Source organism: Ovis canadensis, chromosome 1 (genome assembly GCF_042477335.2).
Source record: "Ovis canadensis isolate MfBH-ARS-UI-01 breed Bighorn chromosome 1, ARS-UI_OviCan_v2, whole genome shotgun sequence".
In the NCBI taxonomy this organism is placed as follows: domain Eukaryota; kingdom Metazoa; phylum Chordata; class Mammalia; order Artiodactyla; family Bovidae; genus Ovis; species Ovis canadensis.
The window spans coordinates 174497034-175552778 of record NC_091245.1 but is presented as its reverse complement, the minus strand read 5'-3'; the positions used below and the strand labels follow the sequence as shown (position 1 = coordinate 175552778).

General features: G+C 38.7%; 2 protein-coding genes, 2 long non-coding RNA genes, 3 other non-coding genes and 2 pseudogenes across 16 annotated transcripts; 3 read left to right on the top strand and 6 right to left on the bottom strand.

Annotated features, from left to right (window-relative positions):
* Positions 1-8024: 8024 nt before the first annotated feature.
* TRNAS-GGA (transfer RNA serine (anticodon GGA)) lies at positions 8025-8096 on the top strand. The gene has a single exon. It is a non-coding gene; the product is annotated as a tRNA-Ser (tRNA).
* A 12238-nt stretch (positions 8097-20334) lies between these two features.
* On the bottom strand, positions 20335-20473 carry LOC138431659 (small nucleolar RNA SNORA48). The gene has a single exon (XR_011253808.1). It is a non-coding gene; the product is annotated as a small nucleolar RNA SNORA48 (small nucleolar RNA).
* Positions 20474-112817: 92344 nt separating this feature from the next.
* LOC138419746 (myocyte-specific enhancer factor 2B-like) lies at positions 112818-115722 on the bottom strand. The gene is made up of 3 exons (XM_069552686.1): positions 115599-115722; positions 115027-115149; positions 112818-114137 (listed from the first exon to the last, which is right to left on the bottom strand). Exons 2-3 carry the CDS (start codon positions 115133-115135, stop codon positions 113665-113667), a joined length of 582 nt encoding a protein of 193 aa, XP_069408787.1. The 5' UTR covers positions 115136-115149; positions 115599-115722; the 3' UTR covers positions 112818-113664.
* Positions 115723-191466: 75744 nt separating this feature from the next.
* CCDC54 (coiled-coil domain containing 54) lies at positions 191467-192745 on the bottom strand. The gene has a single exon (XM_069552602.1). The coding sequence runs from the start codon at positions 192506-192508 to the stop codon at positions 191522-191524; it is 987 nt and encodes a 328-aa protein (XP_069408703.1). The 5' UTR covers positions 192509-192745; the 3' UTR covers positions 191467-191521.
* A 61573-nt stretch (positions 192746-254318) lies between these two features.
* On the top strand, positions 254319-254872 carry LOC138430765 (adenosine 5'-monophosphoramidase HINT1 pseudogene; annotated as a pseudogene).
* An 83890-nt stretch (positions 254873-338762) lies between these two features.
* Positions 338763-344568, bottom strand: LOC138419575 (uncharacterized). The gene is made up of 2 exons (XR_011249009.1): positions 344067-344568; positions 338763-340088 (listed from the first exon to the last, which is right to left on the bottom strand). It is a non-coding gene; the product is annotated as an uncharacterized lncRNA (long non-coding RNA).
* Positions 344569-352784: 8216 nt separating this feature from the next.
* Positions 352785-353209, bottom strand: LOC138441075 (phosphatidylinositol N-acetylglucosaminyltransferase subunit P pseudogene; annotated as a pseudogene).
* Positions 353210-375799: 22590 nt separating this feature from the next.
* LOC138419530 (uncharacterized) lies at positions 375800-1015725 on the top strand. Of its 10 annotated transcripts, none has more exons than XR_011249001.1 (9): positions 375800-376121; positions 447689-447814; positions 603463-603585; positions 604819-604911; positions 670143-670285; positions 676594-676723; positions 684143-684205; positions 747436-747486; positions 1015649-1015725. It is a non-coding gene; the product is annotated as an uncharacterized lncRNA (long non-coding RNA). The 10 variants fall into 10 exon arrangements; XR_011249000.1 differs by lacking the exon at positions 1015649-1015725 and adding an exon at positions 906130-907688; XR_011249004.1 differs by lacking the exon at positions 747436-747486 and having other exon boundaries at positions 1015649-1015724.
* Positions 914753-914824, bottom strand: TRNAS-GGA (transfer RNA serine (anticodon GGA)). The gene has a single exon. It is a non-coding gene; the product is annotated as a tRNA-Ser (tRNA).
* Positions 1015726-1055745: the final 40020 nt, after the last annotated feature.

Sequence of the window (1055745 nt, the reverse complement as noted above, 5' to 3'; positions counted from 1 at the left end):
TTTATTAGGACGGTAATGGATTGAGGTTGTTAATGCTTCATTCGTAGGTAAACTGAGAAAAATCAACACAACAATACACAGAAACAAAGATAATCATTTTGCTGAAACAGCCACTCTACTTTTAGCTGGTCAGAGGACTGCAGATCACCTGTGTGCACATACAAACTGCTGTAAAGTAGAGTAAGTCATGGAAGGTTGACTATTGACCCTTTTCCTTAAAAATAGGCCTTTTGAGTCAATATAGGCAAGATTTGTATTTTGCATATTATATATATATGATATTTACACTACATATTTCACATCATATATGAGCATTTTAGGTGACTTTGGGAGATGGTGAACCCAAGGACTTTGCCTTCTGATATTTTTTTTTCCTATGATGTGTCTTTGACAGATATATATTTGACAGTCCTATATAAGCAAGTCAACAGGTTGCTGGGAAAACACCATAGCTGGAAACTGTGAGAAATAAATTCTAGACCCAACTCTTAAACTCACTAAACAGTCTTGAGCAATTAATTTAGCCCCTCTAATGCTCAGATTTAGTTTGGAATTTTGTTTTCATTTTTTTCTTTTTTAAGTTACAGTAAGAACCTTCTCCCTAAATGTTCCTTCACTAAATGTTTATTCAGCATTTACTGTGTACCAGGCATTATCATAGGCTCTAGATGTTTCCTTAAGGTTCTTTCTGATTTAACAGTCTGTGAATTATTCTTAAACACAAACATTTTGAAGATTAAATAAACACCACGATTTTATGGCCTAGATGTGTAGCTTTAAAACTTAAAGGAAAGCTGGATAAAAGAACTTATTTCAAATCCCTCTTTATTTCTTTATGTTATCTTGAGATTTTTCTCTCACATCCATAAAGTTATCGAATGAGTTTGTATATACGCGTGTGTGACAGAATGGAAACCAGAAACAGATACAGAGAAAATTTAAATTTGTAAAGTTTAGAAAACAAGCAGTGGTATTTGGAAATGTGATGTTTTGCTTATTTTTTAAAGGAAAATAATTTTTAAAAGGAGAAAGTATATAAAATAGCAATTTAAACCAATGATGTTAAAGATTATATTAATGATGCTCTGCATTTACTTGATGGAAGGAACAAAGCGTGCTTTATCCACACTGCACACTGCTTTGAGATTGGTGCTAAGTATGATCATCTCTATTTTTTCATAAGAGAAATGGGACTGTTGAAGATAGCACCAAATCCCAGTGACAAAGGAACTTAAACCCAGGACTCTTAATACCCAACACAGATTTTTAATAACTTGATAGTCCTTCCTTCCAAATGACAAGCTTCAGGGACAAGAGGCAGATAGAAGTGATAGAGGAAAACCCAGGAAAACTTTCTCGGGATTTCACTGTCCTGTTTATTTAAGAGAAAAAGAGAGAGGGAAAAAAAAAATCAACACAAGTTGCTATATTTAATTGCTGAGTGAAGTGTTGTGAATTATTTGCTAGTATATTTAAGTTATGAAAAATATGAAAGAACAGCCTACTCCCCACCCCTCCCCTCAACCCCAAGTATAGGAAAGCATTCTTCATTTCTTTATGGTCGCAAAGTTGTTTTTTTGGTTTTTTTTGGTTGAAGTATAATTAGCTTAGCAGAATTATTTAGAGCTACATTTTCAAACTTTTAGCTCACATGTTATCAGTAAAATGACTGAGTACCCTCAATATATGTATATTTCTGTATACATTTTAAAAATGTACCACTGTATGGATATATTATTTATTTTTATGAAGCATACATTCATAAAAACTAAATGAAAAAGCATGAGATAAAAATGAAAGTTAAGGGAATTCTCTGGCAGTCCCATGTTTAGGACTCTGTGCTTTTACTGCCCAGCCTGTTCAATCTCTGGTCGGGGAACTAAGATCCCGCAAGCCGCATGGCATGGCGAAAAATAAACAGTTTTAACATTTTCTCTCCACACTCCTATCATATAGTCTTAGCAACATGCCCCAGGATTTTGTATTCAAGTTTGGAGACCTCTGACAGTACCAGGTGCTAACTGACCAGTATGGATGCGAAAGAAGGGGATAGAAATGACTGGTTGCAAGTCATTATTGGAAATGACTATTGGAAAACTAACGGGTCCACAGAACCTTTAGGTTCAGATATTGGCACATCTTTTAACACATCTGATGTATTGGTGGTGTATTTAGGCATTATGTGGCAGTAAAAGTCATCATTCAGTATTCTCTTGCAGATCATTTATTAAGAAGGATTCCTGTGCTAGGTAGGCCCCGAGCACACCGGAATTTTGGAAAAGGAAAATTGCCTGTTACTAGAAATGACGGAATAGAATTCCAGTCTTCTGTAAGATAGGTAAAGACTTGCCAAGAAGGCTTAAACTAAATGTTATATAGTATTTTACCATTTAGGAAATACTTTTTAGAATTTTAATTATTTTATTTAAAAATAAATATCAAGAAATTTTAAATGTCAGTAGTGCCCCAAACTTTAAAATATGGAAAATCATAACTTTCAGGGATTTTATTTAATTTTTATAATGTAAAATTGCAAATATAAAAACAACTATTGATTTCCTGAGTAAAATGGCATTAAAAAGGGTCTTCAAGAAAGGGTTTTTCCTTTCTTGCTTTCATATTTTGATGAGCAATCCCAGGTTGAGCTCGTGGTTAGTATATTCATCCTTCTCATGGCCTTGACTGTCCATTTTCTTAATTTTATTTAGTATGAATCCTTTGTTGTAAGCCACATAAAATAATTTGGGGAGAGTAAATTTAAATATGTGTATAAATGTACACATACAAGTGTTTATGTGACATGTGATACGTCTATAAACAACCTTTTCTTTCCTTGCTTTACATTATTTCTTTATTCAATCCCTATTCAAAATCTTGGAAAAATTCCTTGGTCACTCCAAGACTCAGTTTCCTTGTTTGTAAATTAGGGATAATAAGAGTAACCGTAAGTGAAACAATCCATATAAAACGCTTAAACCTGGAAGATACAAAATATTTAATAACTATTGTTTTTCTTTGTTTTTCACACATATAAGCCAATTACAGCTGCTTTAGAGAAACTTTTCTAAGACTTAACCCTGACATCAAATGGAGTTTATAGAACCTATTACAACTTACTTGCCCAGGGTTTGCAATTTCCTCTTAGCCTGCGTTCTGCTAATTCCAGCATCTCTGCACATAAAAGGGATGTCAGCCTGATACCAGGATAAAGCAAACATCCTATTGGGTAGCCATTATTAAGCACCTAAAAAGGCAAATTTGCAATAAATCACTCTTTAAAACAAGCCTTGTTTTGTACACTGAAACTCTAGCTAGTTGCAGAAGTGAGGGTCTGCCTTACATAACAATTTTTGACTTATTCTTGACCTTGCTGAGCTTCACTTTTTTTTCCTCTTATAAGAGAAAGATAGAGAAAATCACATATCTTTCCCAAGGCCAGTGCAAAGAGACTAAAAACTAGAACTTGGATAGTTGGGCCACTTCTCAGCACTGATGCAAATGCTCATAATCTTGAAGAAAACCAGCTTCTACTGTATCCCAGCAAAGTTGGAGATAGAAACAGAGAGGAAAACACCCTGCTTTCCTAGAGCAGTGCTAGCCAAAGTATCCTGAAATTCCCTCTATCCTGTGATCTTCTGTATCATTTCATCTATATTACTATTAAGGTGTTCAAATACCTTACCTTGTATTATGTTATTTGTATATCGATAGAGATCTTAGTTTGATGACAAACACTTTGAAGAAAATGATGTCTCATTCATCATTTTGTTTTCCAGGTGGTTAGCACAATACCCTTACATTGCCTAAAATGTAACAGTAACTCAACAAAGATTTGTAAGACAAATGAACAGACAAATAAAAGGACTGTGAATTTTAAAAAGGATCAGAGAGAATAGGGATGAGACGGGTGCTAGAGAATGTTGGGTGTCCCAGGTATATGGTGACCAGAATGTATGTTATACTCATCATGGTTATTCCTGCATAGTGTTTAAATTTTCTAAAGCACCTTTATATTTGAACTAGCTTGTCATTCTCACTAAAATCCATGTGAGGTAGGTTAGACAAATAGAGGGAAGTTCTTTTAAAGATGAAAAAAATGAAGCAGGGAAAGGGTAAATGATTCTCTCAATATTATATAGCTAGTAGTAGCACTGGGGTAGTACTAAGGTTCTAGACACCTAGTTCTGCAAGCTTTCTGCCATAGGTGGGAGGGAGGGGAAAGGGGAGTCACCAAGGAGTCACTTAAGGACCATACCATAAAAATAGGTCTCTAAATAGACAATGATTTTACACTAGTGATTTTGATAATAAAGTCAGTAAGCACTAGCATTAGCATTAGCCAGCCCTTCTAGCCACCATCTCATTAGAAGCTTCAGCAACATCCCGAACAGGGCAGGTATTCTATGATACATCCAACTCTTTGGAACGCCTTTCTTCCCAAGACAATCAATTTCATCTTCTGTTGATTTTGAGCACTACAGAATTCTTCTGGATCTTTAACATACCTTTTCTCCTCCTAAGTGTTATCCACTGTTCCTTTTTCAGTTGCCTTGTTTCTACATAGAACAATCTAACCCCTTTTTCATGTACCATTTGAATTATGTGAAACAGCACTCATGACCGCTTCCTGCCTTGAGTTGTGCCTTTTCCAGGCAGTCTCAGTTCTTTAAATCATTCTTCCTGTTCCTGATTCCTGGTCTTCTCTCAAACCCTGCCTATTGTCTTTTTTCAGTTTACTCCTTCAAGTGGGCTATCCAGAGCAGGTGGGGGCTGAGGCAGCGTGCAGTACAGCATGACCATGGCTCCCTTCTCTTTGAAACAAAATTTCTATTACTGCAGCCTAACAGGGAACTCTCTTCTATGGCAGTCACATCTCTCTTCTGACCGTTATTGTGCTTCTTCTCAAAAAACAAACTTTTGTTGAAATGTGGGCTGATAGCCATGTCTCCTCCATTCTATTATATAATTTATTTTGGGGAAACTGAGGCATAAGCCTTTATAACCCCATTGTTGTTCTGTGGTTAAGATTCAAGGCTTTGAAGTTGAAACAACATGAGTTCAGGGCTTGGCTCCAGCAGTTACTAATTCACGTGGACAAATTTTATAACCTGTCTTCAGTTCTTCATGTGTAAAGGGAAAGGTAATATGTTACTCATAAAGTTATTGAGAGGATTTGATAAAAATAATGTATGTAAAATACTCAAAACAGTGTTTTCATATAACTATTCAATAAATGCTAAAGTTTTCTTTTTTTCTCTCATTCAGCCCAGAATTCCATTTTGCCAATATCTTTTTGTATGCTGATTGTTTTATTCAACATATTTGCTATCGTCTCACCATACTTGGTTCTTTCACAAATTTCATGCCTTCTTTACATTTTTCAAGTCGTTTTTAAAAGTATTTTCTAAGGCAGATACCAGATCACCTACCCTCAATAGGTAAAGGAAAGTGAAGTCGCTCAGTTGTGTCCAACTCTGCGACCCCATGGACTGCAGCCCACCAGGCTCCTCTGTCCATGGGATTTTCCAGGCAAGAGTACTGGAGTGGGATGCCATGTCCTTCTCCAGGTAAACCTTGATCTTAATCAGCACTGCCATGGCCATGTCTATTGAACCTGTGATGTAGAGTCACCTGCTGCTGCTGCTGCTGCTGCTAAGTCGCTTCAGTCGTGTCTGACTCTGTGCGACCCCATAGATGGCAGCCCACTAGGCTCCCCCGTCCCTGGGACTCTCCAGGCAAGAACACTGGAGTGGGTTGCCATTTCCTTCTCCAACTCATGAAAGTGAAAAGTGAAAGTGAAGTTGCTCAGTTATGTCTGACTCTTCACGACCCCATGGCTGCAGCCCACTAGGCCCCTCCGTCCATGGGATTTTCCAGGCACCTAATTTCACCTAAATTTAAAAAATTTAAACCTGTGAATTCTCTGGTGGTCTAGTGGTTAGGATTTGGCACTATCACTGCTATGGCCTGGGTTCAGTCCCTGGCTGGGGAACTGAGATCCTTCTCAACCTCTTCAAAAAAATTAAACCTAAAGAAATTTATAAAGAATAATATAAAATAGCAATCATGTAGGAGCTTTATTACAACTTAACATATTATTATATTGCCTCAGATTTCTTTTTAAACAATGAAACATTGAAGCCCCCTTCCCTTGTCCAGTGACTCTCCAGTTCTCCCCAGAGGTGACCATTATTTTGTAATTTCACTCTCATCCTATCCATATTTTTTGCATCCCACTCATGAAAATATCTAATGTGGCTTTGTCAAAAGGCTTTATAAAATTTTTCTTCATTGATGTTGTCAGAGAGTTCTTTGATGGGTAGAATATACTGTGGTGGTGGTGGTTTAGTTGCTAAATCATGTCCAATTCTTGCGAGCCCAAGGACAGAGGAGACTGGCAGGCTGAAGTCCATGGGATTCTCCAAGCAAGAATACTGGAGTGGGTTGCCATTTCCTAATTCTGGTTAATCAAAACAAAAAGAAAAAATTATGGAATGATATGAGAAGGCTCTTAGAAATAATGTATGTAAAATACTTAAAACAGTGCTTTAATATAACTATTCAATAGATGGTAAAGTTTTCTTTTTAACTGTACTGTAAAAGTAAAAAAAAAAAAAAAAAAAAGCTGCAGAACCAGATCTCAGAAGCCAGGGGCACTGTCAACTCCAGGGACTGAGATCACTTTTGGTGACAATATTGTCATATGGTAAATTTGCTCAAACTTTTTTCCATCCTCTTTTCTTTATTCCACGAAAGAGAGTGAAATAGAAGGATTCACTTGTCTATACCCAAATTTTATGCTTAACCCTCTCATCAAGATTGCATGGTTCCTTGGAGGCGGGGCCAGTGGTGGAGGTAGCAGGGGGCTGAGTTAGAACAGAATTATTTAGATGGATGCAGTGTGTTGAATGGCATCACCTACTCAATGGACATGAGTTTGAGCAAACTCTGGGAGATAGTGAAGGACAGGGAAGCCTGGCCTAGCGTGCTGCAGTCCATGGGGTTGCAAAGAGTCAGACGAGACTGAGTGAATGAGCAACAACAAATGTGTTGGTAACATTCTGCTTCTTGGTGGACTCAGGGGTGCTCATTTTATAACTTACATAGATGTTACATTATTCTTTATTTTGTATCAAATATATTTTGAAAAGAAAACTTTAAAAACAATGGTAGAAAAAAGAAGATTCATACAAAAAAGGCTATTAGCCTTCTCCAAAGTAAAACTGGAGTACTACCGAGAAAAGAAGGCAAATAGATACTAGTCAGATGAAAATAAGAGATTTATAACATCTCCAACTGCCACAGTGCAACTGAGCTATCAGTTTATTAACCTAGTTACAATAGAAAAATAGGCTTAGGCTAGTCTTAGGGACTCCATGCTGGCTTCTAGCGATTACTTGGTCCTTTTTTTTTTTTTGAGTATACACAGATCTTTCCTTCTTTTTGCCTATCTTAGATTTCATTTTTGTTCCAAGGACCATAAAGCCACTAAGATAAGCTTTAAAAAAAGGGAACTTAATTGTGCAAATATTGGGGTCTGTCACAGAACTCAAGGGCAGTAAGTATAATCAGGGGTGGAAACAAAAGCACGTGGCCTCCATTGCTGTCCATACCAGGAGAGGAGCGAGGACCTGCCTAGAATGGAGGGCTGTTCTTTCGGTGTTTGTAGGCAGAAATCATTCTCTAAAGGGAGGACAGGGATGGGAGGATATAAGGGGCATTCTACTACATAGCACTTTCTAGAATATTATCTAGGCTCAATGTCTCATTTACTACCCTCTAATTTGCAGAATCCACCTATTTCCCACTAATCCCAAGAAATTAAACTATAGAGCGTTTATGGCCTGATTTTATACCCACATATGTTTAAAAATAAAGTATTTCTTTCAGTGTTGTTTATTTATTTGTTTTATCCCTTGACTCATTCCAGAAAGATTTATGTTAGTCCTACAACAGTGCAAACTTAGCTGCACATTTTCTCAAGACTCTCAGATGTTATTCAACAGAGCTTGGAAATCTGTGCTTCCCTGGTGGCTCAGAGGTTAAAGCATCTGCCTGGAATGCTGGAGATCCAGGTTTGATCCCTGGGTAGGGAAGATCCCTGGAGAAGGAAATGGCAACCCACTCCAGTACTCTTGCCTGGAGAATCCCATGAGGGGAGGAGCCTGGTAGGCTACAGTCCATGGGGTCACAAAGAGTCAGACACGACTGAGTGACCTCACTCACTTTAGAGTGCCTAGGTGATCTCTCAAATTTTGGTAAACTTATTTTTTACTTCCTAGATTCTACAGCAATCTACTCAAACTAGCTAAAGAAAATGTTAGTTGCTCGGTCATGTCCAACGCTTTGCAATCCCATGAACTGTACCTCACCAGGCTCCTCTATCCATGGAATTCTCCAGGCAAGAATACTGGAGTGGGTTGCCACTCCCTTCTCCAGGGGATCTTCCTGACCCAGGGATCAAACCCAGGTCTCCTGCGTTGCAGGCAGATGCTTTACCATCTGAGCCACCAGGGAAGCCCAGCGAAAGAAAGAGAAGATTTATTAGAATCACTACACACGTAAAGTTATGGCAAAGAACAACCAACAGAACAGAACAACAACCCTAAACCCCAAACGAAGTGAGATTATCACGGCTCAGAGATAGGCAATAGGCCAAGGACATTTTCTGAAATTACAGTTACAATGTGGGAAGTACAGCTTGTGAGAAAGGTTGCTTTTCCTTGAAGTGGGATGGGACAGACAAGAGAAGCACACAGTTGAGGAGCTAACTAAAACAGTGACGTTTTGAAGTAATGGAGATAAAACCTAAGGAGGAGGGGGAGCTTGTGTTCAATGATGGCTTTTATGTGAATTTATTTTTGGTCTCACCCTCACCATATGGAGTTATTGACAAAAAAAAAAAAACAAATCTATTGAGGATGGCTGACCAGAAAGAATGGTTTTAAAAGAAAAATGTGACAATGCTCAGAAAAATACATTAAATATGTTAACCTGAAATCCAGCTGAAGTCTTTACAGTGGAGGAGTCAACTCCAGGTCTAAGGAGGATTTAGCTATTTGGAAAGGGATGTTTTCCTTTTCCATCATTTGACACTTTCTCTTACAATACCATCTTCTTCGTTCAAAAACAAAACTTTCTAATCTGTTGGATTGCTAAAGTGCTCTTTCCAAATATCAGATTGACTGTTACAAGTCTGTTAAAGTACTGACCTTTGGCCAGTGCTACTTGAGAGAAGGAGAAATGAAATGAGTAACTTTGCTTGTCACAGTGTAGAAGGAGAGACATAGTTAAGGAAAGAAAGATGGAAGGAAATAGGAAGGGAAGGAAGAAAAGTATATTCTAAGAGAAGTTATGCTGGTATGACTTCACAAGTCACCCAGCCTTGGCTCTGACTTTGCATTTAGATGTGATCTGAGTAGGAGCTGGAGACGGGGAAGAAATAAACATAAAAGAAACCTTTCCTTAAGTAGATTTCAGCAACATCTGGGTCCCCAACATCAGACTGAGGGATAAGGGTCTCCCTGCCCTCTAAGTCCTCAGCTGCTCCAAAGGTAACAAAGTCAGTGGCTGTAGCAAGACAAGGCCTCCTTTGCTGTATGCCTTTGATGATCTGTATCTTCCTACTATACCATAATTGCTCAGTAGTATCCTGTTTATCCTCCCCAGTCTTGCTTGTTCTGTTCACAAGAGAAAAGCAGGCAGCAGAAAGCGCTTACTTTTTCATTCCCCCATCGCTTTGTCCAGTCTTCCCTTCCCAACTTAAAGGCTGTATCTGCCTTCACCAACTGGAGTTGTCTTTAGCACTCCAAAAGAGGAAAAGCCAGCAATTTAACAGGTGTCACAAAGTGATGAGTAAAGAGGAGCTGGTCCAGATTCTTGGTGGTCATCTGCAAGACCAGTGGCTTTTCAATCCTAAGTGAAGTAAAGAAGAATGAGGCATCCACTGAAGTTCACACTATTCTAGTGAGGTTGCAAGAAAGAACCAAGCTCTAGGAGCCACTAAGTATCATGGGTCACGCATTTATTAATTCATTCAACAGCATTTATTAAGTGCTTTCTCTGTGCCAGGTACTGTGGTTATTGTAAGAGATACCCAATAGGTGTGGTCCATGCTAATGGGGGCTTTCCATTAAAATGCGCTAAAGGTGGCACAGTGGTAAAGATTCTGCCTGGCAAAGCAGGAGACCCAAGAGACATGGGTTTGATCCCTGGGTTGGGAAGATCCCCTGGAGTAGACAATGGCAACCTGCTCTGTATTCTTGGCTGGAGAATTCCATGGACTGAGGAACCCATCAGGTTTTAAAGAGTTGGGCACAACTGAGAAACTGAGCCAACACACACACACCAACGGAGCTTATGGTCCAGCAGCAGAGATGGATGTGAGACACAACATAATACAAAGTGTTCCTCGGAATTAGGGATGGAGGCAGAGCAAGCCAGTTTCCAGCGATGCAGGAATCTAAAAGTAGAGGAGCAGTGCAGGCTCTGAGGGTACTGAAGGTTTACCTGTTTTAAAGAGTAAAGAGGCTTTCCTTAGCTAAGGAAAAAGGCTGGATTATGGGATCTTTAGATTCTTAGATTGGCTTTGTGTTCTATGTAGAAAAGAATACCGCTTTGGGACATGTCCTTTTATGATTGGGGGGGGTCACTATGATTCTTTTAAAACTCTAGAATTTGTGTGTAGTAGTGAGTGGTAGGGAGAGATTATTTTGTTTGTTTCGGAAAGTTCAGTAAGGCTAAATGTACTACTAGTATTCAGAAGAAAAGTTTAAGTATTTGTGGTTATAAGAAGATATTTCAGAAAATATGACACAATGGAGGTTTCAGGTGGTAGCTATACTGAACAAAAAAGTTTACATGCTGGCAATAAGAATGACCATTTCCATAATTAAAGCATGTCTGGTAAGAATGGCAATCACTGGATATTGATGGAGATTTTAGTTTGTGTCTATATTTTGGAGAGGTATAATTAAAGCTTGATTTTATGTCATTTCTTATGAAATAGACCTGTTACTCTACAGGGGTGGTGTATCTTTGGTAAGCTATGCAATTTGTATTGATATTTGCTTTATCTCTGTATGTTCATGGACAAAGATTTCCAGTGGAGACAGAGTTGCTTAGAGGTTAGAACTGCTGCTTCTGGACACAGAAAGATCTGAATTCAAACATTGGTTCTGCTATTTACTAGTTACATGACTTTGGATAAACTTTAAATTTTTTTTTTCTTTTTTGAGGAAACTTTGGTTTGTAACATTACATAAATTTTATGTATACAACATTATATTTATACTTCTGTATATTTATACTTCTGTATATTTATACTACAGCACACTCACCACCAAAAATTTTGTTTCCATCCATTGGGCAAACTTTTTAAACCTACTAAGCCTTAGTCCTCCGTTTCATAAACTGTAAGATGAGGTTTATAATGGTTCCTACCTGTTAGGCTTATTGTGAGAATCAAACAAGATGTTGCATATTAAAACAGTCTCTGACAATAAATAGTGGCTCTTATTTTAAGTGTAGCTTGTCATATAATGTTTTGTGTCCAGTGATATAGAGCCCTAGAAGATAAATAGAAATTTTATATTCTGAAGATGATAGTTAAAATGCTTGAGAGATTTGAGAGGACCATTCTTGGAAGATTGCTAAAATTTAATACAGTAGCACAGTCATTATAATGGATAGAATGGACTAAATATTTCCCTCTGTTTTCTTTACAAAAGCTAGTGATGTTCACGGTAATTTAGATGACCTTGGAGAATTTCAAAGTATTTATGCTCTTCTGACTTGTCTCATTTAGTTTTCTTAATATGTCTATAGTCGAACAAGAACTCATTTTTAGCTCCAAGTCACCCTTGCATCCTTAGGAAAAGGCAATGGTGACCCACTCCGGTACTCTTGCCTGGAAAATCCCATAGACAGAGGAGCCTGGTAGGCTGCAGTCCATGGGATCGTGAAGAGTCGGACACAACTGAGCAACTTCACTTTCACTTTTCACTTTCATGCATTGGAGAAGGAAATGGCAACCCACTCCAGTGTTCTTGCCTGGAGAATCCCAGGGACGGGGGAGCCTGTTGGGCTGCTGTCTATGGGGTCGCACAGAGTTGGACACGACTGAAGCAACTTAGCAGCAGCCGCAGCAGCACCCTTGCATCCTTAGCACTCTGCAGTCTTGATGGCATCTTTCAAAGTGTGGTTCATCAGAATCACCCAAGTGACTTGTTACAAATTCAGATTCCTGGCCCTGACATGTGAGGAAGTCTCCTCCAAATTTTAAATAAATATCCCAACCCAGCTTATTTTTATCAGCATCTAAGCTGAAGAATGACATGACCACATAAATGATGGTGCTTCACAAGTCAGCTCTACTCCACAGACTCCATCAGGATGTGCCTATTATTTAAATAGTAACTTGTATGAAACATTTATGGGAGACACCCTAAAACTCTCACAGGACACAAAACTATTTGTTCTTTATGCCTTAACAACCTTTCCAAATCACTTGATTAAAAATGATTTACTGTCTCTTCTAGTCTTCAGAAACAACTGTCTTCCTCTGCTTGCTATGGTTACAGCTAAACTTTTATTTTATCCCTGTTGCTGAAGAGAAGAGCTGAGGATGGAGCAAATATGAATAAGCGTGTGATTAGGACCCATAGAGATCTCCTGGTTTATGCAAACCTCTTCATGGTCAAACTGGTTAAAGCTGACCTTTCTCTCCCCCACTTCCCTCTGTCCTTAAAGTCTCAGGTATCCCTGGCATATATCCCCATGACATCCCTAACCTATATAGCCCTAACACTTCCGTTTTGATCACTACTCCAGACCCATGTTGATCACATCAGCCAAATACCTGTGATTACTGTCTCATTCTGCTTCTAGGAATTTGTTAGCCATGAAGTCAGTAAAATTTATATTTCTATGTTCCAATTTGTAAACCAAAAAATTACGTATGTACAAAGGTGTCAACTCAAGTTCTGGGGTGAGAAATAGGAAAGGAAAGATGCTTGTGAAGTCGAGGAGGAAATCTCTACCTTTGTATTGCCTAAGTGATTGCAGGTAAAGAGGCAGGTAAGCCCCAGAGGTGGGTCTGATGCTGGCTGCCCCAATATGTTGAACCTGTGAATAGTTAACTCACTAAGCCATTGTCTACTGCCCAGGCAACGCGACAAGATTTGATATTTGAGTTCCCTGGTTTACGGGATTAATTCATGGATGAAGCAATTCCAGTTTACTTTTGGAGGGAGGGGCATGCCATCAGCATGTGGAATCTTAGCTCCCTGACCAGGGACTGAACCTATGCCTCCTGCATTGGCAGTGTAGAGTCTTAACCTCTGGACTGCCAGGAGATGCTTCTGGCTTTACTGGAAATGTGTGTGTGTGTGTTCGTTCAGTGTGTGCAGTCGCTCAGTCTTGTCTGACTCTTTGCAACCCTCTGGACTGTAACCCACTAGGCTCCTTTGTCCATGGGGTTTTCCAGGCAAGAATCCTGGAGTGGGTTGCCATTTCCTTCTGCAGGGGATCTTCCCCAACCCAGGGATCAAAACTGCATCTCCTGCATCCTCCTTGCATTGCAAGTGGATTCTTTACCACTGTGTCATGGGGGAAGTCCTTACTGGAAACAGACATCCTTTATGTGGTAAATCTGAAAAGCAAAACCTCTTCAGCATGACTCTGCTACTATCTTACACCAGAAACCTGTCTATTTAGCCACTTTAATAAAATCAGGTGCATATGCCGAGCTGGCTGCACCAGCACTGTGGTTCACGGGGGTGGCATTACAGAGTCTGTTACAAAGCAATGGTGAGACACATGGACTTTGCAGTCAGTGTGAGCACTGAGTCCTGGCTCTACCCTTCACCAGCTGAATGATCCTGAACAAGTTATCTAGCCTCATTCATCAACTGGAAGGATGAGGATAATAGTAGCTGTGATAATAAGTTTATGGGCATATCCTATTGTCCCTTGCATGTCATAACACTCCATGAGTGTTCTTTTCCTTTGCCCTCTTATGATTCTGCTGTCCCCATCATTTCTTTACATCCTGTCCAAAGATGTGCCTTGATTCCCTAGTCTTCACTTTCTCAGTTTTGTTTATTAATTCAGCAAATATTTCCTGAGTGCCTGTTATGTGCAAGGCACTATTTGAGGTAAACAATCAGAGAACTAAACAGAAATCCTTTCCATCAGGGAGCTTACATTCTAGTTGAGGGGACAAATGTAATAGCCAATAAACCTCGTAAATGAGTTAATCATGTTGTATGCCAAGTGGGATGAGTGTTATGGAAGAAGAACCAAGGAATGGAGATTGGAAGTAGAGATAGAGTTGTTCCAGTTTTAAATATGATCAAGATAGGTCTGAGTTGTTCAAACACAGAGCTGGTGGGAACTCCCTGTTTTTGTGAAGTTGCCAGAGCTCACTATATTTGGGCAGTTTTAGGCAAAAATGAGAGGCTAGAGTGCCTAAAAGAAGTAGGATGTTATTCCTTAATTTCTCAAATACAACAGGAGAGCAGTAGAAAGCAGCTTAGTGATGCTTACCCATTAGGTGGCAAGAATGGTTTTTCTGCTTATCTCTCTTGGACTCAGTCTCTAAGGTCATAGAATCTTTATCCCTCACAATCCTCAGTTTATGGTCTTGGGTGATGGTTAGTATCATCAATAAAAAATAAGAAATTGGTTTCTTATACTATATCTCTGTGTTTTATATAACAGAAATCCTTTGCAACTCAGGGAAACACATGATTTAGTTGTAAACCCATGATTAGACCTAACCTTAGAAAATTTTTAAGAAAATTCTGAAAGAGATGGGAATACCAGACCACCTGACCTGCCTCTTGAGAAACCTATATGCTGGTCAGGAAGCAACAGTTAGAACTGGACATGGAACAACAGACTGGTTCCAAATAGGAACAGGAGTACATCAAGGCTGTATATTGTCACCCTGCTTATTTCACTTATATGCACAGTACATCATGAGAAACGCTGGGCTGGAGGAAGCACAAGCTGGAATCAAGATTGCTGGGAGAAATATCAATCACCTCAGATATGCAGATGACACCACCCTTATGGCAGAAAGTGAAAAGGAACTAAAAAGCCTCTTGATGAAAGTAAAAGGGGAAAGTGAAAAAGTGGGCTTAAAGCTCAACAGTCAGAAAACAAAGACCATGGCATCTGGTCCCATCATTTCATGGGTAATAGATGGAGAAACAGTGGAAACAGTGACAGACTTTATCTTTTGGGGCTCCAAAATCACTGCAAATTGTGACTGCAGCCATGAAATTAAAAGACGCTTACTCCTTGGAAGAAAAGTTATGACCAACCTAGATAGCATATTGAAAAGCAGAGACATTACTTTGCCAACAAAGGTCTGTCTAGTCAAGGCTATGGTTTTTCCAGTGGTAATGTATGGATGTGATAGTTGGACTGTGAAGAAAGCTGAGTGCTGAAGAATTGATGCTTTGGAACTGTGGTGTTGGAGAAGACTCTTGAGAGTCCCTTGGACTGCAAGGAGATCCAACCATTCTGAGGAGATCAGCCCTGGGATTTCTTTGGAAGGAATGATGCTAAAGCTGAAACTCCAGTACTTTGGCCGCCTCATGCGAAGAGTTGACTCATTGGAAAAGACTTTGATGCTGGGAGGGATTGGGGGCAGGAGGAGAAGGGGACGACAGAGGATGAGATGGCTGGATGGCATCACTGACTTGAAGGACATGAGTCTGAGTGAACTCCAGGAGTTGGTGATGGACAGGGAGCCTGGCATGCTGTGATTCATGGGGTCGCAAAGAGTTGGACACGACTGAGCGACTGAACTGAACTAGAAAATTTTTATTAAAAGAAAGGAGCATAATTTATTTTTAAAGCCTGATAAAGTAAAAAAGAGCACTGTGGTGTCCTGCCACTAACTACCCTTTAACAGTCTACGTCCAAGACGTTCTTACCTGTGAACTGGGAGTTGAGGGAGGTGTCCCTTCCACCTCTCTAATTCGAGTCTTTCAAAAACTCCAAGAAAAAATTACTCCTAGAAACTAAAATAGGTATAATGCTTATAATCTCTTGACATCTGCTTTATTGAAAATTGCAATTAAGGTGATTTGTCCATTTTTGGATGGGAACAAAAGTGGGGTGGTAATCTTCTACATATTATTTTTGCCTCCTTCCCTTTCATGCAATAAATGAAGGGGAGAATGTTCTTACCTGCTCACTGACAGTTTTGCCAAACACATAGAACTTTAAGGCCTTACTATTAGATGTTATCTGTCAAACACTTAAATTAATCCAGTACTTAGAAACTTTAAGAGACCTACAAGTGACAAGCCCTGTCCTCAAGGTCTCAAAACATTTTTACTTCAGTTCAGTCACTCAGTCGTGTCCAACTCTTTGTGACCCGATGAACTGCAGCATGCCAGGCCTCCCTGTCCATCACCAACTGCCAGAGTCTAGGTTGGTCATAACTTTCCTTCCAAGGAGAAAGCATCTTTTAATTTCATGGCTGCAATCACCATCTGCAGTGATCTTGGAGCCCAGAAAAATAAAGTCAGCCACTGTTTCCACTGTTTCCCCATCTATTTCCCATGAAGTGATGGGACTGGATGCCATGATCTTAGTTTTCTGAATGTTGAGCTTTAGGGCAACTTTTTCACTCTCCTCTTTCACTTTCATCAAGAGGCTCTTTAGTTCTTCTTCACTTTCTGCCATAAGGGTGGTGTCATCTGCATATCTGAGGTTATTGATATGTCTCCCAGCAATCTTGATTCCAGCTTGTGCTTTGTCCAGCCCAGCGTTTCTCATGATGTACTCTGCATATAAGTGAAATAAGCAGGGTGACAATATACAGCCTTGATGTACTCCTTTTCCTATTTGGAACAAATCTGTTGTTCCATGTCCAGTTCTATTATAATATCAGAATTAATTATATTAGTAATATGTTATTACATAATATAATCTTCATTTTACATGAGAAGAAATTGAAAGACATACAAAGATCTACCAATAAACAATAATAATAATAATAAAGTCACTCCAAACTATAAACCAAGGCTTTTCCTTAATCTCCTGAACCGGTGACTTGCAAACCACTGCCTGCAGGCCAAATATGCTTACTCTTATTGCTCACTCCCACCCCGACCTATTTTTATATAGTTTTTACATTTTTGTAATGCTTGAAAAAAAATCCCAAAAGAATGTTTTTTGACATGGAAATTATATGAAATTCACATTTTAGTGTTCATAGATAAAGATTTATAGGACCACACACAACCATTCCCACTGCTTATAAATGACCTGTTTTATGTGAGTATCTGCATGTGCTGGAGAAGGTCATGGAAACAGCGTGACCGCGGGTTGACCTGCACGTGGGTCCGGCACATTTGAAGGTGCCACACACGCTCCCCTGTCTTGGAATGCCCTTCCGCCCACCATTCCCTCAGTGAGAGCTGTTCTAAGGTCAAAGCCTTGCAAGACTAAGATGTTGAGACCATATGGACTGACTATATGACTGACTGAACAGAGGTAAGGTCTCTGTATAAGCTTTCAAGATTCTGGCGGCGGGTGTGGAGACCTACCGCCACCACCTCACCTCACCTCATGTGACTTTCCTCACCACACCTCACCTCACGTGACTTATCTCACCTCACCTCATGTGACTCACCTCACCTCATGGGATTTTCCTCACCACACCTCACCGTGGCTTATTAAACCTGTCTCCTGCCCGTCTGGAGTGGCCTGTATCTGTCTTCAGTCTCTGTGCCTCCTGTGTCTGGAGTCAGTTTTCAAACTAGAAACATGGCCGCTTTCTCTTGAAAATGGCTGTGTTGAGTAGTCCTGACAAAAATCATATAGCCCACAAAGCCTAAAGTATTTACTGTCTGGAGCTTTACAGAGAAAAATTGCCAATCTTTGGTCTAGCCCATATGGTTGTCTTTGTTAAGGGTCTAAGAAGAATATATATAGATTTATGACATTTCAGGCCATCCTTATTTTAAATATACTTGCACATGGTACCATTTTGCAAGAAAAACTACACGTCCTTTCACATACTACTGTGTTTCCTTCTTTATGGGTTGTTAATTGTTATTCATGGACATTCCTATTTCTTCACTCATTCACTTCATGAGCCCTTATAGTGCACTAGCCTGGGAACAAATGAGTAACACAAAGAAGCTTTATTAGTTAACTTCTATAGAAAAGTGATGGACAAATGTGAGGGCTTCCCTGGTGGCTCAGTGGTAAAGAATCTACCTGCCAATACAGGAGACCTGAGTTCGATCCCTGGGTCAGGAAGATCCCCTGGAGAAGGAAATGGCAACCCACTCCAGTGTTCTTGCCGGGGAAATCCCATGGAAAGCCTGGTGGACTATAGTCCATGGGGTCCCAAAAGAGTCAGACACAACTCAGCAACTAAACAATAACAACAATGGACAAATATAGACCATTGTTGTACAATAGTGAGAAGCACCATCCTAGGATTATGGCTGGGACAGAAAAGAAGGTGTTTGACTCAGCTACAGGGGTTGGTAAATGCTTCGTAGAAACGAACACACTTGAACTGAGAGCAAGAGTATAAGGGGTTGAGAGGGGACATGATTCCATGTTAGAGCAATATTTTCCAAGACTTGTGATCATCAGGGTTCAGTACAGGAAACAGAAAGCAATATGGTCATTTTAAGAAAGTAAAGATTCATGGGGGATTAGGACAAAATCATGGAAGGACCAGAATAGGCTATAGACTGGCCTACCAAGAGTGATTCTCAAAAGACTATAGTACTCTCCCACTGAGGCCATCGCTGGACTGCTTCAGACCAAGAATACATTGTCATTCTCTAAGAAGGATCAGGAAGGCCGTCCTGATGCTGCTGCCACTGGACTCTTAGAGCAAAGGATCTGTGCAAAATTGTTTGCCAATAGAAAGACAGCCAAGAGAACAGGAACATGGCCTCAGCTCTGTTTTAAATTTCTGAATCTCACAGGAGCACATCTACTTTGTGCATTCAGAGCTCTTGCTGCAAAAAATTTTAAGAAGGAAAGCCATTAGCTTTCTAGTCTCTGCAACACAGGAAGGCACGCTTACTTACTTCTAAGTAAGGTGGGATGGAGGTTGATCAAGCCAAACCACAGAATCCACCACATGTACAGAATCAATGTCACTGCCCATTCAAAGAATTGCAAATAGTTTGGGTTGGCTACAGCAGTAGTTTCCAGATAGTCGAGTGGATCCCTTTTAACACCAAAATATTGGGCCTCGAATGTGCATGACAGTAGTTTTATTTAATATCCTGTAACTGAGAAATGTATTACAAATAGTTTCATTCAAAAGCAATTTTATTAATCATAATAGCAAAAAAAATACATTTGGAAAATGATGGTGATAAAAGTAGCTCATATATACTGCATGCATGTTAATTCAGTGGTAATGTATATGTGTTTAAGCTATATCATTTATTTAGTCAGCAGATGATGACTAAATGGTCCAGGACCACTTCTAAATTCCAAAACTCTTTTCAGTAATGCCTGGGAAACTAGATATTTTAAGCTCACACTTGGAAATCATTGAGCCTTAATAGCTTAGGGTGTGTGATAAGGAAGATGTAAGCAAAGAGGATCTAAAAGAAGGCTAGTTTCTTTAGATGTTAATTAGGAGGTGAAGGGGAGTTACTGAATTTTAAGCAAAGAAACGATGAAATCAGATTTTCATGTCAGAAAGACCAGCCTGGCAAAGTCTGGCTGATGAAGGAATAAAAGACTGAAGACAAGTAGAAAATATAGGAGGTTATTTCAATGATCCAGGTGGGAAACTCAGGAATCTAATAAACAAGGTAAAGATAGTGGGGATGAAGAGTAATGAATATTTAGCAGCAGGATTGATTGCTGATTGATTGATTCAGTGTGATATGGGTGACTAAGAGGACAGAAGAAAGAGAACATGCTTGGGTAACCATGTAAATATGAAACACAGCAGAAAAAAATAAATTGTTCCAAGTTCTCAAGATATACTTTTTAATATTCTCAAGAAATATATATGCATATTTAAAATAAAAATCAGTAAAGTGACATGATTACTGTTCTAAGTGAGTCAGAACATGATAACTGCTATAAGCATAACCCTCAAGTCCCAGTACCTTGATACAATAAAGATATGTTTCTCATTCACATCACAATCGAATGAAGGTTGATATGTGTGCATGTGATGGTGAGAAGAGAGGCAGACTTTGGCCCATGTGATTATTTACAGACCCAGACTTTTCCTTTCACTGATTCTACCATCTCCTGGGGCCACAGGATTCTCTACATTCATCTGGACAAAGGGAGATAGGGAGCTGAATTTTTTTTCCACGTGTCCAGGGCATGAACCAGGCATGGGCACAGAGCAAAAGCCAAGCTGGGATAAACAAGGAGTTGTTTTGTCCCTCACTGATATGAAACAGGCACCACGAACCAACCAGGTGCCCCTCTACCCAGGCCAGGGACAAGGGAGCTGAATTTTAAATAGGAAGATTTTATGGAAAGGAAGAAATGTACATCACTTGTGCACACTTACCAATGGTTAAAACTCAGTCATGGGCATGAGACACAATCTAGCTGTGTGCCCAGGAAAAGGAAAACATGACTTTCAGGAGTGTTTAGCTAGTCTCTACCTTAAGCACTTGTTCGGTTATAATGAAGAACTCAGAGAATTTTGAAATATGATTACAGTGAATGACAAAGTGATTTGAGTTTAATTAGACAATGTCTAAATGTGATTGATGTAATGGGAAAATCTGTGAAACATTTGATTGTATTACTGAAGAAATTCTGTGGTCATATAGTGTGGGAACTGAAGAGAAATGGGAGAGAGTAATGCCTGTATAGAGTCCTGAAATAGGTGAACCGAAGACAAAGAAATTATCACTGTCCTCTGGGTTGGGGTACTCGACCTGTTTATTCATGAACTCTTTATTAAGTACCATCTGCTAGGCACTGTTCTAGGTACTGGAATAGAAACGCCTTATCCTGTCTGCCACAGAGCCATATCCCTAGAGTAGAGGTGGGCCTACTACATCCTCATGGCTTGAAGGCCCACGCTTTTATCATGTTCTACTCAATTCACTTTACTCTGATTCTCTGCTAAGCAAATGCCTTCTAATTCTCTCTAGACTGTCTTTGATTGACTAACATAAGTCTAATCCTTATGATTCCTGCAGCCTCGTCTCCTCCTCACCCTCATCTTCCCCTTCCTCCTCGTTTGCTGTCGTCTCCATAGTCGTGCTCATCATAATAAGCAGCATTCATTGAGAACAGGGCATTGTGTTAGGTACTTTATATATTTCTTCTAATTCTCCTGACAGTTGCATTTGATAGATGCAAATACTGAGTCTCAGAGAAATTTAGAGGGCAGTTTGCCCTCAGAGTTACTAGTGGTGAGCCTGGATCAGAAACCAGTTCTGCTGACTTCATAGCCCAAGTTCTTACTACTGTTATAAAGAAATAAATCTGCACCTGGGTTTATAGATCAATCCCAGAGAATTTGTTAAATAAGATTAGTTGAATTGATTAAGTATGGGTATTTTGACAAAATCAGGTTTCTGATCCCACAACACTCAGGACCTGATACTGAGACGAGAAAACTCCTCAGAGGTCCTCAACCCTATGAGGTCTTGTCAGGGCTGCTGGTTGAGCATTGACCTCTCTTCCTTTTTTAAAGGTAAAAAGTCATTTATTTTAAATGAAATATAGATGACTTATAATGATAAAGAATCTGCCTGCTGTGCAGGAGACCTAGGTTCAATCCCTGTGTTGGGAAGATCCCTTGGAGAAGGGAATGGCAACCCACTTCAGTATTCTTGCCTGGAATTCCATGGACAGAAGAGCCTGGCCAAGTGGGATACAGTCCTGGCAGGGTCTCAAGGAGTAGGACACAACCAAGTGACTAACACTTTGATTTTTTAGGCGTACAGCATAGTGATTTACTACTTTTGCAGATTATATTCCACTATAAGCTATTATAAGATGTGAACTTCCTTGATGGCTCAGAGGTTAAAGCATTTGCCTGCAATGCGGGAGACCTGGGTTCAATCCCTGGGTTGGGAAGGTCCCCTGGAGAAGACAATGGCACCGCACTCCAGTACTCTTGCCTGGAAAATCCCATGGACGGAGGAGCCTGGTGGGCTACAGTCCACAGGGTAGCAAAGAGCCGGACATGACTGAGCAACTTCACTTTTAATGGGTATAATTCCTTGTGGTATACAGTCATTTCTTGCTGCTTATCTATTTTACATATAGTATTTTTAAATCTATGATGGCCATACCTCTAATTTATCCCTGAAATCCCTATTTCTGAACTTTTAACTTCAACATTTGTGACCTGGTAATATCACAAAATAATCTGTCTGTCAGAGAGAACTGTTAACATATTTATATTTTATAATGAGAAAAAATACTCTCATAAATAAAGCCCAAACAGATACAAAATTTACTGGTTTCAAGATAAACATTACATTTGATTCCTTCAACAAAAAGTATACTGTGTAGTTGCAATTATTGAACAAAGATGTAATCAGAAAAATATATTTTGAATTACAATGTATTGATAGGAATAAATCAAAGTAAATGTGTTTTCTCCTAATGGCATTTTTATTTTCCCAGAGTAGGAATTTAAAATTGCTTAAATTGCTTCTAAGTTAGTGAGTAGGAAAAGTGCTTCAATGGTGACAAAATGCATAACAAGTATTTAACCAGCATGCAAAGGATGACAGTGAAAAGAACAGTTCTGCACGTGTCAGGATAAACCATGCACAGTTATGTGACTCCATACTGATTTTTCTAGCCCACATACAACTAGTGAAAAGCATCTACTTCATTATAATCGTATGCATTACCAGATGCATATCTTTGTGTACCATTGGTGGTGGTTTAGTCACTAAATCATGTCTGACTCTTGCAACCCTATGGAATGTAGCCTTCCAGGCTCAAATGATGGGATTCTCCAGGCAAGAATACTGGAGTGGGTTGCCATTTCCTTCTCCAGGGGATCTTCCCAACCCAACAATTGAACCTGGGGTCTCCTGCATTGCAGGAAGATTCTTCACCAACTGAGCTACAAGGGAAGCCCATATGTACCACTAACCCTCGCACATATGTCATGTCTTTTATTTCACAATATTTCTGACTTTTGCATCTTTTGTTGTTGTTTCCATTGGTCCTTCAGTTCTGAATTACATTATCCTTATGTTATAGTAGTAGAAATGTAGGTCAAATGTGGCTTTCTAAGATCACTATAGGAAAAAAGAAACAATTGAGGGAAGAATGTGGTGTTCTTTAGAATGAAATCTCCTTTAGAATGAACTAGTTTGATCTCCTTGCAGTCCAAGGGACTCTCAAGAGTCTTCTCCAACACCACAGTTCAAAAGCATCAATTCTTCGGTGCTCAGCTTTCCTTATAGTCCAACTCTCACATCCATACATGACTACTGAAAAAACCATAGCTTTGACTAGACAGACCTTTGTTGGCAAAGTAATGTCTCTGCTTCTTAATATGCCGTCTAGGTTGGTCATAATTTTTCTTCCAGGGAGCAAGTGTCTTTTAATTTCATGGTTGCAGTCATCATTTGCAGGGATTTTGGAGCCCAAGAAAATAAAGTTTGTCAATGTCTCCATTGTTTCCCCATCTATTTGCCATGAAATGATGGGACCGGATGCCATGATCTTAGTTTTTTGAATGTAGAGTTTTAAGCCAGCTTTTCGCTCTTCTTTTTCACTTTCATCAAGAGGCTCTTTAGTTTCTCTTTGCTAGCTGCCATAAGAGTGATATCATCTGCATATCTGAGGTTATTGATATTTCTCCTGGCAATTGTGACCCCAGCTTGTGCTTTATCCAGCCCAGCATTTTGCATGAGGTCCTCTGCATATGAGTGAAATAAGCAGGGTGACAATATATAGCCTTGACATACTCCTTTCCTAATTTGGAACCAGTCCGTTGTTCCATGTCCGGTTCTAACTGTTGCTTCTTGAATATTCCTCTGAATGCAGAGTTCCAAAGAATAGCAAGGAAAGATAACAAAGCCTTCCTAGTGATCAATGCAAAGAAATAGAGGAAAACAATAGACTAAGAAAGGCTAGAGATTGCTTCAGGAAAATTAGAGATATAAGGGGAACATTTCATTGTGCAAAGATGGGCACAATAAAGGACAGAAATGAAATGGTATGGACGTAACAGAAGCAAAAGATATTAAGAAGAGGTGGCAAGAATACACAGAAGAACTGTACAAAAAAGATCTTAATAGATAACCAGATAACTCTGATGGTGTGATCACTCACCTAGAGCCAGACATCCTTGAGTGCAAATTAGTTGGGCCTTAAGAAGCATCACTGCAAAGAAAGCTTTTGGAGGTGATGGAATTCCAGCTGAGCTCTTTCAAATCCTAAAAGCTGATGCTGTGAAAGTGTTGCACTCAATATACCAGCAAATTTGGAAAACTCAGCAGTGGCCACAGGACTGGAAAAGGTCAGTTTTCATCCCGGTCCCAAAGAAAGGCAATGCCAATGAATGTTCACACTGCACAGTTGCACTCATCTCTCATGCTAGAAAATTAATGCTCAATATTCTCCAAGCAAGGTTTCAACAGTACGTGAACTGAGCACTTCCGATGTTCAAGCTGGATTTAGAAAAGTCAGAGGAACCAGAGATCAAATTGCCAGCATCCGCTGGATCATCAAAAAAGCAAGAGAGTTCCAGAAGAACATCTACTTCTGCTTTATTGACTACACCAAAGCGTTTGACTGTGTGGATCATGACAAACTATAGAAAATTCTTAAACTCATCAATCTACTAGCACTCTAATGTCATAACTACAGATCCTGCTTTGAGACAGCACTGTCTAAGAGTGAGGATATTCGATTCTACCTCAGGTTCAAACTGTGACTCTGAAGGATTGACGTAACCTTCGTCAGGTTCAAGTTTTTAGTCTATAAAATGACTAGATGTCCTAGTTCTACAAGATTCCTTCCAGGTTTAAAATAGAGTAATACGGCTATGGTTTTCCCAGTAGTCATGTATGGATGTGAGAGTTGGACTGTAAAGAAAGCTGAGGGCCAAAGAATTGATGCTTTTGAACTGTGGTGTTGGAGAAGACTCTTGAGAGTCCCTTGGACTGCGAGGAGTTTCAACCAGTCCATCCTATAGGAGATCAGTCCCGAGTATTCATTGGAAGAACTGATGTTGAAGCTGAAACTCCAATACTTTGGCCACCTGATGTGAAGAGCTGATCCATTGGAAAAGACCCTGTTGCTGGGAAGGACTGAAAGCAGGAGAAGGGGACGACAGAGGATGAGATGATTGGATGGCATCACCATCTCGATGGACATGAGATTGAGTAAACTCCGGGTGTTGGTGATGGACAGGGAAGCCTGGCGTGCTGTGGTCCATGGGATCACAAAGAGTCAGACATGCCTGAGCGACTGAACTGAACTGACTCCATTGTGGGAGAAAAAAGACTTCCTTTAAAAAATTGAGTAGTAATATCATATATGAGGTGATACTTAGAAAACAATTGCAATCTATACGGTTGCAGTACTAGTACAGTGAACATGTTTTGTTAGTAGCTCAGTTGTGTCTGACTCTTTGTGACCCCATGAACTCTTGCCCAACAGGTTTCTCAGTCCATGGAATTCTCCAGGCAAAAATACTGGAGTGGGTAGCCATTCCCTTCTTCAGGGGATCTTCCTGACCCAGGAATTGAACCTGTGTCTCCTGCGTTGCAAGCAGATTCTGTACCATCTGAGCCACCAAGGAAGCCCATAGTGAACATGAATGCTCTTAATGAAAACAATTGCATTTCTTTTTGTCTTAGAAGCCAGTTTGAACCTGAGTCCACATCATTGGCTTCCAGGCTATTGATAGCTTTAATCTGTGCTTACTGCAAGGGTTCATGCAAAATTACCTGGTTCTCTTAAGATCACAAAGTTCCTGGGAAGTGTTCTATTGACCCCAGAGTCAACCCTAGTTTCCACTGGAACCTGTGCCAGCCCATGGAGGCCTTTTGTCTTATGGGTTCAGTTGGATAATTTGATGACAGTGGTGAGGCATGGCAAGTTTGGGTGAGACAGATTGTGCCAGTGCTGGGACTCTGGCCCGCCAGCTACCCAATCCAGTGCCACCTGCCTCAGAGTTCGGTTGACTTTTCCCAGAGTTGAGAACAGCCCTCCTTTTCCCTTCTGGTTACTTTCAAAGGATACTCCCTCTCTCCTGTCCATCTGTAAGAAAGCTTGCATAAGCTTTTCAGTGAGTTTAGATTTTTATGCAAGTTGGAAGTCAAAGTTGGTTCATGCAGCTTTTGCTTGCTAATGCAAATGCCTCTGAAGAAAAAATTCAGAATCTTGAGACTAACATCTGGATTGAGGGTAAAGAAAAATGCACAGGCCAAAACACAAATTAATATTTCAATAAATCATCCTGTCACACAATCAATTAATTAAAATATCACATTTGGGGGACATGGTTTATATTTGTTGTTATTTTTTAGTATCTGCTTTCAGTTCAGTTCAGTCGCTCAGTCTTGTCCAACTCTTTGTGACTCCGTGGACTGCAGCACACCAGGCTTCCCTGTGCATTACCAACTCCTGGAGCTTGCTCAAACTCATGTCTATCAAATCAGTGATGCCATCCAACCATCTCATCCTCTATCATCTTCTTCTCCTGCCTTCAATCTTCCCCAGCATCAGGGTCTTTTCCAATGAGTCAGTTCTTCACATCAGGTGGCCAAAGTATGGAGCTTCAGCTTCAGCATCAGTCCTTCCAGTGAATATTCAGGACTGATTTCCTTTAAGATTGACTGGTTTGATCTCCTTGCAGTCCAAGGGACTTATTGAGATATAATTGTATACCATACAATTAAACTATGTAATATGCATATATTTATTTTTAATAGTTTGAGTGAGGGTATGTTTAATTAGAAGGGATAGTTGGAAAAATTTATGGATGTTTTAAATTATAGATGTCTGAATACCTTCAAAGATTTAAGAAGTTAATTGTGCTGGCATTTTTATTGTGTAAAATTTCAATGCAATATTACTTCTATAGGATGTAATGGGAGTATATAATAATAAAAAGAGTTTTTGTACTATGATGTTAACTGAAAGGGCAGGCTGCAAAATTATAGACATGACCATGTGTTGTGTGCTTAGTCACTCAGTCTTGTCTGACTCTGTGCGACTCTGTAGACTATAGCCCGCAAGGCTCCTCTGTCCATGGGGATTCTCTAGACAAGAATACTGGAGTGGGTTGCCATGCCTTTCCCCAGAAGATCTTCCCAAACCAGGGATCAAACCCACATCTCCCACATTGCAGGGGGGATTCTTTACCAGCTGAGCCACCAGGGAAGCCCAAGATACTGGAGTGGGTAGCCTATTCCTTCTCCAAGTTAACTTCCCAAACCAGAAATCAAACCGGGGTCTCCTGCATTGCAGGCAGATTATTTACCAGCTGACCTGTCAGGGAAGCCCAAACAAGGCCATACCTATGAGAAAATATGCATAGATAAAAAGACAGAGCCAAAAAATGGGCTAATTTTGGGTGCTCAGACTTAGGTCACATATTTTATTTTCTATTTCTATAGATTAGTACATTTCTCACCTACTATGTATACTTTTGGAATGATAAAGGAAACTTTATTTATGAAACTTCTGAGTTTTCTCTCTTTTTTTGAAACACATATCATGGGCTCTACTCAGTTCTAACTTGGGTTATTTGGGGAGATCGTAAGTGATAACAATAACCTTTGTTTTTTGCTTTATAATTCACAGATTGTATTCAGGAATATTATCTCATTTTACTGAGCAAAGAGTTAGGCATTTCCCTGAGGAAACTGTCAAAAGTTGGAGAAGGGAAGGAAAGAAGGAGGACATTTTTAAAGGACCTCTAAGTGTAAGCAGTTGTCTCTGGTGGGAATTCCCTTCATCTGAGATGATGAAAGAGGAAGAGGTTAGGGGTGGACAGAGCACAGAACACTCACACAGGGCCACTGACCTGGGGGAAAAGGGGAACGGATAGGATTTGCAGCCATGGGATTCTTGTATATATTTCTATGCCTTTCTATATAGTGTTAACAACTTAAGTCAGGTTAGCAGTTGTTTATAAAGAAATTATTCACAGGGGGGAAGAGAGGAGTGAGGAGTAAGGAATCTCACTTCGGTGGCAGTGAATGCATGTCAAAGGAGGAAAGAGATGAACAAATAAATGTATGCATTTGTAAATCTGTTATTTGTATGCCTGAAAATACATTAGGGAGTATGCAAGATGGGTTTAGATCAAGTCAATATCGTATACATTTTAAGAGAAATGGAGTTTTATTTATTCCATTATGAGCCGACTACACTGGCAACAATAACAAAGATGAGGTGAATGAAAAAATTATTTATTGAAAGACTTGCCTTTTACATTAAGATTGTAAACACTTTGACATGATGGCTGAATATGAGAAATTTATTTTTGTTTTTCAGATTCCATATAAGCTAGGCTATGAAAATTCAAAGGGAAATGTGTCACCTGATTTACTCAGTGGCAGTATCTTAGTTTGTCAAAATTCTCTTTAAGTTGAAATAACATGGGCTGTGCTTTTTGTTCACAGGAACTAAATAACCACTGTTAACTTTGTTGTAATTTCTAGTACTCTAAAATCACTTGAATTGAGGGAATATTTTTTGGTGTCAAACCCCAGGCAGATATTTGAAAGATGCCTAAATGCCATCACCTCAGTGTCATGTTACTCCGAGAAATAGTATATAGGCTGAATCATGGGCGTATAATGCACAGGAATATATAATAGCTGCCTTTAGCACAGCCAGACTTTGGAAAACTCCCAATCTTACTGTGTTGCAAAATTTCTGGCATAAGAAATTCCATCAGTCCTTTCCAGGCTCAGTTGGAGTCCAACCTCCTGAGGAGGCCTCCACAAACACTCAGGCCTGCGGCAACCTTGTGCTCATTTGAATGCATCACCTCTATCAAGTATTTCTGTAGGTTGACAGTTGTTAACAAGCACCTCTAGTGCCCTTATCACCTTCCATTGTCTCACCACTGATTTCAGCTGCAGTTGTGGTAGAAGGGCTCGTGCAAGCTCAGACTTACCGCATTCCAACTCATCTGCTTCAAGTTTCCTTCCTCACGAAGCTTTCTCCAATGCAAGGGAACTCGTGCTGTGAACAAGCCCAGCCTGAAAGTGTGAGAGAGTTATTGTTCTTGGGGGAATGCTTTCATCAATAGGATGTGGGAGCTAGTGGATAAATATTGTTACCTGCTATGGAAATTTCTGACAGAATGTGGTCCACTGGAGAAGGGAATGGCAAACCACTTCAGTATTCTAGACTTGAGAACCCCATGAACAGTATGAAAAGGCAAAATGATAGGCTACTGAAAGAGGAACTCCCCAGGTCAGTAGGTGCCCAATATGCTACTGGAGATCAGTGGAGAAATAACTCCAGAAAGAATGAAGAATGAAGGGATGGAGCCAAAGCAAAAGAAGGAAGGGATGGAGCCAAAGCAAAAACAATACCCAGCTGTGGATGTGACTGGTGATACAAGCAAGGTCCAATGCTGTAAAAAGCAATACTGCATAGGAACCTGGAATGTTAGGTCCATGAATCAAGGCATATTGGAAGTGGTCAAACAAGAGATGGCAAGAGTGAATGTCGACATTCTAGGAATCAGCGAACTAAAATGGATTGGAATGGGTGAATTTAACTCAAATGGCCATTATGTCTACTACTGTGGGCAGGAATCCCTCAGAAGAAATGGAGTAGCCATCATGGTCAACAAAAGAGTCCAAAATGCAGTACTTGGATGCAATCTCAAAAACGACAGAATGATCTCTGTTGTTTCCAAGGCAAACCATTCAATATCACAGTAATCCAAGTATATGCCCCAACCAGTAATGCTGAAGAAACTGAAGTTGAACGGTTCTATGAAGACCTACAAGACCTTTTAGAACTAGCACCCAAAAGAGATGTCCCTTTCATTATAGGGGACTGGAATGCAAAAGTAGGAAGTCAAGAAACACCTGGGGTAACAGGCAAATTTGGCCTTGGAATATGGAATGAAGCAGGGCAAAGGCTCATAGAGTTTTGCCAAGAGAACGCACTGGTCACAGCAAACACCCTCTTCCAACAACACAAGAGAAGACTCTACACATGGACGTCACCAGATGGTCAACACCGAAATCAGATTGATTATATTCTTTGCAGCCAAAGATGGAGAAGCACTATACAGTCAGCAAAAACAAGACCGAGAGCTGACTGTGGCTCAGATCATGAGCTCCTTATTAGCAAATTCAGACTCAAATTGAAGAAAGTAGGAAAAACCACTAGACCATTCAGGTATGACCTAAATCAAATCCCTTATGATTATACAGTGGAAGTGAGAAATAGATTTAAGGGAGTAGATCTGACAGATAGAGTGCCTAATGAACTATGGACGGAGGTTTGTGACACTGTACAAGAGACAGGGATCAAGACAATCCCCATGGAAAAGAAATGCAAAAAAGCAAAATGGCTGACTAGGGAGGCCTTGCAAATAGCTGTGAAAAGAGAAGTGAAAAGCAAAGGAGAAAAGAAAAGATATAAGCATCTGAATGCAGAGTTCCAAAGAATAGCAAGAAGAGATAAGAAAGCCTTCCTCAGTGATCAATGCAAAGAAATAGAGGAAAACAACAGAATGGGAAAGACTAGAGATCTCTTCAAGAAAATTAGAGATACCGAGACAACATTTCATGCAAAGATGGGCATAATAAAGGACAGAAATGCTATGGACCTAACAGAAGCAGAAGATATTAAGAAGAGGTGGCAAGAATACACAGAAGAACTGTACAAAAAGGATCTTCACGACCTAGATAATCACGATGGTGTGATCACTCACCTAGAACCAGACATCCTGGAATGTGAAGTCAAGTGGGCCTTAGAAAGCATCACTACGAACAAAGCTAGTGGAGGTGATGGAATTCCAGTTGAGCTCTTTCAAATCCTGAAAGATGATGCTGTGAAAGTGCTACACTCAATATGCCAGCAAATTTGGAAAACTCAGCAGTGGCCACAGGACTGGAAAAGGTCAGTTTTCATTCCAATCCCAAAGAAAGGCAATGCCAAAGAATGCTCAAACTACCGCACAATTGCACTCATTTCACATGCTAGTAAAGTAATGCTCAAAATGCTCCAAGCCAGGCTTCAGCAATACATGAACCGTGAACTTCCAGATGTTCAAACTGGTTTTAGAAAAGGCAGAGGAACCAGAGATCAAATTGCCAACATCTGCTGGATCATGGAAAAAGCAAGAGAGTTCCAGAAAACCATCTATTTCTGCTTTATTGACTATGCCAAAGCCTTTGACTGTGTGGATCACAATAAACTGTGGAGAATTCTGAAAGAGATGGGAATACCAGACCACCTGACCTGCCTCTTGAGAAACCTGTATGCAGGTCAGGAAGCAACAGTTAGAACTGGACATGGAACAACAAACTGGTTCCAAACAGGAAAAGGAGTACATCAAGGTTGTATATTGTCACCCTGCTTATTTAACTTCTATGCAGAGTACATCATGAGAAACGCTGGGGTGGATGAAGCACAAGCTGGAATCAAGATTGCCAGGAAAAATATCAATAATCTCAGATATGCAGATGACACCACCCTTATGTGAGAAAGTGAAGAGGAACTAAAAAGCCTCTTGATGAAAGTGAAAGAGGAGAGTGAAAAAGTTGGCCTAAAACTCAACATTCAGAAAACTAAGATAATGGCATCTGGTCCCATCACTTCATGGGAAATAGATGGGGAAACAGTGGAAACAGTGACAGAATTTATTTTGGGGGGCTCCCAAATCACTGCAGATGGTGATTGCAGCCATGAAAAATTAAAAGATGCTTACTCCTTGGAAGAAAAGTTATGACCAACCTAGACAGCATATTCTAAAGCAGAGACATTACTTTGCCAACAAAGGTCCGTCTAGTCAAGGCTATGGTTTTTCCAGTGGTCATGTATGGATGTGAGAGTTGGACTGTGAAGAAAGCTGAGTGCCAAAGAATTGATGCTTTGGAACTGTGGTGTTGGAGAAGACTCTTGAGAGTCCCTTGGACTGCAAGGAGATCCAACCAGTCCATTCTGAAGGAGATCAGTCTTGTGTGTTCTTTGGAAGGAATGATGCTAAAGCTGAAACTCCAATACTTTGGCCAGCTCATGCGAAGAGTTGACTCATTGGAAAAGACTCTGATGCTGGGAGGGATTGGGGGCAGGAGGAAAAGGGGACGACCGAGGATGAGATGGCTGGATGGCATCACTGACTCGATGGATGTGAGTCTGAGTGAACTCCGAGAGTTGGTGATGGACACGGAGGCCTGGCGTGCTGCAATTCATGGGGTCACAAAGAGTCAGACACAACTGAGTGACTGAACTGAACTGATAGAGTTTTCTATTCTGTATACTTCTTAGAGAAACCTAGACAGTGTATTAAAAAGCAAAGACATAATTTTACCAACAAAGCGTATAGTCAAAGCTATGTTTTTTCCAGTAGTCATGTATGGATGTGAGAGTTGTACCATAAAGAAAGCTGAGCGCTGAAGAATTAATGCCTTCGAATTGTGGTGCTGGACAAGACTCTTGAGAGTGCCTTGGATTTAAAGGTGATCAAACCAGTCAGTCCTAAAGAAAATCAACCCTGAATATTTATTGAAAGGACTGATGCTGAGGCTGAAGCTCCAATACTTTGGCTACCTGATGTGAGAGCCACCTCATTGGAAAAGACCCTGATGCTGGGAAAGATTGAAGGCAAAAGAAGAGGGCAGCAGAGGATGAGATGGTTAGATAGCATCATGACTCAATGGACATGAATCTGAGCAAACTCTGGGAGATAGTGAAAGACAGGGAAACCTGGTGTGCTGCAGTACATGGGGTCGCAAAGAGTCAGATATGTCTTAACAACTGAACAACAACAACATATTTCTTAGAGATCCTGGCAGAAATTAGCCCTCTTTGTCCACAGCAGTGATTTCTAAATGGTACTATTATATTGACTTTTCCTCTTTTTCCCATGCATGTTTCTGACCGCCTCACTTTTGTTTCCTGGGATCACTTCCAATATAGACCGAGTGACCCAAGTCCTCCCTTCCGGTTCTGCTTGGAACAGCAGTTATGCAGTAGGCTTTGCTACTGTATTTTGATTACTTCAACCTTTAAAGATCTTATTGATGTAAGTCTTGCTTCCACAACTAGAGTGTAGTCTCCCAAGGACAGCAAGAGTTTGTTTACATTGTATCGTGCCTTGTACATGATAGGTTTCTATAAGTAGTTCAAAATGGGTATATAGCATATTATCAATCCCTTTGAGAACTTCTGGTCACCCAATGTCCAGATTCTTGTAAAAACACTAGCTGTTCATCTGCATCAGTCTAGAGGATGGACATTTTCCATTCTTTGTGTCTAGTGAGTATCCATATCCCTTCCTTAGAAGATGGGACGCTCTCACCTTAGGCACTGAAAATAATAGCAAATCACTTTCTAAGCCTCCGTTGCTGCTAAATCATAAATTCCAACCAATCAGATTCATCTACTCTGGACTCTGGAGTCAAAGTCAGCATGTAAAGAAGCAGGAGCCACTCAGAATGCATCCTGGTAATGGGGTAGTGGCAGTTGCAGTGGCAACCACATCATGAAGCTGGTTCTTCAGCATGTTTTGGGGCACTTTGCCTGGAGGGGGAGAGCCTCTAATCCTGGTCCCCAGGCCTCTAAGTGAGTCCATGCACTATTGAATATTTTTAAAGTTCTTTTATCTGAGTAAATCACCCAACATGGCAGTTTGTGGTTTTCAATAAGACCTTTGATCCGTTCTGTTTCCATGAAGCCTTGAGGATATTTTGGGTTGCTGGTGGGAAATGAATATCCAACTCCAGTGTAGGGTAGTTTCTAAAATCTCCTGGGTAATTTTAATACATTCCACAAAAATATATGTCATACCTAAGTCGAACACCCCAGAAACATCCTTAGTCCTCATATAACCCAACCCAAATTGTGGCTAGCAAGAAAAGTAGAATGAATTAGAAACTAGAAGAGTGAGTTAAGGAGAATATCTTGTAAAGCTACAGTTTACTTCCATCTGCACCACTGAAATTGTTGCTAGATATTTCACAAACAGATGAGCTTCCCTGGTGGCTCAGTGGTAAAGAATCCACCTGCTAGTCCAGGAGACGTGGGTTCAATCCCTGAATCGAGAAGATACCCTGGAGAAGGAAATGGCGACCCACTCCTGTGTTCTTGCCTGGGAAATCTCATGGACAGAGGAACCTGACAGGCTATAGTCCATGGGGTCGCAAAAGAGTTGGACACATTTTAGTAACTAAGCAACAATAACATTTCACAAACATAATGCTTTGAGCAAAGACGATACAGGTGACCCTTGGACACTATGGGTTTGAACTGTGTGAGTCCACTTGTATGCTGCTTCTTTTGATAGTAAATGCTACAGTACTGCATAATCCCCTGCTGTTTGAATCTGCAAATGCAGAACCACACATCCAGAGGAACTGTAGATACAGAGAGCCAACTGTAAATTCTATGAAGATTTTTGACTGTGCCGATGGTCGGTGCCCTAAACCTTCCTTTTAGGGTCAAATGTATTTCAAATTCAAAAGACAACTGACTCTTAACATGCCTACCATCTGTAGCTAAGAATATTCACATTAGCAGATAGGATTCACTCACATGTTGAAAACAATGATCTCTTTCATGAAAATAATAAATAATAAAAGGCTTGTGAATAATAAAGGACTTGACCATTATGGACACTGTACACTTTATCAGACAATCATAAAACAAAGCAAATCCATATTTATTACAGTATTAGGTTTTTTTTTAAAGCACATGGCAGCTCAGTCCCTCCAAATCCTAGCCACCCTGCTCACCAAATGCCTGGTAATGTTTACAGATTTTGCAAATATATTAGCCTTAATTTTTGAATTATCAAGTAATAAGTATATATTATTATATTTTTAGAAAAAAATGTCACACTCTGCCTCATGTGATACTGAAAACTGAAATAATAAAATAGGAGAGGGTAGAACAGAGGTGACTCTGATGTCAGGATGGGGAGGAACCTTCTTAATATAAATCAATGTAGGAAAAAGATTGATTATATATTCAATATATAACCAAAATACTGACTATAAAAAATTTTAATTTCACATACCTATCATAATAAAAATGAAAATTGTATGGAAGAAATTTCAAAATACATGAAAAATTGGTTAGTAGCCATAATATATAAAGAGCTTTTAAAAATAAAAAGTAAAAATATGTTGAACACAATTTTTAGAAAATAGGGTATATATAGATATTTAACATCAAAAGAAATAAACATGAAAACATGCACATTACTAAAAATAAAAGAAATACAAGTGAAAGTAAAAAGTATTTTCAACAACTAAATTGGCAATTTTTTTTCAAACCATTTTGTTCATTGAATATGCTTTGAAAGGCTATTCTCATGCTGGAGTACAAATTAATGCATAGTTTTTAGAAGGAAACTGGCAATAGTTTCAGAAACCCATAGAAATATTTGTATGCTTTGATTCAGTATATCCTCCCACTAATTTATTTTAAGAAAACAATGAGATATGTAGATGAGTATTTGTAAGAATGTTTATCTTAATAATTTTAATTGCAAAAAATTAAACATAATGTGTCCAAATAACTTGATAAATGTTTAATGGTTTATTCATGTGATGGAATAGTAGCCAATAAAAACATGTTTTTAAAAGGGTGTTTAATGACACAGAAATATTCTTACAACATTACATTGAATAAAAAAAAAACAAAACAAAACAACAAAAAAAAATTACATTGAATGGAAAAAACAGGGTAAAAAGCTATATACATATAGTTTTTTCATAATTTTTGTTTTTAAAATATTCATGGAAAAGTACTAGAAATAACTACATGAAAATATTAACAGTTCTATCTCTGGTTAGTAATATTTTGAATACTTTTTTATGCTTTTTGTGTTCTTTAATTCTATAATTAATTATAATATTTGAAAAATAAAATCATACTAAAAGAGTAATTCTTCATTTTTTTCCCACATGAAATAACACATTTAGTAGCATGATCTGCTTTTAGTTGTGTTAAGGAAGTAGAAACAAATATTCATTTAGTCCGTCTTAAGAACTTTTGAGTTAAATGGAGCAGGTGTTAATGATACCAGTTAGGAGAGGAAGAAATTGAAGATTTGAAAGGCTAAATGATTTGTGAGTATTCAGTTAGTGCAACAGTATTTTTTCTGAGCATATAGTAATTACTGTGAATTGGATTAGGCATTTAGGCATTAGGAATAAAGGATTAAAAATTATCCCCAAGAGTGTGTCTTATAATAGGTGACATATTTTTAAAAAACTGTTATTTTCAATTAGTGGGGTAAGTGCTGACAGAGGTATGTGGTGAGAACTACAGAGAAAATATTAGTTTGAACCACTGAAACTGCCAATATTCAACTATTTTTGACCTACAAAAAATAGCAATTTTGTGTGATTCATTGCAATATACCTGAACCAGAATAATGATGATGCCTGAACTGAATCTTGAGGAGGAGAGAGGAAATTACTGGATGAAGGTGTATTCATCAGCCAGGATTGAACCAGGAGATAAAAACCAGTGAAGTAAACAGGAACGTGTTATATAAAGAAGCAGGGGATATGATTAAGAAGGGATTGGCTTGAAAGAAGTAAAGAGAACTCTGAAGAATATAGCCAATGTAAGGACCAACCACTACCCAACCCCACAGTATACCCAAGGAAGGACTCCTTTGCCTCTGTACTCCAGGTCTGAGCCAGAAATGGCAGAGTAGTTGCTGTGCAGAAGTCTCTGGGATGCAGGGGGAAGTTGTTCCCAAGGAGGTGTCTCAGTGAAGGGATCCTGCTAGGAAACAGCCTGACTGGGTCCTGGGGACAGCTGCTGGCTGCTCCTTGCTGCTGAAGGCCTTCACTGAATATGCTGCCTGAGCTGCAGGAACCTGGTGTTGCAAAGCTGAAGTCACCAACACTTCAGGAGGTGGGCGCCTTGGAAATGCTGTGCGGTATAAGAGCCAGACAGTGGGGAAATTGTGAGCGCTTCCGAAGCCTAAACTGGAGAAGCTGTGTGTGCCTGCCAAAGGAGCAGTTTGGACCTGGAAGAAAAAGGCCTCCATCCTGCGATGTCTCTCCATCAGCCTCTATTGATAAAGTTTAGCATTATGTCAGCTGGCAAATAAAAGCTATTTTAAAAGCCCATCTGCATTTTTGCACAGCAGGCAATGAAGAGCGAATTTGGAACCAAGGTGAGATATTTGTAACTGGCATGTTATGGAAAGAGAGTCTTCCAGCTAATAGAATAGCATAGAAGACTTGTAAAAAGGACTTCCATATCTGACAGCATGATAAACTAGATACCCAGACTGACACTCCCATTATAAAACAAACCAAAAAAAACCCCTAATACGTTGGATTTAAAAAATAAGAAGTTTGTGTTTTAATACATCAGTGAGATGGCAAGAAGGTATGAAATACAAAGATGTCAAAACTAAGAGAAGGCATGAACCTGGACACTGAAAATCTCTTTGACTCTGGGGGCAATTGCCAAATCTTTTGAATTTGAATTTTACTTTTCAGATCTTGAGGAGTACAAGAGACAAAAGATTAACTCCAAGGTCCTCTCAAATTGGGGGGTCTAATTATGAGACTGTTACATTTCACTAGGATGCAGAACACTCAACGTAAAAATAAAAACTGATGGTGAATCTGTACACTTCATCAGTGTGACAGTGAAATAAACCCTCCTTACTCTCCATTTTGTAAGGGAACTTAAAGGAAAATTGTACTGTTTAAACTTTAGCACTGGTTGAAGGAGAAAAATTCTTTCCTCTGATTTCATAGCCACATGTCAACGCCTAAGGATTACTGCATATATGCTACCTGCATGGTCTGAAAAACTTTAAGGCAATTAAGTTTAAAATGATGCCAAATTAGTAGCATCCTAGGGTTTGGAGAAACTAAACACAGATCCTCACAGAAGGGTGGTACTTTCAATTCATGCATCAAAAACGTCCTACAGATAAATTCCTAGATTCACCATCAAAAATCATAAAATACCCAAGGAAGCATAGCCACGATGAAAAAGAAGTGGCAGAATCAGTAACCCACAAAAGCTTTAACTATTTGAATTATTAACATAGTTAATAATAATTCAAATTATTGAATTTGAATATTCAATAATTATTCAATGTTTGCTATGTTTAAAAAAATAATAGACTAAAAGATGACCAAGCTAATTTGAAAATCAATCACATATAACCTCTGGAGGTGAAAAAAAAATGTAATACTTGAAAAAAATCAATAGGTTGGTTTAGAAGCAGATTAGACACTGTTGAAATCAGAATTAGTGAACTGGAAGATAGTACTGAAAATTAGCCAGGATGTAGTACAGAGATATAAAGAGACAGAAAATATAAAGAGACACTGAGGCAAAAATGACAGTGAAAAGATTTCACATACATCAAACTGGAATTCCAAGAAGAAATGAGAGAGAATCGGGCAGAGGAAACATTAAAAGAGTTAATAGTAGCGAACTTTCCAGAGCTAATGAACTATATCTAAATATTCAAAATGTGCATTACTTCTCAAATAGGAGAAATTAAGAGAAAAAACACAACCAGCCACATTGTAGATAAATGTAGAACATCAGTGACAAGGAAACTTAAAAGATTACCAAGAAAAGACAGACTGAGAACAACCATGGAAAGCAATAGGAAGAATCATCTAAAGTGCTAAAAAGAAAATAACTCTCACACTGGAATTGTATGCCTATCAAATATATATTTCAAAACCAAGGCAAAACTAAGGCATTTCAGACAAATAAAAATTGCAAGTTTGCAATGAATAATCCCTAACCTAAGCTCTATGGTTTTTCCAGTAGTCATGTATGGATGTGAGATTTGGACTGTGAAGAAGGCTGAGTGCCAAAGAATTGATGCTTTTGAACTGTGGTGTTGGAGAAGACTCTTGAGAGTCCCTTGGACTGCAAGGAGATCCAACCAGTCCATTCTGAAGGAGATCAGTCCTGGGATTTCTTTGGAAGGAATGATGCTAAAGCTGAAACTCCAGTACTTTGGCCACCTCATGCGAAGAGTTGACTCATTGGAAAAGACTCTGATGCTGGGAGGGATTGGGGGCAGGAGGAGAAGAGGACGACAGAGGGTGAGATGGCTGGATGGCATCACCAACTCGATAGACATGAGTTTGAGTGAACTCCAGGAGTTGGTGATGGACAGGGAGGCCTGGCGTGCTGCAATTCATGGGGTCGCAAAGAGTCGGACACGACTGAGCAACTGAACTGAACTGAACTGAAGCTCTAAAATATGTACTTCAGATGGAAAAACATGATTCCAAATTGATGGTCTGGATTCAGGAAGAGGTGAAAAAACAAAATGTAAAATATGTATAAATCTAAGTAAGCATTGTAAAAAAAATTTTTGAGGGGCTTAAAAAAAGATACACCTAAAAAAAAAAAAGAGATACACCTAAAATATGCAGCTATAAATTATCAGGGGTTATCAGAATTAAAATGTTCTAGAGACTATATTGTTCAGGAAGATGATGCAGATATTAATTTCAGGTTTTGTAAGTTAAATATTATGAACGAATTTCTGTGGTAAATCTAACAGCAATGGAAGTAAAGTGGGCTTATCTGGACTTTCAGATTTTTTTCTTCTTTGGTTACTTATTACTTAGTTAATAAAAAATAATCCATCCAAGACTGAAATTATTTGAATTCTATCAACAAGTTCAGATGTATAAAGGGCTTTGTGAAGGTTTGATATGAACTTCATCTCTATATTTTCTTTTTATGATCCTCTCACTGGCCTGTTTAACATGTCGGCTTCACTCACAGCAAAACAGTTGCAGCAATTCAAGAGATAACATATGTATGAGTCAGACTCCAGAGTAAGAGAAAAATTCCCTTAGCCCAACTTTGCTGTGACAGGACCCACACAGGAACCAATCATTGTGATGGGGGTGGGGGGTATGTCATGCACAGACTTTCTAGACCTGAGTTGCACAGTCCTCTCCATGCATCTGACTAGGTCCCAGTCCATTAAGCTAAAGAAAATAAGACAATAGTTTTGAGGATTAGTATTCTTCTATCAATTATTTACCCCATGTATGCTTATTGAAGCTCTGTGTTAATTCTAAATCTCAAGCTTTAAACTTTAAAAGTAATTTTAACATTAAACCTGACGCATGTTTCTGGGATAAATCCCACTTTGTCTTGATGTAGTATCCTTTTTGTTCATGGCTGGATCCGACTTGTTAGTATTTTGTTGAGAGCTTTTGAATCTGTTGGCAAGTTTATTTATGGTTTTCTTGTCATGCTTCTGGCTGGTTTTGGTATCATAGTAATGCTGTTGTTGTGAAATGAATTGATTAAGTATCCCCTCCTCTTCCTCTATTTTCTTAAAGAGTTTGTGTGAATTTGCTATTGTTTTTTTTCAAGTATTCAGTAGAATTCAGTGAAGCCATCTGGACCTGGAGTTCTCTTTGTGAAAATACTTTTTTTTTTTGCCCATGCTGTGTGTACCTTGTGGGATCTTAGTTCCCCAATCACAAATTGAACCCGTGTCTCTGCAGTGGAAGTACGCAGTCTTACTTAACCACTGGACTGCCAAGGAAGTCCCTGTGAGAATACTTTTACTTTTTAAATTTTTAAAACACTGTCTATTAAATAAATAAATATATATATATATATTTGGCTGCACTAGGTCTTAGTCGTGGCATGGGGGATCTTCAGTCTTCGTTGCAGCATCAGAGTTCTTTAGTTGTGGCATACAAACTCTTAGCTGTGGCTTGTGGGATCTAGTTTCCCCACCAGGGATCAAACCCAGGCCCTCTGCATTGGGAGCGCAGAGTCTTAGCCACTGGGCCACAAGGAGCGTCCTGAGAATATTTTTAACCTATGGAATTCTAGTTGTATGGCTATAGGATGATTCAGGTTTTCTGTTTCTTCTTTTGTTAGTTTTAGTCTGTTTCATACTTCTCAAGAAATTTGTTCATTTTATATAAGTTATTTGGAATTGTTAGCATTAAGTGCTTAATAATTTTTCCTTATGTCTTCCCAGTATCCATAAGATCTGTAATAATATTTTCTCTTTCATTTTTGATATTGGTAATTTATATTTTCTCTCTTTTTGAAAGTTTTAAAATAATTTGAATAATGATATTCACCTCCATACTGCATAATTATAAATGCTAAGAAGCAAACTTGATGTAATAAGGCTTAACTACTACGGAGAGTCACACTTGTAGATTTAGTACCAAGGAAATTATAAGAATATTAGGGTTTCTTGAAGTTGAAAGGAATTAAACATTAGTTAATCAACAGTAGTGATAAATATTTGGTCGTGATAACTCAGTACAGGATTCTTGGCTCATGGTAGTTGTTGAATTAATAAGTAGATAAACATCTTTATTACAGAATGAGGAAAACTAGATTAATACTAGATGAATATTCATGGAATTCACTGCAATTTGATCAGTCTTCCACATTGCCACATGTATTATTTTTCTAAAATACAGATATGTTTTTGTAAATTCCTAAACTGAAAACTTGCAGTGGTTTTCCATTGTCTTAATGATCCATTTGAATGATATACAGTGGCATACAGAGCTTCTTTTACCATGGTCACATTTATTCATCTTTACTTCTTACCTATTTCTCTGATATGTTTCATCTATCCTAGATAGCATATTAAAAAGCAAAGACATTACTTTACCAAAAAGGTCCGTATAGTTAAAGCTGTGGTTTTTCCAGTAGTCGTGTATGGATGTGAGAGTTGGACCATAAAGACAATTGAACGCTGAAGAATGATGCTTTTGAACTGTGGTGTTGGAGAAGACTCCTGAGAGTCCCTTGGACAGCAAAGAGATCAAACCAGTCAATTCTAAATAAACTCAGTCCTGAATATTCACTGGAAGAACTGATGCTGAAGCTGAAGCTCCCATGCTTTGGCCACCTGATGTGAAGAACTGACTCATCAGAAAAGACTCTGATGCTGGGAAAGATTGAAGGCAGGAAAAGGGAACAACAGAGGATGAGGTGGTTGGATGGCATCACCAACTTGATGGACATGAATTTGAGCAAGCTCCAGGAATTGGTGATGGACAGGGAAGCCTGGCATGCTGCAGTCCATGGGTCTCAAAGATTCGGACACAACTGAGCGACTGAACTGAACTGAACTGATCCTAGACACATTCCTTTCACTAATTTATTTTGCCTCAGGTCACCATACTCATGTTGTTCTCTTTCACCTGAATTTTTCTTTCTTCCTTCAAAGCCAAACTCAAAGGTCATGTCATATGCATTTTTTCCTTGTCTCACTCCCAGAATAATTTATAGTCTATTTTTCAGTTCTCCCATGGCATTTGTTCATCCCTCTAGTCTGTTATAACATGTGTCACAATTAATCAGGTTTACATGGCTTAGTGGCTGCTCCCTAACAAATAGAAGCTCTTTGAGGACAGTGATTATCTTATTCACTTTTTTACTCCAAATTTCTATCAATGCTTTGAGTATTGTAGGCACTCAGCAAATGTTACCTGATGCACAGACACATGATAATTACATAGTTCAAAATCAGAGAATAAAGTAGAATTTTACAAGGAAAACACTGTACTTTAGTCTGGGAAAACACCACCAGTCTGGATCAACTAATTTACAAATGTAAGTCTTTTTTTCACAAGGGAAAAGAATCCAACTGTAAGTTCAGCTGGGAAAGGATTATCATTTTCATGTACAAAAGAAACTACACTCATCAAAACAATTATAAAATAATTGGTGGTTATACTTAGCTGCTGAATGAACAGCACAAGTATACTGTTAATTCTGCAGGTCAATGTTACGACCTCAGATGTGAGTTTGCAAATGGATTAATACTGCATTATAAATGTAACCCTGTGAATGTGTTGGAAAATTACTACAAGGTGTACTGGGATGGAGACATGGTCATATCATTAAGGTCTACCAATAGACTAGTCATTCTGCTGTTTGATAGGCCTATAAAATTATAGTGGTTATTGGTATTCCCATTTTGCTAAGCATAAATATTATAAGAAATACACAGAAGGGAAGCAAATATGTAGGTGAGATTAAGAAACTAAAAAAAAAGTGGCATTTACAGCACGTCAAAATAATGAAATCATCATCTCAATGACTACATTTAATTATCAGTCATTTAAGAACGTAGACCAAGTTAGATATTTCAAGGAACTGCATTTATCATGTGTTTACATTGCCCTCAGTCACTAAGTCTTGTCCAACTCTTTGTGACCCCATGGACTGTAGCCTACCAGGCTCCTCTGTCCATGGAATTTTCCAGGCAAGAATACTGGAGTGGGTTGCCATTTCCTTCTCCAGGGGATCTTCCTGACCCAATGATCAAACCCACGTCTCCTGGGCCTCCTGCATTGGCAAGCGTATTCTTTACCACTGAGCCACCAGGGAAGCTTTGCATTAGTTCCAAATACAAATTTCTGCAAACAACAAAACCTTTTCTTCTAAACATAGTACATTATTATGAATCACACTAAAGCATAGTTTTCTACATTTTATCCAGACAAGCAAAACCAAAGGACATGATCTACTCCTATGAGAAATAGTGGTTCATTACAGTGTTACTGTGCAATCTGAGGAATAAGTACCCATCCCCCATCACGCTAAGAATCATTTTAATAGGGCATTCTAGTGATGACAATCATTTATTCTCCTCCATACACACTTCTTGGAGATTTGAGCCTCCATAACATGGGAAGAGACAGACCTTTTTTATCACATGTTCCTGCGGAAATTGTGCATTAGATGCTTGAACAAGGAATTGACCCCGAGACTGTGAATGGCCACAGGAGCGGATGAATAAAGTCATATAGCCATAGATGCCACTACTTCGGGGTACTCATTGTAGGCTGTGTGTGTTTGATAAACAGCAGGGAGCCCCGAGAGAGAGATCGTGTGGCTTTGGAAAGAGGGAGGACTAAGTGGCCATGGGCCCTGAGAGCTTGCTAGTTCTTAGTCCGTCCCAGGTATGAAACTCAGTGATTTCTCTTGCCCTTGGGTTCTGCATCCTTCTTGGATTCGGTCTTCACTTACGCTTTCTCCAATGTGCCTGTTTCTTATATATCAGGACAGAGGATTAAAAAATATATTAGTAAGTGTCAATACATTTTAATGTTTTAAGATCTGATTGATCTGACAACTATAAACACAATTTATCTATCAACATACTGTCAACATAAGAAGATTGCCAAACATTTTCGGCATATTTATTTATTGAGGCTTAGAAAAGAAGGATTTGAAGTTTGTAATATTCCTAATTTCAGATCATCTTTCAGAGTCACGGGTTTCCCTCGTGGCTCAGCTGGTAATGAATCTGCCTGCAATATGGGACACCTGGGTTTGATCCCTGGATTGGGACGATCCCCTGGAGAAAGGAAGTGATACCCTCTGCAGTATTATGGTCTGGAGAATTCCATGGACTGTATAGTCCATAGGGTTGCAAACAGTCAGACACGAGTGAGCAACTTTCACTTTTCAGAGTCATAAATCAGTGAGTTGTGTTTAATAAAACAGGCAGTGGGCCAGATTTGACCTCTGGTCATAATTTGCTGACCCCTGGATTAAACAATTATAAACCCATATGCCTAACCAACTTCAAGTTTTAGTGTTAGGTTTTCCAGTGATTCTCTGAAGTCTTATAAATTCATTCAGTGTTTTTCAGACTCATGTTTTTTAGTTTATAAAATGAGATTGTGATAATAATACTAATTGACCTCATAGAATTTAATGAATCATATTTAATTAATCAGATCAAATGAGATTAACTATAATAAAGTAGTAAATACAGTGCCTTGTTCAAAATTTATTCAACAAATATTATCTGTGTCAGACTTTGTTGTAAGCACTGGAGAGATATCAAGGGAGAAAAAGTAGTAATAAATGACATCATTATAAGTGGATGGAACACTGGAGAGAAGTTCATAAACTCTATACATTTCACTGACCAATCATCCATTAAATAAGAAACTTTTAAAAATTTAAAACACTGATAAATTAAATTAACTTCCAGGAGCTATAGATAGCCCTATAACAAGAGGAGGAGAAAAAAAAATCACATCCTAACTGCTAATAAATACCATTTAGTATCATGTTTTATATAAAAATGTATTTAATATGTTAGTAAAATGTATTTTGCTTCTTTGTTAAAATAAAAAATTACAATTCCAACCTGTCAATTTAGACTGATTCTGTTCAGAATAAAGAATCTTACCACCTGTGTGCTAGATAGAGTCTAGGTGGCTTTAGTTAAGTTTCTAATAAAGTCTTGACTGGTGAGACTAAAGATATAAAAGGATCAGGAAGTCACAAGCCTCCCTCCTGTGTTTCTTGCAGATAAAGGTTAAGGGTCAAATGAAAGAGAGGCTTATATCATTGTTCTCTTAGCACAGACTGAAGTTATCTTCCAGATTACAGATGAAGTTATTGCAGATAAGATAAAGGAGTTATCCCAGGCACTGTGGAACAACAAGCCTCCAGAATCCAAGAAATCCTTACACTTTGTGCTCCCAAGTTATGGGGTTCTTGAAACATCAGTGTATTTATTTGGCACCTTTGTTAAGAGTTCAAGCGTCTCAGTGAATCATGTATTCCTTTTAGTCTGTGCAGAATCCTGAGGGGAAAACAGGGGAGATGAGAGAGAAAAAAAGGGAGAATATTTCCATTTCGCAAAAGAGGAAAATTTAGTCAGAGATTTCATTTCTGATGGGAATGTAAACTGCTCTGCCCTGATAGCGAACCTTTTGAGTTAGGCTGCTGTCTGCTCTAAATCAGTCACCTAAGGGGCCGGCCAGGCAGCTATTGGGAAATGTTCTGAAAGGCTTTGATGCTTGCTTCTTTCTCTTACATTTGGAAACATAAATTGCTCTCAAAAGAGGTTTCTGGTAAGCTGGTCTAATGCATCTGGTCAGCAGCAGCTTAATTACCTTGTAGGATCATTTAAATGCAGATTCCAAGGCCCCACCCTGACTCACTGAATTAGAAACTCTGAAGTGTGAGCATGCGTGTATGTATGTGTGCGTGTGTGTAGAGAAAGGTGGGTTGGGGGTTGGGGGATTTGTGAGAGTGACTAGCATTCTGCATTTTTTTCCCTAGATTCCACAGTTAGTTGTTAAGCAAAGTGAAGAAAAAAGCTTCAGAAATGCTTTTCTTTTTTCTTTTATTTTGGCCACACGGTGTGGCTTGCAAGATCTTTGTTCCCTGACCAGGGATTGAACCCTGGGCCCTTGGGGTAAAGGCATGGAGTTCTAAGCGGTGGACCACCAGGAAATTTCCTCGAAATTCTTTTCTACCTAATCCTCCCCCACAACACTTCTCAGTTCCTGTCAGTATAAGGGTCACTCTCTCCAAAGCTGCTGATGAGTTCGGAGACTGTGTCCTGTACTTCTGGAGAACCTTTCCTGGCCAGAAGTTTTGACAATGGTGGAGCTGGTCTGTGGAGTTTCTCTAAATCAAGACAGGCCATGCTGGGCAGGATAAAGGAGATAGGGCTAGGCCATTGGAGTTAAAAAGCAGGGTTGTTTGTTTGTTTTTAATTTTTTGGCTGTACACACATCGTGTGAGATCTTATTTCCCCAACCAGAGATTGAACCCGCATCCCACTGCATTAGAAACATGGAGTCTTAACAACTGCAATGCCAAGTGAGTGAGTGAAATCGCTCAGTCATGTCCGACTCTTTGCAACCCTGTGGACTGTAGCCCACCAGGCTCCTCCATGCATGGGATTCTCCAGGCAAGAATACTGGAGTGGGTTGCCATTTCCTTCTTCAGGGGATCTTCCTAACCCAGGGATCGAACCCAGGTCTCCCGCATTGCAAGCAGACGTTTTAACCTCTGAGCCACCAGGGAAGCCCTAAGGAAGTCCCTAAATAGCAAATATTTTAACTTGGGATCCACAGCTCCACCCAAAGTGTCCATGGATGGGAAAGTGAAAGTGAAAGTTGCTCAGTTGTGTCTGATTCTTTGCGACCCCATGGACTATACAATCCATGGAATTCTCTAGGCCAGGATACTGGAGTGAGTAGCCTTTCCCTTCTCCAGAGGATCTTCCCAACCCAGGGATCGAACCCAGGTCTCCCGCATTGCAGGCAGATTCTTTACCGACTGAGCTATCAGGGAAGCCCAAAACATTTACATTTTTATTTTCACTAACTTTTAACTGAGAATGAGCGTTTCTTTCTACTGTGAATTTGGCAACAAACCACATTAGCATTTGAAGTATCCATGATTCTTTGTCACCAACAGACAGCACAGATGTTCCTGTATCATATTTTAGTTGTTATGGATAGCTTGAAATATTATTTACACTCATCACAACTTCAAATTACAGTTGTTTTCAGACTTATCATAGACCTTTTTAAAGATATTAATAAGGGAACACAAATATCGCACATTAGAAAAGTATTTTGAGAAATATAGTTCAATATGGTTGGTGGCCTTTGTTATCTCATACCTTTACACTTTAGAAACATTATCCTGAGAAGTGGTCCATAGGCTTCAACCTTTCCAGAGTAATTTTCTGAATACATGACATATGACTTCGCATTAGATTGACAAAGGAGTCCGTGGGAATTTAAGTAAAGTTAAGAACCCCTGGTCTCAAGGAACCCAAAACCATCCAAAGGCTTTGAAACAGTGAGAATGAACATTCTGAGATTTTTGTTGGTTTTACTTTGTGTTAATAGTTGTAATATACTGGAGATTTCCCAAGTACTACCTATACCTTTCGGACTAAGCACAAAGTCTATTTTTTTTTTTAATTATTTACTTATTTGGCTGCACAGGGTCTTAGTTGCACATGGGATCTTTTTAATTGTGGCATGTGGGATCTAATTCTCGGACCAGGGATGAAACCCAAGCCCCCTGCATTGGGAGTGTGGAATCTTAGCCACTGAATCACCAGGGTGATCCCCTAAGCACAAAGTCTTACCCTTGTCCATTCAACCAGGTTCATAACTAACCCAGTTAACCAATGGAATCTAACCCTTGTGGCCCTGACTGATGATCTTGATACAGGGTGCCCTGTAGTCCTACTGTTGTCTGACTGGCTGTTCTTTGGTTCTTTATTTGTATCATGGGCTTCCCTGATGGCTCAGATGGTAAAGATTCTGTGCGTTACAGGAGACCTGGATTCAATCCCTGGGTCAGGAATATCCCTGGAGAAAGGAATGGCAACCCACTCCAGTATTCTTGCCTGGAAAATCCCATGGACAGAGGAGCCTGATGGGCTATAATCCACGGGGTCGCAAAGAGTTGGACACGACTGAGAAACAAACACATTAATTCAACAAGTGCCCTTTGCCCTCGTCTATATATGATGCATTCTGTTCCTTGTGGAAGGAATAGAAGAGAATTATGCGGCATGATTCCTGCCCCTAGCACAAGCTCTGGTACTTGAGGCTATGTAATTAGGGGTTAAGTTTGTGAGCACGAATACCTGGGTTCAAACCTTTTCTTTTACTTGCTAAGTGAGTTTGGGAAAATGGTTCTGTGTTGCCTCTGTTTCTTCATCTGTCAAGTGAAGATACTGGTTGGGTGCATTCAAGAGAGTACTTGGTATACTGTAAGCATGCAAATTTTGTAGTTGTTATCCAAAATACAGAACTTGGAGTCACAGTCCAAACTCCTGAATTAGAATCTCTGGAGTCTTGGCCACGTTCAGTTTACCAAGGTCCATGGGTGATTTTGATATACTTTAGAGCAGTATTTCTCAACATATTTTTCATTATTGCACCCTAAAAACGCATTTTAGACATTTTCCCCCTAACTGTTCCCTCCCCATGAAATTTTAGTACCATAGATGTATACTATTTATCTGCTTATATACTGGGCCTTTTGAAAACGACAAACCATTGTAATATCTAAGACTTTTCTACCCCAACCTTACCCTAAGGACCAATTTTAGCCCTCCTAATTGAGAACATGTGCTTTAAAATTATGACTTCTCAATCTTGGCTGCACGTTAGAATGAAGTAAGTGAAGTGAAGTGAAGTCGCTCAGTGGTGTCCGACTCTTTGTGACCCCATGGACTGTAGCCTACCAGGCTCCTCTGCCATGGGATTTTTCCAGGCAGTAATACTAGAGTGGATTGCCATTTCCTTCTCCAGGGATCTTCCCGACCCAGGGATCGAACCCAGGTCTCCTGCATTGTAGACAGACGCTTTACCGTCTGAGCCACCAGGGAAGTCACCAGAATGAAGTAAAGAAGATTTTTAAAAATATTCATGCCTATGACACACCCCCAGTTAAATTAGAACCTTTGGGGATGGGACACGAATAAGATTGTCTTTTTAAAGATCCCTGGGTAATTCCAATATGCAGCCAGGACTGAGACCCACTGCTTTAGAGTTTGAGCTCTCCTTACAGGAGATTAAAATCTGGTCGGCAAAGTGAAAGTCACTGAGTCATGTCTGACTCTTTGCAACCCCATGGACCATACAGTCCATGGAATTCTCTAGGCCATACTGCAGTGGGTAGCCATTCCCTTCCCCAAGGGATCTTCCCAACCCAGGGATCGAACCCAGGTCTCCTGCATTACAGCAGGATTCTTTGCCAGCTGAGTCACCAGGGAAGCCCCTGGTTGGCAAAAAGGACCTACAAACATGAACATAAACAATACAGCAGTGAAGGGACCAGTGAGTGCTACAGGAGTTCAGAAAAGAAGAAACTAATACAGGGTGTTCTGAATAGGAGAAGCTTGGTGACCTATACTAAGAATATCTCAGGATCTGGAAAAAGCAATGGAAGGGAAATTTCAAATGTGGAGAGAACATGGCCAAAGGTATAAAAAGGACATAGGGTGTTCAGGTGATATCATGGATTTAATGATGGCATCCCAAAAGATATATTCGCCTGGAATCTTTGAACATGATTTTATTTTCATAAAGTGTGTTTATAGGTATGACTGAGTTTAGAATCTTGAGATGAGATGATGCTGGATTAGAGTGGACCTAGAAGAGAAGCGCCGGAGAAGGCACTGGCGACCTGGAAATCCAGGGCGGAGGAGCCTGGTGGGCTGCAGTCCATGGGGTCGTGAAGAGTCGACACGACTGAGTGACTTCACTTTCACTTTCCTGCATTGGAGAAGGAAATGGCAACCCACTCCAGTGTTCTTGCCTGGAGAATCCCAAGGACGGGGGAGCCTGGTGGGCTTCTGTCTATGGGGTCGCACAGAGTTGGACACGACTGCCGTGACTTAGCAGCAGCAGCAGAAGAGAAGCGCACTCGGGGAAGGCCATGGAAAGACCCAGGCAGAAGTTGGAAAGGGGCATGTTTACAAGCCAAGGAACATGAGGCATTTTGCCGGCAACATTGAACGCTGGAAGAAGCAATGAAGGATTCTCCAGTAAACTCTTAGTAGGAAACACAGCTCTGCTGAAACCTTGATTTGAAACTTCTTGCCTCCAGAAGTGCAAGAGAACATATTTCTGTTGTTTTCAGCCACCTGGTTTGTAGCAATTTGTCACGGCAGCCCTAGGAAGCTAATACAGGGGACAATGAGGACAATCTGATAGAGTAAAGGAATTGTAGTAAGAATGGAAAATAAAATTGGAAATATAGGGTGGTTCCAAACAGGAAAGCCATTGTTTGCACAGTATACTGCCTGCAATGAGAACAATTAGCAGTCTGGGGTAAGAAAGTGCAACCTGATAAAAAGCAATGTTATTTAAGAATTAATCTAGTAATCTACAGTTTAACCTACAGGGAGTAAATACAGTTAGGGAAAACACTTAAAATTATGATAAAATTAAGTAAGGAAGTAAGAAAGATCTGGATTAGTAAAGTGGCTTTTGGAAAGAAAACTAAAGAAATAGTTCATACAGTAAAGTTCACAGAAGAACCTGATCTGTATGGCAGTGAAGAAGAGGAATGTTTCAAAAATGACTTTTAAGACTTGAATTTGAGTAAATGATGTATATTCCATCTAGAATCAAATGATACACTGTCTTTCACTAAGTTATTAAAATTTTTTTATTAGCAACTTCATTGAGGTATATTTTACATATAAAATTTACCTATTTCAAGTGATTTTTGAATCCAGTGATTTTTTAATAAATTCACCAAGTGGTGCAAACATCACAATAAATCCTCTATAGAACATTTTCATCCCCCTAGTAAGATCCCTCATTCTCATTTATTGTTAATCCTAGCTTGTGCTGCTGCTGCTGCGGCTGCTTAGTCACTTTATTTGTGTCCGACTCTTTATGACCCTATGGACTGGAGCCTGCCAGGCTCCTCTGTCCATGGGATTCTCTAGGCAAGAATACTGGAGTGGGTTGCCATGCCCTCCTCTAGGGGATCTTCCCAACCCAGGGATGGAACCCAGGTCTCCTGCATTGTTCAGTTCAGTTCAGTAGTTCAGTCGCTCAGTCGTGTCCGACTCTTTGCGACCCCATGAATTGCAGCACGCCAGGCCTCCCTGTCCATCATCGACTCCCGGAGTTCACTCAGACTCGCGTCCATCGAGTCAGTGATGCCATCCAGCCATCTCATCCTCGGTCGTCCCCTTTTCCTCCTGCCCCCAATCCCTCCCAGCATCAGAGTCTTTTCCAATGAGTCAACTCTTCGCATGAGGTGGCCAAAGTACTGGAGTTTCAGCTTTAGCATCATTCCTTCCAAAGAAATCCCAGGGTTGATCTCCTTCAGAATGGACTGGTTGGATCTCCTTGCAGTCCAAGGGACTCTCAAGAGTCTTCTCCAACACCACAGTTCAAAAGCATCAATTCTTCGGCGCTCAGCCTTCTTCACAGTCCAACTCTTACATCCATACATGACCACTGGAAAAACCATAGCCTTGACTAGACGGATCTTAGTTGGCAAAGTAATGTCTCTGCCAAATTCAGACTGAAATAGAAGAAAGCAGGGAAAATGGCTAGACCATTCAGGTATGACCTAAATAAAATCCCTTATGATTATACAGTGGAAGTGAGAAATAGATTTAAGGGCCTAGATCTGATAGATAGAGTGCCTGATGAACTATGGAATGAGGTTCGTGACATTGTACATGAGACAGGGATCAAGACCATCCCCATGGAAAAGAAATGCAAAAAAGCAAGTGGCTGTCTGGGGAAGCCTTACAAATAGCTGTGAAAAGAAGAGAAGTGAAAAGCCAAGGAAAAAAGGAAAGATATATGCATCTGAATGCAGAGTTCCAAAGAATAGCAAGAAGAGATAAGAAAGCCTTCTTCAGAGATCAGTGCAAAGAAATAGAGGAAAACAACAGAATGGGAAAGACTAGAGATCTCTTCAAGAAAATTAGAGATACCAAGGGAACATTTCATGCAAAGATGGGCTCGATAAAGGACAGAAATTGTATGGACTTAACAGAAGCAGAAGATATTAAGAAGAGATGGCAAGAATACACAGAAGAACTGTACAAAAAGGATCTTCATGACCTGAATAATCACGATGGTGTGATCACTCATCTAAAGCCAGACATCCTGGAATGTGAAGTCAAGTGGGCCTTAGAAAGCATCACTACGAACAAAGCTAGTGGAGGTGATGGAATTCCAGTTGAGCTATTTCAGATCCTGAGAGATGATACTGTGAAAGTGTTGCACTCAATATGCCAGCAAATTTGGAAAACTCAGCAGTGGCCACAGGACTGGAAAAGGTCAGTTTTCATTCCAATCTCAAAGAAAGGCAATGCCAAAGAATGCTCAAACTACCGCACAATTGCACTCATCTCACATGCTAGTAAAGTAATGCTCAAAATTCTCCAAGCCAGGCTTCAGCACTACATGAACCGTGAACTTCCTGATGTTCAAGCTGGTTTTCAAAAAGGCAGAGGAACCAGAGATCAAATTGCCAACATCTGCTGGATCATGGAAAAGGCAAGAAAGTTCCAGAAAAACATCTATTTCTGCTTTATTGACTATACCAAAGCCTTTGACTGTGTGGATCACAATAAACTGTGGAAAATTCTGAAAGAGATGGGAATACCAGACCACCTAACCTGCCTGTTGAGAAGCCTGTATGCTGGCCAGGAAGCAATAGTTAGAACTGGACATGGAACAACAGACTGGTTCCAAATAGGAAAAGGAGTACGTCAAGGCTGTATATTGTCACCCTGCTTATTTAACTCCTGCATTGTAGGGAGAGTCTTTACTGCTGAGCCACCAGGGAAGCCTAATCCTAGCTAGTACCTCCAGCCAAATTTTACTTTCTTTCTCTATAAATTTGCCCATTTTTGAGAAATTTTATAAAAATGGAGTTTCACAATATGTGGTCCCTGTCTGGCTTATTTAATTTTATGTGATGTTTTTGAAGCTCATCAGTTACCTGGTTCCTTTTTATTGCTGAATATCATTCCACTGTATGGATAGAGCACCTTTTGTGTACCCATTCAATAGTTGATAGACATTTGGCTTGCTTCCAGTATGTGTTGGTATGAACATTCTGGTGCCGGTCTTTGTGTGGACAGGTACTCATTTCTCTTGGGTAGATACCTAACAGTAGAATTGTTGGGTTGTGTGGGAATTTTATATTTAACTTTTTAAGAAACTGACAAATTGTTTTCCAAAGTGGCTTTATCATTTACATTCTTATCTACCCTGGATGAGGGGTCTCATTTTTTCACATCCTGGCCAACATTTGTTATTGTCTGTCTTTTAACCATTCTAGTGGGTATAAAACGGTATCTCACTGCGGTTTTAATTTGCATTTTTCTGAGGAATAATGATGTTCAGGATCTCTTCATGTACCTACTAGCTATGTATATATCTTCTTTGGTGAACTCTCTGTTCATGTCTTTGCCCATTTGTTGATTGAGTTTTTTGTCTTATTGAGCTGTAAGAGCTCTCTATATAGCTCAAGTCCTTAATCTGACATGAAGTTTGCAAATGTTTCTCCTAGTCTGTTGCTTATCTTTTCATTTTTGTAATGATGTGTTTTGAAGTGCCACAAGTTTTTCATTTTTATGAGGTCTAGTTTGTTATTTTTTCTTGTATTGTGCACTATACTTTTGCTGTGATAGCTAAGAAATCTTTGCCTAACCCAAAAATCTTAAAGATTTTCTCCTAAATTTTCATCTAGTTACTGTTTTCACTTTTGCATTTAAATCTTTGACACATTTTGAGTTACTTTTTGTATATGATGTGATATGAGGACCTAAGTTAAATTTTGCATTAAGTTGTCCAAACACCACTTGTTGAACAGAATCTTTTCCCCAGTGAATTGCCTTGGAGCTTTTGTCAAAACTCAGTTGACAGTAAATACAATGGTTTATTTCTAGACTATCAATTCTGTTCCACTGATCTATGTCTGCATTTATGCCAGTACCACACTGTCTTGATAACTGCAGTTTTATGGTGAGGTGAGGTGAGGTGAGGTGAAGTCGCTCAGTCGTGTCTGACTCTTTGCGACCCCATGGACTGTAACCTACTAGGCTTCTCCATCCATGGGATTCTCCAGGCAAGAATACTGGAGTGGATTGCCATTTCCTTCTCCAGGGGATCTTCCTGACCCAGGGATCGAACCCGGGTCTCCCGCATTGGAGGCAGACGCTTTAACCTCTGAGCCACCAGGGAAGCCTTAGTTTTATGGTAAGTTTTTAAATTGAGAAGTCAAAGTCCTACAAATTATTCTTTTTCAAAATCATTTTGGTTATTCTAGATGTTTTATATTTTCACATAAATTTCTGCAACCAAATGTCAATTTCTACAAAAAAAAAATCCTGCTGAAACTTTGATTCAGAATTATAGTGAATCTATGGATCAATTTGGGGAGAAAAATCACCTTAGCAATACTGAGCCTTTCTTTCCATGGACCTGGACTATCTCTCCATTTATTTTTATTTTCTTCAGCAAAGTTTTAAAAATTTCCGTGTACAAGTCTAATATTTCTCTTGTTAAATTTATTCCTAAGTATTTTTTTCTGGTGATGCTATTTTGAATAGGATTCTATTAATTTTATTACTAAGTTGTTCATTTATACGTGTAGAAATGTATTATTCCACCTATTGCCTAATAAATACTTTTTAAATTAATGGATTGACATGTGAATGAGCAAAAGGAAAATTTTTAGCCTAAGAGAACGATGTAAGCTTAAAGATATATTTATACAACAGATGGCTGGATGGCATCACGGACTCGATGGACGTGAGTCTGGGTGAACTCCGGGAGATGGTGATGGACAGGGAGGCCTGGCGTGCTGCGATTCATGGGGTTGCAAAGAGTCGGACACGACTGAGTGACTGAACTGAACTGAACTGAAACTTGATATTTCAATTTAATATTTGTGAAGGTCCATAATGTATATGTTTTATGGCAGTCTATAATATCTACTTCATGCAGTGGTAGTGAAGGTTGAAATAGATAAATAGCGTATGTAAAGTTCCTGGCATACCTACAGACTTCAAATGCTCAAGGGCTGGTATTCAGAAGGGAAATGTGCTCAGAAGTGCAGTTGGCTTAGTGCTTACGTTTTTTGTCAATCTAGGGGTTCCCTGGGGTTGTCAGGGCTGTCCCTTACAAATACTGAGGCTCTCCTAACTACATTTTTTTCTCAGTTGGCTCTTTCTCCTGCTGCTTCTTTACTCTCAGTCTTCCTTTCCGTTCTCTCCACTTGTCAATTTGAATGGTAATTGTTAATATTTGTTAATACTTCTCACAAGAGATTTTAGATCTAAGTTGATGCATTTCTCTATTATAGAGTTTTCCATTGCCTTAGCTGGAACAGCATCGATTTTTTTTAATCTTGCACTTTTTTTTTTAAATAAGTGAGGTGTGATTTATTTATTTGGCTGCACTAAATCTTGATTGCAGCACAGGGGATCTTTGATCTTCATTGTGGCATGCAGAATCTTTTAGCATGCAAACTCTTAGTTTTGGCATATGGAATCTAGTTCCCTGACCAAGGTCAAACCCAATCCCCCTGCACTGGGAACACAGAGTCTTAGCCACTGGACCATCAGGGAAGTCTCCATCTTGTACTCTTTTTGGATGAGAGAAACTTTATTCATTTATGCCTTCATGCATTCTTTCATCATTTTCCATTTATGGAATGCTTACTATCTGGTATGTTCTGTGCTAGCTGAAAAGTGATTCCACAGAAACAAATGGACAGGATAAATTTTTGCAATTTACTGAATAGAAAAGACTGAGTCTTTTTGGACTAGAGGAAGAAACACTGCTGGTGGCCTCAGAAAGTATTGCTCAGATCAGGACAAACCAAAGCCATGCGATAGTCTGCTGCTTCATTAAGTTCCCTCCTACACGACTGAGCGACTTCACCTTCACCTTCACCTTCACCTGGGTTAGGAATTTTTTTTAAAGTTATAGCATCTGGCTGATGTTTCTGCTCAAAGGGAACTTTGAGTGATGCACAAAATTGTAGAATCAAGTAACTGGTGTTTTTTTTGTTGTTGTTGTTTGTTTTTTAAGATTTCTTCTTCAAATTTAAGATCTTCCACTAAGCCTGAGATCTTCCACTAAGGAACTGTGTGACATTGGGAAAGTCACTTCACTTCCCTGTACTGACAGGTCAGGCTACGTGATCTCAGAGGACTTTTCCAAATCTAGATTCTGTTTTCCAATTTTTCTGAAGTCCTTGAACTATGAGTTTGTGAGTGGTGGAGAAGCAAGGGAGGGAACAAGGAAGTCTTTTCCAGATGCCTTCGTGTTTTCAGGATACGGGTCATCCAAATAAACAAGTGACTGAAGAATAAATGACTTCACTTGTTGGAGATATGGGATAAGGAACTGGGCAGGCTTGGCTCTATCCCTTTTCTCCTCTTTTACTTTTGATGCTGGAAGCATCATTTCCAGTTGGCTTTTCAATGTCAGAAGTTTGTTTTACAAGGTAGGTTCCCACATAGGGAGGCTTGTGGTTCTCCACTTTTGCATTTGACTTGATGGATAAATCTGTCTAATTCAGGGGTTCAGCATTAGGATGTCCATTGTCCCTCACCTAGTCTTTATCAGTTATGACGATTGTGGTGGTGGTAATGATGATGATTGTAATATAATACAGGTGATATGTTGTTCTTCATTGACCTGATATCTTTTGATTCAAAACTCAAATGAGGGGACTTTTCTGGTGGTCCAGTGGTTGAGACATTGCCTTCCAGTGCTGGGGATGCAGGTTCGATCTCTGGTCAGGGAGGCGAGATCCCACATGCCTCATGGCCAAAAAAATTAGATATGAGACAGAAGCAATATTGTGACAAATTCAATAAATACTTTAAAATGGCCCACCTTAAAAAAAAAAAAACCCTCAAACTAGAAAACAGTGCTATTTATCAGACCTTTACAAGTTTCAACCCATGTCCTTATCACTAATTATCTGATGAGATTTAATAAAGAAAACAGCAGAAAGGTGGCCTAAAGTTGCTCAAGAAATATTTTGCAAAGCCTTTGGAGGTGAAGATTACCAGGTACACAGACTTTGGAAAAGGAACTCAAGTGGCCAGTTTAGAATATTAGAGGAGCTTAGCAAATGTGAATTGAGTGACTGCTCTCTTTTATACTTTAACATTAGTAGCTCCTCTCCCAGAACAGAATGGAAGTATTTCTGGAGTCAGTCAATCACTGCTGTCAGGATACAAGTGGTTCAGGTACTTTTAGCCATTACCCAAAGATATGAACAATGCATTTGTAGTTTATCCTCAATTTATACTTTTAATTCCTATATTCTGTTTCATAGAAATAAATTATATTCGGTTAGAGAAGGAAGGACTTTCCTTGTAGTTCAGACAGTAAAGAATCTGCCTGCAATGCAGGAGACCTGGGTTCGATCCCTGGGTTGGGAAGATCCCCTGGAGGAAGGCATGGCAACCCACTCCAGTATTCTTGCCTGGAGAATCCCTATGAACAGAGGAGCCTGGCGAGCTACAGTCCACGGGGTCGCAAAGAGTTGGACACTTTCCAACTGCTTGCTGTACCTCTCCAGATTAACAGCCTATCTTGAATTCAGTGGATTCAACTTCCAACCACAAAACCTTTTCTTCCTACTATGAAATGTTACCTCAGTTAAAGGCAACATCGACCCCATGAGTTGCTAGTGTTTGTCTGTGGGATGCTCATCTGCTCCTCCATCTTCCTCTCTGGGACCCAGTCCTGGGAGCTTTCTCAGAGTGCCTTCTGCCTATATTCCTTCTCTGTTCTTACTGTCAGTCCCCGGTACCACCACTGCTTATGCCTCACCCTGGCTATAGTGATGGCCTCCTACCTACCTTCGCCACTCAATTCCAAACATTATGACAAAGTTTTCAGAGTAGTCTTGCTAAAATAAAAATTTAATAATATCACGCCAGTAATCAAACATATTCAGTGTCTTCAACACCTATAGAAGCGAGTTTAAAGTTGGTTGATGGTATATTTAAAGAGACGTGCTCGGGAATTCCTGGTGGTCCAGTGGTTAGGACTTGGTACTTTCATTGCCGAGACCTGAAGTTCAATTCCTGGTTGGAGAAATAGATCCTGCAAGTCATGTGGCATGGCCAAAAAAAGGTAAAGAAGCCCTTCTCATTCTGATTACTGTTTGTCTTTCAGCTTTATTTTGCTCCATCCCTCCTTCTTCATAAAGCCTAGACTTTGTTTTCACCCAGGTTCGCCTCTCTCCAGTGACTACTACATGCCTCTCTCTCTGTCTGTGTGGACAGTTACTACTGCTGGTGCGGCTTTTCCTCCATCACTGCCTTTTGTGTGACCTTACTCAAATACCACTACCTGCAACGGTCTTTTTCCATCACCATATCTGGAATCGTATTTTCCCCTTGTGGAACTTCTGAGTACCCTGCCCTTTGACCCCAGGAACTTCATTCCCATAAACTCCAAGCAAATGGGCTTCCAGCTGGGAGCAGCTGCCTGAGGACCTTCTACTTGCTCCTGAAACCTGGGCAGACTTTGAGAGCCAGAACTTTTTATTTCCCAGTAGTAGGCCTCAACGAATGAATTGAATCAAGCTAAAGGATGCTGCCGTCTATGGGGTTGCACAGAGTTGGATACGACTGAAGCGACTTAGCAGTAGCAGTAGCAACGGACAAAAACCTAGGTATCTTCGTCCCTCAGTTAGGATAACTGAGGCATCTTCTATACTGTGTCCCAGACTTCCCCCAAAGGATTGAGTCCCAGCCGCTCACAGCAGGAATGTGCTCAATAATGCACCTTTTATTGCTGGCTGCCTTGCTTCCTTGCCTAACTTCCCCCCTGCCCTGCTGGTGCTTTCTGTGACCTCCCAGATAAACCATTTTCATGCACATTCTAGTCTCAGGCTTGGCCTTTGGTGGAACCCAACATAATACTCTGTCTGTGCTCTCGTAGCCGGCTGCTTAGGCTGTTCCTGTTGTAACTTCCCTTACTTTGGGAAATATTCATTCAGGAATCTCTCTTGATCCTTGAGGTCAGGAACATCATTTCCTTCCCATGTTCCTTTTAACACCTATCATCATCTCTTACTTAGGCACTCAACAACTGAAAGTAGGCACTCAACAACTAAAAGTTGACTGAAAGCATTAAATTTGCATTACAGAATGTAAAAGAAAGAAAAAGTTAACATTTCATTTACTTATCAGTAACTTTATAGCAGATCGATGACCATTTCCTACTTTAGAAGCTTTGTCCTAACAAACGGAATTATTCATAGATTTCATTTCACACTATTCAAGATACCTGGTATTGAGAATCATATTTCCTGCATTTATCTGTCCTGTTTCACCCCCTGACATATAGGCTCAGTGAAGATAGGCCTTTGATTAATGCTTCTTTACAGTACCAGCCATACCTAGCTTGACATCCTGTACATGGTATGTACTCAACTCCAAAAATATTTTAAAATAAGATTATGAGTTATAAAGCACCTAAGTGTGCTTTAAAATGGTTTATGGTTTAACACAGCTTATATTTTAATAATCATCTTTATGAAACAGGAGGGAAACGGGCAGAACACAACCTCTAAAAAATGACATTAGCTCTTGAGGCTATGACATATACCGGTTAGAACCAACTAGGTCCAAGAGGCTATGAGATAAACTGGTTAGAACCAACTAGGTCCAAGATGGCAGAAGATTAAACTTCCAGTAAACTTGAACCTCATTATGTTATTGTTGCTGTCATGTCCAACTCTTGCGACTCCATGGACTGTAGCCTGTCAGGCTCCTCTGTCCATAGGATTTTGCAGGCGAGAATACTGAAGTTGCCATTTCCTTCTTCAGGGGATCTTCCTAACCCAGGGATCAAACCTGAGTCTCTTTAAGTCACTTGTATTGGCCAGCAGGTTCTTTACCACTAACACCACCTGAACTCATTAGTCTATGAAATTACTTAGCTCATGAAAACTAATTGGCTACCTGATGCATAGAGCCTACTCATTGGAAAAGAGCTTGATGCTGGGAAAGATTAAGGACAAAAGGAGAAGGGCAAGGGGACAGAGAATGAGATGGTTGGATGGCATCACCGACTCAATGGACATGAATTTGAGCCAACTCTGGGAAGCAGTGAAGGACAGTGAAGCCTGGTGTGCTGCAGTCCACGGGGTTGAAAAGAGTCAGACAAGACTGAGCAACTGAACAACAACCACCATGTTTCAGGGCTTCTTGCCTTCGGAGGGGGCCCACACTCTTTCTATGAAGTGTGTTTCTCCTTTGGCTGTTTTTACTTTCCCAGGCGACCCCATGCCCTGGGGCTGCTCTTGCCTTTTGAGACATTCTTTCTATGGAATGTGTATCTCTCTAAATACCTATCACTTTGTCTCTCACTGAATTCTTTCTGCAATGAGACATCAAGTACCTGAACATCATTGAGTGTGTCATCTAAAAAACAGTGTGTTCAAGTCCCAACCTGGGTTCTGGCTGAGTTCAAGTCCCAGTTTGGGTTTTGGCTGGGTTCAAGTCCTGACCTGTGGGTTCAAGTCTCATCTGAGTTGTGCAGTTGCATGTACATTAGTTGTTTTTATGCCTACTATATAAAAGTGGTAACCCAGCAGAGTTCTATCATATTACTTATACAAATTTTAAGTTGAAAGCTTCAAAATGAATGGGATTTATTGTATATGAAATTACTTAATTTTTGAAATCAGAATCTTGTGGAATTAGTCTGAATATTCTAATTTTGTGGGTTTTACCCATCAGTTTCTCTTTTTACCATCACCTCTAATGCAGCATTTATTCACATTAGCTCTCTCTGTTCACTCCAAAGAGGCAGTATAAAGATCTTGTAACTTTTCTTGCAGCCAGAAAATCTAATTCACCATAACAGACACAGCTGTGTGTGTCCCTAGGCTGCTGTAGACATAACCCTTTAAAACTTAGCTTAGTTAAAGAAAATAGCACAAAACAATAGGGAGAAATTCAGTGTTGTAGGGCCTGGACCCAGTCATTTCTTTCTTATAAAGTGACTTTGTTTTTGGTATTTTAGCTTTATTTGAATCATAAGCATGTCTTGCTGCTGCTGCTGCTGCTGCTGCTAAGTCTCTTCAGTCGTGTCCAACTCTGTGCGACCCCATAGATGGCAGCCCACCAGGCTCCCCCGTCCCTGGGAGTCTCCAGGCAAGAACACTGGAGTGGGTTGCCATTTCATTTCCTTCTCCAGTGCATGAAAGTGAAAAGTGAAAGTGAAGTCGCTCAGTCGTATTCGACTCTTCGGGACCCCATGGACTGCAGTTTACCAGGCTCCTCCGTCCATGGGATTTTCCAGGCAAGAGTACTGGAGTTGGGTGCCATTGCCTTCTCCGGAAGCATGTCTTAGGAGGTCTTAATTTTACTAGGCGCTGTCTCTTAGGAAATAGTTTTAGGCATTTTTCTGCCAGTGGCATTTGCAGCCAAGAAGGGACAAATTAAAGATCAGTCAGTACTCACTTCACTTCCTTGGACCATCCATAAATCTGCATGATTTTACATGTGGAGATAAAAGTCAAACACTTTTGAATAGATCATTCTGGTGGATGTGGGCTGAAGACTTGTGGATGTAGTTGTGGTTCAGAAGCAATTACTCTGTGAAAATGAATGCAGATACAATGCAGATGTATATAAAGGAAAAACATTCTGCATGAAACTGCAATCATAAGTTCTGGCATTCTTTTTTAATGTAAAATAAATTTTAGATTAAATAAATTTGCACTCTGTAAGATTTCAAAATTCTTGTTAAGAAACGATGGAACACATAGCTTGTCAGGGTGTATTTAGCAGTTGCTTTGAATGACTGTCTCTTTTGAAAAATATTGCAAGTAGGAGTAAGGTACACAGGCAAAAGAGATATGCCAACAGGGAGGGAACTGCAATCCGCATATTGCATTGTTACATTCAAGACTGCCTACAAAATCTGAAGCTTGATGCAAACAGAAAATGAAGAACCCTTTGTTCACAATTTATTAAAAATTTCAAGACAGCGACTGCAGAGCTTTGAAACAAGTCGAGGGAGGAGGGCCTGTGCGACTGCACGGGTGTCATGTCCATGAGCCTGGTCCTAGGTGCCCTCCATTCACTGAGATTCTACAAGGCCTCGTTTTTATTGGGTTTTGACCAAAGGAAATGTCTGGACACACTTAGAAATCTAAAGCACCACCTAGCCTAGAGAAGGGCTATGTTAAACATGGTTCTCTAATTTCTTAATTCGGTATATTAGAATACCTATACACACCACAGTGGGAAATGTCAGAGATTTGTTGACTAGGGGTGGCTCTTAATAGAACTATAATAATTAATCCTAGATGGATATTCTCTCATTCCTTCTCATTTGATTGTCAATTGTTAAAAGCCAAGATCTCAATCTTGGAATCCTGAGATTTTATGCAATTATCTACCTCCTCTGTGCTAGGGAATAAGGGAGAAATATCAAGTACACCCGGGTTGTTATCTCGCTAAGACCTCTCCAATAATCCCTCCCAGATCTCCCTTGCTGGAACTGAGTCTTTGCACCTCTAGGCAGTGAGTTGGGGAACTTGGTATTCTTTACTCCTCCTGCCTGAAACTCCACTCCTCTCCTTATCTTGGAGGCCACTTTTATCTTGACGCTATCCTTGACTTGTATTACTTTGTTCTTCCTTAGAGTAGAGTGATGGAATAGGAAAACTTAACATTTTCTCTTGGAATTAGAATAAAGATATATTGAGTATATGACCCACCTCTACTGTTTATTCGTTTTTGCATTCCTAAACCAGTGAATTCCATGTCTCTACTAAGCCACAAATAATTTGAGAACAACATGTATTAGTAATCCTGAAAAATTCAAAGAATAGTTCTACAGGAGTATCTCCAAATTTGATTAGAATTCTTTCTCACTGACATTATATTTCTTCCAAGTCCTAAAAACATATATGCTATATGAATTAACTTTATTGTAAATGTTCTAGTTAATGCCTTTAAGCAGCATTGGTTGTTGACAAACCACAACATTCAACTGAATTTTTAACCAAGTTTTTACACTGAGCAAAGCAAACTTCCAAACACATTGTGATCCTTGTTATCAAGAACAGTTAGGAAAACGTTATGAAAATGGCATATTGGAGTTAAGTTAGATTTTAATATCTGTTAAATGAAAACAGTCCTATCCTCTTATTTATTTTAAAAGGAAAATGATAATTTTTTATTTTTAAAATGGGAAATTTAATAAGAAAATGATATGACTTCAATTAATACTGTATATTTTAGTTTTTAGAATTCATGACCTTTTAAGACCCCATTATTTTTGTTTATTTTTAAGTTTTTATTGAAGTATACATAATTTGGTAACCATAATTTTTTTCCCATGTCTGTGGACTTATTTCTGTTTTGTAAATAAACTCATTTGTATCATTTTTTTTTTAGATTCTACATAAACCCCATTATTTTTTAATGAACTAGAAATTTCTATTGTTAGATTTCCATGGAATTTGTTATATTTCTTTACAATTTTTTCTAAGTTATTTAATTGATATTTCTATTCAAAAATTGGTAGGACATATTGAATATAGATGAGACATGCCAAAAGGGTTGGTTTATCAAAATTACCTGTTCTATATATACAGCTTTGATGTGCTCCTTTGCCAATTTAGAACCAGTCCATTTTTTCTAACTTTTGCTTCTTGACCTGCAGATAGGTTTCTCAGGAGGCAGGTAAGGTAGTGTGGTATTCCCATCTCTTTAAGAGTTTTCCATAGTGTGTTATGATCCATACAGTCAAAAGCTTTAGCATAGTCAATGAAGCAGAGTAGATGTTTTTTTGGAATTCCTTTGCTTTTTCAATAATCTAATTGATGTTGGCAATTTGATCTCTGGTTCCTCTGCCTTTTCTAAATCCAGCTTGTACATTTAGAAGTTCTTGGTTCATGGATGTTTGAGGCCTAGCATAAAGGATTTTGAGCATTACCTTGCTAGCATGTAAAATGAGTATAATTGTGTGGCAGTTTGAGCTTTCTTTGACATTGCCCTTCTTTGGAATTGGAATGAAAACTTATCTGTGGCCACTGCTGTTTTCCAAATTTGCTAGCATATTGACTGTAGCACTTTAACAGCATCATCTTTTAGAATTTGAAATAGGTCAGCTGGAATTCCATCACCTCCACTAGCTTTGTAGTAATACTTCCTAAGGCCCACTTGACTTCACACTCCAGGATGTCTTGCTTTAGGTGAATGATCACACCATCATGGTTATTTGGATCTTTAAGAACTTTTGTGTACAGTTCTGTGTGTTCTTGCCACCTCTTGTTAATAGCTTCTGCTTCTGTTAGGTCCACACCGTTTCTACACTTTATTGTGCCCATCTTTGCATGAAATGTTCCCTTGGTATCTCTAATTTTCTTGAAGAGATCTCTAGTCTTTTCCATTTTACTGTTTTCCTCTATTTCTTTGCATTGTTCAAGTTGGACTCAAGATTGCCAGAGAGAAATGTCAATAACTTCAGATATGCCGATGACACCACCCTAATGACAGAAAGCAAAGAGAAACTAAAAAGCCTCTTGATGAAGGTGAAAGAGGAAAGTGAAAAAGCTGGCTTGAAACTCAACATTCAAAAAATGAAGATCATGACATCTGGTCCCATCACTTCATGGCAAATAGATAGGAAAACAATGGAAACAGTGACAGAATTTATCTTCTTGGGCTCCAAAATCACTGAGGATGATGACTGCAGACCTGAAATTAAAAGACACTTACTCTTTGAAAGAAAAGTTGTGACAAACCTAGATAGTATATTAAAAAGCAGACATCACTTTAGTGACAAAGGTCCATCTAGTCAAAGCTGTGATTTTTCCAGTAGTCATGTATGAATGTAAATGTTGGACCATAAAGAAGACTGAGTGCTGAAGAATTGATGCTTTTGAAGTGTGTTGTTGGAGAAGACTCTTGACAGTCCCTTGGACCGCAAGGAGATCAAACCAGTCAATCTTAAAGGAAATCAACTCTGAATATTCATTGGAAGGACTGATGCTGAAGCTTCAATACATTTGCCATCTGATGTGAAGAGCTAGCTCATTGGAAAAGACCCTGATGCTGGGAAAGATTGAAGGCAGAAGGAGGAGGAGACAACAGAGGATGAGATGGTTGGATGGCATCACCAAGTCAGTGGACATGAGTTGAGCAAACTCTGGGCGATAATGAAGGACAGGGAAGCCTGGCATGCTGCAGTCCATGGGGTTGCAAAGAGTCTGACACGACAGAACAACTGAAAAACAACAACTTGTTCTATAGGTGTGAATCTATACTAAGCACAATTTTCAATCAGTTACTAGTAGGCTAATGATACTGGCTCCTCCATAGGATTTATGGATTTTACTTAATATATTTAAACACAGTGTATTGTGGGGCTTTTCTGTTTGTTTTTTGGCCTTGCTGGGCATTGTTATATGGAATCTTGGTTCCCTGACCAGGGATTGAAACTCTGCCCCCTGCAGTGGAAGTACTGGACTGCCAGAAAATTCCCACAAATGTGTTTTTAGAACTTCACTGTATTATAATCAATATACAAGAAAATGAGCATATTTAAATTTTACAGATCTTTAAATTAACATATTTAGGTACCTTTGAAAGCACCACCACTATCAAGATAGTGAATATATCAGCCCCTTCCAAAAGTTTCCTTGTGTCCATTTGAAATCCTTCCCCTCGAAATCTTCTCAGGATACCTTTTCCAGCATTTGTAGGCAACCACTGATCTGCTGTTACTGTAGATTAGTTCAGTTCAGTTGCTCATTCATGTCCAACTCATTGCGATCCTATGGACTGCAGCACGCCAGGCCTCCCTGTCCATCACCAACTCCCAGAGTTTACTCAAACTCATGTCCATTGAGTCAGTGATGCCAACCAACCATCTCATCCTCTGTTGTCCCCTTCTCCTCTGCCTTCAGTCTTTCCTAGCATCAAGATCTTTCCCAGTGAGTCAGCTCTTCGCATCAGGTGGCCAAAGTATTGGAGTTTCAGCTTCAACATCAGTCCTTCCAATGAATATTCAGGACTGATTTGCTTTAGGATGGACTGGTTGGCTCTCCTTGCTGTCCAAGGGACTCTCAAGCATCTTCTCCAACATCAAAGTCCAAAAGCATCAATTCTTTGGTGCTCAGCTTTCTTGATTGTCCAACTCTCACATCCGTACATGACCACTGGAAAAACCACAGCTTTGGCTAGACAGACCTTTGTTGCAAAGTAATGTCTCTGCTTTTTAATATGCTATCTAGGTTGGTCATAACTTTCCTTCCAAGGAGTAACCGTCTTTAATTTCATGGCTGCAATCACAATCTGCAGTGATTTTGGAGCCCCCCAAAATAAAGTCTGTCACTGTTTCCTCATCTATTTGCCATGAAGTAATGGGACCAGATGCCATGATCTTAGTTTTCTGAATGTTGAATTTTAAGCCATCTTTTTCACTCTCTTCTTTTACTTTCATCAAGAGGCTCTTTAGTTCTTCTTTGCTTTCTGCCACAAGGATGGTGTCATCTGCATATCTGAGGTTATTGATATTTCTCCCAGCAATCTTGATTCCAGCTTGTGCTTCATCCAGCCCAGTGTTTCTCATGATGTACTCTGCATATACGTTAAATAAGCAGGGTGATAACATACAGCCTTGACATACTCCTTTCCCAATGTGGAACCAGTCTGTTGTTCCATGTCCAGTTCTAACTGTTGCTTCCTGACCTGCATACAGGTCAGGTGGATTAGTTAGCATTTTATAATCTTTTTTTAAAATTGTTTCTTCAACTTGTTTTACTCATCATGATTATCTTGAAGTTATTAATGTTGTTGTCTGTTGTTTTCAATAGTTCAGTTCATCTTTATTGCTGAGAAGTATTCTATTATATGAGAATACCGTATTCTATTCATTCATTCACCTTTAAATGATTTATCTTCCTGTCTTTATTCTCTTCTTTAGGTAAACTTTGCTTCAGTCTTGCCTCTGGGGAGGTCTCACAGTATCACAGGAGTTTTGTTGTCAGCACATCTTGATCCAAATACCAGCTGTGTCTCTTGTTAGCTGGGTGAACGTGACCTGCATGAGTTTCCTTCCAGGGTTGCAGTTTCCTTGTCTGAAAAATAAGCATGGTAATATGTAGGATTGTTGTAAGGCTTATCATATAAAGCACACAGAATGAAACCTGCCAGAAATTAAGTGCTATTTGGGTGGCAGTTGTGGGCTTCACTGGTGTCTCAGATGGTAAGAAATCCACCTGCGATTACAGGAGATACAGGTTCGATCTCTGGGTCGGATAGATCCTGTGGCGAAGGTAATGGCTTCTCCAGTATTCTTTCCTGGAGAATGCCATGGACAGAGGAGCCTGGTGCAATACAGTTCATGGGGTCACAAAAAGTCAGACATGACTAAGCAACTATTATTATTACTATTGCTATTATTAATATGATTAATTATATACGACATGATTGATGGATCTTTTCAGTTCAGTTCAGTTGCTCAGTCGTGTCCGACTCTTTGAGACCCCATGAATCACAGCACGCCAGGCCTCCCTGTCCATCATCAACTCCTGGAGTTCACTCAGACTCATGTACATCGAGTTGGTGATCCCATCCGACCATCTTATCCTCTGTCATCGCCTTCTCCTCCTGCCCCCAATCCCTCCCAGCATCAGAGTCTTTTCCAATGAGTCAACTCTTCGCATGAGGTGGCCAAAGTATTGGAGTTTCAGCTTTAGCATCAGTCCTTCCAATGAACACCCAGGACTGATCTCCTTTAGAATGGACTGGTTGGATCTCCTTGCAGTCCAAGGGACTCTCAAAAGTCTTCTCCAACACCACAGTTCAAAAGCATCAATTCTTTGACGTTCAGCTTTCTTCATAGTCCAACTCTCACATCCATACATGACCACTGGAAAAACCATAGCCTTGACTAGACGGACCTTGTTGGCAAAGTAATGTCTCTGCTTTAGAATATGCTGTCTAGGTTGGTCATAACTTTCCTTCCAAAAAGTAAGCATCTTTTAATTTCATGGCTGCAATCACAATCTGCAGTGATTTTGGAGCCCCCCAAAATAAAGTCTGACACCGTTTTCACTGTTTCCGCATCTATTTGCCATGAAGTGATGGGACCAGATGCCTTGATCTTCGTTTTTTGAATGTTGAGCTTTAAGCTAACTTTTTCACTCTCCTCTTTCACTTTCATCAAGAGGCTTAATAAACCCTCAACTGATGTTAACTATTATTAGTAATTTTGTAAAAGTTACATTACCAAATGACTATTCATTCCCTTTCTTTCCTTGTCCCTCTTATATTTTCAGTTTCTTCACTATCCTAGTTACTACTCCTCTCAGTGTTACCTGACCAGGTATAATAGAGGAAGGCAGTGGTTCCCAAAGTATATGATGCAGGGAGAGCAACTTTAGTACCAACCTGGGAACTTGTTGCAAGTACAAATTCTCAAGCCCCATCCTAAACTGACTGAAGTGAGAAACTATGGGAGTATATGCTTTACCAAGACTTCCCAGTGATTCTGCTGAAATTAAAGAACTAGAGCAGTAGGGTAATCACCAGGCTTGGGCAGGAGTTAATGCAGGCTCAGTTCACATCAACTTTTTGTTATCAAAAGCATACTGTTGACTAATTGAGCTTAATATCAAGTAAAACCCCTAAGTCTTTTTCACACATGTTGCTGCTAATCCCCATATTCCCCATCTAGTACTTGTACAGGATTCTTTTTGGACTGAAGTATAAGTCTTTACATTTATCCCTATTAAACTTAATCTCGTTAGATTCGGCCCATCGCTCCAGTCATGTTTGGGGAAATTTTAGTTCAGCTGGAATGAACCATGACAAAAAGCAGGGCCTGGAGCTGGGGGAGGGGTGCTCCTTTTATGTATCAGCTGAGTACTGGCCCTTGAGATTCAGGCTATGGTGGGATTCTAATTAAACTCTTGAGGCCCAGGAAGAGTAGTAATTTGATTTCTGTATAACTCTCCTAACATTTATTGGGAACCCGGTTGTGAACAAGGTACAAGAGAAATTACTAAATAGTGCTCCCTTTAAAGTCAGATATAAGTATAAAGAGGTTTTAGTTTATTTGTTTTTGACACATGAAGCCTAATACATTAATGCTTGCAAGTCCCTCAAGGAATAGAACTGGTAGTTTTTGAGTACCAGATCCTTTGCTATATGCTTTGTTTACATTTTCATACCTAATTTTCAGGCCAGTTCAATGATATAGGGATGATTACCTCATTTACAAATGAGGAAACTTGAGGACATGGTCAGACAGGTAGTTAGCAGTAGAACAGAAGGAAATCCCAGATTTGCATGGGCTTAAAGGATATGCTAGGTGTTGATTTCCCCCACCCCTCCTCCCCCCCAGATCAAAAAGTTAAGCTATTTATTTTTTTGTTGTAGTTGATTTACAATGTTGTATTAGTTTCTGTTGTACAGCCAAGTGATTCAGTTACATACACACACACACACATATTCTTTTTCATATTATTTTCATTATGTTTTATTACAAGATATTAAATATAGTTCAATTCCCCAGGTCAAGAAGATCCCCTGGAGGAGGATATGGCAACCCCTCCCCTCCCCCACCCCAGTATCCTTGCCTGGAGAACCCCATGGACAGAGGAGTCTGGTGAGGTACAGTCCATGGGGTCCCAAAGAGTCAGACACTACTGAAGTGACTTAGCACGCATGCATGTGCTACACAGGAGGAGAGGACCTTGTTAGTCATCTGTTTTGTATATACTATCTTGTATCTGCTAATCCCAAACTCTGAGAAAATTAAGCTTTTTAAGTGTGATAACTACCAGCAGCTTAAACATAACTATTAATGCTCTTGGGCTGATTTATAATAAGTAATTTTACCATTCCCAAAACATTAAAATATAAATAGATGACGCAACGCATCTAACTGTGCTAGCAGTCCTAAGTTTAACAAACAGTCTTACTTTTGGGTTCATTTTTATTTGCCTCTTTTAAAGCGTTAGCCACATACTTAATATTTATTACAATATTAATATTGTAATTGCAAGTTGCCTGTGGCAAACAGATCTTTGAAAAGGATATAATTTCTTCCTCTAGGGGGCGGAACTAGGCAATTCTCTATTTAACAAGTAATACCTACTATATTTTATATGCCATAAAATGTGTATTGTGATATAGTAGATTGTAGTATAACGGAAAGCACACTGAACTTGGAGTCTTAAGATTAAAATTTAGTTCTACTTGTTAGTTATATCACCCTGGGCAAAAAGCTTGACTTTCATAAACCTCAGTATTGAGATCTCTAAAATTGGATGATGAAAATTAACTGATGTAATATCTCTGAAGGAAGACACTCTATAGTTTGTTAAATGTTTTATAAAGATATTATTATACTTTTGATACTTACCTATTTTACAAGTTGCTCTCAGGAAGAGAAAATGTGAACTATTTTGGACATTTCTGCCACTTACACATGTCCTCAATTGATAGAGTAGAATTAGAAATTTTTGAGCTTCTCTGAAAATTCTACCATTCTTTCATAGTTTATTTTAACTGTAGAGCTTCCAGTAGAGTTACATAAAAACAGTGTGGTAGAACTGATACTGAAATACTAGATTTGTTTTGTTAACTTGGATTTTAAAGGTATATGTTCTTTAAGTAGCACTAACATTGTCAGTACCACTAGTATCATCATTATAAAAGGACACTCACTAGGAGCCGGTCTGCCTGAAGGCACTTGCTGTGGTTATACAAAGTGAGTTAAGGTGATAGAAATTCCATTTCTTTAGGGCTTTATAATGTAATACTGGCAGACTCTCTATGAATAGGAAAAATAAAGATATGCACTTAAATGCCTTCATTTGAATCCCTGCTATATCCCTTATTAGGTGTGACTTTAAGTAAAGGACAGTCTTAAATTTCAATATCCTCATTTTTAATAAGGGGGTAACAATTGTGCCTGCCTGGTAGAAATGTGAGCATGAAATGCTGTATTATAGGTAAAGTCCTTAGTATTATGTCATTACTTAATGCACGGATAATATTAGCTTTTGTTATGAGAAGCTGAGGCACATTAAACATTTTAGGAATTTGAGCAATAACTGATTTCAGTCAGCAGCACCAAACCAGTAGTGTTTAGGAGCAGTCCTCCAACAAGAGCTCAGGGAAAGACTTTTATAGAGAAAAGTGAAAAAGTGTAAGTGTTAGTCCCTCAGTCATGTCCAACTCTGTGCTCTCCCTTCAGTCATGTACAACTCTGTGCAATCCCATGGATGGTAGCCCACCAGGCTTCTCTGTCCGTGGGATTCTCCAGGCAAGAATAGTGGAGTGGGTTGCCATTCCCTCCTCCAGGGGATCTTCCTGACCCAGGGATCAAACCTGGGTCTCCTGCATTGCAGGCAGATTCTTTACCATCTGAGTTACCAGGGAAGCCCTTTATAGAGAAAGGGCACAAGCAAAGTTGTTATGCCCAAGTCACGAAATCTCCCAATGACCACCAGGGAGCCGATATCCGATGCAAAAGCAAGAGAGTTTTCATTACCAAGCTCGAGGTGGGGCTCCCACCGATACCGATGCAGCAGCTATAGGGAGGAGCCCTGAGTTCTGGGTTACATTGCTTATATAGAGTATTATCGTGGGAAAAATTCAAAAAACGGGAGTCTCTGGGTCTGATTGGTCACCTTCTGGTGAAGGGTTAGGTGTTGAGTTCTGATTGGTTCTCCTTTCCCGGGCTTGATTCGAATTTCCTGGGCTGGCCAAGAGTTCTGATTGGTTCGCAGGTGGTGGGGGTCAGGGATTTCCAAAGGCTCTTTTCCCGGAACCTTACAAAATGGAGTAGCTTTGATTCTTCATTTCCCCTTCTCTAGGATCCAGGACAGACCCAATCATGGGTCTGAGGTCAGCTCTGTATTGTCTCCTGCTAAGGGGACCTTTGGTAGGGCCGCATATTGGGATCTGAGTACCATGAGCTGCACCGTGTTGATGCAGTGTTTAATGAAGGCCACTAGTTAGTTTAGTAAGCATGGCCTGAGGGTGAGTAGCAGTAACAAGATAATCAGGGGCCCCACCAAGGAGGATATGAGAGTTGTGAACCAGGGGGATGAGTTGAACCAGGATTCAAACCAATTTTGAGACATTTCTCTCTCTTTTTTTTTTTTTTTTTTGACTCAGCCCTTTTCTTATCTTGGCCTTGACTACCCCTGAGTGATTCACATAAAAACAACGTTCTTCCCCTAACGCAGCACATAGGCCCTCTGAGAGACTTTACACTCAAGATACTTTTTGGGAATTGGGGTGGAGGTCTCTTTCTCCTGTAACTTCTTCCTGCTGTGCATGGGCGTAGGCCTGCCTAATAGAGCAGAAGTCTCTCTCTACCTGATCTGAGTTGGGGTTTTCCACATCTGAAACCAGCTGCTACCCTTGTAGTAACAGCAATTTAGTTGGCCCCTCTCAGAGATGAAACAGACAAGGGCCAAACAGGAGACCTAACAGGATGGTCATCTCTGGTCCCCAGAAACAGAAGGCAACATTTGGGGTGAGGGTTGCAGGCTTTGTGACCCCTTCTGATGGGTTGGTGGTGAGGCAACAGAGCTGTGCTCCAGGAATCTTGTGTTCAGTCTGAAGTTACCATCTTCCACCTGGGTGGGGGCTCAAAGACATTGTTATCCATATTTTTTGAGTAGGAACCGGGACTCTGTCTGGAGGCTGTACCAACCTTTGATTGTTTCTATTTTTGTATCCCCTCCCTTCCCTGATTAGCAATTCTTTGAATCCATGCTTTGGAATTCAGGGAAGGCCAAGGAGGCTGAACAAAGTCTATATCCTACAGATAAGAAATGGAGAACACAGAGCAGATCTGTACTCCAGAGCCCCACAGAGTCCCGCTCAGTTTTAATTTTAGGGAACTAGGCAACTATGACTGTGATAACTTCCTGTCAAAATGGGGCATAGGACTGCCCCAGCTTGGAGTATAGACACTGAATTGGAAGTATTTCTGAGTTCCAAGTTTTAGATCTCAGTCTTGTATGATTAAAATCCTAATATCATTTCTTTTTAGAAGAATAGGTCTGAAACCCAGTCTGGACCTGGCACTTCAGGGAGATTTCAGCCATGTAGCCAGTTGCCTAGTTTTATAAAAAGTAAGGTTAGTAGCTTCCAGCAGACATTATTCTGAAAATGGTGGCATCCAAGCCTGACACGACTCAGAAAACTCAAGTGTTTAGCAATACAAGGTCTAATCTGAAAGTACACCCATAGCATCACCTAGCTATTTCCCAGGATATCTGAACCATAGCTACTCCATTTTGACTTTTAATTGTAAACTATTTTTTAATAGCCAAAGCAGATTTTACCATTAATGACATCAGTGTTTCTCTAGGTATGAGAAGATGCAAGAATTGGGACTCATAAAATCTTCTCCTGAAAAGATCTAACTATCTGAAGACGTGTTGTGCCAGTTTTTCCCAGAGCACAGAGTGCCTCATTCCTGGTTTTCACCCTGAACTCCTTTCAGGGGCGTTGAAAGTCAGCAGTTGCAGCGGCCATGATTTAATCTTTGTAGATGCAGATGGCGAGTGTCAGTCTTCAGTTGGCAGAGCCCCTTTTTGCTCATAAACTTGACCATGATTATGAGGGGGGCACTTCATGACCACTTTATCCCAGGGTGCTGAGAGTGTCCATTCTCAGGTAAACAGGCCACTCAATGTGCTGTTACTGGACTAGGCCATGAAACAGTATCTGTAATTCTCTGGACCACCTGTCTTACTAGCTTTTTGGTCCAGGAGAATATTCCCTCTTGTTGCTTCTTGCCATATCTAGAGTTACACTGTTACCATTATTGATCTCATACGGGACTATATATTATTCTATTGGAGGCCTCACACACATACAGTGTAAGAAACAGCAATTTTGTAAAACAGGTGAAATACAAATAACATAGCCAGCAGTATTAGTAAAGTCACAAGTAAGACTTATGTTAAGAACTTCCATTAGATGTAGCCCAGTATATCTTCAGGTTATCTGACTTAGTCTGCCCTGTAGAATCTTTATCTTCCAGGGAAATTATATATTGGCACCATCTATAAGGAACATAGCCCAGTTTTCTAGTGTCACTAGACTGATTATCTTTAGTATGATTTAATTTTTTAAGTAAATTTTCTCAGGGCCAACCAGTTAGACTCTGGTAATAGAGAAATTTACCAAGGTAACCCAGAACTAGACACAGGTTATTGGCCACAAACCCAACAATTGGATTGATTTTGAAACTAGCATAGGATCAGGCCTATGACAGAAAAGCATTTGACTTATATGCAAAGGTCTAAGAAGTCAAGAAAACATAAGTGATCATACGAATCAGGTCCAGCATCTCGGGGAAGCTGTCTCCCTCTGATGTTGTCTTCTCATCCTGGTGTAGTGTAGTTTCTCCTGATAAAAAGAGTCCTTCCATCCATGTTGGAGACAGTCCCTTAAATTATGTCTTTTTTCAGTCCTGGTTGCAGGTCATGAGGCATCTGATCTTCATCCAAAGATAGATTACTGAAATAAGCTTCAGAAACAAACTTAGGGTGTTCTTCAAGAATTTAATTAAATTTTACATTAACGTCACATAACAGCAAAGAACTAAGAGATGAGTCTTACTAGATGCAGACCTCCATTAACAAACTGGTATTTAACATTTTGAAATATCTTTTTCTCCTTAAAGTTACCCTTATTTTTATTATTTATAACCAAATTAAGGCTAGTTTGTTTGCAAAATAGGTCTGTTCTCACTGATTTGGGTCTGATGATTTCTATAACCATAATTGATTATAGGCTTTTTATTTTGCTGAAACATTTATAGAGTCTCAGACTGAACTTTTAAAATAAAACAGGGCTGGGAAACTCACACCAAAGGCTTATCACAGATTTTGCCTAACAAATCTAGGTGAATTTTTCCCTTTTTAAGGTCTCAAAAATTTCTTGAGATTTTTGTATCTGTGAGAAAACCTTCCTAACTCATTTGATAAACTTACTGGAAACCTAAGAACTTCTAATTTTTGGAGGAGTCAGATAGAAAATATAATTGTTTTGTTTATAACGTTTAATTTTACCAAAGTATTGTCATAATTAGTTTGAGAGGAAGATTTCCCCTACTCTCTGAAAACATAAGATTCAACCCCATAATTTTTCAGATAGAAACCATAAAAGTTATAAGCATATTCACTGGTTCATTTAGTCCTTTTGCTAACTTTTGTGAAGTCATCAGGTTTTCCATTAAAATACCAGGACATATCAGAATGTTAAAAACTCCATATAATTTTTAGGATATCTGTATTAGTAATTTTACCATACATTATAACCTGAGTGGATTTATTACTCATCTGATAATCTTTTCCATGTAATTTAACCAACCAAATAAGCACAGTTTAATATCTCTCTTTGGGATGTTCCAGGGGCCCTCTGAAACATCCCAAAGTTAGCTAGAGATCAAAAGAACTTCAAAAGAGTTCTATTTAGCAAGTTTTATCAAAGAGATCAATTAAAAGGGTTTAGAACATTTGGTCAGATTTTAAGTTACACCAATCTGGAGGGACTATTTTAGACGGATATTTTTAAAGAATAATTATTCTTAATAGAGTTTATATAAAAGCTCATATCTCATTTACATTTTTTTAGAAGTTTTTTTTTTACTTGAGGTAATTTTCTTGTTGACAAACTTGTAACAGATATAATATTTAACTCATTAAACCGAGGTACAATGAAAAATTTTATTTAACGTTAAGTACTCTAAGACATGTCTATATTAAATAGGTCAACAAACAAACATTAAGATCAGGTATTTAACACTGAATATTTCCCAGTTCACATAAACCTGGAATTTGTTGTTTAATTTAGAATTACTTGATTTGTAAGCGCTTACCTTTTTTTAAGCCAAATAAATAGAGATCATATACAAAAATATTACCAAGACATATTTAGACAGACACAGTGTAAGATCTAGCTTTAAGTCTTTTTTTTTTTTTTTTTCCTCAGTGTCAGGAGTTAGAGATGGTCTAGCTAAGTGTTCCTGAGAGCCCTGGTCTCAAGGCACAGGGAAAGAAAATCAAGTTTTAACAAAATGGCGGCAGGTCTAAACCACATGGTTGCCAGACAAAGCAAAATTTCCTTTTCCAGGGGATCTTCTCGACCTAGGGATCGAACCCAGATCTCCCATATTGCAGGCAGACGCTTTACCGTCTGAGCCACCAGGGAAGCCGTTAAATACAAAAACAGTCTCTCAGAAAACCTCCTATAGAGACACAGAACTTCAGATCCAAGTACTAACATCAAAGATTTCAAGGAAGGAAAGGAAGCCAGGTTGAAAAAGAAGGGAGAGGAGGCGGGAGAGTGGGGGCAAAAGGGGTGGCCTTACAGACGTCTCCTGCCACCTACAGTTACCCAGGCCTTACGGGACTTTTCTCTGGGCCTCCAGAGAAGGGAGGACTGGAACTCGGCCCTACCAGAAATCAGAACCAGAATTCGAGTTCTCTGCCAAGAAGAGGTGATCAGTCTCCAATCCTCAGCTCAGGCTGAGGGCCCTTCGACCAGATTCCTGCATCCAGGACTGGGGGACTAGAAAAACAGGGAAGGATAGGAAGGGTTAAGGAGAGGAGACAGAGAGGGAAGGGGAGAGAGATCAATAAAGTCTCTTGTTCCTTACCGGTCGGGGCACTCTGGCCAGTTGTCCGCGTCAGGAGGAGACCAGGGACAAAAGGGTCCCAGTTGTGGCCGCTGGGTCTGGTCCATTGGCAGGCAAGCTGGCCCCTGAGTACCCCGAGTGGTCAGGATGTCAGTCTCGGCGAAGAAGAGTCCCCGCCAGAGTCGCCATTTGTTGCAGGAAGAGGGACCCCTTCCAGGGCCCAAAACTGGGCTCTTGCCTAACACTCGGAAATGAATTGTCCGAGGAGACACATGTGCTGACAAAGGGAACTTGGTCAGGGTGTCCGATCCATGGTCAGAAGATGATATCTCGGGCTCGGTGTACAGTTCCCAAGTCAGAGGTGCCTTCTGAGGGCCAGCCTACATGGAAGGTCAGCCATTCTGCGCTGCAAAAAGTGATTAATTTATTCCTTTTAATTTCTACACTGAGATCATGAGTGCGCATCTTGACCTTCTTAAAATTATCAGTAACCAAGGACAGAGGTGTGGGGCTAGAATGGTGTTGCCCCATCGTCCCTGGATCAGTCAGATGTTGGTAAATTAACACAGACAATATGAACAGTGACCCAAACAGACAGAGAGACAGGAGAAATACACCTCCGGGAGTCCGGAGGTAAAATCGAACGACGACGGCCTCTGGCCGTTCAGCAGGAGCGACCCGCTATCGTCTACAGGGAACAGGGGCACTCCGTCCCCCCACGCTGGGGTCGGGGACGTCTCCCAACGACCCCCACCGGTGACTCTCCGGCGCGTCTGCCTGAGTCATATACCGGTCTCAGATACCAGGCCCTACCAGGAGTGAAAAGAAACACAGAAAAAAGCTTACCGGCTGCAGATGACTCTCCGGATCGGTCTTCCCGTGGAGCCGGTGGGAGATCCAGGACGAGCCCCCAAATGTTATGCCCAAGTCTCGAAATCTCCCAATGACCACCAGGGAGCCGATATCCGATGCAAAAGCAAGAGAGTTTTTATACCAAGCTCGAGCTGGGGCTCCCACCGATACCGACGCAGCAGCTATAGGGAGGAGCCCTGAGCTCTGGGTTACATTGCTTATATAGACTATTATCGTGCTTGGTCACCTTCTGGTGAAGGGTTAGGTGTTGAGTTCTGATTGGTTCTCCTTTCCTGGGCTTGATTCGAATTTCCTGGGCTGGCCAAGGGTTCTGATTGGTTCGCAGGTGGTGGGGGTCAGGGATTTCCAAAGGCTCTTTTCCCGGAACCTTACAAAATGGAGTAGCTTTGATTCTTCAAAGTAAGGAAATTATTGATTGGCTACAGTTTAAAGCCTAGTCAGAAATGCCGATGACACCACCTTTATGGCAGAAGGTGAAGAAGAATTAAATAGCCTGTTGATGAAAGTGGAAGAGGAGAGTGAAAAAGCTGGCTTAAAGCTCAACATTCAGAAAACTAAGATCATGGCATCTGGTCCCATCACTTCATTGCAAGTAAATGGGGAAACAGTGGAAACAGTGGTTGACTTTATTTTGGGGGGCTCCAAAATCACTGCAGATTGTGATTGCAGCCATGAAATTAAAAGATGCTTACTCCTTGGAAGGAAAGTTATGACCAACCTAGATAGCATATTAAAAAACAGAGACATTACTTTGTCAACAAAGGTCCATCTAGTCAAGGCTATGGCTTTTCCAGTGGTCATGTATGGATGTGAGAGTTGGACTGTGAAGAAGGCTGAGCACTGAAGAATTGATGCTTTTGAACTGTGGTGTTGGAGAAGACTCTTGAGAGTCCCTTGGACTGCGAGGAGATCCAACTAGTTCATCCTAAAGGAGATCAGTCCTGGATGTTCATTGGAAGGACTGATGTTGAAGCTGAAACTCCAATACTTTGGTCCCCTTACATGAAGAGGTGACTCAGTAGAAAAGACCCTAATGCTGGCAAAATTGCAGGCAGGAGGAAAAGGGTACGACAGAGGATGAGATGGTTGGATGGCATCACCGATTCAATGGACATGGGTTTGGGTGGACTCTGGGAGTTGATGATGGACAGGGAGGCCTGGCGTGCTCTGGTTCATGGGGTCACAAAGAGTCGGACACGACTGAGGGACTGAACTGAACTGAACTGGCTGTGATTGGTTGTCCTTTGGTTTTAATTTTGTGACCCTGCGGCATTTTCAGGCCTAGAGTTTGGTTTGCTTATGTGGACACACTGCGTTAGAGCCACCTCAGTCTAATAGCCTCTTTATTTAATTTAACAGGTATTATTTGAGCTAAGTACTCTGTGCTCCAATATCAACTCCTAAACCTTTCACCTCCCTCTTCTGGTTTCCGTACCCTGCAAATGAGCTTTCTGTGGTCATAATGAATAGTATGTGTAGTCTGGAAATCATTGTCAGTCACTCACGGTGCTTCATTAACTCCCTGGAATCACATAGTCTTAGAGCAGGAACTCCAGTCTTCCCAAGTCATTTAGACCAGTGACCTTATTTTGCAAATAAGAGAACTGAGCCCAAAGAGGTTAAGTGTCCCACTCAAGCTATCAGGCCAGTTAATGACAAGGAGGAAAATCTGGACTCCACACTCAAACTATATTACCCTCCTCCTCCTCACAATCGCTCTCCAGACTCCCTGGACACCTTAATCGCCTCTCATGTTACTTGCTCTGCCAACAGGACCATACTTACCTGGCTTGCTGCCAATTCAGGTTGTCTGGCTTCAGCTAAGTCTTCATGGTTAATCTTGTTATTCTTTTCTGGTTGTTTCTTAGTATGTAAGTTTCACAATTTCTTTAGTAGGGGGAAAGAAAAAAACCCTGCCTTTATTTTCCAAATAAAGCCTTACTTGTGTTAATAAATGAAACCGATCAAAGTTTCCCTGGTTGGAGTAGAAATGGGGTTGAGGGCCCACAGGCCCATAGGCTCAGCTCAGCACTTCTCTCGCATCCCTTTTAAAGTGGTCCCTGAGGGACCTCCACTGTACTCTTAGGACATCTCTTAGCAAAACAATTTAAAAGCTACTTCCTAACACCTACACTTAACAATGGTTATTCCTGGGAACTCTCGAATGTCAAGAGAGGCTCAGGCCACTTCCATATTTAAAAAATACAGACATGCTAAACAGGATTGCACAAACTACGATATAGTTTAAAGATTTAAACTTAACAGCTTAACACTTTTAACTCAGATACAATATTGATGGCATTTCAGTCCCACCCACAATTTTCCACTGGCTCTGACTTTTCTTAACCTGGCCTGTTTCTCAATTCTGCAGTTCCACTTCTACTCGCTCATTCAATGGTCAGTTAATGAATGTCCACTCAGTGTTAAGTTCATGCAAGGTACTGGGATCACAAAGATGAAAAAGACAATCTTTGCCCTTCAGGCAAATGGCAAACTAATGGGGAAGAGAGCCCAGAAGACAGTCCTCAGGGAACCATGCCTTCTGGTATTCATGCCTTTGATAGTCCTAAGCCCTGTGGCTTGTAACACAAGGCAAGTTAATAACAGGGGAAGTGACAAAGTTAGGGAGTAGCATTTAAGAGGACCGGCAGTTTCTGATTTCTTCCTTTTGGAATGTTCTTCTTTGGGAGCTCTGACTGCAGTATGGGCTACCTTGGTGGAAAGACCATGTGGAACAACTCATGGAAAGAAAGAAGCCCAGGTGTCACAGCATCCCAGCTTGAGCCCAGGCTTCCAGCCATCTCATCCAAGGCACCAGACAGATGAGTGAATCATCTTGGAAGTTGCAGCTTAGTTGAGCCCAACAGTTGGCTGTTGTGTGCTATGCTCAGTCTTATCCAACTCTTTGTGACCCCATGGTCTGTAGCCACCAGGCTCCTGTCCATGGGATTTTTCAGGCAAGAATCCTGCAGTGGGTTGCCATTTCCTCCTCGAGGGGATTTTCCTGACCCAGGGATCGAACCCACATCTCCTGTGTCTCCTGCATTGTAGGCATATTCTCTACCTGCTAAGCCATTGGGGAAGCCAGATGCATTTGACTGTAGCCCCAGCTGATATCACATGGAGCTGAAGGCTCACACAGCTGATCCTTGGCAATCCATAGAGCTCATAGAGATGACAAGTTAGTTATCATTTAAACCACTATGCTTTGTAGTAGATGGTTCCATAGTAATAAATAACTGAAACAAATGGGTAAAAAAAACTGTGATACATGTGGTAAGTACTGTTATTGAGGCATGTACAAATTGAAGTTGTAGGACTGAGGAAGCATTGACTATGCAGCATTTGACTAGGAACTAGGGTATACAGGAATTTACAGAACTGACATTATGAGCTGGTCTTAAGGAATGGGGGCTTCCCCGATGGCTCAGGGGTAAAGACCTGGGTGGGGAAGATCCCCTGGAGGAGGAAATGGCTACCCACTCCAGTATTCTTGCCTGGAGAATCCCACGGACAGAGGAGCCTGACGGGCTACAGTCCATAGGGTTGCAAAGAGTTCAATACAACTGAATGACTGAGCACACGCAAGGAATGAGTAGAATTTTGTCAGACAAAAAGTAGTGTGTATAAACAGAAAGGAGCTTTAAAGAGCGTATTTTCATGGAGGATAGTATGTAGTTCAGTTTGGGTTGGGTTATATATTAAAGCAAATTTATAAATGCATTTTTTTGGGGGTGGTCAGGCTAATATATTATTCTGTAGGCAATGGAAAGCCAATGATGGCTTTTAGGCACTACCTTGAAATGAGCAGTTGTCATATCTGTTCTCTCAGGCCTCAGTTTTGGCTATTGAACACCAGTGGTGATTTCTTAATTCTCTTTTTGTTCTTCCATGACCCTATTCAGGTTCTCCACTTACCTATCTAATAGACGCTTCCCTTTGGGTTTTATTATCTCCACAATGGTATTTGCCAAGCTTTTGTCGTTGGTTCTCATCTCATCTTTCCCAGTATCCTCTTTTGGCTGCAACTGAGATTTCTTGGCAGAAGACGCCAAATCTGTTTCTATACTGGCCTCACTTTCTAAACATCACATTATCTCAGACAAGTCTAAAATCCAGTTCAGTCCTCTTCCCATCTCTGCTTTTGCCCAAAGAAAAATTTAGCCTCTTCTCTTCATCTCCCCATTGCTGTAATTTCTTTCTCAGAATTACATCCTCAGTTCCTGACTTCTCACATACCTAATCTATCAGTCACGTCTGTTGTTCCTCCTTTACAACTATCTTTCATATTTTTCTGTCACTGCTTTCTTCTTTATAATTTCTGTAAAATCTAGTATTGATCTTGTCAACTTCCTGCAGAATTTTTTTTCCCCAAGATCATTGGCTTTGTAACTGAAAAAATGGTTCCTCTTCAGTCTAATCCATATCTATCTTATTTTTCAAAACTATTTCTTCAGCTCACAGCTTCATCGTACAGCTACCGAAGGGCCTTAATCATCAGGTCAAAAGTGGAACTCCATCCCTGTGTTGTATGTTCTATGGGTAACACCTTTTTATCTTGCAAATTGTGAAGTAAGGTTAACTAAATGAGAACGAGATTCTTGACTTTAATAAAAGAGAGAGAGGAGAGTAAAGAAGTGACATTTGTTTTTCTTAGGGGATTGGAGGAAGCTGACCAAGGAGTAGAAGATAGATGCCTCAGTGCTAAGGATCAAATGTTTTTCATGGGTTGGCTAGGAAGAATAACTTGGGTCACCTACTGAAAACACAGATACTCAAGCTCTATTGCCTACAGGAGTGGGTCTTCAACTTGGGTATACATTGGACTCACTAGGGGAATTTAAAAAATTACTGATGACCTGCTCCCACCACCAGTGTGTCTGATTTAATGGTCTGGACTATACCCTTGTGCGTATTTTTTACTTGCAACACATTGCTAAGGTTGGTCTTAACTTTGAACATCAAATCACTAGTTAACTACGTGCTTGGAATGTGGTGTCTGATACCATCTGACTACCTAGATGCTCTCTTTCCAGGTGCTTGTAATATGCAGTCAAGGGTGCAGCTATTCCCTAGAGGTTCTATTTGACTGTACCAACTCAATGGACATGAATTTGAACAAGCTCCGGGAGTTGGTGACGGACAGGAAGGCCTGGTGTGCTGCAGTCCATGGGGACATGACTGAACTGAACTGAGGATGGTGGCAATAAATAAATGCCCATGTGATTTTGGGAGTGATTGTCATAGATAGAAACATTTGTTTCCCTGGGTGTTTCTGGAAAAGGATTCAATAAATGCATAAGGCAACCACAAGTTGGAGCATTAAGTCAACAACAGGTTGTTCTTGTAGACAGAGAAATAGACTAACTTCTAAATTATGCTGTGGATGTGCCGAGCTCATCCTCACATCCTCCTTCACCATGAGACTATCCTTCACTCTTTTTCAATTCTCTCTTCCCAGACCAACTGACTTGGTTTCCTCACTTCTAGCCAAACTTGCCTGTTTGGTGTTTGGTGTTCTCTATGATTTTTCACTTTCACAGCCTCTTTCTTATCTCATTCCTGAGCTACTTATATCAAAACTTTATCTAATCTTAATACTCAGTATAAATCCACCACTTTAGTGAACTCTTCTCTTATTTCTCATCTAGAGCTGATCTCATGAAAATCTGAATACCCATCCAGTCTATCATGTTATCACTGTGGTGTCACTTTAACTTGCATGTGGTTGTAATTGCTTAGTGAGTAATGCTTCTGTTCAAAACATAATAAACACGTACACATGATTAACATTAGCATACTTATATTTTTTAAAATTGGGAGCAGTGGTATTTCAGTACTTATTATATTTGAAGTCAGTTATGCAAGCAGCTCATAGTGATAATGTTATAGACTGGATGAGATTTCAGATTTTCATGAGATCAATTCTAGATGAGAAATAAGAGTTCACTAAAGTGGTGGATTTATGCTGAGTATTAAAAATACATAAGGTTTTGATATAAGTAACTAAGGGATGCTGCTGCTGCTGCTAAGTCACTTCAGTCATGTCCGGACTGCAGCCTACCAGGCTCCTCTGTCCACGGGATTTTCCAGGCAAGAGTACCGCAGTAGGGTGCCATTGCCTTCTCCACTAAGGGATGAGTCTTACCTATTTTATTAGGTTGCTAGGGCTGCCATCGCAAAATGTCATAGACTTTGTGGCTTAACAATAAGAATTCATTTTCTCACAGTTTTGGAGGCTGGAAGTCTGAGATCAAGGTGTCCTCGGGTTTGCTTTCTTCTGAAGCTTCTCTCTTTGGCTGGTATATGGTTGTCTGTCTTCTCTCTGTCTTCACATGGTGTTCGTTCTGAAAGTATCAATGTCTAAATTTCCTGTTTTTATAAGGACACCAGTCATATTAGATTATGACTCACTCTAATGACCTTATTTAACTTAATTACCTCCTTAAAGACCCTTTTCCAAATAGTCACATTCTGAGGTACTGGGGAGTTAGGACTTCTACACATGAAATTTGGTGGGCTATAATTCAGCCCACAACAGCCAACTTGCTACATTACTGGCGCACATTATATTTCAGGACTGTATGTAAATTTTAGCACACTGTAAACAAGCAAGCAAAGAGATACCTAGTTAGTGTTACATAAGCCAACAGGGAAGTTGCCATCTGTGTGTTATGATCATGCTAATAATTGAATTGAATGACAATTCTATGCGTAAGACTCTGAAGGTAAGAAAAGACAAGCAATTATGAGCTTAATTTTATTAATATTACTTATAAAGTCTTGACTCATAGTTGCTCACATAAGAGTTTACTTTTTAAGCAATAAGCATACCTGAAGTTAAAATTAAAGAACATAAAAGGCCTTCGGGTATAGTTGAGAAGAGGCTGGAATTTGTCGTTTGACCTTGGTTGCATGTGTGCGTGCTAAGTCACTTCAGTCATGTCTGACTCTTTGCAACCCTATGGAGTGTAGCCCACCAGGCTCCTCTGTCCATGGGTAACTACTTTTCTGAGCCTTCATCTCGTCATCTATGAAATGCTGTGTTATCTGCTTTATCTCTGCTTTATTTCTGAATGTTAAAATCCTTTGTAAATTATGAAGCAGCATTCAAATATTATTCAATATATTATGAAGGGCCAGGAAGAAATTTAGAGAGGCACCCCTAAGACGGTATCATTCCTTACCAATTAAGTAGTTAACAAAGGCTCAGAGAAACTGAGGGTAAATTGCTGCAAATAAAAGATAGCTGTCTTATGTTGTTTTTCTTTATGAAAATTTCCTGGCAGTATCCACCTACCATGTATGACAACATGAATAAACCCAGACATTATGCTAAGTGAAATAAGCCAGTTAGAGAAGGGCAAATACTTTGTGATTCTACTCAAAGATATCTTTAGTCAAACTCATAGAAACAGAGAGTAGTATGGTGGTTGCCAGGGGCTGAGGGAAAGGGGAAACGTGGAGTTGCTGTTCAATGGGTATGAAGTTTCAGTCATGTAAAATGAATAAGTTCTAGAGACCTGCAGTACTACACTGCAATTATGGTTGTGTGTGTGGTAGTCGCTCAGTCTTGTCCAACTTTTTGCAACCCATGGACTGTAGCCCACTAGGCTCCTCATCCATGGATTTCTTCAGGCAAGAACACTGGAGTGGGTTGCCATTTCCTTCTCTGTAATTATAGTTAGCAATACTTTATTGTACATGTAACAAATTAGAGAAGGTGAGCAGGTAGACGTCATGTTATCTGTTGTTACTATAAAAAAAAATTCAGAACCCCAATCTTGAGTGGGATAACAAGGCCTTTACTCAAGTCCCTGACAAAGAAAGGGCTCCTATATTTTAAATAATGCTTTCTAAAGGTTGTACAAATTTTTAAGCCACTCCTTACTTGGCCTCCCCTGCATCTCTAGTCTAGGTGGCAATTTAGCCTTGGGCCCTGGGCCAGCCCCCTTGGCACTAGGTGTGATGATGGAGTAGGAAGTCAAAGACTGAGATTCCAGAGCCTACTAATGCCTTTAGGATCCCTCCCCATTATCTCTTTTCTTCCCTGCACTACTGATTTAAGTACTGTTGTACTCTTTGCACTTGGGCCAAAATTACTACTTCTGGCTCTTAAAGGCAGGTGTAAGGGTCAACAGCTTTGAAATCAGTGCCTGCCATCATGATCATAGCTCCTTGTTGTTAGAGGCAGTAAATGTAGTGAGAAGTTTGAATACCCACTGGGTTTATAACATAATAAACAGACTTGATCCTTCTGATTCTATCAGTCAACAACCCACTGTCTTCTTCACATTTCTCTCTTGTTCATACCTATATACTGAGTACCTACTATAATACCTGCCACTTAGTGAGTAACACTCTCAATGGAAAAGAGAGTAAGTAGGGTTGGTAAAGCCCATATGGCTCAAGTAAATCATGTTAAACAAATCAGGACACATTGAAAGTTTGCTGAGGGCCCATCTCTAACTTTGCCGCTCCACTTCTTAGAGTCACTAAACTTGTCAATGGTCCCAGAGCCATGAAGAGTGGGTAAAGCAGCCAAGCAGCATTTGAAAAGTGGGAGGTAATGCTGCTTAACCTGTTTTTACAGAATTAATCTTCTTTTAAGGATTGAAAGGTAAATGTAGTGTCAGAAATACAACCGAGGAGACTAGGCCAGATCACAGCCCCTCCATGTCCCAGGCTAGCTGGCTGGGAGGTCAGGCAAAGTGACACAAAACTCAAGAGAATGACTTCTTTAATCAATGTCAAGGCTCATTAAGTTGCAACTAGCCTAGAAAATAGCAGGAATCTTCTTCAGGATTAAGGACCATGGTTGCTGGCTTGCTTTTTCAGGAGAGTATGAAAATGAAGAGTCCTTCTGACAGAGGTGCAGTTGTTGGAGCGGTGAGGGCAGCTAGAGAAGCAATCTTCATGACCTCTGTTGAGTCGAGAAAACAGCTGGACAGCTGACATTTTCATCAGCTGTGTCTCTGCCCAGCTGCACAGATGGGCACTTAAATTATATAATAAATCACCAGCATTCCAATGTACCCAACAAGCCTTGTCAGTCACATTGCTTAAAACCTTTAGAACCACAAGATCTTTGAGTATTTTCCTCACAGATGGACCCATTTGCTTTCTAATGCCTATTGGTTGTAAAGCAAAGAATCTCTGGGAAAAGAGAGAACACTTGTATTAAATCCCATGTTATATCTTTGATTTTCACTTTGCTGGAGATCTTGCTTGGCTTCTTAGGAAACACGTGGCCTCATCTGTGAATGGAAATTGTTGCCATCTAATCCCAATGTATCTTCTAGGGTAAAACTGAAATTGAGTTTTGTGAAATTAAAAAACCAAAAAGTAATAGTATTTTTATTTCTTACAGGTTGTAGAGAGTTTAACTGCATCAGTATTCAAGTGGTCTTGTACCATTCATGATGACTCAACAGCAGCGTGTCTACAAATTATTCAAGCCCTTTTCATGACTCATGCTGTGTATTATGGCAGAGTAAATTTTTCCCTCTCTCTTAGAAAAAAAAGGCCTGTTTTTCTTATGAAAAATGTTAGACATTTGGAAACTTTTAAGAAAGAAATTTTGCTAATATTAATAAATGGTTATTAACATTTTAAAAGTGAATTAAAAGCTTGTCACTAAGATACAACTAAAATCCTAGAAACCAAAGACCTGTATGTGGTGGAACATGAGCACTGATATTTTGGTGATTTCCAGTGATTCTTCCAGAAATGCTTGCTCAGAGTCATGTACCCATGTGAAAAGAGGCTTATCTGTGGTCTATGTAGGGTTGGAAGTAGTTTGACCTGAATATATCTAGATAACCTATTGTCATTGAGAGTGAATCTAAACCTTCTGAAGCCTTCTCCATCTACTTGGTCAACATGCCCCTCCTTTCTTCTGGTCAATTTCCCAAGAAATCCAGGGACAAAATTAATGCAGAAGATGGTCTAATGGGCAAGGCCATTCCAGCTCCTGGTGCCATGCTGCCATGCTCTCCCTTCAGTCACGTCTGATTCTGTGCAACCCCATGGACTGTAGTCCACCAGGCTCCTCTGTCCATGGGATTTCTCAGGCAAGAACACTGGAGTGGATTGCCATTTCTTTCTCCAGGGGATCTTTCTGACCCAGGGATTGAACCCATGTCTCTGAAGTCTCCTGCATTGGCAAGTGGGTTCTTTACTACTAGCGCCACCTGGGAAGCCCACCCTGCTCCCAGGGCTGGGCGTAAAGAGATCTGAAATGACTGATCAGCTCAGGACTGCCATGGCTTCTAGCTGGTTCCTACTGTCACTGTGAAGTCCGTGCCCATAGTCTAACAGATGCTTACCTACTCTGTGTGATGTCCTTGCTGGTCTGGATTCCTGCCAGCCTCACAGTAGATCGCTGCATTTGGGCTTTGAGCATGTAGCTCTCTTAGGGCATACTCAGATATTCTGCCATTGTTCATCATAACAAAACATTCTGTGTGTCACTGTGTCATCATAGGTTGCCTTCATCACAGGGAGACCCCTCCACAAGTGTAGACTGGGGACACCACCCTAAACTTGTCCTTTCCTCAAGGTTTTTTCAGGGTCATCCTTAACAGTTCCAACTCCTTAGCCTTGGGCAGGACCATCCTGTCCACCATTCCAAGTCTATTTAACTGTGAGTCTCACAGAGGGGGAAGTCAGTGATTTGGGCCCTTTGCCATAGGAGGCCTGGGGTCCTTTTGCAAAATGATCCATCACTTTCCAAGGACAAGTTCTCTTTATGAAATAATGAGGTAGGTTGTATTAAAAAAAAACACTTTAAAAAAGATATTATTACACTTTCCTTTTAAAATCATGGATACTTAACTATTTATATAACTGAGAATTTCCTTTTGAATAACTCTTTCCTAAAAGATTTTTTGTTTCAGGTAATTTGTAGTCTATACATATAAACATAAGAATGAGTGATATAATTTTAAGTACTTCTTTGTCCCCACCAAGGAGCACCCTGTTTATGCTCAATCATAATAACTGTCCTGACTATACAAAAATCATCCCAGTAAATGGTAAACTTTTTACCACTTGGCTTAAGCTAAAGACATGCTTGATTTTCTTACCTCAACATCCAAATCCAAATCCTATTGGGCAAATAGGATATATCACCAATATATATATATATATATTTTTTTTTTTTTGGCTCATGCCACATGGCTTGTGGGGTTAGTTCCCTGACAAGGAATTGAACCCAGGGTCATGACAGTGAAAGTGCTGAATCCTAGCCACTGGACTACTGGGTAACTCTGCCACCAAAATATATCTATAGACAGCATCAAATGCTTTAATGTGTCATTAAAGTACACCATCCAAATGTCACAAATCTCTCCACCTCTATAGTCACCCTCTAGTGCAGACTACATCTTCTTAAGACAACATGAATTGCTTCCTTAGGTTCACCTGTTGCCATTCTTGGCATACCTCAGTAGATTTCCTTGCCACAGAAAGAGATAAAAACATAAGTCAGATATTAGAACTTCCCAACTGAAGATCCATTAAAGACTTCCCCTAGTTTTTATGTTTCAAAAGCAAAAAGCCCTTTCCCAACTCTGGCCTTTGTTCTTGTTCCCTAGTCCTGATAAGCTTCTCTCCAGTCCTTCGCACAGATGGTTCATTCTTATCCTTTTGATAACAGATCTCATATTACTGTCTTGGAGAGGTCTTCCCTGACCTCATTGTTTAGGTTGCCGCTTGCAGTTGCTCTCATTATCCTCTTTATAACATGGAACTGTCATTTTAGCGAGGTTTCAAGAAGGAGCAAAAAAAATGTTGTTCAGTCTGCAATATTTACCTGGCTGTTGTAGTCATACTGTCTGGGGGAACAAAAGTTATTGCTGTGCTCTGTGTGGCTTTAAAACCTACTTTTTATAATGTTAAGTAACAAACCCTTCTAAGATTATTAAATATTCATCTAGAACATGACTCTTAATACATCTGTTGATGTGTCATAACTTGGGTAACCAGACTCTGTTGTTAGAAATTTAGGTTGGTGTTAGTCTTTTAGAGAAGAGTTGGAGAAGACCAAGGTGTTTATTAAAGCCCTTCTTAAAAAAATGGAGGAAAGCTTTGGAAAATAAGCTTATTTTCTTAAGGGAAAGATAATTGATTGATGAAAGCATAAATAAAAATGTGTTCACAGCATCATAGAGAACTAGAATTTGGGTTGCCCTTTAAGCTCCAAAGAACTAAATTTAGGACAAAGAAAGGAAATGCAATGCTAAACATTATCAAGCTCATTGCACTGAAGTTTCTCACTTAAGCAATATGGCAGATAGTGAAAGAAGAGTAGATTTGGTGGTGAAAGCGATTGGTTGGGTTTTGATGTTTAATTTGAGGTATTTGTAGAATATCCGAAGGGAACTATTTAGTAGGCTGTTGAATTTAATGGTGTGTGGATTAGGAGGAAGTTTTGGTTTAGAGTTAAAGATTGGGGAGACATCAGCATATATTGCATGGTGATTGAGACCAGTGGAACTGGAGGCAAAAATCCAGGGAGAGTGTGTAGACTGAGAAGAGAAGAGGGCCCAGGACAGAATGGTGAATAACATAAACACTTACCAAATAGAGGAAGATGAGCATCTGAAGAAGGTGGAAAACAAGAGGCCAGCAAGCCAGGAGCAAAGCCAGGGGCAAAGCCAGGGGCAAAGCCAGGAGAGAATGTGCTGTGAGATTCTCTAGCGTTGATTAGCCTGACCCTGCTTGACTGGTTTTATGACTGCTGACTTTTCCTCCTCTTCACTCTTTGTTTATATCTCTCCAAACTGTGCTCAGAGAGAATAACTTTTCCAGATAGATTCTTCTTCAGTAGAAGATATATGTGGTGGTGTCTTCTCTTGATAGAATATCCAGTAAGTTCTTTGAGCTCATTGAATGAGTAGGTGGCGATCTCTAGGGTGTGATTTGAAACATTCAGGAAAAACCGCTTTGAAACATTCAGGAAAAACTGCTCTTGTGTCCTAAAATAGTTCTCTAGCTGACCTGCAGCTGTGCTTGACATCCTGTGCCCTCTGTAAACCCTCTTGAGTAAATGGATCCATTTACTCAATATGTAATATCGAATGACTAAGTATCCTATTAAAATGCAAATATTCCGAGAGGATGACAAATAAATTGTCAGCTCCTTTTTAACAAGTTGGTGGGCTGGAGATTTGTTATGAGAACTCTTCACATTGTGGTCAGTCCCTATACAGTTGACTCACAGGGCCAGTTACTGTGGTTGGTTTACAGGCCTGGAGTGGAGGCTCACCTGGGAAGTGAATATCTGAGCACATTCATTTAGTTTTATAGCTATCTATACAAACCATCTGTTTTCGTTTCCTAGGCTGCCGTAGCAAATTATATACTACAAACCAGGTGGCTTAGAATAACAGAAATTTATTGTCTCACAGTTCTGGAGGTTGAAAGTCTGAAATCAATGTGTCAACCGCATTATGTGGCCACTGAAAGCTCTATGAGGGAATACTTTCTGATCTCTTAGCTGCTGGTATACTAGCTGTCAGGAATCCTTGGTGTTCCTTTCCTTATTGATGGGGCACACTCCAATCTCCATCCTCATCTTCACATGGCATGCTTCCCTCTATGTCCTTGTGTCTGTGCCTCTGTTTTCTCTTCTTACAAGGATACTGGTCATTGGATTAGGCCACACCTTAATCCAGTATGACCTCATTTTAATTTAATTAATTATATTTACAAATACCCTATTTTCCAATAAGATTACATTCTGAGGGCTGGGTGAACATGAATTTCTGGGGGACGCTTTTCAACCACCATACCGTCTATTAAGGCTAGACTCTCAGGTAACCTGTAGAACAAATCTGGCTGTAGAGACAAGTAATCATGATATGATATGGGGCACTGACACTCTATAAGGCTTTCCATTGTTTCCAAGTATAAAGGCACTTATCACCTATTGAGTGTGGGAGGTCACCTGGGATCACCATGCAGTAGAAAAGAGTAAAAAGGACATTTGTTACGTTACTCTAAAAAATATCATGAGTACATTTTATGGGCCAGGCTTAGGGTAAGGCCTTGGACACACATACATACGTATAATCGCTAAGTTGTGTCCGACTCTTGCGACCCCATGGACTGTATCCCTCTAGGCTCCTCTGTCCATGGGATTCTCCAGGCAAGAATACTGAAGTGGGTTGCCATTTTCTTCTCCAAAGGTCCTGGAAGGATAGCAGTAAATCAGTCAGTTCAGTTGCTCAGTTGTGTCCTACTCTTTGCGACCCCTTGGACTGTAGCACACCAACTCGTAGAGTTTACTCAAACTCATGTCCATCGAGTCAGTGATGCCATCCAACCATCTCAACCTCTGCTGTCCCCTTCTCCTCCTGCCTTCAATCTTTCCCAGCATCAGGGTCTTTTCAAATGAGTCAGTTCTTCACAACAGGTGGCCAAAGTATTGGAGTTTCAGCTTCAACATCAGTCCTTCCAATGAATATTCAGGACTGATTTCCTTTAGGATTGACTGGTTGGATCTCCTTGCAGTCCAAGGGACTCTCAAGAGTTTTCTCCAACACCACAGTTCAAAAGCATCAGTTCTTTGGCAGTCAGCTTTCTTTATAGTCCAACTCTCACATCCATACATGACTACTGGAGAAACCATAGTTTTGATTGGACGGACCTTTGTTGACAAAGTAATGTCTCTGCTTTTTAATATGCTGTCTAGGTTGGTCATAGCTTTTCTTCCAAGATGCAAGCATCTTTTAATTTCATGGCTGTAGTCACCATCTGCAGTGATTTTGGAGCCCAAGAAAATATAGTCTGTCACTGTTTCCATTGTTTCCCCATCCATTTGCCATGAAGTCATGGGACCGGATGCCATGATCTTAGTTTTCTGAATGTTGAGCTTTAAGCCAACTTTTTCACTCTCTTTCACTTTCATTAAGAAGCTCTTTAGTTCTTCTTCACTTTCTGCTATAAGGGTGGTGTCATCTATGTATCTGAGGTTATTGATATTTCTCCCGGCAATCTTGATTCTAGCTCATGCTTCATCCAGCCTGGCATTTCTCATAATGTACTCTGCATATAAGTTAAATAAGCAGGGTGACAATATACAGCCTTGACGTACTCCTTTCCCGGTTTAGAACCGGTCTGTTGTTCCATGTCCAGTTCTAACTGTTGCTTTTGGCCTGCATACAGATTTCTCAGGAGGCAGGTCAGGTGATGTGGTATTCCCAACTCTTGAAGAATTTTCCAGTTTGTTGTGATCCACACAGTCAAAGGCTTTGGTGTAGTCAATAAAGCAGAAATAGGCAATTTCTGGAACTCTCTTGCTTTTTTGATGATCCAACAGATATTGGCAATTTGATCTCTGGTTCCTCTGCCTTTTCTAAATCCAGCTGGAACATCTGAAAGTTCATGGTTCACATACAAGGAATGGTAAATGGAAGGACATTATTCATGTCGTCAGGAAACATAGAGTTTAGGAGGAAAAGATAAGCAGTAAAGACATATAAGGAGAAGGAGATGGCAACCTACTCCAGTATGCTTGCCTGGAGAATCCCAGGGACAGAGGAGCCTGGTGGGCTGCTGTCTATGGGGTCGCACAGAGTTGGACACGACTGAAGCGACTTAGCAGCAGCAGCAGAGACATATAAAGTAAATACATTTTAAATTAAAAAACTAAGAAGCACTATGAGATTTACTGATTGAGAATAACTGAGAAGAACCTCTTCAGATAGTCTGGTCAGGAAGAAACATTTTTGCTGCAACTGGAAAGTTGAGGACTCAAGATTAGGTGTTTTACTTCCTTCATCAGTTTTAGTGGTCAAGATGAGGGCCTTCTTATCCTGTCCCACAGCTTAATAAGAGTTGTCCTTCCAGACACAGGCCTTGATATTTTTCTCCTCACAGTTGCCTATATGCTTCCTCTTTCCATACACACACATACACATGCATGCACGCAAGTATAAACTATGAACTCCACTTTTCTATATTCTCTCTCTTTTTAAATGACATAAACTTTTAACACTTCATGAAGTACACAGTCTCTTTTCAGAGAACTGCCATAGCACTTTATTTTCGGAATCATTTGTGAGTTATAGACACTTTGACACTTTAACCCTACAAATTTCGGCAAGTATCATATGACCTAGGAAAAAGACTATTTTTCTTAGTGCAATTCCTATTATTGGACAATTTAACATTAGGAGGTCAATACTATTGTCTAATAAGGAAGCTTCCCAGGTGGCTCAGTGGTAAAGAATCTGCTTGCCAATGCAGGAGACATGTGTTCGATCCCTGGCTCAGGAAGATCTCCAGGAAGAGAACATGGCAACCCACTCCAGTGTTCTTGCCTGGAAAATTCCATGGACAGAGGAGCCTAGAGGGCTACAGTCCATAGGGTCACAAAGAGTCAAACACAACTGAGTGACTGAACACACGTTATCTAATACACAATCCATAATTCAAATTCTTCAAATTGTTGCGATATTGTCTTTTATTACTATGTTTTTTCTGATCCACAATCTAATGAAAAAGGATTGTGCTTAATTGACATGTCTTATTAGTATCCTTTAATCTAGAATAGTTCACCAAATTATTTTGTCTTTTATATCTTGACATTTTTAAAGAATCCAATCCATTGCTGTGTAAAATGTCCAGTAGAGGCCCAAACACATATTAGATTTGTAACAGTTTTTTGATATTTATTCTAAATGCTCATTTGGAATTTAAAACTAACTGAAATGGCCAGCAGCCTATGCTATTGCAGTTCAGAGTATCCCAAATCAGTTCTGTAGGTTGTGATGTTTTGTTAAAGGTCATTTGGAACAATCTGCATTATATAAAAAAGTAAAAACAGATTTCTTTGCTGCAGAACTTTTCTAGAACCTTTATATACTAGTAGACGTTATGAATCTTTAAGAGAACTTCCCAAACTTAACTGATCATAAAACACTTTGTTTGGAGACTGTATTAGTTATCCATTGCTGAAAAATAAATTACCCCAAACCTACAGACTTTAAGCAACAAGCATTTATTATCATAAACAGTTTCTGAGAATTAGGAATCAGGAATTGGCTTTGCTGTGTGGTCTGGGTCAGAATCTCTCCTTAGGTTGTAGTAAAGATGTTGACTGGGGCTGCAGTCATGGGAAGGCTTGACTGGGCCTGAATGGTCTAGTTTCAAGATGGCTCATACACATGGCTGTTGGCAGGAGGCCTCAGTTCCTCACCATAGGACCTATTCACAGGGCTGCGTGAACACCCTCATGCCCTGCAGCTGGCTTCCCAAGGGATGAACCATTTACACGAGAGTGAGGAGACCTACTCTCAGAAGTCGCATACCATCACATCTACCAGTGAGTCATTAAATTCACCACACATTCAAGAGAAGGTAAATTAAGTTCCACCCTTTTTTTTTTTAGCTTCAATTTTTGAAGGGAGCAATGTCAAAGAATTTGTGGGCATATTTTAAAATCACTATTAACACTATCTTGGGGGCTCAGAATTCTTCATAACACACTTTAGAAAAGATTAGTTATAACGTTGAAAGAACTCAGGGTGAGAAGTTATAAGAGGTGAGTCTGAGCTCCACCTCATTGGCTAATTGAATTATAATTCTCTTTGTTGTATATACACCTGTATTATTTGAATACGTTGATTTAAAATATCTATATAAGACTCACTCAGGATATGTGTGTGTGTGTATATATATATTAGTTAAATTGGCTGCTTATTAACCAATAACTTGGTTATTGAGATAACTTAGGCTGATTTCTGAACTTCATGAGCTTTGATTTTTACATAAGTAAAATGAGATGATAATACTATTAGTATTTGCAGTATCTTAGGTGTGTGGTGAAAATAAAATGAACATGTACATGTGCTGTGCTTAGTTGTGTCCAATTCTTTGTGACCCCATGGACTATAACCCACCAGGCTCCTCTGTTCATGGCAATTCTCTAGGCGAGAATACTGGAGTGGGTTGCCATGCCCTCCTCCAGGGGATCTTCCAACCCAGGGATCAAACCCAGGTCACCGGCATTGCAGGCAGATTCTTGACCATCTGAGCTACCAGGGAAGTTCAAGAATACTAGAGTGGGTAGCTTATCCCTTCTCCAGGGCAACTTCTTGACCCAGGAATCAAACCAGGGTCTCCTGCATTTCAGGCAGATTCTTTACCAGCTGAGCTACCAGGGAACCCCAGATGTACAGAAAAATGGTTAAATAACTAGAACGTACTACTCAGATTAAAGGCAGGAGGAGAAGGGGATGACAGAGGATGAGATAGTTGGATGGCATTATCGACTCAATGGACATGAGTTTGAGCAAACTCTGGGAGATGGTAAAGGACATGGAAGTTTGGCGTGCTGCAGTCCATGGGCTTGCAAAGAATTGGACACGACTGAGCAACTGAACAACAGCTACTCATCTGTTCACTTTTACCAAAACCATTGGCCAGCGTATGGCCTGTCAAATCACTGAAAACTAGATGTCTTACTTTCCATATTAAAAAGCTCCCCTTCCTATCTTCCAGGAGAATGTCACATTTATAGATGTACTTTAAAATGCTTTTAATGAGCCTTATAAAAACTCCATGGGAATTTCAACCTGACATTTGTCTTATGCAATTGCTTCTTTGCTAGACATAGAGAACTTTATCTCTGCAAGGTGCTAGTCTTCTGCCAGATGAATTGGTGTTGCTTTTAAAGACCTTTCTGTACACCCACAATTTCCCTAAACTATAAGGAGTCTGCTTTTCTCCTGTGTCTTCTAAGCTGACTCCACAGCAGTTCCTAAAGAGCAGTTAAGAAAATGTTTTAAGCAATGGAAGCTTCAACAAAATAAGTACCCAGTTTCCCATGGTAACCACGTGGCAGGACAAAGCAGGGTTGGATGCACATATCTTGATGGAATATGCTTGTCCAAGATTAGTCTCCTTACTTTAAAGTCCTATCCCATTACCAAATGAACCACCCAGACTAGACATAAAGAAAAATGTTGCTGCCAGCCAACTGCAGTTTTTAAATCCAAGGAGCTTAGAATACTTATAGACATAATCTCGTTAATCTTCATAATACTATGAGGTAAGTCAAAGTGTCATCACTCTTAGAGACAAGTGTGGCCAAACTTGGGTTTATTTTGAGTCCCTGTATTTTTCTAATACTTCACTCTGTGCAACTAGTATTTGAATATTGATTGATTTAGTTCTAGTGCATGAAAAAAAAGGAAAGAACAGACATAGATATTACAGTTGAATAAGGACCAAGGCTCTTAACCTAGAGCTATTGGTCAATGCATTAATTAAGACATCAAGTTTACACCCTGTCATCAACAGTAATTGTTTATTGCCTAACTAAACCCTCCTTAATTTATTATAGTCATTAGTGTCTGTTAGCAGGGAGAATGTAGTCGAATTTTACAAGGGTATGTGGTTAGCAGTTTTCTGTCTCCGAGCTGGGACCTGACTCACTTGATCTTCTCACCTCTCACTTAACACAGGCCTGACTTAAGAAATGATTAGCCTTCATTGTAGAATTATAAACAGTCATAGGTCCTTCTGTTCTGCACCATAGCTCTCCAAGTTGTAAAAATCAGAGGACAGGATTAGATGACCTCTAAATTATCATATATATCTAAAATTCTCAGTTAATGATTATCTGCTTTGATACAGAGATTAAGGCAACAATAACACAACGAAATAGCCCAAATTAGAGTATTTGAGACAATCTGAGTTATTTGCATACTTTCGTAATTTCCTAAAATCACTTTGAGGGTCAGTAACTTGATCCAGGAAAGTAAAAGTCTCTGTGGCTACCTCATTATTGACTTTCTGAGAGGGAGAGGGAAAAGGAGAAGGAGAGGAAGTGGGAGAGGAATTTCGCTTTGTGGTTCAGCAACGCATGTCTGGGGCAGCAGTAAGTCATGGGGATCTAGACATCTCTGGGGAAACGGGCTGTTAAAGGAGAATTGCTAAATCTGTAGGGCAGATCCAGGCTTTGTAGGACCTACAGCTTCTTTAATCTTAAAGGCCCTCCTTAAGAGAAAGAATTCAGAATTAAGTTTAAAAATGCATATTTATTCAGAGGTGAATTCATTTGGACGTGTATATTATTTATTTATTTAAAAAGTTTAAAATTGGAGTCGATGTAGTGTTGTGCTAATTTCTGCTGTACAGCAAAGTGACTCACTTATACACATATATACATTCTTTCTTTACATTTTTTTCAGTATGGTTTATCACAGGATACTGAATATAGTTCCTTGTGCTATATATTAGGACCTTGTTGTTTATTCATTCTAAATGTAATTGTTTGCATCTACCAACCCCAAATTTTCACCTCCTCTTTGGCAATCACAGGTCTGTTCTCTGTGTCTGTGAGTCTGTTTCTATTTTGTAACTGAACTTCTTTGTGCCATATTTTAGAGGCCACACATAAGTGATATCATATGGTGTTTGTCATTCTCTGCCTGACTTACTTCACTTTGTATGATGCCCTCCAGGTCCATTTATGGTGCTCCGTTCTTTTTCACGGCTGAGTAGTATTCCACGGTGTATATGCACCACGTCTTCTCTATCCACTCCTCTGTTGATGGACACTTAGGTTGTTCCCATGGTTTGGTTATTGTGAACAGTGCTTCTGTGAGCAGAGAGGTGCATGTGTCTTTTTGAATTACAGTTTTGTCTGGGTATATTCACAGGAGTAGGATTGCTGGATCATATTGTAATTCTATTTTTAGTTTTCTGAGGAACCTCCATGCTGCTTTCCATAATGGCTCTACCAACTTACATTATCACCAGCAGTGTAGGAGAGTTCCCTTTTCTCCACACCCTCTCCAGCATTTGCTATGTGTAGACTTTTTAATGATGACCATTCTGAGCAGTGTGTGGTAGTACCTCATTGTAATTCTGACTTTCGTTTCTTTAACAATTAGTAATGTTGAGCATCCTACTGGCCATCTGTATTTTGGAAGTGAATATTTATTGGATTCTTATAGCCTCTTCAGTATCATCCAAAACAGGGAAAGTGAAATGGAGGGAATTTGGATAGAGATTGCAGTCTTAACTAATCATATTTGAAGTATCTTATTCTTGCAAATTTTATATTAACCTATGGCCATGTGAACGTGTTGCTGCCCTCATCCAGATCCTGGAAATGGTCTATGAGAGTGAGGAGACCAGAAGCCGGGACTTAATTAGTTTCACATTCACACACCATTATAAACATGAAACATATCTAGCCTAGTCTAATAGTTCAATTGGAAGTTCATTTAGCTGAAAAAGAAAAAAAAATGAAGCCATTGAAAAAAATAAGAATGATCTATGTAAGCAACCATGATGATTCCAGACTGTATTGTTATGTGAAAAAATAAAGAATGGGATAATATAGCATGATTCTATTTACGTAAAAATATACCAAATAAACCAACCCTGAAGCAATGTGTATATTGCATGTATTGGTGTGCTGCGATTCATGGGGTCGCAAAGAGTCGGACACGACTGAGCGACTGAACTGAACTGATATATATATATATATATGCTATATATTTGCTACATATCAGATCCTTAACAGTGGTTACCTTTAGAGACTGTAAAGAGTTGTGGGGTTTTATTTCAATTTGCATAACAGATATTTATTTGTTACATGCAGGCCTCCTCATTAATAACAACTGCACATCCACCCGTAATCTCTGTTTCAAGCATCCCATTCTCACACCATAATTGACAGCTTTTACAGTTCAGTTCCTTTAGAGTCTCTATCTCGGACCCACCAGGACTGATAATCCAGTCTCCCATCCCTCAGTGCCCTTGGTCCTTTCATATCCCCACATCCTGTGGTCCATGATTATAATCACTCATTTACATACCTCTGTCCATGGGATTCTCCAGGCAAGAATACTGGAGTGGGTTGTCATTTTCTTGTCTAGGGGATCTTCCCGACCCAGTAATCGAACTTGGGTCTCCTGGGTTGCAGGCAGATTCTTTACCGACTGACCTAGGAGGGAAGCCCCACTTAGTCAGACTTACTTGGTAGACTCTGCTTGAAGCCAACTCTCCTACCCTGCCTCTGTAGCAGGGCAGCTAGACATGGCTGGAGAAAGCGATATACCTCATGCTGCCTGGTCTCATTTTCCATTCCTCACCTATCCTCAGGGGAGCTCTTAGTGCTGCCCTGAAATCCTACTACATTTTCCCTGGTCCATTCACACTTCCACATTCCTGGTTTCCTCTCTCTCCAAATCTCCATACGTCCTCCACTGTGCTCTTTCTTAGCTTATGACCGTGCTTACTATTTCATTGAGAAAAAAATAATTAGGGCAAAAACATCAAAATGCTCACCCTGCACAAACTCCCAGCACTGAATCTACACCCTGTTGTCTGCCTTCTTTCCTGTCTGAGGATGAAAAGCCAGGGCTTTCGTCTGAGGCCAGCCCTCTGTTGTGTACTAACCTGTCCCTTTCTCATCTACTTAACAGCAGCCAGAGCCAAGGACCTACAAGCACAGCAAGCGCAGTGTGTAGGGCCCACCTTAATTTCAGGGGTGCACGAAAATGCTTAATTCCCTCTACGATCAAAAGAAAAATATGAGCTTTTAGGTCCAAAAGTGCCTCAATGTATAGTGTTATATTCAGTTCAGTTTCAGTTCAGTTGCTCCATCGTGTCTGACTCTTTGCGACCCCATGGACCGTAGTACACCAGGTCTCCCTATCCATCACCAGCTCCCAGAGCTTGCTCAAACTCATGTCCATTGAGTTGGTGATACCATCCAACCATCTCATCCCCTGTTGTCCCCTACTCCTAGAGCCTTCAATCTTTCCCAGCATCGGGGTCTTTTCAACTGAGTCAGTTCTTTGCATCAGGTGGACAAAGTATCGGAGTTTCAGCTTCAATATCAGTCCTTCCAATGAATATTCAGGACTGATTTCCTTTAGGATCGACTGGATGGATCTCCTTGCAGTCCGAGGGACTCTCAAGAGTCTTCTCCAACACCACAGTTCAAAAGCATCTATTCTTTGGCACTCAGCTTTCTTGATAGTCCAACTCTCACATCCATACATGACTACTGGAAAAACCATAGCCTTGACTAGACAGACCTTTCTCGGCAAAGTAATGTCTCTGCTTAATATAGTCTTAATGTCGTTGTTAATGTATTTATTCTTAAACAGTGCAGCGTTTGATCTCTGGAGTCTCTCATGACGTGAATTCATAAGAGCTCCTCCCTCGTTCTACCCAACCAGTCATTTCCAAAGGCCCCACCTCCTAATACCATCACCCTGGGGATTAGGCTTTCACACATGAATCTGGAGGGACACAGTTAATAATCCATAGCATTATCTAAACCCTGTCTTGACTCATCTTCCCTTCCAACCCACCCACTCAACCGGTACACTCAACCCATTCACAGCAAATTTCTGCCTTTTTTTTTTTTTTAACAACAAAACCTTTTAAGGTGTTTGCATTTATTGTCATCTGCCACTCTCCTCCCATTCTCCTTTTAACTTCGGTTTTCATGCCCAAGGCACCACTGAAACTGCTTTTCAGACAAGGCCCTAGTGGCCTCCATGAGACAAAACCCAGCAGCCAGTCCTCCTCTTACTTCATTTAGCAGCAGCATTTTAAATAGCTGATCTTTCCTTCCGCTTAAAACTGTTTTCTTCACTTGTGGTCTCTTTGTAAGGAGACCACATTTTTTTTTTTTTTTTTAAATCAGAATGAAGACGTTTTTGAGAGTGAAAGTGGAGATGCCAACTACTCCTGCAGATGCCAACTGGGACCGTCTCAGACAGTTTTCTTCCAGGACAGGATCCCTGCCTGGTTCTTCCTCAGTCGCCTTTGCTGTCCTCTTCTCTCCAACCTGTAAATATTGGACCACCCCGGGTATCCTTGGGTCCTGCAGGAGCTCCTGTTCTTCTCTTCCTTCTCTACACTCCCGTGGGGCTATTTTTCAACTGCTGCACACTGGTATGCTGTACTGCTTGATAAAATGTTGAAATATTTCCATTCAAATTAGTGTTTGAACTGCTGTCTCTCTAACGCCTCCCCACCCACTACTCCAGCTTCATTCCGGGAGCCTCATACTTACCCATGATCAGTTTCTAAAATGTTAACACCTACCTTTTATTCCCCCACCCCCACCCCCAACACCTGACTCATTAGAACTGTGTTCCAGCACTTTCTGATTGGTTAGTATGACTGCCATACTGGTTAAGTATTTTGAATATCATCCTTGCACTTGTTTACCAGGCTTTAAATGAACTCCTAAATTTATATCTGCAGTTCAGACTGAAACATTTTCCCTAGACTTGTATCAATAAATCCAGTTCCCTTACCAATATCTCATCCTAAATACATAATGGACACATGAGGGATATGGAACTTAAAGTATCCAGATTTTCAAACCTGCTCATACAGTCTTCCCCAATTCAGGTAATAGCAACTTTATTGTTTCAGTTGCTCTGGTCCCAAGTCCTGGTTTGTTTACTTAACTCCTCTCTCTCACACCCCACACCCAAGTGATCAGCAAATGCTGTTAGCTCAGCTTTCAAGTACATATTCCACTTTTCACTACCTCCACAGCTGCTGCTTTCCACTGTTGCCTCTCACCTTGACCACTGCAGTAGCTCCTGTCTTCTTGTTTTCACCAATGCCATTTCCAGTTATTTTCACCTCAGCAGACAGAGTGCTCCTTATAAAACATCAGAGTCCTCCTGTCAGAATCCTCCCATCTTACTTATATAAAGGCAGACGCTTACAATGACCTCAAGGTCCTATGTGTCTGCTCCACATCACCCACTGAAGACCTCTGACCCCATCTACTGCTCCTATCCCCATCCTCCATCCATGCCAGCCACACTCACCTGCCAACTCTTCCCCACCAGGCACATTCTTGCATCAGAACTTGGCACTTGCTGTCTCCCCTTGCCTGGCCTGTTCTTTCCCCATGCTGCACACAGCTGGCTTTTTACCTCCTTCAGGTCATTAATTAAAGGTCACCCTCTCAGTGAAGTCTTCCTTTCACAAATTGTAACCCCTGCTACCCACTGCCCTTTCCTACTTTATTTTTGTCCATAGCACTTGTAACCACATGGCCCATCCTAGATTTTACTTCTTCATTATGTGTCAGTTTTGTTCATTGTTACCTTTGTCTACTTGGGTTGCCATAACGAAATACTATAGCCGGAGTGGCTTAAGCAACAGATTTATTTCTCACTGCTCTGGAGGCTGGAAGCCAAGGTGCTAGCAAATAATTTTCATTCTGAAGCCTTGTCTCTTGACTTGCAGGAGGCCACATCTTGCTGTGTGCTCACATTCTTTGTGCAGGTGCCCAAGGGGCAGAGGGGTGGGAGGGGGTGGGGGTGTGTGTGGGTAGAACAAGCTCTCTGGTGTGTCCTCTTATAAGGACAGGAATCACATCAGAGGGTACCCCTCATGACCTTATCTAACCCTAAGTATTTTCCAGAGACCCCATCTCCAAATACCATCATACTGGGATTAGGGCATCAACATATGAACTTTAGGGGGGACACAATTCTGTCATTAACATGTGATACAACCTTGACCTAGAAGAGTGCCTGGTACATGGTGGATAATTGGAATTCATGCTGCAGCTGCTGCTGCTAAGTCGCTTCAGTCGTGTCCGACTCTGTGCGACCCCTTAGACGGCAGCCCACCAGGCTCCCCCATCCCTGGGATTCTCCAGGCAAGAACACTGGAGTGAGTTGCCATAATTAGAAAATAATGTCAGAAAAAAAGAAAATAATGTCATTATTTTAATACCTCAAAAAGTTTTACCACTATGAAATTTTATTCTTTATTAATTAATATGCTGTAGGGAAAATCTCCAAAAACAGAGTAGCTGGTTTGTTCACAGTCCTGTTCTAAAATTTCACATAGAGGTAGTAAAATATAAATTTTGTATGTTCTTTGGAAGTTTTTACCCTAAAAGATACACTGTGCAGACTTACAAATCTACAGTCAGAGAGGTCTAAAGCTGAAGCCAGGGATTCAGTGTTCTAAGTCAGTCACTCAGCCAGGTCCATCTACACGAATCTCTGGTCACAGGGCTGAATTCAGTATCACACAGTGGCTACAGAACACTTGCTAGCAAATCCATCTCTCTCAAAAAACACTGAAAACTGAGCTAAGGAAAAGCAAGAAATCAGGCCCTCTGTTCTTCAAAGAAGATTGGAAACAGAAGAGAGTTGAAAATGAACTGGAGCCATGGAGATGCTATGAGGGTTTCCAACTCATCCTTTTCCTTTCTTGTGATACTTAAGGCTAACTGTCCTCATAAAACCCACAAGCTGGCACAGAGTATTCAGAAACTCCTTTTGTTATCTGTGATACTCTGATGTAGACATGGACCTATCGTTTATTCTGTCCACTTAAAAACAGTTTCATTTACCAAGTTAATCAGGAAAAATATAATCATAAAACTGAAGAATCATTAACAATTCTAGTGTTTTCTAGTAATTTTGAACATTAGCCTCTGGGGAATCTCTTTAACATGCTTACACACATATTCATATCATAACCCCCTGGACACTTTTGTAGCCCTGAATCTGAACATTACTCAGTTCTCGGCCTTCCCTGGGAAAATCTCCAGAGAACCTCGGTTCTCATCTGCATAGATGGGAGCTGCCAATCACTTCTCTCCCCACTGCGGAGACATTGAGAATCATCTCAAATCTGGTTTCTTTACATGTTAGAAAGGAGCTCAGTTCAGAAAGTCACTCAGGATGGTTATAACCTTATAGGATTTAACAGTTGTAAGGAACTTCATTCTACGTACAATTTTTACGTAATTTATGAAAGGCAGGGGTGCTCATTTTCCCTTTCCTTCTCTAAAATAAACAAAAAATGTTTTGAGTTAGCCTTTTTTTGTATTTTCATTTTGCAATAAATTTTTTTTCTAGTAGTTGGGAGATAGGATGAAAATGGGGGCATGTTAATACAATGATTGTGCAAAATGTACATTTTGATCATTAATCACCAACTACTAGGGAAGATAGAGGTGGGAAGTGAAGCAGACATGTCTTATTTAAGAAAACCTGACTGGAAAAAATGGGTATTCTTTTGGGTTATGATGCCCCTTGTTGCTTCTTATATAGCTATTTTTATTAATGCATTTTCCTCACACTTCTATTTTGAACAGCACTAGCTTAGACTTCTGAATTCATATCACCTTTTAGGGAAAAATAATTTCATAATCAAATGTGAAGCTCTACAATAGAAAAGAACTTTTTGTGTCCTTCAGTTTTCTCAACCACATTGCATATAAACTCACAAACATCTGATCAGTGGCCGCAGAGTTTATGTTTTGTTTAAGGCTGTTGGCATAGATGCTAATAATGATTCCAATCAATTCATAGTAAGATAAATTATGTAAAATGACACGAGGAGTCAATGGTACTTTTTGTCAGTGTTGATGCTTTCTTCACTAGTTTAGAGTAGAAATTGATTGGTGGCTTCAGTAGTATCAGTGCTTATCTTATTGGTCAATACAAGGCAAAACAAAATGGACAAATATTTAAGAAGGTGTTTCTTGGTACCTAATTCAGAGAATTCTATTCTGTAATTTTAAGAATTGATAACTTATAGTGAACGGTGTCAGATTCGTGATCTCCAAAGAAGATTTAGTTTCAGGATCAGGGGCCAGGTTTGATCATTCAGAGCTTTTGTGTGGCAGAAGTTTTATTACAGTGAAAAAGGACAGAAAAAGATCCTGACATAGACATTGGAACTCACTGGTCTTACCAGACCCACTCCCACAACATACATCTTAAGGTAACAAGATTAGTCGGAAGGTTCTTGAAAAGAAGGAGGAACATGTCCTCAAGCAAGATACATTGTTATTATATAATCATTAGTATAGAACTTAAGGAAAAATTTATCCTTGAGCAAGATGAGTTTTGTTGTGTAATCATTAGCTCTGGGCTTAAAGAAAATAACGTCTTAGGTGACTAAGACAAAGCAATGTAGGAAAAAAGCTTGTCCTCAAGAGCCCCAGACTTCTTTCTTCTCCTTGGGGACCTGGACTGCTTAACAACCTACCTAAGAAAGTATTGTTGCTTGGAAAATTCCATGGACTGAGGAGCCTGGTTGGCTACAGTCCATGGGGTCGCAAAGAGTCAGACACGATTGAGTGACTTCACTTTCACTTTCAAGAATTAAATCAGAATCAACTTGGATATTTCCTAAATTCATTTCAAGGAATATTTCTCTTAATTGAAAATTGTAAGACCTACATCCTTGGAGGAGGGCAGGGCAACCCACTCCAGTATTCTTGCCTGGAGAACCCCATGGACAGAGGTGCCTGACGGGCTATTGTCCATAGGGTTACAGAAGAGTCGGACATGACTGAAGCGACTTAGCCTAGCCTACCCTAGCCTAAGAGCTACATCAGAAACATATATTTGAATTGTTCTGTAGTTCAAAGTGCAGCTTTCATATCCAGTACCTTATTTTGATTCTCACAATACCTCCCAGATGGTAGACAGGGCAGGTGAGATATACCTGTTTCACAAGAGTTAACCAAAAGAGAAAAGAATCTACGCAAGGCCAAGGTTACAGAGCTGATAAATAGAGGAATTAGGATTTGAACACAAATCATTTGGTTCCAAATATGTCTAATACGGTATGTTGCCTTTCCTACTTTAAGCTAATATGATTATAATGGTGATACTGCTGAGGTAACTTCAAACCAAGATAGTTTATCTGGGGGCCTAAATTACTCAGATAACTAACTGTATATTTCTGGTTGCTTTGCAAATTGAGACATGGCCTAAGTGTTAAGTCAGGAGTTCCCAAAATGAATTTTGTTAAAGAATATAATCACTCCAGATACAGAGACTTAATTAGTTCTTTGTATTTTGCTATAATTCACATTCTTTTCCTCAGGACTAAAGAATCTAAAGTTCTAGATTCTCCTCTCTAGAGAGATGAAAAAGAGCCCTTTAATGATATTAGAAAAGTATATTCAACTGTGCCTACCATATCACAGATTTTCTTCCTCATTAGTTATTAGATAAAAATATGAACATTACTAATACATTTATTTAGACAGACATATAAGACAGTCAAGAGGACTTCCCTGGTGCCTCAGTGGTTACAAATCTGCCTGCCAATGCAGGGGACACAGGTTCGATCCCTGGTCCGAGAAGATACCACATCCCATGAGGCAACTAATCCTGTGTGCCACCACCACTGGACTTGCATGCTGTAGAGAGTACAGGCTGCAACTCCTGAGCCCATGCTCTGCAACAAGAGAAGCCACCACAATGAGAACTATGAGCACTGCAGCTAGAGTAGCCCCTGCTCGTCACAACTGGAAAGCCCTCATGCAGCAATGAAGACCCAGTGGAGCCAGAAATAGAGATATAAATAAATAAGTTAATTAAAAAGATAGTCAAGGTATTACTAAATGCTATGTGAACCTTCTAGAGGCTCAGATTTCTTATCATATGAGATTAGTTTGTTCATGTGAGACCATTTTCTAGGGATATGGACAACAGGTACATATTTGTGCTCCAGAGGTGCTATTAACTATCAATTATTTCTTAAATTTTGCTCAATGTACACAAAATTCTTTAATCATTAAAGAGTTAACCTACATGGAAAATTTATCCATGCAAACCCCTTACTTTAAGTGCCTGGTTTTGGCACACCCTGATGGTCTTGGAAGGTATAGAAAGTTCTTGCCCACTCATAAGCTTCTGGCAATAGGAGATTCTGCAACAAGTACGATTAGTGATGTTGGATAGAACAGCACTCCTCTACAGGTCTGGTAGGCCATTGCCTGGCCCACAGCCTAGCAGATCACACATGCTGGAAGAATAGTTGTTGAATAAATGAATGAATGGTCCACTAGCGGATTTGGAGGCCTTTATTTGCTCTACTGCTCCATCAATTGTCTCTACTCCTTAATAACATGTACTGTCATCAGTGGGGAAGAGTTTGGGAACTCTTTCCATAACAAGTGTCCAAAGCATGTAAATAATTACAGTTTAGCCCAAAGCACTGATGCTAGCTGAAAGGCAGAACAAATGGAGGAGTGTGACTGACCAAGTGACTGAAGCTGGTAAGAGCTCACCAAAAGGAGAGACAGAAGCAGGAGCTGTAATGAGCTAGACCTGGAAGCCGCTGGACCAATGGATATTTCAGCTGGTTGCTCTGTTCAGTTTAGAATACATTGGACATATCGTATATCAGGCACTAGGCATAGTGTTAGGTGCTGGGACCACCAGGGGTCTGAGATTGAGGAAACAGGGTGTACTTAAGCAGTATTTTAGTTACAGTTTCAAAAACTATGCTCAGTATTTTTTCTTCAACTTCCAGACATCTTTTTACACTAAATATTTCTAAATTTTAAAATGGTGATAATCTGAAAAAAGTATAATATGTACAGGATGTTTTCCTCCACTTCCTGACTTTTTTTGACATTCTGTAGATAACAAATAGACTTATTGCTTTAAATATAGTGAGCATATTATATAAGAATGTAATAATATTCTACTTAAAAATAAATTTATGTTTCCTAATTTTTCTGATCCACTGAAGAAAGGTTAAATAGAACTCTCCAATATGACCTGTCCATCTTGGGTGGCCCTACACAGCATGGCTCATAGTTTCATTGAATTAGACAAGGCTGTGGTGCATGTGATCAGTTTGATTAGTTTTCCGTGACTGTACCATTCAAGTATGACCTAAATCAAATCCCTTATGACTATACAGTAGAATGGACAAATAGATTCAAGGGATTAGATCTGATAGACAGAGTGCCTGAAGAACTATGGACAGAGGTTTGTGACATTTTACAGGAGGCAGTGATCAAAACCATCTCCAAGAAAAAGAAATGCAAAAAGGCAAAATGGTTGTCTGAGGAGGCCTTACAAATAGCTGAGAAAAGAAGAGAAGTGAAAGGCAAAGGAGAAAAGAAAAGATATACCCATCTGAAGGCAGAGTTCCAGAGAATAGCACGGAGAGATAAGAAAGCCTTCCTCAGTGATCAATCCAAAGAAATAGAGGAAAACAATAGAATGGGAAAGACTAAAGAGCTCAAGAAAATTAGATACCAAGAGAACATTTCATGCAAAGATGGGCATAATAAAGGACAGAAAATGTATGGACCTAACAGAAGCAGAAGATATTAAGAAGAGGTGGCAAGAATACACAGAAGAACTATACAAAAAAGATCTTCACGACCCAGATAACCACGATGGTGTGATCACTCACCTAGAGCCAGACATCCTGGAATGTGAAGTCAAGTGGGCCTTAGGAAGTATCACTATGAACAAAGCTAGTGGAGGTGATGGAATTCCAGTTGAGCTGTTTCAAATCCTAAAAGATGATGCTGTGAAAGTCCTGCAACGAATATGCCAGCAAGTTTGGAAAACTCAGCAGTGGCCACAAGACTGGAAAAGGTCAGTTTTCATTCCAATCCCAGAGAAAGGCAATGCCAAAGAATGCTCAAACTACTGCACAATTGCATTCATCTCACATGCTAGCAAAGTAATGCTCAAAATTCTCAAAGCCATGCTTCAACAGTATGTGAACCATGAACTTCCAGATGTTCCAGCTGGATTTAGAAAAGGCGGAGGAACCAGAGATCAGATTGCCAACATCTGCTGGATCATAGAAAAAGCCAGAGAATTCCAGAAAAACATCAACTCCTGCTTTATTCACTATGCTAAAGTCTTTGACTGTGTGGATCACAACCAACTGTGGAAAATTATTGAAAAGATGGGAATAGCACACCACCTGACCTGCCTCCTGAGAAATCTGCATGCAGGTCAAGAAGCAACAGTTAGAACTGCACATGGAACAACAGACTGGTTCCAAATTGGGAAAGGAGTACGTCAAGGCTGTATATTGTCACCCTGCTTATTTAACTTATATGCTGAGTACATCATTTGAAATTCCAGACTGGATGAAGCACAAGCTGGAATCAAGATTGCCAGGAGAAATATCGATAAACTCAGATATTCACATAACACCAATCAAATGGCAGAAAGCAAAGAGGAACTAAATAGCCTCTTGATGAAAGTGAAAGAGGAGAGTGAAAAAGTTGGCTTAAAACTCAGCATTCAAAAAACTAAGATCATGGCATCTGGTCCCATCACTTCATGGCAAATAGATGGGGAAACAATGGAAACAGTAAGAGACTTTATTTTGGGGGGCTCCAAAATCACTGCAGATGGTGACTACAGCCATGAAATTAAAAGACGCTTGCTCTTTGGAAGAAAAGCTATGACCAACCTAGATAGCATATTAAAAGCAGAGGCATTACTTTGCTGACAAAGGTACACTAGTCAAAGTTATGTTTTTGTTTTTGTAGTCATGTATAGATGTGATAGTAGGAACATAAAGAAAGCTGAGGGCCAGAGAATTGATGCTTTTGAACTGTAGGGTTGGGGAAGACTTGAGAGTCCCTTGGACTGCAAGGAGATCTAACGAGTCAATCCTAAAGTAAACTCCAACACTTCGGCCACATGAGGCCAAAGAAAAACCGACTCATTGGAAAAGACCCTGTTGCTGAGAAAGACTGAAGGCAGGAGGAGAAGGGGACGATGGAGGATAAAATCGTTGGATGGCATCATCGACTCGATGGACATGAGTTTGAGCAAGCTCTGGGAATTGGTGATAGGGAAACCTGGAGTGCTGCAGTCCATGGGGTCACAGAGTTGGACATGACTGAGTGAGTGAACTGAAATAGACAGATTCTCAAGAAGTTCCAGTCTAATAAAAGAGAAGGATATGGGGTGGAGGGGAAATCATTACACAGACTAAGAGCCATCACAGAGAATATAAAAAGAACAGAAGTAGCTTCCCACATGAGCAAGAGATTACTGCTTTGGGCAGATGAAACAGTCAGGAAAGACCTCATAGGTGTGGCACTGTCTGAGCAGCGTTTGGGGCAATAAATAGGTGTTTACCAAAAGGACAACATGGGGAAAGAATTCCAGGGAGAGGATGGGCATAACGTAAGAACACAAAGGCAGGTGACAGCATTGTGTTTCCAGAAGACCGCAGCTAGTTTAGTAGTGCTCAAAGTTTCAGTGAGAGGCAGAGGTGAGGGTGGTGAGAAGTAGTCAGGGGCTAGTTGTATAACATTGTTTGCCGTGTTAGAGTCAGATTTTATTCCATTGAGTTCATGAGGAATCAGCGAATGATTTTAAGTAAAGGTGGTCAGAGTTGTTGAGAAAAGGCAGCAGTACCCATGGCTCTTGCACAGCCTCTCAGCATCCCTATAACCTGAGAGTAGGTTAAAAAGAAGAGATTAAAAATAAAATAGAAGTCAGGATGTTATAAGCTAACTAAGTTTATTTGTTTAATGATAATGTATGACTGTCTATGCTGAGTGCTTTAGATTGAGGATGGAGGAATAGTGACCTAGTTATTTCTTTTTCGTACTATAACACTTCCACTCTCCAAAACAAAAGCAGAAATTTCACTTCCTCTGTTATTTCCATTCCTTTTTCTTATTTCTCAATGACCAGCATTGGGTGAACATGGGGTCATAGGAAGAGGAAGCGTGGAGGAAGGGCTGCATTAGATGAGGCATCCCCATTGCTTCCCCCCACTTCATGCCTCCCGTTGCAGCAGTGGGAGTTTCTGGTAGCATGGAAAAGCAAAATCCAGGAACCATCTGCAAGTCTTCTTTTAGGAACTTGTTCTAGGCTGTGAAACTTCTCTGGCTTTTCTTTTTCCTTTTTAGTAAGAGTTCTTATCAATTAAGATTAGCAAAAAGGAAATTGAGTTTCACTCAGTTTCTCACTCCCTCTGGGAGAGAAACTACAACAGTAAAATATCCAGAAGGGAAGTAATTAGAAGAGGAAGCTCAGGATAATCAAGATTTGACTGTACATTTATTGTAATTGTTGAATTATTTACATTCTCTGACTCTTTTTTGACTGAACTGATATGGTCTGGATGGTAGAAAGGAACATTGGGGAAAGAACTAGGAGGTGGTTCTCTGAATCTCTTTCTGCAATTAATTAACCTCAGTGTCTTCAGACACATCACTTCTTTGGGTCTGTTTTCTTATCAGGAAAAAAAGGGAGTACTATTATATCAAACTTTTCTCAAGTTTAAGCTTTTAACTACTTTGTATCAGATTCACCTGAGATAGTTCCAAAATACACAGATTCCCAGATCTAACTGGCAGTTATAATGTACTGATTGAGCCTATAGAACCTGCATGGGACTGAGCTTAACCTCCTGCCATGCCACTTACTGACTAGGTGACCTTGAGCAAGTTATTTAAAGCCTGCAGTATCTAATTTTTCTCCAGGGATGATAATAACAACAGTAACCTCCATATTGTTCCTTGAAAGGTAAAGTGGTACAATGCTTTTAAAACATCAATTATATTATCTGCTTATACTAAGCATTCAACAGATGTTATCATTTGTATAGCCCACAGTATGTATGTGGGGAGTGCTCCATGAAACATCTGTTGAATAAATAAAAGAAATATAACTAAAGGTTTTTTTTTTTTAAGCAACATTTTTTGACCTCAGATCTGAAACTTCTTTACTAGCCCCAGGAATTACTTCCACCAAAAAGGTAAAGACAGTTTGAGGGAATTGTAAGTGTTGTGCTCAATTTGCCTTATTTTTACTCTTAGACGACTCAGAGCCTCATGGTAACTAAAAAAATAATTAAATGATAAAAGTCCCACTAAAGTGGGTGAACTGAGAGAGGCAGAGAATGAGTCTCATGGACTTTGTCGGCTGGATCCAGCCTGCCACTGCATAATACAATGACTCTCACCTAGGTGTTCATCTCCATTTTACCTCACAAGTTGCCGTGAAATTCTGTTACTACAATTGACTTTGAATCATAACAACAACAACAACAAAGGCAAGATTCCATTTTCTGTATTGTTGAGCGAGCAGAAAACAGGGCAATGTAACTTTTAAAGCTTGTAATGTAACAATAAAGCTTGAAAATCAGAGTTATCAAAAATAGCGAACTTCTATCACCCGTTAATCTACTGATCAAAACATTCCACGTACATCGAACTGTGTATTTTTTTTTCTTTTTTCCAAGTGGTGGTGGCCCCTCGCTTAATACTCAGCTTCTCATTCTCCCCGGTGTTTTTAGTGAGAGGCGTTACCAGCTTAGTACCAGCAGAGAGGAAATCGCCTCGGAATCTCTGGAGGTGGTGGCCTCCTAGAAAGATCGCCGGGAGGGGAGGAGTCGTGATTGTCCTGGAAGAAAAGCATGGCCCTATCCGGGAAGTCACGGCTTGTCGGGAGGCTGGGGTTGGCGGCTTTGGGTCCTGGAGGTGGCAGACGCGGGAGCCGACAGCCTCGGAGCTGTGGCATGCGCGGCTGGTGGGGGCTCGGTGTGTGCAAGTGAAAGAAACACAGCCGGACGGGCCCGCGCGGGCACGGGGCTCGCCATCCTTGCCTGGCGAGCGCAGCGGAGCCTGGGACCTAGCCTGCACCGACGGACGCCGCGAGCCCTGGGCCTCGCGGGGAGCGGCAGCCCCTCCCTTCCCGAGCCCGCGCTTCCGCCCGAGACCCGGCGGCAGCCACGACCGTGGCTGCGCCGCGCCTTCCGCTTGCTGCTGGGAGCTGCTACCGCGCCCCGCGCGCCGCGCCCACAGGCCGCGGGAAGGGAGAGCGTCCGGACCCGGGGACCCCCGCCACGCGCCGGAGACCCTCCCGGAACTGGACGCCGGAGGGCTCCGCTGGCCCCACGTTTAGCTCCCGCCGGGGATGGGCCACTCGGCACCTGCGGCCTCTCGGGAGCGGGGACTTAGCAGGGTTATGACCGGCGGCTGCCGCCCGGGCGCAATGGGAGGGAGAACGGCGGTAGCGGAGCTTCCTTCCTCTCTCACACTCGCAGTGACTCTGGAGGGCCAGACCCCCAGCGCGAACGGGTGGGGACCTCGGAGGGGACCAGCTGGATCCTGGATTTCCTGCTGCCACCGGCGGCTGGGGGCGGGGGGAGCGCCAGTACCAGCGCTGTGAGCCTGTAGTGGGACTTGCGGTTGTCGTCCTCTACACCCTCCGCCGGGAGTGTCTTCCCGCTTAAAGTCGGCTGTGGAAGACGATTCTCCTCCTCCTTCCCTCCCTCCCGCTCCCCCTCCTTTACCCCACTCACCTTCGTTCCTCTCTTGCCTTCTTCCCAAAGGGCCAAGGCAAAATATGCACACGAGTGAACAACTTGGTACTACAGTGTGTGAATGTGTGGTTTGTGTAGGGAAGCGGTAATGGGGTGGAACAAAATGAAAATAAAGTTAGGACTATCTTGACTGTGTAACAATAACCTCCTCCCTTCCCACTCCCCGCTGCTAGCAGTCTCTCAACTGTGTCCAAGGGGTGACAAATTTTACACGTTCAGACCTAGGAGAAAATTAGCCTGGGGTCACTGAGAGCTTTCTTCTCAATGTTTTATTTTTCTGAAGCATATTCATATTCCTACCGAATAAGCAGCATCCCCAGCAGAGAATTTAGCATGCTATAGGGAGGCCATTCCTGGACACAACTGAGGCAGCTTCTGGGTAGGGTAGCTTTTGTCACCTCTGCAGCAGAGGTCACTGGACTCTGCTCAAGATGTTACATGAGGAGACGGGTGTTTGGGAACGCACACTGCTCTAACGAACGACCCTATCCCGGCTGAGGGCAAATGCTTTTCATAAGGATGAGATGGGCTAGTGAAAGGTGGAAAGCATAAACTGAACCTTGAATATATCTTGCTCGCGCCCCCCACTCCTGCTCCTCCCCAGCCTTCACAGAAGCAGCGACACTCCTCTCGACAACCCAACATCCGCTCCCTCACTTGCTAACACCTGCATTAAAACGCCGCAGTCGGAGGGGAGTGTCTGCGAAAGGCAAGCTCCCTGAGAGTCCTCTTGCTACTGCTACTGCGTAGTCATGGAATATTCTTTATTCAAGAGGCCCTTCTAGTTGATTCTAACCAGGCTCGGGTTATTTTGCTCCTGGTCACCGACAGGGGGCGGCAGATGCCCTGCGATACCCCTGCCGCTTGCAGGAAGGGCGTCCTGTTGTCTCTGGGAATCCAGTTTAATTGAACATGTGGGGTGGAAAGGGGGACCTACCGCCAGTTCGTTCGTCTCTACAGCTCCGGGGTCTGGGGTCCTGGGCGCCTCCAGGGGCCCCTGAGGGCTTCCCTGTGCAGCGAGTGGGCGAAGCCATCAGTGCCCCCATGCAGTGCCTGTAAACTTATCGGACAAAACAAATAAATACGTTAACCATAATACGTTATGGTTAACACGATATACACACGTTGGAAAGTGTTACAGAATCGATTGAAGCTTTCGGTCTTTTTTAAAGTTCTCTCACTAAACAGAGAATTAGAAAGTACGGTTACCACGGGCTGAATGGTGGCAGTGGTAGGCTCTGCTCAGTTATTTTGAATTTTAAAAGGGTTTCTCTCGGAAGCTGGGAGCTACTGTTTAGCCACAGAATCGTCAGATTAGTGTGGAAAAGGTTCCGAGGCGTCTAGCAAGGGAAACCAGGTGGGCTCTGCGGGTTCGGCCAGGGTGTGTGTGTGCGAGCGTGGCGAGGCGTGCGCCGAGGCACCCTGTTCCGAGAGCCGGGAGCTGTGGCGGCGAGGATTGGTCCGGACCCAGCGGGATTCGCTACCGGCCGGATTTTCCTGAAAACCTACCTCGCTCCGTAACTCCAGCTCTTGAGTTTTCGGAATTGTCAGAGAGGCGATATATATCGTCTTCAAGGCAATATTCCCACAGAAATGAGCAATTAAAAAATCTGATACTTTTTGTAGAGCAGTAAGTTGTTGGGGAAGAAAAGAAAAATTAGAAGACGGTGAAAAACAATGGAAGCCTGGCTATTACAGTCATCTCTAAATAGCTTTTGACAAGTGATAGCTTCCGGGTTTTCCGAATGAAAAAGGATGTATTCAATAATTGTAGCAAGGTTATGCCCTTACTCTATAAATCTCATGCACAATTAAAAACTAATTCCTAAAATACTTTTGCAAGGTAGGGGAAAATTAGTTTTTAATTGTAGACATTATCACAACATGGGGCTAAGAGGTTAATTGTATTGTAATTATGGACTAAACATATCGGTGGTATCTTAATGTTTTACCAACACTGTAATAGTTTGTGGAAATGCAACCATAACTACTAAAGAAGGGAAGAATTTCAACAGCACACTTCATTGTCAGAAATTTCTTTAATGTGGAAAGTCCATATCATGTTAAAATATAGAATCTTCCCCAAATAATGATGAATATTAATTAAGGTACTATAAAATTTGTAGGACGGTGTTAAATTTGTATTTGAGAAGGATGATGAGAAACTGAGAAGAAAAGGACAGACTTGTCCAAGTGGGGAAGAGAAAGTAAATTCGGGTAGGGAATTTCCAAACTGGGTTCAAAATCCTAAGACAAACCAGAGGCCCAGGTGCTCCTGTGGAGAGTCAATACTATAGCTGTTGAACCAGGGGATCTGGCTCATCGTGGGCTCTGAGAAAATGGACAGTTCTTTGTGTCTGAGGCTAAATCTGAGCAATTAAAAAGTTTCCAGTACCAACACTTTACCTTCAAATATGTGTAGTAAACAATTGCACACTGAGCATGGAAACATGTTTTATTCTATGTTTTAAAGTGACAAAAATTACACCAAGGGCCAACTACAAAAGATTTCTTAAAAAAAATTTTTTTGCCATGAATTATCAATAGTATGAAATATCGATAATATCAACTTTTAAAACAGTGTTTTGAACTGTAACACAACTTGACTTATTTCCTTTATAATGATGACTATCATTTTGTGTGCTACACAACAGCTGTATGAGACCGATGTCATTATTTCCATTCCACATATAAGGAAACTCAAAGAGCCTAAACTATTTGCCTGAATTCACAAAGCTATCAACTAGAAAGCTACTTTCTGATTCTAAATTTCAGGCTTTTTAATACCATCTTGCTGCAAGCCGTAAAACTGTATTGAATCCCAATAATGGACACAAACTCTTTATCAGATTATCTGGTGACTGAGCAAAAATGGGCAAACTCATTGCTATCACTATTTGAGTGACTCAAAACTAAATTAAAAACAAAAACACCCATGTGCCACATAAGATCTCAACCTCCAAATCATTTATGGAGGTAATAATGTATGGGGAGGAATCAACAACCTATGTTAAAATTTCAAAATTTTAAAATATAAACAAATTTCATGATTATTGTAGGTAGAGTACCTAAAACTCCACTGTTTTTGCTTTACCTGACTTACATGGATACAGAATTGTGTCCATGTAAATTTCCATGGCTGTATCCAAATAAACTTTCTATTTATTTTTCAATCTAAAAGAGGAAAATGAATTAACTGTTACTCAATAAGTGTAGTTTGTTTGCTAGATAATATATTTAATTATTCATTAAAGGTTCATGGAGGGTTGTAAATGATAATAAATATCAAAAAGGAGACTCTGAACATGAAATTGAACCACTGATACATGGTAAAATCTCATATTAGTTATCAGTTAATCTCAGCTAGTTATCTTGTGTTAGTTATTATTTTTGCCACTTAATAGTAAGTCTCTGATTATGAAGGAGTTTTGCTGCTTTGGGGATTTTATGTTGCATTTCCACAAGTATAATGCATTGGTATGTAAAGAAACTAGTGCAAATTGGTTATATTTAAAATACACCATTCATCTGGGGCCTTAATAGATTTCTGGGGAAGAGTATGTTTGGATATGATGTGATAACTGATCACATAGAGCCGTGATCCTTAGCTCCTCCTGATTGCTCCCTTTTCTCTAGTTCAACAATTCTCAAATATTTTAGCTTTGGGACTGCCCCCACTCCCCCAAACTTTGCTTATGTGGGTTTTACCTGTTAATACTCATTGTATCAATATTAGAAATTAAAATTGGAAAAATGTTTAAAATATTGGTTACTTAGCTTATAATAATAATCAACCCATTACATATTAACATAATTGACATACTTTTAACGAAAAATAGAAAAAATTTCCAAAACCAAAAAAATTGAGAAAAATGTTTTATATTTTGTAAAGCTCTTTAATATCAACCTGGATTTACTATTTAGCTGCATCTAAGCAACTGGATTTTCACATTTGCTTAGGCAGTCCATCTATTGTGATACAGTGTATATAGTTTAAAATAGATGAAGAAAATCTGGCTTCAAAGAGATATGTAGTTGGAAACGGGAAACGTATTTAAGTAGCTTTTCAGATTATTATGGATATTGCTTATTACTACTCCAGAATTCTTCAAGTAGTAATTTTTAAAAAGTTAGTTGCACTGTGGAATAAAAATTCATATCTATAGACTTTTCACTTCTGTGGCATTAAAACTTACTGGTCTACCAAATGGACCTTTTGCTCATTACGTGATGAGTATGTTATACACTGGTCATTTTGGAGACTGTTGGTTCACTGAATTATGCAGTTCTTCCACCTGTTGACTCATTTCTTCACGCAATGTCAAAAATATCATCTTCCTTAATTTTATCACTGTTTTTCATCAGGAAACATTTTGCATGTCGGGATACTATTAGTAGTAGTAGTCACTTAGGAGTGCCCAACTCTTTGCAACCCCATGAACTGTATCCCACCAGGCTCCTCTGTCCATGTAATTCTCTAGGTAAGAATACTGGAGTTGTCCATTTCCTTCTCCAGGGGATCTTCCCAACCCAGGGACTGAACCCCGGTCTCTTGCATTGCAGGCAGATTCTTTACATTCTGAGCCACCAGGGAAGCCCTGTTAGGATACTGGTTTTCCAAAATTTTTGTTTGAAAGTTCTGATTTTATCATTAGCAAGAAATAGTATTGGTTGTTTGCTTTGAAGGACAGTTTCTCTTTATTTCTGAGAAAATACCTGCCAGATACTCAAGTCTGAGTAACCATAGTTTGTCACTTGTTCTTTCAAATAAAACTGCTACTCTGTGAAAAAAGTGGCTAATTCAGCTTGAAACTCAATTGCACCAATGCTTTTCCTCAAGACGACCATTGTACTTCCTTCCGTATGTAGCAGAAGCATTTCATGTATCCTTCGCATTTTGTCTCATAGGTTAAAAAGACATGCCCTGAAGGGTCAGGATTTTATAAGATTTGTGGGTGAAAATGACTTTTCTTTCTTTTCCTCCTCTTTTTTTTTTTTTTTTAAACTGCAGGTGTGTGGTGGTGAAGATTATAGTGACTATTACTACAGCTTGATGCCACTCTCTTGCTTTGTGTTGAGGCAACCAGAGTTATATCCACTGTCAGTGAAAACATCAACCCCGTGAAAAAGGTAAATAGCCTCTTGATATAATCATGATACTAGCTCCAACCACACATAACCCCTGAAGAAATCTCGGGAACCTCCAGGATCCTATGGACCCCCTTTGGGAACCACTTTTCTAGTCCTAGATTAGTATTTAAGATATTTCATTTTTAAAAAAATATTTAATTTAGTTCTTTAAGCTGCACCTGATGGGCTATAGTCCATGGGTTCGCAAAAGAATCAGATATAACTTAGCAACTGAACAACAACAATGACTAAATGAGGATGATGGTTTGGGTGATACATTTATTCAGAGAAAGGAAAGGAGCATTTGTTATGACATGTTATCATTTTTCCAAGCAACATCAAATGGCAGCCATGTTCATGTATGTGTTGCATTGCTAGTACTTAGGACATGACTTCTCATAATCAGCGTGTAAGAATTCAAGTCCGGTTGTGATGCATTCAAAATATTGCAATCACTAGCACCCACCAGAGGTATGGCTTCCAACTGTAAAGGGCTTGTCCAATTTGTATGAACAAGCTGAAAAGCACAGCTGAGTTTTAGACAGTTCATTAGTTCTATTCCTTTGGGTCATGCAAGACTTCTTAAATATGTGAGAAAGTTCTGTTGCCTGAGTAATCACAAATCCATCCATTTTGTAAACAGCAAAATGTCTGTATTTCACACTCTTCACACCTTCAGGCTTTACTGGTAGATGTTGTACAGTGGTAGAATCATCCCTAAGTCCAGCAAGGGGAAGTGAAATTGTGCAGGGGATTTATTGCTGGAACCAATACCTGATTTTCATATTACTTCTCTTTTTGTAGTTAAATTTGTAGAGAAAAACTCAGTATGTGTGTGATTCAATAATATTAAAGAGAGGCCGAGAAATTAGATAAGGTTCCACAATTTACATTTCTTTCAACATGATTAAGATTTAGTTTTGAATTTGCTGAGTAGTAGGCCAATTCACACAAAGTGAAAGTGAAAGTCACTCAGTTGTGTCCGACTTTTTGCGGCCCCATAGAGAATACAGTCCATGGAATTCTCCAGGCCAGAATACTGGAGTGGGTAGCCATTTCCTTCTCCATGGGATCTTCCCAACCCAGGGACTGAACCCAGGTCTCCCACATTGCAGGTGGATTCTTCACCAGCTGAGCCACCAGGGAAGCTCAGTGGTCGCGAGTCTGCCTTTCAATTCAGGGGATATGGGTTTGATTCCTGGTTGGGAAACTAGGATCCCACGTGCCTTGCCTCCAGGCAAAACTAGGTCTACAAACCACAACAAAGAGCCTGCATGTCACAGTTAAGGTCCCAGGCAGCCAGATTCACACAAAGTTCCCCATAATGTAGCATATCCAATGTCAACATTTCAGTCTGAATTCCAAAAACGTAGCCTCTAACCACATATGAAATGTGGCCAGTGCCACTGAAGAACTTGATTTTTAATTTTAATTTTAATTCACTTAAATTCAAATTTGAAAACAGATTCTCAATTCAGTTATAGGAAGATTTAGTTATGTTTGGAAAAATTGATGTATATAAGCAACAATGGACAGAGGTTAAAGTATCTGCCTGGAATGCTGGAGACCTGGGTTCAGTCCCTGGGTTGGGAAGATCCCCTGGAGAAGGAAATGGCAACCCACTCCAGTACTCTTGCCTGGAGAATCCCATGGAAGGAGGAGCCTGGTAGGCTACAGTCCATGGGGTCGCAAAGAGTCGGATACGACTGAGTGACTTCACACACACACACACACACACACACACACACACACACACAGCCTTCTTTTTCAGCAGTTAATTTTTGAAATCTGAACACCAATCAAGTATTTCCAGTGAAAATTTAGCAACTAAATTGAAACATGCTATCAGATTTCAGTGAGTTAAAAAGATAAAAAGAATAAAATACCTCATTAATTTTTATACTGATTCCATGTTGAAATGATAATATTTAGGTATACTGGGTTAAATGAAATATATTTTAAAACTTATTTTACCTGTTTCCTTTTACTAAAATATGTATGTGTATATATATATATGTATAAATATGTATGTATGTATATGTGTATATATATGTATGTATGTATGTATGTATGTATGTATGTATTAATGCAGTTTCCCAGATAATTTAAAGTTACTATGTGCCTCTTAAATTTCAATTGAACGATTATATTGGAGTTCATTTTCTTTCCATTCTATGAGAATAAGAAGGCAACTGAAAAAATATTGTGTTTTAGTTTCATCTTCATTATGTGAAATCTAGTTTTGCTCAAAGCAGTTGATATCTAAACATTCATTATGCACATATCATACTTCAAGGGATTATACACTAAATTGGCATTGTTTTAAAGTTCTGTATTATGTGGTACTGATATACTTTGTGTCAAATTTACATTCTGGGAATTTTTTAAATTTAAGTTTTAAAGCAGTTTTAGGTTCACAGAGTAATTGAACAGAAAATACAGAGTTACCATAAACCCCCTGCTCCCCAAATGCACAGCCTCCCCACCCCCCCCCACCCCTGCTATCAACATTCTGTACCAGAATGGTACATTTGTTACAATCTCTGGTCCTACTTTGATACATCATATTACCCAAATCCCATAGTTTACAGTAGAATTTATTTTTGGTGTTCTCCCTTATATGGGATTTGACAAAGGAATCATTTAAAAAAAAAATTTGTTAGAAGTATAGTTGATTTACAATGTTGTGTTAATATCCACATTCTTTTTAATATTCTTTTCCATTATGATGTTCCCAGGATATTGAATATAGTTCCCTGAACTATACAGTAGGACCTTGCTGTTTATCCATACTATATATAATAGTTTGCATCTGTTAATCCCAAACTCCCAGTTCTTCCCTCCCCTACACCCCACCTTGGCAACCACAAGTCTGTTATCTATATCTGTGAGTCTGTTTTTGTTTGATAGATAGGTTCATTTGTGTTGTACTTTAGATTTTACTTATAAGTGAAATCATATAGTATTTGCCTTTCTCTTTCTGATTTACTTCACTTAGTATGATAATCTCTAGGCCATGCATTTTGTTGCAACTGGTATAATTTCATTCTTTTTTATGGCTGAACAAGAGTCCATTCTATAGTGGCCACAAGGTCAGTTTTCATTCCAATCCCAAAGAAGGGCAATGCCAAAGAATGTTCAAACTGCTGCACAATTTACTCATTTCACATGCTAGCAAGGCAGTGCTCAAAATCCTTCAAGCTAGGCTTCAATGGTACATGAACTGAGAACTTCCAGATGTACAAGTTGGATTTAGAAAGGGCAGAGGAACCAAATATCAGATTGCCAACATCCATTGGATCATAGAAAAAGCACGGAAATTCCAGAAAAACATCTACTTCTGCTTCAATGGCTATACTAAACTCTTTGTGTGAATCACAACAAACTGGAAAATTCTTCAAGAGATGGGAATACCAGATCACCTTATCTGCCTCCTGAGAAACCTGTATGCCAGCCGAGAAGCAACAGTTAAACTGAACCTGGAACAACGACTGGTTCCAAATAGGGAAAGGAGTACGTCAAGGCTGTATATTGTCACCCTGCTTATTTAACTTATATGCAGAGTGCATCATGTGAAATGCTGGGCTGGATGAAGCACAAGCTGGAATCAAGATTGCCAGGAGAAATATTAATAACCTCAGATATGCAGATGACACCGCTCAAATGGCAGAAAGCAAAGAGGAACTAAACAGCCTCTTGATGAAGATGAAAGAGGAGAGTGAAAAAGCTGGCTTAAAACTAAGCATTCAAAAAACTAAGATAAAAAAAAAAACAAAAAACTAAGATCATGGCATCTGGTCCCATCACTTCATGGCAAATAAGTGGGGAAACAATGCAAACAGTAAGAGACTTATTATTTTCTTGAGTTCCAAAATCACTGCATATGGTTACTGCAGTCATGGAATTAAAAGACGCTTGCTCCTTGAAGGAAAAGCTTTGACAAGCCTAGACAGTGTATTGAAAGGCAGAGACATCACTTCGCTGACAAAGGTCCATATGACTATGGTTTTTCCAGCAGGGGTGGATGAATGTGAGAGTTGGACCGCAAAGAACTGAGTGTTGAAGAATTGGTGCTTTTGAACTGTGGTACTGGAGAAGACTCTTGAGAGTCCCTTGGACAGCAAGGGGATCAAACCAGTCAATCCTTAAAGGAATGAACTCTGAATATTCATTGGAAGGACTGATGCTGAAGCTGAAGCTACAATACATTCGCCACCTGATGGGAAAAGCTGACTCTTGGAGAAAACCCTGATGCTGGGAAAGATTGAAGGCAGGAAGAGGAGACGGCAAAAGATGAGATGGTTGAATGGTATCACGGATTCAATGGACATGAATTTGAGCAAACTCAGGGAGCCAGTGAAGGACGGGAAAGCCTGGAGTGCTGCAGTTCATGGGGTCGTGAAGAGTCAGACCCGACAGACTGACAGAGTAACAGCAACAATGTATGGACCACATCTTCTTCATCCGTTCCTCTGCTGATGGACATCTAGGTTGTTTCAGTGCTTGGCTATTGTAAATACTGCTGCTCTGAACATACGGGTGGTGCATATATCTTTTCAAATTACAGTTTTCTCTGGTTATTTTCCTAGGAGTGAGATTGCTGGATCATATGGCAACTCTATTTTTAGTTTTTCGGGTAATCTCATACTGTTTTCCATAGTGGCTGGACCAACTTATATCTCACCAACAGTGTATGAGGGTTCGCTTTTCCCCACACCTCCTCCAAGGTTTGTTATTTGTAGCCTTTTTTAATGGTGCCCATTCTGATTCGTTGAAGTGATACCTCATTGTAGTTTTGATTTGTATTTCACTAATAATTAGCAATGATGAGCGTCTCTTCATGTGTCTATTGGTCATCCGTATGTTTTCTTTGGAGAAATGTCTATTTAGGTCTTCTGTTGATTTTTTGATTGGGTTGTTTGTTTTGGGTTATTGAGTCCTATGACCTGTTTGTATATTTTGGAAATTAAGCCCTTGTTGGTCATATCATTTGCAAATATCTTCTCCAAGTCCATAGGTTATCTTTTCCTTTTGTTCATGGATCCCTTTGCTGTGCAAAAACTTCTAAGTTTGATTAGGTCCCATTTGTTTATTTTTGCTTTTATTTCTTTTGCCTTGGGAGACTGACCTAGGAAAGCATTAGTTGATTTATATCAGAGAATGTTTACCTATGTTTTCTTCTAGGAGTTTTTAAGGTGTTATTTAAGTCTTTATATTTAAAGACTGTTATTTAAGTCTTTAAACCATTTTAAGTTTATTTTTATGTATGGTGTGAAGGTGTGTTCTAATTCCATTGATTTACATGCAGCTGTCCAACTTTCCCAATACCACTTGCTGAAGACTGTCATTTCCCTATTGTATATGTTTGCCGCCTTTGTCAAATATTAGTTGACCATAGGTGTATGGGCTAATTTCTGGACTCTCGTTTCTGTTACAGTGGTCCTTATGTCTGTTTTTGTGCCAGTACCATGCTGTTTTCATTACTGTGTGCTTGTGCTTAGTCGCTCAGTCATGTCCAACTCTTGGCGACCCCATGAACTGTAGCCCTCAGACTCCTCTGTCCATGGGGATTCTCCAGGCTAGAATACTGGCGTGGGTAGCTATTTCCTTCTCCAGGAGATCTTTTCGACCCAGGGATCAAATCCGTATCTCCTGCATTGCAGGCAGATTCTTTATGGTCCGAGCCATTTCCTGCCTTTTGACTCAAACACAGTGGCTTTTCCCGGGTCTTGAGTCTGCCAGCTTTCAGACTGGAGCACCACCATCAGCTCTTCTGCAGCACCACTGAAGATCCTGGGGTTTGTCAACCTCCATGCTGCTGCTAAGTCACTTCAGTCGTGTCTGACTCTGTGCGACCCCATAGTCGGCAGCCCACCAGGCTCCCTCGTCCCTAGGATTCTCCAGGCAAGAACACTGGAGTGAGTTGCCATTTCCTTCTCCAATGCATGAAAGTGAAACGTGAAAGGGAAGTCGCTCAGTCATGTCTGACTCTTTGCGACCCCATGGACCGCAGCCTACCAGGCTCCTCTGTCCATGGGATTTTCCAGGCAAGAGTACTGGAGTGGGGTGCCATCATCTTCTCCAAGTCAACCTCCATAATCACATGTTATAATTGCTTAGTATTATTCTTGTTCTGCTACTAAGTTGTGTCTGACTCTGTGACCCCATGGACTGTAGCCCGCCAGGCTCCTCCGTCCATGGGATTTTCAAGGCAAGAATGCTGGAGTGGGTTGCCATTTCCTTCTTTCATTACTGTAGCTTTGTAGCATTGTCTGAAGACTGGGAGGTTTATGCCTCCTGTTCTATTCTTTTTCCTCAGGATTGCTTTGGCAATTCTGATTTTTATGGTTCCATATAAATTTTAGGATTGTTTGTTCTAGTTCTGTTAAGAATGTCTTGAGTAACTTGATAGGATCATGTTAAAACTGTAGATTGAGTTGAGTTATATGGCCTTTTAACAATATTAATTCTTCCGATCCAAGAGCATGGACTATCTCCATTTCTTTGATTCATCTTCAATTAAGGAATCATTTTTTGAAATGTATGTTACATATGATGTTTCTGCTTTCCCATTAGTCTACTTAATTTAAACACAGAATTGAAATAAGAGTTTTTAATGGTTTAAAAACAGCTGTTTAAAAAATGTCATATTGTTACATAAAATTTGAAAATACAAACAAATATTTTTTAAAAGAAAGGAAATCAACCTTGGTCTTACCACTCAAAAAAAAAAATCAATTGACAATATATTGTTAGTCTCTTCTTTCTTTGTATATAAGTATACATTATATATATATCATATATATATTATATATCTACATTATATATCTTGTAATATAGCTTAATCTAATTTTTTTACAAATACTTGAACATTTTCCAATGTAATTATTTTTGAAACTGAATAAATAACTGAATATTAAACCTTTGAAAAAAGTGAAAGTGAAGTTGTTCAGTCATGTCTGACTCTTTGTGACCCCATGGACTGTAGCCTACCAGGCTACTTCGTTCATGGGATTTTGCAGGCAAGAATACTGGAGTGGGTTGCCATTTCCTCCTCCAGATATTAAACCTTTACCTGACATTAATGTTGAAAATTATTTTTTTAAGTTTACTCTTTGCCTTTTAATTGTATTTATGATTTTTTAACGGAGGTGCTTTACATTTTTATTAACCCACATATCAATCATTTTTCTTTATTGCTTCTTTCTTATCTATATTATAATTCAATAAATGTTCAGTTTTTTAAAAAATAGACTTTTATTTTAAATAACTGGGTTTTATTTTTTTATTATGAGGTAGGAGATAAAGTTTTATTGTTTTTTTAAATAGTTAACCAATTATTCTGTTACCATTTATTAAATAAGCAATTTTTCCCAGTTAAAATAATGATAATATTTTTCTTTTTGGCTGCACCTTGCGACATGAGGTGTCTTAATTCCCAACCAATGGTCCAACCCACCGCTCTGCAGTGGAAGTGCAGAGTCTTTAACCATCGGAAATCCCTCAGAATGATAACTTTAACACATGCTAAATTCTCATCTGTCCTAATACCATCCATTTCTGCTCAATTCATCTGTTCTTTCATTGAGATTTTAAGATATACAATTATATATTAATCTAGGGGAACTTACATCTTTGTAACTGTCAAATTACTTTAGAAGATAAAAGTGAGAGGAGGTTTTGTATATATGTCATTTCCAGTTGGTCTATGTAATTCATCTTTTGTAAAATATTTGTGACATTTCACAGTAATTATACTTTAAAAAACAACTTTGTTTTGGAAAAGTACTTGATGGCATTGTCTGATTATAGGAATGGATTTTGAATAAGGAGAAAGCGGAAAGAGGGTACTGTAGATATTGCTAAGAGGACATTAAAGAAACTGGCAACGTACAATGGACCTTCTAAGTGAAGAAAAAGTAAATCAAGGAAGAGAGGAGGAAGATGGGGGAAAAAGAGAGGGAAAATATAAGCAAAAGGAAAAGTAATTTTTAAATTACTAATAAAAATTAGGCCAGGAAGAGATTATGAAAAACACCTGATTTGTAAACAAAAAAAGAGCAGAGAAAAAGAGGGAGAGGGAGAGAGAAAAGTTGGTACAAAACTTCTTACAAATTTTATGTTAACTCATGAAAGAGGCACCAAACTATAAAGGGAGGAAAAGCCTTCTCTTTTAGAAGCCTCAATATATACATTACAGGAAATTTTTTTGTGTGAAATGTAGATTGTTTTGGAATTATTTCCTAAAACCTTGTATCTAGATTTTATATATATATATATCTTACTTGAGCACAGAAAAATCTTAGAGCCTGTTCTTTATGCTTCATAATTTAATACCTGAAAAGCTTTGGCTTTATTAGTTTTTATTTGTGGGTAATTGTGAATACTCTTCCATTTATTATTTATGGAAAGCCTTTTACTAATGTTTAGTTGTTTGGATACTGATAAGTTAAAAAGATATTTAGAAATATATTACTAGCACTTAGATATATGGGAAAAAATAACAGGATAATATATAGCTATGTTTAAAGAAAGGGAAATGCACAGTTTAGGTTTAAAGGGAAACAAATTTGCCTGGAAAATTTCATGGACAGAGGAGCCTGGCAGGCTACAGTTCGTGGGATCACAAGGGTCGGACACTAATGAGCTCACACACATACATAAATAAGAATACAATCTCAAGTTCCCACATTTCTTCCTGAGTTCAGTCCAGTTCAGTTGCTCAATCATGTCTGACTGTTTGCGACCCCATGGACTACAGCACGCCAGGCCTCCCTGTCCATCACCAACTCCCAGAGTTTATTCAAACTCACGTCCATTGAGTCGGTGATACCATCCAACCATCTCATTCTCTGTCATCCCCTTCTCCTCCTGCCTTTAATCTTTCCCAGCATCAGGGTTTTTTCACATGAGTCACTTCGTATCAGGTAGCCAAAGTATCGGAGTTTCAGCTTCAGCATCAGTCCTTCCAATGAATATTCAGGACTATTCTGATGAATATTCAGGACAATGAATATTCAATGAATATTCTTCCTGAAGGTGGCAGTATTTCAGTGACTAAAAACGGATGACAAGTTGAATACCTACCAGGAGCTCTCTGACATCTATGAAGGTGTCATTTTGTGACTAGAAGAAGTCCCTTCAGTAATCATTTTCTGTTTCTTGGTGTGAGTCATACACCTGTAGGGACACATGCTGCCTGTCTGCTAACCAGTGACTCCTTAGGATGAGGACTGTTGAGGTAGGATAACACTTTAGTTGCTCATGTACTGGGGAAATTTTTTTTGCTGTCATTTGAGACAGAGAGAGAATAGAAATATAATATTAAATTTAGAATTTAGTGCAAAGTAGAAAATGTAGAGAGACAAGAGGCAGAATGACATGTTTTTATGATTGACAGCTACCATCTTTAATGGGAAAGTGGTGGTTTAATTCATGCTGTTATTTTTCTTGAGACAAACAAAATTTTCCAAGTGTTTGATAGATATAATGACTATATAAACCCAACTTAATTTTTGTCACTAATTAACTCATTGTCAGAAGTATTAAGAGCATTAACAAATTTCAGAGTAAATATCTAACAATCAAAAGAAAATGAATTTTATACATTTCAAGCAGCAGATTCTGAGAAGAACATGCACATGTATGTTATATGTATTAACTAAGTTACATATGGAGAGGTGAATACATGTAAGCACAAAAATAAATACAGATGAGCAAAACTGATTTAAAAAGTGTGTCAAACGATAGTACTGTTTAATTTTATTATGATATTTTAAAATAAACAATAAACATTAACGGTATTGATTGATGTTTGAGAGTTAACTCTATTTATTTTAATTGGTCATTGCAGGCAGATTCTTTACCAGCTGAGCCACAAAGGAAGCCCAAGAATACTGGAGTGGGTAGCCTATCCCTTCTCCAGTGCATCTTCCCACCCAAGGAATCAAACCGGGGTCTCCTGCATTGCAGGTGGATTCTTTACCAAGTGAGCTACCAGGGAAGCCCCCTTGATTGGTCAAGGACACATTAAATTCAAATGGAATGATTTGTAGTATTGTCTGATACTTAAAATATCTGGATTATGGTTCTTACAAAGGAATTTGAAATGACAGAGCCCCAAGAGATACTGGGAATTATGTCCTCTGAAATTTGTCATCAGGAATGTAAACTGACTCTGGAATAGCAGCAGAATGACATTTTATTCAATTTATGGTATTTTAAAAACTCTTTTGAAGATAAAATATTTCCCGCTTATATTTTTCATCAGTGGTGTCAAAATATACCTTAGTAGAATTGTAAATGCGTGTATGTATAATTATAACAATTTTAACTTTCCTTTTTTTTCTGTCCTAACCATATAAACTGTGCCAGCTTATGTTGACATTTCATTCACGAGTATAGTTCCATAAGGTTCTTGTTAGCTTAGATCTCAGTGTTAGTTAGATCTCAGTGTTTACATTTATAGACATGACTGGGGGGAGGAGGAGAAGGGGACGATAGAGGATGCGATGGCTGGATGGCATGACTGACTCGATGGACGTGAGTCTATGTGAACTCCGGGATTTAGTGATAGACAGGGAGGCCTGGCATGCTGCAATTCATGGGGTTGCAAAGAGTTGGACACAACTGAGTGACTGAACTGAACTGAACTGAACTAGGCATATCTTCTCATACATCCCAAATTCTAGTAAGTTAATACTCTCTTCTTTTGAATCATAGATATAGTTTCTTTATTTCTACTCTATACTATCAATATCTACTAGAATGATACCCACTTTTAAAATCAGAAACTACCTTATTCAATTATTTGCTTTTTTTAATAGAGCAGTTTAGGTTTATAGCAAAGTTGAGTAGGAAGTACAGGGTTCCCATACGTCTTCTGTCCAGATACACCTACAGCCTCCCCTATTATCAGCTCCTGCACTAGAGTGGTACATTTGCTACACTGACATCTCATCACTACAAGTCCGTTATTTACATAGGGATCACTCTTGGTATTGTACATTCTGTGGGTTTTCAGGAATGTCTAGTTCTTCCCTCCTGGGCATAGTATCACTGCTATTGTTCATTTCACTTACACATAAGCATATATATATATATGTTTATGCATATATATGTACACACATCATAAACATACACAATCACATACATTGTTGGTATTATTATTTTGCAACAATTATCTTTTAGATCAATTAAGAATAAGAAAATAATTTTTTTTTTTTTTGCCATTAGTTGTTCATGCTCTGATGTTATTCCCTTTGTGTAGATCCAAATTCCCCTTGTGGTTCAGCTGGTAAAGAATCTGCCTGCAGTGCAGGAGACCTGGGTTCCGTCCCTAGGTCGGGAATATCCCCTGGAGAAGGAAAGGCTACCCACTCCAATATTCTGGCCTGGAGAATTCCATGGACTGTGTAGTCCATGAGGTTGCAAAGAGTCAGACACAACTGAGCTACTTCAACTTCATTCAGATTTATAACCTCTGGTATTTTCCTTTTCTATGAAAAACCTTTAACATTTCTTGCAAGGAAGGTCTAAGGCAACAAACTCTCTCAATTTTTCTTTGTCTAATAGTCTTTATTTCACCTTCATATTGAAGGATAATTTTACAGGCTAAAGAATTCTAAAGTGGTGACTTTTCTCTCAGCACTTTAAATACTCTTTTCTTGTTTGCATGATTTCTTAAAAGAAGGAGAACATAATTCGTTTTTTAAATTTTACTTATTTTTAATTGAAGAATAATTCCTTTACAATATTGGGTTGGTTTCTGCCATATATCAGCATGAATCAGCCATGGTATACATATGTCCCCTCCCTCTTGAACCTCCCTCTAACCCTCCACCCCATTCCATCCCTCTAGGTTGTCACAGGGCACTAGGTTTGAGCCCTCTGTGTCATACAGCAAATTCCCACTAGCTATCTATTTTATATATGGTAATACATGTTTCAGAGTTACTCTCTCAATTCATCCCACCCTCTCCTTCCTTTACTGTGTGGGATGTAATTCTTATCTTTGCTTCCGTATAGGGAAGGTGTTTTTTTCTCTCTAGATTCTTTCAAGATTTTTCTTTATGTTTGATTTTCTGTAGTTTGAAAATTATATGCCCGAGTGTGGTTTTGCAGGGCATGTATCTTGCTTGGTGTTTTCTGAGCTTCTTGGATTTGTGTTCTGATACCTGACCTTTTTTGGGGAGAAATCGTCAGTCATTATTGCTTCAAATACTGCTTAATTCCTTTGTCTCTTTCTTCTCCTTCTGATAGTCCCATTACATGTATGTTAGACCTTTTATAGTTGTCCCACAGTCCTTGAATATTCAGTTCTACTTTTTTTGTCTTTTTTCTCTTTGCTTTTCAATTTTAAAAGTTTCTATTGTATGTCCCCAAGCTCAGAGTATTCTTTTCTCAGCCATATCTGTTCTACGTAGGGGCCCACTGAAGATCTTCATTATTCCTGTGATACTGTTTCTGATTTCTAGTATTTATTTTTGATTCTTAGAATTTTCATCCCTGTTTGTATTATCCATCTGTTCTTGCATGTTGTCTCCTTTTTCCATTCTCAGTCTGATCATTTCAACATACCTGCCATATCTGATTCTGGTTCTGATGCTTGCTCAGTCTCTTCAAAGTATAATTTTTCCCTTATAGTTGTTTGCTGAAATCTGGACATGATGTACTGACTGAAAGGAGCTGCAGTAAATGGGTCTTTGGTGATATGATGGTATCAGGAGAGGGAAAGCCTTCTGTAGTCCTATGATTGGAGCTCAGTCTTTCGATGACCCCATGCTCTTCGATTGTAAACCTTACCTGTGTTCTTTTTACACTCTTTCTTGTTTTGTTTTTTTTTTTTTTTTCTTGGCCCCACAGTGTGGCATGCAGGATCTCAGTTCCCTGACCAGAGATTGAACTCATGCCCTCTGTTGTGGAAGCACAAAGTCTTAACAGCTGAACCATCAGGGAAGTCCTCACCAGTAATTCTTAATTTTCTCTACAGAAAACTAGAGAAAGCTGAGATTCCCCTTTCAGAGAAGGCTGAAATACAGCTATCTGTATTTACCTTCCACAGATAGATTAGGCCCTGATAAAACCCAAGCAGGTTAAGCTCTGGTGAATTAGTTTTTCCTGAGAGCAGGCCTGTTGAGAAGAACAGAAATCTGTCATATTTCAAAATAGTTATTTTCCCTTCTCCATGCCAGAACCATGAGGATATTTTTCTCCCATCTTCACCCTGAGGACTTGGAAGAGCCTCTGGAGGTGAGACTCAGCAGTTTGACCCCCTCCTGCCCCACCCACCTCTGTCAACACTGAATCTTTCTGAAGTTTTAAACTCTCAGACTTGTCCACATTGAGTCTCCAGCAGTTCATCAAATTGAAGTTTAGAGTTTTGACCCCAATTCCCATGAAGTTTCTTCTGTGGGGTTTCTTGTCTGTAGGTTGTCATTCTTTGTAATACCTGTCTTGTCTTTCCAATTTAGGGGACAGTGTTTTGCTCTGTGACCTCGCTTCTCTTTCTAATCTGGGGAGAGTTGTTGATTTTTCTGTTTGTTCAGTTTTTAACTTGTTAGGGTGGAGTGACCACTTCTGAACACCTTTCCTGATGGACTGGAAGTCTCCAGTCCTTTACTTTTTTCACAAATGTGAGTCTGCTGTGCAAGGAAACTGAAGCAATGTACATATGTTCAATTAATTTTTATGCCTAATGCTTTGTAAAGCTTTTGGAGAAAACCGTTAATGTGGTATAATCTTTATATTCTCCTGAGATGTACCAGAACAAGAGCAAAAGAAGCACAGAGTCATTCTATGTTCATGTTGGTAGGTAAAACCTGAGGTATGCGAAATTTCATTTTTAAAATTACTATTTATTATGTGAGGTTAATGTAGATATAACCTCACGCACAAACAAAATGCACCCTCCCCCTGTCTGTGCCCTGACTCCTCCCAGACACCCCCGCTATAAGCAGTGGAACTCACTTAGGAGGAACATAAGCACAAGTTGACTACATTCCTTTTTTATGTTCTTTCTTTGAAGTGTCACAAATAATTTTTTTTAAACTATCAAAATATAAAGTGTTCCTGACCTATTAAATATTTCTTCAGTGTAGTTAATTTTCCACATGGATTATCATCCCAGAAGGCTCATAAAATAAATTTTTTGGAGATTCTTGTTCTCTGTGACAACTATCGTCCTTGACATTCAATAAGCAATCCATGCTGTTTTCCCAACTTTAGCTCTCCAGAAAAATGGATTCCTAATACTTTGTAGATATTGTTTTCATACTTTTCTTCATAAAATAATATAAGCTGATGAACCATAAGGTTCAAAAATGATGTAAAAATTCATAGGTGGGTGAAATTACCTTTGGTTGAGAGATCAAAACAGAGATCACAAGCTAAAGGCATCGAAGACAAACCCTTTTAGTGTTTCAGGTCAGAGGGTGTACCAGTAGCCTTAAAGCTGTTCATGCCATTTTGTCTAGTTATTCCACTTTAAAGTGATTCCAGTTACAAAAGTATTCATCGTAACATCATTTATAAAAGCAAGACGATTAACATTAGGGAAACAGGAAAACCAAAATTCTTTTTATCTTTCTGGTGGAAATCTAAGCAGCTGTTTGGCATAACCTTAAAAATGTTTGTCATCCCTGCCATTATCTTAGTTATCTCTCTTTCAGCCCCTGACCAAGGGTAATTTCACTTACCTTCTTTTACATCATTTTGAACATCATGTTCATCAGACTACAGAAAGTGTGTAGTTATCTTATTGCTGTCCATTAAACTGGAAACTTGTTGAAGTGAGGGACTTTGCCTTTCTTGTTTGCATTTTTCTTGAATGTGTTCCATGTTACTAGATCTCCAAGAAAAATACAGATTAAAAATGACTGTCTCTCAAAGGAATTTCAGTTACCGTGATTTAGTTAAATAACTCTTTGTGACCTCATAGATTGTAACTTGCCAGGTTTTCTGTCTGTGGAATTCTCCAGGCAAGAATACTGGAGTGGGTAGCCATTCCCTTCTCGAGGGATCTTCAAGAGATCAGGGTTCAGACCCAGGTCTCACACATTGCAGGCAGATTCTTTACCGTGTGAGATACTGGGGAAGCCCAGTTAAAGAACACAGCCTCCCCCACTCCAAACAAGGGCTTCCCAGGTGGCTCTTGTGGTAAAGAACCCATCTGCAATGCAGGAGACATAATGAGATGTGGGTTCGATCCCTGGATTGGGAAGATCCCCTGGAGGAAGGTCTGGCAACCCACTCCAGTATCCTTGCCTGGAGAATCCCGTAGACAGAGGAGCCTGCTGGGCTACAGGCCATAGGGTTACAAAGAATCAGATGTGGCTGAAGTGACTTACCGAAAAAAATTCCCCCCCAAGAAGACTCAAATTTCAATGAATATGGTGTGGTAATAGGACTAGTTATATATAAAGTACAAACATTATTGCTTACTCTTCAGTCTACAGCTCTCTTCCTAAATCCCTTTCTAGAAGAGGCATCATGACTGGTGACCAGTCACATCACAACTTTCAAAGACAGTTGATTATTGGTCACTGGACATCTGTTACTCGATTTGTGCACAAGCAGCAAAGCTTGTAGTTGTGTTGCCTCTTTTGTGTCCCAGTGATAAATCCACATAGCATTTTTACAGAGGGTAATTGAAAGAGGAAATTGGCCCACTAAAATGAGTATGCAGCGAAACAACAGTGGTAACACTGGAAAGGGAACTTTGAATCAAGTGTGAATAGAGTTATTGAAGGAAGTGCTGACCGTGGTGATGTCAAGACCACTGCTGTTCAAGAGAGTCTAGGTGTGCAGCCAGAAAGGAATGAACGTGAACTTGTGGACACTTGTAAGGCACCTGCGTGTGTGAGGAAGAGTATGAAGAAGTCCCAGAGGAAGTGATGGTAGCAAAAAAAAAACAACTTCAGATTAAGGAACTTTTGGAATTATTTCATAATATTAAAAGTGTGAAGAATAAAATGATGTAAGCTGACCCAAATTTAGGGGCACCATAGTTTACCAAAGTGTAAAAACAGTGTTTGATTCTTAACATAAGCTAATATGATAAGAAGACAAGCTTTGTTCCAATTAATCTTGATAAGTTCTTTTTTTACCAAGAAATAAGGCATTTTATTATTATTATTGTGCATTAAGTAAATGCTACTTTAACTTTTTTCTTTTCTCTATATGATTATAACTGAGTTTTAAATGTTTTGATAAAAATAGGAAATTTTCTCACTATTAACTTTTAACAGTGTTTATGATTCTGTTGAATCATAACAGAATCTGTTATTCTGTATGAATCATAACAGTGTTATGATTCTGTCACCAAAATTAGGTTAAATGATTTCCACTATTCTGCATATAATTGTAAGAGTATAAAGCAGAATATATAATGTGCTCACTAAGATTACACTGAATTTAAAAACCATCAGCAACATAAACATGCTGCTGCTGCTGCTAAGTCGCTTCAGTCGTATGTGACTCTGTGTGACCCCATAAACGGCAGCCCACCAGGCTCCCCTGTCCCTGGGAGTCTCCAGGCAAGAACACTGAAGTGGGTTGCCATTTTCTTCTCCACATGAATATGCTAATACTCCCATAATAGTTATTTTAAAAGTTACCACCCCATCTCTTTGGCTATGAAACTATAATTCTTTTATAGTTAAAATTAATAAAATAGAAAAGATAAGAAGCTAAGATAGAAAACATTCAAAGTTAATTCTTCACTTTGGAAAACAAAACTTTAACTGTGTGCTCTTATAGTCAAGTGAAAAACCCACGAAGTTGCTTCACCTTCCTCCTCTAATCTACTGTCTTTGGTCTCTGCTTGATGCCTCCTTCCATCTCTTAGGACAGAAATTGAAATTCTTTTGTGAGGTCCACTCTTTGTTGCTCCTTGATTTTCCTATTCGCTGTGTCTCCTGTGTGACACTTCATCAAGGAATAAGTCCTTTGCCCTCACTGGACTCCTTTTACAGTCTAATCTCTCATCCACTGATACCAGGATTAGAGAATATCATAATATTGTTTAGTCATATTCGTACTGCTTTTTTTTTTTTAACTTTGTGTAATCTGTTTTTCAAAAGAATTCTTAAATGGAAGCTGAATGTAAGGGTCCAGTGACAAGTTCAGTGGAGGAGACTGGAGACCCATCTGATTTGGTATCAAGAGGTATCATCAACCTCTGGGGATGGGGAAAAAGGGACCTCTGGGGCCTCTGCCTGCAAGCCTCAGCTCTCAGAGCACAGTCACAATGTGTCTGGTTCAACTTACCAATTATTCTTCACCTGCATGCTCAGGGTTTCCTACCATTTCAAGATTCCTTTTAAAGGCCCATGTCTTTTCTTCTTTGAACCTAACCTTAATAAAGCACATTCAGAAGTGTTTTTTACTCATAAGTTTTACCACAGAGAGGCAGAAAGTTTACTGTCTCTCCAGATTTCATCTGTGTGGTCTGGCAGATACAGAGAGGATAGCATATATTCAATCTGGGTTTCTTCAAAATCGGTGACTAGACAAGCAAGGCTAGTGATATTACAAGGCTAGTCAGAAACCTGTGTTTCAATTGTTGCAAGGTTGAAATTTAGGCACTATAGCTGGGGATGAATGATACAGTGAGTTTTTTTTTAATTGGAGGATGATTGCTTTACAATGTTGTGTTGGTTTCTGCCATACATCAACACGAATCAGCCACAGGTATACGTATGTCCCTTCCCTCTTCAGCTTCGCTCCCACCTCCTTCCCTATTCCACGCCTCTAAGTTGTCACAGAGCCCCTGTGTTATGCAGCAACTTCCCACTAGCTATCTGTTTTACATATGGTAATGTATATGTTTCAGTACTGCTCTCTCAACTCATCCCACCCTCTCCTTCCCCCAATTTGACCACAAGTCCATTCTCTACATCTGCATCTCTATTCCTGTGCTGCAAATAGGTTCATCAGCACCATTTTTCTGGATTCCATTTATATGTGTTAATATATGATATTTGTTTTTATCTTACTGACTTCAGTCTGTGTAACAGGCTCCACGTTCATCCACCTTGCTAGAACTGACTTCTTTTTATGGCAAAGTAATACTCCATTGTATATATGTACCACAACTTCTTTATCCATTCATTTGTCAACAGGCATCTTAATTACTTCCATGTCCTAGCTGTTGTAAATAGTGCTGCAGTATGTGTCTTTTTGAATTATGGTTTTCTCCCAGGGCATAGGCCCAGTAGTGGGATTGCTGGGTCATGTGGTAGTTTTATTCCTAGTTTTTAAAGCAATCTCCATACTATTCTCCATAGTGGCTGTATTAATTTACATTCCCACCAGCTATGCAAAAGGGTTCCCTTTTCTCCACAGGTGATAGGTTTTTAAAGTAGCCATGTCTGGTGTTTCACATGTCATGAGACTTTCAAACACATGCTAACCATAGTTACTTACCTGTGAGTTGCACTGTAGATTATTTTGTTTTCTTTAATAAATGGCCATTTTGTTTTATTTCACTTTGTTCTGTTTTCTAAAATTCTTCTAGTGATGGCCAAGTCATCTAATATAAGAATTCTCAGTAAAAGCCCAATTACACTACAAAATGGTATAAATGTATCTTTTATATCTTGTCTTTATGAAAATGTATACCACAAGGGCAAAGAAAGAGAATTCAGTGATAATTTGCATAGCAGAGTCTTCCAGGAGAGCAGTTTTGGAACTCCAGCAAGAGGATGATTATTAGTTTTTTAAAAAATTTTACTAATGATTAAAGCAACAAAATGCACTTCAAATGTTATTAAGTGCATTGAATATTCCCCTAGACTTTTAAATTTTAAGTTCTTTGCTGTTATCTTTTTGTTATCTTACTAGTGATGCTGTTTTAGGTCAATTGACTCTGTTGATACCTAAGCAAGATTGGGATTTTTCTCAAGCACATAGTTTTAAATTTTATCATGTAACAAAACAAATATGCCACCCTCCCATATCCCTTCCTGCTTATAATACACGTAGAGCCTTAATCAGTATAAATAATACTTAACTGCATTTGCCAGGAATAAATGGCTAATGTTGTGAAAGAATAATGGTTTAGAGACACTATGCTTTTGGGGAGGAGGAAGTGTAGCACAGTGCTATGTTTTCTAAACTGTTTTGATCGTATACTTCCCAATATCAACATTTCTGAGTACAGTTTCAAAATATGTTCATTTATATATTTATAAATTACTTAAATTATATTGTATGTTATTAACATTCCAAAGTAAACTCAGAATACATTAAATAATATTTAAATATAATTTGTTTTATTTTATTTTACTTTTGATAGTATAGCAATATGTTTAATAAGAACACTGTTATATATTATATATATATATGTATATAGTATACTATATTCTATACAGTAAGGTATGCATGCATGCTAAGTTGCTTCAGTGATGTCCAACTCTGTGACTGTAAGGACTGCAGTCCGCCAGGCTCCTCTGTCCATGGAATTTTCCTGGAATGGGTTGCCATTTCCTCCTCCAGGGGATATTCCTGACCCCTGGATCAAACCCACATCTCTTATGTCTCCTGCATTAGCAGGCAGGTTCTTTACCGCCTTTATATAAATGCATATACATATATACATAAGTAATATATTGCAGTATATTACAAAGTATTCTATTCTATTCTATTTAAGCTAATGTAACCCGTAAATCCACTTAACTTGATGCAGGTCAAGAGCATTATGTCCCAGTATTGAAGTGAAGAAAGGCTATGGTTGCTGTGTCAAATCCTCCGTTGTATAAAACTATCACCATTGCCTCTAGTTGTTGTGTTTTTTTTAAAAATTAAAACTTAATTATTTAAATTAAAAAATGTTGACACTTTTAATTAAAAACTTTAAAGCACACAGTCTTAATCATTTTTAACTATGCAGTTCGGTGGTGTTGACTAGATTTACACTGTTGTATATATAATAAGTCTCTAGAACTTTTCGGTCATGCAAAACTTCAACTCAATACCAATCAAATGACTCCACATTTCCCACTTCCCCCAGCCTCTGGCAGCCACCATTCTATTTTCTGTTTCCATGATTTTGAATGCTTTGGATATCTTACATAAGTGAAATCACACAGTATTTGTCCTTTTGTGGCTCTCTCGTTGTCTTATTGCTTCTCTCTTGTGCACTTTATTTGTCATGTGGTCATCTCACAGATGAAGAGATGAAAGAAGAGAGCCATATTTCAATATATGTTCAATACTGATTGTGTTATATTCATATTATAAATGAAAGTTCTGACATTTTTTTTTCTCCAGCCCCAAAGATAGTCTTGTATAACTTGCTATCAATGTCCTCTAGCCAAAGACCACCAGTAACATATCTGTGGTTGAACAAGTTGGGTTTATTCCTTATTGCAGCAAGGGAGAACACATGCCAGGGGAACAGTGGTGCACTTTAGTAGGAGGATGTTTAAAAGACTTATTATGGGATTTGGGTGATTTTGAGGAAGATCTAAGGAAACAGAAAATCCCTCTATGTTCAGTTCAGTTTAGTTGCTCAGTCGACAGAGGATGAGATGGCACAAATCGATGACACAAATCGCCTCTACTCATGTTCCACTGACCAGAACTCAGTAACACAGTTCAGTTCAGTCGCTCAGTCATGTCCGACTCTTTGCGACCCCATGAATCACAGCACGCCAGGCCTCCCTGTCCATCACAAACTCCCGGAGTTCACTCAGACTCAAGTCCAACGAGTCAGTGATGCCATCCAGCCATCTCATCCTCTGTTGTCTCCTTCTCCTCCTGCCCTGAATCCCTCCCAGCATCAGAGTCTTTTCCAAAGAGTCAACTGTTTGCATGAGGTGGCCAAAGTACTGGGGTATCAGCTTCAGCATCATTCCCTCCAAAGAAATCCCAGGGCTGATCTCCTTCGGAATGGACTGGTTGGATCTCCTTGCAGTCCAAGGGACTCTCAAGAGTCTTCTCCAACACCACAGTTCAAAATCATCAATTCTTCGGCACTCAGCTTTCTTCACAGTCCAACTCTCACATCCATACATGACTACTGGAAAAACCATAGCCTTGACTAGATGGACCTTTGTTGGCAAAGCAATGTCTCTGCTTTAGAATATGCTATCTAGGTTGATCATAACTTTTCTTCCAAGGAGCAAGCATCTTTTAATTTCATGGCTGCAGTCACCATCTGCAGTGATTTTGGAGCCCCCCAAAATAAAGTCTGATTCTGTTTCCACTGTTTCCCCATCTATTTCCCATGAAGTGATGGGACCGGATGCCATGATCCTCATTTTCTCAGTGTTGAGCTTTAAGCCAACTTTTTCACTCTCCACTTTCACTTTCATCAAGAGGCTTTTTAGTTCCTCTTCACTTTCTGCCATAAGGGTGGTGTCATCTGCATATCTGAGGTTATTGATATTTCTCCCGGCAATCTTGATTCCAGCTTGTGCTTCTTCCAGCCCAGCGTTTCTCATGATGTACTCTGCATATAAGTTAAATAAGCAGGGTGACAGTATACAGCCTTGACATACTCCTTTTCCTATTTGGAACCAGTCTGTTGTTCCATGTCCAGTTCTAACTGTTGCTTCCTGACCTGCATATAAGTTTCTCAAGAGGCAGGTCAGGTGGTCTGGTATTCCCATCTCTTTCAGAATTTTCCACAGATTATGTGATCCACACAGACAAAGGCTTTGGCATAGTCAATAAAGCAGAAATAGATGTTTTTCTGGAACTCTCTTGGTTTTTCCATGATCCAGCAGATGTTGACAATTTGATCTCTGGTTCCTCTTCCTTTTCTAAAACCAGCTTGAACATCTGGAGGTTCACAGTTCACATATTGCTGAAGGCTGGCTTGGAGAATTTTGAGCATTACTTTATTAGCGTGTGAAATGAGTGCAATTGTGTGGTAGTTTGAGCATTCTTTGGCATTGCCTTTCTTTGGGATTGGAATGAAAACTGACCTTTTCCAGTCCTGTGGCCCCTGCTGAGTTTTCCAAATTTGCTGGCATATTGAGTGTAGCACTTTCACAGCATCATATTTCAGGATTTGATAGAGCTCAACTAGAATTCTATCACCTCCACTACCTTTGTTCGTAGTGATGTTTTCTAAGGCCCACTTGACTTCACATTCCAGGATGTCTGGCTCTAGGTGAGTGATCACACCATCGTGATTATCTTGGTCATGAAGATCTTTTTTGTGCAGTTCTGTATATTCTTGCCACCTCTTCTTAATATCTTCTGCTTCTGTTAGGTCCATACCATTTCTGTCCTTTATCGAGCCCATCTTTGCATGAAATATTCCCTTGGTACCTCTAATTTTCGTGAAAAAATCTCTAGTCTTTCCCATTCTGTTGTTTTCCTCTATTTCTTTGCATAGATTACTGAAGAAGGCTTTCTTATCTCTTCTTGCTATTCTTTGGAACTCTGCAGTCAGATGCTTATATCTTTCCTTTTCTCCTCTGTTTTTCACTTCTCTTCTTTACACAGCTATTTGTAAGGCCTCCCCAGACAGCCATTTTGCTTTTTTGCATTTCTTTTCCATGGGGATGGTCTTGATCCCTGTCTCCTGTACAATGTCACAAACCTCCATCTGTAGTTTATCAGGCACTCTATCTATCAGATCTAGTCCCTTAAATCTATTTCTCACTTCCACTGAATAATCATAAGGGATTTGATTTAGGTCATACCTGAATGGTCTGGTGGGTTTTCCCTACTTTCTTCAATGTGAGTCTGAATTTGGCAATAAGGAGTTCATGATCTGAGTCACAGTCAGCTCCTGGTCTTGGTTTTGTTGACTGTATAGCACTTCTCCATCTTTGGCTGCAAAGAATATAATCAATCTGATTTCAGTGTTGACCATCTGGTGATGTCCATGTGTAGAGTCTTCTCTTGTGTTGTTGGAAGAGGGTGTTTGCTATGACCAGTGCATTTTCTTGGCAAAACTCTATTAGTCTTTGCCCTGCTTCATTCTGCATTCCAAGGCCAAATTTGCCTGTTACTCCAGGTGTTTCTTGACTTCCTACTTTTGCATTCCAGTCTCCTATAATGAAAAGGACATCTGTTTTGGGTGTTAGTTCTAAAAGGTCTTGTAGGTCTTCATAGAACCATTCAACTTCAGCTTCTTCAGCATTACTGGTTGGGGCATAGACTTGGATTACTGTAATATTGAATGGTTTGCCACTTGGATTACTGTAATATTGAATGGTTTGCCTTGGAAACGAACAGAGATCATTCTGTCATTTTTGAGACTGCATCCAAGTACTACATTTTGGACTCTTGTTGACCATGATGGCTACTCCATTTCTTCTAAGGGATTCCTGCCCACAGTAGTAGATATAATGGCCATCTGAGTTAAATTCACCCATTCCAGTCCATTTTAGTTCTCTGATTCCTAGAATGTCAACGTTCACTCTTGCCATCTCCTGTTTGACCTCTTCCAATTTGCCTTGATTCATGGACCTGACATTCCAGGTTCCTATGCAATATTGCTCTTTACAGCATTGGACCTTGCTTCTATCACCAGTCATATCCACAACTGGGTATTGTTTTTGCTTTGGCTCCATCCCTTAATTCTTTCTGGAGTTATTTCTCCACTGATCTCCAATAGTGTGTTGGGTACCCACTGACCTGGTGAGTTTCTCTTTCAGTATCCTCTCATTTTGCCTTTCCATACTGTTCATGGAGTTCTCAAGGCAAGAATACTGAAGTGGTTTTCCATTCCCTTCTCCAGTGGACCATATTCTGTCAGACCTCTCCACCATGACTTGCCCATCTTGGGTGGCAGGGCATGGCTTAGTTTCATTGAGTTAGACAAGGCTGTGGTCCTAGTGTGATTAGATTGACTAGTTTTCTGTGATTATGGTTTCAGTGTGTCTGCCCTCTGATGCCCTCTTGCAATACCTACTGTCTTACTTGGGCTTCTCTTACCTTGGACGTGCGGTATCTCTTCATGGCTGCTCCAGCAAAGTGCAGCGGCTGCTCCTTACCTTGGACAAGGGATGTCTCCTCACTGCCGCCCCTCCCGACCTTGAACATGGAATAGCTCCTCTAGGCCCTCCTGTGCCCTCGCAGCCACTGCTCCTTGGACGTGGGGTTGCTCCTCCCGGTCGCCGCCCCTGGCCTCAGGCGGGGGTAGCTCCTCTTGGCTGCTCCTGCGCTGTCCCAGCCTGGCACTCTTAGTGACCGCCCTTGACTTTGGACGCAGCATAGCTCCTCTCGGCTGCTGCCCCTGATCTTGGATGTGACCCACCTCTAGGTGGGAGCTATTAGGAAGTGAGGGCAATTTTGTGATTGGGTATCTCAGTATATCTTATCCATAGAGAAGTGAGGTGAAAGCTATCCTTGGTAAAGAAGTAACAGAAACTCCTATTGGTCAGGAGAGTGTAATGTTTGGTATTTTGTGAGTTTCTCACAGTGACCGTGTTTTGGTCTGTATTTAGATAAAATTATGGAGTGGCATGTTTTGTCTCACTTTGTCATGGTCTCAGAGTGACCTTGTCTGATGCTGATGGTCTGTGAGATTGTTTTTGTGCAACAGGAGGAAATCACAGTCCAGATTTCGAGGTCAATATCCAGTTTGTGATAACACAGAGACCTGACCAGGACGGTCACACCAGTTCCTGGATTTCAGGAGCCACCATTTTCTTCTTCACCACTTTTGGAGAAGTGTAGGTTTGAAATCAGGAAACCTGTGATTCAGTCTGTTTCAGCACTTACCAACGGTGTGATCATGGGCAAATAACTTATTCTCTGTCACTTCCGTTTCCTACCTAGAACCTATCTCAGTGGAACATGGTGAGCATTCAATGAGATAAAGCATTTAGAATGCTGAGCAGATTGATTTTTACAGAGTGGGAGCTCATGTTAGTAATAATAACCTCTTTTCATTCTCCCTCATGGGGGATTCTTTTATTCATTTAAGAAACACTTACTGGGTGATTGCCATGTATGGATCACTGTGCTAGGTGAACAAGACACACAAGCCTCTGCCCTCACAGAGCCAACAGTCTGGCAAGGATTTCAGACAATTAAATAGGACATTTAATAGAAGCTGAAAAGTTCTATTAAGGACTGCAGGAGTCCCGAAGATAGCCTAACAGCCTTGGGGCACTGTCCCTAGAAGAAAGTGATATTTTTGCTGATATCTGTGTAATAGATGCATGGGGGTTATCTGAGGAGGAAGGCGCCTGGGAGCAGGAACAGCATAAGCTAAAATGGAAGAGTAAGAGAGAACATGACACAGGCTGTTTGGTAGAAAACAAATAAACAAATTAGAGACAACAAGAAGAGAAAGGGAAAAAAATGCTCACTTTTTCACTGTATGCCATATAAAATAGTTTCTTTCCAAATATTGCACGCAATTTTGTATGCCACTGCAATAGTAATTATCACTCGTTAATTAATTAATGATGATACAATGCTTTGAAAATACCAAGTGCAGCACATTTGCTAACAAATTGGTGATTAGCATGATTGCTGTTTCGATATAGCCTCTGTTTACTCTCTGCACTTGGACTTCCAACTGTCTGCTTGCCTTGGTGCACCACAGACAGCTGCTTCACAATAGTCTTGGCGTGGTGGCTATTTTTGGCCTTCCTTTCCCTGGGTTGTGAATGAATCTAGGAATGACTAATAGTGGCGAGGAAAAAAGTGAATGACTTTCAACATCCTTTCCTAATAAATTATTCTGTAATGTTTATCACTCTCTCACATTCTGATAGACCAAAATCTGGCTGAAAGTATTGGGAGTCTGCATCTGGTGAGGCAAATATACCAAGGGCTATTTTTGGTTTCATATTTAAATTTCCTTGATTAGGGTCTGCCAAATAAATGTAACTTCTCCTCCACTTACACCTCTGCTGCTACTGCTAAGTCACTTCAGTTGTGTCCGACTCTGCGACCCTATAGACGGCAGCCCGCCAGGCTCCCCCGTCCCTGGGATTCTTCAGGCAAGAACACTGGAGTGGGTTGCCATTTCCTTCTCCAATGCATGAAAGTAAAAAGTGAAAGTGAAGTCGCTCAGTTGTGTCTGACTCTTTGAGACCCCATGGACTGCAGCCCACCAGGCTCCTCCGTCCATGGGATTTTCCAGGCAAGAGGACTGGAGTGGGGTGCCATTGCCTATTGCACATAGTGTCCAGAGAAATAATGACTAATTCTAGCAGGTTGTATCTCTTCCCTTTATTGAAAAAAGAGATTTCAGTGTTATTATCTTCCGCCATTTAAAAAATAAAAGAAAAAACAAGTTTTTGTTTGTTTGTTTTGATTGTCTGAGTTTTGATTGTCAGCGAAGATCTGAACGCACTCAGCTTATAATTAAATACTATCAAAGGGTTTTATTGTTTGTTTCTGCAGCTAATAACCAGGATAAGCAGGTATGGGTGGCAGCATCCTCTTGATAAAAATCACCTTGACTGGTAGACATAGTTCCATAGAAATGTTGGCTTTAACCCAGTCTGAAGGAAGTTTCTGGTGAAACGTTTGTCTCCTTCATGTATAGAAAGCGCTTAAGTGTCAAGTGACTCCTACACTTGGTTGGCCATCTAGATAGGCTGATGGGAATTAGGCTTGGAGAGTCTCCACCAATAGACCCAGGCCTAGAAGTGGTTGAGGACTTGTTTATGTTTCATATGCTGAATGTTTATGGCTCTCTTTTGGCCGACAGCATGGTCCCTACCATCCAGAACTTACTTTGGGTTGGGGAGAAAAGACACATTTACAAATATATTTATATTAAATTGAATAGATGGTGGAACATACAATATGAGATGACAGATCCATGCTAAAGAGGGAGCGGCAGCACGGAGGGGGAAAACTACTCTGAGCTGGGTAGTTTTCATGGTGGAGGTAGTTTTCTTCTTGAACCAGATAAATTATTTCAAATAGCAGAGATGAAATGGTGGGTAGGAAATGGAGAGCATTCTAGTAATTGACAATGGTGATCACAAGAACACAGAGAAGATGGCACTGGATGTTCAGGTCTATCTTTTCTATTAGGAAAGGGTGACCCAGTGTCCCATTTTTGTTGTGATAGTCCCAATTTATACCCATGGTAACTGTGGTAAGCTGAGTAATATCCCCCATAGATGTCTGTGTCCCAGTTTTCAGGACCCCTGAGTTTGTTACCTTACATGGTTTTTTAAAAAAAAGTGTGGGGGGGCACTTTAGAGATATAATTACATTAGGGATTTGGAGATGGAGAAATTATCTTAGATTAGCTGGATGGGCCCAGTGTAATCACAAGAGTACTTTTGGAAGGGAGGCAGAAGGATCAGAGTTAGTAATAGAAGATGGGTGAGGAAGCATGAAGTTGGAGTGAGGCTAGAAGGGGTCACAAGCCAAGGAATGTAGGCAGCTTCTAGAAGCTGAAAAAGGCAAGAAAACAGATCCTTCCCTCAGAGCACCTACCAAAAGCTAAGATCTTGAATTTTTACCCAGTGAGACCGATTTTGGACTTCTGATCTCTGGAGCTGTAAGAAAATAAATTTATGTTGTTTTAAGTCACTAATTTGTGATAATTTGTTACAGCAGCAATAGGCAACTAATACAGTAACTATATTGAGCCCTTTTACTCCCTCACAAATAACCGGGTTTGGTTATATTCTTACCCTCTGCCTAGACCACAGTTATTTACAAATCCATGGTTCTGTCAAAAGCAACTTTAAAAAGTAAAATTTAGATCCATCTATCTCGATTGTAAGGGATTAGACCTTGGAGGTCTGAATCATCTCTCAAAGGGTAGGGGGTGAGGGGGTCACATTACTAACTAACCAGATTAAATGAGGCAAGAATCCAGAGGGATGTTATAGAGACTCAAATGACATTTGACAACAATCTCGTATGTTCAGATTTCCCTGGGATGTTAATCAAAGGCTTAGCTTGGCTTTAGTCATGTCTTCTTATTCCATTTGCTGGACTCTGACATAGACAGGAAATATAAATTATGGTGCAATATTTTCAGAACCATAGTTGCAGAACAGTTGGGAATTTTTTTTTTTTTGCCTTTTAGATTCACATAGCATCTCAATTCATACCTAGCAGCATCTCAGTTCATTTTCCAAAAATATGGAAAAATATGTTCTTCTAGATAAATATCTTAGTTGTATCTATAATCGATTTTAAAATAAATGGAATGGCATCACTGACTCAATGGACATGAGTTTGAGTAAACCCTGGGAGTTAGCGATGGACAGGAAGGCCTGGCGTGCTGCAGTCCATGGGGTCTCAAAGAGTTGGACATGACTGAGCAACTGAACTGAACTGATGCTCTAATACCATGATTTCTTAAATTAAGAAGTCTTGAAATGTTTTAGTCAGAGAAAACCTCTTCTACTGCCAATGTCTATAATGTCTATATTGCTTGAGGGATTTAATCTTTAGTCACTTGTTTTTTATTTATAAAATGTTTTGATTCTTCAAGGATTTCCCACAAATTTCTTAGGCATTCTTTGTAGGAGAATTAATTTAAGATGGCAACTCATTCATATATGTACTCTAATGGTGTCTTGGCCCAGTTTATGATATAAAAGAGAAATTAATTTCAGTAGTGACTAAGTAAAGCAATAAAGTAATTCCATCTTTCTGACATTATAAAAGCCATCTATTTCTGTCTCATTATTTCTCAAGCTTTTAGATTTGTTCAAATGTCTATATAAATGAGTGATTAAGTTATATACTAATTTTAGTTTTCTGAAAGATATTGAAAGATGTATTTTTATACTTTAAGACCTTATGATATGAGTTCTAGGAAAATTATCACTTGGTCTTATATAAATTGACTATTTTTATCATTTGTATTGACAGAGTATTTATACCCTTTTTAATTTTCCTGTGGAAGGCTATCTGATGATTTAACTTTTCACAGCAGAGTATACATGGTTCTGATCTTGATTTTGCTTAGTTTATTCTGTTTTAAATTTTAGACATTTTTTATTAAAGAAACTAGGGAAAAGTCAACAGAAGAAATAAAGACAGCTATATAGAATTAAAATAAAAATTAGCTTATGAAACAACAACTAGCATAAATTAAAAACCTAGTTAGCACTCTAGTAATTTGTGAGGAAACTCAGATAAAGTAAATATTTACAGAAGTATAATTTATAAAAGAAACATTTCTATCATGGCTTAATAAGTTCTTCATAACATTTTCCTTTATAAATATCTAGGAGTTTAGATGGAAAAGGAAATGGCAACTCACTCTAGTATTCTTGCCTGGAGAATCCCAGGGATTGGGGAGCCTGGTGGGCTGCCGTCTATGGTGTCTCACAGAGTTGGACACGACTGAAGCAACTTAGTATACCTGCATGCATTGGAGAAAGAAATGGCAACCCACTCCAGTATTCTTGCCTGGAGAATCCCAGGGACAGAGGAGCCTGGTGGGCTGCTGTCTATGGGGTTGCCCCAAGGTGGACATGACTGAAGCCACTTAGCAGCAGCAGCAGGAATTTAGAAATAAAATTATAGTATTTAAGACTCTATGAAAGTAGTAAGATAAAACTGTGTTAAGTGAAAGCTGGAAAAAAGCAAGTCAAAAGAAGAAAAAATTGATGGTAAGACTAAATGTATATACATCAACTAATAAAGTATATGCAAATATAGTGACTTATATAAATCAGTTTGAGTAGTACAATCTCACATCCTCAGTTATTAGTTAGACTGAAAAAATCTGTCCTAATTCTGGGTAAATAGGAATTCAGTCTCACAGGACCATCTCCTTTTGTTAAACATTTTCATCCCTGAAAGTATGAAGTAAATTGTTAAAGTGAACAAAACAGTTCATCCAAAGAAGAAAAGAGCAATAATTAAACCAAAACAACACGGAATGTCCTAACCCATGTTTTCGGCGATAGTCTGAAATCTCTTCCCAAACTAAGGCTTCATGATTGCTACACAGGATGCTGCTGCTGCTGTTGTATCCAGCTCTTTGAGACTCCATGGACTATGACCCCCAGGCTCCTCCTGTCCATGGGATTTTCCAGGCAAGAATACTGGAATGGGTTGCCATTTCCTTGTCCAGGGGATTGTCTTGACTCAGGGACCGAACCTGCGTCTCCGGCTTGGATGGCAGGTTCTTTACCATTGAGCCACCTGAGAAGCTCTGCTACATAGATGCTGTATCACAGACAGGGAGATCCAGTCAGTGATCCCCAGTTTATGTCTACTTCTTAATGAAGACACATATTCCAGTCTGTGTATATGACTGAATTATTTTGGAATTTTAGATACTTCACATTACTGAGGTCATTTATTAGTCTCTACTTATAGCTTCTGTAAAACATCAAACTGGATATTTGAGTAGTAGGCATACTTCTAAAGTTTGTGGGCTGTATTTGTAACATACCAGGGGGAAGAATTTGGGAGAGTCAGAGTCACTCTTTAGACCAGAAAAGAAATAAGTGGAGATGACTCAAAGTTCACATAAATATCACACAGAAACCTCTGTGGGTGTATGTGAAAGAAAGCTGTGAATGGTAAGGTCACATGAACCAAGCATTTTATTTTATTTTTTTCATTTTATATTTTAAATAGGGCTTCCCTGGTAACTCAGATGGTAAAGACTCTGCCTGCAATGTGGGAGACCTGGGTTCAACCCCTGGGTTGGGAAGATCTCTTGGATGAAGGAACGGCTTTCCACTCCAGTGCTCTGGCCTGGAGAATTCCGTGGACAGAGAAGCCTGGCAGGCTACAGTCATTGGGGTTGCAAAGAGTCGGACATGACTGAATGACTTTCATACACACGCACACACACACGCACACACATTTATAAGTATATAAATTGTAATTATGAAGAGTAACTACATTTATGACACAATTGACTTATAAATGATAACTCAATATACTTTAATAAGCTTCCTTAAGTTCTGTCTCACAGTTTTTATCAGTATTAGTCAATGATTGATTACTAATAGAGTCATGTAAGCTAAACTTCATTTAAATAAGACTAGAAAGCTGTCAATTAAGTAGGTATACCCCTAAATATACATGAGAAGATTCAAAGGAAGGAAAGAACCATATGAATATAAGAAATATAGGCAAGTTTTGAATCATCAAACATCTTTTATGAACATCAGTTGCAACTCTTTGGATGTAATATGGAAAGTCTTCTGTGGCAACACAGATAGGCACACACACACACACACACACACACAAACAGCCATTTACAGATTCCCAGATAGTGAAGACTTATTCATCCTTTACTGGAGAAGAAATCTATTAGATTTTATATCTGGAAAGAATCATTTAAAATATTTATTCTAAAGTCTTTATTTTACAATTAGAACCTGAGCTACAAAAAGATATCTTCACATGCATGACAGGTCTAAAACACTACTAGGTGGCAGAAAATGTCACATCACAGGTGAGCTATTCCAATCACAGAATGTTCCTTTAATTAACATGTATTGAATCTTCACAGAATATCTAATTCTAAGTGTTACAAGTGTACAGAGGTCCTATGGCCTGGTGGCTCAGATGGTAAAAAATCTGCCTGCAATTCGGAGACACATGTTCTTTCCTTGGGTTGGGAAGATCTCCTGGAGAAGCGAATGGCTACCCACTCCAGTATTCTTGCCTGGAGAATCCCATGAATAGAGGAACCTGGAGGCTGCAAATAGTTGGACATGACTGAGCAAGTGGTGAGAATAGTGCTAGGAACCCAGGTACCTCAGTTTCTGTCCCAGCTCTGATAGTTCCTGACAAGATGTCTCTTACAACTTCAGTTTTCCTATCTATAAGTTTCCCAGGTAGTTCAGCTGGTAAAAAATCTGCTTACAATGCAGGAGACCTGGTTCTATTCCTAGGTCAGGAATAGAACCTATACCTTCCTGGGGAAGGTATAGGCTACCCACTCTAATATTCTTGGGCTTTTCTTGGTGGCTCAGATGGTGAAGAATCTGCCTGCAATGCAGGAGACCTGGGGTTCAATCCCTGGATTGGGAAGATCCCCTGAAGGAGGACGTGGCTACCCACTCTGGTATTCTTCCCTGGGGAATCCCCATGGACAGAGGAGCCTGGCAGGCTTCAGTGCATGGGGGTCACAAAGAGTTCGACATGACTGAGTGACTTTCACTTTCCTATCTGTAAAATAATGATTATAGCATATAATAGAATATAACATTCTTCAAATGAGATTATGTGTGATCACATTTTGTCAAAGATAAGACACATATGAGATACAATCATCATTATCTTCTGAGTTAATGTCTTTAGATATTTTATGTGTATTATATAATAATAATAACATGAAGTCAAGTGGGCCCTAGGAAGCATCACTACGAACAAAGCTAGTGGAGGTGATAGAATTCCAGTTGAACTCTTTCAAATCCTAAAAGATGATGCTATGAAAGTGCTGCACTCAATATACTAGCAAGTTTGAAAAACTCAGCAGTGGCCACAGGACTGGAAAAGGTCAGTTTTCATTTCAGTTGCTAAGAAAGGCAATGCCAAAGAATGCTCAAACTACCGCACAATTGCACTCATCTCACACGCTAGTAAAGTAATGCTCAAAATTCTCCAAGCCAGCCTTCAGCAATACGTGAACCATGAACTTCCAGATGTTCAAGCTGGTTTTAGAAAAGGCAGAGGAACCAGAGATCAAATTGCCAACATCCACTGAATCATGGAAAAAGCAAGAGAGTTCCAGAAAAACATCTATTTCTGCTTTATTGACTATGCCACAGCCTTTGTCTGTGTGGATGACAATAAACTGTGGAAAATTCTGAAAGAGATGGGAATACCAGACCACCTGACCTGCCTCTTGGGAAACCTATATGTAGGTCAGGAAGCAACAGTTAGAACTGGACATGGAACAACAGACTGGTTCCAAATAGAGAAAGGAGTACATCAAGGCTGTATATTGTCACCCTGCTTATTTAACTTCTATGCAGAGTACATCATGAGAAACGCTGGGCTGGAGGAAGCATACACTGGAATCAAGATTGCCAGGGGAAATATCCATAACCCCAGATATGCAGATGACACCACCCTTATGGCAGAAAGTGAAGAACTAAAAAGCCTCTTGATGAAAGTGAAAGTGGAGAGTGAAAAAGTTGGCTTAAAGCTCAACACTGAGAAAATGAGGATCATGGCATCCGGTCCCATCACTTCATGGGAAATAGATGGGGAAACAGTGGAAACAGAATCAGACTTTATTTTGGGGGGCTCCAAAATCACTGCAGATGGTGACTGCAGCCATGAAATTAAAAGACACTTACTGCTTGGAAGGAAAGTTATGACCAACCTAGACAGCATATTAAAAAGCAGAGATATTACCTTGTCAACAAAGGTCCGTCTAGTCAAGGCTATGGTTTTTCCAGTAGTCATGTATGGATGTGAGAGTTGGACTATAAAGAAAGCTGAGAGCCGAGGAATTGATGCTTTTGAAGTGTGGTGTTGGAGAAGACTCTTGAGAGTCCCTTGGACTGCAAGGAGATCCAACCACTCCCTTCTAAAGGAGATCAGTCCTGGATATTCATTGGTAGGATTGATGTTGAAGCTGAAACTCCAGTATTTTGGCCACTTGATGCAAAGAGCTGACTAATTTGAAAAGACCCTGATGCTGGGAAAGATTGAGGGGATGACAGAGGATGAGGTGGTTGGATGGTATCAGTGACTTGATGGACATGAGTTTGGGTAAACTCCGGGAATTGGTGATGGATCGGGAGGCCTGGCGTGCTGCAGTTCATGGGGTCGCAAAGAGTCGGACACGACTGAGCGACTGAACTGAACTGAGTATGTTTATTAGGTTCTGTAATATTTCGGTTTTATCAGACCACTGAGGGAAAGAAAACTAATGAGCTTAATTCTGCTTAGGCTGGAGAATAAGTGTTTATAACATAGGTGTTTATTACATACCTTAGCCCTTTAGGGAAAGCCTTCAGATGTGCACATACGAGAAACTATACCTACAGTTTCTTTCTTACCAAAAAGTTTTTCTGTTTTTACTGCAATAGTGGTTTTGTCCAAATAGCCACTTTGCTCCTAATGTATGACAACTGCCTGAGTATCCTAGGTCTTGCCCTTTGCTATTGCGATAATTTTCCTGGCTCACTCCCCTCACATGCTCCTCAGTCCATAGCTGGGGTTTCCTGATCCCTGCCTTTAGATTTAGCCTCACCCAAAGCTCTGACATCAACTAATCAATCCTGTTCTTAGACAAAAGAGCTTGACCCAGGATCTATTCAATCTTGCTGTTCGTATTTGTGGCTGAGTTTTGGCGACAGGCTCTGCCTTCCTGGATCCTTGGCCGGCTGCCTATGCTCAGGTTCTAGCGTTTGAGCAGCTGGATCTTCAGCAATGAAAGCAGGTTTCAACCCATAAGAATATTATCCAAATAATTAAAAAGTGCCAAATATTTTTTGAAAAAGACGACTATTACTATGATGAAAACATGATGAGGAAATAGTGGGAAACCACAGTACTAAGGAATATGGGAGAGAGTCAAATGGTGTCTCCTTTTTAGATATATATTCCCCTACTAAATATGGGCCAAGGCCCTTCCCATGTGCACCGCTGGAACTTAGCTCTGAGCCTTACTTCCAAGACTCTGTTGCTTCTAAACCTCTTTGATGCAGCTGTCTACTTGTGTTGGTCTCTAAGTTTCAGCTTTTCTCAGCTGATACTCAATGGTTGATGTGCCCTCATTATATCAGCTAACTTCTCTGATACCTACTGTTTATCTAACCACATGTTATCCATTACTATACTGGAAAGATACACTAATTTGATGTCTCCACTGTACTTCCTTGACATATTATTTGCCTAATCTTGATTTAAACCCTTCTAATGACAAAGGACCACCCAATACCAACACTACTGTCTTTGAAAGGCAGTGGTGGTAATAGAAGTGGTTGGCAGAGTGCTGGCAGAGCTGAATTGAAAGTACCCTTTGCCCCATTTTAAAAAATGATTTAAACAATTGTCTGATAGTTTGCATGAGAGAAAACACACAAGGGTGCCCAGACTAGTGAAATAATAAACCACCATCTTAGTTCTTTGCTGGTTCTATATCAACATACAGTCTGGCCAAATATAGGAATTCATCCTACTTTCATCTCCCTTCAACATTTATAAATCAGCAAACTAACTTTTGCTAAAGTGATACTAAATAATAAATGCTTAGTATCTTAGTCTGGCTTCTGGAAACATACTCTGAGTTGGAGATCTGTGTCCAGAAGGTTTACTGGGGCGTGTGCTCCAAAACAACCCCTATGAGGGAGTGAGGGAAGCAATGCATATGGGACAAAGGCTTCAGCGAATATACCACAGGAATCTCTGGAGCTGGGCTAGTTCTTTATAGTTGTTCTGAATCGAGACAAAGAGGCCTAGCCTTTGTACACACACATGGATGAGTCACTGTGTGTGGACTGCCCCCGAGGCAAGCGTGGTGAACTTGACTGCATCATCTCTGTCCCTGAGGGCAGTTACTAGAGAGACCTGAGTTGTGGACACTCTGTAACTAATCTGTTTCTAGTTGACAGTGTGTGTGCCTGACTCCTGAAGGGTGAATCTGGAAGGCTCCCCACAGTATGTACATTCACATACACATTCATAACAATATACACATATACAAGACACATATATACACACATACACATATAGATACACACACACACACACATACATGTACACATTCAGCTCTAGTGCTGCTTAACATAGTTCCTTGACCTCACCCAGTACCTAACTTGATCTTTTTATTTAAATACAGAGTTTCTCAAGAGAGAAGTTAGTCCTGTTTCAACAAGAAATCCTTCTGGAAATTCCAAGTTCAAATCAGGTTAGTTTATACTCATATCAAAAAGTCATTTTAGAGTCTAAAAATAGCATTCTCCCTACCTCCACATTCTCACCACTGTCCCAGAGCTTCCCCAGAAAGCTTCTATAAGAAATTATTTGAAATGTTTCTAAAGGTATTTCTTTTTCAGAGAGAACAATACGCTCTTGTACAAAAATCTATATCTCAGCTAATGGCTAAGGATTACACTGACTAAGCCATAATGAGGTCACCATATCAGGTTAATATAAAGGATATTTCTCTTTAGCCTTTTGGGCCTAAGTGTCAGAGTGGTTATTCTACTATGATAAAAATTCTATATTCTTTTTAATTTATAATAAGAAATTCCATTATAGTAGCACCCTGACCATAATTGCTAACCTTGGACTCAGTTATTTAGTCCATTTTACTCCCAGCTGACACTGTCAACACTTTTTAAAGATTTTTTTGATGATACCACACTAACTCCTTTTTTGTTATTATAATGAATTCATTACTGAATTCCTTTGATTAATTGATTAAAAATGTCCTATCTTGGTATGAAATTACATTAACAATATATCCTATATTATGACAAATTATATGTTACTTCTTGAATTTTGGGGGGACAGAATATATTATACAGTGACTTCCCTGATGGCTCACACGGTCAAGAATCTGCTTGCAATGCGGGAAACCAGGGCTCGATCCCTGGTTTGGGAAGATAGATCCCCTGGAGAAGGAAATGTCAACTCACTCCAGTATTCTTGCCTGCAAAATCCCATGAACAGAGGAGCCTGGCGGGCAACAGTCCATGGGGTTGCAAAGAGTTGGACACCACTGAGCAACTAACACTTGATATTATACAACAATGTTTAAACTGATTGTTCAGTCGCTCAGTCATGTCTGACTCTTTGCGACCCCATGAATCACAGCATGCCAGTCTTCCCTGTCCATCACCAACTCCTGGAGTTCACTCAAACTCATGTCCATCGAGTCGGTGATGCCATCCAGCCATCTCATCCTCTGTTGTCCCCTTCTCCTCCTGCCCTCAATCCCTCCCAGCATCAAAGTCTCTTCCAATGAGTCAAGTCTTCTCATGAGGTGGCCAAAGTACTGGAGTTTCAGCTTTAGCATCATTCCTTCCAGTGAACACCCAGGACTGATCTCCTTCAGAATGAACTGGTTGGATTTCCTTGCAGTCCAAGGGACTCTCAAGCGTCTTCTCCAACACCACAGTTCAAAAGCATCAGTTCTTCGGCACTCAGCTTTCTTCACAGTCCAACTCTCACATCCATACATGACCACTGGAAAAACCATAGCCTTGACTAGATGGACCTTTGTTGGCAAAGTAATGCCTCTGCTTTTGAATATGCTATCTAGGTTGGTCATAACTTTCCTTCCAAGGAGCAAGCGTCTTTTAATTTCATGGCTGCAGTCACCATCTGCAGTGATTTTGGAGCCCCCCAAAATAAAGTCTGACACTGTTTCCCCATCTATTTCCCATGAAGTAATGGGACCGGATGCCATGATTTTCGTTTTCTGAATGTTGAGCTTTAAGCCAACTTTTTCACTCTCTTCTTTCACTTTCATCAAGAGTCTTTTTAGTTCCTCTTCACTTTCTGCCATAAGGGTGGTGTCATCTGCATATCTGAGGTTATTGATATTTCTCCCAGCAATCTTGATTCCAGCTTGTGCTTCTTCCAGCTCAGCACATGATGTACTCTGCATATAAGTTAAATAAACAGGGTGACAATAAACAGCCTTGACATATTCCTTTTCCTATTTGGAACCAGTCTGTTGTTCCATGTCCAGTTCTAACTGTTGCTTTCTGACCTGCATACAGATTTCTCAAGAGGCAGGTCAGGTGGTCTGGTATTCCCATCTCTTTCAGAATTTTCCACAGTTTATTGTCATCCGCACAGACAAAGGCTGTGGCATAGTCAATAAAGCAGAAATAGATGTTTTTCTGGAACTCTCTTGCTTTTTCCATGATTCAGTGGATGTTGGCAATTTGATCTCTGGTTCCTCTGCCTTTTCTAAAATCAGCTTGAACATCAGGGAGTTCACGGTTCACATATTGCTGAAGGCTGGCTTGGAGAATTTTGAGCATTACTTTACTAGCACATGAGATGAGTGCAATTGTGCAGTAGTTTGAGCATTCTTTGGCATTGCCTTTCTTTGGGATTGGAATGAAAACTGACCTTTTCCAGTCCTGTGGCCACTGCTGAGTTTTCCAAATTTGCTGGCATATTGAGTGCAGCACTTTCACAGCATCATCTTTCAGGATTTGAAAGAGCTCAACTGGAATTCTATCACCTCCACTAGCTTTGCTTGTAGTGATGCTTCCTAAGGCCCACTTGACTTCACATTCCAGGATGTCTGGCTCTAGGTGAGTGATCACACCATCATGATTATCTTGGTCATGAAGATCTTTTTTGTACAGTTCTTCTGATTGTAATATTAGTCAAATTGGTTATTGAGAGCTGTTCTTCACAAACATTGAGTTTTTTTTTCCCCCTCTGGTAACTTGTTAGTGTAGGGATCACATTCTCCAATATTTTCCCAAGGTATCAAGCCACTGTAGACCAAAAACCCGAGTTCTCTTTTGACATCTCATTACTTCATTCTTATCATTTGCAGTATCATCATTATCAATGACTAATTATTATCTTAACATAGTGATGGACATTAAAGAAAATGATAAGATAAACTTAAGGTAATGAGATGAAATGAACTTGTAAATGAAGTGTGTAAGACAGTAGTCAATATATTACATTTATTAAGTGCTTGATATGTGGCAGACAATGTCCTAAGAGCTTTTAGTGTTTTAATAGTATATAAGGCAGAGATTGTTTCTGGATTTTTCAAATGAAATCTAGCCAAAGACAGGATGTACCCCAAATTACACAGCTAGATGTTATGATTTTATTCCAGACAGACTGGCTCCAGAGTAAATGTTCTTAACCATTATACCACAATGACTTCTAATAAAGAGAATTATATTAGAAAGATTATATTTGCTCCCCCATTTCTATATTTTTGAATATTTTCACTGTGATATAAATGATTACTTCTGAGTTTTTTTCTTGAATCAAAGAATGAAATGGTAAAAGGGGACATTAGCCATAAACCAATGACTAAAGCAGAAAAGCAAGATTTTAAAGATAAGTAGTTAGTGATATGTAAGGAAAGGGAACTGGTTCATTCCCCAGTCTGTTGTCATGAGAAGAAATCTAACATTTTGGGATATGGTGAAGGATGATGTCAGAGCGAGAGGTATTGGAGTCAGATGCCACTCTCACTTTTTAAAATTTGGGGCCTGTAGCTTGACTAATGGTTCTTCCAGAACCTGAGATTGCAGAAGTGCAGTGGCCCAGCTGACAGCCACAACTGTTAGAACTAATATGAAACTGGTCAATATAGGCTCATAAACAGTTGTATCTGTTTGATGTAACTAACTTATCTTATAAAATCTTTTGATTTTTAATGGTATCATGTAGCTCAGACTCATTGTCTTGCCCAAAGTAACAAATTTATCCATTTTTTATTTTATTGGAGTATAGCTGATTTACAGTGCTGTGTTAGTTTCACAGTTGGCCAAAAAGTTCATTTGGATTTTCCCATAACATGTTATGAAAAACCTGAACGAACATTTTTGGCCAACGTAATATATCTATTCTTTTTCAGATTCTTTATCCATATAGATTATTACAGAATACTGAGTAGAGTTTCCTGTACTATTTAATAGTTCCTTGTTGGTTATCTATTTTATATAGTAGTGTGTGTATGTTAATCCCAGGCTCCTAATTCATTCCTCCCCATCACGTTCCCCTTAAGTTTGTTTTCAGAATCTGTGAGTCTGTTTCTATTTTGTAAATAAGTTCATTTGTGTAATTTTTAAAAATTAAGTTCCACGTATGAGTGATACCATATGGATATCTGCCTTTCTCTCTGGCTTACTTCCCATAGTATGATAATCTCTAAGTCCATCCATGTTGTTTGCTATAAATGGCATTATTTCTTTCTGTTTTATGGTTGAGTAATATTCTCATCTTTTTTATTCATTCATAGATATATTCTTGGAGGTAGAGGATATAATGAAAAAATGAAAAAAATGACATCAGTAAGAATGTAGTACTTATCATCCCTGTCTATTTCTCTTGATTTCTCCTTCAGAAGGAAGAGAGATTCCTGTTTTATACCTCTGTCTATTGGACATTGCAATTTTATGTTTTTAAACAAATAGTGTTCTTGTTCCTTATGTTTAAAAGTCATTTTTTAAATACTACGCAGCTGTTTGGTCTATAACAAAGTACCACAGAATGGGTGGCTTATAAACAGCAGAAATTTATTGCTCACAGTTTTGGAGGCTGGAAATTCGAGATCAGGGTGCCAGCCTGATGGGGTCAGGGCCCCCTTCCAGGTGACATACTTTTTCTTGTATCCTCATATGGTGGAAAGGGCTAGGGAGCTCTGGAATATCTCTTGTAAAATCACTCATCCCATTTATGAAAGTTCCACTGCATGGTCTTCTTCAAAGGCCCCACCTTCTAACACCGTTATACTGAGTGTTCGGATTTCAATATACAAATTTTGAGAGGGCACAAACATTCACCATTGCTCCAGCTTTTTTTTTTTTTTGTATCAGTCTAATATTTTATATACTAGTATTAAATAAATGATGTTTCCTCACTGATAGAATATTTCCTTCTCTTCCTTCTCTTTTGACACCCCTCCCACCTCCAATTAAAGCAGCTAGTTGTTTTGAGCTCAGTCTCTCATTGGAAGATTGTCACAAGGTCAAAAAGAGCAACCAAAAGTGTCTTCCTGTTTTTGGCCTAAAAAACCCTAAGGTACCTTGGGGAAATATCATAAGTGAAAGTAATTCCTTCCCATGAGTCACCAAAGGTAAAACATCTCTCCCCAAACCTGTACTGAAGATGGAGAGAGAAAATGAGGAAATGAGAAAAGTTATGGGGATGAATAAGAAGATGGCTGGACCTGATAGGGCTCATGCAGCCAAGAAATAGGGCTGTCTCAGGGCAGGGCCCTGTGAGAGGTATTTTCAAGTGTCTGAGGGCTCACTGAGCAAGGAGTCTGTGTCCTTGTCATCCAGAGGACACAGTTGCCTTTCCCATTGAAATCCAGTGGGAACTTTGCTGGGTGATGTCCATCAGGAGTGCTGTTGCCTATCCTGGAGCAAGCCTTTGTTCAAAACCAACCTCTGTCCAGCTACATGGCGTGAATAATTCTCTCTTCCCCCCAGTTTTCATCCGTAGGGGAAGAGTGAGTCCTTGAAGACTTATGTCAGGCTGGGGGATGGAAATCTTGACAGGCACTAGCTCAATGTCTCCAACATCCCATAAGCAGCAACAATGTAGAACCCCTACTCTTGTTCACATTTTTAATTGAGGTAGGTATCATACTTAATAGTTATATGACATTTTGGTTATCCTTTTTTCCCCCTCTATTCCCTTATTTATTTGGATGTTTCTTTTCAATCTTTGTCTCCTTCCTTTTCTCTGCACATTTTAAAGTGTTGGTGGTTTTAAAGTTCCCTTTCATTCCTCTTCTCTTTTTATTTTACACAACTTTTAGAGACTGAGCTCATCCACTCTCATGACATTAACTACGACTAACATTGTAGAGATTCCCAATCTGTTCCACGAGCTTAGACCCATTTCTAAGCTCCAAATTTACCTATCAAGGTCCCCAGTAAACATCTACTATTAGATGTACCACAAACATTTCAAATTCAGAATATCTACAATTCAATTCATTGTATTTCCCCACTCCCAACTTTCTTCCCAACTTCTTTTTGTATTTTAAAGAATACCACCACCATTCTCCTCTCTTACAGATTTGAAATCTGTCTGTCATCCTTTTGGTCCCCCCCCAACCCCAACCTCCGATCCTTGCATCCAAATGACTTTCTAAATCAAATCTTTTTGAGTGTATAGAATTCTGGCCCTCATTTTTCTTGTATGGATTACTGCCATAAACTCTGTACAGGGCTCTCTGCTTCTATTCTGCTAAATTCTCAAAAATGCAAATATGTTTATGCTACTTCTCCATATAGCCTTTGAGATAAAGTCTGAAATCTAGTAAGCCCTGCAAGGACCACTCTGAGGTCAGGGATTAGGCTGGTCTTGCTGAGACGAAGAGGATAGATTTGTTTAGCCATGAGCTGGCCTAGGAGCTCAGGATTTCCATCTCTGTTTGGACCTCAGTGTGGTATATGAGAGTAGATTGCTGGCTTCCTTTAGGCATAAGTTCCATTCTTCAGCTTTGTTGGGCATCTTTGGAAATATCAGAAATGGCATTCAGTGCTACAGTAGTTTTATGTAAAAGAGAATATTTTCAAAGCATAATATGCTTTAATCTTTTGTAATTTGCTGTACTTGAAAATATTCATTTGTTTCAAGGGATGCTTGTTGTGTGGGATTACACACATTACATCAAAAGTGCAAAGAAAAAGGGTTACTATCACCTTCTAATATTCAAAATAAGACTTTAAGCAAGATGATATATTAGATCAGTTTTTGTAGAACACAATTGTAAAACTACCTCAGAATATAAAAAAATGAACCTAGAGAACTCAGAATTTATTGTTTCTTCCATAAGTGTAAAAAAGATTTCCTTTTATCTATGACCTGTATGACGAAACTTGTTCCCTCAGAATTTACTTTTCCTTCTAGACACGGTCTAGATTACAGTTCTCAGCTTCTCTGGCCTTATGGCAGAAAGTGAAGAAGAACTAAAAAGCCTCTTGATGAAAGTGAAAGAGGAGAGTGAAAAAGTTGGCTTAAAGCTCAACATTCAGAAAACGAAGATCATGGCATCCGATCCCATCACTTCATGGGAAATAGATGGGGAAACAGTGGAAACAGTGTCAGACTTTATTTTGGGGGGCTCCAAAATCACTGCAGGTGGTGACTGCAGCCATGAAATTAAAAGACGCTTACTCCTTGGAAGAAAAGTTATGACCAACCTAGATAGCATATTCAAAAGCAGAGATATTACTTTGCTGACTAAGGTCCATCTAGTCAAGGCTATGGTGTTTCCAGTAGTCATGTATGGATGTGAGAGTTGGACTGTGAAGAAGGCTGAGCGCCGAAGAATTGATGCTTTTGAACTGTGGTGTTGGAGAAGACGCTTGAGAGTCCCTTGGACTGCAAGGAGATCCAACCAGTCCATTCTGAAAGAGATCAGCCCTGGGATTTCTTTGGAAGGAATGATGCTAAAGCTGAAACTCCAGTACTTTGGCCACCTCATGCGAAGACTTGACTCATTGGAAAAGACTCTAATGCTGGGAGGGATTGGGGGCAGGAGGAGAAGGGGACGACCGAGGATGAGATGGCTGGATGGCATCACCGACCCGATGGACGTGAGTCTGAGTGAACTCCGGGAGTTGGTGATGGACAGGGAGGACTGGTGTGCTGTGATTCATGGGGTCATAAAGAGTCGGAGACGACTGAGTGACTGACCTGAACTGTGTTACTGAGTTCTGGTCAGTGGAACATGAGTAGAGGCGATTTGTGTCATCGTCACAACCTTAAGTGTTTCCTAGCAGTTTCATAGGTAGGATTGCTCAAGGGCTAAGAGAAACTCAGAACTGCATGATGGAAAAGACTTTGTCCCTGTAGAACCGTATAGAAAGGTATCTGACCAGCAACACGTGCACCGAACTGTGACAGTGTAGCTGAGATATGCACTTTTCTTCATGTTAAGTCATAAATATTACAAGGTGTATCTGCTTCAGTAGTTTGTGTTCTCCTAACTACTACAAAGATAGGATTTTCAAAGCTCTTACTAGGTCCAAGAGATTGTGAAAAGGAGGAAGGGAGGAAAGACAAAGAAGAAGATAGTGAGATTGCCAGGCAGTGAGTTCCCTTCATCTCTCTCCAGGCTTTGGCTTGGACGTAGAGGTGTGGTGTGTTAGAGAAGCTAAGGAAACACCAATTACCTAAGGGCTTTTGCTTTTTCTAACATGTGGAACTCAGGAAAGAGATGCCTCATAGACATCTCCACACCAAGCTGAGAATAATAACTGCAGCAGAATGTACTCTAAAGCTCTACAAAGTTGGGCTGGCAAAATTCCAGAACTTATCTTTCCTAAGTCACTCTCAGTTCCTAAATTGTGACTGTAAATATTCTCTCATCCCCTTGAAGAGGAGTACAGAATTCCTCTTGCTGGAGAGCAGGCAATGTGTTGGAAGAGTGTCGGAATGGAGAAAGGGGTGAAGTGGCCTGAGAAAAGGGTTACAGACAGAGCTAGATGTGTGTGTGTGTGTGTGTGTGTGTGTGTGTGTGTGTGTGGTCTGTGACACTAGAGAAGGCAGAGATGGAACTGAATCCATCAAGGAGGGATATTGAATCATCCCCACTATACAGACCAACCTGTAAGTTACATCAGTGTCCCAGGGTCATCCTTAAACTCAGGAGGGTACTCTGTCAGGTGGTGGATAATGCTCCTGATGTGGAAACAGAAGCAAGGGTCAGAAGACCTTTCTGCCTCTGCTATCTGGAGATAACATGAGCCACACACAACCCTGTTTTCTGTATTCTGTATATCATTTTAGGGATGAAATACCTGAAGGACTTAAGAGTGAGTTATCCGAAATAGATTTTAAAAAAGTTGGATAGGGGAAATGAAATTCTGGTAGATTGGATGTTTAAAATGAATGGAAATAGTGTGAAACAGAAAAAATAAAATATTATAAATCGATAATTTTAAACTGTCACTACTTAGCTGGGCTTCCTGGTGGCTCAGCGGTAAAGAATCTGCCTATCAATGCAGAAGACGTGGGTTCGATCCCTGGGTCAGGAAGAACCCCTGGAGAAGGGAATAGCAACCCACTGCAGTATTCTTGCCTGGAGAATTCCATGGAGAGAGGAGCCTGACGGGCAATAGTCCACAGGGTCACAAATAGTCAGACACAACTGAGTGACTAACACTTTCACTTTCAATACTTAGCAGGATGTTTGTTCAAAAGAAAGATTAGGCATGTTTCAAAGATAAAGGGAACCAAGTAGTATTTGCATATGAGAGTCCCTTAGGTATGGTAGCATCATCTGCCCTCTGTTTTTTTGTTTTTTAATAAAATCATCTCTTCAGTTCAGTTGCTCAGTCGTGTCCGACTCTTTGCGACCCCATGAGTTGCAGCACGCCAGGCGCTCCCTGTCCATCACCGACTCCCAGAGTTTACTCAGACTCATGTCTATCAAGTTGGTGATACCATCCAACCATCTAATCCTCTGTCATCCTCTTCTTCTCCTGCCCCCAATCCCTCCCAGCATCAGAGTCTTTTCCAATCAGTCAACTCTTTGCATCAGGTGGCCAAAGTATTGGAGTTTCAGCTTCAGCATCAGTCCTTCCAATGAACACCCAGGACTGATCTCCTTTAGGATGGACTGGTTGGATCTCCTTGCAGTCCAAGGGACTCTCAAGAGTCTTCTCCAACACCACATATCAAAAGCATCAATTCTTGGGTGCTCAGCTTTCTTCACAGTCCAACTCTCACATCTATACATGACCACTGGAAAAACCATAGCCTTGACTAGACAGACCTTTGTTGGCAAAGTAATGTCTCTGCTTTTGAATATGCTATCTAGGTTGGTCATAACTTTCCTTCCAAGAAGTAAGCGTCTTTTAATTTCATGGCTGCAGTCACCATCTGCAGTGATTTTGAAGCACCCCCCACCCACCCAAAAAAGTCTATCAATCACTGTTTCCACTGTTTCCCCATCTGTTTCCCATGAAGTGATGGGACCAGATGCCATGATCTTCGTTTTTTGAATGTTGAGCTTTAAGCCAACTTTTTCACTCTCCTCTTTGACTTTCATCAAGAGGCTTTTTAGTTCCTCTTCACTTTCTGCCATAAGGGTGGTGTCATCTGCATATCTAAAGTTATTGATATTTTGCCCAGAAATCTTGATTCCAGTTTGTGCTTCCTCCAGCCCAGCGTTTCTCATGATGTACTCTTCATATAAGTTAAATAAGCAGGGTGACAATATACAGGCTTGACATGCTCCCTTTCCTATTTGGAACCAGTGTGTTGTTCCATGTCCAATTCTAACTGTTGCTTCCTAACCTGCATATAGGTTTCTCAAGAGGCAGGTCAGGTAGTCTGGTATTCCCATCTCTTTCAGAATTTTCCACAGTTTATTGTGATCCACACAGTCAAAGGCTTTAAAGCAATAGTCAATAAAGCAGAAATAGATGTTTTTCTGGAACTCTCTTGCTTTACCGTAAAGCAAAGTTCTTTTTTCTATTTACTTGTCCCCTTGTTCCACTCTCACGCCTCATCTCAAAATATCTTTTTTGCTTCGCCTTCTCCACACCCATCTCTTGCTCTAAAGGAGAAAGAAGTTTTTCTGTTTTATTCAGAAGCTCACTTTGGACTTTGCTCTAAGCCCCAATTTTCCCGAGATATGATTTTCCTTATCATCTGCCATTTATGAAGACAGGAAAACTCTTACCATTAAAGTGTCTTATAAGTTTCCAGGCAGAGGAGAGGGTTACGGAGTTTTAACAGAAGTCATTTCTTGGACATCTCTGAACCAAGTGATGCCTTGTGGTATCTCTTTGTTTTGTTGTTTCTACCAGTTGAACTTTTTTGCATTGATAACAAGTAGTTGAATTTAACTTAAATTTGGATCCCTAATTCTTTGCTTAGAATGTCTGCAAAAAGATATCTTTGTGCCGCAGCCCTGAAATGAATATAAATTCTGTACATAGAAGATTGCCTGTCATGTACTTTAGGAGAGTGTCGAAGTGTCGAGAGTGCCAAATCTCTTGTAACAGATCACAGGCTTTCCAAAACAGGGAACAATTCGTGTGGCTAATTTCTTTTCCACATAGGACCATTTTTCAGTATTAGAATATCAATCTGTGAAAAGTTTCTGGCTAACTTTTAAGAGAAGCTATTTGGCCTGTAGTAATATGTAATGTAACAGTGGAAAAACAAAATGTCGAATTTAACTGAATAAGACATGCAGAGGAAGAAATCCTCATATAATTTGATGTGACTTGAAATTTGCTGACAAACTTTTAGAAAGTCAAAACCACAGGTACCAGTGACAGCTAACTTTAACCCACCTCCAAATGACTGAAAGTGACTTATTAGAGATGAACACCAGATCCTCTAGACTCTCACAGGCAAATATTGTGAAGGAAGTTTAGGTAGAATTCTGGTTTAGGTATTAAAAAGAGAAAGCTTAGATTAATAGATGAATGATATTTTTTAGTTAGTTTTAAAACAAATTAGTACATTTATTGTAGTGCTTACATTTTTAACTTGAAACGTCTTGTTATGAAAGTGAAAGTCACTCAGTTGTGTCGGACTCTTTGCGACCCCATGGACTGTATAGTCCATGGAATTCTCCAGGCCAGAATACTGGAGTGGGTAGCCTTTCTCTTCTCCAGGGAATCTTCCCAACCCAGGGATCACACCCAGGTCTTCCACATTGCGGGTGGATTCTTTACCAGCTGAACCATAAGGGAAGCCCAAGAATACTGGAGTGGGTAGCCTATCCCTTCTCCAGGGGATCTTCTCAACCCAGGAATTGAACTAGGGTCTCCTGCATTGCAGGCAGATTCTTTACCAACTGAGCTATGAGGGAAGCCTGAAATGCCTTACAGTGTGTCTTATAATCAGTGGCCTCTTAGACTCAAGAAATTGTGGAAGTTATAGTGCTCCCCCTCTTTCATGCTCTTGTCTCTGCCATCCAGTTGATCTCTGGAAATGTACTACCTGTCATACAATCCAGTTCCCCTAAACAGTTTCCTGCCCTATAAATATAACATGCTGTCTCAACTCTTTATACCTGTGGCACATCCTCTTTTTGGCATTGTTTGTTCAGTCACTCAGTTGTGATCGACTCTTTGGGACCCCATGGATGCTACACAGCAGGTTTCCCTGTCCATCACTATCTCCCAGAGCTTGCTTAGATTCGTGTCCATTGAGTCGATGGTACCATCCAACCATCTCATCTCCTGTCACCCCCTTCTCCTCCTTCCCTCAATCTTTCCCAGCATCAGGGTCCTTTCCAATGAGTTGCTACTGTGCATCAGGTGACCACAGCATTGGAGCTTCAGCTTCAGCATCAGTCCTTCCAATGAATATTCAGGGTTGATTTCCTTCAGGATTGACCTGCTGTGTTCTTTAGTCATTGAATGCAATTTTCCTGGCATATTACTCGGTAGTTTAAGACTCAGCTCTGGCGTCACTTCTCTAAAAAATTTTCCCTGACTGTGTACCGCCTCCATATTGTACTCTGTGCTTATCTCTGGCACTGCACTTAGAGTGCAAATCTTATATTTTTACTCATATCAATTCAACAACACACAAACAAAAGCAAACATATTTTTCATGCAGCATGGCCCCTAAATGGAAGCCAAATTCTTCATCTGGTGCTTCACTGAAGACTCTCTCATCTGTTTCTGTACTGGGGGTGTGTGATCGCACTGTGTGATGGGTTTACTGAGTTATTGCAGTTTGTTGTATAGAGTTGCTGGGCTCAATTTGCAAAAAGCAGAACTCATTCTACATATTTTAAGCAGGATAAACTATAATTCAAGGAATCTGGCTCATACATATTCATCAGAGTGCTGGAGACCATTGCTGAATTTTTCAGAAAAAAATCCGGAATAATGCTACCTGGCCTGTCAGGAGTGCCGCTGACTCTCTCAGAGCAGGCATATGGAATTAGGAGTGACCTGTTGAATTCAAAGAATACAGTGCTGTACCTGCTGCTGTTCAGGGGTCAGGAAGCCAGTGCTATCCCAACCGCCCCTACCTCTGGACCCCCATAGAGCTTGATATGGGCACTGGGACATGGCTGCGGAAAACCCAGATACCCCAGGACTGTGCCCCTGAGTAGGAGGAAGACTGGCTGGTGTTCACTTGCGGATTCAACCTCATGCAAAGAATTGAAGGACTTAACCAGTTTGCACTGGGAACCTGATGGCAAGGGATTCTGGACCAAGTAGTTTTATATATTCTACTGGTGCAGGTCAGTGGGGTGCTCTAGGAAGCTGAACTGAATGCTTATACCTAATTCCCTACATCTGCCATAACCAGATGTGCTATGTATCTTGAGCAAGGTAGAGACCTTTCTTGGGTAACTTTGTTTATTCATTAAAACCAACATCTCACATAACTGTAAATCCATGATCTGTTCTAAGACAATGGCCTCTTTGTCTTAGAAGTAGGCTTCCAGCTCTGAACAGTGACCGTGCTCTACTCATCTTTGGAACACAGTGGCCAGTACTGTGACTTGGAAGGAATATATGCATCAATTAACTGGTGAATAATAAAAAACAAAACCAAAAACCAAACCCTGTGTCCCTTGTGTCTTTTTTTGATTCAGCCAGTAGTTCCTCTGACTTTTTCTTTACCGTCTGAGCCACCAGGGAAGCCCCCTTTGACTTTTTCTAATCCAGTGGTTCTCAATCAGGGGCAATTTTGCCTTTCCCGGGGGACATTTGGAGATGTCTAGAGACATTTTTGAGTATAACTATTTTCAGAGGAGAGTGCTGTTAGCATCCATTGGGTAGAGACAGGCTTGCTGCTAAATATCCTATAATGCATAGGACAGACCCTGAAACAAAGGATTATTCAGCGCAAAATGTCAGTAGTGCTGGGGTTGAGAAATCTGCTCTAATTACTTTTCTCATTCTGTCTGCCACAATATTCTTATGTCAATAGATCAGAGCCCTTGAGAATTTGGACTTTCTCAAAATTTAAACCCTCATCTGTCTTTTTCCTCTTTGGCAGGGGTTTCCCTCTGTCGTCTCTCATTCCATGTTAATCATTCTGTCCCCACATGTATTAATAATGGACCTCAGGGACACAGACTGGCCTTTAAGCTCTTACAATAGAATGTTTCTAGAGGGAAATTTTTGGAGTGTCTTTCTTCAACTTCTTAATTTTATAGCTTTAGATTTTGAATTAAAAGTTCATTCAACTTAGAAAATATCTTTAAAAAGTGGGAGATTTTATTCGAAAATATGTAGAACTTTGATGGCCAATATATCAATTTGACTGAATTAGCTGATTTTTTGCTTTACTCTTTCCTCTTTTTACAATTATCTGTCCAGTAGTCTTTAAGAGCAATGAAATCTTGCTCCCAAAATGAACTTCCTAGAAAAATTCAGTACTTCTTTCAGTTTATAGAAATATATCCCTTTTCATAATTAAGTACTTTTGGAAGTGTAAATATATCACAATTAGATAATGTAATTAAATGCTTATAAATAAAACATAAGTACTTAGTCATAATTAAAGTCATATATGTCTATGATCAGAACAGGGAGTGAATAAAGGTCTTTTTTTTTTAGGTTTTTAAAAAATATATAAATTTGTTTATTTTAATTGGAGGCTAATTACTTTATAATATTGTATTGGTTTTGCCATACATTGACATGAATCTGCCACGGGTGTACATGTGTTCCCCATCCTGAACCCCCCTCCCACTTCCCTCCCCATACCATCCCTCTGGGTCATCCCAGTGCACCAGCCCTGAGCATCCTGTATCCTGCATTGAGCCTGGACTGACAATTTGTTTCACGTATGATATTATACATGTTTCAATGCCATTCTCCCAAATCATCCTTCCCTTGCCCTCTCGCACAGAGTCCAAAAGACTGTTCTATACATCTGTGTCTCTTTTGCTGTCTCGCATACAGGGTTATTGTTGCCATCTTTCTAAATTCCATATATATCCATTAGTATACTGTATTGGTGTTTTTCTTTCTGGCTTACTTCAGTCTGTATAAAAGGCTCCAGTTTCATCCACCTCATTAGAACTGATTCAAATGTATTCTTTTTAATGGCTGAGTTAATACTCCATTGTGTATATGTACAACAGCTTTTCAGTAAAGGTCTTAAAGCCTGAACTAAATGAAACTCAGCTTAAGCATCCAACTCTAACTGAGCACCTACTATTCCCTTCTGCTTACCATTGAGAATACATTAGTGAGCATATTATATCCAGTCCTTACCCTCATGGAGCTTTCATTATTTAGTTAGGATCTCTCTCTGCTAGATAATCACACAAGTAGGATTTAATTACTGTGGTGAAAATTCTATAACTAAAAATCACAAGATGGTATGAAAGTAAATAGGGAATCTGACAGTATTTAGAAGTTAATCAGAAGAGTTCCTTAAGAAAATAGTGATTCAATTCATACCTGAAAGATGAGTAAGAGTTGGCTATGCACAATCTGCAGAAAACAATATTCCTAGCAGATGCATCTATAATGTCTTGAGGCAAAAAAACAGTTTGTTCAGAGAAAACAGAGAAGGATTTTGGATGTAATATGCAGAGCTGGGAAGCCATGAGATGGTTTTCATAGAGGAATGATTTAATCAGATTTACATTTTAAATGGGCTTCCCTTGTGGCTCAGCTGGTAAAGAATCTGCCTGCAATGCAGGAGACCTGAGTTCAATCCCTGGGTTGGGAAGATCCCCCAGAGAAGGGAAAGGCTACCTACTCCAGTATTCTGACCTGGAGAATTCCATGTACTGTGTAGTCCATGGGGTCGCAAAGAATTGGACATGACTGAACTACTTTCACTTTTCACATTTTAAATAATTGCTGTCATTGCTACGTGAAAAATGGAGTTGGGACAGGAAAAGTATGTTAGAGGAAACTAGTGAGAGGGTGATGTGGGTAGCCAGGTGAGAGATGATGATGACTTCAATTGGAAGGCACATCGATTTAGGGGCAAAGTCAACTGAATTTGTGATTGTTTTTGGTGGGGGCAGAAATGGAGTGGACTGTGGTTAGGGAAGAATCACTGAAGGAGAGGAAGTGTTAATAATGGTTCACAGATTTCTGGCTAGAGAGTCTGGGAGGATGCTGGTATCTTTACCATGATAGGTAACGCCAGAGGAGAAACAGTTTGGGGCAAAGTGGTTAGAGATGATTAATTTATTTGGAGAGCATACTCTGTTTGAGATTCTTATAATACATTCAAGTGTCTCAACTAGAGATAATTTAAACATTTGGACCAATGAGTCTGTAACTCAGAAGAGCAACCTGGGCTGGAGATAGGTTTTAAATACTATTGCCTATAGATAGTGTTTGAAGATACAGGAATAGCTGAGATCACTTTGGGAAAGAATTGAAGAGGGACAAAGACTGAGCCCCGAGGAAGTTCTACACAGAAAGATGGATAGAAAGGGAAACATTAGCAAAGCAGGCTGATAATGAGTCAGAAGAAAAACCAAGGAAGTGTGGGGACATGGAAAGATGCAAGGCAAGGAAAGAGACGGTTACTAGAGGGAGGAGTGGAATCCCGTGTACTACAGAGGAAGCTAGGAGTTTAAATAGGGAAGATGTGAACATTTTCCTTGACTTGGAAACATGTAAGTCATGGGTGGCTTAATGCTAGAATCTAGGCAATAAGAACAGAAGCCAGGTCTATGGCCATACCACCCTGAACGTACTTGATATTGTCTGATCTCGGAAGCTAAACAGGGTAGGCCCTGGTGAGTACTTGGTTGGGAAGAAAGAAGCCAGACTAGAATGGATTGAGAATAGTAGTGGAAATTGAAGCTATAGCTATATATTTTATAACTGGGAGACTAAATAAGGTTTTAGTTGGAAATTTATAGTCTAGTAAAAAATTTTTTTTTTTTTTAAGATAGGAGAGACACTTTAACAAGTGGTCCTGGGAAAACTGGTCAACTAAGTGTAAAGGAATGAAACTAGAACACTTTCTAACACCATACAAAAAAATAAACTCAAAATGGATTGAAGATCTAAATGGAAGACCAGAAACTATAAAACTCTTAGAGGAAAACATAGGCAGAACACTCTCTGACATAAATCACAGCAAGATCTTCTATGACCCACCTCTCAGAGTAATGGAAATAAAAACAAAATAAACGAATGAGATCTAATTAAACTTAAAAGCTTTTGCACAACAAAGGAAACTATGGTGATGGTGGTGGTTTAGTCTCTAAGTCGTGTCCAACTCTTGCGATCCCATGGACTGTAACCTTCCAGACTTCTTGTCCATGGTTTTCTCCAGGTGAGAATACTGGAGTGGGTTGCTATTTCCTTCTCTACGAAGGAAACTATAAGCAAGGTGAAAAGACAGCCTTCAGAATGGGAGAAAATAATAGTGGGTGAAGCAACTGACAAAGAATTAGTCTCAAAAACATGTAAGCAGCTCATGCAGCTCAATAACAGAAAAATGAACAACCCAGTCAAAAAGTGGGCCAAAGGACTAAATAGACATTTCTCCAAAGACATATAGATGGCTAAAAAACACATGAAAGAATGCTCAACATCACTCATTATTAGAGAAATACAAATCAAAACTGCAATGAGGTACGATCTCACACCAGTCAGAATGGCTGCCATCAAAAAGTCTACAAACAAATGCTGGAGAGGGTGTGGAGAAAAGGGAACCCTCTTACACTGTTGGTGGGAATGCAAACTAGTATAGCCACTATGGAGAACAGTGTGGAGATTCCTTAAGAAACTGGAAATAGAACTGCCATATGACCCAGCAATCCCACTGCTGGGCATACACACCGAGGAAACCAGAAGTGAAAGAGACACACGTTCTTCACTGTTCATTGCAGCGCTGTTACAATAGCGGGGACATTGAAGCAACCTAGATGTTGATCAGCAGATGAATGGTTAAGGAAGTTGTGGTATATATACACAATGGAACATTACTCATAAAAACAATGCATTTGAGTCAGTTCTAATGAGGTGGATGAAACTGGAGCCTATTATACAGAGTGAAGTAAGTCAGAAAGAGAAACACCAATATACTATAGTAATGCATATATATGGAATTTAGAAAGACGATAACGACGATCCTGTATGCAAGGCAGCAGAAGAGACAGATGTAAAGAACAGACTATTGGACTATGTGGGAGAAGTTGAGGGTGGGATGGTTTGAGAGAATAGCACTGAAACATGTATATTACCATGTGTGAAATAGATGACCAGTGCAAGTTTGATGCCTAAAGCAGGGCACTCAAAGCCAGTGCTCTGGGAGGGGGAGGGGGCGGGGAGGGAACGGGGAGGGGAGTTCAGGATGGGGGGCTCATGTGCTCTTGTGGCTGATCTGTGCTGATGTGTGGCAGGGGCCACTAGTGTTGTGAAGTGACTGCCCTCCAAGTAAAATCAATGAATAAATTTTAAAAAAAGGTAGGAGAGACAATAGTATGTTTAAATGATTACCAAGGGAGTTCAGTAAAGAAGGGAAGTTTGAAGTTATGTAAGAGACAATGGATATAATCCAGAGGGGGAAGTTCCTGAGAAAGTGGGAGGAGGTAGGATTCATAGCACAGATGAAGAGATTTCCTATGATGGAAAACACTTCCTATTTAGTTAACAGGAGGAGAGAGATAATAAATGTGAAGTTTAGAATATATAAATGTGATTCCTTTAGAGTGAAATATGACTTAAATCCTGTTAGTGATCTGAGGTTATTTGCATATATACCTCCAGAGCTTGAAATTAGCAACCATGCTATTGGGAGATTAAGATGTAATACATTTGTGGATGCCTTCCTACCTGAGGAGTACTTAAGAGATAAGGTGCTATAATCTTATTTGAAGTGAATTGATATCTCTGTCACTCCACTGGCATGGAGCCTGGGTACCTACACACGGCAGGTCTCACTTCTCACGCCCACAAGGTGATTTGATAAGTACCCCCAGGCAAACAGCCAAAATAAAAGTTGATGGGTACTGAACAACCATGTGCTTATAGACTTCATCAGAATTGAATAACACTTCGGGATTCATTTTTCACCCTTGCTTTGGACAGCATAGGAATAAAAAGATTTGCTAGACTCCTAAGATGCAGAGGCACCTTTGGCGTGATAGTGGCAGTGGTAATGCATCGGTAAGAATTGTATTTGACTGCAAGAGACAAAAAATTCAACCACGTTGGCCTAAACAGTATGGGTTCATGTCATATGATAATCAGTTCTTTGATACAGATTTCTGGTGTTTCAGGGACAGGACAATGTCAGGGCCAGCATCTTTGTCTTCTCTTGATCTTTCCCCATGTTCAGGTATGAGTGCTGACGTCCAGTCATTGTTTCTGCTTTCAAAGCAAGAAGAAGTAGGAACTTGGAAGTGCTAGTTGCATGTGTCCCTGTTTATCAAGGAAGAAAAATTCCCCAGAAATCCCTCCAGCAGATCTCTGTTTACATCTGGGGCCAGAGGGTAAAGGAAGCTGACAAAGCATATTCTTGACTATGTAGCCTCTTTGGTGGAGGCATCATGGTGGAAAAGAGTGGGAAATAACTTGGGTAGTCCAATCCGCAGTGTCTATCACTTGGCAATAGGGGACTAAGGAAGCACTCCAGGAGGAGATAGAAGTGGCAAGTCACAGCCTGGGCCAAAGCAGAGGAAGTGAGTCACTAAATAGCGGTGGCTCTGAATAGACTGAAAACAGATTGGTGTCTGAGAAAAGAAATCTTTAGGAAGAATGTGGTCTCTAAACCATTCCTTGGGAGCTTCAGGATAGTATCATATCTGTTTTACTCACCAACATATTACCAAGTACTTAGTGTGGTATCTGGTATATAGCAGGCTGTCAGTGACTGTTAAATTATTGCATGAATGAATCCTCTATGACCGTGGTGAGATAAACCCAAGACAATAGTAGGAGGAACCTGGTGCTGCCTCACTTAATTTGGGATGTATTTCAGTGGAGTTGGGGCCAGGCAGATTAAAATCATTGATTTTGACAGACTGAGAGGAGGACATAGCTTCTCTGTTTTCTTTTCCAGTGTATGTCCTAGAAAGGAGCCTATTTAAGAAAATTGCACAGAATTGAGGAGTTTGGGATTGAGGTGAGTTTCAGGGCTTCTTACCAGCACAGAGACAGCAGGAGAGCACAGTGGGGAAGACGGGTCCAGGGTAACCCAGCCCTGTCATGTCCACACATGTCTTTCTTTAAAGGGTATTCTGCACATTCAATTAACAAGAGACCAGAAGAGTGGCTGGGGGAAATTCACTCCTGATTAAAAATTCCATTTGTCTGTGAGCAGAGCTTATTTTAATAAATTGACAGAGAAATGAATCTGAGGCTGCTAGATCTTTGGTCCATTTAAATGAGTCAGAGTGAATTGAATCTTTCCAATTTTTTCAGTTTTCTTTAGGCTGCTCAGTCATATATTAATAGTATTCTCAAAGTTATAAATACATTGAAATAGATTTTACAATTGTGAAAGTTTAAAACCTATGATTTAAAAAAAAAAACAGAAAAGAGGGAACTCTGCAATCTATCTTCTCTTAGATTCAGGAATTTAAAAAAATCTGAAACTTATATATAATTATCTTCTCCATGTTATTCTTGAATTCCTTTACATTGTTGTTATGATCAAAGTTCTGCAAAACTTGCTTATTCTAAAAGTCATTTTCAGTGGACTGAAAAAAAAAAAAAACTTCCTACGCCTCCTTAGAAATTAAAAAAAATAATTAACTTGTTGGAAGCCATAGAAGAACCAGAATGTTAGAACAAATAAAGAGAAGAAAATTAAATTAGGATCCTTTTTCATATATTTTCTCAGGGTGGAGAGTTCTTTTCTTAATTGAGAGACCGTAGGGAAATAATCTTACAGGTGGTGCTAATAGTAAAGAATCCAGCTGCCAGTGTAAGAGACAGAAGAGATGCGGGTTTGATCCCTACATTGCCAGGATCCCCTGAAGTAGGAAGTGGCAACCCACTCCAGTATTCTTGCCTGAAAAATTCCACGGACAGAGGAACCTGGCAGGCTACAGTCCATGGGGCTGCAAAGAGTCAGATATGATTGAGCAAGTTCAGTTCAGTTCAGTTCAGTCGCTCAGTCATGTCCGACTCTTTGTGACCCCATGAATCACAGCACGCCAGGTCCCTCTGTCCATCACCATCTCCCAGAGTTCACTCAGACTCACGTCCATCAAGTCTGTGATGCCATCCAGCCATCTCATCCTCGGTCGTCCCCTTCTCCTCCTGCCCCCAATCCCTCCCAGCATCAGAGTCTTTTCCAATGAGTCAACTCTTTGCATGAGGTGGCCAAAGTACTGGAGCTTCAGCTTTAGCATCATTCCTTCCAAAGAAATCCCAGGGCTGAACTCCTTCAGAATGGACTGGTTGGATCTCCTTGCAGTCCAAGGGACTCTCAAGAGTCTTCTCCAACACCACAGTTCAAAAGCATCAATTCTTCGGTGCTCAGCTTTCTTCACAGTCCAACTCTCACATCCATACATGACCACAGGAAAAACCATAGTCTTGACTAGATGGACCTTTGTTGGCAAAGTAATCTCTGCTTTTGAATATACTATCTAGGTTGGTCATCACTTTTCTTCCAAGAAGTAAGCGTCTTTTAATTTCATGGCTGCAGTCACCATCTGCAGTGATTTTGGAGCCCAAAAAATTAAAGTCTGACACTGTTTCCACTGTTTCCCCATCTATTTCCCATGAAGTGATGGGACCGGATGCCATGATCTTCATTTTCTGAATGTTGAGCTTTAAGTCAACTTTTTCACTCTCCTCTTTCACTTTCATCAAGAGGCTTTTTAATTCCTCTTCACTTTCTGCCATAAGGGTGGTGTCATCTGCATATCTGAGGTTATTGATATTTCTCCCGGCAATCTTGATCCAGCTTGTGTTTCTTCCAGTCCAGCGTTTCTCATGATGTACTCTGCATAGAAGTTAAATAAGCAGGGTGACAATATACAGCCTTGACGTACTCCTTTTCCTATTTGGAACCAGTCTGTTGTTCCATGTCCAGTTCTAACTGTTGCTTTCTGACCTGCATACAGATTTCTTAAGAGGCAGGTTAGGTGGTCTGGTATTCCCGTCTCTTGAAGAATTTTCCACAGTTTATTGTGATCCACACAGTCAAAGGCTTTGGCATAGTCGGTAAAGCAGAAATAGATGTTTTTCTGGAACTCTCTTGCTTTTTCCATGATCCAGCGGATGTTGACAATTTCCTCTGCCTTTTCTAAAACTAGCTTGAACATCAGGGAGTTCACGGTTCACGTATTGCTGAAGCCTGGCTTGGAGAATTTTGAGCATTACTTTACTAGCATGTGAGATGAGTGGAATTGTGTGGTAGTTTGAGCATTCTTTGGCATTGCCTTTCTTTGGGATTGAAATGAAAACTGACCTTTTCCAGTCCTGTGGCCACTGCTGAGTTTTCCAAATTTGCTGGCATATTGAGTGTAGCACTTTCACAGCATCATCTTTCAGGATTTGATAGAGCTCAACTGGAATTCCATCACCTCCACTAGCTTTGTTCGTAGTGATGCTTTCTAAGGCCCACTTGACTTCACATTCCAAAATGTCTGGCTCTAGATTAGTGATCACATCATCATGATTATCTGGGTCGTGAAGATCTTTTTTGTACAGTTCTTCCATGTATTCTTGCCACCTCTTCTTAATATCTTCTGCTTCTGTTAGGTCCATACCATTTCTGTCCTTTATTGAGCCCATCTTTGCATGAAATGTTCCCTTGGTATCTCTAATTTTCTTAAAAAGATCTCTAGTCTTTCCCATTCTGTTGTTTTCCTCTATTTCTTTGCATTTTTTGCTGAAGAAGGCTTTCTTATCTCTTCTTGCTATTCTTTGAAACTTTGTATTCAGATGCTTATATCTTTCCTTTTCTCCTTTGCTTTTCGCTTCTCTTCTTTTCACAGCTATTTGTAAGGCCTCCGCAGACAGCCATTTTGCTTTTTTGCATTTCTTTTCCGTGGGGATGGTCTTGATCCCTGTCTCCTGTACAATGTCACGAACCTCATTCCATAGTTCATCAGGCACTCTATTTATCAGATCTAGTCCCTTAAATCTATTTCTCACTTCCACTGTATAATCATAAGGGATTTGATTTAGGTCATACCTGAATGATCTAGCGGTTTTCCCTATTTTCTTCAATTTGAGTCTGAATTTGGTAATAAGGAGTTCATGATCTGAGCCACAGTCAGCTCCTGGTCTTGTTTTTGTTGACTGTATAGAGCTTCTCCATCTTTGGCTGCAAAGAATATAATCAATCTGATTTTGGTGTTGACCATCTGGTGATGTCCATGTGTAGCGTCTTCTCTTGTGTTGTTAGAAGAGGGTGTTTGCTATGACCAGTGCATTTTCTTGGCAAAACTCTATTAGCCTTTGCCCTGCTTCATTCCGCATTCCAAGGCCAAATTTGCCTGTTACTCCAGCTGTTTCTTGACTTCCTACTTTTGCATTCCAGTCCCCTATAATGAAAAGGACATCTTTTGGGGGTGTTAGTTCTAAAAGGTCTTGTAGGTCTTCATAAAACCGTTCAACTTCAGTTTCTTCAGCATTACTTAAAGTAACCATAATTAATGTTGTTTTCCTAGTTAGATTATAATTTGCTCTGGGGCCTCCCTTGTGGCTTAGCTGGTAAAGAATCTTCCTGCAATGTGGGAGACGTGGGTTCGATCCCTGGGTTGGGAAGATCCCCTGGAGAAGGGAAAGGCTACCCACTCCAGTATTCTGACCTGGAGAATTCCATGGACAGAGGAGCCTGGTGGCAGGCTATAGTCCATGGGGTCACAAAGAGTCAGACATGACTAAGCAACTAACACACACACATAGTAAAACTTTATTCTATATTATGATTTGTTTTGTGGCCTAAGAAGCACCAGACCCACCATCTGGTGTCTGGTCCAGGCTCTTCTAAGATAGGTAAATTTAGGCAAGTCATTTCTATCTATGGAAGTTCAAGGTTCCTCTTGAGAGATTTGGACTAACATTTTGCTCCTCAGTCTTTTTCTGCCTCAACATACTGGATAGTTGCAGTATTCAATAATAAATTCAATAGTAATAGTATATGTACTAGGGTTCTGCAAAGAGTCCAAATGAATAGAGTAAATACATGGGAAGGGGTTTATTATGAAGGATTGGCTCTTGTAATTATGGAGGCTGAGAAATCCATATGTTAGATGCTGAGTTAGGGACTTTTCCTCATTTCATTCTCAGCATATGAAGTTGTATTATATTTTATGATAATCCCCAATTTAGAGAGAGAGAAATTGGCTCAGAAAATTTAAGAAACAAAGCAAGGTCACGCAACTAGTGAGTAGCATATCTCTTATTGAAAAGTAAAAGTGTTAGTCGCTTAGTTGTGTTCGACTCTGTGACCCCATGGATTGTAGCCCACCAGGCTTCTCTGTCCATGGAGTTCTCCAGGCAAGAATACCAGAGTGGGTTGCCATTCCCTTCTGCAGGGAATCTTCCCAACCCAGGGTTTGAACCCAGGTCTCCTGCATTGCAGGCAGATTATTTACCATCTGAGCCACCAGGGAAGCTCTATCTCTAATTAATTCAGGGCTAACGAATATTTCAGTGTTTGTTCTTAGTCCTTACATTATGCTGCTGCTTATAGTCATGATTCTCAAATGGGGTGGTGAAAAGTTTATGCCCCTTGACCCATAGATATATCATGATGTTGATATGCCAGGAGATTTTAAAAAGCTCACTTGAATATAACCGAACTAGGTGATCTTTAGGCTTCTTTTCATAGATAACATTTATGACTTCGGGATCCTGCTGCTGAGGAGGAAGGAACAAGATTGAATCCAATAAATTCCGTTGCTTTTTGTTGTCCTCAGATAGCCTGCACAAATCTGCTGCTCATCCGTTCCTCCTGTCTCTTTCAATAACTCATTGTCTTCAGAACAGCCTCTGATCAGAAACTTCATTAAGTCAGCTCTGACTTGTCTTAGATCATACCTCTTAGATAACATATTGAAAATGCCAGTTGGGTCACCTGTGGTGCTCTTCTAATTAGACTGCCTCAGGCATAATTTTGTTAATATTGCTATAACAACAAATAACCCTGTCACTGATGCCAGTGATCCAATTACAACCTGTACATCTAGCAATTATTATCTTTATAGCTGGCAAGGATAAGTTGACTGAGGGTCACTTATAAATGAGAGTCATACCCACATTTCAATTTTCTGATATCCAAAAAATGTGTCATACCTTCCATCAGGATCTTTTCTCATGAGAGCACCCCTTCTGAAAGGACTGGCAGAAAAGAAAGCACCATCAGAATCAGACTCTCACCTGGGCACATTTTTGTGCATTTCTTTTCCTTTCCTGCCTGACAGTTGGAGAGAGAAGAGATGTCTAAATGTAGGTGAGACCCTTGACTGAAGGAGAAGATTGGAAGAGTCCTGTGGAGAGCCATTCCTGGAAGCTTTCGCAGATTCTTTAGAGCTAAAATGTAACCCCAAAATAGAAAGAGGATGACCATCACATTTGGGCTAACTGTCGATGGAGGCACTGCCTTTTTAAAAAAATGTTTTCAGAGCATATGGTGTAGTGCCTTACTTCTACCTGGTGGTATTGTCCTTAGGGCTTCCCTCGTAGCTCAGTCAGTAGAGAATCTGCCTGCAATGCAGGAGACCTGGGTTTGATTCCTGGATCGGGAAAAATCCTGGGAAGAATTCCTGGGTCGAGAAGATCCCCTGGAGAAGGAAATGGCAACCCACTCCAGTATTCTTGCCTGGAGAATCCCATGGACAGAGGAACCTGGTGGGATACAGTCCATGGGGTCACAAGAGTCAGACATGACTTAGTGACTAAACCACCAACATGTCCTCATTATATGAAAGGCTGCTTCTCAACTTCAGCTGTTTCTCATTCCTGTTGTGAGTTTTGTTTTTTCTTTTCCTCGTCCTTCCCCTTCTGCTTGGCTCTGCCTCTGACTGGGGTGCTTATTCCTATGCCCTACACTCTTCCACTTCAAGCTTTAGGTGAAAACAATGGGCTGGGGAAGAGGGCAATGAGGGGCTAGGCAGACTTATACTATCTTCATCACAAGAGCCTCATAAGAGCAATATTTTTACCTGCATGTTCCATTGGTCCAGCCATAGTCCTGCTCCACTAACTCCATAGGCCACTGATAGTTCATAGTTGAGAAAGGCTTGGAGTTCCATGCTTCTCACATGGAGTCCAAGTAGATTGTATTCCAGAAGACAAACAATGGAGCAAAGCCTATGAGCTTGACCTCCACCTCACCATCTGTAGTGGCTCCATCACCAATTATTGAATACCGCCATGTGCCAAGACTTACGCCAGATGCCTTACATGTATTAATATAAACCGTCTCCCTCCTATTCGAACGTTCAGTTTCTCATTATTGTAAAAGATGACTCTGGTCACACTTCGGCCCTTATTCCTTGGACCAAATTTTCAGGAGCCACATGGAGCCTTCTCTCTCTTGCCCAACATTTCCCATCTCAGCTTTTCATCCCTACAGTTCCTGATGTGGTCCCCATTTGAATCCTGTCCTTTGTCTCCCTCTTCCTCAAGATATCCTCCTAGTACCATCAACCTGTGAGATTTTCACTCTACTATCAGAATTGGGGACCCTGATCCGCATGTTAGGATACTGCTCTTTTAGTTATTTCCCTGAACACAGTTTGGCATGAGAATGCACAAAAGCTTAGCTCTGCAGTAGTTAAATGCATACCAGTATCTCAGGTGTATTGTGGTTCAATCAACTGTTACAAGTTGGTGCCAAATCCAACTCTAGTGCTGTTTCTTTGTAATATGTGTCTTGAATTGTATTCAGTGGATTTACAAATGAAGTTTTGGAGCATAATCTATTGATATGTTAGAGACAGTCTACATTTTGGATGGATATATTAATAGAAAAAGTTGCAGTTTTGTAGCTTGAAGAATTAACCTTAAAACATTGCTTTTAGGAATAGCAATGTCTTTTTCTAAATGAGACTTGAATTGTATCCTGTGACAAAACTAAATTAAGTTTTAAATAAAGTGTGTGGCTTTCTACTCCAAATCAAAGCAACCAGCCAAAATAACTGGCAACTGTAGAGAATGCTATTGGAAAGTTAAGTTCTTTTTTCATGAAAGGAAAAGAAAGTTTGTGTCATTTCCATCTCTTTTGGTTCACATTGAGCTCAGCTAGTTCCTGGCATAGAGTCACATTTCAATAAACGTTGGTGAGTGTTGATTTGGAATAAACAGGATGCTCTAGTGTCTGTATCTTTGCTAGCAAGTATTCCAACTGAACTAAATTATTTATCTTAAAATGAGTGTCTTCCCCGCTGCCCCAATACTTTTCTCTGATGCTTATTTTTGTAGTGTGCAATTAAAGGTTGGTGAATGGCTGTTACAAATGATGGCGTATTGGTTGAATGCCCAGACCAGGAGGAGAGGGTCACACCCTATCTTATTCTTGTCACACTGTTCTTTGGATGAGGGAGTCAAGAGTTGGTTCAGTGCTTTTGTATTCAGTCTGTCACTTGGTTTTTTGTTTGTCTGGAGTCCTTTATGGTTGATGAAAGGAAGCAGAGTTCTAAATGGGAGCTCACTGAGTCAGGATCCATGTCTGTTCACCTTCATGCCCTCTTTTAACATCTAGCCTAGAGAAGGAAGGAAATAATTACTATTTGTTAAGGGTCTACTGAGTCAGGCACTCTTCTGGGCAGGTTATATACACGGTCTCATTTAATTAACACAATAGCCTTATGATACAAACTTAGAGTTGAAAAAAACTGAAAAATATAAGGCTTAAGGAATTTGCTAAAATCATGTAGTTATGAAATTCACCATCGTATACTCAGCTACTAGCAGTGCCTTATACATAATAAAGTTCAGTAAATAAATACTGTTCTGTCTTTAACGTTACTGCTCTTTTCATTGTCAAATGCTGCCTATCCAGTATTTGTACTTAATTTGATAGCCCCAAGAATGGTTTGAGACATCTGGTGAATGTGCAGGGGTTTCCATGTTTGGCATATATGTTATAACTGTTCATCTAGTTATACCCACTTTTTTGGTGGAGGAGGATGATGCTTTCTTTTCTGTATTTTTTTTTTAATTCAAAAATATTTACTGAGAATCTATTGGTAAAATGGGTTATGGTGTTCAAGATAAACAAGTAAGCTTCTATCTCTAACACAAAAAGCTCAAAATGTGACATGTTAACACACAATGACGATATATATTATATGTATATAAAAATCAGTGTCACCACTGACAGGGGTTTTGTGAGAGTCTCCAGCTTCTGCCACAGAGAGACTGAGGTAGAGGTGTCTGAGGGAAAAAAAAAAAAAATTGAGACTCAAATGATGAATTATTGCTTATCAGCTAGATAAGAGAAAGGCATCCAAGGCCATAGGGGCAGCAAGAACAAAGATAAACAAATTTGAAAAAGTCCGCAAGACATTCCCAAGTGGAGCTAGTGGTAAAGAACCGGCCTGCCGATGCAGGAGACATAAGAGGCAAGGGTTGGCTCGCTGGGTTGGGGAGATTTCCCTGGAGGTGAGAATGGCAACCCACTCTAGTATTCTTGCCTGGAGAATCCCACAGACAGAGGAGCCTGGTGGGCTACAGTCCATAGAGTCTCACAGAATCAGACACGACTGAAGTGTCTGAGCACACATACACGCAAGACATTCATGTGATTGGATGGTGGTTTGCATGTAAATTTATCATGGAAGGATGAAGATGAAGAAGTAACTTGTTAATAAATACATACCGTTTATTTCACACTTACTGTATGTCAATTAGATTGCTAAGAGCTTCATATAATCATCATCATAATGCCTGGCATAACTTATGATTATTATTTTTATTTTAGGAATAAGGACACCACGCCTTTGGGAATTTAAGCTTTGGCTTAATTCCAAAGTCACACGACTAGTGACTGACAGAGCCAGCTCTTGAACCAGGTGAGTCTGACACCAAAGCCACTGTGCCTTACGACTATAGGATGCTACTTTCCAAGTGTAAAAAGCCACTGTGCCTTACCACTGAAGGACGCTACTTACCAAATGTAAAAAGCCACTGTGCCTTACCACTATAGGACACTACTTTCCAAACGTAAAAAGCCACTGTGCCTTACCACCATAGGACACTACTTTCCAAATGTAAAAAGCCACTGTGCCTTACCACCATAGGATGCTACTTTCCAAATGTAAAAAGCCGCTGTGCCTTACACCTATAGGACACTACTTTCCAAGTGTAAAAAGCCACTGCGCCTTACACCTATAGGACGCTGCTTTCCAAGCATAAAAAGCCACTGTGCCTTACCACTGAAGGATGCTACTTTCCAAATGTAAAAATTCAGGATAGAAATGGTTGCATAGGCTCTGCTAAGAAATTTGGATTTTGTTCTCCTCACTATGAGAAATAATAAAAAGATTTTAGAACTGTTTTAAAAAAGCCCACTCTCTCTTTGACAGGCTTGGCAATATATTTCTGTATATCCTCAGGCAAGGGAAAAGAAAATATAAACACATGGGACTACATCAAACTAAAACGCTTTTGTACAGCAAAGGAAACTATCAATAAAATGAAAAGACAACCTGATAAATTGAGAAGACGTTTGTAAATCATATGTGTAGTAAAGAGTTAATATCCAAAATATGTATGAAGAACTCATACAACTCAATAACAAAAAAATACAACCTGATTCAAAAATAGATATAGAACTTGAATACACATTTTTCTAAAGAAGACACACAGATGGCCAACCATTCTATGAAAAGATATTCAGCATCACCAGTTATTAGGGAAATGCAAATCAAAACTACAGTGAGATATTGCTTCATGCTTATTATCCAAAAGACAATAAATAACAAATGTTAGCAAGATGTGGAGAAAATGGAACCCTTATACACTGTTGATAGGAATGTAAATTGGTACAGCTACTATGGAAAACAGTAGGGAGATTCCTCAGAAAATCAAGAGTAGGACTACCATATGATCCATCTATCCCACTTCTGAGTATTTACCCAAAGAATATGAAAACATTAATTTGAAAAGATATATGCACCCCTTACTTCATTGCAGCTTTATTTACAATAGCCAATATGTGGAAATGACCAAAGTGCCTACCAGTGAGTGAATGGATAAAGAAGTTATGGTTTATATACACAATGGAATATTACTCAGCCATAAAAAGACAAAATCTTGCCATTTGCATCAACATGGATGAACCTAAAGTGTCCATTATGTTCAGTCGAATAAATCAGAGAAATTCACTTATATGTGAAATCTAGAAAACAAAACAAAATGAAAAACATAACTAAGCAGAAACAGATTCATAGATACAGAGAGCGCAGACAGGAGTTTGCCAGAGGAGAGGGGCATGCGGATGAGTGAAATAGGTGAGGGAAATTAAGAAGTACAAGCTTCAGTTACAAGTAATGAAAGTGATACATACATACAGAATAGGGAGTACAGTCAATACATAGTCAATAATATTGTAATAACTTTTTATAGTGAACAAATGGCAACTTGACTTATCATGGTGATCATTTTGTAATGTATAGAAATATTGAATCACTGTGTTTTACACTGGGAACTAGTATAGTATTGTAGGTCAATTATACTTCACAAAAACAAAGGAACAGATAAACTTACAGAGAAAGATTTGTAGCTACCAGAGGCAGGGGGTGGGAGGAGGGGAATTGGATAAAGGTGGTCAAAAGGTACAAACTTCCAGCTTAGGTAAGATAAGTACTAGGGATGTGGTGTATAATGTGATTAATATAATTAACACTGCTGTATGTTACATATGAAAGTTGTTAAGTTAGTAAGTCCAAAGAATTCTCATCACAACGAAAATGTTTTTATTTTTCATTAATTTTGAATTTGTATGAGATGATGGATGTTCACTAAATTTATTGTATTCATTTCATGGTGTACGTGAGTCAAATCACTATGCCATCCATGTACCTTAAATGATGCTGTATGTCAGTAAAACTGGGAGGAAAAAAATGAAACTTTCTCGCTACCTTTTTCCAGCCTGTGGAATCACAAACAAACAAAATAAATGAAACTAAACCAAACCAAACACACGGATAGAGAACAGAGTAATGGTTACCAGAGGGGAATGGGTAGGGGAGAGGGCAAAACGGGTGAAGGGGATCAACTGGTGGTGGATGGAAATGGAATCTTTGGTGGTGAGCACACTGTAGGGCATAGAGAACTAGATGTATAATGTGGTTCACATGAAACGAATGTAATTTTATAAGCCAATGTTGCCTTAATGAAAATAAGTTAAATATTATCTTTGCTTCATTTAAAAGATTACCCTTTTAGGATCAGATTATGGACATTGTGGAGCCTGGGATACCAAGAAGGAAAACATGTCATTCGTAGAGAGATATTATGGCTTCACGACCCAGATAATCCCAATGGTATCATCACTCACCTAAAGCCGCACATCCTGGAATGCAAAGTCAAGTGGGCCTGAGAAAGCATCACTATGAACAAAACTAGTGGAGGTGATGGAATTCCAGTTGAGCTCTTTCAAATCCTGAAAGATGATTCTGTGAAAGTGCTGCACTCAGTATGCCAGCAGATTTGGAAAACTCAGCAGTGGCCACAGGACTGGAAAAGGTCAGTTTTCATTCCAATCCCAAAGAAAGGCAATGCCAAAGAATGCTCAAACTACCGCACAATTGAACTCATCTCACATGCTATAAAGTAATGCTCAAAATTCTCTAAGCCGGGCTTCAGCAGAACATGAACCATGAACTTCCAGATGTTCAAGCTGGTTTTAGAAAAGGCAGAGGAACCAGAGATGAAATTGCCAACATCCGCTGGATCATGGAAAAAGCAAGAGAGTTCCAGAAAAACATCTATTTCTGCTTTATTGACTATGCCAAAGCCTTTGACTGTGTGGATCACAATAAACTGTGGAAAATTCTTCAAGAGATGGGAATACCAGACCACCTGACCTGCCTCTTGAGAAACCTGTATGCAGGTCAGGAAGCAACAGTTAGAACTGGACATGGAACAACAGACTGGTTCCAAATAGGAAAAGGAGTACGTCAAGGCTGTATATTGTCACCCTGCTTATTTAACTTATACACAGAGTACATCATCAGAAACGCTAGGCTGGAGGAAACACAGGCTGGAATCAAGATTGCCGGGAGAAATATCAATAACCTCAGATATGCAGATGACACCACCCTTATGGCAGAAAGTGAAGAAGAAATAAAGAGCCTCTTGATAAAAGTGAAAGAGGAGAGTGAAAAAGTTGGCTTAAAGCTCAACATTCAGAAAATTAAGACCATGGCATCCAGTCTCATCACTTCATGGCAAATGGGGAAACAGTGGAAACAGTGACAGCCTTTATTTTTTGGAGCTCCAAAATCACTGCAGATGGTGACTGCAGCCATGAAATTAAAAGACCCTTGCTCCTTGGAAGAAAAGTTATGACCAACCTAGACAGCATATTAAAAAGCAGAGACATTACTTTGCCAACAAAGTTCTGTCTAGTCAAAGCTATGGTTTTTCCAGTAGTCATGTATGGATATGAGAGCTGGACTATAAAGAAAGCTGAGCGCCAAAAAGTAGATGTTTTTGAACTGTGGTGTTGGAGAAGACTCTTGAGAGTCCCTTGGACTGCAAGGAGATCCAACCAGTCCATTCTAAAGGAGATCAGTCCTGGGTGTTCATTGGAAGGACTGATGTTGAAGCTGAAACTCCAATACTTTGGCCACCTGATGCGAAGAACTGACTCGCTGGAAAAGACCCTGATGCTGGGAAAGAGTGAAGGCCGGAGGAGAAGGAGACGACAGAGGATGAGATGGTTGGATGGCATCACCGACTCAATGGACATGAATTTGAGTAAACTCCAGGAGTTGGTGATGGACATGGAGGCCTGGCATGCTGCAGTCCATGGGGTTGCAAAGAGTTGGACATGACTGAGTGACTGAACTGAACTGACTGAACTGATGGCTTGAACCAAAACAGAAGTGGAGACAGAGACAGAGGATAGATTCCATGAATTGTTGGAAGATAAAAAAAGAAAGATTTGATGATTAATATAGCAAGTAATGGAGAAGATGAGAGTAATTTCCAGTTTGGTGATGTTGATAGTTTGCACTGGGATGCCGTTAATAAAAAGGATACTGGAAGAGAAATAGCTTTGAACCATAGGAAAGAAGAGCTACTAAGATTAATTTTAGGAAGTAAAGAGTTTGAGACTCATACACGTGGAGAAGATAAGTAGTCACTTGGAACTAAAGCTAGTGATGTTCCAGGAGAGGCTGGGTTAGGAATCCTTTGACTTGGGAATGATTAAAGTGAAGCATCAGTATTTTAAGGGAATTAGTGGCAAAGGAATCATCTAAGAAACTGAGGAGGATCTGCCAGAGTGATGGGAAGAGGACCAGAAGAGAGAGCTTGGAAGACTTGATTCTAAGAGCTGTGGAAAGAGTAGGAGAGGAGGAGTTGCGGACAGGTAGGTGGGCTCTCAAAGAGTATGATGGGAGATCAGCAAAAGAGGAGGGGAACAAGGAACAAGGCAAACAGATACTTGTATAAGCTGAGCACAAAGAACTGGGAGTTGGTGATTAACCTGGAGGAAAGAACAGTAATAACTGATTAAGTCCCTACGAGGCACTGGAGGAGGAAGGTGTATAAGAGAGGCGTCACTTCCTCTGAGCCAAGTGAGATGGAGGTGAGTAGGTTGAGAGGCAAGTTAATTTGAAAGCAATTATTTTTTTTACATGTAGTTTCAAATCGAGTTATAATTTTAACGAGTCAGGTGAGAGCTTGTCTAGGTGATGATAATAAATAATTGACTCAAGAGCAAAATCCTCTTTCCTCACAGGGAACTTTTGTGAATTAACAAGAGTCATCGTTAGGGAAATTTTGAGATCCTGAGAAAATCAGGTAGTGTCCTTCTCACTTCCCTCTTATCTAACATCCTTATGTAGGTACAAAACAGGTTAAAATGAACATAGTGGGGATCCCTGAAGAGAAAAATGAGATCTATAGAGGAGTAGAAATGATAGCCTGTCAGAACTTTACATTTATCAAGTGCCTCGTGGCTTTTATTTCTCATGTTCCCTACCCACTCCTGTGCTCCCATTTTTCCTTCTGCCTGGTACACCCCTCACCACCTCCTCCTTACTACACCACTGCCCTCCACTTTACCTCCTTACTACAAGGCCTCTCAACCTTCTTTCTCCTCTGATAGCAGGAACACTTTTTATATTGCTCTTTGCTGCCCATCTATCATACCTTAGAGTTGTGTGTATGTCTTTTGCTTGTCCCATTTGACATTATGTGTCTACACAGGCAATGTCTTCTACTTTTTCTTTTACCCTCCACTGTTCCTTACTGAACAAATACAATGGTTTCCTTTTTATAGATGACAAAAAAAAAAAAAAAAAGATAGATGAGAAACCATAAAGCTCATGAGTATAAAATTTAAAACTGTTCAGAACTGAGGTCTTCTGATTCCAGGCTTTTAACCTAAACTCTTTTCCTGTCTAGAAACGTTAGACAAGTGCTAAGGGGGCACCTAGGGGAGAAAAAGTGAAAGTGCGCATTAATATAGAGGCTCGGATGACCCAGGAAATACCAGCTGAGTCACTTCTTATTTTCCCAGAAGCTGCTTGTGAGGTCATCTGAGTCATGCAGACTTCCCTAGTTACTGTGATGTGAGGGGCGCATCCAGTGGGCTTGGCTAGAGCTCAGTTCTTTAAGGATATCTCTGGTAGTCAGTAGAGAGAGAGAAAGTTTTCTTCTGCCTTTGCTGGAATGGTATTTTACTTTGTTAGCACTGTTAGCCCTTTGTTGGCACTGTTACCCCTTTGTTAGCACTGTTACCTATTTAACAGATATCCTTGTTTTAAGTAGTTATATGACAGGATGATAAAAGACTGCAGCCATGAAATTAAAAGACAGTTGCTCCTTGGAAGAAAAGTTATGACCAACCTAGACAGTATATTAAAAAGCAGAGACATTACTTTGCCAACGAAGTTCTGTCTAGTCAAAGCTATGGTTTTTCTAGTAGTCATGTATGGATATGAGAGTTTGACTATAAAGAAAGCTGAGCACCCAAGAATTGATGCTTTTGAACTGTGGTGTTGGAGAAGACTCTTGAGAGTCCCTTGGACTGCAAGGAGATCCAACCAGTCCATCCTAAAGGAGATCAGTCCTGGGTGTTCATTGGAAGGACTGATGTTGAAGCTGAAACTCCAATACTTGGGCCACCTGGTGTGAAAAACTGACTGATTGGAAAAAACCCTGATGCTGGGAAAGATTCAAGGCAGGAAGAGAATGAGACGACAGAGGATGAGATGGTTGGATGGCATCACATACTCAATGGACATGAGTTTGAGTAAACTCTGGGAGTTGGTGATGGACAGGGAAGCCTGGCATGCTGCAGTCCATGGGGTCACAAAGAGTCAGACCCGACTGAGCGACTGAACTGAACTGATGATAGGATGATCCATGCTGCCCCATCACATACTGACATATTTTCAGTTATTTTGGTTTACATCTTATCTGTACATTTGTAAAGAAAGGTCAAATAAAATGCATTTGCAAATGAAAAAGTTGTAGTGTATAATTATTACCAGACTGGCTCCAGACAATGTTGTGTCTTCTTAGCCTACTTCTTCCTTAGTGTCTTCTATTACTCACCTTAGCTGCTTTTTCCTCATTTGAAATGGTTGTTCTTTGCTAACTGCCAAAGCCCTGTTTGAAATGATTAACTGAGAGTAGTTTAAAATAGTACATTTGTCAAGAATATTTATAGTTTAACAGCTTGTGATTCTCTATTGGTAGATTTCATTTACTAACTAGTGATGAAGGAAACTTTTTTTTTTTTTTTGCAGTTGATTAGCATGATATTTTGGAGAAGGAAATGGCAACCCACTCCAGTGTTCTTGCCTGGAGAATCCCCAGGATAGAGGAGCCTGGTGGGCTGCCGTCTACGGGGTCGCACAGAGTTGGACACAACTGACGCGACTTAGCAGCAGCAGCAGCATGATATTTACAAAAATTACATTACAATGGCAATCACCTATTATGTCCAGGAATGAAGTCCACCCTGGATGTGTAGTATTTATATGGTTCATCTGAAGAAAAAAAAAAGACTTTTTCATATAAGATTCTATGGTGGTGTAGTGTCAAGATTTAACTGAGTTCACAAATCCACCCTTGGATTTTGCCTTTTCCTCTGTATCAAACCTGTAAGATATGGCATTTGTCTCATTTCACGAAAATGTGAAAAAAACCCCAAACAACCCAATACCATATTCAGCTTTTCCCCCTTTTCCACTTGTTTGATAGAAATGAAACTGAAAGAAAAATCCCGATTTTGGAATAAATAAATATAAGGCACCTTGTCCTTTCAGTGCCTTACATTGTTATAGCTCTAACTTTGTCCGTGTTATCTTTTGCACTCTATGCTATTTAAAATTTTGTTGGTAGAGTCTGTCTCTGTGTCACAGATCTCATCTGCAGAGGCCACTGAGACAATAGTGGGGGCTACTAAAAGTGTTTCTCATTTTGGACCCCTTTATTCTTTGTTTCCAGTTATCTATGAAATGGGCACTGGAGGAGTCCTCATGAATTGCTCTTGGGGAAAATAAGAAACTTGACAGAAAATGCATCACAATTGTCTAATGGGATGATATGCCTCAACTTACTGTAGACATAAAGAAACTTTGCAGGCAGCCAACCCATAGTGAGCTAACTTTACTACCAAGGAATTCACAGCAACTACAAAGACACGTGAATGCTTGGCATGGCCAGGTTACATTTATTTTGTACCAAGCAAAGCAGAAAATTACTCTATAGTCGAGTTACTTCCTCTTTTGAGGAACCAAAAAGACAATAAATGTAGTTGAAAACAGAGACACAGATGGTGGTCAAGCTTGTGATAGGCCCAGTGAAAAGACAATACTTCTGGGTTATGACTTGTGGTTCCTCAGGAAGGAGGGTTGGCCTGGAAAGAAGCCACTGGATGAATTCCTCTAACTTGGTTGCGCTGAGGAAAAATCTCCACTTTCCTCCATGGACAAAAGTTAGCTTGATCCATGTATTAAAGTCTGGGTAGATATAAATATTTGACTTTGCTTTTTGAAAGCTTCTTAATGCATTTTGATAGTTACTTTTCTTCAGAGCTTTAATCTGAGGAGATATTGTTTTTTCCTCAAGATGATCAGTGGAGTTAGGATAACTGAGCATTTTCTCTGGTTCTGCTGAAGAGATTTCCGAATCTATAGAGGTCAGTGTGTTCTTCAGAGTTTCTGGTTGTGTGACTTTGTGAAGAAGTTCTATGATCTCTTTACCCTTTTCTCCATCCAGAACCTCTAAACAATGTACGTTGGAGCAAGAATTCTGGTTTCCCAGTTCTGTCACCTTCTTCTTTAAAGCATCAATGTCTTCCTTCACAGAGACGATATCTTCAGCTGTTGTACACTGTTTATTTTCATTAACATTCATTTTGGTTTCCAGTACTTCCATCTGCTTCTGACAGAAGTCAGTCCTTTCCTGGATTTTTGATAATGCACCGATCATGCCAGTCATTTGGCTGAGGAGTTCAAGCTGGGTGGTTTTAATATCTTGGAGCATTACTAGAAGATTCATTTCTTCATCAGCATCAAGGTCCTCTTGATCACAATCATGGGAAGTCATAGCTGGACATCTGGTTGAATTTGGATACTGATTCTTACATTTGTGGTAAGCATTTTTAAGAGATTGTCTGATCTTGGAGAAATTTGAATTCCACATCTGCCCAGCAGCAGCTTTTACCCTTTTGGCTTGAAGTTTGTACATCTTTCATAATGAAACAAGAGACAAAGTGTTGGGAAACCTGACCAAAATCAAAGAAAGAAGCAAAGAAATTGAAGAATGAAACGGTTTTTCTCTTACTCTTTGTTGGGTATCTTTCCCGGTGACATTGTTGAATGTCCTATGGAGAACATGAAGGACAATAGCAGGCCCTCTTCGATGGTTAGCTTCTTATAGGGCAGTTTGGCTGGAGAGCTCTGTGAAATACTGAGCAATTGTGTGGAATCCTTCATAGGCTGACCCGAAGCTGATGTCATAATGGCTGCTGGTCTAGAATTTCTTTAACCTTAGGGCTATAACTCTCAAAAGTTTTGGTCACAGGACTCTTTTTCACTTTTAAAAATTGAGCACCACAGAACTTTTGTTTATGAATTATTATCACTTGATATTCCATATTAGAGATGAAAACTAAGTAAATCTTGATATTAATTCATTAAAAAAGTAAACCCAATACATGTTAACATATATGACATATTTTTATGAAAAAGTAATTATATCTTCCAAAAGAAAAATCGTGAAAACCATGGCATTGTTTATATATTTGCAAATGTTTTAAATGCATGAATTAATAGAAGATATGCCAAGAGAAATATCAATAACCTCAGATATGCAGATGACACCACCCTTAAGGCAGGAAGCAAAGAACTAAAAAGCCTCTTGATGAAAGTGAAAGAGGAGAGTGAAAAAGTTGGCTTAAAACTCAACATTCAGAAAACTAAGATCATAGCATCTGGTCCCATCACTTCATGGCAAATAGAATGGGAAACAATGGAAACAGTGACAGGCTTTATTTTTAGGGGCTTTAAAATCACTGCAGATGGTGATTACAGCCATGAAATTAAAAGACCCTTGCTCCGGGAAGAAAAGTTATTGACCAACCTAGACAGTATATTAAAAAGCAGAGACATTACTTTGCCAACAAAGGTCCGTCTAGTCAAAGCTATGGTTTTTCCAGTAGTCATGTATGGATGTGACAGTTGGACTATGAAGAAAGCTGACTGCCAAAGAATTGATGTTTCTGAATTGTGGTGTTGGAGAAGACTCTTGATAGTCCTTTGGACTGCAAGGATATCCAACCAGTCCATCGTAAAGGAGATCAGTCCTGGGTGTTCATTGGAAGGACTGATGTTGAAGCTGAAACTCCAATACTTTGGCCACCTGATGCGAAGAGCTGACTCATTTGAAAAGACCTTAATGCTGGGAAAGATTGAAGGCAGGAGGAGAAGGGGACAACAGAGGATAAGATGGTTGGATGGCATCACCAACTCAATGGACAAGAGTGAGTAAACTCTGGGAGCTGGTGATGGACAGTGAGACCTGACATGCTGCAGTCCATGGGTTGCAGAGAACTGAACTGAACTGAACTGAACCTTGATTCTCGTATCTGCTTCTGCATTTATCTGTTGTCATATGTTGTTTTGGTTTAAGTAGATGAAGAAAATATGGCCTTACATAAATACATAAATGGAGAGGATATTTTAATGACCTTTTCAGTTAATTAAAGCTTTTATTCTTTCTACACCACTAACATTTGACAAATGATAATTGATTAGAAGTTAAGTACAATGTGTAATCTTAGCCCAGAATAATACTGCTACATTAAAATTCACTGGTCTATCTTCCATTTTTAATAGATGTGTAATATCATGCACTGGTCATTTGGAAAGTAATGATTCACTGAATAATGCAGATCTTTTAAATGCTAGCTCATTTTATTACATAATATCCAAATATCATGTTCATTAATATCCCACCAATCTCACCAGAAAAGTCTTTTGAGTATTGGCAAGAGGCCAAGTTTGTGGTGGCAGATAAAATTTTCTAAAATTTTAATTTTAGCTTGCAAAACTTGAAATTTATTAAGCTTTTTAGTTGTTTTTCTTGAAGTGATAGGCTCTCTACATCCATTTTTTTTTTTTTGCAAAAATGCTTGCCAAAAACCCAAGTATGAATACCATAGTTGGCTGCCAGTTTTTACTTTCAAAATGATGTTCCATGAAAAAAGCAGCTTATTTGTAACTCAAATAAGTACTTTTCCTGGAGACAACTATATTTCTGTAAGCAGCAGAAGTGCTTTATGGGTACTTCACATTACATCACATTTAATATTAAAAAGATATACTAAAGGTTGAAATTTAATAAAATGTAAAATTTTATTGCTTCATCATCGTTCTAGAGCTAAACTGGCTTTTTCTTGTATTCCTTCTTTTTCTCTGATTGAATGGAGGTGAAAAATACAATCACTATTGGTAGCTTAGTACTTTTGCCTTGGCTTGTGCTAAGGTATCAGTTTTACCCACCTTTGGTTTTGCAATGCCATTTGGAAAATTAAAATGACATGATAACTATGTATGTCAAGATATAGTCCCAGTTTATTAAAGAAGATATTTCTTCTTGGATCAGTGCCAGTTCCAACCCTCTACTAAATCATTCTTTCTCCTATTTATGTTTAAATGCAGGGCCAACTTCAGCCTAGGTTTTGGTATAAACTCTGAATTTAGGCAAAAATAGTTTCAGAATTTTGGCTCATGAGTGATACCTGGGATTTTACTTTCCTGTTCTATCTTTGAACCCCAGTTTAGTAACCTTTCCAAAACTTCTAGAAACCTTACCAAACTCTTGCTGAGAAGAAATGTTCTCCAAGAGGCAGACTATCACAGAAAGATAGTTGGAGCCAGAAAAGGTAGCCTTCAAAGCTGTCCCATTTACTTTGGCAAAGACCATCTTATCCATGAAGCTCTACAAATACTTAGTACTATGACATTTCAAGGGCCAATAAAAATAAGTATTGGAGAGCTAGAAAGAAAAAAACCACTGTGCTCAGAATATCAAAAGCTGCAATATTGAAACAATAAATGTTTAATTAAATATCTCCAGAGTGTACTATTATATCATCTTCATTAATTGTTAAGTTAGTATTAAAATTTCATTACATTTGGAGGCAATTTGTAGATTAGGTATTCTTGCTTTACAGAAATTCCCAATTAAATTAGAGGGACTGCTTGGAGCAATTACACCCTTCCTCCAGGTTAATAACAGCTAAGACTTATTGGATACATACCAGATATTGTTCTAAATATTAGCTTAATTAACTGAAATTCAGAGAAGTCAAATAACTTTCCTTTCTGCTAAAAAATGGGCAGAGTGAAATTTCAAATCCTTATACTCTGGCTCCATGGGCCATGTGTTTCTTTATTGCCACACACACAAATATAATAAAAATATGTATTTGTCAACTCAGAAAAGGACATTTTGCTTTTTAGAAAAAATACAGTATATATTTATAAAAATTCATTTTCATTAAATTTTCAGAAATATGAGAAAATGAATTGTTTGCTTATTCATCAAAGCTATTTGAAGAACTTTGCAAAGACTTTAGAAGTTGAACTATCTCTAATTCAAGCAAGTAAACATGAACATTTAGAGGTTATTCTTGCCTTAATGTAGTGAAAGTATAGCAACTATAATATAAACAATAGATTGAAAATTTTTCAACTAAAAATATTCATGTATACTGATTTTTAAAAATTTTATTTATTTATTTACTTTTGGCTGCTCTGGGTCTTCATAGCTGCACGGGGCTTTCTCTAGTTGCAGCTAGTGGGGGCTGGCTGCTCTTCATGGCAGAGCTCAGGCTTCTCATTGAGTTGGCTTCCCTCGTTGTGGCACACAAGCTCTAGGAGCTCAGGCTCGGTAGTTGTGGAGCATGGGCTTAGTTGCTCCATGGCATGGGGAATCTTCCCAGACTCAGGATCAAACCTGTGTCCACCCTGTGGCAGGTGGATTCTTAACCACTGGACCACCAGGGAAGTCCCTATACTGATTATTTTTATAAAACAAAAATGAATCTAGTAGTTTTGATGCAAACATAAACCTATCTGGGGTTTTAGTTATTTACCTATTAATATTAATGAAAGTAGCTTCAGCCTATTTGGGGCTTGTTGGATAGTGAAGAGCTGTCCCCATGGACAGTCGCCTGCCAGGCTCCTCTATCCATGGAATTCTCCAGGCAAGAATACTGGAGTGGGTTGCCATTCCCTTCTCCAAGGAATCTTCCCAACCCAGGGATTGAACCTGGGTCTCCTGCATTGCAGACAGATTTCTTTACCATCTGAGCCACCAGGGAAGCGCTGTGGTGGGAGAATGCAAGCCTGTTGATTAGGGTGAAGTTGTCAGAGTAGTCAACACGTGAATGAATAACAGGAATTGAGCTGACCCCCTGACCCCCTCCCTTTGGGATCTTACTAGAGGTATGAAGCCATTTAGGACTTCATAATATTGAAGTAACCAAAATAACCTGGCAGACTGGAGCCTAGTTGCTGACTCTTATCAAGGAAAACTGTCCTCCAGGTGGATGGCTTTTAAAGAATGATACTTGGAACCAGAAATGTTAGGGTGCCAGGCTCTTCTATTCCTTGACTCTCTGTGCTTGGTCAAGTTACTAACTTCTCACAAGAGTGTAAAATGGGATAATAACACCACCTACTTTGTAGAGTGAATTTGAAGATTAAAGTGTTCAATACTTGTAAACTCTTTCTGCTCCTCTCTAAAATGAAAGTGAAGTCGCTCAGTCATGTCCGAATCTTTGCGACCCCATGGACTGTAGCCTACCAGGCTCCTCTGTCCATGGGATTTTCCAAGCAATAGTCCTGGAGTGGCTTGCCATTTTCTTCTCTAGGGGATCTTTCCAACCCAGGGATCAAACCCGGGTCTCCCACACTGTAGACAGACGCTATACCATCTGAGCCACCAAGGAAGGCCCTCTTATTCTTCTTTTGAATGAGAGAGGAAATGGTGAAGAGTTTTAAACTTGAGCTCTGCTCTCCTTGTCCCTTACTCTGGCTTTCATTCCTCTCTTTCAGTGAAGAGGCCACTCTGCCATCCTCTGACCAAGATATAAAGCACGTGCTGCTCACTGTTCAAAATCTACAAAGGCAGATAAGGCATTTGGATTAGAAAGACACCAGAATGTGTAAACAAGGTCTAACAAACCGGCATTCTGTCTCCTAGTACAGCTAGTGTAGCTTGCACAGTCAGCCATGGTGTCAGGCAGCTGGGCAGGTAATAACCGCTGGACAGATGGCTCTAATAAGAGATAATATTATTCATGTTTCAAATGCTGGTGTTTTTTGAGTAAGTTAACTATAAATTAGTTATGGTACAGTCATGATTATCTATATAAAATCACCCTGATTTACATCTTTTTAAACATGGTTTTTGAGTTGGGAGAGGAAAAAAAGGGGAAAGCGTTAATCATTCGGTCATGTCTGGCTCTTTGGGATCCATCCCATGGACTATAACCCACCAGACTGCTCTGTCCATGGAATTCTCCATGCAAGAACACTGGAGTGGGTAGCCATTCCCTCCTCCAGGGAATCTTCCCACCCAGGGCTCAAATCCCGGTCTCCCACATTGCAGGTGGATGCTTTACCATCTGAGCCACCAGGGAAGGCCCCACTGGGAGAGAATGGGATAGAATTATAGTTATCATGCGAGCAACTGGGCATTATTTGTACCCTTTATGTTACACCTGCCGTCATCTAGCACTATTTGTGTACCTAGTGCTTGTGACCATGAAAAATTACCGAAGGTCTTTTACTTCCCCTCCAAAATTTGAGGACCGTGTTTATCAGAACCTGCTTCCCCACCAACCTGAATATCACTTGTTACATGCAGACTGAGATAAAAGATTGAGAAAACAAGAGTCATAAAGGTCTTTCAGATTTGGTTAGGGTGGCTGACCCAAGGGGATAACAGTATATTCATGAGGAAGCCCTAGTCCAATGTTACACAAAGTAACAAAGCTCTTTTCTTCTACTTTTCTTCCTTTTTAGTCATGAGGAGAAGAGAGTGAGATTGAAATCAGAGTTGTTGTGCAGGATCATGGCAGGAATGCAGAGGAAAGCAGAAGCATCGTGTTTATCAGACAGGCAGAGCGTGGTGCAGGGATGTCACTCTCTCAGCTGCATGAAGTGATAAAACTGAGTGATATTGATAAGACGAACTGGTTAGAGTGATACATGGGGTGAGCAGGCCACTTCTCTGTGATGCCAATAATGTTTATTCAGTTCAGTCACTCAGTCGTGTCTGACTGTTTGCGACCCCATGAACCACAGCATGCCAGGCCTCCCTGTCCATCACCAACTCTGGGAGTTTATCCAAACTCATGTCCGTTGAGTCAGTGATGACATCCAACCATCTCATCCTCTGTTGGCCCCTTCTCCTCCTGCCTCTAATCTTTCCCAACATCAGGGTCTTTTCAAATCAGTCAGCTCTTCCCATCAGGTGGCCAAAATGTTGGAGTTTCAGCTTCAGCATCAGTCCTTCCAATGAACACCCAGGACTGATCTCCTTTAGGATGGACTGGTTGGATCTCCTTGCAGTCCAAGGGACTCTCAAGAGTCTTCTCCAACACCACAGTTTAAAAGCATCAGTTCTTCAGTGCTCAGCTTTCTTTATAGTCCAACTCTCACATTCATACATGACCACTGGAAAAAACATAGCCTTGATGTTTGTTGACAAAGTAATGTCTCTGCTTTTGAATATGCTGTCTAGGTTGGTCATAACTTTCCTTCCAAGGAGTAAGCGTCTTTCAATTTCATGGCTGCAGTCACCATCTGCAGTGCTTTTGGAGCCCCCCAAAATAAAGCCTGTCACTGTTTCCACTGTTTCCCCATCTATTTCCCATGAAGTGATGGGACCGGATGCCATGATCTTAGATTCTGAATGTTGAGTTTTAAACCAACTTTTTCACTCTCCTCTTTCACTTTCATCAAGAAATTCAAAACCACAATGAGGTACCATTTCACGCCAGTCAGAATGGCTGCTATCCAAAAGTCTACAAGCAATAAATGCTGGAGAGGGTCTGGAGAAAAGGGAACCCTCTTACACTGTTGGTGGGAATGCAAACTAGTACAGCCACTATGGAGAACAGTGTGGAGATTCCTTTAAAAACTGGAAATAGAACTGCCATATGACCCAGAAAACCCACTGCTGGGCATACACACCGAGGAAACCAGAATTGAAAGAGACACGTGTACCCCAATGTTCATCGCAGCACTGTTTATAATAGCCAGGACATGGAAACAACCTAGATGTCCATCAGCAGATGAATGGATAAGAAAGCTGTGGTACATATACACAGTGGACTATTACTCGGCCATTAAAAAGAATACATTTGAATCAGTTCTAATGAGGTGGATGAAACTGGAGCCGATTATACAGAGTGAAGTAAGACAGAAAGAAAAACACCAATAGAGTATACTAACACATATATATGGAATTTAGAAAGATGGTAATGATAACCCTGTATGCGAGACAGCAAAAGAGACACAGATGTATAGAACAGTCTTTTGAACTCTGTGGGAGAGAGCGAGGGAGGGATGATTTGGGAGAATGGCATTAAAACATTTATATTATCATATATGAAACAAATCGCCAGTCCAGGTTTGATGCATAATACAGCGTGCTCCTGGCTGGTGCACTGGGATGACCCAGAGGGCTGGTATGGGGAGGGATGTGGGAGGGTGTTTCAGGATGGGGAACACATGTACACCCATGGCAGATTCATGTCAATGTATGGCAAAACCAATACAATATTGTAAAGCAAAATAAGTAAATAAATAAATAAATAAACTGACATTAAAAAATAAAAAAGAAGCTCTTTAATTCTTCTTCGCTTTCTGCCATAAGGGTGGTATCATCTGCATATCTGAGGTGATTGATATTTCTCCCGGAAATCTTGATTCCAGCTTGTGCTTCCTCCAGCCCAGCGTTTCTCATGAGGTACTCTGCATAGAAGTTAAATAAGCAGGGTGACAATATACAGACTTGATGTACTCCTTTTCCTATTTGGAACCAGTCTGTTGTTCCATGTCCAGTTCTAACTGTTGCTTCCTGACCTGCATACAGGTTTCTTAAGGGGCAGGTCAGGTGGTCTCGTATTCCCATCTCTCTTTTTTTTTTTAATTTTTATTTTTACTTTATTTTACTTTACAATACTGTATTGGTTTTGCCTTACATTGACATGAATCCACCACGGGTGTACATGCATTCCCAAACTTGAACCCCCCTCCCACGTCCCTCCCCATAACATCTCTCTGGGTCATCACCATGCACCAGCCCCAAGCATGCTGTATCCTGCGTCGGACATAGACTGGCGATTCAATTCTTACATGATGGTATACATGTTACAATGCCATTCTGCCAAATCATCCCACCCTCTCCCTCTCCCTCTGAGTCCAAAAGTCTGTTATACACATCTGTGTCTCCTTTGCTGTCCTACATACAGGATTGTCATTGCCATCTTTCTAAATTCCATATATATGTGTTAGTATACTGTATTGGTGTTTTTCTTTCTGGCTTACTTCACTCTGTATAATAGGCTCCAGTTTTATCCACCTCGTTAGAACTGATTCAAATGTATTCTTTTTAATGGCTGAGTAATACTCCATTGTGTATATGTACCACAGATTCTGTATCCATTCATCTGCTGATGGACATCTAGGTTGTTTCCATGTTTATTCTAAACAGTGCTGCAGTGAACTTTGGGGTACACGTGTCTCTTTAAATGCTGGTTTCCTTGGTGTGTATGCCCAGCAGTGGGACTGCTGGGTCATAAGGCAGTTCTATTTCCAGTTTGTTAAGGAATCTCCACACTGTTCTCCATAGTGGCTAGTTTGCATTCCCACCAACAGTGTAAGAGGGTTTCCTTTTCTCCACACCCTCTCCAGCACTTATTGCTTGTAGAATTTTGGACCGCAGCCATTCTGACTGGTGTGAAATGGTACCTCATTATGCTTTTGATTTGCATTTCTCTGATAATGAGTGATGTTGAGCATCTTTTCATGTGTTTGTTAGCCATCTGTATGTCTTCTTTGGAGAAATGTCTATTTAGTTCTTTGGCCCATTTTTTGATTGGGTCGTTTATTTTTCTGGAATTGAGCTGCATAAGTTGCTTGTATATTTTTGAGATTAGTTGTTTGTCAGTTGCTTCATTTGCTATTATTTTCTCCCATTCAGAAGGCTGTATTTTCACCTTGCTTATATTTTCCTTTGTTGTGCAGAAGCTTTTAATTTTAATTATATCCCATTTGTTTATTTTTGCTTTTATTTCCAGAATTCTGGGAGGTGGATCATAGAGGATCCTGCTGTGATTTATGTCGGAGAGTGTTTTGCCTACGTTCTCCTCTAGGAGTTTTATAGTTTCTGGTCTTACATTTAGATCTTTAATCCATTTTGAGTTTATTTTTGTGTGCGGTGTTAGAAAGTGATCTAGTTTCATTCTTTTACAAGTGGTTGACCAGTTTTCCCAGCACCACTTGTTAAAGAGATTGTCTTTACTCCATTGTATATTCTTGCCTCCTTTGTCAAAGATAAGGTGTCCATATGTGTGTGGATTTATCTCTGGGCTTTCTATTTTGTTCCATTGATCTATATGTCTGTCTTTGTGCCGGTACGATACTGTCTTTATGACTGTGGCTTTGTAGTAGAGCCTGAAGTCAGGCAAGTTGATTCCTCCAGTTCCATTCTTCTTTCTCAAGATTGCTTTGGCTATTCGAGGTTTTTTGTATTTCCATACAAATCTTGAAATTATTTGTTCTAGTTCTGTGAAAAATACGGCTGGTAGCTTGATAGGGATTGCATTGAATTTGTAAATTGCTTTGGGTAGTATACTCATTTTCACTATATTGATTCTTGTGATCCATGAACATGGTATATTTCTCCATCTATTAGTGTCCTCTTTGATTTCTTTCATCAGTGTTTTATAGTTTTCTATATATAGGTCTCTAGTTTCTTTAGGTAGATATATTCCTAAGTATTTTATTCTTTTCGTTGCAATGGTGAATGGAATTGTTTCCTTAATTTCTTTTTCTACTTTCTCATTATTAGTGTATAGGAATGCAAGGGATTTCTGTGTGTTGATTTTATATTCTGCAACTTTACTATATTCATTGATTAGCTCTAGTAATTTTCTGGTGGAGTCTTTAGGGTTTTCCATGTAGAGGATCATGTCATCTGCGAACAGTGAAAGTTTTACTTCTTCTTTTCCAATTTGGATTCCTTTTATTTCTTTTTCTGCTCTAATTGCTGTGGCCAAAACTTCCAGAACTATGTTCAATAGTAGCGGTGAAAGTGGGCACCCTTGTCTTGTTCCTGACTTTAGGGGAAACGCTTTCAATTTTTCACCATTGAGGATAATGTTTGCTGTGGGTTTGTCATATATAGCTTTTATTATGTTGAGGTATGTTCCTTCTATTCCTGCTTTCTGGAGAGTTTTTATCATAAATGGATGTTGAATTTTGTCAAAGGCCTTCTCTGCATCTATTGAGATAATCATATGGCTTTTATTTTTCAATTTGTTAATGTGGTGAATTACATTGATTGATTTGCGGATATTGAAGAATCCTTGCATCCCTGGGATAAAGCCCACTTGGTCATGGTGTATGATCTTTTTAATGTGTTGTTGGATTCTGATTGCTAGAATTTTGTTGAGGATTTTTGCATCTATGTTCATCAGTGATATTGGCCTGTAGTTTTCTTTTTTTGTGGCATCTTTGTCAGGTTTTGGTATTAGGGTGATGGTGGCCTCATAGAATGAGTTTGGAAGTTTACCTTCCTCTGCAATTTTCTGGAAGAGTTTGAGTAGGATAGGTGTTAGCTCTTCTCAAAATTTTTGGTAGAATTCAGCTGTGAAGCCATCTGGACGTGGGCTTTTGTTTGCTGGAAGATTTCTGATTACAGTTTCAATTTCTGTGCTTTTGATGGGTCTGTTAAGATTTTCTATTTCTTCCTGGTTCAGTTTTGGAAACTTGTACTTTTCTAAGAATTTGTCCATTTTCCACATTGTCCATTTTATTGGCATACAACTGCTGATAGTAGTCTCTTATGATCCTTTGTATTTCTGTGTTGTCTGTTGTGATCTCTCCATTTTCATTTCTAATTTTATTGATTTGATTTTTCTCTCTTTGCTTCTTGATGAATCTGGCTAATGGTCTGTCAATTTTATTTATCCTTTCAAAGAACCAGCTTTTGGCTTTGTTGATTTTTGCTATGGTCTCTTTTGTTTATTTTGCACTTATTTCTGCCCTAATTTTTAAGATTTCTTTCCTTCTACTAACTCTGGGGTTCTCCATTTCTTCCTTTTCTAGTTGCTTTAGTTGCAGAGTTAGGTTATTTATTTGACTTTTTTCTTGTTTCTTGAGGTATGCCTGTATTGCTATGAACTTTCCTCTTAGCACTGCTTGTATAGTGTCCCACAGGTTTTGGGTTGTTGTGTTTTCATTTTCATTAGTTTCTATGCATATTTTGATTTCTTTTTTGATTTCTTCTGTGATTTGTTGGTTATTCAGAAGTGTGTTGTTCAACCTCCATATGTTGGAATTTTTAATAGTTTTTCTCCTGTAATTGAGATCTAATCTTAATGCATTATGGTCAGAAAAGATGCTTGGAATGATTTTGATTTTTTTGAATTTATCAAGTTTAGATTTATGGCCCAGGATGTGATCTATCCTGGAGAAGGTTCCATGAGTACTTGAAAAAAAGGTGAAATTCATTGTTTTGGGGTAAAATGTCCTATAGATATCAATTAGGTCTAACTGATCTAATGTATCTTTTAAAGTTTGCATTTCTTTGTTAATTTTCTGTTTAGTTGATCTGTCCATAGGTGTGAGTGGGGTATTAAAGTCTCCCACTATTATTGTGTTATTGTTGATTTCCCCTTTCATACTTGTTAGCATTTGTCTTACATATTGTGGTGCTCCTATATTGGGTGCATATATATTTATAATTGTTATATCTTCTTCTTGGATTGATCCTTTGATCATTATGTAGTGGCCTTCTTTGTCTCTTTTCACAGCCTTTGTTTTAAAGTCTATTTTATGGGATATGAGTATTGCCACTCCTGCTTTCTTTTGGTCTGTATTTGCGTGGTATATCTTTTTCCAGCCCTTCACTTTCAGTCTGTATGTGTCCCTTGTTTTGAGGTGGGTCTCTTGTAAGCAGCATATAGAGGGGTCTTGTTTTTGTATCCATTCAGCCAGTCTTTGACTTTTGGTTGGGGCATTCAACCCATTTACATTTAACATAATTATTGATAAGTATGATCCCGTTACCATTTACTTTATTGTTTTGGGTTCTGGTTTATACACCCTTTTTTGTGTTTCCTGTCTAGAGAATATCCTTTAGAATTTGTTGGAGAGCTGGTTTGGTAGTGCTGAATTCTCTCAGCTTTTGCTTGTCTGTAAAGCTTTTGATTTCTCCTTCGTATTTGAATGAGATCCTTGCTGGGTACAGTAATCTGGATTGTAGGTTATTTTCTTTCATCACTTTAAGTATGTCTTGCTATTCCCTCCTGGCCTGAAGAGTTTCTATTGAAAGATCAGCTGTTATCCTTATGGGAATCCCCTTGTGTGTTATTTGTTGTTTTTCCCTTGCTGCTTTTAATATTTGTTCTTTGTGTTTGATCTTTGTTAATTTGATTACTATGTGTCTTGGGGTGTTTCACCTTGGGTTTATCCTATTTGGAACTCTCTGTGTTTCTTGGACTTGGGTGATTATTTCCTTCCCCATTTTAGGGAAGTTTTCAACTATTACCTCCTCAAGGATTTTCTCATGGTCTTTCTTTTTGTCTTCTTCTTCTGGGACTCCTATAATTCGAATGTTGGAGCATTTCATATTGTCCTGGAGGTCTCTGAGAATGTCCTCGTTTCTTTTAATTCGTTTTTCTTGTTTCCTCTCTGATTCATTTATTTCTACCATTCTATCTTCTATTTCACTAATCCTATCTTCTGCCTCCATTATTCTACTATTTGTTGCCTCCAGAGTGTTTCTGTTCTCATTTATTGAGTTATTCATTATATATTGACTCTTTTTTATTTCTTCTAGGTCCTTGTTAAACCTTTCTTGCGTCTTCTCAATCCTTGTCTCTAGGCTATTTATCTGTGATTCCATTTTGATTTCAAGATTTTGGATCATTTTCACTATCAATATTCGGAATTCTTTCTCAGGTAGATTCCCTACCTCTTCCTCTTTTGTTTGGTTTGGTGGGCAACTCTCCTGTTCCTTTACCTGCTGAGTATTCCTCTGTCTCTTCATCTTGGTTATATTGCTGCATTTGGAGTGGCCTTTTTATATTCTGGTAATTTGTGGAGTTCTCTTTATTATGGAGCTTCCTCACTCTGGGTGGAAGGTTGTCAAGGTTTCCTGGTTAGGAAGGCTTGTGTTGGAGTTCTGGTGGGTGGAGCTGGGTTTCTTCTCTCTGGAGTGCAGTGGAGTGACCAGTAATGGGTTATGAGACATCAAAGGTTTTGCAATAACTTTGAGCTGCCTGTATTTTGAAGCTCAGGGCTGTGTTCCTGTGTTGCTGGAGAATTTGCGTGGTATGTCTTGTTCTGGAACTTGTTGGCCCTTGGGTGGAGCTTGGTTTCATTTGATGAGCTCCTATTGCTTAATGTTCCCTGAATTCAAGAGTTCTCTAATGTTTTCAGGCTTTGGACTTAAGCCTCCTGCTTCTGGTTTTCAGTTTTATTTTTACAGTAGCCTCTAGACTTCTCCATCTATACAGCACTGATGATAAGACATTTAGGTTAAAGATGAAAAGTTTCTCCACATTGAGGGACACTCAGAGAGGTTCACTGAGTTACAAGGAGAAGAGAAGAGGGAGGGGGTAGTTAGAGGTGACTGGAATGAGATGCAGTGAGATCAAAAGAGGAGAGAGCAAGCTAGCCAGTGGTCACTTCCTTATGTGCGCTCTATAGTCTGGACCGCTCAGAGGTATTTACGGAGTTATACAGGGAAGAGGAGAGGGAGGAAGTAGACAGAGGTGGCCAGGAGGATAAGAGAGAGGAATGAGAAGGAGAGAGACAAATCCTGCCAGTAACCAGTTCCTTAGGTGTTCTCCACCGTCTGGAACACACAGAGATTCACAGAGTTGGATAGAGAAGAGATGGGGGAGGAAAGAGACAGAGGCCACCTGGTGGAGAAAAAGGAGAGTCCAAAGGAGAGAGTGGTCAAGCCAGAAATCTCGCTCTCAGGTAAAATTAGGTAGTGAAGTTTGGGTTTTTAAATGTACAAAATTGACAACAAAAACCAAAGAGCAAAGATTAAAAATCTAGAGTAGAGGTTGGATTTTCAAAAATACAATATTAAAGAAAAGAAGCAGAAGGAAAAAAGAAGAAAGAAAAAAAAAAGAGAGTAAAAACAAACAAGCAAAAAAACCCCAAGAATTATTAAAAAAAAAAAAAAAAACGAAACACACCAACAACCACCCAAAGACTATATATGGTGTTTGCCTTAAAAAAAAAAAAAGTATTTTTTTAATAGTAATAGTAGGTTAGATAAATAAAAATTAGAGGAGAAATAAAAGACTTAACAAAAAAAAGTTAGAGAAAAAAAAAGAAGAAAAAAAAAAGGAATGATTGTAAAAATAGTAAAAATGTTACTGGCCCTTCTCTGATGTTGTGGGCAGTGTGGGGTCACTTCCAAGGCGGTTCTCTCTGTTTAACTTCTTCTGTTTGCTGGTTTCTTAGGCTCACTAGTTCAGTCGTTCTGTGGGGAGGGGGGATGCTGCAAACAAATAGCACTGTCGTGTGCACACAGTGTCTCAGCCCCACTTGACCTGTTCCTTCTCGCGGCACACAAATGCTCCGGTTCTACAATGCTCAGCGAGGAACCGTCTGGGGCAGGCCCTAGGCTGCGTGCACTTCCCCGGTCCAAGCCGCTCAGGTTCGGTGCTCAGGCAGCCCTCAGAGGCACAGATTTGGCTGGGACTGCGTTTTGTGCCCTTCCCAGGTCCGAGTAGCTCAGGAGTTTGGCGAGCGCGATCGCTGCGACTTGTCGCCTTTTCTGCCTCTGCTGCTCAGCTTTCTGGGTGGACCGCTGGCGCCCCTTGTGAGGCAGATGGTGACTGTCCAGCACCCCCAGAAGTCTTAGCAAAGAAGCCTGCTTGCAGTTAGGTAAGTAAAGTCTCTCCGGGTCTGCAATTGCCCCTTTCCTGTCCTTACGGCTCTGGCTGCCTGTCCCTGGCGGGGGATGGTCTGCAGCCGGCTTTTTCCATTCCGTCCTTTGTTCTGTGCTCGGTCCTGGCGGTGTCTTATGTTCGAGCTTTTCGCGTGGTAGCTATCCCACAGTCTGGTTTGCTAGCCCAAGTTAGATCGTTCTGGTTGCTCGTGGGGCGTTCCTGCCCGATTCTTACAAAGCTCTGCAGCCCGTGCCTCCAGAGCTTCCCTGCCCTGCCCCCAGTTCCCAGTGGCGGATGCAGGCGTCTGTGCTGCTTTTCCGCTGGGGGAGTTACTGTTGGGCTTGTAATCTGTTGGTTTTAATTATTTATCTATTTTTCCTTCCTGTTATGTTGCCCTCTGTGTTTCCAAGGCTCGCCACAGACTCGGCAGGGAGAGTGTTTCCTGGTGTTTGGAAACCTCTCTTCTTAAAATTCCCTTCCCGGGACGGGCTTCCCTTCCCGGGACGGAGCTCCCTCCCCACCTCCTTTGTCTCCTTTTTCGTCTTTTGTATTTTTTCCTACTTGTTTTTGAAGACAATGGTCTGCTTTTCTGGTTGCCTGATGTCCTCTGCCAGCCTACAAAAGTTGTTTTGTGGAGTTTGCTCAGCGTTGAAATGTTCTTTTGAGGAATTTGTGAGGGAGAAAGTGGTCTTCCCGTCCTATTCCTCTGCCATCTTTGATTCTCCTCTGTATTCCCATCTCTTTCAGAATTTTCCACAGTTTATTGTGATCCACACACTCAAAGGCTTTGGCATAGTCAATGTTTATGATACCACTTTAAAATTATATGAAGCAAATGCCAAAAGAATATGATGAATGGAGATGAAGAAACAATAGAATGATGATTTTGATAATTTAACTTTCCACTATAACTAAAATTTTATGGTCTCTTTTTGGTGTGCCCTCAATATATTTATTCTCCAGTCAAATTTCTACCCATCCCTTAAAAGACAGCCTGATAATACTTTCCTTGTCCTATCCTATTCTGATTCTCCCTGTATTCTTATCAGTGCTACCAACCTGTTCTGGGTCCCTACCTAACAGTTAGTGAGTCTCTCTCCTCTCTAGATTGGGAGCTCCTTGAGGGGAGAGACTTGCTTTTCAATTTTATATCTCCAGTGTCACAGATTCTAATATATGGTTGGTGCTCAGTACATTTTAATTCAATGGATGAATGAATGCACTTGTGAAGGACTGTCAAGGTATACACTGGGTCTCTCCTGTACCTATTTCTATGGGTAGCTTGGGAACATATCGCTTGCTTCATAAAGGTAATCTGTGATAACTTTTTTCAGTTCCTGAGGGGTCATTTAGCATTTTGGGATAGGGATTTGATAATTGTTTCCCTGAAGACTTGAAGCAGTTAAATGGCAGGAGAGGTAAATCAGGTAGATGGAGATAATTACAAGCCTGGAAACAGCTATGGTGTGGATCAGAGAAAGAGCCCAGTAAATAATGAAAACAGCACTGGTTAATGGCACTGATCCTAGAGGTGACTAAGGTACCCAGCATACTTCCTCTGCAACAAATGAAGTTTTTTAGGCCTCTCGGGAACCATGGGTAATCAGTGTATTCTCCAAGCCCCGGCAGGAATGCCTGCAAACATATTTGTCATCAGCTTGGGTACGCAGGCACTTATCTCTTTATTCATGTCATCTTATACTCTGAACTCCAAATTTACAATAAACTCTATGCAGCTTATCTGGACATGCTGTTCACCATTTAGTTCCAGTACCCTGGGGGCACATTAGTGTTTTATGTAATCTCTCCTCCCTGTCATCTTCCTCCAGTTCTTTCTGTTATGCGTGGCTCTGCCTGGTAATATATTATATGAGGTGCTTGGTTTCTCTAATTCTTAACTTCAGCTCTTGGTTTCCCTTCTCAGATATTACCTTTAGACCTCTACTCCCTTTAGCTTATGACTGACACTCTTTTGTTTCATTGCTTTATAAGTCGTGATGTGCACAATTGATATAGCTGTTCAAAAAAGGAAGAGAAGTGAAAGAAAAGTGTTTTTGCTTAACCATCCACTTTTCTTTAATGGAACCAGTGAATAAATCCAGTTGGTCTTTAAACACCTCTGTTTCACTGAATTTATATCATTTAGCAGATCTTTTTGAAAATCATTATATGATGAATGCTGCCCAGTGTTAATTTTCTGTTTTGTTCCTGAATTGCTCTATACTTCATTTATACAATCCCCAAAATTAAAAGGTATGGATTACATAGTGATCACAAAGGAAACAGGGATTTAAAATGCAATCATTAATTGTAAAAACTGAAGAATGTTAGTTTCTCACTTCTAATTATGAATACTGTACTTTGGATTACAAGATCCAAGAAGCTATCTTCTTTAAAGTTTTAAAGATTATAATGTGGAAGACTGCACTAGCTTTCCTTAATAGTGCTCACCTTGAAAGACATCTGTTATTGTGGCATTTTGTGTTTCTGAGGGAATTTGCAAAAATATCTCTGTGAAGTAAATGTGTATTTATCAATTGGCTCTGGTTTTCCTTCTGTTATTAGTCTGTTCTCTGCCTGTCTTAGGCCTATTGCTTCCCATTCTGTTTCATCTGTACAATAAGAAACAATGTGATGCCATGGCTGATACTCAAGAAGTGTCATAAAGGTTAACATGAAAATTTCTGTTGCATCTAATTTTTAACTTTATATAATATCTCTTACTTAAAAACCATAAACTTTTATTATTATGCACTGTTTCTGCAGTGTTTTTCTTTAGGAATTTCATTTTTAGAATCATTTCCTCTCTTCGTATAAACCTACCTGCATCCTTCCTCCTGTATCAGTTTGAGTTACAAAGATCTTATTTACCTTTCCAGATGTATTATTTCTCCTTACACACTCTGATTGCACACAGAATAGAAAATGCCAGAAGGTGACTATAGAACTGAAGGTTGTTTTCTCTTCCTTCTCTATCTAGGTATTTACAACTGTGATCTAAAGGGGAAAGTATTTAGTCATTGTTTTAGATATTTATTGAAGGCTCCCCCACCCCAACCAAGAAATATGTATTGCTTCTACAGCTGTTCTGCATGCCAGCTAGAGTGTGAAAGGTATTTAGCAATGTTTCCCTGGTAGCTCAGATGGTACATAATCTGCATGCAATGCAGGAGACCCAGGTTTGATCCCTGGGTCAGGAAGATCCCTGGAGAAAGGCATGTCTACCCACTCCAGTGTTCTCGCTTGGAGAATCCCATGGACAGAGGAACTTGGAGGCTACAGTCCATTGGGTCACAAATAGCTGGACACAACTGAGCAACTAACAGTTTCAACTGTAAGACTGAGAATTTGTGGGATTTTTCTGTTTTTTCTAGCCATTTCTTTCTTGAAAATTGAGGTCTGTTTTTGGTGGTCTGAATGTAATATAAGTATCAAATGACAGAAACAGAGTGATAAGGCAGTTCTATTAGACACATATTTCAATAATTTTCAGCTTTAGCTTTTGGCACTAATGGCTATGATTCTCACTATAACTTGTGAGAATTAATTACCACTCATTCTATTTATGTGCCCCGGTTGCTCCTCCACAATGTGGTACAAAGTGATAGTGAGCTAGTTTAAGCCCTTGGGCAATTTACATATTAAAATAGGTAGAAATCTTTATCATGACCTCCATTGGACTTCACATTTAAAATTTTCAATGGCACTTAAAAAGAAAAAATAAGATATTTCTGAAAATTACATTCTTTGTTGTTAAAAAGTAGAGCTGAAATAAAAATGGACACCCAGGCTAACTTTTATGATTGAGAAACTAACATAGCTGCTTGTGTTGTTCTGTGCTTAGTTGCTCAGTTGTGTCTGACTCTTTGCAACCCCATGAACTGCAGCCTGCCAGGCTCTTCTGTCCACGGGGATTCTCCAGGCAAGAATACTGGAGTGGGTAGCCATGCCCTCCTCCAGGAGATCTTCCCAACCCAGGGATCGAACCCAGGTCTCCTGCATTGCAGGCGGATTCTTTACTGACTGAGCCACCAGGTAAGCCCCACATTTTTTTTGACTCTAGTATTTGTTTACTAATCCTATGGAAGCTTGGCATGCTTTCATAGGAAACAGCATAAACATACAATTTTGCATATCATTTTAGGTAATTCACAGACCTGCATCCTTTCCCATGCCTCCGCAGGCATTTATGGGCACCATAAGTGGTACCCTCAAGTTAAAATTCCTGACTGTAGGAGAAGGATTATTCTTGCTCCAATTTCTGCTTGTGGGTGTTTTGCTTCTAAGGGGTCTGGTAGCTTTTAGGTAGTTTTGTTCCAGAATTTAGACTGTGTGAACTGCTAAGAGTAAAGAACGTTGATTATCGGGGATCAAAGGAGGGGGAGGCCTGTAGAATGCAGGTAACTTGGGAATGGTTCTATGAGAACCTTTAAGAATGAATGAGATCTGTATAGATAGAAGTTGGGTTTCTCTGGTGGCACTAATAAAGAACCCGTCTGCCAGTGCAGGAGACAAGACACATGGGTTCAATCCCTGGGTCGGGAAGATCCCCTGGAGGAGGGAATGGATACCCACTCCAGTATGCTTGCCTGGAGAATCCCATGGATAGAGGAGCCTGGCAGGCTATGTTCCATGGAGTCGCAAAGAGTCAGACACAACTGTAATGACTTAGCACACACGCACACACAGAGATGAAAGTTAGGTCTTCCAGGCTGTATGCACCATGAAGTCAGGGTCTCTGTTTGGTTTGTTCTTCACCACACCTAGCGTGGTGCCTCCTATATGCCCCTAGGCTTTCAATAAATGCTTACATAGTGCTTTGTGCCTCTTTTCTACTGAGGAGCATGAGTCAAGGGAAGTGAAAGTGAAAGTTGCTCAGTTGTGTCTGACTCTTTGTGACCCCGTGGACTAGTCCATGGAATTCTCCAGGCCAGAATACTGGAGTGGGTAGTCATTCCCTTTTCCAGGGGATCTTCCCAACCCGGGGATCTAACCCAGGCCTCCCGCATTGCAGGCGGATTCTTTACCAGCTGAGCCACCAGGGAAGCCCTGAATCAAGGGAAATGGCCATCAACTCAGGGCAGAAGTTCTGTTACCCACCCTCCCAAGGAGATAGTTCCCAACAAGGATCCTCTTGCCCCGTGTGATTCAAGCCAGTAGAATGAGACCAAGTTTGACTCAGACACAAAGGAAAGCTTCATTCTTTGATCAAAGAATGGAGAGGTTCCAGATTGAGCTCCAGGGTACATACCCTCCCCCACAGAAGGAACAGCTGAGGGCAGGGCTGCTTTATAGGGATCTTGTCAACGGGGAGGAGGAGGGAGTTCTCAGAGTTCATGTGAAGCTGTGTGTTTCAGTCAAGATGGCACACCGAGCAGGCGCAGCACGCGTCCTGCTGCCGCCATCTTGAGCAGTGTCCTGCGCCGTGCTTCCCTGCACAGTCTGCTGAGCTGACGGAGCGGGCACAGCCACCATTTTGCACGAGGAACTCTGGTCTGAAACTCTGGGTGCCAGGCCTCTGCACATGGCACCCTACCAGCAGGTGAAACTAGACTAAGCACAAAGGAGAAGAACAAGGTTAGACTTTTTTTACTACCCAGATTCTGTTTTCATTCCCCGGGAATGGTTATGGGCTTTGCTGGTGACAAATCTCTCTTCTGTCTTTTGTCCTGCTCCTTATTCTTGAGGGGCGCTGAGGTGAAGGTCCATCTGTAACTGCTTCCTGTTGATTACAGGTGCCTGTGATCATACCGTGGGAGTCGTCTTCTCCCCAGACGGCTTTAGATATGTTTGTCACAGCCCTTCCTTAGAATGTAGGTGTCTAGCTCTTTTGCCTATAGGCAAACCTGTTCCCTGATGTTGAGTCTCACTGCCATGGGCTGCATATCCCTGCTCACACTTCTGTTGTTTTTCAGAAAAGGAGCTTAAGGTCAGAGGAAGATTCAGAATGTCACCGACATGCTGGAGGAGAGTTCCCTCCTCTAGATATAGATCTTTTAGGTCTTTAGCTGAAATTTCCCCAAAGATGGTGGAGAAACTTTTGTATACTTAGGGTAGGGTTATTCAGCAGAATTCTTTTTGCTGTGTGTTTGGGTTCTGCCACTCAAAAGCAAAAGTTTCATGTGATTCTGGGGCTAGTGGAATACAGAAAATAGCATCTTTTAAATCGAATACAGAATACCAGGTCCTAGTGACAGTAGAGTAGCCATCAGGGATCACTGATCATCAGCCATCAGTAGAGTAGGGATCACTGGGTGTATATCCTAGGTGGCCTCACTGACTGCCCCAAGGTCCTGTACTATGTGGTATTCCCCACTGGGTTTCTTTATAATGAAAATGGGGGTATTACAGGCTGATTGGCATGGTCCAATAAGGCCCTGGTCATTTAGGTTCTGTGTAACAAGAGCAATACCCAATTAGGCCTCCCGACAGAGAGAAGGCCTTATTTTCTATTGGGTCATGTTTGTACTATCATGAAACTGACTCCTATAGCTATTCCCACCCATCCCTGGGCACAGACCTCAGGATTTACAGCTAGGAAGTTTGTCCTCAGTCTTTAATGGTATCATCTTGTACCTTTGTCTGCTGCTGCTGCTGCTGCTGCTGCTAAGTTGCTTCAGTCGTGTCCGACTCTGTGTGACCCCATAGACAGTAGCCCACCAGGCTCCCCCGTCCCTGGGATTCTCCAGGCAAGAACACTGGAGTGGGTTGCCATTTCCTTCTCCAATACATGAAAGTGAGAAGTGAAAGTGAAGTCACTCAGTCGTGTCTGACTCTTAGCGACCCCATGGACTGCAGCCCACCAGGTTCCTATGTCCATGGGATTTTCCAGGCAAGAGTACTGGAGTGGGGTGCCATTGCCTTCTCTGTGTACCTTTGTCTAAAGGGACACAAATCTCCAGTTTGTCTCCCGTTAGGTGGCCTTCAATTTATATAAGAGTATCTCTTCCTCAGAGAGGTATTGGGCATTTGGGGACATATAAGAAGAAATGGGTGTTAGTATGTTCATCCAACTTGCATTCTGCAGTGGCTCTGCAAATGCCTTTTCTTGAGCCTTCCCCAATACCTCCATAATTTTACAACTCTTGTGACAGAGTTTGCCTGGGTCTGGTGTTCAGAACCGAATAAATTGCACTGGTGTCAACTAAGAATTCAACAGGCTTTCCCCATGTCCAGTGTCAGTTGGGTCTCTTAGGGGTCAATTGGAGTGCCAGCTTAGGAGCCCTCTGGCCTCATCATTCTTCATCTGTTTGGACCGTATGCCTTGAAGGGTAGTGGCCAAGATTTGCCATTTCTATTCTCCTTTGGGGGTGGTAAGGGTATTCTCCTTTCCATTGTCCCTCTGGTTTACATATGGAGCAATGATCGGGTCCTAGTTTCCTTGGCTTGCTATCCATGTTTCCATGGTGGCTAGGGGTCACTTATCAAGAGTTGAGAGTCTCTACGGGTGGTTAGTCCAGATTCCCATGCTAATTGGTTGATTTGGAGGGCAGCAGTCAGTAGGTGTGCTTGCCTCTGAGCTTTTTTATCCTCTGACTTTTCTTCCTGTATATCTTGGTTATGAAATACACAGTAGGCTACCCCGATAGGTGAGGTAAGGATATTTGGTTCTATTTCCAATTTCTGAAGTCTGCATCTAATGTCAGGGACACTTTGGGGAATGAGATATGACCTCAGCATTGCATTCCCTTCCAGTGAGTCAGAGACAGTGGTAGAAGATTTGAACATATTCCCTGAGGAGTTCTAGGAATGCTTAAGGTTTTCTGTTGGTTTCTGATTGATTTCATTTTTCTTATTCTAATCGACAGTTTTCTTTCCTGCTGCCTGGATGCCCTTTAGAATTATATTTTTATAATGGGTCAGTCTCTGTCTTCCACCTTGTTCCATTATCTGGGTGGTCCCAATAGGGTTCATTATCTGGGACCATTTGATTCCCTGGTCTCAAAATAGCTTGACCTGAATTGTTTCTGTTCTCTTTATCTGGCTTTATCTTCCCCCATTAGGAGGAGGCTCTGGGTGTCAGCCCAAGTGAGCTCATATGTCTGAAAGATTCCCCTGATCAGATTCAGGAAACCCCTCTAGATATTTCCTCAACCCCTTTCTCTGAGTCTTCCAGTTATACAGATCAGAAGTGGTAGATTGGTATATATCTGACTGAGCACTTCTCCCTCAAGGATCTGCCTCAAAGGGAGTATTTTTCCTGATGGGTTGTTGGACCCTTGCTGGTAATTAGTTATGCTTCATGTAGAGGGATCCTTGGGCTTGTGGCCCAAATCAAGATACATAATCTCAGTGAAGGAGAGTGCATATCTGTTTATCTTTTTTTTTTTTTTTTTTTAGTATTTATTTATTTGGCCACCCTGGATCTTAGCTGTGGCATGCAGGATCTTTTTAGATGAGATATTTGAACTCTTAGTTGTTGCATGTAGGATCTAGTTCTGTGCCCCCTGCATGGGGAGCATGAAATCTTAGTTACTGGACCACCAGGGAAGTCCCCATATCTCTTTTGAAGGCCTTTGTTTTGATAGGAGGACATATAACAAATTGTACATAGGGAATTTTATCTGATGTCTTTTGTCTCTTGCATAGCAAGTCCAATTATAAAATGGTGTTGTAATTTAGAGATGGGCCAACTTTCCATCTCCCAGCCAGATTAGAGCCAGGCTGTCTAAGTACTGAGGAGGTAGTTGGAGTGATTTTGTGGCACTCAAATGCCATAAGATTTGACCCAAATAAGCTTTCTGATTCAGGAAATTAGGAACCAGCACCAAACTATTAATGGATTTCTTGAAAGACTAAAAAAGGAGGCATACAATATGGACTCTGATATAATTGAGGGTCTCCCTTAAATTTGTAATGAACTGTGCTTGTGATAGTTAGTCCCTCCTCAGTCAGAATATCTCATGGGAGGTTAGATGGACTGCCTCTGACGTTAGTTCCTGACCAACTTGGCCACTGGGGAGTGGCCCAGCTGTCGGAGGAGGTGGTCTTCTCTTCCCTCCTTTCAGCTGAAGAGGAGAAGTTTTTGAACTTCTCACTAGGTAAAAGCTAAAAACATGAGGGATTTCCACGGGATACTCCCCAGATTGCTGAGGGAGGGAGCCTGTGTAACCTCAGTTGAAAAGGAAACACCCAAGATTCGTCTCACAAGCAGCAGGAGAGGAGAGGTCCAGCAGTGGATGTTTCCTGTACTTGCCAGAAGCTCCCAGGGCTTCCTGATAATGGGAATGTCTCTCAGGGCTCCCCATCCCACTTCAGAGAAACTAGTGCTGACTAGAAAAGGTCAAGTCATCAGTTGCATACCTACCTTAGGACACACTCAGGCATCCCTGGTGCTTCTCCCTGAACTTGGATCAAATGTCCTTCCATTTTGTCAGATGGTTCTTATTACCTGGGCCCTTTCCCAATCTCACTATAGACTAATGGGACTGGCCACTTTCTTTTACAAAACCAAAAGTGACTATGGAGAATGCTACTGTTAACCCCTGGAGGTTGGCGTGGAGAGCATAAAGACCGAGTAAAGCTTCTACCACCCTGTAGAGGTGTCAAGAGGACAGTACTACTAGTGAGACAGAGGGCAAGTCTGTCGTCCCTCCCTTTTGTCCACAGGTCCCCTCTGTCCCCAGTCATCCAGTACCGTAGGAAGGCCACTCAGAGGCGATGGGCAGTGAGTTTCAGTCTCTGATCCCCAGCAATGCCACAGTATGATTTCCTCAAAGGGGAACAGTCCATATGTCTCTGGGGGCCAGGCTGTATGGGCACCACACCTGGTTATCAGGTTCCTGGGAAGAGTTGCTCTGAATTTGGCTGAAGGCTGCAGCCTTTCTACACTCTCAGAGTTACCCAAAGATCAGAGTTGATCATTGTCACACAGACCTCTCAAAGCCTCTGCTGTCCTCCCACTTGGAGCCAGTACAGGCCGAGAGCCCAGTGAATAGGTGCAGACAAAAACGTCAAGGTCTGTCCCTTTGCAGTTGCCAAAATTTTGTTACTTATCCTTTCAAGTTGGATCCCAGCAAAGATCCTCCTGCCTGGTGTCATTTGAGCCAGTATAACAAGACTGAGTTTGGTTCAGAAGCAAAGCTTATTCTTTGATCAGAAAATGGAGAGGTACAAGCTCATGTTCTAGAATACACACTGTCCTTGAAAGGCCATAGGTGGGGCTGCTTCATAGGGTTCTTGTCAGAGGGAGAGAAGGCAGAGTCCTTGCAGGTCAGGTGCAGTTGTGCTGTTTCCCATGCTCCAGAGAGCAGTGCTGGGCGAAGCATCTCTGCACATGTCCCGCTAAGCTGAAGTGGTACATGCAGCCATCTCACACTAGGAATTCTGGTCTGAAGTGCTGAGTGCAAGGCCTTTGAATGTGGCACCATATCAACAGAAGAAACTAGACTAGGCACAAAGGAGAAAATTGGTTAGACTTTATTGCTGCTGCTAAGTCGCTTCAGTCGTGTCCAACTCTGTGCGACCCCATAGACGGAAGCCCACCAGATTCCCCCATCCCTGGGATTCTCCAGGCAAGAACACTGGAGTGGGTTGCCATTTCCTTCTCCAGTGCATGAAAGTGAAAAGTGAAAGTGAATTCGCTCAGTCATGTCCAACTCTTCGAGACCCCATGGACTGCAGCCTACCAGGCTCCTCCACCCATTGGATTTTCCAGGCAAGAGTACTGGAGGGGGGTGCCATTGCCTTCTCCATAGAATTTATTACCCAGATTATATTTTTTATTTCCTGAGACCTGTTAATGGGCTTTGCTGGTAAAAATTCTGCTTGTGCCTCTGATGTAAAGTGACTGAGATAAATTTTGGTGGTTTGTTTAGCTATCTATGGTGATCAGTTGGAAGCATGAAAGGGTTTTATAAGAGATCTTGGGAGGTCAAGTTACAAAATTGAGTGTCTTAATTTTATTGCTAATGAACTAAGGATTAGCAGATATGATACATCCAATATTTTATTATGAAATTCTGATAGGCTTTGGGACTAGAACTTGCAGTGGTGATTCCAAATCTGAGAACTAACTTCTAGACCTAAATTTCCTGCAGCAGTGGAGGAGCCGATATGTTCATTGTGGCTCTTCTAGCTTGTGGTTTTCACCCAAGCTCTGCAGTTTATTTCTCAGAGTGAGGAGGAAAGAAGGAAAGGCTCTTTGGGACAACTAAGTCTGCTTTCGTTTTCACTTTCTCTCTTCTTTCAAAGTGGTTACTTTGAAAGGAGGTGTTATCATCAGGCACAGAACCTGCTTCATTCCCACCCCCACCCTTTTCTGGACTCTTCTTCGCACCTGTCCACAAGTGGGATCTCTACCTGCTGAGTCATCACAGTTGAGTGGTGAGTCAGTTTGTGGCTTTCCTTTATTCCACAATGTGAATTAACCATTAGCTTTATTTGATTTAATCCTGAGTCACTAGTGGGCATTTCTGTTTCCCTTTCTATATAATTTCTGTATCTATACATATATTAATGTCAACGAAAAAATTAATCAGCTAATCTAAGAAAGAAATGGAAAATTTTATTCAAGCCAAACTAAGAATTATAACCTGGAAACAGCATCTCAGAATGCTCCAGGAACTGCTGTGCCCATTAAAAGTCAGGACATAGTTATATATGTTTTTAGAAACAAAGGGCTGTACAATAAATGGCATATTGTTGAAAGTTTGCACAGTCCAGATCTAGGCGTCATTGTGGCCCCTTACAAGATCAGGAAGGAATGTTATCTTTTAAGGAGTTGCCTTGCTGATGCTGGGAGAATGTTGCTTTTTGTGGCTGGGCAGGTATTTCTGCCCAAGGGGGAGGTTCAGTTGATGTATAACGCAGATATACAATGCACAGTAGGGAGAGGAAAGGAAGCTAAAGGGCAGAAAGAAAGTTTTATGTTTAAATTTTTCTTATCTTGCCATAAAATATGAGTTTTACTTCGTATTAGTCTACATAATACAAGTGCCAATGAAAATTTCCCTTTTAAAATCCTTGACTTTACCTGAAACAGCACTTCGTCATTGGCACAGTGGTAAAGAATCCAGCTGCCAATGCAGGAGACGCAAGAGATGTGGGTTTGATCCCTGGGTCGGGAAGATTCCCTGGGAAAGGAAATGGCAACCCACTCCTGAACATGTGAGTGTGGTGGCGGTGATACCTCCTTTCTCAGACTTGGGGGCTCTATAAAGAGGGACAAGAATTAGCATGTCGTTCCTGCCTTCTCTTCATCCCTTCAGAGAAGGAGTGCTTTTGCTTAAAATGCTGAGTTTGGGATAAGAAACTGGGAATGCATACCTCATCTCTTTCCTCCTTCCCTTTGTCTTGGGATTTGCTTGCCAGCTGAGAGCTTTTCATTCTGCTCTCCACATCACCAGCTAGACAGGGGCTGACTCTGTCCCCCGCCCCCGACCCAGCTCAGGGGTTCAGCGCAGGGCTGAAGATCAGAGAAATAATCCTATTCTGAGGCTGAGTATTAGGAAGACTATGTTTGCCATACATCCGTCATAAAGGTGACATCTTTTTATCTCTGAATTGCTGTACTCTTCTGCTTGTTTCAATTATAGAAACTAGGAGAGGAAAAACAGCATAATTTACTCACCCTCTCATACACCCAACAAAATAGGCTGGTTTTTAGTCATTGCAAATTTGGATGATGTTACTCAGCCAGTTCTTTTGGAGAAGCTCAGAGTAAAACCTGTTGAGAGTGACCTGTATTTGGTGAGAAGCCTATGATTTGAAATTCTGATTTTAGGTGCAGGGTTTGTTTAGATGTGACCAGACATCTCTTTTTTTCTTGCTACTACAAATATCAGAAAGACCATACTGACCTGGTTTTTTTTGAGAGCATTGTGAGTAGTAAACTGAAGTTACCAGGTGTAGGAACTTCAATCCATTTCTTAAATTTTCTCTTCCCCTGTTTCCTTGTCTGTGATATAGGGATGATAGTGTTTCACAAAGTTGTGGAGAGGATTAAATGGAAAAAAATGTATTTGAGAAACAATTCAGTACCTGGTCCATCATAAGCATTCGATAAACGTTTAATAAACATCTATGGAGAAGGCGATGGCACCCCACTCCAGTACTCTTGCCTGGAAAATCCCATGGGCAGAGGAGCCTGGTGGGCTGCAGTCCATGGGGCTGCTAAGAGTCTGATATGACTGAGCGACTTCACTTTCACTTTTCACTTTCATGCATTGGAGAAGGAAACGGCAACCCACTCCAGTGTTCTTGCCTGGAGAATCCCAGGGACAGGGGAGCCTGGTGGGCTTCCGTCTATGGGGTCACACAGAGTCAGACACAACTAAAGTGACTTAGCGGTGTGGTGTGGTATGTGCTGTGTCACAGAAAAGTATTCTTTATGAATCAATGAACTCAGTGACCTGACATTTTGCTGTCTAAGATAGAACCATTTAAAAAGAGGCAATAAGAAACCAGTCTGTTACTGGTGACTTATCTTTTCCTCTTCCATCTATTCTCTAAATTTATCTTTTCATTTATTAATTTTTTTTAGGGAATATCTAAAATCTACTTTATTCATTAGCAGTTTTAGATATATATATATATATATATATACACATGTTTTTTTTCATTTTACATCTCTTATTTTTTATTCTTTTTTAAAAATTTTTTAAATTTTACTTTATTTTACTTTACAATACTGTATTGGTTTTGCGATACATCAACATGAATCTGCCACGGGTGTACATGAATTCCCAGTCCTGAACCCCCCTCCCACCTCCCTCCCCGTATCTCTCTGGGTCATCCCAGTGCACCAGCCCCAAGCATCCTGTATCCTGCATCGAACCTAGACTGGCGATTCATTTCTTACATGATATTATACATGTTTCAATGCCATTCTCCCAAATCATCCTACCCTCTCTCTCTCCCACAGAGTCCAAAAGTCTGTTCTATACATCTGTGTCTCTTTTGCTGTCTTGCATACAGGGTTATCGTTACCATCTTTCTAAATTCCATATATATGTGTTAGTATACTGTATTGGTGTTTTTCTTTCTGGCTTACTTCACTCTGTATAATTGGCTCCAGTTTCATCCACTTCATTAGAGCTGATTCAAGTGTATTCTTTTTAATGGCTGAGTAATACTCCATGTATATGTACCACAGCTTTCTTATCTGCTGATGGACATCTAGGTTGCTTCCATGTCCTGGCTATTATAAACTGTGCTACGATGAATATTGGGGTACCATTTTGGTCCTATAGATCTAGTTTCTCAATGGAGTTTCCTTTAAAGTTTATTGATATTTCCTTAAGAAAGAGAGAAATCCAGTAGTCAGCTGCCAGGTGGTAGGTCTCTTGGTGCCGTCCAAACTGACCCCAGGGCAGAGGGGACAGGTGGGAAGGCTGCGAGGTCGCTGGGCTCATGCTTGCAGACTCCTAAACTGACTCTGAGGTACAAAAGGGGAGGTAGGGATGTTTCAAGACAACCGCCAATTTTCCTTCCCTATCTATCTGTCTGGAAGATAAAACAAGTTCCATGAGACTATTAAAGTTCAAATATATATATTCCTGTGGAATAGCCAGCATTTCTCTTTGTAAGTGCTCATGAGCCATAGGCGTTGAGGGTGGCGGGTGGGAGTGTGGTTGGTTCCTTGCGCCTTGAGCGTGTCACCTGCTTCACAGTGCCTCGGTCACGGCTGGTTCTTCCCAGGAATGTGCTGAGGAAGAGGAAGGCCACCGCGTAAGGCCAGTGCACGTATTTACCGTCTCCAGGCCCGTCTCCCTCCCGGAACTGGCAGACAGCAGTCATCTACAAGGGTCATTCGTTCAAGAAGAAAAAGAAAAAAAGAGAAGGAATTCTTTCTCATTTAAAATGTCTAGGCCTACCGGTTTGTTTGTGCCTACATTATTTAAGGCAGTGAAGAAACCATCTCTTCTCTGTGCAAAAGAAGGAAGAGTCTCTCTCTCTGGGTGGCCTTAGGAGGCTTGTCCACACAAGTGTGACTGACACTCTAGTGTTTGGCTTGGTGATGTGGTGGCGAGAGCCCGGGGCAGAAGGCTCCGATTCTCCGCTGTCAACTGTGTGTGTGTGTGTGTGTGTGTGTGTGTGTTTGCTCAGTTGTTCAGTCATCCGACTCTTTGTGACCCCCATGGACTGTTGCCCACCTGGACTGCTCTGTCGTTAACCGTCTGTAACAGAGTCCCTGAGCTTCCTGGTGATTTTCAGAAATGAAGGGACTAGACTCAATGATATCTTCATTCCAGTCCAATTTCAATATTAGAAAAAGGGTACTTTATGATTCAGAAGGGGGATTTAATTAACTTTCAGATTTCTGAATAAAAAAATTACCCCCTGTTGTATTAAATGTTAAATATTCTATGATATACCATATTCATAATGTAAACCCATTTTTATATGCTTATTAAGCTTGAAGCTTTTAAAAACACTGCTTGATTATGATCCAATATTTGGGTTTTAACAAATTAAATTAAATATTTACCTATTTAATTGAGAATAATCATGTCATGCAAAAATAATTCAAGAGTTGGAGACTCTTCCTTCATTAATGTCTGCTTCAGTTATTAGAAACATAAAAGTAGTCTGAGATCAGGAAAATTCCAAGGTTATTTAAACTGCATTTTATTGGATCAGAGATGCAGTTTTTGCCCCTCATTTAAATATTGCTGAAATTAGAATTCAACTTAAAATAGATGGCATCTTAGCACTGCGTTGAGTTTTAGATTACTTAGTGATGCTTTTCTTAATGATACTTAAAATAATAGCATGCTTGCAATTAATGGCATCCTACTTTTATCGAAATACCATAAATATTAATTTACAATAAATACCAAAATTTTAGACTAGCTTTCTAGTCTTACATAAATGCAGCATGCATGTTAAACCTTAAACATAAATCCAAATTTCATGAACCTAAAATATCCTAACATGATCATTTAAAGTACACAAAGCTACGTTGAGCATTTTTCATTCAGTGGAAGTTCCAACTTGAACCTAAGCTGGAATTTAACATGGACTTGTTGAGTGAACCTGAGCTGGCATATGAGATGCTAACATATATGAATTGAGTCCTATAGGGTGCTCTCAGAGGAAGAATGTCCTGTTTTGGTGTCTGCAACTGGACACAGGCATATCAGTTGGGTTCTCTGGGAAGCAGAGAACTGAGGGGCAGTTAGAAGTACAAATAGTTTATTGGAGAAACATTCATGAAAGATAAAAGCAAGGAGAATTGTATTGAACAGGGAAAGCCTATAAATTTGACAAAGTCTTGGGCAATCTACCAGGAAGCTCTGGAGCAAAGATTGTCTGTGAGATTGAGTTCCCTAGTAAGCAGAAATGTCCTGGCTAGGGCTGCCCAAAGAGAGCATGGACTCTGCTTGAAAGCTGAGGTGGATTCTGAGCATGCTAGAGCTGTAGACTCAGCAAACTGTACTCCTTGCAGGTAAAATGTAAGGTCTTTCTTGATGGGGAATTTGAGAACTGCTCGGGATAGCACGGTGTCTCTCTTAGGTTAGCAGCCCTAATCCAAGGACTCTTGTCTGAATCCTATAGTGAGAAGTGTGTCAACAGCTATGCTGGGTCTAAGATGTTACCCTTTCTGCAAGCTAACAATGTAGCCTAGTGCAGTGCCATGGACATGAGACTCCTCAGTCAAAGACAGAGGACTTTATTTCTCATGGCGCAGTAGCTAACATGGTTGCATGTTTCCATAGGGTGATGCAAAGAAGGCTACGTGATGTCTGTGCACACAGTGGGGTGTGCTACAGGAGGGGAACCTCGAACCTAGGGAATCTCAGTCTGTCATAATTGCAGAGAGCCTGCCTGATTTTTGCCTGTGCCCCAGAGGACAGCAAACAAATTTGCCCTTTGCTCCAGAGGCAGACATTCCATCTTCCACAGCTTTGGCTATGCAAACATCCTTAGAAAGCTAATCCAGAGCAAAGGAAGCCAGTGTCTCTGCTCATGAGATATGCAGAAATGTGAGAGACCCAAGGAAAACTGTCTCCAAAAATGTATTACAAGCAGAAGCTTATGGGAGTATTTTAGCAAGTGATTCTGAAAGACAAGAGGCACAAAGTAGAAAAAACTCTGCATAGGTCTAAAGTGATGTGTTGACTCATGTAGGGAGAAGGACATTCTTTCTACTTCTTGCAACACAAGGGACGTCAGCTCAGAGAGAATTATAGGGGAGGCCATGCCGCTTATCACCTGGAGGGTGTGCAGTTAGAGGAACACCGAGAAACAGCATTATCAACATGAATATCAGTTCTCTCGCTGACTTCTCCCTCAGTGTCTACCTGTAGTGAGTTAGGCCACAGCCTGAAAACAGTAAGATTCTAAAAGCTTTGGAAATATTCTTTCAGGACCTCTAGAGATAGTTGGGCAGGGGAACAAGAGCCAACTTTCATGGGACTGGTGTCTGTTCCCTCTGCAGGTAAGAGTAAGAGGCAGAGAAATTTGAGTTGTGATCATTCCTATTATCCTGCTAGCTCCCAAAGGCTGGGGAGGCCTGCTCCAAGAAACTCAAGTCATACCAGTTGTGCTTGTTCAGGATTTCTCATGAGCTCTTTGATATATGAATGACTATATTTAGTAAATCTTTTCAGCCTAATTATAGTTGACAGTGTATCTATTTCCATTTTTGTCCTTTAACCTTCCTTTCTCCAGAATGCTGAAGGAAAGACTGAATAAGTAATTTCATGTGGGTTAAAAAAAAAAAAAGATTTAGACTTAATGAAGGAATTTCTCATTCATTTTCAAAGCTCAGTTCAATATTTATCTCTTCCTTGAAGCTAGTTTATTCCTGATCACTGTGGTTTCTTCCTTCTTCAACTCATATAACTAAGTCTAGGAATGACAATACTGTTTCATCATGTATACTTAATCAGTTGGGAGTAAATAGCAAGAGTACTTTGTTGAGAACTGTGAGATCAAGTCCCAGGTCCTGGGAAAGGCAGCCGCTAGCAATGTGGCTCATTGAGGTTGGCGCTGTGGGGCTGCAGATGCCTATTATATATTTAAAGACACTTGCCCAGCTGGTTTTTAAAAAGCTTTTCCACAAAAGACAGATTTTTTTTTTTATTACACAGAACAATGAAACTTCATGAAACAAGTGTTCTTTTTCCAAACAGTTTGAAAAACACTGCAAAGTATGAAACTCTCGAGAAATAAGGATGAATATTACCATAATGAAGACTATATGTAATCTAGAATCTTCAAAACTTTTTTTTACTATAGAACCTCTTTCCTCCAAAATATCCTAACAAACTAGTCATTATGTAACACACTGTGATAAGCTCTGTTTCATTGTGTTGTATAGAAATATAATTTTGAATTATTTACTTTTTCATGTTTTTATTTCTCTCTGCAGCTGAACTATAAACTTGTTGAGAACAGGTATTATGTCTTAAACTTCTTAAATGTGTCACAGACTCTAAATCAATGCCATCTACATAGTTGGAGTTCAATATGTATTTTTTTGATGTCTTAACTAAGTTCACCATGGTAATAACGATGGCTATAGACACTTCACAGGTTCACTGGTGTATTACCAGTGCTTAGCATGTTGTTAGAACTGAATTAAAATTTGTTGCAAGTTAGAATTATGTGTTAAGACAGATGAAGTATTAAGATAAATCAGTTTGTGAAATAAAGGTGCCTAGAGGTTTTTGAGGCAGTTAAACTTTTTTATTTTGAATTTTTTCAGTCCTATTGAGATATAATTGACATATAATATTGTGTAAGTTTAAAGTGTAAAATGTGATGATTTGATACACATATATTGTGAAATGATTACCACAATGAAGTTAATTAACACATCCTTCACTTAATTGGGCTTCCCTGGTGGCTCAGACGGTAAAGCGTCCGCCTGCAACTCGGAACACCAGAGTTCGATTCCCGGGTCAGGAAGATCCCCTGGAGAAGGAAATGGCAATCCACTCCAGCACTCTTGCCTGGAAAACCTGATAGGCTACAGTCCATGGGGTCGCAAAGAGTCAAACACGACTGAGTGACTTCACTTTCACTTAATTAGCTTTTGTTGTTGCTATTATTGTTTATGGTGAGAACATTAAAGCTCTATTTTCACGGCAACTTTAAAGGATACAATACAGTATTGTTAACTGTGGTCAGCAGGCAGTACCTTAGATCCCTGGAACTTATCTTAAAAATGCAAGTTTGAACCCATTGACCAACATCTCCTCAGTTCCCCCACTTCTCTGCCCCTAGCAACTACCTTTCTACTCTCTGATTCTATGAGGTTGGTGTTTTTAGATTCTATGAGTAAGTAAGATCATATGGTCTTTCTCTGTCTGACTTATTTCACTTAGCGTAATATTGAACCAATATTAAATAAAGACAGTGGGCTCATGTTGCAGCAGAAGAGAATGAAGTAAAGATATAGAGAAGAGCCTGACAGTGAGTCTTTTTTCCCTGGAACTGGTTATCTGAGAAGGGTGGGGGAGGGGTGGGTGTCCCATGTGCACCAAATGTGCAGTTTGCTTGGATGCTTGTGAAGCAGTACAGCAAGAGGTGAAGGCTGTTTTTCTGGTTAGACTGCCAAGTTTAAGACTTAACTCTGATACTTGCTAGCTGTATAACCTCGAGTTAATCTCAACTGCCCACCTGGAAAATGGAATAAAAAGAGTGCCTACCTTGTAGGATTATTGTGAATGTTAAATGAGATATTTAAAGAATTTTCACGGTGCTTGTTCCATGCAGTGGAGAGAAATCAATACAAGTAATCTATTATTCTTGCCAGGCTAGGTTAGAGAAAGCACAGAAAGGTCTTTGAACTTTTTGAATAGCAAAGTAATATGTCTTTTTCCTTGATGTTTTCAGATATCTCTTTTTTCTCTCAAATTTTTACACTCTTGTTATATGCTGTGCCTTGCATAGCAGTAGGATCAGTCAAATATGTACTGGAAAGTCATATTGTAATGTATGATATTTTACTTGAAGGCTAGATACATCTTTTTGAATTACTTGCTGATCCAATGCAGTGCTTTCCTAGTAGTTATATGCTTAGGAAATAATTATCAAGGATTAAAATGTTCTAAAATTGTGTCCAACATTAAAAATAAACAGATAACTTCCAAATATGACTGTGAATTAAGAGGTAACTGATTCTTTGAAGTATGACAAGATATGTTAGCTGGCTAGATCTCTGAATTGCTGCTTTGTATATGTTTTCTTATAATAGATGCATATGTTCTTAAAGTTTCTGTTATTTTAGATGTTAACTATTTCAGTGTAAATTTCTTGGAGCCTACTTTTAGAGTTGGTTCTATTCTCTAACTCCCAAGCCTTTATTTGCGTAGGTAAATAGCCATTTTCCTCTTTTTTTTTTTTCTATTTAAAGTTTGTTATTTAGTTCCTTTAACAGTACCAATAATTCTAAGTTTAATACTGTCAGATTTAGAATTACGTATTTTAAGACAAATCCTCAGTTGTATTAGTAAAAATATGATATATGATTATAATAAAGATTCGTAAACATCCCATTTGTTTCTCATTATTTCTGTTGGCTGTTTAGGCTTTACTCAATTTAGACAAACCATGGCTTGAACACTAGCTTATTTTTTTATGTTCCCTCATTAAACCATGAGGGCTACTTTGGAGCTTGGCTGGAGGACTAGAAAAACATAGCAAGGAAGAAATAACTTGATAAATCTCTTGAATCTTTACAGTGTTTTAGAAACTTGTTATATCATAAACCTCATGCCAATCTTATGAAGTAAGTATTAGCATTATTTTACTGAGGAACTAGAACCCTAGAAAAGTTAAGAAACTCATCCAAAGTTAAATTGGTAGTAACTAGTTTAAGTGGGATTTAAGCTTAAAGGTCACTCTTATCCAAGTCCTAACACTACCCAATGCTATCTTTTACCCATAACTTTTGACATGGTACAGAGGGTCCCCAATTTATGATGTTATGGTTGGACTTACAGTTTTTTGACTTTGTGATGTTATGCATTCAATAGAAATTGTGTTTAAAAATTTGAATGTTGGTCTTCTCCTGGGTTAGTGATATGCAGCCTAAAACTCTCATGATGCTGGTTGGCAGCAGCCACCACAGCTCCCAGTCAGCCATGCCATCACCAGGGAGAACAACCATTACAACCATTCTGTTTCCCACTGTTGATTGAGATATGCAACACTTTACTATCAGTAGGCTTTGTGTTGGATGATTTTGCCCAACTGTATGCTAACGTAAGTGTTCAGAGCATGTTTAAGGTGGAGGAGCCCAGGGGGTTACAGTCCATAGGGTTTGCACAGGGTCAGACAAGATTGAAGCAGTTTAGCATGCACACAGGCTCAGCTGTGATGTTCAGCAGGCTAAGTGTATTAATGCATTTTCTATTTACAATATTTTTGACTTACAATATATTCAGCTTATGATGGGTTTATTTGTAACCCCATTATAAGTCGAGGCAGTCTGTAGTACTGTTTTTATTGTTAACACATGAATGATTAATCAACAGTAGGCCATTCTGCACTGCTCAGATTGCCAGGGCATTGGAATACCTACCACCTTTCTTCATACATACCACCTTTCTTTCCAACTCTGTAAATACACTTAATTTCAAAAAGAAACACAAATGTTTCATAGTAACTTTAAAAAGCTGTAATTTGTTCTTCAGGTTTGAGTCTAGTTCTCTTGTTTTCACATTCACTCAACACCTACTGAGAACTCCCATTCATGTTGAGCTCCCATTTAGCTAGTAAGGGGCAGAGACGATTCTAAAGCTATGAATAAGATAATTGGGATAAATACCATTGTATAAATCTCTCTTTTAAAACCAGAATTTGTGATTTAAATAAATGGCTATCTCGATTACCTACTGATCCTACTGTGAGATTGAGGTTTTATGTCTTTGACTCATCCGAGTCTTATTAGTCATCTATAAACCAACTAGACCATAATGAAAATGAGGAAGAATTATTTTGTTTACATTATAAAGTATTTCAAAGACATATATTTGTCATTATCAACATATGTACTTTTATTCACTGTTAGTTTTTTCCCATAGAAGCTCTAAGCTTAAACTTGAGCTCCGTCTGGTAAGCTTTCTGAGAATGTTATCATCCTCAAAAAGCTCACACAACGATAATTTGGAAGAAAGGAGGCAGAGAATTTTGCTCTGGACAGTCCACCATATGATAAGAAGATTCTGCATAAATCCTGTGTTTGGAAAACTTTCTTGCATCACTAAGCTTGTAGGAAGAAAGGAAAATCTCTGAGAGGCCCAAACACTCAAGCACATGAAGAAGAAAACATATAAAAAATAATCTATGTTGTAAAATCGGAGGATTGAGTAAGCATCAGTGAAAAATCAGGCTTACACTGGTTGTAATGCCAGAGCTAAGATAAGGAAACTAAGCCTTAGGTATGCAACAAAGTTGAGTGACTGATACCAAGACTCCCAGATTAAGCTGTGGATCTTGGAGTGGACTAGCGTGTTCTCATCAGTAGTGCTAACTGGGTGTCAGAAGAAACAAATTTAATTCTTTTCTAGATGATAATATATTCGAGTTAGGCTCCCATGTTTTCCCAAAATATTAGTGAGCAAGGTCTATTAAGAAAGGTGAGAAATAGTAGAAACCTCCTGCTTTGAGTTATTCAGTTCAGTTCAGTCGCTCAGTCTTGTCTGACTCTTTGTTACCCCATGAACTGCAGCACACCAGGCCTCCCTGTCCATCACTAACTCCCAGAGTCCAACCAAACCCATTTCCATCCAGTTGGTGATGCCATCCAACCATCTCATCCTCTGTCGTCCCCTTCTCCTCCTGCCCTGAATCCCTCCCAGCATCAGGGTCTTCTCCAATGAGTCAGCTCTTCAATGAGGTGGCCAAAGTATTGGAGTTTAGCTTCAACATCAGTCCTTCCAATGAACACCCAGGATTGATCTCCTTTAGGATGGACTGGTTAGATCTCCTTGCAGTTCAAGGGACTCTTAAGAGTCTTCTCCAACATCACAGTTCAAAAGCATCAATTCTTTGGTGCTCAGCTTTCTTTATAGTACAACTCACATCCATACATGACTACTGGAAAAACCATAGCCTTGACTAGATGGACCTTTGTTGACAATGTGATTTCTCTGCTTTTGAATATGCTGTCTAGGTTGGTCATAACTTTCCTTCCAAGGAGTAAGTGTCTTTTAATTTCATGGCTGCAATCACCATCTGCAGTGATTTTAGAGCCCAGAAAAATAAAGTTAGCCACTGTTTCCACTGTTTCCCCATCTATTTGCCATGAAGTGATGGGACCAGATGCCATGATCTTAGTTTTCTGAATGTTGAGCTTTAAGCCAAGTTTTTCACTCTCCTTTTTCACTTTCTTTAAGAGGCTCTTTAGTTCTTCACTTTCTGCCATAAAAGTGGTGTCAACTGCATATCTGAGGTATTGATATTTCTCCTGGCAATCTTGATTCCAGCTTGTGCTTCCTCCAGCCCAGCGTTTCTCATGATGTACTCTGCATATAAATTAAATAAGCAGGGAGACAATATACAGCCTTGATGTACTCCTTTTCCTGTTTGGAACCAGTCTGTTGTTCCATGTCCAGTTCTAACTGTTGCCTCCTGACCTGCATACAGGTGTCTCAAGAGGCAGGTCAGGTGGTCTGGTATTCCCATCTCTTTCAGAATTTTCCACAGTTTATTGTGGTCCACACAGTCAAAGGCTTTGTCATAGTCAATAAAGCAGAAATAGATGTTTTTCTGGAACTCTCTTGCTTTTTCCATGATCCAGCGGATGTTGACAATTTGATCTCTGCTTGCTCTGTCTTTTCTAAAACCAGCTTGAAGATCTGGGAGTTCACAGTTCACGTATTGCTGAAGCCTGGCTTGGAGAATTTTGAGCATTACTTTACTAACGTGTGAGATGAGTGCAACTGTGTGGTAGTTTGAGCATTCTTTGGCATTGCCTTTCTTTGAGATTGGAATGAAAACTGACCTTTTCTTGGCCACTGCTGAGTTTTCCAAATTTGCTGGCATATTGAGTGTAGCACTTTCACAGCATCATCTTCCAGGATTTGAAATAGCTCCACTGGAATGCCATCACTTCCACTAGATTTGTTGGTAGTGATGCTTCCTAAGGCCCACTTGACCTCACAGTCCAGGATATCTCCTCTCTATTCAGTGTTGCTGCTGCTGTCACTTCAGTTGTGTCTGACTCTGTGCGACCCCACAGACGGCAGCCCATCAGGCTCCCCAGTCCCTGGGATTCTCCAGGCAAGCACATTGGAGCGGGTTGTCATTTCCTTCTCCAATGCATGCAAGTTAAAAGTGAAAGTAAAGTTGCTCAGTCGTGTCCAACTCTTAGCGACCCCATGGACTACAGCCTACAGGCTCCTCTGCCCATTGGATTTTCCGGGGAAGAGTGCTGGAGTGGGGTGCCATTGCCTTCTCCTATTCGATGTTGCCTTTTCTTTTTCTTACCTTCTTTTCTTTCTTTCTTTTCTCTTTGAAAAAATATTATATCACATCTACACTCTAAAAGTTGTAGTGAATCAGAAATGAAGCAAACCCTTGCAGGGACCTAGCTTAAAATAATTTTAATTCCTAAAATTACGTAAGGTAACCCCAGATTGTTAAAGCCCTTAACCATACTTGCCAAAAGAGATATCAAATCTTTCTCCAGGAAGCTAATATAGGCCTAAATTTAATTCTAAAAAATTTTTATATACAATAGCTGGCACCCAAGTAAATAACTAATAAAGGGGCATATAAGTATGTAAGAGGACCTGATCAAAATTTAAGAGAAATAACAAATAATGGAATTGACCCACTGGGAGTCTAAAAAGTAGAGGTACCAGATAAAATGTTAAAGTAGCTATGCTATTAAAGTAGCTATGCTATGTTCAAGATAATTTTAAGAGAATGAAATGGAAACTCTAGAACTAAACACATTTTTAAAAATCACAGGAAATGAGAATTCAATAATGAGTATGACATCAGGTTAAATCTAATAGATGAATCAGAAGATGGTTTGAAAAAAAATTTTTTTAAGATAGATAATAGATGAAATGCTTGAGGATGCTAAGGGAATAGCCTGAGACCTGATTAACATATGGATAAATAAAGTTCCTGGAAGAGAGGTAGAAGGAAATAAATATTGATATATTTGAAGTGATAATGGACTTTCACTTTTTCAAAAATGATTAAATGCATCAAACTACAGACTCAAGGTACTTAATGAAACCCAGGCAGGGTAAGTAAAAGCAAAATAACACATAGGCACATCATAGTAAAACTGGTGCGCTACAAAGTGAAATACACAAAAGCAGCTAAAAAAAAAAATTTATAACCCAAAGAAATCAAAATAGGATTAACTGTCTCAACTTCATGGTATGTAGCTAAAGCCATGTTGAGAGAAATTTTTGGTTTTATATACATATATTAGAAAAGAACAAAGCTTAATGAGTAAATGGAGTCCAGAGGACAATGAAGACAGTGCTGAAAAAAAATGCTAATCTAGAATCCTATTTCCAGTGAAAATTTTCTTTTTGAATGAAAGTGAAGTAAAAGCATTTTTTATACAATCAAAAACTGAGAATTCATCACGGGGAGATCTACACTAAAAGAAATACTAAAGCATGTCCTTCAGTAGGAAAGGAGGAATGATTCCAGACGGATGATTGGAAATTCAAGAAAAAGTAAAGAGCACCGAAAAGAGTAAATTTGTAGGTAAACCTAGAGAAATGTTTCCTGTTAATAATAATAACAGTATGATTGCCATCTTTGGAATTTAAAATATGTAGAGTTAAGCTATCTGACAACAGTGTCATATAAATATGGAGTGGTGAATACAGAGATCCTGCATTGTCTTGGAAGAAGTGAAAGTACTAAAGTATGTTAGACTTGGTTAAATCTAGAATCTATGCTTCTACCTCTCAGGATAACCCCCATCCCAATAAAAAAGGACAGTAAAGAGGGTTTAAGTAAAATAGTCAATTATTCAAAGGAAATTAGATAAGTTAACACCAAATAGTGATATTTATAGCTTGATTTTGTGTCATCAGATAAAATTTACTAAAATGTAATATGTGCTATGCCAGATCCCTTGCAAAAGGGAATGGCTACCCACTCTAGTATTCTTGCCTGAAGAATTCCATAGACAGAGGGGCCTGGTGGGCTACAGTCCATGGGGTCTCAGACAGTTGGACATGACTGAGTGACTAACACTTTCAACACTTTATGCCAGAAAGCATGTCTAGACACATTTAAAGGGATTAAAATAAAATAGAGTGTGTTCACTGACCCCATTGGTATTAAGATGAAAGTCAGTAAGCTAAGTAGGAAATCCCCTAAATGTTTGGAAAACAAGCAATATGCTTCTAAGTAATCTATGAATTGAAGAAGAAATTGCAATGGAAATTAGGAAATATTTTTAAATGTAAAAAAATATTACTTGTTAAGCTCATGGTATGTAGCCATACTGAAAGACAAATTTTTAGTTTTGAATACACAAAAGAAGTGAAAAAGTTGGCTTAAAGCTCAACATTCAGAAAACGAAGATCATGGCATCTGGTCCCATCACTTCATCGGAAATAGATGGGGAAACAGTGGAAACAGTGTCAGACTTTATTTCTGGGGCTCCAAAATCACTGCAGATGGTGATTGTAGCCATGAAATTAAAAGACGCTTACTCCTTGGAATAAAAGCTATGACCAACCTAGACAGCATATTCTAAAGCAGAGACATTATTTTGTGGACTAAGGTCCATCTAGTCAAGGCTGTGGTTTTTCCAGTGGTCATGTATGGATGTGAGAGTTGGACTGTGAAGAAAGCTGAGCACCAAAGAATTGATGCTTTTGAACTGTGGTGCTGGAGAAGACTCTTGAGAGTCCCTTGGACTGCAAGGAGATCCAACCAGTCCATTCTGAAGGAGATCAGTCCTGGGATTTCTTTGGAAGGAATGATGCTAAAGCTGAAACTCCAGTACTTTGACCACCTCATGCGTAGAGTTGACTCATTGGAAAAGACTCTAATGCTGGGAGGGATTGGGGGCTGGAGGAGAAGGGGACGACAGAGGATGAGATGGCTGGATGGCATCACTGACTCGATGCATGTGAGTCTGAGTGAACTCCGGGAGATGGTGATGGACAGGGAGGCCTGGCGTGCTGCGATTCATGAGGTCGCAAAGAGTCGGACACGACTGAGCGACTGAACTGAACTGAACTGACACAAAAGAAGAGAAGAAAGGTTAAATGAGTTAAGCATCTATCTCAAGAAGTTAGAAAAAATAGTAATTGAATTCTGAAGAAAGTATAAGGAAGATAGAAATTTTAAAGGGAAGAAAAGAAATCAGTGGTAGACTTAAAAAAAATGATAAAGATTAACAAAACCAAGAAGTGATAGTTTGGTAAAGAAAAATAAAATTGACAAACCCATTATGAGATTAATCAAGGGAAAGAAAAAAAGGAGAGCAAGAAGGCAGAAATACTTAACATTGGTAATGAAAAGGTGACATTTCTACAGTTTCTGTGTATTCAATTTCATGCCAATAAATTTGAAAATTTACATGAAATTGAGAAATTAGCAAAGAGTCGGCACAACTTAGAGACAGAACAACAACATCAACAAAAAAGTCCTAGAAAGACATAACATTGAAACAGATACAAGAAAAAATAGAAAGTTTGAATATTCTTTAATAAAGGCATTTGCCAATGAATTTTTTTGAATACTTAGGGAAAAAAGTGCTAATACTATAATTTTTTTTCTGGAGAATAAAATAAGAGGAAATACTTCCCAGCTTACTTTTTGAGGCCAGTGTAAGTTTCATAATAAAAATTTTAAAAGGATTTGTAAAATGAAACTTATAGGGCATACTGGCTCATAGTTGTGCAGGTCATAAAATTTCAATTAGGAAATAGAATCAAGGGATATATAAAAGGTGTGAGATATTGCCCTAGTTTGATTTAGTATATTTCAAAACAACAACAACAACAAATCAAACAAAACAAACTATGGCAAGCATCGTATTCAATGGTATAATGTTTCTGTCAGAGATAGGAAAGATACTAGTTATCATCACTTGGTTTGGGGAAGGCGATGGCACCCCACTCCAGTACTCTTGCCTGGAAAATCCCATGGGCGGAGGAGCCTGATAGGCTGCAGTCCATGGGATCTAGAAGAGTCGGACACGACTGAGCGACTTCACTTTCACTTTTCACTTTCATGCATTGGAGAAGGAAATGGCAACCCACTCCAGTGTTCTTGCCTGGAGAATCCCAGGGACGGGGGAGCCTGGTGGGCTGCCGTCTATGGGGTTGCACAGAGTCGGACATGACTAAAGCAACTTAGCAGCAGCAGCAGCAGCAGTCAACATTTTGCTGTAGATCTTAGCCAGTAAATCAGGAAAAGAAATAAAAATATTATAATTGGAAAGAAAGAAAACATCATTATTCATACACAATATAATTTGGTACTTAGAATATCCAAAGAATCACTGATAAATTATTGGATTAATAAATGATTTTAGTAGGTTTGCTGCATGCAAAGTCAATATGAAAACATCATTTATATTTTTTGTGTATCAGCAATGAGTTAGAAAATAAAATAACAATTTTAGTAGCATTAAAAAGACCACAACAGATATCTAGGAATAAATATGACAAAAGTTGTGCAAGGCCATTATGCAAAAAGAAAAAACAGTAAAAAATACAGAGAAAAAATATTAAGGTCTAAATAAGTGATAGAATATATTATATTCATGGATTGAGTCAATATTTTAAAGATATTGGTTCTCCCCAATATAAGCCACTGAATGCAGTGCAATCCCAATCAAAATTCTGATGGATTTTTATGTAGAAATCAACAAGTAGATGCTAGAACTTATATAATAATGCAAAGAGCTAAGAGTCAATTGTAATCAACTATCTTGAAAAAGAAGAAGTTTCGAGAACTTGCTCTCTCCGATATCAAGCTTATTAGGAAGTTATAGTAATTACAGTGTGGTGCTGGCACAAGAATGGATAAATAGCCCAACATAACAGATTAGGGCCCAGAAACAAACTACTTGGTTTGTGATAAAGAAGAAATTACAGAACAGTAGTAGTTTACCCGTCCATCTCCCCTCCCCCATCCCCTCACTTGCTCTGGTCATGGCCGTGCTGGGCTCCACAGCGTGTGTCCCCTTAGTTGGGTCTGTGCTTTGTCTTCATGTCTCATTAAATGGTGTTTTTTTCCCCATAGCAGTAAGTTGAATTGGTGTATCACTATGCAGTTACAGGAGAAGGCAATGGCACCCCACTCCAGTACTCTTGCCTGGAAAATCCCATTGACGGAGGAGCCTGGTAGGCTGCAGTCCATGGGGTCGCACAGAGTCGGACACGACTGAAGTGACTTAGCAGCAGCAGCAGCAGCAGGAAAAGGAAGATCTGTTTGATAAATGTATCTGGGTCAACAGATACCAACATCAGCAAAAGTGATACCTAACATCACATGCAAATATGAATTCCAGGTGGATGTTAGATCTTTCTGATAGGTAAAAGTAGTATAGAACATTTTCATGACCTTGAGGATAGTGATAGATTTCTTAAGCAGAATACGCAAAACATTAGTTGTAAAAGATGGATACGACAGTGTGCTGCTGCTGCTAAGTCACTTCAGTCGTGTCCGACTCTGTGTGACCCCATAGACAGAAGCCCACCATGCTCCCCCATCCCTGGGATTCTCCAGGCAAAAACACTGGAGTGGGTTGCCATTTCCTTCCCCAATGCATGAAAGTGAGAAGTGAAAGTGAAGTCGCTCAGTCGTATCCAACTCTTAGCGACGCCATGGACTGCAGCCCACCAGGCTTCTCTGTCCATGGGATCTTCCAGGCAAGAGTACTGGAGTGGGGTACTATCGCCTTCTCCAGGATACAGCAGTATACCTTAAAGTTAAGAACTTGCATTCATCAAAGGATTGAGAAAGCAGGCCACAAAGTGGAAAAACATATTCATAACATGATCAACAAGAAGCCTGTATTCACCAGAATGTATATAGAATTCTTATAAATGGATAAAATATAAAATTCTTAGATAAGAATAAGAGATGTTAAAATAAGAGATGTTAAAAAAAACAAAATTAATCTAAATAGAAAGAATTAGTAAAAACTTAGACCATGATATAAGGAGAAAGAATCAAACATGCAATAGAAACACCTATGTTAAGTTTCAGAAATACCAATAAAGGCAACAAATTTTGGCTAGATTGATAAAGAATTTATATAATATTATTAATAAAATTGATATAACTGGATTCTGTACAGAACAAAAAGAGAATTCAATGAATAACTTGTGCCAATATATTGAAAACTTAAAAAAAAAATGATCTACCAAAAACAATTCAAGAAGAAATAGAAAGCCTCAACATTCTTAGAATCATTATATTCACAAAATAGAAAACAACAGGGAGAGATGGATTTAAAGGAAACTTTCACCAAACACTTACGGAGCAGATGATTACAATCTTAGTAAATGCTTTTTTGTGAATAAAAGAAGAGATATTCCAAACTCATGATATTAAAATAGTTTGACCTTCTAACACAATTATAAACAGGTATTGTGATAGACTAAAAAAAAACACAACTGTATGCATATTCTTTGACATTCCTTTCATCAAGAGATGGAGTTTATTTCCCTTCCTCTGTGATACTTACTTGTTTGTGACTGTCTTACCAGTTCAGGTCAGTTCAGTTCAGTCGCTCAGTCGTGTCCGACTCTTTGCAACCCCATGAATTGCTGCACGTCAGGCCTCCCTGTCCATCACCAACTCCTGGAGTTCACTCAGACTCACGTCCATCGAGTCCGTGATGCCATCCAGCCATCTCATCCTCTGTCGTCCCCTTCTCCTCCTGCCCCCAATCCCTCCCAGCATCAGAGTCTTTTCCAATGAGTCAACTCTACGCATGAGGTGGCCAAAGTACTGGAGTTTCAGCTTTAGCATCATTCCTTCCAAAGAAATCCCAGGACTGATCTCCTTCAGAATGGACTGGTTGGATCTCCTTGCAGTCCAAGGGACTCTCAAGAGTCTTCTCCAACACCACAGTTCAAAAGCATCAATTCTTCAGCGCTCAGCCTTCTTCACAGTCCAACTCACATCCATACATGACCACAGGAAAAACCATAGCCTTCACTAGACAGACCTTAGTCGGCAAAGTAATGTCCCTGCTTTTGAATATGCTATCTAGGTTGGTCATAACTTTTCTTCCAAGGAGTAAGCGTCTTTTAATTTCATGGCTACAATCACCATCTGCAGTGATTTTGGAGCCCCCCAAAAATAAAGTCTGACACTGTTTCCACTGTTTCCCTGGCTATTTCCCATGAAGTGATGGGACCGGATGCCTTACCAGTAGATGATGGCAAATGGCAAAAATGGTGCCATGCCAACTGTGGCCCTAGTTTTTAAGAGTACTGGTGGCTACTGCCTTGATCTCTTGGAGCCCTGAGCGATTATGTAAGAAGTACGACCACCCTGTGTGTAGACCACGTGGAAAGGCCCTGAGGTTATTTGGAGGAACCCAGCTGAGCTTAGCCTTCCCCTATTAAGGCACCAGATATTTGATGGAATTTGTTGTGCACTTCAGCCCAGTCCAGTCACTAGCTGAATGCCACTGAGTGATGTCAGTATATGCCACATGGAGCTAAAAAATTTCCCAGGGAAACCCTACCCAAATTTTGTGGTTGTATTAAGTCTCTAGATTTGGGAGAACCTGGCTTTGCATAATAAATAACTGGAAAAGATTGTATGACACCACGTTTGCAGTTCAATATCAGGCTCTTGAGAGTCCCTTGAACTGCAAGGAGATCCAACCAGTCCATTCTGAAGGAAATCAGTCCTGGGTGTTCATTGGAAGGACTGATGTTGAAGCTGAAACTCCAATACTTTGGCCACCTGATGCAAAGAACTGACTCATTGGAAAAGACCCTGATGCTGGAAAAGATTGAAAGCAGGAGGAGAAGGGGATGACAGAGGATGAGATGGCTGATGGCATCACTGACTCAATGGACATGGGTTTGAGTGAACTCCGGGAGTTGGTGATGGACAGGGGGGCCTGGTATGCTGTGGTTCATGGGGTCGCAAAGAGTAGGACACGACTGAGCGACTGAACTGAACTGAATTGAAGCTACCACTACATACTCACTAGAAGAGATATAATTGGAAACATAGACAATACCAAGTACATTTGAGCATGTAGGGAAATTCAAACCCTCATACACCACTGGTGGGGATGTACAATAGTATAGCCACTTTAGTTCATGGGGTCACAAAGAGTTGGACATGACTGAGCAACTGAACTGAACTGAACTGATCAGGTATAAGCATACATGCAAAAATCCTAAACAAATTATTTATAAATCAAATCCAATGAAACATAAAAAATAACATATCATGACCAAATTGTTTTTTTTTCCCCAAGCATTGAAGATAATTTACTTTAGAAATATAATTAATGTAATTCACTGCATTAATAAGAAAAACAATTTTATTTCAGTAAATGCAAATGAAGCATTGACATGTCAAAACTCATTCACTATAAACACTCAGAAAAATAGGATTAGAAGGGTGATTTTAAATTTTGATAGTATATAGAAAATGAACAGTAAACATTCTTAATGGTAATATGTACTTGCATTTCATTTTAAAATCAGGAAGTTGTCAGTTATCACCATTTCCACTTAACAGTGTACTGGAGATCATAGATAACATGACAATACATGAAAAATAAATAAGCATTAAAATACTACAGCAACAAAAATAAGTACAGAGCAACAAGCCTAACAGAAGATAGGCAAACCTGTATGGAAACAATTTAAAACTTGGTTAAATGATGTTAAAGAAGACCTATATAAATGAAAAGACATCATATTTCATGGATAAGAAGATTCAATATCATAAAGATTCGTGTTTTCCCCAAATTAATCTTTAGAATTAATGAAATTCCAATAAAATTCAACAGTTTTGTCTTAGCGAAACTTAACAAGCTGATACTAAAATTTTGTATGAAAGAGAAAAAACCCAAAGATAGGACATTCTTGAAGAAGGAAAATAAGATAGGAATATATCATGATATGTCACAATGCTATAATCGTCATTACATTTAATATTTGTTACAGGATCGGGATACTGATCACTGGAACTGAATAGAGAGCCCCCCAAATAATAATTGATAAAAACATAATCTTTAATATTGTATGTATAACATCTATAATAATCAAGAAGTACCAAATGTAAAAGATATTTCAATGCGTTTTATTTTTTAAACTATAAGTTAAAAAGAAATCACTCAGAAAGGATGGTAAATCCCAAGAAATCTGATGTTCGGGGCAGGACATTCGTGACAATTACAATTGTTGTGTCTTCACCTAAGCAGAACACACTACGATGCCATGGTTCCAATGAACATTCTGTTCCTCTGTTGCCTGACTAGTTCCTTATCATTACAAAAATCCCTATCAGATAGCGAGGTGTTTCCTGCTTAATTAAGTTTTTCTGGGCTAACTTAAATAACACTTCATTGGTCTCTTTGTTGTACTGTCTTTGTGAGGAATATAAATTACTAACATATTTTTGAACTTGAATCGCAGTAATGCAATTGATTTATATGTTTGCTCTATTAGATTGAGTTTCTTGAAGATGGACAGGTCTTTTTATAGACTGAAGTTTTGACCAGTCTATACGCTGGGTACTAAACACACAGGAATAAATATGTATTGAGAATGTCGTTGGAGTCATGAAAATGATGAGAGAAAGAGGAAAGAAGAGAGGAGAGAATGGAGAGGCAGTAACGTATTTTGAATTATTTAGCCCTGTTCTTATCACATTACCATCTATGGATGGAGTCATGGAATTACAGAGCTGGGATGGACTTTGAGACCATTTATCAAATCCTCTTATTTTACAAAAACAACTAAGCTCCAAAGAGGTTTTTGTGGCTTGTCCAAGGTCACCTGGCCATTTGGTAGTGGAAAGCACTGAAGTCCAGACATCCTGACCCCTAGAACAGTGTAATTTCCCCCATATCATATTGCATCTAGTCCTGACCTTTCTATAATAAAAACAGAATTCATTAATAGTGTCTCAAAACTCATGCACATTATCTGACCATGACATTTGTCCATTATGTCCTAATGCTTCCAAAGTAACAGTTTAAGTTTACTTCAGAGCTTGTTTTATATCTTCCTATGAGAAATCAGGTACACATGACTTTGGATTATGTGATTTAATACTAAATCATGTACTATGATTTAGTGTTTACACAATTTGTAAAACCCAAATATCATCAAATTATTCTCATTCATGTTACAAAAATATCTATGAATCCTAGGTTGGACAAATGGCATTATTCTTATTAAAAGTCTCAAGTGTATGTAAATTTATAGAATTAAGCATTTTTAATGCTTAGATTATGTGATTGTCTATAATTATACCAGGTCAAAACCTCTCCTTAAAATTTGGTTTCAACCTGGGTTATATCCAATCAGTTGAGACACTGTTATTGAATATTTGCTTTTACAGTTTTGCACAAAATTTAATAATCCACTTAAATTGAATTAATTTTCTAAAGTCTGAAGTGCTTTTGAATAAACTTTGCCTTCAGTTCCTATTAGGATTCTTTCTCTCTCATGAAAACATTAATCTTATTTGTATTGTAAGAACTACACACAAACAAAATATTTTTCCTGGCTTATAATGTTGTCTCAGTTTGAACCTGTACCATTCATTAATTAAGTCACCTAGTTAACTAAAAGAAAAAAAAATTGACTAAGTAGCATATGTAATTCCAAAGTTTTAGATTTTAGGCCCTTAGACACTAAATAACCACTGATCATTTGTCAGAGAGCTGAACTTTTCTTGTTTTCTGGAGATGAAAGGTGAAGAAAAGGGAGCCTTTGAGAACAGGGGGAAAAAATATGCAAAACACCATCTAACTTCTGTTTTCTGGGTCACTGGAGATATTCTGAATAACATGTCCCCAGACTGTTGAAGAGTGTATTGGAAATTTTCTCCTGTCTTTCCTGACCTTTCCAAAAGCAGGTATTTGATTAATCAATTTGAAAGTCTAACATTCTCAGGTTTTCCCAAAACCAGATTTCTGAAAACCCAACTCTATCAGTAATAGGCTGGTATAAGATGTATGTTTATTAAAATCCTCAGGAATGATGTGGTTTGAACATGATGAATATGGTTTGACTCCATTCCAGGCCCACTGTTCCTCTGTGTGTGCATCTTAATGTGTCTCTTATTCTCTTTTCTCATCTTAATCTGTGTCACGGTCATGCATGAGTTTTGAGATGCTGAAATAACTTTCCTGTAGCTGAGTGCTGAGGAAACTTTTTTGAAGCAGGACTGACTGCTGTTTTGTCGTTATGTCCTGGCACCCTGCTCCTTTGGGGCAGGTACCTCTGTGGCTTTGCTGGGGGCTGCTGATCACGCCATCATGGGCTCAGCACCTAGTCACAGGGAAAGACAATCAGCCCGACTGGGCCAACCACTGATGATACAGTAACATGGCTAAGAGGGCAGCAAGGGGTCTGGACCAAGCTAGCCAGGGTTCTCTAGGATATTCTGAACAGAAATAGGGAGAAAGAAGGCATCTCCCCTCTGTGTTCAGAAGCTGAGAAAAATGTGGTCATATCACTTGCTGTGTGAAAAAAATTGAGAGCAAAACAGCATCAGGCAGTGATGACTGTAACAGGGCAGAGAGAGAGAGAAAGCAGAGACAGGGCTGACAACATTCGACTTCCTCGCCTGGCCCTGGCCCTGTTCCCAAGGGGCCTGTGTGCCTGCCGTCTTCCTTTGATTCTAGGGCATATCAGGATCTTCAAGAAACATTCTTTCATGTAGATATAACTGAGTTGTATTTTCCTGATAATCCAGCTAGCTATCTAACTACTCTTTTTTAAAAAATTTCAAATATAAGAAAAGAATATTGCCAAAATGAGGTACTTTTTAAGAGGTAAATAGTGCATTTATATCGAATGTGGATGGTGGTTGAACATTGCTGGGAGGTTTCATCTTTGCTAGATCAATTTATAGAGGTGTCAGCAGACTTTCAAATCAGAGGAAATATCCTTATATGGCCTCTCTCCTTAGGGTCTTCATCTCCTGTGAGGGCCTCTTGGAAGTCAGATCAGGCACTGAGGGATGGAGTCTGAGTCACCTGCTTTCTCTTGGCTGCAGTCCTTCTGGTCTAGACCACTGCCCTGCGGCCACCCAGGCCACGCAGCCCTGCGGCCACCCAGGCCACGCAGAGACTCATTACCCTTTTGGCCAAATTAGAATTGTACCAAAATGTACTTTCATGGAAATCCACAGCATTGATGTATTTATTCCCCAGAGATTCTATTCTTGCTAGCACACATATAAATAAAATTTTAAACAGAACATTTGACAAGGTTTCTGGACAGAAATTTAAAGCAATTTCATGTTAGTGTTGGCTTCTGTGGCCCCACAATATTTCACTGAGGAGGCAGTAGTATCCTGTTTATTAGAGAGGGAATAAAGAGGACAGAGGAATAGCTACTTGCCCCTGTTTATTGGAGAGGGATAAGTGTAAGAGTAAGAACAATGTATTGAGAAATTACATGGCATTGAGAGGTGTAGCTTTGTCTTGAACTCACATGCATGTTCTGAAGTTTTTTCTGTGATAAAAGTAAAATGCTTTAACAAATACTTCTGAAAACTGTTATATACCTCTGTAATATGGTGTAATAATAACCAGCTTCTGGCGATGGAGCTAACCTATTACAGCTCAAAGTACACACACACACACATTATTTTAAAGGCAACAATCTAACAGTTACCCACAATGTGATCCATTCTCGACTGTGGGGTAGCAGTGCTTGGAAAGAAATGTTGCCTTTTATTTGATGATATCAATATAAGGTTTTGTACAGTAAAGTTGAAGGCAAGGAACAAAAGAGGCTTGTTATTGTTTGACAACATTTATAGCAATGGCCAGGTGTGGAGATATTCTTTGTACCTTTTAGGTGAAGGAGTACATCAAGGCTGTATATTGTCACCCTGCTTATTTAACTTATATGCAGAGTACCTCATGAGAAATGCTGGGCTGGATGAAGCACAAGGTGGAATCAAGATTGCCAGGAGAAATAACAATAACCTCAGATATGCAGATGACACCACCCTTATGGCCGAAAGTGAAGAAGAACTGAAGAGGCTCTTGAAAGTGAAAGAGGAGAGTGAAAAAGTTGGCTTAAAGCTCAACATTCAGAAAACGAAGATCATGGCATCTGGTCCCATCACTTCATGGCAAACAGATAGGGAAACAGTGTCAGACTTTATTTTGGGGGACTCCAAAATCACTGCATGGTGATTGCAGCCATGAAATTAAAAGACGCTTACTCCTTGGAAGGAAAGTTATGACCAACCTAGATAGCACATTATGAAGCAGAGACATTACTTTGCCAACAAAGGTCCATCTAGTCAAGGCTATGGTTTTCTCAGTAATCATGTATGGATGTGAACGTTGGACTATAAAGAAAGCTGAGTGCCGAAGAATTGATGCTTTTGAACTGTGGTGTTGGAGAAGACTCTTGAGAGTCCCTTGGACTGCAAGGAGATCCAACCAGTCTATCCTAAAGGAGATCAGTCCTGGATATTCATTGGAAGGACTGAGGTTGAAGCTGAAACTCCAATACTTTGGCCACCTGATGCAAAGAACTGACTCATTTGAAAAGACCCTGATGCTGGGAAAGATTGAGGGCAGGAGGAGAAGGGGACAATGGAGGATGAGATGGCTGGATGACATCACTGACTCAATGGACATGGGTTTGGGTAAACTCCGGGAGTTGGTGATGAAGAGGGAGGCCTGGCGTGCTGCAGTCCATGGGGTCGCAAAGAGCTGGACATGACTGAGCAACTGAACTGAACTGAACTGGCTATGTGATGTTTGTTTATTAGAGTTTAACTTAGTATCTGAAGAACATTGCCTTGGTGCCATCATCATGGCTACAATTGCATGCTCTGTCAAGTCTGATGGTGTGCAACTCTCTGGAATTTTCCAGGCAAGCATATTGGAGTAGGTTGCCATTTCCTCTGTCCTTGGGATTTTCCAGGCAAGAATACTGAAGTAGGTTGCCATTTCCTACTCCAGGGGATCTTCCCCCAGGAACTGGACTCAGGGATTGAACCTGCATCTCTGGCCTCTCTGGCACTGGCAGGTGGAGTCTTTACCACTAGCTCCTACTCATTGCCTGAGTAGTTTTGTTTTTAGTCATCATTGTAGTGGGCCACTGATTAATTGAATTCATACATGGTTGGATATTTTCTCTTGCAGGGCACAGTTCCATTTTAACATGTTTCTTTCATGTAACATATGCTTTTACCAATGGATCATAGTATTTTAATAAAACATTAATACATTGTGTTTACTTATGTATTTCATTGGAAACAATGGATAATATTTCTTAATTACAAGACAGAATGAGTTTCAATGATTGAACTAAAAGGTTGAGACAAATGAAAGGAATGAAACAATTATTCTTGATTAAGTACAGGTAGCGATGTAATTTCCATGTACATTGATGGAAATGTCATTACTGAGTTATATTTTCATATTCCTGTGATTTGTGATTTAAGTGTATGCCCTGTAAGCAACTTTCCTAAGAGAGTAGTTGTCTCAGACCATGGGCGACCACTTGGTATGAGAGTTTTTCATCATAAGTGCCAGTGAAGATGTGGTGTGGACCTGCATCACCTTCATCAACTGGGAAAGTGTTAGAAATTCAGAATCTCTCTGTTGGCAAGGACTCAGGAATGTATGCTTTAACAAGTTCTCTTCAGGACCCAGTTAATCTCGATGGTGTGATCACTCACCTAGAGCCAGACATCCTGGGATGTGAAGTCAAGTGGGCTTTAGGAAGCATCACTACGAACAAAGCTAGTGGAGGTGATGGAATTCCAGTGGAGCTATTTCAAATCCTGGAAGAGGATGCTGTGAAAGTGCTGTACTCAATATGCCAGCAAATTTGGAAAACTCAGCAGTGGCCACAGGACTGGAAAAGGTCAGTTTTCATTCCAATCTCAAAGAAAGGCAATGCCAAAGAATGCTCAAACTACTGCACAATTGCACTCATCTCACATGCTAGTAAAGTGATGCTTAAAATTCTTCAAGCCAGGCTTCAGCAATACGTGAACTGTGAACTTCCAGATGTTCAAGCTGCTTTTACAAAAGGCAGAGGAAACACAGTCAAATTGCTAACATCCTCTGGATCATCGAAAAAGCAAGAGAGTTCCAGAAAAACATCTATTTCTGCTTTATTGACTATGCCAAAGCCTTAGACTGTGTGGATCACAATAAACTCTGGAAAATTCTGAAAGAGATGGGAATACCAGACCACCTGACCTGCCTCTTAAGACACCTGTATGCAGGTTAGGAAGCAACAGTTAGAACTGCACATGGAACAACAGACTGGTTTCAAATAGGGAAAGGAATACGTCAAGGCTGTATATTGTCACCCTGCTTATTTAACTTCTATGCAGAGTACATCATGAGAAACGCTGGCCTGGAGGAAGCACAAGCTGGAATCAAGATTGCCGGGAGAAATATCAATCACCTCAGATATGCAGATGACACCAGCCTTATGGCAGAAAGTGAAGAAAAACTAAAGAGCCTCTTGATAAAAGTGAAAGAGGAGAGTGAAAAAGCCGGCTTAAAGCTCAACATTCAGAAACTAAGATCATGGCATCTGGTCCCATCACTTCATGGCAAATGGATGGGGAAACAGTGGAAACAGTGGCTAACTTTATTTTTCTGGGCTCTAAAATCACTGCAGATGGTGATTGCAGTCATGAAATTAAAAGACGCTTACTCCTTGGAAGGAAAGTTATGACCAACCTAGACAGCATATTAAAAAGCAGAGACATCACTTTGTCAACAAAGGTCCATCTAGTCAAGGCTATGGTTTTCCCAGTGGTCATGTATGGATGTGAGAGTTGGACTGTGAAGAAAGCTGGGTGCCGAAGAATTGATGCTTTTGAACTGTGGTGTTGGAGAAGACTCTTAAGAGTCACTTGGACAGCAAAGAGATCCAACCAGTCCATCCTAAAGGAGATAAGTCCTGTGTGTTCATTGGAAGGACTGATGTTGAAGCTGAAACTCCAATACTTTGACCACCTGATGCAAAGAGCTGACCCATTTGAAAAGACCCTGATGCTGGGAAAGATTGAGGGCAGGAGGAGAAGGAGATGACAGAGGATAAGATGGTTGGATGGCATCACCGACTGAATGGAAATGGGTTTGGGTGGACTCTGGAAGTTGGTGATGGACAGGGAAGCCTGGCATGCTGCAGTTCATGGGGTCACAAAGAGTTGGACACGACTGAGCAACTGAACTCAACTGAACTTGGTGATTCAGTAGAACCACTGATGTAGATATTGCAGCATTTCAGTTCCTCGGGCATCAGTGTTGATTCAGACTTTCTATTCAAGAGCTATAGCAAGAGCTGAGGTTTCCTCTTTCTACCATGGACCGTTATCCAAATAAATAATCAGATTAACTTTAGAGAAAAAGTGAGTCAGTTACTATCTCTGTGTTCAGAGAACTTTCTCATGGGGACCTGGTCATTCTTTTAGTTAACAGGTCATGAGTCTAAGTTCTAAGCTAAATTCTGGAAAAAATGGCAAGGGTTCATGACACTGCAGTGGGCCGGTTGACTTCAGCTTAATTCTCTCATTTATTTAGGAAATTTATAAAGTTGTATAACCATTACTATGATCCAGTTTCAGAACATTTCCATCACCCTTCTATATTATTTGGATCCATCTAAAGTCAATCATTTGAGTCAATTCTCACTCCCATATCTAGTTCCAGACAACCCCTGATGTGCATTCTAGCTCTGTAAATTTATCTTTTTCGGTTATTTTATGTAAATAAGTCAAACACTGCATATTCTTTTGTGCTTGTCTTCTTTCAAATTGCATGCTTTTGAGGGTTTTTTTTTCTTCCCAGTCTGTAGAACATATAAATATTTGTTTCTTTTTGTTGCCGAGTAGCATCCCATTGTATGTATATCACATTTTGTTTATCCATTGCCAGTTGATGGATATTATGGATAATACTACTATGAACATTCATGCACAAATCTTTGTGAGTACATGTTTTCATTTCTGTTTTTTTCAAGTTGATTAGCTTTTTAAATTTTTTATTAAGGCAGAGCTGATATACAACATTCTGTAAATTTCAGGTGTACAACATAGTAATCCACAAGTTTTAAAGGTTATACTCCATTTATAGTTATTATGAAATGTTGTCTGTATTCCCTGTGCTGTATAACATATCCTTGTAGCTTATTTATGTTGTACATAGTGGTTCACACCTCTTAGTCCATTGCCCCTAACTTGCCCCACCCTCAGTCTGCCTCCCCACTGGTAACCACTACTTTGTTCTCTGTATATGTGAGTCTGTTTCTTTTGGTTATATTCACTATATTGCACTTTTTCTTTTTCTGTCTGGCTTACTCATTTACAATAATACCCTTCAAGTCCATTAAGGCTGTTGCAAATGGCAAAATTTCATTAGTTTTAATGGCTGAATGGTATTCCATTTTATATGTAATACCACATTTCTTTGTCCATTCATCTGTTGTTGGAGACATATTTTCACTTCTCGTGGGTGTGTACTTAAAATTGGAATTGCTGGTTCATATGATAAGATTGGGGCTTCCCTTGTGGCTCAGTGGTAAAGAACCTGCCTGCCAATGCAAGAGATGTGGGTTCGATCTCTGAATAAGGAAGATCCCCTGGAGAAGGAAATGGCAACTCACTCAAGTATTCTTGCCTGAGAAATCTCATGGACAGAGGAACCTGGCAGGCTACAGTCCATGGGGTCACAAAAGAGTCAGACATGACTTAGCGACTAAACCACAACAACGATAAGATTATATTGAAATTATTAAAGACATGACCCAGCTTATTTCCAAAGTTGCTGGGTTTGAATTTCCCTACATGCTCATATGTACTTGGTATTGTCTGGTTTTGATTATATCTCTTCTAGTGAGTGTGTAGTGGTAGCTTCAGTTCAGTTCAATTCAGTCGCTCAGTCGTGTCCGACACTTTGCAACCCCATGAACCACAGCACGCCAGGCCTCCCTGTCCATCACCAACTCCCGGAGTTCACCTAAACCCATGTCCATTGAGTCGGTGATGCCATCCAACCATCTCATCCTCTGTCGTCCCCTTCTCCTCCTGCCTTCAATCTTTCCCAGCATCAGAGTCTTTTCCAATGAGTCAGCTCTTCGCATCAGGTGGCCAAAGTATTGGAGTTTCAGCTTCAACATCAGTCCTTCCAATGAATACCCAGGATTGATCTCCTTCAGGATGGACTGGTTGGATCTCCTTGCAGTCCAAGGGACTCTCAAGAGTCTTCTCCAACACCACAGTTCAAAAGCATCAATTCTTTGGCGCTCAGCTTTCTTTATAGTCCAACTCTCACATCCATACATGACCACTGGAAAAACCACAGCCTGGACTAGACTGTATTTTTCGTTTGTACTTCAGTAATAACTAATGATCTTGAGCATTTTTATTTGATTATAGACATTTGAATGTTTTCTTTGATGAAACGTCTCTTCAAGCCTATTTTTATACATGGTTGTTTATATTCTTCTTATTGAATTGTAAGAGTTTTTTAAAACATATTCTCAATACAATACTTCATCAGATATAGCATTTGCAAATATTCTCCTCTGATCTGTGGGCAACTCATTTTCTTAATGCTAATGACTTAGCACAAAAGGTCTTTAATTTTACTGAATATCATTTCATCAGTTTTTTCAGTTGTAATTTGTGATTTTTATAACATATTTAAGAAATTTTTGCCTAATCAGTTTCACAGAAGTTTTTTTCTAAAAGATTTATGGTTTTAGGTCTTATGTCTGTGATACATTATTGATTTATTTATATGTGAGCTAACTGACTCAATTAATGATGTTAGTAAAGGGTTCATTTTTGTAAATATATTCAGTTGTCCCAGCACCATTTGTTGAAGAGAATATCTTTTCCTTATTGAATTGTCTTAGTCTTTAGTAAACAAACAACAAACCCCCCTAAACCCATAAAAACAAAAGAAATAAATTAAAAACTATGGAATATAAAATTAAGGTTTCTTTCTGGATTCTCAATTCTTTTCCATTTATCTCTATGCCTCCATTTATGGTAATAGCACACTATCTTGATTACTGTAACTTTGTAGTAAAATTTTGAAATTAGGTAGGTATAAGACCTCTAATTTTGTTCCTTTTCAAAATTGTTTTAGCTATTTATGTGTCAGTAGAACTTCAGATCATTCTGGAAGCAAGGTTAAATCTATGGTACAACTATAGTAGGACTAGGTATGAATATTTTACAGCTAGAGCAGCTTGAATGAATATGTAAGGCCTCCTGTCAGCAGCAGGGACTCTAATAAATGACATATGACAGTACTTTCTGATTTTTAACTTAGGCTTATTTTTTAACAAAGCTTGAGAAAATTTTGAGAACCCAGAGGCCTGCATATGATTGACAATTTTAATAAATACTTAAAAAAAACTTCATGTGTATCTCTATTGACTAAGATTTCTCTGTGAATACAACTGTAAGTATTTGTCCTATCTTTCGACTCTATTGATCAAGTCTTCTTGTTAAAGAAGACTTTGATTCTTGTGTTTATCCCAGTATCTCTTATTGTCATTGTTAGTGATTATCTGAATTCATCAATAAATTTTAAAATACTCTTTCAGTTGTACAATTTGGCTATGAAAATTTTTTATAGACTACTTTTATTTGCATTTTTCCATAATATGTCAAAGATTTTCTAACTCTACAGTGTTAGTGAATTCATCAGTCTACAGAGAATTGTATTGACTTTGTCATTCTCTGGGTAACAATTGCTGCTTTACTTTCTGTTTGTAACTGTAATTCTAAAACGAACCCTGTTATTTGATAGATACACCTTATCAATCTTCTTTTTGTTTGTTTTGTCCCTAATCATTGCTTTTACATTTTTGCCATGAGGACTCTATGTATTTCACTAGTTATGTCACAACACAATAAAGCTTTTGTATTCTTACCCTTATTATACAGCATGTTAGTTTCTAGGGTGTTTGATTGTCCTTCTGTTTTGCTTCAGTAATTTTGATAAGTTTCTCATAGTGTTCTTCTGTGTGTCAAAACAATACCAGTGTTTCTAAACACAACACATAATGAAACAGGTTCACACTCAGCTGGCAATCAAATTCCAAATTTCAAACAATATTTGTCATATTTGTGCCATATTTGTTTTTTGTTAAAGCTGATATGTCTTTAACACTAACTAGTGTTCATTCGTTGATGTGACTTTATTTCTTTCACCATTAGCGCTCATCAGTTCAGTTCATCAGTTCAGTCGCTCAGTCGTGTCCGACTCTTTGTGACCCCATGAATCGCAGCACGCCAGGCCTCCCTGTCCATCACCAACTCCCAGAGTTCACTCAGACTCACGTCCATTGAGTCGGTGATGCCATCCAGCCATCTCATCCTCTGTCATCCCCTTCTCCTCCTGCCCCCAATCCCTCCCAGCATTAGAGTCTTTTCCAATGAGTCAACTCTTTGCATGAGGTGGCCAAAGTACTGGAGTTTCAGCTTTAGCATCATTCCTTCCAAAGAAATCCCAGGGCTGATCACTTTCAGAATGGACTGGTTGGATCTCCTTGCAGTCCAAGGGACTCTCAAGAGTCTTCTCCAACACCACAGTTCCAAAGCATCAATTCTTCGGCGCTCAGCCTTCTTCACAGTCCAACTCTCACATCCATACATGACCACAGGAAAAACCATAGCCTTGACTAGACGGACCTTAGTCGGCAAAGTAATCTCTCTGCTTTTGAATATCTTATCTAGGTTGGTCATAACTTTTCTTCCAAGAAGTAAGCGTCTTTTAATTTCATGGCTGCAGTCACCATCTGCAGTGATTTTGGAGCCCAGAAAAATAAAGTCTGACACTGTTTCCACTGTTTCTCCATCTATTTCCGATGAAATGATGGGACTGGATGCCATGATCTTCATTTTCTGAATGTTGAGCTTTAGGCCAACTTTTTCACTCTCCGCTTTCACTTTCATCAAGATAGTTTTAATTAAAACACGAAGAACTCAATCCAGATATAATTGACAATGGCATATACTCATATAGTAAACTATGATTGGCTTCCTGATGTGATAAATTGATACATTAGTAAAAAATACATAATAATGAGAATGGAAATTTGATGTATAAGAATCCGTACCAGCTATCTATTCATTCATACTACCCTTACATCCAAAACAAAAGTTTTAATGATTGAAGGTTTGACCCACTCGTGAATCTTTTGACTTTGTTGTAAGTAATAACATCCGTAAGAGTAAGCCTTTGTTCTGCTGGGTGATTTATTTCCTGATGGGTGTTAAAAATATAGAGATATCAAAATGTCAAAAATATATAGCTAGTAAAACATTCAAAGATTAACAAAATTATCTTGTGTGCCTGTGGTGTATATATGGCATGCTTTGGGAAACACTGCCTTACCCTATGGGGGCTTCCCAAGTGGCCATCGTGGTAAGGAACCCACCTGCCAATGCAGGAGACGCAGGAGACTCGGGTTCAATCCCTGGGTTGGTAAGATCTCCTGGAGGAGAGCATGGCAACCCTCTCCAGTATTCTTGCCTGGAGAATCCCATGGGCAGAGAAGCCTGGCGGGCTACAGTTAATAGGGTCGCAAAGTCAGACATGACTGAAGAGACTTAACTCACACACATGCATGTCCTATCCTACAACATCAGGATCTTGAGTCACATAAACGAACCTACGATCTTTAAGTCATCTGACCATCCACACTGTGCTATTCAAAGATATAAACTCTTATGAAGCATATATGTCAGTATTTTTGATTCTTTCTTCTGAAAATCTAACTTTTTAATGAACAGTTGAGATTGTAGTAGATGGAAGAGGCAAAGAAAAATTAGGCTAATAAAAACATCTTCCACTCTCTTCCCTACATCCTTCTAATTGTGAAGCAATCAGGGTGTTAAAAAAGGTAACTACAGAAATTTGAATTCCAATCCAGGAGTTTAACTTAGAACTCTTAGGAGTTTAAACCATGCTACATATGGTTTCTTCTGTGAATATTAAAAATAATTTCATCTATCTGAAGGATTTTTGTGAGGTTTAAATGAGATACCAAATGTAGCATGCCTGACACAAGGCTTAGAGCATTAGCATATGTTCAAAATATTAGAAATACTTTTAATCAGTTGTGTTTTCTCTATGTGGGCTAAGAATAAGTTCTATACTGTTTATGCTACTGTAGAAACTAAATTGTTTGCAAAATTTTTTTGAGCTCCTCTCTATCAAGGGTTAACAAGGCTTTCTTTGAAAATTCCAAAGGCACCAACCCATCTAACAAATCAGACAAATAATGGAAAAATTTAACCATTTCTAAAATAAGACTCTAAAATAAGACAAATATCTTTGTTATAGAGTCAGTGTGGCTTAATAACATACTCTAAATGTTGGATGTTTTTAGTTTTCAGATGAAAGGCACTGTGGAAATAAGGTATCATTACTGTTAATTTTACTGTACCTTGATGAACAAACTTTCTAAAATCATGGAGTCAAGACATGTAGCACAGCCTCCTATCACATTATCTTTTAGAATATGTATAAAATCTCTAGATGTATCAGTCACCTTGTATCACAATATAAAAAACTGTGATCCCAATAATGCAAATACAGAATTGTCATCCCTAATTGGTGAACCTAGAATTAAATAATTTTTAGAGGAAAAGATGAAAGTTATTTGGCCACATTAATACTTAAGCAAAAGACTTGTCAACACTGAATACAGAAAGCTAAAATGAGATCTTATTTAAAATATTGTTGTGGCCGGCTGCACGGGAGGGAGGCAGAGATGGCAGATGAGATCGCCAAGGCTCAGGTTGCCCGGCCTGGTGGTGACACGATCTTCAGGAAGATCATTCGCAAGGAAATCCCAGCCAAAATCATTTATGAGGATGACCAGTGTCTTGCTTTCCATGACATTTCCCCTCAAGCACTGACACATTTTCTGGTGATACCCAAGAAACATATATCCCAGATTTCTGCAGCAGAAGATGATGATGAAAGTCTTCTTGGGCATTTGATGATTGTTGGCAAGAAATGTGCTGCTGATCTGGGCCTGAAGGAGGGCTATAGAATGGTGGTGAATGAAGGTTCAGATGGGGGCCAGTCTGTCTATCATGTTCATCTCCATGTTCTTGGAGGTCGGCAGATGAGCTGGCCTCCTGGTTAAGTGTGCTATAGGGATAATTTTGCCTTCTCTATGCAGTGATCAGGTTTGCAAGTTCCAATATGCTAAACAATTTTTTTTTGCCTGTGTATGGAGATATTGCAAAAATAATTTTAAAAACCCATACATAATAAAAGACATCGTTGCATGGCCTGAAAAAAAAAATACTGTTGTTCTTGTTTTTTTCTTCACTAAGGGAAGAAACAGAGAAGGCAATGGCAACCCACTCCAGTACTCTTGCCTGGAAAATCCCATGGACAGAGGAGCCTGGTAGGCTGCAGTCCTTGGGGTCGCTAAGAGTCAGACACAACTGAGCGACTTCACTTTCACTTTTCACTCTCATGCATTGGAGAAGGAAATGGCAGCCCACTCCAGTGTTCTTGCCTGGAGAATCCCAGGGACGGCGGAGCCTGGTGGGCTGCCATCTATGGGGTCACACAGAATCAGATATGACTGAAGTGACTTAGAAGCAGCAGCAGCAGCAGCAAGGGAAGAAAGAGTCAGAATTTCTCTGTGCTGGGAATTCAGGAATGATTTCTATGACTTGTGGTTTTGTTTGGTGATTTTTTTTCCCTGAGGGACAGGCTACTTGAAACCATGAGTGATTTTTTTCTAAATCCACCCCCCTGTCTTATGCGTATATGCTCCTTCACTCATTACAAGTATGGGATAAGCCCAGAGTAAAGAACTTGAACTTAAAATGTTAGGAATATAATAATGAAAAATCTCAGTGCCATTTAAAGACCATTGTTTCCTGTAGGTATTCACAACGAGTAATAATATAAAAGAATGTAGTCGCTCTTCTGGAATAGAGCCAAATGAACTTATGTTTGATTCAGTTCACATATCTTTTGCTGGAATATTCAAAGTTACTGTAAAAACTGAAATGAATTTACTAAATAGATTTATTTTGTTTTTAGATTGTTTAAGAAATTTTTCTATATTATTTTGAAATTTAAAATGGATGCTTCTTAGTATAAAAGCACCATGTCCACTGTACAAAAATTATATAACAGAGGAAACATATTTGTTTCCTGTTTAACATTCTTTTGCATAAATGTTAATCTGTACTAAAGATCTCATTTTTTCTCTATATAAATACTACTTAATTCCTAAGAAGAAATATAATTTCAATTTTTTTATACTGGAATCATAATTTTGGATTATATTTAAAACCTACTAGCACAAGAAACAAGAAAAAAAGGTAAAAATATTCAAGTAAACCAAATTCCACCAATAACACTACCAACCAGGTATAATAATTATTCAACATGTTGGATACATATCCCTCCAGAGTCTTCTCAATTATTAAATTATTATCAGAAATAATAAGGCTCTTAGTTTATTTGTGAATTAAAATGCATTGAATGTGTGCTTTCTAAAGGTGTATATTTTTTATTTCCTCCACTACTTTACAGATTACTATGCTCAGTAGCTCAGTCATGTCCTACTCTTTGCGGCTCCATGGACTGTATCCCGCCAGTCTTCTCTGTTCATGGAATATTCCAGGCAACAATACTGCAGCGGGTTGCCATTTCCTTCTCCAGGGGATCTTCCTGACCCGGGGATCACACCCACGTCTCTTCTGTCTCCTGCATCGGTAGGCAGTTTCTTTACCTTCACATATTACTGCTGCTGCTGCTAAGTCGCTTCAGTCGTGTCCGACTCTGTGCGACCACATAGACAGCAGCCCACTAGGCTTCCCCGTCCCTGGGATTCTCCAGGCAAGAACACTGGAGTGGGTTGCCATTTCCTTCTCCAGTGCATGAAAGTGAAAAGTGAAAAGGAAGTCGCTCAGTCGTGTCTGACTCTTCACGATCCCATGGACTGCAGCCCACCAGGCTCCTCCGTCCATGGGATTTTCCAGTCAAGAGTAGAACTATTAAAAAAAAATTGCCTTTAAGAAGCTCTTAGTTAAGTAGAGGAGTCAGGCAAGCAAATAGCTGAAGTCAGGCAAGCAAATATTGTGAAGGATACTTCACAATATTCTGTAGGAGTTTGAGAAGTGACACCTACTGAGCCCAGAAGGACATGGGGAGCTTTACAGAAGAGATGATATATGAGCTGAGCCTTGAATAAGGAGCAGAGGGTTTGTGATTCAGGCAAGGCAGAGCAAGCAGATCATTCCAGGCAAGCAGTCTGTGCAAAGGCTGGGAGAGGATGTTTTAGGGAGCCATAGAAGTTCAGTATGGTGAGGATGAAAAATAACTCTTGAAAAAGAGGTCTGGCTCTGCAATGTCCTGAATGCTTAGAGGAGTGTAGGCTTTATCGGATAGATCATCAGTTCAGTTCATTTCAGTCGCTCAGTCATGTCTGACTCTCAACCCCATGAATCGCAGCACGCCAGGCCTCCCCTGTTCATCACCAACTCCCGGAGTTCACCCAAACTCATGTGCATCGAGTTGGTGTTGCCATCCAGCCATCTCATCCTCTGTCATCCCCTTCTGCCCGCAGTCCTTCCCGGCATCAGAGTCTTTTCCAATGAGTCAACTCTTCTCATAAGGTGGCCAAAGTACTGGAGTTTCAGGCTCAACATCAGTCCTTCCAATGAACATCCAGGACTGATCTCCTTTAGGATGGACTGGTTGGATCTTCTTGCAGTCCAAGGGACTCTCAAGAGTCTTCTCCAACACCACAGTTCAAAAGCATCAATTCTTCGGCACTCGGCTTTCTTCACAATCCAACTCTCACATCCATACATGACCAATGGGAAAACCATAGCCTTGACTAGACGCACTTTTGTTAGCAGAGTAATATCTCTGCTTTTTAATATGCTATCTATGTTGGTCATAACGTTCCTTCCAAGGAGTTAGCATCTTTTAATTTCATTGCTGCCATCACCATCTGCAGTGATTTTGGAGCCCCCCAAAATAAAGTCTGACACTGTTTCCACTGTTTCCCCATCTATTTGCCATGAAGTGATGGGACTGGATGCCATGATCTCCATTTTCTGAATGTTGAGCTTTAAGCCAACTTTTTCACTCTCCTCTTTCACTTTCATCAAGAGACTTTTTAGCTCCTCTTCACTTTCTGCCATAAGGGTGGTGTCATCTGCATATCTGAGGTTATTGATATAAGAGTCAATTTTAGGAATGTGTATGTGTGTGTATGAGATGTATACATATTGTAAGAAATCTACAGTCTGTGGATGGTGACTTAGATTTGGTCCCTACAGGCATAGCCTGAGACTGGGATTCTTGGGAGTCAGGGAAGAATGATAAAATGCGTGAAAAAAAGCTAGGTGTGGCTGTGGACTCAACAGGAAACTGTTTCTGTCTGATCCCATGGAGAAGGGCACAAACTGCACCCAGAGTTAGTCCCATCCTGAGGCTAGGGGGTAGCCTTTAGGCCCCAGTTCACTAGGCATGGGTTTGAATGGGGATGGGGTGGGTAGAGCTAGAATTGGACTAGAGCATTCCTTAGGAGAAGGAAGCATTAGTCCATATGCACAACAGCTGGTAGGTAGGTGCACAAACAGCTAAGTTGAAGAAGAACACCAGCTACAACTGTTCCAGAAAGCCCTAATATAGCTGCACAAGTGGATTCCCAATAAACGTTTCTGTCCCTTCCTGTGAAAATTTGGAACCATGACCTGTCTATGTCTATGTGACACTTTAAATTGTTAGAATGATTCTTTCTGGCCTAAGGTAGTGTGCTCAGCTCTCTGATGGATTACAAGAGAGAATTTGCTATCTACAAATAGACACTTGGAATTGGAGAAATGACATCTCAACATGTAAGAATGCTAAATAACAGTGGAAGAGTAAAGGTTTCTATGATGTGGCAGAACATGGACTCTCAAAGGATTATAAGTCTAAGAGACAAATGAATGCTGTGACTTCAGTTAAATTAAAGCCATGTCTCCGCTTATTTAGAGCACCCTCTCTGACATCATCTCAGGATTCTTGAGGAATGATGTCAGCTTCATCTGCCTTAGCTTACCTGTAGTGTGTATAGGATATGGGCGTGGAGGCAATGATGGCTACCTCTTAATATGAGATGCTCATTCAGTCATTCCACAAATACTATGTGGCATGTTATTCTAGGTGACAGAAATATTGTAATAAATAGCATAAAATCTCTGATTGTGTGGTGGGGAGGCACTTACATTTTAGATGAGGGTGTTAAAGAAAAATTATTCATGACATTTGTTAAAAAAGTAAGGCACACTTTACTGGGGGAACTACAACAGGATTTTGTGATAAGTTCTATGGTAAAAATTAAACAGGGTAACAACCTAAGTGTCTGTTGAGTGGATAAAGATGTGATATATATATATATATATATATATATATGATTTAAAAAATAAGCCGTAAAATAGGAAATCTTGATATTTGCAACAACATGGATGGACCCTGAGGGTATTGTTGCTGTTTATTCACTAAGTCACGTCCAACGCTCTGTAACCTCATGGACTATAGCCCGCCAGGCTCCTCTGTCCATAGGATTTCCCAACAAGAATACTGGAGTGACTAGCTATTCCCTTCTCCGGGGGATTTTCCTGACCCAGGTATCGAACCCATGTCTCCTGCATTGGCAGGTGGATTCTTTACCAATGAGCACCATTCAATACCCTTGAGAATTTTATGCTAAGTGAAATAAGTCAGAGAAAGACAAATAGTTTATGATCTCACTTATATGTAGAACCTAAAAACCAAACAAATGAAGCTAAATGAAGCCCCAACACCCAATGTGATGGTGTTTGGAGAGAGGGCCTTTGGGAAATAATTTGGTTTAGATAATAAAGTAAGGATGGGACCCTCAGGATAGGATTAATGCCCTTTTAGGAAGATGCACCAGAGAACTTGTTCTCTCTCTACCACGTGAGGACACAGGGAGAAGATGGCCGTATGCAAGCCACGAAGAGAGCCCTGATCAGACCTAACCATGCTGTCACCGTGAACTTGGATGTCCCAGTCTTCAGAATTGTGAAAAATAAGCTTCTGTTTTTTTAAACCACTCAGTTTATGGTATTAATTATGTCACTCCAAGAAAACTAAGACAAAGATAAATGTATGAAATAGTTGTATAGGAGAGGGCAACAGGAATGAATTAGAGAATTTAGAATTGCTAGTTAACACTAAGGGTCCATTTGAGATTGCACTGAATACATTTCAAGTGAGAACTGCTATCGTGAGAGGTTTTCATTTTGTTTTATTTTGCCATGCTGCAAGGCATGTGGGATCTTAGTCCCCTGATCAGGGATCGAACCTGCGCTCCCTGCATTGGAAACATAGAGGCTTAACCACTGGATGTATAGGGATGTCCCAAGAGGGTTCTCACCATTTACCTTTCTCTGTGCAGCTGTGGAGTCACAGGTAATCATCTTTTACTGTTCACATAGTAAGGGCTGATGCCAGAAAGACAACTAAGCAGCTGTTACATGTCCAGCCACAGTGGAGACTCAGCGATAGATGAAATAAACAAAGTAAGAAGCAGCGAACCATAGCCCCAAACTCAATGGCAGAGCAGCGTCTGTGGTTGACTGAAAACCACAAACCGACTAGATCAACTGACTTTAAGCCAAGAATTGGGATGCGCTGAATCCAGAAAAGCATGGATAATGGATTGCTTACTCATTTTTTATCTTCAGTTTGGCACACTGTAGAAATATGAAGTATGTCTGGGTGGAGTTATTGTTAGGTACAGGGACTTTCTAACTATTAACATTAATCCAAGAGTGACTCTTCATATATACAGTCAGTCCTTAGTATTCACAGATTTCATATTTGTGAATTCACCCATTCACTAGAGTTTATTTGTGACCCCCTAAATTAGTACTTACAGTGTTTTTATAGTCATTTGTATACATGTGCAGAATGGTGAAAAATTAGTCTTCTTACATGGACATTCTTCAGTTCTTATACTGTCAATTAATTAGACCTTTTGTTAAACATTTAGTGTCATGTTCTTCGCATTGTTGTTTTTTGGTAATTTCACTATATAATATGGCCCATGAGTATAGTAGTGTTCCTAAGTACAGAAGACTGGTGTGTGTCTTATAGGAAAACACGTGTGTTGCATAAACTTTGTTTAGGTGTCAGTTTTAGTGCTGTTAGCCAGGAATTAAAAATTAATTAATCAATGCTGCTGCTGCTGCTAAGTCACTTCAGTCGTGTCCGACTCTGCGATTCCATAGACGGCAGCCCACCAGGCTCTGCCGTCCCTGGGATTCTCCAGGCAAGAACACTGGAGTGGGTTGCCATTTCCTTCTCCAATAATATTGTTTTAAAAAGGTGTCTTTAAATAGAAACACACATAAGACAAGGCTAAGTATTGATTAGTTGGTAAAAATGTTATGACCAGAGTCTTAGAGGAACTTGACCCAGTATTTCCAATGGGAGCAGTGGTTCAGTATTTGCTAATGCAGTGTTCATTTGTGACTTTATAACACAGAGCTACCACAAACAGTGAGAATCAGTTGTATCTTCTGGGTCATTCAATCAACCATATTAAAATTTTCAGAAACACAGAGCTCATGGTCTATCCCATTTTCCCAGTCACCTTCTCCTGTCCTTTATCCTGTTGGGTTTCCTGTGCGCCCAATCCTGCAGGTACCTTCCTCTCTCAGCAGGTTTTTTCCCTCTCCCATAAACATGGAACATTTGCACTGCCATCTAGCACTGGAGTCACCACTGGGATTTTATGACTATATGCTCTTCTCAATTACCATTTTAAAAGAAGCCTTTTAAAAAGTATTTTAAAATGCTTTTTATAAAGCATTTCATCTGTTCTATGTCCTTGCCCTTGGATTGTCTTGTCCCTTGCCCTTGGATTGTCTTGACAGTCTTGACTGTCCCTTCCGCTATCCCTCCCTGCCCTGTGCCTTGTAGAATCCCCTTGCCTTTTTCACTGGCTTTGGAGGGGAAGGGGAGTGTTAACTTGGTTAGGAGAAACAACAGTATCCAGAATTTCCTTTCTAGTATATCTGGTTACGATGGGCAACAAGAAATACTGTTGTAGGAGAGCTGAAGACTACAGTTTTGTAGCTTACACACATTGTCCCAGTTACTCATTCAAACATGAATCTAGACTTTTCTGTGAAGGGCTTGTACCGATGTGATTAAAGTCTTTAGACAGTTGACTTTGAATTAATCAAGATGAAGATTATCTTAAGTATAGGTGACTTAATCAGTTGGAAGGCCTTCAAAAGAGGGCTTAGGTCTTTCCTGACCTGAGGGAGAAACCAGGAACAACGGCTAGGTCTGTAATTGTGTCCCCTTTCCCCTGGATTTCTGGTTTTTACTCATGGACAACAAGCTTCACATTGTGCCCTTGAGCTCTACCCCAGTTGGGATCTTCCTTTTCTGCCTGTCTGCTCTCCTGACTTTAGACTTACTTAGCCAGTCTCCAAAATTGTATAAGTCAATTCCTTGTTTAAAAGAAACAACAACAACAACCTCTATTAATATATATGTATTGGGCTTCCCTGATAGCTCAGTTGATAAACAGTCCGCCTGCAGTGCAGGAGACCCCAGTTTGATTCCTGGGCCCGGAAGATCCACTGGAGAAGGGATAGGCTACCCACCCCAGTATTCTTGGGCTTCCCTTGTGGCTCAGCTGGTAAAGAATCTGCCTGCAACACAGGAGACCTGGGTTCAATCCCTGCGTGGGAAAGATCCCCTGGAGAAGGAAAAGGCTACCCACTCCAGTATTCTGGCCTGGAGAATTCCATGGACTATATAGTCCATTGGGTCGAAAAGAGTAGTACACGATTGAGCAGCTTTCACTTTCTCTTTCATGTATCTGCTACTAGTTTTACTGTCTGGTTGAACCCTGATTGATGTACTTCCCATGTTGTAGATGCCCTGCCCTGTCGTCCTCTCTTCTTCCGTAATTATTTCATGTTTTTCATACAGTATAGGATAAATATTCAAATCTTGGCTCTTTCACTTTCTGGAAGTACAAATTTAGGGAAGTTACTTGAACTTCCTGACTCTCAACTTCTTCATCTCTAAAATGAGAATGTTACTAGTATATATCTTATGGAAGTAGTGTGAAGATTAAATTAATGTATATAAAGCAGTTAGAATAATACTTGTGCTGTGCTTAGTCGCTCAGTCATGTCCGACTCTTTGTGACCCCATGGACTGCAGCCCTCCAGGCTCCTCTGTCCATGGGGATTCTCCAGGCAAGAATACTGGAGTGGGTTGTCATGCCTTCCTCCAGGGGATCTTCCAACCCAGAGACTGAACCCAGGTCTCCTGCATTGCAGGTGGATTCTTTACTGTCTGAGCCACCAGGGAAGCAAAATAATAATATCTAACATATTGAAAACCATCAATAAATATGATTTTTATAATGATTATTGCCTAGAGAATTGTATTTATTTCTTTTAAATCTCCAGCATTGTGGAGATCCAAAGGAAGCTAAAAACATAGTTCTTTTCTATGATAGTTTATTGCAAAATATTGAACAGAGTTCCCTGTGCTATATAGTAAATCTTTGTACTTTGTTTTATATATAGTGGTGGATATGTTAATCTTATACTCCTGATTTATCCCTCCTCCATCTCCTTTCCTCTTTGGTAACTATAAGTTTGTCTTCTACATCTGTGGGTCTGTTTCTGTTTTGTAAATAAGTTCATTTGTATTATGTTTTAGATTTCCCATATAAAGTGATACCAAACAATGTTTATTTTTCTCTGGCTTACTTCACTTAGTATGATAATCTCTAGGTTCACCCATGTTGCTGCAGACGTCAATATTTTATTCTTTTTTATGGCCGAGTAATATCCCATTGTATATCTGTATACCACATCTTTGTCCATTCATCTGTTGATGGACACTTAGGTTGCTTCCATGTCCTGGCTAATGTAAATAGTGCTGCTGTGAACATTGGGATGCGTGTATCTTTTTCAGTTAGAGTTTTCTCCAGATATCTGCCCAGAAGTAGGATTGCTGGATCATATAGTAATTTAATTTTTAGTTTTTTGAGGAACCTCCATACTGTTCTCCATAATGGCTGTGCCAGCTTGCATCCCCATCAACAGTGTAGGAGGGCTCCCTTTTGTCTACATCCTCTTGAGCATTTATTATTTGTAAACTTTTTGAAGATAGCTATTTTGATCAGGGTGAGGTGATATCTCATTGTAGTTTTAATTTGCATTGACAAATCTTTTTAGGATTTTATAATGTGCTTGGGAAGAGAAGACAAACATATGGTGATTTATTTCCTGAATCAAAAATAAATGAAAAGATGTAATAGATTGGGTTGTATTTAGAGGAACAGTGGATATAATGTGAGATGTGTAGTCCTTTGAGAGAGGGCAGATACTCAGGTTCTCTGCTCTTTTTCACCCCTCTTTCTTAATTTCTCCCAAATAGAGATGTTATTAATCTGGATAGTTAGAGTCAGGGACTCTGGGTCACATTTATTGGTAAACTGTGGTCAGTGTGCATTACAGGCTCCCATATTTGTGTCCCATGTACTGTCTCTATTCTGCCCTGGCTTCAGAAGTAGTAAGTGGACTATTGAGATGAATCCTGCTCACACACCGGTGTCTAATTCTTATTTCTACACGGTGACTCCCACAAGACATGTTCACCTGAGCTCTCTATTTCTTCTTTTGTATACACTTTATTAAGTTCACTTTTTCATTCAGTCTCTGTTCCATGTGATTTGTAAAAAAGTGGTTATAGCATAAGATTTTGGTTTGAAGATTAAGACCACAGGAAGGCAAGCCTTGATAGCCAGACTCTCTACACTGAGATTTTAGGAACAGGTCCAGCTAATTCCATGGACTTAGGAGCCTGGCAGGCTGCAGTCCACAGGGTCACAAAGAGCTGGACATGACTGAAGCAACTTAGCACACGCCAGCTAACAATAGATGGGTACTTTATGCCTGGTGCCTTACATATAGTAGGTATTATATGTATTCTTCCAATATACAAACATGGCAACAGATTGATTTGGAAAAAAATAAAATATGTAGTAATATCTTCTTGAATAAATGCATAGTTAAGGGTTGCAATCTAACAACTCCTAGACAGCATATTAAAAGGCAGAGACATTACTTTACTGACAAAGGTCCATCTAGTCAAAGCTGTGGTTTTTCCAGTAGTCATGTATGGATGTGAGAGTTGGACCATAAAGGAAGCTGAGCACTGAAGACTTGATGCTTTTGAACTGTGATGTTGGAGAAGATTCTTGAGAGTCCCTTGGACAGCAAGGAGATCAAACCAGTCAATCCTAAAGGGAATCAGTCCTGAGTATTCATTGGAAGGACTGATGGTGAAGCTGAAGCTCCAATACTTGGGCTACCTGATGTGAAGAACTGACTCATTTGAAAAGACCCCGATGCTGGGAAAGATTGAAGGTAGGAGGAGAAGGGGATGACAGAGGATGAGATGGTTGAATGGCATCACCAACTTAATGAGTTTGAGCAAGTTCCGGGAGTTGGTAATGGACAGGGAAGCCTGGTGTGGTGCAGTCCATGGGGCTGCAAAGAGTTGGACATGACTGAGCTACTGAACTGAACTGAACTGAATCTAACAATTCAGGAGATCTTTAAGGGACTTCCCTGGTGGTCCACTGGGTAAGACTCCATACTTTCAATGCAAAGATCTCTGAGAGATCTTTTATTTCCTTTCTTCTTTCTGTGAGTAGATATCAGAGAGGTATCTCATGCAATAGATATTTGAAGAATTAGAATGTGGGTGCTTAGTTCAATCAGGTAGGATTTTGGGGGAGGAGATATTTTGTTCTCTTTTGCTTCAGTCCATTGTTTCATCAAAAAGAACTCATATAAACATACAGTCTTATTCTGATTGACAAACACACAGAGATTTTGCATGGGTGAAGTATCTAAAATAAAACATATATATACACATGTACCTACACAATTTATAACAAGACTGTTAAAAGTTAAATGTGTCTTGATTTTTGAGAACTGAAATATTTGCTTTTCTGCCAGTGCCATGGAAAGTTCATTAATGATGGAAGCATTTTGGCTTTCAGAGAGATGCTATTTCTTTGTAATGCTACCTCTTTGGGGAACAAATATGAAAAATAAAGCTTGTAATTTTACATGAATAAAAAAGAAATATGTACTTTGTTTTGTTTGGCTTTATCTTTTGCTGTGTATTAGGTTGGTGTGAAAGTAATCACAGTTTTGCATTGTTGAACTTTGCCATTTGATATTGAAACACATTCTTAAATGTGGTTATGCTATACATCATTTTAACGTGCATTTCTCACTTTATGGCTTTTTGCTAATGACTTATTGCTGTGTACTGTATATGTATCTTAGACTATGGAATTGATATTAGACAAAAAGCAAATTTGAGTGATTTTCTTGTTTGAATTCAAAATGGGTCATAAAGCAATGGAGACTTCTTTGCAACAGCAACAACACATTTGGCACAGGAACTGTTAACATACAGTGCAGTGGTGGTTCAAGAAGTTTTGCCAAGGAGACGAGAGCCCTGTAGTTGAGAAGCATAGTGGCTGGCCATCGGAAGTTGACAACGACCAATTGAGAGCCGTCATTGAAGCCGATTCCCTTACAACTACATGAGAAATTGCTGAAGAACTCAACATCAACCATTCTATCATTTGGCATTTGAAGCAAATTGGAACGGTGAAAGAGTTCAATAGTGTGTGCCTCATGAGGTACCTGAAAATAAAAAAAAAATCATCGTTTTGAAGTGTTGTCTTCTTTTATTCTATGCAATAGCAACAAATCATTTCTTGATTGGATTGTGATGTGCGACAAAAAGTGGATTTTATATGACAACTGGCAATGACCAGCTCAGTGGTTGGACCAAGAAGAAGCTCCAGATCACTTACCAAAGCCAAACATGCACCAAAGAAAGGTCCTAGTCACCATTTGGTGGTTTGCTGCTGGTCTGATCCACTACAGCTTTCTGAGTCCCAGCAAAACCATTACATCTGAGAAGTATGCTCAGCTAATCAATGAGATGCATTGAAAACTACAATGCCTGCAGCTGGCATTGGTCAACAGAATGGGCACAATTCTTCTTCAAGACAATGCCTGACTGCAGAGCATGTCACACAAGAACACTTCAAAAGTTGAACAGATTGGGCCACAACTTTTGACTCATCTGCCATTTCCACCTAACCTCTAGTGAACTGATTGCCACTTCTTCAAGCATCTCAACAACTTTTTGCAGGGAAAATGCTTCCACAATCAACAGGATCCAGAAAATGCTTTCTAAGAGTTCATTAAATCCTGAAGTACAGATTGTTATGCTACGGGAACAAACAAACTTATTTCTCTTTGGCAAAAATGTGTTGGTTATAATTGTTCTTATTTTAATTAGTAAAGATGTGTTTGAGGGACTTCCCTGGTGGTCCAGTGGCCAAGACCCTGAGCTCCCAATGCAGAGGACCTGGGGTTCGATTCCTGGTCAGGGAACTAGATCCCACATGCCACAACTAAGACCCAGTTCAGTCAAATAAATAAATACTTAATAAATCAAATATTAAAAAAAAGATGTGTTTGAGCCTAGTTATAATGATTTAAAACTCAGGGTCTGAAACTGCAATTACATTTGCACCAACCTAATATATCCATTAGGGCTTCACAAGGAGAAGGCAATGGCAACCCACTCCAGTTCTCTTGCCTGGAGAATCCCATGGGCGGAGGAGCCTGGTGGGCTGCAGTCCATGGGGTCGTGAAGAGTCGAACACGACTGAAGCGACTTAGCAGCAGCAGCAGCAGGGCTTCCAAATCTTTCTGACCTTGAAGTGTTGAAAAGATATATATATATATATGTGTGTTATTGTTGTTTAGTCATGTCTGACTCTTTGTGACCCCATGGACTGTAGCCCTCCAGGCACCTCTGTCCATGGGATTTCCCAGGCAAGAATACTGGAGTGGGTTGCCATTTCCTTCTCCAGGGCATCTTCCCCATCCTGGGATCAAACCTGCATCTCCCGAATTGGCAGGCAGATTTGCTACCACTGAGCCAGCAGGAAAGCCCATACACACACACACACACACACACACACACACATACACACATACACACACACATACACACACAGGGTAACAGCCACCATGTAGTGTGTCATCATTACCTATAGTTTTTGGCCCCTTTTGCAAAAGTTCAAATATGCTGAGCTATGTAGCTTTTTTTGTACAAATTATAGGCCTAAATGGCCTCCTTTTCCACATTCAAACCCAAATCTCCAGATTCATTACTCCAAAGAAATAAAAAAACACACATGCAAGTCCTAAGGGAAATAAATACAGAGGGAGAAAGAGAAAGAATGTGTTTACTTTGAGGCCTAGGGGTGTGCACTGCAAAATTTCTAGGGGCAGGATAAGAGTCCTGAGCCCATGATGATATAAGAATGTGGAAAATGAATTTCAAATTGCTCAACAAGTAACATTTCTAGAGGAAAATAGCAGAGGAGGGATGCTTCCTTTGGGTGATATGATCAGAGAAAGCTTTTTGATGGAGATGGAAACTTAAACTGGGTTTTAAAGAATGTGAAAAGCTCTGATTGATGGAGAGAAGAGGGAGAGAAATTTAGGTAAAGGTAATCTATAAACTCAAATTCTATTCTTTGTCTTTGTGCATTGTCTAAAACTGATGCCTGAGGCAACCATTTATTTGGAAGTTGATTCCTGGAAGCACAGCGGGGAAGTGCATGAAAGAGAGAGGGTAATGAGGAGAACCAGTAAGGAACATGTTAGTGAGCTTATTACCATTGTGGTCAAATGGAACTCCGTCCATTGGGGATTCTATGAGCAAAAAATATGGAACCTGCTTCAGAATTGTTTCACCAGGGGCCAGGGAAACTGAGGCATTTATCTACCAGGTCTCACACTCCCCATTGGTTGAGGGTTGTATGTCTAATGTTTTTGTTTGTACCTGCTCATGGCTCAATTACCTCTTGAGGAACCAGAGAAAACCTCAGAAATAGGGTTTCAGAATGCAGAAATCTATCCTGATTCCTTTTTCACTTCACAAAAGCAGTTTCTCCCTCAATCTTCTGTAGTTCAGTAAATGACACCACAATCTATCTAATTGGAAAGCCAGAACATAGAGCCATTTACTCAACTGTAACATTTATCGAGTACTTACCCTGTGCCTCGTACTCACCCAGGTGCTGAGTGCTGCTAGTGAATCCTACGTGCTCTACACCAGAAACATCCCAAGGCAATTCTCTTCTCTCCACATCCATTTCTCTATCTGTAATTTGGAGCATGGCGGCCATTTAAATTGTTGCCAAATTTAGACTGAGAGCTGAATATTTGTAACCCCTCATTATGTCACTGCTGCTGCTGCCCCTGCTGCTAAGTCGCTTCAGTTGTGTCTGACTCTGTGCAACCCCATAGACGGCAGCCCACCAGGCTCCACCATCCCTGGGATTCTCCAGGCAAGAACACTGGAGTGGATTGCCATTTCCTTCTCCAATGCATGAAAGTGAAAAGTGAAAGTGAAGTCACTCAGTTGTGTCCGACTCTTCGCAACCCCATGGACTGCTGCCTTCCAGGCTCCTCTGTCTATGGGGTTTTCCAGGCAAGAGTACTGGAGTGGGGTGCCACCGCCTTCTCCCATTGTGTCACTACCACAGTCCATTCCCATGCCTTTCCCTCACACATTTTTGTTCCCAGTCTTCCAATTTTGTCCTTTCCAGATACCTGTCCAGCCAGCCAAATGATTCAGTCCTGCGTGTGAGTCTATGTATATTCCTAGTTTCAAGCCATTTCTATCTCCTTACCTTAAGTAGATGATTGTTATGGTTAATTTTATGTGTCAGCTTGACTGGGCTAAGGGTTGCGAAGATATCTGGTAAAAAACAATTTCTGAGTTTGTCCATGAGGGTGTTTCCGGAAAAGATTAACATTTGAATTTGCATACTGAGTAAAGAAGGTCACCCTTGCCAATGTGGTAAGGCACCATCCAGTCCACTGAGGGCCTGAATAAAACAAAGAGGTGGAGGAAGTGCCAGTGTGCTCTCTCTGTATTAGCTAAAACATTCATCTCCACTGACCCTTGGACATGGGTACTCCTGGTTCTTGGACTTTTGGACTCAGACTGGGGCCTTCACTGTCACATCACCTGCCCACCCCCGCCCTACAAATTCTCAGCCTTAGGACTTGGACTGAATTATGCCACCAGCTTTTCTGGTTCTTTCAGGTTGAAAATGGCAGGTTATAGGACTGCTCAGCTCCATAACCCTGTAAGCCAATTCCTATAATAAATCTCCTCATATATATGAGGAGATATTTGCATACATAGAGGCTTCCCTGGTGGCTCTGCTGGTAAAGAATCTGCCTGCAATAAGGAGACCTGGGTTTGATCCCTGGGTTGAGAAGATCCCCTGGAGAAGGGAATGTCTGCCCATGGTAGTATTCTGGCCTGGAGAATTGCATGGACTGTATAGTCCATGGGTTCACAAAGAGTTGGACACGACTGAGAGACTTTCACTTTCACTTTCATGGGCTTCCCTAGTGGCTCAGAAGGTAGAGAATCTGCCTGCAATGCAGGAGATCCAGGTTTGATCCCTAGGTTGGGAAGATCCCCTGGAGAAGGGAATGGCTACCTACTCCATTAATCATGCCTGGAGAATTCCATGGACAGAGGAACCTGGTAGGCTACAGTCATGGGGTCACAGAGAGTCAGAGGGACATGACTGAGCAACTAACACACACACACATACAGGTATATTTCTAGACATACTATACATAGGCTAAGATCATGGCATCTGGTCCCATCACTTCATGGGAAATAGATGGGGACACAGTGGAAACAGTGTCAGACTTAATTTTTTTGGGCTCCAAAATCACTGCAGATGGTGATTGCAGCCATGAAATTAAAAGACGCTTACTCCTTGGAAGTAAAGTTATGACCAACCTAGATAGCATATTAAAAGGCAGAGATATTACCTTTGCCAACAAAGGTCCATCTAGTCAAGGCTTTTCCAGTGGTCATGTATGGATGTGAGAATTGGACTGTGAGGAATGCTGAGTGCCGAAGAATTGATGCTTTTGAACTGTGGTGTTGGAGAAGACTCTTGAGAGTCCCTTGGACTGCAAGGAGATCCAACCAGTCCATCGTAAAGGAGATCAGTCCTGGGTGTTCATTGGAAGGAATGATGCTGAAGCTGAAACTCCAATACTTTGGCCACCTCATGCAAAGAGTTGACTCTTTGGAAAAGAGTCTGATGCTGGGAGGGATTGGGGGCAGGAGGAGAAGGGGACAACAGAGGATGAGATGGCTGGATGGCATCACCGACTCGATGGACATGAGTTTGAGTGAACTCTGGGAGTTGGTGATGGACAAGGAGGCCTGGTGTGCTGCGATTCATGGGGTCACAAAGAGTTGGACACGACTGAGTGACTGAAATGAACTGAACTGAACTGATACATGGGCTTCCCCACCAAGGAAGCCCGTAGGTATATAAGAATTGGCTTACTTGGTTATGAAGCTGGGAAGTCCCATAATCTGCCATTTTCAACCTGAAAGAACCAGAAAAGCTGGTGGCATAATTCAGTCCAAGTCCTAAGGCTGAGAATTTGCAAGGCGAGGGTGGGCAGGTGGTGTGACGGTGAAGGTCCCAGTCTGAGTTCAAAAGTCTAAGAACCAGAAGTACCCATGTCCAAGGGTCGGTGGAGATGAATGTTTTAGCTAATATATATCTTATTGTTTCTGTTTCCCTGGAGAACCCTGAGTAATACCATGGCAAAGTACAGTTTCTGAAGCTATGCCCAATGGGAAGATTTTCTCTTGCTTCTGTCTTCCAGGGTTTTGTGAGTTGCATTGAGTTGTGTCTCCCAAATGGTATATTGGAGTCCTAACCCCTCATACTGGAGAAGGCAATAGCACCCCACTCCAGTACTCTTGCCATGGGAAAATCCCGTGGACGGAGGAGCCTGGTAGGCTGCAGTCCATGGGGTCTCGAAGAGTCGGACACGACTGAGCAACTTCACTTTCACTTTTCACTTTTATGCATTGGAGAAGGAAATGGCAACCCACTCAGTGTTCTTGCCTGGAGAATCCCAGGGACGGTAGAGCCTGGTGGGATGCCATCTACGGGGTTGCACAGAGTCGGACATGACTGAAGTGACTTAGCAGCAACCCCTAATACCTGTGAATGTGACCTTAGTTTGAAATAGAGTCTTTGCAGATATAATCATTAAAATGAGCTCATACTGGACTAGAGTGGACCCCAATTCCAGTGGCAATTGTTCTTCCAAGGAGAGAGATTTGGAGACAGACATACAGGAAGAAGTCCATATGAAGACACAGGCAGAGACTGGAGCTATGGGGCCACAGGTTAAGGAATGTCAGGAATTTCCAGCAACAATCAGAAGCTAGAGAGCCAAGGAAGCTTTCTCTACTAGAGCCTTAGGAGGGAGAATGGCCCTGAGCACACATTGATTTTGGTCTTCTAGCCTCTAGAACTGTGAAATAATATATTTCTGTTGTTTTAAGCCACCCAGCTTGTGGTACTTTGCTATGACAGCCCTGGTAAACTAATACACAGATCATTCCTGAGTGGTACTATGGTACAGTTAGAGTGTATTTTCAGCTTGCGTCCATCCATCAGTCAAACTCAGCTGCTTTCTCTGGTAGTGCTGATCATAAAGGACCCTAGTACCCACAATATCATGTAGGTATGAGCTGAGAAACAGCTGCCATTACAACAGTGGTAAATGATGTGTAGTTCTGGGACACCTGTTGGTATATTTTTAGTGTCCTCTGGCCTTGCTTGTAACTGTTCATAGCCGATTCTGCTTTCATCTTACAATTGATTGCAGCTGGGCTGCCTGACCATATGACTTGATGAGACTGACAGAATTCAGCTTAGGATGGGCAGCTCTTGCCACATGTTCACTTGATGTTATATGGTCATATGTCTTTTCACTACCAGAGCCCAACAATGTACCAGAACCTGTTTATCAAATAGTGTACATATTGGCTGTGGATGGCACGGCCTTGCTGCAAGCCTTAGAGTGTCTACGTTGTGATTTTTCCATTGTGGCTTCCCTAAACTCTGCCTGTTGTCTTCTCCCATCAGATATATTTAGCAACCTAGTGCCTGCTGGATTGTATGAGCCAAGCAGCAGGTCCTACTGAAGGCCCTGTTGAAAGCTGAAGTCTTTCCCTTGTAGCCCAGTAAATAGATTGAGCATAGTTTCCAGGTATAGCATGTGCTGCCTCCATATTCAGAGACCAGCAAGTTTTATGCTTCCTTGTTATTGCTGGCTTGAGAAGCAAGATGCAATAATTTGTCCTTTGCTTTCAAATGGACGTTCTTTTAGGTCTCAGACCATTTGCCCCTTAAAATCTTCACTGATGTGGAAGGATCAATGTTATAAACATTTGTGGTGCTGTTGCAGGATTCTTCTTCATAGGGATCCAACCCGTCTTTCAATTAATGGGTTTTAGACCCACTCCAGTGTTCTTGCCTGGAGAATCCCAGGGACGGCAGAGCCTGGTGGGCTGCCGTCTATGGGGTCGCACGGAGTCGGACACGACTGAAGCGACTTAGCAGTAGCAGCAGCAGCAGGCCTAAGAACTGCCTGTGGTTTAGTAACTAGGTAAAAGGCTACGAGTTTTCATTGAGACGAGTGACTCCACCCTTCTGTTCATCCACTGTGATTACTTCAGATTGTATCTATTTAGCAATGTGTTTGTTGGTAGCTCAGCTGGTAAAGCATCCGCCTGCCATGCGGGAGACCCCAGTTTGATCCCTGGGTCAGGAATATCCCCTGGAGAAAGGATAGGCTACCCATTCCAGTATTCATGGGCTTCCCTGGTAGCTCAGACAGTAAAGAATCTGCCTGCAATATGGGAGACCTGGGTTTGATTCTTGGGTTGAGAAGATCCCCTGGAGGAGGGCATGGCAACCCACTCCAGTATTTTTGCCTGGAGAATCCTCATGGACAGAGGAACTTGGCGGGCTACAGTCCATTGTGTTGCAAAGAGTCGGACATGACTGAGCGACTAAACACAGCACTATCTATGTTGTTGGTTGCCCCCTTATCTTATACCTGTGAATAAAATATTTTATAAGGCATCTTCATAGAAGTCTGCTTCTCCTGGCTCTCTTCCCAACGTTTCTATTCTTTGTGGCAGTTATTCCCATCTTGTTTTGTCAGTAAAGTGCTACCCTCTGGCCCCTCTGCTGCTTCACGATCCTGTCATCTTCATTGGCACTAAGGGCTTTGTCCCGTAATAATATTTCCTGCTGTTAGGAGAACAGCCGCAACCGAACTTTTCAATGGTACTGGTGCCATTCTCACCAGCACATTTCTTATTTCTTTGGTAAATGGAATGCTCTTTAAGTCTTCCCATAGAACAGAACTGGTTTATAGGTTGTAGGGCCTGAAAGGTGTGTTCACTTTTGAATATTTTGTTCTCTGATTCTCTCTTCTTCCTCCGCAGTCAGTGTACTCCAGCAGATCTGGCAGGTATGCTTCATGTAGTGTGGGCCACAGCTTTCTTCCAGCTGCCAAGAGTCATCTGAGCAGATATTAGTAACATCTATGGTCTTTGCTAGGGTGTTAAATTCAGTACCGTAAGAGAGTACTCTCCTGTCTCTTATCCATCTTTATATTTCACCTCCTTTAATACAGCAATCTCATTTTCCTGTCTCAAATGTGCTCTCTTGGCTCCAGAAGCTCATGTTGGATTGCCCTGCATTCTCTCAGTATATAGTTCCCTTCTTCTCGTAGCACGCCCAACAATTCCTCAGGTGGAAGTTATGCTGAGATAGGGGTAGGTCCTGGGACAGTCTAGTTCCTAGGGCCATTTCTGGTACCCACCATCTTAGGGTGAGTTTCCTGGAAATGTGTCTAAGATGAAGGTTTGTGTGGGGAGTTCCTTCAGGAAAAAAACCTTCAAGGAAGTACAGGAAGCAGAACTTGATAGAGGTAGAAATTCCACTGTGATGAAACTATAACAGAAGTTTCAGGTGATCCTACAGGAATCCCTGAAGCTGAGACAGATCTTTAGAGTTATCACACACTGATGCAGGGGCAACTTTTTCTTTTTCTTTTTTTTTTAAATAATACTTTGCATTAACCAGACATTTGGTGTAGTCTGCCCTTGGGCAGTGACTATAACCTTGGATAAGGAGGTGGGTCCTTTGATAGAGGGCAATTTGGAGAAAGAGATGTGGCTATGAGATATCAGCAACTAACACTTCCAGCAAGTCACAAATGAGCACCTGGTCCTGATAAGGACATCCAGCAGCACACTCGTGTAATGCATAACACGCATCTTCCTTTATCTAAGACAACAGTTAGAATATAAACTGTAAGAGAATAGGGATGTAGTCTGTCTCATACATTGCTATATATCTAGAATTAGAACAGACTGACCTAGTATTTACTCAATAAGTATTTGTTGACTAACTGATTGAACTAAATGAGTAATTAAAACCTATTTATAGGTGCCACATTTTTTAAACTGACAATCACTTGGCACATCACAGGGAATACAAATAAATGAAAACGTAAACAGGAACGCATACCAAAGTACGTTTCTACTCTCACATTCCAGTACAAATCCCTAATGAGGTTTTTGAGTGTTCTGAAATTGAGACCGTGTTTAATGCATTAAATGAACTGATGAATGGCATGGGCAGTATATTCATTTTTAGCCATGACCTTTCACTCTGATGTGAATTCTTAATGAACTGACTTGGTTGTAACTGGTGTTAAAGAGCATTAAGAGAGAGATTATAATTGGATCAGCTATTGTAGTTGGATTGATTCACAAGGACAAATTTGGTTTTGTACCTAGATCTCATTAATATTCACTTTCAACTGCCTTCCAACAGATGTCTGCTTTTGACTTTAAACATAGATTTTTCAAACATTTTTATGATACTATAAACATATAGAATCTTCTGAAACATTTTAAAACTACATTCTATTAAATTTGCCACTCTCACATATGGAGTGAGAAAAAAAATGAGCCTGAAATGTCATCTTGTCCACTTTTTATTTCTAATGCAAAATGTCACAAAAGCTCAACGTTATAAAACATTTACTTTCCCCCATTTTAACAACTGTCATGTGTGGGTTCAGGTTTACATCTGAAAACAAATGACCAAGTAATTATGAAGAACAAATATCAAGAATAACAGAAAAAAGGAGTTCTATGGACCTATTACCTAACTAAACAAGCGTAACTGGTGATAATTATTTTAAAACAATTAAAAATCTATGGAATTTGCGCTAAAGATATGCAACAAATGAAGAAACAGTTATTAAAGAAGATCTTAATTAGAACTTGGTAACAGTAGCAAGACTCTGAGTCACTTGGTCTATGACCCTTTCCCTCATTCCCACCCCCAACACAGCTTGATTGAAAGTCAACTTCAAGAGAGTATGGCCAAGAAAATGGGTCTTTCTCTTTCCTAAACTCCTAGTTAAGGGATACTCTGTCTCACATGGAGGGATAGGCAGTCATTATTTCTTATACCTTCTCACTCTGAGTGCAAAGGCTAAGTTCCTAGTGAGTGGCTGAGAGGTCAGAAGTGCCATTCCTCCACCCAGCCTCCACTCATGGGAGGAGGCTCTCCCCTTGCATGACAGGCTGCGAGTCCAGGGGCCCTGATCACTTTCACCTGAACTCACTACTGGGGTGGAAATTCCATGCCAGGAGGGGCAAACTGAGAAGATCAAAGGCTGTCACTCTTGTTCAGTGCCCAGAGTATTGACTCAGAATTTTTCCACAAGGGATAAACAGTACTTAAAAGCAGACATCTACAAAATGAAAGTGAAAGTTGCCCAGTTGTGTCTGACTCTTTGTGACCTCATGGACTATGTGGTCTACGGAATTCTCCAGGCCAGAATACTGGAGTGGTAGCCTTTCCCTTCTCCAGGGGATCTTCCCCACCCAGGGATCGAACCCAGGTCTCCAGCATTGCAGGTGGATTCTTTACCAGCTGAGCCACCAGGGTAGCCCAAGAATACTGGAGTGGGTAGCCTATCCTTTCTCCAGTGGACCTCCCTGACCCAGGAATCGAACTGGGGTCTCCTGAATTCCAGGCAGAGTCTTTACCAGCTGAGCTACTAGGAAAGCCCCTCTACAAAGTGTTTCCCAAAGGAATTGATTTCATTTGAAACAAAGTGTAGGGGATTTCAAGCCTCAAATACAATGGAGATTTTTGGTCGTAAGCAATTAAGACAAGGTTGGTATGTCTATAAGAGACCTAAACCAGAAGCCATCTGGTTTACCAGAAAGAATCAGCAGAAGACACAATTAAGAAGAGCCCTCCTGGGGCCAGAACAAACCTCAAAATCTGTCCTTCAAAAATATTCCTGAAAATCAGCTCCAATTCAATTACATCAGACTGTAGAACAACTTATTCTCCAAGAATATGGTCAAAGATAGTAGAGCAATCAGTTAGCAATTAGTGGAGTCTAAGAACTTGGTGTGATGCCAAAGGAGTAATACCCTCTAACAGGAGGGTCAGAGAAATAGTTAAAGAGAGCTCTACTGAAACCACTGTCATCCCAGGGTGACTGTATGCATGCCCAAAGCTGCTCCCTCTGAGGAGCAACATCAGAGGTTTCACAGTGCATGATAGTAGACTTTACTAAAATTGTCTATCCAAGTCATTAAACAAACAAACAATAATAACAAAAACACAAGCTCCAGAGATGGGAGGGGATCCATATCCAATATTCTAGAATATATTGCTTAAAATGTCCAGTTTCAGGAAAAGATTATGAGGCACACAAGGAAACAGGAAAGTATGGGAGGTAGCCTCAAGATGGCAGAGAAGTAGGATGGGGAGACCACTTTCTCCTCCACAAATTCATCCAAAGATCATTTGAATGTGGAGCAATTTCCACAAAACAGCTTCTGAATGCTGGTGGAAGATCCCAGGCAACCAGAAAGGCAGCCCAATCTCTTCAAAAGGGGATAGGACAAAATATCAGAGAAACAGGAAAGTGTGACCCACTTGGGAAGAAAAAGCAGACCACAGAAAATTCCTGTAACCCAAGACAGTTGATTTGAATCCACACGAAAAAACAGAGGGCTGGTGTTGGAGAAGACTCTTGAGAGTCCCTTGGACTGCAAGGAGATCCAACCAGTCCATTCTGAAGGAGATCAGCCCTGGGATTTCTTTGGAAGGAATGATGCTAAAGCTGAAACTCCAGTACTTTGGCCACCTCATGCGAAGAGTTGATTCATTGGAAAAGACTCTGATGCTGGGAGGGATTGGGGGCAGGAGGAGCAGGGGATGACAGAGGATGAGATGGCTGGATGGCATCACTGACTCGATGGATGTGAGTCTGAGTGAACTCCGGGAGTGGGTGATGGACAGGGAGGCCTGGCGTGCTGCAATTCATGGGGTCACAAAGAGTCGGACACGACTGAGTGACTGAACTGAACTGAACTGAAAGGTAATCATGTAATTTTAAAAGACAGTATAAATGCATAGTTCTTTTCCTATCTTTACGTAACTGATCCAGGAGCAATTATAAAATAATATATGTACATAATTGTATTGTTGGACTTATAACACATAGAAATGCAACATATTTGCCAATAGCTGAACAAAGGTGGGTGGGAGCAAAGCTGTACTGGTGTAAAGAAGAGACACCAGATGGTAATTTGGATACACAGGAACAAGTGAAGAGAACTGGAAATGGTAAATAAGAAGGTTAATATAGCAAATTCTATAAATATGTACCTGTTTTTTTTTTCTCAGATTCTTTAATAGACGTAAAATGAGTAAACATTAATTTATGTAAAGTAATGATTGTAATGATGTATGTTGGATTCAAAACACATATATGTAATATTTATAATAATAGCACAAAAAATTGGGGAAGAGAGAATAGATGTGTATAAGAATAATATTTCTATATCATGCTGCAATTAAATTAGTATAAATCTGAAGTCGATTCTGATTAAGATGTATATGATAAGCCCTAGAGCAACTACTAAGAAATAACTTTTTTTAAAAATGAAAAAGATAAGTAAAGGCAGTCATGTGAAGATGGAGGCAGAGATTGGAGTGGTAAAGTTAGACACTACAGAATGCTATGGATTGCCAGCAACCTCAGAAGCTAGGTAAAGAAGCTAGATAAAGAACCTGCTTGCCAATGCAGGAGACACAGGAAACAAGAGTTCAATCCCAGGGTCAGGAAGATCCCTGGAGGAGGGCATGGCAACCCACTCCAATATTCTCGCCTGGAGAATCCCCTGGACAGAGGAACCTAGTGGGCTACAGTCCATGTGGTTGCAAAATGTCAGACAAAACTGAAGCGATGCATGCGCTCCTGTACACAGAAGCTAGGAACAGGTAAGATAAGGTTTCTCCTCAGGCCTTCAGAGGGAACGTGGCTCTGCCAACAGCTTGATTTGAATTTCTAGCCCCTCAATCTATAAGAAAATAAATTTCTGTTGTTTTAAGCCACCCGATTTGTGGTAATTCGTGTTAGCAGCCCTAGGAAACTAATACCGACATCTGGAACTGTAGTTGAATGTTTTTGAAAATGGGTGCTGGCATATTATTTTTTCTAAAAATTTAGCAAGTAACATCTCAGAAAAACTTAATGCATTGTTTTGTATTGAGTTGTGTCCCCCAGTTGAATTCTAACCCCCAATACCTCAGAATGTGACCATACTTGGATATAGGGTCATTGTAGATATAATCAGTTCATTAAGATGAGGTTATATGGGGCCAAGTCCAATCCAATATAACTGGTATCCTTACAAAAGAGGACATGTGGACATGGACTTGCTTACAGTGAGAACACCACGTGAAGGCTGGACTTATACTGCCACAAACAAAGCAGAAGAGAAGAGACCTGCAGCGGACCCTTCCCAGCACCATTAGAGGGAACATAACACCCTTGTAGCCTCCAGAACTGTGAGATAATAACATTTCTGTTGTTTAAGCCAGTTTGTAAATACTTTATTATGGCAGTCCTCACAAACCGATACACTCATAATGCTACTTCCAAGTCAGGACAACTGTTAATTCTTTGGTTTATTTCGTTTCAGTTTCGTACCTATAAATTTGATCCACATTTACTTATGTGCACATATATACATATAACCTCCATCCAAATATTAGAGGCAGGTTCTTCTTAATAAAACTACTCCAAACTTGGAAATCAAGACTAGTGTGTGGCCTTCCAAACTCTTGCTAGAAGCTGTCTAGCAAGCTTGTCTGAGTCATCTGCCATTCCAAAGGAAAGTAATATTGACTTACAATTTACCATTGATTAAGGCTCAGTCTCTAATGAGTTACATGTTAACTACAGAAAATTAATAAGGTACAAATTACGTTTTTTTCTAGTAGAGACTCAAATGGTTTTTGTCCTATGGAAAAGATAACCCCCAAAGGTTACATTTCATTGCTCTGTATCTAAATTAGTAATCTTATTTCAGCTTTCTCTCTTTTTGTAGCCATCTTTCAAGCTCTCATATCCTCCTTTGAAACAGGTTTGCCATCCTTCTAATTCTCTCATTAATGAGTTTTAAAAAAACTTTGACATACCCCACTCCAGTACTCTTGCCTGGAAAATCCCATGGACGGAGGAGACTGGTGTGCTGCAGTCCATGGGGTCACTGAGTTGGACACGACTCAGTGACTTCACTTTGACTTTTCACTTTCATGCATGGAGAAGGAAATGGCAACCCACTCCAGTGTTCTTGCCTGGAGAATCCCAGGGACGGCGGAGCCTGGTGGGCTGCCGTCTATGGGGTCGCACAGAGTCGGACACGACTGAAGTGACTTAGCAGCAGCAGCAGCATATAAACTATATATTTGTGTATCACAATTTTAATTTTTTGAAAATTATCCTTTGAAATGCCTTAGAAGAGTAGTCCCCAAACTTTCAGAGTTTATGAAGAAGAAAATTTATTAAAATAAAATTAAATTGGATGACTGAGATAGAGTTGCCAATTTTAATTTTCCAAGTATTGTCAGTTTTAAAATTACAAACAGAGAAAATCAACATTATTAATACCAACATTTCATAAAAGCTAGGGAATGGCCTTTTAACACCAAAAGAGTAGAATAAAACATAGTATAAGATATGTATTAATAATATTATGAAAATTTGCCCCATTCTACTTATTTTTCTCATTGCACTGTATATTAGTGGAAATAAGCATAATTTAGGAAGCACTCCTTACAGGTGACTGGTTTCCTTCCTACTTGTGCAGTCTCTTATTTTAAGTCTACTAAGGACTCTCTGTGTCCTAACAAGAGCCTGCTACGTGGCAAAAGGTCACTGATTATGTGCCAGGGAGGCATATTCTATATACAAACGTGGTTTACGACATTAGGAAAAATATATTCTAGTGGAGAAAGATGCATTGAATAATCTCTCCAATGTAATTAAAAATGTAGTAAATATTATAAGGATAAAGGTTAAGTTTAATAGTGTGCCCCGGGTTGCTTCTCAGTAAACTCTCAGTGAAAACTTCTGCCTTGATAGAAGGGCTTAGAAAATTATTCTGAGTTGCTTGTCTCAATAAAAGGAAGCCACTTTCCTCTCCTTAAAAGTTAAGTATGTGAAGGTGCTTGGTGGTAACAGATCACAGATAGTAATAGCCCTTGACTTGCATAACCACCTGAGCTTAACAGGAACCCTCAGAAGGAGATGAGCCCTCCCACCTCTTCTTTCCCTTTCTCATCCATAGAAGAAAGGAGCTGGGCACTGAATGGTCCCTTCTAGATGAAATAAACAAATTAAAATGAGGTCAGTTCATGGTTAGTCTTTTTAAGAGCACAAAAGTGCTTTGTTGCCGTTGATAATAATGTTATATTGTTAATTAGCCCTAATTAGCTCAGCAGCTCCACAGACTGAGGCCCTAAGGCTGTGAATCGGTCCTACAAGGAAGGGAGAAGGGCATTATCATGTGCAAATCTCCCTTATTACAAACTTTGAGATAAATTTTGACTCGATTGAAAAAGTGTGGGCAGTTTGGGCTTCAGGAGAATTTGTAAATAGTCAACTGAGGATGCCAAATGCTTCACTCTTCCATATAATGTCATGGAGAGTTAATGGGAAAGACAAGAAGTCAAAATTCAAAAATTGAAGTCCAAGGACACTTTCTTTGAACAAGGACTATGAAATTGGTAGAGGAACATACAGTAACATAGCCTAGGAACATAGACTCTTAGAGAGCACTGCTGGCTGCATAGTTCAAGCATGAAAGTGGGTAGTGGCTTTCTCTTTGTTATATAACCAGAGAATACTCCCTATATGTTTGCATATCAGTATAATTCAGCAAAGTAGAATTTGGTAGGTTTGGCAGAGGACTAGGACAATAAATATCTTCTCATTCTTCTGCCATCCCAAGGTTTATCTGCATTCCACTGTAGTGTTCTTAGCTGGGGGATGAGCCATATGGGTGAGGATCACCCAAGATTGGGGTGAAAGTCTTCTATAAATTTCTGAGCAAGCTTGAGGGATAACTATTTATAATTTACTGAAAACCAGTTAGATAAGATATTCTGAGGACTAAAGGCCCATTTTGCACTCAGGGTAAGAAAAAGGAAGTTTGATTAAAAGTTTAGTAGTGTCAGCTCTCTACTCCTCAGTAGACCACCAAAGAAGCCCATTGATCAACCATGACTAAGTTTATTTGACTCATAGCATGAGGGAGAACACCAACTTCAAAAAATAGTGATTGCTTCTCAAAATGAGGAAATTATGGAAGCATACTTACAGGGTTTTAGAGCCAACTCTGAGTTCTGCAAGACAGGCAAGTTGTTAGGATTGGGCAGTTTATGATAAAATAACTTTGGATTTATGGGCACAGCAAGATGAAGGCCTTAAGGAGGGTCTAGATAAAATACATTTTTAGTTTTATTAAGTAAGCTGTTAATTTGGTTCATAGGCTTATCTTGGGAGCAAGTAATTCCTAAAGCAAGCAAGTACCTATTTTTGCTCTGGCCCAGTATTGTTTAAAATAGGGACAGGAAAATTTCCTTGGTCTCAGTATTAATTAACCTAAAAGTGGGAATTATGTTGCTTTTAGTTCTCCGGATTCCTGTTGGCCCTTCTCCAGCCGAAGCTGTAGGATAGACCACTATTACCTAGGGGTGTGACAGATCAGGGTGGATGTTGGTATTTGATGTATTGTGGTCATCTGAAGTTTCTGAGCATAGTCATTCAATCTCTATTAGGGACAGATTTGCTTGTTCATTTTGCTGAAGGATCATGTTTGGATCATTTGATGGATCAGCATCTGTACAGCAGAATTTAAGACTCCAGAATTCCTACTTTTGAGAGTTGCAACATCGACAATTACTAAGAGGAAGACTGTGATACAATTGTGAAGCAAGCAGTTACTTCTAAGGTAGGAGCCAAGAGTGACCAAATTAAAATAAGAGAATACCAGTCTCAACCTGAAGAGGCCACACAATCAGATATGAGGATACTAGCCAAATTGCATAATTTTATGATTTAGATGTTAGCTTCCCAGATAATTTTAGCACAGTACTCTGGATCTTTTAGTAAAGATCCAGAGGTCTATAGTTATGTAAGTACAACATTTTCCCCTAAGTCCCATCTGAAAAGAATGTTTTTATACATGTTCCACTTTGAAAGATCTCTATTTTGAACCACCTGTCCAAATTTATGAACCCCTTGGGTGAGGAATTGCTTCAGTAATATTGTCATTCTTCTGCTATTCTCTCTACCATTGCCCGTAGAATTCTGCCTACTTCTCAAGCCTCATGTGAAGTGTGAAATAGCAAAAAAGCAGTCTAAAATATTCCTTTGGTGGCTATTTTTTAAATCTAAATTGAAGCCCAGAATGTCTCCTTTTTGAATTAAGTTATCTAAATGTCTGTTTTTCTTAGAAGGGAAATTGATGGGTCAAAATGAACCCAGGATGATGTTAAGAATTATTCTGAAGGCTGTCATCAGTTTACTGACATTACTGATCCCTGTTCAATTTATAAATTTCTGACTACAGTCAATAGTCTTTTGTGCTTCAAATACTCATATATGGATATCAAGTAGAAAAGGCATGACACTCATCCCATTACCTGGTACCAGGCCAATTCTATTCGACATCCACATAGGAGTATTTCCAGTGAAAGCAGATCATTGTGTGGTTCCTCACAAGTAGAATTGGATTTAAATCACAAAAGACTATTGACTGCAATCTGTAAATTGGACTGGGATGAGGATTTAGCTAAACTAACACCTTTCTTATAAGGTCTGTAAAAGCAAGGCAGCCCCTCAATGTACCCCATGATTCCCTGGATTTTTCTATGCTCTATTTCTATGAAAGCTGGATTGCAAAGACTAACTCCTCTGTAGATTTCTTTTTTCTACAGAAAAATGAACATTAATTTCTAGGTTTGACATATTAGAAACTTTAGGTTTCTGTCTGGTCTATTGTGGTTTTGCCATCTAAATAAGTTGTTTGGTAGTTGAGTTCAGTTAGCAAAGATTATAAAAAGGACTGTGTTTTGTCTGATTTGTAACAAAGAAATGGTACCAAATGAAGGTGGGTAGCTCCTAAAGTAAAATCTCCCATTAGGATATAATGGCTTTTGAAATGAAAAATTAACATTGTGAGATAAAATTTTCTGTGTACTTCTTTCTGTGTATCAGATGTAATGTATTCCACATGTACAACATGGGAGTGGATAAAAGGAAATGTGTTTGTTGCAAACTTTCTGTATTTTTTCTGATGTGGCAAAACATTGTTTATATTTTAAGTTAATTAATTGTAAAAAGTAAAGCATGTATATTGTAATCCTTTAGAGCAACCAGTGGAAAAAATATGAGAAGGCGTAGTAAGTAAAAAGCCAATAATCAAAATGGTTTACTAAAAAATACTTGAAATTCAACAGAGTAGAAAAAAGGGAAAACTGGAACAAAAGACAAAGGGACTAATATACAAACTAATAATAATATTGTAGACTTAATTTCAACCATATTAATAATTACATTAAATGTAAATTTTCTTTTAATTAAACAAAAAACAGATATTGTCGATAAGAGAAAAAAATCCAACTGTTTGCTACTTACAAGAAATCCACTTAAAGTATAATGATATAAATAGGTTAAAAATAGAAGCCTGAAAAATGATATACCATGCAAATACTAAAGAATAGAAAGAAGCTGAAGTGCCTATTTTAATTATAAGACAAAAGAAACTTCAGAAAATTTCTAGGAATAAAGAGGGACTCCAGTATTCTGGCCTGGAGAATTCCATGGACTCTGTAGTCCATGGGGTTGCAAAGAGTCGGACACGACTGAGCAAATTTCATCTTCACTTTCAAAGAGGGACTTAACACAATTATAAAAGGCTCAATTTACCAATGAAGCATTAAGATTTTAAAAGTGTATGCATTAACAACAGAGCTTAAAAAAAATTTGCTTAAACTGATGCAAATGCTGATAAAAGTTAAAGGAAACATAGACAACTCCAGAATTATACTTACAGACTTTCATATTGTTCTCTTTATAATTATTTTAAAAGTAAATACAAGTCTTTGATACACAGATTTCAAAGACTTGAATAATTTTATCAACCAACTAATCTGATTGTCATTTATAAAGCACTCTATTCAAAAACAGGTATTTATTTTTTTTTCAGTTCAGTTCAGTTCAGTCACTCAGTTTTGCGACCCCATGAATCGCAGCATGCCAGGCCTCCCTGTCCATCACCAGCTCCCGGAGTTCACTCAGACTCACGTCCATCGAGTCAGTGATGCCATCCAGCCATCTCATCCTCTGTTGTCCCCTTCTCCTCCTGCCCCCAATCCCTCCCAGCATCAGAGTCTTTTCCAATGAGTCAACTCTTTGCATGAGGTGGCCAAAGTACTGGAGTTTCAGCTTTAGCATCATTCCTTCCAAAGAAATCCCAGGGCTGATCTCCTTCAGAATGGACTGGTTGGATCTCCTTGCAGTCCAAGGGACTCTCAAGAGTCTTCTCCAACACCACAGTTCAAAAGCATCAATTCTTCAGTGCTCAGCTTTCTTCACAGACCAACTCTCACATCCATACATGACTACTGGAAAAACCATAGCCTTGACTAGACGGACCTTTGTTGGCAAAGTAATGTCTCTGCTTTTGAATATGCTGTCTAGGTTGGTCATAACTTTTCTTCCAAGGAGTAAGTGTCTTTTAATTTCATGGCTGCAGTCACCATCTGCAGTGATTTTGGAGCCCCCAAAAATAAAGTCTGACACTGTTTCCACTGTTTCCCCATCTATTTGCAATGAAGTGATGGGACCGGATGCCATGATCTTCGTTTTCTGAATGTTGAGCTTTAAGCCAACTTTTTCACTCCGCTCTTTCACTTTCATCAAGAGGCTCTTTAGCTCCTCTTCACTTTCTGCCATAAGGGTGGTGTCATCTACACATCTGAGATTATTGATATTTCTCCTGGCAATCTTCATTCCAGCTTGTGCTTCTTCCAGCCCAGCGTTTCTCATGATGTAGTCTGCATAGAAGTTAAATAAGCAGGGTGACAATATACACCCTTGACGTATTCCTTTTCCTATTTGGATCCAGTCTGTTGTTCCATGTCCGGTTCTAACTGTTGCTTCCTGACCTGCATACAGATTTCTCAAGAGGCAGGTCTTTGTGACCCATAGTCCATGGATTTCTCCAAGCCAGAATACTGGAGTGGGTAGCCATTCCCTTCTCCAGGGGATCTTCCCAACCCAGGGATCAAACCTAGGTCTCCTGAATTGTAGGCAGATTCTTTACCAGCTGAGCCACCAGGAAAATCCATACATAAATAACTCACCAAGATGGTTCATGTTATGAGTCACAAGAAACCTATTATATTAGTAAAATAATGCAACTGATATTATCTGATTATAAAGGAAATAAAAATTAAAAACAGAAAATTACTTGGAAATTTTGTAAATATTTGTAAATTAGCATAATCCTATAGAAAATACAGATCAAAAAGGAAGTCTCAAGGGAAATCAGAAAATATTCTGAACAAATAGAAATTGGAATGTATTAAAATTTATGAGATACAGTTAAAGCAGTCCTTAAAGGGAAATTTGTAGCACTAAGAACTGATAATGGAAAAGGAAAATTGTCTCAAAAAGATAAGAGTCACATTAATAAACTACAGGATTAGTGCAAACTATACCAAAAACAAGCAGAAAGGAGGAAATGATAAAGAGGGGAACACAGATCAGTAAACTAGAAATAAGCAAAAAAGAAAAACAAAAGAAGAAGAAAATAAAACAATAAAGGGAAACCAATAAGTGCTAAAAGATATTTCCTTGACATGATTAATAAATTGACATACCTCTAGCAAGACTGATGAAGAGCAAAAGAAAGAAGGCACAAAATACCTATATTAGTAAGAAAAGTAACACTGCAGTCTAACATACATTAAAAGAAAATTAAGGGATTGCTATGAGTAACTCTATGCACAGAAATTTGATAGCTTAGATGAAATAGACTGATTTCTTGAAAAACACAGCAAAAAGATAGAGAACCTGAAGAGTCCCATGTCTATTTGAAAAATTGAATTCATTGTTAAAGATAGTCCAAAAAAGAAAAACTCCAGCCGCAGGTGATTTCATTAGTAAATTATACAAATATTTTTGAAAGAAATAACACCAATTTTGCATATTGCCTTCCACAAAATAAGGACCACCTCCCAACTTGTTTTATGTACCTAGCATTACTTTGATACTTTGATACCATACCCAGACAGTGGTAGTATAAGAAAATAAAACTATAGATCAATATCTCTCATAAACATAGATGCAAAAATCCTCAACAAAATGCAGTAAATTAAATTCAGCATAAAAAAAATACTTAATGATCAAATGGAGTTTATCTTGGGAATGCAAGGCTGGTTCACCATCTAAAAATCAATGTTAACTCACTGTACTAACAGACTTAAGAAAAGCCACATGATCATATCAATTGATGCAGAGGCATCACTTGAGAAATTTAATGTCCATTCATGATAAAATCTCCTCACAAACTAAAAGGAAGATGGAACTTTTGTAATATAGCAATGGGCATCTGCAAAAACAATTAGCAGTAACCTAAAACTAACATACCCACATCTCTTAAGTCTCCTGTATTGACAGGTAGGTTCTTTATCATCAGCGCCAACTGGGAAGCCCATGCCTAACATATCTGGTGGTAATAAAGACTGGAACGGTTCTTCTGGAAAAGTTTGGCAGTTAAACATATACCTATCACATCTGATTCCTAGGTACTGACTTTAAAAAGAAAGAACTTATGTTCACACAAAAGCAAGGATGTGAATGTTTATAACAGTATTATCCATAATTGCCCCAAAGGAGAAACAAACTAAATTTTCTTCAGTGGGTGAATGGATAAACAAACCTTGGGATGCATTGCAACTATAAAAAGAAATGGACTACTGGCACACAACAATGTGGTTATATGTTTTATATTAAGCTAAAGAAGCCAATCTTTAAAGTTTAAATTTACATGACATTCTGAAAAGGACAAAACTATTGGGACAGAGTAATAGCACTTTACCAAGCTTACATGGTTACAAGGCTATGGTTTTTCCAGTGGTCACGTATGGATGTGAGAGTTGGACTATGAAGAAGGCTGAGCGCCGAAAAATTGATGCGTTTGAACTGTGGTGTTGGAGAAGACTCTTGTTTTTTTTTTTTTTGGAGAAGACTCTTGAGAGTCCTTTGGACTGCAAGGAGATCCAATCAGTCCATTCTGAAGGAGATCAACCCTGGGATTTCTTTGGAGGGAATGATGCTGAAGCTGAAACTCCAGTACTTTGGCCACCTCATGCAAAGAGTTGACTCATTTCTGATGCTGGGAGGGATTGGGGGCAGGAGGAGAAGGGGACGACAGAGGATGAGATGGCTAGATGGCATCACTGACTCGATGGACGTGAGTCTGAGTGAACTTCGGGAGCTGGTGATGGACAGGGAGGCCTGGCGTGCTGCTACTCATGGGGTCGCAAAGAGTCGGACATGACTGAGCGACTGAACTGAACTGAAGCTTACATGTCAGGTGAGAGTGACTACCTCCCGAATAGTAAGAAGGGACTTGGGGGGAGTTTTGGAATTGCCCTGTATCCTTTTGTGTGGCACTTACAAGAATCTGTACATGGGTGGAGAATTCCCTGGTGGCCTTCTGGTTAAGAATCCACCTTGTAACATAGGTGATGTGGATTCAGTCCCTGGTTGGGAAACTAAGATCCCACATGCCCTGGGCAGCTAAGCCCAAGAGCTGCAACTAAAGATTCAGCACGAAGCAACAAAGATCTGTGCCACTACTAAGAACCAGTCCAACCAAATAAATAAATAAGTAAATGAATATTTAAAAATTATGCTTAATGACTAAAGCATTATATTTTTGTTATTGAGAAATTCTCCAAGTATCCAAAGATTATTTATTACATAGCACAATTTAACATTAGTCTAAAATCTTAGGCTTAAGGTCTGGAAAAAACAGTTTAAATCAGAATCTCCTATGATTTAGACTAGCAATAGAAAAGTTCATAAGGCTAAACACTTTAAAAAACTGTCAGTGGTGGCTGGAAGCCACCATGGGAGATCCCACCCATGACAAGGTCATGTGGAAGAGAACTGTTAAGCAAGGCTTCAGAACTCAACGGGCTCCCTAGGCTTTCTCGAGCATCTACCCCCAAACCAGAATCTGTCTGTTTTTCTATTTCATGACTTTCACCAACTCCTCTGACATTAACAGGGGGCTAACCCTGACCACCTTTCTCTGGAGAAAATTAACTTAGGGCTATAGCTAATGAGTCTCCAGGACATGAGAGGAATATTTCCAATCAAAACCCCTCTGTTAGCATTATAGCTTGCTTGGCAGGTATATCCAGACTCTCGCAGCTACGCATATAATTATTTACATCCTCCCAACTGTGAGAGGCATGGAAAGCCTAAACATAGAGCCTTTTAAAGAGTTAAAAGTTATTAGAATAGTGAGAGGCATAGGATTTCATTATTGGGCCAATGCTTGTTGCTAAGTTCCCATATCTCTTATCCACTGTGCACTTGGGAGTGCATTAGTTAACATAGTTGGAAAGTAAGAAAAACAAGTGTAGCCTTGAAATTAACCACATCAGACTTTTGAGCTAATTGGTTCTTTCTTGTAACTCACTGCACCTTTGCTTCTTGAGAATGTAACTTTGTTTAATACCTTTTGAGGCTGACATAGATTAGAAATATAAGAAAAAACATTTCAAGGGAAAATAAGTTTTCTGGTTGAACAGCCTTTATCAAAAGAGGGTCATAAAATGTTCACTGGCCTCCAAGGCCAGAAGATAATGTACACAACATTGTCTATGGGAAGGGTTTGCAGAAAAAATCCTGGTTTCGATAAAGACAAAACAGATGTAATGTTTGGGCTGACTCTGTATGACTTTGCATCTTTCATTTCCCTCTCTGTACAAGTAAAGGTATAAAAGACCCTTTTGAAAATAAAAACAATGGGCCTCGCTTGAAGAAGCTTGGTCGCCCCGTGTTTTTCTTTTTTCTCTTTTTTTCTCTCCCTTACTTTCTTTTTCAGGCTGATCCCTTGGAGCATAGAGGCTCCCTGCGTTCACTTATCTGCCCAGGTTTCTAAGACCTGAACGGGAAGACGTTCTGCGTCTTCACTCACTCGGGAGACCGGGAAGGCACCTGTGGCCTCCATGGACAGGGCAAACTTCTTGTCTCGAAGTTTTATTGGCTTTCTATGTAAACCAAGGAATATCACCCTCTTTCTCTCCTCTGTTTTCTTATCTACAATATTCTTTCCTTATCTCTCTCTAAATCATCCGCCGACACCATTTTTCCTTCAGGTTCCCCTGGATCCTGCGGGGGCTGGACCCCGGCAACTTTTTAAAAAACTGTCAATTCAATTTCTTTATTCAGTTCAGTCAGTTCAGTTGCTCGGTCGTGCCTGACTCTTTTTGACCTCATGAACCGCAGCAAGCCCCTCCCTGTCCATCACCAACTCCCAAAGTCCACCCAAATCCATGTCCATTGAGTCGGTGATGCCATCCAACCATCTCATCCTCTGTCATCCCCTTCTCATGCCTCAGTCTTTCCCAGCATCAGGGTATTTTCCAGTTCTCTGAAAAAAATTATGTGTCCCAAGACACACAGAACTAATGGGAAAAGATTTTTAAATAGTAATCATTACAAATTAAACCCAAATCCTATACTCATTAAAATATTGTGCAAACATTATTTTTTTACATAAAAAATAGCAAAAAGGTGTGGAGTTATTTTTAGGCTAGAATTGCATCACTCTATGGAATTCCTTGCTGGTCCAATGGCTAGCACTCCACACTTTCACTGCGGGAGCATGGGTTCCATACCTGGTTGGGGAGCTAAGATCCTGCAAGCTGCGTGGCTTAAAAAAGAAAAAATTACATCACTAATTTGTTCAAAGCTTATCTATTTAACAAGTATGTTTTAAGACCATTGAATTAATTTCAAAAGCTCTGAGTGTCTAGCTTTTCTTCTACCTGGGGTCAAAGGTGATCAACCAGATTCATGGTTAAGCCTTTTCTTCTGAGTTACCATTTTAGCTGGGAAAACATACAAAAGAAGCAGTTAACATTTTCTCTCTTTTTTTAAAAAAAATTCTTGGCTACTTAGAGTAGATACTTCTTGAGTGTGTAAATTAGTACCAAACAATATTTTAATGATCAAGTAATCTCTAAGGTTTCACAAGACTAGGGGAAAGGAGAAAGAAAGAAAAAGAAAAAAATAGCTGGCTTTAGACAAATATAAAAGTATCATTGAAAAAGGCTAATTACCTCCTCTACAAGGAGGGAGTAGGCTTAGATATGGGAAAATCCATCTTCACCCTTAAACACTCTCAGGCTAGCATGAGTGTGCATATGCCCGCCCCCTCCCAACCCCACCCCCAACACAAACAGGGTCAAGATGAGAGAGAGAGGCAGAGACAGGCTGAGAGAGAGAGAGACTGATCGACTATGCCAGTATAAAGAGTACCATGTGATCCAGGAATCTCATTCCGAAGCATATCTGGAGAAAGCTATAATTCCAAAAGATACTTGGCACCCCAGTGTTCAAAGCAGCACTATTTGCAATAGTGAAGACATGGAAACAACATAAATGTCCATCAACAGATGAATGAATAAAGATATGTATATATATAATGGAATATTCAGGTCAGTTCAGTTGCTCAATCGCGTCTGACTCTTTGCGACCCCATGAATCGCAGTACACCAGGCCTCCCTGTCCATCACTAACTCCCGGAGTGCATCCAAACTTAGGTGCATCAAGTCAGTGATACCATCCAGCCATCTTATCCTCTGTCGCCCCCTTCTCCTCCTGCCCCCAATCCCTCCCAGCATTAGGGTCTTTTCCAATGAGTCAACTCTTCGCATCAGGTGGCCAAAGTATTGGAGTTTCAGCCTCAGCATCAGTCCTAGCCACCAAAAGAATGAAATAATGTCATTTGCAGCAACATGGATAGGCCTGGATATTGTCATACTAAATGAAATAAGTCAGAGAAAGACAAATATATCATGTCACTTACATGTGGAATCATAAAAAATGCTACAAATGAACTTATTTATAAAACAGAAACAGACTCATAGATATAGAAAGCAAACTTACAGCTACCAAAGGGGAAAGGGGTAGGGAGGAATTGTTATGCCCATCTCGAAATCTCCCAATGACCACCAGGGAGCCGATATCCGATGCAAAAGCAAGAGAGTTTTTATTACCAAGCTCGAGCTGGGGTAAATACAGCGGCTTATAGGGAGGAGGCCTGGGTCTTGGATTACGTTGCTTATATAGGGAGTATACATGGTAAAAAGGATTTCTAGGTAGGGGAACGTCTGATTGGTCACTTTTTTTCGAAGGGTTGTGCGTTGGTTCTTGATTGGTCCCTATTGTCTAGGTAGACCAAAAGTTCCTGAGCATTAAGTCAGGAGATTTTGGTCTGGGGTCTGACTGGCTCGTGGGCAGTGGGGTGAGGTCAGGGGATTTCCAAAGGCTCTTTTCCCGGAACCTTACAAAATGGAGTTTTTCTGTTAACAAAATGGAGTAGCTTAGATTCTTCAGAATAAACAGAGAGTTTGGGATTAGCAGATACAAACTACTATATATAAAATAGATAACCAACAAGGCCCTACTGTATAGTACAGGGAACTATACTCAGTATCTAGAAAATAACCTCAAAACTGAATCACTCTGCTGTATACCTGAAAATAACACAACATTGTAAATCAACTATATTTCAATAAAATTAAAAAAGCAGCAACTCAAGCCTTTGACAATTCTATCAAATGTACAATTTAAAGCCCCAGTATCTTTTGATCACTGAAGCACAAAAATAAAAAGGAGGATTTCTCCTTTGTTATCAAAGTGATCTCTTTTTTATGTTGACAAAACAGAATCTTGTAAGTGTTGCTTCCCTATTTTTGAATGTACTTTTCAAATGAATAACCTTATTCTTGTTAAAATTTCCCAAAGTGGCTGCTGGGTGTTAGTAATAGAATTATGCCAGGTACAGAAAAATGCATATGAAAGAAAACAGAAATCAAGGAGGCACTCAGCCAGGCAGGCAAACTGATGGAGAAGGTCCCATTAGAATTGCAATAATTACCAAAAATGATGGTTATGCAAACCTCTAACCTCTAGAAACTGACAAAAGAGTATTTGTCACCAGCTGGGGTCCAATGACCCTTCCATCTCTAGGTAGACAAAACCAAATGAAGCTCTTCTCAGGGATACAAAGAGCAGAGTGAGGAAGATCCTTATAAGATGTTGAAAAGGTGTCACAGGTCAAAGACTGTCCAAGGAATTTGATCTGTCAAGAACTACTGGACTTGGCAGTTCTTAGGGATGACTTGAGGCCTTGCTCTCGAGTTTATGACCCTCCTCTTCCTTATCTTGTTGTACAGACTCAAACAGAAAGTGACAAAAGAAGACAGAAATAAACAGTAGCAGGTTCCACCATGGGTGAGAGATTTCAGTGGGGACGGGCCAACCAGTGATTGCATCTGGAGAACTGTTCAAATCTTCTGATAAGTGATCAAGTAGTGCTATTTATAGAAGGTACAATGAATGACGCCTTAAAGTTTCACCTGACCCTGTGCTCGGTTGTGTTCGATTCTTTGCAGCCCCATGGGTTGTAGCCCACCAGGCTACTCTGCCCATGGAGTGAGGTACCACTTCTTACTCCAGGGGATCTTCCTGACCGAGAGATGGAACTCATGCCTCTTACATCTTCTACTTTGGCAGGTGGATTCTTTGCCACTGGCACCAGCTGGGAAGCCCTCATCTGCTAATAGAAATTATGTAATACATGGTTCTCAGTTTATCAGGGACTGGGGTTGCTAAGGATTTTTTGCTCATAAAGTCAGATGAAGATTATAATTTTTACTTATTCATTTCAGTTTTTTGCCAACTGAGTAATTTGAGATTTGAATTTAATAAAAGATTCTGGGGTATAAGAATACCATCTATGAAATACTTTAAAAGTAATAATAAACTTGTGGTGATATAAATATGAATTCAGTCTTGTCCCAATCTTGGAGACTTTTTCAGTCTAAATAGATAACTATTTAAAATAACAAGAGGGCATCCATGTGTTGTTTTTGTCCTTCAGAAAATGAAGTTCCAGTTCAAATTATATTTACTATAGCTTCTGATAAATATTTAAACTATAACATTGCTGCTAAGTCACTTCAGTCATGTCTGACTCTGTGCAACCCCACAGATGGCAGCCCACCAGGCTCCCCCGTCCCTGGGATTCTCCAGGCAAGAACACTGGAGTGGGTTGCCATTTCCTTCTCCAATGCGTGAAAGTGAAAAGTGAAAAGTGAAAGTGAAGTCGCTCAGTCGTGTCGGACTCCTAGCAACCCCATGGACTGCAGCCTACCAGGCTCCTCCATCCATGGGATTTTCCAGGCAAGAGTACTGGAGTGGGGTGCCATTGCCTTCTCCAAAATATAACATTACAAAAATGTTTTTCAATTTCCATTTTGTAAGAGGTTTTTATAAGGAATATGGTTGGATTTTGCCAATTACCTGAGATTTTAAATTCATGATTAATTTGGCTGTGCTGGGTCTCCACTGTTGCACGGGCCTTCTCTAGCTGAGGCGAGGGGGGCTGCTCTCTACCTGTAGGCTGTGGGCTTTCTTTGCCGTGGCTTCTCTTGTTGCTGAGCCAGGGCTCTAAGGCACTCAGGCTTCAGAATCCCCGCCTCTAGAGCGCAGGCTCAGTAGTTGTGGCACGTGGGCTTAGTTGCCTGAGGCATGTGAGATCCTCCCGGGCCAGGGATTGAACTGGTGTTTCCTGCACTGGCAGGCAGATTCTTTACCACTGAGCCACCAAGGAAGCCCTATCTGAGATTTTTATCAGGAATATGGTTGCCTTTTCTACATCTCTGGATATGATGTGATTTTTCTACTTTAATAAATGTCTTAATATTGAATGGGCTTCCCTGATGGCTCAGGGGTAAAAAAATCTGCCTGCCAATGCAGGAGATATGGGTTCGATCCCAGGGTTGGGAAGATACACTGGAGAAGGAAATGGCAACCCACTCCAGTATTCTTGCCTGGGAAATCCCACGGACCAAGGGGCCTGGTGGGCTATACTCCTTGGGGTCTCTAAAGAGTCGGACATGAGTTAGCAAGCAAACAACAACGACAATATTGAACTGCTCTGCTGTTCCTGATATGAAACACACTTGCTTTTGTACTTCTTTATTACACTTCTGGAATAATTTTTTTAACATTGTATTTAGGATTTTGGCATCTGTATTCATAGACGCTCTTTCAAGTTTCACTAGGCTAGCTTAACACAAACAAGAAATTCCTTGTTTCAGAAATGTTTGATAGAGTTTCTCTCCAAAATTATCTAGTCCTGTTGCCTTTTTGGGATGAAAATCTTCTCACTTTTTTCTTCAGTTTACTTCAGTCACTCAGTCATGTCCAACTCTTTGCGACCCCATGGACTGTAGCACTTCAGGCCTCCTTGTCCATCACCAGCTCCCGCAGCCTACTCAAACTCATGTCCATTGAGTCGGTGATGCTATCCAACCATCTCATCTTCTGTCGTCCCCTTCTTCTCCCTTCTTCAGTCTTTCCCAGCATCAGGGTCTTTTCAAATGAGTCAGCTCTTTGCATCAGGTGGCCAAAGCACTTTCTTCTTACCTGTTTGATTTATTCAGTGCCTCCGTAAGAATGTACTAAATGTCTCTATCCAGTAACTTTGGAAAATAGTCTGGGTGTGGGCATTTACTGTGTTGAGCAGTGCATCCGTGTGGGTCTAAGAATCTATTCAAATTTCCTACCTCCTCTTGAAGCAGTTTGGTAATTTTTGTTTTTCTAGTATATATGTTTGATCTGGATTTTCTAGTTTATCATCATAGAATATATGAGTATATGTCCCCTTATATTTCTAATAGTTTATTTTTTTCTTATTATTTCTTGGTCAGGCAGTGATATATAAAACAAGATCTAAAAACGATGCATTATTATAATAATTGCTAATGCTTACATAGTACTTGGGGGACTTCCCTGGTGGCTCAGATGGTAAAGCATCTGTCTACAATGCAGGAGACCTGGGTTCGATCCCTGGTTTGGGAAGATCCCCTGGAGAAGGAAATGGTAACCCACTCCAGGACTATTGCCTGGAAAATCCCATGGACAGAGGAGCCTGGTAGGCTACAGCCCATGGGGTAGCAAAGAGTCGGACACGACTGAGAGACTTCACTGCATAGTACTTCCAATTTATTCTGTTTTTCTTATACTATTTTATATAATCCTCAAAAAACCCTATGAGGTAGACCTAAACTGAAAGCTTATACCCTTTTAAAGATCCTATGCCAACTTTCTATATGGCATATTGAAATCTGATTTTGTGTCTTGCCATTATTTCTTTTTTCCCCAAAGGAACATTTCTATCCCCACCTCCCCGCACTTTTTTTTTTTCTTGTTTGGCTTAAGTATTTCAGTGTCTCCATAAGAAATAAATACTAGAGAGAAGAAATGAGGCCAAGAATAGCACCACAAAGGAAAAGATAGATAGTTTTTTAAAAGGAAATACCTCTTGCTGTCTTTTTTGTTTAGGAGCAAATGTTTACTTGTTAAATGACTGGCATGAACATTCTTACAAGACAAAGCTAGGAAAAAGTAGAGGTACTGAAACTGTAAACATTATAAAACCTCCTTGGGTGGACAGGAACCAGAAGATAATATTCTCAAATATTTCTCTTAGAGAAGAGGTCTTGGAATTTAATTTGTGTAGGTACAGAAGGCAGAACTAAACTCAGACAAGTTTCCCGGGAAGTAGATATTGAATAAACTTGAGGATGAACTTTCTAGGGATTGGAGCTTCTGTCTGTGAAGCTTCTATGCACATGAACTTGGGCAAACTCTGGGAGATGATGAGGGACGGAGAAGCCTGGTGCTGGCTGAAGCCTGGCGTGCTGCAGTCCATGGGGTCGTGAAGAGTCAGACATGACTTGGCAACTGAACAACAACATCTATGAAGAGGAGGGACTGCCTCACAGTGTAATGAATTTCCTCCTCACATAGGATGACCATATGAAGTTTTGAGAGTGAAATCATATACTAATAATTATAGTTTCATAATTTAAAAAATATGAAATTGATCAATTGAAAAACAATGTCTTATTGGTGAACTTATATAATGAAAGTTTATTCAAAAACTTTTAAAATAAAATTCTTAATAAAGACAAATCTATGTATATTAAAGCAAAATATGAAAACTAGTATGGATTATCTATATTCAAATTATATAAGCAGAGTTTTTTGTCTTATTTGATTACTTTCTTTTTTTAAAAAATTTCTGGAATTATTTGAATACCTTAGTCAGTAATTCATAGCTTTATAAACCTAGAAGGTATAAACCTTTGCATTTATTTCCCTGGAATATTTCACATCTATCAGCTCGATAATTCCCTTGTTTCCCCAAGAATCCACTGAGTGGCAGGCTGAGTGCTTTGGGTGCCCGGTGGGCTGGGATGACTATGACAAGAAATGTTGCCTCAGCCACACCCCACTGTCAGGACCATTGCTAAGCCAGCCGGGTGGCAAGCGCTAAGGTGGTATTCGCATGCATTTCCTTTTATTACTGAGTGTCCTGCATGATCTTCTTGGGAGACTGTTGTTTTCTTCATAGAAAGGCTTGGATATCTATCGGATTTAACCATCCACTCGAGGGGGGACCTCCACTCCCTGTACAAGATTTCAGTTTGTCCTAGCTGAGTCAGAGCTGAAGCTGGAAAAGTGGAACACCACAAGATGCATTGCAACATTGTTAATGCACTGTTACTAATAATACTGGGTTAAAAATGAAAAACCCAGGGCAAAAGCTAAACTGGACAGACCAACAATATGATGGAATAAGAGGAGACCATCCTTGGCAACCAGTTGTGAAGATTTCCGACATGCAGAACTGTTTTCTTTTTTATTAAGCGTAAATTCTGTACGGGCAGAAAGAATTAAAAATAAAAATTTATGGAGTATTTTAAGTATGTCTAAAATGTCCTGCCTCTAGTGCGGTTTGTTTGGCGCATTATTCATCAAAAGTTTCTCTCCAGCGCTGTCAGAGGCTGGAGACAGTGGAGACCACGAAGAGAAGAAAGTAGCTGGCTGTTACTGAGTGGTGGAGCTGAGGGCCCTGCACTTGAATCTGGGCTCGCTATCAGCTGGCCTTAAGCACTCAGTGTGTCCTTTTCTCCTCTGTAAATTGGAGAGAACAATAGTAACTATGTCACAAGGTTGCTACGAAGATTAAACAGCCCAACATTTGTAAAATAGCATTTGCTATGTAATTGTCAAATAAAATAAAGTCAGCTCCACAGCCCTGTGGGAGAGAAAAGGAAATGTGTTTTGCTCTACTGTGTTCTGTTCGTCAAACTGACTGTTGAGAGTTTCTCTTCACTCTCTACAAGGAAAGAATTGCTTTCAGTGCTAAAATAAGAATCCTATTTGATACGGTGACGGAGGCACAATGACACGATTGCTGCTACTCTCAAAGGGCCCTTAATGCAAGACCATCTTGCTTGTGATTAGAAACTTAATTAAGGGCTTTTAGGTCCTTGCACTCTGGTTAGGAGACACTTTTAAGATCCTGAAACCCCGAGCTACCCAGGATACTTTCTGCAAAGAGCATCAGCCTTGGACAGTAAGTAGCAGCTTCACAGAAGAAAATTAGAATGAGCTGAAAATCTCTTCAGACTCCTGTCATAGCTACAAGGGAGAACAAAATGTTAGCACTGTAAACAGGACCATGATTCATCATCATATGGCCTCTGAAGTTACGGTCATGGAAACCAAAACACTGTGCATAAGAAATCATATAGCAACATTGATATACTGTAAGATTATGTCATTATTCCGGTTTTAAATGCCTGCCTGTCATTCTGTGTTTATGTTAGCCCCATACCAGTGTGGGGCATTTAGTTTTGTTTGTTTTTTTTTTTCATTCTAGAATAAAATGTTCTTTAACTGAAAAACTGTTCAGATGAATCATAGCCTAGGAAGTACATGTGGGCAGCTCATAATAAAATAAAAGCATTACCTTTGCTAAAGCATCAGAATAATATATATATTTTTTTAGCAAGATGCATTTTGCATTCAGTGGTAATTACTATGTTTTTAAAAACAGCAGTTGAAAAAAAACTTGTACTACTTATTACTGGCCTCTGACTCACCTGAATGTTAGTGCCTGTAGATCAGTGGTCTCCAGCGGTTTTGGCACCAGGGATCAGTTTCTTGGAACACTGTTTTTCCATGCACTGAGGTAGGGGGTGATTTCAGGATGATTCAAGCACATTATATTTATTGTGCACGGCATTTCTGTTATTATTATAACAGCTCCACCTCAGATCCAGTACTCTTGCCTGGAAAATCCCATGGACGGAGGAGCCTGGTGGGCTACAGTCCATGGGGTCCCGAAGAATCGGACACGACTGAGCGACTTCCCTTTCACTTTTCACTTTCATGCATTGGAGAAGGAAATGGCAACCCACTCCAGTGTTCTTGCCTGGAGAATCCCAGGGACAGGGGAGCCTGGTGGGCTGCCGTCTATGGGGTCGCACAGAGTCAGACACGACTGAAGTGACTTAGCAGCAGCAGCAGCCACCTCAGATCATCAGGTATTAGATCCCGGAGGTTGGGGACCCCGACTCTGGATGATGCCAGATTGACTTTTTTCTGCAAGAGCATCCCAAGACTAGCCATGAACTAGGGTAATCTGGCCATGGTGTTCCCACTTCTCTGACCTCATTCCTGTCTGTTGTCACCTAGTTAGGACAGTCTCAGTTCCAGTTCTTATTCTTCAGACACGATGATGAAAGAAATTTGAGATTATGTGTCAAACAGGTAGCTTCTGTCTCTTTGAAAATCAAAGGGTTTACCGATGAAGTGGACTTGTCTCAGTAAAGACTTGCTGACAAGCCCTCTACATGGCTGTGTTATAAAGGAGTTAGTTGCTAAGGGATAAAGACATGATTAGCCACACAAGAACACAGATGCATTTCCACACACAGCTCACACTCATTTCCATATGTTCAAATTCACAGACCCTTCAAAACAGAAGTCTGAGCTTAAAAAGAACATGAAACTCTTTCTCCTAAATTTCAGGACTTCTTAATATACCCCATAACTTCAAAAGAAAGAACAATTTGTTCAACAAGGAACAAAGTTTTTAGAAGTTCAGATTTTGTTTCTATAAAGAAAAATCTCTTGCATTTCAAGTATCTGCAGTGAAAGAATTTGAGTCTTTATTAACTTTTACAGTAAGAAGTCAACTTTTTCATAGGCATAATTGTTTCATCAGTGAAGAACTAAGTAATTTATATTTGAAGTTCAGGCATACAGTATATTGGTTTGCTTAATGCAGAAGGTGGCAAGCTATGGCATGCAGACTCAATCCAGCTTTCACCTATTTTTGTAAATATTTGTTGGAACATAGCCACACTCATTCATTTAGATATTGTATGCAGCTGCTTTCACTCAGTGTCAAGTAATTTCACAGCAATTACTGGTCCTTCACAGGAAAAGTTTGTTGTTCTCTTTCATATTATTTGATGAAAATAGTACATATTTTCATAAAACCCTCATAGGTTTTCATTGTGGGTGCTTGCATAGTGAATCCTGGTGGAGAGAAGAAAAGTAATATAGGTACAACTTAGTGAAGATCTATTCGATAGTTTTATATTTTGTGCTGCCTTTGTTTACCCACCCAAGCAAAGTTGCTTCTTACTTCCTTTGTGTTTCTCTAGACTCTAGAGATAGGTCTGTTTTTGCAGTCATTGGTTTAAATGCTTGTCTTTCCTATTTGATGTCAAGTAACTTGAGAGTAAGGCTCACGCTTGACTTAATTTTTATTCTCAAAATCTAACAATATTTGGTATAGTACTAAAAACTTTAGTTGAATTGAGTTGAATTAAATTGGACAGGATTTCGGAGCAACCCAAAGCAAAAACATTTTATGATGAGTGCAAAGAAGCCAAGAATGCATTCATCCTCAGAGCATTTTAATTTTAAAATAACATGGACTCTAACCATAGGATTATATAGAATAATAGGAATTATAAGCCTCCGATACATCTTGGTCATACAGCTCAAAATCAGTAACCAGGAAGTGTGTTTAACAAAGATGAAGATTTAGTTTTTGCTTTTGATTTTAATTTGTCTTTTAAAAATAAATACTATGAATTTCTATTTATTGAAATGATGAGGAAATGGGATTTAATAGTTAATCGAATATCTGGCTAGTTACTATAAAGTTTTATGTTTTTAACTTTTAGGGGGGAAATGATGAAATAAACATAAAGCCATCTGGACAGATTCTAACTTGCTTTGATTTTAAACTTGTTTTGAAATGCTCTTCAGGATTTTTAAGTAACACAGTTAAAATGAACAGAAATAGTAGGTGGTCAAATACTTGTTGATTTGCATTCTACCTTCAAAGTAGATAATCTGAGAAATTGGGCTGAAAATATGCTGACCCTCTGGTATATATTTTGAAAATTGCTTCAAAAATTCCTGTTATCAGCTTGTTTACTTGTCATTTATATTTCTCATGTAAAAGTCAATTGTGGTTAAAAAAACAAAAACAACTCTTCAGTTATTTGAGTTTCTAGGCTATTTACATTGTAGACAAAGGAAAATTTTACAGTTTTTAAATACCATGAGAATTGGCAGGGTTCTACAATCCTTTTCCTTTCACTTTTGATGTCAGTAATAAATATTAGTTTGTACCCATCTTAAACAGCAGAAGCAAACACCCTGCTATCAGTCTCCCAAAACTGGTTTTCTGTCTCAGTGCCGGAAGTGATGACTGTTACGGGCCTATGGAGAGAGCAATGGGTGTAAATCCTGATTCAGCCATTTATTATTTGTGTGATCATGGGCAGCTTATTCAATCTATGTTTCAATTTCCACATCTGTGAAATAAGGAAACTTAACGGGGTTATGGTAGGGATTAATAACTTAATGAATATAAAGTCTGTAGTTAGCAAGTTTATGGCACATAGAGTTCTGAAAATGGCAACTATTTTCCTCATAGTTATTAAAAATTCAGGCTATTAAAATTTATTTACTCTTTTATTTTAAAATTAGCATCCAATGGAATTCATTTGGGGGATGAACAGTTCCATGTGTGTATACACTCGTGTAACCATCTTTACACTTGGGATGTAGAGCAGGCCTGTCACCCCGAAAGTCCCTCATGCTGCTGCTTTGAAGTCCTGCTCTTTCCCCAAGCCCTAACCTGTGACAGTCACTGATCCGATTTTCGTCACCGTGTTTTTCCTTTTCTAGACTGTGATTAAATGGAGTCATACAATGTAACTTTTTGAGACTGTCTTCTTCATCCAGCGGGAAGCATTTGGGATTCATCCAAGTTTTTCCCTGTGTCAGTAGTTTGTTCCTTTTATTGCTGAATAGTATTCCATTGTATGGATATATCACAGTTTGTTTATCCATTCACTCGCTTAAGGACATTTGGCTTCGTTCCAGTTTCTTTTACAATTTTGAATAGAGCTACTGTGTGAACCCATGTTGTGTGACATGTTTTCATTTCTCCTGGGTAAATGTTTAGGAGTGGGGTTTTGGGGTCATATGACAAAATGTATTTAACTTTATGAGAAACTGTCAAATTGTTTTGCAAAGTGACTGTGTCATTTTGCATTTCAGGAAGCCAGGAGTTTTGGTTGCTGTGCATCCTCACTGATACTTTGTATTGTTATATGCGTGCATGCTCAGTTGCTTCAGTCCTGTCCCACTCTTTGCGACCCTGTGGACTGTAGCCCACCAGGCTTCTCTGTCCAGGGGATTCTCTAGGGAAGAGTACTGGAGGGCATTATTTGCCCTCCTCCAGGTTATCTTCCCGACCAAGGGATCGAACTCTAGTCTCTTTATATCTCCTGAATTGCAGGTGGATTCTTTACTGCTGAGCCACCGGGGAAGCCCATTTCATATATATATATTTTAGCCTTTCTGATAATGTGAGGTGGTAGCTCAGTGTTTTTTTGTTTGTTTGTTTGTTTTTGTTTATGTGAGAACTTACCTGCCAGTGCAGGAGCCGCAGGAGACTAGAGTTCCATCCCTGGGTGGGGAAGTTCCCCTGGAGGAGGAAATAGCAACCCACTCCAGTGCTGTCGCCTGGAGAATTCCATGGACAGAGGAGCCTGGTGGGTTACAGTCCATGGGATCGCAAAGAGCTGGACACAACTGAGCAGGAGCAAGATGATGATGTGGCTTTTGAAACCTTAGTTCCCCAACAGAGACTGAACCTGGGGCCTTGGCAGTGAAAGCCCAGAGTCCTAACCACTGGACCCCCAGGGAATTCCCTGTGTTTTATTTTGGCTTGTTATTGATAATAACGTTGAACATATTCTCTTGTGCTTATTTGAAAACCATGTATTTTCTTTGGTGCAATGTCTGTATGAATACATTGTCCATTTTTAAATTAAGTTGTTTTCTTATTGCTGAGTTTTTGAGAGTTTTTTGAATATTGTTTTTATATTCTGGATAGAAATCTTTTATCAGATATATGATGTATGTATTTTCTTTCAGTTTGTGACTGGTCTTTTCATTCTCTTAGCAGTCTTTTACAAAATGAAGATTTTAAAGTTTGATGAAGTCTAATTTATAATTGTTTTTCTTTTATGAATTGTAGTTTTGGAGTCATGTCTAAGAACTCTTTGCTTAACCACGTATCATGAAAATTTCTCCTATATTTTATTCAAAAGTTTATAATTTTATATTTCACATTTAGATCTAGGATTGATTGAGTTAATTTTATAAAGTGTAAGGATTTTTTTTTTTTTTGTAAAAAATCAATTCCTAGTTGTGTGGGTCTCTCTCTGGATTTTCTCTTTTATTACATTTGTCTTTGTGTGTATCTCTTTGACAATAGTACACTATTATTATAGTTTATAGTAATTTTAAAATTACTTCTGACCTTATTCTGCTCTCTCAAAATTGTTTTGGCTATTCTTTCTCTCTCTCCCTCTCTTTTTTTTTTTTTTTTTGGCTTTTCTATATGAATTTTAGAATCAGCTTATATATACTTACAAAATCCTATTGGATTTTTATTGGAATTAGGAGAATTGACAGCTTTATTACATTAAATCTTTAATCCACTAACAGTATGTCTCTCCATTTATTTCCAACAGCATTGACTTCTTTCTTCAGAATTATGTAATTTTCTGCATACAAGTCTTGCACATATTTTGTTAGACTTATACCTAAGCATTTCATTATTTGGGAGCTATTATGTTAAAAAAAACATTTTTAGTTTCCTATTTTTCATCAAGGCTATGGTTTTCCCAGTGGTCATGTATGGATGTGAGAGTTGGACTGTGAAGAAAGCTGAGCACTGAAGAATTGATTCTTTTGAACTGTGGTGTTGGAGAAGACTCTTGAGGGTCCCTTGGACTGCAAGGAGATCCAGCCAGTCCATTCTGAAGGTGATCAGCCCTGGGTGTTCTTTTAAAGAATGATACTGAAGCTGAAACTCCAGTACTTTGGCCACCTCATGAGAAGAGTTGATTCATTGGAAAAGACTCTGATGCTGGGAGGGATTGGGGGCAGGAGGAGAAGGCGATGACAGAGGATGAGATGGCTGGATGGCATCACCGACTCGATGGACGTGAGTTTGCGTGAACTCCGGGAGTTGGTGATAGACAGGGAGGCCTGGTGTGCTGTGATTCATGGGATCGCAAAGAGTCGGACACGACTGAGCGACTGAACTGGACTGAACTAATTGTTCTTCATTAGCAACTAGAAATGATTGATTTTTGTGTGTTGACTATATATCCTGAGACCTTGCAAAACTTATTTTTTAGTTTTTATGGTTTTTGTTATTGTTGTTGTTGTTCTTTGTAAACCACTTTGGATTGTCTACAAAGACAATTTTCTCTCTTGCTAATAGGAGTAATTTAGTTTCTCCTTTTCCAATCTTGATGTTGAATAGAAGTGGTGAAAGAGGATATTTTTGCTTTGATCCTCATTTAAGGGGGGAAAGCTTTCAACTTTTCATAAACAGGAGTGTTAGTGAATTTGTTTTTGTTTTCCTTAATAGATGATATTGCTCTTTAATAAGAAAGTTAGTCTGTTCCTAGTTTGTTGAGTATTTTTTTCTTTTTGTCATGAAGTGATTTCAAACTTGAGCAAAAAACTTTTTGTGATATCTATTGATTTCTCTTCTTTAGATGGTTAATATCATTATTGGATAATATAAAATTAATTGTTCATAGTATTCCTTTATTTTTCTTTCAACACCTGTAGGACCGTTTTAGTCTTGATATTAACAACTTCTTTCTTTTTCTTTTTCAGTTTTTGATAAAATTTGTCAACTTTGTTAGCCTTCCTAAGGTTAATAATGAGAAGGGACTGGCAACCCACTCAAGTATTCTTGCCCGGAGAATCCCATGGACTGAGGAGCCTGGCGGGCTACAGTCCATGGGGTTGCAAAGAGTCGGGCATGACTGAGCGACTAACACACACATCCACACACACACGAGGTTAATGAAGTCCAATTTTTTCTTCTCTGGTTTTTTTTCTATGTTCAATTTCTGCTCTTACCTTCATCGTGTCGTTTTCCCCTTACTCTTGCTTTTGAGTTCAGTTTTTTTTCCCCCTTGTTTCTTAATGTAAAAGTTTGGATTACTGATGAAGCTTCCCTGGTAGCTCAGCTGGTAAAGAATCTGCCTGCTATGCAGGAGACCCTGATTGGATTCCTGGGTCAGAAAGATCACCTGGAGAAGGGATAGACTACCCACTCCAGTATTCTTGGGCTTCGCTGGTGACTCAAAGGGTAAAAGATCTTCCTGCAATGCGAGAGACCTAGATTTGATCCCTGGGTTGGGAAGATCCCCTGAAGAAGGGAACAGCTACACACTCCAATATTTTTGTTTGGAGAATTCCATGGACAGAGATCCATGAACAGAGGAGCCTGGCAGGCTACAGTCCATGGGGTCGCAAAGAGTCAGACAGGACTGAAGGACTTTCACTTTCACTTGGATTACTGACTTGAGACCTGAATTTTTTTCTAACCTAAGTATTTAATACTATAAATTTATCTCAGTGGATGGCTTTAGAGTCATGCCTCAAATTTTAATATGTTGGACTTTATTTTTTTCCAGTGTATTTTTTAACTTTTCATGAGATTTTTTTTCTTAACCTGTTGCTTTTTTATTAATATGTTGTTTAATATCTAAGGGAGTTTCCCTGGTAGCAGAGTGGTAAGGATTCTGCTGGCAATGCAGGAGATATGGGTTTAATCCCTGGGTTGGGAAGATCCGCTGGAGAAAGAAATAGCCACCCTCTCCAATATTCTTGTCTGGGAAATTCCATGGACAGAGGAACCTGGGGTTCCTCTACAGTCCATGGGGTTGAGAAAGAGTCAGATACAACTTAGCAACTAAACAACAACAACTTAATATCTAAGTATTTACGAATGTTTCTGTTATCTTTATATTATTATTTTAATTTAAATCTATTATGGAGGATGTATTTTTATAATTATAATTTTTTAAAAATTGTCAAGTTTTATTTTGTAATCCAAGACATAGTCTACGTTGGTGATTGTTTCATGCACTTGAAAATAATGTGTACTTGGCCGTTAGTGGGTGTTCTATAAATGTGAATTAAATCCATTAGTTGATGGTGTTGTTCAATTCTTCTATACCTTTTCTGATACTTGTTGGTTTGTTCTATCAAATACCAAGAGATGTTGAGGTTATTAGATATAATTATAGATTTTTCTTTTCATTTGGTCAATTTTTGATTTACGTATTTTGAAGCTTTGCTGTTCATTTATGATTTCTTGGTGGATTGACCCTTTTATTATCATGTAAAATCCTTTTTTTATCAGTTTAACTTTCTTTTGATTAGTGTTTGTATGATAAATCTTTTTTCCATCATTTTTCCTTTAAGCTACCTAATTTTTATTTTTAAATTGTTTCTGACAATCTGCATTTTAATATGTATATTTAAACTATTTACATTTAATATACTTACTGACATATTTGGATTTAAGTCTATAATTTCATTATTTATTTTCTATTTTCTCCCCTTTATTATTTGCTTTTCTGTTTCTTCTTTACTTCCTTTCTTTGGACTATATGATTTTTTATTATTTCACTTTATTTATTGTGTGTTTGACTCTCTTTTTCATAGTTTATGTGGTGCTCAGGAGTTATGCTTAATTTTTCTCAGCTTATATAAAATCAATATTTACTACTTCGGTTAGAATGTGGAAAACTTACCACTGTGTAGCTCCTTTTATTCTCTTCCATTTATGTTGTAGCTGTCTCATGTATTACTTCAATGTGCATTGAAAAATTATCAGACAGTGTAATAATTTTTGTTTTCATATATCAAATGTATTTTAAAGAGCTCAAGAGAAGTTCTATTTACCCAATTATCTACCATATCAGTAGCTTTCCCTTCATTCTTTTTGATACAAGTTTTCCTTTGGTATTATTTGCCTTTAGTTTGAAAATTTTCCTTTAGCAATTGTTTTAGAGCAGGTTTTCTAGCAAAAAGTTTTCATCATTGGAGAAAACATTTACTTTATCTTTATTCCTGAAAGAAATTTATGTTCTTGAAAAATATTGAGCCAATTCCTTCTGGCCTCTGGTATTTCAGATAAGAAACAACGTTTTAATTGTTGTTCCCCTATAGTTAAAATATTGTTCTTTTGTCCTACTTTTTAATGGTTTTAATTTGTTTTCAAATTTTAGAAGTTTGATTATAAAATGTCTTGGCATGAATTCTTTTGTTTTTAATTAGTTAATTCTTTTTGGTCGTGCTGGGTCTTCACTGTTGTGCAGTGGCTTTCTCTAGCTGCAGCTAGCAGGGGATACTCTTTGCTGTCTCCATGGGCTTCTCATTGCAGTGACTTCTCTTGTTGTGGAGCAGAGGCTCCAGGTGCACGGGCTTCAGCGGTTGGAATGCATGGCTCAGCTGCAACTCCTGGGCTCTAGAGCACAGGCTCAGTAGTTCAGGTGCATGGACTTCGTTGCTTCTCCGCATGTAGAATCTTCTGGATTCTACAGAAAGGAGAACCTTCTACAGAAGGGAGAATTCTACAGGGATCGAACCTGTGTCCCCTACGTTGGCAGGCAGATTCTTATCCACTATACCACCAGGGAAGTTCCAGCATGAACTTCTTTGTATTTATCACGTTTGAAGTTCACTGAACTTTTAACATCTATAAATTCTTGACTTTCACCAAAAGTAGGACATTTCAGTTATTACTTCTTCAGATGTTCTCTGCACCATCCTTTTTTTTTCCTTCTAGAACTCCAGTTATACAAATATTAGACTTTTGGTTCCTGTTGCATAGTCCTCTTTTCTGTCATCTCCATTCTACTACTGAGCTTGTCTGGTAAGCTTTTGTTAGACATGTAAAGTTTGAAAAGCAATATGCTGTTGAAAGTTTCATAGAAAATCCCTTGCATGCTGTTGAGTCTTGTATTTGTCCAGATTTTATATTTTTAACAAAATGAACAGTTATTATTCATAGTTGCATTAATATAAGTTGCCAGTCCAATCCATGGGACACAGGAGAAATTATTAGTTTCATGTAAAGTACATGTGTGCATGTTTTGGTTTTTAAACATGTCCTCAAACTTTTTAGCACTCTTTATCAGAAGATTCACTTTAATTACCCTCTCCTTGAATAGTATTCAGTGCTATATTAGTGACTTGTCTCTAAAAGAGAATGCATTGAGAAGTGATGCTGTGTCGCTACAAAGGTCTAGCTAGGAAAGGCAATACAGCTTCCTTTCTTGAAAAACTCACCCTTGGAAACCAGCCACCATACTGTGAAGGCATATGTAGAGAGGACCTGTAGGTGTTTCAACTGATACCCACAGCCAAGACCAGCATCAACCACCAGACAGCAGAGTGAGCCAGACTTCAGATGATTCCAGTTGCCAGCCTTCAGTCTCAGCCAAAACCGAGAGAAACATAGATGAATTGTCTCAGCTGAGCCCTGCTCAGATGATTGGTTTTAAGCAAAATACATGTTGTTGTTATAAGTTTCTATATTTGGGGTCATTTGTTACCTCCCAATAGGTAAATAGAATAGCGTATAGTATTTGGTGCCTGGAAATGCTGTTGAGGGGTACTGCTATCACAGCAAGCCTAAAACATGTAGGAATTGGTTTGGAACCTCAAGGAGAGTGTTAATGAAAGTCTAGCACCTGGAAGAGACTGCTAATAGAAAACAGCCTTAGGAAAGTCCATCTACCAATGCTTTCCATTCTTTTAATTACATCTGCCCCCATACCATTCAAGTACTAGAGAAATTGCATATGCTAAAGTTTTGCCTTTTGCTTGAACCTCATTCCTGTACTCTATACAGTAGCTGAGAGCCTTAGTCATGGTGATGCCACAGTGTGCGAGGAGTTAACCTCCTTCCCACACTTGCCCCATGCAATGGCTGCTGTCGACTGTTGGATAATTCAGTTTCGAAATCCTATCATAAGGGACTGTTTCCTGGAGCCATTTTCCATTCTAACTCTTAAACTGGGTTTTCCTGAAAGCAGAGTCTGATTCAATGATGCAGTGAAGGTGCTTTATTTGGAACATAATCCCAGGAAACAAGTGAGAGAATGGAGAGAACAGGAAAGCGAGAAACGTCAACACATGGTATGTTGTTTTGAAGGTTGCTGCTGATAACAGTTGGGGCTCAATCTCACCTGTGAACTCTGAAGAATCTTGTAGAATATGCCTCCAATATCTTGCTAAAGAACTGGCAGTGAGTCAGTCTGTTTACATGAAAACTCATGTTCAACATGGTTTAAAGGTTGTCTCTGCCATTAATAACACTTCTGCACTTTTGTGTCTGGGGCTTCCCAGGAGGTGCTAGTGGTAAATAACCTGCCTATGAAGGCAGGATACACGGGTTCAATCCCTGGCTCAGGAAGATCCTCTGGAGGAGGGCATGGCAACCCATTCTAGTATTCATACCTGGAGAATCCCATGGACAGAACAGCCTGGAGGGCTGCAGTCCATAGGGTCGGAAAGAATTGGACATGACTCAAGTGACTTAGCACACACTACGTGCTTTTGTGTCTCCCGAGTCTCTACTGAGTGACTTCCAAGACCCCAGAGAAACCCTGAGGCAGAAAAGCAAAAAGATGTCATATTTGAGGAGAGACACTGATAATATGCATGGGGTTTACCTCAGCTGCAATGAAATCAGACGAACTGAGTGGGATGTGGTTTGGGGCCTCACAAATGTCTAACATGCCTACATACATATTTGAAGAATATGCAATATTTCAGGTAGAGGGTAGGATGGAATTCATTTTCCATGAAGCCAAGAGATCTTTTGGCAGGGCATGAACCCCATGTGAAAAACTCTTGGCCTAGAAGTTGTTATTTTGTACATATCCTCTTTCCAGGCGCACAGGAATCTTCACTCTCCAGCCTCCCTTACAATTAGGTTGATCATGCCTGAGTCTGAGGCAACGGGTAGGGGACAAAAGTAAAGTATACTGTTTCCAGCTCTGTCCCCTAAAATTTGCTCATCACCCAAGAGAGGATTTAGCGGGGAAGATGATGTAGTCACATGATGGGAGGAACTTGAATCCTGAAATATAACTTCTAGGAGAGCGGCCCAGGCTATTCACTCAACTCTCATCAGACTTGAGAGAGTGACTTGGGTGAGAAATAAGCCGTGTGTGTGTGTGTGTGTGTGTGTGTGTGTGTGTGTGTGTGTGTGTGTGTGTGTGTGTGTGTGAATCCACAGATACTCTGAATTTGTGTTTTTTTTTTTAGCAGTTGGGGTTAATTACTTTGGGCTTCCCTGGTAGCTCAGAGGTTAAAGCATCTACCTGCAATGCGGGAGAGCTGGGTTCAATCCCTGGGTTGGGAAGATCCCCTGGAGAAGGAAATGGGAACCCACTCCAGTATTCTTGTCTGGAAAATCCCATGGACAGAGGAGCCTGGTGGACTATACTCCATAGGGTAGCAAAGAGTCGGACACGACTGAGCGACTTCACTTTTCATTTTCACTTTAATTACTTTGGCTAATACAGTCAAAATATTTTGTAAAGTAGTGCCAGTATCTTAAATAAGACTATTAGTTTCTTGATTCTCGCCACACGTTAGTCATTGAAGAAAGTATTAGTTATCACCTTTTTATCTTATTGGCAGGCATAAGTGACAGAATCATGATTGTGGTTCACTTCTAGCATCCTAGGGACTAGACAGGAGCTTAGCTTTAAGGAATAGTATGCTGCTGCTGCTGCTAAGTCGCTTTAGTCATGTCCGACTCTGTGCAACCCAATGGACGGCAGCCCACCAGGCTCCCCCGTCCCTGGGATTCTCCAGGCAAGAACACTGGAGTGGGTTGCCATTTCCTTCTCCAATGCATGAAAGTGAAAAGTGAAAGTGAAGTCGCTCAGTCGTGTCAGACCCTCAGCGACCCCATGGACTGCAGCCCACCAGGCTCCTCTGTTGCAAGAGTACTGGAGTGGGGTGCCATTGCCTTATAGTTATTTTTAAATCACGGATTGCTTTCCTCCTAATTAGGGAGAATTGCCCATTGCTATCTTGCACTTGCTAAAGACAACTTGAGAGAGAAATCCTTCTTCATGTTCCCAATATAATAAACAGGAGAAAGAACCAGCATGAGATGCTGTCTTTCTCCTTTGTCATGAATGAATGTCCAAGAAGATATCCTGGATATAATAAATACAGACCCATGAAAGACAAGCAGATAATCACTTGGAGTTTAGATGAGTTAAAAAGAAGCTTTCCTAGTGTTTAATAATATGTCATCACTTTTAGACAAGTATGAGGATAGTATCTATTTGATGTCAGAGAGGGACTGTGACAAAGAAGTAAGAATACTCCCTCTTGTGGTCCTTGAGAAAAATATTCCATCCTCTGAGAGTGTATTGAGAAAACAGAAATTTTGGATTCAAAGGTAATTTCAATGGATAATTAGAATTTATCCTTTCCCTTCTGACCTGGTTCTGCAAAGCTGGGCAGCCATTTTAGGCTTCAGGTCTTCTTGAGGGTATCTATGAATTTGTTCTCTTAACCTCAGGGAGAAACTGAGAATGTGACATGAGGAAAGACCTCTTCAGCCTGAACTGGAGGGAAAAAAACCAAACAAACTGCTTCCATTTGATTTTTTTTTTCCTTGAAGCATTAAATAGTAATTTTCACTGAGTTTCTTCTTTCTTTAACTTGCTACTGGTTCCCCGATGTGGTCTTGTACTAGCCCTTGGGGAAGCTTTGATTTCAGAGAAATACATTTGTGTTAGGACACTGTCCCTTCTAAAATACATCACTTATTATCTTATAGAGTGGGTATAAGTGTATTTCTCGAATGTATTTTTTTTTTCCTTTATTCTATTTGGAATCTTATTTAGCTTTGTTTTTCTCAGGGGATGGTTGACTGCAAAACTTTGGAAACAGTAAATTTACTAATTTCTTAAGTAAAATGAAGATAGCACTGCAGCTGGAAGACAATACGTATCCAATGTCAGCAGTGGTTGATGTGAAGTTATCATTTGTTTTCTCATAATTGATGCCTACTGTTTTTTGCTTCTAATGTTTCATTATTAGAAATATGATATCTTCCATTTCTGAGGAGGGTTGACATCTGTGTAGGAAATCAATATCCATTCATCTCTTGATCTCTTTTTCTTTCTGGTTCTCTAGTTAGGTTATATATATTGTTCTGGTTTGCCCTAAAAAGTCCTGGTTTAAAACTGTTGTCTCAGTGTCCCATTTAGCGAGGGTTTGTTCCTTTTTCTTGCTTTTTTTTTTACAGTGAAAAATTTAACAATCTCAATTTCATAAGTCAAAACATGCCACTTTAAGAACACAGGAGGCAATTTTAAATTTAAGAAGAATTAACTATTAAGTTGAAAAAATACATTCTTTAGAAAATACCTATGCCATGATATTATAAGAAAAAAAAATTAAAGTACATAAATTGTGAGGGAAAAAGAAACTACCTTGGACTGGATGAAGCATATTACTTTAACTTAGGTTTAATTGGAGAAGCAGGTCTCATGAGCCACTGAGATGCGTAGCTGCTGGAAAAAGGAGTTTAACTGCTGGCTCAAAAAATAACAAATGGGTTTGAGAAACATATACTCAGTCTCTACCACATTATGTAAGAAATGAATGAAGAGAGGGCATGAAAGATATATGTAGTACAAAAGCAAGAGAGGTGTTATTTTACACTACAGGTAAAGAAACAGAGGCTCAGAGTAAGAAAATTGCTTATGGCGATTTAGTGAAATACTGTAGAAGCAGAGTTCATTCAGTTCAGTTCAGTTGCTCAGTCGTGTCAGACTATTTGCGACCCCATGAATCATAGCACGCCACCCTCGCTGTCCATTACCAACTCCCGGAATTTACCGAAACTCATATCCATTGAGTCAGTGATGCCATCCAACCATCTCATCCTTTGTCGTCCCCTTCCCCTCCTGCCTTCAATCTTTCCCAGCATCAGGGTCTTTTCAAATGAGTCAGTTCTTTGCATCAGGTGGCCAAAGTTTTGGAGTTTCAGCTTCAACATCAGTCCTTCCAATGAACACCCAGGACTGATCTCCTTTAGGATGGACTGGTTGCATCTCCTTGCAGTCCAAGGGACTCTCAAGAGTCTTCTCCAACACCACAGTTCAAAAGCATCAATTCTTCTGTGCTCAGCTTTCTTATTAGTCCAACTCTCACATTCATACATGGCTACTGGAAAAACCATAGCCTTGAGTAGACGGACCTTTGTTGGCAAAGTAATGTCTCTGCTTTTGAATATGCTGTCTAGGTTGGTATAACTTTCCTTCCAAGGAGCAAGCATCTTTTATTTTATTTTATTTTTTCTGCTTTCATGATGGTCAGTTTAATTCTTTTTTTTTTAATTTAATTTTTGTTTTTACTTTATTTTACTTTATAATACTGTATCGGTTTTGCCATACATTGACATGAATCTACCATGGGTGTACATGCATTCCCAAACATGAACCCCCCTCCCACCACCCTCCCCATAACATGTCTCTGGGTCATCCCTATGCACCAGCCCCAAGCATGCTGTATCCTGCATCGGACATAGACTGGCGATTCGATTCTTACGTGATAGTATACATGTTTCAATGCCATTCTCCCAAATCATCCCACCCTCTCCCTCTCCCACAGAGTCCAAAAGTCCGTTATACACATCTGTGTCTTTTTTGCTGTCTCACACACAGGGTCATCATTGCCATCTTTCTAAATTCCATATATATGTGTTAGTATACTGTATTGGTGTTTTTCTTTCTGGCTTACTTCACTCTGTATAATCGGCTCCAGTTTCGTCCATCTCATCAAAACTGATTCAAATGAATTCTTTTTAACGGCTGAGTAATACTCCATTGTGTATATGTACCACAGCTTTCTTATCCATTCATCTGCTGATGGACATCTAGGTTGTTTCCATGTCCTGGCTATTATAAACAGTGCTGCGATGAACATTGGGGTACATGTGTCTCCTTCAATTCTGGTTTCCTCGGTGTGTATGCCCAGCAGTGGGACTGCTGGGTCATAAGGCAGTTCTATTTGCAGTTTTTTAAGGAATCTCCACACTGTTCTCCATAGTGGCTGTACTAGTTTGCATTCCCACCAACAGTGTAAGAGGGTTCCCTTTTCTCCATACCCTCTCCAGCATCTTTTAATTTCATGGCTGCAGTCACCATCTGCAGTGCTTTTGGAGCCCCGCCCACCCCACCCCCCCACCAAAATAAAGTCTGTCACTGTTTCCATTGTTCCCCCATCTATTTGCCATGAAGTGATGGGACCAGATACCTTGATCTGCATTTTCTGAATGTTGAGCTTTAAGCCAACTTTTTCACTCTCCTCTTTCACTTTCATCAAGAGGCTCTTTAGCTCCTCTTCACTTTCTGCCATAAGGATGGTGTCATCTGCATATCTGAGGTGACTGATATTTCTCCCGGCAATCTTGATTCCAGCTTGTGCTTCTTCCAGCCCGGCGTTTCTCATGATGTACTCTGCATAGAAGTTAAACAAGCAGGGTGACAATATACAGCCTTGACGTACTCCTTTTCCTATTTGGAACCAGTCTGTTGTTCTATGTCCAGTTCAAACTGTTGCTTCCTGACCTGCATATAGGTTTCTCAAGAGGCAGGTCAGGTGGTTGGTATTCCCATCTCATTCAGAATTTTCCACAGTTTATTGTGATCCACACAGTCAAAGTCTTTGGCATAGTCAATAAAGCAGAAAGAGATATTTTTCTGGAACTCTCTTGCTTTTTCCATGATCCAGAGGGTGTTGGCAAGTTGATCTCTGGTTCCTCTGTTCTCTTAGCAAAACTCTATTAGTCTTTGCCCTGCTTCATTCTGCATTCCAAGGCCAAATTTCCCTGTTACTCCAGGTATTTCTTGACTTCCTACTTTTGCATTCCAGTCCCCTATAATGAATGAAAAGACATCTTTTGGGGGTGTTCTAAAAGGTCTTGTAGGTCTTCACAGAACCGTTCAACTTCAGCTTCTTCAGCGTTACTGGCTAGGGCATAGACTTGGATTATCATGATATTGAATGTTTTGCCTTGGAGACGAACAGAGATCATTCTGTCGTTTTTGAGATTGCATCCAAGTACTGCATTTCGGACTCTTTTGTTGACCATGATGGCTACTCCATTTCTTCTGAGGGATTCCTGTCCGCAGTAGTAGATATAATGGTCATCTGAGTTAAATTCACCCATTCCAGTCCATTTTAGTTCGCTGATTCCTAGAATGTCGACGTTCACTCTTGCCATCTCCTGTTCGACCACTTCCAATTTGCCTTGATTCATGGACCTGACATTCCAGGTTCCTATGCAATATTGCTCTTTACAGCATTGGACCTTGCTTCTATCAACAGTCACATCCACAACTAGGTGTTGTTTTTGCTTTGGCTCCATCCCTTAATTCTTTCTGGAGTTATTTCTCCACTGATCTCCAGTAGCGTGTTGGGCACCTACTGACCTAGGGAGTTCATCTTTCAGTATCCTATCTTTTTGCCTTTTCATACTGTTTATGGGATTCTCAAGGCAAGAATACTGAAGCAGTTTTAAGCATCAAACTTGAGTCTGCTTGACTTCAAGTCCCAGCATTAGCCATCACATTCCAAAAATCTCTTTGTAGTTTCCAGAAATTATACTCTATAGTACCATTTGTATCTTTTTGTTTAATAGAAGTTAAGATTTAAGTGATTTGGATTATTATTTCTAGACCTACCCAAATTATATTTCTTACATATATTTTTGGAAGCTATGACTACATATAAATATTGAAAGGATTTATGTATACTTGTCTATCAATACTGTATATTTGATTTAAACTTTCTTGTGAAAGTCCATATATTACCCTAATTATATACAGAAAATAGCCTTTCCTTTTTCTTAACTATCCATCTATTTTATTTTGTATTATTTGAAGCCATAGAGTTAAAAACAAAATCTCAGGAGATTTTTTTTTTTTCTGGATTGGACATAAATATACAACCTGGTTCTTGCTCAGAGTTGTTTTTTTATTAGTTTCAGGGGTGAATATAATATAAACCCAGACAGTGTCTCTCTTTCTATGCATCTTCTCCCGCAGAAATAATTTTGAGATTCATAAAGGGAAAATACAATTCTGGAATTAAATTCCCCACTGCCTTTGTTAGTTCAGTTTGACAACTGTTTGACAACTGTCTTTCTACTGGTTGGTTTAAAAGAACAACTCCCTAAAAACACATAATAAACTGACCAATCCACTCTGCTCTTTTCCCATATTTTTTTCAGAAAATCTTTTCACAAGATTTGTTGCTGTTAAACAGATAATTAACAGAATTATATGAATCTTAGACTTTGAAAAAAATGACAGATGTTACATACAGCTTGGGCACTTTTGCTCTGTCCTGCTTTTTGGAATTACTTTCTATCAACAATGATTTTACCTGGCACCTGCCAAGCAAAGTAGAAAAAAAGATTGGTTAGTGGCTTTTAATTTCTCCCTTACCTTTCTGTCTGCTTCCTTCACAATTCAGTCAGAGTTCACAACTGGGCTTCTGTGTGTTGACAGCAAGCTAGATAGAAAAAAAAGTGAAAGTAAAGGACACGATCATTTCTTCCTGTAATGCCAACTCCAGTCTTGCTTTGATTCTATTCTCTGTTTTGTACTTCAATCAGTTCAGTTCAGTAGCTCAGATGTGTCCGACTCTTTTGCAACCCCATGAACTGCAGCACACCAGGCATCCCTGTGCATCACCAACCCCCGGAGTTTGCTCAAAGGCTTCCCTTATGGCTCAGCTGGTAAAGAATCTGACTGTAATGCGAGAGACCTAGGTTCGATCCCTAGGTTGGGAAGATCCCCTGGAGAAGGGAAAGGCTACCCACTCCAGTATTCTAGCCTGGAGAATTCCACGTACTATACAGTCCATGGGGTCACAAAGAGTCAGACACGACTGAACGACTTTCACTCACGCACTCATGTCCATCGAGTAGATGATGCCATCCAACCATCTCATCCTCTGTCCTCCCCTTCTCCTCCCACCTTCAATCTTCCCCAGCATCAGGGTCTTTTCAAATGAGTCAGTTGTTCACATCAGGTGGACAAAATATTGGAGTTTCATCTTCAGCATCAGTCCTTCCAGTGAACACCCAGGCCTGATTTCCTTTAGGATGGACTGGTTGGCTCTCCTTGAAGTCCAAGGGACTCTCAAGAGTCTTCTCAACACCACAGTTCAAAAGCATCAATTCTTCGGTGCTCAGCTTTCTTTATAGTCCAACTGTTACAGCCATACACGACTACCATAGCCAAGGAAAAACCAAAGCCTAGATGGGTCTTTGTTGGCAAAGTAATGTCTCTGCTTTTGAATATGCTATCTAGGTTGGTCATAACTTTTCTGCCAAGGAGTAAGCGTCTTTTAATTTCATGGCTGCAGTCACCATCTACAGTGATTTTGGAGCCCCCCAAATAAAGTCTGTCACTGTTTCCATTGTTTCCCCATCTATTTGCCATGAAGTGATGGGACCAGATGCCATAATCTTAGTTTTCTGAATGTTGAGCTTTAAGCCAACTTTAATTTTTAGTACAGAGCTTAAGATGAGTTGTTTTGTTGCTGAAGAAAATGTTTGTCCTTTTCTCCTCCTTGAGAACACTGGATCCCTTTCTCCTCCTCAAAGGCACTGGACCCCTTTCTCCTCCTTGAGAGTCCCAGACTCCTTATCAACCTACCTAAGAATTAGCTCTCTCACTCATGTCCCGTCAAGTTATTGATGCCATCCAACCATCTCATCCTCTGTCGTTCCCTTCTCCTCCTGCCTTCAATCTTTCCCAACACCAGGGTCTTTTCTAATGAGTTCTTTGCATCAGTTGGCCAAAGTAATGAAGCTTCAGCTTCACCATCAGTCCTTCCAGTGCATATTCAGGACTGATTTCCTTTAGGATTGACTGGTTGGATCTCCTTGCAGTCCAAGGGACTCTAAAGAATCTTCTCCAACACCACAGTTTAAAAGCATCAATTCTTCAGTGCTCAGCTTTCTTTTTGGTCCAACTCTCACATGCATACATGACTACTGGGAAAACCATATCTTTGACTATACAGACCTTTGTTGGTAAAGTAATGTCTCTGCTTTTTAATATGCTGTCTAAGTTTGTCATAGCTTTTCTTCCAAGGCTGCAGTCACCATCTGCAGTGATTTTGGAGCCAAAGAAAATAAAGTCTGTCACTGTTTCCATTGTTTCCCCATCTATTTGCTGTGACGTGATGAGACCGGATGCCATGATCTTCATTTTTTGAATGTTGAATTTTAAAACAACTTTTTCATTCTCCTCTTTCACTTTCATCAGGAGGCTCTTTAGTTCCTCTTCACTTTCTGCCACAAGGGTGTCATCTGCATATCTGAGGTTATCGATACTGATCCATACTTAGAATGCTTGATTCCAGAACAGCACATCATCTTGCAGAAACAACACTCAGGATTTTCTGCCTATCCTTCCTGGCACTGTGTCAGGTTAACTGTTGCTTTGCCCTTACCCTTTCCAAGCAGAAGAACTCTGAGGCTTGTTCTTTGAGGAAGCATGTCAGCTAGTGCAGCATAAATCTCCGTTTGTCTGAAATGACAAGTCATACATTTAGTTGCTTATCAAAAAACTTTTTTTTCTCTGTTCCTCAGAGCGCAGCAGCTCAGCATACTTAGTGTTCCTACTGACGCAGAGCTCAGAGATCGCTTGTCAGTAGTATGGAAATGTAGCAGAAGAACAGGCTGCAGGCTCTGGAATTCAGACTTGCCTGGACATGCCTGGTGTACTGGTAAGGCCATCTCCCCAAGACTTGTTTTTCTGATGAACTAAGGAGATTTCTGAGAAAGTATGTGTCCTAAAAGAGGAGAGTTTCACCTTGTAATAAACTTTAATTGTCTGGGTGAATGAGTGATTCTGAATACAACATAGGAATTTTCATTTTCACTTGGCTAGTAGGCAAGATACTATTGGATGGAGATTAAAATCCTGTGGTAAGCAATGTACTGAAACCCTGAAAAATCTGATTTTCTAAAAACTCTCAAGTATAGGTGCACAAACAGTGCCTTCCTGCAGCTCCATAAAACATGCAGATGGGGAAACGCTCTCTTCATGCTGTAAGTGTGGTGGACAAGAGTCTAAAGTTGTTTTGTCCCCATCCCACCCCAGGGCTTCTGACTTACGTTCAACAGTTACCCATTCAACAGTTATCTAGGTACAGCTTTGAAGGGATTTTGCAGTTGTAACTGAAGTCCCAAGTCAGTTGACCTTAAAGTATGAAGATTACTCAGCTGGGCCCGATCCTATCAGATAATCTCTCATCTATAGGTAGGGGCACAGAAGGAGGTCAGAGATTCAAAGCATAGGGCTAGATGTGATGCGCTACTGCTGAAATGAACATGAAAGGAACCTTGTGTCAAGGAATGCAGGTGGCCTTAAGGAACATAGAGGTAGCCTGTTTCTGACAGTCGGCAAAGACATGTGGATCTCAGTAGATGTTGAGCCAATGGCCTGAATGAGTTTGGAAGCAGATTCTTTCCTAGGGTTTCCAGATAAAAAAGCCCAGCCCAGGGAACATCTTGATTTCAGCCTTGTGAGACTCTAAGAAAATAATCCAGTTGAGCCTGCTCAGACTTCTGACACAGAAGTGTGAGAGGATTTATGTTGTTTTAAGTCCCTATGTATATGGTGATTTTTCTATGCAGTGAGAGAAAACTAAGGCAGTAATGGAATCGATGAAGCCTGTATCTTGTGGGACTCAAGTCTCATTGCTGGTGGGAAGCCCCAGAGCCCCACAGACATGGTGGTATACAGTGGGTGCCAGTGGTGAATGGTGGACATGGTGAGAAAGGGCTTGGTGAGGGCTTGCGAAAAATCCCCTAGCCACTCCCAGAAATTCTCCTGGGGACGCAATCAGAAATGTAGACTCTTACAGTTAATATGAGCTGCTGGAACCTATGGACTGATGAAACCTATGGGCTGATGAAGTTCACGGAAATTACCTGTACACATCTCAATAAAATCCAGGTTAGCTGAATCTCCTAGTATTAATATAACTTCATTCACCAAAAGGGACACAGTTTTGTTTTGTTTTTTTCTTTGTTTTTATCTGATTTACTTGTCCCCACTCCTAAATTCTGTTGTCTTTTTCTTGGCCCTTGGAATCTCTTTTGGTAGATGCCCAAAAGTAGATTTAATAAGTAAATATCCTTAGATAGTGGAAGCAGTAGAAACAAGTATCTCTTTTTTCTTTATTATTAGATTTTTGCTGAGATAAAATAACAACTGAAGACATAGGTCATTTTCAATATACTTAGGTGCCTTTATCACAAACTTCCAATCAAAAGAAAAAATAGTGAGCAAACATTTTGTATTGGGTTCTTAACAAAGGAAACTTGACCAAAGTAGGAAGAGAATGGACTTTTCATTTCTGAAGCCAAGATATAGATTAGTAAAGAGATGATTACAGTATAATTGCACTGTAATTTTATGGGGATAGTAGCAGGAGACAATTCCCTTCAGATCTCTTGCTGTTCTGCACATCTTCTGAGCAGATATGTCGGCAGCTTCTATTCTGGAATATCTTCTTAAGTATGTTTGTATGGCAAACAGCTTGAAAAGATAAAGATAGAGTTTCTCTCTGAGGCAAAGGGCAGATTTGTTTGCCATCCAGGATAATAAAGATAATGTCTCTTTCTGGAGCAAAGTTTGGGCAAATTTGCTGGCAGTTTCCTTTAAAAGTTTGGTGTTTCCTAAACACCAAGGCATCTGGGCTGTGATACAAACTAGTTGTGCACCAGGTGACAAACTTGTCTTAGTTTGCCTGAGATTTTCCTGATTATAGCATAACGTCTTGCATATCAGGAACCCTTCAGTTTGGAGCACAGCACAGGCTGGGTCACTCTAGTGAGCTGCATGCACACTAGATAGAGATACTCCGTATCACCCCTGCTTGGGTTTATGAGGCAGGAAACCCATGTAAAATTGAAGCTCCTGCTGTCCCTGTGCTGTGAGTAATAAAGTCCTTGGCTCTGACCCACATCTTGGGCTAGCAGCCTTAAAACTGTGCTGGCCTAATATGTTAGGTAGCAAGTGCAGTAAAATCGTAGACCCTTCACAGTTCTTTACAAATTTAAGTCCGGTAATGGCTGGAACTGTAGTTGGGAAAATGTCTATTTTAGATTGGAGAAGGGGAGGAAGCCTGTAAGCTTCCTTTAATGTTTTCCAAAAACTGTTTCATGAAATGAGTAATTAAAAAACAGATCAACTTATGAAAGTGACTTTGTAAGAACTTGTGTTATTTCCATCACAATTTTTCCTCTTGTTCATACATTATTTAGAAGTGCATTGCTGAATTTTCAAGCATTTAGGAGTTTTGCTAGTTATCTTTATATCACTGTTTAGTTTAATTCCACTCCAGTGAGAAAATATACTCTATGATTTCAATTCTTTAAAATTTGTTAACATTTGCTTTGGTCTATTTTGGCAAATGTCTAAGTGCATTTGAAAAACAAACAAAAAAATTGTATTATCTTCCTATTTAATGGACTCTTTTTATCATTTTGAAATATCATTTTATTTCTGGTAACACTTAAAGTCTACTTTGTATTATTAAAGCTGTACCAGCTTTCTTTTGTTTAGCTTCTGCATACTGTATATATTTCCACTCTTTCTATTTTTGAAGTTTTTCTGTTCGTATATTTAGAGTCTGTCTTTTATCAGCATCATATTGTGCAAGCATGCTCAGTCGTGTCTGAATTTTTGCGACCCCGTCAACTGTAACCCGCCAGGCTCCTATGTCCGTGGGGTTTTCCAGGCAAGAATACTGGAGTGCATTGCCATTTCCTTCTCCAGGGGATCTCCTCACCCCAGGGACTGAACCCAGTCTCCTGTGCCTCCTGCATTGGCGTGCAGATTCTTTACCCCTGAGCCACCTGGGAAGCACAAACATCATATAGCTGGATCTTATTTGTTTGTTTGAAGTTCAGTCCGACAGACTGTCCTTTAATCAAAGTCTTTTTTCTAGTTATATCTTGTATAACTACTGATAGAGCTGGTGTTATGGAGTGAATGCTTCCCTCCCAAAAATCATCTGTTGAAACCGTACGTCTTAATGTGACCAGAGGTGGAGCCTTTGGGAAGTAATTAGGATTAGATGAGGTCCTGATGGTGGAGCCCTCAAGGGTGGGATTAGTGCCTTTAGACGGGAAAAGGGGACTTGCTTCTCCTTGCTTCTCTCTGCTGTGTGAGGATACAAGAAATCTTCAGCCTGGAAGAAGGCTTTCACCAGCACTCAACCATGCTAGCTGCCTAATCTTTGACATCCAGGCTTTAGAACTGTGAAGAATAAGTTTCTGTTATTTATAAGCCATTCAGTCTATGGCATTTTCGTGTGTGTGTGTGTGTGTGTGTGTGCGCACGCACGCTCAGTCGTGTCCGACTCTTTGGGACCCCATGGACTGTAGCCTGCCAGGCTCTTCTGTCCATGGGATTTCCTAGGCAAGAATACTGAAGTGGGTTGCTATTTCCTCCTCCAGGGGATCTTCCTGACCCAGGGATTAAACCTGTATCTCCTGCTTGGCAGATGGATCCTTTATCACTGTGCCACCTGGGAGCCGATAGTGTTTTCTTATAGCAGCCCAAACTGACTAAATTAGTTTGGTTTTTATCTACTAACCTATTATTTATTTTGTATTTATCTCATCTGTTCTTTGATCCTTTATTTATCCTTTCTTGAATTACTTTAATCAGATATTGTTCATTATTCTATTTTCCCTCTATAGGATTTTTTAAAATTATGTACTATAAAAATTATTCTTTTTGATATTTTCCATGTAACTACAATATGCATCCATATCTTATTGTGATCTACCTTAGATTAGTAACTTTACCGGTTACTGACAAATATGAGAACACGTTAACAGTTTAATTCCATCTACTCACCTGCCCTCATTTGTGCTAGTATTGCTGGCACTGTGAGTCATTAACATGAGTAGAAGGGAATTTGGATGCAAATTTTTGGATCCTTCTCTCAATTCCTTTCGCAATTGGGGTGTGATGCTCAATTCCAAGACACACTGGCAGTTCTGAACTCAGACCTCTTTCCCCTCAATCCAATAAGACTGTCGCTTTGAATTATATTCCATACATTACAATTAGAAAAATGCCCTCAGAGAAAAGCCATAGCATGAATATAGACCTCACTATATGTGCTTTCCTTCTCTCAGAGACTGAGAGAGTCCTGCCTATTCTGGTTTTGTGCCAGCTCCTTCAAACAGTTGATTTATGTATGTCATCAGCTTTTATAGTTGTTCTTGGCAGAAGGCTTTGTTCAATACCAGCTACTTTATCATGCATGACTGAGACTGGAAGTCCTTTAGAATATTTTTATAAACAGAAATTTCTCCTCGGGTAGTATTTAGTATACCAGTGGACAAATGGCACCCCACTCCAGTACTTTTGCCTGGCAAATCCCATGGACAGAGGAGCCCGGTAGGCTGCAGTCCATGGGGTCGCTAGAGTTGGACACAACTGAGTGACTTCACTTTCACTTTTCACTTTCATGCATTGGAGAAGGAAATGGCAACCCACTCCAGTGTTCTTGCCTGGAGAATCCCAGGGACGGGGGAGCCTGGTGGGCTGCCGTCTATGGGGTTGCACAGAGTCAGACACGACTGAAGCGACTTAGCAGCAGCAGCAGGACAGTTCATGTAAATGAATGGTTGGTTTTTTTTTTTATCAGTATATAAAATAGATAATTCCTTCGCATCCTCCAATGTTGACCAATTATCATTTTTAGTGTAATTATGAGTTCATGGATGTAGACATTTCTGTTGTACTGCAGGGCTTCCCAGGTGGCATGAGTGGTGAAGAACCCACATGACAATGCAGGAGACAGTGAGAGACTAGGGTTCGATCCCTGGGTTGGGAAGATGCCCTGGAGGAGGACATGGCAACCCACTCCAGGAGAACCCCAGGGACAGGGAAGTCTGGAACACTGCAGTCCATATGGTTGCACAGAGTCATACTTGACTGAAACAGCTTAGCATACATGTATACTTGACTGAGGGAATCTGTTGGCCATGCCTTTGTTTACTCAAAAATTTATCTGGAAAATATTTCTGAACAGAGCTCAGAAAATGCAAATATTTCCTCCCTTTCATTAGCTTAGAAAAGTGATGAGAAGTGGGATCACTGGACATTGTAGAGAAGGAATGAGTAGAAGGACTGGAATTCCTTTGTACATTTTACTCAGTAATAACTCTCCTCCATTCACTATTATGTTACTATTATTATAATATATAAAGTGCTGCACTCAATATGCCAGCAAATTTGGAAAACTCAGCAGTGGCCACAGGACTGGAAAAGGTCAGTTTTCATTCCAATTCCAAAGAAAGGCAATGCAAAAGAATGCTCAAACTACCGCACAATTGCACTCATCTCACATGTTAGTAAAGTAATGCTCAAAATTCTCCAAGCCAGACTTCAGCAATACGTGAACCGTGAACTCCCTGATGTTTAAGCTGGTTTTAGAAAAGGCAGAGGAACCAGAGATCAAATTGCCAACATCTGCTGGATCATGGAAAAAGCAAGAGAGTTCCAGAAAAACATCTATTTCTGCTTTATTGACTATGCCAAAGCCTTTGACTGTGTGGATCACAATCAAATATGGAAAATTCTGAAAGAGATGGGAATACCAGACCACCTGACCTGCCTCTTGAGAAATCTGTATGCAGGTCAGGAAGCAACAGTTAGAAGTGGACATGGAACAACAGACTGGTTCCAAATGGGAAAAGGAGTACATCAAGGCTGTATATTGTCACCCTGCTTATTTAACTTATATGCAGAGTACATCATGAGAAACGCTGGACTGGAAGAAACACAAGCTGGAATCAAGATTGCCAGGAGAAATATCAATCACCTCAGATATGCAGATGACACCAGCCTTATGGCAGAAAGTGAAGAGGAACTCAAAAGCCTCTTGATGAAAGTGAAAGAGGAGAGTGAAAAAGTTGGCTTAAAGCTCAACATTCAGAAAACGAAGATCATGGCATCTGGTCCCATCACTTCATGGGAAATAGATGGGGAAACAGTAGAAACAGTGTCAGACTTTATTATTTTGGGCTCCAAAATCACTGCAGATGGTGACTGCAGCCATGAAATTAAAAGACGCTTACTCCTTGGAAGAAAAGTTATGACCAACCTAGATAGTATATTCAAAAGCAGAGACATTACTTTGCCGACTAAGGTCCGTCTAGTCAAGGCTATAGTTTTTCCTGTGGTCATGTATGGATGTGAGAGTTGGACTGTGAAGAAGGCTGAGCACCAAAGAATTGATGTGTTTGAACTGTGGTGTTGGAGAAGACTCTTGAGAGTCCCTTGGACTGCAAGGAGATCCACCCAGTCCATTCTGAAGGAGATCAACCCTGGGATTTCTTTGGAAGGAATGATGCTAAAGCTGAAGCTCCAGTATTTTGGCCACCTCATGTGAAGAGTTGACTCATTGGAAAAGACTCTGATGCTGGGAGGGATTGGGGGCAGGAGGAGAAGCGGACGACAGAGGATGAGATGGCTCAATGGCATCACTGACTCGATGGACGTGAGTCTGGGTGAACTCCAGGAGATGGTGATGGACAGAGAGGCCTGGCTTGCTGCAATTCATGAGGTCGCAAAGAGTCGGACACGACTGAGCGACTGAACTGAACTGAACTGAAATATATTATTTAAAGAGTCTTAGTGCATTAACTGTTGGTTGATATTTTCAATTGAGTTGATGGATTTGAGAGAAATTCTTGGAAGGAACAGTATAGTAACTTGCAATGTTATTTTCCTAGGTAGGTGTCTCTTGAAATTGTCTTAATAGTTATGCTAATGAAGACAATTCAGTATTAAATTCTGTTAATGTTGACTCTTTAGACTGTGTATGTTTGTGTGTGTGTATGTGGTACATGGTTTTGATTTTTCACTGTGATTAATGAGACCTCTCTGATTTCAAGAATTTCATTTAGACAAGCGATGGGGACAGGTAAGCTATAGAAAATATTTAGGGCATCAGGGATGTAGATTAATAATAAGTGCTTTATGCTTGGCCACAGGGAGCAGCAAAGATTTCACCCCAGAGATGATCTTTGAGCCTTTTTGTTGCAGTTCACCCACAGTGGAAGGAGCCTTTCCAAACAGACGGAACAGCTTGTGCAAGGGTGCGTAAGGAAGTAGGATTGGAGATAAGGCTATAATGTAGCTAACTCAATGGGCCTTTATTCCATCATAAAGAGTTTGCACTTTATCCTATACAAGAAGGGGAAAATAGCCATTAGCTGAAATTAGATCAGCAGGAGAAATTTAGTTAGTAAAGTATACCCAGAACATTTTTAATAATTAGGGAAAAGGAAAGATTAAGTGAACTTCCCACGTCCCTGATTTTATAATTGGATAATAATAGAGAGAGAATGGGTGGGAATAAGCTGTCATTGGGGGAATAGGACTATGATAAATTTTATATTTCTATTAATATATTTATCTATAGTTGTGTGTGAGTATATCTCTCATGGTATGTTTTTTAACCTTATATATCTCTTAGGCTAACCTCTCTGCTCCTCACAGATAATGAAATGCACTCTCATGTGTTTTATTAGGAAACATTTATCTTGTCTTGCTGCCCTTTCAGCTGTTTACTTCTTCTGCAAGCTCTCATGTTTTCGTGAATAATGTTATGTACTCAGTGGATATTTTTATAATGAAAAGTCACACATAGGGCTCTGTCACACATAGAGATAATATTAGTCACTTCAGGAAAGTGTCATCACACAAAAATGGGCCAGATTGAAAGTTAGCTAGATATGCTTTGCTGGTTGCAGTCATGAAGGGGGTTCAGCACTTGTCAACTCATTTAAACTTTAAGGGAGGAATTAACTGAACATTCTTGAAGAAGACATTGAGGCAGACAGACAGGACAGCGTTGGAATGGAAAAGAATGCATTTTGTAGAGACGTGGATGGACATGGAGTCTGTCATATAGAGTGAAGTAAGTCAGAAAGAGAAAAACAAATATTGTTTATTAACAGAAATATCTGGAATCTAGAGAAATAGTACAGATAAATCTATTTTGGGGCTTCCCTGGTGGCTCGGGTGGTAAGGAATCCGCCTGCAGTGTAGGAGACCTGGGTTCAATCCCTGGGTTGGGAAGATCGCCTGGACAAGAAAATGGAAACCCACTCCAGAATTCTTGCCTGGAGAATCCCCATGGACAGAGAGCCTGATGGGCTACAGTCCATGGGATCGCAAAGAGTCGGACACGACTGAACAACTAAGCACAGCACAAATCTATTTTCAGGGCAGGAATGGAAATGCAGACATAGAGAACAGACGTGAAGATCCAGTGGGGGAGAGCAGGATGGGACGAACTGGGAGATTAGGACTGACGTATGTACCTACCATGTGTAATATAGATAGCTAGTGGGAACGTGCTGTAAAACAGAAGCTCAGCTCAGTGTTCAGTCGTGTCCTAGAAGAATGAGATGGGGGTGGGAGTGAGAGGGAGGTCTAAGACAGGGGGCATACATGTGTACACATAGCTGATTGACTGACTGGCTTCATTGTACAGCAGAAACTAACATAGCATTGTAAAGTGACTATAACCCAATAAAAAAACAGAAAAGAAAGCATAGCTTGGGAGGTATCTCTTTCATACATTTTTGGCTTGCATTCGAATCTGCCAGATTAACTGAATTTTCAATCACTTTGTTATTTATTTCCTGTATGATTTAAAAATTGAAATGTTTATATATCTGTAAGTAAAAAAATTGAGAGAGAGAGGCCATTTGATTTTTAAAATTTGACCAGATCCCCCATCTTGGTAGGAGGTAGGACAGAGTTACAGAGCCATGCAGCACCATCGCGATGCCTCCCATTTGTCTTTCTGCCTCAGTTTCGGTGCTCATTACCTCACTCCTGACCTACTGAAAGAGGCTTCTCTCTGCTGTGTTCCTGCTTTCAAACTTGCTTGCTTCTAATGCACTTCAGAACCTTCTAGAAAGAATTTTAGATGCCAGTCAACAAGTCTTAACACTGTGCATGTTACTAAATTAATTAAGCAAGGAGGCCATTACACTATGGCTCAATTGCCCTGGCAGCCTATAAGGAATCCAGCCTCTAAACCTGTCAATGCATCAAGGTTAGGAAATCAAAACAGAGGACAACCAGTCATAAATAGCCAACTAGGCGTTAAACTTTAACGAATCAATGATTTCCTTTCTTTGCTTCCACACTTTCTCTATATATCTTTTTCCTGGCTTCTGTTGGTGGGTCACTCCTGACCACTTCCAATTTGGGGTTGCATAACGCACAATGATTTTTGCTTAAATAAACTCTTATAATTTTCAGTATGCCTCAGTTTATCTTTTAACAATGTTCTTTCAGTCAGCTTGTACTTTTGACCAGACCTCTAGCTTTTGTTTTTCCAATGAGTCAGCTCTTCGCATGCTGGGAGGGACTGGGGGCAGGAGCAGAAGGGGACGACAGAAGATGAGATGGCTGGATGACATCACTGACTCGATGGACGTGAGTCTGAGTGAACTCCGGGAGTTGGTGATGGACAGGGAAGCCTGATGTGCTGCGATTCACGGGGTCTCAAAGAGTCGGAAACGACTGAGTGACTGAACTGAACTGAACTAGCTTTTGTTTTTAACTTCAACATGGGGTTAATGTTTTTGAAATTTCGTTTTGAAAGGCTTGAATAAAGTTAAAATATTTAACCTCGGCGTCTGAAACTTCCCAAGATTTTATTGCGGATTTATTAACAGTCACTCTTCCCTTAGGCCATCCCAGACCTCTACATGTGTCTTTCTCCTGTCATCTCACTTTCATGTGACTTTGCTGGCCATCACTAGAGTGTAGGCACCACAAAGGCTGATCTCCAGGAATTTGAGCAATGGGAAGATTTTGAAATGAATGACTCATTCATGAATCATCCATTCATTTGTCTTCCTCCTCCTCAATCTCTGTGTATCTAACTTGTATGTTTACTGTAAGGCTTAGATTAAATACTTCCTCCTCCATGATAGTTTCCTAGAATCCTTTACACAGAAGAACCATGTACTTCTGAATTCCACAGTATTTTGTTTATGCTTCATTTATGTTGCTTATTTTCTTTTTGAAATAATTTTTTATATATTCTCTATAATGGAGTCTATATTACATTTATTTTTGTATCTTCCCTAGACCCTAGAGTCATGGTACTTGGCACATAGTAGGCAAGTACTTTGGTTACTGTTCTTTGAATCCATTAATAATTAGAAGAGAACTGAGGTGATTATTGCACAAATGACTAAATCTCTAGAATAAATTCCATGTAAACACACATATGGATCTCTCTTAAAAAAAAAAAAAGCAATTAGTGAAAATAAAATCACAACAATTTTGGTATCACCATTCCAATAATTCACAACTTTGGTAATTGTAACAGCCATGCTTTATTGAAAACTGACTCTGTGCCAAGCAATCTAATCACTTTAAGTTTATCGTCATGAGACTTCAAAACTAACTTGTGAGGGATTTTATCCATTTAAATAATGAACATTTTGAGGCTGAGCATTATATTTGCCAAGTATGTGAACTAAGATTTAAATATTAACCTGACTGACTCCAAAGCTCTACCCATTTGGTCATACCTCTGCACTTTGTGGGTTAAGAAATACTTTTGGTTAACTAAGTTAAATGTCCTGTGTGATGTCCACAGTGGAGACACAAAAGTGACCAGGAGATCTGGCTATTTGGGGAGGATCCTCTGGAGAAGGGCATGGCAACCTACTCCAGTATTCTTGCCCGAAGAATTCCATGGACAGAGGAGCCTGTTTGGCTATAGTCCATAGGGTCACAGAGTCAGACATGACTGAGAGACACACACACACACACACACACACACACACACACATCCTTAGTCTCCTTAATAGAGAACTGATGACTACATTGCTAACAAAGGACGGAGGTACCATTAGTAAACAAAAGTGAAAGTGAAAGTCGCTCAGTCGAGTCTGATTCTTTGTGACCCCATGAACTGTATAGTCCATGGAATTCTCCAGGCCAGAATACTGGAGTGGGTAGCCTTTCCCTTCTCCAGGGGATCTTCTCAACCCAGGTCTCCACATTGCAGGCGGATTCTTTACCAGCTGAACCACAAGGGAAGCCCAAGAATACTGGAGTGGGAAGCCTATGCCTTCTCCAGCAGATCTTCCTGACCCAGGAATCGAACCAGGATCTCCTGCATTGCAGGTGGATCTTTTACCAACTGAGCTATGAGGGAAGCCCTCATAGGAAACTAAAGTACCAGAATTTAAGTTATCTTGGTCACCATTTTCTATAATAACTTAATATTACAACCTGGAATCCAGTAGTGAAAGGAAATTTTGGGAGTGTTCCTAACTATGGCTACCTGATTACAGTTCAAAGACCTATATATTCTGAGGACCAGAAGTTCACAGGATTGCCTTCCTCTGTACTGCCTCATTAACCTAATTTCCCCTGCCTCCTCCATCTCCAGTCATCCCTGGGAGATGCTAATTGTAATGCCCCTGGAGTCAATGGAAGGTAGAAACTACACAAGCACAAAATGAATAAACTACAGAAATGCTAGTTTTATTTCACAGCATCAGGCTTTTATCCTTATGATTTTCTCTTTTTGGTTGTTAAAAGAAAATTATAGTATGGCTAAGTCAATGAACCTTTAATTCTGTAATTTTGTAGTGGATGTTCATTATCTTTTACATGGGAACTAGAGAACATTAACTTTTTTTTTCCCTAACTGATAAGTGTTAAGTAGGTGAAGAATGTTCTAGCTTTTTTAGTATAAATTTTTCTTTCTGTCAGTTTACAAAGTTAATACAATATTATTTAAAATATAGCTTTTTCCCAATTGTCTTCTTCCTGCTCCTTTCGTCTGTTCCTGTAAGTAAGATTTTCTGCCTCCCTACTTCAGCACTTCATTTAGTATCTCCCAGGAGCAATAATTATTGAATGGAAACCATCCATATTTTTATATGGTGATTTATATTTTGCATATCCATTATCTTATTTCACCCTAAAAGTAATAATCTATGGAAGGTTGATTGATAGTATTTTCATCTCTGTTTTACAGATAAGGGGATAGGTCTTTTTTTTATCTTGAATATGAGAAAAAATAGCATTTTTAGTTCTGCTGTCATCAGAACTACCAACCTCAAGACTACACTGTTGTAGCAGAGGAGATAAGCAAGCTGAACTAGGGGTCCCCTTCCTTGTTTTCTCTTATACTTATCAGTACATGGAACACTGAGTTAAGAGCACAGCCTTTGGACTAGGACAAAGGAGTACAAGTCTCAGCTCTAATAATTTGAAGCTGCATATTATTGAGCAAGTTATTTGACCTACCTAAACCTCAATTTTGTATTCTAAAAAGATAAAAAATAAAGATTATGATATTTATGCCCAACTCAATAACATCAGGAAACATTTAATTCCAGGTCATCATCATTGTACTTGCTGCTAAGCCACTTCACTCGTGCCCGACTCTGTGCGACCCCATAGACGGCAGCCCACCAGGCTCCCCTGTCCCTGGGGTTCTCCAGGCAAGAACACTGGAGTGGGTTGCCATTTCCTTCTCCAATGCATGAAACTGAAACGTGAAGTGAAAGTGAAGTTGCTTGGTTGTGTCTGACTCTTCGCGACCCCATGGACTGTAGCCCACCAGGCTCCTCCGTCCATGGGATTTTCCAGGCAAGAGTACTGGAGTGGATTGCCATTGCCTTCTCCGATCATTGTACTTAACACTCATCTATTCAAACAGTATGTTGTTCCTGTGTTCATTTATTCCCTCAACAAGTATGTGAGTGTTCACTTTGTGCTGTAAATCAGACACAGTACCTGCCCTCATTAAAGTGTACATAACAGAATGTCTGCGTTCATTCAAATGTCAGAATACATGCAGAGAATATCTAAGGCTATTCAGATATCACAAGGTCCGGATTTTCATGAGGATTTTCATGAGGAAAACTGACAATGAATTCAAGCAACAGAGGAGGAAAATCAGGCAGGCGCACTGCTATTCTAGAAACTAAGCCAAGAAAGTGTTTCAAGATGGTGGTTGTGATCGATTGCATTAAATGCCTCTGGAAGTTAGAGTAAGTTCGAGTGTGAGAATGAAATTGATTTTGGCAAGATGGATACCATTGATGTCTTTGATAAGAGCAGCTTTAATGAAAGGTGGGAGATTAGAATGGAGAAGGAAATGGCAATCCACTCCAGTATTCTTGCTTGGAAAATTAGAAGACGACTACTTGGTACATACAGATTTACACAACGCGTTTCCACCTAGGTCATGTTCACTAGAACTCTCCTGTTCTAAAAGAGAATACCATATTTATCTTTTGGTAAGGTGGCTGACATTCAAATTGAGCTTTTGTAGTGCTTCTATTAATATCATCAAACCTATTCACATTTAAGTCTTATTAATATATGGGAAGATCCCCTGGAGAAGGAAATGGCAACCCACTCCAGTACTCTTGCCTGGAGAATCCCATGGACAGAGGACTCTGGTAGGCTGCAGTCCATGGGATCGCGAAGAGTCGGACACGACTGAGCGCTATTAATATCATCATACCTATTCACCTTTAAGTCTTATTTATTAATATATAGAGGTAAGAAATTGGCTTTATGATAACAAATAGCAGATCTTTTAACATTTGAAAAGAAATAATGGCATTTACTTAACATTTTGATTTGTAAAGACAGAATGTTTAAAACAAATAGTTTCAAGTTTGTTTTTTTTTTTTTTTAATGTGTGTGTGTGTAAAATCCTTAGGTGATAACAGTTTTCTAAAGCTAGTGGATTTCTCCACCCCACCCCCAGGGACTGTGCACTTTGGCCTCTAACAGCCCTCAGGCCTGGAGCTGCTTTGCCCTTGGTGCAAAGAGAGTGAAGCTAGGGCGACCAAACTAAATAAATAAAATAAAGTCAGTGGCTTTCTTAGTCAGAATTCCTAACCAATTGTGATAATAACAAGCTCTTCACCCAGGGATGTGTTATCTGCTGCAGGTAAATGGATCATGAACAAAGGCCATTGCTTCATTATGTGAGGCAGAATATGTTGTTATTACGTTTGCAATACCATTTACAAGGAAGCTTATTTAGAAAATCTATAAGTGCTTACAAATCATTGAATATTTGCCATTAAGTCCATAGGGTGAATACTATGAAGCTATTTCCTTTGAGTTAAAGTGATTCACTGAAGACAGAAATCATAGCCATCATGTTTCAAGGTACATGAGTATATAGGAAAGGAATAGGGCCTCCAGTTCACACATCATGCCACTTCTTTCTGGAGATTGCCTTGGGGAATAATATTTTTTTAAAATATAGGTATCCATAGAAGATAGGAATAGCAGACAGATCATTTGCTTCTCACTGCTCACATTTGCTGAGAGTCTTATAAAGATTTTCCCTGGGCACATGAATCAGTTTAATAATGACTGCTGCCAGTTGGTTGCTAGACATCAGACTGCCAGCCTACTCAACAGTGTTGCCATCTGCTATTTGGACTCACAGTGTGCTGCTGCTATGCACCACCTCATTAAGAACGGGACCCTTGTGAGCTATAGACAGTAGCTTATTCAAGTGAGCTAAGGCAAACTCCTCCTCAAGCCATGTTTGTAGAGGCTGTGTACATCTCATCTTATTCAGAAATTGCTCTATGCTGGTTGTGCAGTCTGATAGCTCACTGTCTCTGATCATTTAAGTGCAAGTCTTTCAAGCCAGCTCCTTGTTTCAGAGCAGTATTAAAATACAAAAATGATTATTTCAAAGATTTGTAACAAATATTTATTTCAGATTTTTTTTTTTAGTAATACATCTTGAGATAGTATTAGTCAGTGGCTTGCCAAATGCAAATATTTAATTAAGTGTTTTATGATTCACTGGACTCTTTTAGGATAGACTTTCCAGTTCTGAAGATCTACTGCCTAGTTTTCATTTCTGGGAAAATGATTTTCAAAGGCTTTCATTATTCCTTTTTCTTCTCCCACTGAATATCCCAAGGCAGCAGTGAAGACAAAATATTTGTCAGACAAAAATGACTGCATTTCATTCAGCCTCACTGATCACCTTTAGCATTTTTACGGGATAAATGAAAATTTATTTGCATAGGTCATATAATATTTAGATCTTCTCCATCTGCCTCAATAGCTAATGGATTCTGTAGCACTTTCAGAATCAGACAAGGGTCTTCCCTGGTGGCTTGGTGGTAAAGAATCTGCCTGCCTATGCAGGAGACACTAGTTCATTCCTTGGGTCAAGAAGATCCCCTGGAGGAGGAAATGGCAACACACTCCAGTACTCTTGCCTGAGAAATCCCATGGAGAGAGGAGTCTGGCAGGCTGAAGTTAATGTGGTCGCAAAGAATTGCACATGACTTAGTGACTAAACAACATAATCTCAATATTGACCTGGTTTCAAATTACAAAGGACTCGTGGGCTGGTGTTCAGGCTCAGGCACCCCTCCCTCACGTCCCACACAAGCACTTAGTTCTCACACTCATACTTACCAGCATCAGAATGTTTCCTATCCCTGTGCTCATTAGATACTCTGTGAAGAAAGGCTGTGGTGGGCAAACAGAATTGGGAAGTGGGGCATCTCAGCCTGGGTTCTCAAAGATGCAGACTCTTGAGATGAAGCGTAACCTGCAGGATGTTTAATAAGCAGAGTGCTTGTAGAAACCAGTATTTGTGGAAAAGAGGGAAAGCAGCAGGAATGGATAGAAGGAAAAACTGTGTTGTAATCCAAATCCAACAACAGCCTTGGCCAACAACCTGAGAGCTCTGGGATCAGAATGACCTTCAGAGTTGTCCTGAGGTAGGCAAAAGGACAACTTCGTCATCTTGCACTGGTAGGTCATTGGGCATGGGCAAGACCACCAAGGGGTGCGACCTCAGTTGAGCAGTTCCCTGAAGCTGAGGCAGTTCCCAAAGACAGCAGACAGCTATAGGCTGCCTGCTGACAGTACTCCCAGCAAATGAGGAGCTAGTGCTTCCTTGAAGGGGGATCTGAGTGGTGGATCACAAGCTGCCATGGGAGCCAGATCATCTCCTTTGAAGAGTTGTGCTTAACTTCCACATGTGAATGGCTTTGAGAATCTGGCACCGAAGAAACCTTCCAGCTTTGTTTTTCTCCTACCATCAATTCATATCCTATGGAACTAATGTGTCACAGAACATAATATCATAAATTTCTCACTAGTCTTACAGTGCCTTGCAGGCTATGTTAAAAGAACTAAGTACAGATGTTTTTCTCCACCCTCTTTTGCCTATAGGTCCTGCTTGAAAATTTTGGTGTTGTTATACTAAGGATGAGCTTGCAAGTCACACAGTCAGGTGTGTGGAAAAAGGGGTTCCCTGTTCTTTACTGTTCTTAACTCATTTTTCAAGCTGTCCTTCTGCTTTGTGGCACTTCTCCACTGACACTGCCCTCTCTGCTGACATCTGATGAGATTCCTCCTGGAACTGTACTTCAGTCTGGGACTCTTGCTTCTCAGCCTTTCTTTCTTTCAAAGGGGTAGACATGTTAGGTAGTTTGAAGATTCTGCTCCTCTGGCTTCCTCTCTTTTCAACCCTTACAGGCATTTCCCCAAATACATCTCTTATAAATTGAATCCCATATTTGTATGTGCTTCTTGGAGGTTCTCACAGGTAGTTGCCTGAGGATCAGCTTCATGTTACTGAGGCTTGTTTTTTGAGCAAGTAAAGTAATGCTCAAAATTCTCCAAGCCAGACTTCAGCAATATGTGAACCGTGAACTTCCTGATGTTCAAGCTGGTTTTAGAAAAGGCAGAGAAACCAGAGATCAAATTGCTAACATCCGCTGGATCATAAAAAAAGCAAGAGAGTTCCAGAAAAACATCTATTTCTGCTTTATTGACTATGCCAAAGCCTTTGACTGTGTGGATCACAATAAACTGTGGAAAATTCTGAAAGAGATGGGAATACCAGACCACCTGACCTGCCTCTTGAGAAATCTGTATGCAGGTCAGGAAGCAACAGTTAGAACTGGACATGGAACAACAGACTGGTTCCAAATAGGAATAGGAGTACGTCAAGCCTGTATATTGTCACCCTGCTTGTTTAACTTCTATGCAGAATACATCATAAGAAACGCTGGGCTGGAAGAAGCACAAGATTGGAATTCCAAGGCTGGAATCAAGATTGCCAGGAGAAATATCAATCACCTCAGATATGCAGATGACACCACCCTTATGGCAGAAAGTGAAGAGGAACTAAAAAGCCTCTTGATGAAAGTGAAAGAGGAGAGAGAAAAAGTTGGCTTAAAGATCAACATTCAGAAAACGATCATGGGATATGGTCCCATCAGTTCATGGGAAATAGATATGGAAACAGTGGAAACAGTGTCAGACTTTATTTTTTGGGCTCCAAAACCACTGCAGATGGTGATTGCAGCCATGAAATTAAAAGATGCTTGCTCCTTGGAAGGAAAGTTATGACCAACCTAGATAGCATATTCAAAAGCAGAGACATTACTTTGCCAACAAAGGTCCATCTAGTCAAGGCTATAGTTTTTCCAGTGGTCATGTATGAATGTGAGAGTTGGACTGTGAAGAAAGCTGAGCACTGAAGAATTGCTGCTTTTGAACTGTGGTGTTGGAGAAGACTCTTGAGAGTCCCTTGGACTGCAAGGAGATCCAACCAGTCCATTCTGAAGGAGATCAGCCCTGGGTGTTCTTTGGAAGGAATGATGCTGAAGCTGAAACTCCAGTACTTTGGCCACCTCATGCGAAGAGTTGACTCACTGGAAAAGACTCTGATGCTGGGAGGGATTGAGGGCAGGAGGAAAAGGGGACGACAGAGGATGAGATGGCTGGATGGCATCACTGACGGTGATGGACAGGGAGGCCTGGCATGCTGCGATTCATGGGGTCACAGAGTCAGACACGACTGAGCGACCAAACTGAAATTGAAACTGAGTGTAGATTTTATCATCGGGCTAGTTTAGGGATACCATGTAATGTGTGACTTCCTGAGATCCGAGTAAAAGTTTGGAGTTCTCTGTGTGGACTCTCCACTATGACTGATGGAAGTTAAATGTTTACTGCTCTCATGCTAGTTTGGGGAATAGTTTAGTATTTAGCAGTGGGCACAGTGGGATGTGTAAGCAAATTTCTGGGAATGTTTTCTCTGCATAGCTTCTTTCTTGCTGATACTCTGCCTTGAAAACTCAAGACACCTGTCCCATTCAGTACCAGTCTTTGTCTCCTCAACTCTGCAAGACTCCTCTGCTCGGCTCAAGCTCCTCCTCCTGCAATGTGATCCAGAGTGCTTAGCCCTAGAAAGGCAGGACAGTAGTAGGGTCACCTTGTTTCACCTGCTCAGTGACCAGTTTTTTGCTTCCGGTTGTCCAATGTCTAAAAAGCTGCTTCACACAATTTTTCTAGCTTCTTGAAACTTTGACAGCTAACCATTATGTAAAGTTTCTAAGATACTTAGACATTTAGAGATATAAATTTCCCATAAGCGTATGCTTTCACAGCATCCCACCAAGTTTTGATATGTTGTATTTTCATTAGAATTCATTTCAAAATATTTTCTAAATACCACTCTGATTTATAGTTTGACTTAGTGATAATTAGTGGTATGTTCCTTACATTACTACCATTTGGGACATTTTACCTTTATATAATTGATTTTTGATTTCATACTCTTATAAGATGTCAGTCTTTTGAGATGTGTTCAGATGATTTGTGATCAGTCATATGGTTAGTTTTGGTAAGTGTCCTGGGTATACCTTCCCTGGTGGCTCAGATGGTAAAGCGTCTGACTGCAATGTGGGAGACCCGAGCTCAATCCCTGGGTTGGGAAGATTCCCTTGGAGGAGGAAATGGCATCCCACTCCAGTATTCTTGCCTGGAGAATCCCATAGACAGAGTAGCCTGGCAGGCTCCAGTCCATGGGGCCGCAAAGAGTCAGACAAGATTGAGCGACTAACACTTTCATACCTTAAAAGAACATGCATTCTGAAATGTTTGGATGTAATGTTTCATGTCTTAACATGCATGCACTGTGCTAATAAACAGCAAACAGTAGGAACTCAAGCCATACTAAGTAACTCAAAAGTTTATTCTTATTGATGGTAATTGCAGATCAGATAAGAGAGGATGATTATGCTATCACGTGGATGTAGGCAGAGAGAAAATTATTTCTGGTAAAATGGAACTTCAAAGAAGAACCCCAAGTCAAAATGTGCAGTTATCCCCCATCCCCTGCCTTGATTCCAACCTATATTAATACCAACCCTTTAAGTGATGGAAATTATTCCAACATTTTTCATTCCTGTGTTCCTACCAGTGTTCCCTTCATGGGTTGTAATTTCCATATCACTAGTGCTATGTAACAATAAAAGACACTATCTTAGGAAAAACTAATGACACTGATTTATAAAGCTGATAGAAATATAAGAAATGGTTGATTTTATTTCTCCAATTTATGATTACTTCTCAGATTACACGAATTTAGAGGATATCTAATACTGCTATCCAATAGAGTAACTTAAGTTTTTTCAAGTTCTAATGTCACTTTCTATTTCTTATGCACATTACTCAAGGTTAAAACTGTTATTAACATACAGCTTCTAGGAAATACATTTAGCCTTCCTATTTAGCCCTCTGCCAACCTCTGTTCTGGACAATGAAATTGTGATGATGGAAAGGAGAGAGGATTTAGACAAGGCTAACGGCACACTCTCCAGGCTTCAGAGATGCCTCCTGTGCACTGCCTCCCATCTCTTCCACCTCCAATTCCAGCTGTGGCTTTGGTGAACAGCTCTGGGCAGGTTTCACAGTGCCTCATCTCAGGCTTGTATCAAGAATCTAGCTTCTTGTCCTGAAGCGTCTCTGCTGCAGGGCGTGTGATGCTGTAGCCCAGTGAGTCTCTCCTCGTGGGGGTGTTGCTGCCCCATGGGAGCAGCCCTCAGCACACAGGTGATATCAGCTGACAGATAAATGCTTCTTCTTTTCATCCCTCAGGCAGACAATTCTGAGACACAGTTTAATTAGGATACTGGGAAGGTTCTGCACTAAGTATCCAAGAACACTAGTGGACCACTCACTAACACTACCTTTTTTGCTTGGACATTCTTTCCTTTTCCACCTGTTTTCTCCCTTGTCTCATCCTTGTTCCCTGGGACCACATTTCCAAACAGAATATGTCTCTACCTTTGTCTCAGGCTCTGCTTTCAAGAATAGTCTAGATGAAGACAGTGTGCAGATAGGCTGTTGGTAGACTAACACAGGAATATAATTTCCTTTGACTGCTCATGCTACAAGGAAACACTCATTTAGTTGGGAGCACAGATTATGATAATTTCGATGATTTTCCATCTTTTTCCTTTTTGAAAGTTCATCATTGATCCTGATGCCTGAATGCCTGAAGAAAAAAAAAAAGTTGGTACAAATTAGCTTAGAATTGAATAGGCAAATTTCTTTTTGATGATAGCTCTAAGTATTTTTTCTTTGTGAGGCTGCCCTCAGCTATTTGATTGGATTTTTCAATCTAATAAGGAGAAGCCCTCAGTCTACTTAATGAGGTAAAGCTTTTTGTTGCTTTGGAAACAACCATATCACATTTCTTATTCTCTTTGGTAAAAAGCTGGATCTTTTAGCGCTGTAATCCTTTTTTCTAAGACACTCAAACATACTTTAAAAATGTAAAAATTACTGGAGTACTGTCAGGACTTTCTTATTTATGAAACACTGAAAGAATATCTTGAAAGATTTAGGGGTTATTAGGAATACACGAAGGTTGCCCACATGCCATCTCTGAGAAAAATGTTATCATTAAAATTTTTTACTCATTTAAGGTACTGAAGACACTAAGAGAACAAAATTGGTAAATTCCTCTCCCTCCTCACTGAAACTTGTATTTTATGAGTGGGGAAGGTGAGACAGTAAGGAAATTAAATAATTAAAATATATAGCATTTCAAATAAAGGCTACAGATAAAAATAAACTGGGGATATAGGAATGAACATGCAAGTTTTCTGTTTTGTTTTGTTTAATTTCTAGGTCTTACTGAGAGAGTGATGTTTGGACAAAGACCTGAGGAGGAGAAAAGTGTCAGTCATATGGATGTTTGGGAGAGGACCATTCAGGAAGCAAGAAAAGCCGTCCCCAAAGCCCTCAGATGGAAAGATGCCAGAGTGGTTTGAGAGAGGTGAACGTTAGAAGATGAGGTGGAAAAGAAGGAAGTGGCAGATCACAGGAGAGAGGGGCTCTCAGTGGATGTAGGGCCATACTATGCACTGAGGGGATAATCTGAAAACCTGGGAGGACATTTTAGTATTACTATTACTCTGGGCTTTAGTGGGTAAGCAAAATCTATGTTAAAAGTATAGTAATGTTTGGGACAGTTCCACCAAACAAGGTATTTCCCCCAATTTTGTGTGCCTTTAAAATGTTCTGCTCATTCATGTAGATGTAGAAGTTTATTACGCTCACTTCCAAATTCCATTCATGGCAAGCTAGGGTGCTGGGATCTACTCTCTTCCTTGGAAACAAGCAAATGTCCTGGGTAATATAGAGTTGATCAATTTTGGAAAGCTTTGGCCAATATTTTTTCAAATATATTTCTGTCCCAGGTTCTCTCCCTTTGCTTTTTTAGGAGTTAAATTTCATATATTTTGGGCCACTTGATACTATTCTTATCAGTCACTGCTGCTTTGTTTATTGACAATAGTTTTGTCTCAGTGCAGTTATATTTGGATGATTTCTAGCAACCTGACTTCAAGTTTAATGATGCTTTCATCATTGTGTCTGACCTACTGATAACTTATCAAATAATTTCAGATATTGTATTTTTCAGTTGTAGGACTTCCATCTCACAAAATAAGATTTCTCTCTTGAAATTCTCTACTTCTTCATATACTACATCTTATTTTTGTTAAGATTCCTTAATATATTTGTCATGGTTAAAGACCTTGCCTATTAATTCCAATATCTGTACTGATTTATGTTTCTATTGATTTATGAGAAAGGTAACACTGCAGGGCAATGAGAAAAGAAGTCTCAAGAAAAGCATCTGGATCAGCTGGACAGCTATATGAGAAAAAAAAAAATTAACACTTACTGCACGCCATACTCTAAAATCGATTCGTGGTTAGTGGATTTAAAGATGCAAAGAAAAACATGTTTTTAGATTGTAAAATAGGAGAAGGTTCTTTTAGGTGATGGTTTCTTAGGATAGCAAAGGCACTAACCATAGAAGAAAACTTAGAAATTAAGACTTCAGTAAAAGTTTAAAATTTACAGTCATTAAAATTTAACAATGAGAAGGTTAAAATGTAAGTCAGATAGGAAAAAGTATTTGTTTGATTGCAGTACTCATAAATGAAAATGGACTCACATCTAGAATATATAAATCAAACAGAAAAAGACAACCCCTCTAAAAAGAAATGAAGACCTTAAAGGCATTTTACTTAAGAGGATCTTCAAACAACTAATAATTACATGAAAAGACACCCTTTTCCCATTAGTCATCCGAGGAGTGTAAATTGAAACCACACAACCACCAAATGTTGGTGAGGGTTTGGAGCAATGAAAAGTCTCATCTGCTGCTGGTGGAGTGTAAATTTGAAAACTGTTTGGCACCATCAACTATATAGCTAACCATGTATATAACCTATGTTGGAGCTATTCTACTTTTAGATATATATCCCATAGAAATATGTATCTATTTGATACATATATAGCTTTAGATACATATAATATGCTGATTAAGTATAATGATGTTCACAGAAGTATTATTTGTATTTCTAGCTCCAAACCTGGAAATAACATGAATATTCACTATCAGTATAAGGAACCAATCACAATATTTAGTATCAGTATAAGGGACCAGTTTTATGAACTGTCTAGAATAGGCAAATCTATAGAGGCAAAAAGTAGTTCCTTCGGGCTGGAGAGGATGCAGGGTAGGGGAGTGATAGCTAAAGAGTATGGAGCTGTTTTGAGGTGATGAAAATGTTCTGAAATTGACTGTGCCTGCCAGTGGTTGCACTTATCTGTAAATATACTATAGAAATATTAAACTGTACATTTTAAATGGATGAAAATTGTAGGGTATGGGAACTATATCTCAATATAGCTTAAATTTAAAAAACAACATTATAAATGATAAATTGCAGTATATTCACACAATTAAATGCTGTACAGCATAAAACAAAATACACAGACATTACAATCAACACTAAATGAATCTCAAATGTAATATGGAGGGAAAGAAATAAAATATTACAGGATATTTACTAATTCATTTCACATGAAATTAAAGAAAATTTACTGATTAATTCAGTTCACGTGAATTTGAAGAAATTAAACTAATCTATGAATTTGAGGATAAGACGATGGTTATATTTGGGAAGAAGCTGCCCTTGACTGAATATGGGGCTGGAGGAGCTAGGTATGCCCTATCTCTTGATCTGGGTGGTAGATGTAAGGATATGTTTGTGTTAGCCTTCCAAAGTTTATTGAACTGTTCATTTACAATTTGACCACTTTCCTGGATTTTATACTTCAACAAAAGTTGATTAAGAAACATTTTTTAGAAATCCAGTTCAGTAAGTTATCCTATTCATATACACTTAAAAGACCAACTAAACAAATACGTAAACATTTTGATAGTTCATTTTTGCGGCTTGGGAGTATGTTGAATTTTTATTTTCTTCTATCTATTTTTCAGCATTTCCCAAATTACCATAGTGGGCATAAATACACTACATTTATCAATAGAAAAAAATGCTATACAAATTACAAATACAGTTGATACTGCATTGTGAGATCTTGTATTGTTTATACTCATCTAGTCTCAGTGTAAGGATTTTGATTTTTGCTCCCAGATAGGAAGAGACTGCCCTTTCAGAGTGAAGGAGGGTGTGGCTGTGGGTCTGGGGATTTCCTAGCAGCTTTGCTGACTGCCAGGAACTCACTATTGGCCACACTCATCAGGGAAAAGCAGAAGTGCAGGTGTAGGGACCCCAAAGATGGTAAGCTCAGCCTCGGTAGGCGGGGCCCAGTACACTCGCGGGGTGGGTCGTAGTCCTCCAGGAACCCGAGTCTACTGCAAAACTGTGGTTGAACTGGGGGCTAAAGCTCTAGCCTCCGTGCTGGGTAAATTGAAAGACTGTAGTCTAAACACTGTAATCCTCACGTTTCTGTGAAGTCCGCAGCTAAGAGCGTTTTATTTATTTACATTTTTATGAGATTGTTAAAAGAAAAGAGAAGCGACAAAAACGACTGTTCCTGGCCTGCAAACCCTAAAACGTCTGCTCTCTGGCTTTTTTACAGAAAAAGTCGGCCGACTCCTTAGGAAACTCTAGGCTGAAAACTTTAAGGTATTTAAAAATGTTACCTGGGTAAGCTCTTCCTGACGAGAAGCCGGGTGTGGAATGAGCCTACCAGGGCACTTTCGGTCCCTGGTCAGGAGAGGCAGTACTGCCCAGGCTCAGTACTGCTCAGACACAAGAAGTCAGAATCCACTAAGGAGAGTGTAAAAGCCCACCTCCGAAGAATCCAGCCTGGGGATGGCCAGGCACGAGGGACCAAACACAACTGGCTCTTCCTGGAGAAGGATAAACGCCCGAAAGGATAAACGATGCTCACTGCAGCCCTCCGCCGAGCGCAGAGGAGACGGGGTCGAACTGGGAAAGCAGCGTTGTCACTCACGCAGAAGCCAACGGCGCGCCCTGCGGAGTTCTCTCTCCCCTCCTCTGCCGTAGGCAGCCGCGCGGACTGCGAGCTCCCTGTGCACATCTGTAACTTTTGGACAAGCGCCGCGTGGGTGCGGCTGCCACCCAGCGCCTGCGCAGTGGTTGCTCGCAGGATCCTCCCATCGCGCAGGCTCGGCGGTCAGCACGCCCTGGAGGAGTGCGACCGTGCTTCGGTAGCCCATGGGGGAGGAAGCGGGGCGGAAGGATGTGTACGGTGTCTTTTTTGCTAAACCGTTTGACAGTTGTGAACACCATATCCCTTCACCCTTCAATATCACGGATATTTGAACTGAACAGAAGACAGTTTCATTTAATTCAGCACATCTCGTGTGTGTGTGTGTGTGTGTGTGTGTGTGTGTGTCTTAGTTGCGTAGTCGCTCAGACGTGACAAATTGCAAGCTCGTACACTGTAGCCCGCCAGGCTCCTCTGTCCATGGAATTCTCCCGGCAAGAATACTGGAGTGGGTAGCCCTTCCCTTCTCCAGAGGATCTTCTGGACCCAAGGATCAAACCTGGGTTTCCTGCATTGCAACCAGATTCTTACCGGCTGAGCCACCAGGGAACCCAATATCTCATTACTATCCCTTAAGAGTAAGGAATTCTCCTACATCGGGTTTGTCAGCTGTGGCGCTATTGATTTTTAGCATGATGTTTCTTTGTTGTGAGGGGAGTGCAATGTGCAATGTTTAGTAGCACTCCTGGTTTTAGAGGCTGCTAGATACCAGTAGCAATCCTCCCCTCCCCTCCCCAACTTGTGACCACCAAAAACGTTTTCAGACATTGTGTGACAGGGGAGGGGAGGGCATAATCGCCCCGATTGACGACTACTGTCCAATAGGATCACAGTGGTATGTCATTAGGATGTATATCACTAGATTTTTCCAACATAGGGAGTCGGAATGCACTAAACATTGGTACATTTCTGTAACTTAGTATATAATCCATATTAGAATTTCCTTGATTGTCCCCCCACCCCCAATCCTTGCTTCCTCTATACTTGTTTGTAAAATATAAATTCATGATTTAACAAGGATCACCTATTGATTTTAGTTATCAAGTCTCTAGCTTCCTTCAATTTAGACTGCTTCCTCAGCCTTTTTTGTTTATTGTTTTTTTTCTGGCATTGGCTTTTTTGGAAAATTCAGACCAGTGGTTTTCCAGAACGTCTTTCTATTTGGATAATAAAATTGGTCTTCATTGTAAGATTCATGTTAACTATTTTGGCTTTTATTGGCTGGAATTCCACTTGGGTAATGTTATATCCACTTTTTTCCTAGTTCAAAGACCTACTTAGCTGTTCTAACAGCATTTAATTTTTAAAAGCATTAAATTTTTAAAAGTTCACTTATCTCCCAGTGATTTGAGGTACCACTTTTATCACATACATACATTTTCACATCATTCTTGGCTCTACATCTATATTTTCTATTAATAATATATTAATAATAATATATTAATAATAATAATATATGCTAATAATATATTCTTTAAGTTATAGAAACTGTATATTTCAATATCTGGGAGAGCCAGTTATTGACAGAATAGATTATTGCTGTTTTCTTGTTTTTGATTTCCTGGTTTTTGGGGAAATAATGTTGCTTATTTATTTCTTCCATGTACACTACCGAAACTAGCTACATGAAACATACTTTGAAAAATGGCATTTATAATTTTTTATTATTCAATTGAGGAGCAAGGTTTATTTTTCCTGTTATTCAAGTCACAGTTGTCTATCTTTCAGAAAAGCGTCAAAGTTTTTCTCATATAGATTTTGCACAGTTCTTATGACATTTACTCCTAGGATAATTTTTCAGTTTATTGGTAATGTAAATAGAGTCATCTCCTCTATTTTCCTCTATTGCTTAAATATATGAAGACCCCAAGTCCCAGTCTCATGTTGGAACAGTCTCATTTACTGTTCCACACCTAGAATGAGACATTTCTCAAAAGAGTCTTCATTGTTTTCACTGAAAATGGTATTTGGTGATCACACTCTGTGCATATAGGATCTTCATGACTAAACGGCTTATTGTTACTTCTCAGACAAGTAGAATACAAGATGTAGGAATTACGTGGTTTATCAAAGAAAAATAAATCATAAATTTGTGTGGATATTCCAATTTTAATGAAAGATTATGTAATTTTCTACTTATTTGATTTTATGTTGCATCTCTTTTCTGCTGAAAAGCATGATTCCGAATGTTAAATGATTGCATATTTACTTTTTCCCTTAATATATATATAGTAGTTTCAAAATAACAGTACCAATGTGATCATGAATTATAGAAGTGCTAAATGCAGTTTGATACAGCTAGGTTTGCTTCAGGTTGTTTTCAAGTCTAGGTTGCTTAATTAAAAAGAAAATTAAGTCCAAAGTGGGGGGAAAAAAAAGCAAGCCTTAAATATTTATAACTTTTTGAGTATAATATCTAACTCATCTTCTCTCATTTTTATTGATATAAATTTTTAAATTCATGAATCTTTTTCTGAACACCTTTTAGCAGTATCCTACAACCCTGATATCATATTTTCATTATTTTTTTTCTAGAAAATTTCATTATCAGTTGTTGTTTTTCCTTGAGCCAAGCTAAGTTTAATAGAAAACTTAAAATTTCAATGTGGGAAGATTTTCTTGTGCTTTGCTTGTTATGGATTCATACTTTTATCATGTCATTGATGGAGAATATTATTTGTATTTTTCTTACTATAATTTATTGAGGTATAGATGTCTCTGAATATAACTACAGACTCAACTATTATAAGTGTTTTTCGTACCATTTTTGGTCTTGGACTAAGAGAAGTATACTAAAGTGCTACTAATGTATTTCTAGTCTCTTTGACTCTTGTAGTTTCTGCTAAGTAAAAGAAGCTACTGTGTTATTTGCTGCATATCTTTCATAAATATTTTATTTTCACTGTGATGGTAGCCTTTAAACTTGTAAAATGCTCTTTGACTTGGTAATAGGCTTTGGTCTAAATTCTGTTTAATTGGATTTCAAAATATTAGTTCTTTCTTTGTAGTTTCTTGACATACCTTTTTGCCTCCTTTCATTATTAACATTTCTGAATTATTTTGTTTTTGGTATGTGTTTGTCTTTTACGTGCAGCAAAAAGTTGGATTTTGTTTTAGGATCAACCGCTTTGTTCGTCCTTGTAATATGGGGGGTTAAGTCCCTATTAGTTGATATGTTTGGTCTCAGATAACTCACTTTTATTATATTTTAATGTAATATGTGGCATATTTGGTGATAAGTACTAATGAGGAAGATAAAGGAGGACAAGGAGTGTAGGAAATGCTGGGGGAAATTTTCTATTTTAAGTAAGTGGTCAGGGAAAGCGTCATGGAGAAACTGACTTTTGGACATACTCTTTTTTAAAAAAAGTTATTTATTAGGCTACTCTGGTCTCAGTTGCGGCATGCAGACTCTTAGTTGAGGCTTATGAGATCTAGTTCCCTGGTCAGGGATTGAACCTGGGGCCTCTATATTGGGAGCACAGAGTGTTAGCTGTTGGACCACCAGGGAAGTCCCTGGACATACTCTTGAAGTAGGTGAAGGAATGAGTCATTTAGATAAGTGGAGTAAGATTTATCCTGACTGAGAGAACAGCAAGGCCTAGAGACACATGATTACTTGGTGTGTTTTCAAAGACCAGCAAGGAGGCTGGTGTGACTGGAATGCTGTTTGCAGCCGAATACTAGGAGACAGGCCAGAAGGGATAAAGTCAAGAGTATCAGATAGGGCCCTCAGTCTCAAGGAGGGAAGAAATATCCCTTGAAGAGGAATTTTGTTGCCACATGTTGAAATAATATTACTTCGCCATCCCATGGTAATAAATTAATAACTCTGGGAATTTCAGCCTAGGTGGGAGAAGAAGCCAGTCTTAGCGGTTTTATATTTTAAGGTGTAACTCAAATTATGCGTGAAATAGTTTAATCTCTGCTGATTTTGAAGGTTGGATTATGAAACACCTTCCAATACAGTGGAAACGATCCTTGAATATATTCTCAAATCTTTGATGGTCTAGTTTCTACGTTATATTCTACCCCCAAATTCATCAGCTGTAGCTTCGCAACTTCAGCTTTTTTGCCGTTTAGCTGAAGGTGTGAATTCACAGGGGAATAACTTTATTGAAACATAACAATGAAATGTATCTTGACTAATAAATGTTTAAAAGGCAGAAAAATACAAAAATTCTATACAGAGATGCTTGACCAAAGGCTAGCACACAACATAGAAGTTTTTTTCTAAATTCTTTTAAAAAGTGTTCAGCTTCAAACAGTTTTTCCTTTTTATACAGATATCTGTTGTTTCAACAGAAAATTGTATGACAGAGAAGGTAAAATGAAATGCGTGCATCAATGTGGGAAGGTTTAAGGGTAAATTAAGTCTGTAATCCAGAAAAACTATGTTCAAGATTGCAGTGGATGGGAACAGAGAAGGGACAAACTTTAAATACAGGCAGGATTATTTGTCTTTTTGTATTTCGTTTGGCTGCACTTTAATTTTCTCCTTCCCCCCCCTTTTTTTTCTCACCTTTTTTTTTTAAGCTAAGCTGACAGTGAAATGCTGTCTGAATAAGTCACAACTCACAGAAAACTGAACAGTGCATTGTAAAATAGGACACAAAGCAAAAGACTTCATCTTAGAGCTGAGATCATCCGGCTGGGAAACACAGACCCAGTGCCGCAATTCAACAGCGTTTCTGAGAGCCTGAGACAGTTTCCGCAATTTTTGATATGCTATTGCCCCCTGCTGTTCACAGTGAAGTACTGACAACAGAAATAGGTTTTCCTAACACTCCAATGTTTTAGCGCAATATCATGCTATCAGAGAAAGTTAGACAAAGCATTTCAAAGATTTAACATAGAATAATTTAAGGAGTTGCTTTCTAAAAAGCTATTAAAGAAATCCCAAAGCACTTTCCCTACTCCCCAATATATCTAAAAGAAATGTATGATTCGGTTATTTGGCTAATGAATGCAGTTTGTCTTTTAAGTTTCTGAAGAGAGCAGAGCACAAGTCAATTGAGATAGCTGATGAAGTGAGCAGAGAAAATGGAGTGCCAAATGTGCCAAAGGAGAGGGTAATGAATAATTTACATACAACAGGGGTGAAGCAGTTCAGTCGCGAACAGATCCTTCACATTTTTCCAAGGATGTTGGAGAAAACTGTTTTGTCTCCACAGAAGAGCGTGGATGGGCTATTTGTGGGCCTTCAGGTCTTCTGCCCCTTGTTCTTGGGTTTGGTCATGGAAACTTAAAACCATTAGGATGTGAATTTGGGTCCCTGAAGCAGAGCAGAAGGACAGAATCCTTGGAGCTGATTTCCTGATTTACTCTGCCATTTCTAAAAGGGTCAGGTCTATCTCCTGGATGGAAGTCGGTGCATATGCAGACGTGTGTGTTTGAGCATGGGAGTTCATGTTATTTGTTTCAGAACTATAGCCACTGTGGGCTGCTAGAATTATCTGTATTCCAGCTCTTCCATGGGATTAGGTAATAAGGTGCTGCCCGGATCCCCTCAGATTCAGTAAAAGCAATTTAAAAAGTAGGGGCCTTGTTTCAGCGTTTGATTTTTGCTCAGACTCTTTCTCCATGAGGAACATGACTAGAGAAGAATCTTTTAATATTTACAAAATCACATGTATATTTATATACAAAATTACATCCTGTTAGGATAAACCTAGAAATCCAGCCTGAACTACTCTTCAAAGATTTAGATTTGGCTCTAGATATTGCTAAGAATGCTGTTTCTAACTTCTGAAGTCCCCACCTCAAATCACAAATGGTGGATTTTGAGAAAACATTTAAATCATTTATTTCAAATAATAATAAGCTGTTTCCTTAATACTTGAGGTAGTTGCATTCAGTGTTGATTTTAGTGCTTGTAGCATTTTGTTTCTCTCTCTTATGTGACATTTTAATGTTTATTTACTCACTTAAATTTATATTCTTCATTATGTGCTGTGCTTAGTTGCTCAGTCGTGTCCGACTCTGTGACCCCATGGGCTGTAGCCTGCCAGGCTCCTCCGTCCATGGGATTCTTCAGGCAAGAATACTGGAGTGGGTTGCTATGCCCTCCTCCAGGGGACCTTCCAACCTGGGGATTGAACCCAGGTCTCCTGCATTGCAGGCAAATTCTTTACTGCCTGAGCCACCAGGAAAGCCTCTTCTTCATTATGGCAGATGTTAAAGATAGGGTGAAAAATATGATAGAATCTGCCTTTAAGCTTTTTGTAGTAACTTAGCAAAATGTAGAACAACAATATGATGATCATATAAGAAGGAGCCCAAGAGGTAGAAAAATAATTTCCCCACCCTTTTTTATTTTATCATTTTATTTCATTTCTTCTCTTTACTATTTTATTTTATTTGTATTCATTTTATTTTTTAAAATTACAAATCAGGAAAGCTGGCTATCCTTTTTATGTATCTTTACATGATCCCTAGTACTCTAGCACTTTATACAAGTGCTTTATACAAGTTTGCACACATTTGTAGTAAATACCCGCTAAATGAAATATGAGCACTTACTTACTAGGAGCCTTTGTACTATGCTGTGCCTATGTAAACTAGATACACATTTGATTTCTACAGAGGAGAAGAGTGAAATTAGGAGGAATTTATATAGACCTGGAAGGAAGTATTAGTAATATTTGTTTCTATTCAAATGCTAAAGTATATTTAGAAACTTTTTAAATGAGAAAAACTAAAACACCAAAATTCCACCATGTCAGTACTTGAATCTCTTTTTAATGATTTTCATAAGTTGCATATGAATTTTCAATATTTCTGTCTGTGCAGTTCTTATCAGATCTGGCTATATGCAGCCTACCTGGTAGAAACACAAAGACAGAGAGCAATGAATGATGATGCTTGTGTTTCAAAAGGAGGCTGAAACATTTTCTTTTTGGTCAAGAATTAATTTATCAGTGTTTCATTGTACAAAATTCATAGTATATTGAAACATGCTTTTTGCCACCTTAATGGTATAACCCAAATTATCTGCTGTTATCAAATTGTTCTACTCAAATTGTATTGAATGCCAGTATCTAAGAAAACTGTAAGCATAAATGGTTTCCGAATTTCTTTGGGTTACTGAGAAATGGATCTTCTCTGCAAATATACTATGTTATACTATAGACTATATGAGGCTTCCCGGGTAGCTCAAACGGTAAAGAATCTGCCTGCAATGTGGAGGACCCAGGTTCAATTCCTGCGTCAGGAAGATACCCTGGAGAAGGGGGCAACCCAATCCAGTATTCTTGCCTGGAGAATTCCATAGTCAGAGGAGCCTGGCGGGCTACAGTCCATGGGGTTGCCAAGAGTCGGACATGACTGAGCGACTAATACACACGCAGTGTATATTTAGTTTTGCATATATAGTTTCTATAACTACTGATATAAAGATATCTATATATAGTAATGCAACATTAATTTATTCTATTCATGTCTGCTACTTGAGAACATTTGCAGTACTAATAAGGGCTTTGCTGGTGGCAAAGATGGCAAAGACTCTGCCTGCAGTGCAAGAAACATGGGTTCGATCCCCAGGTCAGGAAGATCCCCTGGAGAAGGAAATGGCAATCCACTCCAGTATTCTTGCCTGGAAATTCCCACGGACAGAGAAGTTTGGTGGGCTACAGTCTATGGAGTCGCAAAGAGTTGGACAGAACGGAATGACTAATACTTTCACTTTCACACTATTAATGGAACTTAGTCTAAGAGAGGGGCTTCTAACTTAATCTAAGTGTGGCGCTTGTGGTAAAGAACCCACATGTCAATGCAGGAGACATAAGAGTTGCAGGTTCCACCCCTGGGTCGGGATAATTCCCTGGAGGAGGGCAGGGAAACGTGGGTTCGATCCCTGGGTCAGGAAGATCCCCTGGAGAAGGAAATGGCAATCCACTCCAGTATTCTTGCCTGAGGACCCCATGGACAGAGGAGCCTGGCGGGCTAATGTCCATAGCATCACAAAGAGTCAGATGTGACTTGGCACACACATGCTCAATCTAAGAAAAATTCAATAACATTGTTTTCTTTTTACATTTCTCTCTCTCTCTCTCTCTCTGTGTATGCCTTCAGTTACTTGGTCATTTCCAGCTCTTTGCAACCCCATGGACTGTAGCCCACCAGGCTCCTCCATCCATGGGATTTCCCAGGCAAGAAGAGTGGAGCAGTTTGCCAGTTCCTCCTCCAGGGGATCTTCCCAACTCAGGGATGGAACCCAAGTCTCCTGGGTCACCTGCACTAGTAGATGGATTCTTTACCACTGAGACACATGGGAAGCCATTTTACATTTCAATATTAGCGGTTAATAAGAGAGATAGTCAAAATTATGATTGCTATTATTACTATGTCAAAAATAATAAATGCTTGGTGTTAGTCTACCTACAATTGAGTTTTTGGTGTAAAGTTCTTTGGTTACAAGAAGGAATATTTAGTTTACTTCACTAATAGGTATATCTTCTAACACTGGATGGCCTCTTGGCATTTCTTCTGCTGTTGATTTTTAGCACCGTTATCTGTGATTACATGAATGGAGCTGACTCGTCATGTTTATTCCAAATAAGACTATATAATGGATTACTGTAGTAACAAGGAGGTAGACAAGTAATGGAACTGCCGAATAATTTCAAGGCCAATAGATTAAGCCTAAGGCGCTTAGCCAAGATTCAGGAATAAAAGGCCATCTGAGACAGAGTGTGCACCAAAATTGGGAGCTTAACGGAGAAAACCATAGAACGCTCTTTCTGGAAATGGCAGCGGTGAATTTTCCACCATTTCCCCCGCTCTGTGGCTATGGACAATCTTGGGCCCTTCAAGCGCCCACTTGGGCCCTTCTCTTGACAGCTTGGCCACCCGAGACCCCTGCGCAAGCGCAGATCAGGAAGCCGCAGGTGGCGGGGGAAGAGAAATTGAGGGTAAGGCCTGGGGCAATGGAGACGGCAATGGCAACCCAGTACTCTTGCCTGGAAATGGAAGAGCCTGGAAGGCTGCTGTCCATGGGGTCGCGAAGAGTCAGACGCGACTGAGCGACTCCACTTTCACGCATTGGAGAAGGAAATGGCAACCCACTCCAGTATTCTTGCCTGGAGAATCCCAGAGACGGGGGAGCCTGGTGGGCTGCCGTCTATGGGGTCGCAAGGAGTCGGACACAACTGAAGCGACTTAGCTGCAGCAGCAGACCAGGTGCAAAGGCATCACCCGCTAGGGCGCAGGCCCACAGTCATCGGAGGGAGCGTGCGAGCGGAGGAGCATAAACTATGCGTGGGAAGTTTGGCACTATTTTCTCGTGGTGCTGGTGGTGGTGGTAAGAACTGTATTTTAAACAGCTTAAAGGCCTCGTTTAATTTTAGTATTTTGTGATTCTTCTTCACATCAGGCATTGCCTGAAAGCATGTTAGAAAATGCTGACCTCAGAGTTTCATACTTGCGGTGGCTCCGTGTCTAGTAATATCATCCCAAGGCATTTTTTGTAAGTGCTTCATTGCATACGGTGCCGGGCTAGGTGCTGATGAAGGAGATAGCACAGACTGTGTTCCCATCCTCAAGTTATTTTTAACAGAATGTGAGACGAATTAAATGTAGTCCGAAAGCACAGAATTAGAAGAAAAAGTGAGTAAGGTAGATAGTGTTTTTTGTTTCTATTTCAGTGAAATGTCTTTGGGGACGTTTGGTTAGTATCGGATGGAGTGGTTAAAACCGTTGAAGATACAAACCTCAAATTATCCACCCGAAAAGTTGGAATTCTTGAATATAGATCCCTTCTATACCGCAAGGAATCTGCCCGTCTCTGTCTCTCTCTCTTTTGCCTTTAATCCCAGATCCTCTCTGTCTGGATGACTGAAAACAATGGAAATTATTAGACCTCCTCATAGTTGATTACTCTTACTAAAGCCAGATTGACAGATATGGTTGGGATTTAGGAAAAAAAAATAGTCGACATAACTTTGAAAATAAAAATGAATGTACTGACCTGAGATGTTGAAAATATATCATTAAATAGACCAAGAGACATAGGAAATAATTTACCTTATGTTTTAGGCTGGTAGTATGAGGTGTATATTTAAATGGTCTCTTCTCTCAATTCAAATTGCCTTAGGCTTTGGTTATTTAAAAATATTTTGTATTCATGGACACTTATTTTATAATTGATGGGAATGTTTGCTTGTGGCCTAACTCTAATTTGTAATCTGGAAAGTTCATTTATTTATTCATTCCACATCTATTATATATTTACTGTGTGCAAGATATGATGACAGTGATTGGCCTTCATGTTCATTTTAGAGCATACTTAAACTTTTGTGAGGTTTATTTACCTAAATTCCAAGAAGTCATGTATGGAGAACAAATCAAGGCAAGAGCAAGTGGGTCTATTACCTTTTGTCTAGATCTCTGTTGTAGCACTTACCACACTTTTCTTTTTTACATTAATTTTGCCTGCTGGAATGAGAGTAGTGCATGGTCTGGATTTGATCATCAGCATGTTCTCAGCATCTGACACAAAACTTGAAACCTGATAGAGACCCAACAAGGGAGATTTGGATGAATTAAAGCACCACATAAACATACATTGTTCTTTCTAAAGGCATGTTTATTTTTACTGGATATTAAGACTGTTTTACACTCTGAGAGATCTTCCTCTAGGGAAAAGCAAAATCTTTTTGTTAAATCCCTTGTTTCCCAAAAATCTTCCAGAATTTGACAGAATATTGATCTGAAGTGCTTTGACTTGACTTTGATCTGAAGAACTAAGATTCCCTCTTAGTGGAATCTGATTAAAGTCATTTTTGTGATAATTAAGATCTTCAGGTTCCAGCTGAATATTTGCTTGATATTTATGAGAACAAATATTTTCTATTAATCTTAATATTTTCCAATTTGCCTGGTGGGTAAAACCAGGCTTTGGAGAAGCAGTTCTTGTTTGGGAGATGCTGTGATGGACATTCTGAGAAACCCTGCTCATTCATCCAGCATTTGTTGCTTTCTATGTATTCAGTGGGGTTAAGTCCATAAATACATATTTATAAGTGCTTTGAGTATGAAACAATGCTGAAAGGAGATAGCGATCATATGCAGCCAGAGGATTATGTAATTCACATGAGATTCCTGATGATTCCCATTTAGGGTGGGAGTTAATAGTAGTACCCTGGAGTAAAATCACTGGTGCTGCGTTTATTAGATATAGTATGGGATTGACCATTAAGTAAATTGTTCACTGCACAAAGAAACCCGTGAAAGGTGCAAACTTTATTTCATGCTGCTAAGTTGCTTAAGTTGTGTTTGATTCTTTGAGACCCTATGGCCTGTAGCCTGCCAGGCTCATTTGTCCATGGAGTTCTCCAGGCAAGAATACTGGAGTGGGTTGCCGTTTCCTTCTACAGGGGATCCTTCCAACCCAGGGGTCAAACCTGTGTTTCTTATGTCTCTTGCATTGGCAGGTAGGTTCTTTACCACTAGCACCACCTGGGAAGCCCAAAGTTGTGGTAGCCACTGGTTATTCAGGGCTCCAGATGTAGTCCGACCATTGAAGGATAAAGCAGTATGATTACTTCCTGCATTCCAGATTCTGTCCCTGAAATCTCCTTGAGTGATCAATGTGTAACTATTTGAAAGTACTGTATTTATTTTGCACAAGTTGCCATGTAAGGTATTTTGGGGAAAAGGATAAATGACCTTCTTAATTTCTTGAAGCACTTCTCATATACTTTATGTGACATTCCAAATGGGAATTATAATGAGGCAACCTGAATTCTGGGCTATTGAATTATTATTTGGAAGGCATTTTTGGTCCAGTTGATTAAAGCCACTGTTGTTCATACATTTTCTGAGAGCTAAGAGATTTCTGACCAGTCGAGGAAGGATTTCTATAGTTTTGGTGTGGTCTGTTTCTATAAATTACTCTCTCACTGAAACTTTTTATTTTATTTATTTTTTGGTGAACAAAGAACATGACAGAGAAAGAACTGTACTACTTATAACTCTAAGCACTTTACTAAAAAAATTTGGTATCTTCTCAACATTTTTATTTAAGTGAAATTCTCTTTATACCAGGTGTACTCTGACTCAGTGTTTGGGACAAGTAGCCTTGCCTAGCACAATGCCAGGAGATGCCAGTTACAACTCAGTGACAATTGATAGGTGCGTACACTGCTTTAGTCATTTTAGTGGAAGCAAAATGTTAGTTGCTCAGTCACGTCCAACTCTTTGTGACCCCACGAGCTGTAGCCTGCCAGGCTTCTCTGTCCATGGGATTCTCCAGGCAAGAATACTCGAGTGGGTTGCCATTCCCTTCTCCAGAGGGTCTTCCCAACCCTGGGATCAAAAACCCAGGTCTTCCGCATTGCAGGCAGATTCTTTATCGTTTGAGCTACAGGGAAGTCCTTTTAGTGAAAGGAAAGGACAAAGAGATGCAATAATTATTTGGAAGGTGAGGAGAGGGAAGAAAGCTCTACTTAAATAAGGGGGGAGTGTTTGGAAGCAGTGTGGATTAGAATTGGAGGGGCAGTGTGTTAGTTTCCTAGGACTGCCATAACAAATTACCACAAACTTTGTGGCTTAAAACAACAGAGATTTGTTCCCTCCTAGCCAGGAGGCCAGAAGTCCAAAATCAAGGTGTTGGTAAGGCCATGCTCCCTCTGGAGGCTCCATGGAAGAATCCTTCCTTGCTTTCTCCCAGCTTTGATGGCTCCTAGGCATTCCATGGGGTCGCTAAGCCTGAGCAACTTCACTTTCACTTTTCACTTTCATGCATTGGAGAAGGAAGTGGCAACTCAGTCCAGTGTTCTTGCCTGGAGAACCCCAGGGACGGGGGAGCCTGGCGGGCTGCCGTCTATGGGGTCGCACAGAGTCGGACATGACTGAAGCGACTTGGCAGCAGGCATTCCTTGGCTTGTAGGTGCATTGTTCCTGTCTGTCTGTGTTTTCGTGTGGCTTTCTTTCCTGTGTCTCCTTGTGTCTGTCCCGATCTCTCTCTCCTTTTCTAATAAAGGCACTAGTCATTGGATTAGGACCCGATCTAAGAAGAAGTAAAGAGCCTCTTGATGAAAGTGAAAGAGGAGAGTGAAAAAATTGGCTTAAAACTCAACATTCAGAAAGCTAAGATCATGGCATCTGGTCTCATCACTTCATGGCAAATAGATGAGGAAACAATGGAAACAGTGATAGACTCTATTTTTTGGGGCTCCAAAATCATTGCAGATGGTGACTGCAGCCAAGAAATTAAAAGACGCTTGCTCTTTGGAAGAAAAGCTATGACCAACCTAGACAGCATATTAAAAAGCAGAGACATTACTTTGCCAACAAAGCTCCGTCTAGTCAAAGCTATGGTTTTTCCTGTAATCATGTATGGATGTGAGAGTTGGACTGTGAAGAAAGCTGAGTGCCAAAGAATTGATGCTTTTGAACTGTGGTGCTGGAGAAGACTCTTGAGAGTTCCTTGGACAACTAGGAGATCCAACCAGTCCATCCTAAAGGAAATTAGCCCTGAATATTCATTGGAAGGACTGATCCTGAAGCTGATACTCCAATACTTTGGCCACCTGATGTGAAGAACTGACTCATTGGAAGAGACCCTGATGCTGGGAAAGATTGAATGCAGGAGGAGAAAGGGATGAGAAGGGGACAACAGGCAATGAAATGGTTGAAAGGCATCACTGACTCAGTGGACATGAGTTTGAGTAGACTCTGGGAGTTGGTGATGGACAGGGAGGCCTGGCATGCTGCAGTCCATGGGGTCATAAAGAGTCAGACACGACTGAGTGACTGAATTGAACTAATCCAGCATAATCTCATTTTTACTCGATTACATGTTAAGACATTTTTCCCCCCAAATAAAGTCATATTTACTAGTACTAGGGGTTAGTATTTCAATGTATCTTTTTGAGAACACAGTTTAACCCACAACAGGTGAGACAGCACTAAACCAGGGAACACTTTAAATGACAGATAGAAGACTAGGTTTTATTTATCAGCCAGTGAAATTGCTGTAAATTTTAAGCAAGAGTATAGTTAATAAAGGAAGGTCTGGTAGCAAGCAGTATGCTTCAGTATACTGAATTGAAAATGAAGTTTAGCAGCTAGGATATTAATTAGTTTCAATGTTCCAGGAATAACATGAAGGGAAATTTATCAAGGAAGATGGAGAAGAGTGTATTTTCCAAAGTAGCTCCAAAATTGTTCTCATACCGCTTGCTCTTCTGTAATGAGACTGCCTTAAACCTTATCAGTAGTTGGTGTCTGTTTCTTTACCCATGAACATGGGCAGAGTTACTGACTGCTTTGACCAATAGAATAGGGTGAAAGTGATACCACCCAGTTATATGCAAAGACTTTCCTTGGCCCAGCAGCTTTAACTCCCATAGTTATGACATAGGTGGTCTTCCCTGAGATCACCATGCTTGGTGTGTCTCAGTTTGGTACTTCTGATCCATATGGAGAGGCCCTAGACGAGGACTGTGAGTTGAGGCAAGTGGGTTTTCTCGGGTGCAAAATTTAAGGAGATGCTGTCTCTCAGATGTACTTGCACAAGACTGAGAGTGAGCACCTCCTTAAATTTTGCACACTGGGAGAGTCACTCTTAAGAAGGCACTCATTCTCAAGGTTCAGTAAGTACGGTGGCAGCACTTGGGAATTTGTGCTTCCTTAAATTTTGTGCCCAAGGCACCTCTTGTTGCCTTACCCTAGTCCTTGCCCTTCCTGGAGCATGACATACCAAGTGGAGAGAAAGACAGAGAGGGAGAAGGGCAAGGGGGAGGAGAGAAGGAGTGGGTAGTGAGATTGAACAGGAAAAAGAGACAGAATGAAGTACCAGAGAGGTGCAATACATTTAAGTGAGGAAACCGTCTTGAATACTGATCCTTTGGCCTCAGTTATTAGTTTGCACCAGGTGGATGAGATGAACTGCTTAGTTGAGCTCTTGTTAATTCCTGAGCCACAAAATGTTGAGTGAGTTTGTTATACAGCAGTATATTACCCAAAGTACCCTCAAGTCTTGCCAGATTTATGTAGGGTTGGTAGTTGACTGAGAAATACCAGGTAGCTTTGTATTTATGCAATTCTGATGGAGCAGAATATGTCTGATTGCTACTTAGGGAGAAGGGATGAAGAAAGTGATGGAGAGAGATTATAGTCACTGGCAGCCTAGGAAACAGAATTTAAAGCCTCGCTTCTTCAGCTCACTGCTTAAACTACATAGCCATGCAACTTTTAATGTTTGAAGTTGGCCAGAAAAAAAGATACATACATTCACAGTTTGAGTCTTTATAGAAACAAAGTCTGTTTTGGTCTGTGACGTGTAAAGTGTTGTGAAATTCTTATTTCTTTAGGCAGATGGTTTGAATTCTGATGCTAAATAAATACAATTGTCCTTGGATCTCATTAACCCTCATATGAATTGGAGGGAAGTCTGTATACTTATTTCTTCTTGGCTTTGTCTGAACAAATTAAGCTTTGAATGCAAAGTTTATTTTTACAAAGGCTGAATTTACTAATCTACTGATTTTTTATTGAGTACCTGTGTTTCACAGTAATTTACACGTTCTTTCAAATGGTTTTTGGCATATTTATTTTCCTTTGAGTACTTTATAATTACTGGTAAACAAGGCTGAGAAACAGGAAAATGTGGAAGAAAAAAGTCAAGAAAGGAATTATTTGGTAGAGGAGGTGTATTACATACAAAATTAAATATGATATTTTTGTAAGCCTTCAGTTTATTTTATAGATGTCTCTACTTACTCCTACAAGTGGGCAGTGAGTAAAGATTTCCTGACCCACTGTTCATTTCAACAGGATGTTAGACATGTTTATGACCTCCTCCTGCTGCTGCTGCTGCTCCTGCTGCTAAGTTGCTTCAGTCGTGTCCAACTCTGTGCGACCCCATAGACGGCAGCCCACCAACCTCCCCCATCCCGGGGATTCTCAAGGCAAGAGTACTGGAGTGGGTTGCCATCTCCTTCTCCAATGCATGAAAGTGAAAAGTGAAAGTGAAGTCACTCAGTCTTGCCCAACTCTTAGCGACCCCGTGGACTGCAGCCCACCAGGCTCCTCCGTCCATGAGATTTTCCAGGCAAGACTACTGGAGTGGGGTGCCATTGCCTTCTCCATTATGACCTCCTATGGTACTTATAATTGGACTACACAATTTAGCACCTAATTATATACTGTCTTGTATTGTTCATTGTTATATCATTGTATGATTCTTGTTCCCACAAGTAGATTACATGATCTTAAAAGGCAGGGACCATATCTTATACTTCTGTGCTTGCATTCCATTTAGTATAGTGCTGGGCATGGTATTCACTTGGGAAAATTTTAACTGATAGAAGTATATTAAGTAATTATAGTCCCTCAGAATTCGTGAATTTGTCTATGGAGCATCTGTTATAGCTCTGGAGTTAAGGGCACAGAGTTAGGCAAGTTACTTTTCCTTTCTCCAGGGAATTTGTCACTAAGTGGAAGTACCAAGGTGAAGGATTGCTTTGACTGATGAAGTGACTTCTTCTTTTTTCCTTTAGTGTCAGACCAGGGCAGTTGAGAAGCAGAGGGGCATGTGCCATTGTACTACCATTAGCATTTTGATACAGATGATGGTTGACACTTTGTCCCCTTCATTTCTTCAGTTGGACAAGCCAACTAATGGTGTCTGACCTGGAGAAGGATGGGTATCTCTTTTGGCTGAGTAGTTAGGCTAAGTGGGTTGGCAGGCTTTACTTTTCTCTTGTTTTGAGCGAGCATGCTGTTTCTCAGGGCATTAGATCTACATTATTATTTTTTATTGTAGTAAAATGTAGATAATGCAAAATTTCCCATTTTAATCATTCTTTTAAAATTTTTAAAATCAAAATATAATTGATTTACAATGTTGCATTAGTTTCAGGTGTATTACAAAGTGATTCAGTATATATATATATATATATATATATATATATATATATTCAGTTCAGTTCAGTCGCTCAGTCATGTCCAACTCTTTGCTACCCCATGAAACATAGCACGCCAGGCCTCCCTGTCCATCACCAACTCTTGGAGTCCACCCAAGCCCATGTCCGTTGAGTCAGTGATGCCATCCAACCATCTCATCCTCTGTTGTCCCCTTCTCCTCCTGCCCTCAATCTTTCCCAGCATCAGGGTCTTTTCCAATGAGTCAGCTCTTCACAGCAGGTGGCCAAAGTATTGGAGTTTCAGCTTCAACATCAGTCCTTCCAATGAACACCCAGGCTGATCTCCTTCAGAATGGACTGGTTGGGTCTCCTTGCAGTCTAAGGGACTCTCAAGAGTCTTCTCCAACACCACAGTTCAAAAGCATCAATTCTTCAGCACTCAGCTTTCTGTATAATCCAACTCTCACATCCATACATGACCACTGGAAAAACCACAGCCTTGACTAGACAGACCTTTGTTGGCAAAGGAATGTCTCTGCTTCTGAATATGCTATCTATGTTGGTCATAACTTTCCTTCCAAGGAGTAAGCGTCTTTTAATTTCATGGCTGCAATCACCATCTACAGTGATTTTGGAGCCCAGAAAAATAAAGTCTGACACTGTTTCCACTGTTTTCCCTTCTATTTACCATGAAGTGATGGGCCTGGATGCCATGATCTTAGTTTTCTGAATGTTGAGCTTTAAGCCAACTTTTTCACTCTCCTCTTTCACTTTCATCAAGAGGCTCTTTAGTTCTGCTTCACTTTCTGCCATATATGTTTATTATTTATGTAGGCTTCCCTGGTGATTCAGATAGTAAAGAATCTGCCTGCAATCCAGGAGACTTTAGTTTGATTCCTGGGCCAGGAAGATCCCCTGGAGAAGGGAATGGCAAACCAACTTCAGTATTCTTGCCTGGAGAAATCCATGGACAGAGGAGTCTGGCAAGCTACAGTCTATGGGCTCACAAAGAGTTGGACACGACTGGGTGACTAACACTTTTACTTTCACTTTCATGTATATATGAATCATGAATCACTTTCTATATGTGTGTGTGTGTGTGTGTGTGTGTGTATATAGAGAGAGAGACAAAGAGTGAGAGAGATATTCTTTTTCATTATAGGTTATTACAAGATACTGAGTATAGTTTCCTGAGCTATAAGGTAGGTCATGGTTGATTATCTATTTTATATGTAGCAGTGGGTATATTTTAATCCAAATTCCTTATTTATCCCTGCCCTCCTCCCCTTTGGTAACCATAAATTTGTGTTCTGTGTGTCTACTTCTATTTTGTAAATAAATTCATTTATAACATGTTTTAGATTCCACATATAATGGATATCATATGATATGTGTCTTTCTCATTTTAGTTTACTTCACTTAGTATGATTATTTCTAGGTCCATCCACATTGCTGCAGATGGTGTTGTTTCATTGTTTTTCATGACTGAGTAATACTCATTTTAAACATTCTTAAATATATGGATAAGTGGTGTTAAGTGTATTCACATTGTTGTGCAACTATCACTAATATCTATCTCTAGGTCTTTTTCATCATGTAAAATTGAAACTCTGTACCCATTGAACAATAACCCCTTGTTTTCCTTTCCCTAAGCCCCTAGCAACTACTCTTATACTTTCTGTCTCTATGAATTTGATAACTCTAGGGACCTCTTGGCTCAGCAGTAAAGAATCTGCCTTCAGTGCAGGAGCCACAGAAGATGTGGGTTTGATCCCTGGATCGGGAAGATCCCATGGAGGAGGGCACGGCAACCCAATATTCTTGCCTGGACAATCCCATGGACAGAGGATGCTGGTGGATGCTTTGCAAAAAGTCAAACACGACTAAAGCGGCTTACCACACACACACGCAAGGACCTCTTGTGAGTGGAATCATAGTGTTATTTGTTTATTTGTGCTTAGCTTACTTCACTTACCATGATATCTTTAAGTTTCATCCATATTGTAGCATGAATCAGAATTCTATTTCTTTTTAGGATTGAATAGTATCATAATTTATGTATATATCACATTTGTTTATCCATTCATCCTTGGGAAACATCTGGGTAGCTTCCACCTTTTGGCTAGTGTGAATAATGCTGGCATGAGCATGAATGTACAAGTACAGATCACAGTGTTATGATCACCAACACTGATTTAATGCTTTTGGTGAGCAAAATACCCTTATCAGCTGTTAAACTATCTGGAAGAATCAACATGTCTCTGGAATTTCACAGGTTGAACTCAGAAACTTAAGTACTCTTAGAAAAATGTGGCCTGACAGCATTTTTTTAGATTAAGACCATGGCCAGTATTTGCATTCAGTGACTATGCTTTGTTTATTTATTCTTCAGAATGCTTCTTGTCTCCATCTTTCTGCTTGTCACTGCTCCAGTGTGTGTTTTAATTGACTCATTGCCATGCAACAGTACTGTAGTCACATCCTAATTAGTTTGTCTAACTTGTCTCCCCCTTTCCAGTTTTTCTTATAAATTCCTGCTTTTGGTCATCAGACTTTACTGAACAAAAACTTTCAGTCCCCATCATGTATAGGACAAAGCTCAAGCTTGTTTGAAGGAGTTTTGTAACCCGGCACCAGCTTACCTTCCAAGTCCTACTTCTATTTCCTTAAACAAACTTTACTCAGAGTCAAAATTGAGTCTTTTCATTATCCTCTGGACAAATCACTGTTATTTTGACTTTTGCTATTCATTCTACCATGTAAAACCTTTTTCATTTTGCCTTTAAGTGTGAGCTCAAACCTCACTGTCTCTGCTAAATCTTTAAAAAAAATAACCAATTTTGAAAATGGTTGCTTGCTCTTTTGAATATTTGCACACTTAACTGTAAGATTAATCACGCTAATGAGGCTTTTGTGATAGCTCATTTTTTCTGAGTTCTCCGGGTTGGCCTAAGTGCTTTAGTAGCATTATTTCATCTTTGCTGTAATATGTGACATATATGCTATTAATGTACATTATACAGATGATGAGACACTAATGTCCCAAATCATGCAGTTAGCAAGTGGCAGTTGAGGGCTTGATCACAAGTTTTCTGCTGATAAAGCATCATCTAAAATGTGTGTTTACTAGCTTAATTAGATTATAGGCCTGTAGATGAATAGGGTATTTGCTGTTAATGGTATCTTCCATAGGGACTGCCTATGGGGGTCAAAGTCAAAAAAAGACTGTTGAATGGAATTTTTTTCTTTATAATTAGCTCACTGTGGATTAGTTTAGCATGATTTTTGAAACCGTTTAGTTTCTGCTGTTTTTTCAAGACTAGGAAGGCTTCCTGATTGCTCACATCTGATCAGGTACCCTCCTGAGGAACTTCAATAGAGCACATTGACTGTATTTAACTGTTACCTGCTTGTCTCCTCCACAACATCTTTGCTTGAATTCCTAGTATCTAGAATAATATCCAGCACATATGCACAGTAAATGCTTATTAAATGAATTAACTGCATATGTGGCTAGTATCCATCTGAAGAGTTGGTTTCTAAATGTGTTGATGTTACAGAGTTGAGTAATACCTAAGTCCAATAAAGTTGAAAAGGGTATATCCTTAAGGAAGTGTAATGGGAATATAAATTAAAACTTTTATTTATTTAATTGCACTGTAACTTTCATTACATGGTATAGTGGTATTTATGGTTACTTTTAACAAAGGCTCTTGATTGTAAGGAGTTAACATCTTTATTCAAAGAAGAATGATCTTGAGTTTTAAAGGAATGGGTATATTTTGATCCTTAGGTAATTTGGGAGCAGACATGGTTCAGTGTTTCATAAAATGTTCTTTAAAATTAGCAAGTTCTATTTTATTTCTGGATGTGTGATGTACACACAACCTTCTGATCAATAATTAAATTTCTCAAATACGGTGAAACTCAAAAACCAATGCCATAGAGAGTAGACATTAATATTTTGGTCACTGGAAAAAATATATTGCCCACAAAATAGCAGATGATTCTTTATATTTAATTATTTATGAGTCAGCTAACTGTGTCTTTAAAAAATTGAAGTGGAAAAGCATAGGACCTGACTTAGACAATGGTGCTGTTACTAAAAAAAGTTTCCCCAGAGTTCTTGCCTGAGAAGCCATCAAAGCTCTTCATCTCACCCCACAGATAATACAGCAGCACCTGGTACAATGCTTTGCACACTGGAAACCTGCAACAAATACTTTTTAATTTTGTCAGTTCGGTGGAATACATTAGTCTAGAGAAACACTTGTCTATCATTTTCCCTTCATGGCGTACGTGATTGATGTTGCTTCTATCTTCTAATGCATCTCTCCGTGTCTGTTGAAAGTGGCTTCATGTATACTAGCTGCAGCTGCACTTTCTCCTGAAGCTTATGGAGTGTGTGTGAGAATGCAGTCATGTGGAGGTTATAATAACAGTAACAATAATGATGATGATACAACTAGAATACTTCAAACATCAGTCTGGTCACTGCCTTGTTTATAACCTGGCTATAGCTTCTTGTTGCCCAGTGTCAGTCCCTAAATTTGTTTGAGACTCAGGGCTCAGCATGGTGGTAGTGTCAGCAGAATCTGGGTTCTCGTGCCCCTAAAGAATGCAGATTCACTTTGGTAAAGGCCTCCAGCCCCCAACCACATTCCATACTACAGAACTGTCTGAAAAATATTGAAGAGAAGTAAGAATAACAACTTGGTATTCAGTGTGAGCTCGGCTTGTTTCCTAGTCAGACAGTGGGTATATGTAGATTCCTGGGTGCTCAGGTATTGTGAACTACTCTCGGGACATCTCGGAGAGGCAGTTTGATATGAAACAGCTTCCACCTCGGGACCTTATTGAGGGTTTTTTTTTTTTTTTTTTTAATAGGATGACAGAAATACTTTGTCCTGGTGTGAGTTTAGAGGGGCCTCACAACAAAGATAGAGTCATCTGACTTTGATGGATATTTGAGTATCACACTGCCATTTCCCACTTTGGGCACTTTAATTCTGGGAAAATCTCAGCTTTTGTACATAACAAAATTTTAATTTTTACTGGATTTCAGGTATTAAATTTTTTTTACCCTTATAAGCTTTTTTCCCCTTAGAAGTTTACAGTACTTCCTGAAGGTTTCCCAAGGTAATTAAGAGCAATTGAGTCATTGATTAATTCTTCTTTAATATCCTCAGGCTAAAGTAGTAAATAATTAATTGATTTCTTTTTTTTTTGTACTCACATTGTGGTATAATGGAAAGAGAAATTAGTTTCAAATTCTGGTTCTACAATGAACATACTGTAGGACATTGGGCAATGCAGTTCCTTCCTTCATTTATTTATTCAGCAAATTCTGGAGTTCTTGCTTTGTACCAGACACAGTATTAAAGCTCTGAGAAAAACTTGAGAAGTCATATAGAAATAATCTGTGTAACTTCAGAGATTTTAGCTACTGGGAGAGGTTTGCAGGTAAATCAGTGATTTCGTGAGCATACCATGGAGCTTTGTAGAATGCTAGTGCCTTGTGGGATTAAACCCAAGGCCGGTGTGAACTGGGAGTGGAGGAGGGTGTTCAGGAAGGTTTCTTAGGGAAAGTCTTGCTTAAGCTGAGTCTTAAAGCCATGTGCAATTCAGTTGAATATAGCTATACAAAGAACATTCCAGCGGCCTGAGAAAAGCTAACGGGGAAACATGAGCTACAGTAATAAGACATATTTACAGATCAGTATTTACTGTTCAGTGTTACTGATATGAAAGTGTCATTTTGAGGAGAAAAAGGAGATAACGTTTAGACTAATGTTTCCATTTCCTTTTCTCCAAAATGAAAATAATTATATCTATCATGTGGATTTGTTGTAAGTACTCAGTAAACTAGGATGTGTAGAGAATGTAGCATGCAGATGTTAAAGACCCTTCTCTCCTTTCTTCCTCCACCATACAGCCTCCCCGCCTTTTCACACTTCTGATTTTCCTAAGTGGAAAAAAAGCCCTAATGATGGTTATCAGTTTGGAAAATTATGGCTATGTTTAGGAAAGTGGAGGAAGAGTCAAGGGGTTTAAAACTCTGTTCTTTTTCTGGCCTGGATTGCAGCCTGTCGAATTGAATGGGGACAGTCGCTGGCAGCAACAATACTTTGTTCTGACACTGCAGTTTCCTGTGTCATCACAATTGGTATGCGAGGAGGGCACTAGTTCCCAAAGAGCACTGTATTCTTGGTCTGTTTGTTTGATTTGCTGAGTTCATCACTGAGCACAGGTCATGTGCACTGGGGCGCTTGGGAAAAACCTGGGAACGACACTGTTCTGTATACTCTCATTTCTTTCACCATTTTGAAGTCTCTGAATTTGGATGTATTACAGGGAGCTACTTTTACCTATGCATTTTTTTTTTTTTTTTAATGGGTAAGGATCACTGCTTTTGAGGATTTTTGGTCTACATTTGATATTTCTTTCAGGGAGCTTTGCTTCAATTATTGGGTTGTGTTCTGACAAGAGTTACTTCATCTGGAAAGATTTCATTCATTCTACCATTTATTGTTAATAAGAAATTGATGTTTGTACTCAAATGTGTTTTTCCAAATGTTTGTCACTTGCAAACATCTTTCATGGATTTTTGTCATACTCAGATATCTTCTGTGCTGTTATTTATTCAATATTTGTTTTAAATTTCCAACCTTTAAAAAAACCTGCATGAATTTAGCCTCATTCTAAGCAATAATACTTATTAATTCATGGACTTGAAGCTAGTTATAATTTTCTAATACATATTCAAAGAACTGTTAAAATTAAAAATAATCAAACCTGCCACCTAATATAGGAATCAATAGACACAGTCATGTCTATTCATTTATGAATTGTCTATTGGCTGCTTTTACCTGTAACAGCAGAGCAGTTGAGACAAAGACAGATTGGCCCACAATGACTAGCATATTTATTATTTGACTCTTTTAGAAAAACTTGCCAAACTCTGGCCTAAAATTGTCTGCATATCATGAATATAACACATAGCACACTCTGTAAACATTATTACAGGGCAGTTTTGCCAAAAAAATACACATTAAATCTTTAATCACATTTTTTCCAGAATCAGCAAATACTTTACCATTTTATTCTGGAACTGATGTATTTAATTATATATAACTCATGTTCTGAGAACCTTGGTGACAAATCTGCTTAAGACTCAAAGAAAGACATAGACATTAAGGATAATTTGTATATTTTAAATAAAGGGAATATTTTCCTATAAAAATATACAATGATACAAAAATACATAAAGTTTGAAGTAAAAATTTCCCTGCAAGGAAACTTTAATCTCATCCACTAAAAACCACATTCCTTGTATTTCCTCTGAGTCATTTTCTGTGCATATTCAAGATTAAAAACTTTTTTTCTCCTTTAAAATATAACTTCTTTTTTTAATGAAAAAAAGGATATCAATGTTGCAACCTCTTTTTTATAACATGTGCATTTCTGTTGAGAAATCTAAGTAATATGGATAAAATTATAAATTGTTTAATATTACTTCAGAGTATTCCTTAAGAGCTTCATTGATATATGGTTTAAGTATTGTGAAATTCACTCATTTTAAGTGTACCATTCAATGATTTTTAGTAAATTTGCAGAGCTGTTCAGCCCTCAGCCATCAGCACAGTCCAATTTGAGAACATTTCATCATCCCCCAAAGATTCCTGATGCCCATTTACAGTCAGTCTTTTCCTACCCCCAGCCCTAGGCAACCACTAATCTACTTTCTGTTTGTATAGATTTGTCTTTTCTGGACATTTCACATAAATGGAATCATATATTATATGATCTTTTGTGTCTGCCTTCTTTCACTAAGCATTTCAAAGTGACTTTAAGGTAAAAGATGAAGAAAGGGTTCAAATAGCCCCAGGAATCTTCATTCTTTTACATAGGATGCTCTAGTTGCAATCAATATTTTCTTTCCTTTTCTTTGGAAATTAGTCTTTGAGACATGCAGTGATACAAGTGCCAGGTAACTTCTGCAGTTCCCCAAATTCACAATTTCCCAAACTTCTGTGCACACATGGAACAGTGGCTATTTGTGCAGCACTCTGGAGTGAATGGAAGAAGCTGCTCTCTGCTGGTGGCAGCAGGTCCTTGCCTGGCCACATTGAGGGGAACAAAATCTTGTCATAGTTGTATCAATTGTAGACCGTCCCAGTGTGCTACACTAGGAGGGTCAGGAAGTTCTCCTGCAGGTCTTACAGCTTTGATGTAACAAAAACTTCCAAGTATTCTGATGAATGTGCTATGTGGACCCATCCCCAGGATATCATTTCTCAACCTCATTCCTTTGCCCTGTTCCTGTGTAATAATGATGATTCACAGCCAATTAATAGACAGTCAAAATCAGTGAGAAATTGAGTTATTTTTCTTAATCATGTCAGATACAGATTTACCTTTTTAACAAAATTTTACTGCTTTGATATCATGCTTAATATAATCAGTTCATTTTATTATTATAAGCAATGGTAAATGTCACGTGATTTGCATATTTTGACTTTCTTTTTGGGTCAGTCAGTTCAGTCACTTAGTCGTGTCCAACTCTTTGCGACTCCATGTATCACAGCATGCCAGGCCTCCATGTCCATCACCAAACTCCCAGAGTTCAATCAAACTCATGTCCATCGAGTCGGTGATGCTATTCAGCCATCTCATCCTCTGTTGTCCCCTTCTCCTCCCGCCCTCAATCCCTCCCAGCATCAGAGTCTTTTCCAATGAGTCAGCTCTTTGCAGCAGGTGGCCAAAGTATTGGAGCTTCAGCTTTAGCATCAGTCCTTCCCGTGAACACCCAGGACTGATCTCCTTTAGGATGGACTGATTGGATCGCCTTGCAGTCCAAGACTCTCAAGAGTCTTCTCCAACACCACAGTCCAAAAGCATCAATTCTTTGGCGCTCAGCTTTCTTCACAGTCCAACTCTCACATCCATACATGACCACTGGAAAAACCATAGCCTTGACTAGACGGACCATTGTTGGCAAAGTAATATCTCTGCTTCGAATATGCTATCTAGGTTGGTCATAACTTTCCTTCTGAGGAGTAAGTATCTTTTAATTTCATGAAATCACCTTCAGCAGTGATTTTGGAGCCCCCCAAAATAAAGTCTGTCACTGTTTCCACTGTTTCCCCATCTATTTCCCATGAAGTGACAGGACCAGATGCCATGATCTTAGTTTTCTGAATGTTGAGCTTTAAGCCCATTTGGGTATCAGTTGAATAAAGTTCTGTGAGTGGACTCACTGACTTATGAGCTATGCACATTTCAAATGGCAGGGTGACTACTGACATGCTGACCACATCCTATTCATGGTATCACGGTTAGGCAGTAGCTGTGAGCAATGGTCTTAATAGGGGTACAGGTGGGTGAGGAGGAGGGCATTTCAAAGTATCCTCGGGGTGGGTTTGAGCTTTAGTAATCTAACCAAACTCTCCACGTTATTCTGATGTGAGCACCACAGTACCAGAGTTTGTTTCTGTGTTTTCTACCCGAAAGTTTGAATGCTGCTGTGCAAGTTGTTTTTGGTACTGAGCCATCAAGACTGTCCTAACCAGCATCATGGTTTGGGGGTTTGTTCTGCTCAGGAACTCTAAAGAAAGTAGCCAGGAGGGCAGAAGAAAGTGACCCTACACACTGATGCTGAAAATATCTCTGGCCTGTGTAGAGAAATTGCATGAACTCCTTGTAGCCTGTCTTCAAGAGATTTAGCCTTGCTCCCATCAGATATTCAGTCCAGATTGTCCTTTAGTGATGGACATTTTTCTCTTCCAGTCTATGCTCACTACTTATTTTAACCTATGGGAATGAGAGCAGGATAGGAGAGGGGAAGTCACACATGGATTGTGTGTTGTGCGACATTATATAACAAGTGGCAGTCTATGGATCTCTGGAAATCTACTTCTGCACTATAATGAAACAATCCCAGGGTATAGTTTCAAGTTATAGGACAATAATACTCTGAGTTTCAAGGAGGGGAACCAAATGAAAAAGGATATTTTAAAGTGGATGGAGAAATATTTGAAAAATTAAATAGTAATGAATGATGCTTTTTTGAACTGTGGTGTTGGAGAAGACTCTTGAGAGTCCCTTGGACTGCAAGGAGATCCAACCAGTCCATTCTGAAGGAGATCAACCCTGGGATTTCTTTGGAAGGAATGATGCTAAAGCTGAAGCTCCAGGACTTTGGCCACCTCATGCGAAGAGTTGTCTCATTGGAAAAGACTCTGATGCTGGAAGGGATTGGGGGCAGGAGGAGAAGGGGACGACCGAGGATGAGATGGCTGGATGGCATCACTGACTCGATGGACGTGAGTCTGGGTGAACTCCAGGAGATGGTGATGGACAGAGAGGCCTGGCTTGCTGCAATTCATGGGGTCGCAAAGAGTCGGACACGACTGAGCGACTGAACTGAACTGAACTGAACTGAAACTCTTTAAACAAAATGTACTGTGGTATCAAGGAGCAGTTGTGGTTCAACTTCAAAATTCTGGTATTTTCATTTCTGTTGGAATTTCTTGGCAGTGACTCCCACTTAAAGGTCTATAGTGAATATAATGTACTATTTCTCAGAAAGCAACTTGGGAGTCAGAGTGTTTACTGGGTAATTTCTTAATGAGTTCTGGCTCATGGTTCTCATCGTTTTAAGAGGGAGGATTGGAACTCGGAATGCACAGTCAAACCATGAGCGTTTTGGCAGATGTGGAGATGCAGCACAGCTGGAGAAAAATCCCCTTCTTTGAAATCGCATATCTCAAGTGCTACATCAGTTTTTAAGCTTGTTCCACTGCCAGTTTGGATTTTAATATGAACAGGAACTGGGGGATGTTTATTGATATAGTCAAGGAAGCATCAGAATCTATTCACCTGTTGCCCTCCTCTGTCTTTGCAAATAATTTGTGAGGGCAACGGGCGAGGGGCAGTGAAGGGGGATGATAAGGTGCTTGTTGCTCGACTGGCAGGAAGCCTGGCAATCAGGACAGCTGAGATAGTAATTTATCCTATGACACAATCTTCACTTCCTGAATCAGCAGCCCTTTGGTTAATCAGGGGAACACAAGGCACTGATAATTCTTCTTTTAAAAATGCTTTTTATTTTTCATTATGCAGTTGTATACACTCTGTACATAAAATATAGGAAGTAAAGGAAAAATTGGTGAAAATGTTCTCATGAAGCTGTCAGCTTTCCGTCTTTAATATTGTTCTTCTGGTCCAATATGACTTGAATAAAGACCTCAGTTCCCCCAAGTAACATAATCTTGCTCATCAATAACAGTCAACAAATATATATCAAATTGTGTAGACCAAGTCAGGAAATATAGTGCTGAAAATACAAAGGGAACAGAGATTTGGTTCCTGACACACAGATCCTAATAAGGAGCATAAATGATGAACAAACAAATGAATTGATTAAGCCTGAGAAATTATAGTATAGATCTATAAATAACAGAAGAGTACAAATTTCAGCACTGGAAGCCCCAAGTCCCAGGAACTCCTTAGTCCCAGTTTTAAGACTGAGATTCACTCATTGTCCTGGGGAAACACAGAGTCAGGTTACTAACTGGGTTCCTTCTAATTTTCATATTCTCTGATTTGTTAATGAAATTCAGTTGAGTAAATTTTACAGGTCCCATTGGTTTTATTCAGTGATTCATGAATTGGGCAGTATCCCATCTAGCAGATGGGAGCTCTAGGGAGCTGTACAAAATGACAGACTTTTATAGACAGAGGAGAGCAGAAACAAGGAAGTTTTATTAGGCGATAAAGCAAGTTGGTCATCACAAGGATACTTTGCTTTCGGTGATGCCAAGGGTCTCAGGCAGATGACCTAACAGTGCTGATCATGTGATTCCTGATTGATTGGTTTAATACCCCATTTCTGGGAGAGCCAAAGCTGTAGTTAAGTCCTGGTTTGATGACTTGGGGGTTAACATAGATGACTCCATATTGGCCTGTTGTCTTGTTTTTAACATTGTATATTGAGAAAGAATATTTGGCAAGGTTTATGATACCACTATGTGAAAAGATGGTTAGATTAAAGTACTGTATATACATTAATAATGCTGCTGTTTATGAGGGGAAAAAAGGGACTTCCCTGGTGGCTCAGATGGTAGTGTCTGCCTATAAGGTGGGAGACCCGGGTTCAGTCCCTGGGTCGGGAAGATCTCCTAGAGAAGGAAATGGCAACCCACTCCAGTACTCTTGCCTGGAAAATCCCATGGACAAAGGAGCCTGGTAGGCTACAGTCCATGGGATTGCGAAGAGTCGAACACAACTGAGTGACTTCACTTTCACTTCCACTTTATGGGAAAATGGGTTTTATTCTTCTAAGAAAATTCCTCACAAATAAGGGCCTGCAAACACTTTGTAGAGTCAAAGTTTTCTACAAGCAGTTGCCTTGGTTGTAATTCTCAGTTGGTTACTCTAAGGGCCTGGTGCACGCAAACAGCACTGGGTTTGCAGCCAGGCAATTTTTACTCTTTTGTTTACTGTCCATGAGAGCTGATAAAAACTCCTTTGTGATGTAGTTTCTTCATTTTTTATATATGAATAATAATAGCTACCTAGCAAGATTGTTAGGGGCTTCACAGTTTTTTAGTAAGTAGTAAATGCTCAACAGATGTTTGCTTTGTTATCCTAAACAAGTTTTGCTTTCTAGTGTTTTTGAATGAATGGGAAATGGATCTAAATTAGGACCAAAAAAAAGCATCTGAGAAATAGATGTGTTTATATTGGGTTGGCCAAAAAGTTTGTTCAGATTTTTCAATAACATCTTGTGGAAAAACCCATTAGAATTTTTGACCAACCCAATACATATAAATACATATGTATGTACATATACATACATACATGTTCAAATATATATTTTCCATTAATGTTGGCCAAGAAAATCAAAGCATTTCCTAAATGTTACTACTGAAAATTAGGATCCAACTTAGGCTCCAACAGAGTCTTATTTAACTGTTGAAATTACTGTAATGCAGTGATTTGACTTGTTCAGTATCCATTAAGTTTAATTATTTGTTCATATTTTAACTGTAAAAAGAGCTACACTTTTATGGTCAATACTTTATTGAATGCCAATGCATAGGTTACTCTCACAACGATAATTTTAAATTTAAAAGAAGTGTTTAAAGTCAAAATTCTTAAATGTATACCACAAATGATGACTAATAAGTGACACATATATACCTGCTATTCATTAGTCGCTCCATCATGTCCAACTCTTTGTGACCCCATGGATTGTAGCCTGCCAGGCTCCTCTGTCCATGGAATTCTTCAGGCAAGAATACCAGAGTGGGTTGCCATTGTCCAGGGGATCTTCGCAACCCAAGGATCGAACCCAAGTCTCCCTCTTTTCAGGCAGATTCTTTAATATTTGAGCTATCAGGGAAAATTTATTTAGTATGCATATATTTAAAAAAGCTACTGTGGGAAGTAATGGCCTAAAGAAAAAATAAGTGCACGTAAAATAGCCTGATGTCATAATGTATCTGAAAAAAAAAAAAATCCTGAAAACTCAAAGGCCTGTTTCACATATTCACTGATGATTTTAAGGGCAGGGAGGCCCAGCTCCTTCAGATGTGTAACTATTCAATAAATCAGTGTTATTATCCTGTGTTCAGGACATTGAATAATATAATTCCTCCCCTCAGCTCTACATTTATGCATTTCTTAGGTAAGAGACAAGTGTCAATGTGTATGTCATAGCCGAAGCTATTTAAACTGTCCCCATATTCACTTGTCTGTATAGACAAAAAAGTTGCTGCCAAAGCAAAGGAGACACAGACATGAAGAACAGGCTTTTGGACTCAGTGGAAGGAGAGGGTGGAATGATTTAAGAGAATAGCTTTGAAATATGTACATTACCATATGTAAAATAGATCGCCAGTGGGAGTTTGATGTATGATGCAGGGGACCCAAAGCCATTGCTTTGTGACAACTTGGAGGGATGGGGTGGAGATGAAGGTGGGAAGGAGGTTCAGGAAGGAGGGGGCACATGTATGCCTATGGCCGATTCATACTGATACACGGCAAAAAACCATCACAATGTTGTAATTATCCTCCAATTAAATAAATAAAAATTTAAAAAAGTTGACTGCTGAAAACACAGCCTTAAATATTGAATTACCTAGTTTCAGTTCAGTTACCAAAATGCGGTTGTATACCCACCTGTGTGCCTGGGAGCTGTGTTAGGCTCTGGGAGGACTATGACAGTAAGTGGACTCACTAACTAGGAAACAAAGTGGTAGGCGCATTTTTTGCCCTCTATGAGTTAACAGTTTTGCTGGGGAGGCACAGTTTCACAAAATAAACAATTTAGTTAGGATTATTTAAATATGAGTCTTTGAAATGTTTTCCCCCAAAGTAGGAAAAAAAAAAAAAAGGATTAGTGCCAGAGAGGTCAGTTCCAAAGTGATGTTCTTAAACTTTAAAAGTTTCTTTGGAGTAGCAAAAACTTTCCAGGAAGTGAAGCAGTTTATAAATAGCTTCAGATCTTTGTGGAAATATACTGAAATACTGATGAAAATGAATCCATGGAGATTTGACACCTCAGCAGGACGCTCCTTAGCAAGATCTAAAATAAAATCAAAGAATTTGTTCATGGATTAAGTACCTATTAGCAGAGACTCATGCACAACTTTAGGTTAGGTGATGACAGGAATACAACCACCACTAGAAAGTGAGATACAGTTAGTGAAATTCTCAAGTACTCTCTTAGGCTGATTCTGCCTTGAGAAAGAAAAACCCCACTTTTGATAACAGATGAAGAAAGGCTATGGAGGAGACACATTCTGGTAAGGCAGAGATTTCTGTACCAAACACAGTAAAGATGACTTTTTTAATCTATGGGCATGGGGTTTATTTGCAGTGTTACTACTATTGGATCAAATGTGTTGTGCAGGGTTTGTGACATAATAGGTATCGGGAAAAAGGTTTAGATTTTTTAAAAAGGACTGTATCTTTAATATGTCTCAACAGTGTGATTTAAGGGCTTTCAGGAAAGTCTTCCTATCTCCAATTAACTCTCACACTTAGGACTAAAAAGTTCCATTAGCAATTTCTCTGTGATGAACATCATCCTTTCCTTTTGTCTCCTTTTGAAGGTGGAAGAATTGCTGAGAATGGCAGGACTTTCTTTCCTCCACACTTTAGATCAATGCTTGTTAGATCATTTTCTTGTTTGATGAGAGAGATGGGAAAACTTGAGAATGAAAGGAGGTGAATATGGAAGGGGGTGGGGAGAGCAGAGACTGCAGAATGGAGTCAGAGTCCTAGAAGACAGTAGTGCTGGTTTACCAATATTTTCTTGGGCTCTACTGAATGAAACATGGATTTGTTACAATGACTTGAGAGTTAAGGAATCTTCACTTTATGTAGGAAATGACCTTCTGTCCTATCTCACTGCAATATTGCTAGGGTAGAAATAATAATAATAAACAACTTTTAAAGTTCTCTGAGCATTGCAGAAGAAAATGATTGCAATGTTGTGATAGTGGACAAGTTATCAATATCAACTTCCATGTAAATCTGGGTCAAAGAAAATTTAACCATGGGGGAAAGAAAATAAATCCATGAGACTGCCTTTAGCAAGGTCACGGAGCAGAATAAATTCCAGCCCTGAGAACCCGTGATTTCCTTCCTGTTCTCATCTTTATCTGTTCTATATTCCACTGTTTTCTTGCTAATGTCCCTTCCTTCACCTTTTGCCTTTCTCAGTAAATATTTTCTTTTTGAGACCTGAGGATATTGCCACTGTTCTGGTTATTGCTTTTGCACTTGTGTAGCAGCTTTTAAATTCTCATCTTTTTTAGCAGCTGCAGCCAGACAAACATATGAGTCAGTGGGAGGGGTTTAGAGGAACTGGCTCAGTTCTCCAGGGAGCTGTAACCTTTTGGCAGTCCAACAAACAGACATTTAAAGTCCAATGACTGCAAAAGCTCTCTCTGTACATGGGATAGCAACTGCAGTTTTCCCAAGGTCTACCAAGAGTTTTTTTCAGATGGAATCAGGTTTCTGCCTATAGAGAGACACATTCCTGAAGGCTTAACTCTGATCTTATAGCTAAAATCTGGAGACAGCTGGGAAGTGATAAGGGGTGGGGTGTTGGGGGCAGGGGAGAAGAAATTTGAGGATATGAAAGTGAAAAGGTCTTATTAAATATTCTCCTTAGGTTTGGTTGCCTGTATACCTTCCACTCCAAATGGTGAATCAAAGCTAATCTTTCTTTTTTTTTTTTTTCAGTAGTTCAGGTTACCAAGATATTTCTTTTTGCAGTGTTCACAGAAGTGATTCTCAAAGTGTAGTTACTGATCTGGTCATCCTCAAGGGGCTTCTGGTGGGTGTGCATTTTCAATGCAGTCTTTTTCCCCTTTTATCCTTGGACAATGACAGTGGTCCACAGGCTAAGATGTTCCTGTGATTGAAGCTTCTACTTCAATAATTGCTGATATTTGATTAAAAAACCCCTGCCAATTTGATCAACCTAATGTTAAGAACAAAATAAAGATAGGAGTGGGTTGTTGACTCCTACAGGAAACCAGTTAAATGATTTCTTATGTCTTCGTTGCCTTACATTGTCCTTCCCTTTTGCTTTCTTCTTCATTGTTTATCATAAAATGAAAAGAATAAGAGGATCTTGTTTGGAAGAGATGAATCATGGAAGATTTTTTTCTCTGTGGCAAGTAGAAACAATTGGTTCTTTTGCTAAATGAAAACTCATATAATACTTTCCTTAATATGCATTTTGCCAAGATAAAGTTTCCCGATAAGCTCTGTTTATCCTGAAAAGGGCAACAGAATAGTATCTTAGTTAACATAGAAGAAAGTGGTAATGAGAGGCCAGTTGGAAAGCCAGAGCCACAGTTGCAATGAGGCTGGAAAATTTACTTGGTGAGGAAAGGTACCAGTTGGGGTTCTTGGTTTCAAAGAATAGAGAACCTCTAACACAGGCAGAGAAATAATTTGTTGGAAGGACATTGGGTTTCTTACAAATTATCTAGAGAGCTAGAGATTGAACTCAGAAAGAGCCTGGGGACCAAAGGAGGATGAACAGCTGAGAACATAGTTGAGCTCCCTCCACTACTCAGAATTGGTCACTATTCTTGTTGCCATTGACAGCGATGCCCCTGAGTATTTACCACCGCACCACTGATCACTGCCCTCTGCTCTGGGGGTCAGAATATTTTCTGGCTACTTGAGCAACTTGATATCTCTTTCTCAAGAATCAAAGGGCCAGTCAAGAGCACCTCATTGGCTGAGTCCAAGTCACGTGTGTTTGTCCACACATCTGGGGTTGGTGCCTGATGAGGGGGTGTGGTGTGGGGGTGGGGTGAACATGAGATTAGGAGGGGGAGTTTTTCATTTTCAACTCGATTTATCTATCTGTTCATCTCCCAGCAGTGACAAGAAGGAAGCCTCCTTCCCTCACTTACCTGGTTGGAGGTGAAGATATCCACCTTGTATTCTTGCAGTACTTTGTATATTGTCTTTACTGCATTGATTTGTTTATAATCAACACATCTGTTTCCCCTACTGAATTTATGGAGAAGGATTGCAGTTATGTTTTTAGCCTCATCACCTATAGGACCTAACAAGTATTGGGTGCTTAAAATGTATTAATCAAATTATGTTTAGTTATATCACAGGGAAAGCTAATACAATGAAAACATATGAATTAATAATAGCAGGCATGTATTGAAAGAACACTTGTAATATACTTACCATTTTCTCATTTCATTCTTATGACAGTCCTATAAAATAGGTTCTATTCTTTTATTTATTTTACATATGAGAGACCAAGGGTCAGGTTAACTAACTTGACCTAGTTTATGTAACTGAAGCTGACAGAGAGAGCAGGGATTTCAGATTCAGGGCAATCCAACTTCATCAAAACTGTACTGCCCCCTGGAGGTAAATCAGAGAGAAGAGGAAATGGATCCAAATATTCTCTGTTCTCAGATGTTCACCTAGGATGGATGGCATTTATTTGAAGGTAGACAAGCCAGGCAAGAGAGTTTAATGTTTACTGATATAAATGAGATCTTTGAGTTTGGCGTTATCCTAAATAAACTTGTATTTCATCATAACTTGACTAATGAAGTGTTCCCTATTTATGACATTCTTAGCTCTGTTTACCTCATAATATAAGCAAATAAAATAAGTATAAATAAACCCACATAAATGTAGATTAGTCAAGTCAGAATTTAAAAATTTTGTTTCTCACATCAAAATCTTTGTTTTCTTTATGTAGTTAACCAAAGCCATATTTTACCATAAAATTTAAAAATTTTGAATATTTTTTTCTCATCTTTAGAAGTACAAGCTTTAGAAAATGAACTAAAATCACAATTGTCTGCTTTGGAAAAGAATTCTTGCCTAATTATTAGTAGGAAAATAACAGCAGAAATTTTTATTGGCATAAATGCATATATTTTGTTTTTATGATAAGTTGTATCTAAGGGAGAGGATCTACCTTCTTTTATCAAAAATGATGAAAACACGGGATTGCTCCTTGGGAAACATCAAAAGCAAATTTTTTTCGTGATAGTTAAGAAGGCAGAATAGAGTGAATTTAAATGTGATTTCTTTGTATTTCGATAACCAGTTGCTAAAGCAAGGGTATTTTCTGTTATATCATCATTTTATTCCTGGCGCTTGAAGCATTATCACAGAAACATGCGGAACTCATACCTGTAATTGCATTCTTACGCGTAAGTCTTCTTGTATAGTTTGCTCTGTTACTCCTAAAGGCTAATTACAAGCTGTGGATTTACTCAAATTATAAACTTCAAATAAATGGACAAATAATAAATGCAGACATAGAGGTATAGTTTGGATTTAAGTAGGCTTGTGGGAAAAATTTTGCAGGTTTTGGAAGCTGAGTGTATATGTATTAGAGGGAAGAGAGAGGAGAGGGAAGGAGGAGTGGAGGTATGAGAGAGACAGGAGATTGTTTATGATGACTGGTAACAAAAGAGTGGAAGGAGAAAGATCTGGTTCAGTAATGGAGACACTGGCAGTGGAAATAAGGGTAACATAGCCCAGGAAAGGAAACACAAAGATCATAACCTTGAAGAGGGTGGTTCTAAGGGATGATAGGCTGCAGAGTGGCTGAAGTAGATCACAGTAGTAGTTGTTTGTCATTGAGGAGGTCATGAAAGATGAGATGGCAGATGGTGGGCTGTAGAAGATTTGCTCTTGGATGCTTCGGTTTTTAGATAACTTGAGAATCACACTTGTCACCAGATGATAGTGATAAAGATGTAGGAAAGTATACAAATGCTCAAGTGTATCTCCAAAAGTGCACTGAGAGCTGGTGATGGGCAATTATTGGGAAGCTGCAGTGGAGATTATGGGATGCCAGCTTCTCCAGCCCACTGAATTTAGAGGAGCAGAAGAGAGCAGTGTCTGTTTGAGAGCATCAGACAGGAACAGAGATTTCCTATCAGATTAGGAGAAAGTGCATTTCTTTTTGGCTTTGGCTTTAATTATTAATAACTCTTAATAAGTTATAGGGCTTCCCAGGTGGTGCTGGTGGTAGAGAGTCCACCAGCCAATGCAGGAGACATAAGAGCCATGGGTTTGATCCCTGGGTTTGGAAGATCCCTTGGAGGAGGGCATGGTAACCCACTCCAGTTTTCTTGCCAGGAGAATCCCATGGACATGGAGCCTGATGGGCTACAGTCCAAAGGGTTGTAAAGAGACGGACAGGACTGAAGTGACTTAGACGCATGCAATGACTTACAACCATGTGGTAGACATCATGCTGGATGCTGAGAATTCAGAGATTTAAAACAGTGTGTCATCATGAAGAGGATGGATTTTGAAGCTAGCCACAGTTGGCTTTCAAATCTAACATCATTGCCGTCATCATCTCTGTGGCCCTGTGGAGTTCTTAGCTTACCTGAGAGTGTTAACTCTTCTGTAAAGTAAAAATATTGATAACTTATAGCAGTGTTGTGAGAATAAGGTAAACAGTAAATGAAAGTTCTATTATAGTGTTGCCTTGCAGTTGCCACTATTATTATTGTTATTTTGGTTTCTAACCTAATTGGTTGAGGAAGCTCATGAACATAACCATGAGCTGATAGAAAGACTGAGGTAAAATAACCCCTGACAATCTTGTTTGGGAAATCTGGCATTGGGCTACAATTTAATGAACCCTAGGGTGACAATTTTGTCATCTAGATGAGATGCGGAGGAAGAACACACGTGGGCAACATTAACAGCTCTGCCATGTGTGGAGTGGTCATGGATGAAGCCTACAAGTAAGACCCAGAAGACACACTTGCATCAGAAATCAGAAAAACCATGTCTGGGTTTCAGTTTCTTCATTCACTGGGAATATAGACATCCCTTCTTACTGTTTGGTTGTTGTGAAGATAGTGAGGTAATATAAGTGAAAGTGCTTTGACAACTGAGTGGTGTATATCTGAAAGGTGCTATGTTTAGGAATTTTTATGGGCAGAATTTCCAGTGACTGCTGTCCCACTATCCTTAAAAGAGATGGAGAAAATGCTTTCCATGGGAGATTAAACCCAAGAGTTAAAAAAACACACAAACTTCTCTTCAATATAATTGAAACATTCATGAATCATAAGATAGGGAGAAGACTGAAAAATCTTGTAGCATGTAAATGTTCAAAAATTTTTGAGGAGCAACCTTGCTTGGTAACTTCTAGAGTTATATTTTCAATCATTAGAAAATGTTTTGCTTAGTAACCAATTCTGTAATAGGATGAAATGTGACATTTCTCTAAGCCATTCATAGATCCTTAAAAGGAAAATAAAAGCTTCCATTGTTTATTTGGAAAACTCTCAGGAAGTGAGGATTTTTTACCCATTGATATTTCTCTTCAGACTTGTGTGGCACTTCCTTTAACCAATCAGCTGTCTCTGTTACATATTCTTTCCCCCACAGCCTGTCTGTAGTCTGGATGGAGCAAGTTTGACTCATTGGACTTGGCTCTGTGTTTCATTTGGCCTCCAAATGATTGGTTGGATCTAAAGTTTTTAAGATCAATCCAGTTTAGACTATGGTAATAACAAGTAAAACTGAGTAAGTACAAGGGATTGATTCCTCAGAAAATGCCACCCATTTAAGACCAACTCAAAAAGGTTAACATTCATAAATAATAATGGCTAATATGTTGTGAATACATCTTTTAACTGTTTAAAATCCTTGCAGCGATACACTGAGCTTGTTATTACTACCCAATTTTTAAAAACTTTTTGTACTGGGGTATAGCTGATTAACCATGTTGTGACAGTTTCAGGTGGACAGCAAAGGGACTCAGCCATACATTTACATGTATCGATTCTCTCCCAAACTCCCTTCCCATCCATGTTGCCACATAACTTTGAGCAGAGTTCCCTGTGCCATACAGTAGGATTTTGTTGGCTATCCATTTAAACTATAGCAGTGTGTACATGTTGATCTCAAACTCCCCAGTTATCGCTTGTCCCTATCCTTCCCCCTGGCAACCGTAAGTTTGTTCTCTAAGTCTGTGAGTCCCTTTTGTAGATAAGATCATTTGTATCATTTCTTTTTTAGATTCTGAATATAAGGGATGTCATCCGATATTTCTCCTTCTCTGTCTGACTTGCTTCACTCAGCATAACTATTTCTAGGTCCATCCATGTTGCTGCAAATGGTGTTTTTAAGAATTGAGGGTTTTTTTGATCACATGATTCAGAAATAAAAAATTACTTCTTGTCCATTCTCTATGTGAGACAAATGGTGTGGTGTTTTGTTTGGAGACCTGAAAGATGAGATGTTCTAGTGGCAGTGAGGGCATTCCTAGGTGGCCTGTGGTGAAGTGGGATAGTGCAGTGATAAGGTGATGGTTTCCAGAGACCATGGGAATCAGAATGGTGGCCTGGCCCAAGGGAGGTATTTGTACTCTTGATCACGATTCTCGCCCTCTGGTTTTATATGCTGCGTTCTCAGGCACATTTCATGCTCATACGAGAGGAAAATACCCTTATTGGCACGTGAAGGTGCCAAAAGGTTTTCACAGACTCTGTCTCTGATAGTTTCTGAAGGGCTTTTCAGCTGTCACCGTGACCCCTGCTGGACTAAACACATGTTTAAAGCATGTGGGGGAACGGTCAGATTTGGAAGCCCCGCTGCCACTTGGTATTATTCCTGGCTCTGTTTTGCGTTCGACTTGCCAACATTCTAATTGTGTGGGGCTCGCAGCTGCCACAGTCATACTAGTCTCAATTTAGTGTTTCCCAGCTCCTGAAGATTCCACCGCTTCTGCCAGAAGTCCTCCCAGTTGTTACCGCGTTGATCGCTATCAAGTTCAGAGGCAGAGCTGTGAAGTCAGTCTCTCTCTTTGCCTCCCTCTCTGTCCTTCTCTGTCTCTGTCTTGTGCTCTAGGTCAGGCACTGGCTTTTTTCTTATTTATTTATTTAGCTGAGGCACCTGGCTTATGGGATCTTAGTTGCCTGACCAGGGTTTGAATCCAGGCCCTCAGCCGTGAAAGTGTGGAGTCCTGACCACTGGACCACCAAGGACTTCTCTGGGTTTTTCTTATTTATTTACATGCTGCACCTTCATGGAGGACAGCTCTGTTACCTTTGCTTGTTGGCAGCCTCCACAGGGCTCTGTGCAGAATACTTTATGAATGGCTTAAATATCACTCACAAATGTCTTTCTAGTCCCCTCTGTTGTTTCCTGCTAAAAGTGTATCTGGGTTAATGTAAATGCTTCTGTTAAGCAGGAGGTCTTTCCTCTGTATCGATGCAGTTATTAATTGATCATGAGTAGATCAGTTGTGATATTTAATTCTGGCAGCGTTTCATAGAAGATCTACCCTATTTATTCAAATGATCCCCGCAATTTCCTGCTGTCTCTGGTACCTAAAAGTAGTGGTCTGTATTGGTCAGCTACTATTTACTTTCATAGATAATGAATGTGCCACATATTTCAGTTGGTCCACGTGAAACCTCATTAGAGTGTACAGTGTAGCTGAGTCTGACGTTTTTGAGTGGGAGCACTGAAGGAAAGGGAAGAAATGTGGACTGGAAGGCGGCTAACGTTTATCTCCTGGAGAAGCCATGTTTAGATGTTCATAAGGATATTCTCGTTTAATCCTGACAAAAGCCCTTTCATCTAGTTATTTTACTTCTATTTTAAAAATAGGGAAGCTAAGGCTCAGAGCGTTAAATATATTCTAGGGCACCTACATATCTAGTAAGTGGTAGAAAGGCTCAGAGGGTTACATATCATATTCTAGGGTATATACACATCTAGTAAGTGGTAGCGGAGAAGGCAATGGTACCCCACTCCAGTACTCTTGCCTGGAAAATCCCATGGACGGAGGAGCCTGGTAGGCTGCAGTCCATGGGGTCACAAAGAGTTGGATATGACTGAGCGACTTCACTTTCACTTTCATGCATTGGAGAAGGAAATGGCAACCCACTCCAGTGTTCTTGCCTGGAGAATCCCAGGGATGGGGGAGCCTGGTTGGTGGCCGTCTATGGGGTTGCACAGAGTAGGACACCACTGAAGCGACTTAGCAGCAGCAGCAGCAGTAAGTGGTAGAAATAGTTTCAAATCCTGATCGGTCTAATGCCAAAGTCATTGTTCTTTTACTTGAACACCCTGCACCCAAGGTTACTTCTTTCTTAGCTTGGTGAGTGTATAAATGTATATGTGTTGATTCGGAAGGCTGTTTACCTGTCATCTTACCAACTCCAAGACTGCCTGCCACAATTATTACCTACTTTATGAGATGTAAATACAAATTACTGAGGCTCATTCAAATAGTCATTTCTCTATTTGTACCAAACAAGAGTGGTCCCCAAATATCACGTATCTCAGGAGGTTATAAAATTATACCAATGCCTGTCCTGGTTAGTGTCATTTTAGCAATCTCTCTTTGGGAATTGCTTTCAGAGCACATTTTAAAACCACAAAGGCTATGATATTTGTGCCAAATCAAGATGACTTAGTGTCAAAGTAAGAAAAGATGTTTTGTTTGGAGCCCTGGACAAGCATGTTGGGGTCTTGAAAAAGGGTTAGCACTGCTACAGTGGAGACTACTAGAAAGGGATGGATCCTGGAACAAGGAGGGAGGTAGTCGAGCACTGTAGTGAAGAACATAGGCCTGGGAGACAGTAGATTTGAGTGACTCCATCCCTGTTCCCTGGTGGCTCAGAGGTTAAAGCATCTGCCTGGAATGCTGGAGACCCGGTTTCTATCCCTGGGTCGGGAAGATCCCCTGGAGAAGGAAATGGCAACCCACTCCAGTACTCTTGCCTGGAGAATCCCATGGAAGGAGGAGCCTGGTAGGCTACAGTCCATGGGATCGCAAAGAGTCAGACACGACTGAGTGACTTCACACTTCACACACTTCATCCCTGTCCCTTAGTAGCTGTAACTTGAGGCAGTTATTTGATTCCTCTGGTTGTTTCAAGTTTCATTGTCTTTAAAATGGGGATGACAATTGTATTGACCAGGGTTCTTGAGATACTGAACCAATAGGGGATTGATTGATTATGAAGAATTGGCTCATGCAGTTACGGAAGCTGAGAAGACCCATCCTCTGCCATCTGAAAGCTGGAGACCCGGGGCATCCAGTGGTATATGGGCACTCTCAGTCCAAAGGCCTGAAAACCAGGAGTGCTCATCAGCACTGAGTGTGATGATGTGAGTCCTGGTCTGAGGGCAAAAGAAGACCAGTGTCTAGGCCATCAGTGACGGAGGAAGAATTTTTCCTACTCAGTCTTTTTGTACTATTCAGGTCCCCATTGGATTGGGTAATTCTTACCCACAGTGGGGAAGGCAATCTGCTTTACTCAGGCTACAGATTCAGATGCTATTCTCTTCCAGAACACCTCTGCAGACAGAACCCCCCAAAAATGTCTAACCAGGTGTGTGGGCATCCTGTGGCCCAGTCAAGTTGACACAATAGAATTTACCATCACAGCAGTTTTATCTTCTTCCCTGCAGATTTTTGGCAATAAATAATATAAGATGCTTTTAGTGCTTAGCACACTGTCAGGCACACAGTAAGCAGTGACAAAGCATAGCTGTCATTTCCTAGATTTAGCGATGAAATGTGTTCTATATTATGCCAAGGGAGTTAATGTTTCTCTGAGGCCTTCATTAAGTAATATGATCATTTAAGTAATATGATCAGTAAGCAACATATTCAGTTCAGTTCAGTTAAGTCACTCAGTCGTGTCCGACTCTTTGCGACCCCATGAATCGCAGCACGCCAGGCCTCCCTGTCCATTACCAACTCCCGGAGTTGACTCAGACTCACGTCCATCGAGTCAGTGATGCCATCCAGCCATCTCATCCTCGGTCGTCCCCTTCTCCTCCTGCCCCCAATCCCTCCCAGCATCAGATTAGGTTGACTTAAAAAAAAAAAAGTATTATGGAGGATGGTTAGAAGGTTGTGAAAGTAGACACAGCGAGTTTCAGGAACAACATAAAAAATAACAAGGGGCTGCAGGAGTGAAGAAGAAATGACAGATCACAAACATAAAGGGGACTAGATCAACTAGTTATTGATTGTCAGACATGAGAAAGAAAGAACTAGGATAATTCTGTTTTTGGCCAGGATGACTGGGTAGTATCAATACCCAAGAAAAGAAATATCAAGCTAAGTGTTGGTTAGTACAAAATGTTATTTTTGAGATGTTGGGTTTGAGATGCTTTGGAAGAACCAGATGACAGCAATATAACCTAACCTCCAGCAGAAAGCCTGGGGCATAGAAGATTCTCAATAAATATTTGGTGAATAAATGAGAGAGTAAATCTGGGAGCCATGTATAAGGTAAATGAAGGCATATAAATTAATGTAAATAATAAATTAATATAAATATTACCCCCAAAAGACAAAAAGAGAACCAGAGATAAACCTCTGATGCCCCACTAACACTTGGGACTGAGGAAGATAACAGCAGCCTAGAGAAGAGAATTGTCAAAAAGGGAAATGAAAAGCCAGGAGACAGTGATGTTTCAAGGTGCAAGAAATACTCCCAAGTGGAAAGGAGTCTTCTACAATGTTAATATTCATAAAGAGGACAAGTAGGATGCACAATGAAAGATTCCATGTATTTGATGAAGAGATTATAGTCATTTTTCACCCTTGCCAAAGCAAAAAATGGCTTAAATGGATTGAAAACAATTGTAGGTGAAGATGTGGGTGTATAGCAAATGGTGACTGTACATGACTGTATCCTTTCAAAGAATATAGTTGTCAAGAGATGTGAGTGGTCCATGGTAGGTGGGAAAGGGTTTAAACAGGATGTTTCTACTTGATTGTGTTTGTGGAGAAAGAGCAAGAAGCAGGGAGGGTACATGTACCCCTTATGTACCCCTTATGTGCTGCATAGGCTAACCTATGCAGCAGAGTTGAGCAGATAGGAAGGGATCAGCTCAAGAGTGTGTACAGTATAATTAACCTTGCACAGTGTCAAGGCCAGCTTTCTCTCAGAGATTTGTAGAAAGGAGATAAGGTGGGCCAGCACCTGAGGGATTTCATGTTTGCTAGCCTCAGTGTCTCTGTGCAATGGCAACCAAAGTTTTATCTTGAGAGCAGGGTGGGTTACAGTGAGATGGGGTCTTGAAGAGATGTTTGAAATGTCTGCTTCGGGGACTTAACCAATGTCACATGACAGCAGTGGGTCTAAGCCCATCATTCAGAGACAGTGTGTTTGATTTATTCTAGGAGTGCTGGATGGTTGGATTGATAAATATGTAGAATATAAGTATGGGAAAAGGAACCACGGTAGTGAGGGTAACGGGGGAGATGTGTGAGATGAAGCACTCTGCATTCTGGTTCTAGGGAAGAAACAGAAACCATAGGGGAAGTGTCGTTCAACAAAGTGGGGGGGATAAACATCACAAATGATGAATAGTGTGAGTCTAAAGCACACAGTTAGCAGGCAGAGGGCTGGAAGGATGCCTGCCACTAATCTGCTGCTGTGAGTTTTAGTGGTGGGGAAGGGACAGAGGTCACCTCACTGAACTGAGAGACTTCAAAATAGTATTTTTAAAGAGTTGTAGCTATTTGTTGTTTATAATTTCATACTAATGTAGAATGCCACTTTCACTATAATTTTTTTTAAAATTATATTAATTCTAGTGATACCTTTGCATGATAAAAGCAAATAAAATCAACTTGTGGCTAATTACAAAATTATATTACATTTAAAATGTACAGTGCTAAATCAAAGTTAATAACAAACCTATGATCTGAGGTCTTCAAGATTTTTTTTTATTCCATAGCTTCAAAGTCCAGGCTCCTAGTTTTTAAGTTGAGTACAGAAATTGGTTCCCATATTCTGGGGAAGAACACATGAGAGTCTTTAGTTCAAGAAAGATCAGCTTATAATCAAGTTTATAATGACTATACACATTCTTGGTAGGTGAAATGAGCCATAAATGTGTCTTTTAGAAGACAATTAACTTTATTTACATTAGAGAGAATTTCAAAGATAAACTAGCATGTAATTCCATGAGTAATGTCTTTCTTTGTATAGTCGGAACCCTACATATGACAGCGAAGTCTTTTAGTTTAAATTTACAACCTGTGTATTCTGATAAGGTGAAGATTTTGTAAATGTCACAAAATTGTCATAAGAATATCATCATCAAAATTGCTTTTCACAAAAGCTCTCCTTTATTACTTCTACTGAATAATTTTTATGTTTTGGAAATAGTTTGTGTTAATTTTATGAAAAGTAATAATGTAATTTATTTGGAAAGTCTGTTTTTCTGAGAATAAATCAATGCTTCTTAATCAGTTGTCTAATCTGCAAGCCTTGTAGGTATAAATCAGGTTACAAATTAAGTTAGAAATCTAAGACACAGATTGATTCTGACAATTACCTTCAAGTGAAATAGCCTGGACTCAATAAAAATCTCTTCATTGATTTCCAGAAATGGTATTTGGGATAGCCTCCTGGTATTAATGTGATGGTCATGGCCTGATATTTGTACTCAACTATGTCAGTAGACTAAGTTTAAATTGATAAGATTGGATAAGTAGCATTCTTCAGGCGTTCTGGATGACAGCATATCTAATGTAATTGCATTTGTCTGCCAGTTTATATGTGTTAGAGCACAAAAGAGTGTGATCTGTGAGTAATTTTGATAGAGAAATTCAATTCACTTCCTTCTATAATATACTACAGATTATAAATTTTCATTACAACTGTTCAATCACTTGAGAAAAGAATGCATTTTAAATCAGGTTTCATGCCAAGTATATCATTTATGGAGCTGTGCTGCTTAAAATTGGACAAATTGATTACCTTGGTGAATATTGAAAATGTAGTTGGAAACATTAAATCCATCTTTATTAGTTGTAGGATCTGGTAATGCATATACTTGTGTAATAAATATTAGAGCTACTAATAGACCAGTTTTTAAAGTGAGAGACTATCCATTTGCTTAATTGTGGTGAGTTGTTGGGATATGATTATGTAGGCCTGGGTGCTGAAACATGACTAAAACATTCACGAATGCTATCAACTCCTTTAGGCAGCTAATAAATATGCCCATTAGATAGTCTTATGAGATATTGTGGCTTTAAGACCTGATCATAATGTTGATTTATGCCTTTTATTACAAGATCATGAAAGGCTCTGTGGCCATTCACTAACTGATCACCACAATCCCTGTATGAGTGCAATGACTGGTATTTATTGCTCCTTCAGTATCTGGTCACTTTTCAAGAGGCTAACATTTTAATCAATCTCTTTTGGTTCTAGTAACTTCATAATTTGAATATATGATACTGAACTGAACTATAATATTTAGAAACTCATTATGTTTCACTTTATTTTTTTTAAGTTTAAATTTATTTATTTTGATTGGAGGCTAATTACTTTACAATATTGTATTGGTTTTGCCATACATCAACATGAATCTGCCACGAGTGTACACGTGTTCCCAATCCTGAACCCCCCACCCACTTTCCTCCCCAAGCATCCTGTATCCTGCATCGAACCTGGACTGGCGATTCGTTTCTTATATGATATTATACATGTTTCAATGCCATTCTTCCAAATCATCCCACCCTCTCCCTCCCCACAGAGTCGAAAAGACTGTTCTATACATCTGTGTCTCTTTTGCTGTCTTGCATACAGGGTTATCGTTTCCATCTTTCTAAATTCCATACATATGCTTTAGTATACTGTATTGGTATTTTTCTTTCTGGCTTACTTCACTCTGTATAATAGACTCCAGTTTTATCCACCTCGTTAGAACTGATTCAAATGTATTCTTTTTAATGGCTGAGTAATACTCCATTGTGTATATGTACCACAGATTCTTTCTCCATTCATCTGCTGATGGACATCTAGGTTGTTTCCATGTTTATTCTAAACAGTGCTGCAGTGAACTTTGGGGTACACGTGTCTCTTTAAATGCTGGTTTCCTTGGTGTGTATGCCCAGCAGTGGGACTGCTGGGTCATAAGGCAGTTCTATTTCCAGTTTGTTAAGGAATCTCCACACTGTTCTCCATAGTGGCTAGTTTGCATTCCCACCAACAGTGTAAGAGGGTTTCCTTTTCTCCACACCCTCTCCAGCACTTATTGCTTGTAGAATTTTGGACCGCAGCCATTCTGACTGGTGTGAAATGGTACCTCATTGTGCTTTTGATTTGCATTTCTCTGATAATGAGTGATGTTGAGCATCTTTTCATGTGTTTGTTAGCCATCTGTATGTCTTCTTTGGAGAAATGTCTATTTAGTTCTTTGGCCCATTTTTTGATTGGGTGGTTTATTTTTCTGGAATTAAGCTGCAGGAGTTGCTTGTATAGTTTTGAGATTAGTTGTTTGTCAGTTGCTTCATTTGCTATTATTTTGTCCCATTCTGAAGGCTGTCTTTTCACCTTGCTTATAGTTTCTTTTGTTGTGCAGAAGCTTTTAATTTTAATTAGATCCCATTTGTTTATTTTTGCTTCTATTTCCAATATTATGGGTGGTGGGTCATAGAAGATCCTACTGTGATTTATGTTGGAGAGTGTTTTGCCTATATTATCCTCTAGGAGTTTTATAGTTTCTGGTCTTATGTTTAGATCTTTAATCCATTTTGAGTTTATTTGTGTGTATGGTGTTAGAAAGTGATCTAGTTTCATTCTTTTACAAGTGGTTGACCAGTTTTCCCAGCACCACTTGTTAAAGAGATTGTCTTTACTCCATTGTATATTCTTGCCTCCTTTGTCAAAGATAAGGTGTCCGCAGGTGCGTGGGTTTATCTCTGGGCTTTCTATTTTGTTCCATTGATCTATATGTCTGTCTTTGTGCCATTACCATACTGTCTTGATGACTGTGGCTTTGTAGTAGAGCCTGAAGTCAGGCAGGTTGATTCCTCCAGTTCCATTCTTCTTTCTCAAGATTTCTTTGACTATTCGAGTTTTTTGTATTTCCATACAAATTGTACAATTATTTTTTCTAGCTCTGTGAAAAATACCGCTGGTAGCTTGATAGGGATTGCATTGAATCTGTAGATTGCTTGGGTAGTATACTCATTTTCACTATATTGATTCTTCTGATCCATGAACATGGTATATTTCTCCATCTATTAATATCCTCTTTGATTTCTTTCACCAATGTTTTATAGTTTTTTATATATAGGTCTTTAGCTTCTTTAGGTAGATATATTCCTAAGTATTTTATTCTTTTCGTTGCAATGGTGAATGGGATTGTTTCCTTAATTTCTCTTTCTATTTTTTCATTATTTGTGTATAGGAATGCAAGGGATTTCTGTGTGTTGATTTTATATCCCGCAACTTTACTATATTCATTGATTAGCTCTAGCAATTTTCTGGTGGAATCTTTAGGGTTTTCTATGTAGAGGATCATGTCATCTGCAAACAGTGAGTTTTACTTCTTCTTTTCCAATTTGGATTCCTTTTATTTCTTTTTCTGCTCTGATTGCTGTGGCCAAAACTTCCAAAACTATGTTGAATAGTAATGGTGCGAGTGGACACCCTTGTCTTGTTGCTGACTTTAGGGGAAATGCTGTCAATTTTTCACCATTGAGGATAATGTTTGCTGTGGGTTTGTCATATATAGCTTATATTATGTTGAGGTATGTTCCTTCTATTCCTGCTTTCTGGAGAGTTTTTATCATAAGTGGATGTTGAATTTTGTCAAAGGCTTTCTCTGCATCTATTGAGATAATCATATGGCTTTTATTTTTCAATTTGTTAATGTGGTGAATTACATTGATTGATTTGTGGATATTGAAGAATCCTTGCATCCTTGGGATAAAGCCCACTTGGTCATGGTGTATGATCTTTTTAATGTGTTGTTGGATTCTGATTGCTAGAATTTTTTAAGGATTTTTGCATCCATATTCATCAGTGATATTGGCCTGTAGTTTTCTTTTTTTGTGGCATCTTTGTCAGGTTTTGGTATTAGGGTGATGGTGGCCTCATAGAATGAGTTTGGAAGTTTACCTTCCTCTGCAATTTTCTGGAAGAGTTTGAGTAGGATAAGTGTTAGCGCTTCTCTAAATTTTTGGTAGAATTCAGCTGTGAAGCCGTCTGGACCTGGACTTTTGTTTGCTGGAAAATTTCTGATTACAGTTTAAATTTCCATGCTTGTGATGGGTCTGTTAAGATTTTCTATTTCTTCCTGGTTCAGTTTTGGAAAGTTGTACTTTTCTAAGAATTTGTCCATTTCTTCCACGTTGTCCATTTTATTGGCATATAGTTGTTGATAGTAGTCTCTTATGATCCCTTGTATTTCTGTGTTGTCTGTTGTGATCTCTCCATTTTCATTTCTAATTTTATTGATTTGACTTTTCTCCCTTTGTTTTTTGATGAGTTTGGCTAATGGTTTGTCAATTTTATTTATCCTTTCAAAGAACCAGCTTTTGGCTTTGTTGATTTTTGCTGTGGTCTCTGTTGTTTCTTTTGCATTTATTTCTGCCCTAATTTTTAAGATTTCTTTCCTTCTACTAACCCTGGGGTTCTTCATTTCTTCCTTTTCTAGTTGCTTTAGGTGTAGAGTTAGGTTATTTATTTGACTTTTTTCTTGTTTCTTGAGGTATGCCTGTATTACTATGAACTTACCCCTTAGCACTGCTTTTACAGTGACCCACAGGTTTTGGATTGTTGTGTTTTCATTTTCATTCGTTTCTATGCATATTTTGATTTCTTCTGTGATTTGTTGGTTATTCAGCAGTGTGTTGTTCAGCCTCCATACGTTGGAATTTTTAATAGTTTTTCTCCTGTAATTGAGATCTAATCTTACTGCATTATGGTTGGAAAAGATGCTTGGAATGATTTCAATTTTTTTGAATTTACCAAGGCTAGATTTGTGGCCCAGGATGTGATCTATCCTGGAGAAGCTTCCATGTGCGCTTGAGAAAAAAGGTGAAATTCATTGTTTTGGGTTGAAATGTTCTATAGTTATCAATTAGATCTCACTGGTCTATTGTATCATTTAAAGTTCGTGTTTCTTTGTTAATTTTCTATTTAGTTGATGTATCCATAGGTGTGAATGGGGTATTAAAGTCTCCCACTATTATTGTGTTATTGTTAATTTCCCCTTTCATACTTGTTAGCATTTGTCTTACATATTGTGGTGCTCCTATGTTGGGTGCATATATATTTATAATTGTTATATCTTCTTGGATTGATCCTTTGATCATTATGTAGTGTCCTTCTTTGTCTCTTTTCACAGCCTTTGTTTTAAAGCCTATTTTATCTGATATGAGTATTGCTACTCCTGCTTTGTTTTGGTCTCTATTTGCACAGAATATCTTTTTCCAGCCCTTCACTTTCAGTCTGTATGTGTCCCTTGTTTTGAGGTGGGTCTCTTGTAGACAACATATATAAGGGTCTTGTTTTTGTATCCATTCAGCCAGTCTTTGTCTTTTGGTTGGGGCATTCAACCCATTTACGTTTAAGGTAATTATTGATAAGTGTGATCCCGTTGCCATTTACTTTATTGTTTTGGGTTCGAGTTTATACACCCTTTCTGTGTTTCCTGTCTAGAGAATATCCTTTAGCATTTGTTGGAGAGCCAGTTTGGTGGTGCTGAATTCTCTCAGCTTTTGCTTGTCTGTAAAGCTTTTGATTTCTCCTTCATATTTGAATGAGATCCTTGCTGGGTACAGTAATCTGGGCTGTAGGTTATTTTCTTTCATCACTTTGAGTATGTCTTGCCATTCCCTCCTGGCCTGAAGAGTTTCTGTTGAAAGATCAGTTGTTATCCTTATGGGAATCCCCATGTGTGTTATTTTTTGTTTTTCCCTTGCTGCTTTTAATATGTGTTCTTTGTTAATTTAATATGTGTCTTGGGGTGTTTCGCCTTGAGTTTATCCTGTTTGGGACTCTCTGGGTTTCTTGGACTTGATTTTAGGGAAGTTTTCAACTATTAACCTCCTCAAGTATTTTCTCGTGGTCTTTCTTTTTGTCTTCTTCTGGGACTCCTATGATTCAAATGTTGGAGTGTTTAATATTGTCCTGGAGGTCTCTGAGATTGTCCTAATTTCTTTTAAATCGTTTTTTTTTTTCCCTCTCTGATTCATTTATTTCAACCATTCTATCTTCTACTTCACTAATGCTATCTTCTGCCTCCGTTATTCTACTATTTGTTGCCTCTGGAGTGTTTTTGATCTCTTTCATTGCATTATTCATTATATATTGACTCTTTTATTTCTTCTAGATCCTTGTTAAACCTTTCTTGCATCTTCTCAATCCTTGTCTCCAGGCTATTATCTGTGATTCCATTTTAATTTCAAGATTTTGGATCATTTTCACTATCATTATTCAGAATTCTTTATGGGGTAGATTCCCTATCTCTTCCTCTTTTGTTTGGTTTGGTGGGCATTTCTCCTGTTCCTTTATCTGCTGGGTATTCCTCTATCTCTTCATCTTGTTTATATTGCTGAGTTTGGGGTGGCCTTTCTGTATTCTGGCAGTTTGTGGAGTTCTCTTTATTGTGGAGTTTCCTCACTGTGGGTAGGGCAGTACAGGTCATTTGTGTAGGTTTCCTGGTTAGGGAAGCTTGTGTCGGTGTTCTGGTGGGTGGAGCTGGATTTCTTCTCTCTGGAGTGCAATGAAGTGTCCAATAATGAGTTATGAGATGTCAGTGGTTTTGGAGTAACTTTGGGCAGCCTGTGTATTGGAGCTCAGGGCTGTGTTCCTGTGTTGCTGGAGAATTTGCGTGGTATACCTTGCTCTGGAACTTGTTGGCCCTTGGGTGGTGCTTGGTTTCAGTGTAGGTATTGAGGTATTTGATGAGCTCCTATCGATTAATGTTCCCTGGAGTCAGGAGTTCTCCGGTGTTCTCAGGATTTGGATTTAAGCCTCCTGCTTCTGGTTTTCAGTCTTATTTTTACAGTAGTCTCAAGACTTCTCCTTCTATACAGCACCATTGATAAAACCTCTAGGTTAAAGATGAAAAGTTTCTCCACAGTGAGGGACACCCAGAGAGGTTCACAGAGTTACTTGGAGAAGAGGGAGGAGGGAGTTAGAGGTGACCCAAATGAGATGAGGTGGAATCAAAAGAGGAGAGAGCCAGCTAGCCAGTAATCACTTCCTTATGTGCGCTCCGCAGTCTGGACCGGTCAGAGACGTTCACGGAGTTATACAGAGAAGAGAAGAGGGAGAAAGGAGACAGAGGTGGCCAGGAGGATAAAAGGGGGAATGAAAAGGAGAGAGACAGATCCAGCCAGTAATCAGTTCCCTAAGTGTTCTCCACCATCTGAAACACACAGAGATTCACAGAGTTGGGTAGAGAAGAGAAGGGGGAGGGATGAGACAGATGCGACCTGGTGGAGAAAAAGGAGAGTCCAAAGAGGGAGAGAGCAGTCAAGACAGTAATCTCACTCCCAAGTAAAAATGGGTACTGAAGATTGGGTTCTTAAAGGTACAAAATTGATAACAAATACCAAAAAGTAAAGATGAAAAATCTAGAGTAGAGGTTGGATATTCAAATATACAATATTAAAGAAAAGAAGAAGAAGAAAAAAAAACAAAGTCACAAAAATTATTAAAAAAATATATATGAAGTTTGCTTTAAAAAATAGGGTCTTTCTTTTTGAAAAGTAATAGTAGGTTATAAAAATGAAAATTAAAGGAGTAATAGAGGACTTAGAAATTTTAGAAAGTTAAAAAAAAAGAATGATCATAAAAATAGTAAAAATATATCTAGGACTTTCTCTGGTGGTGTTGTGGGCAGTGTGGGGTCAGTTCATTTTTGGATAGTTCCCTGGTCCGGCTTATATTTCTCAAGATCTAGAGGCCCCTTCCTATGTAGTCAGTACTAACTACAGAGTTTTAATCTATTGCACCTGTCACTTCCAAGGCGGTTCCCTCTGTTTTAGCTTCTTCTGTTTGCTGGTCTCTTCAGTGTCTGATTTCTTCCCTGGCACAAGGAGGGCAGTGGTGGGCACTTTTTAAGGCTCACTTGTTCAGTCGTGCTGTGGGGAGGGAGGGTTGCTGCAAACAAATGACACTGGCGTGTGCTCTCAGTGTCTCAGCCACACTGGGGCTGCCCCCACTCATGGCATGTGTGCCCTTCCTGCCCACGCTGCTCAGGCTCTCGGTTGCTCCACCGGGAACCGTCCAAGGCTGGCCCTGGGCTGCATGCACCTCCCAGGTCTAAGCCGCTCAGGTTCAGGCACTCGGGTAGTCTTCAGAGGCGCAGACTCTGTTGGGCCTGCATTTTGTGCCCTTCCCAGGTCCGAGCAGCTCAGGTGATGAGGTGTTTGGTGAGCGTGGTTGCTGCGACTTATCACCTCCCCCGTCCCTGCCGCTTGGTTTTCTGGGTGTACAACCGGAACACCTTCTCAGGCGGATGTTGACCATCCAGAACTGCAAGAAGTCTTAGTTAGCAAAGAAACCTGCTTGCAGTTTGGTAGATGATGTCTCTCTGGGGCTGTGATTGCCCCCTTCCAGCTCTGGCTGCCTGTCACCGGAGAGGGATGGTCTGCAGTGGGCTAGTTCTGTTCAGTCCTTTGTTCTGTGTGTGGGCCTGGCAGTGTCTTAGGTTAGGACTTTTCATGTGGTAGCTATCCCACAGTCTGGTTTGCTCGCCCAAGTTAGTTCGCTCAGATTGCCCTTGGGGCATTCAGGCCCGGTCCTTACTCTAAGCAGTGCAGCCCGCGCCTCCCTGCCCAGCCCCTGCTTGCTAGTGGTGGGTGCAGGCGTCTGCGCTGCTTCTCCGCTGGGGGAGTTACCGTTGGGCTCGTAATCTGTGGGTTTAAATTATTTATTTATTTTTCCTCCCAGTTATGTTGGCCTCTGTGCTTCCAAGGCTCGCCACAGACTCAGCAGTGAGAGTGTTTCCTGGTGTTTGGAAACTTCTCTCTTTTTAAGACTCTCTTCCCGGGATGGAGCTCCGTCCCTACCTCTTTTGTCTCTTTTTTGGTCTTTTATATTTTTTCCTACCTCCTTTGGAAGACAATGGGCTGCTTTTCTGGGTGCCTGATGTGCTCTGCTGGCATTCAGAAGTTGTTTTGTGGAATTTACTCAGCGTTTAAATGTTCTTTTGATGAAATTGTGGGGGAGAAAGTGGTCTCCCCATCCTATTCCTCTGCCATCTTAGGACTGCCCTGTGTTTCACTTTAAAAGATGGCTCATTTTATCAAATGTTTTATTTTTTAAAAAATATATTTTTAACTGTAGGATAATTGCTTCACAGTGCTGTGCCGGCCTCTGCCATACAACAATGTGATACACATAAGCATACACACATTCCCTCCCTCTTGAACCTACTCCCAAAACCCCTCTAGGTTGTCATAGAGTATAGGATTGGGCTCCCTGTGTTATACAGCAGCTTCCCATCAGCTATCTGTTTTACCTGTGGTAATGTATATGTTTCAGTTCTACTTTCCCATTTTGTCCCACCCTCTCTTTCCCCTCACTGTGTCTACAAGTCTGTTCTCTACATCTGTGTCACTGTTTCAGCCCTATGGATAGGTTCATCAATACCATCTTTCTAGATTCCATGTGTGCTGTGCTGTGCTTAGTCACAAAGTCATGTCCAACTCTTTGTGACTCTGTTTACTGTAGCCTACCAGGCTCCTCTGTCCATGAGATTTTCCAGGCAAGAGTACTGGAGTGGGTTGCCATTTCCTTCTTCAGAGGATCTTCCCCACCCAGGGATAGAACCCAGGTCTCCTTCATTGTAGGCAGATGCTTTACCATCTGAGACCAGGGAAGTCTTATATCAGTTCAGTTCAGTCGCTCAGTCGTGTCCGACTCTTTGTGACCCCATGATTCGCAGCACGCCAGGCCTCTGTGTCCATCACCAACTCCCGGAGTTCACTCAGACTCACGTCCATCGAGTCCGTGATGCCATCCAGCCATCTCATCCTGGGTCGTCCCCTTCTCCTCCTGCCTTCAATCCCTCCCAGCATGAGAGTCTTCTCCAATGAGTCAACTCTTTGCATGAGGTGGCCAAAGTACTGGAGCTTCAGCTTTAGCATCATTCCTTCCAAAGAAATCCCAGGGCTGATCTCCTTCAGAATGGACTGGTTGGATCTCCTTGCAGTCCAAGGGACCCTCAAGAGTCTTCTCCAACACCACAGTTCAAACACATCAATTCTTTGGCGCTCAGCCTTCTTCACAGTCCAACTCTCACATCCATAAATGACTGCAGGAAAAACCATAGCCTTAACTAGACGGACCTTAGTCGGCAAAGTAATGTCTCTGCTTTTGAACATACTATCTAGGTTGGTCATAACTTTTCTTCCAAGGAGTAAGCGTCTTTTAATTTCATGGCTGCAGTCACCATCTGCAGTGATTTTGGAGCCCAAAAAAATAAAGTCTGACAGTGTTTCTACTGTTTCCCCATCTATTTCCCATGAAGTGATGGGACCGGATGCCACGATCTTCATTTTCTGAATGTTGAGCTTTAAGCCAACTTTTTCACTCTCCTCTTTCACTTTCATCAAGAGGCTTTTTATTTCTTCTTCACTTTCTGCCATAAGGGTGGTGTCATCTGCATATCTGAGGTTATTGATTCTCCCAGCAGTCTTGATTCCAGCTTGTGTTTCTTCCAGTCCAGCGTTTCTCATGATGTACTCTGCATAGAAGTTAAATAAGCAGGGTGACAATATACAGCCTTGACGTACTCCTTTTCCTATTTGGAACCAGTCTGTTCTTCCATGTCCAGTTCTAACTGTTGCTTCCTGACCGGCATACAGATTTCTCAAGAGGCAGGTTAGGTGGTCTGGTATACCCATCTCTTGAAGAATTTTCCACAGTTTATTGTGATCCACAGAGTCAAAGGCTTTGGCATAGTCAATAAAGCAGAAATAGATGTTTTTCTGGAACTCTCTTGTTTTTTCGATGATCCAGTGGATGTTGGCAATTTGATCTCTGGTTCCTCTGCCTTTTCTAAAACCAGCTTGAACATCAGGGAGTTCACGGTTCATGTATTGCTGAAGTCTGGCTTGGAGAATTTTGAGCACTACTTTACTAGCATGTGAGATGAATGCAATTGTGCAGTAGTTTGAGCATTCTTTTGCATTGCTTTTCTTTGGAATTGGAATGAAAGCTGACCTTTTCCAGTCCTGTGGCCACTGCTGAGTTTTCAAAACTTGCTGGCATATTGAGTGCAGCACTTTCTCAGCATCATCTTTCAGGATTTGAAATATACATTAATATATATTTGTCTTTCTCTTTCTGACTTACTTCACTGTGTATAACAGGTACTAAGTTCATCCACCTCACTAGAACTGCCTCATATTCATTCCTTTTTATGGCCAAGTAATATTCCATTGTATATATGTGCCACAACTTCCTTATCCATTCATCTGTTGACAGACAGCTTGGTTGCTTCCATGTCCTGACTATTGTAAATAATGCTGCAATTACACTTAACTCTGTAGCTTTGCCAAGGCTTTCTGGATTCCATAATGAAGAATCACAGAATTGTGATTGGAACTGACCTTTAAAGTTCTGACTCCAAGCCTGAAGCCTGTCTTGGCATCCCTGAAAGATGGGTGTTAGACCAGGATCATGAGTGTATTCCCTGAAGTTTATGACAAGAAAACTCTGATTTGAGTTTTTAGCTAATGAACTTGGTGGGGTTATTGCAAATTTTTCAAGGTCAACTTTTCAGTTAAGAGACAGCTGAAGCGGTTGTAGTTTTATTTTTATCCCGAGGTAAACCTTCTGCAATGACTTTAACCTGGCCCCAGGAACTAATAGAGTATGCTGCTTCTACTGTCTTGACACTTTTAATGACTGATATGTTCTTTACTCTTCCATATTCTGTGGTAAATATTCCTAATTTCTTCAATTCCAAAATAGTGACATGATTTTCAGAGGTTTTATAGTTCACTCTCAACATTTTCTCCTGATATCTGCAGTTGTCATAAATTTATACTGTAAGAATTGCACATGCTGGTGAAAAACTGTCATAGCTAACCCTGTTTCTTTCCTAAAATAGACACTGTACTAAGTAGTTTATATGCATTATGTATTTTAAAAATTAAACATTTTATTTTAAGGTAATTACAGAGTTTATCACAAACAGTTGTAAAAAATATTGCACAGAGATGTCATGTATCCTTTACTCAGTTTTTTCCCAATGGTAATATCTTCCAACATTATAGTATGTTATCATAACCAGAAAGCTGGCATTGATGAGATTAATCTACCTTTTCAGATTTCTCCAGTTTTATTTATCATTTGTGTTTGTATATTGAGTTCTGCACAATTATGTAAATCCACCACAGTCTAGAGATGGAACATCCATCACCTGAAATATCTATTGTGTTGCTCATGGAAACACATCCCTTTCCTTCCTGCTTCACCTCCCCAACGCCATCCTTAACTCCTGGCAACCACTAATCTGTCTTCCATTTCTATAATTTTGTCATTTAATGAATGTTGCATAGATGTAATCATAATAGTATGCAAACTTTTGGGGACTGGATTTTTTTTTCAACCTTGTAAAATTATCTGGATAAACATTCAAATTATTTTATATATCAAGGAATTGATCTTTTTTTACTGCTGAGGAGTACTATATGGTATGGATGTATTTGTTTAGCCATTAACCTGTTAAAAGACATTTCGATTATTTCCAGTTTTAGGCTGTTAGAACATGAACAATTGTGTATAGTTTTTGTGTGGCATGTGTGTGTGTGAGCATGCATTTTCTCTGAGATGAATGCCCAACAGTGAAATTGCTATCATGTGGTGGTTGCATACATAGTTTTGAAGAAACTGCCAAACTGTTTTTTAGAGTTTCATACCAGCAGTGTATGAGTGACCTAGTTTCTCCATATCCTTGCTGTATTTGAGTACTAGTTTTAAAATGCTAGCCATTCTGATAGGTATCTTATTGTCATTTTGATTTGCATTTCTCTAATGACTTCAAGCTTATCTCACACCATTTCCTAAAACATTACACTGTTATCTTTGTCTTAAAATCTGTTTTATTTCCTATAACTAGAATGCCCTTTCCTATACCTCTTTTGCCAACACTAATACTTTTTATCATCGAATGCTCATGGTTAAACCAATACTGTATCCATGAAGTAGTTACTCCATATAAAAGAGACCTTGTGATTATTTAAACCTCCATAGCACTTTGTGTTTCCTTTATTATAATTATTTTACTGTTTATCATAATTCAATAGTGGTATTATACCCAAAGAAAGGCAGTGCCAAAGAATGCTCAAACTACCATACAATTGCACTCATCTCACACACTAGTAAAGTAATTCTCAAAATTCTCCAAGCCAGGCTTCAGCAATATGTACATCACAAACTTCCAGATGTTCAAGGTGGCTTTAGAAAAGGCAGAGGAACCAGAGATCAAATTGCCAACATCTGCTGTCTCACCAAAAAAGCAAGAGAGTTCCAGAAAAACATCTATTTCTGCTTTATTGACTATGCCAAAGCCTTTGACTCTGTGGATCACAATAAACTGGAAAATTCTTCAAGAGATGGGAATACCAGACCACCTCACCAGCCTCCTGAGAAACCTATATGCAAGTCAGGAAGCAACAGTTAGAACTGGACATGGAACAACAGACTGGTTCCAAATGGGAAAAGGAGTACATCAAGGCTGTATATTGTCACCCTGCTTATTTAACTTCTATGCAGAGTACATCATGAGAAACGCTGGACTGGAAGAAACACAACCTGGAATCAAGACTGCTGGGAGAAATATCAATAACCTCAGATATGCAGATGACACCACCCTTATGCAGAAAGTGAAGAGGAGCTAAAAAGCCTCTTGATGAAAGTGAAAGAGGAGAGTGGAAAAGTTGGCTTAAAGCTCAACATTCAGAAAACGAAGATCATGGCATCTGGTCCCATCACTTCATGGGAAATAGACGGGGAAACAGTGGAAACAGTGTCAGACTTTATTTTGGGGGGGCTCCAAAATCACTGCAGATGGTGATTGCAACCATGAAATTAAAAGACGCTTGCTCCTTGGAAGAAAAGTTATGACCAACCTAGATAGCATGTTCTAAAAAAGAGATATTACTTTGCCGACTAAGGTCCATCTAGTCAAGGCCATGGTTTTTCCAGTAGTCATGTATGGATGTGAGAGTTGGACTGTGAAGAAAGCTGAGCACTGAAGAATTAATGCTTTTGAACTGTGGTGTTGGAGAAGACTCTTGAGAGTCCCTTGGACTGCAAGGGGATCCACCAGTCCATCCTAAAGGAGATCAGCCCTGGGATTTCTTTGGAAGGACTGATGCTAAAGCTGAAACTCCAATAATTTAGCCACCTCACGCAAAGAGTTGACTCATTGGAAAAGAGTATGATGCTGGGAGGGATTGGGAGGAGACGGGGACAACAGAGGATGAGATGGCTGGAAGCCATCACTGACTCGATGGACAGGAGTTTGGGTGAACTGTGGGAGCTGGTGATGGACAGGGAGGCCTGGTGTGCTGCGATTCATGGGGCCACAAAGAGTCGGACACGACTGAGCAACTGAACTGACTGAACTGATTATACCTCTGCATAACTGATTTTAATTTAATTAAAACCAAGGGTGGTCTTTGGGATTTTTGTTTTCTCTAGAGCACAATAGATATTTTCTGTATTATAGACAATCAGATATTAGTAAATTGAGCTGATTATTCTGCAACTCTCTTTTCCTTTTCTGTTTCACAGTAGTTTGGGCCCTTAATATTTCCTGTCTGTCTTAATTTGATAAAATCCTAACCGATTTGCCTGACTCCATCTGTCTTCAGTCTGAATCAATCTAATATATTGTGTAATGATAATTTTTCCAGCCAGGGCAAATTTTTTTCTCCAAACACACTATGGCCTTCTAAATAAGATCCAGTCTACTGAATATGGCACCTCCTTCTTCGCCTCCTTAGCTACTCACTGCCTAAACTAAGCGTTTATTTTGATTCCTTAAACAACCTCTTTGGCATCATGGTACACATAGGAATAACATTAGTAAGTCACACTGGGATAGCTGCACACAACACCTTCTGACGGTGGTAATTGGCTTGTGGTCTCTGGCTACTCCAGTTTCCCTCAGCTGTCTTGAGAGTTGAGGATAATTTATTTAATCACTACTAGACTCATTTAGGGCTTCTCAGGTGGCACTAGGGATAAAGAACCTGCCTGACAACGCAGGAGACATAAGAGATGCAGGTTCAATTCCTGGGTTGGGAAGATCCCCTGGAGGAGGACACAGCAACCCACTCCAGTATTCTTGCCTGGAGAATCCCATAGAGAGTGGAGCATGGCGGGATATGGTCCATAGGGTCACAAAGAGTCAGATACAACTGAAGCACATAGCACATAGACCATTTAAGACACACCTTGGAGCAAGCTTTGTGCCGTGCTTCTGTACACCTTGACTTTGGCTCATATCATCTCCTCTCCTGGGAAACTTTGTCCTTCACTAACTCCCTGGTCCTGCATCCCCTCCTCCCAACATAGTTTCTGTTGTCAAAATGTATACCTATCTTTTAAGGCCTCACTCTGATGTTGCCTCAAAACTTTTTATTTTTTATTTCTTCTAAAACTATTTTTTGTTAGTTTTCCCCTGGAAAAAATTCCCTAAAACATTCCCTAAAAATATTTCCCCTAAAAAAATTCCCTAAAACATTCCCTAAAAACATTTCCCTTAAAAAACAACATTTTATTTTCCATTTTCTGTAAAACTATGAATAATCTCTCTGGTATTAGTTAATTCTTGATACTTTTCCTTTCTTCAATCTCATAAGGTTGAAAATTCTTTGACTTGCACTCCACTCACTGTTTAATCCACCATCTTTTTAATCTTACTTAGCGTACAAGGTGTAGCCTACATATGTAAGACGTGAAACTAAATATTCTTTTGATCTGAATTGTTGGATATCTAATAAGAGGGTATTTTATGTTATCTTTAGAACAATTACATTTGACAGTGTTTATAGTCATTTCTCTTTAAAAAGAAATTAATCTCGATTTTCTTACATCATTTTTTTCAAAATCATTAGGTGAGTGGTTATCTAAATTTAGTGTACATAGAATAACCTGAAAGGCTTGTTAAAACACAGATTGCTAGTCTCCAATCCCAAAACTTTTGATTTAATAGGTATGGGGTAGTATTCAAAATTACCACTTCTAACAAATTTGCTTGTGATCTGTTGATCAAGGGATTACCTTTTGAAAAAATGTGCTTTAGGCTACAGATACACTTTTCTTCTGCTTCAGGAGTTCTTATAAAAATACATCATTTTGGTGGTGGTGGTGGTTTAGTTGCTAAGTCATGTCCGATTCTTGCAACCCTATGGACTGTAGCCTGCCAGGCTCTTCTGTCCATGGGATTCTCCAGGCAAGAAAACTGAAGTGGGTTGCCATTTCCTTCTCCAACTTACCATTTCCTTCTCCAACATATATCATTTTAGAAGGACTGTTTTGCATATGTGGAACAAGACAGAATTGTTGTGAGTGAATTAAAGTTAGAGGTTAGGCTTTCTAATCTCACCCTTTCCTTGTGGGGCGTATGCATAGGAAATAACAATGTCCTTTGGGATTTACTTTCTTGCAAATAAATCAGAACTCTCAAACTATAGATCCTTGAGGCCCAGGATCTTGGAACCTCTGTATTTCTCTTATCATCTGCTAGAAGCCAGAGGTCACCAAGTCTTCATTATATTTGTGTTTAAATTCTAGAGGAGAGAGAGGGCCACGTTCGTTGCCCAGCATTGTGGCCATCTTGAAAACGAGTGATTACAGCAAATACGTGGCATACAGAAGAATACAGCTATGAGTGAGAGAGGTGCATGTTCCTGGTGCCACATGGCTTTATCTCGTACCCTGTGAAGAATATTTCCCCCCTAAAGAACAGCTCATTACTAAAGACAGTGGCATTTTAATTATGTTGTGAGTTTACCAGGGTTTGTGGACAATACTGTGAAGCTGGCCATCGTTTATAACACTGATTCTGAGTTCCAAATAGCCAATTTGAGAATCAATTTACAGAATACAACTTATTTTCAAACTGGGCACTGCTTGCATTGCCGTTTGTGGAGCATATTTGTTCTACTCATTTCCCCAAATGGTTAATTTGTATATAGCAGGACAATAATATGAACAGGTGCTTAGTTTGTATAGAGAAACTGACAATCTCCTATAGCTAGATGCTGTTTATTCACATAGAGTGGAGACAATGATATAAAAACCTTATTGTGGTCATTGCAGTTTTTTGTTCTGGATCAGAGAAAAGCTAAAGACCATATCTGTGTTAGCCAGCTCTGCAGTGTGGCAAGTATCCTGAAACTATTGTGTCACTAGTAGCCATTCTGCTCATGTTTGGCTGGTGCTCAGGCTGAGGAGGACCATGAGAAATGAAGGACCAGGACTGAACACTTACACTGGCTTTGACACATAGCATATGTCCAAAAATAGTGGCCAAGATTGTTTCATGTTTATTTTACCAGATTTTGCATTAAGATGATTGTATGATGTCAATAATAGCTTGTCAGTGGTCTTGAACAAGGGATTATGGTTCTCCAAGAGGCCAGTTCTGACCCAGAGATCAGCCATGTAGGATGTTTAAGAGGGTGGCTCTTAAGATCAGATTTTATCTTTATCACATTCCTTATAGGAAAAATGTAGGGGAGCAGGGCTGGACAAAGGGGAATGTGGGGCTGTGGTGCAGTTACTACACAGCCTCCCTTGGCCAACCCTGCTCTGTGGGTAGGATGACCTTTCAGAATTTCCCTGGCTTGGGTCAATGGGACTGACTCTGTCCTCTTGCATCCACCAGTCTTGGGATACAAGCTGCTCCTCCAAGGAGAGGGTGTGACTTTGGCTCAGGAAATTCCCAGAGAGGGCTGACAGTGTCATCAGCAGGGGAAATGCTTCCTTTGGTCCTGAAAGGAGGTCTGGGCTGAGGTCCGTGGTCCCAGTTGAATAGGCTATTATAGGACTCTGGGCACAGTGACAGGAACTGGAATACTATAATATGATCCTGATTTTTTGATTTATTGTTAAATCTTATAATAGCCTAAAAGTAGATATTAAAACTCCACTTTACAGAAGGACATGCATAGGAAGAGGTGGTCTGCCCACAGCCAGATGGATGATAGGTACCTAAAGCAGAACCCAACACAGTTTCTTTCCAAAGCTACTGCTCTTTTGATTCTGTTTCTTGAACACACTCAGGAACTTGTCACACAGATTTTCAAAGCCAGGGCCAGTCCAGGACTGGCCTCAGACTGGATGAATACAGGCTAGGGCATCACTCCCAAGTGCCAGGCTTAGGGCAGGAAGGTTCCTAACAGTTAGTGGCAGAGGCCTTGGTTGGAGCTTAGCTCACAATGAACAGAGCTAGGGGAGAGTGATGACAGATCAGAGACCCAAAACTCAGTGTTTCCACCTCAAAATGAAGGAGTTCGCTGACTGAAATGCGGTGATTTATTAACAGGTGAAACAGGCTTTCAAATTAAGCTCACACTACACTGACTTGTAGACTATTAAAAAATAGCTCTATTTTCTATAGATTTGATCTTCTCTAAGAATCTCCTTTTATCTATTTAGTGAGGCGGATGAAAGTAAAAACCCAAATCTACTCATTCTAGTCCAATAATTTATATAGGCTTTTAAGATGATTCAGGGTCTTTTATATCAAGTCCTAATCTCTGAGATTCCCCCCCCCCCCCCCCCCCCCCCGCCTCATGCTTTCTTTCCAGAACAATATTGATGTGTATGGAGGTGGACATGACTTGGCCTGATGGTGCCAGGGAGAAACGGTGGGGCCAGGAGCCATGAACAGGTACTGGTACTGCTTCTTCTCCTGGCCGCAGTTCCCCTTACCTGCCACCGAGGTCAGCTCAGGTCAAGCTGAGGTCTCCTCCCTCTGGCTCAGTCACATCTCTAAGGACTTGGCTGAAGACCCAGCCTCCCCTTGCCTCTGACAAAGCCCCGTGGGCCTGCCTGAAATCTGCTTGCAACTGATTTGATGCCCAACTCTGGTTTTTCCTGCCGCTTCCAGCCTCTGGGTCATCAGATCTTTCTTGCTAGCCAGCATATCAACTACCTCCAGCATCCCTCCATGATGCTAGCCAGCATACCAGCTACCTGCAGCATCCCTCCATGATGCTAGCCAGCATATCAACTACCTGCAGCATCCCTCCATGATGCTAGCCAGCATATCAACTACCTCCAGCATCCCTCCATGATGCTAGCCAGCATACCAGCTACCTGCAGCATCCCTCCATGATGCTAGCCAGCATACCAGCTACCTGCAGCATCCCTCCATGATGCTAGCCAGCATACCAGCTACCTGCAGCATCCCTCCATGATGCACGTGGGAACCTCTACCTACTGATCATGCCCTCAGGATTAGGAAATCTTTAGACAGCTAGGTGTAGGCCTTCTATCTCTGACCAACAGGAAGAGGTGACAGCTGACCTCTTTACATTAGAATGGCCATCCTGTTGCTTATCTGAGGATGGCTGGTTAAGTCACTACCTCACCATCTCAGACAGAAATGGGGTCGAAGCATGCTGACTTTTGGCTTGACCCTCAGTCTCTTTCCCATGCCTCCTGCATTGGCTGAAAGGGTTTAATATTGCCAAATAGTCTTTCTATCAGTTATGCCACACGCAGTGAATCCTCTTTGCACTCTTTCTTAGCATCCGATTTTCTATGCAATACATTCTCGTTGAAATCTACCTTAATTTCTGCAGACTTAAAGTGCTTCAGAATTAAACATTTTGCCAAAGTGGAGGAAAAAGCCTTTCTAAAACTTTGCTTATAGTTAATTACTGAATTCAATAATTTAAAGTATCCCTTGGCTGCTTGATTGTATAGTCAAAAAAAAAAAGCTGTAGCTAAATTTCTCAGAAATTGAAATATTCATACACTAAGCCATTTCATATGTAATTGTAATGGGTACTTTTAAGCCCACAGAATATGATCAGAAGTCTAAGAGGTCAAAAGAGCAATTTTAAATCATTAATATTAAAGACTTCTTTAGTCATTCCATTTCCTTTAAAAATCTCATCAGTATGTAGTTTACTTTCATTCCCTACTGACAGACCATTTCTAAAATTTGACAGCTTAGCAGTGTTTTTACTAATCTCATATTCGGAAGTGTTGTGTAGTTGACAATTTTGGTACGCGGTATCATCCGTGGACCAGCAGACCCGCCATCACCTGGAGTTTGTTAGAAATGCAGAGTGCAGGCACACCCCAGACCTACTGAATCTGAAATTCAGCAAAGTCCCCAGTGGTCTTGTATGCACATTACCAACTGAGACGCACTGGTCAGCGACTCGGGTGAAAACCCTCTAAAGAGACATCATAATTCACTCAGTGTTTTTATAAACCATGTACAGCAAATAATAAAGTGGAATCAAACCATCCTCTTTGCACTCTGGATCATGGTGTATTATTTTTTTCAAATCTGTGCTCCCCATCTTTCCAACAATTGAAATAGAGGCAGCTGTTCACTCAGTGTACCTGGGTTATGCCTATTCCGGGCTCTGTTAGGTTTTTGCATCAGTCAAGCCAGCTGAGAGCAGCTGTGGCCCCACTTTGTCAGCAAATCTTCAGGCCACCTGTTACAACAATCGACATTAGAACACTCCCAGGCAATCCTGTGTGTAGTTCTTTCCTCCTCCATTCCCCAGTAAGAGCCCACAGTAATTGAAAGCAACATAAATTACTTGTCAAAAGTAAATCTCTATGAAGAAAAGCAGCTGTGTTATATGGAAGGGAGCTAATTTTCTTGAGTAGTTCCCTTCCTCCTCATCCTAAAACCACTGGAGAAAGAGGAATGGGAGGATGGGTTGCAAAATTTCCCCCTCCCCCAATCCCTCCAGGAAAGAACTCTACAGCCAAAGAAAAATGAAGAGCTAAACAAAGATACTGTTAATGTAGGCCAAACCCAGAAGTGTGAGGATAATTGAGGATAAGAGTTCCTTTGTTCTCCCTTCCCACTCCCTGCTATTTTCTCCTGGCTCATTCCTCCATTTAACTTTATCCTCAACAATTGCCCTACCTTTGTAGCATTCCAAGAATACCTCTAAGCATCTACCTCTTCCTGTGTACACCCACTCCTTCCTGCTCAACAGTGTTTTGTGGCTTGGGTAACTCAGCAGATAGACTGATGTGGAGTCACGCCTGTATCTCCGTTCTTTGATGATAGGGGACTAGAACCCCTAAACAGGCACACTCAGTGGCATCAAGTAGAGTTTAAGGAGGAAAGAGGGCACAGAATCCAGCGTGCCTGGTGATGGGTGTAAGCTGTTGGCTTTTATTAGGAAGGTGCAACAATGATTATAAATAAAGATGATAACAGTGGCTCCATCTGAACACCCATGTCATGTTTGTTTGCTTGTTACAGAGTTTTGAGGCAGATATCATTATTATTATCACCATCATCACTGCTCTAAGAAATGAAAAAGAAATCCACAGTTAGTAAACTGTGGTATCAGGTTTCACACCCAGCTTTGATTCCCAAGCCACTGCTCTTGCTACAGTGGCCTGCTTCCCTTATGGGTGTCTTAGCAGATGGGCATAGCATGAACACAGATGTGTCTGGCAACAAGACGATGCATGGATATGCAGCCAGGTAGCCATATGGTGGGCATTAGGAAAGTCTGGTTGGAAGTAATAGAACATCTGCTGTGGGCCTAGGGTTCATGGGCACAATTTGAATACTGAAAGTGTGGTTAAAAGCCAAGTAGGGTCTAGTCTTAAGAGAATGAAGATTCTTGGCAATTATCAGTTGTAGGCTCTCTATCTGAGTAGAAGTGAAGAAGAAAAGTTAAAATTTTACATAATCTCCTTCTCATTCTGCCTCTGTAACTCAGCTTGCACCTTGCAAAGTCTAGATCACGTAGGTCACGTAGTCTCAGAAAGTGGGGACTTGCAATACTAGGAACTGGAGTTTATCTCATTTACCCTTGTCCTGCTCTTTGCAATCACCCAGGCCCTGCAAACCTGCTTACTCATGCCTGTCCAGGCCAGGTATCCCTGTCTCCATCTTGACTGCTGTTCCCGCATGTGCCTCTTAGTTTAAACCAGCCTGTTAACAGCTAGTGTTGCCCACTACAGTCTGTCTGTAAAAACCCTGTAATCCCTTTGTTCAGGGCCCAGAGCTTGGAGTGTTAACTCCTCTGGGTCCGCGGTGTAATAAATCTGAGTTCTCCAGCTCTCCGAGTGTGGTGCGTGGATTCTCAAGTGCTGGTTTCTGCAACAGAAGTAATTATCTGGAATAGAATACGGGGGCTGAGTCCTAGCAGCCAGTTACTGAGAAGAACCAGGAACAAGGATAAAGTGGGAACAACAAGGAAATGAGAAAACTGTGTTTCATTTTCACTGGAGGTTTAGACCTGTGAATTGTGGGATTCCCTCTAATGAGTACAGAACTGGTTCTAGACCAGGATGCAGTGGAATCTGAAGGTGGGGATTCAGGCAAAGAGGGAACATTTTCTGGGGCTTCCCTTTGAAGTAGTAGAGATTTCAGTGGAAATCATAGAAACTCAAGGACTTTATAGTGAAACAGAATATTGTATGAAGGTGTTATGCTTTCTATTACTAGGACTTTTGCAAGCATCCCCTTACTTATGCGGCATTCAGTGGTTTCTGTTGGCACTTATTCACCCTTAACTGTGGCCCCAAGGACCTCTCTAATGTATCCCTGTCTGGTTGTCTGACCTCCTTCTTAACAGTTTCTCTTTCACTCACTGTTCTCTGTCAGGATTACTGAAAGAAAATGCTGATATTTTGGGTGGAAATTTTCTTTCTGGAGCAGACTTTGCCCATAGTGCTAGATATTTAATATTCAATGTTCTTGGCCCCTGTTCATGAAATAGCAGCAACACCAACCAGGCTATCATGTGACAATCAGAAGTGCGCCCACACATTTCTGACCCTCCAGTGAAGGCTGGCTCTGTGGTTTTCTGGCATGTCCTTACTTTAATATGCCAAGCTTGTTCCCGTCCCAGGACTGTCATGTTTGCCTTGGATCTTCCTTCCATGATGTTTCATATTACTTTTCATTTTTCAGTCTCCATCTCACTTTCTGCAAGAGCATTTCCTAACCCCCATTCTGAGCATTTACCGTGATATTACTTTCTTTTCTTCTTTCTCTTTCCTCTTGCTCTCAGTGGAGTGAAACCTTTATGAGAAGGGGACCTTGTACTTCACTTTCACCATGCACATTGACATGCAGGGGAGTGCCTGGTTTTTTAGGGAAGTCCTCAAGTGTTTTTTAATTGTATGAATTAAAAATTAATTCTGAGTGTTATGAATAAAGGGGAAGGTGATTGCTTTCCAATATCCTGTATAAGAGATTTCTACATTGCATAGGAAGTTGGGTTTTTATCAGAGAGTCCCTTGGACTGCAAGGAGATCCAACCAGTCCATTCTGAAGGAGATCAGCCCTGGGATTTCTTTGGAAGGAATGATGCTACAGCTGAAACTCCAGTACTTTGGCCACCTCATGCGAAGAGTTGACTCATTGGAAAAGACTCTGATGCTGGGAGGGATTGGGGGCAGGAGGAGGAGGGGATGACAGAGGATGAGATGGCTGGATGGCATCACTGACTCGATGGACGTGAGTCTGAGTGAACTCCAGGAGTTGGTGATGGACAGGGAGTCCTGGCGTGCTGCGATTCATGGGGTTGCAAAGAGTCGGACACAACTGAGTGACTGAACTGAACTGAAGATTCTATTGCATTCTTTTCCATAGCTTCTGCAGTATTTGAAGCAGGAGAAATTCTTCTTGGTGAGCTTCTAATGTCCTGTTTGCATTATTTACCTAAAGATAAATATGACTCTACAGTTAACAGCATAATTAAACCCCCCTCTTAGGAAAGACATTTGAATGATAAACTAGGTCTTCACCTCATCAAGACAAAACTGCCGGACATAGATATACAAATATGACCTCCCAATATTGAACATAATCTAGTTTTGTCAGGATGACTGGGAAGATCATGGAGTTAGTGGAGAGCCTTGAGCAACCTTCTTGATATTAAAAAAGTCAAGAAGCCTTTCAACCATTATTCTTGCATTATCCCTTGGATTCCTGGTGATCTGATGTGCACTGGGGGATGATAATTTGAGGGATCACTTCATCCAGCTGTCACTGAAATCAAGAATGGTCCCAGAGGAGGCTTATTTGGTTCAAAACATTTTAGTCCTCTTGTAAATTAAGCGTAGAAGGAATTGGAGTCTGGTTGGTTCACTAATACCGTTGTTTCCAGGTATCACACAGCCCTCTACACTTAGTTTATAAGAGGACTAAAATGTTTTGAACCAAATAAGCCTTCTATGTGGCCATTCTTGATTTCAATGATAGTTGGATGAAGTGGTCCCCCAAACCCCAGGAGTTCTTTGAGGGGCTTCTGAAAAAGCATGGCTGAGGTTGCTTTACATTTGTTCACTGTTTTCAGTTCATATCTCCTTTCTGGGTCAAGCTGGACCTTGTTTTAGAGATGTAACACTTCACAGTCCTAAAACTTATATCTATACTATGCTAATCCTTCCAGATACTTTTAGATCCACCCCACCCTTCCTTATTCTCTTCTGTACCAAAGGGTTGACTTCTTGCAAATGACATTTCCCAGATCTCTTGCCATCTAGCTTCACTTAGGTTAGGCCAGTGAGAGGTACTGGAGCAGAACTGGAGGGCAAGAAAGGGGAGCAACTGGAGTGTTTCCTCTCCTTCCTGCCTCAGTGCCCATCCCTGGCTGTGTCTCCTCTGTGGTTCTGGCACTTACTGATGACCTCCACCCTGAGCTCAATAGCACCATCAGCGATGGTCAGCTTTCTGTCCACTTACCTAAGCTATAGTTTCGAAAGCTACATGTTGCAGTGAAGGTTTTTGTGGATGGGATTAACATTTACCATCAGTTGACTTTAAGGAAAGCAGATTACCCTCCAAAATGTGAGTGGACCTCATCCACTCAGTTGAAGGTCTTAAGAGCAAGGACTGAAGTTTCCCAAAAAAGAAGCAGTGCTGGTTCGAGGTTGCAACATCACATTTTACCTCAATTTCTAGCTGCCAGCCAGCTTCACAAATTTCTAACTTGCCAGTGCTTGCAGTCACATGAACCTATCCTATTCCTCTCTCTTTCTTTCTTCTCTCTTACTCCTCTCTCTCCCTTTCCTTCCCCTTTCTTTCCTGCCCCCATTGGTTCCCTTTCTCCAGAGAACCCTCATACGCTCCTTCTTTCCATTGTCTTTTGAGGCTTGAGGGTAACAGTGACTTCGTATAATTGTTTATCTCTGGAATTACTTCCAGCTCTTTTGTGAACCAGTTCTCTGCATTCAGTTCTTGCTATTGAACTGTAATATGGGTATTGTCTTCCTAACTGAATCCAGCTTTATCCCAAGGAAGATTTTTAAGTCATTCAAAATCTAATCTGCTCTTCTCTTAGGACAGATAAGAGGCCTGCTCCCTTAGCACTTAAATATAAAGGGGTAGGACTCAAGGATGGAGAAGGCAATGGCGCCCCACTCCAGTACTCTTGCCTAGAGAATCCCATGGATGGAGGAGCCTGGTAGGCTACAGTCCATGGGGTCGCTAAGAGTTGGACACGACTGAGTGACTTCACTTTCACTTTTCACTTTCATGCATTGGAGAAGGCAATGGCACCTCTCTCCAGTATTCTTGCCTGGAGAATCCCAGGGACAGAGGAGCCTGTTGTGCAGCTGTCTATGGGGTCGCACAGAGTCGGACACGACTGATGTGACTTAGCAGCAGCAGCAGCACTCAAGGAAACTTTATGAAAAAGAAGAGCCTGTATTACTGTGCTGTTCTCTGTTCCTGTCTAGTTTAGAATTAACAATTGTAAAAGAATGAAATAATGCCATTTGCAGCAACATAGATGGACCTAGAGATTGTCATTATGAGTGAAGTAAGTCAGAGAAAGACAAATATCGTTTGATATTGCATATATGTGGAAGTCAAAAATGTTACAAACGAACTTATTTACAAAACAGAAATAGAGTTGCAGATGTAGATAACAAACATGGTTACTGGGCAGGCATGGGGGGGTGCGCAGGAAGTGAAGAAGGGATAAATGGAGAGATCATGGTTGACATACACACACTACTATAAATAAAATAACTAACAAGGAGGTACAGTATAGCACAGGTAACACTGCTCAGTACTCTGTAACAGCCTATATTGGAAAAGAATCTGAAAAAATGTGCCTATGTATATACATGTGACTGATTCACTTTGCTGTTCACCCAAAACTAGTACAACATTGTAATCAACCATACTGCAATAACATTTTTTTAAAAAGAAGTGACAATTGTGGATGAGAAAACAGTTGTTGGGTGAGGCACTTCTATGGTTGAACAGACCACTAGAGGAGGCCCTTGACTTTGGGTGTGGATGTCGGCTGGAGTGGGGAGAGGGAAGTTAGGTGAGTGAAGCTGTGACTGAGTATGAGAGAGGCAGAGGGTAGGACTGAGTAGATGGGATCTGTCCGACCGAGCAGGACTGGGTGTTTGCATGTAAGTAGGACTCAGTGTGTGTTTGTGTGGAAGTAGGGCTTGGCAGTGTGTGTGTGTACATGTGCGTATGTGACTGGGTCTGTATATCCACGTGCATAGGATTGTACGTGTGCGTGAGTGCATGTGACCAAAGTTGGATATTTCTGTAAAGGAGAGCATGGGATTGAGTGTAAGTATACTTGTGTTTTTGTCCTCCCAAAATTCGTGTGTTGAAACCTAACCCCTAGTATGACAGTATTAGAAAGTAGGACCTTTGGGATGTGCTTGTCTTCCATGAGATGAATGAAATTCGTGTCCTTATTAATAATCATATTAGTGCCCTTATAATCTCATGAATGAGATTAGAGCCCTTATAAAAGAGACCACAGAGAGCTCCCTTGTTCTTTCACCATCTGAGGACATAGCAAAAATACACCGTCTATGAACCAGGAAGAGGCCCTCACCAGATCTGCTGGCCTCTTGATCTTGCACTTCCAGCAGTTCCCTACCGAACTGCAAGAGAAAATGTTTGTAGTTATTGTCACCTAGGGTATGGTGTTTTTGCATAGGAGTCTGAACAGACTAAGACATCTTACATATGAAATGGGAAAGCTCTGTGTGAGTGCTGTGTGACAATATCCTTATTGTAGAGTAACTCAAGGAGAGGAATTATAAGAGAATAATGAGAACAGGAGGACTGGGGTGAGAGAATGAGAATCAGTCAGCCTATACTCAGCAGCATAAACATGTGGGCTCCATCAGCCTAGAAACCAGATTCCATTTCCTAGAAACCAGGGAGCAGATATGACCTGCAGTATACAGGGAGAAAATTTAGGTACTTCTGATAGAGCATGGGCTAATTCCAGGGTGTTAAGTTCAGTTCAGGTCAGTTGATCAGTCGTGTCAGACTCTTTGTGACCCCATGGACTGCAGCACGCCAGGCCACCCTGTCCATCACTAACGCCCAGAGTTTAGTCAACCAGTGATGCCATTCAACCGTCTCACCCTCTGTTGGCCCCTTCTCCTCCTGCCCTCAATATTTCCCAGCATCAGAGTTTTTTCAGATGAGTCAGTTCTTCACATCAGGTGGCCAGAGTATTGGAGTTCCAGCTTCAGCATCAGTCCTTGTAATGAATATTCAGGACTGATCTCCTTTAAGATGGACTGGTTGGATCTCCTTGCTGTCCAAGGGACTCTCAAGAGTCTTCTCCAACACCACAGTTCAAAAGCATCAATTCTTTAGCACTCAGCTTTCTTTATACTCCAACTCTTACATCCATACATGACTACTGGAAAAACCATAGCTTTGACTAGATGGACCTTTGTTGGCAAAGTAATCTTTCTGCTTTGTAATAAGCTGTCTAGGTTGGTCATAGCTTTTCTTCCAAGGAGCAAGCGTTTGTTAATTTCATGGCTGCAATCACCATCTGCACTGATTTTGAAGCCCCAAAAAATAAAGTCTGTCACTGTTTCCACTGTTTCCCCATCTATTTCCCATGAAGTGATGGGACCAGATGCCATGATCTTAGTTTTCTGAATGTTGAGCTTTAAGCCAACTTTTTCACTCTCCTCTTTCACTTTCATCAAGAGGCTCTTTAGTTCTGCTTCACTTTCTGCCATAAGGGTGGTGTCACCTGTGTATCTGAGGTTATTGATATTTCTCCCTGAAGTCTTGATTCCAGCTTGTGGTTCTTCCAGCCCAGCGTTTCTCATGATGTACTCTGCATATAAGTTAAATAAGCAGGGTGATAATATACAGCCTTGATGTACTCCTTTCCCTATTTGGAAATAGTCTATTTTTCCATGTCCAATTCTAACTGTTGCTTCTTGACCTGCATACAGATTTCTCAGGAGGCAGGTCAGGTGGTCTGGTATTCCCATCTCTTGAAGAATTTTCCACAGTTTGTTGTGATCCACACAGTCAAAGGCTTTGGCATAGTCAATAAAGCAGAAATAGATGTTTTTCTGGAACTCTCTTGCTTTTTCCATGATCCAACAGATGTTGGCAATTTGATCTCTGGTTCCTCTGCCTTTTCTAAATCCAGCTTGAACATCTGGAAATTCACGGTTCACGTATTGCTGAAGCCTGGCTTGGAGAATTTTGAGCATTACTTTGCTAGCATGTGAGATGAGTACAACTGTGTGGTAGTTTAAACATTCTTTGGCATTGCCTTTCTTTGGGATTGGAATGAAAACTGACCTTTTCCAGTCCTGTGGCCACTGCTGAGTTTTGCAAAATTGCTGGCATATTGAGTGCAGCACTTTCACAACATCATCTTTTAGGATTTGAAATAGCTCAACTGAAATTCCATCACCTCCACTAGCTTTGTTCATAGTGATGCTTCCTAAGGCCCACTTGACTTTCCATTCCAGGATGTTTGGCTCTAGGTGAGTGATCAAACCATCGGGATTATCTGGGTCATGAAGATCTTTTTTGTATAGTTCTTCTATGTATTCTTGCCACCTCTTTTTAATATCTTCTGCTTCTGTTAGGTCCATAACATTTCTGTCCTTTATTGTGCCCATCTTTGCACGAAAATTTCCTTTGGTATGTCTGATTTTCTTGAGGAAATCTTTACTCTTTCCCATTCTATTGTTTTCCTCTATTTCTTTGCACTGATCACTGAGGATAGCTTTCTTATCTCTCCTTTCTATTCTTTGGAACTCTGCATTCACGTGGATATATCTTTGCTTTTCTCCTTTGTCTTTCGCTTTCTCTTCTTTTCATAGCTGTTTGTAAGCCTCCTCAGACAACCATTTTGCCTTTTTGCATTTCTTTTCCTTGGGGACAGTCTTGATCACTGCCTCCTGTACAATGTCATGAACCTCTGTCCATAGTTCTTTAGGCACTCTATCAGATCTAATCCTTTGAATCTATTTGTCATTTCCACTGTATAGTTGTAAGGGATTTGATTTAGGTCATACCTGAAAGGTCTAGTTATTTTCCCTACTTTCTTCAGTTTAAGTCTGAATTTGGCAATAAGGAGTTTATGATCTGAGCCACAGTCAGCTCCTGGTCTTGGTCTTGTGTTGCTGACTCTATAGAGCTTCTACATCTTTGGTTGCAAAGAATATAATCAATCTGATTTTTGGTTTTGACCATCTGGTCATGTCCCTATGTAGAGCCTTCTCTTGTGTTGTTGGAAAAGGGTGTGTGCTGTGACCAGTGTGTTCTCTTGGCAAAACTCTGTTAGGCTTTGCCCTTCTTCATTCTGTATTCCAAGGCCAAATTTGCCTGTTACTCCAGGTGTTTCTTGACTTCCTACTTTTGCATTCCAGTCCCCTATAATGAAAAGGACATCTTTTGGGGGTGTTAGTTCTAGAAGGTCTTGTAGGTCTTCATAGAACCATTCAACTTCAGCTTTTCAGCATTATTGATCGGGGCATAGACTTGGTTTGCTGTGATATTGAATGGTTTGTCTTGGAAATGAACAGAGATCATTCTTTCGTTTTTGAGATTGCATCCAAGTACTGTGTTTCGTACTCTTTTGTTGACTATGATAGCTAATTCATTTCTTCTAGGAGATTCTTGCCCACAGTAGTAGTTATAATGGTATAATTAAATTCACCCATTCCAGTCCATTTTAGTTCACTGATTTCTAAAATGTTGATGTTCACTTTTACCATCTCCTGTTTGACCATTTCCAATTTTCCTTAATCCATGGACCTAGTATTCCAGATTCTTATGCAATATTGTTCTTTACAGCATTGGACTTAATTCCATTACCAGTCACATCCACAACTGGGTGGTGTTTTTACTTTGGCTCCATCCCTTCATTCTTTTTGGAGTTATTTCTCCACTGATCTCTGGTAGCATATTGGGCACCTACCGACCTAGAAAGTTCATCTTTCAGTGTCCTATCTTTTTTCCCTTTCATACTGTTCATGGGGTTCTCAAAGCAAGAATACTGAAGTGGTTTACCATTCCCTTCTCCAGTGGACTGCGTTTTGTCAGAACACTCCACCATGAGCCATCCATCTTAGGTGGCCCTACAGGGCATGGCTCATGGTTTCATTTAGTTATACAAGGCCCTGGTCCATGTGATCAGATTGGTCCATGTGACCACTCCAGGGTGTAGACTTCTCAGAGCTCACTGTGGAGACCAGGTAGATGACTTAAGGCCCAGTTGAGGGAAGATATGAAGCTGTGACAAAATAATTACATTTAATTAATTGAGATTTTAATTTTATCTCTTCTCAACTCCAGTATCCACCCATACTTGAAAAATCATATTCATCACAGAGGTCCCAACACACACATCAGAGAGGTTTAATGAGGCAGGCTAGTCTTGGCAGTCTTGTCTTTTTTCCATCTCTGAGCAGGTACATCCTATTATGTTCTCTACCACCCCTGCCCCGTTCTCTTTTTTTTATGCTGACTTATGTTACAGAACTTATTTCTTCTGGTTGAAACTGAAAGAGTGATTATTGCCCTTAGGTAAATAAAGAGATTAAATTGAAACTCTGAATTATACCTGCATGTCAGGATTTCTTGCAGTAAGTTATGAAAAGGTTATTTAGAAGAGGGATGTGTCTTTCCTATTCAATAAATAACCAAAATATTGATATGGTTGTTAGATAATGTTTCATTTTTTTTAAATTTTTATTTTTACTTTATTTTACTTTACAATACTGTATTGGTTTTGGCATACATTGACATGAATCCACCACGGGTGTACATGAGCTCCCAAACATGAACCCCCTTCCCGACTCCCCCCCCACATCATCCCTCCAGATCATCCTCGTGCACCAGCCCCAAGCATCCTGCATCCTGCATCGAACATAGACTGGTGATTCATTTCTTACATGATAGTATACATGTTTCAATGCCATTCTCCCAAATCATCCCACCCTCTCCCTCTCCCTCAGAGTCCGAAAGTCTGCTCTACACATCTGCGTCTCTTTTGCTGTCTCGCATACAGGGCCATAAATACCATCTTTCTAAATTCCATATATATGTGTTAGTTTACTGTATTGGTGTTTTTCTTTCTGGCTTACTTCACTCTGTATAATCAGCTCCAGTTTCATCTATCTCATTAGAACTGATTCAAATGTATTCTTTTAAATAGCTGAGTAATACTCCATTGTGTATATGTACCACAGCTTTCTTATCCATTCATCTGCTGATGGACATCTAGGTTGTTTCCATGTCCTGGCTATTATAAGCAGTGCTGCGATGAACATTGGGGTACATGTGTCTCTTTCAATTCTGGTTTCCTCGGTGTGTATGCCCAGCAGTGGGATTGCTGGGTCATAAGGCAGTTCTATTTGCAATTTTTTAAGGAATCTCCACACTGTTCTCCATAGTGGCTGTACTAGTTTGCATTCCCACCAACAGTGTAGGAGGGTTCCCTTTTCTCTACACCCTCTCCAGAATTTATTGCTTGCAGACTTTTGGATAGCAGCCATTCTGACTGGTGTGAAGTGGTACCTCATTGTGGTCTTGATTTGCATTTCTCTAATAATGAGTGACGTTGAGATCTTTTCATGTGTTTGTTAGCCATCCATATGTCTTCTTTGAAGAAATGTCTATTTAGTTCTTTGGCCCATTTTTTGATTGGGTCGTTTATTTTTCTGGAATTGAGCTGCAGGAGTTGCTTGTATATTTTTGAGATTAGTTGTTTGTCAGTTGCTTCATTTGCTATTATTACATCAACATAATAAAAGCTATATATGACAAACCCACAGCAAACATTATCTTCAATGGTGAAAAATTGACAGCATTTCCCCTAAAGTCAGCAACAAGACAAGGGTGCCCACTTTCACCGCTGCTATTCAACATAGTTCTGGAAGTTTTGGCCACAGCAATCAGAGCAGAAAAAGAAATAAAAGAAATCCAAATTGGAAAAGAAGAAGTAAAACTCTCACTGTTTGCAGATGACATGATCCTCTACATAGAAAACCCTAAAGACTCCACCAGAAAATTACTAGAGCTAATTAATGAATATAGTAAAGTTGCAGGATATAAAATCAACACACAGAAATCCCTTGCATTCCTATACACTAATAATGAGGAAGTAGAAAAAGAAATTAAGGAAACAATTCCATTCACCATTGCAACAAAAAGAATAAAATACTTAGGAATATATCTACCTAAAGAAACTAAAGACCTATATATAGAAAACTATAAAACACTGATGAAAGAAATCAAAGAGGACACTAATAGATGGAGAAATATACCATGTTCATGGATCGGAAGAATCAATATAGTGAAAATGAGTATCCTACCCAAAGCAATCTACAGATTCAATGCAATCCCTATCAAGCTACCAGTGGTATTTTTCACAGAGCTAGAGCAAATAATTTCAAGATTTGTATGGAAATACAAAAAACCTCGAATAGCCAAAGCAATCTTGAGAAAGAAGAATGGAACTGGAGGAATCAACCTGCCTGACTTCAGGCTCTACTACAAAGCCACAGTTATCAAGACAGTATGGTACTGGCACAAAGACAGAAATATAGATCAGTGGAACAAAATAGAAAGCCCAGAGATAAATCCACACACATATGGATACCTTATCTTTGACAAAGGAGGCAAGAATATACAATGGATTAAAGACAATTTCTTTAACAAGTGGTGCTGGGAAAACTGGTCAACCACTTGTAAAAGAATTAAACTAGATCACTTTCTAACACCACACACAAAAGTAAACTCAAAATGGATTAAATATCTAAACGTAAGACCAGAAACTATAAAACTCCTAGAGGAGAACATAGGCAAAACACTCTCCGACATAAATCACAGCAGGATCCTCTATGATCCACCTCCCAGAATACTGGAAATAAAAGCAAAAATAAACAAATGTTATCTAATTAAAATTAAAAGCTTCTGCACAACAAAGGAAACTATAAGCAAGGTGAAAAGACAGCCTTCTGAATGGGAGTAGATAATGTTTCTATTGGAGCCAAAAATATATTATATGAAGAGGAAAAGTTAAAATTTTACCTCCTTCTACCTTTGTAACTCAGCTTGCTCCTTGCAAAGTCTAGATCACATAGGTCTCAGAAAGTGGGGACTCACAATACTAGGAACTGGAGCTTATCTCACTTACCTTTTTCCTGCTCTTTGCAATCTCCCTAATCCTTGCAAACCCCAAAACCTGCTTAATCATGCCTGTCCATGTATAAAAAACTCTGTAACCCCTTTGTTTGGGGCTCAGAGCTTGGAGTGTTAACTCCTCCTGGCCTGCTGGAGTAATAAACCTGAGTTCTCCAACTCTCCAAGTGTAGTACTTGGTTTTTCGAGTACTGGTTTCTGCAACATATATAATCATCTCTAGATAGTAAGTTAAAAGTGTATTAGCTAAGTTCCCATGAACTAAGTTCCAAGAATCCCTTGAAGTCATATTCAGAAATCTGAAGATGCATTTTTCTGGATGGAGCATCCACAGTGTGCACTGAAGTCTTGAATGGAGACCCTGACCTCCCAAGGTTACAAACCACTGTTTTAGAGATTACCTCCACTACAGATGCTGAGTTCCTTGTGGGACTTCTGTATTAGTGGTTTCACTGAAGCTGCTCTTGCTGCTTTGGTTAGTGCTGGTTTTGCCTGGGCTTGACCTTTATTAGGTTGCTGTTACAGAAACTTTGCAATCCTTAGAGTCAGCATCAAAGGGAAAGAAAAAGAGAGGGAATTTGCTATCTATTCACATAAACGTAGTATAAATAAATTCAGTTTATCTGTATATATAATAATTTTTTATTGCATCAGTTTCCATGGCAACTAGTTCTTTAAAATATTCTAATCCTTTGGAATTTAGGTTTGTTCATTCAATACCTTATTCCAAATATTGGCATACTGATAATTTTGCTCATTTTAGATAATATTCTTTCAAAATTGAAGAAAGCTTCTCTTTCTCTTGAACTTTTTTTTTTCTTTCCTGTGCTGCAATTACCAAGAGGGAGTTGCATCTATTTTTGTGTATATGTAGGGTAGATCCAGATTTGTGGAACTTCAAGTTTATACAGTCCTGGGCCCTTTAAGAAAAAGAATACCTATTATGCATGCAGCAATGCTAGGGAGTTTCTCTGGGCCTTAGGCAGTGAGGGATCCTGAATCTTGGACATCACCTAGGGCATCACTGGAGGTTCCATGGAGGCTCAGATGGTAAAGAATACGCATGCAGTGTAGGAGACCTGGGTTCAATCCCTGGGTCAGGAAGATCCCCTGGAGAAGGGAATGGCTAGTCACTCCACTATGCTTGCCTGAAAAATCCCATGGACAGAGGAGCCTGGCGGATTTACAGTTCATGGGGTTGCAAAGAGCCGAACTTGACTGAGCGACTAACAAGGTATCATCAGCATCACCTTATGCGAATGCATGCCCGTGAGAAACAAACCTGTTTAACTTTTTAATGGCAGGGTCAGGGGTTAACTCTGACCAATTTGTTTAATTTTAACTCCACCCTTAAGAAGAGCTAACTGGCTAAATCATTTATTCAATGTTAACTTGAGGAATTTATACAAATTTAGACTGTGCCTGAAATCCACAAGAATTCAAATACCATAAGCACTGTAGTGCTAAATGGGCAGTTCAAGGGAGAGTCGGTTCAATTTACAAGTTCAAAAACAACTTGTTTCCTTGAGATCCTCAAAGAAGTGTCCTGGTTTAGAAAGAAAAAAAATACAGAAAGGAAGCTTTGTTCTAAAAGTCAACTTTATCTTTAGGAGGTTGGTTGCTTCACACTCCTTGGCTCTGAGTAAATTAGTAAGGAGGAAAACAATGCCATCATGAAACTCTCAGTGGGATTTATTTGTTTCAGAAATAATTGTGAATGGGATGAGAAAGAAAATGTGTGAATGAGAGAGATTGGAATGAGCTCCATAGAAATAAAATTTTATATAAAAACAAATGTTGATGTGGGCATGCAAAAAATTTTTTTAAATGTGCCATTAATATTTCATTTTATCATTAAATTGTAAGCTGCTAAAGATTCTGAATTTATTGAATAAATATCTGATGCAGGAAAAAAAATTTGCCTGGCTTTAAGAAGCAACAAGCTTAGGAGAAAAAAATGTATAGGAATTCTTACGATAAGGTCAAGGTGAAAACATTGCATTTCCTCTATAGTTGCACTGCGTAATCTAAAGATGGCTGGAAAGGAGCCAATCAATTAAAAATACAGCTAGAGGGAACGGTTCAGGGAGAAAGCTTATGGCAGTAGCAGTCCATGAAAACATTCACTTTCTCTGTCTCTCTTCCCAAGTGAAAAATAAACTTTGATTATCCCTTTATCAAAGAAGTGTATTCAGTTGGCAGTGAAATGTGGAAATTGCATCTCTCAAACAGCATGGTATCCAGTTATCCTTATAGAAAATATTTTTTTCTGTTCAGTTCAGTTTAGTTCAGTTCACTCCCTCAGTCGTGTCCGACTCTTTGCAACCCCATGAATCGCAGCACGCCAAGCCTCCCTGTCCATCACCAACTCCCAGAGTTCACCCAAACTCATGTCCATCGAGTCAGTGATGCCATCCAGCCATCTCATCCTCTGTCGTTCCCTTCTCCTGCCCTCAATCCCTACCAGCATCAGAGTCTTTTCCAATGAGTCAGCTCTTCACATGAGGTGGCCAAAGTATTGGAGTTTCAGCTTTAGCATCAGTCCTTTCAAAGAACACCAGGGCTGATTTCCTTTAGGATAGACTGGTTGGATCTCTTTGCTGTCCAAGGGACTCTCAAGAGTCTTCTTTTGAACACCACAGTTCAAAAGCATCAATTCTTCAGTGCTCAGCTTTCTTCACAGTCAAACTTTCACATCCATACATGACCACAGGAAAAACCATAGCCTTGACTAGATGGACCTTTGTTGTTACATACTTTAAAAAGATATAATGTCTCCTTCAGTGTGATTATTACTCTTGTGTGTGCAAATAGCCCCATTTAGAATAATATTTAAAACTCTGCCATGGATTTCTTTAGGCCTTCTGCTTTGGTTAGGACCTTGAGTAGATAATTAAACTAGCATGTTAACAGAAATAATTCTCAAAGGTGGTCCTCACCCAGGAGTCATTATAAAACTTAAAATGTATTATACATTTCTCAAGCATACATGTGTGTATGTTTATATGTCTTGCGTGGGAAGATGTAGGCTTAATAAGTATAATTTCTGTGGTAGTCTTTAACAAAATTCTCTCAGTATCTGTCTCACAGATACTGTCTCAAAATTCTCTCAGTATCTGTCTCTTCATGTCCTGGGCTCACAGTAGGATTGAACTCCATGATTCCATGGTCCTCTTACCCCTGGGTTTGGATCACGTGACCAGTTCTAGCCAAATATGTATGCGCAAAGGTGACATTTGTTACTCTGACTGATTGCAAGTCTCACTGGATCTCTTTGTTTTGCACTGTGATTTGAAATAGTGGCTGTTCTAATCTGGGTTTTTGAATGACTAAGATCAGCAGCCAAAGGCAAAGGAGAAAAGGAAAGATATACCCATTTGAATGCAGAATTCTAAAGAATAGCAAGGAGAGAAAAGAAAGCCATCCTTAGTGATCAGCGCAAAGAAATAGAGGAAAACAATAGAATGGGAAAGAGTAAAGATCTCCTCAAGAAAATTGGACATACCAAGGGAAATTTTCATGCAAAGATGGGCACAATAAAGGACAGAAATGATATGGACCTAACAAAAGCAGAAGATATTAAAAAGAGGTGGCAAGAATACACAGAACTATACAAAAAAGATCTTCATGACCCAGATAATCCCGATGGTTTGATCACTCACCTACAGCCAAACATCCTGGAATGGAAAGTCAAGTGGGCCTTAGGAAGCATCACTATGAACAAAGCTAGTGGAGGTGATGGAATTCCAGTAGAGCTATTTCAAATCCTAAAAGATGATGTTATGAATGCCAGCAAATTTGCAAAACTCAGCAGAGGGCACAGGACTGGAAAAGGTCAGTTTTCATTCCAATCCCAAAGAAAGGCAATGCCAAAGAATGTTCAAACTATCGCACAATTGTACTCATCTCACATGCTAGCAAAGTAATGCTCAAAATTCTCCAAGCCAGACTTCAGGAGTACATGAACTGTGAATTTCCAGATGTTCAAGCTGGATTTAGAAAAGGCAGAGGAACCAGAGATCAAATTGCCAACATCTGTTGGATCATGGAAAAAGCAAGAGAGTTCCAGAAAAACATCTACTTCTGCTTTATTGACTATGCCAAAGCCTTTGACTGTGTGGATCACAACAAACTGTGGAAAATTCTTCAAGAGATGGGAGTACCAGACCACCTGACCTGCCTCCTGAGAAATCTGTATGCAGGTCAAGAAGCAACAGTTAGAATTGGACATGGAACAACAGACTGGTTCCAAATAGGAAAAGGAGTATATTATCACCCTGCTTATTTAACTTATATGCAGAGTACATCATGAGAAACACTGGGCTGGGAGAAGCACAAGCTGGAATCAAGATTGCAGGGAGAAATATCAATCACCTCAGATATGCAGATGACACCACCCTTATGGCAGAAAGTGAAGCAGAACTAAAGAGCCTCTTGATGAAAGTGAAAGAGGAGAGTGAAAAAGTTGGCCTAAAGCTCAACATTCAGAAAACTAAGATCATGGCATCTGGTCCCATCACTTCATGGGAAATAGATGTGGAAACAGTGACAGATTTTATTTTTTGGGGCTCCAAAATCAGTGCAGATGGTGATTGCAGTCATGGAATTAACAGACGCTTGCTCCTTGGAAGAAAAGCTATGACCCACCTAGATAGCATATTGAAAAGCAGAAAGATTACTTTGCCAACAAAGGTCCATCTAGTCAAAGCTATGGTTTTTCCAGTAGTCATGTAGGGATGTGAGAGTTGGACTATAAAGAAAGCTGAGTGCTGAAGAATTGATGCTTTTGAACTGTGGTGTTAGAGAAGACTCTTAAGAATCCCTTGGACTGCATGGAGATCAAATGAGTCAATCCTAAAGGAAATCAGTCCTGAATATTCTTTGGAAGGACTGATGTTGAAGCTGGAACTCCAATACTTTGGCCACCTGATGCAAAGAACTTACTCATTTGAAAAGACCCTGATCCTGGGAAATATTGAAGTCAGGAGGAGAAGGGGTTGACAGAGTATGAGATGGTTGGATGGCATCAACTGACTTGATGGATATGAGTTTGAGCAAACTCCAGGATTTGGTGATGGACAGGGAGGCGTGGCATGTGCATTCCATGGGGTCGCAAAGAGTTGGACATGACTGAGTGACTGAACTGAACTGAAAATCAGCAGCACCCTTGATTGATCTATTATGGGCATATTACATGAGTAAGAAAGACAACTTACCTGTTTACCTCATCAGAGCTTGGGATTATCTAATATTACAGCATACACTTTGCTATTCAGACTTCTATAGGCTGACAGTAGGGCACACTTGGAGACAGTTTACCCAAAGTATTATTTTGGTGACTCAAATTGGAGAAAACAAGTCCCATTTGATACCTGGAGCTGCCATCTCTAGAAACATAGGGCAGTTACACCAGTTTTTACAGATTCCAATTTGTTTTTTGGCTAGGACTCCAAAGAGCTTGTTGGGGCTTCCCAGGTAGTACTAGTAGTAAAGAATCTGCCTGCCAATGCAGGAGACCCAAGAGATGCCAGTTCAGTCCCTTGGTAGGGAAGAGTCCCTTTATTAGGAAATGGCAACCTGCTCCAGTATTCTTGCCTGGGAAATCCCATGGACAGAGGAGCCTGGCGAGCTACAGTCCATGGGGTTGCACAGAGTTGGACATGACTAAGCACGCATGTACACCAAATAGTTTGTTAGTCTCTATGATTTTTTTTAGATATTTAAACTAAATAAATCACTTGGAAAAATCCATTTTTGCCTGTTCATCAACTGCTTTCAATAGTAGAGACCAGTTCCCACTGCCTGTGATATACCAGAAGCATTGCTAGTTTTTCTTTACAAAGGTGAACCTTCAAGTAACCATAATCTTGATTTATAATATACATTAATACAATGCAATAACTGGTAGTTTTGATGGGGTGGAGGGGGGGGGAATCTCTCTTTAAGCACATTTTATTGATTGCAGAGTTTTACAGCCAAAAGTATTATAGAGAGTGTTGGGAGATGTCTAAAAATGCTGTGTTTGTTGGCAGAATCTAGGTGAATCTTAATTTCCAACAGAATGTTACTTTTTTTGAGGCAGGAGCCAAATGCTGTATTGTTTTAGCCAAGCTTCTTGAAAGATTAACCTATGATTTCTTCCCCTGTTTTCTGACATTGTTACTCACTGTTGTAAAATTTTAGTCACCATCTCCACACTAAGCCTGGTCTTGAAAAGATTTGCTCAAATCATCAAGATCTTTGTACACATTGCAGACTTACTGTCTTGATCTCTATACAGCCTTCTCAACTATCCAGTCTCTTCCTTCTTGAAACTCTTCCCTCCCTTCCTTCCTTGACTCCACTCTAGCTTGGAGGCTCTGTTTGTCTCCATCCTAAAGTTCCATTGTGGGCACAAGAACTGTATTGAAAATATTCACCTGCTGCTGCTTTGATTAAGATCTTCCACGTAGCTAGCTCCTACCTTCGGCAAATCAAACAGAATTCATGATCTTCCCCTTTCCAGCTCAAAGTCTGTTCTTTCTTTTGTGTTTTCATTCTTTTTTTAAAAAGTCTTTATTGAATTTGTTACAATATTGCTTCTACTTTATGTTTTGGGTTTTTGGGCACGTGGCATGTGAGGTCTTAGGTCCACAACCAGGGACAGAACCAGGACTCCCAGTACTGAAAGGTGAAGTCTTAATTATGGGACTGCCAGGGAAGTCCCTGTGTTTTCATTCTTGATGAATGAAACTTCCATCTGTTGAGCTATTAAATCAGGAACATTATCGATCCTTCATATATATGTTTAAATCCTATTGTTTCAACTGGCCTACATATTTCTTGAATTTATCTTTCTCTGTATATTGTTAAAACTGTCATATTTCTCTTTGTCTTTTTTTAATGAATTAATATAGAAGCTTCTTAATCAGTTCACTTTCCTCTTGTCTAAGCTTTCTAATTTATCTTCCAGAGGGATGTCAGAATAATCTTTCTGAAGACAAATCAGAGCATTTCATTCCTTTGAACAAAACCCGTTAGTGGCTCTTCATTGATTTAAAATTATACTCTAAGCTCTTTTGTACAGCACACAATGACCCTTAGAATGATTATCTTCTTGAATTTTCATTTATTGCTTGTCTTCTTTATATGTGCTCCAGAACTCTGGAATTTTTAGGTCTCCAAATAACTATATCTTCTTTTACTTTTCAACAAGTTTGTTCCTTCTGTTTAAAGTATTGATAAATATTGATAAAATGACCAGTTGTCTAATGTGCCTGAAATTTACCTGGTGTTAGCCCTGAAAGTCTCCCTATTCCACGCAATCCCTCATTCCCAGGTGAACAGGGTTGGTTTATCACTCTAGCTCAGAATGTCTTTTCCCTTTAGTTTTCCTGACTTGTTATTCAAGAGTCTGCTTAAATCCTATTCTAATCCCATTGTTTTCCTCCAGGCTGAAATATATCTGCTTATGCCAAAAGGGAAGGAATTACCATATTCTACTTTAATCTGGTCCTGCTACACTTTGGGCTTCCCTGGTGGCTCTGACGGTAAAGAATCTGCCTGCATTGCAGGAGACCCGGATTCGATCCCTGAGTCAGGAAGATCTCCTGGAGAAAGGAATGGCTACCCACTCCAGTATTCTTGCCTGGAGAATTCCACCGACAGAGGAGCCTTGTGGGTTACAGCCCACGGAGTCACAAAGACTCAGACATGACTGAGTGACTAGAGAGATACTCTGTTTTGTTCACTGATACATCTCTTCATGTTATACACATTCATGTGTTCAACACATGAAAGGCTGCTGACAAGTATTCAGTTCAGTTCAGTTCAGTCACTCATTTGTGTCCGACTCTTTGTGAGCCCATGGACTGCAGCACACCAGGCCTCCCTGCCCATCACCGACTCCCAGAGGTTACTCAGACTCATGTCCATCGAGTTGGAGATGTCATCCAACCATCTCATCCTCTGTCATCCCCTTCTCTTCCCACCTTCAATCTTTCCCGGCATGAGTGTCTTTTCCAGTGAGTCAGTTCTTTGCATCAGGTGGCCAAAGTATTGGAGTTTCAACTTCAACATCAGTCCTTACAGTGAATATTCAGGACTGATTTCCTTTAGGATGGACTGGTTGGATCTCCTTGCAGTCCAAGGGACTCTCAAGAGTCTTTTCTAACACCACACGTCCAAAGCATCAATCCTTCAGTGCTCAACTTTATTTATAGTCCAACTCTCACATCCATACATGACTACTGGAAAAACCACAGCCTTGACTAGACAGACCTTTGTTGGCAAAGTAATATCTCTGCTTTTTAATATGCTGTCTAGATTGTTCATAACTTTTCTTCCAAGAAGTAAGTGTCTTAATTTCATGGCTGCAATCCCCATCTGCAGTGATTTTGGAGCCCAAAATAATAAAGTCTGCCCCATCTATTTGCCATGAAGTGATGAGACCAGATGCCATGACCTTAATTTTCTAAATGTTGAGCTTTAAGCCAACTTTTTCACTTTCCTCTTTCACTTTCATCAAGAGGCTCTTTAGTTCTGCTTCACTTTCTGCCATAAGGGTGGTGTCATCTGCATATCTGAGGTTATTTCTCCCTGCAATCTTGATTCCAGCTTGTGCTTCATCCAGCCCAGCATTTCTCGTGATGTACTCTGCATGTAAGTTAAATAAGCAGGGTGACAGTATACAGCCTTCACGTACTCCTTTCCCTATTTGGAACCAGTCTATTGTTCCATGTCGCTTCCTGACCTGCCAACAGATTTCTCAAGACAAATATTAGTTGTACAGTATTAGGAAAACCCAGGGCTTCTATCTTGTTGTTCAGTTGCCCTGTCATATCTGCCTTTGCAACTCCATGGACTGCAGCACACCAGTCCTATCTGTCCCTCACTGTCTCCTGAAGTTTGTCCAAGTTCATATCCATTGCATCAGTAATGCCATCTGGCCATCTCATCCCTGACCCTCTTCTATCTTAATGCTGTTCAACAAGTATCATAAATACTTTGCTGTTTAAATTAGTCTAGTATTTCCAACTGTCTCCATTGTTTTTACCTTGAAATAAAATGCTTTACTTTTACTTATCTAATTTACCATCATTATTTAAGTCAAAAATAGTGATTATTTTTCTTATTGTTTTAGTAAATCCCTTGTCACATGTTTAACTCATATTTGAGTATCTCCCAACTGCTTCTTCTGTCCTAGAAGATTTATAAATGTTTGGAATACTTAAAGATTATTTTCAAAAAGGATTTCTTACATCACCCAGCTATGTCCAAACATTTGCCAAGTGCTGTGAAATGTTAAGTGTAAACCATGGAAGTTTGACTTTTGCTCTCTAGAAGTTTACAATCCAGGTAGTGAAGCAAGCAGGTAGAATTGAGTACAGAATATTTTCTTGAATATTTCATTTGGCACATGGGTTTGAGAACTAGAGTTCCAAATTACAGATCTTTAACCTAGTGACCTGAAGATCTCTTCCTATTATGTATAACTGAAGATCTCTTCCTATAATGTATAAAGTGTACAATTGGTAGAGAAGTTGGAGAGAGGATATTGCTTAGGAAAAAACCGCCTGTCTATCTCCTGAATTTCTCCTTTACTCCTACCCTATTGTGACTCTAACGACACTCTAGTCCCAAAATGTGTGGGTCTTTCTCTCACCAGATAGTTCAGTGTGACACCACCTGGGTGGCCTACAATTCACTATTTCTGGCACTGTCTGTATGGAGATAACATCAGATCCCACATGTTAAGAATTCTTATCCATAAGACCATTCCCACCTCACTTTAGGTACAGTCCCAACTCTGTGTTGTCACCTATGCTTCTGACCCATAGGGTATAAATTGGAGGCTCTCGCGACTTTCTTTTTGCATTTGATTAATTTTAACTGAGCAGTTCTCAGAACTTAGGAAAACAGTTACTTATGCTTGTTAGTTGCTCAGTCAGACCGACTCTTTGTGACCCCCATGGACTGTAACCCACCAGGCTCCTCTATCCATGGAAGTCTCCAGGCGAGAATACTGGAGTGGGTTGCCATTTCCTCCTCCTGACCCAGGGATTGAACCTGGGTCTCCTGTGTTGCAGGGAGAATCTTTACCATCTGAGCTGCTACCAGTTTATTAAAGGATATGATCAAATGGACATGGATATGTATCAAATGGATACAGATGGACAGCCAGATGAAGAGTGCAAAGTCAGGGAGGATCCTAAGCACAGAAGCTTCTTTTCCCATGGAGCTGGAGTGCATCGCCCTCCAGGTCTATGTTCACTAATCTGGAAGCCCTCTGAACCCTATACTACTGGATTTTATGGAGGCTTCCTCATGTGAGCATGATCAGCTATTAATTTCATTTCCAGCCCTTCTCCCCTCTTACAGAGTAAGGGGTGGGAACTGAATATTTCAAGTTTCTAAACTTTCTTGGTCTACCCTGGTCCACATACAGGAGCCATTCAGGAGCCCATCCAGAGTCTCCTCATTAGCACAAAAGACATTCCCTTCACCCAGGAAATTATAAGTTTCAGGAGTCCATGTCAGGAAATAAAGTCACAGAACCAAACCTTAGAGCAAGAGAGTGCTCTTATTAGGGAGTTACAAAGGTGTTTTAGGAGTTCTGTGCAGGAACTGGGGGCAGAGACTGATATATATATTTTCTGTTACTCACAGATATTTGACTTGTTAGTTGCTGAACAAAACCAAAAAAGGCATAGTATTTGAAACACAGAAGAGAATCTTTCTCTTTTCTTTTTATTGATTTGTTCTAAATTTTTGCTGCCTTCTTTTTAATTTTAAAGAGTTTTTTGTCTCCCATTGTTTGTTTTCAATAGAACTCTGTTCTTTGTTATTGACGTAAACTCATTTCTCAGAGAATGTTAATAATGTTTTTTAAAAATGCTTTATTATACCCAGTATTGCCTTTATTTCTTCTGTATTCCTACTTTGTTCTGTTTATTTTTCCCACTAGGGAATTCTAATGCGGGTGATACTTGGCTATACATTCATATTAGGAGTGAGGCAATAGAAGGTTAACTGAAAGCCTTGGGTCAGCAGTGTTTATCTGCTGATGACTTACTGCAGGGTAATCTGAAGAGACTCAAACCTTTTATTTGAAGCCCTCAAATTTGTGGTGCCTTTTCTTTGGGACTATTTGATTTTTTTTTTTTTTTTTCTCCTGGAGAAGAGATCTTTTATATCCTGCTCTGGGGTGGAGATTTAAGCCTGGCTTCTGGCATTCTAGAATCAGGAAGGAGGAAACTACTTCTTCAGTCTCATTGTCAGCTCCTTATTCTACTCCGTAGAATAAGCCCCTCACCTTTAGGGAGGCAGTAGTGGTGGGGACTTGGAAGGGAACAGCCACAAATCTTTGGGGGCGCCATGGGAGAGGACTGTGGTTCTAACTTCTTTACATATAGACTTTCCTTTTAGTTTGTTCCTTCAGTCACTATAAGCATGATAGAGTGTGTTATTGGTAACATAAGGCACCACTTCTATAGAACACAGCCTGTGGATGAACTGGAAGCTGGCCTTCTTTCGGCATTCTAGAAAAATCATACTGCAAAATTACCTTATTGCTTAAAAATATTCTGTGCAAGAAACTTCTTTTTTACTATCTTTCAAAGAGTTATTTTCATGTGAAATAAAAATACAACAATAAAAGCCTCAACATTTTCAAAAGACCAGTTTTCTACTCAATCCACCTTGTCTTTTGTTTGATGTCAGATATTACTAAGAAGTGAGGTATTCTTTTTTTCTTTCTGTATAGATATAAAAAACAAGCAAACCTTTTCAACCTCCAGGTTTTGTTGATTTTCTTTTTTCATTTTCTCACTTTCTATTGCCTGTACTGGGTCAAACCACCCTTACGGCTCCCTTAGTCTAAGGAAAAGAGCAAATACTTTCCACTCATTCACTGCAGCCTTTCCTGGCTTATTCCAACCCATTCTCCACACTGCCACCATAATGGTGTAAAAACAAGCATAATCGTAACCCTAGAAACAGAGATTCTTAACCTGAAATCATTCATGGTTGATGACTTTAGAATTATGGGAGTCCCGTGCATTATAGACAAACCTTGTGTTTGTTTATTTCATGAGAGAAGCATTGGTATTTTATTATATCCTTGAAAGAGCCTGAGATGCCCTAAACTATTAAAAACCACTCCACAGAGAATTAAGTTGATGAGTAATGATGGGAATAGCTGATGATCTCAAAACACACACCCACAAAGTGTCTCCATTATTTATCTGGAAACGTGGTTACTAGAAGTCCAAAAGGCATTGGTGATTGATCACTGTTCTTTTCTTCCCATACAGTGGTGGCAAAAGAATGACTGTCATAAAAGCGTCTGTCAAAGTGAATCACAAATATATTCATTAGAAAAGCTATTAAAGTGGGTCAGGTATAAATAAATTTTGCATATCACAAAGACTCCTGAATTAAGGAAAACTGTAGAAGAGCAGATAGCCATTTTTCAATTATATATGACCAATGTGGCATTTTTTGATACCTTAGTTGGTAATTCAAAGGTCTGGAAATGCCATACCTGACTGTGTAATTTGTAGTCACTGCTTTGAACACAAGCAGTGAGTCTAGACCTTCTTAGCCTGCTCAGAACAATCATGCCTTGACTTTTTCCTGTTTGTGCAATTACCAAGATTGCACCTCACTGAACACATTTATGCTTATGCACATGAATATTTACTGGGAAATAGACCTGAGTATTAAAGAAAAAAGCCATCCAGCTTCCTTGACTTCATCGGGTTTTTTGTGGAGAGGCTATTTCACAAACACAGAAGCTACAAATCAAAGGGATGTGACACCTTTTTATATTATCCGGCAACATGGCGAAGAAAAAAAATGAAATGGAGTTTGTGAACTTTATTACTCAGGGTGACAAGTTAATATGTGGGTGATGGTGTGCTGCTCCCAAATGAGATTTGTTGCATCCTCGGAGCTGCTTAAAATGTCTAAAGAGAGAGGGAAGTTTCCATGCCATCGACAGGCTCGTTGGCTCTCCTGAGGAAGTTAGATTGGAAACTTAGAAGTCCACAGTCGTTCGCAGGCGATAAAGTGTGTGAAGTGGAGAGCTGGGAGAGACTGTGTTTGTGTGGAGAATTTTAATGAGTTCAAGTTTCTTCTTATTAATTTCAGCATAGGGAGGTCAGTGAGCTAAGGAAGTCACCAATCTTTCAGATGTCTTTTTCCCCTAAAAAAGGCATGGTTGATTTGGTACAAGCATCATAAAGCAGAAAACCAAAAAATAGAATCAAATCAAACATGATTTTATAAGTTGTTCCCATTCTAAGAATATCTGCACTCACACTGACTGATGTCTTAGGGGAGTGCACGTGGAAGTCCTGGTCTGTGCACTGAAGGGCTGTTGGTCATTTGGAGAGAATATGCCTGTTGGATACGACAGGCTTACTCCAAGAAGCATCCCTGGGTCTGCTCCCAGACCTGCTTGTGATTCAGGGCTGTGAGTCTCCTCTTTGCACATAAGACAGGTGAGTTATATTACTTGCTGGGTAAAAAGGAGGGCAGGAGATGGGTTACTTGAAACCATCTGACTCATTTTTATCCCCTCAGTACTGAAATGATGTCCGAACAGGATCACTGAATCCGATAGAGCTAAACGTTCTTTTTAACCTGTATGTTGGGGTGCTTGTCTGTCCTGCTGTGATAGATTGTGCAAGTGGAATCCGGATAAACTCAAACCAATTGTCTGATTAAATGGGCCAGCTGTTTCAATCATAGCTCAAAAAAATGGTGTTTCTGTGTCAATATCTATATGTTATACTTTGGAGTAAACTATTTTTACGTATTCTCATCTTATGTTTTCTAAGGGAGACTTAAAAATAGTGGAAAACTGTTTTGAAATCCTTGTTAAAACCCAAGGTTGAGACTCACATTTTTCTTTTTTATATGGATATTCTCAGTTTTAATAGCTTTATATTTTTACTTTTTCCTTTAGCAACTAAATTTATTTCTCTCCTCTTTGGGAGTGCTAAAGTACAGTCATTGAAAGGACACTTGTAGGTGTCCACATGACCTAGAATTTCTCCCTTTTTTGAGATGGCACTAAAACATTTGATCTAAAATAACACAATATTTCCCTGGGTTGGGAAGGTCCCCTGTAGAAGGGAACGGCTACCCACTCCAGCCTTCTTGCCTGGAGAATTCCATGGACAGAGGAACCTGGCAGGCTACAGTCCATGGGGTCGCAAAGAATGGACACAACTGAGCAACTTTCATTTTCACTTTTCCCAGATTAGGCCTTCATCCATTAAAAAAAATTACCTCGCTATGAAAGATCAGAATTTGTACTTGCTGTCTAGTGAGAGTGTTACTTGCTCAATTGTATCCCTCTCTGAGACCCCATGGACTATAGCCTGCCAGGCTCCTCTGGTCATGGGATTTTCCAGGTGAGAATACTGGAGTGGTTAGCCATTTCCTTCTTTAGGGGATCTTCCCAACCCCAAGATTGAACCCGGGTCTCCCACATTGCAGGCAGTCTCTTTACTGTCTGAACCACCAAGGAATCCCAAAAGGGATATCAGGTTGAATTCAAGGTAACATTATTTGAGGACCTATTATATGTCAAACCTTGTGAAAGGAATTGGTGATGAAAAGGCAAATATTACACCACTTATGAAAGTAAGTAAAGTTATTAACAACTCTAATACAATGCAGTAAATGCTATGAAAGGGAATTTGGTTGTGTGATTTCAGTATCAGTAGAGTTCTGATTTGGTTGGTCTCATCTGTCAAAGAAAATATTTTTGTAGTGAGGAAATGTCACTTCTGTTCACCACTGGAAATTGCTCTTTACCTATGTACTTGGATAATTTTACCAGGTGTTGCATTATAGATGATATTAAGGGAGAATAAAACAGTTACTGGTAGACCCACCTTTGGCTTATGAACTCTGATACTTATAATGTTTAGTGCGTGCTATATTTGTGGCTTTCTGCCCATCTGATCTTTTGTTGAAGGACTAAATAATTGGTTTCCATAGGATCTAGGACTACAGTCTTCTCTGTGATTCATTTTATTAGTATCTTCCTTGGGCCATTTTTTTTCCAAATAAGAATATTTACTGAGCATAAATTTAATTGCTTCAGGGGTTTTCAGAAAAGTATTATGGTCATGCCCTTGATTTGCTTTTTATCCCAAAGTTGAATTTTAATTGCTTTTTTTTCCTCAGTGACTTTTTCAGTTTTATTTTTTTATGACTTAGAAAAAAAGAATCAGTTCCAATCCAGGAAGTCCCTGAATTTTAAAACTCTGAATGAAGGGCAAGAAAGGAAGAATTAGGGATGCCCTGTGACCCTCCCTGTGTGGCTTACATCTGTCTTCTTCATGTCTGCCAAAATCCAAGGCCCTGAACAGACTTCCTCCATGTTCAACTTCCTGTCACCCACAAGGAGTCTCCTTGACTCTTCACCTTCTTGCTTTTACAGCTTGACTTTCCCTTGTCATTCTGCTCCATCAGGGTCTGATTCCATTAGTGCTCTCTGGAAACCAGTGGGGTCTGATTTCTTATCCTTATCTCTGGCACTTGTACTGGCTCAGCTCTCTCTCAGTAACTATGGACATGAGTGCCCTATTCCCTGGCCCAACTGCTTAATGACGTAAGCTGGAAGCCAAAGTCTGTGCTATCGTGTAAAGAGATCAGAGCATGTTGATGGAACAGGAAGAACATGGTCATCCCAAAAGGAGTGGCCACAGTGCAGAGGCCTTAGATACAGAGAAGAAACTCACTTTGGGATTCTGGAAGCTTTCTGTGATTAGACGTAACTTGTATCCACGGGACTTGGGTGAAGGCTGGGGAATAACTTTGAGATAATAGCAGTTGCTTGACTTCAACAAGTCATATTATTTTTTTTCCTATTTAATCCAAAATCTTTACAAATAAGAAAATTTCCTTCTTTACCCATAAAAACATATGAAAGTCTTCCAGCAACCTTTTGCTGTGTCTCATATTTGAACTCTGACATTGATTTCTAATTTTTCATGCTGAGGATCCTATTTCTCATGCGATAAAGAAAATACTTGAGAATATAGGGCAAGAATTTGTGCTATACTCTTGATGAATTACTTTGAACTGAACTGACTTGATTTAAATTCATTGGAATAAGCTTGATGAGCCTGAGCCATTCTCCTGAATCAGATCTAACACTGTGCTTAGTTGCTCAGTCATGTCCACCTCTTTGTGACCCCGTGGAACAAGTAATATTATTTAATCTGAGGTTTTTTTTTTTTTTTTAAATAGATTCTAACTGCACAGTGTTCTAAGGCTATTTGAGTTTTACGGAATGATTTCTGCTAAGTAAATTGCCTTAATCTTCTGAGCAGAGCCCAGGTGGCCTGGTTATCTTAACTGTGAAAAACTGAGAGTTGTCTGTCTCCTTGGGGCATGTTTATAAATACATAAAGCAAAATTTTATCATCTTGACTATACTGTGAGTTTAAAAGTAAGCAGCCTCACCAAATTTTCCTTTGCTTTGGAAAATTGGAATAATTATAAGTGCAGACAAAACAAGTTTGTGATTTTGTCCTGGACTTTGGTTTAGGAATTCTTTTCAGTATCTTAGAGGAGCTAAATTAAATTGCTGCCTTGAGGCCAGAGGGGGGCACCACATAATCATGATTGATAGAGTAACTGGTTAGGCTGAGCAGCTGTGGGAGGCTCAGGCATGAGGACTGTGAAGCCTCTATGTCTGTTTTAAACATTTTGGGCAGAAAACATATTGAAGTCTCTCTGTTTATTGAATCATCATCGACTGAGCAGGAGCTGACAGCCCAGCTTCAGTGGTCCGGAATGTGCTCAAGTAACGAGAAAGCAGCAGTTGGCAGGGTCTGTGGTTGCAAACATTCTAAAAAGGCTCTGCATTCTGTTGAACTCTTTCTTGTTTCACTCATCAGAGTTAAACTGTGGGAAGAACGGAGAAGCCAACTTCACTGTTCTTAAAAAGAACTGGGATGGGTCTTTCTCGATCTTTGAGTCAGAGAAATTATTGGCTGGTTTCCAGCTTTAATTCTTCTTGGTAAATTGCTGAAATGTCTCTTTGGTCTTCAGGAGAGGAGGATACATTGTCTCACTTTTAAATTCATCTTTGTCTTTGGCTATTTGAGAAAAGTCTGTTTCCTTTGCTCTATTCTCTTAGGCAGGATTTCTAACATCAAGACAACTTTCAAACATCTTCCACAATTGTGATTTGTCTCGTATGGAAAAGATGCTTCCTGTTACTGGTACTTGCTGCCTTTTGTGATCCACAGTTTGCTGACATACCCTCATTTGTAGTGGATTAACTGAGCGTGGGGGTGGGGGAGTGCGGGGTGGGCAGTGGCGAGGATGAGGGCAAAGAGGTTGACATTTCCTCTGATCAGTTGAGGAGGATATATGCCTACTCTGTTCTTGGACAATACTTGATGGATTCCAGCTGTTCTTGCAAAGTACATTTGAATGCAAAAAGTGGTTAGTTAATAATATGACCGCGTGAAGTTTAAGACACTTAAGCCCTGGACTCTCATTTGGCACCTCAGTTCTCCTTTTTGACTTTCTGTATGGTTTAGGGGGTACATATTTCAAAGTGCCCTTTAATGTGTCTCTTTATATAAGGTAAATCTGTGCTGATTTTCTTTCCCACTATGGAGTACATGACAAGTAAACCAATATAGGCAGAACAATTTTGACTTGGGGAGACAGAGTCAGTAAGGATCTTTATATTAATAAATATTGGCCCCCTTTTATACCCACATTTTAACTTAGTGTTCAGGAACTTGGACTCTGGAACCAGACTCTCTGGGTATGAATTTGGGCTGCACCTCTTACTACTGGGCAAGGTACTCAGCCTCTCTGCACCTCAGTTTTCTTATCTGTAAAGTAGGGTAATGACAGTATCATAGGGTTATTATGAAAATTAAATGACAATTAGAACCTTTTATTTTGGAGAAGGCAATGGCAACCCACTCCAGTACTCTTGCCTGGAAACTCCCTTGGACGGAGGAGCCTGGTGGGCTGCAGTTCATGGGGTCGCGAGAGTCGGACATGACTGAGCAACTTCACTTTCACTTTTCACTTTCATGCATTGGAGAAGGCAATGCCAACCCTCTCCAGTGTGCTTGGAGAATCCTAGGGACGGGGGAACCTGGTGGGCTGCTGTCTCTGGGGTCGCACAGAGTCGGACACGACTGAAGCGACTTAGCAGCAGCAGCAGCAGCAGTAGCAGAACTTTTATTTAGTGTTTTGTAAATATCTGCTAAACAAATGTTTAAAGGCAAGGTAAACTTGTTATGCTAGTCTTACAGAGTTTTTGTTTCAGCAGGGAACTTTTCTATCAGGTGATTTTTTTATGGGCAGATATGGCCTTGGATGTTTCATGAACACGCACCAGGTGCTTCCAGGTTGGAATTTCAGGGTTTTCCCATTATCTCTTGTGCACATAGAAACATTTGAGAAAGAAGAAATGGAACAACCAAAACTTTGTGCCAAGATCATATGACAATCGACTCCTCAACATAATTTAACAAACGTTTATATAGCACTTGCTATGTGCCACACACTGTTTTAAACACTGTACAAATACTAATTCATTTAATCCTCATTATAACATGAGAATACTTGTTGAATTTCAATTAAGTGGTGTGGGAAAATCCTCTCTCCTGTTGTCTGACATGATAATCCTTCAGCAAATATTTGTTGATTGGATGAATACCTATGAGTGACTCGATCAATCAGTCTATCTTGTTTGCTATCAAAAAGCAAACAATGCACCAGGATGTTCTATTAAGTGGCCCAACATGTTCTCAGAGGCTGGAAACAGTTGAGATGCTTCTTCCACAGCTAAATTCAATTTGTATTGAAGGGACAAAAATAGTCTAAATGTTCCCCTTGCTTTCTCAGTATTCATTCACCTATTATTTTAATGTTAAGTTTAGCCATTTAGATGTCTTAGAATAGATAAAATCTTGGGTGACTTGTAGACTATTATGCTCATTCTAGATTTTCATTTTAATCATTATTTTGGATTTTGAGCAGAGAGTTTTATGGTTCTAAGATTTGCCAATTTTTAATCACTCTTTGAATTGCATTCTTTATTTTTATTCTAATCTAGGAAAATATATTTACATTGTGCTTCTTAATTTGTCAGTATCTTGAGAAGATTAGCAGAGAAGTACCTAATGTTTTGTAATGCTTTATCATAATTGAAAATATCCACCTACTAAGCTTGAGCAATAAACTACTTTAAAAGTAAATACGTCAGATCTCTTCAAACATCCGTTTGGGAACACTTGAGAGGTAAATGCCTGTTTTTTTTTTTTTTTAAGAAGCTGCAATGCATATTTTTATTCAACATGTTATTGCTGCAGTCAACTTTAGACTCTTTTTATAGTCACCAAATTAGTTGCATTTAGTCTTAAATTGTACTTGTTGAAGCACAGTTAAATAATAGAAAGGAATCAATGTAATAAGAACAGAACACTTAAGACTGAATAATCTCCGTGTCTGTCTCTCTTTTCTCTTGCTCTCCTCATCTCTAGCTACTAATTGAAATATTTATCTTTTCCTCACCATGACAAGCATCTTGTGAAATCGGATTTAAAATTTTTATGGAACTATTGAGAGGTGGCAACTGAAGGGCATCCAGAAAAGGGTGGGTAAATTTACATGAAGACTTTGGTGATTAAGAAGAAGCAGAGAGGAGAGATCAAATATATAGGCTTTTATCTCTGAGATTAAATGTTACTGATACTCTGGGATAGACATAGGTGATTGTGGGTTGAGGAGTCAACAAGTCTTCCAAAGTCACAATGTTGGCAAAAATTACAGTTGGAAAGTGGACTGCTCTCCTACCTTTTTCCACTGGTGAGGGGGAAAGTGGGTTGAAGTTGATGAATTGACAGTTGGTCAAAAAATGTCCCAAATCAGCCAAGTGATGTCAGACTTGAAGCCAAGTTGCTCTAACGAATGACTAAAAATTCCAGTCCAATTTTGACACCCTTGATTGTGTAGCCCTGGGATGATGAGAGGGGACAGTCTCCTTACTTCATGTTGAAGGTTTATTGAGGTGAGGGCAGAGTGATGAAAAGAGAAAGGATATCGTTGGAAAGTCAAAGGATATCATTTCAGCTGTGAACTGAAGCCTCACATTTGACAGTAGGATCAGTGGCCAGGTAGTTGCTGGTAGGATTAGATCAGCATATTCCTGGACATCTCAGGATGGTGATATGGGGCTGGCTGCCTGGAGGAAAGATATTGGACTGGTTTATTTGGTGATGAGCCTTTCTATGTAGATATTTAATAAAAATTTTATTTGGCTTGACAAATATTTGTGGAAAAAAATATTGAATGGAAGTAGAAACTTCAGGATTGTACTTCAAAACATCATTGCAGTGGGCAGGGGGGAGTCTCATTATTCACATGCCAGTGGTTAAAGTAGGATGCTCAACTTCCAGTTTACATGTAAATCCACCCTACTTCCAGATGCTTTCAAACATCCTATAAATCTTCACCTACCTTTGTCTGCTCTTTCTGCCTGCTGGCTCGGTGATGTCGGCTTCTCATATTATGGAGTTTAGCATGATGGTCTCCACTTGTCAGATTGATCCCTTCCACCTATCTGAATATGCCTGGTTCATCACCACCCTAAAGAATCATCATACCATTTTTCACATCTGGCCTTTCTGGCCTTTTTCCACTGTCTACAAATACTGCCCATTCTTTAAAGTTCAATGAAACTTTTTGGATGACTTTTCCTAAACTTTTGCCCTTCGTCTAAATTTCCACAATCTGATCTATCCTAATGGGTTGAAAGTTTCTAAAGAGTACGGGTCAAAGCTTTATCTTCTGTTTACTGCACTGCAATCTGCTGATACGTGACCACAAACAGGCCACCTAAAAATCTTCATTTGCTTTACCTGCTTTGTATTCTCTGAACAAAGTCAACTTCTGCCCCCACAATTACGGATTACTTCAGATTAATTAGAGTTTTAAAAATAGAACAAAGTTCAGTTCAGTTCAGTTCAGTTGTTCAGTTATCTCTGACTCTTTGTGACCCCATGAACCGTAGCACGCCAGGCCTCCCTGTCCATCACCAACACCCGGAGTCCACCCAAACCCATGTCCGTTGAGTCGGTGATGCCATCCAACCATCTCATCCTCTGTCATCCCCTTCTCCTCCTGCCCTCGATCTTTCCCAGCATCACGGTCTTTTCCAATGAGTCAGCTCTTCGCATCAGGTGGCCAAAGTATTAGAGTTTCAGCTTTAGCATCAGTCCTTCCAATGAACACCCAGGACTGGTCTCATTTAGGATGGACTGATTGGATCTCCTTGCAGTCCAAGGGACTCTCAAGAGTCTTCTCCAACACCACAGTTCAAAACCATCAATTCTTTGACACTCAGCTTTCTTCTCAGTCCATCTCTCACATCCATACATGACTACTGGAAAAACCATAGCCTTGACTAGATGGACATTTGTTGACAAAGTGATGTCTCTGCTTTTTAATATGCTGTCTAGGTTGGTCACAACTTTCCTTCCAAGGAGTAAGTGTCTTTTAATTTCATGGCTGCAGTCACCATCTGCAGTGATTTTGGAGACCAGAAAGATAAAGTCAGCCACTGTTTCCACTGTTTCCCCATCTATTTGCCATGAAGTGATGGGACCAGATGCCATGATCTTAGTTTTCTGAATGTTGAGCTTTAAGCCAACTTTTTCACTCTCCTTTTTCACTTTCATCAAGAGGCTTTTGAGTTCCTCTTCACTTCCTGCCATAAGGGTGGCATCATCTGCATATCTGAGGTGATTGATATTTCTCCTGGCAATCTTGATTCCAGGTTGTGTTTCTTCCAGTCCAGCGTTTCTCATGATGTACTCTGCATAGAAGTTAACTAAGCAGGGTGACAATATTCAGCCTTGATGTACTCCTTTTCCTATTTGGAACCAGTCTGTTGTTCCATGTCCAGTTCTAACTGTTGCTTCCTGACCTGCATACAGGTTTCTCAAGAGGCAGGTCAGATGGTCTGGTATTCCCATCCCTTTCAGAATTTTCCAGTTTATTGTGATCCACACAGTCAAAGATTTTGGCTTAGTCAATAAAGCAGAAATAGATGTTTTTCTGGAACTCCCTTGCTTTTTCCATGATCCAGTGGATGTTGGCAATTTGATCTCTGGTTCCTCTGCCTTTTCTAAAACCAGCTTGCACATCTGGAAGTTCATGGTTCACGTATTGCTGAAGCCTGGCTTGGAGAATTTTGAGCATTACTTTACTAACGTGTGAGATGAGTGCAATTGTGTAGTAGTTTAAGTATTCTTTGGCATTCCCAAAGAAAGACAATGCCAAAATAGGACCAAAGCCCCCCTTTTATTTTGTTTACTTTGTTTTATATTTATCTCCTTCAGACTTTCCTTGACTCTAATCATGGCAGAAAACCTGAAACAGTTTTGGAGGTTTTCTCTCTGGTGGACAAAGGTGCTGTTAGATTAGATGTTTCAAAGCATAACTTCAGTCATCTAGGCCATTATTCAGATAGATTTTCTAGTAAGTTATTGAAAAATATTTATGTAAAGTCTTTTAAAAGGCCTTAATCGAAAACCGATCTCATTAGATAGATGTATTTCTTTATGCTACACTGCTTGAATTTACGATGATAATAATAGTGAAATAATTTACTTTCATAGTATATTTTAAGCCCTCTGGGACCTTAATGTCAAATATATTTTTAGGCACATATAGTAAGTTCTCAACAATTATTTGATGGAAAATTGATATGTTTTAATATATGAGGTTTGAGTATGCTATTCTACTTTGGCACATTGACAAGTATAATGTAATTGAATGGAAAATTCTGTAAAGCGCTCATTTATGACCAAATTTAAAACCTCTTTGAGGTTAGTAGAGGTGCCTTTGTCTTCACACAGCTTGGAAGACAATAAGCCTTTTTTTACACATAGATTATATTTGGTTGTTTTCTTTGATTCACAATAGTCCATTATTATAATTGTGTTTTAGTACAGGCTGACAAATAAGACATCAACACTATTATCTTTTCTCTTTCCAATTTCAATTTTTCTTTCTTATTCGTAACAGACTTCTTTCTCAAAACTATTCACAGGCATTTAAATTATTATTCTTTAAGCTACATATGATATAAATTAATGTTCTTTCAATTAAGTAGTTGATGATTATTTTCATAGTTGCATTATGGACTTTGGTATTAGTCAAATAATACATAATTTAAATTCTGACAAGCTTTTAAACATTTTCTTCTGAGTCAGTTCAGTTCAGTCGCTCAGTCATGTCCGGCTCTTTGCAACCCCATGCACTGCAGCACGCCAGGCCTCCCTGTCAATCACCCACTCTTGGAATCCAACCAAACCTATGTCCATTGAGTTGGTGATGCCATCCAGCCATCTCATCCTCAGTCATCCCCTTCTCCTCCTGCCCTCTATATTTCCTAGCATCAGGGTCTTTTCAAATGAGGCAGCTCTTTGCATTAGGTGGCCAAAGCACCGGAGTTTCAGCTTCAACATCAGTCCTTCCAATGAACACCCAGGGCTGATCTCCTTTAGGTTGGACTGGTTGGAATCCTTGCAGTCCAAGGGACTCTCAAGAGTCTTCTCCAACACCACAGTTTAAAAGCATCAATTCTTCTGCGTTCAGCTTTCTTTATAGTTGAACTCTCACATCCGTACATGACTACTGGAAAAGCCATAGTCTTGACTAGATGGACCTTTGTTGACAAAATAATTCTCTGCTTTTTAATATGCTGTCTAGATTGGTCATAACTTTTCTTCCAAGGAGTAAGCATCTTTTAATTTCATGACTGCAATTACCATCTGCAGTGATTTTGGAGCCCAGAAAAATAAAGTCAGCCACTGTTTCCACTGTTTCCCCATCTATTTCCCATGAAGTGATGGGACCAGATGCCATGATCTTAGTTTTCTGAATGTTTAGTTTTAAGCCAGCTTTTTCTTTCTCTTTTTTCACTTTCATCAAGAGGCTCTTTAGTTCTTCACTTTCTGCCATAAGGGTGGTGTCATCTGCAAATCTGAGGTTATTGATATTTCTCCCAACAATCTTGATTCCATCTTGTGCTTCCTCCAGCCCAGCGTTTCTCATGATGTACTCTGCATGTAAGTTAAATAAACCTGGTGACAATATATAGCCTTGATGTACTCCTTTCCCTATTTGGAACCAGTCTGTTGTTGCATGTCCAGTTCTAACTGTTGCTTCCTGACCTGCATACAGGCTTATCAAGGGGCAGGTCAGGTGGTCTGATATTCCCATCTCTTTCAGAATTTTCCACAGTTTATTGTGATCCACACAGTCAAAGGCTTTGGCATAGTCAATAAAGCAGAAATAGATGTTTTCCTGGAACTCTCTTGCTTTTTCCGTGATCCAACGGATGTTGGCAATTTGATCTCTGGTTCCTCTGCCTTTTCTAAAATCAGCTTGCACATCTGGAATTTTATGGTTGACATATTGCTGAAGACTGGCTTGGAGAATTTTAAGCATCATTTTGCTAGTGTGTGAGATGAGTGTAATTGTGCAGTAGTTTGAGCATTCTTTAGCATTGCCTTTCTTTGGGGTTGGGATGAAAATTGACCTTTTCAGTCCTGTCGCCACTGCTGAGTTTTCCAAATTTGCTGGCATATTGACTGCAGCACTTTCACAACATCATGTTTTAGGATTTGAAATAGCTCAACTGGAATTCCATCACCTCCACTAGCTTTGTTCGTAGTGATGCTTCCTAAGGCCCACTTGACTTCACATTCCAGGATGTCTGGTTCTAGATGAGTGATCACACCATCATGATTATCTGGGTTGTGAAAATCTTTTTTGTATAGTTCTTCTGTGTATTCTCGCCACCTCTTCTTACTATCTTCTGCTTCTATTAGGTCCATACCATTTCTGTCCTTTCTTGAGCCCATCTTTGCATGAAATGTTCCCTTGGTGTCTCTAATTTTCTTGAAGAGATCTGTAGTCTTTCCCATTCTTCTGTTTTCCTCTGTTTCTTTGCATTGATCACATTCTTGCATGGATTGCATTCTTCTGAGTAATGCCTACAAATTAGTCCTTTACTTTCCTTCTTAGGCTGGGATAACTGAAATATCCGATGGGAATAGAATCATGAATACATGAGGGTAGAAATTGAAATAGCTGGATGTAGGTCAATAGGAGGACCTATGGGTAAGTAGAGGTAGAGTTATGAATGCATTCTGGAGCCTGCTTGCACTCATGACTTCGTAAGTTTAGTTTGCAATCTGCTGTCACCTAGAACAATATCATAAATGGTGTAAGAATATAAACATTTGGTCTCATGAGGAAGGCTATGTTGACTTGAGCTTTTCTCTGCATAACTTTTTTAAAAAAGTTCACTTATTTATTTGGTTGTGCTGGGTCTTAGATGTGGCATGCAGAATCTTGTTTTTTTTTTTTTCAGTTTTGGCATGTGGGATCTAAGGATTGAACCCAGGCACCCTGCATTGGAGGAGCGGAATCTTAGCCACTGGACCACAAACGAAGTCCCTCTCTGAATAACTTGATGAAAGATCTCATTCTTTATGATGTGAGAGAAATATACTAGTTGCAATGTTTTACTGCATGAAGTATATTCTAGTTTAAACTAGTGGCATACAAAGCTATCATCTTGCTTGAACAATATTAAGTTGAGCATGTTTTTATTCCCCCAAAGAAATTAAATTTTTAGACTGTTATTTTTTTCAGTTGGAAATTTATTGAATTAATAGAAAACAAGTTACACAGCCTTCCAAAGAATATATTACATGGTTTTGCAATTTGTTTTTTTTGGCATTGTGTAGTTTTTAGAAAATCTTGCAAGTTTAATACATTAGGGTAGAAATTGAAAGAAAATAACCAGAAATATAGCAATACATTTGCAGATAAAGATTTCTGTAAATAAAATGTTCACCACAATGTTATTTACATAAATAATCTAGAACTATTGAAGTCTCTCACCATAAATATATTATTATAATAATTGTGATCTTCCTGTTAATGGACTACTACCAGGTAGACATTAAAAATATTTTTGAAGGAATTTTAATAGCACAAGACATTTTTTTAAATATAAGATCAAACACAAAGCCAGCAAACCCAGAAAGCCAACTGTATATACAATAGAATTTTGTTTGTAAAAATAAACACATGAATGAGCATAAAGCAATTTATTACACTTAATCCTCACAGGAGCACTATGAAATTGTTATGGGCAATTCAGAAAATGCCACTGTCAAGAACTGATTCTCTGGATGAATAGTTTTTGGAAATCATTCTGAAGTTGAAAATCATAGGTCAACAATTTGAAATCCATGTAAACTGAGTATTGGAAGGAATTAAATATGCAAATATAAGGGATGTAATTGATTTTAAGAGAGTATTTCTTTGGAGGAGGTGCAGTAACTGCTGTTGTTCAGACCCGTTCTTAGAGCATAAACTGGCCAAGTAGTTTGAGCATTAAAATATACAACAATGACTGTTTCCCTCTGTAGCCTTGGCTAGGTCCTTAACACCTTAGCGCTCCCCTAAAATGAGCTGCTTTACCGCAATGAAATGGAGCAGTCTCTTTGGTAGAGCTTGTATTCCAGTCCTGGTGGTTTTCCCATGAGGACTCCGAAGAGCAGGTGATTGAAAATTCTCTCCGAGTGGAACTGAGAGGCCCAATATGCTTGGAACCATTGTCTCTAAAACCTTATATGACAATATTGCTTTTATAATTAAGTGATAAGTATTATGAAAGTAGAGATAAAATATTTTTACTTCTGAAGAAGTAGCAAAGAAGAGATTTTTCCTTTAATGAGAAAACATCTCCCTGTTTCCCTTTTCCATCCTGTACTGTTTGCTGTGATTGTACCTGACATGTTAGTCTGAAATGACCTGAAGACAGAAACAGTGTGCTCTGCAAGTCTGGAAACATCTGCCTCAATTAAGGCATCTGAGATCAGATTGTACAAAATTAGTGTATATTATTAAGTAACCTGATGCGTGCTAATTCTTTAAAAAAATGCAGAATACATATAGTTCACAAGATACTCTTTATTATTTACCGCTTGATTTCTTCAAGCTCCAACAGGATTCTGTTTAGCTGTAGAAACTTGAATATATACAAATCTGCATAGATATAATTCTTAGCCCTCTTCGCACTAGGTGTGCTTGCCCTGGAGAAGGAAACCAAAATCTTGGAATTTGTTTTTATTCATGGAAATGCTCTCTTTAGACTTCTGAGAAAAAGAGCTGCTGGGCAGATGAGTTAAATATGTTACTCCTGTCTGACATATCTGCTCATCAAAACTAGCTGATACAGTGCACTTTAATGACCCTCTGTAGTCAAAGCCAACACTGGAACTAACACAAAGATTTGGGACAAAGAACTGTGCTCACCTGCAAGTCAGCTTCACGTTTCATCACAAGCTGTGCTTTTTGTGCTGTCTTTTCTGCTTAATCACCTATTTGTCTCTCTGTAAATTAAATGCTTCTTTCATACTTGTGGAATTTATCTTGGGTCAAGGAGGGGACAGTTTGGATCATACTGTTTTGGCAGGTAAGCTCTTTGACAGGGAAAACTATGTGGCTTGATCATAAGAGCTAAATTTCACTAAATCTGAAACTACTGAAAAATTTTAATATCTGTTGAAATATCTATCTGAGGCATGTTTGAGAATAAACTAGTTCAAAGGCATTTCAAAAGCACGTGCATTTAAAAAAAGCTGTTTGATTCTGAGAGTTATATAAAACTTCAAGTACTTTATTAAAAACCTTAAAAATTGAATGACTGAAGATTGTTAATGGAAGCCTGAGCAGTGAAAAGAAATTGGGAGTTGGAGAAATGGAGTGGTATTCAGAGACACATCTAATTTAGACTGTCTCCAGGGCAAGGCTTAAGTAACTGAAAATTTGGATAGACTTCTGAAGAGTAGCCTGTTTTTGTTTGGTCTTACATTATAGGATGTTCAGCTTTAAAGAGTGTCTAAGAGTATGGTTCCAAGGAGCTTGAGGTTCCACAGCTGCTGTGCATCCTGGCATAAGTCAATAACAAACTTTCAAAATGGCAAGAATTCTTCTGAAACTGTTAGTTCTTCTCAAGGAATAACAGAACTTCCAGTTTGAGAATTCTCTCACCAATGTCCATAGGTTTAAAGAGATGACTGGATGATAATTGGCTTAGGATCTCTCTTGCGTGTTAAGTTGCTTCAGTCGTGTCCGACTCTTTGCCACCCCATGGACTGTAGCCTGCTGGGCTCCTCTGTCCATGGGGAGTCTCCAGGAAAGAATACTGGAGTGGGTTGCCATGACCTCCTCCAGGGAGTCTTCCCATCCAGGGATCAACCTGTGACTCATGTCTCCTGCGTTGACAGGAGGTTTTTTTTTTTTTTTTTAACCACTTGCACTGTCTGGGAAGCCAGGATCTCTCTCAGTAACTTTATGTTTATGTGATCAGTATCAATATATATCTGGTTTCAATTCTTTTGTGTGTACCTGCTTTTTACCAACCCTGGCTATTTGAGATGATTGGCTTGGACTGATAAAGGGGAGGCTCCCTTCTGACTCACTCCAAGATTACTGGTTACTCCCATGGCCTCAGTATCCCAGGAAGAAGTGAATGAGATAGCTAAAGAGAAAATTTATAGTGATTACATCTAAAGATTATTTAATGCTGGTAAATAGAATATTTCTTAGAGATCATAACGGTTCAAGGAGGGTAACTTTTTTTCTGTTTGAATGCAACCTGAAAATTCTACCAAAGCAAGAGTGAGATAAAAATCCTTCCACTGACATGGCTTATGGTAGATAAGAGATGTAATACAGGAGAGAAGAAAAACAGGCTCACAGTGGAGATTATGCAGAGCTGAGAGAATTTTTCTCAGATAATAAACACTTGCAGTCAGGACTTTGCAGGATGTTTGGGAAGAAAGCAATGCCACGGAAATGCATTTGAGGGAGACCACAGTTGAAATGATGAATTTTTGCTATGTGTAATAGAGATCAAAAGTTACTTTTGAATTGTATTGAAAACATTGAGATTAAAAAGTGGCCATTACAATAGATACTTGTGGAAGGTATAATCAGTGTGAAATGTAGACAAGGTCTGCAGGTGAAAAGAATTAGATGATTAACAGGGACCAGACGCTGAACCAGAATAGTGCTGAGTCATTTCTTCTGGCTTCAGGATTCCCCTGGAAGGAGGCTCTGGATGCTTGGCCCAGGAGTAGGCCACAGGTGAGTGAGCCGAGGGTGCATGTATTTGAGGATGAGTGAAATTTAGCTTTAGTATCAGTAATGAAGTTTTATTATTAAAAAATAAAGACAAAACAAAACCTCTTGTTTAATTAAGCAGGGAAACTGTTAGACTGAGGTGGCTCCAGTGCTGGGACCCATGTAAGCAAACCAAACTCTCAGCCTGTAAATGCCCTAGGGTTACTAAATCAAAACACTAAGGTCAGCTAATCACAAATAGCCAACTAGGCTTTAAGCTACAGATAACTTCAAATAATTTCCTTTCTTTGCTTCTGCAATTTCAAAGCCTTTCTCCTGGCTCCTGCTGGTGGAGCAACCAGAACCACTTATGTTTCGCATTGCCTGATTCCAGTTGTGTTTCTGTGTGTTGAGATCTGATGCATCAAACTTGGTTTCAGGGCTTGTTTGGGAGTAGAGAAGGAACGCCCAGTGAGGTCCAATCTCAACTGAGTTACAAGTGAGTAAACTGAATTTTAAGTGTATACATTTATTCTGTAATCTCTAGGGTGCATTTTATCATTCTCCAGGTTTTTTTAACCTTTATAAAACACTTATTTAACCTCCCCCAGATGTTGTTACACATAGTTAACTGAATTGATGGAATTTCTTTTGACAATTGCAGTCAGGATTCTGTGCCTTGAGGATATAGTGGATGAATAGGCATTTTTATTGAATGATTCCAGGAAAATTTTGTTTCTATTGATGTGACTTTGACATAATATGTCTACAAGCTATCATTATTTTCAGATTAATAAGATAGTTTATAAGCTTCTTATCAATTTTGTCAAGATGTAATTCTTTATACAACTAATGAGGGATTATTAGCACATAGATAACATTCCAAGAATGTGTCTTGCCCATTTTAGTAAAAGGCATATACATTTTCAATTGGTGATAAAAGCAAGATCTAAATTCAAGAGCACTTTATGTCTTTCCTCAGTTGAAGGTATAACACAAAGTAAATTAAGGTTCTATATAATTTATTGGATTTTTAAAAGCTTTGTACGTTTTTCCTAAAAATGCTCTGAGGCATTAACAATAAAATTAATTTAAGCAGCTGCATCTCCTTACTACAGTAATGATACATTCAAAAGGAAACTAGGAGCATGCAAATCAAGCAGGATGCCTAGTTACCCTTGGAATATTGAAGGGTGCATTAAAGATTTGTACTTATTTTAATGAGGAAGGGTGAAAATCTTTCTTGTGTTCTCTTTCTACATTCCCTTCACTTCTCTTGATAAAGCAGCCAAGGAAACTCATATTTGTCTGTGGTTGTATAGAAGCTAAGGCTTAGGAGCTCCTCTTGAAAAGTGGATGCTCAAGTCTTTCCTTCTCTTGTTTCCTGCTCTGCGCCTCAACCCTCACACTGAGCAGGGGGACGGCTCTGCAGGCCTGGGGTTCACATGTGCTCTGATAATTCTCACCATGTACCCACAGCCAGGAAGCTGCACACATCCATCATTTTATGCAGTGGTCTTTTCAGTAGGCTGCTAGAGGATCCTTCACATTTTTGCTTTCTTTATTTAAAAAATGTCTGAAATAAAAGGATGGAGAGTAGAAGCATGTGGTATAACTCAAGTTGGGAATTAAAAGGGATTTGAAATTTTTCTGTAACTGATTTATCTTGCTCCATGACACTTTTTGTTTTCACAGGGTAAAAACTTGACAATTAGGTATAATTAAGCCTCTTCTGACTAAAGCAACCTCTTTTCCATAAGTATTCTGTCTGTTCAAAGTTCAAACTTACTATCAGGGCTTTTGTTTTCTTTCAAGTGGTACCACCTCCTTCTCTTCCTTCCCAGGAAGGCGGGCTGGGTGCGGGAGGACGCCGTGCTCTCACAGTGATGGGTGGGAAGTAGACAGTTGGGGATGGGAGGGAGCTCTGGTCCAGCCAGTCCTCTGGCTCAAGGCGTCTTGTCCTGCTTGTTCGTGGTCAGAGACTGCTGGCTCGCTGCCCCTGTCACTGACAAGTCTGGCGCTGTTTTCTCAGCACCAGCTGTGCAGTAGGCTCGACATTGTTGGGCTGCCCCTGATCAGTCCTTTCTTCTCCATGCCTGCTTTCCTGAGCTCTGGATCCCTGAAATTTTGCAGTGACACCCATTTAACCTCAGCCCCTTTGCTCCCTTCCTCAGGATCACTCCCTTTCGTTGTGCTGCTCTACCAGGGGTGCCTTCCAGGGGTGCCCGCCAGCCAGCAACATCAGCTATCCCTCTGCGACAAAGGAGGCTTCTTGATTGATTACCCTGGAGAATGTGGGGTACTCTCCCAGGCCCTGTCTATCTAAACTTGCTATCAGTCACCATATTCCACCATAGTCACCCCACATGGCAAGGCTGATTTGAGGGGTTGCCTCCCAGAGTTCCAGATAGTACTTGACTTCCCCTTTAATTGATCTGGAGGTGACCCATCTGTCCCTCTTGACGTGATGCCAGACTCAGATCTGTCAGTTTCTGTAACCTCTCCTTCCCACTGCTCTTTTCCCTTTATTTTTCCTTGAGGAAGGAGTCATTCTTATGTGGGAAATAGAAAAACAAAAAGAAAAAAAATAGGGGATCAATTCCCTATAAGCCTGAGCCAAATGCATGTCTCAATCCCAGCTCTTCAGTGCTGGTGTGTGCTGCGGAATTAAATCCCTCGGCTCCTGTGAATTCAGAGGTGCAGCTGGGGGCTGTGCTAGCTGGTCCTTGGTAGGGAGAGGAGAAGTGACACAGGCCACTGGGGGAGGGTCTGTCACAGAAGTCTTTGTTAATAACTTGGTAGTTTCAGTGTCTGCCATCAGGGACGCAGCACGGTTGTCATCCAGGAGTATGGATTGGCTTTCACTCACTGTGTTCATCTTCTCAGCTGAGAAACGAAACTAGCTTGGTGAATTTTGTTTGCTCCTTGCCTTTAACCCTTCTTAATGAGAACAGATGGCATCACTGACCGATGGACGTGAGTCTGAGTGAACTCCGGGAGTTGGTGATGGACAGGGAGGCCTGGTGTGCTGCGATTCATGGGGTCGCAAAGAGTCGGACACCACTGAGCGACTGAACTGAACTGAACTGAATGAGAACAGAATCGCAATCAATAGGTGATTTCATTTTCGCAACGTTCTTACATAGCAGCAGTAGTTGTTTGCTAGGACTGCCAGGTGGCGCTAGGGGTAAAGAACCCGCCTGCCAGTACAGGAGATCTAAGAGACTCGATATCAATCCCTGCGTCAGAAAGATCACCCGAGGAAGGAAATGACAACCCACTCCAGTGTTCTTTTCTAGAGAATCCCATGGGCAGAGGAGGCTGGCGGGCTGCAGTCCGTGGGGTCACAGAGTCAGACACTACAGAAGCGACTTAGCAGTGTGCATGCGTAGCAGAATTACCACAGACCAGTGGCTTAAACAACAGAAATGTGTTTTCTGACAGTACTGAGGCTGGGAGTTCAAGATAAGGGAGTCCATAGGTTTGGTATCTTCTGAGTCCTCTCTCCTTGGCTTGTAAAAGGCCACTGTCTCCCTTGTGTCTTCACTGGTCTCTGCTCTGTGTACAGCATCCCCACTGTATCTTCCTCTTCTTACAGGGACACTGGTCACATAGGATTAGGATCTTGCCTTTATGGCCTTCCGTTCAGTTCAGTTCAGTTGCTCAGTTGTGTCTGACTCCATGGACTGCAGCACGCCAGGCTTCCCTGTCCATTACCAACTCCCAGAGTTTACTCAAACTCATGTCCATTGAGTCAATGATGCCATCCAACCATTTCATTCTCTGTCGTCCCCTTCTCCTGCCTTCAATCTTTCCCAGCATCAGGGTCTTTTCAAAAGAGTCAGTTCTTTGCATCAGGTGGCCAAAGTACTGGAGTTTCAGCTTTAGCATCAGTCCTTCCAGTGAATATTCAGGACTCATTTCCTTTATGATTGACTGGTTTGATCTCCTTGCAGTCCAAGGGACTCTCAAGAGTCTCCTCCAACACCACAGTTCAAAAACATCAATTCTTCAGCACTCAGCTTTCTTTATAATCCAACTCTCACATCCATACATGACTACTGGAAAAACCATAGCTTTGACTAGATGGACCTTTGTTGGCAAAGTAATGGCTTTATTTTAAATTAATTGCTTCTTTAAAGACCGTATCTCTAAATGCAGATACATTCTGAAGTAATGGGAGCTGGGAATTCAGAATTTGAATTTTGGATTGGAAGCAATTCAAACCATAAGAGCAACTGGATTTGGGGGAATTTAGAGTACTTTTAGATCATAATTATTACTGAAACAAATGTTAATATTATCACTACTTTTCAGACTGTAATATGCAAGAATAGGGAATGGTTTATCAGAGGTACCAAAGCTCAGGAGAGACAGTGAGAACTTCATTCAGTCCTCTTAGAATGAATGAGATATATGCTTTTGCATTTTTATTTTATTCTTTTAATTTATGTATATATAAATAATACCTTAAAATGAGTTTAGTGGGGAAGTCTCAAACTGTACAGAAAAATGTAGAGTTGTTATCCACTTTATATTCAGTCTCCCCTTTTCCTAGAAATTAAATAATGTTTTGATATCTATTTATCCAGAAAAAACAATATTTATACACAAACACAAGATTTTTATGTGAAGATTTTGAATTTTGATTTTGTTTTTACAAAGTGTAACAATACTATATTATTATACTGTGTTATTGTCTGGCTTGCTTTTTACACTTACCATGGTGACTCGGAGTTCTTTCTGTGTTAGTATAAGGCAAGGTTCCTCAACCTTTGGCACTATCATTTGAGACTGGATAATTCTTTGTTTGGGGAAAGGTGTCCTGTGCTTTGCAGAATGTTTAGCAACATCCTTGACCTCATCACTGGATGCTAGTAGCACCGCCACCCCTGCTATTTGGATCAACCAAAAATGTCCCTAGACATTAATTTCCAGAACCCTTCCCAGCTTGAAAAACCACTAAAGAGATTTCCCTAATTTTTAGAAACTGTTATACAGTATCCAGAGTGTGGGCTACACCATAGTTTATTTGCCTCTCTTCCTGTTGATGGACATTTAGAATATTTCCATCTTATTACCATTAGACGCAATACTACGCTGACCATCCTTGTGTGTGATTCTCTGTTATATGTACTAGCATCGCTTTGAAAATGCTTGGGTTTGATCCACGAGTCAGTAATATCCCTGGAGGAGGGCATAGCAGCCCACTCCAGTATTCTTGACAGGGGACTCCCCATGGACACAGGAGCCTGAGGGGCTACAGTCCATGGGGTTGCACAGAGTCAGACATGACTGAAGCGACTTAGCACACACACACACATGCACTTGGAAATTTAATTACTGGGTCAAGGAAAATGCACATTTAATAATTTGATAGATGCTGTCAAATCATACCTCAAAACCTTTGTACAATTTACATTTCCAAAAATGAGTGTTCATTTCTTTACCTTGGCAACACTGAATATTACCAAACCCTTTAGTTTTCATTAGTTAGTATGACAAAATGGAGAAGGTGATGGCACCCCACTCCAGTACTCTTGCCTGGAAAATCCCATGGGTGGAGGAGCCTGGTAGGCTGCAGTCCATCGGACACGACTGAGCGACTTCACTTTCACTTTTCACTCTCATGCATTGGAGAAGGAAATGGCAACCCACGCCAGTGTTCTTGCCTGGAGAATCTCAGGGACGGGGGAGCCTGGTGGGCTGCCGTCTATGGTGTCACACAGAGTCGGACACGACTGAAGCGACTTAGCAGCAGCAGCAGGAGTATGACTAAAAATATGTATCTTGTTATATTTCCCTAATGAATAAAAGTTGAGCATCTCTGTACTTTATTTCCAATTTTGTGATCTATTCATATTTCTTAACTTCTACCATTTTTATAGATGATTTGATTTGTAGGAGTTCTTCAAATGTATTCTGACTCCTAATCCTTCTGCTGTTATATACATTGCAAATATTTTTCCTAATCTGTTATTTGTTTTCTAACTTTGGTACCGCAACCTTTTATGATCATACATTTAAATTTTATATAGTTAAACTTTTGAATCTGATTTCAGAAAGTCTTCCAAACCTCTATTGCATAATACTTTATATTCTTATTCTTCTTTATGTATTTTTATGTTGCTTCACATTTTACCATTTGGATCTTAAATCATCTCTAATCTATTTTTTTTTTTGTAAATAGTTTTATGCAAGGGTATTTTCATTACTCTTGACCCAAGCATTTACATAAACAAGTTTGAAGCTGTAAGATCAGTCTGTTGGACTGTTCATCCAATATAGATGTGATGATAATCACAAGTAAAATTTGCATTTCTATTAATATTAACATTCTTTAGAGAGCTCCCATCTCTCTATTATATGGAGGATTCATGACACTTAGGACAGGGGAATTTTTGACTGCTGTTCCCTTTGCTCTCTGTTCCCCATTTGGCTACAAGTAGGTGGAAATGGCAACCCACTCCAGCGTTCTTGCCTGGAGAATCCCAGGGACGGGGGAGCCTGGTGGGCTGCCGTCTCTGGGTCACACAGAGTCGGACACGACTGAAGCGACTTAGCAGCAGCAGCAGGAGCAGCAGGTGGAGTAGAACAATCTCTGAGCAGAAGCAGAAGAGCAGGATTCTGATGATTCATACCTGGTGCTCCTTTCCAGAGAGCAGGGTCACCATTCATAGGAGGCCTTTGGATTCCTTCTCCACTGTGCTCTGGGCCAGCCCCTCTTTGAAATGCACACCATGCAAGACATAGGTCTTTTTTATTCCCTGGGTTGGTTAATCTGGCTGACTTCCACACTGAAGGACCGTCACATATCCGAAGAACATATTATTTTTGGATTGCAAACTAAGAGGATGACCCGGCGAGGGCCTGGGAGGGTCTGAAAAGATCCCCCTTGGAGGCAGGGGTTTGAAAATGACTCCTGAAAAGAAGCAGCCTGGAGCCCAAAGTTCTAGCAGAGTCAGAAGTCATCCGTGATATCTTTACATCTCATTACCAATTCTGCCCTCACACTGGTGAGTTCAAACCCTTTCATATTCACTGTAATTAATTAAACTTTGTACTCAGGAAGGAGAACAATAAAGAAAGTAAAACAGTCTGAAAGAATATTACACTAGAGAGACTGTACCTGAAAAAGGACGAACTGAAAATGTAAGTGGGCAGTAACATCTGTTTCCTCCTCTGATCCCATTTCCTAACCCTCATCCAAAATCACTGCAGGTGGTGACTGCAGCCATGAAATTAAAAGACGCTGACTCCTTGGAAGGTTAGTTATGACCAACTTAGACAGCATATTCAAAAGCAGAGACGTTACTTTGCCAACAAAGATCCGTCTAGTCAAGGCTATGGTTTTTCCTGTGGTCATGTATGGATATGAGAGTTGGACTGTGAAGAAAGCTGAGCGCCAAAGAATTGATGCTTTTGAACTGTGGTGTTGGAGAAGACTCTTGAGAGTCCCTTGGACTGCAGAGAGATCCAACCAGTCCATTCTGAAGGAAATCGGCTCTGGGATTTCTTTGGAAGGAATGATGCTAAAGCTGAAACTCCAGTACTTTGGCCACCTCATGCGACGAGTTGACTCATTGGAAAAGACTCTGATGCTGGGAGGGATTGGGGGCAGGAGGAGAAGGGGACGACCGAGGATGAGATGGCTGGATGGCATCACCGACTCGATGGACGTGAGTCTGAGTGAACTCCAGGAGCTGGTGATGGACAGGGAGGCCTGGCATGCTGCGATTCATGGGGTCACAAAGAGTCGGACACAACTGAGCAACTGAACTGAACTGAATTGAACCCACATCTTCTCAGCTCCAGCTACCAGCACCTTCTTGTTGCTCTGTGAATACGTTAGATGACATTTTGGGTGGGACATCTCCACCCCCACCCCCGCCAGTATTCTGGGCCTGCTCAATCTCTTTCTTCAGTCCCTGCACACAGGGAGCTTGTTAGTGAGATCTCCAAGCACTGTCTATAATATAACACCTCTCTGGTCACTTGACCTGGGTTTGTGTCTCTTTATAGTTTGTTGGGGCTTCCCTTGTAGCTCAGTTGGTAAAGAATCCGCCTGCAATGCAGGAGAGCTGGGTTCGATCCCTGGATTGGGAAGATCCCCTGGAGAAGGGAAAGGGGAAAGTATTCTGGCCTGGAGAATCCCATAGACTATACAGTCTGTGGGGTCGCAGAGAGTCTGACTGACTGAGTAACTTTCACTCACTCACTCACTCTGTTGTGCTTTATACTTAGTTACAATGTGCATATTCACTTATGTGCATGGATTGCTGTCTGCTTCCCCCACTGGAATGTAAACTCTGCATCTTTAATGCCTAGAACAGTACTTGGCACTCAGTGCATTTTTGTGCTGAAAAGAATGACTAGATTGAGGTTACTCTGTTAAGATCTGGGGAAGGGAAGGCATCAAGTATTATCCTCTGATTCCTAAATCCATCCTTCTTAGGAGCCCCGAGGTATTGCATTTAAAATGAATATATCATTCAAGGATGAGGTAAATATGTCGGGTTGGCCAAAAAGTTTGTTCAGATTTTTTTGTGAGATGTGACAGAAAAACTTGAATGAAAATTTTGGCCAACCAATACTTTTAACGTATATTTTGTGTGTATCTTGTACTGTGCATCTAACTTGTGGTAGTTTAAAGGGCATGCTAAATTTGCTGAAATGAATGCTGTTGTCAGTACCTTTGGAATTTTGTGAGATCAGAAAGTGGAAACTAGGAGAGGCAGTGTTATGATAGATTTCCTTGGTTTCTGGCTAGCCTGCACCTCTCTATGAGGCCATCCATGCAAATCTTTCTATTTCAGGCTCATTTCAGTAAGGTGGACTTTTCATCAGGGATTTATCCTTTTGTGAATAATGCAATCAATAAAAGATTAGCAGGCTGTTCCTTGAAAACTAACAAATCAGCCAACAAAGTGCATATGTAGGTAAAGGTAATACTTTTTCTTCTGTAGTACCTGCCTTCCAATAATTATGAATATTATCTCTTCACCTTCACATATTGTTATGTGAAAAATAGAATCAACTGTGCACATTGTACAGAGGGTCAAAAATAACTCATGACTCCTGCCCTCCTCTTGTTTATATTTTGATAGAATTTTTTAATCTTTTTATCATATAAAGTAAGAAAAATGAAGTAAATACTATTATATTGAAATCAAATTTATTTCTAAGTCCTGTCTTAAATTTGATATTCTCAATGAGCTTATCCTGAGCCTGTCAAACAGTGGAACTTTTCTACCTTAGAACAAGAAAGTACTTTGGACTTTACTGAAAACACTTTCTGGCTTTGTATTACAATGAACTACATAAGTGTCCCATTTGCTCTGTGAGACTGTGGTTTTAAAATTTATAGCTGCTTGGGATATGTTTTCTAAAAATTTTAAGTAAATGTTGAAAATGTCAGATTTATAATAGGATAAAATAAGATAAAAATTTTTTTAATTTGGTTATATTTAAGACACCATGAATGTTTATCTAGAATAAAGAATATAACATTTATCAAACTATATTACTAAATGCTGAAAGATAAGACCTCCTTTTGCCCTCAAATGATTCTGGCTTTTTTTAAAAAAAAAACATTGAAGTAAATATCTGAATACCAGGGGAAAATTTCTCTTTCACAAAAAAGAGAAATAATGAGCAAAATTACATTCTCTGTGCCAATACATTGTGCTTTTGCTAAGAGTTCTCACTGCAGAACTATGGCACAGGAGGAGGGCAAATATATGCAGAAAGACAAACGAATAGAAATTTTCCTTTGAGTGAACAATGCAATTACTAAAATTACCAAGATGAATATTTAAGCTTTATGAAAAATCCAGTTTCCAGCTTATATATGTACTAGTAACATGATTGCTAGAATTGTCGAATCCCATAAAATCTACTCTTACTAAATGGTGTAAAGAATGAAGTAAGAATTAACGTGGATTATTTAATACATTGTTTTATCTGTAATAGAGAGTTGTTTGCATTTTTTCTGAAATCCTTTGGCCTGTTTTTGAACAATTTAGTGTTCAGAATCATCAGTGAAGGCTTTCTTCTACAGCAATGATACTCAGGAATGGGTTAACTGATGCTTTCTTGGAAACTGTATTCCAAGCAGGGTTTGTAATGCTGTGGCTCTTTGGTTCGACCTAAATCTCATCTGTTTCATAGTTTTACTGAAATGAGATACTTCTGGAGATTTACTGAAAGCCTGTCAATTCAGTGGGAATCCCTAGATACAATGGCATCGCTACATGGTGCATCCAGAAGATACCACTCATTTTTTGATGATTGTGAAATGAAGGGGAATGGTTTCCAGAATGTAAAATGAGAGCCAGGGCTAAGGATGATGTTTGTGGAAAACAGCACCCATAAAACTGTCAGAAAAATAACATCTCCTTTGAAGAAAAACTAAAAAAAAATTTTTTTAGCTTATCCCAACTTACATGACTTATGTGGTGGTCATTTTCAAGGCAGTATTCCTTCCCTCCTGTCCCATAGGCAGCACCTAAGTATTTGGACTAGCAATAGAGTCCACGGAGTCACCAAGAGTCGAATACAACTTAGTGACTGAACAGCAACAACACAGAGCATCTGAATTACTTTCTGAAAAGAGATACAGGAAAGAGTGACTTAGAAACTGGCATAATTTTCTCTTCCCTATCTAAATATTCATACACTTATTTTTCCCTCTGCCAGGCACATGGTGTTGGATATCAGGCTATTACCAGGGACAATATCAGGATTACACACTTCTTTCTGCATGTCGCGCTTTTATATAGGGCATCGACTCTGGAAATAATCACCAACAATTACTACTGTTTGTTAGTTACATAGACAGAGACCCTTCAACTATTATCCTTCCATGGCATTTTCATTACAAATCCCATTAAAATGTGATTTATTGTTTCAAGTACCCCATACATTATCCAGAATCACTGTTCAAGGCTGATATTATAAACCACTCCATAGCTTTCTTCTTGGTCTGTCAAGCAAAACTAAAGGTCTACTGCCTGCTGGGGGCCAGCGTGAGGAACTCCACCCACGGCAAAGGTCATGAGGAGGGAGGCTTGGCATACGCAAAGGCATGATCAAGCCTCAGGAAACCCCCTGTTCCCGAGCATGTAACCCCAAAACCAGAGTCTGTTTTATGCTCTCACCTACACCTCTGACTTTACAGGCTCTCCCCCATCACCATTTCTCTCGGAGAAGGAGTTAACGTGCAGCTCCCAGTCAATAAAAATTCCTGGGCGTGACAAGAGTGTTTCAGCTTACTGACTCCTCTGAAGGTTATCTAGCCCGCCTGTATAGGTTCGTCCGGCTGCATGTGATTGTTTATAGCCTCCCAACCTGAGAGGCATGAGATGTTTTAGACTTACTAAAGGCAAATTCTTTTGGGAAATTGTCAGTATAGTGAGTTGGTTAGGAATTATATTGGTGAAGGGTTTTTTCATTTGTTGTGTCAATAATTGCTGCTAATTCCCTGCCCTGGGTGTGACAAGGGTGTCTCAGGTCAAACCTCTCTGCTGACAGACTAGCTTGTGTGACAGGATTATCCATACTCCTGCCACTATGCACATGATTGTTTACTACCTCTCAACCATAAACAGCACAGAGAGTTTGGAGTATTTTGAGAGTATTAATTAGCATAGGGCTTTTCTCATTGTTGAGTCAGTGATTGCCGCCAGGCCTCCATATCCTTAGGCACCTGGGAATATATTAATCAATGTATTTGGAATATAGAAAAGGAAATATAGTAGTTTTTAAGGTTAGCAATATTAGACTTTTTGAGTTAATGAATTTTCTCTTTTGTAATAGGTCACTGTACTTTGTTATAAATCACTGTGTCCTTGCTATATAAAAATGTAACTTTATCATTATCTTAAGGGGAACATTGGTGAAAGGATTTTCATTTGTTGGGCTGATGTTTGCTGCTAAATCTCCATATTCCCTGTCCTTATAATGAATATAACTAACATATAGGAGAAATAAGCATTAACCTTTAAGCATATAGGAGAAATAAGTATTAACCTTTAAGATTAATCATGTTAACCTTGGGTCAAATAAATTCCTTTCTTGATTGTAACTCACTACACCCTCACCCTATAAGAATGTAACTTTATATGGAGGGTGGTGCCTGGTTTAAGAAAAAACACGCTTGGAAGAAATAAGTTTTTTGGTTATCAGAAAGAAAGGATCATAAAAAGTCAGCAGGTCTCATGGCCAGAAGATGATGTAAAACCCCTAAGACCTTTTTATGTGAAGCACCTGATTTTGATAAAGGTCAGGACTGCTGACCCCCGCACTCTGTATTCATCCCTATGTGTAACAAAAGGTATATAAGCAAATCCAAAAATAAGAAATCGGATCAGTTTCTGGAAAGATTGATTCCCCCATGTCGCTTCTTTCTTGCTCCCCGTTTCTCTGGCTGAATTCCCATCTGGAGCATGGATGCTATTCCACATAAACCAAGTTATTCAGCCTCTTTTTCTCCACTAATTTTCCTACTACACTATCCGTTTCTAATCACTCTATATATCTGTAATTAAAATATGTATTTTTCCAAGGACGCCAACTCCATCCCTACCTTCGAATCACCCTGGATCCACTGGGGCTGGACCCTGGCAACTGTCCAAAAATCTGTGTATGTGTTGTAGTTAAAGAATGCCTATTGAATCTTTAAAAGAAACTATTGCATGTAACTACCTTAAATGGGGACTCCTGTTGATTATTTAGTTGATTACTGTTGGCATTAACCAGCACAGCCGCATTCTCTCAGGCCTTTTCCCTGGGTCTGAGTGTGTCTGTAGAATATAAATTGTTTCAGGACAGGAGCTACATCTTTTGAACATACCATTTTGATTTATATTACATAATATCCATAGATGTAAAGTATTGTGATGATGAATGTAATGAAGATGAAACTAGATTTTCTTTAATTCTAAAATTTATTGTGAGAATCATAACACCAGTGCTTTTAGTCTCAAGACCCCTCTGGCTCATGGATAATTTTATGAACTGTCTCAGAACTTCTTCCTTTGCCCTGATTAGTTTCTGTGAGTGTGTGTGTATGTGTATATATGTGCAGTGGACCACCAGGCTCAGTGTCTTGACACAGGACAGAGCTTGGCAGGGACTCACCTAGAAAAGAACTTCTCAAAGTCCTGGATTTCCTCCAGCCCCTTGAAGGAGACCAGGCTCTCAGGCTGTGTGACCAAGTGGGTTTGTGGAATCTCTCGGTTTCTCCCTATCTCAGTTCCTGATTGCTGTTGGTGGATGATAGGGAGCCCAGTTCCCAGCCATAATCCTCTGTGTGACTTTTCTTTTATTTGGCCCTCACCATAGGGCTTCCCTGGTAGCTCAGCTGGTAAAGAATCTGCCTGCAATGCAGGAGACCCCAGTTCAATTCCTGGGTTGGGAAGATACGTTGGAGAAGGGATCGGCTACCCACTCCAGTATTCTTGGGCTTCCCTGGTAGCTCAGCTGGTAAAGAATCCACCTGCAATGTAGGAGACCTGGGTTTGATCCCTGAGTCAGGAAGATCCCTTGAAGGGAACGGCTACCCACTCCAGTATTCTGGCCTGGAGAATTCCATGGGCTGTATCGTTCATGGGGTTGCAAAGAGTTGGAAACAACTGAATGACTTTCACTTTCATAGGAAATAACAAAGACTGCCACGCAAAGCTGCCTTCCTCACACCAGGTTTGGTGCATGGCTAATATATTTGCAAGTGTCTGGAGGGAATGCAGTTGAGGTTCCAGCCCCCTGGCTGGCCATGCTCTCAACCATTTCTGCATTTACAGCCTGAGTTCAGTCGTTCAGTCATGTCCGACTCTTTGCGACCCCATAAATTGCAGCACGCCAGGCCTCCCTGTCTATCACCAACTCCTGGAGTTCACTCAGACTCATGTCCATCGAGTCAGTGATGCCATCCAGCCATCTCATCCTCTGTTGTCTCCTTCTCCTCCTGCCCCCAATCCCTCCCAGCATCAGAGTCTTTTCCAATGAGTCAACTCTTCGCATGAGGTGGACAAAGTACTGGAGTTTCAGCTTTAGCATCATTCCTTCCAAAGAAATCCCAGAGCCGATCTCCTTCAGAATGGACTGGTTGGATCTCCTTGCAGTCCAAGGGACTCTCAAGAGTCTTCTCCAACACCACAGTTCAAAAGCATCAATTCTTCAGCGCTCGGCTTTCTTCACAGTCCAACTCTCACATCCATACATGACCACTGGAAAAACCATAGCCTTGACTAGATGGACCTTTGTTGGCAAAGTAATGTCTCTGCTTTTCAATATGCTATCTAGGTTGGTCAGAACTTTTCTGCCAAGGAGTAAGCATCTTTTAATTTCATGGCTGCAGTCACCATATGCAGTGATTTTGGAGCCCCCCAAAATAAAGTCTATCGCTGTTTTCACTGTTTCTCCATCTATTTCCCATGAAGTGATGAGATCAGATGCCATGATCTTTGTTTTCTGAATGTTGAGCTTTAAGCCAACTTTTTCACTTTCCTCCTTCACTATCATCAAGAGGCTTTTTAATTCTTCTTCACTTTCTGCCATAAGGGTGGTGTCATCTGCATATCTGAGGTTATTGATATTTCTCCCAGCAATCTTGGTCCAGCTTGTGGTTCTTCCAGCCCAGCGTTTCTCATGATGTACTCTGCATAGAAGTTAAATGAGCAGGGTGACAATATACAGCCTTGACGTACTTGTTTTCCTATTTGGAACCAGTCTGTTGTTCCATGTCCACTTCTGGCCAAGAGGAGCTACCCCAGCCTGAGGCCAGGGGTGGCGGCCGGGAGGAGCAACCCCTTGTCCAAGGAGCCGTGGCTGCGCAGGCGCCAGAGGGCCTAGAGGAGCTATTCCAAGTTCAAGGTGGGAGGGGCAGCAGTGAGGAGATATTCCTCGGCCAAGGTAAAGAGCAGAGGCTGCACTTTGCTGGAGCAGCCATGAAGAGATACCCTACGTCTAAGGTAAGAAAAACCCAAGTAAGACGATAGATGTTGCAAGAGGGCATCAGAGGGCAGACACACTGAAACCATAATACAGAAAACTAGTCAATCTAATCACAATAGGACCACAGCCTTGTCTAACTCAGTGAAACTAAGCCATGCCCTGTGGAGCCACCCAAGACGGGCGGGTCATGGTGGAGAGGTCTGACACAATATGGTCCACTGGAGAAGGGAATGGCAAACCACTTCAGTATTCTTGCCTTGAGAACCCCATGAACCATATGAACAGTATTTCCAGCCTAGGCACCTCCATTTGGAGATCTTTCTATTAGGGTTCTTTGGCAGAAGCCACTCTCAGTTGCCTCTGCAGAGACCTCCTATCTAGGGGAGGAGGTGGGAAGATTGAAAACACTTTCTCCATCTGACCCAGTACTTAGTACTTTTTTACTTCTAGCCCGTCCCTATCCCTCCTCTTCCTGGCCCTCAGGTACATAAAAACCTGAAGAGCCTTTTATTTTGGACTCGGTTGGCAGTGAGATGATTCTCCATCTGGGCTTATCCCCTAGGCCCTGACATGGGGCTGGTCCTTGGGGAAAAGTGGTACAGTGAGGGAGCTGGCACCTTCCCTGTTTGACCTTTTGCTCATACTGGCACTATAAATGATTAATGGCTTGACTGTTTCATTTTGAGTTGTCATCTTACTTGACCCCTCTAACACCTGGGGCTCAAGCCCAGCTCAACCTAGCCCCTGACAGCTGATATTACTTGTATGTAGCATCATCTCACCCAATTTCACATGAGACTTTCAACATCAGGATTTGAACCATCGAACCGTATCTTGGGGTAGTATATACTGCAGGGAATTCACTGTTGATCATTACTAGGACAACTGGGTTTATAGGTGAAGCCAATCCTTAAAACTCACTCTTGAACTGTCTTCCTTCATTTGTCTGTCATGGTTTACATTTCCTGCAATGTAGATAGAAATTTTAACTAGTACTGTCTTTAATTAAATAACAATGAATATTCACTGAATGAATACTTTATGGCATATACTATGCTCCACATGTAGTCACAAAAAATTGCACAAGTTCTTTATAAAATATTGGAGAGAAATGTGGGTGCATAATGCTTACGAGCAGATGAGTAGAGCATTATGTTTGCATGGACTGTAGCTCACCAGGCTCATCTGGCCAGGCAAGAATATTGGAATAGGTAGCCATTTCCCTTCTCCAGGGGATCTTCCTGATCCAGGGATGGAACTCACGCCTCCTGCATTGCAGGCAGATTCTTTACCATCTGAGCCACCAGGGAAGCACATAATGAACATTCGTTGAATGAATACTTTATGCCGTACACTGTGCTTGGCATATAGCAATACAAAATCTCACAAGTTCTGTATAAAGTATTGGAGCAAAATGTAATGCCAGGTCTTACAGAGCCTTGTTGGTCCAGATATGTGCAGTGCTAGTAGAGAGAATTGCTTTGAGCCTGCCTTTGTTGATATGTTTCCCAAACTTACCTCTTTGATTTCAGACACTTTAAGAAGGCTGTGGATCTTAACTATAGATATTCTCGAAGAGATAAACATAGTTTATATGATTTGTTGCAAAGCAAACATCCCTGAGTAAAGCAGCTGCTCAGAAACATTTTCTCTGGGCCCTTGTCAGGACCCTTTCCCCCTCTTATCTATTATCTGTTTATCTGTCTTCTGTTGGTCTGTCTCTTCACCCACTTACCAATCCATTCATTCTCACTGTCTTTAATGCATTCATGTTTATTTACCCTACACATTTTCTTTTCCTTCTCCTTTCTCTTGTTAAGATATCTATAGCTATATGTCTCTCTATACAGATACACACACTCACACAAACACATACACGCACACAGTTTTCCATATCTGCTGGTTCTGCATTTATGGATTCAGCCAACCATGGATTGAAAAAAAAAATCTGAAAAGTTCTAACAGCAAAACTTGAATTTGCTGCATGCCAGCAACAATTAACATTATCATTTCCATTTTATTTACTAGTTATGTAGCATAACTCTATTAGGTATTATAAGTCAAGAAGCAACAATTAGAACTGGACATGGAACAGTAGACTGGTTCCAAATTGGGAAAGGAGTGCATGAAAGCTGTATATTGTCACCCTGCTTATTTAACTTCTATGCAGAGTACATCATGAGAAACACTGGGCTGGAGGAAGCACAAGCTGGAATCAAGATTTCTGGGAGAAATATCAATAACCTCAGATATGCAGATGACACCACCGTTATGTCAGAAAGTGAAGAGGAACTAAAAAGCCTCTTGATGAAAGTGAAAGAGGAGAGTGAAAAAGTTGGCTTAAAACTCAGCATTCAGAAAACAAAGATCATGACATCTGGTCCCATCACTTCATGGGAAATAGATAGCAAAACAGTGGAAACAGTGTCAGACTTTATTTTTTTGGGCTCCAAAATCACTGCAGATGGTGACTGCAGCCATGAAATTAAAAGACACTTACTCCTTGGAAGAAAAGTTATGACCAACCTAGATAGCATATTGAAAAGCAGAGACATTACTTTGCCAACAAAGGTCCATCTAGTCAATGCTATGGTCTTTCCAGTAGTCATGTATGGATGTGAGAGTTGGACTATAAAGCAAGGTGACCACTGAAGAATTGATGCTTTGGCAAGGAGATCCAACCAGTCCATCCTAAAGGAGACCAGTCCTGAATATTCATAGGAAGGACTGATGTTGAAGCTGAAACTCCAATACTTTGGCCACCTCATGCAAAGAGCTGGCTCATTGGAAAAGACCTTGATGCTGGGAGGGATTGGGGGCAGGAGGAGAAGGGAACAACAGAGGATGAGATGGCTGGATGGCATCACCAACTTGAGTTTGAGTAAACTCTGGGAGTTGATGTTGGATACGGAGGCCTGGTGTGCTGCAGTCCATGGGGTCACAACAAGTCGGACACGACTGAGCGGCTGGACTGAACTGAGGTATTATAAGTAATCCAGAGATAATTTTAAGTATACTTTGGTATAAACAGGTGATCTGCAAACAGGATGCCATTTTATTAAAGAGACATGAGTATCCTGGGATAATGGTATCTGTGGAGGTCCTAGAACCAAACCCCAGAGATATTGAGGGATTGCCTGTGACCCCAGCTCATATATGAGAACATTCCCAGTAGGAAAACTTTATGTCTTAGAAGCAACCCTGGAAGTTTAATATCATCTATGCTGTATTTTGTTTTTTATTTTTCCTTTCCTCCCTCCTTTTTGCCCCTCTCTTCCCTTCTTCCCATGTTCTCTCTTTGTCTCTTCTTTTTGTGGGAATAAATACTCTGGGATTCTGGTATGCAAGAATTTCTGGCTAACTACATTTCACTTCTCTAAGAGAGCTATATATTATATGGTATGTGCTGTTTCATCAACTTTTTAACCATAGATTTTTTTTTTTGAGGGACATTTTATGGAAACAGTTTTATATGAAAAAAAATTGAGACATTCTGCTCTATTTTATTAAAAATTCCATTCTCTTTTGCTTTTAAGATATTTTTCAATAATAAAAGCAAAGTAAATGTTCATTATAAATGACACTTTTACAAATGCATGAATTTAAAAGTTAACAGTTCTCTTACATTTTAACTAAATGGATGTTCCATAAAGGAGAGGGCCATGTCTGTCTGAGTCACTGTTATATCCTCCTGTCCAGCACATTGCTGGGTACTGAGTAGGCCCTAAGTAAATATGTGTTGCATTTTCTAAACTGGTACAAACATATAAGGTGTGTCTATTAATCAGAAGCTAAAATATATTTGCAACTATGCTGCGTTTACATGTGGTATAGTTCTTAATCAGTGACTCACAATGAATTCATAGTCGGTCTATGTAATATGAAAGTCCCTGCTTAACATAGATATAATCCAAGGCTTTAGCCTGAATTATTGCAAGAATTTATGAATATATTCTCAGAAGCAATGGACTACTCAGAATCTCCCTCCCCATAACATAGCATTACTAATATAGTGACCCAGGATTCTATTTTATGCAACAGTTTTAGGTTCACCTGCTATTTCTCTGCATCGTTCATGCTACAGGCAGTGGTAACTCTTCTGTCATTCAGGAAAAATATTACAGACTTTCAAATCACAGACCTAAATAATTGCTATTCTATCTATAGGGGGAATCAGTGTTGGCAGCTGTCTTCTAATTTAAAAACGACTTTATCCTGTACTACTGTCTATGGCAAATCATAATTTGAATTTATTTTGGTAACTAGTTCTTTAAATTTGAAAACAAATTCATGGAAGCTGTTAAATGTTCAAATAGCATGGCAGACAGTACAATAAAAATAAATCTGAAAAAAAAAAAGTCTAGATTCTGCAGTTCCTTGCAGGGGGCACAGGTTACTAAGATACCACATATTATGCAGTACAGCCACAAGTTACAAAAACAGTCTAGAGACCCCTACCCGTATATCTCCCCCTTTTCAGATGCAAATGCTCTAACAGTTTCATGTGTTTTCTTCCAGAATTTTTTGATGACAAATTTTAGCTTCCAAGATTGTTTTTTAGGAGAGAGTTAAACAGAGACATGTAGAGAAAGCATGTTACACAAGATCATTAAAAAAAGGAAAAAGAGAAAGAAAATAGTCCCCTTGATTCCATATGGGCTTCCCTGGTGGCTCAGACAGTAAAGAATCTTGCCTGCAACGCAGGAGACACAGGTTCGATCCCTGGGTCAGGAAGATCCCTTGGAGGAGGAAATGGCAACCCTCTCCAGTATTACTGCCCGGAGAATTCCATGGACAGAGGAGCCTGGTGTGCTACAGCCCATGGGGTTGCAGAGTTGGACATGACTGAGTGACTAACACACATAGATTACATGTATCAAAATGGGAAATAGAGATTGAAATACACACATGCATTTGTACCCCAGGCCTCCGGCTTCCCATCTTCTCCATGGTGTTTCTGACAATCCCAGCCTATCTTTTGTGACTGCAAAAGTGTGGAATGGATGGTTTCTTGGCCATTGCCCTGGTGGTCTGTCATTTGAACACCCCTCCTAAGAAGGAGCCATGTTAAAAAAAAAATCCCTACTTCACTGGTAACTGTCTTGCTTTATTTTTTCTTTAATGGGTAAAGGATATTCTCAAAATGATAATGGCAGGTGGGTGATACAGATTTGGAACTGGGCAAGTCTGTGTGGACTTTCTCTAAACCAGTTCATAATGGGAGCACTTATCTCCCAGGGGGCATTTGGCAATGTGTCTGGAAACATGGTCGACCGTCATGACTCGGGGTGGGGGAGTGTTGCTGGCCCCAAGTGGGCAGAGGCCAGGGATGCTCCACATCCTGTGAGGCAGAGGACAGCCTCTCCAAACAAAGAGTTATCCAGTTTAGGATGCAATACTGCTAAAGTTGAAGAACTCTACTTTAATTTAGCTGTTTTGCCAGTTTTTCTTTTGGGGAGAATAATTTTCATTCAGAGAAACAACTCAAAGTAAGCAATCATGTCAACAGCAATAAAATTCTCTGCAGCTTTTCACTGGGTTTACAGTTCAGGTTCTTGAACCTCAGAACATAATGGGAGAGTTTGGTGTCTTACTAATTCATCCAGAAAATAATTTTTCTTATAGCATTATCTACCCTTAGCCTTTTCTCCTTTTTTTTTTTTTTTAAGTATCTTTTCTGATTATATTGCCAATGGGAAAAAGCTCAACATATTGCAGGGAGATGACACGTGAGTAGTAAAGAATAATAGCAAATAACTGTTCTATATCTGTTCGAAAAATACTAAAAAAATAGAGAGCATGTCCCTTGTTCATTTTCCTTTGCTGAGTTTTATTACCAGCTACTTTTAATCTTGTTTTAACCAGAATCTTTACAAGATACCCTATTTCAGTTAAAACTTGCTACATAAAGTCCCTCTTGGGGTGAAGCCTGACCACTGTGTTCTGGTGGGATAATTGTATTTAATCTGCTCATTTTTGAATGTCATCACAGATTAAAGCGTGTAAAAAATTAAATACTATTAGGTTGCATTGACTCTGGGTTAGAAGCTTTTTGACCCGTAGTAAATCCTGCCTTTGCTTCATTTTGGAGCGTTTTGTTGGCCTAAAGGAAAGTGTGGAATATTGAACATCTAAAGTTAGCGAAGCTAATTAGGTTGTTGGATCTGCAATAAAGTGGTTTAGATGGTGTGGAATATAGCCCCTTAAGCTGTTGATGAGGAAGTGGAGACTCCAACAGGTAAGTGGCTGGCGCTGGGTCACAGGTCAGTGGGGTTCCTGAGGCTAGAGTTCAGCTCCTCTGTACTCCCCAACCTCATCTGAGTCCACTGCTCTTTTGGTGCTATTTCTGTGCAGCAATTCATGGTTATTACCGTGTGACCAGAGCTGCCCAAAGTGAAATATGCCAAGGCCAGACCATAATATCTTGTATATATCATCATTTTAGACTATTCAAGCTACATTCACATAGTGTATTATCTCACATCAGAAACAAACTTATTACATAAATAGAATTATCTCAGTTGATCAGAAGAAAATGGAGATACTAAGTAATTTATGTGAAAGTGAAAGTGGCTCAGTCATGTCTGACTCTTTGCAACTTGAATTCTCCAGGCCAGAACACTGGCATGGATAGCCTTTCCCTTCTCCAGGGGATCTCCCCAACCCAGGGATCAAACCCAGGTCTTCTGCATAGCAGGCAGATTCTTTACCAGCTGAGCCACAAGGGAAGCCCAAGGATACTGGAGTGGGTAGCCTATCTCTTCTCTAGTAGATCTTCCTGACCCAGGAATTGAACTGGGGTCTCCTGTATTGCAGGCAGATTCTTTACCAACTGAGCTATCAGGGAAGCCCTTTATTTAATTTATGTGAAGCCCTTAATTTAATTCAATTTATTTAATTTATGTGAAGTTAAATAATAATAAGACATAGACCTAGATGTCCCAGTTCAGGTCTCTCCTCTCCAGTTCCCTGCAGGTTTATTATAGAGGCAAATCATTCGGCACTGGTATGAAAATAGTTGCTCTCTTTTGGTTGCATACTGTGTGTCTGCTAGTGTGCAAAGTGTGTATGTTAGCCCATTTATCTTACACAATAGCTCTAAAAGGTTTGATTTTTCATCTTATTTGCATGGTGAATAATTTGAGGTTTAGTTAGGTTTGGTAGCCTGCTTAAGTTTACACCATTAATAAGTTTAGACTAAGATTTGTTTCTTTCCAGAGTACATATATGAACAACTATACTGTACTACCAGTGTTGTGCAGTATGATTTTTCCTTTTTTTTAAAAAAATATATTTATTTGGCTATGCTAGGTCTTATTTGTGGCACATGGGATTTTTTTTTTTTTTTTTTTGTCCAGCATGTGGAATCTTTAGTTGTGGCATGTGGAATCTCAGTTCTTGACCAGGGATTGATTGTGTCTGAAATCTCATTATGTCACTACTGAGGAGCCTTTAATAGATCACTCATAATTTAAATACAAGATACTCTATCTGTTCTCTGCTTTATTATGCAATTTTGTCTCCTGCCAATTCACCTGATGCTCTGCTCTAGCCACCCTGGGGTTTGGTAGTTTTCCAATGCTGCTTTATGTGTGTGTATTTCTGGTTCTTCAGATTACATCTCTACACTGCCACCCGCCTCCTCCTCCAGCCCCAACCTGGCCCCTATTTAATTCTTTTTCTTTAAAACTCCCTTCAAGAATATTGCTTCTGAGCTCCCCAAACACTCAAAACATGGTCTGACATGGCCCCTATCACTGTCGTTGATAACTGACTTTCCTCTCAACGTTTTTATGACCTATTTGGTAGAAAGCACCATTTCTTATGTGTCTTTATTTCCACAATGCTTAACTCAGATCCTGGCATATGATGGCTAGCCAATAAAGTTGGATGAGGGTAGTAATATTGCACAAATTTGGGGACTGAATAGATATGGAAAGTAAAGAAGAGAGAAGAGTGAAAGATGATTCCAGGATATCTTCTTTGGGTAGCTGGAAAGATCTTTATGGTATTAACTGGAACAAGAGGCTTAAGAGAATGATAATGAATCTGGTTGTGAGAAAGAACATTGGTAAATTTGGGCTTGCTCATGACTAAAGAACAGTAATCTTCAACCAACTAAATATTGTGTATCTGGTAGAGTAGTTACAAATTTAGGTTAAAGGACAAAAAGCCTGAAAAAGTTCTGTTATCTTTTGTAATTGTAAAATAAATAGACCTTAAGTTTCTCTTTAATGCGTATGTTTATGCAAATGAAAGAGTGGGCTGGCTTGCTTGCTCAGACTGTAGGTTTTCCTCCATTACCTCTTTTGACATTGCTCATGCAGAAGTAGAAATTGACTCTACACTTTATGAGCAGCTGATCTGCAGCAAGTGAGTACACTTTATGAGTTTGGCTGAAATGGAATGCTGTGTGCAAATGGAATGTCTTTTGGTAGCTAAATGGATCTTAATAACTGTGTAAATATCATTCATTGAATTAGTGAACTAAGAGTAGTTTGTTTTAAGATGCTTATGCCTTTGGTTTATAAGCCTTATTGTCCAAGCAGAAAATTTTTTATGCAACTGGACTTTCTGTTTTTATATTCTAGGCTGGGGACCCAGTGTAGACTGGAAACAAAGAACAGAGGATAGAGTCCTGTGATGAATAAACTTGCTTTGTGAGAATTATAGAGATAAAGGAGAAGGGTAGATAATATACAGTTAACCATTTTGCTTTTTATGGAATGGACCTGTCTGGTTATTTCACAACTATTTTATCTTTGACATGCATGCATATCTTTTGGCAAAATGTAGCCACGATGATTTTTACTTCCACAAGGATTTTGAAAATACAGAATTTCTCTTTAATTCTCTGACAGAGGGGCTAGTTAGCAGAGCTTTGTTGTTGCTCAGTTGTTCAGTTATGTCTGACTCTTTGTGATCCCATGGGCTAGAATTCTCTAACAGAGAACTTGCAGTGAATTCAGTATAAATAGAAGAAAGGTAAGCTCATTGCTGGGAAGTAGAACTCTGTCAGGCAAGTGTTGGATAGCAACAATATTTTTGCCTTCCCAGGTCTTCCTGGGAGCACTTCACTGACTGATTAAATATGAATGTTCTGAAATAGGGACCGTTGCTGTTATGGGCTGAATTATGTCCCTGCCAAAAGTCATCTGCTGAAGTCCTACTTTCAAAATGTGACCGTATTTGGAGATAGGGTCCTTACAGAGGAAATGAGGTTAAAATGAGGCAATTAGAGTAGGTTTTAATTCAATAAAAGAGGAAATTTGGACACAAGCACACGTGGAGGAATGATCAGGTGAAGATACAGGGGGAAGCCAAGGAGGGAGACCTGGAGCAGATCCCTTCCTCACAGCCCTCACAAGGATTCAAGCTGAAGACACTTTCAACTTGGACTTCTCACCTCCAGAAGTGTGAAAAAATGTTTGTCTTGTTTAAGCCACTTGGTCTGTGGTGCCTTGTTGCTGTAGCCCTTGCACACTAGCACAGGGTCTTCTTATCTTTATATCCTCAGGCCTTAGTGTGTGGCCTGGGATATAGCAAATTCCCAATAAGCATGTTTGTATCAAAGGAGTAGGAAGAGATCATGTTGGTCTTTGATAAAGGGTTAATGCAACTTGAGGAATAAGCACAATTCACAAACTATTATCCACTTAAAAAAAATCACCCTTCAATCAAGAGATACTACAACTTCAGGTGTGTGTTCTCAGAATGGGTCCTGGGTGTTGGCTGCACTCATTAGAGTGGGCATCGGCCCTGCTTTCAAAGAGCTCATTGCCCGGATTTCTTCATCCTGGAAAAGACATAATGAAAGATCTCATGGTAACCTCATTGGCAAAAGTGTCCTCCCTCTTTACTCCTAGTTCTCTCTGTATCAGTAATAGCACTTTTTTTTGGTGTGTGTGTTGGGGGTCTTCAGTCATTTAATTCAGCCTCATGAACATTTACATTCATATTTTCCTGCCAGTAGGTAGGGAAGTAGGCTGGCATGGTTGGGTTCTAGGCCATTGATCAGATAATCACTGGAGTCAACTGGGATTCCACTATACTTTTGTCAATATCATTTTGGTGTTCTTTTTTTAGACTTGCAGCAAAAACGAATATTTACACTGTGCATGAACTTTTTACTGGATTCTATGGAGGTGAATGGAGCATAAAATACACAAAGCTGAGTTTTAGTTGGACTAATAAACTTTTCTCATTTTGAGAGCTGGTAAATACTCTTTAGCAATCTGTGGACATGTCAACATTTCAGTCTTGCTTTCTGGGGTTGAGAATTCTTTTTGTTGCAGCATTCTCAATTTGTTGACTCTTTACAGAAGCTGCAACAACCCTAGGCAGTGAATTTAATTGTGCTGAGTCATATCACCTCCTTATTTTCATCAGCATTCCTCTTTTGATCCACTGTCTCCTGTTCTTTTCTTATGAATGTGCTGTGTATAGTGGGCAGATGTTGAGAGGGCTTGCAGCTTCCCAGTGGCTTTACAGTTTCTCAGTTTTTCTGCCTCTTTTTAAAAAAATTATTTTAATTTTTAATTGAAGGATAATTGCTTTACAGTATTGCGTTGGTTCCTGCTAAACATCAACATTCCTGCCTCTTTTCTTAACTGCTGTCTCTGTGTATCTCTGTGATTCTTCTAAGCATAAGCACTGTAGGAAGTCTCTGCCCCACGCCCTACTGCTTTGTGTCCTGATCCTGCTACTTTACCTCACTCTCATTCCAGCCCTCCACTTTGGGAACTTTCCTTTGTGTGCCTCATCATCGTCCACCTCCTTTCCTTGTATGCTCTGTATTTCCTTTTTTCTTTTTTTTTTTTTAATGTTACTGGATACCACACCCTGTTTATATTCTCTGGACTTGCCAGTGCTCTAACATAGCTTACTCTAGAGGCCTGGGCATTGAACAACTGGTTTCATGTACTCCCTGGTCCACTTATTTATTTGTTTCCTTTGTAAGTAAAATAGAAGCTGTCCTTTGCATAGGGACAAGCTGTCCCTTGAAATGGGAAAAAAATGTACTTTGTGGCAGCACCTTCCAGGAAAACTGTCTTGTTAATCCATAAAACAAACATTTTATGGTGTTCCCACATTTTCAAGAATATTTATCCTTCAGTTCAGTTCAGTTCAGTTCAGTCACTCAGTCGTGTCTGACTCTTTGCAACCCTGTGAACAGCAGCATGCCAGGCCTCCCTGTCCATCACCAACTCCCAGAGTCCACCCAAACCCATGTCCATTGAGTTGGTGATACCATCCAACCATCTCATCCTCTGTCGTCCCCTTCTCCTCCTGCCCTCAATCTTTCTCAGCATCAGGGTCTTTTCAAATGAGTCAGCTCTTCGCATGAGGTGGCCAAACTATTGGAGTTTCAACATCAGTCCTTCCAATGAACACCCAGGACTGATCTCCTTTAGAATGGACTGGTTGGATCTCCTTGCAGTCCAAGGGACTCTCAAGAGTCTTCTCTAACACCATAGTTCAAAAGCATCAATTCTTCAGTGCTCAGCTTTCTTCACAGTCCATCTCTCACATCCATACATGACCACTGGAAAAACCATAGCCTTGACTAGACAGACCTTTGTTGACAAAGTAATGTCTCTGCTTTTTAATATACTGTCTAGGTTGGTCATAACTTTCCTTCCATTGATAGATATCAAGTCACACAGATTAATCTGTTTCTAGACCTGCATTTTCCAATGTGTATTCTAAGAAGTATTAGTTCTTTAATATCCTCCTTAAAAATTATAATCACAGATAATCTCATGCCATTTTCCTGTCTTATTTACTTCATTCCTGATCAAGAGCACAGAGACTATGCCCTTCTTGTTCTTATAAATGTTTGTTAAATAACATAGATTGTGGTGAGTGATAAATATGCAATAAAAGTTCATTACATGAGGATTCATAAATAAAGAAATGAACAGCAGTCCTGTGAAGTATACAGAGTTTTCAAAGAGGCCAAGATTATTTACTAATATCAGTTCAGTTCAGTTCAGTCACTCAGTCATGTCCGACTCTTTGCGACCCCATGGACTGCAGCATGCCAGGCCTCTGTTCATCACCAACTCCCAGAGTTTACCCAAAATCATGTCCATTGAATTGGTGATGCCATCCAACCATCTCATCCTTTGTCATCCCCTTCTCCTCCTGCCTTCAATCTTTCCCAGCATCAGGTTCTTTGCCAATGAGTCAGTTCCTCGCATCAGGTGGCCAAAGTATTGGAGTTTCAGCTTCAACATCAGTCCTTCCAATGAACACCCACGGCTGATCTCCTTAAGAATGAACTGGTTGGATATCCTTGAAGTCCAAGGGACTCTCAAGAGTTCTCCAACACCACAGTTCGAAAGCATCAATTCTTCGGTGCTCAGCTTTCTTTATAGTCCAACTCTCACATCCATACATGACTACTGGAAAAACCATAGCTTTGACTAGATGGACCTTTGTTGGCAAAGTAATGTCTCTGTTTTTTAATATGATTTCTAGGTTGGTCATAACTTTTCTTCCAAGGAGTAAGTATCTTTTAATTTCATGGCTGCAGTCTCCATCTGCAGTGATTTTGAAGCATAATATCACATACCTGTTAAATGATGAATTAGAATTCAAACTAGAATTTAAGCCTTTGTAACTGATTGTCTGGGGTTCAACTGTGTTCATTGATTGGCTGCCTCCCCCTTCTGCTACATATTTCTGTTGAGGAAATTACTAAATAATGAGAGAATATCTGAGATTAGTCATGGAGCCTGAAGAGTACAAATAATAGATAAGTTTATTATTTTTTAAATGTGAGCAATGAGCAGATCAAGTATATATCTGAGATATATGTAAACATCAGATTGAAGAAGGCCTTATATGTCAGGATAAAAAATCCAAATTTTGTTTGGAGGTAATTGAACATTCTTTGAAAGTTTCAGAACAGAGAAATGGTATTTACAAAACAAAACTTACAAGTGAGGAACATGAGGATGGTGTATCAAAGGGGAATGGGAGGACTGTCTACTAAGGGGTATACTGCTGTGATTATATGGTTGGTCAAATCACAACCTTGTACATGATGTTCAAATGGTGAAAGTAGAAGAGTCCAGAACCAGAGATGGTTATCTCTATTTTTCTAGTCCTCTTGCTAACTGTCTAACTAAGGTGGTCTCATAATCTCTCTTGAGTTTTTCCAACCACTCAAATAAACAGATTGTACTCGATAACTTCTTAGCTTCTAATTCAAGCACTGATGAAAGTGCTCAGCATATACTATGCAATAAACAAATATTTACTTATTAAATGAAGTAGTGAAGAAGTGAATGAATCTATGGCTGTATGATATATTTTCCACCTCTTAATGCTATATTCCTTGCAGAAGCCTTGAAATTTCAGAAAAGTACAAAGAAACAAAAGTGACACTTAATCCCATCATCCTGTTGAACTCTATCAACTATGATGAAGATTCTCATGCACCTCCCTTCCATTTCCTTTTTTCCCTCTAATTTATTCCACCTCGCCTTCCTAAAAATGTTTGTTTTGACTTTCTTGGGGGTGGTTAATATATTCTCTATGTGAATCATTCAGAAAGCCCAAGAAGGAGAAAATACCTTGTTAGAATAAAAGTGTATATAATAGCAGTAACATGCTTCTTTTGTCCCCACCAGGATGTAGAGGGTGGTAGGAGCCAGTCACAGAGCTCTCACCACTGCTCCTCACTCCTGACCACAGGCCCCGTCTCTCCATCACAGTGTGCCTGAGAGACCAGTTGAAGGAGGCTACAAGTACACCTAACAATGTACCTTTTCCGAAGATGTAACCAAGCCCCGCATCTTCACTTTTCTCAGTCATTTCAATTCACCCAAGCCTCTTGGCCCACCTTGCAGCCCCAAGACCCTTATTTGTGTATCCTCAATGTGACCACATTCTCTGATGAGTTCCCATCTCCCTCCCTCCCCAGCTCTTGCTGTGTACATTGTGGAATCAAGGAGTGTGTACAAATCAGGAGAGACTAGGTTTTATTATGGTGACACATCAAACATACACATACAAACCACCCCCAAATTCTACTGGTTCTCACAAAACGAAAGTTCACCTCTCAATCTTTATGGTCAACATTGGTTGGCAAGGAGCCTGCTCTATACAGTCACCTAGAGAAGAAACCGACAGAGGCTCCAGTTTCCTATCAAAAACAGCTGGAAATAAAGCCATACTCATGCTTTCTGTTAAAACCTTTGTCAAAACAAAACCTTTGTTTTTCTGGTGCCTCATCTTTTTATTATGTTTTATAAGTCCTGCTTGGCAAAGCTTCCACTGTGATTAAATCTAAGTCTTCACTTAGATAAAGTGTGTGGCAAAACAGCTGAACATGGCTAAAGAAAAACAAGGAAAAAGGAATGCAAAAAGGCCAAATGATTGTCTGAGGATTTCTTACAAATAGCTGAGAAAAGAAGAGAAGCAAAAGGCAGAGGAGAAAAGGAAAGATACACTCATCTGAATGCAGAGTTCCAGAGAACAGCAAGGAAAGATAAGAAAGCCTTTCAAAGTGAACAGTGCAAAGAAACAGAGGAAAAACAATACAATGGGAAAGACTAGAGATCTCTTAAAGAAAATTAGAGATACTAAGGGAATATTTCATGTAAAGATAGGCACAATAAAGGATAGAAGTGATATGGATCTAACAGAAGCAGAAGATACTAAGAAGAGGTGGCAAAAATACACAGAACTATACAAAAAAGATCTTAATGACCTCGATAACCATGATGGTGTGATCACTCACCTAGAGCCAGACATCCTGGAATGTGAAGTCAAGTGGGCCTTAAGAAGCATCACTATGAACAAAGCTAGTGGAGATGATGGAATTCTGGCTGAGCTATTTCTAATCTTAAAAGAGATGATGAAAAAAAAAAAAAAAAAGATGATGTTGTGAAAAGGATGCACTCAATATGCCAGCAAGTTTGGAAAACTCAGCAGTGGCCACAGGACTGGAAAAGATCAGTTTTCATTCCAACCCCAAAGAAGGACAATGCCAAAGAAGGTTCAAACTACCGCACAATTACATTCATTGCACATGGTAGCAAAGTAATACTCAAAATTGTTCATGCTAAGCTTCAGTAATATGTGAACCAAGAACTTCCAGATGTACAAGCTGGTTTTAGAAAAGGCAGAGGAACCAGAGATCAAATTGCCAACATCCATTGGATCATAGATAAAGCAAGAGAAATCCATAAAAACATCTACTTTGCTTCATTGACTATGCTAAAGCCTTTAACTGTGTAGATCGCAACAAACTCTGGATAATTCTTAAAAAGATGAGAATACCAGGCCATCTTACCTGCCTCCTGAGAAATTTGTATGCAGGTCAAGAAGCAACAGTTAGAACCAGACATGGAACAATAGACTGGTTCCAAATAGGGAAAGAAGTACATCAAGGCTGCATATTGTCACTCTGCTTATTTAGCTTATATGCAGAGTACATCATGCAAAATGCTGGTCTGGATTAATCACAAGCTGGAATCAATATTGTTAGGAGAAATATCAATAACCTCAGATATGAAGATGACACCACCCTTATGGGAGAAAGTGAAGAGGAATTTGAGTCTCTTGAAAGAGGAGAGTGATAAAAGCTGGATTAAAACTCAACATTCAAAAAACATAGATGATGGCATCTGGTTCCATTACTTAATGGCAAATAGATGGAGAAACAATGGAAACAGAGACAGACTTTATTTTGTTGGGTTCCAAAATCACTATGGATGGTGACTGCAGGCATAAAATTGAAAGATGCTTGTTCCTTGGAAGAAAAACAATGACAAAAGCAATGACCTAGACAGCATATTAAAAAGCAGAGACATTACTTTGCCTACAAAGGTTTGTATAGTCAAAGCTATGGTTTTTCCAGTAGTCATATACGTATGTGAGAGCTGGACAATAAAAAAGGCTGAGCACTGACAAATTGATGCCTTCGAACTGTGGTGTTGGAGAAGACTCTTGAGAGTCCCTTGGACAGTAAGGAGATCAAACCAGTCAGTTCTAAAGGAAATAACCCTGAATATTCATTGAAAGGGCAAAGGCGAAACCCTAATAATTTGGCCACCTGATGCGAAGAACCTACTCCTCGGAAAAGACCTTGATGATGGGAAAGATTGAAGGCAGGAGGAGAAGGGGATGACAGAGGGTCAGATGGTTGGATAGCGTCACCAGCTCAATGGACATGAGTTTGAGCAAGCTCCGGAAGTTGGTAATAGACAGGGAAACCTGATGTCCTGCAGTCCATGGGGTAGCAAAGAGTTGCATGTAACTGAGCTATTAAACAACAGCAAAAGGAAAGTAGTACTCATTCAATGCCTATGGGAACAACACCTCACATTCAACAATTTTCTAGTCATTTACTCTCTTCTCCCTTAGAAGACTGTTTCACAGCATCCAGTTAGTCCTCAGACTTGCAGTCCCCTTCACAGTCTCAGCCAATGATCTATCCCTTGATTTAGGGTTAGAATGCTGCTGCTGCTAAGTCGCTTCAGTCGTGTCCGACTCTGTGCGACCCCATAGATGGCAGCCCACCAGGCTCCCCCGTCCCTGGGATTCTCCAGGCAAGAACACTGGAGTGGGTTGCCATTTCCTTCTCCCAATGCATGAAAGTGAAAAGTGAAAGTGAAGTCGCTCAGTCGTGTCTGACTCTTGATGACCCCATGGACTGCAGCCTACCAGGCTCCTCTGCCCATGGGATTTGCTAGGCAAGAGTGCTGGAGTGGCTTGCCATAGGGTTAGAATAGTAGTAACCAAATAGGTACCCCCTGATCATCCCTCAGCAAGTATGCCAACTTCACATACTCTGTAGTCTTATCTGAGAAAGTGGGCTCAGGATCACCTTCTCAAGGAAGTTGCTCCTGAAGTTGTCCCCTTTCTCTCCTGCATCAACGCCATTTCCTCCTTTTGCAGGACCATTCCTGTCAGTATGTCCACATGCCCTAAAACTTCTTTATGGTGGACTTTGCTCGCTTGTAGTTACAAATCCTGAAATCTTAACGTACAGAACATTGATTTATTCCTTTCCTATACGACATCAATTAGTGTTCAACAGCTCTTCAGGGCAGCTCTCCCCCCCATGAGGGTGACATGAAGATTCTGGGTCCTTTAACTTGTGAGATCATCATCTCAATGCAAGGCTATAGGGTGCCCATGGCCGGGAAAAGAGAAGGGAAAGGGGAGCAGGCAGAATTGGGAAAAGAAAATTTGAAGAGCGACATTCAGATTTTTTTTTTCCAGGAAAATAAGGCTGCTTTAGAGATAAATATTTTAAAGTCTAAAATATTTGAAATTTAACCCTTTACTGTCCACTATGTTAGATTTCACCTGCCACTGATAAATAAAACAAAAAAATAATGATCTTCTTTGCATGCAGTGAACATATTAATGGAATTTTCTCTTTGGTTGTGTGTATGTGTGTTCTCCATAAAATCTGTAACGGTATATTTGTCTTATATTAATACTTGGGAGAGCAAAGGTGATTTCATTTAGTAAATATTCAGTTGAGAGGGATGGATTGTTTATCTGGGTTAAATTTCCTTTTCAGACTTATCTGAACTCATATATGATAGGAAACTATTTGCCATCCATACTGTCAGAGTGAGGAATGTGTTTATGCTTGTGCACACTGGCTTGGGATTTTTAATAGGTGTTCAGGGCTTCCCTGGTAGGCCAGCTGGTAAAGAATCCACCTGCAATGCTGGAGACCCCGGTTTGGTTCCTGGGTCAGGAAGATCCCCTGGAGAAGGGATAGGCTACCCACTCCAGTATCCTTGGGCTTCCCTGGTGGCTTAGTCAGTAAAGAATTTGCCTGCAGTGCAGGAGACCTGGGTTTTATCCCTGGGTTGGGAAGATCCCCTGTAGGAGGGCATGGCAACCCACTCCAGTATTCTTGCATGGAGAATCCCCAAGGACAGAGGAGCCTGGTGGGCTATAGTCCATGAGGTCGCAAAGAGTCAGACATGTCTAAGCAACTGAGCACAGCACATGTCACGCCAGACTAGTCTTTGGTTTTAAGAATCCAGCTGCATATGACCTTCAAAATTGACAGAACTAATAAAGAAGCATATGGTACATGATTTCATTTTGTTATATAAACCACTCCAAAACCCAGTGACTTACGACTCTTATTTCATTCATGATTCTGTGGGTTCGTTTATTCTTTTAGTCTCACTCGGCCAAGTTATGTGTCTGCAGCTAGGTGGGTCTGCGTCTGAGGGTGGTGGCTGGCTTAGACTGGATGACAGTAGAGATGGCTAAGCCAGTGTCTCTCATCTTCCTCATTTCGCCCAAGTGTGTTCAGAAGGAAGTGGGCAGGACCCTAAGAAAGACAGTGGAGGAGCGCAGGGTGTTTGGACCCGAGGCATGGAACTGATATGTTCTCAGCTTTGCTACATTCTGTTGGCCAGACAAACATGACACAGGCCATATTCAAGGAGTGCGGGAATAGATTCTCACTCTTTGTGGCAAGAGCTGCAAAGTCAAGTGCAAATGGATATAGGAAAAGGAAGAGAAATGATCTATGGCCACTTAGTAATTTACCACATAGGACAGACACTTGAGAAGTGGAGCCTGAGATCACTGAAATTGGTCCCATCACCTAGCACTAGCCGGGGAGGAAAACAAAAATCAGAAGGAAGTTTTTGAAAACAAGGCTTCCTAAATATTTCTCCATTGCTTGCCCAGCTCTGCTTTCACTATTAAATACAGAGCTTTAAGAATTTTGAGCGCATTTATTTTCTTGTGGAAATAGTTTTTCTGAAAAAGGAAGTGTGTTGATTGCATTGAGAAGGACCAGCATCTTGTCCCCATGGTAACAGCATCTCTAATTCTCGAAGTGTTTGCCACCTGGTGTTTTGAGGCCCAATAACCCATATAGTACTGCATTATATAACATAAGGAAGGAATCTACACACTCTGCACGTACAAGGACAGTGGGCTCACAGGTGCAATTTGGTATCACATCAGAATTATGGCCCATGAAATAATAAGAATATGGTTAAATTGCTGAAACATTAATAATAATACAAGGAATCTTTTTTGTCAGAGATACTTGGATAACTGTTACTTTAGAAATATTCTTTTCCAACAACATAGGAATAGATTATGTTTTAACGCTTTTAACACTGTGGCATCAAGCTTACATGTTCATGTGCTAATTCACAGGAACATATATGCACATGTGCATGCTCATAATTGTTGATTTCTGAATTTAAACAGAAGTGACAGCAACTGTAAAGGCCTGTGATTAGTTACTGAAATACTTCAAATGATGACTCTTGTCCTGACTTACAATGTTCTTTTAAAAAAAGGTGTTTAAGAAATATAATGTCCAAGTCATAAGATACTTGTGTGGGTGGTTATTCTTCCGCAGTAATTGTTCATTCTCCAAAACCCTTATCTTAGTAGGTGTCACCAGGGCTTAAAAAAATTAGTATTTAGAGTCAAATCAAGCTATACCTCTATGTAGTGATTTTGAGCATATAAATGATAGATTTAATATCTATCTGTGTCTGTGACTTTTATTAAGATTCACAGGAACTATGAAAGAGCAGATCTCTGCTCACAGTAGTAGTTGAATGGCTGCCGTTGCTGCTAAAACGGTAAAGCAATTTTCTGTTGTAAGACCCATAGTGATAGAATTCAGGAAAGGTGGATTCCTAGGGGGATTGACGAGGCGATGAGTGTGGGATGGTTTTAAATGAGTCACTGGACAGGATTGGAGGCATTCTTCAGATGAGAGATAAAAACTGTGCTTGGGAAGTCAGACATGGGCTTTGAACTGAGAAGAGACAGACCTTCTGGACCCTGGGAGGGATCCTGTGATAATGCTTTTCACCTGAAGGGGATATAGAAAGCTTGGAAACTAGATCCTGATACTAACTGCAAATAGTAGGTTAAGACTGGCCTTTCATTAGCTGCTGTAGTGATTAAAGAAGTCAGTGGAGGCAACACATTTTAAAAACTGTAAACCAATGCACAAAGCTCTTTCCTTTTCATGAGGGCCTGAAGGGGGAGAAGTGAGTTAGAAGGTGGGCAGAGTGTTAGATGTATGGCAAAACCAATACAATATTGTAAAGTATTTAATTTCCAGTTAAATAAATTTTTATTAAAAAAAGAAAACACTGATATGTGCTTCCCTTCCCCAAGCTGCAGAAAAGCTAGCTCCCCCAGGGCTTAAAGATATGGGTCTGAAGAAGGGAATACTGAATGGAAGATAGAAACCAGGGAGTCTGTGTACCTTCTCAGTGTGCCTCTCAGGTCACTTGACAGCTGAGTGTTGGTTATCTTTGGAGAGGGACTTAATGCTCAGGAGAGATTTCCCTTATGCTTGGGCTCCTTAGAATTCCTTAGGTTCTCATTTATAATCCATCCTACATAACCTTATGAGTTTCTTCCATATGTCATTTATTCCTCATAGTCACTGTAGGATGAATATATTTATGAGTTGCCCATCCCAAAATACAAAACCCAGAAAGCTCTAAATTGGAAAGTTCTCTTTGTAATTTTGGCAACAACACCAGATTTGAACCACCATAAAACTAGTATTAATAACTTTTATTTTTCTCATCTAGTAGATTATCAATACATCATTTTGCTGAAGGTTATCAATATGTTTGCTTACTAACTGCTATCTCATACATTATGAGTATTGCATAAAATTCAGTATATGTACTACATTATATAATTAAAAAATTCTGAAATCAAGTCCTAAGGACATCAGGTAAGAGATTGCAGACATGTATTATCTCTACATTAAAGATGGAAACTGAGGTTCAGGGAGGCTAAGTGCTTGGCTTAAGGTTACATAACCAGAAAGCAATGGCTTTCAACTCAGGTACACTGGAGTGGTGGTTTCTTTTACAGCCAAACTGTTAACCGGTTTCAATGAATCCTTTGTTTTTGAGTCAGAGCATTATTTTGATGCACCACTTTTAAAAGAATAATGAAAGAAGTCTTTGAGAGCTGCAGCCTTAGGCAAGCACTCACCATCAGTCCATCACTCACAGTGTCAAGGTGGGGAAACCTTCCATGGTTCTTTCAGTTTGCAGAAGCCTGTTCGTTCCATACACCTCTTTAGTATTAGTCACTGAATGACAGACTGGCTTCCTGTCCTCCCAAGCTGGATGTCATCTTGGCAACACAAAAAAACCGTGAGGACAAAGCAAGTTCCAAATACTAACCCTGTGAGGTCTGAATCTTGTAATCATTGTCAGTCTTTCCAGACCTCAGTTCTTCATCTCTGTTTCTATATGTATTCTTTTCTTTTTTCCTTTTACACAGTCTGTGAAAGAATGTTTCTGATGCCAACTCCGTTCTTTACCTGTTTCCTTTTAAGGACAGATGTTTCCTTTTCTTCTGATCATGTGACAGTTTTGGTAGATCAGGGGATTTCATGGTGCATAGTCAAGATTCCACGATTATGGCTATAGATTTTAGAAATGGAAAAGTGTGTGAGGCAAATGTCATCTGTTTTAGCTTGGGCTGACATAGCAAAATACAATAGACGGGATGGTTTAAACCACAGACATTTCTCTGTTATTATTGCTGGGAAGACCAATATCAAGGAGCCAGCATATTTGTTCTTGTTGAGGACCCTCTTCCTGGTTTTCATTGCATGGCCATCCTCTGTTCTTTCTTATAAGGACACTAATCCTGTCATGGGGGCCCCACCCTCATGACCTCCTCTCAACTTGATTACTCCAAAGGTTCTACTTCCAAATACCACTACACTGGACTTAATAGCTTCAACATATGGATTTTGGGTGAGGGGAACACAATTCAATTTACTAAAACATCTATTTACTGCAATTGCATTCTCTTAATATTTAAAAATTCTACATGGATGTATACTTAGTACTGGATTGGCAATAGAAAAGTTAGGTTGGTTCCTGCTTTGCTATCAGAAAGAATAAAGAGCAAAACACTTTCATGTAATATATGAGAAAGCGCCATGCACAGCAACAAAGACCCAGTACAGCCAAAATATATATATGATATAGTAGTAGTAGTAGTTAAGTCGCTAAGTCGTGTCCGACTCGTGCGACCCCATGCACTGTAGCCTGCCAGGCTCCTCTGTCCATGGGATTCTCCAGGCAAGAATACTGGAGTGGGTTGCCATTTCCTTCTCCAGGGAATCTTCCCGACCCAGGAATCAAACCCGGGTCTCCTGCATTGCAGGCAGATTCTTTACTGACTGAGCTACGAGGGAAGCCCTATATATGGTATACCGCACTTGAAATACGACATATTATGTGTACAGCAGTGTGACACAAAAATAATATCTCTAAAGTATACTAAAAAAACTTTATTGTAACTTCATTTTTTCTTACTAGTTAGTGATTTATCCATCTTTTCTGAGTTGCTACAAGTAAACATTTTCCTAGTTTCACAGATTTTGGAGTCATATTTTCAACTTCTGCTCAGTGGATATTTTTATCATAGATAATAATTGCCTTCGAATCTCTCCCTCTCTTTTTTGGTTTTAGGTTCTTTTGATCATGTCACATGGCTTGCATAATCTTTGTTCCCTGACCAGGGGTTGAACCCAGGGTCCAGCACACAAAATCCCCAAGTCCTAACCACTGGGCCACTGGCGAATTTCCTGCTGTCATTTTCTCCTTTTGTAGGTAGCTCAGATATCTTTGCTCTTTTGGGGGGAATTGATAGTGATGACATAATGGTTATAAGAAGTTAAGAACAAGTGAGATAAAATCCTATTTTTTCAGGATATAATTTCCGTACTATTTGTGGTTTCAAAATTAAACATTAGCATGGTCCCCTCTCTAAAACAAAAAAAGGTATAAAATACCCAGTGCATGTGTTTTAAAAAATTCTTTCATAGTGGGCAAAAATCATGCCAGATATTTATTTTTTTTTCCTTTGACCGACAGACTGTTCTAAAGTAGCCCTGAATATGTCATTTCAACATGTAAAAAGAAATAAAACTGTCATCTATTGGGGTTCTGTGTGGCTTTGTCCTTTGTCTTTTCTGTCATAGCAGCCTGCAGTCTTTTGCTTTAACCTGGTCCACTTTGCAGAGATGTGAGTGTGTGGGTTTCAGGGGACTGTCAGTTCTCCTTTCCCCAGGTGCTGTGGGCCAGCTCCAGGCCTCTCGACACCTCTGACAGAGGCACGTCCCGGAGTCGAGAGCTCTGAAGAGGCTGCTGGTCCCAGGATGGATGACACGATGTGCTGGGCCTTTGGGACAGGCGTGGCGGAATGTTACTAGTAAAGGATAGCCCTGCTGCTGAGGAAGGGGAGGGGAGCAGATGTGAGAGCGAGACTCAGGTGACAGCCTGGGCATGGCAGAGGCGCAGGATGTGACCGAGGAGGGAGGGCAGTGAGCTGGCATCTGGCAGAATGTGCAAGAGCGAGCCCCAGGCGTGGGGGACGGAAACTGCGGCTTTCAAAGATTTCTGACCTTCTGCCTGCCAACTCGGAATTAGATTTCTTGATGGAGGAGGAGGAGGACGGAAGGGGTGCAATAGGCAGATGCCAGGAGAGATTATCGACCTGGAAACCAGACAAAAGGATGCTGTGGCTGGCATCCCAGGCAGAGCGGGGCAGAGTGGTGTAGCTCGTAGGTCTAACCCAAAGGACGGAGCGCCAGTGTCAGCTGTTAGAGGGCCTGAGGTGGCCTCTTCTGTTGACAGGAGAAAATAGTCTGTAGAGACTTGAAAGAAAGAAAAGTGAAATTTAGTATCTTTGGATAGATTTTCAGGGATGGCATTCAGAAGTATATTCAGCTGCCTTTCTCCTATCTGAGAAGCATAACCTGTTTGGATCCATGTTGATAGTGCTTTTTAAAATAAGCCTGGTAATACTGATGCCGCCTCTCCAATTCCAAGACCGAGGCGGTGTGATCTGACTACTGGCTTCACATTCCCCAGCAATGAATACTGAGTGACTTTTCCAAAAGTTGACCCAGAACAATGTCATTTTCCCAGGGAAGGGACTCACTGATTCCATTGGAATACAGTTTCATCCCCACATGAATCAGGAGACTTGAATGTAGCTCTGTGGTTCCCAGGTTTTGCTCTTGGCTCTCGCTGAGCGTTTGTTTCACCATCCTATATCACCATAGGCCACTAGATGTCGCTGTTACTCGTGCCTTTGGGTGACAGAAGCTGAGAGCACTCCTTCCGCCCTTTTGTGAAGGGGGATAAATCTTCAGAAGGGAGGATAATGCTGTCTACATGGATTTCAGTACAAAGACCTTTTCAGGTTGTACTATTTGGTTGCTATTTCCCTTTCTGTTTTTGAAAAGGAGATACTGAATTAAATGCAGTTCTTCCCACCAATGTACCTTCCCCTGCATCACTGCTAATTCTTTATTCTCCCTTAAAATACAGTTTTCAGCTCTATAATATGAGGACTACTCGTTAGCAAATTTGGAAAATTACTGTTCTGTGTGTATTCAAAATCTATATATGGACTCCACATGTTTCTATTCTAATCTCTTCCAAATCTTAGAGAACTTCAAAACGAAGTATCTAATTTCCTTAGGAAAAAATGATGTAACACTAACCTCAACTAGGAAGAGAATCTTGTGCGAGCGCAGCGAGTCAGGGTTATAGATTCAGTCTACATCATTCTCAGATACACCCTTGAATCCAAGGGACAGAAGTTGCCATTAGTCTCAAATTGTTTGAGAGAGAGTTTTAGGCACCCAAATCATTTGTTTTCTTTCTAAACCTCTTTTCTTTGTATTAACTATCTCAAAGGAATATCTTTTGAGATGTTGTTTCTGATTAATATATGCCAGCAAATTATTTAAACATGAAATTAAATAAGATATTCAAGTTTATAAAATTGCTTTTTGAAAGTTGGTTATTATATTAAGTGAACGTCTCAACATAATTTAATTATAGCAAATGGTATCCAGTAATAAGTAATAACAAGATAAAAAGAAAAAAAAACTGGCAGAATATATCTGGTCCAGTTGATAGAATTCCATACTTTCACTTCAGGAGACCTGGTTTCTATCCCTAGGCTGGGAACTAAGATCCCAGCTATGTGCTATGTGACTTGGCAAAAAAAATAAAAACGTAAATTAAGGCCATACTTGAGTTGCTGATGCAGAAACAAATCATTTTTGTTTTTTTATAATTTTTTTTTTTAAATGTTCACCTCTTACTCTCTAATATTGCCATTTAGTAACTGGTTCAGTTACTGCACCAATCGACCTCCAAAGTATAGGCCTACGCCAGTCTGGTTTCCCTTTATTTGTGATGCCACAGGATTTATAGATTAGCCTGCACTGTGATTTAATCCCCTAGAGCTAACTCTCAGCTGTGGGACAAATGCCAGCTCAGTCTGAGTTGGGATAATATTCCCCGACGTGAAGGTGCTGTGCTCTGCTCTGCTGCCACTTCAAGAATATTTGCAGTCTTATTCTGACCTGTCCTCTGCTCTCCTCTCCTCTCCCTCTCCATGTGTTTGCTGCTTCCCCCATCCTCCCTTCACTTCTCTTTTCTCTTCTCTTCCTTTCTTTCTTTCCTTTCCTGCCTTCTCTTTGTTTTTCCATATGTGGGATATTTGGATTTATTGTTCAGTTGTGTTAGAGAAAGGATCACGGCCATGCCATTGTTTCCTATGGCTTCCATAACAAATTACCACAAATTTAGTGGCTTAAAACAACGTGCATTTATTCTGTTATAGTTCTGGAGATCAGAAGTCTGAAAGCAGTTTCCTGGGCTGGAATTAAGGTCCTTAATTTCAGGGCAGTGCTCCGTTTGGAGGCCTTGCATTCCTATGGTTTTAGCATTTCGTTCCTTGCATTCCATGGCCCGCGAGCCCTTCCCTTCAAAGTGAGTGGTGGAGCATCCTGGAGTCTCTGCTGAGGCTACGATAGTGTCTCCTCTCTCCTGTATCACTTCTCCCTCTGCCTCTCTCTGGACAATTCTGACCACATTTAGGGCCCATTTGGATAACCCTGGTTATCTCCAACTCACATCCTTATGCCTGCCTATAAAATAACATTAGAGGTTCCAGTGATCAGGACTTGAGTATCATTGGGGGCTATTCATCAGCCACAGCTTCTTAGCTGTGTTTGGACAATTTACTTAACTCCCTCTAGATTTCAGTTTCCTTGTCTGATTGTGTTACTGTGAGGACTTAATGAGAAAATGCTTGTAAAGCACTTAGCATGGTATCTGGCAAAGAGTACGTCCACTTTAAATTAAAATAATTTAAGTGCCAATAAATATTATTCCTAGTATCAAGTATAATTATCTTAAAGATTATCTAATTCTTCACCTCATATTCACCTTTATACTACTTTAGTCTGCCTTCTGTCCTCACTACTCTATTAAAACATTTATTTCAGGGTCTCCAGTCTCCTGCAGCTGGTCTAATTCAAAGACCAGTTCTGGGGCCTCATTTTAGCAGCATTTAATATGGTTGAGCACTCACTTTACTTAGAGACACTCTCCTTACTTGGCTTCTGCAGTGTCGTTTCCTGGTGTTCTTTCTTCCTCACTGGATATTTCACCTCTTTTTCCTTTGCTATCTTCTCCTTTAACCCAGAGGAGCCTGGAGTGCTGCAGTCCCCAGGGTCACAAAGAGTCAGACACGACTTGGCAACTGAACACCACCACCAACCACCTCCTTTAACCCACCACAAAATATTGGTGCTCCTCAGAACTCTGTCTTGAGTGCTCTTTGTCTGTAACTGAGGGAGGAGCAGCGTGGTATGTTTGATGATTGTAAAGCAGATAGTGAGGCAAGGGGTGGGAACGGCATGGGACATGGCTTGTGTGGTGGTGTGGGTGAGAATTTGCTGTGACTAGAAGCTTCTTACGGAGAAGGCAATGGCACCCCACTCCAGTAGTGTTGCCTGGAAAATCCCATGGACGGGGGAGCCTGGTGGGCTGCAGTCCATGGGGTCATGAAGAGTCGGACACGACTGAGCGACTTCCTTTTCACTTTTCACTTTCATGCATTGGAAAAGGAAATGGCAACCCACTCCAGTGTTCTTGCCTGGAGAATCCCAGGGACGGGGGAGCCTGGTGGGCTGCCATCTCTGGGGTCGCACAGAGTCGGACACGACTGAAGCGACTTAGCAGCAGCAGAAGCTTCTTATGATAAGGATTTTGGCATTAATCTTAAGTGAGGGGGATGCCTTGGGGGACTTTGACGTTGGGGTAATGGGGGGTTGTTGGTAGTGAATGCATGAGTTCTTTCTCTCAAGAGGGCTACAGCTGATGAGCTTTGTCCTGAAAGCAACTCTCCACTGAGCCCACCTACTACCTGCTGGTTCTGGACTTGGATAGAGGGCAGAAGAGAGATGACAGAGCTGTCTGTGAGTGAGTGACAGAGGCTCAGCTCTGTTCACAACGTTTGGTAAAAATATGTGAGCCTTCTGTGTAAAGGAAAACCACTGCTCATGGTGGTTGTGACCTAGGCAGTGTGGCAACTTCTGGATGAGGAGGCCACAGCGGTTGCTGATGGGGTGTGGAGGAATAAACTTAGCTTCAGCCTGGCCTCCTAACTGAGGGAGCATGCAGGGGGAGGCCCAAAGTACTCTCCAAGAACCTACAGAGTCAGCATTTGGATCTCGGTTTCAAAGGTGGAGTTGATAAGCAATCATTGTTCTAGAGAAATAGCAACAACTAGAAGAAAGAGAATGAATGGTGTGCTTGTCACCAGGCATTGTGGTCACTCAAGTGGTCAGTTGTCTCCAAGCCTCCTTTTACTGCCCCTGAAATTTAGAAGGAGGAGGAGATGTCTCCGGAGATCACTTCCCTTCCTCCCCACTGCTAGTCATTTCCTCTTAGTATGTGTCCTGCTTTTGTGGAAGAGAGAAAATTTTAAGATATGAGAGAATCTTAGCTATCCTGAAAAATGTTGTGAGCAGAATGAGAGATCTTTAAGAAGCTTGTACCTGAGTGGAATGGGGTTGAAAGGAAATACTTGACTGATATTATTTGAGAAAACAGTAAAATGATTCCAGATTTATAATTCAATGAGTTGAGACTCCATAATCAAACCAAACATAAAGTATTTAATTTTATTATTACTTTGATATGCATAGCAAAACTTTGAGTTACATGTTATTATTCCTATACTGAATTTGGGTAAGGTGAAGTTTCATGTCAAATGACTTACCAAGGGCTCACAGCTAGCAGAATGCAGATCAGGGATTAGAGCTCTCAACTCCCGACTTTGAAGCCTCTGACCTTTCTAATCCACTGTATTGCTCCCTACACCACACTGTTAATTGGTTTCATGTGGCAAGTTAAATAGAGTTACAACTAAATAACTATTAGCCATGAAATTAAGACACTTACTCCTTGGAAGAAAAGTTATGAGCAACCTAGATAGCATATTCAAAAGCAGAGACATTTACTTTGCCGACTAAGTTTCCTCTAGTCAAGGCTATGGTTTTTCCTGTGGTCATGTATGGAGAGTTGGACTGTCAAGAAAGCTGAGCGCCAAAGAATTGATTCTTTTGAACTGTGGTGTTGGAGAAGACTCTTGAGAGTCCCTTGGACTGCAAGGAGATCCAACCAGTCCATTCTGAAGGAGATCAGCCCTGGGATTTCTTTGGAAGGAATGATGCTAAAGCTGAAACTCCAGTACTTTGTCCACCTCATGCGAAGAGTTGACTCATTGGAAAAGACTGATGCTGGGAGGGATTGGGGGCAGGAGGAGGAGGGGACGACAGAGGATGAGATGGCTGGATGGCATCACTGACTCAACAGACGTGAGTATGAGTGAACTCCGGGAGTTGGTGATGGACAGGGAGGCCTGGCGTGCTGCAATTCATGGGGTCGCAGAGTCGGACACGACTGAGCGACTGAACTGAACTGAACTGAGTGATATTGCAATCTCACGAAAGGTAGAATGATGTGAATAATAGACTTTGGTATAATGGGATTTCCAATTTTGAAGTTAGTTTCTGCTACAATTACAGAAACGACTACAGTACTTACCCATTTGTTCTATATCAGATAACCCAGGATTATTTTAAGCATTGCACATGGTTATTGATTTTTGTGGCATATACTCCTGCTCCCTGTTTTTAACATGTCAGCTTAATGACCTTATTCCTCTCCTTGTCTGCTATTTTGCCAGCAGCCTAGAACCAGGACTTAGCACATAATGTTGTTGTTGTTGTCTAGTCTCTAAGTTGTGTATGACTCTTTTGTGACCCCATGGACTATAGCCTCTTGGCCTCCCCTGCCCATAGGATTTCTCCAGAAAGCATACTGGAGTGGGTTGCCATTTCCTTTTCCAGGGGATCTTCCTGACCCAGGGATTGAATCTCCATCTCCTGTCTTGCAGGCGGATTCTTTACCACTGAGCCACTAGGGAAGCAGGTAACAGGCCCTGCATAAATATTTTTTGAATGAATGAATGAATGAATGAATGAGGAACTAATATTTAAGCTAGCATCTAAAGTCTACCTTAAAGAGTTAGAGGCAAAAAAGAAGGAGAAAAAAGAGGATGTTACAGACTGAATTTTTAGGTCCCCCTGTGAAACCCCTTGCAGAATCTCCTAGAAGACTGTGAAGGGAACTGGTTGACAAAGGCCAGGAAGCCATTCCTACTGTAGTCAGTGAAAATTTCCAAATAAGTTTGCTTAGGTATTTGAAGAAATAGAGCTACATTTCAAAACTCATTAATTCATATTCTGCTTAAAGGTAAAACACTGTTTGTAATTTTCCAGATAAACTCTATCACCTTCTTGCTTTCTCTATCAGTTTTAGATGTGAACTGAGGCTAACTCAGAATTTTCCTCCGTCGCTTGCCTTCTCCTCAAAGTGCCATCCATGTTCTGGCATCAGAGGGAGGTATGTGGTCCAAGACGTCCTTTTTCCATCCAGCCGTCCATGAACTGGGATGTCACCACGGTCTTAGGTCTTGCTCCCTGCTGCCATCATTGAAAGTCTCACTGTTCTGATCTGGTGGGGGAAGTGCAGAGCTCTCTGCTGCAGTGTGGTGTCATGTTATCACCAGAAGATATTTCAGGGCTTTCCATTCCGCTCTTCTGCATGATTCTAGTAGCCAGTGACATTGGGCTTCTCCTTCAAGCCATTCCTGGCTGCACAAAGAATTTATTTTGGTTTGGTGCCTCAGGCTCTTTCTCAGAAATAAGCTTTGTGTTCTGCTGCCACACCAGGGGGTGGTGTGTAGTTCTGGCAATTCCCATGTCAGAGCCCTCGCCTAGGAAAATATGTCTCCCAGATTGCCAAATATCTCTGCGGATTCTATTATTGTCTGCTACTTTGGGGCTAGTCAAGTCATACTTTGATTTTACACAAAGGTGGAGGCTCAAGATCAAGTGTATATAACACATTCAAAACTGAACTCCCTACATAGACTGTAATGTTTTGCACCATCTGATTTACTCCTTTTCTAGTGGAAACCCCTTTCTCTCCTCATCTACATTGCTCTCATCACACCACTTTCCTTTACATTCCCAGAAATGGGAAGCTTTTTTCCTACCTCTGGGCCTTTGCCCACGTTCTTTCCATTGTATGGTTGGTGCCTTCTCATCCCTCAGGTCCTGGAGATGTATGATCCTCTTTTCAATTGTTTCGGTTATTCTCCCTAACCATGTTTTTTTCTCCTTAGAACACTTTCACTGTAGTGACACTACTGGGTCACTTATTCTTTGTCTGTCACCCCAAGTTGACAGCTTCCCAAGAAAAAAATGCTGTATCTTTTTTTACTCATCTTTAGCTTCTAGCACAGTAGCTTGCATGTAATAATGCTAGAATAAATAACGCTGACTAGAAGAAATAGGTGCTATATAATTCCATTGTTACAAGAGAGGACTCTCTGGGACCAGACTTCCATGTTGTTGTTCAGTTGCTTGGTCTTGTCTGACTCTTTGTGACCCCATGGACTGCAGCATGCCAGTCTTCCCTGTCCTTCACCATCTCCTGGAGCTTGCTCAAAATCATGTCCATTGAATCAGTGATGCCATCCAACCATCTCATTCTCTTATTCATCCCTTTCTCCTCCTGCCTTCAATCTTGCCCAGCATCAGAGTCTTTTCCAATGAGTTGGCTTTATGCATCAGGTGGCCAAAGTATTGTAGTTTCAGCTTCAACATCAGTCCTTCCAATGAATATTCAGGGTTGATTTCCTTTAGGATTGACTGGTTTGATGATCTTGTGGTCCATGAGTCTCTCTAACACCACAGTTCAAAAGCGTCAATTCTTTGGTGCTCAGCCTTCTTTATGGTCCAACTCTCACATCCATACATGACTATTGGAAAAACCATAGCTTTGACTAGACAGACCTTTGGAAGCAAAGTAATGTCTTTGTTTTTTATTTTTTAATTTTTTTAAAATTTTTTAAATTTTAAAATCTTTAATTCTTACATGCGTTCCCAAACATGACCCCCCCTCCCACCTCCCTCCCCGCAACATCTCTCTGGGTCATCCCCATGCACCAGCCCCAAGCATGCTGCACCCTACGTCAGACATGGACTGGCGATTCAATTCTTACATGATAGTATACATGTTAGAATTCCCATTCTCCCAAATCATCCCACCCTCTCCCTCTCCCTCTGAGTCCAAAAGTCCGTTATACACATCTGTGTCTTTTTTCCTGTCTTGCATACAGGGTCGTCATTGCCATCTTCCTAAATTCCATATATGTGTTAGTATACTGTATTGGTGTTTTTCTTTCTGGCTTACTTCACTCTGTATAATCGGCTCCAGTTTCATCCATCTCATCAGAACTGATTCAAATGAATTCTTTTTAACGGCTGAGTAATACTCCATTGTGTATATGTACCACAGCTTTCTTATCCATTCATCTGCTGATGGACATCTAGGTTGTTTCCATGTCCTGGCTATTATAAACAGTGCTGCGATGAACATTGGGGTACATGTGTCTCTTTCAATTCTGGTTTCCTCGGTGTGTATGCCCAGCAGTGGGATTGCTGGGTCATAAGGTAGTTCTATTTGCAATTTTTTAAGGAATCTCCACACTGTTCTCCATAGTGGCTGTACTAGTTTGCATTCCCACCAACAGTGTAGGAGGGTTCCCTTTTCTCCACATCCTCTCCAGCATTTATTGCTTGCAGAATTTTGGATCGCAGCCATTCTGACTGGTGTGAAGTGGTACCTCATTGTGGTTTTGATTTGCATTTCACTAATAATGAGTGATGTTGAGCATCTTTTCATGTGTTTGTTAGCCATCCATATGTCTTCTTTGGAGAAATGTCTATTTAGTTCTTTGGCCCATTTTTTGATTGGGTCGTTTATTTTTCTGGAATTGAGCTGCATAAGTTGCTTGTATATAAGAATGGAACTGGAGGAATCAACTTGCCTGACTTCAGGCTCTACTACAAAGCCACAGTCATCAAGACAGTATGGTACTGGCACAAAGACAGACACATAGATCAATGGAACAAAATAGAAAGCCCAGAGATAAATCCACACACATATGGACACCTTATCTTTGACAAAGGAGGCAAGAATATACAATGGAGTAAAGACAATCTCTTTAACAAGTGGTGCTGGGAAAACTGGTCAACCACTTGTAAAAGAATGAAACTAGATCACTTTCTAACACCGTACACAAAAATAAACTCAAAATGGGTTAAAGATCTAAATGTAAGACCAGAAACTATAAAACTCCTAGAGGAGAACATAGGCAAAACACTGTCAGACATAAATCACAGCAGGATCCTCTATGATCCACCTCCCAGAATTCTGGAAATAAAAGCAAAAATAAACAAATGGGATCTAATTAAAATTAAAAGCTTCTGCACAACAAAGGAAACTATAAGCAAGGTGAAAAGACAGCCTTCTGAATGGGAGAAAATAATAGCAAATGAAGCAACTGACAAACAACTAATCTCAAAAATGTCTTTGTTTTTTAATATGCTGTCTAGGTTGATCATAACTTTTCTTCCAAGGAGCAAGTGTCTTTGAATTTCATGGCTGCAGTCACCATCTGCAGTGATTTTGGAGCCCCCCAAAAGAAAGTCTCTCACTGTTTCCACTGTTTCCCCATCTATTCGCCATGAAGTGATGGGACCAGATGCCATGATATTAGTTTTCTGAATGTTGAATTTTAAGCCAACTTTTCACTCTCCTCTTTCACTTTGATCAAGAGGCTCTTTAGATCTTTGCATTCTGCCATGTGTGGTGTCCTCTGCATATCTGAGGTTATTGATATTTCTCCCAGCAATCTTGATTCCAGCTTATGCTTTGTGGCTGCAGTCACTGTCCACAGTGATTTTGGAGCCCAAGAAAATAAAGTCTGTCACTGTTTCTGTTGTTTCCCACATCCATTTGCCATGAAGTAATGGGACCGGCTCTGCTCTTAGACTTCCCTGAGTTCAGATTCTTTCCTAGAAGTGTAACTTGGCTAAGTCATTATTCATTCTTTGCTCAGGTTCTTCACCTGTGAAGTGAGGGTCATAGTAGTGCAAACCACATAAGGTGGTTTTGAGAATTAAATTTTTTTTTGAGGATGAAATAATTTTAATGTATTAATATATGTCAAGATTCATGGCACAGAATAAGGCTGATGTATCAACTATTAGAGGAGAAGAGATAGGAACAGACCCTTGTTGTGTGGACCTACAGAAAGAGAGTTGGGTGAGGGAGGGATCCTATCTGTGGAATGAACAACCCCAGGCCAGAGGGCTATACCCAGGGCAGGGAGGGGGCAGGGGACATTTGCTGCTTCAGAGAGAAAGCCTGGAGAGGGCAGCAATCTGTACCTGTCTGAAACACAGCTCCAGGAAGCATGTTATCAAAGGCAATGTAGCCATTGCCAAACTTTGCCTGTGGTTGGCAGGGGCTGTCTGTCACTGGCAGGGACCAGACTGCTCCTGATTTTGGCAGGGATTCATGAAACTGATATTTGGGAGTTTGTTTTTCTTGGTGGAAAAAAAAAAAACTTGATTAATAATCATAAGAGAGGAGAAATGTGCATGCTTGCAGACCTGTGGTTTGCAAATTGCTTATAATTCTCTTATTACTGTCTGCCACCAAAATATCTCAGCCTGACAAGATCAGAACTACTGTCATCCTTTAACATTTAATTTTAATTTACATGAAATAATGTTCTTGCTGCTCCATTTCTTCCAATTCTTTTCTTCTCCTCCCCTGTTCGTTTTTCCTTATCACTTCAAAGTTAATCCTTTCAGCAATGTCATCTTCTTTTGCTGGAATGTGCTTCACCTTTATACATCTAATAAAGGCATTATTTTCATTTCAAGTCTATGTCCTCTGTGGTCACACTTTTAGGCTCTAGAATTAAGCTTAGAAAAAAATAAAAGCTGAATATGTAATAGAGATGATTTTGCTATTGCTAACAATCATATTGGTTGGCATTTGTTTATTTTGGAAACTTTCATTTTGAATTTAATTTAGAAATTCAGGGGCCACTAGAGTGCATAGGGATGACTCTTTTCCTCCCCTCTATTTTTGCCTTTCTTTCCCCACCTCTGTTTCCTTTTTTCTTGTCCATGTCTTCACAATACACCCATAACATGAAGAACAGTTTAAAATTCTTTGGCTAGATTTGCATATTTTCTGTACCTTGGATTTTCTGCTAACAGGTTTTCAAACCGTTTTCTTCACAAAAATGCTTGCTGTGGCACAAGATGCTGCACTGGGGACTAGCTTTAGGTATGCAGTGTACAGCTTTAGGGATAGGTGTTTGGTTTCTTTTTCAACTCAGCAAGTAAACATTTACTAACCACCATGTTTAGAGACTGAACACTGTCCTGGATGAAGCATACACTTGCTCTGATTTGGTAATTCTTGATGTATTTGCACAGGAGCTACAGATATTTTATCATAATACATTGCCCTAATAATTATTCTCGTGAATATAGAAACACCCAGTGTTCTGATGCTTCTTTCTGGTAAATTTGTCTTCCATTTCCACCCTAACCTCTTCCCAAAGAGGTTACCTCTTACTGCATTACTAATATCACATGGTGAATGTTCTGACAGACTTGCCTTTTGCTAATTCACTTTTCCCTCAAGAAATGATGGCTACTATTCTTTTGAATTATTGCATCCATTTTAGAAAAGAAACTAATTATTCTTTATTTAGCAAGGACTATCCTGTGACTGATACAGTTGGATTCATGTGAAAATGCATAAGTGGTAGGGAGGATGTCGTTTTCTCCAACCAAAATGTAATTTCAAACGTGATTTAAATGGAGCATAACAGAAGTACTCATGAATATGGTTGCTTTTATAGCTAATGCAGATATCTTACTTCTACCACTGACATTCCTGAGTGCCTTATACTTAGCAAGTTCTCAGTAAGTGTTTCTTGATATTAACAGTTTTCCAATCCTGAATTTTTTGATAGCTCTTGAAAGCTTTATGTGATGTTTAGAAACTATGAGATCAATAGATATAAGATATGGATCTCATATCATCTATGTAATACCATATCTGGAGACCTGGATAATTGTGTGCTAATATGACCTCAAAAGGCTTCCCAGGTGGCCCTAGTGGTAAAGAACCCTCTGGCCAATGCTGGAAACTAAAGAGATGCTGGTTCGATTCCTGGGTCTGGAAGATCCCCTAGGAGAGGAGGGCATGGCAACCCACTCCGGTATTCTTGTTGGGAAATCCCATGAACAGAGGAGCCTGGTGGGCTGCAGTCCATGGGGTCGCAAAAGAGTCAGACACGATGGAAGTGACTTAGCACACATGCATGACCCCAACAGATGGGGCTGCTCATCAATACTCCTCTTTATACTGCATAAGGATACGTTTATGTGACCTGGCTTGCAATTCTTCCTTCAATTACAGACTAAACTTTGCTTCTTTCCTTCAAGGCACATGCTTGGCTTTAGGAAGTATTGTGACAATTATAAATTTACTTCTGAATTTCCTGCATTGCAAATTACACTTAAGTGCACTAAAACTGGCTGTAATTAAAACAATATGTATCATTCATTCTGTGTATGCTACCCATTCCAGCATGATGCTTGGAAGATAAAAGTTTTTCCATGTTATTGACTTTGGTGAGCCTCATTGCTGCTGTGAAAGAACATGTCCTCAACATATGAGCAGAAGAGACGACTCTAGATAGAAAGCTGAGATTAATGATAGTCACTGTCTCCATTGTTGTTGTTTCGTTGACTCATTCATGATCTTTAAACAAGTATTTATTAATTGCCTAATATCAATCAAGGCTTCTTCCTGATTTCATTTGTTTATTTGTTTTGTTTTGTTTCTGGTCCAGCCACGTGACTTGTGGGATCTTAGTTTCCCAATCAGAGATCGAACCCAAGGCCCCCAGCAGTGAGAGCCCTAACACTTGACCACCAGGGAATTCCAGTATCTGCTTTTTCTTTAAGAACCTTTATTTTACAGTTTCGGCAGGATTTTGTTTGAGTTGAGCCATGTTGTTTTCATGGTGAGCAGTTATAGTTAGAATGGACTTCCCTTGTTGCTAAGAAAATGGGTTTTGATGCCAGGTGGGGCATCAGTCGGGGTCTAGTTGTTTCAGCTGTGGTTAGTTAACTGCAGCACCCTTCCTTTTGGATCTTCCATGTGGTTGGTGTTCAGTTGACACCAGATTTGATCAGTTCCTCCAGCTGTGCTCACTTGGACTTGATGCTCCACCTGGTTGTTCACAGTTTCATTGCAATGTGAGACCCTGCCTTCCTCCTAAGTCTACAATCTTATGTTTCTGAGAAGAAATCTCCAAAATTATCGCTGACTTCTAGTTGTATATGATAGAAACTTTTGAAACCTGATGCAGGCTTCTGAATATATTTATTTTCCTTAGGCAGATCACCATTTCACAGTAATATGCATCATCTAGAAAGTATATCATAATTAGATGTAGTATATACTGACATATATATTGAAGCTTCCAGATGACTCATGTTTTGTTGGTGCTTACAGATTATTCCATGCTGCTTGTCAGGGCGGTGGAAGGCTAGGACCGACACGTAGTACTTCACTCCTTTGGTAATAAGGGAATTCATTAATCAAGAAACCATTCTCTCTGAACAAAGATATTTTTAATATATTAAAACATTCTGCCAATTCTCTTTCAGTATTCTATTGCAGAAAATGTCAAGCCACCTAGCTTCAACTCTGCTTGTCTTTCATTTGCTCTGGCTGACCAGTGTGTTCTTCTTATTCCTTTGAGAGGGAAACATGCTGAGATAGATGTGAGTATCAAGTGAGAAGCTGAATTTAGAGTTCCATCTAATCACCATAAAATTAGGAGATATTTGGCCCATAGTCCTAAGCTTCTGACAGTGGCAGGACCCTGAGTCTACTAGAATGTAAATTCCAGGGAGATTTATACCAGAGCTTTGGTCCTCAAATTTTAATGTGCATATGCCTCTCCTGGGACCTTTTGAAAATGTGGATTCTAATTTAATAGGCTTGGAATGAGGCCCAGGATTCGGCATTGTCACAAGTTCAGCACTTGAACCAAGCCTAGAGGAGCAGAACCTTTTTAATTTTAAACATAGGCCCTAAGTGTTATGGGCTAGATAAAATTGAAGCTCTTAGGTTTTCATGCAGAGGAATTGGGACCAAAGGGAAGGCCTTATCACTGACATTCTCATGCTGAATGGACCCAATCAAGATTCTCAATCCAGAAATCTAGGACTACTGGACTCTTTATTCTAAAGACTACTGAACTTGTACTGTGCCTGACATTATCTTTACAGTTTCTAATGTCTTACAGAGTTGTACAGAGGCAATAGAATGAATGAATGGGACAAGCAGATGTACCTGGAGTCTTAGATTCTGAGTTTGAATCCAGTGTTGCCTCTGCTTGGTTCCTTGAGTTTGAACAAGTCATATATCCTCTTTCAGTTTTCATGTCGTTGTGCTTAAATTGGCAATAGCAAAATACAGCTTTATAGTTTTGCTTTGATAACAAATTGAGGATATATATAAAAGTGTTTTGTAAATGTCAAGTGCTATGCAAATATTATTTGAGGATCTTGTAACCTAGCGATGATGATTTACACTCATATCAGAACACTTGTGTTGCCTAAGATCCTTTTGCTGTTTGTTTATTAGCAGCAAACATTCTGACTGAGAACACAGGTATTTCATTGTTTCCTTTGGGTGTCATTTGTATGCAGTCATTGGTTATAATTCTGTAAAAAAAATTCTTTAATTTTTCCCTTAAAATGGCAATATTGTCATCACCCCCTAATATGTTTTGAGGAAGAGAAATGATGAGAAGCATGAATAAAAGGTGGTATAGCACTCTGCTTGGAAGAACTAATTAGTGTTCTGTGGCGGTCATGGACGGTATCCTGGGATACTCGCAACTTTTGAGAATTGGTTAATCACCATAGAGATATGCTTGGTCTGAGGAGAATGCACCATCCTCATCACCTAGGGCAGAAGTCAGCCTGCAGGCAGCTTGCATTTTAATTGATTTCTTGATGAGCATTGACTTTATTAAATTTTAGACAAAATGCCCTATGGCATCTGTCAGTAATAAGTGACAGGAAAGACATTAAAATTTTAGTGAACACTTAGGAATTCTTTATCAGAAGGAATGTATTGAATGCCCCCTGGCTGAGAAGAATAATGCTTGCATTTATAACTTACAAGACACTTCCACAAATTTTATTTATGACACAATTTTCTTTGGGTCTATTCCCTTTTCTGATATAAAAGCCAACTTTGTGGTGCTTTCATTCACCATTAGGTTAGAGAGGCAGCGCGATTTCCATTTCAGGGAGACATGTCTTCAAAGGAGGAAGGGAGAGGGAGAAGGAAGAGGCAAGGAAGGAGGGAAAGATGGTAGGGAGGGTGGGAGAAAAGGGAATGGCTAATGCAAAAGTGTTATTTTTGGCTTTGTTTTCAGATTTTCCAGAAAACTTGCTCTGAGTTAATGCCCAAGAAGAGAAGAAATGATTTTGAACAGCTAAATATATGAGACCTTGTGTCAGGCTTTTTGGAGTTGATATCTCAATTTGACAAAATGTACATCTTTGTAGAACTAAAAAGTTCAGTAGTTGCTTTGGTGTGCGTTTAGTTTGATTTAGTCCCAGTTTCTGCTTTTCTTTCTAGCTCTGATGTTTTTCGACCGTAGCCATGTCTTTTCATTCCTGTCATTCTCTTTTATACTTAGAATACTCTGAGGATTTGTCATTAAAGTTTAAATACACTAAGCATTCAAGATCTTTTAAAATGGCATTTTGAGTAAGGTAGATTACTCTTCCCGTGGACATCCTAGAGGGTCTTTTCATTGCTGAGAAGGCCTCATTCAGGACGACCAACTCATCATTTTGCCGCATATGTGTTGTTGAGTCGGTGGAGCCTGACTGAGGCTCCATTCTTTGCAGGCTGCTTCTGCAGCACTTCTTTGGAAGACTGGTTCTTTGGAAGACTGGTTCAGAATAAGTGGAGAAAGGCCAGTGAACATTTCTGAAAGTTTTGAAATAAGGGAGTCTAAGGGGTCACACAGAGTCAGACATGACTGAAGAGACTTAGCAGCAGCATCAGAGAAAGCTGAACTTAAATTTTCAGAAGTATAAAGGACATATTGTAATCTCTGATCTGACTGGTGAATATGTATCTTCACAATCAGAAGTTAGAAATAATGAAATGAAACAATCTTCTATTAACTGGTTAATAAATAGAACTTTTCTGAATGTTTGATACTTGTGTTTAGCCATTTATATATAGTATAATTTATGTTTAATCACACCCAAAGCCTTGCCAAGTAGTAGTCCCATAGGAATTACTCTAATGAATACATAAGTGTCTCTTGTATTGAGCATATTAATTCCTTATATGCAAATGATTTCAAGTACTTGAATAGTTTAAGAAGGATAAACATTATCTCTGTAATCTATATGATTTTCATTTCCTTAGCAAGCCCTTTTCTGATGGATTAAATAAAAGGAAACTTTACAATCAACTGAATACAAATTATCTTAAGTTTGGAAGAACAAATTAATGAGGTTTTATGATCTTTAGTTTCTTCTAGACCTCTCTGCCACCTGATTCAAAATAGGACAATAATATACCATAAATTGGTATGAATGGCTCATAGTTTTACAATGATTTTAAGTCTTTATTTTTCTCTACTGACTTTTTTTAAAATTTAAATTTATTTATTTTAATTGGAGGCTAATTACTTTACAATATTATATTGGTTTTGCCATACATCAACATGAATCTGCCACAGGTATACACGTGTTCCCCATCCTGAACCCCCCTCCCACCTCCCTCCCCGTACCATCCCTCTGGGGCATCCCAGTGCACCAGCCCCAAGCATCCTATATCCTGCATCGAACCTGGGCTGGCGATTCGTTTCTTATATGAACTTCTAGGTAATTTGGCGTGTTACGGCATGACTTCTCAGAACTTTTATAGTGCGTTTAAATATGCATGTATGTGACTCTTCAAGACAGAGTCATGATTTCTTGCACTTTTCCAAACTTGTTTTCTGAATGGAGAAGATCACAGGACTTCTGTACATTATATTTGGGAATTGCTATGGCCTATCAGCACCTTTTTAATCATTCTCTTTTCCTGCTACCTGGTATTAGTAACTTCTGATTAGTAACATTTTATTTCATAGCACATTCTTTGGATACATGATAATCAGTGTACTTGCAAGTTCTGACAATGAGGTTGAGAACTCAAGACAGGAAATTCATAGTCTCTCATAGTTTCTCAGTGAATATCGCCAGTGTTTCTAGAGCACCTGTCAGGAGCTGAGCTGAATGCCACATATGCAGTGTGGGGAATACCCTCTGCTTCAGGGTACTCCTGGCTACTGTATCCAGGTATAGTGAATGAGCAACACCCTCTCTGGAGGTCCTTGTCTTCTTGACTCTCTCAGGGTAATACTGCTCCTGGGTTTGAAAACTTGTAAAGTTAGGATATGTCTCCATTGGGTTTTCAAATTTATTTCCTGGAGTGCTGTGCTGTGCTTAGTCACTCAGTCGTGTCCAGCTCTTTGCAAGTTCATGGACTGTAGCCCACCAGGCTCCTCTGTCCATGGGGATTCTCTAGGCAAGAATACTGGACTGGGTTGCCATGCCCTCCTCCAGGGGATCTTCCCTACCCAGGAACTGAACCCAGGTCTCCCACATTGCAAGTGGATTCTTTACTGTCTGAGCTACCAGGGAAGCCCTCAAGCCAACTGAGCATTAGGGTCTTAGAATTTAGATAAAGAGAATTATGTAAATCATAACAAGTACTTCTTAGTGTTTTTGACGTATATGATATGATGTGATATGTAACATTTCAACAACTAGCTTTTCCATTCAACATGTATTCTGGAAATTTATTCCTCTAACTGCAGGTAAATATGTCTGTTTTTTACAACTACTGTATAATATTCTATAGTATGAATATATAAAAATATATTTAGCCATTTAACTATATTCAGCTAGATTAAAAAAATAAGCAGAACACTGTGTACCAGGTAGTATTACTTGGAGATAAAGGAAGAGGAAGATTAAATACAGGAATTGAATGATTCTGCCCATTCTTTGCCAAACAGATTACATGGACTACTAAAAGTTTAATTCATTTGTATGAATTATCTTCTCTTCGTGCTTATTTTGAGAAATAATTTACCAGCTAAACAAATCTGTAGAACAACCCTTTGTGCCAAGTTTCATTTCCATTGTCAAATCTGCCACAAAACTTTCCTTGTTTCTGCAAAAAATATGATCTCTCACTTTTTAAAAAAAAATGCTTCTTCTGCACTCCAGTGAAATCACTTGGAACTTGTATTCCAGCTATTTGTGATAGCATGTCAAGGCACGCAGCTTCGTTTGTGTTCCTCAGAATGCCTTGCTCTTAGGGTCTTTAGAGAGGTGTTTGGGTTTGAATTTTGAATTAAACTAGATTACTTCTCTAGTTCTGGTTATTAGGTGACCAGTGTGTTCTTGAGCTTCATTTGCACCATTGTACTCCAGAGAGACAATCTTAAAAAAAAAAAAAATCAATGGCTTGGGAGGTTAATAATGATTTAAACACTTCCCAAAGTAGATCTATTAGTTATCTGTGCTTCTAATGCCCCTTTCCACCTTATTGTGCCATTGTCTACAGGAAGTACAGCAGCAGAATAATTGCTAAATAGCTGAAGATCTTGAACTCAATTTACCAATTGCTGCAAAGTAGAAAAAGAAATTACATGAGCCATATTTTCCATTATAAAATATTCATAAAAATGAGGTTCAACCTGTATTACAATAAAATGTTAATAAGACTTTTAAGAAAACAATTAAAGACACATGTTTACTGTTGGGATAAATGGATTCAAATATTTTATTCCTCAATTTGGTTAAAAAAGGGGTAGTTTGGGATAATTTTAGTGTAATGTTGTCAGGTTGATAGATACTTGCTTTTTTCCAGGGAAACCTTCTATTACTATAAAGTTTTCATGTGGATAATTATAATTCTCAGCATCTCCCTGTGCCAAATATAAAACAACTGGAGGCATATTTAGGTATGTTCTTATACCTTTCTACCACAGTATATTTAATAGCAACTTAAATTGCTTTCATTTAGGAGGAGCTCTACTATTTAAGATTCTTTGCTGTTCAAGTGAAGATCATAGTTAAGGGATAATAACATTGCTCAGAGTTTAGGACTTTTCATGCAGAGATAGAAGTAGGAAGTCAGAGTATCCGCCAAAAATGAATAAGCTCTAATAGGCTGAGGGGAGTCCCTTCTATTTTTTTCATACTGCTTCACTTACTGACTCAGCAGCTGTGGAGGATGTCAGTCCCCTGTCACTTTAGGTGGCCAGTCTAATATCAGCCAAGCACATTGAACTATGAACTCTTTGCCTCTTTCAATTTTTCTGTCGGCATCGTGGAGTTGACTATCGTGAGTGGGAACACTACTGAGCTACTCTTCTAAAATGTCAAAGATATTATTGATTGGAACCCTTGCATTTTATGATAATAATAAGTTCCTTGACAGGACATCTGAGCTCTAGCTTATCTATTTACACTGTAGGGAAAAGGGAAATTATCTGTGTTGTGTGTGTATATTTTTAGCTTCCTAAGGCAAAATTCTAAAATCAGCAGCCATTTTCTTGGAACTGCTAATATGATAATCTCAAATTATACCACATGCACTGATAATACAGCAGTCACCATGATTCAGGGTATAAATCATCAGTAGGAAGCAATGTTAGTATTATGCTGAAGCCAGAGGAAAGAGGAGAAGGCTGCAGTGTGTGCCAGGCAGGTTTGAGGTTACGAGAACCCAGGTTCTTCTAAGTTTTAACCTAAAATGTTCTGAGCTTCCTCAGGTCAGCCTTTTATTGTCCAAGCGTTTCATAACAGGCAGTGGGCGGCAGGTGATGGTTTCTCTTTTTGCATTAACTACCGGTACTGAGTTTGGGTGTTTTGGTCACACTGTGTGTATTCATGGCTATTGCTTTTTCTGGTGATTGTAGCAACTGTTCAGGTAATTGCAGTTATCATCTCTGTGTGATGCTTTCTATGATTAAAAAAATTAATATGTGAATGTAATCATAGACAGAACTGTATATTTTATTATCGATTTTCTACACATAGTTATGCAAATCTCAGACTTCATAAATACCAGTGCTAATGATTTGCTGTTTGGTAAGAAGTTTGTTTTTAGATGGACTAAAAGAACATATAGAATTTTACATTTGTGGGAAATACAGTGTCAGTGAAATGAGAGGGTGATCTTTTCTGAGAAAAAAGTCACTTTTTATTTCTGTCTACTTGAGAACAATCTTATCCTCTCATTTCTTCTGCACGCCTTTCTTAGGTTGGAGATGCCATATGGATCACATGGTTTGAAGTGAGAAAGCAGTATAGAAAGGTTGCAGCTTTTTGTTATCCCAGTGGTATGAAACACCAATTTTCTGGGATAAACTATAAGTTCAAAGAAAATAGAATTTCCTAGCATGTCAATTTTAGACATTTTGTGAGTGTCCAGCAAAGAAGGCTGTGAATTGCTTCTGTCATTATGACTGGCATAAGCTCTTAAAACGGTTGACAACTTGCAATTCTTACTGACTTTCAAATAAATTATTGACTTTATTATGCACTAACTTTCCTGTTAATGTAACAATAAATGATAAAATATAAATTTCATTTCAAATAAAATCTCATTCCTAAAAATGAAACCTCTGCAGATCTATATTTATTGTCATTCAATGGCTATTTGATTTAGCATGGTGTTGCACTTGAATTCAGTTTCCAACAAGTTTTAAAACCTGAGGAGACTTCCTGAGATGTCCACATACTTGAACTGGATTGGGCCAACACTGTGTTGTTAATTAGTCCCCCTGGAAATATTGCATCTGACTTATGCTTTTACTCTGTAAAACCATTTTGAACCATGTTGTAAACTATGCCTTACCAAATTTTTTCTATGCCTTAGCTTGTTATATTCTGATATCCTGCAAACTGTTTGTGTTCTAACAAAGGTACTCTGATTTATCATACTTTTTGTTTGCATTCTAATAAAGGTACTCTGACTTATCATACTTTTCCAAACCAGGATCTCAGACAGTAGTATTCATTGTAGTGTATAATGCTGAGTTTCACCTTTTGATTAAGGCTTGGTCTACTAAAATGGGGTTTGGTTTAAATTCCAGCTAACCTTTCGCTTCCTCTGTGCTATTTAGGTGCAGAGTTTTATCGCACCTTGATAACAGAGTACAATTTTATCCTGTGATTTTTCCCTGAAACCCACTGTATTTATAAGCTAGTTTGACTCTCCTAATTCTAGTTATACTGCAGGGTTGACTAAACTAAAGTAAATGATTCTATTTATGAAAATTTTGAAACATTGCCTTATAATATTTTTTGGAAATATAAATAAACTATTTTTTGATAAAAGTGAATATGAATCACATTTTTATAAAACTTGAACTCCATATGACTAACTTTGGTCTACACCACCTATTCTGAAATATGTAATAGTAAACTATATTCAAGTCATTTCAGCAAAGCCCTTGAGGCCCTTGAGGTATAGAGTTGAGCAGTATCTCCTGATTGTGAAGAACTCAGTAGCCAGCAGGAGAGACAAGCACAGGAAGAGTTAGCATGTTGTGTGATACACTCCCAAGGAGTAGTGTGCATGAAGTAGGGCACAGCCCCGAGAGTGGAGCATATGATGTGGGACCACAATGGAAGGCTTCCCAGGAGAGGCGGGACATTTGAATTCCCTTGAAGTAAGGATACATCAGGCAGATGAAAGGATGGGGATGCAGTATCCAGGGTGAGAGGTAGCATAAGCAAGGTCCAAATCAATAAAAGTGTATCATGGATTTGGAAAGTTTGAGTTATGTAAAATGATGGTTCTTGGTAAGTACGTATGGAGAGGGGGAGATGGAATAAAAGGCGAGAATAGAAGGGGAAGGAAATTAGGATATAAAGGGTTTGATAGCTAACCTTTAATGTAGGATAGCCACCTCAAAATGTAGGATATTTTGATGCAGGCTACAATGTGAAAATATTTTACTTTAAATTGTTTTTAGAAGTATCAAATAATGTGCAGAAAGGCATTCTTTCTCCTCCTCTTACACTTGTGCTGTCAGCTATTCCCTAAACGCCTAGAGAGAGGATAAAGTCCTGAGTTGTAAGGTGCTGTGAGAGACAGGATGAAAAGTCCAGGTTCAGTACAGTTTAGGACTGATCATTTTTCACATTAGCTGGCTTCTTTAGACATCTTGCACTACAAAAATGGTTGAGGATGAATCAGCGTATTTGCTGTAAGTTTACCCTTTTTCTAATAAGGTTCAAAGGTAAACCCATACCCTGTGACTTGAGGCCATGCCTTCCCGAAGACTGTTCCCTACTTAGTCCCACGACTGAGATTCCACTCTAGAGACTTCTTTGACTCCATGGCGGGGGGTTAAGAGAAAGTTCCAGATAGCCAACCCTCCCTACCTCTAAACTCAGATCGTCACCAGCATGATTGACCTTGAGTCCACCAGGACAAATCTTATGCCTTCTATCCCTGATTTGTTGGACATCTTAGCCCGTAGGATTGCAAAGAGTCGGACACAACTGAAGCGATTTAGCACTCACACAGGCATGCAAGGGGGACTCTGTACTATGAGTCATCCTTTAGTTCCAGTGTTCTCCATAAGGCTTTGTAGACTAAGCTCCCTTTCCCCACCTATCTTCAGGATCATGTTTTTTTTGAGCTAATGGAAACCTGTTCATTCACATGCTCATCCTCTGGCCCTTAACACACTACTTTCTCTTTAGGTCTTTCAGCTATTGATAGTTTTTCTCCCATAGTTATCATACTCTTGAACCTTAAGAGGAACATTATGTCATTGATTATATCACCCACTTTCTATTATTTTGCTGTCATCTTGATCTCTGTGTTGCTCTCCTTCCTTTTTCATAGATTTTAGCACCTGGTTACTTGATGTTTTGGCCAACATCATTCCTACCTTAATTCTTTTGAGCCCAGCTTCAATTTGATGATCCTTTCAACATTCTGTCCTCCAGTGATCTTATCCTTTATCCCATTTCAATTATCATATGGTGTTTCTCTATACCATATTATTATTGCTAATTACAGCCCTTCCAATATGTTAATTTCATTCATTCCACTCTTACCAGGCCTGAGTTCTGTGAGCAATCATTATAGATGCTTATTGCATACATGCTAAGTTCTTTTCTTTTTTGCCTGCTTCATTGAACTTACTTGGAAAGAACACAACTCTAGTTAAAAGAGCAGTTTGATTACTCTATGCTTGCCCTGTCCACTGACTGGAAAAACATACTTAAACATGCTGAATCCGTTCAGTTCAGTCGCTTGGTCATTTCTGACTCTTTGTGACCCCATGGACTGCAGCACACCCGACTTCCCTGTCCATCACCAACTCCCAGAGCTTGCTCAAACTCACATCCATTGAGTTAGTGATGCCATGCAACAATTTCACCCTCTGTTGTCCCCTTCTCCTTCACCTTTGGTCTTATCCAGCAGCAGGGTATTTTTAAATGAGTCAATTCTTCGCAGCAGGTGGCCAAAGTATTGGAGTTTCAGCTTCAGCACCAGTCCTTCCAGTGAATATTCAGGACTGATTTCCTTTAGGATGGACTGGTTGGATCTTCTTGCAGTCCAAGGGACTCTCAAGAGTCTTCTCCAACACCACAGTTCAAAGGTATCAATTTTTCTGCACTTAACTTTCTTTATGGTCCAACTCTAACATCCATGATTACTGGAAAAATCATCCTACTTTAAATTCATGGCCATGAGCATCAAGTGGGTTTTTTGTTTTTTGTTTTTTTTTTGTTTTTAAATGCTACCTGACAATCATACTAAATTTCTATAGACTAAACTACAGGCTCTCCTAAACTACTATTTCATATTCCCCCCTCTTTCTTCAAACCTCCCAAATCTTGTCCTTCACCTCCTGTCTCAGTTAATGACAATGTTTTCCTAGTTCACTGAGAAAAATTGAAACACCTGAAAACTTGTAAGGACTCCCCCAGCTGCATCTACTCACCTGTCAACTCTTGTATTCATATTCTTATGCCTTTGTGCTTAAATCCAGGTTCCTATCTAACGCTATCTTTACAGATTTCATTCTTGCTCTCCTCTTGATTACTTTTCCACTTAGTTTCTTAAAGGTAGCACTTCAACTGCAGTCTATACTATTTTTAAAAGAACAGTTGTACTATGTTATAATCGATATTCAATAAATTGTTTATTGTAGATGTTTAAAATGTACAAATGCTAAATTATGGCATAAATATCTGGCCCCTGAAATCATTACCAAATTTAAGATAATAAACATATTGTTTACCCTTTAAAATTTTCTATGTCCCACTAAAATCTTCCCCTCACAATTCTCCATCTACCCACCTATATCCAGGCAACCATTGTTTTTATTTCCATTATTAAAGGGTATATTTTTTTTCTATAGTTTTTATAACATAGTATGTATTTCTAGTTTGTCTGACATTTTAAACTCAACATTATTAGTGTGAGATTCATTTTTGTTACATATATCAATAATTCATTCCTTTATATTGCTAACTAGTATTCAGTTGTGTGGATATGCCAAAATATATTCATCTATTCTTCTTTGTAAATTTATACAAAAAAGAAAAAAATAAACTTGGTAGGGTTTTAACTGGGATTGCATTGAATCTAAGGATCAAGTTCCAAGGAAGTTGACATCTTAAAAATACTGACTTTTATGACTCAAGAATAAGGTTCATCTCTTTATTTATTTGGGTTTTCTTTAATTTCTCTCACCAACATTTTATATATTCTCTGTGTTGGAGAATAGGTATTGGATTTTTTAATCCTTTATTCCTAGGTATTTCTTATATATTTATATATTTTATTACAAATGGCATTTTTTTTTCAGTTACCAACTGTTCATTGCTAGTATACAGAGATAAAATTGGCTTTTGCATATTGACCTTGCTAAGCTTAGGTTTAATTTTTTTTTTTAACATTTCATTGGATTTCCCAAGAACATGACCATGTCATCTGTGAGTAATCACAGTTTTAGTTCTTTTAAAAAATATACATGAATTTTATTTAATTTTCTGGAAGATTTATGCTGGGTAGAACCTCCAGTATAGTGTCAAACAGAAGAGATGGGGGCAGACATCCTTGTCTTACTCCTGATCTTAGGAGAAAAGAAAGTTATCTTTCATTATTTAGTATATTGTTATATATGTGGTATATTGGTAGCTATAGATGTTTTGTAAATGCTCTTTATAAAGTTGAAAAAATTCCCTCTATTCCTAGTTTTGTGAGGATTTTTATCAAGAATGGATATTTTGTCACATGCTTTCTTTGTGTCTATTGAATTGATCATATGGTTTTTCCATTTTGGTTTGTTGCTGTGATGAATTACATTGAATGATTAAATCAACATTGCAAATACTGTGATAAATCTCTTTTGGTTATGATATTACTCTTTTTATATATAGCTGAATTTAATTTGCTAAAATTGTGTTAAAAATTATCATTTCTATTTTTATAAGGGATGTCGATTTGTCATTTTCTTTTCTGGCAATGTCTGTCTGCTTTAGTTTCAATCTATGGCTGGCCTCCTAGAATGAATTGGGAAATATTGCCTGTCTTTTAACTTTAAGCAATATTTATATAAAAGTGGTATTATTTCTTTCTAAAATATTCAGAAAAATTCATCAATGAAGTCGTCTGGTCTGGTAGTATTCTTTGGGAAAATTTTTTTGACAACAAATTCAATTTCTTTAATAGATATGGGGATATTCAGAATATTTTTTTCTTAAGTGAGACTTAGTGGTTAGTTTTTTAAGGAATTTTCATTTACTACAAATTGGTGAGTTCATTGGCATAAAATTTTTCATGACATTACTGTGTTATGCTTGTAAAATAAAACTTGTAGTTTATTTACTTCATTTATTCCTGATATTGGTAATTTGCTTCTTCTCTCTTTTCCTTGGTCAGAATAGCTATAGATCGATTAATCTTATTGCCTTGAATAATTAGCTATTGTTTCATTGATATTCTCTATTGTTATTCTGTTTTCTACTTAATTGTTTTATGCTCTGGTTTTTATTACATCCTTTGTTTTGTTTCCTTTAGGTTCATTTTGCTCCTATTTCCTAGATTCTTAGTTAGAAGTTGAAGTCACTGGTTTGAGATCTTTCTTCTTTTCTAATTTGGGCATTTAGGGCTGTATTTTTCTAAATACTGCTTTGGTGGCATCTCAAAAAATTTTAATATATTGTGTTTTCACTGATTTTAGAATACCTTCCAGTTTCCCTTTTGCTTTCTTCTCTTCCTTTGGGTCATTCAGAACTATGGCTGCCCTGGTGGCTCAGAATCTGCCTTCCTCCTTTGATCTCTGTTCTTTCCCTTTTCTCCTTCTCAAGACAGCAAGTTAGAACATGCCATTCTACTCAAAACTCTGTAATCAATTTTTGTTTCATTCAGAATAAAGTCTAACATCTTTCTAATATCAACCAATGTCTCAAATAATCTGTCCCTCATACTCTTTGTCTTCATCTTGCGCTATTCTTTTATTTGCTTCTCTTATTCCAGCTATTCTGATCTCCTTTATATTTCTTAAACATGGTGAGTTCTCCCTTTAGAACCGTTAAACTGGCAGTTCCTTTAAACTGGCATCACCCTTTCTCTGATACCCCCTCAGCTCTTTTAAGTCTTTGCCCGTATCTTATATTCTCAGTGAAGTCCATCCTATAACAACATTAAAAATTTCAAACTTCCCCACTTCCCAAACCCAACATACTTGATTCTTTCACCTCTTCAACTTTTTAGTTATGCTAATATTGTAATATATTAATTTCTTTTTTTATTAGTTTATTATCTCTCTCACCTCTCTTACTCTACAAGGCAAAGATCTTTGTCTGTTTTCCTCACTGATATATTCTAAGCATCTAAAAGAGTACTTATTCATAACATTCTCCTAAGAATGATTAGTTGAACTAAATAAGTACAAATATTTTTATATTTCGATGTGCCCATTTTGTTATGAGAATGTTAGAATAATTATGTTAAAAGAGTTAACTCAAAATCCACTTACTGCCGCAACTGCTAATAGGCTAAGTTTCCCTGGTGGTGCAGTGGTAAAGAATCCACCTGCCAATGCAGGAGACACAGGTTTGATCCCCGGGTCAGGAAGATTCCCCTAGAGAAGGAAATGGCAACCCAGTCTAGTATTCTTCAAAACCATATATCTGCTTCTGAGTCCGTCAAGGAAAATCAGTTTTTTCTTCTCCAAGTTTCTAAAGTACTTAACATGCTATATCTAATTGTTTGATTATGCATCTGTTGGCACAACTATACTTTGATATCTGCTTTTTTTCATTTATTTTTTGTGAACCCAGTAACAAGCATTTTACTTGGTACAATATAGTAAAGTGGTCAATAAACTATTTTGAGATGATTGAATAAGATGATAAGAATATAAATGGCAAAGGTAATGAGGGTGGAGGAGTGTGTGTGTGTGTGTGTGTGTGTGTGTGTGGCACAGAGAGGTAATCAGTATAAATGAGTCATAAAGGAGGCAGAGAAATCAAAGGTATCATTTAGATTTTAGCCTTGTCTTTTGGATAAATATTTGATTCACCAAGAACACTAGGTGCTATGGCAGGGGAAAAAATACTATATGTATTCTTCTTTTGGGAGACATTTGGAATAATTATCCCTGAAGTGTATTATGTGCTTTTTAACTTATAAAGGAAAGTATGATATGTCCAAGTCTGATGCAACTAACTGTTGAAAAAAGTGCTTTTTCCATTACTGGGTTACATTCCTTTAATTTAACACAACTGTGTACATTCATTGACAATGTAGCCACATTTACAGTCATTAATATTATTTTAAAAATGTCTGTCTACAATATTGGTAAGCTTTTGCATAAAAGAATTCTAAAGCAGCAATGTGATAGCTTGGGTGCTAACACATACCTGAATGTGTCAAAGATGATGACTGAGAATAATTGATCTGGAGGAAATCTAGAAGCCAGTTCAGTTAGGTGGATGCTAGCCTGGGACATCGAGAATACAATTCAGAGTAAAACTATAGAATTAAATAAGAGCAGGCATTCTCTTCAGTGGTAGTCTGGTTCTTCGCAGGATGAATAATAAAGGGTAGACCTCAGACACAAATAAAGTTTCTACCTTGAGTTGAATCAGTCAAACTCCAAATCCACAGTGAAATTCTAGAACATGCTCAAATGTAAAATAAGGGACAGGTATAGTCACATTTATTCATTTTTGTTGTTGTTCAGTTGCTATGTCATGTCCAGTTCTTTGCAACCCAATGAACTGCAGCACCCCAGGGTTCCCTGTCCTTCACTAACAGGAGTTTGTTCAAACTCATATCCATTGAGCCTGTGATCCCATCCAACCATCTCATCTTCTGTCACCCTCTTCTCCTCCTGCCCTCAATTGTTCCCAGCATCAGGTTCTTTTTCAGTAAGTAAGCTCTTCACATAAGATAACCAAAGTATTGGGAACTTCAGCTTCAGCATCAGTCCTTCCAATGAATGTTCAGAGTTGATTTCATTTAGGATTGACTGGTTTGATCTCCTTGCTGTCCAAGGTACTCTCAAGAGTCTTTATCCAGCACCACAATTTGAAAACATCAATTCTTTGGTGCTCAGCCTTCTTTATGGTCCAGTGCTCACATCCGGACACGACTACTGAAAAACCATTGCTTTGACTATATGGATCTTAGTTGTATTCATTTATTGTTGTCATTCTGTGTCTTGAACGTGTCAATGAGTGAAGTATTTGAATTGAAGCAGGTTCTCATAAATCTCTATTGGTTTAAACATATGGCACATATAAATTAATATCAGACCAGTCTTAGGAATTATAGGTGGAATGTGTTCTGGTTTCTATAACAAGGAATATGTGACTTGGAATGAGGTCTTAGGAGATATTTTCCACAATTGTATTATGTGTAAATGGGGATAGCCATCTTCTTATACTACTGTTATGAAGTTAAAAGATAATAAAAAAGAAATCTCTCTGAAGAAAAAAAGAGTACTTTTTTCATTTATGTAGGAGTGGGAACACTTCTGTTCTCTGTGTACCAGAAAGCTTCAATTTCTGCTTAGCCCTTCCTGTATCCACAGGCTTGAGATAAAGCTATCCAGTGAGTCAGATTTACAAGTGAGCAGGTCCTTGTGTTAAGAATCATGTAGTTATGTTCTGTATAGCTGGGCAAAGTGGTGGGTTCAAGTCATTTTTGCTATTTCTTGTCTTTTACTTTATTTTATTTTTGCTACCTCTGGGAGTATAAAGGAGGGGATAACTGAGCCAGGGCTCATGCTGAAAGCCCAGCCAACTCTTCTGAGTCTATTTCTCCACAAGTTTGTAGATTCCAGTTAGTTGAATTAAGAACTGTGTGGTTGTTGGAGAAGTATTCAGAGACATTTATTTTTCCTCATATGAACATTACTTCATACGAAGAACATACTGACAAATATGTACAAAATGCAGGCATGGTTTCAGTTCTCTCTAGACATAATGTGGAAGAAAGCAAAGGCTTTCCTAACCAAAGAGCAGAGGATACTGTTGGTCATCTTTCTAGGCAGTGTGTCATACAGGCTGGTAGCAGAGAATAGGGGCATAGTTTCAGTGGCCTCAGAGTTCTTCCTTAGGAAGCTGGAGGAGACAGGCAGCACAGTTGTCATTGGTCTTAATAGGACAACATGTCTATCCTGTTGCCTTAGGCAACCCTGAAGCTAGTGGTACTTGCTTGCAGTAGGAGGATCAATTCCCAAATCGTTACCTTCTACCTAGAAACAGATTTAGTTTTATAGCGTGGACATTAAGGATAAGCTGTTAGATCAGTTCCAACAAGGGAATTCTGAATTGAATTATTGAGCCCTTATCTTGTTACAGGAGGCACTGTGGGGAAGTGTTTGAATCCAGAAGTTCTGGATTCAAATCCTGGGTTCAGATCTGAGATTTGCTACCTATTAGCTGTTTGAGTCAGTTAATCTTTGACTCTTTTGAACTCACTTTTCTCTTATGAAAAATGGAGATAAGAATAGAACCTTTCTGGGAATTCCCTGGTGCTCTAGTGGTTAGGGCTCCATGCTTCCACTGCAGAGGGCACTGGTTTGATCCCTGGTCTGGGAACTAAGATCCTGCAGGCTTCATGGCATGGCCAAATGCTTAGAATGGGTCCTGACACATACTACGTGATTAAAATTTTTAGTTGTTATCATCATTTCTAATTCATTAAAACAATTATGCTTTCATTCTTGTTTGTTACTCCTTGTATGTATAACTCCCTTGGGGATGCCTTGCAAAGAATAGGTAATTGACAGGATTTTGGGGTCTCTGGAAGCAATATCTAACTGGAAGTAACTTCTAACTGTTCCTAAAAAACAAGTTATTTCTATTAGTTAGCCAAATAAAGGCTAAATTTCTAAAGTTTATAATATAATGCTTGGCAAATGGTAAGTGTACAATAAACATCTGGGATAAATGAATGAATCCTAGAACCCTGTTTATGGGGAGGGATTCTTGACACAGAGAAGTGAGAGATTAGTTGAAGACCACACAGTTAGGCACAGTTAGGCATCTTGGCAGTTGGCCAAGATAAGAAGCTACCTGTTCTGATGAACCTCAGTCCATTACTTTTATTTTTAACTTCATTTTTATTTATTGTTATTCCAAAGCAGATATACTCTTACGAGATATTTAAAAAAATACAGTTATCTGTCCTCAAAATCCTGATTATTCAGGAGACTAGAACTCTCTTATCACCTAATTTTATTTTGGTTAGAGAAAAAAAAATATATCAACAATAAATTTTAAAAGTTTTCTCAATTTATTTTCAGGCAAACACAAAACATTAATGTATTATTTTGATTTATTTCCTAATTTTAAAAGTTGATTCTTTGCAAAATATTCTTCCATGAATCTTTGTCCATTACTATTAAAATTGTGTCCATCGCTTCTTGAGTTGTTTTTGTATGGTCTTATTGTAAAGTAATTAGCCTCCAATTAAATAAATTTATATTAAAAAAGACTCGACACAGCTAAAATAAATAAATATTTAAAAATAAAGAAAAAAAAATCATACAACTTTTCTCAAGAGTGCGGGAGAAAAATCAGCCATCAGTTGGTGCTTTTGAACTGTGGTGTTGGAGAAGATTCTTGAGAGTCCCTTGGATTGCAAGGAGATCCAACCAGTCCTTCTTAAAGGAAATCAGTCCTGAATATTCATTGGAAGGATTGATGCTGAAGCTGAAACCCCAATACTTTGGCCATGTGATGTGAGGAACCAACTCATTGGAAAAGACTCTGATGCTGGGAAAGATTGAAGGTGGGAGGAGAAGGGGACAACAGAGGATGAGATGGTTAGATGGTATTACCGACGTGATGGACATGAGTTTGACTAGGCTCCAGGAGTTGGTTATGGACAGAGAGGCCTGGCATGCTGCAGTTCATGCGGTCACAAAGAGTTGGACACAACTGAGTGACTGAACTAAACTGATCTACCTGCAAATCTAATGGATCAGAAGAATTAAAGACAGCCTTGAAATACACTGCTGTGAGTAGTCTAATTCTACATCGGATGTCAGAAATCAGAAGTGAGAAGTTATTCAGCAATTCTGAATATAGTATCCATTTAAAAAACAAAGATAGTTCCTGGAATATGGAAGCTATACACATGTGTGCCAGTTCTTTCTGATTTAATCTTGGTGTCTTGGATGTATGATGGGTTGTAAGAAATCATGGGAAAGTCTGGCCAAAGCACAGAGGGAGATCATTCTGACTCAGCACTCACTGCCTCAATCCTTCAGCAGGATTTTCTCAGAAAGACGTTGCTGAAAATTGACCTAAGTTTAAGAGAAAAAAACATTAAAATATATTTAAAAATGCACTAGGATTACTTATAATCAAATATGTGTTGGTTATAAGAGAATAGTTTGTAAATTCAAGGAAATTTTAGAATTTAGCCTAATTCTTAATTTAAAAAATACATATTTTTTTTCAGGTTCAATTCCTGACCCCCCCCCCCCCCCCCACACACACATATTTTCCAAATTCATAGAATTCAAAAACCAGTAAAAAAACTTTGCTCTTCTCTTTTAAAATGTTGCAATAAAACCAGTTGAATTGAAAATCTGGGGCTTCCCTGGTGGCTCAGTGGTAAGGAATCTACTTGCCAATGCAGAGGACATGGCTTCAATCTCAGATCTGGGATGATCGCACATGCCATGGGGCAACTGGACCTGTGTGCCACACTACTAAGCCTGTTCTCTGGAGCCCGGGAGCCACAGCTACTGGGCTCACATGCTACAACTCCTGAAAGCCATGCACCCTAGAACCTGTGGTTCACAATGAGAGAAGCCACCGCAGTAAGAAGCTTGTGCACCACAGCAAGAGAGTAGCCCTAGCTTGCCGCAACTAGAGAAAGCCCATATGAAGCAGCAAAGACCCAGCATAGCAAAAGTAAAAAAAAAGAAAGAAAATCTGAAATGTGAATTGTTTTCACAAAAAAATAGAAATTTTAGCAAAGTTTCAGAAATCTCTTCCTTGTAATCTTTGAGAACATCAATGTATTAAATTATATTTTAATAGTATTTAATTGTGAAATAGAACACCTATTACTATGTTTAAGATGATAACATAAACCTCTGAGAGTAATGACATTGTTTGTTTATTCACTCAACTAATACGTTGTGTCTGACATTGCCAGATTAGTGTATGGAGTAGAAAAACAGGTAGATTTCAAATCTGGCCCTCTGTCAATATAGTCAGTTAAACAAGGGAATAAATAAATAAATCTTATTCAGTATGATTAACATAATAGTGAAGCCAAGTTCAAGGCACTGTGGAGGCATAAAGATTCCGAGGAGGAAATGTTTCTTGAACCACAGAACTTAGACTACTGCTCTGTATAGAAATGCTTGCTGAGTTGGTTATACTGTAGTTTCTTCTGGGGTGACTGTCTTCATTTAATACTCTGAAGCTAATAGTGTATCTTTAAATATTTGCATTCAAATATTTAATGATTTGAGTATCTGCATGAGGCAGATCTAAAACCATCTTTTAAAGGTACTCAGAAAGTGACTTTAGAAGAGGGAGAATGAGTTTGGAAAGGCCTGAACTGTGATCGTGGTTCTTCACCTGGAGTCCACCTAGCACAGGTGGTAAAGGGCAGGGTGAGAAGCTTGGCATTTGGAGCCAGTCTCCTTGGGATCAAGAGTCAGCTCTGTTAATTACTGACTTTGTTCCCCTAGACAAATTAATCCATAAAACTTACTTCATTTTCTTCATTTGAACAAATGTGGGTGAAAATAACATCTATCTTTATAGGGTTGTGTTAAAAAATTAAATGAGTTTATTCTTATAATTTAGAGCAGTTTAGAGCAGTTCCTGACACATAAGGGTTCAATAAGTGGTAACAGTTATTAATACTATTATTACTATATAACAATTATAATTGCTGTATGATTATTACATATGATAAAAAACAAGTATTAAGTTTTTAACCCAACATTCTTCATGAACATATATTTAAAAACAAACAAAAAAACAACTAAATGCTATATAACCTGCATACATGTCTTTACCATCTAGACCATTTGTGAAGATTTGGTTAGAATGGAGGTCACTTGAAGTGGTGGATCTCGTTGGCATGCTCATGTCGTAGAAGAAGATTGGGCTGTATTATTAAAATATATTTTTCATGACAGTAAACAATGGATAAAGATTTCAGAGGGCTTCCCTGATAGCTCAGTTGGTAAAGAATCAGCCTGCAATGCAGGAGCTTTTCCAGGAGTTCAATTCCTGGGTTGGGAAGATCCTCTGGAGAAGGGATAGGCTACCCTATCCCTATCCAGTATTCTTGGGCTTCCCCTGTGGCTCAGCTGGTAAAGAATCCGCCTGCAATGCAGGAGACCTGGGTTCCATCCCTGTGTTGGGAAGATCCCCTGGAGATGGGAAAGACTATCCACTCCAGTATTCTGATCTGGACATGACTGAGCAACTTTCACTTTCAAAGATTTCAGAAGTAACAGGCAAGCTGCTGCTGCTGCTACGTCGCTTCAGTCGTGTCGGCCTCTGTGCGACCCCATAGATGGCAGCCCACCAGGCTCCCCCATCCTTCGGATTCTCCAGGCAAGAACACGGGAGTGGGTTGCCATTTCCTTCTCCAGTGCACAAAAGTTGAGCTTAAATACGTAGGTCACTGAACATATATCTGATGATTCTCTTGATTGGCGTGAACTGTGAAAGGGTCTGCTCCTTTGAAGTGAACTTGGACTAGGATTTTAATTAAAAAATCCAATTGCTACTGACCCTCCTGAATCAGTCTCCAACAAGCTTCCTTCTGCCTGGTGTGTTGTTTGAGCCGAAAGAAGGAGACCAAGTTCAGTTTAGAGGGAAAGGAAGGCCTTACTCTTTGATCAGAGAATGAAAATATGCTTGCGAGCTCCTGCTCTAGAGCAGTGGTCTGCAACCTTTTTGGCACCACGGACTGGTTTTGTGAAAGATAATTTTTTCACAGACCAGGGAGTGGGGATGGTTTTGGGATAATTCAAGCGCATTATATTTATTGTGCACTTATTTTTATTACTATTACATCAGCTTCATCTCAGATTATCAGGTGTGATTAGATCCCGGACGTTGGAGAACCCTGCTCTAGAGCAGTTTTTCCAAGTGGCACTAGGGGTAAAGAACCGGTCTGCCAATGCAGGAGACAGAGATGCTGGTTCCATCCCTGGGTTGAAATGGCAACCCACTCTAGTATTCTTACCTGGAGAATCCCATGGACAGAGGAACCTGGCAGGTTACAGTCCATAGGGTTGCAAAGAACCAGACAGGAATGAAGCTACTTAGCACGCATGCTCAATAGCCCACTCCCCTCTCCCAGAAATGAGGCCTTGGGCGGGGCTGCTCCCCAGGGATCTCCTCAGCTTGGAGAGAGCAGAATTCTCCCATCAGCGGCACCTGTGCCGCTCATGCTCCAGACGGCAGTACAGGTGCAGCCTCTCTGCACATGACCCGCGGGCGTCTAAAGTTGAGGTGCTGTGGTATCTGGGTTTCCTCAAGGAGTTCCTGTCTGAAGCATTGAGCTGAAGGCCTCTGCCCGCGGCACCTTTTGAACAAGTGAAACTAGACTAAACACAGAAGAAAAGGTTAGACTTTCATTAGTCAGATTCTGTTTTATTTCCTGGGAATTTTTAATGGGCTCTGCTGATGACGATATGGGATAGATTTGTTATGACCTGGATGAAGAGAAGGGAGTAAGATAACTACAAACTGAATCTTTATGGGACAGATATCAGTAATCTACGCATAGTGAATTTCATCTGGATATGTCTGTGAGGAAAAAAGGAGGGTGGGGTTGGTGCTGAAGGTTGGACAAATCATGTGAGGTGACCCAAATGAGGACAATATTAATGTGTTTTAGTGTTCTACCGAGATTAATTCGATCAGTTACTAGCAGTGAATTTTACCTGATTTCCCTGATATTTAGCTTCCCCATATGTAAAATGGGTGCAGTATTTCCACTTTTAAGATTGTTATGAGGACTAAATGTACCAAAGCATGCAGCAGAGGACAAGATGAATTCCTGTTAAGCATCAGATCTTTTCCTCAGTCTGGGAATTTCAGATAACTTGCTACTGCCATTTGAGAGGAAAGCTGCTCTAGGAAAGTAGGAACTGATTACTACCGGAAGGTGCTCCTTCCTTCTAACCTTTCACCGTGCTTTCTATAATTCCATATCTGGTAGGCTAGATTTCCCTTCTTTCTAGACAATTTTTTTTCTTGCTAATCCATCATTCTAGAAAATATTAGGGAGGGAAGGAAGTGTGCAGTTCTAGCATCCCCAAATCAGCTTAATGTATATTTCTTTTTAATGTATTTTAAAGTATAAATATTAAATCATTGAATGTGACTTTCAATGGGGAGGAGGAGAAAAAGAACCAAATAGGAGCACACGGAGAGGGAGAGAAGAATTTGGTAGTCTCCGAACTGCAGCCTCTGCTGATGCAGACAAATGGTGGCTGCCAACGTGCTGTGTTTTGCAGAGCCCTGGAGCGCTGCCAGCCATTATGCACCTTAATATTTAATATGCATTTGTACAGAAATACCACATAAGTATGAGAGATGTTAATTGCTCGTAACATTTTAATAATTTTTAAATTTAGCAGGCTGTTAGTCATAAAATAAAGAATGCGGTTTTGCTAAGTTGAGATTTTAGTGTTCAGCTCTTAAATTTTTCTGAGAGAGGTTTTCTGTGAAAAGTTCGTAATAAATACTTTGTACTTGCATCATGCCGCACTCTAAGGAGATCAAAGTCCTGATCAGAAATTTACTGAGACCCGGGAAGGATTCCAGGCTCTTCTGTACTCTGCTCAGCTCTCCTGGAAATGCTGCTCCTAGCAGTAGGTATGACCTGTGGGGAAGTGTCTTTTTTATGTACCATAAGCTTCTTGAATTCTTCTCAGTTACTTAGCTCTTGTGGCAACCATCTCAAATCCTGAGATTCACTGCCTAACTAGTTACAGCACAATCATTGAATAATTGTTTTTTTTCATGTTTTTGTTACAATTTCATTGAAAAATCTGTTTTAGTTTAGAGAGAGTTATGCAAAAGTATCTGTACAAAAGTACTAAATAATTTCTAGTACTAAATAAACTCTTAGGATTCCAGTGGAGAAGTGATACCTGAAGATAAACAATGAGAAAATGTATTTTAATACAAAAGTCTTATGTAATCAGACTTTTCTGATCATTCAGAGTATATATAGTCCGTGTTCTGTAGTTCTGTGTTCTTTTAATGAAATGTGTTATCTTTGCTTTTAGTGTGTTTCTTCTTTTCACTTCTTTTACCATCTATTTAAAAGTAACTTCCTCTGAGAAGTTTTTCCATACCATAGGCTGACTGTAGGCTCAATTTGTTATTTATTCCAGTCTAAATGTTTCCTCGAGCCTAGTAGCCCTTATCCATGGCACTGTAATTATTTTTATATATGTTTATCTCTCTCACAGTGCTATGAACCCTTTGAAGAGAGATCATTTATCTTACAGTTTTCTACGTGTTTGTCTGACATAGAGCTGGACACTTATAAAATGTTCAGAAAGGTTTTCAGAATGCATGGCTTCTGTATATGACCAAAAGATTATTTAAAATTTTAAACTACAAAAGATGTTCCATTTCAAATAGGCTCCTCTGTGCTTGCAGCAGATTAGCTCACTTCAGGTAGCTTTTTATTGTTAGTGCTTTAAAAACAATTAAATTGTTTCCTTTATTAATTTTAAATGAACATTAGAAAAAGAATTAGGAAAAAAGAAATAACCTGTAGCCTTAAACAAAAGTTAGACAAAAAATAATTGTGGAATTAACTTTCTAAAATGAATTTGCTTTGTTAAGTGAAAAATTGTGTGTGTTTAAACAGAAAGGAAATGCTTGCTTATGAAAGGCAACAAGGTGGCTCAATTTCTGGAAATTTCTGCAGATATGTTAAATGTAATTCTTTGCAGTTTCATCCCTAAGGTGATTTAGTCACTTGTTTGCTCTTGTGTGTTAAATTCAACTCTTCATTTTTTATCTCATTTTGTCTGCTTGAATTTCAGAGCACACACTCTAATCTTCAACAGAATGTGGGTATAACTTTCTCATTCTCCCTTACTCTGTAGAACCTTGAGGCAGTTTTTCAACAAAATTGTCCAGTGAATTGCTGTAGACCACAGAGCAAGTAAATTGTAATGAAGGGAAGGAAGTTCAGGTGTCTTACTTCCCTGGATCCCCATTCTAGTCTATAAAGATGAAAATGTTCTAAGACCATATATTTCATAATGATCTATAAAAGAGCGTAGAAATTCTAAGGTAGTGTGAACCTCCATAAGGAAAACAAAGATCTGTATAAATGATAGAACCTTAATACAACAACTTTGTATTGAAGAGCTTTAAAAATGTTCACCTTCACTAATTCCATTCCTGAGACCCTTTTTTTAGAGTATTTATATATATGCTTTTTTTTGTACAGTATTTTACAATTTTATTTTATTTTTTTGAAGAAATAATAATAAGTACAAAGATTTACACTGAAGGATCTCACATCATTATCTCAGTAAAAAATCAAAACTAATAAATGTTCAACAATGTAGACTGGGTAGATAAATCATAGTATGTCTTTATAGTGAATTATAAAACAAAAATTCAAGTGTCGGTAGATTTTTATAAAGACATTGGAGAATGCCCACAACATAATAGTACATGAAAAAAGTGAAGAATAAACCGATTTCTAAAGCATAATCTATTTAAGCAAAAATTGTATACACACATAAACATATATATATTAGAATAAAAAGTAAAAATAAGAAAGAAATAACAACTGTATTTTTTCAGTATCCTATAATGAGTGTATATTGCTTCAAAATTTTTTCAAAAAAGAATTTTGAAAGATACCATGTTAAAGGTTAACAGTTTTTTATTGCAGAAAGTTACTTTCCAGAGTAGCTTCAGAGTGTTGTTATAAATGATATCTTGCTTCATGGTGTCCTGGAAAATGCAAATAGATCTCATTTGATGGTCACAGGCTGTGCATCAGAGTAACTTTGGTAGAAAGAAGCTCTTTTTAAAGAATATTTATTCCTGCCAGAGACTCATCTTATAAGTATATCCAGGACTGTGGATATAGATTCCAGTATTAATATATTTTGTAAAACTTTCTCCAATTAATTCAGATACATGTTGTTGATTATATTTGCTACTTTGGTTATAAATAAAAATACTAAATCTTGAATCAAGCTGATTAAAGAAGAGGTAAGCATGGTGAGAAGGAAGCATTTAGCTTCTGGTGGAAAGGATAAGTGAGGTACTCACAGTTCTTTGGAGAGGGAGATAATCATTGAAAAACTTGCAGTTATGATAAATATAGAATAATAGCGATTTACTACTTTCTTTTTAAAAATTTTTTTGAAGGACAATTGCTTTACAGAACTTTGTTGTTTGCTGTCAAACCTCATGAGGGTGGGCAGAAGAGGAATGAATAGATGTGCATGTGTGTGTGTATCTTCTTTTGTGAAAAATCTTTTCAAGTTAATTGCCTCTTTATTTTCCATTTGGTTCGTGTTTTTCTTATTGATTTTTAGGAGTGCTTTATATATTCTCCATATGAGTTCCTTATTAGCTGTGTTACAAATATTTCTTCACCTTTGTATTGCCTATATATTTTAAAATAAACATATGTCAAGAATTATTATTCAACATATGAATGAAGTAACCAGTGAGAATTTTTAAGTGGTTCATATGAGAATTTGAGTTATAAAGATTTATAATCTCTACTAAAGAAAATCAACTTATATTGTTATGAATAGGGATTATTTTATTGCTAGGAATCCTTTGCATGGCCATCAGTTTTTTGCAGCTTAATCACTACCACTATAAAGTTATAAAATTGCCTAGTCAATAGAAAGTTAATAAAAGGTGCATGCTCCTGTAGAATCAGATAATTAGAGGGATGCCTAGCACTCCGCTGAAAGGATACTAGGTACACCCTTTTATCTCCAAGTCTTGGGATCTTTTTTTTCTCCTGACAGTATTCCTCCCTCTAATCACATGTGACTGTAGATAATCTCTAAAGCTTATTCTTGATCACAAAAATGTCTAGTCTCATTAGATCTGGTTTAATTCCTTATTAAGATGCATCAATAAAAGTGAAAGTTGCTCAGTCACGTCCAACTCTTTGCTACCCTATGGAATTCTTTCTTCTCAAGGGGATCTTCCCAACCCAGGGATCAAACCTGGGTCTCTTGCACTGCAGGTGGATTCTTTACCAGCTGAGCCACAAGGGAAGCCCAGAATTCTGAGGCCAGGATACTGGAGTGGGTAACCTTTCCCTTCTCCAGGGGCTCTTCCCACCCCAGGAATCTAACTGGGGTTTCCTGCACTGCAGACTGATTCTTTACCAACTGAGCTATCACTGTTAATCAACTATATATGTTTTATTGCATTTTCTTTGTAAATCTTGAGCCATATAGTATAGACCAACTAAGTCTAAAGGATTGACTTTAGCCTAAAATATTGATAAGGATTTTTGGATTGGGATTTTTACGTCCTTTTTTATTTGCTTTTACTTCACTTATTATGGTAATCTTTGGGTCCATTCATATTGCTGCAAATGGCATTATCTCATTCTTTTTCATGGTTGAGTAATATTACATCATATATATATATATTCTACATGTTTTTTTATCCATGCATCTGTTGATGGACATTTAGGTTGCTTTCATATCTTGGCTATTGTAAATAGTACTGCTGTGAACATGGAGGTGCAAATATATTTTTAAATTAGAGTTTTCTCTGGATATATACCCAAGAGTGGGCTTGTCAGGTGGCGTTAGTGGTAAATAACCTGCCTGCCAATGTAGGAGACATAAGAAACGCAGGTTTGATCCCTGGGTTGGGAAGATCCCCTGGAGGAGGGCATGGCAACCGACTCCAGTATCGTTGCCTGAAGAATTCCATGGACAGAGAAACATGGCAGGCTACAGTCCATAGGGTCACAAAGAGTTGAACACAACTGAAGCAACTTAGCACGTGCCCAAGAGCAGGATTGGAGGATCATACAATAAGTCTATTTTTAGTTTTTTTTTTTTTTTAAAGGAAACTCCATACTGTTCTCCATAGTGACTGACCACATATAGTATAGGAGGGTTTCCTTTCTTTCCATCCCCTTCCCAGCATTTGTTAACTGTAGCCTTTTTCATGATGGTCATTCTGACTATTGTGAGATGATATCTCATTGTAGTTTTGATGGGTGTTTCTCTAATAACTTGCAACATTAAGCATCTTTTCATGTGCTTTCAGGTCATCTGTTTGTCCTCTTTGGAGAAATGTCTATTTAGATCTTCTGTCCAATTTTTGGATTGGGTTGTTTGCTTGTTTGTTTTGATATTAAGCTATATGATCTTTTTGTTACATTAAAATTTTCATTTTATATATTTAACATTTTTGATGCTAACTTCTATTTCTCAGGGAAAATCAAATGAATGGGCTTCCCTTGTGGCTCAGTTGGTAAAGAATCCACCAGCAATGTGGGAGATCTAGGTTTGATCCCTGGGTTTGGGAAGATCCCTTGGAGAAGGAAACAGCTACCCATTCTAGTATTCAAGCCTGGAGAATTCCATGGACTATATAGTCCATGGGGTCGCAAAGAGTCAGATATGACTGAGTGACTTTCACTTTCTATTTCTTAGGGAATACTGAATGGTAGATAATTGAGGACTCTATGTAACATAGAAGAATTTTTAACAGTACCAAAGTACATGAATAAAGGAAAAAATCTTTATATTCCTTTAAACCTTCAAGTGTCAAAATAAACCTATTTATGAAGTACTCCAAAAGATAAAGCTACTATATGGTGTATAATAATAGGCAAATGCACATAAATAAATAATTATCCTCAGTGATAAGTGGAAAGTAATCAGTCCTTTATAGAAATCATCTAGGTACCCAATAATTAATATTGGATTATAAATGGGTAACTTCAAGATAATATTAGTATAAGTTATTATGATACCTAAAGATCTTGAAAATTATGATCTAGCTGACACTAGAAAACCTAGTTACTATTGGTATAAAAATGATCAAACTTACAATTTAATTTAATTGAAAAAAATTTTATATAAATGTTGTTTTAAATATTCAGCATTGATATAAATCATCTGAGGAACAGATGACAAGATGGCGTTGGTCATTCATGAGATTTATTGGATAATTTCCCCTTGTGATAAAAAATGAGAAGGTAGCTGAAAGAGGCATGTTGAACATCTGATTGCGATACATCTAACCCTGTGAAGGAGAAAAGGAAAGAAGGAAGGAAGCAAGCCTTAGATTGCAATGCAGTTTTGTGAATGTTTTGGCAAGGCCAATGCAGAGTCTTTGTGCCGAGACGGTCTGTCCTAGGTGTCCTAGATCACTGGAATGGGTTTGCTTTAGCATCCCTTCTGTGCTAAGTCATTGGTTGGGAGCAGCACAGTTGCAGCATGCCCTTGGCTAGGATGCAGTAAAGTAAATTCAAAGCATAGCAGCTGAGGGTGGCAGTCAACTGGAGTCCCTACAGTTGGAGATTTGAGTGGTACATTTTTTATGACTGTCATAGTCTGTCCCTTACATCACACAGATCTGCTTCTCCATACAAGATGAGGGATAGCTACTCCATGATTCCCATGGGCTTATCTTCCTGAGAGGACATTTAGCAGGTTAGTGAGATAAAGTGAAGTCGCTTAGTCATGTCCGACTATTTGCGACCCCATGGACTGTAGCCCACCAGGTTCCTCCGTCCAGGGGATTTTCCAGGCAAGAGTACTGGAGTGGGCTGCCGTATCCTTCTCCAGGGGATCTTCCTGACCCAGGGGTCAAACCTGGGTATCCCATGTTGCTTTTCTGTCTGAGCCACCAGAGAAGCCCTAGCAAGATAAGGTGCAGCCTAATAGCTGCAGTTGATGTTGGGGCTGAAGCTATTTCCTTTCTCCATTCCAAACTTCCCTGATCCTCTGCTTTTGCCTTGTTGGCTCTTAGTGGCTTGCCTGGGAGTGTGACCCAAACCTTCCTTTCAGAGGGCTCTGAAACTCTGGTAATTATTTCCAGGCCAGTGTTGCTGCTTATGTTCGTTTATTGCTGCAATGGACAAAAAGTACCAGTTGGCATCCAAGTGGCTCACTTGGATTCCATGTGTATTCTTCCCTCTCTCCACTGTGAAAAACCATCTCTATTCCTCCTGTTGATCATGGTTAACTACCCAGGACAATATGGAAGTAACTCCTTGCTTGCTGGTCCCTGGACACAATTCCAGAATGCCTAGCAGCAGCTCTAACTTGTAGTTCATTGGAACCCTTGCTCTGTCCATTGGCGAGATTATGTCCCTATGCTATCTATCAGTTGATAGCTTCATGTATTTTGATGGTGTGTTATTAGATGTATATATCATTAAGATTATTTTTTCCTGATAAAATGACTTTTATCACTATAAAATGAACTATTTTTATCTGGTAACACTTGTTTTAAAGTATATTTTGTATTAATGTATTCATATGGCTACTTCCATTTTCTTAAATGATTATTGTATCTTTTCCTTTTAATCTATTTATATCTTTAAATTAAAAATATGTCTCATGCATAGAAACTAATGAAAATGAAAACACAATGACCCAAAACCTGTGGGACACTATAAAAGCAGTGCTAAGAGGAAAGTTCATAGCAATACAGGCATACCTCAAGAAACAAGAAAAAAGTCAAATAAATAACCTAACTCTACAACTAAAGCAACTAGAAAAGGAAGAGTTGGAGAACCCCAGAGTTAGTAGAAGGAAAGAAATCTTAAAAATTAGGGCAGAAATAAATGCAAAAGAAACAAAAGAGACCATAGCAAAAATCAACAAAGCCAAAAGCTGGTTCTTTGAAAGGATAAATAAAATTGACAAACCATTAGCCAGACTCATCAAGAAGCAAAGAGAGAAAAATCAAATCAATAAAATTAGAAATGAAAATGGAGAGATCACAACAGACAACACAGAAATACAAAGGATCATAAGAGACTACTATCAGCAGTTGTATGCCAATAAAATGGACAACATGGAAGAAATGGACAAATTCTTAGAAAAGTACAATTTTCCAAAACTGAACCAGGAAGAAATAGAAAATCTTAACAGACCCATCACAAGCACGGAAATTGAAACTGTAATCAGAAATCTTCCAGCAAACAAAAGCCCAGGTCCAGACGGCTTCACAGCTGAATTCTACCAAAAATTTCGAGAAGAGCTAACACCTATCCTCCTCAAACTCTTCCAGAAAATTGCAGAGGAAAGTAAACTTCCAAACTCATTCTATGAGGCCACCATCACCCTAATACCAAAACCTGACAAAGATGTCACAAAAAAAGAAAACTACAGGCCAATATCACTGATGAACATAGATGCAAAAATCCTCAACAAAATTCTAGCAATCAGAATCCAACAACACATTAAAAAGATCATACACCATGACCAAGTGGGCTTTATCCCAGGGATGCAAGGATTCTTCAATATCCACAAATCAATCAATGTAATTCACCACATTAACAAATTGAAAAATAAAAGCCATATGATTATCTCAATAGATGCAGAGAAGGCCTTTGACAAAATTCAACATCCATTTATGATAAAAACTCTCGAGAAAGCAGGAATAGAAGGAACATACCTCAACATAATAAAAGCTATATATGACAAACCCACAGCAAACATTACCCTCAGTGGTGAAAAATTGAAAGCATTTCCCCTAAAGTCAGGAACAAGACAAGGGTGTCCACTTTCACCGCTACTATTCAACATAGTTCTGGAAGTTTTGGCCACAGCAATCAGAGCAGAAAAAGAAATAAAAGGAAAAGAAGAAGTAAAACTCTCACTGTTTGCAGATGACATGATCCTCTACATGGAAAACCCTAAAGACTCCACCAGAAAATTACTAGAGCTAATCAATGAATATAGTAAAGTTGCAGGATATAAAATCAACACACAGAAATCCCTTGCATTCCTATACACGAATAATGAGAAAGTAGAAAAAGAAATTAAGGAAACAATTCCATTCACCATTGCAACGAAAAGAATAAAATACTTAGGAATATATCTACCTAAAGAAACTAAAGACCTCTATATAGAAAACTATAAAACACTGATGAAAGAAATCAAAGAGGACATTAATAGATGGAGAAATATACCATGTTCATGGATCAGAAGAATCAATATAGTGAAAATGAGTATACTACCCAAAGCAATTTACAAATTCAATGCAATCCCTATCAAGCTACCAGCCACATTTTTCACAGAACTAGAACAAATAATTTCAAGATTTGTATGGAAATACAAAAAACCTCGAATAGCCAAAGCAATCTTGAGAAAGAAGAATGGAACTGGAGGAATCAACTTGCCTGACTTCAGGCTCTACTACAAAGCCACAGTCATCAAGACAGTATGGTACTGGCACAAAGACAGACATATAGATCAATGGAACAAAATAGAAAGCCCAGAGATAAATCCACACACATATGGGCACCTTATCTTTGACAAAGGAGGCAAGAATATACAATGGAGTAAAGACAATCTCTTTAACAAGTGGTGCTGGGAAAACTGGTCAACCACTTGTAAAAGAATGAAACTAGATCACTTTCTAACACCGCACACAAAAATAAACTCAAAATGGATTAAAGATCTAAATGTAAGATCAGAAACTATAAAACTCCTAGAGGAGAACATAGGCAAAACACTGTCAGACATAAATCACAGCAGGATCCTCTATGATCCACCTCCCAGAATTCTGGAAATAAAAGCAAAAATAAACAAATGGGATCTAATTAAAATTAAAAGCTTCTGCACAACAAAGGAAAATATAAGCAAGGTGAAAAGACAGCCTTCTGAATGGGAGAAAATAATAGCAAATGAAGCAACTGACAAACAACTAATCTCAAAAATATACAAGCAACTCCTGCAGCTCAATTCCAGAAAAATAAACGACCCAATCAAAAAATGGGCCAAAGAACTAAATAGACATTTCTCCAAAGAAGACATACGGATGGCTAACAAACACATGAAAAGATGCTCAACATCACTCATTATTAGAGAAATGCAAATCAAAACCATAATGAAGTACCACTTCACACCAGTCAGAATGTCTGCGATCCAAAAATCTGCAAGAAATAAATGCTGGAGAGGCTGTGGAGAAAAGGGAACCCTCCTACACTGTTGGTGGGAATGCAAACTAGTACAGCCACTATGGAGAACAGTGTGGAGATTCCTTAAAAAATTGCAAATAGAACTACCTTATGACCCAGCAATCCCACTGCTGGGCATACACACCGAGGAAACCAGAATTGAAAGAGACACACGTACCCCAATGTTCATCGCAGCACTGTTTATAATAGCCAGGACATGGAAACAACCTAGATGTCCATCAGCAGATGAATGGATAAGAAAGCTGTGGTACATATACACAATGGAGTATTACTCAGCCGTAAAAAAGAATTCATTTGAATCAGTTCTGATGAGATGGATGAAACTGGAGCCGATTATACAGAGTGAAGTAAGCCAGAAAGAAAAACACCAATACAGTATACTAACACATATATATGGAATTTAGGAAGATGGCAATGACGACCCTGTATGCAAGACAGGGAACGAGACACAGATGTGTATAACGGACTTTGGACTCAGAGGGAGAGGGAGAGGGTGGGATGATTTGGGAGAATGACATTCTAACATGTATACTATCATGTAAGAATTGAATCGCCAGTCTATGTCTGACGCAGGATGCAGCATGCTTGGGGCTGGTGCATGGGGATGACCCAGAGAGATGTTATGGGGAGGGAGGTGGGAGGGGGGTTCATGTTTGGGAATGCATGTAAGAATTAAAGATATTAAAATTTACAAAATAAAAAGCTAAAAAAAATAATAAATAAATAAAATAAAAATATGTCTCTTGGAAACAACATTCAGTTGGTTCTTGACTTTTTAATCCAGTGTGACAATGTGTGACTATTAGTTGGAATGTTTTGTCTATTTACATTTAACATAGATAACAGTATGATTTTGGTATATCTATCATCATCCTATTTATTTTCCATTTATATAGTCAGTTCTTTGTTACTTGAATTTCCTGCCTTTTTAAGAATTTTGTTCCAGATTTTGTGCATAAAAAGGGAAGACTGAAGTACCATATCATCTATTCTGTAGTCCAGAGAGCTGAATTCTTTCCCTGTGTTAAGTTGAGACTAGGTCACAGCTTTTACTAGATTGGGTTCATTATGTTTAAGTCTCATAAATATTTGAGCTGGGAGTGAGTTGGCTGCAGCTCCAAATATGTTGGTTAATTTTTGGATTCTATATTGGTAGGTCTCAGCAGTCCAGTAATCATGAGAATGCATGGATTATGTTTCTAGTCCTTTCTTCACTGAATCTTTATTTGCAAAATTTTGAGGATAGAATTGGAGAAGAGAATTGTCAGGCTCAGCAATTTTTTCTCTTACTTAGGACTTTTCTATACTCCAGTTCATTTGATACTATCAATCAAGGCTTATCTGACCTCTCCCATTCCCACATCATTGCTTCATCTTTAGCCTCTGTCTCCTTGGCTGTGTGTATGTGCTTAGTCATTTCTGACTCTTTGTGATCCCCTGGACTATAGGCCTCCAGGCTCCTCTGTCCATGGACTTTTCCAGGCAAGAATATTGGAGTGGGTTGCCATTTTATCTTGCAGGGGATCTTCCCAATCAAGGGATTGAAACTGTGTCTCTTGCGTTTTCTGCATTGCCAGCCTAATTCTTTACCACTATGCCACCTGGGCTTCAGCTGTTCCTAGGCTATATACTTGCCTCTAGATATGGAGGCTATCAGTTTATTAGGACTTGTTTGTCACATTGAAGATATGACTTTTATTTATTTTTTTCTGGATATATTACATCTAGAATACATTAGTACTAAAGTCTTTTTCATCCTGTATGTTCTATCCAGAAGTAAAGTCTCTTTTCCTTTCTTGAAAGATCAGCTGTGTATGACGGTCTATCTGATGTTTCAACTTGAGACTTTTTAGGCCATTTTATTTCTCCATCTTGCTGAGATAGGAACAGAAGCCATAGATTTATGTTTACCTTATGACTGTTAGTACCACAACACACTGTGGAAAATTCTGAAAGAGATGGAAATACCAGACCATCTGACCTAACTCTTGAGAAATCTATATGCAGGTCAGGAAGTAACAGGTAGAACTGGACAGGGGACAACAGACTGGTTCCAAATAGGAAAAGGAGTACATCAAGGCTGTATATTGTCACCCTGCTTACTTAACTTATATGCAGAGTACATTATGAGAAACACTGGGCTGGATGAAGCACAAGCTTGAATCAAGATTGCCTGGAGAAATATCAATAATCTCATAGATATGGAGATGACACTGCCCTTATGGCAGAAAGTGAAGAAGAACTAAAGAGCCTCTTGATGAAAGTGAGAGTGAAAAAGTTGGCTTAAAGCTCAACATTCAGAAAACTAAGATCATGGCATCTGGTCCCATCACTTCTGGCAAATAGATGGGGAAACAGTGGAAACAGTGTCAGACTTTATTTTTCTGGGCTCCAAAATCACTGTATATGGTGATTGCAGCCATCAAATTAAAAGACACTTACTCCTTGGAAGGAAAGTTATGACCAACCTAGACAACATATTAAAAAGCAGAGACATTACTTTGCCAACAAAGGTCCATCTAGTCAAGGCTATGGTTTTTCCAGTGGTCATGTATGGATGTGAGAATTGAATTATAAAGAAAGCTGAGCAGTGAAGATTTGATGCTTTTGAACTGTGGTGTTGGAGAAGACTCTTGAGAGTCCCTTGGACAGCAAGGAGATCCAACCAGTCCATCCTAAAGGAGGTTAGTCCTGAGTGTTCATTGAAAGGACTGATGTTGAAGCTGAAACTCCAATACTTTGGCCACCTGATGCGAAGAGCTGACTCATTTGAAAAGACCCTGATGCGGGAAAGATTGAAGACAGGAGGAGAAGGGGATGACAGGACATGAGATGTTTGGATGGCATCACCAACTCAATGGACATGAGTTTGAGTAGGGTCTGGGAGTTGGTGATGGACGGGGAGGCCTGGTGTGCTGCAGTCCATGGGGTCGCAAAGAGCCAGACGTGACTGAGTGACTGAACTGCACTATCACTGTTAGATGGATGATGTATTACTGGTTTAAAGCACCAGGTAGTGTTAGTGGCAAAGAGCCCACCTGCTAATGCAGGAGACATAAGTGACATGGGCTCCATCCCTGGGTTGGGAAGATGCCCTAGAATAGGAAATGGCAACCCACTCCAGTATTTTTGCCTGGAAAATTCCATGGACAGAGAAGCCTGGTGGACTGCAGTCCATAGGGTCACAAACAGTTGGAGATAACTGAAGCAACTTAGCACAGGTACACGTGCATTAGAATTTTTTGAAGCCTATAAAAATATAGATGCCTTAAAATATATATATACACCTTGGTCTTACAATCGATGATTCAAATTCATTGACTCATGGGGGAAAAAAGCCAAAGGAATTTATGTTTTCTAAAGGTTCCTCAAAATGATTTTGATGCAAATAAAAGTTTGAAAAGAAAAATGATAAATTAGATGAATGGGACCTGAAAGTCCATGATATTTATCTGTATTTTATCCCTACTGCCCAGAACTAGTGAGTACTCAGTTGTGTTTGCTGAATGGATAAATGCATTCAATATGGCATCTTGGTTTTCCACATAATTCAGTTATGAGATGATTTAAACACATTGTTTCAATAAGTGAAATATGGCCTTATTAGAAGACTGAGCAAATTTACTGCTTTTGAGGTTACCAGTGTTCTCCTTGTTGCCTAATATATTAGGAACTTTTCCCTATATATCTTATTTGACTTCACGTTGCAGTTTGACACTATTCTCTTCCTGAAAAAAAAAAAAAAGATATTTTCTTGCCTTTATTGGCACCATAATTTTCTGGTTTCTCTCTGCCTATTGGCCTCTTAGTTATACTTTATAAATCCATTTTTCTCTTTCAAAAACCTAGGGATCCTAATGTGCTGGGAATACAAAGAACCTTAAGATACCACCTCTGCTCTTACTGCTACTGCTGCTAAGTTGCTTCAGTCGTGTCCGACTCTGTGTGACCCCATAGACAGCAGCCCACCAGGCTCCCTGGTCCCTGGGATTCTCCAGGCAAGAACACTGGTGTGGGTTGCCATTCCTTCTCCAATGCATGACAGTGAAAAGTGAAAGTGAAGTCGCTCAGTCGTGTCTGACTCCTAGCGACCCCATGGACTGCAGCCCACCAGGCCCCTCCGTCCATGGGATTTTCCAGGCAAGAGTACTGGAGTGGGGTGCCATTCCTTCTCCACCTCTGCTCTTAAGGATCTTATAAATCAAATAAGTAGTGCTATTGTTATAGTTTTGAAAGAGTTCTGAGAACACTACCCCAAGATATGAAACACAGGCTCCTTCCTGCTTGAAGACTTTAAATGTCCTTCTCTTCACCTTCTTTTGTTATTTTTTGAAAATTTGTTTTAAGGACTTCACTGTCTTCAAGTATATGTACATGAGAATCTGTGATAGGAGGAAAGAGGGGAGAGCAGTAAGGAGGTAAGAGGGAAGGAAGGAGGGCCTCAGCATGTTGTTCTCTGCCTCTTTATTATAAGTAAGCATGAATAGAAATAAGATGCATTATAATACTTTGACTTTCTAAAGCATCCTTAAGACTTCCCCAATTTTATTTTCATAACATTCCATTTTACTAATGGAGAAACTGAATCAGGGTATGTCCATATGTCTACTAGATGTCTCCATCTTTCAGCCCTCAAAGCGCTTTTCATCTATAATTTCAATTTGATACTAGCAATAGTCCTCTGAATTTTTTGCTCATAAAACAAGGAGGAGTTGTAGTATGAACCATATTTGAAAGGGAAAATATCCCAACCCAGCTGAGCTGAAATCTCTGCCCATCCATTTGCTAGCTGTGTGAGTTCCACTTAACCTACACAAGGCTATTTGTCTATTAAATATGAATAATAATTCCTACCAATAGAGGTTTTTGTGACTGGTACTTACTAAATGTCAGTTAATTTTTTTTGCTTTCTCTGAATGTATTTCTGTCCTTGTTGGTTCTTCCAGAGAAGTTTTTTTTTTCTTTTCATGGCAAAAGACGGTCTTTTCATGTCTGTAGTCTACGTTTGCGAAGGTAAACATGAACTGGCTATGCACTAGCCTAGTGGAGCTGTATTCCTTTCTCTCACATGAAACAAAGGCTCAGGGAACATTTTATTCTGTGCAAGATTTATTTTTAACAGAACTCTAACATTCTACATGGAATAGTCTCTTGAAAATAGACAGTTTTAAAAGAGGACCTGAAAGCTGTTATATGGCATCTGTATAGCTGTGTAATTTCTAATCTGGTAAGAGTTCAAATGTAACAATTAATGTTACACCTCACTTCATTCAGATTAGTCTAAAGCTTATCTGCCTCAGGCAATAATAATCAGGACTCAATAAAAGATACTGAAGCAGATGGAGGTACTACAATTTCTAATTAAACTCTTCTTTGTTAAACTATGTATTCTTTCATGATTTATTGAGCTGATTTCAACTCTCCATCACCTATACAACTGCTGTTTGTGTTTAGCACCTGGTGACTCTGGTTACTTTCTTAGGCGGAGAAGGTTTAAATAGAGAATCTCATTTTACCCTAATGAGATAGTTGCAGAAAAGATGACATTTCTTTTGGTAACTGGAATAAAACAAGGAGAAGAAAGGCAACTGATGTTTATTGAGCGTTAGGAATGCCCTGTAGACAATTTTCAATAAATCTGCTCTGAAGCAATGCTTTGTGTGCATTGCTGCGTTTAATCCTCATAACTATACTATGAGGAAGAGGTTGTTTCTTATTTGTTCACCATTTTGTTGATGAGAAAACGGAAATGAGTGAGTTTGAATCAACGAGCAGGTGTGAAAAAGCAGAATGACTTTCCTTCTCTGTTCATAAAATCCTGTCACCAAGGGAAAGAAAGGTATGAGAGGTTTTATAAATCAGAATGTTGAGAATGTTAAGAATAAAAACATCTTGTATTATTAAAAGAGAAATGTAGTGCATATATGCCTATACATGAATCAAAAGAATTACTTTTTTGCATGTGAATAGCATCATGCTGTGAAGATGTCACAGAGCCAGACCCTGTGCTAGGCATTGGCAGTTTAGCGGTAGAAGAGACTGACTCTATTTCTGTTTTCATAGAAAAAAAAATGAATGCAAATATTCACGTAATTCCAGTTAATGCTTATCCATTGTTCAGTATGAAAACCAGAGGCTTGTCTGCTTGAATAGCCTGAGATGATTAACAAGGCAGAAAGGATGCTCTACTGCAGGAAGTGCAAAAGAACTCTAAGAAAATAATGGGGGAGAAGAGAGATACTACCTCACCTCACAAGTCCTAGTCCCTGAAAAGGAATGTGGAAGAGAGTGGGAGATGGGTCAGGTGTTTCTCCTTAAGAACAGCAGGGTCTAAAAGTGTTGAGGATTCCTCGGAAAGTGGAAGTTTTTTCTGTGTAACTTGATTTGTTCCCATGAAATTACTGTTCTTCTTGGCCCTTTAATAAGGCAGTTTGGCTACTCAATAGAAAGTAACACCTGCTAACACACTCTCTCTCTCTCTCTCTCTCTCTATATATATATATATATATATATATATACACACACACATACATATATGTATATATATATATTTATTTATTGGAGTATAATTGTTTTACAACACTAGTTTCTGCTGTATAGTAAAGTGAATCAGTTATATGTATACATATACTCACTCACAATAAATTTCTTTTATCTTATGATCAGGAGACAATAAACTGTCTTAAAAGTGTATTTGATATGCCATGCTACATCCAAAGGTTCAAAAACTGTGTCGCAACATAAATTCTCCAAACACCACAATTTGAATTAAGTCAGAAATAGTTTAATCATCAGTAGCTTACATGTAATGTTGATGTCTTATCTTTTGTTTCTAGAACTTAAAAAATTGGTTATATTTTCAAGATACAGTGTAAGGTGTAAATTCAGGAGTAAATATGAGATGAGAGTTCATAATAACGTTTGGGATAGAAATTAATAGACAGTCCAACAAATACATATCAAAAGCAAGCAGGAAAAGAGTAATAAAGCAAAAATGAAATCAGTGGTTAGTCAGAACATTTGGGCTAAATATAAAGCAATAATCAAACCATTAGAGACTGTTGAGTTTATGTAATGAATAAGAATGTTGGAAAGGCTGAAATATCACAAAAATGATTAAAGGGTCAGAAAAAAGGAGCTATGGAGAAAACTTTAATTAGGATTATAACTAGGGCAAACCCCTCATTACCACATGACTCACATCACAGGTCTGAATATATAATAGTCACAGGATTCCCCAATGAAAACTTCACAGTAAAATTATAAAATTCTTAACCTATAAGGTAATAATTCTGTCCCTTACATTTGGAATTGGACTTGTAAAGAGAAAGATAAGAGCATAATAAAAAAAAACTATAATAATCCTTTATGTGGTGAACCAAAAACATTGTGGAAGCAATGTAAGAAGATGAATGATTTGAGATAATGGCAGTGAACTCTTCTAAAACTATGGAACTGTTGTAATGCCAGTTCTTTATAGCACATGGATATATGATAAAATATGTGTGTGGTTCATCATTGGATTATGCTTGACTTATTCATTTAATAAAGAACATTAAATTAACATGCTTAAATGGGTTAAATTAACATGCTTCCAGAAAAGAGATTTGAAAAATTAAAGTTACAGAGTAAACTTTCCACCTATAAAATAGTTAAATGATAGAGTGGATCACAGAAGATGATTATTATGATGTCATGAATAGGAGGAAATTATTTTGGTATTGACTCTAGAAAGTTAAGGAGGTTATTACCACAAGAAGGTTGACCTCTTGTCATTCAGAGACTTGAAATTTTGACTTTTTAGATTTTATAGAATTGTCAAGTGTTGACTCATTGGCTTGAATTCTAGGGTGTGGGAATGGAAGTGTCGCAAGTAAACGTCTTATTTTACAGCTGCCTGGGCTGTCTGACATAATAGTTTCTAGATATACACTACCTCTAATCTGCAAGAGTCCCTCTTATTTTCAAGAGTCTATGGAGTGAGGACTAGAATCCAAATACAATCTATTGAAGAAATGGAACTTTGCAGTTAGTTTTCTATTATTGCTGTTAAAAGAATCCATAAATTTTCAAATTTTGTATTCTTTTTGGAGTACACATTTCAATTTGGAAATAAATACAGATTTATTCCTTTGGGTCATCAGGAATCACAATTCAAAATATGAACAATGAAAAATATTTTCGGTATATGAAAATATTTCAGTATAGTGGGGAAATACTGTAATAGTGTATAGTAAAACTCATATTTTTAAAATGTGTTTGTTACATCTGCATTTAATTTCATAGCCAATTTTAGAAATATATTAACCTCAGGGACGGATTAAGAATGCCTGAAGGGGAAATCAAAGAGAGTGAATTAATATTCAGCTTCTGACACAATAAGATAGACGCTTACAGAAGACAACAGATTTGAAAGCCTGGCTTTGGTAAAACAGGATTTTCTAGATTCTTTTATCTTTTCATGATGCATAATATAAAACCTGATTGCAGAGTTCCAGTTTTAGGTGGTGTTTATCCAGTGGGGACAGAGAGAGAGACAGAGAAGAAAAATGCTGCTTGTCCTGGTGGAGGAAGGCAGAAGAGAGAAGAGAGAGGAGGGTGACTAGCTCAGGAATACGGGCTCTTATTATCTGCCTGAATTTGAAAAAAAACAAAGGAGTTGATATATTCCCATGGGTTTGTGGAGGCTGAGTCCACTTAGGCTGATCATGCTTCTCTGGCAAGACTGTGTGAGCATTTGAGCCTTTAGACTTCAGATGATTTCAACATGGCACAGGGTAATTATGCCCGACCTTGCCATAAGGCCACTATGTAGAGTCTGCATGGTGTTCTAGGATCCTGGGATTTCTTCAATGAAATGATGAAGAGATGTTGAAATTGCTGGTGGGTAACAGAGACCTGGGATCAAGAGTAGGTAAGAACTTTGAGCCTGGGTGAAAATGTTGATGCTGTGGTTTCTACCGGGATGCCAGCATGTCACCCCAAAAGCATAATGCAGCCAGTTGCCCATCAGCACTCACCAATTGGGGAGAAGACTACTCCATGTATTCTGTACAAGAGGCTATAGAGATCCAGGTGATACCTTATGGATCTGAGGAATGAATCTCTCTATCATCCTTTCATGTATCTTTCACCCACTTCTATGAGAACAAAGTCAGAACCCTCTCAAACACACATGAACTTGAGAAGAGTAAGGGGTTAAATCTGAAAGATGGACAGTTCAGTTCAGTCAGTTTAGTTCAGTCACTCAGTCGTGTCTGACTCTTTGCAACCCCATGGACCACAGCACGCCAGGCCTCCCTGTCCATCACCAACTCCCAGAGTTTACCCACACTCATGTCCATTGAGTCAGTGATGCCATCCAACCATCTTATCCTCTGTTGTCCCCTTCTCCTCTTTCCCTCAATATTTCCCAGCATCAGGGTCTTTTCCAATGAGTCAGCTCTTTGCATTGGGTGGCCAAAGTTTTGGAGTTTCAGCTTCAACATCAGTACTTCCAATGAACACTCACAACTAATCTCCTTTAGGATGGACTGGGTGGACCTCCTTGCAGTCCAAGGGACTCTCAAGCATCTTCTCTAACACCAAAAGATGGACATTTACCTTAAAAGAGTAAATTTTGTGAAAGAGGAAAAATTTTAAAATCTCTAATAGGGAGTTTAACTTTGAAAAAAAAGTATGGCTTGTTGAAACCAGAAGAGGCAAAAATATTTTAAGTAGCCAATTGGGGAAAAAAAAAAAAATCTGTTCGTGATTCAAAGTTGTGAAAAAAAAATGCAGATTTAAAGAATTTAAGAAGCTATTTTCTTTGTGCAACTGAACCACAGAGAGTAAATACTCAAATATTCATAGAAAAATAATAGTTTGAGAATTAAAATGTTGGGTGTTTCTCTTGGGAAAATAAACTGATGTAAATAACCTGGAGATTAGAAGAAAAATCTTTTGAATTAAGACTTTACTATTGCCTCCATGAAATTACCCCTAGACTAGCCAGCTTTAATGTAGCAGAATCAAACTTGGAATAGGAAGTTCTTATTTGAAAAATTCACTAGCATTATTACCTGTGTCACTTCAGGTAACAGGTTGATTAATTTCTCTGAGTCTCAGTTTCTTCACCCATGAAATGCATAATATTAACCTCAGGGAGTTTTGATGAATCTCATACATGATCATGCATGACTTAAAGTGCAGACCTGAGCTGAAACCTGCTTGCTGCCTGTTTAGAACATGAAGTTTTAGTGGAAAATGGCCTTGCCCATTTCTTGCCTTTTCCATGGCTATTTCATGCTGCAAAGGCAGAGTTGAGTAGCTGTGATAGAGACTCTGAGCAGGTGCTATTGTTTTTATCATGTTAACCCACTTTGCTCTGAGTCCAATCTTATATAGTTGCATTTTGGTAAACATTATTTTTTTTAAACGCCTTCATTCTGGAGAAAACTATTTTTTCGTTCAAAAGTATGTTTCTCACTGTAAGTTAACCAGTTGGCAATCGGTTTATAAGACTGTCTGTTCAGAATTTGGCTACATTTCCTCTCTCTGCCAAGGCAGATTCTCCCCAACTGAGCTGATACATTAAACCTCTGAGTCTACAATCTAAGGCCCACCTGTTCCTCTGCAGCCACAATGAGCCATTCCCCCACTCCCCATTATCATTGAGATCAAGGAGCCTACTACTTTACTCAACTTTACCACATTTATCATAAAATAGTCCTAAATTGTTGCCTCTTTTTGTGAACAAGACATCAAAACGTAAATTATTTTTTAAAAGGCACACTATATCTGCTTTGATGTTTTTCCTTTTTCTCTTTTCCGATGTTCATCCTCATGTGGTCCGTCTGTCACCTGCTGCAGGGTGAAATCTAGTGAGAACAACAGACGGCTATTCTGTGAAAGGGCACCTTGGGTGCATTTGCCATGATGCTAGGATTATGAACAGATAATTTCAAACGCCAGTTTATTATTAAATGAAGCCTGATTTCTAAATAAATCAGCAATAGAACATCTAACAATGGGAATATAACATGCTTGGGTTAATTATGCCACTCTTCAGGTAAAAATTTAGTTGTTCACAGCTAACCACCTGCATTTATTAAAAAATAAAGAGACTTCAGATTTCTTTCTGGAAATCAAACATTTTTGAAATTGAGGTGCTGTAGTTTTGCCAAATGCTGTTGAAACTCCAACAGGTAATTACGCCAGCCTGAGAAGACTATGATGGTGAAAATAAGATTAAAAAAAGAGTTGTGGGTTTTCAGCCACAATCAGCAGACAGTTTTAATTTTGGAAGTGAATGTCACTGTGCTTGGGCATAGTTTAAATCTTCTCCTCCCTACCAACTGTTCTCTTCATTTGCCTGAAAACCTTCCAGTTCCCTCTCACCTTTTTTTCTCAATTTTCCTTCCTTTTTGAACTTTCCTCTGCTTCTCACCCCTCCCATGGCCACAAATGCTCTTAACAAAACTTAAGAATAATATAGAAACCTGTGCTCTTTCACTAGTGAGGGGAAAACAAAGGGTTTTCTTAGTGCATCACCTTTGCTTCCTCTTCACACGTTAAAAAAGTATTGAACAGTCGCCACAAGTCCAATTCAAGAAATCTTTTCTACAGATACACTCTTACCAGGGCGCAAAGTTCCATTATGAAATCATTGCAGCCTGAGGGTGAAACAAAAAAGAGAAGCTGAGTCTAGCAGAGAGCTGACATGAGAGAAGCAGTGGGAACAGGAGAGAGCAGGTGCTGGGAGCAGCACGAATAATGGAGCAAGCTTCAGGAAGATGGTGGGAGGAAGAACACCAGGGAAGGCTCCTCCTCCTCCTTGGTTCCCCGTGGGCCGTGTGCCAGGCAGGTATCCCTGCAGCCCATGTGGCAGTGGCAACAGATGCAGGTGGTAGTCCCAGCTGTCTCACAGGACCTTCCCACTGGTGGGTTCTAAAGGTCTTCCCATCTAAGATTACACAGAGCCCTCTCTGGAAGGGCTGAATGCAGGGATGGGAAACTTTAGCATTTCCCAGTGGCATGGCCAGTGGGAAGAATAATCAATCCTTAAAAGCCATAAATTGAAAACGAGTCTTTTCACAGAACTTATTTTTGAACACTGACCATTTTCTGATTTTTTTAATCAGTAGAAAAACAAGTCTTTTTTTTTTTTTCAGATGTTATCAAATTTTATGCTAGTGGTAGTTGTTAGTGAACACACACTGCTTACAGGAGTCATCTGCTATTTGTCCATACTCAAGGCTAACATAAAACATCTGCCAATTTGAAGTGGTCCTTAAAATGTTTAAGGGAATATAATTGATTGTAGTATATGCAAAACATACTAGTACATAGGTTCGGTTCAGTTCATTTCAGTCGCTCAGTTGTGTGCGACTCTTTGCGGCCCCACAAATCACAGCACACCAGGCCTCCCTGTCCATCACCAACTCCCAGAGTCCACCCAAACCCATGTCCATTGAGTCGGCAATACCATCCAACCATCTCATCCTCTGTCATCCCCATCTCCTCCTGCCCTCAATCTTTCCCAGTATCAAGGTCTTTTCAAATGAGTCAGCTCTTCACACCAAGTAGCCAAAATATTGGAGTTTAAGCTTCAAAATCAGTCCTACCAATCAGCACCCAGGACTGATCTCCTTTAGGATGGACTTGTTGGATCTCCTTGCAGTACAAGTGACTCTCAAGAGTCTTCTCCAACACCATAGTTCAAAAGCATCAATTCTTCGGTTGTCAGCTTTCTTTATAGTCCAACTCTCACATCCATACATGACCACTGGAAAAACCATAGTCTTGACTAGACGGACCTTTGTGGGGAAAGTAATGTCTCTGCTTTTGAATATGCTATCTAGGTTGGTCATAACTTTCCTTCCAAGGGTAAGCATCTTTTAATTTCATTTCTGCAATCACCATCTGCAGTGATTTTGGAGCCCCCCAAAATAAAGTCAGCCACTGGTTCAGCTGTTTCCCCATCCATTTGCCATGAAGTGACGGGACCAGATGCCATGATCTTCATTTTCTGAATGTTGAGCTTTAAGCCAACTTTTTCACTCTCCTCTTTCACTTTCATCAAGAGGCTCTTAAGTTCTTCACTTTCTGCCATAAGGGTGGTGTCATCTGCATATCTGAGGTTATTGATATTTCTCCTGGCAATCTTGGTTCCAGCTTGTGCTTCCTCCAGCCCAGCATTTCTCATGATGCACTCTGCATATAAGTTAAATAAGCAGGGTGACAATATACAGCCTTGACTTACTCCTTTTCCTATTTGGAACCAGTCTGTTGTTTCATGTCCAGTTCTAGCTGTTGCTTCCTGACCTGTATACAGGTTTCTCAAGAGGCATGTCAGGTGATCTGGTATTCCCATCTCTTGAAGAATTTTCCACAGTTTATTGTGATCCACATAGTAAAGTCTTTGGCATAGTCAATAAAGCAGAAATAGATGTTTTTCTGGAACTCTTTTGCTTTTTCGATGATCCAGCAGATGTTGGCAATTTGATCTCTGGTTCCTCTGCCTTTTCTAAAACCAGCTTAAACATGTGGAAGTTCATGGTTCACATATTGCTGAAGCCTGGCTTGGAGAATTTTGAGCATTAGTTTATTAGCATGTAAGATGTGTGCATTTGTGTGGTAGTTTGAGCATTCTTAATTCTCCTTATTGCCAAATTCAGACTGAAATTGAAGAAAGTGGAGAAAACCACTACACCATTCAGGTATGACCTAAATCAAATCCCCTATGACTATATAGTGGAAGTGAGAAATATATTTAAGGGACTAGATATGACAGACAGACTGCTTAATGAACTATGCATGGAGGTTCGTGACACTGTACAGGAGACAGGAATCAAGACCATCCCCAAGAAAAAGCAATGCAAAAAAGCAAAATGGCTGCCTGAGGAGGCCTTACAAATAGCTATGAAAAGAAGGGAAGGGAAAAGCAAAGGAGAAAAGGAAAGATATACCCATTTGAATGCAGAGTTCCAAAGAATAGCAAGAAGAGATAAGAAAGCCTTCCTCATTGATCAATGCAAAGAAATAGAGGAAAACAATAGAATGAGAAAGATTAGAGATCTCTTCAAGATAATTAGAGATATCAAGGGAACATTTCATGCAAAGATGGGCTCAATAAAGGACAGAAATGGTATGGACCTAACAGAAGCAGAAGATATTAAGAAGAGGTGGCAAGAATATACAGGAGAACTGTAAAAAAAAAATTCACAACTCAGATAATCAGGATGGTGTGATCACTCACCTAGAGCCAGACATCCTGCAACGTGAAGTCAAGTGGGCCTTAGGAAGCATCACTATGATCAAAGCCAGTGGAAGTGATGGAATTCCAGTTGAGCTATTTCAAATCCTAAAAGATGATGCTGTGAAAGTACTGCACTCAATATGCCAGCAAATTTGGAAAATTCAGCAGTGGCCACAGGACTGGAAAAGGTCAGTTTTCATTCCAATCCCAAAGAAAGACAATGCAAAGAATGCTCAAACTACCACACAGTACATAGGTAGACCAAGATATTTCTTTCTGAAGCATCAGTTAAGGACAACTTAAAAACTAGAGGTTTATCAAAGTACCGTAACTATTTTCACTATTGTCCAGACCATTTCAGAAAGCCAGACCCTCAAATCTGACTAATATAAAAGATATAAAGGTTTACTCATTTTTCCTGTCCATATTATTTCACAGGTTTCCAGTGAGGTCAAGATGAAAAGTTTGAAATGCCTCTTCAGTTCAGTTCAGTTCAGTTCAGTTCAGTTCAGTCGCTCAGCTATGTCTGACTCTTTGTGACCCCATGAATCGCAGCATGCCAGGCCTCCCTGTCCATCACCAACTCCCAGAGTCCACCCAAACCCATGTCCATCGAGTCAGTGATGCCATCCAACCATCTCATCCTCTGTTGTCCCCTTCTCCTCCTGCCCTCAATCTTTCCCAGCATCAGGGTCTTTTGAAATGAGTCAGCTCTTCGCATCAGGTGGCCAAAGTATTGGAGTTTCAGCTTCAACATCAGTCCTTTCAATGAACACCCAGGACTGATCTCCTTTAGGATGGACTGGTTGGATCTCCTTGCAGTCCAAGGGACTCTCAAGAGTCTTCTCCAACACCACAGTTCAAAAGCATCAAATCTTCTGCACTCAGCTTTCTTTATAGTCCAACTCTCACATCTATATATGACCACTGGGAAAACCATAGCCTTGACTAGATGGACCTTTGTGGGGAAAGTAATGTCTCTGCTTTTGAATATGCTATCTAGGTTGGTCATAACTTTCCTTCCAAGGAGTAAGTGTCTTTTATTTTCATGTCTGCAATCACCATCTGCAGTGATTTTGGAGCCCCCCAAAATAAAGTCAGCCACTGTTTCCCTTGTTTCCCTATCTATTTGCCATGAAGTGATGGGACCAGATGCCATGATGTTAGTCATCTGAATGTTGAGCTTTAAGCCAACTTTTTCACTCTCCTCTTTCACTTTCATCAAGAGGCTCTTTAGTTCTTCTTCACTTTATAGTTGATTTGTAATGTTTCGTTAATTTTAGGTATACAGTGAAGTGATTCAGGCATATATATATATGTGTGTGTGCATGTGTATATATGAATGTATATATATGTATATGTTCTTTTTCATATCTCTTTCCATTATAAAGAAGAAAGTTGTACTCAGTTGTATCAGACTTTGCAGTCCCATGACTTAGCAAAAGATCACTTCCCCAGGAGTGCATGTGCCAGCCTGGCATAATATTTGCTTTATAAATCATGGATTGCTGTTCAACCTTATACACTGAAAGTTTCTTGGTGACTGTGTCTCATGCTTCAGTCAAAAGAGCCACTGCATTACTCTTGAAAGGTCATGCGTCATCACACATCAGTCAGAACACTTAGCTTCTCTCTGATGACTTATAATTTCCAGACTGAATATAACATTAGAATGCATGTGCTCAGTCATGTCCAATTCTTTGTGACCCCATGGACTATATAGCCTGCCAGATTCCTCTGTCCATGGAATCTTTCAGGCAAGAATACTGGAGTGGGTTGCCATATCCTACTCAGAGGATCTTCCCGACCCAGGAATCAAACCCACATCTCTTGAGTCTCTAGCATTGGCAGGCAGAGTCTTTCCCATTATAGGTTATTATAAGATATTGTATATAGTTCCCTGTGCAATACAGTGAGGCAGTGTTTGAGATTTAAGATAAGACCATTTGGGTGAGCCCTAATCCAGCGTGACTGGTATCTTTATCAGAGGAAATCTGGACACATGAGAGACATCAGGGATTCACTTGCACAGAGAAAAGGACACAGCAAGAAGGCAGCTGTCTGTAAATCATGGAGAGAGGCCTCAGGATAAATCAAACCTGCCACCACCTTGGTTGTGAACTTCCAGCTTCTACAGATGTGAGGAAATACATCTCCATTGCTTAAGCCACAACCTAGTCTATGGTATTTTGTTATGGTTGATGGAGTGAACTATCGCAGTGCGTCACAAACAGACTTTATACAGCATGAACAGTACAGATTTCATTGTTTTAACTCAGTATCATAATTATAGAGAATCTAATTTTATTTTGGTGATGAGACATTAGGAATGAGCCCAAAGTATCCTAGAATAACACTGGGTACATCTGAAGGTACTGTTCATTGACATTGTTTTAATGAAACATACCAGAGAGAAAGAAGAGAGAGAAGAGAGAAAGAAGCTAGCATTAGGCTGCCAAAGGTAGTTATTGTAATAAATTGTTGAGGACAGGTCATGTCCTAGACATGATGAATTCTCAATTGTTTGGCCTGCAGCAGGAGAAAAATAAGTTAGAGCAGGGAGTTCCAGGGCTCGGAAACCTCAGCAGCCTGTGAGGATGGTGGCAGGAATCTGATTTGTGGTCCAAGTTGATATAGCAAATTTGTTCTCCATCTGGGCTTGGATTGATATCCCGAGATACAAATCATGTGGTTGTGGTCCCCCAGCCTGAGTTTCCCACAGTAGTGGTGTAGAGACAGGTGGAGGGGATTGTGTGGGAGACCATCTGGGCTGAAGCAGAATTCTAGCCAGCTGTTGGTTGGCAGGACGGACAGAGGGTCCAACTCCTAGGGAAAATTGGATTGTTTTAGAACCCTCTTATGATCGTTGAAGCTGAGGAGTCAGAGCCAATCCTAGTCAGAAAACTGGGATATAAATCAGGATTTGAAGCAATTTTCCATCCCCATGGAGATTGGGGTGGAGAAAGCAATAGCTCCATAAGCACAAAAGCATCTTGGAACTCACACCTGTTATAGGGCTGAGAGTTATTGCAGACATTAATTCAAAATTATAGTCAAGTTTGTTCATTCGGTTCAGGCGTGGAGAGGACAGTATGAGGAGCAAGGCGGATGATCTGAAATGACACCCATGGTGAAATCATAAGAAATGGTTTGAAAGGTGCTGACAACTCAAGAGATACTGAAAGCACAAGCAAAGAAGATAATTTTCTGGAGGGCAAGTAAAATAGTTCAGGGATGATTACTTCACTCTTTAATTCATTAACCTATTCTTCAAAAAGTTAGTGGTGTTCTATTTCCCTGAAGGATAGACAGCTCAACATTATTCACTGCAATTTCATAAGAAAAATGCAGATGAGCAAAAGGCAAGCCAGTCATTTGCTTTATATAGAAAGCAAGTGTCTGAGAATGTCTTTCAGTTCATATTCCTTACTCTCTATATCCCACATCAGGAGCAGCTTTGGCATTTATAATTGATATAATGATAATTTTAAGTAACTGATAAAATGTGAGATTTGGTTATACTGTTCTTAAGAAGGCAGAGAAAAATTTTGCTATTTAATGAGTTGCTCTAATGGGCTATCCTAACATTGTAAATACTTTTTGAAATATAGCTTTTATAAAATTTAATCTTTAATTCTGAATATATAATAACAGGTCTCATTCATGCTTTGCAAATGTGAAATTCTTATGTGGTAACTCAATTTGTAACTCAAAATGTAATTTCCATAGAGATACAAAAATAAATGATTTAGCAGATGTAACAAGTTTTCATTCATAATATACGTGTGGGTATGAATATTTATATGCAGATATATTCATTGTATGATTACAGTGTACTGAGAGGAATGGATTTCTGCACATCATGATAATTATCATTGGTGTGTGCTACTAGTTGTCAGACATTGTATTAAATGACTTTACAAATGTTAACTCTCAATATTCAGAAAAATTCTTTGTAGCAAATTATCCTGATTTTGTAGAGAAGGAAACTGAGAGTTGGGGTCCTAAAGTTAAAAAGTATTTAAACTGCCTAGAATCTTAGACTTGGAAGATGGGAAAACTGGAATGCATTCCAAAGTCTGATAGACCTTGATGCTTTCAACCTCTCTGCTACATTACTGCACAAATTGATTTAAGTATTCAAGAATGGAGCTGCAGTTGTACAGTGAAATTATACAGAAACCAGTTGGCCTTGTGTAGGGGAAAGAACACTGCTTCATTGTCACCATCCTCGACACTGCTTGAGACATCTGTGCCTCTTATTTCCATATGTTTGGGCAAGACTGAGGAGCTGTTTTATATTTTATAAAACTTGCAGATGAATGACTTTTTCAGTTCCACATTCTGATCCCATGATATTCAATATAAAGGAAACTAATTTATGAAATTTCTTAATACTCTTTAATTATATCTAATTCAACAGCAGATAATATGATGGAAAGAACATGTCACTATAGGCAATGCTGTGTACTTATCTTTATCCCAGTTTGCCCCATCTGCAAAATAAGGGGATGAGGAGCCTGGCTGGATACAGTCCACGGGGTTACAAAGAGTTGGACACGACTGAGAAACTATTTTAAAGTGTAGTTGTCTTATTAACTCATTTCCAGGTGAGGAAACCAAGACATGGAGACATTAAGCAGTGTTTAGTTCTCAGATCTGTACTCTTAATCTTTATGCTTCACTGCCTCTCAAAATACTTACTATCCTCTGTTTCATGGACCTGATATTCCACTGGGTAAAAAAGAAAATAAGTAGAAATTTAAGAAAATTAATGGGTATACACATTCTTTGAGAGAGTGAATGCTGGGCCCTATTTTCTGTAAGAGTGTCTTGGAAAGCCTGATTGAAGAGATGTGCATGTGTGTGTGTGTGAATTACTCCATCCTGTCCAACTCTTTGTGACCCCATGGACTGTATAGCTCACCTGGCTCCTCTGTCCATAGAATTCTCCAGGCAATAATACTGGAGTGGGTTGCCATTCCCTTCTCCAAAGGATATCCTGCATAGTAGGCATATTCTTTACAGTCTGAGCCACCAGGGAAACTCTATTGAAGAGATGACACTGGAGTATTTAAACAAGGATTTGTTCAACTTTTCCCTTCTAAACCAAACCATCACCACCAAAACCTCTCTTTTCTTTTTAGGGAACCAACTGCAATACAGTGGTTGCGAAGTCACAGTTTGTAGGATCTATAGAATGATAAGATTATTGGCTCACACATATCTTTCCAACATAACTTCATTATAGATTTGTCTCAGTCACCTAGTCGTGTCTGACTCTTTGCGACCCCTAGGACTGCAGTCTGCCAGGCCTCTCTCTCCCTCACCATCTCCTGAAATTTGCCCAAGTTCATGTCCATTACATTGTTGATGCCATCCAGCCATTTCATCCTCTGACACCCTCTTATCCTTCTGCTCTCAATCTTTCCCATCATCAGGGAAATTTCTAATGAGTCGGCTATTCGTAACAGGTGACCAAAATACTGGAGTTTCAGCTTCAGCATCAGTCTTTCCAAAGAGTATTCAGGGTTGATTTCCCTTAAGGTTGACTGGTTTGATCTTCTTGCTGTCCAAGGGACTTTCAGGAGTCTTTTCCAGCACACATTTTGAAGGCATCAATTTTTTGGTGTTCTGCCTTTTGTGTGGTCCTGTTCTCACAACCGTGCATGCCTACTGGGAAGACCATAGCCTTAACTATACAGACCTTTGTCGGCAGAGTAATGTCTCTGCTTTTCAACACACTGTCTAGGTTTGTCACAGCTTTTTGTCAAGAAGCAATTGTCTTCTGATTTCATGGCTGCACTCACTGTTCGCAGTGATTTTAGAGCTCAAGAAGAGGGAATCTGTCACTATTTCTATGCTTTAGCATGGTCGATGAAACAGAGGTAGATGTTTTTCTGGAATTCCCTTGCTTTCTCAGTGATCCTGTGAATGTTGGCAATTTGGTCTCTGGTTCCTCTGCCTTTTCTAAACCCAGCTTGGACATCTGGAAGTTCTTGGTTCACATAATGCTGAAGCCTAGCATGCAAGATTTTTAGCATGACCTTACTAGCATGGGAGATGAGTGCAATTATCTGATGGTTGGCACATTCTTTGTACTACATTTCAGGGAATTGGGATGAGGATTGACCTTTTCCAGTCCTGTGGCCACTGCTGGGTCTTCCAAATTTGCTGACATATTCAATGCAACACTTAGATGGCATCATCCTTTATGGTTTTGAATAGCTCTACTGGAATTCCATTGCATCCACTAGCTGTATTAACAGCAGTGTGTCCTAAGGCCCTCTTGACTTCACACTCCAGACTGTCTGGCTCTGGGTGACTGAGCACACCATTGTAGTTTTCCAGTTCATTAAGATCTTTTCCATATAGTTCTTCCATGTGTTGTTTCCATCTCTTCTCGAATGCTTCTGGTTCCACTAAATCTCTACCATTTCTGTCCTTTGTTGTGCCCTTCCTTGGGCATAATGTTCCCTTTCTTGAAGAGGTCTGTAGTCTCTCCCCTTCTGTTGTTTTCCTCTGTTTTTATGCTCTGTTCATTGAAAAGGGCCTTCTTAACTCTCCTTGCGTTTTTTTGGAGCTCAGCATTTAGTTGTATGTTCTTTTCCCTTTCTCTCTTGTTTTTTGCTTCTCTTCTTTCTACAGATATTTATAAAACCTCCTCAGATAACCATTTTTTCTTCTTGCTTTTCTTTTTCTTTGGGATGGTTTTGTTCACTGCCTCCTGTACAATCCTATGACCTCTGCCTATAGTTCTTCAGGCAGACTGTTAACTAGATCTCGTCTCTTGAATCTGTTTGTCACACCAACTGCATATTCGTAGGGAATTTGGTTTAATTCATACCTGCCTGGCCTAGTGGTTTTCCCCACTTTGTTTAGTTTAAGCCTGAGTTTTGCTATAAGAAGCTGATGACCTGAGCCACAGTCAGTTCCAGGTCTTGTTTTTGCTGACTGTATACAGCTTCTCCATCTTTGGCTACAAAGAATGTAATCAGTTTGATTTTGGTATTGACCATTTGGTGATGTCCATGTGTAATATCATCTCTTGTGTTGTTGAAAAAGGGTGTTTGCTATGACCAATGCAGTCTCTTGGCAGAATTCAGTTAGCCTTTGCCCTGCCTCACTTTGTTCTCCAAGGCCAAACTTGCCTGATATTCCAGGTATCTCTTGACTTTCTACTTTTTCTTTCCAGTCTCCAATGATAAATAGAATATCTTTTTTTTTCATGTTAGTTCTAAGAAGTCTTCTAGGTCTTTATTGTACTGATAAACTTCAACTTCTTTAGTATCAGTTTTTAGGGGCATAGACTTGAATTACTGTGATGTCAAATGGCTTTCCTTGGAAAAGACCAATATCATTCTGTCATTTTTGAGGCTGCACCCAAGTACTGCATATCAGACTATTTTATTGTCTCTGTATACATAGGTAATCTCTGGGTTGATCGACTCTGCCACAGAGGTCCTATATTAACTATATTAAAAATTCTAAATAATTGCTTTTTGTTTGTGATTTTCTGGGGGGAGGCTGCTGCCGTGCAGCATGAAAGATCCTCAGTTCCCAGACTAGGGAATCAAACCCATGCCCCCTGAAGTGGAATCATGGAGTCTTGATCACTGGACTGCCAGAGAAGTCCCTTGTTTGTGATTTTGTTGCAAAATTATACTGACTCATTTGTCTTTCTTTTGTTTCTATATACCACTTTTTCTAAGAATTCTGAGCATGTACTAAGAAGTTGAATCGAAAGAAAATAGCATCTAATAAATTTAAGCCAGCAGCATCTCAGGGTGACCTGCTGTCTCAGCCACGCTGCCAAGCTCCTTGTATTGGAAATACTTTCACCTTGTTCCAGTCACTGGAACTCTGGACAGTAAGTTCATGTGTATAAGAAGCATTTCAGAGACAGTCTCCATCTCATCTGCATTCTTCCTCCATATTCTCATGTCCTTGTTTTGGCCTAAGAGCTGTGTCTCCCACGTTTATAGTACTCACTGGTGGCTTCTTGTCAAGACACATTCATTATTATATGCTGTTTGTTCACTTTGCTCTGAAATATATAGGACATATACACACACATGCGTGCCTCTAACCTTTGTGGAGGATGTGAAATCTCTCTTCTCTAAGTAGCTATCCCTAGTATTTGTTTCTCCACATAAAATCTCTGTCTCTGCTTTTATATGTTTTTAAAAACTCAGGACTCTATTCTCTTTGGAGAGTTCCCTTCCTGGTTTGTCTTTTCAGCTTTCCTGACTTCTCTTGAATGTCCTATGTGATTCTGCATATTTTGGGGGAGACCTAGCATGATTAAGCTGTAAGTTTGCTCTTGTGTATCATTTCAGAAATTTTTCATACATTTCCTTGGAATACATTGGGGGCATTGGTTCATTGCATTTTTCTAAGTTCCGAGGGGATCAAAGTCGTTAATGCAGTCTTCTTACCCTCATGAATTTTTTCCATTAGCTTAATAATCAATATCTAATATTAGCCTTTCTCTCTCTTTCCATATTGTTTTTTCTTCAAGAAATATCTATCGTATGCCTATTCTATGACTTGAACCTTACAAACTGGATGTAGTTTTGAAAAAGTCATGATCCTTTATCCTCAAGTTAATAGTTTTTACAAAATGAGAAAATTAATGTAAAAAATTATGCCTGTGTGAATATGCAATATATACATATAATTCCAAATAATAATAAAATTATAGTATTTTTAATTTTATTGACTGCTTATGATGTGCCTGCTCTACTCCAAGCTTTTAACCTGTATTAATTCATTTAATTTTCATAATAACCCAATGAGTTATATATTTATTTTACCAAAATTTTAGGTAAGAAAACTGCTGCACAAGGATTTTAGATATTTGTTCTTGGTACCTTAGTAAGTAGAGTTGCTGGGAGTCCAGTCAAGACACACTCACTCTAGAGCTTGTTTTCAGTTTGTTGTATACATTTAAAGTACTCAATGCAATCATTAGTTTCTTATTACCCTGTGTTCATGGTAACACTGTGTTCATGGTTAATCTATGGTAAACCCTGCATTTTCCTACTTCAGTCCTTTTGGTGGTTGTCTTTACAGATTCTCGTGTTTAACACTCTCCATTAACCAGGTACTATGATTGGACAATCCCATGGATGGAGGAGCCTGGTAGGCTGCAGTCCATGCGGTCGCTAAGAGTCAGACACGACTGAGTGACTTCACTTTCACTTTTCACTTTCATGCTTTGGAGAAGGAAATGGCAACCCACTCCAGTGTTCTTGCCTGGAGAATCCCAGGGACGGAGCTTGGTGGGTTGCCATCTATGGGGTTGTGCAGAGTCAGACACGATTGAAGCGACTTGGCAGCAGCAGCAGCATGATAAACATCTCACTGAAGCAATCACATTTATTAACCTCTATCTTCTATCTGCTTATTCCCATTTTGCACCATTTTCCAAATAGTCTCCCTTCCACACGAAATATTTTCTTGCCTCTCCACCAATCAGTCCAATACATATATTTCCTTCAATGGCCATTTGAGACTAAGCTCTTGCATTCCTTGTTAAATTCCCAAAGCGAGTATAGTTTGAAAACATCCTTGTGTGTACTAATACACACTACACTTTATTTTCTAGTTACTTTCATATGTCTCTTTTTAAACAACTAGGTATGATTCTTTACTCTTAGAGATCACATATTTAACTCTTTTTTAAACCTCCACAATGGCTAGAATACATCTGATGATGACTAGTTCCTTGATTGACAGCATTTTGTAGAATAAAAAATGATAATGTGATTTCAAGCTTTTCTTCAGTGTGGAAAGTATGTTTCCAGAAAAGAATTAAAGATTCAGATTAATGATTTTTTTTTCAGCTTTTAATTTTGCATTGGAGTATAGTTGGTTAACAATTTTGTGATAGTTTCAAGTGGACAGCAGAGGGGCTCAGCTATGCATATACATGTATCCAATTGTAGCACATGTTTTATTATATTATATAAATTATTCCCCAGAATTTTAAGACTCTCTGCACTTTGACTACAACACAGTGGGAAATGAAAGTGCTCCCCTGACTTATTGCTATTAGCTGGATGCTGTCTAGACACGTGTGTGGATTGATCTTGTCACCCTTTGGAATGGCAGAATAGAGATAGCAGGAGAAGAGGCAAGGGGAATTTGCATAGGATATTGTTTCCCCAGTAATCTTCCTGTTTCTTTTGTCCTTGATTCTGTGGAAGGAACTGCTAGGGCAGGTGGTAGGACATGCTTTTATTACCATTCAGAATTTGAAGTGGGTGAACAGTCTTCTGATATGGTTCTCTCGCCATTTCTACTTTTTCTCACTGGAAGAACCATCTCTCTTTCAAATTCTACTTCTTTTAATAATTACAGTTTAAAATGTCTACTAAGAATCACAGAATGCATAGGTACATGTGCTAAGTCACTTCAGGGGTGTCTGACTCTTTGCGACCTTATAGACTGTGGCCTCCCAGGCTCCACTGTCCGTGGGATTCTCCAGGGAAGAATACTGGAGTGAGTGGCCATGCCCTCCTCCAGGGGATCTTCCTGACCCTCATCTCTTACATCCCCTGCCCTGGCAAGTAGGTTCTTTACCTCTAGCCACCTGGGAAGCCCACATAGGTATGTACCAGCCCCTAATAAATAATTTTAGTATATGGTAATAATTATAGAATGCTATATGTCATTGAGTTAGAGAAGGCTGTCTTACTTTCTGATGTAGATTGTAATGAACTAAATGCTGCAATATAATAAAAGAATGGTTATAAGGAATTGAATAATACTTTTAGTTGTAGTCCCTAAGCATTCACACCAATTCTTGTTGCTCACATATATTTTGAAGTTATATTGGCAAATAGCAATCATCATATTTCACAGAAGTTGCACATCAACTCTATACTTTGAGATATTTCATTCATATGGACTACAGATAAGTTGGCATTTCCATTATAGACTGTGTTTTAGAGCATTAACAGAACCATAATAATTGGCCCAGACAAAATCTGCAATGCCAGGCCTAACCTTGGGGCAGTTTTTAAACAATTACTGTTATGAAGTCAAACCACTTTGGAATATTTCTTTTACCAAGTACTGTATACTGAAATAGACCAGGGAAATATGACTTCATTTTCAATATGTTTTGAAAAGATTTCTGGCTTTGGGGCTTGAAAACACATTTTCTTTTAAATGTAGAGGATTTGTAACTCACCATCAAAATAAAGGCAATCGGAACCTACCAGCTTTAATACACAAATATTCTTTACATATTTTAAGCTTATGTACTTAAGGATAATTACTCTATTTGAATACAACTTTAGTGAATTCATAAAAAAGACTTGGGATTTATGCTATTGTATATAAGATTAAAAAGTGTTTTTTATGAAGGCTCCAGTAAATGGTTTTTGAGGCAATATGTATATTCACAATTGTGCCAAATATGCAACAAAATGTATCTGAAATATCCTATTGTGTGTACAATAGGGACTTATTATTCTGCAAGAAAGGAAATAAATCTCCTTGAATATTTTAGAGCAATATATACTTTTGGAAATTATTTTATAATCATTGCATTTGTTTTCTAGCATGCTGGCTAGAAATGGTGCATTTTAAATTGGAAGGAATAGAAAGGTATACGTACCGATGGAGTCACAACCTCTCAGATGAAGGTAGCTCCACACAAGGAGACCTTCTCCCCTTGCTCATTTGCTGTTATTTCACTTAGAGGAACTCAAGAATGTTGTCCAATTCCTATCTTCTTTGACAGTGTTTGATCTCTCTGGGCCTCCATAGGCTTGGAACTATAAGACTGATTACCATCACAGAGCTGAATGAACACTGGGGAACAGAGAGAATTAGGGGAGTCAGTGGAGTTGGAGCTCTCCGAATCAAAATCTGAGTCTGATTAGCATTTCATGTTCGTGCATGGCGAGAGTGAGGGTGTCAGACTAACTGGAACCAGTGTTATTTGAGTACTTAGCACCACCACTTGCGTGGCTAACTTACAACACAGATTCATTTCATCAGGGTGGTGTGTGAGAGAACTTGACTGGAAACAGTGGTTTTGCCACTTGAGAGGGGTTCATCACCTGTGACTGAGGGTATCCAGGTAGTGAGGTTGCAGGGGTGTGTGCATGATACCTGAGTAGCATGAGAAAGACTTAGACCTAGAATTTTATTATCATCATTATTACCATTTGTTACAGTTAGCTTGTCAAGTGAAAGGCATTTATTTTTATGTCTTCTTGATTACAAAGATTGTGTTTTTCACATAATGCACATTTGCAGGCCTAAAAGAAGGAATTTCTAAATTTAATGTTAAATTTAGCATTAAATTTGAATTTAATGTTTGAATGTCTAAACAAAGGATTTTATAAAAGCAGTAAAAAGACTATGTACATGGGTTCTAAAATTAAAATCCTTCTTAAAGACTGGTCTTAGCTTATGTCTGCTTTTTGTTTCAATTAGCCATTATAAGCCATTATGAAAAATACTAACCCATATTTATATATTCTTATTTCAAACATGGGCTGCTAATGGTTGATATCAATTACAGGGACATTGACTTTTGTGAATGATTCCTTTGTTAATGTACCAGATTTGTTAATGTACCAGTTCAACAACATGGGTTTTGGGAACATGTTGCCTAGGTTCACATTCCAGCTAGAATACTTACAAGCTAGGTTGGAGAAGACTCTTGAGAGTCCCTTGGATTGCAAAGAGATCCAACTAGTCCATCCTAAGGGAAAGCAGTCCTGAATATTCATTGGAAGGACTGATGCTGAAGCTGAAACTCCAGTACTTTGGCTACCTGATACCAAGAACTGACTCACTGGAAAAGACCCTGATGCTGGGGAAGATTGAAGGTGTGAGGAGAAGGGGATGACAGAGGATGAGATGTTTGGATGGCATCACTGACTTGATGGACATGAGTTTGAGTAAGCTCCAGGAATTGTTGGTGGACAGGGAAGCCTGGCATGCTGCAGTCCACGGGGTCACAAAGAGTCAGACATGACTGAGTGACTGAACTGACTGAGGTGACCCTAGGCAATTTACTTAACCTCCTGTGCCAATTCCCTCATCTGTAAAATGGGAATAATAATATAATAGTGCAGTCCATGGGGTCGCACAGAGTCGGACACGACTGAGTGACTTCACTTTCACTTTTCACTTTCATGCATTGGAGAAGGAAATGGCAACCCTCTCCAGTGTTCTTGCCTGGAGAATCCCAGGGATGGGGGAGCCTAATGGGCTGCTGTCTATGGGGTCGCAGAGTCAGACACGACTGCAGCAACTTAGCAGCAGCAGCAGCAGCAGTATGTATTTTATAGAGTTGTTGTGAAGACTGCATTGTATATGTATTTCTTAGAACAGTGGAACAGTGTCTGGCACAAAGTCCTGTATAGAAGCATTAGCCATTAGTATTATTGAATGCCTTCAGATATCTAATGAAACTTTTCTCTCAACATTTCCATGTGCTCAGATTTTAATAATAGTAGAAATTCTTCTCAACTTTTACGTTTATTTTGGACTGGGTTTCATGACTGTAACAAGAATCCTTGTATACAGCTTCTGGGACTATAATGTGACCACTTTGGAAAAGTACTTAGTAGTGTCTTTTAAAGCTGATCTTTTAAATACCTTATGATCCAGCAGTTTCACTCCTTAGAGAAATTGGATAAGTATATCCAGCAGAAAAGTGTTTGTGTGTGTGTGTGTATGTTCGCACCAATGGACATGAATACTCATAGCCTCATTATGTATTATAGTCCTAAACAGGAAAAAACATAAACGTCCAGCCAGCAGTAGTACAGATAAATAAGTGTGTTATAGTCATACAATGAGATACTCTATAGAAATGGAAATGGAGGAACTACCATCACAGCCAACAATAGGGATGAATTTCACAATTAATTTTGCCCGAAAAGTCAGATACAAAAATGTCTATACTGTGTAATTTCATTGATAAAAATTTTTATAACATAGTCAAACTAAACTGTAGTGTTAGAAGTCAAGATGGTTGTTTTCTTTGGGGAGGTGAGAAAGCACAGTGTTTGGGAGAGGTTACAAGGGGGCTTCTTCAGGGTTAGCAGTGTTGTTTGTTGACCTAGTGATGGTTACACAGAAGCTGATTTTGTGATGACTCACTGAGCTGTACATTTGTACTTTTTTGCACTTTCCATTGTGTGTATGATATATCATAATACAAAACAGTTTTAACAATGAATAGCTATCGTGGCCACAATCCTGGATCTGTCTGTGAATGTGTGACAAGTTGACATATCTAACTGTATAAGAGATCTCCAACTAAAAGAGATCAAAAGTGCAGTAACCAAAGTCACAAAATGAAATCGGATGTGTGCCTATAATGAATATTTTAAACTTTAATGTTGTGTTCCACAAGTCTCAATGCCAAATCAGTCTACTTTTCTCTTTTCATCGTTCTAAGACTGAAGCAGGCATTTTTAGAATGGTTGGTTCACACCACGCCGTTGAAGAGGCTTCTGTTGACAAAGGAGCTGAAGGCAACGGCCTAGGCTTTTTAGCAGACAAGAGCACAATCAAGGCAGTTTCCATCCTGTGCCAGCAAGCTTGGCACCACGTCAGGGGCTCTATCCGTCTAAAAAGGGCCTTGAGAGCAAATTTAGTCAAGGTTGTTTGTCACTAGGCTATCTGAAAATTGCTGAACCTTAAATATGTTCTTCATATTCATTAGTGGTCTGTGGCAGGCAGGACTTTAAGACAATTATGCAGATGAATGAATACCTTCCATTGATGTCTTTTGGCACAACGCACTGTCCATGAAATTATAAATAAAAGCATTTCAGAAAAAGTTGTTCAATTTTTTTCTAGACCCAAGCTATTCTATTATCCTAAAGGTCTGAGCTTGATTCTTTCATGCTAATCATTTGTCTCTTGAAAAACATGGCCTTCTTCCCTGCATTCCTTTCCCCAGCCCCGATCCCCACATGTATTATTGACAGCACGTTTGTAGAGCTGTTTAGGTGGATGTAGGTTTCAGGTTTTTTTTTTTTTCTATTCTTTGATCTCTTTGACCTGTCATAGCAAGATATGAGCTTCTGGATGGTGAAGAATAGTTCTTACTTTGGGGAACATTTTATGAACTTATTTAAGATCTGAGATAAAATTCTCTACATTCTAGTGGCAATACTGATCTACTAACAGCAAATTTATGTACATTAAATATTTAAGTCAGATTTTAATAAATGAGCATTTGTATAGTTGAAAAAATGGAATGGGTTATCACAAAGAAGGGAAATGTTTTTATTTATTTATTTTTTACCTGAAAGTCTTAGAAAATAGAATTTATTGCCACCTACGTGAGATAATAGAGCTTCCAGGATGGCTCAGATGGTAAAGAATCTGCCTGCAATGTGGGGGACCCAGATTCGATCCCTGGATCAGGAAGATCCCCTGGAACAGGGCATGGTAACCCACTCTAGTATTCTTGCCTGGAGAACTCCTTGGACAGAGGAGACTTGTGGGCTATGGTCCCTGGGGTCACAAAAAGTGGGACTTGACTGAGCGACTCACACACACACACCTGAGATAATATAAATGTAACAGATTAGGAGACCTGACCACGGTTTCTTCTAAGCAGATTTAATTTATCTTTCATTAGGATGAGAGCATACAGAGGACTTTAGACAAATATGGGACCGTTTACTTCTGGGTTATCGTGTTTTTGTCTTTTGTCATTAGCACTAGATGAAGATGAATTTGTGACTCTTAGAAAACCATTACAGCTCATTACTTTAGGCCAGTGTTTTCCACATACCTGTGATGACAAATTCTAATTTGGGTGCTTGTGAAAAATGTTTGTCTGGGCCCCTCCTTGAATCTGAATCTCCAGAGGAATACCTAGAAACTATTATTCATGTAACAAGCAACTCAAGAGATTCTTATGTTCAAGCATGAAGAAGACACATAATTTATAATTGAATCTTCAGATTAGGATATTAAGAACATCAGGGAATATCATTTAACTATTCATCTCTATATGAAAAAGAGATGGGATAGGAAGAGATGATTATAAAGAAAAGGTAAATATCACAATTTTATTACAAATTAACTTAATAATAATCAATAACATGTAGTCTCTTTTATAGTAAAGGACTGCATATATGGCCAATGATTTTTTAGATTTTACAGTTTATGAAAAATAAAATCAGATGTATTCATCTATTTGGTGCTCACAAAATCTTGTGATATGCCTGTTACTGTGATCAATCTTAGTTTCTAAATGTCTGTGGAAGATCATAAAGATTAAATGACTTGATCTAGTGTCTCTTGCAAAGTTAAATCTTATCTAATTTTAGAACAATTCATATTGAAATTGCTTTTTTATTCATGACTCTGCAAGGAGCAAAGGTTCGGAATGCCATTTTTCTTACCAAAGTTCTTTTCATGGAGTAGCCTAAAGAAAACAACCTCAGGAAATAAAAATCTGATATCTGAAGCGTAGCATTCCCACCATGATTTTTCCTTTGATAGCAGGATTTTTTGGAGCTGCTAATTTTATTTTTTTGGGGACTAGAATCTGGTGGTGATATTATTCCACCCAAAGTTCTCTAAGAAATCGTTTTTGTCTTCCAAATGGAGTAAATGGTCTTTTCTATCTTATTATTTCATTTGAAGGCCAAAAGTGCACTCAAATTCTCCTTAGAAAGCTAAAGATGACAGCCTGTGAATCACACAATAAAGCTTATCTTTCTATTAGCTGTTCTGTCAGTTAGCAATAAATTCATCCCTAGGGCAGAAGCAGGAGTTTGGTACAGCAAAGAAAAATAATGAAGTGCTGCCACAAACATCCTAACAGAGGGTCTCCCCTTTTGAAAGAGACACATAATTAAAAAATCACCGCATATTCAGGGAAATTCATCACTATAAAAGAGAGACAACAAAAGTGGTAAACAGAACAACTTAAGCCCAAAGAAACAGAGTTGTTAACAGAAGGAGTAAAGGATTTCTTATTAGAGCATATTTAATAACACATGGAGCTGTAAGAGGATATTGATACCTAAAAATTAATAAAATATTTTATATGGAGAATAAAAATTAATCACTCACACAACAGCAAAGTAGATGGACTAAGAATAACAGAACGGTCCCTAAAGTTGAAAACTGAGTTTAGTAAAAAAAAGAAAAAATGAACTGAGGAATTCTTACAGAATTCAGGACAAAAGAAAAAGATGAAAGGTATGAAAGTTGTCTCATACTTCATTTACTGAAAGATCAGAAGAAGAGAGTGGAGTGCAGGTAATAAATATTATTAAATGAAAGAACTGTCAAAAATGTCTTAAAATTGGGAAAAGTTGTGTCTTCAGGTTAAAACCCATACCTGCTGCAAGGACTGAGCAGGATTTGAAGAAATCTATCAGAGGACTCCCCATCCTAATGAATCTTAGAACACCAAGGACAAAGATAAAATCCTAAAGCTTCCAGAGAGGGAGACTAAAAGACACTGTTTTTCTAGGAAATATTGTTAAAATTGAAATTCAACTCAAAGTTCACTAAATAGATGCACAAAGATAATGGAAAATATATTTAAGGTAGGTAACTTTGTATAATTCTTTATCTGATCATTCAGTTGTATGAGAGAACTAGGGTTGACTTGTACGTAGAATGTTTCAGAAAATGTATTACGTAGAGACAGAATTTGAATTACTGTTGGATGTTCTCCTTCAAGAAGACAAATATAGATCCAAGAGGAAGAATAAGGATACTGAAGCACTGATAAGCAACTATTAGTAAAAATTATCATAAATTCCAAGTACATAATGACTATAATTATTTAGACAAAATAATATTTTTTAAATTATAAAAAATTATAATTATTTTTCTAAAATTAACTATAATTAAAAATTTCCAGGTTATATCAACATGGCAAATGGGATGATAAATAAAAGCATAAATATGTTCTTAACTTTTAGTGAGAAAATGATATTACACAGTTTAGTCGGTCATTGTTAGAAACAATAGAATTACAATTCATTATAAAGGAGTTGTGGATCTTCCCTGGGGGCTCAGATGGTAAAGCTTCTGCTTACAATGTGGGAGACCTGGGTTCAGTTCCTGGGTCGGGAAGATCTCCTGGTGAAGGAAATGGCAAAGTCCAGTATTCCTGCCTGGGAAATCCCATGGACGGAGGAGCCTGGTAGGCTACAGACCATGGGGTTGGAAAGGGTCAGACACGACTGAGCAACTTCACTCACTCATAAAGGAGTAGTTTAAAAGTTGAAGTTATTACTAGAAGAAGAGAAATAGATGTTTCAATCATTAGTAAAAATAAAAGAGCAAAGAAAAGTTGACTGATTCAATAAAAGGCAAGAAAGAGTGAGTAAAGATATTTGAAAACCTTATAAAGAGACAATAACACATAGATTCACAGAAGTAAACATGTAAATGTAGATGCATAATTTCTAAATAGAACATTTGTAAGTAATATCAAACAATTCATTGAAATTAAAATATATCATGAACATTCAATGCTTATGCCATAAGTAAAATACCATCAAAATATGGATCAACACCAATAAAATGTGTGAATACAATTCACAATAGTGACATTTTAAAGGATGCATAAAACCTTTTAAATAAAACTTAAATGCATCTTTTAGCAAACAAGAACTAGATAGGTTGTAATCATTATGTCGAAGGTTTTTTTTTTTAATAAAAATCTATAAACATTCATATCCTGTTAAATATTACTTGCAGGATTCCCATTGAAAACAAGGACAAGAAAGAAGGGTCATTATTACTGTAGCTATTTAACAGGGTACCAGAGACCTGGTGAATGAAACAATAACAACGTGATTGAAAAACCTGCAGAAGATGATTGTCGCAGAGACAGTCCAAGAGAATCAGCTGACAAACTGATCAGAACTCAAGCTTACATGCTATTCAACAAGGTGTCTAGATAAAATATCAACATACAAGAATAATTACTTTCCTGTATGTGAACTTACCAAACCAGGGAATACAGAATTAATAATCCAAATAAAAATCTCTAACAGCAACAATAAAAACAAAACTGTAAAGCACTTAAGAAAAAAGCCAACAATTCTGCCCAAGGAACTCACGATTAAAATTGTAAAATATCAATACAGATAAAATGGTTCTTTCTCCATTAAGTAAGTGATTTTTCTTAATTTGGTTTAGGGGCTAAAAAATTATCTGGTGTGAATACTGACTGATAAATATATTGGATGACTAATTTTATTACATTAAAAATTGTGTTATGTATTGGTGTAGATGGGTATTTTTTGGCATCTGCTTTTTTTTTAAGTAAAAATATGAATAAAATATTTTTGGTAATGTTTTCTAAAAATAGGTTAATATTCCAGTGTTTATGAGTAAGCAGCAATATGTATGAAGTTATTACTGTCAGCTATTTTATTTTTATTTATTTTTGTCTATTTTTAAATAAAAAGTTTTTTTGTAGTTCACAGTCTGAGCTCAGGCCTATTAGGCATAGTTTTGAGTGAGAAATTGCATATTGCTTTCTAAAGACTGAAGGCAGTATTGCATGTTAATAGGTTTCATTTGCATTAAATATTCATGTCACTATTTTCAGAAATTAGAATTTGAAAAAATATTTTTTTGACAAATGAACACCTTTAAAATTAGACTCCAGCACTGTTATCAAAATATATGAAGCATTCTAGAAGAAAGTGCCTTAAATATAATTATGCAATCTTTGACAGCAGCTGAGTAGAAATTTGTCAGCATTCTAGTTATGAAGTGTCAGTGATTAGTTTTGGGTGAGAGCAACTTTATAGACTCTGAACTCTTAAGGTCAATAAATGTCTAAAAACAAATTTGAGTAATTATGTTTTTTGCCTTGCATGCCCCTGTTACTATAAATGGAGATGGCAGCTTAACACACCTGAGGGTCTTGCTTGCGCTGAATGCTTACTGTAATATTTCAAGATTCCTACAGCTTTCACAAGGGCTACATGAAATTACTTTATAAAAAAAGGAGTCTGTATTTCTTTCTCTTTCACAATAGGAATGTTTTCATTTAATTTTATTATTTTTGAGAATGAATAATTCAATCCTAGATTATTGATGGTAGTAGTCCACAAAGAATAATCAGCGAATTGTATGTTTTTGAAAAGATTTTACTTAGGATTCAGGCAGTATTGGTCCACCCATGCTTTATCCAGTGAAACGTCTCAGTGGTACTACCAGAGGGAAAATGCCTGAATGGTCCTAAAAGCAGACGGTAAGATGAAACACATGTAACCAGAGTCTGCACTGAGGAAGGAGAAAGAAAGATAAGGGAAGTGTTTATATTCCTTTTGGTTGAAAGCAAGTTTTATTTGTTAACTAACTTCTGTGGCTGGTCCAGAGATACCAGTTAAATTCTAGCTTTTTGCATAAGGAAATGTGACTTTGTATTGTATTCTAACTATAAAATTATAAGATGATAAAACTTTTAAAATTAATTTTTATTGAGATAAAATAAATATGTAACATTATATAAGTTTCAGGTGTACAACATTATGATTTGATATCTGCATTCACTACAACTTTGTTGTATGAACTGTATGCTTGACTTCCATCCATTTTACCAGCTTCATAACCTCCTTGCCTCTGGAAACCACCAAACTGTCCTCTGTGCCAATGATTTGTTTTTGTTTGTTCTTTTTTTCAGATTTCACATGGAAGTAAAGTATATGGTTTTTGTCTTCCATCTTTTGACTGACTTCCATCTGTGTTGTTGCAAATGGCAAGATTCCAATTTTTTTATGGCTGTGTAGTATCTTATTGTGTATATATACCTCATCTTCTTTATTCATTCATCCATCCAAGGATTATTAGATTGTTTTCATATCTTGGTTATTTAAGGTAATGCTGCCCTGAACACTGAGTTCTATATACCCAGATGTGAAATAGCTCCATACTGTTCTTCATAGTGCACCAATTTGCATTCCTACCATCAGTGTATGAAAGTTTCCTTTTCTCAACATCCTCACCAACACTTGTTTATTGACTTTTTTATAATAGCCATTCTGACAGATCTGAGGTGCTGTTTCATTGTGGTTTTGATTTGTATTTCTATAAAAGTGATGGTGAGCATCTTTTAGCTTTTGTTGGCCACCTGTCTTTGGGAAAATGTTCAGATTTTCTTCATATTTTTAAATCAGGTTGTGTTTCTTGTTAAATTATATAAGTTGTTTTTGTATGAATTCTTTATATATTTTGGATATTAACCCTTTTGTTGGATGTGTCTGCTGCTGCCGCCAAGTCGCTTCAGTCGTGTCCGACTCTGTGTGACCCCATAGTCGGCAGCCCACCAGGCTCCCCCATCCCTGGGATTCTCCAGGCAAGAACACGGGAGTGGGTGGCCATTTCCTTCTCCAATGCATGAAAGTGAAAAGTGAAGTCGCTCAGTCGTGTCCGACTCTTAGCGACCCCATGGACTGCAGCCTACCAGGCTTCTCCATCCATGGGATTTTCCAGGCAAGAGTACTGGAGTGGGGTGCCATTGCCTTCTCCCATTGGATGTGTGATTTGCAAATATCTTCTCCCATGCAGTAGATTGCTTTTTTTGTTTTGATGATAGTTATCCTTTACTGTGTTTTTTAGTTCATTGTAGTCCCATTTATTTATTTTTGTTCTTGCCTTTGAAATTGGATCCACAAAAAATCACTAAGATTAATGTCAGTGAGGTTAGCACCTATGTTTCCTCTAGGAGTTTTATGGTTTTAGGTCTTACACTCAAGTCTTTAATTCATTTTAAGTTAATTTTTGCTTGTAGCTCTCTTATTAAAGAATTCACCTGCAATGTGGGAGACCTGGATTTGATCCCTAGGTTGGGAAGATACTCTGGAGAAGGGAAAGGCTACCCATTCCAGTATTCTGGCCTGGAGAATCCAGTGGACTATATAGTCTACAGGGTCACAAAGAGTTGGACACGACTGAGTGGCTTTCACTTCATTTCACTTCATGGTGTAAGAGTGGTTTAATTACATTTTTTATACATGTGCCTCTTCTGACACCACAGGAGATGCAGGTTCAATCCCTGGGTTTGGAAGGTCCTCTGGAGGAGCAAATGGAAACCCATCCCAGTATTCTTGCTGGGAAAATCCCATGGACAGAGGAGCCTGGAGGGCTAGAGCCCATGGGGTTGCAAAGAGTTGGACATGACTGAGCAGGCATGCACATTCCAGTTTTCTTAACACCATTTTATTGATGAGATTTTCTTTTCTCCACTGTATGTTCTTGGCTCCTTTGTAATAAATTAATAGTTCACATATCTATGAGCAATAGATATGTCTCTATATGTCTATAGTTTAGCTATCATCTACATTTTTAAAACTTCTCAGAAAGACTGGCAATATTATTGATGATTTGTGTATTATAGATCTCTTGATAGATGAGAAAGTATTTTTTAAAGCATTTTAAGGCAACAGGGTATATGATGGGAAGAAAACTCATTGTTGCTGTTAGTCACTAAGTTGTGTCCAGCTTTTTAGTGGCCCCATGGGCTATAGTTCGCCAGGCTCCTCTGTCCATGGGATTTCCCAGGCAAAAAATACTGGAGTGGGGTCCCTGAAGAGAACTCTACTTGGAAGTTAAAAGACTACTAATTGCTTTAGTGACTTAGGAACTATACTGGAAGATAAAAGACTATTAATTAGTTTAGTGACTTGGGCAAGTTATTTTAACTCTCTGTGCCCTACTATATTTGTGTGTAAACAAACTGAGGGCGTTTGATAGAGGATCTCTAAATCCTCTTTATAACATTAAATCAGAAAGAAAATGCATATATATAAAAATGGATTCTTAAGATAAAGGACTTAAAATATCATTACACTTTAAATTTTGGAGGCATGTAAGCATAGACATCTTAGTCTTCTTTTTTTTTTTTTTTCTTAGTCTTCTTTTAATACTATGTGTGGCAGATTCTACATAGCAAAATGACTGCAAGTTCTCTTATTATACTTGCATTTCTTATGCTATATTATAGGCATTTCTATAATATATAGAAATATATATTATTCTTTACACCCCATGGACTGCAGCATGCCAGGCTTCCCTGACCAGCACCAACTCCTTGAGCTTGCTCAAACTCATGTCCATTGCATTGGTGAGGCAATTCAGGCATCTCATCCTCTGCCATCCCCTCCTCCTCCTGCCGTCAATCTTTCCCAGCATCAGAGTCCTTACCAATGAGTCAGTTCTTTGCATCAGGTGGCCAAAGTATTGGAGTTTCAGCTTCAGCATCAGTTCCTCAAATGAATTTTCAGGACTGATTTCCTTTTGCATTGACTGATTTGATCTTGCAGTCCAAGGGACTCTCAAGAGAATTTTCCAACACCACAGTCCAAAAACATCAATTCTTCAGTGCCCAGCTTTCTTCATGGTCCCACTCTCACATTCATACATGACTACTGGAAAAAACATCAGTCAGTCAGTTCAGTCGCTCAGTTGTGTCTGACTCTTTGTGACCCCATGAATTGCAGCACGCCAGGCCTCCCTGTCCATCACCAACTCCCAGATTCACCCAAACTCATGTCCATCAAGTCTTTGATACCATCCAGCCATCTCATCCTCTGTCGTCCCCTTCTCCTCCTGCCCCCAATCTCTCCCAGCATCAGAGTCTTTTCCAATGAGTTAACACTTCACATGAGGTGGCCAAAGTATTGGAGCTTCAGCTTTAGCATCAGTCCTTCCAGTGAACACCCAGGACTGATCTCCTTTAGGATGGACTGGTTGGATCTCCTTGCAGTCCAAGGGACTCTCAAGAGTCTTCTCCAACATCACAGTTCAAAAGCATCAATTCTTTGGAGCTCAGCTTTCTTGACAGTCCAACTCTCACATCCATACATGACCACTGGAAAAACCATAGCCTTGACTAGACGGACCTTTGTTGGCAAAGTAATGTCTCTGCTTTTGAATATGCTCTCTAGTTTGGTCATAACTTTCCTTCCAAGGAGTAAGCATCTTTTAATTTCATGGCTGCAATCACCATCTGCAGTGATTTTGGAGCCCCCCCAAATAAAGTCTGACACTGTTTCCACTGTTTCCCCATCTATTTCCTTAGACTATATAGACCTTTGTTGGCAAAGTAATATCTCTGCTTTTTAATAAACTCTCTAGGTTGGACAGTTTCAATAAACTGTCTAGATTTTCTTTCACAGAGCAAGTGTCTTTTAATTTCATGGCTGCAGTCACCATCTGACCTTTCCTTAAATTGGGGCATGCCTTTGACTAAGGCAAGTGTCACACTATGTGACTTTCAAAGATAGGTCATAAAAAGCAATACAGCTTATTCTTTGAACACAATCACCACGCTGTGCAACTTCATCCAACTTCCAGCTTGATGATGCTGGAGCCATCCAGGCTAGATGAAGCACAAACTGGAGTCACTGTTGATAGGAGAAGAAATATCAGTAACCTCAGATACGCATATGACACCACCCTCATGGCAGAAACTGCAGAGGAACTAAAGTGCCTCTTGATGAAGGTAAAAGAGGAGAGTGAAAAAATCTGGCTTAAAACTCAACATTCAAAAAACAAAGATCATGGCATCCAGTCCCATCACTTCATGGCAAATAGGTGGGGAAACAATGGAAATAGTGACAAACTATTTCTTGGACTCCAAAATCACGGTAGATGGTGAGTGCAATGAAATTAAAAGACATTTGCTCCTTGGAAGAAAAGCTCTAGCAAACCTAGACAGCATATTCAAAAGCAGAGACATTATTTTGCCAACAAAGGTCTGTCTAGTCAGTGCTATCATTTTTCCTGTAATCATGTATGAATGAATGTGAGAGTTGGACTATAAAGAAAACTGAGTGCCAAAAAACTGATGTTTTTGAACTATGGTGTTGGAGAAGACGCTTGAGTGTCCCTTGGACTGCAAGGAGGTGAAACCAGTCAATCCTAAAGGAAATCAGTCCTGAATATTCATTGGAAGGACTGATGCTAAAGCTGAAGCTCCAATACTTTAGCCACCTGATGCAAAAATTGACTCATTGGAAATGATCCTGTTGTGGGGAAAGATTGAAGGCAGAGGATGAGATGGTTGGATGTCATCACTGACTCAATGGACATCAGTTTGATCAAGCTTCAGGAGATGGTGAAGGACAGGGATCTGGCGTGCTGCAGTCTGTGGGGTCACAAAGATTCAGACACAACTGAGTGACTGAACACAAATCATGCTGTGAGGAGATGAAGAGATCATATGGATAGGCCATATATAGGCATTCTGACTGATAATCCTAGCCCAGGGCCTAGCTAATAACCAGCATTAATATCAAGATACCTGAGTGTTCACAGCTTCAAATGATTTCGGCCCCCAGCCTTTGAGTCTTCCCAGTGGAAACTTTAGACATTATAGAGCAGAAACAAGCCAGCGTGTCTATGCTGTGTTCAAATTTCTGATGCACAGAAATTGTGAGATCTAATAAATATCCATAGATATTGTAATACATATCCATAAGACATTTACCTAGTAACAGAAAACCAGAACAGATTTGGGTACTGGAAGGAGCAGCTAAGCAATGAAAACACGTGGCTTTGACTTTGGATGGCAGATGGAAGCTGGAAAGACATTGGAAAGACTGTAAAATGAAGCCTAAAGGACCCTAAAGAATGAGCTAATGGGCACCTAAAGACCATAGAAAAGGTATTTTCGAGGACTTAAAGGACAGTAAGAAAAAATGTTATCAGAGACTAGAGTTTAAGAAATCATGGTTATGTAGTGACAAAAAGTTTGTTGACACTGTCACTTGCGGTATATGGAAAATAGTATATGTACCTAATTCCTTCCATGATCTAGTTAAATAACTTTCCAGGGAGAATGTTGAAAGTGTCACTGACATTCTTGCCACCCATGATAAAATATTAAAAGAAGAAGATAAGCTAAAAAAACAAGCTGTTAAAAATGAGGAGCCAGGAGTTATGTGTAAATATAAAACTTTTTCATTCTCACCTCTCCAAATTGAAATGATTCTAAAATTAAGAAAAGGCTTCCTAATACAGGTCAAATCCGCATCATTGTCAGGAAAATATTGTCTAAAGAAAAAGCCAAGAGTATGACATATAACCTCTTTTTAAGACCTCAGGAAGATCTAAGGTGGTGCTTCATAGACTCTTTCGACAGACTAAAGTCTCTCTAAGGACTTTATTGGTGCACCTTATAGATCTCTGTAAAGTAATAAGGCTTCAAGATTCTCACAGTTGTTGAACCACTGCAGTGTTTCAAGGAGGGCTAGGTAGTGAAGCTCATCTAGAAGAGATTTGTGGTTATAGCTTTTGCCTAGTGGAGTGAATGAACACCAAAAGGAGTCATAGAAAATCCCATGGAAATTTTAATTTCATGGAGGCTCCACCAGCTAGGACTGAAAGAGACAGAGAGAGTACAAGTAAAAGAGACTTTTGGTCCCTTTTCCCACAGTTTCTAACAGGATACATTTTAAGAAAACTACTCAGCTGCAAACATGAGCTGAGTTATACATAAAAGGAAAGATAATTCATATGGCAGAACCAAGAGTTGTGGAAAATCATTCCTAAGGAGTAGTACTGTGTTTTAATTAAGGAAATGACAATTATCAGGATGGATTTCAGAATTACTAGTTAACTAGTGACTACTGACCACTGTGTGCCTCCTGCTTTTTCCCTTTTTGAATGAAAGTTATAGAATGCTTGTTCCACACCTGTTCCACTATTGCTGCCTGAGACATTTGCAGGAAAGACACTGCTCTGATAATCTGTTGATGCCTAACTTGTTTCCTAATGCCTTCCCAGCTGGAAATAAAGGGTGCTTAGGAAGCTGTAGTTGGAGAATCTCAGCTAAGGAGCCCATGTGCTTGATTTAGATGACCCTCATGAACTTTGAGCTGTTGCTGTAATGGATTAGACTTGGTGGTCTATGGAGGCAAAGGAAGTGGTTTGTATGCTTGAGGGATGTGAATTATAGTGGCCAGAGGGTGGACTGTAACAGGTTGCATTTTCCATGTTGACAGCAGCAAGATCACCTATTCTTTATGCTTTTGTTATAATGTGATGTTGACCCTATTCCTTAGAGTCTAGGAGGACCTGTGACTGGTAGAAGTGAAGCTACGTAACTTCTGAATTCAAACAGCAAATGGTGATAGAGCTTCTGCCTCCTATTTCTAGGATACTTGTTCTTAGAACCCTCTCTCTATGCTCTAAAGAAACAGAAAAACCACGAGAAATTATGCTAAGTATTTTGGCAGATAATTCTAATAAACCTATAGCTAAGGCCCAAGTCTAAAGTTAGCAGCAGCCTTCAGAAATATGAATGAATGAGCTTTTAGATGATTTTGCCTTCCAGTCATTCAGTTATTTAAGTGTTTTAAGTCTTCTCAGCTGAGACCTCAAACATCATAGAAAAGACGCAATTTTTTTTACACTGTGCCCTGGTCAAATACCTGACGCAGAGAAATAATAAGAGATAATAGAATGGTTATTGTGATTTTAAGCTACAAAATTTGGGGGGATTTGTTTTACGGTTGTAGATAACTGGAACACTATCATTTAAATAAATGATATTGGAAACAAATACTATCTTTGTACTCATATTCCTTATACACATGAGCTACCATCATGGACTTTACAATCCAGTACATTTAAAGATAACAATTACACAATCAAAATGTATCTTTTGACTGAATTTTAGTGCTGATTAGAGCATGTATTCTGACCAATGGTTATATAACATTGAAATTGGGTTTAGTACCTTTTTTTTTCTTGGATAAAATCTTAGTCTAGTTATTTACCAAAAGTTTTTCAAGCACCTACTATAGTACAGTCACTGCATTCAATTCTGGGCATATAAAGGTGGATTAGACTCCAGTCTTATCTTTAGGGAACTCATTAAAGCTTTCTCAAACTGGAAAATTTCACTCTAGTTATCAGAATACTGTGACTTCTTGCTCCAGAGTTTATTTCTCTGATGAGTCAAATGTATATTTTCTTACTAGTTATAACCTGTTCCTACTCATTTTTTGAGGAGTGCATTCCTCACATTGCCCAGTATTTGAAGGTTTGAAAATGTCAGTTTTCCATTTTCTGTTTTATCTCTGTTAGGATAGAACAGATTTCCTGATAGCTCAGTAGGTAAAGAATCTGCCTGCAGTGCATGAGATACAGGAGACAAGGGTTCAGTCACTGGGTCAGCAAGATATTCTGGAAGAAGACATGGCAGCCCCCTCCAGTATACTTGCCTGGAGAATCCTCTGGACAGAGGAGCCTGGCAGGCTACAGTCCATGGGGTCACAAAGAGTCGGACATGAGTGAGGGACTGAATATCTGTTCACTTTTTGATTTGGTCATTCAAATTATGTTAATTGAATACCTGTTGTACATTATGCCTGATAAGGTACTCAGGATAAAGTAGTAAACCAGATTAATAGTATCTCTGTCCTAGAACTCAGTCTGGTGGGGGTTGTAGGCATGTAAGTAGTTATAGTACAGTGCTATGATAGGACAGGATACAATGATTTCATGGATCTAGGTACCTGGTTCATTTGGGGTAGAGAGTGAGGGAATCCTTCTTGGAAGATAGGACTCCCATAATCTTAAAGTGTTTTCTGATGCCAAGGTTTTATAGAGATACTTCTCGCTCTTCCATTCTTAATTATCCTATGTTTCCCAGGATCTTAAAGATACACAGTTGGAATTTTTATATTGGTACTCTCATTGGAACCAACTCCTGTCACTTATAATTAGCAAATAATTGTAGACATTTACTTTTACCACACAAAGATTTAGCCTAGAGTTTAATTCTACTAGTATAGCATCCCAGAAAGAAATATAGAGATGGAGGTCCATTTGCCATATGTCTAAATATTTAGAAGTTATAAATTGAGTCAACAGACTGGTAAATAAAATATATTTGATTCTTTTTTTTTTTAAACAAATATACTTTCATAATTACGTGGAGGGCCAAATTCAAATTTGAATTATTGGATTCCTTCATCCACATTTTCTGTCTAAAGCCGTCCCTGACTGTACCTAAGGTCATGTCATTAATATAACCTTAGGAGTATAGACCTTGGAAGTGCTTGTGTGGTTCCTGGAAGAAGATTGGGCCAACTGGAGAAGACACAGTAGGGGCCTAGATACAAAGATAATGGTCCAAAAGTAGGGCCATTTATCTGCTTGGGCCTAGTTTCATGGCCCCACTGTCTTCTCACCTTGTTTGTTGAGAGCAAGTTGGGGAGGGCAAAAGCAACATCCTTATTCCCTGCTATAAGGGTGGTATGCATTAACTAAAAGACCACATCTAAATTATATTCCAGTGATGATAAGATTGAGCCTTATCTTCATCAGTTTTTGTAAAAGGCAATTGAACTAATTATACCTCAAATCAGTCTGGAAAACAAGTGAGTGACCAGAGAAGGAAGTATTGATAGGAAAATGTTCCCAGCAATTAGTTCTAAGTAAATGATAGTTAAGGATAGTGATAGTTAAAGATTGCTTGATAGTCTGCTTATCTTTCCTGGGTCTCAGTGTCCACTGTGGAGTGAGGAGCCTTACTGGGGTATGTTGATTTGCCTTAGTTATCTACCAGACTTGCTGAGTCTATACAAAGCTATTTAATAAATCTGCAATTGGGAACTTAGAAGTAAGAGGCTATCAGCTTACTGATTCTCACAGCTGCTGAGGGAATGAAGAACTCAGGGAATCATCTCAGGAGAGGAGCAAAGACAGAGTAGATAATGCAGATGTGAATAATAGTTCTGGATGTTTGCATCTAAACTGCATAAAATTACATCCTCTGACATATAATGTACCATTAATAAATTGTCTTGACAAGCAGTTGTTTATTATAAATTTTGCAACTTTTTATCCAGATGCCTTTGGTTTCATTAAACACTAAGATAGGAATCCACAGCTGAAGATGAATATTCCAGTATGAGTCTTATAGATGTAAAATAAATTTAGTGTTTTTACATTCCTATTAGCATATTTTAAGACCTGCCTCAGGAAAGTGCTTACTTGGCAGTGAGCTGAGCTCACTGTAACTTTGGATTTTCAGATCATTTTAGTGGCATGCCAGAGTCAAGTATGGAACTGTTCAAGAGACCATGGGCGAAGGGAGAGATTTTTTCCATTGAGTATTGGAGACTTTCTGGTAGCTCATGATTTTCCCATGTGACTTTCATGAATGCCCTGAGAAATAGGAAACAGTATCAGTGTCAGTATAGCCTAGGTTGGGAGTAACAATAACAATGCAGTATCTCTTCCACTAGAGAGTTATCACTGTTGTTCTGCTGGGGGGATAGAATTTCAACGCCAGCTTAAGAGTACCAATTAGCCCCCATCTTGGACATATATGAAGGCTGAGTGAGGAACCTGAATGTCTGCCTCCACCTGGCAGTAACGAGTCAGCACCTCTCCTTTCTTTGCTGGGTGGTTTCAGAGAAAGATGGCTAAAATATAAGACAGTTAAGATAAAGTGTCTCATAACATAACATCCACAATGTCTAGGTTTCAATAAAAATGACTCCATATTTGAAGAACAAGGAAGTTCTCACCTTAAAATAAAGAAGATACCCAATAGATGCCAACACCAAGCAGAGATATTATGATTATTAATACCTTAAAAAAGAGTTTAAGCATGAAAATGCTTTCAGTTCAGTTGCTCAGTCATGTCCAACTCTTTGCGACCCCATGACTTGCAGCATGCCAGGCCTCCCACTCCATCACCATCTCCCAGAGTTCAGTCAAACTCATGTCCATTGAGTCAGTGATGCCATCCAGCCATCTCATCCTCGGTCATCCTCTTCTCCTTCTGCCCCCAATCCCTCCCAGCATCAGAGTCTTTTCCAGTGAGTCAACTCTTCGCATGAGGTGGCCAAAGTACTGGAGGTTCAGCTTTAGCATCATTCCTTCCAAAGAACACCCAGGGCTGATCTCCTTCAGAATGGACTGGTTGGATCTCCTTGCAGTCCAAGGGACTCTCAAGAGTCTTCTCCAACACCACAGTTCAAAAGCATCAATTCTTTGGAGCTCAGCCTTCTTCACAGTCCAACTCTCAAATCCATACATGACCACTGGAAAAACCATAGCCTTGACTAGATGGACCTTTGTTGGCAAAGTAATGTCTCTGCTTTTGAATATGCTATCTAGGTTGGTCATAACTTTCCTTCTAAGGAGTAAGTATCTTTTAATTTCATCAGCATCTGCAGTGATTTTGGAGTCCCCAGAAAAATAAAGTGTGACACTGTTTCCACTGTTACCCCATCTATTTCCCATGAAGTGATAGGACCAGATGCTATGACTTTGTTTTCGGAATGTTGAGCTTTCAGCCAACTTTTTCACTTTCCTCTTTCACTTTCATCAAGAGGCTTTTTAGTTCCTCTTCACTTTCTGCCATAAGGGTGGTGTCATCTGCATATCTGAGGTTATTGACATTTCTCCCGGCAATGTTGATTCCAGCTTGCACTTCTTCCAGCCCAGCGTTTCTCATGATGTACTCTGCATATAAGTTAAATGAGCAGGGTGACAATATACAGGCTTGACGTACTCCTTTTCCTATTTGGAACCAGTCTGTTGTTCCATGTCCAGTTCTAACTGTTGCTTCCTGACCTGCATATAGGTTTCTCAAGAGGTAGGTCAGGTTATCTGGTATTCTCATCTCTTTCAGAATTGTCTACAGTTTATTGTGATCCGCACAGTCAAAGGCTTTGTCATAGTCAATAAAGCAGAAATAGATGTTTTTCTGGAACTCTCTTGCTTTTTCCATGATCCAGCGGATGCTGGCAATTTGATCTCTGTTTCCTCTGCCTTTTCTAAAACCAGCTTGAACATCTGGAAGTTCATGGTTCATATATTGCTGAAGCCTGGCTTGGAGAATTTTGAGCATTACTTTACTAGCATGTAAGATGAGTGCAAGTGTGCCCAATATACTACTGAGATCAGTGGAGAAACAACTCCAGAAAGAATGAAGGGATGGAGCCAAAGCAAAGACAATACCCATTTGTGGATGTGACTGGGGATAGAAGCAAGGTCCGATGCTGTAAAGAGCAATATTGCATAGGAACCTGGAATGTTAGGTCCAGGAATCAAAGCAAATTGGAAGTGGTCAGACAGGAGATGGCAAGAGTGAACGTCGACATTCTAGGAATCAGCAAACTAAAATGGACTGGAATGGGTGAATTTAACTCAGATGACCATTATATCTACTACTGTGGGCAGGAATCCCTTAGGAGAAATGAAGTAGCCATCATAGTCAACAAAAGAGTCCAAAATGCAGTACTTGGATGCAATCTCAAAAATGGAAGAATGATCTCTGTTTGTTTTCAAGGCAAACCATTCAATATCACAGTAATCCAAGTCTATGCCCCAACCAGTAACGCTGAAGAAGCTGAACTGAAGACCTACAAGACCTTTTAGAATTAACATCCCAAAAAAGATGAAATGAAGACATACAAGACCTTTTAGAACTAACACCCCCAAAAGATGTCCTTTTCATTATAGGGGACTGAAATGCAAAAGTAGGAAGTCAAGAAACACCTGGAGTAACAGGCAAATTTGGCCTTGGAATACAGAATGGAGCAGGGCAAAGGCTAATAGAGTTTTGCCAAGAAAATGCACTGGTCATAGCAAACACCCTCTTCCAACAACACAAGAGAAGACTCTACACATGGACATCACCAGATGGTCAACACCAAAATCAGATTGATTATATTCTTTGCAGCCAAAGATGGAGAAATTCTATACAGTCAGCAAAAATAAGACCGCGAGCTGACTGTGGCTCAGATCATGAACTCCTTATTACCAAATTCAGACTTAAATCGAAGAAAGTAGGGAAAACCACTAGATCATTCAGGTATGACCTAAATCAAATCTCTAATGATTATACAGTGGAAGTGAGAAATAGATTTAAGGGCCTAGATCTGATAGAGTGCCTGATGAATGATGGACTTAGGTTTGTGACATTGTACAGGAGACAGGGATCAAGACCATCCCCATGGAATAGAAATGCAAAAAAGCAAAATGGCTGTCTGGGGAGGCCTTACAAATAGCTGTGAAAGGAAGAGAAGCAAAAAGCAAAGGAGAAAAGGAAAGATATAAGCATCTGAACATAGCGTTCCAAAGAATAATAATAAGAGATAAGAAAGCCTTCTTCACCAATCAGTGCAAAGAAATAGAGGAAAAGAACAGAATGGGAAAGACTAGAGATCTCTTCAAGAAAATTAGAGATACCAAGGGATCCTTTCATGCAAAGATGGGCCCGATAAAGGACAGAAATGGTATGGACCTAACAGAAGCAGAAGGTATTAAGAAGAGGTGGCAAGAATACACAAAATAACTGTACAGAAAAGATGTTCATGACCAAGATAATCCCGATGGCGTGATCACTCACCTAGAGCCAGACATCCTGGAATGTAAAGTCAAGTGGGCCTTAGATAGCATCACTACAAACAAAGCTAGTGGAGGTGATGGAATTCCAGTTGAGCTGTTTCAAATCCTGAAAGATGATTCTGTCAAAGTTCTGCACTCAATATGCCAGCAAATTTGGAAAACTCAGCAGTGGCCACAGGACTGGAAAAGGTCAGTTTTCATTCCAATCCCAAAGAAAGGCAATGCCAAAGAAAATGCTTTAGTGAGCAGTAATTAACTTGCTCAAGCAAAGAAAAAAGTCTCAGCAAAGAAGTCAGTAAATCTCATAAAGAAGCAGAAGATATGAAGAAGAATCCAGTGGAAATTATAAAACTAAAATGTACAGTAACTAAAATTATAAAAAAAGCTAATGAATTGGCTTAACAGCAGTATGGTGTGAAAAGACAAAAGCTTTCGTGAACTTGAAAACAGAACGATAGAAAGTTCTCAGTGTGCGGAAAAAATGAGAAAGAGACTAAAAAAAAATTAGCCCATCTCCATGATCTGCAGAACTATAACAAAAAATCTAATGTTATCACAGTCTTGATGTATGGTATTGGTGGAGAAATAGACATAGAGCTCAATGCAGCAGAATAGAGAACCCAGATTTATGCCCACAAATGTAGTCCCAACTTATTTTTGACAAAACTACAAAAGAAATTCAATGGAGGAAGGATAGCGTTTTCAACAACTGGAGCAACTGGATATCCATTTTTTAATAAAAGAACCTTGATCTGTGTCTCATACCTTCGCATCTTATACAAACATGAACTCAAATGTATCAAAGACAAATTGAAAATGTAAAATGATAACATCCTTAGAAAAAATAAAGAAATATTTTGAGCCCTACCGATTAGGCAAAGAGTTCTTTAAATTTGTATTAAAAGAACCCTTCGTAAAAGGAAAAATTTATAACTCGAACCCCATCAAAATGAAAACCTTTACTCTGCCAAAACAAGAAACAGCCACCTGTTGATAAGATAAAAAGATAAGCCATAGACTGGGAGAAAATATTTACCAACCATATACCCATCAAAGAATTAGCAGATCAACATATAAAGTACCCTTAAAACTCAATAGTAAAACAAACACTCAATTAGATAATGCGCACGAGACAAACATTTCTCTGGAGAGGTTACAGATGAAAATATAGTCACACAAAAAGGATGCTCATCATCATAATTATTAGGGAAATGGATATTAAAATCATGAGATATCATTGCACACCTATGAGAATGTCTGAAAATGGCTAAAGGCTGTGACAACACATAGTGCAGACAAGACTGTAGAAAGATTAGAAATTCATACATTGCTGGTGGGCGTGTAACATAGTACAGTTACTCTAGAGAACAATTTGGCAGTTTCTTTAGAAAAACTGAAGTGCAACTTCCTTACAACCCAGCAGTTGTACGTTTGGGCATTCATCCTGAAATAATGAAAACTTGTATTCACACAAAAACCTTTACATGGATTATACAAGGATTCAGTTCTCTTAGTTTTAGAGAGGAGAGTGTTTAAACTCTAGTACCATGGATTATGACTCAGCAATGAAAGAAACAAACTATTAATTATATTCAACAACTTATATGACTATCCAGAGAATTATACAGAGGGAAAAAATGCAATCCAAAAAGGTTACATACTATATTATTCCCTTTCTGTAATATTCTTGAAATGACAAGATTATAAAAACAGAGCCCAGGTTAATGGTTGCCAGGTTAAAAGGAGAAGATATATGGCTCTTAAATGGAAACATGAAGGATCCTTGTGATGGAAATGTTTTATATCTTGACTGTATCATTGTCCATATCCTGATTGTAATACAGTATGGTAGTTTTGCAAGATGTTACAGTTGGGGAAAATTGGGTAAATGGTACATGGGATCTCACTGTATTATTTCTTACAAAAGCCTATAAATTCATAATTATTTTAAAGTAAAGTTTATTTAAAGAACACCAAAATGTAAATCATGTACTTTCCTTGTTCAAGTCCTCCAGTTGTTTACTGTGACTCTTAGAATAAAATGTATACTCCTCATGGCTACAAAGCCCCAAAGTTCACATCTCCTGCCTACCCCTCTGCTCTCCTTGCCCTTCCTCTAACATACCAAGCTGTCCACAGGGCCACTGTGTTTGTTGCTCCTTACGTCTAACACACATTTCTCCCTGTCTTCCCAACAGCCAACTTTCTCACTTAACTCAGACTTCTGCTCAAAGGCTGCTTCCTCAGAGATGCCTCATCTAGCACCCTGTTTGAAGAACACTCCCCATCTTAACTAAATCTCTTTCTCAGTCTGTCTCTCTTTTCTCCATACTGTCTATAATTGCTTAAAGTTCAATAAGCTATAAAGTAATTTATAATCTGTTTGAAACCAGATCTTTATATGATTATGTTTTCCTTCTAGAAATAAGATGTAGCAAATGTTGAGGTCCTCTTTGACCATGAAAACTAAATTTATGTGTTTTCCCTACTCCTTTGTTAGATTAGTTTATCATCAGATGTTTTTCTATGGACTACTATATATATATATACATACACACACTTCCCAGATGGCGCAGCGATAAAGAATCCACCTGCCGATGCAGGAGACGCAAAAGATGCAGGTTCAGTTCCTGGGTCCAGAAGATCCTCTAGAGTAGAAAATGGCAACCCACTCTAGTACTCTTGCCCAGAAAATCCCAGGGAGTCGCAAAGAGTTGGATGTGACTGGGTGTGCACACCCCCCCCCCCACACACACACTATATATATATATATATGCAGACACACACAAACATACATACATACATACATATATATGTATATAAACTTCCATGTAGATTGTAAGCATTGTATTTTGTTGATATCCTCATATACTACACATTATTTTGCAAGTTGCTTTTTTCAGTGATACAGGTTAGAAATGGATCTGTGGTAGTATCTACAGATATAATTTGTAGTTCATGGTGCAAGTGTCCCATGTTTTATTCAGCAAATTTATTTATCCTATTGAAGAATGACTTTTATCCAAAATTTTATTTGTTGTTTAAAACAATTACCTACACATCTTTATGCACATCTCCTTGGGCATATTTGTGAGAACTAGTTTGTAATTTGCATTTAATTTCCTTTATAGTACAATGACTGGTAATGTGAATTTCAATTTTAAAAAGTATGGTTTTTTTCTTGCTATTTTTTGTTGTTGATTTCTAATTTTTTCTAATATGACTGATGAATAACCCTTGTAAGACTTACACTGATGTTTTGAAACCTTGTTATCTTCTTTATGTCCTGATAGAAAATCTTTTTTTTTTTTTTTTGGTGTGTGTGTAAATGTGCTTTAAAAAAATGTGTTTTCTTTCATGCAGCTTCTCATGGTGCATGTGTGTGTGTGTATTAGATCAGAGTTTTAAAATGTAGGATGAAAATCCTCTGTACTAATATGATTTTCTGTTTTCTCTGTTCATTTCTGATATATGTTATATTTCCTACTGTGAACTATAGATTTATCCATGTCTCCTTGGAATATCAATTCTTGCTTTATAAGTTTTGAATTTATGTTGTTAGATGGTTAAAATTTATGATTTTTATATCTTTGTATTAGACTGTTGTTTTATCAGTATGTCATGACCTGCTTGAAAGCTCTTTTAAAGCTTTTGCTTTGAATTGTCTTTTGTGTGCTGTAGCCAATTCAGATTTATTTTCCTAGCATTCACCTTTATCTTCAACTTTCTTTCATCCTTTTTATAAAAGGTACATCATTTAAAAATAGAATGTGGTTAATTAGCTTGTTTTAACAAATTTGAAAATGTCTGTCAACAGATGAGCTAACTTAAGCACATTTATAGTTACTGTCGCCACTGAAAATCTGCTGTCTTGCTTTGTGTGTTCTCTTCACCGTGATATCTGTTTCTTCTCTCCACATTCTTGGATTTTATTAGATGCATCATGTTTGCTTTTTTCTACCTGCTTTTGTTTTGCATTTCCTAAATTGAAAATGATACTTCTATTTTTATTTGTTTAATGTTTCCTTTGTCACTTTAGCAGAAATGTTCAAACTTATACTTTTTAAAACAATGATTTAAATTAATTGAGCATCTATATATACACCCTAAAAGACATAAACTAAGATGTGTTTGCATCATTTAACTTCCAATTCTGTCCTCCACCCCCACCTCAGGCACCTCTTCCCTTCCTCCCCACATACATATGTGTTAAATTTTTTTTTAATGTTTTAATAATCAGTACCTATTTAAACTTTACAGTAACACTGAATAATTAACTTACCACTACTTCTTGAATTTTAATAATTCCTCCTGGCTTCATTTTTCTACTTTCTCTGGTATCTTCTTTGGTAATTCTTTTACAAAATACCTCTCAGGGACCCATATGGTGAGCCTTTATAGATCTAAAATTCCTTTATATTAGTCCCACTTTTGAATCATAGTTTATCTTTCTATAGAATTCTATGGTATCAGGTGGCTTGAAAGCTGGTCTCTGGGCAGTGTGCTATGGGCCCTGCCAGGCCTCTCAAACAAATGAGTTCTCACAGACTGTTTCATTCAAGGTGGATCTTCTCCCTTTCTCTCTGTGTAGAGGTGTGTGTGTGTTGAGGGTGTGTATATGTGCATGGGCAATGTATGCTTGAGGATCTGTGTTTCCTGGCTGATTGAAAATTGACTACACGGAAAGCGTTTAGCATTGCTTCAAGGAAACATGGGAGACACAGAGCTGCTCAGCCATCGCCCCAAAGCTGTTGCACACAACTTTCCTGAGTGCTTTCCACTGAGGATGACAGTGCTGTCTCAACACCCATGGAGAGGCCTTTGTTATTTTGCTATAATTGATATGTAATTGAGCTTCCTACTCTTCCAGGTGATTACCTTTAAGACAGCTTTTCAGTATGAACTCTTGAAGATAGGGGTGTGTCTTCGTCCATTTGGGGCTGCTGTAACAACAACATCACAACATTCACTTCCCACAGTTCCAGAGACGCTGAGAAGTGTGAGATCACGGTGCCAGCAGATTCAGTGTCTGGCGAGAATCTGCTTCCTTGACTGCTGTCCTTTTGCTGTAATTACTCATGAGCCCTAAGAGGTGAGGGATCTCTCTGGGTCTCTTTTATAAGGACACTAATAGTAAGGGCTCTGCCTTTATGACCTAATCACTTCTCAAAATATGTGACTCTTAATATCATCATTTTTTTGGGGGTTGGGGTTTCAGCATATCAATTCTGGAGAGTGTAAACACCCAGACAATAGCAGAGTATCATCAGTAGCTATGAGTCACCAGGCCCTAATGGGTCTGAAAGCTCATTAGATGAATGAGTTAATGTCCTATCCTAACTCATTCTCTTTGCATCTTGTGTTTCCCTGGTTTATCTTTTCTCCTGACTTCTACATTGTTATTATTTGACATCACTTAGCGCTGTGCTCATCTTGTCACAAAACCCTGCTACCTTCCTCTGCGGTACACTGTAGGAATGGCGGAAGAGGAAGACTCTATAGAAAGAAGACGTTTATGGAAATCATCAAGAGAATGGGGAATGTAATTACCACTGGTGTAAAGTGGAAATAACTTTCCTTGCTTCTTCATTCATTCATTTAGTAAGTATTTAGTGAGGATCTGCCATTGCCAACCACAGTTTCAGGTGCTGCAGATAAATTATGGACAAAATGCAGGTGATAAATGTGGCCTTGAAAGATGTACGCTGTTGGGAAAGACAGAGGTAGTTATTTGAACAAGACAGTTTTTTGTGGTATTCTACCAAATCGCAGTTACAGTCTCTGGATTTATATTTTTTTGATGCACATTTTTTTTTATTAACTTTTGCATTCATGTTCCTTTTGATTCACTATTGCTGTACAGTGTGGGAAATTCATGAATCTTTGAGAAATAACTGCTTCATTAATAGTAATTAATCCATTCTCCACATAGCAGCCAAAGTGACCAATTAAAAACACAAGCCTGATTGTATCAATGTATCGCTCAACACCTTTCAATGGTTTCTTCTTCTTCTTAGGATAAACGTGTGTCTTTGATGTGACTTCCAAGTCTGCCATGATCTAACCTCTGGCTACTTCTCTCTCTTTCTTACATCATGGTCTTCCCTCGTCACTGTTGGCTGTCCCCATGCTAGTTTTCTCTCATTTCTCAAACTTTCAACACTTCAATCCACTCTGGGTTCTGTTGGCATGAATAGTTTTCCTTCTTCTCCAACTAATTCCCAACTACCCTTCCTGTTAATTCTACTCACACTTCAAAATTAGCTCATATATCCAATGAGTTATTCTCTGAGACTCCACTGAGTCAAATATATTAAAAACTCCCCTGGTACCCTATTCTGATTCACAGTGCTTATTACATTGAAATGAATAATTAGTTGTTTATTTTTTCCCAACATGTAAACTATAAATTCAAGGAGAGCAGAGAGTATACCTGTCTGGTTCATTGTTTTATCCTTTGAACTTAGCTTAGGTCATAATATACTATAGATGCTCAGAAATATTTGTTGATAAACTAATTCAATTGTTAAGTAGATTTACTGTATGTGAAACACACTTGTCTGTGTATAAAGTCATGGATTAAAGCTTCTATCGATGATGGACATAGTAATATTTTCTCTTGGATGGGAATACAAGAGGAGTACAACTTCAGAAAAAATGACAAAATGCACATTAGGGTATGCTCTTGGATGAGAGATGAAATGAGTTTTGAGGAGGAGAAATTCTTTCATATTTCTTGAGTGTTCTGATATTGACTTGCCTAAATTGAACTACAGTATAAACCAAGGGTCCCTTGATGAAATGATCACTCAGCTTTTGTTCCTTTCATTTTGTTTTTCTTTCAAAAAGCCCTCTGGACATCTATCAAAACTACAAAGTGGAAATTGGTTAGCTTCATTTAACACCATATCCTGCTGCAAAGGCCTCACATCAAGGAACTTGCCATTTTACATTCTTCTTATTTTAATAGTTTTCCCAACTTCAAAAACTTGGAGTTGTAGATAGCTAAAGGCTCCCATCATAAATCCCTCGAAGATTCAATTCTATGAAGATGTTAAAACCCTGGTGTTTCAGCAGCCAAAGGAATATAAACTCTGATTCTTCATTGCCAGACTCTGATGAAATCACACTGATTAAATTAAGAGGCCTTTGGCAGCATGCACTGACTCTCTGGTGATTTAACAGGTAGAATTCCTTTGGCTTGGCTGACAGTATATATATGTCACTTAATCTCTAGCTGTTATTTTAAATTTGAGACATTAAAAGTTTTCTGGTTTTCATTCAAATTTCACAAGAATAAGACAGGAAACCAAAAGGTCATTTCCTCATAGGAAACGGTATTAAGGAGCAAATCATTCTTTCTTTGATATTCTTATATTGTGTTCATGAATATGAAAGCTTGTAGATGGAATTTGCAATTTATATAACTATTTAATGAGAGTATAAACTTTACAAGTAGAATTGTTAATAGATTTTGGAATAAAACATACACATTTTGATATATGTCACAGATACCACACCAGGAAGGTGTTCTTGTTTTTTTTATTACATCCCCTTTTTTCATGTTTGATATATTTCCTACTAGAGACTACCTTGTTTTGTTGAATTGTTAGTCCAGCATTAGATGTTTTGACAATAAAAATAAGAGTGTTTCCTATAAACAACTGTAAATATTTTTTCTTTTATAAAATAATATTCTATATTTGTTTATAATTAGCTTTGTTTTAGATTTGTGTTAGGAATGTATTATCTGCTCAATATTTAGCATTCAGTTTTTAAAAAGATATGCTCTGTATATCCCAGCTTAATTGAGGATTGATGTAACTTGTCATGATCAGCTAGGTCAGGAACTTTTTCATTTCAAATGCTGACTTGGTGAGGTGGTGTCAGGAAGTACTTAATGACCGAAAGAAACTAGAGAAAGAGATTAGCAATTATATTCACATTGTAAGATCTATGTAGCTCTTTATTTATTCAACTGACCTCTAACTCAAGTCAGAAAGTTATTTAAGTTCTCTGTGATAGCCTACAGATGATAAATCTTCCTGTTGGCATTCCTTTACCTGAGTTAGCATTCTAGAGTTGTCTGTTTTCAGTTTTGTGACTGTGGCATTTGAAGCTTTGTGTAATTAATTGTCAAAACTTGACCATTTCTTTAATTTGTTATTGGGCAGTTCATCAAGCATTCTTATAAGTATTATCATGGAAGGAGTTATAGCTCTGCAGGAATTCTTCTGAAGATGGACTCCATTCAGGAGTAGAAATGTTGTACATTTAACCAAATAATGGAAAACATCCTTGCGTGGGGAGTTCCTTATATAATAACAGAGCTAAAAGAAATGGAAACAGAGCAGTTACTACTTACCTAGCAACTCCACTGGACCAAGCTCTGTGATAGGTCCTTATGTGGCATGATCTTTAATTCTCACAACTGCCTTAAAATATGGCTATAGTACTGAAACAGTCTACATTTAACATGTGAGAAACTAAGGCATTGATTTCTTAAGTAGCTTACATATAGTCACCTAGCTAGTAAGCAGAAGAGCCTAAAATTCAAGCCAGTGCATCATTCAATGGTAAAATACACTACTAGCCCCCTACCCCTAATCCCTACCTCACCCCCAACAAACACACACTTTTTGTATCTTTTGGCCTCCAATTTTATCTTTATTTTTTTACTACAGTAGAATTTCTTCTCCTCTTATCAAAGATGGTTTGGTGTATTACATTATGTACCCCAAATGTAAACCATTTTTTTAGATGTCAAATTGAAGAGTTTTGCTCCTTGGAATCATACTCAGAACTTTGATATTTAAAAGTACTCTCATCATCATTTTTCTTACAGAAGAGGCAATAGCATGTTCTGTTATAAACTCTTTTAAGTCTTTATTTCCAGATCAGTGAATATAAAATCCAGACAAATATGCTGGGCTAAGCATAATAATGGCCCTTCAAAGATGTCCCTGTTCTGATCTTAGATACTTGTGAATGTTAGGTTACATGGGAAAAGGAACTTTGTAGATGTTGTTAAGCTTAGGACTTTCATATTGGGAGATTTTTCATAGATTATCTGAGAGGGCCAAATGTAAGCACAAACATCTTTAAAAGAAGAAAAGGCAGGTGGAAATGATGGTCAGAGGCAGAGAGAGAGATTGAATGATGATGCTACACTGTTGACTTTGAAGGCAGAAGACGGGATCCTGAGTCAAGGTCTGCAGGTGGCCTTTAGAAGCTGGAAAAAGGAAATGGAAAAGAAGTGCAGACCTGCTGCCCCTTTGATTTTATATACAGTAAGGCCCTTCTGACCTTCAGGACTATAGGATAATGAATTTGTGTTGCTTTAAGTAATTTGTTAGATCTGTGATAGGAGACTAACACAGATGCTATTGATTTAACTTTAATTTTAGATGTGAAATCAAACATAGATTGCCTTTTCTCCTCAGTGGGAGCCCAGTAGTTCTACATAGAAGGTGTTTAGGAATAGCAATGGTGATTGAAATGAGGAGCTGGGAGGCTCATATTGATACTATCTTCACACAGCAAGTCATCTTTCTTTAGTAAAAAATAAAGCTATTGTTTATTTTGTATTATTCCATATTTATTTATTTATAGCTTGATTTAGGACTTCCCTGGTGGTTCAGACGGTAAAGCATCTGTCTACAATGCAGCAGACCCGGGTTCAATCCCTGGTTCGGGAAGATCCCCTGGAGAAGGAAATGGCAATCCCTCCAGTACTATTGCCTGGAAAATCCCATGGACAGAGGAGCCTGGTAGGCTACAGTCAGTCCATGGGGTCGCAAAGAGTCAGACAGGACTGAGAGACTTCACTTTCACTTTTACTTTACTAGTTTTGGGGTTTGGAGGAAAGTAAAATTACACTTGAGTTTCTTCTTGTGTAAAGGGTGTTTTGAAGACAAAATTTGGCAATGGATCATCCCCCATAGAGTAGAATAAAGAAAATAATGTTGCCTGCCATTCCAGTTCTCCAAAGATTGAGCCCTTCACCACTGTAATTGCCCAACAAAGTTATACCCTGAGGGGGATTCAGGGTGGAGAAAATTAGGAAGCATTCTGTGCTTAGGATATTGGACCTAGATGGTTTAGATGCATTTGAGATATTAATATAAATAATTTCAGTGGTCCTCAGTTTTTACATCTTCCCATGAACAGATAGAAAAGCACTAAAATCATTAACGTGTGTGTGTGTGCTGCGTGTGCTCAGACGCTCAGTCATGTCTGATGCTTTGTGACCCTATGGACTGTAGCCTGCCAGGATCTTCTGGCCATGTCTTGATTTCGCAGGCAAGAATACTGGAGTGGATTGGTATTCCCTTCTCCAGGGATCTTCCTGACCTGGGGACTGAACTCTGAAGTACTCTGCATGGGTCAATCTCTTGGTTACACTATCCAAAAAAAAAAAAACAAAAAAAGGATGCAAGATGTTGAAATGCATAGGTGTGGGAACCGTGATGCCTATTTTGCCGACCAAAATGTCACTTTTTGTTATTCTCTGACCCCTGAGCAACCCTGTCCTCAATACCTAGACCTGGGAAGGTTTTCTTTGATTTTCTTGCCAATCTCACTGTGCCCTTAGCCAGGACCTGGGCGCTGCTTTCCTGGAATCTGGAAAAGGAGGTCAGAGACTTTTCAGCTGTAGTCCTTCCATGAGAGTCCCAGTATTCCATAGCATTTTTTTTTAAAGCTTCCCTGTCACTGAATCTCAAATGAAACTCATTTTTATGCAGAGCAGTATAAAGAGCATCAGTTGTGAATTCTGATAGACCAAAGTTTGCATTTGAGCTTTCTCACTAATTAGCTGTATAGCCATAGGTAAATTGTCGTAACCTTTCTGAACCTAAGTATCTAATCCATAACATATGAATAATAATGCCTACCTTGCAGTGTCTTTACAGTATAGAGCTGAAATAATGTATGTAATGGGTCTTGGACAAGGTCTTGATTTTAGAGGGCATCCAAAAATGGCCAGGAATTTGCAATAGTGTTGGGGGCATTTTAGACACTAGAGAGAGTGAAGTGAAAGTTGCTCAGTCGTGTCCAACTCTTTGTGACCCCATAGACTATACAGTCCATGGAATTCTCCAGGATAGAAAACTGGAGTGGGTGGCCTTTCTCTCTTCCACAGGATCTTCCCAATCCAGGGATTGAACCCAGGTCTCCTGCATTGCAGGAGGATTCTTTACCAGCTAAGCCACAAGGGAAGCCCAAGAATACTGGAGTGGGTAGCTTATCCCTTCTCCAGAGGATCTCCCTGACTCAGAAATCAAACCGGGGTCTCCTGCATTGCAGGTGAATTCTTTAACAACTGAGCTATGAGGGAAGCCCACTAGGGAAAGGTGAGTTAGTTTTCAGCAGTCAAAATATATCTTGATTCACATTATTGTACAGCAGAAACCCATACGACATTGTAAAGCAATTTTCCTCCAATTAAAATAAAATATTTCTCTAGAGCCTCAAATTTACTAATTCCATCTTTGTAAGTTTGAACGGTGAGAATTAAAACTAATTTAGAATCATCAATGTATTCTTTCAAACTGAAAATATGCATTTTTACCTTTTTTTAAAAAAAATGGTGTGATGGAGATAGACAGGCAAGAGTTCACAGGACTGGTCTGCATTGCCTGAAAGGCTAAGACTGGCTTGTCAAGCACATCTGCATTGTTAATAACTGTTTTAATTTGCCTTGTTCACATAATGGTTTTCTTTAATGTGAGATTAACTTCAATTAAAGCATTTTGTGGTTATGTTCATTCTTAGATTTTCCCTCTAATTGCTCTCTGTGTATTTCTTTTGCATTAGCACCAATTTACTTGTGCCTACAACTGCAGTTAGAATTAAGCTGAACTTTTGAATCTTAGCTTTGAGTCTTTTTTTTCTGGGAAGTTTAAAAATTGAATCTATTATTAAGCTAGTGAAAGGAAAACCCTGTAAAAATTCATACTATGATTATAACTGACATGGCTCCTTTTCTAGTGTTGAAAGGATTAGGGAGATTCAACATCTGAGTTATTGATTGTGTAAGATTCTTCATTTTCTCTCTCTTATTAGAAAGGAAAGTTTCCCAGGCAAAAGAAGATGCACGGCAGTGTTGTACAGGCCTCTTTTATTGATTGTCATTCAGAATTGTAAAGTATTGACTGCATTGATTTAAAGTCTTATGGACAAGGAATGCTCATAATTCTATGTCTGAATGAGAGAGAGGGAGAGAGAAAAATTGGGTCCACTGAAGATTGCTGAAACTGCCAATTAGTGACACTGGTTGTTACTTTCTATAAAGAAGGGCAGGGCTTCTTGCAACTGCAAGGCTATGATGATGGAATTCACAAGACTTTGGGATAGCTCCAGACAAAGTGATTACGTGTTAGAGAAGACTCTTCAGAGTCCCTTGGACTGCAAGGAGATCCAACCAGTCCATTCTAAAGGAGATCAGTCCTGGGATTTCTTTGGAAGGAATGATGCTAAAGCTGAAACTCCAGTACTTTGGCCACCTCATGCGAAGAGTTGACTCATTGGAAAAGACTCTGATGCTGGGAGGGATTGGGGGCAGGAGGAGAAGGGGACGACAGAGGATGAGATGGCTGGATGGCATCATGGACTCGATGGACGTGAGTCTGAGTGAACTCCGGGAGTTGGTGATGGACAGGGAGGCCTGGAGTGCTGCGATTCATGGGGTTGCAAAGAGTTGGACATGACTGAGCAACTGAACTGAACTGAACTGCTGCTTTATTCCAGAAAGACAGTAGGTGCTTAGGGATCTTGGAGGAGGGGAACTAAAATATAAAATCAGAAGAACAGAATGTTTTCAGGTTTGGAGGAAGAAGAAGTGATGTCTTTATGAAGAGATGGAACTTCAGCATCTACCTTCAGCTTCTGAAGTATGTAGTAGACCCTCCGAGAGTGCAGGCCATTATGGAAATATGTGTTTATAACATTGCAGTGGGGGTGGGTAGCATCTCAAGGTGTTTTTAGTTGGCTGGCATAAATAGGTCCCTATACCATGTAGATCTTAATTTATCATCTATGCTTCAAGTAGGGGGCAATTCCCTCATGAGAGATGTATAGACTTTTCCAGCTTCTTGACCTGTAGTATTTCTTGAAGTCCTATTTAAATAAGATACAGAGGAAAGAAACAAGGTGAGATTTCTCGGTTGGAAGGAACGTAAATTAGTTCACTTGTTTGACTGTTGGGGCAGTCTGTGTCCTGGAGTAGGGAAGTGATTTATCAGAGAGGAAGTAAGGTATATGATAGAGTCACATTAGCGCTCAGGCTTATAAATCTACTCTCCAATCACTTTCACTGCACTCACTGGAAAAACTTCAATGTAATCATTAGGGAAATTCCTATGATGTGTTTTAAAACAAAAATTAATTCAAAAGGGGTTATTGGATAGTTATTGTTTCAGACACTGTCCTCAGTGAATATAATAAAGATCCCTGCTTTACTGGAGCTTATCTTAATGGAGAGAGATACATAATGAATACATGATAAATAAATAAGCACAAAAGTGCATTGTATGTCAGACTGTGATGAGTGCTATGGAAACTAATAAATCAGGAAAGCAACAGAGGGAAGTGATGTTTGAGCAAAATATGAGCAAAGTGAAGAGGTGCATTTTAAATCTTTGGGGAAGAATATTTCAGTGGAAACAACAATGTTCCTAAAGAAAGAATGTGCTTGATGAGCTTGAGACCTTGCAAGGAGGCCAAAGTGGCTGAGCAGAGTGAATAAGAGAGAGAGAGAGAGTAAAAAGAGATGAAGTCAGAGCTAACACAGTGATGGAGTACACAGGGCTTTTAAAGCAATATTAAGGATTTTTGGCTTTGAGGGATTTGATTATTAGTTTCATGTGTCAACTTGGTTAGGCTATAGTACCTAGATATTTAATCAAACACTAATTTAGATGTTGTCAAAGTATTTTGTAGATGCATCTGGCACCAATAATCTTGATTATAAAGGAGTTTGTCCTTGATAATGTGGCAGACTTCATTCAATCAAATGAAAGTCCATAAGAACAAAACTTGAGGTTTCCTGAGAGAAGAAAGTTAGCCTCATGACTTCAGCATCAACTCCTGTCTGAGTTTCTAGCCTGCTAGACTGCCCTATAGACTTCAGACTTGTCAGCCTCCATCATAACCCTGAAGAAATCTCTTTATTTTGTTCCAGTTCTCTATATAATGTGTTCTATTGATTTGGTTTCTCTGGAGCACCCTGGCAGATAGAAATGAGGCGGGAAACTATTTTAGGGTTTTGACCAGAGAAGAAATATGGTTTTTCTTAGGTTGAGAATAAGCTGCAGGGGTTCAAGAGAGGATGCAGGCTGACTAGTTAAGTCTATTGCAGTAACTCAGAGGTGAGATGTGGGTAGCTTTGCACGAGGAGAGTAGCAATTGAAGTGGGAAAAATGGCAAATCCTGAATGGATTTTAAAGGTAGAGTCAACAGGGTTTGCTGATGGGTTAATGGAGAGTATAAAAAAAGGAAGAATCAAAGTTACTCCAGGTGTTTTGGACACATGTAGAAAAATGAGGTTGCCATGGACTGAAACTGGGGAAGATTTAGGAAAGATCAATTTTCAAGAGGGGATGAGATCAGAATTCAGTTTACCCATGGTACATTTGAGATTCCTATTAGCTATCTAAGTGTGTGTTGGGAGTAAGCAGTTGGACATAACAGTCTTGAATTTTATAAGAGAGATCAGGATAGGAGGTATGAGGTATAATTTATAGCCTCAAGAATAGATTAGATATTTTAAGAAATGTGTATAGATAGTAGAGGAGATAATATCCAAGGCCTTGAGACCTGAGTACTCCAACATTAGCAACATGGGCGATGAAGAGGAAATGGCAAAAAGACCAAGATGAGGCAGCTAGTGTGATGGGAGGAGAACCAAGGAAGAGGAATTCCCTAAAAAATAAGTGAAGGAGGTGTCTGAGAATACGTCAACAATGACAAACTATTGCTTATAGGGTAAGATCTGCAAGTTGATTATTTGATGTAACAATGCTAACCTTCATGAGAGCTGTTTTGGTGTAGTGGTAACAAAAGTCTGGAGAGGAAAACAGGAGAGAAGGTAGATAGGGAGAATATGTTCTTAGGAGTTTTCCTATTGAAAAGAGTATTTTCCAGAAGGGTTGTGAGATCAAGATGCCTTAAAAGAGATGCAAATAAAACATTGAGTTTATATTCTAGTGTGAATAATTTTCTTGGGAGCTAGTGCTTCACTGGAAGTTCTGCTCATAGAGGAGCTAAGTAAGACTGTTCATCTGTAGCAATGGGAGAGAAGGCAGTGTACCTACAAGGGCTCAAATGCAGGCAGCTGATAGATGTGGAAATCATAGTATGTGAAAAACCACTTCTGATGACTTTACTCTTCCAAGTAACAATAAATAAGACCATCAGCTAAAAGTGAGCACACATAAAGAGATGCTAAGATTTGAGGGATGAAGAGACTGACTGGTCACCCAGGGGTGGAATGGAAAAAGATTAAGAAAATGTGGTATATGGAAGGGCAATTGAGAGTTCTTGTCACAGACTCACAGAGCTCTAGGCTTCTGTCTTTACTGTTGATTATGGATGCAGAAAACATATTTTTAAATTGATATTTTTATATTTTTTTGGTGGGCAGTTTTTGCTTATTAGTATGAAAGTAGGAAATTTCAGTCAGAATTAGAATGAATTCTGGTAAATGAGACTAAAGGTAGATTTTTCTTAGAATTATTATACCTCTAAAAATTGTGTTAATCTAACAAATGCCTCTAAAACGTTGTGTTCATATAGTTGAACATAATATGATACAATTAAACCTCGACACCCCAATTAGAATGTGTCCCAATCCCCAAGGTAGATCTTGGAGATTTAAGAGAAAACCAGTATCATTAAGGATATCAAAAGACATTAAGTCTCATCCAGCCTAATGGGTGGGAAAATGTCATTTGATATAATTAAATCTAAAACTATATTTCTGAGAACAATTTACAATTGAAATTTTTACACTCATATACATAAACAAAAATGTAGACTATTTGGGAAAAATATATCCTTAATTGTCACATTTCCCCTGATGTGAAGTCGATATTTCAAACATGAGAATCGTCAAAATGGAGTATTACTCAGCAGTTAAAAAGAATTCATTTGAATCAGTTCTGATGAGATGGATGAAACTGGAGCCGATTATACAGAGTGAAGTAAGCCAGAAAGAAAAACACCAATACAGTATACTAACACATATATATGGAATTTAGGAAGATGGCAATGACGACCCTGTATGCAAGACAGGGAAAGAGACACAGATGTGTATAACGGACTTTTGGACTCAGAGGGAGAGGGAGAGGGTGGGATGATTTGGGAGAATGACATTCTAACATGTATACTATCATGTGAATTGAATCGCCAGTCTATGTCTGACGCAGGATGCAGCATGCTTGGGGCTGGTGCATGGGGATGACCCAGAAAGATGTTATGGGGAGGGAGGTGGGAGGGGGGTTCATGTTTGGGAATGCATGTAAGAATTAAAGATTTTAAAATTTAAAAAATAAAAAACTAAAATTAAAAAAAAAATTCATGATTTGTCAGCTGTGTTTGAAAATAACTCTTCCTTTAGTATATTGCCAGACCTCCTTGTCTCTGAAATATTCAGTCCTCTTAAAAAAAAGAGCAATGTCTAGTTCTTTTTGGCACTTGTGAAATGATAATAGAAGCTTTGAATAGTTTTGCTTAGAATTCACACCTATTTAATTCCGAATAAGAACTGTTGAAACAAATAAGAAAAACAGTGTAAGAACAAAGATATGTGAATTCAGACACGATGATCTAAGGAAACAGAGTTTTCTCTTTCATTTTAACAATGCTAAGAAAACTAAACTCCTTTAAAAGTTATCACTGGTGTTTATTAAAACAAAATTTTCTCTGAGCTGAAGATATGCCCTTGAGGTGAAAATATTTTTCTTCACCAAAACCTTGAGAAAGTTATAATTGACTAATAATTCTCTGCTTTAGGAAAAATACAACCATCATTGCAACTTTTATTGTAAAATAGTGGATTGATTCTTAGCTAAATTTTAGAACACTATTATTTTGGAGTCCTTTCTTTATTGCATTCTTTCCGGAAGAAAGCCTCATAGTTCTCCTTTGATGAGTAGAGCTTATTTTCTGTTTTACTTCAGAAAGAGTCATCTTTCATAGACTGTGGTAGCTGTGGAGTATGTTTAGATCTTCCTCCTGGAAAAAACTTACTGTTCACTTGCCAGAGGAACAATTAACTGACACTTCTAGTTTTGTCACCATCAGGACCCATTTCAACTTTCAGGCCAAGGTAATGCTTTTCCTAGGCAGCCCCTGACCCACGATTGAGTAGGTTAGAGGTACTGCGCCTGGTCATTTCTGCCCAACATGGGACTCCTCTAAAGGGTGCATATTGGTCTGGAGCTCCAGACTCATTGCTATGAGTTGGACATGACTTTTTCATACATGCATTGATGTCTGAGGGCTTCCCTTGTGGCTCAGATGGTAAAGCGTCTGCCAACACTGCGGGAGACCTGGGTTCGAGCCCTGGGTTGGAAAGATCCTCTCGGGAAGGAAATGGCATTTCTGTGATCAATCCACCTTCTCTCGTTTAGCTTCATAAGCCTGAATCCCTCCCCACATCCACATATTCATCATGCTCATAACTCTGTCTCAGTATTTGCTTCTCATAGGACTCAACTGATATATTAACATTCCCCTAAGATACTTAATGTATGCTTGTTGAACATCTCCTACCCTATATGTCAATTACTATGTATGGGGTTGCAAAGAGTCGGACATGACTGAGCAACTGAAATGAACTGAACTGAATGCTAGATATTGGGAATACAAACATCATTTAAACATGATTTCCATCCCAAGCAGCTCACAAACTAATTAGGAGGAGAGCACCATAAATAAGAAATGCAAAGGAGCCAACACAAACATGGATCTATAACTATGGAGTTTCATTAGCTTTCAATTGCTACATTAAAAAATCTCCACAAGCTTAGCACACTTGAAGCAGTGTCCAGTTCTATCAGTTAGATACCTGGACAGGCTTGCTTGGATTCTCTGTTTAGGGTCTTAGAAGGTCAAAAATCAAGGTAACAGCCAGGCTGGGCTCTTATATGGAGGGTTTAGTGAATAATCCACTTTCAGTCTCATTTGAGTTTCTAGTAGAATCTAGTTCCTTATTGTTGCAGTACTGAAGTTCTTGTTTCCTTGTTGGGTGTCATTCAGTAGCCTTTCCTGTATTCTTTATCATGCAGCCCCTTCCATCTTCAGGTCAGCAATGGTGTATTGAATCCTTCTGATTCTTGGAATCTTTCTGACCTCCTCTTCTACTGCCATTCAGAGAAAACTCTGCTTTTAAAGGGCTAATATATCCTACCTGGATAATATCCCCTTTGATTAACTCATGGTCAACTAATTAGAAACTTAATTACATCTGTAAAATCCTTTTATTAATTAACCTGGTCAGAGCTTGAATGAATTCTCTTCAAATTCATGGTCCTGGGAATTGGGCAGAAAATCTTGAGGGACCATTTTAGAGTTCTACCTACCATAGGGATGTAGAGGAAGGGTTCATAATAGTGAAGGTGAGGAGGGGAAATCTACCAGGGCGAGACGAATGCTGAGCTAAATTTTTAAAGAGTAATAATAAAGTCAAATTGGGAAATTTAAGCCAAAAATTGAAGATTTGAAGTAATATATTATGAGCCAGCATACATAAGTAGGACTCTTGCTTAAGAACAGTGATGGTATGTCCAATAAACTAAACTTAGGAATTAGGTTTATTGTTGGGAAACCATCCTAGAATTTTAAGCAGATGATTGGTATGTATGTTAGAGAGTGACTTGTCAGCAATATTGGAGAAGGAAACGCCAATACACTAGCGTTCTTGCCAGGGAAACCCCATGTACAGAGGAGCCTGGCATGCTAAAGTCCACCAGGTTGCAAAAGAGTCAGACATGACTTAGTGACTAAACAACAGCAACAGAGGCAGCGATATAGACAGGAGATATTACAGTGTAATACTGGAGCCAGAGGGATCAACTAGAAGCTGTGAAGACTATGCATCTGAGAGACAGTAGTTGTCTGAATCAGAACATTGATAGTGGGATGGGGAAGAGAAGGACGTTTATAATTTAGGAGGTAAATTTTGTATCACTCAGTGATGGATTGCGTGTGGAAAATGCTAGAGGTGAAGCAGTCTAGGATGACTTTTAGTTTGCTGCTGCTAAGTCACGTCAGTCGTGTCCGACTCTGTGCGACCCCATAGACGGCAGCCCACCAGGCTCCCCCGTCCCTGGGATTCTCCAGGCAAGAACACTGGAGTGGGTTGCCATTTCCTTCTCCAATGCATGAAAGTGAAAAGTGAAAGTGAAGTCGCTCAGTCGTGTCTGACTCTGTGCAACCCCATGGACTGTAGCCTACCAGGCTCCTCCATCCTTCGGATTCTCCAGGCAAGAGTACTGGAGTGGGTTGTCATTGCCATCTCCGACTTTTAGTTTAGGTAGCAGTAAGTGGGACTTCTGTAAATTAGTTAAGGGATGAGAGCAGGGCAGGCTAACTGGAAGGAGTTGGAAGGGGTAGGACGATGATGAATTCAGTATTTGAAATGTTGAATCTGAAATAGTTGTGGAACATCCATACCATCAACTTTTGTCTCTCTACTGGATCAGTACAAAACATATTCTTTTAGTTCCCATTAAAAGTAAAACCAGAAATCCTCCCTGAATCTCTCATAGCCCTCATGTTACCAGCTTACACTTTTTCTTGCTCTTCCATAGCTAAACTTATTCAGTCTCCTTTCATTGACTTTCTTTTTACTTTTCAGCTCTTCCTCAGCTTTGCTTCCCACCCAACCATTCTATCAAAACTGCTTTGTCAAAGTCAGAGGTGGCTTTCGTGTTGGCAAGCTAAATGGACATTTTTGTCTCCTCAATTTACTCAGTGCCCCAGCAGTATTTGATGTAATTGGCCTGCTACTTAAATCCACAAATTGACTTAGCAGTACTCACTGCAGATCTTGAAAATGAGAAATAATGATCACACATGCAGTTCATTACAACAAAATGAAAATAATACTGAAATGAATAATGCAAACCATTTATTTGAGCTGTTCTCATTGTGTTTTCCTCTCGGCAAGCTTAAAATAGTAGACTAGGTAGTTCAAACTGCATGTATCAAAACTATGTTTTTTTTTCCTTCCTTAGAAGAAATATCTTCTTACATCAAAAGCTAAAGTCTTTGCCTATGCTTGATCTTGTCCTTTCATAGGTCTTCTTAAACAGGCCTGAAGAGGTAACGACAACAACAACAACAACAACAACAACAGCTTTACTAAGATTTAAAAACAAGCAGGCAATAAATGTTGACCAGATTTCAGAGGCAGAGAGAGAGGTGAGATTGAAACTGATTTTGAGGCCAAGTCATCCACTTTTTTCACTGTTGCACAGCATTCATTCTCATGCAAAACAAAAAATACTGATTTTCTATTCATTTATCTAAGTTATGAAATATTGCATGAAGAATTTTATAAGTTGCATGTATGGAACATGCATGTTCTTACTATCTAAGAAATAAATAATTGAAAAAATAATTGAATCAGTTTATTTCCCAGTAAACCATTGACTTAATTTTAATATTTTTCATCTATTTCTTTATAGTTTTGCTCGATATATATCCATGGGGTCGCGAAGAGTCAGTCACGACTGAGCGACTTCCCTTTCACTTTTCACTTTCATGCATTGGAGAAGGAAATGGCAACCCACTCCAGTGTTCTTGCCTGGAGAATCCCAGGGACGGGGGAGCCTGGTGGGCTGCCGTCTATGGGGTCACACAGAGTTGGACACGACTGAAGTGACTTAGCAGCATATATATATATATATATATATATATATATATAGAGTATATAGTCTGATTTGCATGTTTTCATCTCTGTATAAATGAACTACTGAGGATATAGGTTTTTGTTCCAAATATTTGTGCTTTATCCATATTGAATATTCAGTTGGTGTGAATTCATTTTCATTGTTGTTTAATATTTTAATATATGATTATGTTGAAATTCATTTGCCTATTCTTTTGATAGACATTTAAGTTGTTAACTGATTTTGCTATTTTATTTTTTTGGAATATCTCCTTATGAATATATGTGATCATTTATCTGTTTATTAATATATACTTATAAGTATGCCTTAATTGCTAGGTATTGCTAGTTGCTCTAAAAGTAGTTGTGGGATATGAAAATTCTCATTTATTGTTACTTCTCAGACATTATTTTCAGAAATATGAAGTAATATCTATAGTTGGTTTTCATTTTCACTGCCTTCTTTTTTACCTTGATTGCACATCAATTTGTATATAAAACTTAGTCATTGATTTTTGTTTTCTGTGAACTGCCTGTTTGTATCTTTTGATATTTTACATTGGATTCATATATTTTTCTTTATTGGTCTGTATAATTCCTTCATATATATGGGCAAATAAATGTGGTAGGTATTGTGTTTGTGTGTTAAGTTGCTTCAGTTGTGTCTGACTCTGCAACTATATGGGCTGAAGCCCTCCAGGCTCCTCTGTCTATGGAATTCTCTAGTCAAGAATAATGGAGTTGGTTGGCATGTCTTCCTCTAGGGAGTCTTCCTGACCCAGGGATCCAACCTGCATCTCTTATGTCTCCTGCATTGGCAAAAGAGTTCTTTACCACTGCCACCACTATTGACAAAGGTAAGGCTATGGTTTTTCCGGTAGTCATGCATGGATGTGAGAGTTGGAACATAAAGAAAGCTGAGTGATGAAGAATTGATGCTTTTGAACTGTGGTATTGGAGAAGACTGTTGAGAGTCCCTTGGAGTTTAAGGAGATCAAACCAATCAATCCTAAAGGATATCAGTCCTGAATATTCATTGGAAGGACTGATACTGAATCTGAGACTTCAATACTTGGGCCACCTGATGGGAGGAACTGACTCATTGGAAAAGACCCTGATACTGGGAAAGATTAAAGGTGAGAGGAGAAGGGGATGGCAGAGGATAAGATGGTTGGATGGCATCACAGACTCAATGGACATGAATTTGAGTAAGCTCCTGGAGTTGGTGATGGACAGGGAAGCCTGGCGTGCTGCAGTCCACAGAGTCACAAAGAGTTGGAAATGACTGAGGGACTGGACTGAACTGAACTGATAGCATTAGCATTAGGGTCACCTGCTCTTGGCTTTTTCCTTTCTCCCCTATCAGCCCCTCTCTTTACCTGCTCCTCCCAACCCATACCACAAATCTACTCTCCAACTCTAGGTTCAAAAGGTACTTACTATTTAGTTCAAATGGTAAAATTAAGTTATCATTGCCTCTTTTTCTTCCTATACCACACTGATAGGACTACTGAAGCTTGGGAGGCAGGTGCTTGTCAGAGGTATGGCAAGTGTTTATGAGCTTAGAGATATATTTGTGGAATTTGTTGCTAACAGTTACAAAGGAGATATTTGGAAAGGCTCTTGTCCCAACAATTATGCAGAAAAGGTCTAGTCAAGTGTTCAGAGTGTTCAGAGGAATTCTCTAGTGTTTGATTATGGTAGCCTCTGTGAATAATTTAAATGTTCTGGTTGAATAAGTAAACTCACCAGCATTTGATTCTTAAGGAATAGATAAAAAGATATATTCTTTCTTTTTTTTCATGTAACTGAAAATTGTCTCTCAAAAGTAGTGGCATTTCACTTTGAAAGAAAGTTGGATCCTTGCTTTTTCAGACACAAAACATTTTATGAGATTTTTGCAGTTTTTCAAAATTTTTGAAAAATCTCTACTTGCAATCTCTTAAAAGGCCACAAGCTGACAATATTATTCCATGGAAGTCAGTTTCCATTACTGATGTTCCTTTTTGCACTGGGTTTCTGTCAGTCCAAGTTTTTTTTCTATACTGCTTTTTCTCCCTCTGGCTGGACCTGTCTTTCTTTTACTTTCTTTGCCTTTTTTCCTTGTGCTTCTCCCCGCAAGACTCCTTGTTTCTTTATCCTTTTTTTTTTTTACTTTGTCATACTACTTTTTTTGGAAAAAAAAGTTTTAAGTTGCTTTTAATTTTATTTACTTATTCATCTAGGCCACACCACGTGGTATGCAAGGTCTTAGTTCCTTGATCAGGGATGAAACCTATGCCCCCTGCACTGAAAGCACAGAGTTCTAACCACTGGATTGCTGGGGAAGTTCCAGCTTCCTACACTCTTCTAACTATCCATAATATAGAATTATATTTTAATATAAATGTGAATATGCATATTTATTTAATACATGCACATAGAAGTTTGAGCAATTTAAAACTGCATCATGTGTCAAAAAATTGTTGCTAATATTTTTCTATTGAGACAATGTCTTGGGACTGCGCATTCTATTCTACTACATTTTAATTTGATGAGGAATTAACTCATATCTACTAACATTGATCTCTCATCGCCTCCTAAGTTTTGCTACCAATATTATTGCTTTTAATTATTCTGTTTACTAAGATACTTAAGTCTTTATTTTTTGTTTCATACTTTTAGAACTATTTAAAGATATATCACTATGAAATAGAATAAAATTAAGACTCCTTTTAATTAAAAATAAATAAATAAATACAATTAAAATGAAAGACCGCCCCCCCCTTATCACTCTCCATATACCCCTCACAACCTTCACTATTCACTTTTGTATACCATATATGGCAACCCACTCCAGTATTCTTCCTGGAGAATTCCACAGACAGAGGAGCCTGACGGGCTACAGCCCATGACATCACAAGATTCCAACATGACTTAGTGACTAAACCAGCTAGCTAACCATCATTTTGTATACTATATTTTGCAGTTTGTAACATTTATATTCTATTAAGTCAGTAATTAATATAATTCAGTTAAAATTAATTTACAGTGCTTTGCTTGTAGGTTGGGTTTCAAAATGGCAAATGAAGAAAGGGCTCATACAATATAATGATTATACACACATAATCTACTTCAAGATTAAATATTCTGAATAGATCTACAGAAAAAGTGTGTAATCATATATTATACCAAAGAGAATGAGAATCTTGCAAGAGACAGGTCAGTGGGTATTCAGATCCTTGTTCAAAAGCAAGTCATAATGAAAGATAAATTCCAAACGGAGAGAATATACTTGCAAATCACAAATCTGATGAAGAACTTTCTCAGAATACTTTAAAAAATTTCTAGGTTACCTCTTTAATATTTTTTTTTGAGGAAAGGTTCATAGGAGGTAAGAAATATGTATCTTTGGATATGTATCTTTGCATATCATAAAATATGTTTTGCTTTCGTGCTTGATAATAGGCTAGGCCCAGAAATCTAGGTTCCTTGTATAGACTGACGCTAATTAAAAAGTCTGCTACCAATCTGATTGTCTTCAGTTCTTGATGAAAGCAGGATGTAAGGGAAAGGCTTAGCTATAGGTAGTTTATTTTGTTATCCATTGAAAGTATCAGAAGTCAGAGGAGGAGATTGAGTTTTGTAAGGAAGAAAATTTAACTTACAGGTACTTTCTCTGGTGGATTAGATGGTAAAGTGTCTGCCCGCAATGCGGGAGACCCAGGTTTGAACTCTGAGTCGGGAAGATCTCTTAGAGAAGGAAATAGCAACTCACTCCAGCACTCTTGCCTGGAAAATCCCACGGACAGAGAAGCCTGGTAGGCTACAGTCCATGGGGTCGCAAAGAGTTGGACACGACTGAGCAACTTGACTTTCACTTTTTACTTTCTCAAAATAGCTACTGAGAGAAACAGGGCTCAATTCCTGCAGCATCTCCTGAAAACTGTACATAACATTGCCCAGATTTTTCCACCTGGAGAACAGGAGGATGGAAAACTAATATGCAGGCTACCACTCCTCCCTGGTTGTTTCTTTCTCGATGCATTAAGCTTCCGCTTACTGCTGCCAATTGTTCCGTCAATTCTTCCAAGTTCCTACAACGTCAGAGAAGATTTTAAGGCAAAATACAAAAGATGCGTGCATGATGTGTGCTGCTGTAGATGTTAGATGCTTGATTCCACATGGACCTGTCTACCGCAGCTGAGAATTAAATCACCTGTGAATTGATGGAGTGTGACCAGTGCACCAGCATTCTCAAGTTCACTCCTTGCAGTATAAAGATTTCCTGATATTCCACAATAAGTTCACTCTGTTTCTGATATTTCAAGGTAATTACCAGCTGAAATCTTTATAGGAGTCCACATTTAGTGTCTTTAGTGAAACAAACTGTAGTCCCTAGTGCAATCACTGCTCCCAAGATTGTGATGGATGTTCGTGAACTCTTTCCTCTAGGACACTTTCTAGATTTTTCTCATCTTTGGCCAGCAACTCAGCTGGTCAAAATTGCTTGAGGAAATTAACCAAAAGCTTAATCTCTGAAAAGTCAGTGTGATTACCCAGAACTTCTTCCCTGATTGCTGGTTATCTAATGCTGTTTAATCAGCCACTGCAAAATTAGTGGCTTCAAATACCAATGCTTATTGCTATGGTATTTTTGCATTGACTAGTCTTAGCTGGGTGGTTCTTCCTTGGGATCTCTCCTATGTTTCAGTCAGATAGAGGCTGCTACTGTCATCAGAAGACACAATTGACCTGGATGTCCAAGATGGCTAACACACATGGTTAGTAGTCACTGATTATTGTCTTGGTGTTCAGCTGGGGCTATTGATTGGCACCTACATATTGCCTTTCCATATGTCTTAAGCATCTAGTATATGGCAGCTGAGTTTCAAAGTTTTCCAAGAGACAGGAAGTGAAAACTGCCAATTTCTTGAGGCCATGACCTGGAACCTAGCATGGCATAACTTGCACTGTATTTTATTAGTCAAAGCAATCACACAGCCTGCCCAGATTCAAAGGTGTTGGCCATAAACCCTGCTTTTGGTGAGAGACTTGCCCTTTTCATAGAAATAACCCATGTTTGCAATTAACTGGTTTCTATATAGATGGCCAAAGACAGATTTTCATTTAATTTTGTCCTGTTTCTCTCCCTTGAAGTCCAAGTTGATATCATTCTTTTACACCCGTGGTGGATTCATGTCAATGTATGGCAAAACCAATACAGTATTGTAAAGTAAAATAAAGTAAAAATAAAAATTAAAAATAAATGAATAAAACATCCAGAAAAAAAATAAAATCTTTGTTGATGTTATGTGTATCAAATTATACTGCAGTGCTTTAAATCAGTGGTTCTCAAATGATCTCCTCCCTCCAGGTGACATTTAGAAGGTCTGGAAGTAACTTTTATTGTCAAAAGTGCAAGGAGGGATACTACTGGTGACTACTTCGTAGAGGCCAGGGATGCTCTAACATCCCACCGTTAAGAGTGCTAAACATCCCACAGTGCACAGGACATGAGAACAACCTCCTCCTGCCCCCTTAAACAAAAAATTGTCTGACGCAATATGTCAATAGTGCCAATGCTGAGAAACTTGCTTCAGACATCAGTGACACTCATGACTCTTTCGGGGACCAGTTCTTCTCTATCTTTTGTTCCCCATGGACAATGTCTTTCAGATTATTAGAAGCCTTTATGTTTAACACAGAGGGTCTACAAGGCCCTTTGTCTGAAATTGTCTTTCAGTTACTGTCTTAGTTCTTTCTGAGGCATATCAAGGAACTTACACTCCCATATGACTTGATCTTTGTTTTTAAGAAATTCACATTATAAGAATTTTTTTCTGAAGGAATCAGAGATGAAAAACAGTCTTATTTTTTGATACCCTAAAGCTTGACACTTTATGTTTCACTTAGATTCTGCTAAAACAGACTTAAAGAGTTCTTCCTTTGTTTTATTTCTCTTCTTGTATCATAGGCAGCTGGTAAGAAGCCACTTAGAGTTTGAAATTTTGCCTCAAATTTCCCCAGGCATTCACAATTCCCCTGGGTGCTCTTTCTAGTCTCCTCATTAATGCAGGTGACAGCGTTGCCAAATTTTCTGTCACTACATAAAAAAATGCCCTTTTTCTTTGCTCTTCATTTTTGTCACTGTATTCAAACCTTCACTAACAGCTTCCTCGAGGTCCTTCTTGGTTTCCCTAATGGTCTTCTGCAGACTTTACCAGCTTCTGTCCCATTGCATAGTCCCCAAAACTAATGCCAAGAAGGTTTAGAGTTTAGTTCTTCTTAGTAGTAATGGTTACCTTGCTCCTGTCTGGCTGTGGCTGTTGAAACTACTCATTCATCACTGTCACCAGGCATGTGAGCACCAAAATTTTAGTTCATGTTTCCCCAAACTAAGCCTGAGTAAAGGACTTGGGTGCAGGCCGTTTATTGGCAGTGAGATCCCAGGAAACAGAGCTGAGGCAGGAGAGTAGTGAGACAAGAAAGGAGAAAAAGACAATCTTAAGGTGCATTAATGACGTCACTACTGTGGGTCACAGAGGCTTGAGTCCACTAAGATTTTTTGAGAATGACATGTAATGCCACGTAGAATTATCCTCTGGAACTACAGGGAGCTGGATCACTTATTTACCAGCTCCTCTGCTAGTAAGGTTGCTCCTGGGTGTAACTGTCTTGTACTCTGGAATATGCTTATGCATGAGTACAAGGGCTGGCTCCTAGGGCTTGGAATAGACTTACCGGCAGAAAAAGACACAATGTGTGCCTCAGTTGGGATGCTCTCTTCTGTGCGATGTGTCCTAGTTCCCATGGAATATCTTCTCCAAATGCAGCTGAAATCACACGTAGGCAATGGACTGTGATGTGGCTGAGGGGCGGGGACATAACAAATGTCTAGTACACTGAAACTTATTACTTGAGTTTATTTTTCTTTCTGGACTCTTAGCATTTTGTCTTTATTCTAGTTTTTTTAGAATTTTGTAATTATATGTCTAGGTGTAGGTCTTTTAAAATTCATTGTTTGGCATTTGGTGACACCTTTGAATAGAAGTCTCATATCGCTTTTTAACTCTGAAATTTTGAATTCCTATATATTTTCCCCCTCTATTTTCTTTGTTCTTTCTTTCTGAAACTTTAATTTGTTAGAAATTGGATCTTTTGTATTTTCCATCTCTTTGTCTTTTTGTTGTATATTTTAAGAGGTTTCTTTAGCAGCCAGCCTTTCCACTGAACTTTCAATTTCAGTAATACTATGTTTAATTTCTAAGGCATCCTTCTTAGATATCCTCTATTTCCTTTTCATGGCATTGCATTCTTGTTCCATGGGTTTATTATCTTATCTAACAGAACTGAAGATATATACATAATATGTATGTGTGTTTCTATGTATATATATATTATTATCTGTGTTTCTTATTATCCATGTGTATTTGCACACACATTTTTTCCTTCTTATCTGTGTTATCTCCAGGATCAGCTATTTGACTTATTCTTCTTGATAGTTTTCTTTGTACTGATGATTTTTTCCATTTGTCTCATGGTAATTAGGTTTCCATTCATCTTTATGAATAAAATACAGTGTTGATTAGGTTAAGTTGCTATAATAAGATCCTTCTGCTGTGGATTTGTTAATTTATCAAGCCATCAAACATTTTCCTTATGCAGGAGAGCAGTGCTCAGCGTGTGTGTGTGTGTGCGGTGTGCATGCTCATATGTGGTAGTATTGGCTACACAAAAATTTCATTTTAAGGTGTGTAGATGAGAAGCAGGCAAGCATACCTTCCACAGGGTTCCCTCAGACAAAATAAGGACAACTTTAATCTTGGGACAGCATCCCACCCATGGAACACTGGCTGTTCCCAAGCAACTGATTTAGCTTCTTTAGAAAATAGTCCTCTGGTTCATGCTCACTGAACATGCAAGACCTGTCATTCAACATTCACATCGGAATGGAAGTTTGTTGGGAGGAGCCAAGTTGCAGTGATGTGGACAGTTTTTAATCATTTCCTTTGATTGCTTCTCTATCATTATTTATTTCTCTCTAAGCCTGCCAAATTTTAGCTTCAGGCTTCTCACAGTTTCTCTAGAAAGAACAGTTTCTACAATTGCTGACACCTGTTCTTCTCTTCATATTCTGAACTATGGCTTCATCTGCCCTGCATAGTTTATCTGTCATCAAAATATCTGGTCTATGGATTGCCTCTCCATCCAAACCTGACTGTGGTTATAACATATCTTCTAACATTTTGAGAGCATGGAAAGGAAAATAAATATATGTTCTCAGTCTGCCATTTTATCCTGGAGTCTAGAAGTCTTTCTCTTTTCCATTGTATTCATTTAATAAAGCTTTATTTTTTTTCCTAGTAAAAATTTAAACTCAATGTAAGAAATATTACATATTCTTTCTGAAAATAAAAATATTTTATTTTAATTGGACGTCACTTACAAAGGATTTTTTCCTCCATTGATCAGTAGAGGAGGGCAGCCAACCTAGTAGCTGCACATTCCAAATGGAAAATGTTTCCCCAAATGGTTATTACTTTTAAAGGAAGTGGTGCAGCCTTTGGGTTGATTGCTTATCAGCCACTCTTTCTTGAGTTCTGCCTTGTTGACGCTGCCCCACTCACTGAAGGTGCTGCCCTATGCACCAGTGGTACTACTGCATTTGACCTTGTCTGCTTATCCAGGTCGGATAAGGCGATAGCACCCCACTCCAGTCCTCTTGCCTGGAAAATCCCATGGACGGAGGAGCCTGGTGGGCTGCAGTCCATGGGGTCAGGAAGAGTCGGACACGACTGAGCGACTTCACTTTCACTTTCACGCATTGGAGAAGAAAATGGCAACCCACTCTAGTGTTCTTGCCTGGAGAATCCCAGGGACGGGGGAGCCTGGTGGGCTGCCGTCTATGGGGTCCCACAGAGCTGGACACGACTGAAGTGACTTAGCAGTAGCAGCACCAGCAGCTTATCCAGGTGATTTTCTCTATGACACAGCTGGGGAGTGGGTGGCAATTGAGGCATCAGTGACCCTTCTATGCGTTTTCAGTATTGGATGGTCCTTTATGGCCACATTTCCACTATGTCTACAAGAGTGACAGCTAGTTAGGATGGTGGGGTGGATGGGAAAATGAGAGCTAGCAAATATGAGAAAAAGAAGTAAAACAAATCGGCAGAAAGGAGAGGTTAAAAGAATACTGTTCAGTTCTGAGACCTGTGCACCTCTCTGCTCTTGGGTTGTACATTACATCTTTGTGGCCTAGGTTTCTTTGGTTTGCTGGAGTGAGTTTCTATAACTTGAGGTACACATGTGCAAATTTTGAATGAATACATCTTCCCTTCAGTGAGATATAAAGAAAATTGAGTGATCAGTTGTTTCTAATAAATGCTGTTCTAAACAATGAATCTGACACTTCTAGTCATGAAGCCAAACATTAAAGGGGTTCCACATCTTAACACAATTTTAAACTATCCACAATAGTTTAAGAACTGTTACTCTAAGATAAACTTCTTTAGCACCTTTCAGGAGAAGCACATGGATGCCTGAGGTCTTGAGGCAGAGGACGTTGACAGGCTTAGGGGAATGAACTGTGGGAAGAGAGTGACAAAGTCATATAATTGTGACTGGGAGACTTAGAGAAGAGTGGAGTCAAAACATACAGGTCACGAGTGCCAGGAGCTAAAGGCAAATTGGAGACTGTTCTAACTCTGAAAATAAATGAAATATTTGGAAGGAATGGGAGAATTGACAAAGAGCAACCTCCCTGAAGTTTGCATTATATTATTACTCATTTAGGATCAAACTGCCCTCTGGTCCCTGAAACAGGGGTACTTGCTAAAAGTGTCAGTGTGACTAACCATTTTCTAAATATTGAGCAAGATTTAGGGTCAATTATGAATCAAGAAACAATATTAACACATAGTCTGAACATTAAAAAAGCAATATAAAAGTTATACTGAAAGTTTTGAAGACTAAAATATTTCAGGAGAGATCACTTTAGGTTACTCAGAATGTAGGCTCGTGAAATATCATTTCCTAAGGGAATTATCATGTGTTTGTCTTTGCAGAAATGCATATTCCCTTGGGAATTTTTATAAACATACATATAAATATTAGACACCAAGTGAAATGACTCCTCTTTTTGTCTGAATGCTTTAAAGCTACACTTAAAGGTAAACAAGGAGGGCCAAGGGTCCAGCTAAGCTTTCCTTTCTGCATAGTCCCCCTTCTCCATTCCCTACACCATATTTCAGACTAATATCATTTTTCTCTTAGATTGTTTACAGTAAAAATGATGAAAAATGCCTATTATAAGTCAGTTCTCTCAACAATGTAGATGGCTATCATGTAGCTGGCGATTATTATTTCCATTTCACAACTGAGGAAATAGTTCAGAGAAGTTAAGCATTGCCAAAGGTCACCCAGATAAAGTAAGTGGTAGAAACCTTTGGCCTAGTCTGTCTTCCTAACCACTACACACTCACAATACATAATCTCCAAGTGCTATTGCAGGTAACCACCAACCCTCAGCTGCCTTGTTGATAAATTTCCCCAACCCACAGGACAACCTGGAAGAGTAGGTGCTTAGATTTGTACCTAGTAACCTCCTTTGTCTTCATTCAAGGGCTTCAACCAGGAATGTATATCACACAAACAATGCTGATCAACTCATATCCTGAAAATTTGGAATTAGAGCAATAGAAGATGAGTCAGTCAAAGGAAGCTGCAGTGAGAGATCTTAAGAGGGCTAGGGTAGGTTTACTGCACGGCTGTGCCAAAGCCACGAGCAAAATGCAATTGTGGAAGGGCAGAAACCTCAGGAAGAAAGAGGAATGCACTCTGCACCACACATAATCTCTTGACAAGTATTTTTGCTCATCTTTCAGAAAGATTATAGCAATTTACACTCTCTACAACTGTTTGATAGTTCCCTTACCTTCATTAAAGCCAGATTTTTCTCTTTTTTGTTGTTGTTTATGTCATTTGTTTGGTTAAAATGATATTTGTTTTGTTTTATGTTTGGGATTAATGGTGAGTTGAATATCTTCTATATTTTTCTGTTTTCTTTATCACTTCTATTTCTCATTTTCTGAAACTTCTGTTTATGTCTTTAGTTTCTATTGTTTTGATCTTTCTTTCCCCAGTTTTGAGATATAATTGATGTATAACTTTGTATTCGTTTAAAGTGTACAACATAATGCTTTGATATATGTATATATTGCAGAATAGTTACCGCATAAGTTGAGTTAAAATCTATTACCTTATCCACTTACAGGGTTTTTTCTTCTTATGATGAGAACTTGTCAGATCTACTCTCTCATTAACTTTGAAATAAACAAATCAATTTTGGTAACTACAGCTGCCATGCTGTATATTATATCCCCAGAACTTATCTTTCTTATAACTGTGAGTTTGTACACTTTCATGCATTTCCTCTAGTAATATATAAGAGTTCCTGGTTTACTGACAACATGGTAACTTTTTATCTGTCATGTTTACATAGGTTTTTTCCTAGCTTATTTACATCTACTTGATTTTTTTGCCTCTTGTTTTATCCCTTCTGGTATCATTACAGGAAAGCTGTTTCCAAAATCCAAATATAATCATTTTTAAAAAATGTTCCTATTTTTAAAAAATGTTCCTAAATGTTCCTATGTTTAAAATGCTCCTATTTTAAAAATGTTCAATAGCTCTCTATTACTCACCAGTTAAAAATTGTAAAGCCAGTGGACTGGCATACAAAGCTCTTCATTGACTGTTTGCTGCCTCTCTGCATCCTTTTCTACCTCCAATAATATTTATTTTTAACATTTGATTTTAGTGGTACAAAGCATATGTGCATGCATGCTAAGTCACTTCAGCTGTGTGCGGCCCTTTGCAACCCTATGGACTGTAGCCCGCCAGGCTCCTCTGTTCATTGGATTCTTCAGGCAAGAATGCTGGAGTGGGTTCCCACGCCCTCCTCCAAGGGATCTTCCCGACCCAGGGATGGAACCCACGTCTCCAACAGCTCTTGCACTGCAGGAGGATTCTTTACTGTTGCCACCTGGGAAGCCCCATAGAACACACCTGTAGAGTTAAATGATTCTATGTGTCTTACTACTTCTGTCTTTCCTTCCTACTCCTTGTTTCTACTCCCTAGGGCCACATTTTTTTTAATGCTTTTCATTGATCCTTTCTATGTTTCTTTGACTGTTTATAAGTGCATTCTTATCCTTCCTTTTAAAAAATTATGTATTTACTTTCAACTCTAAAAGATGAGAATTGCACTTTGTTGTACATTCGCTATACTCAGTGCGCTTTCTCTTCCTCCAGTGTAGGTAAGTGATCGTTGTTTAGTTGCTAAGTGGTGTCTGACTCTTTTGTGACCCCGTAGACCGTACCCTGCCAGGCAACTCTGTTCATGGGATTTCCTAGGCAAGAATACTGGAGTGGATTGCCATTTCCTTCTCCAGGGTATCGTCCTGACTCAGGGATTGTACCTACACCTCCTACTTGGCAGGCAGAGTCTTTACCGCTGAGCCACCAGGGAAGCCCACAGTTAAGTGCTGATTTTTTTCTGATAGCTGCTACTTGGTTCTTGCATTATTATGCACATGTACATTTTATTTACAGCCGAACCATTCTGTTTTCATGGAGTTCAGTTCAGTTCAGTTCAGTACAGTTCAGTTGCTCAGTCGTGTCTGACTCTTTGCGACCCTATGAATCGCAGCACGCCAGGCCTCCCTGTCCATCACCATCTCCTGGAGTTCACTCAAACTCAGGTCCATTGAGTCAGTGATGCCATCCAGCCATCTCATCCTCAGTCATTCCCTTTTCCTCCTGCTCCCAATCCCTCCCAGCATCAGAGTCTTTTCCAATGATTCAACTCTTCGCATGAGGTGGAGTTTCAACTTAAGCATCATTCCTTCCAATGAACACCCAGGACCGATCTCCTTTAGAATGGACTGATTGGATCCCCTTGCAGTCCAAGGGACTCTCAAGAGCCTTCTCCAACACCACAGTTCAAAAGCATCAGTTCTTCGGCACTCAGCTTTCTTCACAGTCCAACTCTCACATCCATACATGACCACTGGAAAAACCATAGCCTTGACTAGACAGACCTTTGTTGGCAAAGTAATGTCTCTGCTTTTCAATATGCTGTCTAGGTTGGTCATAACTTTCCTTCCAAGGAGTAAGCATCTTTTAATTTCATGGCTGCAATCACCATCTGCAGTGATTTGGGAGCCCCCCAAAATAAAGTCTGACACTGTTTCCACTGTTTCCCCATCTATTTCCCATGAAGTGATGGGACTAGACGCCATGATCTTCATTTTCTGAATGTTGAGCTTTAAGCCAACTTTTTCACTCTCCTCTTTCACTTTCATCAAGAGGCTCTTTAGTTCCTCTTCACTTTCTGCCATGAGGGTGGTGTCATCTGCATATCTGAGGTTATTGATATTTCTCCTGGCAATCTTGATTCCAGCTTGTGCATCTTCCAGCCCAGCGTTTCTCATGATGTACTCTGCTTAGAAGTTAAATGAGCAGGGTGACAATATACAACCTTGATGTAGTCCTTTTCCTATTTGGAACCAGTCTGTTGTTCCATGTTCAGTTCTAACTGTTGCTTCCTGACCTGCATATAGGTTTCTCAAGAGGCAGGTCAGGTAGTTGGTATTCCCATCTCTTTCAGAATTTTCCACAGTTGATTGTGATCCACACAGTCAGAGGCTTTGGCATAGTCAATAAAGCAGAAATAGATGTTTTTCTGAAACTCTTTTGCTTTTTCGATGATCCAGTGGATGTTGGTGATTTGAGCTCCGGTTCCTCTGCCTTTTCTAAAACCAGCTTGAACGTCTGGAAGTTCACGGTTCACATATTGCTGAAGCCTGGCTTGGAAAATTTTGTGCATTACTTTACTAGTGTGTGAGATGAGTTCAATTGTGTGGTAGTTTGAGCATTCTTTGGCATTGCCATTTTTGGGGATTGGAATGAAAACTGACCTTTTCCAGACCTGTGGCCACTGCTGAGTTTTCCAAATTTGCTGGCATATTGAGTGTAGCACTTTCACAGCATCATCTTTTAGGATTTGAAATAGCTCAACTGGAATTCCATCACCTCCACTAGCTTTGTTTGTAGTGATGTTTTCTAAGGCCCACTTGACTTCACATTCCTGGACGTCTGGCTCTAGGTGTGTGATCACACCATCATGATTATCTGGGTCATGAAGATCTTTTTTGTACAGTTCTTCTGTGTATTCTTGCCACCTCTTCTTAATATCTTCTGCTTCTGTTAGGTCCATATTCATGGAGTTAGTCTCAATTTTATTTGCTTGATTTTCTGAGTACTCATCACCAGTTCATTTACAAATGCTTTGTTAGAAATCTTATTCTCTTTTCAGTGTTTAAACATCTGAGTATATCTCTTCAGCTCATTTCCTTTTCCTTAGAGGTATCCCTTTGGAGCTTTCTGACTCCCTGCTCCAATATGTACTGATTGCTCCATTGGCCTGCTGCACATCTGTTCTCATGGAATTGTTACTCAATGCAAGTTCATGTGGCCAACACACAGTAAGTCCCAACAAACAGAAATGTTTGAGTTTGGAGCAGAGAAAGGTTTATTGCAAGGCCATGCACGGAGATGGGTGGTTTGTGCTCCCAAACCCCCTGAACCCCTCAAAGGGATTTGTCAGAGCATTTTTTAAAGCAAGATGAGGGAGTGGTATAGTTAGTTGTTGCAAATTTCTTGGGGTCAGAACCCTTTGTTCTTGTAGCTATCTATATAGGTCAGGACAAGATGTTTTTGTAAACCTCTAACAAGACAAATGTTATTCTCTGTTCTGCAACTTTTTATATCTATATGAATGAACACTTAAAGATCACAACCCTAAGAATAGGCTATCCTATATATTTCAGACTGTAGGCAACATTGTTTTACAAAAGGTGCAGAGCTCCCTCTTACAAAAGGTCTAAGCTCAGGGAACAAAGCACAAGGGTTAAAGTAACAGGAACAGATCTAATGAAGTCAGATTTGTTCTCTTTTCCAGGAGCTGCCTTTACCCTCATCATTTGGATTCCCTTTTCCTTTCTCCTCTGTTGAATCCCTTGCTTTCTTTATCCTATATCTTCATCTCTCTTGGTTTATTTTTGTTTAGTCAGTGAAGTGGTTTTGCAATTATTTCCCAAAATATAGTGCATATATTTGAAATCTTAATTCTGTCATCACATCTGATTGATATTGTGGCTAAGTATAGAATACCAATTTGGAAATTATTCAAATAGTTTTCTAGATTCCTAAAATATTTTAAAACATTTCTAACACATTTGAAAAGCTGAATGCCATTTTTATTTCCTTTCTTTTGTGTGTGACCTGTATCTTTCTCTCTGGATATATCAGTATCCTCTCTTTGTTGTGAATTTCCTGAGACATTGTGATATGTGTCTTGATGTATGTTATGGGAGTTCTTGGTTAGTACTTTTAACCTGGACTCTCTTGTTCTTTAATTCTAGAGAATCAATTGGAATCATGAATAGACCTTTTCTTGAAATTCCTTTCTCTGTGTAGAAAATTCCCATTTATTTGCAAAGTGAAATTTTAAAAAACCATTTATTGAGATAGCTGACAGCACTCCCCACCTCAAAAACAAAACAAAGCAAAGAAAAATATCACCGCTAACAACCTGGGGCTATTATTTTCCCTTGTACATATATCTATTACTCCCTTTTGTTATAATGATTTTTGCTGTTTATTTTTCTGCTCAGACAATGGGTAGTTTGAGGGTGAAAGTGAAAGTGAAAATCGCTCAGTCGTGTCCAACTCTTTGCGGCTCCATGGAAGTCCATGGAATTCTTCAGGCCAGAATACTGGAGTGGGTAGCCTTCCCCTTCTCTAGGGATCTTCCCAACCCAGGGATCGAACCCAGGTCTCCCGCATTGCAGGCAGATTCTTTACCAGTTGAGCCACAAGGGAAGCCCAGTTTGAAGGTAGAGACTTTATTTTTAAAAAAATAATAAAATAAATAATAAAAATAAAAATAATAATAATAAATAAATAATAAAAAGTGTATCCCTAATTCTTTTACATATTTGTCTTATTGAAAGAAATTCAGTATTTTTGAGAAAAAGGAAATGCCTGCTATAAAACAGTAAGTACTACAAAATAGAAAGAACAAACTGCTCTGTTTCTTAGTGGAGTGGACAAGCTGTAGCGATGCTGTGGGTAGCCAAGTAGCTGTTTGTGAGCAACTGCCAGGTTCCTGCTGCTGTATTGAAAGAGCAGAGGTTTGCTGGCTTCTATTTGCCTTAGCTTGAGTGCAGCAGAGATGGAAATCTGATTTCCCGAGGAGAACGTCTTTCTGGTGACACTAGCAGGAAGCAGATCTTTCCATTAAATTGGATAGGTTACTGAAGGACATATAAATAGCTCCTTATGTGAGTGAAAGAAAGCAAAATGAAATTTGGAGGCTAAAGGCAGGCAATCTAGAGGAATCAGCAGAAAACTAGTGAGTATTTTAATACCTTGTTTCAGGAAGAATTGCTCATTAGTAGTGTCAGAACTCTCTTGCTTATATTTAAAGGACTTAAAACATACCTGTCATTCTCCCAAGCCACACATATATATTACCGCTAAAGAAATCTTCAGTTTTTTGAATTATATAACTTATTTACAAAATCTAGAAAGGAATTGTGCCCAATTCCAAAGGATAGCTACATATTCAGTTCAGTTCAGTTCAATTCAGTTGCTCAGTCGTGTCCGACTCTTTGCGACCCCACGAATCTCAGTACTCCAGGCCTCCCTGTCCATCACCAACTCCCGGAGCTTACTCAAAATCATGTCCATTGAGTTGGTGATGCCATCCAACCATCTCATCCTCTGTTATCCCCTTCTCCCGCCTTCAATCTTTCCCAGCCTCAGGGTCTTTTCCAATGAGTCAGTTCTTTGCATCAGGTGGCCAAAGTATTGGAGTTTTAGCTTCAACATAAGTCCTTCCAATGAATATTCAGACTGATTTCCTTTAGGATGGACTGGTTGGATCTCCTTGCTGTCCAAGGGACAGTGTATTCATTTTCATAACAGTGTATAACAATGGCCACAAACAAGTATCTTTAGAATATCACAGTTTATAAAGCACTTTCATATATATCATCCCACTCAGCCCTTACTGGTTAAATAACACTTCAGATTATATACAGATTCTGTTATTATCCTCCTTTCAATGATTATAAACTAAAGTCAGAGACATTAAGTGTTTTTCCATGTTCACACAACCAGTAAGTTGTTACTATTGGATCCAATTACCTTTCAAGCCTTTTCTACTAAACCATCACTGAGGTATAATCTGTGTTGTTTCATTTAATTCTTATCTGCTGTCTCTGATTGAATAATAAAAACAGTTTATTTTGCTGAGAGTTGTAATAAGCATAGTCTCCCTCCTCCTCCTCTTTCTATTTTCACCTTCCATCTTCTGAAACATGACTGCTTCTGGGTAAACCTGACATTGAATTCCCCATTGCAGTCCATTCCCAACAAAGATCTTGCATGCTAGTGAGCTTGGGTGTGGGAACTACAGTCTGGAAGCTAGAGACATAGGTTATTCCCCTGAAGTTACTGGAAAAGTATTTCTGGGCTCTGTGTTTGTACATCAGTGTGTAGATCAGTTCCTACTGTGGATTATAAGGGGAAGAAACAAGATTTACTAAATGGAAGAAAGAGAGATAAAGGGGCATGGAGGTGTGGGAGCTAGGTATTCCCTTTGTGAATCTTGTCATCACTGTCATTCTCTCACCACATATGAGAGAGGATCACAGGTTGACTTTTTAAAAATGTCAGTGTCATCATTAAATAAAATAAATTTTTTTCTCTTGGGCTTTTACATAAAGACTTCTGTGTCATACAAACTAAATTGCTCTTTAAATTTTCTTCATATCTAATAGAATTTAGTACATTTGTATGTGTCCGCTGATACATTATTCAGATGATTTGCAGGTATCATATGCGGTGTTTTTATGCGTGCATGCTTGTTTGTGTTTCTGAATGTCCCCAGAGCCTGCCTCCTTGTTTCTCATACATGCTGCAGTTGGTTTGTTGTTCTTCCGCACAGGGAATAATGAGTGAGCAAATTACAGGAAAGATGTTAAACAGCTGTTTGGGTTAAACTTTCTTAGCCTAATTGGCAGAAAATGACTAGTCTCACAACATGCAGAAGACGATGTGTTGTTAAGCGAAAAAATTCTGGAGGGATGTTTGGATAATATGCATTTCTAGTTTGTATATACAGTGGGTCACATATTACAGTTGGTGGCTACTGCTGTGTCTGTATACAGCAGCTTCCAGGTGTGGCTGTAGAAGGGTGTGCTTATTAGAGACCAATTATAACAGAGAGAAGATCTTAACCTCTCCTGCTGTTGCTCCCTGGTTCCTGGCATGAAGCACTGATAAATTAGTCTGCAAACCTAAGATTCTTAGAAGCAGACCCCACAGAATACCCACAGGCTTTGAGACTCTCCTGTAATGACCTTGTTATTTCCCTAGCCTTATCTCTGTTTAAGGTCCAGAATTAACCCACATACTATAACACTGAGCATCAAGGTTTTCTCATTGAGTTATCTGAAACATAACTGTGAAAATGCAAGACTGTGTGTCTCTTACAGAAGGGTGAGGTTTTTATTGTGGTATTTTAATACTCATCATAAGAGTGAAAAAGAATGGTCTGCTGATGTCTAATGCATGTGCAGCCTCCTGCAAATTCTAGTTTCCAAGGGCTTCTGAAATATTTCAGGAAAGAGTATGGAATGGAGGTTAAGAACACAGACTTTAGAGTCAGATTGCTTGAGTTTATAACCTTAGAAAAGTGTTTTCTCTCTCTCTTCTCATTTGTAAAATGTGGAGAAAAATAATTCATTCCTCATAGTTGAAAATCATTACTTTGAACACATCTCATAGTTAAAATGCAGTATGAGTAGTATTTAGAAGTATGGGCTTTGAACCTTCTACTGGGATGAAATCCAGGCTTCTCTACTTGTTACTCCTGTGACCTTGGGCAAGTCACTCAACCTTTCAGTGCCTTAGTTTCCTCATGTGTGAAATGAGAATAAAAATGGTATCTATTTCATGAGTGGTCAAGCATAAAAAGTGATAACTAAGTCAAAACTCTCCCCTCTCACTTTTACTAAGATATGATAATTGACATATAACACTGTTTTAGTTTAAGGTATATAACATGATGATTTGATATATGTATATACTGAAAAATGATTATTACAGCAAGATTAATATCCATAATTTAACATGTACAATTTTTTTCCTTGTAATGAGAACTTTTAAGATCTACTCTCTCGTTGTTTTTCTTCAGTTGCCCAGTCGTGTCCGACTCTGTGACCCCACAGACTGTAGCACACCAGGCCTCCCTGTCCCTCACCATCTCCAGGAGTTTGCCCAAGTTCATGTTCATTGCATAGGGGATGCCATCCAGCCATCTCATCCTCTGACACCCTCTTCTCCTTCTGCCCTCAGTCTTTTCCAGCATCAGGGACTTTTCCAGTGAGTTGTCTGTTTGAGTCAGATGACCAAAATACTGGAGCTTCAGCTTACATCAGTCCTTCCAGTGAATATTCAAGGTTGATCTCCCTTAAGATTGACTGGTTTGACTTTCAGGAGTTTTCTCCAGCACCACAGATGAAGGCATCAATTCTTTGGCATTCTGCCTTCTTTATGCTCCAGCTCTCACAACCAAATGTGACCAATGGGAAGACCATAGCCTTGACTATACAGACCTTTGTTGATAGAGTAATGTCTCTGCTTTTCAACACACTGTCTAGGTTTGTCATTGTTTTCCTGCCAAGAAGCAGTTGTCTTCTGATCTCATGGCTGCATTCACCATCTGCCATGATTTTGGAGCCCAAGAGGAGAAAATCTGTCACTACTACCACCTTTCCCCTTCTATTTGCCATGCAGTAATGGGGCTGGATGCCATGATCTTAGTTTTTCTTTCTTTCTTTTTTTTTCAATATTTAGCCTTAAGCCAGCTCTTTTACTCTCCTCCTTCACCCTCATCAAGAGGCTCTTTAGTTCCTTTTCACTTTCTGCCATTAGAGTGGTATTGTCTGCATATCTGAAATTGTTGATATTTCTCTCGCCTATCTTGATTCTAGCTCGCAACTCATCTAGATGGCATTACTCATGATGTGCTCGGCTTATAGGCTAAACAAACAGGGTGACAGCAGAAAACCCTGTCATACTCCTTTCTCAATCATGAACTGGTCGGTTGTTCCAGATAGAGGTCTAACTATTACTTCTTGACCCGAACACAAGTTCCTCAGGAGACAGGTAAGATGGTCTTGTCTTCGCATCTCTCTAAGAGCTTTCCACAGTTTGTCATGATCCACACAGTCAAAGGGCTTTAGAGTAGTTGATGAAAGAGACAGAAATGTTTTTCTGAAATTCCCTTGCTACTCTCTTAGAAGTATATATTGCTAACAACCATCACTGTATTTACATTGCATCCCTGACTTTATTTATCTTTTAATTGGAAACTTGTACCTGTGACCATCTTCATCTAATTCCCCGAAATTCTAATACTCTCCTCTGGCAACCGCAAATCTGATTTATTTCTATAAGGTTTTTTGTTTGTTTGTTTTGTTTTATTCTGTTTTGTTTTTTAGATTCTATGTATAACTGAAATCATACAGCATTTGACTTTCTCTGTTTGACTTATTTCACCTAGCAGAAAGAAAAATAAATACTGTATTCTAACACATATATATGGAATCTAGAAAAATGGTACTGAAGAATTTATTTACAAGGCAACAATGGAGAAACAGACATAGAGAATAGACTTATGATATGGGGAGAGAGGAGGAGAGGGTGAGATGTATGGATAGAGTAACATGGAAACTTACATTACCATATATGAAACAGATAGCTAATAGGAATTTTCTGTATGGCTCAGGAAACTCAAACAGGGACTCTGTTATCAACCTAGAGGGGTGGGATGGGGAGGGAGATGGGAGGGAGTTTCAAAAGGGAGGGGATATATGTATACCTATGGCTGATTAATGTTGAGGTTTGACAGGAAACAGCAAAATTCTGTAAAGCAATTATCTTTCAATAAAAAATAAATTAATTTAAAAAACCCTCTGAGTCCTCCATGTCATTGCAAATGGCAAGATTTTTTCCTTTCATATGGCTGAATAGTATTTCATTATATATAAGTATACCTTGTTTTGGGCTTCCCAGGTGGTGCTAGTGGTAAAGAATCTACCTACAATACAGGAGACATAATGAGACGTGGGATTGATCCCTGAGTTGAGAAGATCCCCTGGAGAAGGAAATGGCAACCCACTCCAGTATTCTTGCCTAGAGAATGCCATGGACAGAAGTGCCTGGTGGGCTGCAGTCCATGGGGTTGCAAAGAGTTGGACCACAAGTGAAGTGATTTAGCATGTACACATACTTTGTTTTGTTGAGCTTTACAGATCCTGTGTTTTTCACAAATTGAAGGGTTGTGGCAACCTACATTGAGTTAGTCTATAGAAACCATTTTTACCAACAGCATTTTCTCATTTCATTTCTGTGTCACATTTTGGTAATTTTTGAAATATTTCTAACTTTTCACTATTTTTTATAATGGAATACTTCATTTTATTGGTCTTCACTTTATTATGCCTTTCAAATGCTGCATTGTTTACAAAAATGAAAGTTTGTGGCAATCCCACATTGTCAGATGATGATTATAATTTTTTTTAGCAATAAAGTATTTTTAGTAAAGGTATGCATATTGCTTTTTTTTTTTTAATATTTATTTGGCTAGACCAGGTCTTAGTTAAGGCACACAGGAGCTTTGATTTTCATTGTGACATACAGGATATTTAGTTGTAGCATGTGAACTATTATTGATAGTCATGGCATGTGGGATCTAGTTCAAACTTGACCCCCTGCATTGAGAGCACAGAGTCGTAGTCACTAGACCACCAGGGAAGTCCCTGTGTATTGCTTTTTAAAAGCTTAGTGCTATTGCACACTTAATGGACTATAGTGTAAGCATAACTTTTATATGCACTGATAGAGCAAAAACGATTCATGTGACTCACTTTATGGCAATATTTGCTTTATTGTGCTTCTAGAACCAAACCTACAATATCTCCGAGATATCTCTATGTATACACCACTATTTCTTATTTCATTTATCTGTCAATGGACACCTAAGTTGTTTCTATATCTTGGTTACTGTAAACAGTGCTGTAATGAGCATGAGAATATAGATGTTTCTTTGGGGCATGTAGCTGAGCCAAAACTCACATAACAGCCCCTGGCACATTGGTGCTCAATGAATATTAGCTGTTACTATTAACTATTTATTCATAGAATGACCATATAATTTATCATCCATGTTGGAACATCTCTGGAGGTTGAAAGAGGGCACTGTGAATAATTATGCAGAAACAACAGAAATTAACAAGGACCGTCCCATGGCAAACAGAAATGTACCCTTTTTACTGAGCCATAAGTAAAGCACCCTGGTATCATCTTGGGATTCTTAGACTATTTCTAAGTAGCGAGTTTATCCCATTTGCCTTTCTCCAAGTCTTTGACTCACTAAAAAGACAGCACTTCTCTGAGACGAATTCTGGCACTCTTTCATTTTCCTTACTTTTTAGGATCTTGGTGTCTATTGCCATTTATAGCTTCTCTTCTGAAAGTGAAAGTTGCTCAGTTGTATCCGACTCTTTGCAACCCCATTGACTATACAGTCCATGGAATTCTCCAGGCCAGAATACTGGAGTGGGTAGCCTCTCCCTTCTCTAGGGGAATCTTTCCAACCCAGGGATTGAACCCAGGTCTCCCGCATTACAGGTGGGTTCTTTACTAGTTGAGCCACAAGGAAGCCCTCTCTTCTATAGATCTTTAATAATTGATAATGGTGTCCAGGTTTTCTTTATAATTGTTGTCCTTGAGTTTCTCAGTCATGTCCAACGTTTTTGCGACCCCATGGACTGCAGTGCGCCAGGCTTCCCTGTCCTTCAGCATCTTCCAGGGTATGCTCAGTCATGTCCATTGAGTCAGTGATGTCATCAATCCATCTCATCCTCTGTTGCCCCCTTCTCCTCCTGCCCTCAATCTTTCCCAGCATCAAGGTCTTTTCCAATGTGTCAGCTCTTCACAGCAGGTGGCCAAAGTATTGGAACTTCAGCATCAGTCCTTCTAATAAATATTTAGAGTTGATTTCCTTTAGAATTGACTGGTTTGATAGTAGTGTATAGATGTCAAGCCCGATCTCCCAATTTTCCCCATATGTACAGTACTATATATAAAATTAAATTTGTCTCATATATATATATATATATATATATATATATATATATATATACACTTGCTGTTCAGTTGCTAAGTAGTATCTGACTCTTTGTGACCCCATGGACTGTAGCATGCCAGGCTCCTCTGTCCTTTTCTATCTCCTGGAGTTTGCTCGAATTCATGTCATTTGAGTAGGTGGTGATGCTATCTAATCATCTCATCCTCTGCTGCCCTCTTCTTGTATTGCCTTACATCTTTCCCAGCATCAGGGTCTTTTCCAATGAGTTGGCTCTTTACATCAGGTGGCCAAAGTATTAGAGCTTCAGCTTAAAATAGGTAACTATTGAGAACCTACTTTATAGCATCAGGAACTCAATGATCTGTAGTGACCTAAATGGGAAGGGAATCTAAAAAAAGAGGGGCTATATGTATAATTGATTCACTTTGCAGATTCACTGTATAGCAGAAACTAACACAACATTGTAAGCAGCCATTGTTCAGTCACTTAGTTGTGTCCAACTCTTTGTGACCACAGCACTCTAGGCTTCCCTGTACTTCACCATCTCCTGGAGTTTGCTCAAACTCATGTCCATTGAGTCAGTGATGCCTTCCAACCATCTGATCCTCTATAATCCCCTTTTCCTCCTGCCTTCAGTATTTCCCAGCATCAAAAAGCAACCATACTCTGATAAAAAATTATTAAAACCAGAGAATTTAGGGGGAAAAAAAAACCCTCACAGTCAAATCCTAAATAAGCTTATTCTTGCACATTTTTCTTCTTCCTTCAAAAATAACTTTCAAAGATATCAGAAGGGCAAAATAATACAACTTGCATTTGTGGTGTCCCCTCCATCTGCTGTGCCCAGGATAGTCCTCAGATGGCTCACCAGTGGAGGAGTGGGAGAGCATGACCTGAAGACAGCATGTATGCACAGGCTCCGTGCAGAGCTTTGTGAATCCTGTTAGAACCTTTCCCCATTTTAAAGGTGAATCAGTGAGGAGTGTGGACTGGAATTAGACATGTCCTAATTGATCTTCAACTTTACCTCTATGATGATGTCTTTTATTATTAATAACTAATGCTGGCTTACCTGCTTATCTTCTACATGAGTTTGAAATTTTTGGAGAAGGGGCTGAATAATCAATATCCAATCCATTATGAGGTTCTAATATAGGCCCCTCAGCACTTTCTCCAAATTGAGCAGAAGTTCCTAGTGAACTTCAGTATTAAATTTGACTGTTTGGAGCTAGAATCCACACATAGTTTCTTAGAACAGCCTAGATTATAGCGTAATTAGTTAGAGATGCCTAGAGCCTGGTCCAAGATAGTGAAGAACAAGGAAGCCTGGTGTGCTGCAGTCCATGGGGTCGCAAAGAGTCGGATATGACTTAGCAACTGAACAACAACAAAAGATCTTGGTCCACATGACTAGATTAATAAATACATATTTTTACACAGAAATTCTTGATTAACCTCTGGGTGGCTTTCCAGGTGGCACTAGTGGTAAGGAACCTGCTTGCCAGTGCAGGAGATTCAAGAGATATGATTTCAATCCCTGTTTCTAGAAGATTCCCTAGAGGAGGAAATGGCACCCCACTCGTTTTCTTGCCTGGACAATTCCATGGACAGAGAAGCCTGTTAGGCTACAGTCCATGGGGTTGCACAGAGAGTCGACATGACTGAGCATGCACACACTGTGGTTGGTGTATGCTTTGGTCCTCCTAAATGTTTTTTAAAGTGTTGACTAAGGATATTCTGCATTATAGTTGTCTGGGTAGGTTTTTTCCTATCTTATCACAAGAGTAACCAGAGATTAGCCCTGGAATTCTCAGTCATGTCCGACTCCCACTCCAGTATTCTTGCCTGGAGAGTCTCAGGGACAGGGGAGCCCATTGGGCTGCCATCTATGGGGTCGCACAGAGTCGGACCCGACTGAAGCGACTTAGCAGCAGCAGCAGCAGCAGCAGCATGCCTGGAATTCTGCATTTTATCAAGACCCTCATGAAATTCTTATGCTAAATAGTGTTGAGAACTAACACAATAAGATGGTAATTTCCTCCTACTTAAAAAATACACCAAATGACATCACTATTAATGGTAATAATAATGCTGTCTAAATTTTATTGAGTACTTGTTAGGTACTTAGTAATGGTAGTAAGATCTGTTACTATACTGTAATTTCACAGGTGTAATATTACAAGGATTAGAAATTAACAGACTTTACTGAAAGACACTACACAGCAATGAAGTACAATTATCCCTTTATGTCCATGATATTATAGAGTGATTTAGTAGCAGAACTGAAAACTGAATCCAGGAAATTATTTTTCTTCCACCAAGGCTTAATAGAATGACTTCCGTGAATAAAGATAAAACGTGATTTTTAATACCCAGCTCCCAACGTTATCTCATTTTTAACTGCTTTCTCCTCATTCTATGGGTCTTCCTCACACAGACAGCCAACTACTCCATGGCTTCTCATCCTTTTGTATTTCCCATGGAGAAGAAATATATTTGCATGGTTTAAAAAATACTCAATTCTTTGTCATCAACATACTCTCATCACTGCCACTTGCATGGCACTAAGGACTTATTCATTCGTTAAAGTGTGAACCTTCTAATTCACTATTGTGTGATTCATGACAAACAATTCACGAATGTGTGAACCAACCTAGACAGCATATTAAAAAGCAGAGACATCACTTTGCTGACAAAGGTCTAGTCAAAACTATGGTTTTTCCAGTAGTCATGTATGGATGTGAGAGTTGGACTATAAAGAAACTGAGTACCAAAGAACTGATGCTTTTGAACTGTGGTATTAGAGATGACTCCTGAGAGGCCGTTGGACTGCAAGGAGATCAAACCAGTCCATCCTAAAGGAAATCAGTTCTGAATATTCATTAGAAAGACTGATGCCGAAGCCAAAACTCCAATACTTTGGCCACCTGATGTGAAGAACTGACTCACTGGAAAAGGCCTGATGCTGGGAAAGATTGAAGGTGGGAGGAGAAGGGGATGACAGAGGATGAGATGGTTGGATGGCATCACCGAATCAATGAACATGAATTTGAGCAAGCTCTGGAAGTTGGTGATGGACAGAGAAGCCTGGTGCTCTGCAGTAGATGGCGTCGCAAAGTGTTGGACATACCTGAGTGACTGAACTGACTGACTGAACCTCCCAATGGTAATGAACCAACCAACTCATGATGGTGAAACTATCGAAGAGCTAGAACGTTGACAACAGATTTAATTTACTTAAATGCTCTTCCCTTTATGTATTTCCATAACTTAATTTTGTCTCTCTTATTTTTGTCAACTTTTATCCTAAATTTACATGCCTAAATAAGAAATTATTTAATTTTAACTATTTAAAAATCCAAGAAAATTATTACAGACTCATAAAATATCTTATTTAATTAATATTAATGTACTGTGTTTCATCCCTGTTCTTATGGGTGCCTTAGTTTTCTTTTCACTGCAGGGTTAAACCTCATTATTGGAGTATATTAAAATTTTAATTTCATTCTTTCTGCAATTTGCATCTTTTTAATATTTATAGTTTTGCTCTATTACATACATTGTTTCCATAAATATACATGCATTTATCTCCTGTTGTGCATGTGCACCAGAGTTCCTCAGAAACAGACATTCTGGGTCATAGCATGTACATATATTCAAATTTATCTAAAAATACCACGCTACTTTCTGCCAGCAACATGTAAAAGACCTTGTTTATTTCATCTATTTATCTTAGTAATGTCTGATTTTAATTAGAGAATCTCTAATCTCTCCCAAAATGGTACAAGAAAATTGAAAAACTTTTCCTCTAGTCATTTTCTCTATATTATATATTGTTATTATCTATATTTTAAATAATTTTCTCTTAAAGATATCTCTTGTATGGTGCTAATTCATAGTGGCAGTACAAGGTACAAATGAAGAGCATAGATTCCCTAGGTTCAAATTCTGGATCTTCTATTTGCCAGCTATGACATTTTAGGCAAGCTGCTTATTCTGCTTTGGCCTGGTTTTTCTGTCTGTTAGTGAGGATATTATACTAACTATCCCATAGATTTGTTATGAGAATTAAACTAATTAATATATGTAAAACACATTAAAGAATTTGCTGTACATAGAAATACATTAGCTGTCACTTTTTTCATATTTGATTTGCTCCTAAATTTTTATCCTCAGATTAGTAATTATTGTTAGTTTTTGAACAATTAATGCTTGATTAGATTTATTCATGCTTGTTAATTTCTTTGCCTACCACTGCTTCTTGCATCCTACAACTTCCTTTATTAACATAGATTTCTAACCTTCTCCTGAATTATGTCTTCTAATCATTTCTTTAATAAGTATGTATGAGTGATAAGTTTTTAAAAATCTGAAAAAAAATTTTTCTTTACTTCTGAATTGTAGTTTAGCTAAGCATAGAATTTTAGGTTGAATATTTTAACTCAGCATTCAGAAGATTCATTGTCTGCTTCCTCTATTACTGCTAATGAGCAGTATTCTAACAGTCTGTTTTTGTTTGCCTGCAGATAACCTGTCTTTTTTCTTTGGCTGGTTAAAAAGGTGTTTTCTTTGATTTAGTGTCTGGTTATTTCAAATCTTATGTGTTTATATATATATATATATATACATATTTAAATATAAGACTCCATGTTTTCTATTAATTGTGGGTTATTTTTAGTCATTATGTCCCCCCTTTCCACAAACTAGTTTATCATATATTTCCTATAACATAACAAAGCATATAGTTGAATAGTGTTAGTAGCTGAGGAAACTGAAACCCAGAAATAAATGCTTTTTCTAACAGCAGAACTAATTTAAAAACATTATTTAACATTAATCAATAAGTGAATAACTTAGTAATCATGATAATGATAATTGTTATCATCACAGAAATGAACTCATTTTTTCTGAGCCAAAAAAAATCCATGATTTAGTTTTATGTTATAAAATGACAAGCCAAAAAGAAAAAGTATTTGAAAGTGAGATTATCCTGAGAAAATAGATCTATTGAATGTTGTAAACAATTTTACTGTTTCTGGTGTCAGCATGCGGAAGTTATCTCGGGGAGAGATTGATTCCAGTGGCAGGTTGTGGGGAGGTTTTATAAGGTCCTAGGAGGGAAGTCCAGGCTTCCCTGGTAGCTCAGGTGGTAAAAATTCTGCCTGTAATGCAGGAGAACCCCAGTTCAGTCCCTGGGTTGGGAAGATTCCCTGGAGATGGCTTGATGGCTCACACAATAAAGAATTTACCTGCAATGCAGGAGACCTGAGTTTAATCCCTGCATTGGGACGATGCCCTGGAGGAGCACATGGCAACCCATTCCAGTATTCTTGCCTGGAGAATCCCCATGGACAGAGGAGGCTGACAGACTACAGTCCATGGGGTCACACAGTCAGATATGACTGAGAGGCTAGGCACGCACTACATGCAGGGGCAGCAGCTCTAAGGTTTGTGTCTGAAGACTCTGGCTAGAGTTTTTTTGATGTTAGCTAATGATATGACTTTAGGCATTCCAATGATTGTCCTCTACAATAAGCTGAATGGTGGTTCCCCAAAGACATATCCATATTCTAATCCCCAGAACCTGTCAATATTACTTATTATGGCAAAAGACATGATTAAGAATTTTGAAGGTAGGAGCTAAGCCTAGATAATCCAGGTGAGCTCTAAATACAGTCACATTAGGGATTAGTATAACTAAGAGGCAGAAGACATTTTGAGACAAGAGGGTAAGGCAGGGTGACTACAGAGTGAGGTAGTCATAAGCCAAGGAATGCCTGGATTCACCAGAAAGAAGAATGAATTTTCCCTTGGGGTCTTCAGAGGGAGAATGGCCCTGGAAGACACGTTGACTTCATAATTGTGAACTTCAGAACTGTGAGAGAATACATTTCTATCATTCTGTCATTTGAAGCCACCAAGTTTGAAGCAATGTGTATGGGAGCCATAGGAAACCAACATATCCCCTCTCTGAGACACTATGTATTAAATATTCTGGGGCTGGGGTTTGGCTATAGGTTGAATGTTTGTGTTTCTCCCCCCCACCCCATTCATATATTGTGACCCTAACCCTCAGTGTGGAGATTGAACCTTATCTTTGGGAGGTGGTTAGGTTATGAGGGTGGACTCCTCATGCATGGATTCATCCACTTATGAGATCCCAGAAAGCTCCCTTGTCTCTTCTGCCATGTGGGGTTACAGAGACAAGACAGCCATGTATGAATCAGGTAGTGGCCCTCACCAGAAGCTAGATCTGATAACACCATCATCTTGGACTTCCCAGCCTCTAGAACCGTGAGAAATAAAAGTTTCCTTAAGCCATCCAGCCTATGTTTTTTGTTATAGTAGCCTGCATGGAGTACTTATTTCTTCTGTATTTTCCAGTGTTTCACCATTACTCCTGGTATTACTGCTGCAGCCTGGCACTGCTGAGCTTAGAGTAGGGGGTACTATCAAATGGGGGGAATCCTCAACCAGGGAGCTTGACAGTAGGTCTGATATGAGGAGACTAGGTTGTTGTATATTGAGGTGTCTCTCACCCACATTCATGCAAGGACAAAAAGGGTTATTCCATTAAGCAGCTATAAGTTGTGTTTAAAAGATCAGCAAAGATGAGCTGATTTTAGAACTAGAAAGGGTAGCATTATAGGTAAGAGGAATGGAACACAGGTCAGTAGAGACATATCTTGTTCTGTAGTTGGTACAAGGTCTTGGCTGCTTTTAATTGACTCAGTCTTGTGTTTGGAGACTGATATATCAGAGTGTACCTGCAAGGCACTTCTCAGATTCTCACAGTTATATCAGAGGAGAAAAAATGTCAGCTTCTTAAACTTGGGAGGTGGATTCATGAGTGTTGTTGCATGGTTTTTGTGTCATATAAATTTTATAAATAATCATATATGTCTTCTGATTATATATTTTAAAAATATTTTCTACTAGCCAAGGAGTTATAATAAAAATTGACAGTAATTACTATTCCTTAACAAAAAATAGTCCTTGCCTTTAAACTGTTCTGTATGTAGCATCGTTTGCACGGTGCTTGACAGCAAGTTTAAATGAATAATGTTGAATAACAATATCCTACATCCTATATCACTGCAGACCCCAGATGTGGATTGACACTTTCACTTCAGTTTCTGATGTTAGATCTCCCTGGCTCACCTCTGCAGTTTAATCTGACTTAAAACGAGCATCATGCAGAACTGTCCGCAAACCATGAGCATGACTTATCTGCCTATGCAAGATAGTTTCATGGAGAGGCTGCACTGATTTTCTCGAAGGGTAGTAATGTATCTTGATCATGACACATGCAGTGAGACACTCTGGAGTAAATGCACATGATTAAATATAACTTTAGTCATCACACAAAGTATGAAATAAAACTAACAAAAACTATAGCATATACATAACCATTCATTTTGACAGCATTGTCAAAAATCTATGTTAAGGGGCTCAGAATGTTTTCAGAGTGAAAAGGATATAAACTACCAAGGCATAAGCCAGGATTTTTGGCACAACCTGTTGAACACTGGCATTTTGCTCTGAGATGTGACTAAGAAGACTTAGTATAGAATTATATGGATTCTGAATATCTTTCATAGGGAAATTTGTGGATTGAGGCATCATTTTGGTGAGACATATCAAACTGTTACTAGAGAAATCAGTTCATCCCATTCTTACTATTCAGATCGTTTCCAGTATCCCCGCTGAGTGATGCTCCACTCTCTCTATGCATTACCCATCTTCACAGTAGAGCTCTCAGCATTCATATTTCCATTAGTGGAGAGCTTGATGCCTCTCCTTTCAGTGAAGTAAGTCCTTTGATACATCATCTCACAGTTTTTGAGAGCCAAGGGCACATCTTAGCTATGTCCTCTGCTTGGGGACTCACAAGGCAGTAAAAGAGGTGTTGTCCAAATGATATTGCTTTCTGGAGCATGGGGTTCCTTTGCAAACTTATATGATTGTTGTCAGAATCAGTTTCTCTTGACTGTGGACGGAGGTTCTTGTTTCCTTACTGATTGCTGGCAGTGACTGTCAGTTAGAGGTCACACAATGATCCTTGCCACAGGTTTTGTCACAGGATGGCAGTTTACTTTCCCAGATATTTTTTTTTTTTTAAGACAGTGCCTCTCAATCATTCTCTTGCCTTTCTTTTTTTCTTTTTTGGTAATACCTTTTAGGTATATATTGAATTTTTAAATTTTGTTCTCCTTGTCTTTTTATTTTGTTCTATCTGTCTTTATCTCTGGTCTTCATTCTGGACAATTTTTTCTTATCTATTTCTCAGGTAACTAATTCTTCCTTAGCTATATTTAATCATTTTCTTTTTGTTAACCCATCCACCAAGTTTTTAATTTAAATGCTCATATTTTCCATTTACAAATATATTCTCCATTTGTTTTAAAAGGATCTATTTTTTATGCACCATCCTTTTTTTTAATTTCCCCTAAATATTTATTTATTTCTTACCTTTAAGTATGCTTGTTAGTTTCTCCTTCCATGATTATACATAATTTTAGACTTAGTTTTAAAGACAAGTAAATGTTAGTCACAAGGTCATTAAATTGTTTCCTACTTTAAAGCCCCAAACTAAAACTATTAAAGTAATAAATTTATCTTAAGTTAATGATTTATTTGAAATTGTATTTTATTTTGTCTAAATAAAAGCAAACTTACTATCTTCTGTATTTTCAAAAGCTCCTCTTTTTCCTAGATTTCCTATCTTGGTTAATGGCAATATTATGTACTCAGTAGCTCAACTAGATATGTTTAAGTCATCCTTAACTCTTTCTCTATATTTCATGTGATGTCCTTTGTTCTCAACCTTTCCTGAATCCTTGCCTGTAAAGATAAAGGACAAGCTCTTCACCATAGCTTAAAATGTCCTTCATAATATGGTCCCAAACATCTTCCTGATTTGTTTTGTTAGCACTTGCATGTCATCTATGACCTCACATGGTAAATATTCTATGGTAAATAAATATACTATTCTGTATATCATCATGCTGTTGAGCATCACTGTCTTTACACTTGCTGTTCTCTTTGATTGAGATAGTTTCCTTTCTTTTCCAAGTAGTGAACTATTGTTTATCCCTTTTTTGACAATTTTTAAAAATTGAAGTATAGTTGATATACAGTATGGGTCTTCCCAGGTGGAACTAGTTGTAAAGAACCCACCTGCCAATGCAGGAGACGTAAGAGGTATGGGTTTGATCCCTGGGTCAGGAAGATCCTCTTGCCTGGAGAATCCCTTGGACAGAGCAACCTGGTGGGCTACAGTCCATGAGATTGTAAAAAATATGGACATGACTGAAACGACTTAGCATGCATGCGTGATGTACAGTGAAAGTTACAAAGGTACAATATAGTGACATAATTTTAAAAGGTTCTACTTCATTTGTAGTTATTATAGATATATTGGCCATATTCCCTGAGTTGTATGATATATCCTTGTAGTTTATTTTGTACGTAATAGTTGTACCTCTTAATCCCCGTATCTCTATATTTCCTCTTCCCCTTCTGTCCATTCTCTAAGATCCAGCCTAAAAAAAATGTATCTTGTGAAGCTTTCCCTAGTGCCTATTCCATTCTGTACTCATATAACACACATAAAGAACATTGTTTAACATTGTATATTAGTTGTTGATATTCTGTTTCTTCCGTTAAACTACAACACCACCATATCTTACTTTATTCACCTCTGTATCTCAACTTATTCATTTAGGGCTTCCCTCATGGCTCAGATGGTAAAGAATCTGCCTGCAATTCAGGAGGCCCAGGTTCGATTCCTAAGTGGGGAAGATCCCCTGGCAAAAGAAGTGGCAATCCATCTAGGGTCCTTGCCTGGAGAATTCCAGGGACAGAGGAGCCTGGTAGGCTACAGTCCATGGGGTCACAAAGAGTGGATGCCATTGAGTGACTTTCAGTTTCATATAGTAGATACTCTATGAGTATTTTTATTAAATGAAAAAAAATGGTAACATTTAAATTAGCCTATGTTGTGTCCAACTATTGCGACCTCATGGATTATAGCCTACTCCTCTGTTTATGGGATTTCCTAGGCAAGAATACTGGATTGGGTTGCCATTTTCTTTTCTGGAGGATCTTTACAACCCAGGGATCAAACCCACGTCTCCTGCATGGGCAGATGGATTCTTTACTACTGAGCCACCAGGAATGCCAATTCTACAAAGTATAGAGTACAATTAAATAGTTAATTTTATTCTATACTCTGACACATTTCACAGAGATAAATCTCTTGAGGAAAATTGTTTGTAAATGAAATTGGAAATTGGACCATAACTCCATATTTTCCAGGTTGCTATATCTCTACTTTTGATAAATTTTCAATCATTCCTATCAGAGTTGTATCTGATCCATGACAAAATAAAAAATAATCTTAAAGCAAATATTTAATGCACTGTGGGGTTTGCTATATTTAAAATGACCCTGCTATGAATCCTTTCATAAACTTCAAAATTATATGAATAATTACCTCAAATTGTAGCTTCAGAACTTTTTAGGCTGTGGGATATAATAGCAAAATGGGCTGCGTTTACTTTTTTTTTTTCAATCAGGACTGACTTGAAACAATTTTCTGCAATGACTGATATATTGAGGACACTGAAACTCTATTCAGTACTTTAGAAATTTCTAACTTTATATCATAGAGTCTTTACTTATTGACAATAGTTTTTTTGTTTCTCACTGTTTTTCTTCTTGAGGGCAACTTATATTAAATTGGATGATTTAAAGTTCAGGTTGAAAAGTTTTGTACTTATGAAATATCTTCTCTTGTTTTACTCTTATATTCTTTCTTTTTCCCCCCTCTCTTTTAATTCTCTTCCAGATTCAATACCAAATATGATGCCATTAAAGGGAGATTTTTTAAAACAATTGTTAGAAAATCAAAGCAGGCAATTATGTTGGAATATTAACTTCTACTGACACTTAAAATGTGAAACACCTATGTGTCTTTGTAGTCATTTGAAGAAAAGAAATACTTGAATATCAAATGAAGGATGATTTAGTACATTTTACATCAATGCAATAAATGTTAATTAGCGGATAATACTTAAAATGACTTCAAAATATGAACACTAACATTAGCTCTTGCAAGCAACAGTAAAAGATGACTCATAAAGTTAATCCTTAGGGTAACTTTTTATGTAAGTTTTTCTATATTTCCTAGCTAAAATTTAATAAAATGATCAAAGAAAAGTCTTTTTGTGAAGGGGTAAACCCTTAGGTTGTTTAGGTTAAAAAAAAATCAAGAAAGTGAACTCATTGCTACTGCTGCTTCTTGTCAAAATTTCATGGAAATGAATATAGTTCTCATATAAATAAACATGAGATGAATTGCAAGGTTCACTGTTCATTTTCTTGCTGTTGGAGGTGCTGTTGTTGTTATTGTTTTGTAGCTGTAAATGATGCTAAAAGAATGCAGATTAGAATATAATGAATTTTATGCCAAGCATTCACAGAAGCAAGCAAACTTTCCTCTGTCATTCTATTTATGGAGGGATTTTTTTGAAGCTATTGATACAGAAAAGTCTATAGAATTCATAATATTTGAATCAATCTGTCAGGCAAAGTCTATGGTTTTGAGTATTAACAGGCTCTAGTTTCTGTATCTGTGTTTATTTTGAGATATTAAAAATTATAAAGAAGGGGTACCTTTTAGGTGAGCTAATACTTGTACTAGATTATATTTAGGGGTATTTGCGTAAGCACAGATCTACTGATGAAATCCCAAGTGACTTATCACTCAGTAAAAATATGCAGTAACAGCTTTTACTCTGAATGCACTGCTTCAATATGTGAAACAAATGAAACAAAATTTATCTTTTTAAATAGGGGAAGGCATTTTTATTTCCACAAAGAAAGAAACCTAAAATACTAAGCTTACTTATCTCAAAAAGGTCTCAAAGCTCCAAACAGCCTTAAGTCAAAAGTGATTGTTCAATACCTAACCATGCCTCTGTGACTGTTCTGTGAAGGGCCAGTAACTTGATCAAATGTTTTGTGCACTCATCTTAGAAACAGAAACTGAAAATTGCTTCAAAGATATTAGTTTTGGATGCTTTAAACCAAGCCACAGACATGCTTTATCTGGTGGCCATAATGTGCCTGAGAGAATATCTGTTTGCATTCAGGGGTATTCTTTAAATGGATTTAAATTTAGTGTATTTGCATATGGAAAAATTGAAGAGGAATGGAAGTAGAGCTCTACACAAATGTCGGTTCAATGCACTGTATAAAGTTATAATAAAACTTTAATATCTATTTTAGGTTTGTTTGTTTTTTCAGTTAATCATATGTAGAGCATTTAGGTGTGAGGCACTACAGGGAAAGGAAACTAGGAAGAATATGGTCCTGCTTTTGAGAAGTTTGTGATCTAGCTGGGAAGAGTCCTGCAGAATTGACTACTTTGCTTGTTGTAAAACAAAGCTGGGCAGATGGTTTATAGGAATACTGGTGGGTTTTGTAATGGCCACCAATTTACCAATCTCATTCGGTTTTTAATATTTGGAAAATCATTAGTCAAAGTACACATGAGATTACTATAACAACCAGCATCTGGTAATCTTAGTTGTGTGGATCTTAACTTACTCTTTTTTAGAAAAAAATTAAGTTTAGTTGATTTATAATATTGTGTTAGTTTTAGGAATGCAGCATAGTAATTCAGCATTTTGCAGATTATGTTCCATTATAGGTTGTTAAAAGATAATGGGTATAATTCCCTGTGCTGTACAGTAAATCCTTGTTGCTTATCTATTTTATGTAGAGCGGTTTGTATTTGTCAAACTCATACCCCTAATTTGTCTCTCCCTCTTTCCCTTTCCCCTTTGATAACCACATTTGTTTTCTGTGTCTGTGGGTCTTTGCTGTTTTGCATATACTTTAATTCATATTATTTTTTAGATTCCACATATAAGTGATGTCATGTTTTTCTTTCTCTGTCTGACTTAGTTCACTAAGCAAAATATTCTCTAAGTCCATCCACATTGCTGCAAATGGCAATGAAATATTTGTCAACACTGCTGGAAGAAAGATCAATGCTATATCTATATTTTTAGATTGATTTTGGTGTAAGTAATGAGATGGCAAAATTTCAAAGAGGCATAAGTGGGTTATGTTACTAAAATGCATTAGAGCAGAGAATATTATTTCTAAAAACTCACTTTTGAATTAAGCACACTCGTTGGTATGTGTTCTTTTTTAAATTAGTAGTTTGAAAACTAATATCCAGCATTTATGTGACCATATGCTACTTTTGAAAGACTGATAAAAAAGCAGAAAACAAATAAGATACAATTGCATGTGTATATATTCTGCAAATGCTTACAAAACTGATTGGATGCCTGATGTTAGTGACTCATGAGTTTGCAACAAGAGAATCTACTTTAGTGTAGCATAAAGACAGTGTAGTATTAGTAGACTAGTTGAGAAGAGTGCTGCAGAACTGACTATTTGTACTGGGCAATGGTGAGGGACAGGGAAACCTGGAGTGCTGCAGTACATGAGGTTGCAAAGAGTCAGACACGGCTTGGTGACTGAACAACGACGACAGTATTATGTGTACATATACTATCCAGGTTTATGTCTATGAACTAGATGTCACGTTATCTGTCATAAGTGACTGGTCATTAATGAGGTTTGAATAACCCAAGAAAGTTTTAATAAACTAAATGAATTCAGTCACCTTAACCAGCATGATATCTAAATGAATAGACAAAATTTCCAGGAGTTGTGTTAATATAAAAGAAGATTCAAATCTCATAGTAATAATATTTGATAATATAGCAAAATGCTTTGAATACAGTGGAAGGAGGTAGGTATCATTTATCTTCTATTCTTGCTTTGATTTTGGCTTGTTTGCAAGAATGGTTTTGGGGTTGAAGCATATTTTATTTACATAGTTGAGGGTTTTTGAGATGAAAAATTTGGTCTGGAAAGAAAATACATGTTTGACGCCAGAACAGCAATAATAAAAAATGAAAAATACCAGTTCTAGTTCATGTTAGTCCTTTATTATTTTAAACACATGTCACTTAAATAAATTGCTTTCTTTTTCTTTAGAGATAATTATTGAATGTTCCTAGAGTATCTTATTTGTTGAGTTTATTTGCTCTATAACATTATTTATTATTGAAAATGTTTTGAAATCAACTTATTATGGTCTGTAAACTTCCTGCCTTGTCATATCAGAAGCAACTATACTGGTTAAAAAATATTTTAGCATGCATATACATTTGAATGATTCATTATGAAGTAATGTGAAATTTTAATTTTATACAGTTAATATCATAATGCCTTAAAATCATCTTTGAATTATAGGATGAAAAGAAATGCTTTTATATTTTCTTACAAAGACTCTGAAGTTTAGCTTTTCACATTTAAATCATGAACTCATGCAAACTGTGTGTGGAAAACCATCACCGCAAACTGAAGGCAATCTCATTTCCCCAGTGATTGAAATGCCACCTCTCTCATTTGTTGTTTCCATTTATATATGGATCTGCTTCTGGACTCTCTAGTTCATTCCATTAAACAATTTGGTTTTCTCTTAACTTATATCACATTGTCCTAATTCATCTAACATTATAATAAGCTTTATTTTTGCTGAGAGCAAGCCTGCCTTCCTTTTTCTTTGAGTGTTCTAGGTATATTTGGCTCTTTGCTTTTCTATGAACACTTTAGTACTGACCTCAAAATTTGCAACAAATCCTATGGTGATTTTTATTGAGATTGAATTGAATCTTTGTGTCAGTTGGGAGAGAATTGATATTTTTAAAATGCCTGTGCATTCACACACTGTATGTTTTCATCAGTTTATCATCTGTCATGTTTTCTGTACTTATTTAATTTTTTCTCTGTGAGTCATGAAACAATGTTTGTTAGATATATTCTAGGAACCTTACAGTATTTGCTACTGTTGTGTTATTTTTACATTTTATAAAATGTTATGTTTACAAGCAAGGCTCTTTCTTGTTTGTTCATGGGATATAAGAATGATTTTTTAATATTAATCTTATAACCAACATTGTGACTCTTTTCTCATTAATTCCTACAAATTTTAGACAGTTTTTTTTTTTAAGTTTTCTTGGTTAAATTATCTATGACTAATGAATTTTGCCTCTTTCTTTCAAATCCTAGCTACTCATTCGTTTTCAAGCCTGATGCTGCCAGCTAGATATTCTCACTAAATGTTGAACTAAAGCAGTTGAATCTTTGTCAAATGTCTGACTTTGAAAGAGATGCCTCTTAAATTCCACTCTTAACAATAACATTTGCAATATGCTTTTGTTAGACTTAACAGGTTAAGTTCATTTTTTTGTTGTTGTTGCTAACAGTTTTTATCCTGAATGAGTGTCTATTTTTTTCTCAAATGCTGTTTTTCTGCATTGATATGATCATGTTTTTCCTTTTCTATTATTTTATTTATAATGTTCAATCATTCTTGAATTTGGGATAAATCTAAATTGTTCTTAGTAGATTACAGAGCTTATCCAGTGTTTGATTTGGACTGTTAGTATTTTGTCCAGAATTATCATCTCTGTGTTTATAAATAATTTTTTTAAAAGAATATTTACTGAATCTCTATATCAAGGAGAAACTTCCAGACCAGTATACTGGTCTCACTAATTTGGGCAGTAAGCACCCCTCCTTTTCCATAATATAGAAGACTTTTATCTTTGACAAAGGAGGCAAGAATATACAGTGGAGTAAAGACAATCTCTTTAACAAGTGGTGCTGGGAAAACTGGTCAACCACTTGTAAAAGAATGAAACTAGATCACTTTCTAACACCACACAAAAAAATAAACTCAAAATGGATTAAGGATCTAAACGTAAGACCAGAAACTATAAAACTCCTAGAGGAGAATATAGGCAAAACACTCTCCGACATAAATCACAGCAGGATCCTCTATGATCCACCTCCCAGAATACTGGGAATAAAAGCAAAAATAAACAAATGGGATCTAATTAAAATTAAAAGTTTCTGCACAACAAAGGAAAATATAAGCAAGGTGAAAAGACAGCCTTCTGAATGGGAGAAAATAATAGCAAATGAAGCAACTGACAAACAACTAATCTCAAAAATATACAAGCAACTTATGCAACTCAATTCCAGAAAAATAAACAACCCAATCAAAAAATGGGCCAAAGAACTAAATAGACATTTCTCCAAAGAAGACATACGGATGGCTAACAAACACATGAAAAGATGCTCAACATCACTCATTATTAGAGAAATGCAAATCAAAACCACAATGAGGTACCACTTCACACCAGTCAGAATGGCTGCGATCCAAAAATCTGCAAGCAATAAATGCTGGAGAGGGTGTGGAGAAAAGGGAACCCTCCTACACTGTTGGTGGGAATGCAAACTAGTACAGCCACTTTGGAGAACAGTGTGGAGATTCCTTAAAAAATTGCAAATAGAACTACCTTATGACCCAGCAATCCCACTGCTGGGCATACACACCGAGGAAACCAGAATAGAAAGAGACACATGTACCCCAATGTTCATCGCAGCACTGTTTATAATAGCCAGGACATGGAAACAACCTAGATGTCCATCAGCAGATGAATGGATAAGAAAGCTGTGGTACATATACACAATGGAGTATTACTCAGCCATTAAAAAGAATACATTTGAATCAGTTCTGATGAGATGGATGAAACTGGAGCCAATTATACAGAGTGAAGTAAGCCAGAAAGAAAAACACCAATACAGTATACTAACACATATATATATGGAATTTAGAAAGATGGCAATGACAACCCTGTATGCAAGACAGCAAAAAAGACACAGATGTGTATAGTGGACTTTTGGACTCAGAGGGAGAGGGAGAGGGTGGGATGATTTGGGAGAATGGCATTGTAACATGTATACTATCATGTAAGAATCGAATCGCCAGTCTATGTCCGACGCAGGATACAGCATGCTTGGCGCTGGTGCACGGTGATGACCCAGAGAGACATTATGGGGAGGAAGGTGGGAGGGGGGTTCATGTTTGGGAATGCATGTACACCCGTGGTGGATTCATGTCAATGTATGGCAAAACCAATATAGTATTGTAAAGTAAAATAAAGTAAAAATAAAAATAATAATAAAAAAGATCAGATAGATTTAGAATGCATATTAGAAACCATATTAGAACTTGCATGGTAAATCACCCAGACCTGGAATTTTTTCTTTTTAGTTATTAATCAATTTTTATGATAATTCTAGACTTTGTACTTCATCTTAAGCGTTTTCAGTTCTTGGACATCCTTCTGATTGGTTAGTGGTGAAGTAACTGGGTGATGTTTCAGGAATCTGTCATCAACCTTCTGTGCCAGCCTCTCAGATCTACATGCTCGTAGTCAGCAGTTAACTTCTTCCAGCTGATGAGAATTTTAGTCTGCAAAACAACTCAAGGATATGGCTCAGGATATTATCTATAGCCTTTGAAGAGGAACTAAAGGCCCTTGATTTGTTTTATGGCTAAATTATTATTATTTTGTCTTGCTTGACTGTTTTCCTTTATTTCTATGTTTACTCATTTCTGTGATTAAATTATTTGCTCTTTATAACTTGGAAAAGGCCTAGGAAGTTAAAAATTTTCTAGAAACAAGAGGCAGGGGACACAGGAGGGTTGTGTCCTTGGGAAGATCTCCACAGGGTCCTGCTCAGTTTCACTGACTCTAGTTAGAATTTATTGGATCTTTTCATTCCATCCTCCCTGTCCAGATAAACCTCATTACCTTGGAGATATTGCAGGTTCACCTCTGGACCACCACAATAAAGTGAGTCACATAATTTTTTTGGTTTTCCAAAAGTAGTCTATTAAATGTATGAGAGCATTATATCTTTAAAAAGCCAATGTACATACCTTAATTAAAAATATTGTTAAGAAATGCTGACCATCATCTGAGCCTTCAACAAATGGTAATCATTTTTGCAATAGTAGTATTAAAGATCACTTACTATAGTTCACTGTGATGAATATAATGATAATGAAAAAGCTTGAAATTTTGCAAGAATTAAAAAAATGTGACACAGAGATATGAAGTGAACAAATGCTGTTGAAAAAATGATGCCCATAGACTCGCTTGATGCAGGGCTGTCACAAATCTTCAACCTGTAAAAAATGCAATATCTGTGAAGCACAGTAAAGGAAAGCACATTAAAGTGGGGTATGCCTGTATATATTTCATTTTTATATTTTCTGTCCCTTTCTATTTCTTTTTGTTGTGGAGAATTTTCAGATACACCTTTACTAATGTCTCTTTGGCTGTGTTTGTTCTGCTATTTAACTTGTTTATTCACCTCTCACTACTCTCACATCCAACTCAGTTTGCTCCTTCTGAGGGAGGGAAAGACGGACTTCCCTGCTTCTGGTGAGTACTGCATGCATCGAGAACTATGTTATCCATGATCTAGTTTATTTGTTGTAGAAGAATCTCTCAGACAGTTTAGTCTGTCACACTGCTGGCTGGAGGATGCTCATACTCATTCTTGGAGGATGGTTGAGCTGGTGTAGAATTCCTTCAGCTCTTTGCAGCTGTCATGTCACTTACTTCCTAGCATTTAGTTTTTGCTAATGAAAATTCTGCTAATGCGATTATTATTCTTTGGTGAATAACCGTCTTTTCTTTATGGTAACTTTTAAAATTTGAATTCTGTTATGCCATTCAAATTTTTAGTCTTAAATTCTAGTTTGGTAATTAGAAGTCCTTTTGATTTGAGGTCTCTTTCCTTTCTTAATTTTGGGAAAAAACAATTAGCCATAATATCTCTAATATTGCTTCTCTTTCACCTTTTTTTGAGGGGTGGGTAAATTCCTTTTCAATCTGTCTTGGAGATGCAATTATTTTCCAGGTCTAGAAAGTTTCTCTCCTCCCTTTCTTCCTCCCATTGTTTTTCTTTCTTTTTTTTAAAATGTATTTTACCCTCTGCCCATGTTCATGGTGACTATCACTCTCTTCCAATTTAATAATTTATTAACTCAAAATATTATATCTGACCTATCAAGTTTTAATTTCAGTGACTATATTGTCAATTATTAAAAAATGTTGATTAGCCCATTTTTATTTCTACCTGCACATGTTTTATGACATATTTTTTTAAAAGTATTTGTTTTGTTTTGTTTTGGGGGTTATTTGTAGCATTAGTTACCTTCACATATCGTGGAGTTTTACTTAGCACCCTGTCTTCCATGAGATAACGTTTTCCTCTCTTCGCTCTTCTTGGCTGGTAGTTTTGTGGCTGCCACCACATGGCTCCTGGACTCTCTTCCACAAAGAGGGTCTTACTTCAGCAATTCATTTTTTTTTTTTTCTGTGAAGGCTTTTGGAGAGTTTCACAGACAGTGCACCCTGTCCAGTGTGGCTTGGCTTAGGATCCAGTTTTGAAGCCATGACCTTCCTTCTTAAGTTGGTAGTTTTAGGTAAGCTGTCCCCACACACACCAGAGCATGTGCTTGATGTACAGTGAGGTCCAACAATACTGAAACGTCAGAGTTAGGAACAGAGAAATAGTTTATTTTTTAGTTTATATATTTTTCATTGGGGGATAATTGCTTTACAATACTGTGTTGCTTTCTGCCATACATCAACATGAATCAGCCATAGATACACACATGTCTTTTCCCTCCTGAACCTCCCTCCACCTCCCGCCCTACCCCACACCTGGAACAGAGAAATGTTTATTGCAGAGCCAAACAAGGAAAATAGGGTTGGGGGTTCATGCCCCCTAAACTCCTGAAATCCCCAAAGGGTTTCAGCAAAGCATTTTTAAAGGCCAGGTGAGGGAAGGGGGCCTTTTAGGATATGTGAGCATTTCGTGCACAGTTCTCTGATTATTTTGATCTTGAGCTAACAGGGCAGTTAACATTAATCCTTAGACTCCATTAGGTCCTGGGGGCAATGCGTTCATAATCATCAAATAGTGTAGTTAATTTCTTTTCATTAATTTCATTTGCTGGTGGTCTTTAGCCTCTGAAAAAGTCAGGAAATATGCATTAGTTACTATTATCTGGGTCCTTCAGAGATGAGCTAAAGCAGAAGATACGGGGGAGGGAGTCTGTCTGGGGAAGGCCCCATAGGATCATGCCAGTTACATTTTCTGGAACAGTTTGTCTGCCTCCTTTTAGGCACCAAGAAGGCCAGTCCCGGCTCGTTTCTAAGCAATAACTCTGGTTAAGTTTTCTCTTCTTCCCGTCACCATTTTTATTCCCTGGTACTTGTTCCTGCTTCTGGACTCAGAGCAAGGAGGCCAGCAGCTTGAGAACTATTTGCCACTTGATGTTCCTCTTCCATTTTCTGTTCACAGAAGTATTTTCTTAATTTCTGTGAAGATATTTGGATTTAGTTATAGTTGATTTAAGTATGTATACCCTGGGACATAGATAAACCATTTTTATGGCAATCTTTAATGCTTAACTTTATGATACTAATAAAATTATTTTGAAAGTGATGAAAATTAATTGACTGTACTTGCTGTGTTTAGTAAAAGTTTAAATTGCATACTACTTTAAAAAATATTTTCAAATGTTCTTTTTCAATGTAATTACCCCTAGAGATATCTCATTATACATCCTTGGATAACTTTATTTCGGGTATTATCTAAATACTGCAATATGATGTAGTGAAAGCAAAAATGATTTTATTGCCAGGCAGAAGTAGGTTCTCATCTCAACTTCAATAGCCGAGGGGTTGAGGGAGTTTCTAAATTGTGTTTTCTTTCTGAAAACAAAACATCACTTCAAATATGAAAGAGGAATTAGATCAACATGCAATTTAATTCTTATTCAGCATTAGTTCATAAAAAGGCAGAAACTACTGTATTTGGCATACAGTATACTTGGCGTACAGATCTTCCCTTATTGATTCCTCTTGTGGTCACGACAGGAGTCACTAGTTAAACTTTGTAGTTTCCATCTGAGCCAAGATTGACTGCAAAATTTTCAGCAAAGAGCATCTACTAGCTGATAAGAGATGACACTGCAGAAAACTGATATATGATTTCAGCTCTATCCGATCCCTTTCACCTTTATCACTTTTTCCCTAATATACTGCTTTTATTTATTGCTGATATGCATCTCGCAAATAAATGTATTCATAAGGCCAGGGAAATGTTAATATCTCATATGATTTAATTTCAGATGTGTCACTTTTCTTAAACAGACTAGGCTACAGAATAAGTCATTTTACAGAATACATTCTATTTGACTGGCAATAATTATCAACTGGTAGAAAAGATATGGATAAGAAATGGCTCCGCAGAATAATAGTTTAGCATAAAAGCACTTGAGAGAGCATATTCTACAAACAGTGAATAGGTGTTGTCATAAAAAAGTTTTTCATGAGAAAATAATTTTATGATAAAAGTCTGCATTTAATGATGTTGATAAATATATATGTATTTCCCTGATAAGAACTCCCGAGAGGAAGGAATAATTTTTACCCAAAGCAGTTAGCCATGGGACACTTTTTCTTGGGATTTAAATATTTACATGCCCACTATGTTGTGCTTGCCAATCCTTTCCAACTCCTGGGCAATCAATCTTAATAGTTTTTGTCTGTTCCATACTAGTTGCTAAGCATTTTGTAAATCACATTATATAGAATATATTTTAGAAAATGCTCTTTGAAAGATGGTGTCACTGATGAGTAAATATTATATAGGATTGGGGACATTAATTATATTTGTCTATTTTAAATAGTTAATAGTTTCAAGTTTGTTAATTTTTGCAAAATAAGTTTAACTTTGTATGTAGATTGCTATGTGACATTCTAGGCATTTTGTTTGTAAAAATGCATTTATTTGAAACACAAACAATTAATGTTCAGTAGAGAAATTTTGGTAAACACAGATAAAGAAGAATTTAAAAATTAAAATTAAAAAATCAATTTGGGATATTTTGCCCCTGTTCCTTTTGATTTCTGCTGTTGTTCGGTCGCTAAGTATGTCTGACTCTTTGTGACTGCATGGTTGCTGTAGTTTGCCAGGCTCCTTCTGTCTGTGGGATCTCTCAGACAAGAACACTGGAGTGGGTTGCTATTTCTTTCTCCAGGGGATCTTTCCAACCCAAGGATTGAACCCTTGTTTCCTACATTGACAGATAAATTCTTTACCAGTGAGTCACCAGGGAAGCCCAGTACAGCTATTAATAAAAACACTGAACATTATATATTCAACAAACATAAGAAAACTTTGAAACATAGAAGGAAGAAAGCAGACTACCCAGGAATTTTGAGACCCAAGAAATGATATAGTGATGAATTTCTTGGGTTTCTTCTTTCCTTTTATATCCTAGACTTGGAGCTGAAGAAGCAAGCCATCTGAAACTTCAAGGGCAGAGACCTAATTGAAGATCCAAAAAAAAAAAAAAAAAAAAAACCAAAACAAAACCAAAAAACCTTTTACTCTTTTAAATCACTCAAAACACTGCAATCTCACAACTTTTCCGCTGAAGAATACCCTTCTTTCAAAAGCCATCAATGAATTCTATATTGCAAAATTCGCCACATAGTGCGTTAGTTTCCCACTCAGGTTGTAACAAATTACCGCAAAATTAGTAGCTTATAACAATGTAAATTTATTATTTTATAGTCTTAGAGGCCATAAGTATGAAATGAATCTGCAGGACAACATTCCCTTTCTCTAGGGGAGAATCCATTTCCTGGTGTCTTCCAGCTTCTGCAGGGCTTTAGTAATCCTTGGCTCATCTCTCTTTATCACCTCTCCCTCTTCACATCTCCTTCTCTGACTCTGATGCTTCTGCTTTCCTTTTATAAGGACCCTTGTGATTGCATTGAGTTTGCCCAGATAATAATCCAATAAAATTTCCCATCTCAGGATCCTTAATCACAGTTATAAAATTCCTTTTGCCCTTTGTGAAGCTATCATACTTCACAGTTTCTGAGAATTAATACCTGAATATTTTTTGGGGGCCATCATTTTGCCTATCAAATATTGATTTCCTTGAATTCCATGACTCTATACTGCCTTAATTTATATTTCTTAAATAACTGGTCATTTCTTCTCAGTTTTCTTTCCAGGATTTTATTCCCTATTCTTTTCTTATTGGGTCTTTTCAGGTTCTCTTCTTTTCAGGTTCTGCTCTATCTTCTCCTGGGCAATTTAGATCATCGTGGGTGTGAATCCTAAATATGTCTCTATTTCTGATTCTGACATTGAAATTTCACACAAATGACACATCTCAAATATAGCCTGTCTCAAACTGGAATCATTTTTGTATCATCAAGTTTTGTTGTTGTCTAGTCCCTAAGTCACCTCTGACTGATTTGCAACCCCATGAACGGTAGGCCACCAGGCTCCTCTGTCCTTGGAATTTTCCAGGCAAGAATACTGGAGTGGGTTTCCATTTCCTTCTCTAGGGGATCTTCCTGACCCTGTCTCCTGCATTGGCAGGTGGATTCTTTACCTCTGAGCCACCAGGGAAGACGCTATCCAAGTTTGTTCCCTTCTAATTTGTTCTCCACATTATAGCCTAGGACATTCCTATTTAAAACCCTCCAGTGAATTCTCAATGATGTAGGATAGAGATGAAACCACGTGCTCAAACTTGGTGTGAAAACTATATATTTAGTTCACTTGCTTTCTCTCTAGCCTCATCTCTCACTGTATTATTTCATTACAGGCGCTAATGTCTCTCTCATTCTGCCACCATCTATCTTTCCTCCTGAGGCTTCTATATGCAGTTTATGCTATTTCTTCTGTCTAAAAGATATTTTTCTCACCTGACACCTAACTAACTGTTATTTTCTTTTCAATTTTCCAACTCTTCCAGGAAGCATTTTCGGCCCTGACTTCAGGTCACATGTATTTTCTTAAAGGCTCCTGTAGCACTAGTATGCCTTGTACATTGTTACCCTCAGGCCCTTTCATAACTGCCCATCAGCAGCAGTAGACTGTAAACACTGTGAGGGCCGACTTATAGAGTTTGTAATAGGTATGCATTAATTATCTGATGAAAGAAGAAACAAATTATAGTATTTTATGAGGTACTAATTGTGTATGAAGGATTGTAAATCTTATATACTGTGAAAAATAGAAACACTCTTAAGTGGAAAGTCTCATGTTTTCTTAAAAAGAGAGGCAGAGAGGAAAACAACCAGGACGATCTTTAATATTACTTGAGATAAAGTATTTATTAATGCAAATGTATCATTGGTTGGTTGATATTTTTAACCTTGAGAAATTTAACCATTTATGGTCTTTATCGAGGAACTTTAATACAACAAAGTATAAATAAAATTCCATGTTGTTTTTAGAGCTGACAAACCTCATTTTGAATTGCCAGCTATGTAATTATGACTACCTGTAAAATAGGGATGAAATGCTTGCTGAATTTAATTGTAGAGGGCTGAAAATAAGAAAGTAGTTTATTTGGGGCCTTAAGGATTGTAATTTGGTGGGGGGAAAGCGTTGTCCTAGAAAGAGAAATAGTCAGGGGCTTATAAAGACAAAAAGCCGCAAGGTCGTTAAAGTTGTATGCTTAGTTGCTCAGTTGTGTCCTGCTCTTTGTGACAAGAATACTGGAGTGGGTAGCCATTCCCTTCTCCAAGGGCTCTTCCCGCCCCAGGGGATCCAATCCAGGTCTCCCACACTGCAAGCAGGTTCTTTATAGTCTGAGCCACCAGGGAAGTCCAAGAATAGTCTATCCTTTCTCCAGGGGATCTTCCCAACCCAGGATGCCTGGTGATAATTGTGATTGACTCTGACAAAAGTCAGGAAATATTTGTCCTTAGTAATAATCATGAGTTATTTTGGAGTAAGGGCCCTGATAAGTATCTTGAGTTCCTGGCAGATATTCTGGATGCCTTTGTTAGGACAATAGTACTCAAAAGGTTTGATTCCATCCAGGCACAAAAGTCTTTTATGAGTTACACTTCCTCAGGGGCCTCCTGGTTCCATTTTAGAGAGCTCTCTTGGCAATACTCCATTTTGATTTTCCTTTCATAAGACAAGATTCCATTGATTCTTATAATGATTAGAAAAAAAGTTAAGGTTCAGTATTTGCATCTTCTTTTCAGTAGTATCCTTTTCTGTAAGTCTTAAAGTGAAGTGAAGTTGCTCAGTCGTGTCTGACTCTGCGACCCCATGGACTGTAGCCTACCAGGCTCCCCAGTCCATGGAATTTTCCAGGCAAGAGTACTGGAGTGGGTGGCCATTTCCTTCTCCAGGGGATCTTCTCCAACCAGGGATTGAACCCGGGTCTCCCACACTGCAGGCAGACGCTTTACTGTCTGAGCCACCAGGGGAGGCCAAACACATCTTAAACTGAACTTTTGAGTTTTGTGAGCTTGACAGAGTTCTAAATTGTATGCAAATATTCTGCATGTTAAAACTGCTAAGCTCTGAACATCTGTCTTCTTTGGTGCCCTATTTCCTTTGATTTGAAGTTCAGAATGAGAGATATTAAGTTCCAAATGTAAAACAAAAAGCTGCAAAAATATGCTGCAATATAAAAGCTGTTCAAAAAGAGTAATCATTCTTGAAACTCTGTTTTGCAGATGATTTATTCACTTCCTTTCTCTAATCAGAGAATCTTCTATACAGTCACAGAGTGAGATTGTTTCCTTGAGGCAAGAAAGAAATACAGAGGTCCTGACAAATAAGATGTTGCCTTGGGGAAGGGAACTACAGTAAACACTCAGAAGTTCTTGCCTTAAGAAGAAAACCTTTAAAAGTAAATGTAAAATGGCAAAAAGTAGTGTGGGTTACTGGATTTTAACCGCCTGACTTAACATTTAATCTTTTATTATCTGGTCATTAAAAAAAATGTCTCATATATGTTAAAATATGTGGACAAAGAATATTGCCTGCCATATCAGCAAACAAAGAATGTTGCTGCCCTCAAGTCATCCGCCACTGCAGCCACCCCTCATGGTGAATGGTGAGTGGACTCAGGATGGGAAACAGCAGGATCCTGGGCCTAGATAGTAAAGGTGCATATCAACAAGTCCAGTCTCTTGCATCTTCCCATATATGGAAAAGTACTAAATTTATTAACTTACAAAGTCTATGTTCTTTGATTAACAGTAATCATAAAAAAAGTCATCTTTTGATGTTCCAACTCTGGTTTTTGTTACAAAAGTCCTATTATTCAGGCACCTCCCCTCCTTCTGTGAAGGAGTTCTTTAGAGCTATCTGAGAGGCTGTCTTCCTGGCCCAAGTCTTCAGAAAATCCACTGAATGAAACATAATTCTCAGTTTTTAGGTTGCACACTTTTTTCCAGTTGACAAATAATCATTCCTAACGATACTACTCCATTGTAGTAGAGCAGTTCAGTAGTTCAAAGATTGTTCAGTCTTAAAATTTTATTCATAAATACACAAGCAATAGTTAACTGAGTTTTGAGAAAATCACTGTAAGTAAATGTAGGAAAGAGCTATATTTAGGAAGGAATCCAGGATACTAAGGGGCCTTTGAAGTGAAAGAAATAATAAAGGCTATATAGAGGAAAAGACATTTTATTTTTAATCAAATCTTCATTACCAATGTTGGGCAAGTAATTTCTGTTTTTAAAAGTCAGTTTACTTATCTGTAAAAGAGGCTTCTTCCTGGGAAAGCAGGAAGGATGCCTGTTTCAACTGGTGTAATAATCCCTTGTTGTCCATGGGGGTTGTTTCTAGGACCCTCACAACCCTCTCAAGTATTCTTGCCTGGAGAATAACCATGGACAGATGAACCTGGTAAACTGCAGTCCTTGGGGTAGCAGAGTCAAACACAACTGAGCGACTAAGCACAGCACACAGATACAAACATCTGAGGATGCTCAAGTTCCTTATATAAAATGGTATAGTATTTTCATATAAGCTACACATATTCTCCTGTATACTTTAAATCATCTCTAATTACTTATAATTCCTGATACATTGTAAATGCTATGTAAATAGTTGTAAATACAGTGCAAATACTATGTAAATAATTGCTGCTGCTGCTGCTAAATTGCTTCAGTCGTGTCCGACTCTGTGTGACCCCATAGATGGCAGCCCACCAGGCTCCACTGTCCCTGGGATTCTCCAGGCAAGAACACTGGAGTGGGTTGCCATTTCTTTCTCCAATGCATGAAAGTGAAAAGTGAAAGTGAAGTCGCTCAGTCATATCTGACTCTTCGCGACGCGCAGCAAATCCAAGTTTTTCTTTTTGAAATGTCCTAATAATTTTTTTGAATATTTTCCATCTATAGTTTGTTGAATCCCTGGATGTGGAAACTGTGGACACAGAAGACTGACTGTATTCCATTTTCTTGTTGTAGTCAAAATATCAAGGGGACAAGTAGTGGGAGGGGGGTTTCTCTGTGAGAGGCAGTAAACATTTGCTAGAGTCCAGTGGTAATAATCAAAGACATCAGTTCTAACATGTGTTTTTAACAGTTGTGAGAAAGCAACAAAGTTAGTGTTAGCTCATATTAGCAAATGTGTATAGACTCAAGTCTGTCTTTAGCCCATCTTCAAAATCTGAAATAATTGGACCTGTGAGTATTGTGCATGTGAACAGGTGTTGGAAGGGGAAAAAAATTTACTAGTCTGAGGGATAGTAAATAGAAAATAAATGCTTAGAGATATCTGAGATGTTTAAAAAATAAAACTTAGATCAGGTTCCATTTGATGATATTTTAGTTAAATATCAAAGCTTTTTCATAGTTTGAAATTTCTCAGGACAAATCTCTTTAAAATGTCGTGGATGACAGGTTTGTAAAACTGTGTGAACCCATCATCCTCTTGAAATGCTAAACACTGATGGTTCTAAAGAAAGTAAACGCAATTCTCTTGAATTTAATAGAAAGAAAATTTTTTTTTCATTTTAAGCTCAATACAGCATCACATGGAGACTGAAAATTCTTAAAGGGAAAGGAAATATAGAATTATGCCAACTTATCTCAAAGACGATGAACTGGTATATGAAGAAAGATATAAAAAATGGATGAATGAAGAATTAGATGCTTAAATGTGATCAGAAATATTGTGAAAAAGAACTGAGTATTGAACCAAGAGTGAATAGCTGTAGATATTGAGTTTTTCAGACTGTGAATCCCTATCATAAAACATGAATGTTTGTGTGATCTCTTATTTGACAGCTTTGAAAGCAATACATTCTTTAACCTAACATCATAGAAAAAGAATTCCCTAATTTTATCATAATCAGCCCACTCTAATTCCAAATTTCTCTGGGGTTTTTCTTCTTTTCTAATTGTGCTGGATGGTACCTTTAATTTTTTTTTACTTTATTTTACTTTACAATACTGTATTGGTTTTGCCATACATTGACATGAATCCACCACGGGTGTACATGCGTTCCCAAACATGCACCCCCTTCTTTTTTGGACTGAAACACAGTGAAAATTTTCACATCTTTTTTCTCTTACTGTTGTCTTCAAGAATAGTCTTAGAGATGTTTGTAAACTATGTAAATCAAAGACTTTGAACAAAATCTGTCTCACACCTTCTTTTTGATCCTGTTTCCTATGCCCTCAGATGCGTCTGTCCATTTCAGAAAGAAAATGGGATTTCAACTTTGTTTTCCAATATGACTTTCAAAGACATTAAGATAATCCTTTCCATTTTGCTAAAAGTTATTTTTGTCCTATTTTTTCCTCCATTCTCAATTATTATTATAAATATTCTGAATCATTAAAGTGTTTGTGTGTAATCTTATTTTGCAATTTAGCCTTACTTGTGAAAATGGTGAAAATCCTAAACTTTTTAGGAAATAAGGAATGAAGATTCCAGCCTTGAAGGGCATTCAGGTTTTCAGCATCAGAACAGTTTCTAACTTCTTAATATACAGTAGTTAATTAAATCATCAGCTAGACATATCCTGTTTATTGTTCTTTTAGATTAAAATAAATTAAAGCAGAAAAGAAACACAATTTAATTGGCCTGAGATAAGTTGTTATACTGTTAGTACAACAGTTCTCTTGGAATTTAGTAATCATAATTATGCAAATCTTAATTAGGTAATTATTGTTGTGCAGTTTTTCTCAACTTAAGGGGGAAAATTCATTGGAACAATCAACCATATCATGCTGTGTCAGAAACTTTAAATCAGAAAAAATTTTGGAGTAAGTTGTAGAGTGCTTTATTATTTATAGAGTATAATGTAATTCCCTAATCAACTAACAGGAAAAGTCTGAAGCTACTCCTTGCTTCGATATTTGTTCTTTTTTGTAGCTGCCAAAGTGTTGCTCTGATTTGTCACTATAAGACCGATGGAAGGAAGACAAGTCATCTTGCATGGGTGATTTTTCATTAAAGTAGACACCTGATAAAAGAGGCTCATGAAATCTTTGTTCTTTCACGAATAAACTGTGAATATAATTTGAGTAAATTTTTGTGTTAGCCCATCAGAAATTGAGTTCAGTTATTTTGTTTCTACTTTTGATATACACAAATCAAAGAAGGAGAAGGAACTGAGTGTTTATACCGTATCATTGTATGCATTCTTAGAAATTTAGATATTTTGCAAAATAGAAGAATGTACAATTTTGAAAAAAGTTGAGTTAGTTAAAATAAAAATTTCTGACCAAAATAGTAGCAAAAGCAGTGAGAGGTATTTCAGGAGATAACCTGAATAAGCTAGAAAGGCAGTTCAGCATGGAGAGAGACTCCTTCAGTAGACAGGGTAAAATGGCTTGTGACATTAAGACAGTAGATAGCAGTGGATGTCTGAGCCAGTAGAGCATTCATTGAGATGGTCAAAGAGGAAGAAAAACCTGCTTAGAGATTGGGTCTGGCAAAGCTATAATAATGCCTTTTAGGAGATATGTGTTTAGACGTCACTGAAATTTTTTTTTTCATATAGAATTAATGAATTTGCTTTATAGCCTCTTGGCTTCTTCATCAATGAGTTAAACATATTTCCTCGCTTATTCTAATTCATGTTTCTAAATTTTGAAAATCGTGCTTTGATTTTTTTGGAGATTGTACTAAAGATTTCCAAGTAAATATACATTGCAGAGCCCTTTTAAACTGCCTGGTGGCTCAGATGGTAAAGAATCTGCCTGCAATGCAGAGACCTGGGTTTGATCCCTGCCTTGGGAAGATCCTCTGGAGAAGGTAATGGAAACCCACTCCAGTATTCATGCCTGGAGAATTCCATGGACAGAGGAGCCTGGTGGGCTACAGTCCATGCAGTTGTAAAGAGTCAGATATAACTGAGTTACTAACACTCAGCCCGAAAATAAACATATTTTTTTGGCTCCTGAGGCAGATCCCAAGGAGCAAGAGGATTTTACCTTCATTGACTCTTTGTTTCTCCTTGCACCCCTGATTCTGTGCCTTTGTATTGTTTCTGTTTCTGGTTTCTTACAACCTGGAAGTTATTCTTAATTTGCCACTAATGTATGTGAATTTGGTTTTGTGGGTCTATTTGTTGGTCTTTGATAGACAGAAACCTGTTGGGTGAGAGATGACAGAAAATTCTGTTTGTTTTACTCAAGAATACATCAGCCTTCCACTGAAAAGATACAGAGCATTCTGAGATCCGCATTTGTGAACACTTTTGTTTGCCATGTTTATTTTAAGTGATGACTAAGGGTGTAGAACTAAAGCCGCAAGCTGTGTGTCTATGTGTCTGTAATTGCAAAAAGATTCTATCCTTTATTTTGTCTTAGAAATATTCTTCTTGAAAAATAAATAAACTAGATTTAAAGATTTAATAAATTAAGGAGTTCTATATTGATTGGTTTGTAGAAGCTAATAGTTCAGTTCAGTTCAGTCACTCAGTCGTGTCTGACTCTTTGCAACCCCATGAATCACAGCACTCCAGGCCTCCCTGTCCATCACGAACTCCCGGAATTTACCCAAACTCATGTCCATCGAGTCGGTGATGCCACCCAGCCATCTCATCCTCTGTCGTCCCCTTCTCCTCCTGCCCCCAATCCCTCCCAGCATCAGAATCTTTTCCAGTGAATCAACTCTTCGCATGAGGTGGCCAAAGTACTGGAGTTTCAGCTTTAGCATCAGTCCTTCCAAATAACACCCAGGACTGATCTTCTTTAGGGTGGACTGGTTGGATCTCCTGCAGTCCAAGGGACTCTCAAGAGTCTTCTCCAACACCCCAGTTCAGAAGCATCAATTCTTCGGCACTCAGCTTTCTTCACAGTCCAACTCTCCAATCCTTACATGACCACTGGAAAAATCATAGCCATGACTAGACGGACCTTTGTTGGCAAAGTAATGGCTCTGCTTTTTAATATGCTGTCTAGGTTGGTCATAACTTTTCTTCCAAGGAACAAACAGCTTTTAATTTCATGGCTGCAGTCACCATCTGCAGTGATTTTGGAGCCCAAGAAAACAGTCTGTCACTGTTTCCACTGTTTCCCCATCTATTTGCCATGAAGTGATGGAACTGGATGCCATGATCTTAGGTTTCTGAATGTTGAGTTTTAAGCCAACTTTTTCACGCTTCTCTTTCATTTTCATCAAGAGGCTCTTTAGTTCTTTGTTGCTTCCTGCCATAAGGGTGGTGTCATCTGTATATCTGAGATTATTGATATTTCTCCCGGTAATCTTGAAATTAAAAGACGTTTGCTCCTTGGAAGAGAAGCTATCACAAAATGATATAACATATTAAAGAGCAAAGACATCACTTTGCTGACAAAGTCCATATGGTCAAAGCTATGGTTTTTCTAGTAGTCATGCATATGGATATGAGAGTTGGACTATAAAGAAGTCTGAATGCAGAAGAATTGATGCTTTCAAATTGGGGTGCTGGAGAAGACTCTTGAAAATCCCCTGGACTGCAAGATCAAACCAATCAATCCTAAAGGAAGTCAGCTCTGAATATTCGTTGGAAGGACTGATGCTGAAGCTGAAGATCCAATATTTGGTCACCTGATATGAAGAGCCAACCTATTGGAAAAGACCCTGGTGCTGGGAAAGACTGAGGGCAGGAGAAGAAGGGGATGACAGAGGATGGAATGGTTGGATGGCATCACTGATTTAATGGACATGGATTTGAACAAACTCTGGGAAGTAGTAAAGGACAGGGAAGCCTGGTGTGCTACAATCCATGGGGTTGAAAAGAATCAGATGCGACTTAGTGACTGAACAACAACAACACACTATCAATGAAATATCAGAAAACAAAAGTAAAAAAAAAATCCTATTTGAAATTGTATCAAAAAAGATAAAATAGTTAGGGAAAAAGCCTTACAAATGAGGTGAAAGACCTTTATGCTAAGAACCATAAGATAGTGATAAAGGAAATTGAAGATGATTCCAAAAAATGGACAGATATCCCTTGCTCTTGGATTGGGAGAATTAATATTTTTAAAATGGCCATACCACTCAAAGAAATCAATAGAATTAATGTGATCCCTATCAAATTACCCATGACGTTTTCATAGAACTCAGCAAATAATTCTAAAATTTATACAAAACCCTGTAAGACCCAGAATTGCCAAAACAATTCTGAGGAAAAACAGCAATGCTGGAAACCTAGCTCTCTACGTGTAGGTCAATGAAATAAAATAGAAATTCTGGAAATGAACCTGCACACCTACAGTCAATTAATCTTCGACAAAGGGGGTAAGAATCTACAGTCAAGGAAACACAGATTCAGCAAGCGGTATTGTGAAAGCTGAAAAGCCACATTAAGTCAATGAGGTTAGAACACTGCCTCACTTCATACCCAAAAATAAACTAAAATGGCTTAAATAGTTAAATATGAGATGACACCATAAAACTACTAGATGAGAACATAGGCAAAACATTCTCTGATGTAAATTGTAGCAATGCTTTCTTAGGTGAGTCTCCCAAGGCAAGGAAAAATAAAAGCAAGATTGAACAGTTAAGACCTAATCAAACTTAAAACATTTGTATAGCAAAGGAAATCATAAACAAACTGAAAAGACAACCTATGTACTGGAAGAAAATATTTGCAAACAATGTGACTGACAAGGGCTTAATGTCTACAAAATACAAACAGCTCATACAATTTAACAACAAATAACCTATTCAAAAAATGGGCAGAAGACATCTCTTCAAAGAAGACATAGAGATGACAAATAGGCACATGAAAAGATTATCAACATTGTAATTATTAGAGAAATGCAAATAAAAAATACCATGGGATACCACGTCACATCAGTCAGAAGGTCATCATCAAAGAAATTACAATAAATTCTGGAGATGGTGTAGAAAAAAGGGAACACTCCTACAGTGTTGGAGCCTGCCATTATGGAAAACATTATGGAGTTTCCTTAAAAAAGTAAAAGCAAAGTTGTTAGATGATTCATCAATCTCACTTCTGGCCCTGTCTCTGGAGAAAACTCTAATTTAAAAAAATACAATTTTCCTTAAAAAGTCAATAAAAAAAGACACAATTTTCATAGCAGCATTATTCACAAAAACCATGGCATGGAAGGAGCCTAAATGTCCATCAACAGATAAATGGATAAAGAAGATGTGGTATAGATATAGATATAAGATATACTATATCTTATATACTGTATCTAATAGTATATGCTGCTGTTGCTGCTAAGTCACTTCAGTCGTGTCTGACTCTGTGCAACCCCATAGATGGCAGCCCACCAGGCTCCACCATCCCTGAGATTCTCCAGGCAAGAACACTGGAGTGGGTTGCCATTTCCTTCTTCAATGCATGAAAGTGAAAAGTCAAAGTGAAGTTGCTCAGTCGTGTCCGACTCTTAGCAACCCCGTGGACTGCAGCCTACCAGGCTGCTCCTTCCATGGGATTTTCCAGGCAAGAGTACTGGAGTGGGGTGCCATTGCCTTCTCAGTATTAGAATACTGCTTAGCCATAAAAAAGAATGAAATAATACCATTTGCAGCAACCTAGAGATTATCATATTAAGTGAAGTCAGACAAAGACAAATATCATATTCATTTGTGAAATCTAAAATATGATACAAATGGGCTTCTAAAACAAAAACAAACTCACAGGTTTAGAAAATGAATTTACATGTATCAAAGAGAAAAAAGAGATGGGGAGGGATAAATAAGAAATTTGGAATTATATATTATATGCTTATATATATATTAATAAACAACAAGGTATTACTGTATAATAAAGGGAACTCTATTCAATATCCTGTGATAAAATATATGGGCTTCCCTGGTGACTCAGTGGTGAAGAATTTGCCTGCCAATGCAAGAGACATAAGTTCAATCCCTGATCTGGGAGGATCCCACATACCATGGAGCAACTAAACCCATATGTTGCAACTGCTGAAGTCCATGCTCCCTAGAGATGGTGCTCTCAACAAGAGAGCCACCGTTATGAGAAGCCCATGCACCACAACTAAAGAGTAGTTCCCACTTGCTATAATTAGAGAAAAGCCTGCGCAGCATCTGCTGGAGCCCTAGCATAGCCAAAGATAAATAAATAAACATAAATTAAATGATTTTTTAAAAAGCATCATAGAAACGAATATGAGAAAAATATATATTTGCATATGTATAACTGATTTCTTTGCTGTATACCAGAAACTAACACAACATTGTAAATCTACTATATTTCATTAAAAAATTAAAAAGAAATTTAGAAAAACATGTCCTATATTAAATACTAATTATTTTTATATCAATAGTAATTACCTTCTATATACAACAGCTGAAACATAATGTTTCAGGATTTTTAATTTTAAAATATTAGATTTATATTGTTTTGTTAGTAGTTGATAGCCTTTGGACTTGAATAAGCAACTTCTAAGCAGTATTCTAAAATACTGAGACATTCATCATCATGCATGGTTTTAGTGTATACATATGGTTTAAATATACATATAATTATATATGCATATATATTTAATGTTTTTTATATATATAGTATAATTCTGTGCTTCTTAGTTTTATATGTCACTGAGTTGCTATATGTTTATGTGAGAATACTGTGATATGCCATTCAGATCTTCCTTTAGGAATAAAATGCTCATCTGGGAACAGAGAGTGCTACCAAAAAAAGGCTTACATGCAACTGCCCCTCCCCTTTCCCACTGGTAATCACTAGGCTCGAGGTTATATTGTACAACATGAGTGTATCAGTCACTCAATCATGTCTGATAATGCGACCCCATGGACTGTAGCTACCTCCAGGCCCCTCTGTCCATGGAATTCTCCAGGAAAGAATACTGGAGTGGGTTGCCATGCCCTTCTCCAGGGGATCTCTCCAACCCAGGGCTTGAACCTGCATCTCCTGCATTGCAGGCAGATTTTTTACTGTCTGAGCCACCAGCAAAGCCCCTACAATATGGGGAATATAGCCAATATTTTATAGTAACTATAAATGGAAAGTAACCTTTAAAATTGCATGTATGTGTGTATAAACTTAGACCACTTGGAGAAGTGTCTCAGTTAAAGACACCTGACTTGTCCTTGGTCATACCTTCCAGAGGCAGCTTATATTCAATGACTGATCAGACATGAGTGTCAATCTGGGAGGTCTCTCAATGACTATCCTAGTCTTGAGATGCGTGATCGCCTGCAGCCCTCAGTATACCAGCATCCCAGCACTACTTCTCCTGCTGCTCAGTACTGCTCTTTCCCTCTACTTCCACAGGTCTTGATTCTAACAGCACTCCTTGATAATTGTTCTTCATGCTCATCTCTGAATCAGGATCTGTTTCCTGAGGAATCCAGACTAGGGTACTTTGGGTCTATTGATATACCTACCCACTTATTATCTTTAACTTCATTATCTATTAATCTAGCTATGCAAGATTTTCCACTCTAAGAAAGTATGAAAAGGATATGTGCATTTATAACTTTTGACACGCCAAGTGTTTGTATGTGACAACACTCAATTACCTGTTGTCTGGTTCTCCTAAATAAAAACCAGTTACTTCATTAAATGTTGTAATGTACATGAGTTGGTTACAGCCCTATGAGCAATAGTGCCAAAATTTTTTGACTGTGTATGTTGGGTTATGAGATGTGTTTTTGTTTATCAAGAGAAAGTAGAAGCTAATTTGTCTTATAGAAACATGTATTGATGTAGGACAGTTTGTACCCAGTGGATCTTGAGAACATAAAAGAAAATTTTACTGAGGAAATTGCAATCAGTAACGTAAAGACAATACTTGGCAGAAACTTCTGAAGACAAGAGTGGAGATAGAAGTCTTTGGCACCTTAGCAGCAGTTTATGAAGGAGGACCAATGTTAATTACAGCTGAACAGAACTTTCTTATTTCCCAGCCTCTGTCAAAGGAGGGCCATCGAGCAGTAATTAATTTTCAAAAGACAGAAAATAGATCCAGTTGGCTGAGGCTCCAACTCTGATTTATTTCTTCAGTTCAGTTTAGTCGCTCAGTTGTGTCCGACTCTTCGCGACCCCATGAACCGCAGTACTCCAGGCCTCCCTGTCCATCACCAACTCCCGGAGTTCACCCAAACTCATGTGCATCGAGTCGGTGATGCCATCCAACCATCTCATCATCTGGCGTCCCCTTCTCCTCCTGCTCTCAATCTTTCCCAGCATCAGGGTCTTTTCAAATGAGTCAGCTCTTCACATTTATTTCTTACTGTTTTGCATATATCACACAAATCCAGATCTTATGACTTTCACCATTTTTATTGGGATCAATCATGATAGTTTTATAATTTATTTTAACCCAAGTTTCTTCATGGCCTGCTCTCTGTTTGTCACCTTGCTTTATCTCTTGCACTCTTCTTTCTGCCACACCCTGCGACGCATACTGCAAACCACCTGTGTCACTTCTGATAGTGAAGTCCTCTGTGCTTTCACTCCAGTACGGTCGAGTGGTTAAGAGGGTAGACCCTGCTTTCAGTCCAGCCCTACATTCACTCTTCCACTTCTAGTAAGTTATTTTCCCAGCTGTGCCTCAGTTTCCTCAACTGAGAATAATGTTAGAACCTCACTTGAATGTAGAAAAATTAAGTGCCGAGTGCTTGGTTCAGAGTAGCTTACATACTATTTGGTGCTGTGTTACTTGATAGAAATTACATATACTTGTTTAGGGTCTGTTCTGTTCCGTTTTGCTCTTCAAACCTATTACTGTGATTGGGGGTATATGAAATGTGTGTGCTTAAACATTTCAAGTTCTATTTTATGAATATGTATGACAAAAGGAATTCATCTTGACAGAGTACTTGTACATGTAGATTAGTACATAACTGTTGAGAAATTAATGAAAATTTGATTAAAAATGTTCCTGTTGCCTAGAAACAACATAGAGGCTTGAACACATCTCTACAAACTTTGCATTGAAGGACGGAGGTTTACGTGTGGACTTGTTTCTTCCAATTAAAAAGAACAATTAAATGTGTGGAAGGTCCCAAGACAAGTTTCTTTCTTCTTACCTTGACCGGTCCGCTACAGGGAGATTTTGGAATTATCTGGTAGTCAGGTCTGAGTATGACTCATGAAGAGGGACTGACCTGTGCGAGGAGACTGAAATGTTGGTTCACATGCAGTTCCTCACTCTGGCTGCTGTTGCCACTCATGCAGCCACTGTGTGTCCAGCCCAGGTGTTATGTCCATGTCTCACACACTGCTGAAAGGCTACAGGAAGCCTTTAAAAAGCTGGTATTTGTTTTTCCAGGGGTTAGTGGCACCCTTCTTTGTCTAAGTAATGGATCTTACATTGTGTATTTTAAACTTATTGAGCATTATTAAATCCTATAATACATACCAACAATGTGATTAAAGCTAATGTCTGTTAGATCGTTTGTCAGATTAATTGGTTAGCCTCCCCAGGTGCAGATTTCCTCTTCTAAGCACTAAAAATAACATCATTACAGAATCTTCAAAAATGCAGTATGCAAACCAGTTGCCACATCCAAAAATGGAATTATTTATTCAAGTATTTCATTTGCAACTGAATGTTTGACAGTTGTGACAAATAGCAACATAAAAATATGAAGAAATGTTTTGGAAATAATTTTTCCTCCTTTGGCCTTTAATTTGCTGTCATACATTGATTCAAAGCCCTCAGTGAAATATACAGAATCCTCAAACATTCCTTTCATTTGTTTGTTTTCTGATCCCATGTTAGCTTTTCCTGACTTCTTACAGACACTGTATTCGATTTACATTTCTTCACATCAAATTTTTATTTTCCTAATTCCTGTGGGGAAAAGTGAACATACAACATAGCATGCATAAGTTAACTAAAAGACCACTCAAATGTAAAAATATATACTTATATAAATATATAAACCCGAAGACTCATCACTTGTTTTTTTCTGCTTACTCAGCAAATCAGTCCCCATATTGATTATTTTCTTTTCATTCTCTCTCTACTGTCTTGGTCTGGGCCACATCATTCCCTGCCCACAGTATTGCAATAGCTTCTTAATAGGTTTCTCTATCTCTAGTTCATTCTCTCTCTTGGCTTTTCTATTTAGTATGGTCAGTATTCTCCACTCTCATCTTTGTCATTTTTTCCCCTTAAAAGCTGACAATGCCTATTATTTATTTGTCAAAGTGAAACTCACCAGCCTTTCTAACTTAAATTCAAATACTGAGCTCTGGCCAGCAGAGTGTGGGCAGAGGTGATGTTCCTATCTCCATGCCTGGACCACAAGACCTCCTACACCACTGGCTTCATGCCTTCTCTCTTCCATCATCTCCTGACACTGTCAGGGAAACAGTGGAGAACTTTGAAATGATAGAGAATGAAAGAACCAATAGATTAAAAAGAGTAGAGTCTTTGAATAATTTCATGGTGCAAACCTCCTTGTCCCTAAATCCCACTCCTGTAAGCAAGAAAGAGAATTCCATTGTTTTTTTTTTGGGGGGGGGAGGGGGGCGGTATTTGTTGAAGCAGTTAGTCAGTTATCCTAATGTGTTTCAGTTTTGCAGTAACAGTATTATTGGTACAAGTCAAGATTAATTAATTTGCTGGGGGATTATTAATTGGATTTGGGACCTTTTGTGCAGTTTTTTCATTAGTTTCTTTCATATGGCTTTTGAATGTGATTGTCATTTTGTTTGACAAAAAGAATTATCTTGTGGGGTACTTGCATCTATTTTGTGCTGGGTACAAAGAGGAAGCAAAGAAAAGATTATTTCTTCAATATACTTCTATAAAGCTTATGGGTTATATTATAGTCTTACCTTGAGCCCATTTTCTACTAAATTTTTACACTCAGCATAGAACCTCAACAACATTATCACTCCTGTCAGAATCCCAAGTGATTAGAGTCATTTTCAGGTCTTATTTGAGACACTCAGAATTATTCTGTTGCCTGATTGTTCCTAGGGTTTGATGCTAATGGAAGAGCTTTTGTTTATTTTTCCTTATTGCTGGAAAATTCTTTTACTGAATTCCCACGGTTGTACAAAATCAATGTAAGCTTTATTTTGCAAGCACGCATTACTTTAGGCAGTCCTTTTCATAGCTTGAGCACTTTGATGGCAATACCTTGGTAAAGAAAGTACCTCCCATCATTCCAAAAGTTGTTTTTGTTGGGTAACTAGGCCTACAAACAGAAGAAGGAAATCACATCTTGTGATGTGGTCCAGCACTGGAGTGTATCATTTGTGGCCAATTCTCATTCAACCATCCTTCTCTCTGCCATCTGAAAAAGTCTATCTCTTATCTGAGGACTAGAAAATGACATTTACTAGATCACCACTTAGGAATTCATATTTTGGATAAATACAGGATGTCAAGAGGGTCTTGACACTTATTTCAAAATCTTGTTTTTCTTCCTAATAGCATCAGTTGTTCATTCTTCACATTTTCTGCTATAGGAAAACATATATGCAGGAGCTTTGTTTACTCCTAGGTTATTTAACATAAAATGCCGAATTAACAGGTGACTTTGGCCAACGCCTCTCTCAGATATGTGCAACAATCCCTGATAATATATTTTATAACCTTTCTGGGTGAGTAGGGATTGAGGCATGTCAGAAGGTCAAAAGAGGGGAGAAGAGGATAAAAAGAAACCTGGTATTTGGTTTCTAAGCCTGTCCCTGGAACCAGACTTGAAAGCTTTAGGGATCAGCAACCACAGAGACCACACTGCTAACCTTGTTTGTTTTTACTGTACATTGTGTTGTCATTTCCTATTTATGTTTGTCTTCCATGCATGAAGGGAAGGATCAATCATGTGTTACTTACCTTTGTATCTTGAAACAAACACATTCAATAAAAGTTTTGGTAACTAAGATAGTGAATAAAGTGACCTCTACATTTGACTATCATTGTAGTATAACAGGATATTATAATCGAGCTATAGTCCTAATCACATATGAACCCTGATTTACCATTTAGGCTTTTTACAAGACAAAAGTAGTAAAGAAAGAAATTAGTAAGTAGTGAGAAAGAGGAATGAAGGTCAGGATCATGTAGATGAGGAGGAATGGGTAAAGGTTAATCATTAGAAAACAGAAGAGATTTACAGGTAAGAGGTGATAGGATTTATAGATGGGGATAGAGAAAGAGTTATGAAAGAGATGAACATGGTGGAATCAGCAGGTGAGCATCCAGGATCACAGTCAAGTAGTTCTCTGACTCACTGAATAGGGAGTTGTGAAGATGTAGTACAGTAAACCACAGAGTTTCTTAGAGAGAAGCTGTTCCATAGATAAGAAAGTCTTTTTATTCCGTATTATTATTTTCCTTTCATGTTGGGAGGATGTACCAGTGACAGTTGGTCTCCTTTCAGCCAAATAGCTCCCATATGCTACATAATGCTGCTGCTGATTAAAATCCTATGGAAGAGTCAGCCTGTGTCTGGAACAATAGCAGCCTGAATTCAATTTATCAGTCTTCTGGGGAAGCAGAGATAATCAAATTCCCCCCTTCAGCAACTTTGGGAACACACCATTTGACAAGATACAATGGATGTGAGTCACACACTTTCTGTTTGTACACCTGCTGCCTGTTAATCACAAGTTTCTGGCATTTTGTGAGTTTTTCTCTTCCCTATTCACATCTTATAGTCTTTGTCATTTAAAGGCAGGGGCACTTCTGTGAAAACTGTTACTGCAACATGTATGAAAATTCAGGGAGATCACTAGGGAGACAAAGTTGTGGGTGATATGAGGAAAGAACAATCTTTAGAGAAATTTGGGTTTCAATATGCTTTTCACCTTTTTAGTATGTAACCTGGAAAAGTAATTTAAGTCCTCTGAACTTTGATTCCCTTATCTGTAAAATGAGGATAATGATATATACAACAGAGGAGGGTTTTGTGGATTAAATTACATAATTTATGTTTGGCTATGCATTCTGGAAAAATCTAAGTGATGAAAACTACAAGGAACACTCAAACACTCCATTTAAAACCCTGCCTCAGAGACTTGTCCAAACTTTAATGTGGCTTCTAGAAGCCTAAGGCCTCGTCTCCCTGGGACAACCAGCCCTCTTTGGAGTTCTCATTTGGAAAAACTCAGGGATGTTAGAAGAATTTACTGTTCGCTCTGCTGCTGCTGCTAAGTCGCTTCAGTCGTGTCCGACTCTATGCGACCCCATAGATGGCAGCCCACCAGGCTCCCCCGTCCCTGGGATTCTCCAGGCAAGAACACTGGAGTGGGTTGCCATTTCCTTCTTCAATGCATGAAAGCGAAAAGTGAAAGTGAAGTCCCTCAGTCGTGTCTGACTCTTTAGCGACCCCATGGACTGCAGCCCACCAGGCTCCTCCGTCCATGGGATTTTCCAGGCAAGAGTACTGGAGTGGGGTGCCATCGCCTTCTCCGACTGTTTGCTCTAGCCAACACCAAATCTCTTTATAGAGGATTTACTAAGAAAGGCTTGCAATTGTGAATCCTGTCTCTGAACCTTTAAAATATAGATATATTTCCTATAACTTGGATGTATCTTTCTCAGGGACATGAAAACCATTCCTTTGAAATGTAATAAACAGTAAGTCCAGGGTTTCTGTCTCCTAGACTTGGAAGCATAGAATCCTAACTTTAATAATTGTCAGGTAGCAGAGTCAGCTGGCTGCACTAATCATGTTTGGTAATTTTGCATTCCTGCCCACTTTCCTTTTCTACACCCTCATTTTGCCTTTAAAGCCCCTAGTCACACAGCTCTTTCTCCTACTATCTATTAGTATTTACTGAATAAAATCCTTTTCTTCATGGCTTTGTTTTTCTTTGTTTACGAAGACTGTCTTTCAAACCTCTGCCCCTAGATCTTTTAATGGTGTGTGTGTGTTTTCTCCAAAGGAGAGGATGAGGTTCAGTCTTGTCAGGAAAGGTCATGGGAAGAAATTGGGAAAATGTAAGAAGGTTGTTGTATGGTTCCTGACTGTCTCTGGGGAATAGGCCCGAGGGTTAATTTCTGCTCATAAATTTTTCAAAGGTCAGAAATACAACTTAAATAAGCTTTCACTGCTGCTGCTGCTGCTGCTGCTGCTAAGTCGCTTCAGTCGTGTCCGACTCTGTGTGACCCCATAGACGGCAGCCCACCAGGCTCCCCTGTCCCTGGGATTCTCCAGGCAAGAACACTGGAGTGGGTTGCCATTTCCTTCTCCAATGCATGAAAGTGAAAAGTGAAAGTGAAGTCGCTCAGTCGTGTCCGACTTTTAGTGAATCCATGAACTGCAGCCTACCAGGCTCCTCCTCCCATAGGATTTTTGAGGCAAGAGTACTGGAGTGGGAAATAAGCTTTCACATTTAGCTTAAACCAAAATGGAATTTAAGGATGCAGATTAATTAAAGGATGGAATGCAGATATTTAAAGAATGCTTCAGCCACCTGAAATGTGGCTAATAGCAACTGAGGAAATGAATGTCTTAACTTAATTTTAAAGAATTCAATATAAAAAGCCACACATGGCTGATGGTTACTCTGTTACAGAGCACAACTCTAAATCATGCTATGTTGTCTCTCCTTGGCTTTATTTTTAGACTGTCTCCATGTGGTGTCAATGGCTCCTGGAAGCTGCAGAATTAGATCTTTCTCAAATAATATAATCTCACAGAAAGAGAGAAAACCATCTCTTCATTGGCCCTGTCTACTCTTGAAAAGGACTCAAGCTGGCCTCGATGAGGTAAGTCCTGAAGTACATGAGGTTGGACACTGATGGTCTACACTGAGTCACATCCTGTTTTGGGCCATTTAGTTCATTGCCTTTCAGAATTGCTTTGAGTTTTGGAGCAATAATTATCAAATAGTGGTTAAAGCAGACGTTGACAAACTTTTTGAGAAGGGTAAAGTAATAATACCTTGTAGCCTTGATGAGAGCGTGCTGCACAGGGTGAAGGAGTGGTACATTTCTTCTTTATCACAGAGAGGATTTTGCACCTTAAAGTCCTAGTCAAGCAGAAGCGGAAACCATACATTTAAAAAGCAGTGTCCTCAAAACAGTAGCAGCAGCATCCACGACACATTTAAGAAATCTTATGTATCAGTTCAGTTCAGTTCAGTTGCTCAGTCGTGTCTGACTCTTTGCGACCCCATGAATCGCAGCACGCCAGGCCTCCCTGTCCATCACCAACTCCCAGAGTTCACTCAGACTCACGCTATCGAGTCAGTGATGCCATCCAGCCATCTCATCCTCTGTCATCCCCTTCTCCTCCTGCCCCCAAATCCCTCCCAGCCTCAAAGTCTTTTCCAATGAGTCAACTCTTTGCATGAGGTGGCCAAAGTACTGGAGTTTCAGCTTTAGCATCATTCCTTCCAAAGAAATCCCAGGGTTGATCTCCTTCAGAATGGACTGGTTGGATCTCCATGCAGTCCAAGGGACTCTCAAGAGTCTTCTCCAACACCACAGTTCAAAAGCATCAATTCTTTGGCGCTCAGCTTTCTTTATAGTCCAACTCTCACATCCATACATGACTACTGGAAAAACCATAGCTTTGACTAGATGGACCTTTGTTGGCAAAGTAATGTCGCTGCTTTTCAATATGCTGTCTAGGTTGGTCATAACTTTCCTTCCAAGGAGTAAATGTCTTTTAATTTCATGGCAGCAGTCACCATCTGCAGTGATTTTGGAGCCCCCCCAAATAAACTCTGTCACTGTTTCCACTGTTTCCCCATCTATTTGCCATGAAGTGATGGGACCACATGCCATGATCTTTGTTTTCTGAATGTTGAGCTTTAAGCCAACTTTTTCACTTTCCACTTTTACTTTCATCAAGAGGCTTTTTAGTTCCTCTTCACTTTCTGCCGTAAGGGTGGTGTCATCTGCATATCTGAGGTTATTGATATTTCTCCCGGCAATCTTGATTCCAGCTTGTACTTCTTCCAGCCCAGTGTTTCTCATGCATAGAAGTTAAATAAGCAGGGTGACAATATACAGCCTTGACACACTCTGTATAGAGAACAATAAAAAGGTAGGAGAGTAAGGACAGTAAGAGCATGGCTGGTGTCCCATGGCTCCATAATGGGCATTTTGGCAAACACTCTTTTGGAACTCTGAGAATACTAAAGATGATCTGATAGGGAGTTGGAATACCTGCAAGTAAAGGTGGAAGTTAAATATAGGAAATAAGGCTTTACTATTAATGTTATAATAGCTGTGCCCAAGGACTGGTAAAGCTGAGGTATTCATATTTAAGCACTCAGAACTATTAGATGCTCAGATTTTACCTGCCATTACCAGTGTATGTGCCCCCCAACACAGCCCACATTCATTCCTCCTTGAGCAAGTACATAGTTTTTCTGTGCTTTATTGATACTGGTGGTATGAAGAGTGATGCTAGAGTTCAGGATTTAGCATATCTGATAGAACTGTGAAGGTTCATTTTCTGAAACCCAAAGTATTAGAAAAATCTGCTATTGAGAATGTTGGAAGCAAATTTATAGATAAGGACTGACATTCAGCATTGAACAACATATAGCCATATCATTTGTTAAATTATTAATTATAAAATGATTTTGGATCAGATTTATATAGCAACTTGCCTTAAGTTTTTTCCCTATCCCTATTGCTTTGGCCATTTCAGCGTCTTGCCACATTGAAGGGTTGATTACATAGACAGTGGTCTCCAGGACCAGGACACTCTAAAACCAAGTTATGTTCAGATTGGTCAGTGTTGTTGCCAGTCATTTTTTTCCTAAAATCTCAATTGCTATGCACCACCTTTGGCCTCCCAGGAAAACCCGACTATTACCTGTTCATGTTCTACCAGCATTTTGCTTATGTCTATTCATTTATCTGTGTTAATGATTTGTGGGTTTTTTCTCTTTTTAAAACATTTTTGTTTTTGTTTGTTAATTTTTAGTTGCACTGGGTCTTTGTTGCTGTGCGTCGGCTTCCTCTAGCTGGGGAGCACAGGGGCTGCTCTGTAGTTGTGGGGCGTAGGCTTCTCACTGTGGTGGCTTCCCGTAATACAGAGCACAGGCTCCAGTTGCGGGCCCCAGTAGCTGCAGCACTGAAGTGCTGTGGCTCACAAGATGCAGAGTGCGGGCTGGTAGTTATGGTGCATAGGCTTAGTTGTTCCACAGCATGTAGAATGGAACCAAACCCATGTTCCCTGAATTAACAGGCTGCTTCTTATCCACTATAACATGAGAGAAGTCCTCTGATTTGTTGATTACATAGCTTTTGCATCCTCTTGTGATCAAACAGGAACAGAAATTTTGATATGTTGCCTTGTTTTATGGAAGCTATGAAGCCTTTGCTTTATATCAGATGAATGGAATGAGAGAAAGGTGTTGAAATTTGATTTTGTAATGATGTAACCTACAGTGAGACTATGAAATATATGTTGCAAGTATGTCAGGAAACCAAGTCTTTTCTGAAGAGAATTTGCCATTGGTAGCTATAATTTCAGTTCAGTTCGGTCTCTCAGTCGTGTCAGACTTTTTGCAACGCCATGTATCACAGCACACCAGGCCTCCCTGTTCATCACCATCTCCCGGAGTTCACTCAGACTCACGCCCATCGAGTCAGTGATGCCATCCAGCCATCTTATCCTCTGTTGTTCCCTTCTCCTCCTGCCCCAATCCCTCCCAGCATCAGAGTCTTTTCCAATGAGTCAACTCTTTGCATGAGGTGGCCAAAGTACTGGAGTTTCAGCTTTAGCATCATTCCTTCCAAAGAAATCCCAGGGCTGATCTCCTTCAGAATGGACTGGTTGGATCTCCTTGCAGTCCAAGGGACTCTCAAGAGTCTTCTCCAACACCGCAGTTCAAAAGCATCAATTCTTTGGTGCTCAGCTTTCTTTATAGTCCAACTCTCACATCTATACATGACCACAGGAAAAACCATAGCCTTGACTAGATGGACCTTTGTTGGCAAAGTAGTGTCTCTGCTTTTGAATATACTATCTAGGTTGGTCATAACTTTTCTTCCAAGGAGTAAGCGTCTTTTAATTTCATGGCTGCAATCACCATCTGAAGTGATTTTGGAGCCCAAAAATATAAAGTCTGACACTGTTCCACTGTTTCCCTATCTATTTCCCATGAAGTGATGGGACCACATGCCATGATCTTCATTTTCTGAATGTTGAGCTTTAAGCCAACTTTTTCACTCCCCTCTTTCAATTTCATCAAGAAGCTTTTGAGTTCCTCTTCACTTTCTGCCATAAGGGTGGTGTCATCTGCATATCTGAGGTTACTGATATTTCTCCCGGCAATCCTGATTCCAGCTTGTGCTTCATCCAGGCCAGCGTTTCTCATCATGTACTCTGCATATAAGTTAAATAAGCAGGGTGACAATATACAGCCTTGACGTACTCCTTTTCCTATTTGGAACCAGTCTGTTATTCCATGTCCAGTTCTAACTGTTGCTTCCTGACCTGCATACAGATTTCTCAAGAGGCAGGTCAGGTGGTCTGGTATTCCCATCTCTTTCAGAATTTTCCACAGTTGATTATGATCCACACAGTCAAAGGCTTTGGCATAGTCAATAAAACAGAAATAGATGTTTTTCTGGAACTCTCTTGCTTTTTCCATGATCCAGCATGTTGGCAATTTGATCTCTGGTTCCTCTGCCTTTTCTAAAACCAGCTTGAACATCAGAGAGTTCACGGTTCATGTATTGCTGAAGCCTGGCTTGGAGAATTTTGAGCATGACTTTACTAGCATGTGAGATGAGTGCAATTGTGCGGTAGTTTGAGCATTCTTTTGCATTTCCTTTCTTTGGAATTGGAATGAAAACTGACCTTTTCCAGTCCTGTAGCCACTGCTGAGTTTTCCAAATTTGCTGGCATATTGAGTGCAGCACTTTCACAGCATCATCTTTCAGGATTTGAAAGAGCTCCACTGGAATTCCATCACTTCCACTAGCTTTGTTCGTAGTGATGCTTTCTAAGGCCCACTTGACTTCACTTTCCACGATGTCTGGCTCTAGATTAGTGATCACATCATCATGATTATCTGGGTCGTGAAGATCTTTTTTGTACAATTCTTCCATGTATTCTTGCCACCTCTTCTTAATATCTTCTACTTTTGTTAGGTCCATACCATTTCTTCCTTTATCGAGCCCATCCTTGCATGAAATGTTCCCTTGGTATCTCTAATTTTCTTGAAGAGATCTCTAGTCTTTCCCATTCTGTTGTTTTCCTCTATTTCTTTGCAATGATCGCTGAGGAAGGCTTTCTTATCTCTTCTTGCTATTCTTTGGAACTCTGCATTCAGATGCTTGCATCTTTCCTTTTCTCCTTTGCTTTTTGCCTCTCTTCTTTTCACAGCTATTTGTAAGGCCTCCCCAGACAGCCATTTTGCTTTGTTGCATTTGTTTTCCATGGGGATGGTCTTGATCCCTGTCTCCTGTACAATGTCACGAACCTCATTCCATAGTTCATCAGGCACTCTATCTATCAGATCTAGGCCCTTAAATCTATTTCTCACTTCCACTGTATAATCATAAGGGATTTGATTTAGGTCATACCTGAATGATCTAGTGGTTTTCCCTACTTTATTCAATTTAAGTCTGAATTTGGTAATAAGGAGTTCATGATCTGAGCCACAGTCAGCTCCTGGCCTTGTTTTTGTTGACTGTATAGAGCTTCTCCATCTTTGGCTGCAAAGAATATAATCAATCTGATTTCGGTGTTGACCATCTGGTGATGTCCATGTGTAGCGTCTTCTCTTGTGTTGTTGGAAGAGGGTGTTTGCTATGACCAGTGCATTTTCTTGGCAAAACTCTATTAGTCTTTGCCCTGCTTCATTCCACATTCCAAGGCCAAATTTGCCTGTTACTTCAGGTGTTTCTTGACTTCTACTTTTGCATTCCAGTCCCCTATAATGAAAAGGATACCTTTTTTGGGTGTTAGTTTTAAAAGGTCTTGTAGGTCTTCATAAAACCGTTCAACTTCAGCTTCTTCAGCATTACTGGTTGGGGCATAGACTTGGATAACTGATATTGAATTGTTTGCCTTGGAGACGAACAGAGATCATTCTGTCGTTTTTGAGACTGCATCCAAGTACTGCATTTCAGACTCCTTTGTTGACCATGATGGCTACTCCATTTCTCCTGAGGGATTCCTGCCCACAGTAGTAGATATAGTGGTCATCTGAGTTAAATTCACCCATTCCAGTCCATTTTAGTTTGCTGATTCCTAGAATGTTGACGTTCACCCTTGCCATCTCTTGTTTGACCACTTCCAATTTGCCTTGATTCATGGACCTGACATTCCAGGTACCTATGCAATATTGCTCTTTACAGTATCAGACCTTGCTTCTATCACCAGTCCCATCCACAGCTGGGTATTGTTTTTTCTTTGGCTTCATCCCTTCATTCTTTCTGGAGTTATTTCTCCACTGATCTCCAGTAGCATATTGGGCACCTAATGACCTGGGGTGGAGAAGGCAATGACACCCCACTCCAGTACTCTTGCCTGGAAAATCCCATGGATGGAGGAGCCTGGTAGGCTGCAGTCCACGGGGTCGCTAAGAGTCAGACGCGACTGAGCAACTTCACTTTCACTTTTCTCTTTCATGCATTGGAGAAGGAAATGGCAACCCACTCCAGTGTTCTTGTCTGGAGAATCCCAGGGATGGGGGAGCCTGGTGGGCTGCCGTCTATGGGGTCGCACAGAGTCAGACACGACTGAAGCGACTTAGCAGCAGCAGCAATGACCTGGGGAGTTCCTCTTTTGGTATCCTATCATTTTGCCTTTTTATACTGTTCATGGGGTTCTCAAGGCAAGAATACTGAAATGGCTTGCCATTCCCTTCTTCAGTGGACTAGGCTCTGTCAGACCTCTCCACCATGACCCGCCTGTCTTGGGTTGCCCCGAGGCACAGCTTGGTTTCATTGAGTTAGACAAGGCTGTGGTCGTAGTGTGATTAGATTGACTAGTTTTCTGTGAGTATGGTTTCAGTGTGTCTGCCTTCTGATGCCCTCTTGCGATACCTACCATCTTACTTGGGTTTCTCTTAACTTGGCCAATGGGTATCTCTTCACAGTTGCTCCAGCAAAGCACAGCTGCTGCTCCTTACCTTGGACGAAGGGTATCTCCTTACTGCCGCCGTTCCTGACCTTCAACGTGGGATACCTCCTCTAGGCCCTCCTGCGCCTGCGCAGCCGCTGCTATAAGTTAGTCATGATTTAAAACTTATGGATGTATAGGGCTTCCTTGATAGGTCAGTTGGTAAAGAATCCTCCTGAAGTGCAGGAGACCCTGGTTCCATTCCTGGGTCCAGAAGGTCTGCTGGAGAAGGGATAGGCTACCCATTGCAGTTTTCTTGAGCTTCCCTGGTGGCTCAGCTGGTAAAGAATCTGCCTGCAATGAGGGAAACCTGAGTTTGATCCTGAGTTGGGAAGATACCCTGGAGAATGGAAAGGCTACCCACCCCAGTTATTCTGGCCTAGAGAATTCTCTAGACTGTATAGTCCATGGGGTCAAAAGGAGTCAGATACACTGAGTGACTTTCACTTTAAGAATCTGCCTGCAATGCAGGAGACCTGGGTTCATTACCCAGCTCAGGAAGCTCCCCTGGAGAAGGAAATGGCAACCCACTCCGGTATTCTTGCCTGGAAAATTCCATTGACAGAGGAGTCTGGTCAGGCTACAGTCCATGGGGTTGCAAGAGTCGGACATGACTTAGTAACTAAACCACCACCACCATAGTGGGTACAAGCGACTGGGACAAAAGCTGTAATCAATAGCCTCAATCATTTGCAATATAATCACGTCAAGTCTTTGCCTACAGGTGGACATGTGGATCACAGGTAGAGAAATTTGTGTTAGAGCGGCCTAGGATACTCATCTTCTCTGTCAAGAACTTATATGTCACTTGTTTAAGCTTTCCTTCAGGAAATAAATGTTCTCCTTCTTTACCACAAAACCAATTTATGTCTGTGGTTTTATTTTTATGATATATAGACCAGTGTCTCACCAAATACACACACACATACACAAATGCCATTAGAGTTATTGGCATATATAGGTCGGTTTAGCTAAGTCATGCTAAAATTATCTATGGAGATTTCTGTGGAGGCTCAGCAATTGAAAAGTTTGGAAAAATTTGTGGCCTTAATTCAAGGCAGATTGAATCAATAATTCTGAAGGAAAAACTATAGCTATTAATAAACCTAAAACCTTGAGAGAAACAGAATTTTTCAACTTTAGGCCACAAAGAATAAGAATATATTGTTTGGCTGTATTTTTATGGTTTAAATTTTAGAGAGCTTCTGCAGTGTAAGTTAAATTTCAGCTCTTATTGGGTGATAAACTCATCATGCTAGAGATGAAGCAGTTCAAATAGGTTTTTGACTTCTTTAAGCTATTGTCCCATTTGGCTCAGATATGGAACAAAACCTAGAAAAATGACTCTTGGTTCCTCTGCCTCATTACCCTAAAACTGTGAAGAAAATTTTAATTTTGTAAATTCCATATGTGAATATCACAGAGGTCAAGTCTAACTCAAAATCACGTCATAGGACAATAATACATAAGCGAGCATGAGATTACTCATGAGATTAGTAAAATTTCTTTATTTAGATTTGTTTACTGAGGAAATTTTGGCATCTGTTATGACTTCTGAAAGTCCAACCTCAGCATTTGAGAGCATTTAGTGTTTAGCCAAGCAGCAGAGCAGCAAACTCATTTTGAGTAAGATATTTAAAGAAGGGAGAAATGTCATATGTCATCAGCTGGCATAATTTAACTTGCAAATCAAATGTTGGCAAGAGATAGTTGGCAGCAGATGGCTGAACTCTTCTGTGTTTCAAACCCTGAACCTATCCTTTCCCATTTCTGTGTTAGAAATCTAATTAAAAGCCTTTTTTATCACCATCAGATTAATTATAAACATGCCTTTTTATCTGGTAGGAAATTGACCTGGGCTTATCAAATTTCCCCCAAATCCTCTATTTTCCAAGATTTTCAAGAAAAAATTTTTCTAAGCCAACTTATTCCGACTGCACCTAATATTTATAGGGTAAATCCCACTAGCTACTATTTAGACAAAATATGAAACACAATTGAATGAGTCACTTACTTACTATTTAGGACATAAACTGGTATTAACTTAAGAGTACTTGCTAATTTATTATTATTTTTTTTACTTATAGTTAAATTGATGAAATTCATCTAAAGACAACTTTTTTCCAGATAAATAATTTTCCATGGCAAATAGAATCTTATAAAGCTTAATTTTAAAGTATTTTATCATATGGTGATACAGTTAGTATCAGGGGAAAAGGACATGTGTCTCACTAACTTGTCTGTCTCTCCATGAGTTTATGATGTGAGAACTGACACTTCTGTGCCATCTGTTTACATATGTCCATAATAGAAGCCATACATACCAGCAGACTGACGTATTTTGATAGAGCCCCCAGGTATGAGCTCAACATTTCAATTAATGTTAGGTTATTTCCCACAAATAAATTTGTCATTATTAGACTATTTCTTATAGTAATACATTAATTTCAAGAAAAGCTAATGCTATAAAAAGTGGCAGGAATTAGTATATTTCCTCAATATACCAAGGAACTTTGTATTTTTGTGGTTAAAAAAGAGAAGTGATCATCTGGCTTTTGCTTAGGATGCAGAAAGATGGAAACTCCATCACTCCTACCCTTACAATAAAAAAAAAAAGAGATTATCTTTGCACACTTGTCCTTGAATTTATCAGAGAGCTGAGGCTGTAGAGTAATCAACTATCCAAAATCTGAAGAAAGCTATTTTCCTGGAAGGAGAAACAAGATATGAGCAATTTTCCCCCCTGGGGTAAATGTTGAACCCCATACAAACTATTCATGAGAATTCAAATAAAATTTCTGACAAATTACTTAAGACTGACTTTGGACTAGCATGAGTTTATAGAATACCTGGAGGTTGTAGTTGCAAGGAGAAATTGCACATATGTGCATGATCTTCATAGCCCTCACCACGCACTTATAAGAGAGACCAGGGGCTGGGTGGGAGGCCTGAGAAGGCCTCTGTATTGGTGAAAGTATAGGAGAGGAGAACAACTGCTCTTGTGGGAAAGATGTAAAGCCTGACCTAGAATCTTCTCTCTTATCTTCTATATGGCGTAAAAGCTTAAGTTGCTATGGGAAGGGCACAAACACGGTCACCTTCCAGCCAGAAGTGAATATTCATTGCAGTTAGGTGAAGGAAAAAATGAAATAGCCTCTGCCACTGGCGGAGAAACAGGAAAACACCCTGAGTCTAGACCACTTAGAGCTGTACATTTGGGGAAGGAGTATGACTACAGAAAAGATCAAGGAATCACAGTGCCTTTCTCAGAGTGAAGTTAAATCAGAATAGAGAATGACTCCTTGCTCCCCTTTGTCCATCCTTCTTTACCAGTTATCAGCTTTAAGATACCAGCAGAAGGGTAAAGGGAAAAGAGAGATCATTTCCAAGCATAAAGGAAAAATCTAAAATTGAGAGGTGAGTAGATCTTGAGGAAAAAAATCTGAAAAAGTCTTCCTCATTCTAAATATTATACAACTTAAAACCAGAAAACCTGAAGCTTGTGGTGCCCCAATGGTAACCATAGATACCAAAATAATAACAAATAGACTAAGCTCAGTTCTTGACTAACCTGATGCAAAGTCTCATAATCTGAAGAGAAAAGGCACACATAGTTCCAGGTATAAACATTATTTACAGTCATCTCTACATGAGTTATTCAACTTTCAGCTAAAATGCAGGGTAAACAAAGAAGCAGGGGGGAAAAGCCAACTATATGCTATGAAGAGATAACGCAATCAACGTAACCAGATCAAATGACTCATTTTTTTGGATTTAAAATTACTCTGAATAACGTGACTAAGATTTTGGAGTAAAAAGTGGACAATGTGCATGAATAAATATGAAATTTCAGATGAGAGATGAAAACTATGATAACCAAATAGAAATGAAATAAGTTAAAGACATGATTATAGAAGGGAGGAATGCCTCTGATGAATTCATCAGTATAGTCAATACAGTAAAAACAAAACAAAACAACAACAAAACCAGTAAATTTGGAGATAGGTTAAAGGACATTTTCCAAATTGACAAGCATGAAACAAGCAAACAAAAAAGCATAATTCTTCTAAGACCTAAGGTACAATAGTAAATGGTATAAGATAAATGTAATTGGAATCATAGAAACAGAAGGAAGACAGCAGAAGAAAATTTTAAATAGATATAATGACCAAGAATTTTTCTGAGTCAGTAAATTATAAAATATACAAATTTATGAAACTGAGAGAATGCTAAACAATAAATACTTCCAAACACACCAAGAAATATAACTATTCAAACTAAGACAAAGAGAAAAAATAATGTCAGCCCAGATTTCATACTCAAAGAAAATATTTTATAGAATTGAAGGAAAAAGAAAGACTCTTGCAAGAAAAGCAAGAACTGAGAGAATGTCTTACCAGCAGGCCTATGATTTATTTCTTAAAGGACATTCTTCAAAAATAAGGACTAAAATACTTATCACTAAGATGTCTTAACAACATAATAGCATTAACTAGGATCTATACAAAGAAGAGTGCTGGGAATGGCATTCATGAAGAGAAATATAAAGTTCATTTTTCTTATTTTGAATTTCTATAAAGAATAACTATGAAAGGCAAGCATTGTATCAAAGTATTGCATATTATGGTATGTATAATCTGCATGACAACAATAGCACAAAAGACAGGAAAGGAGCTTAAGTTCTATTGTTATACGTTCCTTATAGTGAATGATTAATTAAACGTGGATATTGTAAGCTCTAGGGCAGTCATTGGGATGTGAAACTTTTAAATAATAACACCAAATTGAAGATAAGTTAGTAGGTTTAAAACCAATCATTTAAATAATTACATTAAATTTAAGCTATGAAAACATACCAAATAAAAATTAGAGAAATTTTCAGATTGGATAAAAGTAATACCCAATTATATCCCAAGAAGATTTACTTTAAATATAATGAAATAGATTAAAATAAAAATAGAAAAATGTGTGTGTATTAGTCACTCAGTCATGTCTGACTCTTTGTGACCCCATGAATTATAGCCCACCAGTCTCCTCTGTCCATGGAATTCTCTAGGCAAGAATACTGGAGTGGATTGCGTTTCCCCTGGGTTTCTCCAGGGGATCTTCCTGACCAAGGGATATGAAAATATAAAAATAATATAATGTAAACCCCTAACCAAAAGACAGCTAGAGTGTCTATATTAATATCAGACAAAGTAGACTTCAGAATAAGAAATATTATTGGGGAGAGTATTCATTTGTAGCTGTTGTTCAGTCAATAAGTCGTGTCCGACTCTTTGTGACCCCGTGAACTGTAGCATGCCAGGCTTCCCTGTCCTTTGCTATCTCCCAGACTTTGCTCAAATTCATGTCCATTGAGTCAGTGATGCAATCTAACCATCTTATCCTCTACCACCCTCTTCTCCTTTTGCCTTCAATCTTTCCCAGCATAGCAAGGATAATTCAATGAAAGGATTGTAATCTTAAATACCTGTGCATCTAACAATAGAGTTTAAAGTATATGGAATAAAACTGATAGAACTGCTAAGAAAAATAAATCCACTAGCAGAGTTAGAGACTTGGTAAAGAAATAGATTGTTTCTTTATATAAAATTGGTAAATATATAAAGTTGGTAAAGAAACAGATTTTAACATTATTTACTTAATGAATCTGTTAGATACACACAAAACACTTCAAATCACAGTAGTATAATACACATTTTTTCTCAAGAGCATATAGGACTTTCACCAAGATAGATATTATTCAATAGACCAATAAAAAATCAAAATCACTTAAGGTATGTTTTCAATTCAAATGGATTTAAACTAGAAACCATTAGCAGAAAGATATCTTAAACATTTCCAAATATTTGAAAATAAACACTTCTAAGTAGCCCATGGTTCAAAGAGAATATCACAGGGGAAATTCAAACATATTTTGAATCAAGTGAAAATAAAACTCAACATGTCAAAATTTGTGGGATGTAGCTAAAAAACAGTTTATAGTTAAATTTATAACTTTTAATGCTTTTCATTTGAAATGCAAAATTTGAAGTCAACAATTTAAGATTCTACTTTAAGAGACTAGAAATAAAGGAGGAAATTAAACACAAAGCAAATATCAAGGAGGAAATAATAACAGCAAGAATGAGTAGAATTAAAAACAGAAATGTATGAGAGAAAATAACTGTAAGCAAAAGTCAGTCTCTTAAAACTGCCAAAAGAATTGGTGAACCTTTAGTCAGGTTAACAAAGTAAGAGGAGAGAAGACAGTAAACTGTAAATATTGGCATGAAAAGGGGTATATGGTACATCACCACAGACCTTTATATACATTAAAAGAATAAGCCAGAGACTACTTAAATAATTCATTCCACATGAGTTCAACAACTTATATAAAATGGACAAATTTCTTGAATAATAAAAATTTCCAATTATCACTCAAGAAAAATAAACAATTTGAATAGGTCTATAGATCTCTGTGGATTCATGTCTATGTATAGAATACATCTACATCTTTTAAACAGCCTGCCCTTTGCTTCAGAGACAGATACTGTCTCTTTCCTCCATGGCTATTCATTATAAAAATATTCTTGAAAGATAGGATGAAACAGACAGTGGATTCCTCTACTTAGAAGATACGAATGAATACAAGAAAACCATGAAGAATTGTCTCCTAAAAGGACTGAGAAGACTTAGGAATGGTTGTAGACTCTGGCTCTCTTTTTACCTTATATGTAGCTCTCTAGAAATTCCAATGAGAGCCTGGGAATTTTCTAGGTCTCTTGTTTTTTTGGCTGGTTTTGACAACAATTTCTGTCTCTTTAGCAGTGGAAGATTACAGAAAAATGAATTCTGCATTTCAACTGTTTTGTATCTAGCTTAATTTCTTGCTTCATGTTGCGTCATTAAGTGTATCAAAGTGAAACCTGCAGCATGTGGCTCAATTTTCTGGATCTCCTTTCTCTCCAGGATCTGGGATCCTTAACTCCTAGATACATTGACAGCCATGTTTTTGGTGTCTGTTATACCATGAGATTTTTCAAAGCTCTGTTGACTTCTCTGCCTCTTAACAGAAGTCATGAAACTTCTGGATCAGAGTCAAGGACAGATTCTTTTAATAACAGCAATGAGCACTGTGTCATAGCACAGTTTTCCAGACTTAGTTCTCTAGCCCCTGTCACTCAGAGGTGGACTCAAAGAAGGCCAGTTGACACCTGCACACACAAATGGGTATGTAGTCCCCTGACTTAATTCTTGGCATTTAGTCTCACTCCAAGAATTGCCTGAGAGAAGAAATGACCAACAGGATATCTGCACACCTCTCTGTGGTTCCAATGTCTGTGATTTTGGCTCCTCAAGCTTCTAATGCCTTAAATCAAAAGCTTCTTTATTTTTTTTTATTATTTGGGTCTGCTTTTCCCTAGAAGACTGCTAGTTTCTGCAAGTAATTCCACCTGAGCTGCTTGCAAGACTTCTTCAATGTCGTCACACTTTGAATTCTGTTACATATTAGTTTCTTGTTTATTTTCCATCCTCTTTAGGAATATAAGCTCTGTGAAATTCTTCAATGAATCCCCCGTGCCTTGAAGAGGACGTGGCAGCTGGTAAGCATTCAATAATATTAAATAAGTAGACAGCTGGACTCACTAAGGTGAAAAATAATAAAATCATAATTAAAAAATTTCTAGCTGATGTTGGTATGTTAGTAGACTAACATACCTAGTAATTTTTCCTTCTACCTATATCTCTATTAGTATATATTTTATCAGTAAAAACAGCTCATGTTTTAGCATATAAATTTATTAATGCACAGATATGTCTTTAGCGGGGCTTCCCTGATAGCTCGGTTGGTAAAGAATCCACCTGCAGTGCAGGAGACCCCAGTTCGATTCCTGGGTTGATAAGATCCGCTGAAGAAGGGATGGGCTACCCACTCCAGTGTTCTTGGGCTTCCCTTGTGGCTCAGCTGGTAAAGAATCCACCTGCAATGCAGGAGACCTGGATTGGGAGACCCTGGTTCACTGCTTGGGTTGGGAAAATCCCCTGGAGAAGGGAAAGGCTACCCACTCCAGTATTCTGGCCTGGAGAATTCCACGGACTGTATAGTCCATGGGTCACAAAGAGTTGGACACGACTGCACTAATTTGGGAAGATGCATAAATATTCTGTGAGTTTAAGAATAGTTACTTCCTTCTCTATGACCTAAAAGAAGGTGTAAATAGAGATTATTTTGCGCATGTATTCTGTTTCTTCTCCTACTTGCATCATTTCAACTCTCGGCAGCTTCATGCTTGCTGTCTGTTTCCTCTGATCAAAATTGTACTCATTTTGGATCCATTTAAAAAGTCACCTTTTATAAGAGGTCTTCTGAGACTTTTTCGCAGTGACTCAAACATTCTCATTTTCATGCTCCCACAGCTCTGAATACGTTCTTCTGTTACAGCCTTTATTACACTGTCTTTTAGTTAATTGCTTACATGGGCTAGGATCCTATACTGAGTTCCTTTCATAAATATCTTCATATCCATAACACCTTGTACATGGTCAGGCAGAGAGAAGTATTTTAGAAAATGTTGGTTGGATGCTTTATTAAACTTAAAATTTTATCTTTCTTAGGGGTATGCACATTTAAAAAATACAACAAAATGAAACTAATTTTGGAATTTTGTCAAGCAATCAGCTATGTATGAAAGCCACTTAAGGAAAGAGGAGGCCTTCCTGGAGCCCTTTGACTCAATTATTCTGTTTATTCATGAACCTACACACGTTAAATCCTTTTCCCACAACTAATATTCTTGGAATCAGATTTGATTTTGGGGGAAGGGCGGCAATAGGGTGTCATCTATATGGTATAATTTTAAGAGAACCAAAAAATTTTCCTCTTTCTAACTATTTGTGTCTAGAATTCTTCGTGTAGTAAACCACTGCCTTGTTTGAGTTTTGCAATCATGCCATAGACTCATCTTTAAAAATCCTTTTATGTAGGGAAAGATATCAATTTATGAAATAGATAATTTCTCTTTGTGATAGAAGAAATCTGGTCAGGTGAGACCATGCATATCTGGAGAGTGGTACAGGCAGCAGAAAGGGTAGAACAGGGTTAGCAGGGATGACAAATGGGGAAACCAAAGACCAGTGATGAGTAATTGGCACTTTTGTAAAAATTTAATCTTTTCTTGATATGCTATTTTTATATTGTATTTTCCTAATCTGCCAAAATAAGAAACAAATAGTGCTCTAAATATCTCCTTAAGTGTTTATTCAGTAGACTATTATGTGGCTCAGATTTTGAAAAAGGGCTTTGAAAAGCATATGAAGGCCATTAAATATGAGAACAAATTTACAGACACATGAAAACATCCCAATATTTTCTGTTTCTTACTTAACTATTCAAACCACAAATGAAAAAGGTATTTTTTTTTTCTGATTTTTACTCTTATTACCACCAAATGTTAAGGACTTAACATTTAAGGATAATAGCTTTAATGCAAATAATCTGTTTTGGTTTGCTTTTTATAGGTTGATGGCAGTTTAAGTATCTTGGACCATAAGTATTTCCATTTGGCATGATGCTGCTCTATACTTATAAAAGAATTTGCTTTTGTAAATAGACTGCTGTCTCTCACCAGCAATATATAGAGACTATAAATATAGTTAAAAGGATGGTGATGCTGAAAAGTGAAAAGTGAAAGTTGCTTAGTTGTGTCCTACTCTTTGCGATCCCAAGGACTGTAGTCCATGGGATTCTCCAGGCCAGAATACTGGAATGGATAGCCTTTCCCTTCTCCTGGGGATCTTCCCAACCCAAGGACTGAACCCAGGTCTCCTGCATTGCAGGCAAATTCTTTACTACTTGAGCCACAAGTGAAGCTACAACAAAAATTAATACTTATGAACTTTTTTCTTTACCTGTGCTTGTAATATGTAATCATGGTGGGCTACAATCCATGGGGTCACAAAGAATCAGACACAACAAAACACACAGCATGTGTTCCATACATATGGTATGATTAAATAATCCTTGACTTCTATGAAAAATACATCTATATATTTGCACTGAAGAGTTTATCAACATAATGAGCTATCACGTGACACCTGCTAGGATGGCTAATACAATAACAAAAAAGATAATACGTGTTGGTGAGGTTGTTTAGAAATTGGAACCTTTGTGCACTACTAGTTCAGTTCAGTTCAGTCGCTCAGTCATGTCAGATTCTTTGCAAGCCCATGAATCACAGCACGCCAGCCCTCCCTGTCCATCACCAACTCCCGGAGTTCACTCAGACTCATGTCCATCGAGTCAGTGATGCCATCCAGCCATCTCATCCTCTGTCGTCCCCTTCTCCTCCTGCCCCCAATCCCTCCCAGCATCAGAGTCTTTTCCAATGAGTCAGCTCTTCGCATGAGGTGGCCAAAATACTGGAGTTTTAGCTTTAGTATCATTCCTTCCAAAGAAATCCCAGGGTTGATCTCCTTCAGAATGGACTGGTTGGATCTCCTTGCAGTCCAAGGGACTCTCAAGAGTCTTCTCCAACACCACAGTTCAAAAGCATCAATTCTTTGGCGCTCAGCCTTCTTCACAGTCCAACTCTCACATCCATACATGACCACAGGAAAAACCATAGCCTTGACTAGATGGACCTTTGTTGGCAAAGTAATGTCTCTGCTTTTCAACATGCTATCTAGATTGGTCTTAACTTTCCTTCCAAGGAGTAAGCATCTTTTAATTAACGGGAATATAAAATGAGGCAGCCACTATGGAAGATAGTATGGAGGGTTCTCAAAAAAATCACAGGTAGCTTACCATATGACCCAGCAATTCTTCTTCTGGGTATATAGCCAAAATCATGGAAATTGGAATCTGGAAGTGATATTTACACTGCCATATTTGTTGCAACATTATTCACAATCAATAGCCAAGACATAGAAGCAACATAAATGCCCAGATGGATAAAGAAAATGTAGTAAGCAAACTTAAAATGTTTTAAAAGGGTAAATCTCATATTAAATATTCTTACAAAGCACACATACATACACAGACCAAAAGGCAGAAGGACAAAAGAAAACTTTTGAAGGTGATGGATATGGTTACCACCTTAATTGTGATGGTGTCAAAAGTGTTTGCTTATGTTCAAACTCATCGAATCATATACATTAAATATATGCAGTTTTTTGTACATTAATTATGCCCCAATAACATGTGGGGAAAAGAAGAAGATGCTTATATAAAACAGTTTATCTAACAGCGAAACAGTGGGACTAACTATCTGGGTGGAGGATGGAGATTACAAGTAAACCAAGAGATTTTGTTAGTTCCCCTGCCCTCTGATAATACATGAGACTTGAGCTCACTTCCTTAGCAGGTTCTTTACTTTCTCTTTTCTCCTTGGAGTTCAGAGGAGCGCACAGCCCTCACCTGCTGGAGGCAGAAGGCATTAGAGATTGAAGCACAAACTCCAGACTTTGGCTCTTCATAACTACGTAACACTGGGGAGGAAGCCAATCCTAAGATTCTGTGTACTTCTCTGTGAAAGTGGGGTTTAGAAACAACACCTGCCTATCAGATAGAATGTGTGTATGCCAGTGCGCAATCGTGTGTGTCTGGATTGTAGCTCTCCAGGTTCCTCTGTCCCTGGAATATCCCAGGCAAGAATCCTGGAGTGGGTTGCCATTTCCTACTCCATAAGGTTGTGATGAGGGTTTAATCAGATAATACACAAGGCATCACGCTGGTAGACAACAAATGTGTAATAAAATAATAGTTGCCATTATTATTATAGTTAACAATAATATTTCCCCCTCATATTTCCACAAAGGATAGAAAATTAAAAATTCACTGTTCTAGAGGAAAAGTCATGGTGGGTTTAGGCGAAGAGCCTCTGTCTTTTTTCTGTTCACTGCTACCTGTAGATGAAAGACTAGATAACTTTATGTTAGGAACATTTAATTCCTAGTGTGTCCAGCCAAACTCCTTACCTTTTAGAGCCTGCTTGTCCACAGGTTATAAAATTCTGGTATTTTTCTCTACCATGTCTGCCTCTGGATTGCTGTTGTCCAGCTGTGCCAATGTCTAATATAAGATGAAGTCTAAGCAATATCATTTAACTGCAGATCTTGAGGCACATTGTGCAATCAGATTTATCAGTACTAAGTGTGGTGATTTTATGTCCACCTGTCTGACTTTTCTCTTTCTGTTTTGAAGTTGAACACAGAAAGTGAAAGAGTTATTTAGTTGCCCCTTAGCCGTAGCCCCCCTCCTCAAAGCTTTCACTCTCTAAATTGTTGCTGTGTCTTCAGTGCCATTGACTGCAGTTATCATTGTGGAATTTCTTTACATTTTGAGCCATAGGCATTGTTTCTCCATCTGCTGGCTGCCGTCTTGCCAGGCAATAGCTATTGCCCCTGTTGGACAGCTTTCACAAATGCTTTTGGCCCTGGTCCCATCACAGCTGCAGGCTGATGTGCGGGACGGTGCTGCCTTAGACACTTGCTCAGTGTTTGCTGCTGCCCCTTCCACTATTGCCATCACAGAGATTTGGGCATGGCCAGCCTCAGGAAGGCACATTCCATACATTTTAAGAAACAGTATCTCTTAGTCTCAGGCAGCATGAATTGGCCTTGGGAGTTCTCTTGTGCAAACAAAGTAAGGCACTTCCCCAAATATTTGGGATACTATATAGCTAATCTACCCACACTGTGAGAACGGTTGTTTGTTTCTCCATATCCATGAAGATTTCCTCCTGATCGAATATACAGAGTTCCTCCTTAGAAGCACTCCCATTATTGTGTATCAACTCTCAATCCTTCTCTTTTACGGTTGTTTTCCTCTATAGTGAGAGAAACTGTCTTCTCAAGGTTTGGTCAACAGCTGCTGAAATGAATGCCCAGTCAGAAATTGTGTGGCTGGAAGCAAAAGCATATTGTCAGTCATGCAGGAATTTCTTGGCCTATGTTTTAGACAAACAGCTGCTGCATTTTCAGTTTTGAACTTGGCAGACCTTATTTTAAATATGCATTGCCAAAAATTATGGCTCATTTACTGTATTTTCCTTCTCCCAATTGGAAAACAAAAAAGGGGCAAATAGAGATCTAAAATGGGGTCAATATGAAATCAAACCTCTAACAAATAATTCTATTTACTTATCAGTATCAGCTCTTTTGGGGGTATTCATGTGGCTCATTCCATTTGTGTGTGTGTGTGTGTGTGTGTGTGTTCAGTCGAGTCCTACTTTTGTGACCCCATGGACTATAGCCTGCCAGGCTCCTCTGTCCATGGAATTCTCCAGGCAAGAATACTGTAGTGGGTAGCCATTTCCTTCTCCAGGGAATCTTCTCAATCCAGGGATCGGATCTGAGTCTCCTGCACTGCAGGTGGATTCTTTACTGTCTGAGCCACTAGGGAAGATATACAAATGTTTGTATATGTATATTTATGTAGCACATCAGTCATAGGTTTTTACAGAGTAGACAACCACTAAACTAATGTTTTATGATGGTTTACTAATGCTTAGCAAGATTAAAGTCTAGTAAAGCATATGATCTCTTACAAGCTTGGAATAGTATTTATCTCCTTTACTAAATTTCTTATATCAGGTATTACTGTTACAATTATTACCCACTAATTGATTTGCATGTCTTATTTAAAAATAGGGATTCCCTGGTAGCTCAGATGGTAAAGAGTCTGCCTGCAATGAGGGAGACCTAGGTTCAAACCCTGGGTTGGGAAGATCCCCTGGAGAAGGAAATGGCAACCCACTCCAGTATTCTTGCCTGCAAAATCCCATGAATGGAGGAGCCTGGCAGGCTACATTCCATAGGATCACAGAGTCGGACACAACAGAGTGACTTCACTTTTTAAAAATAAGAGAGATAATTTTTGGTATTTGGGACTCACAAATCCTCATCATTTTTATTGTCTTTCATTTTTGATAACTGTAGCTGATATGGATGTGGTTCTGATGGCTCACATTACTGAACCTCTTTCTGTACCTCAGCCTCTCCCTTCCAGTGCATTTTCCATATTACCATTGGTGATACAGATCAAAGTGTAAATCTGACTATATCATACTCTCCTGTATTCAAACTCTTGCTGGTCCCCTATTTCCTATGGAATAAATCTCCTACTCTTTATCTTAACATAAAGGGAGCATCATTCACTATCCAATGTGAAACTAGCCTTTTACCCTAGAGCTGGTAACTCCAGTTCAAATTAAATACTCTTTTGGAACACGCCATATACTTCCATGCCTCTGAGAATTTCTTCTTGATATTCAATTAAGATCTTAACTTCTAGATTCCTCTGTCTCCCTTGTCTGCCTGGAAAAATTCATACCTGTCCTTCAGGGCTTCCCTGGTGGCTCAGATGGTAAAGAATCTGCCTGAAATGCAGGGGACCCAGGTTCCATTTCTGGGTTGGGAAGATCCCTAGAAGAAAGAAGTGGCTACTCACTCCAATATTCTTGCCTGAATAATTCCATGGACAGAGGAGCCTGGCAGGTTACAGTCCATGGAGTCACACAGAGTATGACTGAGTGTCACAAAGGACACCACTGAGTGACTAACACTCACTTTTTCCCCTTCACTTTAGGACTGAACAAAAGCAATACCTTTTATGAAAGCTCAAGTTAATTGTACAATATTTCTTCATTTCATCTTTTGTCTAAATAACTAATTATGAGGTCTATAAGTATGGGGATAATACTTCATTCATTAAGTTTTTTTCCCAAGATTTATGCCCACTGTATTGAAGCTAGAGGAAGGAAAGAAAAACATATGTCTATCTCCTTATAGAACTGCCTAATCAGTGGCCACAGTACTGGAAAAGGTCAGTTTTCATTCCAATCCCAAAGAAAGGCAATGCCAAAGAATGCTCAAATTACCACACAATTGCACTCATCTTACATGCTAGTAAAGTAATGTTCAAAATTTTCTAAGCCACGCTTCAATAGTATGTGAACCGTGAACTTCCAGATGTTCAAGCTGGATTTAGAAAAGGCAGAGGAACCAGAGATCAAATTGCCAACATCTGTTGGATCATTGAAAAAGCAAGAGTTCCAGAAAAAATGTCTATTTCTGCCTTATTGAATATGCCAGAGCCTTTGACTATGTGGATCACCACAAACTGTGGAAAATTCTTAAGAAGATGGGAATACCAGACCACCTGAACTGCCTCCTGAGAAATATGTATGCGGGTCAGGAAGCAACAGTTAGAACTGGACATGGAACAACAGACTGGTTCCAAATCAGGAAAGGAATATGTCAAGGCTGTATATTGTTACCCTGCTTATTTAACTTATATGCAGAGTACATCATGAGAAACGCTGGACTGGATGAAGCACAAGCTGGAATCAAGATTGCCGGGAGAAATATCAATAACCTCAGATATGTAGATGATACCACCCTTATGGCAGAAAGCGAAGAAAAAGTAAAGAGCCTCTTGATGAAAGTGAAAGAGGAGAGTGAAAACGTTGGCTTAAAGTTCAACATTCAGAAAACTAAGATCATGGCATCTGGTCTCATTACTCCATGGCAAATAGATGGGGAAACAGTGGAAACAGTGGCAGATTTTATTTTGGGGGGCTCCAAAATCACTGCAGATGGTGACTGCAGCCATGAAATTAAAACTTGTTTGTTCCTTGGAAGAAAAGTTACGACCAACCTAGACAGCATATCAAAAAACAGAGACATTACTTTACCAACAAAAGTCCATCTGGTCAGATCTATGGTTTTTCCAGTAGTCATGTATGGATATGAGAGTTGTACTATAAAGAAAGTTGAGCCCTGAAGAACTGATGCTTTTGAAGTGTGGTGTTGGAGAAGACTCTTAAGAGTCCCATGGACTGCAAGGAGATCCAACCAGTCCATCCTAAAGCAAATCAGTACTCAATATTCATTGGAAGTATTGATGCTGAAGCTGAAACTCCAATACTTTGGCCACCTAATGTGAAGAACTGACTCATTTGAAGAAACCCTGATGTTGGTAACGATTGAAGGCAGGAGGGGCAGGGGATGACAGAGGATGAGATGGTTGGATGGCATCACCAACTCAATGGATTTGAACTTGAGTAAACTCCGGGAGTTGGTGATGGACAGGGAGCCCTGGCATGCTGCAGTCCAGTTCGGTTCAGTTCAATTCAGTCGATCAGTTGTGTCTGACTCTTTGAGATCCCATGAACCACAGCATGCCAGGCCTCCCTGTCCATCACCAGCTCCCAGAGTTTACTCAGATTCACGTCCATCAAGTCAGTGATGCCATCCAGCCATCTCATCTTCTGTCATCCCCTTCTCCTCCCGCCCCCAATCCCTCCCAGCATCAGAGTCTTTTCCAATGAGTCAACTCATCACATGAGGTGGCCAAAATACTGGAGTTTCAGCTTTAGCATCATCCCCTCCAAAGAAATCCCAGGGCTGATCTTCAGAATGGACTGGTTGGATCTCCTTGCAGTCCAAGGGACTCTCAAGAGTCTTCTCCAACACCACAGTTCAAAAGCATCAATTCTTCGGTGCTCAGGTTTCTTCACAGTCCAACTTTCACATCCGTACATGACCACTGGAAAAACCATAGCTTTGACTAGATGGACCTTTGTTGGCAAAGTAATGTCTCTGCTTTTCAATATGCTGTCTAGGTTGGTCATAACTTTTCTTCCAAAGATCTGCAGTCCATGGGGTTGCAAAGAGTTGGACACAACCAAGCAACTTAACTGAACTGAGAAGACATTGTTTCCTCCTTCTCTTTGTCATCGTAACAGGTCTAAATTATTGCCTAAGGGCCTAGCCTGTGTGGTGTTGGTGACTTCAACAGGCCCTGCTGCTGAGGTACTGAGACCTAAGTGGCTTCCTCAGATATTGTTAGCCTTTGAGAGATGCTATGTCATCTTCTGACTGATGATGTCCTGCTCATGCTCTTTCCTCTGAGGCTAAGCTCTGTCCTGCTGAAACTGGTCTGTGATTAGCCTGGAGGTTCCAATCTCATCTTGTCTATTGGGTCTTAACCATGCGGACTGAATGCATTGTCTGTCTTTACTTAAGAGCTGGAACTCCATGCAGCTTCCTCACTTCCTTTCACATTGACTGATTTCCTAGATCCTTTCTCCTCAGTACAGATAAATTCAATCTACTCTCCTAACAATTCTATACAGTATGTACTATTATTAACCCATTTTTACAGAAGACGAAACCATGGAAAAGTGACAAAGTCAAAACACCCAGGTAGATGCCAGATTTGTGGTACCAGACACCATGCTCCTAACTAGTATATATTTCAGTCTTTTATATTAAACTAAGTGCTTAAACTAAACCTCGATTATTCACAGAGATCTGCTGTCAAGCTTACTGTGTATGTTGTTAGTGCTGCAAGTATGAATGTTTATCTTTTGTGGTCTGTCATCATAACTAGCTTTTGCCTTTTAAATAAACCATCAAATTAACACATTAAAGCAACATCTTTGATTCTCATTGAACATTTGAATTATGTACAGCAATATGTGTTTTAACCACTTATTTTAGTCATGTCCTCACCCTGCAGATTAAAATGAAAGTAAGTGAAATAAAAAAGTGTAGCCCCCCCCCCCCCCCCACCACCAAAAAACAGGAGCATGAAATCACTCTACTTGTTTTAGATAGATTATGGTTGTTAGCACCTAAATGGAGAGATGTTTCTGTAAAATTTTATTTATCTGTTCGTTTTGTGAAGCCTGTCCCTATAAATTTTTTTTTCTATTTAAAGTTTGTTAGGTTACAGCATCAGTTGGCACTAGAATATTTCTTTTTTTTTTTTTTTTCATTTATGTCTGGATACTGATTTTTCAGACTAATTGGCTTTCCTGGGAACTGTGACTCTGGCTACCACATGAAGATTGAACACTTTCCTTTCTCTATTTCTGGAGGAGATTTTAGTGCATTCATGGAGACAGAGCCAAGGACCAGACTTTTGACCTAACTGGCTTTGATCCTGTGAATGAATGTTTTCTTAGCATTGGAAAGCTGGTGGCAAGATGCTAGAACCACAGATGAGCTGTGGGGAAATGCATTCAATGAAGAAAACAGAATCTCTAAGAAGCCCCAACACATGACAGATAATCTTAGCTTCTGTTGTGACTTATAAACCCAAATATGGCACTTCTTTGGATTCTCTGGCATCTTTGCAACTGATGACTTTGCTTGAATGAATATGTGGCAGTGGATTCATTGACTGTATAAAAACAAACTGCTTATTCCTTGTCTCAGTGCTGAAAGGTCATCTGGCTTGTATGTCAGTTGAGACCACAGGGATGTCAGCCAGTATCCTGTGGTGCATCCAGTCTAGTCACTGTGCCTTGTCAGTGAGTCATGCAGTTCCATTCAGCAGAGGTAGAAGTTATTTTCACTTTAATTTTTGTATTTTTCAAACTTTCAAGGATGCAGCCAAATTGTATTGGCTTGTAAGAAACACATCTGGTATGCCTTGGGATGGACACCAGATATTTCTACTCTTAAGTTTTTATATAATTGTGTAAGTTTCAGCATTTTAGAATAACTGTGCACTGATAACAGTGACTTCTCAAAAGTATTAGGGAGCCTGTTTTGTTTAGATGCTATCCAGTACTACAGATGACATAATGACTATAAGAAAAGTTAAAGTTTTGATTCATGGTTACACAGCTAAACTCTGGTAGATTTCTGATAGTATTTTGGCCTTCTGTGATAGTGTTTTTGATATCCTTGACCTTTTGTCAGGTACTCTTTCCTTTATACTATGCTTTTAAAGGATGTTTATTGCATTTTAAAATTAAATTATATTGGATATAAGATAGGCTACAAGGACGTATTTGAATCTTCTTAAATCAGTGGCAATTAACTGTTCTTAGCAAATCTGGAAAAATCAGCAGTGGCCACAGGACTGGAAAAGGTCAGTTTTCATTCCAATCCCAAAGAAAGGCAATGCAAAAGAATGCTCAAAGTACGGAACAAATGCACTCATCTTACATGCTAGTAAAGTAATGCTCAAAAGTCTCCAACCCAGTCTTCAACAGTACGTGAACCATGAACTTCCAGATGTTCAAGCTGGATTTAGAAAAGGCAGAGGAACCAGATATCAAATTGCCAACATCTGTTGGAACATCGAAAAAGCAAGAGAGTTCCAGAAAAATATCTATTTCTGCTTTAGTTTGGCTGTGCCAAAGCCTTTGACTGTGTGGATCACTATAAACTGTGGAAAATTCTGAAAGAGATGAGAATACCAGACCACCTGACCTGCCTCCTAAGAAATCTGTATGCAGGTCAAGAAGCAGTTAGAACTGGACATGGAACAACAGACTGGTTCCAAATTGGGAAAGGATTACATCAAGGCTGTATATTGTCACCCTGCTTATTTAACTTACATGCAGAGTACATCATGAGAAATGCTGGACTGGATGAAGCACAAGCCGGAATCAAGATTGCCAGGAGAAATATTGATAACCTCAGATATGCAGATGACACCACCCTTATGGCAGAAAGCGAAGTAGAACTAAAGAGCCTTTTGGTGAAAATGAAAGAGGAGACTGAAATAGTTGGCTAAAACTCAACATTCAGAAAACTAAGATCATGGCATCTGGTCCCATCACTTCATGGAAAATAGATGAAAATAGTGGAAACAGTGGCTGACTTTATTTTTTTGGCTCCAACATCACTGCAGATGGTGACTGCAGCCGTGAAATTCAAAGCCATGAATTCAAAACTTGCTCCTTGGAAGAAAAGTTATGACCAACCTAGATGGCATATTAAAAAGCAGAGACATTACTTTGCCAACAAAGGTCCATCTAGTCAAAGATATGGCTTTTCCAGTAGTCATGTATGGATGTGAGTGTTGGACTATAAAGAAAGCTGAGCCCCGAAGAATTGATGCTTTTGAACTGTGGTGTTGGAGAAGACTCTTGAGAATCCCTTGGGCTGCAAGGAGATCCAACCAGTCCATTCTAAAGGAAATCAGTCCTGAGCATTCATTGGAAGGACTGATGCTGAAGCTGAAACTCCAATACTTTGGCCACCTGATGCGAAGAACTGACTCTTTGGAAAAGACCCTGATGCTGGGAAAGATTGAAGGCGGGAGGAGAAGGAAACAACAGAGGATGGGATGGTTGGATGGCATCACTGACTCAATGGACATGAGTTTGAGTAAACTCTGGGAGTTGGTGATGGACAGGAAGGCTTGGCATGCTGCAGTCCATGAGGTTTCAAGGAGTCAGACATGAGTGAGCGACTGAACTGAATTGAACTTTTCTTTAATATTCATTATCCTTTTCCTATCTAATAATAGTATTTCTATTTTTAACTTGACACATGTTCGCTCAGCATAAAGACTGTCTCAGCCTCCCTTTCAGTTTTAGGTAACTGTGACTAAGTTGTCTCCAGTGGGGTTAGGAGAAGAAATGATGTGTACAACTGCCTGGCCCACACCTTTATAGGAAAGGTATAACCTTACATTTTTCTTTTTCTAGTCATGAGAGTAGTGATGCAGTCATACTCCATTTTGGACCACATTTATAAGGGGAAAATCCTTAAGACAGAAAAGAAGTTAGGAACTTGGATCGCTGATACTAAGAACTGACTTACCATCCCTGGTTTGCTTATGCCTAGACTTTTATATGAGAAAGAGTTACATATTTGCTTTGCTGTAATCACTGATACTTAGGTCTCAGTTATAGCAAATTAACATATAGTGCAATTTAATAATTTGCAAATTTAATGCCACATGTTAATATTTTATAACCACCAAATTTAAATGCAATATGTGGAGAGTATGCTGTGTAAATGTCTAGCAGTCTTGGAATTAAACTGCTGTATCACATGTTACAGGAGATGGCTTTTGATTTCACTCAGACTTCTTACAATAACACTCACAGTGTGATCCCTGATCTTTTGCATTCTCTGCTGCTCTCTCCTCTCAGTGGGCTCCAGCCATACTTACCACTTTGCTGTTCCGAAGCATTTCAGGCATTTCATGTTCCTTCCTCAGGGTACATGTTGTTTTGTTGTTGCTATTAGCTTAGTATTCTTTTAATCTCCCTTCTGCAGATCTCTTTGCCTAGTAATCTGTATATATCTCTGTTTCCACAATTTTAGAATTTTGCTCAATTTTGACTTTTTCATGAAATCCTTCCCTGACTATTTCAATAAAGTTTCTTCTCAGTTGCTTGATATTTGCACTCTGTTTGCACACTTACTTTTTCTTCATTTATTTATTTCCATTTTTTTCTTCTCCTTGCTGCAATACTAGCTCTATGAGAGCAGGGACTTTACCTATTTAGTCCATTGCTGTGTTTCCAGCATACTATCTGGCATCTAGAAATCACTGGATAGATACTTGTTGAATGCGTATATGAATCAACCACTAAGTATGTAGACAGATAAAATTGATGTTACATCTATTTCAGGGTGATAATATTGTCCTGACAACTCATGTTGTTTTCTGAAATATCTATAGTAGAAATATGTTGGCTCTCCTACAAATGCGTTATCTTTCAGTGGCTCTATGAATGATGAAAATTCCATAGACTGATAGGAAAAGCTCATTCATTCACATATCTTATTAAATTTCCTTAACAGATTACCAACCTCTGTTGTTATTTAGTTGCCAAATTGTGTCAGACACTTTTGAGACCCCATGGACTGTATTCCACCGGGCTTCTCTGTTCATGGGATTTCCCAGGCAAGAGTGCTAGAATAGGTTGCCATTTCCTTCTCCAGTGGATCTTTCCTACCCAGGGATAGACCCTGCATCTCCTGCAAATAGCAGGCAGATTCTTTATCACTGAGTCACCAGGGAAGCCAGTATTAAACTCTAATCTTGAAATAACTGGAAAAAAAAATCCTAAAATTGTAAGTCTTTTAGGGAACAGTTTATTATATGTACTCTATAATACAGTTACATGTTTTAATATATTTCCTAGCTTTATTTTCCAAAGTATGAAATCTTTGCTAAATCAACCTTGAATATGAAAGTAACTGCTGAATAATCCTTTCTTGTAATGCCACTAACCAAAGGCTTAACATTATAGTGGGAATGGATTTATTATACTATATTTGAGTTTCAAAAGAGTCACATTATTCTACTTTTAAAAGTCAAATGAAGCCAGCTCTGAGTCCTGAGTCCTGTGGTTAGAATAAAATTTAGTATCAGGCTTTTAAGATGCCTTTCTCCAATCAAGAACTCTGGGCTTACATAGATCTAGCAAGATAGGAGTAGGGCTCATTTATAGGCCATGGGAGTTGCAATCCTGAGCAACTCAGTTGCTCAGCTGCTCTGCAGGAGTTAGTGCTTTCCCTCATAGCCATGCTCCCTGCTAACAGAGGCCCAACTGTGCCCCTTTGACCTCTGCTTTCAAATCATGGGGTTAACTTTCCCACTTCATCAACACTGATTACCTTTTCCCTTGTGAACATGTATCCACCCTTAGGGGAAACTCCCCAAATCTTGTTCTCTCTCTTATATATAGGAAACTACTTAATTTTTCCAGTATACTCTATAAACTGTGTTAGCCTTTAAATGCCATCCTAGCACTACTTATAGTCTTCAAAAATAATTAAGACAGATGTTTAAGGGGTTTAATAAGACTTTTAAGGAGACATTTTGGTGTCAGAAAAACATTGTGAAGGACTTTGAAATGGTTGAACAAGATTACTAATTGTTTTGCTTAGTGGAGCCCTCTTGGTCATCTTTACCTTTTGTTTCCTTTGAACTGTTTTACATAGCTACTTTCAGAAAACTGATAATACACATACTTTTTGTCCCCAGAAATGCAAGTGAGATGTTTCAGGTTGAATTTAACTGATTATTGCCCTATAGATATTTGACCAGTTTTGCATCTATCTGTAAATTCAGAATTCCCCATTGCCTGCATGTGACAGTTTTGAGAATTCAAACATCATTGGTTCCCTCATTTGTGAAGGATTTAAATATAACATTGACATGCATTAGTTTTTTATTTGTACGAGAGCCATGATTTTATCTTTTAAAAAACCCTTTTACCATAGAGGCACAAAGGTCATCTCTCTTTCTTATGGTGGGATCATGGGAAGGAAATGCATGAATATTATTGTTTCTTAGAACATGTAGTGTAGACTAAAACAAACAGAGCAAAAAACATGAACTATAAAGAAGGACAGAAGTTAGTCAGATTTTTATCTTTAACTCACTATTATGCAGTCCTTTAAAGTCTGCCAACTAAAGAATGTCTCTCACCGTCTGGCTCTGCAAGGACTGAGTCCTTAGCCACTGTAGCCACTAACCACCAACACATCCTGAGAGAAATTCAGGGTGGAGATCAGGAATGACATTCTCTGTGCTCTGGTAAAACCTGGCAGAACCAGACTTTCAGATAGATATTTTCAGGAGAAAAATTTTATTAACCTGAATTCTTCTATCTTCCCACACTTAGAAAAGTTCTAAAACCGTTAACTAAGATATCTGTTCCTTGCGACTAGCAGCAGCCTTCTACTGATAAGTATGCTTGGTTGCATGTATCCCTTTTGCCAAAATCATATATGTACTGCGTTTTCCCCTTACCTCTTTAGAACAGTTTCTCAGAGCTCTCTGGGAGGCTGTCTCCCAGGTGATAGTCCTCAGTAAGAGATTGAATAAACTCTACTCACAGATTTTACACTGTGTGTGTGTGCGTGTGTGTGTGTGTGTGCGTGTGTGTGCGTGTGTGTGCGTGTGTGTGTTTTCAGTCAACATGTCAGAATTCTGAGCTTTAAGAATGCTCATAAAGACAATTGGATTAAGGTATTTTATGAAAAGAACATTTATGTCTTGCTGATCCTTTGCCACATACTAAGAAAAGTTTAGACTCTATCTACATGTGGAAGATAAAGACTAGCAATGTTGAATAAAACCCTACAAAAATCTATAGTTAATTTGAGTTACATTAAGGTGGAACATGTGGAATTTCATTCCAAGTCGGTGCTAAATTTTACATTTGTATATAAAAGTTAACATATTTCAGTTCAGTTCAGTTCAGTTGCTCAGTTGTGTCTGACTCTTTGAGACCCCATGAGTTGCAGCATGCCAGGCCTCCCTGTCCACCAGCTCCCGGAGTTCACTCAGACTCGTGTCCATCGAGTCAGTGATGCCATCCAGCCATCTCATCCTCGGTCGTCCCCTTCTCCTCCTGCCCATAATCCCTCCCAGCATCTGGGTCTTTTCCAGTGAGTCAGCTCTTCACATCAGGTGGCCAAAGAGTTGGAGTTTCAGCTTCGGCATCAGTCCTTCCAATGAACACCCAGGACTGATCTTCTTAAGGATGGACTGGTTGGATCTCCTTGCAGTCCAAGGGACTCTCAAGAGTCTTCTCCAACACCACAATTCAAAAGCATCAATTCTTCAGTGCTCAGCTTTCTTCACAGTCCAACTCTCGCATCCATACATGACCACAGGAAAAACCATAGCCTTGACTAGATGGACTTTTGTTGGTAAAGTAATATCTCTGCTTTTGAATATGCTATCTAGGTTGGTCATAACTTTCCTTCCAAGGAGTAAGCATCTTTTAATTTCATGGCTGCAGTCACCATCTACAGTGATTTTGGAGCCCAAAAAATAAAGTCTGACACTGTTTCCACTGTTTCCCCACCTATTTGCCCTGAAATGATGGGACCAGATGCCATGATCTTAGTTTTCTGAATGTTGAGCTTTAAGCCAACATTTTCACTCTCTTCTTTCACTTTCAACAAGAGGCTTTTTAGTTCCTCTTCACTTTCTGCCATAAGAGTGGTGTCATCTGCATATCTGAGTTTATTGATATTTCTCCTGGCAATCTTGATTCCAGCTTGTGCTTCTCCCAGCGCAGCGTTTCTCATGATGTATATTTAAAACATTTTTTAAAAGAAAATTCTTAAATATATTAATGTAAAAATGGCTTTAGCTCCAAGGAACTCTTTAAATGTTGTTAAAGGCAGTTGGTGAAGGGAAAAGGAGAGTGCAGTGACCTCACCTTCCCTTGGTTGATGGCAAAGGACCTGTGTGGAACATTATCTCATTGTTGCTAATCAGAAGATTCCAGACTGATAGGTTAAGTCTATGTTCCTGGAGGTGGTTGTAATTGCAGATATTAGGTATTAAACCTTAGTCTGGTGATGTGTGCTTAGCACAGGACTACATTTTGGGATTATTATCTCTTTTTAAACATCACCATTAGGAATAGAATGGTGACTAGTATCCTAAGTAATCTCTCTTTAGTAATATGCTTGTATGAATAATGTCATATGTCATCCTGATCTGCTCATGAAATATTTCCAAAACTGAATGTTAATTGGTTTAATTTTAGTGGAAAGTAGAATTAAGGAATTATACATTTTTTCTAACTTTTCTTAAAATTTTATTCTTTCTGTGTTAATGTTTATGCAGCCATGAACAACTAATACAACAATGTTTTTGCTGAGTATAAATATGACTGCAAATTCCCTTAGAGTTTTTGCCATCATTTTATATAAAATCAGAATTGAATTGAAATATCTTTTATAAATAACAAATATACTTTTATATCTATATGCATAGATATACACAGTAGAAAAACAAATAAAATTAATATAGAGCACACAGAGGTATATATGGTAAAAATTTATTTACAAGGTATACCCGTCCTTGATTTGTGTCAATGTATGGCAAAACCAATACAGTATTGTAAAGCAAAATAAAGTAAAAATTAAAATTAAAAAAAATAAATAAAGTAAACAAAAATTAATGATGTTATATAGGGAGAATTTGTCTAAAGATAAACATTTACTTATCTACTTGTTTTTCCAAAAGAAACTAAAACATATTCTCTTGACCATGTGTCTTTCTTTTTTTTTTTAGGAGTGATTTTCTAAATAGAATTCACTGATATATTAAACATACAGGACAACATATTCTTTACTTACACCAAAAAGTTTGTTTGGAGATCACAAAGATCAGAGAAACATAAGTACATGGTACTAAAATTAAGTATATTTGTTCATCAAAAGTATTTCTTTTTTTAATTTAGTTTTTCTTATCGAAGGATAGTTGCTTCACAGAGTTTTGTTGTTGTCTGTCAAACCTCAACATGAATCAGCTATAGGTATACATATATCCCCTCTCCTTTGAATCTTCCTCTCCTCTCCCTCCCCATCCCACCCCTCTAGGTTGATTCAGACCCCCTGTTTGAGTTTCCTGAGCCATACAGCAAATTCCTGTTAGCTATCTATTTGACATATGGCAGTGTAAGTTTCTAGGTTACTCTTTCCATGCATCTCACCCTCTCCTCCCCTTTCCCCATGTCCATAAGTCTATTCCCTATACCTGTTTCTCTGTTGCTGCCCTGTAGATAAGTTCTTCAGTACCATTTATCTAGATTGTGTATATGTGTGTTAGAATATGCTATTGTTCTCTTTCTGACCCACTTCACTCTGTATAATAGGTTCTGGGTTCATCCATGTCATCAGAACTGACTCAAGTGTGTTCCTTTTTATGGCTGACTAATATTCCCTTGTGTATATGCACCACAACTTCATCCATTCATCTGTCAGTGGACATCTAGGTTGCTAGCTATTGTTGCTAGCCATGTTCTAGCTATTGTAAATAGTGCTGAAATGAACAATGGGATACATGTGTCTTTTTCAGTTTTGGTTTCCTTGGGGTATATGCCTAGGAGTGAGACTGTTGGGTCATATGGTGGTTTTATTCCTGTTTTTTTTTTTTTAAAGAATCCATGCCATCTTCCATAGTGGCTGGATCAATTTACATTGCCACCAACAGTGCAAGAATATTCCCTTTTCTCCACACCCTCTCCAGCATTTATTATTTGTAGACTTCTTGATAATGGCCATTCTGTCTGGTGTGAGGTGATATCTAATTGTGGTTTTGACTTGCTTTTCTCTAATAATGAGTGATGTTGAGCATCTTTCCCTGTGTTTGTATGTCTTCTTTGGAGAAATGTCTGTTTAGGTCTTTTTTCTACTTTTTGATTGGGTTGTTGTTTTTCTAGCACTGAGTTGTATGAGCTGGTTGTATATTTTGGCTATTAATGCTTTGTCAGTTGTTTCATTTGCTGTTATTTTTCTCCCATTCTAAGGGTTATCTTTTCACCTTGCTTATAGTTTCTTTTGCTGTGTAAAAGCTTTCATGTTTCATCAGGTCCCACTTGTTTACTTCTGTTTTTATTCCCATTACTCTAGGAGATGGGTCATAGAGGATCTTGCTTTGATTTATGTCATCAAGTGTTCTGCCTATGTTTTCCTCTAAGAGTTTACTTTCTGGTCTTACATTTAGGTCTTTAGTCCATTTTGAGTTTATCTTTGTGTATGGTGTTAGGAAGTGTTCTAATTTCATTCTTTTCCATGTAGCTGTCCAGTTTTCCCAGCGCCATTTACTGAAGAGGCTGTCTTTGCCCCATTCTGTATTCTACAATACAATATAGAATTTTTGTATATTTGTCAAAAATAAGGTACCCGTAGGTGCATGGGCTTATTTCTTGGCTGTCTATCTTGTTCCATTGGTCTATATTTCTGTTTTTGTGCCAGTACCATACTGTCTTGATGACTCTAGCTTTGCAGTATAATCTGAAGTCAGGAAGGTTGATTCCTCCAGCTCCATTTTTCTTTCTCAAGACTACTTTGGCTATTCAGGGTCTTTTGTGTTGCCATATGAATTATGAAATCTTTTGTTCTAGTTCTGGGAGAAATGCCATTGGTAATTAGATAGTGATTACATTGAATCTGTGGATTGCATTTGGCAGCATAGTCATTTTCACAATATTGAGTCTTCCTACCCAGGAACATGAAATATCTCTCCATCTGTTTATGTTGTCTTTGATTTCTTTCATTAGTGTCTTATAACTTTCAATGTACAGTTCTTTTGTCTCCTTATGTAAATTTATTCATAGAAATTTAATTCTTTTTGTTGCAATGGTGAATGAGATTGATTCCTTAATTTCTTTCTGATTTTTCATTGTTAGTATAGAGAAATGCAAGTGATTTCTGTGTATTGATTGTGTATCCTGCAACTTGTTAAATTCACTGATTAAGTCTAATAATTGTCTGATAATATTTTTAGGGGTTTCTATGTACAGTATCATGTTATCTGCAAACAGTGAGAACTTTACTTCTTCTTTTCTGATATGGATTCCTTTTATTTCTTTTTCTTCTCTGATTGCTTTAGCTAGGACTTACAGAACTATGTTGAATAATAGCGATGAAAGTGGACACCCTTGTCTTGTTCCTGATCTTAGGGGGAATGCTTTGTTTTTCACCATTGAGAAATAATGTTTGCTGTAGGCTTATCATATATGGCCTTTACTATGTTGAGGTAGATTCCTTCCATGCCCATTTTTTGAAGAGTTTTAATCATAAATGGGTGCTGGATTTTGTCAAAGGCTTTTTCTGTATCTATTGAGATGATCATATGATTTTTATCTTTCAATTTGTTAATATGGTTTATCACACTGATTGATTTGCACATATTGAAGAATCCTTGCATCACTAGAATAAACCCTACTTTATCATGGTATATGAGCTTTTTGATGTGTTGCTGAATTCTGTTTGCTAAGATTTTGTTGAGGATTTTTGCATCTATGTTCATCAGTGATGTTGACCTGTAGTTTTCTTTTTTTGTTGTTGTCGTTGTCTGGTTTTGGTATCAGGGTGATGGTGGCCTTGTAGAATGAGTTTGGAAGTGTTCCTTCCTCTGTAATTTTTTGAAAGAGTTTAGAAGTATAGTTTAGAAGGATGGCTTCCCTGGTGGCTCAGAGGGTAAAGTATCTGCCTACAATACGGGAGACCCGGGTTTGATCCCTGGGTTGGGAAGATCCTCTGGAGAAGGAAGTGGCAACCCACTCCAGTACTCTTGCCTGGAAAATCCCATGGACAGAGGAGCATGGTAGGCTACAGTCCATGGGGTCACAAAGAGTAGGGCACGACTAAGCGACTTCACTTTCACTTTAGAAGGATAGGCATTAGTTCGTCTCTAAATGTTTGATGGAATTCTCCTGTGAAGCCATCTGGTATGGGCTTTTGTTTTGAGGGAGATCTTTTATCACAGCTTCAATTTCAGTGCTTGTAATTGGGTTGTTCATAATTTCTATTTCTTCCTGGTTCAGTCTTGGAAGATTGAGCTTTTCTAAGAATCTGTCCATTTCTTCCAGGTTATCTATTTTATTGCCATATAGTTGCTCATAATAGTCTCTTATAATCCTTTGTATTTCTGCATTATCTGCTGTAACCTCTCCTTTTTCATTTCTAATTTTGTTGATTTGATTCTTCTTTTTCTTTTGATGAGTCTGGCTAAAGATTTGTTGATTTTGTTTATCTTCTCAAAGAACCAGCTTTTAGTTTTATTAATCTTTACTATTGTTTCTTTCATTTCTTTTTCATTTATTTGTGCTTGGATATTTATGATTTCTTTCCTTCCACTATTTTTGTTGTTGTTGTTGTTCATTTTTTGGTTCTTTTAGGTGTAAAGTTAGGTCCTATTCAATGTTTTCCTTGTTTCTCGAGGTAATATTGTACTACTATAAACTTCCCTCTTAGAACTGCTTTTGCTGCATCCTATAGGTTTTGAGATGTTGTGTTTTCAATGTCATTTGTTTCTAGACATTTTTTGATTTCCCTTTTTATTTCTTTAGTTATCTGTTGGTCATTTAGAAACATGTTGTTTAATCTCCATGTGTTTGTGTTTCTTACAGTTTTTTTCTTGTAATTGATATCTAGTATCATAGCATGGTGGTCAGAGAAGATGCTTTATATGAATTCAATTTTCTTAAAGTTACTGAGGTTTGATTTGTGACCCAAGATGTGGTATCCTGGAGAATGTTCCATGGGCACTTGAGAAGAAGGTGTATTCTTCTGCATTTGGATGGAATGTCCTGAAGATATCAATGAGATCCATCTCATCTAATGTATCATTTAAGACTTGTGTTTCCTTATTATTTTTTTGTTTTGATGATCTGTCCATTGGTGTGAGTGGTGTGTTAAAGCCTCCTACTGTTATTGTGTTACTGTCAATTTCTACTTTTATGTTTGTTAGTGTTTGTCTTATGTATTGAGATGCTTCTATGTTGAGTGCATAGGTATTTACAGTTTTTGTTTTCTTCTTGGATTGATCCTTTGATCATTATATTCTATCCTTCCTTATCTCTTGTAATCTTTATTTTAAGGTCTGTTTTGTCTGATATGAGGATTGCTACTCCAGCTTTCTTTTGCTTCCCATTTGCGTGGAATATATTTTTCCATCCTCTCACTTTCAGTCTATATGTGTCTTTATCTGAAATGGGTTTCTTGTAGACAGCATGTATATGGGTCTCATTTGTATATACATTCAGCCAGTCTGTGTCTTTTGGTTGGCACATTAATCCATTTACATTTAAAGTAATTATTGATATATATGTTCCTTTGGGCTCCAAAATCACTGCAGATGCTGATTGCAGCCATGAAATTAAAAGACGCTTACTCCTTGGAAGGAAAGTTATGACCAACCTAGATAGCATATTCAAAAGCAGAGATATTACTTTGCCAACAAATGTCCATCTAGTCAAGGCTATGGTTTATCCAGTGGTCATGTATGGATGTGAGATGTTGGACTGTGAGGAAACCTGAGTGCTGAAGAATTGATGCTTTTGAAGTATGGTGTTGGAGAAGATTCTTGAGAGTCCCTTGGACTGCAAGGAGATCCAACCAGTCCATTCTAAAGGAGATCAGTCCTGGGTGTTCATTGGAAGGACTGATGTTGAAGCTGAAACTCCAATACTTTGGCCACTTCACGTGAAGAGTTGACTTATTGGAAAAGACCCTAGTGCTGGGAGGGACTGGGGGCAGGAGGAGAAGGGGACGACAGAGGATGAGATGGCTGGATGGTATCACTGACTTGATGGACATGGGTTTGGGTGGACTCCAGGAGTTGGTGATGGACAGAGAGGCCTTGCGTGCTGTGGTTCATGGGGTCTCAAAGATTCGGACATGACTGAGCGACTGAACTGAACTAAACTGAACTGAAAAATGCAGATTTATTCTATAAATGATCAAAAATAGAATGAAAATCTATGTTTAATCATTTTATTGTTGGGGATATAAAAAAATTATGTTGAAATCAAATATTCCAATAACTATTATGATAAGCAACATCATTAAGAGGAGAATTTCTGAATAGATAGAAATTTATGTTAAGTCCTTCAGTAGCGATTCAGTATAACTATTTGACAGTTCACAGTAGTTTAAAAATTAAAAATCTAATAAAACTGACTGAGATCTGAGCATTGTCATGAACCTTTAGAACTGTTACACAAAGCATAATAGATTGCAAAAATAATAGGAATGATTAAAATGTTTTGACTTGGGAGGAAAACTAAAGTAGAATAACTATAACTAATTAACTATTAAAGGAAAATGTCTTTCACTCAGATATATGGATTTATATGAATATGATAGAATAAATTTTTTCAGGCAACCATGTAAGTGAGTTTTATAATCTGCTCCAAATACATCCTGTGAAAACATGAATGCCAGCTCATTGGGATGAACTATTAGGGAATGCTTCCTATGGTACATTTTCTGAATAAAATAAAGCTTTTTTAAAAAAGCTTTGCTATGTTTATTAGTATCTGTGTTTTGGAAAAAGTTTGGTGTGAATACAAGTAAATTCATTTTGAGCATTTATTGAGGATTTACTCAATTCCAGACATTAGTGAAATAACTTTTCATGTTGTACCTCGTTTAATCTTTACCATATCCCTAAGAAATGCCACTGAATCTCCTCAGTCTCTTTTGATTATGCTAGTTAGCATTCTGCTTTAACTGCAGCAGCTTCTCTGATCCATTATTCTTTTATCCTCCATCCATCTCTCTCTTTGCTTGTGGATATCATGCATTAGAAGACAATTAGAAAATAATTCAGTCTAAGTGAGATGCCACTATTTCCCCCTTTTAAAAAAATAATTTCCTGCATCTTAATTGTAACAATTTTTACTACTCTTGAGCACATCTTATATACTAGTCACTGTTCTAAAACTTTCCATACATTACATTACTTAATCTTCAGGAAAATTATGTGATAGATGTTGTGACTACCCCAGTTTTCTGCCTGGAGCGCACAGGGCCAGATGAGCTATGTAAATCATCCAGTGCTACAAAATGGAAGGTGGCAGACCTGAGATTACAATTCTCTTTGTCTGACTTCAAAGCTTATTCTCATAATTTTCTAAGTATACCACCTCTCTAGAAACTGGCATTATATGTCTCTCCAGTTTTACACACATATGTATTTTCAGTAAAATTTACATATAGGGAGTGAACAGATCCTAAGTGTACAATTCAGTGAGTTTTGATAAATGAATATCTGTCCAATCACAACACAGTCAAGATACAGAATATACATGTCACTTCAGAAAACTTCTTTCTAGAGAATCCAAAGTTAAATAGATAACATTGTTCTAATCTTTATTACCATGGAGTAGTATTTTCCTCCTCTTGAACTTCATGTAAATTGAATAATACTGTATATACTCTGTTATGGTTGGCTTCTTCCACTCACCATAATGTTTTTAAGATTCATCTGTGTCGTGTTTATGAGCAGTTCATTTTTTTAAATGTCACATTGCATATCTTTTTTCAATTTTATAAAGTATTTTCTGGTTTTACTGCTGTTTATAAATGAATTTTTCTGTCTTAAATTTTTCTATTTGTTTTTGCTGCTTGTTGAAATACCATTGATCGTACCCTTCAAAATTGGTAAACTCACTTATTAGTTCTGGTTATCTGTTCACTTATGGTCTCTCAAAATTATGTTGAAGTATAACCTCCAGGAACTCAAGATGACTGTATTTGGAGACAGGGCCTTGAAAAGGGTGGCTCAGTTAAAATGAGGCCCTTAGACCCAAACCCAATTTAACTGGTGTCCTTGTAAGAAGAGGAAATTTGGACACACCAAGCGACACTCGGTAGGCACTTGCATTGTGATATGTTAGCCATCTACAAATCAAGGATAGAAGCCCCAGAAGAAACCAAACCTGGAGTTTAAATTCTAGCTTCCAGAACTTTGAGAAAATACATTTCTGTTGTATACACAACTCAGACTAATAATTTGTTAGGTCAACCAAGGAAAAACAATACAGTTCTTGTGTATTTGGGGGTAGATTCCTTAGGACTTTGGAGACATAAGTGTTTATGCCCTCATCAAATATAGAAATTGTATTTTAGCCTATATGCTCCCTTTTCCATTCTTAAATTTTATATAGATCTGATGTTTGATGGTGATGCATTCTTTCAACTTTGACTTATCTGAAAATAACTTTCTCACTGGTTTTTGAATTACATTTTTTTGTGGAAAAAAGAATTCAGAATTTACATATTTTATAGGACATCAAAGATATAGTTCCCCTATTTTATGGGTTTAATTGCTTCAAGTGAAAGTCAGATTTCATATATATATTTATTCCATTGTGTTATCTGACTCTCTATGTCTATCTGCTTTCGAGATTTTGCTTCGTGTTTGATTTTCAAAAGTATGGCAGTAATATACACAGGTGTGGTTTTCTCTACATTAACTCAGATTGGATTTAATTTAGGTTTATGAGTTTGCAGCTTGATACTTTAACAAGACTTGGTAAATGTTTGGCCAGTCTTTTTGAGCATAATTTTTAAAATTTCACTTTTCTTCTTTCTTTCCTTCTAATATTATTTCATATGTTAGACTGATAGATATTGCTAGACAGGTTCCATAGAATCTGATGTTCATTACTCAGTCTTTTATTTTTCAGCTCTTTTGATTATGTCATTTCTTTCAATCACTTTGGTTTTGCTGTCCAGTTGTTTTTTTATCTCCAATCTGTTCTTATGCCCATCAGGAAAATTTTCATATTATATATTGTAATTTTCCATTTTCAATTTCAAATTAGAATATTTATTTAGCCTCTTTTAAATAGTTTCCATTTTCTATGCTAAGACTTCCTGTTTTTTTATTCACTGTATGCCAATTTTTTTTTTTACTACATTGAGCCCAATTATAATAGCTACTTTAAATTTTTTTCTGCTAATCTCAGCATTTTAGTCATATTGTGTCCTTTTCTATTGACTACTTTTGTGTGTGAATGGGATAATTGATTATGTTTTTCTACTTATTTAATTCTTTGTTAATATTTTTTCCTGGAAATCCTGATTTGTGTAGACTGTTGATTCTGTTATTTTCCTTGGAAAAGCATTACTTTTGTGCTATCAGGCAGTTAAATTAGTTGCCTGATCAGTTTGAATTTGTGAGGCATGTTTTTATGTAAAAACCTTACTGTCAGATAAAAACCTGAAATGTTTACCAAGTCTCTCTAACATGGAAGGATTTGTACTCAAACTCTTAGGTGATAGGAAATACCTGCGATCTCTGCTTAATTCTTTCAGCCTTCTAATTCTTGTTTTTTCTCTAAGGTTTTTCCAAGTCTTCCCTGTGAGTTTGCCATTTAGGGGACAACCAAATGTGTAAGGGAAGACCTTATAATATAATAAAATACCGTATAATGCCGTATAAGATCGTATAATAGTTTGGGTCTTCCTCCATTGTGAATCTCTTCTTTATGAGATTTCTTTCCATGATTTTCACCTATTTTGATAGCCAAGATTACTTCATTTGACATCTCAAGTAAGAAAACAAAACAATATAAAGTGAAAGAAAAGTGGAAAAAAAACCAAACCTTTTTTGCTTGAGTTCTATTTACCAGTTCATTCAGTCTTAAGAATGTTCTCAGGGGAAAAGTAATATAATTGTGAGCTCTACCGTGTGTATTTCTTTTTCTTCAAGAATCAAATACCTTCTAGTTTTTGCCTTTTTTGTGACTCTCCAGTGTGGTGTTGTTATTATTTTATGTCATGTTCAGATATTATAGTTATTATCTGTTAGAGGGATAGTCTGCTAACAGGAAGCCACATTAATCTATTTAGACTAAATGGCTTAAGATTTGTGGTGGTATTCAGTTATCTATGCTAGTTTGCTGTCTTTTTTCAGTCTCTCTCTTTGGTTACCTACCCTAAAGCTTAACCCTCAGGCCCACTGCTCTGCTAGGGAACCATATCTTTAAATGTCTGACCTTATGGCATTTAAATTGTTTCCAGGTCTAGTTCCTCACAGTACAAAAAGCAGCAAAGGGAAACCTGGCCAATAATGCATAATTCTGGCCTTAAACCTTCCTGTGAGTTTCTCTTCCTCTTTTATTTCTCTCTTTTTCTCTTTACCACAACCCAAACCCCTGAGCTATTACTGAAATATTTTTCTTACTACATTGATTTTAATTTTAAGCCCAAGTGCCACAAAGGAGACTCTTGTCTACATACAAAATTCACTTTCCTATTTCTATCTTTAAACATTCTTCTTTTTTCAGTTAAAAAGTAATGGACAAAACAGACTTGCATGGTATGAAGAAGTGATGGTTTGCAGCCAAATTATTTCTGAACTAATAGGAAAAAAAGCAAAGCAAGCCAGACAAATGCTTTCAATATTTTTATTTTTCATTCTTATTCATTACAGAGAAGGCTGGTTTTGGTTGAAATTGTTTTTAAATCTTATTTAGTATGCAGCTGTGACCTTTTACTCCATGATGAAACACCCATATTTTAAAAACTCAAACTCTCATTTAAAATGTCTAAATTGACAAGCATCCATAGGATATTTCGGGGGGGAGGGGGGAAAAAAGAGACGTATTAAAGAACTCTGGACCAGGAAATGAGGAGCCCAATATCTACATCTGATGCCATCACTAATATTCTTAGAGATTAAGGCTGGTTAGTTGCGTTCTGTCTCTTTAGTTATAAAATAGAATGTGGATTGGTTAATTTTATTTGTGTACTTGACTGGCCTTGAGATGCCTGATTTAAATATTATTTCTGGGTATGCTGGTAAGGGCATTTCTTACCAGCCAATTTGAGATTGGCATTTGAATTGGTGGACTCAGTAAAGTAGATTATGCTCCCTAAATTTTATGAGTATCATCTAATCCACTGAGGGTCTGAATAGAACAAAAGGGAGAAAAGAAGGAATCTGCTCCTTTTTCCTGTCTCTTTTCAGGTGGGATATCTCATCCCATCTTCTCTTGCCCTCAGACAGGGATTGATGTCATCAGCTCCCCTCTTTCTCAGGCCTCTGGACTCAGACTGAATTATACCATCAGGTTTCCAGGGTCTCCAGCTTGTACCTTATAGACTGTGAGACTACTCAGCTTCCATAATTGCATGCACCAATTCCTCGTAATAAATATCTGTTTTGAGGAACTGGTTTTGTTTCTCTGGAAAATTCTTACTTGTACAGATGCATTGTATTATTTTGAGATTCCATGACCAGAAGTATACACAGGAAGCAAATGTTTTAAACATCCCATTTTAATTTAAATATCATGTAGCTGAGCAAATATCAACATGTTTAGAAATAGTGTGGGGAACATAATGGCTGTAATATCTTTGATACAGAAAGACTGATATAATTTAAAACTTTAATTATCTTTTCATAATGAATGAGAATTGAAAAAATTTCATTATATTTCCTAATGAGCTAGATCCACGTGTCTATTCTGTTGTAGCCCTTTGACCTCCAGAGAACATATGTTTATCTTGCCATTCATTAAAAGTATTACTGAGTCTAACTTTCAGAAAACTAAGAATCTTGACACATCAGGTGCCGTCATTAGAGTCACCTCAGTTGGGTTACTTCTGACCAAAGGATCCTATCAGGGTGAAAATTATCATAGTATTTACCAGATTAGTTAGTAATGATACACATATTTCTTTAAAAATTATCTACTGCTACATTAATATAACAACGTGAGTTTGAGGCTGGTTTTTCTGGGAATATTTATAATTACAATTCTGGAAACCCAGTTTTAATCTTCTCAGCATCAAAGTGAGAGTGCGGGTACCTTTATTACATGGAATACAAGTGCATTTTACTGTAGCATCCTCTAACACTAAGGGAAGAACTGGGGAAGATGGAGCCAAGTTCACTTAGCTGAGAAGGCCTCAAGAAACAGGTGCACTTTCTTCTTTCAAAGCTATGAGTGGAAAACTAAATGTACTATTCTACAGAAAATGTCTGTACTTCATAAAAGGAAATTCATAGAAATTGAAAACCCAGTTGCTGAAGTCAAGAGATATAAGTAAAGAATGGGATGTTGGTTGTGTTAATATGTGTGGTGGGAAAGAACAAGCAAATAGGAATGTAAGAAATGTCTTGCTATGCTAGACTTTTTGCCTTGGATTCCATAAGAAATGGAAGTTGACATAGTCCATTACCTAGAAATAAAACACATTTTTAGATCAAACAGCCGTTTTTTAAGAGCTCGCAAAAGCTCAGCCGGCAAAAAAAAAAAAAAAAAAAAAAGAAAGAAAGAAAGAAAGAAACAAGTAGGAATAGAACGAGTGGGAGTACTCATATTTTAGGCTGATTATTCATTCATATCACTTGCAGTTCATAGACTAGTTAGTGGGTAAATATTGGGCTAAATTATGAGACTTTAATAATACGTATCTAGATCAGTGAAATAAATGATGCAAGCAGGAAGAATGCGTGCATCAATTCTGTTTCCCTGACTTTCATCACAAGGTAAAGATGGCATGTCAGCAGTGCTAGTCATGGTGACTAGTACTTGTGTAGATGACTCTTATAGCTGGCTTGGTGGCAGCACTTTTTCTCCAGTGTTAAATATACATTATGGCAATATTATGCAAGTATCTATAAGCCTTGGATGTTATTAAAGTCATGTCCTGAATACTCTAAGTCAAAATTTAAAACTACCATTTTTTTTTCATTTATTGTACGGGAATCTTTATTCTTGTTTTCATATGTAATTGTATTTCCATTAATTATGATAAATAATCTTTACCACATTTCTGAAAACTAGGAAAGAGATATAGCAAGTAGAAATTTTAAAAAAAAATCAACAGAATAAGAAAATTGTCCCAGTTATTATTTGCCCCCTAAAAGTTTGTCTTCAAAGAATTCTCAAATATATTGAAAATAATATATGCATTATGGTTGTATAATTATAGTAGGGAGTGACTACTATAACTTCCCTGTCCTTCATGTAACTATACTGTGATTTTAATAATTCTGTGGGATAGCCAAAAACTAAATGATCCAGGACTTTGAAAACATCTGTGGACAAAAGGCCTTTACTCCACATCTGTGGGGTAGATGCCTTACAATGGATGAGACACAGTTCACCTTGGTGGTGATCCAAGCTGTACAGGCATTGGCTCACGCTTCCATGTGAATCCCTACCCTGGTGTTGAATCTTCCATACCTCTGCTTCTCTCCTTGTTCTCTCCATGAGTCTGTAATTGCTCTCTCTTTTGGAAGTTCAGTCTTCATTTTTTTCTCCCTGTTCTCTGCCCAGGTGATATTCACTCATTCTCCAGAGATAACCAGAGCCCACTGGCTATTCCTGGAGAATTCAGTATCAACTTATTATTGTGAGATGAAAGGGAGGCTCACTGAATATGATGAATTATGCTTGGTCCACAGTATCCAGACTTTTGAGAACAAAAACCTCATTTTCAAGGCCATATAATTTCAAGAAACAGCAGCATAAAAGTAGCAATACCAGTGGTGTTGTTACTGAACCAGGTTCCTTTGCCTGACTTGCAGCAAGCCAGACACTGAGATGCTAATGTTTGCACTAGAGAAAAGATTTATTTATGAGACGGCCAAGTGAGCAGACCAGAGAACAAATCTCAAATTCACCTCCCTGAAGATAGGGTTTAGGGATGTTTATGGGATGAGGAAGCAGGGTAGTCTGAGGTGTGGGGAAGGATATTGAATGTAAGAAATACAGGTAATTGGTCATCTGAACAAACATAGTCAAGCTTTGCAGCTCTTTATGTAAGGAATATTCAGAAAATGGCAGGCTTAGCATGTCCTGGGTTAGAGTTTTTGATACTCTGAAGTCAAAAGGTCATTCATAGGACACTCATGTAAGCCCAGTTGTATGACCAGTAGTCTCAGTAGGTCTGAACTGGGCACGAACTAGCTCCAAGTTCCTGAAAAACAGCTTAAACAACCATTACTATAGTGACCCAAAAGTCAGATTTATTATATATAAGGACGCTAGTGGGAGTTTATTTTAATATCAAGAGATTAAAACCAAGCAAGGCAGGTTAGGTTTGGAGGACCTAATCAGATTAGCCTTCAGTTTCAATATCTGTTGGCTTCTAAGATTTAGTACATGCTTTTCTTCTATTTATACTTTATTAATCATAGCAGCACCTACATACTTTGTGAACATATTTGTTACTATAAGACAGGCAGTCTAACATTATGCATGCAAATCATGGGATGGTCTGACTAGGTTTAAACATGAATATGTTTCTTCCAGGGCTTCCCCAGTGGTTTAGCAGTAAAGAATATGCCTTCAGTGAGGGAGATGTGGGTTTGATCCCTGGGTTGGGAAGATCTCCTGGAGAAGGAAATAGCAATCCAATTGAGTATTCTTGCATTGAAAATCCCATCAAGAGAGGAGCCTGGAAGCCTATATCCATGAGATCAAAAAAGAGTTGGATACAATGTAGCAACTAAACAACAACAATGTCTCTTGCCACTTATTAGTTGTGTGACCTTGGGCAAGATATATAAGATTTTCAGGCCTCATTTCCTTATCTGCACAATTAGCATAAAATAGTACTTATTTTGTAAGATTGCTATCAGTTCAGTTTAGTCGCTCAGTCGTGTTTAACTCTTTGCAACCCCATGAACTGCAGCACGCCAGGCCTTGCTGTCGATCATCAGCTCCAGGAGTCCACCCAAACCCATGTCCATTGAGTCGATGATGCCATCCAACCATCTCATCCTCTGTCGTCCCCTTCTCCTCCTGCCCTCAATCTTTCCCAGCATCAGGGTCTTTTCCAGTGAGTCAGCTCTTCGCATGAGGTGGCAAAGTATTGGAGTTTCAGCTTCAACATCAGTCCTTCCAAAGAACACCCAGGACTGATCTCCTTTAGGATGAACTGGCTGGATCTCCTTGCAGTCCAGGGGACTCTCAAGAGTCTTCTCCAACACCACAGTTCAAAACCATCAATTCTTCGGCGTTCAACTTTCTTTATAGTCCAACACTCACATCCGTACATGACCACTGAAAAAATCATAGCATTGACTAGACGGACCTTTGTTGGCAAAGTAATGTCTCTGCTTTTCAATATGCTATCTAGGTTGGCCATAACTTTCCTTCTAAGGAGTAAGCATCTTTTAATTTCATGGCTGCAATCAGCATCTGCAGTGATTTTGGAGCCCAGAAAAATAAAGTCAGTCACTGTTTCCACCGTTTCCCCATCTATTTCCCATGAAGTGATGGGCCCAGATGCCATGATCTTCGTTTTCTGAATGTTGAGCTTTAAGCCAACTTTTTCACTCTCCACTTTCACTTTCATCAAGAGGCTTTTTAGTTCCTCTTCACTTTCTGCCATAAGGGTGGTGTCATCTGCATATCTGAGGTGATTGATATTTCTCCCGGCAATCTTGATTCCAACTTGTGTTTCTTCCAGTCCAGCATTTCTCATGATGTACTCTGCATATAAGTTCAATAAGCAGGGTGACAATATACAGCTTTGACGTACTCCTTTTCCTATTTGGAACCAGTCTGTTGTTCCATGTCCAGTTCCAATTGATGCTTCCTGACCTGCATATAGGTTTCTCAAGAAGCAGGTCAAGTGGTCTGGTATGCTTATCTCTTTCAGAATTTTCCACAGTTTATTGTATGACTGTGACTCAGATCGTGAACTCCTTATTGCCAAATTCAGACTGAAATTGAAGAAAGTGGAGAAGACCACTAGACCATTCAGGTATGACCTAAATCAAACTCCTTATGACTATACAGAAGAAATGAGAAATAGATTTAAGGGACTAGATTTGATAGACAGAGTGCCTAATGAACTATGGATGGAGGTTCGTGACATTGTACAGGAGACAGGGATCAAGACCATCCCCAAGAAAAAGAAATGCAAAAAGGAAAATGGCTGTCTGAAGAGGCCTTACAAATAGCTGTGAAAAGACGGGAAGTGAAAAGCAAAGGAGAAAAGGAACGATATACCCATTTGAATGCAGATTTCTAAAGAATAGCAAGGAGAGATAAGAAAGCCTTCCTCAGTGATCAATGCAAAGAAATAGAGGAAAACAATAGAATGGGAAAGACTAGAGATCTGTTCAAGAAAATAAGAGAGACCAAGAGAACATTTCATGCAAAGATGGGCTCAATAAAGGACAGATGGTATGGACCTAACAGAAGCAGAAGATATTAAGAAGAGGTGGCAACAATACACTGAAGAACAGTACAAAAAAGATCTTCACAACCCAAATAATCACGATGGTGTAATCACTCACCTAGAGCCAGACATCCTGGAATATGAATCAGGTGGGCCTTAGGAAGCATCACTATGAAGACAGCTAGTGGAGGTGATGAAATTCCAGTTGAGCTGTTTCAAATCCTGAAAGAAGATGCTGTGAAACTGCTGCACTTAATATGCCAGCAAATTTGGAAAACTCAGCAGTGGCCACAGGACTGGAAAAGGTCTGTTTTCATTCCAATCCCAAAGAAAGGCAATGCCAAAGAATGCTCAAACTACTGCACAATTGCACTCATTTCACATGCTAGTAAAGTAATGCTCAAAATTCTCCAACCAGGCTTCAGCAATACATGAACCGTGAACTTCCAGATGTGCAAGCTGGTTTTAGAAAAGAGGAACCGGAGATCAAATTGCCAACATTCAATGGATTATTGAAAAAGCAAGAGAGTTCCAGAAAAACATCTGTGTATGCTTTATTGACTATGTCAAACCCTTTGACTGTATGGATCAAAATAAACTGTGGAAAATTCTGAAAGATTGCTGTAAGCATTAAATAAATTAAACATATAAATTGGTTAAGTAGATAAGTGCATGTTCAGTTATACCCTACTTTTTGCAACCCTATAGACTGTAGCCTGCCAGGCTTCTCTGTTTTTGGAATTTTCCAGGCAAGAATACTGGAATGGATTGCCATTTTCTAATCCAGTGGATCATCCACACTCAGAGATTTAATCTGCATCTCTTGTGTCTCCTGCATTGAAAGTGGTTAGAACAGAGTAAATATTTAATACATTTTAGATATTGTTATTAGATGTGAGACATATTGTTTATTGAGCCTACAAAGGTTGTTCATAGCACAGCTTGTTTATGTCACAGCTTCTATACAAAATTTAGGAGTGACAGTTTTTGGATTCTGTTAATAAGTGATTTAATAGCGCATTGTCTTCATCTCTGCTAAGATATGTTTGGTCCTGTAAGTTTAAGGTGGAAGAACTAATAAATTGGACTTTTTCAGTATAAGAGACAGAATACTTTAATCCTAAATGATTAGGAGCAAGATATAATTTAGAGGATCATGAAAGATGAATGTTAACATGTGGATATACATGTAGGAATCCCCACTGCCTTTAGTCAGGTTAATCATGTCTCCCTGGACTCTACTTCTAACCATTAACAAACTGCCTCATTGTCTCTTCTAGGGCTGACAGGCAATTTTAGTGATAAAGTTAAAGACTTTCAAAGTAAAGTTTGAATTACTTTGCATATATTTACACACATAAACAAAGCAACATTTGGCAATTTAGGATTTGTCAGGATAAAAGACATTTAATAAATTTATCACCACCTAGTTGTTCCAGAGGCAAACACTAATTTTGATGCAATTAATCTAAGCATTCAAACAGTGAATTAATGAATTTCTAAGTAACTCACTGTGTCTCGCTGTTACCTTTGCAGACCTTATATCCACTTGTGTTGAAATCGCTTTCTCTCATTTAATTTCTCTCACCTCTCCTAAATTTGGGGGGATCAAAACAAACAAATAGTTAAAGACAGATGGGAAAAGGAATTTCTCACTGTTCTGAATGCAAATATACATGGAAAGGAAGAACAAAATGTTTTGATGGTGGCATATTTTTATTATTTACCCAATGCCTAGCACAAAATAATAAATCACTTTCATGAGTCAGACATTGACAAAAGCTTTTCCCCTACTTTGTAGGGCTAGTGTGAAGAGTATTCAATAGAAAAGATGAGTAAGAACATTAAGAATAAGAGTTGTAGGAAGGGAGTGGTAGTAGGGCACAACTCTTTTAACAGACTGAATTTGGCAATATTCCTCTGGAGAGGCTGCCAGCAAATGAATAAATGTTATCAGCTATAAATAGAGAGTATTTAAGAGTATTAGAAAAGGCTAAGTTATCAAAACAGAGAACAGCTTGTTCTGGGAGACCGGCATCTGACTGTCATTGAAGCAGTGATAACCTCAGGCAGTTTTAAATGGTTATTTAGCCAGCCACTTACCTTGGGTGCTCATCCTTTGTAGTTTGTGGTTCCTAAATTGGTTTGGAAAATGTGAGGTCAAACAGTAGGTCATTATCTTCTAATTAGAGGAAGAAGAAACCTAGGATTGAATTGACTATTTTGGGTCTTTTAAGAACACACAAGGACTGTGTACCTAGTGATCCTCCCCTGCAGTCTGGTGTAATTACACAAGATGCTAAGACAAGCTCCAAGCTAACACACCTACCTGACTTGGGGAGAATTTGCAAGCAGTTGGAGGCTTTTCATTCCTAAAGTACTGGCAGGGGTGAAAAAATGTTTCCCTGCCACCTTCCTAGGCTCTCTGCTGGGGCCCTGAAAATTAGACTTCCAAAAGACAGGTTAATAAGAGAAAAACAAACAAAAGGTGATTAGCATGTATTTTATGCTTTACACATAGAGTATCCAGAGATGAGTAACTCAAAGGAATGGTTAGAACCTGAGCATGTAGAGCATCTTAGCAGAGGAACAATACGTTTTTAGATAAGTGAAAAGACAAAGACTGAGTTTCTAGGGGTAACAAATTATAGAGAAGCAAATATATGAGGAACTATTGGAAAATAAAGTCTAATAAATAAAGTTTGTTATGGAGATTCCTCTGGTGCCATTGGGTTGATAAGGGTTTAGAGTTGTCTCTGGTGATTAAATTTTGTCCTTCCAGGTAGAGGGAAGAAAGGGGATACCTTTGCAAATTTATGTCCTGCTTTTAGGCAGAAAGAGGGAACACAGAGAGCTTTCCTTTTACCTGCTTTTCAGTTGCTTTTAGCTAAAAATAACCTTGCTGTCAAAGTCACATATACAGGGTTGGCATATTCTGCTACCCTACACACTTAAAATTTCACTCCCATGTCTAAAAGTGAAAAATCCAAACTGCTTAGGATACATAGAAAGCAAGCTCCCCCAAATCAAATGCCTAATAAGAAACCTTGGATAACATTATCTATTTTCTGAAGTTTAGAAAAAAAAAGCTAGACAGTGATCAACAGTATAGTATTTTAACTTAGTAGGAGAAGGTTTTAAGTTCATGTACGTCTTGTTATATTTCTCTAAAATTCTCCTTTCACCTCTTATATTATATAAATCTTATACTATCAAAACTTATTTTGATAATGAGTTTGAAATGTAGAAGTGAGAATAAAATATTTGTAGTTCCTTTCTTGTAACTTTCTATGTTTGAGTAGAGGTGACTTTTTGCCTATATATCAGTTAAAAGGCACTACTCTATCTAGCAGCAACTAACAGGGTCATTCAAACTCTCCTCCTGTTTTGAGTGGCTTACAGCAACATGACTGGTAGCTATGTTTTAATATTTTGTTTTAAAATTGTGCCCCAAATCATGATTCCACCACTACCATCATAGTTAACAATAAAAATATTTTAAACTTCCACTGTTTATCAGGTATTATGCTATTTTGTGTCCCAGTATCTACTATGATTCAGTAATTGTTCTAGGTATCAGGAAAATAGCAATGAACAAAAGTGACAAAATCTCTGTCCCAGTGGAGCTTATATTTGAGGGATGAAAAACCTGAGTTTAGACAGATTAAATGAATTTCTCAAGATCACAGCAAAAAATAACAGCCTGTGTGTAAAGTGAGATTCCAAGTCATATTTTTGTGATCTCATAGACAACAGTCTATTCATGTCAAACAATTAGTCTGTTCTTATGAAAGCAAACTGTTTTCTCCTAAAAATATTACCTACAGTATTTATTTTTTGTTTTGAGTCATTTGTCCACATAACTTGTCTTCTTTTTAAAAAATATAGTTGATTTACACATCATATTAGTTTTAGGTATACTGCATAGTGATTCAGTATTTTTATAGATTATATTCCACTTAAAATTATTATAAAATGTTGGTTATATTCCTTGTGCCATATACAACATACCCTTGTATCTTATTTATTTTATATATAGTAGTTTGTACCTCTTAATTCCCTCCCTCTATCTTGCCATTCCACCCACGTCTCTCCCTACCAGTAACTGCCAGTTTGTTCTCTGTGAGTCTGTTTATGTTTGTTATATTCACTTGTTTGTCTTTTTTTAAGATTCTACATATAATGATAACATAAATATTTACAAGTAATATGTCTAATAAGGGGTCAATATCCAAAATATATAAACAACTCATATAGCTCAATATCAAACAGGTGTTTTTTTTTTAAACTGGTTTTAAAATGAGCAGAAGACTTGAATAGACATTTTCCCAAAGAAGACACACAGATGGCCAACAGGCACATGAAAATATACTCAATATCTGTAATCATTAGGGAAGTGTAAATCAAAACCATAGTAAGATATCACCTCGCAGTGGTCATAATGGCTATCATTAAAAAGACCACAAACAACAATTTTGGCAAGGATATGAAAAAAATGTGTTAATTGCTCAGTTGTGTCCGACTCTTTGCGACTCCGTGGACTGTAGCCTGCCGGGGTCATCTGTCCACGGAATTCTCCAGGCAAGAATACTGGAAAAAAATGAAATCCTAGTAAATTGTTCATGGGAATGTGGGTTGAGGCAGCGAACTTGGAAAACAGTATGGAGGTTCTCACAAAGCTAAAAACACAATTACCATATGACCCAACAATATCCTCTCCTGGATATTTATTTGAAGAAAATGAAAACACCAATTTTTTAAAGTTGTTTTCCATGTGGTAATGAGGTGGATGTTTTAAAACAGGGGGCTGACATTCAAATGGCCTCTAGTCACTTGTTTATTGGGCATTCCAAGTGTGTGATTAAATTTCTTCTTTTTGCACTTTTGTCAGTACTTTTCAGCCAGGACCATCAGGAGCACCCTGTAGTTGAACAAATTTGGGTTAATTGACTCGTTGCAATGAGAGGAAACATGTACCATGGGGAACTGTGAAATATCTTAGTAAGATCGTTTTAGAGGGACTCCCTGCAGAATTTCAGCTTCTGTTGTTTTTTAGAAGGATTCAAGGAAGCAGAGCTTTGCTGTGTACTGGATGCCATTAGAAAGTAGAGGTAATTCTGTTTCTTAGGTAATTCTTATCTAAAAATCAAAAAGAATGAAGCAAAGCTAAAGCTATGTTTGGCAAAGAAGCAACATTAACTAATGTTAGCCAGCATAGAAAGATGTTTGGCCATTTTTATTGTTGGAAATGTATGTGATATTTCCTGTGATCAGACATGATTTTCAGTGGTCTTGATTTTTGTCTGGAGAAATCACTGATTCAGAGTGGCCTTCTCCAATGTTTGTGTTCTGTGAGACTGTTGATATTCCACAAGAGAAGAACATAACATCAGCTAGCAGGGAGTGCTAGTCTAGCTCTTGATTAATACTGCTGTGCCAAAACCTGGCTCTCATGGGCTGCCTTTCTCTTTCTCACTATTAAGAACTTCTGAAATTTCAAAATCAGCTATTGCCTTTAGAATATTGGTTGGTTTCACTCTTGAGCCCAAGAAATATTGGGAAATTAAGATTTCATGAGGTAAGATGAGCAACACATTTCTTCCTCAGACACAACTTTTCATTTGGTCGAACAAGAAGCAAAGTGCACGCATATTAAAGGGAAAACTGAAGCATTCTTGTCGGTGTGTCTTTGTGTAGCTATGTATGTGTTATATATTTAAAGCATGCATTGATTACCACTGCAGTCAGATGAAGACAATCACAATTACACTGCACATTGGTATCATGCTTGGACATTTTATTACCCAGTTGATCCTGGAACACTTTTCAGTGTAAGGAGATCTCTGCAATAGTCTTAGTTACTACATTTCGGAGGGACTTTGATATAAGTTAGGATGTAGGCTGCAGAAAAAGAAAGTGCATTAGAATTAAGAGGCCTAGATTCTAGACTTTACCATTAAAACACTGTATGACCACAGGCACACATCTTTCCCTCACATTTTGTTTTTTAAAGTTGACATGCAGAAGTGGTTAAAAAAATTTTTTTTAGCCTTAGAATTATGTATTTAAAAAAAATTCCATAGAGTCCAATTAGACAAAATAAAAGAAACTTAGGTGTTATCTGGTTGCAGTGGTTGAAAATGGGAAGAGCCTGGGTTACCAGAGAGTTGAGTAACACTCATGTGGCCTCCATCCTGACTCTGAAGCAGTTGTCAGACTTCTTAGGGAATGTTCAAACTCAAACCATATTGATAACTTCTGAACCAAATAATCTGGGGTCTCCCACATTTCAACATGCTATAAATCCATGATTCTCTTCAGGAATGGAATTATGGACTAGAACTTGACAGTAATGATTTGAAAAGGGTTGATTGTGCCTTTTGTATATCAACTGGCCCATACAATGCTGAGATTACAACAGTACTGATAAAGAACTACTGCAGCTGATTGATCGGATTGCTTTGAGGAATAAAGCAGAAAATGGATTCTAATTCTAAAATCTTTTGAGAAGACATGGAGTTAGATGGCTTTTAACGCAAATCGCATTAGATATTTGGATGTTATTTTATAAAATCAGTGCAATGATTCTGTGTCTACTGGGTTTCTCTTAGCTTCATGGCAACTTGATGCTCACATAAATACAGTCCCTTCAGTGCAGCAGATGCTTCCATTGGGATCCTATTGTGCCTTCGGCGATGATGTCTCTTTAGGCTCCTCCAGTCTGTGAGAGTTTCTCTGATTTTTCATACCTTTCATTATCTCAATACTTTTAAAGGTATTGATCACTATTTTCTCCCTTAATTTGGATTAGTCTGAAATGTTCTTATGACTAGATTAAGGTTACAAATTTTTGGTAAAATATCACTTCTCAGCAAACTATTATCAGGGATAACTGGTGATGTTACTCTTGACCACTTGGTTAAATGCTATCTGTCAATTTTGTATATCACTTTTTTTGAACAGTTCTGTTTTTTGGCAAATGCATAGAGATATATTTCTACCATCCCAATAATCTATAGAATCATTTCATCACTCAAAGTTTTCTCTCATGCTTCTCCTTTGTCCCTAACCCTCTTCCCACCTCTAATCTCTAGCAAACACTCATGTTTCCATCCTTATAGTCTTACCTTTTCCAGAATATCATATAAAGAAAACCATATATTATGTATCTTTCTTTGTCTGACTTCTTTCAGTTAAAAATGCATTAAAACAAATGCACTTCAGACTCATCCATGCTATTGCATGAATCAGTTGTTTACTTTTTATGCTAAATAATATTCCATTGCATGGGTGTATCACAGTTTATTTATTGGATTTTGTCTTATAAACACAAGTAGATGAGAAGGAAGTAAAAACAAGTGGGAAGATTTTTTTATATATTATCTTGTACATGTATTTCTTTATGACTGTTATTGTTTGGTACTTTAATAATATAATTTTTCTTGGACTAACTGTCAATTGAAGAGAATCTGAACTTAAATCTATAGAGAATTTAAAATACTCCACATACATATCAAATAGAATCTTTGCTCGTCTTATAAAAAAGAGGGTTCTCAGTAATCTATGTTAATAGTTATGCCAATAGAAACTCTTGACTAAATGTACCCTAATATGTCTCACCATTGCCTAGGGTCATTTCTTTGCATCAGGTGGCCAAAATATTGGAGCTTCAGCTTCAGCATCAGTCTTCCCAATGAATATTAAGGACTGGTTTCCTTTAGAATGGTTCGATATCCTTGCAGTTCAAGGGACTCTCAAGAGTCTTCTACAACACCACAGTTCAAAAGCATCAATTTTTTGGCACTCAAGTTTCTTTATGGTCCCAATCTCACATCCATACATGACTACTGGAAAAACCATAGCTTTGACTAGAGAGACATTTGTCAGAAAAGTAATGTCTCTGCTTTTTAATATGCTTCCTAGGTTGGTCATAGCTTTTCTTCCAAGGAGAAAGGGTCTTTTAATTTCATGGCTGCAGTCATCATCTGCAGTGATTTTCAGTTCAGTTCAGTCGCTCAGTCGTGTCTGACTCTTTGCGACCCAATGGACTGCAGCACACCAGGCCCCCCTGTTCATCACCATCTCGCTAAGTTTACTCAAACTCATGTCCATTGAGTCAGTGATGCCATCCAACCATCTCATCCTCTGGTGTCCCCTTCTCCTCCCGCCTTCAATCTTTCCCAGCATGAGTGTCTTTTCAAGTGAGTCAGTTCTTCACATCAGGTGGTCAAAGTATTAGAATTTCAGCTTTAATATCAGTCCTTCCAATGAATATTCAGGACTGATTTCCTTTAGGATAAACTGGTTGGTTCTCCTTGCAGTTCAAGGGACTCTCAAGAGTCTTCTCCAACACCACAGTTCAAAAGCATCAATTCTTCAGTGCTCATCTTTCTTTATAGTCCAACTCTCACATCCATACATGATTACTGAAAAACAATAGCCTTAACTAGATGAACCTTTGTTGGTAAAGTGATGTCTCTGCTTTTTAATATGCTGTCTAGCTTGGTCATAACTTTTCTTCCAAGGAGTAAGCGTCTTTGAATTTCATGGCTGCAGTTACCATCTGCAGTGTTTTTTGGGCCCCCCAAAATAAAATCTGACACTATTTCCACTGTTTCCCCATCTATCTGCCATGAAGTGATGGGACCATATGCCATGATCTTTGTTGTTTGAAAGTTGAGCTTTAAGCCAACTTTTTCACTCTCCTCTTTCACTTTCATCAAGTGGCTCTTTAGTTCTTCTTCACTTTCTGCCAAAAGGGTGGTATCATCTGCATATCTGAGGTTATTGATATTTCTTCTGGCAGTCTCGATTCCAGCTTGTGCTTCATCCAGCCCAGTGTTTCTCATGATGTACTCTGCATATAAGTTAAATAAGCATGATGACAATATACAGCCTTGACGTACTCCTTTTCCTATTTGGAACCAGTCTGTTGTTCCATGTCCAGTTCTGCTACTTCCTGACCAGCCCCCCAAGATAAAGTCTCTCATTGTTTCCATTGTTTCCCCATCTATTTGACATGAAGTGATGGAACCAGATGCCATGCATCTTAGTTTTCTGAATGTTGAGCTTTCTGCCAAATTTTTCACTCTCCTCTTTCACTTTCATCAAGAGGCTCTTTAATTCCTCTTTGCTTTCTATCATAAGGGTGACATTATTTGCATATATGAGGTTATTGATATTTCTCCCAGAAATCTTGATTCCAGTTTGTCCTTCATCCAGCCCAGCATTTCACATGATTTATCTGCTGAGATTATCTTGGACCTGTCTAATTTACTGAATATTCTACTTCCTAGTTATTCAACCTCAAATTAGTAACTTTTTTTTACTGTTAAAATGGTCAAACAAAATTACCCATAGAGGTGGCCAGAAAAAGCAGAAGAACTGAATATATCATTTAAGAATACAGAGTTTAGGAAAAACTCAATATTAAAATGATCATGTAAACATAGAGTGAAACTGGAGTAAACTTATGTTTTATAAATTGTTTTTGTAAGAAATCTTAGCAACTAGTTCTGTTCTCTTTTTAATCCTCCTACTTATAATGTTAAGGGTTTGTCAGAAATTTCTTATAAGGTAAGAGATTGGGCTGTAGATTGTCTTATCAATAACCCTTGTATTAGTGTGCTGTGATAATATGCATTAACTTGGTAGACAAGGAACCATTACAGTCTATCACTGCAGTGATCCGTATAGTGAAGACTCCCTAAGTACATGTTGACACAACATTGCAGCAGTGATCCATGAATTAAATATGCTTTGGAACCAAGTCATTACAAGTTTAATGGGAAAATGCGCCAGTTCCCCTGAAAAATGCCAGCTTTGACGCTGTGATCAGTTCTTTCACACACACTTTTCCATTGTTTCTCAGCAAAGAATATTCTTCCTAAACCATTTGTGCTTATTGTTTAGTGTCTTCATCAACATTTAAAGTCCCATTTTAGATTTGCTATATTTGAAACTCCTTGAATGTCTCAGAAGAGATCGATGGAGTAATTGCACAATAGTATCCACACAAATGTAATTCTTTTTGTGAATAGTGGAAAGCACTATTTTATGCTTTTTAAGGACCAGGCATAAGTGCTCAATAAGACTAAAATGAAAGAAAATTAAAATTTTATTTGGGCCATTATTCAGTCCAACCTTCATCATAAAGTGTTCATGAAGTTGCTTTCATGGCAGAGTGAGCACAAGAAATGTGACAATGTTCCCTGGTACTTGGCATTTATTCCTTTTATTCCATCATTTTTTACATATATTAAATTTTTCATAATACTTGTTATACAAGATAAGAGTAGTAGTTTCTCAAATGTGTATAAAAGAGTTATATGTATTAGACTTACAAACACCGTTTACTCTGCCGAATATACTGGCCATTACTTCTGAAGAAAAAAGACGCCAATTATAAAAACAGAAATTGAAGAAAGGGAAAGGACTGAAGAATGAAGAAAGTTTGAAAGCATAGTGCCCAGAATAGCTGATCCAGATGTTCATCAGAAACGGGAAGGGGGAGTTAAAAAAAAGAGGTAGAAGAGTAGAAAACAATGAGAAGGGATTTAGACAAGATAAAAATATGTTCAGTGGCCTCACTTTAATCAATGAGCCAGGGCATTCTTTATTGTGCCTTGAAGGTGTGTTCAGAAGCAGGGACCTGAAGACCATGGAAAATAATTTAGATGTCTCATTGTGACATGATTCCTAGTCTTTTCCCACTAGAAAGTCCATTCTCCAATCCTTCCCCAAGCACCTGTCACTCAATTTTGTATTCTCTACTCTCCTTTTGGGCTGAGACTTTGCTCAGTTGGTAAAGAATCTGCCTGCGATGCAGGAGACCTTGGTTCAATTGCTGGGTTGGGAAGATCCACTGGAGAAGGAATAGGCCACCCACTCCAGTATCCTTGGGCTTCCCTTGTGACTCAGCTGGCAAAGAATCCACCTGCAATGGCGTAGACCTGGGTTCGATCCCTGGGTTGGGGAAGATCCCTTGGAGGAGGGAATGGCTACCCACTCCAGTATTCTGGCCTGGAGAACTCCGTGGACTGTATAGCCCATGGGTTGCAAAGAGCCAGACACAACTGAATGACTTTCACTTTGCCTTCCAATCCTTGAGTTCTTGAGAGCAAAGCAGACCAAAAAGCTGCTACCTTTATTTTTAATTTAATTCCCATTTCATTTGCTTTCCTTTGTACCTCTTCTGACTGTGTCATGTTTTTCTATCCTTATCTCTGTCCTTCTTTGACTTTTCTTCTCTTTACATTTTCAGAATCATAATATCTGGGATATTTCTGTGGGTGTTTGTTCAGGTGGAGGATGTGTCAGGGATCTGGCCACCCCTCTAACAATCTATGAATTCCAGGGATGATTCCGCTATTGTATTTCAGCTGCCTTGGCTTTCTCAAGGCTGAGTTGTTGAGAGGAGTAGAAGAGAATCAAAACTGGGATGTGTGTGTGTGAGAGAGTAGGAGGCAGTGGGGCAAGAAGCAGATGTGGTGAGTGAAGGCATCAGTACTTCTGGTGCCATGGACCCAAGATGGGCATACAGTTGTCAGCGGGTGTGGCACATTCCACAAAGGTGAGAGATGAGGAGGCTGATGACTAGAACAAGAAAGGGAAAGAAAGCAGGAGGCAGGGGTGGTAAGAAGAGGTGAAACAATGCATAAAGGATTGGAATTGCTTAAGAAAGCATAGGAAATGGCAATCCACTCCAGTACTATTGCCTGGAAAATCCCATGGAGAGAGGAGCCTGGTAGGCTACAGTCCATGGGGTCGCAAAGAGCAGGACATGACTGTGACTTCACTCACTCACTACCTGCTCACTATTTTCCAGGGACTGTACAATGTGCTTTCACATACATTATCTCACTCATTTTTCAAAACAACCTTGTAAGATATATGCTGAGTGTCTTGGCTATGAAATTTTCAATTTCGGTAGTATTAGCAACTGAACCTCCAAATCTCCCTGGCTGCCTGAGAGTAAATGTGAGCAGTGATGACTGAGCAGAGTCCCACGAAATCTCAGCAGTGAGAGGGGGAAGAGGAGAATATCACTAGGTGGAGGAGAGCCAGTAACCTAATCTTTGGTGGAAAAAACTAAAAAACATAATGGTATTCTCTGGGAGAAGTGGAAATTAATTGGGAGGGAGCATAAGGTAAATTTTGGGGGTGATAGTAATAATCTACCTCTTGATATTTCATATCAAAGTACTAAGAGTATATCTTTGAAAAATGGGTGATTAGGTCATACAGGTCACACATCCATCAAAACTTACTTAACGGTGCTGTTAAGATTTGTACATTTCATGGCACTACATTTAACTCTAAAATGATTTTTTTAAGAGTTATTTATGTTTGGTTGTGCTGGTTCTTTGTTACTGTGCAAGGGCTTTCTCTAGTTACAGAGAGTAACCGTAACTACTCTTCATGGTAGTGTGCACACTTCTCATTGCAGTGACTTCTCTTGCTGTGGAGTACAGGCTGTAGGCTTGTGGATTTCAGCGGCTGTGGCTCTCAGGCTTAGTTGCTTCCGGGTGTGTGAGATCTTCTTGGGCTAGAGATTGAACCTGTGTCCCCTGCATTGGCTGGCAGACAACTTAACCACTACACCACCAGAGAAACCCCTAACCTTAAACATTTTAAGATAAAAATGATATATTTGCTGAAGGTTTAGATGGGAAATATACTGGTGCCTGCAATTTATTTTGAAATGCATTCAAAATATAGGTGGGTTGATGGACACATAGAGGGTTGAATAGGTGACTAGATATATGATAAAGAAATCTGGAAAAATGTTAATTGTGGAATTTTTGGTGACTAGAATAAACTATTCACTTAATTTTCCCCCAATTTTACTGTGTTTTTGGAAATTTTATTAAAGGTAGTTGAAAAAAAAATGGAGATGATCAAAACCATCTTAGATTTTGTCTCTTAAAACTATTCAAACTATTCCCTGGCTTGCTGTGATGTCAAAGTGCCAGTTTTGTTTATGCATTGAAAGCTGAGGGTCTGTGTTGAGCTTGTACAGGCTCACTCATAATATAGGGATTTTTCTAGTGCTAAAAACTGAGGAAAACTGACCAGCTTGAATTTACTATTATACCACCTCTACTTTCTTGCAATCTATCATGGTCTGTGTAATGGCCTAAAGTGTCTTTGTTTTATGTGATTAAGGCATGTGTGCGAAGAAATATATTTGTATTCTGTAACTGTTAAAGATTTAACCTGACAAAAGCATACCACCTGGAACTAATATATATATATATATATATATATATATATATATATATATATATATATATAAAATTTATCTATTGGCTTTTCATTTCATCCATGTGCACCTGATTAAATTATAAATTCCTCAATGTAGGATCAATCTATTTATTTTGCACTGTCTATCCAAAGAATATTGTACAATACCACAGACACAAGGGATACTTAAATGATGATGGTGTTAATTATGTAGATCTTTAAAACATTTTTGAAATATTTAAGTAAGGACAGGACCATCACCAAATAGTATTAATTCACACAGAGTCAATAGTACAACTAACTCACTCAAATATACAATCTTTGATGTTTAAAAAAATTATTGTAGAAAGTACTGAATAGTTTTCACATCAGGCACTGGTTTTATTTTTATGCAGGAGAAAGAATCAGTAGCTAATGATGTCCATTTTGGACATAAGGTCCCCCTACACTCCCAATACGGAGAAGGCATTGGCACCCCACTCCAGTACTCTTGCCTGGAAAACCCCATGGATGGAGGAGCCTGGTAGGCTGCAGTCCATGGGGTCGCTAAGAGTCAGGCACAACTGAGCGACTTCACTTTTGTTTTTCACTTTCATGCATTGGAGAAGGAAATGGCAACCCACTCCAGTATCCTTGCCTGGAGAACCCGAGGGACAGAGGAGCCTGGTGGGCTGCCGTCTGTGGGGTCGCACAGAGTTGGACACGACTGAAGTAACTTAGCAGCAGCAGCAGCAACACTCCCAATATATCTACCATAAGCTTGCCCATGAAAGGTAATAGCCTCTGGGGAAACAACCATCTACTTACCAGTGAGCCCCAGATAACAAAGATGAGATGAAATTATGTCTTAAGTAGTCATAGATGAGAGAAAAGTATACATGGGTTCGTAGCCCTAAAATAATGATACTCTCTTAAACATGGTTTATCTTTTTAATTGCTAGGGTAAATGCTTAAAGTACACAAAAGTAGGCATTATTATCTATGAGTATAATAGGTCCTGAATGAACTTTTTGAACAATAATAATACTGTCTACCTTCTATATAAACTGTTCAGGACCAAATCGCAAATGAAAAGAAATTCCTTTACCAAATGACAATTAAATGTCACACATTTCTTCAAAAGTCAATAGGCCATGAATATATCTGAAGACCCCAAAGCATGCCTAAAAGTAAAATCAGAAAAACACCAGGGCACTTACCAAGAGCTCTCATGTTATTATTGCAAGCATTACAAATCCAAAAGGGTGAAGTCAGCTATCTTCAGAAAGTTTTCTGAGAAGGAATCAGTTCTGTACCAAGATATATAGACATTTGAGACATTACTGTTGAGATTAATGAAGCTGGATGTTAAGCATCAGGAAATGACCAACAGAAAAGATGATCACAGAAAAATCTTTTAATGTGTGACATGTGATGAAAATACACTGAAGTGACAGGGATATATGAAATCTAGAAAATTACACTAGAGGCAGATGGAGGAAATGAAAACTTGTTAATATTTAATTTTTATCCAATGTATTATCTAAAATATGTAAAAAGATGTATGCATCCTGGTCTCTAGAAATTCAAAGGCACCCATCTGTTTTACCTTAGCTCAAATGAAACAAGACATTCATTAGGACTGCAAGCATCTTTTCCTCTCATGACATACTGACCAGAAAACATTATAACTGTTAATTTGCTTTTTCAGATATTGTGATACTGAGGAAGTAAAGTTGGTAGGAAATATGGGCATTCCAGTCCTTTACTTTCAAATTAATCAAATTTCTAGTCTCAAAACATCTTAAGCTTGTACATTCCATGGCTATAATTTAAAATTTACATAACCCCTGGATGAAAAGATATTAAATTTCAGACTTGTGGAGTGTCAACCTGAGCTATAACTGGCATTTACACAAGTGTTGTGTATTTATTTCTGAACTTCCCAAACAAATCAGTAAAACAAATGCCCATTTGTTAGGTTTTATTTAATATTTATGCCAATTCCAATCATCCCCTAAAACACATAGTTTCACCTAAACCCTTTTAGGAGTGTGCACACACCAATATAACTTTAATTTCCTGGCAAATAAACATATCCCTACCAATTATTTCAAATTATTTTCTACAAATGCATAAAACATGTAGTAAAATTTTTTGCTGTGAGTGTAACCATAATTTTTAACTAAAAAAAAAAACTAATATGAGAGAGTGATGGGATATTCTTTCCCCCAAAGTCTTCTTTACAATTTAAGGTACAGTGAGGTTTGTTATTTGAAAAGACCCTGATGCTGGGAGAAATTGAAGGCAGGAGAAGGGGACAACAGAGAATGAGATGGTTGGATGGCATCCCTGACCCGATGGACATGACTTTAAGCAAACTCCGGGAGCTGGTAATGGACAGGGAGGCCTGGCATGCTGCAGTCCATGGGGTTGCAAAGAGTCGGACATGACTGAGCAACTGAACTGAGGTATGTTAGTCTTACTTGTAATTTTCAGTACTTTTCCAGCAGTGAGAAGAACATAATGTCTAGCATCTATTGATAGTTACACATGCGACTGTTTGATTTTAATGTATCAATCATAAGCCAAGATCCTGAATTAAGTAGATTTTTATTTTTAGACACTGGCCTTAATCTACCTATGACACGCCAGCTAGTTAAGAATCTGTAATGAAGGCTATTTAGCCCACATTGCTCAGGAAACATATTTACCACTCCACACATTCTGTGTTTTACCTTATTTACACCAGTCACATGTGCATCCTTTATTCTGTTCATCAACTTGGAGTCTAACTTAATTTACTGAAGAGTGAGCATTACTCACTTGACCTTAACATGGACTTGATTCCACTGTAACTACCGTAAACTAACTGTGCTATGTTGGATTTGAGGCTGGTAATGATGTACAGTGACAGGTTTAACAGATTCTTGATTACCACATTCAATTACTTTTGGTGCATCCTACTTATGAGTGAGTAAAACACTTAATTCATTTATAGTTGACAAAGAATATAAGATGAGATGATTCACTAGGGAGACTCCCAGGATAGGTCTTGCTCTCTAGATGTTATTAAACAACTCTATCTGTATAGCTTCAGAGGTAGATGTTAGAATCTAGTTGCGCTATAGAAAATATACTGTCTATTTGCCACATCTTCCTATCTGGAAATAGATTTTCCAAAATGCTGAGATTTGCATTAATATATATGTCAGCAAGTTAATGTTTGTGGCTTGTGAATTCATAAGTAAAAATGAGGTTATTTTTATTTTTGATCAGGGATAATGAGTAATTTATTATCAGTGATAATGAATGATATGAATAAATTATTATTTGTTTTATAATTGACTCATTTCTGAGTCTACATGTATCAACACTATCTTGTTAAAAAGAACAAGGATTTTAAAAATAAAATGATAATTCATTTTAATTATATATCTGCAATTCTCCATAGGTAAGTTTAGCTAACAGGAAAATTTACTTAGAAAATTTCACTCTTTGAGCCCACAGAAAACAAAAATATTTATTAAAAGATATTTTAGGGTATATTTATAGAAGAAAAGTTCATTTTATTTTATCAACCTAAAGATCTTATCAGAAACAGTGGAGAGTGACAGTTTGTGTTTGAAACTTTAATGGCCGTTGCTCAGTCGTGCCTGACTTTTTGTGACCTTATGGACTATAGCCCACCAGACTCCTCAGTCCAGGGAATTCTCCAGGCAAGAATGTTGGAGTATGTCACCATTCCTTTCTCAGGGGATCTTCTTGACCCAGAGATTGAACCCAGGTCTCTTGCATTGCAGGCAGATTCTTTACCATATGAGCCACCAGGAAAGCCCAAAACATATTAACCCATATATCAAATAGTGGCTCATTGCCTCTTAGGAAACATGATAAAATTATATCTGCATTGGTTAGGGTCTGTTCTTTCTTTCAACCTTCTTTATCAAGAAGTAGGTATTTGAATAATACTGACATTTATTATTTTGTTTATTTTGGTTTTTATATTTCTGAGTAATGAGATGTGTTGAAAGGGCTACTTCTTAGGTTTTGTGTGGGACATCTGGTTTGTCATGGGATATATATATCCAGCAGGACAATAGTTAAAAGTGATGCATAAAAGGTCTAAATGTCTCTGAATAACTTTGCTAAAAGGTGATTTTATTTATTTATTTGAAGCAATGTGGTTGATTTAAAATGTAACATTACAAGGTGGTTTTAAAATCCACCCCACGTTGGTCAGAGTGTCATGATTTATATTCCTTGAAAATATTGACATATCCTAGAGGAACATGTAGCTGATATTGTAACTAGTAATACAATGTTTCTGTCATAATTAGCGATGCATGTTTTACTAGATTGTTTATTAGTTTGTTCTAAGGTTGTCCTTCTTCAAAAGTCTGCCCGCAGCCCCAACCTAGACTTTGAAACTGCTTATTTGCAAGATTTATACATTTGTATTCTTCTAGGGAAAGTATGATTTAAAACTAATGTTATGCTCTAGATGTTTGTGATTTAATGTTGTAATTTAAGATCTAGTTCTGATGCAGGCATCTGGGATCCTTCTTTGTGGTAGGTGCTATTTGTGACTGTCCCCATCTCCTCATCCCACTGCACCACCTCTAGCAGCTGTACCTGTTGACTTTTAATAGCTCGTACGTGCCCTCTTTTGACTGACACAGGAATGCACAGATGACCCCCGTGGCTCAAGGTGGGTGCAACTCTGTGGTGCAGCTCATGCTCTGTAACTCCTCACAGCACTGGGCTGAAATTTGTCTCTCAGACAGACTGCATTTATGCTTAGCTTTTCCTTTGCCCTATTCTGCTTGCCTCATTCCCCTTCTCCAGAGAGCGTACCTCCAGTAAATCACTTTCACAAGAACCTTCATTTTATGCTGTGCTTCTACAGAATCCAACCCAGGACACTTCAGATAAGATATACAGTTTAAGAGTTAGTCATTCAGAAGAACTTCATAATGTTCTTTATATGTATTTAGTATTGTGCAGTTGGCAGAAATTATTAACAGAGTGTTTTGTATATCTGGGACCCAGATTCTATGAGTGTTACAAAATTCTATCCTTAATATGAGCATGAAAATGTGTCGAACATGTATCTTTACATTTAAAATGGTGATCTGAGAAACTCTCTCATGTAAGCCATGTTTGATCAATGGAGGCTGTAAACAATTGTGAAAAAAATAGAGGCTATAGGCATTGAGATTGAGTCTTTATAGTGGTTTTCCCTATTTTTCTTGAATTAAAAAATTTTTATTAATCAAATGTATAGGTATATATGGATCAGTTACATGTATACATAAATCCACTCTTTTTAGGGTTCTTTTCCCATTAAGAATAGGGTGTATTTGTCAATCCCAGTCTACCAATTTGCCCATCTCCCTTTACCTCTCTGTGGTTTTCTTGATGAGAACTTTGGGCATTTAAATTCTCTCTGGTTTATGTCACTCACCAGAACATTTTACAATGATGATAAATAGTGAAAATTCACCCCTGATACACTATATGTTGATTATTATTTAGATATTCACTAGAAATTATTTTGACAATTCTTTGGATGAATGTGTGTGTGCTTAGTTGCTCAGTCATGTCTTACTCTTTGTAACTGTATGGACTGCCACCCACCAGCCTCCTCTGTCCATGGGGATTCTCCAGGCAAGAACACTGGAGTGGATTGCCATGCCCTCCTCCAGGGGATCATCTCAACCCAGGAATCGAACACACTGCAGGCAGATTCTTTACTGAGCCACCAGGGAAGCCCCTTTAGGGCATAATTATCTTCAGTCACAGAGATAAAGAAACTGAGGATCTAACTCTACTTATCACAGTGTCACAGATCTTCTAAGTCTCAAAGTAGGAATTCAAACATAGATTTATTGGATTTCTCAGCCTAGGCATTCAGCATTGTAACACTTTACCTGTCTGTATGTTCTAAGTGTCCAGTTCAATTCAGTCCAGTTCAGTGGCTCAGTCATGTCCGACTCTTTGCGACCCCATGAATCGCAGCACGCCAGGCCTCCCTGTCCATCACCAGCTCCCGGAGTTCACTCAGACTCATGTCCATCGAGTCAGTGATGCCATCCAGCCATCTCATCCTCTGTTGTCCCCTTCTCCTCCTGCCCCCAATCCCTCCCAGCATCAGAGTCTTTTCCAATGAGTCAACTCTTCTCATGAGGTGGCCAAAGTATTGGAGTTTCAGCTTCAGCATCATTCCCTCCAAAGAAACAGAGGGCAATTAACCTGATGGAGGTGTTGTAATAGACATAGGCTAGGACAGGCTCCTGACTCTTTGCGACCCCATGGGCTGTATCCTACCAGGCTCCTCTGTCCATGGGATTTTCCAGGCAATAGTCCTGGAGTGGATTGCCATTTCCTCCTTCAGGGGATCTTCCCAACCCAGGGATCGAACCCGGGTCTCCTGCATTGTAGACAGACGCTTTACTGTCTGAGCCACAGGGAAGTCCTTACGACAGGAGGACAGAGCAATAATTGGCTTGCTTTTTCAATTCCTTATTTTCCACATAGTGTTTTGCTTCTCTGCTGAAATAACCGTTTTTTTTTTTTTTTGCACTGAGTAGTGTTTGCAAAATTTTCATTAGTATTTATAGTAAATTTTTTATGGTTCTTATAATCAGTTGCCCCAGTTAGTGCCTAAAACCACCGAAATTTTTATCCTAAAATTTTGTATGTTAGAAGTCTGATATAGGTCTTATTGGGCTAAAGTTAGTGTTTATAGGGCTGGGTTTTTCTCTGGAGGATCTAAGAGAGAATTGGTTTGCTTGCTTGTTCCAGCTTTTAGAGGCTACACATATTCTTTGGCTGGTGGCTCCCTTCCTTTAGGTTCAATGCCAACACATATCCCTCTGACTCTTCTTCATAATGTCTCTTTCTCTGACCACAGCCAAAAGGATTCCTGTTTTCAATGACTGATGTAGTGAGATTGATTACCACCTACATAGTGCAGAATAGGACCATATGATGGTCTTTTGTCTTAATCATGTCTGTGAAGTCCCATTTGCCATGAACAGTGACATAGTCAACAGTTTCAGGGATTATGCCTTGGGCATCTTTGGGAAGAGAGCATTATTCTTCGCAACAATAGAAATGCATTAATATTTTTCATCAGTATATTTTTTCAGCATAATGAGATACCTAATTTTTAGAGGGATCTTTTTTCTTATCTAATTTTTTCCTAGTGTTTCCTATTCTACTCCTACCTCTACCAGGCAGATATTGGGAACAAGTATGACAGTCCCAAGCTGGGTCATAATGGCATCCAATAGAATGTTCTCTTGTTTTTCTCAGAACAAAGTCCTTTAAGGAAGCAAAGTCTAAGGAAAGAACCAATGAAACAATGTGTAATTAGACATAGTCCTCAGTATCTGCAAAGGATTGGTCCCAGGAGCAACTGTAAACATCAAAATCCACAGACGCTGAAGTCCCATATATAAAATGATGTAGTACAAGGGATACAGTCAGCCCTCTATATCATGGATTCTAATAGTACCATTCCATCTGAGGTTGGTTGAATTTGGGGATGTGGAACCCATGGATAGAGAGCTGATTATAAGGGATTCTCTAGTAGGACAGCAGTTGTAATTGTACTCCCTGGTGAGAATCAGGCCCCTTGAATGTAGGTGAGAACTGTGAGTTAATGGGCTATTATTATATCAGTAATTAAGTTACTGTGCTTGGCAAAGGAGGAAGTATTTAGCAGGTGTAAGTAAGGTTCCTAATTGGATGGCTCTAAGTTAATCAAAAGGAGATTATCATGGGAGGGCCTGACCTAATGAGATGAAATCTTTAAAAAGGATTTAGAATTCAGAGATGAAAGAAGTCAGGGAGAGGGAAAAAGCAGCAGATGCACTCCCGCTGGCTTTGAAGAAACAGATTGTGGACGGGCCATGTGGCAGGGAACATGGACAGCCTTTAATTGCCAAAGGTCTCAGTCTCCCAATCATAGAAACTGAATTCTGCCAAAAAAGGTGAACTTAGAAGATCCTGAGACCCAGATGAGATTGCAGCTCCAACTAATATCTTGACTTCCCCTGGGGAGACACTGAGCAGAGGGTCTCTTTCATCTGAGTCCAGACTACTGCTCCAAGGAACCCGTGAGATAATAAATTTGCATTAAGCTACTATGTTTGTGATGATTTACTATATAGCAATACGAAACTAATACAGTAGCCAATATTCATTAAAGTCTTTTAATATAACAGGACACCTATGTAATATCCATTTCTGTACAATGGATATCACATAGATAATTTTATTTAATACAGTAGCCTTATGAAGCAAAATCTATAGTTTTAAAAATTTTACAGATGAGAAAATTAAGCATTAGAGAGGTCAGAACACTTGGAGCAGGTCACAGAGTTGACTGATGAAGGAATTTGGATTTGACTTTGAGCTTTAATCACTTTGTTAGATTATGTTCTTTAATGTGAAACATTCCACAAAATATGCAAGTCCGTTTTGTCCCGATTACTGCCTTTTCAGCTGTTGTCTTTATCTTGTACACATCCAACAAAAAGTGATAAATACTATAGAATAAGTAGCCTTTGATGAAATCCATTTTTTTAGATGAATTTGTGGGAAGATCTTTTTACAGACACTTCACCAATTATAGAAGAAAGTCTTCTGAAAATAAATCCTTTTTAAAAAGTTACTTAATTGCTATTTTACCTAGAAGAAGAACAATCTATTTCCATCTATCAGGTGGTAATGAGAAGTCATTATCTTGCACTCTTCTTTAATTAACATCAATCCTGATTAGTCAGAATAAATTAGGCTCTTTGTCTTTTTCCATAGTTGTGGTTCTTCTGGTACAGGAGCCATTCAATTATGTGTTATCATGTGTTATCACTTACAAAAGATGTCAGTATAATTACATTACTGTATTTCAAATTCTAGTTCTAAACATATTTCAGTGTTAAAATGTAAGTTTTCTGTTTCCTTTTTCCCCTTCATATGCAGGGAAGTAATGTTCTATCAGTTTGTCTCATATTAAAAACAAAATACTCAAAGGTTAATAAGGCTTGGGGATTTTAATAGCTATCATTCATTATAATATGCCTTGAACACAAGAGTAGAAATAGCAGGGGTATTAATTGACTGTTACTACAAATTGGAGGGGAGGGTTGCAGTGAAGGACAGAATTATTCTTAAAGATTTTGAACATTCAAATTTATAGTTTGGCATATCCACATGGATATTATGGCCATTATTTAAAACATTATTCTCCATTTTTTAGGTTTTATGTATGCATTGATTTAGCCACTGTTTGGTTGGCTTTATGATTAAAATCATCCTCCCTCCCACTGATCACTAAAAAGGAAATTATGTAAATACAGCTTTAGCTTTTTGGATGGGGATGGAAGTGGGTCTTCAGGTCCTACATTACCTAAAATGGAAATAATTATTGGCTGCTACCCAGATAAGCTAGAATGAGAACAAACACACATCATGCCCCTGCAACCTCATCTTAGAAGTATTTTCTGGCTTAGAAGTCTATCGGTTTGAACTGATACATCAGTTGTTCAATACATCAGTTTGTTCAATACATCAGTTTGAACAAAAATGAAATTGTACCATATCTAACAATCCACTGTAGATAAAACTTTATTCTCTAGACATATTTAGAAAACCCTTTAAGATGAAGAACTGTAGCAGGGGGAATTTCCAGGACTATACAGCACATATCAGGATAAAAATGATACTGATATGCTGCTCTGGCAGCAATTACAAATCATACTTTTTAGTGCGGCTCTACTTTTCTTTCTGTCCTTCTTTTGCTTTCACATTCTCAACAGTTTAGCATTTCTTCAATGTCTTATCAGTCACAACATCCAATCTGCCTTTCTTTAACTATAGAAATCTACCTGAAATTATTTTTGCTCTAAGAATTTTAGGTTGTGTTCTTTTCTGTGACATTTATTTGGTATTTTCAAGGTTAACTGATCATGTTGAAACATAAATGAAAGCAAAATAGTCTTCATCTTTCTTGAGCTAGCAGTGTTGCAGACCATAGACTTTTCCCAGGAGAAACCAGGCTCTTTTTATAACTAAAATGACTTTTACTGGAATCATTTTCTCTGTTTCCAAAATATTTGACATGGCTGTCTGACAAAAAGGAATTTATGTTTGGTCATTTCAACATTATTAAATCTTAAATATTGTCTTCTCTGCTCTGATAGCAGTTATTTAGAAATAAAATCAGGGAGGGGAATGGAAGAATGCCTTGTGGATTTTGCATCCTTCTACAAATAAAGTGTGGTTCTATTAACACAGAGAAGAAAATATCAGTGCTATTGTAGAAATTTGAATATCAGGAGTAAAACAGACCAGGTATTTAAAAGCAAAACTTACATTATAAAGCTTGAATCACAAATCTTAATATTTAATAATTAATTCAGTGTAATAACCATTTGAAATTTAGAAATTCAGTTCTTTTAAATAAAATCAAGACTTGTTGAGCATGTGCTTTGTACTTTGTGAACTGAGTGATTACAATTCGGATGGGCCAAAGGATCTATATATGACACACATATTTTTAAAAATCCCAGGATAATTTTGGAAGAAGTCATAGGAGACCCAACAGAAAACTTCCTTAATTTTGTTACAGTTTCTAAACAAATGAGCTTACTTCCTGCAAGCCTGTGAGATGCCCCTGGACCTCGCACAGAGCCTCATTCAGCATTCAGTCCATATTTGCTCAGTTGAAACAGCCTTATTTAAGAGGACATGGGTTTATTTTTCACAATCTTGTAACCCTAGCCTCTAGTAGAACACCTGAGACATTAATAATAAATGCTGACATATTTTTTCCAAACAAAAAGATTTGGCTGTGTTTCCTGAATTCCATTTTAACCTTGAGTACAATGTGTTATTTTTCAGCCTGATTCTGAGTCTTCATGAAATTACAAGGTACATTAAAAAAAAAAATCCAGGTGGCAGGAATTAGAAAACGTGTGTTAATCTTAGAAGGAGACTGCTAATGAAGAAATTTTTATAAGCTCATAAAACAGTGCTTTATAAAAGCGTTGTCTGAATACCATCTGCATTGAAATTACTTGCATTACTGGCCCATTTTGGGACTGTTGAATCAGAATGTCTAGAGGTAGGGCTGAAAACCAATAGTTTTTCCAAAGTCACTGGGTGAAAGTTTTGTACCCTAATGCTTTGCTATTCAAAGCATGGTCTTCAGATAAGTGGCATCTATAACAAGTAGGAGCTTGTCACAAATGTTTAAGTTTCAGACCCCACACCACAGCTACTGCCTCAGAATCTCCATGTGAACAAGGTCCCCAGGGTACTTAATTGCGCTTTAGAATTTAGGAATCTGAAGTTTCAGAACCACCATTTCCATCTTAAATTGTAAATTGACTTACATGCTCAAGGATCCATTTATCAGTTTCTACTGTCAGAACGTGTGGATCACAGCCTTGCCATGGTGAAGGGGCTTGCATAACTCAGTGAAGCTATGCAAGGCCATCCAAGATGTATGGGTCATAGTGAAGGGTTCTGATAAAATGTGGTTCACTGGAGGAGAAAATGGCAACACACTCCAGTATTCTTGCCGTGAGAACCCCATGAACAGGATAAAGAGGCAAAAAGATATGACACCAGAAGATGAGCCTCCATGTTGGAAAGTATCCAGTATGCTATTGGGGAAGATCAGAGGGCAATTACTAACAGCTTCAGGAAGAATGAACTGGTTGGGCCAAAGCAGAAGTGAAACTCAACTGTGTAAAATTTCCATTATAGAGAACAATATTGCATAGGAACCTGGAATGTTAGGTCCATGAATCAGGGTAAATCAGCATGTGGTCAAGCAGGAGATGGCAAAAGTGAACATCAACATCTTAGGAATCAATAACTAAAATGGATGGGAATGGGAGAATTCAATTCAGATGACCATTATATCTACTACTGCAGGCAAGAATCCCTTAGAAGAAATGGAGTAGCCCTGATAGTCAACAGAAGAGTCCAAAATTCAGTACTTGGGTACAACCTCAAAAAAGCCCAAATGATCTCAGGTTGTTTCCCAGGCAAACCATTCAATATCACAGTAATCCAAGTCTATGCCCCAACTGCTGATGCCAAAGAAGCTGAAGCTGGCTGGATCCATAAAGACTTACAATACCTTCTAGAACTAACACCAAAAAAAGGTGTCCTTTTCATCATAGAGGATTGAAATAACAAATGTAGGAAATCAAGAGATACCCAGAACAACAGAGAGTTTGGCCTTGGAGTACAAAATGAAGCCATACAAAATTTAAGAGTTCTGTAGAGAACATGCTGGTCATAGCAAGCACATTTTTCCAACAACCCAATAGATGACTTTACACATGGACATCACCAGATGGCCAAAACCAAAATCAGACTGATTATGTTTCCTGCAGTCAAAGATGGAGAAGCTCTATATAGTTATCAAAAACAAGATGTGGAGCTGACTGTGGCTCAGATCATGAGCTGCTATTACAATTCAGGCTTCAGTTGAAGAAAGTAAGGAAAACCACTAGACAATTCAGTTCAGTTCAGTTCAGTCACTTAGTCGTGTCTGATTCTTTGTAACCACATGGACTGCAGCACACTAGGCCTCCCTATCACCAACTCCCAGAGTTTACTCACACTCATGTCCATTGAGTTGGTGATGCCATCCAACCGTCTCATCCTCTGTCGTCCCCTTTCTTCTCCCACCTTCAATCTTTTCCAGCATCAGGGTCTTTTCAAATGAGTCAGTTCTTCGCATCAGGTGGCCAAAATATTGGGGTTTCAGCTCCCAAGTGTCTTCTCCAACAACACAGTTCAAAGCATCAGTTCTTCAGTGCTCAGCTTTCTTTATAGTCCAGCTCTCATATCCATCCATGACTACTGGAAAAACCATAGCTTTGACTAGATGGACTGCTGTTGGCAAAATAATGTCTCTGCTTTTTAATATGCTATCTAGGTTGGTCATAACTTTCCTTCCAAAAGGTAGCATCTTTTAATTTCATGGCTGCAATCACCATCTGCAGTGATTTTTGGAGCCCCCCAAAATAAACTCTGTCACTGTTTCCAAGTTTCCCCAGCTATTTGCCATGAAGTGATGAGACCAGATGCCATGATCTTTGTGTTCTGAATGTTGAGCTTTAAGCTAACTTTTTCACTCTCCTCTTTCACTTTCATCAAGAGGCTCTTTAGTTTCCTTATTTTCTGCCATAAGGGTGGTGTCATCTATATATCTGAAGTTATTGAAATTTCTCCCAGCAATCTTGATTCCAGCCTGTGCTTCCTCCAGCCCAGCGTTTCTCATGAGGTACTCTGCATAGAAGTTAAATAAGCAGGGTGACAATATACAGCCTTGATGTACTCCTTTTCCTATTTGGAACCAGTCTATTGTTCCATGTCCAGTTCTAACTGTTGCTTCCTGACCTGCATACACATTTCTCAAGAGGCAGGTCAGGTGGTCTGGTATTCCCATCTCTTTCAGAATTTTCAACAGTTTGTTGTTATCCACAAATTCAAAGGCTTTAGCATAGTCAATAAAGCAGAAATAGATGTTTTTCTGGAACTTTCTTGCCTTTTTGATGATCCAATGGATGTTTGATCTCTGATTCCTCTGCCTTTTCTAAAACCAGCTTGAACATCTGGAAGTTGATGGTTCACATATTGCTGAAGCCTGGCTTGGAGAATTTTGAGCATTACTTTACTAGAGTGTGAGATGAGTTCAATTGCGCATTAATTTGAGCATTCTTTGGCATTGCCTTTCTTTGGAATTGGAATGAAAACGGACTTTTTCCAGTCCTGTGGCCACTACTGAGTTTTCAAAATTTGCTGGCATATTGAGCATAGCACTTTCACAGCATCATCTTTTAGGATTTGAAATAGCTCAGCTGGAATTCCATCACCTCCACTAGCTTTGTTCGTAGTGATGCTTCCTAAGGCCCACTTGATCTCACAGTCCAGGATGTCTTGGCTCTAAGTGAGCAATCACACCATCGTGATTATCTGGGTCATGAAGATCTTTTTTGTATAGGTCTTCTGTGTATTCTTGCCACCTCTTCTTAACATCTTTTGCTTTTGTTAGGTCCATACCATTTCTGTCCTTTATTGAGCCCATCTTTGCATGAAATGTTCCCTTGGTATCTCTAATTTTCTCGAAGAGATCTCTAGTCTTTCCTAATCTATTGATTTCCTCTATTTCTTTGCATTGATCACTGAGGGAGGCTTTCTTGTCTCTCCTTGATATTCTTTGGAATTCTGCATTCAAATAGGTATACCTTCCCCTTTCTCCTTAGCTTTTTGCTTTGCTTCTTTTCTCAGCTATTTGTAAGGCCTCCTCAGACAGCCATTTTGCTTTTGTGCATTTCTTTTCCATGGGGATGGTCTTGATCCCTGTCTCCTGTATAATGTCACAAACCTCCATCCATAGTTCTTCAGGCACTCTGTCTATCAGATCTAATCCCTTGAATCCATTTTCCACTTCCACTGTGTAATCTTAAGGGATTTGACTTAGTTCATATATAAATGATCTAGTGGTTTTCCCTACTTTCTTTAAATCTGAATTTGGCAATAAGGGGTTCATGATCTGAGCCACAGTCAGCTCTCGGTCTTGTTTTTGCTGATTGTATAGAGCTTCTCCATCTTTTTCTGCAAAGAATATAATCAATCTGATTTTGGTGTTGACCATCTGGTGATGTCCATGTGTAGAGTCTTCTCTTGTGTTGTTGGAAGAGGGTTTTGCTATGACCAGTGCGTTCTCTTGGCAGAACTCTATTAGCTGTTGCCCTGCTTCATTCTGTACTCCAAGGCCAAATTTGCCTGTTACTCCAGGTGTTTCTTGACTTCCTGCTTTTACATTCCAGTCCCCTATAATGAAAAGGACATCTTTTTAGGGTGTTAGTTCTAGAAGGTCTTGTAAGTATTCATAGAACCATTCCACTTCAGTTTCTTCAGCATTACTGATTGAGGCATAGACTTGGATTACTGTGATATTGAATGGTTTGCCTTGGAAATGAACAGAGATCATTCTGTCATTTTTGAGACTGCATTCAAGTACTGCATTTTTGAACTTTTATCGACTATGATGGCTACTCCATTTCTTCCAATGGATTCTTGCCCACCGTCGTAGATATAATGGTCATCTGAATTAAATTCACCCATTCCAGTCAATTTTAGTTTGCTGATTCCTGGAATGTTGACATTCACTCTACAGAAAAGTAACCAATCTAATCACATGGACCACAGCCTTGTCTAACTAAATGAAACTATGAGCCATGTGGTCTAGGGCCACCCAAGATGGACGGGTCATGGTGAAGAGTTCTGACAAAATATGGTCCACTGGAGAAGGGGATGGCAAACCATTTCAGTATTCTTGCCTTGAGAACCCCATGAACAATATGAAAAGGCAAAGAGATAGGACACTGTAAGATGAACTCCCCAGGTTAGTAGGTACCCAATATGATACTGGAGATCAGTGGAGAAATAACTCCAGAAAGAATGAAGACAGTTCAGGTGTGGCTTAAATAAAATCCATTATGATTGTACAGTGGAAGTGATAAATTTATGAGATTAGATCTGATAGATTACCTGAAGAAGTATGGATATAGATTGGCAAGATAATATAGGAGGCAGTGATCAAAACCATTCCAAAGAAAAAGAAATGCAAGAAGGCAAGGTGGTTGTCTGAGGAGGCAAATAGAAAAGGAAAAAGTGGAAACAATGACAAATTTTATTTTCTTGGGCTCCAAAATCTCTGTGACAGTAACTGCAGCCATGAAATTAAAAGACACTTGCTCCTTGAAAGAAAAGCTATGAGAAACCTAGACAGCATATTAAAAAACAGAGATGTCACTTTGTTGACAAAGTTCATGTAGTCAAAGCTATGATTTTTCCAGTAGTCATGTACAGATGTGAGAGTTGGACCATAAAGAAGGCTGAGCACCAAAGAATTGAAGCTTTCAAATTGTGGCACAGGAGAAGACTCTTGATTGTCCCTTGGACTGCAAAGAGATCAAACCAGTCAATCCTAGAGAAATTAACCCTGAATATTCATTGGAAGGACTGATGCTGAAGCTACTTTGGCCACCGGATGTATGAACTGACTCACTGGAAAGATCCTGATTCTAGGAAAGATTGAAGGCAAAAGGAGAAGGGGACAGTAGAGGACAAGATGGTTAGGTAGGATCACCGACTCAGTGGACATGAATTTGAGCAAACTCCAGGTAATAGTGGAGGACAGAGGATGCTGGAGTGCTGAAGTCTATGGGTTCACAAAGAGTCAAACATGACTTAGCGACTGAACAACTATCAGAACACACACTCACTCTGTTCCCTGCTGTAACTAGAAAAAAAAGATAACCTATTGTTCAACCTTACTCCCATTAGCATATGAGATAATATTACTGTTTTTCTCACTGGCCTGCAGGTTCCAAGTGGAGAACAACAGTATTTTTCCAACATCTAATGCTTACACAGAGTGAGTACTTAATAAATGTTGAATGGATAAATGGAAACTATGCTCAGATTTGAGGGGGTATGCATTTCTAAAGAGAAAGAAAAGCAAGACAATTTTTGTTGTTAATGGCTGCAATTCTAATTTTTCTTGTTCCCTGTTGATGTGTAAATTGACTCTAATGGGAAGGTTACACATATTTTTGTGAACTTCATAACACTGTCTAACCACATCACTAACCACCAAATTTTGCACGAAAATATACCATAAATTCACTCCAACAGTTTTTCCAGCTCTCCTTGCAGAGCTCCTTGCATTTACCATTACATTTAGCCAGGTCTTGCTTTTCTGTGCCTCTCAAATCACTACCCCAAACTATGCAATTCCATAGCCATACTTCTAATGCCCTAGTCAGCTACGGAAGCTTCCCAGGTGGTGCATTGTAAAGAATCTGCCTGCCAATGCAGGAGACACAGGAGACATGGGTTTGATCCCTGGGTTGGCAAGACCCCCTGCAGGAGGAAATGGCAACCCATTCCAATATTCTTGCCTGAAAAATTCCATGGACATTGAAGCCTGGTGGGCTTCAGTCCATGAGGGTGCAAAGAGTTGTAAATGACTGAGCACACGCATACCACAGGTAAAGTCTTGGTGACCAGGCATATGGAGGAAGGAGAGACAGAAGGAAGTGACCACAGGCTGGGAGAAGCAGGGGGTCAACAAAACTGATATTTATAGATCTTTTCTCATTTTCAGTCTCAAGGCAATGGTCCAGGTAATTGAAGCCATGTAAATCTGAACTTTGGATAATTGATACATATTATTTTTCAACTATATCTATCAAATAATCTTTCTGATGCTCTTATTTATGTCTTATATATATATATCACCCCAGGTAAATAGAATCTTTCTAAAAATCAAATACTGTCAATTCTCATTATTTATGATAGTTAAATAGTCTATAAAGTCACTGCAAATATTGAATTAGGGGATACTGAAGCATCACTCAAGGGGAAATGGCAGGATTAGGTTCCTGGGAACCACTGTCAATATATAACCTTGTTTTATGTGCCTTTCTGCTTAAAAACTCCTTTTTAAATATACTAATGATTCATCAAAATTTATTTCAAAGCCAATAATGCTATAACTCACATTTGAGTGAAGCTTACCCAACATGGGTGCTTTTTCCATTAGGCATGTCACAACCTTCTTGCACTTAGGAACACTAGATAGCAATTTAGCACTGCACTTGGAGGCTATTATAAACAGCAAAACCACCTACAAAAAGCATTACAAAATGTGAGAAACATGGCAAAGTAAACCTTCAAAAGGACACGTGATTACACTGTGAGACTTGAAATATAAGACAGAGGTTGCCTTTAACTGGGAATGTACATCTGGTGGCTCAAAATTTTCCATCTTTTGTGTAACCAAGAATAAATTTTAGCAAGTAAATCATCTAAAAAATATGGAATTTGCAAACAACATGAACCAGCTATACCATGTTTCTGTGTTCAGGGACTTTCCATACTGTTAAGTACCATCTGTAGAGAGGTACATATTGAATTTAAACAGTGAGTCTATCTTTTTCACGGATACAAAAGTTTTTGAACCTATGATTGACAAGTGAGGATTAGGTGATACATGTTTTAATGTATAAATCTAAAACATTATATAAAAACACACAAAAATATCTGACCATGCTCCAAGCAAATATAACTAAAATTTGTGCTAGAATTCTGCTGAGAACTTCACATATATAGTCTTTGTGGTGGCTTAAGGTAGTGAAGTCCTATATTCATACCTATAATGTGTCATTTATTTTCTTTACTAGAATGGATTAAATTTATAATGCTTCTTTGTTTAAAACAACTCTTGACCTTATTTATTGTGATACTAGTAAAATTTAGTGATGATGAGAGCACTGGTTAAATATATGTATGAGAGAGAGTCAGTGTTCTGTTTAGTTTATACAACCATGTTATTCAATCACTGGTTTCTGCATCTATTTTTCATTATATTCTTATGTACTGTAGCTCCCATGTCTGTCCTATATTTTCTGACATATAAATTGTTAATATATGTCTATTTTTATACTTATGCACAAATTCTGAATTTAATACTTTTCTCATGTTTTTCTAACACATAAAGCCTAAAGTACTTTTTGTGTCTTTGAAAAATTACTTAAATGTTAAAGATAACAATGAGGCTTACAATTGCAGTCATTGTCTCTTTCCTGTAACTGTGCTTCCACAAATTAGCTTCTAGTCTGAATCTAGCTGTTTGAAGCATACTCCTCCACTTTCATCTTTTATCTTTCCCAGTTCCGCCTTTCTCCTTCCGCCTCACCTTCCCCTACTTTTCTGTCTTTGTTCCTCCCCTACTTCTCTCTCCCTTCCTCTCTCTCTTTCTCTCTACGCACAACACATACACACATACACACACACACACACATTTAGGTAATTTTGGGCCTTTGAAGTATCATAGAAATCCTGTTTACAGAAGATCATTTGAGATACGATGAATCTTTTATTTCAGCCCTTTATCACTATTTTGTCTGCCTCATTGAACTAAAATAAAATATGACAGGGTTCAGCATTGTTAGTAGTCTTGCTTTTGGTAAAGCCCCAAACTGGAACTCCATAATGTGAACAGAGAATCAGATTAGTAACTGATTTGCAAATCAATGATTTGTCTTATTTCCATGCTACATGTGAAGTCCTCTTAATTCTATGCCCATAAAGTCTTAATTTCTCTGGCATCTGTCATCATGTTTTACCATATCATGCCAATTCATCCTGCTATAAAAGTTATAAAATGCAGGAAGCTTGCATAAGTCTAGAAAGAGCTATTCATCACTTTTTAAAATGAAACAGAATATCTTTATTCACAGTATTGGCATTGTGCCAATCAAATATATGAAATAGCATTGCATCAGCAGGTTGTAACTGGCATTTCTTGCTGATGCTAAATTTATCATTAGGAAACTAAGACAAGTGAGAGAACAATAGTCTGTAGTCCCAATTTGCTAGATAATCTCTGTCATTGTACTAGTACTTTTGTGAGTTAAAAGTTATGATTTTGACCCTAGCTGTCTATACTGTCAGTTCCAGCACTGCACACGTATCCGTATTCTTTTAACTTTCAAAAAGTTTGATTTTATTAATCAGCGTACAGTAGGGCAAAGGGCATCACTGTAGCTGTAAGCGAGACATGTATTGTCTAAACTGTTTGGTGAAGATCTGGCCTAGCTCCGTTCTAGGGGCAATAGTTGGGCATGAACTCTGGGCTCAGCAGCCTGGCTTCCAATTCTGCACCCCCACCCCCAATAGTGAGTAAGGCCAAGGTACCATGAACACTGTTAATCAATGCGGAAGCTATAAAGAGGCATAAGACCCAACTCTTGCCCTGACAAAGTTTTTAGGTAAGGTCTTTGATCAATAGATATTGAAAATGTGAAAGTGTAACCTCTTCCTACTCTACCCAGAGCAAGACTTAGGCAAGTTAGAATGGGTTGTGCTATACATATAATCTGGGTTTTTAATTTAAGAGAACCACTTAACTAGCTAAGCACTTATAAGTACTGGATTCAGTTAAAAGTTTGTGATTATTGCAAAGTGAAATACCTCTGAGTGGGAGCAGACAAAAGTATTCAGAAAAAAATGAAGATGTCAAGGTGTAACCAAGAACAGCTTATTTGGCCTCAAATATCAGTAATGCCAGAATGCCTATACTTTTAAAGGTGGAAGGCACTTTGGATTCATTAAAGTCAATTTCTTTATTTTATAAAGTAGAGGAGGTTGAGGTCTTAGGAAGCATTGTGGTATACTGGGTATTCACTATATGTTTTCTGAATGAAAGAACGAAACCTAGAAACCTGAGTATCTTGCCCAATGTTCACACATCTACAGTCAACATTAACCTTGCTGTGCTAAGTTGTTATTCAATATCTCACCAATGTTGCTTCTTAGTAGAAACATGTGACTGTCAATGATACCCAAGGGGAGTGTTTTAGGAGCAGATCAAGATAATGACTATAACTTATGATAATCAAATTCAGATTTTAAGTTGTTGAGTTAATTTCCAGGGGTACTAAGAACTTAATACTGTGTTTTTGAAATGTCCCCTTTTGTTTTATTCTATACTTCTCCATCTTCCCTCCCCATCCTCATTCCTGTAGGTTACATTTATATAAAACCTATAAAGGTGTTATTCTTGCATAAGGAAGAGTAGCAGAAAACTTCAATATGGAAAAGTGCATTTGGTTCATCACAGATGAGTGAGAACAGCCCAAGGTATAAGAGGCTGTACTTTAAGAGAACACCAAAAAGGTCATCGATCAGACTGTACCCAAAGATTTAGAAATAAGTATAAGGGGCCACTTTCTTTGGTTCAGGTTTATAAGGATTGAAAGTGAAAGAGTGAGGCCTCATGAGTCCCCATCTATTATGTAATGAAGATGATTAGCTTTCTGGCTTGCTGAATAAAATGGTATTCCTAATAGAATCACAAACTTTCCTGAAGGTCAGACTTGCTATATTTATTGCTTCCTCCTTGTCTATAAGCCAGAACATTCTGTCAGTATTGTAATACAGGCCAACAAGAGCCAAATAAATCTTTGATTCTTTTGGCTCACTCTACCATTAAACACAAGCTGTTGTAAAGTCATGAAAATTACCTGAGAAGGATGTGGAGAAATTGGTTGGTTCAGAAAAGACTGACCTCACTGATTATAGGGATGAAAAATGCAACTTGTCTAAAAACTCTAAAGAAGCCTGTGATATTTAGCTGAAACCAGAAGAGGCTGAATAGTAACTTAATAGCTATGTTCAAATTTTAAGAGGATTACTACTTGCTTTTATCTATGTCTGCAGAGTTTGAAACATCAAGAAATTATTCTGAAATTTTCCTATAACCAATATATTTGACTCATTTTATATTTTTTTCATTAAAAAATATGACCTTGTAGTTGGCATTTTTATTTTCATTTGAAAGAGTAAATGGTGAGAAGTGACAATCAAGTGAAGAGTATCGGTCTCTTCTGCTGCTTCTTGCATCTGAGGGAATGGCATTTTTTTTCTTCATATAAACAAATTTTGACAAGTTCTTGCCATTTATCAAACTTATTCTACAGATTAAAATCCTCTGTTACTTAACTCCAGCTATGCTGAGAGTTATTATTGTCAAGTCTTAATAATGATGACAAAAAAGTGGAAATAAACATGTTAGAAGTTAAACTATATTCCTTGTTACTTTATAAAGTGAAATAACAAGACCTGAAATTATTATCTTGTATATTTCTGGATAAAGATTAATTTATAGGGTCTTCAAGTTGTTTTGAATCAATTAGTGTACATTTACTAAGTGTTAAGTCTTGTTTAGTGGTAGATGTTTGGGTGAAAGAGAATAGAGAAAGAGAAACAATGCACGACCTCAGAGTTGGGGATGCTTAAAATCTGGAGGTAAAAATAAGGTAAAGAATTAAAGACTGGTGAGCAGTACTTATTCACATGTGTGTGCAGGGCCTCAAGGGAAACGCAAATCCTGAACCAGAATACACAGAACTAAGAATCTAAATAGAAGCTTACTTAGACAATTAACCCTAGTGATCCACATTCTTATCCCTCTTTGCCTTTTAGTGCCCCCACACTGAGTATATTTCCACCAGACTATCCTTTCTCTCTGTTTGCTTGGGTTTTGTTTTGTTTATTCATTACATCTGAGATTCCTCTTGCTCATGTTTACTTTATAATTTTGTTCCTGTCAAAGCCTTACTCTTTTCCTTCTGATATTTACATTCTTTAATTTCCTGTATCTATGAGCCACCTTCTTCTGTTTCTTAATGCAAATTCTGGAGAAAGAACTTCTGATGATCCCCACTTATTTGCATATCAGGTCATTTCATAGGTCATAAGCCAACCCCTGGGTCAGGAGCCATGGTATATCAAACTCACATTCTCTCTATAACAGGTGCTGTGGGCTGGGTGGTTTCCTTTGGCAAAAGGTAGGAGCATAGCCAGCATAATTTACACTGAAATTTTTAAGAAAACATAAATTTGAAAAGTTAAGAGAAAAAATATAAGTTTGAGGGAACATCTAGAGAAGGCCCAGATATGCAGAAGAACACAGTGATTAGAGGGCTCAGAGAGATGACCTACTTATCTGAGGAGAAGATATGTTCAGAGCAATAATGTAAATAAATACATCTGGTTAGCAGGGTAAGGATTGGAAGCTGCTGCTGCTGCTAAGTCGCTTCAGTCATGTCTGACTCTGTGCGACCCCATAGATGGCAGCCTACTAGGCTCCTCTATCCCTGAGATTCTCCAGGCAAGAATATTGGAGTGGGTTGCCATTTCCTTCTCCAGTGCATGAAAGTGAAAAGCGAAAGTGAAGTCACTCAGTCGTGTCTGACTCTTAGCGACCCCATGGAGTGCAACCTACCAGGCTCCTCCATCCATGGGATTTTCCAGGCAAGAGTACTGGAGTGGGATGCCATTGCCTTCTCCGAGGATTGGAAGCAGAATCTATCCAATGCAGGATACGATTTTAGACTGATTGTTCTTGAGTCAAGCATTTAACATATAAGCAATAGTTAAAGGGATATGGTTGTCCCATGTTCAAATTAAATCCCTGAAGAGGATTTCTAAAATCAATGAAGAAAAAAAAATAAAAACCTTTTCATTTTGATTAGGAAGGGCATCTGTTAGAGAGGGACTTGGGCATGTCTCACTACAGGAAGAGATTGCATTTTCTTTTCTTAGAGAAATACGTAATAGTAGAGGAACTAGAATGTGGTAAACAGGGAAATAAAATATCATTGTAAATGTTGACAGAGGAAATGTACTTTTCAGTTTGACTCTTTCTCTAACCCAAACACTAACTCTAATGCTAATCTTAAGAGGATCACCTTTGAAGTGGCTTTTAATCCTGGAGGACATGGAAAGCTAAAGTTTTCTAAGTTTTAGTCTTAAAAAGATAATACTATTTAGAATTTAATGGAAATTTATATGTATATACACACATGCAATATACATATTGTGACTGTTTTGAACTTTTTTCCTTTCAAGTAGATAGGAGACTATATTATTTTCCTCTCTATTTAGAGAGACATATGTCACTGGTGCTTATTTTATCACATGCTAACCCTAGTTTAAATCTTTAGTCTATGTTCAAGTTAAAGGAGAAAAAGGACAAATGACAATAAAGAAAATTAAGAAACATACTGTAGAAGGAAATGACAACTCACTCCAGTATTCTTGCCTGGTGAAGATGGACACAATCTAGCTACTAAACAACAACAACAATATATAAAGATTCTGTGTACATATAACTGAATCATTTTGCTATGCATAAAACAAATATATTGTAAATCAACTATGCTTGAATTTAAAAATAAAAACTTAAAATATAAGCTTAATGTTCCAATTACAGAGTGTTTGTGGGTTCTAATTTGTCTATTTATAGATGAGTGTTTGTATTCATCAACAAATCAATTTACAATATCAAAAATCTTCCCAGTGTTGTGATACTTATCAAATGGTACATGAAAATATAAGATATGACTGCTGTCCACAAAGAATTCATGAATGAGACATTTGTGTATCATGTGTAGACAGACCTTACTTTCACTGTTTGCAAAGATCCAACTTTATATTATTGCAGGGTAAATTTTCATTTGTAGGTATGCTGTATTCTGATATTATCTTCGCCATTTAGTGCATATTTGACTTACCTAGAAGATAGCAGTTAATAGTTTTGTTAAATTCAAATTTACCAAACATATGTTAATTGTTACATATAAAATGTATCCTTTTTAATAGATACCTTATTTAAAAGGGTTTCTCTGATGGCTCAGATGGTAAAGAATCTACTTGCAATGCAGAAAACCTGGGTTCTATCACTAGATGGGGAAGATGCCCTGGAGAAGGAAATGGCAACCCACTCCAGTATTCTTGCCAGGAGAATCCCATGGATAGATGAACCTGGTGGGCTATAGCTCACGGGGTCACAAAGAGTTGGACATGACTCAGCAACTAACACTTTAGTCGGCACAAAATTTTGGTCCAGTACATGTTCCTTATTTTCAGATAGGAAATGGCTCAGAGAAGTTAAGTTCTATCGCTAAAGTTATATATATACTAAGTGTCGACACTGAGATTTGAAAATTGGTTTTCCTTATTCCAACTTCAGTAGTCTTTCTGCTATCTATCCTCTGGCCTTCATTCCATGATTGTGTGGGTTAGGGATTTAGAATAGATTACAAGTGTTTTCTAGGCATTGCCAATGATTAAACCCCTAAAATGAAAAACAGAAAGGTAGATACTACTTGCCTAGACATAATAAATTTTATTGTCCAAATGATTTGTGACAAGTGCTATTATATACAAGATATTAATCGAGGGATATTCACATACACCAATTTAAAAAAATTAAAGAAAATATGACCCTTGTGGATTAGCAACACTAGGAAAACTTCATGGGGAATTTGACTAATTTTGGAAAGTTTCATAACAATAATCTGAATAAGTATCTGTTTCACATCTTTCCTTCTCTGTCCTTTCCTTCCTTTCTTTTTTCCTATTTGCTGGGTAATTACAGTATGTAGTTTGGGGGATTTTCTATGTAAACCAACTTCATATATAATATGTTATTCTCATAAGAATCTTTGATGTTAACATAGCAAGTATTACCTCCTCTTTCTGATGGGGAAATATGCACACTTTGTTTCCCTAGTTTTTGCCTTACATATTAATAGAGCTCCTAACACCATACAAGTCCCGTAAAAAGTTGCCTGAGTCCCCAGGGAGTGTCCTGTTGCTAGGCCAGTCTGCAGCTAGCTAGAGTTTCTGGGCTCTGGTAGGGTTTCTTCCCAGCTGTACATCATGTGTCACACCACGTTCCCTCGGTGCTGCCGCCCAAAATGTCACTGCTGCCACTTTTCCTGGTCTTACCACTAGTGCAGTGTGCCCGCGGGGAGCCAAAGCTGGACAGAGCTCTCTGGCACAGTTGAGAGACTGCTTTTTCTCCTTCTCTGTATTATACTTTTTAGGATTCCAATATCTCACAATTAAAAAACAAACAAACAAATCATCTTTTAGTCACAGTTCATTTTCAAAATCCAAGGTAAAAATTCACAGGGAGCTCAGGCAAGAACTAACACTAGCACTTAGTCTCACCTCTTAGAACTTGGCCATGAAGACTCTGTTATTCATCAAACTTCATTAAAATTGCCTTTTTTTCTTTAGGAATAGTTTCGTCAGTCCCTCTTGTAAACAGATTCATGGCAGACTGCCTTTGTCAGCTGGCCTGGCATGCCTTTATTTTTCTGACTCCTGCTGATGGTAAATCAAGGTGGAACATAAAAATAATAGGCAGATCAGAACTGAATTTTCTTGTTATAGAACTAAAAATCTTTAATTAAAAATAAATATTATAATTAAAATTTACATAATTTATCTGTTAAAATAGTTATTTTTACTACTTTATTCAAGGGTAGAATACAGATGTGCAAACAATGGAAACTCAAACATAAACAACTTTGACAAAACTACAGACATGAGTGTGAGCTCATTTGTAAAGGGAAAAGCAGGGGTTCCCATATGCCATAAAAGGTTACTGGTGGGTATGAAAATGTGTAGACCCTTAAGGGATAGACAAAGAAATTTCCAAATCTCCTTTAATTTCTTTTAATATACTATTAAGCTTTTTCATGTTATGGTTATTTGTATCCTCTTATGATATACAACTTACAGTTTCCTCTAATTTCCCATGATTTCAATCCCTTCATTGCTATAAATACAAATAGAATTTCTGTATTAAATTGCGTCTTAGTAAGATAAATGCCATTGGTTAATGTTCTTTTAAGAATATAGAAAGCACACCTTAAATTCAATTTTTATAATAGAACAAGTCAGTTTACTCATAACGTATTCATATCTTCTCACAACCATCTGCTGTATTAGGAGCCTCAATACTGGCTTTTTCTGCAAAGAAAAAAAGTAACATGAAGGAAATATTTTAGAGCTACTTTCAGATCCAAATTCAAAATCTTGGCTTGAACTGAGGACTCAGTGGGACTTCATTAGAATTGCTACAGAGGATTTGATTGAAAACTCAAAAGAGTTTCTGTATTCCTTCTGCAGAGACAAGTCTGCAGAATTTAGAATAACACCCCTGAGAAGCATTAAGCAACAAGTCATGATTTCTCACTTTCCTGTCTCATTTGTTTGAGAAAGTAGCTTTTCTTTCATGAGAGAGGGTAAAAATGAGGCCATTAGTTTCAGTTTTCACTGTCTTCTAGCTTTGTGCCAAGCTTAGGTCTCAAGTCAAGTTTTCAGCTGTGTTTCTGCCTTGGTAGATAAAGAAGTGAGACTCTTGTAAATAAGATTGATATTGGGAATTGACATATTAGCAGATAGCATTGTAAATTGATAGATTCCCTATGTAAATTGGGAATACATTGTATACATGTAAATTGTATACTTGTATACATGTATATGAGTTAACCTATGATCCACAAATCAAATTCGATTACGGTTTCCTCATATCACATCAGTGATGAGGAGCTTGCACACCAAATGCAAAATAGCCTGGGCCACCACCCACCTTGCTTTTCCCTTTGTTGGATTCACTGCATCACGCAAAGCTCCTTGTTCTCCTTCAATATTGTGTTGGCTATTCTGAGTCTTTTGCCTCTCTACTTGAACTGTAGAATCAGCTTGTTGATATCCATAAATGTGTTTCTCAGACAATCTAAAACATATTTATTTGAATACTTATGTAGCATTAGTTTTTTAATATATTGGTAGAATGAGCTATAATATTACTTTAAAAATCAAACAGAAAATAGTAGTGGTTAATGGTTACTTTTTTCTCTTTCCGACAATTTTATGATTCTAAAAATTTCTGCTATAAACAGGGATGTTTGTATAGGTAAAACAGAAGGCTACTTGGCGTCTGTGATTTGAGGGGCAGGAATCAAGATCATCTTTGAAATAACAGCCTCTGGCTTATCAATCAAAACTCCTGGAATTCTCTCCTTAGAGGTCCATTTTCTTTGGGAGTTAAGGAGGGAACACTATTAATTTTCATTATTATTAACACTACTATTAATTTAATTAGTCCTTCAAAGAGATGAGAAAGGATGTTCTCCAGATTCTTTGAAATCTTTAAAGTTATTCTTTTAAATAATATTGACAGCTTTTAAATTATTATTAAGGCAGTTATAAAGAGCAGTTTTTGATTCCCAGGAAAAATGAGAAGATACATAGATTTCTCATACATGCCCTGTTCTCATACATGTATAACTTCCTGGCTTATCAACCTTCAACCTATTGACAGGTTATCAAGCTATCAACGAATGGCACATTTGTTACAACTGATGGGTCTACATTGACACATTGTACTCTCCCAAAGTCCATAGTTTGCATTATAACAACTTTTGGTATTGTGCAATCTATGGGTTTTGACAAATGCAGAATGAGATGTATCCATCATTATGGTGTCCTATATTTTTCCTGTCTTGATAGTTTTGGCTTTTCCAGAATGCCATACAGTTGGAACTATACAGAATATACCCTTCTTAGACTGGCTTCTTTCCCTAAGTAATGTGAATTCAAGGTTCCTCCCCTCGATGTTTTCATGGCTTCATAGCTCTTTTATTTATTTATTTTTAAAGCACTGTATAGTACTTCATGGTCTGAATATACCACAGTTTATTCATACATTTACCTACTGAAGGGCATCTTTGTTGCTTCCAAGTTTTGACAGTTATGAATACAGCTACTATAAATATCCTTGTGCAGGTTTTTGTGGGGACATAATTTTTCAACTCCTTTGGGTTAATACCAAAATGCTTGATTGCTGAATCACATGGTGAAAGTATGTTTAGTTTTGTAAGAAGACACCAAACTATCTTCTAAAGTGGCTATATCAATTTGCATTCCAACTAGCAATGTATGAGAGTTTCTGTTGCTTTATACCATTGCCAGGGTTTGTTGTTATCTGTGTTTCAGATTTTGGCCAAAAAGGCAAAATGATAGGATACTGGAAGAGGAACTCCCCAGGTCAGTAGGTGCCCAATATGCTACTGGAGATCAGTGGAGAAATAACTCCAGAAAGAATAAAGGGATGAAGCCAAAGAAAAAACAATACCCAGCTGTGGATGGGACTGGTGATAGAAGGAAGGTCCGATGCTGTAAAGAGCAATATTGCATAGGAACCTGGAATGTCAGGTCCATGAATCAAGGCAAATTGGAAGTGGTCAAACAAGAGACGGCAAGAGTGAACGTTGACATTCTAGGAATCAGCAAACTAAAATGGACTGGAATGGGTGAATTTAACTCAGATGACCATTATATCTACTACTGCGGGCAGGAATCCCTCAGAAGAAATGGAGTAGCCATCATGGTCAACAAAAGAGTCCAAAATGCAGTACTTGGATGCAATCTCAAAAACGACAGAATGATATCTGTTTGTCTCCAAGACAAACCATTCAATATCACGGGTACCCAAGTCTATGCCCCAACCAGTAATGCTGAAGAAGCTGAAGCTGAACAGTTTTATGAAGACCTACAAGACCTTCTAGAACTAACACCCAAAAAAGATGTCCTTTTCATTATAGGGGACTGGAATGCAAAAGTAGGAAGTCAAGAAACACCTGGAGTAACAGGCAAATTTGGCCTTGGAATGTGGAATGAAGCAGGGCAAAGACTAATAGAGTTTTGCCAAGAAAATGCACTGGTCATAGCAAACAACCTCTTCCAACAACACAAGAGAAGACTCTACACATGGACATCACCAGATGGTCAACAGTGAAATCAGATTGATTATATTCTTTGCAGCCAAAGATGGAGAAGCTCTATCCAATTAACAAAAACAAGGCGAGGAGCTGACTGTGGCTCAGATCATGAACTCCTTATTACCAAATTCAGACTCAAATTGAAGAAAGTAGGGAAAACTGCTAGACCACTCAGGTATGACCTAAATATGTGTTGCATGAGGTCCTTTAGTTTCCACATCAAGTTATTAGCTGCTTCATCCAGGGAATGAGGATATCATTGGCATAAGGAAATGAAAGGTACAACAAAGGGCGATTAAGAAAAGTAAATGGCCCTTAAATTTCAGGAAAATGATGATATTGCAAAACCAAGTTAGTGTTACATACAGACATTTACTAGAATGGTTAAGAAGGTAGAGTTACTAAGAGACAACAATGGCTAGTGCCACCATTGACCCAGGCAAATAGGCCCTTGGACTAGTCCCCCCGATCTGAAAAACCCAATGCTTATTCTTCTCTGACTGTACCCCTCATCTCAATATGAAGATTTTCTGGGTGTAAAGGTTTGCTTCCATCCTGAATCCATGTCCCTCATTCTAAACCATGCTAGAGCAACCTCAGAATTCATCAGCTCATATCCAGTGCCTGCATAGACGTCTTTCCTGTATCCATTTTCCAAGCCAGACACATGTACATTTCCCTAGATCCTAGCAGGACATCTCTTTGTGCTCTTGCCTCGGTTCAGAACATGTTAGGGGCAATATGACTATGTTTGCTCATAATGAGATTTAAACCAGAAATATGTGTGTGTGTGTGTGTGTGTGTGTGTGTGTGTGTGTTGGTTATTAGAGGATTAAAGGGGAGAAAAATCTAACCAACTTTCTAATCAGAGCTTTGGCAGCTTAGGCCTGGATTTGCTCCCACCTGTCAGCAAATTCACATAGAAAAGATCAGTGGTGTGTGCATGAAAATCTGAAAAAAAGAATCAGTTTTATAACTTTGGAATTGGGGTATCCTGTTACAGAGGTATATGGGAGGAAAGTGTAAAGAAGACTGTTGCAGTTAGAAGCCCTAGTAATGGAAAAACAATAGTTAAAATTGATAGCTGGATTGGTAGATGGTTAAATTTAGAAAATGGATGTCAGAACAAAGTTATAGGCAGAGAGAAATAAACCAGTAGAAAGGGGAAGTTAAAATTGTTTTATTATATACTGACATTACTAAAATATATCCTTTGAATTTATTGGGTGGTAAAAGTTCCCTTTTATGTTGCAAATATTTTATCTTTACTTAATATATCTAAAATATGTATGTATACATAAAACTATAGTTTATATAAGTGTATATATATATATATAAATTGTAATTTACTGACTCTTAAATGTGGAACTAGTAACACTAATTCACCTAGTGTTGATGATTCTGGTAGGCATGACTGTAGTTGCTATAGTGTCCCATTGAGGCACCCATAGGTTTGCAAATTGGTATGGATTGAATTGTGTCCCCTCAAAATGTTGAAGTGCTAACTTGAAATGTGATGGTGTTTAGAAAAGGGGCCTTTGATAAATACTCATCCCTTGGTATCCATGGGGGATTGGTTCCAGGACCCCTTGCAGATACCAAAATCCAAGGATGCTCAAGTCATTTATATAAAATGTAATAGTATTTGCATATAACTCATGCACATCTTTCCATTTACTTCAAGTCTATGCTAGATTACTTATAATACCCAATATAATGTCAATGCTATGTATATAGTTGCTGGGGCAAATTTAAATTCTTTTTTAAATTTTTGGAATTTTGGAATTTTCTTGGGTTGATTTATATATATAAAGCAATATTTATATGTATTTATATATAATTAAATCTATATATATACACATATAATACATATAATCAGATAGATATTTGGTTTCTGGTTGGTTGACTCTGCAGATGTGGAACCTGTGAGTATATAGGGCTGACAGTAATAAGGTTCAGAGGTCATGAGGGTGGATCTTCATGATGGAATTTTTGTTGTTGTTCAGTCATTCAGTCATGTCCATCTCTTTGAGACCCCACGGACTACAGCAATACTATTCTATGGCAATACTAGTATTCATAGCAATACTATGATCTTAGTTTATTGAGTGTTGAGTTCTAAGCCAGCTTTTTCACCCTCTTCTTTCACCTTCATCAAGGGTCTCTTTATTTAGCTCCTCTTTGCTTTCTGCCATAATGGTGATGTCAACTGCATATCTGAGGTTGTTGATATTTTTTTTCCCAAAAGTCATGTTTCCAGCTTGTGCTTCATCCAGCCTGGCACTTCTCATGAAGTACTCTACATAGAAGTTAAATAAGCAGGGTGACAATAAACAACCTTGACATACTCCTTTTCCAATTGTGAACCAGTCCATTGTTCCATGTCCATTTCTAGCTGTTGCTTCTTGACCTGCACACACATTTCTCAGGAGGCAGGTCAGGTTGTCTGGTTTTTGCATTTCTTTCAAAGGCTTTAGCATAATCAATGAAACAGAAGTAGATGTTATTCTGAAATTCTCTTACTTTTTCTGTGATCCAGGGGATGTTGGCAATTTGATTTGTGGTGCTTCTGCCTTTTCTAAATCCTATTTGTATCTGCAAGCTCTTGGTTCACATACTGTTAAAGTCTAGCTTGGAGGATTTTGAGCATGACATTTCTAGCATGTGAAATAAGTGCACTTGTATGCATTGCATTGAAGTGCATTGCCCTTCTTTGGTATTGGAATGAAAACTGACCTTTTTAGTCCTGTGGCCACTGCTGAGTTTTCCAAATTTGCTGGCATATTAATTCAGTCCAACATTTTAACAGTATTATCTTTTAGGATTTGAAATAGCTCAGCTGGAATTCCATCACCTCCACTAGCTTTGTTTGTAGTGATGCTTTCTAAGGCCTGCTTAACGTCACATTCCAGGTTGTCTGGTTCTAGGTGAGTGATCACACCATCATGGTATTCTGGGTCATTAAGATCTTTCTTGCATAGTTCTTCAATGTATTCTTGCCACCTCTTCTTAATATCTTCTGCTTCTGTTAGGCCATGCTGTTTCTGTCCTTTATTGTGACCATCTTTGCATGAAATGTTCCCTATGTATCTCTAATTTTCTTGAAGAGATCTCTAGTCTTTCCCATCTATTGTTTTCCTCTATTTTTTTTTCTTTTTCATTGTTCACTTAGGAAGGCTTTCTTATCTCTCTTTGCTGTTCTTCGGAACTCTGCATTCAGATGAGTATATCATTCCTTTTCTCCTTTGCCTTTAGCTTCTCTTCTTTCTCACCTATTTGTAAGGCTCCACAGACAGCCATTTTGACTTTTTACATTTCTTTTTCTTGAGAATGGCTTTGATCACTGCCTCTTGTTCAATGTTAGGAAGCTCTGTCCATAGTTCTTCTAAGGGATTAGTGCCATTATAAGAGACACCATAGATATCATCTTGCTGTCTATCTCTCTCTGCTATGTGAAGACACTGAGAATGTGACTATATTCAAGATAAGAAGCATCTTCACCAGAAACCAGTTACACTGGCACTCTGGTTTTAGACTTGCAGCCTCCAGAATAGTGAGAATATAAATGTATATTGTTTAAGCCACCTTGGATGTGGTATTTTGTTATGGCAGCCAGAGCTGCCTAAGACAGATAGAGACTTAATGATGCTTTGGAGCATAAGGCTGAATAGATCTGTGCCCTGTGGGGCCTGCTCCTGCAACTTGCTTTAAAAAAAAAATAAGAAGAAGAAAAGAAAAGAAACCCTAGAAGTCATCTTTCTTTCTTGGATTCCTAAAGGAACATAGAGCTGCATTCCAGGATACAATAACATAATTGCCCTTCTGTACAATTAATTGTAGACTCTGTGGATATTGCATTTTTCTTCCTAGCCCCTGGAAAACCAGTTCTTCGGCTACTGTCATCAGTATTCTCCGACTGGACACTGTTCGGAGCCCTGACTCCGACTTACATGCCAGTGACCCACTGGACCACAGGCTTCCATATTCACTTGACCACATTTAATTATCTTGTACACATAATCGATAGAGGCTAAGGAAGTATCCCTCACTATTTCAAAAATGTGTACATGTACAACTTGGAGTAGCTTATTGCAAAACTTATACAAGGTCTCAATCAAAATAAATGTTAATTATTCATCAAATGTATTATTATATCCACTGCTTTATTTTCTATTTGAGCAGAACTGCAGGCATAAGCAATAGCAAAAATTGTGTCTTTGATGGGTAAGAGTACAAACTATATTAAATGGCTAGATAAAAGATTCAATCTGGATTAACATTTATTATGACTCACACTTTGATCCATGTATGGAGTCAATGACATTATGTTGTTCAATTGCTCAGCCATGTCCAGCCCTTTGTGAGCCCATGGACTGCAGCATGCCAGGCTTCCCTGCCGGGGTCCTGCCCTGGTGGATCCAGGGAATTCGAAGGGGAGATGGTGTAGGCAAGGAAAATTTATTTATTTAATTAGAAATATAAAGAGAGATTAAGAAGAAATAGTGTAGTAGGAAAATTTAGTGGAGAAAAGAGGCTGAATAACTTGGTTTACGGGGAAAGCCAATAAACTTCAGGACAAGAAGTTTGCACCATCTACATTAGGCCATCAGCACTCGTTTGAATAGCGGAGGGTGCCCTGCCTTGGGCTTCCTCTCTCACGGGACTTAAAAGCCAGGGCAAGTTAGTAGACGTGGTGAGTCTCCCCGCTACAGATGGGAATTCAGCCAGAAAAGGAGAGAGGGAGAATAGACCACACGGGGGAAACCAGTCCAATGACTGGCCCATCCTCTATTGTCCAGAAAGGCCTTTTATACCTTTTTTGTACATAGAGATCAGTGGATAATATAAAATTATGCAGCATCAGCAGCCCTGACTCATCAAGACCAGGGCTTTCTCTCTGCATACCTAGTTGTATGCACAAGTCTTAGGTGATTTACATCATCTTCTGGCCAGAAGGCCAATTAACATTTTACAGCCCTTTTCTGATAAGGGTTTGTCAACCAGAAGACATATTTGTCTTAAAAATGTTGTTCTTCCCAAAGTCTGGTGCCACTCTCAGAAAGCACTAAATAAATTTACATTCTTACATATCAAGGACACAAGAGGAGTGCAGTGATATATAAGAAAGAAAAGTAATTAACTCAAAAGTCTAGTGTTGCTAACATCAAAACTACTATATTCCTATATCCCAATTGATTAATATACATTGATTAATATCTTTCAGGTGCCTAAAAGATAAAGAATATGGAGGCCTGGCAGCAGTCATTGACTCAACAGTGAAATCCATCACCAGTATAATTTTTAGCTTTTTAGAAAAGGCTCTGTATCTTTAAGATGCTTTAAGCTTTGTGCCTCTCGTGGTTGGGGGGCTGTAAACAATTCACAAGTTGTAAAAAGTCTGGGGGAACCTGTCAGGCAAGTTAGAGAGCCATCAGAGGGGTTTGAGCTGAAACATTCCTTTCATATGCAGGAGACTGAAGCCCTGAGTTAACTTTTTTCCAGAGAATGTCAGAAAAGTGGAAAGCACAGTACAATAAAATCAGGCCAACTCTGGTTTTGGGGGGTAGATGTTCAGGGAAACCGAGGGGGAACCCCTGAAGCTGGATCATGCCTTTGCGTTTTGTCAGGCTTCCTTCCTCATGACCTTTGCCATGGGCGGGATTCCTCATACTGGCTCCCGGCACTTCCCTGTCCTCTGCTATCTCCCAGAGCTTTCTCAAACTCATGTCCATTGAGTCAGTGATACCATCCAGCCATTTCATCCTCTGTCATTCCCTCTTCCTCCTGGCTTCAATCTTTCCCAGCATCAGAGTCTTTTCCAATGAGTCCGCAAAGTATTGGAGCTTCAGCTTCAGCGTCAGTCTTTCCAATGAATATTCAGGATTGATTTCCTTTATTATTAAAATACATGTGCTAAAACTAACAGGGTGAAAGAACGTGTAAAATTGAAAGTCGGTCAGTCATGTCTGATTCTTTGTGACCCCATGGACTGTAGCCTGCCAGTCTATGGAATTATCTGGGCAAGAATACTGGAGTGGGTTGCCATTTCCTTCCCCAGGGGATCTTCCTGACCCAGGGATTGAACATGGGTCTTTTGCCTTGCGGGTAGATTCTTTACTATCTGAACCACCAGGGAATACCTGCTAAAATAAAAGATTTAACTAGATATGGAGTTTCCTAAATAATAGCTGAATGTTCCGGATACAATAAATTTTCATTCATCATACCAAGGATCAAGTAGAATCACAACCTGAGTGAGGAAAGAGAATCAAATGATGCAAACATTAAGATGAATGAGATGTTGGCATTATTTGACAAGTATTATAAGAAATATGGTAAAAATGCCTTAATAACCAATTATAAATTCTCTTGAATCAAAAAAAATATTACCAGAGAAATAAAAATTATAAAGAGGAATTAAATTGAAGCTACAAAAATACAGGAAGAAAAATTAAAAACTCATGAATGAGTTTAATAATGGGGTGGAGATAACAGAGGGTAAATTAGTAAATTTGAAGACAGAATAATAGAACTTATCAAATCCAAATAACAGAGAAAATAGACTGAAAAAAAAGACAGAGGCAGAGTCTTACAAAATAATCAGAAATGATCCAATATTCATATTGTCAGAGTCCCAGAAGGAGAGTAGAAAAAGTGGGGCTGAAAGAGTATTTGAAGAAATAGTAGGTAAAATTCCCCAAATTTGGTGAAAGACATAAACCTATAGATGTAAGAATCTGTGAAAGTGAAAGTGAAGTTGCTCAGTGGTGTCCGACTCTTTGCGACCCGTGGACTGTAGCCCACCAAGCTCCTCCATCCATGGGATTCTCCAGGCAAGAGTAGTGGAGTGGGTTGCCATTTCCTTCTCCAGGGGATCTTCCTGACCCAGGGATTGAAGTCAGGTCTCCCACATTGCAGGCAGACGCTTTAACCTCTGCACCACCAGGGAAGCCCTTAAATACAAGAATACAGTCTCAGAAAACCTCCTATAGAGACACAGAACTTCAGATCTAAGTACTAACATCAAAGATTTAAAGGGAGGAAAGGAAGCCAGGTTGAAAGAAGAAGGGGAAGGAGACGGGAGAGGCGGGGCAAAAGGGGTGGACTTACAGACATCTCCTGCCACTTACAGATACCCAGGGGTTATTGGGCTTTTCCCTGGGCCTCCAGAGAAGGGAGGACTGGAATTCGACCCTACCGGAAATCAGACCAGACCAGAACCAGAATTTGAGTTCTCTGCCAAGAGGAGGTGACCAGTCTCCAATCCTCAGCTCAGGCTGAGGGCCCTTCAACAAGATTCCTGCATCCAGGACTGGGGGACTAGAAAAATAGGGAAGGATAGGAAGGGTTAAGGAGAGGAAAGAGAGAGGGAAGGGGAGAGAGGTCAATAAAGTCTTTTGTTCCTTACCGGTTGGGGCACTCTGGCCAGTTGTCTTCATCAGGAGGAGACCGGGGACAAAAGGGTCCCAGTTGGGCCACTGTGTCTGGTGGATTGGCAGGTAAGCTGGTCCGTGAGTACCCCGAGTGGTCAGAATGTCAGTCTCAGCGGAGAAGAGTCCCCCCCAGAGTCACCATTTGTTACAGAAAGGCGGACCCCTTCCAGGGCCTGAAACTGGGCTCTTGTCTAACACTTGGAAATGAATTGTCTGAGTAGACACACGTGCTGACAAAGCAAGAGACGTTATAGGGAAAGGGCACCTGGGTGGAGAGCAGTAGGGTAAGGGAACACAGGAGAACAATCTGAGTGATCCCCAAATGGATAAACCTGAGTAGGTACAAGCCAAGAAATATCTTAATTAAAAATTTAAAACTGAATATTAAAAAAAAAAGGAACCATAGAGAAATGGAATTACCTATAGGGAATCCTAAATCCATTGGCAGTGGATTTCTTATCTGAACCCATGGAGACCAGAAGGAAGTGGCATATTTTTAAAGTGCTAAAATGAAAGAATTTTTAAACACTAATTCTATATCCATTAGGTTTGTACTCATGGGGAATACATAGTAAAGAAGAAATAAAAATATCTCAGGTGAAAAAAATGAAAGATCTCTTACTAGAATATTTTCCCTTGAAGATTGGCTAAATAAAGTTATTTATAGAAAGGAAATGAGTTCCCAAACATGAACCCCCCTCCCACCTCCCATCCTATATCATCTCTCTGGATCATCCCCGTGCACCAGCCCCAAGCATCCTGTATCCTGCATCGAACATAGATTGGTGATTCGTTTCTTACATGATAGTATACATGTTTCAATGCCATGTCAATGTATGGCAAACCATACAATACAATACAAACCGTATTGTAAAGTAAAATAAAGTAAAAATAAAAATAAAAAAATAAAAAAATAAAGGAAATGATAAAAAGAAGCAATACTGTAGTATCAGTAAGGAACAAGAAACAATGGAACAATCAGAAGTAGCAATACAAGCTTGCCTCAAGAAACAAGAGAAAAATGAAATAAATAAGCTAACTGTACATATAAAGCAACTAGAAAAACAAGAAATTAAGAACCCCAGGGTTAGTAGAAAGAAAGAAATCATAAAAATTAGGGCAGAAATAAATAAAAAAGGAACAAAGGAGATTATAGCAAAAATCAACAAAACTAAAAGGTGGTTCTTTGAGAAGATAAATAAAATAGAACATTAGCCAGACTCACAAGGAAAGAAGGGAGAAGAATCAAATCAATAAAATTAGAAATGAAAATGGAGAAATCACAAGAGACAATACAAAAATACAAAGGATCATAAGAGACTGCTATCAGCAACTACATGCCAATAAAATGGACAATCTGGAAGAAATGGATGAATTCTTAGAAAAGTATAACATACCAAACTGAACCAGGAAGAAACAGAAAATCTTAACACACATCACAAGCATGGAAATCGAAACTGTAACCAAAAATCTTCCAACAAACAAAAGCCCAGGACCAGATGGCTTCACAGGTGAATTCTACCAAAAATTTAGAGGAGAGCTAACACATATGCTACTCAAACTCTTCCAGAAAATTGCAGAGGACTCATTCTATGAGGGCACCATCACCCTAATGCCAAAACCAGACAAAGATGCCACACACAAAAAAAACTATAGGCCAATATTACTGATGAACATAGATGCAAAAATCCTCAACAAAATAAGCAAACAGAATCCAGTAACATATTAAAAAGATCATCCATCATGACCAAGTAGGTTTTACGCCAGGGATGCAAGGATTCTTCAATCTTTGCAAATCAATCAATGTGATACACCACATTAACAAATTGAAAGATTAAAAACCATATGATTATCTCAATAGATGCAGAGAAAGCCTTTGACAAAATTCAACATCCCTTTATGATAAAAAGCCTCCAGAAAGCATGCATAGAGTTAACGTAACTCAACATAATAAAAGCCATATATGATAAACCCACAGCAAACATCCTCAATGGTGAAAAATTGAAAGCATTTCTCCTAAAGTCAGCAACAAGACAAGGATGCCCACTCTCACCACTATTATTCAACATAGTTTTGGAAGATCTAGCCACAGCAATCAGAGATGCAAAAGGAATAAAAGGAATCAAGATTGGAAAAGAAAAAGTAAAGCTCTCACTGTTTGCAGATGACATGATCCTCTACATAGAAAACCCTAAAGACTCCACCAGAAAATTACTAGAGCTGATCAATGAATATAGTAAAGTTGCAGGATATAAAATTAACACACAGAAATCCCTTTCATTCCCATACTCTAACAATGAGAAAACAGAAAGAGAAAATAAGGAAGCAATTCCATTCATCATTGCAACAAAAAGAATAAAATACTTAGGAATAAATCTACCTAAAGAAACAAAAGACCTATATATAGAAAACTATAAAACACTGGTGAAAGAAATCAAAGATGACACAAATAGATGGAGAAATATACCATGTTCATGGACTGGAAAAATCAATACAGTGGAAATAAATATACTACCCAAAGCAATCTGTAGATTCAGTGCAATCCCTATCAAGCTACCAATGGTATTTTTCAGAGAACTAGAACAAATAATATCACAATTTGTGTGGAAACACAAAAAAACCTCAAATAGCCAAAACAATCTTGAGAAAGAAGAATGGAACTGGAGGAATCAGCCTGCCTGACTTCAGACTATACTACAAAGCTACTGTCATCAAGACAGTATGGTACTGGCACAGACAGAAGAAAGAAATATAGATCAATGGAACAAAATAAGAAGCCCAGAGATAAATCTATGCACCTATGGACACCTTATCTTTGACAAAGGAGGCAAGAATATACAATAGAGAAAAGATAATCTCTTTAACCGGTGATTCTGGAAAATTTGGTCAACCACTTGTTAATAGTGATACTAGAACACTTTCTAACACCATACACAAAAATAAACTCAAAATGGATTAAAGATCTAAATGTAAGACCAGAAACTGTAAAACTCCTAGAGGAAAACTTTCTGACATAAATCACAGCAGGATCCTCTATAATCCACCTCCCAGATCAATGGAAAGAAAAGCAAAAATAAACAAATGGGATCTAATTAAACTTAAAAGCTTTTGTGCAAAGAAGGAAACTATAAACAAGGTGAAAAGACAGACTTCAGAATGGGAAAAAATAATATCAAATGAAGCAACTGACAAAGAATTAATCTCAAAAATATACAAGCAGCTCATGTAGCTCAATACCAGAAAACTAAACGACCCAATCAAAAAAATGGGTCAAAGAACTAAACAAACATTTCTCTGAAGAAGACATACAGATGGCTAACAAACACATGAAAAGATACTCAGCATCACTCATTATCAGAGAAATGCAAATCAAAACCATAATGAGGTACCATCTCACGCAGGTCAGAATGGCTGCTATACAAAGGTCTACAAACAATAAATGCTGGAGAGGGTGTGGAGAAAAGGGAACCCTCTTATACTGTTGGTGGGAATGCAAACTAGTACAGCTACCATAGAGAACAGTGTGGAGATTCCTTAAAAAACTGGAAATAGAACTGCCATCCAACCCAGAAATCCTACTGCAGGGCAAACACATTGAGGAAACCACAATTGAAAGAGACAGAAGTACCCCAATGTTCATCGCAGCACTGTTTACAATAGCTGGGACATGGAAACAACCTAGATGTCCATCGGCAGACGAATGGAAAAGAAAGCTGTGGTAACATATACACAATGTAATATTACTCAGCTATTAGACCTAAATCAAATCCCTTATGACTATACAGTGGAAGTGAGAAATAGATTTAAGGGCCTAGATCTGATAGATAGAGTGCCTGATGAACTATGGAATGAGGTTCGTGACATTGTACAGGAGACAGGGATCAAGACCATCCCCATGGAAAAGAAATGCAAAAAAGCAAAATGGCTGTCTGGGGAAGCCTTACAAAGAGCTGTGAAAAGAAGAGAGGTGAAAAGCAAAGGAGAAAAGGAAAGATATAAGCATCTGACTGCAGAGTTCCAGAGAATAGCAAGAAGAGATAAGAAAGCCTTCTTCAGCAATCAATGAAAAGAAATAGAGGAAAAGAACAGAATGGAAAAGACTAGAGATCTCTTCAAGAAAATTAGAGATACCAAGGGAGCATTTCATGCAAAGATGGGCTCGATAAAGGACAGAAATGGTCTGGACCTAACAAAAGCAGAAGATATTAAGAAGAGGTGGCAAGAATACACGGAAGAACTGTACAAAAAAGATCTTCACGACCCAGATAATCACGATGATGTGATCACTAATCTAGAGCCAGACATCGTGGAAAGTGAAGTCAAGTGGGCCTTAGAAAGCATCACTACGAACAAAGCTAGTGGAGGTGATGGAATTCCAGTGGAGCTGTTTCAAATCCTGAAAGATGATGCTGTGAAAGTGCTGCACTCAATATGCCATCAAATTTGGAAAACTCAGCAGTGGCCACAGGACTGGAAAAGGTCCGCTTTCATTCCAATCCCAAAGAAAGGCAATGAGAAAGAATGCTCAAACTACCGCACAATTGCAGTCATCTCACATGTTTGTAAAGTAATGCTCAAAATTCTCCAAGCCAGGCTTCAGCAATACATGAACCATGAACTCCCTGATGTTCAAGCTGGTTTTAGAAAAGGCAGAGGAACCAGAGATGGAATTGCCCACATCCGCTGGATCATGGAAAAAGCAAGAGAGTTCCAGAAAAACATCTCTTTCTGCTTTATTGACTATGCCAAAGCCTTTGACTGTGGATCACAATAAACTGTGGAAAATTCTTCAAGAGATGGGAATACCAGACCACCTAACCTGCCTCTTGAGAAATCTGTATGCAGGTCAGGAAGCAACAGTTAGAACTGGACATGGAACAACAGACTGGTTCCAAATAGGAAAAGGAGTACATCAAGGCTGTATATTGTCACCCTGCTTATTTAACTTATATGCAGAGTACATCATGAGAAATGCTGGACTGGAAGAAACACAAGTTGGAATCAAGATTGCCAGGAGAAATATAAGTAACCTCAGATATGCAGATGACACCACCCTTATGGCAGAAAATGAAGCAGAGCTAAAAAGCCTCTTGATGAAAGTGAAAGAGGAGAGTGAAAAAGCTGGCTTAAAGCTCAACATTCAGAAAACGAAGATCATGGCATCTGGTCCCATCACTTCATGGGAAATAGATGGGGAAACAGTAGAAACGTGTCATACTTTAGTTTTGGGGGGCTCCAAAATCACCGCGGATGGTGATTGCAGCCATGAAATTAAAAGACGCTTACTCCTTGGAAGAAAAGTTAAGACCAACTTAGATAGTATATTCAAAAGCAGAGACATTACTTTGCCAACTAAGGTCCATCTAGTCAAGGCTATGGTTTTTCCTGTGGTCATGTATGGATGTGAGAGTTGGTCTGTGAAGAAGGCTGAGTGCCGAAGAATTGATGCTTTTGAACTGTGGTGTTGGACAAGACTCTTGAGAGTCCCTTGGACTGCAAGGAGATCCAACCAGTCCATTCTGAAGGAGATCAGCCCTGGGATTTCTTTGGAAGGAATGATGCTAAAGCTGAAACTCCAGCACTTTGGCCACCTCATGCGAAGAGTTGACTCATTGGAAAAGATTCTGATGCTGGGAGGGATTGAGGGCAGGAGGAGAAGGGGACGACAGAGGATGAGATGGCTGGATGGCATCACAGACTCAATGGGCATGAGTCTGAGTGAACTCCAGGAGATGGTGATGGACAGGGAGGCCTGGTGTGCTGCGATTCATGGGGTCACAAAGAGTCAGACATGACTGAGTGACTGAACTGAACTGAACTGAATCAGTTCTAATGAGGTGATGAAACTGGAGCCTATTATTCAGAGTTAGTAAGTCAGAAAGAAAAACATCAATACAGTATATTAACGCATATATATGGAATTTAGAAAGATGGTGATGATGACCCTACAGGCGAGACAACAAAAGAGACTCATGTAAAGAACAGACTTTTTCACTCTGGGAGAAGGCGAGAGTGGGATGATTTGAGAGAATAGCACTGAAACATGTATATTACCATATGTGAAATAGATTGCCAGACCAGGTTCGATGCAGCATACAGGGTGCTCAGGGATGGTGCATTGGGATGACCTTGAGGGATGGGATAGGGAGGGCAGAGGGAGGGGGGTTCAGGATGGGGGACACATGTATACCCATGGCTGATTCATGTCAATGTATGGCAAAAACCACTACAATATTATAAAGTAATTAGCCTCCAATGAAGATAAATTAATTAAAAAAATACAAAGGAGGGAGAAAGGCAGATTACCTGATTGACGAGATGTTAGTAACTACTGAAACTAAGAGTTCCCTGGGGCATACATGGGGGATCACTGCCATATCCTTTCTGCTTTTGTGTGTGTTTGAAAATTTCCACAATAAAAAGTTTAAATATGAAAAAAAAGACACATGGTTTACCATGAGTTAGGTAGTTTTTGAGATAATTGTTATTTAAGAGAAATAGAACTCAAAGAGTATTATAGGAGGTAGAAACACACAGGAGAAAAAAAAAAGAAACTGGGGTACAAACATAAGCTCTTTCCTCCTGAGATTTTTCAGTTATATTTTAAAATTAAGGCAAACGTTTTGTGATAATCTGATACTCAAGAAAATTATATTTAAAACTGGAGGAAGGAAAAGAGACCTAAGTAGAAATGAGGTTTGCACACTTTATCTGATGTGGTAGATATTGATCTCAGTAGCTGAGTGCCAAAGAATTGATGCTTTTGAACTGTGGTGTTGGAGAAGACTCTTGAGAGTCCCTTGGACTGCAAGGAGATCCAACCAGTCCATCCTAAAGGAGATCAACCCTGGGATTTCTTTGGAAGAAATGATGCTAAAGCTGAAACTCCAGCACTTTGGCCACCTCATGCAAAGAGTTGACTCATTGGAAAAGACTCTGATGCTGGGAGGGATTAGGGGCAGGAGGAGAAGGGAACGACAGAGGATGAGATGGCTGGATGGCATCACGGACTCGATGGATGTGAGTCTGAGTGAACGCCGGGAGATGGTGATGGACAGGGAGGCCTGGCGTGCTGTGATTCATGGGGTCACAAAGAGTCGGACACGACTGAGCAACTGAATTGAACTGAACTGAGACTCTAAATTATACAACTATGTATATTTCTGTATCTATATGTCTATTCTGATATCAATCTTTGATATCTATATCATCTATTTCTATATATGAAATACATGGAATAGCCTCACTAAATCTGTGTAAAGATAGCCTTACACACTGAAAATAAATCAAGATGGCATCCCCAAATTGTTTGATTAACAGCAGGCAAGCAAAATCAAATAAACAGAATCAAAAAAAGAGGAACCAAATAGAAAATATATAATATCATGGTAGATGTAAGAATTAACATATAATAATTGCCTTATGTAAATGTCTTAAGCCTACTAATAAATAGCCAAAAATTACAGAGGAAATAAAAAGAACATATGACCTACATATTGTTGCTTAAAGGAAAGTAATTTTTGACTTAATGACAAAATAGATGAAAATAAAAGGATGCTTAAAGATACACCATCAAGTACTAATAAAAAATTAAGAATACCTATATTAATACCTGCAAAAGTAGATTTCACAGACGATAAAATTACTAGAGACAAAAGGTAGATGTTACATAATGAGCAAATGATAAATCCACAAGGAAAGACTCAATGATTCTAAATGTTTAGAACTTTCCTTAACACTATTTCAAAAGTAAACTCCAATTACTTCAAACTATCTCAAATTTCAAATCAGTACCTAATTTAAACGTTCTCCTGTTTGTCCACATAAAAGTCATTGTCACTTTTTCTTTGACACTAATAATTATTTTTGTGAAAATTTTTATGAAAGGCATACTCAAATGATGATGTATTTTGCACAACTATGAAGAAGAAAAGAATATACATAGGTTGTGGAAAATTTGTATTTACTTTCTCCCTTTACATGCACATTACTTGCAGACTTATCCAGAACACTAGTTTTTAGAGCCTAGCACATTAGGTGTCAAAATCTTGGGTTTGTGTACATTTTAACCTGAGGGCAAGCTAGCTGGAATCTGCCTTTCTTTTTTGCGCCCCTCCCAACCTGCTCACCAATACCCAGGGTGACCATAATACTAGTCCAAGGCAATGGTGCTTTTGGATATCACTCACTCCTTTTAACTGAATGTCTGGCAGAGACTTAAATGCAGAATCTGGTATTTTGGCTGCCTGTACTCATGCCTTGAATTAAAAAGGGAGAGAAGAGGTTTTTTTTTTTTTTTTTTTGCTTAGTACAAATTATATCTTACTTTCTATCATCTGATTCCATCAGGTACCAGTTGATGGGTTTACTTGGGGCAACTCATATTGCTACATTTAATTTTATGACTCAGCATTATTAATATTTAATTCTTAATGAACACATTTGACTTATAAAGTCAGCAACTTTGAAATTGTAAATAACTGCTTTTTGTTTTTCTATAGCCTCTTTTGTATCTTTGCCAGTCATATTAGTTAGACTTTTTTCCTTTGTATCACAAGTCTTCTGTGTTTTAGAGTATGTGTCATAAATTACGTTAGCCATTCTCCACTTTGCTGGTTTTAATATTACTCTGTGGGTACTTAGTCTTTTAAATGTTCCAGAGAAGTCATCATTTTTCATTTTGATTTGTTGGAGGTGAAATCCATTTACTGAATGAAAAGCCATTCTCAAATCACAACATTTTCTTTGTTCTACTTGTTCAGTTTTGTTACGATAGACAGTAGCAAGAATTTAGAATATTCTGTACACCAAATAATGAAATTAAGGAAAAATGCTGATAAGAAAAATAATTTGAAGTTTAATAATCTGAAGTTCTTCATTAAGAAAAATAATTTGAAGTTTAGTAATCTGAAGTTTCTCATCAAGATATAAAAGTTAAAGTATGACAATGAGGACTGTTTCAAATATGCTTAAAAACATGATGTCAATGTGGTTTGGTGGGCCAAAATATAAGGTTTAAAAGTAGTATGAAACAGATTCCTTCACTTGGTATTGTTTCTTATTTCAAAAGATAGGTAATGTGCAATTTACCTTCTTCAAAAATATTAGAATTAGAAAGAAAAATATTTCAAAGAAATTAAGCTAAATAGCTTTGTGATTTTTTTTCATGCCAATGCTTTCATGAAAGGTCAAATATCACAGTGTTATATCTAAACAAATATACTTCTAAAGAGATTATTTTGTTTCTATGTACACTCAAGTATTCTTAGTTTGTGAACTCTTTGTTAATGTGCATTATAAAGAATGAAGCACCCCTTTCAGCTTATTCAGTATCCAGTGTGCACCTTCAGCCACTAACAAACATCATTTAGCATTAGACTGACTTTAAATTAGATCAAGAAAAAATTAATATTAAGGGTGTTATCAGTTCAGTAAATAATAAATTGATTTAGTACAGAAATACTATAAAAATATGAACATGATATATCAGTTTGAAATATTTTTATTAAAATTGTTCATTTTAAGGAAAAAATTGTGGAATACTTTAATACATGGTATTTTAATCACTTCTGTAATGATATGAGTAATTTCTAAAAATAGATAATGTAAGGTTTTAGATTTACTTCCCTGAAAAGCCATTTATTTAGCTATGTCATAACTGGATGATTAGGTGGCACAGGTTTACCATTAGTTTAAAGAACCACATACCCTCTTTTTCAAGTAAAAAATTAAAAAATATATATTGTATATATACATATATATATGTTATATATATATGTGTATAGTTAAAAAATTTTTGGCCCCCACCGCACGGCATGTGGGAATTTGTTCCCCCAACCAGGGTTCAAACTCATGACCCGTGCATTGGAAGTGGAGAGTCTTAACCACTAGACATCCAGGGAAGTCTCAAATAGAAAATTATATTTTTATAGCTAATCCATATTTCCCATATTTGATGATTTTGGATCTTGGTTGATCTTTATATGTATGTCATTGAAATATAAATTTTACAAAATCCATTTAGTTCCTTGATGAGTAGTTTCAGTTCCCTGATTGTTTCATTCTTTCTTCCCTTTCTATAGATTTATATTGTCTGCTCTTTCCAACTTGACTGTCTCCTACCACGACCCTCTTCTGAGACTAAAAGTAATATCCCTTTCCTATCTCCATTAGTGGCCACATTGCAATACCTTGTTTATTTGTCTGTGCATGTGTGTGGGAAGATCTCCTGGAAAAGGAAATAGCAATCCACTCCTGTATTCTTGCCTGGAGAACCCCATGGACAGAGGAGCCAAGCAGGCTACAGTTCATGGGGTTGCAATGAGTTGGACTCCACTGAAGCAATGTAGAACAGTGTGTGTGTGTGCTTAGTCACCAGTCGTGTTTAACTCTGCCTTGTCACAGACTGTAGCCTGCCAGGCTTTTCTGTTCATGAAATTTTCCAGGTAAAAATGGAGCACGTTGCCATTTCCTATTCCAGGAGATCTTCCCAACCCAGGGATTGAACACGTGTCTCTTGTACCTCCTGCATTGGCAGGTGGATTCTTTACCACTGTGCCAGGTTGGGAAGCCCCACTTATTTGTCTAGGCTGAACTATATAGACCTCACCAGTGTGATAAGAACTGACATATAATAACAACTCCATAAATATTTGTCTAATGAACGAGACTTTGAAATAAATACTTCAGACTATTGCTGAACCACTTTTATTTTGAACAAAGCCGAGTGAAATCCTTCAACCCTACAAATACACATGAAGGCAGAAATAAAAGGAATGAACAATCATTGATATCATGCTGGAACGTGCTAGGCAACAATCCAGGTTCTTTGCATATAATATTGTATAATAATATTATTATTATTATAATAATTGGTTGGGGGAACAAATTCTCACATGCCATGTGGTGGGGGCCAAAAATTTTTTAAATATACACATATATATATGTATATATACAATATAATATATTATTATATTATACAATAATTCTAAAACCCACCTTTAATAAATGAATAGATAAATGGGTAATAGTTTCAGTGTAATTAATTATTAATCTCACCCCTCCCTTACCCAGTTCTTGTACACTAATCTCTAAAAAACACACTCAAATCTATAAAGTTGAAGGCAAAAATAAAGTCATCATGTCAAAAACATACAAATAAAGGATTCTTGGGATAATCTATATGTTGAAAATGATTTCTTGTCCTATGGTAATGTATGATACTATGTCCTTCTCATACGTATTGAATCATGATTGTAATAGGTAATACATGTGTTTATGATGGATAAAATCCTGAGATGTAGTTACCAATGAATGTAGAGAAGACTCAGAGCAGTCTAGAAAATACTGGGGCTTTTTTGGCCCTACTCGCATAACCTCTGTACAAGAGAGCCAGTGTTACCTGTATTTTATCTTGCTGTTATTTTTGTTTGTATGTAGTTTTCTGGTTAACCAGCCTCCTTATACTTCTACCCTATGTCAGATTTCAAACTGTTAGAGAAAAGCAAATCATATTTTTTATTTCTCTCATCAATTTCAATATTTTTTCTATATGCAGAAAAGAAGCTGCTGACCCACAATTATCAGTTAAAACTGACTGTTTTATTCCTAGGGATGGTTTTTGTTGATCCAGTATACATTCTCACCTGTTTTGATGAGCAACACGTTAACAAACATAAACATACACATGCGGTGGCTTTGCATGTAGATCATGAGGCCATAGAATGAAGAGGCATATCCGTGGCTGCAGAGATACATAGAGGTATAATCTGGATCGAGCTTAGTTAGCAGAGGATGGGAACGAGGGAAACTAAGTAGCACACACTCTGGTCATAGCTATGCCTGATAAAAACTGGTGAATCACTTACTAATTTGTATAAGTCTATGATAGTCTTGTACTTTTATCCTTTTATACAGCTCATGAGGTTCTCATGGCAAGTATACTGGGGTGGTGTGCCATTCCCTCCTCCTGTGGATCATGTTTTATCGGAACACTCTACCAGGACCTGTCCATCTTGGGTGGCCCTACAAAGCATGGCTCATAGCTTCATTGAATTACACAAGCCCCTTTGCCACAAGGCAGTGATCCATGAAGGGGATGAATGAGGCAAGGCAAAGGCTAACTGAATTCTGCCAGGAGAATGCACTGGTCATAGCAAAACTCCCTTTTTAATAACACAAAAGATGACTTACACATGGATATCATCAAATCATCAATAACAAAATCAAATTGGTTACATCCTTTGTAGCCCAAGATGGAGAAGATGTATACAGTAAGCAAATATAAGACTTGGATCTGACTGTGGCTCAGATCATCAGCTTCTCATAGCAAAATTCAGACTTAAAGTAAAGAAAGCAGGGAAAGCCACTAGGCCAGCCAAGTACGACTTAAATCATACCCCTTATGGATACGCAGTGGAGATAATGGATGGATTCAAGGGATTAGATCTAGTTAACAGTGTGCCTGAAGAACTATGGATGGTCTGTAATATTGTACAGGAGACAGTGAACAAAACCATCCCAAAGAAAAAGAAAAGCAATAAGGCAAAGTGTTATCTGAGGAGGCTTTATAAATAGCTGAAGAAAGAATAGAAGTGTAAAGCAATAGAGAAATGACAAGGTACATCCAACTAAATGCAGAATTCCAAAGAATAGCAAGGAGAGGCAAGAAGGCCTTCTTCAATGAAAAATTCATAAAACTAGAAGAAAACAACAGAAGAGGAAAGACTAGAGATCTCTTCAGGAAAATTGGAAATATCAAGGGAGCATTTTGCCCAAAGATGGGCATAATAAAGAAGAGAAATGGTAGAGGCCTAATAGAAGCAGAAGAGATCCAGAAGAGATGGAAAGAATACATGGAAGAACTGTATGAAAAAGATCTTAATGAATAGGATTACTATGACGGTGTGATCAGTTCCCCAAAACCAGATATTCTGGAGTGTGAAGTCAAGTGGTTAGGAAACACTGCTGTTAATAAAGCTAATGGATGCCATGGAATTCCAGTAGAGCTATTTAAAATCCTAAAAGATGATGCTATCAAGGTGTTGCATTCAATATGTCAACAAATCTGGAAGACCCAGCAGTGGCCACAGGACTAGAAAAGGTCAATCCTTATCCCAATTCTCAAGAAGAATAGTACTAAAGAATGTGCTAACCATCAGACAATTGCACTTATCTCCCATGCCAGTAAGATCATGCTTAAAATCTTGTATGCTAGGCTTCAGCATTATGTGAAACAAGAACTTCCAAATGTTCAAGTTGGATTTATAAAAGGCAGAGGAACCAAAGATCAAATTGCTAACATTTGCGGGATCACAGAGGAAGCAAGGAAATTTCAGAAAAACATCTACCACTATTTCATCGACTATGCTAAAACCTTTGACTATGTGGATCATAACAAACTGTCGAAAGCCCTTAAAGAGGAAGGGAATACCAGACCATCTTACCTGTCTCCTGAGAAAACTCTATGTGGGTCAAGAAGCAACAGTTAGAATGCTGTATGGAAAACTAATTGGTTCAAGATTGAGAAAGGAGTATGACAGGGCTGTCTGCTGTTGCTCTGTTTGTTTAACCTGTATGCTGGGCACATCATGAGAAACGCCAGACTAGATGAGTTACAAGCTGAAATCAAGACAGCTGGGAGAAACATCAATAACCTCAGATATGCGGATAACAACACTCTAATGGCAGAAAATGAAGAGGAGCTAAAGAACTTCTTGATAAGGGTGAGAGGAGAGTGAAAGAACCGGCTTAAAACTAAATATTACATGTATACTATCATGTGAATTGAATCGCCAGTCTATGTCTGACGCAGGATGCAGCATGCTTGGGGCTGGTGCATGGGGATGACCCAGAAAGATGTTCTGGGGAGGGAGGTGGGAGGGGGGTTCATGTTTGGGAATGCATGTAAGAATTAAAGATTTTAAAATTTAAAAAATAAAAAACTAAAAATTAAAAAAAAAAAAAAAAACAAAAGCAGAGACGTTACTTTCCCAACAAAGGTCCGTCTAGTCAAGGCTATGGTTTTTCCTGTGGTCGTGTATGGATGTGAAAGTTGGACTGTGAAGAAAGCTGAGTGCCGAAGAATTGATGCTTTTGAACTGCGGTGTTGGAGAAGACTCTTAAGAGTCCCTTGGACTGCAAGGAGGTCCAACCAGTCCATCCTAAAGGAGAGCAGTCCTGAGTATTCATTGGAAGGACTGATGCTGAAGCTGAAACTCCAATACTTTGGCCACCTCATGCGAAGAGTTGACTCATTGGAAAAGACCCTGATGCTGGGAGGGATTGAGGGCAGGAGGAGAAGGGGATGATAGAGGATGAGATGGCTGGATGGCATCACCGACTCAATGGACATGAGTTTGGGTAAACTCTGGCATGCTGCGATTCATGGAGTCACAAAGAGTCGGACACAACTGAGCGACTGAACTAAACTAACTGATTAAAAAGAATGCATTTGAATCAGTTCTAATGAGGTGGATGAAACTGGAGCCTATTATACAGAGGGAAGTAAATCAGAAAGCAAAACACCAATATAGTATATTAACACATATATATGGAATTTAGAAAGATGGCAACGATGACCCTATATGCGAGACAGCAAAAGAGACAGAGATATAAACAGACTTTTGGACTCTGTGGGAGAAGGCGAGGGTGGGTTGATTTGAGAGAACAGCACTGAAACATGTATATTACTGTGTGCGAAATAGGTCATCAGTCCAAGTTGGATGCATGAAACAGGGCACTCAAAGCCGGTGCAATGGAACAACCTGGAGGGATGGGATTGGGGGGGGGGAGGGAGGTGGGAGGGGGTTCAGGATAGGGGACACTTGTACACCCATGGCTGATTCATATCAGTTATGGCAAAACCACCACTGCTTTCAATTAAATATATTAATTTTTTTTAAAGTACAAAAAAAAAAAAAAAAGAAAAAAGAAACATAAGATCATGGCATCCAGCCCCATTCAGTTCAGTTCAGTCATTCAGTTGTGTCCGACTCTGCAACCGCATGAATCGCAGCATGCCAGGCCTCCCTGTCCATCACCAGCTCCTGGAGTTCACTCAGATTCACATCCATCGAGTCAGTGATGCCATCCAGCCATCTCATCCTGGGTCGTCCCCTTCTCCTCCTGCCCCCAATCCCTCCCAGCATCAGAGTCTTTTCCAATGAGTCAACTCTTCACATGAGGTGGCCAAAGTACTGGAGTTTCAGCTTTAGCATCATTCCTTCCAAAGAAATCCCAGGGCTGATCTCCTTCAGAATGGATTGGTTGGATCTCCTTGAAGTCCAAGGGACTTACTGCATGGCAAACAGAAGGGGTGGAAGTAATGGCAGATTTCTTCTTCTTGGGGTCTAAAATCACTGTGGACTGACTGCAGCCATGGTATCAGAAGATTGCTTTGTGGTAAGCAATGACAAACCTAGACACTGTGTTGAAAAGCAGAGACCTTACTCTGTTCAGAAAGGTCGATATAATCAAGGATGTGGTCTTCCCAGTGGTCACATGAATTTGTGAGAGCTGGACCGTAAAGAAGGCAGAGCGCCAAAGAATTGATGCCTTTGAAATGTAGCACTGGAGAAGACTCCTGAGAGTCCCTTGGACAGCAGTGAAATCAAATCAGTCAGTCTTAAGGAAAATCAATCCTGAATAATCATTGGAAGGACTGATGCTGAAATTGAAGCTCCAGTAGTTTGGTCATCTGATGTAAACAGCTGACTCATTGGAAAAAGTCTCTGATGCTGGGAAAGATTGTGAGCAGAAGGATTCGAGGACATCAGATGATGAGATGGCTAGATGGCATCACTGATGCAATGGACATGAACTTGGGTAAACTTTGGGATATGGTGTAGAACAAGGAGGCCTGGCGTGCTTCAGTCCATGGGATCGCAGAGTCGGACATGACTAGTGACTGAACAAAAACAATGCTAAGTTTAGGACTATAGAATATAGGGAAATATTATAGAATTTTGCTGTGACATTAATAAATATTTAGAATTATGCAATTGATAAGAAATAGAAGAAAAGCATTCTTATTTTCCTTTAATCTTGCTTAAAGGAAAAGTAACCTCCATGTTGGTTGATACATATGTATTTTTCCTCTAAAAATTTATTACGTCTCAGTTAAAGAACAATTAGAACAGCATGTTAGTCTGACCAGAGTTTAAAGCACACTCCTTGTGTTTAGCGTATTTCTAGTTCAATGCATGCATGAATGTCCTTTGAAAGGATTACAGAGAAACCCAGGTCTTTAAATGAGGTTCCTGCCAAAAAGAAGCACATCCTCTAACCTGCAACAGGTTCTTTAAATATTTTCTTTAGGTCACTGTACAAAACATAAAGTTATGGAAATCTGAATGTTAGGCAGCAGTTGATGAAAAATGGTAACAGAGGGATGTAAGTATAAATGTACTGTTTATAACAAATGTTACACATGGTTTCCAAATGGATTTTCATAGAGCATGAAATTATATGAAAACTGCTTCCAAATTGTTTGAAATTATTATTTGAGCTTAGATGCCAGCTCAACAGATAATACTCTGAAAAAACAATTATTTGTATGTTAATTCCTTCCTTTTTTGTAACTGACAATTCTGATTCAAGATTTCAACAAATAGACTTTAGAAGAAAATAGTCTCTAAAGTGTAAACTATAAAATAGTATCTATTTAAAAAAACACCAATCTTAGATTTTAAAATTAAAAAAATAAAAAACTAAAAAAAAATAAATAAAATAAAGTAGTTCTACTTCTAGCATACTGTTGCTTAATCTAAAAGAGCCCAAATTTCTCTGTTTATCATTTCCCATTTCTGAAGTTAATCACAACGATAATTGTTGTCACTTATAAGAATTAGAAGCAAACAAAAGTATCTATGATTTTTTATGAACTTATTCATGAAATCATCAATGATAGTCATTTATTGATTTGAGACTCCTTAGAACTGAAAGCAAGCTAGGGAAAGTAGACTTCTTAAGCAATGAAAAATATTAATTCTAATTATAGCATTATGAATAATTTTTCATGAGAGTTGGTAAATTTTATTAGTGATATAATTTTTTTCTCCCAGTTATATTGGTGAAAGATTGTTTACCGTTGTATTATCTTTTCTTTATCTGTGTGTGTGCATTTATTAGTGCTTGGTGGAGTCCACCTCTTTGCGACCCCATGGTCTGTAGCCCGCTCCTCTGTCCATGGGATTTACTAGGCAAGAATACTGGAGTGAGTAGCCATTCCCTTCTCCAGGGGATTTTCCTGACCTAGGCATTGAATCCGGGTCTCCTGCACTGCAGGTGAATTCTTTTCCATCTGACCCACGTGGGAACCGTATGTGCACGTAGGGTGGAACCGAAGATGACAGAGGTGGATTTAATGGCTCAGGCCAGGTCTTCAGTCATGGCTATCTAAAAGAATCTTCAGACTGTGTTGATACATGCCTCCATTGATTTTTCTTTTGGAAAGTAGACAGGTCAAAAGAAGAGAGGTGAGCAGCAAGTCACAAATTTGTCCTTTTCAATTCAAAATTAAGGTAATTTAGTAAAGGAAGGTTTTGTACCTATTCAAAGGAAATGTGTATCTAGAGGGAAGTTTACTCTTGTAGGATTGTGGATTTTTCTACTTCATTTTTTAATATTCAAAATAACATTTCAGCCAATATCACAAATGGGACATACAATATATATGTTTATCAGAAATCTCTAAGTATATTACTTTACTATTTTATAGATGAATCATAGTTTATAGGTTTCAGAATGTGTTAAAGTCACTTAGATTATTTCATTTTCTTTTTCTTAAAGTTAATATGTTTTCTGCATGCTGTTTACCTGCATTATCCTCTTCCTCACCTACGTTCTAATCCATAGCTTGTCCTTATGTATATTCTTGCTTATGCATTCTGCCCAAGAAATATTCTAGAAGAAAAGTGATATGAGCATGTTGAACAAATCTCTATTCTTTCCTTGTAATGAACAGGCGGAGAGGAGGGATGAGATAAAGGGAGTCTGTTAGGAGTATATCACTTGCTTTTAAATATCTTTCTTTCATCTTTCTAGCATTTATATTACCTTACATTATAATTAATTTTACTTAAAAACTCATGGCTTTTGTTTTAGAATGGCATTACGTTTTAAGCACCACTACAAACATTTTTATCTTTGCTTAGCATTTGAAAAAGACTGAGAAAGCATTATTTGTGTTTGCCCGTTTCTAATTCACCGAGTTAAGAACTGTGCCATCAGAAAGAAAAGGGACAATGTTAAAATGATCTTTTCTCCCCTGATTTTCCAGGGGCTCGAGGCTTGAAGCATTTTAAACAATACCAATACCTTGCACTGTACAGCCTCAGAGTCTCCCTCTTCCTGGTCTGCAGGGACCAGGTTCAATCGCCTGCATAGTAAGCGTCCAGTCCCCTGTGACAGAAGCTCACAGAGTCCCTTCTAGAGTCTCCGTAATAGCCAGTGAGAGTTGTGATGAGAGGTGCAAGGCTTGGGGAACTGGGAATAGTCAGGATTCTTCTGACGCTTTTTTCACTTCTGTTTCATGGTTTTCTCAACAAGAGAGCAGGGATACTATTTGGAATTCGAGTTAAGGAAATGATGAGAGCTTGCAGAGTTCCCTGGTCAACTTCCCTTCTCACCCAGGTGGATTTGAATAGGGCTCTAATCACTGTGGTGTTTGACTGGTTTCATAATGCTGATCAAAGTTTTAATTTTGTTTGAGAAATGAAAGCTCTACCTTGGGCCAATACTAGTGTAGCAATTAAAATAGACTCTGCTTAAACAAACGGTTTTTAAAAATGTTCTGCTTGTATGTAGGATCCTCTGGGGATCTTACTTTAGTCTCTGGTTGATGGTAAGATGGGCTTCACTGATGAGCTCAGCTTTATCTTTTTATTTCATATATTCTCCATAAAAATATTTTCCAAGTTAACTGGTTGCTTTATGATGCCTTTTTAAGTGGGTTGTCTACTTTATGAAAGTAGCATGTATAACGCAAATTAAGTGAATATATATATATATATATATGCTGCTACTGCTGCTAAGACGCTTCAGTCGTGTCCCACTCTGTGTGACCCCATAGACGGTAGCCCACTAGGCTCCTCTGTCCCTGGGATTCTCCAGGCAAGAATACTGGAGTGGGTTGCCATTTCCTTCTCCAATGCATGAAAGTGAAAAGTGAAAGTGAAGTCCCTCAGTTGTGCCCAACTGTTAGCAACCCCATGGACTGCAGCCTACCAGGCTCCTCCGTCCATGGGATTTTTCCAGGCAAGAGTACTGCAGTGGGTTGCCATTGCCTTCTCTGATATATCTATATCTATCTATCTATATATAGATATCTGTCTATCTATCTATCTATCTATCTATCTATCTATCTATCTATCTATACTGACAACATCACATTGACATGAATTTGAATTATATTTTGAATAATGGAAATTGATCATGCTGACCCATCCATAGATTTTCCAGGATTTGATGCATCCACCTGTTTTCTAGAATGATGTGGTCTACACAGAGTGATTTAAAAAGAAATCCTTTAGGGCTAAAGGCCCCACATAATTTTATCCAACCTGGTGCTAGCAATTACACCAACAGAGGAGCATTCTTTTTGTTCTTAGGTGTCTTAAAAATTCCTGTTTAATGTATCTCTGGGTGGCATAACCTTATAAGCTACCATAAATAATATTTTAAAAAAGATACTGGATGATAGTCTTCTATGGAAAGGTCCTTATAGTCCCTAAAAGTTAGATTTCAAGAGAGAAGTCAGCTGTTTGTTATGGGAGAAACAATTGAAGAGAAGAAATGAAAACCAACAAAGGCATAATGCCTATGAATGTTTCTATCCTGTATATGCTGTCTCCTAATCTTCTTGTAGCAAAATGAAAACTTTCATTTGAGAATGCTCTGTGTGAACCAGAATGTGTGTGTGTGTGTGTGTGTGTGTGAGTGTGTGTGTATGTAGTAAATCTGTTTCTATATGTGCCCCCCATCCTCCTTTACCCTTGGCAACTGCTAATCTATTCCATGTTTGTCATTTTGGAATGTTATATTAAAAAGAATCATGCAGTATGCAAACTTTGAGGATTGGCTCTTTTTACTAAGCATAATTCTCTGAGAATGCTATTTTAATAGAATCATATAGTATGCAAACTTTGGAGGATTGGCTTTTTTTACTCAAGCATAATTCTCTGGAGACTTGTCCAAATTATTTGTGTATCAATAGTTTGTTTTTCAGAGAAGACAATGGCACTCACTCCAGTACTCTAGCCTGGAAAATCCCATGGACAGAGCAGCCTGGTAGGCTGCAGTCCATGGGGTCACTAAGAGTCAGACACGACTGAGCGACTTCCCTTTCACTTTTCATTTTCATGCTTTGGAGAAGGAAATGGCAACCCACTCAAGTATTCTTGCCTGGAGAATCCCAGGGACGGGGGAGCCTGGTGGGCTGCCATCTATGGGGTCACCCAGAGTCGGACACGACTGAAGCGACTTAGCAGCAGTTTGTTTTTACTGCTATTCCATGGTATGGATGTACCATGATTTGTTCACCTATTAAAGGTCATCTGAATTGTTTCCAGTTTTTGGCTAATACAAATAAAACTGCTATAAACATTCATGAACAGGTTTGTGTGTTAACGTAAGTCTTCATTTAGTTAAGATATGACAGAGGGCAATTACTGGTCATATGGTAATTGCATGTTTAGCTTTTAAGAAACTGCAAAACAGTTTTCTATAGTGGCTGTTTGTATCCCCACAAGCAGCATATGAGGGATCCAGTTTCTCCACATTTTTGCCAGCATTTGATGTTGCCACAGTATTTTATTTTAGCTATTCTGATAGGTTTATATTGATAGTTGATTATAGTTTTAAACACATTTCCTAATTGCTAAATCATGTAACTTTTTTTTCCCCACATTCTTGTTTACCCTCAAATATCAACCTTGCTGTCCTTAGTCACTCAGTCATGTCTGACTGTTGTAGCCTGCCAGGCTCCTCTGTCCATGAAGTTTTCCAGGTAAGAATACTGGTGTGGGTAGCCATTACCTTCTCCAGGGGATCTTTCCGACTCAGGGATCTAACCCAGGTCTCCGGAACTGCAGGAAGATTCCTTACTGTTTGAGCCACCAAGGAGGCTTAGGGAAATATTTTGTGTCTGTATGTGTGTGTGTGTGTATCACATTTTCTAACTAGACTGTTCATGTTTTGGTATTTGTGTATAATGCCTTTGATGCTTGTGTGCTAATTTGCTTTCAGTTCAGTTCAGTTCAGTCGCTCAGCCATCTCCGATTCTTTGTGACCCCATGAATGGCAGCACGCCAGGCCTCCCTGCCCATCACGAACTACCAGAGTTCACTCAAACTCATGTCCATCGAGTTGGTGATGCCATCCAGCCATCTCATCCTCTGTCGTCCCCTTCTCCTCCTGCCCTCAATCCCTCCCAGAATCAGGGTCTTTTCCAATGAGTCAGCACTTAGCATGAGGTGGCCAAAGTACTGGAGTTTCAGCTTTGGCATCAGTCCTTCCAGTGAACACCCAGGACTGATCTCCTTTAGGATGGACTGATTGGATCTCCTTGCAGTCCAAGGGACTCTCAAGAGTCTTCTCCAACACCACAGCTCAAAAGCATCAATTCTTCGGCACTCAGCTTTCATCACAGTCCAACTCTCACATCTATAAATGACCACTGGAAAAACCATAGCCTTGACTAGACGGACCTTTGCTGGCAAAGTAATGTCTCTGCTTTTGAACAAACTATCTAGGTTGGTCATAACTTTCCTTCCAAGGAGTAAGCATCTTTTAACTGCATGGCTGCAATCACCATCTACAGTGATTTTGGAGCCCCCCCCCCCAAATAAAGTCTGACACCATTTCCACTCTTTCCCCATCTATTTGCCATGAAGTGATGGGACCAGATGCCATGATCTTCGTTTTCTGAATGTTGAGCTTTAAGCCAACTTTTTCACTCTCCGCTTTCACTTTCATCAAGAGGCTTTTGAGTTCCTCTTCACTTTCTGCCATAAGGGTGGTGTCATCTGCATATCTGAGGTGATTGATATTTCTCCTGGCAATCTTGATTCCAGCTTGTGCTTCTTCCAGCCCCGTGTTTCTCATGATGTACTCTGCATATAATTTGCTTTATATATTGATAAATTTTAGTTGCTAATATTTTGTTAAGATGTTTATATTTATAATCAGAGGGATACTGTACTCTTATTTTCTTTGATTATAGTATCTTTATCTGCTTCTGTTCTGAAGGTTAATACCAACTTCATAATATCAATTGAGAATTCTTCCTTCTTCTAGTATCTGGAAGTAAGGCATCTTCTGATGTTCTTACAATGAATCAAAACACTTATGTGTGACTTTCTGAATGTTTATCCTTGAGAGAATAGGTATGTGTGTGTGTGTGTATGTGTGTGTGTGTATGTGTTTATATGTGTGTATATATAGTGAGCCTGTTTCTGAACATGACCTTATAGGGTTTTTCAATAAGATGCTAGTAGCTTGAGCTATTTTAAAAGTATCTCGAGAATGAATAGGAAAATTACTGTATGTGAATTCTTACTGTATGACTAAGAAGAAAGGAAGGTGAATATTTTATTACTGATTTTCAGTAATAGAGAACTATTCCACAGTGTTTTATGTTATGCCTCTTATTAATCAGGACACTCCACAGAAATATCTAGATTGCTTTGAGATTGTCTCCCCAGAGAGAAATAGCCCAGGATAAGGCAATAATCCATAAAGGATGATGTTGCCTCTTTCTGCCTGTAAATGGCGTTGAAATTTTGACTGCAATTGTCTAGTAGGGTCCAGTTAAGCCAGATGATTGTATGTAACACTTGGATAGGTTTTTATAGGTTAGAACTTCATGGAGAAAACAATGAAATAATAGTTGATGGAAAGTGAAACAACACTTTTAAATATGAACAATAAATGCTGTGATGCTAAATATAATTCCTTAAAAGTTATTATAAGAAAAAGTGAATATACATGTATATATGTCCTTATCAGTTCAGTTCAGTTCAGTCGCTCAGTTGTGTCCGACTCTTTGTGATCCCATGACTCACAGCACGCCAGGACTCCCTGTCCATCACCAACTCCTGAAGTCTACCCAAACTCATGTCCATCGAGTCAGTGATGAACTTCCAGAGGTTCAAGCTGGTTTTAGAAAAGGCAGAGGAACCAGAGATCAAATTGCCAACATCAGCTGGATCATCAAAAAAGCAAGAGAGTTCAAAAAAACATCTGTTTCTGCTTTATTGACTATGCCAAAGCCTTTGACTGTGTGGACCACAATAAACTGTGGAAAATTCTGAAAGAGATGGGAATACCAGACCACCTGACCTGCCACTTGAGAAACCTATATGCAGGTCAGGAAGCAACAGTTAGAACTGGACATGGGACAACAGACTGGTTCCAAATAGGAAAAGGAGTATGTCAAGGCTGTATATGTCGTTATACTAATCTCTAATTTTTTCCTAGCTAAGAAATTGATGAGAACCTTGAGAATGCTGTAGAAATTTCTCTGTTCTAGGCTGGATTTACCTTCCCTGCATTATTCATATTCTGCTCATACTTATATAATATCCCATCATGTAGTGTTCCTTCTTGTTTTATTCTGAGTTTTGTTCTTTTTTCTTTGGTTTTGCTTGATTGTATTAGAATTTTTTTTATTATTTTTGAACCTATTCATATATTTGGAGATGCTTGTTAATATAATTTGATATGCATTGTCTTTATTTCATATGATATGCTAAATATGTTTTGTATTCTTCCAACAGAAAGATTCTGAACAAACTCTCCTAGAGAGTATTCCACAGAACACTATCCTCATAAAATATTCCACATCCATTATAAGAAAAAATGTTATTAAAAACCAAATAATAAACTTAGCACTGAGCTGGAAATTGTTGATACAAGGTAAAAAGGGGAATTTCTTGTGTGAATAAAATTTAAATTCCTAGGTTATTCTTAGATTAAAATTCCTGGACATCTATCTGGTAATAATACTCAAGTGTTTTATTTTAAAAATATATTTTTTCCCTTAAATCCATATAGAGTCCCTGGAACCTAATGTGAAATTGTGAGATTAAAATTTGTAATACTGATTACGATAAAATTAGAAAAACCATTGAAGATATAGTCTTGCCAAACTTTGTCAGTTTCTAAGGGTTTTACCTCAGTGGGCTCAAAAAAAAGGGGGGGGAGCGTAGTTTAGAGTACTCTAAAAAAGGGCTAGTTTGCAAACAGACATGCACTACTTGTTACTATAAGAATTTTCTTCTAAATTCACTGTTTGGCTCAAGATAGGTGGCTTTTCAACATAATCTATTATAAGCAATGTTGTTGCTCAGTTGCTCAGTCATGTCTAACTCTTTGTGAACCAATGGACTGCAGCAGAGCAGGTATACCTGTCCTTCACCATCTTCCAGAGTTTGCTCAAATTCATGTCCATTGAGTCAGTGATGCCATCCAAGCCTCTTGCCCTCTGTCATCACCTTCTCCTCCTGCCTTCAATCTTTCCCAGCATCAGGGTCTTTTCTAAGGAGTCAGTTCTTCACATCAGGTGGCCAAAGTATTGGAGCTTCAGCTTCAGCATCAGTCCTTCTATTGAATATTCAGCATTAATTTCCTTTAGGATTGACTGGTTTAATCTCCTTGCAGTTCAAGGGACTCTCAAGAGTCTTCTCCAAAACCACAGTTCAAAAGCATTAATTCTTTGGCACTCAGCTTTCTTTATGGTCCAACTGTCATATCCATACATGACTACTGGAAAAACAATAGCCTTGACTAATGGACATTTGTTGGCAAAGTAATATATCTGCTTTTTAATATGCTGTCCAGGTTTGTCATAGCTTTTCTTCCAAGGAGCAAGTGTCTTAATTTTATGGGTGCAGTCACCATCTACAGTGATTTTAGAGACCAAGAAAATAAAGTCTGTCACTGTTTCCATTGTTTCCCCATCTAGTTGCCATGAAGTGATGGGACTGCATGCCGTGATCTTAGTTTTTTGAATGTTGAGTTTTAAGCCAGTTTTTTCACTCTCCTCTCACTTTCTTTAAGAGGAACTGTTCGTCTTCACTTTCTGCCATAAGGATGGTGTCATCTACATATCTGAGGTTATTGATATTTTTCCCTGTAATCTTAATTCCAGCTTGCACTTCATCCAGCCTGGCCTATCACATGATGTACTCTCCATATAAGTTAAATAAGCAGGGTGACAATATATAGCCTTGACGTACTCCTTTCCTAATTTTGTACCAGTCCATTATTCCATGTCCAGTTCTAACTGTTATTTCTTGACCTGCATACAGGTTTTGTAGGAGGGAACAAATAATGTTGAGGCAATTATAAAAGTAATTGTTTAAGAAATTGAGTCTCCAAAGCCTAGCAATTCCAAATAGCTAAATACTTTTCCCCTCTTTCCTTCTTTTTTCAGTTAATTTATTTTAATTTGAGGATAATTACTTTACAATATTGTGATCATTTTTGCCATGCAATGACATGAATCAGCCATGGGTGCTCATGTGTCCCCCTGTCCATCCTGAACCTCCCTCCAGCCTCCCTCCCCACTCCATCCCTCTGGGTTGGCCCAGAGCACCATCTTTGAGTACCCTGCTTCATGCATCAAACTTGCACTGGTCACCTATTTTACATATGGTAATATGTATGTTTTAATGCTATTCTTTCAAATCATCCTACCCTTGCCTTCTCTCATAGAGTCCAAAAGTCTGTTCTTTACATCTGTGTCTCTTTTGCTGTCTTGCATATAGGATCATTATTACCATCTTTCTAAATTCCATATATATGCGTTAATATATAGTGTTTTGGAGAAGGAAATGGCAACCCACTCCAGTGTTCTTGCCTGGAGAATCTCAGGGGTGGGAGAGCCTGGTGGGCTGCTGTCTATGGGGTCGCACAGAGTCAGACGCGACTAAAGCGACTTAGCAGCAGCAGCAGCAGCAGCATATAGTGTTTGTATTTCTATTTCTGTCTTAACTTCACTCTGTAAAATAGGTTCCTGTCTCATTCACCTCAATGGAACTGACTCAAATGCATTCCTTTTTCTAGCTGAGTACTACTCCATTATGTATACATACCACAACTTCCTTATCCATTCTTCTGCTGATGGACATCTGGGTTAGTTCCATGTCCTAGCTATTGTAAACAGTGCTTCAATGATCATTGGAGTCAATGTATCTCTTTCAATTCTGATTTCCTTGGTGTGTATGCCCAGCAGTGGAATTGCTGGGTCATATGGCAGTTCTATTCCCAGTTTTTTAAGGAGTCTCCACACTGTTCTCCATAGTGGCTCTATCAGTTTGCATTCTCACCAACAATGTATGAGGGTTCCCTTTTCTCCACACCCTCTCCACCATTTATTGCTTGTAGATTTTTTGATGATGGCCATTCTGACCAGCGTGAGATAATACCTCATTGTGGTTTTGATGTGCATTTCTCTGATAATAAATGATGTTGAGCAGCTTATCATGTGTTTATTAGCCATCTGTATGTCTTCTTTGGAGAAATGTCTGTCTAGTTCTTTTACCAATTTTTGATTGGGTTTTCATTTTTCTGGTAGCAAGCTGCATGAGCTGCTTGTATATTTTGGAGATTAATTATTTATCAGTTGTTTCATTTGCTATTATTTTCTCCCATTTTGAAGGTTGCCTTTTCATCTTGCTCATAGTTTCCTTTGTTGTGCAAAAGCTTTTACACTTAATTAGGTCCCACTTGTTTATTTTTCTTTTTATTTCCATTGTAAGGTATAGTTCAGGCTGAGGCAGAAAAGGAAAGACGACCTCAACAGAAGTAGGTTACCTTTATTCAGGTAAGGAGGGGCGACAGTCGGCCTAATGACCAGGTTGAGCGCCGAGAGGGATCAGACTCCATATTTATAGGAAGGTTTGTGGAAGCCATAAGGGAAATGTAAATCAGGCGTGATGTTTCAGGTATTCTTTAGTTGAGATGGCATTTGTAGTTGGGCAGCGGGTGATAAGTCTTCTAGGCAGGTGTAGGGGGTGGAAGATTTCTAGCCAGGGCATGATAAGTCCCAGATAGATGTAATTGGCCTGGAGCATCAGGGCGGGACCAAAAGTCCTGTTTTGTTTTTTTCTGAAGTTAGATGATTCAGCAAGGGCCTTTGAGACTGTGTTTTCTTTTCTAGGCCCAAAGACTCCTTCATCCATTACTCTGGAAGGTGGGTCATAAAGGATCTTGTGATTTATGTTAGAGAGTGTTCTGCCTATTTTTCCTCTAAGAGTTTTATAGTTTCTGGTCTTACATTTAGATCTTTAATCCATTTTGAGTTTATTTTTGTGTATGGTGTTAGAAAGTGTTCTAGTTTCATTCTGTTACTTATGGTTGACCTGTTTTCCCAGCACCACTTGTTAAAGAGACTGTCTTTTCTCCACTGTAGGTTTTTGCCTTCTTTGTCAAATATAAGGTGTCCATAAGTGTGTGGATTTATCTCTGGACTTTCTATTTTGTTCTGTTGACCTATATTTCTATCTTTGTGCCAGTACCATACTTTCTTGATGACTGTAGCTTTATAGTATAGCCTGAAGTTAGGAAGGTTGATTCTTCCAGTTCCATCCTTTCTCAAGGTGCTTTGGCTATTCAAAGTTTTTTTGTGTGTTTCCATACAAACTGTGAAATTATTTGTTCTAGTTCTGTGAAAAAATACTGTTGGTAGCTTGATAGGGATTGATTGGACTTATAGATTGCTTTGGGTAGTATACTCATTTTCAATATATTGATTCCTCCAATCCACACACATAGTTTATTTCTTCATCTATTTGTGTCATTTTTGATTTCTTTCATCAGTCTTTTATAGGTTTCTATATATAGGTCTTTTGTTTGTTTAGATAAATAACTTTTTAAAAAGATCGTAGGCAAGAGGTGGAAAAAAGCAGATTTGGTAAATTGACATATTTATTTTCAATCAGTTTCATTTCCTAAAATTACTTTGAATAAGTTTGCAACTTTCCACAAATACAAGATATAGCAGTATCTGAAGAGTAAAGGAAGGAATTTCCTACTAAGTGATTAGTGAGCTGAAATCTAAAGGGCGAGGAAACGTTTCCTTGGCTAAAGAATGGTGTGTGAGGAGGAAGCCCTACAAAGATCTTGTGGGAATTGGAGCAGTCATGTCCAACTCTTTGTGATGCCATGGACTGTAGCCTGAGAGGCTCCTCTGTTCATGGAATTTTCCAGGCAAGAATACTGAAGTGAGTTGCCATTTCCTGCTCCAGGGGATCTTCCTGACCTAGAGGTCTAACTCGTGTCTCTTGGATCTCATACACTGTCAGATGGATTCTTACCATGGTGTAGCCTGGGAAGCCCTGGAGCATTGTGTCTAATGACCTGAAATTAAGTGGTGTTGCTGTCAGCAGAGACTGGGGTGGGATCCTGGTGTGGGATGAGATTGAGAAGTGAGTATGACCAAAACCATACAACCTGTAAGGATGTGTTAAAATTGTTTTCTAATCCTAAGAACAATGGAAAGGTTTTCTTAATTTTTAAAAGGTGGTGGGGGTGGTATTCAATTACATTCTAAAAAGATACTTCTAGCACCAGTAGGGAGACTCCTCAGGAGGAAACAAGAAGGCAAGGAGGACAGTTAAAATTGGAATTGCGCTAGGAAGAGTAAGATATTTGATGCCTTATACTTTGGTGATTACATCTTCAAATGAAAAGGAATGGGCAGCTCTTTTAGGGCTCTAGAGTGGTTAAAATTGACAGGAAAACTGATGGTGCTGTTAATGAAACAGAGACATCAGGAGAGGATCAGGTGTTAATAGAGCTGTAATCATAACTGAGATTGTTCAACATCCACTGGATCATGGAAAAAGCAAGAGAGTTCCAAAAAAACATCTGTTTCTGCTTTATTGACTATGCCAAAGCCTTTCACTGTGTGGATCACAATAAACTGTGGAAAATTCTGAAAGAGATGGGAATACCAAACCACCTGACCTGCCGCTTGAGAAACCTATATGCAGGTCAGGAAGCAACAGTTAGAACTGGACATGGGACAACAGACTGGTTCCAAATAGGAAAAGGAGTATGTCAAGGCTGTATATTGTCACCCTGCTTATTTAACTTCTATGTAGAGTACATCATGAGAAACGCTGGACTGGAAGAAGCACAAGCTGGAGTCAAGATTGCAGGGAGAAATATCAATAACCTCAGATATGCAGATGACACCACCCTTATGGCAGAGAGTGAAGAGGAACTCGAAAGCCTCTTGAAGAAAGTGAAAGAGAAGAGTGAAAAAGTTGGCTTAAAGCTCAACATTCAGAAAACGAAGATCATGGCATCTGGTCCCATCACTTCATGGCAAATAGATGGGGAAACAGTGGAAATGGTGTAAGATTTTATTTTTCTGGGCTCCAAAATCACTGCAGATGGTGATTGCAGCCATGAAATTAAAAGACACTTACTCCTTGGAAGGAAAGTTATGACCAACCTAGATAGCATATTCAAAAGCAGAGACATTACTTTGCCGACTAAGGTCTGTCTAGTCAAGGCTGTTTTTCCAGTGGTCATGTATGGATGTGAGAGTTGGACTGTGATGAAAGCTGAGTGCTGAAGAATTGATGCTTTTGAGCTGTGGTGTTGGAGAAGACGCTTGAGAGTCCCTTGGACTGCAAGGAGATCCAACCAGTCTATCCTAAAGGACACCAGTCCTGAGTGTTCATTGGAAGGACTGACACCAAAGCTGAAACTCCAATACTTTGGCCACCTCATGCGAAGAGTTGACTCATTGGCAAAGACCCTGATGCTGGGAGGGATTGGGGGCAGGAGGAGATGGGACAACAGAGGATGAGATGGGTGGATGGCATCGCTGACTTGATGCACATGAGTTTGGGTGAACTCTGGGAGTTGGTGATGGACAGGGAGGCCTGGCATGCTGCGATTCATGGGCTTGCAAAAAGTCAGACACGACTTAGTGACTGAACTGAACTGAAAAAGAGCAGAGAGAGAAGAGAATGCATCCTCTGAACAAGTTTTAGGAAATTCTAGACCTCAGTGTCTATGCAGTGGGGGATAAGCCTGCAAGAGACTCCACCGTAGTAGGCAAAGTTGGAGGAGGCAACTTGGGGGTTTAAGTTTCTCAGAAGCTCAGGAAAAAAGTGTGCTCAGCTGTGTGCTGCCAGAAGGGTCTTTGGTGTCATAAGATGAAATCATCTATATATTTAGCAAGAGGCCTTTTATTAGAGAAGAGAAAATCTAGACTAAAGTGGAATGAATGCTAAGTGAAGAAATTGGATAATGAAACAGAAATTTAGAGAGAGACCCCTTTGAGATGCTGATCATTAAAAATAAGGCAAAAATTAGGGTGGTATTTAGGGACAGGGATTCAAATGTGCCCTTTATTATGAACCTATTTCTTGTTATGTGATGTAGTAAATTTTGTAAACCATTAAGGTACTTATCTTGTAGGCTTTTTTTCTTTTGAATATTACCACTAATGTCCAATCTAATTTCTAAAGAGGAAAAAATTATCTTCTAAGATTTCTGTGTCAGTCTGGGCATTTGCTGATGAGCCCAGTAGTGCATAACTTTAATTAACATTATCATTTTTCTTAAGTGATTCAATTACAAAGTGTATTAATACCATTTATATGATGTATTTTAATTTAATTCTATACCATTAACTGGGAAATGTACCAATTTGCCAATAACTTATTTGTCCTGTAAAAAGACCAAGACTGATAGTGTTTACCTACAAAATAACTTGGTTCATTGTAACTTGGAGTTACAGAGTAATTGAAAATCTACATTAGAAAGGTTTAAATGGTCTGTGAGAATCTTTTCTATATTATGACCTGAGAGTTAGTGAATACCCTTTAATAGAATTATTTGTATTGTTCTATGATTTCTGTGTTGTAGTACGATAATAATTCTTTTGTTTTTCTCTATTTTCAGAGAAAGTACATTTATATTTTTATTAAAATATTATTTCACTTGGAATATAAATAAAATATTTCAAAATTAAAGGAAGTGGAGCATGAAATGTTTTGGCTGAAAATTTATAAGCATTAAAGTTAGCACTTCAATAATTAATATGTTTTAAAATATGATCTCAAAGTTTAGTATAATTGTTATTTGGTTCTTCAAGGATTATAAAAAGAGGCACATAATTAAGACGGAAAAAGTTAATTGCTATTTTTTTTCCCACTGTGAAAATTTCCCTAATTGGAAGTTATAAGATGTTTTAATCAGGTTGAATTTATTAGCAGAAATTTAAGTTTAGTAGAAATATAAGAGGAAGTGAAACTCTATTGATGGTATTTTATTTTGGAGAGGAGTGATCAAAATATGAAGGGAATAAATAATACAAAGATATTTTGTGTAAATTTATGTCATCAAACAAATTATTTTGAACTTAAAATTTAATCCACTTTTTGTTTCTTTATAAAAATGTCTTTTTATCCCAAGCACTGGGCTTTATAACTTTTAACATAGGAATCTATTCAGTGACTAGAAATCATAACCCATTCCCAATACTTTTCCTAGTCTGAGTAATTGCCTTTTATGAAAATGTGGCTGTCACCTTTATTGAATTAGTTATAAAGTTTGCTTAGATGCCAAACATTATTCAACATGTATTGGATATTCCAAGTGCTATGCAGTGTTACTAAGTCACATACATATATTTGAAAAGTTTAGTTTCTAAAAAGTAAAATAGACATTGAAGTAGTACCTTGATTCAGTTAAGGTTACATATGCTCTTATAAGTATATTTGCAAGTTACAAGGGGGAGGTGGGTCAGAGAAGACAGGTCACAGGAAGTGTTAGCCAGATGATAGGAAAAGTAATCAATAAGGTTTCAGAGAAAAGATAATCCTTCAAGTGAGTTTTGACAGATGACCATGAGTTCCATAAAAATAAGACTAAGGTAAAGAGGGAACGGGTACCACCACCACCAAGAACTGTGTAAATGAAGATAGAGAGCTGGTAGCATCTTGTGTCAGTCCATAAATTGCCAGTTGTGTGATGTAGCTGGAGAGTGTGACTGAAGCACGCATGTCACAGTGCACAGGGGCCCAAGCATGCAGAGAGGGTGGAAGATCTTTCTCAGATGAGTGTATTCTGTATCCTACAGAATGGCAAGCTGTTGAAGAGTTATAATCACTTCATGGGAAGTAGACAGGGAAACAGTGGAAACAGTGTCAGACTTTATTTTTTGTGGCTCCAAAATCACTGCAGATGGTGATTGCAGCCATGAAATTAAAAGACACTTACTCCTTGGAAGGAAAGTTATGACCAATCTAGATAGCATATTCAAAAGCAGAGACATTAGTTTGCCAACAAAGGTCCATCTAGTCAAGTCTATGGCTTTTCCAGTGGTCATGTATGGATGTGAGAGTTGGACTGTGAAGAAAGCTGAGTGCCGAAGAATTGATGCTTTTGAACTGTGGTGTTGGAGAAGACTCTTGAGAGTCCCCTGGACTGCAAGGAGATCCAACCAGTCCATCCTAAAGGAAATCAATCCTGGGTGTTCATTGGAAGGACTGATGCTAAAGCTGAAACTCCAGTACTTTGGCCACCTCATGCAAAGAGTTGATCATTGGAAAAGACTCTGATGCTGGGAGGGATTGGGGGCAGGAGGAGAAGGGATGACAGAGGATGAAAAGGCTGGATGGCATCACTGACTCGATGGACAAGAGTTTGGGTGAACTCCGGGAGTTGGTGATGGACAGGGAGGCCTGGCGTGCTGCAATTCATGGGGCTGCAAAGAGTCAGACATGACTGAGCAACTGAACTGAGCTGAACTAAACTGAATCTGGGAAATGTCATGATAAAATTTAGACTTTAGAGATACTCTTGGGCAGATAAGTAGTGGAAGTTGTGAAAGTCAAAGATCAATTAGGAGTCCACTGTAGTACTGCATTTAGCTTCCCAGGTTGCTCAGCTGTAAAGAATCAGTCTGCAGTGCAGGAGATGCGGGTTTGATCCCTGGGTGGAAAGATCCCCTGAGGAGGAAATGGCAATCGACTCCAGTAATTTTGCCCAGAAAAATCCCATGAACAGAGGATCCTGGCAGCCTATAGTCTATGAGGTCACAAAAGAGTCAGACACAACTGAGTGACTAAACAATAACAAATAGTACTGCATAGGGGAGATAATGTGATTTGAGGAAAAAAAGTGGCTGCGAGTAAGCACAGATAGGACAGATCAGAGACTGATAAGGAAATATAGTCTTCAGAATTTACTAATTGATTAAATACATGGGGAGAAAGAGACCTTTAGGATTTTGAAAGTGTAGATTTCTCCAAAGGGAATATAGGGAAAGAAGCATGTTCATTGTAAAAATATGGAGAGGGGTTGTACCTAATAGATTCATTATTTTGTGTACCCTTGAGTTTAAGCTAGATGTCAAGTAGTCAGCTGCATATTTAAGTCTGGCATTCAATGGTCTATTCCAGACGGAGATATAGTTAAGAGGATATATTGAGTGTTTATGATGTCAAACATTATGAGAAGTGTATTAATTCATTTATTCCTCATGCAAATCATATAACACAGATAGTATTATTATCATCTTCATTTCACAAGTGAGGGAGCATAAGTACACACTGTGGCTCAGCCCTCAGCTAGTAAGGAGGCAGCAGCAGGATTCAGATCCAGGCAGCCTGGTTCCAGAACCCAGACCCTTAACTACCATGCTGCACTGCTCTTCCAGCATCTGAATCCCTCTTTCATGGAAAGAAGCTTCCTGGGAATTTAAAATTTAATGGCAATGTCCAATATTCTATCATTTCAACCCAGGTCATTCAAAAGGATTTTCTTTTTCATGATGATCATTTATCTCAATGTGATATTTAACCTCAAATTTCTCTTTTAAAATTCTATATTCCTATTTTTAAAAATCAGTCTCATAGACACACTGATTAACCTGTAGCATATTTGATTCATTGCATTTTCTTCTCTCCCACATTCAATGAATCCTGAGCCCAATCAATCCTTTCTCATCTGGCTTCTAACTATGCATTCTGTAACAGTTACCTAAATTCATAACCTCATTATTTCTTTCCTGGACTATTCTGATAGCCTCTAAATTGTCTTTTTACCTTCAGTATTTCCTTGCTACAAATTTATCACATATACTATAGCCTATAGTAGAACTCAAAAGCCTTTAGTTCCATGAAGTTATTTATGATGTTATGCATAGATCATAAAGGCCTTAAAGACAAGGACTATTTTTTATTTCCTTATCCCTAATGCCCATCACAATTATTCAGACATAGTAAATTCTTGATAAGATTTTATTGAATAGGTGGGTACATGGATGTGATCTCTTTCTGTTTTCTGCACTGGTAATATTTTCTAGTATTATATATTACATATAAAAAACTCTATGAAAAAAGATTATGTCACTTATCATTAAATTAACTAAAAATTATATAGCATAATGTGCTTCCTGTACCAGAGTTCAATACATAATTGCTGACTGGATGGATTATTAAATCAATTAAACAACTATAGATAATAATAGAATGCTAGTAAGAAGAAAATGCCAATTCTCATCAACTACTAAATAATGTGTATCTAAAACTTAATAAAAATTATATATGGGTACTAAAGAAAAAGATCTATAAAATATATTTGTTTGCGTTTATTATACAATTCGGAAGCATTTGAGTTACTATTTCTTTCGTATCTTATAGTCAAATTCACATTTCTAAATTAATTATGTCTCACAACATGCCTTAAGCAGGCAGACCATATCTGTTTAAATGTAGAAAAATAAAAGTAATAAAAAAATTCTAATTTTTTTTTTTTTTTTTTGGGCCACATTGCACAGCTTGCAGGAGCTTAGTTTCCTGACCAGGGATCAAAACAAGGCCCATGGCAGTTAAAGTACTTAGTTCTAACACTGGACCACTAGGGAATTCTCTGAAATTTAATTTTTATATGCTTCTAATCCAATGCTTCAGTCGGAACTCATGTTCAATAGTAATTTTTTTTGACAAAGCATGTTGAAATAAACATTTGATTTGTTGGAAAATATTTTAGATATAATTTATCTGAATTATATCAGTATTTAAAGTTGTTGTAGCTAAGATGTGGAAATATCTGTTAAGAAATAATACAATCTAGTATATAGGTAACTGGCTGAATGTTACTTCTTGAATTAACATCAACATAAAGGCCAAAGTGCTATTTTCCTCGGTATTGTTTGAGTTTACATTTTAGTTAGAGGCAACTCTTGATAGTCCTTTGGACTACAAGGAGATCCAACCAGTCCATTCTGAAGGAGATCAGCCCTGGGATTTCTTTGGAAGGAATGATGCTAAAGCTGAAACTCCAGTACTTTGGCCACTTCATGCGAAGAGTTGACTCATTGGAAAAGACTCTGATGCTGGGAGGGATTGGGGGCAGGAGGAGAAGGGGATGACAGAGCATAAGATGGCTGGATGGCATCACTGACTCGATGGATGTGAATCTGAGTGAACTCCGGGAGTTGGTGATGGACAGGGAGGCCTGGCTGCGATTCATGGGGTCGCAAAGAGTCGGACACGACTGAGCCACTGAACTGAACTGAACTGAATATGTGGAAAAGTGGAAGATATTAATTAATTGAATATGACATGCAGACAAAGGGCCTATGAGGATGTTGGGGAAGAAAGATTCTCTGCTGCCCTCTTAGAGTCTCAGGCTGACATTAAACTAATTAATAGGAAAAAAGCATGCACAATTAAAAAAAAATTACACGAAACATGGGAACCTTCACAGGAGACTGGAGACAGAAAACAGTGACCATGGCAAAGCGTTGCTGACTTTCAGGTAAAGATGATCCTGTTTTCTTATTTTAGATTAGATCACATGCTGTAAGTTCCTTTAAGGAGAAAGAAAAGAAAGATGAAATGTACAAATGATTCATTCAATGACCACATTCAGCATCTCAAGAAATATTAAAGGATTTGGATGAAAAGGTAAATGTAATGATGAAATCTAATAAGAATTAATACTTGTTGTATTAATTAAAAATATCTGCTTTTGAGGAGCCATAATTCAGAGTAGCACATGTGAAAGGAAATTAAGGTAAACTAAAGAGTTTTTATAGGCTCAATGAGTCAACCTTTTGTTGTTGTTGGAGTATAGTTGATTTACATTGTTGTGTTAGTTTCAGTTGTACAGCAAATTGAATCAGTTATACAATTTGTTGTTGTCCTTTAGTCATAGGGCTTCCCTGGTAGCTCAGCTGATAAAGAATCTGCCTGCAGTGCAGGAGATCCTGATTCAATTCCTGGGTCAGGAAAATCCCCTGGAGAAGGTATAAGCTACCTCTCCAGTATTCTTGGGTTTCCCTGGTGGCTCAGACGGTAAAGAGTCCGCCTGCAATGCTGGAGAACTGGATTCGATCCCTGGGTTGGGCAGATCCCCTGGAGGAGAGCATGGCAACCCACTGCCGTATTCTTGCCTAGAGAATCCCCATAGACAGAGGAGCTGGCAGGCTACAGTCCACGGGGTCCCTAAGAGTCGGACAAGACTGAGTTTAGTCATGGAGTTATGTCTGACTCTTCTGTGACCCCATGGACTATAGCCCAGCAGACTCCTTTGTCCATGGGATGTCCTAGTAAGAATACTGCAGTTGTTTGCCATTCCCTTTTTCAGGGGATCTTCCAGACTCAGGGATCGAACTGTGTCTCTTACATTGGCAGGTGGATTCTTTACCACTGAGCCACCAGAAAAGCCCATATATATATACGTATACACTCTTTTTTAGATTATTTTCCCTAGGAGCCTGGTAGGCTGCAGTCCATGTGGTCGCTAAGAGTCGGACATGACTGAGCGACTTCCCTTTCACTTTTCACTTTCATGCATTGGAGAAGGAAATGGCAACCCACTCCAGTATTCTTGCCTGGAGAATCCCAGGGACGGGGAGCCTGGTGGGCTGCCGTCTATGGGGTCGCACAGAGTCGGACACGACTGAAGCGACTTAGCAGCAGCAGCATAGGCCATTACAGAGTATTGAGTAGAGTTCACTATGCTATACATTAGGTCATTATTAGTTATCTGTTTTATGTATAATAGTGTGTATATATGTTAATCCCAATCTTCCAATTTATCCCCTGTGCCCTTAACTCTTGGTAACCATAGGTTTGTTTTCTACATCTGTAACTTTATTTTTGTTTTGTAGATCATTTGGACCCTTTTTTAGATTATACATATAAGCAATATCATATAATATTGTTAAGTTAACCTTTTTATATGACTTCTAAAAATGTTATTGCCATATTGAACTGCTTCATAGAGGTATGAAGTTCTAGTCCAACTAATGATAATGCTATTGTACTTTGCACAAACAAAACAATCACAACAATATTGAAAAAAAAATCATTGAGAGAATTATGCCCACTTGTAATCACTAAAATTATAGTAAGTTAAAGTGTCCAAGAAAATGTTAAAAGGATGGTTATGGTGACTGAAAATCATGTTTTGGTGAGAGACTGATGACATTAGGGATAAGTGGCCTGTAGATTAAAAAACTCAAAGACAGAAAATATTTTGATTTTTAAAATTTGAAATAGGGACTAGCCTTTAACCTCAGATATGCAGATGACACCACTCTTATGGCAGAAAGTGAAGAGGAGCTAAAAAGCCTCTTGATGAAAGTGAAAGAGGAGATCGAAAAAGTTGGCTTAAAGCTCAACATTCAGAAAACGAAGATCATGGCATCCGGTCCCATCACTTCATGGGAAATAGATGGGGAGACAGTGGAGACAGTGTCAGACTTTATTTTTTTGGGCTCCAAAATCACTGCAGATGGTGACTGCAGCCATGAAATTAAAAGACGCTTACTTCTTAGAAGGAAAGTTATGACCAACCTAGATAGCATATTGAAAAGCAGAGACATTACTTTGCTGACTAAGGCCCGTCTAGTCAAGGGTATGATTTTTCCTGTGGTCATGTATGGATGTGAGAGTTGGACTGTGAAGAAGGCTGAATCCCGAAGAATTGATGCTTTTGAACTGTGGTGTTGGAGAAGACTCTTGAGAGTCCCTTGGACTGCAAGGAGAGACAACCAGTCCATTCTGAAGGAGATCAACCCTGGGATTTCTTTGGAAGGAATGATGCTAAAGCTGAAACTCCAGTACTTTGGCCACCACATGCTAGGAGTTGACTCATTGGAAAAGACTCTGATGATGGAAGGGATTGGGGGCAGGAGGAGAAGGGGACGACCGAGGATGAGATCGCTGGATGGTATCATGGACTCGATGGACGTGAGTAAGAGTGAACTCCAGGAGTTGGTGATGTACAAGGAAGCCTGGCATGCTGCGATTCATGGGGTCACAAAGAGTCGGACACGACTGAGTGACTGAACTGAACTGAACTTGATCTTTCTGACTCCACATGGCAAGGTGAATTAGAGCTGTAACCTGGACTTTTTATCTAGATAAGCAAAAAAGTGTTTTTTGAAAATGTGTTTTCATGTATCTAACAAACTGCATTGTGCAAAGATTAGCATGAGTTCCTGGTATAAGTGCCAAACTAAGTAAAACATGCATGCTGTCTTCAAGGGGTTCATAGTCAAGAAAAGAGCTAGTCTTGTGTTTGTCAAAATATGGTATGAGCTGATTCTAGAAGTAGTAAAGTGCCTATTAAGAAAATGTTCAAATATATAAATATGTCTAGGTAAAATTCTAAGATGGCCCTCAGAATCTCCAGTTGCTAATTTTAAGATATTAGTTTAACTGTACATCAGTTATTTAATCAAGCACTGATTTAGGAGCTGTTGTGAAGGTGTTTTGCAGATGTAATTGAGTGCCTATCAGTTGACTTTATGAAAGGAAGTAAGGAATTCTATCTTGTTACACCTGACCTAATCAGGTGAGCTCTTAAAAAGGACTGGGCTCTCCCAGGAGGGAGAGATTCGAAGTAGCAGAAGGATTTGACATACCATCACTGACATGAAGTTTGACAAGGTGAAATGTCAAGGAATGCAGGTGGCATCTAGGAAATAAAAGCAGCTTCTGCTGACATGAAGCAAGGAAATTAGGGACCCAGTCCTCCAACTGCAAAGAACTGAATTTTACCAGCAAGAAGAATGAATTTAGCAGCAAATTTTCCCCCAAAGCCTCCAACTCGGGATTCAGACTAGCTGAATTCTTGTGATTTCTTGAGATGAGAACCCAATTTTGCCATGTCAGACTTTGCCCTACAGAATAGTGGGTGAGGCTGTGTAGAAAAGGGAACGCTTGTACACTGCTTGTAGGAATGGAAACTGATACACCACTATGGAAAACAATATGAAGAATCCTCAGAAAATTGAATTTAGAACTACCATATGATGCAGGAATGCACTTCTGGGTATATATCTGAAGGAAATGAAATCTCTATCTCAAAGAGATATCTGTACCCTCATGTTTCAGCATTATTTATAATAGCCAAGACATGTCCATTTATGAATATTATGGAATATTATTCAGCCTTAAAAAGAAGGAACTCCTCCAGTTCACCAAGATGAATGGACCTTGTGCTAAGTGAAATAAGTCAGAGAATGTTGTATGATCTCATTTATATAGATTGATGGTTGCCAGGGGCGGGGACTGTGGGTGGGCGGAAAAATGGGTGAAAGTGGTCAAAGGGTATCAGTTATAAGGAAGTTCCAGGGATTTAAAGGGCAGCAGCATATTCAAAAGCAGAGACATTGCTTTGCCAACAAAGGTCCGTATGATCAAAGGCTATGGTTTTTCCAGTGGTCATGTATGGATGTGAGAGTCGAACTGTGAAGAAGGTTGAGTGCCAAAGAATTGATGCTTTTGAACTGTGGTGCTGAAGAAGACTCTTGAGAGTCCCTTGGACTGCAAGGAGATCCAACCAGTTCATCCTAAAGGAGACCAGTCCTGGTTGTGAGAGGGTAACAGGAAGGAAGGCCAGGGGTCTCCATACAAAGGAAATAGCCTGCAAGTGTCAGACATTTTTATCTCTCTTAAGTGCCAGGAGGAAACAAACTAGTGATATTTTTTTCCTTCTCTATGCAAATTTAAAAGGAGGTTTCCCTTAAAATACTGTGTTGCCATAATGACACCTGGTTTCACCTGAAGTTAACTATTCTCAAACCTTGAGTTAACCAATGCATTTTTTAATGGAAATGTTTATCTTAAGCTATGTTAATGCATTATGCATTTACCCCAAACTCTGTCTTCAAGTCGGTCCTGCCTAATGGCTCAGAACCTATTTGACAAACCAGATACTGTTGCCCTAACCTATGTAAACGAAACTATTTGTATGGTAATCTGTCCTTCTACAAGATTCAAGTTAATCATTTTATGGCCCAGGGTGAACCATTTGGTGCCAAGATTATCCCAAAATGCATCTTATGGGTGAGGGGCCTGGTGCCATTCTGAGTTTTAAGACATTCCTTTCTTTTATTAACAGACTGCTAGTGACTATGTAACATCCAGCTGAAGACTAGCAGGGGGGTACTCTTTCTGCCTCCTTCTGATGCCTATGTCAGAAGCTTTCTCTAAAACTATTACATAAAGCTCTGAGCTATCAAGCCTCATCTCTGGCCCCGGATTGAATTCTTCTCCTCTGGAGGCCAAGAATCCCGACCATCTTTTTTTGTTCAACAACAACCTTTCAGTTGTTCATTGGAAGGACTGATACTGAGGCTGAAACTCCAATACTTTGGCCACCTCATGCGAAGAGTTGACTCATTGGAAAAGACCCTGATGCTGGGAGGGATTGGGGGCAGGAGAAGAAGGGGATGACAGAGGATGAGATGGCTGGATGGCATCACTGACTTGATGGATGTGAGTCTGAGTGAACTCCGGGAGTTGGTGATGGTCAGGGAGGACTGGTGTGCTGTGATTCTTGGGGTTGCAAAGAGTCGGACATGACTGAGCGACTGAACTGAACTGAACTGATGATAAGCATGGTTAACAATACTATGTTTTATATTTGGAAGTTGCTGAAAGAGTAGATCTTAAAAGTTCTCAACATAGGCACAAACACACAAATTGTAACAATGTAAGGTGATGGATATATTAACTAATGTGGTAATCCCTTGACAGTATGTATATATATGAAATCACCATGTTATATACCTTAAACTTACACAGTATTATATGTCAAGTATATCTCAATAAAGCCAGGAAAAATATCCTGCAAAAATTAAGAAAACCTTGGTTTGTTGATTAGCAAATTATCAGGTATCTCCAGACATCAGTTGAGGAGCTGCCAGGTCAGGTTTCAAGGGTAAAGATATGCTTCTTTCCTTTGTCTCCAGTTGTCAAGTAGAAGTCAAAGTCACATAATAGAAGAAATATATTCAATGTATTGCAAAGGAACAGTGGGTCTATCAGAGAGGCACTTAAAAATACTGTAAACAACTCATAATGCCTAGAAGCACTTAAATACCAGATCCACCTAAGGCAACCACAATAAAGAATAATACATATATTAATGAAATAACTAGCTGGTAACTTTTCAGATTAAACTTCTCTATGACTATGAAGAGAGTAATTCTGAAACAGACACTGTCTTAGGGCACTTTCATAGGACAAAATGAAAAGAAAAAAGTCTATAAAACTATAATTCCATAGAAAAGTTGCCCTTGAATGTGATTTCTATCTTTTTTTCATACATTTATAAAACATGGCATGATTGCCTGGAAATGAATATGTTATAAAATTCTTCCTGTTTCAAAGATATAATCTACCTTCATATATGACTTTGTCCATTCATTAAAATTTTTTTTTTGTTTAAATTTAAAACTGCTAAAAATACTGATGCTGGCTGTTTCAAAAGGGAGATGTCAGAAAGAACCCAGAAAAATTTTTTAAACCCACTGTTCCTGATATTCTTGACTGATGGGTAATTGAATTGCAAACCCTTTAGCCATGCTGCTGTCATTCTAGTGAATTCAGTCTGAACTGGGATCATAGAAGAGCCTATATCAGATATACTTTCAATTACCTCAGTCCAAATATATGTAATTATTTTCTATTCTCTGGAACATTTTTTCTTAGAAGGAAGTAATACCCAAATGCCTGACTAAAAGAAAATCCAAGCAAAGGGGAAGAAAAAAACACCTTGTTTCCCTGTCCCAATTATCTAAGTTGTAGAAGAAAATATAACTTTTAAATTTCAAATGATGTAAAAATAATTCTGAGAGGAGAAACATCAGCTATGAAGTGAAGTCACTCAGTCATGTCCAACTCTTTAATAAGGGCTTTTAGTAATAAAAACAGAAAATGTTTATTTCTTGTTACTTTAAAAAGTGTGTATGTATCTATATAAATGTGTGAATACGTATATGAATACACGTATACATATATGCACATACATGTATGAGAGAATTTTTTCATTAGTATGTTGGGTTGCAAACCAGTGCTCCTGAAAACTATTTTATCAATTTCTATGTTGATTCAACCTTTCAGGGCGTATTACAGTATATTAATGTGGAACCCATTTTCAGGACTGCATTTTGTGTAGTATTCCACAATGTGAATTCTTTTTCTACATGTTGAACGTAAGAAGTGAGTCACCAACTCTGCTTGTATGGTAGCATTAGGCAAGTGTCTCTTTTACAAACACTCTCTACTCATAAGCAAGCATTCAGCATTCTTTTTCTCAGTTGTGTGCTTATCCAAAGATGAATTTCCATTCAGCTTGAAATATTTTGCTGTTTCTCACTTCGCTCGTTAGCACTTAGAGATTGGCAAGTTAGCCTCCAGACAGGGCACCATCTTCTATGTGTCTATTTAGGAGTAAGCACCCGATAAAGCATAGCCAAAAGGAAATATATAAATCTGTTTTGAAATGCAATAAATTCATAAGCCGTGCTACTTACCAAGGCCTGTGGGAGGATATACATCATAAAACACCACAGTAAAACTATAAATATTCCAAGCAGTTAGTAATGGCTGAGAGCCCACAGCTGAAAGCCTGGTTAAAGATGGCCAATGCACAATGCCCTAGTCAGAGCCAGTGCAAGGTCTTCGGAGGAGCAGTTGGTCTGTTTTTCCAGGTAAATGTCAAAAGCACAGTCCTGGCTGACATCTAGTACTACTTTATTTCAGGTTGCAGAGGCACTGGATATCATCTCAGGTTCACTCCCCATTCTGTCTGTTCTCTCCTTCCCTTCTGTCATCCACCCTGAGAGTCCTGTTTCTCACCAGCTTGGATATAAGGAAGCAATGACCTGTACAGGTGTGGTAAGTAGGTTGTGGTTGGCACATAGCAGGATTGGCCTCAACGCTTTCTTGGGTTATAGTGTCTCCTGCCTCAACTTTTAATCCAGAGCAACCACATTCAACTCCTTACTTTATTCTTGCATGACATTGTGTTTAGGTTCACAAATATTTGCTCTTTGCTTTTCTTCCTGCTGCCATATTTGGATATAGTCTGATTCTTAAGGTGAATACTAAAGTCATTTATTTTTAGTCTGTCTTCTTTCCTAACATAAACATTTTAGGTTTTGGTTCCTTTCTATGAATGGATACATATTTATTACATATGTATGTACATAAATAGATAATACATATCTATTTATATACATATGTATGTACATAATAGATAATACATATCTATCTATACATATATAAATGTATCAAGCCTTTTACCATGATTGAAAAGATCAAAGCTTACTTAGTTCATGGTCAATAGTGTAAATTTTGGCCATTTTCCAGTTACTGATTGGGAAGGTATACACTTTTGTAAGTTGTTCCAGTGTTGTTCTATTATCATTTAGTCTATTTATATTCTTTCAGTGGGGATTCTAGAAATTTTGATATACATTTAAATAAAATCTAAAAGACCATTCCCTAATCCAAGATGATGGATTATATTTCCTTCTAAAAGTTTATAGTTTTAACTAGGCCTTTAGTCCATTTTGAGTTAATTTTTATAAGCGGTATGCATTAGGACTCCATATTCATTCTTTAGTATGTAGCTATCCACTTGTCCCAATACTATTTGTTGAAAAGACTATTCATTCCCCATTGAATGGTCTTGGTATCCTTGTGGGAAATAAATTGAACATAAATGTATGACTTTATTTCTGGACTCTCTGGACTCAATTCTAATGCTTATGCTATTGTTCTATAAGTCAGTTGTAGTGTTAACACCACCTCTTTTGATTACTGTAGCTTTGTGCTAAGTTTTAAAATTGAGAATGTAAATTCTCCAACTTTGGGTCTTCAAGATTGTTTTGGCCATTCTGTGTCAGAGGAGACATATGCTTTAAAAATTTTTCTTCTGTTTTTCTGGAACTGAAACCAAGACTGAAAAATATTGCCTTCAGCTTTCTGCAGGTTGTGTTTTGGCGTGGCTAATCCATGCAAAAGTACCCTACTGTGCAATCTCTCTAACCCTGACTGGGCCCCAAATGTTTTGCCTCTTGCCTGGTATGTGCATACATGCTAAGTTGCTTCAGTCGTGTCCGACTCTTCATGACCCTACGGACTGTAACCTGCCAGGCTCCTCTGTCTATGGCATTCTCCAGGCAAGAATACTGGAGTGGGTTGCCATGCCCTCCTCCAGGGGATCTTCCCAAAGTAGGAATCAAACCCGCAGCTCCTGCATTGCATGCCGATTCTTTACCACTGAGCCACTTGGGAAGCTGCTTCTCTGGTACATTGCCTTTTAAAGCCTAGTAGCTACATTTATGAAAAATCGAATAGCACACATCATATTTATGGTGAAAGAAAATATGATTCCATCCTGCATTCATTTCCTAAGGCTGCTGTAACGTATTACTATAAAGTTGGTGGCTTACAACAACAGAAATTTATTCTGCCATAGTTCTGAAAGTCAGCGCCTGCAGTCAGTGTGTCAGCAAGGCATTACTCCTTCTAAAGGTTCTAGGAGGAAACCTTTCTTACCTCTTTCAGCCTCTGGTAGCCCTGGACATTCCATGGATTCTGGCCTTATAACTTCTGCCTCTGCCTCCATCTTCACATACTTGCTTCCTGTGCATGTCTATGATTTTATGCTTCCTGTAAGGGTACTGTCACTGGATTTAGGGCCCACCTTAATACACTCTATCTCGTCTCAAGTCTTGCTTGTTACATATGCAAAGATCCTGTTTCTAAATGATGTCATAATCTAAGGTCCCAGATAGGTATGGATTTGGGAGGAACATTATTTAACCCACTACACATCGTAAAATCAAGAGCAAGGCAAGATAGATGTTCAGCCTTATACTGGCTAGCCAGTGCAATAAGGCAAAGAATAAGAGGCAAATAAAAATCAAAAATAGAATTATTTTTACTTTGCTTTTATTATGAACTAATTGTGTATGTGAAAAACAAGGAATTTATAAAAATCTCATGGAAGAAATAAGTGTTTAGGAACTTTACTCAATACAAATCAGTGTTTTCAAAACTGTATTTCTGTAGTATAGCAATGAACAACTGAAAATTGAAAGTAGAATTAATGTTTATAATACTATAATAAAAAGACAAAAATTAACATTAAATTTATAAAAAAGCAGATAGGCCCATATGCTGAAAATTGTAATACTTATATTTAAGGCTAAACATTTTCCAAAACAGTCAGCATTCAGAGTTTGGTAAGTGGTGGTAATTCCAATCTCAATACATTTATTAAACGTTTGCTTTTTTGCTTTAATCATTTTTTTTAGGTTACCTTTTTTTCAATCTGTATTGACTTCTAGCAACTATTAACACATTGCTAAAGCATTTAGCATTATTATTTTTCACTGAAAAAATACCTTGTCATTCTAAATGTGAATGGGGTACAAATAAATATATTAAACTATTGTGTTGAAAAATAAACATAAAATTTTCATTAAAATGTGTCACTTTAAATTTTTCCCAACCTTATTGAGGTGTAATTGGCAAAAAACATATTAAAAAGATACAATATGATGATTTCATATATGTATAAAATTGTGAAAGGATTCCCCTCCATTGAGTTAATTTACATATCCATCATCTCATTTATCTCTATGTATTTATTTTGAGAGCATTTAAATTCTCCCCTATTAGAAAATTTCAGGTAATCAATACAGTGTTATCAACTATAGTCACCATATTATACATTGGATGCTTTGACCTAACTCATCTTATAACTGAAAGTATGTACTCTTTTATCAGTCTCTCCCTACTTCCCCCATACCACTCTCACCCCCAGTTTGTGGCACTTTTCTACTCTCTGTTTATGTAAATTTAAAAAATGGTTCACATTTTTATGATAAGAAACAGTGTTATTCAGTTCAGTTCAGTTCAATTCAGTCGCTCAGTCGTGTCCGACCCTTTGCCACCCCATGAATCGCAGCACGCCAGGCCTCCCTGTCCATCACCAACTCCTGGAGTTCACTCAGATTCACGTCCATTGAGCCAGTGATGCCATCCAGCCATCTCATTCTCTGTCGTCCTCCAAAGAAAGAACATAATTCTTAGAAATCCATGAATTCAGTATACAGCTATTGCCTCCTCTATTCTAAGAACTGAATTAGAACTTGAACATTCAAACATAAGTTAAAGAAGATTGTAACTGAAAAATTCAGTGTATAAAAATAAATACATTGTGTTATTTTTACAAAAATACACTTGAAACAGAAAGAGAGTGATGGAGGGAGGCTATAAGATGGGTGAAAAATATTAATACTTCCTAAACAATCTTGCAAACAAAAATATTTATTTCTCTGTTTTAGTCTGTAGTTTTGGCAACAAATAAGTTAAATAAGTTACAAATAAGTAGCTAGCATTTTACCTCGAGATAAAAAGTTCTTAGAGAAAGAAAGCACAACAGATCCAAACCATCCATTAAAATACCAGGACAAACTGGAAAAATAATTCAGAGAAATGCTTCTCTATTAACTGAGAATTTTCATGTTACTGGACTGTTCTTGAGGAACATGGATAAACTGCCCATTTTAGTCATATCCCAGCTCAGCAATGTCTATCTGGTCTCTAAAGCTTAGTGTGAGAACAGAAAAGACATTTCCTGAGCCTGAGCTATAATTTCTTACAGTTCCTCCAGAATCCAACTGCCTTTTAAATTATTCTTAAGATGACAAGTTGTTTGTTGTGACATTTTTACAAGCTTTAGTGTATCAAGTTACAGGTTAATTGGTCATTTGGATGCCCTGGCCTGTCAGTCATAGGTTTTAATTGCTCCCTGTGCTTAAACTGTGAATTCCTCTTCAAATCGGCTAAGAAAATCTTTGTTTTTCTCTTCTTTTGTTGTTTCACATAATCTAGTGTTCTTGCCTGCAAAATCCCAGGAACAGGGGAGCCTGGTGGGCTGCTGTCTCTGGGGTCACACAGAGTCGGACAAAACTGAAGTGACTTAGCGGCGGCGGCAGCAGCAGTGATAAATGACTGGTTGGTAAATCTTTGACTAAATTGATTCTAAGTTTCATTTTAGTATCTTGAAGTGTGACACCTAGGAGCAATTGTATTATCTAAAATATCACAGAAATATTTCTCTAAAAGTGTCATTAATTTAGTTGGAACCTAGAAATTAGACATAATTTTGATAAAATAATCAAATATACAATGATTTTAAAATGACAATTTTTGTTGCTCACTTAATAATACCTGCTGCTGCTGCTGCTAAGTCACTTCAGTCGTGTCTGACTCTGTGCGACCCCATAGATGGCAGCCCACCAGGCTCCCCCGTCCCTGGGATTCTCCAGGCAAGAACACTGGAGTGGGTTGCCATTTCCTTCTTCAATGCATGAAAGTGAAAACTGAAAGTGAAGTCGTTCAGTCATGTCTGACTCTTCGTGATCTCATGGACTGCAGCCTACCAGGCTCCTCCGTCCATGGGGTTTTCCAGGCAAGAGTACTACCTAGCTGTTTCTAATCCTCACCTACCCCTCTGCCATTACCAACTTGTAAAAAGAAGCTAGTAATGTGATGTAATTTGGTTAGTTCTTGATTGTTGACTTTTTCATCAGTTTTCAGTTTTGATAAGTTTCTCCCATCTCAGTTCCTTTTCAACCAGATTATTAATAGCGTTTTAGGTTGTTTTTGGGGAATATTTTGCACATCTGTAAATTGTTTCATACTTTTGCATGATCTCAGAGGTACAAATGTATAAAAAGCATAAACCATTTTTGTGAATCATTTTCAAGGGAGAATACAAGCTGAATTGTATTCCCACTAGGGTTGATGGATTAAGGCTGAAATACACATTTAAACATTTGCATCCTTGTTAACTGACACATACGTTTACCATGTGGCAAGTTGAAATTGGACCAGACTTCCATAGCAAAAGGTCAAAGAGAAGTGAGGCCTGGATCAGCCCCTTTTACTGCAAGCATAAACCTAAGGAAATGCAGTTTCTCAGTGGTACTCCTGCAAGCTAGATGCTGAATATACATAAAAAGTGAGAAATCTGTCAAACTCACCAGACTCTTCAATTTCAAGAAATGAACCATTACTGCCCTGAAACTATTCTACTGCAAGCTCACATGGGTTAACAAGTTACCGTTTCCTGCATGGCAGTGGCAGTCATGTATCCTTATTTCTGATACTCATTTCTGTGTGCTTCATGAAACAGAATATTAAGAAGCACACAAGGAGAAGTAGTGGATGCATAGGAAGACATTCTGTTTAGTCAGTACTGGTTTAGTCTTTTTCTCATCTCCAAATGGTGTCAGCCAGGGTTAATATTTCAGTTTTACAAAGAGAACTGGTTAGATTAACTATCTAGGACATCACTACTTTTCTTCTTTTTTTCTGTAGGCACAATCTACACTAATTAGTTTCTGAATCAACTTCTCTGGACATCCTTTACCAGCAGGAATTATCCCCCAGACGGAGATGAGAATGTTAAATTGTTGGCACAGGAAACATCAATTATAAACAGTTATATAACTTTAGCATGTGCGCATGCCCAGTCACTTCAGTGTGTCTGACTCTTTGTGATTCCATGGACTGTAGTCCACCAGGTTCCACCGTCCATGGGATTCTCCAGGCAAAAACAGTGGAGTGGGTTGTCATGCCCTCTTCCAGGGGATCTTTTTGACCGAAGGTTTGAACCCACATCTCCTGCGTGTCCTCCATTGCAGGGGATTCTTTACCCAAGTGGCTCGGTGGGTAAATAGCCACACAGATAAAGTACTTGGGAAGCCCATATAACTTTACAAATGTTATAAAACATGATTGAGGACTGAAGGCAATTGCAGACACCTAGCTATCTGCCTCCCAATAATAATATATAAATATATAAGATGAAAAAAATAAAGCTACACAAAGATCATCCTCTCAGAATCATGTGAAGACAGAGAATGCTGAAACTTCAAAACACCCATGAATAAAGAGAAAAAAATCACCAAATACTCTTGTATGACCTTGCAAACTTCTGACACATCCCTGCCCTGCTTCTAGGCTTTTTGGTGAGCAAAGATAATCCATGTAAAACTGCAGGGTAGACAGAAAAAGAAAATGAGAGAAGGGACCTAACATTGGTCTAAAGAAGGTTACGATAACCCTGTATGCAACACGACAAAAGAGACACAGATGTATAGAACAGTCTTTTGGACTTTGTGGGAGAGGGAGAGGGTGGGATGATTTGGGAGAATGGCATTGAAACATGTATAATATCATATGTGAAATGAATCACCAGTCCAGGTTCGATGCATAATACAGAATGCTTGGGGCTGGTGCACTGGGATGACCCAGAGGGATGGTATGGGGAGGGTGGTGGGAGGGGGGTTCAGGATGGGGAACACGTGTATACCCGTGGCAGATTCATGTTGATGTATGGCAAAACCAATACAATATTGTAAAGTAATTAGCCTCTAATTTTAAAAAAAAAAGAAAAAAAATAAAATTGTGTGAAAGACTAGCCCATTCTAAGCCTGAAATTACCAAGAAAACTTCTGGGCAGTTAGGAGCATGAACCATAGGAAAGGAAACACAAAATATTTGTGAATTAGAGGTATATTTTTAAAATATATAGCTTCTGGGGAAGAAAGAGGAAGCCAAACAGGAGAAATATTTTCATACATTGGGTGGTGAAGGTGGAAAAAAGGAGATGGGGGAAATGCAGTGTTCTTTGAATAAAAGGAAACTCATCAGGGGCTTCCCTGGTGGCTCAGCGGTAAAGAATCCACCTGCCAATTTAGGAGACACAGGTTCCATCCCTGGTCCGGGAAGATCCCACATGCTGTGGAGCAGCTAAGCCCATGTGCCGCAATTGAGCCTGTGTTCAAGAACCTGTGAACTGCAACTACCAAGCCCATGCGCTGCATTACCGAAGCCCACATGCTCTCCAGACTGTGCTCCACAACAAAAGAAGCCACTGCAATGAGAAGCCTGTGCATCACAACTAGAGAGTAGCCCCTAACTTGTCATAACTAGGGAAGAGCCCATACAGCAATGAAGAAGTAGCACAGCCAAAAATAAATAAATAAGTTTTTTTTAAAACAAAGGGAATTCATCAGCCCTTTCCCCAATATCAGACAAACAAAATGTGCTAAAATACCTGGATGTTGCTGAAATAGGAAATCTTAGCAAGCAACCCAATGTCATAAAAAATTAGGAAAAGTAAACAGATCTATGTAGAGCTCCCTGGTTCCCATGGGAGAATGTGATCGGCTTGTTTGAATAATCCTCCACTTAGAAGAGAACTGAAACCTCAGCGATAACTAGGAACTGCAACCTGCTCCTGTGATAAGGAGGTCACTGGCTTAGAGCACAGAATGAGGAGGGAAACTTGTAGTTAGACTATTTAAACCACCCTGATTTTACCAGATGTCAATGCAGTGCATAAGACTGGGTCATTAATTTTAGGTCATCTACCACATACAACCACCCCAAAGACAGTTGGGAAGAGATAAACTAATCTAGAAAAACTTGAAAAAGAGTGTTTTGAATCTATAAGACTAAACACATAATAAACCATTTTAGTACTGTATTAACATTTTCTTTGCAAAGATGTGGGTTATCAGTTCTGAAAATATTTTGTGTATAGTACAGTTGAACCAAATTTATTGTAGATAATGAGAACCAAGTAACTCACTGGTGGAGGAAGATGATTAGATAGATAGATAAGGAAAAGTTGAAGGCTTGCAGGAACTCTAATGGATTGGAATATGAGGTAGGAGTGTCAACTCATAGGATACATAGATTGATTGATAGGTACGTAGATACACATTTAGAGAATTAAACGTAGACGTGTATGCTTGGGTTAGTGTGTATTTTCTAACTTTTTGTGGGGAAGTGCCTATAAGCAATGCGATGAAACCTTTACAGTGAGGAGCATACTTAGTGCTAAGATCATCATGGTTTCTAAAAGCTTTTCTCCAATAATGGCCACCAGTGCTCCTTGGAGAAATAATTGCTTCCACAACTAGGACAAAAAAATATGAGAAGCTTGGAATATCTTGTGGTGTCATAATATAAGGAAGTGCTGAAAACAGTTAAAGATGGAGCATATTGAAAAGAACTACCAAAACTGGAAAATTTTGAGCAGCAAAATAATGATAATAGTATTCATAACATTATTATATCCTATAATGTAACTTTATAGTGGAGACATATTAGAAATCACCTTAACTAAATTACAAAGGTTAACCTGTATCAACAGCATCTACATCATCTATCTCCTGGTAGGATGCACTGGTAGAATGCACTCACCAGATCTGTGGTATTTTTGCCAACGTACGTAAACTCAGTCTAATCATTAGAAAACAAACACATACAAGTTAAATAAAATAACAAGCCAGTACCCTTCAAAAGTGTCAAGGTCATGAAAGATAAGAGCTGTCAGACATGGAGACACTAAGGAGTCACAAGTAAGCACAAGTAAGTAAGTACTTACAAGTAAGTAAGAATCCTGGGTTGAATAATGGAATGGAAAAAAAAGAACATTAGTGAAAAATTAGAGAAATTTGAGTAAGATCTGTGATTAGTTAATAGTGTTGCATCAGTGTTAATTTCCTCATGTCATTATTGTACTATGATTTACAAAAGATATTATTAGCATTAGGGGAAGCTGAGTTAAAAGTATAAGCTAAGATAAAAGCCAATATGAACGGGAAAATCAAGGATCACTTTGAGTCCAAAAATGGGCCCTCAAGTTGTGATAAATCAAAATACATATTAGAAATATAGAAGGAGCCCTATTACCTTCAGAGAACAGGTTAGTAATTGTGTCTATTGCATTGCCTCTTAGGTTATATGCCTTCCAAACAGCTTATAATAGAGATGTATCATCTATCTTTGTCATACTCAACTTATCAACTTCATAAAGATAGTGAGTTGGGGCTACATTTAAGAAATAGACGATGTTGTCACATTTTATATGGGGCCAGAGTAAAGGGGAGTATAGGTTTTAAATTACTCATACATTCATTCTTTCTGCCTCTCTGTCTCTTTCATCAATCTAGATGAATAGGATCTAGATAGATACATACATACAGATACACATATGTAATAGATAAGGATGTATGGGATATATGGGATACAGATATAGATTGATATAAATGCAAATGTCTGTAGATATCTATCTATATTTATAATGTTATAGAAATTTTACAGTCCTCTAACACTACCCTTATGGCAGAAAGTGAAGAGGAACTAAAAAGCCTCTTGATGAAAGTGAAAGAGGAGAGTGGAAAAGTTGGCTTAAAACTCACCATTCAGAAAACGAAGATCATGGCATTTGGTCCCATCACTTCATAGGAACTAGATGGGAAAACAGTGGGAACAGTGGCAGACTTTATTTTTGGGGGCTCCAAAATCACTGCAGATGGTGATTGCAGCCATGAAATCAAAAGACACTTACTCCTTGGAAGGAAAGTTATGACCAACCTAGATAGCATATTGAAAAGCAGAGACATTGCTTTGCCAACAAAAGTCCATCTAGTCAAGGATTTGGTTTTTCCAGTGGTCATGTATGGATGCGAGAGTTGGACTGTGAAGAAAGCTGAGTGCTGAAGAATTGATGCTTTTGAACTGTGGTGTTGGAGAAGACTTGAGAGTCCCTTGGACTGCAAGGAGATCCAACCAGTCCATCCTAAAGGAGATCATCAGTCCTGGGTGTTCATTGGAAGGAATGATGCTGAAGTTGAAACTCCAATACTTTGGGCACCTCATGCAAAGAGTTGACTCATTGGCAAAGACCCTGATGCTGGGAGGGATTGGGGGCAGGAGGAGAAGGGGATGGCAGAGGATGAGATGGCTGGATGGCATCACAGACTTGATGAGCATGAGTTTGGGTAAACTCCGAGAGTTGGTGATAGACAGGAAGGCCTGGCGTGCTCCGATTCATAGGGTCACAAAGAGTTGGACACAAGTGAGCGGCTGAACTGAACTCAACTCTTCATTAATAAATATCTTTGTGAATCTCAATTCTTCAATTTTCCCCTAAAGTTTTCCAGGAAAATCATTATCACTTCCCTGTTTTCTCTAATAATGCAGTTAGCTCTTTATTGTAGGTCAGGAAATCCTTGAAACTATTGTCTCAGCCCTTCAAAAGGTTTCACCAGCCAGCACTGAATATTTCAGACTTTTCTGTATCCATTGCTTGGGGTATACTTATACTGAGAGAAATTTCAAGAAGATTCAAGAATCGTCTTGCAATTTCAAGAAGATTCAAATGGATTGATTTCTTCCCTATACAGCTCTCTTCTTTTTCATCCTGTATTTCATGAGCAAATTCAATCAGTTCATTCACTCAGTCATGTCCTACTCTTTGTGACCCTACGGACTGCAGTACGCCAGGCTTCCCTGTCTGTCAGCAAGTCCCGCAGCTTGCTCAAACTCAAGTCCATTGAGTCCGTGATCCCATCCATCCACTTCATCCTCTGAAATCCCCTTTTCCTCCTGCTTTCCATCTTTCCCAGCATCAGGGTCTTTTCTAATGAGTCAGCTCTTTGCATCAGGTGGCCAAAGTGCTTTAGCTTCAGTATGGGTCCTTAAAATGAATATTCAGAACTGATATGCAGCAGCATTAATGAGACTGAGGCAGACTCCTGAGGATTGATCTTATCTTAATTAAAATGCAGAGTACCCATTACCTCTGCAGGATACCAGTCATTGCAAGTTTATGGAGCACAGTTAGTCAGGGATTGCAGCTTTCTGTCACTAGGCCAATCTAAAGATGTAGATGCTGTCATCTTCCTATGATTCTGAGGTGGTGTTGGAATGCAGAGGTCTGTCAGTTCCACTAGGCCCCTCCTCCCTGTAGAATGCATGGAATAAGAATTATTTTCAGTGGTCTTGGGAGAGAAAAAGGTTGGAAATCTAGTAAATTCATTATGTACTAGGCAGATAAATGCTTAATCAGTGTCAACAATAATGATAAGTATCATTATAGCTAACAGATGATTGCAACCCTTGTCTATTTGTCTGCAAAATTTTACAAGTGATAGTAAATTCTTTTAAATGTATTGGATGGTAATTTTGGCAATGCAGGATTGCCTAGTTTACCTTCTCAATAGATATGTCATTTGATAGTTTTGTTGTCCTTGTGTGATAGTAATATAGAGGATACTATGCTTTTCTGTAGGTCCATATCCTAACCCTTAATTAAGGTATTATTCCATGTGTTTTTGTCTGTCATTTTAAGTATCTGATTCCCTGATAATGACCTTTATAGTGTGTGCGATATAATGATTAAAAACTAAGAATCTTGTGGAAATCTCTCTGTGAAAAAAATCTCTCCTTTTTTTTTTTAAAAATATAATACTCCTTTATAACAAGGTCATCAAAATGTGTCAGGAAAGGAGTAGCCAATATTTTATAATTTAAATTCTGATAAGTTAAAAATGAAGAAAATCTAAAATAAAATAAAGTCTGTGGAGTAAGTTTTGAAAAATTCATGTTTTAAAGCAGGTCTTTGAATTCTTTTTTTAAGGTTTCTTCATTAGATTGATAGGATGTAGACTTCTTTGCAAACAGACTTTATCACAGGCACGTGTAATTCATCATTGCTCTTGTTCTCATTAATCTTTTTTTCCTTTTTCTTTGAAATAATACACCCTGCTTTTACTCATACATTTTGAAAACAATGAAATGATGTTCCATCAAGTTGATCTAATTGTCCAAAATGTGTTTAAGGTACTTTAAAGTCTTTGTTATGTATCAATCTTTTGAATATATTTTTTGCCTAAGAGATTAGAAGAATATATATTCTTTGCTACTTTTCCTGTCAAGGGATGTTTATGATTTAATGTATAAGATGAAAGAAGTAAAAAGAGAAAAAAAGAAGCTGAAATTTAAATAGGATTTAAAATTATTATTCTATTTATTTAAAATAGACTATAAGGAAGGGAAATAAAGAAGTGAGACAAGGAAGGAAGGAAGAATTGGGAAGGAGGGATGAAATTTGAATTGAAATTGAGCACTAAACTAGAATAGTAATCAGAAAGGGAAGAACCCTTTTAAAAATATTCTTCTGATTGAATAGCTGTGGAAGATAGACTATCTGAAAATGAATCATTCATTAATTTTTTTCTTAGGTGTGATGTTTTCAGTATATTACATTTGTTAAGAAGAAAAAATCAAATGTTTGTTCAAACTTATGTTATAAACTTGCACATGCACATAATAGATAATAAGGTCCTCATAATTTATAGGTAGTGAGATGATGAGTAGTAAGACTTATCTGAATGCTTATTTGCATGCAAAGATGATCTTCAATAAAATTAAGGAAAAGTATCATGACAATGAATTGCAAGTAGAGATAAGGAAAGCTTTATTGTTTAACATTAAAAAAAAATCAGTTCTTGAAAAGGTGTAATTAGTTTAGGCAAATGGAAGTTTGGTCAATACAGTCATCCTTTGGTATTTACGGGGTTTTGATTCCAAACGCCCCTCAGATTCCAAAATTTACAGATGTCCAAGTCTCTTATTTCTGTCTACTTTATCAGTGGTTCCCAACCATTTTGGCACCAAGGATCCTTTTCATGGAAGACAATTTTTCCATGCACCCAGTAGGGGGGATGGTTTGGAGATGATTCAAGTGCATTTATTTATTGTACACTTTATTTCTATTATCATTACATCAGCTCCACCTCAGATCAGTGGGCACTAGATCCTGGAGGTTAGGAACCCCTGCTTTAAATCAATTCTAAATTATGTATAATAACTAACACAAGGTAAATATTTGTAAATACAGTGTAAATACTTTATAAACAGTTGCCAATGTGTTGCAAGTTCTTTTGCTTTTTGGAACTTTGTGAAGTTTTTCTTTTGGAACATTTTGATCCATGGTTGGTTGAATACACAAATGCAGAACTTGGGGATAAAAAGGGCCAGCTGTATATAAAAATTCTCACAAATTAAAAAGCGTCAGCTACTTAATGTAAAAATGAGCACAACAGGTAAACCAGAGAAAGCTGAATGCAAATGATTAACTAAAATCACAAGTAGTCAACAGTGCTATTTCCATGTCACTTTTAAGGTAAACAAAGATTAGGAAGGTCGTTGCATCCATAGTTGGAGAATGTAGGAAAATGGTTCCTCTCATGCACAACCAGGGAGACTGCACGTCAGCTTAAATTTCTTTGGAAAGAATTCTATCAGTGTTTAAATGAAAATTTAAACTATTATACTCTGTAACCCAGCAACACCAGTTTTGGGACTGTAACACAAAATGATTGAAGGCAGGAGGAGAAGGGGACAACAGAGGATGATATGGTTGGATGGCATCACCAACTCAATGGACATGAGTTTGAGCAATCACTGGGAGTTGGTGATGGACTGGGAAGCCTGGCATGCTATAGTCCATGGGGTCACAAATAGTTGGATATGACTGAGGCATTGAACTGAACCTACTGAACTCAAAATGAAAAGTAAGATATATAAGGACATGGGATATACATAAAAATGTATTTCTTTACGTTATTTTTGTGCGATTTTTATGTCAAAAAAGCTGCAAAAGCCTGGCTATAAAGTAGGGAATGGTTTAGCTAGCTCTATACTGCAATCTCTTTACTCTAGCTGTATATCACAGTCTTTAATTTACATATAAAGTCATGTTACTTGTAATCAAAGAGAGGCAATGCAAAGAATGTTCAAACTACTGCACAACTGCACACATCTCACACACAATCATGGTAATGCTCAAAATTTTCCAAGCCATGCTTCAACAGTACGTGAACTGTGAACTTCCAGATGTTCAAGCTGGATTTAGAAAAGGCAGAGGAATCAGAGATCAAACTGCCAAAATATGTTGGATCATTAAAAAAATAAACAAGAGAGTTCCAGAAAAATGTCTACTTCTGCTTTATTGACTATGCCACAGCCTTTGTCTGTGTAGATCACAACAAACTGGAAAACTCTGAAAGAGATGGGAATACCAGACCACCTGACCTGCCTCCTGAGAAATCTGTTTGTAGGTCAGGAAGCAACAGTTAGAACTGGACATGGAACAACAGACTGGTTCCAAATAGGAAAAGGAGTATGTCAAGGCTATATATTGTCACCCTGCTCATTTAACTTCTATGCAGAGTACATCATGAGAGACACTGGGCTGGAAGAAGCACAAGCTAGAATCAAGATTGCCAGGAGAAATACCAATAACCTCAGATATGCAGATGACACCACCCTTATGGCAGAAAGTAAAGAGGAACTAAAGAGCCTCTTGATGAAAGTGAAAGAGGAGAGTGAAAAAGTTGGCTTAAAGCTCAACATTCAGAAAATGAAGATCATGGCATCCGGTCCCATCACTTCATGGGAAATAGATGGGGAAACAGTGGAAACAGTGGCAGACTTTATTTTTGGGGAGCTCCAAAATCACTGCGGATGGTGATTGTAGCCATGAAATTAAAAGACGCTTACTCCTTGGAAGAAAAGTTATGAGCAACCTAGATAGCATATTGAAAAGCAGAGACATTACTTTGCCAACAAAGGTCCGTCTAGTCAAGGCTATGGTTTTTCCTGTGGTCATGTATGGATGTGAGAGTTGGACTGTGAAGAAGGCTGAGCGCTGAAGAATTGATGCTTTTGAACTGTGGTGTTGGAGAAGACTCTTGAGAGTCCCTTGGACTGCAAGGAGATCCAACCAGTCCATCCTAAAGGAGACCAGTCCTGGATGTTCTTTGGAAGGAATGATGCTAAAGCTGAAACTCCAGTACTTTGGCCACCTCATGGAAAGAGTTGGCTCATTGGAAAAGATCCTGATGCTGGGAGGGACTGGGGGCAGTAGGAGAAGAGGATGACAGAGGATGAGAAGGCTGGATGGCATCACCGACTCGATAGACATGAGTTTGGGTACACTCCGGGAGTTGGTGATGGACAGGGAGGCCTGGCATGCTGCGATTCATGGGGTTGCAAAGAGTCGGACATAGTCATGTCAGTTCAGCGACTGAACTGAACTGAACTGAACTGATACACCCACATTAAAATATTTCTTGTAGTGGACTAGACTTTAAAGAGCTTTAAAGGAGGGTACCAAGGTTTTCTTTTCACATTTCTCTATTATTTGATTTGTTAAATCAAGCATTAATAATTTGTAATAAATTTTAGCAACTGAGAAAGCTTAAAAATCAAAGACTTTCTCATTCACATTCTCCTTTCTTTGGTTGATCATTATCTTAGTTTCCTGCTATACCAGCTACCACATAATGATTCAGTTCTAATTCTACCAATTAGGATCTGTTAAGTTCTTTCATTTTGACATTTTTCTTAACTTATATGTTTTCATGGGTGAATTCTATCTGTAGTATCCATTCTCAGCATGGTGTGAGAAGGACATATTGGATTTACCTGAGAAGTATTCATCCACATATGTCCCTCTCTGCATTTATTTTCTGACACTCCTAAGCCCCATGTGTTTAATAGGATCGTGAGCGTTGTTTCTTACAGGAATGTGCTTCAAGACTTAGTACATTGGATTGGGAAAAGTTTGGGGGCCACTGATGCTTAAAATCCTTTTGTAGAGCATACGAAGCTAGAGATTCTCAGTTCTCTTTGGCAGAATAAATTAATTCACTCCAAATATAAAACATCAAGTTGAAAGATAAGGCTAATTTAATTTTTACTGCTTTAAAAAGCTATCATTACAGACTTTTGCACTGAAAGAGAACTCTTCATTTTACAAAAGGGCAACTGTAAGTCATGAAGGTGAAGTGACTTGATCATTTTATTGTAAATTAATGGTTAACTGGGATGCGATTTGAGTCTAGAAGTTCCTAGGACTTCTCTGAAGGAGATGTGAGGAAGATTCTTTTTGTCTGAAAAGGAGGCTCAACCCCAGTGTGATGGAGGTTCCTTTGGGTGCACAGAGTGGTCTTCCTTAGCTGTATCTTTAATTGTACCTTTTGCTTTTCTTAAACAGAGGATTTTAGTATACTTTGGGCAGGAAAACTCCTGCTGAAATGAATGTTCTATTACCTTCCTTGATGCTGTGGGAATTTGAGAGCCCAGGCAGTGTGACAAAGACAGTGTCACTGTGATCCAGGCATTCTGTCATTAGGGTGATCCATAGTATTTCTAGTATGTGAGTTACTTTTCAAGAACCAGCAATCCACCCGGGAGCCCATTCCCTCCACTCCAACCTATACCTTTGTGCACATGCCTTATGGTCTAGGATGTGGGGCCCATGGAAACATATTCCCAATGCTGTGCTCTGTGCAGCTTAGAGTCCTGAGACCTGGGACATTTCAGAGTGTGGCCGGCAAGGGAGATAAACCTGCCGACCAGCTGATGTTGAAAGAGCACAGTGTTTTATCAAACATATATTCAACTCAAACAGCTCTTCACTGTGGACACCACAGCACTGATACTGGCTTCTTAACAGCCAGCATCCCCACATTTAACCCCATGGATGTAGTATGTGCTGTGCTTAGTCATTCAGTCCTGTCTCACGCTTTGTGACCACACGAACTGTAGCCGGCCACGTTCCTGTGTCCACAGGGATTCTCCAGGCAAGAATACTGGAGTGGGTTTCCATGTCCTCCTCCAGGGATCTGCCCAACCCAGACATTGAACCCAGGTTTCTCGCATTGCAGGTAGATTCTTTATTGTCTGAGCCACCAGGGAAGTCCAAGAATACTGGAGTGGGTAGCCTATCCATTCTCTAGAGGAGCTTCCCTACCCAGGAATTAAACCTGGATCTCCTGCAATGCAGGTGGATTCTTTACCAGTTGAGCTAGTGGAGCAGAGACAGAGCAATTTTTGGCTTACTTTCCATAGCCCTTTCCCTGGCCAAGGGCATGGGATTGGGCTAGTGGTTGCTAGTCGGCAACCAGAGTATAGTCCCAGAGCTGGAGCCAGCCAAGTGACCTTGTAGGAGAGTCCAAAGTCAGACTGTGAACAGTCTCCTCTGGGAGCGCTGGATCTGAGTCTGGCAAGGGATAATGTGATGTCTGCTGCTGAATGAGACAGAGACATGGGAATGGTAAGGAAGTCAAGGCACAACGTTAAGATCTGGCATAAAAGCGTGTACTGAGAAGGGGTTAAACAAAGGAGGATGGAAGAAACCCTGGGACAAGGCAGCAGTCGATTTATAAATGTCTGTATTAACTGGGTTAATGTATCCATTGCCTGGGAAGGAGTATTGATGTTAGGAATCCATATCATCTCACTATGCTTCTCACAGGAACCTTTCAAGACAGTGAAGGAACTGAAGTACAGAGAGGTGGGTGGCTTGTCCAATATCATCCAGTTGACAAACAGAAAACACAGATTTAAAGGCTATCTAGTCTTCTGATTTCAGATAAACTCCTCGGGCTGGAGTTTTCATTTGGTGATGTTCTTCTTCCGTTCTTCCTCTAAAAGCAAACTCTGGGAGATAGTGAAGGACAGGGAACCCTGGCATGCTGCAGTCCATGAGGTCACAAAGAGTCAGACAACTTAGTGCCTGAACAACAGCAAACAGTTATCTTTAATTTTTGTGTAAGAAAACAACTTTATATGTAATTTTAAAATTTTTGATTTTTTTTTCACCTTTAAAGGAATGTTTTTAATAACAAATTCAATTACTTTGGTAAATTAAGGGCTTACTGACATTTTCAATTCATCTTTTCAATGTGGTATAGTGTTTTTCAGGAATCTGTCCATTTCATTTTATTTTTTTATTTATTTATTTTTTTTAGTTTTTTTATTTTTTAAATTTTAAAATCTTTAATTCTTACATGCATTCCCAAACATGAACCCCCCTCCCACCACCCGCCCCATAACATCTTTCTGGGTCATCCCCATGCACCAGCCCCAAGCATTTTTAAAAATTTTTGATTTTTTTAAAAAAATTTTGGATGCAAAGAGTAAGGAATAGACACTGAATATGCTCCCAGGCTGTCATCTTCCTGAGGATGGCTGGTTATACAGTAGGTGGGACAGTGTGATTATGAATATCTGTAGGTGTTTTGGAGAAGATGTCACACTGCTTAAAGTTTCCTTAGGATAACACATTTTAAGAATATATGAAACCAGTTTTCTTCCTCTAAAGATTATACCTGCACATCTCTTTCCTTTAAACTATTTTGACTACTATTATCCCAATCTGTATCCTAATGTCTCAGGCTTTTCAATTTGAGGCCCAAATATCCATGTTCAGAGTTCTTCAATGGAACTTTGAATAGACTTGAACCTCAACATCCTCTCAATTCTATTAGCACAGCTGCATATAAGGAACTTCAGGGACCTCAGATCCTGTGTGAACTTACATAGGCATCACTACATGTGTTTCTCCCACCTGATAATCATAGCTATGAATCTTCACTAATTGTCACTGAATATTTTATCTGTGCCAGACACCATGCAAAGAAGCGTTCATATTTTACCTCATTTAATCCTCACAACTGTGCTGTATGATATTATTTTCAATTTATATACAAAGAAATGGAGGCTCAGAGAGGTGAGGTAATTCTCCCAAGATAAGATAGTAATTTGACCAGACTGGTTTCAAATCAGATCTGCTTAACACTGTAGTCTGTCCTCCATCATGCTTTGTGAAAAATAAAAAAATAAAAAAAAAAGGATATTTACTATTGCAAAAACCTTCATAATATGTAGAAAGATAATTTTAAAATGTGAGAGGATTTCTAGAAAAGCAGGTCTCATTCTGTTTTAAACAACAAAATGGAACAAAAATACATATACATTGCTTCCTTGGAATGTTTTCCTGTCATGATCTCTAATATTTTCTCTCTGCTTTATGTAAAGAATTAGTTTGGTCTCCTGGTCTCCTAGACTATGGAGATGTGATTCTATGTTATGGTTTTTGTATTTTTTTTGCTTAAAAATAATTTTTATTACTCTAGGTGAACTGAAATTATTTTTAAAATAGCATAGGGCTATTCATTGGAATATTCATTGGAAGGACTGATGCTGAAGCTGAAACTCCAATACTTTGGTCACCTCATGCGAACAACTGACTCACTGGAAAAGACCCTGATCCTGGGAAAGATTGAAGGCAGGAGCAGAAGGTGACAACAGAGGATGATATGGTTGGATAGCATCACCAATGCAATGGACTTGAGTTTGAGTAGGCTCCAGGAGTTGTGATGGGCAGTGAAGCCTGACGTGCTGCAGTCCAAGGGGATGCAAAGAGTCGGACACGACTGAGCGACTGAACTGAGCGGGGTTACTCAGCATTCCAGGACATCAAGGGCATTCTCTGCACATGTGGGAAGTTAGTGGCTGTGAATGAAAATAAAATAGTGGCAAAATGAGATGTTGATATGTAAAACTATAAGAAGATCCATGGATCTGAAAGTTCCAACTCATGTTTTCTGTTTTGTTTTGTTTTTTTTTTTTCAATATTAAAGAGAGAAACTAACATTTACAGAAAGTTTTCTGGGCCTAGTATTATACTAGGTAATTTTCACAAAAGTTTCTAATTTACTGCTCTCAAAAATCCTATTGTGAAATGCCTTATTATTACTATTTTACCAAAGAAGAATGGAAGTTTTTGCAGAATATGATGACAAACCTAGGAATCAAATGTATGTCTTTATGATTTTAAAATCTGAAATTAACTGCCATGTGGAAATTTCACAGATGCATAACCTGACTCTCAAATTTTTTCAACTTCAAACTTCTAATAGAAGTTGCCATTTGGAGAATCTGAGCAATCCCAGTGGAAAAGAAATTGTGAAACATTTCTCCAGGTTTTCTTGAGTTTTTTGGTTGAAATATTACACATGGAAACCTACCCATATGACTATTGATTTTGTTATTACATTGATAAAATCCAAAGCATTGCATTGATAAAACTGAGTTTTGATAGTGGCTCTCTCCATGTCCTTTATACTGCCAGTAAGATATCCAGGCACATAGTAGGTAAGGTATCCGTGTTGGTTAAACTGAACATAAAACTTCTCTTTCTGAGAAATGGTAGTCTATCTGGTGTAGGAACAATTTAAGAATCCATATGTCACCTGGATTACAACTTTGACTTCTTTTCTAAAATTCCAATCCATCTAACAGATATCTGCTGCTCTCAAAGTCCTTTAGCTCTACATTCCTCATGCTACCCCTTTATTTAGAAAACTTCAAAGATTGTCTTTTGCCTAACTACTTATATTTAGATACCTTTTCTTAGGTTTCAGTCTTTAATAATCTATCCTTCCATAACCAGACACCTTGAAAGGTAGGAGGATGAAAAGCAATATTTGAATGAGAAAAGGAGGAGAACCCTAATATTATGAAAGTTTTGTGGTTTTAAAATTGTTGGTGTGAAGTATGTGTGACTATTTTTAATGCTCTGAGTGATATGCTTATGCATTGTCAGTAAGAAAAATATATGGCTTTTCTCATTTACTCGTCCCTACTTTCTCCGTCTCCATTCACATACTTGGTCACTGTGTATGTCCTGCCTGATCTGTCCACTAGTAGAAAGACCCCGTCTGTCCACAAGTTTGTCCTTAGACTCTCTTCCTGACCCGTTTCTCCAGTGTCCTTTAGTCACTTTAGACTGCTGTCCTTTAGTCCCTTGGTCTATCTGGACCCTGATTATCAGATATAAAGAATGGAATGTTTATAAGCTCATGTACAATATAATTAACGAAAATGAGATGTGGAGATATAATTGCAGTGAGAATGACATACTGTCTACTCGAAAAAAATGTAAAGCCAAAGTGGATCCAGAATTAAAACTCCCAAAGTTTCTTCAGCATGGGAAGTAGAGAGTGGGATGAATGGAGAAAGTAGCATCAACATATATATACCATCACGTATGAAATAGATAGCTGGTGAGAGGTTGCTGTATAACACAGGGAGCCCAGTCTGCGGCTCTGTGATGACCTGGGGGCAGGGAGAGGGGAGGCTCCAGAGGGGGGGGGGGGGGGGGGGAGAGAGAGAGAGAGAGAGAGAGAGAGAGAGAGAGAGAGAGAGAGAAAATATAGGGGAATAATATAATATATAATATATAATTATATTAATATATTAAATATATATTATATTATATTTATAAATATAATATATAAATATATATACACATATATAATATATACATATATATCATTATCATATATTATATAATATTATTATATATTTATTATATATTATTATATATTATATATTATATATATTTATATTATATATTTATTATATATTATATAATTATCATATATTACATATATTATATTATATATATTATATATATTATAGAGGGGAATATATATATATATTTATATATATATAAAATTAGTGTTGTAAGGCAGAGTCCAACACAACATTCTAAAAATTAAAAAAAACAAAAGCAATTATAAAAAAGGAGCGTTAGTTATGAGAGAAAATCCATATGTGGATCAGAAAAAAGATGGATAAGGCTGTAGACTAATTCTTTTTTTCTCTGATACTTTTGTTGTTTTAACTGTTACTGTCAGACATTAGTGCAGTATATACACCAACTCTACGCTGGTGGTGCAGTAACTTTCCACCCAGTTGCAATCTGGAATTCACGTAGGAAGATACCGCTGCCGCTGCTGCTGCTAAGTCGCTTCAGTCGTGTCCGACCCTGTGCTGGATGCTGCTGCTAAGTCGCTTCAGTCGTGTCCGACCCTGTGCTGGATGCTGCTGCTAAGTCGCTTCAGTCGTGTCCGACCCTGTGCTGGATGGAGGCGAATGAAAGAATGCTGCTGCATGGACTGACCAGCCCACTGCTTGTCACCTTGCAGTAAACTTGCAAAATGACATCTGACTTATTATCATCTTAACCAGAGACCCAGCCACTCTGCTTCTTTAGGCTGTGGATTCTAGAGTGATCTCATAGCCATGACAAATAAGCTCCTCTTCTTTTCTGATTTCCTTCAAAGACCTTAGTGTATGTGGAAGTCATCCATTAAACTACTCATGTTTGGTGAACTTGAGGCTTTGCCTTCTGTTTCCTACACCATGTAGGCATCAAAATGGTGCCCCAAAGTGTCCAAGAATCAGTAGGAATTTCCTTGTTGAAAATTGGTTTCATGGATCATTTATCTCCCATTATTCCTGTTTTCATATAATTCTTGTCCTCTGCAGAGTACTTCCTTTTATGACAAACTCACCAGTATGTTTTACAGTCCAGTTTTTTTTTTTTTTTAAGATTTTAGTTAGGGGAGTCTTTCAGAATTCCTATACCATCCCCTTTCCCCTGCTGGAAAGGAATCTGAGCTCCCTTGATGCTTCACTTATTGAGAAGTGATTATTTTGGACCAACTGTCTTAGAGATTTCAGTAAAGTGATAAATAGCTGGTTTTGCTACTTAGAATACCTAAATTTTAATCATGGCTTCACAGGTTCTTAGCTCTTGAACTTTCAGAATTATTTACTGCTAAGCCTCAGTTTCCTCATTTATGAAGTGGAAATAATAATATTACTTTCCTTATGGGATTATTGTAAAGACTAGATCTGTGTAATGGGAAATGCGAGTGGTAAAAGAAACAGACGAGGTGGTAGATGTATTGTGTGTGTGTGTGTTTTCTCCAATGGCAGTACCACCATCTTTCCTCTGGCAAGGAAGCAAGAGACAAATTTTACTACTGCATTTAGCGTATACTGGGAATGGCTCTAACTTTACTTAAAAAGAGATAAAAGTTTTTAAAAAGAGAAGGAAAAAACCCAACAGCTAACATTTACTAAACATTAATCATATGTCAAAATTTGCAGTGCTTAACATTAAGTATTATTGAGTTGCCAAGACAATACTCAGAGATATATCCTATTCTTTCCCAATTACAGAGGTCAGGAAACTGAGACTCAGACAGGTTAAGTAACTTGTCCAAAGTCATACAGTTAGAAATGAATAGAGCTAATCAATTTTGAGTCTATAGTCATAATAAATATATTACTGCAGGGTTTATGTATCAAGTCAAAAGTGACAAAGAAATTGTATGAATATTCATATTTGAACATTCCTACTTCCTGATATTCATCCCTACCCCACTAATAGTGTAGTTGGCAGATTCCTACAGGTATTTCTTATTTCTGTTGAAATTTCCTTGTCTCTCTAAAGACTTACAAAAAGTAGAAGAATGAAATATTCTCTGTTTTGTGTTCTCAGAGCACTGCACACAAGCTGATGAAAGCACGCATCGCCGTCTGTGATGACTTCTGTGATTTCCTGAGTGTGGAAGTGTTGCCTGATTTCCTTGTTGTTGTTGTTATCATTCAGTCCCCTATTTGTTTCCAACTCTTTGCAACCCCATGGTCTGCAGCACGCCAGGCCTCCCTGTCCCTCACCATCTCTTGAAGTTTGCCCAAGTTCATGTCCATTGCATCAGTAATGCCATCCAGCTATCTCATCCTCTGATGCCCTCTTCTCCTGCCCTTCAGTCTTTCCCAGCATCAGGGACTTTTCCAGTGAATCAGCTGTTTGCATCAGATGACCAAAATATTGGAGCTTCATCTTCAGCATCAGTCCTTCTGAGTATTCAGGGTTCATTTCCCTTAAGATTGACTGGTTTGATCTGCTTGCTGTCCAAGGGACTCTTAGGAGTCTTCTCCAGCACTGCGTTTCAAAGGGGAAGGCATCAATTCTTTGGCACTCTGCCTTTTTTATGGTCCAGTTCTCACAACCATATGTGACCAGTGGGAAGACCATAGCCTTGACTCTATGGACTTTTGTTGCCAGTGTAATGTCTCTGTTTTTCAACACACTATCAGTTTGTCATAGCTTTCCTGCCAAGAAGCAATCATCCTCTGATTTCATGGCTGCAGTCACCATCCGCAATGATTTTAGAACCCAAGAAGAGGAAATCTGTCACTACTTCCACCTTTTCCCCTTCTATTTGCCATGAAGTAATAGGCCAGATGCCATGATCTTAGGTTTTTAAATATTTAGTTTTTTTTTAAATACAAATTTATTTATTTTAATTGGAGGCTAATTACTTTACAATATTGTATTGGTTTTGCCATACATCAACATGAATCTGCCACAAGTATACACAGAGTATTTAGTTTTATTTATTTTTTATTATTTTTTTTTTTTAGTTTTAATCCAGCTCTTTCATTCTTCTTTCTTGCCTTTATCAAGAGGCTCTTTAGTTCCTCTTCACTTTCTGCTATCAGAGTGGTATCATCTGCATATCGAGGTTATTGATATTTCTCCCACCTATCTTGATTTCTGCTTGTAACTCATCCAGCCTGGAATGACTCATGATGAGCTCAGCGTATAGGTTAAATAAACAGGATGACAGCAGACAGCCCTGTTGTACTCCTTTCTCACTCTTGAACCAATTAGTTGTTCCATATAGGGTTCTAACTGTTGCTCCTTGACTCTCATACTGGTTTCTCAGGAGACAGGTAAGATGGCCTGTTATTCTCTTCTTTTTAAGAGCTTTCCACAGTTTGTTATGATCCACACAGTCAAAGACTTTAGCATAGTCAATGAAACAGAGGTAGATGTTTTCCTGGAATTCCCTTGCTTTCTGTATGATCCAGCAAATATTGGCAGTTTGATCTCTGGCTGCTCTGCCTTTTCTTAAACCAGCTCGAACATCTGAAAGTTCTTGGTTCACATAATGCTGAAGTCTAGCATGCAAGATTTTAAGCATGACCTTACTAGCATGGGAGATGAGTGCAATTGTCCAATGATTAGCACATTCTTTGGTGCTACCATTCTTGAAAATTGGGAGGAGGATTGAGCTTTTCCAGTCCTGTGGCTACTGCTGGGTCTTCCAGATTTGCTGACATATTGAATGCAACACCTTGATAGCATCATCCTTTAGGATATTGAATAGCTCTACTTGAATTCCATCGCATCCACTAGTTTTATTAACAGCAGTGATTCCCAAGGCCCACTTGACTTCACATTCCAGAATGTCTGGCCCTGGGTGACTGACCACACCATCATAATAATCTGGTTCATTAAGATCTTCTTTGTACAGTTCTTCTGTGTATTCTTTCCATCTCTTCTTGATCTCTTCTGTATCGACTAGGTCTCTACCGTTTCTGTCTTTATTGTGACTATCTTTGGTTGAAATGTTTGCTGGATATTTCCAATTTTCCTGAATATATCCAATTTCCTAACATGCCTTTATAATCATCATTGTTATTATTATTGTTGCCATTATGATTACTTTGGTCATCAGAGATGTGCACAATATGTGAAGGTCTCAATATTTGTTATTTTAAATGGACAGTCTATTAAAATTATTTTTCATGCAATTAATAGTTTATTGAAAACCTAAAAACTCCTGAGGACTTCTCAGTTGGCCCAGCAGTAAGAATCCACCTGCTAATGCAGGAGACAGAGTTTGATCCCTGAGTCAGGAAGATCCCCTGAAGAAGAGAATGGCTACCCACTCCAGTATTCTTGCCTGAAAAATCCTATGGACAGAGGGGCCCAATGAGCTATAGTCTGTGGGGTCACAAAGAGTCAGATGTGACTAAGCAACTGAGCATACAGCAGCACTTACATATTAAGTAAACTGTAGAATCAACTTGTATTGGACACACACACATGCAAGAACTTCTGACTTCCACTGATTTGTCATGACTGACTATGGATTTTTGAAATGTGTTTGCTTCTGGCCCACTCAATTCTGCTGCCTCTTGGCAGACTTTCAAGGTGCAGGCACTATGCCTCATCTATTGTGTTTCACTGGTCCCCAGATCACCATAGGTTCTTAATAAATCTTCCCTCTAATCAGCTTTTGAAAATGGAACTTCGTCTTTTACTGCAGTCAGTTATGTAGATAGCTGTCACCAGGGCCTTCTCTTTAGCTTCAACCACCTTCCCAGAATTGCTTTTCTTTCTTCAGCTCCATTTATGAGACTGCAGCTCTCCAGAACCATATGTTGCAGCCAAATTGTGCTTTCCTCTAGTAGCAGGATATCATTTTTTAACGCCATGTTATTTACTGGTCCCTTGGTTATACAAGAAAACTAGGAATCTCACACATGTTAGCAATTGTAGCTTCAGTAGCTAAAGATTTACTACAGGCAAGCATACGTTTACAAGCCAGTTTTCAGATCTCTTCTCTTAACTTCCTGGTGATATAGCAAAAATATAACTAGGCTTGAACCTTGTATATGCTCTGAAACTGGACAAGTGTGTGTGTCTGTCTGTGTGTTGACCTGAATGTGTGTATGTGTGTGTGTGTGTGTGTATCTGTCTGTCTATGTCTGTCTGTGTGTTGACCTGAATAAGCACATAATGGGAAAAAATGATGCTTTTAAATTTAGTTCTGTCCTTAATATTGTTATTTATGTTACATGTCAGTGATCATTTTCTCCCTGGCAAATGTAGTCTTCATTACAAATTCTAGTCATGCAGTTTCCCTGCTTTAGAGATAAGGCTGAGGTTCTGTCAGAGCACTTAACCACAGGTGTAAAAATGTTGTGATTAAAAAGAGATTAAAAGAGATATTTAAGTAGGAGTAATTAGAAGTGAATTCTTAATTGCAAAGTTACACAAGCATTTATGCTCTGCTTTGAGATCCTGATCCTTTCAAAGGTGCTGTATAAATGCCAATTGCTTGTCACATCATTCATACCATGTATTCATGACATTGAAAATGTGGATTTATACTGAACTAAACTTAATAATAAAATACTAAATATAAAGTATCTATTCAATAGAGCATTTCCATGAGCTAAAAAAGTACATTTTAACTTTTTAACAAGCACCTGGGATTATGAGATGCAAGTTCTTTCTTTACATCTGATTAAGAGAATGAAGTATAAAAATAAAGCTCTTCAGACTGATTAAACTATAAAACTGCAAACAGTTTTAAAAAATATTATTACTGTAGCTTAACAGCATTCAAATTAGGCAAAGTTTCTGAATGTAAACTCACATGTTAGTTGTAGTACATTCATTGACTGTTGGTAATCTAAAGAAGACTTTTCAAGACTCGCAGATATGATAATATGTCAGTTATCAGAATATTCTGTTGCTATAAATATTTCAGCCTTCCTTTTGACCTCTTGATATAATGCCCACATCAGGAGTTTGGGTTGTGGATTAAGAAATTTAATTTTTATGAATATCAGGATTTAAGTACTGGGGAGCAGTGAGAGACTCATTCTTATAAAATGGATGCCTGAAAATGATAAATATCGGGTCCCTCTACACCCCAGGCGTTTGTCAACAAAAAGAAATTTTTTCAGAGAGGTGCTTCTTAGTTGTTGAGTGTCATTATGTCCTTTGGGATCTTGTTAAAGTATAGAATCTGATTCAGTAAATTTGATGTGGGCCTGAGATTTTGCATTCCTAACACTCTTTCTTGTGATGCAGATGCTGTTGTTCTATAGACCACATGTGCAATAGTAAGGCTTAAGGCAGAGGTCTGGACACTTTTTCTATAAAGAATCAGGTGGTAAATAGTTTAGCTTTTGCAGGCCCTTAGGATCTCTGTCACAGTTAGTCAATTCTGCCACTGAAGCACAAAATTCATAGTTAATACATAAATGAATAAGCATGATGCTCTTTCAGTAAAACTTCATTTAGAAAACAAGAGGTAAAAAGATTTGGCTCTAGGTCTGTATTTTGCCACAGCCTGTTTCGAAACAGGAACATGGTGTTCTAACAAATTCATTTATATTGCAAATTTGCCCCTATGCAGAGTTGACACAGCAGAGGCTAAATTGAAATCTTCAGTGGTCTTCATAGGCTTCCCTGGTGGCTCAGTTCATAAAGAATCTACTTGTAATGCAGGAGATTCAGGCTTGGTCCTTGGGTGGGGGAGAGGTCTTCAGGAACATTCTGGTTCTGGAAGTTACAAATATAAATCTGTATACATCCCATTTGCATTTAGCTGCCTTCCATTTTCTTGCCCTCATGGTATATTCATCTTCCCTCATTTTCCCCATAGAAGAGCTCTATAGCAACATTCAGTCCCTGGTACCAAAAGCCTTAGATGCTCTAGTCCCTTATAAGTATAAAAAGGATAGTAAAGCCACCCCCTCCTAATTCTCCAGTTCTACATCTACAAATTCAACCAACCTTAGATTGAATTTGATCCAAAATTGGTTGAATCCATTACTCAGTTGGCTGAAGCTGTGGATGTGGAAGCCACATAGTCGGAGGCTGATTGTAGATATCAGAATCTATTTAATACACAGAAAGTAGGGAAAATTAGTAGACCATTCAGAAAGTGAAAGTGAAATTCCCTTAGTTGTGTCCGACTCTTTACGACCCCATGGACTATACAGTCCATGGAATTCTCCAGGTCAGAATACTGGAGTGGGTAACCTTTCCCTTTTCTAGGGGATCTCCCTAACCCAAGGATCCAACCCAGGTCTCCCGCATTTCAGGCGGCATGGCCATTCAGGTATGACCTAAATCAAATCCCTTACGATTATACAGTGGAAGTGACAAACAGAGTCAAGGGATTAGATTTGATAGACAGAGTGCCTGAAGAACTATGGATGGAGGCTTGTGACACTTTACAGGAGGCAGTGATCAACATCCTCAAGAAAAAGAAATGCAAAAGGGCGAAATGTTTGTCTAAGGAAGCCTTGCAAATAGCTGAGAAAAGAAGTGAAAGGCAAAGGAGAAAAGGAAAGATATACCCATTTGAATTCAGAGTTCCAAAGAATAACAAGGAGAGATAAGAAAGCCTTCCAAGTGAGCAATGCAAAGAAATAGAGGAAAACGATAGAATGGGAAAGACTAGAGATCTCTTAGACATACCAAGGGAATATTTCATGCAAAGATGGGTACAATAAAGGATAGAAACATTATGGACGTAACAGAAGCAGTAGATATTAAGAGGAGGTGGCAAGAATACATAGAAGAACTATACAAAAAAGATCTCAATGACCCAGATAACCACGATGGTGTGATCTGAAATTAAAGATGCTTGCTCTTTGGAAGAAAAGCTATGACAAACCTAGACAGCTTATTAAAGAGCAGAGTTATTACTTTGCTGCGAAAGGTCCATCTAGTCAAAGCTGTGGTTTTTCCAGTAGTCATGTATAGATGTGAGAGTTGGACCATAAAGAAAGCTGAGTGCTGAAGAACTGATGCTTTTGAACTGTGGTGTTAGAGAAGACCCTTGAGAATCCCTTGGACTTCAAGGAGTTTGAACCAGTCAATCCAAAAGGAAATCAGTCCTGAATATTCATTGGAAGGACTGACGCTAAAGCTGAAGCTCCAATACTTTGGCCACCTGATGTGAAGAACTGACTCATTGTAAAAGTCCCTGGTGCTAGGAAAGATTGAAGGCAGGAGGAGAATGGGATGACAGAGGATGAGATGGTTGGATGCCATCACTGACTATATGGACATGAGTTTGAGCAATTTCTACGAGTTGGTGATGGATAGGGAGGTGTGATGTACTGCAGTCCATGAGGGCTCAAAATGTCAGACATGACTGAGCAACTGAACCAATAACCCAGAACCCTCAAGAGTCTCTTCAAAGGCAGAGTAGTAGAGTAATAGAATTTTATTTTTATTGGATGATCACTCTCTTGTTCATTTTGCTACCTGGATGAATACAAATTCTCAAATAAAGCCACATAATAAAATAACCAGGCAGTGTTGAACTGTCCAAGGTTCAACTGTCCAATCACATTATCCACATCCATCCTTTTTAAAGTCTCAATCAAGATCAAAGTTATTCTTCTGGACAGACATTTTTATCTTTCCAGTTATCTAGCTTCCCTCAGTTCTTCCAATGTCTGTGTCATTTGACAACTCCAGAGCTGACATTTCATTAAACTGATCAGATAGGCAGGTTTACTCTTCCTCAGAATGAGTAACCTCAACCTCAGTACTAATGTCTGAAGGACTGTTTATTTTTATATTTCAGAGGAAATAAAATTAAGGAATGCACCAAATTGTGTTAGAAATATTTAACATTGTTAACTGTTCAGTTCAGTTCAGTCACTCAGTCGTGTCTGACTCTTTGCGACCCCATGAATCGCAGCACGCTAGGCCTCCTTGTCCATCACCAACTCCCGGAGTTCACTCAAACTCACGTTCATAGAGTTGGTGGTGCCATCCAGCCATCTCATCCTCTATTGTTCCCTTTTCCTCCTGCCCCTAATCCCTCCCAGCATCAGGGTCTTTTCCAGTGAGTCAAATCTTCACATGAGGTGGCCAAAGTATTGGAGTTTCAGCTGTAGCATCATTCCTTCCAAAGAACACCCAGGGCTGATCTCCTTCAGAATGGACTGGTTGGATCTCCTTGCAGTCCAAGGGACTCTCAAGAGTCTTCTCCAACACCACAGTTCAAAAGCATCAATTCTTCAGTGCTCAGCTTTCTTCACAGTCCAACTCTCGCATCCATACTGGGAAAACCATAGCCTTGACTAGACGGACCTTTATTGGCAAAGTAATATCTCTGCTTTTGAATATGCTATCTAGAGTGGTCATAACTTTTCTTCCAAAGAGTAAGCGTCTTTTAATTTCATGGCTGTAGTCACTATCTGCAGTAATTTTGGAGCCCTGGTGGCTCAGTGGGTAAAGCGTCTGCCTACAATGAGGGAGACCTGGGTTCAATCCCTGGGTCAGGAAGATCCCCTGGTGAAGGAAATGGCAACCCACTCCAGCACTCTTGCCTGAAAAATCCCATGGACTGAGAAGCCTAGTAGGCTACAGTCCATGGCGTCGCAAAGAGTCAGACATGACTGAGCGACTTTCCTTCCTTCCTTCAAAATAAAGTGTGACACTGTTTCCACTGTTTCCCCATCTATTTGCCATGAAGTGATGGGACCAGATGCCATGATCTTTGTTTTCTGTATGTTGAGCTTTAAGTCAACTTTTTCACTCTCCTCTTTCACTTTCATCAAGAGGCTTTTGAGTTCCTCTTCACTTTCTGGCATAAGGGTGGTGTCATCTGCATATCTGAGGTTATTGATATTTCTCCCAGCAATCTTGATTGCAGCTTGTGCTTCTTCCAGTCCAGCATTTCTCATGATGTACTCTGCATATAAGTTAAATAAGCAAGATGACAATATACAGCCCTTGACATACTACTTTTCCTATTTGGAACCAGTCTTTTGTTCCATTAGGATTGTTAATTTTTCAGTAAAGTACTGAACTACTGATAGGGCATTTTCATTAATTTGACTAGTAAATAGTCAAGAATTTTGAAAAATTCATATAAATTATATATAAATAATTTATATATTTATATATAATTACATAAATAATAATTTTAAAACAATTTATCTTTAAATGTAAGTTATATCAATTAAACTTTTGTCATAGAATAATGGATTAGACGGGAGTTAAATAAACCATAGCCTGAGGGCCATGTACCACTAACTTCCAGTTTGTTTTGGGCCTCAAACTCACTGTTTTTGTTTTACTCTTCTAAATGATTGAAAAGAAAATTAAATGATGAAAACTGTTACATTTAAAAATCACATAAAATTCAAAATATAATGAGATTCTAATACAATGTAAATGCTGTATAAATCGTTGTAAACACAATGTGAATATATGTAAATAAATGCCAGTGCAGCAAATTCAGGTTTTGCTTTTTGGAACTTTCTGAATTTTTTAAAAAATATTTTTGATCTGTAGTTGTTTAAATCTGTGGCTGCAGGACCCACTGATATGGAGAGGCAACTGTAACCAGTTTTCTTATACACATGTTGATCAATTCAGTAATATGAATGTGGAAAGTATCCATTTGCTCATTATCTTGTGATCTTCTGGCCTGAATGTGGTCTTGTTCACTTTGAAATGAAATGGAACTTCTGTAGATTATTATTAATGTTCCCAAGGTATACATTTCTTTTGAAATTGATTCTCCTATTTCCCTTAGTGTCTGAGTGACTGTGAAGTAAAATGAAAGCAGGCAGGTTGAAGTTTAATCCAGGTAAGATGGAAGCTTTTAGAGAAGCTGAAGAGTATTATCTTCACACTGAATTAAAGTCTTCACAGCAGAAGTGATTTAGGATGGTGGCTCACAAGAGAGAATCTTTGCATTATGCTTTGTATAGTATATAAGCTGTGACTTTTTTTTTTAACCTGGTGGCCTTGTTATAATTTTTAAAGACTAATAAACTTTACTTAGATACAATGGCATGTTTATGTATATATGCATACATAAAAATCAGGTGAGGGAGGGAGCAAGGTCAGGGCTCTCAAAGCTGAAATTAAATGTCCTCAGAGAAGCCTGGTAGGCTGCAGTCCATGGGGTTGCTAAGAGTCGGACACGATTGAGCAACTTCACTTTGACTTTTCACTTTCATGCATTGGAGAAAGAAATGGCACCCCACTCCAGTGTTCTTGCCTGGAGAATCCCAGGGACGGGGGAGCCTGGTGGGCTGCCGTCTATGGGGTCGCACAGGGTTGGACACGACTGAAGTGATTTAGCAGCAACAGCAGCAGCAGCTTTTTCCTCCATGAAGAATTTAGCTAGCACAGGTAACAGGAAGTGAGCATAAAACAAATAGTGATATCAAGACCTGGACAATCACCTAAATCTGTAGCAAGCTACTTTAGAGTGTATTAGTTATTTACCCTTGCTTATTTTACTGTGTTGGTGGGATTTCTTAGAGCTTGAAGAGAGTTAATTCTGTTGGAAGGCAGTCTTTATGCAGTTTCACTGTTGGAGTTAATATCTGTTGGGATTAACATGGGATTAATTGTAGATTAAAAGGTTCTTTTATTTGGAATTGAGGACACGACAAGGAGAATGTTTTGAATTCTCTGTTTGTTTTTTTCCACCTTCCTGCATTACACACTTCCACTGCAAACCTCCAGGTAGGCCTCTTTAGAGGCTTTTGCCCAAATGATTTGTGGGGTTCTTTTGAGTGGGTAATTGGGTATTCAGTTGGAAACTTTATTTTGACAGTGGGCTAATAGGTTAATTCTGTATTTAAAAATGCATACCATAGTATAGATTTTTTTGTTTGTTTTTTAAATAATGAGCTGCCAAGACAATTCCCATTATCCAGGTATTTTGCTTTCTTCTGATGGCAGGCACTTTTGGAAAACAGATCATGTTATTTAACTGCATTAACTTCTTTATCCACAGCAGAAATCTTGTTTCTCCTCTAAAGAGAAACTTAAATATGATATTTATAATTCACATGAAGGCTGTAGGAGCTAGCATCAAGTGCTTATGATTACATTCAGATGATAAAAAAAGTAATGAAAGTCTAGTAGAGATAGCTTATTACTGTTGGCCTTAAGTGCAGCATCATTTAAATTCAAACAGCACTGCCCTTTGCTATGAAAAATTGTCCAAAGGGCAAAGAATTGTCTCTACAGCTATTCACTGATGGACATTAAACCTTGGTAGAGAACAGATTTCCATTGACAGTATGAAAAGGAAAACCAGAGTGTTTTTTGGAAAACTAGCTATTCCAATAAATAATTTCCAAATGATTTCACTGGATAATTGAGGCTTTTCAAATATGAATATATAGAGAATTAGGAAACAAAGACAAATAGTGACATTTAGTAATGTCTCATCATGAAAGCAACCTTGCAGCCTTGGCTACCACTCTAGAAGTGAACATATAATTATTAAAGCCCTATCATCATCTTTTATTATTTTATTAGGGGTCATGGTTATTAAGTTTCCTATATCCTGATAAAAATGTGAATTTTTCATCAGCAGTACTATGAATAATACAAATCTAATATTGTATTTCATTTTATTAATATTAATCTAAGGAAGACAGCAAACACACACACATACTCTAAGGGAAAAAACATCAGCAAACATAGCAAAACAACTGAACAAGGATATAAAGAAAGCAGAAAACATTAGGAGGGGGAAAATTAGTTTATTGGACAATCACCTAAATCTGTATCAAACTACTTTATAGTGCAGGGGTCCCCAACCTCTGGGCCCCAGATGGCTACCTGCTGTCAGATCAGTGGTGGCATTTGATTAGAAATAAAGTGCACAATAAATGTGATGTGCTTGAATCACCACAAAACCACACCCCTTCCCCCCCCCCCCCCCCCGGTCTGTGAAAAAATTGTCTTCTATGAAATCAGTCCCTGGTGCCAAAAAAGTTGGGGACTGCTATTAGTGGATTTTTTATTTACCTTTGCCTATTTCACTGTGCTAGTGGGATATCTAGAGAAAAGAAACCAGAAGCCTAAAAATATTTAAGAGTAAATATCTTAAATATTGATGAATATCTGTATCAAATGATGCCTGACTTCTTAGGCAAAAAGTATACACACATTTCTTAGAGGATGTTAGGAAATAATTTTGAAAATATAGGCAGAATGGGAAGAAACAACTCTTTCAACTTTTCCCCTTTTTAAAAGCATTAAAGTGACATTTTTGTCAAAATATTTTAAATAAGCCAAGTATTGTATTTTTCATTTAGAAAACATGTATAGCTGTTTTTAATTGGAAAGAGAAAGTACTGTTGATCAAATTCAGATCAATTCAGCTAAGTGATTATTTTTAATCCTCTCTCAAAGAAAGTAATGCAGTGGCAAGAAAACAGGTATTCACACTTATATGGGATTTAAGAAAAATTTTTAATATTTCCCAAGTGGTTAAGACACTGCTCTTCAGCTCCTGCTCTGCTGTCCCCATATCCCTGTGCACCACTGAGTTCTAGTATCTTTTCATCAAAACCCTATTCATGCCTTCTTTTAGTTTTTTTTTTTTTTCTCTAATGCATTGTATCCCATTAGAACATTCTACTTAGGTAATTCCTTATTAATCACTACCCAGGTTTTGGTTGTTATTCTTAGTTGGCTCCTTGATTTTTTTCTAATTAGATCATCAAGCATCTGTCTCTCCCTCCTCTTTATTTACTGAAGAACTAACCCATCCCTACCCAATCAGACATTCTTCTCCATCAGTAGCTCAAAAATGGAGCATATAAGGATGCAGCCAAATAGCCATCATGGATAAGCTCAGTTGCTTTTTCCACTTGACAAAGTGAATGTTCCATTTTGAAATACATATTAACTGTAAATAATTGAGGATCTAGTAGTGACTTTGACATTTCTCCAGTTATACCTTTAGGGATTCCCTGGTGGCTCAGATAATAAAGAGTCTGCCCAAAATACCGGAGGCCCAAGTTTGATCCCTGGGTCAGGAAGATCCCCTGGAGAAGAAAATGGCAACCCACTCCAGTATTCTTGCCTGGAAACTCCCATGGATGGAGGAGCCTAGTGGGCTACAGTCCATAAGATCACCAAGAGTCGGATACGACTGAGCAACTACACTTTTCACTTTCAGCATGATGAAAGGTCAAATGAGGTGCCACAAGCACAATGTTTTAATCTATACACAAAATCTTACCTTTGGTCTGTCGAAAGTTTTCCAGTTTTAAGAAAAGTTTCATATGGAACAACATCTAAAAATGCGATTTGTCACTTTGGTTTAATAATTTATTCTCATTTTCCTTAAGAGTAGATTCAATATTTATCATCTCTAAACAGCATCATACTTCTACAGCAGTTTCCTTCCTTCCTCCCTTTCTTCCTTTCTCTTTTACAAGTTTCTCCATTTCCCCCAACCCCCACCACACTTTCTCTGAAATAAAACTTCTCTTGAACAACAACAATACAATAACCATGAAAATAATGTACATTACAAACAGGGAACGTAGAAGAGATTTAGAATCAAATTTAGGTATTTATAGCTTTGGTTATATTCACAAGTGAATTTACTTAGTGAGTTCATTTAAAGACAGAAATTTTTTTTTACCCACATTTTGAGTGACTGTTTTCTAGTTACCTTTAGTTTTTAGTCTTAGTTTTATTTTTTTGATAATGTTTAGTAGCTCATTTAATTTACTACAACCACATAACATTAGTATTTTTAACTAGCTGAAAAGGTAAAGTAATTTTAATTCATGAGATGAATTCATTGAGCAGAGGAAATTAACAGTCATAGTTCTTAAAACCAAAATATCTAGTCCATTGCATTTGGACAGTATCACTAGGACCATTTTATATGGTCCACTTAACTCCCAAGTGGGGGAAAAAATAATACATTTGTTCAATCTCCATACAAATAATACATTTGTTCATTCTCTACATATGCCAATTTTCTTCATGATACATGAATCATTCTAAACTATTCTCTAAATTCATTCTCTGCTTGAACAGTTTTCTTTGTGAGAAAAACATTACTCCATTTTTAATAACATAATCATTAGGAATGTCTTTGCATCAACCTAAAATTGACTTCTATTCCTGGAAATGCCAATCATATTGCCCAAACTAGACATATACAGTAGATTCTTTTTTTCATGGTAGTCAGGAAGCAGTTTTTCATGTAGAGTACTTTCTGATACATTTTAATGTTTTTTTTTTTACAGGTATCAAAAGTATGTATCACAAGTGATATTTGTTCAGTTCAGTTCAGTTCAGTTCAGTCACTCAGTCGTGTCCGACTCTTTGCGACCCCATGAATCACAGCATGCCAGGCCTCCTTGTCCATCACCAACTCCTGGAGTTCACTCAGACTCGCGTCCATCGAGTCAGTGATGCCATCCAGCCATCTCATCCTCGGTCGTCCCCTTCTCCTCCTGCCCCCAATCCCTCCCAGCATCAGAGTCTTTTCCAATGAGTCAACTCTTTCCATGAGGTGGCCAAAGTACTGGAGTTTCAGCTTCAGCTTCATTCGCTCCAAAGAAATCCCAGGGCTGATCTCCTTCAGAATGGACTGGTTGGATCTCCTTGCAGTCCAAGGGATTCTCAAGAGTCTTCTCCAACACCACAGTTCAAAAGCATCAATTCTTCAGTGCTCAGCTTTCTTCACAGTCCAACTCTCACCTCCATACATGACTACTGGAAAAACCATAGCCTTGACTAGATGGACTCTATCTTTAGGGAGCAGCAATCCCATTTATTTTGTCTTCATAATGGAGAGGTAGATTTTGAATGCCAATATAGGAATATGTATATTTTAAGGGTTTTTCTATTGCTTTTGTCTCTTTGTTTTCACGGAAGAAATCTTAATGCAATTGCCATAATCTACTTCTTAGTCCAGAAAGGCAGCCAAGAATGATCACATTGTGAGAATTTAATCTTGTGAGTCCTTGTGAATATTGATGAACATTAATGACATTAGTGACAGTAGTGGGGACATGTCTTAGCCTGTTCAGGTTGCTACAAAAAACAAAAACAAAACAAAACCACAGACTGAGTAGCTTATAAACAACAGATATTTACTTCTCACAGTTCTGGAGACTGGGCATGCAAGATCCAGTTGCAAGCATGGTCAGGTGAAAATCAGATCACAGACTTATTATAACCTCACATGGCAGAAGGCTATGGCACCCCAGTCCAGTACTCTTGCCTGAAAATCCCATCATCGGAGGAGCCTGGTGGGCTGCAGTCCATGGGGTCGCTGAGAGTCAGACACGACTGTGCAACTTCATTTTCATGCATTGGAGAAGGAAATGGCAACCCATTCCAGTGTTCTTGTCTGGAGAATCCCATGGATGGGGGAGCCTGGTGGGCTGCCGTCTATGGAGTCGCACAGTCGGATATGACTGAAGTGACTTAGCAGCAGCATGGCAGAAGGGCCTAAGGAGCTATGCTGTGCTTCTTTCTTAAGGGTACTAGTCTCATTCATGAGGGCTCTACCCTCATGACCTAATCACATCTCAAAGGCCCTACTGCTGAATTCCAAAATTTGGAGGTTATATATCAACACATTAATTTCAGGGAGACATTAAATTCAGACCATAGCAGGATCTTTGAAAGTGAAAGTCACTCAGTCTTGTTCACTCTTTACAGCCCCATGGACTGGTCCACAGGATTCTCCTGGTCAGAATACTGGAGTGGGTAGCTGTTCCCTTCTCTAGTGTATCTTACCAATACAGGGATTGGACCCTAGTCTCCCACATTGCAGGCAGATTCTTTGCCAGCTGAGCCACCAGGGAAGCCCAAGAATACTGGAGTGGGTAGCCTATCCCTTCTCCAGAACATTTTCCAAACCCAGGAATCGAACTGGGGTCTCCTGCATTGCAGGATCATTAATAAATCATATTTCTGACTGAATTGTAATGAAAGGTCTCAGCAATCAGAATCTGAAGATTCAATTGCATCATGATAACTTCTTGACTAAGTAAGGCTGAGGAAAAAGCTTTGTATCAAATATGTGAATATAAGATTATAGCAAAGAGACTATAGGAAAAGAATTGTTACAGAAATTTTTTTTTTATTAAATGTTCGTTCTTTAACTTTCTTTTATTCTAGACATTTTTACTAAATTCCCCAAAGCTAGATCCAATTTATAGCCTGTCACTCCATTTTTGGTTCATACTGCTAAGATCACACCGTAGTACATAATATTTTGTACACTAGCCACAGACCCCAAAAGAATAGAATTTATTATTTTCTTGTCATTGATGAAATTCAGCCAAGCATTAGTATCTATTCACTGTATAGAACCATTTCCTCTTGGGAATATAACACCAAAACACAGAGAAATAAATGATGAGATTCTTTCAACATGGTATTTGTCGATTTAACTGAAGTGAAAAGAACATCTTATTAAGGCACAGATTAGGGAGGACAAAAATTAAAGCATGACAGTTTGAGGAAAAAATTCTCACTGGCCTTTTTCCCAGTGTTCTTTTATCTCAGCAATTTGCTAATCTTAGAGAATAGTTAAAATAAGAGTAAATCAATAGGATGTGAGCTCCAAAGTTATTTAGCCCAAATTCCTTTTGGGTAGAGAGGACATGGGACCGCCAGAGCTCTTCCTAAGTCTCAGCAGCTAAAATTAAAAATCTTTAAACTATGCTAGAGAAAAGCGACTTTTGAAATGCATTCTTGTACCAGCAAATATTTACTGAGAACGTATAAATATCAAGCTATTGAGAGGTTTTGTTCAAAGATGAGACAGGCATATTTTCAAAGAACACACAGTTTAAATAATTGTGTTGATTTTCCCTGTCTCAGACATACTCTTTAGCATCTACTCTAATCAAAGATAATAGGATTGTGTATGACTTAAAAGAATGTCTTCTTCATTCTTTTTAATTGACATTTTATAAAGTAACGCTTATCAACTTTTAATAGTAAAGCATGGTATTTAAGTAGTAATTGCTCTAAACACAGAAAAAAATATGCCCTGAAAGAATTATATTCATTAATGTTTCCCTGGTGAAGGATTGGCCAACTAAACAAGTTATTGATTCTTCCCTGAAGCTCTGAAACACAAGATGGCTATTTAGAGACTAATTTCAGTTGGAGAATGTAAAGATGTTTTCATGCATCCACCCTTTCATTCAGCAAGTATTAATTCAATGTTTACTGTTTAGGAACTGAACTAGATGCTTAAGATTCAAGAGTATTTATTTTGTTAAACAATTCATTTTCTCCAGGAGCTCACCTTTCAGGTGAAGCAATTATAACATTTTAAAAGTATATACATATATATGTGTGTGTGTGTGTGTGTGTGTGTGTGCACGCACATGTGTATGTGTATATTATATATACGTTTCCTAGTGTGCTGGAGGAGAAGGCAATGGCACCCCACTCCAGTACTCTAGCCTGGAAAATCCCATGGATGGAGGAGCCTGGTGGGCTGCAGTCCATGGGGTTGCGAAGAGTCGAACACGACTGAGTGACTTCACTTTCACTTTTCACTTTCATGCATTGGAGAAGGAAATGGCAACCCACTCCAGTGTTCTTGCCTGGAGAATCCCAGGCACAGGGGAGCCTGGTGGGCTGCCGTCTATGGGGCCGCACAGAGTGGGACACCACTGACGCGACTTAGCAGCAGACGCAGCAGCAGCAGTGTGTTAGAAGATGATAACTGCCAAAAAGGATGTCAGTGGAGCAAGTTGAGGAGTATCAGTGGAGGGAACATATTTAAGTAGGATGTTCAGCATTGGCATTATTAATGTCTTCTAGCAAATGTTTGCAGAAGAAGAATCAACCATATTGAAATTTTGTTTTTATTTTATTTTTTCAATAAATTTATTTATTTGAAGAAGATTCTGGACAGAAGGACTAGCCAGTAGTAGTGCCCTAACACAGGCTGGTACCGACCAAGGAGTTTGAGAAGTAGCCAGGAGGCCAAAGGGAGTAGAGCAGAGGAATTGAGAAGGAGAGCCAGAATAGTGTGATCAGATAGGTAATAGGTGCCAGTTCATAGAAGATCATTATGAGGACTTTGATCAGAGGGTATTGCAAAGCCATTTCAGGGCCTTATGCAAGAGGAGGCACAATCATCACTCGTATTTATACTTACCTTTTGTTGGACAAAATTGTCTTTATCTGATCATCCAAAGTGAATCTTGGGTTGATTGTACTGTAAAACAGCTATAGAAAAGAGTTGGACCTGCATTCAAGTTACAGTCACATTGTTTATTCAATGATAAATCTTTATCAAGCACACTTTATATGCCCCAGTAGTGACTTCCTGGGAGAAAACTTTTATGCCAGATGTGTTGTTTAGTCACTGAGTCATGTCCACCTCTGCTACCCCATGGACTCCAGCACACCGGGCTCCCCTGTCCCTCACTGTCTCCTGGAGTTTGCTCAGATTCATTTCCATTGAGTCGATGATGCCGTCTAACCGTCTCATCCTTTCCATTCCCCTCCTCCTTTTGCCTTCATTGCTTTTTAAACATTTAATTCAAGTTTATATATTCGTATTTCCAGCTAGGTTTTATTTATGCAAAGCCATTTAATAAACATGTCTCTAAAGATAGGTAAGATCTAACAAAAATCAGGCAATGAGTCTGATATTCTTATTTTTCATAAGAGTCTTTTAGATGAAACTTTGAAATAATTTACTGTGAGCAGATTTTCAATACTTACTTTATATCTACTCCAAAAGAAACTGAAGAAAAATAATCAGATAGAAAGATGCCTTTTGGAAAGATAGATTAAGACAAAGCTAATTTTTTCCTAACAGTCCTATCTGCAAAGCTGGTTTGTATCATTTCTATTGAATACATATTGGGGGAAAATTATTCACATAAAACCAAACTATCACCAACAGCAATCTGACAAAATGAGTCTATTCTGAGACATCTGCCAATTGTTTTCATGTTAAATTTCTGTCAAACCAATCTAGGGTAACTAACTATCATTAGCATGACTACATAATTCAAGAAAAGGCAGAAGCAAGTTTCTGCAAAGAAAATGTGGATAATACTAATACATTCATACTGAAAAATTTTGTTCCTTAAATGTGTTGTGTTTTCACAGCACTATTTGATTTCATCTGACTTCCTTCATATCATCATTAACACTCTTTCATTCCTACTTGCACTCTAGGTGTACAGTAGAGCAACTTATCACAAGAGATCAGTTTTAATTAGTTGCCTGCAGAACTATGGCTTAAAAACTTACTGCCCACATTTAAGTTCTGGCTCATTCAATGGTCAACTTGAGGATCTTGGGGAAATTCTTGAATCTGCCTTAACTTTATCTTCTCCCTTGGAAATAGGAATTATTATAATATCAGTCTTAAGTACATGTATTAATAAGACAACCTGTGTTGGTCACCTAGCAAAATGCCTATGACACAGTAAGTGAAGTGAAGTCACTCAGTCGTGTCCGACTCTTTGCGACCCCGTGGACTGTAGCCTTACCAGGCTCTTCCCTCCATGGGATTCTCCAGGCAAGAGTACTGGAGTGGGTTTGCCATTTCCTTCTCCAGGGGATCTTCCTGACTCAGGAATCGAACCCAGATCTCCTGCATTCCAGGCAGACACTAACCTCTGAAGCACCAGGGAAGCCCCATGACACAGTAAGTTCTGGGTAAATTTTAGACACTAGTATTATCATCCATCCATTTTGTTAATATCTCTCATATCTAGATTAGTTTTTATAAAGATTTTTCATTTTCCTCTGCAAGTCTGAATTCTATCCATCATCAAGTGATGGTTCGAGTTAAATCTCTTCTGTGAAATAATGACTACATGTTTTTTCCTTAAAAATCTACAGTACCCTATTGCCTTCCTGTTCATTCCTCATGTATCATATGTTGTTATTCGAGTTTTTTGCTGTTTGTAGATAGTTTGAAAGCTTCTAGAAATGTAGGACTGTATTTCTCTTATAAACTAGAAAACCTGGCACAGTATTAGATTCAGAAAGTAAAAGTGTTAGTCCTTCAGTTGTGTCTAGCTCTTTGCAATCCCAAGGACTGTAACCCACCAGGCTCCTCTGTCCTTGGAATTCTTTGGGCAAGAATACTGGAGTGGGTTTCTATTCCCTTCTCCAGGGGATCTTCATGACCCAGGGATGGAACCTGGGTCTCCTGCACTGCAGGTGGATTCTTTATCGTCTGAGCCACCAGGGAAGCCTGGTTTGATTGGACTCAGAATCAAACCCAAATTTTTGATCAATGTATTTTTCCTAATACAGTGATCTACATAGTGTGTATATTAAACTTAATCTCAATGAAATGATGAGTGAATTTTTCAGAGGCCAGTGCAGTATGTGTCATAATAAAAACAAGGGCGTTAAATCATTCTGGCATTAGTGATTGAAGTCCTGGAAAAGATATTTTACTAAAAAATAGTAATTGTTTGTTTGTTTTTTATGGATACTGTTTTCTGTATCATTGCTCCAACTGTATTAAAACCAGGCAGATACTGATAATCTAAGTTGACTGTGATCTCTAGAATAGATTCAGTCATTATGAAGTTTGATAAATGTGTGTGTAGAGGGAGAGATCTATACATTTCTTTCTTCCTTATGTGTCTGTGATAATAAATACATGTAAAACAATATACACTAAATTTAATACATGTATGTTGAAAGAGCATTTTGAAACTAAACCCACATTCACAAAGAAGTTATATAAGAATGACTCAAAGAATATATTTCAGAACATGTATTTTAAGGATCAAATTGCAGGAAAAATACCCCTAGATTATTATGTATGTTCTCATCTTCAGAAAACTTGAACATAGCAGCACTCCCTGTATATGCCTGCGGTCCAAACTTCTCCATTTCTACTGTTGCCTGCTAGAAATCGGAGATCTAATAAATCTGTTGACCCTGGTTATAAAAGCTTTAACTACTACACAATAATCAGACTAGTACTGTTTACTCTAGAGCTTAAATTATTCCAATTAAAAAGAAATTTAAAATTTCTCTATTTAAACAGAAAAATGAAGTGAGGATAAATTTTCAAATATCTAAGTCTTCTTCCCTCCCAGTGAAAGGTCAAATGAAAAAATAGAGTATGTCATAGAACCATATGTTTGTTCTAAATAACATAAGTGGTTAGGAATTAGGAGGTATACTTCTACTATGTTTCAAAATAACATCATTTTGATGATTTTATTGGCTTTAAACATGAAATCACTCAAATATTGGGCTAATTACTTTTTGCATTGATGACAAATATGTTATTTTACTTGGCATTAATAATTTTGTTTGCTTTTATGATGCTGCAAGTTCAAGAAATAGTGACCTTCATTATTAATTTTGTCTTAACAATTTATTAACCTAATTTAACTAAAAGTTATAGTTTTATTTTAAATCTTCCAAACTTGCTGCAATTTATGTAGATCTATAAAATGGTGATAATTAAGTACCATGAAATTTCTGAGTGTTCTGCCTATGTTTTCCATTAGGAGTTTTATAGTGTCTAGTCTTACATTTAGGTCTTTAATTCATTTTGAGTTTATTTTTGTATGTGGTAAAAGAGAATGTTCTAATTTCATTCTTTTACATGTAGCTGCCCATTTTTTCTCAGCACCATTTATTGAAAAGACTGTCTTTTCTTCATTTCATAGTCTTGACTCCTTTGTCTTATATTAATTGATCACAGGTATGTGATTTTATTTCTGGGCTTTTTATCCTGTGCCGTTGATCTGTATTATTGTTTTTGTGCCAGTACTATATTGCTTTGATGACTGTAGCTTCGTAGTACAGTCTGGAAGTCAGGGAGCCTGATTCTTCCAGGTCTGTTTTTCTTTCTCAAGAGTGCTTTGGCTATTTTAGGTCTTTTGTATTTCCATACAAATTAAAAGACCTTTTGTTCTACTTCTGTGAAAATATTTGCTTGTTTTGATTTGTTTTTACAAATTTATCATTTATTTTGTGGACCACTATATTGATTAACTTTAAACTTTTAAAATGGATTATATCTGCCCTGTATTAAAAATATGTCATGGCTGATATAATTCAATATTAACTAATTTAAATTATAAATATATACACGCTTAGACATAGAAATTACCCTATTGAGAGTATATCCTACAGCAGCACTCATAGATATGTGTAATATATATAAATATGTATTTATTTATATAAAAGATAATTATATATAAATATACCCATAAATATCTATATATCAATTCATAGACTATGTATAAGATGATCAGCCCAAATTCATCAATAATTGATTTCCTCATTTTAATATGACTACCCAAATGACTTTTGTGGATAGGAATTAGGCAGCCAAGGCTTGGGAATGAAGTTGATTTTAATCTTTAATTTCTCCTATATTGTTAAATATTTTATTATGAGTGTAAATTTTTTATGCTGCTAAGTCACTTCAGTCGTGTCCAACTCTGCAACCCCACAGACGGCAGCCCACCAGGCTCCCCCATCCCTGGGATTCTCCAGGCAAGATCACTGGAGTGGGTTGCCATTTCCTTCTCCAATGCATGAAAGTGAAAAGTGAAAGTGAAGTCGCTTAGTCATGTCTGACTCTTAGCGACCCCATGGACTGCAGCCCACCAGGCTCCTCTGCCCATGGGATTTTCTAGGCAAGAGTACTGGAGTGGGTTACCACTGCCTTCTCCCAGAACTAAACAATATTGACATAATTTATATTTTGCTCTTCATTTTTTTCTAGGTATAAAAAATATTTGATTCATATGAAATAATCCTACCTTCAGGAAATAAAAAGATAGGAATTAGACTGCAAAATCTTTATTATATTTGTAAGAATAAAAGGTGAATGTATTAAATGTATTGAGGATGTGTATATTTTGTATCCACCAGTTAGAGGAAAGATTACGGTTGGCACTTTCTGTCATTTTCATAAGAGGTCTGTAAATCTACACAATTTCATAAATTTAGAATGACGTTTGAAAGTCTGTCTTTCTGTGTAATTGTACAGCTTTGCTGTCCTGCTGTCAGTTTTGGACAATAATTAGGTGTGGGGTTATAAAGGATGCTGAGTATTTTTTTTTAAGTGACCTGGATACAGGTGGAAATTGTCAACTCTTTTCTCAGAATGTCAAGATCAAAAAACTGTATATTTTTCTCTGAGTTAAGGAAGAAGTCTCTATGTTATAAAGGCAATTTGTTAAAAAGTAAGAACACAAATCTCTTTGAATATTAATTAAAGGGCATGCCGACCAAAATATTAGTTTGCTCTCCTAATAGCATTTAGAAGCAAAATTTCTCCATCTTAATGAGACTATCCATAGTGAATCTATTCAACTTTCATAAACACTTTACTAATGCCAAATACATTATTTAATAATGTTAAACATCCATAGTATCTAGAAAATATGCATTTCTATTACTTCATGAATCTAACAGGAAAGAAATCAGAATATAACTTTGAATGTAAGTGTAGAAAACAACTAATTTCTTTTTAAGACATATACTCACACACTTAATTTTTCACATTAAGTTAATGATCCCTAAAATCCTGGAACATAAGCCAAATATATATTTTTATGTATTTTTTAACATTTCTGTGATGTGATTATGTGGATAACTACATTGATGGATTCTACTTTTTTAAATCCAAGAACGATTCTTCTTTTTACCATGTAGAGTGCTGAAAAGATATTTTTTTGAAGAGACCATCTCTGTAAGTTCCCTTACCTTATTATTTTTAGATTTCTGCTAATTTAATTTTTCTATAGTTCTTTGGTAAAAGAAATGAATAAAATTACCATTTTTTACTCATTCTTAATATCTCGCCATTTTTGTTGGCTTTCAAAAGCTACAGGAAATACCTTTGATTACAATGCTTGTGCTGTTGCAGCAACATCACATTTACACATTTCAAGTTTTCTGGTTTCTTACTTTCCTTTCTTTATTACTGCCTCAAGCAGATATGCCTTCATCTTACTATTTTCATCTGTCCTTAATATCTTCTCTAATGTTTCCTAGCATTCTGTCTCAATAATCACTAGGAAAAGAATTTTTAGAAATTACTTAATTGTATAAGAATCAAATCTAACTAGTATCATTTTGAAATCTTTTATGCACTACATGTAAAACTGTGATGATTCCTTTCTGTTATGTTTAGATCAGACTTTAGACGGGTGTTTTTGCTAATCATTCTGTCAGGGGAGTCTGTAATTTCCTCGGTTCTGTCTCATCACAACAAAAATTTGAAGCAAACGGACCAGTATGACAGCCCTGGGAAGGACCAGTGTTACAGCTTCGGTTACAGCTCAGTTTTATTTAGAAAGTAAAGAAAAAATACATCCTTGAGGCATGAGGGCATGCCGACCCAAAAGATGCGAAGAGAGGAGAGAGATCCCCTGCCCTTTGGCTCCTCTTTTTATGTTCTTCCTCCTCCCACCTGGGCCTGCCTTATGTAAATTGGGCCAGCCAGGAATGCTGTTTGTTTTACCTGAGGTCCTCACTCCAGTCCTGGGACCTTCCTTTGTTCTTTTTTTGCAGGCTTTTCCCTTTCTTGTCTTTTAGCCACCGTGATTCTGGACTCCTTTTTCCTATTCTAAGTACCTAAAAATTCTATTTGGAATTTGAAAAAGATAAATTATATTTCATAATATAAATTTATGTATTTCTTATAATATAAGGTACACTGAACATGAGAAAGCTAAGGTTGGATGAACTAGGAGAGAAGAGAGAAAAATGAATTAGTAGATTATGGGTCTTTTGTTGGTACTGGGTGGAAAACAGAATGGTCTCTACAGGTAGAAATAACATGAAGTTCAATTAAGTGCTGACAAAAAATGTTGATAGCTTTATTTTAAAACTTAATTTTTTATTAACTCCTTTATATTAAAATGATTGTTGAGATTCTTCTTTGACCATATTTTAGATTTGAAAATTATATTAGGAAATTTAAATTTTAGTCTAAATTGAAAAAAAATTTCTTTAAGGTATTTTCTTGTGTTAGAAAACATTTGACTTTTTTTTCCATTAGATTTTACATTTTTGGGAGCCAGAATAATAGAATGAGTGAGTGAGTGAAGTTGCTCAGTCATGTCCGACTCTTTGTGACCCCATGCTATCATGCTCCTCTGTCCACGGGATTTTCCAGGCAAGAGTACTGGAGTGGGTTGACATTTCCTTCTCCAGGGGATCTTCCTGACCCAGGGATTGAACCTGGGTCTCCCGTGTTGTAGGCAGACACTTTACCATCTGAGTCACCAGGGAAGTAATGATATATAAAGTGGTATAAAAGAAAAAATGCTGACCTGGTTGTTGAGAGTTTTGAATTCTGATGCATGTATACATCTACTTAGACTTAATTTCAAACATAGCACTATTATATGTATTTTGGTTAACTGATTTGTCAAAGAGGTAGCTAAATCAGATGAGTGTTGAGGCCTCTTCATACTTAATGATATTATGGCTCTATATTACCAAGTCTCATTGAGAATCAACTGTTAAATTAGTATATTTTCACGTACGTCTTATATAGATAGTGTGACTTAGTATCTGTGGTTTGATTACTAATACTCTTTGTGGAGTTTCATTATTCATCAACAATCATTTAATGAGTACTGCTAAGCTGTAGTCTCAGCCATGGGGAGCTGTTGAATGAAGCATGTGTGTTCATCTAATTCTATTGTCATCTCACAATTATAATGAAGGGTAAAACTTACATGCCACTTCACAGAAGGACATGTGAATAAATTAGGTATACTGCAGAGGATGAGATGGTTAGACAGCATCACTGACTCAATGGACATGAATGTGAGTGAACTCCAGGAGATAGTGGAAGACAGCAGATCCTGGTGTGCTACAGGCTATGGGGTATCAAAGAACAGGACATAACTTAGCAACTGAACAGCAACAACTAATGTTACATTCCTATACTAATTTGTAGCTTACAAAAACACTGGTACATATTAAAACATTTCAGTCTTCACAATAACCTTTGTACATGCAAGCTAGCTTGCTTTAGTAATGTCTGATTCTTTGTGACCCTATGCACTGCAGCCTGCCAGGCTCCTCTGTCCATGGGATTCTCCAGGCAAGAATACTGGAGTGGGTTGCCATGCCCTCTTCCAGGGGACCTTCCCAACCCAAGGATCAAATCTGCATCTTTTATGTCTCCTGCATTGCAAGCGGGTTCTTTACCACTAGCACCACCTGGGAATTTGTAGCTTAACAAAAACGCTGGTATGTATTGAAACATGTCAGTCTACACAACAACCCTTGAGGCATCCTAAAACACATGAACACATACAAACACCTACATACACAAGAAACAAACATTCAGAGCTTGCCCTATGTTGTATGCTTAGAAAGCATTCTAATTGCATGTCTTGGGTCATATAAAAGACAATAGAAATAGAATGTGAACCCTGGTCTTCTGCTTTCTGACTCTTTCCAAGATGGAATATTGTAGCTGCCTCTCTGAATACTTGGAAGGAGAAAACTGTCCCTAGTACTGATTTATTTGACAATCCCATCGGATTTTTTTAAGAATAAGATATTTGCTTTTTAAAAAAGTAAAATAGTACTGTACAATTTGGTGATGTTATTTTGTTTGTTTTTATTTTAATTGGATGCTAATTACTTTACAATATTGTGGTGGTTTTTGCCATACATTGACATGAGTCAGCCACGGGTGTCCATGTGTCCCCCATCCTGAACCCACCTCCCACCTCCCTCCCCATCCCATCCCTTAAGGTTGTCCCAATGCAACAGCTTTGAGTGCCCTGTTTTGTGCATCAAACTTGGACTGGTGATCTATTTTACATATGGTAATATATGTAAAATCAATGCTAGAATCGATGCTATTCTCTCAAATCATTTCACCCTCACCTCCCACAGAGTCCAAAGTCTGTTCTTTATATCTGTGTCTCTTTTGCTGTCTCACTTATAGGGTCATCATTACCATCTTTCTAAATTCCATATATATGCTTTAATACACTGTATTGATGTTTTTCTTTCTGACTTACTTCATTCTGTATAATAGCTCCAGTTTCACCCACCTCATTAGAAATGATTCAAATGCATTCTTATTGATAGCTGAGTAATATTCCATTGTGTATAGGTACCATAGCTTTCTTATCCATTTGTCTGCCGATGGACATCTAGGTTGCATTGCAGCACTGTTTACAATAGCTAAGACGTGGAAGCAACCTAGATGTTATTTTGTTTTCTAAGTGAATATGAAAATAACATACATCCATCCTTTGTTGATGTAATATGTATTTTAAGTATGGTTAGTGTATAGTGTACAGTAGAACACTGGAAAATATGATGTTAATTGAATTGAGCTCCTATGGAGAGGCTTAAAAATTATACTGAATTTGAATTGAGCTCCTATGGAGAGGCTTAAAAATTATACTGAATTTCTTTTCAGTTTACCAATATCCTTCTTATGATATGATGTACCAGGTGGGAGGTGTAGTACATATTGTGACCCTTTCTTAGGTTTAAAGGGCTTCTTTTCTAGCTGCTAAAAGACATGTAAACTGAAAGCCCTCAGGAATTAGTTCCACTCAAATTTCCTCAGCTAAAAGAGCCATGTCGCCCAAGATCATATCCCCTTCCCAGGGCAGCCTGTATCCACCAGCTGATCAGTATAGAAATATAAGATCCTGGCTATTTTGCCCTGACTTAGAGTAACTCTGAAGGATTATTAAAGCTTCAGAGCTTCCTGTGAAGCCAGTTGAGATCTTTTGTGAGACAGCATCACAGTTCAAGTTTTCCTTCCACCCAAACCCTGTACCCTTTACTTTTCTATACATGTTGGTTTTGAGAGCCCTCCCAAGTAAACTTCCTGCTTGGAAATCTCTATATAAAATCTGCTTCTGGAATAACCTTTTACTCAGGAAAGGGAATACCCAACCATTTGGACTGTTAGGCGCAGGGTCAAAATTGACATTGATACCAAGGCACCTTCATACCCTCCATCTCTAAAGAAAGTTGAATCATCTGGACATCATACTAAATGTCTCACTAGTGTGTTATATTGATGAGATCATGCTACTTAGATTGAAAAAGCAAGAAGTAACAAGTATGTTAGGAATATTTTCAAGACAGATGCATTATAAAGGATGAGAATATTCAGGGGCTTGTCATATTAGTGCTCATTACTGTTCAGTGTCAGGGACCTGTCAGTATACATCCCCTGAATTGAAGGACAAATGATTACCTCTGATACCTGTCACCACGAAGAAGGAAACACAACACTGGGTGGGCCTCTCAAGTTTCTGGAATCATCATATTCTGCACCTGAAAAAAAAAATCTGCTCTGTCCATATAAAGTGTGGTGTGGGAAGCTGCCAGCTTTGAATGGCTTTCAGAGAAGCAGAGGCTTCTGTAGCAGGCCTAGGCTGCAGGACAGGCAGCTCTGCTTCTTGGGCCTTATACTGTCTTGGAGAGGTCTGTAATGGAAAGAAGTGTCAGGTGGCATATTTGGTAAGTCCCCGTGGGACAGATACAGTATAGTTTATTCCGGAGCAAGGCTCTGTAGAGAACTATATGCTTTTTGGAAAATATCTTTGCTTTTGCCACTGGGCACTGGCAGAGATGGAATGTCTCACCATGGGGCTCATCAAATGACCATGTGGTCAGAGCTTTCTTCTTGAGGAGGTCTGTGATTAAGATGAGTAGCAGATCTGGTATAAACAATGCCCAAAGACGTAAGCTAAGCTTGTATCTTAAGCAGATGGCTGAGACCACTCCCCTTGTCCTCTCTACCACCATAGCATTCATTTCATGTCACCACCCACCCAGCCTAACCACCTCCCCGCACCTCACCGCCCCCCATATCATTCACTTTTGCACTAGAACTTCTCACTGTGCTTACATTTATATGCAAATGGAGATTTGGAAGAGGAAAAGAATAGAGCTCGGTTCTTTAAGTATGTTAGCTTAATATGTTGGTTAAGCAAAAACCATGCTATCCTAGCGGAGTAGGCACAAAATGTGAAGCGTTTTTCATTGTATTCTAAATCCATGAGAGAGCATTCACCACGGGAGAGGCACCAAACAACCAAGTAGACAAACCGAGTAATCCAACTGATGTCAGCCAGACTCCGCCATTGCCCACTCCAGTGTTTCCAGACCGGACACACGAGGGTTTCAGCCATGATGGCAGAGACTGGAGGCTATTCATGGACGCGAGGGCACGGACTCTCACTCACCAAGGCTGTTTTAGCTACCACATGACTGAACCGTCAGCCTCTCAGCACTAGAGACAAACACTGAGTCTAATATAGCACCATTCCTCAAGAAAACCAAGAAGACACTTGGTGGCAAGTTGACTATACTGAACCCCTTTACCCTTCAATGGCAATGATTTAAGAGTAGACATATTTTCTGAGTATGAATTTGCCTTTCCAGAATGCAGGACATCAAACAGCACCACTATCTGAGAGCCTGAAGAATGGTGTACAGATCAGGATCTCATATAATTCATGTCAGACGGAGACACTCAGTTTACAGCAAAAGAGGAGTGAGAGTGAACGCGTGACCGTGAGACCAAAGGCCACATTGTACCACCCAGAAACTCTCAGCCTGGCAGAGCAAAGCAGTGGAATTGGGAGGACAAACTGAGGTGCCAGTTTGGAGATGATCCCCCCTAGGATAGAGCACTGGCCTCCTGGATGCAGTGTACCTTTGAAACATTTTTCTGTAAAGAGATATGTAATAAACATTTAAGGATTTTGCAAGCCATGTGGTCTCTGTTACAACCACTTTGTCGCTCTAGTGCAGAAGCAGCCTCAAATGAGTTCTGTTAAAACTTTATTTACATAAATAGGCAACGGTGGGGGGGGGGGGGTTGGGGCTTCCCTGGTGGCTCAGTGGTAAAGAATCTGCCTGCCAATGCAGAGGACAGGTGCTCTGTCCCTGGTCTGGAAGACCTCACATGCTGCAGGTCAACTAAGCTGGTGGTCTACAACTACTGAACCGGTGCTCTAGAGTCCACAAAACGCTACTACTGAAGTACCAGCGCCCTAGAGCCCATGCTTTGCAATGACAGAAGCCACAGCAATGAGAAGCTCGCACACTGCAACTAGAGAAAGTCTGCGTGCAGCAAGGAAAGCCCAGGGCTGCCAAAATAAAAATAATAAAGTAAATCTTTAAAAGAAGGGCGGGGGCGGGGGCAACAGGATGGATTTGGCCTGAGGGCCAATGCCTGCACTGAATCTACAGGCCTTTATTTGTATATGGGTTCAAGAATCAAGAGGTTAAAGGATTTATGGCCCCATTTACTATAATTCCTCGTAATCTTCTTGAGAAATTTGTACTTTCTGTCTGCACAACTCAGTGCTTCTCCTGGGATAGATCTTCCATATTAAATGGCTCAGACCCCTCATGTTTCTTGACTCTGCGGCCTTTTCCACAGCGTTGATTGTCTCCCAGTTTTCACTTGAGGAGAGTTAGGGGCCCTCTTATGCAAGAAACCTAACTCTAGATCATGATTCTGGAACCTCTGTATATGTCCATAAAGTGTTAAATATTACGCAATTAAGTAAGATGTTCACATTCACCATTTAAAGTTTTCTTTCCTCACATCAGTATTATCTTTAATAGTTTGTATGAATGAGACTTACTTGGAAACATATGCTGCTTTTGAGGGTTATGCTTGTTTAAAACATTCCATAGAATCTTCTTAGATTGACTCTCTTGAGGCTGTGTTTTAGAAAATGAGAATAGTAATAATGAAACTGATAATGGATGAAAAACAAGCTTATGAAAAATATACTCACATCTAATAAGTTAGGCTGTAAATTATAAAGTAGTGGATACAAATCAGGTTTGAGCCACTAGACCACTGGTCTCTTTTCTGGCAGTGCAGGGGGGAGCGAGACATTCTAAGCATACTGTAACTCAGCCTTCATGTAGAGCAGGCACCTGAGAGCCGGGAAGGCTTTGAAACATAGTATCTCTCCCTCCTCAGAAGAACATTTCTTTTGAAGAATTGGTACACTGTTTGCCCCAAGATACTTAGCACCCCTCTCAGGCTCAATGCTTCAGGTTTATTGTTTGCATGTAAAATCTGGTTAAAGACACTGGAGCTATGGTTGCTAGGAAACCGGCATTATTTGGAGGCTGTTTTACCATCTCTCTTCTAGTCACACCCTTAATTAGGAAGAGCCATCAGGCTGCAAACATTTGACTCAGGTATTTTCCTCTTTAACAGGTCATTGAGAATAAACACCACGTTCTCACCTTTTTCTGCTTTATATTCAAATGCCATTTGTGTAGTACATTCTGTTGTTGTCTTGATTAAATTCTCTTTATTAAATAGATTTCCGTGTCTCCCATTGTACATAGCATTTAAAAATTTCTCCTGATGTGTATTTCCATTGTGAAAGAAAAAGCAGTGTTCATTTATAAGTACAACTAAAGGGTTAACATTTACAGTTGGCAATATAAATAGCAGAGACCTTTAAAGGAGAGCTAATCAAGTAAACAAATCACAGTAATATGCTTTCACTGCTGTTTTTTTCACATTGGCAACATTTGGGGTCCTGGATAGACATTTACTATTTCCAGTCTGAGTTTTAGAATAGTTTCTTTGTTGCCATTTCCTCTTTTTACCTCCCCTCTAAAATAATTTTATTTTCTCAGGTTGCCGGGCTGTAGCACTACCGATTTCCTAAAATAATAGGGACATGATCTTCCAATTCAATATTCTTAAAAGGTTGGGCAGAGCTTAACAGCTTGAGAAAATAATATCAGCAAATTATGCATGCTGTCATCTATACCAGTCATGCAGATTACAGATTCTTGGATTAGCATTTACACAAAGCATAGAAGAATGAGATTATAAAGGCATTTAATACATTTCACATCTCCTTATTATAAACATGCTGAGTTTTCAAGAAAAAATATGGCAGAATGTATTCTGAGGCCATATCTGTACATGGCAAGTTACAACAGAGCTAAACAGTCTGCTAATGTTTCAGGAGATCGGAGAATGTTCAGTTATTCAACCAATATTTGTCGGAATCTAACAGGAGCTTTGCTAATGGCCAAGGGTAAAATGAAAAAGCAATTATGCTTCCTTTACTGAGGGAACTTTTATTCCAGTCAAAAGAAAAACAAAAGGGTGGGGGGGCATGTACACAGGAAGCATAAATAAAATATATTTATTGAGGGCAAAGACTGATTATTTGTACCTGCAAGCTAAAGAGGATGCCTTGTGAATGCTTTGTTTATTCTGGACTGCTATGTATACATTCACAACCTAATATAATCCCTTTGACACAGAATAGAATGACAACTATCTTATCATTTATTTTCCTCAATTATTCAATTTAAGAGCTTATATGACTCTTCTCACATGCAATATCAACATTGCTCGAAGTGTAGCATTTCTGAACACATCTTGTACATCACCTTGAAGTCTGTCACTTAGTCTTTGAAGATCCTTTATCATGGCATATATATATATATATATATTTATGTATGTATATCTATGTGTGTATATATATATATACAAAAAATTTTAAGTTGGATTTAGGTGTAAACCATTGAATATCATTTAAAGATGAGTCTGGTGTATATTATGGGTCATTCTTGAGTGTGGTTTTATTACAAAACTAATACATGATTTAAAGTAATGAGATGCTAAGGGATTTTATTCGTTTCCATGAAAAGCAAACCCTTCTACCAAAAAGGATAAAACCGAATTGCCAATTGCCAACATGGTTTAAATAAGTATGTGACTTGTAAAGTGTCAATCTTTTATGCATGTATCAACTGTACTTCCCCTGACAAACTATATTACATTTAATCCCCTTATAGACTTTGAATTAAAAATGATAGTATTTTTCCTTTTGTTTTGTCTGTTAGGAGGCTCATAGCAAAATTGATGACTTATATTTAGAGAAATTTTTGTATGCATTTTTGGGTAGTTTACCTTGAATCTCATTTTCTATTTATCTTATTTTTCCTTTTTGTTCTTGTTATCTTGTTATCTGTTTCTATACCATTGCTGAAGGAAAGTTACATGGTTCAAAATAACCTGGAGTTAAATCTCCCCTCCAGGTCCTCCCCAGCATTCTATGCAAAACAAAGAACTCTCTCACCCAAAGGAAAAAAAAAAGATATTAAGTTTGATTACCCCCAGCTCCCAGCTGGTCCAGCCTCTGGTCGATCTCCAGAATTCCTTTCCCCAGCCGTTTAAGAGATAACTACTCCAGACAAACTTGGGAACAGGCCCCCTAAAGACAGTAGCTTTCCAGTATATGCCTATATATACTTACTCTTTTCTTGGGTTAGGGCAGCAGCTCACTAATCTGAGTGCTGCCCCTTCTCGCCTCAGTAAAGGTGATCTGTTCCTGTAAAGTTCTTTTTCTGAACCTTGCCTTCTCTAATTGCCTTACCCTACAATTGCACTGTGGTGTTGGAGAAGACTCTTGAGAGTCCCTTGGACTTCAAGGAGATCCAACCAGTCCATTCTGAAGGAGATCAGCCCTGAGATTTCTTTGGAGGGAATGATGCTGAAGCTGAAACTCCAGTACTTTGGCCACCTCATGCGAAGAGTTGGCTCATTGGAAAAGACTCTGATGCTGGGAGGAATTGTGGGCAGGAGGAGAAGGGGACGACAGAGGATGAGATGGCTGGATGACGTCACTGACTCGATGGACGCGAGTCTGAGTGAACTCCGGGAGTTGGTGATGGACAGGGAGGCCTGGCGTGCTGCGATTCATGGGGTCACAAAGAGTTGGACACAACTGAGCGACTGAACTGAACTGAACAATTGCATTACATACGTTTTTAAAATTATTTTAAATTTCTTTGAAGGAAATGTTTTTTTCTTTACAGATATATTTTATAATTTGTGAATTGTAATTCATCATTCGCTTAAGGAAATAACAGGAAATGACAATAATTAGGATATTATTCAGTGAAAAATCAGTGGAAGGGTCAAGGAGGTTATGTATTTCATCAAATCTAGCTTAATAGTAAATAACTATAATTCCTTTGGAATTTATAATAGGTATTAAAAATTTAGCATAGTATTAAGCAACAACAACAAATTGATTTGCTATATTGTAAAGATTAACAGTGCACAAGCTAGATACATTTCCTAATTTCCAGAACATGAATGTGTAATGGAAGTCATAAACACTATTTCATTTACTTTATGAGTACAGACATAATTTAAAAGGATTCATTTTCAAAATAAGAGGAAATATGTCTCTGTGTACACTTTGTTGCACACATACATATATGTTTAATTATGCATGCAAGCTATTATCAACCAATTTGGGCATAAAGAGATAGGGCTTAGTCTCCTTGAACTTTTATGAAATATTGGAGTTTATACTTTCGTTAGTGAAGTGAGGTGATGTTCATACCATTCTTATGATGATGCAGTATTTACAGACATGTCTTTCCACAAGTTGTTTGAGTTTCATAAAATAGATCCAAATTCAAATCAATATTCAAGATCCATTTTCACCTCACTTAAGACAGTGTTATATGGTAATAGCATTAAGCATCTGAATCATTACAGTTATGTATTGTGCAAAATTTTTCATCAATTCACAGACCTACCATAAAATTTTAGGTTTAGAAGACAGCTGATTACACAGACAGCATGAGGATACATACTCTCTTATTTTCAAAAAATAGAATTAACTAATAGTAATGAGTGGTTTAGTACTAGAAGTAGTAATAAAATTAGTAGTGATAACAGCTGAGGATTATATGCAAATAACTATTAGTCTTGCGGTTCTATGAAGCATATTTAATAATTTGCCTTATTGGGTCAGAATATGAAGTGCATGTGCACAGAAAAGTGGAATAAAAAGGCTGTGGTAATAAGTTCTTAAAGCTCTTCATCTCTAAATGATTTTAATATGTATGTGGCAGAGGAGGCTGTGTAATTAGCAAAATGAGGTGGAAAACATATGAATGATAAAGTGCAATTTGCAATGATTAAGGAAAAGATCTTTGTGTGTGTATGCGTATATATATATATGTGTGTGTGTGTGTGTGTGTGCACATATGTATCTCTGTGTTCTTTGTAATCCTGAATTGATGATTTATCCCTGAACTTGCTCATGTTCCCAAGACTACAGTGCAGGAATAAAGGATACCTAAATTGAGACATACAAAAACAAAACCCAACTAAAGTAATTAAATTCGAGATTGAAAATTGTTTAATAGCCATGTCATATTTCACACAGCTGGAGCAGTTGATATCTGGAGGGGGGAAATGATGCCAAAGATATGCAAGAGGAGCAAATAAGCAAAATAATACTGGTACAGTGTGGGGGGGAATGCAGGAGTAGGAATCATCAAGATTGCGACTGTTTGCTACTCCCTTTTATCATTTCTATGTACTGCTTTCAGAAGTCCTTGGTCCTCTGCTGCTGCAGTGAGTTTTATTTTTTTTTTATTTTTTATTTTTTATTTTTTTTTACTGTGACTCTAACTTTCTTTTAATTGAAATACTTATTCAATATTTAATTACATTTAAATTTTTTTTTAATTTTTTTTTTTTTAAATTTTAAAATCTTTAATTCTTACATGCATTCCCAAACATGAACCCCCCTCCCACCTCCCTCCCCATAACATCTTTCTGGGTCATCCCCATTCACCAGCCCCAAGCATGCTGCATCCTGCGTCAGACATCGACTGGCGATTCAATTCACATGATAGTATACATGTTAGAATGGCATTCTCCCAAATCATCCCACCCTCTCCCTCTCCCTCTGAGTCCAAAAGTCCGTTATACACATCTGTGTCTCTTTCCCTGTCTTGCATACAGGGTCGTCATTGCCATCTTCCTAAATTCCATATATATGTGTTAGTATACTGTATTGGTGTTTTTCTTTCTGGCTTACTTCACTCTGTATAATCGGCTCCAGTTTCATCCATCTCATCAGAACTGATTCAAATGAATTCTTTTTAACGGCTGAGTAATACTCCATTGTGTATATGTACCACAGCTTTCTTATCCATTCATCTGCTGATGGACATCTAGGTTGTTTCCATGTCCTGGCTGTTATAAACAGTGCTGCGATGAACATTGGGGTACATGTGTCTCTTTCTATTCTGGTTTCCTCGGTGTGTATGCCCAGCAGTGGGATTGCTGGGTCATAAGGTAGTTCTATTTGCAATTTTTTAAGGAATCTCCACACTGTTCTCCATAGTGGCTGTACTAGTTTGCATTCCCACCAACAGTGTAGGAGGGTTCCCTTTTCTCCACACCCTCTCCAGCATTGATTTCTTGCAGATTTTTGGATCGCAGCCATTCTGACTGGTGTGAAGTGGTACCTCATTGTGGTTTTGATTTGCATTTCTCTAATAATGAGTGATGTTGAGCATCTTTTCATGTGTTTGTTAGCCATCCGTATGTCTTCTTTGGAGAAATGTCTATTTAGTTCTTTGGCCCATTTTTTGATTGGGTCGTTTATTTTTCTGGAGTTGAGCTGCATAAGTTGCTTGTATATTTTTGAGATTAGTTGTTTGTCAGTTGCTTCATTTGCTATTATTTTCTCCCATTCAGAAGGCTGTCTTTTCACCTTGCTTATATTTTCCTTTGTTGTGCAGAAGCTTTTAATTTTAATTAGATCCCATTTGTTTATTTTTGCCTTTATTTCCAGAATTCTGGGAGGTGGATCATAGAGGATCCTGCTGTGATTTATGTCTGAGAGTGTTTTGCCTATGTTCTCCTCTAGGAGTTTTATAGTTTCTGATCTTACATTTAGATCTTTAATCCATTTTGAGTTTATTTTTGTGTGCGGTGTTAGAAAGTGATCTAGTTTCATTCTTTTACAAGTGGTTGACCAGTTTTCCCAGCACCACTTGTTAAAGAGATTGTCTTTACTCCATTGTATATTCTTGCCTCCTTTGTCAAAGATAAGGTGTCCATATGTGTGTGGATTTATCTCTGGGCTTTCTATTTTGTTCCATTGATCTATATGTCTGTCTTTGTGCCAGTACCATACTGTCTTGATGACTGTGGCTTTGTAGTAGAGCCTGAAGTCAGGCAAGTTGATTCCTCCAGTTCCATTCTTCTTTCTCAAGATTGCTTTGGCTATTCGAGGTTTTTTGTATTTCCATACAAATCTTGAAATTATTTGTTCTAGTTCTGTGAAAAATGTGGCTGGTAGCTTGACAGGGATTGCATTGAATTTGTAAATTGCTTTGGGTAGTATACTCATTTTCACTATATTGATTCTTCCAATCCATGAACATGGTATATTTCTCCATCTATTAGTGTCCTCTTTGATTTCTTTCATCAGTGTTTTATAGTTTTCTATATATAGGTCTTTAGTTTCTTTAGGAAGATATATTCCTAAGTATTTTATTCTTTTCGTTGCAATGGTGAATGGAATTGTTTCCTTATTTTCTTTTTCTACTTTCTCATTATTAGTGTATAGGAATGCAAGGGATTTCTGTGTGTTGATTTTATATCCTGCAACTTTACTATATTCATTGATGAGCTCTAGTAATTTTCATTAGCCAGACTCATCAAGAAGCAAAGAGAGAAAAATCAAATCAATAAAATTAGAAATGAAAATGGAGAGATCACAACAGACAACACAGAAATACAAAGGATCATAAGAGAGTACTATCAGCAGTTGTATGCCAATAAAATGGACAACGTGGAAGAAATGGACAAATTCTTAGAAAAGTACAATTTTCCAAAACTGAACCAGGAAGAAATCGAAAATCTTAACAGACCCATCACAAGCACGGAAATTGATACTGTAATCAGAAATCTTCCAGCAAACAAAAGCCCAGGTCCAGATGGCTTCACAGCTGAATTCTACCAAAAATTTCGAGAAGAGCTAACACCTATCCTACTCAAACTCTTCCAGAAAATTGCAGAGGAAGGTAAACTTCCAAACTCATTCTATGAGGCCACCATCACCCTAATACCAAAACCTGACAAAGATGTCACAAAAAAAGAAAACTACAGGCCAATATCTCTGATGAACATAGATGCAAAAATCCTCAACAAAATTCTAGCAATCAGAATCAAACAACACATTAAAAAGATCATACACCATGACCAAGTGGGCTTTATCCCAGGGATGCAAGGATTCTTCAATATCCGCAAATCAATCAATGTAATTCACCACATTAACAAATTGAAAAATAAAAACCATATGATTATCTCAATAGATGCAGAGAAGGCCTTTGACAAAATTCAACATCCATTTATGATAAAAACTCTCCAGAAAGTAGGAATAGAAGGAACATACTTCAACATAATAAAAGCTATCTATGACAAACCCACAGCAAACATTATCCTCAATGGTGAAAAATTGAAAGCATTTCCCCTAAAGTCAGAAACAAGACAAGGGTGTCCACTTTCACCGCTACTATTCAACATAGTTCTGGAAGTTTTGGCCACAGCAATCAGAGCAGAAAAAGAAATAAAAGGAATCCACATTGGAAAAGAAGAAGTAAAACTCTCACTGTTTGCAGATGACATGATCCTCTACATGGAAAACCCTAAAGACTCCACCAGAAAATTGCAGTGAGTTTTAAAAGATCTAGACAGGATAGCAGCAGCAGCAGCAGACAGGATTCTTAAGAGAGAAGTTTTCATAGAGATTAGCTTCTGGGTTTGAACCCAACAATCCGGCTACACATTCTATCTTTCTGTTAAGAATAACTTCTTACATTGATATTGTTAATGAGCTTGGCTGGCAAGTCTGGAATTAGGTCTTTCTGAGCAAATTTTAAGAAAGGGCTGTGACAATGCCTCCACTTGCATTAGGAGAGAAACTGAACAGAATCACCTTTCCTTTTTCACCTCCCTTCACCAGTGAAAAGCATTGATTGTATGGAATCTGTTTCATTCCTCTCTGTGGCTATGACTATCCTTACCCTCCCAGCCTTACTCCTTCAGCTACTGTTGATACATCCTTGTTTATCAAGCAGCTCTCCTGGTGCCTCAGATGGTAAAAAAAAATCTGCCTGCAATGCAGGAGACCTGGGTTCATCCCTAGGTTGGGAAGATCCCTTGAAGAAGGGAATGGCTACCCACTCAGTATTCTTGCCTGGAGAACTCCAGGGACAGAGGAGCCTGGTGGGCTACAGACCATGGGGTTGCAGAGTCAGACATGACTGAATGACTAACACACATCCACACTTGATTTTATAGGAAAGCTCTGTGTTATGTATTTCTTTGTATGGGGTGGTGGCAGCTTGCTTTCATTACTTGTTGGGATCATTTGCTGACACCTTTCTGACTGAACAACAACTCCAATTATAGTGCTAGGAATCATGCTAAGAAGTCAATGTCCTCCCCATTTCATGAAGTATTCAATATAATCTGTTTTTAAACTGTTGGATTCAACTTTATGGTCATTGACCCCTAGAGTCCTGATGCTGAGAAAAGTGTACTGTTCTAAGAGAAGGCCAGAGACTCCATCCAGTTTACTTTTATTTCTGCTGATCAAACCTGCTTATCTCAACCCAGGATGTACAAACCTCCCAGTGCTTGCCTTTCACTCTACATGGCCATAGATCTGACATATAGATAGCTACAGTCTATTGAAAGTTCGTATGTCTGTATTTACTTAAAATATGCTAGAATATTGCTGCTAGTTTCTTATCTATAGAATAAGTTCAGAATACCTAGTAGGTGCTCAACACATATTTATGAATAAATTATTGATGGACTTTTAAGTTGGTGCCACTGTTGCATGCTTTAGTGATATCCTGGTAAATGATGGCTACCTGTGAACAACAGTTTAGGGGTGGAGCCCAAGGCTGAGGAACTGACATACAAAAAACTGAATCCATGGCCTTGCCACTGTGACTATAGAATCTCAGTTAACAAGATAAGATCTTGGAAAAACATTGCTTTTTTTTGTTGTTGGTACCAGTGTCAGATGCACCCTAAGTGGTCTCATCCCTGAGCCCCCCTTGAGACTTCTTTAGCATGACCTTCTTAGGTTGCAAACTCTAGTCTGAGTAAACCTCACGCAACCGAAGTCATATGTTCACAGAAACTGGTATAATCACGGGAGGTCAAAGTGTTCTATTTTGCAGCTGAATTTCAAAGTGAGCTGGATAATTTTATGACCAGCAGTAAAACTAGTAGTTATGAGAGCTAGAATAAAAAAGCTAATCAGATCTCATGCTTCAGGATATAAACTTGTCACCATAAGCATTAACAAGATTTTCTCCCCCCTTAGATGACCATGCAGTATGTTATAGAGGATTTTCACTTGTTAGTCATCTGAGCCATATGTTTGTTCCTGGGAGAATTTAATTCATCATGCATTTATTAGATGCCTGCTGTGCACAAAGCACCATCCTAGGCAAAATTTTCATAGGACTGAGAGGCTTGAAAAATAGAAATAGGCATAATCTAGTTGCAGACGGAAATGTACACAACCAGAATCTACATCAATGACTCCAAGGCATCAAGAGTCACATAATTTCTAGGAATTCTCATTGAAAAAGGGACCTAATATTCTTTGGGGCAATTGTAAATGGGATATTATGATCAGGAGTTACTTCTTCTCAATTAAAATATTTATCAAAGGCTGAGGTGAAGCGTATCCATCCAACTCTGGATGACAACCCTAAATGTCAGGGGATATTTAGGAGACCATATCTGAGAGTAGAAGATTAGGAAAATCCTATTTTGCTTTAACCTGGTCTGAATTTCTTATATAAGTAAGCTTTAACTCTAAAAAATAAATAAAGCAAATATCTCTTTAGGAGATTTTTTGAAATGTGCAATTTCTTAGAGGGTGAACCTATCTCTGTGATAACTTTGTCATATTTGAAGGAAAATTTTCTTCTATCAATGGCAGAAAGAACCATGATTCTAAGTGGGAGTTCATCAGGAATACCAGAGAGTGGAGAAGAAAAGTGATGCCAGGAAGCTCAAGTCATTAGGGAGGAGAAGAGAAATAAAGCATAGGCAAGGTCGAATTCTTGGTTCTAAAGAAGACCCTGATAGTGAGAAATATCATTGCAAACATCAAGTGTCAAGTTACCCCTGCTACATGGAGGGAGACAGGAAATTATGACCACTTCTATTTTCACTGTGGCAATAAAGCAGCTAAAGAGGAGGAAGAAGGCTCTCTAGACAAGAGTTTGGACTACGAATTCTAAAAGAGTGGGGTAAGGGCTTCCATGTTGCTAGTGTAGCCTACAGTTCAGCTACAAAAAAGGGTCTACTATAGAAAATGGATTAATATTAGGTGCTATATGATAGAGGAACAATGAATGGGCCATGGAATTTCAAGAAAAATAGCAACTAATTTTGAGTGGAAGAGTGAGGGAAAGCTTCCAGAGAAGATAATATTTTAACAAACATAAGAGGGTAAGTAGAATTTCGAGTGATGGAGAAGGCATGTCAGTGTAGGACATTCCAGTGTAAGCAGATAACACAAACAATGAAAGAAAAGCGTTTACTCGCTCCTGGTTTTCAGGAAAGGACTAACACTACAGTGGCAGTGAAACTGAACTGGAGTGCTCCTTGCTGGAGAAGATGAGACTGGAAACGTACTCTCACGTTTGTAATTTCTTTAGCAGACAGTAGGGAGTCTATAAATAGAGGATGGCCACGATCTGAAGTATTTCTAAGGACATAAATCTGTAAGCATTGTGAAGCCTGCCACTGAGAATCAAGAGACAAGAAACAGATCATTCTCATTGCCTGGAAAAAGAGTCTCTCATATTTTGCTTAACTAGAGTAGGGGCTTACCACTTGGCTTTGGCTTAGACATTCACTTATCCTGGGAACCCTCATGATCCTAAGCTCTGGATTAGGACTAAATTGTAAATATTGATCTATTTGTCATTATCTACTTTGCACTCTCTACATCATTACAACAAGTGTCTTGTCTGCCTTATTCTCTACCCATAATTTTTATGTGCCTGGCCTTAGAGGATACTTAGTCCAATTTTTTGAATAAGTAAAAATGCATGAATGCATTGGACATGTCAGTTAGGAGACATCAGAAGACTAGTGATGATGGAAATGAAACACATGGGAAATATATACTGAAAATATTATCCAAAGGATTGGAGACATGTAAGATGTAGAAAGGCAGAGTTAAAGGTGTCTCCTATGTGTCTATCTTGATTGATAGTACTACAGTGACACAGAGTTTTATTTCCTTTCAGACAGAATCTCTTCCCTGTATAAAAATTTTGTTCCAAGTGTTTGGAGATTTCTTATTAATTTTAGAAATGGGGTCTTGGTCTCCCCACGTATGTACCCTCCATTCTGATTCCTCAATTGAAAAGACTTGAATAAGATTATGGTGCCAACTAAATAGGGTCTGATACTCGTCTTGGGTGTAATTCCTCATTATCCTGCAATTCTGATGGAAAGAGAATTCAGGATTTGGGATGTTTAGTTTTAAAGCTGTTGACATCTGAATCTCCCAAAATTGTTTCTGTACCCCTTCTCTATATTCAAATAATATATCTGATTTTGTTGTTGCTGTTTAGTCATTAGTCATTCTTTTGCAACCCTGTGGACTTCAGCCTGCCAGGCTCGTCTATCCATAAGATTTCTCAGGGAAGAATACTGGAGTGGGATGACATTGCCTTCTCCAGGTGATCTTCCCAACCCAGAGATCAAACTGGCATCTCCTGCATTGCAGGCAGATTCTTTACCGCTGAGCCACCTGGGAAGCCCCAATATAGCTGAGAAAGGTAAAATGCTTACTGAATTTCCTAGAATCCTAGAATAAAGGGTTCAAGTCTATGAAAATCTGTAACATTGGCATTATAGTAATAAAATCATCAAATAGTCCACAGGTATTGTCCTAAAAAACATGAAAGTGTCTAACCTGTCCCCAGTTTCAGGGAGTTAGTTATGGTGCCTGGGCTGGAAGTTGTCTTCCATTTAAGGTACCTGTTTTGAAGTAGAAGAATTGAATAGGATTACTATATATTGTAATGTGTTTCAGCACACTTATTGTAATCAAAATTTATTGTTTCAAGGAAACATAGAAAAAAGTCTTAAGTATTCTTTTAAAAAGAAAGTTAACTTTTATTGAAATAACACCTGCCTAATTTGATAGCAAATATCAGAATGAAAAACTGACATTCTCAAAGTGATTCAAAATCTGAAATAATTAAAATCTTAATTTAGATCGGAATTATTGTCACTGGTCATATTTTTCTGCACATTAATCTAAAAGAGTTTTGTATTTGGATTATTTCCGTCTTGTGTACCCAGCCACTTGGCAATTTAGCCATTGAAAATGCACCTGCTTCTCAGATTGGCAAAGCAACAATTTACTGTGAAGAATCAGTTGTTTTGAATGGCTAATTGGTTACAGGTGCAATGATTTAACCATCTGCCTTAGAGATTGACTCATCTAAGAGAAGGAAAATCCCTTTCCTTTCTGTCACTTTGGGAGCACGTTAGGGAGATATGATTATAACTTGGAAATTGCAGATGCTGTGGTAGTGGGTGGGGTGAGGTGAGTGGGAGGAAAAGAAAGCACATTCAAAGCTTAATCAGAACATTGCAGAGTCTTATGTGAGACTAGTTTATTAACTTTTATCAGTAATCTAATAACCTTTTGAGTGAAACTTCCAACCAGCTCAAAGTATAAAATATTTGGTCTATTATCTGGAAGAGAACACATAATCACATAGATAGATTTACACTAACACATTTGATTATGCCTTGGTTTATGTTTTTATTTTCTAGCTGTTCTTTCTTGGTTAAAATTTAATTTTCAAAATATTCTGAACATTTATGACAATCATCTATCGATGTGTTATAATATTTAAAAATGGGCTTCCCAAGTGGCTCAGAGGTAAAGAATCTGCCTGCCAGTGCAGAAGACACAAGAGACACGAGTTCGATCCTTGGGTGGGGAAGATCCCCTGGGTAAGGAAATGGCAAGCCACTGCAGTATTCTTTCCTGAGAAACCCCATGAACAGAGAAGCCTGGTGGGCTACAGGCGATGGGGTTGCAAAGAGTTTGGACATGACTCAGTGACTAAGCAACAACAATATATAAAAGCAAATCTTTAGTCAGGTGACTTTTCGACTGCCCAGTTGAGGTGAATCATAACAGTTTTAAATAGGCAGCAATCACTTTTTTTTTCCCTGGATGATCACAATCTCTTGAATCCAAGATGGTAAAAGGAAGTTCTTATTAACTAGCAAGTTTATCAATCTGCATTGGGTGACTAGATGGGGAATGATTAGGTAATTTGGTCTAACTTTACCTCTTTGCCTTCAGATAAACACTTCATTTTTCTTACCCATAACAGAATTCATGTTTTATATGTTATTTACTGTGCTTAACTTTTAATAGACATTAAATATCTAAGAGTTCCACTTGGCTTAACATGCTTCCATGTTAACATGTTTCCTCAATTAGTTGTCAGAGATTTACAGAGCTCTGTAATGAGTCCTATAATGAATTCCAGGCTTTTCTGGTGGCTCAGATGGTAAACAATCCACCTGCAACGCGGGAGACCTGGATTCGAACCCTGGGGGAGGGGAGACCCCCTGGAGAATGGAATGGCAACCCACTCCAGTGTTTTTGCCTGGAGAATCCCATGGACGGAGGGATCTGGTGAGTTCTAGTCCATGGGGTTGCAAAGAGTAGGACACAGCTAAGTGACTGACACCCACATAATGAGTTCTGAGTAGGGATTTTTCTGCAAGCCTCTCTACCTAGCTACATTTATCATGGGGAATTGGTAAAATGAAAATTAGCAGTTCCTCCCAAAGGGATGAGGAACCTTTCAAGGTACAGGCATCCAGAATACTATTTCCCTTTGAACTAGTCTTGTAATATATCCTGATGTTTGATTGACTTGGTTAAGTAAACTAATACTTTTTCCTTAATTTCAGCAAAAGCATAATTGTTTGTGCCTCTGTTGCCTTTATAAAACCACATGACCTCTTGACAATGCTGAGAAGAGCAATGTAGCCAAGGAAGGACACTTCTAAATCATTTTAGTTATTGAGACTAAATGGGAATTTTAGGCATGATTTATTGTTTTCTAAAAGTGTTTAATTTCTCTTATAAAATATCTTCTAATGCAAAGAGAATATTTTGGGAGAATCCTGTTTTCAAGATTCTTGTTAAGTAATTAACTCTAGTTGGGTTATTTAAAAAAATATTTCCCATCAAAGAATAATAGGAAATAGAGTATATTTCCAGTTTTCTCTACCTATTCAAAATGTCATAAAATATTCTTTCAAGAGATTGACATTTTAATTTCCTTCATTCATTTAGCAAAATACATTTCTGAACTTTACATTCTCTTTGAACACAAATAAAATTTTATTGTGGTGAAATCTTTGTACAATAATGACATATTTCTGACAAAAGCTCACTCTTTTCAAATACCATTCAATACAATATTTTATCTGATCAAAAAATTTAGTTCAAGAGTTTAAGATCATTATAAATATCCATGGTTAATATATGCCTTAAAATTGCTTAGAAATAATTTGTTATTAATTAACACTACAGGAGTAATACTCTTTCACTTTCATTCATTGTTTCATTTCATTTATTCATTTCATAATCTCATTTTCTTTTGTAGCCTAGTCAGTGGAAAGTCACCAAATAGTAGCGGGTTTGTTTTTTTTTTCATATTTCTGAATGAATACAAACGCTCTTATTGACTTTCTCTTCTTAGTGAAGGCCCTTCATTGTCTCCCTTTATTAGTCTTTTAGTGATGGTAATTCTCGGATGTAAATTTTATGTTGAAAATCCTGTGCCACAGAAGCTGTATGCACAGCGCTTACTTAGAGTTGAGAATTATATATCTTGTTTAAAATACCTTTGCCATTATCAGAACTGGAAGTCACTTTAGAAGTCTTCTTTCAGACTAATAATCTTTCAAACATTTTATAGAAACAGGACTCCTTTAAATGAAAATATAAGATGCAATAGAAAAGTGCAATACTGCTGTTCTAGTTTGGTGCAAGGAAAAAGTGCTCAGATTCATTTTTTGTTACTTTCCCTGTTGTGTTCTATAGTCCTTAATGTTCTGGGTAAATAGTTCTTTTCTAACTATATTTTTTTCCTGCGAGGCAACAGAAGCATAAAAAAATCATTTGGCTTGTCTAAAGGTAACGAATGAGTTATTAACAAATTAAGGAAAACTAAGTATTCTTGAATTCTAATCTGGAGCTTCTCTACTGTTAAAATATTAATTTTGGTATATAAATTATCCATACAGTTTCTTTTTATTGGTTAAAATACCTTGGGTCACTTACCACTTTATTTGACCTAACCTATGTATATGAAGTTAGTATTCCAACCTTTTCATAGATTCTCCTTTCTCTGAGCTCATGATAACTTTAAATCCCAGTACCTAGGACTTTCAATCTCCTAGACAGTTGATTATGCCAAATGCTTAGCACAGGGCCATAGCTAGCTCCAGGCTACTGATGATTTCATTAAATCTCTCCCAATCTATTTGTTTACACAATTTCAGCTGGGGGAAAAAATGCATTGAAATCAAACATCTCATTCCCTGTATTGTCCCGAGGCAAAAAGAGAGAATGATACATATCCCCAATTTAGACTAGATGAAACTAGCCACATTTCAAATGGAGAAGTCACATTGTGAGTTAAAACTAAGTTAACCAGAAGGGAGCCATTTTCTCCCTGTATATCTGTGCACAGCTTTAATTGATAGCACTATGAACTGTAAAACTGAACCAGAGGCCAATATTTTATCCAAAGAAACTTTAAAACTAGGAAGTTTGCTCAACCATTGCCTTAGAATTTCCTCCTCTGTCGTCTTTCCTGCGGTAATAGTCTCTGTGGCATTCACCAGTGGCAAATAGAAGAAAAAGTTTCTTACTGAATTATCTTTGCAATGTTGATCAGTTTTTTTTTTTTTTTCCTCTGTGTGTGTGCTTTTGGCCTTAAACACAATAGTAAAAGAAAGTAGTCAAATTAAGTTTCATCTTGAACAAGAAAAAAAAAAAAAGGATTTCTGGAAAAGCAATTGGTTCCAGTTAAGAATCAATTAAATTTTTTTTTATTTGAAAGGATAGCTTTTGTTTTGTAATGAAGAGTTGCCAATTAGTCACATATGAGTGTGAACACATTTTCTTGATACTCATGCAGCTGATGACAGAATGGATGAATCACATATACTTTATAGACAGTCTCACTGCACTGTCTTTTCTCCATCTACTGTGTTCCAAGTAGTTACAAATATTAAGCTGGTAATAACTGATCAACATTTTAAAAAAAGGTTTCACAAGAAATGCAATTAGATTTCATAACTGAGCTTAAGCTGATGTGTGTGTCTACAAAAGTTCAGGTGCTTAGATTATATTTCAATTTACACTGCTGCTGCTGCTGCTGCTGCTAAGTCGCTTCAGTTGTGTCCAACTCTGTGCGACCCCAGAGACAGCAGCCCACCTGGCTCCCCAGTCCCTGGGATTCTCCAGGCAAGAACACTGGAGTGGGTTGCCATTTCCTTCTCCAATGCATGAAAGTGAAAAGTGAAAGTGAAGTCGCTCAGTTGTTTCCGACTCCTAGCGACCCCTTGGACTGCAGCTTACCAGGCTCCTCCATCCATGGGGTTTTCCAGGCAAGAGTACTGGAGTGGGTGCCATTGCCTTCTCCTCAATTTACACTAGCCATCTGCTAAAGCTTTTCTCTTTCCCCTTCTCTCTATATGTATATTCGACATCCTGATCTGATCTCCGTATTTCCAAATCAGCTTTCTTTATTTAAGACTTACTGTAAATTTCAAATACCCCTGTGATTTCTTAGTCTCCATGTTCTCCATGTCTGCTTACAGTTTTATATAATAAAAACCATTTATTTATTATGCACAGTCGATTAATATTTCTTTACCATGCAGTATTCTTGTAGTTAATAGCATGCTCTTTTAAAACATCTCATTGAAAATATTTATGCTCCGAAGCATTACTTTTTGAATTGTTAAATATAAATCATTTGTACTATAGAACTTTATGTGAGAAACATACATTGAATTTTAATGGCATTTTAGTTTGCAATCCAAAATTGTGAATGCATGCATACAAAACTATGAAATGTCAATGAAATGTAAGCTGGCTTTATAAGATTCTACTATCTATCTATCATCTATATAGATATAAAACTTTAAAGAAAATATTATTTATCAAGTAAATAATGTTATCAACCCCCCCTCCCCCCAAATGGTATTCATGTAGATAGTACAGAGATTGAGGTTTTGAGAACAACTATAGTAGTTATTAGATAGCTAACTTCAGTAAGCATCAGAATTAGAATCACTTAGGGAGCAGTGTTGGAGAAGGCAATGGCAACCCACTCCAGTACTCTTGCCTGGAAAATCCCATGGGCGGAGGAGCCTGGTAGGCTGCAGTCCTTGGGGTGACTGAGAGTCAGGCATGACTGAGTGACTTCACTTACACTTTTCACTTTCATGCATTGGAGGAGGAAATGGCAACCCACTCTATTGTTCTTGCCAGGAGAATCCCAGGGACTGGGGAGCCTGGTGGGCTGCCGTCTATGGGGTCGCACAGAATCGGACAGGACTGAAGCGACTTGGCAGCAGTATTAGCAGCAGGGAGCAGTGTGACCCACCGGAAACTCCAGACTCAATCTCCAGGAATGCGTAATGACTTTTGCGTTGGGAATAAGCTGTCCAGGTGATTTTGACACTAAAGTTGATCTGGAGAGACTTTTTCTATAAGCAAAGGTAAACGGCCATGTTATACTTATTGTTTGCTTCTGGATACATTCTTGTTTTTGTGCTTTAAACATCATCTGATTATGATTTGGGGGACCTTTTAAGGGTTTGGAGGAAGATAGCTTAATAGGATTTAATTTTGCTTGCTTATTTTTTAAATCATGTTGGCAGCATTCCCTACAGAAGAGCGCTAGAGAGAGCAGTGAAGGGTAAATAGTGAAAACCAAGATGTGTCTATGCTGAAGTGTGTAAGATATCAGTATAATACTAATCTCTGAGATGCCTTGGGTGATATTTTGAAACTTTGTTTACAGGTAAAGGTAATACATTTCCTTACACTTTTTATTAACTCTCTAATGTGTTATTGTTGTTCAGTCATAAATTGTGTCCCGCTCTTTTACGACTCCCTAGACTGTAGCCCAAAAGTCTCCTCTGTCCATGCGATTTTTCAGGCAAGAACACTAGAGTGGATTGCCATTTCCTTCTCCAGAGGCTCTTCCTGATGCAGAGATCGAACCCGTATTCCCTGCACTGGCAGATGGATTCTTTACCACTGGGCCACTAGTGAGGCCCACTTTAATGTGTACTTTTTAAATTCTGTAAAATATTATTTAATAGAATTACAAAATAGGAATGAGTTTAAAGAATAAACATCTTCCTTATACTTGCATTTTCAATATTAGGTGGGAATTTACCTAAAATATTAAAAAGTCTAGGAAATCAACCAGACAAATGAGAATTTCCCCTGACTTAAATTCATATTTTTAAGTATTTTGTTCCCTCAAGCATTCCCTTTATTTCAAGTGGAAGATGAAGAAACATGTGTCCTTTGTATGCTGTCTCTGTCACAATTCATTTTTTTCCCTGTACTTTGTAGCTTGCAATTTGGTTCCTTCCAGAGCATCGGCTTCAGAGCTGATTCTTCCAACAGGAGATTCTGAATCTTCAAATTGTATATATAAAGGAAGATAATTAGTGGGTTTCCATCAGATGGATCACCTTGGAACATTTTAAAGATAACTTATACCTCCTGTTTGCTTTCCATGTGGTGTTGCTACATACAAACAAAATGCAGCAAGAAAGATATTTATTTGTTTCATGACAGTCATGTTATTACTGGAGACCAAAAGCATTCTTACAAACTAAAATAATCATATAATATAACAAATACAGAATCTAAATTCAGATATTTAGTTTTCTTGTTCTTAATGTAAGTTAATAGTTGTATAGAGTTGAGTCTCAGTCTCCTTTCAGAGGAGAATCTTGGCTCAGAGCACAGACTCTGAGCTTGCCACTTAGAAGTTACATGACTTTTTGAATGTTAAGTAACATTCTACACTTCTGTTTTATTGAATGTAAAATTGATTCTTACCTCAGTTGATGCTGTGAACAATACAATTTTTTAACATGAGTAAAGATTCCAAGAGTAGCCCTTTACATAGTACACATTAAAATTATCAAATTCAGTTCAGCCTCCAAAGTAGAACTTTAAAATTTGCCCCTTGGGGGATCAAATGTAATAGCAAAGAAAATGGCCAGATTAATAGAAGGTAACCTTGGCTGCATTCTGAAGCCTGGAAGAGTTTAAAAGCTTAAGAGTGTCTGGCTGCCTGAATGCTCTGATGATGAATCAAAGAGACATACTTTCATTGTGAAAGATCTGTTTTCCTCAAGATATTTTTAGGGCAAACACTGCGTGGATCATGCCCATCCTGTGGTTTCATGGGGACTCAGACCAGAGTCATTTGGTGGGGAGTTGGCTCAATATAGTCTCTCTGGAATGAACTGCTTGAAACTAAGGTGATGAGAGAATATTTATAAAAATTATACGGAGGAGACATTATCTGAATTTAGGAAACTGGAACTTATCCCAAGTTGGAGGCAGGAATGGGAGATAGTAAGGGGACACTAAGTTTGAATCATTTTCTAAGCATAGGGGCTCAGATATAAATACTTGACCTCGCTCAAAGAAGAATAAGTCAGAGTTCATTAATGCTGGTCAAGTACCACATCTCCTTCCCCTTACCTCTCCTTCATTTTCCCTCATCTTTTTTTTTTTAAACCCCCAAGAACCCAGTAGCAGCCCCATTAATGGAGTGGAGTCGTAAATGAGAGAGGCAGGAAAATGAAGTCAGCCACACTCCCTGTGCTACTGAAGCATTTCCAAAACTAACATGGGTCAGAATTGGGAGTTTTCATCATATACACAATGATATTTTAATGACTGAATTGTTGCCTTTTTTTTTTTTTTTAACAACGTGATTGGAGAACTTTTTATCTGCTTCATTTTACATCAAAACTTAAAAGGGCTCTCAGTATGTGCCATCTCATTCTCTTTTGAACCTCCTATCAGTCAGGCTTTTGCCCATACTGTTCTTCAAAATCTACTCTTATCAAGGCACAAATGACTTCCAAACAGTCACAAATCCAGGGGTCTCCTCTCAGTCCTCATCTTGTTTGATCCAAAGCCAATGTATGACATATCACCTTTCTTTTTTGTTCATCGTTTTGTTCATCTTAATTGACTTCAAGAACATAACTCTTTTAAAAAATTCATTTATTTTAATTGGAGGCTAAATACTGTAAAATATTGGGGTTTTTTTGTATACATGAACATGAATCAGCCATAGGGGCACGTGTCCCCCACCATCACAAACTGCCCTCCCACCTCCCTCCCCATCCCATCCCTCTGGATTGTCCATGTGCCCTGTTTCATGCATAAAACATGGACTAGCCATCTATTTCACATATGGAAATATACATGTTTCAATGCATTCTCTCAAAGCATCCCACCCTCACCTTCTGCAGAGTCCAAAACTCTGTTCTTTATATCTGTGTCTCTTTTGCTGTCTCACATATAGTCATCATTACCATCTTTCTAAATTCCATGTATGTGCATTAATATCCTGTATTGGTGTTTTTCTTTCTGACTTACTTCACTCTGTATAAAAGGCTCCAGTTTCATCCACCTCATTAGAACTGATTCAAATGCATTCTTTTTAATGGCTGAGTGATAGTCCTTTGTGTATATGTACCACAGCTTTCTTATCTATTCATTTGCTGATGGACATCTAGGTTGCTTCAATGTCCTAACTATTGTAAACAGTGCTGCGATGAACATTAGGGTACATGTGTCTCTTTAAATCTTACTTCCTTGATGTGCATGCCCAGCAGTGGGATTGCTGGGTTGTATGGCAATTCTTTTTCCATAGTGGCTGCCCTAGTTTGCATTCCCACCTACTGTGTAAGAGGGTTCCCTTTTCTCCACACCCTCTCCAGCATTTATTGTTTGCAGACTTTTTGATGGCAGCCATTCTGACCCGCCTGAGATGGTACATCACTGTGATTTTAATTTGCATTTCTCCGATAATGAGTGATGTTCATCATCTTTTCATGTGTTTGTTAGCCATCTGTATGTCTTCTCTGGAGAAATGTCTGTTTAATTCTTCGGCCCATTTTTTGATTGGGTTGTTTATTTTTCTGGTATTGAACTGCATGAGCTGCTTGTATATATTGGAGACTAATTCTTTGTCAGTTGTTTCATTTGCTATTATTTTCTCCCATTCTGAAGTCTGTCTTTTCACCTTGCTTATAGTTCCCTTCATTGTACAAAAGTTTTTAAGTTTAATTAGGTCTTATTTGTTTATTTTTGCTTCTATTTCCATTACTCTGGGAGGTGGGTCATAGACCATCTTGCTGTGATTTATGTCAGTGACTGTTCTGCCTATGTTTTCCTCTAGGAGTTTTATAGTTTCTGGCCTCACATTTAGACCTTTAATCCATTTTGAGTTTATTTTTGTATATGGTGCAGAGCATAATTCTTTTAGTTTTTTTTTTCCCCCTTCTTACAACACTTCCTTAGTCACTGTAGCTTTCCCAAATTACTTACCTCTAAATTCTGTAGTGCATGAGGGCTTGATCCTTGCAGCTATCTTCCCATGTATAATCACTCCTTAGGAGAGTTTATTCAGTCTCAGCTTTTAAAACGTTTTCTTTTAACTGAAGTATAGCTGATTAACAATATTGTATTTGTTTCAGTTGTTCAACATAGTGATTCAAAATTGTTATAGTTTATACTTCATTTGGGGCTTCCCTGGTGACTCGGCTGGTAAAGAATCTGCCTGCAGTGTGGGAGACCTGGGTTCAGTCCCTGGTTTGGGAAGATCCCCTGGAGAAGGGAAGGGCTACCCACTCCAGTACTCTGGTCTGGAGAACTTCATGGACTCTATTGTACTATACCATACAGACTGTGTTCCCTGTTGTGCACTATATAGCCTTGTAACTCATTTATTTTGTACATAGTAGTTTATTCCTTTTAGTCTCCTGACCCTATCCTGCCCCTAGCCTCATTCCTCTCCCCAATGGCAGTCACTAGTTTGTTCTCTATACCTAAGTTTCTTTTTTGTAGTATTCACTGTTGTTTTATTTTTTTTTTAAAGATTTCACATATCAGTGATGATATATAGTCTTTCTCTGTTTGCCTTATTTTACTAAGCATAATTCCCTTATGGTCCTTCCATGTTGCTGCATTTTTCATGGCTGAGTAATATTCCATGCATATCACATCTTTAATCCATTTATCTATTGATGGACACTTAGTTTGCTTCCATATCTTGGCAATTGTAAATAATGATGCTATGAACTTTAGGGAGTGTGGGAGTGTGCATCTTTTCTAATTAGCATTTTCATTTTCTTCAGAGTTTCCACCCAAGAGTGGAATTGGTGGATCATATGATAGTTTATTATTTGTTATTTGTGGTCTTTTTGATGATAGCCATTCTAACAGGTGTAAGGTGATATCATGTTGTGATTTTGATTTGCACTTCCCTGATAATTAGCAGTGTTGAACATCTTTTCATGTGTTTTTTGGCCATCTGTATATTTTCTTCGGAAAAAGAAAGACCTGTTTAGGTCTTCTGTCCATTTTAAAATCAGGTAGTGAAAATAAGACCTGTTTGGGTCTTCTGCCCATTTTAAAATCAGATTGTTTATTTTCTTGATATTGAATTATATGAGTTGTTTAGATATTAATTTCTTATTGCTCATATCATTTGCAAATGCTTTTTCTCATTCAGGAAGTTTTCTCTTCATTTTGTTGATGGTGTCCTTTGCTATGAAAAAGCATTTAAGCTTAATTAGGCCCCTTTTGTTTATTTTTGCTTTTATTTCCTTTGCCTTCGACAACAGATAAAAAAATATTGCTACAATGAGCAATTACAAATAGCATTTTTTTCTCTATTTTCTTCTAGGAATTTTATGGTTTCCAGACTTATATTTAGGGTCTTTAATCCATTTTAAATTTAATTTTATATATGATATGAGAAAATGTTCTAATTTAGTTCTTACATGTAGCTACACAGTGTTAAAATAAGTTGTTATTTCTTATTTACTCGTATATGATCTTAGACCATTCATATGAATTCCACATGTATTTTATTGTATATTCAGCTTATTCACATGGCTCTTAATGGAATTCTCAAACTTGACATGTTTAGAACTTAATTATTGATTTCAACCTGCCTATGAAACCTGTTTCTTCATCCATCTCAGTATATAGCAATTGTAATCCTCCATGTTTTATGTCAGAAAACTGTGAAGTCATTCTTGATATTCTCTGATATTTCACATTCGATACATTAAGAAATCACGTTGCCTGTGCTTGTAGTGATATTGAAAGTCTGATTACTTCCCAGTATATTCATCATTGACATACTCATCAAAGTTGCCATTGTTTCTCACCTTTACTCATTTAAAAGCCTTTTAATGGTAGTCTCCTTATTTTGATCTTGCCTCTTCGATGTCATTTTTCTCTGCTCCTTCATTTGCTAACTAGTTTCTGCCCTGTTCCTACAACAAACACTAGGAGCCTGCTTTTCCCATAGAAGTTGGTATTTGCGTATTCTCTGTGCAGAATGCTTTTCACCCACCCACATATTCTCCTGCTTTGCTCATTTTGTTGGATTTTAGATAACACTTTTCAGAGACACCTCCCCAGAAAAGCCTATGTAAAATTACACTCATGTCCAAGTCTTTCTTTATCCCCTAGATCACTTATTTTCATTATATTATAAAGTTTTTGAAAAACTTTTATGCTTTGTGCTTCATTTCCTCCCATTTGGCCTACCCCTTGCAAATAAGAGATGTTCAAGAGATATTTAAATACATGAATGAATGAGAATGATTGGGAAAAAATCATAGGACCTGTCAGAGAGTTCACAGAGAGGAAAGGAAGAACATGATCCCCAAAGCTGGTTGGAAAGGACACGGAATGGGAGTTGGGGGAAAAAAAGTTGTTTCCAACTACATTTTTTGGACTAACTTTATTTTTTAACTTAGTGGATTCATTTACATTAAATAGCCACTTACAATGAGAACTTTGCAAGTTGCTGTTAACTGATGATTAAAGTTCATTTACTTTCATTCCTAAATAGTATAGATATCAACTTTATTTGTACTAGTATTTGTATATCTTTATTTTATTCTTCATCTTTATTTATCTTTATTTTTATTCTCTATCTTTATTGTTTATTTTGTTTTAATTTCACTCCCACAACCTGCCATGTTTTGGTTGTTAGCTTTTCTTGGATCTTACCATAATTATTTATTGGCATACTGTCTCGTTGCTCAGACTGCATGGTCTGCAAAGGTATGCAAAGGTATGCAAAGGTAGCTTTTTAAAAATAACCTTGGCACTTAATTCAGTACTTGGAACAAAATACGAACTAAAAAAAGGCTTGTAAAATATATTTTTAATAAGTATTTGCCTCAGTTATTTCTTTTGAGATAAATACATACTAAAAGATTCTCAGAATATGTGAGCTAGGGATTTTACATACAAGCAAGTTGTTCTTCAAACATAAAGGCTACAAATACTGAATTTTTATGCAAGAACTCTGTGATTATTGTTTCCTTGAGTCCCCCTTGAGAAAAGTCCTTGAGTCCTCCAGCAAATCAAGGATATTTTAGCAGAAGAGCTGGAAATAAACATTGAAGAGATTTAATTGCAAATCTAAGGCAAAGAAGTGAAGATAAGAATAAAAATGAAATGTAAATTTTGAATGCTCTCAAATATGGAAATTATATAAGAATAATAATAATTGGGAGAATGAGAAACAAACTCTGGAAGTAGAATATACTCATCTGTTACCTGTGGGGCTGCGGATCAAGAAATAGCATTTAAACTGACTGTTTCTAGTAGTGAGCGTGTTCGCACATTTAAGAGAACAAAAGTAATGTTTCAGCAAAAGGAATTATTCTATGCTAAAAGATCAAGGAAATATGGAAGGGAAGAGTATTAGAGTTGATGTTACTGGTTTTCATAAAAAGTGACATCTGTTATCTAAAGGGGGAAGATCTAAGTGTGTTGAATCACAGGGTAAGTACAAAGTTAACCACTAGAACAAAAATAAAAGACTTCCAAAATTTCAAAAGTACTGCAAAAAGAGACAAAGAAAGCAATCATGCAGACACATGCTTATATAAATTTATAAATGTATGTAATTTATACCTGTTTATATACACATCAGGGCTTCCCTGGTGGCTCAGTGGTAAAGAATCCACCTGCCAATGCAGAAGACCTGGGTTTGATCCCTGGATTGAGAAGATACCCTGAAGAAGAAAACGGCAACCCACTCCAGTATTCTTGCCTGGGAAATCCCATGGACAGAAGAGCCTGGCAGGCTACAGTTCATGGGATCACAAAAGAATTGGATATAACTTAGATACTAAACAACAACCATATACACATTCACATGTATATAAATTGCATAATGTTCATATATATTATGCAATACATGTTGTTTTATAGGCTGTTATGTATTATAAGATAAAATTCAAAAGACTGTCATATGTCTTTTGCAGTAAGTATAAATTGGCTTAACTATTAATGGATAGATTTTTAGCATATGCGGCAACTCTTTGTAATGTAACTAAATGTAATATACCTAAAAACAAATTGATTTGGCAGGTTAAGTATTAAAAAATGGCCTAGGTATGTCAGAGAAATACAAATTAAATAAAGTAACAGCCACGATCTTAATCTCAGACAGGTAGACTCTAGGCCAAAAACATTGTAATGCTAAAGCTACAAGATCCATTAAGATCTAATATTTAAAATATATATGTACAAATACTGTAGCAACAAATTTTGTAGATCAAAAGCTATAGATGATATGGAAAGGGTGCTAAAAGATTAACTGCATAGTCATTGCCACAGCCATGTGGGAAAACTTACCGTCATCAGTGATAAGTCATGGCCTTGATACAGTGTGGTGAGAATGGCCACTTTCTCTGTGATTTTCCTCCCCAAGACCTGTAACTGCAGTATGAAGTTATACGCGGAGTATATCTTAGCAATGTACAAATTGCTATGTACAATTTAAGTTCAGCTCAGTCGTGTCCAACCCTTCTCAACCCTATGAATCGCAGCACACCAGGCTTCCCTGTCCATCACCAACTCCCAGAGTTCACCCAAACTCATGTCCATCAAGTCGGTGATGCCATCCAGCCTTCTCATCCTCTGTCGTCCCCTTCTACTCCTGTCCCCAATCCCTCCCAGCATCAGGGTCTTTTCCAATGAGTCAACACTTTGCATGAGGAGGCCAAAGCATTGGAGTTTCAGCTTCAGCATCAATCCTTCCAGTGAACACCCAGGATTGATCTCCTTCAGAATGGACTGGTTGGATCTCCTTGCAGTCCAAGGGACTCTCAAGAGTCTTCTCCAACACCACAGTTCAAAAGCATCAATTCTTTGGCGCTAAGCTTTCTTCACAGTCCAACTTTCACATCCATACATGACCACTGGAAAAACCGTAGCCTTGACTAGATGGACCTTTGTTGGCAAAGTAATGTTTCTGCTTTTGAATATGCTATCTAGGTTGGTCATAACTTTCCTTCCAAGGAGTAAGCATCTTTTTAATTTCATGGCTGCAATCACAATCTGCAGTGATTTTGGAGCCCCCAAAATTAAAGTCAGCCACTGTTTCCACTGTTTCCCCATCTATTTCCCATGAAGTGATGGAACCAGATGCCATGATCTTCGTTTTCTGAATGTTGAGGTTTAAGCCAACTTTTTCCCTCTGCTCTTTCACTTTCATCAAGAGGCTTTTTAGTTCCTCTTCACTTTCTGCCATAAGGGTGGTGTCATCTGCATATCTGAGGTTATTGAGATTTCTCCTGGCAATCTTGATTCCAGCTTGTGCTTCTTCCAGCCCAGCATTTCACATGATGTACCCTGCATATAAGTTAAATAAGCAGGGTGACAATATACAGCCTTGATGCACTCCTTTCCCTATTTAGAATCAGTCTGTTGTTCCATGTCCAGTTCTAACTGTTGCTTCCTGACCTGCATACAGATTTCTCAAGAGGCAGGTCAGGTGGTCTGGTATTCCCATCTCTTTCCGAATTTTCCACAGTTTATTGTAATCCACACAGTCAAAGGCTTTGGCATAGTCAATAAAGCAGAAATAGATGTTTCTAAACTCTCTTGCTGCTTTCATGATCCAGCAGATGTTGGCAATTTGATCTCTGGTTCCTCTGGCTTTTCTAAAACCAGCTTGAACAACTGGAAGTTCACAGTTCATGTATTGCTGAAGCCTGGCTTGGAGAATTTTGAGCATTACTGTACTAGCATGTGAGATGAGCGCAATTGTGTGGTAGTTTGAGCATTCTTTGGCATTACCTTTCTTTGGGATTGGAATGAAAACTGACCTTTAGCAGTCCTGTGGCCACTGCTGAGTTTACCAAATTCGCTGGCATATTGAATGCAGCACATTTAAAGTTTATATTCCACTTATAGTTATTATAAAATATTAGGTATACCCCCAGTATTATACAATATACCCTTGTAATTTATTTATTTTATGCATAATATTTTGTACCTTTTAATGTCCTATCCCTATTTGCCCCTCCCTTCTTCCTTCTCCCCTTTGATAACCACAGGGGAGCCTGGTGGGCTGCCGTCTCTGGGGTCACACAGAGTAGACACGACTGAAGCAACTTAGCAGTCTTCATTTATTTGATCAGCAAATATATTGAATCCTTACTCTGTCAAGAACAGTATTAGGGATTCACTCATCAACAGGCACTTAAGGACTTTCAGTCTTTAGAGGGAGGCAGCAATGACAAGTGGAGAAGGCAATGGCACCCCACTCCAGTACTGTCGCCTGGCAAATCCCATGGATGGAGGAGCCTGGTGGGCTGCAGTCCATGGGGTCGCTAAGAGTCAGACACGACTGAGTGACTTCCCTTTCACTTTTCACTTTCGTGCATTGGAGAAGGAAATGGCAACCCACTCCAGTGTTCTTGCCTAGAGAATCCCAGGGACAGGGGAGCCTGGTGGGCTGCCATCTATGGGGTCGCACAGAGTTGGACACGACTGAAGTGACTTAGCAGCAACAGCAGCAGCAGCTTGTTCTCTATGAGTCTGCGTCTTTTATGTTTTGTTCACTAGTTTGTTGTATTTTTTAGATTCCAAATATACATAATATCATACAGTATTTGTCTTTTTCTGACTGACATTTCACTTTGCATAATATGCTCTAAGTCCATGTTGCGGCAAATGGCAAAATTCCATTTTTATGACTGAATAGTGATCTGTTTGTGTGTGTGTGTGTGTGTGTGTGTGTGTAGCACATTGGTGAGCACTTAGTTTGTTTCCATATCTTGGAAATTATAAATAATGATTCTATGAACATCAGATTGTATGTATATTTTTAAATTAGTATTTGGGTTTTTTGTTTGTTTGCTTTTTGATATATACTCAGAAGTGGAATTGCTGGGTCGTATGGTAGTTCTGGGCTTCCAAGGTAGTGCTAGTGGTAAGAATCCACCTGCCAGTGCAGGAAATGTAAGAGACTCAGGTTTGATCCCTGGGTCAGGAAGATCCCCTGGAGAACGGCATGGCAACCCATTCAAGTATTCTTGCCTGGAGAGTCCCAAGGACAGAGGAGTCTGATGGGATACAGTCCATAGAGTTGCAAAGAGTTGGACAGGACTGAATCTGCTTAGCATGCACGCACATGGTAGTTCTATTTTTAGTATTTTTGACAAGCTCCACAATGTTTTCCATGATGGCTGCACTTATTACTATTCACAGCAACAGTGTATGAGAGTACACTTTTTTCTACCTCCTCTCCAACATTTGTTATTTGTGGTGTTTTGGATAATAGCTATTTAGACAGATGTGATATGGTAACTCATCTCAGTGTGGTTTTGATTTGCATTTCCCTGAAGATTAGCAATGTTGAGCATCTTTTCATGTGCCTGTTGGCCATCTGCATTTCCTCTTTGGAAAAATATCTGTTCAATTCTGCTTGTTTTTAAATAAGGTTATTTGCTTTCTTGATGTTGAATTATATGAACTATTGATGTAAGTTGGATATTAATTCTTTGTTGTTCATATCATTTGCAAATATTTTCTCCCATTCCGTAGGTTATCTTTTCCCTCTGTCAATGGTTCCATTTGCTGTGCAAAACTGTTCAAGTTTAATTATTTTCCATTTAATTTGTAGCTATCTATATCTTTTATGTAGGTTTCGATATTTTAATGCATTAAATGTCTCTCCTTTTATCCCCCATTAGCTACATTGTCAGCTAGTCTATTCCTTGGTCTAACTAACCACTAGAGCAATAAAAAGTCATTGAAGATCATCTTTCATATATTATTTAAATTAATACCAAAGAAAAGTCATGCCACTATGAAGCTTCCAATCTTTTAGAAGAAAAGTAAAGCAGGCATATGAATAAACATGCACATGTAATTTCAAAATTGAGAAGTGATGTGAAAGAAACCAATCTTTTTGGACAAAATTGATACCTGAGTTGGAATTATAGATGAATTCTGATAGGTAGTTAAGCATAAACCAGATCATAAGGGACAAGAAACAAAGATCTAGGCAGAGCTTCAGCTTTCACTGGAGACCTAACATGTGAAGTTCAGTTCAGTTCAGTTGCTCAGTTGTGTCCAACTCTGCGACCCCATGAACTACAGCATGCCAGGCCTCCCTGTCCATCACCAACTCCCGGAGTTCACCCAAACTCATGTCCATTGAGTTGGTGATGCCATCCAGACGTCTCATCCTGTCATCCCCTTCTCCTCCTGCCCTGAATCTTTCCCAGCATCAGGGTCTTTTCAAATGAGTCAGATCTTCACATCAGGTGGCCAAAGTATTGGAGCTTCTGCTTCAACATCAGTCCTTCCAATGAACACCCAGGACTGATCTTCTTTAGGAAGGACTGGTTGGATCTCCTTGCAGTCCAAGGGACTCTCAAGAGTCTTCTCCAACACCACAATTCAAAAGCATCAATTCTTCAGTGCTCAGCTTTCTTTATGGTCTAACTCTCGCATCCATACATGACTACTGAAAAAACCATAGCCTTGACTAAACAGACCATTGTTGGCAAAATAATGTCTCTGCTTTTTAATATGTTGTCTAGGCTGGTCATAACTTTCCTTCCAAGGAGTAAGTGTGTCTTTTAATTTCATGGCTGCAATCACCATCTGCAGTGATTTTGGAGCCCAGAAAAATAAAGTCGGCCACTGTTTCCACTGTTTCCCCATCTATTTCCCATGAAGTGATGGGACCGGATGCCATGATCTTTGTTTTATGAATGTTGAGATTTAAGCCAACTTTTTCACTCTTATCTTTCTTTCACTTCCATCAAGAGGCTCTTTAGTTCTTCTTCACTTTCTCCCAGAAGGGTGGTGTCATCTGCATATCTGAGGTTATTGATATTTCTCCTGGCAATCTTGATTCCAGCTTGTGCTTCTTCCAGCCCAGTGTTTCTCATGATGTACTCTGCATATAAGTTAAATAAGCAGGGTGACAATATACAGCCTTGATGTACTCCTTTTCCTACTTGGAACCAGTCTTTTGTTCCATGTCTATTTCTAAAGTTCTGCATAAATAAGGAAAAAATACAAACATTTCCTATGATTGAAATTGAGTGAGTGAAAGAAATGTTTCTTTTCTAAAATGATCTAGGACTTCCACATGTAGTCTGAAATTATCCCAGGACCTTATAGATTTGGATTATATTCTAGTACAACAGGAAACTACTAGATAGTTCCTAGTGGGTTGTGACATGATTGAATTTGTATTTCTAAAATATCCACTCTGATGCTGTATGCTGATTACTGCAGAGGACTGCTGGAAATTGGCTATTGCAACATGAGACCAAATGAGAGTCAAGCACTGGACTAGGGTGGTGTGTATGTGTGCTAAGTTGCTTCAGTCATGTCCAACTTTTTGTAGTCCTGTGAACTGTCACCCGTAAGGCTTCTGCCGGCGACGGAATGACACACCAACACTGCAGAGTGGTTTAAATCTTTATATTTTAACACTTGCTTCTTACAGCTGCTTTATTTTATATCCCTTGCACAACAACCTACAGGGCAAGCTGCCAAGCACTATGATTCAGAGACTATACAGTGCGCAGGCGCAGGGCGAGATAACCTTTATCTTGGCTTATTTACTGCAGCTAAGACTTTGTTTTGGGGAACTTCTTTATCAACTTAGAATCTGTTTTGTCCCAAGGTCTGTTCTTTTTGAGGAATCAGAGAAACATCCTTGTGTGCAAGCAATGTTCTTTTCCCATGGGAACAAACAGGATTTTTAGCTGAACATCTCATTTGCAAGAATGCTCAGCCCTGGTTGAGAGTCTCGTTTGCAAGCACTTCTCAATCTTCCTTAAACCTAGTTCCCTACACTGGGCAGAACATCTCGTTTGCAAGAATGTTCAGCCCTGGTTGAGAGTCTCGTTTGCAAGCACTTCTCAACCTTCTTTAAACCTAGTTCCCTACAGCTTCTCTGTCCATGGGACTCTGGAGTGGGCTGCCATGCCCTTCTCCACGGTATCTTCCCATCGCAAGGATCAAACTTTAGTCTCTTATTTCTCCTGCACTGGCAGGCAGGTTCTTTGCCACTAGCCCACCTTTGAAACCCAGGATGATGTATTAGATTATTAGTTTGCTGCAGTAATGCTGTGTAACAATAATCTCAGGAAATACAAGCATTTATTTTTATCACTCATGATTCTGCAGGTAGACTGAGGACTCATGGGCTCACCTCAATCATCTGGTACAAGTCTGTTCCATGTGACCAGTAGCTACCCCAGATATGTTCTTTTCAAAGCAGATGGGCAGAAGTACAGATGTCCACGCCAAATTAAATAAGTACACCAAAGCTCCTGTCAAGCAGGGCATATATTTTATCTGCCTCCATTTTATTAGCTAAAGTGAATCATATGACAAAGCAAAACATTATGTGGGGAATTAAAGTCTGACTACTATAGTGGGAGGTGCTACAGAGTTACATTGCGAAGAATGTATAGGAGACCATGGTAAAAGGAAGTCAAGTCACAGAAGAGGACCAATATTTCAGTTTGGAATATGTCAGCAAAACAGACAAGTGATAGAGGTGAGTAACTGTATATTCACATTACTAGTGAAAAATGTAGTTAGGGCTACAGTTGGCATATCAGTGGTATCTCTCTCTCTTTCCTTTATTTGCTGTTCTTTTACAAGAATAAGAAGTAAATTGTAAAAGCAGCAAAAGGGAAAAACATGGGCTCCACCTCTGTAACCTGAGGTATGAAAAAGTGTGAAAATAAATGTCTATAATAAAGAGAGACTCCAGGGGAGGAAGAATGGTCAGGACCAGGCATTCAAGCCAAAGAAGAGGAGTCAGGGGAAGAATTTAGCAGGACTGAGGTTTGGGTCTGATGGAATATATGGAGCACTATGGAAATGAGATATTGATAAACAAATGACCAAAGAAATGTAAGAATCCAGGTTTGATAAACTTAAAGAAAATTGTAAGACATCATTTTAGGTTCCCAACTTTTAAAATACATATCACAAAAATATGTATTTCAAGATACTTGGAAAAGAATTGTCAACCTTTTTAATTTTAATAGTTTATTTTATTCTTGCATCTATCCCCTCCATTAGGTTATTATAGTAAGTCAAATGATATGGAAATTTATGAGGAATATTGAAAATATTTTTCTATTCTTGCCAAATTGTACTCTTTATGATAACTAATGACAATAGTTTGTGAATTATTTTGTGTATTTCTATATGCATGTATGTATATGTACTTATTCATATGACTTTTTATATTGTTCCTGTTTTTCTCGTATAAACTTGCCTTATTCACTTGACAATATATCTTGAAACATCCTTCCAAGTCAATAATGTAGACATATCTTCTATGTATGATAGCTGTAATGCTATCACATGTGATCATATGAGGCTTTATTATTTGTACACTATTAGTTCATCCTTTTTCTTAATGATGAACATGTTTCAAGAGTTAGTATTTTTGTTATTGTTTTTATTTTCTATTTTATTGACCACTATAAATAATGCTTTCATAAATGCTTTGTGTGTAGGGCCTTATATACTGAAGGTTTGATGTCTACATTGATAGATTTCCAAAACTGCCAAGATTACAGCTCCAAGGAAAGTGGAGATGTTTCTTTAAAAAAGTAGTACATGTTGCTAGGTTACTTAATCTGAAAGTTTGTGGCAGTTCACATTTCAACCAAAAATACACGCATATCCATTTATCAATATCATTTTCAGCACTGGTTGTGATTGCTTTTGTTGTTGATCTAATCTTTTTTTTTTTTGTGACTGCATTATTCATTTATTCTAAAAATATTTTCTATGCTCTTAGTGTACTAGGCATTAAGAAATACATTGGCAGGCAAGTTAGGAATAATGCCTGCCTTCTGCAGAGGTTAAGGCATCTGGCTGCAATGTGGGAGACCTGGGTTTGATCCCTGGGTCAGGAAGATCCCCTGGAGAAGGAAATGGCAATCCACTCCAGTATTCTTGCTAGAGAATCCCGTGGATGGAGGAGCTTGGTGGGCTACAGTCCACGGGTCGCAGAGTCGGACACGACTGAGTGACTTCACTTTCACTTTCCTGGAGTCTAGTAAGCCAGGAAGTTAGCTCATTATTAATTACCACGTTTATTTATTGTCACAAATGCTATAAGAGGAAGAATACTTGGTGCTAGGGAATATTGTCTGCCAGGGTTTCTCAGAGAAAGTAATATTTAAGCCAAAATATAGTCAGTAGGAACTAGTCAGGAGAAGGAGAGATGGGGTGGGAAGAACACTTCCAATTAGAGGAAATAGATCAAATGTAAGAGCCCAGAAGAACTAGAGAACCTGATTAGCACATAACATAAGAAGTAAAGGAGAGCCTGAACAACAGTTTGCCTTTAAGCCAACTTAAGGAGGAATATGCAATAACAATAAGAAAACATTGAAAATACTTATGCAGGAAAGTGACACAACAAGATTTATATGTTAGAAGGATGTTTTGGTTTGTACTAGGCAAAACTGATTGGCCAAGAATGGAAACAGTTGAAGCAATTCAAGTGAGGGACCCATGGAGGAGATGGTAGAAGAGGAACTGGTAAAGCGGAGAAGCCTCTGTGTTTAACTGGATGAACCTATTAGGGAGAGAAAGTGAAAGTCACTCAGTCGTGTCCGACTCTTTGCGACCCCATGGACCCTACAGTCCATGGCATTCTCCAGGCCAGAATACTGGAGTGGGTAGCCTTTCCCTTCATCCACGGGATTGTCCCAAACCCAGGGATTGAACCCAGGTCTCCCTCATTGCAGGTGGATTCTTTACCAGCTGAGCCACAAGGGAAGCCCGTTAAGTAGAGAGGACAGATTCAAAGTTCCCAGGTTTCTTATTGTAAATACCTGAGTGGCTGGTGATTCTGTTAACTATGAAGGAATATACTTTGGCTTATACCCAAGAACCAAGGGTTTTTTTTCTTTCTTTTTTCAATGGGTTTAATTTTAAACATGTTGAGTTTGAGTGCTTCCACCTGCCCTAGTTGAGCTGTCTAATTGGCATCTGGGTAGATGTGTCTGGAACTCAGGGTTGAGGCTTGGATTGGAGATGAAAGATTTCCTTCTTTTGGCTCCTTTGTTGAGGATAAACAAAGTGCATCAAACAGTTATGAACATTCTTATAAAAGTGATTTCTTATTTACATTCCGACTAGTAATATGTGTCTATACCATTTTCATCTTATAATTCTTCTCATTGAATAATGCCATTAATATAATTTTATTTGAATAAACAGCTGAAGATAGATTTGTCTTAATTTCTACTGCTTTGATTTGTATAGTAAACAAAGCATGTTTAATTAATTTCATTTCCTCCTGGATGAGTTGTTAGTTGCTCTCCTTTACCTGGTCACCACATGTGCTGCCATCGATGCATGTGAGCTCATTCATTAATCATTTGTTATATACCTATCACCAAGTATTAGGCAGTTACATAACAATTTGAAGATCAGAATAAACATGTATGAGATACTCTCTTGCCTTCTGGTCAGGAGAAATAGAAACAGTAACTAGAAGATTAAAATAGCATGTACTTGATGCCATGAGCAAAACGCTGGCATGGAATATCTTGAGGGGTATCTGACTCAGGCTAGCAGTGAGTGAAACATAGAAGGAAATGACATCTGAGCTTAAGAGTAGGGGTAACTGGACCAGGAAAAAGTGGGTTATGTTGAAGATTTGGGAGTGTGTTGAGAGTGCACTGGGTCAGGTAGCAATAACTGCTTGCAAGAAGGTAGAGATAGGAACATTGTTCAGGTACAAAAATTAGTTCAATAAGATTAAGGCATTGAGTGGAAAAGCAGAGAAATTCAAAAATAATACTAGAAAAATGAGGAGAGGTCAGATTACAAGGTTAGCTGTGTGGTAAATCTGTTTCCTTGATATGCCCTCTTCAGAAGCAATTTTATTTATGCAAAGAAATCATTTGTTATTGTTTAATTGCTCAGTGGTGTCTGACTCCTTTGCGACCCCATGGACCATAGCCCGCTAGGCTTCTCTAACCATGAGATTTCTCAGGCAGGATTACTGGAGTGGGTTGCCATTTCCTCTTCCAGGGGATCTTCCTGAACCAGGGATCAAATCTGCTTCTCCTACTTGGCAGGCATATCCTTTACCACTGAGCCACCTGGAAAGCCCATAGAAACCATATTTATGCCTTATTTTCATAGAATGGCATTTGGTACAGGGTAGCACACACTACATTTTCTGCTCGTTTTGACTCATGTAGATGGAGAAATCATTGAAATAAAAAAAGATTGTATTGATCATGGTATAAATTTAAAAAATTAAAGCTGGTTTATAGTCCATTCTATTATGTCCCAAATCTCTTTCAAATCTTGGGCCATCTCCCTAATGTCAGTGTTCAGTGATTTTTTTTTGATGTTTCAAAGTTGATGGTCTACATAATTGTTAACTTCATAGATTTCGATAAGTTGACACAAATGTAGAAATTATGTAGAATATTAAAGACCCTCTTCATGAAGTCAGAACTTACAAAATGAAAAATATAGAATGTGAAATGAAGAATGAATGAACTGACAGTTTCTGAATCTCATACTTTCAGATATTCCTGTATTTTCTTCTGGGAAGCAATAAACACATATTTTTAGACTGTTATTATTCACCAGCTAGTTTATGTGTGAGATGCCAAACAGACTGCCAGCGAATGAAAACAAAATGCAAAACCAAAAAAGTCCAGTTCTACTCTCTTGTCAGCACAGGAGGATTCATTTTTATTTCCTATTTAATTAGCATATTTGCTTAGGTCGTGTTTCACTTTATTCAAATTCATTACTAATAGCAAAGTAACCAGTTTTAACCAGAACATGCAATTTATAAAGTTAAGAGAGAAATAAAATATGGAACATTTAAATAGAAAACTGGTTTTAGGATCTTTGATGACATTGTATCATCTTTTAAATGTGTAATATAAGGCCAGATACTTAATTTTTAAATTAATTTATTTATTTTAATTGGAAGCTAATTACTTTAAAGTATCGTGGTGGTTTTTGCCATATATTGACATTTATCAGCCATCGGTGTACATGTGTCCCACCTTCCTGAGCACCCCTCCTACCTCCCTCCCCACCCCGTCCCTCTGGGTTGTCCTAGAACACCAGCTTTGAGTGCCTTGCTTCATGCATTGAACTTGCACTGGTCATCTTTTTTACATATGGTAATATACATGTTTCAATGCTATTCTCTCATAGTGTCCCACCCTTGCCTTCTCCCACATAGTCCAAAAGTCTGTTCTTTACCTTTGTGTATCATTTGCTGTCTTGCGTATAGAGTTGTCATTACTATCTGTCTAAATTCCGTATATGTGCATTAGTATACTGTATTGGTGTTTCTCTTTCTGTCTTACTTCACTCTGTATAATAGGTTCTAATTTCATCTACCTTATTAGAACTGACTCAAATGCATTCTGATTTATAGCTGAGGAATATTCCATTGTGTATACGTACCACCACTTCCTTATCCGTTTGTCTAAGGCCAGTTGCTTTAAATAGAAAAGTATGTCTCTGCATAATGAAAACCATGTTTCTTTGTGTGAATATGTTTGGCAGCATTTGTTGTCTCTGTCATCATATGTGTTCACATAGAAAGTAATTTGAGAAAATTTCTCTTATTTGTTGTACAGTCTTCATGTTTGGTCTTACGTAATCGTTATAAATAAGACAATAATAAACAACTGGGACTTAATTAATCTCAAAAGCTTTTGCACAGCAAAGGAAACTATAGACAAAAGCAAAAAGACAACCCACAGAAAGGAGGAATATTTGCAAGCAATGTGACCAACAAGGGAATAGTCTCCAAAATTTACAAACAGATCATGCAATTCAGTATTAAAAAAAAATAAAATAAAATAATAGGCAGAAGGCCTAAATAGACATTTCTCAAAATAAGACATACAGATGGCCAAGAGGCACATGAAAAGATGCTCAACATTAATAATTATTAGAGAAATGTAAATAAAAACTTCAGTGAGATATCACCTCACAACCGTCAGAATGGCCACCACCAAAAAATACACACAGTAAATGCTAGTGTCGGTGTAGAGGAAAGGGAGCTCTCCTACACTGTTGGTGAGAATGTAAATTGGTACAGTAACTATGAAGAACAGTATGGAGATTCCTTAAGAAACTAAAAATAGAGATCCCATTTGATCCAGTAATTCCACTCCTGGGCATATATCCAGAGAAAAACATGACTCAAAAGGATACATGCACCCCCGTGTTCATTGCAGCACTACTTACAATAGTCAGGAGGTAGAAGTAAGCTGGTTGTTTTTTGATAGATGAAAGGACAGAGAAAATATGGTTCATATACAGTGGAGTATCATTCAGCCATTAAAAGAATGAAATGATTCCATTTGCAGCAACATGGATGGACCTGGAGATTTGCATATTAAGTGAAGTAAGTCAGAGAAAGACAAATATTATGATATCACTTATATATGGAATCAATAAATGATACAAATGAACTTATAGACTCACAGATTTATAGGATAATCTTATGGTTGGTTATCAGAGGGGTAAGGGTGGGGAGAGTGGATAGATTGGGAGTTTTGGATTAACATGTATACCCTGCTATATTTAAAATGGATAACTAACAAGGACCTATTGTATAGAACAGGGGACTCTGCTCAATATTCTGCAATAACCTAAATGAGAAAATAATTTGAAAAAGAGGAGATACATGTGTTTGTATAACTGAATCTCTTTGCTGTACACCTGAATATAACACAACATTATCAATCAACTATACTCCAATTTAAAATAAAATTTAAAAAGTATATGCAGAAGTTAATTTTCACCTCAATTACCTTGACTGATATTAAAACCAATTCCAAACCCTTAGATTGAAGCATATAAATGAAAAAGAATTACTTTCACTGTAAAAGCAGAGCCTAATAACTTACAAAATATGATTACCTAAGCAAATAAACCAAAGCAATGTAGCCTAAATAAGTATCAATAAGCAATTTACAAACCATCTGTACTTTGCTTAAAAATAACCCTTCCTACCACATCGCACGTGGGAAGATAGGGAGTTAGTAACCAATGGCATTTACTACTGATGAATGCTGCAATGTGATGCATACAGTTCTAACCTTACTACATGTACTGTAAATGTGCCAGTTTAATGAGTCAATAGAACTCTGACTAGAATAGTTGAATTGATGAATACTAGAATTCAGTTCATGAATGTTATCTAAGTGTCATTGAACAAGTATTCCTGAATTTCTTCTGTACGTTAAATATACTCCTAGGTGCTAAGTATATGGAAGCAAATACGATGGACAAAATCCTTGCCATCAAGGAGACTGTATTCTATAAAGGGAATAGAACAGTAAGCAAATAAATAAAAGAATAAATAAGCTTATTTCAAACTGTGATAAACACTTTTCAGTAAAGGAAGTAGGGTGATTTTAGACAGAAATTAGAATTTTAGGTAGGCTGACTTATCTAACAAGTTAACATTTTCAATAAGTCTTGAAGATAAGCAAAAGCCAACAATGCCTATTGTAAATCACAGTGAAAAGGTCAAGTAGACAAATGAATGCATTAGTGTGGTGCTGATGGGAACGAAACAGAGGTATAAATTTTGGAGTCATAGTATTTAGAGCTATTCAAATCGATGGAAATACAATCACCCAGGAGGAAAATATTGTTAGAGAAGAGAGCAGAGCTCAAAACCAGTCCCTAGAGTGCTCCAATATTTTGTGTAAGAATCTTTTACACAGTAAAAAACTAAAGGGCCACAAAAAAAAAGTTAGAAGAATATGAAGTCTTAAACCTGAAGAGGGGGAGCTTCATCAGCTGTGTTGCCTGTGACACGAACTAACAATAACAGAGTTTCCATTCAGTTCAGTTCAGTCGCTGAGTCATGTCTGACTCCTTGTGAACCCATAAACTGCAGCACGCCAGGCCTCCCTGTCCATCACCAGCTCCCGGAGTTTACCCAAACTCACATCCATCGAGTCAGTGATGCCTTCCAGCCATCTCATCCTCTGTCGTCCCCTTCTCCTCCTGCCCCGAAACCCTCCCAGCATCAGAGTCTTTTCCAAAGAGTCAACTCTTCGCATGAGGTGCCCAAAGTACTGGAGTTTCAGCTTAAGCATCAGTCCTTCCAAAGAACACGCAGGGCTGATTTCCAATAGAATGGACGGGTTGGATCTCGTTGCAGTCCAAGGGACGCTCAAGAGTCTTGTCCAACACCATAGTTCAGAAGCATCAATTCTTCGGCGCTCAGCCTTCTTCACAGTCCAACTCTCACATACATACATGACTCCTGAATAAACCATAGCCTTGGCTAGACGGACCTTTGTTGGCAAAGTAATGTTTCTGCTTTTGAATATGTTGTCTAGGTTGGTCATAACTTTCCTTCCAAGGAGTAAGTGTCTTTTAATTTCATGGCTGCAATCACCATCTGCAATGATTTTGGAGCCCAGAAAAATAAAGTCTGACACTGTTTACACTGTTTCCCCATCTATTTCCCATGAAGTGATGGGACCAGATGCCATGATCTTAGTTCTCTGATGTTGAGCTTTAAGCCAACATTTTCACTCTCCTCTTTTACTTTCATCAAGAGGCTTTTTAGTTCCTCTTCACTTTCTGCCATAAGGGTGGTGTCATCTGCATATCTGAGTTTATTGAGATTTCTCCCAGCAGTCTTGATTCCAGCTTGTGCTTCTTCCAGCCCAGTGTTTCTCATGATGTACTCTGAATATAAGTTAAATAAGCAGTGTGACAATACGGCCTTGATGCACTCCTTTTCCTATATGGAACCAGTCTGTTGTTCCATGTCCAGTTCTAACTGTTGCTTCCTGACTTGCATATAGGTTTCTCAGGAGGCAGGTCAGGTGGTCTGGTATTCCCATCCCTTTCAGAACTTTCCACAGTTTATTGTGATCTACACAGTCAAAGGCAACTGTGCAGTAGTTTGAGCATTCTTTGGCATTGCCTTTCTTTGGGATTGGAATGGAAACTGACCTTTCCCAGTCTTGTGGCCGCTGCTGAGTTTTCCAAATTCGCTGGCATATTGAGTGCAACACTTTCACAGCATCATCTTTCAGGATTTGAAATAGCTCCACTGTAATTCCATCACCTCCACTAGCTTTGTTCGTAGTGATGCTTTCTAAGGCCCACTTGACTTCGCATTCCAGAATGTCTGGCTCTAGATGAGTGATCACACCATCGTGATTATCTGGGTTGTGAAGATCTGTTTTGTACAGTTCTTCTGTGTATTGTTGCCACCTCTTCTTAATATCTTCTGCTTCTGTTAGGTCTATACCATTTCTGTCCTTTATTATGCCCATCTTTGCATGAAATGTTCCCTTGGTATCTCTAATTTTCTTGAAGAGATCTCTCGTCTTTCCCATTCTGTTGTTTTCCTCTATTTCTTTGCATTGATCGCTGAGGAAGGCTTTCTTATCTCTCCTTGATATTCTTTGGAACTCTGCATTCAGATGCTTATATCTTTCCTTTCTCCTTTGTTTTTCGCTTCTCTTCTTTTCACAGCTATTTGTAAGGCCTCCCCAGACAGCCATTTTGCTTTTTTGCATTTGTTTTCCATGGGGATGGTCTTGCTCCCTGTCTCCTGTACAGTGTCACAAACCTCCATCTATAGTTCATCAGGCACTCTATCTATCAGATCTAGTCCTTTAAATCTATTTCTCACTTCCATTGTATAATCATAAGGGATTTGATTTAGGTCATACCTGAATGGTCTAGTGGTTTTCCCTACTTTCTTCAATTTAATCTGAATTTGGCAACAAGGAGTTCATGATCTTAGCCACAGTCAGGTCCCGGTCTTGTTTTTGCTGACTATATAGAGCTTCTCCATCTTTGGCTGTAAAGAATATGATCAATCTTATTTTGATGTTGACCACCTGGTGATGTCCATGTTTAGAGTCTTCTCTTGTGTTGTTGGAAGACAATGTTTGCTATGACCAGTGAGTTCTCTTGGCAAAACTCTATTAGGTTTTGCCCTGCTCCATTCCGTATTCCAAGGCCAAATTTGCCTGTTACTCCAGGTGTTTCCTGACTTCCTACTTTTGCATTCCTGTAGACTGGACAATAAGGAGGTATTTAGCAATCATTAAGGTAATTTCAATGGAGAAGTAAGGAAGAAAGCCAAATTAGAGTAGTTTTAAGACTAAATGGTAGATATAGATGGATTTACTAGAAAATGTTTAAAAAAAAACATTTTTTTTGGAAAAGTGTTTGAAACAAAGAGAAACATGGTAGAGTGATAACTGAAGGAAAATGTAAGCTTAAAGTGTACATTGATAATGCAGAAAAAAAGAAAAGAAAGTGTTGAGCAAATGAGAGGTGATGGGAGCTAAGTGGAGGAGTTAGTATTATATAGGAGCAGGGACAACTCTTGTATGAAATAGAAGGAGAAACTATATGAAAAAGATGGAAAAAGAGGTAGTATTTATCTTTTTTATACTCAGTGAATAAGGTTTGGAACCATAGGCTGAAAAAGAAAGAAAATCTTTTGGAGGTTTGTTATCTTGAAGACTGAGAAAACAAATTTACTGTTGAAACGTAGAGTAATGGCTCCATAGTGCTAAATGCACACTATTCACTCTGCATTTTTTAATATTCTTTTCTTTTGTAGGCCATTAAAAAGCACTGAGTAGACTTCCCTGTTCTATACAGCAGGATCTTATTAGTTATCTATTTCATGGAAGAAGAACAAGCTGGAATCAAGATTGCCGGGAGAAATATCAATAACCTCAGATATGCAGATGACATCACCCTTATGGCAGAAAGTGAAGAGGAACTAAAAAGCCTCTTGATGAAAGTGAAAGAGGAGAGTGAAAAAGTTGTCTTAAAGCTCAACATTCAGAAAACGAAGATCATGACATCTGGTCCCATCACTTCATGAGCAATAGATGGGGAAACAGTTGAAACAGTTGCTGCTGCTGCTGCTAAGTCGCTTCTGTCGTGTCCGACTCTGTGCGACCCCATAGACAGCAGCCCACCAGGCTCCCCCATCCTGGGATTCTCCAGGCAAGAACACTGGAGTGGGTTGCCATTTCCTTCTCCAGTGCATGAAAGTGAAAAGTGAAAGTGAAGTCGCTCAGTTGTGTCCGACTCTTAGCGACCCCATGGACTGCAGCCTACGAGGCTCCTCCATCCATGGGATTTTCCTGGCAAGAGTACTGGAGTGGGGTGCCATTGCCTTCTCCGAGTAGAAACAGTGTCAGACTTTATTTTTGGGGGCTCCAAAATCACTGCAGATGGTGACTGAAGCCATGAAATTAAAAGACGCTTACTCCTTGGAAGAAAAGTTATGACCAACCTAAACAGTATATTCAAAAGCAGTCATTACTTTGCCAACTAAGGTCCGTCTAGTCAAGGCTATGGTTTTTCCAGTGGTCATGTATGGATGTGAGAGTTGGACTGTGAAGAAGGCTGAGCGCCGAAGAATTGATGCTTTTGAACTGTGGTGTTGGAGAAGACTCTTGAGGGTCCCTTGGACTGCAAGGAGATCCAACCAGTCCATTCTAAAGGAGATCAGCCCTGGGATTTCTTTGGAAGGAATGATGCTAAGGCTGAAACTCCAGTACTTTGGCCACCTCATGTGAAGAGTTGACTCATTGGAGAAGACTCTGATGCTGGGAGGGATTGGGGGCAGGAGGAGAAGGGGATAACAGAGGATGAGATGGCTGGATGGCATCATGGACTCGATGGTTGTGGGTTTGGGTGAACTCTGGGAGATGGTGAGGGACAGGGAGGCCTGGTGTGCTGCGATTCATGGGGTCGCAAAGAGTCGGACACGACTGAGCAAATGAACTGAACTGAACTGATATATGTCTATTCCAGTCTCCCAGTATATCTCTCCCCCCACATTTATCTTCTGGTAACCATGTTTGTTTTCCACAGCTGTGACTTCTGTTTTGTAAGTATGCTTATTGTACCCCTTTTTAAAAGACTCCGCATATAAGCGGTATCACATGATATTTTTTTTCCATTTCTGGCTTGCTCAGAATGACAATCCATGTTGCCAGAAATGGCACTGTTTGTTCTTTTAATGCCTGAATAATAGTCCATTTGTACATGTGCCACAGCTCCTTTATCTATCGTTCTGTTGTTGGACATTTAGGGTGCTTTGATGTCCTGGTTATTGTAAATAGTGCTGCAATAAACATTGTGGTGCATGTATTTTTTGAATTATGGTTTTCTCTGGATATATGCCTAGGAGTGGGATGGCTAGATCAAATGGTAGTTCTATTTTTAATTTGTTTCTATTTTATTTTAATTGCATTTCATTCAAAATATTTTCTAATTTATCTTCAGTTCAGTTCAGTCACTCAATCATGTCCAACTCTTTGCGACCCCATGAATTGCAGCACGCCAGGCCTCCCTGTCCATCACCATCTCCCAGAGCTCACCCAAACTCATGTCCATAGAGTTGGTGATATGGACGGTGACATCCAGCCATCTCATCCTCTGTCGTCCCCTTCTCCTCCTGCCCCCAATCCCTCCCAACATCAGGGTCTTTTCCAATGAGTCAACTCTTGGCATGAGGTGGGCAAAGTACTGGAGTTTCAGCTTTAGCATCAGTCCTTCCAAAGAACATGCAGGGCTGATCTCCTTCAGAATGGACTGGTTGGATCTCCTTGCAGTACAAGGGACTCTCAAGAGTCTTCTCCAACACCAACACTTCAAAAGCATCAATTCTTCGGTGCTCAGCTTTCTTCACAGTCCAACTTTCACATCCATAACCACTGGAAAAACCATAGCCTTGACTAGATGGACCTTTGTTGGCAAAGTAATGTCTCTGCTTTTCAATATGCTATCTAGGTTGGCCATTTATCTTGGTATTTCTTATTTAACCTATAACTATTTGGAGTATGTTGCTTAATTTCTAAATATTTGGAACTTTTCCAGGTAACTTATGATTATTGACTTTTGATTTAATTCCCTTGCCATCACATTACACACACTCAAGTCTCCCGCATTGTAGACAGATGCTTTACCGTCTGAGCCACCAGGGAAGTCCCTATAGAGTTTATTCTTCTGAGCTGTATTAAGGCATATAGTTCAGCATATGGTCTATTTTGGTAACTGTTCCACCCACATGTGAGAAGAATACATGACACAGATGAGCATAAAGTTCTCTAAATATAAATTAAATCAAGAGAGTTTATGGTATTGTTCAAGTATTCTGTATTCTTATAGATATTTTAAAATAGTTATTTTGTCAATTACTAGAAAGGACTGTTAAAATATCTCATTAGATTTTAGGTCATTTTTTCCTCCTTTTAGTTCTGCCTGTTGTGTAATAGGTATCTTGAGGCTCTGTGATGGATTTCTGATGAGATTAAAACTTTTGTTATTAGAAAGTACCACTCTTTATTTCTGATAATATTCCTTGTCTTTAAATAGAAATTTACCCATAAGTGAAATCCATGGCAGTTTGTTTTCATTTGTGGGTCTATTTTGATTGATTCAGTTATCCATGGACTATGTTATCACATTTTCCTGTTTCTTTGTATGTCTAGTAATTTTATTATGCTTTGGGTATCATGGATAATATACTATAGATACTGAATATTATATTATCTTGTTGATTTTGCTCTAGCAATTAAAGATAGACCCTGAGTATATGAAGTATTGGTTTCATTTGGATAGTTTCATATGGAAGGATGGCTTGTTTTGATTTTGCTCTTAGTCTTAAGGTTATGTTTAGTCTAGGGCTGATATCTTTTCTCTTAAGGCTTAACTGTCCTGGGGCTTTAATGGAATGCCCAAGCTGCTCATCAAAGTCTTCTAACACAACAGAATTAAAACTTCGTATCTTTTGTCTTTGTTGTGGACATCAGCTGAAATATCTTTACAAATCTTCCCTGGTGCTAGATTTTGGGAGTCTGTCCTATATCTGTGTAACTTAAATGTTAAGCCAATGCTAGAGATTTCGGGGCTTTTCTCTCTGTGCCTGTCTCCTTTCTGGCACTTTTCCCCTTCAATTTCCAGCTATACTAACAGCCCTGAGTGCCATCCTCTAAGAATTCAAACCAATGACACTTTGGCTTTTTGCTTGAGTTCAGCTGACCAGCCATGCAGACAAGGAAATGCCCCGGGGTGGAGGTGGGGGGAATAAACATATAAACATAGATCTTCACTCAATGTAATGCCCTTGCTTTTTGGTGGCATCACTTCCAATTTCAGCCTTTGGGTATTCCCTACTGCTTTCAAATAGTTATCTTTTAAAAGTTTGATTCAGAGTTTATAGTTTTTCTTAGTGGGAAGATTAGTCTGATACAAAGTATTTCTTCATTATTGGAGCCAAAACTAGAATGAAAATGGACTTTGAAATTGTACAATTTCATTAATTTACTTTCATTGATTAAATGTTTACTTACTACCCAATGTGTTAGGAAATGATCCAAGTATCAGAAATGGTAAATAGAACTTTTGCTTTAATTTGGCAGAAAGGACAGACTCTGTAATATTGGGAGGGACAGACTCCCCTTAATATCTATGATACAACATGAGGAGCATAAGAGATTAATACTTCTAAGGGCTATTGTAGCACAATTCAGGAAGTCTGAAACTCTACCTTGTCAAGTTTTGCTAGAAGAAGTAATAGCTGGTTTGGATCCTTAAAAAATATGTCAGGAGTTTACATAAAGAATGGTGTGAAAGTTGTGAAGAAAGAAATTATAGACAAAGGCAGCATACTAACCAAAAATTGTGAAACTGTTTTGAAAATGGCAGATGAACATGAGTCGTAAGTTTAGTTGCCAGGATGTTATGAGACAAGATTGTAAAGGATGTGTAACAGTAATAACAGTAATTAAAAGCTACCACCACTTACTAAAAACTGATTATGCAAGTGCTTACTTAGGCTAAGCAGTTAATCTGTTTTCTCTCTTGATTACAACTACAGCCCTATGGAACAGGTACTGTTAGGATTTTCAGATGGGCTTCCCAGACAGCTCAGTGGTAAAGAATCCTCCTGCCACTGCAGGAGATATAGGTTAGATCCCTGGGTCTGGAATATCCCCTGGAGGAGGAAATGGCAACCCATTCCTGTATTCTGGAGGGTTGTTCTGATAACTGCTTCTATTATTAACTTAATTAAAGTTGATTTATAATGGTATATTAAAGTGTTCAGCAAAGTGATTTTAGTTTTATATATATATATACATATGTGTGTATTCTTTTTCAAATTCTTTCCCATTATAGGTTATTAGAAGGTATTGAATATAGTTCTCTGAGTTGTACAGTAGGTCCTTGTTGTTTATCTATTTTATATATGGTAGTTCATGTCTATTAATCCCTAATTCCAAAATTATCTCTCCCCTTGTCTTTCCCCTTTGGTAGCCATAAGTTTGTTTTCTATGTCTGTGAGTCTTTTTCTGTTTTACAAATAGATTCATTTGTATCATATTTTTAGCTATCACATGATGCTTACCTTTCTCTGTCTGACTTCACTTAGATAATTTCTAGGTTCATCCATGTTGCTATAAATACCATTATATCATTTTATTTTTTTTTATGGTTGAGAGTTTTTACTAATTTTAAATACCAACTTGAAAAGAGAGAGGTCACTTTAGATCCACCTTTGAAATAAATTGGATGGATAGCTCAATTAAATATATTTTTCTGTCATAAAGGGAAATGTTAGTCTTTCTATATTCATTTCCCAGGGCTACTGTAACATATTATCACAGACTTGGTGGATTAGAAAAACTAAAATTTATTTTCTCACAGTTCCAGAAGTCAGAGGTCTAAAATCAAGGTGTCACCAGAGTTGGATCTTTCTGGAGTCTAAAGTATGTTCCATGTCTCTCTCCTTGCTTCTGGTAGTTCCTGGCAGTCCTTGGGATTCCTTGGCCTATAGATGAATAACACATCTAAACCTTCTAAGAATTGATGCTTTTAAACTGTGGTGTTGAGAAGAGTCGTGAGAGTCCCTTGGACTGCAAGGAGATCCAACCAGTCCATCCTAAAGGAAATCAGCCCTGAATATTCATTGGAAGAACTGATGCTGAAACTCCAATACTTTGGCCACCCGATGCGAAGAACTGACTCACTGGAAAAGACCCTGATGCTGGGAAAGATTGAAGGTTGGAGGAGAAGGGGAAGGCAGAGGATGAGATGGTAGACATGAATTTGAGTAAGCTCCAGGAGTTGGTGAATGACAGGGAAGCCTGGCTTGCTGCAGTCCATGGGGTCGCAAAGAGTCAGACAGGACAGAGCAACTGAACTGAACTGAACTGAACTGAAACCTTCTAAACCTAGTCTAAACCTTCATATCATTGTCACTCTATAATCAGCTTTCCTTTTCTTTCTTTAATAAAGACAGCAGTCATTGGATTGAGGGTCAACCCTAAATCGAGGATGATCTTTTCTCAAGATCTTTAACTTAATTGCATTTGCCAAAACACTATTTCCATACAAAGTTACATTTACGGGTGCCCAGATTAGAGCTACACATCTTTTTGGGAACTACTGTTCAACCCATTACACCACCATGCTAGACTCAGGAATTGTTATAAAATTATTAATATTCTAATGGCATCATAATAATTGACTAGGCACTAAAGATACATGAATTAGATATAAATTGTCACAAGCGCAACTGAATTGTAGAGAAAATAAATTTTATGTATGAAATGATTGGGTGTTCAATAGAGCATTTAATAGAATTCTAAATTGTCTAGACCAAGGAATTATATACAATGTGATAGGTGATGTGTTCCACTCAGGAGTCAAAACAGAACATTCAAATGAAATTTAGAAATAACATTTCAACCCAATTCTTAATCTTATCATTGGAGTTGATATAAGAGAAACAAAACTCGATATTATATACTATGTTTTGAATTTGTTTAATTTAGTTGACATACTTGTTTAATGAACAGAATGTGGACTGTGCATTTCAGCAGAATTGGGTTTTAATGTCATATCACCGATGTTAGTTGTGTGGCTCTGGGGAAGTTAATTAACTATTGGTGTTCCAGTTTCCTCATCTGCGAAACAACTGTGTTGAAGCCAACTTCCCAGGTGCTTAACTTGCTATATGAACAAAACTGAGGAATTGTTATGAGAGTCCGTAATACAGCAGTGCTCAGTAATGTGGAGTTGTTTCCTGTACGGTTGTTCAAGTGATGCCCAATCTAATCAGGCACTAAATTACTGAAAACAAAAGGCATTTTTAATTGATATTTTTCATATCTATCTCTCTTCATGCAACTTGGAATAGTTGATGCATGACTTCTCATTAATCTTGCCAATATCTATTTATCTGTTTGTTAGATAAGAGATGAAGCAAAATCTCTTTCTCTCTCCTTCACACACACACACACACATACACATCTAATTTTTCCATGAGTTGAGTCATATTATAGATTCAATCACTATTCTCTTATTGTAAAAAATGAAGCCCAGTTCAGTTACTGTGCTTATGACAATTGACTCCGACTGTCATTTATTTTTGTTTGTTTATAAGTGTGAAACTGAGGCATAATCAAATTAGTCATACCCTGACAATCTTAAGGTCATAACAGCTCTTGCCAAGTTGGTAGAAGTGTTTATGTGTGTTCTTTTTAAATCCAGGCTGTTGGTGCCTTGTGACAGTTAATGTTCCCAGAAGCGTGTGGAAAGTGGCTAGCTATATCAGGGAGACTTACAAGGAAGCTTTTATGTTGGTGCTTTGCAGAAACTCAGGGTGTAATCTTTCAGGTACGAAAACATGGTTGTGTTGGTGATCCATAAATCAGATTTCAGGATCTTGAGTAATACTTGCTAACTCAAAAGAGACTGAAGTACATGACCATAGAGATTGAGTAAATGAGCCATATTACTTTTTGATGAGAATTTTGGTAATATTTATTCAGAAATGTAACCATATTGATATATGTTTATTTATTTATTTATGAAGTGAAGTGAAGTCGTTCAGTCGTGTCTGACTCTGCGACCCCGTGGACTGTAGCCCACCAGGCTCCTCCATCCATGGGATTCTCCAGGCAAGAATACTGGAGTGGGTTGCCATTTCTGGCAATGTATAATAAGGAAATCAGAGACCCTTACTTTCCTTATAATCATGTTCCTTTATAACTGTATGTATATTTAATTAAGAATATTCACATTTATCAACTATTTTTATAACAAAAAAATAAAACTGCTAAACAGTCAAACATAAGACTAGGACAGTGCTCTTCAAATTGTGAGACCTATCTATAATGAGTCATGGAAACAATTTACTGTGTTGCAAAAAGCATAGTTTTATAATTTACCCCAGTTTATCAGTGAAGAGAATTGAGGCAGAGAGACAGTAAATGAAGTGTCTAAAGCCATATAGTTAGCCAGGGGAAGCTGAACTTCCTTGCTCAAAAATCTCATGTACTTTTATTAGAGTTGGATGCTTCCAGAAGCTGATATGCTATTGATCTGGTGATGTAACATGGATGTTAAATAGGGAAATGGGGACCATGTGAAAATGAAGGTGGCTTGGAGTGGGTGAGGGGAATTGACTCTCAAGGGAAGAAATGGGCATGGTCATCATAATTTTTATTCTTAATATTTCTTAAGAACATTATTTTTATCTTTGGAGCATCATGACTAATTACAGGCAAATCCAAACTTTTCAAGTATTGGCCTTAAGAAACTGACAAGTTTCTAACATATGACTCAAGTCTTTCATCCTGTGGAAAGCTAGGATGTAAGAGTTATGTATATTTTATTAATTGCCCTAAAAGTTCTCATGTTATTTCTGTTTCTAATAAAGTACTTCAAACATATAGGAAAATAAATGTACAGGGTAATATGAAAAGTTTAATGGACCCAACATCAAGCTTTGCCAGCCCTTCTTTCCTTTCTCCTTCCCTCGGTCTCTCCTTTTCTTTCTCTCTTTCTTTCTTATTTACTTCCAACCTTCATTTTCTAAAAGTCTTAATTTATATGAAGGCCTGTGTTGCAGGTCAACTATTGTTTTCAGTACAGAGAAAGCTTGTTTTCAGTGTTCTTAATGATGAGTATGTGTATGAATGTGAATATGTGTGAGCTTTTGCATAGGGAGTATGGTTTGACTTATAGATACACTCCTTTAGAGCTAAGCCTCACCTTCAAATTTTTTTAATATACATAAGTGAGTGAAGTGAAGGTGCCCAGTTGTGTCCGACTCTTTGCGACCCCATGGACTGTAGCCTACCAGGCTTCTCCCTCCATGGGATTCTCTAGGCAAGAGTACTGGAGTGGGTTGCCATTTCCTTCTCCAGGGGATCTTCCCGACCCAGGGATTGAACCTGGGTCTCCAGCATTCCAGGCAGATGCTTTAACCTCTGAGCCACCAGGGAAGCCTAAATATCTATTTTTTTTGCCAGTGAATAGGCATAACATAAATTGCCCATGCTCTTTTATGTAATCACAATCTTAAAGGAAAAATAGAAATAAAAATATTACAGATACTTCCAAGGTTTGAAAGAATGACAGGAGAAAAATATTTCATTAGGATGAAGTGATAGATTTTTTTCCCGATTAAACTTATGTAGGTAAGGGGTATTGATTCATCCCCACACTCTGATAGCTTTGTGTGTTTCAGCATCTTTTAGTTCAGTGAATTTGTTGATTATCTTACTATAATTACTACAGCATTCTTAAAATATTCTAGGTAACAATTGACATAACCATGAAAAAAAAAATGTATGTCTCCCCATCATGGAACTTGCATTAACAGTACATTAAGGCCAAATTTAATATATCTTAATATGTTGTTTGTTCACGTGTTCTTTCAAACCAAACACTGTATCATTTCAGGAGTTAATTGCTGTGTCACGTTAAGAATTTGGGAAATAAAGGGTGAATTTTAGATAGAATGGTCAGAAAGGCCTCAATGAAGAAATGACATTTAAACAGAAAATTAAATTATTCTAAGGAACAAATCATGGTAGATCGGAAATGAAAAATCTAGAAAGAAGGTTCTAGAATAGCTGATTTAAAGGTCTAACCTTACTTTGTTTGGACAGGGAAAGATCATATCTCCCAGTCTCCAAATTCTCCACTTTCTCCTCACTCTTTGCAGATGACCTCTGCTTTTATTAAAAAAAAAAAAAAAGACATTACTAAGCAGAAGTTTTTCACTTTCCTGCTTTTCCATTACAAATTTTCTTCATCACCACCATCTTTTCAGCCTGTACATTTTGTTATGGACTAAATTATGCCCCCTCATTCCCTCTCCAAAAAAAAACAAAAAAACCCCATAAATTTCAAGGTTGAAATCCCAATTCCTGTTACCTCAGAGTGTGACCCTATTTGGAGACAGGCTCGTTAAAAATGTAATTAAATGAAGGTCAAAATGAGGGTATAAGGATGGGCTCTAATTCAATATGACTGGTGTCTTTATAAAAACAGATTAAGACACAGACACGTACGAAGGAAAAATTGTATGGAGGCAGAAGTAAAAAGACTAATGTTTGCAAGCCAGACAGAGAGACCTCAGAAGAAATTAACTCTGCTGAGACCTAGATCTTGGACTTCTAGCCTTAAGAATTAAGGGGAAAAAATTTCTCTTCTCTAAGCCACGTATCCAGTCTGTGGTGTTTGTACTGGCAGCCCTAGTAGGCAAACTAATGCATATGTACACTAGAGGAATTTCTTCTCCCTAAACTAATCCCTACACTAGTGCTGTCTGTCCTATTTGTTCTTTTATCCAGGTATCACCTTTCTCTTTTGTATTTCTAGTCTCTCTTCTCTGAGTTTTCCATTCTAACTATACAAACACACACACACATACAGCATACATAAAATCTCAATATATATGTATATTCTGAGGTTATACATGCAGTCACAGTCCCTACAATCTGAGAGAAAAGAAACAACCACCATCACCACAAAGCATATTTGGTTCCATGTTTCCCTCTATCTTATCCATTTTGCTATTTCAGTTAAATTACTGAATTAGTAGCCTGCCCATTTTCCATTGTCTTCCGAGTATTTCATTTGCTTTTCAAACTAATTCAGTCTGGATTATGCTTCCCCCACTTCAAAATTGGCATTTACCCTTTCAAGATGACTAGCCATCCATTTGCAAATGAGGAAATGGTGACTTCAAAACAACTTGAACAGGGTCATAGGTCTAGAACTAACCATGCCAGGTTTTGAGCCTAATAAAACTCCAAAGCTTTGCTTTTAAAATATCATTTAATGCTTGGTAAACTTCATACTTCAAGGAAGCTTCTGCTCAAAGCCATTTGCAAGAAGAAATATTAATCATCATGATACCAGGTCAGGGTTACTGCAGCTTGAGAGACAGGAGGCAGCTTGAGCCCTTGCCTTTCCTCCTTCTGAACACTTGGGAGTCCTTGAATCTGTGAATGCAAGGGATATTTGATGTCATTTGTAGCATTCTACAATTTAGCTAACTTGCCATCAACATCAGCCTTAAGAAAGGAATATGAAGGTGTTGGAATATAAAACAGAAAAGATTTAAAAATGAGAAATATTTTATAAAAAATCTGGATTTTAAAGTTATGAAGAATTACTATAAAAAGAATAATGTTTTACAAGGTTTTTACGAAGATGGTCATATTTCAAAGTAAATAAATGAGAAGATATCATGAGAAATTCTAAACTTCCTGTAAGAAAAGAACTAATTTTAATGATAATAAATGTTTAGTGAGTGATTACACCAGGCACTGTTCTAGAGCATTGCCCTAAAACTCTCAAAAACCTGTGAAGTAGATGTCATGTCTAGATGACTTTCTTCTGTATGCTTTATAGTTTACAAGTTTGTATAAGTTAAACATTAAGAAATCATTTTACCCTTCTTAAAAACAAGAAAAAAAAAATAGATGGATTGATGAGTGGATGGATGGATGGATGAATGGCAAACAAGTATAACATCAAGGTGTCATAGTAAATCTTAAAATCAGCCTAACATAAAACTTTAACCCTGAAACACTTTCAAGACAGAAATATTTCATTTAGCAAAAAGAGAAGCAGTGAAAATATGCATATAGGGCATCACCCTTTCCATTATCATTCAAACTGGGTATACGCAGATAAGAAGTTCAAGGTGAGAAAGCTGATTAAGTCATAGTAAAAACCGGTCTGTTGTTTAGTCTCTCTGTCATGTACAACTCTTTGTGACTCCATGAACTGCAGCCCGCCAGCCTTGCCTGTCCTTCACCATCTCCTGGAGCTTGCTCAGACTCATATCCATTGAGTCAGTGATTTCATCCAACCATCTCGTCCTCTATCATACATTTCTCCTCCTGCCTTCAAGCTTTCCCAGCATCAGGGTCTTTTCTAATGAGTCAGTTCTTCACATCAGGTGGCCAAGTATTGGAGTCTTAGCTTCAGCATTGGTCTTTCCAATGAATATTCAGGACTCATTTCCTTTAGGATGGACTGGTTGGATCTCCTTGCAGTCCAAGGGACTCTAAAGACTCTTCTTCAACACCACAGTTCAAAAGCATCAGTTCTTCGGCACCCGGCTTTCTTTATGGTTTAACTCACATCCATATATGACCACTGGAAAAACCATAGCTTTGATTATATAGACCTTTGTTAGCAAAGTGGTATCTCTGCTTTTTACTGCACTGTTTAGGTTTGTTATAGCTTTTCTTCCAAGGAGCAAGTGTCTTTTAATCTCATGGCTGCAGTCACCATTTGCAGTGATTTTGGAGCCCAAGAAAATAAAGTATGTCAGTGTTTCCACTGTTTCCCCATCTATTTTCCATGAAGTGATGGGACCAGATGCCATGATCTTCATTTTTTGAATGTTGAGTTATTTTTTTTTTTACTTTACAATATTGTATTGGTTTTGCCATATATCAACATGAATCTGCCACGGGTGTACACGTGTTCCCAATCCTGAACCCCCCTCCCTCCTCCCTCCCCATACCATCCCTCTGGGTCATCCCAGTGCACCAGCCCCAAGCATCCTGTATCCTGCATCAAACCTAGACTGGCGAATGTTGAGTTTTAAGCCAGCTTTTTCACTCTCCTCTTTCAGCTTCATCATGAGGCTCTTTAATTCTTCACTTTCTGCCATAAGGATGGTGTCATGTGCATATCTCAGTTATTGGTATTTCTCCTGGCAATCTTGATTGCAGTTTGTACATACATCAGATACGATGATGTAATGTATTTTACTATTTTTGAGACTTAAAGGAAAAAGTGGTTCTATTAAATTTTTCATCTTTAATAAAAGATATTAATTGATGAGTAAGTGGGTGGCAGGCAATTTGGCAAGGGGGTAGAATAATCATTCTAGAGTATTATCCATATGTGTTATGTACAAAAGGTAAGAAGATAAGTACTTGAATTTAAATAGCCACAATATTGAAGTTCTCCATAAGAAACAGACAATTTGGCTCATTTGGGGAACAAAATAGAAAATATGTTTTAAGTCACTAAAAGGAAAATTGGGTCTCGTCAGACAATTTATAGCATGATGTGGCAGTGACCAGGTAATTATATTAAGGTGCAGAAGTAGATATAATTTAACAGGACTTGAGATGGGACTTCTGACAGTCTATCATAGAAAAGTTAATGAGCAAAATGCTAGACTTCAGTCTAAGTGCCAAGGTAGCTAAAAAACTGATTGTCGCCTAAATATATATAGGAGAGCAGTAAATCATAGCAGATCCTCATGGAGAGGTGACAAATGGAGTCCTTCAGGACTGATTGCCAGACCCATTACTTTTCAACATGCTATATAAGCTATGGTGTCTGAATTAGTTGATAATATTAAGAATCCAATTTTATCTTTTGGAAGAAAAGTTATTGGTTGGGCCGCTTTAGTTGCTTCGAATTTTTTCTTTTTAAGCTTTGACTACATAGACTAATTTCATGAGTTCTCACATTGTTTAGGTTTGTCCGGTTTGATATGAATGATAGGTTTGATATGATAGGTTTGATATGAATTTCAACTTCATATCTAGGAAATATATACCCCTTCATTATTGCTGGTAATTATGTATGAATTTATAATAATTGGAAATATTGGTGAATAAATGTGTATTGTACCTTTATTTGATGTAGGACTGCCAGTAAGTTTTGGTAGTCAAGCATAGGACAAGGATTGTGATAGCACAGCTGAGGGAAGCCTACTTAATCTAGAATTCAGGGCATGCACCCTAATAGAAGGAATAGTCACTTAATCTTGATTCATAAGTGAAAGCCATAAGAAAAAAGAATAGTGAAGATGCAAAAAAGGGCACTGCATTCGAAAAGCCTTCGAGATAAGAGAAACAATCTGACTTTCTCACAGGGCTACACAAATGTAATCTAGAATCTTGCTTGGATCAGTTCAGTTCAGTCCCTCAGTCATGTGTGACTCTTTGTGATCCCATGGACTGCAGCACGCCAGGCCTCCCTGTCCATCACAACTCCCGCAGTTTACTAAAGCACATGTCCATTGAGTCTGTGATGCCATCCAACCATCTCCTCCTCTGTCATCCACTTCTCCTCCCACCCTCAATCTTTCCCAGCATCAGGGTCTTTTGAAATGAGTCAGCTGTTCACATCAGGTGGCCAAAGTATTGGAGTTTCAGCTTCAGGATAAGTCCTTCCAATGAATATTTGGGATTGATATCTTTTAGAATGGACTGGTTGGATCTCCTTGCAGTCCAAGGGACTCTCAAGAGTCTTCTCCAACACCACAGTTCAAAAGCATCTATTCTTTAGCGCTCAGCTTTCTTCATAGTCCAACCCTTACATACATACATGACTACTGGAAAAACAATACCTTTGAGGAGATGGACCTTTTTTTGGCAAAGTAACATCTCTGCTTTTTAATATGATATTTAGTTTGCTTATAGCTTCTCTTCCAAGGAACAAGTGTCTTTTAATTTCATGGCTGTAGTCACCATCTGCAGTGATTTTGGAGCCCCCAAATATAAAGTTCCACTGTTTCCCCATCTATTTACCATGAAGTGATGGGACCAGATGCCATGATCTTAGTTCTCTGAATGTTGACGTTTAAGCCAACTTTTTCACTCTTCTCTTTCATTTTCATTAAGAGGCTCTTTGGTTCTTCTTTGCTTTCTGCCATAATCAGGTTGTCATCTGCGTATCTGAGGTTATCAATATTTCTCCTGGCAATCTTGATTCCAGCTTGTGTGTCAACCAGTCCATCATTCTCATGATGTACTCTGCATATAAGTTAGCTAAGCAGGGTGACAATATACAGCCTTGATGTACTCCATTCCCAATTTGGAACCAGTCTGTTTTCCCATGTCCAAATCTAACTGTTGCTTCTTTACCTGCATACAGATTTCTCAGGAGGCAGGTCAGGTGGTCTGGTATTCCCATCTCTTGAAGAATTTTCCACAGTTTGTTGTGATCCACACATTCAAAGGCTTTGGCATACTCAATAAAGCAGAAGTTGATGTTTTTCTGGAACTCTTTTGCTTTTTTGATGATCCAATGGATATTGGCAATTTGATCTCTGGTCCTCTGCCTTTTCAAAATCCAGTTTGAACATCTGGAAGTTCACAGCTCATGTACTGTTAAGTCTTGACTTAGACAATTTTCAGCATTACTTTGGCATTGCCTTTCCTTGGGATTGGAATGAAAACTGACCTATTCCAGGCCTGTGGCCACTGCTGAGTTTTCTAAGTTTGTTGGCATATTGAGTGCAGCACCTTCACAGCATCATCTTTTAGGATTTGAAGTAACTCAACTGGAATTCCATCACCTCCACTAGCTTTGTTCATAGTGATGCTTCCCAAGGCCTACTTGACTTCACATTCTAGGATGTTGGCTCTAGATGAGTGATCACACCACCATGGTTGTCTGGGTCGTGACAATCTTTTTTGTATAGTTCTTCTGTGTATTGCTGCCACCTCTTCTTAATATCTTCTGCCTCTGTTAGGTCCATACCATTTCTGTCCTTTATTTTGCCCATCTTTGCATGAAAAGGTCCCTTGGTATCACTAATTTTCTTGCTTGAATTGTAGATTGTAAACATGCCTACAATTATTCCCCCTCCCCAGGATCCTTAACATTAACAATATGGCTTTTCAGCTCTTCCCATAAAGAAATCAAGTCTATTTACTAAGTCTTGAATCAGGGGTGACTTTGTGACTTACTTTGTCCAGTAGGATACAGCAGAAGAAATGGGCCAACTCTGAGCATACACCAAGAAGCCTTGGCACTTCTCACTCTCCCAGAAGCTCATCCAACCACTGTGTGAACAAACATGAGCTGAGCTGCTGAAAAATGAGAGACCCTGAGGAGTGAAGTCAACCCTTCCAGCCAAGGCCATCCTCAAACAGCCTGCTGAAGCCAACCTGGCTGTTCATCACAGATGTGCAGTTGAACCCAGCTGAGATAGGAGAACTGGCCAGCTAAACCTGGCCCAAGTCATCCAACTGAGCAATATAAATGAGTGGTGCTTAAGTGACAAAGTTTGGGGTCATATGTTACACAGCAAAAGCGAATTAATACAGTAATATATGTGGCTGAAGAGAAGAGCAAGGACAAGATAATGCTATCTTTGCTGCTCTGTACTGAAAGCAGTACATCTAACAGCTGTACTAAGGACTAACAGCTGGTTTTGATTCTTTCTTAAATATCTTGTTTTGATTCTTTCTTTCTAAATTCATATTTGCTGAGAAGTAAATGTGTCCTGTAAAGACACTGAAGTGGTACTATCTTTAATCACTTATTTATGGGTCAGTCAGTCAGTCAGTTCAGTCGTTCAGTCGTGTCCAACTCTTTGCGACCCCATGAATCGCAGCACGCCAAGCCTCCCTGTCCATCATCAGCTCCCGGAGTTCACTCAAACTCACGTCTATTGAGTCAGTGATGCCATCCAGCCATCTCATCCTCGGTTGTCCCCTTCTCCTCCTGCCCCCAATCCCTCCCAGCATCAGAGTTTTTTCTAATGAGTCAACTCTTCACATGAGGTGGCCAAAGTACTGGAGTTTCAGCTTTAGCATCATTCCTTCCAAAGAATACCCAGGACTGATCTGCTTTAGAATGGACTGGTTGGATCTCCTTGCAGTCCAAGGGACTCTCAAGAGTCTTCTCCAACACCACAGTTCAAAAGCATCAATTCTTCGGTGTTCAGCTTTCTTCACAGTCCAACTCTCACATCCATACATGACTACTGGAAAAACCATAGCCTTGACTAGACAGAACTTTGTTGGCAAAGTAATGTCTCTGCTTTTGAATATGCTACCTAGGTTGGTCATAACTTTCCTTCCAAGGTACCTAGAATAAATAATGGCAATCCACTCCAGTATTCTTGCCTAGAGAATCCCGTGGACAGAGGAGCCTGATGGGTTGTTGTCCATAGGGTTGCACAGTCAGACATGACTGAAATGACTTAGCGGTAGCAGCAGCAACAGCAGAATAAATAACCACATTTACATTAAATCTAATGACTGAATTAAATATCTTTAAACACATCTATTGCTATGTATCTAATTCTCAAGGTGGTTCAACTGTGCTGGAAAAACTGAATTCTATCCCATGTAAATACATTTAGGAAAGTGTATTCTAGGGAAAACAGAATAACCCACTTGAAATAGTGTTCTGAAATCTCTCTTACAGTTTATGAATGGTAGTGTTGCCCAGAATTCCTTCCTCTACCTAATTTTTGCCAACATATCTTAATCATGATTCTTCATGTTGATTTGCATGTTCCTATTCATCATATGACTTCCCTGATGGCTTAGGGGTAAAGCATCTGCCTACAATGCAGGAGACACAGGAGACATATGTTTGATCCCTGGATCAGAAAGAGACCTTGGATTAGGATATGGCAATTTCCCAGTCCAGTATTCTTGCTGGGAAAATTCCACAGACAGAGGAGCCTGGCAGGCTACAGTCCATGGGGTCACAAAGAGTTAGGCATGACTGAGCACACAGGCTCCAATCTTATATTTAGTCTGGAAATTATAAATTGTCATATAGAAGCTAAGTGTTCTGGCTGATATGTGATGATCCATGACTTTTAAAGAGTATGTGGTAGCTCCTTTTGACTGAAGCACGAAACACAGTCACCAAGAAATTTTTTTCTATAAGGTTGAACAAGCAATCCATGATTTATTAATCAAATATTATGTCAGGCTGGAACATTCACTCCTGCCAAAATGACCTTCTGCTAAGTCAAAACTAGAATGATTGAATATGGTATTGTTTGAAGGGAGGATCAAGGTGATACTTGGAGAGAAGAAATGATGCTTTTAATCTTTTTTTTTCCTCCATGAATAGGGAGGATCACAAGATATTTATCATATTTTCCCATGGGCTAGTTCTATATTTGAGGGCTATATGTGTGTCTTTATGTGTATATATGTGTATCTAAGGATATTGTTGGGTCACATGTACCTGAAATAGTCATCAGTCTTGACCCCTGGCCTCAATGGCAATGATTAAATAATCACCAGCTATTCACTAAAAATTTATTCTCTTCTCAGCATGATACTAGTTTGGAGATGGACTCTAAAGAAAAATAGAGTCCCTGAGTTCAAAGCACACATTCCCTAGATAGTAAGGCTAACCTATGTGAAAAGAATTAAAGAACATCACATTTCAAACGGTATATTTTATCAAAAGTATTGTGAGCTAAGTTTGAACACAACATTGCCCAGTTCCATGTTTTGGAATTTTCAAAAGCTATTTCAGTGAACAATTTGGTCGTATTTCATACTTGATCTATTGTGTCTTATGTAATTCTTACATGGCAATAATATTATTGTTGAGAAATTGTTTCCCTTCAGAGGTACTTTTTACAAAGGGAATAGGAGGCAGGAATTACTGGTAATGAAATTCCAGTTGAGCTATTTCAAATCCTTAAAAAAAAGATGCTGTGAAAGTGCTGCACTCGATATGACAGCAAATTCGGAAAACTCAGTGGTGGTCGCAGGACTGGAAAACATGTTTTCATTCCAATCACAAAGAAAGGTGATGCCAAAAATTGCTCAAACTACTGCACAATTGTACTCATCTCACACACTAGAAAAGTAATGCTCAAAATTCTCCATGCCAGGCTTCAACAGAATGTGAGCTGTGAACTTCCAAATGTTCAAGCTGGATTTAGAAAAGGCAGAGGAACCAGAGATCTAATTTCCAGCATCTGTTGGATCATCAAAAAAGCAAGAAGTTCCAGAAAAACATCAACTTCTGCTTTATTGACTATGCCAAAGTCTTTGAATGTGTGGATCACAACAAACTGTGGAAAATTCTTCAAGAGATGGGAATACCAGACCACCTGACCTGCCTCTTGATAAATTGATATACAGGTAAAGAAGCAACAGTTAGAACTGGACATGGAACAACAAACTGGTTCCAAATAGGGAAAGGATTATGTCAAGGCTATATATTGTCATTGTGATAATTGATATTATATGCAGAGTATATCAAGAGAAATGCTGGGCTGGTTGACACACAATCTGGAATCAAGATTGCCAGGAGAAATATCGATAACCTCAGATATGCAGATGACATCACACTTACGGCAGAAAGCGAAGAAGAAATAAAGAGCCTCTTGATGAAAATGAAAGAGAAGAGTGAAAAGTTGGCTTAAAAGTCAACATTCAGAGAACTAAGATCATGGCATCTGGTCCCATCACTTCATGGCAAATAGATGGGGAAACAGTGCAAACAGTGACAGGCTTTATTTATGGGCACTCCAAAATCACTGCAGATGGTGACTGCAGCCATAACATTAAAAGACACTTACTCCTTGGAAGGAAAGTTATGACTAATCTAGACAGCATATTAAAATGCAGAGACATTGCTTTGCCAACAAATGTCTGTCTAGTCAAAGCTATAGTTTTTCCAGTGGTCATGAATGGATATGAGAGTTGGAGCATAAAGAAAGCTGAGTGTCAAAGAATTATTTTGAACTGTGATGTTGGAGAAGACTCTTGAGAGTCCCTTGGACTACGAGGAGATCCAACCAGTCCATCCTAAAGGAGATCAGTCCTGAATATTCATTGGAAGGATGCATGCTGACGCTAAGACTCCAAGACTTTGTCCGTTTGATGCGAAGAAGTGACTCATTTGAAAAGACCCTGAGAGGGAAAGATTGAAGGCAGGAGGAGAAGGGGACGACAGAGGATGAGATGGTTGGATGGCACCACAGACTCAATGGACATGAGTTTGAGTAAACTCCTGGAGTTTGTGATAGACAGGGAGGCCTGGCGTGCTGCAGTCCATGAGCTGCATAGAATTGCACACGACCGAGTGACTGAACAAAACTACTGAAGAGGCAGGAAACCACAGAAGCTTGCTCACTCAGAAATTTTATTGAATGTCTCAGTTCAGAGGGAGATCATTGGTTGGATCTCGTTGAAGTCCAAGGGGCTGTCAAGAGACTTCTCCAACACCACAGTTCAAAAGCATCTATTCTTCAGCGCTCAGCTTTCTTTATAGTCCAACTCTTACATCCATACATGACTACTGGAAAAACAATACCTTTGAGGAGATGGACCTTTTTTTGGCAAAGTAACATCTCTGCTTTTTAATATGATATTTAGTTTGCTTATAGCTTCTCTTCCAAGGAACAAATGTCTTTTAATTTCATGGCTGCAGTCACCATCTGCAGTGATTTTGGAGTCCCCAAATATAAAGCCTGTTTATATGTTTATATGTTTCCACTGTTTCCCCATCTATTTGCCATGAAGTGATGGGACCAGATGTCATGATCTTAGTTCTCTGAATGCTGAGTTTTAAGCCAACTTTTTCACTCTCCTCTTTCACTTTCATCAAGGGGCTCTTTGGTTCTTCTTTGCTTTCTGCCATAATCAGGTTGTCATCTGCGTATCTGAAGTTATCAATATTTCTCCTGGCAATCTTGATTCCAGCTTGTATGTCAACCAGTCCATCATTCTCATGATGTACTCTGCATATAAGTTCACTAAGCAGGGTGACAATATACAGCCTTGATGTACTCTATTCCCAATTTGGAACCAATCTGTTGTTCCATGTCCAAATCTAACTTGCTTCTTTACCTGCATACAGATTTCTCAGGAAGCAGGTCAGGTGGTCTGGTATTCCCATCTCTTGAAGAATATTCCACAGTTTGTTTTGATCCACACATTCAAAGGCTTTGGCATACTCAATAAAGCAGAAGTCTATGTTTTTCTGGAACTTCTTGCTTTTTTGATGATCCAACAGGTGTTGGCAATTAGATCTCTGGTTCCTCTGCCTTTTCAAAATCCAGTTTCAACATCTGGAAGTTCACAGTTCATATATTGTTGAAGCCTGGCTTGGAGAATTTTGAGCATTACTTTAGTGTGTGAGATGAACGCAATTGTGTGGAAGATGAGCACTTTTTGGTATGGCCTTTCTTTGTGATTGAAATGAAAACTGACCTTTTACAGTCCTGTGGCCACTGTCTAGTTTTCCAAATTTGCTGGCACTTTCACAGCACCATCTTTTAGGATTTGAAATAGCTCAACTGGAATTCTATCACCTCTGCTAGCTCTGTTCATAGTGATGCTTCCTAAGCCCACTTGACTTCACATTCCAGGATGTCTGGCTCTAGGTGAGTGATCACACTACCATGGTTAACGGGGTCACAATGATCTTTTTTGTATAGTTCTTCTGTGTATTGTTGCCACCTTTTCTTAATATCTTCTGCTTCTTTTAGGTCCATACCACATCTGTCTTTTATTGTGCCTGTTTTTGCATGAAATGTTTCTTGAAGAGATCTCTGTCTCTTTCCCATTCTATTGTTTTCCTCTATTTCTTTGCACTGATCATTGAAGAAGGCTTTCTTATTTCTCTTTGCTATTGTTTGGAACTCTGCTTTCAAATGGGTATATCTTTTCTTTTTTCCTTTGCCTTCAGCTTCTCTTCTTTTCTCAGCTATTTGTAAGACCACCTTTCACAACCATTTTGCCTTTTTGCATTTCTTTTTCTTGAGGATGGTCTTGATCCCTGCCTCCTGTACAATGTCACAAACCTCCATCCACAGTTCTTCTGGGACTCTGTTTATCAGATCTAATCCCTGAGTCTATTTCTCACTTTCACTGTATAATCATAGGCATTTGATTTAGGTCATACCTGAATGGTCTAGTGGTTTTGCTTACTTTCTTCAATTTAAGCCTGAATTTGACAATAAGGATTCATGATCTGAGCCACAGTCAACAGTCGGTCTTGTTTTTGCTGACTGTATAGAGCTTCTCCAGCTCCATTCATGTCTAAATCTGAATTCCAGCCTCCCGTGCCTCCTCTGATAAATAACTGTGACAAAGTTAATCGGTGGCAACGTTAGTTGTGTACTCTTGCTCTCTTCAAACCTCCTTTTTCAGGGATTCCTCAAGTTCCTGTCAAGAGCCAGTTAGGGAAGCAGTCTTTTTCAGAAATTTCCTTCATCAGAGGAGATAAAATGTGTTTGACTAAAAGGTGGCTTTACCCATCGGGGGACAGTGCACCAAATTATAAAGCAGATAAGTCTTGTCTTCGTCTTCACCTGCCCGTTCTGAAGCCGAGTCCCTCCAGCTAGGTCTCCTGCTTGTGTTCCAGTGATCGCCACTCAGTGTGACCTTCCTCCTGAGGCACCCATCCAGACCTGCCTGCTGTGGCAGTAGCTCTTGACCTTCATTTTTCTTCTCCTCCGTAACCTCCCTATCCATTTGCTTCGAGCCTCTTTTCTATTAGAAAGTGATAATTCAGCTTGTGTTAAGGTAGCAGTAGGTTTCCGTGAGAACTCTTCCCTCTCTACCCACTCACCATGTAACACATTACATTTTAATAGGGGCTTTGGGGGACAATGTTTTAACCTAAGCGAACAATTTCAGCCACAGCATGTGATAATTTGGTACATTTCAGCAGTCATCAAACACTTTTGGTGACTTCTCGTTGTTACAGTGAAAATTTATTACCTTTCTCAAAGTTGTAGGAAGTCAAGTACAGTTGATCCTATCTGAAAAAAGCAGGTAATAGTGCTGGAGTCCTGGTTAATTGCCTCAACTCTTCCTAGTCCCCTGTCAAAGCCAGCAGCAAAATTTTGAACATGTTTTCTTTGAACCTTTTATCCCAGTAAAATAAAGTCACACTGCATTTTATAGTTATTGTGCTTTAAAGGAGAAAAAAAGCGAGTGTGTATGAGTGCAGGCAAGTGTGTGTGTGTGGTTGTGTTACTAGGGGCTGGTTAGCTTTCTGTTACTGCACAAGTGTATTATGTACTTAGCTGAAAGCAATACCATTTCTTATCTCACTTTTCTGTATGTCAGAAAACTATGCATATCTCAGCTGAGTTCTCTGCTTAGAGCCCTCCAAGGTTAATATTAAGGGGATGGCAATGTTTGGGATCTCATTTGAGTGTCAGGGTTTGCTTCCATGGGCATTCAGGTTGTTAGAAGAACTCAGTTCCTTTTACATGTACGACTGAGGTCTGAGTTTTCTTTCTGGCTATTGACTGGGGCTGCTCTCAGTTCTTAGAATGTACCTGTTTATTACTTTCCACAAGGATATCTCTACAAAATTGCAATTTGCTACAGCAAGGCCAGCAGGAAAATGTCTGTCTCTGTTGCTTTGAACCTCTAACTTCTCTCTCTTATTTCTAAACCTTCTTTTAGAGGGGTTCACCTGATTAGATAAGGCCCACCCTGGTAGCTCAGCTGGTAAAGATTCTGCCTGCAAGGCAGGAGACCTCAGTTTGATTTCTCGGTTAGGAAGATCACCTGGAGAAGGAATAGGCTACCACTCCAGTATTCTTGGGTTTCTTCGTGATTCAGTTGGTAAAGAATCTGCCTGCAATGTGGGAGACCTGGGTTTGATCCCTGGGTTGGGATGATCCCCTGGAGGAGGTCATGGCAACCTACTCCAGTATTCTTGCCTGGAGAATCCCCATGGACACAGGAGCCTGGTGGGCTACAGTCCACAGGGTTGCAAAGAATCAGACATGACTGAGAGACTAAGCACAGCACAGCACCCACACTCAAGGGTAGGGTGATTGTATTGGATGCACATGCCAGCAGTGGACATTTTGGAGACTTTCCTAAAATACTGCTTACCACAAAACTTTTCTTGATTTTCTGCCAAATATATTCAGTGAAAAGTTGGGAATATGGAAGGGGAAAATAAATGAATAAATGCAATAATGTGAGAAAGTAGAAGTTTTCCCTGAGATTGCAATCACACACCCAAATATATGTAGCCCCCTGCCTTTCTCTGGAGATAGCACTATCTCATATAATTTTCTGCAGCAATGCAAATGTTTTCTACTCTGCTCAATGCACCAACCACTAGGTATATGTAGGTATTAAGAATTTGACATGTGACTGGTAAGCACTTGATTTTAAAATTTTCTTTATTTTTAAATAATTTACATTTAAAATTACATAGTCATATGCCTCTAATGGCTATCATAGTGAGCAGCACAACTTGAGAACAATATGTACCTTCCAGTTCCTCTTCACCTTTCTGAGTTATAGAATCATCTCCCACGTGCTAAAATATTGTTTAATGTGTATAGTCTGTCTTTATTCTCCACCCGTTCTTGGGGGTTTTAGTTTAAATTCCAGTTACTATCCTTCTATCTACATTTTACATCTGCCTCTGGTTTCCTGTCAAACTTGTAGTTTTAGATATTGTCATTTCCTATATAAATTTCTAGACTGATCTCCTAATCAAAGTCAAAATCCTTTTTCCTCATTACTTTTGTCACTCCATGCACACCAAAACAGCATTGGTTACCTTCACTGAGCGTTTATTTTCTGTGTAGGTTTCTGAGCTAGATGCTTCAGACAGTCTCATTCAATCTTCATAATAACCCGTGTAGTATTATTATGATTCCTGTTTTACAGATGAAGGAACCTATACTTGGAGAAGTTAAGTGACTCCTGAAATCTTAAAATTACTTAGTGCTGAAATATAAGTCAATCTCAAGCTCCTTATGTATAATCACTCCTGATTTTAGTTTCTAAAATACATCACCATTTCTAACAAACATTCTTGCACAGTGCAATCATGTATCTGTTTAATATTGTTAGTGACAATGAGCCCATAAACTTGAAAGATAATGCATTCCATTTATAGCTTTAAGAGAGTTTTGGTCCTTCCATGGTCTTTTAGTGGTTCCTCAGGCAAAAAAAAAAAAAAAAGTCTGTGTTATCTACTTGTCTGGATTTTCTCCCTTTAAACATGAATTATTCTCTGGTCCTGAGTACAAATCTTTCTCCTAACCATTTCTAATCATTGTTCTTACTTTAGCTTATTGAACTCTTCTAAACAAATGAGTGCTCTTAGACTGTGGAGTAGAGATTGGGAGCTAGGGCTTGGTATGCAGAAAGCTCTAAGATTAATAATTGGCTCTAAATTTTATGAGTTGTGTGTCCTGCTTCTCCATGACTCTCTCCTATCTGTAAAATGGAATTAATATACCTATTTCAAAACAATTATTTCAAGGAAGACATAAAATGAGATTGATGAAGACCTGGAAGAAAGTCTAGCATACAGCAAGCACTCAGTGGCAGATAGCTACTCTTATTTGGGTCTTGGCTCAGACGGTAAAGCGTCTGTCTACAATGTGGGAGACCTGGGTTTGATCCCTGGGTCGGGAAGTTCCCTGGAGAAGAAAAAGGCAACCCACTCCAGTACTCTTGCCAAGAAAATCCCATGGACAGAGGAGCCTAGTGTCCATGGGGTCGCAAAGAGTCGGACATGACTGAGCGACTTCACTTTCACTTTCCTTCATAATAGAAGGTAGCTTTCATGTCCCTCACTCCCTGTTTTCCCAAAACAAGAGATAACTATAAGAAATGGTAATCTCTCTTACTTCCCTAGTTTTTGTCACCTAGATTTGATTCAAGTTTTAAGTGTTGCTTCACAAATAGTGAACTCTATAAATGAACATATTCCATGAGCTCTCATGATTCTCTGCTTATAACAAAGACACACAACTTTGTGCCACATTTCAAGCTATACCAGACAAGTAAGATGACCCCTGCAGTCACAGTAGTGAAAGCTGCAAAGACTTTTATTGGAAGAATATAAAGAAGCTGTAGTCTGTGGTTGAGAAGCAAAATTGAGGTTCTGACATAATGCAACAGATATTGCTTCTATTGGGGAAGGTTTGAGTAGGCAAACTTCCAGGTCTGGTGCAAAATGAAAACATGAGGCCACTTTTTCAAAAAGCAAAAAATTTTTAAAAAAGATGTTAACAGTATTAAATTTAAAAACAAAAAAATCCTTTCTCTACTGAACTTTTTCTTTCAGTTTGTCAGAGTTTGTTATATTTTGTATTTAAAATTGTTTTAGGAAAAATTAACATTTTAAATTCTAGTTTAACTTTTCATGTTTATATTTATCTTGTGTGATGCTAGTCTTAAATGCAAAAGTAAGAACAATTAACTCATATCCAGAGTCACCAAATTACACAATTTGCATTTAGTGGCTCACATGAGCATATGTATTTTATTCTGAGAAAAGAAGTAGAAGGCAAAGAGAAAGGGAAAGACATACCCAACTGAATGCACAGTTCCAGAGACTAGCAAGGAGAGATAAGAAAGCCTTCTTAAGTGATCAATGCAAAGAAATAGAGGAAAACAATACAGTGGGAAACACTAGAGATCCTTCAAGAAAATTAGAAATACCAAGGGAATATTTCATGCAAAGGCAGGCACAATAAAGGACAGAAAAGGTATGGACATAGCAGAAGCAGAAGATATTAAGAAGAGGTGGCAACAATACATAGAAGAACTATGACAAAAGGGTCTTAATGACCCAGATAACCACAATGGTGTGGTCACTTACCTAGAGCCAGATATCCTAGAGTGTGTGGTCAAGTGGACATTAGGAGGCATTACTCCAAACAAAGCTAGTGGAGGTGATGGAATTCCAGCTGAGCTATTTAAAATCCTAAAAAGTGATGCTGTTAAAGTGCTGCAATCAATATACTACCAAATTTGGAAAACTCAGGAGTGGCCACAGGGCTGGAAAAGGTCACTTTTCACTTCACTCCCCATAAAAGTTATGCTAAAGAATGTTCAAACTAATGTACAATTGTGCTCATTTAATATTCTATCAAGTAATGCTCAAAATCTTTCAAGCTAGGCTTCAGCAGTACATGAATAGAGAACTTCCAGAGTTCAAGCCGGATTTAGAAGACAGAGAAATCATAAATCAAATTGGCAACATCTGGTGGATCATAGAAAAAGCAAGGGGAATCCTGAAAAACATCTGCATCTGCTTCATGGACTACACTAAACCCTTTGACTGTGGGATCACAGCAAACTGTGAAAATTCTTACTGAGATGGGAATACCAGACCACCTTACCTGCCTCCTGTGAAACCTCCATGCAGGTCAAAAAGCAACAGTTAGAACCGGACATGGAGCAATGGACTGGTTCAAAATAGGAAAAGGAGAACGGAAAATCTATATATTGTCACCCTGCTTATTTAACTTACATTCAGGGTGCATTAAATGAAATGCCAGGCTGGGTGAATCACAAGCTGGAATCAAGATTGCTGGGAGAAATATCAATAACCTCAGATATGAAGATGATACCACCTTAATAGCAGAAATGAAGAGGGACTAAAGAGCCTCTTGATGAGAGGGAAAGAGAAGGGTACAAAAACCTGCTTGAAACTCAGTATTCAAAAGACTAAGATCACGGCAGCCAGTCACATCACTTCATGGCAAACAGATGGAGAAACAATAGATACACTGACAGATTTTCTTTCCCCAGGCTGCAAAATCACTGCAGACAGTGACTGCAGCCACAAAATTATCAAATACTTGCCCCTTGGAAGAAAAGCTATGATCATCCTAGACAGTGTGTTAAAAAGCAGAGACATCACTTTGCCAACAAAGGTCCGTCTAGTCAAAGCTATGGTTTTTCTATTAGTCATTTATAGATGTGAGAGTTGGACCATGGGCCAAAAAGCTAAACAGACATTTCTTCAAAGAAGACATACAGATGGCTAACACAAACATGAAAAGATGTTCAACATCACTCATTATCAGAGAAATGCAAATCAAAACCACAATGAGGTACCATTTCATGCCAGTCAGAATGGCTGTGATCCAAAAGTCTACAAGCAATAAATGCTGGAGAGGGTGTGGAGAAAAGGGAACCCTCTTACACTGTTGGTGGAAATGCAAACTAGTACAGCCACTATGGAAAACAGTGTGGAGATTCCTTGAAAAACTGGAAATAGAACTGCCTTATGACCCAGCAATCCCACTACTGGGCATACACACTGAGGAAACCAGAATTGAAAGAGACATGTGTACCCCAATGTTCATTGTAGCACTGTTTGGAATAGCCAGGACATGGAAGTAATTTAGATGTCCATCAGCAGATGAATGTATTTTATTGGATGGATAAGAAAGCTGTGGTACATATACACAATGGAGTATTACTCAGCCATTAAAAAAATAAATTTGAATCAGTTCTAATGAGGTGGATGAAACTGGAGCCTATTATACAGAGTGAAGTAAGCCAGAAAGAAAAACACCAATATAGTATACTAATGCATATATATGGAATTTTAAAAGATGGAAACGATAACCCTGTATGTGAGACAGCAAAAGAGACACAGATGTACAGAACATCTGTAGACTCTGTGGGAGAGGGAGAGGGTGGGATGATTTTGGAGAATGGCATTGAAACATGTATAATATTGTATATGAAACGAATCGCCAGTCCAGGTTCGATGCAGGATACAGGATGCTTGGGACTGGTGCACTGGGATGACCCAGAGGGATGGTACGGGGAGGGAGGAGGGAGGGGGCTTCAGGATGGGAAACGTGTACACCCGTGGTGGATTCATGTTGATGTATGGCAAAACCAATACAATATTGTAAAGCAATTAACTTCCAATTAAAATAAGTAAATTTATATATATATATTATATATATATATATAAAATATATATATATATATTTGTTTTTTAAAGAAGGCTGAGTGCCAAATAATTGATGCTTTTGCATTGTGGTGTTGAAAAAGACTCTTGAAAGTGACTTTCACAGCAAGGAGATGAAACTGGTCAGTCCTAAAGGAAATCAACCCTGAAGATTCATTGGAAGGACTGATGCTGAAGCTGAAGCTCTGGTACTTTGGCCACTTGATGCAAAGAGCTGACTCATTGGAAAAGACCCTGATGCTGGGGAAAACTGAGGTCAGGGGAAGGGGACAACAGTGGATGAGACGGTTGGATGGCATCACTGACTCAGTGGACATGAGTTTGAGCAAACTCCAGGAGACAGTGAAGGACAGGGAAGCCTGGCAAACTGCAGTCCGTGGGATCTCAAAGAATCAGAAATGACTTACCGATTGAACAACAGCAACAACATTTTATTCTGAATAGGGCAATAGAAATGTTGCACAAACCAAACTCAACTATTTTTGTTTCACTTCTTGAATGGTGCACTTTCTAATAATGCTTTTCTACTTTCAGCTCCCTGAGTAAGGAAGGACATTAAGGGAAAGGATCCATGGGTTGCCTTATTTTTCCTTTTCTTCTGAGTCATCACTTTCATCATTAGCTAGTGGTTGGTTAATACCGAGAAATAACATGGAAAATAAAGTATATAATAGAATTATTTGATACTTTGTGTTTCTTGGAATGTCATCACTGTGGTCAGTGATTAAATTGCTTACTCTGCTCCTTCTGATTAGCTGCATGAATATCTTGCTCTCTTCCTCTCTCTGTTCTTTTCAGCATGTAAAATATATATGTATATACATTTATTTATATGTATACATATACATACTTGTACATGTATGTATACATATACACATTATATATATTTATGCTGAGCTGTGCTTAGTTGCTCTGTCATCTCCGACTCTCTTTGCGACCCCATGGACTGTAGCCCAGCCGGCTCTTCTGTCCATGGGGATTCTCTAGACAAGAGTAATGGAATGAGTTGCCATGCCCTCCTCTGGGGGATCGTCCCAACCCAGGGGTTGAACCCAGGTCTCCTGCATTTCAGGCAGATTCTTTACCATCTAAGCCACAAGGGAAGTTCAAGAATACTGGAGTGGATAGCCTATCCCTTCTCCAGGGTATCTTCCCAACCCAAGAATCAAACAGGGGTCTCCTGCATTGCAGGCAGATTCTATATCAGCTGAGCTACCAGGGAAGCCCATATATATTTATATCTACATATAATATATAGCCATCTCAATCACTGTCTAGAATATATATTTAAATTTTCTTAGCAATTCATTTAGAACACTGTACTTATGAAACTCACACTATTGTATATCCTATAACCTCTTTTTCCTATTTATCTTTATTTTTGACTTCTTTAAAAAAAAATTCTCCAAATATAAAAAAGCTCCTTCGCTTTTATCCATGATTTTCACTGGAAGTTTCCTAGTTTATACTGGCACATTCATCTTTCAGTACTTTTTTTTCACCCCACAATTTGTTTTAAGATGAATTCAAGAATTTTCAGTCTTTTTTTAAAAATATTTAGGAGCATCACCTTTTAATTCATCTTTTCTTCTTTCAGCCACAACTAATAGCTTTCTAAAAGTGTGTGACATAAGCCCACCATCATATTGAGTTGAAATAACTGTTTCTGAGGTAGCAACTATGTGCCATGGGTTTCCCAGATGGCTCTAGTGGTAAAGAACCCACTTGTCTAAGGAGACTTAAGAGATGCGGGTTTGATCCCTGGGTTGGGAAGATCCCCTGGAAAAGAAAATTGCAGCCCACTCCAGTATTCTTGCCTGAAGAGTCCCATGGACAGAGGAGCCCAGAGGGCTACAGTCCATAGGGTTGCAAAGAGCTGGATGCAACTGAAGCAACTTATCGTGCATGCATGTACAATGTGCCATGCACTGTGCTAAATATTTGTTTCTAATCCTTTATACAGTCTTATCGAATATATATGATATTTAGGAATTGATAAGAAATTACATGAAATTCAAAACTATTCTCATACTCAGAAATGTAGCCGTACTATCAGAATTGAGTTGATCACATATCTTTTACTTAAAGACAATAAAATTAAACAAAAACAAACAAACAATACTGGTGACAAGAATTCTGCAGATTATAGAGGATTTGTTAACATCCCCTTAAATGAAGGCCTTGAAAAGAAGAGACAATACCTATTTTTTTTCCTTATCTCTAGCTGCTAATGTTATTATGCCTGGTACATAGCTGAAGCTCAAAATGTACTTGGAGATAAAATTGAGAAAATTTAATGAGAATAAAGTAATATTGAGGTTTTCGGTGTTAAAGAAATATATTTTAAAGTACAGTTTTCCATTGTTTTCTCACCAAATGACATATATAATTGTACTATTAGAACAATCAAGTTTCAGTTTGAATACTTTTGAAAATCATCAACTTGTCTCCTTTGTGCAAAAAAAGAGGCAAAGGTCTTAGAGTACTGCATAGTTGTAGCGCCATAAACTTCTTTATTTTCGTAAACATATTTTACTCTGTTCTCCGTCTTCATCATCTAACAGTCTTGATTGAAAACTGAAGTACTGCAGCAAGAACAATTGTATAATTAGAAGACAATCATTTATCCTGGCAACATCTTGAAAGTATGAGTTTTAGAGAACAATTAAAATTTCTATCTCTTTGATTGGAATGTGTTTATCCTGATTAACAATTTGCAAACATTTCTTTCTATAAACCTTCACTGAGAAAATCTCAAAAACATTTTAGCTTCCAGAGGCTCTTAATTCTGAAATAATCAAAGGCTTATACTGAACTTAATAACTCATTCCATTTATTTCCCCCATGACAGGAGAATTGCTTTAAATAAAGCATTCAATCTATCTGTAGTTCTACAGAGAGATGCTAAAAGTGAAAATAATCAAATTAGAAAACCAAAGTTTCAAATGTGGCATAAATTAAATAATCCTTACTTGCCAAACTTGAGAAGAAGTTTCAAATCATGTCATTAATATAAAAGAAAAACATCCATATTTGCTCTTTGGAAAGACAAATGCAGAGGTTAATAACACCCAGTTGCCTGCTCCTGAGAGCGTCTGCATCACTTGGACAGTTTGATAATGAGATTTTTGTACAAAAGAAATGGACATTTTTTGAGAGAAGTCATGATGTAAAGTGTATTCTTAGTAAGATATAAGAGAAGCTGAAATAAAATCCTTGTAAATTTCAGTGATGAGACTATTTCCAGAGTTAGAGCTCTCTAATTAATGATTTTTTGGAACTTGTTTTAATTGAAGTCCTCATATGTCAACTCATAATTTTACTGGGACCTGTCATTTGCAAAGTGCTTTTAAAATTTACCCTCCTCCCCCCAAATCTTATATGATAAACAACTAATTTCTTCTGAGATAATTTCTTCTTAGCTCAGGCTAAGAATGCTGCTTAAAGTCTTATGAAACATTTATAAACATAACAGAATACATGCCCATTTTCTTAGCTTTTATTCTTACTTTATTTCCTTGGCCTCAAATCCATAATTTCATGAGGGCATTTCAGTGCCCTTTACCTTAGAGAAAAACTAGTTAACTCCTTCCTAATCTCATGTCATGAGAAATTCACAAACCCCTTCCAGTGAATGCAGACTAAAGGCTGTATCTGGGGATCTTGAATCCAGGGATCTATCTGTTCATGCACGAGGCAGATTGAAAGCAAAAAGTTGGAGGTAGTTTAGAAGTTATGCTTTTCATAAGTATGTTTTTTTTTAAAAAGGGTTTTAATTAATGCAAGATTAGTGTTGAAATAAATTTTCCTTCTTTTCAGTTATTTCCATGGTGATACATCTGGTGACAATATGTTTGATTTTCTGCACATATGCATTTATGACTATTTATATTATCTGTATTTATGAATGCAAATTTGAGTTAGGCTTTTTCTTTATGCTCACAGACCTTCTAAATCAGATCAGATGCCTATTAATCAAATCATAATTTTTTTGTGACATTATGGACTAGTCCACCAGGCTCCTCTGTGTATGGGATTTCCCAGGCAAGAATACTGGAGTGGGTTTCCATTTCTTTCTCCTAGGGGATCTTCCTGACCCAGGGGCAAACCCCATATCTGCATTGACAGGCCAATTCTTTACCACTGAGCAAACAGGGTAAGCCCACTCTATTATATTCTACCTCCTATTGCTCTATTGAGAAGTAACTTTTAAATTTCTTACTGTTGTTCAAGTAGAATTGGGGTTGCCTATTTAGCAGATAAAAATATAGGAAACCTAGTTAAATTTGAATTTCAGATAAATGATGAATAATTTTTATATTAGTATATCCTTAACAGTGCGTATTATACTAATTATACTAAAATGATTATTCATTGTTTATCTGAAATTCAGATTTAACTGGGTGTCCTTTATTTTATCTGGCAACTGTAAATGGAACCAAAGGGAAATGAAAATGGTTTTGTCATTGGTTCCATGTGTGATGAACAATAGCCAGAAACAAGGGCTGAGTCAATGAGACAAAAATAAATTGTCCCTGAATCTGGCTATTCAGATGAATGAGGGATTTTTTTTTTTCCCATATAACTGAAAAGTCAGAACGAAGAAATCAGACCCCAGGTACAGTATGATCAGCAGTTCAGTGATGACCGCAAAGACATTCCCAGGTTGTTTTCTTCTCCCTGCTGGGCAGCCCTTGGCTGGCATTCCTTCCTGCGTGCAGGTAGCTACAGTAGTTGCTGGGTCACCTCAGGAAGTAGCACTGTCCAGAATCAGAAGAAAAATAAACCAACTATTTCTGTGTTGTTTTCTTAAATGCAAGGAAACTTCCCAGAAGGCCTCTGAAGACCTGGCATGGCCACATGCCCCGTCTCTCCAAAATCAGTCATTGATAGGCATAATGGGATCATGAGTTTTATTCTAATCCCAAAACACTTGAAGGTAAGCAAGAGCTCATTTTCCCATGAGGCTATGTGGAGTAAGAGCAGAACTGAAAAAATTTGGTTCTATTACAAGACAGTAAAAAGATAATTAGACAGCCACTGTGTTCTGTTAGTTTCGTCTGTTATGCCAAATTCAAACTTTCATTTATATAGGAGAAACTTCACAGTTCCTACAAAATTAGATTTGACAACAAATAAAATGACCAGTCTCATAGGGAAATTACAAATGTTTCCAACTTCACTGGAGTATCTCCTGGAGATTCTGAAGAGGAAAGGAGCCTGGACTAAAGAGCTGAGTCATCACTGATCAACCATTGTATGGAATGGATATGTTTTAGAGGAGGAAGAGAAAGGAGACCAACGCTTTCCTCCTTTAGATGTCTTACAGAATGTTTCATGTTCCTCTAGAGCAGACTGAGGCTTATTAAGATCGTACCTCAAAGACACCCACACAGAGCTACCAGGAACTCAGTTTATCTCAAATGCAGCAGAACTGAATCACTTCTACTGACATTTAGTTGATTTGCTGACAATCTGTGTTTTGAGATTAAAAAAAAAAAAATAGCCAAACACCAGAAGGTTTCTTTCCTCTTCTTCTTCCCCTTCTCCTCTCCTCCTTCTTCTTATTTTATTAACACCTATTCTTAATCATGGGCTTCCCAGGTGGCTAAAGTGGTAAAGAATCTGCCTGCCAATGCAGGAGATACAGGAGACATGGGTTTCATCCTTAGTTTGGGAAAATCTTCTAGAAAAAGAAATGCAACCCAGTCCAATATTCTTGCCTGGGAAATCCCATGGAAAGAGGGGCCTGGAAGGCTACAGTCCACGGGGTCACAAAAACAGTCAGATACAACTGAGCACACACACAGCCTACATTCTTAATCATAAATAAGACTATAAATTGAACTTTGACAGTATAGATTGATGAAATTGTATTCTTGTAGAGTGGAAATTTCTACTTTTTTTTGAGCTGAATGAATATTTTTACTATTTGGAATAAGCTAAGTAACTATAATTAGTTTGACATATGAAGGAACTATTGTTTTTTCTTTCTGGCTTTGGCCTAATATTAAAATTCCTTGTGCTACAAGTATGCAAAATTCCCATACTGTGTAAGTAACCTAATGGTGCATAAGTGATTAAAATCATAGAATGTACAAAGCAAGTAGAAACACACACCTTTAGAATCTCTTTAAAATTAGCTACCAAAGCATTAACCCTTGCTACTGGGAATGAATCCCACAAGATTTCTGGTTCTGACTCCTCACAATAAATTCCCCTAGTTGTTACTCTAGATGTGGGATGAGACAGAGGTATTTGCCTGTGAACCATCAGGAAGCAAGTAGCCTCACTAAATAGGATATAAGTAGAAGCTGCATCCTTGGGAAATGTATCAAGTTATAAAAGTGGGGAATTTAGTGACAGGAATGTTACAATGACATACATCAAGAGAATCACATTCCAGAAGAGTCTTCAGTTCAGTTCAGTTCATTTCAATCGCTCTGTCATGTCCAAATCTTTGAGACCCCGTGGACTGCAGCATGCCAGGGTTTCCTGTCCATCACCAACTCCCAGAGCTTACTCAAATTCATGTCTATTGAGTCTGAACAAAGCTCTTAGATTCTACCCTACACCATCCGGAAACCCCACAGATTAATACCTATTTCCAGTGAACTCAGCAAAGAGAATATTAAACAACTGCCATGGATTGATGCTAAAACATTCTTCATGTCTCTTTTCTCTGAGTCTGCACCTAGTAATTTTTAATTTTGAATGTTTTAAAATAGTGTATTCTTCTAGTATGGGCTAAATATCAGCAATACCTGTCCAGTTATATTTCTTGGTACAGATTAATAGTTTAATTCAGATCTTACTGAGTCCTGACGATATTCTAGCCACTAGGGACACAAAGACAAAATAGGTGGGGCAGAAGCACAGAAATAAGAATGACAGATCATTGTCATGGCTCTGATGGAAGAATGATTGTTACCTTCAGGGAGCTTGTATTCTTGTAAACACAGAATGATTGCACATTAATAACTGCAGTAAAGGAGAGAGACACACGTCATGTAATACAAACACAACTGGAGGAAAGCACCACGGGGATACTAAATATAACATGCACTAGAGAATATGTGGGGCTTTCTGAAACCTCTCCAAGGGATATAAGATTTAAGACGGCCGTGGAGGGATGAGGGAATGGTTTTCAGGGAGAGAAGGTCACAGGGAGAAATATGAGATGAAGCATGAAGGGGTGAATTAAAATGTGCTGGTCTATAAGTAATTCAGTGTGACTAGAATATCCATATAAGTTGTTGGGCCAAACATAAAGGCCTTTCTACAGTCTAGGTGAAGTATGATGAGACTACAGAGTCAACAAGTGAACAGAAAGTAGAAACTGCGATGCGTTTCAGTGAGCAGGTCTTGGTCATCAAGTAAAGGTGAACGATGAGGAAAATGGTAGTATTCATGGTTGTTGCGGAGAAGGCGATGGTACCCCACTCCAGTACTCTTGCCTGGAAAATCCCATGGACAGAGGAGCCTGGTAGGCTGCAGTCCATGGGGTCTCGAAGAGTCAGACGCAACTGAGCGACCTGACTTTCACTTTTCACTTTCATGCATTGGAGAATGAGATGGCAACCCACTCCAGTGTTCTTGCCTGGAGACTCCCAGGGACGGGGGAGCCTGGTGGGCTGCCGTCTATGGGGTTGCACAGAGTTGGACACGACTGAAGCGACTTAGCAGCAGCAGGGCAGCATGGTTGTTGACTAAATATTTCCCATTTTCCTTCTAAACAGTGCTAGTTTTGCACTTTCTCATCCCACCAAAGTGAGGTGTGGCACTGTGACTTTCTTTGGCTGATAGACATGAACAGAAGTGGTGTAGGTTGCTTCTAGGTATAAGCTCCTTAAACATTTTGGCATGTTTTCTTCCCTTGGCTGTGGTAATCATGATGTGTGTGTTGAGAAAGATCATGTTAGCTCAGATCCACAAACACTATGGTGAACAAAGACCCCTCTCAAGTCACGTGGGATGTGTTTTATGAGCAAGAAATAAACCTGTGTTGTATGAAGCGCAGAGATCCGGCAACTGTTTTGACATAACCTACCCCCACCAACATACAAACCATCCAGCATTCCAGAATGCTCTCTTAATTCACCACACCTGCGTGATCCAAGTAAACTCATACATTCATTTTTTAGAGTTGATTTCACACCTAGATTTAGATTTTGAAGAAGTTCTCTGCATCAAGTCAGGCAAGTTAGCTCCTTGTTGCTGTCATTGTTAGATTACCGTGTTGGATAATGAAGGCCCCTTTGTTTGAAGTTTTAAATCAGAATATAGCAGCAACATTCACAGTAAGAGAGTATTTGAAGAACACAGTAGTAATTAGTACATCAAACAAAGCTTTAAGGACATGAATTCATACCTTAAAATCACATGTTGTGGAGTCTGCAATACCAGACAAAGGAGATAGGTAACACTTTCCAGGAAAGGGTAGAAAAATGCTCCATTCTGATTGGAAAATTATACTTGTTGAGGTATATGTAGGCGGGAGAGAGTAGCATCTATGGAATTAAACTATCTTTTGTGTTAGTAGTGCAAGGGTCAATGAAAACACAGAGAGCTGTGGAAAAGCATATTTTGTAGTTAACTCCTGTTCACCTGTGAGTACTCACTTCCTCACCTTGTTCCCTTCTGGTCTGGAGCTTTGTGGACCTCAGGCAGAGTTTGTGATAGAAGAACACTTTTATAGGGCTGCAGACTGCACCTCAGCCTTTTCAGAGGACCATGTCTCTAGGAGCAAACCCTTCTCTAAACTCCAGGAAACCTAACCTGAGCGCCACAGGTTTCTGCATTCACCATGACTAATTGTTATCTGTTATTATTGTTAGAGCACACCTTCCTATGCACACCTCCACTGCTTCACAATATTGTTTCTTAATATTTTTGTTTTATACTTTTGAAAGTGCAAGAGAAATCAATGGAAAATAAAAAGGCAATTTAGTTACTAATGGAAGTTAACTGTTAAGTGGCTCTCTTGGGATCCACTCAGAATTGTCAGATCATTTTGAAACAGTTTTTTTTTTTTTTCAAAATTATTTGATGAAGTTCCACATAAGGAATAATTCTATATCACCAAATATAAACATACGCTTAAAGCAGAAATGAAAGTTTTTTAGCCAATATTTATCCTTACTGTATGTTATACACATATGCATAGTCATGGAGATCTTATGTTTGGTTAGTGATTGTACTTATTTAGAGGAGGAGGGGAAAGAAGTCACTACCTAACTGCTTCAGCATCCACTGCACCCCTCTAAGTCATCTACCTCTGTTTAGTACTGCTGAAGTCTTGGAGTTGCAAGCTTGCTTCTCCTTCTAACATAATCTTTTACAGGATACTAGACAATTCTGTCATTTGATTATCTTAGAACATGGAAACTCTGGCAAGGTGACTGCTTTATTGTTGATTGCTATTGTAGTAGTGGTTGTTGTTAGTCTTTAGTTTAAAAAAAAAATCCGTGTTCACAAGAAGAAGCAGTGCTACAGAGTGGACTTGCAAAGTTAAAAAGAGATCCCAGAGCTGTGAGAATTGTCAGAAATGCCAAGTATAATGTTTGGGTACCCTATGTCCCTTTTATATCCTGGAACATTTATAGCCTGAGAGTTTATATCCTAAGATTCATTTTTCAAGCTGTGTCAGGAAGCAACAATGAGACAGCAGAATTATTTAGCAGGTTATGATCAGTTTTTTTCAGGAAATATATAAAATATGGAATAACAAAATATAACACATTGCACATCATAAGATAATTATTATATTATGAAAATTTATTTAATTTTATACATACATGGTTACAATGTAAAGTGTGTTCTTACTGTAGTAAAAATAGCTCCAAAATTGTTTACATTTTATGAATGATTCTTACATGCCAGACTGTATTCTAAGTGGCTGTGGGTTAAATTTTAATCCTCACATCTGATCTCATGATTTTTCCCATTTTACACACTGAAGCACAGAGAAGTTGAGTGATTTGCCTGACTTTGTAGAACTATTCAACTATAAGCAGTTTTGCTCTGAAGGCATCTTAGCTCACACTGCCATAACACATTACCATAGAATTGGGTGGTTTAAACAACAAACATTTATTTCTCATAGTTCTGGAGGCTGGCAGTTTGAGATTGGGGTGCCAGCATGATTGTGACCTTGACCATGTAAGTGCCTTCTTTCTGGTTTACAGAAGACCATCTTGCTGTGTCCTCACAGGTCAGGGAGAGAACTCTCTGACCGCTTCTTATAAGGGCACTAACCCTATTCACAAGGGCTCCACCTTCGTGACCTAATTATCTCCCCAAGGCCCCACTCACATCACCCAGTATGATGAAATACTATCACACTGGGATTAAATTTTCAACATATAACTTTGAGGGTGAGCGTAAGCATTCAGTCCATTGCAAAAAGCTACAGTCATAACCCAGAAGCTATTTATATTGTTATCTGTGGACATTGAAAATATTGTCCTAGGGGACCATTGTCATAGGGCAGGGAGGAAAATTTGTTTGGAAAAAATGAGTACAGAAAATGAATCATGTGGACCAAAACACAGAATTATAGACACAGGTAAAACATGTATGGAGAATGAGGTGGTAGACAGGGAAAAAGACTGTAGGGAGAAAACCCAGCGCAAAGGCTTTATAATGTAAAAATTATAAATGAGTATCACTTTTTAAATTTAGCTGTGAGGATAGGTCAGCCCATTCTAGACAATCACGTTGCTTACAGCATAATTTTCAGAACACTTTTGACTCTGACCATCCTTTGCATCTATCAGACTTGGGATTTAGATCCTGAAGTTTAAATTTCCCTTTTTCCTTGGAATACTTTCATAATTGCCCAAATTTTAGGTTGGGGAATATTTCCAGAAAGTCACCCTACCCTTATCAGTTCAATTTCCACTCTGTGCTTTATTTATACCACTTAAAACAGCTTCTCTGCAAGTCACATATTTGCTGATCATCATCATCTTCTCTCTGGCCAAACTGAACAAATTTCAGTGATTTCAGGTGAGTTCATGAGTCATCCTCCTCCTGACATTTAATCATTCTTATTGCTGTCCGTGGTACACAGCACCCTAAGGACCACTGTTGTTACCACAGTGGTCCAGGTGTGGTTCAGACTCTGCTTAGCTCCTCAGCCCCTCCAGCCTCAGAGCCTGGGAGCTGAGTGAGAGAGGGGCCAGTGGCTGCAAGATAGGAAGGACGGACATTAATGTTCCCAGTCTCTATGGACCTCTGGAAAGATATATCACCTCTTAAAAGGTTCCATACTTCAGTTGCCTCCCTTGAGACCAAGAATTACCAGCTTCTATAATCAGAGTGATTCCAAACAGATGGTTTTGCCTGTGGACTTTCTTGAAAATGTCTTATTTATTTGCCCTCCAGGACAAGAAGGATAACTTGTTTCCTTTTCTGTAGCTTTTTAAAAAAATAATTGAATGAACTATCCTCTTAGTAAAAACAGGTCATATTCACATCTATTTAGAGACCAATTAAACACACACACACGTTAAGTTCCAGGCATAGATAGTGGGTCTGTATCAATTTCTTTCTAGTGTCTTTTCTTAAATGTAAGAAAAACTTGCTAAAATTGTTTCTCTTATTAAAAGAAGAATTTCTATTCTCAGCCCCTTCAAGAATGATATAATTGCATTTCATTGTGCTTTAGAGATAACTGTGAAATAAATATTGCCTGACCTGAAAAATGCAGCATTATTGCTTCCAGAGGATTTATGGGAAAAGCTGAAGCTCTTTGGTTACTAGATATAATGGAAACAAACCACATTTCTTCCTAGCAAAAAAAGACTTCAGCAGCTGCTTTAGCAAAGCCACCGCAGCTGAGGCTGTTTCCAAGGTGTTGCTTAATCTGAACGCTAGAGGGCACTGGTGATTTGTTCAACTTCTCTTGGTTTCAGGGCTTTTAAAAATTCAGTGTGTTGCCAGAAACTTTTCAACTTTCAATGGGCAGGAACGGAGTGGAAAATAACGCTCAAAAGTCTATATTTTGAAAGAAAGAGAGAGAGGTTAAAAATGGTCTCTGCAGAACCTACCAGAAGAAAGAGGAAAAGTGGCCAATCTCTGTTTTATGTTGGTTAAGGGTCCTCATTCAATTGTCCTGAGTTCAAACTTCATCACTTGTTAAGACAAATGCCAAAAATGAAGTGTAAAATAAGAGATGGCTGGTTCCAATCTTATGTTTAAACACACTTTTTTTTTCCTTTTGACTCTTATTTTTTGCCGTCACAAAATGAAATGGTTTTGTATCTATCGGAAAGATATTCTGAGCCACAAGCACTGATGAAAAGGAATATGTTCATTTGGACATAATGAGGCGAGACAAAAAAGGATTAAATAAACAAGATCACTGAGAGTATAAGACATCTTCACAGAGTTTTAAATAAAACAGCAGAAACCCTAGTTATCTGTATGATCCACATTTCTGATGCTTTGAGGCACAGGGAAGAAGTAGACAGTGGCAAAAACAACTGAAAAAAATGAAAGAGACAACAATATTTGATGTGAGACATTGAGGGAAGCTACCAACTAAAAGCACTGACAATAAATCAATTAGGTGTGACCAGGATAATCAAAGCAACAGCAGGCACAGGCCAGTGTACAATCTGCTTGGTCTGTAATTTTTTTGCCATCCCAGGTTGTTTAAAAGAATCCATTTCATATTTCCCTGAAGCTTATAGTTACAGAATTTAGGAAGTGAAGCCTGTTTTCCTTTCACAATTTCCTCTTGCCCAAATATGTCAGTTCTTTCCATGTACATGGATGGAAGTGAGAGGGAAGGCACTGCATATTCTCAGCAGGAAGCATATCCTAATAGTGGCCAGAGTTAGCTGGTTCCTACATCAGTGTTACCCCCTGAAGAACTGGGTCACTGCAGCCCTGAAAGGCTGCTTGATTCCCGCTCCGTTCATTCATGTACCATGCTGAGATTAAGTCAACTGCAACGCAACTGCCTTCTTCCGCACTGTCTGCTGTGGCAGTACATAATGGTGAAGTTTATTGGACAAAGTCATGTAGAATCCCATTAGGAAGAGTGTTTGTCCAGGATACTAACTATCAAATCAGTGCCACCACTGGAACTCAGGTGTCATCTTCTCTAATACATTAGCTTCTCCTAATCCTGATAAACTTCCTTTGACCTAAAGACTTATTTATTTTGCTAACCGGTTTCTACTTCCCATCCAGATGACTGGACTGTTTGGCGATTTCAAAAGTCCTTTGTTGCCAGCTTGAGGAGAAAATAGTTGTTTACTGACAGTGGTCTTTAACACTGTTTGGCACTGAGAAATTCTCCTAGTTTATAGAGAGGGATGGAGCAAGTTACTCTACAAGATATTGTTAGCAAGAAAATGTATCTTTCTTCTCATTGCAGTGTGCCCTCTGAAGAGTAGGTTGATAAAGAATTCAATATTATTAAAATGCACCGAGAAGTAAATCTATAATATTCATATACATTTTCTTAGTTTATAGAAAAGTTTTTTCTTGGTAGGTTTAGGTTTTCAAGAGGGATGCACACACATGTAATTAAAACCTTGGAAATAATGCTATTGAGGATGCAAAGATCAATGGTATAGAGGTAGTGAGATAGTTTTGTTTTGACTTGTGTTTACATTTCTTTATGAAGTGGCTATACATTTCTATTGTAAAATGAAAATCCTCATAACCTTTTTATAAGCCTGTACATATTCTTGTACATTTTTATGTTCAATCACACACACACACTCGTTTATGAACAGAGTCAATTTCCAATTTATTTTTCTGGAAAAGAGGTAATACATTTAGAGTCATTTTTGTTTATTTCTAAAATGACTGACTTTAGTTTGTTATAATAAAAAGTGGAATGGGATATATAAATAGCAGACTTCTTTCTTAGAATTCTCCTCTCTTCAAATAACATCAACTCTGTTATAGCTGTGTATGTATATTATTGCACACTATTAAGTACACATATATGCACATATTTCTAACTTTTATAGTTTATAATTTAAAGCATTTTAGCTCTATTTAAAGACTACTTCAGTTTTGTTTAAAGTAAAAATTTTTATTGATACTTTTTTTTCTGGAGTTAACTAGTTTAGAAGTTCCAGACATTTTGATTTTATTCTGTTTACTATCAAAGACTTTATAGGACACATTCAGGACATTATTCTTTTTTGGTGAAAGCTGTTTAAGCTTCCACATTTTACATACATCAGTAGGTATGTATACTGACAAGGAGGTTCCCACTCATTGCTCTCAAAGGCTGTTTAAGATCATTATTCTTTTGTAAAAAAATAAAACAAACAAAGGAACTCTGTTCTCTCCAAACATATGCTGTTGGCGCCATCAGTCTCTACCCTGTCTTTTTCAAGGTCACCCATTAATGTTCCGGGACCTGGCTCACAGTGTACCTCTCCATTCCAAGTCCTGCCATGAGGCCAGGTAACTGAAGTTTTCACGTAGGCGCAATTTCTTGAATTCTGTGTATCCAGTGACTCCTTATACCCTTCTATTTTGGCCATTAGGCTTTGCAGTTTGCATTACCTTGAAATACTTGATTTATCATCCTGTTTCTTGACCATGACCTTCTATAGTTCTCAAAGATTTCTACTCTATCTTCCCTTTTCGGAATTTTCAACTCTTTATCTAGCCATCAATCGCCTCCTACTTTGACTTCCATCTCAAGTCAGTTTTGGTTCCCTAATCCACCAGTGAAGGTGTTTTGTTGTTGATTTTCTAAATTCCTTTGGAAGCTCATCTATGGCCCACTCTCTCTGCCTTTCCTTCTTCCTAAAAGACTTCTAACCCTCCTGCTATTCCTCTCTGACATATTCTCAGTCTGGAGAACATGTATTTTACCTTCAATCTATGTCTTAGATGCTGCTTCTTTGGGGAAGCCTTCTCTGAACCTCTTGTACTGTAAGAGCCTATTAGCTTTATCTCATACAGTCCTCCAAATGAGCTTCATTTCCCCTTGACCACTACTTACTTAGTAACCATATGTTCACCATTTCATTTTCTGGAGGGTTGCCTGAGAGCAATGCCAACTGAAGGAACTGCAGAATCCCAGCACCTGCCACTATGTATAGCTAGCTATAGTAGTTCCTAAATACTTGTTGAATGAATGAGATAGGGCATTGGGAATCTAATGAAATGATTTTAATGTTTCTCAGGAAAAGCTTAATTCCTCTAACTCCCTCGTGTCTGTATCACTGCCTATAATCTTCATCAATGCTATTGTCCTTCTGGTTTTAATAAAACCACATTTAATATTTGCTGAGTGCTTAGTAAGTGCCAATCACTGTGACAAGTATTCTTTATGCAATATTACATCACCTTTGCAATTATCTCTTGAGGTAGGCCCATGTGTTTTCCAATCTTAGGGATGAAGATCTGGATTATTAAGTTGCCTGCTGAGATCAAGGACTCACATGCAATACTGAGGACAGGAACCAGAGTCATTCTGTCTGCAACCCCAAGACTATATTAATAGGGTCTCCAAGAGTGTGTTTAAGTTTGTTGAAAAGAACTTTTAAAGTGGTATCTTTTCCATTTCTAGCAAAGGTTGATTAGCTAAAAATCTACATAACATTTACATTCCATTCTTGTGTTGCCTTTAAGATCTTGAACTCTGATATTTTGTAATGACTTCCTCTTTCCATTCCACACACTCGTATCAGCCTTGTAGTTAAGTTGTGACAACTAATAAGATCCTACTACATGTGAATGACAGTTTGTTCACAGGGTACATCTGAGGATGACTCTGTGCTCATTGATCTCTTCTTCCAGGGCACAAAAATGTCTCGATTTTTCACCTTCATTTGTGGTTGACTGAATCCATGTGACTGGACTTTGGTTAATGATATGTGGATTGAATGGAATGCCACTCTCAGGATCAGTCTCTAAAATCTCTCTATTTTGTTTGTCTATTGCAACATAAAAATTATCTTAAAACTTAATGGTTTTTGAAAAAATATCATCTCAAATTCTTTGTTAGTGAGGAGTCTCTTAGCTGGGTGGTACTTGTTCAAGGCCTCTCATGAAGCTGTAATCAAGATGTTAGCAGGACTGTAGTTATTGGAAGGTTTGTCTAGGGTGGAAGGATTCAGTTCCAGGACTGTCTACTTACATGGCTGTTATTAGGATCTTCAGTTCTTCATTGTTCACTGGTAGGTCCATTATCACAAGACCCTATCCATAAATCTGCTTGAATATTCACACACAAAGCTGGCTACATAATTTGTGAAACTCAGTGCAACATGAAAATGTGAGACCTCTCGATGAAAAATTATTAAAGTTTCTAATATGGCAACCACTGTGCATTCAAACAAGCATGAATGAATCTGAAAGTGAATGTGAAGTCGCTCAGTCATGTCTGACTCTTTGCGACCCCATGGACTACAGCCTACCAGTCTCCTCTGTCGATGAGATTTTCCAGGCAAGGGTACTGGAGTGGGTTGCCATTTCCTTCTCCAGAGGATCTTCAATCCGACACAGGGACCGAACCCACATCTCCCACATTGTAGGCAGATGCTTTACCATCTGAGCCACCAGGAAAGTCCCTGGTCTCTTCTAAGTGTGTGGCCTATGAGAATGCTCAGGACATATACTTGCAATGCTAGCCTTGTCCTTAGAACCTGGCATCTGGATTTTCCCAAAGAATGTTGTCCAGGAAGGAAGGAGAAAAATCAAGGAGGAAACTGAATGTGTTTTATGACATGGTTTCAAAATTTACTCACCATCCTGTCCCATTAGTTAAAAGCAAGTCACCAATTCTGGTCTACACTCAAGGGAAAGAGAATTAACCTCTATACTTTGAGATTAGGATTGTGAAATAATTTGTGGACACATTTTAAAAACACTACATAGTCTCTACATTTGATTTGCTTTTTCTTCTTCCTGGTTAAATATAGGCAGGTAGAGGGAAACCAGTGGAGAACCTCAAGAAGACCCTGCTGCTGCTGCTGCTAAGTTGCTTCAGTCATGTCCGACTCTGTGTGACCCGAAAGACAGCAGCCCACCAGGCTTCCCCATCCCTGGGATTTTCCAGGCAAGAACACTGGAGTGGGTTGCCATTTTCTTCTCCAATGCATGAAAGTGAAAAGTGAAAGTGAAGTCGCTCAGTCTTGCCCGACTCGTAGCGACCCCATGAACAGCAGCCTACCAGGCTCCTCCATCTATGGGATTTTCCAGGCAAGAGTACTGGAGTGGGTTGCCATTGACTTCTCCCCAAGAAAACCCAAGAGAGCGTCAAACCAGAGGATAGAAAATTCTACATCCTTGAGTCACTATTTAGAAAATGGTTATTCTAGGAGAGCAACCCAATCCTACTTTAGACCGTGATGTAAAGTAGAAATCAACCTTTGTGTTAAGTCACTGAAATTTTAGGGTGGTTATGACATTAATCACCCCTTCTAATTCATAGGCCTAATCATAACTTACTAACACAGTTTCAAAAAAGAGCAGTCTCTAGATGCACTCTGTACAAAAAAAAGTTCTATGCCCAAGTGTGTCAAAAAAGAAAAAATCCTAGATACTATATTTCTCTTTCAAAGACCCACAGTCTGTATTACAAATTACAGCTCTATGAATTCCCACAGTGGAAAATCTGTTTAACTCAGTTGAACTCAATATTTGCCAAATGTATATGACTATACTAACAGGTGGGCATGGTAAAGAATCCATCTGCATTGCGGGAGACCTGGGTTGGGAAGATCCCCTGGAGGAGGGTATGGCAACCCATTCCAGTATTCTTGCCTGGAGACTCCCCATGGACAGAGGAGCCTGGCAGGCTACAGTCCATGGGGTCACAAAGAGTCAGACACAAGTGAGTGACTAAGCACAACACAGCATACTAACGGGTAAACAGGACTGATATTCAGATGAAAACAATTAAATTGGTTGTTTAGAGTGTTGAAATGCTTCTTCCATTTTGGTTGGTAAATACCCTTGCCCAAGCCTTCCAAATGTACCTGTCCCCACTGTCCTGCCCCAGGGTCCTAAGAGAATACTTTTGGTGAGTTGCTCTGGTTCCCAGCAGTGAAAGTGCTAACCCATGAACCCACCATGATTTCTGTCAGATGGCCTTAATCACCAGATGTAACCCTTTGTTCTAAACAGCCTCCAACTCTGTCGGGGGTAAGAGACAAATGTTCAGTACCTTTTTTGTCCCCTGTAAAATATCACTACAGGTCAATATTTTCTCACATAATCTTTTTTGTATGTGGCAATTTTAGGAAATTGCATTTCTAACATATTGCCTACTAGTGGTTAAACATTTTTACTTTCACTTCTTCATGGACTACCAGTCTCTTAATCAATTACTGTTGCAAGGGAAACATTTTTACAAATTTTGACTTTCTGCCTTATCAATGTAGAGTCAAGGTAAAATAAACCTATTATTTGCTTTTATTGTTCAGACTGATTTGAATTGTCTTATAGTAAGATAATCTTTACTATGTATAGGAATTTTTAGCCTATAACACAGGATGCATGCAAATTGACACTTACAGTTTTGAATTGAAGAGTGCTCACTCTTCTATGACATAATTCTCCTTTTCCTTATTGATTCATCTACATCTTCATGAAAGATTCAGTGAATACTTACACATGCAAAGAACTCCAGTAGGTGCCATGAATGGTAAGCTATGTCAGCCATAGATCAAGTTCTCTAGGTCAAGTGGGGTTGTCCATCATTTCCAAGGTCACCTGCATGGATTGCTAGGTCCTCTGAGACATAGAACTTGTGTAGCCCAGACCTACTTTTTCCAAAAAATCAACTCTTCTAAAAGTATGTTCTTCTTTCTTGTATATTTATTCATTTTCTCAATCCCTTCAACTTTCATATTTATGGGAACTGAATGAAAAAAGACTAAATTATCTTCTTATATATATCATCATGTTTTTGTCTATCATCATACTTTCTCAAGCAACAATAAAAACATATCTTTTGAAAATGTTAGTAAATTGAACAAATATTTGCTTATTATGACATGGTAGACATTGTAATTTATTATTATATGGCAGGCACCATTATTACTACCACTTATAAATGTATGACTGAACCTCAGCCTAGAGGATAATTCATCATTTTAAAACAACTATTGTAGCATATAAAACTTTGTCAATAAATATATCATTAAGGCTTTAGAGTGAAAATGTCTATAATTTATAGAAGTACTATTAGCCCTAAGGAGGGTCTTAAAAATTAAAGATTTTAAAATTTAAAAAAAATAATAATAATAAATAAATACTAAAAAAAAGACATATTCTTTCTCCTACCAGATTATTAATTTTGAAAAATAGAAATAAGGATGTGAGAGGATATGAGAAGACAGAGAATGAGCAAGAGTGAATGTATCCCTCATTTTAATATCAGACAAAGTAGACTTAAGTTTAGAAATATAACTAAGGATAAAAAAGAATATTACATACTCATAAAGGGGTCAGTTTATGTAGAAGACAAAACAATCATCTATATGAAAATATATTCAATACCAGAGCTTTACAATATATAAAACAAAATATGCCTATTTGGGAATTCTAAAATATTTTTAAACTAAATAACACAATGCTAAATAATGAATGAGTCAAAGAAATAATCACAATGGAAATTTTTAAGTATTTTGAATTGGATAAAATTAAAACATAGCATTTAAAAATTTGTAGAATATATTTTAAGTAATATGGTGTTCAATCTTTATGTTAGAAAAGGAAGTATAAAATCAATAATCTAAGTTTCCACCTTTTGAAACCAGAAAAAGAAGAGCAAATTAAACACTAAGGAAGCAGTAAGAAAGAAATAATAAAAAGCAAAAATCAATAAAATAGAAATTAGAAAAACAATTTTAAAAAAATCAATGAAACTTAAACCTGGATTCTGGAGAGATCAATAGCCAGAAAGATTAGGAAAAAAAAATAGAGAATAAAAAGGTTAGCAATATCATTATGGAAAAAAGTACCTCACAGTAAATTCTACAGACAATAAAGAAAAAAGGAGTATTTTGAACAAATTATGACAAAAATTTCACTAAATTGGCAACTGGAAGAATTCTTAAAAAAACAAAAATTACCAAAGTCCACCAAAAAAGAAATAACCTTGTAGAGCTATAGTTATTTGAGATACTGAATTTGTAGTTAAAAGTTTTGTCTCTGCCCCTACTCCCACACACAGATTCCTGCTTGGGTGACTCCAAAAATGAATACTATCAAACATTTAAATAAGAAACAAAACTGTGTGCATGTGTGCTAAGTCGCTTCAGTCTTGTCTGACTTTTCGCAACCCCGTGGATTGTAGCCGGCCAGGCTCCTCTGTCTGTGGGAATTCCCAGGCAGGAAAACTGGAGTGGGCTGCTATGCCCTCCTCCAAGAGATCTTCCAGACCCAGTGGTTGAACCCCTATCATTTCCCGAATTGACAGGCGAGTTTGCCACAATACCAATTCCATACAAACTATCCCAGAATATTAAGAATATAATGACATTTTCTATTCAATAAAAGCCAGTTTTGAGAAGTCTATAACTACCAGCATCATTAATTGAGCAAGGACTGAATTTCCTGCACCACCACTCCTCCAAGATTTGGAACAAGGAAAGCATATATGTCCTTTCTCACCATTCTCTTTAAAATAAAAAAGTTAAAAAGGAATAGAGATTCAAAGGAAAATCTAGATTTATCTGCAAATTATTTGATTGTCAAACAGCTACTGGAACAAATAAATGAGTTTAATGAGTTTACAAAGTACAAAGTGAATATGCAAAAATCAATTTTATGTCTATATCCTGGCAATAAGCATTTGGAAAAGACATTTTAAAATACTGTTTATAATATTATCAATGGATATGAAGTATTTGGAAATAGATGCCATAAAATACTTATGGGGCTAAAATCTATAAAATGTTGCTGATAGAAATTGTGGAAGGCTAAATGAATTGTCATGCTATCACGAATTGAAAGTGTTAAGATGGCAAATTTCCCCAAATTGAGCCATATCTTTTGCACAATCCAAATCAAATTTTCACCAGAGTGTGTATGTGTGTGTTTGTGTATATTTATATGTGTGTGTTTTATAGAAATTGATAAGCTGAGTCTAAAATTCATATGAAATTGCAAAGAATTTAGAATAGGCAAAATAATACAAAACAAAATTTTCATATTCACACTATCTGACTTGATACAATGAGATAATACTAAAAAAGTTGTGGTAATGGCACAAGGAGAAACATAGATTACTCGAACAGGATAGAATGCCCTTAAATAAACCATACAATGTGCTCAATTGATGTATTACAATCATACCAAGGTAATTAAACTGAGATAGAGACTCTTTTAAAAAATGGTGTGGGACATTCATGTACATAAGTAAAAAGACAAATAAACTCAAGTAAATCTATGACTTTCACACAACAGTGTTATTCTTAAAAAATGTCATCCTAACTGAAAGAAATCATACTGTATGATTCCATGTATAAGATATTCCAGAAATGGCAAAAGTCATAAGAATGGAAGTCAGATCAGTGCTTGTCCAGAGCTAGGCAGTGAGGGCAGAGGATTTACAACAAAGAAGCACAGGGCATTTTTAACTTTATATAACTTTACATCTCACTCCAGCTATGTAGAGAAATACAAAAATAGACAAAGATTTAATCTTTATTGTCTCTTCCTCTAGCTTGACTTGGCAATGGGTGAGATAATTAAGATAAAATCAGTAACATTTTGAACTGAGTCCAGTCCTTACAATATTGACCTGCCTTACTCATATCTAAACCATTCCTCTAGAACAATGATATCTGTCAACAGTTGTTAACAGTTGAGATAAGCCAAAAATCTTTAGTCATTTAACCCTGACATTTAGTCTTTAGTCATTTGACTTTTCATTTGATAAACCTTGAACTTCTATCATGAGCCAGGTTATCTTTTAAATATAAGAGATGAGTGGTCAAAACAAAGAGATGACTTCCCGTTGGAGCTCATGTTCTATTGTAAATATATATAAATAAGATAAATATAATGTACAATTTCTAGATGTTAATAAGCATTATGGATAAATGAAGAGGGGAGTGGTGGCTAGGGTATATGAGGTGTTGCATTTTTTCATAGAGTGACAGAGAAGGCTCCTACAGAGAAGGTGACATTTGACTAAAGCCCGAAATAATATGATAGGGACTTGGTCATGTCAATATCCAGAAAAAGCTCTTTCTAGAGAGAAAGTTAAAAAAAAAAAAAAACACAAAAAAACTCTGAACAAAGAGACCTAGGCTGTTAGAAGAAAAGAAACAGAACTGTTGGAACTGGAGCCAATAACATACTTACGCAGAGTGGTAACAAGGACTCAGAATATATAGCCTTGTAGCCACTGGAAAGCTTTGATTTTTGCCCTGAACACCATGGAGCGATTTGGAGATCTTTGAACAAAGGGATGTCATAACTCGCTTTCATTTAAAAAGAATCACTCTGCCTGCTGGGTTGACATTAGACTGAAAGGAAGCAAGGATGAAAGTAGGGGAAATGATCAGGAGGCCATTGCAATAAGCCTGGAAAGAAATGATAATAACTTGGATAAGTGTAGTAGCACTGGATGGAATGCTAAAGTGGTATATTTAAATGGTATAGGTGACAAGATTTACAATCAAATCTAGGATGTAAAAGAGAATAGTTTCTAGGAAAGAATTCCTGCAATTTAGATCTGAGCAACTGGGAGGCTGGGGTTTCCCAGGTGGCGTAGGGGTAAAGAATCCACCTGCCAGTGCAGGAGATGTAAGAGACCTGAGTTTGATCCCTGGGTCAGGAAGATTCCCTAGAGAAGGAAATGACAATGTGCTCCAGTATTCTTGCCTGGAAAATTCCATGAACAGAGGGTACTGGGTCTATGGGTCACAGAGATTTGGACATGATTGAGGAAATACACACACACACACGCACACACACACACATGGCAATGGGACACATTGAGGTTCCATTAAAAGCAATAAGTATGATATTAAAGAGTAATGTTATCAGATTTACACTTTTGGGAGATTATTATGGAGATGGACTGGAGGCAGGGTTGGATACAACTGAGTGACTGAGTGCGTGCGCACACACACACACACACACACACACACACACACACACACAACTGGGAAGCCAGAGAAGCTTGTTTGACATGTTGAATGTATAAGGTGGTCCATGGTAGATAAGAAGCTCAGTTTTAAGCAAGTAAAATTTGAGATGACTATTAGACATCCAGATGGAGACAGTAGTTAGACAATTGAATATTCAAATCTGCAGCTCAGGAAAGAAGCGTGGCTGGAGATTGAGATTTGAGAGTCACTAGCAAATAGACAGTATTTAAAGCCATGGAAGTTGAAATGAGTGAAAAAGAATGAGGGGTTAAGTGTGCATAGATAAGAGAAGCTGTTTGAGGACTGTATCCTGAGACCCCCTCCCCCCCAAAAAAAAGATGGGGGTTGGGGAGATGAGGAAAATCCACAAAGGAAACCAAGAAAGGAAAAGGCAAAGGGAAAGCAGGGTGAATGTGGTGTCTTAGGTAAAGAACTGCAAGTCTGAAAAATGCACAGTTGTACACGGATCCATGAGAGTGGATCCAAAGTAATTCCTGTAGTAATGCCACCCCCACTACTCGCATCCAGGTATGCTCTTTTTTTCTTTTTTTTTTTTTTTCTGAGTAGGAAAGAAAATGATAGAACCTCAAAGCTAGCAGGCCAGAATTGTGCAGAAGCAGCCTGTCTTGTCCATACCATTGTCTAGACCAGATGATCATTACTGGCAGATGATTGCCAATAACTGAAAAGAAAGAAAGAAGGTGAAGTCGCTCAGTCGTGTCCGACTCTTTGCAACCCCATGGACTGTAGCCCACCAGGGTCCTCCCTCCATGGGATTCTCCAGGCAAGAGTACTAGAGTGGGTTGCCATTTCCTTCTCCAGGGGATCTTCCCGACGCAGGGATCGAACCCAGGTCTCCTGCATTCCAGGCAGACGCTTTAACTTCTGAGCCACCAGGGAAGCCCTAACTGAAGCAGCAAGTAAAACAAAAGAAGGAAGCAACCAAGTCACACTGACAGGCTCAGTTACTTTCCCCCTTATTCCACTCTACGTGTGTGTGTTAGCCTCTCAGTTGTGTCTCAGACTCTGTGACAACTTAGACTGTAGCCCACCAGGCTCCTCTGTCCATGGAGCTCTCCAGGCAAGAGTACCGCAGTGGGTAGCCATTTCCTTCTCCAGGGGATCTTCCTGACTCAGAGATGGAACCCAGGTCTCCTGCCTTGCAGGTAGATTCTTTCCCATCTGAGCCACCAGGGGAACCGATTTCACTCTATACTCCATCTTTTTCAAATATTGGTGGCAATATAAAAATTGCCATATATATCCATGCAATCAATCATATTCACGAGGAAGCTGTTCTACATTCTGAATTAGGGAAAACGCTGAGCATCTCAGGTAAAAATTGTTAGAGATACCTCACTGGCCACATCTGTTTTTGTTTTCCAGTCAGAGCCACATGTATAACTTCTCAAGATATGTTCGTAGAATACTTCTTAGTGTAACAGTGATATCAGTAATAAGCTCTGTACTTTAATAGGTTTTTCAAACAGCAAAGGGCAAAGAGACTATAGATTCGATTTTGTGGTTCTGTAATGAAATTTGGGCTCTGTGCATTTCATAGCAAGTGCTTTTCTATGGTGACTGGCTCATAACTAAAGCCAATGTTAACCCACATATTAATCCACAGCTGATGGGTAACTAGTAATATGCAGTCTCAGCAATATTAGTCAACTTGTTGGTTGGTGTAAGCCACAGGAGCCAAAGGAACCACTTTCCCCAGGTACATTTTAACTTAGCTTCTATGTAGTTTTTCATAATATATTACTGAACACATTACTTAATATAATTAGCTTATACTTATTCAAAACACAGATTAATCTAATATATATTTGCTCTAACTGCATAAACCATATTAGCCAAGGATATTACAGTAATTTAATATTAGGATAGAAATTCTTATTGTATGGCATTCTTATTATATGACATTTGTTATTTCTGTCATTGTTCTAAAACATAATAAAACCCTAGTTTTTAAAAGCGTACAGTGTGTTAATGAAATTACCTTCAAAGGGGAAATAAATGGTTTTGTTGAATGTTGCTTGGTTTCCTCACTTACAATAATCAAATATATATGTGATAATTTTCTTATTTAAATATAATTTTCGAAAACTGTGTTAAAGATTTTAACAGTATTTGCTGCCGCTTGGGTTTTGTTGTTGCTGCTGTTTTGCTGGAATGCCTCCATCTGGGTTGCTCTGCAGTGTTGTTATGCCTGATGGAATGAAGGCATAACTCATGACTTTGGAGGTGGTCAGCCTTCAGCTTATATGCCTGCTCTGTCACTTCATTGGTAAAGTTAACTTAGTCTCATATGTTTAAAGGAGGTGAAAATATATATCACCCCACTAAAATATACAAACACATATACAGATACATATATATGATCTTTAAGAGCGTGGCACATAAGCTGATTTAAGCCTTTCTTGTCTTCATAGCTTCCTGCCTGCTTTCTATGTCAGACTTTATTTCTCTGCCTTCAGTATATTGGTTTTCACTCATTGGTCTATCTGAATTGGTTGTCTGTCCACCTCTTCCTGCTACTATCCTTCCTTTTGTCTAGCCAGCCATTAGTGTGCCTATTGATTCATTTTCCCTCACATCTTCTCAACCCATTTGTCTATCTGTCCATGGAATCATTTATCCATTGACTTTTCTGTTTGTGGGCTTCCCTGGTGGCTCAGAGGTTAAAGCGTCTGCCTCCAATGCAGGAGACCTGGGTTCAATCCCTGGGTCGGGAAGATCCCCTGAAGAAGGAAATGGCAACCCACTCCAGCATTCTGGCCTGGAGAATCCCATGGATGGAGGAGCCTGGTAGGCTACAGACCACGGGGTCACAAAGAGTCGGACACGATCGAGTGACTTCACCTTCACCTTTCTGTTTGTATCTATACCTATTTATTTCGACTGTATCCATGATATTACAAAAACAGGCTTTTTGTGTCACCTATTAAAACATCTTGAACATGTAAAATCCAACATACGTGGATGTAGAAAAGGCATTAATTTTTTTCTAGTTCTAATTTGTCTATTTCTCAAGTTTTTTGCAGATTGTGAAAGTAAAGCAAACTGACATCATTAGTCTAGTAAGCAGCATAGGTAAACTAGTATCAAGGATTCTCAACTCTCTTTAAATTGCTTTCCTTAGGTAAAGTTTTCACAGAATAGTTTGTGTAACTTGAACTTTCATCAATTTTTCCTAATTATTTTGAAATAGATTAGTTTTGGCCGCAAATTCTATAATTTAATGTAAAATATATAATATAAATAAAATATTAATAATGTGTGTGGAAAATGTTTTTAGATTTAGCTGTGCATGCTCAAATTTCTATAATAAGCTTTTTTATTGAGCTATAGTTGAAGTACAATATTCTATAGTTACAGATGTATAATATAGTGATTCACAATTTTTAAAGGTGAATTTTATATTTCCTTTATAGTTCTTATAAAATATTGGCTATATTCCCTGTATTGTACTATGTATTCTTGTGCTTTGTTTATTCTCCACATAGTAGTTTGTACCTCTTAGTCTCCTACCCTTGTCCCTCCCTCCTTTTGTCTTCCCACTAGTAACCAATCACCAGATTGTTCTCTGTATCAATGAATCTATTTCTTTTTTGCTATATCCACTAGTATGTTTTATTTTTTAGATTCCACATATACTGTATTTGTCATTTTCTGTCTGGCTTATTTCATGTAATACCCTCCAGATCTATCCATGTTGTGGCAAACGGCAAAACTTCATTCTTTCTGATAACTGAGTTGTGTTCCATTATATATATATATATATACACACACACACACCACTCACATCTTCTTTATCCATTTGTCTGTTGATGGACATTTATGTGACTTCTATATCTTGGCAATTGTATATAATGCCTCTATGAACATTGGGGTGCATGTATCTTTTGAAATTAGTTTTTTTTTGATAAATAATCAGGAGTGGAATTGCTGGATCATTAATAGTGTTATTTTCAAATTTCTATAATGAACTTATGTTTCAGGATGCAGTGAGAAATAAATAAGTCAATTAGCTTATTAAGGAATACAAACCTTCACACATAACAAAATGTCCTGAGATAAAGCAGTTCTAGGGTTACTTAATTTGGCAGTTCAGTGACATCTGTAGAAACTTGAGTTCTTCCTTCTTTCCACCTTGCCACCTTTACTACATCAGTTTAACTCTGCCAGTGGTTGCAAAAGAATGCCACAGTTCCAGGATCACAGAAGACAAGTTCTAGAAGGACAGTAACTTTTCTACCTGTATGTCTCTTTCAAAGAACACAGAAAGTCAAGCTAGAGGGTCTCCCAACAGGTCTTCTCACATATCTCACTGAACATACCTGAGCTATGGGCCCAATTATAAATAGATTATTGGACCACATGGAAATATACATTCAGCTGAGTCCATTGAGTTAGTTGTGGGAAATAGAGTTCTGAATGGAATCAGTAAGAGTTCTGCTCTAAAAGGGGAAGAAAGCAGACAGCTTGGGGACCAACTAACATTGCAATAGCATGGAAGCAACATCAATTGCTGAGATGCTTTACTCCTTTTTGTATTCTATTCCATTGGCAGAGTAAATCACATAGTGGTAGTTTTCAGCTGATTTTGTAATAATATCTTTCATTGCTTCTGAATATTACTTAAAACAACTTTGGATCTGTAATGGACCATTTTTAAATTTCAAAATAATGTGCTAGATTTTTCACCTAAGGTAAATCCATTTCCTTTCTTAGTATTCATACCGACATAAATTTTTAATATTTTCTCTACTTTGTGTGGTGTTTAAATCAGCTATTTAATTTTTTTGTGCTTTATCTCTCAAAAGTAGAAAGGCTAGATATAATTATTAATGATCATGCTATACAGGATTTAAAAATATATAAATTTCTTAAGAATATCACACATGAATGATACCATAAAGATGAAGGCTACAGATGATCAGCTATAAAATAAAATGGAATATATGGATTTTAAAGATTATATGTTTGCTATAATTGGTTTAGGTAGGGTGGCAGAAGGAATAACAGTAAAATAGAATGGTTTTCCATTCATTTTCAGTTATTCCATATAGATTGCTCTCTACTCTATATGTTCTTGGCATTGGTCCTGTCTGAATCTTCCAGGTGAAATATTTTTATTTTCTAAGGTTCACACAGCTATCTAACTTCATTAACTTTATTAAAGTACAAAATTTGTCTTTCCTTGTGTATAAATGATTTTCAAGTAAATTCCCTGAAGTGTATATAGTTTAACAACACAAAACCTGCTGAACTAGATTATAAAAAATTATTTGATGAAGAAGGTGACCTAAAATTTATTGAGAACCTACCCCATTTCAGCGGAGAAGACAATGGCAACCCAGTACTCTTGCCTGGAAAATCCCATGGGTGGAAGAGCCTGGTGGGCTGCAGTCCGTGGGGTCGCCAAGAGTCAGACACGACTGAGCAACTTCACTTTCACTTTTCACTTTCATGCATTGGAGAAGGAAATGGCAACTCACTCAGGTATTCTTGCCAGGAGAATCTCAGGGACAGGGGAGCCTGGTGGGCTGCCGTCTATGGGGTCGCACAGAGTCGGAAACGACTGAAGCAACTTAGCAGCAGCAGCAGCAGCACCATGGACCTAACATTCTAGATTCCTAAGGAATATTGTTTTTTACAGCATCAGGCTTTACTTTCACCACCAGACACATCCACAACTGAGTATCGTTTCCACTTTGGCTCAGCCTCTTCATTCTTTCTGGAGCTATTTATTTGCTCTCCCCCAGTAGTGTATTGGACATCTTCTGATCTGAGGGGCTCAACCTCTGGTGTCATATCTTTTTGCCTTTTCATACTGCTTATGGGGTTCTTGTGGCAAGAATTGTGGAGCAGCTTGCCATTCCCTCCTCCAATGGACCACGTTCTGTCAGAACTATCCACTACGATCTGTCTATTTCAGGTTGTCCTGCACAGCCTGGCTCATAGTTTCATTGAGTTATGCAAGCCCCTTCACTAGACAAGGCTGTGATCCATGAAGGGGGTATACATAATAGCTGTTAAAAGAAGATAGGCGAAAAGCAAAGGAGAAAAAAAAAGATATAAGCATTGAATGCAGAGTTCCAAAGAACAGCAAGAAGAGATAAGAAAGCCTTCTTCAGCGATCAATGCAAAGAAATAGAGGAAAACAACAGAATGGGAAAGACTAGAGATCTCTTCAAGAAAATTAGAGATACCAAGGGAACATTTTATGCAAAGATGGGCTCAATAAAGGACAGAAATGGTATGGACTTAACAGAAGCAGAAGATATTAAGAAGCGGTGGCAAGAATACACAGAAGAACTGTACAAAAAAGATCTTCACGACCCAGATAATCACGATGATGTGATCAGTAATCTAGAGCCAGACATCTTGGAATGTGAAGTCAAGTGGGCCTTAGAAAGCATCACTATGAACAAAGCAAGTGGAGGTGATGGAATCCCAGTTGAGCTGTTTCAAATCCTGAAAGATAATGCTGTGAAAGTGCTCACTCCATATGCCAGAAAGTTTGGAAAACTCAGCAGTGGCCACAGGACTGGAAAAGGTCAGTTTTCATTCCAATCCCAAAGAAAGGCAATGACAAAGAATGCTCAAACTACCTCACAATTGCATTCATCTCACATGCTAGTAAAGTAACGCTCAAAATTCTTCAAGCCAGGCATTAGCATTACGTGAACCATGAACTTCCAGATGTTTAATCTGGTTTTAGAAAAGGCAGAGTAACCAGAGATCAAATTGCCCACATCCGCTGGATCATGGAAAAAGCAAGAGAGTTCCAGAAAAACATCTCCTTCTGCTTTATTGATTATGCCAAAGCCTAGGACTGTGTGGATCACAATCAACTGTGGAAAATTCTGAAAGAGATGGGAATACCAAACCACTTGACCTGCCTCTTGAGAAATCTGTATGCAGGTCAGGAAGAAACAGTTAGAACTGGACATGGAACAACAGACTGGTTCCAAATAGGAAAAGGAGTACGTCAAGGCTGTATATTGTCACCCTGCTTATTTAACTTTTATGCAGAGTACATCATGAGAAACGCTGGGCTGGAAGAAGCACAAGCTGGAATCAAGATTGCCGGGAGAAATATCAATAACCTCAGATATGCAGATAACACCACCCTTATGGCAGAAAGTGAAGAGAAACTAAAAAGCCTCTTGACAAAAGTGAAAGAGGAGAGTGAAAAAGTTGGCTTAAAGCTCAACATTCAGAAAATGAAGATCATGGCATCCGGTCCCATCATTCATGGGAAATAGATGGGGAAACAGTAGAAACAGTGTCAGACTTTATTTTGGGGGGCTCCAAAATCACTGCAGATGGTGACAGCAGCCATGAAATTAAAAGACGCTTACTCCTTGGAAGAAAAGTGATGACCAACCTAGATAGTGTATTCAAAAGCAGAGACATTACTTTGCCGACTAAGGTCTGTCTAGTCAAGGCTATGTTTTTTCCTGTGGTCATGTATGGATGTGAGAGTTGGACTGTGAAGAAGGCTGAGCGCTGAAGAATTGATGCTTTTGAACTGTGGTGTTGGAGAAGACTCTTGAGAGGCCCTTGGACTGCAAGGAGATCCAACCAGTCCATTCTGAAGGAGATCAACCCTGGGATTTCTTTGGAAGGAATGATGCTAAAGCTGAAGCTCCAGTACTTTGGCCACCTCATGCAAAGAGTTGACTCATTGGAAAAGACTCTGATGTTGGGAGGGATTGGGGGCAGGAGGAGAAGGGGACGACAGTGGATGAGATGGTTGGATGGCATCACCGACTCTATGGACATGAGTTTGAGTATACTCCAGGAGTTGGTGATGGACAAGGAAGCCTGGCGTGCTGCGATTCATGGGGTCACAAAGAGTTGGACACGACTGAGTGATTGAATTGAATTGACCTGAAGAGAACATTGCGTCTTGTTCTACTAGAGAAATTGCTCATTTTGATTCAGCACATTTTGATGCAGTCCAGCAGGGCTTGCAGACCATGTCACACTAACACTAAAGAGCTGTTATGCAGATATTTTACTTTGACTTCAGTTTGCAGTCATTGTGAGTCTACTTGGTGAGTGGAATGCCAAAGGGAGAGGAAATACTTGCTAATGAAGTGCAGTTTCAGAAAAAAAATGTATTATGGAACATGGAAATTAAAAAAAAAGTCTCATAACCCATGAGCTCTAGTTTTGAAATAAGGCTTCATCTCATACCAGCAGTGTGACTTGGGGGAAAGATATATTGACAATAATGGAATTTATAGAGCATTTTTAGATAGGTCTTGTGCTAAAGGATTTACATGTCTTATTTGAATGACTTCACTTGCTAAAATCAGCATCCTTGTTGTTAAAATCATTTCTATAAGAATTTAAATTAGAAAGTGCTAGATACAGCGTCTGAAATGGGGTGCTGCTGCTGCTGCTAAGACGCTTCAGTCATGTCCAATGCTGTACGACCCAATAGATGGCAGCCCAGCAGACTCCCCAGTCCCTGGGATTCTCCAGGCAAGCATAGTTGAGTGAGTTGCCATTTCCTTTTGCAATGCATGAAAGCGAAAAATGAAAGTGAAGTCTCTCAGTCATGCCCGACTCTTAGCGACCCCATGGACTGCAGCCTACCAGGCTCCTCCGTCCATGGGATTTCCCAGGCAAGAGTACTGGAGTGAGGTGCCATTGCCTTCTTCAAAAGGAAGGAGAGATAATATCTATTTGAGATAGAGGAGGGTTATGAAAGTCTTTAAGAGGAAAAGACTCTTCTCATGAGAGTTTCCAATGTAGTTAGTCCAACAAAGACTTTGGTGGAAGAGAAACAAAACAAACAGTACCTAGAACATTTCAATCTATCAGTTCAGTCACTCAGGCGTGTCTGACTCTTTGCGACCCCATGAATCACAAATTCTTATAGAAATGATTTTAACAATAAGGATGCTGATTTTAGCAAGTGAAGTCATTCAAATAAGACATGTAAATCCTTTAGCACAAGACCTATCTAAAAATGCTCAATAAATTCCATTATTGTCAATATATCTTTCCCCCAAGTCACACTGCTGGTATGAGATGAAGCCTTATTTCAAAACTAGAGCTCATGGGTTGTGAGACTTTTTTTTTTTAATTTCCATATTCCATAATACATTTTTTTCTGAAACTGCACTTCATTAGCAAGTATTTCCTCTCCCTTTGGCATTCCACTCACCAAGTAGACTCACAATGACTGCAAACTGAAGTCAAAGTAAAATATCTGCATAACAGCTCTTTAGTGTTAGTGTGACATGGTCTGCAAGCCCTGCTGGACTGCATCAAAATGTGCTGAATCAAAATGAGCAATTTCTCTAGTAGAACAAGACGCAATGTTCTCTTCAGGTCAATTCAATTCAATCACTCAGTCGTGTCCAACTCTTTGTGACCCCATGAATCGCAGCACGCCAGGCTTCCTTGTCCATCACCAACTCCTGGAGTATACTCAAACTCATGTCCATAGAGTCGGTGATGCCATCCAACCATCTCATCCACTGTCGTCCCCTTCTCCTCCTGCCCCCAATCCCTCCCAACATCAGAGTCTTTTCCAATGAGTCAACTCTTTGCATGAGGTGGCCAAAGTACTGGAGTTTTAGCTTTAGCATCATTCCTTCCAAAGAACATCCAGGACTGGTCTCCTTCAGAATGGACTGGTTGGATCTCCTTGCAGTCCAAGGGACTCTCAAGAGTCTTCTCCAATACCACAGTTCAAAAGCATCAATTCTTCGGCACTCAGCTTTCTTCACAGTCCAACTCTCACATCCATACATGACCACAGGAAAAACCATAGTCTTGACTAGATGGACCTTTGTTGGTAAAGTAATGTCTCTGCTTGTTAATATAATATCTAGTTTGGTCGTAACTTCCCTTCCAGGGGTATACTATTTCTTCCTGCACTTTTGAGTATTGGAGATTTCCCTGTAAATACCAACTGAATATGAGACACCTCAAAGTAATATTTCAGAGAAGGCAATGGCAACCCACTCCAGTACCCTTACCTGGAAAATTCCATGGATGGAGGAGCCTGGGAGGCTGCAGTCCATGGGGTTGCTAAGAGTCAGACATGACTGAGCGACTTCACTTTCACTTTTCACTTTCATGTATTGGAAAAGGAAATGGCAACCCACTCCAGTGTTCTTACCTGGAAAATCCCAGAGACAGCAGAGCCTGGTGGGCTGCCATCTGTGGGATCGCACAGAGTTAGACACGACTGAAGCAACAGCAGAAGCAGCAGCAGCAAAGTAATATTTAAGCCACTAAACTGTTTTTACTATTTAGCCAAAATCTTACAAAATGGTTGGTGATTTACCTGAGCAGGTTTTGGATCATTATTCCACTGAAGTGACTTTAATGGAAATACCAAAAGACTATGTCTCATTAATTTTCTATGACTCATCATTGATGTAATATCTCTTCAGAAACAAAACTTAATATTAACAAAAAATAGCAACAACAGCATCATAATGAAAACCCTATCCTAGCTTTTCTGTTTGTTAAATCTCTAGGACACTAATTCACACCATCAGTTAATGTCTATGCATATAGAAGCTTATGGCATAAGTTTATTAAAGGAAAGTAGTAGAATCCATGCTCTCAAAGCAATTGCAATTTATAGGAAAGCAATTCAACCCAACTGATATTCAAATACCATAGACACAGTGATTGCTAACATCATGATCCAGACTTGGGAAATTTTGGACTCTTGAGGGTGACAGTGTCCTGTGTATCATATTGAGGAAAAGAGTATGGTTTCCCCAACAAGAGGTGCATCTATAATTTTGGAAAGGGCAGTCATTAATAAAAAGAGGAACAGAGCCTGGTTATATCTGAAATGTAATTTCTGTGAAGAGTTTATTGGCTTTATGGGCTTTTCTCATGAATTTTGGGAATAGTCAAATGAAATGGAGGTCTTTTATGTTTTCTTTACTGCTATTTATCACTGGTTCAGTTCAGTTCAGTTCATTCGCTCAGTCACGTCCGACTCTGCGACCCCATGAACCGCAGCATGCCAGGCCTCCCTGTCCATCACCAATTCCTGGAGTTCCACAAAACCCATGTCCATTGTGTAGATAATGCCATCCAACCATCTCATCCCCTGTTGTCTCCTTCTCCTCCTGCCCTCAATCTTTCACAGCATCAGGGTCTTTTCCAGTGAGTCAGCTCTCCGCATCAGGTGGCCAAAGTATTGGAGTTTCAGCTTCAACATCAGTCCTTCCAAAGGATACGTAGGACTAATCTCCTTTAGAATGGACTGGTTGGATCTCCTTGCAGTCCAAGGGACTGTCAAGAGTCTTCTCCAACACCACTGTTCAAAAGCATCAATTCTTCTGTGCTCAGCTTTCTTTATAGTCCAACTCTCACATCCATACATGACTACTGGAAAAACCATAGCCTTGACTTGACAGACCCCTGTTGGCAAAGTAATGTCTCTGCTTTTGAATACGCTATCTGGGTTGGTCATAACTTGCCTTCCAAGGAGTAAGCGTCTTTTAATTTCATGGCTGCAATCACCATCTGCAGTGATTTTGCAGCTCCCCCAAAAATAAAGTCTGACAACATTTCCACTGTTTCCCCATCTGTTTCCCATGAAGTGATGGGACCAGATGCCATGATCTTAGTTTTCTGAATGTTGAGTTTTTAAGCCAACTTTTTCACTCTCCGCTTTCACTTTCATCAAGAGGCTTTTTAGTTCCTCTTCACTTTCTGCCATAAGGGTGGTATCATCTGCATATCTGAGGTTATTGATATTTCTCCTAGCAATCTTGATTCCAGCTTGTGCTTCTTCCAGCCCAGCGTTTCTCATGATGTACTCTGCATATAAGTTAAATAAGCAGGGTGACAATATACTGCCTTGAAAAGTATTCCTTTTCCTATTTGGACCCAGTCTTTTGTTCCATGTCGAGTTCTAACTGTTGCTTCCTGACCTGCATATAGGTGTCTCAAGAGACAGTTCAGGTGGTCTGGTATTCCCATCTCTTTCAAAATTTTCCACAGTTTATTGTGACCCACACAGTCAGAGGCTTTGGCATAGTCAATAAAGCATAAAGAGATGTTTTTCTGGAACTCTCTTGCTGTTTCAATGATCCAGCAGATGTGGGCAATTTGATCTCTTGTTTCTCTGCCTTTTCTAAAACCAGCTAACTATTTGTCAAATCTTAATGAATCAGCCTTAAAAGGAATGATGTTGATGATGACAGGTTGGAACAACACAGAGAACCCTGTCAGTCCACATTCACGCCTCTGCTTTTGCCTGTGTTGCACGAATGGCGACCTGTCTATAGGACCATCTAAAAGTAGCAGTTTAAACTATTGTCCTAATTTAAGTGATTTGACACCAAGATGACAACATGGGCCCAAAGAAGAAGCATATGACATTGAGGTACAAGAGGGTAGCCTAGCAACAGAAAAAAACCCTCCCTCCCTTTGCCCAGTGTATGCTTGAGTGGCGTTTCTCAAAATATGATCATCAGACTTCACTTGTCATAATAACCGGGATACTTTTTAATGAGGAATCCTCAACTTTGGCACTTATTTGTTGAATCAGAATCTCTGATGCTGGCACTAGGAATACACACTTAACTGGCAAATTTATTTTTATGCATAGTAACGTCTGAGAAGCACCATGTTAGGGGATAATGACCTTTGAAGGGGAAAGGTGTCCCTGGTATTGCTGCTTTAATATGTGCATGCAGGATGTTGTGTAGGCACTTGATTGGGTCACTTCCACATGATCAACACAGTGACAACCTTTGGTTTGGATTTTGGCTGCATTTAAATACTTTTCAGAGTGATATCATGCTTCTTTGCTCTCTAGCCTTAGACTTAACTAAAGCAGATCACCTTTAATTTTGACACCATTCTTGAATCTGTACATGGCTCTGTTTTTCAGAGGTACATGTATATTTTTTAAAAACATCTTTGATTCATAGTATCTCTGAATCACATATTTTACCTACACTATGATTCCATCTTTAACATTTTCCTCATACTCAGAATTATATGTGCACATGTATAGGATTTTGACAATAAGGTAGAAAAAAAAATAGAATGGGAAAGACTAGAGGTCTCTTCAAGAAAATTAGAGATACCAAGGGAACATTTCATGGAAAGATGGGCTCAATAAAGGACAGAATGGTATGGATCTAACAGAAGCAGAAGAAATTAAGAAGAGGTGACAAGAATACACAGGAGGACTGTACAAAAAAAGATCTTCATGACCCAGGTAACCACGATGGTGGGATCACTCACCTAGAGCCAGACATCCTAGAATGTGAAGTCAAGTGGGCCTTAGAAAGCATAACTATGAAGACAGCTAGTAGAGGTGATGGAATTCCAGTTGAGCTATTTCAAATCCTGAAAGATGATGCTGTGAAAGTGCTGCACTCAATATGCCAGCAAATTTGGAAAACTCAGCAGTGGCCACAGGACTGGAAAAGGTTGGTTTTCATTTCAATCCCAAAGAAAGGCAATGCCAAAGAATGCTCAAAATACCACACGATTGCACTCATCTCACACGCTAGTAAAGTAATGCTCAAAATTCTCCAAGCCAGGCTTCAGCAATATGTGAACTGTGAAATTCCAGATGTTCAATCTGGTTTTAGGAAAGGCAGAGGAACCAGAGATCAAATTGCCAACAATTGCTGGATCATCAAAAAAGCAAGAGAGTTCCAAAAAAATATCTATTTCTGCTTTATTGACTATGCCAAAGCTTTTGACTGTGTGGATCATAGAAAACTGTGGGAAATTCTGAAAGAGAGGGGAATACCAGATTACCTGACCTGCTTCCTTAGAAATCTGTATGCAGGTCAGGAAGCAACAGTTAGAACTAGACATGGAACAGCAGACTGGTTCCAAGTAGGAAAAGGAGTACGTCAAGGCAGTATATTGTCACCCTGCTTATTTAACTTCTATGGAGAGTACATCATGAAAAACGCTGGCCTGGAAGAAGCACAAGCTGGAATCAAGATTGCCAGGAGAAATATCAGTAACCTCAGATATGCAGATGACACCACCCTTATGGCAGAAACTGAAGAAGAACTAAAGAGCCTCTTGATGAAAGTGAAAGAGGAGAGTGAAAAAGTTGGCTTAAAGCTCAGCATTCAGAAAAACGAGATCATGGCATCTGGTCCCATCACTTCATGGGAAATAGATGGGGAAACAGTGTCAGACTTTATTTTTGGGGGCTCCAAAATCGCTGCAGATGGTGACTGCAGCCATGAAATTAAAAGACACTTACTCCTTGGAAGGAAAGTTTTGACCAACCTAGAAAGCATATTTAAAAACAGAGACATTACTTTGCCAACAAAGGTCTGTCTAGTCAAGGCTATGATTTTTCCATTATTCATGTATGGATGTGAGAGTTGGATTATAAAGAAAGCTGAGTGCCAAGGAATTGATGCTTTTGAAGTGTGGTGTTGGAAAAGACTCTTAAGAGTCCTTTGGACTGCAAGGAGATCCAACCAGTCCATCCTAAAGCAGATCAGTCCTGAGTGTTCATTAGAAGGACTGATGTTGAAGAAGAAACTCCAATACTTTGGCCAGCTGATGTGAAGAGCTGACTCATTTGAAAAGACGCTGATGCTGGGAAAGATTGGAGGCCATAGAAGAAGGGAACAACATAGGATTAGACAGTTGGATGGCATCACTGAGTCAATGGACCTGAGTTTGTGTAAACTCCAGGAGTTGGTGCTGGACAAGGAGGCCTGGCGTGCTGCAGTCCATGGGGTCACAAAGAGTCGGACATGATTGAGTGACTGAATTGAACTGATGTATAGGATGATGCCTTTCAGTTTTTGTTCAGTTTAGTTGAGCTGTCTGGTAATGAGCATTGCTCTAGGAATAGTTGATTGGTTATAATCTAGGACTTTAATTATCCTGTCCTGCCATCTGACATGAAATGGGATTTGGGAGTAATGCCATTTAGGAGTTTGCAGTGATATCTGTGTTGCCACATAGGCAGATATGACTGATGTCTTTGCTAGGTCTGCTGCCATATTTGATCATCCATAGGTGACTTCACAGGTTCATAGAAGTTTAGAGCTCTAATGAGATCTAGGAGTTCACACAGCACACAGGAATATTTACACTTGATTAAGTAGGACTAGAACCCAACTATGCAGGTTTTTAACTTGATTTCTTTTTTTAAACCCCCTAGTGCATTTGATTACAGCATGCTTCGTAAGTAGCATTGTTATATAGGTTCAAATTCCTAGGAAAATATGGAGCTAACAATCTGATTTCCAGGTCAATGATGATCTAAAACCTTAATTTTCTACAATATTTGTCAACACAAACAAACAGAAAAACTGTGATAATTCTTGAAAAGCAGTTAATAATCTGCATGTGTATCTGAAGAATAATTTCCATATGTAGTCATGTAGATTTTATCATTCCTAAATTGTTTTGATAATGCATTAGCCTTTTCATTGAAAGAATTGGTATTTGTTAAGCATACTTCTCAGAGGCCTAGTGTCAAATAGAGTAATAGATTTGTCTCATGTGATTCTGTTTTATTCCATCAGTGATGAGAACTGGGTTCAGACAATTAATTATTCATTTATAGAACAAACCTTCAGTACCTTCTAGGTGTCAAATATGGTACCAAATATTATGGTGAATCCAGTGAGTTATTTTTTTTTAAGGACATGATTCTGTTGGGGAAACTAGCTCCTTCATCATTAATAGAACTTCTTGTTCTAAATGCTAAAATTTCAACAGGCAAAAATATAAATGTCAGCTCTTTCCTTGCTCAAAAATACTTTGGACCATTTTTATAAATCTTCAATGGTTTCTTTGCAAATGTATCAGATTTTTTTTTTCCTTTTCCAAAGTGTTTTTACATTTAGTTGCTTTATTTTTTCAAGTTAGTTTTCTTTATGAGGTCCTTCTTTCCCTGTGGATCACAAAAAAGGCAATTTCTGTGGAGGTATGAGAATAAAGGAATCTTAAGTTATATTCAAGTAGCAAAGAGAACCTATGAAACTGATCTGAAATAATCACCCAGCCTCTGGCAGATTGTCATTCCTTTTCTCCAGTAAAAAAGAAAAAGCTTTTTATTCTTTTATTCTACAACAATCTTTAATTCTTACACTAAAGGAGTTTATGATTTAGTTTGGGAGAAAGGCATGTACATTTATACTCAAATATGTATGTACCTATTAATATATACTTACAAACAGGTATGTGTATACATATACATGATTATACAACACAGAATATATTAAAATCACAGAAGGATACTGTGTTATGGATGTAAGGGGAAAAACTACTGCTTACTGGGGAGAATATGAATATCCTAAATGTTAATATCATTTTGGGGGCACTCAAACTAGTTTCAAGCTGTTAAAATTTAGCTCTATTAAAGATGTTGATAGGGATTAGGTCCAGTAAAGGCTGTGAATTATTTCACTATTGCTTTTCTATCTACCTGAGAGACCCAGTACCTTCATGTTGCTTCTTCATTTCACTTGCAAAACCTTTTCTTGCACATCTGTTTTGTGTCAGTTGCTGCACTGGATAGGGGAGAGGCAAGATACTAATGAGAGCAATGTGGTGGCAGGGTTGGATAGTGGTACCCACAGGGGATATGCAAACAAGAGGAGAGGTGTCTTATAGGACTGATCTTTTTAAAGCAGCACACAGTGCTGAAGACTTCTTCGGCAATCTGGTGAATTGACAACTCCGGAAATCTATGAGCCTCTTCACTGAAGAATAGATTTAGATTTGTATAATAAAGTATGCGGGAATTTAAGGGAATCAAGAATAATAAAAAACAATTGTCAAAATATTTCTTAAAACACATTTGTGCTGCTTTATTAAAACATTAAATAACAAGATCTAGCAGCAGACTTAACTACTATAATTTTGAAGTGTAATGTGCATAAATAATATTTAGAGATAATCTGACAAATGTGATGTGATATTACAAATAATCTGTCATTTCTTTGGTGGGAAAATTAAAGGTACTGTTGATGTAACTGTTGTTGTTACCAACGTTTGTCACTGAAGAAATGTTAAATTTCAATGAGATTTTGATGTTTAGAGAAGTTTTTTGTTTTTTTTTTTGTTTGTTTTTTTTTTTTTTGCTTATCCAAGTTCCTAAATTTCCTGAATTCTCTCTATTCAGTAACACTTCAGGGGGCCATAGGCCCCAGGCTAACCATGCTGCACAGAAGCTCACAGTTAGTGCAATTGGCAATGGCACCCCACTCCAGTCCTCTTGCTTGGAAAATCCCATGGATGGAGGAGCCTGGTGGGCTACAGTCCATGGGGTCGCTAAGAGTTGGACACGACTGAGCGGCTTCACTTTCACTTTTCACTTTCGTGCATTGGAGAAGGAAATGGCAACTCACTCCAGTGTTCTTGCCTGGAGAATCCCAGGGATGGGGGAGCCTGGTGGGCTGCCGTCTATGGGGTCGCATAGAGTTGGACATGACTGAAGCGAGTTAGCAACAGCAGGAAGAAAATGGAGCAAATGTTCTTTGCACAGAGGCCGTGGGTATCTAGGAGAGTGACTTGCAATTCCTGAACATTCGGAAAGACCTTACTTCTTACTCCCACCCTCTATATTTGACCGTCTTGTTTGCTTTCACTTAGAAGTCTGCTCTGTGTTAGACTAGGAGCAGTGACCCCTGTTAGCTACTTTATGTGTGATCAAAACTGATGCAAATATTTTAATTCTGAACACACCTTGTCAATCTTATTGAAATACTATTTATATTTGGAAATTTCACCTGTAACGAGCCTGAGGATTAAGAATTCTCATCAGATGAACCAGGGGAAATTTTATGAACCTTCCTGAGTGATAATTAATTGTTCAATTACCTAATTCAATATTCTTGAGTTTTCCTATTGTCTTTCTTTTCAGAAACTATTTAAGTAATTCAGACTTGTTTAAAAAATATTATTCATACATAACATGAAAAATGAAGCATAGTACAATATTAGTTATATTATCTAAATGAAAATTCTTCATTATACCCCCACCCCATGGAACTGCTAGTATTTTTTAGCTTTTTTTGTGTACATCTTTTCAGAGTAGGTAGATTTTTTTTACATAAAACTTTGTTGTTTTTCAGCCAATAAGTTCTGTCCAGCTCTTTGCAACCCTACTGACTGTAGCACACAGATTTCCCTGTCCTTCACTATCTCTCAGAGTTTGTTCAAATTCGTGACAGTTTAGTCGACAATCCTATCTAACCATCTCATCTTCTGACACCCTCTTCTCTTTTTGCCTCAGTCTTTCCCAGCATCAGGATCTTTTCCAAAGAATTAGCTCCTCACATCAGGTTACCAAAATATTGGGGATTCAGCTTCAGTATCAGTCCTTTCAATGAATATTCAGTATTCAAGGTTGATTTCCTTTAGGATTGACTGGTTTGATCTCCTTGCTGTCCAAAGAATTCCCAAGAGTCTTCTCCAGCACCACAATTCAAAAGCATCAATTTTTCAGTGCTCAGCCTTCTTTATGGTCCAACTCTCACATGATTATTGGGGAAACAAAATTTTGGCTATACGAACATTTTTCAGTAAAATGATGTCTTTGCTTTTTAATACACCATCTAAGTTTGTCATAGCTTTCCTTCCAAGGAGTAAGTATATTTTATATATTGTGTAAAATATATGATCACAGTGTATAGTCTGACAATTTAGTAGACTAATTGCACTGTTCATTCATTGCCTCCTTGATTAGACATCTTGACATTTGCTTTCTTTATATCTTTCAGAATAAGCATTATGAAACTTTTGATTGATTTCTGAATTGAGAAGATTTTTATATAATCATTGGTTGGTCTGAAACATTTTCATCAAGACAAAACTGAGCCTGAGCCCAGGAAAAGGACTTTTGAAGATCATGTGGATTTAGAGAAGTGTTATTCAGTAGAGGGGAAAGGAGTGATAAAATACTTTATCATAAATGGATAAAATGGATAAAATGTAAGTGGTTAATTTTCAAGGAGATAAAATAAGGGAGTGAGGAGAAAGCAGCTGCTTTTCTATTTCATCTACTGCTCTGAAATTTTGCACAGTGAAATATCAGTGGAGAAAGGAGAATAGCTTGTCATTGGTAGACAGGTCAGATTTTTATACCTCATCAACTACGATAGATTATCTCCTAGGTACCTAGGTGTTTTCCAGATTTCCTGTTTCTGACTGATGCAAGTTGGAGTTGTTCTGCCCCAGTTGAAAAGTAGCTAAAAGACAAATACACACACACACACACACACACACACACTTACACACATACGCTTTTCCCCTACTTACATTTAGCGATACCTCTGTTACCAGCAACATTCAGCAAGCTATGAAGGTCAGTAAACAGCCATGCCTACTTCATTACTGCTAAACCTTTATTTCAAGTGAAGCTAAAAAATTACTTTAGAAAGCAAAAAAGCATATTTTCAAGAATAAGTGGATGACCATGGTGAAGTAAAAAGGAGCTTGAAAAATGTTTAGTGAGTAAGGTTATGGTCCCATGCCTTTGAAATTTAAACCACAGTCACTTAATAGGCACTTAGCCAAACTGATATCAGAAGTCTTTTTAAGACCATTGCTCTTAGTCAGAAAGCCACAAACATGGGGCTGTGTTTTTGCAGATCTCATTGACAACTTTGAGCTTGGCAGCCATGGGAAATTTGTCTTTCTTGTCACTACGTGATTTCAATACATTCTTTGGAAAACAGAAAATGACCATCTCTTGTGGGCAGGTAATATCTGATGTACCTTTTTTTTTAACCTGCTGTTACATTGTTTTCAGTTTGCCCCTAATTATTTATATTGAAAAAAAGGCTACATTTTGACTTAACCAGTTGTCTACTAAGAAACTTAATATGCAAATATATGCTGGGAGTAAAAGATAGTGAACTAAAATATAGGGTAAAAGTTATGAAATATTGAGCAAGGAAGAAAATTTGGTAAAGTTTTAGCTTGATTTTACCTTTTGTGTTGAACACAGTGGTCTGTGGACCTTGTCTACTGCTGGGCGTCAGAGGAGCTGAAGGAGATGACTAAGCGCCGCTTGCTTTCCCACTGTGCTCCTTTATTATGTGCGCATCCACTGTCTTTCTTGACTCACCTGTCTGATGACTAACATTGCACTGTGACCTTCTGGAGTGAGAATGTTCTTTCCATCAATACAGCCAGCCTGGCAGTACTGTTAAAAGAAATATGAAGGTAAAACAAATTCCTAAAATGTAATAACTTTTCTCTGAGAGTTTTACATTTAAAAGAGGCCAAAATGACTATGTTTGAGAAAGAATCATTAACTATTCTTAATACATGTTGTGAGCCATAGGCTTATGGGAAGGATGAGTATTACCTTCTTAGCAGTAGGGACTTGATCCTCGAGTTTACCTCTGAGCACTGTGAACTATTCCATTAAAATGCCCTTACTTTGGGATAGTTGCTTACAAAACAAACATGTTCTCAATAAATACAATAAATATGATTTTAAATTAAAGATTTTATGTTATTTGCCTTTTAGGAACAGGAAGCAATGATTCTCCAGAACTATTAGAAGTCCAGGCTATAATATTTTGTGATCAATAGTGGAATAATGTGCAAAAGAAACAGCGTATTACCGCTCTGTCTTGCCGTCTTTTCTTTCTCTCTCTCTCTCCCTTCACTTCTCACCCTTACAAAGGCAATCACAACCATGAGAACAAAAATATACATTGGCAATGGCTAGGAACAGATAGAATAAAAATAATGGAACTGAGACTTCTTTTCCAGATGAACTATATTCTTACTGTGTGATCTTAGGCAATTTATATCATCTCTCTTAGCCTTGCTGCTGCTTACTATCCTCATTTGTAAGATGGAGACACTGAGCAATTGTGTTTGGTTACTTTTGAGATTGTTGTGAGATTCAAACAGTGGGGTATTTATAAGGAACTCAATAAACTGGAAGTCATTCAATAAATATTGCTTTAAAATGGTTTCATTTATTTTGTTAGTTCATTTGCAAGAGGCTTTTTGGAATGAACAAGTATTATCAATATCAGATTCCTGTTGTATATAAGAACCATAGTGGGAATATTTCAGATACTCTCTGAGAAACAGAGGTTATTCATTCTAACTATTTAAATTATTTTTGAGAAATGATTCATATAGAGTAAGAACTCAAATTAACAGAACTCAGTGTCCATAAAATGTAGCATCCTAGAAAACTCTATATTTACCATACTAAGGAATTCAAAGTAAGACAATTCTTAAACTCAGTTATAGTTTGAAATACACAGAATATTGAAATTTAGTTTCTGAGTCCTTTAAAAATTTGTTTATAAAATTTATGCAATTTTTATAGAATGCTTATGAAATATAGACAATTAAACTTATCAAAAATCCAAGAATGCAGAATTGAAAGACAATGGGACAGAAATATTGCAAGTATTCATGAATGTGAGAGACATGTTAAAATGATGGTAAGAAAATTTAAGCTGAGAAGAAAATAAAATTAATAATAATAATAAGTACCACTACTACTAGTTCTTACTTTATGCCAAGCACGAAGTACTTAGCCTATATTAATTCCTTTTCCTCTCACAACTCCAGGTGGTAGATATCATTATTATTACCCCCTTTCATGGATGAAGAAACCAAGTCATTAAGAGGTTAAGTTGTCCAATGCCACACAAGTAGACAGTGGAAAAACTGGCATTCAGACGCAGGAAGCTTAGCCAACCCGCATTTGTTATCTGTCCCTTGATAAGACGGGAGGACATTTTTATCCATCTACGCCTCCAGCACTGGCTTTGACAATGTACTTAACTCTTTCTCAGGTTGATAGGCCATAAAGGCTACTTTGTTGTTATGTTTATTCGTATTTCCTTTATTGCTAGGGATTCTTAATACCTTTCATATATTCATTATCATTTTATGTTTTATCTTTTGTGTGCAACATAAGCACATTTCCTCATGTTCTTTCTACTGAGGCATTTAACTACTTTTTTCCACAAGTCTCATGTAAGGAGGGATAGTAGTTCTTTTCTATATATTATATTGCATGTTTTCCCTCATATTTTGTTTATCTACATTTTATTACATTTTTCTATAGAATAGTTATAAGCCTATATGTATCAGTCTTTTCCTTGTGGTTTCAAGCCTTCATGTCATGCTTAGAATTACTTTCCCCATCCCAGCACAGTATTGCCATATCACATATATAACTTTAAAGTATTTTTACAACTTTACTTTGTAATTATTTATATTATTGGTACACTTAGAAATTTTACTGGTTTAAAGAAAGGAGAAAAAATTATTTCCTGAATGTATATGTTCCCATCCAGCTTATTCTTGACCCAATACCATTTAATAAACGTTGCCACCAATTTCAAATGTTGCTTTTAACATACAATGCAATTTCACATGCATTTAGGCATTTTTGTCTAGGTTCACTGTAATTTCCATTGAGACCAGTTCTTATGCCTGAACCGAGTTGTTTTAATCACTAAACAGTATTGATTTTCTCCATGAACTCTCCTGGGAACACGCATCTCTGCTTGACATGCATGACTTTGCACACTCCTCATTCCTTTCACATCCTGGCTCCTGCTTTGCTGTCTCTGGTGTAAGTTACACTTACTCTGCCTGCCCCTTAAATCCTGATGTTCCTCAGAACTCCTTCTACCACTTTCTTTTAAGTCTGCACATTTTCCATGGGCATACTTGTCTATTCACAAAGCTTCAACATCAACACAAATGCAGTAGCAACTCTAAAACGCAAGTCTCTGGCTCAAAATTATTTGCTGAGCATTAACCAGATTCCCCAAGTGTTTGTCTGCATGGATGTTTCACAGTCATCTTAAATTCAAAATGTTGAATATTCTTTATCTCCTTCATGTCATTCACCCCAAACTTTCTTTTGTTCCCATATCTCCTATGCTGTCTCATGACCAGCATTACCATCTATCCACTAGACCAAGCCAGAACTCTGCGGTTAACCCTAGTCATAACCTCTTCCTTGCTTGCTGTTTAGTTAGTTAATAAGCTTTTTATGTCAATAACTGCTACATTCTTTTACCTTTTGATCATGTCCCAGTCGTTAATGTCAAGCCCTGTTTGGGGCTGCCATCATCTTTTTCATGAGCCACCACAGTATATTTGACCCTTGTCAGTAAATCGTCTACATTGTTTCCAAGCAGATCACTCTAAAATGCAAATATGATTATTCACTTCATCTACATAAACTCCTCAGGGTTGGTTTTGTTTTTTTAATCTATATTAAGATAGTCTAACTTTTAAATAGCCTTTAGAAGGCCCTTCATGGTCTGGCCCTTGCATATTCCATCTCTTGCCAATGTTCCCCTTCTACTAATAATCTGGAAATGCTGAACTTCTTTATCTTCAAACATGTCCTGTTCTCTGTTGCCCAGGTCTCTGCATCACTCTCCCTCTGCTTGGACTATCCCTGTCTTCTTCTCACTAACTGCGGCCTTTCATTCATCTGTTCTCAGCCGAGACCTAACTCCTCCAGGAAGACTTCCTCCAATTCGGCAGTGCGTGCTTGGTACCAGCAGATGTACTCCCATGACACCTTCCGCTGTTTAGTTTTAACACGATGTTTTGAAAATGTCAGGCTGCTTTGTATATTAAGCCAAATTTTAAAATACATAAGGGGAGGAATTTTGTTCTGATATGTTCACTACCGTATCCCTAGTACCCAGGAGAATACCTGGGCATACAGTGTTCTCCAAATATGTGTGAAAGAAAAAATGAAGGGTGGACGGAGGAGAGGATGGGAGAAATATACTATTTACACAATATCTTTATCTCACACACACATAACAAATACACAGGCAAAATTATACGCATACATGCAAATATCACGTACAAATTTCATACATAAAATATTTAAATCAAGTACCACAAAGTATTACTGATTATTTTGGGGAATATAAGCAGATTAATTTTCTTCTTTGAAAGTTTTTATATTATTTAATACAAACTATAAGAAAATATGAAGTTAGAAAAAGTGATTCAAGTAATATCTATAATTTTCTTGATTACAACTCTTGAAATGTGTTAATGTCATTGAGTAAAAAATATTTTGTGTTGTACTCATTCCGAGGACTGTCATAACACAATGCCATAACCTGGGTGAGATAAAACACAGATACTTATTCTCTTAAAATTGTGGAGTCTGGAAGTCCCAAATCCAGGTATCAGCAGGGCAAAGCTCCCTCTGACTGTGCAGAGGCTCCTTTCCTATTCCTGACTTCTCAGGATGGAAAGCTATCCTTGATGTTTGCAGTTGCAACACTCCAGTCTCTGCCTCCATTGTCACGTGTTCTCCTGCTATGTGACTCTGTTGCCACTTCTTAAAAGGACACCCACCATTTAGATTTTGAGCCCATTCTACTGCAGAATGACCTCATCTTAATTTAACTAATTATGTTCAATGATTGTGATTCCAAGTAAGGTCATGTTCTGAGGTATTAGAAATTGGGACTTCAATGTATCTTTTGGGAGAACACAATTAAACTCATAACACATGTTATGCATTCTTATTATCTTCTATTTTCATATATGTAATAACAAATTATGAGATTATCCAGGTTCTACATTTAAATTCCCAACCAAACAGACTGACTTATTAGGACACATATGTAATTGTTCATCAGTCTTTAAGATGTAGAGTAATATGTTCTTCTGATTACTTGTTTTTCTATTTTGTTGCTGAGGAAAGTATGTTGCTTCCTTTTTCTATTTATTGTGTTTGTGTGAGTTGTGGATTGAATTTGGTTGCCAGTAACAAATCTGACTGCAGTTAACTTAAACATAAAAAGGATATACTTTCCTCATATTGTGAGAAATCTTGGGGTAAGTAATTATTATTAATAGCATTGAATAAGCCTCTCAAGCAGGTCATATATACGAATTTGTGATTTGACATGCCTTTGACTCAGTATCTTAAATATATTCAGTATCTTAAATAAATAATCATAGTTTTATTCCAGGAAAGAAGAAAAGAGTCAGGCATGGGGGAAAAGGGCAGCCTACACATGCCCCTGTTTTAGAGTGTTTTTCTCAATCCTCACCACCACTTTCTGCAATAACTCATTGGTCAGAATGGTGTCACCTGACAAGGAAAGGTGATTAATGAAGGAGTATTAGCTTTACGCAATGCCAGTTTCAACAAAGTCAGGATTCTCTTCCTAAGGAAGGATGGAAAAAGAGATATTGGGAAGCAGTTAACCATCTCTTTCATTCCTCCCTTCACTCTCTCCACAAACTTGTTAAGAGAGGATAGAGGGATGGAGAAAGGATTTGTCTCTTTCCTTCTCCCCTTCAACCCATCAGCCTCAGAAACTTAAGCACTCAGTAAATCCCTGTGGTAGAGGGTTGTGTGATAGTCTGAGGAACAGAGTTATCTAATTAGGTCAGGCTTATTTTTCCAAATATTATGATTTAAATACATGACAGTAAATAGGCACTGAAACAAAAATTCCAAGTAGTGTGTACACAGATCGTTCTCAAACATGGATCTATGGCTCTGGTTCTGCAATATTTGGTACACGTTTTATGTAAATGTCTGTAAGTATTTAAATTTTAGCATTAATAGTATCCTTTGTCTTTAGCTGAAAAAATTAGACACATAACCTTTTTTAATTAATTTATTTTTTATGGAAGGATAATTGCATTACAGAATTTCGTTGTTTTCTGTCAGACCTCAACATAAATCAGCCATAGGTAGACATATATTCCCTCCCTTTTGAAACTCCCTCCCATTTCCCTCCCCATCCTACCCCTCTAGGTTGATACCTTGGCTTTCCTGAATTTCATCTTTATCTTGCCATAGCTTGGATGCATTCTAAAGAACATGGATTTAAGAAGTGATGTTGTGATGAAGGTTACAATACATAGGGTAGCATATTTTGGCTGGATGAAAGAGTAAGCACTTTGTGTGTATTATCACTTTTTCATTATGGCCGCTCATAGAGCTACATATAGTCTTATGGTAGCACAGATAAAGGTTCTATATTAAAGACTTGCCAATGATTCACAGAGGGTAAAGGAAAATTCAGAATTCAAATCCAGTTCTGTCTCCTTCAAAAGACTAAGGATTGAATCTATTGAGAAAAGACACTCTACTCCTTTAACTCCTACTGGGTGAAGATATTCCTTTATTCAACATAACCCTGACTTTGTAATTCCAGTAAAATCATTCCTGTGCCTAGTATGACAATATTTGCCACTACAGGAGTAGGCTTCTATAGAAGCCACTGAATTTTTTAGAACATGATGAAACACTTAGATCCTTCAATTCTCAGGTAGTCAAAATACCTAAAAGAATACAGACATCTGAAGAGAAGAGAAACTGATTCTGGTTCAGTTTGGGTTCAGCAACAGGAGGATGGAGAATTTGGGAAGCTAGAAACTTCATGACCCACCTAAAGAAGAAAGTTGCTAGTAGTCCAAACAGATCATTGTCCATATGATTATTCTTTCCCCAGAATCTTAAATATTCAAGAGAAGTTTGAAATGTTAAATTTCATGTGCAAGCTCTCCATTTTCAAAGGATGGCTAATAGCTGAAAGTTAACAGTCAATAATAGATGGACCAAACACAAATCTGGGGAGAAAGTCTGTCCATGAGCTAACAGTTTGCAATGTCGGACTCAGATTTTATATATCAGTTTGGTTCAGTCGCTCAGTCATGTCCGACTCTTTGTGACCCCACGGACCGCAGCATGCCAGGCCTCCCTGTCCATCATCAACTCCTAGAGTTTACCCAAACTCATGTCCATTGAGTTGGTGATGCCATCCAACCATCTCACCCTCTGTCGTCCCCTTCTCCTCTCGCCTTCAATCTTTCCCAGCATCAGGGTCTTTTCAAATGAGTCAGCTCTTTGAATCAGATGGCCAAAGTATTGGAGTTTCAGCTTCAGCATCAGGCCTATATATGCATGTGTAATCAATATTATGTTAGACATCAGATGATTAACCAATCATATTCTTAACAATTGTTCCAAAGGAAAAAGAGGAAGGACAGATTTGCAAGTGTGAAATTTCATTTGACTAAAAACAAGACAAGAATTATTTCCCAGGAGAGAATTTTAAAATTAGTCTCAATGAGCAGGTGTGTGTAACTCTACTGTTTTCAGACTGTAAAAGAACTTAATAAACATGATAAAATATGACTTTAGAAATATTTAGATCCTGGAGCATGAAAAAGGCATTTGGAATCCACTAGAATAACTAGACTATGAAAGGGCAATAGAAAGTGCCAGACACAGAAGTTGATCCCCACTTGAAAAACACAGATGGGTTCCTTAGCAAATTGGTTAAGGTTCATGAAGACTTTCACATTAAATACCCTGTTAGAACTTTCAAAGTGCTAGGAATGGTTCTGATGTTCTGTGGACAAAATGAAAAGAAAGCCCCACTCTCATCAAACTTAACATTCTTCAGTAAACAAGTCATCAGCCCATCATATTGTTTTGAATTGTGATAGCCACTCTACAGGAGGATAGAAGAAATCAGACAGAGCAATAAGATGGAGATGTGGGCTCAAGGCCCGTGGGGTTGGGGAAAGCCTCCTGAGCTCAGACCTCAGTGCTGAGAGAGGTGAGTTATGAAATGTGCAGTGAAATGGTTTAGCAGGAAGTGGGAGCAACCGTACAACTGTGAAGCTTTGAAGCAGGGCTTCACGGATTATCGCTTGGGTGCGGATCTCTTTACAGAGTATGGTTACAGTCATTTCTAAAAACACATTTTGTCCTTACTTAAAGCTGTGAATATGAACATACCCACTGTTAGAATCATGGTTTAGTTGCTCCAAAGCAGTTAGTTACTCCTTCACACACATATACACACAATACATACTTCAATACTTGCACATAAAATCTATTAATTTCCATTAATGTGTTTTTTACATCTATTAAATCTCAACTAATTTAAGAAAGAATTGTATAAGATACAAAATTTCCTTCTCTCTTTTTTTTCTACAATGAAAATATCAATTGGGTTGAAGTAAAATTATACATAATAAAAATGAAGGGACTGAAAAGGGGGAAATAAAGACATAGAATCAATTCACTGTGTTCAGTGTTTCCTCTAATAAATTCTTTATGAACTCGCCTTTTAATGATGGTTAGCCTGAAACAGACTTTGAAATAGGATCTGGCTACCACAGATGCATTTACAAGAAAACCCAGAGGCCTCGGAAGAGGCTGTGCCTGGTGGAAAAGCCAGGAAACATCTGTGAGCAGGGGAGAACAGTGGGGTTGTGGCCAAGCAGCCCTGCCAACTTTCCATGTTGTCTCATGCAACCCAGTGTGAGGAATATTCTTGAACACAAAGCACACTACAGGAGTAGAATATGGCCTGCTGCCAGTCCTCAAGCTGATTTATGCCTAGAGCAAGCCCATGTCCCACATCCCCTGTCCTGTGTGGTTAACTACCAGACATGACTGGCATTTCCTCTACCAATCTCTAAACCCTTTTGGAAACAGGATTCACATGTTCCCTTTGTGTCACCATACAGGCATTCTTCTGGTTGTATTTTGGACAATGAGGTATTGTGTGCAGTGCACAATTTGATTTCCCTGATCTCTTAGTCTCCTACTTCTCCATAAGTTGTTGTTGTTGTTTTTCCCTTTTTGCTGCCTGGTCTTAAGAGTTCCCATACACCCATATTTTTTTGTTTTTCCTCCTCAAAAATAAAATTATCCTGAGAAAAGACCTGATCAATTTATTTACCCTAGGGAATAAATTTCCCTTCAAAATGTTCTTCTTGCTCTCTTCTCATGAGAGTTTCCAGTGGAGTTAGTCCAACAAAGACTTTGGTGGAAGGGAAACAAAACAAACAGTACCTAGGACATTTCAGTCTATATCTCTCAGGTATTATGTATACCCCCTTCATGGATCACAGCCTTGTCTAGTGAAGGGGCTTGCATAATTCAATGAAACTATGAGCCAGGCTGTGCAGGACAACCTGAAATAGACAGGTCATAGTGGATGGTTCTGACAGAACGTGGTCCATTGGAGGAGGGAATGGCAAGCTGCTCCACAATTCTTGCCACAAGAACCCCATAAGCAATATGAAAAGGCAAAAAGATATGACATCAGAAGTTGAGCCCCCCAGGTCAGAAGATGTCCAATACACTACTGGGGAAGAGAGAAGAAATAGCTCCGGAAGGAATGAAGAGGCTGAGCCAAAGTGGAAACAATACTCAGTTGTGGATGTGTCTGGTGGTGAAAGTAAAGCCTGATGCTGTAAAAAACAATATTCCTTAGGAATCTAGAATGTTAGGTCCATGGTGCTGCTGCTGCTGCTGCTAAGTCTCTTCAGTCGTGTCTGACTCTGTGCGACCCCATAGACGGCAGCCCACCAGGCTCCCCCATCCCTGGGATTCTCCAGGCAAGAACACTGGAGTGGGTTGCCATTTCCTTCTCCAATGCATGAAAGTGAAAAGTGAAAGTGAAATCGCTCAGTCGTGTCTGACTCTTGGCGACCCCACAGACTGCAGCCCACCAGGCTCCTCCTTCCATGGGATTTTCCAGGCAAGAGTACTGGAGTGGGTTGCCATTGCCTTCTCCATGTTGGGTCCATAAATCAAGGTAAATTGATTGTGGTCAAGTAGGAGATGGTTAAGAGTAAACATTGAAATTTTCAGAATCAGAGAACTAAAATGGACAGGAAAGGGTGAATTTTATTCAGATGAGCATTTTATCTGCTACTGCAGGCAAGAATCCCTTAAAAGAAATGGAGTAGCCCTCATAGTCAAAAAGAGTCCAAAATGCAGTACTTGGGTACAATCTCAGAAACAACAGAATGATCTCAGTTTGTTTCCAAGGCAAACCATTCAACATCAGAGTAATCCAAGTCTATGCCCCAACCACTAATGCCAAAGAAGCTGAAGCTGAATGGGTCTATGAAGACCTACAACACCTTCTAGAACTAACACCAAAAAAAGTTGTCCTTTTCTTCCTAGGGGATTGGAATATGAAAGTAGGAAGTCAAGAGATACCTGGACTAACAAGTAAGTTTATCCTTGGAATACAAAGTGAAGCAGGATAAAGGTCAACAGGATTTTGTCAAGAAAACATGCTGGTCATGGCAAATGCCCACTTCCTACAACACAAGAGATGATTCTACAAAGGGACTCTACACATGGCCACCAGATGGTCAATAAGGAAATCAGACTGATTATATGCTTTGCAGACAATGATGGAGAAGCTCTATACAGTCAGCAAAAACAAGACCTGAAGCTGACTGTGAGGCAGATCATGAGCTCTTTATTTCAAAAGTCAGGCTTAAATTGAAGAAAGTAGGGAAAACCAGTAAGCCATTCAAGTATGACCTAAATCAAGTCTCTTCTGACTATGAAATAAATTCAATGGATTAGCTTTTGTAGACAGAGTGCCTAAATAACTATGGATGCAAGTTCAAAACATGGTACAGGAGACAGTGACCAAAACCATCCTAAAGAAAATGAGATGCAAGAGGGCAAGGTGGTTGTTTGAGGAGGCCTTACAAATAGCTGAGAAAAGAAGAGAAGTGAAAGGCAAAGGAGAATGGGAAAGATATACCCAACTGAATGTAGAATTCCAGAAAATATCAAGGAGAGATTAGAAAGCCTTCTAGAAACAGTGCAAAGTAATAGAAGAAAGCAATAGGAAGGGAAAGACTAAAGATCTTTTCAAAAAAGTCAGAGACATCAAGGGAATATTTCCTATAAGGATGGGCACGATAAAGGACAGAATCAGTAAGGACCTAACAGAGGCAGAAGAGATTAAGAAGAGGTGGCAGGAGTACACAGAATAACTATACAAAAAGTCTTCATGAACTGCATAACCAAAATGTTGTTACTCACCTAGAGCCAGATATCCTGGAGTGTATAGTCAAGTGGGCCTCAGGAAGCATTACTACGAATAAAACTAGTACAGGTGTTGGAATTCCGGCTGAGCAGTTTAAAACCCTAAAAGATAATGCTGTTAAAGTGCTGCACTCAGTTCAGTTCCATTCAGTCACTCAATCGTGTCTGACTCTTTGAGACCCCATGGACTGCAGCATGCCAGGCCTCCCTGTCCATCACCAACTTCTGAAGTCTACCCAAACCCATGTTCATTGAGTCAGTGATGCCATCCAACCATCTCATCCTCTGTCATCCCCTTCTCCTCCTGTCCTCAATCTTTCCCAGCATCAGGGTCTTTTCAAATGAGTCAGCTCTTCACACCACGTGGCCAAAGTATTGGCATTTCAGCTTCAACATCAGTCCTTCCAATGAACACCCAGGACTGATCTGCTTTAGGATGGACTGGTTGGGTCTCCTTGCAGTCCAAGGGACTCTCAAGAGTCTTCTCCAACACCACAGTTCAAAAGCATCAATTCTTCGGTGCTCAGCTTTCTTTATAATCCAACTCTCACATCCATACATGACCACCGGAAAAACTATAGCCTTGACTAGATGGACATTTGTTGACAAAGTAATGTCTCTGCTTTTTAATATGCTATCTAGGTTGGCCATAACTTTCCTTCCAAGGAGTAAGCGTTTTTTAATTTCAGGGCTGCAATTACCATCTGCAGTGATTTTAGAGCCCAGAAAAATAAAGTCAGCCACAATTTCTACTGTTTAACCATCTATTTTCCATGAAGTGATGGAACCGGATGCCATGATCTTAGTTTTCTGAGTGTTGAACTTTAAGCCAGCTTTTTCACTCTCCTCTTTCACTTTAATCAAGAGGCTCTTTAGTTCTTCTTCACTTTCTACCATAAGGGTGGTGTCATTTGCATATCTGAGGTTATTGATATTTCTCCTGGCAATCTTGGATTCCAGCTTGTGCTTCTTCCAGCCCAGTGTTTCTCAGATGTAGAAAGGGCAAAAGTGGAAACAGTGACAGATTTAATTTTCCATTGCTCCAGAATCACTGAAGATGGTCATTACAGCTTGAAAAAAAAGACACTTGCCCCTTGGAAGGACAGATATGACAAATCTATATGGTGTATTAGAAAGCAGAGACATCACCTTGCCCACAAAGGCCTGCGTAGTCAAAGTTATGGTTTTTCCAGTAGTCATGTATAGATGTGAGAGTTGGACCATAAAGAAGGCTGAGAACTGAAGAACTGATGCTCTCAAATTGTGGCACTCCAGAAGACTTGAGAACCCCTTGGACTATAACGAGATCAAACCAGTCAATCTTAAAAAAATCAACCTTGAATATTGAAAGGACTGATGCTGTAGTTGAAGCTGCAATATTTAAACCACCTAATGTGAAGAGCTGACTCGTTGGAAAAGACTCTGATGCTAGGAAAGATCGAATGTAAAAGTAGAAGTGATTGGTGATGGTTAAATATCATCACTGCCTCAGATGGACATGAATTTGAGCAAACTCTGGGAGATAGTAAAGGACAGGAAAGGCTGGCATTGTGCAGTCCATGTGGTCACAAAGAGCCTGAAATGACTTAGCAATTCAAAAACAACAACAACTTATGTATACATGGAAAGTAAATTTTATGGATTTGTTTAGGTAATACCAGTTTAGTTGCTAAGTTTTGTCCGACTCTTGTGACTCCATGGATTGTAGCCCACCAGTCTCCCTGTCCATGGGATTCTCCAGGTAAGAATATTGGAGTGGGTTGCCATTTCCTTCTCCAGGGGATCTTCCCAACCCAGGAATCAGACCCGGGTATCCTGAATTGCAGGCAGATTCTTTACTGACTGAGCTACAAGGGAACATCAGTTAGGCAAATGCAAGTTCAATACACACATTACCAGAATTTAAATATTTCTAGGGAATTCCCTGATAGTCCAGCTATTAGAAACTCCATGCTTCCACTGGTGAGAGCCTGGGTTTGATCTCTGGTTGGGGAACTAAAATCCCACAAGTTACACATTTCAGTCAAAAATTATAATAAAAATTAAAACAAAATTTCCAATTCAGTCTCAGGTGCCTTGAGTTTTAGGAACTATTTATATACTTTCACCTCAAATACTTTTTCTGTCTAGCTTTTCTGCTCAGGAAAATTCCCTCAGCCCATTTTCCTTCCTTCCTCTCTCTCTCTCTCTCTCACCCCCTCTCACTTTCTAGCATTTCTTGAACACCTGCTATGTTCTAGATGCTGCCCTAAATGCTGACAGTATCAATAAGAATAAGTGCAGGCGCAGGCTAGAGAAGAGTGCTGAAAAGTAACCAAATGCATTTAGTAAGAATAGATTTTTTTATTAGAAATATGAAGAAAGAATTCTGAGGAAAAAGTATATGACTCTGGGAGATTCAACAATATCATACAAAGAAAGGTCTATTAGGTACAGCTCTTGAAGGATGACTAGAAAGTCCTATTTGGAAAACAGAGGAATTGCAAATCAGGTAATAGAGAAAATGTGTGTAAAGAAATAGCCGCTTTAATATCAATGGTAATGCCCATGGAAAAGCATATGACCCCTGCAGTCAGAGGTAGAGTGTTTGACACTGGGATAGGAGACAAAGCTGGAAAATGAGTTAGGTCATGTACTTAACTTGTCAGCAATAGTCATTGCATCCTTCCAACATGTTGATTGCAAATAACCCATTTTCTGAACTCTTCTTTCAGTCCGAGCTGGATTGCATGGCATCCTGGCTTTTCAACCATACTAATGGTTGGTCTTGCCCTCTCATCCATTGGATTTCTAACTGTTGATGCACCAAGGTTCAGCCCTTCAACCCTTCTCCCCTGGTATTTTTTTACTCTCTATTGTGAGAGACTCCTTTGCAAACTATCTGAAATCTCCCTCATAAGCACCAAACTGCTGAGTTTCAATTCCCAACCTTTTCATGTATTAGCTGAGAGAGCTTTCTCCTCCTATTGCCTTATCTGTTAAATATAGTAACAGGACCTGTCTCAGAGGGTAATTGGGAGTCTGAAATAATTTAAGATGAGTGTACAAAAGAGTCAGTGGAGCAAGCCTGGCTGCTTATCTTTAGAAAGGCTTTAGACGAGGTTAACCTTGGGCTGGCGTTTGAGGACTGGATTCTGGAAGGGTTCCTAACCGCCTAACCTATTCTGGAAGGGTTCCTAACCACCTTACCGATAAGGATGCCTCACTGCACCTAAATTGCTCATGAAAACAATATGGTTTTTCTGAATACCTGCTTTACTCTGGGGGTCTGGAATTTTGGCAAGTGCCAGGCACAGGCTACCTATGTGATCACTGTCTAATAAAAATCCTGGGCACTAATAACTGAGTCTCTAATAACCTTTGCTGTTTGTCATCATGGGGGTTACCACTCGAAGCTGGGGGAACAGAGCACCTAGAGGACTCTGTGCCTGGTTTCACTTAGATTTCACCCAGTGTGCCTTTTCCCTTTGTTGCTTTTGCTTTGTATCCTTCTGATGTAGTAAACCACAGCTGTGATTATGACCATATGCTGAGCTCTGTGAGTCCTCCTAGCAAACCGTAGAACCTAGGGTGACCTTGGGGACCATCCAGTATAGCATGTAAGAAGTATTTAGCTGAGTCTTGTACATATGGTAAGTGTGTAATAAGCCACTAGCTGTTTGGGGGATCGACCCTCTTTCCTAAGGTGAGCCCCTTCTGGTTGTAAGTTTCACCTGCATGCTTATGATTAACAAGTTTATATCAGCAGTTTAACACTGTCCCTAACTCTAGGTTCAAATATAAAATTTCCTGCATAGTGTCTCCATTTGAGTTTTTTAAACTGAACATGCACACACACACACTCACACAAGACTCTGGAATTTCTTCTCCAAAAACATGTGACTCTGATTAAGACAGTTAAAATCATTACCATTCACTCCATGGTTGGACTATTCACTGTTTTCTCTCTTCTTCACTCTCTACAACTAATCTAGAGTGAGCCTTGTTTGACTTACTTCCAAAAGACGTCTCAAACCTTACATCAGTTCAGTTCAGTTGCTCAGTTGTGTCCGACTCTTTGCAACCCCATGAATTGCAGCACACCAGGCCTCCCTGTCCATCACCAACCCCCAGAGTTCACTCAGACTCACGTCCATTGAGTAAGTGATGCCATCCAGCCATCTCATCCTCTGTTGTCCCCTTCTCCTCCTGCCCCCAATCCCTCCCAGCATCAGAGTCTTTTCCAATGAGTCAACTCTTTCCATGAGGTGGCCAAAGTATTGGAGTTTCAGCTTTAGCATCACTCCTTCCAAAGAACACCCAGAACTGATCTCCTTTAGAATGGACTGGTTGGATCTCCTTCCAGTCCAAGGGGACCCCCAAGAGTCTTCTCCAACACCACAGTTCAAAAGCATCAATTCTTTGGCGCTCAGCCTTCTTCACAGTCCAACTCTCACATCCATACATGACTACTGGAAAAACCATAGCCTTGACTAGACAGACCTTTTTTGGCAAAGTAATGTCTCTGCTTTTTAATATGCTATCTAGGTTGGACATAACTTTCCTTCCAAAGAGTAAGCATCTTTTCATTTCATTTCATGACTGCAGTCACCATCTACAGTGGTTTTGGAGCTCAAAAAAATACAGTATGACACTGTTTCCCCTGTTTCCCCATCTATTTCCCATGAAGTGATGGGACCAGATGCCATGATCTTAGTTTTCTGAACGTTGAGTTTTAAGCCATGTTTTTCACTCTCCTCTCTCACTTTCATCAGGAAAGTGATATAGTTCATATAGTTTCATATAGTTCCTCTTCACTTTCTGCCATAAGGTCATCAAATTGTCATTTTCCCTTCCTGATCCTTGGCAGGGACACTCTAACCTGTCCCCCTGCCTTCATGCTGACCCACTGCAGTCTATTCCTAGCAGAGCAGCCTTTATACTTTATGTAAATAAAAAAATAATATATTGCTTCACTACTTAAAACCCTTTGACATCTTCCCATGTTAATTAGAGTGAGACTGAGACTTCATGCCATGAACTATAAGGCCCCTGTATGCCTCCCTGTCCCCTTGGCTCACTAGGGCTTCCTGTCTCTTCCTCCAACATGCCATGCTCACTTCCCCCTGAGCATCTCTGTCCTGGAGCACATTTACTCCAGATTTTCTCTTGGCTTCCCCCTCTCATGAGTCACTCTGAGACAGATCATCACTCTTTTTAGTCAGTGATGGTTTTATTTTGATCAACTGCCACTACCATAGTTTTCCTTTACTTTTTTATTCTTAAAATGGTCCCCAAAGCATTAAAATTAGTCTCTGATTTATCCCTTCTATAAAGCAACTCATTTGGAAATATTTCTGCTTTTCTTTCTTCTCATAGTAAGCTATTTAATTCTAAATGATATGTATTATCAATTTTATCATTTAACAATTTTAGTCATATCTGTTTACTTACCATTTTGAAACATAGAGCTTTGTTTCATTTGTATCACTCTTAATTTCCCCTCATTTCTAACTGCCAAAGTTGATAAGTGTATTAACTTCTACTTTTTGCTTTTAAACTTTGAATAATGTACAAAATTTTCAATGCCCTCTCCCAGCAACCTTGGACAATATTTCCTGAGTCTCCACCATGATAAATGATGGTATTTGTTTTCTTGCTCTCCTCTCCACATACACTAATGACCTCCTAATTTTTGCTATGTGAACAATTTTTTCTTTATCAGCACTTATAACACTGAGATACTATTCTGAAGCCATATCTTTTTTCTGTGCTGATATGTTTGTGTTTTAAAAACCAACTATGGAGGAAGTAAAAGAAAATACTTCAGATTCTTCTATTTTTTCCTTCCTCTCATCAAAATATACTCCCCCCCCAAATTATTTGATCACTCAATTCAGATTAAAATGGAAATGGCATTAAATCTATTATAAACATGAGGAATGAAGATTTATTGACTGAATTCATGTTCAAATCATATTTTTGTTTAAAATCACTTATATAAATTTCTTGTATTCAGATTATTTTAGAGTTAAGACTTTTTATAATTTAGAAGCTCTGCACACAATATATATTCTAAATCACATAGCTCTTCCAGTAGGAATTTAGGCAAAACCATGTAATAAAAAAATTCTTCAATAAAATGTATGAATAATTATGCTAAGTAGTATAAGCAGAGACTATAAATATCTTTACATCAGTTTAGTTCATTTTTTTTTTGCCCATGAATATGCACTCATTAGCGATCTTTTTTCAATTTTCAGAGCATTTTGGTTGATGAAACCATGGATATAAGATTGTGCAACAACATAAGTGACAGTTTGTTAATTTGTAAAAGTAACTTGCACTTAGTTTCTCTTTTACTTATTTTTATTTTTACATGACATGAATTTGCACCATGCACTTTCATGTAATGCTACTGTGAGCCCTTTAGCTTTCGAAGAGCAAGTTAGCATTATTGATTGTTTTGTGCGCCAACATTTTGTCTTTGCTTGAATTTATGTATACTGCAATGACATAACAACAATAGGCTAAACTGATGGGTTGTTAATTTAGTAAGTGGATTGAGTAAATTTCTTTAGGTTGAGATATAGAATGTGAACTTTACCTCTTTTTTCACATTTAATTTTTCCAGTTGAATTTGGTTGAATGGGAAATGAAATCATATAAAAGGCTGCCTCTTATTTATATTTCTGGAACATTATGGCCAGCATAATTTATGGTTAATCACTCAGGCTCTAGAGTCAGAGAGTAAATTATTCATTTAATCTCATTTCACATCTTGGGAAAATTAATTCTCCAAGAGTCAACTCTCCTATTTAAAAAAAAAAAAAGTGATGATATTCATTCTATCTTGTAGGTTCCTGTAAGGAAAAATTTAGACACAGCTTATAAAGTGTTTAGTGTCATCCCTAGAAGGGGCTACATTTTGTTTTTACTGTTTAAAACACAGCACTCTCTAACGATTTTGACATATATTTCTTCATGAAAAAACAAGCCAACAGGGTGGATATTTATGATACTACCTGGGAATTTATGTATAGTTGCCTACATTTGTTCCAAAATATTGAAGTATTTTTGGTCAACCAAATCAGAATATGAGTTCTAATTTGAATGAATATCGTTGTGAGGGAGAATCTGAATTCTAACAGATAAAGTGTAGGATAAATATGTTGGCTAGCTTTTGCTGCATACGAAGCCACTCCAAAAGTTAGTGACTTAAACGTTATTCATTTAGCTTTTATCTTACTTGCCAGCAGTTTGAGCTGTGCTTGGCCTTCTTGTTCTTCTGATCTCATTTAGACTCATTCATTAGACTACAGTCAACTCTCAGGTTGACTGGCGGCAAGTTGGTCTACAGTGGCTTCAGCTGGGATAGTTCATCTTCACTCCACTTTGTCTCTCATCATAGAACACGCAAGTCTAGACTTGTTGATGGCAGTTGAAAAACAGTAAAAATGAACAAGGCCTCATGAGGCTTTGACTCAGAACTGGTATAATGACATGCTACTGCCCAAAGCTCAGCAAAATTTCAATCCAGACTCAATGGAGAGAAATGAACTCCATCTGTTAATGGGAAATCTTACAAAGTCACATTGCAAAAAAATATGGCTATAGGGACAGGGGAGATCTAGGGTTATTTTTGCTGTTGATGTGAATATGTATGTTGTTGTTCAGCCATTCAGTTGTTCCTGACTCTGTGACTTCATGGACTCAGCATGCCAAGCTTCCCTGTCCTTCACTATCTCCTGGAGTTTGCTCAAACTTATATCCACTGAGTCCATGATGCCATCCAACCATCTCAGCCTCTATCACCCCTTCTCCTCCTGCTTTCAATCTTTCACGGCATCAGGGTCTTTTCCGATGAGTCAGTTCTCATCAGGTGGCCAAAGTATTAGAGCTTCAGCATCATTCCTTCTAATGAATATTCAGGGTTGGTTTCCTTTAGGATTGACTGGTTTGATCTCCTTACTGTCTAAGCAAACTAAAATCCCTAAACATTGAATATTAACATCAGGAGAATAAAAATGATTTATGTGGAGCAATGAAGAAAAATCAATGGTAAGAATAATGACTTGGTATGTGAAAAATATGAAAATGAAAGACTGAAGATTAAAAATGACTGCATTAATCTATACTTCCCCTGTGTATTACTAAGAAGGAAGATTGAATGAAGACAATGATTTATCTAACCTGACTCAGCAGAAATGCAGTCCTCTGCATGTATATGGGTAAAATTTCTGAACAAGAAGAAGCTATACCCAATTTAGTGTAATGTGGAACAATTTTTACAAAAAGAATTCTTGTTAAGTTTCACTTTCACAATTTTAGACTAATGCATCCTAGTAAAGATGTTATAGGTTAACTAACATTTGTTTTACATTATCTTTTAAAATTAAAACATTTTAATCTCATATTTCAAATCTAAAAATTTCTGAATAGCAGAGACTACTTAGTGATTTAGAGTGAAATTAACATGTAACAAAAGAAAGTATCCTTCTTTACTGTTGATTTAGCTGCATCTCTGAGCATAGTTTCCTATGAATAGCTTATTTTTAATACCGGGCACACTGGCATTTCCTAAATGAACAAGAAAATCTCTCTGATATGGGTTTGATGTTTCTTAGAGAGTCATAGGGGTAGATTCATTTGGGAAGGACATTTGCAAAGCTATTGAATACATTCCTGCTGTATTTTCTGCTGTAGATAAATTTAATGCTGAAAATTGATCTTGGCTAGTGCTCGTGACTCTAGACCTGATATATATATTTAAGGTAATACAAAGATTCAGAGAAAAATTCTTATATGTTGGTTGCATTTCCTACTCAATTGTAGTTCCTCTCTTAATTTTAGTAAGAAAGGCAGTTGCTTGTTTTAACTCTCCTTATACAAACTCTAGAAAAAACTCACATAAAGAGTTAATTTTTAGTCTTTGCCTCTTCTAAACTTACTGCTTATAATCCTACTTGGTGACCTAGGTCAACTTATCTCAGATAAACCCAGTTTGGTTTTTTCTTACCAGTCACCTCATTCATTCATTCAGCTATTCAGTCTCTTTATTGGTTTCATTATTTCTCAAATATTTTTGGCTATTGTGCCCCTTTAAAATATAAATGTTTAAAATATAAATTATGTGTGCATAGATGAAATCATATAAGGAAAGACAATTTAGAAATGACCTCTCTTCCCCAAAACTGGGGTTCTGACCCCATTGCAAAAATGATGATTATAATCTGCTGGATGACAGGCAAGTTTGCTGAGTTGTCCAGGTCAGAACTGGTCCAGAATTGCCAGGAAATTAGGAAACAGTCATCTGGGGCAGGCAGACAGCTCTGCACATCTATGGGTAGCAGGCATGGAAAAAGGGTCAATTGTTAGTAGCCTGATTGCTGGCAGTGCCATGTGGCCTGAAGAACAGGTGGTTGTGTCTGGAGGGCTGGAGGAAACAACACTTCAAACCCAGCAGAGCTGAGGCTGATGGGCAGGAGCTCAGAGGGAGACACTGGGGTGCTTGTTGTCAGCAGTAGGCCTCACACTGGCAGTAGTCACTGTGCCCCAACCTGGGCTACAATATGGCCACTGGACTGTACACTCTGAGTGTGCATTTGGGGCAGAATTACACTGGATATGTACACACACACATACACACACACCATGAAGGACTACAGCATGAGCAAAAGGCAGCACTCCAAAATCAAGGAAGAGAGGCCCCTATCAATCAACAAAGGGGTACCCTCTGTCAACAAAGCTTAGCATCATGCTCATAATAAAGGAGAAATGCTTAGAGTCCAGATCCTTCTGTGGAGCAGGTAAGAGGGAGTGAATGTGAAGCTGAGAGGTTGAGAATAAACTGAGAACTGTCCTAGGCTCCTCCTTTAGCTATTCAGCTACCACCTACACCCTCACAGGCATGCTTCAACCTGTGTAAAGCAATAAGACGAGGCTAAATGTACAACTAGACCATACTTTGATAAGAAATAAACCCCTGCATCAGTGGTTTGGGCCTCCCTGGTGGCTCAATAGTAAAGAACCCACCTGCAATGCAGGAGAGAGGCTTTGATCCCTGGGTCGGGAAGAGCCACTGGAGAAGGAAATGGCAACCCACGCCAATATTCTGGCCCATGGGGTTGCAAATGATTTGGACGAGAGTTAGTGACTTAACAACAACAATCAGCGGTTTGTCAAAAATAACCTTTATTTCTTACTTGTGCTTTTCTTCTACTTCATATAGCACAGCTCTCCTTCATGCTGTGAATCAGGAAGTTGGGTTGCTTCCTCTTAGAACTCCAAGAGCCATGTGTTTTTGTTTGTTTCCAGTTATGGAGAGACACAGAAAGAGGTAGAGGGAGAAACATTCATTCAAAACTATTGTAGTGCAAGTGAAACATCCTTACGTCCCTCTATTTCATGTTCCGTTGCAAGAATTTACCACACGAACACACCTAGAATCCTTAGGGCAAGGAACATGTAAGAAAAATCTAGCTGTTTGGTGAGAACCACTAATCTCTTTCACAATTTGTCAAGTATATAAACATAAATTATTTTAATGCTTTATAATGCCCAAGAAATTGATCAAGTGAAATAAAGACTGAGAGCTGTGAACATAAGGGTGTGTATAATTCTGGTATTTTCACAACAGAAAACTTTGTTGTTTAGTTCAAGACAACAGAGTTTTTTTTATTGTTCTTGTTTTTAATTCTACTTAGGGCTTTTTAGTTCCCCTGAGCTGTTATTTATTGCAAATCATTTCGCAGAGGTGTGTCATTAAATGAAGCTTCCTCACTTGTAGCCCAGACAAAAACAAAAAAAAGACTCAGACCTTTCTGCTTAAACAAGATGACAACAGGAAATAATTTGTGTAACTTGCAAAAATAAAAAAAAGAATGAATTTAAAATCAACTGTAATTTCATGTAATACACATATATTTCAAACTGTTTTCAAATAAAGTCACTTGTGAGCAGAGAGATGCTAATAAGAACCAGCTTAAAATAAAATATAGAAAGATGTTTGCATGTTCTGCGTTTGCTGTACAGTTATCCTGAGTGAACCTTTCTACTGACTTTTGCCCCATTGAATCATTAATTCACACTTGACTAACAGAAGGCTGAACATGTTCAACAGACTTGGTGCCCACTGGAGAAATACAGACCAATGTGTAAAGCACTCAAGTTACAGTAGGAGACCATCTAAAAATATAAAAGTCAACATAACAAATGAATCTAGAAAATAACTAGGAATATACATACTGAATGCAATACTGCTTATAGAGATAATAAAATTATGGGTATTTTCTCCTTCTTGCTATTTTCTGTATTTCTAAAATGTATTTGTTTATAATTTTATATAATAAACATGTATAGTTTTATAATTAGAAAAAAATGATAAGGAGATCAGTCAAGATGGTGGAGTAGAAAACCTAAGTTTACCTCCTCTCATGAAAACAGCAAAAATCATAATTATTTGCAGAACAACGATCAATGAAAAAGACCAGAACGTACTAGAAAGATAAACACTAACAATGAAATATCAAAGAAATTAAGGAACAATTATATATATAATAAAATATATATTTTTCATGGTATTCAGCCATAAAAAACAATGAAATTTTGGCACTTGCAACAGCATGGATGGAGTTGAATGGTAATATGCTAAGTGAAATAAGTCAGAGAAAGACATATACTTCAATTATATGTGAAGTATAAAAATACAACACAGTAAATATAATGAAAGATGCAGACTCATAGAACAAATCTAGTGTTTACCAGTGTAACTAATATTATACATCAACTATACTGTCTCTTGAGAAATCTTTATGCAGGTCAGAAAGCAACAATTAGAACTGGACATGGAACAACAGACTGGTTCCAAATAGGGAAAGGAGTACATCAAGGCTGTATATTGTCACCCTGCTTATTTAACTTATATGCAGAGTACATCGTGAGAAACTCTGGGCTGTATGAAGCACAAGCTGGAATCAAGATTGCCAGGAGAAATATCAATAACCTCAGATATGCAGATGACACCACCCTTATGACATAAGTGAAGAAGAACTAAAGAGCTTCTTGATGAAAGTGAAAGAGGAGAGTAAAAAAGTTGTCTTAAAACAACGTTCAGAAAACTAAGATCATAGCATCCAGTCCCATCACTTCATGGTAAATAGATGGGGAAACAGTGGAAACAGAGAGACTTTATTTTTGGGGGCTCCAAACTCACAGCAGATGGTGACTGTAGCCATGAAATTCAAAGATACTTGCTACTTGGAAGAAAAGCTATGAGCAACCTATACAGCATATTGTAAAATCAGAGACATTACTATGCCAACAAAGGTCTGTCTAGTCAAAGCTATTGTTTTTCTAGTAGTCATGTATGGATGTAAGAGTTGGACTATGAAGAAAGCTGAGCACCAAGGAATTGATGCGTTTGAACTGTGGTGTTGGAGAAGACTCTTAAGAGGAGTGAGGAGATCTGTGAGGATCCTCTCTGTGAGGAGATCCAGTCAGTCCATCCTAAAGGAAATCAGTCCTGAGTATTCATTGGAAGGACTGATGTTGAAGCTGGAACTCCAATACTTTGGCCACCTGATGCAAAGAACTGACTTGTTTGAAAAGTCCCTGATTTTAGGAAAAATTGAAGTCAGGAGGAGAAGGGGACGACAGAGGATGAGATAGTTGGATGGCATCACCGACTCAATGGACATGAGTTTGAGTAAACTTTGGGAGTTGGTGATGGACAGGGCGGCCTGGAGTGCTGCAGTCCATGGGGTCACAAAGAGTCAGACATGACTGAGCGACTGAATTGAACTGAAGTGATTCAACTGTACTTCCATTAAAAAAGAAAAGATAATAAAAGCTGATTTTGGCATGTATGACATATGTGTCCTTATGGGATTTTTTTTAATATAAATATGTCAGATACTAAGAATTCTGACCTGTATTAGGAAGCAGATTACTAATAATATTATATAAGTACCTTACAGAAATGAATGAGACTCATTCAGAGGATTTCAAAAAAGCAGTTAAATATGTAAAATGAACAAAAGAATGTCTCATGTGGTACCTAATATCTGTAAAATTGTGTATTCAGATTAATTTGACCTACATGTATATGGGGAAGACAAAATTTTTAATATTGTATTATTCCATCCATATATGTGGAAATGCTTTCCACTTATTTATGCCATTTTTATTATTCAAGGAAGTTTTATAAAATTCTCTAAATTTTTTTGTGCTAGCTTTTCAGATGTATTCAGAATATCCCCATGTTTTTTAAAAACATTATATTTTCAAATTAGTTCTTTCTGATATAACAAAATGTGAATTACTTTGTATAATGAGCTTATGTCATACAATGCTGAATATGTTTATTATTTTCAATGTCTGTCTATAAAATCACTTAGATTCTCCTTGTAGGCTGTTATATATTTGGAGTATAGTAGTAATCTAGATTCTTTCTTTCCAACCTTTATCTCTCTTATTTCTTCTTGTCTCATTATGTTAGTCCTCCAAGTAAAATTTGGAAGTAGTACTAACTATTTTTTCTTGGTCTCTCGTCTGCATGGGAATGCTATTTCTTTTAGATCATTAACTGTAAAAATATTGTGAAGTCAGTCTGTACTCTTAATCAAGTTAAACAATTTACTTTCAATCCCTACTTTACTAAGAGTTTTGAGTATGGCCAAATGTACGTTATCTGATATTTCATTTGATGATTTGATATATTCATATAATGTTCCTATTTTAATCTAGGCATCCCTGGGATGAAACTAAATTTGGTTGTATTATTTTTTTTAATATATGGCTGGATTTGGCTTAGTGATTGTTTATAACATTCATTTCTATGTGAAATTGGCTTAAAATTGTCCAATCTGACATTATTTTTTCTAGTTTTGTTGTAAGTGAGAATGATAGTTGCTCAGTCATGTCCAACTCTTTGCAACCCCAAGGATTGTAGACTGCCAGGCTCCTCTGTCCATGACATTCTCCAGGCAAGAATACTGGAATGGGTAACCATTCCCTTCTCCAGGGGATCTTCCTGACCCACAGATGGAACCTGGGTCTCCTGCATGACAGGCAGATTCTTTATCACTCTTCTTTGTTAGTAGAATCTTTACACTGGTGGTTCAGGTGGTAAACAAAAACGAGTTTTGGATCTTTACCCTCCTTTTCTTTACTTGGGAACAGTTGATTATGGTATCTATTCTTTCAGTCTGATAAACTCTCTTATAAAATTTTATGGATATAGAGTTTATTTGGTAGGTAATTCTTGATATTAGTTTACTATTTATAAAAGTGAAAATATTAGTTGCTCAGTAATGTCCTCCTGCTTGCAACCCCATTGACGTGGACTGTAGCCTGCCAGGCTCCTTTGTCTATGGGATTCTCCAGGCAAGAATATTGGAGTACTTTGCCATTCCCTTCTCAAGGGGATCCTCCTGACCCAGGGATCGAAACTGGATCTCCTCATTGTAGACAGATACTTTGCTGTCTGAGCAATCAGGGGGTTCAATAGTTACTTATAAAAGTTATTGTCTAATTAGAGTCTGGAAGCCAAATTTAGCCCGCTGCTTAATCTTACAAGTGAAGTTCACTGAAGCCACTGGAGGCTCAGATCGTATTATCATATCATATCATGTTATCATATAGGAAAACCACTATAAGTTTTAACTATAACATGATATGTTTTACCTCTAAGTTGGATCAAGAGACAAAACTGATTTATTAAGTCAAATACAAGAATAAAATTAAGAGTTTTCTCCTTCCTCATTTCAGTCATTCTCCATAAGTCCAGAAACCAGTCTTCCATGGAAGGGAGTAATATAGATGCAACTGTACTTTGCTGATGAAAATCAATAGAGAAATTAGGGATCTCTTGGACAAAGTATAGGAGAACCTGAAAAGGTCATTAACTCTTCCAGACAGTCAGCTAGTACCATGTTGATGCAATCAAAGAGAAATCCTCAGTGGACACCACTAGACAGTATAATTAATGTATTTCCTAGATGCCAATATTATGTACTTAAGCAAACTGAACCAGGGCAGATTTGAAAAAGAACTGTGCTCCTACAGTGTCACTGGCAACAGGTGGTGTGCTTTGGAGCCAAGGTTAGAGGTCATTGGTTGATGGATCATTTCCTTTCCATAAGCTTCTTCTATGTCTGAACCCCTTATCCTCATTGTGACCAGTTCCCATGTATCCATTTGCATCCCTAACATCTCTTCCCATCCCTTTCCCTCTTTACACTCCCTGGGTGGATAAATTCTTTCTTATTCATTAGGGTTACTTATCTATATTGTATGAGTTCCTCACATTCTCTTGATAATTAAATATTTGAAATCCAATAATCTGTGTGTATTTATTTCTGTGATCCCTCATATCATTCTTTCCATGAGAAGGGAACACTCACTGACTCAATGAGCAAGTGGCCAGAAGGGAGAAGGAACTATGGAAAATACATATTGTCAATTAATATTTCAAAAGTATCTTCAGTTCAGTCAGTTCAGTCGCTCAGTCGTGTACAGCTCTTTGTGACCCCATGAATCACAACACGACAGGCCTTCCAGTCCATCACCAACTCCCAGAGTTCACCCAAACTCATGTGCATCAAGTCCGTGATGCCATCCAGCCATCTCATCCTCTGTCATCTCCTTCTCATCCTGCACCCAATCCCTCCCAGCATCAGAGTCTTTTCCATTGAGTTACTTTCCATGAGTCACTTTCCATGAAGTGGCCAAAGTAATGGAGTTTCAGCCTCAGCATCAGTCCTTCCAATGAACACTCAGGACTGATCTCCTTTAGGATGGACTGGTTGGATCTCCTTGCAGTCCAAGGGACTCTCAAGAGTCTTCTCCAACACCACAGTTCAAAAGCATCAATTCTTTGGCTCTCAGCTTTATTCACAGTCCAACTCTCACATCCATACATGACTACTGGAAAAACCATAGCCTTGACTTGACAGACCCCTGTTGGCAAAGTAATATCTCTGCTTTTTAATACGCTAACTAGGTTGGTCATAACTTTCCTTCCAGAGAGTAAGCATCTTTTAATTTCATGGCTGCAATCACCATCTGCAGTGATTTTGGAGCCCCAAAATGTAAAGTCTGACACTGTTTCCACTGTTTCCCCATCTATTTCCCATGAAGTGATGGGACCAGATGCCATGATCTTCGTTTTCTGAATGTTGAGCTTTAAGCCAACTTTTTCACTCTCCTCTTTCACTTTCATCAAGAGACTTTTTCGTTTGTCTTCACTTTCTGCCATAAGGGTGGTGTCATCTGTATATCTGAGGTTACTGATGATTCTCCTGGCAATCTTGATTCCAGCTTGTGCTTCTTCCAGGCCAGCATTTCTCATGATGTACTCTGCATATAAGTTAAATAAGCAGGGTGACAATATACAGCCTTGACATACTCCTTTTCTTATTTGGAACCAGTCTGTTGTTCCATGTCCAGTTCTAACTGTTACTTCCTGACTTGCATATAGATTTCTCAAGAGGCAGGTCAGGTGGTCTGGTATTCCCATCTCTTTCAGAATTTTCCACAGTTTATTGTGATCCACACAGTCAAAGGCTTTGGCAGAGTCAGTAGAGCAGAAATAGTTGTTTTCTGGAACTCTTGCTTTTTTGATGATCCAGTGGATGTTGGCAATTTGGTCTCTGGTTCCTATGACTCTTCTAAAACCAGCTTGAACATCTGGAAGTTCACGGTTCCTGTATTGCTAAAGCTGGGCTTGGAGAATTTTGAGCGTTACTTTACTAGTGTGTGAGATGAGTGCAATTGTGCGGTAGTTTGAGCATTCTTTGGCATTGCCTTTCTTTGGGATTGGAATGAAAACTGACCTTTTTCAGTCCTGTGGCCACTGCCAAGTTTTCCAAATTTGCTGGCATATTGAGCTTTCACAGCATCATCTTTTAGGATTTGAAATAGCTCAACTGGAATTCCATCACCTCCACTAGCTGTGTTCGCAGTGATGCTTTCTAAGGCCCACTTGACTTCACATTCCATGTCTGGCTCTAGGTGAGTGATCACACCATCACGATTATCTGGATCGTGAAGATCTTTTTTGTACAGTTCTTTTGTGTATTCTTGCCACCTCTTCTTAATATCTTCTGCTTCTGTTAGGTCCCTACCATTTCTGTCCTTTATCGAGCCCATGTTTGCATGAAATGTTCCCTTGGTATCTCTAATTTTCTTGAAGAGATCTCTAGTCTTTCCCATTCTATAATTTTCCTCTATTTCTTTGCATTGATCGCTGAAGAAGGTGTTCTTATCTCTCCTTGCTATTCTTTGGAACTCTGCATGCAGATGGGAATATCTTTCCTTTTCTCCATTGCTTTTCACTTCTCTTCTTTTCACAGCTATTTGTAAGGCCTCCTCAGACAAAAGTATCTTACATTTTAGTGATATGAGGATGTGATGAATATACAATGTACAGCACAGTGCCCATCAGGTAGCAATTCTCAGTGTAATATCAGTTCCCTACTTAATTTTTATTGATTTATTATTTTTTAAATTTGTCTGTGCCAGGTCTTAGTTGTGGCATGGGGGACCTAGGAACCTGACCAGGATCTAACCTGAGCCTCCTACATTGGGAGTGCAGACTTCTTAACCACTGATCCACCAGGAAGTCCCTGAGTTTTCTACTTTAAAAGATGATGTTTTGTAGTCTATTCTAGTATCAAGATTTCTGACTACATTCTGCATGATGGTTTTGATTTCATATTTTGCAACGTCTCTTAAAGATTTGCTTATTACTCCTCACTTAAACCACATGATTTTTATCTAAATTCTACCTGCCAGCTTCAATCAAGGAAGATAAATGAAAACGTCAATGCATGAACAGAATGTGGTGAGGGCAATACGGACATTAATTGTTTGTACTAGATTAGGTGGGAAGGTCATTTTGAGTTTATTGCTGTGATTATACTGATTATTGGGGCCACAGGTATTTGAGAAAGTCATCCAGTGTGGCAAGATTGATTCTAGAAAATTATGGACTGTGTAAATAGCAAATTTAGAGATTTGGCACCATAATTCTAAACATTATCACAAATAAATAAGCCAAACAGAGAAGGCAATGGCACCCCACTCCAGTACTCTTGCCTGGAAAATCCCATGGATGGAGGAGCCTGGTGGGCCGCAGTCCATGGGGTCGCTAAGAGTCGGACATGACTGAGCGACTTCACTTTCACTTTTCACTTTCGTGCATTGGAGAAGGAAATGGCAGTCCACTCCAGTGTTCTTGCCTGGAGAATCCCAGGGACGGGGGAGCCTGGCGGGCTGCCGTCTATGGGGTCACACAGAGTCAGACAAGACTGAAGTGACTTAGCAGCAGCAGCAGCAGCAGCAGCAAATAAGCCAAAAAGGGTTTTGGTTTCTCATAGGGTGTGCATTAATCAGTGTGAAGAAATATGTAGTGTGGATGTGATAAAAATTATGACATGATCATTGAAACTGTTAAAGCGTTTAACATTTGTAAAACATTGGGCTTCCCAGGTGGCTCAGTGGTAAAGAATCCACCTGCCAAGCAGGAGACTTGGATTCACTACTTGAGTTGGGAAGAAAATGGCAACTAACTCCAGGATGCTTGCCTGTAAAATTCCATGGACAGAGGAGCCTGGTGGGCTACAATCCATGAGGTCACAAAGAGTTGGGCACAACTGAGCATGCACACATGTATTTCATGGTTTTTATATCCCAGAGGAAGTAGAGTTATTCTGATTTTGAGAGCCTGGACTTGTAGATTCTTTGCAACAAAAAGAAAAGCAAATGAAATAATTTCACTGAACATATGTAAGATGAGATCAGAGCAGTGATCTCCTCATAGATTTTTTTTTTTGAAAATTAAATGAGATAATCCACTGAAGAACTTGGGCACAACAGTTGGCATATTTATTTGAAGTATATTGACCATTTATCATTAATGTGGTTATTGAGATGTTTATATTTACATGTATCTTGTTTTTGTTTTCTGTTTGTTTTATCTCTTTTTTGTCCCATTATTCTCTTTTTCTGTCTTCTATTGATTAGTTCAGTATGTTTTATGACTTTTTTTCTTTTTTGTAAGTTTATTAGCTATAACTTTTTGTTTGACTATTTCGGTGGTTGCCTTAGTGTCTATAGTATACATCTTTAACTTATCACAGTCTACTTCAAGTGGTCTTTAACCATGTATCACATGGAGCAAGAACTTTACCAGAGCATACTTTTATGTCTCCTCTCTTAGACTTTGGCCCACTGCTGTCAAGTATTTCATTTTTTATATGTGTTATAAGCTCTATAGTAGATTGTATTTTTGTTTTTAACAACTACGTTTTAAACCTATTTAAATAATTCAGAAAACTTTTTTATGTTTACTCTTTTAATTATTTCTGTGCTCAATTTCTTTATGTAGATTAGAAAGTTGTATCTATTTCAATTATCCTTTGGTTTAAAGGACCTCTTTTAACATTTATTTTATGTCATACTCATCTATTTGAGATGAATGCTTTCCATTTTTTATGCATGAAAAAGTCTTTAGTTCTTCTTCAAGTATGAAAAATACTTTATTCAATCTAGAATTCTAGATTGGCAGGTTTTGCTTTCCATGCTTTAAAAATGTTATTCCATTGTCTCCATATTTGTATTGATTCTGATGAGAAATGTTCAATCACACTTAATGTTTTCCTCTTGTACATATGCTTCTTTTTTTCTAACTGCTTATAAGATTTTCTATGACTTGTTTTGAGAAATTGATTATGATGTGCCTTGGTATAATTTTCTTGATGCTTCATTTTTTTTTTAAATTTACTGCATGTCTTGTGTCTATGGATTTGTGGTTTTCCTCAAATTTGGAACATACTTAGCTTTTCTTCTTTAAATACTTTCTTTAATCACTTCCCTTTCCTCCTCACAGACTCCAATTGCACACATTAGGCTTCTGCGGTTATCCCACAGCTCATTTCTTTCAATTCTCTTTTTTTCTGTGTGAGTTGCATTCCTTTCTTCTTCAGTGTCTAATCTTCCTTCAGTTCAGTTCAGTTCAGTCGCTCAGTTGTGTCCGACTCTTTGCGACCCCATGAACTGCAGTATGCCAGGCCTCCCTGTCCATCACCAACTCCCAGAGTTCACCAAACTCATGCGCATCAAGTCAGTGATGCCATCCAGCCATCTCATCCTCTGTCATCCCTTCTCCTCCTGCCCCCAGTCCCTCCCAGCATCAGGGTCTTTTCCAATGAGTCAACTCTTCGCATGAGGTGGCCAAAGTATTGGAGTTTCAGCCTCAGCATCAGTCCTTCCAAGAAACACCCAGGACTGGTCTCCTTTAAGATGGACTGGTTGGATCTCCGTGCAGTCCAAGGGACTTGCAAGAGTCTTCTCCAGCACCACAGTTCAAAAGCATCAATATTTTGACGCTCAGCTTTCTTCACAGTCCAACTCTCACATCCGTACATGACCACTGGAAAACCATAGCCTTGACTAGACAGACCTTTGTTGGCAAAGTAATATCTCTGCTTTTTAATATGCTATCTAGAATCTTCCTTATTCTACTCATATTTCTTTTGCTTCAGATATAGTTTGAATCTCTAATTCTTTTTTAATTTTAGTCTCTTTCTGTATCTTACCTATGTCTACATTTTCAACATGTGAAATTTACAATGAATCACTGCTTGAGTGTGCTTATTTTTAATTTTAACATCTGCATTGGTTCTGCCTTATTTCGGTTGTTTTCAATTTTTCTCTTTATTATGGGCTACAGTTTCTTGCTTCTTTGCATGTCTGGTAACTTTTAACTGAATGCCAATTATTGTGAATTTCATCTTGTTGGGTGCTGAATATTTCTGTATTTCTATGTGTGCTTCAGTTTTTTTCTGGGCTTCAAGTAATTTGTAAAGACTCTAATTCTTTTTGGTTTTGTCTTTAAGATTTGGGATTCCCTGGTGGCTCAGAGTGTCTGCCCACAATGCGGAAGACCGAGGTTCGATCTGTGGGTCAGGAAGATCCCCTGGAGAAGGAAATGGCAACCCACTCCAGTACTCTTGCCTAGAAAATGCCATGGATGGAGAAGCCTGGTGGACTATGGTTCATGGGGTCGCAAAGAGTTGGACATCACTGAATAACTTCACTTTTAAGATTTGATAGGCTAGACTGAAGTCAAATGTAGTGGAAGTCTGATTATTCCTTGATACAGAGTCAAGATTGAGTATTGTGCCCTATGTCAGTGAATTATATCTTCTAGTCTGGATGGTAGGAATGGGCATAATTTCCAGCTTTTTGTGAGTTCTTGGTACTGTTCCCTCAATACCTTTTGGGTGATTCTTTCCTGATTCTCAGGTGGTTTTATCTCATACGAGCACTGATAATACCTCTGCTGTATGTGACAGATACTCAAAGGGACACTTCTGCCTGTCTCTGGAGTTCTTCCCAGGCGGTTCTCTCCTCTTCAATAGTTTGTCATGAAAACCCATGCTTCCTTGGCCACCTGAGACTTTCAGGTCTGACTCCTCAACTCACATCAGATGTTGGGCTCTACCTCAGTTTCCCTCCCTATGTCGCAGCCTAGAAACTCTCTAAATACATTAAGGAGGGACAGTGGTAGAACTTACCTCATTTGTTGTTCATCTTTCAGGAATTTCTATCTCATGTGGCCTGATGTCCAATGTCTTGAAAACCATTATTTCGTAAATATTTAGTTTTTTATTATTGTTTAAGGTGGAAGGGTTACTTTATCTTGGCCAAAGTAGAAATTACTATGTGACATTTATGACATTTTAATAGCACTATTCATAGTGAATTCAGTTGTGTATATTTTTATTATTTTACAACTTTCAGAATCAATTTTTTCATTCTTATTAAAATTATATGATTTTCTTCTAATGTATGTGTGAGAACAATCACATATTTATAGATACTTGTAGAAATTCTATCAACCTGTATCTATCTATCATTATAGCTAACTTTAACAAAAGGTTGTAGGTAAAGAAACATTGGTCATCAACAATCAAACACTAAATATTAGACAACTTTATTAAATCATGTTAAAGGAATGAGAAGGAAAAAATTTAAATAACATTTAATTTATTTTTTAGAGTCTATAAGCCTGGGCAACCCCATGAACTGTAGCCTACCAGGCTTCTCAGTCCATGGAATTTTCCAGGCAAGAGTACTGGAGTGGGTTGCCATTTCCTTCTCCAGGGGATCTTCCTGACCCAGGGATCTAACCTGGGTCTCCCGCATTGCAGGCAGACACTTTATCATCTGAGCCATGAGGGAAGCCCCTCACTTTAGTTACAGTGATTAAATTTGTATGTGGGTCTTCCTTGCTTTTGTAAAAGCATACAATGTAATCCAATGTAAAGAATATAAAAAATCAGAGTTTTCATCTGGTCTCTTAAGTCATTAAAACAATACTAATTATACACCAATTTAGATTTAATTTTAAAAACATATAGACAAAAATAAAGGAGAAGGCAATTAAAAGTTGACATTGGAGAAACAGATGTAGCTACTACTTATTGCCTGGTCATATTCCAGTGAGGAGAACAGGTGTTAATTTGCATTTGAGGAATACAGAGAGTATTGACTGTGGCATGCAGCCTCTGCAGGGTCTGGGCACTGACTAAAGACAGGAGTGCTATGAGGTCAACAGGGAGGACACTGTAGTTAGAAACAGATGTTAGTGAACACGAAGCTTTGTTTATGATCCTTTTGTTACAGCTCCTTAAATTATGATCTGACCCAGGAATAACCAGACTCATGGTGCTCAAAGGGTCTTTGTAATAGATTTTACTGAACAGATAGTTCTCAACACACAAAAGTTAACTTGCAGAGTTGTTTCTCAAATTAGAAAACAATTTTTACTAAAAAAAATACTTTAAACACAGGCATCCTTCAGCAATATTGCAGGTTCATTTCTGCTACTGCTACTGCTAAGTCACTTCAGTTGTGTCCGACTCTGTGTGACCCCATAGACGGCAGCCCACCAGGCTCCCTCATCCCTGGGATTCTCCAGGCAAGAACACTGGAGTGGGTTGCCATTTCCTTCTCCAATGCATGAAAGTGAAAAGTGAAAGTGAAGTTGCTCAGTTGTGTTGGACCCTTAGCGACCCCATGGACTGCAGACCACCAGGCTCCTCCGTCCATGGGATTTTCCAGGCAAGAGTACTGGAGTGGGGTGCCATTGCCTTCTCCAGGTTCATTTCTAGATGACCCCAATAAAGCAAATGTTGCGATAAAAAAGTCGTGAATATTTTGGTTCCCCAGTGCATATAAACATTTTGTTTATCTCATACCATAGTTTATTAAGTGTGCAATATCATTAGGTCTAAAAAAACTCCTCAAAGTACATAAATATCTTAATTTAAAAAATGCTTTATTGCTAAAAAATGCTAATCATCTCTTGAACCTTCAGAAAGTTATAGTAGCAATATCAAAGATCACTGATCACAGATCACCATAACAAATATAATAAAAGTAATAATAATAAAGTTAGGGCATATTGCCAAAATTACCAAAATGTGATACAGAGATAGGAAGTGAGCAAATAGTGTTGGAAAAATGACATCAACAGACTTTAAATCTAGGATTGCCTCAAACCTTCAATTAGTAAAAAAAAAAAAAAAAAGCCACAGTATCTGCAAACCTCAATAAGGAAAAAGGCAAAAACAAGGTATCCTTATAATAATTTCCTCAATATTAACATTAAAAAGCTAAGTAATCATGTATATATATATATAAATAACATGCATACTATATATAATCAATACATACAGTAAATGGAAATTTTAAATACATGTAACCACCATTCTTAATGTGATTTATAAGAAAAAAATGCAATTCAATAAACAGTTTAAGATACCAGGATTTTAGTTTTCTCCCTACCTATTAAACTATTAAGGACCACTGTAGTTCTTGGGTTAGGAAGACATTATATGGGAGATACCCATATAATGGGGGTATTACTCACTTATTAAGTGGATGAATAGTCTAAAGAAATTTGTAGTTTCATAAGATATTTATTACCTACTCTCCCAAAGTTACAAATTGAATAAAACAGACATAAGTCAGGGATATCAAGCAAGAAACATTCCCCTCCCCTTCATATCCTCTATTTTGTTAAATGAGGTCTTTGCTTATAACTTGTTTAATGTGAACAGATGGACTGAAAAGGTGTCTTTGATTAGTTCATGAAAAAAATAGGAATCACAATGATGTTGATGAATATTAATGGCTTGTGAATCCGATGTGGACAGGTCAATATTTCGTTCTTTTTTTCAAAGAGTTTACATCATTTGAAATAGCTACTAAAATCTAATATTTTTGCATTTGTTATGGCTTTTAAGTCACTTTTGTATATAAGCATCTCATTTGATCTTCAAAGCCCAATGCTTAAGGATTGGAAAAGTTGATTATCATATGTATTCTATTACTCATAAATTGGGCAAAGTATATCCACTGGAAATTCACTTAGCTTCTAAGTGTTCAAGGTATCAGCAATATAAAATTGTAGCAATTCCAGTTTATTTTGTCACAGACACCCAATTGCTATATACATTAAAATGCACTGAGCCTTAATAAACCACAGACAATAATGTATTGTGAAGATCTAACTCTTTAGAGCTTCACAATACATTATTGTCTGTGGTTTATTTGTTCTGCCATATTTATTTAGCAAAATACACAGCAGTGAAGCCTTTTAAAGCCTCCTTTAAAATGAGAGGTTCACAAGTCCCAAATATAAAATAAGATTATGGATTATAATAGCAATAATAGCTTCTGCTTCTTCCTCTCTCCTTTCTTTAGTAACTGAAAAGTTGTATTTTCAAGGCAGTTTAAGAATGGATTTACTATTTGCTTTTAATATATTTTTTCATACAGTGTTTCTTAGAACTCATACTGCACTGTATTTGTTCCATTTTTTCTTGTTTACACTTTTTTCTTCATGCTTGCATTCAATTTCAGTGGGTATTATTTATCACCATTACAGTACTCTTTAAAAAGGATTTGTCAACAGATGCCTGCTCCTTTTGATGCCAAAAATTCTGCTGTAAACTCAAACTCATGCCCTGACCTAACAGCTGAAAATCATCCTGGAATTAAGGCCAGAGTTCTGGCTCTTTAATCAAATGTCTAGTTTACATAAATTTTAAATACTTAAAATCAGTCTGCAAACAGACAAAGATATTAAATCCAAGCCTTCTAACTGATAGACAAAATGGAGAAAAATGCTATGGTGTGAAGTTCCTCTCTTTGTGTGAAAAGGTTATATCTGTTCAGGCAATCCAAAAAGTCAATGGGTGGAGAAGTAGAAGCATTTAAAAAATGGAACTATAAAAAATGGCAGTGTGGGAGATTTTGAAATATTTGTGTTTCTGGGGATGAAGCAAAACTGTTGGGAGAGTCTGCAGTTTCCACAAGCAAGAAGTAAAACTGCCCATCCCTAGTTGAATTATCAAGCAAAGCTTGATAATTGCTCCACTGAGAACAGAGCAGGGTTAAATTTGCTTGTGATGTGTTTTATTGTGATTTGCATTTTTCTGCATAGTAATTCATTGGCTTTAACAAAACATTGATTACCTGCTGTTACAAAGTACATCATCTTTCAGGCTTTAAATTAAGTATTTCTTCTTTAAATTAAGTATTGTGTGTGTTGGTGGGGTTGGGGGTGGGGTATAGATTAGATTGATTCTCTGCCATAGTGTAAAAGTCTTTTCTCCCTTCTCTGGCCTCTTTAAATGCAAAGCCTTAGTTGAGCTTTTTTTTTTTTTTTTTAAATTTGTGAGTGCGTAGTTTGTCGCTCTCTAATTTCTGTTAAATTTCATAAGATCTGACACATTTGCATTTACAGGGCTGTTAGATAATGTTTATCACTTTTCATCTTCAAAGTGCTTTATGAATATTAATTAATCAAAGCTGCCAGCACACCCATGAGGCAGAGAAATATTGGGTTGTTTTTGTTTTATCTTACTTGGTTTACCTTGTAGGGAATTTGTGAGATTGCTGAATGTCAATTTTTAAAAATCTGTTTTAGATAGCTTTTCACCACTAATAGAAAAGACCTGCACACTTTCTGGCATCTGAACATGGAGGACTGTGCTTCATTATTTACCATATGTAGCCTTGAAAAGTTATCTGAGTTTGTATACTTGTCCATTATTTTTCTTAGATTGTAAACTTCATTGCTACGACAATTTACACTTTCTTTTTTCTTTTGCACAGTAGCTAACCTAATACTATTTTCACTTATTCATTCATGCATTCCAAAAACATTTACTGAGTGCCCACTCTCTTCCAGGTATTGTATTAAACACTGAAAAGACATAAAGCTGTGTTGTGCTCTGTCACTTACATCATGTCCAACTCTTTGCGACCTATGGACTGTATATTTATATATACATATATATAAATACACACACATACATATGGGCTTCCCTAGTGGCTCAGATGGTAAAGAATCTGCCTGTGATACAGAAGACATATGTTCGATCCCTGGGTCAAGAAGATTCCTTGCAGAAGTAAATGGCAACCCACTCCAGTATTCTTGGATGGGAAATCCTATGAACAGAGGAGCCTGATGGGCCACAGTCCATGGGGTCGCAAAAGAGTAGGACATGACTTAGCAACTATACAATAACAACAATACATATACACAGGTAAGCACGAATACGTTTCTGTGTGCTTCAGTGGTGGAGAACAGTATTCTGTCTCTAGACATTAGAAAAGCATTTGAGAGAATGCGGACTTTTATCTAAGACTAGAAGGCTGATATTTTGATTGAATTACTTGGACTGTACATTGTTTTTGCTGATTTGAAAATGTACAAACGAAAGCACAGCTGCCCTTCTACTCTGTGGTATCCATTAGGTTTTACTTGATGAGTCTTTTAGATCTTTAACATCGTTGAAGACTGGCTGTGATCCAGATAGCTTCTATTCTAACCACTTACTAAACTGTTGATTATTAAAAAAATCACTACAGTCAATTAAAATTGCTCACTTGGAATGTTCTCCTTTTTAAAACCTTTTTTTCTTTTCCTTTAATATTCTAGCATAACACAGGGGAAATTTAACATGATGATGACTATGCTACAGCTGCTTCCCAAGGGATATCATCTAAGGTCCACCATCTACACTTGGTGTCTTCCTATCTCATTTTCATTTCTTTCAATTAAAAGCCCAATAAATAGGTAAAAGATGGGTAATTTTTAAATAAGAAGTTTGTTTAAAAAGTATTGATTTCTCTATATTTCTCAATCATATAACCTTTTGAAATCCATCCAAGTCTTGATTATCACAGACATCATTTTTCTATATGTAATTTCAACGTTTTAATTTCTTTATTTTCTCCAAAGCAGAAATAAGAAAGAAATTGATTTCTCAGATTTTCTCCCTTATTATCATCTGTGAAATCATTTTCAGTATATCACACAACTGATTTTTTTTTTTCTTTTTTAGCAAATGTTCTATGGTGAATGCTGCTGCTGCTGAGTTGCTTCAGTTGTGTCCGACTCTGCACGACCCCATAGACGGCAGCCCACCAGGCTCCCCCGTCCCTGGGATTCTCCAGGCAAGAACACTGGAATGGGTTGCCATTTCCTTTTCCAGTGCATGAAAGTGAAAAGTGAAAATGAATTCGCTCAGTCGTGTCTGACTCTTCGCGACCCCATGGACTGCAGCCTACCAGGCTCCTCCATCCATGGGATTTTCCAGGCAAGAGTACTGGAGTGGGGTGCCATAGATATGTACCAAGTGAAACAAATTCAGGCAGATCAGTGGTTCCAGATGCTCCCTCTGCTGTGTATATGAATCTGCCTCACTGCTTACCCAAATGTGTTTCCAAAAGCTTTACTTCATATTGGAACTTGGTTTTCTGTTGGGCAACAAGGAAATTGTCTCTGAAATAGTCATTTGAATTATTGACCTTTCTATGAATATTTTCCCCCTTCAGTTCTGGTGATGGTCTTTTTCAGGGCTTCATGGCAGTTAATCTGTATAACATTTCCTGTACAAGACATGAAGACAAAGATAAAAAAAGTGGAATGTAGTTCTAGAAATTATCTTATCTTGCATAATGTCTAGATTGAAGGTTGCTGAGTGTCATGGGAGTATTATTGGAGGCAATCATATTTATGGTGTTTATTTGAAGGTATATTTGAAAGTATAGATGTCCCTGGTGGCTCAAACAGTAAAGTGTCTTGCTTACTATGTGGGAGACCTGGGTTTGATCCCTGGGTTGGGGAGATACTCTGGAGAAGAAAATGGTAACCCACTCCAATACTCTTGCCTGGAAAACTCCATGGACGGAGGAGCCAGGGGGTTATAGTCCATGGGGTCGCAAAGAGTTGGACAAGACTGAGCGACTTCACTTTGAAAGTATATTTTGAGGGAGTCTATTTCACGTCTATGCTCAGAAGCTGTTTTAACCATTTCATGCTTAGGATTTTTAAATGTGAAGATGAGTTTGCTAGTTAAAAGAGTGAATTTGTTAGTCCCATCAGATTACATAGTCCATAAATCTTGAAAAATGCAAATATTCAAGATACAACCTAACATGGTGTGCACTATCTTATTACTGATCAATAATAGATCATGGAATCTGAGGGAAACTTAGAGATCCATTATGTAACATACTGTTGCAAGTAAGTGACTCTAGCTAGGGAGTAATAAATGCCTGTAGTTATCATTCATGACTGTACAGAAGGGGCACCATATGAGAAATAAGCATCTTTCATATGCTCCCCTGGATCCTGTCCCCAAATGTAAGCATTATTCTCAGTTTCCTTCATAACTTTTATGAATAAATGCCAATACCTACATAATTTCTATAGCAAGGGGGAATTTATTAAATTTGTACATATTTTTATTGTGCTTTCTCCTCTTATTTATTTTGAAGATATATCAGTGTATACATATACCATAATTCATTTAACCATTCTTCAAATGATGGACATTTCCCCTTATTCCCAAAGTTATTGTTAATAATGCAATGTAAAAATAAATATGTGTATATATGTATGTATATATGCATATATATATATGAACACTTTTACCATAATATGCACATAAATTAAATCATTAGAGTGAAAATGCTAAGTCAAATGAAATATCCATTTTACATTTTAATTTTTTTTTTTTTTTTTTTTTTTTTGTGAAACTCGCTCAGTCATGTCCAATTCTTTGCAACCCCATGGTCTGTAGCCTGTCAGACTCCTCTGTCCATGGAATTCTCCAGATAGGAATACTGGAATGGGTAGCCATTCCCTTCTCAGGGAATCTTCCCAAACCAGGGATTAAACCCTGGTCTCCTACATTACAGGGAGATTCTTGCCCTTCAAAAATATTATAATTTATATTACCACAATTAGTGTAATCAAATACCTATTTCCTCCATAGTCTTGTTATTAAACTTATAAATTGCCAGTCAAGAAAGTAAAAATAGTATCTTGCATTTACTTCACATCGTATTTGCTTAATTTTAATGAATTGATATTATTCATCCATAAGAAAATATGAATGATGTATCTTATCATTTATCTCACAGTTAAAAATTTTATTTGATATTGCATACCACAGATGAGGAAAAAAAAATACTCTTTGGCTGTTTATGGAAACTACAGGAAAAAAAATGTTCTAAGCCATTCCACAGAAAATCTGTGCAGTTACGTAAAACACAGAGATAAAGAAGAACATGCAGAACTGAAAATCCACAGTTCAGATCCTGCTTACTAGATAAGTGGCCTAAGATGGTCACAAATTCTTCATTTTTAAATGAGGTGAGAATTAATTTAGAGTGTTGTTATGGGCAACAAATGAAATGATAAATGAGAAAGATATTTGTGTGGTACAGGGGTCTTCAGTTCATTGTTATTACAAAGAAATAAATGATTAAATTGGAACCTAGTAATTTGGCATCCCTAGTAGCTCAGATAGTAAAGAATCTGCTGCAGTGCAGGAGACCCAGATTTGATCCTTGTATCAGAAAGATCCCCTGGAGAAAAGAATGGATACCCACTCCAGTATTCTTGCCTGGAAAATTCCATGCACAGAGGAAAGGAGCCTGGCAAGCTAGATTCCATGGAGTAACAAAGAGTCAGACATTCAACTGAGCAACTTTCACTAGTACTTTAGGAAAAAAAAATGCAGTTGGCAGGGTGGAGTGTCTACTCCTGGGTTATGGTGATCAGAATAACTCTTTTAAATTTTCTAATTTAAGTTCTATATACATATTGTTGATTTACAAAGTTGTGTTACTTTCTCATGTACTTCAATGCGATTCAGTTATACATACATTTAGTCATTCTTTTCAGATTCTTTTCCCATATATTATCACAGAATATTGAGCAGAGTTCCCTATGCTATACAGTAGATCCTTATTGATCACCTATATTATATAAGGTATAAAATATACACATTTTGCTGGAGCAGCCGTGAAGAGAGACCTCATGTCCAGAGCAGGAGAAACCCAAGTAAGATGGTGGGCACTGAGAGAGGGGATCAGAGGGCAGACAGACTGAAACTACAACCATAGACAGCTAGCCAGTCTAATCACATGGACAGCAGCCTTGTCTAACCCAATGAAACTAAGTCATGCCATGTGGGGCCACCCAAAACGGCCAGGTCATGGCAGAGAGGTCTGACAGAGTGTGGTCCACTGGACAAGGGAATGGCAAACCACTTCAGTATTCTTGCCTTGAGAACCCCATGAACAGTATACAAAGGCAAAAAGATAGGACACTGAAAGATGAACTCCCCAGGTCGGTAGGTGCCCAATGCTACTGGAGATCAGTGGAGAAATAACTCCAGAAAGAATGAAGGGATGGAGCCAAAGCAAAAACAATACTCAGTTGTGGATGTGACTGGTGATTGAAGCAAGGTCCAATGCTGTAAAGAGCAATATTGCATAGGAACCTGGAATGTCAGGTCCATGAATCAAGGCAAATTGGAAGTGGTCAAATAGGAGATGACAAGAGTGAATATAGACATTCTAGGAATCAGTGGACTAAGATGGAATGGAATGAGTGACTTTAACTCAGATGACCATTATATCTACTACTGTGGGCAGGAATCCCTTAGAAGACATGGAGTAGCCATCACGTCAACAAAAGAGTCTGAAATGCAGTACCTGATGCAATCTCAAAAACAACAGAATGATCTCTGCTTGTTTCCAAGCAAGCCATTCAATATCATGGTAATCCAGTCTATGCCATGACCAGTAATGCTGAAGAAGCTGAAGTTGAACAGTTCTATGAGGACCTACAAGACCTTCTAGAACTAACACCCCCAAAAGATGTCCTTTTCATTATAGGGGACTGGAATGAAAATATAGGAAGTCAAGAAACACCTGGAGTAACAGGCAAATTTGGCCTTGGAGTATAGAATGAAGCAGGCAAAGGCTAATAGAGTTTTGCCAAGAGAACTCATGGGTCATAGCAAACACCCTCTTCCAACAACACAAAAAAAAGACTCTACACATGGACATCACCAGATGGTCAGTACAGAAATAAGATTGACTATATTCTTTGCAGCCAAAGATGCAGAAGCTCTATACAGTGAGCAAAAACAAGACCGGGAGCTGACTACGGCTCAGATCATGATCTCCTTATTGCCAAATTCAGACTGATATTGAAGAAACTAGGGAAAAACCACTAGAACATTCAAGTATGACCTAAATCAAATCCCTTATGACTATACAGTGGAAGTGAGAGATAGATTTAAGGGCCTAGATCTGATAGACAGAGTGCCTGATAAACTATTGATGGAGGTTTGTGACACTGTACAGGAGACAGGAATCAAGACCATCCTCAAGAAAAAGAAATGAAAAAAATCAAAATGGCTGTCTGAGGAGGCCTTACAAATAGCTGGGAAAAGAAGGGAAGTGAAAAGCAAAGGAGAACAAGAAAGATACACCCATTTGAATGCAGAGTTCTAAAGAAGAGCAAGGAGAGATAAGGAAGCCTTCCTTAGTGATCAATCCAAAGAAATAGTGGAAAATAATAGAATGAAAAAGACTAGAGTTCTCCTCAAGAAAATTAGAGATACCAAGGGAACATTTCATGCAAAGATGGGCTCAATAAAGGACAGAAATGGTATGGACCTAACAGAAGCAGAAGATATTAAGAAGAGGTGGCAAGAATACACAAAAGACTGTACAAAAATATCTTCATGACCCAGATAATCATGATGGTGTGATCAATCACCTAGAGCCAGACATCCTGGAATGTGAAGTCAAGTGGGCCTTAGGAAGAATCACTATGAACAAATTTAGTGGAAGTAATGAATCCCAGTTGAGCTATTTCAAATGCTGAAAGATGATGCTGTGATAGTGCTGCACTCAAGATGCCAGCAAATTTGGAAAACTCAGCAGTGGTCACAAGACTGGAAAAGGTCAGTTTTCATTCCAATCCCAAAGAAAGGCAATGCCAAAGAATGCTCCAACTACCACACAATTGCACTCATCTCACACTCTAGAAAAAATATGCTTAAAATTCTCCAAGCGAGGCTTCAGCAATACATGAACTGTCAAATTCCAGATGTTCAAGCTGGTATTACAAAAAGCAGAGGAACCAGAGATCAAATTCCCAACATCCACTGGATCCTCAAAAAAACAAGAGAGTTGCAGAAAATTATCTATGTCTGCTTTATTGACCCTGCCAAAGCCTTTGACTGTGTGGATCACAATAAACTGTGGAAAATTCTGAAAGAGATAGGAATACCAGATCACATGACCTGCCTCTTGAGAAACCTGTATGCAGGTCAGAAAGCAACAGTTACAACTAGACATGGAACAACAGACTGGTTCCAAATAGGAATAGGAGTACATCAAGGCTGTATATTGTCACCCTGCTTATTTAACCTATATGCCAAGTACATCATGAGAAACGCTGGGCTGGAGGAAACACAAGCTGGAATCAAGATTTATGGGAGAAATATTAATAGCCTCAGATATGCAGATGACACCTCCCTTATGGCAGAAAGTGAAGAACTAAAAAGCCTCTTGATGAAAGTGAAAAGGGGCATGAAAAAGTTGGCTTAAAGCTCAACATTCAGTAAACTAAGATCATGGCATCCAGTTCCATCACTTTTTGGGAGATAGATGGGGAAACAGCGGAAACAGTGGCTGACTATATTTTTCTGGGCCCCCAAATCAGTGCAAATGGTGATTGCACCCATGAAATTAAAAGACACTTACTCCTTGGTAGGAAAGTTATGACCAACCTAGATAGCATATTCAAAAGCAGAGACACATCTTTGCCAATAAAGGTCCATGGTCAGGCTATGGTTTTTCCAGTGGTCATGTATGGATGTGAGAGTCAGACTGTGAAGAATGCTGAGCACAGAAGAATTGATGCTTTTGAACTGTGGTGTTGGAGAAGACTCTTGAGAGTCCCTTGAACTACAAAGAGATCCAACCAGTCCATCCTATCAGAAATCAGTCCTGGGTGTTCATTGGAAGGGCTGATGTTGAAGCTGAAACTCCAATACTTTGGCCACCTGATCTGAAGAGCTGACTCATTGGAAAAGACCCTGATGCTGGGAAAGATTGAAAGCAGGAGGAGAAGGGGACGACAGAGGATGAGATGGTTGGATGGTATCACCATCTCGATGGACATGGGTCTGTGTGAACTCCAGTAATTGGTGATGGACAGGGAGCCCTGGCATGCTGCAGTTCACAGGGTCACAAAGAGTCAGACACGACTGAGTGACTGACTTGAACTAAACTTTATATATAGTAGTGTATACATGTTAATCCCAAACTCCTAATTTATCCCTCCCCACCATGTTTCCCTTTGGGAACCATAAGTTTGTTTTCAAAGTCTGTGAGTCTGGTTCCATTATGTAAATAATTTTATTTGTATCATTTTTTTCAATTTCACATATAAGGATATCACATATTTGTCTTTGTCTGACTTACTTCATTAGATATGATAATCTCCATATCCATCCATGTTGTGGCAAGGGGCATTATTTCATTCCTTTTATGTGTGAGTAATATTCTACAACAGACTGGTTCCAAATAGGAAAAGGAGTACATCAAGACTCTGTATTGTCACCCTGCTTATTTAGTATATGCAGAGTACATCATGAGAAATGCTTGGCTGGAGGAAGGACAAGCTGGAATCAAAATTGCTGGCAGAAATATCAATAACCTCAGATATGCAGATGACACCACCCTTATGGCAGAAAGTGAAGAAGAATTGAAGAGCCTCTTGATGAAGGTGAAAGAGGAGAGGAAAAAGTTGGCTTAAAGCTCAACATTCAGAAAACTGAGATCATGGCATCTGGTCCCATCACTTCATGGGAAATAGATGGGGAAACAGCGGAAACAGTGGCAGACTTTAGTTTTGGGGGCTCCAAAATCACTGCAGATGGTGACTGCAGCCATGAAATTAAAAGACTCTTGCTCCTTGTAAGGAAAGTTATGGCCAACTTAGACAGCATATTAGAAAACAGAGACATTACTTTACCAACAAAGGTCCATCTAGTCAAGGATACGGTTTTTCCAGTAGTCATGTATGGATATGAGTGTTGGACTATAAAGAAAGCTGAGCAAGGAAAAACTGATGCTTTTGAAGTGTGGTGTTAGAGAAGACTCTTGAGAGTCCCTTAGACTGCAAGGAGATCCAACCAGTCCATTCTGAAGGAGATCAGTCCTGGGTGTTCATTGGAAGGAGTGATGCTGAAGCTGAGACTCCAGTGCTTTGGCCACCTGATGCGAAGAGCTGACTCATGGGAAAAGACCCTGATGCTGGGAAAGATTAGGGCAGGAGGAGAAGGGGATGACAGGGGAAGAGATGTTTGGATGGCATCAACGACTCAGTGGACATGGGTTTGGGTGAAATCTGGGGGTTGGTGATGGACAGGGAAGCCTGGCGTGCTCCAGTTCATGGCGTCGCAAAGAATAAGACAGGAGTGAGCGACTGAACTGGAAGTGAATATCCCATCGTGTGTATGTACCAGGTCTTCTCTATCCATTCTTCTGGCAGTGGACATTTTGGTTGTTTTCATGTCTTGGCTATTTTAAATAGTGCTGTAATAAACATTGGGGTGCGCATATCTTTTTGAATTACAGTTTTTCTCTAGATATATGCCCAAAAGTGTGGTGCAGGCTCATATGGTAGCTCTAATTTTAGTTTTTTAAGGAACCTCCATAGTGTTCTGCATAGTGGTTGTATCAATTTGCCTTCCCACCAATCATATGGTAGGGTTCTTTTCCTCCATACCTTCTCTAGCATTTATCATCTGTAGACATTTTGATGATGGCCAGGATTAGCTCTTGTTTAGTAAATTTCAAGAGGTACCCAGTCTGATAGAGGTAGTGAGGTGCAGCAGTAGGACTACCTTTGCTCTTTTATGATCCTGCGTATAGAAAGTTATTCTATAGGATGGGCTTGTTTGGACACTGAAAGATTAAAATAGCCCCTAGAAGCCTGGAATGGTAACACCCACTTATAAAGAGAGTGCTAGTTTATTTTGTAGCATGCCCTATCTTTTTCAGGTTCCTTTTAGAAACAGTTCTTTTTACTCTTAAGGAAAATTAAACATTTCTCTAGTCACATAATCAAGCCCATATATATTAGGAGAGAGAGAGAGAGAGAGAGCGAGCGAGCTAAACTTGTCTTTTCTAAACCTGGCAATTAGTGACTTTTGTTCTAACTCATAGCCTTCATTCCTTCTTTAATATTTTAAAGTCAAAAAACAAAACTGAAAGTATTTTTATTGATCTGGATTTTCTAAATATTATTATTACTATTTAATTTTAGGAGTCTAGACAGCCACTAGATTCTCCTATTGTCAGTTACTACTCAGCAATTTTGTGGGCTTAGTTTTGTACCAAGTTTAGTTGCCAAAGGAACTTCTAGTACTGAAGCATTTACTTTCAGATAATAAACTTAGCTTCAAACCTTATAACCTCAGCTGAAGTGATTGCATTTCTGCAATTACGTTAGGCTTCCCTGAAGCAGGTTAATTGAACTGCTGTGTATTGTTTTGTGCTGATTTATCCCCGTGTATAAATCTCCTTGTGTCAGCTCTGTAGCACATTGTTCTTAAAGAAAACTACCTGCTTCCAGAAAAACCCTATAATTCTGTAGTTAAACAGAATGTACAGAGAGATTCATCTCAGCATTGGTTTGAGAGGACGTGTCCTCCTATGGTTAGAAATTTCCAAGCTACTTTACTGAACTGTGGTTTTTGTTTGGGAGATCTGTTGCTAGAGACAAAGGTCCCTGAGAAATCATTCTTTCTCTTATCTCATGGAGAATGATGAGTTGGAGAGGAGTGAGAGCTATAGTCGTAATAAATGGTTTGTATATGGAAGCTCAAAATCTACACTGGTCTTTGGTTATTGAGTGATAGATACTTGCTTTTGTGCTATTATTTGACCAGTTCTAAAAATAAGTTAATATATATAACATATAACAATTTATTATAGAATCATAAAATTACACCATTGTGTAATTTTAGCAACTGTAACTAGAGTTTGTCTTAAACAGGTTTAAAGTAAAATCTTCAGTTACTTGGGGATAAAGGAGTTCTTAGATTGATTTGGTAGAAGGTAACTTTAAAAAAAAAAGCTGGTCCACATATTGAACAGTATTTTATAGATAAAAGCTATAAAATGGAAGGCAGAATAGAGTAAATGGAATTGCGGGAGGCTTGGGCCTGGAAAGAAGGTGGTATTAAGAAATTTTCACTCAATAAAACTTAGCCACTCTTTTGTGACTACAAAGAACTTCATGATCTTGTTATTCTCATCACCAAATGGTATAGCTCATTGCTATGAGTTTGGAGGAGAAAGGTCATTTGGAATTGGAATAGACCTAAAAAATTTTGTGGAGAAATCTGAGCTGGATGTATGGGAAAATTAGGTGGGATTTGACTAGGTAGAAGTGTGAATTAAATTAATCATGGAATCAAGAAGCAACAAAATTAGGTTAAGAGACAGAAGGAGAGGTGTACTGGAATGGGAAATCATAAGGATATGTTACAGTTTGACTGTGAGGGCCTGGCTTCCAGGCCATAGTAGTTTGGGCTTGATCCTACCAACTGTCTGAGTCTTCCAAGACATTTTAGCAGGGGTCTGGAATGATCAAAGGCATATTGGATAGTCATTTATGTGGTAGTATTTTACGGAATAGACAGAAATTGTTCATAGCTTCTTCAAAAATTCTGACTCTTGTACCTTCTAAAGAGTGTGTGTGTGTCTGTGTGTGTGTACATGTATAACTGAATTACTTTGCTCTACAGCAAAATAAAAAAAATAGTGTATTATTACAATAATATTCCAAGCTCAGTATTTTAAATGAGAGGTCAATCTGTCTCTTTCAGCCTTCTTAATTGTGCTAGGCTGAAAAGGCATGGCCTGAGTATTTTGATGCTAAAGGAAATTATGGGGAAGATGAGGGATTTCTTAATCATTCCATCCACATTTCAGCAATTAACGGGTTAGGGAGAAAAATATCTCTGTATATGACTCTTCAGTACCATTGCAAATTTATGTGCCTTTGCAACTTCATTAGAAACTATCATCAAGAGCAAAGTATTTGATGCTCATCTCTGAATACAGCGTTTTAAATTTCCAATTAAACCCCATTTCCCTTGGTTTTACATTAGCCCATGTATGAATGAATCATGGACTATACAGTCTTTTTAGCAATCCATCATTATTTACATCTGGTCATTTCTTAAAAACAAAAAAAGGTTTTATTGGAGTATGATTGATCTACAATTCTGTGTTAGTTTCAGGTGTCCAGAAAAGAGAATCAGTTATATATAGACATATATTCACTCTTTTTTAGATTATTTTCCAACATAGGCCATTTCAGAGTATTTAGTCGAGTTCCCTGTGTTATATACTAGGTCCTTATTAGTTATCTATTTTATAAGTGGAGAGTGAAAAAGTTGGCTTAAAGCTCAACATTCAGAAAACGAAGATCATGGCATCCGGTCCCATCACTTCATGGGAAATAGATGGGGAAACAGTGGAAACAGTGTCAGACTTTATTTTTTTGGGCTCCAAAATCACTGCAGATGGTGATTGCAGCCATGAAATTAAAAGACGCGTACTCCTTGGAAGAAAAGTTATGCCCAACCTAGATAGCATAATCAAAAGCTGAGTAAGGTCCGTCTAGTCAAGGCTATGGTCTTTCCTGTGGTCATGTATAGATGTGAGAGTTGGACTGTGAAGAAGGCTGAGCGAAAAAGAATTGATGCTTTTGAACTGTGGTGTTGGAGAAGACTCTTGAGAGTCCCTTGGACTGCAAGGAGATCCAACCAGTCCATCCTAAAGGAGATTAGCCAGCCCTGGGATTTCTTTGGAAGGACTGATGCTGAAACTCCAATACTTTGGCCACCTCATGCAGAGTTGACTCATTGGAAAAGACTCTGATGCTGGGAGCGATTGGGGGCAGGAGGAGAAGGGGACGACCGAGGATGAGATGGCTGGATGGCATCACTCACTCGATAGACGTGAGTCTGAGTGAACTCTGGGAGTTGGTGATGGACAGGGAGGCCTGGCGTTCTGCGATTCATGGGGTTGCAAAGAGTCAGACACGACTGAGCGAATGAACTGAACTGAACTGAAGTGTATATGTGTCAGGCCCAATCTCCCAATCTATCCCCCCTATCCCCTGACTCTTATCCCCTGGTAATGATAAATTTGCTTTCTACATCTGTGACTTTACTTCTGTTTTGCAAATAAATTTATTTCTACCCTTTTTATTCAGCTCAGTTCAGTGACTCAGTTGTATATGAGTCTTTGCGACCTGTATCTTTGCGACCCCATGGACTGCAGCATGCCAGGCGTCCCTGTCCATCACCAACTCCCAGAGTTTACTCAAACTCATGTCCATTGAGTCAGTGATGCCATCCAAACATCTCTTGCTCGTCGTCCCCTTCTCCTCCAGCCTTCAATCTTTCCCAGCATCAGGCTCTTTTCAAATGAGTCAGTTCTTCCCATCAGGTGGCCACGTATTGGAGTTTCAGCTTCAGCTTCAGTCCTTCCAATGAATATTCAGGACTGATTTCCTTTAGGATAGACTGATTGTATCTCCTTTCAGTCCAAGCGACTCTCCAGAGTCTTCTCCAACACCACAGTTCAAAAGCATCAATTCTTCGGTGCTCAGCCTTCTTCACAGTCCAACTCTCACATCCATACATGACTACTGGAAAAACCATAGCCTTGACTAGACGGACCTTAGTCGGCAAAGTAATGTCTCTGCTTTTGAATATGCTATCTAGACTGGTCATAACTTTTCTTCCCAGGAGCAAGTGTCTTTTTATTTCATGGCTGCAGTCACCATCTGCAGTGATTTTGGGGCCTAGGAAAATAAAGTCTGTCACTATTTCCACAGTTTCCCCATATATTTGCCATGAAGTGATGGGACTGGATGCTATGATCTTAGTTTTCTGAATGCTGAGCTTTAAGCCAACTTTTTCACCCTCCTCTTTCACTTTCATCAAGAGGCTCTTTAGTTTTTTACTTTCTGCTATAAAGGTGATGTCATCTGCATATCTAAGGTTATTGATATTTCTCCTGGCAATCTTGATTCCAGCTTGTGCTTCTTCCAGCTCAGTGTTTCTCATGATGTACTCTACATATAAGTTAAATAAGCAGGGTGACAATATACAGTCTTGACATACTCCTTTCTCTATTTGGAACCAGTCTGTTGTTCCAGGTCCAGTTCTAACTGTTCATTCCTGCCCTGCATACAGATTTCTCAAGAGGCAGGTCAGATGTTCTGGTATTCCCATCTCTTTCAGAATTTTCCACAGTTTGTTGTGGTCCACTCAATCAAAAGCTTTGGCATAGTCAATAAAGCAGAAGTAGATATTTTTTTCTGGCACTCTCTTGCTTTTTCAAAGATCCAACAGATGTTGGCAGTTTGATCTCTGATTCCTCTGCCTTTCCTAAATCCAGTGAACATCTGGAAGGTTCATATATTGTTGAAGCCTGGCTTGGAGAATTTTGAGCGTTACTTTACTAGCGTGTGAGATGAGTGCAATTTTGTGGTAGTTTGGTCATTCTTTGGCATTGCTTTTCTTTAGGATTGGAATGAAAACTGACCTTTTCCAGTCCTGTGGCCACTGCTGAGTTTTCCAAATTTGCTGGCATATTGAGTGCAGCACCTTCACAGCATCATCTTTTAAGTTTTGAAATAGCTCAACTGGAATTCCATCACCTCCACTAGCTTTGTTCGTAGTGATGCTTCTTACGGCCCACTTCAATTCACATTCCAGGACTTCACATTCCCTTGTGGTTCTGCTGGTAAAGAATCTGCCTACAATGCAGGAGACCTGGTTTCGATCCATGGGTTAGGAAGATCCACTCTAGTATTCTGGCCTGGAGAATTCCATGGACTGTCTAGTCCAAGGGTTTGCAAAGAGTCTGACATGACTGAGTAACTTTCACCCTTTTTATTAGATTCCACATGTAAGCAATATCCTACGATATTTGTCTCTCTGTGATTGACTTACTTCACTCAGTAAAACAATCTCTAGGTCCATACATGTTGCTGCAAATGGCATTATTTCTACATGTAGTCTTACTTTTAGAAACTAACTTTATCAGCCACATGAACTCACTAAGATTTAGCTGTGTGATTCAGCACGTATGCATATTACTTTTTAAGAGAAAGAGCACAGTCTATGTGAGATTGGAGCCTAATGATGGGGTTAAGGAATACTATGTAAGTATTGAAACTTTGGTTTTGATGATGTTGGAAAACTTGCCTTTGGGAAGGACAGTCAAGGAAGGAAGTGGGAGACAAAGGCAATTTGGGGATTAGAAAAGAGTATTTCCCTGCAGAAGATTTGACTTAAAAATTTTTTTTTTCTTGATGATTCTTCAACTACTATTGAAGCCACAGAAGTGGCTCTCCTGATCACTTTAGTAAGGAATGTTTATAGCATCTGAGCTAGGAAGTCTTTACTTACCTTTCCAGATACAGAGCTGAGTTCATTTTCCTTTAAGATTTTATAACTGTGTTGGGGGCTCTCACACTTTGTAATTATTTGGTTATATGCTCAATCACTACTGTCTGGGAGACCCTGGGAAGGGGGCCAACCTGTGTCCTACCAAATTTTTATAGCTCCAGCACCTAACAGAGTAAGAAGAAAACAGTAAACATTTACTGACTAGTGGTTAAATGAATGGATAAACCAATCAGTAAATCCAATGTTGAGATGTTGAGTGCTTCTCACCTGTAAGGCATTGTGTCATATTTGTGGAGAAATATATAATTGCTATTTTTGATATCAGCCTATAAGAGGCTTCCCTGTTGGCTCAGTTGGTAAAGAATCTGCCTGGAATGCAGGGGACCCGGGTTTGATCTGTGGATTGGGAAGATCCCCTGGAGAAGGGGATGGCTACCCGCTCAGGTATTCTTGGAGAGTTGCCCTGGAGAGTTCCATGGACAGAGGAGTTGGTGGGCTACAGTCCATGGGGTCACAGAGTCAGACACCATGACAGAGTGACTGTCACTTTATAAGAAATTTAAACTTTAGTTCAGCAGCTAGATTACTAATATGAAAGTAATTAGTCCTTTTTAATTGTTCATAGTCTCTGCTTCTCTTTTTCTTTCGTTGATCAATCACCTAACTTTAATCTTTATTTGCCTCCATCACTGTGTCTTCTGAGGATACTAAATGACCCCCTGCTTGTCAAATTGAGTGTCTGAATTCTCTTAATCTGCTTGATCTCCATCTGACACTGAACATTAGAGAATCCAATCTTCCTTTGAATTTCCCTTTCCCATTTTGGCACCTAGACTCTGAACTGGATTCTGACATTTCCCTGTCTCCACCCCCACGGCAGTCATGCAGCATGTTCAGAGTTCCTGCTGGATACATTATGCGCTCCCTCCACTTCTCTTTTTCTACATGGCACATCCTTTAGAGTGTTTCCTAGGCTAATATCTCTGTTCATGGTTTAACTGTGTTTGTAAAACCTACTTCTGTCACTAAGTATCATACACATGGGAACTATACCATCCTCTCAAATTAAATGTTTTTAAGATTAAAAATTAAGTTTCCCCTTAAGACCTTATTCTTCCTTGTCTCTTATGACAAAGGCATGCGGATTCATTTTCATTGCCACAGTAACTTTCAAGGCACCGGTTTCGCTTCAACCAGGTTTTACCTTCTTGAGTCTATATTTTACATGATGTTGAAGTAAGCCTCATAAACTATCTATATCACCTCAACCTCAGAATCCTTCTGTGATGGATATTGCTTGCAGTCTGCCTCACTTACCTGGAGTGTGAGCCCCTGCACAATATGATGAATAAAATTCTCCTATTATTTTACCCCTTTACAAACTCAGTGATTTAAGTCCAATGCGCTAGTCAACATGCCAAGTTTGGTGCACTGGCTAATATCATTTCTCGTCTAGATTTATTTGAAGTTCAATAATTACCTGAACTCTAGCCCCATATGAAGTCTAGTTAGAATCTAAGGATTTCCCTAAAGCTTCCTGCATCCTAGCATTTTCCAAAGTGTGGGGGATATAATTTTAGGTAGTACATTAATAGAAAGTCATCACAAGAAAATGAATTGTATGGTTTAAAGAGTTATTCTTTTTTAATTTCATATCACTTTTTATAATTTTATCAAGAAGACCTTAATTTGGTTAAACAAATTTTGGTTTTTAACATCACTCTGACATTAATAATTTTTCTTTTAATCAGTGAAAATTCAGGGAGATACCTCAGTGAATTTATCAGTCACCATTATCTAGTTAGAAATAAATAATGTTATTTTATTTCTGTTTTTTGCCTTTCATTTATGGTAAAGATACAGGTTTTTCTTTAGGGTGATACGATTAATATTTAATTTAAATAATAATTACTTTTAGCATTAATCCAGTATTTAAATAACTGCTCAATTTCAATATTTAAATGCTTAAATTTAAATATTTAAGTAAGATATTGCTTGAATACACAGAAAAATATCAGGTAAAAAATATATGTCGCAATTATTAAGAGGGTAATTCAAGAAGGTGGGACACAGGAGTACACAGAAATTATAAAAGCTAAACACGAACAACTGAAGTTTGGAGAACCCTCAATTACCATATTAGCCCACAATTTTTCTTTGTTTCAGTGACTGTGAAAGTTCAGTCTCTATTCTAACTTTCTATGTGTTAACTAATGGAATTCTTTCAAGGATCCTTTGTAAGATACTGTTTTTCCTATTTTATAGACAAATAAATGGAAGACACAATTTGCCTAGCTTCTGTCAAGTGACAAAACTGTAGAGACGGGCTTTGAACCCAGGTCTTTAGCTTTCAGAACCAGTGCTCTTAAAAAGCAACTCTGACTCAGGAAAAGCCCATCAATCTTTGATTTGATAATAACAAGTAAGATCTTTTGTGTTTGCTATCGTTCATCTGTCTTTTTCCTCCAGAAGGAAACGTTTTATTCAGACATGCATGAAGTTAAACTTTGTAGAAACCTCCTGTGAGTAATTGTATTTAGAATCGATTTCCATCTCTACAGACAACTTGAAAACCTTTTTCTTCCAAAGGTATAGTCCTTAAAACTCAGGGAGTACTCAGTTAACTACAGGTTCAATAACAAATAGGAAAAGGACAGTCTCTCTGCATGAATAACTTTTATAGTTTGTTCATCAGAAAGTCCAGGAGCATGATGACCAAGCACAATTTGCATCTGCTTCCTCAGCAGACTGCCCAGTAGATGAACAGCCCTCGGCCATTCAAGTGAAATATTTAGTAACTAAGCAGGGTGCAGTATGAAAGCAAATTATATGTACTGGAGAAATGCATCACAGAAAGTGTTATGGTTAAGCTTGATATTAGAATGTATCTCCCTTACATTTGCCTTTTCAATTCTCAAAAACTGAAGGGGCATTTTTTTGAGGAACTGCAGAATCCTACTGTTATAATTACTATAAATCATTTTGTTATAAGGATTTTATAATAACCAGATAAATTTTTACCATCTGTATATTTAAAATAGCCCTCATATACAACTAAGAAATACTTAAGATAGAAATTTGCTCATAAATACTCAATATTTGTTTTTTAAACCCACTTAGTAACCAAAGTTGCTGTATTTCTTTCCTAATTCTATTATCTCTTAATTATTGGCCTAATACTGAGGTGGACAAACTATGACCTGCAGTTCAAACCTTGATATTGCCTCTTTTTCATGTGGCTCATAAGCTAAGAGTGACTTTCACATTTTTAAGGGTTATAAAAAGAAAAAAATTAATATGTGACAGTGATTATATGTAGCCTGTAAAGCCTAAAATATTTACTGTATAACCTTTTACAGAAAAGTTTGCCAACCACTCATCTTTTTCTATCCATAACATGTTTCACTTAGTGTTTTGCTATGAAATTACTTCATTTTTGTTATGTCTCTAATTGAATTACGGTCTGGTAATAAGTCATCTTTCAGTTTGCAATACGTGGTTCTGGTGCTGTAATACACAGTCATCTCATATTTTACCTAACCTAGTGTTTGTTACACTGGAAAGCAGCACTTTTGGAACTGTCTCCAAAGATGCCTATCTAAACTAGGAAATCAAAACCCAACCCTAATACTAATTGGGGCAGAATGGCAGGGATGGTCATTGGGGTATTGTTTATTTTGCCTTTTTGGGGGGTGTAAGTCATTGGAGCCAGAGAACAGACTGTGTTATCTAGAATCCAAAGATGGCCTGCCCACAAATCATACTTCCTGGTATTTCCATACCTATACAGACCCCTTCCACATTGAGTGTGAGTTTGCCCTTGGTAATTAACAAAATGCAACACAAGTAATTCCATATTAAGCCAAGCCATAAGTCATGTAGCTTCTGGCTTGTTCTCTTAGAACGCTAGCTCTTTGAATGCTTCCTCTCAAACCCCAAAAAATTAGTCAAGAATCTCAAGCCACATGGAAAGGACACATATAGACATTCACCCCCAACTGAGCTTCTTACAGAACAGCCAGCAACAGTGACGAGTCATTTGTGTGAGCTCTGTATCTAATCTCAGTCTATCAGATAATTCCAATACCATCAGCCATTTGTTTGCAGTCATTTGAGAGAACCCAAGCAAAAACCATCCAACTGAGCTTCTACCATAATGAGGGGTAAGAATAAATGATTTCAGTTAAGTTTTGAAGTGATGTGTCATGCAGCAATAGACAATGGAACAGCATGTTCCTATCACTCTTTGAATAGGTTCTTACTTGCAAGCTTATCTTGTACTTTCCTGTGACAGCCCTGGTATCAACCATTTCTCAGAAACAACAACAACAAACAAACAAAAACCCACAAAAAACAATTTCTATTAGTGGAGAATGATACTTAAAAACTAAGATATGGATAACAGTTAATTTCCTTGTTATAATTTGTCTCTACTTTGAGGTCCTCTCGTGGGCCAATTGGAATAGGAAACGGCAACCCACCCCAGTATTCTTGCCTGGAGAATTCCATGGACAGAGGAGTCTGGTGGGCTACACTCTATAGGGTCTTGAAGAGCCAGACATGACTGAGATTGTATTGAGATTGGAGTATGAAGAGAGAAGTATAAAATTGGCCAAGAGGATATTGCAAAAATCAGTTAGAAATTATATGAGAAAATGGAGAAAAATCATTTTGAAGAGAAATTTGATTGAGCTTAAGAGCTGAATTAGATACAGGAATTTATGTAGAAAAATAATAAAAGATGATTTCTGAGTTCAAGACTTTTGTTGGGATGTAGAGAATAGAGCAAAGAAAATATGCGAGTGTACTTGGGGCTGAATTGGACATATTGCTACATAACTTTGCAATTGTAGATTTGTGATGCAAATATGGAAGATTGAGTCAAATTTCACATGGTTATAGTCAACTAGAAAAATCAATGGTGTGATATCTAATTTTACAATACATTGCAAACTAAGGTATAGTAACTATGCTCAGTCTCAAATATAACATAGTGGCTTAGTGTTTTACATGGTAAAATAGGCTCAGAGGAAGATGAATTCAACATTAACCCCATCACAAATTAATCCAGTAAATAAAAACAAAGCATTTCTCATTTTTTTTAGCATGTAAACATATTGTTTTCTCTTATGGAAACATTCTGAAATCTGTATTATGTAGCTCTGATTGGTTATGCCATAGTAAATTCTAGTGGTAGAAAAAAAAAGCCTGATTTGGAAAAATTAAAATTGATTTACAATGAGAACAATATTCTTAATTTTTCTCTTTGAGCCACAATTTCCCCTTTCTCTCTCAATGAATTATAAGTGAAAGTAAGACCTTCTCATCCATAACCCACTCACACCTTCTGCAAAACTAACTGTTCTCACTAGCCATAGCCAAAATAGTTTTCTGCATTTCCATATTTTAATAAGTAAATATTTTATTCATGGAGAAAAAATCTATCTTTTAATCTGCTGTATAATTTATTAACATATGCTATTTTTAAAAAATATTAAACAAAAGTCATTCAGCAGGCTGGATGTATAAAAGTTATCTACATTCTTCAAAGGCAGCCACTTGCATAATTCTTGAAAAACAAATATTAGTCTTATTAAAGAAGTAATTATTTATAAGAGGTAATTAGACTGTAATAAGTCAGTGATGTTTGTTATAATATTTAGGGAACCCAGGATAAGAATGCTTAATTAAGGAAGGAGAGGACATATGTATACATGTGGCTGTTTCACGTTGATGTATGGCAGAAACCAACACAATATTGTAAAGCGATTATCCTCCAATAAAAGAGAGGGAGAGAGAAAGGACTGCATAATTAACAACTTAATAGAAAGTCTTAAAAAATGAAATTTTGGATAACAATCTAAGAGATGAGCAAGAAGAGAGAAAAGAGAACATAAAATATAATAGGTTAGTTCAGTTCAGTTCAGCCGCTCAGTCGTGTCCAACTCTTTGTGACCCCATGAATCGCAGCACACCAGGCCTCCCTGTCCATCACCAGCTCCCGGAGTTCACTCAGACTCACGTCCATCAAGTCAGAGATTCCATCCAGCCATCTCATCCTTGGTCGTCCCCTTTTCCTCCTGCCCCCAATCCCTCCAAGCATCAGAGTCTTTTCCAAGGAGTCAACTCTTCACATGAGGTGGCCAAAGTACTGGAGTTTCAGCTTTAGCATCAGTCCTTCCAAAGAATACCCAGGACTGATCTGCTTTAGAATGGACTGGTTGGATCGCCTTGCACTCCAAGGGACTCTCAAGAGTCTTCTCCAACACCACAGTTCAAGAGCATCAATTCTTCGGTGCTCAGCTTTCTTCACAGTCCAACTCTCACATCCATACATGACTACTGGAAAAACCATAGCCTTAACTAGACAGACCTTTGTTGGCAAAGTAATGTCTCTGCTTTTGAATATGCTATCTAGGTTGGTCATAACTTTTCTACCAAGGAGTAAGCATCTTTTAATTTCATGGCTGCTGTCACCATCTGCAGTGATTTTGCAGCCCAAAAAGATAAAGTCTGACACTGTTTCCACTGTTTCCTCATCTATTTCTCATGAAGTGATGGGACCAGATACCATGATCTTCATTTTCTGAATGTTGAGCTTTAAGCCAACTCTTTTGCTCTCCTCTTTCACTTTCATCAAGAGGCTTTTTAGTTCCTCTTCACTTTCTGCCATAAGGGTGGTGTCATCTGCATAACTGAGGTTATTGATATTTCTCCTGGCAATCTTGATTCCAGCTTGTGCTTCTTCCAGACCAGCGTTTCTCATGATGTACTCTGCATGTAAGTTAAATAAGCAGGGTGACAATATACAGCCTTGACGTACTCCTTTTTCTATTTGGAACCAGTCTGTTGTTCCATGTCCAGTTCTAACTGTTGCTTCCTGACCTGCATATAGGTTTCTCAAGAGGCAGGTCAGGTGGTCTGCTACTCCCATATCTTTCAGAATTTTCCATAGTTTATTGTAGAACATAAATATTATAAAATTTAGATGATGGAGAAAATAATGGCCAACTATTTGGGAAAATGTAAATATATATACAGTTGCTGCTGCTGCTAAGTCACTTCAGTCACGTCCCACTCTGTACGACCCCATAGACGGCAGCCCACCAGGCTCCCCTGTCCCTGGGATTCTCCAGGCAAGAACACTGGAGTGGGTTGCCATTTCCTTCTCCAATGCATGAAAGTGAAAAGTGTAAGTGAAGTCGCTCAGTTGTGTCCAACCCTTAGTGACCCCATGGACTGCAGCCTTCCAGGCTCCTTCGTCCATGGGATTTTCCAGGCAAGAGTACTGGAGTGGGGTGCCATTGCCTTCTCCATATATACAGTATATATACACAAATATGTAATTGAAATAAAAGTGAATTATATAAAATTATAATTTTCACTGTAGAAATTCTCTCATGAAATATGAAGAATTTATGAGTGGATTTTTATATAACCTAAGCGGTAAGGAAAACTTTTCTCAGTTTTAAATTAATCACAGAATCTTTGAGAAAATATTAGAATTTGTCATGTGTTTGAAACATCTTTATACCAAATTAAAGTATATAAAAAATAAGCAAATGCAAAATGATGGAATATATACTAAAAGATTATATTTCTTGATACACAATGTTCTTACACAACAGCAACAAACGTGTGAATAATTTAGACATAAAATATGTCACCTCAATAGAAATCAAAGAAATATTTATTTAAATATATTTGTAATTTAATATATTGGATAATGTTAATAAAATAATATGTGGAAGAACATATGTGGAATATCAAATAATATGTGGAATAGTATGTGGATATTTTCATATGCAACTGTCATGTTGTAATTTTGTGTAACTTTAGAGGGCATGATGGGACCAAAAGGTTGATGTGTTTCTTTATACTTCAGAATTTCATTTTAGGAATATTCCCTCCTAGATGAGTAACAATAAGTGTAAAAAATGTTGTATATAATAATATTACTTTAATAATTTTGTAAATAATAATAAGAAGGATACTTTAAAAATTTTATCATGGTGTAGTTGATTTACAATGTTGTGTTATTTTCTGAAGTGAGAAGTGTTAGTCATTTAGCTGTGTCCCAGTCTTTGTGACCCCATGGACTGTGTAACCCACTAGACTCCTCTGTCTGTGGAATTCTCCAAGCAAGATACTGGAGTGGGTAGCCATTCCCTTCTCCAGGCAATCTTCCCCACTCAGGGATCAAACCTGGGTCTCCTGCATTGCAGGCAGATTCTTTACCATCTGAACCACTGTACCACAAATAAATCAGTTATAACATATATTAACTCTTTTTAGATTTATTTTCCAGTGTAGGCAATTGCAGAGTATTGAATAGAGTTCCCTGTGCTATTCAATAGGTCTTTATTAGTTATCTACTTTATTCCCTCCTGGCTCAGTGGGTAAAGAATCCACCTGCAATGCAGGAGACCTGAGTTCGATTCCTGGGTCAGGAAGATCCTCTGGAGAAGGAAATGGCAACCTAATCCAGTACTCTTACCTGGAGAATCCCATGGACTGAGGAGCCTGGCGGGCTATAGTCCATGGGGTCGCAAGAGTCGGACATGACTTAGCGACTAAACCACCACCACCATGTTATATATAATAGTATATATTTGTCAGTCCCAATCTCTCAGTTTTTTCCTCCCCAATTCCCCACTGGTAACCACGAGATTGTTTTGTACACCTGTGACTCTTTCTATTTTGTAAATAAGTTCATCTGTACCGTTGAAAAATGATACTTGTAAGAAAAAAAAAATCATCTTAGCTTTATTTCACCTCATTCAATCATACGTCCTTCAAGAACATGTGAGAAGAAAGTCTTTGTACATGTACTTTCGATAACAGAAGTTTCTTCAGGTCAGGTCAGTTCAGTTCAGTCGCTCAGTTGTGTCTGACTCTTTACCACCCGATGAATCGCAGCACACCAGGCCTCCCTGTCCATTACCATCTCCCATAGTTCACTCAAACTCACGTCCATCGAGTCCCTGATGCCATCCAGCCATCTCATCCTCTGTCATCCACGTCTCTTCCTGCCCCTAATCCCTCCCAGCATCAGAGTCTTTTCCAGTGAGTCAACTCTTCACATGAGGTGGCCAAAGTATTGGAGTTTCAGCTTTAGCATCAGTCCTTCCAATGAACACCTAGGACTGATCTGCTTTAGAATGGACTGGTTGGATCTCCCTGCAGTCCAAGGGACTCTCAAGAGTCTTCTTCAACACTACAGTTCAAAAGCATCAATTCTTTGGCGCTCAGCTTTCTTCACAGTCCAACTCTCACATCCATACATGACTACTAGAAAAACCATAGCCTTGACTAGACAGGCCTTTGTTGGCAAAGTAGTGTCTCTGCTTTTTTCATATGCTATCTAGGTTGGTCATAACTTTCCTTCCAAGGAGTAAGCGTCTTTTAATTTCATGGCTGCAATCACCATCTGGAGTGATTTTCGAGCCCAAAAATTTAAATATGGCACTGTTTCTACTGTTTCCCCATCTATTTCCCATGAAGTGATGAGACCAGATGCCATAATCTTAGTTTTCTGAATGTTGAGCTTTAAGCCAACTTTTTCACTCTCCTCTTTCACTTTCATCAAGAAGCTTTTTAGTTCCTCTTCACTTTCTGCCATATGGGTGGTGTCATCCTCTTCCGATAATTTTTTATTTGAATTTTTATGTACTCCGATGCAATGGACATGGGTTTGGGTAACTCCAGGAGTTGGTGATGGACAGCTAGGCCTAGCGTGCTGCAGTTCATGGGGTTGCAAAGAGTCGGACACCACTGAGCAACTGAACTTTACTGAACTGATGTACTCCTTCAGCCGCCAACATTCCTATACGTACTTGTCAATATAGACTCAAAGTTATGAGCACTGCATTGTGAAAAGCCCTTGACATAATTTCAAATATATGAAGTTCATTAAGTTGTTCTGATTCTTTGTTGAATTTTGTTCCTTTCAGCCTGAGTATTTGAGATTGATTTCAAGCAAATGCAGCAACAAATCTTGCTTGGGAAGAGATGAATGTTTTGTTGCTTGTCAATATCCGACTTCCATTACCATTTATTTCTCTTTGTATGGAGTTTTGATTGTCTGTTTGTTTATTTGTTTTAGACATTTTATGTCTATCTTTTACAGTTTTGGTACCCTGAGTATTCTAAAATAATTTAATACTGAAGATGGACTCTGAATTTGGGGATGACATTTCCTCCACAACTAATAGGGCAGCATCCCTGATTATAAGCACCATCATATATCAAAACCCTACCAGATAGTCTGATCTGCTTACAGATTGTCTGAGGTTGCTGGTGATAGAACTTTGGATAAGTCACTTGATGATTCTCCCTGATTTTCACTGTCTTATTGTAAGATGATGAATTTGATTGCAGTAAGTGATTTTTGTAAATAATCTTTTTCAATTAAATATTAGTGCAGTGGTTAACATGAAAACTTTGGATCAGATAGAGTTTATTGGCATGTAAGTTCCATTAATGGTTGTATAACCTTGGGAAATTTAGATAACTTCAATCATTTTATCTCTAAAGTAGGGATAATAAGACACTAACTTACAGGCAAATTTGACTAAAAATGCAAATAAAATATGTAGCCTAGTATTTGATTGCCAGAATGAAGTGATTAGTGCTCATCTTTGATTTTCTAATACCTGTACCCTTTCTAAAAAAATCTATATGTCAATTCTTTTCTTTGTTCATGAGGTTGCAAAGAATAAAACACAACTTAGCGACTGAACAACAACAATAATACTTGCTTTATATTAGTTCAGATGTACAGTATAGTGAGTCAGATTTTGCAGATTATCCTCCATTAAACGTTACTACAAAATAGTGACTGCAATTTCCCATGCTATTCAATATAACTTTATTGCTTGTCTATTTTATACATAGTCATTTGTACCTCTGAATCCCATACACCTATCATGACCCCATCCACTCTCCCCACTGGTAAATCACTAGTTAGTTGTCTATATCTGAGAGTATGTTTCTGTTTTGCTATATATGCTTTCTTTATTTTTTACACTCCACATATAAGTGATATCATACAATATTTTGTTTTTCTATATTGGAGAAATATCCTATTTTGTTATTCTTTCAATACTTTCCACCACAGAAGTCAGCTACTAGTTTTCCTTATCTCCAGGCATGTGACTGGATATTAACAGCTAATCACATCACTGAATGTTGCTGCTGTTTGTTATTTAGTAGCGTTATTTTGCTGTGTCTGACTCCGTGCGACCCCATGGACTGTAGCCTGCCAAGCTCCTCTGTTCATGAGATTTCCCAGGCAAGAACAGTAGAGTGGGTTACCACTTCCTTCTCCAGGGTATCTTCCTTACCCAGGGATGGAACCCGCATCTCCTGCACTGGCAGGCAGAGTCTTCACCACTGCACCACCAGGGAAGCCCATCATTGAAGCTAAAAGCTTATAAAATAAAAGTCTATGTTGAATTTATTAGGCAAGGGTTATGGTAAATGTGCTTCCCAGGTGGCACAGTGGTAAGGAATGTGCCTGCCAGTGCAAGAGATGCAAGAGACATGGGTTCAATCCCTGGGTTGGGAACATCCCCTGGAATAGGAAACGGCAATATGCTCCAGTATTCTTGCCTGGAAAATTCCCTGCACAGAGGAGCCTGGAGGGCTACAGTCCATGGAGTTGCAAAGAGTTGGAGGTGACTGAGTGCATGTGCATTCAAGCACGTGCACACCAACACACAGACACACACATGCACAGTAAAGGCAGAAGCAACATTTAATTTCCAGTGGCAAGTAAGGAAGTTTCTCTCTGATTTTCAGCAGTGTTCCTGAATATTTTATCTTACAGAATATTTTAATCCTTCATAGATTATTTTATTTCTGTTAAATAACCCTCTTTTCCGCTAAAATTAGCCAACTTTTTTCTAGTGCTTACAACTAAGAAATTTCACTGAAACATTAGCTCATGGTGCTAGTCTTTAAATAGTTGTGGTGGTAGTTAATATAGTTTTAGTAAAAACTGTCATATTAAATTAAAACATGAATGACTAAATGTTGAGAATTGCTGGAGCTGGAAGATGAATATGCAGAAGTTTATTACACTCTTCTCTCTTATGTATGTTTGAAATTTTCCATGATAATTAAAAAAACATTTACATAAATATATGCATGACAGACACATGTGATGACAGATGGGAATTGATTTTTAACAGATGCTTTACGGTTTATTTTAAAATCTATGTGAAAGATATCTGCAAGAACTGACAATTCTAAACATGAGCTTTTATTCAGCTTTATATCTGTTTAATACTATGACTGTCTACTTGCTACACATAGAGGAAGCAATCCACACTCCAGAATTTATTGTTTGTAGACATTTCGACAATAGCCATGATCAAACTGATGTGAGGTGATATCTCATTGTAGTTTGATTGGCATTTCTCTAATAATTAGCAGTGTTGAGCATCATGTTCCTCTTGGCCATCTGCATGTCTTCTCTGGAGAAATGTCTATTTATGTCTTCTGCCCATTTTTTTTATTTTTTTTTTTTATTGAGTTGCATGAGCTGTTTGATATTTGGGAGATTAATCCCTTTCAATTATTTCAGTTCTCCCATTCTGAGGTTTGTCTTTTCTGAGGTTTTGTCTTTTTGCCTAGTTTAGTGTTTCCTCTGCTGTGCAAAAGCTTTTAAGTTTAATTAGGTCTCATTTGTTTATTTTTGTTTTTACTTTCATTGCTCTAAGAGATGGGTCAAAAAAGATCTTGCTGTGATTTATGTCAAAATATATTCTCCCTATGTTTTCCTCTAAGAGTTTTATAGTGTCTGGCCTTACATTTGTTTAGGTTTTTAATCCATTTTAAGTTCATTTTTCTGTATGGTGTTAGGAAGTGTTCTAATTTCATTTTTTGCATATTGATGTTCAGTTTTCCCAGTACCATTTATTGAAGACATGATCTTTTCTCCATTGAATATTCTTGCCTATTTTGTCATAGAATAGGTGACCATAGGTGTGTGGGTTTATCCCTGGGATTTCTATCCTGTTCCATTTATCTATATTTTTGTTTTTTTGTGATGGTAGCATACTATCTTGATTACTCTAGTTTTGTAATATAGTCTGAAGTCAGGGAGCCTGATTTCTCAGGTTCCTTATATCTTTCTCAAGATTGCTTTGGCTATTTGAGGTCTTTTGTGTTTACATACAAATTGTAAACATTTTTATTCTAATTCTGTGAAAAATGCCATTAGTAATTTGATAGGAATTGCAATGAATCTCTAGATTGCTTTGGGTAATATAGCCATTTTCACAATGTTGTTTTTTTCTAATCAAAGATCATGATATATTTCTCCATCTGTTTGTGTCATCTTTGATTTGTTTCATCAGTGTCTTATAGTCTTCTAAGCACAGTCTTTTGCCTTCTTAGGTAGGTTTATTCTTAAGCATTTTATTCTTTTTGTTGCAGTGGTAAATAGAATTGTTTCCTTAATTTCTCTTTTTGATTTTTTGCTTTTGGTGTATAGAAATACAAGAGATTTTTGTGTATTAATTTTGTACCCTGCAACTTTTCTAAATTCATTGATGAGCTCTAGTAGTTTTCTTGTGGAATCTTTAGGACTCTCTATGTATAGTATCATGCTATCTGTCATTTTAATACATTAACTGGCAATACGTTTTTTGTTTCAAACTTTGATCATGCAATTTTTCTGAAGCACCGTATGTTATACTAAAATATTTGGTGAAGCACAGTGCACAACAAACAAATTACAGGTAACTTTTAATTTGCGTTAGGAATAAATATTGCTAGTAAAATTAAGTTTTTGTCAAATGATCTGCTTTGAAGTATAATACCATGATAATCAATGTCTTTGAAGTTTTAAAGATTGGATTTAATTATTATAAAATATTAAAATAACCAATGCAAGGATATGCTTGGCAATTGATGTTAGACATAAATGCACATCTCAAGATATTACTAATGCAAATAAGATGTTTCCCTTAAGCTAAGATTTTTAACAAGAAAAAACAATATTTTTTAATACTTCAAAGTACAATTTGTCTATACAATCATAAAGTGGAAGAGAAGAAATCTAAATCAGTAACTGAATGGAAAAATAACTTTGTATTGTACTGTAAAGTATTATTATATTTTATGATTGTATTGTTTAAAAACAAGATTCCCTAAGCTATTTGTAGATATTAGTTTAGCTAGTAGCTGAGGCCCGTCATCTTACAAGTGGAAATCAGTTGGCGGGGAGTTCTTCTTTTTGTACACCTGGTGTTGCTAGCGGTAAAGAACCTATCTGCCAATGCAGGAGATGTTAAGAGAAGTGGGCTCTCTTCCTAGATAGGGAGGATCCCCTGGAGGAAGGCTAGGCAACCCACTCCAGTATTCATTCCTGAAGAATTCCTATGGACAAAGGAGCCTGGCAGGTTACAGTCCAAGAGGCTGCAAAGAATCAAACATGACTGAAGTGACTTAGCATGCATGCAATAATATCCTGCTGCTGCTGCTGCTGTCGCTTCAGTCGTGTCCAACTCTGTGCAACCCCACTGACGGCAGCCCACCAGGCTCCCCTGTCCCTGGGATTCTCCAGGCAAGAACACTGGAGTGGGTTGCCATTTCCTTCTCCAATGCATGAAAGTGAAAAGTGAAAGTGAAGTCGCTCAGTCCTGCCCGACTCTTCGCGACCCCATGGACTGCAGCCCACCAGGCTCCTGCATCCGTGGGATTTTCCAGGCAAGAGTACTGGAGTGGAATAATATCCTAGTATTGCAGCAGAAACACTGGCAATAGATTCCACAAAATCTATAAACCTACAATTCATTGAGAACTGTGAAATCATAAAAAGCTCTTCGGATTTGCAATTATGATCTTCAGTCTTTATACACATAGTTATTTATAAACTTGTGTTATTTGGTATAAAATAACATTTAACAGCCTCTAGAGCTTTTAATATAAAATGTATCAAGAGAGTATATTTGTTTAGGACTTCTTACTTTAACTATCCACATTAGTTTTGCTCCCTAAATGTAATTCAAATTCCTTCTCATGTATCTACTGTTAATGTTTTAGCATAGGTTCTTGGCCTCTTTTTCCTTGACCAACTCAGATTCCATGTAGCTAATTTTCCCAATTACTATCTATCCACATTCAGTTCCTCTTCATGTACCATAGTATATTGATTCTAAGTACACAATTTTTCATACGTAAATTTCTTTGAAATTAGAATGCTTCTTACAATCACTTTCAGCCAGATGATAGTCATGATGAGGTTGTTAATATCTTCACCCAAACACCAGTTGTCCCAGTGTCATAAGCTACATCAATGTCAGTGACTTTAAAAAGAAAAAAAGACAAAAAACAGAATAATAGTAGAACAACATTCCTAAAGGGAAAGTCACACGTAGCCTGGTTTTGTATGACTACTCACCTAGCTTTCAAGCACTAATGTCTTTTAGCTCTATTGGTTCTTTAAGAAATGTTATGTTAGCGTTATTCTTGATGGAACAGAGGAAGGTTTGGTGTGTAAAATCATATCAAACCACTTTGAGTTGAAAATGACTCAGTTTTTCATATAAATGTATTCTTCATAGGAAAGAGTTTGGAAAATATCTGAACCATTTTATTTCCATTGTAATATCATTTTGAAAGGTATGCACAGAAGGTATAACTGACAAAAATCAGTGTTTAACTCTAAAAATAATTCTTTAGTTATAAAACTTAAAAACGTGATCAGGAAACATTACTTTACAGTTTAATTAGCAGTGTTTTTTAAAGTGTACCTTAAAAGTTTTGGCCTTTTGGTTCAGTAATTCAGTAATTACCTTGTGTCACCTTTCTAATTGGTTTACCTTCAAAAAAAAAAAAAATAACCACCAACATCTTGTTGGGTATGAAATACAATCACAACTCATTAGCATTCTGGCCCCTACTTTAGATTGGGTTATCTAGAAGTAAAGACCAAAACAGAGTTCTTGCACACTTGGTTTGCTGAAGCAATGATTCCAGAAGATCCCCTGGAGGAGGGAATGGCAACCCACTCCAGTGTTCTTACTGGAGACTCCATGGACAGAGGAGCCCGGTAGAATATGGTCCATAGAGTTGCAGAGTTGACTTAGCACAGCATGACCCCATGGAGAGCTTGTGGTGGCTCTGTGCTGTATCAACATATTGATAGTTAAGTTGAAACTACATTCCTAGAATCCCTTTCTCTCTATGGTCTTGGGTTTATGGTTGCCCATAAGAGAAATATGCGTTAAATTTGTAAGGCAGAAGCAAAGCAACAGCCATTCTGCTCTGAAGGTCAGTGAAGAGCACCAGGTACGGGTCCCAGTTGCTCCCTTATTGTGGGAACCATGTTTTACTGCTTTCTCAGAAATGTCTCCTAGAATTTAATCTTATTCATTCCCTCCTCCTTGATTTCTCTCCCCTACCCTTAAGTTAGCTGTCTGGCTGACCTGTCAGCATTAGTGAAATGCTGTTCTGTATGCAGGACAAGCCCCCTTATCTTCAAAGACCTTTCTTTACAACTCTTGTGTGTGATTACCTCCAGACTTCCAGGAGGAAGCCTCTTTAATCCCTGAGTTCAGGTCTCTGTCTTGCTTTACTGCTCTTAGTTAAAAATTACAAAATAACTTATAAATAAATATGCACTCATTGTTTCCTCGGGGTGTTGCTTCTCCGAGAGCTCTCACTGAGCTGTCTCTCATAATCCTGTGTGTTTGTGAGAATCATTCAGTGTGAAACCGCCAGACGTTGTGCAGATGAACTGGCTCTCCTACTTGGCAGGAGGCAGCACCTGGTTTCATAGCCACGATAGCTCCCTTTTGCTCTCCTTCAGTTTCTCTAAGCCCTGGACCAGATGACTGTACAGCTGCATGGGTAGGTCTCTAGCTTCATCTGCAGCTCAGCTACATCTCGGTTGGCGGCAGTGGGAGACAGACCTGGATTTCAGTTCGCGCCTGTTGGTTCTAGTCTGCCTTCATGAGTTCCACTTTGCCCCTGCTTAGTTCCATTTTACATCCACATTTTCTTCCTGAGATTTTGCTGACTTTCAGCAACTTACATTTACCGTCAATGCAGAGGCAACCGTCTTCCACAGTCTCTTTCACAATTGTTCATAATTGCATAGGTCTACCATGGACAGAGGAGCCTGGTGGGGGTACAGACCATGGGTTCCTAAAAGAGTCAGACATGACTTAGCGACAAAATGACAAAAATTAGACCCTTCTGTTTACCATGTAGGTAATCTGTCCCCTCATTTTCTGATACTTCATACGGGCTCTAATTCAGGCCATAGTTAGTCTTTTGTCTATTTTCCTAACAACCATTTCTTTTTATAATTCAGAACTGAACAGATTTCCTTCTTTTTCTGCATGGAAAACTGCTATGCAACCTACTAGATTATCCTCCTGTGTACCTTCCTCTGAGCTCAGGACATGCCTTCAATATAGATACTATTTTATTTGTAAGGCAGCTAATCAAACTACACTATTTGATTTCCAGGTTGTTTAGTAACTTGAGGTTTGCCATTATTCAAAGTAGATGGGGTTATCTCTGAAAGGTTGAATTGCCTTGTACCTTGGATAATTGAAATTAGAATGCTAGCAGTATTGCCTTTTAAAATCTTAATGCTTATAATGTATGTGAACTCTAAGAGGATTCTAGTCTGACTTTGTATAAGTTGTCATAATCTTATGGGCAAAAATAGAGCAAATGAAAATTAGGGACATATGGTCCAAAGTTCTTATTAGGTTTCTTTTTTGTTTGTATCTGTTTTATCTATCTATCTATCTATACATATGTATTTATCAACCCTCCATATTAATAACTCAACAGACAAACTGTTGAATTTATGTGTGCTCATGAAAGAAATCCATGTGAGGTTCATTTTCTCTCCTATACATTTCTGACAAGCAATTCTACTCTCACTATTATACTATCATATAGTATATTATTAATGCTACTAAAATAAAAGATAAGTAGAAAAAATTTAAAACACATTTTAAGACTAAAATTCTTGTGACATTTTTAGAGTTTGCAACTGTCAAGAAATCATTAGTGTTTTAAGACCAAACTGGAATTACAGGTACTATAAATTATAAAATCAGAGAGATGTTTGGGGCATGGAGGTCTATGTAACTCAAATAGGACAAATGGTTAATGAACAAATTAACCACTCTAAATGGTGGTTTATACACATGATCTACACATGAAGCAAACGTGTATAACCTGAAGGGTCTTTACTCAGGGGATATAGTCAAGGAGAAAAAAAAAATCAATGATAATTATGAGCCAGGAAAGAATTGAAAAAATAAGCTGAGAAGAAAAGTGTCAGATAGCTAATCATAACACACTGAAGATTCAAGAACTCAGATATTAAATTGTTCTCATTTGACAGACACTGCATATTTTGCAAGTAATTAATGCTGGATGTTGTAACAAAAACTCAAAATTTCAAAATTACTCAATGACTAACACAATACAGTTTTATTTCTTGTTCTCATCACAGACTAATCAAATGTTTGGCATCTGGTCCTCCCCATAATTCCTAGAACACAGTCATATAACCAAATTGCAAGGGCGGCTGGATTTGTAGACGAAACGTGTCCAGGAAAATGAGAACATTGGTTTAGGTGAGCAGCTAACATTCTCTGCCACATGTACTTTAAAGTCCATCTCAGAGGACACTCCTTTTACAAAGCCCTTTCTGAGTCCCCTTAGTTATATTAAATTACCTTAAATAGAACTGTTGTCTCTCTTATTTGACTTGAAAAAGCCCGGACTTCTGTCTGTTTATTTTGTAGTGGGTTTGTCCTTCCCATTAGAATGGATGTTTGCTCTTCTGAGGGCAAAAACTGACTGTTAATCATCTTTGTGTCTCTTCTAGAAATCAGTGTAGTACCTTATGCATTGAGATATAAATACTCTTAATTTGAATTTTACTTGTTTAATGGAAAGAAATTCTCCAAAAATTAAACTCAAGGTAATTACAACTAGTAGCTTTATATAATTTTTATATAATTTTTATTTGACTTTATTTCAGAAAGTATTTTAAAGCTTAGCATATATTCTAATAAAGTAATAATTTAGAAAATGCACTCCAGCCATGCAACAGTGATGGCTTATGTGTTACAGATGGAAAAGAACAAAAGATGCTGCTGACCCTTCCAACATAGTGAAAATAATATCATTAAGGCTCTCATAAGTGACTGTGCTTCTTCCTTATAATGGGGATAAAACAATTCACAACAAAAGGACAGTTTTCGAATGAGTGGTAAATGTAATAGAGCTACTTATTAAAGAAAGGAGTCATTATTGAGAGATGAAAGAGAAAGAAATAAATTGAAACAATGAGACCATAGCCCATGACTGTTTTCACATTTTTACTTTAGGAAGGTAGATGAGTTACAGAACTCATCTTGGTTCTTTTAAGTGTTTAAAACTGGAAATAAAATTTGGAAGTGTTTAAAAATTGTGAATGCCTGTATTGACTGTAGCTGTAGGCTAATTAAGGAGTCTCTTAATAATGATAAGAAAGCTGGCTCATTCTCAATTCATACTGATTATCACTAGGACAGACAGCATAAGTGATAGCCACATAATACCACTAAGATTTATATCAAAGAGTCAGTGAGGGAGACTTTAACATCTACAGTAAGATTATCAATCCATGGCAAAGTCTAGTCAGATCAGATCACTTTTTTTCTTTCATAAATACAAGTGTAGAATGAATGATCAGTGGATGTGGCTGCTGTGTGCTAAGTTGATTCAGTCCTGTCTGACTCTTTGCCACCCTATGGACTGTAGCCCGCCAGTCTCCTCTGTTCGTGGGATTCTCCAGGCAAGAATACTGGAGTGGTTCCTGTGCCCTCTTCCAGATCAGTTAATGATATACCACAAATCAAAGGTTGGTTCAATGACATTGGATATTTTGTTTAAAAATTAAAAGCCACCTATCCAGAGCAGTGGGATGCTGAGCCATGTTTACATCTCTTTTTTTCTTTCAGTTCTTTATGTTTTCTTCATTTTATTTTTTTAATTTTATTTTTATTTATTTATTTATTTATTTATTTATTTATTTATTTATACTTTACAATACTGTATTGGTCTTGCCATGCAGCAACATGAATCTGCCATGGGTGTACATAAGTTCCCAATCCTGAACCCCTCTCCCACCTGCCTCCCCATACCATCCCTCTGGGTTATCCCAGTGCACCAACCCCAAGCATCCTGTATCCTGTATAAAATCTAGACTGGTGATTTGTTTCTTATATGATATTATACATGTTTCAATGGCCAGGAGGGAATGGCAAGACATACTTAAAGTGATGAAAGAAAATAACCTACAGCCCAGATTACTGTACCCAGCAAGGATCTCATTTAAATATGAAGGAGAAACTGGAGCCATGTTTACATCTTAATACTTGGATATAATAATGAAGCATGAGATGAAATTTACACTCAATGTACTGTGTTTTATTTCAAATGCAATGATTGTATTGAGGGACTGAATTCAGTTGTACTTAATAAGGACACTTAGGAAAATTTCATGTTCCAGCATTTGGCTGTAATGGAATTTGTTGTTTCTTTTTAAGAATGTGTGTGCTGAGTTGCTCAGCCATGTCTGACTCTTTGGGACCTCATGGACTGTAGCCCTCCAGGATCCTCTGTCCATGGATTTCCCAGGCAAGAATAATGGAGGGTTGCCATTTCCTTTTTCCAGGGGATCTTCCCAATCCAGGGATCAAACCCAGACCTCCTGCATTGCAGGTGGAGTCTTTACTGTCTGAGCCACAGGAAGCCCTTTTTAAGAACAGAAGGAAATTTAAGTTTTAAGGATAGAATACTCACGTACATTGTCAGGTATATTATTATCTAGCTTTGAGTAAATTGCAGATCAGAATATATCCCTGAAATGTGAAGAACCCTACCCACTAATTCAGTTGCCATATACCTGATTTAGTCAGGTCCTATAACAGTAACATTCTAAAAATTCTTTGTTATTTGGTATGAACACAATATCTGATGACATTTGGGATTAAAAGTTAGTATCATTATTTCTGACAAAAAAGTAGGTTTATTGTTTCTGAGAGTAGCTGAGATAGTTGGGCAGACTCTATCTCCACACAGAAAATATATATTTTACTTGCCAAGTGAATATTAAATTTGCAAATGAATATAAGATTTAATTTAATAATATTTTTAGATAATAACACAGTTTTATATTTTTGTACAGAGACCAAAATTTTCTCATCATCCTGAGGCCAATTGCCTGGTGACTCAATGTTATTTATTCATTCTGGGAAAGAGTTGACACAGAATGAAACAAAGAGTCTATTGAATTTAAGAACAAATTTTAAAACTCTAGAACTGCCTTGGGATAAAATTAAGTCTTATTGTAAATAGTATAGATTTTGTAGACAGAAGGATTTGGGTTTCATTATGTTAAAAAATAAAAGCTAGTGGAGGTGATGGAATTCCAGTTGAGCTATTTCAAATCTTAAAAGATGATGCTGTGAAAGTACTTCATTCAATATGCCAGCAAATTTGGAAAAGTCAACAGTGGCCACAAGGCTGGAAAAGGTCAGTTTTCATTCCAATTCCAAAGAAAGGCAATGCCAAAGAATGCTCAGATTACCACACAATTGTACTCATCTCACCTGCTAGTAAAGTGATGCTTAACATTCTCCAAGCCAGGCTTCAGCAATATGTGAACCATGAATTTCCTGTTCAAGCTGGATTTAGAAAAGGCAGAGGAACCAGAGATCAAATTGCCAACATCTGTTGGATCATGGAAAAAGCAAGAGAGTTCCAGAAAAACATCTTTTTCTGCTTTATTGACTATGCCAAAGCCTTTGACTGTGTGGATCACAATAAACTGTGGAAAATTCTGAAAGAGATGGGAATACCACACCACCTGACCTGCCTCTTGAGAAATCTGTATGCAGGTCAAAAGCAACAGTTAGAGCTAGACATGGAACAACAGACTGGTTCCAAATCAGGAGAAGAATACATCAAGACTGTTTATTGTCACCCTGCTTATTTAGCTTATATGTAGAGTACCTCATGAGAAACACTGAGCTGAATGAAGCACAAACTGGAATCAAGATTTCCAGGAGAAATATCAATAATCTCAGATATTCAGATGACACCAACCTTATGGCAGAAAGCCTAAAAGAGAACTAAAGTACCTCTTGATAAAAGTGAAAGAGGAGAGTGAAAAAGTTGGCTTAAAGCTAAACATTCAGAAAAGTAAGATAATGGCATCTGGTCCCATCACTTCATGGGAAATAGATGGGGAAACAGTGGAAATAGTGACAGACTTTATTTTCCTAGGCCCCAAAATCACTGCAGATGGTGACTGCAGCCATGAAATTAAAAGACGCTTTCTCCTTGGAAGGAAAGTTATGACCACCCTAGACAGCATATTAAAAAACAGACATTACTTTACCGACAAAGGTCCATCTAGTCAAGGCTATAGTTTTTCCAGTTTAGCCATGTATGAATGTGAGAGTTGGACTATAAAGAAAGGTGAGCACTGAAGAATTGATGCTTTTGAACTCTGGTGTTGGAGAAGACTCTTGAGAGTCCCTTGGACTGCAAGGAAATCCAACCAGTCCTTCCTAAAGCAGATCAGTCCTGAATATGCATTGGAATGACTGATATTGAAGCTGAAACTCCAATACTTTGGCCACTTGATGGGAAGAACAGATTCATTTTAAAAGACCATGATGCTGGGAAAGATTGAAGGCTGGAGGATAAGGGGATGATAGAGGATGGGATTGTTGGATTGCATCAGTGACTCAATGGATATGAGTTTGAGTAAACTCCGGGAGTTGATGATGGACAGGGAGGCCTGGCATGCGGCAGTCCATGGGGTCACAGAGAGTCGGACACACTGAGCAACTGAACTGAACTGAACTGATGTTAAAAGACTGGTGAGCTCTGAACAGAAAGATTTTATCTATACTAGATCAGAAATGAATTCTATGAATTATATAAAAACTCATTCTCCTGCTATAGTAAGTGGAGCAAACAGTAGAACCAAGCAGATGGGTAGAGAGAGATTTAGAACAGATATGGCTAGAGCTTTAGATCCTTTTTGAGTCCCTTGGAAAGCACCTAATACCTTCTTTAGTGAAGATTGCAAAAGATAGGAGTAAGAGTAAGTTTAATGAGTCTAAAACAGACGAGTCTCCTTTCCCAAGCTATATAGCAAGAATTTAGAATCCCATGGAGTAACCCCATGTCCAGACTAAATCCTGTGTGATTATTCTAGCAATGGACATGGGTGAAGCCAAAGGGAATGGACCTGAAGTCAGATTTGTAGGGTCCTTGCATTCCATCACTACCTGGAAGTGTCTGTGAAAGTTCCCTAGGTCCAGTTAGTTAGATAGCATTGTTCTGGCTGAGAACAAGTGCTGCTACTGCTGTTGCTAAGTCTCTTTAGTTGTGTCCAACTCTGTGTGACCCCATAGACGGCAGCCCACCAGGCTCCCCCATCCCTGGGATTCTCCAGGCAAGAACACCGGAGTGGGTTGCCATCTCATTCTCCAATGCATGAAAGCGAAAAGTGAAAGTGAAGTCACTCAGTCGTGTCTGACTCTTAGCGACCCCAGGGACTGCAGCACACCAGGCTCCTCTGTCCATGGGATATTCCAGGCAAGAGTACTGGAGTGGGGTGTCATTGCCTTCTCCAGAGAACAAGTGAGCAGAGCCAAAGCTATACATGGGAGCACAAGGAGACATAGACCTGGATACCACAGGTCATGGGAGGATCATGGACATTTGCAGTAGATGCCAGCAGAGCATACAATGATAGAGACTGAACAGAATGAGTTACTCTTGGTAGAGAACAGTGCAGATGAAAAAATAATGGTAGGAAAATTTTCACATGGTGCCAAAACAATAAATAAGCCACCCTAACCCTACTTGTCAAACTCAGATCACTTCAAAGAGAAGGGGAAAAAAAAAGAGAGGACTAGTGAGGAAGATCTATAATTGTTATATATGACTGACTAGTTATATATGTGCCTGACCTAAAAACTGATTATCTAAATATGGATGAGAGGTACTGAGCAAAATAAGGAGTTCTAAAATAAACTGAGAGCTACTCCATGTTCAAGGTCAGGAGGGGCAGCCATGAGGAGATACCCCTCTTCCAAGGTAAGGAGCAGGGGCTGTGCTTTGCTGGAGCAGCCATGAAGAGATACCCTACATCCAAGGGAAGAGATACCCCACGTCCAAGGTAAGAGAAACCCAAGTAAGACGGTAGGTGTTGCGAGAGGGCATCAGAGGGCAGACACACTGAAACCATACTCACAGAAAACTAGTCCATCTAATCACACTAGGACCACAGCCTTGTCTAACTCAGTGAAACTAAGCCATGCCCTGTGTGGCCACCCAAGATGGATGGGTCATGGTGGAGAGGTCTGACAGAATGTGGTCCACTGGAGAAGGGAATGGCAAACCACTTCAGTATTCTTGCCTTGAGAACCAATGAACAGTATGAAAAGGCAAAATGATAGGATACTGAAAGGGGAACTCCCCAGGTCAGTAGGTCAGTGGAGAAATAACTCCAGAAAGAATGAAGAGATGGAGCCAAAGCAAAAACAATACACAGCTGTGGATGTGACTGGTGATAGAAGCAAGGTCTGATGCTGTGAAGAGCAATATTGCATAGGAATGTCAGGTCCATGAATCAAGGCAAATTGCAAGTGGTCAAACAGGAGATGGCAAGGGTGAACATAAACATTATAGGAATCAGCAAACTAAAATAGACTGGAATGGGTGAATTTAACTCAGATGACCATTATATCTACTACCGTGGGCAGGAATCCCTCAGAAGAAATGGAGTAGCCATCGTGGTCAACAAAAGAGTCCAAACTGCAGTACTTGGATGCAATCTCAAAAAAGACAGAATGATCTCTGTACGTTTCCAAGGCAAACCGTTCAATATCACGGTAATCCAAGCCTATGCCCCAACCAGTAATGCTGAAGAAGCTGATGTTGAAGCTGTGAAGACCCACAAGACCTTTTAGAACTAACACCCAAAAAAAGATGTCCTTTTCATTATAGGGGACTGGAATGCAAAAGTAAGAAGTCAAGAAACACCTGGAGTAACACGCAAATTTGGCCTCGGAATACGGAATGAAGCAGGGCAAAGGCTAATACAGTTTTGCCAAGGGAACTCGCTGGTCATAGCAAACACCCTCTTCTAACAACACAAGAGAAGACTCTATACATGGACATCACCAGATGGTAAATACTGAAATCAGATTGATTATATTCTTTGCAGCCAAAGATGCAAAAGCTCTATACAGTCAGCAGAAACAAGACTGGGAGCTGACTGTGACTCAGATCATGAACTCCTTATTGCCAAATTCAGACTTAAATTGAAGAAAGGGAAAACCACTATACCATTCAGGTATGACCTAAATCAAATCCCTTATGATTATACAGTGGAGGTGAAGGACTAGATCTGATAGACAGAGGACCTGATGAACTATGTACAGAGGTTCATGACATTGTACAGGAGACAGGGATCAAGACCATCCCCATGGAAAAGAAATGCAAAAAAGCAAGATGGATGTATGAGGAGGCCTTACAAATAGCTGTGAAAAGCAAAGGATAAAAGGAAAGATATTCCCATTTGAATGCAGAGTTCCAAAGAAAAGCAAGGAGAGATAAGAAAGCCTTCCTCAGCGATCAATACAAAGAAAGAGAAAACAACAGAATAGGAAAGACTAGAGATCTCTTCAAGAAGATTGGAGATACCAAGGGAACATTTCATGCAAAGATGGGCTCAATAAAGGACAGAAATTGTGTGGCCCTAACAAAAGGAGAAGATATTAAGAAGAGGTGGCAAGAATACACAGAAGAACTACACAAAAAAGATCTTCATGACTCTGATAATCACGATGGTGTGATCACTCACCAAGAGCCAGACATCCTGGAATGTGATGTGAAGTGGGCCTTAGAAAGCATCACTAACAACAAAGCTAGTGGAGGTGATGGAACTCCAGTTGAGCTATTTCAAATCCTGAAAGATGATGCTGTGAAAGTGCTGCACTCAATATGCCAGCAAATTTGGAAAAACTCAGCAGTGGCCACAGGAATGGAAAAGGTCAGTTTTCACTCCAATCCCAAAGAAAGGCAATGCCAAAGAATGCTCAAACTACCGCACAATCGCACTCATTTCACACTCATCTCACAAGTAATGCTCAAAATTCTCCAAGCCAGACTTCAGCAATACATGAACCATGAACTTCCAGATGTTCAAGCTGGTTTTAGAAAAGGCAGAGGAACCAGAGATCAAATTACCAACATCTGCTGGATCATGGAAAAAGCAAGAGAGTTCCAGAAAAACATCTATTTCTGCTTTATTGACTATGCCAAAGCCTAGGACTGTGTGGATCACAATAAACTGTGGAAAATTCTGAAAGAGATGGAAATACCAGACTGCCTGACCTGCCTCTTGAGAAACCTATATGCAGGTCAGGAAGCAACAGTTAGAACAGGATGTGGAACAACAGACTGGTTCCAAATAGGGAAAGGAGTACGTCAAGGCTGTATATTGTCACTCTGCTTATTTAACTTATATGCAGAGTACATCATGAGAAATACTGGTCTGG

Bases quoted from the DNA above. Each gene is read 5' to 3' on its own strand.
- LOC138419746 (XM_069552686.1), bottom strand. From the start codon at position 115,135: ATGGGGGCACTGATGGCTTCGCCCACTCGCTGCACAGGGAAGCCCTCA. The intron at 114,138-115,026 runs GTAGGTCCCCCT...CACACACTGTAG, and splicing joins TAGAGACGAACGAACTGGCG to TACCAAGTTGTTCACTCGTG.
- CCDC54 (XM_069552602.1), bottom strand. From the start codon at position 192,508: ATGTACAAACTTCAAGCCAAAAGGGTAAAAGCTGCTGCTGGGCAGATG.